General features: G+C 39.1%; 105 protein-coding genes, 5 long non-coding RNA genes and 6 other non-coding genes across 193 annotated transcripts; 63 read left to right on the top strand and 53 right to left on the bottom strand.

Moving 5' to 3' along the window:
* The first annotated feature begins 763 nt into the window (after window positions 1-763).
* rsh (radish) lies at window positions 764-122,321 on the top strand. Of its 4 annotated transcripts, XM_044394509.2 has the most exons (20): window positions 764-1,410; window positions 61,260-61,618; window positions 62,157-62,262; window positions 69,852-70,391; window positions 70,967-71,919; window positions 72,559-72,662; window positions 86,893-87,002; window positions 87,833-87,998; window positions 111,738-111,957; window positions 112,245-112,508; window positions 113,164-113,275; window positions 113,356-113,548; window positions 113,672-113,880; window positions 114,518-114,648; window positions 114,747-114,928; window positions 117,604-117,827; window positions 118,372-118,678; window positions 119,967-120,179; window positions 120,844-121,434; window positions 121,519-122,321. In XM_044394509.2, exons 2-20 carry the CDS (start codon window positions 61,548-61,550, stop codon window positions 121,824-121,826), a joined length of 5,004 nt encoding a protein of 1,667 aa, XP_044250444.1. In that variant the 5' UTR covers window positions 764-1,410; window positions 61,260-61,547; the 3' UTR covers window positions 121,827-122,321. The 4 variants fall into 4 exon arrangements, with proteins under 4 accessions (XP_044250444.1, XP_070074954.1, XP_070074955.1 ...); XM_070218853.1 differs by having other exon boundaries at window positions 120,844-121,558; XM_070218854.1 differs by lacking the exon at window positions 119,967-120,179 and having other exon boundaries at window positions 120,844-121,558.
* Window positions 28,205-29,025, bottom strand: LOC108056443 (V-type proton ATPase subunit F). Its single transcript, XM_017140235.3, has 3 exons — window positions 28,812-29,025; window positions 28,669-28,747; window positions 28,205-28,604 (listed from the first exon to the last, which is right to left on the bottom strand). The coding sequence occupies exons 1-3, from the start codon at window positions 28,977-28,979 to the stop codon at window positions 28,378-28,380; spliced, it is 474 nt and encodes a 157-aa protein (XP_016995724.2). The 5' UTR covers window positions 28,980-29,025; the 3' UTR covers window positions 28,205-28,377.
* LOC138913757 (uncharacterized) lies at window positions 47,129-47,807 on the top strand. The gene is made up of 3 exons (XR_011419586.1): window positions 47,129-47,185; window positions 47,398-47,495; window positions 47,567-47,807. It is a non-coding gene; the product is annotated as an uncharacterized lncRNA (long non-coding RNA).
* LOC108056444 (uncharacterized) lies at window positions 50,871-51,541 on the top strand. Its single transcript, XM_017140236.3, has one exon. It carries the CDS (start codon window positions 50,944-50,946, stop codon window positions 51,364-51,366), a length of 423 nt encoding a protein of 140 aa, XP_016995725.2. The 5' UTR covers window positions 50,871-50,943; the 3' UTR covers window positions 51,367-51,541.
* On the bottom strand, window positions 94,687-96,918 carry LOC108068308 (uncharacterized). Its single transcript, XM_017157780.3, has 2 exons — window positions 96,760-96,918; window positions 94,687-96,248 (listed from the first exon to the last, which is right to left on the bottom strand). The coding sequence occupies exons 1-2, from the start codon at window positions 96,911-96,913 to the stop codon at window positions 94,870-94,872; spliced, it is 1,533 nt and encodes a 510-aa protein (XP_017013269.2). The 5' UTR covers window positions 96,914-96,918; the 3' UTR covers window positions 94,687-94,869.
* Window positions 122,322-125,227: 2,906 nt separating the features above from the next.
* hep (hemipterous) lies at window positions 125,228-139,399 on the bottom strand. 5 transcript variants are annotated; one of them, XM_017157703.3, is made up of 10 exons: window positions 138,345-139,399; window positions 134,786-135,279; window positions 134,540-134,719; window positions 133,822-134,042; window positions 133,592-133,750; window positions 130,501-130,970; window positions 129,811-130,254; window positions 128,048-128,563; window positions 127,011-127,530; window positions 125,228-126,683 (listed from the first exon to the last, which is right to left on the bottom strand). In XM_017157703.3, the coding sequence occupies exons 1-10, from the start codon at window positions 138,757-138,759 to the stop codon at window positions 126,545-126,547; spliced, it is 3,558 nt and encodes a 1,185-aa protein (XP_017013192.2). In that variant the 5' UTR covers window positions 138,760-139,399; the 3' UTR covers window positions 125,228-126,544. The 5 variants fall into 5 exon arrangements, with proteins under 5 accessions (XP_017013192.2, XP_070075078.1, XP_070075080.1 ...); XM_070218977.1 differs by having other exon boundaries at window positions 127,011-127,455; XM_070218979.1 differs by lacking the exons at window positions 133,592-133,750; window positions 133,822-134,042; window positions 134,540-134,719; window positions 134,786-135,279; window positions 138,345-139,399 and adding an exon at window positions 132,204-132,543.
* A 578-nt stretch (window positions 139,400-139,977) lies between these two features.
* On the top strand, window positions 139,978-143,619 carry lic (dual specificity mitogen-activated protein kinase kinase lic). The gene is made up of 5 exons (XM_017157796.3): window positions 139,978-140,405; window positions 140,469-140,859; window positions 141,594-141,726; window positions 141,788-141,990; window positions 142,821-143,619. The coding sequence occupies exons 1-5, from the start codon at window positions 140,347-140,349 to the stop codon at window positions 143,037-143,039; spliced, it is 1,005 nt and encodes a 334-aa protein (XP_017013285.1). The 5' UTR covers window positions 139,978-140,346; the 3' UTR covers window positions 143,040-143,619.
* On the bottom strand, window positions 143,259-144,273 carry LOC138913874 (uncharacterized). Its single transcript, XR_011419749.1, has 2 exons — window positions 144,133-144,273; window positions 143,259-143,393 (listed from the first exon to the last, which is right to left on the bottom strand). It is a non-coding gene; the product is annotated as an uncharacterized lncRNA (long non-coding RNA).
* LOC108068288 (probable alpha-aspartyl dipeptidase) lies at window positions 144,255-146,570 on the top strand. Its single transcript, XM_017157756.3, has 3 exons — window positions 144,255-144,396; window positions 144,944-145,504; window positions 146,387-146,570. The coding sequence occupies exons 1-3, from the start codon at window positions 144,296-144,298 to the stop codon at window positions 146,445-146,447; spliced, it is 723 nt and encodes a 240-aa protein (XP_017013245.2). The 5' UTR covers window positions 144,255-144,295; the 3' UTR covers window positions 146,448-146,570.
* Window positions 146,475-167,510, bottom strand: Chpf (Chondroitin polymerizing factor). The gene is made up of 6 exons (XM_017157745.3): window positions 166,766-167,510; window positions 154,042-154,689; window positions 150,948-151,103; window positions 149,782-150,384; window positions 148,641-149,136; window positions 146,475-148,042 (listed from the first exon to the last, which is right to left on the bottom strand). The coding sequence occupies exons 1-6, from the start codon at window positions 166,985-166,987 to the stop codon at window positions 147,702-147,704; spliced, it is 2,466 nt and encodes an 821-aa protein (XP_017013234.2). The 5' UTR covers window positions 166,988-167,510; the 3' UTR covers window positions 146,475-147,701.
* Window positions 162,085-163,487, bottom strand: Fer3HCH (Ferritin 3 heavy chain homologue). Its single transcript, XM_017157767.3, has 2 exons — window positions 163,255-163,487; window positions 162,085-162,594 (listed from the first exon to the last, which is right to left on the bottom strand). The coding sequence occupies exons 1-2, from the start codon at window positions 163,387-163,389 to the stop codon at window positions 162,169-162,171; spliced, it is 561 nt and encodes a 186-aa protein (XP_017013256.2). The 5' UTR covers window positions 163,390-163,487; the 3' UTR covers window positions 162,085-162,168.
* Window positions 167,511-170,119: 2,609 nt separating the features above from the next.
* LOC108064251 (uncharacterized) lies at window positions 170,120-179,388 on the top strand. Of its 2 annotated transcripts, XM_017151686.3 has the most exons (6): window positions 170,120-170,280; window positions 176,272-176,583; window positions 177,214-177,330; window positions 177,807-178,093; window positions 178,152-178,311; window positions 178,977-179,388. In XM_017151686.3, the coding sequence occupies exons 2-6, from the start codon at window positions 176,375-176,377 to the stop codon at window positions 179,137-179,139; spliced, it is 936 nt and encodes a 311-aa protein (XP_017007175.1). In that variant the 5' UTR covers window positions 170,120-170,280; window positions 176,272-176,374; the 3' UTR covers window positions 179,140-179,388. The 2 variants fall into 2 exon arrangements, with proteins under 2 accessions (XP_017007175.1, XP_070074918.1); XM_070218817.1 differs by lacking the exons at window positions 170,120-170,280; window positions 176,272-176,583; window positions 177,214-177,330 and adding an exon at window positions 177,602-177,741.
* A 17-nt stretch (window positions 179,389-179,405) lies between these two features.
* LOC108064261 (type-1 angiotensin II receptor-associated protein) lies at window positions 179,406-184,801 on the bottom strand. The gene is made up of 4 exons (XM_017151694.3): window positions 184,219-184,801; window positions 183,041-183,187; window positions 180,074-180,143; window positions 179,406-179,983 (listed from the first exon to the last, which is right to left on the bottom strand). The coding sequence occupies exons 1-4, from the start codon at window positions 184,264-184,266 to the stop codon at window positions 179,769-179,771; spliced, it is 480 nt and encodes a 159-aa protein (XP_017007183.1). The 5' UTR covers window positions 184,267-184,801; the 3' UTR covers window positions 179,406-179,768.
* A 712-nt stretch (window positions 184,802-185,513) lies between these two features.
* LOC138913834 (uncharacterized) lies at window positions 185,514-186,163 on the bottom strand. The gene is made up of 3 exons (XR_011419701.1): window positions 186,047-186,163; window positions 185,889-185,978; window positions 185,514-185,829 (listed from the first exon to the last, which is right to left on the bottom strand). It is a non-coding gene; the product is annotated as an uncharacterized lncRNA (long non-coding RNA).
* Window positions 186,164-187,619: 1,456 nt separating this feature from the next.
* On the top strand, window positions 187,620-190,793 carry mRNA-cap (mRNA capping enzyme). Its single transcript, XM_017151723.3, has 5 exons — window positions 187,620-187,987; window positions 188,045-188,995; window positions 189,055-189,467; window positions 190,227-190,423; window positions 190,481-190,793. The coding sequence occupies exons 1-5, from the start codon at window positions 187,787-187,789 to the stop codon at window positions 190,663-190,665; spliced, it is 1,947 nt and encodes a 648-aa protein (XP_017007212.1). The 5' UTR covers window positions 187,620-187,786; the 3' UTR covers window positions 190,666-190,793.
* Window positions 190,794-191,425: 632 nt separating this feature from the next.
* Dus2 (Dihydrouridine synthase 2) lies at window positions 191,426-193,104 on the bottom strand. The gene is made up of 2 exons (XM_017151784.3): window positions 192,798-193,104; window positions 191,426-192,737 (listed from the first exon to the last, which is right to left on the bottom strand). Exons 1-2 carry the CDS (start codon window positions 193,018-193,020, stop codon window positions 191,530-191,532), a joined length of 1,431 nt encoding a protein of 476 aa, XP_017007273.2. The 5' UTR covers window positions 193,021-193,104; the 3' UTR covers window positions 191,426-191,529.
* A 323-nt stretch (window positions 193,105-193,427) lies between these two features.
* Window positions 193,428-210,013, top strand: Fim (plastin-2 Fim). Of its 2 annotated transcripts, none has more exons than XM_017151616.3 (5): window positions 193,428-193,990; window positions 206,607-207,720; window positions 208,107-208,385; window positions 208,454-208,707; window positions 208,765-210,013. In XM_017151616.3, the coding sequence occupies exons 1-5, from the start codon at window positions 193,916-193,918 to the stop codon at window positions 208,969-208,971; spliced, it is 1,929 nt and encodes a 642-aa protein (XP_017007105.1). In that variant the 5' UTR covers window positions 193,428-193,915; the 3' UTR covers window positions 208,972-210,013. The 2 variants fall into 2 exon arrangements, with proteins under 2 accessions (XP_017007105.1, XP_017007097.1); XM_017151608.3 differs by lacking the exon at window positions 193,428-193,990 and adding an exon at window positions 203,801-204,190.
* A 1,438-nt stretch (window positions 210,014-211,451) lies between these two features.
* LOC108064001 (uncharacterized) lies at window positions 211,452-212,192 on the top strand. Its single transcript, XM_017151317.3, has 2 exons — window positions 211,452-211,506; window positions 211,565-212,192. The coding sequence occupies exons 1-2, from the start codon at window positions 211,465-211,467 to the stop codon at window positions 212,132-212,134; spliced, it is 612 nt and encodes a 203-aa protein (XP_017006806.2). The 5' UTR covers window positions 211,452-211,464; the 3' UTR covers window positions 212,135-212,192.
* An 11,223-nt stretch (window positions 212,193-223,415) lies between these two features.
* Window positions 223,416-224,686, top strand: LOC108064015 (uncharacterized). The gene is made up of 2 exons (XM_017151341.3): window positions 223,416-223,523; window positions 224,088-224,686. Exons 1-2 carry the CDS (start codon window positions 223,458-223,460, stop codon window positions 224,649-224,651), a joined length of 630 nt encoding a protein of 209 aa, XP_017006830.2. The 5' UTR covers window positions 223,416-223,457; the 3' UTR covers window positions 224,652-224,686.
* A 245-nt stretch (window positions 224,687-224,931) lies between these two features.
* Window positions 224,932-288,167, bottom strand: f (espin protein forked). Of its 7 annotated transcripts, none has more exons than XM_070218627.1 (13): window positions 287,814-288,167; window positions 271,746-272,604; window positions 246,155-246,499; window positions 238,246-238,429; window positions 236,405-236,587; window positions 235,096-236,340; window positions 234,295-234,748; window positions 233,753-234,100; window positions 228,628-229,120; window positions 227,203-227,629; window positions 226,221-226,469; window positions 225,954-226,162; window positions 224,932-225,882 (listed from the first exon to the last, which is right to left on the bottom strand). In XM_070218627.1, exons 2-13 carry the CDS (start codon window positions 272,591-272,593, stop codon window positions 225,513-225,515), a joined length of 5,355 nt encoding a protein of 1,784 aa, XP_070074728.1. In that variant the 5' UTR covers window positions 272,594-272,604; window positions 287,814-288,167; the 3' UTR covers window positions 224,932-225,512. The 7 variants fall into 7 exon arrangements, with proteins under 7 accessions (XP_070074728.1, XP_017007063.2, XP_017007020.2 ...); XM_017151574.3 differs by lacking the exons at window positions 271,746-272,604; window positions 287,814-288,167 and adding exons at window positions 239,598-240,065; window positions 248,944-249,932 and having other exon boundaries at window positions 225,954-226,150; XM_017151531.3 differs by lacking the exons at window positions 271,746-272,604; window positions 287,814-288,167 and adding an exon at window positions 248,944-249,926 and having other exon boundaries at window positions 225,954-226,150.
* On the top strand, window positions 272,737-273,686 carry LOC108064188 (uncharacterized protein C9orf85 homolog). The gene is made up of 2 exons (XM_017151597.3): window positions 272,737-272,836; window positions 272,897-273,686. Exon 2 carries the CDS (start codon window positions 272,922-272,924, stop codon window positions 273,663-273,665), a length of 744 nt encoding a protein of 247 aa, XP_017007086.2. The 5' UTR covers window positions 272,737-272,836; window positions 272,897-272,921; the 3' UTR covers window positions 273,666-273,686.
* LOC108064176 (uncharacterized) lies at window positions 274,368-279,853 on the top strand. The gene is made up of 3 exons (XM_017151585.3): window positions 274,368-275,169; window positions 275,821-276,028; window positions 276,094-279,853. Exons 1-3 carry the CDS (start codon window positions 274,474-274,476, stop codon window positions 278,151-278,153), a joined length of 2,964 nt encoding a protein of 987 aa, XP_017007074.2. The 5' UTR covers window positions 274,368-274,473; the 3' UTR covers window positions 278,154-279,853.
* A 1,492-nt stretch (window positions 288,168-289,659) lies between the features above and the next one.
* LOC108063996 (uncharacterized) lies at window positions 289,660-290,403 on the top strand. The gene is made up of 2 exons (XM_044393513.2): window positions 289,660-289,705; window positions 289,758-290,403. Exons 1-2 carry the CDS (start codon window positions 289,700-289,702, stop codon window positions 290,361-290,363), a joined length of 612 nt encoding a protein of 203 aa, XP_044249448.2. The 5' UTR covers window positions 289,660-289,699; the 3' UTR covers window positions 290,364-290,403.
* Window positions 290,404-292,815: 2,412 nt separating this feature from the next.
* Window positions 292,816-293,645, top strand: LOC138913909 (uncharacterized). Of its 2 annotated transcripts, none has more exons than XM_070219122.1 (3): window positions 292,816-292,955; window positions 293,070-293,150; window positions 293,271-293,645. In XM_070219122.1, the coding sequence occupies exons 1-3, from the start codon at window positions 292,871-292,873 to the stop codon at window positions 293,447-293,449; spliced, it is 345 nt and encodes a 114-aa protein (XP_070075223.1). In that variant the 5' UTR covers window positions 292,816-292,870; the 3' UTR covers window positions 293,450-293,645. The 2 variants fall into 2 exon arrangements, with proteins under 2 accessions (XP_070075223.1, XP_070075224.1); XM_070219123.1 differs by having other exon boundaries at window positions 293,257-293,342.
* A 4,239-nt stretch (window positions 293,646-297,884) lies between these two features.
* Window positions 297,885-298,573, top strand: LOC108064025 (uncharacterized). Its single transcript, XM_017151353.3, has one exon. The coding sequence runs from the start codon at window positions 297,924-297,926 to the stop codon at window positions 298,437-298,439; it is 516 nt and encodes a 171-aa protein (XP_017006842.2). The 5' UTR covers window positions 297,885-297,923; the 3' UTR covers window positions 298,440-298,573.
* A 2,052-nt stretch (window positions 298,574-300,625) lies between these two features.
* On the top strand, window positions 300,626-301,453 carry LOC108064034 (uncharacterized). The gene is given in 2 exon segments (XM_017151365.3): window positions 300,626-301,023; window positions 301,026-301,453. Coding segments are annotated over 2 exon segments (690 nt in total). The 5' UTR covers window positions 300,626-300,633; the 3' UTR covers window positions 301,326-301,453.
* A 1,394-nt stretch (window positions 301,454-302,847) lies between these two features.
* LOC108064051 (uncharacterized) lies at window positions 302,848-304,122 on the bottom strand. Of its 2 annotated transcripts, none has more exons than XM_044396123.1 (3): window positions 303,903-304,122; window positions 303,224-303,280; window positions 302,848-302,897 (listed from the first exon to the last, which is right to left on the bottom strand). In XM_044396123.1, the coding sequence occupies exons 1-3, from the start codon at window positions 304,120-304,122 to the stop codon at window positions 302,848-302,850; spliced, it is 327 nt and encodes a 108-aa protein (XP_044252058.1). The 2 variants fall into 2 exon arrangements, with proteins under 2 accessions (XP_044252058.1, XP_044252057.1); XM_044396122.1 differs by lacking the exon at window positions 302,848-302,897 and adding an exon at window positions 302,912-303,102 and having other exon boundaries at window positions 303,164-303,280.
* Window positions 304,123-305,837: 1,715 nt separating this feature from the next.
* Window positions 305,838-306,479, bottom strand: LOC108064041 (keratin, type II cytoskeletal 68 kDa, component IB). The gene has a single exon (XM_017151378.3). The coding sequence runs from the start codon at window positions 306,387-306,389 to the stop codon at window positions 306,015-306,017; it is 375 nt and encodes a 124-aa protein (XP_017006867.2). The 5' UTR covers window positions 306,390-306,479; the 3' UTR covers window positions 305,838-306,014.
* Window positions 306,480-308,668: 2,189 nt separating this feature from the next.
* LOC108064280 (vitellogenin-1) lies at window positions 308,669-311,195 on the bottom strand. The gene is made up of 3 exons (XM_017151735.3): window positions 310,922-311,195; window positions 310,448-310,707; window positions 308,669-309,637 (listed from the first exon to the last, which is right to left on the bottom strand). Exons 1-3 carry the CDS (start codon window positions 311,157-311,159, stop codon window positions 308,912-308,914), a joined length of 1,224 nt encoding a protein of 407 aa, XP_017007224.1. The 5' UTR covers window positions 311,160-311,195; the 3' UTR covers window positions 308,669-308,911.
* A 1,844-nt stretch (window positions 311,196-313,039) lies between these two features.
* LOC108063981 (phospholipase A1) lies at window positions 313,040-317,397 on the bottom strand. The gene is made up of 2 exons (XM_017151275.2): window positions 316,663-317,397; window positions 313,040-313,726 (listed from the first exon to the last, which is right to left on the bottom strand). Exons 1-2 carry the CDS (start codon window positions 317,395-317,397, stop codon window positions 313,040-313,042), a joined length of 1,422 nt encoding a protein of 473 aa, XP_017006764.2.
* Window positions 317,398-319,701: 2,304 nt separating this feature from the next.
* Window positions 319,702-320,295, top strand: LOC108064076 (uncharacterized). The gene has a single exon (XM_017151420.3). It carries the CDS (start codon window positions 319,709-319,711, stop codon window positions 320,267-320,269), a length of 561 nt encoding a protein of 186 aa, XP_017006909.2. The 5' UTR covers window positions 319,702-319,708; the 3' UTR covers window positions 320,270-320,295.
* A 293-nt stretch (window positions 320,296-320,588) lies between these two features.
* LOC123003484 (uncharacterized) lies at window positions 320,589-327,253 on the bottom strand. Of its 2 annotated transcripts, none has more exons than XM_044396095.2 (2): window positions 324,406-327,253; window positions 320,589-324,222 (listed from the first exon to the last, which is right to left on the bottom strand). In XM_044396095.2, the coding sequence occupies exons 1-2, from the start codon at window positions 326,419-326,421 to the stop codon at window positions 321,028-321,030; spliced, it is 5,211 nt and encodes a 1,736-aa protein (XP_044252030.1). In that variant the 5' UTR covers window positions 326,422-327,253; the 3' UTR covers window positions 320,589-321,027. The 2 variants fall into 2 exon arrangements, with proteins under 2 accessions (XP_044252030.1, XP_044252029.1); XM_044396094.2 differs by having other exon boundaries at window positions 320,590-326,452; window positions 326,509-327,253.
* Window positions 327,254-327,457: 204 nt separating this feature from the next.
* On the bottom strand, window positions 327,458-327,917 carry LOC108064065 (uncharacterized). The gene is made up of 2 exons (XM_017151410.3): window positions 327,812-327,917; window positions 327,458-327,753 (listed from the first exon to the last, which is right to left on the bottom strand). Exons 1-2 carry the CDS (start codon window positions 327,915-327,917, stop codon window positions 327,458-327,460), a joined length of 402 nt encoding a protein of 133 aa, XP_017006899.1.
* Window positions 327,918-328,738: 821 nt separating this feature from the next.
* Window positions 328,739-330,135, bottom strand: LOC108064124 (glycine, alanine and asparagine-rich protein). Its single transcript, XM_017151496.3, has one exon. The coding sequence runs from the start codon at window positions 330,103-330,105 to the stop codon at window positions 328,888-328,890; it is 1,218 nt and encodes a 405-aa protein (XP_017006985.2). The 5' UTR covers window positions 330,106-330,135; the 3' UTR covers window positions 328,739-328,887.
* Window positions 330,136-332,889: 2,754 nt separating this feature from the next.
* On the bottom strand, window positions 332,890-333,706 carry LOC108064130 (keratin-associated protein 21-1). Its single transcript, XM_017151510.3, has one exon. The coding sequence runs from the start codon at window positions 333,633-333,635 to the stop codon at window positions 333,000-333,002; it is 636 nt and encodes a 211-aa protein (XP_017006999.2). The 5' UTR covers window positions 333,636-333,706; the 3' UTR covers window positions 332,890-332,999.
* An 881-nt stretch (window positions 333,707-334,587) lies between these two features.
* Window positions 334,588-337,033, top strand: TTLL1A (Tubulin tyrosine ligase-like 1A). Of its 2 annotated transcripts, none has more exons than XM_070219286.1 (4): window positions 334,588-335,030; window positions 335,071-335,665; window positions 335,916-336,256; window positions 336,647-337,033. In XM_070219286.1, the coding sequence occupies exons 1-4, from the start codon at window positions 334,699-334,701 to the stop codon at window positions 336,867-336,869; spliced, it is 1,491 nt and encodes a 496-aa protein (XP_070075387.1). In that variant the 5' UTR covers window positions 334,588-334,698; the 3' UTR covers window positions 336,870-337,033. The 2 variants fall into 2 exon arrangements, with proteins under 2 accessions (XP_070075387.1, XP_017006971.2); XM_017151482.3 differs by having other exon boundaries at window positions 334,589-335,030; window positions 335,086-335,665.
* On the bottom strand, window positions 336,930-374,788 carry baz (par-3 family cell polarity regulator). Of its 5 annotated transcripts, XM_017151460.3 has the most exons (9): window positions 354,911-354,987; window positions 346,723-347,052; window positions 343,026-344,654; window positions 342,319-342,956; window positions 341,564-341,860; window positions 340,825-341,501; window positions 339,880-340,396; window positions 339,495-339,599; window positions 336,930-338,727 (listed from the first exon to the last, which is right to left on the bottom strand). In XM_017151460.3, exons 2-9 carry the CDS (start codon window positions 346,903-346,905, stop codon window positions 338,232-338,234), a joined length of 4,542 nt encoding a protein of 1,513 aa, XP_017006949.2. In that variant the 5' UTR covers window positions 346,906-347,052; window positions 354,911-354,987; the 3' UTR covers window positions 336,930-338,231. The 5 variants fall into 5 exon arrangements, with proteins under 5 accessions (XP_017006949.2, XP_017006958.2, XP_070075386.1 ...); XM_017151469.3 differs by lacking the exons at window positions 346,723-347,052; window positions 354,911-354,987 and adding an exon at window positions 373,683-374,788; XM_070219285.1 differs by lacking the exon at window positions 339,495-339,599.
* Window positions 374,789-377,791: 3,003 nt separating this feature from the next.
* On the top strand, window positions 377,792-387,307 carry xmas (RRM_XMAS2 and SAC3_GANP domain-containing protein xmas). Its single transcript, XM_044393543.2, has 5 exons — window positions 377,792-377,944; window positions 378,008-379,490; window positions 380,252-382,668; window positions 383,933-384,809; window positions 385,795-387,307. The coding sequence occupies exons 1-5, from the start codon at window positions 377,901-377,903 to the stop codon at window positions 386,725-386,727; spliced, it is 5,754 nt and encodes a 1,917-aa protein (XP_044249478.1). The 5' UTR covers window positions 377,792-377,900; the 3' UTR covers window positions 386,728-387,307.
* A 1,232-nt stretch (window positions 387,308-388,539) lies between these two features.
* Window positions 388,540-390,437, bottom strand: Chchd2 (Coiled-coil-helix-coiled-coil-helix domain containing 2). The gene is made up of 2 exons (XM_017151798.3): window positions 390,270-390,437; window positions 388,540-389,237 (listed from the first exon to the last, which is right to left on the bottom strand). The coding sequence occupies exons 1-2, from the start codon at window positions 390,314-390,316 to the stop codon at window positions 388,772-388,774; spliced, it is 513 nt and encodes a 170-aa protein (XP_017007287.1). The 5' UTR covers window positions 390,317-390,437; the 3' UTR covers window positions 388,540-388,771.
* Window positions 390,438-391,089: 652 nt separating this feature from the next.
* On the top strand, window positions 391,090-395,333 carry RpS5a (ribosomal protein S5a). Its single transcript, XM_017151707.3, has 5 exons — window positions 391,090-391,180; window positions 392,403-392,805; window positions 394,063-394,179; window positions 394,446-394,544; window positions 395,146-395,333. The coding sequence occupies exons 2-5, from the start codon at window positions 392,404-392,406 to the stop codon at window positions 395,212-395,214; spliced, it is 687 nt and encodes a 228-aa protein (XP_017007196.1). The 5' UTR covers window positions 391,090-391,180; window position 392,403; the 3' UTR covers window positions 395,215-395,333.
* LOC123003522 (small nucleolar RNA psi18S-1854) lies at window positions 393,501-393,655 on the top strand. The gene has a single exon (XR_006412637.1). It is a non-coding gene; the product is annotated as a small nucleolar RNA psi18S-1854 (small nucleolar RNA).
* On the top strand, window positions 393,837-393,990 carry LOC123003521 (small nucleolar RNA psi18S-1854). The gene has a single exon (XR_006412636.1). It is a non-coding gene; the product is annotated as a small nucleolar RNA psi18S-1854 (small nucleolar RNA).
* LOC123003514 (small nucleolar RNA psi28S-2876) lies at window positions 394,209-394,353 on the top strand. Its single transcript, XR_006412629.1, has one exon. It is a non-coding gene; the product is annotated as a small nucleolar RNA psi28S-2876 (small nucleolar RNA).
* Window positions 394,593-394,733, top strand: LOC123003517 (small nucleolar RNA psi28S-1192). Its single transcript, XR_006412632.1, has one exon. It is a non-coding gene; the product is annotated as a small nucleolar RNA psi28S-1192 (small nucleolar RNA).
* On the top strand, window positions 394,771-394,910 carry LOC123003516 (small nucleolar RNA psi28S-1192). The gene has a single exon (XR_006412631.1). It is a non-coding gene; the product is annotated as a small nucleolar RNA psi28S-1192 (small nucleolar RNA).
* Window positions 394,937-395,075, top strand: LOC123003515 (small nucleolar RNA psi28S-1192). Its single transcript, XR_006412630.1, has one exon. It is a non-coding gene; the product is annotated as a small nucleolar RNA psi28S-1192 (small nucleolar RNA).
* A 689-nt stretch (window positions 395,334-396,022) lies between the features above and the next one.
* Window positions 396,023-402,716, top strand: mei-218 (meiotic 218). 2 transcript variants are annotated; one of them, XM_070218652.1, is made up of 7 exons: window positions 396,053-396,213; window positions 397,608-397,763; window positions 398,782-399,024; window positions 399,107-400,169; window positions 400,247-401,565; window positions 401,631-401,863; window positions 401,917-402,716. In XM_070218652.1, the coding sequence occupies exons 3-7, from the start codon at window positions 398,873-398,875 to the stop codon at window positions 402,234-402,236; spliced, it is 3,087 nt and encodes a 1,028-aa protein (XP_070074753.1). In that variant the 5' UTR covers window positions 396,053-396,213; window positions 397,608-397,763; window positions 398,782-398,872; the 3' UTR covers window positions 402,237-402,716. The 2 variants fall into 2 exon arrangements, 1 of the variants encoding a protein (XP_070074753.1); XR_011419652.1 differs by lacking the exons at window positions 400,247-401,565; window positions 401,631-401,863; window positions 401,917-402,716 and adding exons at window positions 396,306-396,746; window positions 397,336-397,403 and having other exon boundaries at window positions 396,023-396,213; window positions 399,107-399,247.
* A 957-nt stretch (window positions 402,717-403,673) lies between these two features.
* On the bottom strand, window positions 403,674-429,257 carry LOC108064232 (pleckstrin homology-like domain family B member 1). Of its 2 annotated transcripts, XM_044396301.2 has the most exons (11): window positions 428,779-429,257; window positions 416,387-416,501; window positions 415,290-415,374; window positions 413,049-414,624; window positions 412,062-412,237; window positions 411,317-412,005; window positions 410,881-411,019; window positions 408,902-409,091; window positions 405,161-405,609; window positions 404,966-405,098; window positions 403,674-404,762 (listed from the first exon to the last, which is right to left on the bottom strand). In XM_044396301.2, the coding sequence occupies exons 2-11, from the start codon at window positions 416,499-416,501 to the stop codon at window positions 404,586-404,588; spliced, it is 3,729 nt and encodes a 1,242-aa protein (XP_044252236.1). In that variant the 5' UTR covers window positions 428,779-429,257; the 3' UTR covers window positions 403,674-404,585. The 2 variants fall into 2 exon arrangements, with proteins under 2 accessions (XP_044252236.1, XP_017007145.2); XM_017151656.3 differs by lacking the exons at window positions 410,881-411,019; window positions 411,317-412,005; window positions 412,062-412,237; ... (2 more) ...; window positions 416,387-416,501; window positions 428,779-429,257 and adding an exon at window positions 409,473-409,660.
* A 2,122-nt stretch (window positions 429,258-431,379) lies between these two features.
* Window positions 431,380-432,498, top strand: Arpc3B (Actin-related protein 2/3 complex, subunit 3B). Its single transcript, XM_017149872.3, has 3 exons — window positions 431,380-431,484; window positions 431,579-431,752; window positions 432,118-432,498. Exons 1-3 carry the CDS (start codon window positions 431,479-431,481, stop codon window positions 432,460-432,462), a joined length of 525 nt encoding a protein of 174 aa, XP_017005361.2. The 5' UTR covers window positions 431,380-431,478; the 3' UTR covers window positions 432,463-432,498.
* Window positions 432,499-432,531: 33 nt separating this feature from the next.
* On the bottom strand, window positions 432,532-446,432 carry LOC108062955 (proton-coupled amino acid transporter-like protein CG1139). 2 transcript variants are annotated; one of them, XM_070218323.1, is made up of 5 exons: window positions 446,295-446,432; window positions 435,131-435,667; window positions 433,980-434,437; window positions 433,726-433,901; window positions 432,532-433,307 (listed from the first exon to the last, which is right to left on the bottom strand). In XM_070218323.1, the coding sequence occupies exons 1-5, from the start codon at window positions 446,304-446,306 to the stop codon at window positions 433,066-433,068; spliced, it is 1,425 nt and encodes a 474-aa protein (XP_070074424.1). In that variant the 5' UTR covers window positions 446,307-446,432; the 3' UTR covers window positions 432,532-433,065. The 2 variants fall into 2 exon arrangements, with proteins under 2 accessions (XP_070074424.1, XP_070074425.1); XM_070218324.1 differs by lacking the exon at window positions 446,295-446,432 and adding an exon at window positions 436,626-436,774.
* LOC108062964 (proton-coupled amino acid transporter 1) lies at window positions 439,331-446,431 on the bottom strand. The gene is made up of 6 exons (XM_017149859.3): window positions 446,295-446,431; window positions 442,971-443,092; window positions 441,446-441,806; window positions 440,933-441,384; window positions 440,702-440,874; window positions 439,331-440,634 (listed from the first exon to the last, which is right to left on the bottom strand). Exons 1-6 carry the CDS (start codon window positions 446,304-446,306, stop codon window positions 440,378-440,380), a joined length of 1,377 nt encoding a protein of 458 aa, XP_017005348.2. The 5' UTR covers window positions 446,307-446,431; the 3' UTR covers window positions 439,331-440,377.
* Window positions 446,433-450,830: 4,398 nt separating the features above from the next.
* Window positions 450,831-460,045, top strand: LOC108063004 (uncharacterized). Its single transcript, XM_017149920.3, has 6 exons — window positions 450,831-453,323; window positions 453,950-454,406; window positions 455,011-455,525; window positions 458,428-458,789; window positions 458,850-459,039; window positions 459,858-460,045. Exons 1-6 carry the CDS (start codon window positions 450,863-450,865, stop codon window positions 460,019-460,021), a joined length of 4,149 nt encoding a protein of 1,382 aa, XP_017005409.2. The 5' UTR covers window positions 450,831-450,862; the 3' UTR covers window positions 460,022-460,045.
* LOC108063012 (uncharacterized) lies at window positions 455,646-457,966 on the bottom strand. The gene is made up of 2 exons (XM_017149934.3): window positions 456,859-457,966; window positions 455,646-456,322 (listed from the first exon to the last, which is right to left on the bottom strand). Exons 1-2 carry the CDS (start codon window positions 457,896-457,898, stop codon window positions 455,815-455,817), a joined length of 1,548 nt encoding a protein of 515 aa, XP_017005423.2. The 5' UTR covers window positions 457,899-457,966; the 3' UTR covers window positions 455,646-455,814.
* A 96-nt stretch (window positions 460,046-460,141) lies between the features above and the next one.
* On the bottom strand, window positions 460,142-461,543 carry LOC108063020 (uncharacterized). The gene is made up of 2 exons (XM_017149945.3): window positions 461,364-461,543; window positions 460,142-461,293 (listed from the first exon to the last, which is right to left on the bottom strand). The coding sequence occupies exons 1-2, from the start codon at window positions 461,436-461,438 to the stop codon at window positions 460,793-460,795; spliced, it is 576 nt and encodes a 191-aa protein (XP_017005434.2). The 5' UTR covers window positions 461,439-461,543; the 3' UTR covers window positions 460,142-460,792.
* A 524-nt stretch (window positions 461,544-462,067) lies between these two features.
* wcy (WW domain-containing adapter protein with coiled-coil wacky) lies at window positions 462,068-471,153 on the top strand. 3 transcript variants are annotated; one of them, XM_017149901.3, is made up of 15 exons: window positions 462,068-462,283; window positions 462,481-462,879; window positions 463,832-463,868; window positions 466,524-466,890; window positions 466,957-467,235; window positions 467,299-467,373; window positions 467,441-467,516; window positions 467,576-467,661; window positions 467,725-467,820; window positions 467,882-468,246; window positions 468,306-468,550; window positions 468,612-469,102; window positions 469,167-469,336; window positions 469,441-469,562; window positions 469,634-471,153. In XM_017149901.3, exons 2-15 carry the CDS (start codon window positions 462,839-462,841, stop codon window positions 469,710-469,712), a joined length of 2,529 nt encoding a protein of 842 aa, XP_017005390.2. In that variant the 5' UTR covers window positions 462,068-462,283; window positions 462,481-462,838; the 3' UTR covers window positions 469,713-471,153. The 3 variants fall into 3 exon arrangements, with proteins under 3 accessions (XP_017005390.2, XP_017005382.2, XP_017005398.2); XM_017149893.3 differs by having other exon boundaries at window positions 462,070-462,283; window positions 469,435-469,562; XM_017149909.3 differs by lacking the exons at window positions 462,068-462,283; window positions 462,481-462,879; window positions 463,832-463,868 and adding an exon at window positions 464,378-465,212 and having other exon boundaries at window positions 469,435-469,562.
* Window positions 471,154-471,675: 522 nt separating this feature from the next.
* On the top strand, window positions 471,676-473,424 carry LOC108062946 (uncharacterized). Its single transcript, XM_017149826.3, has 3 exons — window positions 471,676-471,833; window positions 471,888-472,499; window positions 472,640-473,424. Exons 1-3 carry the CDS (start codon window positions 471,780-471,782, stop codon window positions 473,297-473,299), a joined length of 1,326 nt encoding a protein of 441 aa, XP_017005315.2. The 5' UTR covers window positions 471,676-471,779; the 3' UTR covers window positions 473,300-473,424.
* A 473-nt stretch (window positions 473,425-473,897) lies between these two features.
* On the top strand, window positions 473,898-583,733 carry LOC108062317 (inactive dipeptidyl peptidase 10). 6 transcript variants are annotated; one of them, XM_044392569.2, is made up of 11 exons: window positions 473,898-474,029; window positions 474,107-474,364; window positions 492,437-492,536; window positions 577,646-577,859; window positions 577,929-578,023; window positions 578,144-578,229; window positions 578,527-579,069; window positions 579,690-580,880; window positions 581,492-581,686; window positions 581,750-581,910; window positions 582,446-583,732. In XM_044392569.2, exons 3-11 carry the CDS (start codon window positions 492,450-492,452, stop codon window positions 582,790-582,792), a joined length of 2,919 nt encoding a protein of 972 aa, XP_044248504.1. In that variant the 5' UTR covers window positions 473,898-474,029; window positions 474,107-474,364; window positions 492,437-492,449; the 3' UTR covers window positions 582,793-583,732. The 6 variants fall into 6 exon arrangements, with proteins under 6 accessions (XP_044248504.1, XP_044248497.1, XP_017004415.2 ...); XM_044392562.2 differs by lacking the exons at window positions 473,898-474,029; window positions 474,107-474,364; window positions 492,437-492,536 and adding exons at window positions 494,271-494,523; window positions 509,999-510,303; XM_017148926.3 differs by lacking the exons at window positions 473,898-474,029; window positions 474,107-474,364; window positions 492,437-492,536 and adding exons at window positions 567,004-567,089; window positions 570,264-570,393.
* On the bottom strand, window positions 521,318-521,921 carry LOC108062318 (uncharacterized). Its single transcript, XM_017148927.3, has one exon. The coding sequence runs from the start codon at window positions 521,862-521,864 to the stop codon at window positions 521,466-521,468; it is 399 nt and encodes a 132-aa protein (XP_017004416.2). The 5' UTR covers window positions 521,865-521,921; the 3' UTR covers window positions 521,318-521,465.
* Window positions 527,663-528,861, bottom strand: LOC108062307 (uncharacterized). The gene has a single exon (XM_017148911.3). The coding sequence runs from the start codon at window positions 528,780-528,782 to the stop codon at window positions 527,721-527,723; it is 1,062 nt and encodes a 353-aa protein (XP_017004400.3). The 5' UTR covers window positions 528,783-528,861; the 3' UTR covers window positions 527,663-527,720.
* A 2,861-nt stretch (window positions 583,734-586,594) lies between the features above and the next one.
* On the top strand, window positions 586,595-601,133 carry Ubr1 (Ubr1 ubiquitin ligase). 3 transcript variants are annotated; one of them, XM_070219251.1, is made up of 12 exons: window positions 586,595-586,792; window positions 587,311-587,708; window positions 592,058-592,076; window positions 592,348-592,508; window positions 592,624-592,958; window positions 593,022-593,354; window positions 593,891-594,578; window positions 594,637-595,795; window positions 595,858-595,969; window positions 596,031-596,159; window positions 596,629-598,105; window positions 598,902-601,133. In XM_070219251.1, the coding sequence occupies exons 2-12, from the start codon at window positions 587,531-587,533 to the stop codon at window positions 600,017-600,019; spliced, it is 5,709 nt and encodes a 1,902-aa protein (XP_070075352.1). In that variant the 5' UTR covers window positions 586,595-586,792; window positions 587,311-587,530; the 3' UTR covers window positions 600,020-601,133. The 3 variants fall into 3 exon arrangements, with proteins under 3 accessions (XP_070075352.1, XP_017004407.2, XP_070075353.1); XM_070219252.1 differs by lacking the exon at window positions 586,595-586,792 and adding an exon at window positions 587,152-587,226; XM_017148918.3 differs by lacking the exon at window positions 592,348-592,508 and having other exon boundaries at window positions 586,596-586,792; window positions 592,058-592,075.
* Window positions 601,134-602,481: 1,348 nt separating this feature from the next.
* On the bottom strand, window positions 602,482-616,580 carry RhoGAP15B (RhoGAP_ARAP and RA_ARAPs domain-containing protein RhoGAP15B). 2 transcript variants are annotated; one of them, XM_017148921.3, is made up of 8 exons: window positions 616,033-616,580; window positions 610,029-610,739; window positions 605,843-608,076; window positions 604,632-605,272; window positions 604,191-604,286; window positions 603,785-603,919; window positions 603,208-603,731; window positions 602,482-603,141 (listed from the first exon to the last, which is right to left on the bottom strand). In XM_017148921.3, exons 2-8 carry the CDS (start codon window positions 610,724-610,726, stop codon window positions 603,006-603,008), a joined length of 4,464 nt encoding a protein of 1,487 aa, XP_017004410.2. In that variant the 5' UTR covers window positions 610,727-610,739; window positions 616,033-616,580; the 3' UTR covers window positions 602,482-603,005. The 2 variants fall into 2 exon arrangements, with proteins under 2 accessions (XP_017004410.2, XP_017004411.2); XM_017148922.3 differs by having other exon boundaries at window positions 610,143-610,739; window positions 616,033-616,579.
* On the top strand, window positions 611,396-612,053 carry LOC108062315 (uncharacterized). Its single transcript, XM_017148925.3, has one exon. It carries the CDS (start codon window positions 611,442-611,444, stop codon window positions 611,760-611,762), a length of 321 nt encoding a protein of 106 aa, XP_017004414.2. The 5' UTR covers window positions 611,396-611,441; the 3' UTR covers window positions 611,763-612,053.
* LOC108062314 (uncharacterized) lies at window positions 614,484-619,036 on the top strand. Of its 2 annotated transcripts, XM_017148924.3 has the most exons (5): window positions 614,484-614,612; window positions 616,763-616,858; window positions 616,922-616,984; window positions 617,052-617,436; window positions 617,491-619,036. In XM_017148924.3, exons 2-5 carry the CDS (start codon window positions 616,773-616,775, stop codon window positions 618,934-618,936), a joined length of 1,980 nt encoding a protein of 659 aa, XP_017004413.2. In that variant the 5' UTR covers window positions 614,484-614,612; window positions 616,763-616,772; the 3' UTR covers window positions 618,937-619,036. The 2 variants fall into 2 exon arrangements, with proteins under 2 accessions (XP_017004413.2, XP_017004412.2); XM_017148923.3 differs by lacking the exon at window positions 614,484-614,612 and having other exon boundaries at window positions 616,692-616,858.
* Window positions 619,037-619,489: 453 nt separating this feature from the next.
* On the top strand, window positions 619,490-620,534 carry Polr3I (RNA polymerase III subunit I). Its single transcript, XM_017148931.3, has 4 exons — window positions 619,490-619,545; window positions 619,608-619,722; window positions 619,787-619,939; window positions 620,003-620,534. The coding sequence occupies exons 1-4, from the start codon at window positions 619,538-619,540 to the stop codon at window positions 620,264-620,266; spliced, it is 540 nt and encodes a 179-aa protein (XP_017004420.1). The 5' UTR covers window positions 619,490-619,537; the 3' UTR covers window positions 620,267-620,534.
* On the bottom strand, window positions 620,245-621,838 carry DENR (density-regulated protein). The gene is made up of 3 exons (XM_017148930.3): window positions 621,619-621,838; window positions 621,296-621,557; window positions 620,245-620,497 (listed from the first exon to the last, which is right to left on the bottom strand). Exons 1-3 carry the CDS (start codon window positions 621,736-621,738, stop codon window positions 620,310-620,312), a joined length of 570 nt encoding a protein of 189 aa, XP_017004419.1. The 5' UTR covers window positions 621,739-621,838; the 3' UTR covers window positions 620,245-620,309.
* Window positions 621,839-622,456: 618 nt separating this feature from the next.
* On the top strand, window positions 622,457-624,646 carry LOC108062320 (uncharacterized). The gene is made up of 3 exons (XM_070218913.1): window positions 622,457-622,525; window positions 622,619-623,127; window positions 623,667-624,646. Exons 1-3 carry the CDS (start codon window positions 622,471-622,473, stop codon window positions 624,270-624,272), a joined length of 1,170 nt encoding a protein of 389 aa, XP_070075014.1. The 5' UTR covers window positions 622,457-622,470; the 3' UTR covers window positions 624,273-624,646.
* Window positions 624,647-625,655: 1,009 nt separating this feature from the next.
* On the top strand, window positions 625,656-629,511 carry LOC108062309 (uncharacterized). The gene is made up of 3 exons (XM_017148912.3): window positions 625,656-625,802; window positions 626,102-626,464; window positions 629,112-629,511. Exons 1-3 carry the CDS (start codon window positions 625,656-625,658, stop codon window positions 629,262-629,264), a joined length of 663 nt encoding a protein of 220 aa, XP_017004401.2. The 3' UTR covers window positions 629,265-629,511.
* Window positions 629,512-650,645: 21,134 nt separating this feature from the next.
* Window positions 650,646-674,741, top strand: LOC108062311 (UNC93-like protein). 2 transcript variants are annotated; one of them, XM_017148914.3, is made up of 6 exons: window positions 650,646-651,417; window positions 665,096-665,223; window positions 669,863-669,997; window positions 670,574-670,979; window positions 671,626-672,479; window positions 673,084-674,741. In XM_017148914.3, the coding sequence occupies exons 2-6, from the start codon at window positions 665,176-665,178 to the stop codon at window positions 673,258-673,260; spliced, it is 1,620 nt and encodes a 539-aa protein (XP_017004403.1). In that variant the 5' UTR covers window positions 650,646-651,417; window positions 665,096-665,175; the 3' UTR covers window positions 673,261-674,741. The 2 variants fall into 2 exon arrangements, with proteins under 2 accessions (XP_017004403.1, XP_017004406.1); XM_017148917.3 differs by lacking the exon at window positions 650,646-651,417 and adding an exon at window positions 661,803-661,969.
* A 299-nt stretch (window positions 674,742-675,040) lies between these two features.
* Window positions 675,041-678,150, bottom strand: wus (TM2 and DnaJ domain-containing protein wurst). Its single transcript, XM_017148937.3, has 2 exons — window positions 677,810-678,150; window positions 675,041-676,508 (listed from the first exon to the last, which is right to left on the bottom strand). Exon 2 carries the CDS (start codon window positions 676,488-676,490, stop codon window positions 675,249-675,251), a length of 1,242 nt encoding a protein of 413 aa, XP_017004426.2. The 5' UTR covers window positions 676,491-676,508; window positions 677,810-678,150; the 3' UTR covers window positions 675,041-675,248.
* Window positions 678,151-678,599: 449 nt separating this feature from the next.
* LOC108062310 (zinc finger C4H2 domain-containing protein) lies at window positions 678,600-680,205 on the bottom strand. Its single transcript, XM_017148913.3, has one exon. The coding sequence runs from the start codon at window positions 679,916-679,918 to the stop codon at window positions 678,896-678,898; it is 1,023 nt and encodes a 340-aa protein (XP_017004402.2). The 5' UTR covers window positions 679,919-680,205; the 3' UTR covers window positions 678,600-678,895.
* A 539-nt stretch (window positions 680,206-680,744) lies between these two features.
* Window positions 680,745-682,313, top strand: Nprl2 (Nitrogen permease regulator-like 2). Its single transcript, XM_017148932.3, has 2 exons — window positions 680,745-681,104; window positions 681,162-682,313. The coding sequence occupies exons 1-2, from the start codon at window positions 680,913-680,915 to the stop codon at window positions 682,221-682,223; spliced, it is 1,254 nt and encodes a 417-aa protein (XP_017004421.2). The 5' UTR covers window positions 680,745-680,912; the 3' UTR covers window positions 682,224-682,313.
* On the bottom strand, window positions 682,265-684,063 carry LOC108062325 (ketimine reductase mu-crystallin). Of its 4 annotated transcripts, none has more exons than XM_070218682.1 (4): window positions 683,977-684,063; window positions 683,123-683,914; window positions 682,872-683,069; window positions 682,265-682,809 (listed from the first exon to the last, which is right to left on the bottom strand). In XM_070218682.1, the coding sequence occupies exons 2-4, from the start codon at window positions 683,868-683,870 to the stop codon at window positions 682,745-682,747; spliced, it is 1,011 nt and encodes a 336-aa protein (XP_070074783.1). In that variant the 5' UTR covers window positions 683,871-683,914; window positions 683,977-684,063; the 3' UTR covers window positions 682,265-682,744. The 4 variants fall into 4 exon arrangements, with proteins under 4 accessions (XP_070074783.1, XP_070074784.1, XP_070074785.1 ...); XM_070218683.1 differs by having other exon boundaries at window positions 683,956-684,028; XM_070218684.1 differs by having other exon boundaries at window positions 683,123-683,905; window positions 683,956-684,027.
* A 19,348-nt stretch (window positions 684,064-703,411) lies between these two features.
* Window positions 703,412-739,805, top strand: LOC108068075 (uncharacterized). 6 transcript variants are annotated; one of them, XM_070218927.1, is made up of 6 exons: window positions 705,142-705,480; window positions 717,968-718,047; window positions 725,038-725,464; window positions 733,272-733,915; window positions 734,382-736,461; window positions 737,914-739,805. In XM_070218927.1, the coding sequence occupies exons 4-6, from the start codon at window positions 733,272-733,274 to the stop codon at window positions 738,799-738,801; spliced, it is 3,612 nt and encodes a 1,203-aa protein (XP_070075028.1). In that variant the 5' UTR covers window positions 705,142-705,480; window positions 717,968-718,047; window positions 725,038-725,464; the 3' UTR covers window positions 738,802-739,805. The 6 variants fall into 6 exon arrangements, with proteins under 6 accessions (XP_070075029.1, XP_070075031.1, XP_070075028.1 ...); XM_070218928.1 differs by lacking the exons at window positions 705,142-705,480; window positions 717,968-718,047 and adding an exon at window positions 703,412-703,886; XM_017157473.3 differs by lacking the exon at window positions 717,968-718,047 and having other exon boundaries at window positions 705,143-705,480.
* Window positions 739,806-739,995: 190 nt separating this feature from the next.
* On the top strand, window positions 739,996-745,209 carry RSG7 (Regulator of G-protein signaling 7). 2 transcript variants are annotated; one of them, XM_017157490.3, is made up of 7 exons: window positions 739,996-741,427; window positions 741,950-742,197; window positions 742,253-742,436; window positions 742,716-743,002; window positions 743,068-743,181; window positions 743,248-743,373; window positions 743,732-745,209. In XM_017157490.3, the coding sequence occupies exons 1-7, from the start codon at window positions 740,804-740,806 to the stop codon at window positions 744,057-744,059; spliced, it is 1,911 nt and encodes a 636-aa protein (XP_017012979.2). In that variant the 5' UTR covers window positions 739,996-740,803; the 3' UTR covers window positions 744,060-745,209. The 2 variants fall into 2 exon arrangements, with proteins under 2 accessions (XP_017012979.2, XP_070075261.1); XM_070219160.1 differs by having other exon boundaries at window positions 743,245-743,373.
* A 5,314-nt stretch (window positions 745,210-750,523) lies between these two features.
* LOC123003337 (uncharacterized) lies at window positions 750,524-751,307 on the top strand. Its single transcript, XM_044395617.2, has one exon. The coding sequence runs from the start codon at window positions 750,918-750,920 to the stop codon at window positions 751,008-751,010; it is 93 nt and encodes a 30-aa protein (XP_044251552.1). The 5' UTR covers window positions 750,524-750,917; the 3' UTR covers window positions 751,011-751,307.
* On the top strand, window positions 751,279-759,354 carry LOC108068049 (uncharacterized). 2 transcript variants are annotated; one of them, XM_044393840.2, is made up of 3 exons: window positions 751,279-751,403; window positions 757,496-757,895; window positions 758,375-759,354. In XM_044393840.2, the coding sequence occupies exons 2-3, from the start codon at window positions 757,497-757,499 to the stop codon at window positions 758,579-758,581; spliced, it is 606 nt and encodes a 201-aa protein (XP_044249775.1). In that variant the 5' UTR covers window positions 751,279-751,403; window position 757,496; the 3' UTR covers window positions 758,582-759,354. The 2 variants fall into 2 exon arrangements, with proteins under 2 accessions (XP_044249775.1, XP_070075043.1); XM_070218942.1 differs by lacking the exon at window positions 751,279-751,403 and adding an exon at window positions 756,233-756,629.
* Window positions 759,355-759,409: 55 nt separating this feature from the next.
* Window positions 759,410-775,646, bottom strand: LOC108068047 (scoloptoxin SSD14). Of its 6 annotated transcripts, XM_017157419.3 has the most exons (8): window positions 775,259-775,646; window positions 764,768-764,977; window positions 764,388-764,491; window positions 763,715-763,972; window positions 763,378-763,633; window positions 762,289-762,702; window positions 761,475-762,116; window positions 759,410-760,837 (listed from the first exon to the last, which is right to left on the bottom strand). In XM_017157419.3, the coding sequence occupies exons 1-8, from the start codon at window positions 775,315-775,317 to the stop codon at window positions 760,336-760,338; spliced, it is 2,445 nt and encodes an 814-aa protein (XP_017012908.2). In that variant the 5' UTR covers window positions 775,318-775,646; the 3' UTR covers window positions 759,410-760,335. The 6 variants fall into 6 exon arrangements, with proteins under 6 accessions (XP_017012908.2, XP_017012906.2, XP_017012911.2 ...); XM_017157417.3 differs by having other exon boundaries at window positions 763,378-763,972; XM_017157422.3 differs by lacking the exon at window positions 763,715-763,972.
* A 2,861-nt stretch (window positions 775,647-778,507) lies between these two features.
* ppk28 (pickpocket 28) lies at window positions 778,508-782,899 on the bottom strand. The gene is made up of 4 exons (XM_017157364.3): window positions 782,496-782,899; window positions 781,770-782,436; window positions 779,735-780,329; window positions 778,508-779,255 (listed from the first exon to the last, which is right to left on the bottom strand). The coding sequence occupies exons 1-4, from the start codon at window positions 782,777-782,779 to the stop codon at window positions 778,870-778,872; spliced, it is 1,932 nt and encodes a 643-aa protein (XP_017012853.2). The 5' UTR covers window positions 782,780-782,899; the 3' UTR covers window positions 778,508-778,869.
* Window positions 782,900-783,161: 262 nt separating this feature from the next.
* Window positions 783,162-785,273, bottom strand: LOC108068015 (uncharacterized). Its single transcript, XM_017157356.3, has 2 exons — window positions 784,945-785,273; window positions 783,162-784,885 (listed from the first exon to the last, which is right to left on the bottom strand). The coding sequence occupies exons 1-2, from the start codon at window positions 785,175-785,177 to the stop codon at window positions 783,751-783,753; spliced, it is 1,368 nt and encodes a 455-aa protein (XP_017012845.2). The 5' UTR covers window positions 785,178-785,273; the 3' UTR covers window positions 783,162-783,750.
* Window positions 785,274-785,339: 66 nt separating this feature from the next.
* Window positions 785,340-786,855, top strand: Rai1 (Rat1 Interacting Protein 1). The gene is made up of 2 exons (XM_017157508.3): window positions 785,340-786,091; window positions 786,149-786,855. The coding sequence occupies exons 1-2, from the start codon at window positions 785,394-785,396 to the stop codon at window positions 786,576-786,578; spliced, it is 1,128 nt and encodes a 375-aa protein (XP_017012997.2). The 5' UTR covers window positions 785,340-785,393; the 3' UTR covers window positions 786,579-786,855.
* A 134-nt stretch (window positions 786,856-786,989) lies between these two features.
* LOC108068106 (rab-like protein 3) lies at window positions 786,990-788,105 on the bottom strand. The gene is made up of 3 exons (XM_017157509.3): window positions 788,003-788,105; window positions 787,404-787,922; window positions 786,990-787,342 (listed from the first exon to the last, which is right to left on the bottom strand). Exons 1-3 carry the CDS (start codon window positions 788,073-788,075, stop codon window positions 787,074-787,076), a joined length of 861 nt encoding a protein of 286 aa, XP_017012998.2. The 5' UTR covers window positions 788,076-788,105; the 3' UTR covers window positions 786,990-787,073.
* A 176-nt stretch (window positions 788,106-788,281) lies between these two features.
* On the top strand, window positions 788,282-791,749 carry LOC108068063 (NECAP-like protein CG9132). The gene is made up of 4 exons (XM_017157456.3): window positions 788,282-788,456; window positions 789,629-790,025; window positions 790,404-790,609; window positions 790,698-791,749. Exons 1-4 carry the CDS (start codon window positions 788,374-788,376, stop codon window positions 790,747-790,749), a joined length of 738 nt encoding a protein of 245 aa, XP_017012945.1. The 5' UTR covers window positions 788,282-788,373; the 3' UTR covers window positions 790,750-791,749.
* Window positions 791,750-793,432: 1,683 nt separating this feature from the next.
* LOC108068062 (HUWE1-associated protein modifying stress responses) lies at window positions 793,433-797,320 on the bottom strand. Its single transcript, XM_017157455.3, has 5 exons — window positions 796,689-797,320; window positions 795,017-795,106; window positions 794,763-794,949; window positions 794,470-794,700; window positions 793,433-794,213 (listed from the first exon to the last, which is right to left on the bottom strand). The coding sequence occupies exons 1-5, from the start codon at window positions 796,867-796,869 to the stop codon at window positions 794,090-794,092; spliced, it is 813 nt and encodes a 270-aa protein (XP_017012944.2). The 5' UTR covers window positions 796,870-797,320; the 3' UTR covers window positions 793,433-794,089.
* A 671-nt stretch (window positions 797,321-797,991) lies between these two features.
* Rrp45 (exosome complex component Rrp45) lies at window positions 797,992-799,658 on the top strand. Its single transcript, XM_017157493.3, has 3 exons — window positions 797,992-798,542; window positions 798,601-799,338; window positions 799,403-799,658. Exons 1-3 carry the CDS (start codon window positions 798,086-798,088, stop codon window positions 799,441-799,443), a joined length of 1,236 nt encoding a protein of 411 aa, XP_017012982.2. The 5' UTR covers window positions 797,992-798,085; the 3' UTR covers window positions 799,444-799,658.
* On the bottom strand, window positions 799,473-801,484 carry Sap30 (SIN3-associated polypeptide 30). Its single transcript, XM_017157494.3, has 2 exons — window positions 800,947-801,484; window positions 799,473-800,430 (listed from the first exon to the last, which is right to left on the bottom strand). The coding sequence occupies exons 1-2, from the start codon at window positions 801,337-801,339 to the stop codon at window positions 800,302-800,304; spliced, it is 522 nt and encodes a 173-aa protein (XP_017012983.1). The 5' UTR covers window positions 801,340-801,484; the 3' UTR covers window positions 799,473-800,301.
* Window positions 801,485-801,773: 289 nt separating this feature from the next.
* On the top strand, window positions 801,774-803,962 carry LOC108068066 (lipid scramblase CLPTM1L). Its single transcript, XM_017157459.3, has 2 exons — window positions 801,774-802,786; window positions 802,839-803,962. The coding sequence occupies exons 1-2, from the start codon at window positions 801,893-801,895 to the stop codon at window positions 803,610-803,612; spliced, it is 1,668 nt and encodes a 555-aa protein (XP_017012948.2). The 5' UTR covers window positions 801,774-801,892; the 3' UTR covers window positions 803,613-803,962.
* Window positions 803,963-803,989: 27 nt separating this feature from the next.
* Window positions 803,990-805,985, bottom strand: Bap60 (Brahma-associated protein 60). Its single transcript, XM_017157460.3, has 3 exons — window positions 805,757-805,985; window positions 804,382-805,689; window positions 803,990-804,326 (listed from the first exon to the last, which is right to left on the bottom strand). The coding sequence occupies exons 1-3, from the start codon at window positions 805,862-805,864 to the stop codon at window positions 804,171-804,173; spliced, it is 1,572 nt and encodes a 523-aa protein (XP_017012949.2). The 5' UTR covers window positions 805,865-805,985; the 3' UTR covers window positions 803,990-804,170.
* A 5,761-nt stretch (window positions 805,986-811,746) lies between these two features.
* On the top strand, window positions 811,747-813,572 carry LOC108068073 (26S proteasome non-ATPase regulatory subunit 5). The gene is made up of 2 exons (XM_044393908.2): window positions 811,747-812,898; window positions 812,954-813,572. Exons 1-2 carry the CDS (start codon window positions 811,754-811,756, stop codon window positions 813,315-813,317), a joined length of 1,509 nt encoding a protein of 502 aa, XP_044249843.1. The 5' UTR covers window positions 811,747-811,753; the 3' UTR covers window positions 813,318-813,572.
* A 150-nt stretch (window positions 813,573-813,722) lies between these two features.
* On the bottom strand, window positions 813,723-838,557 carry Lgr4 (Leucine-rich repeat-containing G protein-coupled receptor 4). The gene is made up of 18 exons (XM_017157466.3): window positions 838,309-838,557; window positions 826,323-826,718; window positions 826,100-826,211; window positions 825,901-825,972; window positions 823,757-823,834; window positions 823,474-823,545; window positions 821,164-821,235; window positions 821,032-821,103; window positions 820,835-820,978; window positions 820,694-820,765; window positions 819,554-819,697; window positions 819,349-819,465; window positions 815,782-816,017; window positions 815,586-815,700; window positions 814,968-815,112; window positions 814,749-814,903; window positions 814,604-814,677; window positions 813,723-814,012 (listed from the first exon to the last, which is right to left on the bottom strand). Exons 1-18 carry the CDS (start codon window positions 838,325-838,327, stop codon window positions 813,723-813,725), a joined length of 2,385 nt encoding a protein of 794 aa, XP_017012955.2. The 5' UTR covers window positions 838,328-838,557.
* LOC108068074 (chaperone protein DnaJ) lies at window positions 833,094-833,772 on the top strand. Its single transcript, XM_017157468.3, has 2 exons — window positions 833,094-833,162; window positions 833,221-833,772. The coding sequence occupies exon 2, from the start codon at window positions 833,237-833,239 to the stop codon at window positions 833,633-833,635; it is 399 nt and encodes a 132-aa protein (XP_017012957.2). The 5' UTR covers window positions 833,094-833,162; window positions 833,221-833,236; the 3' UTR covers window positions 833,636-833,772.
* Window positions 838,558-839,630: 1,073 nt separating the features above from the next.
* On the bottom strand, window positions 839,631-846,795 carry Elys (AT hook containing transcription factor 1 homolog). The gene is made up of 4 exons (XM_017157453.3): window positions 846,579-846,795; window positions 845,884-846,516; window positions 844,180-845,828; window positions 839,631-843,479 (listed from the first exon to the last, which is right to left on the bottom strand). Exons 1-4 carry the CDS (start codon window positions 846,670-846,672, stop codon window positions 839,814-839,816), a joined length of 6,042 nt encoding a protein of 2,013 aa, XP_017012942.2. The 5' UTR covers window positions 846,673-846,795; the 3' UTR covers window positions 839,631-839,813.
* An 835-nt stretch (window positions 846,796-847,630) lies between these two features.
* Ranbp21 (exportin-5-like protein Ranbp21) lies at window positions 847,631-852,858 on the top strand. Of its 2 annotated transcripts, none has more exons than XM_017157454.3 (2): window positions 847,631-848,143; window positions 848,233-852,858. In XM_017157454.3, exon 2 carries the CDS (start codon window positions 848,262-848,264, stop codon window positions 851,970-851,972), a length of 3,711 nt encoding a protein of 1,236 aa, XP_017012943.2. In that variant the 5' UTR covers window positions 847,631-848,143; window positions 848,233-848,261; the 3' UTR covers window positions 851,973-852,858. The 2 variants fall into 2 exon arrangements, with proteins under 2 accessions (XP_017012943.2, XP_070074254.1); XM_070218153.1 differs by having other exon boundaries at window positions 847,631-848,153.
* Window positions 852,859-854,146: 1,288 nt separating this feature from the next.
* Arp10 (Actin-related protein 10) lies at window positions 854,147-855,748 on the top strand. The gene is made up of 3 exons (XM_017157498.3): window positions 854,147-854,341; window positions 854,407-854,559; window positions 854,617-855,748. Exons 1-3 carry the CDS (start codon window positions 854,271-854,273, stop codon window positions 855,530-855,532), a joined length of 1,140 nt encoding a protein of 379 aa, XP_017012987.2. The 5' UTR covers window positions 854,147-854,270; the 3' UTR covers window positions 855,533-855,748.
* On the bottom strand, window positions 855,666-856,690 carry Sec61gamma (Sec61 gamma subunit). Its single transcript, XM_044395590.2, has 2 exons — window positions 856,558-856,690; window positions 855,666-856,173 (listed from the first exon to the last, which is right to left on the bottom strand). Exon 2 carries the CDS (start codon window positions 856,161-856,163, stop codon window positions 855,957-855,959), a length of 207 nt encoding a protein of 68 aa, XP_044251525.1. The 5' UTR covers window positions 856,164-856,173; window positions 856,558-856,690; the 3' UTR covers window positions 855,666-855,956.
* A 307-nt stretch (window positions 856,691-856,997) lies between these two features.
* Window positions 856,998-898,117, top strand: RhoGAP19D (Rho GTPase activating protein at 19D). 6 transcript variants are annotated; one of them, XM_070219028.1, is made up of 16 exons: window positions 856,998-857,178; window positions 858,160-858,272; window positions 874,978-875,827; window positions 877,530-877,847; window positions 878,749-879,260; window positions 888,122-888,838; window positions 889,199-889,524; window positions 889,640-889,708; window positions 890,361-890,835; window positions 890,910-891,009; window positions 891,074-891,172; window positions 891,238-891,627; window positions 892,164-893,144; window positions 893,207-893,467; window positions 893,675-894,116; window positions 894,592-897,753. In XM_070219028.1, exons 3-16 carry the CDS (start codon window positions 875,576-875,578, stop codon window positions 896,058-896,060), a joined length of 6,411 nt encoding a protein of 2,136 aa, XP_070075129.1. In that variant the 5' UTR covers window positions 856,998-857,178; window positions 858,160-858,272; window positions 874,978-875,575; the 3' UTR covers window positions 896,061-897,753. The 6 variants fall into 6 exon arrangements, with proteins under 6 accessions (XP_070075129.1, XP_070075124.1, XP_070075127.1 ...); XM_070219023.1 differs by having other exon boundaries at window positions 893,207-894,116; XM_070219026.1 differs by lacking the exon at window positions 889,640-889,708 and having other exon boundaries at window positions 893,207-894,116.
* On the bottom strand, window positions 879,857-880,334 carry LOC108068008 (uncharacterized). Its single transcript, XM_017157348.3, has 2 exons — window positions 880,176-880,334; window positions 879,857-880,109 (listed from the first exon to the last, which is right to left on the bottom strand). The coding sequence occupies exon 2, from the start codon at window positions 880,095-880,097 to the stop codon at window positions 879,921-879,923; it is 177 nt and encodes a 58-aa protein (XP_017012837.2). The 5' UTR covers window positions 880,098-880,109; window positions 880,176-880,334; the 3' UTR covers window positions 879,857-879,920.
* Window positions 898,106-900,956, bottom strand: GstT3 (Glutathione S transferase T3). Of its 2 annotated transcripts, none has more exons than XM_017157391.3 (4): window positions 900,775-900,956; window positions 900,003-900,149; window positions 898,435-898,857; window positions 898,106-898,364 (listed from the first exon to the last, which is right to left on the bottom strand). In XM_017157391.3, exons 1-4 carry the CDS (start codon window positions 900,863-900,865, stop codon window positions 898,219-898,221), a joined length of 807 nt encoding a protein of 268 aa, XP_017012880.2. In that variant the 5' UTR covers window positions 900,866-900,956; the 3' UTR covers window positions 898,106-898,218. The 2 variants fall into 2 exon arrangements, with proteins under 2 accessions (XP_017012880.2, XP_017012881.2); XM_017157392.3 differs by lacking the exon at window positions 900,775-900,956 and adding an exon at window positions 900,272-900,382.
* Window positions 900,957-901,677: 721 nt separating this feature from the next.
* tbc (trabuco) lies at window positions 901,678-920,202 on the bottom strand. The gene is made up of 9 exons (XM_070219114.1): window positions 919,591-920,202; window positions 908,801-909,251; window positions 908,258-908,477; window positions 907,082-907,835; window positions 906,219-906,557; window positions 904,277-905,382; window positions 903,325-903,629; window positions 902,989-903,266; window positions 901,678-902,922 (listed from the first exon to the last, which is right to left on the bottom strand). The coding sequence occupies exons 1-9, from the start codon at window positions 919,607-919,609 to the stop codon at window positions 902,834-902,836; spliced, it is 3,561 nt and encodes a 1,186-aa protein (XP_070075215.1). The 5' UTR covers window positions 919,610-920,202; the 3' UTR covers window positions 901,678-902,833.
* Window positions 920,203-922,214: 2,012 nt separating this feature from the next.
* Window positions 922,215-935,216, bottom strand: LOC108068085 (small G protein signaling modulator 2). Of its 3 annotated transcripts, XM_070218971.1 has the most exons (8): window positions 935,178-935,213; window positions 934,599-934,783; window positions 928,963-929,630; window positions 927,508-928,243; window positions 927,144-927,440; window positions 924,999-926,448; window positions 924,659-924,936; window positions 922,215-924,574 (listed from the first exon to the last, which is right to left on the bottom strand). In XM_070218971.1, exons 2-8 carry the CDS (start codon window positions 934,660-934,662, stop codon window positions 924,486-924,488), a joined length of 3,582 nt encoding a protein of 1,193 aa, XP_070075072.1. In that variant the 5' UTR covers window positions 934,663-934,783; window positions 935,178-935,213; the 3' UTR covers window positions 922,215-924,485. The 3 variants fall into 3 exon arrangements, with proteins under 3 accessions (XP_070075072.1, XP_017012976.2, XP_070075073.1); XM_017157487.3 differs by having other exon boundaries at window positions 934,599-935,216; XM_070218972.1 differs by lacking the exons at window positions 927,144-927,440; window positions 927,508-928,243; window positions 928,963-929,630; window positions 934,599-934,783; window positions 935,178-935,213 and adding an exon at window positions 926,545-926,576 and having other exon boundaries at window positions 922,216-924,574.
* Window positions 935,217-935,597: 381 nt separating this feature from the next.
* Window positions 935,598-939,943, bottom strand: mal (molybdenum cofactor sulfurase). The gene is made up of 4 exons (XM_017157489.3): window positions 939,784-939,943; window positions 939,569-939,719; window positions 937,792-938,580; window positions 935,598-937,249 (listed from the first exon to the last, which is right to left on the bottom strand). Exons 1-4 carry the CDS (start codon window positions 939,854-939,856, stop codon window positions 935,893-935,895), a joined length of 2,370 nt encoding a protein of 789 aa, XP_017012978.2. The 5' UTR covers window positions 939,857-939,943; the 3' UTR covers window positions 935,598-935,892.
* Window positions 939,944-940,499: 556 nt separating this feature from the next.
* On the top strand, window positions 940,500-943,061 carry LOC108068012 (activating signal cointegrator 1). The gene is made up of 6 exons (XM_017157353.3): window positions 940,500-940,660; window positions 940,717-941,341; window positions 941,916-942,382; window positions 942,435-942,556; window positions 942,619-942,813; window positions 942,873-943,061. Exons 1-6 carry the CDS (start codon window positions 940,593-940,595, stop codon window positions 942,941-942,943), a joined length of 1,548 nt encoding a protein of 515 aa, XP_017012842.2. The 5' UTR covers window positions 940,500-940,592; the 3' UTR covers window positions 942,944-943,061.
* Window positions 943,062-943,377: 316 nt separating this feature from the next.
* Window positions 943,378-943,956, top strand: LOC108068080 (migration and invasion enhancer 1). The gene is made up of 2 exons (XM_017157479.3): window positions 943,378-943,532; window positions 943,596-943,956. The coding sequence occupies exons 1-2, from the start codon at window positions 943,507-943,509 to the stop codon at window positions 943,855-943,857; spliced, it is 288 nt and encodes a 95-aa protein (XP_017012968.2). The 5' UTR covers window positions 943,378-943,506; the 3' UTR covers window positions 943,858-943,956.
* A 603-nt stretch (window positions 943,957-944,559) lies between these two features.
* cactin (cactin, spliceosome C complex subunit) lies at window positions 944,560-946,868 on the bottom strand. Its single transcript, XM_017157478.3, has one exon. The coding sequence runs from the start codon at window positions 946,766-946,768 to the stop codon at window positions 944,663-944,665; it is 2,106 nt and encodes a 701-aa protein (XP_017012967.2). The 5' UTR covers window positions 946,769-946,868; the 3' UTR covers window positions 944,560-944,662.
* Window positions 946,869-947,246: 378 nt separating this feature from the next.
* Window positions 947,247-1,000,503, top strand: alpha-Man-Ia (alpha-Mannosidase class I a). Of its 5 annotated transcripts, none has more exons than XM_070218792.1 (7): window positions 947,247-947,349; window positions 948,912-949,698; window positions 996,785-997,397; window positions 997,844-998,068; window positions 998,130-998,268; window positions 998,328-998,589; window positions 998,649-1,000,503. In XM_070218792.1, exons 2-7 carry the CDS (start codon window positions 949,063-949,065, stop codon window positions 998,793-998,795), a joined length of 2,022 nt encoding a protein of 673 aa, XP_070074893.1. In that variant the 5' UTR covers window positions 947,247-947,349; window positions 948,912-949,062; the 3' UTR covers window positions 998,796-1,000,503. The 5 variants fall into 5 exon arrangements, with proteins under 5 accessions (XP_070074893.1, XP_070074892.1, XP_017012863.2 ...); XM_070218791.1 differs by having other exon boundaries at window positions 947,286-947,432; XM_017157374.3 differs by having other exon boundaries at window positions 947,287-947,447.
* LOC138913831 (uncharacterized) lies at window positions 976,106-1,038,933 on the bottom strand. The gene is made up of 3 exons (XR_011419698.1): window positions 1,038,667-1,038,933; window positions 976,275-976,916; window positions 976,106-976,208 (listed from the first exon to the last, which is right to left on the bottom strand). It is a non-coding gene; the product is annotated as an uncharacterized lncRNA (long non-coding RNA).
* On the top strand, window positions 1,002,318-1,003,483 carry LOC108068033 (uncharacterized). The gene has a single exon (XM_017157385.3). The coding sequence runs from the start codon at window positions 1,002,481-1,002,483 to the stop codon at window positions 1,002,712-1,002,714; it is 234 nt and encodes a 77-aa protein (XP_017012874.2). The 5' UTR covers window positions 1,002,318-1,002,480; the 3' UTR covers window positions 1,002,715-1,003,483.
* LOC108068031 (uncharacterized) lies at window positions 1,010,010-1,014,517 on the top strand. Its single transcript, XR_006412613.2, has 4 exons — window positions 1,010,010-1,010,019; window positions 1,010,538-1,010,624; window positions 1,011,481-1,011,923; window positions 1,014,229-1,014,517. It is a non-coding gene; the product is annotated as an uncharacterized lncRNA (long non-coding RNA).
* Hk (potassium voltage-gated channel subfamily A regulatory beta subunit hyperkinetic) lies at window positions 1,027,194-1,037,719 on the top strand. The gene is given in 7 exon segments (XM_017157371.3): window positions 1,027,194-1,028,094; window positions 1,029,181-1,029,227; window positions 1,030,559-1,030,877; window positions 1,031,222-1,031,349; window positions 1,031,556-1,031,893; window positions 1,032,189-1,032,407; window positions 1,032,822-1,037,719. Coding segments are annotated over 7 exon segments (2,640 nt in total). The 5' UTR covers window positions 1,027,194-1,027,609; the 3' UTR covers window positions 1,033,926-1,037,719.
* A 2,037-nt stretch (window positions 1,038,934-1,040,970) lies between the features above and the next one.
* LOC108068019 (loricrin) lies at window positions 1,040,971-1,042,212 on the top strand. The gene is made up of 2 exons (XM_017157359.2): window positions 1,040,971-1,040,976; window positions 1,041,047-1,042,212. Exons 1-2 carry the CDS (start codon window positions 1,040,971-1,040,973, stop codon window positions 1,042,004-1,042,006), a joined length of 966 nt encoding a protein of 321 aa, XP_017012848.2. The 3' UTR covers window positions 1,042,007-1,042,212.
* A 1,518-nt stretch (window positions 1,042,213-1,043,730) lies between these two features.
* LOC108068058 (ral GTPase-activating protein subunit beta) lies at window positions 1,043,731-1,057,700 on the bottom strand. 9 transcript variants are annotated; one of them, XM_017157441.3, is made up of 16 exons: window positions 1,057,089-1,057,700; window positions 1,055,748-1,055,967; window positions 1,055,646-1,055,675; window positions 1,055,157-1,055,555; window positions 1,054,185-1,054,445; window positions 1,053,434-1,053,970; window positions 1,051,763-1,052,089; window positions 1,050,877-1,051,017; window positions 1,049,609-1,050,152; window positions 1,049,328-1,049,548; window positions 1,048,981-1,049,172; window positions 1,048,074-1,048,214; window positions 1,046,782-1,047,336; window positions 1,045,571-1,046,157; window positions 1,044,097-1,044,932; window positions 1,043,731-1,044,033 (listed from the first exon to the last, which is right to left on the bottom strand). In XM_017157441.3, exons 1-16 carry the CDS (start codon window positions 1,057,278-1,057,280, stop codon window positions 1,043,919-1,043,921), a joined length of 5,298 nt encoding a protein of 1,765 aa, XP_017012930.2. In that variant the 5' UTR covers window positions 1,057,281-1,057,700; the 3' UTR covers window positions 1,043,731-1,043,918. The 9 variants fall into 9 exon arrangements, with proteins under 9 accessions (XP_017012930.2, XP_044252149.1, XP_044252150.1 ...); XM_044396214.2 differs by lacking the exon at window positions 1,053,434-1,053,970 and having other exon boundaries at window positions 1,046,782-1,047,390; XM_044396215.2 differs by lacking the exon at window positions 1,053,434-1,053,970.
* Window positions 1,057,701-1,058,912: 1,212 nt separating this feature from the next.
* Window positions 1,058,913-1,060,392, top strand: LOC108068028 (zinc finger protein 512B). Its single transcript, XM_017157370.3, has 2 exons — window positions 1,058,913-1,059,035; window positions 1,059,855-1,060,392. The coding sequence occupies exons 1-2, from the start codon at window positions 1,059,030-1,059,032 to the stop codon at window positions 1,060,167-1,060,169; spliced, it is 321 nt and encodes a 106-aa protein (XP_017012859.2). The 5' UTR covers window positions 1,058,913-1,059,029; the 3' UTR covers window positions 1,060,170-1,060,392.
* Window positions 1,060,393-1,062,129: 1,737 nt separating this feature from the next.
* Window positions 1,062,130-1,064,391, top strand: LOC108068014 (skin secretory protein xP2). The gene is made up of 2 exons (XM_017157355.3): window positions 1,062,130-1,062,236; window positions 1,063,132-1,064,391. The coding sequence occupies exons 1-2, from the start codon at window positions 1,062,231-1,062,233 to the stop codon at window positions 1,064,281-1,064,283; spliced, it is 1,158 nt and encodes a 385-aa protein (XP_017012844.2). The 5' UTR covers window positions 1,062,130-1,062,230; the 3' UTR covers window positions 1,064,284-1,064,391.
* A 970-nt stretch (window positions 1,064,392-1,065,361) lies between these two features.
* ATPsyndelta (ATP synthase, delta subunit) lies at window positions 1,065,362-1,067,297 on the bottom strand. 2 transcript variants are annotated; one of them, XM_017157517.2, is made up of 4 exons: window positions 1,067,182-1,067,297; window positions 1,066,776-1,066,980; window positions 1,066,491-1,066,702; window positions 1,065,362-1,065,568 (listed from the first exon to the last, which is right to left on the bottom strand). In XM_017157517.2, exons 2-4 carry the CDS (start codon window positions 1,066,972-1,066,974, stop codon window positions 1,065,506-1,065,508), a joined length of 474 nt encoding a protein of 157 aa, XP_017013006.1. In that variant the 5' UTR covers window positions 1,066,975-1,066,980; window positions 1,067,182-1,067,297; the 3' UTR covers window positions 1,065,362-1,065,505. The 2 variants fall into 2 exon arrangements, with proteins under 2 accessions (XP_017013006.1, XP_017013007.1); XM_017157518.2 differs by having other exon boundaries at window positions 1,066,776-1,066,975; window positions 1,067,182-1,067,283.
* A 471-nt stretch (window positions 1,067,298-1,067,768) lies between these two features.
* Window positions 1,067,769-1,074,756, top strand: Ypel (Yippee-like). 3 transcript variants are annotated; one of them, XM_044392781.2, is made up of 3 exons: window positions 1,067,769-1,067,966; window positions 1,073,393-1,073,695; window positions 1,074,062-1,074,756. In XM_044392781.2, the coding sequence occupies exon 3, from the start codon at window positions 1,074,164-1,074,166 to the stop codon at window positions 1,074,506-1,074,508; it is 345 nt and encodes a 114-aa protein (XP_044248716.1). In that variant the 5' UTR covers window positions 1,067,769-1,067,966; window positions 1,073,393-1,073,695; window positions 1,074,062-1,074,163; the 3' UTR covers window positions 1,074,509-1,074,756. The 3 variants fall into 3 exon arrangements, with proteins under 3 accessions (XP_044248716.1, XP_070074797.1, XP_070074798.1); XM_070218696.1 differs by lacking the exon at window positions 1,067,769-1,067,966 and adding an exon at window positions 1,071,006-1,071,157; XM_070218697.1 differs by lacking the exons at window positions 1,067,769-1,067,966; window positions 1,073,393-1,073,695 and adding an exon at window positions 1,073,865-1,074,008.
* Window positions 1,074,757-1,076,849: 2,093 nt separating this feature from the next.
* Window positions 1,076,850-1,078,010, bottom strand: COX4L (Cytochrome c oxidase subunit 4-like). The gene is made up of 2 exons (XM_017157360.3): window positions 1,077,876-1,078,010; window positions 1,076,850-1,077,797 (listed from the first exon to the last, which is right to left on the bottom strand). Exon 2 carries the CDS (start codon window positions 1,077,779-1,077,781, stop codon window positions 1,077,221-1,077,223), a length of 561 nt encoding a protein of 186 aa, XP_017012849.2. The 5' UTR covers window positions 1,077,782-1,077,797; window positions 1,077,876-1,078,010; the 3' UTR covers window positions 1,076,850-1,077,220.
* Window positions 1,078,011-1,093,535: 15,525 nt separating this feature from the next.
* Window positions 1,093,536-1,132,235, bottom strand: LOC108068100 (uncharacterized). The gene is made up of 4 exons (XM_017157504.3): window positions 1,131,735-1,132,235; window positions 1,100,252-1,100,481; window positions 1,097,456-1,098,665; window positions 1,093,536-1,095,448 (listed from the first exon to the last, which is right to left on the bottom strand). Exons 1-4 carry the CDS (start codon window positions 1,131,967-1,131,969, stop codon window positions 1,093,716-1,093,718), a joined length of 3,408 nt encoding a protein of 1,135 aa, XP_017012993.2. The 5' UTR covers window positions 1,131,970-1,132,235; the 3' UTR covers window positions 1,093,536-1,093,715.
* Window positions 1,132,236-1,132,538: the final 303 nt, after the last annotated feature.

Below are 1,132,538 nucleotides of genomic sequence, written 5' to 3'. Positions count from 1 at the left end.
ATGACAGACATAAGTACAAAATACATTTCTTACCATATCTTACCTTATCATACTAATCATATTTATTTGAGCGATAAATTCTGGGAGGACTAACAATTAAAATCTTATTAAACAGAAAAAGTAAACTTCGATTGCGAAATGACGAAATAATGAAACGACTTGCGTTCTAAGTTGCAGGTTTAGAGATCAATATTAAATCGTTTGCCTTGACATTTGCTTGCGTATTTCAAAGGGCTCAGGTAGAAAGGGTTATTCTTTTTGTCAGAAGTGAGAGCAACATCGGTTGCAACATCACAATCACAATGCGAATTCTCAGAATATTTCCCCTAATCAGCGATTCAGCGAGCTGAGCTGCCATTGAGTTTCCCCTTGTAAGGGCGGCAGCAACCCCCGAAAAGTAATGCGAGTATTGGGTAGTTTGGGTACTGGCAGTGGCACTGCCACTCCATCGTATCATCGTATCACCTGGGCGCCACGTAAGCCTGTTGCTGTCGCAGCTGCTGATGTTGCTGCTGTGCTGTTGCTGCTGCTGTTGCTGCTGCTGTTGCTGCTTCGACTGTTGCTGCTGCTGCTGCCGTCGTCGTCGTCGTCATGGTCGTCGTTACAGTTACACACTTTCCACTTGTTGTACCCGAGGGGTGGGTGGTCTGTCTGCAGGGGGTGGGTTTCATAGCCGAAGTAAGAGAACCGAGAAGCGACAACCCGCCACACGAGGTGGCTTCGTCAGTTGGCCAACGGCGGAGCAACAGATGCTGTTCAACATCCAAGCCAAAAGGTTGTGCGCCTCGCAACAGCAACAGCAGCAACAGGAGCAACATCAACAGGAGCAACAGCAACAGGAGCAACAGCAACATCAACAGCAGCAGCATCAACAGCTCAACAGTTCAACATTCACAGAAGCAATTAGCAAACGTGCAACAAGTCACAGACAATACGCTCTTATTTTTTTCAAAGTGCCAAATATTAAGTGTGTTTTTGTGTTAATATTTTACATGACATGTACAAGAGTATATAAATATATATATATTTTTGTTTGTCGCGAACCGAAAGCAATGCAATAGTTAGCCCGATAGTTAGCACCCCCATCGAATCACTCCCACTACCTGAAAGCAGAAGCAGCCACGGAAGTACAACAAATCAGAGACCATACTTATACCTGATCTACTCACCAAATACCAAATACCGAATATACACATTTAATCATTACTCCGAGGACCTGACAAGCAACAGATGCTTTAACCATTGATCAAAGAAACAATAGCAGGAAGAAAAGAGACGAGAAGCGAGGGAAACCGCAGATTTAAATGCCAAAACCGAGGGAAAAGAAACCATAAGCCGAAAAAGGTAACCAAAACCGAGGAAACCAAGCTCAAACGAGGCGGCAGCCAGTTAAGAAGACAAATTCAGCATGTAAGTGAAGAGAAAATAAATCAAATAAAAATAAAATATGCAAAACATATCTTAATGTAGCCCTAAAGTACGTATATATTTTCCTAATTTTATTTCCTTAATTTAGTTTTTTGTTTTATACTTATTTCAAAATTCATTTTTTTTGGTTTAATGCACTTTGCAATTAATTAATGATTTGCCAATTGATTGGGCAAATAAATCTAAATGCCGCAATTATCCCTAGCAATTAGCATTTGAAGTTCTAGCCGCAGACGAAGCTTCAATTACATGGCAATTGTTATGCAAATGCACTAAATAAATATTTAGTTTACATTCAACACTTTAGCATTATATTATTAAATAGCAGTGGAATTCCCAATAAATAAATTTCAAATAAAAACCGCATTATCAAAGAAATCAAAAGAAAATTAAGCAAAAATCAGCTCTTCTTTCATAATCCCAAATGACTTTTGCCCCAAAATTCAAATAGAATATTTCGTCTTAATTGACTTAAAGCAACCTTGAGGCAAAACATTTTCCACGAAACAAACATCCTTAAACTAAAATTCAACTCCCCAAGTGATTTGTACTTCAAAGCCAAAAACTGATGTTAACTTTCTAGTCTCAAGGGCATTTTTGCGGAACATTTCCTCGAAATCGTATAAATCTATACGGGAGAAAATTTAAAAAAAAATTCAAAAGTACAGTAAAGCTTCCTCTTAAATGTTGTGCCAATTTTCCGCTGGCTGTTTATTTGCCAGTTGTGGAAACTTTGTTTTCGGCTTGGAAACAACTTGGAAACTCATCGGAAACGGAAACACGTCTCCGACATTTCGCTTAGATAGTTTTGACTCGTTTGCGAAGTTCAGCTTCCAATTGCCATTTGTTGGCTTCTCCGTTCCAATTGCCGTCACCTTTGCCCAGGTAAGTACAAATTCCAAACTGTATTTAAATATCTGCGGCCAATTAGATTTATTCGAGCAAAGTAAATGACATGTTGAAGTTATTCAAAAATTGAGGAAAATTTTGTATTAATCGAAATATTTAACATAGACTTAAAGCATTAGTGATGAACTTCAGTTTATAATAAAACAAATTAATTTGATAGAGTTTCAAATTTAATACTAATAAATAAAAAAAAATTTGCCAAAACTTACATTTAATAACTCGTATATTATTTCATTGACCACCAAAAAAATTATTTTTAAAGAGTAATATTTTTGGTAAAGTACTATTAAATAAAATAAACAATTTGTTTGTATTATATATCTTAAATTATTAAATTACCTTCAAACATACGATTATTGAAAAATTTTAACAGAATTCCTTAGCTCAATAAATAGACTTAAAGCCTACAAGAACTTCTATGTATTATACATAAAAAACTGATTTCTAAATACTATTGAATACTCTTAAGTAAAGAAGAACATTTGCCAAACTTTTTACTTCTTTTTGAAAAGTTTAAATAAACGTTTCTAGGAAGTTTTATATTGTCTAAATTATTTAAAAATCCTTCAAATCACATTTATTAAATAATAGCGTACGAATGCCTTAGATCAATAAATGTGTCCCATCAATAGGCAACGCAATTAGCTGATTGGTCCCTAAAAATATACCAACTGATTATATGGTATATGTCTAGTTATTTTGAGTACATTTATCTGATTTGGCGTGGGCCTGTGACTATTGTGTTAACCTTCGGCTGCCTGCTTTTAGGCTGGACCAATTGTTGAAAATTTTGCGGGGGTCCTTTTTGTCACAGCAGCGCCATTAACCCAGTAAAACCACCTCAACGGGAGCATTGTTCCTGCCCCCAAAGAAAAAAGAAATGAGCATTTATTTATAGAACCTGTTTACACAGACACAGACACACGCCCCGCAATGATTGAATTGACTTTCCATGTGTGTGCGAGTGTGTGGGTGCCGAGTGCCAAGGTGGGCACACATGGGTTAATGGTTGGGGGGTGTATTTGTTCGACAATCATTTGTAAAATCAGGGACATTAGGCTCCATGATGCCTGACTGCCGACGCTTGGGGCACTGCAAAAAAAACATGATTACTTTCTGTGCAATAATAAAAAAATACTCAACTTTAACGGTTTAAAATATTTTACTTAAGTTCCATAATATAGGTATATTATTCTACCCTGTTCCACAAATAAATGAGATTTTTTAGAATTTATATAAATGATAATACTAAACCCATATATTAAATAGTAAATTATTAAAAAGATTTTCTTTTTTTTTTGAATGCTAATAATATTTGTAATTCAGTTGTTCTGCTCACAAAAGTACATTGAACTTTAAAAAGAGAAAACAGTAGATAATCTAGGAGCATCTGCTAAGTAAAATATATTTATCTCAGTGTAGCCACTGCTCGCTGTGCCTTCTCTCCGGCGCTCATTAGTAGCACATTTACCGAGTACGTGATTGAGCTGCAAATGTGCAAAGGACCGTCGGACCAACTGAGTGACTACCCCAAGCATAATGATAACTGTTGCTCGTGCTTGTTATAGTCAGTCCCCCGATCCCCGATCCCCTATATCCCAAAGCCCATAGCCCATGGCCCATATCCCATCCGGATTCTAGTTCCTAGCATCCGACATGTGTGCGTCGGGGAGCTCGGTCACATTTGCATTTCGCAGGCGATGCAGTTGGGGAAAACGGAAAAGGAAAATGGCAAAAACGGAAGTGGCTGCGATCCCACTCTCCAGGGGACTGACAATTTTCCAACCCACCCAAAAGCACATAGTGATGATACTTCATAAATTAGTAAATTTAGTAAAAGTATTTAAACTTTAATTAATCTTTTAGGTATAAAGTTATAAACAGAAATAAGTAAGGTAACGAAAAATGAATAGAAAAATTTAAGGTGGAAACTTTATATATTTTATAATTTAAATTTTAATTAATAGCCACTAGTACCTAATAAATTGGTATTTATTTTACCATTACCCATTGTTGTCTATTTTCCTATTAAATGCCATTAAATATTCAATAATATATCAAATATTATACCATTATTTTTCATACGTTTTTCCAACCAATTCCTTAACTTCTTTGGACCAGCATCACCTCCCAAGAACGGACCCTTTTGCATTGTATTTCGAGTGACAGTATCTTTTGGGTAATACATTCAGGCGAGCTCATTCCTTTGCCGCCGGTTAACTGCCATTGATAAGTGTCGAGGCACTTTCGCCAGAATGGCTTGGACACACACACACGCATGGCAAACTGATCAATGGCTGTCACATTTCCGGTACATGGCTGAGTTTCCGGTGCAGAAAGTAGATTTACACAGTCCCTTCCTTCCGCTGGCCACACACACACATATAAGGGGAATAAAAAACTCAGCCACCGAGCTACACTTATGGTTCAATGAAAATTTTCACTCAATTACGCTTTAAGACTTAATTCGCCAAATTGAAGCAAATGTCGTTAACGGAAGTGGGCCAGTCAGTCAGCTAGCTAACTCACACACACACAAGCTCCTCACTTTCTCCCCCTTTCTCCTCTGCGTGTGTGTGTGTGTGTTTTAGTTCCTCTGTGTATTTTGGAGTATTTTCTGCCATGCAATGTTGTGGTTTTCATTTGTCCACAGGAGCGTCAACAAACGCTTTCTGGTTAACAGTGCATAAATGCCGAAATGGAAGGGCAAAAAATAGCAGAAACTAATTATGGTTAATTGCCAAGCATTGGCAGTCAAATGGTATTCAAAACCACCAGTTTGCGGTCTCCCAAAAGATATATGTGTACTATGTGTGCGCACATATCACACAGTGCCATCGATTCTAATCGAGTTTCAGCGTCTCATAAATCACCTCTTGATTGCTTTTCCTGGGTTGTCAATAGATTGGATTAAATACATACAGGGCTCTTGGTTTCAATGGCATCTGAAATGCCTAAAGGATGGGATTATCGCTATCGGTCTTTAGTTTTTAACTGGGCTCTGAAATTTTGAATATTTTCGAATATAGAGAGATTTATTGGGGATATTAAAAGTGCTTACCAGTCAAAAATAAATATACTGCACAGTTTTAAAGCTATATAAAGTGTAAAAAAAATGTTCTCCCAATATAAAATAATTACTTTTTAAAAATATGAGTTTTTTTAATTCATTTTAAAATTAAATACCTTAAAATGCAGTAAAAGAACTCAAAAGTGATCTCGATCCGTGGGGATTTCTCTGTGTCTGCAGTTTATTTTCCTTTTGCTTTAAGCTCTCTGAGTTCGGAGCACTTTTGGCTTATTCAACAGCTGGGCGAGGACTATGAGTACTTCTGGCCATTTACCGCAACTGACAGACCTGGGGTTCAACAATTCCCATTAAAGCGGCGCACACACACACATGCACATGCATAATAGATTCGCTCACACAGACACATGCAGCACGCAGCACTTACAAGTTATTATTGCCATAGGGGAGCAGGACTTCCCACTCTCACTCACACAATCGCATTCGCAGGACAAGGCCAAAGTCCAGTGGCCACACAATGGTTTCCTTTTCGATTTGCAAATGGGCGAGGGGATCGGAGGAGGGGAGGGAAAGTCCATTGAGAGGTTTGTAAGGAAGTTATGATCGGGACTTAGATTAGTGCAAGGGGAAGCCCAAGACCACGGCAACGTAATCCCCGGCAACAGCCGGATGAGCCTCGCTGTAAGCCCCGAAACACATTAGCTGAAACACAACATGCCGGCAGGCTGGGAATCTTAAAAATCTTAAACTTAACTGAGTTTATAAAATTTAAATTACAAAGGTGGCTAAAAGTATGCAGTAAAAAAGAAAATAATGTTCTGATATGATTCAAAATATGCTTTTGCATAGTTTTAGGCCTCTTTTAAATTGATTTTAAAACTCTATTGATTTCTGTAAAATTCTGGTTTCTTTTTCTTTGATTTCTGGAAATTTAAAATGTAATTAAGCTGGATTATAAAGCTGCATTATTGCAAAAATAAACTAAATAAATCCCCCTATTTTTGATGGCCTAAAAAAACTCACGTGCTAGGGAGCGAAATATTTTCAAGCCACTTTGGTATTCAATTTTTGAAAACAATACTGTTCGTGCCTGACGGCAATGCAATAAATATTTCATTTCGATACCTCCGCCGGCAATGGCTTGTTCAAAATATCTCATTGGCCACTCGTAGACACCAAAAGTATTGTTACCAAGTCCCTGGAGATTTCATGCCATTTGAATCCAATGACTACCTGACTTTGATTCGAAATCTGATTGACATCTACCGTTTGCTGTCTTGGCAATTTCATTTGTATTCCCCATGGAGAACACGAATCCTTTTCGCGCGCTCCCCAAAAAACTGAAAAGCGGAGCAACCCAAAGTCCCTTCGTAATGTTCGCGGTCCTTGCTGGTATAAATAAATAAATGAGGCGGCATCCCATCAATCCACCCTATTGCCAGCATCCTGAACATCCTTAACATCCTCGGCATCATCGGAACATGCTAAAGGATGCACTCAAGCGTTACAATCCTATCGATTGGATGCTGAAAATAAACGACCAGGGAGTCGCATACGAACATATGCACGCGGGGCATGAGTGGGTTAAACTCTCAAATGGGAGCAGCCAATGTGTGTATGGAAATTCCACGGAGGATCGGTTAATGACTTCTAATGTTCCATAGTTATTAGTGCAATAAATCTCTAGTGCTTTGAAATCACTTAAAGGTGTCTAAAAGGTCGCAGTGAAACAACTTCAGAACACAAAGTATATTCTTGCATACTTTTAGACTCCTTTAAAAGTGATTCATTTGGTTTAAATGATTCATGTTTCTATAAAAATTTAAATTAAATAAATAATTAAAAAAATTGTTTAACAAGTATTTGTAGTAAAAGAAACAAGAAACTGCAAAAATAATAACACATATAATTGTTTGTCTCTAAACAATTTTCAAACTAAATATAAAATATTACCCAATGCTACCTACATTTAGGAGCATTTATTTATGGTTAGTAACTTCATTCCTATGGGGATACCAACAATAAATTTCTAGTTGCCGCAGAAATTTCCAAGTTCCTTTAATGGACATTAATTTTCGCCTGTGACTGCCAGCTCCTTTGGCAAAGGACAGACTCTCGGTGCCGAATCACTCGTCCATAAATTGCTGTCCACTTGGCGGAGCCGGTAGAATGCAAACCGCAGTGGAATTAACGAGGCTCGATGGCACAAAGGCCGCGGCCAAAGGCATTTCGCAGGTGGTGTCGCACCACTCGGAGAACCGCAGAGAAGGCCGCCCCAAATGCTACCCGAAAACCACCCAAAAGCCACCCGAAAACCAAACCCATCAGCTAACCAGTCACAAAAGGTGTATTCAAGTGTGTGGCATAGAATTGCCAGGCTGAATGCATGTCAAGAATTGTAAAGGCTTTTGCCAACGTCACACCTGCCACGCCCCCTCAGAAACGCCCACGGAACCACCTCCCAACCACCAACCCCCTTGGGCTGGCCAAGGACCAAGGTCATCGTCATCAATGGCGGCTTAATAATAGCAATGCCAGCGATGACAAGACCAACGCCAAGGCTAATTACATATGAAATCCCAGCTTGACAGCTGCAAAGTAAAATCGCGCAAAATATGTTGTTAACTTTCATTCGGCTCAAGGACTCAAGGACTTTGCCCCTGTCCACTGGATGTGAGAAATCCTTTTGAATCCTTTAACCCACAGCAGTCGCGCTTTTCTCCCTCTTGACAACGTAATCAATCACAAAATAAATTAAGCTTTTTTTGTTAAAAATTGTCTCAAAGAAAATTATAGTTTACAAATATAAAATAAGTTGAAAATAATATCAACTTGATATTAAACTTATTTTTTTGTGTATGTAAATTTTTAAATATTGTATTGACGTGGCAAATAAATCTATGAAAATGTGAGGTTTTTTGTAAATATTTATCAATTAGTTTGGGAAGTAATTTAATTATTTTTTAAATAGAAAGTTTGGTGCCAAATTGAATGTAAAATAAAACCAGCAAAATGTGGGAAAACAAAATATTATGCACACTTCTTTCTACAGAGTTTATCAAAATAAATAATAATGCCTTCTGAAAAGATTATCCCTTGATATTTTAGGAAAATGTAACAACTTGGTGAGTGGTAAAATAGGAATTGTATAAAAATTCCAAAGAAAGGAAATTGCTAGAAATGAACTGCAAAATGCAAGCCACAAATTGCTTTTCTGTTTTCCCCACCCCAACTCCAAACCATAAATATGTTCAGTCAATGCATTTTGCATAAAAGTGATGAAAAATATTTGTGGCAGGAGTACTTAATCCCCTGTCGTGTTGAGAACGCATTCCTCTCCTGCCCAGGAGCTAATTATGATATTTCCCTGTCGCAAATTCCCCGATAATCCTCGGATGGAACAACACAACCTTCCTTCCGGCTGGCGAAGGTGGGAATTTGCGCACCCGTCGATGGCGACGGTGTTGCAATGATGCTGCTTCCATGTTGCATTGGTTATTTTGCCACGGGGCTTGGGTTTACTCTCATCACAGAAGCCATTGGGTAAACAAAAATACTAATAGCCAGCTTGCATGGGAGCGTGTGTGTGGCCATGTTGCGGCTTCGATGTTAATTTAGATGCTGTGTCTGGCACTTGAGATAATTACAAAATGGAGACGAAACGAAACGAAACAGCTGCGACATCGGCAGAGGAGTGGAGGAGCGGAGGAGCTGAGGGCAGGGTCACATGTCAGGCAGTAAAACATCTCATTTTATGTGTGCGAATATGTGTGGTCGAGTCTGCACCTGTCCTTTTTTGAATGGGACAGCTGGGTTATGAGTTCTGGTTTCTGGGTTCCATTCTCCATTTTTTCTCTAAATAATAATAAGAAATAACCCGACTTGTCTGTGATTATTACATATTTTTTGACTATATTTGAAAATAACTTTTAAATATCAAAATAAGTTCCCAAAAGTATGCACTTAATTTGTTTTTTCCTTTTAATAACCGAATCAATATTGACAAAATATCGAAAATGTCGATAGTTTTCAAACCCAGCGATTTCTCTAATGTATTTTTGTTATTTATTTTCTTTTCTCTACTTCAAAATTAATAAACTGCCAAGAAATTCCAGAGTATTCCTTAGAACGTTGCCATAGTGACCCAAACAAAGGGTTGCATTCACCGTAAATTAAATTCATAACGATGGTCAAACGGGTGAATCGAAGGGGGAATGGGGGGAAGAAGTGTCGTGATTTCAATCAGCCCGACAAAGCGGCATCAATCAACAATTGAAATGGAACTCTGCGGGGTGTCAGTGAAGGACGAAATCTGGACTCCTCATGTGATCTAGCTCCTCCCCCCCACTATGAATTGTAGCGTGTAACGTTCGACTAAAGTGCAAAGTACTTTAAATGTTTTCAAGGATCTGTATTGGCGGGGCACGCTATATATTCCGGCACTAGCTCGTCGGCTTGGGGGGGTGGAGGTCTTGCTTGTACAGATCTTGACACTGTCTACGTATTACTATTAATAGGATCAGAAATTGAGCGTGCATGCGACAATATTGAAAGCTAGTTACTAAACCGGAAGAAAAGATGCATAATTTAGAAAAAATGAAGTATTAAGAAGCAGGAAGAAAGTTATTGAAACAGGAAGGTGTGAAAGAAAGAGAGAGATTTAGTGTTGGCGAAGCCTTGGATGTAATTGGGCTCGCATTCTGCCCACCCTACCTATGACCACCTGCCGCTAGAGCATAACTCTGGTGATCCCTTGTATACCCTAGGACCGCAGAGACATCAGCTGAGTTCAGTTAGTTAATTGTTCAAGCTTCCATTTTAATAAATTTCATTGGCAGATAACATATTTAATTTATAAAATAATTTGCAAAAGGGTAAAACAATTTCCCCGAGAAAATAAGATATAATAAGTATTGAACCGCATGGGTAAATACTGGGCTTCACAGGTGTATTCAATTATAAAAGTAAGGTATATGCGTACAATGGGTGTATAAACATGTGCAGAGAAATGGTTTAAGATAAGGATTATATAAAATATAAAAATATAAAAATATAAAAATATATATAAAATATAATGGTTCAAAAATAGTTTTAAGTTCAAAGAAATTCAATAATTTGTTCTTTTGTAAATATTAATATTCATTCTTATTTCAGTATTCATCAGTGACTCGCTAGTTATTTACTTTTATTTTTATTAAAATTTATTACTTTTACTATAGAAGAAATTTTCAGTAAAAATTGAAATAATTAATTTTTTTAGTTTTAATTCATTCTTTTGGCATTATTAAATTTCAAATAACGGCTTTCTTAAATGTTCGGCATTGATATTTTTTATCGTTAATGAAGGGTTAATTGGCACAGGTATTTTCATTGGTTTTCTGGTAAATTAAAATAAAGGAAAATAACTCACACAGCTGGTTCCTCGGCGGACGATCGATCTTCCGACGCAGGTAGGCTGGAAAAGAACTCAAGGCATTTTCTGCTTTGATATTGGTTATATGTACACTTTATAAACGCTTCATCATTTTTCGAATCAAAACGAATTTAAGAAAACTTTTGCCAGGGAGAGAGTAACCGTAAATTAACCGCGCACTAGATGAACGTAACTTATAACTTTTTTTATATTATTAATTATTTAATTGAATTTTTTTTCCATAATGTAGTTATGGTTATTGCTCCAGTATTAAATCACTTATTCTTTAAATAAATTTTTCTTTTAAATTAAGTTAGCACATGTCTAGGAATTTCTCCCAGTGTAGCCAGTTGCACTTTTATGCACGTGGGATTTTTTCTCGCCAGCTTGATATTTTTGAGGTTACAAATGTGTAAGGTTAAGATCGTTGCCCCACGGTAGATTTTACATGGTTTTGAATGTATGGTTTAGGGCCGATCTATTTGGGCATAATTGCGTAAATTTATGGGATTATTTGGCCGAGGTAAATTCCTCGTCCAGGTAGCCTGGGTGCTCCCTGCAGCCGCTGCTGATCGCTGTGAAGTAAGGGGTGCTCCCGAAGGCACTGCCGTTCACTGGCCAAATAGGGGTGCTCCCCAAGACAAATACGAAGACTTGACAAATAGGGGTGCTCCCCAGGGCAACTGCCGATCGCTGTTCGAAGGTGTTTTCGCTCTGCGCTACTTGGATTGGTGGGCGATGCGGGCGCTCCTCTGGCAACTCCGAATCGCCGGTCGATGGGGTGCTCCTCAGGTCGACTCCAAATCGCTGGCCGATGTGGGTGCTCCTCAGGGCAGATTGGGATTGCCGGTCGATGTGGGTGCTCCCCAGAACAACGGACGAAGATACTGGATACCTAGCGAATAAAACGACCTACATGTCAAAAAAAAAAAACCCTCAATCACTGAGAAAACTTTTCTACCAACCTTGCAAAAAAAAAATGCACTCGCGCTGATTTGTCGTGGCGGCCGTGGCGGCCGTGGCGGACTGGGCGACCGTATCGAAATCGTCGAATTTTAGCCTTAAAAAACCAAAATTTTAGCACACAAATTTGTTCGGCGCAAAAAAAATAACTCACTTCTTTGATTGTTAAGAAAAATAACACTTTTAGCTAAATTCGTTATGCCGCGTGGTTTTCTATTTTAAAACTTTACCGGATTGGTGCGAATAAAATTTTCCACGTCTGACTGCCACGCCGGTTCAATTAAGAAGAAAGTTCAAAAATCATGCGGCGTTGGTTTCGACCATTGCCGGAAATTTCAGACAGCTGAGAAATCCGCCATTTCGGCTTAGAACAAGCTTTCCAGTAACAGCTGACTCAAGCCCGACCTGGCATCACTCCCAAAGATACTAATTAGTATTTTTGTTAAACACTAATTAGCGACACTAATTTGGGGATGCATCTGACTAGGCTCCAAAGGTCACTTTCTACCAAATTAAAGCATACTTCTAGGCTGAACAAAACTAAGAAACGTTCTTCAGGCGCCGCTACAAAGCCCCCCCGGAAAATCTGGCTAGGGTTCACTGTACCCTAGACTGATACCGACTGAAGAAACGTTATTGTCGAATATCTTTTGCATGATAAGTACCTATAATTCGACCCTGTAAATCTTCTAATTCGTAATAGGAATTCCCTAACTTTCTACGAACTCTCGCTTTCACAAAGGAAGGACCGAATTTGGCGTTGTAACCAGATTGAAAGCAGCTTTGTTTAAAATTTCGACGGAAGATCTCTTGTCCTTCTTCAAAAGACACAATTCTTGACCGAAGATTGTATCGCTTCTCGTTTATATCGTGCTTCTCCTGCATTAACTTGCAAGCTTTATCTCGAACTATTTCAAATGAATCCTGACGATTGAATTTCAGAGAACGATCATCTAGTAAATTTAACTTCCTTAACAACGAATATGTACCGCCGGAGGTAATCATATGTTGTCCGAAGACCATGTAGTAAGGAGAGGTTCCCAAACTAGCATGCACTGAAGATCTCAACGCGCAACATATTCTGTTGAGATACTCGTCCCAGTCCTTTTGGTCGGGTCGGAGATATGCTCTAATTGCTGAAATCACAGAACGGTTAACGCGCTCGGACGCATTAGCCTGAGGCGAATGGACGGCCGTCAGCGTATGCGTAATGCCGTATTGCTGCATTAATTTCTGAAAAGCGTGAGAGCGAAATTGTGAACCGTTGTCGGACACCACTGTTTCAGGAGTTCCGTATGCCATAAACAACTCCCCTTCTAAATATTTTATAACTGCACTTGTATCTATCTTCCTTACGGGTTTGAGAAAGACGTATTTAGAAAAATGGTCGAGTACGATAAATATACCGATATTTCCACTCCTAGATCTGGGATAAGGTCCAAGGAAATCTATGAACAACCGTTGGAAAAATCGCTGACTTTCCGGTGCTTTTCCTAATGGCGGTCGCAGTACACAATTTGGAGCTTTAGTGGTTTTGCACACTTCACAAGCATTTATATAAGCCTTTACATCTGGAACCAGACCAGGCCAAAAATAGTACCGCCTTACTCTCTCAATCGTTTTGTGTATGCCGCCGTGAGATGTTAAAGGACTATCGTGAGCTCGCGAGAGAATTTCTGGAACCAATTCTTTAGGTATCCAGAGCTTCCAGGCATACTCATCGTGGACTTGCTCTCCCGTTAAATGTTCGGCTTTCCGATAAACATAACCACTGTCAGACCTAAGATCAGGAAAATTCTCTTGGTTTGCTTTCACCTTTTCTACCAGAGAAACATACTCAGCTGATTGGAAATACTCTGAATTCATGTCCACTAAAAATCCTTCGCGTAAGTCTATAGCGGCTACCACGTCTTCATTAACACGGGAAAGTGAGTCGGGAACAATATTTAAAGAACCCTTTCGATGTTCAATCGTAAAATCATATCTTTGTAAAGCTAAAGCCCATCGAGCTAGCCGTGAATTTAGGTCGTGGTTGGACATTAGCCACTTCAATGAGGCATGGTCAGTTACGATTTTAAATTTATGTCCCTCTACATACGCCCTAAAATTCTTGAGAGCTGCTACCGCCGCTAGACATTCTTGCTCGGTAACAGTATAATTACGCTGAGCTTTGTTCAGCTTCTTTGAAATGAAGGCAATGGGCCGTTCGTCTCCTTCTTCAGACACTTGTACTAGTACTGCGCCTATACCGGTTTTGCTAGCGTCACAATGAATCGCAAAAGGCTTTGCAAAGTCGGGGCTGCATAAGACTGGAGCCTTGCTGAGAGAAAGTTTTAAAACTTCGAAAGCTTTTATGGCTTCGTCGGTTAAACTAAACCTTCGCTTTGTGGTCATTAGGTCTGTTAAAGGAGCTGAGAGTGAAGCGAAATTGGGAACAAACTTACGATACCACCCACACAAACCCATAAAACTTCGTAGACTGCGTAACGTCTTTGGTAACGGAAAATTAGTAATTGCGGCCACTTTTTCTGGATCGGTGCGTATTCCACCATCGCCGATTATATGACCCAGATATCGCACCCGAAGCATGCAGAAGTGACTTTTGCCAATGTTGATCGTCAAACCTGCACGCTTTATATGCAGAGCGATCTCTCTCAAAACTTCAAGATGCCTCTCGAAGCTGGAAGAAACTACCAATAAATCGTCGAGGTAAATAAACACCTCGTTTCTGAGATGAGCTGGCACAACCTTGTCCATTAAACGGGACATTGTACTTGTGGCATTGCACAGCCCAAAAGGCATAACCTTAAACTGGTAGAGTGGTCTACCAGGGACAGTGAAAGCCGTTTTGTCTCGCGAGGAAGCCTCTAAAGGAACCTGCCAATAGGCATCCTTAAGGTCAAGGCTGGATATGAATTCTGCCTTAGGCAAACGACTTAAAATTCCCGCTATCTGGGGAAGGGGGTATGCATCCTTTTCCGTGAAGCTGTTTACTTTTCGGCAATCTAGACAGATCCTAACTTTTCCGGGTTTTGTCACCATTACTATAGGAGAAGACCACGAACTTTCTGACTCCTCTATCACACCCAATTGTATCATTCTATCAATCTCGGCATACATAGCCTTTTCTACTGCGGGTGAGACAGGAAAGTGTCGTTGTTTTATCGGTTTGGCCGTACCAACATCGATTGAGTGTGTTATCAAGTTGGTCTTGCCGAGACCTTCTTGAGTGAAAGACGGAAAACAATTAATGACGTTCGTTAATTTGGCTTTGTCCAACTCGGATAAGTTATGCTGATCAGCATTAACCTTACGGTCGGGATCGGATTCTAGTGAGGATACATTAAGGCATTTGGGAAGCAGATCGTAAAGTTTCCAGAAATCTATGCCTAAATACAAATTCTGCTTCAGTGAAGGTACTACATAAATTTTCAAAGGTTTTTTAACGTCGTTGTATTCTACCAGAACTTTCAAATGACCAACTATCTGCTGAGATGTTCCGTCAGCCGTTGTAGCGCTGCCTTTTATTGTCTTAAATTCTTTGCTGTCAATTATGTCACTGGCTAGGTTTCCACCGACACAACTTATCGATGCGCCCGAGTCTAACAGTCCGTAAACGGTACGATCGAACATGCGAATTGATAAAAAGGGTCGAGGATCTTTTGGTCCTGCAGGTAGAGAGTTAATATATTCCAGTCCGGCTTTACAAGCTTTGACTTCTTGCCAAAATGATTTTATTCGGACGGAACTTCGCGTTTTTCGCTTTTCTAGTTCTTGTCTATCATGTACCTCCTGGATTTTAATTTTTCCTAACATTGGAATTTTGCTATGAAGCAAAGGACAGTCTGGGGATATTTGTACGTCAGGGAAAACGGTTGGTGCAACTGTAGCTGCGAGCTCTATGGATCGGTCATCGTCGCTTGGCTCCGAACGCCACTGGAGGCCTTCTGTTTGTATGGCGGCATCAATCCGCCCGATCTGGAGTTTTTTGAACACTTATTACAACTGGTTTTATATGTGTTGGCAGCACCGCAACCATAGCAAAATACTCTTCTCTCAGCTACACAGTCCTGATACCTGTGACCTTCCTTGCGGCAGTTCCAGCACAACAAGGAAAAGGCTTCGATATCGCCTTCTTTATCAGATTCTGACTCAAGAGGCATCTCCTGTTCTGGACTAAATTCTGAGACATCGCGTTTGAAAGGGGAAAATCTGGAATAACCCTGACTACGCTTAACATCAGACAAAAACGCTTCACGCCTGCGACAAATCTCCCTTAGTTCTGAAACTGTTTGAATGTCGATATTCAAGATCTCATGTCTAATTTCGGGACGAAGATTGTTTCGGAGAACCCGAATGAGCTTGTGAGGCAACCATGGCTGTTCTAATTGATCGATTAGACTTGAAATGGAGTCATAGAAACAATCGAATGTTTCGTTTGGCTTTTGTTTGGTGTTCCTAATCAGCTCCTCAAGATCACCGTCATCCCTACTCTGTCGAAACTGTAGACGCAAGGCTGAACAGAAGCTCTCCCATCGGACTTCGCCATACGCTTTATGATATCGCCAATAGAATTCATTGGCTTTCCCTTCGAAAAGAACGCTAGCATTTCTACAAAGAACAGTAAAATTGTTGCCTAGCGTCTCCCTAGTTAGCGCTTCTACGCGGTAAATGAAATTATCTACTGACACTCCCACACCGGAAAATTTTATTTTCCAGCCGTTCAAAATATGAACTACTTTATCTGGACGATTTAATAAATCTGCATCGGCACTTCGTAGCGACGCAGGAGAACTCGGAGCTAACATTTCTTGTCTAGAATTCACCCCGGTTTCTTCTCTTGTATCAATTCTATTGTAACCACTTCCGAACTGTTGAGGATTGAATTGTTGACTCAGCTCGCTTGGGGTTCTATTAGCACCCTGATCGGACATAACCCTTGACACAGCTTCAGAAACGGACTTTTGAATGGAATCGGCCATACTTTCGGTAAGTGTAGCTAGCAATCTTCGCTCCATTGCTAGTAAAGTGATGGCATTTGCAGTAATAACACTTGGATTAGTATTACCGCTGTTAATGGTATTGGAATTGTATCCTGACGAAGAAGCTATATCATCTGATACTTGTTTGTCCGCATTGTCTGCGGGCTGACGATTCTTAGATTGGCTACGAGTTTGTCGGCTATCCCCACTCTTCGGGGGTGTTGGCCTACAGGAAGCTTTGCACACCGGACACAGTGCGCTTTTCTTCCAATGCGCTTCTAAGCATCGCTTGTGAAATTCATGTTGACATGATGTAATGCAAACCTCTACTATGTATACTTCGGCTTTACATATCGGACAGACGATGTTTGTGCCCCTTTCGGCTAGCCTTTCCGGAGATCGGTCTATCCCCATCATGAATACGGACGATAAAAAAAAATTTAGCAAATCAACTGTGTGTAAACGATAGGATAATATTTTCCTCAAAAATCTCAGCGGTACGATAAGTGATAAGATATAAAAGGTACGATAATAGCTTCAAAAAATATAAAAGCGGTACGATAATAGTTAAGCAAAAATCGAAATCTTTGAATCCAACGAAAAAAATAAAAATAACGAAATTAGGAAATATTAAACTGAACTCTTTGCTGGATGCTCTACGACGAAGGGTATTTTTTTTCAAAATCTCTCAAAAATAGAAAATAAAAAGTAAAGGATAGAAGTTACATACTTTATTTGGACTTGGACAGCGAATTGTTCGAAAACATACTCGTTTGTATTCCAAATCCGTACTAAAAGCATATAAATTTTCTAGTCACAAGAAGGGAAAACAAATTTGGTCATAACCTCCTTCTGGATATGGCACAACTCGTTAGTAATGCCAGTATTTTCCGTATAGAGAAGCATATGGCCTAATTTAATTTCTTAAGGGTGATTAGCTCAACGACTCGGCATCTGATTCCGGGACAGAAAATCTACCTAGATCTGGTTTATGCTTCTGTGATCCTCAGATCAATAAACCTTGTCCTCTCTGCTATTAATAGAAAAATTCTCTCATTAATTCTTAATTTTCGGACAGTCAGAAATACTAATATTCTCTGAATCTGTTTTCCAGGAATATTTAAAAAAATTTTTGAAAGAACTTTTTTTTTTTTTTTTAAAATAAAGAAAAATGTTAAAGATTGTTAAATTTATGCATCTGTGAGTCTCAATGAATTAAACTATATTCATTAAGGCCTTCACGTTTGGGCGCCACTTTTCTTATTAATAATAATAAATTATAACTGTAGCGTGTAACGTTCGACTAAAGTGCAAAGTACTTTAAATGTTTTCAAGGATCTGTATTGGCGGGGCACGCTATATATTCCGGCACTAGCTCGTCGGCTTGGGGGGGTGGAGGTCTTGCTTGTACAGATCTTGACACTGTCTACGTATTACTATTAATAGGATCAGAAATTGAGCGTGCATGCGACAATATTGAAAGCTAGTTACTAAACCGGAAGAAAAGATGCATAATTTAGAAAAAATGAAGTATTAAGAAGCAGGAAGAAAGTTATTGAAACAGGAAGGTGTGAAAGAAAGAGAGAGATTTAGTGTTGGCGAAGCCTTGGATGTAATTGGGCTCGCATTCTGCCCACCCTACCTATGACCACCTGCCGCTAGAGCATAACTCTGGTGATCCCTTGTATACCCTAGGACCGCAGAGACATCAGCTGAGTTCAGTTAGTTAATTGTTCAAGCTTCCATTTTAATAAATTTCATTGGCAGATAACATATTTAATTTATAAAATAATTTGCAAAAGGGTAAAACAATTTCCCCGAGAAAATAAGATATAATAAGTATTGAACCGCATGGGTAAATACTGGGCTTCACAGGTGTATTCAATTATAAAAGTAAGGTATATGCGTACAATGGGTGTATAAACATGTGCAGAGAAATGGTTTAAGATAAGGATTATATAAAATATAAAAATATAAAAATATAAAAATATATATAAAATATAATGGTTCAAAAATAGTTTTAAGTTCAAAGAAATTCAATAATTTGTTCTTTTGTAAATATTAATATTCATTCTTATTTCAGTATTCATCAGTGACTCGCTAGTTATTTACTTTTATTTTTATTAAAATTTATTACTTTTACTATAGAAGAAATTTTCAGTAAAAATTGAAATAATTAATTTTTTTAGTTTTAATTCATTCTTTTGGCATTATTAAATTTCAAATAACGGCTTTCTTAAATGTTCGGCATTGATATTTTTTATCGTTAATGAAGGGTTAATTGGCACAGGTATTTTCATTGGTTTTCTGGTAAATTAAAATAAAGGAAAATAACTCACACAGCTGGTTCCTCGGCGGACGATCGATCTTCCGACGCAGGTAGGCTGGAAAAGAACTCAAGGCATTTTCTGCTTTGATATTGGTTATATGTACACTTTATAAACGCTTCATCATTTTTCGAATCAAAACGAATTTAAGAAAACTTTTGCCAGGGAGAGAGTAACCGTAAATTAACCGCGCACTAGATGAACGTAACTTATAACTTTTTTTATATTATTAATTATTTAATTGAATTTTTTTTCCATAATGTAGTTATGGTTATTGCTCCAGTATTAAATCACTTATTCTTTAAATAAATTTTTCTTTTAAATTAAGTTAGCACATGTCTAGGAATTTCTCCCAGTGTAGCCAGTTGCACTTTTATGCACGTGGGATTTTTTCTCGCCAGCTTGATATTTTTGAGGTTACAAATGTGTAAGGTTAAGATCGTTGCCCCACGGTAGATTTTACATGGTTTTGAATGTATGGTTTAGGGCCGATCTATTTGGGCATAATTGCGTAAATTTATGGGATTATTTGGCCGAGGTAAATTCCTCGTCCAGGTAGCCTGGGTGCTCCCTGCAGCCGCTGCTGATCGCTGTGAAGTAAGGGGTGCTCCCGAAGGCACTGCCGTTCACTGGCCAAATAGGGGTGCTCCCCAAGACAAATACGAAGACTTGACAAATAGGGGTGCTCCCCAGGGCAACTGCCGATCGCTGTTCGAAGGTGTTTTCGCTCTGCGCTACTTGGATTGGTGGGCGATGCGGGCGCTCCTCTGGCAACTCCGAATCGCCGGTCGATGGGGTGCTCCTCAGGTCGACTCCAAATCGCTGGCCGATGTGGGTGCTCCTCAGGGCAGATTGGGATTGCCGGTCGATGTGGGTGCTCCCCAGAACAACGGACGAAGATACTGGATACCTAGCGAATAAAACGACCTACATGTCAAAAAAAAAAAACCCTCAATCACTGAGAAAACTTTTCTACCAACCTTGCAAAAAAAAAATGCACTCGCGCTGATTTGTCGTGGCGGCCGTGGCGGCCGTGGCGGACTGGGCGACCGTATCGAAATCGTCGAATTTTAGCCTTAAAAAACCAAAATTTTAGCACACAAATTTGTTCGGCGCAAAAAAAATAACTCACTTCTTTGATTGTTAAGAAAAATAACACTTTTAGCTAAATTCGTTATGCCGCGTGGTTTTCTATTTTAAAACTTTACCGGATTGGTGCGAATAAAATTTTCCACGTCTGACTGCCACGCCGGTTCAATTAAGAAGAAAGTTCAAAAATCATGCGGCGTTGGTTTCGACCATTGCCGGAAATTTCAGACAGCTGAGAAATCCGCCATTTCGGCTTAGAACAAGCTTTCCAGTAACAGCTGACTCAAGCCCGACCTGGCATCACTCCCAAAGATACTAATTAGTATTTTTGTTAAACACTAATTAGCGACACTAATTTGGGGATGCATCTGACTAGGCTCCAAAGGTCACTTTCTACCAAATTAAAGCATACTTCTAGGCTGAACAAAACTAAGAAACGTTCTTCAGGCGCCGCTACAGAATTTATACCGCCCGCAGCTCTCCACTGGCAGCGACTCAGCGAATTTACAATTCAAAATGCCTGCAGTTTAAATATATTTCGCTAATTTCGTTTTTTTCGAACTCGTGGTATTTAAAATATTCTACTAACGAGAATGCAATGGACCGAAAAATCGGCGATTCACATTTTTTTCCGCTCTTTATCATAAATCCCCGGCATGTTTGGTGGGTCAGAACGCGGCGGCGTTCTTCTCTCTTGGCCAAAATGCCGCAAAATGCAAAATGCCAATCCATCGCGGAAATATTTCCGACGCAGCGGCGTTCCTGACTTTGCGACAAAATATTTTGATTTAAATATTTTTGCAAGCATATTTTTTCAGTCGTTCGGTTTTCGCCTGCTACACAGAAAACAAATTTGACCGATACGTGAAGGTCAATTTGATGTTATTCAGGGAACAATATGATACGAATTTGACTACTAAAATATACTGAATACTTTGTTTGTTATTTAAAAATGGTATATTTATATTTTTAATCAAATAACTGATATGATAAAATATCAAATTGATATGTGTGTATTTTATTTTTATTGAAATAAAATAAGGTAGAATATACCCTGGCTTTTCTCTCTGCATCTCTGTTATTTTTCTCACTTTCTCGCTGTGTTTTCTGGTAAAGTAAAGTCATTTTAACGAAAGACCGCAAATTAAAGCAGTATTTTTTTATTGCAACACATTTAAGCTTGTTATTTGAACATTGCGAATCGTTCAGGGCTGACATACGCTTTCGCCTGATCGCATTTATGTCGAACTCATTCGAAATCACATTCAAATGCAAGCTGCCTTTCGCTTGATCGCACTTTTGGGAATATTTGTTTTGGCTTTGGCAACTCGAAATTTTTGTTGACCCTCCCTCGGCCAGCAGACATTTAATTAATATGTCGAAGGCACTTTCTGATTTTATATTTCGGCATACATATGTGCCAGAGGAAGGGCTGTTCAAAGAGTCGTTTAGTGAATTCCGGGCAACTAGCAGCTACCAAAAGGTACAAATATATAACGAAACATACGAGGAATGCGGACCACTTTGTGCCAAATTGTTTGCCATTCGTGTGGGGGAATATACCAAACATATATTCCTATTTCATTCATGTCATATCCTGGCGCCCGGGGCAAACATGCATGCGAAATTGATGGATCAGTTTCAGTTTCATTTTCAGTTTCAGGTCCGTGTGGTGTATATATGGTATATATGTTTCAGTTTCAGTTTCAGCTTTTGTTGTCGCTGGCTGCTTTTTTCCACTGGCCTCCGCTCCACTTCTGCTCTGATATTTGCATAACGTTGCCATGCCATGGCAGGAATTGTGACAGCAATATGAAACGATGTCGGGCTTCTGGGGCGAAGGTCGGGGCTGTGAGCTCTGGGTTACAGGACGACCCGGGGACAGCCGGGATCGAATGCCAGCGATAACGAGAAATAAAGTGGCTCCCCGCATTCGGCAACGGGACACCGAAAACAGGGGAAGCAATTGCAATGGGATATGCAATAAAGCGGTGGGAAATACGAAAGAAGATAAGTGTACTAAGCTTTGTACAAACTTATTATTATAAATATTTAATTGCCTACTTTTAGACGCGTTTAAAAATGTCAATTTAAAAATATAAATTTTGTAGAAAAATAATTGGCATTTTTTAAATTTACCCCTTATTTAAAATTAACTTGTGCCAAAAATACCCATCATGGCACTTTTTATTCTGTTTGTAAACTGAGATTTAAAATCTCTTCAAAATGTGCCCAAAGGTAGGCTATGAAAAAATGTAATGTCGTTTCTTTACCAAATTGTTGCCTACTTTTATACACCTTTAAAAGTGATTTCAGTTCAAAACAAGGCTGTTTAGAATTCAATGTCAAGTGAACTGCGAAATGTTTGAATAATTTGCTAGCACATCAAATGGCATACCTACATTTAAAATGCCCTCGATAACAAGTTGATGTTTGCAACTGTTTATTTGCGTAGATTTGCGATGTGTCAAGTGATTCTCACATTACCTAATGTTCCACTCCGAGGACCTTCTTCGTGTGTGTGGGTGACGGCAAATGTGCGATGATTTCTCTGTGCTTGTGTGTGTGTGTGACGCCTAAAGCGATTATTTGCTTTGACGAAAGTGTTGCATACTTTTCTGCGGAATGCCATTGGCCTTTGTGTGCCATGCACATTTTATTTTCTCATTTTTTCACCTTTGTATTTTTTTGCCTAACTTAATTATGAAACTTTCAGCTTGTTTTGGATTGTTGCCACCGCTTTGTTTGGCTTTGAACAATGTTTCTCCTTGCGGCCAGCGTGCTGAAAAAACAAGTTTTGTTCGCTAATTAAAAAGGTCAACACACAAATGACCTGAATGGCCTGGAGAACGGGGGCGAGCGGCAAATTAAGCTCACACAAATTGCGTCACTTTAACGGGTGCACAGTGGTTACCTGGCGGGTTGTTTTTCCCCAAAAACGGGGGCATGGGTGGCTCTCCGGTGATTGATGGGGGGGTCGAACCACCCGCTGATTCAATTCGCCTCAACTCATGTTGAAAATCGCGTCAACGTAAAAACAGTACCAACAGTACCGCTCCCCAGGACTCCAGGACTCCGGGACTCTGGGACTCCGGGAAGGAAGAAAAGAAGGAAAATCAGGAAAAACAGGAGGGGGGTCCAAAATGCGAGGCTGTCAGTAAGGTACCCAGAAATCCCGGCACCACCCACACCTCCACTCACCTGACCCTGGTTGTTAACATGTTTCACTCCGGGCCACTGAAACTGAAGGTGGGTCACCACACAGCAAGAAAAAAAAAGAATATCGATATTACAGATAGAAAGTATTTGTGAAAGGTGGTTTATTTCCATTTGGGACAATGCATGAATTTTACCAATGAAAAGATATAAATATAATTAGAACTTTTACATTAATTTTGAAAGTGTCTATAAGTATGCAGCGGGAAATGGAACTTCCGCCCCGGACTTCGGGTTTTCAAATATATTGTTGCATACTTTTAGACACCTCTGGAGTCAGGTAATGGATATGTTTGGGGATTAAGAGGGCTTATATGTAAAATATGAATTTCCTTTTTCATTTTTTCTCTCTGCAACCCCCCATCCCCTTGGCCACCGGATGTTCCGCGTGTGGGTTGTCATACGAAAGGCAAATTTTAATGCCAACATTGACAGGTAAGCGGCATATGTGTGAGTGTGTTGTGCTGGTGTGGGTGGGCAACCGAGCGTATAAGCCAGGCGAAGAGGAGACGATAAAAAAGGACTAAGAGGGGAGGTTTGGGGGATGGCAGGACCTCCCACGCATGACACTGTATCCAGGCACTCAGACGTCGCACAGCTTTAGAGCCAATTGTGCCAACTGTGTGTGTGTGGGTGACGTCCTGTTCATCCTGCCTCTGTGCATGTATATGTATTTGTCATTATTGGCAGCTTAGGCAGCACTCACACACGCACAGAGCAAAGCGAAAAACAAATCGAAAAAATATTAACAACTTATTCCTTTTGATTTTTTATTGGGCCATCGGCTGTTGCCACGCTTATTCAGCTGAAATGCGAGTGTGTGCTTGTGTGTGCGTCGGCTTATCTGTGTGGCATTTAAAGGCTCTCAATTTCAGTGTGTTTTTGGCTTGAAACGGCCACTGGACCAGCGCAAGCACGTTATCCACCGGTCAGCTCCATTAGAAACCGACTCGAATTGTCTTTTTTTTGCAGGGGGATTAGGGGCAAAGTATATTTGTCACTTAAGGGCAAGAATTTGTAATGCAATTGAGAAGGAAAACGATACAGAGTGCCATAGAAACGGGTGGCGAATACCTTTGGGAGGCTAAATTGATAAATTGGGAATAAAAACATATAACATTCACGGCAACTTGTTTAGATAATATTTTAAGATGTATTTTAAGTTGAAATCAATTAAATAAAATTAATAAAGGACAGATAAAAAAAATTAAATAAATAAAAAATGTAAAAAGTGTAGGTTATATATAATATTTATCATTGTATTCAGAGAAATGTTTTTCATTTAATTTAATTTAATTTTTGAATTCAGAGAAACTGTTTTAATTTAATGCCAGCAAAATAAATAAATTGAAAAATTGTAAATAAATTCTTTTCTTTCTTATTTATTTAGATACAATATTTAAATTCAATGATAATAGTCTATAAGAAACAAAATACCATTTTATTACCTTTGTAGTATGTGCTATAATATCCTTATCCTAGTGGCTAAATATTGAAAAACATTTCAAAATGGAACCCTCTCAAGCTGAGTTTCGTTTCTGTCACCATCCCACTTCGCAACGACGATCGTCCTTTCATGCATACATATGCGCTCATTTCACGCCTCGTGTTAATGGTTCTATACACACATCCACTTATGAGGCGGGGTGCCAAAATAACGAGGCGAAAAACCGAGGGGAAAACCGAGGGGAAACCAAGAGCGTGAACCGAGAAAGAAAATGGAGCCACGGCAAACAGGCAGGCATGAAAATTAATGATATTTTAATGTAAAAACAATACCAGCCACTTAAGCCGCATTCGTATCAATGGCCCAGTGAGTTTGAGTGTGGGTGTATTTCAATTTTCCCGGGAAAACTCGTGAGGCTGAAGCCCTAAGCCCAAAAAGCTGATGAGCAACCCCGAAAAATTGGTAGAACCACCGGGGAGCATAAACAACCCACCGATTTCCCCCTTTTTTCCTTGACTCGCTGGATTTGCGTTTTTATTCCTTAAATTTTTGTTTCACTGATATCGGCGCACACGGCGTATACGAAATTCTACTTTCATACGCCCGAGTATATTGAAATTCAACGTAGTTTCGCCGCCCGAGCAAAGAACAGTGAACTACCGACGGAATGTTCAAAAATCAAATTATTACTCTGCTGTTATTTTTCTCGTTGCAACGAAAAAAAAAGATGAAAATGTACAAAATAAATATGGAATATTGCTGGCTGGGCGCAGGGAAAAAGGTGGCTGGAATATACATTTCAAGGCTGTAATTGTTTGCTCTGGGACTTCCCTTTCCCCTTCGCCTTTCCTTTTTTTTTTTTGACGAAGCTTTGTTTGCTTCGCCCGAGTCCTTTGTTGGACGAAATTGAAGTTGAAGCTTTGTGCAGCATTATCTGAGCATTGCCTGCGGAAAAACCTTTCTACACAGGCAACGAAAAAAAAATGTATAAAAAAATTAATAAATACAAAAATAGCAAGAAAAGTACAGAAAGAGATAGTGCTGCAAAAGGTCTGCCAATTACGAATGGAAATGCAAATAACAAATAGCAAATAACAAGGCTGCCTCCTAAAGGAATCCAGAATGCAGGCGGAATGCAGAATCGATAAATACTATGTGTACATTATAAATTCGCGCAGCCTTATTATTATTATTATTATTATTATGAGTTTCCTTTTTCTTTCCTCAAATCAGTGTTATTTGAGGAGAAAGCTGAGACTGAGGCTGAAGTCCTCCTGCCGCCAATCGCCGGAATTCCCTTTTAATAAAGTCCCAACTCTGGCAGCTTCTGTCGCCCGGGGGCCGCTTTGAGGTGGAAACTTTGTGGAATCCAAATCGGGACATGAGTTGGCTGCCAAGCAAACTTCGCCCATGAGCATAAGTGTAATTAAATTTACGCATGCCCTGCCATCTCTCCATTTCTCCATCTTGAGCACCTGCCCTCGAGTGGCGGGTAACTCTGCACCGGTAAAAAAATATAATGTCATTCGATAAAAAATATATATTTTATAAATGAAAATATATTATTGATAATAATAAAGGTGTATTTTTTTTAGAATTTAGAAGAAACTCAACTGTTAAAATATTTAAATAAAATTAGCACTCTACAATATGAAAATTTGAAAAAAGCCAATTTTCTTTAAATTGTAAAATTACATTTAAATTTTAGTAACAAATAACTAATAAAAGAAAAAATCAACAAAATATATTATTCAAAAATTCAGATTTTTCTTATTTTTAAACTGTATGTTTTTCTAACTTTATTTCGCATGTGTGAACTGCCACAGCTCCTCGGAAATGTGAGTTAAATCTGAGTGAATCTAGCGTGTGCTTTTCCACGAAATCCCCCCACCAAGCGGCCCAATTTTTGAAGGGGCCTCAAAGAGCGCTTTGATTTTCTCACGCCGATAAAATCAAAGACTCCAAGGACAGACAGCAAGATTTAGGGATTAAGGAGGGTGCGATTTCGATTCCGATTTCGAATCCGATTCACGACGAGGGTCTGGCAGATGTCCCACTCCAGAGATTTGGCGCTAATTCACTTTGGCGCGACTAACCAAATTAATTGCTGACAGTTTTCGCCAATACGTGATTTCTGTTTCGATTTTGCTATTGCTTCGATTTGCCTCATATTTATTTAGCCAGCAGCGTGAGGGCAAACTCAAATATATGCGCATAAATTACGCAGACGGCGATTCGAGTTTCCGGCTGCTTGACTGCCCAACGATTCAATTAAATGGCCCCGAAAGCTAATCGGTTGGGAGAAGAGAGATGTCAAGACCTCCTGAACCCAGAACCCAGAACCCTGAATCCTGAACCTCTAACCCACTTTTCTGTCTGCTTGGGACAGGTGAAACTACTCCCAAAAATTGGAAGTCAGAAATCCAGATATCAAGAAAGCCCCTTTGAAGACGGCCACTAGTCTGTTTCAATTTGCCTCGCATTTATGGCCAACTAACTTTTCCCACTCTGCCATTGACAGGCTTTCCCAAAACACACACACCCACACACACAGAAAGTTTTCGGGGGAAATACGAAAAAGCATTCGGATTGAAAATGCTTTGCAGCCATGTCAAAAACATTCGCCAAGTGCAATCGAACGGAGCCAAAGGTAATTGTAATTAATTTGCTAGAGCGACTGAAACCGAAAATTAAACTGAAAATGAAACTGAACTGAAACGGCAACAAAAGCGCCAATGCGAAAGCCACATTGATGCCCCTGCATAAAATTCCGAGTGTCGGATTGTTGGTTTTATTTCAACAAAGTCTATTCGGTTTTTATGCTGGCCAAAAACCAATTGAAACTATTTCGGGAATTGTTTACCGAGAGTAAATTGAGTTGCGAGTGCGTTAGCTAAAATACAATAGAGGGAATATGATAAGTAATTGAAAAAAATCATGTAAATGGTTTAGGTTTTATTTCAAGGGAATATTTATATTAAAAAACTAAAATCTAGATCTAGTTTTTTGGGCCAGAGTTGTTTTTATTATAACCAATTTTTTAGGAATCCCTTTGAACAATCCTCGATGTAAATTTGCATAATTTCTTTACTGGATATTAACCATTTTTTTAAACGATTTTTTAATTTAGATAAATATTTTCGGATTATAAAGTGCTGATCCGATTTTTCAAATTTTTTTAATCTATGTTTTTTGGATAATCCGAAGTGTAAATTAAATAAATTTCTTTACCAAATATAAGTATTGCTAAATGACTTTTACAAAATATTCACAAAAAATACAAAATACAAAATATTCCTACACAATTATAAATTCAATTTATTAATTTCCTATTTACATTTTTTTATCAAAATTTTTAAAAGTATTTTTTGATTCAAAAAATTGGGATATAATATTTCAAATATCTTTAGTTTCTTCTTTAGATTCTAGTAGATTACTGACTAGAATTTGTTAACATAAAATAGAAGCAAAATAAACTATAATTTCTAGATTTTAAATATTTGAAGCAGATATTCTTAATTTTATTTTGTGGCAGAGCAAGGGGACAGGAGAAAAGTACGCTCTAACTTCAGATCCTAGTAGGCGTCCCTTTGGCGAAGTCGGCGATTGCGCTCCTTTTTGTCCAAATACGTGGTCAGCGAGGACTTGTTGGGCACTGTGACCAAAACAGGAAGCAGCTGATTGCATCGCTGCATCACGTTGCGAAGTCTCTTGGCCGTATCGTAATCGAGAATAATAATGCCGATGTTCGCGCGCCTGTAAACGGCGAGAAAGAAGCTCTCCAGATCCTCCTGCGGCGTTTCTGTGGAATCGAAAACGAGTTAGTGGCAGTCAATCGATGGGGTTTTCCTCTCCGCTTTCCTTACCGCTTTCCACCATCATATAGTTGCGAAACCTGTCCCTTTGGTAGCCAATGCCAGCCAGCAGAAAGCCCAGTGTTACCTCCTAAAGGAGACAAAGGAAAATATGCTTAAAACTTTAGATCAGTAATCGGAAATCCTCAACCCACGGGATCGGCCATGACCGCAATTCGCAGGACATTCGGATCTTCCACAGCTTTGATATAGATCTGCATCTCGCTGTCGCTCAAATCGCTTTCGCTACCCGATTTTGGCCCCGCCTCGGACATTCTGTCCGATTCGTGCTTTGGCGTCATAGCCTTCTTCCTGGATGCCATTTCTAACTGATTCCTGATCCCCTGTCTCTGCTCGAAAAAAAAATGGAACAGAAAACAAAGAGGTAGTGGGATTATCAAAAAATGTCTAGAACAAATCTTGAAAATAAAAATCAGAAAAATATTTTAAATTTCTTAAGAATTCGCGTAATCATGGATAGTCAGCCTAATCTTGAGAAATCGCCATCCAAACAGCACCCATTTTCCTTCTGGTTTTTTTTTTTTTGTTGATTTGTTACAGTGGCCAATTATAGAAATTAGTTCGCGAATTCTTAGGTTTTTAGATATTAGCTACAGCAAAATGTATGGTACAATTAGGGAAAAAATAGGTTTTCCCTTTGTTTTAAATTTTACAACATTTTTCTAAAAAGTAGGCACTGAGCTTAGCGTTCTGTCCATTTGCCCAGGCTGTGAACTTCTCCAGATCATTATTTCAAAATTCGTTGTACGGAACACACGTGTTTTTTCTGCCATATATATTTTTTGATATTTTTACGGTAAAAAAATTGTTTGTACTACAAATTAGATACATTTTTTCTACTCCAACATTTGTTTTTTAGGTCCTAACATTTTGTGTATAAAATATTCGAAATGCCCCCGGCGCATCATCCGTCCATCTTAGATGATGATGAGGAGTCAACCATCCAGCAAACCGAACCCATAAGCTTGCCGCTTCCGGAACCGACTTCTCCTGACGAAATCATCATGTACCTCATTTCCATTGAGATACCCATTTTTAGTACACTCACAATAAGTAGAGCTTTACGCATTTTCCAATTGTGCAACGAGGGTCTGAGTACCGACTTGTGGATTGCCATAGGGGTCGCGCCACTGCCACCCAAGCCCATTGAGGTCGATTCCATTGCGCACGAGTTTGATTATATGGAACTGTTCGTGCTAGTTGACCAGGGTAATCTGGAGGTCATCAGAGAGTGTGGATTTCTCCAGTTGCTTTGCATGAATTGTGCAGTCAACCTTAGCCCAGAATTTTCATTTGAATAAACAAACTTTTGCGTGGGGCAAAGTGTTTTATATCTACTTTTTAATGAGTTTTCGATAAGGAAATGTCCCTCCTCGATGAACTCACTATTGTTCAGTTCCTTTCATTTTTGGTGGTGTTATAAAATGGTTTTTGGGGCTTGGCTTAAAGCTATCCGCAGGACATTTGTATCTTCCGCAGATTTTATATAGATTTGCATCCAGCTCAGGCGTTCCACTCTTCATCATGTTGCCTAAAAAAATGAAATGAATTCTCTAATATATATTTTGAAAGAAAAATATAATTACATAATACGTAATACCATTAGTTTTATAAAACAGACAAATATTTTGAATTTCCCAAGAATTCGCGTGAGCATGAATGATCAGTTAAATCTTGAAAAATCGGCAACCAAACAGTATCTATTTTCCTTTTCTTTTTTAGGTCGTTACAGTACCCAATTATATAAATTCTTAAGATTTGAGAATCCTGGTATAAAAAAATGTATGACAAAATCATGGGAAAATGTTGCATACCCCTCGTCGTAAGTTTTTAATTTTTTTTGGAAAAGTAAGCTGTGAGTTTAACGTTCGGCCCATTTTCCCATTTGCCCAGGCTGTGAACTTTTCCAACTCAGTCTAACAAAATCCTCGGCAGTGAACACACGTGTGTTTTTGCTACATAAAATATTTTTCGTAATTTTACTTTGATAAAATTTTGTGTACCAAAAATTCGATACATTTTTGATAATCCAAATTAGATAGATTTTTTCATACCCCAACGTTTGTTTTTCTATCCCAAAATTTGTATATAAAATATTCGAAATGGATGCCCAGCTCAAGCAGAAGTCCAGTTCACAAGAGTCAAGTTTCTCGTTCAACCAAGGAGAGTCAAGAGTCGAGAGTCAGTCTTCGTTCAACCATGATATCACACAGGATCGAACCCACGATATCCCCCAAGGAGAGTCAAGGATCGGGAGTCAGTTCTCGTTCAACCATGATGTCGAGAGTCAGCTCTCGTTAAACCATGATATCGAGAGTCAGCTCTCGTTAAACCATGATATCGAGAGTCGGCTCTCGCTCAACCATGATATCGAGAGTCAGCTCTCGTTAAACCATGATATCGAGAGTCACCTCTCGCTCAACCATGATATCGAGAGTCAGCTCTCGTTAAACCATGATATCGAGAGTCAACTCTCGCTCAACCATGATAGCACCCAGGATATTAACCAGGAGGAGCCAAGGGCCGAGGGCCAGAACTCGTTCATTAAAAATAAGACCAAATCAAAGGATATCACCGAAGTTGTAGCCGGAGATCTCACCCCCATCACGTTTGAGCTACCCAAGGAGGTTCCGGATAATAAGAATGGTGTGTTATGCGTGATTAATCGCATGAACAAGGGTCTGAGCACCAAGAAGTGGATTGTGGTGAAGTGGCCGCACATAGCAGCCAATCCGGAGGAGCGGGAGAACCTGGATGTTTTGGTACTAGTTGATCAAGAGAGTCTGCAGTACATCGCGAAGAAGGGGTTCCTTCACTTTTTGTGGTTCCAAATGGCTGTCAATTTGAAGCCGGACTTGTAGACATACGAAGGGACTTGCTTTTGCATCAGAGTTAAAAATTGATCGATAATTTCGATGTGTTGACAGTATAATAATATAATTATCGATAATGAGTTTTCGATAAGAAAAATTTGAGAGTTTTACGGCCTTTCGTTTTTTGTGGTGTGACTAAATTGGTTTTTTAATTTGCATTTTATTTTAATTATTCCGTTTTTGGGGCGCTTGGCTTCAGGCTCTTTTTGGGGGCCAAATGAAGCCCGAAATGAAAATTCAATTATGACATGAGTTTACATATTTTGAAGTGAGCTTTGTGAGTGTGTGTGTCGAGGAAATTCTGTGGAAAATATGAAATGTGTCTTTAAGAGAGAAAAGCCTGCCATTGACTTCATTTCGGCTTATAAGCGCTCAATAAACTGTAGGCCCAGGTAATGCATTTATTTCACTTAATTAGTCCGTGTTGATTTGATTGGCAGGAGCTTAGGAACAATGGCGATGTGAAGTGAATAGACTTAATGGACTTAAGTCCCCTTCACTCGGAAATCCCTCTTGAAACACACACACTGCTATGCAGAAACTTAAACTTAAATGCCATGGGAAATATGTGGATTCATGCACTTGTATGCAAATCCCTGGCATGTCCGACAATCGGCGAATTATTGCGTTAGTAGTGAATAATGCGTTAACAACGACAAGGCCAAATCCGATGTGAATGTGGATGTGTGTATCTATGTTCGATTAAGCCCAAGAATGCCAAAGATATGTGCTGTTGGCTTGGCCGGCAAACGCAAAAATGCCACATTCTCCGGATATTTGCAGGCTGCCTGTCCGAATGACAGCAATCCCAGCCAGAAACTCGAGCAGAAATCACAACTCCATTGATTTCGCTTGAATCGCAGGTGCAAACTGAGGGAAATTCAATTTTGCTGGATTTTTGTGGCACAGCTTCGGAGAATTTTTAACCAAATTTTAATGTTAGTCGCACTTTTTAGGAATATTTCTTAAATAAGCAATATGAAATCATTTGTTAATGTATATCTATAATTAAATTTTATATTTATTTAAAATATTTTAATGTATAGGTTTTTTTCCATAAATAAATATAGCTTAAATTAATAACTATAATTTTTTTAATAAATATTATAATACCATTTTGAGTGGTTTAAATTACTCCTGCGACTTATTATTAGGTTTTTGCCAGCAAAGTTCTTGCAAGGGTATTGGAAACCAAAGTCATCGCAGTGACACGTATTTATTTACTGCACACTTTTATCGCGCCCACTTTGCACGAGGGGAATGGCTTTGTTTTCGAGTCCTCCGCCTGATTGGAGCCGAGAATTCTCATTAAGGACATGTCGGCGGCGAGTCCTTGGCCATGCGGTCCGTTTGCCATCGGAAGAGTTAAGCCTGCCTCGCAGACACACGCAGATGCTGCACATGTTCGCATAATGTAGCGAATGCTGCGAGTCCTGCGAATCCTTGCCGTGTCCTTGCCGCACCGCTCATCCGCCCACAAAGGCGGTGCAACTTTAATAACAGCACAAGCACAAATTGCGTAAGCCGCCAAAAACCATTAATAACTTTTCGTGCACCTGCAAACGGTGAATGGCGAATGGGGAGCGCATTTTCCACGGCCAACGGTTCGTATGCGCGATATTTGCTCTCGCTGCTCGTTTCCTTTGCTTTCCCACTGGTGAGCCTTTTAATTATTGATTCCGTTGCCATTGAAGTGATTAATATTTTGCGAGCAGCCAAAACGTGGCCGCAGGACATTCGGAGCGGGATCCGTGAACTCCGGTCCAAGGACTTTGGACTTTGGACTCCTGGAAAGCCACTCGAATTCACACTGGACCACTGCGGCCAGGGGCTTCCCAAAGCGATTGCCACTGATTGTTTTATTTCGCTCCATAATTGCATTTTCTTGTCACGGCCATATGTGTGTGTATGCTGTGTGTGTGTGTGCTGTGTGTGTGCAATACAAGCGCACAAATTTGCCCAGAGAGTTGGACCCACATTTACAGTCCTTCCATTTGAGTTGTTAAGCGTCTGTCAGTGGGGAAAACAGGTTAAATAATTAAAGGAAACATGTTCAGTGCATTCGAGAGAGCAGTGAAAAGCGGTCGGTTAAAAAATACCAGGCATTTTATGTGTTATTCTATTGTATGTCATGTTTAATTGAAACTGAGTTTGAAAACTAAAAGACTTACATATGCGCAGCTAATGGCAATCAAATAATTTAGCAGTTTTTGCACTTAAGAATAAATTGAATATTTAATAAATTACAAATTGTATAAAATATTAAGTAATTAGTTTAAGTGGAAAATCAGGATTTTGGCAAACACACAATAATTTTATGTGACTGAAAATGGGGAAAATTTTATTTTTTCAAAATCGCATTGAAAGTAACATGGATTTAACTATTATATTCAAATCTGTTCAAAACAGTATTAATTTTTGCTAAAAGACCATTTTTGGCCAAGTTACAGCAAAAAACAAAAAAGTCATCTTTTTGCCAAAAACTGAAATCCTGAAATTCTACGAAAAAAAACAAAACGGGTTTTTCGCTACAACAAAGCAAATACTCATTTAAAGTATGGATTGTCATACCTTTCTGAACTCGTTATTAAATTTCCTAACGATTGGCATTTAAACCTTGACATTTTACTTATTTTTAATTTTTCGCAAAAAATCATGGGGTACCCCCTTATAAAAAAATTAAAAATTGGCGAAAATTTTATTTTTCCAAAATCACACGGAAAGTGTTATGGATTTAAAGATAATTTTGTTATCTGTTCAAAACAGTATGTATTTTTGGTGTAGGACCATTTTTGGCCAAGTTACAGCAACAAAACCAAAAGAAAAAATTCGAATTTTTGCCAAAAACTAAAATCCCGAATTTCCAAAAAAAAACAAAACGGGTTTTTTCGCTAAAACAAAGCAAATACTGATTTAAAGTATGGATTGTCATACCTTTCTGAACTCGTTATTAAATTTCCTAACGAGTGGCATTTAAACCTTGACATTTTATTTATTTTAAATTTTTTGCAAAAAATCATGGGGTACCCCCTTATAAAAAAAATAAAAATTGGCAAAAATTTTATTTTTCCAAAATCATACGGAAAGTTTTATGGATTTATTGATAATTTTGTTACCTGTTCAAAACAGTATTTATTTTTGGTGTAGGACCATTTTTGGCCAAGTTACATTAAAAAAAACCAAAAGAAAAAATTCCAATTCCAATCCAAAACAAAAACTGGTTTTTTCGCTAAAACAAAGCAAATACTGATTCAAAGTATGGAACTTTCCGAACTCCTTATTAAATTTCCAATCGATTGGCATTGAAACCTGGACTTTCTTTTTTTGTACTTTTTTTCCAACAAATCATTTAAAAAAATTTTAAATTTGCGAAAATTTAATTTTTTTAAGATCATATGGAAAATAACATGGAATTAACTATTATTGTGTTCCAAAAAACAAAACAGAAAAAATTCATGTTTATGTCAATAATTTTTTTGCAGCCAAAATTGTCCCAAATCAAAACCACATAACAACCTTAACAACTTATTTTATATTTTCATTAGCAATATTGGCATCAAGTGAGTGTCAAGAAAAAGTGTCGAAAAAGGCTGTTAATTATATCCAACTATAGTTGTGCCCAACTGTTTCGAATTCCCAAAGATCCATCATGTGGTGGTGCTCAAAACAAAACAAAAAATAGAAGATTTTTCGGAATCGAAGCAGCGGACTATGCAACAATTTGTTCAACTCGAATGACACTGCGAAATTTGCAAAGAACTTTGGCAAATTTAATGCATACACAGAAAGAAAGAACGAAATAAAAATATACCCTAAAATATAATTTATTTTGCCGAAACAAAGGAAACAATAGCTAAAATATGGAAAACAAAATTATTATAATAATTAATTATATATATATTAATTAAATTCAGACAGTTTATGATAAAGCAAATAGATTTACAATAATTTTGCTTTATGTTTTTCCTCTATCTGTATTATTTGGAGCTCATCCAGAGACTCATGTGTGTGTAGTTGGTTTTTGCGAAAAGGCGGGGAAAAGGCATCAATCTTCCTCCATCATTGTCAGTGGCCGATGACGATGACGAAACAAGAGAGCCCCCCATTTTCCATCCCCCACCACCCGCTGTTTCCCTTTCACATTTCTCATTTCCGCAGCAGGCAGCACAAAGTAAATGAAATATCATCGCCCCGGCTGTCATTTCATAATTTTCAATGCGCAGGCAAATAATGCGAAAATATATATATTCGCATATATGTATTTAAGCCATTATATTTGCAATTCGCTCTTCCTGTTTTGTTTGTCAATAAAGCCGCCGCGCGTAATAAATTAATTATTTATTTGCCATCAACATCAATGTTATTTAATACATTTTTTTGGCGCCGGTGGAGAAAGGTGGAAAAAAGGGCATTCATCAAAATTGATGGCAGGAATGAATTAGGTTAATTTTCAAACGCAAAATGAAGATGGGAAAATGTTGCTGCAAAATGTCAAATTAGTTAGGAATTTTTATTTAATATATAATAAACAAGAGGGAACGTTATAGTCGGATGCCCCGACTATCAGATACCCGTTACTCAGGTAAAGGGAGTGCGAGGGAGATGGAGATAGAGATAGAAAACGTTGATCACGCATAACTTTTTAACGAATGGTCCGATTTGAAAAATTTCTTCTACATTTCGATAGGTATTGATAAACACAATAAAACTGCATTTTTACTTTTCCAAAATATTAAAATTTTTAAAATCGTATATAAGCGATGGTGGGCGTTAGAGGGGGCGTGGCACCATTTTGAAACAAACTTGCGCTGCGTAAGAATTCCTAGAATCTGCATGCAAAATGCCAATCTTCTAGCTTCTATAGTTTCCGAGATCTCAGCGTTCATACGGACAGACGGACAGACAGACAGACGGACAGACGGACAGACGGACATGGCTAGATCGACTCGGCTAGTGATCCTGATCAAGAATATATATACTTTATGGGGTCGGAAACGCTTCCTTCTACCTGTTACATACTTTTGCACGAATACAATATACCCTTTTACTCTACGAGTAACGGGTATAAAAATATATATTTCTTTTTGAATGGATTGTAGAAAGAAAATGTAATTTAATTTCTGCTGCTGCATAAATATATTTTCAAATGCTGTTTGGACAACTAAAACGGTTTTGTTTTGATGGATTGGACTCAGTCCGACTCATAATTCTAATGCAATAATTCACTCATCTGTGCGCTGGATGCATAAACAAATTGAAAAACTTTCGACCAACTTTCACTTTGCACTTTCCCTTCGTCCTTCGCCCTTTTCCGCCAAGAATCGCCCAAAGCGACCTGAGGCAGAGGAGCTATCTCCGTTTTCCTTTTTTCGTTTTCGTTTTCGTTTTCATTTTCCATTTTCCACACACACGTATGAGGGGGGGAAAAGGAAAAGCGGAGGACGGGGGAAAGTCCTCCGAAAACAACTTATATTTGAACAGTTTTACGGCAAAAGTTTTTCGCAGCCAGCTCGAAAGTGTGTTTGGACAGGAAAAACCGCAGCTAAAAAAAAAGGAAGAAGAAAAACCGAGGAGATGACGCAAAAATCCAAAGTCCACAAAATATGAGACGAGGGTCTAATCCTAGTAGTTGAGCGTTTCATTGGGCTTCCACTTTGTTTTCAATTTTTTCCCTTATGATTTTTTATGACGAATTGGATTTGAGTCTCCCAAATCTCATGCTCAACCTAAACCAAAACCTACATTTGCAGAGGCAAAACAAAAAAATCGCAGAAGCGACTCGGCAAACAAATTCCGAATGAAAGTTTTTGGCAGGAATCTTTGTTTACCTGAACAATGGAAGCCAAAGTAAATTCCGGCGCAAACATACAGGCAACTCAAATTTTAGACAGTTTATTAAGTTTTCAGGAAGTTTCATCCATCCAGCCATCTCCCTTCCTCATTATTCCCTCTCTCTCTCTCTCTAGCTTTCTTAATTTAGGTTAGCATTTGTGGACCAAAGTTTTGGGATCCTTCAATTTCGCTCAGAACTTTGGGAATCACTTTCGCTTCGTTTACTCAAGTTCGAGAGAGAAGATTATTTTTTTCAGCAAAACTCAGGTTAAATACGTTAAAGCCAATAAATTATTGTAATATTGGTACACAACTGTAAACCGAATGTAAGCCAAAGGTTAAAGTTTGGTTTTAATGGTTTTTAAATAGTTTACATTTTTTGATAGTTTTATAATCATAAAAAAGAAATTAAGGAAAATAAGGAATTTTAAAATATAATTTTTAAAGAAATTTTATGAAGTTATGAAGATGTTGTGAAAATATATTTTTCGAAAATTTAATAAACAAGACATTTGTTTTCGAGACCTTTAGGCATATGATCTTAAAATAAACTAGGCAAATCCCCGAGTGGACCCACTTTGCGTTGCCTAAAAATAAAAACAAATTAGCCCGGGCATTAAAATGCAACTCACACAAAGCCGGCTGGCTAATTGAATTGTTTGCTCCGCGCCTCGCCTCGCCACTCTACTCCACATCACTCCACTTTTTTTTGCGCCCCGTGGCCAGACTTTCGGCACTCACTGTGTGCCACTCACCTGACACGGCAACATTTTAACGTTTTTGTGTGTAATTTGAAATTTTGTTTACGCTCGAGCTTAGGCCATACACTGTGCAAACAGCTTTTCCGGGTGGTTGTTGGGCTCTAACCGAAACTCCCCCAGAAATATCGCCCCAATCCAAATCTGGGCTGCGCACGCAACCGAGAGCATGACTCCCCATACATACATAAATATTTCTATCAAATTTCAATTTGTTGAAATTTCCCCCCCAACGTCCCCCTATTTATTTTGCATTTTTTTCCGGCTGCCATGGGGAGACATAATTAAGCCGCGTCTCAAAGGAACTTCTGCCGAAAGCCCACAAAAGCCCCGGCCAAGAGGCTGTCGTAATTAGAAATCTACAAAACAAAGCCTCCTGCGAAAGGAAAAATCCAAAAATTGTTTAAGTAAAAACAAATACAAAATACGAAATACAAAGCTGGAAGCCCGGGACTCACGGCGAGATTTGCGTCGTTTTTAATTGCTGTGTGTGGGGCGAGGAATCCAAAAAAAAAGAAAGGCAGAAAGGAATATTTTTATACATAATTAATTACCCCAGGCGGGGGACAGCAGGTTACGGGTGGTTGCCAAAGTAATGGCCTAGTTCAGGGGCTTAAATGGCCGCCAACTTCCTCGACTTTCGGTCTGTATATATATTTATACTAATTAGGCTGTGTTGGCGGGGCTGCAAAATTATGCGGCGCACTTAAGCCGCATTAAAAGCGGATTTTGTTTACATTCTCGCCGGAATAAGAGGAATATCCAACTACCTAATTTGTTTGTGGTCCACTTTCCACTTTCACTTCCAATGACAGTTTGCCAGGCCAGCAGTTTCATATACTCAGCTGTCTTCCGGTAAGCGTAACCCCCATGGTCATGGCAACAATTGAAAATGCCCGAAAACGAAACGAAGTTCGCTCCACAATTTAATCCCTGGCAACGCAAAAACTGTCTAATGATGGCCAACAGTCGGCGAACCTATTGCTTTGGCCGGCACTGTAATGGACAGCACATGTGTGATAAGCACACTTTGAGAAAATGTTGAAAAACAGCCATTAAACTGAAAAAAATAAATCAACATACAATTTTTCTTTGAATTTTTAAAAAATATTTCCGAAATGTTGAAAGATTTCTGATAGTCCTTAAGATCCAAGCAATAATTTATTAATACAACAAACACAACTAAAGTGGATAAAATATGAATACTTTTTTAATTTTTTTGAGATTTAATCTGTGTATTTATTTGAAATAAATTCTCAAAAATATTAATCTCAAGATTGTGATTTCTGGATTCCCAGTGCAGCTGAAAGGAGGCTCTGCTCACCTGGCTGAGATGCTAATTGCTTCGTTAGCGGATTTCGGCAGTGGGCTTTCATCTGAGCGCAAAACCTGGCATCGTAGCATAGCATTCGGTGATCTGCGAAATCTCTGGATTCAGATCCAAAACCAGTCGGGCATTCACTTATTTATGGGCCGAGCTACTTGCTTATTGATTGCCCGCCGCCAGGATGTGTGAGCAGCGTATTTTTGAGTTAGCGAGTCCTTGACAATGACATGTTCATGGCATTTAAGAAGGCGGAAAAAGGGCGGGGAAATGGAAAATGGGTGGGAAAGTGTGTGGTAGAGTGGGAATGGGTCGGCGTTCTTCTTTCCGTTCCGTCTAACCGCATTTCTTTTGTGGCACACCGCCTGACAGGCTCTAACTTTATTACATCGTCCTTGTCTGCGTCGAGTGGTTTGCCATCTGTTCGAGCGCAGACCTATTTTCCCACCCATTTTCCCAGCCATTTTCCAGGCCCATGTTTCTGTTTCTCTGGCTGCCGAGCAACAGGCAAAATGTGTGCGGCATTGCGGCAAAATGTTCAATTTATGTATAGTAACGAAATGAAAGACCGCAAAAAAACTGCTTCAGGGGGGTGGAAAATGCTATGAATAGGGGGAGGGGAGGGGTAGGGAGGGGTTTTCCTGGCAAACATCGTTGGCAACTTGACGCCTGTTGGACATAGTTTCATGGCAGTACTTTCGCCCAGCAAAAATTAACATTAAAGAGCACGCGAGTGGGGAAATAAAATTTGATAGCAGGCGCAAAAATCTCAAATAAAATTTAGTTGGATTTGGAAAAGGAAAAGCTGGGAGCTGGGTAAACAAGCAACAGGCAACAGGGTCCCGCAAAAAAATAAAAATACAACAAAAAAGAAAGCCAAGTTAATAAGCTGGAAAATGTGCCCCAAAGACCGACATTACCATTAACGGCGTCAAGTTGAAAGAAAGGCCAAATGGGAATGGGATTGGGATTGGGATTGAATTGGATGGCCCGACCGGTCGGAAAAGCGCCCCCGGAAAGGCGGAGAGACGGAAAATCAAATGTGAAACGAGACTAGGCTTTAATTGAGACTAATTGTTGTTCGGCGTGCGGGGCGGGGCATAAATTGTAAACATCTTCCAAATTAATTAAACTGACAGTTGCAGGCACTCGAATTAATATGAAAATTCTTATCCATTCGCCTATCTTTCTTTTGTGCGCATTGCAATTGAAGGCGATACAAATCCATTATATTTGCTGTCTATCTTGGGACACTGGCAGAAAAATTGGCAGAAGTTTTAAAAAAATATTGAGAAATAAATTTTAAAACCAATTCACAGCTGAAACGCGTATTGGAATTATTTCCGATATTATCCGATATAATAAATATTAAAAAGTATATGAGGCACTTTTTTTCGTTCATTCACTCCTTAAGTATTGAGAAGTATTATTTAAATAATATCCCATACGACTTCTTATTTAACTTAGAGTTTCGGCATTTTCAGCGCCATTTTACTTTTTGCAGTGTGCGTTATGCCACGGCCACCCATTTTATGGGGCAACTATAAAAAAGGCGGAATTGTTCCGTCGGAAGGCGGAGGCATTCATTAATTGCCGTCCGGGCACGTGAGTGTTTGAGTGTTTGAGTGCGATCATAAAATTTGATGATGCGCCGCTGGATGCCGTGCTATATAATATATATATGTTCGGCCGATCCAGCTGACAGGCCACGCGCGTTATTAAAAGCTGCCCCGTGGAAAGCTGAAATACAAGCACAGCAAATACAAATACAAAGACAAGGGCGAGCGGAAACGGAAGCGGAAACAATGCGGCGAAACGAAAACAAAAACAACAGAAAAATAGAAATAAAAATGAAAATGAAAACGAGAATGTAGGAAAACAAGTGCTAAGCGCGTCGTCGGACACAGCCGGTGGCGAAATTGGCAATGGCATTAACCCATCGTTGCCGACAACGCCACCAGCTGCAATAATAAAAACGTCGCCGTCACATTTTAACGAGCAACGAACTGGAATTCCTAGAAACTCCTAGAAGCTCCCAGAAACCATTCAATCATTTCGCGAAGACACACTTTCGAAAGTGCATTTCATTTAATTACATTTCATTTAATTTCATTTATTGCCTACCAAGAACTAAAAGTGGTAAAGCCACTTGGACGACATAAACCTCGAGCTGTTAATAAAATTAAACCCAAGCCAGCTTTAAATATTTACAAATTACAATCTCCTTTACTTTCTGAAATTTCTAACAATATTACAATTTTTTAAATTCCAACTCAATTATAATTTATTTAAACTATTTACCTATCTAAATTACTTACAATCGACTTAAGTCAATTAGCTTCACTAATTTTAAATAATTCTTAAGCAGTTATTCTGATCCCTTTGATTGTGTAGCGAAAATGCTTTGAGTAGGAAAATGGAAATTCGTCGCTTAGTTTGTGTGCGTGAAAACAGGAAAAGTCGCAGCAGCGACAGCAGTAATAATGTTTAATATTTGCCAGCATCGGGATTTTCATATCGTTTAAGCATTTCCTTCCTGTTTCGACTGATTCCTTTTACCTTTGCTTCCCGTTGTTTTTCTCCCTCCCTCGATCAACTGCTTTTCCGCTTTTCCTAGGCACTTTCTCTGCTGCTGTTGTTGTTTTTGCCGCCTCTCGCCGGAAACTCATCCTCTGTCATGGCAACCGTTTAAATTGGAGTCGTCTGCAGGAAGGCCACTTCCATTGGCCGGCGGTACGCGCATCGAAGCTAATTGCCTTCCACCTGCAGTCTCGCATTTAAGCGACTTATTAGCCTCACCGGCCACTTAACACCTGCCCATTACGGTTATGCAACATTAAGGCCATCGATTAAGCTACTTAAGCCACCGCCACAAAAACCATAATCCCTTGATGCTGCGATGGCGGAAAGTAAACAATAAAAAAGTGCCAGACTTCACAAACAATTCGATGGCAGAGATAAATAAAATAAATTAAATGAAATTAAAAAAAATCACATATAATTTAAACAACAAAGTTCTAAAGAAGCAGTAGATTTCAAGGATAAAAAATAAATTTTATTAAACTCACGTATTTTAAACATAAATATTAATAATTGTTAGTACTTTTAATACTTATACTAATTATACAAAAGTAATGTTACTTGGCAACAAAACCCACCGTTTTAGGGCATCCTTTTTTTAATTGCTTAAAATTCGAATTTTAATTTGGAATTAACCTAGAATTCATACTTCATCGCCCACAAGGTAAAGCCATTTTTTGCGCTAGCTTCTGTAATTGAAAACTCACTTTTTGCCCAGTTTTTAGGCAGCTGAAATAGGGCTTGAGTTCACTTTTCCATTGGCACAAAGCAACAGCAGATATGGTGAAGAGTCCTTCAGTATTTTCGATTTTTTCCCCCCTTTCAATTTTTGGCTTTTCCAATAGTATAGTATACCCTTTGCAGCCATGAAAACGCGCTCAGAAAGTCCAGAAAGCCCGATGGCAATGGCGATTTTCCCCTGAAGTGGCATCCAGGCGATCCGTTGGCCGTTATCCATTTTCCGGCCTCTGGGAAAGCGCGGAAAAGCGACGGGGGATAGAAAATGGAGGCGGATTTGCCAGTTGACAGCTGTCAAACAATGCTCCTCGCAGTGCGAAACGCATGTGAATGCATTTTAATGGCCCGCCACAATGGGAGACTTTTAGTTTTCCCCTTCCCCTTTCCCCGCAGATGGCGTACAGATGCAGATAAGCCCGGGAAATGGGAAAGCCGAGGAAAAGGGAAAGCTGAGCGGCCATAAAGACGGGGAAAATGCTGTCCCTAGCGTGGCGACATTAAAAACCGTTGTCGTAGATGTTTATTTGTCGTAAAGCAGAGGCAAGCTCAAATTGCATGCATTGTACACAGATCCACGCACACTAAGGTAAAGCAAAATCCCCTCTTACACAGACACACACACGCAGATGGAGTTGGGAAAAGAAAAAGCAACGGATTCAGCGAAAGTGCCAACAAAGTTGTGAGCCAAGGAAAACGTATTGGAAATTCTATTGTCTGTGACATAAAACACAAATTTAATTTACTTAGAAATGAAATGAATACTAAAAAAATAATGCATGGAAATATATTTTTAGGAAATATTTTCTTAAACTTCTGAGACTTACAAAAATATCTAAAAAAAATTCTAGCATTTATTTTTTTTAATTTGCATATATTTACATTATTTATTCAAAGAAATTCAACTTACAAAAAGTTTTTCTGCATATTCAGTTTAATTTAAGTGAGTAAAGAAGACAAGACCAGAGTATTCTGTGTTTTTCCAGTGAATAGAAAACACTCTTTTACGCTTTGCGAAGCTGAAGCTGAATGGTTAATTTTCCAGGAAAGAAAGCAACACTCCTTTATTTATTAGCAAATCTTATTTTGATAAGAACTTAATTTTTTCTAAATGTATTTGCCTTAAGAATTTAACTCTCTAGTCTCGAAAGTATCTTAACAAATTGTTTGGCTTGGGAATTTAACTCGAAAGTATCTGAGGGCCCAGCTGAGTTTTCGTTGAAGTCTGTGTGACCACCGCCCCATGAATATTTATCACGGAATTATAAGGCATACTTTATGCCTGTGGTTTCGAAATAATTCCGGCATAGTTGGCCGGATAATCCGGGCATCCCCCGGTTCATCCCCGAATGCCATTAGCCAACCACCTCCTCATCATCGTCATCTCCTTGGCTCATCTGTGGAATGAAGGTAACGAAGGAGCAGATTTATTTGCATTTAGCCCGATGGACTGGAGACTGAAGACCGACTGACCGACTATCCCTCTTCGTCCCATCACAATTAGCCATAGATTTTAATTATCATAATGATAATTGCCTCATGGCGACTGCTGTCGCAGTTGGTTTAGTTTTTGCGCCTATTTAATATTTGATCGTCCTGCGAGCAGAGTCCTTTGGCTTTGATGTTGCCCGCTCCTAATTGGATTGCATCCTTATTAATTAGGCGGTGTCGGAGTGCCAGGATGGCTGGATAGCAGGATCTGACAGCATCTGCTCCTCTTCCTTCTCTATGCAAATCGAGTCGAAATAACGAAATAACAAAATAACAAAATAACGAAATAACTCGGGGCCACAGCGTCGAGGATGTAATTAAAATATGTTGCCAAAGACAAACAACAACGGACAACAACAACAATAAACAACAAGCAACAACCAACGAACAACGCCAAAAGAAGCGAAACTGAAACCGAAACCGAAACTGAAGCTCAAAAACACGCACAGCAAATTGATAAATATGCAAATTTAATAGACTCGCAATCCATTTGCATAAATCTTGGCGGCTAAAAATAAATAAATAAAATTGCAAATGCAAAATAAATTAAGGGGTAGAAAGGCGACGAAGAAATTAGAAAGTCGACCGGCAGAGTCGCTTGACAGGAAAATCAAATGCATTTACGTTTAGGAAAAAGATAGAATAAAATTCACATTCTATAAATATATTAATTATAAAATACCTAATATTTATATTTATGATGGGACTAGAATATTAAGTAAATCTAAACTAACATAAAATACATAAAATAACAATCAAATGTAAATGGTTAAAGAATATTGATATTTAAAAGAAAAACTAGTAATAGTTTCACTTTAAAAACAAAAATTTAAAAACAGGAGAAATTATTATTATTAAATAAAGAAATTATTTATATAACATAAGTTTTAAAATAAGAAACAAAATAAAAAAAGTATAAATTAAAAATAAATAATAATAATAACTATTAATATACAAAGCTTAATAATATGACTGCTAAAAGCACCGAACTTTCAAAAAAGCAATTGTATTCAGTGCCAATGCGATGCGATAAAAAACATAGCCCGTTTTCACGACCCCCAACTGAAATTTGCCGCGAAAATATGCTAAATGGAGTTTCAGCCAGAGAGCAAATAAAACAAAGCGGGAAAACGAAAACAAAAACAAAAACAAAAACAGTAGAAACGAGAATAAAATAAATAAATAAAGCTGGGAAAAGGGCGAAAACAGCTTGAACATCGCGCCGCCGTGTAACTGGCAATTGACTGCGAACAGTTCTGCATATAAATTGGGCAGATTGAGATGCAAGCCATCTACAGATGTAGATACACAGATACATATACAATATATATATATATAAATATATATATCTTTAGGGATGGGGCAAAAGCGACAGGCCCGAAAACGAGATCAAGATTTGTTTCGTTTCCATTTCCGTGACCATTTGCAAGCATTCTCCCTGGTGTTTATCCACCTGCCACTTTCTCCGCATTCCCCTCACCACTTTCCCCGATTTTTCCCGTTTCCGTTCCTGTGCGTGTTTATTTGCCTGTACATTATTTGTACACACGATTGCCTTTCGCATATTAAAGACGAATTCATAATAAATACAAATACAAAATACAAAGGCATTGCCATGGTCATATCTTTGGTAATAATCTGCCTGCTTGCTGAGACTTCCTGCCTATAGATAAGAACTCTTTATGCTGGGAATCGGAATTTAGCTTGCGATTTCCCAAGAATGTATATAAAAGATATATTGCATTTTTATACCCGTTACAGATTTTTTAAAACTGTAAATGACAAATAAATAAACAATTTAATCTAAACTGTAAGTTGACTTTCCGAATGTCCTTAAAAATAATATATATTTCATTTAGACCACCCCGAGAACTATGAAAATGCTGTAAAATTATCCAGTTAATTATAAAGCTAAAACTTAAAACCCTTTTAAAATGCACGAAATGCTGTCATCCCGGAAAATCCGAATGGAAAATGTCAGACAAAAAATACCTGCATACGCTTTTCTTTGTTTTTCGGTATGAAAACTGTCCGAATTTCCGGATAACCGACATGCAACGTGCCTTAATGAGGGGGAAAATGGGCAAATAGCTTCTCAAATTACTGGGAGCTGTCCGAAAAGCCAGTCTTTTTTGACTGAAGCCTAATTAGTAATTGGGTTCTTGGGACCAGCAACAAACCAAAAAAAAAAGCGAAGCCTTTAAATTAATGCCGAATGCTTTTTAAGTTTAATTAGCCCCAGTTTATCAGCCATTATCTTCCTTTGGGGCTCAATTCAGTTTCAGTTTTTTCTATAAATAAGCATAAATCTTTAAGGTCAATTCTCGGCGGACTTGTTGCCAACTAATTTCGAGGCGCCGAGCCGTTCAATTACAAAAGTTTCGCCAGCCAAGTTAATAACATTTATCGCTACCCATAAAACATATCCTGTTCGCTGTGTGTGTGTGGGTATTTTTGGATCTGGGAAATGGGAAATGCACTGAGAAAACTTGAGAACGAAAAAATCAAGAACGAATGTTCTTGATTTCAGTATTTTGTCTTCTCACTTTTTTTAGCACAAACGTTCTTGAAATCAAGAATAAAACCATTCTTGATCTGGCTTTTTGAGAATACATCGTTCTCGATTTCGTTTATCAAGCATGAACGTTATTGAAATCGTCCCCAAGCATTCTTAAAATCGTTCTCAACTTCGTCTCAGAGATGAAAAAAAATGAGAGAGATAAAAAATGAGAGAGATAAAAAATGAGAGAGACATTCTCTCTGGAATTTTTCGGCAAGCTACCGAAGTTCACTTCGGCTCTCGTCAAATGCTCGTTTTTTTCGGCCAGTGAAGCGGAGTACGCACGCGGACGACACACGTTTAAAGAACCTTCCAGAGGAACTAGATATTTGGAGTGCGCTCCCCTTCCTCAAACGTAAGTATTAATAAATACCTTAGTGTAATAATAAAAATAAGCTATATAATAAATAAATACTTCGAATTTGTATGTTTGTGAAAAAAAGTGACGCCACGCTAAATGCATCTATGTATGTATACATCATATGTGTGTTTATGCAGGAGCGTGCTTGCGCTTGTAAGGTTCTGTTCTAAAAAAGTAATATGAAATAATACTTTAACTATTTTTAGGCGCTGGAGTGTCTTCATGGACAAGGAGATCAATGAGGCGATTCCGCCAATTGGTTTACGTATTGTGTTCCGGGAGAAGCTGTTCGCAAAACTCGAAAGTATGTATATATATAAATAATATACAATTTGTATTATTTATTGTTATTTAAACTATATATAAATTTTGCAGTTTGTGGGACGTAATCAGGCAAAGAGCGAGAAACAAACATCGCTGATTGGTATCGATCCACCTAGAGGAGGTAGCACGCTTGGCAAGGTACATTTTAAAATTATAAAACTTTATATTTATTGTACGTTTTATGTATGTTACTTAAATTTATTCGTACTTACTTAATAATGATAAGATTGCTGTTAGACTTAAATATGTTTAGTTATAAGTAATTTGTAACTGTGTTATATCTATAATAATAAATAGAAAATTAATATAATAAAAAAAAGTGAATATATGAAATTTTTAATTTTTCTGAAAAATTCCTTTTTGGATCAAGAGTGGAACATTCTTGAAATCGAGAACGCCTATTCTTGAAATCAAGAACGCCTATGCTTGAATCCAAGAATTTGTCTTCTTGAAACCAAGAATACGTTCTTCTTGGTAAGAGAGAAATTATTAAACCCGAGAACGATTTACTCTTGGAACCAAGAACGCCTATTCTTGAAACCAAGAACTCCTATGCTTGAATCCAAGAATGTTTCTTCTTGAATCCAAGAAGACTCATACTGAAATCAAGAATACTTATTTTCAAAAAAGTAGTCTCAAATCAAGAACACTCGTTCTTGATTTTAGTAAAACCGTTCTTGGCTCACTTTTGAGCACGGAAATACTGAAATCAAGAACGTTGAGAACGGTTTTTTTTCTCGGTGTGGGGTTGTGTAAAAGTTACTGCAACAAGTTTAACCTTTTTTTCCGGTTCGGCAAGGCGACTTCCTTGGCCTTGCTTGGCGCTTCCGGTTTCCCGACCAGCGAGCCAACATTGACTTATTCGCCGCACAAATTGAACGCACACGACGGCGCACTGAGAGAAAAAATTTGACTTTTTCAAAATTGGCTCAGCTATTTAAGTGTATTTACTGTGTAAAAAAGAATACAAATGGCTGGCCATTACATCATCTAGAATTTCTTATTAGGAAATCATAAATAATATTATTACTTTTAATTTTTTTTAATACAATTTCCGAAAAAATATTTTCATGAAATCAAAATTAGATTTAAGCCTTACCTAATTTCGGTTATTTTTCGAAGAATACGATTTTACCCGAAATCCGACCTCTAATTATTACAATAAAAATATTATTAAAAAAAAAATGATTTTTTTTTCGAATATAATCATTTTTGTTTTTAAATATATTTTACATAAACTTTTTTTTTAATTCTTACCATTACAAGCTACTTTTTTTTCTGCATATCGACGCCAACAGCTCACTTTGCCTAATAGTTTAGCAATCGCTTTAAGTACTTGAGCGGTCTGTGCCACTGAGCACTTGAGTGGTTCCAGGAAGGTACCAGGACCTTCCTTCCAGGAGCTGTTGACACACTCAGCCCGGCCATGTCTCCCAGGAAACCGCGGCAATCTCACGAAATGCATTGCTCAAATTGCATTGCAATTTAACGCCGACCTCTGCTTCATTTCCCTTTTCCCCGGAAACCGTTTGACATTCGATAACTCAGAAATGGCATTAGTTTAATCTCTTCCGATCAAAATGTCCGCTTCTCATTTCCCCAAGGCGAAAAGTTGTCTTGGTCAAAGAGAAATCTTTACGTTTAACGACTAGAATCTGGATTCTGGGATTGTGTTCTTAAATTCTGGCAGAGAATAATACTAATATCGCTTATTAGAGCTATTTTGGGTGCGATTCTTAAAGAATATTCCATGTTTTATATATAGTTTCCCCTAAACACGTTTAATTTATTGGCTTCCCACCATCAATATAGCCCTTATCAATGCGATACTAAAGCATCCAGTTAGAGCCCATAAATAATGCCAGACATTCGCTAGTCAGTCGACCCATAAATAAAGTGCAAAGTCCCGAGTATTTCTGCGCTCGGAAAATCTTTGGCCCTCCGTCGAGTTTACAACTCAACTTGAGTTGAAAAATGGCTGAAATATTTGGCGTCTAACGGTGTTTTAAAGAGCCCGCAACGGTATGCAAATGGTTGGGGGATGGTGAAGAGCACCTCGAGCAGGTGGAAAAATAAGAAAAAAAATACGAAAAAATACAAAAATAAATGCGAAGGAGAAAAAATCGCATGCCTATGCATCGTTCCATTCTGTTTTATGGCTCATAAACTTTCGCTCCTTGGTGAGAGCTTTTTGCCCTTTTTTTTATGCCCGAACGTTGAATAAAAAACTGATTTGTTTTGCGCCCCTTCCATCCAGCCATTCAACGTTTGATGTTGCCGGCTGTTTTGCCTGATTTCAGCCATTTGTTGCCACCAAAATGCGGCTCAGTTTTCCTCGGCCTTTTCCCGTTCCCCCTTCCCTTTTCCGGGGCTAACATATGGCACTCACTTCGGCTCACAATCAACATCATCATCAGCGTCATCATTACGCTGACGAGTTGTTAATGATGAACATAATGACGACACGGAGCGCTTTGGGCCAACAAAGTTGTTAACATAAAATGGCTCGCTGCACACATGTACACCCGCAATTTGCTCAGATTTCCCAAGTATTTACAGTGCCGAGTGTGTGTGTGTGTTTAACCACTTTCACCTTTTATAGTCCGCATCTGTCACTGCAGTCGTTTTTCACCTGTGAAAAATGCGAAGGGCAGGCAAATAAGAGCGAAAACGAAACGGAACGAGAAACGCACGTGGAAAAACGAATGGAGATTTCCAGCGTAAACAGTTTAATCGGCTTTATGTGAATTTTATTTTAAAATGCATGAGTGTATTTTAAATGCAGAGCCACTTATCTTGTAGCTCTCACTGAAAATCTGAATGTTCTATTATCCTTTTAAAAAATTAAAGGTCAAAATGTGCTGGCTTGAACGAGATTTCCAATAAAATAATTCTATAAAACTCTTAGTTAATGAATATACTTAATTATCTTACCTTTGAAAATAAATATACCTTCTCATCTTACCTTCAAAACGGCCATCAATCAATCGATAAAAGTAAGCAAATCATTTTTCACTCTGCACCACATTTTCGGCGAAAACTTGCAGTCAAAAAAAAAGGAAAATAAAATGTGAAAATTTCATTAGATTTTGCATTTGAAGAAGGCTGAATAAAAAAACGAAATTGAGGGGTTGTTTGTGGGACTCAGCCTCAAACTTTGCGACTGCCGGGGAATTGGGTAAACTTTTCATGTTTTTCTCCCTGGATTTTTCCAGTTTTCGGGGGGCCGCGGGCGATGGATGATTCTGATTTTGATTTGGCCCATGTTGCTGTGGGTTACTTTTTGGTTTCTGGCAAACACCAACCGGTCGTATGCGCAATGTAAACAGCAAGGATTTCCCATGATGAAAAGCAGGCTTGCTAGCCGCCGTCCACATCAGATTCTCTGTACTTTTGAAATAGAAATAAAAATTTAAAAAAAAACAGAAATGCCCGTTTTAAAGCTAGCCACTTTCTATACCCAATTCTTTCCCTCGGAGCGAGTGCGTTGCAGGGAGCTGAAGCGCAGGAGGCAGCTGATGAGGTTACTGGAGGAGCGAAAGTTGGAAATAGAGAACCAAGCTCAGCCGAAGTGCCCCAAGGAACCCGCGAACTTTGAACTCCAGTCGAAGCATGTGATTGGCAGCTTTCAGCTGAGGTTCGAGCGAGATCCGCTGAGCGAGAGGCTGGAGATCACGGCCACGCTGCCCAGCCCGCGACTTCCGCCGGAAACGGAACCGGAGCCGCAGGACGAGCTGCTCTACGAGCTGTACGTGTGCAGCAGCCAGGGTCGCCTGCTGGCCAGGATTCCCTTCCTGGAGAGCGACTACCGACGTGCCGCCCACAGGGCCATCAATTGCATGTCCATCTAGTGCGGAAAAAGAACCCTCCACATTCATCCTCGCTTTGAGTATCGATTACCTGTTACAGCGCCATCCTCAGCTCCACCTCCTTAATTGGAAGCCGGATCGTAAATTAACCGAGAGCTGCAAACCTGTAAACTGATCTTTGGGCCTCAATAAATTTAATGTAACTGTATGCCCTTTAGTGGTTCTTGTGGACGGCAGTACACGTAGATTTTTGTTTTTTTTTTCATTTAACGTAATTACATTAGCTTTATACATAATAATAATAATATTAATTTTATTATGTCTTAAACTTGTCAAAGTAAATTAATAATTAAAAGAAGAATTATGGAAATAAATTAAATATTGGAATGGAAAATATGTTAGCCCATTTATTGCTCTTGAAAAAGTTCCGAATAATCTAATACACAAGTCAAAATAAATAATATTTACCGTGACACATATTTTCCTTAAAGAAAAATCCAAATATATTTAATACATATTCTTCTCCTAAAAAGCCAACTTCATTTGCCAAGCTCTTTAATGCAGTAAAATAAAATAAATAAACACAAACCCAAGTTATTGACATGAAATTAGCAATCAGAGCAATGCAAACTTTTGCTTTCAATCAATGTTGGTTTTACTTGGCTTTGCAATTTAAATTCACATTTTCAAACACGAATTTTTCGGATATCCTTAAAATCACTAAGATAAATTTTAGCTTTGAACTCTTTAAAGAGAGGGAATGACTGAAAGCCCGCAGTTCTTTTTTTAATATTTAAATGTTGCCGTTGCCCTGCTCTGAAATATTAATGGTGCTTTTTCCGCCTCATCTCATCCCCGGCAAAGGCTGTGAAAAATCAACAAATCCAAAATGTAAAGTCATAAGATAAACCACTTTAATAATCCCTCGTAAGCGATAATTGCAATTGGACAGGGTCTGCGGTTGCTGAGTCGAAAATAAAAAATAAAAGGGGGACCGGAGGACGCCAATAATTCCGGCCATATATCCACTTACCACGCACTCGCACAGACACATATGCAAATGCTTGTGTATCCTGCGTATAAGACGAGAGGACCCCAAAGAACATGCTATCAATTTTATTTTTATTTATTTTACTCCCCGTCCACGCGCCCATTTTGCCTCGCATTTGTTTGCTCTTGGCTCAGGCTGAGCATATTTTGTAGCTCGTAAAAGTTTTTGATATAAAATGTAAACAAAGGCGAAATGGGACACGGGGAACAGAGCACACAGCCGCCAAATACTGGGAAAAATTTGAGAAATAAAATTAAATTATTTATAACTAAACAGTTGGTGGTAAAACTGAAATATTAAAAAAATGTATAATATAAAATTACATTTTTAAAAATATTTACAAACACTTTGCGTAAATTTCTCTTAATATTTTGTTACATTCAATCATTCAACTTGAGCTACTTTTCTCGCAGTGCTGGCAACTCAAAATTATGGCGCGTTTTGTAACCAGCAAAAGGCCAAAACGAGTTTCGTCTTTCGGCTGCTTGTTTTTGTTGCGGCTTCTGCTTTTCCCCCTTTTCCGTTTCCCTTTTCCGCCATTTTGAACCGCCATTGTGGGAGGGTGTGTGTGTGTGTGAGAGTGTCGGTGTGTGTGTGTAAAAGAGCGTGCCCAACGAGCCCTTTCCTTTCAATGCTCGATGCTCACGCACTTGCACATATTAATTAAAAAGTTCAGGGTCAGGCCAAGAGACAGACATCAGCTGGCCGAACAACCGAACAAGGGCCAAAACGAACGAAAAAAAGTAAACGATGGTCAAAAGGGGGCGAATTTGGGGCCGAAAGGGGGAGCTATTTTTAGTCTGCCCCGGCAATGTTAGTCAAAAATTTCTGCGTTGCTCCTGCATAATTTGTTTACTCTTCTGGTTCGGTTCGTGGCCCTTCGCTTTTGCTACCCTGTAACCTTTTAACAGAATATTACAAGTCTTACCCAAATAGATCATTGTAAAAAAATTAAATACAAAATATATTAATGGAATTTCATGAAAAATTCAAAACTGCATAGAAAAAGGTTTTGTGATTTTAATTTCAAATATAAAAAATATAATATTAAAATGGGACTTAAAGGAATGTCATTTCTTGTATTAACAAAAACCCAAATTATTATATTTCGGGGATTTATTTAAATATTAGTGGGAAAATAATAATAGAAATTCCCCTAACATTTTCTTTGACATAATAATTTAAGACAGCTTAATAAACAATATTTGTGATTATTTTTTGTACCCAAAGGAAGTACAGACGGGGTATTAGCAGTCGAAATACAAGAGAAATTTTCAAAAAAGCCACTCTACACTAGTTGACTTGCCATTTATCAAGAACAGGTCTCCTGCAGGACTTTCCCCAGGCCACAAAAGGAAAAATATGAACAACCAGCGAAAGCTGAAAACAAAAGCGGGTGGCACACACACGCCCTCTATGGGGAAAAATGGGGGAGGTCCTTGCGGGTCACGGAAACTGTGCGTAACTATAATTAATTTCATTTTAGACTGGTTAGCAAATAAACGAGCAAACGATGCGGTTCGTTCGCTGGCTGCTTGCTTGGCTCTTCGCCTCACCTCTCACCTCTCCACCGAACGAAGAGCCACCAAAAAACCCACCCACTCACCCAGCCATCGGCTCGTTTTTGGCCAGTTGAGACACTATTTTTGACATCGTCCTTGTTGCCATGTTGTTGGTTCTGCACTTTGCCAGCACTTGACTGCCCAACTTTCGGCCCTGTGCCACCTAAACCACCCCCAAACCTCCCCAAAACCACCCAGACCACCGCCCACTTGTAGTATAACTGTTGCTCATGTTGCTGGATTTCATTTCGAGTCGCTTGTCGAGCGTTGAAGTCCTTTGAAGGACCCGAACCGAACCGAACCGGACCGAACCGACGCTCAACCCTTATCAAAAATTCAACGGCATGATTTTATATCCCCGAAATTATTGATTCAACTTGAATGCCGAATCATTCCGGATCCGCAAAAAAAATAAGAGTTATCCCCCAGCCTAATCGCCTGGAACTCATTAACTTTCGTTCGCTGCTAAAATTTTTGTTTATATTTGCTAGCAAATTTCCCCTTTTTGGGGAATTTAATTGTGTCCTTTCGCCCAAGGACACTCGAGAAATTGAAACTGTAAGTCATAAAATGTAGCAATGCAAATTGGAATCAAATAAAATCTTCTTTAAAATTATATTATTCCGTTTAAGTTCAAGAAAAAAATATTTAGATCTTCAGCTCTAAACAGCCATGATAATAAATATAAAAAACGCATTCTAGTAACAACGCAAAAAATAAATTTAACTAGCCAGAAAATTGGTTAAAAATGCATAAAATTATTATGCGAAATTTGTCCAAACTTCGTTTGCTAAGAACTTTCATCATAAAAAAGACTCTAAAAATGTTTTGCAACTTTCCCAGACTGACATTTAAGATGGAACGTTCTTTGCTTTGGCCCGAAACAAAGGAACAACGTTAAACTAAAACAAGAGACTCATAAAGTTTGTTTATTACAATTTAAAATTGTTTTTTTTTTTCAAACATTTTTTGGTAAATTTCTTTTTTTTTTGTAAATAAGGATAAATGTTTTATGATATTTTTGGGCTCTCTTGTTGAAAATGATTCGTAAAATTCGTACATTTTATTTCTTATTTATTATTATTTAAATCCAATAGAAAAAGAGGTTTAACTTAATTAAAATTGATAAATTGAAATTTAAATGCAATAATATTAATTTATTTGCTCCAACTTTAGTTTCCAATACATTGTTATTTCAAGTATTAAGAGAGAGCCAGTGACCTTGGTTAAATAAATAAAAATGCCGTAGCCCGTGATCCGAAGCTGCGCCACAGTTGGTTGGGCCGTAAGTCATGCCGAGATCCCGAGATGATTCCATCAAATATGCATGGCCCATCATCATCATCATCATTGGATATCCCGATATCCCGGCAGCCAGGGCCGAGCTGTCCATTTGAATTATGCATGCATAGACAGCAGTAGCGGGCGGAAAAGCTGGTGGGGAAAATGGTGAGGAAAATGGGGTGGAAAAGCTGGTGGAAAAGGGGTTGTCAGCGCCAGGAAAGCGCAGCATGGCGCCTGCCAAGGAAATTAGATTTTCCACCAACAATGCCCCCTTGGTGTGCCATTCTATCTGTGTGTGTGTGAGTGTTAGCCAGTTGGACAAAACGGCTTAAGTGTTTTTGCCAGCGCCTTTTCACCCGATTTGCATAATGGTCGCCGCGGTCGCCTGAAAAGTATGCTACAACTTTTTATCAACTTTGTCAGCGGAAATTATGCTCAGCACGAGTCGGTGTGTTAGTGTGTTAAAGTGTGTGTGTGCTGGTGCTGCTCACCCACACACACAAGCACCGGTCAGTTACGGTTCAATATCGCAAATGATATATGTATATGTGCGAGTGGCCCCTATAAAAATCGCTTTAATTATTTATTTATTCAAATGGTTGGCCAGGCTTCTAAGCCGAAAAGCCTTCTACAAAGAAAATGGTGAAAAGACAAGGGGGAAAAGGGGCAAGCCAGGGAAAACCAAGGAAAAGGCAATGGCAAGGACGGAGGAAAAGCATTTTTCCAACTTTCCCCAAACGTTTCCTGCAAGAAATTGAAAGTGGCACGCGCAAATTACTTAATCCTACTTTCCAAGTACTTACTGCATATATATTTGTACAGTGAGCTCTCGATAACGAAAGACAAACATACTAAGAATATATTTATTTATGAAATTAATTTACTCTAAGGCTCTATGTATTTTTATCTTAAATTAGACAATTTCTATCACTACAGAAAGTAATAAATATAATAAAATGTCACACAACAGAGCGTTCACTGTTTTGTGTACACACAAAATGTACAGGCTAGGGCGGTAAATGCCTACACGTACTTTCTGGGTCCTTTGATCTAATTTACCAAGCATTTTCAGGTATTTCAACTTTGAATGCCAAAAACGAAACCCAAGATGACAACAACAAGGGCCCACAAAAAATGCCAAAAAGAGAAAAATTCCAAAAAAAAATATATACAAAAATAAAGCCTTAAAGACGAGAATGAAAATGAAAATGTTAAATGAAAATGGCCCCAAGAGCCGTCAGGCTGGAGCGTCCCCACTTTTCACTTTTCACGTGTCTCCAGTGAGTCCTGGCAGTTAATCAATGAATAGCCGCACCCAAGTGTCCTGGTTCCAGGACCTCCACCTGAAGGTCCTGCCAGAGGATGCTGGATGCTGGACGAGGACTCCCTCGCAATTACATCAAAAGGAAACTGTTGGCAAAGAGCCCAAGTAATATTTCAAGGGGGCCGGCCAGCCGACAGACGCTCTAAAATTAACTAAATAGCAGAGTCACCCGGAAAACCCCCCAAAAACCACCCGAAAAGCATCCCGTTAAACATTCCGCACCAAGGGGACACGAAAAGTCACTTAGAAGACGGAGGGATTCAAAGGAAAGACGGCCAATGTCCACCAGGTGCCAACTTTTCCTTTTTTTTTATTTCTACTTTCCTAGAAATTGCATTCTATTGCCAGGACAACCAACAATTCACAAAAAATAGAAATAGAAAAATAAGAGTAAAAAGGAAGAACTGAATAGAACCGCAGACCATGGCAAAACGTAAAATGTTCACCATTTAACTAAATTGTTTCATTTAGCGGTGGAACAAAGTGGAACTGGGGGAAAAGGAATGGGGGCGGAGATAAATGGGTTCTCAAATATAATACAGATTAATGGAGTCAGGGGATTTGGTTCATCAAATCCCCCAGAAGTTGCCCAGCTCTTTTGGGCGGAATGTACAATATATCAGCGGGCGAGTATTTAGGACTACATAAAATAGCAAAATGCATTTTCTTTATTTCATTTTCATATTTATTGAAAAATATGTTTAAAAGGTAATTCCACTTTTGCCTTTAAATAAATTTAAAAAATTATGTTTAGTTATGTTCTTTATTAAAAGCAACACTGCGAATATTAAGATAGTGTAAAACATTTCGTGTTTTTAATAAAATAAAGCGTGTTACACTTTCAATAAACTTTTAATTAGCCCGCAGTGTTGAGTAGGCACTTCGCCGCCAGCGAAAGTTTATCAAGTTTGCAGAAAATTGCATTCGGTTTGGAGGCGAAATAGAAAAAGTGGCTGCCAGGTGCTGAGATGTGTTCCCAGTGCTGCTCAAACTGTGCTGATTGGAAAGGTAAACGCGGGTGAAACAAATGCAGCAGCCAGTTTTCCACTTTTCCGCTTTTCCGTGACCTCGACATCTCCATTTCCGCTCCGTGTCCACGCTGAGCGGCTCCGGCTTAGCCGCAAACTCAAATTGGACCGAAGGACACAGGAGGAAAAAGTAGGAAAAGTGGGAAAATTGAGTTGAAAATTGTTCGTGGCACACACTTCACAGGCGAACGCAAATTGACAGCTGTCAATCAACCGGTCGCCCACTCGAGCCTCCTGTCAGGTGCCCATCCTGCATCCTCCCATCCTGCATCCTCCATATCCTGCAGATCCTCTGGAGCCCCAAGATTGCCAGCTGCTATTGTGCACTTGAAATTGATTAGGTCCTGACCCGAACTTTCCTCAAGTTCAAAAATCCATAAGCAAAAAAATCTGGCAGGAAAATGCACTAGCAATAACATTTTAATAATAATAACAATTTAAAAATAATAGTAATTACAAAATAATAAAATGCATCTTAAGCATTATATCCTTAAATATGAATAAATATTTTAATAATAACAGTAATAGTAAATTCTTTCAAGATCACTATGGACGGCAGTCCATGTAGTGACGAAGCGCACCAGGAGAGTGTGCGAAGGCGACTACTATATATACACAAAGAAATGAAAATCTACTGTGATGGTCCGATTATAATGAATGATACATCTATCGAAAGGTATTGCGAAAACTAACAGGATTGCATACCAAGACTCTAAGAAAATTAATTGGCTTGGGTGAGAGAGCGGTGAAAGTGAAAAAGTGAAAATTTCGAAATTTGGAGCTGTTGGGGCCGGTGGGGATAAATGCCCCCTCGAAATGTTTTAATTGTATTCCTTTTGAAAATACCCGTCGAATGAGGGGTCAAAATCCGACGCTCCGTTCAAAAGTTATAGCCAAAATAAGATTTCCTTCGTCTTCCCAAAATGAAAATTTAATTCTGTTTGTCAGTTTGTCAGTTTGTCAGTTTGTCAGTATGTCAGTTTGTCAGTTTGTCAGTTTGTCAGTTTGTCAGTTTGTCCAAAACATGTTTTTTAAGTTTTGAAAATTTGATATGACGTTCATCACATCGATATGAAAAACTTTTGTTCTACCACTTTTGGAAAAACTCGCTAGTTTAGCGGGAAAACAGCTATAAATAGCTAAAATTCGGAAATCCGTAACTTATATACTACTAAAGCTACAGACTTGTGCTGCATTTCGTTTGAAAGGTATTTTTAAATGCTATAAACGCCTTCTATATGCAATTTGTGTAAATGTAATAATTAAAAAAATATGAACAAAAGACAATTTTTTAAAACTTTTTTTTTAGCTTTTTTTTATTTTTCTCAAAAACGGCTCTAACGATTTTCTTTAAAACCTTAAACTGTATAGCCCTTGAGATTCCTTAAATTTTGGTATATAACACATTACTGTAAAAAGTCACGTTTAAAAGTTATTTTTATACGAAAATAGCCACTTTTGCCAGCTCGAACAATTAACGCTCCCTGAGTATTGAATTTTGTGGGAGGGTATCCGAACTGTATTTTAGGGTCATGGAATCAGTAAATTTGCACTTAAGAGTTCTATATAGGAATCTTTTGTTCTACGACTTTTGGAAAAAGCCGCTACTTTAGCGGGAAAAAGCTAAAAATAGCTAAATTTCGTTAGTTTGTAAGTTCTACACTACTAAAGGTACAGACATGTGCTATACCTCGTTTAAAAGGTATTTTGAAACACTTCAACGCCTTTTTAACTTAATTTGTTAAAATACAATAGTTTAAAAATTATGATAGACCAATTTAAATTTAAATGTATATATTAGCTCCTATGAGAGCAAATGTAAACAAACAAAAACTTCTGATATCAAATAAAAACACCTCTTAACGAGGTAAAAAACTAGTGACGACCGCACCTTCAACATACAAAAGTTCTGATATCAACATTTGTGACGAAAAATTATTACACTCGTCATTAAATAGACTTTCTAATCTTTTCTCATTCGTCACGCTGCAATAGAAAATGCCTGTAAAGGGAAAAAGGCTGGAATAGTTTGCTAGGGCGGGCCGAATAAGAAGAAAAATTAATTAACTTTTTAATTCTTTTGAAAAAACCCACCAATTCTCTTTGAAATATTAAACGAAGTAAAAAGGCAAGTGAGTTATGTATTACTTTTTATTAAAAAACCTTTATCCAAGTCATTGTAGGGTCTCAATAACTCCCCATAAAATTTTAAATGACTTAAAGAAAATCTATTAATTTAAAAAACCACAAAAAAATCCAAAAAGGTACGAGAATTGCCTGCTTGGTAATTGTGGCAAATGAAAATGAAACATCATCGTGTCACTCAAAAACGTACAAATTGCAGGTCTTGAATCGAGATGTGTGTTCTTATTGGTCTCAAAATTGCTTTCCCCCGAGCATTTAACATTTGCCAGAGAGCAGAAAAAGAGGAGGAGTGGCGCAGGGAAACTTTGGTGCTTGGAACTACTTTGGCCAAGTGTTTCATTGACTGGCGGGAAAACTTGGACTTTTATGAACCCGCCACACACTCGACAACTTCCGGTGCGGTGTCCTTACCCATATCCTGGCTCATAGAAACAGGAGGGTGGTCCTGCCGCCTGGCAGTTATTAAGTTTATGGCCATAAACTTGCGGCCAAATAAGTTGATACTCCATTTTGATTGCCTCGGCAGAACAAGCGCCTTTGAGCGTTATAACTCATCTGGAATTCTGCGTCGACTGTTTCCATTTGCCAGCTGGCAACTGGCAACTGGCATCTGGCTCAAGTGCAGCCATCTGCTGGCCAGAAATTGTGCAGGCCAAACAAAAACCAAAGTCAAGAACAGAGAAGTACAGTTGGTCAACAAAAAGTTCAGGTGTTTTCGCTCAAACTAACTTCTCTATTAAAAACGTACATCTAAAAATGTAATTTACACATTTTGTGGTCTTTACTACATCTGAAATTTCTAATTTTCATATCAAAAGGGCTTAAAATAATATTTGTATCATAAAGATAAACTTAACGAAATATTCTTAAGCTTTCTAGGGCAATTTTTCAATAAACCATTATAAATAGAAAATTTTTCCTTCGTCTATCAATCATTAAATTCAATTATTTGTGCATTACTAACAAGCCAACAAGTAGTTTGTACTTATATTCTCGGTTATAAGAAGCAACTTAAATTGTGGCAACCTTCAAGAGAGTATTTCAACTTGAGTCCTGTTATATTTCGGATGAAATAAATACCTACACATATACAATGGTTGCTTTTGGGCAACTGTGCGTATGATGTATTTAACCAATTACAAGGAATACAAGGGATCAAAATGTCCAAGATATACTGAAAAATATTTGGGAATTGGGAAAGAGAAAATATATAAAATGGATTTAATTCCAATTAAATTTTAAAATTAAATTAAATTTACACAAACGAGTTGCTTTATATTTATTAAATTATTTTATGTTATATTATTATTTCTTGTTTTTCTATTCTTGTTTACATAAGTATAAATATTAAATATTCTATAAAATATTATTAATATATAGTATTATATTATGACCCCATAATTAACCTGTAGTTTTTAGACCCATTTAGTAAATCCCGAGAACTATTTGTAAATTGACATTTGCCAGCCATTCGATATATTCGAGCCCCATCCAATGCGTTTTAAACCACCAAATACCTTTTTTCTTCGATTTTTTTCCAGTGTATCTCTGTGTCTCTGTGTGTGTAGCAAACCAATCAGAACCCCAAAAACCCCACCCAAAAGCCCCAAATAAAACCAAACAATACAGATACCTAATCACCGCACTTTCGGCAAGCCGAAAAACCGCATTATTAGAACCGCATTGAATCGAACTCGAAAGACGGCGACGGCCAAGAAGGGAAGGATATAGGCGACTAAAGAGGAAGGCCGCCGGAGCGGCAGGAGCCGAAGGATAACGCTCACTTTCGAGGATCGGCGGGCGCTGCCACAGAAACCAGAACATGCGCCATGTCAAAACTGCGGCATTACCGGTCCATGGATCAGCCCTGCAGCAGCACCTGCGTGGTCATACGCAAAAAGTTAGCAAGCCAAAAACCAGCCAAGAAACCCAACTGACCTCAAAAATCAGCGGAAATCGGCGCTTTTAAATTTTCAAGCAAAAAAATCTAAACAGCCAACCAAAAAAACCAAAAGCTTTTCTCTACTCTACGCTTTCCTCTATGATAATGCACGCCAAACAGCCTGGACTCTCACCTTGGAGCTTTCACATCCTTGATAACTTTTCACCGCATGCCAAACACGAAACACCGAACACACAGCTTTTCTTTTGTAAACTTTGAGCCTTTGGGCTTTCGCATGTCCTCTGAAAGCTCTCTCGCCTCCTCCAAGAGCTTTGCCAACCAGCTAAACGCCGATCCAAAAATAACACCTGCCATTCAGCCATTCTTCTCCGCATGACTCTGTCGAATCTTCAATTTTCCCATTTTCCAGTTTTCCAAATTTTTCCTCACTTCCATTTTAACTGCATGCCAACTCTTAAAACTCCTAAATATTAAGCTGTTAATAGGAAAACTCTATTTACTGACTTTACTAACCACCATTTTGTATATTTTGCAGGACTATGACAGCCATTTGCTTCGTGTGCAACCTGCCCATCATGTCGCACCAAGTGGGTTTGGTGTGGCAGGGCGGCAACGGCTGGGACGATCTTGTGCGCGAACAGGTGGGTCCAAATAAAGGTTTAGAGTGATACAAAAGAAAAGTTATCATGTAAATACACCCAAGTGTCCAAGAAAAAATTGTGTGTGCCATACAGAAATGGTTCTGAATTATTGGACATTAACTGTGGACCTGAAAAAGCATATGACCTTTAAATACTCGAAACAAAAAAATGTACAAAATATTGTAGTCTTTCCATGGGCATCGAAGGTCATTAAAAAAGCTTTTTTTTATTTAAAAGTGAAACACACATCATACTAAAAAAAACACTTTATTCAAAATATAAGCAATTGCCAATTTTTATATGAATGTTTTAATGCTGTATATCTGTAATTCTAATATGTTAATACGAAAGACTTTAAGAAACTGTTGAGGGGCACTAAAATTTAAATTAAAAAATTAAACTAAGGAAAATGCCTATTTTTACCATAAACCCAGATTCCAATTTTCCCCGCCAAAATAATATATTTTTTCAAAACTCAAATATTCAAAATTTTATTTTCCCCAAATCACACGGAAAGTTTTATGGATTTATTGCAAATTTTGTTACCTGTTCAAAACAGTATGTATTTTTGGTGTAGGACCATTTTTGGCCAAGTTACAGCAAAAAAACCAAAAGAAAAAATTTCAATTTTTGTCAAAAACTGAAATCCCGAATTTTCAAAAAAAAACAAAACCGGTTTTTTCGCTAAAACAAAGCAAATACTGATTTAAAGTATGGATTGTCATACCTTTCTGAACTCGTTATTAAATTTCCTAACGATTGGCATTTAAGCCATGACATTTTATTTATTTTAAATTTTTTGCAAAAAATCATGGGGTACCCCTTATAAAAAAATTAAAAATTGGCGAAAATTTTATTTTCCCCAAATTCCACGGAAAGTGTTATGGATTTAAAGATAATTTTGTTATCTGTTCAAAACAGTATGTATTTTTGGTGTAGGACCATTTTTGGCCAAGTTACAGCAAAAAAACCAAAAGAAAAAATTTCAATTTTTGTCAAAAACTGAAATCCCGAATTTTCAAAAAAAAACAAAACCGGTTTTTTCGCTAAAACAAAGCAAATACTGATTTAAAGTATGGATTGTCATACCTTTCAGAACTCGTTATTAAATTTCCTAACGATTGGCATTTAAGCCATGACATTTTATTTATTTTTAATTTTTTGCAAAAAATCTTGGGGTACCCCCTTATAAAAAAATTAAAAATTGGCGAACATTTTATTTTCCCCAAATTCCACGGAAAGTGTTATGGATTTAAAGATAATTTTGTTATCTGTTCAAAACAGGATGTATTTTTGGTGTAGGACCATTTTTGGCCAAGTTACAGCAAAAAAACCAAAAGAAAAAATTGCAAATTTTGTCAAAAACTGAAATCCCGAATTTTCAAAAAAAAACAAAACCGGTTTTTTCGCTAAAACAAAGCAAATACTGATTTAAAGTATGGATTGTCATACCTTTCTGAACTCGTTATTAAATTTCCTAACGATTGGCATTTAAGCCATGACATTTTATTTATTTTAAATTTTTTGCAAAAAATCATGGGGTACCCCTTATAAAAAAATTAAAAATTGGCGAAAATTTTATTTTCCCCAAATTCCACGGAAAGTGTTATGGATTTAAAGATAATTTTGTTATCTGTTCAAAACAGTATGTATTTTTGGTGTAGGAACATTTTTGGCCAAGTTACAGCAAAAAAACCAAAAGAAAAAAATTCAAATTTTGTCAAAAACTGAAATCCCGAATTTTCAAAAAAAAACAAAACCGGTTTTTTCGCTAAAACAAAGCAAATACTGATTTAAAGTATGGATTGCCATACCTTTCTGAACTCGTTATTAAATTTCCTAACGATTGGCATTTAAGCCATGACATTTTATTTATTTTTAATTTTTTGCAAAAAATCATGGGGTACCCCCTTATAAAAAAATTAAAAATTGGCGAAAATTTTATTTTCCCCAAATTCCACGGAAAGTGTTATGGATTTAAAGATAATTTTGTTATCTGTTCAAAACAGTATGTATTTTTGGTGTAGGACCATTTTTGGCCAAGTTACAGCAAAAAAACCAAAAGAAAAAATTTCAATTTTTGTCAAAAACTGAATTCCCGAATTTTCAAAAAAAAACAAAACCGGTTTTTTCGCTAAAACAAAGCAAATACTGATTTAAAGTATGGATTGTCATACCTTTCTGAACTCGTTATTAAATTTCCTAACGATTGGCATTTAAGCCATGACATTTTATTTATTTTTAATTTTTTGCAAAAAATCATGGGGTACCCCCTTATAAAAAAATTAAAAATTGGCGAAAATTTTATTTTCCCCAAATTCCACAGAAAGTGTTATGGATTTAAAGATAATTTTGTTATCTGTTCAAAACAGTATGTATTTTTGGTGTAGGACCATTTTTGGCCAAGTTACAGCAAAAAAACCAAAAGAAAAAATTTCAATTTATGTCAAAAACTGAAATCCCGAATTTTCAAAAAAAAACAAAACCGGTTTTTTCGCTAAAACAAAGCAAATACTGATTTAAAGTATGGATTGTCATACCTTTCTGAACTCGTTATTAAATTTCCTAACGATTGGCATTTAAGCCATGACATTTTATTTATTTTTAATTTTTTGCAAAAAATCATGGGGTACCCCCTTATAAAAAAATTAAAAATTTGCGAAAATTTTATTTTCCCCAAATTCCACGGAAAGTGTTACAGCAAAAAAACCAAAAGAAAAAATTTCAATTTTTGTCAAAAACTGAAATCCCGAATTTTCAAAAAAAAACAAAACCGGTTTTTTCGCTAAAACAAAGCAAATACTGATTTAAAGTATGGATTGTCATACCTTTCTGAACTCGTTATTAAATTTCCTAACGATTGGCATTTAAGCCATGACATTTTATTTATTTTTAATTTTTTGCAAAAAATCATGGGGTACCCCCTTATAAAAAAATTAAAAATTGGCGAAAATTTTATTTTCCCCAAATTCCACGGAAAGTGTTATGGATTTAAAGATAATTTTGTTATCTGTTCAAAACAGTATGTATTTTTGGTGTAGGAACATTTTTGGCCAAGTTACAGCAAAAAAACCAAAAGAAAAAAATTCAAATTTTGTCAAAAACTGAAATCCCGAATTTTCAAAAAAAAACAAAACCGGTTTTTTCGCTAAAACAAAGCAAATACTGATTTAAAGTATGGATTGCCATACCTTTCTGAACTCGTTATTAAATTTCCTAACGATTGGCATTTAAGCCATGACATTTTATTTATTTTTAATTTTTTGCAAAAAATCATGGGGTACCCCCTTATAAAAAAATTAAAAATTGGCGAAAATTTTATTTTCCCCAAATTCCACGGAAAGTGTTATGGATTTAAAGATAATTTTGTTATCTGTTCAAAACAGTATGTATTTTTGGTGTAGGACCATTTTTGGCCAAGTTACAGCAAAAAAACCAAAAGAAAAAATTTCAATTTATGTCAAAAACTGAAATCCCGAATTTTCAAAAAAAAACAAAACCGGTTTTTTCGCTAAAACAAAGCAAATACTGATTTAAAGTATGGATTGTCATACCTTTCTGAACTCGTTATTAAATTTCCTAACGATTGGCATTTAAGCCATGACATTTTATTTATTTTTAATTTTTTGCAAAAAATCATGGGGTACCCCCTTATAAAAAAATTAAAAATTTGCGAAAATTTTATTTTCCCCAAATTCCACGGAAAGTGTTACAGCAAAAAAACCAAAAGAAAAAATTTCAATTTTTGTCAAAAACTGAAATCCCGAATTTTCAAAAAAAAACAAAACCGGTTTTTTCGCTAAAACAAAGCAAATACTGATTTAAAGTATGGATTGTCATACCTTTCTGAACTCGTTATTAAATTTCCTAACGATTGGCATTTAAGCCATGACATTTTATTTATTTTTAATTTTTTGCAAAAAATCATGGGGTACCCCCTTATAAAAAAATTAAAAATTGGCGAAAATTTTATTTTCCCCAAATTCCACGGAAAGTGTTATGGATTTAAAGATAATTTTGTTATCTGTTCAAAACAGTATGTATTTTTGGTGTAGGAACATTTTTGGCCAAGTTACAGCAAAAAAACCAAAAGAAAAAAATTCAAATTTTGTCAAAAACTGAAATCCCGAATTTTCAAAAAAAAACAAAACCGGTTTTTTCGCTAAAACAAAGCAAATACTGATTTAAAGTATGGATTGCCATACCTTTCTGAACTCGTTATTAAATTTCCTAACGATTGGCATTTAAGCCATGACATTTTATTTATTTTTAATTTTTTGCAAAAAATCATGGGGTACCCCCTTATAAAAAAATTAAAAATTGGCGAAAATTTTATTTTCCCCAAATTCCACGGAAAGTGTTATGGATTTAAAGATAATTTTGTTATCTGTTCAAAACAGTATGTATTTTTGGTGTAGGACCATTTTTGGCCAAGTTACAGCAAAAAAACCAAAAGAAAAAATTTCAATTTTTGTCAAAAACTGAATTCCCGAATTTTCAAAAAAAAACAAAACCGGTTTTTTCGCTAAAACAAAGCAAATACTGATTTAAAGTATGGATTGTCATACCTTTCTGAACTCGTTATTAAATTTCCTAACGATTGGCATTTAAGCCATGACATTTTATTTATTTTTAATTTTTTGCAAAAAATCATGGGGTACCCCCTTATAAAAAAATTAAAAATTGGCGAAAATTTTATTTTCCCCAAATTCCACAGAAAGTGTTATGGATTTAAAGATAATTTTGTTATCTGTTCAAAACAGTATGTATTTTTGGTGTAGGACCATTTTTGGCCAAGTTACAGCAAAAAAACCAAAAGAAAAAATTTCAATTTATGTCAAAAACTGAAATCCCGAATTTTCAAAAAAAAACAAAACCGGTTTTTTCGCTAAAACAAAGCAAATACTGATTTAAAGTATGGATTGTCATACCTTTCTGAACTCGTTATTAAATTTCCTAACGATTGGCATTTAAGCCATGACATTTTATTTATTTTTAATTTTTTGCAAAAAATCATGGGGTACCCCCTTATAAAAAAATTAAAAATTTGCGAAAATTTTATTTTCCCCAAATTCCACGGAAAGTGTTACAGCAAAAAAACCAAAAGAAAAAATTTCAATTTTTGTCAAAAACTGAAATCCCGAATTTTCAAAAAAAAACAAAACCGGTTTTTTCGCTAAAACAAAGCAAATACTGATTTAAAGTATGGATTGTCATACCTTTCTGAACTCGTTATTAAATTTCCTAACGATTGGCATTTAAGCCATGACATTTTATTTATTTTTAATTTTTTGCAAAAAATCATGGGGTACCCCCTTATAAAAAAATTAAAAATTGGCGAAAATTTTATTTTCCCCAAATTCCACGGAAAGTGTTATGGATTTAAAGATAATTTTGTTATCTGTTCAAAACAGTATGTATTTTTGGTGTAGGAACATTTTTGGCCAAGTTACAGCAAAAAAACCAAAAGAAAAAAATTCAAATTTTGTCAAAAACTGAAATCCCGAATTTTCAAAAAAAAACAAAACCGGTTTTTTCGCTAAAACAAAGCAAATACTGATTTAAAGTATGGATTGCCATACCTTTCTGAACTCGTTATTAAATTTCCTAACGATTGGCATTTAAGCCATGACATTTTATTTATTTTTAATTTTTTGCAAAAAATCATGGGGTACCCCCTTATAAAAAAATTAAAAATTGGCGAAAATTTTATTTTCCCCAAATTCCACGGAAAGTGTTATGGATTTAAAGATAATTTTGTTATCTGTTCAAAACAGTATGTATTTTTGGTGTAGGACCATTTTTGGCCAAGTTACAGCAAAAAAACCAAAAGAAAAAATTTCAATTTTTGTCAAAAACTGAATTCCCGAATTTTCAAAAAAAAACAAAACCGGTTTTTTCGCTAAAACAAAGCAAATACTGATTTAAAGTATGGATTGTCATACCTTTCTGAACTCGTTATTAAATTTCCTAACGATTGGCATTTAAGCCATGACATTTTATTTATTTTTAATTTTTTGCAAAAAATCATGGGGTACCCCCTTATAAAAAAATTAAAAATTGGCGAAAATTTTATTTTCCCCAAATTCCACAGAAAGTGTTATGGATTTAAAGATAATTTTGTTATCTGTTCAAAACAGTATGTATTTTTGGTGTAGGACCATTTTTGGCCAAGTTACAGCAAAAAAACCAAAAGAAAAAATTTCAATTTATGTCAAAAACTGAAATCCCGAATTTTCAAAAAAAAACAAAACCGGTTTTTTCGCTAAAACAAAGCAAATACTGATTTAAAGTATGGATTGTCATACCTTTCTGAACTCGTTATTAAATTTCCTAACGATTGGCATTTAAGCCATGACATTTTATTTATTTTTAATTTTTTGCAAAAAATCATGGGGTACCCCCTTATAAAAAAATTAAAAATTTGCGAAAATTTTATTTTCCCCAAATTCCACGGAAAGTGTTACAGCAAAAAAACCAAAAGAAAAAATTTCAATTTTTGTCAAAAACTGAAATCCCGAATTTTCAAAAAAAAACAAAACCGGTTTTTTCGCTAAAACAAAGCAAATACTGATTTAAAGTATGGATTGTCATACCTTTCTGAACTCGTTATTAAATTTCCTAACGATTGGCATTTAAGCCATGACATTTTATATATTTTTAATTTTTTGCAAAAAATCATGGGGTACCCCCTTATAAAAAAATTAAAAATTGGCGAAAATTTTATTTTCCCCAAATTCCACGGAAAGTGTTATGGATTTAAAGATAATTTTGTTATCTGTTCAAAACAGTATATATTTTTGGTGTAGGACCATTTTTGGCCAAGTTACAGCAAAAAAACCAAAAGAAAAAATTTCAATTTTTGTCAAAAACTGAAATCTCGAATTTTCAAAAAAAAACAAAACCGGTTTTTTCGCTAAAACAAAGCAAATACTGATTTAAAGTATGGATTGTCATACCTTTCTGAACTCGTTATTAAATTTCCTAACGATTGGCATTTAAGCCATGACATTTTATTTATTTTTAATTTTTTGCAAAAAATCATGGGGTACCCCCTTATAAAAAAATTAAAAATTTGCGAAAATTTTATTTTCCCCAAATTCCACGGAAAGTGTTATGGATTTAAAGATAATTTTGTTATCTGTTCAAAACAGTATGTATTTTTGGTGTATGACCATTTTTGGGCAAGTTACAGCAAAAAAACCAAAAGAAAAAATTTAAATTTTTGTCAAAAACTGAAATCCCGAATTTAAAAAAAAAAAACAAACCAGTTTTTTCGCTAAAACAAAGCAAATACTGATTTAAAGTATGGACTGTCATACCTTTCTGAGCTCGTTATTAAATTTCCTAACGATTGTCATTTAAACCATGACATTTTATTTATTTTTATTTTTTGCAAAAAATCATGGGGTACCCCCTTAAAAAAAAAGTAAAAATTGGCGAAAATTTTATTTTTCCAAAAACACACCGAAAGCATTATGGATTTATTGATAATTTTGTTACCTGTTCAGAACAGTATGTATTTTTGGTGTAGGACCATTTTTGGCCAAGTTACAGTTATTAAAAATATTTTTTATATAAAATTTCAGCTGGAGGAGTCGACCATCCGGCAGCGGCTGGGCGGGCGGCGGGACTCGGCGGCGCAGATCACCACCCCGCCGAGCACCTCGCCGCCGCCGGGACTGCAGCGCCGGCGGCGCAGCTCGCTGGCCCAGCTGACGGACATCCTGCGCGAGTGGAGCGGCGGCACCACCAAGCAGCAGCAGCACCACCAGCAGCAGCAGCAGCAGCAGCTGGCGCAGCAGGCGTCCCGCTCGAAGGCGCAGCTCAACCGCCGCGAGACGCTGGCGGACCTGGCCCGCAGTCTGCCGTGGCGCACCTCCACCACCACGGACGCCAGCACGGGGGCAGGGGGCGGGGGCTCGGGTGGTGGCGCCTGCACCACCTACATGGCGCCCCGCAAGCGGCGGGAGTCGTCCGCGGACTCTGGCATCCGGAGCATGAGGTCGCGCCGCGACTCGAACACCGCCGAGTTCGTGCGGCACTGGAATCGCCGCGAAAGCGGGGCAGTTGAGGAGCAGCCCAGCAGCTGCGTCGCCGTGCCCGTCGTCGTCGAGTGCTCTAAAAGCGTGAGTATCGGGGTAAACGGATCTCCGTGGGTCACTTCCCCCAAAGAAAACGAGCAATGCAAACCCTCTCGCAATGAAACCATCAACATATCAAATCCAGATTCAACAAATAACATTTTCTTTCAAGTAAAAAGCCAATAGTTCAGTAAAAGGAAAATTATTCAGTTTCTCTAAGCACAGATATTTAAATTTCAAGTTTTTACTTAGTTTAGACTTATAATATGAGGGTCAAAATAAAAAGGGACGTGACGTCCTGCAAAAAGAAAATCGAAATTCAGAAATATTTCAAAGACTTTTATTTTTCTTTTATGAATATTTAAATATTTTTTAATGGCGACTTTTTCTATAAGTTAAAAAAATAATTACTAAATGAAAGACATTTTTTCTCAAAAAAAAAGTGTAAATACTTTTTTGATTTAATAATAAATCTTCAAGCGAGTGCTTTTGCAAGAAGACCCATAGTAGGAGTAACCTGCACCTTTGACTTGACTCCAACCTGACCACCACCTCGACCTCCTCTCTCTCTCTCCACACTCCACACTCCAACCACCGCACATCCAAAAAACCACATCCAGGCTTCCCGTCGCGGATCCGGCGAGAGCTACCTGTCCGGCAGTCGGCGCGATAGCAACGTGGCCGGTCGGGTGACCACGCCCCCGCCCCCGGGCAAATACCAGATGGCCAAGAAGCGCGACTCGCTCGCCGCCCCGGAGTTCCCCAACTTCCGGCAGGAGCAGCGCCCCTCCACCAGTTCGGCGGGCTCCTGCTCCGACCACTCCATGCCCCTGATCTCGACGCACTCGAGCACGAGCACTCACCACCTGGCCACCCACTCCCAGCAGGTGGACTCCGCCTGCCAGGCCCTCCCGCCGCCGACGATCATCACCAGCTCCGTGACGCCGCCGGCGACGAGTCCCACGGCTCCCAAGGGACGCCGCGATTCGCAGACGCAGTGCGGCCGGGTGAATCGGCGCGACTCGAAGGCGGGCGTCAGTCCGGAGCGGGCGCCACGCCTCCAGCGGCTGCAGCGCCAGGCGACGGCCTTCGACGAGGGCTGCCTGCCGGGAGGCGGCGGCGGCGGCAGTAGGCGTGGCTCTCAGCCCGCCCTGAGTCCCGATCCGCCCGACGATTGCGGCGAGCGGCGGACTTCTCGCCGGGATTCCCTCTCGCCGGACAGCGCTTCGCGAGGCGGTCGAAGGGATTCGAGGACCCACCTGTCGCCAGATCGATCGCATGAGCGGGACGGAAGTCCGAGGAGGCACACGTTGCGCAGGCAGAGCAGCTCGGCCGCCAGGTCACCGAGGTCGCCGGACTCGAACAGCTGCTGCTCCTCGCGGGATCCCAGTCCCTGCTCCCGGCCGCAGACACAGACGACCGTCGAGCAGAACCAGCGGCCGGCCATCCGGAGGCAGTCGACCACCGAGGAGATCCTCATCGCCCGCGGATTCCGGCGACAGTCGACCACCGAGGAGATGATCCGCTGCCGCAACTTCCGGCGGCAGAGCTCCCAGAGCGACGACGTTTGTCGGTGAGTGATTACGAAATTAAAAATTTAACTGAAAATGTTGGATTTAATATTTGAAGAAAGCATGTGTTTGATACACAACATATTAAATTGCCTGATTTTTAAATGATATTTAAAACTATATAGAAGTGTTAGTCAGGCATTATTCAATTTAATAAAAAAAAATGCATATTAATGATAATGTTTAATATCCTTGAACGAACAATAATTGTTAAATGTATAATAAATTTCAATACTTAAATAAAAGTTTACTTATTTATTTTTATGAATTTTATCAATTTAATTTGATAAACTATTTTTTAAAACATTTTAATTTATTTAACAACTTTTCCCTAATTGTAATTCCTTTAATTTTGTAAATTTATTTTAGTTATGAGAGTTCTTCTTGCAATTTTTGGAAATTTTCCGTACTCATTCTCTTTGAAAATTCTGTGAAATCGAAAATGCTGTCATTTAAAAATGATATCATCGATCCACATATTGCAATGATACGTATTCCATATAGAGAAAAAAGTGTAAAATAATGTTGTTTTAAGCAGGGAGAGAGTAAACAAAATCAATGATTTTTAACTGACATAAATAAATATTTTTTGTAATAAATTACTTAGAAATATAGCACTAATCTTACCCTTCTATTCACAGTTATCGCGGCAGACGCGACTCCTCGGCGCAGATAATCGATGGAACCATCGGCACGATGACCGTGGAGACGACCAGTACGTTTTTCGACTCCAGCACCCAGACAGGTGAGTCCTTCCGCCTTTTGAATTTCCCGCACTCGTTGGCCCTGCCAATCAGATGCAGAGCTTTCGCTTCCGTCGCGAAGCTTCTGAGCTTTCGGTTTCTCAGGCATTTCGGGGGCAAAAGCTGCGAACAGCTGCTGGGCGCCAGGACAGCTGTTCCAGCTGGCAAGGACCTGTCCACTCGGCGCTCATTTCGCGTCCTTTCGCCTCGATTCGCCTTTCATTCAGTTGGTGTTGAAGTCGCAGACGTGCCACAAGCACCGCAGCAGCCAGTCGTGGAAAAACGGAAAACGCAGCCGGCGAAACAAATAGAGGAAAAATCGAAAGAAAAGAAATAAGAGAAAATACAAGGCGAACGTAGAAAGTAAATAGTAGAGGAGCCAGGGACCCAGAAGCGCGGAAAACTATGCAACGATTTTTGGCCAACTATCGCTGAAGTCCTGAAGTCCTCGCCATTGCGCCTGCGAGTGTGTGCGTGTGCGTGTGCCTCTGTGTATGTGTGCGTGTACTTTTCACATCCTGCCTTGTATTTTATATTCCACATTTTTTTTTGCTGTGCGTGCGTGCGGTGTGTGAACACTTTTCATTGTTGTCATTGCAACATCATCCCGAAAGTAAATCCAAAGAAATCCGAATAAACAGCTGAAGGCAAAAAACAAGAACAGCAGCGACGTGGCCGAGTACGTCGATGTCGTCGGCGGCAGCAGCGGCGCAGGCAGCGGCGGCGGCAGCGGCAGCGGCGGTACCGCCAGCGTCCCCGCCCCGCTGCGCAGTGGCCGTCGGCAGCCGTCGAGCAGCAGCGCCAGCAGCAGCAGCAATCGCAGTCGCAGCGGTCTGTATATCTCACTTATGTCTTGCCAAATATCCTATCTGAACTTAAGGGGGATCCCATATATTCGTGTAGATAAAGCAGGGCTTTTGGCTGGAAAGTTGCTTACTTGTTGCATGTGAAAGTGGGCGAGTTGCCAAATAAACGCGGCCCTAAATCACAATGAAAATAAAGTTTAAATCTCTGATGCTTAGTAAAAAAAATGAAAGAATAGTTTTAAATTAATAATTCGATTTTTTGGAAATTTTAGGCCAAGTTCAGGTCACAGAAAAAAGAAGAATTCGTTGTTGAATGTTATTGAAAATGTTATAAGGCCGATATCATAATATTTATAACATTTTAGTATCTTCAAGTGCCAAGTTTACCTACTTATTAAGCCAAAAAAAATAATATTCAATTTTAGTGGCTTCAAGTGTCAAACATACAATCCGTAATCCTTTCTCTGCTCATTTATAATAATAATTCCTAAATAATATTTAAACTCAAAAAATATTTATTTTTATTTTATTATTTCGCCTTAAAATATATTTATAATTTATTGGAGTAGTTTTTTATCTCCCTTTCGTGTTAAATAACTGAAATGCCAATTTTTGTATCTGTTTACATTGACCTCTCGTGCGGAGCTCAAGAAATATTCAGCTGCTAAATTTTCCGAGAATTTTCCGAGCTGTTTGCCTTTTTGGCAGCCGCACAAGGCGCCACGCCCCCTCCTCGTTCTTGCCGCCCCCCAAATGGCTTTTAATGAATGAAAGTGCAGTGTCTGCGAATGTGTATGTGTGTGTGGGCCAGCTAGTGTGCTGGTATGTATGAGTATCTGTGTGACAGTCGGGAAATGAATGAGTGCTGACTTTTGCCCACTCTCTCGCTCTCTCACTCTGTTATGAATGAAATGCGAATCGAGTTTGATACTGATGCAGCAGCAACAACATTGGCCATTTCCCATTTTCATCGCATTTTCACCCCCCCTTTTCGACTCTTGCCGCCACGCCCCTCGGCGCATTTCCCAGCTGCCGGTGCAACAAGTTTTCCTTCGCGATGGCCAGCGAAAAACTTTGGTCGCATTGAAATGCAAAATTTATTGACTCAACTTGTTGCCAGACGGGCGACATTCAAAGCCAATCGAATGGCTGCACTTGGGCACAGGAGCACTCGAGGTCAGGGCTTCAAAACATGAGTTGCGGTGAAATTATTGAAGGCTAGGAATTCTTTTTAAATTAGCCAAAGTGTGCTTAGTGCTAAAAAAGTTACAAAAGGTTGCTTAAAAATGTATTCGAATATTTATAATAGCCAGCATAATATTTTAAAGGCAAAAACTGTTATTTATTATTGCATTTTCTAATTCACAAATAATATAAATATTTAATGAGCCAAAATAGAGGCAACTTTACTTGGCATTAAAAAGGCTACAAAACGTTTGCTAAAAAATATTTATAAGGGCTAAAACAGTTCTTGTTTTTAATCTATTTTAATATTATTAAAAGGGTCTTAAAAACACTTAAATGTATCTGTTATAAATATCTTTTGACCTTATGGCTTCGAAAAACCTTCATCTAACTTTAAGCTTTTATAGCAGATCTTAAACTTAAATATAAGAGTTTCTTTATCAACTGCTTCATAATTTTTCAATGCATATTTTCATTAAAAATATCACAATTATTTACTTTTCAAGCACTTTATAAATTCCATGCCACACATGCTCGCCAATTAAGCGCAATTGGTGTCCTGCAAAGGATTTACGGCAAGTGGCTGCTGCATGTCCTGCTGTCCTTTGTTCGCTCACTAATTAATATTGAGTGTGAGCTCGGCAGGAGAAAAATGCTCAAGCACTTGATTTAATTTGAGCAATTAGTCCTTGGTTTGCTATTGCCAATCAGGCGGTAATTTTATTTCTATCTTTAAAAAAGAGTCGGAAAGGGAAACACTTAGTACATTTAATCGCATTTCGTATTTCATATAAACTCGATGCGCAATGACTAGCCAATCCATTAAGCCCGTGGCTCATCAATGTGAGCCCTCAAAGGATTACCCGCGACAACAATTGCCAATTGCCGGACTGTGTAGTCCAATTAGTATCTCAACTGCCCATCGATTACATTAATTTTTATAATTGCGTTTTTACGATACACACGAAAGCGCAAGGCAAACAACAGAGGGTCGGGGATTCAGGGCACGAAATTAATGTTAATTTATGGACAGAAAAAAAAGGGGGACAATTTTATTACCAAATTCGGATCGATGGAAGTGGCCAACACAACTGCAGGCCCCATCATAGTCCCCCAGAAATCGGAATCAAATGTTGATTATCTTTCTCTTTTTTTTGCTAGAAAACTAATGGTGCGGAAGAAGTCGCTTAATATTTTGTTTGTATTTAATAATAATTATACATTAATTATAATTATCACTTCATTTTTTCCGATTTATTAAATTAGTGAATATAAATGGAAAATTTATTATAAATATTTATTTATGTATCTTAATTGATTTATATCTGTTTTAATTTCCTTTAATATTAAATCTGATTTATTGGACATTATCCCTTGCACTCTGATCAGTTTTAATAGCAATGAAACGCACTGTACCAGATCCTCATCACCTTTGGCCAAGGTCAAGTTGTATTTCTATGAACGCATCAATAACAAACACAGAGAGTGGAAATTGTTTGGCGCCTAATTGATTGACCCAACCAAGATTGATTAAAGAATTTCGCGAAGAAGGCCGAAAACAGGATGTTTATGCGTTTGTTTTTCGCGAAAAAGTGTTGCGATGGCGGAGGCGACTGTCAAATTTGCGATCCCTTGATTGATGGCCGCCTGATTGATGGGCTGACCTAATGGCCGTGTGCTCCTCTCATAAAACAGTTCGTAATCGAAGGAATTAGCAGCTGACGCCAAATCGATCCTGGGAAGTGGAAACTCGAAACTCGAAAGTTTTCAAATCACCGGGGGAGCCATAAAATGCAAATTGTTATTGCTCGAGTCCAAAATAATATAAAATATAAAAGATAAAATACTGGGAGAGACCTGCCGTCGATGATGGACTCACTTGCTGGCCACCTTAATTGGGCCCAAAAGGAAAAGTGGGCGTGGCAAACACAACATCACCACCCACACGACCACCACCACAAATGTATAATGCCATTAACAGCTGTCACTTTCGGGCTGTTGAAATATTTGACAGTCAAACACGAGTGTCGCATAAAAAGTGGCGAAAAAGAAGGCAAGGAAAATAACAAGGAGCCCATAAACCCACAAAGACAGCGGGGCGGAGGCCATAGAAATGATAATAATAATAATAATAATAATATTGAGACAGCATTTTAGTTTCGTGGTAATGGCTCGCGTTTATTTGCCAAACAAGATGCTTGTCAATTGTTGTTCCTTCGCCTTGCCGTCTGTTCCTTGTTATTTCTCCGCTTTCTCCGTCACTTTCTCCTTGGAGGAGTAACCAAATTGCGTAGCCGACTGCGAGCCTTTTCGTCAATCATACGCACCGTTGTACGCATTACAACCCCCTGGACACCGCTGGCTATAAGTCAGCCTAATGCCGCAGGAAATCAATATCGCCTTCGCCTAAGAAAAGCTCCATGTTCTCTGGGAAAACTCAGGGAAAGCTCTTTGGCGGCTATTAAGGCTTAGGGCTTGAGGAGGGGGAGGGATAGGGGGAAAAACTGTCAGCCAGTCCACGAACTCGCTCAATCAGCAGCCAGGATAAGTTATTAACCCATCGAAGTGGGTCACAAAACGGGTAATAAATATTATATTTTCATCTATCAACAGCTTTATTGACAAATACTCACAATTATTGCCCCATTATTAAAACAATCCAAAGATGGACTGCTTGCACTGCTTGCATTTCATTACTTGCACATAACTTTTTAATGAATGGTGCTATTTTAAATTTTCCTTCTACATTTCGATAGGTATTAATAAACATAACCAAATGGCATTTACACTTTTACAAAATCTGTAAAAATGTAGGCGCCAGGCACGTTTACAGGTCGTTTAAATTCAAGCAGTGATTACTAATAATGCGCTTTGGGTGTAAATTAAAATAAGAATAACCCTAGCACCTATGAAATCGGCCATTTCCTTGGCCTTTTCTTGTGGCTATTTTCATGAAATCAAATTAACACACAAAACTCGAAGCACGCGAGCCGAAAAGGAGAAAAAGTACGACGATCACAGGGGAAGGGAAAGCCTCAATGCTGCTCGGCACTAATTGAAGTGTGGTGAGGTGGGCGAAAGGTGGTCGAAAGGTGGGCTAAAAGTAGGTGGTCGGTGGGTGATGGGTTAGCTGTTGGCCAGACAGAATGTTTGACTTTGGCTCAATTAACACCGCACACAGAATGGTCGACTCATAGATTCATTAAAACACAGCAAACAAGGCTGGACAAAATGGGGGAGTTGCTCCAACACTACTACTACTACCCTGCCACACCCACACTCTCACACACACACACACACATGGACAGGACACAGGACTCACAAAGGACGTCTCCCCCGTGTGTGTGTGTATTTTAGTAATTTGGATTAAACATGCAGTCCGGCGGGAAAGAGGACAATAGAAAATCACCTGACCCATTAACCAGCAATGCTTACAATGTCCCTCTCTCTGTCTGTCCCTTTCTCCCTCTCGCTCGCTCTTTTGCTAAAGTTTGAAGTTATTGCTTTCATTTCCCTGTAGTCGCTTTCCCAGACGCTAAGAATTTAATTAATTCCCGGCTTGGCACGATAAGCCAAGCAGCGCATTCGTTTAAATGCGACGAGTATTTAAGGTCGATTACTAATTCCATTTCATTAAACTCCGAACCTAAATGCTTAGGGATCGAAATATATTGGGGATTCGAACTATTTGAACTTACAAATTTTGTTAAAATCACTATAAATATAAAATATTATACATTCGATTGAAGCATTTTAGTGAACTAGAGGTAATAAATCGACAATTATATTTTATTACATTTCCCATGATTAATAACGATGATTCAGCAGCCTAAAAATCACATATACAAACTCTCCCATCAAAATAACATTTATTTTCTTTATTTATTTACGTGTGTTCTTTTATTTTCAATTCAAGTGGCTTAAATTTGTACTCTAGAATTAAAGAACTTTTCAGTTTGTTTTGACAATCAGGAATCCCAATGATTACCTTTCTACTCAAGCCAAATGAACAACTTTCTTTTATCCCAGCCCAATTTTCCAACTAAGCCAAAGGCCCAGCCGAAAAACCGAATCAAGCCAACCGCAAAAAGTCAAATCGATGAGGTTTCCCTGCCAGACGACTGTCAGCAAATCTGCCGGAGTTTATATACTATATAAACGGATATATACCGATAGAGATTCCTGGGGCCTGGGACCGCAACATGTTGTCGCTTTTTGCTAATTGGGGACGGGGATGAGGATGAGTTGGAGCCGCATGACGTGACATCAGATGAAAATAATTACAAAACAGTTTACTCAATAAAATTCCAAGTGATTTAACCAGAGAGCGAGGATGTCGGCGATGTGGAGCTGACATTGATTGAGCGAGGCAGGATTGGTGGAGGGGGGTTTTTTGGCAGGATTGTCCAGCCAACTAATGCCCAGGACCCACACAAAAAAGGACTCACCTCCGCTGCTGACAGCCACACGCAGGTCTCATGAATATTATTCGCCATAAAAAAAAATAGGAAAGTAATATTTATACCGTATAGGAAAAGATGATACAAGAAGCAGACAAATTCCTGAAAAAAAGGCAAACTTTTGATCAAGTTTTTCCTCGCTGCCACGCAAAAACAGGATTTTCACACGCACATCCTTTATCCTTTGTGTGCGGTTCTCATATCGGGCCAAAAACTTGCACGCTCACAACCATTTCAAAACTGAATTAACTTTTGTTGCACTTTTGGGTTACTTAGGGGAGAAAATCCGTACCGAAAAAAAATCTACATATATCCACATGTTTTCCCCCTGCGCACTTTCGACTTTTTAATATGTATTCTTCTTCTTTGGCCAGCAAAGTTTTTATGCAAATTGCCCGGCAGCCAGCGGAGTTTTTTGAGCAAAGGCAAAGGTTAGCGGATTGATTCACACACATCTCCTCTTGTTCGACACTTTGGGCCAAAGGCAACTGGGGATTCTTCCGCTAATTCGCGTCCGGGGATCGAAGTGAACTAGCAAGTTAGTTTGGGTCTGAAAGTAAAGCGAGAGAAATTTACATTCCAGCAGGGGAACTTTTAAAGGAAAAAAAACAAAAAAAGATAACTACTTTCCTAGTATTCTATTTCATTCATTTTTATATTTATTTAAAACCATTATTTCCATTGTTCTTTCAAAAATACTGTTTGTTTTTTGGCTAAAATATAAGAATCCCGTAGTTCCAGATGTCAATTTAAAGATTTCTAAATATTTCAATAAATAAATAGACTCGAGCTTGTTAAACCGCAGCTCAAAATACAGACTGTATTTAATACTCCAAACGATTATTTATGGGCAGTCGACTTACAAGCAGTCTTGCAACCCTTCCAACAACCATAAATCCATCGAGAACTTCGATTAACCAGTGCCACTTTTGAACTTTCGAACCAGTTGACATGTGTGTGGACGCGTTCCATTAACGATTATCATCGCTTGGCACGCAAGTTTCCTTCAGTTTTCCCCACCCGTTTTCTTTTCGGCAACGCTTTCCCGTTTTTCCGGCAACAGGACGCCATTCAACAAGTGCGAACAGTGCGGCTCATGTTTATAAATCAAATTGGCTGTCGGGCCCAAAAATTAATCACAACTCATTCGTACATGGTGCGCACTGAGCCCCAAATCCATTTTGGTGTCGTCTACGTTTCTCCCGGCCCCTTGGCACATGTGGTTCTGTGTGCTCTGTGTTTCCATGGGGGGCTAGGGGCGGTTTTGGGCTGAAAAGTGGGCGGGGCTGCTGCTGCGGAGCATTTAGTCGACGGCAGCGAAACATTTTTGCGCACGTTAATTCCATTAAAAGCCGCATTATGCGCGCCCGGCGATGCCGCAAAAAAGCATTTTACGTGCCGACTTTGGAATTTATGTTGCATACTTCGCCTCCCATTTTCATTCCTATTTTTTGGTGGCTTTTGGCGTCCAGATTTAAAGGGAAACGCTTATCAAAGCCACAAAAAACAAGTATCTTGCGATGAATCAAGCGACTTAAAACCAAAGATCATACAAAAAAAATTACTAATTTAAAGTATCTAACATTTAATATTGTATTTATTTCAATATGATAGTAAACATTTCCTTAATAATTCCGTCACCTACATATATGATTTTTGTCTTTTATTTTAATAATTTGAAGATACCAGAAATATTTAAAAATATGTTATTAATATTTCTTTCACCTTCAATTTTTTATTGAGCTTTTATATAAGCATACAATATTTCTGTACTTATATTTGTTCCAGTTTGTAAATATGATGCTATTTTTAAAAGAATAATTTAAAGGTACCTAAACTTTTTAAAAATATTTTATCATTTTATATTATTTTCAGCACATTTAATACTTTTTCTGAATAAAATAAAATGTTACGTATTCCGTTATATAACTTTCAACCCACGTATTTATTTGCGGATGATATTATTGATTTCCATGGAAAATATCAAAAATAAATGCTTACACACGATTCCATATAAGTGTGCATGCACTTTTCTGCTCAGCGCGCATATTTAATGTTATTGATTCCATAAGCTGGTGAGACATCTGCAGATGATTTATTATACCCGTTACTCGTAGAGTAAAAGGGTATACTAGATTCGTGCAAAAGTATGTAACAGCTAGAAGGAAGCGTTTCCGACCCCATAAAGTATATATATTCTTGATCAGGGTCACTAGCCGAGTCGATCTAGCCATGTCCGTCTGTCCGTCTGTCTGTCTGTCTGTCTGTCTGTCTGTCTGTCTGTCTGTCTGTCTGTCTGTCCGTCTGTCCGTCTGTATGAACGCTGAGATCTCAGAAACTACAAAAGCTAGAAGGTTGAGATTTCCCACACATATTCTTTGGCTTCCTACGCAGCGCAAGTTTATTTTAGCCGAGCGCCACGCCCCCTCTAACGCCCACAATCGCCCACTAACGATTTTAAAATGGGTCCTGCGCCCACATCTTTAAAGATTTCCGAGAAGTATAAATGCAATTTTGTTGTGTATATTTATACCTATCGAAATGTAGAAGACATTTTTCAAATCGGACCATTCATTAAAAAGTTATACGATTTATAAATTGTCAACATATATCTATCTCCCTCGCACTCCCTTTAGCTGAGTTACGATTATTAGTCGGGACACCAACCCGACACAGCGTTCGCACTCCCTTTAGCGGAGTGACGGGTATTAGATAGTCGGGACACCAACCCGACTATAGCGTTCTCTCTTGTTGTGTGATCTGTTTGACAGATTTCGCCCAGCATGCGTTGTAAAAAAGTCACGCTAATGCTGCAGTTTTTCTATATATTTTCTTTTCGTTTTACCATTTTCCGCTCTTTTTTTCCAAGGGTGAGTGTAATAGTCCTTGCACATCGCGTGTGTGTGGAAATAAAAATGGAAATGGTGGGTCCTTTGGTCCCAGTTGACCCATAAATACGCACGTACGACAGTCGTGACCCCCGTGACCCCCCGGTTGACCCCCCGTTGACCCCGCGTGACACACCGTGTGACAATGCGGGCTGCACACAGGGGAAAACCGGGCTGGCAAATGATATGCTTCAATTTAATTGCACTGCACTAATCAGCCAAATGCGACAAACCGTCGGCTGACATGCAAACTGCGTGCTGCGGTTCTCACACGACGATAATTGGCCAAAACCAGAAAGCGGTGTGGCCCACACAGTTGGCCAAGATCGATGGCCAAACGCTCTCCAAAATTGACCTAATCATCGCCTTAAAACGGCAAAGTTTTCTCTTGAATTCAGGAGGCCCTGCATTATAAATAATCGATGAGGTTTTCACAGACCAAGAATATGCATTTCTCTGTAATTGCATATGAACTTGCTGTTTTCTGGATTGCTTTTTAAAAAGTTTCAAATTGGTTTCATAAATTGCTGGGTAAATGGAAACTTTAGTCACTTTGCCACCACAATTGTCCCCAACTCGGCTAATTACTATAATTGTTGAAAAATCAGGACATTCAATAACAGCTGCAACTGATTATAAATAAGTGCTGGTCTTTATTAAATTAGAAAAAGATATTTAAAAATGTAGAGAGCAGTTTTTTATAGCCTTTTATTTAAATAATATTATTATTATTTATTACAAATATTATTTAAAATATCTAGTGAATTTTGTAATTTATTTTTAATGCCCTTATTTTAAAAAATTGTTTATAAAGTTTTTTAAAGCTTTTTTTGTGCAGGAGTATAATCTAAACACTTTTCTGCATTAATTAGACTTCAAACCGGCATGGAATTTCGTGGCGAATTAATTATGTGGCGGGCGGGAGGTCTGAAAAGTTGGAAAATTGATTAGTACAGTCGCATCGAAGGGTTTCCCGGGTTCCGTGAAAGCAGCCAGGGGCATTGCACTGGCAACAGGCAAATTTGCAGCCAGCTTCCCTCGTATCTTCCTGCCATTTTCCCCGGCACCCTGTGTAATTTTAATGAAAGTGCACTGAAGTTGACTGGCTTCTGTGCTGCATTCGTGGCTGCTCATGTGCTACTATCTCCCATCTACTATCTACTATCCCTGGTCCAATATTATTTACGCTCAATTAAGCTGCAGCACATCCCCCTTAGCCACTTTCCATCTGGCTTTTCCACAGTTTTTCCCCCTGTTTTCCCTCCAATTTTCCCCTTTTCCGCAGCGAGAGCTACTTATATGCAACTATTGCTCTAAACAAATTGCATTTGCAGTCAATTTCTGCTTCTCAGTCTGTTGGCTTTGTCAGACAACTGCCACGCCCACCGCCCTTTTCTTAAGAAAAGGGATTTAGAAACAGCTGTGGCTGAAAAATTAGTAAAAAAAAGTACTCCTTTAAAAATGTTGCAAAACAATATTAATTCCTTTTTACATATTTTCTTAGGAATTATGATTTAAACAAAGTCTTACAAATATATCAGAAATGTTGAATTCATTATTCTGCTGAGAAAATACTAGTTTACTCGTTTTTTAAGAAGAATAAATATTTTAAATAAATATCAAATTGAAGTAATTTTTTTTAATTTACATATTAAATTTATAAAATAATTATCAAGACCCGAATATATTATTTTGGCCGCCGCTGTAAAATATGGCTAAGCGCCTGTCACGACCCATTAGGCAGCCATTGTTTTGGCGACTGGCCCCGAAAAGCTGGGCATACAATAAAAGCCGAATTCCGAGTTCCTACCCCTAGCTTTTGCCCCTATTTTTGCACCCCCCTCGAAAAGTTAACGCTTGATTTCTGCACTAAAAACCAGAAGTTTGCCATTCTTTTGGGTCATTAGTTGGTAATTTATCAAAGTCATGAATTTATATTATACACCCTGCCCTTCTGTCTTCCTGCCACGCCCCCTGAACCGGCCAACCGCCCAACCACCCAACCGCCCCTTTCGGCAGCTGCAAAGTGCAGATGCAAAGTTTTCAATGCGGCAGCTGTCATAAAAGCAAATGGGAAAAGGAGGAAGCTGGCTCGCCAGAAAAGTAAAGTGAAGTCAAGTCAAGTTGACTAAAGTCAACTTAAGGCGGGGCAATAAAATATGAAGAGCCGGGATCTGGAATCAGAGCGCTATAGAGGTGGCTGCTGGTGGGGCTGCCCCCAGTAATAATGGCCCTCCGTTTTGTCGTCTTTCAATTAGTAAAATTTGTAGCGCGCTTGCGATTAAAATTCGCCAGCAGCGTAAATAGTTTTTACCCATTTTAATGGACCATTAAACTCAAACAATCGAGGGTCGAATCGTGCGGAGAGGACTCCTTTTGATGGTAGTGAAGTGCTTGGGCTATACACAAAGAGAATCGGCGGAGTAACTTGTATTAATTACAGTTTATTCCATAGAATTAAAATATGATTGCAATTTTAATTATATCTGAATTTAAAGATCAATGTTATGTTAAAAATGTAATATAAAAAAACTTTTTTTTTAATTAACAATAGTAAGGAAATTTAAGAAAGCAATATTTTCTTTTATTTTTATAAATTCGTTAAACTTATAAAATGATTTAAAAGTCATTGAGTGAATAAAATATATATTTAATTTTTAATTGAATAAAACTAAATAAATAAAAAAAAAAACGTTAAAAAAAGTTCCAAAAATTAAAAATAAATATATAAATGAAAATAGTTGGAAAATAAATGAAAGCAATAATACTTCTAAAAATATTTTTTGAAAAAAACTGTAAAGTGGAAAATGCCACAAAAATTCAAGTTTTTGTTATTTTTTGCACAGTGCGTGCCAGGTGAGTTATGTCCATGACCCGAACCCAGCCGAATGACAGCCCTTTTGAGTGTCCTGGCCATCCTGGCCATTTGTGTTGCTCATTTCGGTCGCTTGTCCTGCACTTGACAATGCAATTTGCGGCAGATGCCCGTCTGCAGATTGCTGCAATGAATCGCCGGCGCTTTTGCCGCAGGTCCTCAGATTTCACAGCCGCCCCTTGGATATCTCGACATTCATTGCATTAGTTTGCCAGTCTAGTTTTTCGGGTTGGGCCAGCAGACCAATTAGGTGGACTGGACTGGTCGGCCATCGAATGCAAATGCAAATGGAAATGGAAATGCCGCCGAGGCACTCGGTTCATTAATGCAAAAATATGCGTAAAGTTTTTGGCCCGCATTCCTGGCCAACTTTCCAGGGATATGGTTTCGAAATGCGAATGCGGGCTCTCGGCATCGAAAACTGGGGAAATTCAAAGAGCCAAAAGTAATTCAAGTTCGTGTTAACAATCCTGGCGAATTATGAATGCGATTGCCTCGCGGGCTCGGTTACTCGAAAATGGGAATTTAAATTCCCATGAATTGCTTGGACTTTCTTCATCTGAATAAATGATCTATAAGCGGTTTTTGAAAAATATTCATATATGCATAAAATATGCATCGTTTTTAGCTACTCTCTAAAATCAAAACAGAAAAAAAACAATAGTAAATAAACAAAACTTTTTAGATAGACCTAAAAAATAGGAAAAAAAAATTTTAATAATGGGAATAATTTTTAAACCCACAATTAATTCACTAAATAAAATAATAAAGACGATTATTTTCCAAGTCAGCCCAGTAAATTGATATTATGGAACAGAAGCCTTCGCAATGCACTCAAATAAAAACCAATAAATCAGGCACAATGGCTAACCTTTTTAGAGAGCCAACGAAATGTGAATCACATTTACTGATTGCCCTAGAACCAAGTGATTTGGGCTGCCCCGAATGTATGAGTTAATGACGATGAAAATGATGATGGTGGCGGCGATGATCAGGTCGTTTCCCCACTCGTCGACGGCTCATAATGTGTTTCCGCTTGCCTGATTCATTTAATTATGATTTCCGGTGTCGAGGAAAACTGAGTACCAAGCACCGAACACGAGTCCTGCCAAAAGGATGGGTGAGCCACGCACACGTGCTCATTATTACAGCTACTTGATTGCTATGTCCTGCCTGGCAGTAAAAAAAAGCATAAAACCCACTAGAAAAACGGCCGGAAAATGGGAACATTTTTTAGAAAATATTATAAATAGTAGTATTAATAAGCCAAAATAATATTATACTTTAAATGACTGGCCCCTAAAAAATATAAATAGTATTTTTCAACTATTTTATTTTATATCTATTTTCTGAGCAAATATATCATATCAAATATATTATTTTTTGTTGCTCACAATAAATAAATAAAATTAATTAAAAGTAAATATTTAATAATAAAAATGCCTCAAAAATTCCCCTCCTCTTCAATCTACTTTAAGTGAAATAAAAAATCTGCAAGGGAAGGCTTTACTTTAACTTTTCCTCAGCTGGGTCCACAGATGGATTATGATTGCCGTATTGGCCTCCAAAGTTGGCACAAATAGGGAATAGGGGATTAAGGATAAGGGATAAAGGATATGCAGGGTATGGCGAGGGCGAGGCGAACTCCAAACCATCAACGGCCATTCATCAACTCGACAAGCAACAATTTTCCCCTTCTGCTGGGATATCTATCCTTTTGCAATTTGCTTGTATTAGAAACTCATTTCCGTTTGTAATTGAGTCGCTGCTGCCAGCTGTGGCATCTGCATGTGGTATGTAGTGGAAGCTGAAACCCCCTGAAAACTGAAATCTGAAATCTGAGTTCTGAATTCTGAAATCTCCCCCCGGAAAGCCCCCACATTATGCCGAGATGGTTATGCAAATTAATGGCCATGCCAGCTGGTTGAAGCCCTGTTCGGTTTTTGGCTTTCTGGCCCCCCAACTGAATTGATTTTCCCAAAATTTAACCCCTGTCCATTTTCCGCTCTTCATTGCAGAACCATCGCCGCTCTATGACAACAATCACTATCATGAGGAGTGCCTGCGGTGCAATTCCTGCGGCCTGAACTTGACTGGGCCCAACCAAAAGAGGGCCAGGAGATTCAAGGTGAGTAGATCAAAAAAAAGGAGAAAAAAATTTTATAAAGTATGCAGTGAATAAATGATAGTCGTCTTCCTGAATAAATTCATCGCTCTTTTGAGGTTAAAATATACTTTTAGACACCTAAAGTCACATTCTGGATTTGGATTTGTTTAATCCACTTATCTTTAATTTTAATTTCTTTCTATTAGGTACTAAAATTATATCAGAATACAAGAAACTTTTTCGCACATTTGCAAACAGAAAGCCCTTGTTTTTTCCTTTTATTTTCTCATCCAAAATTAATTGAAATAAGAAAGAAGCTTTCAGAATTTATTGTGTCATTGTGAGACACATAAGTAAATAAGTAATGAGTTTGCTTCATGTTCCTTATGCTTGCGGCTCGAGTTATCAAAAATTCGAAACAAAAAAGACAGTGAAGGGAACTCTGGGATAGTATAAATAAAATCCACTATTTAAAAATATATCAGATAATTTTTTGGGATGACGAAAAAGTGCAGAGATAATTGCCAATCCGGAGGAGGTAATCTCGCATTTATGCTGTATTTTTTTTCGGCCCACCGTAAACTCATCTGAAATGCATTCGCCCATTTTGGCCCCATAAAGGCGGACTCATTACGGATGACGGATGCATGTGCTGCGGCAAGTGGCTTAATCAAAATTACATATGAGTACAGGGGGGCACACACGAAAAAAAAAAAAAATAAAATAAAAGAGGGGCTCCACCCCGAATAAATCATTTACGGCAGGAATGGAATCCAGTGAAAATACAGTGAAAATCCCAAGCAGCCAACTTACCGATTTACTTTTCGCTCCTCCTCCATTTCATCCCGCAGAACCAGATCCTGTGCGACCTGCATTTCGCGGACGTGGCCCTAATGGAGTGCTCCGATTTCATGCAGCAGCTGCGGAGCTTCAAGCCGCAATCCTTGGGCTGCGCGGTGGCCAGGCGCAAGAGCTCCACGACGCTGATATTCCCGCTGCCACCGCAAGCTTGCTCAGGTATGTACCCCCCATCATATATGCTCTATATGCGCTATATATGCTCGGCAGGCGGTGGGCCCATTTCACGGGTATTATGGCCAAATCGGGAGTGCGACTGCCGGACTGAGCAGGAGATGCCCCGCGAATTTAGACGCGAGGGCATATTCGGCGGGGTAGCTTCTAAAAATAATCACAATATCCAATGATTAATGCTTATAACCGAGAAATATTAACTAAGCGATTGAAATCGAATTTTTCTTCAGCCTTAAACATTGATTTTTATGCCATTTTTAGACAAGGATAAATAACGTTTTCCTTAAAAATATACTTTATGTTATGAAAATGTATTTATAATATTTTCTACGCCTAAAAATAAAATTCACAGTATTCGCGTCAAAATATTTGTTAGAAATAGTTAAAAAAGTCGTTTTTATATATCGCTATCACACGAAACCGTTAACTTCGTTGGCCTTTTACTTAATACTTTTATGTATATAAGACAATCTTGAAATATTCTTTCAAAAAAAGATTTAAAAAAAAATGTTTAATATTTTTCCATTTTTTTTTTAATTTTTAAAAAAGAAATCTTTCTAAAAATTTGATTTAATGAAAAATACTAGTATTTATCAATAACAAATTCTCTGAAAAAATTTAAAAAAATAATGTAAAAGCATATTATAAGGATGTAAGCCATTCGAATACGCAAAGAACCCTTCTATGGCGTATACTTCAATTTTTTTGTTTTTTTTTGTTCTGCCTTGTGTGTGTGTGCGAGTGTGTTTGTGTGTGCGTGGCGTCATCATTATAATTCAAATGAGATTTGCGCGCACAGCAATCTACTCACCCACACACGCACAACCACTCCCGCACACGGACAGCGGAGAAAGCAGAGAAAGCAGAGAGAGGGGCAAGAAAGAGAGAGAGGCGAGAGCGCCACGTCTACAAGTTGGAGAATGTTTGGCATTTTGCATAATAAAGTTGTTCAAACATATTTGACGTCGGGTTGCGCACTCACACACTCGCTCCAACACACGCACATAGCGCCACACACACACACACACAGACAGATAGAACCGCCATTTTTCGCTGACATAAACTTTCAATTCGGTTTTCATTTTACTTTATTTCCTTTCGTTTTTTTTTTCGTTTTTTTATTTGGTCGGCGCTCGCAAACGATTTAATTAAAATCCCCCCAAGAAAAAAAAGGCAGCGAAATATGGAACATTTCTTAACATTATTTATCAGTTCCCTTATATGAATTTCTGTATCTGGATGCGCGAGCAGGAATGCAAAGTTTATTAACTGGATTTTTATTGCGAAACTTTTGGCCCTTCCAACTCGGGCGTCCATTTTAATTACATACAATATGCCGAAATAAACGAAATGAACGAAATAAATGAAATCAACGAAACGCCGCCCCGAATCGGTTAAATATTTTTGCCGAATAGTCGGCGCGTCCAGCGATGATGATGGAATTAACTTGGCATCCGGCATTCTTGATTTTATTCAATGAATTCACGACCAATTAGGGCAGATTGCCAGCGAGGCTATGGTGATTTTTGGAGTCGGCGACCTTTAAATCAAATTGCCAATGTGTATTATAAATTGAACTGAAAATCTGGTTACTAGTTTTGCACTATAAAATATATCAAGGTCCTCATTTTCTACCCAAAAAAAATCAGTATTTTGGCCAGAACAATGGAAATAATGGTCCAAATATGGAATGTCATACCGCGTTGAGCTCGTAATAAAATTCCCAATCAACCTGCATTTAAATCTATAAATTTTTAATTTTTGTTATTTTTTGCAAAAAAGTATGATGGTACCCCTTAAAAAAAATGCAAAAATTGGGTCAAAACTTAATTTTCTCAAATCAGTCGGAAACTGCACTGATATTAATTATAAGGTTGTAAGCTGATCAAAACTGTGCGCCTTTTTGATTTGGGACCATTTTTGGCCAAGTTAGAGCAAAAAAATCGAATTTTTACCAAAAATCAAGATCCTGATTTTTCACCTCGAAAACAAACAGAATTATGTCCAGAACAATGGAAATAATGGTCCTAAAGTGGAATGTCATACATCGTTGGGTTCGTAATAAAACTTCCAACCGATTGGCATTTCGACCTGGAAAATTTTAATTTTTGCCATTTTTCACAAAAAAATATTGATGGTACCCCTTACAAATACATTTACTCAGCTATAACATTAACATTTTATTTTAAAGTAAATAGTTTTCTGCCTTTTAAACAGTAAAACAACTGTTGATTACTTGCAAATAGTTCAGTTGAGTGACTGTCATCAAACTTGACACGTTTCGCCTGCATTTAGCTTGGAATTTTTCTCTAAATTCCATTCACATCCGCACACACATCCGCATCCACATCCGCATCCGCCCACCCTTAGCATATGTATTAGTGCTCAGCTGCGCTCATTTGAAGCGACATTAAGTGTGCACTCGAGTAAAGTGATTTGATGCGTGTCACATTCGAGTGCAGCACTTGCTGCTTAGAAACGACATCCCATATTTTTCCAGGAAAGAAGGGAAAGGGCAAGGCCAGTGGCACATGCTGCTAGCAAAAAAAAAATATGGAAAAAGTGCTGCAGCAAACTAGAATACTTAAACTTCTTACCTTGCCCTTAAATGTTTATCTAAAATTTAAAATTAATTTCCCACTATTCTCTGAAATATTTATTACTTATGTTTTTATTTCTATAAACCAGATTAAATTCCCTGATTTCAAATACTGAGACAAATGAAAGGCAGCTTAAATAAATGACGCATGCAAATCTTTATTCGCCTTTAATGACAATAATTGTTGGTCAACAATATGCAATATAAAATTAAATCAATAATGCAATTATAAATGGTGGCAAAATATTGACAAAACGTATTTCAGTTGAAACAAATTGAAAATACACTTCGTTTCTCAGCATTGATTGCACTCAATTAATTCGCCAACTGAAAAACGGACTACAAACTGAATTTACAAAAAACGAGAACAAGTCCCTTAAAGTTTTTGGGTTCCCTTTTCGGGGGTCATCAAATAGATTAAATAAATACAGTAAATAAATCATTTAGCGCGTCAGAAGTAACGTATACGCCACGTAGGTCACGGAGCACACGTTTATGGCCTAAATCGCGCAACAGAGTTATAAACACGTATTATATGCCATCCCAAATAGCCGAAAGAGCCCACGCTTAGCTCCATGTGAGTACGTGACAATTAAATTTATGAAATACGCAAGAAGGCCAAGAGCCAAAAAAGAGCCCTGCAAATCCAAATCCGAGTTGAAAAGTTCAGTTCAAGGGCCAACCGACGCGTCTCGAATTATTGCTGCGAAATGGGCGCGTGACTGTTGCCAGGATGATGGCAAGTTGGCCCATTAGCGGCAGTCAGCCAATTCAATGATATCCTCGAGAGAAGCGGAGGAAGGTCCTTGGATTTGGCTTCCTTTAAATGTAATCATTTAATGCATACATTTCAGATAACTAATCTATAGACTTCCAAACAAACAAAAAACCGCAAGATTTCCGTATCTATATTTCCCAAAAATGAATTTAAACTATACAAATGTAATAAAAATTTAATTAAATTTAATAACTAAAATTCACTCTGAAATATCACTATTTTGGCCGTAACAGTGAAAATAATAATCCAAATATGGAATGTCATACCTTGTTGAACTCGTGATAAAATTTCCTAACGATTGACATTCTAACCTAGAAATTTTTAAATTTTGTCATTTTTCGGCAAAAAATGTGATGCAACCCCTTATCAAAAATGCGAAAATTGATCAAAAAATTAATTTCCCAGAAAGTGATGGGGATCGTTAGCTTAGGTTATTAGCTGCTCAAAACAGTCGGTCTTTTCACTGTGCGCCTTAATTTGTCGATATTACGACCGAAAAACCATGAAAAAATTATTATTTTTGTCGAAAATTCTGATCCTTATTTTTCACCCTAAAATACCAGTTTTTTTGCCGTTAAAGCAAACTCGGATATCCTTCGGATCTTCAGTTAAAAGCGTTTAAAGCGAAAGTCTTCGTGCTTTAATCCAGCAATATTCGCTATAAGGATCTGTTTAGCCATTCATTTTCAGCCCAAGTTATGGCCGGCAATAATCAGAGCCTTCAGCGCACAGGCAACCGTATATCTTCTATTATTCACTGCCTTGTCATCTGCTGTTGGCCATAAATTTCAAACCATGAATTTAGCCACGCCCCCAGCGCCCACCTGGCCGGGCATTTACATTTTAATATGCATTATTAGCGGGATAATTGTTTGGGAATATTGCCCAAGAATAGACAGCCATAAAAACACGTCGCCTTCGCGGCGGCGGAGGACTCGCATCAATTTGTCACTTTGCCATTCCATTTTCCTGGGTATTTGTGTTATAATAAATTCAAAAGGCCCAGCGACATGAAAAGGGAAAAAATTGTCGCGCACTTTTAGCGTTCATTTGTCAGCTCGGCTTCCATTTTTAATATTTTAATATATCCTGGCACGCATTTTTGTCTCACTTGTTTGGTGAAAAATGATTTTAATTTTAGCCTGCGACGTCGTTGTGTGGATTTTCATAAATAGATTTGTTATGGCCACTCCCGCCAAGTCCAAAAAAGAAATACAAGAAATTAATTTACGACCAACTTGGAGTTTGACAATCGATTTAAGGGAAAATGTTTCACTTTTATTCCGTTCGCTCTTTTGGCAATAATTTTAATTAAACTGCAACAACAATGGAACCACAAATCCCAAACAGTGTTTTCCATTTATGGAAGATATTCCTTTTGAATTTCATTTGAGCCATTTAATACGCCTCTGCATGATTTTCACTCAAGTAAAGTAGACAGGCAGAAATGCATTTTTCGCCATAAATCAATATCAGAATGTGTTGAAGGATTTTTCTGTTAAAATTGTCACTAATCGAAAAGTACTGTTAGCAATTTATGAGCTTATATGCCATTTAATCCAGCCTTTGATATTCGTTTTAGTTTTTCCTCCGCCCCGAAGATAAATCGAAATCAATCCATGCCATGTGAAAATCGGATAGTTGCCTAATTGGAAAGCCATGTTAGAAAGGCAAGAAAGTGTGTTGCACAACGCAGGCTTAAGTTCTGCTTTTCTTTTTTATTTTCCTATTTTCCCGAGGTTCTCACTTCGCACTAATTGAAAATATATACTGCAGGCTTGATTCAGAGCGCCACAGGGCGTATACGCAATATCGAGAAGAATATGTGAAAAATTCTGTAGCTCTTTTGAATGCTTTCCTGTTTGTTAAATCAGAACAGAAAATATGTGTATGCTTCATTAGCCGTGCGGGAAAAATACCCGAATGCCATGACAAAATGTCAAAGTGAAAGCACAAAAATATTGGCAAAGAGTCAAAGAGACTTTTATCAAAAATCAGAGAAATCTGAAAAATGCATAATAGTTCAATGCAAAAAGGTCTGTGGATGAAATCAATCAGAAAATATCCTGCAGCTGTCCCGTGACATTTTTTCCATTTTATTTTTAAATTTATAATTGCAGTCAAAGAGATTTTTTTGCATAAATACAAAAAAATGCATAAAAAAACGGAACTGCGGGAAAATAACATTTTTGCAGCTTCCTTTTCGGGCCCCCAAAGAAATGGATATATTCGAAAAATACAAATTTCTGACAAAATCACAAGGAAAATAAGCTGGCCTGCCGCCTTTTGGCAATCGGAAAAACTGATGATATTAAAATTACACCAAGGAAACACAAAAAAGATATCATGTTTTTGTCAAAAACCCAAACCCGGATTTTCCACAAAAACAAATCAGTATTTTATGCAAAAAAATTGTGGAAAAATTGGTCGACAAATTTATTATTCTAAATCAGTCAAACAGTAACGGAGATTTATTTGTTGAGTCGTTGGTTCGAGGTTTTTCCGAGGCTCATTCGTCACTAATTGAAAAGCGACCACTAGACGTATACGCAACGTGTAGCAAGCCTCTGTTGTCAGCAGAAAATCTCTTGGAAATTCGATGCATTTTCTTTTTGGTGAATGGAATGCACCGGATGACCGAATCCAAAGTCTCAAATACCAAAAGTTGCCTCTCCCTGCAACCAAAGTAGATTGGCATAAATTCCTTTGGTCCTCTTCAAAAATTGCAATGCAAAGCAAATTAATTTTTGCCCATTGCAAGGAGGAGGAAACTCGAGGGTTGGGAAACTGAAGTGGTTGCTGCTTTACTGCGGCTTCTTTTGTCATTGAATTGAGGCAAAACTGGGATTTCAGTTTAATTAAGCTGAAAAGAAAAGGGGCCGCAAGGAGTCTCTCAATTAAATAGCTTTATTAAGTATTTATTGTCTATTTGGCTGAGTGTTTAAAAGGCATTTTAAACGAGGAATACTGAATAAAATTAAATTATATAAACTTAATTATGGAAACACATGTTATTAACAAAAAAGGCCTCAAAATAAATTTACTGATTCAAAAGTTGTAGCTTTTCAAAAATTGGCAACCGTCGGCAATCCTACATGTAAAAAATTACGAAAATCATGGCAAAAATTTCGAATATAAATATAAATAAAATATAAATATTATTCAGGTATATATCCCATTCATTGGGCTTTACATACAACTTTACAACTCTAACTATATTGACCACGTGTGTGCCACGATCCTAAAAGCGAGAATGAAAGTGAAACTACGCCCCCTTGTGATGCGGCTAAGCTAAATGGAAAAGGCAAACTTTTGTGGGCCACACACCGCACAGTCTGCAATAAGCAATTATTATCCTGCTGACGTGGCCCCGGGGTCAAAAGGTGGCACACGTACACAAAGCTCGACGGCTGGACGGATGGACACGTGGCCGCCAATTTAAGCCTCTTAAATGTACCGAAAAAGCAATTAAAATATAATCAATATGCCGCCAGCCCCCAGCCCAGTTGTCGATGGACGGCCAGCGCATTGTGGATGAGTTGTTGCTGGAATCGCTGGATATTTCCATCCCGTTGGGGCGGCGGTTCCTCCAGAGTCTTCACATTGTCCACATGCCGATAGTGCTGCAGCTGGCCAAGATCGGGCAGCACATCGTGCGGGCCACACGCCTCCATCCACTCCAAGGCGAAGTGATTGTGGAGCAGGGTGACGTGACCAGTGTTATGGAGGCACTTCACCGCCAGGGCGGGATTCAAATGCTCGGCCACGCGTACCACATGGCGGAGCATGTAGAAGGGCTGTGGAACACTGGAGTCCTCAGGCGGTGGCAGCTCCTTGGGAAAGTACACGTTGCGAAAACAGAAGCTACTCCTCGCCGTGCAGTTGACATCCCGCGACTGCAGCTCCTCCAGCATCGCCGGCCAGGTGGGATGCTCCGAACCCACCGGCATGATCACCTCGTCCACATCCATGACGGCCAGGAAATCGAAATCATACAGATTGCGATAGAAACAGTCGTTGTAGAGCAGCACCTCGGTGATCACCCGCTGGAAGCGATCGTTCTCCTTGGTGTCCGCATGGAATTGGAATTTCCTCAGCTCCAACAGCCCATCCCCCTGACTTTTGGTGTAGTGCCGCAGGGTTCTCGAGGTGTTCGGCATCAGGGCGTCGATGTCATAGGCGAATACCCTCTCCACGCCCAATAACCTCAGCAGTTCCAGCCACTCGACAAATCGCTCGGACATATCGACATCGGGAAAGTGCAGATACTTGACACAAACTCCCGTTCTCAGGGGACGACCGGGATTGGGTGGCTCTGGGGCAGGGGGTTGGGCTATCCTCAAGGCATTTTGTGGCACTGCACATGGGTCACCGAAAACCAGGCTTACGAGTTGCGGAATTCTTTGGGACTTCACTTGAAAAGTTAGCAGCGTGGGATAGGCCATTCCGGGTCGAGAGCCCCAATCCTTGTACCACGCCAGCTTCGTCTTATGGAGCTCGACCAACTCGGGCACCGTCTCCCCATCGAACCACATCTGCAGGTGGGTCGACGGATAGGGACCCTCGCAGGTGGTCACCATGGCCAGGACCATCACCTCGGCTATCCTGGGCCGTCGATCGTAGTACGCACCGTACAGGTAGTAGCTGAGATTATCGTGCTGCGTCAGCTGGAAGTGCGGATTGTTGGGGAACCGGAGGTCCTCGAAGCGGGGATAGGGGGCGCACTCGGGTCCCTGGGCCCAGCCCTCGTCCTCGTTGCCGCGCAGCAGGGACTCCAGGTCCTGGGACTCGGATTCAGGGGTCAGGTCCTGTGCCGAGTCCAGTTTCAGCGGCTTTGCATGGTGGACTATAGCTGATTCTAAAAAATAATATAATAATTTATAAATATCAAACTTAAAACTAAACACATAAAATTGTTGGAATAGTTTTAGGGTTTAATTTAATCAATTAAAAAATAAATATTATTTTTGAATCACTAAATAATCACAAGGTTTTTAGCGCTATTTTTTTTTTTTAATTGTAAATTGAATAAAAAAGCCAAATTTAAACAAAATTTTTTTATAAAATATTTTAATTAAAATTCACCTATTTTTACATATTTATCACAAAATTGTAGGTGTAAAACTTGAAGCAATATCATAGATACGAATTATTTATTTCAAGCCATAATTGATAAATAATTAAAATATTAATACAAAATAATTTTACTTTGTCTAATAAACATTTTTAGTGTCTTATATTTTGAAAAACGTTGCGAAGTAATAATAAATAATTGTATTTTTAATTAGCTTTAAAACATCATTTTTGTTTTTTGGTTTTGTATTTTAACAAAATTTAATTGTTTCTGCGTTAAAATAAATACAACCTACCCTTTTGGTGCAGGGGCGTGGGCAGGGGTGAGGATTTCTGGCGGCCATTTAAAATCTGGTGCGATCCAAAGAACTGAAAGATCAGAAAAAGCAGAAAGAAGCCCGACACACAAATTATGTGCGTCCTATAGGTTCGCAGTTGATTGTAAACCATCGCGAAACGACCGAAATCGGCTACTAAAATGAATTGAATTTTGCACTAGCTACTTAAACAATTCCACTAAGTGCAACCAACTATCGATATGTCGGAACACAAAAAGCGAACAGTTTTCTTTTTTAGTGCACAGCAGTTGACAACTAATTAGCGTCAACACTTTGGCGCCAATGTCGAAATTACAGTAGCGTTATTACATCTGTAATATGATGATAACATTTGATAACAATTGTCATTAATGAGACATTTTTAAGCTTTATCTTTAAATAATTTTAGTGTAGACATACTGAGAGAACTTTCTTAACCAAAATTATTATAATATTTTTATTTATATTAAAAATACTTGAAATTCTTATAATAGTTTTAAATGAAAAAGAATAAGTTTTAGCAGAAGAAACATTTAAGAGTTTTAAACAATATAATTAAACGTTAAATAAATAATGTACCTTTAATGTATTAATAATTTTTAAATTCTCAAAAATACGCAGTGCGCTGTTAAAAATTACACAGCTGTTTTGAATAGAGTTCCATAGAAACGCAAACATTTTTTATTTACAACGCATCTTGGTCAGTTGTTGACCCGTTTAAATGACTAATACGCTTTTATAAATGTCTAGTGATAGACAGATAATACAAAAAATCTTTAAAAACCTGAATACATGCTGAGTATAAAATGCTGTCGACGGCTGTACATATTTAACAAGGCTAGACAGATAGTCATTTCTATTATCTTATCACAGAAAGTAATTTCACATCATTTCACACAGCTTGTATTTTTGCAAGCGAAAAGAGATCTTTGCCAAAATGTGAGTAAATTATCATACAGCATTTGGAAATTCAGAGCGCGAAACTACATTTATAAAAAGCACCACATATACAAGGTTTTGCCCAACTTTCTTCAGTGAACAAAAAGCAATTTTATTAATGCTGACGAGTTGCCTAAAAGAATTGGATTTTTTTTAGCTTTAAATGTTTTAGTTTTTGTAAAAAATAAAATATTTTTTAAATTTCAACACCTACTTTTTAAAATAATTTTGTAAAATTAATATTTATATAAAAAGTGATATTTTCTTCTTTGTCATGCTTACATAAATAATAGTAAAAACGTAAAAAAAGATGCTCACTTATTGCTTATATCTATTTTATTATTTATTATATAATTATATTATTTATTATATTTAAAAGCGTATTTTAACCTTAAGAAATAACCATACAAAGCAGGTGCAAGTTATTCCGTTCAGCCAAATCCCGACTGCGTCCATCAGCTCCTCAGCAATCTATTCATTCAGATTAAGTTGCTCATGTATCGGGAAAAGTGGCCAATATGATGGGGGGAGTGGCCCTTAACAAGCGGCAAACAAGCCGAGTTCGATATGGCTGGAGACATTATTATTATTATGTTGGTACGTCAACGTTAACTTGGCAATGGCCAAAATGACAAAAGCAGTGGCCGACGGCTGAAATGTGAGCGGAAATCGGGGGGTGTAGGATATATATGGGCTATACACACATATATCTGCGGGAAATGGCAGTAAAAGTAAACCTGGCGTGGGCAGCAGCACCTGCATTAAATTATTGATTCGATTTCGCGCGCGGTTCGCTTTTATTGTGGCCAACTTTTTGTCTGAATGAATTGTAGCAGCCCGGCATTGTCAAAGTTTGGGTCCACCCTTGTGGGCAGACACTCAAACACACTTCCACGCACACACAGACACACCTGCCTGTCTGTCAGTCTGTCACGTTGCCTTTCCACTTTCTGCAAGTGTGTGTGTGTGTGCGGGGGAGGCTGCCACGCCCAGAAGCAGCATAACAATAACAAAAAATAACAGCGGCAGACAGGCAAAAATTTATGTGTGCGACGCTGAGCGTTTCCTTGAATGCGTACACTGAGCAAAATATATTAAAATAATTAAATAAAAAATTATTTTAACGTGTAAATTTTTTTATTTGCCAATAAAGTCATTTTGTCATTGAAAAATAGGATTTCGCATTTCTTAGAATAGTTAAATTAATCGTTTTGCAAACAAATAAGATTTAAAAAATGTAAATAATACTTACTAACAATAATTAAAGATTAATAAATGTATAAATACATTAAATAATAAAAATGTTATCGATAATTATTATAGTTTAATTATTAAAAAACGTTTTCGCTCAGTGTATTTATGTGCACGTATACATGTGTATGGCAAACAAGACATAATCAATCACTTAACCCAAAAACGCACACCAAACGTTCGTTTCAATTAAAGTTTCGTTTTCATTCACTTAGCCCGGGGAAAAGGAGACGGGGAAATGTCCAGGAAAATGGGAAAGAAAAGGAAAGGAAAGGAGAGCTGGAAAAAAATAGCAAAATCATTTCGTACACTGGACGAAAGTGGCCGTGGGCAATTATTAAGATTGCAGGCAATGACTAATGGCAGCAGCATAATGATGAATCATTCCTGTTGATTCGAATAACTCGAGATCGATCAATTACATTGTTAGTATTTCTTCTTTTTGCTGCTTTAATTTTGCATAATTGCCAAACCTTCCTGAGATTTTCTTCAAGTTTTCACTGCAAAATATTGAAGAGCCTTTGGAATTTATTCTCATTTTAATATTCAGTTTGATTGAAACCATTTAAATAAGAACTTTTATGTGGTGGCATTTCACTCAACTGCTTCTCCAGAAAAATAAATAAATATAAGCCACTTCCACTTTGTGCTCTATTTATTTGCTTCACCTTTAAAGCGAAAGCATTGATGTTATTATTTGTTTTCCATTGAATAATATTATCAAAAGGTAATCAGGCCAATATTTCAGTTTCTTTTTGTGGCTATTTAGGTTGACAAATAATTATATAATTATGAGGAAAATAAATGCATTATTTATAATTCAGTTTTTGTTAAAGTTGTTAAATTTCTACCATTTTTTAAAATTCTAATTTTCTAATTTATGAAATGTAATTCATTTTATTTTTTATAAATTAAAAGACTCCTAAAAGTCAACATATTTACCTCTATATTATTTCTTTATTTAGCTTTCCTTGGTGTAAAGCTATCGCTTACCAGTTCGCTGCCATGAATTCTGGTCACAAATTGCAATTTCCTTATTTAATTTCCTAGTACGTAATTCTTTTATTTACCTTTGCCAATTGTAATTCAAATGCCAACTTATTTGGAAAGTTTTTTCTCTTTTTGCCAACATGCCAGGGAATAAAATGGAATAATTTTTGCCGCAACTTTGATTTCACTTTCGTCAAACACACTCACACACATTTAACGGCGAAGTGGGTTGGACTTTGGGGTGGTTTTTGGGAGGTTTCTGGGTGGTTTGTGGGTGGCTTTCGCCGACCGTTCGCGACGGAAGCTTTCAATTTCCGCTGGCAGCACCCGCCTTTCTATACGGATTACTCTCTGGTCCTTTCTGGTCTACGTCAGTTCTTCCTTTCGTTGCATACTTTTCGGAGCCCATAATTCGCATATCATCGGGGGCGAAAATCGTTGAGAAATCGAGGAAAAATCACTGAATCTGTTGCGTACTTTTGCCACTGTTGCTGTAATTGAAGCCATGACGCAAGCGAAACTCGCAACCAGCGCCATTTCAATGCCTTTCCTTGATTTCCCCGCGATTTCCCCACGATTTCCCCGAGATCAGAACCAGAACCCATGCAAGATTACTCGCTTGAAAGTAATTTGTTTTCATACGACTTGAAAGTCTGTTCGCGACAAGGATAAGAATAAGGAAAAGTTTAATTCAAAACGGCAAAACGGCAGCGAAGATGTCCTCTAAACGATGACGGCCATAGATTATCGACTGCCAAGCCTTTGAGTGCAGAATTTAGATATATACATAAATAAACTGGCAAGAGGCCAAGGGCCACCTGATCCTGCACTCGAATCACATTTTGTCACACATTTAGCATAATTTAGCACTTCATTTGCAAGCGCAAAAACCGCGACAGCTGCCTGCGAAAAAGTTTTCAACAAAAACACGCCTCCTTTTTTTCGGGGGGCTTGGGGGTGGCCAAAGATGTATGGATATGGGCTGGCATTGAGTTGCAAAGTGATTATGATGCCCCGGGCGAAATGTCAACAGACAGCAAATTCCACCCGTAGATATATAAACACTAAGCAAAAATAAAAGTAAACGGAAAAATTAAAATTTATAGATATTTTCTGAATTATTCATATCCATTTTAGGCTTTACATATATTGTTGCATACTTTTAGACACCTATTTTTAAGTTATTTAAAAAGTGATTTCGTTTTTTACAATAGAGATTGGAAAATAATTTTGTTTCGATTTTTTTATTTGGTAATTTTGAAATTAATCTTCAATGATACCCAAATTTTGTTTTTAATAAATATTTATCTATGTATTTGTTGTTTCTCGGTGTATGCCATGCTTTCAACGAAAAATCGTCAGTGGCAACAAATTCCACCTGCCATGACACGAATCTCAACATCAAAAGTACACATTTCGTGCGGTTGGTTTGCTTTACTTTCGCCCACTCTGTCGAAAAATTCCACAAACACAACAAAAAGTCGGGCGAAAGTTTTTGTTCTGCCGTAAGAGCCTGAAATTACAGCCCTTACACATACTCACATATATGATACAATAAATGATTAGATGTGTGATTTATGTTTCACTCATCGGTTTTCGTATTTTTTGCTCTCTTTGCAGGTAAATTGAATGGAAAGTTGAGTGGAAAGTGAAAAGTGAAAAGGGATGAGAGGATAAGTATTAATTATATTAATTTAAGAAGATAAGAATTTACAAGTCTGAAAATGAGTAAGTAAAATATATATAATTTGGGGCTTTTATCACACACAATATATAAAAATGATAAAAAATATTGTATTTAACATAGTTGTTGATACTTTTTTTTACAAACTCGATAAAACTGAAATATTATTCCCCAGCTAATGAAATTCTTGAGGATTTCAAAGAAGTCTGGGGCCATCTGGGTCGCCAGAAGTGCTCTCAGAAATTGCATATTAGTGCCTGAGAGTCGGCATATAATTACGATAATACTGCCTCAATTGGGGATCGTTATGCCACTCGACTACCACCACCACTACAAATGTGTGGGTGTGTGGGTGCTTTCGATGGGCATGTATGTGTATGGGTTTTCGTGTTTCCCTGTCCGTGTAAGTTTGGCCGACATTTGCATTTTGGACTCTGGCCAACCGCAAAATTGCTGGCCAATGGCTCTTTAGGACGTGTCCTGTCGACTCTCTGCGGCTTATTGGCCAATTTGCAACTTGATTAACGAAAGTGCATGAGGTCAGCGATGCCGCCGATGATCATTACGATCATTATGCAACTACAGTGGCACTTTGTGCGGCTCGAAATGGCAAATGGCAATGTCGAAATGGCGGAACAATGCGAGCGCGCAAAATGCCAGCACTTTAAAGGCCATAAACCTTAATTGCTGATTACGCAGACATACAAAAATGGAGGCGAAAATATTTCAATAATCTTGCCAGCTTTGTTGAAAGTCATTTCGCCGTATTCGAGAAGTATCTGCGACTCAAATAGGTGGCTAAAAAATATATATAGTTTTTTTAATACATGTTATTTACTTAAATAATTTTGCCAGCAGAATTCAAGCTTAGCTTTTGAGAATGATAAGCAAATTATTATTATTTTTATTAATATATATTTATAATTTGTTAATATACTTTAACTACTTAACTCTTTTAAATAATTTGGAAATAAATAAATTATTAAATATAGCATTCTATTTATTGGCTTATAAGATCCATCACAATCACAGGGTATCTGCCGTTCAAACGGCGATTATTATTTTCGTTCAGGGGATGGGCGTATAATTTGAAAATTGAAATTTTCCTCACGTACAGAACGCCGGCAGCGGCGCCAGCGACGCAGCATCCACTTGTCAACATGAATTTCCAATTTTCTCTTTTCCAACTCTCAAATACAAAATACCAAAAGCAGGCATTGTTCAACTTTTATATAGGTACATATATCTGTGTGTGGAGAAAGCCCTCTTCATCTCTTATAAGCGGGCCACAATTGGTTAAATCAAGTTGACATCAAAAGTGCATCATTTACTTTGTTTAATCAATGTTTTTTGGATTTTATTTGCCAATTATTCGGTGTACAATAATATAGCAATTAAATTCGAACATAATCTTATTAAATATTTTAGGTTATCAAAGAAATTGTTTGTAATAGTTCTCTACAAAATGAATTAATTTCAAATTTAAGCATTTTAAATTGGATTCTAAATTATTTGTTTTACCTATCGCATATCACTTTAAATACGTTTTGTGATTTTGTTTTGCTTCTCTGCTCAGTCAATGGACTGCTGTTTCCGGGAAAATGTGAACGAAATCGAATCATTCGAATTCGGTTTCAATGGCAATGAAATGCTAATTCAATCGATGGCTCTGCACGAAAACAAACAGCGAAAAAATATGTGGCAAAGCTGCTAAGCGATTTGTGGCTTTCGCATAATTTACATAATTAAGTGATTAGTATTTGCACGTAACTAAAATTATATCACTTGAAATCTAATTACGTGAATTGGGTAATATTTTTTTGGTTATTAGATAAAGCATTTATTTTGTAATAATTTTTTCTTTGATTTTAAGGATTAAGTTAGCTTTATTAAATGTATAAATTATTTTTTAAAAATATGGCCTCAAATTATTATCGTGTATTTTTTCTCTAGAAACCTAAAACTTATGGTAATGCAAACTTAAACTTTTCTTTGAGAGGCTTGAATATTTCACAAACAATATTTTTAATTTGTAAGCCTTTATTTATTATTAAATTTTAATATGCGTCAAAACCTCCATTTGGATGGTTTAAATAATTAAAGAAATTGACTTTTTCCCGCTGTCTTCAGCAGAGGTCAGCCCTGACCCCGTAAATGCGGTCCGAAATCCTTTTGCCAGCCGCTGGGTAAGCGTTCTGTGACCAATTATAATTTACAACCGCCCCCGTCCCCGCCTCTGAGTTTCAACGGGGGTCAGAGGTCGGGGGGTCGAATATTCCCTAGTTGCTGACACGTCAAACATGGACCTTAGTTTACGGCGTCCGAGGCAAATTTCTGGTCTTCATTTTGATTAAACGCAAACAGGGTGGCACGAAAAAATTAGTTGGCTTTTATGCAAATGCATGAAGGGGACTGGGCTTTTGGCCATTTGGCTGCCAAGGGCCGAGAGGCTGTCCTATCGCTTCCATCTGCAGGTAACCCCTTGTCAGGAGAAGCCGGAAAAGCGGTTGGGGAAATCGGCTGGAGATTGGGAAACGCGCCCCCCGTCTTCTTTATTATCTTATCCGCTTTCTGTTATTTGATATTTGCGCTTTAATGAATTTTAATGCTTTCATTTCTTTTAACGGACTATGCTTATTCTGGCTTCTTCCATTTTTTTCTCGTTTCTTGCGCTAAATTATTAATAAGAACATTTTGCCCTTACGCTTCAGTTTTTCATTTTCTTTTTTTGCTTGTATTTTTGGGGCAACAGATTTTAATCGTTTTAAAATTTGTTTTCCTCGACTTGAAGTCAAGGCCACAAAGGGGCAACCAAATCTACCCAACCACCCAACACCCACACACAGAAACAGCTACACGCACACCATCGCTCACAGGCACCGCGAAGAAAATATCACGCATACGCCGCGTTGTTTCGCTGCATGTGAGAGAATTCCGTGGCTGGCATCGCTCGCTGTAAATTGTAATCATCAAAGCGTTTTCTCAGAGCCGCTTGGTGTTACTTCTTACAGTGAGTGTGCCAGTCCGTACACAGAAAGAAAAAAATAACCCTTTTGCCGAAAAAGAAAAAATCCCCTGAAAACCAAACCATTCGAGAGTCCGAAAAGCAAAAATGAAAAATCTGATAAAGAAAGCCAACTTTGGCAAGCCAAAGTTTGTATACCCTTGCAGTGGGAACGCAGAATTAGTTAGTCAATAGATATACCAGATTTATGATATGTTCTTCGGAACTGGATACTGCTGTTGGTATCCTCATAGAACTGGTATAAAAACAACTCTATTTTATAGTATTACAAAAGAATTATGAAAAAATATATATAAAAAAAATATGCAGTTTTTATTTGTAATAATAATAATAAATAGAATAAAAACTTGATGGGGAGTAAAAAAATCAGTTCATTTTAACAGCTTAATAATTAAACTTCCTAGTCCGATTTAAAAATTACCCATTCCATCCCTTCGAAATTGTTTTAGCCAATCACATTTTAATTTTAAAATTCCAAGAAAATATTTAGTAAATATACTAATACTAATATTAAGAATTTATGTACTTGATCAAATAGAGATATTACCCGCTGCAAGGGTATAGCCAAAATGGCCGGGAGTGTATTTGCATTTGATTTTCAGTTCGATTTTAGAGCTAGGAATCTGATTTAAAGAGCGGAAGCGAATGAGGAAGCGTCAACGGAAGCGGAAACGGAAACGTCGCCGGCAGCGGAAGTGCAAGTGAAAGTGAAAGTGAAGTGCAATGCAATGGCGCCCTGATGCGATCATCTATACACGCACACACGCACACTCACACTAACTCACACACGCACACACGGGAGAAGAGCAAACACAAAAAAGAGAAAAACTCACCAAAAAAACTGGAAAATCTGGGGGCGTGGCAACGCCTGTCACGTTGCAGCCATTCGACGTGACTTGTGGAAATTTGCACACATTTCCAAAAGGGTTTTCACGGGGACTTGAAGAAAGCTGAGAAAGTCAAAAAGCGGTGATTTCATTTTGGATTCACAGGGAAATAGAATAAAAGTATTTCTTAAACACTGAAATGAGGACTACATTTTATATTTCAAAATGTTATTAATTAAAATAACGAAATTTTTACATCTTCCATTTAAGTACAAATTATTATACCTAAAACTATTAACTTAATCAGTCTTTCGGTACATTCATTTAAGATTTACAGGAAAAAAGAATAGAACTTTCAAAAAACTTATGTTATTCTCATAGTATCCCTAAAGTTATATTTTTTTATTTTCATTATGGTAGTTTAGTTTAATTTTCAGCTTATGGGTATTAAGTACCTCCGAAGTCGAATATTCCTGGTTAATAGAAACAGCCAAAAAAAAGAAAGAGAATTACCCCCCGACTTTTGCTTTTGTTTGCTTGATTTGTTTTTTTGTTTGCCGCTTGTCGTTTTTCGTTTGTCGTTTGATTCCTTTGCATCTTAGCGGAATTGGTTTCCTTTTACTTTCCCCGGACTTTTGTTCTTGTGCCTCGATTGTGTTGCCGTGTTTATTTTCGCTCTCTCCCCCCACACACATATATCTATTGTTATTCGTTCTATTTTTTTTTTTTTGTACCTAGGGCCAACTTTGATAACAGACTTTTCTGCAAATGGCAGCTGCGGAAAAGCCGAGGTGGCTGGGGGGAAAAGTCTGGGTTTCGGGGGAAATTCGGCCGCAACTGAAATCGAGATGAAATCGTAGCAGTGAAAAGTAAAAGCAATTTCAAAACCAATTTCCCAACTTCTTTTTCGCCTGGCAACAATTAACAAGCAATCGAATGCAAATAAACCAATGGAAAAAAGCGAACGGGTCGTGTAGAGTTTCCCTTTCTCCCTTTTTTTCCCACCCTCCCTGGACTCCGTCTCGACTTGACCCATAATGCCCCCATTGACATCATTAATGACACCCAAAGTGTCCTCCATTTAGCCGGAACAAGCCGAAACGACGAATTTTCGAGTCTTTCGGGGGTTGTCTTGGCTTAATACAAAGCAAATAGCCGTGGCTAAAAGGGAAATGCCTGAAAAGTCCAAGCGCAAAGAAAGGAAGCTGCCAGAAAAAAAAGTCGAGTACAACGAAAAACGATGCGCAACAAATTCAAATGGCAAGATAAAAAAAATGTCAAGTGCTCTTCTTGACATGGGAAAATGGAGGGAAAATGACACTTGGATGGCGGGGGGATGAGACTGGGATATAGAGTGACATCCCCTGGATTGGGATAAGACATACATAAACCGTAGAGAGTGAGGGTCGAGAATAGCCATGAATTAGTCACTTGCGAAATTATGTCTTCCAGTGCGACAATAAATCAGTGATGTCAAGCCAAATATCGCATGTTCTTAAAGTTAAAAAAAAAAATTATAAATATAATGGGAAATAATCATACAAGCTACTTGGAATTATTTCCGGATTACGGTTTTTATTTTAGATTTTTATGTTAAGCCGTTTTGGCCGCAGGATACCACGTCATGATTTTTACCCCTACTTTATCTAAAAATATTTTCATTATTTTTACTTATATTTTATTAGTATAGATAAACCACCCCAAAATATAAATATATTTATTTAATACACACAATTCAAGGAAAATATTTTATTACATAAATAAATTACACAAAAGAAGGCCCTAAATAACCACTGACTTTACATTAGAGAAAAATATTTGAAATATTTACAGAAATACTTCAAAATTAAGAAAAAATTGTTTTTTATTAAACTAACCTTTTTCTGCGAATATTATATATTTTTTTACACTTTAAAATTTGCATTGCAGAACTTGCAGGGAGTTTTGCCTGACATTTGGATATATGTTTCCCCTTTTCGCCCGACTGTCCATTATGCTGCGAGTCATTTGCTAAATGTCAGGCCATTGTGCCGGCACTTTATGCTAATGCAATGTTGCGTGATCCTTGAAGGAATTGTCATCGTCGCTGGGGATTGGGCTGGGGCCTCAGGGTTGGGTTAGGGTCCTCCTTTGGGTTGGAGGAAGGACGATGGCTAATGGCTAATGGATTTCCGCGGCGCATCAAAACATAAAAAGCGCGACGAGATGAGTGGGTTGGTTGGAAAGTGGAAAGTGGGCGACCGTGTCATTTAAATGGGCCAACAAATCCCGCCCAGTCATGTGGCCCAAACTGCATTGTTGGCCAAAACTACAGGGTCACAGCCATTTTTGTGTTGCGTTGTGTAAGCGGAAATCCTTGTGGCCAGAAATTGAAAGGATGGATGGCTGGTTGGATGGCTGATGAGTGGATGACGCAGCAGGTCCTGAAAACAGGATTATCCGCTCTCATAATTAACGCTGAATGGATTAAAAACCACAAAGAACGGCCTGATATTATTATATATTCTTATTTAACTTTAATACAACAAATAAAAGATAGTTAGCGAAATGGTGATTACATTAAAATATAATAAACTAAAACTAAAATAACATTTAGAATTATTTTTCCCCTATACCATTTTATTTGTTTTATTTTTTACAAAATTAATCTTGAAACTCCTTGTTTAGAAATAATTAAAACTTTCAATTTAATCAAGCCATTTTTATTTCTCGGCGGAAATTAAATGATCCCTTATTTACTAATCAAATTGAGCTCGAAGCAGATGGATTTTCATTTTATTGCATCCGGTGTATACGGGTATTTATTTATATTTGCACTATAAATCCACAATGCCTGAAATTGGTTCATTTAATGTTTACACCTGCAATTCCATCTGTTCCAATTGCGGTTCCTGGGCCGAAAATGGCATTTCAATTGCACCGCGCGTGCTGCCACACAAATCAACACAATCGCATCTCAATTTGGGGCATTGCAAAATGTTTGCACTAACCACACAACATATCATCCAGCCAGCCAGCTGCAATATTGTTTAAACACTCAAATGGACTGCGATGATGAGGGTTTAGAGCCTGTTTCAAAATATACGACATTGGCCTGATTTATTTAAAAGTTTTCAGTTATTTGAGAAAAAAACAAAGCATATTTTTGGTATTTAAAAATGAAATAAAAATAAAACAAATATTCCTTTGCAAATATAACTACCTATTAAAATTCATTAAGGGATTTTATTTTTTATGATTTCATTTACAAGCAAATTATTCTTATTTAAAATAATGTAAAGTATAAAGTTCACTTTTAAGTGAAATTAAATTACATTTAACTAGAAATACATTTTATTCCTCTTTTATAACTTCGTTTTAATTTTTGCCAAGTAAAAGCAATATCTTAAATAAATTTACAGCCATCTATATATACACGAATATACTTGTATTTAAGACGACTCCTCTCAGTTTCTAGTGGCGCAGGCCATTAAATATCTTCAGCCGTGAAGGACCTCTCCTCGCGTTCTATTTCCCAGCCTCGATTTGCCTGCCCGTGGATCTTCTGGCTGCTACTCAGGTTATGGGCCATCCACAATATTCCAATTCCCCGATATTGTGTGGCCGGGTGTCAGTTGCTCTGATTTGTTTGCCTTCGCCGGCTTGACAAGTGGCAAGATGAAATAGTTGCTGGCCGTCCAGCTTCCGGTTGCCTTCGTTTTCGCTTTCAGTCCTCCTGGGAGGCCAACAACAAACGATGCCCATCAATTTGGCCCTGTTTGTGTTTGTTTTCGTGCGTTTTGTGTTGCATGTTGCTGCAGCAACTGCAGCTGCAACACGAGAATGAAAAATGAACCGGACGGGATGTTATTTGTGTGGGAAAAAGGGAAAAGGAGAAGGGACCAGGAAAACAGAAGGAAAGCTCGAAAGAGACCCGAAATGGCCCAAGATACGGGGGCTGCGGTTTAACTGGCCTTAAAAAATAAAATATATTGCACATCCGCGGGCGCTGCGCACGCAATTTTCACGCACACACACACGCACGCACCGCCCCCGAAAAATCTGACCGAACCGAAATCCACAATCCTTACCATAACCGTATGTTTGGAGGTCTCAGGACCCTCGGATCCCCCCGAAAAGAAAGCATCCAACCTTATAGTACCCTGTATTTTTTAGCACTGAAATTTATTTACGATTTTTATGATTTATTCGTATTTAAACCTAAACGCAGAACATTCCAACATTTATGATTATTATTAAAAGACATTATACATACCAGTAACTTAAGCTGAAGTTTTAAAAAAAGGTTCTGGTCTTGATAGGATTTTTTGTTATAAAAATAAAACTTCATTACTGGACTTATTTTTTCTTGATTTGCTTTTATACATTTTATAAATAAACTTTTTTAAGATTTACTAATAAAATTTACTAAATAAAATTTGATCATATTATCGGCAAAGGTTGCTGATTCCATTGTTTTTAATTAACACATCTTACAAAGGTTATTTATCCCTCTAAAAATCCCCATGAATGTTCTTCCTTCCTTAAAATATTTTCAAATAAAAATTATTAATTTTTATAAAACCAAATATGTTATCCAGATAGCTTGCTAGCTGTCCAAACACTTTTATAGGGTATCAAAGTCTAGGCAGAACCGCAGGAAAACAGCGCGAGCAAGCGATTTCATAGCCTACTTAGCGGCGCACGCTGCGAGTTATTCAAATTTGAATTAGGCAGGGCCACCATTTTATGGCTTTCACTGTCTGTCTGTGCATGTATGTGTGTGTGTGTGTGGGTCGTTGTGTGGTTATATACTGTATGTGCTTTTTGGGAGGGAACAAAACCCAAAAAGTATGCAGCATCTGCGTGGTAGCCAAGCAAAACTTGCGGCATAAAATGTGTGGCACATGTGACGGCAACGGTGAGCGCTCCTTAATTAGATCATAGTTGCCATCTTGGCGCAGGGCAGCGTTTTACTGCCATATCGGCACAGAGCACAAAGAGCCCAAGGAGCAGTGGAAGGACCGGGACCGAAACACCATCAACGTCAGGCCCCGCATCATCGTCCTCATCTTTGTACAGTGGGGCCAATGGCGAAAATATGCTATTGAAAACATATGAGGCATATAATATAAACAAATTGTTTTTACTAATAGCCAAAATTTATTAACGGGTTTTTAAAATCACCAAAATATCTGAAAGATATTATGAAATCCCTTCTAACCCTCGGGGTTTTTGAAATTACTTATAAAGGTGTTTAAAAGTATGCTGTCTATATAATTCATCACATTTTGTAACATACTTTTAAGCACTTTTAATGTGTTTTCAAAAATTCAGTACTTTTCGAAGAATGTCTAGAATAATTATGAAAAATATTGTTCAACAAAATCTCATTCTTTGACCCACTGTCCCTCGAATGGAGAGTTGTGGCACATTATTGACTCACGCGCCGCATCGAATTTCCAACTCAATCATGGACAGAAAAGTTGATGGACAGGGAGGCGGGAAAAGGGAAAAAGGAAACGGAAAATGGGAAATGGGTAATGGCAAGTTTCGCCTGCTTTATGACTGGCAACTCACGCGACGCCGCTCGCCAGCGTTTACGGTATTTGCATTTTAATTGAATTGAACTAAATTATTTTGTTTAGAGTTGAAGGAATTGCCAGCCATTGAAAGCCCCAAAGTAGGCAACAGTTTTGCAAGAATGTAAAAGCCACAAGCCGCTAAAAAGTTGAGCAAAACTTTGACATAAGACTCTGGCCGCAGGAAGAGAGATTGAGATTGTCAGGAGGGGGAATTGGGATTGTCCCGCGGTTGCAAAGAAACTTTTCTAATGGAGGCGCTTATACGCCGTGGCTGATTGGGCGGCATTCTTACCCAAAACTCAAATCCAAAGTGCCACATCGAAATTAAGAGTTAAGTCGCCTCAAAAGTGAGACGAAGTCCAAGTTTGACGTAGAAGAATGCACTTTTTAGTAGGCAGCTGGTCGGTAAATCTTTAAATGACGGGAATTGCAATGGACTTACTAGAGGCTAGCTTAAATATTTCAAAAATAAGTTCTATTATTCCTGTTAAAACTAAAGATTATCAAAAAGATTATCACTAATAACGGGGTCTAAAAGTATGCAGTAAATTAAGGTCGTCTGCTTTACTCAAAATATATTGTTGTAAGCTTTTAGACACCTTTATAAAATGTATTTTATATAGAATTTATTTATTTTAGAAATATTTGTTACTAAACCAAATCGAATTTCCTACCAGATGAGTTCTGCGAGGAGTATCCGCACAACCTGATGCCCACACCTGGCTACTGGATCGAGTGCTCCCGCCAGAAGATCACCATGCCCACCCCGCACACCATTTGGGATGAGAGCGACTCGGAGCACGAGGACATCCGGGCGGGCAGTGCCAGCGATGCCTATCTGGAGCGCGAGTGCAGCGATCTCTACGAGGATGACGAGGACTCCGAGGCCACGCCCAGGTGAGTTTCATTTGGGAGAAAAAGATCAGAGTTTTTAAAGACTATTTACACTGAAAATGCAAAATATATTGCTAGAGTTTTGAAACCACTTTACAATGTGACATTTTAGGTGTCTAAAAGTAGGAAACAAAATATTTCGCACACTGAAGCACGATTTATTATTCACTGCATACTTTTAGACACTTAAATATTTTATACTTTAATGTACAATATTAATTTATTAATTATTCATTAGCTATTAATTATTGTAACACCTTCTGAAATAAATTTGAATATAATCCATGTAGTCCGCGCAAGAAGACCACCATCGAGGAGCAGTGGGACCAACAGGGCGCCTTCGAGCTGATCTCCGTGGAGCAGGAGACGTACGAAAAGTACTTCTACGGCACCGAGCACTGGAACTACTTTACCAGCGACGAGGACCTAGGTCCGGTCATCCTGTCCATCAAGCAGGAGACGCTCAACGGACGGGATCAGTTCCGCATCCTGGTGCGGGCTGGATCCTACACAGTGCATGGACTGATACCGGCGTCCTGTGTGTTTGCCGATAGGTAATATATAAATAATAAAATGCATTTTTGGTTTAAGATCATTTTTAGCCAAGTTACAGCAAAAAAACCAAAATAAAAATTCAAATTTTTACCAAAAACCCAGATTCCAATTTTCCACAAAAAAATAATTCGTTTTTTGTCCGTAACAATGGAAGTATTGGTCAAAATATGGATTGTTATACCTTTCTAAACTCGTTATTAAATTTAAAATCGATTGGCATTAAAACCTAGACATTTTATTTTTTGGCCATTTTTCGTAAAAAATTATGAGGTACCCCCTTATAAAAAAATTGAAAATTGGCGAATTTTTTATTTTTCCAATATCACCCGGAAAGTGGCATGGATTTCTTTCTTATTTTGTTATCTGTCCAAAACAGTTTGAATTTTTGGTGTAAGACCATTTTCAGTCAAGTTACAGCAAAAAAACCAAAAGAAAAAATTCAAATTTTTACCAAAACGCCAGATTTTAATTTTCCACAATCTCAATTTGGGGGTCTCTCAACTAAGCAGCCCGATTAGAAAAATTCAGTTGACCGTAATTTACGAGCTCTAAATAAAACAAATACAATAAGAAGAAATAATAAAAATACAAGATATTTATTCAAATCAATGTACAATTATAAGTATTTAACGTAATTTCAAAATTTTATTTCAGATATAATCGCGAGGAGGTAGTTAGATCTTTAGGTAAAGAAGTTAATTTAAATCCACCTTTAACGTTAGGACAATTACCCGATACGCCAGAGGAATTATTAAAGTTAGATCAGGTGTGTATTTCATCTCATTACTACAAAATATTTCAGCATTTCTCTAAATACCCGTTTTGCTTTTATTTTTCTTTAAATAGGTTTTTATAAAATCAGAGTTAAAAGTTGGCGTCATATTTGTCAAAGAGGATCAGTATACCGAAGAGCAAATTCTGGACAATAATGAAAATTCACCGCTCTTCGACGAATTCCTCACTCTGCTGGGCGATCGAGTCCGGCTGCGGGGATTTGATAAATACAAAGGTGGCCTTGATACGGTGCACGACCTGACAGGTGAGTGGTAAATCTCTTGAAATATCTATACTAGTTACCATAAAAACGGGAGGTTCAACAATAAATATAAAAATTTACAAAAATAAATGAAATTATTAAATTATACCAATATTATTATTAAAGGTCTCTTCTCCGTCTATACGAACTGGCGCAACATCGAGATCATGTTCCATGTGTCCACTCTGCTGCCGTACGAGAAGCACGATCCGCAGAAGCTCCAGAGGAAGCGCCACATCGGCAACGATATCGTCTGCGTGGTCTTCCTGGAGGCCGATAACACCCGCTTCAGTCCCGCCTGCATCAAGAGCCATTTCCTGCACACCTTCATCCTGGTAAGACTCGATATCATTTTATATTTTTAAATTAAAGCTTTTTTTTAACTTTAAGGTATGCCTAGATCCATCAAGAGCCTTTTCTTGTTTATCAAAAGTAGCCAACTAAATTTACTCATTTTAATTAATAGATTTAACACACTAGATTTGCAGTTAGGTTAGCAGATTTGGCAAAGACAATATGATTAAAAATATAAAAGTAATAAAAATATTTTCTGTTTCTGTTATTTTTAAAAATTATATAGGGATTTATAGAGAAGTTTTTATACTTCAAAAATATTTCAGTTATTTATTTATTTAACATTTAAAAAAATAGCTTTATAAGTATATTAAATTATTATACTCGTGGTCTAGATTTAATGATATAAGTTAATATAATTGGAACAGTAACAGAACACAAAATTCAATTATTTGTTATATTTTTTTATATTTTAAAAAAATAGCTTTATAAGTATGTCTATTAATTTATTATACTTATGCTGTAGATTTAGTGATATTAGTTATTATTTTTCGGATAGTTAATAGTTAAAATAATAATTTTCGTGCTTTATATTCTGTAAGATATGATATAAGTTAATATAATTGAAATAGTGAATTGAAATAAAATACAAAAATATACTTATACCACTCCCAATAGGTTCGTGTTTCGGCTAGGATCAAGCACAAGCCGACGAGATACGAGGTGTCCGTGGTGACGCGCGACGAGGTGGGCGCCTACAAGCCCTACCTGTGGGAGCAGTCCGTCTTCGAGAAGGGGCCGATGTTCCGGTGAGTTTGGAAACAGAAACCTCCTCTTGGGAACCGAAACCTCTCAAGTCTCCCCCCGTTCCAACCCCTAAAACTCTGAACTCTGAACTACCCTGCAGGGAATGGCTGCTGACGAAGATCGTCAACGGGGAGAGGGCCTCGTATTCGGCACCGAAATTCGCACGAATGCAGGAGCGGACGCGATCGCAGATGCTCGAGGATCTGGTGATGAATCTATCGAATCACGCGGAAACCGGACAGATACCCAAGCCATATCGACGGGGCAGCTGGCGGCCGATCGGTGAGGATGAATATATCAAAATGTTGCATGCCCGAGTCCTAGACAACAATACACATCACGAACAGCAGCAGCAACAGCAGCAGTTGCACTTGCAGCACATGCAACACTTGCAACATTTGCCAACGGCAATGCACAACATTTGCTGCTATTGCAATAACAATGGGAATGACAACACAAACAATAATATTAACAACAACAACAACAACACTACAACCACACACAGACACAACAACAACAACAAATACTCAGAGCAACAACCACAGCAACAACTTGAGAGCCAACAGCAACAACAACTACTGCAACAACTACACCATCTGCAATTGTCGACATCGTCACTCACACACACGTCGTGTTGTGCCATGTTGCACCTGTGTGCGAGGCATAGTATGTGTGCCACGCCCCACGCCCCCACGCCCAATAACACGCCCCTTTCTTTCCTTTCCACCCGCATGATTCTTTTTGCCTGCCTTCAACGAATGACTCCTCAATATTTACATTTTCCTTGAAAAAAAATCAAGGGGGCAAATCTTTGGGTATTGTTTTCTATTACAAGCGAAGAATATCATTATAAGAGCAGAAATGTCTTTGGGGTTTGATAAGCAAAAGAACAAGCATACAGTTATTTATATAATCAAAAAAATATATAAGTTTTCTGCAAAAAAAGCATTTTTAGGGTTTTAGGGTTCATAAGAAAATCTAAAAACTATTTTATTTGTTGTTTTATTTTCCAAAAATAATTTATTTTAGTTATTGTTGACCAAAAAATAAAAAAAGGTTTGCAAACAAATCTCCAATTTGATTTCGTTTTAACTTTAATTGATTTTATATAAATATCGATCGATTTATAAACTTGTTACGTGTCGAATGAGTTAGGAATTGTCACAATTAAAAGTGTAAATATAACACAATTGTAAATAACAGAGTTAGTTTGGTCATAAATTAAGAAAAAATTCTTAGTATATCCTTTAGTTTGCCACCTTCTTCCGTGCATTTCCTTTTCCATCCTTAAAGCGAGTCGCCAGGATTTTGTATATTTTTCCAGAGACTTTAAGGAGATTTATAAACAAATCGCGAGAACAAATTGCAGGCATTACTGGCAGCCGAAAAAAAAGGAAATAGAAAAAAGGACATTTGCATTTGGTCCTTTGTGACACGGTTTTCTGTGCGAGTATGTTTGATTAATCGTTTTGTCTTGCTTTCGGTTCAACTTTTACCCGCAGAGAGAGAGAGGGAGAAGGGAAAGAGAGAGGGAGGGAGAAACACACACTGACACTTCCGTTTCCGCCATTAACACATCCGGCTGTGTTTGTGCCCACCGGAAACGTGCAGTCGTCGCTCGAGGCAATCACAGTGCCGTCTCTCTCTCTCGCTGTCTCTCTCTCTCCCTCTCTCTTGTCAACTTTGGCCCCCCGACAAGGACAATCTGCTCATCCTTTATCTACACACACCGACACTTGTCCGGCCAAGAAATATTGTTCATGCCTGTGTTATTTTATCAGCGGGGGGATATCTATTGTTCCAGCCACCCTAGGCCACCTACCACCACCCAAAAAACCACCCATCCAAGGATGTTGTTCTTCTCATTGTCGTTGTTGTTGTTGCTGTTGTTGTTGTTGGTGCTGTGTCGTTGCTGTTGCTGCTTGCTGTTTCTTGTTTGTTGTGATTTTGTTTGGTTTTCTTGTTATTTATTTGTTGCTATTTGTTGCACTAGACAACACAAATCTAATTTGATTTATTCATGCACACTTACACACACTCCCCCCACTCACACTTACACAGACACGCACACACACACACTGAGACAACCCGGAAGTGATCCCCAATGGGAACTATCGGAATGGAAATTATGCAAATTACTGCTCCAATAGTTTGGCATTTTCATCTCAATGCGATTGGGGAACTGCATAAATTTCGGACTCCACATATCTGCAAATACAGCTGAGCTCAAGTTAATAGGATCAGACAAAAAAATCAATTTTTTAAAGCTAGCAATGAATTTAAAAAATAAAATAACTAAAGCTACTAAATAATCTAATGAAACTTTGTATTCAAAATATTTCTATAATTTCCAAGGAATTTAAAATTACTAATAAATGACTTTAAAAATGAAAAGATAAATAATTAGGCATAACAGATTTAAAATCTGCGTTTTTTGAACATTAATTGGTAGGTAATATTGTAGAAATTAGTCAAAAGAAATAAATAAATTAATAAAATTGTATGATTTTTTAACTGACCCCAGCTGTATGCACATATGTACATATACTCCCAGGAACCGTTCAATTATATTGGTCAGTGAAGACTTTATTGAACCCATGTCTCCCAATTGCAATTATTTGATTGTGTTTGCTTATTGCATTCACCTTCATGAATTCCACTCAGAATGCAATTAAATGTGTGTGATTGGAAGGCCTCGAAGTGTTTAAGGGTGGTGCCTTAACCCGTTTATAATATTTAAAAAATATGTAAAATAATTCTAGATTTGTACGCAATTTTTGTATGAAATATTATTAAAAAGATAAATTTTACATGTCATGTGCATGGTTTTTAACTTTTAAAACGAATTTCTTTCAGCGAATACATCCCAATATTTTTAAGCAATGACTTTTGAATAGAGAAACACTTGAAAAGATATCCGACTGATAGGGAAAAACCCCCCAATCTGTTTTCCGCAGGTCACATGCGACCCTCGTCGCCACTTCTGGACTCCGTTCGCGATCAATTCGAGGACTACGATCAGCTGGCCAAGGACTTTACCCGCGTATTCCTAAACGAAGAACCATCGTGCCTGACCAACGCCCATCTGTTCGATGTCGTCTTCCTGGTGGGTCAGTCCAAGCAGAAGGCTCGATTTATCGGAGTCCGAGCCATTCTTGGTGTGCGGAGTCGAGTATTTCAGGTTAGTATCAGCGATAAAAAAACCAAGGCAGACAACGGTGCGTATGAGTAATGAAATGGCTGTTTCAAGGTTACTCATACGCAATGTTTCCACCTTTGAAATCGAGGACACTCAAACGTATTGTGCTTACATTTTATAGCCTTTTTTAAACGATGGCCAGACAAAATATGACGCCAGCTAATTCTGCTTTACGTTCAACGACTATAACTTTTACTTTCGTTTAGCCTAGTAAACAAAAAAAACAGTTTCTAAGGCATTGCTTAGTATTTAAAATTTAAATAGTTCTACATTATTTATTCTTATCTTATTTATTTATCATATTTCATTTCAGGACCTTTAAATGTTTATTTTTGCTCTGGAATTTTAATTTAAATTTTTAGCAGAAATTAGAAATACACTTAGAATTAGAAATAACTAACATATTAAACCATTTTAAATATTTTTAAGTTCAAAAGTGTATTTTTCCTTTGATTTCTTGTTGTCTTGAATTTCAAAAACACAATTTTAGTAAAAATATTAAATAAAAATTTGATTTAATTTCCAGGAAATGCTATACGGCATCCAGACGGGCTTCGGATCGCCGCAGATTCCCGTGGCGGAGATCTTCGCCCGGCCGGCTCCCTCGCTGGTCTCCCCGCAGAACCAGAAGCCCAAGAGCAACAACTACCTGACCGTTCCCGACTCCGATTCCATTCGGCCGAAGAGCGTGCCCTCGTCGCCGATGGTGAAGAGGGCCTTCTCCCGGCTGGGGACCATTACGGCCGGATGGGGACGATCGATACGGAACAAGAACACCAACCAGCTGAATCCCGACGACAAGAAGAAGTGGATTTCGTCGACAGATTGTTCGAGTAAGGGTTTTCAGTCGGTGCAATGCAACCATATCGATGCGTGTTCTTTTCTCTCCGCTCTCTTTTGTTCTCTTCTCTCCTCTCTCTCCTGTGCGACTTGTGTTGACTTGATTTTCCGCATTTCCACATTACGTATACGTCCACCGTCTGCGTCCTTGCGTCCTTACAAAAAATAAACTAAAACTTGAACTTTGCATCCTAAAAAAAAAACAAATTCTTAAACCTGCAACTCAAAAATCGCACGCCGCACATCTTTGCCTAAAAAAAAAACAAAAACTCCCTCTCCGATCTCAACTGACTTTTAAATATATATATATAACACCCGATCGAATGTCTTGTGTCGAACGAACACCAAACCTCATTGTTGTGTTTCTTTCGTTACCCCTTGGTTTATCGCATAAAATATTCTGGACGTGGCTCCTTCGTTTGCCAAAATCTTTTACAATGCATCCCTTGTACAATTGGCCAAATAACTACCCACTCTCTGTTTTGTTTATACTGCACTTGGTGTGATTTTAAATATACCCAAAAACCCAAATATCATCATCCACAAATCATTTGTACGTGTATATTGCCGATGCTTTTTTTTTACCCGCCCAAATACCTTTTTAATTCTTTTCTATAATTTATTTAAATTAATTACTTATTTTTTAAATAATTAAAATGACTTTGTTTTGCGTATACTTAATATTCACCACAAAACATGCCCACATTCCACGCCATTTCGCATATACTCACCACAACTGCTTGCATTTTTACTGTTATGTAACATTTTTAAACAATTGGATTCGACACCAAACTGTTTTGAACTCTAACTTCCCCTAACACTTTCCACTACTTTCTATATCTACAATCTGTACTCTAAATCTCTCTATCTCTCTTCTGTTAATCTCAACAAAAAATCCATTCAACGTGAAACAACAAACAAAATGATTTAAATTAAACAACAAACAAAATTTTGTCATTTTCTCATCTCACGTGACTCGCCAAACGCCTCACCTCTCCCAAAAACAAACCAAAAAAAAATATATATAATAAAATAAAACCCGTCGCTCACGCCACTCAACACAAACTTATTAAATTAATGCCTTTGGTTTCACCAATTATTTTATTGCCGACTGACATTTGATTTGATTTGCCCTTATGATTTGCGGTTTTTGCTTTGCAATCGATTTATTTCGATTTCGTTAATTCCGACGATTACCGATCACCAATTGACTATCGACAACCGCTGACCAATGACCGACTGCCCCTCCCACTCGATAACACCACCCACTGGCGCCTGCAGACAGGGACAGCAAGGACAAGGACAAGGACAAGCCGGGCAACAACCAGCTGGCCGTGCCACGCCTCTCCGTCTGCGCCGACGCCCAGAAGGTCGATCGCGCCAAGCTGGCCCAAACGGAGTTCAACATCATCGAGTTCGATCCGGACACGTTCCGGGTTCTGCTCGACTACCTGCACACGGGCACCTGTCCGCTGACCTGCGTCTCCATACCAGGTAAATAAATATATCGAAGCATTTCGGGGGAACGCGAATTCTTTAGATCGGTTCTCTTGAATTTCACAAAACTGTAACCGCGAATTCTTGGTAAAACTAATATTTTTATAAATATATTTACACTAAAAATATATTGTTTATCGACCATTCTTTTAATAGAGCATTCATATATTTTTCATTTATCGTTTTTTTATGTTTAAATTTAAAAAAGTAAAAAAAATAAAATAAAAACACCCAAATTCGCTCTTGAATGAACAAAATTAAATTAAATTAAAATTGTCTTGAAAATAATAATATTGAGCAATCCAAATCCAATTTTGTTCATCAAAATGGTAACTAATTGCAAATCGCGCAGACTTTATTTTAAAAATAAGTTTTAAATTAAAAAAAATATGAAATGTATGTTCTTTAATGTATTGAAACCCAATACTAAACGCCACTCCACAAATCAGCACATAAAAATGTAAACAAAAAATGCAACAAATAAATTTTTCAAAAATCCACTAGAACCAGTTGGGAATTATAGAGTCGTTGAAGTAAAAACTGTTTTATTTCAGGCAAAAATCGCTTGAAACTAAAAAAAAATATCAAAAATTATAATCTTTTAATCTTCAATCTATTATTTATTAAGGTTATAACTTAAACGAAATATTAATTTTTGCAGGCCTGCTGTGCGCCGCCGAGCACTACGACCTGCCGGAGCTGCTGCAGGCGTGCTTCCACCACTGCAAGCAGTTCCTGCGCATCGAGGTGGTCTGCCCGATGCTCATCTCGCTGGAGAACTACTACTGGCGCTACACATCCGCCTCCGAGCTGGTCAACATGATCCTGTCGTTCGTGGAGAGCAAGGCGCACTCGCTGTTCAAGTGCCCGGAATTCCTGCATCTCTCCGAATCGATGGTCCAGATGATCATGTGCCGGGAGCTGCAGACGCCGGAGATCCGCAAATTCGAGGCGATGCTGGCGTGGGCGCAGCACAAGGTGGGCAAGCTGAAGAACCATCCGAACAAGGACACCCAGTTCGAGTTCGAGTGCATCATGGAGCGGCTGACGCGGGATCTGAACCTGTGCCGCATTTCGCCCAGCGAGCTGCTCACCGTCGTCCTGCCCTCCAAGTCGATGAAGAACGAACGCATCATGGAGACGCTCATGGTGCAGGTGAATCTGGGCACCTACCGGATGCCCGAGTTGGATGCGTACCGTCAGCAGTTGCGCCAGCAGGAGTCCGCCGAGGCCACCGTCCAGGTCCACCGGGGTGGATGAGACAGTAAGAATGTGAGTTTCGATTTGGAGCAGCAGCAGCAGCAGGAGCAGCAATCGGATTCGGATGCCACAGTAGCCAGTAGCCATCACCATCTAAATCAGAATCAGAACCAATCCTCCATCGATGCCCGTGCGTATGCCATGGCCTCCCTGGCCGCCGCCCTCGAGATGCAAAACCAATCCCATCCGCCCCGCGACGCCGCCGACGAGGAGGTGGAGCTGTATGCCAGCTTCGATAATGCGCCGAGCACCAGTCGGGTGGCCGCCCAAATGCAGGCCGCCAAGGAGGCGCGCCGCAAGAGATGGGCGGCCGACGGGGCCAGCGGGAGCAGCGGGGACGGCGGATGCGCCAGCGGCAGCAGCGGCAGCGGTCGGCGTTACTAAGTCAATGGGTGTGTGACCCCCTCCCCCTCGTGTGACTGAGTTCAAATCTAAACCGAATATACAGAAATTCGCCAAAACAAAAAAAACAACCCACTATTTCCATAATTCCGAATTTATTACCACTGTGCAGCTAGAACCAGTTGAGAATTATAGCCTGGTAACAAACTATCCTACAAAAATTGGCCTACATATGTGTAAAAAAAATGTACAAAAATTAAATGGCGAATTTCTGAGTGAGTTTAAATCTAAACCGATTATACAGAAATTCGCCAAAAAAAAACACCACCTTTTCCGTAATTCCGAATTTATCACCACGGTGCAGCTAGAACCAGTTGAGAATTATAGCCTCGTAACAAACTATCCTACAAAAATTGGCCTACATATGTGTAAAAAAAATGTACAAAAATTAAATGGCGAATTTTTGATCTATTTAACGAGTGAATCTGTTCAGTGATTGGAGGAATATTGATATTTTACATAACATTAAAATTAATTCTATTCCAGTTCTGAATCTTGTAAGTTTTCATTTGCCAAATATTTTCTTACATCGCTTCATTTTTCAACATCACTAACCACATGCCTTAGCTTAAATAAAACATATTTATATTTTTTAACTTCTAATTTTCATTCGAAATTTATTTTTTTCAGTTCCTCGAGTTACTTCTAAATCATTTGGCGCCCGCGGGTGGACATTTTTAAGCTTCGCTTGTGAAAGTTAAATATATTCTCATAAAGTTGTTTTCTTTTTTATAATTATAAAATATTGTAAAAGGAATTTTTCTAAAACTAAATTTTTATACCTAGGTAGGAAATGATTGATACTTGCAAAGATACTTCTGATCACTGTGTGTGACTGGTTGTGTGTGTGTTTTTTGGTGTGTGTTTGACCCATTGCTCGAAGAGACGCCCGAACCATCCAAATCGAAACTGACATTGTTAACTCTTACATTCACCCCGGAATGACAAGAGCCCCCGATTTTTAGGGGGATATATAGAGAGAGAGCGGAGGGAGACGGCGGCCCAACCCCACCCCCTCCCGCCCCCCTCTACAAAAGATAATGGTGGAGGATCCAGATCCAGATCCAGATCCTGGCAACGGCATAAGAATTTTCTACAAGTATTATCCAACATGATCGTACGATTGACTAGTCTGTTAAGCAACCTCTGTGGCATTCGATTTTTGATACCCACGCAATCGAAGATAACAAAAAAAAATTTAATAAAATGCAGCAAGGAAAAGCATTCGCAAAAAAAAAAGGAAAAAACAGAAAAGAAAACAAAAACAAACGCTTACTGATGTAAAACAAAGACTTAAAACTAAAAAAAAAAAAGGAAACCAAATTAATATGAATATAAAAGGTAAAAGAATTTTTTTAATCAATGTTATTGAACAATGTAAGCTGAACAAAAGAACACATTTCACATCTCCTATTCCAGTTCCCCATTCCAAATTCCTTCAGTAAACAAAGAAAAAACCCCAAAAGTTACCCAATTTATTACCTAAGAAAATACTATATGATGTACTTAAATGTTCATGAGAATTGCAAGCATAATCTGTGTAACTGTTTAAACGCTTTTTTTGTTCTGTTTTTTGTATTGTCTGTTCATTTGTTACTACCAAAAGCCAAGGAAGCATATTATAAATAAGTATCTACATTTCAAGGCCTGTACATTAAATACTGGTAACTATAGTTATGCTAAACTGTAAAATTACCATTACGAGAGTCCAGAGAACCAGAAAAACCGTTACATAAGTGCAATATCTAAGTGTATGTTTGTATAGCCAATAAAGTACTTGACCTAAGAAATAGTCCCCGCAAAAAAAACAAAAAATATATCTAAAAACAATCTCTACAAGAGCAAAGCAGCCAAATTGGAATTACTTCCGAAAGATTGGAACCGAAAAACCCCAGAAAACCTGAACAGAAATTCAACTTAGGGCCGTAGAAGGCCAAAGCAAACCATAGATTAAACTAAAAAACACAATATACAACCAAATAAGAGATCCTAACAATGTGTTAAGTAAAATATACAAGATCCATAGTCAAAATCGTTTTATAGATCCCCTGGGAAATCAGTCAATCCTGCACAACATTTTGTATTATTGAATTCCACTTCTCTGAAAGTAGGTTCATAATTTTAATTCCACTTACTTTTACCGCCTTTAACCGCATTTTATTTCTGTATACTTAATCTAGGGACAAACTCTTGCCCCACGCGAATTCTTCAGTTGCCAATCTCGTACTCAAGTGAGAAAAGCCCAATTTTTGATCAATAAAATAAACAAAGCTAAATCTGATGCAACAGGAAAACTAAATGTAAACGGCAGCATTTCCAAAAGGGTTTCACTTAAATGTTCAAAGACGCATATATCAAAATTCAATATCTAACTGTACAACCAAGTTTATCAAGTGTCTGGCAGGTCATACATATATAAGCATAAGTGTAAGCAATTAAAATATTAAATCCTCGAAGAAAACAGCCCCGGAAACCAATAAATAAACGCTTTCAATGTGCGAAAACCGAATAACTATTAATGTTTAAAACAAAACAAAAAAGAACAGCTAAACAAGAACTAAAAAGATAATAAACTGAAAAATAAAATTAGGGTCTTGGAAAATAGTGACAGGCAAAAGTTTTGATGAAAACACTCTTTGAAGTATTTTGAGACAGAAACAGAGAAGGCCGATTGCCGTTCAATTTAATGTTAGTTATACAAAAGTTGTAAGTTTTTTTTTTGTGTTGATTAATCTACAGAAAAACAAATAGCAACAGGTTTAAATGGGCATAAAGCATAGCTGTATTTTTACCGTCGCCCTATCGACTCAAATATACTGTTTGAACTGAATGTACTCATCTGATTAATATAAATGTATTTACCGCAGATATCCGATATACCGAAAATAAACAATAAGTGCTGTTTCCATACGTTTGTTCCGATCAGCAGATCAGCACCGCCCACCGCCCCTCTGCCGTAATTAACCCACCCAACCACCGGCAGGCAGAGTGGTGCAAGTGGGGCATACTTTTGATAGCAGATAACTTGAAGAGAAAACAAAACAGGCAGGAAATCGAAAAACAAAACACCCACTCAGTGTGAAGCCGCGACTCCTTTTGAGCTGACGATATCTACAATATAGCCAAAAAATAAGAACATAAAAAACAGATAAAACTAACAAAAAAATACATTTGTTTAATTGAAGAACAAAACTCAATTGAATGCGGAATAATGCTAAATAAATGTTGTAATTGCCAGAGCCAAGCATAACAGGAAAAAATAAAATAAAAGTAAAAAAATATTACAAGAATCAATTTTTAATTTTATGGTAAGAGGTAAGTAAGAATATATATTTTCCAAAGATATTTTTTAACTACCTGAAATCAAAGTAAAACAAAGTTCTCTGGTTTCGGTATAATGATTTATTGTTTTGTTTTTATTTTTATTTCTTTTAACTGGAAGGGTGGAAGCTAAGAACTAGAAGAAATGGTTTCGGGCCTTTGGGTTTCAGCACCTGAAGCTGTTCTAAAATATCTCGAAAAACTCGAATGGCTTTCTTTATTCCCCGTACATAAGCAATTCCAATTGTTCCGTTAATCTGAGCAGTTTTTATCTTCAGACTTGCTTATATTCTCGAAGAAATAACCAATCCTTTCCACCCCTTTTTAAATGAAAAACAAAACGAAAATTGAATTTGAATTGTTGCTTGTTGCCGCTTACATAATAAATTAAACAATTATAATAATCAGTACAATAATTCCATTGTTAATGTTGTTTGTTTGTTTTTGTTGTTGTTGTTGTTGGTTTCCCTTCCACTCAGCATACAAGTTGATGTTTAATGAAATGTATAAACTAAAACAAATTGCAAACAGCAAAAGCAAATGCAACGACTCTTTGCACTTCGCCTCCTCTCTTCTCTATATACAAAGCTACAAATCATTTGAATTTCTTTCCTTTATACTTTCTGTTGGATTATGGATTGGATTTTCGCCATATATCATCGATTTAGCTATTTTGTTGTTGTTCTTTAGAGCTACGGTTAAATAATTTACGTTGTGTAAAGTGTAAACTTTTGATTACAGAGTTACAGAGTTACCATTGAAGGAGATACAGACACAGATAAAGAGATATATGTATATAAGAGGGAATAGATTTGGATACAGGGGGCTTCGAACAGAATTGCTTTCAACTATTGCACTAGTATCGGATGTGTCTATATAGATCCTCCCAGATATATATATGTCTATGTACAATTTGGAGCTGCGCAACGAATCTGATTGCTTAGCAGATTGCCTGGCTCAAGCACTTAAACACGTATAAGACTTTTGAACACTTTCGTTTGTCATCAATCACATGTCCACGGGTATTCAGCTCTGATCGTCGTCGATGCTCCCGCCGCACCAGCTGCAGCTTCAGATCGAGATCCTGATCCTGGTCCTGATCCAGATCCTCCTGGCCATTCATTCCTATCCGAATACAAGCTGGCATACGATCCGCTGGCCGAGCACGTCCGACGACCGATACCGCAACCGATGCGCCGGTTCATCCCAGTCGGATCGGCATATGCCGGCATCGACAGCGAGTCGCCGGCCGCTGACGCCGCGACGGCGGGCAGGGAGATGGGCTCCAGCAGCTCTGCCCCCTCCGGATGATCAGCGGCACCGGCGGCATCGTCGTCGAAGCCGTACCAGCATCACATGACCATGATTTGCAGCGCCACTCATTGATCTATTGTGCGGTAGATGCGTCTCTGGGGCTCGGGTGTGTAGTGGATGCGGGTGCGGAAGTGCTGCGGCGATCCCGGCACGCTTTCGGATCCCCGACGCGGCGGCGGCAGCGGTGGCGAGGCCGAAACATATCTGAAATGGAGAGGGAGACATGATTCAGAGCGGGATGGCATGAGCCTAGTCTATTCTACAAATATTAGGATCTTATAAATTTTACAGAGGAAAAATCCGCGAATTCTTTAGAACAAAAATCTACATAACCTTGAATTAAGCAAACTTGGAAGACTGCAAACGTCTAATATTCGAATATTAAGATCTTATAAATTGTACAGAGGATAAATCCGCGAATTCTTCAGAACAAAAATCTATACAACTTGGAAAACTTCAAAGATAAGTCCAAATGAGTACTTTAACTAGTTTAATCCTGCTCTCTAATGGCTATCCAAACCCTAGACCCACCTTCTGTGCAGAAGCGGCGAGCCAGGAGGCTGGCCACTCAGCTCCAGCAGATTCTTGCGCAGCAGCAGCGGCGATTGTCCGCGATTGTAGCGCGGCGGTGGATCCGGACTGCGGTGCCTGCGATCCAATCCGGCCAAGATGTGCGGACTGGGCGGCGTGCTGATGCTGCCACCGCCGCCGCTGCTGGTCATTCCTGGTCCGCTGCTAGCGTAGCGTCGCAGGAAGCTGCTGGTGCCGCCACCAGGCAGAGGTTCCGTCGTCGGCGAAGTGCTTTGGCTGGTGTTGCTGCTGCTGCTGGCCGCCGACAGGGTGCGATAGTAGTAGGACTTGCCGCCGCTGCCGTTGTTGCTCACGATGCTCCTGTAGGCCGGCGGCTGCGGATGCACTGGCTCCTGATCCCGATCCATGCTGGCCGACGCCGCCGACGCCGCCACCGGTGACGTGGCTGTGGAATTCAATTGGGTTTTAACATAGGTGGCAAACTGCCGCTTCATGGCGCCGGCGAGGGTGTTGAACCAGCCTGATCGATTGGTTCGATTCGTTTGGATTCGTTGGATGAAGATGAATTGAGTGAAGTGATGATGGGTGGTGATTTCATGGTGATGCAGTGCAGTTTTTGGTGTGCGGTGTGCAGAAAACGAAGAGAGAATGAAACGAAACGGAAATGGAAAATGTATAAATACAAGCGCAAATTAATAGCGTTCAAAGCGAAATCAAATATACTATAATATATTAAATATTTATATAGTGTTGAAAGTAGTATAGATTTAAATCCATATTTAAATAGTATGTATTTAATAAGAATAGGCTTTTGTTATATTTATTTAAAATTGAATTGCAAAACAAAAAATGTATAAGAAAAATTCATATATTAAATAGATTGAAATACCATTTGTCAAAATAAGAAACCAGAAGTATTGCAGATTAATATTTAGAATATTTTTTAAAATTAAATAAGTATTTTATGTAGTAAAAAAACATATTTCGTGAACTATGATATGGCAATTTAATTGCTAAATTCATGAGAAGTGGCTCACCAGCATCGTGCTGCTCGCGGGAGCATCCATCCAGGCTGCTGCTGCTCGCCCCGCTGCTCGAACTCTGGCCCAAAAGCTGCCGGCGGGCGTACAGCTTGCTCAGCTTGCTGGCCACCATGGAACTGCCGCCAGCGCCGTAGTCCGACTGCTGAGGATCCGGGGATCTGGGCAGCAGCGTGGGACTCGTCGCCGTTGCCTCGGCGGCAATGGGCAGCGGTTGGTACTGCAACGGCTCACCATTGCCACCGGCTCCAAAGTGACCAGCTGCTGCATCTCCTCCTGATCCCGTCGATGGTGACAGGCTGGCGGGATTGACGGCGATCTGCGAACACGTCGACTGCGTGGAGGACTGACTAGAGGTCGAGTGCGTCGATGGCGGCGGCGGCACATAGTTGCTGTGAAACGGATTCGTGCTGGTCACTCCGATGGTCTGCGGCTGCTGGCGCTGCTGTTGATACCGCTCGGCCGCCTCCTTCTCGCGCAGCTGGTTCTGCTGGTGGTAGAAGCGCTGCAGCACTGCAATAAACGAGCAATCATATGTGAGTTACAAAGGTCTAAAATAATTTAACACTATTAATAATAAATAAAAAATTAAATACTAATTCACTTGTGTTCTTAAATTTTTCTAATTTTTTTTTTGATACATTTTATTAGCATTTTTATTAAATAAAGCAAATATTTTTCTATCCAAGAATACTCAAGGTTTTTAGACAGCACTCAATTACATAGAATTAGCTAATATTTAATTAGTTAACTATTAAAAATCATGTGTATAAATGTTACAAAGCTCTAAAATAAATGCTTAGGGCACAACAAAAGTAAGAATAATAAATTACACTGTGCAGCATTTTTAGTGCTTTTTAAATTTACCTCGATGGATGCTATATTTTTGGATTCGTTACGAATTCCCAAGTTAAACTGCGTTTTCCAAAAAGTTCCCCGACGCAAGGATTCTTAGCAAAAGGACCTCAAAGTTCGAAAAATGGTGAAATTGGCAAACTTTGCGGAGTTCTCAGAGGCAAATGGATGCATGATTTGATTCGATGTTAAAGTTTTTTAAAAGATACACTCTTTATCTTTCAAACCCCATACTTAGAATAATTTTAGGATTTTTTTTAAGGCATAAATAAATTCCAGAAAACATAGTCAGAAAACTTAAAAACATACAGCTGCGGTCAAAATAGTAGTAGTGTTGCCGCCTGTTTATTTAAAAGTTTGTTGTTGTAATTGGTCTTTTCCCGGTAATATTGTATTGATTATAATTTTACTATTAGACTAATTGGATAAAAAAAGTGACAACATCAAACCCTTAAAAACACAGGGCGGCAATACTACTACTATTTTGACCGCAGCTGTATGCATTTATGTTTTTTGACTATGTTTTCTAAAATTTGTTTCTCCTTTAAAAAAAAACCTAAAATTATTCTAAGTATGGGGTTTGAAAGATAAAGAGTGTATCTTTTAAAAAACTTTAACATCGAATCAAACCATGCATCCATTTGCCTCTCAGAGCTCCGCAAAGTTTGCCAATTTCACCATTTTTCGAACTTTGAGGTCCTTTTGCTAAGAATCCTTGCGTCGGGGAACTTTTTGGAAAACGCAGTTTATATTGGGAATTCGTAACGAATCCAAAAATATAGCATTCATCGAGGTAAATTTTTGATGCTGCATAGTGTTATTAATTTCATTTTTGAACTAACTTATAACAACTTATAACTTATTAGATAAACTTGGAATATATTCTAAGATTTTGAGGGATTTACCTATGGGGCTCTGATTGCCCGGCTGCAATCGCTGTGGTTGCTGTTGCTGCTGCTGACTGGCGAGCTGTAGGGTTGGCGATTCCGTGGCGAATTGCTTGCGCGGCAACGAGGGCGAGGGTGAGGATAGGGCCAAGTTGAGGGTCGTGGTCGCATTACTACTACTATCACAGCTGTCGTAGGCTTGGGAATTATCCGCTGGCAGGCGCCAAGTGGGCGTGGCTGTTGGCGTTGTCGTGGGCGCTGCTGCTGCTGCTGCAGCTGCAATATTTGGCGGTGTTGTTGCCGTCGCTGTTGCAATTGCGTTTGCTGTTGCTGTTGCGGCATCCGTGAATAATGTTGTTTGGTTGTTGTGCGGCAGTGGTATTGTTATTGCAGTCGCTGCTGCTGAATTGTGTTTCTTTTGGCTGAAGGGCGATGTGGTCAGATTGCGTAGAATCGATTGACCTGCAATTCAAGAGGACGATTAGTAAATTTAAAGTAAGTAAATAAAGTAAATTAGACTGGCAAGTAAATTATTCTAAAATTATACACATTTTTTGTAGGTAAGTAATGATCACATTAATAATAATTATTAAATAAAGTAAATCATTAGACTGGCAAGTAATTCAGGTTATTAAAACCAATTTTTTTGGATTATTCTAAAATTATATAATTTTTTTGTGAATAAATAATATAGATCCCGCAACCCACCGATGCTACTGAACATGGACTCCTTCTTGGGGCTCTCGTCGTTGTATTTGTAGTGCGGATGATGCGATCCGTTGCTCAGCTTTCGCTGCATGAACGGCGATTTGCGATACAGCCGGTTGAGATCGCCGACGCCGCCGCCTCCGCTGGGTGGCGATAGAGGACTGGCGCTGCTGCTGCTGCCGCTACCGCTGCCATTTCCGTTTCCTCTCCCGTTTCCGCTTCCGCCAAAACAGTTTGTCGTTGCCGTTGGTGTTGTTGTTTGAGGTAGTTGTGTGGCTGATTGCATGAAATACTGCGACTGCTGCTGCTGCTGGTAACTCGGTATCTGAGTGGGTTTTATTGTCTTCTGCGGATTCGTGGGACTCTGCGCCATTGTCCTACCATATTTGATGGCTCCTGATCCACCTGCGGATCCTGATCCTGCGAGAGATCCGCATCCAGAACCGCCTCCACTTCCAGTCGCCGTGGCCCTGGAAATTAACGATTGAGAAGTTTAATTAATTACTGATTTATAAATGACCAATAAATGACCAATAAATGAGAGCACACTCAAATGTACGCCAGTGGCAGAAGGAAGGGTTGTGTGGTGTGTTGGGACTTTAAAGGGGTTTTTAAGAGAGGGATATATTGAATGGGTAGATGGGAATATCCAGGAACTGGTGGGAGGTTTGTGGGCGGGTTTCATGTACATAGATTGACGGCGGCGCAAAGGCAACATTTATCTAACACATTTAGATGAGCTGTGGTCGCATTTGGAATGTGTAATGTGTACTGAGTTGTGTGTGTCTTGTATATACAATTTGATGAGTGTGTTTTGGGTGTTTGTTGTGTGTAAGCGACAGGTGGAAAACACGGTTAGAGGTCACAGAAGGAGCGAAAGCGAAAAATGGCTGCAGAGAATAAATCCATGTTCATTTATGTCCTCTTAAAAACATTTTCCTAAAATTAAAATGTTGTAAATTATAAAAAAAAACGGCACCCAATTTGTAAATATAAAACATTTATAAAAAATAAAAATTCTAACAAATATCTTTTACCTAGGCATATTTAAAAACCAGCTAAACATTGTAATTTCTTAGAAAAACTACATTTTTTTATTGAAAAAATTGTAATAGTTGAATTTCTTAGGAACTTGAACCCTAAACAATTTTTTTTAAATATCCAAAAAGCTGAAAAAAATATAAAATATGCAAATTTATCAAAATAGAGTGCTTAAAATAAAAATCCGGCCTTTAAAAATTGTATTACAGTAGCTAGCTTACTTTTTAAGATAAGGGGAACAAAATCAAGCAAGAAACCTAAATGTGCTGTACAAATGAAAAATGATAATGAAAATGTGTAGCGAGACAGCGACACACCAAATGAAGTGAACTTAAAAATAATAGTAAGCAATACAAAATAAATTATCAGTGTGAAATTACCTTTTCTGGTGTATGAGCATTTCTAGATGGGTAAACAAACAAAGCATAAATTAAATAAATACGATAACCAATGCCAAAGCCAAGCTCAAAGATAGAAACATGCGAAAATAAACCGAAACCAAAGAATCAACAAAGGCAAATTAATAAATTAATAAATAATAGGTAAAATATTAAAATAAAAGTTAGCAGAGCGTGTGGCGTGTTTACAACGTTTATAACGATTAACGTATAAAACAATAATTAGAAGGCTAATAATAAGAATAATAAACTCGTCGTACTTACTGAATTTTATTTTAATTGGGAGGAGTTTTTTTTATATATAGTATTTTGTAGTATTTTGAGTAGTTATGTTTGGTTGGCATTATCTTTATATATAGGTAATATATATATTTAGGTTTATATATCTGTATATAGAGTTGATGGTTGCAAGTTTTACTTGAATGCTCTTGTTTTTGTTTTGTTTCGTTTTAAGTTTATGTCGATAGGTTTTAATGTTTGGTTCTCGTTTATAGTTTGTCTTCTTCTTTTCTTTTTCGTTTGCATTTATTTTTGTTAGATTATGTTTTTTTATTGGTTGTTTTCTTTCATTGTTTGTCATTATTGTTTAAGAAATGGTATTAGGAATTAGGTAACCTACAAAAAATGGTAATAAAAAAGATGAAAAAGGAAAATAAAAACATCGCACACACACACTCAAATTAAAAAATGTCAATTAAACGCAAAAAAGGAGAAAAAATATATAAAAATGTTTTTTTAATTATTTCATAATACATTTTTGGTTTCTCATTATTTATGTATACTAAGAAATGGGATCTAAGTGGGGTAAAAGGCTGCTAGAGGATAGACAGATAGTTGCAAAGGGACCAAGATTACAAAAGAACTAACATGCACTTTCCAAAGAATTCCACCAAATTAGAGATAAAGATATCAAGAAATCTTTAGAATGTTTTACCGAGTTAGAATATTATTTTTTTGGGTTCCAGAAATTTTAAAGAATTTTTATAGATTTTCTCATAACGTAAATGCATTATATATGTATTATTATATTTTTATTGTTATGATATAGGATTTTCTTTGGAAAGAGCATGTATTGTAGTACAACAAATCAGCATCTAATTGCTATCTAATTTCTTTAAAAAATTACTTTTATTTTTTTACTGTGTCTAAAATGAAACAAAGAAGCTAGACATGCCGAAAAAGGAAAGGATAGCGAAAGAGGAACTAAGTGTAGATTTATGGGGTTAATTAGCCTTGCCGGAGTAAAGTAAAAATGGGCAAAAACAAGGGTTAAATATATTAGGAAAGTAAAAATAATGAAGGAGGAGCAAGCAGTTTAAATTAGTTTGGCTAGCGAAAACATGTTCTTAGAAAAAACCCATCCTACGGTTAGGTGTTCAGAAGTTGGAGCTCTCCAACGCGATTTATGGTTTTTCCTCTCCTACCTGTTGAACTCGAAAAGCGCTTTAAGCAGAGAACAGAGAACGGAAAATGGAAACAGAAACGGAAGCGGAAACGGAAGAGTGGGGAAAGTACAAAGCGCTCCGCACACTATCATCAGACACACCCACTATTCACACACATCCACATCTATCAGGCACAACACATCATCAGCCGGGAATAGTTGGTTCGTGGGAATAATGCTGAAGGATCTGGTCCTAGGATGAGCTCACCTCTGGAGCGGATTGGGATCGCCGTTGGCGCGCAGCCGGCTATCCTTGATGCTCTGAAACCAATTGGGCACATCTACTTTGGTTATTTCATAGGTCCGTATGAAGGGCTGGGCCAGCAGCTCCGGATACTTGGGTCTATCCTGATGGTTCTTTGTGAGGCTGCAAGCGAACAAGAGATTTCAGGTTAAATGGTTGATCAACAAGCGAATAAAAGCACTATCACCACCCACCACTTGATGACGAAATCTCGAAACTGCTGAGTGAAATTGAAACCCTCGCCGTAGGGCAAACACGGCGGCTCCGAGTCCAGCACCTTGGTCAGCACCTCGAAGTCCGTGTTGCATCCTTCGTACGGGGATCGCGCGGTGGCCAGCTCCACCAGCGTTATGCCCAGGGACCACACATCGGCGCGAATATCGTACTTTGGCTTTTTGGGATCGATGCGCTCCGGCTGTAATAAGAAATGGTATATAGTTTAATATTTTGCCACCTTTTTGAATGAATAAATATTATAAATATTACCCTGGAATTATCGCATATATTTGTATTTCTATTATTGTTATAAGAAATGGAATATTCTTTAATATTATACAACCTTTTCAATGAACAAATATTACCCGGGAATTATCAGAAATATTTGTGTTTCTATTATTGTAATAAGAAATGGTACCTATATTGTTTAATATTATACAAAATTCTTTAATATTATACAACCTTTTTGAATGAATAAATATTATAAATATTACCCTGGAATTATCGGAAATATTTTTATTTCTATTATTTTATATTATGCCTTTTAATCATTTAATCAACAAAAACCTACATTTTAAAAGTGAAATGTAAAGTAAAAAGGGAAAGTCTGTTCTAAAAACATATACATTTTTGCTAAACTCTAGGGTTTTCCCTACTAATTTCCTGAATATTGTTTCCTTAGAGAGGATAACCTACCGCCATATAAGCTGCACAGCCGGCGGATCGTGTGTTGGCCTTGGAGTCCACCAGGCGACCGCTGATCCCGAAATCACAGAGCTTTATGTTCCCACGCTCGTCGATCAGAATGTTCGATGGCTTCACATCGCGATGGATGACCCCGTGCTTGTCCTTCAGATAGGATAATGCGTTGACCGTCTGTGAAATGCAAAAAAAGGAAGCAATTAGTGGGGAGATCTCTAGCTGTGGCAATCCTCTTCTCACCGCCACTGTGACCTTGCCCAGAATCTGTTCGGGCACTGGCTTCTTGGAGAGCTTGAGCAGCTTGTCGAAGCACATCGACATCAGCTCCATGCAGATCCAAACATCCGGATCGCGAACGAAACAGCCCAGGCACTTGACAATGTACTTGCAGTCGTGCGACTTGAGCACCACGTCCAGATCCATCAGGATGCGCTTGTTCTCCTCCGCATTGCCAGTGCGCCGCATCTGCTTCACGGCGATGATCATGTTGCTGGACAGGTGCATCATCTTCACCACATTGCCGCTGGTCCCGTTGCCCAAGTCGCCCAGGTGCTTGAGGTCGTTGATGTCCGTCGGATACTGCCGCCCGTTGATGTTCAGCTTGCCGGTCTGCTCCATGATTATCTTCAGCTTCTTGTCCGTTTCCGAAACCGGCGGATGCGGCGGCGTGGGCAGCGGAAGTATCACCGGTCGCGTCCGGTTGAATCCGCCACCGCCACCGGGACCGCTTGAGACTGAAATGGGAGAATGGAAATAGCCGGGAGTTTAGTATAATTTATCAATTATAATACAATTATCATTTTTGTTCCTACCCAATAATGAAAATAACTTAAACTAATTTATATTTATAAGTTTCCATAGCATACATATTAATGTTAAATAGGACCCACATAATAAAAGAAATCATAATTTTTTGCGAAAAATGGCCAAAAAATAAAATTTCCAGATTTAAATACGAATCGTTTGGAAATTTAATAACGAGTTCAAAAAGGTATGACATTCCATATTTGGATCAATATTTCCATTGTTACGGTAAAAAAACGAATTATTTTTTGTGAAAAATTAGGATCAGGGTTTTTGGCCAAATTTTGAATTTTTCCTTTTTGTTTTTTTGCTGTAATTTGGCCAAAAATGATCCTACAGCAAAAATACAAACTGTTTTGAACAGATAACAAAATAAGAAATAAATCCATGACACTTTCCGGGTGATATTGGAAAAATAAAAATTTCGCCAATTTTCATTTTTTTTTAAGGGGGTACCTCATGATTTTTTACGAAAAATGGCCAAAAAATAAAATGTCCAGGTTTAAATGCCAATCGATTGAAAATTTGATAACGAGTTCAGAAAGGTATGACAATCCATATTTGGACCATTATTTATTTATTTATTTTTATGACCCAAATACCATTTTTGTTTAGGTGGAAAATCAGGATACTTGGGTGTTACTTGGGCAAAAATGGCCCCAAATCAAATAAGATTACTGTTTTGAGCAGCTAACAACCTTAATTTATTTTTTACCTAATTGTAATTGATTTCCAATCGACCTGTAATCAAATAACGGTTATGGCCCACTGTGCCATTCTGCGTGCGTATGTGTGTGTGTGCTCGCGAAGAGGAAGAGCGAATGAGAGCGATTTTGTTTTTGTTTGCGAAGTTATTTTCCCTGGCAGCAATTCAAATCAACAATTAGCAACTACAACAACTGCAACAACAGCAAGTCATAAAAAATAACGCTATTTGTAAACATGCGAAAGAGGAGACACGGCGGAATGGCCGATGAGTGTGGGCAGAAGGGGGGTGCGGAGGGGCGGGGGAGAGGAAATGTGAGACCCAAAAATACTAACAACAAAAATAACGGGCATATCAAGACATTACTCCGGAAATGCCAAAAAGTAACCAATGCGAGAGAGCGGGAGAGAAAGAGAGGCGCACACACGCAAAATAAGTAAATAAATAAATAACAAAAAAAACACTTGATGAAAATCCAATAAGAAAAATACGCAAAACGAGGCATAAAAGTATGACCAAAGAGAAGGGCAAAAGGGTGGTGGGTGGTAAGTGGCGGGTGGCGGGTGGCCCACATACAGCTGGGGTCAATATAATAGCATAATTTACATAAAAGCTAATTATTTTCAATGATTTAATCTGTTATTCAAGAGATAAACCTTTTGTAATAAATTTTTTTAAATATTTTAATCTAATCTATTTTAATTTTAGGCAATTTTTCATAGTTTCAGAACTACCAATTTAATCGAATGCAAAACATTTAAATCTGCTAAAAAAAAAAACTATTACCCTGATTTCATTTAATTATAATTTTTAACGCAACAATTAAAATCGTACTGGGTTATAATTTCGGTGTGCCATTTTTGGTACTCTCAAAATTCATGGAAACTAAAGCCACTAATCTAATCGACTGGAAATGTATTCGATTATTCAAAAACCCATTAACCATTTTCTAGAGTTCATGGAAAACATCGTTTGTACCAGGAATTGTTAATCTAATCGAGTCGAAATTAAATTGTCGCAGTGCACGGTTGTTAATTCCACTGTACGAGGTTTTTTTGGGCCCTGACAAAAGGCCGAAAACAAGTTGGGTAGTTCGCACTTGGCCTGTCTTATCTATGCAATCGGAAAAACAGAACAGAAATGGGGGGACTGGAAAAGTGGAAAAGTGGAAAGCCGGGGGAGTTAGGGGGTTGATGGGCTGTGGAAGGGGGGATTATGAGCAGCTGTTATGCAGTCGGGAATGGGAATCGATAGCGGTTGCCCTTTGTTGGCGGAATTCAAATGCTGAAAGGCAAAAGCCAAGAAATGAGCACTTCTCTTATCACAATTTAAACACTCACACACACGAAGCTTATTGGGCAATGATAATTTATTAACAAAATATTTACACAAAAGCGGACAAAAGATGGTTTTGTGGCTTGCGGTTGGTATATAATAAATATATATAGATTTTTTGGTGACCATTTTTGGGTATCACGATCTTTCGCAGCCCTCTTTTATTACCACTAAACGCAAAGCGCCGCACAGTTGCGGTCAAGATATTAGCACTAAAGCCGGCATGTGTCAAAAAAAGAGCTCAACAACGATTTCACCTGTCTAAAGTTCGAAAGGAAAGTTTTTGATCTTTCTAGGAATCATTATCGAAACAGGGAATTTGGAATTTGCAATTACTCGGAAAATGATTAGGGAGTACTTAAGTAAAAATCTAGTAACCATGAATTTGTTATTAAGAATTGAGCGATCGTTTTAGAACGATCGTTTTCATTATGCAGATAAATGTATTTAATAAGTGATACTTATGGAAATTTCGACAAATTTGAAATCTAGAAATCTTTTTAGACTAGATAAGAAGTACATAAATGTACCCCTGAATTTTAGAATGTATAAAAATCCATGATATGTTTCTGTAAAGTAACCATTACCTTTCAATAAGATTTAAATGAAGGAATTTTAAGGTATTATTAGCAATATATCTTAGATCTTATAGTTAACCATTTCTAAGTATTTTTTTTCGGGATTTAAAAGGACTTGTTAATAAGTATTGGCTATTAATTTTGTTCCCTTAAAGAAAACCCCTATATTTTCATTTCCTTTATTATTTATGTGTAAATATCAAGTAGGACTAATAGGACTAATAAAACCCTTGAAAGATATTTATCTTTGATTAGGGATATTTAAACATTAAGAAAAACGAATTCTTCAGATCCTAGAGTTATTGTTCTAAATTCTTATAGATAAGCAAAGATGAGTAGTATTATCTAGAGATCTAGTGAGGAGTGGAGGACTTACGCAGGGGCAGTGTGGGCGTGGCTCGCGGCACTCTGGTTGTGGGCGGGGTGTATGTTCCGCCGAAGGCGCCCGTCGACGGAGCTGCGGACGCGGATGAGGCAGATGCGGATGTTGAGGCGGATGCGAATGCGAATGCAGATGCGGATGCGGATGAGGACGAGGCGGTGGCATTGGCACTGGCGATGGGCGTCGCATGAGGAACTGGAGGTGCTGGCCGCTGGGCTATGCTGATTCCGGAGCCGATTCCCATTCCGTGCGAAGATGCGGATGTGGTGGCGGATGCGGACGCGGATGTGGCCAGGGGCGGAACGCGGGCAGAGGAGACGATCTGGTCGTGGGACTCGTTCTGCGCCTGGAGCTTCGCCTCCAAGGACTGCAGCCGACTGCCGATCGTCTCGAACTCAATGGTGGACATATTTCCGGATTTATCCTTATGATTTCGCGACTTTTGGTTCGTATTTATTTGTTTTTTATTGGGTTTTTTTTGGTATTTTTCTTTTTTCTATTTTTTTTTGGCCAGCACTTCTTCGATTTTTCTCTCTCTCACACACACACACACACACGCGAGCGCGCTGGCGGGGGAGGGTGCGTGTGTGTGAATTGTTTTGTTGTGCGCGGTTTTTTGTCGCTGTTGTTGTTGTTTGGCGGCACACACACACACACAGATAGCTGGACTTTTTGTTTTATTTTATTTTCTGATTTGGTTGGCGGCCACAAAAACAAAATCGAAAAAAAGGAAAACACAGTCACTGTGCGTTAGAGAGAGACACCCTCGCACACACACACACACACGCAGCGCCCTCTCTCTCTCTTTCTTTTTCACCAGCAAACGGCAACAACAACTTGCGATTTTTCCTCCGCTTTTTTTCGGGAGGTTTGCCACGGCTGTTTTCCTTTCGAGGGCGTTGTTTTTCGGTTCTGGGCGATCGTTTCGTTTTGCGGCCGCAGGCGGCGGTTCACTGGCACATTCGAACACTCGGTTTTGTAAAATTTTGCTGCCTAAATCGTGTACAAATCCAAAACAGTGTGTGAGCTGCTCGCAAATGCACTAAATTATGCCAGGGGATGTGGTGGAAATACCGAGAAAATACCGCAACTAGAGATGGGCGTAGCTTTAGCGGGGACTTGAACCAAGCAGAGATACCATTGCAGAATGTGTACAATGTACAAAGTGTAGTACCCAAAAATTGTATTAAAATGAATTATCTTTTTAGGGAGTCTAGTTTTGTATTGTAAAATGTATTATTATCTTGTATATGTAAAATATTTTTTCATTTGTTTTATTTTTAAGTAATATTAGTTCAACAATTTTCAAACTTATGTATTTAATAACTTATTGCTATGGTTTTACTATAAAATTAAAGAACTAGAAAAATTAGTCTGAAAAATACCTATTTAAGGTCAAAGTCATAATACTATATTAGGAATAATTCATATATTTTTACAGATTTAGAAAAATTAGACCTATTTTAGGTAAAAATCAGATTACTATATAAGGAATGTGTCTCCGCTTTTAGGTACAATCTATCGATAGTGTGACCCATAACTCCTAAACTATTTTTAAAAAGTAGCGATATTCGCTACGTCAGGTGACCAAACTATCGCGTGTAAAACTATCGATACATTGATATTTTGATTTACCTCTTACATCCCTGGCAAAAGCGAGAAAAACGAAAAAGCGGAAAAAGGCGATCGGCAAACAGTGCGAAAAAAAAAGTTGGGCGGCAAAAAGCGGGCCACCAGGCAGAGGCAAAGCGAAGAGGCGAAGAACCCAGTCGAAGGGGCCACAAAATAGGCGATTCCAAATCCCCAACTGGCCGGACCAAATGCGATAAAAATAGCCGCATCCAGAGCTTCTTGCAGAATCCGCAGAACGAAACGAAGAATTCTTCGCAGAGAACGGAACGCCGGGAGAAAGTGGCGTAGAGGAGAGGAGAGGAGAGGAGGAGGATCTATGATATATGATATATATAGGTTATAGGATATATAAGGATAGCTCAGAATGTCGCGACGTCCGCGCCTCTCGCCCTTTTCCATTTCCAAGGAACCGGAGCCAGCCATGTAAGTAATCCCCGCTAGAAATCTTCATAATATATCGTATATCATTTATCATATCATATTTAGAGTGCCGCCACGCAACCTGGACTCGCGGGCCACCATCCAGATCGGCGAGCAGACCTTCGACATCGACGCCGACAGCCTGGAGAAGATCTGCGATCTGGGACGCGGCGCCTATGGGATTGTGGAGAAGATGCGCCACCGGCAGACCGACACGGTGCTCGCCGTCAAGCGAATCCCAATGACGGTGAACATACGCGAACAGCATCGCCTCGTCATGGATCTGGACATCTCGATGAGGTCCAGCGACTGTCCTTATACGGTGCATTTCTATGGGGCCATGTACCGCGAGGGCGACGTCTGGATCTGCATGGAGGTGATGAGCACCAGCCTGGACAAGTTCTATCCGAAGGTCTTCCGCCACGATCTCCGCATGGAGGAGAGCGTCCTGGGCAAGGTCAGTAATAATCATTTATTTATATAGTAATTTATTTATTTTTCATAATTTATATATTAAAATTAATTTATAATAATAATGATAATTATAATAATTTATTTATATAATAATTAATTTATTTTTCATAATTTATATATATTACAATTTATTTATATGTGCAATTCTCTGGGGATGTTAACCAAGCCAAATTTCTATATGATTTTGCATTGATATTTGATTCTAGTTAGATGGATCCTTAACTAAGCTAAGTAATTTGAGTATCCTTGGATAATTCTTTTGATTATTTTTTCGTATTTTTTAAAGTGACTTAAACTGTTTTTTTTGACGTTAAGGTTACAGAAAAACCACCTAAGAAAATGACGGAAAAAACTGGCGAATGCCAATAATAAAATAACCCCTTAATATTTTAATAACCAAACCAAATACATTTTAAAGAAGAAAGAACAAGGAACACTATGAAATTAAGTGCATTAAAATAGTCCTTCACGTTTCGTTACAATCGAAAGTTAAGCAGGAAGTCAAAAAAGTCACTTCTTTTGCTTATATTTCTTAAAAAAGAAATATAAATATATAGTCAGTCCTAGCACATATTTTAGTGCTAATCAAGACCTTTAATTTGAGCCTAGTGCTAAAAGAAAAGAAGTACTGGAAGATGGTTTTTTTCACCTGCAGAGAATTGCCCATATTTTATAATTTATTACAATTTATTTATATATATTAAAACTACTCCCCAGATCGCCATGAGCGTGGTCAGTGCGCTGCACTATCTGCACGCCCAGCTGAAGGTCATCCATCGGGACGTGAAGCCCTCGAACATACTGATCAACCGGGCCGGCCAGGTCAAGATCTGTGACTTTGGCATCTCAGGTGAGGAAATTCCCTCTCCCTTTGATCTCGTTTCCCTTTAATCTTGCGTCTGCTTTTAAAGGCTACCTGGTGGACTCCATTGCCAAGACCATCGATGCCGGCTGCAAGCCTTACATGGCACCCGAACGCATCGATCCACAAGGAAATCCGGCGCAGTATGACATCCGGTCGGATGTTTGGTCGCTGGGCATCAGCATGATCGAAATGGCCACCGGCCGCTACCCGTACGACAATTGGCGGACGCCCTTCGAGCAGCTGCGCCAGGTGAGTGGCTTTAGGGATCTAGGGAACTAGTTTATAGGGATTTTCTCCCTTGAATCTCTACTCTTTCATGGGAAAACACAGCTGATTGGCTTGGGAATTGGTTTAGTCATTTTGTGGTTAAAAAAAAGCCTTGATTTTACGAATAATGAGTCCTATGCTATCACGTTCTTCACCACAGTTCGATTCGAAATCTCTTATCTGTCCCGGGAAATTCCAAACCAGATGGAATTTTAGAAAATACAAAAAAGGCTTTATTTATAAACCTAAAAAAGAATTTCCTCCATTAAAATCATTAAAAAATAATACATAACTTTATATAACTCTGAACGGCTTATTATATATCTAGGTAGCTATGAATAACCTATAGTTCCCCTAAGAATGATAGGAAAACTAATAGAAAACAAATAATAGCTTCGTTGTTTTTGATTATATTATTTTCTACTCTGGTTAGAAATTTAAGAATTTTGAATTATAAGTAAATCAGACAACTTAATCATATATTATATGATATATAAATAACAGGATAACCTAACCTAAGTTAGCTTTATTTTCTTGTTAATTAATAACGTTGGGAACCAACTTGCATTGCATAATTTATTTTGCTGGCCCACAAGTAACTTATTAGCAAGGCTAATTAAAAGTATAGACATTTGTTTTCAAATAATTTGCAATTTTCTTGATTTTAATATCAATAAGCTATTTTGTTAAGCTGTTGTTCCTATTTATAAGAAAATACAAATTCCAAAAATAATTAGTAATTAAAATTTTAATAATTTAATATTAATAAAATGTAATAATATAAATTTATTTCATCATTTTTCATTTTTCAGGTGGTTGAGGACGATCCGCCGCGTCTGCCGGCGGGCACGTTCTCGCCGGAGTTCGAGGACTTCATCGCCGTCAGCCTGCAGAAGGAGTACATGGAGCGGCCCAACTACGAGCAGCTGCTCAAGCACAGCTTCATTGTGGAGCACCTGCAGCGCAACACGGACATCTCGGAGTTCGTGGCCAGGATACTGGATTTGCCCGACAACCAGCCGGCGCAGTAGGCGAATGGTTAATGGTTAACCCATGGCGCCCCCTTAACCCCCTTGAGCCGTGCCCGTGTAAATTGCCGCCGTCTTCTTCTAGCATGCATTTCGTACATGTTGTGTGTGTCTGTGTCCCCGTCTGCGTGCCAGCAAAAAACAAAGGAAAACAAATCAAATATATATATGAAGGAAAAGCAACAGCAACAGCAATCTAAAGATTCAACAAATGGAAACAGCATAATTATTAATTTAAGTGAGAAGCAAACAAGATAACCGATACTAGCAAACCTGCAACATGCTAACTTCGCCTTGCAACGCTCAAAAATGGATAACCGAACCGTGCCTCCCCAGCTGGCGATGCGATGCTGCTGTCTTAAGAAAATAATAATACCATTTTAATATATATTTTTAAAAAATAATAGCTTAGTCAACGAGAAACAAGAACAGAACCGAACAGAACAGCAAGCAAACAATGAATGTAAAAACGTACTAAACTTAAATCATAAATTGTAAACTTTTTGAACACCAAAATAGCCGAACAGAAAGTGTAATGGTAATTATAATTGTTTAACAAATATATATTACGTGAAATAGCTAATTATTGTTGAAGTTTCCATGGCTATTTGTTTAAGAATGGGAATAATCTTTTTTTTTTAATAATTTATAGAACATGTAAAATTTCAAAAAAAATAGCAGTCTATTGTGAATGCAACGATGCATCGAATGCAATCCATCCCTTGGCCGTGAAATATCGTTATATCGATACATTTTCAGCTGTTGTGTGCAGTTTTTGCACTTGCAGTGACGTAGAGAAGGGGGATCAATTTTAATCTGATATAGCAAGTTTACAATATTCGGGAAAAAAAATTTAATTTAATTGTAAAAAAGTTTAAGAAAAGCTGTAGGGAATTTAACAAACAAATTATTTTTGCAGAAAAAATTCAAGGGGGAATTGAATTTATAGCGCTTTTAATGACAAATTTGATTAGAAATTCTGGAGTAGGCCTATAAAATTCTATAATGTTCCCAAATTAATGTGTTTCTATACCAAATAAGTTTTTGTATCGAAGTTTCTTTGTGTGAGGACCCCTCGCAAAGCATTTTTACATACTTCCCTGTTTTCGCCTTGCTGTTGCTTTGTGATAAGGTTTGTTTGGATTTGGAGGCATTTACTTCGATATTTCTGGGACCCATCCCTAGCGACCGGTCATAAAACTCTGCTAATCTGGCCGACTGGGTGAACCATTCAATCCGACGATTAGATTGCTTGTGAAATGGGCGGTGCACGGAACCTTTTGTTGCTCTCCTCGTCGCGTTTGTACGGCTATGGATATTTGGAGCACGCGCGTGGCCAGCTGGAGGATCTCTTCAAGAGGTAATTGTTTGGAGAATGGGTTGTAATTAGATAGGGTGACAATATATTGTAAATAATAATTTACATTTTTAAAGTCATTTTAACTAAAATTATCTTAAATGGAAGAAATACGTACATATGTAGGTAAATTTAACTAAATTGATATTCATATGTAGGTATTACTAAATACTATCCAATAATTAATGAAGTTATTAAGATGTAGCAATAAACAAAAACAATTGGAAACATAAATAAGTAAATAAAATCTTTAATTTTAATTTTCTTAAATAAAAAAACATTATTTTGTCCAAGGCAAAACTAATTGTTAAAATAAGCAACGTCATTCCAGAAAATCTTAAAGTAAACGCTTATAAAAAATGCTAGAATCGAACAATATATTTTTTTTAATTTTCAATTTCATATTTCAAACAGTTTATACCATAAAATCTTAAAGTAAACGCTTATAAAAAATGCTACAATTGCACAATATATTTTTTTAAATTTTCAATTTCATACTTCGACGATATATTTTTGTATATATATTTATTCTACTATTATTATTTTATAGTGCCAACGTGAAGACGGTGCTCTTTGTGCCCTACGCTCTGCGGGATCACGACAAGTACACGGCCACCGTGCGGGATGCCCTGGAGCCGTGGGGCTACCAAGTGGAGGGGCTGCACACGAAACAGGATCGAGAGGAGGCTCTGAAGGAGGCGCAGGCCATCTTCGTGGGCGGCGGCAACACCTTCGTCCTGCTGCGCACCCTCTACGAGCTGAAGCTGATCGATCCCATCCGGGAACTGGTCCTCCGGCGCGGACTGCCCTATGTGGGCAGCAGTGCGGGCACCAATGTGGCCACCCGGTCCATCCACACCACCAACGACATGCCGGTGGCCTATCCGCCGACCTTCGAGGCCCTGGCCCTCGTGCCCTTCAACATCAATCCGCACTATCTGGATCCGGAGGCGGGCAGCCATCACAAGGGCGAGACGCGGGACGAGCGGATCGAGGAGTTCGTGGCCTACCACCGTCTTCCCGTCCTGGGTCTTCGCGAGGGCACCAGTGTCCGGGTTGAGGGCCAGAAGGCCACGCTCCTCGGCGATCGCAATGCCAAGCTCTTCAAGGCGTAAGTTGATATATGGGTTCCATATTAGTTCGTAATATATTTTAAAGAAATTTCGCACCTTTCCTACTTAAAATTAAATTTCTAAATGCCAAGCTCTTCACGGCGTAAGTTGATATATGGGTTCTATAATAATTCGTAATATATTGTAAAGACATTTCGCATTTTTCCTACTTAAAATTAAATTTTTAAACATCTCAATTAAAATTTGATATTATATTATTTTTTATCAACATATTATTTAAAACATTGTTCGTTGGGTTAAGATCGCAATGCCAAGCTCTTTAAGGCTAAGTTCATATATATGGGTTTTTCTTATTTAAAATTAAATTTCTAAACATCTCATTCAAAATTTGATATTACCTATTAATTTCTTTGTATTAACATATTATTTAAAACATTGATCGTTGAGTGTAAATAAGTTTCTTATGGTTTTTATGGACTAAAGCTCTTAACATCAAAATTGTCATATTATTTCATATATACATTTCTATACATCTCATTAACAGTTTAAAACTAACTATTAATTTCTTTATATTAACATATTATTTAAAACATTGTTCGTTGAGTCAAGACAAAAAGATTTAAGCTTTTAACATTGAAATTGTCATATAATTTCTTATAAACATTTCTATACATCTCATTAAAGGTTTAATATTACCTATTCATTTCTTTATATTAACATATTATTTAAAACATTTTTCGTTGAGTTTAAATAAGATTCTTATGGTTTTTTAAAAACTATAGCTTTCAACTCTAAAATTCTTACAAAATTACAGAAATAAAATCTGAATTAAATTATTAAAATAATATATAATAGACAAAATCTATAAATGCAATATTATCACGTTCCAAATATTTATTAATAATATATTATTATTTCAGTGATGGCGGCGCCGAAGAACTAACTCCCCAAGCGGATCTCAGCTTCCTGCTGCACAAATAAGAATAAATCCAACCCAAAACAATCCAGTTGAAGAAAAAAGAAAACATTTAAATTTATTGTACATATGCACATACATAATTTGTATTATTCTGCAATAACAACAATTCCTACACGTAAACAGTACAGATACAGTAACTTTACTCTATGACTAAATGTAAAAAAAAGGTTTTTTTTGGGGACAAGGGAAGGGAGGAGGAGGACTTCTCCTGGCGAGTGTATTTCTATAATAATTTGTTTAATAAATTAATCGGATTTCCCCTCGTAATCGTAATGATAAGAATTTGACTGGCAGACTTCTTATTCGATGCTAAAACTGATGTGCTGGCAAATGGTCAAGTGTAGAAACCTACAGTAAATATCGGCTAAGGGAAACTGGCAAGCACTTAACAATATTCATTTTAAAATATCCATTCTTTTTTGTTTATTTACAAAGATTATTTACTAAATTGGAATAAACAAATCGTATCAATACTTTTTCGTTTTAAAAGCAAATTGCTGGCAAATTTAATATTTATTAATATTTATTAATATTTTCCCTTAGCTGATATAATTAGTTTTTTACATCTTAAGTTTAGTTTTTATGTAAGAGGAACAAGGTCCAAGTAAGCACTCCCTAATTTAGACCAGCTTTTGTATAATATTTCCGTTTATTTGGCACACCGTTTTTTGAGAGAGCCCATTTATAGGGATTGTAACACTTTGAGGCAAGGCGGCATCTGGTTATTTTGTCGTACAGCCACATCGTTCGTTTCACTTAGGCGCTATAACACTTAGCTTAACTAGTCATTTAAATAGGAGTCAATAGGAAACACTAATAGAGATATGTGTAGTATTTACATGCGAAAATTGACAAATTGAAAGCTGAAAATCGAATGTCTGTTGAATGGCCCCTACATTTTGTTCCTACATTTAACTACTGACTAATTGCTGTCTACCATTTTGAGCATTGAAAGTTTCACTTTAAAGCAAGCAACAACGGGAATTGCCTAGGCCTAAACACTAAGTGGTGATTGAGATAGGTCCGCTACAGGTTTACCTATATACGTGGGTCCCAAAGTTTCCCTTTTTTTGGGTGCGAGTATAAGAGTTGGCATTAGTCCTGTATAAGATCTATTCGACACATGCAGTCGCAGTCGCAGTCATTCACTTCGTTCACTTCAGTCACACATGGAAATATTTTAAAAAGGAACTGATGATATTACAGGCAGGAGCAGCAGCTGAATTCCAGCAGGGATCCCTGCTTTTAACTATTTACTATTTGTGCAGAATACTTTTGTCCTCGTAGCGAATGATGGCGTCGCCGATCTGCTTGCGGGACGCCAAATGGATGCACTGCTCCCGGCCGCACTGCTCCGGCTGGCTGTCCGGCAGGGATCCTCCGCGGGCCAGGTGGTTCCGCACATCCTGGCCGAAGCGCAGATTCGGCTCCACGCCGCGCAGTATGTGCACCGAGTGCTGCGCCGCCACGAACATGTCCAGGATGCTCTCCACGCCCGCCGGCCGCCTCTCCTCGCCGCCGGACTGCAGCAGCAGCTGGTCGATGTCCAGGTCGCTGCGGATGATCGGCAGTCCCTGCGGATGCAGCAGCTTGCGGGCTGCGAAGGGGAAAAGATCGGAGGAACGATGAGTAATCAGATAACCCTCTTTTGAGTTCATTTAAGGTTCACTAAGGTTTTTAAATTGATTTTTAACTTATTATACCTCAATTAGGCTTCAAAATAAATCAGTCAAAAATCTTTATCATTCTTTCTTACTTTAAATTTAAATAAATAATATTTAGGTATATATTTAAGTTAATTAATTGTAGCCAGAAAGCAATTATCCATTGCCAATAAATAAATAACAAAATTTTTTGAGATTTTGGTACATAGAAAAATAAATAAAATATTATTTCATATCAATTAAAAGCCGATGTGAAATTTATGATTCAAACATATCAATTTGATATGGTAACATATCAGTTATTTCATAAAAGTTATAGAATTGCTATTTTAAGATACCAAATATAGTACTTTTTGAACAAATATTGTTAAGTTAAAATATATAATATCAAAATGATGAAGTTGATCTTTAAAAAATATTAAATTGACCTGCACATATCAATCCTATATTTTTTTCAATAGTTTTTTGTGTACAGCATAGCATAGCTACTCCTTATATAAACCAATCCCAAATTCCTACCCTCGCACTCACCCTGGACATAATCCCGGCTGTAGAAGGCGATCACGTCGTGGTTGTGGCGATCGAAGTACCCGCTGCTCTGGCTGACGTCGCAGGTGTCGCACTCGCGGCAGAACTGCGCCCAGCGGCAGGGGTACATTTGGAAGCCGATCGGTGCGTACACCTGGAAGCCCTGGATCGTGTTCATGCGCACGCGATTGAGGAAGTCGGCCTTGAAGAGCATGCCGGGCGTGGCCAGCAGGACGAGGGATTCGAGGCCCAGCTTGGGCAGGGCCAAATCCGCCACCACCAGGCTGAGCAGCTGGCGTGGGCCGTACATGGAGGCGTGGAGCAGCCAGGCCTGCGAGTCCACCGGTTCGCTCAGCTGCTCCGGCAGACGGATGGACACCCAGGCGATCCTCGAGCCGTCCGTCTTGTACTTGGAGGACAAATCCAGGGCCAGCGTCTTCAGAGCCTTAAAGGGATCCTCGTCGCCCTTGCTGGGCGAATCTAGGCGGTACATGAAGATCTGCGGGGTAAAACAGGATTTGTTAGAGATATATAAATCTATATTATAATTATGCTACCAAATTTAGTAGTTTTTGAACAAATATTGTTAAATAAAAATATATAATATCAAAACGATCAAGTTGATCTTTAAAAAATATATATAAAAAATATATATAAAAAATATATATAAAAAATATATATAAAAAATATATATTAAAACCTGTACATTTTATTTTTTGGCCATTTTTCGTAAAATTTTATGAAATTTGCGAAATTTTTATTTTTCCAATAACACCCGGAAAGTGTCATGGATTTTATTCTTATTTTGTTATCTGTTCAAAACAGTTTGTATTTTTGGTGTAGGACCATTTTTAGCCAAGTTACAGCAAAAAAACAAAAAGAAAAAAATTCAAATTTTTACCAAAAACCCAGATTCTAATTTTGCAAATATATAATTTAAAAATGATCAAGTTGATCTTTAAAAAATATAAAATTGACCTGCACATATCACTATGATCTTGTTTTCTGTGTATAGCATAACAAGATAAACATAATCTATTTAAATATCAAAATGATATGAATAACTTGATCTTTAAAAAATATAAAATTGACCTGCTCATATCAATCTGATCTTTTTCTGTGTATATAATCCCCGTGATCTCACCAGCAGCAGGAAGGTGTTGTCCTGGTTCTGCATGCATATCCTTTCGTACTGCTCCACAAACTGCACAGCATCCGGCACTTGATGCTCAAAGGCGGGCACCAACATGGCAATCCGCGTGCTCTCCGTCACATATGGCGAGGGAACCACCTCCACGCGACCCAGGGGCTTCACCACCTCGAAGCTCTTGACCACCAGCCGGCGACTCCGGCCCGAACCCTCCTGCAGGCTGAGATGCAGCTGGTAGTCCATGCCCCGCGTGGCATCGAACTTTCTGTAGGCACTGTGCAGGCTGTGGTAGCTGAGCCGCGGATGCTTGAGCGACGCATACTGCAGGGCTATCTCCAGGACCTTGGCAAAGTCCAGTGCCTCGATCCGCGACAGCGGGGCCACCGCGTGCTCCGCATTGCCGTGCGGCAGGAAGCTGTGCGTCCCGTTCAGCAGCTGCCACGTGAGGATGTCGTGGCGCGTCTCCGGCGCACTCGGCGGCGGCACGCCCAGCGGCCAGCGGATCTCCAGGATCTTGTTCGAGATGCTCCCGTTGGCGATGCGGTACGACTTCTGCTCCAGCGCATAGCCACGCTCCTGCACCTTCTCCAGGTGGTGCTGGGAAAAATATAGGGGTATTTTTAGTAAAAATTTGATTGAATAGAGAAATTGTTTTAAATTTTTTACACATTTTTATCTGTCTCTTATTATATCTATTTTTATTTAACGATTACTGGAGGAATTTTATTAAAAAATAAAATATTCAAAATCTAACTTTAATATTTAACATTTTAAAATTGAATTTTTTTTAATAATTAACTTTTATAGGCTCAAATTATATAAAATATTGGTGATAATATAAAGTAAGTAATTTATTCTACCGATATGTTAATCGAGATTTAAGGCGATATTTTCGATACATTTTTGATCAAATCTGAAATATATACTTAATTAGAGCAGTAAAATATCTTATCGGTATCATACAGATAAGTAATAATATAAATGTAAGTAATTCATTCTACCGTTATGTTATAGAGATTTAAGTCGATATTTTCGATACACTTTCGATAAAATCTGGAAACCTACATATATATTAACAAATTCCTTATTGTTAAGAGTTATCATACTAAATTAGAGCAGTAAAAAATCATACAGATATTTAAAATTGATATATATCTCACCTTGGAGTAGTAGGCGTGCAGGCGGTAGAAGTCCTCTGGCATCTGGACGGGATACACGGTGCTGGCATTGCGGAAGGCCTCCTCCTTGGCCAATTCGCTGAAGTCGCGATGACGGCGGCCCGGCGCATCCAAGGCGTAGCTATATTGCCGCATGCCCTGCAAGGCAATAAAGATACAGATAAATATAGATGGAGTTGGCCATGGTCAAGGTCAAGTTCAGGGCCAACGATTCAACGGTTCCGTGGAATGGAAGTCGGACTGGGGATCCCACGGCTGCAGGCTGCCACATGCTCGCCTCAAGCGATCCCTTTTACGATCCATAAAAAAAAAGCCACAACCGAGCATAATTAAATTAACAATGTCGCGCTAATGGAACAAAGATCGCCCATTCGATGGCGGATTTGCTCATATCTTTGGCCCATTCCCATTCTGTGCATTATTTCGCATTCGCAGCATTTTTAATTGGACCGCGCACATTAATCAATTCCCCAGCAAAATGTGCAGCTTTTGATGATGCCGTTAAGCAAACTCCTTAGGCCAGTTAATTAAGCGAAAACACCCCGGCAAACACACTTGCATATCTCCGCTTTTGTTTAGACAGCTGCAGTCGAAATAAAAACATTAAGTACGTCGTCTACAATGAACGATAATTATACGATACAATTAAATAATCGACTAAAAATAAAAACATCGATATTATCGATAATAAATTGAAATTAAATAAGTAAATTGAAATTAATAATACAAAAGAAAAAACCAAAATCCCCAATTTCCAAAATAAAACAAAACAGTTTTTTCGCTAAAACAAAGCAGTTTTTTCGATATAACAAAGCAAATACTGATTCAAAGTATGGAATGTCATACCTTTCTGAACTCGTTATCAAATTTTCTAACGATTAGCATTTAAACCTTGACAATTTATTTATTTTTAATTTTTCGCAAAAAAATCATGGGGTACCCCCTTTTAAAAAAATTGAAAATTTGCGAAATTTTTATTTTTCCAAGATCACCCGGAAAGTGTCATGGATTTACTTCTTATTTTGTTATCTGTTCAAAACAGTTTGTATTTTTGGTGTAGGACCATTTTTAGCCAAGTTACAGCAAAAAAACAAAAAGAAAAAATTCAAATTTTTACCAAAAACCGAGATTCTAATTTTGCACAAAAAATAATTCGTTTTTTGACCGTAACAATGGAAGTATTGGTCCAATACAATATTTTTTAACTTTTTTCTTAATGTTGAAACCACATTCTATGGGTCTCTAAGGAAGTTGACATACAAAACTTTAATAAACAAATGATTTTAGCTAAAACATACAAGTTATAGCTCGAACTTTCGGTGGTACATTTACCTATAACTGTATGCTGATGTGCAGAGACCACACATAGGACATAAATCATTCCATGCTGCCCCACCGCATAAATAAACGCAAATCCAAACAAACCCATCGAAATCAAACGAACGCGAAACTAACATCTCAACGGAAAAAGTTCCATTTACTCGCGGCTCTTCGACTGTTTATGCCAAAACTAAACTGCGTGTTCATATAAATAGAGCAATAATCAGAAATGATAATGAGTAAGACACACCCACCTGAGATTTGGATTAAAGGAAGTACAGTGTTTATATGGAATTTTGAACCTATTTTTGTTTTAACTTCTAAATTTTACAATAATCACCAGGAATTATAATCTATCGACTTGGATACATAAATTTAAAATATAAAATACAACTAAAATACTTGTTTAAACCAAAAAAAAACTATATTTTATTTAAATATTCTTTTATATTTACAAGTGGAAGATAAAACAACTTAAGAATTGAAGAAGTTGCTCTCAAACTGTCACGACGCCCAGTGCCACGCCCCCTTACGCACACTTAATCGACGGCAAAGAGATTCTTTTGTTGCTACTTGGAAATTAAATAAACTGAACTGTGTTGTCCATCAACTGAGAAATTCTGGTCTTGCTCTGAATTTGGTTGCTCATCTGCTCTTTGCGATGCGAGTTTGTTTGCTTGGCCAGTGGCGTGCGAACAAAGAGGTTTAAGGGGGTTACAAAAATTAATTAAAGTTTAAAGATAAGTGAAAAAAATACATATACATATAAATATATTTTTATAAATATTTTTCGCTTTTAGTTTTTAAATATCGATTTCGATCTGGTAAAAACAAAAACCTCATTTCAAAACCCTAATACTGTAATATCACTATTTTTATACCCTACAAATTTTCTGAATTTAAGTATCCCCGTTTTAAAAACCCATGTACGCCACTGTCTTGCTTGTTGTTGGAGCTAAACTCTTTTTTCATTTTCTTTGGCTTTTCAGGGTCACTATTCATCAGTGTTGGTGTTGAGTTTTCAGAAAGAACCAAATCAGCTTCAGTCATTATTATACAATGGCATACTCTTTAGTATAATTGTTTAAGTTTTTCTATACATCAATCTGATTTACTGTAGGTACATATAGAAAAAGTCTATACTGTTCGAGAAAAAATCTCAATTGAACTATATTTTTCTTTGGCCAAAGATTGAGATATATTTCTCTATGTAAAAAATGCTTTAAATAAATAAAACGACATATGTATAGTGCATACAGATTTCGCGACAAAAAATAATTGAAAAGCACAAAATGCTGGCGGCAAATTAATTGAAGCCCATACAATTTATTCTCGAATCACTGGGCACATTTGGGAATAAATTGTGCTGGTTTTGTTTTAAATCTTTTCATTGCTGAGTTTTCCAGAATAATAATCAAAAGTTTTCTTTTTGATTTAATATTACAATTTTAAATAATTAATAAATAATAAATTAATTAGTGTATAAACTGAGTAGTCCTTTTAAAATGAAGGTTACTAATAACTATTATTTTCCGTGCCTGGCGAAAACATTTTAAATTATTCCAAAAATAGTTAAGTCTTTATTTGTTAAGTGTTTACTACCTAAAAAAATTCCTAAACATTTAAATATTCTAAATAATATTTAAAAATGTTTTAAATTTCGGTAAAGCTATTTTTTTGCCATTTTAAAGCCATTACTATATTTTTTCCTGCCTTTTGCGGCTGGGATTAGTCGGTATTGGTCGGGCGGACTCACCTGAAAGCTCTCCTGGCATCCGGCCACCCGACTGGCGTACTTGACGCACCGCCCGATGTTGACGCTGTGGTCGCTGGTGCTTCCGATGCGGACGCAGCGCTCCAGGTTGTTGCGCATCTTGCGGATGACGCTGCTGCTGAGCAGGATGCCCGCCTCCAGGGAGCAGTAGTTGCGATCGCTGGCCCCGGGAGCCTCATCCTCCGGCGGCTGGTCGTCCATCGAGGCACTGTTGCCACCGGGCGGAGGATCCAACCCAATGCGGGCACCACCCATGTAGAGGTCAAAGGTGATGCTCATGTGGTAGAGCAGCTTCACCAGCTTGCGGGCATCCACGTAGACGGTGTCTGGGACCAGCAGGAAGTAGTCGTACTCGTCCAGATAATTATCCGCTATGTACTTGACCACATGGAAGGGACGGCGGCTCTCCCGCGTGTCCGTGAAGCCCACGATGTTCTTCAGCTTGTAGTTGGTCTTCACGCTGTCCGCGTAGATGAAGAACTTGATCTTGTTCACCAGGTGGGCGGTGGTGCGGTTGAAGGCCGTCGCAAAGGTGTTGATGTGCTCCTGCGAGGTCATCACCCCGATGAAGAGCTTCTCGCGGATCCCCAGCTCCGAGGAGTAGTAGCGCGGGCGAATCACATTTTTCACCTGCAATTTAAAATAAAATATTGGGATTTTTTTTAAATAATTATCGTATAGAAAAGCCCAAATTATTTATAAAATAGAATTATTTAATTTAATTTAATTTTGCTTATAGTTTGTAATCATTAATAATATTAGGTTAGTTTACTGTAATATCAAATCTATAAATTTCATATAATATTACATTTTTAATTTATTTTCTTTTTATTTATTCATTTATTTTCTCAACAATTAGCATTAAATAAATATTTGCTTTTGTAATCGTAGGAATCAAATGCCTAGATCACTAACCTCACCATTTCCGGGAATCGTATTCATAACTCAACTATGCGATCTTGAAAATGATCTACAATGATTTAGGGTGAAAAATTCCTGATATCTAAGTAGATCGATCTTGGGATCTTTAATTACCAAACATGGTACGTGACTTTGTCTGGGAGGCTGGTTTATTTATAAACCCAACGGCATTCCCCGAATCAATATGGGATATGGTATAGTTATGCATAAAGGCAGGTATGTAGTTCCATCTAGAGATAAAGTCTCATTATTCACCCGACTATTTTTAACTTCTGACATGCACTCAAGCCAATAAAAGTGCGTTAAGGGTCTAGTATCTGTATCTGCCCAATTACATCTATTCCACCACGCTTAAGTACTCGAAAAGACAGGCCGGACTGCCTCGTAAACCCGAAACTCTTTCAAGTGGCTCGGTTCCATTTTTCTCTGCCCACTTGAGGCTAAGTTTTAATTCTTATTTTTACGATTAGATGACTGTTCAAAGTTTGGCACTGTGACGAGGAATGCCCCGTCGAAAGGCAATTTTATCCACTATCTTGTTATTTTTCTTGTGATCAGGTATGACTGAGCTAAAAAAAAATTATTATTACCGATTGCGTTTCTCGGAATGCCTGCGAAACGATGATAATAATGTCAGGTCATGGATTTAATACCATGTGATTTTAAAAGTTGACAACTAGATTCTCCGGGGACGTCGAATGGAATACTTATTATTATTTATTATGTCTTAGGAGAAGCATGTGACTTGTTTTATTCGGGTTAGTTAACTTATTAGCTATGTGAATAAAAAGGAAAAATTGATAAGAAATACTTGCTAATTAAATTAAACTAAAAATCATTTAATCATTTTTCTGTTGCAGTCGTTAAATGTTTAGTATTTTTACTACTGTTTGCATTGAAATAAAATGTATTTTTAAGTATTGACTTCCATTAGGCTGTAAACAAATGCTCATTAGATTTATAGCACCAAATATTTAATGGTTTTGCTGGGAAATTTTAATGGATTACTACCAAGTATTGGCGGAATTCCGAAGAATTGAAATGTTTTAAAGACCTACTGTACAGGGTAATTTGGGAAAGAAACAATAGAAATAGGTAAACACACTTCATTTAGCTTTAGTATTTAAGTGGTCGTTTTCAGCCGCCCTTCGAAATTTGCATACATGCAACTGACTGAGTAATTTATGGCACTGACCATCTTAACCCACTGTTGACCCAAAGAGATGCGTGCAAGGCGGTCCCTCCTCCATTGGATCCACCTCGATTTCCCCCTGAACTCGTTGAGTAAACAATTGCCGGTTGTGCAAGCACTTTGGACCAACTCGCCGGGTTATTTTTTTTGTGTCCAGGTAAATGTGCAGTTTACAGGAATTATGGCTAATTAAAAATCATTCTTAATAGATTTTTAATAACGGCAAACAAGCTGTTTGCTGCCGTATTTATATGGCATCGTAAAGCGAACAGAGTGGCCAGGGTCACTTTCGATGGGTATTACTTCATGATTTTATTTTTCAAGCACCCCAGGAATACGAGGGGTATTTCTTTACTTTCTAGAATCTTAAAAAATATACTAAAGTTTAAGTTTTTTAATGTTTTTAAATTTTATTATTTTTTTTTAAATTATTTTTTAGTAGTTATTATTTAAAAAGTGCAGGTGGTATGATATAATACTAGAAAATAATACAGAATATTTGACAATACAATGATACAAATATTTTATTTTACGGAGATACAAAGTGTTTGTTTATATAATTAAGTATTGGTTAATACTTTTTATTTGTTGATAAGTTGAGTTTGGCACAGTCCTTGGATCGAATGGATCTCAAGTGGCTAGCGAATCTGAAGGTGAAAACCAGAGAAGTGGGGATGCGGAATATAGTTGCTAGCTCGATGAGCAAATACACTCGTCTGCGGCAACAATTAGCAGTAAGCACCTTAATAAATACATATAATAATAGTAAGAAATAAGCACAGAAAAAAATAGTTTAAACTTGTCATTTGTTTAAACAATCTATAATATGATATTAAATATTACAGAAAATATTATTATTATTTATTAATATTAATACGCGAAAAGAGTGTTATGCATTATTTGCTCATAACTTTTTATTGAGTCATTCGATTTAAAAAATGTCTACAAATTTAGTTAGTTAGCTTGATGTGGACATATGCACCCAGTTTTAAAGCCCAGTTTTTCTTTCTGTGGGCGAGCGAGCAATCAAAGTCGCGTTAGAGGCGGCGATCGAGAGAAGCAATTTCAATTTCAGTTTCGATTTAATTGAATTGCGGGCAATGCAATGCAGTGGCGAGTATCTTTATGCAATCGCTGCCCACTTAATGGGTCCATGTGGCGCTTTAATTACCACGCTGGGGTCACAGCTTGATCCGTCGATCGGTGGATTGGTTCAAGATCTGACCTTGCGCCAATACCACAGATATAAACCCAACATATTGAGGTACCCACCTATTCGTACGTATATATATAATCTAAGAAGACGGAACGCACACGCACATTTGCCAATCATCAAATGTGTAAATATCGCCGAAAGATAAACCACGGGTAAAAATAACAGCGAAAAAAAAACACAACATCCAAATGGTCGAGATGAGATCGGCTGAGATCGCTCTCGAGTTTTGTGTTTGTTCGCTTGGATATTTTGTAGCGCTTTTGGGTAAATAAAAATGCTTTTCTAAATATGAATGATGCATGGGAAATTCAATGAATAAACTTTTTTCAAGAAATCACCATCAAAACAGTGGTCGCTGTGAGTTAACACATTCTGTTGTTTTAATAAAACAGAAAAGGAAAGATTTATAAAATGTTTTGCAGAAATCCAAAATAGGATTCAAATTTAATATAATTTGCTTATACAACTTTCAAGATATCATAATTATAAAACTGTAATCTGAGTTTAATTTTTAAGATCACAATAAATTTATTTTTATTTCAATGTTAATTTTAGAAAAATATTTATTCCAAGACACATTTTTAAAATATTTATTATTATTTATTATCATCAATATCATTATATATTTATTTAAATTAGTCAGTTTTTCCGCAAGCTGATTCCTTTTAGCGATCACTGTACAGGCTATGTATAGCAGTTCCTAAAAACTTGTCGGCTTTTAACAATTCGGTAACAAGGCCGTGCCAGGCGAATATGTGATTCACTAAAAGGTTTGTTCACCTGAACAATGAGTTCGCATCTTTGATCCAAATTCCACATAAACGAATCGCCAATATAGTGAAATATCCCCCCGGATAGATCGAGAAAATCTTTTTTTGGGGCACGTGGGCCACAGATAAGAAATGCGCTCCCAACAACCTTGTGACGTAATTATGACAACAACGGAAGTGAGCCAAAGAGTTAAGAGGAGAATTTATTGACGACCAGAACGAAAGGCAATGGAGCCAACTGGCTAACCTGCTTATCGATGGGGCCTTCTTATCAGTAGATATGGCTAAGACGACGTCACCACGCCAACGAATGGGAATTGGAATGGGAACAAAAGCCATTTTCAATTTCATTTTCCATTCCGAAAATTTAATTAAAGATAGGAACTTTTTCGTTTGTTTGTTTGTTTACTCGGTGGCATGCAGTAAAGGCAGCTCTTTCGTCAGAGAAATAAAAAATAGCGCCATGACAATTATTGTAAACCCCACCCCATCAAAGATATATAGATTGTGATATATAGGGATTTGGTTCAATATCAAGCTTACAAATAAATTAATTTGAAGGGAAAAACATATATAAATTTAATCACTAATAGAAAATATTAATATTATATTTCTGACAATATAGAATTTATTATAATCTTTTTCTGTAAAGTTTCATGTCTTAAAGAAAATAGTTTATGGCTTTAAACAAGCAATATTTTCCATCATAAATTCAGTGGCTTCGCTTGGAAGCATAAATATTAAATTATAATATTTACAAGCAGCCGAAATCAACTTTGAAATATATGGCCGCAACTCAAATTTTGTTTATCATTGCCAACGCACAACAGAGAAATCCATTGAGTCCCTGGCAAAACAATAAAGAACCCTTGTGAAAATATTCAAGAACTTAAGAGTATTAACCGAGAAAATATTACAGACATTGGAATCACTTTGCAATATCGACGAATATTGCTTTAAATTTCGGCTCGATGACTCAGGAAGTGGGTTAAACTTGAACTTAGGACGCGATAAAATGTTTACAGTGATTATATGGCGTCGGCATTTGAGTGTAATAAATCTCCAGATAGCCAGCGAGGTGTATTATTTTATATGGCCCACTACTTAGGGTGTGTTTGCCTTTTTAAGCAAAGTGTAATGAGCCGAATGGATGACATCTGGAGATTTAATACACCCAGAAAAAAAAGACCGAAAAAATCTAAGACCGAATTTCTTACATTACTACCGTTTTGTTCTTTTATTTTTTTAAGACCATATTCTTATATTGATACCAAAGGGTATTGATTTAAGACCAGTAAATTTAGATTTAAGTTGAACTTATGCACGCGCGCGAAGCACGGTGCGATGGCCCAGTTGGTAAGGCGTCTGCCTCTGATGCGAGAGGACCCCGGTTCAAAAACCGGATAAGTCAAAGTAAGTAAAAAGTTTTTCAAATGTATTTCAATTAATATTTCCTTAATAACTTTGAGAACAAAAATGTATTTAAAAAGTTAAGTTGTTAATTTACTAATTACAAAAAAAAAAAGTTGTGTTGTGAGCGGGAATTGAACCTTGTACCCCCAATTACAAAATAATACCAGAATCCAGCACCTTGGCCCCTGGGCCATGGCCTTATTATTTCCTTCTATGGCAGAATGCTTACAGGAGCATTCAAAGAAATTTATTTTTGTACTAAAAATAAATTTAAATTTAAGTACGTTTTGTTCTTAGAGTAAGAACAGCGGTCTTAAAAATCCGTTCTTAAAATAATACCATAAATTCTTATAATGATACCAAACGGTATAAAGCTATTTTTGAGACTCAAACAGACACGTTTTCAGACACAATCAGAACAATTTTTTCCCTGAGTGTACGGGGCTAAGCAAATATAGACCTAATAAATATAAATCAAATATTTTGAGAGCGATTACAAGTAGTAAGCTTTGTTTATAATCATGATTTCCTTCCTTTTTTACTTATTTACAACTATTTTTGAGCTTTTCATAGAAGCACAAGTGAATCATTAACTCAACGATCGATTAATTGATATGATATTGATGCCTATAAATGATTTAATTACCGTACTAGACTATTTAATTGCGAATTAATTGAACTGTATTATATTATATTTAAAGTTATAAATGACATACAAAATTAGGAAACATCTTTTTAATTGTTAGGAAAATACTTGAAATGTTGTTCAAAAATCCATTTCAAGTGAGCTGAAAATTGTGTTTAATTTACAAATTGTCATGGTTCTTTTTTTATACCCTCAAACCAATCGACTTCCTAAAGACGTCAATGAACCGCATTTAAAGTCAATTATTTAAATTAACAGATCAGCTCTATTGGTTGCCCCTTGGTAATTGATTCAATTATGAATGGAATCGCAAGTGGATTGTAATTATACGTTAGTAGTTTTAATAGCTCAAATGAACTGATTTTAGTATCGATAAATCAATTTAAATTTGTCTACATTAAATATATTTTTAACTAGAGATTTTCTTATAAATAAACTGATTAGTTTTAGATTTCAGATAGAGGTCTTAAAGATCCGATCTAAAATTGATTGGCTAATCCAAAGACGACACCTTTCGACATCAAAATGAAAAATATTCGCTGTGCCCGGAGACATTTGGCATACGGATCAGGTACATATATATATGCCATATATATAGACATTTGGAAATCTCGGCTGTAGCTTTTCCACATGTCCAGCAGAGCTGCTGTGCAGCTGCAAATTGTATTGGATTGGACAGAAATCTTAATTGGGACAAGTGCGCCGTCGACCAGACACACCGACTTTTTCTAACGCCCGCGGGGGAGGAATACTCATAGACTATATAGACTATATAGACTCTATATACCGTAGGCCTCATCGTCTAGTCTCCGGGGCTTATGGCAATTTATTGGGGCCGGCAAACTGTATCGCAACTGTACAGTCTGCCTCCGAATAAATGCCTCGAACCTCAGACTTCAGACCGGAAATGCGACGCGCTTTTCAATTAAGCCCCAGCCAAGATGTTACCATTCAGATCTGAACGATCTGTGCGATCTGAGCGATCTGGGTGAGTTGAAATGTGGCAAATGTGGGAATGCCCCATAAAAACTCCACCCATGGAGACCACATCCCGCTGCTTCTGTTCGTTATTATGACTGACTTTGGTGATTAGATCATGGAAAACTTAATTCGAGCCTCTGCTAATAGCATAAGTTAGATTTAAATTATATTAATTAAGCGAATGCCTGCTCAATTTGCGTAATTATAAGACAGCTTTAATACGTGGCTTGCGGGTTTGAACTTAAAAGTATACAAAATTAATAGAGTATGGTAGCTTCTAAATATATTCTAATAAATTTGTACTTCATTTTTTGTCAACTTCTTATTAAAGTCTTAACTTTATAGATTACAAAATAATTAATCGATATTTTGAATAGATTTAAATTTACATTTAGTAATTACATTAAAAGCACTTTCAATAAACTATTTTACAAACATTTTCTATCTGATCTCTCGAGGATCTTCCTCTACATAGATAACCTATTTACACGTCACAAATCCTTATCATATAGACAACACTTCTATATTATCAAGTTGCAATTGTTTGATTATATAATCGGGGGGAAACAATTGCTATTTTGTGTCATTCTTGTTTTAGCCTTTATCTTTATAGATTCAAGATTATCATATCTTGGGTCTCATAGAGCAATTGAGTCACAAGGATTACCAATTGAGTGGCAGAATTTGCCAACTGGGAGATACAGTCTTATAGTTATCGGATCAGTTTTAGCTTCTGATTTCGGGGGGCTTCGCTTTCGGATTCGGTTTCGTTTTCGTTTTCAATTAGAATCTTGCGCAACTTCTAGAGCCGATAAGGGGTTATATTTATAGACCTAGGTGCTTCGCTGATAAGTGGGGGGCCCATGAAAACCGAAACCCAAACCGATTATTCGAAGGGGCAACGAATCTTTATTCAGTACACATGGGGAAAATTAGAAAATGCGGATTTTAGTGGTCCATTTCGAGTGCTTCACTTGCCGGAATGCATGCCGGAGCCCATGTACTTGTCGAACAGATAGTCACCCACATCCGTCTGGGCCTTTTCCAATTGGCAGATGTAGTCGGCCAGGATTTTCTGGCCGTCGACCTGCTCCTGCAGGAAGTTCGCCTCGATGAAGTCGCACAGATTGGGATCCGATTCCTTTCCGGCCAGCGAGTGCAGATCCAGCAGATGCCGGTTGACCTCCAGTTCCATTTTCAGAGCCACCTTCAGGGCATCCAGGCTGCTGGCGAAACAGGGCTGCGGCTCTGGTACACTGCTCAAAACGATGAGACCGCCCCGCTTGTTCATGTACTTCATGATTTTCTCCGCGTGCTCCCGCTCCTCGGCGCTCGACTTGAGAAAAAATCCATGCAGTCCCGGGGAACTGATATCCGAACGATCGAAATGGTAGGCCTACGGGGATTAAATATAGTATTTATATAGCCTATTGTACGCCTGCAGTATTTTGTATCCACACAGCGAAGAAATATGTTAATTATTTATCAATTTAAAATAAAATTTTAAGATATACATTCGAATTTATAAGGCTTTAAAAGTAGGTATAATTATTTAATATAATTCTTTTATTTATTTCAATATAAATACAATACTTATTTATATTAAAATAAAAAAAAAGTTAAAAGTTTAATACAAATTCAAAATAAATGTCAAGAAATACATTCGAATTTATAGGACTTTATAAAGTAGGTACATTTATTTAATTTTTTTTTATTTATAAAAGTAATGTATTTATATTGAAATAAATTAAAAGATCATTCTTATAATCTTGAAATAAACATATCATTTAAGATCTCATTTTAAATTTTTTATTATTTTTTGTATATATGTTGTGTTATATATTTTTTTTAACCTTTAAAATATTTCTATATTTTTCTTCACAAAATGTCCAAAGATAAGATATAATATCAACATCATTTGAATAACCAAAAATGATTTGGGATCTAAGATCTTTAAAATCCTCTAAATAACACAGATTTTTTCGCCATAACTGGGTGTTTTTTTTGCAAGATCTCCTTGCTACACCCAAGGACCTCTCACTCCAGGATCACTCACCATGGCCAGGTACTGGTGGCAGGCCTTCAACTCCATGTTGATCTGGTCGTTCAGCTTCTTCTCGCAACTTTTGGCGAAGTTCTGACGCATCAGCATGCACATGTGGCGCCCAATGTTGCGGGAGCACAACGCCATGTCTTTTCAATATATTTACTTTTTTTGTTTTTCGGAAATTTAGAAACCCCAACGATTTGAATTGAAAGCCAAAACACAAACAGTATGTCCGAATGCCAACTGGGTCGGTTTGGACAGGTGTCGAGAGATCCCCAGATCCCCAGATCTTCGACATCGATCATCGGGATCTCGGATCTCCCCGATCCAACGATCAAAAAAAAGAAGAAAATAAAAAAAGCCGTGGGTTGGAGTTCAAAGTGCTGCCGGCTCTGATTTCACTTAACTTCCACTTAGCAATAGTGTGTACACAATAGCACTCAGTACGTATGTACCGTATATAGGTATGTATATAAATATATAGGTACCTATATCTGTGTCCAGATATGTTTGCCTTAACTTCAACAAGTACACACGAACACGGACACACTAAGTAAACGCAGTTATTGTCTTTTATTAAGTGAATGGAAGACGACTTGTGTCCGAGTTTAGTATAATCTCGTTATACCCTTTCACAGGGTACTGACCTGTTTAGAACTGAGAATAAAGGTGGATATAACCGAATATTTAGGTCAGGGCTTAATTATTTTGTTACTTTTAATATCTCAAAAATCCCAGTAGTCCCGATAATAATAATAAATATAATGCGGATCCCAATTCTTATCTATAAGTTATTAGAAAATATTTTTAATCAATCGTCTATGTTTCCTGGGCATTTTTAAGAGGTTAAGGGAACTGGCAATTTGAAGATCAGAGATATAGGGTACAACAACTGACCCAACCTACCCTTACCTCACTACAAACATCCACTCATTACGCACATTAAAAGACCAACAAAGAAATGGTGACTCTTGAGCCATGTGCGCCTCATAAAAAGGCAATAATAAAGATATAAGTGAACATTTTCACCGACACACAAAAAACCGAACCGAAAAATAAAACACATAAGAGTTATGCAAATCATCGTTAAACTGGACAAAGGCAATTTCTTGACGGAGGTTTTAAAATAATATAGATTTCCATTGGTGACCTAAAAAGATTATTAATTTATAAAAATTGTTTTTATATTGTTTTTTGATAAACAAAATTTAACAATTATAAAAAAATGAGTTCATAATACGGTTCAATATAGAATGATTAAAATTATATTACATTTTTTTATTTTAATTTAAATTATTTTTGGTAATGCTACAGAATTTCTACAGAAACAAAATCCCCCAATAAAAACTCAGCTAATTTCAAATTCCCCTCGGGCAGACCCTTAAAGTTCAAATTGGGACATGTACGACAACTTCGGCGACACTTTTACATCACCTCCAAAATAATGGCAAAAATCCAGTTTGCGATGTCATAAAAACGTGCAACAAATTATTAACATTTTATTAAGCTGCGGCGTCACAAAAAATTATATACGTAGGTATATCCGACGTGTTAAACAAAACGCAAACGTCAGCATATGGAGTACAAAAAAAAGCCAACATAATTTGCTGAACATGAGGTCGAAAAAAGCGTATGCCATAAGAAAATATTTAATCGATTTGAATTGTTGTCGGGAGAATGCCCTTCCAAAGAGACTCTGAAAATGGGCAGGCAGTTTATCTATTAAATTTTGAAATTTGAAGAAAACTCTTAGATCTTTTGAATAATTTTTCAAATGAAATACAGTAATTTTTAAAGATTTTCTGTTAAAGTAATAATATTGAAATGATTATTTTGTAACTTTGGAATAACTTTGATATTTCTCAGAAAATATTTGCAAAATTTTTAAGAGTATTCCAAGCTCGACCTATTGAGAATATCACGTGTTTTTTCGCTCACATAGTTTAATTCAATAAATTGTGCTTTCGATCGGTGGGGATAATTCCAAATACAAACGAACGGTGTATCGGTTAACATTTCTTTACTTTTGCTGCGCCGGGTCATAATTCCCAATGCGTTTATTTATTTCAATTTAATTTACGAGCGGGCAGCCGATCGTCTGGAATTCACAGTCACAGTGCATTGAAAACTTGGAAAAGCGAGGCAGTGTGGCTATTTGAGAACTTTCCTTTCCACAAGTCACGCTAGAAGTTGAGCTTTGCAAAATATAAATAAATAATATAAATTAAAGAGTGGCAATTTGAGTTGTTGGTGTGCGACGAGTTGAGTTCACCGATAAGCGGAATAATTCAAGCCGAATAATATATGGGTATATATAGGGCGGCGGTCGAAAATGGCAGCAATATATAGTAGGCAGTGTGGAATGGGTCATTGCACCCGGGAAATACTTTAAACAATATGTGAAACAAATGCTCGGTGTTAATTGCACTGCTCGCTCGGAAACTATAACTGGTTGATTAAGAGGTTTCTCGGGAAGTTAGAAGAGTCGTTATGAGGCACACGTGTTGGAGAGGAGATTTAGGGAGATTTCTGCGACATGTGTGGTATTGAATATTTACCCTTAACAGTTGGAAACTGTTCTATAACTATTCTAGAAAAAAATATGTGATCTTAAGTTGAAATAGTCCATTAAATCAATTTTTTTTTAAGTTTTTTTTTAAGGATCTCTATTATTCCTAATTATAAGGTAAAGATTTCCTAAATTAGGGGTTTTTATTTTTTAGTAAATTAATTACAGAGACTTTTGAGATGGCTTTCGCTTTAATCAATCCTGAGCGAAGAAATTCTGGGTAGTCGAGTGAGGCGCTCCGGCGATAAGCAGGAAGGTCAATAAGCCTTATCAGCACTGTCCGATGGCCGATGCCTGATATACGAGACATGTGCCCGATGCCGCCGGACGACTAAACATTTGCATTTTATTTTTTTGGCTACCATTTCACAGAAAGCCGAGGAGGCGCCGCAAGTCGAAACAAGACTTTGTGGATGCGGATTTTTATTTACGTTTTTAATTTTAAGCCCATGACAAAAACCCATGTTCCGCAAAATTAAATCACATAAGTTTTAAATTGTCAAAATTCATTAGAAATTGCAAAGATCGAAAGATTGACAAAAAAAATAAACTTGTCAAAAATGTTAGAAATAATATTAATTATATTATTACATATATGCTCATGCGGAAATGGTAATGGCTTTTTTAAAGCACTTCTTTTTACCGTATATGAAGCAGGATGTAGGATAAATTTCTGCATCTGCAATTCAATATTTAATAAATTAATTTCTATTGGGAATAAAATTAAAAAAATATTTTCTGTTCAATTAAAGCATCTTTTCAAAGTTTAAATTAAATTTAATTATAAATTGTGTAATATGTTAAAAAGAATTTGTAAAATTACCTAACATTTCTACGGATATATTTAACTCAAGATTTTTACCAATTTTCATACAGTGAACACTTCTATTTTTAGCACACCTTTTTTTAGTCTCTTCTCCTTTTTTTTAGGACTGGGAACAGTTGACTTACCGGCTTTTTGGCCGCCAGCGGCTTGTTGATGAGGTTCAAATGGGGCTCGAACTCCTGGCCGAATCGCTCGATCAGCAGATTCTCGGCGGCCTCCTGGGGACACTCCTCCTGCTGCACCAGCTCCCAAATGTCCTGCGGAATGTAGAAGCTGAGCAGGAGGCCCAGGACCAGGCCGATGACAAAGTAGTGATTCCGATTCAAATTCGTAACGGGCCTCCGCATGTTTCTCGTTCCTGTTCCCACTTCCTATTTCTGCCCCCACTTGAACTTGACCGCCGGCTGTTCCCGTTCCTGCTTCTGTTTCTGTTCCCACCGCGTGCGAGCGAGACGGCCAATGACGAGGATGTGCGTGCGAGAGTGCGAGGGAGAGGGTGCGACTGGGAGTGTGCGAGAGAGAGCGAGAGCGCGGGAAACAGGAGCTGTTTTTTTTGTTTGACCAATTTGTCATTTGCACATTTTCGACCACTTGTTGCTGTTGCTTTCGCCTCTCTCTTCGTCTTTCTGCTTTCGTTTTACTTCTTAATTTGGCACCTTTTGCCGCTCTCTTTCTTCGGCACGCACTTCTTCGGCAGCTCTTTCATTTTCGATACATTTCACACACTAAAATCGCTTTTCTTTATTTACACCAATTGGCGGCAACAGGCGGCGGCAGGGCGAAAAAAAATAATAAAAAAATTCGAGCGCGAATCCGGCCCGGTTTTCCGCTTTTCCGCTGCGCGCTAAGTAAAAAAGTAAACAATCTTGCTTTTTACTAGAGGTGGAGAAAGCATCGATGTTTTAAATTTTCTCGATCGATGTTTTTTTGCCACAATCGATGTTTTGCCCATCACCAAGAACGACGTAACACCGGCTCTCCGTCATTAGCTCAGAGAAGGAGAAAGTAACAGCGATCTATCGATAGGTCCATCAATGCATCGATGGTTCTTAAACAGGGCTACTGGTTTTTAGCCCATCACCAAGGAAAAGACAAACAGGTGTGTGTACTCGCTAAGCCAAGAGGCTTACGTGGAGTTTGTCTCCGCTAAATGTCGATAAGAAATATTAAAACAAATATTTCAGGCGTTAAACTTAAACTTAATACTTGAAATAACTTTTACTGCTTGAACTAAACGTTGAAAGCTTACAAATTAACTTCTAAAGGGGTTAAAACAAATAAATGTGGAAGGTATATAAGCCCATTAATGTTATTTTCACGGAAAATATGTATAGCTGGTCCCTCTGCGTGCTTAGGTATTTGATGGTCACACTGGAAAGTAGCGCAAACTTGCAAACGCATGTCTTGAGTGAAAATTTGTTTACGCGGTTTTGGTAAAAAATAATGCCTTTAGAAATATATAAGCGGCATAAACTAGCCTGCTGGAGGCAAATTTTGACAACAGTTGGCACCGATTCAATTCCGGACGAACAATGGGCCCAAATTTACCAGGGTTTCATGGCAAGCTGGGACAACCCGTATTACATCCAAAGCAGCACGGTAAGGGCTAATGGGTTTTCTCCTGGAAATCCTATTTTAATTGTTTCCTATTCAACACCAGGATCCAGAGGACCCCATAAGGCCAGAATATCTGGTCAGACCGACAGAAGACGGCGAGGATACCCTTTCGGAGACGGGAGAAGTTCTCCAACGAACTAGTTCCAAAGCTCCCAAGAAAGGAAAGAAAGGAAGCCCCAACTAAAGGCACAGACCCCATGAACAAGAAAGGTCATCCAATGGATCACTACGAGTCAGGTGATTTTAAATCAATAATTTTTGAATAAATGAACCGAGATTAAACATTTTGTTTTAAATACTTTTGATATAATAAAATGCTTTACTGTATATTTTTGGGTTTTGACCAAGGACCTGAATTAAGGAGTAGAGTATCGTATGCTTCGCTTGGCCAAGGCTCACTGTACTTTTCTTACAATTCTTTTGCATTCTTGAGATTTTAAATGAATAATTTTTGAATAAATGGTCCGAGATGAAACATTTTGTTTTAAATACTTGTTGATATAATAACAAGCTTTACTGTATATTTTTGGGTTTCGACTAAGCCAATGCTCACTGTACTGCCCCTGCGCATCGGCACCTTTAGCATGGGCAGTGTGCTTAGCTTTTTGTGTGTCGCTTTCGGCGCGTAAGACTTTTAAAATTTTTAATTGCCCGCTCCACTGTCACTTTTCTTCGACTCCGCAGCCGCTGACATTGTAAAAGTTGTTTGCCATTGTTTTCACTTCGTTTCCAGCGACCACAATTGATGGACCGTTTGGTTGGCGATGGGAAATCGCCATTTGGCAATTCGATTCCAATGCATCTGCCGCGAAGTCGCTCTAAAATGGGTCAACAGCAACATCGCAGCAGCAACTGCAACATCACAACAGCAGAGCTTGGCTCCTCGGAACGCCCACTCCACTCACCAAAAACCGAAGCTGCCAAAAGTTGCAGTAGGTTTTACCTGGTTTCTACTGCCTTGCTACCTATTCATTTTTTTATTTAGTAAAAATGTTTTAAATGTTATTTTCGTGAAATAATTCTTCAATTTGCTAACTTTAATATATTAGCTTGTCTATTATTGTAGCTCTACAAATAATCTTAATTAAATAATTACCTAATTAAAAATCGTATTAAATCGAAAGATTTCATATTCATATAAGCAATAAAAATTTATTTAAAATGTAATATACATATATTGTTATTATTTAAAATTAAAATTTTAATACCGTATCGTTAAATTACGGAGCGTATTTTGAAATATAGTATTTTATAATTATTTAAATAACAGTTAGACATAAAACCTGAAAAGAAAGGACTTGTATTTAAAATTAAATGTACATACATAGGTGTATTAAATTAACTTTTTTTAAAAAAGATAATAATTTTAATTGGTTGAGCTATTGCATTTTAAACCATTCTTCTTGTTTTTTTTTCTTGAAAATGTACCCATCGCTAATTTAGATTTATTTTGTTATTTATTTTATTATTTTTATTTTATTATTTTGTAAAATTGGTAGTTATGATTTTCGAGAGTATCATTAAGTGTTTATTTATTCATCCTCTTTCTACACTGATTTATTTTTTTTCTAATATTTTTTTTTTTTAATTTTTTTTAAATTTATAATATTTTGCCTTATGGTTACCTATTTCTATTCCAGGGTATCAACAGGTGCCTATTCACCCACCTGCGTTCTGTGCGTAGCTTTTGCTTTTGACACATTTTCGCGGCTGTCTCGTTGCCGCCGACGCTCAAAGTTGTCGTTTTTTTCATTTTATTTTTTCTTTTTTCATTTTCAGCTTTTTGTTGACTGTTGCCTGTAGTTTCTCGGCTCTCTTGGCTTTTGGCTTTGGTTTTGGGCCCGATCGATCAGTTAGTTGCTGACTTTGCGCGGCAGCGAGCGGTTTGCATTGCGATTGCGGTGTGCCGGTTGTTAAATCGTGAATCCACTTGAGTACATATATCATCGGTTGCGCATGCGCATGCGCCTCGTCGGAATCGGAATCGGTGGGAAAAATAGGCCTTCCTTTGCATTTTGTTTTTGTGAGTGTGGAAAAGTGAAACTGACCAGTACAAGAAACGAAAAAGGCAGACAGTTCTGAGTGCATCATTTTAATCGTGCTGCTGTGTCCAAAGTTGGGGGAATTATGTCCGCAATATCTCAATATGATTTTTAATTTATTTATTCAGATTTACATGCCCAAAAAACAAAACTTAAAAATTTTAAAACTTATTTTAAATGCTTTAAAATTATTTAATTACGTTTTATAAATTATTTATTTTTATACCATAGATTGGATTTGATTTTTATTATTTATGTGGTTAATTTGTTATTATTTCATACTTGATTTTTTTTGCTTTTTTATTTAAAAATATTTATTGATTTTTTGTGTATACATTTATATTTTTCTTTTTAAAATCAGACGATTCTTTATTATTGTTGATGTTGCATTCTTGGTTAATGTTGTCCATTAAAGTGGCGCGCAAGTTCAAAAGTGCGCACTCATTGGGGATCCGCGGATCTGTGGCAAATTCCCCGAGTTGTTGTAGTTTGCTGCCTTTTATGGCCGAACTTGATCGAGAAGTTGAAGAGTTTTGCACTGGAAAATATCGGAAAAATTAAGAAAAAGATAACCCTGAAACGGGTTAAATTAAAGATTAAATGCATTTACATTTGATTTTTTTTTAACTTTTTAGTCACAGAAAAAACAAAAAAATATCCATTTAATTATTTGTTATTTATTTAGTAGTATTTATATATTTTTTTATAAAATTTTCAATAGTAGTATTAAATTTAAGACCAAATGAAACATTCTATTTGAATATCATGGTGCTTAAAAATATTAATTAACTAACTCGGCTCGTTTTCAAAGGTCATAACTTCTGCAAGCCATGAAAGAGTGATATTAAAAAAGGCTTAGCTTATCACAAAAGTCAGCATAATTGAGCTCTTTTTCGGTTTTGACCATGATACGGATCATAAAGTTGGTTACGTCTAGGCCAGCTCTATAATGTACCTTTTATACGGCCTAAACAATATGACTGTTTTCAGTTTGGGAATGGGAATGGCTATAATGGCTTTACGAGAACGGCCATAATGACAATCGCCGGACGGATTAGCGGGCAGCTGTGAAGTGCGACTTGGATACTCTTCCCCCGCCCCCTTCCCAGTTGCATAATCCATGGAGCTTACGGGTCCAAAACCATGCCCATCCATGTGCACACTTCTCATTCGCATCTTCAGCTTTCCGTGTGCCACAAGCGCAGATCAAAACTGGAGCAAATTAACCGAGATTAAAGCCCACAATTAGGTGCCCAATGTGAAAGTTAAGGCAGATCCGTCGATCCGAAGACACCAGCTGGAAACCTGTTGCTTCTTTTTATTTTCTGTATTTAGCCGCTGGTGTTGTGGTCGCCGTTTATTTTCTTTCTGTTTTTTTCTGTTTTTGTGGCTCATCTGCAGCCATGGCCACTTTTACTGCACTCCCTCTGCCGCGGGTAAAATACAAGAAAATAAATAACAAAGGCATTGACAACTTGGCAAACCGACGCTTGAAATACCCTGAAAATTAGATTAATTTATAACATAAAATTTGGTGCCAAAAGAAAAGTCTTTTGAAATTGAATTTATTGTTAGTTTGAATTTTCTTGCTTTAATTTATTAATTAGTAATTATTAATTTAATTAGTAATTTGGTAATAAGTTTGTATACTGTTTTCATTTTTGTGATTTATTTTTCGTAGAGCATTTTTCCCTAAATGGTTTCTCGTATTTTTTACCATTTAAGAATTCCTATTTTTAGATCCGAAAACTAAGTCATATTAAATTGGCTTTATTTTGAATTTAATTAAAATTATTTAGCAAATTGGTAAGAAATTTATAAATTGTTTTAATAGAAAGGTGTTATTTTCTTGTAATTTGTGGAGTATTTTCAAGAAGAATTTCAAATTTTTGGAGTCAATAATTAAGTCGTTTTAAATTAAAATATAAACTCAATATTTTTTTCTTCTTTTGAATTTAACTAATTAAATAAAATTAATTGGTATCCATAGACTGCCTTTCATAGGGTATTTGAAAAACAAAAGAAAACTTTTTTCTTTTTTTTGAGTTTAGGTTTGGGCCATAATACGCTTCACTGACCTATGCCAAGGCCCCCGAGCAGCTGACGCCGCGTTTTTATTTTTATTTTTATTTGTATTTTCATTCCTATTTCTCTTTTGCACTTTTGAACTCGACCACAACTCTCGCCGGCATTTAAAGTGCTTGGCTTTGGCGAAAAATCGCATAAAGTCGTATACCGACCAAGTTCAAGTTGGCCAAGTTTCGTTTGGGGTTTTTTTTTTTGGACCTACGCCGCCGGAAGTCTCTGTCGTGAGGCACTTAAAAATGCAAGATTCAGCGCATTAGAGATGATCTCGAAGACCCACAGATCCATCACGAGAGACAGAAGAAATTAAACGAGAAACGAGAAACCCAGCGCTTTCATTATGATGATCATCTTTTTCTTTCGCCGGCATTGTCATTATCGTTGTCAGCATTCGGCATCTGGGGGCTCCCATTAGTCGCTATCAGCGATGAAAACTGTTAGAAATTTCGAGAGTAATTCCAACCCATTTATTATTTGACTTCGATTTGAGTTTTTTCCTTTGATTTCTTTTCATTTCCGATCCCAATGAGTTGACAATTTGTATGGGGCTTAATAGAAAAATGTGCTAAAAACTATTCTAACCCGTTTCCAAAGCAGTATGATTCATAAACTATTTTAGGGTGACTAAAAAAACGAGCTCAAAAAAATAATAAAAAAAATACTATAATTAACACTTTAGGAAATATATTTTTATACACCACCTGTTTTAAACAATTATACTTCCTGATTATAATAAAAGTTTTTAGTGACTTCTAGGGTTAGTACAATTTTCTAAAATAACCTTATTCTTCTTTTCTTTTTGGTTACTTATTTTTTAAACAGCTCTTAAAGTTCATAAATAATCTGTTCTACAATTCTTAATTGCTTAGAAGCCATTTAAATTCTGACCTAAGCAAAAGGTCTAAGTCGGCTCTTAATTGTTGTTGGAAGTAATTTAAACCAAAACCAGAACATTTATGCAGATTAATGACTATTCTGAGCTCAAGTGAAAAAAAATTACTAAAAAACACACTCAGAATTTATAAAAAAGAAAAAAAACGATTTGTAAAGTCATTCCGGAACTTGAGGTTTCACAATTACTTATTGGCCATTTTTGATTTTGACTGATTTTTTCCGCTGCAGATTCGTTTCGACCAAATTTTTTGGATCGGCTATTTGCATTTTCGTTTAGCATTGAACTAACCGGTGATCAGTCGTCAACTGCTCCACTTGACACACATATCTTGGTGATATTTCGTATCTGTGAATACACTATAAAAAAATAAATATAAAATATAACAAAATTCGAAAAAAAGTATTGAGTTGAATATTTTGTCATATAAAATATATAAATTACTCAATTTATAATTCTTGATTTTTTTTAAATTTGTTGATTTATATTTTTTTATTTATTATTATAAAGTACAGATTATAAAATATTAGATACTTAGATATTAGGTACAAATTATTGAAATTAAATTTCTTTTGTTTTTGCATTTTATTAAAAGAAGAAATTGTTTTTCTGTTACGAAATAATATTATTTTTTTTAGCGGTGGATTTAAGCCTTCTCTTTCTTGAAATTCAACAGGGGCGGGAGTAGGCGTGGCTGGGGGCAGGGAAGTGGAGTGGGTGGAGTCGTAGTTTCACGCAAGGTCCATTGCCACACACGCCACTTCTTTTTTTTATTTTTTGGCCGGCTTCGTCATCTCATTTATTGGCTGTATGCATAGTGGCCATTGAAATCGCACGAAATCCCCCATGGAATCACTTTCACTTTGCTCACCTACAGGGCCGCCTCTACAAACCCCCCCCCCCCCCCCTCCTTTCTTGACCAAAAAACTTGCGTAAACTTTCGTGGTTTCAAAACAAAAAATATGTTTATGCGATGACAGGTAAAAAAAAAGTATAAAAAAAAAACACAATAATAGTAATAACAATAAATGAATGAGGAGGCAGGGAAAAAAAGGTGTTATAGGGGACATTTTGGCAGCTTTATTAGCAGGTTCGCAGTGCGTGTGTTCAGGCCATTCGCCAAGTCATGGGGGTTTCAGTAGGGGGAATGAATTTCACAGGGATGTTTTTCTTTCTGCGGCTCCAAAGTCTCGTATTTAAGTGGCCAAGACGCCGAGCCACGCTAAGGTCAAGGGACAACTAGCCCGTGACCTTCCACCAAACAAGCCATGAGGTCAGTTGGCGGCGAGATTGCAAAAGGTTTCCAATAGATTGCCCATCAGAAAGGTTTAGGTGCCTTAAAGCCATTTAAAGGTTATTTAAAGAAAGTATATTAAATAAATGTGACTTTAATAATTTATTTATAATAAAAATAAATCTAAAAACTATTATAACCATTCTTTACTTAAAAACCAGTTTTAGACATTTTTAAAAATTTATTTTCATAAAAATAATTTTGTTTTATTTTTATTTATGATTTAATTATAATTATAAAAACTAGTATTTATTATTTTTAATGTTTGCAGATTGCCTTTTCTTAAAAAGAATATTCTAGACCCTTTATAAATATCAGTTTTTAGAAATTTTTTAAAATTTTTTTTACACAAGTTTAAGCTAAACCTAAAATAATTTAATTTATATTTTATACTTATTAGACCCTTTATAAATATCAGTTGTTATAAATTTTCGAAAATTTCTATTCATAAAAGTTTAAACTAAAAATCAAACTAATTTTACTTATTTTTACCAAGTCATAACGAATTATATAAAGTTATTAAACTATTCAACAATGTCAGGTTTAATACATCTGCTTTTTTTTGGAGTCACTATTTATATAGCCCCAATTTAATTGAATATCAAACAATAGACTTTGTGTATATGCAAGTCAGCCTCGCCTAGCAAACCGATTAGTTGCAATCTGTATTCCCATGCCCACCTGTCGACTAACGAGTAATTGGCAACATATTTGTCAATCCGCCCAGCCAACCAACCAACCAACCGACCAACCAACCGTATTTGCCACAATGATAGACCATTGTCTGGCCGTCAACGCTGCGTATACGTAATGTGTGTTGCACGTATCCGCCCTGTTGGTTGTCTGCTAATGACAGGGCGTGGCTGATTCTTGGCCAGGGCTCGGCCTGATGCAATATATGATATATAATATATATATATTACGGAGAGGAGTAGAGAAGCGCGTGTCGTCACTTGCCATTGTTTTGGGTCAGATAGCTCGATCCTCTTGCTTTTTTCCCCGCCGCTGGGAACGAGGTCACCTGAGTCGCGGTTTTTGGCACCTGCCACTGTAGTTCCGCCCGCAATGCTGGGAAGTTGGCCAACCGGCGAGCGGGCCTCCAGGTCTCATCAAATGTACACAAGAAAAAAATCTTACAAGGCAGATTAAACTGGAATTTCCATGCGAAGGAATCATATTTATTTAACACTTATTTTTTTAGCATTTAAAATAACTCTTGATATAAATTACTTTATGTTTATACATTTTCGTAAATTTTGGCATTTTTTGCCTTCGCTCTAGCTAAAAAGTATGAGAAGCGCATAGAAGGGGGTCATTATTCAAATACCAAACAATGTAATTCAACAACAACTTAACTTTCACTTTTAAATATAATAAAAATATCTATTTTTTTTGTTTAAAAGTTAATTTAAAAATGTAATAAGTCATTACATAGAATGGTAAATACTGTTTAGATAAATGAATGTTTTAGCTACTTCTCTGTATGGCGTATGAGCTATTGAATTATTTAAAAACGTTTGGCGACGCCTTCAACTTTTGACACGCAGCCCCAGACGGCCAGCCCTTGACCCCTAAACCCTATCCCTCGGTAAATAGCTGTGCTTCTAGACCAATAGACCACTAGACCAGCGCGAACTTCTCCACCTGATTAATTAAAGAATAACAACAGTCGACTCTCACTCTCTTTCGCACTGGGAACAGTTGGTTGGACACGTTGTCGGTGTTTTTTTTGGGAAGCGGCTCAGTCCAGCCGGCGATGCCTTAGTGGCAGCTCCTCCAGATCGTAGCAAAACACCACGCCAAGATGCCCTATAACCTCTGGCTGCGACGGCGCCTCCAGCTGCTGGCCTCGCTGCTCTTCTGCGGCCTCCTGGGCTATCTGACCTCGGAGGCGGTGGCCAAGCCCACGTTATCCTTCAGCTTGCCCCAAGGATTGCAGGGGTTCCCGTCGTTTCAATCCTTCACCCAGCAGATCATCGAGCAGCGCAGTGTGCGCCAGATGAAGACGTACAGGTGAGTGGGGAACCATTCAAGCTTAGCTAATAAACATGAGAAGCGCATAGAAAGGCCACTAGGCTGGGCAATTAAAAAATATGTCTAACTGTTTTTTAAGAAATATAACAAAAGCATAAAAAAATCAGCTTAATTTTAGAGAATTTAAAATTCCCACCCCGCTTAGCTAATAAATATGAGAAGCGCATAGAAGGGCTCACCAACTAGAGAGCAGCGCAGCGTGCGCCAGATGAAGACGTGCAAGTGAGTGGCGATCCATTCCATCCGGGCTGTGATTAGCAGTCAGCCAACGATCGACTAGACGGTTTCACTCGCCCGTCGAGTCCATTGCCATGGACGTCACGTATCCGCACGGTCGGACGCCTGGCCATGTGCCCATAACCGCCCCACGGAGCTCGAGCCAAAGCTCTCACTCACAGCCCTCACAACACTATGCACCGAAAAAAAAAGCAACAGCTTACTCATCTTTAAATATTTCTATCATTTTGTTTAATGATATATATCACAACTTAAATAATTTTTTTAATATCTAGTTGAAATACCATTTAAATGCTAGTATCACCTAAAAATTATTGGTTTAATACGCAAATTAAATACTTTTTTCTTTCTGTGCACTCTCTTTTTCGGCAGCGGAAAGCGAGTGAGCAACGACTCCCTCATTATGATATACTATCACGATCTGACCATAGCCGTAACGGAGCTGGGACCCCAGAAGCTGCTACTCGGATGCGAGCTGATCGAAATCTAGTAAGTAATAGTTGTATTCAAAAAATAAACAATAATAAATAAAATAAAACAATAGAAATAATATTTACTATTCAGGCTAAAAGTGTTTATATTGTTATACCAAATAATTAGATTGACATAAAATATTTTTTTTAATTATTTTTTTAATTTTTTATGCACGAAATCAAGGTTTTCCGGAAGTACTTTTTTGAGTGATTTGCGTGGACAGCTGATCAAACAGAAAATCAACAGGGTATGCCCTGAATATTTGATTAGGCACATGATTTATCACGTTTATAAAAATTGAGTATGTTATACTCGTATAAATATAAAAGTTTTGGAAAATTAAAAATTATTTTTATTTGTAAAATCATTTTAATTTAATACTTGTATTGCTAATAAAGAAGAATGAGGCGTGCCTTCAGCTACGAAGTATGAGAAGCGCATAGAAAGGCTTTTCAACTAATGATATTCCTCCGTAATTTTTTAATCTATAGCAACGATAAGGAGGGCAAGATGCTGCTGGAGGGCCTCTCGCACTATAATCGCCCCCTGGAAATTAAATTCGACGAGATGCTTAAGCTGATGGATCAGTGCGAGCATGTGGACAAGCTGAGCTACGCCTCGCGTCACAAATCCAAACTGGAGGGCAATGAGCGTAGCAGTGGCGGCGGAGCTGGCGATGCATCCTCAACGGGCGGAGCCAACGATGGAGTCGCCCTCAAGCTGGCCACCAATATCTTTCCGCGCAGTCCCTTCTCCCTGCTGAGTGGCATTATTCCAGGTAACTTATTAACCTATAAAATGGGACCCAATAATGTTTTGATAACTCCCCTTGACAGGCACAAAATGGTGTGGCACTGGCGATATCGCAGAGACATACAGCGATCTGGGTAGCGAAATGGCCATGGATCGATGCTGTCGCCAACACGATCTGTGTCCCATTAAGATCCGAGCCTATCAGCACAAATACGAACTGATGAACGATTCGCTGTACACAAAGTGAGTGGGGAAAATGGTTGGGGAATTACTTAAAATACTTAAACTTATGTTATATAGTCAACCATTAATAACTATGATTTAAAAACATTTTAAAGAAAATTATGATAGAAATAGATTAGTTGGATACATTTCTGTTCTTAATTTTACAAGTAAATTTTTTTTCTTTTAATTAAGGAAATACCTAAAATACCATACGATACTATAAACTTATGTTATATAGTCAAACATTAATAATTATGACTTATAAACATTTTAAAGAAAATTATGATAGAAATAGATTAGTTGGATACATTTCTGTTCTTAATTTTACAAGTAAATTTTTTTTCTTTTAATTAAGGAAATACCTAAAATACCATACGATACTATAAACTTATGTTATATAGTCAAACATTAATAATTATGACTTATAAACATTTTAAAGAAAATTATGATAGAAATAGATTAGTTGGATACATTTCTGTTCTTAATTTTACACTTAAATTTCTTTTTTTTTAAATTAGGGAAATACCTAAAATACCAAACTTATGTTATATAGTCAAACATTAATAATTATGATTTATAAACATTTTAAAGAAAATTATGATAGAAATAGATTAGTTGGATACAATTCTGTTCTTAATTGTACACTTAAAACTTCTTTTTTATTTTTAATCTATAATCCACAGGTCCCATTGCATCTGCGACGACATGCTGTTCTCCTGCCTGAAGATGACCAACACCTCGGCCTCGCAGCTGATGGGCTCCATCTACTTCAACCTGGTGCAGGTGCCCTGTCTGGACGGACGGAGCGATCAGTACAAATTCCGGGCGGCCAAGGAGGGATTCTAAGCGGGGGAGAGACCCGAAAATTCAGGGGGTTTCACTGTACAGGAGGTGGGGAGGCAAGATGAAGAGGAGGGGAAATCGCTCTATTTATTGTTTTACAAATGATGACGCCCGCTTTTTATTTATCGAATATTCTGTTGGGTTTACAGTTTACGGTTTACATTTAGCGTTAACGTTATCTAGGATAAGTATAATGTAGAATCTTGCAATCTTTGTTATACAAATACGAATATAAATATAAATATATATATATATGTATCATTTATTTGATTAGCCGTCTTTATTCGTTACCAACGTAAAAAAAATTTGTATGTATACATATGGGACAAGGAAAACACGCACACATTTTGATTTATAAAGTTCCGATTCCATATTTAACTACAATGCTTAACCTTAATCGTTGTCTCTCTCACAATATTGCACAAAAACAAAACAACGTTCGACGATCAAAAAAAAAAAGGGGGAGAAATATATGTATAATATATATAAAATTTTGATTCGCGATCACGGGGAATTTTGTAGTTTTTAGCAGGCAGCGACACTGACTAGTGGAGTCTTTCTACATTTCTGGGTTGTCTTTGCTGATGGTAATGGGTCTAGGTACTTGGAAGGGTCTTCGAGTCTTGGAGAGCCTAGAAGATGCTGGCCACATTGGGGCCGGGCTGCGAGTTGGTCGGAGTGGGCTGGGTGGGCCGGTCGATATCCTGGTAGCTCCGCTGCTGGCTGGTTGGGAAGACCGAGCCCGTCTGCAGGGTGCCGCCCCTGGTGTTGAACTCCCGATAGAGCAGGGCCACGCTCACCGGCCGCAGGATCAGGTTGATGATGCTGAACGCCACGGCCCATCCATCTGAAAATTAGGGAAATCGAGTGCGATATCAGTTTTGGATAGTAAGTATATCGAATTCAGCGAAACGATTGGGCGGGGTAGATGACTTACTCATGATACCGTAATGAATAGCAATGCTGACTATATCAAAGAAAATGCTAGAAGCGTTGATGACGAGCGCCTGCAAAGAGATACGAAATGCTACAACGTGAGTTTGGAGGAAATGGTGGAGTTAGGGATAAAGGGTTAAGGCTGTTTTATGTCCCTAACTAATGAGAATTTTTATTTTATTTGGCTAATAATTATTTTCAGTACACCCTTTTTATAGTAAACTTTTAGGCTGATTAGGAAAAAATACATAAAAAATTAAAGGCCATTTAATTGCTAAATATGTGGAAAAAAAAAAATATATTATTTAAATATACCGATTTTTAGAAAATCAAAACATTTGATTGGATATTAAAAAATCGTTGTTTCTTACGTTCATTAAAAATTACTAGACGCTGGATTTGATCTAAAATCTTATTCAAAAGCGATTTCCAGCCGATTTCCAGCTGGTTAAAAAATGTTTTCCTAAAATCAAAATTAGAAGCAAGCCCAATTTAATTTCGGTTTTCTTTAAACAATTTTTATACCCATTTGGAAAAATATGGTTTTAAAAAATTCAATTTTACATAAAATCCGATAACGTGTCCCTTTTCTGATAATAATACGCTTCGTAAAATTCAACAGCCAACATATGTTCGAATTCAAATTCCCAGACCGCCCGCAAAAATCCTTCACCCACTTTGCTCAGGAATCAAGCAGAACGACAACTCTTCAGGGAACTCCAAGTTGTGGCAAACAACAATTTACATATTTCAAAAATTAAATAAATTATGTTCATTGATTTTTCTTTTACAGTTTGGCCAGAGAGAAAACAATGGGAATGCCTTATGGCTGACGAAGGATTTGACATCGAGTTGAGTTCGCTTGATTAAGAGGCGTTGCTAATGGCTTTCCAAGGAAGCAAACAAAACAAGCACCGATGGCTGGGAATCCTGGCCAGGGCTTCGTTGGAAGCCTCGTTAAATGGGAATCGTAGTGCCCGATTTATATATAGGGGCCTGTGACCCGAAATGGCAATCGCGTGCATTGGGGGTCGGTCCTTCGAGGCGGGAAAAAAACCCAAAAAGCAGTTGGAGTGTCGGCTTTTCGGTGGAGGTGGTCACTTTACGGTCGGCTTAAGGTCAAAGTTGAGCCATTTACCGTCTTTACTTACGGCTAACTCATCTATTAATACACGCATACCCCAAAAAAACTTTACACGCAATCCTCAAGGAACCACGGAGCTGTATGTGAAAATATTTATATTCATTTATTCGCACAGGGAAAAATTAAATAAAAAATGGGAAGTTTAAAGTCACATAAACAAAAATTTAATTTATAATATTTTGATATTTTTTAGGCCATCTATTTTAAAAACGTATAAAATATTTAACACAAAACACCTAGATAAATCAATTTTATCTCTATAATATAAAAGGGTTTCATAATATTTATATACCTTTTGAAGATTTTATAAAAAATAGTTTTTATTAAGAGAATTTAATTTTTTTACTGTGCATACTCGACTAAAATCCACTTTCATTAGCATACCTCCACGCGTTCAGATTCGGATTTGGTTCCGTTCTGTTTTTATTATTTTGGCCATGCCACTCGATGGTGTTCGGGGGTGGAGCAGAACATTAGAGATTAAAGATCGCGGCCGCGGGGAAACCTGTTATGGCTCAGTTAACCCATAAGCGAGCAAATTGATTGGCCATAAATGTGCCGCAACTTTGGCAATAACCAAAACAGAACAAGAGTTTTCCCCTTTAAAATTATAATATAGGTAGTTTTTGTGCCAGTGAGTAAAACCGAAATCCCAGTTGTAAATCACATTGTGAATCAACAAAGACTTTGGCACTTGGATAACCCCAATGTGTTATCTTATCTATCACCCACCTATCTAAATTTATCTAATTCTATTTTCTTTTACTTTAATCTTAGGAACCTTTTTTTTCTTAGGAGAAATACTTTAATTGTATAATTTTGTTGTATAAATTATATTATTCTATAAGAACTCAAGGTAAAGGAAATACAAAATAATATTAAATAATTCGAGATTAGAATTGCAAGCCCAAGTAGAAAATTAATTTATTTTTGTAACCCCAATTAATCTGGTCGTAAAATAATTTGCTATGATTAATCGCAATAAATGCAGTGAGTCTATCGCAATCAATCACTGCAGTTCATTGTTTTAATCTTGATTTTCTCTCTGGCACCTGCGACTCGACTCGTCAAAACTATTTCGGTGAGAACATTTGTTATTTATATTTTGCATGTGTATGCTAATTGCCGATTGGCGCTTTTTCGCCTTTTCGAGCAACCGGTTTAGCCGATTTAGCAAATTTCGAGGTGATATCAGTGTGAGTTCGTCTAGCATTTGATTAAAACCTCAGCTCAATCGCCATGGGGAAGTGCTGGGAGAATATTTTGAATTAGTTGGATGAACACAAACACAGACCGTAATACTTATAGGCACCCTTATCATCAAAACAGACCGTTCCACAATACTTTCATGAGTCACAATGGAAAGCTATTTCGTATGCCGAAGTCTTAAAAAGCAATGCAATCGGACTGCACTCTTTATATGGAAATGTTATTTTTGGAGGTTTAATATCATAATTTGTAAAAAAAAAATGTTAATTCTGTAGGTTAACCTTTCTTATCAGTAGGTTTAATATAAAATGTTTAGGAGGTGAAATATTGATAAAAAAAATTACAAATAAATGTAGTAGGTAAATATATCAATTCATTATTTTTAAAAAATGTGATATAAAAAAAATTTGCTAATGATTTAAACCAGTAAATATCAAAACATAAATTGTTTTAATATTTCAATGACAATATAATGATTTTACCCCTATATTTAGGGTATAACAAGCCAATAAATCGAATTAATTGAAGAGCTGATTCAATGGCGGCAATCAAAACGTAAATCAATTGATCGAACTCAAACTCGAATTTAGAATAGGAATCGAACTCGGGACTCACCGTTTGGACCGCTTCGATGGAGTCCTTGCTGTGCATCGTCCAGAACATGGCGATCAGGAATAGGAAGTTGTAGAACTCATACGCCCCGTGGCCCCAGGTGCCCAGCATGGCATTCGAGATGAAGAAGAAGTGCACAAAGGCCACCAGCTGTAAAATAGTAAAAAAGTGGGGGAAATGGGAAATTAGCTGGGGAAATTCATATGGTTATATGGTTATATGGTTATCTGGTTAACACATAAGCATAATCATAAGCGGTTTAGTGCCAAGTGAAGCCCCACGATTCCGGCGGCGAAGTTGCCAATCGCAGTCCATATCGTATCGGTTGTCACTTGCGGTTAACTTGGGGCGCTAATCACCGCCGCCCAGCGGCGACTGGCCATTAACCCAAGGAGGCCCAACAAGTGAGAGTCGAGTACAGTTGCGGTGATCACAATAAAAGCGGGTATTTTCTTTTTAGCCCTATTAATATTTGAATTTTTTTGGAATCAGACAGAGAAAACATTTAATTGTTAAAAATGTAAATAAAATAATAATAACTTACTATCTTCTGTAATAGTAATTTTGTGTATTTCCCTCTTTTCAAACCTATCTTTTTTTTCTTTAAATAAATACTTTAGATTTAATTCGCTGACTGAATAACTATTCTTACGCCCACTGCTGTTGCCCTAACTAATATTTATTTAACTTGGCTTAACTTTGACTAGACGGTTTTAATATTATTTTGGGCACAGCTGTCCATGTTTACAAAATGTATAATTTTTATTGCATTTTTACACGTAAAATAAATATTTGTTTTTCAACCACCCACTGCTATTGTTTCGACCAGATCTGTACAATTTCTTATCTTGCCCCCCAAAATAAATATTTTTTTGTTTTTTTCAGCTGTCATTACTTATGACCGCTTCTTGACAATTATTTATCTATTTTTTACATCCGCCCACAGATATTTTTACGGCCGCAGCTGTACCATTTTATCTCTTTATATGCTTATATTTTCCTCAAAGAATAAATAAGTATTTTCTCGACCGGATCTTTTTAGTGCATATTTTTTTACCCACCCACTGCTATTTTTTCGGCCGCAGCTGTACATGCAGCTCTGCTTTGTGGGGGGTGGGACTGCCTGCTGGATGCTGGAGTGCAACAAGAACGGCATTTCGCCCCCCGCACTGCTCACTCACCTTCACTCGCACAAAAGGGGAGCCCATTAATTCGTTGAGGTCGGTCATGATGTCGCTCTCTCTCGCTCTCGCGCTCTCTCCCAAATGCAGTTGCAGCGGTTACCGCTATCTCCTTCGTCCCTCTCTCTCTCGCTCACTCCTTTTGCTCTCCCACGCAGCGGCGGCGACAGCAAGAACAAAAACAAATAACAAAAAAAACGGGAACAGCTGTTTTGTTATTTTCGTGTGCAACAATTTGCTGAATTGTTCCACTTTGAGTCTATTTTCACTTGCAATTCACTTTCAATTGGTGCAAAAAAGCATTCGCAATTGTTTCACTGTGTGCGGTGTGTGTGTGAGCGCACTTGTTGGTCTTCACTCTCCTTTATTGTTTTTTTTTTGCGATTATTTTGCAATTTCGGGTTTTTGCGGGGGGCGTTAACAATGGAGGGCACCAAATTAGTGATCGGTTGCACAGCAACAATTATCAGCTAGGCGCAAAAAAAATAGACCGTTCTTCCTTGTGGACAACAGCGCAACGCAACACGAACGAAAACCCACGAGCAACGTCCAATTTTGTTTGAATGTTTGAATGCAGTAAATGGTGTTAATTTTGGGGATGTGAAAAGTACGATGAAGTATCGATATATCGATATTTTTGAATAAAAATAAATATTTTTAGCGCGATACTTTGGTCACCTGATAAATTGAATATTTTTTTTGGCATTTAAGAATTGGTCATACTCATCTGAACTTTTTTTCTTATTTTCTTTTCTTGATTTAAATATATAATTTAAAGACCGCGACTTCTTTGGAATAAATCACTTGGTTCAATATTTAACATTTACTTATTCCAAGCTGTCTAGCTGATGGAAATATCGATAGTTATGGTGCAGCGTTTTTCTAGCAGAAATAGATTCTTTTTTGGGCCATCTCCATTTACCGCGGTAATTCAAATTTAAAAGTAATTTATTTTTTATAAGAATTAAATTGAACAAGTAGATTTTATTTATTTTAACCAAGGATAATGATAGTATAATTATATATATATATATATAGGTGTCTAAATGTATGTAACTTATATTGACATTGACATAACCAATTGTGACATCCAAAACTTTTGCAGCAATTTTAATGTTTAACATACATTTATTTATATTTTCCAAAAATGCGATGTTATGAAGGATCCATTGGCGAATGGGTAGTAGCCGCTATAGAGAGTATGTCTCCACCCCACGTGGGCCAGACATTTGATAACTCTCTTAACGTGGTTACCAGGCTAAGAGAGCTGTTAAAAGTCTGCACAAGTGGGGTGGACACAAACTCTCTACCGTTGATCCTTAAATTGAGTCACCAATAGATGTAGTGTTGTCCATCGCATCCTTATAGAGTTCGCATCGCATTCTGATATGGGAATTGAGGTGGCTCCGTTAATCTAGTTGAAGTCCAAGTTGATAGAGACCTGGCACTTTCGCTTTACCGTCGGATTAAAGACCATAATCCAAGTTCTATGCATTTCGGTGGGCGCCTACATGGTCTTCATGCCGGTTGAATGGTAAATCACTGCTCCTTTAGACTACCGGGCTGCATACAGAAAAGTCCTCAGATCTGGACAAATCCAGTAAAGAAGTCCTGGTGGAAAAAAAAAAACTAATTAGCTAATTTAAAATCAATAGATTTAAAACTCACACGGAAAACGGAAAAAATTAAGAGCGATTTTACTGGTTTTTAGATACGATTCCTCTAACTTTTTGAAGAGCAAATGGAATGTGATGGTAATCCTGATCAAGATTAATTGTGTACACTTTATGGGTTGGCAATACGGAATATAATATGGTTTCTTTCTCACCCGTTGGAAATTTTTGTAATATTTTTTCAATTTTAATTTTAAAATTTAGTTTTTTTTTTTTTGAAACGAAAATAACGATGTGCTTCGTAGGAGCTCTGGTGGCTAACTGAATTTTTACGGATTGGGCTCGGCCTTATATAGCCCAGTTCGATGACAACTAGTTTCAAGGCTAGTGTGATTGGTAATTTTAAAATTTTTATACCCTTGCAGAGGGTATTATGATTTCAGTCAGAAGTTTGCAACGCAGTGAAGGAGACGTTTCCGACCCCATAAAGTATATATATTCTTGATCAGCATCACAAGACGAGTCGATCTAGCCATGTCCGTCTGTCCGTCCGTCTGTCCGTCTGTCCGTCTGTCCGTCTGTCTGTTTCTACGCAAACTAGTCTCTCAGTTTTTGAGCTATCGGGACAAAACTTTCGCAAAAGTCTTCTTTCTATTGCAGGTAGTATATATGTCGGAGCCGACCGGATCGGACAACTATATCTTATAGCTCCCATAGGAACAATCGGAAAAAAAAAACTTTAAAAAATTCTAGCTTCGGTGTTTTTTGAAATATTACCTTCTACTTTTGGGGATGTTATTTTTTAAATATTTCTGAATTTCGAATTAATTTTTTAAAAAATCGGACTACTATATCATATAGCTGCCATAGGAACGATCGGAAAATTAATGGAAAAGTAATAGGAAATAAATTCAAGCTTCTTTGGTTTTTATTGTATTATCTTCTACTTTAGGATATGACTCTTTTTAAATATTTCCGAATTTCAATTTTAATTTAATCAAAATCGGACGACTATATCATATAGCTGCCATAGGAACGATCGGAAAATTAATGGAAAAGTAATAGGAAATAAATTCTAGCTTCTTTGGTTTTTATTGTATTATCTTCTACTCTAGGATATGACTCTTTTTAAATATTTCCGAATTTCAATTTTAATTTGATCAAAATCGGACGACTATATCATATAGCTGCCATAGGAACGATCGGAAAATTAATGAGAAATATTAGAAAATTGAACATTTTTGCGATTTGTTAATTAATAGGAATGATCTGCAAGGGTATATAAGCTTCAGCTGGCCGAAGCTAGCTTCCTTTCTTGTTTTAAATAACATTATTTTATTAAAGAAATATTTTTTAAAATATTTAAATTTGCCAGAAAAAAATGAGCAATTTTGAAAAGCTTACTATTAGCCTGGCAGAGTTTTATCAACTTATTAGGAAGCAATAACCATATAAGATCCAGCCCGATCGGACAACTAGAACCCGTAACTCCCATACTCTCAGGAATATAATTAGTTTTTTTTTGTGAGTTAATCAACATTTTTGTTTATTTTTGAGGTAAAATAAACATCTTTGATAATTCAAATGTGTTCTACATTATAATCTTTCTTTTAATTCAAATCAACTTCAACTTGCGCGCCAAAAAGCTAGAGCAGGGTAATACCACCTATCTGGTATTTCCAGTCACTTTTATTTTTGGTATTTAAATAAATACCGCAGGGAAAAGTGCCAGCCAGGGGCGGTATTAATTAGGGCATTTTGCGGTAGATTCAGTAGGCGACGAACGAAAACGAATCCGAATCCGAGCAGCTACTGCCGCGCACCCGTGACGACCCCGTTACCCAAGCATATCACCTGGAAACGGATCACCGTCGTCGTCGTCGTCATCACCTGGCAGAAGGAGCAGCAGCGGGAGCAGGAGCATCAGCAGCGGGAGCAGCAGGAGCGGCCGCAGAATGGCCCAATCTCATCGGGATCAGCGGGGATCCGGGCCACTGCCCAATAGATGGCTCTACTGTCCGCGGAAGAGCGACTCCATCATTGCGGAGCGCTTCCTGGCCTTCAAGACGCCGCTGAGCCAGGGCTTCCAGGACAAGATGCCCATCGAGTGCACCTTTCGCCCCGAAATGCTCTTCGATTACTGCAAGACTTTGAAGGTAAGAGCTATATATCCATATGTATATATATCCATCAATCACTTGAATCCTCTGCAGCTAAAACTGGGCCTCTGGGTGGACCTGACCAACACGAAGCGCTTCTACGATCGCTCCACCGTCGAGGAGCGCGGCGCCCAGTACATCAAGCTGCAGTGCCGCGGACATGGCGAAACACCTTCACCTGAGCAGACGCACAGCTTCATCGAGATCGTGGACAACTTCATCAACGAGCGGCCCTTCGACGTCATCGCCGTCCACTGCACGCATGGCTTCAATCGCACAGGGTTCCTGATCGTTTCCTACATGGTCGAGCGCCTCGATTGCTCCGTGGAGGCCGCTTTGGCGGTCTTTGCAACCGCCCGTCCGCCGGGCATCTACAAGCAGGACTACATCAACGAGCTGTACAAGCGCTACGAGGACGAGGAGGACGCACCGGCGGCGCCCGAGCAGCCCAATTGGTGTCTCGACTACGATGACAGTAATGGCGATGGCTCGCTGGCGGTCAAAAGGCACTTTGATGAGGCCAGCTCATCGGGACAGCAAACTGCAGGAGAGGATCAGCAGGAGGAGGAGCAGGAAGGCGAGGAGCTGGAGGATACAGAGGGCGACGCCTCCACCTCCGATGGGCAGCCGCGCAAGAAGCGTCGCCGCGAGATGGTCGTGAAGAATGCGGCATTTATGGCCGGCGTGCCGGGTGTGCGGCAGGTGAGCGACCAACCCAGGCTAGGAGACCTCCAGAGGAAGGTGCAGGACTGGTGCCAGTGGAACAAGAACGGCTTTCCCGGCTCACAGCCCGTCTCCATGGACAGGAACAACATCAAGCGGCTGAGTGAGATCCCATATCGCGTGTCCTGGAAGGCCGACGGCACGCGCTACATGATGCTCATCGATGGACGCGACGAGGTGTACTTCTTCGATCGCAATCATTCGTGCTTCCAGGTGGAGAACGTGGCCTTTGTGGACGGCAAGAACCTGAATGATCATCTCGAGGGAACGCTGCTCGATGGGGTAATTAATTAATAAAAAATCTCCCAATTAAAACTAATTTTAAATAAAAATCCCTTAAGGAAATGGTGCTGGACAAGATCGGCGAGACGGTGACGCCGCGCTACCTCGTCTACGACATTGTGCGCCTCTCGCATCGCGATGTCCGCGACGAGCCCTTCTATCCCAATCGACTGGACTACATCAAGAAGGAGGTGATTGGGCCGCGCATTCTGGGCATGAAGCATGGGATTATCAATCAGCGTCTGCAGGCCTTCAGTGTGCGCGGCAAGGATTTCTGGGACATCTGGATGTCGGCCCGCCTGCTGGGCGAGAAGTTCTCGCGCACGCTGGCCCACGAACCCGACGGCCTCATCTTCCAGCCCTCCCAGCAGCCCTACACCGCTGGCGTTTGCTCGGACGTGTTCAAATGGAAGCCCCACGAGCTCAACTCGGTGGACTTTCGGCTCAAGATCATCACGGAGCGGGGCGAGGGGTGAGTATTGTATTGAATATTGAGTATTTAACACACTGTTAAAAACCTGTGTTATTAACATGTTAAATGTCAAGGTATTAAGTTCAAAAAAAGTTATTAACTTGAATGTAAAAATTGTAATGTTAGAAACATAAATAACACACACATGTCAATTGTGTTATTTACACGACGTTTTATTAACACGACATATTTTTTACACAGCGTGTTTTTAACACAATGAGTTTTTGACATTAAAAAATGTAAAAATTCACGGTTTTCCAGAGTATAAGAATTCATATATGCTTGGAAATGGTTAAAAATAACATATAAGATATCATGCCACATATTGGTTTTTCATTTTCCCCTCGGCTCTTTAATGTCAGTAAAATGTAATTTTCATTTGTGTAAAAAACATCTCGTGTTAAAAGCATATTGAGTAAAAAACACAAGTGAGCTCTGGGTGTTATCAATTATTTTTCACATTTTAACACTTTTGTTTTTGATTTTTATTTGGTTGTTAATTTTCCCTTCGACTCTTTAATGTCAGTAAAATGTAATTTTCATTTCTGTTACAAACACAGTGAGTAAATAACAAGTCGTGTTAAAAACACAAGTGAGCTCTGTGTGTTGACAATTATTTTTCACATTTTAACACTTTTGTATTTGACACACATGTCAACAATTTTTCATCTTTTTAACAAGTGTGTCAAATTCAGAACGCTGGCTAGGATATTATTGATATATATTGATTCTAACCCTATTGTAACTAATCCCCGCCAGGCTGCTCACCAAGAAGGTGGGCTTTCTCTACGTGGGCGGCCACGATGCTCCCTACGGACGCATGCAGAAGTTGACTAAGGAGATTAGAGACTTGGACAACAGGATCGTCGAGTGCACCATGAACCAGTTCGGCACCTGGGAGTTTATGCGCGAGCGAACGGACAAGAAGCACCCGAATAGCTTCAACACAGCGCGCTGTGAGTGATGGGTTCTCCGTTTTATAAGCTATATCTTAATATATATATATCTTTCAGCCGTTGTGGAGAGCATAAAGCAGCCCATCACGAAGGAATATCTACTGAACTATATCGCGAGCTATGGCTTTCGCGACGATCATGCCATGATGCCGCCGCCGCAGAACGCCCATCCGCATCCCCATCCGCATGGCCATCATGGCCACCATGGCGGCGCACCGCCTGCCCAGCGGCGGAACCACTAAGGCGGCAGCTAGCTGGTTGCAGCACCACACACGCCTCATCTCTCCATCAACTCGCACCACTGAAAACCCGACACTAGGAAATTAAACAGACCCCAATAAATATAATTCAAACAGAGAATTACACTCAACACTGTGTTGGCCGACAAAACGATGCGAATTTATGTATTTCTGGTGGAATTTAGGTGGAATTCCTTATAGCTCCATGACTAACAAGTAGTTAATAGTATAGAAATCCTAAATATTTGACTTTTTTAATACCTTTAAATGAATATCTCAAATAATTTATGTCTGATTTTAGCTTAAATAACATTTAAATGCCTATTAAAAGCAGGGAAAGAAAATAATAATTATTTTTTTGTTATTATTTTTAAATTGAATTAAAAATATAAAAAAATTGTATTCAATCTTTCACAAAAAATAAGCATAATTTAAAAAGAAATTAACAAAATTAATTAGTTGCACTCTAAATAAATTTAATGACATTAAAATGCTTATTAAAAGCAAGGAAAGAAAATAAACATTATTATTTTTAAAAAGCACCCATTTTTCTAACTAGAATTGAAAATAGAAGAAAATTTTATTGAATCTTTCACTAAAAATCAGCATAATTTAAGGAAGAAATTAACAAAATTAATTAAGAACAACTAGCGTTTATTTTTGTTTATTTCCTGTTATTAAATAGCTTGGAAAAACATAGAAAATTGGCTATTTAATTGAAAATTTCTAAAAAAAAGACTACTTTTAGACTACACAACCTTCGTAACCCTTATGTGCTTCTTTTATTTAGAAAATATACATTTAGCACCCACATTAAAGGCAAACAATCAAGGGGAGTAGGTATCATTAGCATTAATAAACAATCCATCAGTTGAGCAGGCTGCCATTGTCGCGCAGAACCTGCGCCTCCAGCTGTCCGAGATGGAGGAGGGCCACCAACGCGGCGCCCTGCTCCGCCTGCTTCTTGTTCTTCTCCCAGAAGGAGCTGCTGAAGCGCTGCCCGTCGAACGAGCAGATCGAACGGAAGAGCTTGTCGCACTGCTGCGTCTCGTAGGCTGGCGGGGATTTGCCCTCCCGCGCGGCATGAACATAGAGCTGCGTTTTCGGTAAATGATTGTCGCTCGGGTAGGTGGAGCGCAGAAAGGGCATGTTGCGGCAAATGACGTTAGAGTACTCATCTCCTGAAGAAATCTCCTCCAGCTTCTGCCGCTTGGCCTGCGCCTCTGGCGGCTCCACTTCCGCCCTTCCCGAGTTGCCCAGCGTGCGGAGTTCGCGCTGCCTCCTTCGGCAGTAGTCGCCCAGCTGCCAAATCTCGCACATCTGCTGCAGCGTCTGGCACTGCAGAAAGCGCTTGCCGCGCGGCGTCTCCTGCAGCTCACGCAAAATGCTCTGCACACAGTACTTGGCGTTGTGCGGCGCATTGTCGTAGTCGACGCACAGGCGGAGGTATCTCTCGATCAACTCATCCATGGGCAGCAGGCCCTCCTTGCGAAAGATGCTCACATTTATCTGGGCAGCCCGCGCCACCATCACGCTGGCTGCTCCGCAATCCGCCTGAAATTTGCGCAAATCCTCGTGGCAATGCATGGACTTGGAGCCGCCATTCGCTATGATCGGTATGTCCACCGCCTGGGCAACGGCGCGCAGAACTTCGGGATGCGCCGGATGCTGCGGTCGCTCGTCGCGCGTCCTCGCATGAATCCCGATCGCTGCAATGCCCGTGGCGGCCAGTTGCTGGACCAAATCAATGGTTTGCGCGACATCCGGCAGGATGCGAATCTTGCAGGTGACCGGAATGTCCAGGCCGGAGCACAGGGTGCGCAGGATGAGGGCCGCCTTGGCGGGATCCGAAAGCAGAGCGGCGCCCATGCCGCCCTTGATGGAGAACTCCTTGGGGCAGCCCATGTTGATGTCCAGCCCGGCAATGTCGCGCTGCAGCAGCTGGCCCACGGCCAAAGCGCGGTTAGGATCACTGGTGCCCAGCTGGAGGACCAAACGGGAGGTCTCCTGGGCGCAGGTGCGAAAAACTATGGTGCCGTCGGAGGGATCCACAAAGTCCACGGTTCCCAGGGCGGCTTAAGGTGGGAGAAGGTATTTCTTAGCTAGGGAACATATAGATAAACCCATCTACTCACCATTTGGCCTGCGAATGCTCTTGATCAGCTTGAGATCGACCAACTCCTCCGTGTAAACGATATCCGCGCCCATTTCCAAGGCGAGCAGTCGCATCGGCAGCGTGCCCACGCGCACCATCGGCGCCAGGATGAGCTTGTCGCGGTAGTCCAGCCGCTGGCGCGTCTTCATGCTGATGCCGAGACTCCTCGCGAGGATCTGGATGGGCAGTCGCATGGATTGCATGGATTTATGGAGCGAATCGAATCGAATCTTTCAGCTGTTCGCACGCCGTTTTTTTGGGGGGTCTATGCACGCGATTGGGCCACCTCTGCACGATGCGACCATTCAGACATCATGCAGTTTACGATCTACGTTGTTTACATAGCAAGAGATCTTTGAAACTTAAAATAAAAAATTAATAATAAAATAAAACAACGTTTTTAGAATTCTTTTGAGTTTATTATATGGATTGCATGGATTTCTGGAGCGAATCTTTCAGCTGTTCGCACGCCGTTCACTTGGGCGGTCTCTGCACGTGATTGGGCCACCTCTGCACGGTGCGACCATCATGCAAAGCACGATATTCGTTGGTCGGTGCTAGGAAAAACTATCGGCATACTGATTCTGACAACTTTCACATCCCTAGTGCGCATTGTTGTTTTGTTCACCCACTTCGTCGCGTCGCTTAACCAAATTGCCAAATTGTTAACAAAATCGCCTCGCACGCACAGTAGCCGGTCGAATTCGAACTTGGACGCTCTGAACTGCGCTCGCCAATGAAACGCAAGTGAAACGCGGCTGGAGTTGTAAATAAACAAGGGATTTTTTTTTTGGTAAGAAAGCCAGTAACAAACGAAATCACGAAAGTGTGTGGGTGCAAAATTAAGAAATAATCAGCGGAAATTAGGAAAATTCGTACTCAAAAACGCACAAATACACAGATACATATAGGAAAAGGAGCGCGCGGTAAAACAAAAAAAAAAAAAAACGAAGAGGAGAATAAGAAAGGAGACGGAAAACGCCGACTGCGAAAACGGCGACAAAGTGAAATTGATAATAAACGCATAATTTATTTAAAATAATAACCAATCAGCGACGGCAGTTATAAATAATTAAGAAAGTCAAGAAGAAAAGCGAAATGGCGGCACTAAACAAATTCACAAAAACGCTGTCCATTGATGAAAAGGCCGAGATCAAGGAGAAATTCACAGAGGTAAGATGACAAAAAGTGGCGAGAAAAATAGCGATATTCAATCAATAGGAAAAAGGTGGCGAATTATAAAAATTCAAATTGAATGACTCACACACACACACACGCACGCACGGGGAGCAGGAAGAAAACCGTTAAGCGGTGCATGTGGGCGTCGGCGTTGACAATGGGGAGCAGCGACGCCGACTGCGACGCCGACTGCGACGCCGGCAGCGACTCTGGCCTTCAACAGTGCAAAGCAACCCCCCATGAAGTGGACTCAAGAGAAGAAAACACAGGGGCGGCTCCCAAGTTGAATTCTAGGAGGGGTCTAACTATGCAATTTTTTTTTCTAATTTGTAAATTTATTAAACTAAAAATTAAAGCGGGATAAATTATTCTAAAGGGAATAACATCTAGTATATAACCCCTTGACCCCCCGCCACTGGACAAAGCATCGCCAGCTAACGGTTAATGCGCTGCGCCCGCTGCTGCATGTGCGTGTGCGAGGGAGAGGGGGCGCGTGCGTGGTTGTGGGTGGGAGGGGGCCAGCAGATGAGCAAACAAGTTTCCCTTTCCCGCATCTCTTATCTCTCGCTCGCACAGTGAAAAGACGTTATCACGAAAGAGTAAAAAAATATTTTTACTTTAATTTTCATTTATTTTTTAAGTTTTTTGTTAGGAAAATGTTGAAAGAAAACCATTTCTTAAATGATCATTATATTTAATACATTCTGTATTTTAATAGATTTTCGTTAAACACATTATCTTTATTTACAAACAACAAAATTATCAAATGGTTTATAAACCTTACACCATAAAGCACAGATTCCACTGTAGACACTCTTCTCGGCTTATTACCCACTTGATAAAGTATGCAAATATTTCTTATCGCAGCTGGAGAATTTCCCTTAAGTATTTACAAAGAAAAAACTTTTTATTTTGGGTGGTGCCCTTTGCAACTGCAAAGCCAAGAACAAAATCGTTAAAAGCAGCAGCGCATGCGTCGAAAAGCGCAAGTTCAATGTCGCTGCCCATCCTCCCATAGTGACTAATACTAAACAAACTAAAAATCGCGAAAAAAAAGATGCAAACAGAAGAGATAGACCGAATATTTCTCGTGAATTTCGCGAGAATAATATTTGGGCAAGGCCAGCGTTATAACGTTAACGAATAACGTGCATTTATTTCCATACCATGACACCACGTAAAAGTCGCTCTGCTGCCACCCCTTTTTTTTTGAAGGGGGCGGCGGTGGGGGGAATACCGTGGAAAACCAGTTTCTGCTTAAACTAAAAATAAATATAAAAATCACAGGCCAAGGCACATATACAAGCCCCGTCACCGGGAGAGCGTGAAAAACTACGTCTCAGCTCGGCCGCAGCTTCAATTCAGATTCAGATATCTGCTCTCAAAGCCAAGACAAGTCGGCACAGTGGGCCTCAAGGGGTTACGAGTGGGCGTCCCCTTCAATTGTAAAAACAGACTAAAAAGAATGTTTGATTTTAAAATTTTTTATAATATTTTACATGGGTTTTTCTTATTATTATTTATAAATTTCTAGATTTTAGACCATTAAAAAAAATACGTATAAAAACAATTTTTTTCTATTTTTGCTAGCTAATTTAATGCTTCGACCCACCATGCAATTCGTCACCTTGGTTCAAGGGGCAACCAGAGTCGAGCAATTTTCGTTCAATTTTATGCACACACTTAATAGTTTACAATTGTTTCTTGCTGATTTCTGGCTCGCCTGACTTCTTGCAACCCGCTCTGTACTGTATTTGCCATTTGGCTTTTCGCTGAGCTCGTAATTCCCGGCAATTCCAGAACCGAAAAGAGAGAAATAATAAACGCCCACGCTGCAATTGCTTCGAGTGCAGGCCATAAAAATCCGTATATGCTGGAAGACATAAAAAAAGACTTTGCTTGATTGCAATTGCCAGCGGAGGGGAAAGAACGGAATTTTTCTTTGCAGGCATAAAAAAATCGGTTCCTAAAGATTCCGGGATGTATTTGATTTTTAGATATTAGATTATGAAAAATTATAGGTTTCGGAAATGGAATTCTCTTGATTTTAATAAATAATGCCAGATTTTTTTAGGTTTTCTTGTTATTTTAAATTTTAAAACGGTTTGTAGTATTTATATCCACTCAAGACTACCAGTCTTCTGCCGAGTGTACCACTTAAGGCAGCTCCTGTCGTAAATCGGTCGAACAATACGGGTCCATTGTGCTCGGGGAACTCCAATGAATCTGCATGGCCAACGGAACAATCTGCAAATCGCAGATTCCAAACGAGATCAGGATAAGTACTGGCAAACGGCATACATACATAATGGATGGGGGGCTGTGTGGGCGGGAAACAATCACTGTACTGATTGACACTTGAAAGCTAAAGTCTGAAATCTGTTTTTGTTATTCCACTATTGTTGTTGGCTGCTGCGATGACTAATACCGAATGCCACAGCTTGAGATGAACAACAAAAAAAAAATATATGAAAACGATAAACAATTCCGCACTCTTTTTATTTTCTCAATGAAGGTTGCATACTACGATATTGGAATTATAGTAAACAAACTTGTTTATCCCACGGGAACCTTGTTTGAAATTGCTAGCTGGTGATTAAGTGTTGAAGTAATACAGTGATTTCCCTCTGCTTAGAGATATTATTTTATTTTGATCTATAATGTTATTCGTTTTTTATACGTGAATTCTTAAAGTTAAAGTTTAAGCTATCCGATTCAGGGTTGCTTTCAGGATTAATGCTTATCGCATGCGAGTGGCACATTGTTGCCATTTGCTTATGTCAAGCAGACAGAGTTGCCACACCCACATACAAAGCGTTGCTTTTGTTTATCTTTCGTTTTCTTCTCGGGTTTCTGTGTGTTTCTTTCTCATTCTTCTGGTGTTTTTGTTTCTGTTTCTGCGTGGGAGTGTCAGTGTTAATTGCCGCAAAGTCCCGCATTTTGAGTGCCCCGATGTGAGGGAGATATGCAATGTGTTTTTATGGTTTATCGGGCTTGCATACTTGATAAACAATGACTGTAGAAATTTTAGCATTTCGATTAATATATGAATGAGTAATAAACCGGAAAATATGTATACTATAATGAAATTTCCTGGATTAAAATTTATTTTCCAAGGTACACATTTAAATTAGGAATCGTGGGACTCTGATTTGTAACCATTTATATTCCACGATATTTTAGATGCTAATATCTCAGCCGCAGCTGTGAGCTGTCTTTGTTGCATTGCATGTTGCCTGTGCTGTTTTCCAAAGTTGATGGGCAGGCACATAATTCATTTGGCTGCGTTTATTAGGTCTTTCGGCTGATGCTGCTGCTTTTTTCCTGCTTTTACTGTGTGTGCTCCCATTCACACAAAAAACAACACTTATTGTTGTCTTTTCCGAATATAATTCTTGGGGATGTTGCTGCAGCTTGGCCTTTATCAACATTGTTTTCAGGCCTTCGGGCCTTCAAGTGCATTTTGAGTGCAGGCTACTTGGGCACTTAGCGCTAAAAACGCTTTCTTTATTTATTTCCTTTTTGATTTCTTTGTCATTTTAATGCACATGCCAAAGATTTTTGAATGCCCAACAATCCAACAACCATCAAAAGTCGTGCCGCACAGTGGGTCGTGATCGAACGGCGATGATATCATATATACAAGGCCCAAGGAACACGTAAGTGTTACGTGATTGGGGAGTAAACAAATCGAGTGTTGGAAATTATTTGAGAGATATTTAAAATGTCGTTAAAAGAATATGGTTATTAAATAAACAAACTACATACTTCATCTTGTTTTAAGATGGTATTTTTGTTGGGAAATCCCCATAGCTACACTGTACAATGCCATCAAGAGTGAAAGTGTTCAGTGCAGTGCGTTGATTGCATTTTATGTGCGATAAGTTGCAGCTGCATTAATGCAACCTCTCCCTCACTTTACCACTTTTTCTCTCGCTTATTTGGTTGTCCTTTTGCTCAGGCTGACGCATTTTATTTCCTTTCGTTTTTATACCCTAGCTAAGGGTATTTCAATTTTCCAAGTTGTCTTAACATTTATTTAATTCCAAAATGATCCTGATAAATTGTATTCCGCTAAGTCATTATCTTTCTATGCATGTCACATTTTATTAGTGCATTTTATAACCTCTGTAAAATATACAAACACAGATAAGAAACCCCAAAATAACTTTTACAATCTTTAGCATTTATTTGTTTACTTTTGAAAATGCATACAGGAAAACGTAATAATAGATTACCGATTTTTGATTTATTTAAAGAACTTCTTATGTCCATGAATAATAATATCAGAGATCTACATACGATAGATGATACATTTGATTGGTATTTTCTCCTTTAGGGTATTCAAATCCCGGGTACCATTTTTGGGCGCCTTCCCTGGTTGTTTTCGGATTTTTTTGCGTGTCGGGTTTGTTGAACTCTGGCCAGTTACCTTTTGGGGGCAGCGTTGGATTGTTTGTCATTTCTTTTTATCAGTTTTTTTTTTTTTTTTTTTTTTTTTGGCTTTTTTTGTTTTGCCTTGGCACAACAAAAAAAAAAAAAAAAAAAAAAAGATGGGGGATATGGATATGGGTATGGTAAACACACAGAGACACGGATGATTTAGTGGCTCATTTCCAATATTTACCGGAGTGTAACGTCCCTCCCCTTTTTCTACATTTTCCCCCCCTTTCTGCGTTTTCCCCATACATATTTTCCACAATGCTTTTTGTGTCGTTGATTAACTGTAAATTTGTCATAATGAAGTGCAGCGTTGACTTTCACAGATCGCTTGTGGTCGCGTGCTCTATACACTTGGCGAAACATTGCTTTGTTATGGGAAATCATTGAGGCGCGGCCAATACAATTAACACCCACAGCCGAGCGGGGAACTAGTTCATTAGCCGAACTAAACGCTCCTTTAGCAGCACAATTAAATGGCCACAATATGTGGATGCAATTCAATTAGCAGAGCACTGAAGAAAAATCTATATAGTTTTATAGGTTAAATTCGAAATAAATATATTGAGTAGTTTTATTGGTAAAAATTAAATAATTGGAGAATAATTGTAGTCAAATTAAATAATAAAAAATTAGTTTTTTCATGTAGTAGGACCTCGAAATTATATGATATTTCGCTGACCTTTTAAATCCTTACGAATAAAAAACCCAAAGAAAACTTTTAAATGATAATAATACTGTAATACGAAACCCGCACAAAATTATCAATGACATTTTCATACGATATGTTGCGGCGTCTGTTTCAATCCATTAAGGGGGTGTTCGCTTGCCTAATTAGCAAGTGGCCTTTATGACTCAGCCTTGGTAATTTATCCTGGGCCCTGACTAATTCCCATATTATATATCACTCGCGAAAGTGTAATCAGTCGACAAGGAGGGGCTTTGGGGCAAGAAGAAGAAGAAACAGAACACCAAATACATTTTAGTTCAAACCAGGCGGGAATCGCCGCCCTGTCCTATCCGACATTTCTACTTATAGTTAAGTTCAAAAAAATAGTTACATTATAATACTGAATTTCAAAATATTTCGAAAATAATCTATGCTTTTTCCATTTTTAAAACTGGGAAATAATTAAAAAAAACTTGAAAACAGACAAAAGTTTATTTATATGGAACCAAATTATATAATAAAACGTTATCTGATTTCAAATTTAATTGGTATATTTATTATTCGTCAAAGGAGCCCTAAATTGATAGAAGCAATTGTTATTTATTATTCCAGATCACATTAGAAGCTTATAAACCATTTTAATTGCCAAACGAATTTACTGACTATTTGTTGTCATAGTTAAGCTGTTTATTCCCATTCCCAGTAGTCTAATAAAACCTCTAATAACTCAACCGGTATTACTATTATTTTACCAGCAATTGTCTTTGGATCCACGCCCACTACTTTGCGAGTCCCTCTGTCTAGTTTGGCGGATATGTGTCACTGCTGATTATACAATTTACTTAAGTTTTTTTCTTTTTTTTTTTTTGCGTGTGCTGGCTGGTCGCACTGCAAATTTCTACATAAATATTTATTACACTCAAAGTTGCGAGTAATCGCAGACAAGCGAAAACTCAAAATTTGCTTTACGTGTTACAAATTTCAATTGACTGCGACAACGTCGAAAACAAAAAGGAAAAATAAATAAATAAAGCGACAACGACAACGAAGCCCAAGTTGAATGCGAACAACGACCGGCAAACAACCAGAAAAACAGCAGCAACTACAGAAACAAAAAAAAACCACAACAACGTCAGGAGAAACGAAAAGTAACGCACTGACACCGATTGACACGACAGGCGACAAAAGTTGTAAAAGTCTTTTTTGTCTAGGGAAGAACATGAGATTTCTATGTTCTTTTGGAACGGAAGTTTCTGAAAAATCAGCTCCTATTATGCTTCTCTAAAGTTCATAGTTTAGAATAGAATAGTTTATTGGATTGTAGTCAGTTACTGATATTTTAAAATAATAAATTTTAATCCGAAATTTTTTTAAATTTTAAATAGCAATCGAATTTTATCTAAGTTTAGACGAATAACCTATTTTCTAAGTTTTTAGAAAGCTTTGATTTTATGGAAAAGTATTTATGTATCTTTTACTATAAAACATTTGTTAGTTTAGTCTATGTTAAAGCACAGATAAATGAGAAGTCTTAAAAAATAAGTATGGCAACAGTAAAATCACAAAATGACATTAATTCATGTCAAATTTACTATTTCTAATGTTAAAATGTTATGAAAGAAGATTTTCTCAATTTTCATGGAATTAAATAAAATGCGAAAAATTGAAATAAATGTTTTTCAGCGGCATTTTCATACATTTGTAAGGTGTACGCTCATATAGTATCCAATGGTTGTCTTTTTTTTTACGGCCGTGCAACGGTAAACAACTATCTAGCATATCATCATCGGCATGGGCGCATTATTAATTTTTGTTCAATTGATTTCCTTTGCCTGTATTTGAACAGCTATTTCTTATTTTGACCTCCGACGAGCACTTTGAGTACTTGTTGTGGGGTCTCTCATATGCATAAAGCGGTACGAGTACGAGTATCTATCAAACAATGCTGATTAACATGTTTCGAATGCTGTTGACTCACGTTCAATCAGCGGGCGTTGGTATTGTTGCCTTTTAACTATTTTTTTTTTTTTTTTTTTTTTTTTGGTTTACTATTGATGTTGATGTAATGCTGCCTTTGTTGTCGAGGTCGCGACACACTGAAAAAGTGGGTGGAATGGGTTGGGAAGGGGACATATAGTTGCACTATCGCACGGCATTACTTGATATGCAAAAGCTAGGGTAAATCCACTTGTCGTGACAAGCATACGAATTGACATAAGACAGTTTTTGGACTCGAAAACCGAAAACCGGTTCAACGAAAGCGAAAAAAAGTGACACAAATACTCTTAGTGTTTTTTTCTCCGCCAGGTGACACTTGCAATTACGTCACTCAAACATTTTCCCCCTAAAAGCCGGGGCAAACAAAACTTTAAAAACTATAAACGCCGCTTAGCATTTTTTCCCTCTCTTCCTCTTTCGAATTTTTTCGCTGCTGCTAATGAACTTCATTTGCTGTAAATTGCCTTTAAATGACAGTGACTAAGCCCCGAATAGCGGCGCAAACATTGACGATGGAAAAAAAATAACAGAACGAAAAAATAAACAAAAAAAAAAAAAAAGAATAAAAGGAAAAACGTTCATTAACAAAAATTTCGCGCGTTGTTTGTCATAATTATGATTGCCGCCTAAGTTCTCTTCTGGGTTCGAAAAAAAGAAAAAAAAAGAACCTACACACGGACAAAAAACTAACCGACGAATTGGAAAATGTTCAATATTTTCTGTTAGTTTTTTAGTGGTTTATATAATTTTTATTATTTACCTACAAAAGGTTAAAATAATTTCCTTAATAAATTCTAAAATTATAAATAAAATTGAATATTAAGATACTTTTCTTCGAGTGTACAGAAAAGAGGCAGGTGAAGGGTTGGCAAACATCGGTGACACCAAAAGTGAACCCGTAGAAGAAAGTTGCTTGGGGTCAGGCGTGTGCGGTTCTGGTCTTTAATTTTTTAGCAGCCAGCAAATAACATTCTTTCAACTTCCAAGTGTCTTTTAAATAATTTAAATATTCTAAGAAAATCTGTTGGTTATATAAACAGAAAATGTGCTAATTGTATTTGAGTAAAATAAACTCATCTCATGAATTGAGGTAAATATTTATTAAATCAAAACAACTGAACTGGCAATATGTGTTATTTATCGAGGGGAGAATATCATTGATTAACAAGGTTAATGACTGATAAATTTAATCACAACTAAAAAAATATTATTTAATTTATCTCTTGAATAAACAATATTGGAATATAGAACTAAAGAGAGATCTTATTAAGCATAAGATTTCCGAACAGAACAGATTGTATGCAATATGATCGGTGCTCAGATAATATTACTAAACCCAGCTGCACTTACTCAGGCTCATAGATGGATGGGTATTATGTAATGACAACTGTTTTATCATCGCGGGAAATACTAACAAAAGATGCGGTTTGTTCAGCTGGGCTTATTCTATTTAGTTCGATATATCGGTCGATCGAGGTGTGGCACCACTTACAAACAGACAACAAAAGTCTTTGTATGTCCAGTGATTAGTCATCGCAAGTAGTTACTTTGATCGATAATACCACTACCGACCCCATAGACAACTTGACTTTTCTAGAAATATCCCCAAAAAGTTGATCCAATAACCCTCTGATTCAATTTTATGTGTAAAGAGAAGTTCTAAACTTTTATTGTCGCACTTCCTCGTCTTATCGCGCTTCAAACTATCATTATCTTGGTGGAATTAGATTTATGTTCTACAAGTTATAACCTAACCGAAATGACAATTGCCACATAATTCACTCGCTGATATAATGGCTATTAAAAAACCAATTACGTTTAAATACCGTGTCCCTCTCCCAGGTGTTTTTTGTGCTCATTTTGCCATTACCTCTCTATAAGTTTACCCGTCAAGTGGTATTGCATTTAACCAAAAACTTTTCGATGCGTAAGCAATTTGTCGAAAGCGATTTTTGACTCTTTAGAATGTTGCGAAAAGGGTTGCCACGTCACTGGAGAAACCGGACATTCGAAGATGACTCAATTGAAATTTTTAACTATCGGTGATTACATTAATTTATTCCAGCGGAGCATACTATTTGTGTATTGCCTGTAAGAGATGACTCATAGTTGTCAGTCTTCATTTTGCGGACTTACATGTTTTTTTTTAGCAGTAAATAAGTATCGTTTAGGATATGTAGTATCTTTATAGAATCTACTAGAATATTATATTAGCGATTAATGATATGATTTTTTTAAAAAAATAAATCATTAGAATCCTTAGAAGGTCCTACCATAGCCCTGCATTTTTTGGCGACTTGGAAACCCTGTTTTAGAGAGAGCGGAAAATGAGAGTTATCCAATTGATTTATCAGTGGAAGCAATGAAGCAAAGAGTGGACCTTATCAATTGCAGGAGAGAATCAGCCAAAAATTGGTTTTTATTAATGGTTCGGTTGCTGTTTTCTGTAGATTTCCTATATTTTTATGCAGTTTTACTGAATGAGTAACTCCTTATGAACTCGGTTTTTTTTGTGATTCAGGATGACGCGTTTTTTAAAAGGTGTTTTTCTCCCTCTCTCGTTGTTTTCTCTCTCCCCTCTCTCTGACTGATAAGGAAAACCGTTCGATTGAAGTGCTTTTTTGCCTCTGTTTTTTTTTTTTTTTGTGATAAAAGAAAAGGCATAAATAGTCCGTTCCACTGAAATACTCAATTAGTACTCAACTTTAGCTCGTGGAAAGCGAATCAGCAAAAAGAAATAAAGAAAGGAGTTGTTTTAAAATAAATTTAAAAAAAAGTAAAAGCTCGCATCCTTGGCTCTCTCCTCCGCTCTCTCGCGCCGCTCTCTCTCGATCAATTTACTTTCTCCTCTCTTTCTTCCTCCCGTGCTGTTTGTGTGTGTGCGTGTGCGTGTACTATCTGTGTGCAAATCAATTAATTTTTTGTTGTTTGTTTATTTTCGCAACGAAAACAAGAAGGAATTCAGTAAATAATAAAATTAATTCCGCGTGCAAATATACATTGGAATAATGGCCGATATTATCAACGTGGAGCAGCACCAAACGACCGAGGAGTTCAAGCAGAATCTCGAGGAGCTGATTCCCAACGTAGGTGGCGCCACTGAGGCGGCTACAGTGGATAACCGATAAAACAAACAGTCAGATTTTGTAGATGAAGAAAAATTTAAGAAGATTTTATTTCAGACAGTTTTTAATTGGATTAACTACTACTCTACTTTATTCTTCTGTTAAATATTGAATAAATTAGAAAAAAAGCTTTTTATTATTACAAGAATAATTCCAAACGGAAAAACTTTTACATTTTGACACTCAAATTGAAATAAAGAGGCGAAAAATATAAATTTTTTTTTATTACTCACAACCCACGTAATCACTCCCTCTCAATTTGGTGTGTCTGTGTTCCTGCCCTATCATTTTTTTTCTCGGGGCACTTTATGGCTTTTTAATCGATAACACCGACAGGTGACACGCATACCAATACCCATAAGCGGGGCCTTTACAGTGAACACCTCCGATAAAGAGCACGCGCCCCAAACTGACCCATTGTAGCCCCTTCCCCCAACCAAAAAAAAAAAATAATAATATAGCAAAAATCAAAATCACTTCCGTTCGATGTCAGTCATATGAATGTTTGTTGGCCAAAGGTATTTCCCTCCCACCCCCTTATCAGCGCCCATTCGATAAATTCCCTCTTTTGGCCAAGGACAAACACCCTCGATGGCTTTACGGTTTTCCCACCCCCTCGAGAACTCGACGACCGCCCATCATATCATTACCATATACGTAATCGAGTGCTGTTTTCGATTTTATGTTCGCTTTTTGGCGCACAGAAATTTATCTTATCGGCAAACAGCAAAAGCGGAGCAATCAACGCACCACTACCAAAGCGAGTTACCAACCACAGAGCCATAAATTCCACAGTCCAGTATATCAGTCGATCCACCTGGCCCCTTTTCCTTTTTTGCCGTCCATTTTCCGTATTTCGCACACGGGAAATGGCACAAAAGTGCGTACTTCTAATAATACCGCCTGGCTAAATATTCGGTTTTTCCTTAATTTCGGATTTCGGATTGTTTCCAGGAAATTCGCAACAGTTAGGAGGTTTCACGATAGCTAACTTTGAATAGTATGGGTTGGGTCCTAGTTAATCTTAAAGTATAGATCAGGGTTTTATATATTCGTATATATAGGATACATTTCTTATGATCTTAAATAATTTAACCATAATATTATTGAGTAAGGTTAGTTGTTTATAAGTTTAATAAGATAGAAAGAAAGTGCTAAAAAAAAATGATCATATCATATGGAGCATAATAACCCCAACCAAAATCCTATGTTATTTTTATAAAATAATGAAATTAAAATCTTCAAAGCTTGCCAAAGCTCGTCCTTATCTAAGGTATTTCCAGCATATTGACCAATAATCGCGTTCAACCTTTAAATATGACTAATAAATTAAAAGCTTCTTGTGAAACCTAAATAATCATGACTATATGTATTGACTGGCCTCAGCGGTTTGATTATGTTGGTTTGATATATGATTCCTTAGATTTGTGAAGTACCAAAATAGATAAAATTTGGATTAAAAATTGTATTTAAAACGGTTAGTCATTAAATTTCGCTAAGAAATAATCGAATGAGGAATTTAATTAAGTCTTGAGTATATATTTTCAAACTGATTCATCGGGTGATTTACAAAAATTTGTTTAGGCTTTCACTTCTTTGGTCTTTTTTCAAAGACTCTTCAACTACGGGGCTTTTTTTTTTGTCTTATTTCTTGCGGCGCCCACTCACGCTTTTGAACTGTATAATTTGAAACGAGCAATTTTCGATAATCAGCGATATGTCAGTCAGGTGAAAGATAGTACCCCCCTCTCGAACTGGGAAACTTAAAACTGAAAGCTGAAAAGTGGAAAATAAATTCGATAAGACCGGCAAACAGACTGTAGATAAGGTTGGTGGTTCTGCGGGAGATGGGGAATACAATTTTGCATACCGAATTCCGCAGATAAAACAGGTGGGGCCCCGGGAATGTTTTGTGTTTGGCCATCGGATTTGATTGATGACTCACAGATCGATCGGACAACTCACTCATGACCGAGGATTACTCATAGATCTCTCCTCTTTCTCACTCGAGTTCCGAGAAGGCCAGGAAGCTACAAAATGAATAAGAGAAGCTATTTAAAGGTCAAAAGTTAACCGAAACTTAACCGAAACTTGAGTGAATAAGCACTACTTATCATTTGTTTTTATTTTTATTTTTTTTGGCAATTTGTAATGAAGGCCAGGAAGCTACAATATGAATAAGAGAAGCTATTTAAAGGTCAGAAGTTAACCAAAACTTAACCGAAACTTGAGTGAATAAGCAGTACTTATCATTTGTTTTTATTTTTATTTTTTGTTTGGCAATTTGTAATGCCTAAGATTATACTTATCGCCATAGTCATTATTTCTTAAATTTATTTAGCAAGCATACTAATCTAAATCCCTCTTCCCCTTCCAGTTGGACGCCAACAAGGATGGCTTCATCGACCTGCACGAGCTGAAGGATGCGCTCAACCAGGTGGGCTTCAAGCTGGCCGGCTACCAGGTGCGCGAGATGATTGATGAGTACAAGGGCAAGGGCAAACAGACCGCCTTCCAGGGCAAGCTCAATCTGGAGGAGTTCGAGGCTCTGTGCCTCGATCTCAAGAGCAAGGATGTGGCCAGCACCTTCAAGACGGTCGTCTCGAAGAAGGAGAACCTGGAGACCCTGGGCGGCATGTCGAGCATCTCGTCCGAGGGCACCACCCATTCGGTGCGGCTCGAGGAGCAGCTGGCCTTCTCCGACTGGATCAACTCGAATCTGGGCCACGACAAGGACCTGCAGCACCTGCTGCCCATCGACAGCGAGGGCAAGCGGCTGTATCTGAGCATCAAGGATGGCATTCTGCTGTGCAAGATCATCAATCACTCCTGCCCGGACACCATCGACGAGCGGGCGATCAACAAGAAGAACCTCACCGTCTACAGGGAGTTCGAGAATCTGACCTTGGCCCTCGTTTCCTCGCAGGCGATTGGCTGCAACATTGTGAACATCGATGCCCACGATCTGGCCAAGGGCAAGCCGCATCTGGTGCTGGGCCTCCTCTGGCAGATCATCCGCATCGGCCTGTTCAGCCACATCACCCTGGACAGCTGTCCCGGACTCGCGGGCCTGCTCTTCGACAACGAGCGGCTCGAGGATCTGATGAAAATGTCGCCGGAGGCCATCCTCCTGCGTTGGGTCAACCATCATCTGGAGCGGGCGGGCATCTCGAGGCGGTGCACCAACTTCCAGTCGGACATCGTCGACTCGGAGATCTATTCGCATCTGCTGAAGCAGATTGCCGGCAACGATGCGGACGTCAATCTGGATGCATTGCGGGAATCGGATTTGCAGTCGCGTGCGGAGATCATGTTGCAGCAGGCCGCCAAGCTGAACTGCCGCAGCTTCCTCACGCCGCAGGATGTCGTCAACGGGGTCTACAAACTCAATCTGGCCTTCGTGGCCAATCTGTTCAACAACCATCCGGGATTGGACAAGCCCGAGCAGATCGAGGGACTCGAGTCCATTGAGGAGACGCGCGAGGAGAAGAGTGAGTAGTTATTTTTATAATAAAAAGTATAGTTCAGGAAAAGCCAGGCAGTAGAGTTTATTTTTAAAAATAAATGCAGATATCAGCAAGCATTTGTAAGCCAAATGAAGCATTTCCTATAATTATAAAGATATTTTTTTATCAGTAAGCTCTGATTTGCAGGAAGTGCAGGCTGTAAAATCTGAGAAACTTTAAGAACTCTTTATAAAGATTTTGTTCATAATAATTCTATTAATATTTTCTAACAAAAACATAGATTATGATAACTTGTATATTAAGTAAATAAATATAATTAGGAAGTGCAGCCTTTTATAAAGATTTGGTTCATAATAATTCTGTTAATATTTTCTTATGAATATATAATATTAAATATGATTTATTTCCAGCCTACCGCAACTGGATGAACTCGATGGGCGTGGCGCCGCATGTCAACTGGCTGTACTCCGATCTGGCCGACGGACTGGTCATCTTCCAGCTCTTCGACGTCATCAAGCCGGGCATCGTCAACTGGAGCCGGGTGCACAAGCGCTTCAGTCCGCTGCGCAAGTTCATGGAGAAGCTGGAGAACTGCAACTACGCGGTTGATCTGGGCAAGCAGCTGAAGTTCTCGCTGGTCGGAATCGCTGGCCAGGATCTTAACGATGGCAATGCCACGCTGACGTTGGGTAGGAATTAATTAATAAATAATTGTAATAAATAAGCATATTAATAAGCATACTATTTACTTGAACAGCTCTCATCTGGCAGCTAATGCGCGCCTACACCCTGTCCATTCTCTCCCGCCTGGCCAACACCGGCAACCCGATCATCGAGAAGGAGATCGTCCAGTGGGTGAACAACCGGCTGACGGACGCTGGCAAAACGTCGCAGCTGCGCAACTTCAATGACCCGGCCATAGCCGATGGCAAGATCGTGATCGATCTGATCGATGCCATCAAGGAGGGCAGCATTAACTACGAGCTGGTGCGCACCAGCGGCACGCAGGAGGTGGGTTTTCAATTGTATTAGATTGAATGGTTAATAATAATATACGATATTCCGCAGGATAACCTGGCCAATGCCAAGTATGCCATCTCCATGGCCCGCAAGATCGGCGCCCGCGTCTACGCCCTGCCCGAGGACATCACCGAGGTGAAGCCCAAGATGGTGATGACCGTCTTCGCCTGCATGATGGCCCTCGACTACGTGCCCAATATGGACAGCGTGGACCAGAACAACCACAACAGCTCCGCCAGCAACAACAGCAATTAGGCGAAATGGCCACAACTCAATTATATATAAACAAAAGGATGGAATTTTGAAAAAGGGGGAAAACAGGAAATCCCTTTCGCTAAAAACTAACAACTATTCGATTGCGTTCCTTCCTGCGCCAATACCAATACATTTTCTGTGTGTGTGTTTTTTTTTATTTCGATTACTTTTTGTAATTTTTTTTTATTATATATTTATACAATTATATACTTGAGTACGAGTATATGAGTTCCCCCCCAATTGTAATTAAGCAAACGGATTTTAGAGTGTCGCGCATCTGTTTTCCGAGCCCGTCGAGGGGTTTCTTTATTAGTTTTGTTTAACAATTGTTTAATTATACAACTGTAACCTTATTTTATAAATAGAGGTTTGGCTTCTTCCGCTTTAAATCCTTAAAAATGAAATTAGGAAACAAGAGAAGGGAAAGAAATGAAAGAAACAAAAAACAAGCGGCCGTTTAGCGTGCAAGATTAAGAGAGAATTATTAAGAGAATATTAATATTGCGACGAAAACAATGAAAACAATTAACTTTGTAATATATATACATATATATTTATATACGATTACGATATGCGCCTATATACATAACATATATATTTACATAAATCGATATATTTTTGCATAAATACATTGCCTGGAGCTGAAAGGGGAGATAACGATAAAGAATGAAGATCGGGGAATCGGAGATCCAGAAACAAAATAGATCGTGAGAAAGCAGAGTAAATAATTTTGTATCTTGTATTTAATATATATTTTTTTGCAAATAATTGTAAGCCGCTTTTGTTTATGTTTTTTTCCAACGCGTGTGTTTGTTCTATTTCTTTTTACATATTTGTATAATTTTGCGTTTAAGTGCGTTAGAGCGAGGTGGCAATAGGCAGCGCCAACATGGCGTAGAAAGAGAGGGCAACAAACATTTTTTAGTGCAATGAGGCGACATACAAATCCAAGGAAAAAACGAAATAAGAAAAAGATGAAGTAATACTATATGCATAATACAAGTAAAACAATAAAGTAAATCTTAAAAAAAAAATACTAAAATGGATAGTCTTTTACTTGAGTTGTATATGGATATAAGGAAAAGGTTTGATATGCTATTATACCATTTTATCATTTGTCAGGATCCCTTGCTCACTTTTTTTTTAAACTAAACTTAGTCACTTGGCGTTTTTCCTGATTACCCACAAAAATATATATTTTTTGTTATAATATTGTTGACATTACTTAGCATAAAAGTCTTATCGTTCTCTAAGCTTGTTTTTAACCCTAATTCACACAATATTTAAAATGCATTCGTGTCACGGTTTTTCCCCGAAGCCTTGACCGGTCATATAGAGTTGAATCATTAGTGGGTTTCATCAAATCAGGGATCATAATAAACGCCTCCCATCGATGATTCAGCCCGTCGCACAAACTTTATATTTTATGTGTTTATGTGCTCTCATGTCATCCACTTTCCTTGGAAACAATCGAAAGCTGAAGTTCTTTACGGCTATGTGTATATAAAAACCATGTCGATAAGGTGCTCTATAATGGACGCTTTTCGTATTTCGGACCCTCCATCTAATCGGACGGTTAATCAGATAAGACCTTCTCACGTGGCAAAAAGAAATCGAGGGGAAGGGCACTCAAATCAAATCGCCTTACATTTGACCAGCGATGATAACGCTATAAACCTAGAAAGGAAGCCACTAAAGTCAATAATGGGGAATCCCAATCTCGGAGTCGAATGGTCAGTGATTGCAATAAGTTGGTAAAAATAAAAAAATTATTTTAAAACAGCTTAAAAATATTTGAATATTTTAACTGCTTATACAAAAAGGTGAAAACAATTTCAAACTTAAATTAGAAACGAATCAGTGGTCTGTCACTAAATCATTTGAAATAAACCAACTTAATACCTACTAATTTAAACATAATGAGGTGCTACAAAAATCTCTTTTTTTATTTCTTTTTTAAACTTTTTATTTTTTAAGCCAAAAAGTCGGCAATTTAAATTAAAATTTTATTTTCTAAGAGAAGGTAAAGCTTTTCTCATTTTTAAATCAGCCTAACAATATGATTTTAAAACTTTATTTAATGAACAAATCCTTATCTATTAATGAGTGCCGTCTTTGTTATTTTTGTGGGTTTTCAAATGTTATAATGTGAAAGATAAATTCGATGTCCAATTGATCAATAGGCTTAGTCCGTTATCAGGGCGCCAATGTGACTAGCTTAAGTTGTTATCGGTTTTAACCCTTTTCGTAACCCTATTTCTAACAAGAAAATTAAAGATAAAAATATCCTAAATAAGGATAAATTTTTAAAAATTATAATTACCGAAATCAGATTGTAAAGAAAGAAAAGGGACACAGTTATTTATATATATAATGATGTGCCATTTTTAAAAGTAAAAAGAAAGATAGCAAATAGAGGGTTAAGGTATCCAACGATATAAAAAGGCGCACATTGCAAAAGGTTGCCAATAGTTGGTTAAAAACAACGACAACATGAAGTTTACCATTTTTGCCTTGGCTCTCTGCCTGGTCTGCGTAAGTTTGTAAAATAATTATTAATATATTTTAATAATTAAAAATAATTAAATTCCAGGTTAATGCACTGGTGGTGCCCCAGCCTCCCAGCGAGGACTCTTCGCAGGACCTTGCCCTGAACGATTTGGACTTTTTGCTCGATGGCGAGCTGGATGTGGAAGACCTTAATGCGCTCACGTTTACCTACAGGGGTCTGAAGACCATCCTGCGCACCATAAAGGGATTCAATTGCGCCATCAAGTGGGTGGTGGGCATAAAGGCCAGTGCGTTGGGATTCAACAGGGACGTGATCACCTGCGGTGTCACTGCCACCAAGGATGTGACCAATCTGATCAACGCCAACCTCAAGATCATCAGCACCTGCAACGATGTGGTCAATATGGAGTCGAACATTTGCGAGGGGGTGAACGGCGAGGAGCCCACGATCACCAAGCGCTGTGTGGTGAGGACCGCCCTCAAAGTTTGGTCCCTGAAGAAGCAAGTGAAGAATGTCGTCAGCCTGGCCAAGAAGATTCCCCAAACCGGACCGAATGCCGTCGTCTGTGTGAATGATGCCGTCAGCACCCTGACCACCTACTACACCGCCTTCCCCCAGAACATGCTCACCTGCTCCCAGCTCACCTCCTAAAGGGTTTCCTATCCAAAACCAATTCAAGCATTCAATAAAAAATCCCTGGTGATTACAACTTTGGTGTTTTTATTATATTGTTGTAAAAAATTGATGATACTCTACACAAGTATCTATTATATCATTAAAGTGTTTATATGAAATAACATCATATATGCTCTATCTTCCATTATACTTAATTTATATAAATGAATTTCAAGAACCAATTCTTAAATTATATTTGCTAAATACTAAAAACTAAAGGAAAAGGCCAAATACAAATACGACTCTACTCCGATGCGTAGTTTCTTGTATTTTATTTATAAGAAAAAAATATTAAACATTATCACTTTTGATATCCATATCATAATATCGTGTTGGCTTGGTGCTCTATCTTCCAAATCAGTGTGTTGACCTTAAATATTTTTCGAATCGCCAATTTCCTATCTACAGCTTTTTTAATGCCTTTCAGCCCTGCTGATCAATTAAACAATAAGATACCGTTCTGATAGGCAAGTTCTTCTAACCTTGTAGGGGGTATTCCATAATTTCAGGAGCCTGTAAGTAGGTAAAACAAAACGGGTTTTTTCGGTAAAACAAAGTAGTTTTTTCGCTAAAACAAAAAAAAATACTGATTTAAAGTATGGATTGCCATACCTTTCTGAACTCGTTATTAAATTTCCTAACGATTGGCATTTAAACCTCGACATTTTATTTATTTTTAATTTTACGCAAAAAATCATGGGGTACCCCCTTATAAAAAAATTAAAAATTGGCGAAAATTTTATTTTTCCAAAATTACACGGAAAGTTTTAAAAATTTATAGCTAATTTTGTTATCTGTTCAAAACAGTATGAATTTTTGGTGTAGGACCATTTTTGGCCAAGTTAAAGCAAAAAAACCAAAAGAAAAAATTCCAATTTTTGTCAAAAACTGAAATCGCGAATTTCCAAAAAAAAACCAAACTCGTTTTTTCGCTAAAACGAAGCAGTTTTTTCGCTATAACAAAGCAAATACTGATTCAAAGTATGAACTCGTTATTAAATTTCCTAACGATTGGCATTTAAACCTTGACAATTTATTAATTTTTAATTTTTCGCAAAAAATCATGGGGTACCCCCTTATAAAAAATTAAAAATTGGCGAAAATTTTATTTTTCCAAAATTACACGGAAAGTTTTATAAATTTATAGCTATTTTTGTTATCTGTTCAAAACAGTATGAATTTTTGGTGTAGGACCATTTTTGGCCAAGTTAAAGCAAAAAAACCAAAAGAAAAAATTCCAATTTTTGTCAAAAACTGAAATCGCGAATTTCCAAAAAAAAACCAAACTCGTTTTTTCGCTAAAACGAAGCAGTTTTTTCGCTATAACAAAGCAAATACTGATTCAAAGTATGGATTGTCATACCTTTCTGAACTCGTTATTAAATTTCCTAACGATTGGCATTTAAACCTTGACAATTTATTCATTTTTAATTTTTCGCAAAAAATCATGGGGTACCCCCTTATAAAAAAATTAAAAATTGGCGAAAATTTTATTTTTCCAAAATTACACGGAAAGTTTTAAAAATTTATAGCTAATTTTGTTATCTGTTCAAAACAGTATGAATTTTTGGTGTAGGACCATTTTTGGCCAAGTTAAAGCAAAAAAACCAAAAGAAAAAATTCCAATTTTTGTCAAAAACTGAAATCGCGAATTTCCAAAAAAAAACCAAACTCGTTTTTTCGCTGAAACGAAGCAGTTTTTTCGCTATAACAAAGCAAATACTGATTCAAAGTATGGATTGTCATACCTTTCTGAACTCGTTATTAAATTTCCAAACGATTGGCATTTAAACCTTGACAATTTATTCATTTTTAATTTTTCGCAAAAAATCATGGGGTACCCCCTTATAAAAAAATTAAAAATTGGCGAAAATTTTATTTTTCCAAAATTACACGGTAAGTTTTATAAATTTATAGCTAATTTTGTTATCTGTTCAAAACAGTATGAATTTTTGGTGTAGGACCATTTTTGGCCAAGTTAAAGCAAAAAAACCAAAAGAAAAAATTCCAATTTTTGTCAAAAACTGAAATCGCGAATTTCCAAAAAAAAACCAAACTCGTTTTTTCGCTAAAACGAAGCAGTTTTTTCGCTATAACAAAGCAAATACTGATTCAAAGTATGGATTGTCATACCTTTCTGAACTCGTTATTAAATTTCCTAACGATTGGCATTTAAACCTTGACAATTTATTCATTTTTAATTTTTCGCAAAAAATCATGGGGTACCCCCTTATAAAAAAATTAAAAATTGGCGAAAATTTTATTTTTCCAAAATTACACGGAAAGTTTTATAAATTTATAGCTAATTTTGTTATCTGTTCAAAACAGTATGAATTTTTGGTGTAGGACCATTTTTGGCCAAGTTATAAGGGTACCCCCTTATAAAAAAATTAAAAACTGGCAAAAATTTTATTTTTCCAAAATTACACGGAAAGTTTTATAAATTTATAGCTAATTTTGTTATCTGTTCAAAACAGTATGAATTTTTGGTGTAGGACCATTTTTGGCCAAGTTAAAGCAAAAAAACCAAAAGAAAAAATTTCAATTTTTGTCAAAAACTGAAATCGCGAATTTCAAAAAAAAAACCAAACTCGTTTTTTCGCTAAAACGAAGCAGTTTTTTCGCTATAACAAAACAAATACTGATTCAAAGTATGGATTGTCATACCTTTCTGAACTCGTTATTAAATTTCCTAACGATTGGCATTTAAACCTTGACAATTTATTCATTTTTAATTTTTCGCAAAAAATCATGGGGTACCCCCTTATAAAAAAATTAAAAATTGGCGAAAATTTTATTTTTCCAAAATTACACGGTAAGTTTTATAAATTTATAGCTAATTTTGTTATCTGTTCAAAACAGTATGAATTTTTGGTGTAGGACCATTTTTGGCCAAGTTAAAGCAAAAAAACCAAAAGAAAAAATTCCAATTTTTGTCAAAAACTGAAATCGCGAATTTCCAAAAAAAAACCAAACTCGTTTTTTCGCTAAAACGAAGCAGTTTTTTCGCTATAACAAAGCAAATACTGATTCAAAGTATGGATTGTCATACCTTTCTGAACTCGTTATTAAATTTCCTAACGATTGGCATTTAAACCTTGACAATTTATTCATTTTTAATTTTTCGCAAAAAATCATGGGGTACCCCCTTAATAAAAAATTAAAAATTGGCGAAAATTTTATTTTTCCAAAATTACACGGAAAGTTTTATAAATTTATAGCTAATTTTGTTATTTGTTCAAAACAGTATGAATTTTTGGTGTAGGACCATTTTTGGCCAAGTTAAAGCAAAAAAACCAAAAGAAAAAATTCCAATTTTTGTCAAAAACTGAAATCGCGAATTTCCAAAAAAAAAACCAAACTCGTTTTTTCGCTAAAACGAAGCAGTTTTTTCGCTATAACAAAGCAAATACTGATTCAAAGTATGGATTGTCATACCTTTCTGAACTCGTTATTAAATTTCCAAACGATTGGCATTTAAACCTTGACAATTTATTCATTTTTAATTTTTCGCAAAAAATCATGGGGTACCCCCTTATAAAAAAATTAAAAATTGGCGAAAATTTTATTTTTCCAAAATTACACGGAAAGTTTTATAAATTTATAGCTAATTTTGTTATCTGTTCAAAACAGTATGAATTTTTGGTGTAGGACCATTTTTGGCCAAGTTAAAGCAAAAAAACCAAAAGAAAAATTCCAATTTTTGTCAAAAACTGAAATCGCGAATTTCCAAAAAAAAACCAAACTCGTTTTTTCGCTAAAACGAAGCAGTTTTTTCGCTATAACAAAACAAATACTGATTCAAAGTATGGATTGTCATACCTTTCTGAACTCGTTATTAAATTTCCTAACGATTGGCATTTAAACCTTGACAATTTATTCATTTTTAATTTTTCGCAAAAAATCATGGGGTACCCCCTTATAAAAAAATTAAAAATTGACGAAAATTTTATTTTTCCAAAATTACACGGAAAGTTTTATAAATTTATAGCTAATTTTGTTATCTGTTAAAAACAGTATGAATTTTTGGTGTAGGACCATTTTTGGCCAAGTTACAGCAAAAAAACCAAAAGAAAAAATTCCAATTTTTGTCAAAAACTGAAATCGCGAATTTCCAAAAAAAACCAAACTCGTTTTTTCGCTAAAACGAAGCAGTTTTTTCGCTATAACAAAGCAAATACTGATTCAAAGTATGGATTGTCATACCTTTCTGAACTCGTTATTAAATTTCCAAACGATTGGCATTTAAACCTTGACAATTTATTCATTTTTAATTTTTCGCAAAAAATCATGGGGTACCCCCTTATAAAAAAATTAAAAATTGGCGAAAATTTTATTTTTCCAAAATTACACGGTAAGTTTTATAAATTTATAGCTAATTTTGTTATCTGTTCAAAACAGTATGAATTTTTGGTGTAGGACCATTTTTGGCCAAGTTATAAGGGTACCCCCTTATAAAAAAATTAAAAACTGGCAAAAATTTTATTTTTCCAAAATTACACGGAAAGTTTTATAAATTTATAGCTAATTTTGTTATCTGTTCAAAACAGTATGAATTTTTGGTGTAGGACCATTTTTGGCCAAGTTAAAGCAAAAAAACCAAAAGAAAAAATTTCAATTTTTGTCAAAAACTGAAATCGCGAATTTCAAAAAAAAAACCAAACTCGTTTTTTCGCTAAAACGAAGCAGTTTTTTCGCTATAACAAAACAAATACTGATTCAAAGTATGGATTGTCATACCTTTCTGAACTCGTTATTAAATTTCCTAACGATTGGCATTTAAACCTTGACAATTTATTCATTTTTAATTTTTCGCAAAAAATCATGGGGTACCCCCTTATAAAAAAATTAAAAATTGGCGAAAATTTTATTTTTCCAAAATTACACGGTAAGTTTTATAAATTTATAGCTAATTTTGTTATCTGTTCAAAACAGTATGAATTTTTGGTGTAGGACCATTTTTGGCCAAGTTAAAGCAAAAAAACCAAAAGAAAAAATTCCAATTTTTGTCAAAAACTGAAATCGCGAATTTCCAAAAAAAAACCAAACTCGTTTTTTCGCTAAAACGAAGCAGTTTTTTCGCTATAACAAAGCAAATACTGATTCAAAGTATGGATTGTCATACCTTTCTGAACTCGTTATTAAATTTCCTAACGATTGGCATTTAAACCTTGACAATTTATTCATTTTTAATTTTTCGCAAAAAATCATGGGGTACCCCCTTATAAAAAAATTAAAAATTGGCGAAAATTTTATTTTTCCAAAATTACACGGAAAGTTTTATAAATTTATAGCTAATTTTGTTATTTGTTCAAAACAGTATGAATTTTTGGTGTAGGACCATTTTTGGCCAAGTTAAAGCAAAAAAACCAAAAGAAAAAATTCCAATTTTTGTCAAAAACTGAAATCGCGAATTTCCAAAAAAAAAACCAAACTCGTTTTTTCGCTAAAACGAAGCAGTTTTTTCGCTATAACAAAGCAAATACTGATTCAAAGTATGGATTGTCATACCTTTCTGAACTCGTTATTAAATTTCCAAACGATTGGCATTTAAACCTTGACAATTTATTCATTTTTAATTTTTCGCAAAAAATCATGGGGTACCCCCTTATAAAAAAATTAAAAATTGGCGAAAATTTTATTTTTCCAAAATTACACGGAAAGTTTTATAAATTTATAGCTAATTTTGTTATCTGTTCAAAACAGTATGAATTTTTGGTGTAGGACCATTTTTGGCCAAGTTAAAGCAAAAAAACCAAAAGAAAAATTCCAATTTTTGTCAAAAACTGAAATCGCGAATTTCCAAAAAAAAACCAAACTCGTTTTTTCGCTAAAACGAAGCAGTTTTTTCGCTATAACAAAACAAATACTGATTCAAAGTATGGATTGTCATACCTTTCTGAACTCGTTATTAAATTTCCTAACGATTGGCATTTAAACCTTGACAATTTATTCATTTTTAATTTTTCGCAAAAAATCATGGGGTACCCCCTTATAAAAAAATTAAAAATTGACGAAAATTTTATTTTTCCAAAATTACACGGAAAGTTTTATAAATTTATAGCTAATTTTGTTATCTGTTAAAAACAGTATGAATTTTTGGTGTAGGACCATTTTTGGCCAAGTTACAGCAAAAAAACCAAAAGAAAAAATTCCAATTTTTGTCAAAAACTGAAATCGCGAATTTCCAAAAAAAACCAAACTCGTTTTTTCGCTAAAACGAAGCAGTTTTTTCGCTATAACAAAGCAAATACTGATTCAAAGTATGGATTGTCATACCTTTCTGAACTCGTTATTAAATTTCCAAACGATTGGCATTTAAACCTTGACAATTTATTCATTTTTAATTTTTCGCAAAAAATCATGGGGTACCCCCTTATAAAAAAATTAAAAACTGGCGAAAATTTTATTTTTCCAAAATTACACGGAAAGTTATATAAATTTATAGCTAATTTTGTTATCTGTTCAAAACAGTATGAATTTTTGGTGTAGGACCATTTTTGGCCAAGTTAAAGCAAAAAAACCAAAAGAAAAAATTCCAATTTTTGTCAAAAACTGAAATCGCGAATTTCCAAAAAAAAACCAAACTCGTTTTTTCGCTAAAACGAAGCAGTTTTTTCGCTATAACAAAGCAAATACTGATTCAAAGTATGGATTGTCATACCTTTCTGAACTCGTTATTAAATTTCCTAACGATTGGCATTTAAACCTTGACAATTTATTCATTTTTAATTTTTCGCAAAAAATCATGAGGTACCCCCTTATAAAAAAATTAAAAATTGGCGAAAATTTTATTTTTCCAAAATTACACGGAAAGTTATATAAATTTATAGCTAATTTTGTTATCTGTTCAAAACATTATGAATTTTTGGTGTAGGACCATTTTTGGCCAAGTTAAAGCAAAAAAACCAAAAGAAAAAATTCCAATTTTTGTCAAAAACTGAAATCGCGAATTTCCAAAAAAAAAACCAAACTCGTTTTTTCGCTAAAACGAAGCAGTTTTTTCGCTATAACAAAGCAAATACTGATTCAAAGTATGGATTGTCATACCTTTCTGAACTCGTTATTAAATTTCCTAACGATTGGCATTTAAACCTTGACAATTTATTCATTTTTAATTTTTCGCAAAAAATCATGGGGTACCCCCTTATAAAAAAATTAAAAATTGGCGAAAATTTTATTTTTCCAAAATTACACGGAAAGTTTTATAAATTTATAGCTAATTTTGTTATCTGTTCAAAACAGTATGAATTTTTGGTGTAGGACCATTTTTGGCCAAGTTAAAGCAAAAAAACCAAAAGAAAAAATTCAAATTTTTGTCAAAAACTGAAATCGCGAATTTCCAAAAAAAAAACCAAACTCGTTTTTTCGCTAAAACGAAGCAGTTTTTTCGCTATAACAAAGCAAATACTGATTCAAAGTATGGATTGTCATACCTTTCTGAACTCGTTATTAAATTTCCAAACGATTGGCATTTAAACCTTGACAATTTATTCATTTTTAATTTTTCGCAAAAAATCATGGGGTACCCCCTTATAAAAAAATTAAAAATTGGCGAAAATTTTATTTTTCCAAAATTACACGGAAAGTTTTATAAATTTATAGCTAATTTTGTTATCTGTTCAAAACAGTATGAATTTTTGGTGTAGGACCATTTTTGGCCAAGTTAAAGCAAAAAAACCAAAAGAAAAATTCCAATTTTTGTCAAAAACTGAAATCGCGAATTTCCAAAAAAAAACCAAACTCGTTTTTTCGCTAAAACGAAGCAGTTTTTTCGCTATAACAAAACAAATACTGATTCAAAGTATGGATTGTCATACCTTTCTGAACTCGTTATTAAATTTCCTAACGATTGGCATTTAAACCTTGACAATTTATTCATTTTTAATTTTTCGCAAAAAATCATGGGGTACCCCCTTATAAAAAAATTAAAAATTGACGAAAATTTTATTTTTCCAAAATTACACGGAAAGTTTTATAAATTTATAGCTAATTTTGTTATCTGTTAAAAACAGTATGAATTTTTGGTGTAGGACCATTTTTGGCCAAGTTACAGCAAAAAAACCAAAAGAAAAAATTCCAATTTTTGTCAAAAACTGAAATCGCGAAATTCCAAAAAAAACCAAACTCGTTTTTTCGCTAAAACGAAGCAGTTTTTTCGCTATAACAAAGCAAATACTGATTCAAAGTATGGATTGTCATACCTTTCTGAACTCGTTATTAAATTTCCAAACGATTGGCATTTAAACCTTGACAATTTATTCATTTTTAATTTTTCGCAAAAAATCATGGGGTACCCCCTTATAAAAAAATTAAAAACTGGCGAAAATTTTATTTTTCCAAAATTACACGGAAAGTTATATAAATTTATAGCTAATTTTGTTATCTGTTCAAAACAGTATGAATTTTTGGTGTAGGACCATTTTTGGCCAAGTTAAAGCAAAAAAACCAAAAGAAAAAATTCCAATTTTTGTCAAAAACTGAAATCGCGAATTTCCAAAAAAAAACCAAACTCGTTTTTTCGCTAAAACGAAGCAGTTTTTTCGCTATAACAAAGCAAATACTGATTCAAAGTATGGATTGTCATACCTTTCTGAACTCGTTATTAAATTTCCTAACGATTGGCATTTAAACCTTGACAATTTATTCATTTTTAATTTTTCGCAAAAAATCATGGGGTACCCCCTTATAAAAAAATTAAAAATTGGCGAAAATTTTATTTTTCCAAAATTACACGGAAAGTTATATAAATTTATAGCTAATTTTGTTATCTGTTCAAAACATTATGAATTTTTGGTGTAGGACCATTTTTGGCCAAGTTAAAGCAAAAAAACCAAAAGAAAAAATTCCAATTTTTGTCAAAAACTGAAATCGCGAATTTCCAAAAAAAAACCAAACTCGTTTTTTCGCTAAAACGAAGCAGTTTTTTCGCTATAACAAAGCAAATACTGATTCAAAGTATGGATTGTCATACCTTTCTGAACTCGTTATTAAATTTCCTAACGATTGGCATTTAAACCTTGACAATTTATTCATTTTTAATTTTTCGCAAAAAATCATGGGGTACCCCCTTATAAAAAAATTAAAAATTGGCGAAAATTTTATTTTTCCAAAATTACACGGAAAGTTTTATAAATTTATAGCTAATTTTGTTATCTGTTCAAAACAGTATGAATTTTTGGTGTAGGACCATTTTTGGCCAAGTTAAAGCAAAAAAACCAAAAGAAAAAATTCCAATTTTTGTCAAAAACTGAAATCGCGAATTTCCAAAAAAAAAACCAAACTCGTTTTTTTGCTAAAACGAAGCAGTTTTTTCGCTATAACAAAGCAAATACTGATTCAAAGTATGGATTGTCATACCTTTCTGAACTCGTTATTAAATTTCCAAACGATTGGCATTTAAACCTTGACAATTTATTCATTTTTAATTTTTCGCAAAAAATCATGGGGTACCCCCTTATAAAAAAATTAAAAATTGGCGAAAATTTTATTTTTCCAAAATTACACGGAAAGTTTTATAAATTTATAGCTAATTTTGTTATCTGTTCAAAACAGTATGAATTTTTGGTGTAGGACCATTTTTGGCCAAGTTAAAGCAAAAAAACCAAAAGAAAAAATTCCAATTTTTGTCAAAAACTGAAATCGCGAATTTCCAAAAAAAAACCAAACTCGTTTTTTCGCTAAAACGAAGCAGTTTTTTCGCTATAACAAAGCAAATACTGATTCAAAGTATGGATTGTCATACCTTTCTGAACTCGTTATTAAATTTCCTAACGATTGGCATTTAAACCTTGACAATTTATTCATTTTTAATTTTTCGCAAAAAATCATGGGGTACCCCCTTATAAAAAAATTAAAAATTGGCGAAAATTTTATTTTTCCAAAATTACACGGAAAGTTTTATAAATTTATAGCTAATTTTGTTATCTGTTCAAAACAGTATGAATTTTTGGTGTAGGACCATTTTTGGCCAAGTTACAGAAAAAAAACCGAAAGATAAAATTCCAATTTTTGCCAAAAACTGAAATCCCGAATTTTCAAAAAAAAAAACAAAACTGGTTTTTTCGCTAAAATAATGCAAATACTGATTCAAAGTATGGGTTGTCATACCTTTCTGAATTCGTCATTAAATTTTCTAACGATTGGCTTTAAACCTCGACATTTTATTTATTTTTAATTTTTCGCAAAAAATTATATATTAAAAATTGGCGAAAATTTTATTTTTCTAATATAGATAATTTTGTTATCTGTTCAAAAGTAAAGTAAAGTATGGCATTCAATCAATTGACATTTAAACCTAAATTTTACTCTTTTGTCATTTTCCGCAAAAAGTTGTAAAAATGCGAAAATTGATCAGAAAATAAAATTTCCAGAAAGTCACAGAATTCGTTAGTATAGGTCGTTAGCTGTTCAAAACAGTCGGTCTTTTGTTGTCGGCCTTGATTTGTCTAAACTACTACTGAAAAACCGTCAAATATTTTAATCCTTATTTTCCACCCTAAATAGGTAGTCTGTATTAATATTTTTTTAATAAAAGTATTAAGTCTTTTAATGCCAAAGGCGTAAGAACTTTAGTAATTTATATATAATAGTAAAAATAGTAAATAACTATATATTAGTGCTTGTGCACTTACTATCACACTTGAAAATTGATAAAAATGGAAGTGTGACAAAAACAAAATTTTCAAACCGATATGATAACTTTAACCTAGGGCCACTTATTCTACACATTTGCTCGTATATGCAAAATGATCAAAAAGATGGTGTCTTTCATTTGTTTGACAGTCCATTATATAAAGCCAGAACTTTCTTTGTTCTTGGTAAAGGTTATTCCTAATTGAGCAGCTGTCTGATGGAGATGCAGATAGGTGACTTTTCCAAGGGTTTTGTTTTGCTGGCCGGCTCTAAAATTAAATGCTCCGTGTTTCCTGGGAGCAACAGTCCACCGGCGATTGTGCAGGTGCAGCATCGAGGTGCTCGGCTATCTGGGGGCGATCTGCCGGAGCTATCGGTGGGTATCGCCAATATGATATGGTGGAAGCCCCGCCAATCTGACTATCTGGCTATCTCCCCTTGTGAGTCCACGCTGCATAGATAATGCCAAATTAGTTTCGGACTTTGGGTGGTGGTGGCTTAATTAAACCCAAACCATACACACATATCAATGGCCGAAGGTGTATTTGCAAATCGGAGCAGCCGGATCGCCACTCAACTGATATGGCTCCGTCGGATCTTCTATATAAACAAAGACCGAGGTTCGGCCAGCAAACACTCGACAGTGAAACCATCTAGTAGCAACATGAAAGTGATCAACCTGTGCCTTCTGGTCGTGGCCGCGGCCAGCTTCCTTCTGACCACCGCCAACGTAAGTCGGGAAACCCAGAAAACACTAAAATAATACAAGACTCAAGTGCCAACAAATGCAAGCTTTAAAAAAAAAAAAATGTGACTAAAACAAAACTCTTTTTTTTTTTAAATAATATTACTGTGTGTTTAAAAAATATACCTTTAACTTGTTTAAAAGTTTTAAAGGATTTTTTGCTATTTTATAGTTGGTTTTAAATTAAACTTCTTTTGAAGAATTAAAGTGAGAAATTTCATTTACAGTAAAAATGATTTATGAGTAATCTAAGCGAAATTATTTTTAATTTACAAAAACTAGACTGAACGCTATTCGTGTACCTCGACTATCAAATACCCGTTACTCAGCTAAATGAGTGTGAGAGAGATCGAGGTATGCAAGCAGCAAAGAAAACAGTCGCCATCTAGCGGAAAATGTATTATTTCTCATAACTTTTTAGTGAATGGTGCGATTTGAAAATTTTCTTTTACAATTCGATTGGTATTAGGAAAGACAACAAAAGGCATACATAATTTATCCCGAATACAATATATCTCCTTAAAATAATTAAAAATTAAAAATTTCTAGGCCAATGCCGTGGGTGACTTCGAGGACTTTGAGGCCTACACCGATGCCGAGATCGAGCAGATGATCGCTGACGAGCTGGGCGAAGGCGAATTTATGGGCGTCGATCAGTTGGGACTATACAAAATTTTGTTGGCTGGCTACAAGGGCGTCAACGGCACCCTGTGCCTCATCGACGAGGTGGCCGACATCATGCTCTCCTGCACCGGTTACGTGACGGACCTGGCCACCTGCACCGGTAACATTCCCACGGACGTGAAGGCCGTGCTGAAGCACATCACCAATGCCATTGATATTGGCTCCGAAATCACCCACTTTAAGACCGAGCTTTGCGCCTCGAAGACCAGGGGCATCGTTTCCGGTGCCGAGAAAGCCGCTAAATGCGCGGTTAAACTTTCAGTGAAAACCTTGTCGATGATCCGCCAAGTGAGCGATGCGATCAAACTAACCGGACTTTTCCCTACGAAAACCGGCAACTGCTACGTCTCATCCACCAAATCGGTGGTCGGTGATTGCAAGGCCTTCGTGCCCAACCTCAAGTCCTGCGTCACCCACATGACCTCTTAAGCGGTCCAAAAAATTGGTAATAAAACCATGAGATTATGAGCAAAACAGACGAACTTCTTCTGATTCGGGGGTCATTTGGTTGGGGTTAGCTAAAGTAGCACTTTGATCACCAAGGAATATGATAAACAATGGTCCTTTATAGATAGAAAACTTCAAGAACTAGAAAGAAAATTCGGGGTAATTGGAAACAAAAACCCAATTAAATTCGTACGAAAATTCTAATTGATTTACCCTTTGGGCAAGAGCCCCCATTAATGCACCATTAAATTTTTTAAATTATATATATATTTATTGATTCATTCGTTCGCTTGTTTATTTATAGATGTAATATGTATTTAGGTAATTAATAATAATATTGTTTGAGCCGCGTATATAAAAACAAATAACAATAAAAAAATGCTTAACCGAGACAATTAAATTAATGCCATTACTTAGTAAATTCAAGCCGAGTCGCAAAAAAAAATAGTCAAATAATGGAGAGTAAAAATGATAAAAATAAAAATACAACACCGAAATAGAACTCAAGGACAGCAGCTAAGATTAGATATATACGCTTGTTTCGCCATGCGATACTGCCCCCTAGGAATAACAATAATAATAATATTCTTTTTGCCAAATTAAAAAAAAAAAACACATCGAGTACAATTAGGTGTAATAATAGTAATAATAGGGGTTATGATAATGCATATAGTACAATGTAAGTAGCTAGAACTTAGACTTAGTTTTTATGGGCTTCTATTTCTCCTGTTATAATTGCACATGCTTTAGGTTAATCGAAAAAAAAAACAAAAAAAAATCGAGTGATAGGATGGGTTTCTTCTGGGCTCTACATCGTATTTAAGATCGTAATTTAGATCGCATTTAGATCAGGCTGAGGCGACTGTTGGTCTTGCGCAGCTGGGCGCGCCACGGGATGATGTTGTCCTCCTGCTCCTCCTCGCCTCCTCTTCCCTGACTGCCCTCCGATGGTTCGAGTAGCTCCTGGACTCCACCGCCGCCCTGCTCCTGATCCTCCTGACTGGCCAGCTTCGGATCGCCATGGTTCTCCTTGTTGCCCAACTGCAGGAGCTGCTGCTGATGCTGCTGCTGCTGGAACTGGATCTGCTGGTAGTGCTGCTCCATGCCGGCCAGATTGATGTTGATGTTGTCGATGGACATGGCGCGGTTCTTCAGCCGCCAGGTGTCCGCCACCCGGTTGTTCTCCTCCACCTTGGGCGTGTAGATGGCCGCCCTAGAAGAAGGTTGACAGACAGTTGAGGCCAGGGGTCAGGAGACTCCCCACTAGCCACTACACCCACTTACTTCAGCTTGTTCTCCGTCTCCTCGCGCCGAGCCAGTAGGTCTCGCTTCCATTGGGGAATCTGGGAGAGGCGGCGCGACTCCGCCTCCTGGGCCATGCGCTCCTCGAAGTCCTTCTTGGCCCGCTCGGCCGCCTTCTTGGCCATCATCTGGCGCTTCCAGTCGGGTATGGCGTTGCCGGCCTGGTCCCGTTCCGGTATCTGCAAGTAGATCTTTGATCCGCCCCTTAGCCACCGATCGTTTGAGTGTTCCAGCTGGCCAAACACTCACCTGATCCACGTAGTTGTTGCCCGAGAACTGCTTGGTGATCTCCATGTAGTGCTCCGAGTCCATCCGACTGGCCATCTGCTGTTCCACCTTCATCTTCTTGATGCCGGGTATGTCCTTGGAGATCTTCAGCTCGGCAATCAGGTCGGACTTGAGATAGGTGTCCGTGCTGGAGGTCAGGCACTGCATGCTCAGGCTGCGCGCGGGCATCTGGTAGGGCTTCGGCACCTTCTGCGTGTCCGTGCGGCGCAGCTGGAGGGGATTGGGTGTGGGAATTGGAAAATACAAAGTTTTGGTTTCTAATTAAATTTTTTTTAATTTTTAGAGACTTTAAATTGACTGGAAAATGGCTACATTCATCGCTTAATTAATTTATTTTTTTTTTAATAATTTATAAGAAGTTTATATTAGTAATCAAAGGGATTAAAGAATAGTTTTCATATATGTAACCTTTACTTTTTAATTTTTAGATTGATTTGATTTGCCTGGAAAATGACTACTTTTATTGCCTATTTTATAATTTTCTTTTTATTACAATAATTTAAAATATAAAATAAAAAATTACTGTTATTATTAAAATTTTTAGAGACTTTAAACTTTGATTTGCCTTGAAAATTACTAATTTTATTGCTTACTTTTTAATTCCTTTTTAATGAAATAATTTCAAATGTAAAATAAAAAATCATTTTGGTATTCTTTTTAGCTAAAAGTCCCAAATTAATAATAATCCCTGTTTTTCAGTTTCCTTTTTTTTTGTTTTTAAAGATTAACTCTTTTAAGAACTGTAATAAGTTCCAATGATAAGTAACTAAATATAGGCACTTTATAAATGTTAGGAACTTGTAAGTTTGTATTCTCTATTATTTAATTATTCTTATATGTGAAATAATTCTATATAAGTTGATTAATATATGAGATATGAAGCACTTTAGATATGCATACACCATTATTTCCTATAGACTTTAGATCTGGAATGCTCGCTCACCTGGACGCTGTTCAGATCCTGAATGGAGATGGCCGACAGTGGCTGGTGCTGCTTCCTGGAGGCCGTGTCCTGGCTGTTGGGCGCCGAGCCATGCGGCTTCTTGGGCTTGTGCGACTTGCCGGAGATGGTGGCATCCTGGCCACCGGCCCCGCCCCCGCCTACGCCCCCGCCCATCGGCGGACCCATCGGCGGCTGCGGCGGCAGCATTCCGTGGGGCAGCGGCGGTGGCGGAGGAGGCAGAGGGGGCTGCTCGCCCATTCCATGCAGCTGGTGGGGGTGCTGATGGTGCGGATGGGGATGGGGATGGTGCGGATGTGTGGGATGTGGATGCGGATGCGACTGCGGATGCTGCGAGTGGAGCTGCGAGTGGTGCACCTGCTGCTGCTGGGCGATCTGTATCTGCATGTAGTCCTCCGTGTCCGTGGAGCTGTGGGTTGCAAAAGAGTTTGGGATTAGTGATCTAGAGATCTTCTCCACTTTCACTGGTGGGTGGTGGCTAGTTAGTGGGCAGTGGGCGGTGGGCGGACCTGCGCCAGGCGTGGCGTGTGCGCAGTATCATCTTCGGATTGCAACTGAGTTGCAGTGGCAGCTGCAACATCGCAGCTGCGGCAAGAAAAGTGGCAGGCCGCAAAGTGGCACGCATAAAATTTCATGCACTCTTGAGCGGCTGAGGAAGTGGCGAATCTCTCAGGCAGAAGAGCTGTTCACTTGGCTTTAAAATTAGATTTCTTGGAAAAGTGTTAAGATAATAATTTATAAAAAAAATCAAAATTAATAAAATCAATTTAAAGAAAGTAAGCATGTAAAACCTTTTTAAAATATTGTTTTCAAAATTTAAATTACATTTAGTATACATTTAAGAAATACTTCATTTTTTTTTGATTTTTTTTAAATCAGAAGCATTTTGTAAAATGCTTTAAATTAATTTTGAATTGAATTTTAAAGATATTACTAATTTTTGTACCAATAAAAACATAAATAAAATCATAAAAATGCATTTAGACTGAACTTAGCTATTTTCTCTCTAGGGAAACCTATTAAAAAACTTTTCTGTGAATCATGAAAACTGCGTTCGATTTTCCTTAGCTATTTTCCCGCTTTTCCCGCCTGTGGAAAAGCCGCAGCACTGAGATCTAGCCATCTGCTAGCTGCTAATTGCCCAGCGGCAGCCAACCGTCTTTGCAGCCATGTATATTTTTTTATATATGTTATTTTTTTGTATTTCGTATTTTTTCCTTTGGATTTTGGCTAATTGAGGCGAGGCAACTGTACCGCTGAGCCGAGATACTAATTATAAAGAGCCGCTGCACGAGATGTGCAGCCAAATTAAATCGGCTGTCGGCTGTCGGCTGCCATGTGCTAATTGAAAGTCGGAGGATGGAGTATGGACTAGGGAGTATGAAGTATGGATTATAGATCACTCACCGGGCGGAGGATGGACACGAACGCTTGTCGATGCTGATGCTCTTGAGATACTCGGACGGCTTGATGAGATGCGTGACGCCGTCTTGTGATTTATTGGGAAAACTGGGCGGCACAAACGGCAGCACGAGCTGCTTGTTGACCAGATTGGGTCCGCCGGTCCGCTGTCCTCCTCCTCCGTTGGCCAAGTGGCTCTCCCCGTAGATCTGCTGGTGCTGCTGCTGGCTGAGCTCGTAGTGGTCCTCGTACAAATTAGGGGTGTACTGATGGGGCTGACCAGTGGGCTGTTGGTAATGCTGCGGCTGCTGGTAGTTCCCATTGCCATTCACATGGCTCCTCTGATTTCCTCCCTTCGGACCCTCTGAGTACCCATAGAAATGGTTATTATCATTCCCATTTCCATTACCACTTCCAGGCGATGGGGAATCCTCCGGATTAACTGCAGCATTAACTCCATTTGGGCTGCTGGCATTGAGCAGCTTGGCTTTCTTGTTCGCTGGAATTGAACCAATTTATTTATGAGCTTGTGAGCAGTTTGTGGGTTAGCAGTTATCACAGTCTGACTCTGGTCATGCTAGCTTGAGCAGCCAGCAAATGAGAAATAAAATACAGAGGAGACAGTAGAAAATACGCTGCGTAGGCGCCTTTCACCAGACGGAAAACGGAGCCCCAGTTGCATATATAAAAAAAGAGCAAAACATAAAAAAAAACACGAACAATCGCACAGCTACATCAAATAAATTACATTTAGACAGACTCAAGAAGTGGCAAAAATAAGTGCTAGAAAATTAATTTCCTAGATATATCATTTTCCATATAGTATTTATTCTAATTCCAAAAGCCCAAAGATAATTGCGTTTTAAAGTTCATTAACTTCAGATATGATTACTAATTGCATACAGATATGGGTAATCGTGTATTCCAATTAGACAGGGTAAAAAGTTCCATTAGACTTGCGATAAGGGGACAACTTAAGGGTTCTTAAGATTACAAAAAGTCTGCAAGAGATAAGCATTCAAATGTGCCTTTGATTGCGGCTAAAAGTCCATAAAATATGTTGCTAGAACCTAAATTAGGCATTATTAATTATTTCATATATATATAGGTATTTATATATATTTTGTAATATATTTTTATACTATTTTATATATTTTTAAATTTTATATATTTCTATAAGTTTGTATTATTATTTATATAAGTTGGATTTATTTTGTATATAATTTTTAAATTTTTTGTTATATATTTATATAACTTTATACAATTTTTAATATTCAAGAGCCCAATTCCAGATTCTTATTATAATATCCAGTGTTTTTACTCATTGCTTCCCCTGATCTCGCTGAAATTTGATGGAAAGCTGCCAGCTTCCTGGGAAATCTCTTTGGCGGCTGAATGATTATCCGCACACGCGGAAATATGACTCCCTCGTAATTTCGTGGGAGTATCCCCATAAAAATTGAATTAGCCGCCGCTTCCATCGAAATCACCCCGTGTCTCCGTCTCCGCTCATATTCAGTATTCAATTTTCCTGGCAGCCGGTTAATTGGCCAGACCCCATCTAAACCCGATCGCATTGGGTCCCCAACTTTCACGGCCTCTGGTAACCCGTTTCCATGGCGATCGTTACGTGGTCTGCCACTGCGATTGAGATGCCGAGATGGCCGTGCAGATTCATGGCTGCACTCTTATGGCCAAAACCACTCGCTATCGAGTCCAGCCAGTTTGCAATGAATTTATCCACTCGATGCGGGGCGAAAAACAAAGACGAACGAACGAAATGCACACATTTTTCCACATGTCCCCACACATTTTACATTTTATCTGTCAATTTGTGCGGACCGAAAACCGAAAAAGCGGTTTAGTTTGTACTTGTCAAGTTCGCGGTGAAATTCGAAATTGGAGTTGATGTCCAGTTCGGTTTCGTTTGCGGTTTTACGAGTGCAATGCCTGGCCATCGTTAGTAAGATATATATATGCAGCTTTGTTCAAATTGATTTAAGTGATTCGCTTTAAAAATGCTAGACAAAATGCCTTGAAAGCTGCCTATTTAAAAATCGTACAGATGGATATTTTAATTTAGGCAAGACTTTTCTTCAATTAATGGATTAATAAGGAAGCCATAAACATGAAAGGAATATTTTAATTGATTATTTATATATAAATTTTAATTGTAATTTTAAAGTAAGAATATTATTGAGAAGCAGATGGAAAATTTGTTTATATTCAAAATAAGCAAACAACATTTTCTAATAAAATTTTCTTGTATTAGCTTCGGTATAAAAAATAGTTCCCTGAATTTTAATAGGTTGCAAAAATTCCCTATCATTTTCCATCATTTGTTCACATTTTTATTGCATTTTTTAATGCAAAAATATTATTAAAAAAAATAAGTAAGCACTTTTCACTAGCGAATATATCCTTTTAGTATATTTCTTTCTTCGTAATCACTTACACCGAAAAATGTCGAACCGATGGAAGCTGAGCGTGAAATAATTACGACGCGAATTCTTGTGGATCTTCACCGAGCCCAGCATGTTCATTGTGATTACTGCTTGGTACACTATCACTGTATTATCAGGCACATTATCAGGAGCTATTAGGCGGTTATCGCGGCACTTTTATTAGAGAAGACCCTGAAGACGCGGCTCCCACTTCGGGTGACGATGTTGCCTGGGCGAGCTCCGTTGGCAGCCTGAACTGGGTTCAAGCCATCGCCAAAGTTATTCACCCAAGACGACTCTGAAGTCAGCTCCGCCACGAGAGCGAGCGCTTCGCGAAACACGTTCACTTTCGTGGGTAAAAGTTTCCAGATCCACGAGCCGATTGCCAGGAGGCGGCGGTGGAGGCGTGGCACATATGTGGGCGGTGGTGCGGGTGGTGGGTTGCCGGTCGGCCAATTATTATGATGGGCAAAAGTGTGGGACATTCGCTGGCAAATTGCTTCCTCATCGCGAATCGGGGATGCCACATGTCCAGTGCTTGTACAATCATGCTACATGGTATATGAATTTTTTGCCTTGAAGGCTTTTTAACCCAACGACAATTGACAATTATTTTCGTTCCAGACACTTAGAAAAACTATCTTAAATTTAAAGTAAGCCTTAAACTTTAAGCTCTAAATTCCCATACGTTTTCAGGGTTTTACTTTAAATTTAATTTATTAAACTATGGCCTGTTTTCAAAACTAGACCTGCGGTCGAGAAAATTATAATTATTATATGTAATTATAATTTAATTATAACATTTTTATTAGCTTATTTCGCTTTTAGTTCGGACTACAAATTGAATATTTCCTTTTTTAATTGAAGTAAATAAAAAATGGTTAGAATGTTTTTGAAATATTTTAAGCAATAGAAGGTGAATAAAAACTTTGGGACTTTTTTGGGAATTTTTCCGAGTGCAGCTGATATCCCATGACTTATGCCTCATACGGCAGTCAAGTGGCTGGGATTGTTTTCATCGCTGGCACTTCCACTTTTTCACTTTTCCCGACTTCCACTTCTTTGTTTTGGCCACATTTTCCACGGATCTTTGCCGCCTTATCGTGTGAACGAAGCGTCGGCTCAATTAAAGCCTCTCTCCATTTCCATTTCCATTTCTCCTGCCTCATCGGACATAATGGGCAATTAACGAATGGAAAATCGGAGCCAACACATGTCAAACATGGCAGCTATCATTCGCATTTTTTTAGTTTTTTTCCTGCGTACTTACGACTTTTGTGGCAATTAAGTAAAGACCCGATATTTATTGTGTGATAATGAGGGTTATTGTCTTAACACTTCTGTAAGTCGACTAGGAAAACGACTATTTAGATTTCGAAGTAATGATTAACAGTGATAACTTTAAGTCAGGGATCTTGAAATATTTTGTAAATATTTTACAGCAATATAAAAAGAAATACAAAAATATTTTTTAGATGGGTTTTTAATTAATTTGTTTGAATTAGGAGAAACTTAAGCCCAATCAGTCATACTTTGCAAATAGCTTTGTTAACACGGCAATCAGCACACCATTTTCTCAAAAAGCCAACACTTCAATCAAGATGTAACCATTATCCCAGCCAATGGATGGATAACAGGTTCTCCTCGGGCAACTTGTTGCTGTCTTTTCGCACTGCAGGGCACCTGACTGCCGTTGTGTTGGCAAACTGCAAACATGACTGGCGAATTTCCCCTGATTGATCAATCAATGTGGACGGTGGACAGTCACAAGCCACTGACGATGCGGAACCCCCCCGATATTCCCGGGGAGTTCAAAGACCTGGCTGGTGGTTGTGGAACTTTTTAATTAATTAATGAATTAATGGGGAGGAGGACACATCGCCTCTTTCTTCGTTTTTGCCAGCTTCTTAATGCGATGACGACACATATTGGTCCTGGAGTAATAGTTTCCCACACTGCAATGATGGCACAGGAATTGGGTAACAGTGGTTTTTTTGTTACCCGCCTTTCCCTTGGCGGCCTTCTTCCTCTTTTGGCAACCCTCCATTCCCAACGTAATAACCGAGGGATTGGGCCAAATGGGAGCACCCGGCGGGGCCACCTTTACATGGGAGAGATGACAGTCCAAGAGATCGCGATCCCGTTCGCATGTCTTCTTGGGGTCCAGGGAGTCCAGAAATAGGGTGGCATTCCCGACGCTATAAACGATATAGGTGTTCTTCGTTTTGGGCTCACTTTCTGCCCGAAGCTTCTCGCTCCAGGTCACCGAATCGGGGTCACCAGTCTTGTTGACACTCATGGTGCTGTACTCCAAATCAAACGAATGTTGCTCTGAAGGAATTGAGCATTTGAAAATTTTGACAAATTTCTAGTAACCGAATGTAAGACTTCGGAGGAGATATTTTCTGGGTGATGAGCCTTTTAGATATATAACATTTTTTTCAGGGGCTACTGTATCCCATATTATTTCGTATCCAAAGAGAAGTCATTAGGAATAAGAGAAATTAGGAATAAAATCTAATTAAATTCCCATTAATTCTCCTATTAAGAACGCGAATTCTTCAGTTTATGCATAATTTTCATTAATACCCACCCCTATTTATAGAGAACGCGAATTCTTTAGTTTAGAATTCCCATTAAAAAGGTCACTTTTATATGGAAATATTTATGAAGTGCTTTAGACTCACCCGATATGGTGGACATGGTGCGATTATGATTGCCGCGCACCAGTTCCGATGGCCTCAGGCTCGGCTCCTCGACCACCTCGAGTCCGGAATCCGAGTCGGCGGCTTCTGTGGCCACGGGATTGGGATTGGGAACTGGGGGAGGAGCTGCTCCGCCACCTGCTCCATTGGCAGTGGTTGGAATCGGATTCGATCCAAAGACATTCTTCTTGTAGATGCCATTGTTGTTGTTGCTGCTGTTGTTGTTGTTGTTGTTCATATTGTTCGGCTGCTCTGAGTTCAAGTTGTTGCGTTGCTGCTGAACGGGTGCCCTTAATGGTGGCGGCAACGGAGGTGGAGGTGGTCCATTGACTGCAGGTTGAGTAAAAAACATTATAATTATTTAATAATTATTTTTAAAGATATTTTTAAAGATTTTAAAAAATTTTAAGAGCCTAAAAGAAGGAAAATGTTGTAATTATAATGTTGGGTGACTATTTACACAAGATATATTTCTTAATTTTCAATAATTTAAGGGTAAATTTTCCCTTATTTTTCCGACTTACCCACTGCCAAATTTTGCATGGGTGGCGCCGAGGAGACCCGCTTGAGATTCCTGCTGCTCTGATTGCCGCCGTTCATGTTGCTGATGTTGCTGATGCTGCCGCTGTTGTTGTTGCTCATGTTGCTGTTGCCGATCGAGGCATCTGCCAGGTTGTTGCGGATCATGGAGTTCTTGTGCGTCTGCTTGGTCCGCTCGGCCACGTCCTCCGGCGGACAGACGGACTCGTAGGTGTCGCTCTTGATGCCGCCGTTGAGCAGCTGATTCTTCAGATTCACGTTCTTCGCACTGTAGTTGTCCTTCAGCGAGGACTCGTACTTGCTGCTATGCAAGCCGATGATCGAATGCGATTTATTGCGATTCAGCAGACTGTTGTTGCTGTTGTTGTTGAGTGCGATATTGCTGCTGCTGTTGTTGATGTTGCTGCTGTTGTTCATGTTGCGCTTGTTGTTCAAGTGCTGCAGGTATACAAATAAAAGGTAAATATTAAAATAATGTTTAGAAGTAGAAATAAGTTAATCAATTGTAGCCAGGAAATATGTTATCCATTGGAAATAAATAAAAAAAAGTATTAAAAAATATAAATAAATAAAAAAGAATACAAAAAATAAAAAAAATATATAAATAAATAAATATGAAAATAGGTTGTTAATAATAATAAATAATAAACAAATTGAAATAAATAATAGAATAATAAAAAAAGCAAAAAAATAAGAAAAACTAAAAAAATAAATAAATAAAAAATATTTATAAGTAAGTAAAGAAAGAAAATATATAGAAATGGATAAATAAAGAAATAAATTACATGATTGCTGTACTGCAGCACAATGTCCGTGCTCCTGGTGGAACTGGCGCTGGCCGAACGCGAATGGGAGCCACTGTCCCTCGACCGCGAGCGTCCCACGTTGTATTTATGCTGCTGCTGCTGCTGCACGGCCTGCAGTTGCAACTGCTGCTGTTGCTGCTGCAACTGATGTTGCTGCTGCTGCTGCTGTTGGTGCTGCTTCCGCGACTCCTCGCGCACCAGGTAGATGTCCTCGTAGTCATGATCCCCGCCGCCATTCTGATTATTTTGGGAGTGATTATTGCTCGCCATCAGGCCCTTGCTTAGCTTGTAGTTGCTGCCGCTCTTGATGTTGCCGCCGCCTCCGCTGATGTTGCTGCTGCTGCCGTGGCGATTGAAGCTCTGGCTGCGCAGCTGCTGCTGCTGCTTCGGCGAGTTGAAGCTGGACGAGATGGACACCGACTCGTCGGAGCCACTGCCCGCGCCACTCGAACTGGAATGGACATCGGCCTGGATGGTCATCGCATTGCCCGCCTTCGCTTGGAGCAGCTGGCTGTGGGAGTGGGCGTGTGCGTGGCTCTTACCACCATGCTGCTTCACACTGCTGCTGCAATCGGAGTCCACGAAGAGATCCCTCACCCGGTTGTAGATGATGTCCTGCGGATCGTGCAGGAAGAACGACTCCCCGGAGATGCTGCCATTCGGCGAGGGCGTATTGTACATCCCTCCATTCCGCATGGGATTCACATACAGCCCATCGTTGGGCAGCATGGCCGTTCCTCCTCCTCCGCCGCCTCCTCCTCCTCCTCCGCCGGAAGAACTGTTGCCACCCGGATTGCCGCCCAGGGAGGACGAACCATTGTATAGCTTCTCGGAGGAACTCCGCGATTGCTGCGAGTACAGGGCATCGCTGTTTTTCCTCGATATCCCCATGCCCATGCCCATTCCCATGCCCATGCCCATGCTCATGGCCATGCCCATGCCCATTCCCGATCCTCCAGCTGCTATGGCCGGCGGATGCAGATAGAAGGGCTCCACATCGGAGCTCAGGGTGGAGGAGGACTTGGACTTGATCGTATTGCTGCGACTGGTCTGCTTCGAGGAGTTCGAGTTCGAGTTGCAGCTGCTGCTCAGGTGTTGCTGCTGCTGCTGCTGATGTTGCTGGTGGTGGTGCTGCAGTTGCTGCTGCGACTTGTGCCGCTGCGAGCTGCTGCTCTTGCCATTGTAGTCCACCGAAGTGCCATGCTGGACCAGGACATTCAGGCACTAGAAAAAGCAAATTAAATAATTCTTTATATTTAAAATTAATTTATTTAAATTTAAAACCCACCTCAACCTGCTGATTTTCGGCCGCATCGTTGATAGGCGACTTGCCATATTTGTCCAGGGACAGTTTCGCTCCATGGTTGAGCAGCCAGCGGACGACGGACAGGTGACCCCGGGAGGCGGCAAAGTGCAGGGGCGTGGCTCCATCCCCATCTCGCAAATTGGGATCCACTCCCTGATCCTGGACCTTTAAAGAGAAAGAGAAACCACATACATACATGTAATAAAATAACGTAGAATACTTAAAATTAAACGAAACCGCGTAAAAATACCAGAAATTTTCTATGACCATATCGATTTGATATGAAATCTCGAATTTTAAATTTCCTGCAACCACAAATAGAACGATAACGCGTATAAATATTAGAAATTAACCATGCGCATTTCGATTTGATATAAAATCTCGAATTTTCTGTACAACAAAAAATGCTACATCACCACAAATGATCTATTAATGTCTCTTTAGTCTTGTCTACTTGCAGCCAATCCATCTGAAAGCCTGAGTACTTCACTTATTTCCTGACGAGACGTTGAAGTATCCATTTCTCACTGTCCACTCAACTGGCGGCTCCTTGGACACCAACTCAACCCGATGTCTCGGCCTTTCAGCGTTTTAACTATCATCGCAGACAGTGTTTAAGTTTGTTTTTGTGTTTGTGGAAAGTGGTTTGTAGTGGCCATAATGCCAACTATTTAGTTCAATTTAGAAAGGTGGTTTTCCAACGCCTCTGGCGATGATCTTGAAAATGCATTCTGGCCAACGGGAGGCCTGAGCCATTGTGAGCTTTGCATAGGCCACTCTCTCCACTTCTTGGCCATCGCCTCCTCCGCTTCGATCGGACGCATTCCCCGAATGATAAATGGCACAGGTCTGGCGACAAACTGGCCGGGAATCCCATTGCCCGCTCGAGAACCCCGTTAAGGCCACCGAAACAGGACCCATGGACACCAGCGAAAAGAAACGGGTTCAAAGCCACACTGAGCGAAAGAACGTTCTATAACGTGTTGTTAAAGTGAAAAATTGCATTGTAACGTAATAGAAAGGTCAAGGGAATCATTTAAGAAATATATTATAATATAAAATAAAGATTCCTATAGAACTGCGATAAAATATAAATTGTTCTCCAAATTCGTAATTAGATTTTGGATTAAACAAATTTTGATTTTTTGAAAAATAGTTTTATCGTACTGTATAGTTTTTTTATAAATTAATTTAAATTTATTTCAATGAAAATTAAATCTGGATTGAATATAAAACGAAAATAATATTTTTTTTAAATGTCTTGCAGTGCTTTCTAGTATTATTTGTATCAAGTGGCGGGTGATTTCAGAGGAAATTCGTAGTTGCCTATTTTATGAATACCTATTTCTGTTTACTTTTGAGCCGATTGGATCCGGGCATGGTTTTCTCTAAATGTTTCTATAACTGAATTCTTTTTAATAAGTTTTTTTTAGCCAGTGCAGTTAGCAGCTTTGCAGTTTTGCAATCTGGATTGAATATAAAATGAAAATAATATTTTTTTCAAATGTCTTGCAGTGCTTTCTAGTATTATTTGTATCAAGTGGCGGTTGATTTCAGAGGAAATTCGTAGTTGCCTATTTTTTGAATACCTATTTCTGTTTACTTTTGAGCCGATTGGATCCGGGCATGGTTTTCTCTAAATGTTTCTAGAACTGAATTCTTTTTAATAAGCTTTTTTAGCCAGTGCAGTTAGCGGCTTTGCAGTTTTGCAGTTGGGAGCTTGGCATTCCGGCAATTGACCTGCATTGCCTGCCGCTGTTGGCCAAGTTGGCTGATCGTTAGTGGCTAAAGGCCGAAATTTCAGTTTAAAGCGGAGCACTCACCATCCATTTGAGGCAATCCAAGCAGCCCATTTGTGAAGCGGCATGGATCGGTGCCATGCCGTCGCGTGCGCGGACGTACAAAGAGCCGCCGGCCTCGAGCACCAGAAACTTAAGCACCTCCAAGTGGCCCTCCTGCGCCGCCAGGTAAACGGGCGTGACATCGTTGTCCATTTGCGTATTGGCGCTGCAAGAAAACCCTCATTAGTTGTCAGTCAATTTGGTCTTAAATACAAAGAGTCTAGTGAACGAAAAGTTGCATCGCAAAATCTTACTCAAAATGGCTAAAAGTGTTCTCATTTCGAGCCCCTATATCCATTGGCAATCAACTCAAGATATGTGGTATAAATAACTGCAGTTAATCACTAGAAACGCACTGGGTCACTGGAAAAATCTTCTCGGCTTTCCTCTTCTTTGACCGGTTTTTCACAGTTTTTTCTTTTTATTTTTTTTTGTTGTATTATTGCGGAATATGGGGAGTATATATCATTGATCGATCGATTACAAAGAGAGGTGGAGTGGCAGGCCGAGATTAATCAACTGCCCCATCAATGGAATGGTAATCTGTAAACTGTGCAGAGAATGTGTGGGAAAGGCTATTCAGCTATTTGTCAAGCTGTTCGGGGGATTAAACTCCCATCAAATGTTGACCACTCTATTGATCGAAATTGGGTAACAACTTTTAAGATCAACTCGTAATCGATGTGGATTTTCAAATTTACTATGCCTATAAGTTAATTCACTAAAAGTTTTATTGGCAATAATAAATATTGGAGAGAGTATTTAAGATAAAAAGAAAATGATGTAATTATTCATTAAAATAGAATATCATTAAAATTCAGGTCTTGGTCCATGAAATTGTATTTCAAAGAACAAGAAAACACCCTTGACATGTAATTTCCATTTGTTTGTGGGGGTTATTTTAAGCCTAACTTGTTGTTGCATACTTTTTGAATATCGCATAAAATGGAATATTATTAAAATTCAGGTACTTGGTCCATGAAATTGTATTTTAAAGTATTGTAAATTGCTTGAAATGGTACAATACGTCATTAAAATAACAAAAGAAAAAAACAAAACACAATTAATTTCTTGTTGCATACTTTTTGAGTACCGCATTTTCGCATAAAATAGAATATTATTAAAATTCCGCTTCTTGGTCTATGTAATTGTATTTTAAAGTATTGTAAACGGCATAAAATGGTATTATACGTCATTAAAATAACAGAAGAACAAGAAAACACCCTTGACATGTAATTTCCATTTGTTTGTGGTGGATATTTCACAAATAATTTCTGGTTGCATACTTTTTGAATACTACATTTCCCTTATTCCCCCACCACTAGATTCCCCACCTGACGACGCTGCGTCGGTTGTTCTGCTCCTTGCGCCCCACGCCGCTCATCATGGGCGTGGCCTCGTCATCCTCGTTGGAGTCGCGATCCTCCTCGTCGTCCTCGTTGGCCATCTGCTGGCGCACCGCCTCCGCCTTGCGCATATGGTGGTGGTGCGTCTGGTCCATTTGGCCGGGGGTTTGGCTATCCTGGTGGTGGGGATCCTCCTGGGCTGCTGCCTCCTCGATGAGCGGAGGAGTGGCCTTCGTGTTCGTGGTCTGAGCCTCCTCGATCTCCGAAACTGTGCTTGTGCTGCTGCTGCTGCCGTGGACACTGCTGCTCAGGATGGCGGAAGTCACCACCTCGGTGGCGATGATCGTGTGGATGTCATTGTTCGACTTGGACTTCTGCTTGCTGCGGCGGTAGGAGGTCAGACTGGTGGTCATGCGGCCGAGGAGGCCCTTCTTAACGTTGATCGTGGAGAAGTAGCTGGCGGTGGAGGAGAGGAGAGGAGTAGGTGGCTGTCAGGTGGTTGAGGGGCGGGCGGGGGAGTGTGTGTGTGTTTGAGTGGGTTTCTTTTGCTTTTATAGGTATATAATATTTTTTTTTTATTTTTTAAGGGTTCGAATGGCAGTGCGCTTGGTGCTTGTGAACCTTAATTTATTCGCCTGGTTTAAGCTTACCGTTCACGTTCGATTTTCACTTTCGTTTGTCACTTGATTTTATGATATTTTCCGGTTTTTGTGTTTGTGTATCTTTGATTTTCCTTGTACCGTTAGGCAAACACACACACATGCACATAAGAAAAGGGGTTCGATTTATGGAACTGGTTTAGGAAAAATCACTTAAATGCCGCCGATTTGCATAGCGAGTTTTTCGTTGCAGTCTTTTGTTTTGTATAATATTTTTAGTAGTTAGTTGCTGAAACCGAAAGTCTGCATTATTTTCGACAGCTCTCTGCGGTGTCTGCGATGTGATTAAAGCCCCGATGCTCGATCTGCTCGACAAACTTCTGCTTCTTAGGTATATCGTATATCTTATGCCCATATCTATATAATATGTATATATAAATCTTTTTTAGGTGAAATTAACGCTTAAAAGCGAAACAAAAACCAAGTCAAGGGGAGGAGGTTTCTCTCTTTCGAGTAGTTACGCCTGACTCCCAGTCTAAAATCTGCACTTGTGTTGCTGCTTTGCTGCTTTTGCTGCTGTTACCATTTAGTTGGCCTGGCTTTCCACACGCCACAGTGGGGCAAGAGTGGGTGTGGAGCGCCCCATCCAACGGGAGAATTATAATGACCACTGATCACCGTGATCACGGCAATTTAGCCATCGACACCGAAATTACAGGCCAGCAAAAGGCATACGTTTGGTCAAGCTTTTCAAACTTTAAACGATTGCCCAACATTCAGCCAGCTGAGCTGAGCTGAGTGCCACTAAAATTGTTACCCAACTGGGGAACACTTCATCTTAAATGGTATTTAGAGCAAAAATCAAACCTCTACCTCTTTTTAGATATATGTATTTTTCAGGAACTGTTTTTAAATACTTTAAGTCATTTTTAATCAATTATTTTGGTATACTGATTTATTTTTAACAAAATTCATCAATATATTATTTCTTCAGCGAATTACATATTTATTATTTATAAAAAAATTGTATCAGATTTCCTAAAATTCCAAAAAAAAGTGTAACCATAAAACCTAATTTCCCATTTTTTTATTTCCTAAATAAAGTTATAAAATTTACTAAAAAAAAAAATGTATCAGATTTCCTAAAATTCCAAAAAAAAATTGTAACCATAAAACCTAATTTCCCATTTTTTTATTTCCTAAATAAAGTTATAAAATTTACTAAATTTTAAAAGAAAACGTATAAATTTTTTTTTTTATCAATAGAAAATGTTTCTTTTTTTTCTCATAAATCTGTTATGGGATTTCCTTTATTCCTATTTATTCAGGAAGTTACCAATTTATTTTATAATTTTCCTAAAATGTTAACGAAAATTCCCAAAATGTTTTTTCAAAGAATAGAAAATGTATGTCTTTTTTTTGCCATAAATCAGATATTAAATTTCCGCTGTAGCCCAAAACCTTTAACCCATGGCCCACTGTGCTTTCGTCCGCGGTGCTCCAAAAGATTCGCTGGCCGAACGGAGGCGTCGGAGGAGGCGGCGATGATGATGGGTATAGTATGGTGTATGGGTACGGATACGAGTATCTGTTCACTTAGTCAACTGGCTTACGACTTCATGGATATTGCGCACGGCAGTTGCTTTGGCTTTCTTCGTCCGACTTCGGACTACTTGTTACATTTTCCAGCTTTTCTCGCTTAGAAATGAATTGTAAACCAATTAAAGTTGATTTTTCATCTTTATCCCCCCCTGTTTTATTTTTCCTCTGTTTATTTTTCATATCTTGTGGCTTCTTTAGTAGGTGAAAATACAGTAAGAAATATATATATTCCCAATTTTTTCCTCTTTGCCACTTTTTGTTGCTGTTTCTCTCTATTTGCAATTTAATAATTATTTTTTAATTTATTTAATGTGTCTGGGGGCCGAGCAGAAAAGCAGAAAATGGAATTAAAAAGCGAAATAATTGAGGCAAGGCAGGAGCCTCGTTAGAAATGCCAGTTGACAGTTATAGACTCGTTTATTTAATTGAACATTTGCGTGCTCGAATCGAATGATGGACGATCAGCAGACTCAGCAGTCGATTGTCCATCGCTGAGAGAATGCAGAATGAAAGCCACGCGAGTGACACAAATGGACCCCAGGGAGATGAGAAGATACAGGGGCAGAGAGATACAGAGATACAAAGATACAGATACAAAGCTGAAGATTGTCTTGCGCAGCGATTAGTGGAAATCTTCAAGTGATTTCCCCTGCCAATGTGGGCAGCAAGTGCCGCTTCTCGTTTTGGATTCCCTAAGAATTGTCACGCCTTTTTGGGGGTTATTTCGAGGGGTTCTATATAAAGGTTTGTATCTCCTAACATCTTTACAAGAACTGTTTCATGTTGCATATAATATCTGTTCAACAATAGTATATTTTATTACTACTGCAACCTCATTTATTTTTTACCTTTTACTTTATTAGAAATAAATATTCTTGAATTTACCAAAATTTGTAATATTTTTTTTGTATTATGTTTTATGAAATTGAGTCTTTAAAGTTTGTTTTAAAATATTTTTAAATGATATATTAAAAGTGTATTGGTGATTCTTAGAGATTTTCAAATTCTATCAGGTTTTTCATAGAATTTTCATGGGAAAATGTCACTGACTGTAATCAATAATTATATTCCAATTTCCGATGAGCGTCATTTGTCAAACCATTAAACGTTTCCACTTTTGTATTTAAATATTCATCACTTTGGACCAAGCACAGGCACCTTTTGTATACAACATTTATGGTTTTTAAGCATTCGATTCATTTGGTTCCGCACTCAAACACACACTGGCAAAAAAAACGTATGCTATATGCATTCAGCATTCGGCATCCTTGGCGTCCCGGTGGCCATTGATTCGATTTACTCGCTGCCCTGGCCAATCGATTAGCGGCAACTGAATACCGAATGTTGGCCAAAAGCAGCCGTGGCTACCTTTTCATGGTTGCGGTTGCTGCGGCTGCTGCTGCTGCGGATGTTGCTGTTGGCTTGGGCATTAAGCCAAATGTTGCGGCTACTGTTTGGGGGGATAAGAAGATGGAGGCGAAGATGATGTTGCTGCCTGCAGTTCTTTGGTACACTGAAACTGTTAATTAATTCGCGTTCCGATTCGTTAACTGCATTTGAGATACTTTGAAGCGCGAAATTTTGTTTGCCGTTGCTGGTGTTGCTCGTAGTGTTGCTGGTGTTGCTGATGTTGCTGCTGCTGCTGCTGTTGCTGCTGGCTGACCAACGGACAGTCGCGGGGGCGGGGGCGTGGCCGTGCTGCTGCATCGAGCTTTAAACCGAAACCGCACTGAATCCACCATTGAATTCAAAATTCAAATTCATTCTATGGCCGCATGTTGCTGCTGCTGCTGCTGCTGCGCATAACGGTTGCTGGTAAACGGTAACAACTTTAACACCAACTATCTATATACCATATAAGATATATATATAAAAGACAGAGGCCCGCGAACGAAAGCACCGTTCGCCTCGACTAGCCAAACGCGAATAGCCAAGCGCCATCGAGTGGCCACCGCGAACCACTGGCAGTGGTGCTGCTTCCTCTTCTGCTCTTTCTTCTTCTTCTTCCTCCTCTTCTTCTTCTCGTTTTTTTTGGGGCGGAGGAGGAGGCGTGGCGGGGGCAAACCAGATAGCTCGACACCGAGCTGTCGCCATACGCAATATTATCAAATAGCCAGCGGCGAGGGCGGATAATAGAGCTTTAAAATTATCGATATTTTCGATATTTTCAAAATATCAATTTGATAACATCGATGTTTTCAAGGGAGAATAGTAAATTGTCGATATATTTTCTTGTTCTACCGGATAGACAGGTGAAACAAATAATCATAATAAAATCCCCTTAAGTATATAAGGTTTATATATTATAAACCATTCAAAGCCAATGATATTTTCATTGAAATTTCCCCTTGCTTACTTTCTTAAGTATGGTAGTCAAAGGGAAAAAAAGGTTCCCATCAATTAACATTTTTAAACTCTTTAAAGGATTTATTGGATGCACTTGAAAATATTATTCATACGAACAAATTTTTAATATCCTGGATGTGGATATTTAAAAGTACAAGGAAATGTGATATTAAAGAAGTATGCAACAAAATTAAACATTCTTTTAATCGTTTTATTATTGTAAATTATTTCAAAAGAAATAAATCCGCCCTCGCTTTCTTTTTTGCAGTACCAACACAAGAAGCACCAGCTGTCTTCATCGAGGTGTCTTCGCACGCAAAACTATCAAACGGTTTCCGACGAGGGCGGCTTGTAATGTTGTCAAGAATTTTTAATGACAATGAAAAAATGAATAATTAAATAATATATATTATTTAGATTTCTGTAATGTATTTTTAAGTAATTACTAGCTTATTAAGTAAGAAAAATATTTAGTTAAGACAAATAGGTAATAATATCGATGTCCTATGTTACATAATATTTATAGGGCATAATTTGTTACCTCAAAGACCTATACAAATTCAGTATTATAATATTTTTACCCCACGATCTGCCCTCGGTCTCATCTCTCGTTGCTTTCTGTGTCGCTGTGTCAGTTGTCATGTCAATTGATCTGCCTTGGCGCTTTGTAAATATGAATTTAGCTGGCGATATCGAGAGGAGCGATGAGCGGGGATTCTGACTGAGATTCTGATTCTGTGATTCCTTGGCCACCAGTCACTAGTCACCAGGCATAAGTTGCTCCACTTCGAGTGGAGTGGCGAGTGGGGAAAACTCGTTGCAACGGTGCTTTGCGGGGCTGTGAGGCTGAGTTTTCCAGTTTGACTCCAATTGAAAATAGCACACGATAGAACCCAAACGAAAACCAAACCTGGCCTGGCCTGGACTCGATTGGATTGGATTGAATGGGATGCTTTGGGATGGTATGAGATGGTACTGGATGGGTTAAGATAGGAGGGGTAAAGTACCAAAGATGGAGTGCATCTCGCTTGGCTGGCTGGCCTTCCCATTCCCAATTCTCCATTCCCGATATCCAGTTCCCAGCTACCAATTAAATGAATCAGCTTTGGACGCGTGCTGCTGTTGGGGCACAGGAATTTAGGTGAATCAAACTCTGGCCACGGATCGCTAACCCACTTGGCGTTCAGCTTTTCCAAGTTTTTCCTAGTTTCGCCAAGTTTTCCCCCCCGTTTCCCCCCTACGTTCTTTCTACTTTGTTGGATGAGCTAATAAGTTTTAATTAGTGCATTTAATTGACTGCTCATTTCTCAAATCAACTTCTTCGCTGATTCAGTTTATGATAATCAGATCGTTGCGGAGGATTTGGACATTTGAGCGCCTGCATAGAAATTATCATAAAAAGTTTGAGGCGCAACTGGCAAATGGAGCAAATTAAATGGACTTAAGAGTAAATGTAAATTCTTAGTAGAGAAAAATAAGTGCTTATGAATTTTACAGAATTTATATTTAAAAGAGATATCCCAACTTAATACATTTTTTCTACATTTTTGAAAGAATTTTGTAAGTTTTTTCTTTTCTTAAGTTTTTAATACATTTTTAATGCTTGATTGATTGATTGGTAATAAAGTAATAAATGCATTAATTATTTCATGGGTCCGAAATGCCAATTTATAAAATGCAAATAAATTTAAATCTAAATGCGTTTGAAGCAAGGATTTTGCAACCAACTCTTTTTCTCAATCAAATCAGATAAAAAGCCCCCAATGAGAATAATTGTCGCAAGTAAATGGAAAGAAACCGCATCGAATGGAAATGCAGACAGATCGAGGAAATAATAAAGCACAAAGTGGAGCTTGGCCATCGATCGTCGCCCGATTTCCCCGGTATATGGCAAATAAACACAAAGAACGGAAAAATGGAAAATTGGAAAAAGAGCTTTCACCCCGCGATGCAACTTTTGGAAACTATAAAGTGGGAAAAAGGTGCTCATCCACTTACCAAATATCCACGGATGCGGCGACCAGCAGTTGGACGCAATCGAGGCAGCCACGTGCGGCGGCATAGTGAAGGGCCAGAGCTCCTCCGTTGGGTCTTTCGCTGCCGGAAACGCTCCCCGGATGGTGCATCTGGTCCATGGGGGCCATGCCTCCCATGCCACCCATGCCTCCGAGATTCATCACACCGCCCACTCCGCCCAGGTAGGAGTCCAGCTGGTGGGCGTGCATTCTGCTCGGATTAATCGGATTGTTGTTGTGGAGCAGCTTGCTGCTGTGCTGCAGGTTATTTAGTCGGCTGCTGTGGTTCAGGTGCAGATTCGAGTTGAGCGCATAATCGTTTATGGTTCTGCAAGGAGAGAAAGGGGAAACATGGGTTAAACAAAGGTTCAATTATATCTCAACTTTAAAGCTTAATGTTTGTTTTGAAACAAACATTGCAGAAAAAAAGTAAATAATTTACAAATTAATTTTAAATTAAAAACTTTTTTGGTAAAACATAATACAAAAATTTTTAAGATCTTTAAAATGTTTGTCTTAAAACATATTTAAAGTATTATTTATAACTTGCTTACAGGAAAAATTGAGTAATTTACAACAATAAAATAACTACCTATCGTATTAAATTAAATACTTATATTTTTTATGAATATAATAAAGTATAACTAAGATTTAAAGCTCTTTGAAATATTTGCCTTAAGAAAAATAAAAGTAAATAAGTTGCTGAAGAAAATATTGCATACTTTTGGGCCGCCTTATAGCAAAAATTACAATCTACTTTTCTGCAGGCCAAACGAAAGACTTAAGACACAAACTTAAAGAAGAAAACGAAAGAAAATACAACAAAAAGTATTTGTTGTTGATATTTACCAAAGATAATATTTAATAATAATATAATATAAAATTTAAAAAATAACTTGTTTAAAAAATATGTAAGCTTTAATTGGAAAATATTCATGGCTTGAATATTTGTTGCAGTGAATCAATTCAGCTGTTTAAGCTCTCGTATTTAAGGAACTTATTTTTTTCTTAGCTCAAACTTAGACAAATTATTTATTTCCCCCGCAATTAATGAATTAATTATCCAGGGGAAGTGCCGGCAATTAACTTTGATGGCATCTGTCTGCGAATCTTCGCTTCGGCTGCACTTGGATTCACTTGGATTCGGGTGCCCTTTTCCGAATCACTAAACCAGGTCAAGTCTGCGCTGCTGACTCACCTGATTGCCGTTTCCGCGGCAACAAACAATCACAAACCTAATGACAATCATAATCTAAAAGCCAAGAGAAACAATACACGCGGCGACAAATTAATTGAAAGCTGAGAAGCAAAAAATGCACAAATGCCGGGCATTTGTGGGCTGAATCTCGTTTGTCGCTGCTTTCCACCTGTGGCAACATAAAACAGAAACAGAAAGCCGCCAAGACGACACTTTCTTCCAGTTTATTGCATCAACGGTGGCATCGCCGAATGGCAAGTGGCAAATGGGAAATGTTAAATGGGAAATGGAAGCGGGCCGGTAGCAGGTGTCAACAAAACAGGGCAGGTGCCACGAATTACCCACGAAACGCCAGAAAACCCACAAAAGCCACAAAGCTAACAAATCTGACAAAAGAAAGAGAAGAAAAGTGAAATAAGCGATTTGGCAACCGCATTGCAGGCCAGTTGGTCAACCAAAGTGGCAAAGTGGCAAAGGGGGCTAGGAAAATGATGATCTTCAAGGGTTTCAAGAGGTGCGATCTCTAGTTGGTGATATAATTCCTTTTCTTGATGAATTTTCCTAACCCATTAAATGGGTAACCATAATTAATTGAATTTATTTTTTGCTTCATGCAGCTATTTCAAAAATGCATCTACTCCCTGCCTTTATATGCAGTCTATTTTTACTCAAAAAATATTTATAAATATATCGAAGGCAACCAAGCAAATAAAACAGCAATTTAAGTGGATAAATTAAGGCGCTTTCAAGGCGAGCAAAATTAACTTATATAATTAAACCGCACTAAATAAACTTTAACAAGAAAAGAAGCCAACTTGGTCCTATGACAGCTATATTATATAGTCGTCCGATTTTTATAATATTAAATTTGAAACTCAGAATTATAAAAAAAAAAATTCCCAAGACTTTAAGAGACTAGTTTGCGTAGAAACGGACGGACAAACGTACGGACAGACGGACATGGCTAGATCGACTTGCATAATGATGCTAATCAAGAATATATATACTTATTTTTAGGGTCGGAAACTTCTGACTGAAATACTTATCAAATAGTTTTCATTAATCTGAACCAATCTATTAGTTCTACAACATCAGCATGTAGTTTTGCAAAGATATGTTGGGAAGGAAGGGGAGTGCCAGCCGAGTCGAAAGCTCGGAAGAGATGGAAGAACAGAGAACGGAAGAAAATAATCACTTAAGAAATTATACTCGTAGAGATCTGTGGGTTTCTTTTTAGTGGAATGGGAAAGCCGGTAAGCTGGTGGGAAATTCGCATGTGGCTAGCCAAAACCAAGAGTTCGCACAAAATACAATACGCAGAAAGATGGATAAATCAATAATATCTCCAAAGAATCAACTTAAGACTCATTAAGTCTTTCTTACATATTTACACTATCAATTTGCACTTCAAAAAAAATGTTTAAACTTTTTTCACTCTTGTTATAGATTTTTAAATATTTTTTCCCGTTTTTTTGTGGTTCTATAAATTGACACTTCACTGTGACTAATTGATTTTGGCGCGCTTCTATAATTATGGTGATTTGTTGGTTATTTTTTGTGGCGATTTCTTTTACCTCAATTTGATGGCTATGTCGCGGCACTTGATGCATGGCACCTGTCGGGATTCCTTGGCCGTTGTGGCTGCTGCACTGCCTCCCTTTTCCTTCTCCTTCTCCTTCTCCTTCTCCTTTTCCTCCTGTGGAGGGGCTATCGTGGCATACAGCTCTTCCTCCGTCTTCTTCTCCTCTGTATCAGCCTCCGTTTCGCTGGCAAAATCCACCACTAGCTCCTCGTTGGAATTGGCATCCTGGCCAGTGGCCATTTGCCTCCGGCTGAAGTAGCCCACATGCTGATCCACACCGGCACTGGCGTCCATTAGGATGCGCTCGTAGGCGGCACTCTCGTTCTCGGACAAAGCAAACCGCTGCTCGAAGACCCGCAGGGGCAGAGAGCTCTTCCTTAGCACCTCCATCCTCTTGTGCCGCAGCTCGATGGAGAAGATCAGGCGCACGCGCACCAGTCGCCGGAGTCCCTGGTGCGTTGACCTCGCCGCGTGCTGTAGCCTCCGACGCTGCTGGCGCAGCTCCAGCTTCTCCAGGCCCTTTAGCGACTTGGGATCCACCTGACCGTGATAATTGTAGTCCGCCACCGAGGTGAGATCCAAGGCGGAACGCGTCCTCCGCCAGGGAACCAGATCGAAATGGGCTCCGCCCTTCGCCGGATGGAAGTTCACCTGGCTGACGTTCGTGCTGCGATCCTGCCGGAGTATCCAATCCGATTGCCTCGCCTCCTGCTCCTTGGTGACCCTCACGTGATCGTTCCTCGCCGCCGCCTGCGGCCTGTGGCGCTTGTATCGCGGCACCAATGTGGCCTCCAACATCCGGGCATCCAGACCGTAGTCCCGACGCAGCTGCTCCAGTTCCCTGCTGCTGGCCGTAAACTGAGCACCGTTCCACACGATCACCGGGGCACAACTGGTCATTGTTTCTGTGTGTGTTCTATATGTTCGCTGCTATTTTCCCTGTTTTCCCACCCCGAAAGTTCTTTCTTTTTCCGGTTTCCGCTCGGCAATGTCGCGTTTGTCGCGTCCGCGCTCCGTGACGCCGGCGACGCAAATGTTGGCTGGCCAAAAAAAATATACACTAACTCTAAAAACGAATACGAATGCGAACACGAATCCGAATCCGCAGTCGATTCCTATGCAAAAACGTTGCGCCAACTGCGCTGCCAACAAACGCCACTCATGATTAAGAGTTTTCTGTTTTCTGTTATTGTTATTGTTATTGTGATTATGGGCTGTTTTGTTGCTGTTGTTGCTGCTTTGTTTGCTGATATTGCTGCCTGTTGCCACTACTGTTGCTGCTGTTACACGCGCAAAAATAAATGCGAAACTCAAAGGCTACACTTTTAATATTATTAATATGTTATACAAATATTATATAATATTATTAACATTATTTTATTGATTATGATTTTTCTACATTTTAATTTTACATTAATTGGAATTTTAAGGTATTTTTGGCTCATTTTCAAAGTTTAAAGCCTACTCTAAATTTAAAATTTAATAATAATTTGCTATCTTTTTGAAATTTAATAAAATATAATTTATTTTAAGAAAAAATTTTAAAAAATCATGTTCTTAAATATTTATTTGTTGTTTTCAAATATTAAGTAAACTAAAGACAATTTTTTTTTTTTTTTCCGAACATTTAATTTATCTTGGTTTAGTAGACCTTAATTTTCTCTGCGTACCAATGATGTTTGCTCAACATTGAAGAGTCGCGGGCTTAGCTGCCCCCTTTGATTGTATTATTTATTTATTTTTCACGCTCACTGTCATGTCAACTCTGCTCTGGGGCAACCCTCTGCCGGCGTCGCAGTCGACGTCGCTTCACTTGGCTGCGCACGCGTCAACAACAACAAAAGCAACAGGCATAATAATATTAACTAAACTCCATCGTTGTTGAAATTATCACTGCTGTTGCTGGGCATTCAACAATTTGAGTTCACAATTCTATTCTCTATACTAATTGACATTGTAGCGGCTACATTAAACAATAATCAAAATAAGCCCTTTTATTGTACACATATGTGAACTATATTAAGTAACCCCTATATCATGCGTATATGGGACTCCTATAAATCAATAATAATTTTGTATACTATTGTAAAGTATGTAATGTAAAATGCTAAAATGAAAACTATAAATACAAAATGGTCTTAGCCTTTAAAAGTTTTCTCATAGCCTTAAAAACAATCCCTATCATTTTTTATAGTAAGACCTTACAAAATATATATGCAAATATTTAAAACTAATAATATTACTGTTATTAAATATTTAGATAAGGAAGTAATGTTGTAATATTTTTTTAGAATGTATTTAAAAAGATGGTTATTATTATTATAATTTTGCAAGCACCTTAAATGATATACCCAATTAAATCCAATTTCATCATCGTTTTATCGTTTCTAATTTGCCTCGATCGAAGTTTAACTAATTTCCATAGAAAATATGCAATTAAGTTGCAAAATATCCGACTATTACTCGAAGTTCTCATTGCCTCTAAAACATTTTCCACATGAAGTGCTCTTTGTACGCGAGGAAGCATGCCAAATATCAATTATGTTTTGCACTATAGCTATACTATATATGTAGATATATTATATACCTATTTTAGAGAGCCCCCTTAGAACGAAATCAACTCAAGCGTGGCGAAAGCGAATGAATTGGAGGCGGGTCTGCAGCTTCTTGAGTGGCAATTGGGCAACTCCACCTGCGTTTTCCCCCTGCTTTTCCCACTGCTTTTTCCACCTGTGTGAGTGTCATGAGTCATGAACGGTGTGTGCAGGTGGCGTGAAGGGTTTCCATGATTTCTGGTTCAATGGCGCTCCGACTGCGGGTGTCATATGAACATTACGTGGCTTTTGGGCTTTCGGGCCCCTCAAAACCTCAAAACCTCTCCGGAATATCGTAATATCTTACCCAGGGGGTATGCAATGCGACCCACAAAGGGCAATGAAAATGAAAATGAAAACGCCAGAGATGAGAGCCATTAGGCCAGTGGACTTAGAAAGGCAGTCGTAGTTATAATGCAAATATAACAGAGCACATTATAATGGCCGACCATCCGCATTTCACGTATTTCCCATTCAAATTCAAATTCACATTCGGACGAACCGAAGGTTGGCCAAATCGCATCCATTCCATTCAGTCCATCAAAGTGGTGTGACATACATCCCATATTCCATCTCAATAATCAATAATATATTTATTGTATTTACGCTTGGCTCACATTGCCCGTGGGCACTCGGCGAAAAATTGCGCAAGGAGATTCGTTTCGTATTTGTATTTGGAGTTTCGGTGCCTTTAGCCCCATAAATTAGCATAGTGATAATAAAGAACCGCTGCAATATCTATAAAGATTATTGTCAGCTAATCTCCTCAGGAAATTAAATAATATTGTTTTTGGCGGATTTCTCTCGGCGAAAATGTTGAAGAATTAGTACAATAGTGAAATTTTTATGTCATCTTTTTAATCCCAAACATTAAAAACTAACTTGAAATGCGAAAAAAGCTACTTATTAATATTTTACTTAAGTTTTCTACTGGCTCAATATTTTTATTTATTGAATCCTAAACAAATGCATAGAATTCCGTATATAAGTCCTTAATATACTTTAAAATTCCTTTCTCTGACCCACTCCAAACTATTAATTAGCAAAATATTCGAGATACGAATATAAACAAACCAAAAACACCCGAAATCACCAGTTAACAAATGCTTCAGTGATTTTGAAGGGTAAAGCCATAAAAAAAGAAAAATAATTTCTTTTGGGCTGGAAAACAGTTTGTTTGCTAGATGGGTAACTGTGTGCCCCACTCGGCGGATGGCGGATGGGAAATGGGCATAAAAAGCACCACTCGCAGCAACAACAAAGGCCTTAATAGCAGTGTGGTGGGGCAATAAAAACGAAAGAAGAAAATGTAATGTGGTTACTGCTACTGCCACTCGGATTTGATCCATTTAATTACGAATTTTTGGGTAATTGCGCAATATGGAAAATGTGGATGTGTGGAAAATAAGTATGACTATCAAAAATTGGGTTAATTTTTGGGGGATTTTAAATTAATTTTAGGTGAAAAAATAAAAAAACAGTCTAATTTAGCTGAAAACATTTCTCAATTTAAGTATTTAGTATATTCTATATACATTTTTATTAAAATGCTGAGTCAAGTGTATATAAAATATTTGTATATTTTACGGAATTTAAATTCTTTGACTTCCGATATTCGAACTTCTGCTACCTTAACTCGCATACTTTTACTTTTCGCTCTTTTGTTTTTAACTCTTTTGTTACTATTTTTGCCCATCAAAAGCAGAACAATCCGCTAGCCTTCGATCCAACGGTAAACGCTTCGCTTCCATCTATCCATCGGATCGGAGATCTCACATAAACATAAATATATCTCGCCTCATCCGTCAATTCAAATTCAAATTTTCGAACGACCGAGAATCGAAACGCGGGAAGTTTTCACTTTCGTGTGTTTTCGTGCTTTTGACAGAGGGGAAAAACGAAATGGAAGAGGAAGAGGAAAAGAAGAAAGCAAAAGTCAATGTGCTAAACTTTGGAACTTTTGATGAGCCCCAATCTATTGAGAATTTTTGGACATCATCAGCGGGCAATCAGTATTTTAAAAATCACACAGAAAAAAAAATGTATAAAAAAATAAAAATATTTTTAATTATTATAATTTATTTTTATTGTTTTATTATCAGAACAACTCAATACAAAATATTTGTATTAACCAATTTGTACATTTAAGTCAACGAAAATATTTATTTTCTCTATTTTTCTAGCTCTACCATTTATACCCATCTCCCTCGGTGAATCTCCCGTGTCATTCATATGCAAAACAGCGTTTATTCAATCACTCATTCATGCGATTCAAATGAAGTTCGTCTGTGAAAGTAAGCCATGGCAAAAGTCCGAGAAACAAACATATTTGTCCAACAATCAGCCGACAACAAATGGACAAACAAGACGAGACATCTGCGTCTGTCCGTTCACCTGAAGACTCACCTGAGTTGTGACAGGTCGTGGTCCCTCCCCCCGCCCCCCGACACCTACGGTCCCCCTTCCACCCCCGCCCCATTGAGGAAAAACGAAATCTCCAAGAGGAGGAGATCGGTGAATGCCCTGCCGTCGAGTGACGACTGCAAGTGAGTCAACATGAATGCAAATATGAATATGCAGAATACCCTTCACCAAACTTTGAACTCGAAGCTTTGAGTTTGAAAATCTGTGGAAATATTATAATGGAGACTGCTCTAGTTTTAAGGGTTATCAACCATTTTTGATCTATTTAAAGAAAAGTAAAGTATCTTTGATTACAGAAAATCAACGAAAACATGTAAGTAAATCTATAATATTTCAGTAACTTTAAATAATCTTAAATCCATTTAAGGTTATGGAAAGTAATGTCTCTTTGATTACAGAAAATCGATAAAAACATCTAATCAAATCTATATTATTTCCATAGCTTTAAATAATTAAAATACTTCTAAAAAAAATAATGAATAGAATTAAAGTTAATATGCTAAGTGATTTTTAGAATTATATTACTTATGGTAAAAATCATTTATTTAATAAAGAACTTGGAAAATTAGAAGTGATAATTTTGAAAGCTTTATAACTCAGTGAATCCATTTGATATAAGTTTATACTAAACGAATATTGCGCATAAATTAAGCAGCTCAAGTGGCCTTTAATGGATCTCGTGCACACAGAGCCGCCAAACATCAATGAACTTAGTGGATTTATGGCTCTCCCTCGGCGGCTTTCTGCGCTCTGCTAATGACCAAATGCGTGAGGCTCTTGGACAAATGGCCAATTACGATTGGCGACAACCACACAACACACAAAAGCCACGCCGATGGGTGGGAAACCCGTTCGAGGCGATGGAAAACATGGAAAGATGCAAGATGAAAATGCAGCGAGCAGCAAACAGCGAAAAATGTCGTATGTAAACGGTTGCCTTAATAATCGACATTGGTGGAAAGTTGCCACTGCCAGCCGGTTGTTGACCGCATCGATGGATATAATACTTACAAATCCTTGCAGTCTTTAGTCTGGAGTCTGGGCAAACGAAAGCAAAAGGGGACTCGCCCCTCTGGAGCAAACAGCAAACTGAAAACAGCAAACAGCAAACATGAAACGAGTTCCCCCAGAAATTTCACTTTTTCTTTAGCCGTTTCTGAGTTTTTGGCCTGTTGTTTTAGGTGGACTCTTTGGACTCCTTTTGGAAAATAAGCTAGGCAAAAGCGTAGCTAATTAAAGCAATCGCAAATTACACAAATAAATAATGCCACAAATAATGAGCGTCTGGCAATCATTGCGATCGGCTTGCGATATGCCTCTACTTACGGGTAAAACTCGCAAGAGTTGAACGAACGGAAATGAATCGAGGATCGCAGGGAAAATCAAATGAAACATCATCCCGTTCCGTCCAGAAGATAATCTCAATTTGATTGGCTCTGGCCCCGGAATTAGTCACAGAATTATTAGCCAAATTGAAATCGAATTAACCGAAAATGTGCCAGCAACAAACAATCAAAATAATAATCGTGAATAGAGTGTGGAAACGAAAAGTAATGAAAGTTATAGCGAGTTGAATATTACGGCACCCTATAATATATTTAGAAAAAAATATAAAATGAGATAAATAAAACTCTAGTATATGAAAAAAGCATATTAATTAGGCATAATTAATAATATTAAATAAGATATGAAGATCTGGAATATTAAAGTCACATTTTAAATAGGCATAATACATTTTTTTAATAATATTAAATCACCATAAAATATTTCGAAAAATTGTTTAAAATTAGATTTGAAACTCAAGAATATTAAAATATCATTTTAAATAGGCATAATAAACCCAAAGAATTATCCAAAAATTATTCGTGATGACAATTTAAAATACCCTTTCTACAGGGTATCATATATAATGCAAGAAATATTATTAAGCTCGGCGATTGCTATGCAATAATGAGCGAGTTTTCCGAAGGGGAAATCGGGGTGTCTGTATGTGTGTGCAACTCCGAAACAAAACCGAATTTTATTCGGTTTTATTATTACCCATTTTTTGTTTTCTTTTTTTTTTTAGATTCTACGCCGCTCACGTCAGTGGATATACAGATATATTAATATGGGGTATGGATAGAGGGGCACAGACATATATGTAGATATGGATATGGGCAGGCTGGTCCGTTCATTTATCACGGCACACGCTCTGGAACCGAGTGGCAGGTGGCATGTGGCATGCGGCATGCAGCGTACGTTGCACATAGACGTTACAACACCAACACCCCTCGTAATTATCGCAGCAAGTCGTATAATCGTATAATCAGAGCCAGCCCAAAGGGTTGTATAACTTAGGCAAATCGAGCCGAATGATATGATATGATACATGGCGTCGCGTTTGGCGGAGAAAGTCATCAACTATCCGTGGATTGACTATTTTAAGACCGTTCGTTTGTCATGGCCGGCGGCACGGAAGATTTTTATAGCTTGTTCTTAAGGTTTTCCTTATATAAGAAAGTTGCCCACCGAACTGAGAAAATGGTTGATCAGCAATCAATAAATATCAATATTTTTGTAACTTTAAAAGTAAAGATTATTAAATATATAATACGATTTTATGACAAAGATTTTTGTCCTTATCGTAATATTGATATTTTTCCTATAATCGATTACTCTTTTATAACTTTTTTATAGATTTGATTTATTCTATTATGTGAAACTAAAGAGGTTTCTTATCATAATATTGTTTAACTATAAATGAAGTCTCTTTCTTGACATATGTTCTCCGTGGCTTTAGAACTTACCGCAAGGAATTTCCTTTAGAGATCTGCAATAACCAGATTTTCCAGTGATTACTAACTGAATGATTGATTGATTGATTGCATTCACATATACACGGACACTCACAAAGAAAAGCACATGTTCTTCAGAAGATAATTATCCATGTTCTGATATTCACAAGTTAACGAACTGGACGAAAAAAAAACAATATTTGTTTAAACTTGCAACTGCATTTTGGGAAACTTAATCCCAGTTCGTTGCCCAAGTCTTTTGTTTTGCTAGCGGTAAACGGTGGAAAAAGAGTCGGGAAAAGGCTGTTTTTCTCGTGGAGCGCGGCACGTGCTGAGCGAACAATGGTCGCGGCTTGTTTGAGTCGCAGGTTTCAGCGCGGCGATCGGCGAAAGAGATGGCGTTGCAGTCGGCGAAAGAGACGGAGGCAAGCGCCGGAGAAAGAGACGGCAAGAGAGAGACGATGGAGATTTGGACCAGCTTGGCCAGCGGTCGGCGAAGAAATGTAAAAGCCGAAAGCAGCGGACCCCAAAGAAGAGCCGAGCGAGAAAGCTCTCGGCCAGGCCTTCTTCTTGTAGCCGCTGATGTTTATGTGTTTATAGACATGCTCTATCATCTATCATTGGGTATCTTAGTTATTAGTCGAAATATAGATATATATACCATTTTTTGGAGAAAAGTTAATATTAAATATTAATTTTATGTAATGGTCCATAAGAACTAATTATTTATTTTAATGATTTCATTATTCATTCTGTATTTTTGTAATAATTATCACAAGACATCGGATTATATTTTTTGTTAAACAACGTATTTGCATATAATCCGATGTCTAATTATAACATATCAATTATAAGATAACTATAAGATTAAAAACAGTTTGAATATCATATTTAAGAAAAAATTTGAATAATATTTATGAATTTTTTAAATGACTTTTTATGTAATTTTACCATGTATTTTTTGTATTTCTACCCTATAATAAATTGTGTAAAATTCCAAATGAAATTTTAACAGAGTATTCGAAACTTGTGTCCAAAGAAATGTATACATCGGCTCATTTGAGTGATGCGCTTGTGTTTAGTTGATTTTCGATGCGCTTTTTGCACATTGCTAGACTTTTTCTCGCTCGCCTTTTTGTAGCTTCAGTATGCTGGAATTTTTCCTCACTTGCTGCTGTGGTGGGTATAATTTTATTCAATAGAATTTATGCTTTTTTATGGTGCTGGTCAGTTTGGTGGCGCGTCATGCGCGGAAACCTCATCGCTAACGGTGGTTTATGGCCAGTTTAAGGTTTTGTGCATAATTGTTTGGCTTGAGTCGTTCGTTGCTCTTGGTCTGCGGATCTCGGATCTTTGGATCTTCGGATCTTTGGATCTCTGGGTCTTTGTCTTCAGCCCGCTGCAGAATGAGGCCCATTTAAATGCAATCAATCAATGACTTACGGCCAATTAGCCAGTGCAATTTAATGGAAATGCGAAAACACTTCATTAGCGGTGCCATTGCCACTAATGAGGCAACATCGCTTTACGACGTGTTTACTTTGTCGCCCGGCCACTTCGAGTTCGAACTTTGAACCCTGCAGTGCCACAAAGTGCATCGAATGGCAGTCGATCGACATTATCTTAGCTTTATTGTGTGCCTACATCAATGAAATCAAAGATAAAGCGTTGCAAATCGCCAGCAACTTAATTCAAAATTGGCACCACGATTGCTTAGTTTCTTAATTGATTTCGAGATGCCTGAGGCCATAAATCAAGATCAGAGAAATTAAAGTTAGGTGATCGAAAATTGGTCACAGTACCAAGTATTCAATACTTAAAATTAGAGGGGTGATAACTACATAAATCCATGTTCCTTTTCTATAATTTTAAAGAAATAAAATTTTCTTCATGATTTTTGCGAAAAATTTAAATAAAATAAAGTGTCCAGGTTTAAATGCCAATCGATTGGAATTTTAATAACGAGTTCAGAAAGGTATGACAATCCATACTTTGAATCAGTATTTGCTTTGTTATAGCGAAAAAACGGGTTTGGTTTTTTTTTGGAAATTTGCGATTTCAGTTTTTGACAAAAATTTGAATTTTTTCTTTTGGTTTTTTTGCTGTAACTTGGCCAAAAATGGTCCTACACCAAAAATTCATACTGTTTTGAACAGATAACAAAATTTGCTATAAGTCCATAAAACTTTCCGTGTAATTTTGAAAAAATAAAATTTTCGCCAATTTTTAATTTTTTTATAAGGGGGTACCCCATGATTTTTTGCGAAAAATTAAAAATGAATAAATTGTCAAGGTTTAAATGCCAATCGTTAGGAAATTTAATAACGAGTTCAGAAAGGTATGACAATCCATACTTTGAATTAGTATTTGCTTTGTTATAGCGAAAAAACTGCAACGTTTTAGCGAAAAAACGGGTTTGGTTTTTTTTTGGAAATTTGCGATTTCAGTTTTTGACAAAAATTGGAATTTTTTCTTTTGGTTTTTTTGCTGTAACTTGGCCAAAAATGGTCCTACACCAAAAATTCATACTGTTTTGAACAGATAACAAAATTTGCTATACGTCCATAAAACTTTCCGTGTAATTTTGAAAAAATAAAATTTTCGCCAATTTTTAATTTTTTTATAAGGGGGTACCCCATGATTTTTTGCGAAAAATTAAAAATGAATAAATTGTCAAGGTTTAAATGCCAATCGTTAGGAAATTTAATAACGAGTTCAGAAAGGTATGACAATCCATACTTTGAATTAGTATTTGCTTTGTTATAGCGAAAAAACTGCAACGTTTTAGCGAAAAAACGGGTTTGGTTTTTTTTTTGGAAATTTGCGATTTCAGTTTTTGAAAAAAATTGGAATTTTTTCTTTTGGTTTTTTGCTGTAACTTGGCCAAAAATGGTCCTACACCAAAAATTCATACTGTTTTGAACAGATAACAAAATTTGCTATAAATCCATAAAACTTTCCGTGTAATTTTGGAAAAATAAAATTTTCGCCAATTTTTAATTTTTTTATAAGGGGGTACCCCATGATTTTTTGCGAAAAATTAAAAATGAATAAATTGTCAAGGTTTAAATGCCAATCGTTAGGAAATTTAATAACGAGTTCAGAAAGGTATGACAATCCATACTTTGAATCAGTATTTGCTTTGTTATAGCGAAAAAACGGGTTTGGTTTTTTTTTGGAAATTTGCGATTTCAGTTTTTGACAAAAATTTGAATTTTTTCTTTTGGTTTTTTTGCTGTAACTTGGCCAAAAATGGTCCTACACCAAAAATTCATACTGTTTTGAACAGATAACAAAATTTGCTATAAATCCATAAAACTTTCCGTGTAATTTTGGAAAAATAAAATTTTCGCCAATTTTTAATTTTTTTATAAGGGGGTACCCCATGATTTTTTGCGAAAAATTAAAAATGAATAAATTGTCAAGGTTTAAATGCCAATCGTTAGGAAATTTAATAACGAGTTCAGAAAGGTATGACAATCCATACTTTGAATTAGTATTTGCTTTGTTATAGCGAAAAAACTGCAACGTTTTAGCGAAAAAACGGGTTTGGTTTTTTTTTGGAAATTTGCGATTTCAGTTTTTGACAAAAATTTGAATTTTTTCTTTTGGTTTTTTTGCTGTAACTTGGCCAAAAATGGTCCTACACCAAAAATTCATACTGTTTTGAACAGATAACAAAATTTGCTATAAGTCCATAAAACTTTCCGTGTAATTTTGGAAAAATAAAATTTTCGCCAATTTTTAATTTTTTTATAAGGGGGTACCCCATGATTTTTTGCGAAAAATTAAAAATGAATAAATTGTCAAGGTTAAAATGCCAATCGTTAGGAAATTTAATAACGAGTTCAGAAAGGTATGACAATCCATACTTTGAATTAGTATTTGCTTTGTTATAGCGAAAAAACTGCAACGTTTTAGCGAAAAAACGGGTTTGGTTTTTTTTTGGAAATTTGCGATTTCAGTTTTTGACAAAAATTGGAATTTTTTCTTTTGGTTTTTTTGCTGTAACTTGGCCAAAAATGGTCCTACACCAAAAATTCATACTGTTTTGAACAGATAACAAAATTTGCTATAAGTCCATAAAACTTTCCGTGTAATTTTGAAAAAATAAAATTTTCGCCAATTTTTAATTTTTTTATAAGGGGGTACCCCATGATTTTTTGCGAAAAATTAAAAATGAATAAATTGTCAAGGTTTAAATGCCAATCGTTAGGAAATTTAATAACGAGTTCAGAAAGGTATGACAATCCATACTTTGAATTAGTATTTGCTTTGTTATAGCGAAAAAACTGCAACGTTTTAGCGAAAAAACGGGTTTGGTTTTTTTTTGGAAATTTGCGATTTCAGTTTTTGACAAAAATTTGAATTTTTTCTTTTGGTTTTTTTGCTGTAACTTGGCCAAAAATGGTCCTACACCAAAAATTCATACTGTTTTGAACAGATAACAAAATTTGCTATAAATCCATAAAACTTTCCGTGTAATTTTGGAAAAATAAAATTTTCGCCAATTTTTAATTTTTTTATAAGGGGGTACCCCATGATTTTTTGCGAAAAATTAAAAATGAATAAATTGTCAAGGTTTAAATGCCAATCGTTAGGAAATTTAATAACGAGTTCAGAAAGGTATGACAATCCATACTTTGAATTAGTATTTGCTTTGTTATAGCGAAAAAACTGCAACGTTTTAGCGAAAAAACGGGTTTGGTTTTTTTTTGGAAATTTGCGATTTCAGTTTTTGACAAAAATTTGAATTTTTTCTTTTGGTTTTTTTGCTGTAACTTGGCCAAAAATGGTCCTACACCAAAAATTCATACTGTTTTGAACAGATAACAAAATTTGCTATAAGTCCATAAAACTTTCCGTGTAATTTTGGAAAAATAAAATTTTCGCCAATTTTTAATTTTTTTATAAGGGGGTACCCCATGATTTTTTGCGAAAAATTAAAAATGAATAAATTGTCAAGGTTTAAATGCCAATCGTTAGGAAATTTAATAACGAGTTCAGAAAGGTATGACAATCCATACTTTGAATTAGTATTTGCTTTGTTATAGCGAAAAAACTGCAACGTTTTAGCGAAAAAACGGGTTTGGTTTTTTTTTGGAAATTTGCGATTTCAGTTTTTGACAAAAATTTGAATTTTTTCTTTTGGTTTTTTTGCTGTAACTTGGCCAAAAATGGTCCTACACCAAAAATTCATACTGTTTTGAACAGATAACAAAATTTGCTATAAGTCCATAAAACTTTCCGTGTAATTTTGAAAAAATAAAATTTTCGCCAATTTTTAATTTTTTTATAAGGGGGTACCCCATGATTTTTTGCGAAAAATTAAAAATGAATAAATTGTCAAGGTTTAAATGCCAATCGTTAGGAAATTTAATAACGAGTTCAGAAAGGTATGACAATCCATACTTTGAATTAGTATTTGCTTTGTTATAGCGAAAAAACTGCAACGTTTTAGCGAAAAAACGGGTTTGGTTTTTTTTTGGAAATTTGCGATTTCAGTTTTTGACAAAAATTGGAATTTTTTCTTTTGGTTTTTTTGCTGTAACTTGGCCAAAAATGGTCCTACACCAAAAATTCATACTGTTTTGAACAGATAACAAAATTTGCTATACGTCCATAAAACTTTCCGTGTAATTTTGAAAAAATAAAATTTTCGCCAATTTTTAATTTTTTTATAAGGGGGTACCCCATGATTTTTTGCGAAAAATTAAAAATGAATAAATTGTCAAGGTTTAAATGCCAATCGTTAGGAAATTTAATAACGAGTTCAGAAAGGTATGACAATCCATACTTTGAATTAGTATTTGCTTTGTTATAGCGAAAAAACTGCAACGTTTTAGCGAAAAAACGGGTTTGGTTTTTTTTTTGGAAATTTGCGATTTCAGTTTTTGAAAAAAATTGGAATTTTTTCTTTTGGTTTTTTGCTGTAACTTGGCCAAAAATGGTCCTACACCAAAAATTCATACTGTTTTGAACAGATAACAAAATTTGCTATAAATCCATAAAACTTTCCGTGTAATTTTGGAAAAATAAAATTTTCGCCAATTTTTAATTTTTTTATAAGGGGGTACCCCATGATTTTTTGCGAAAAATTAAAAATGAATAAATTGTCAAGGTTTAAATGCCAATCGTTAGGAAATTTAATAACGAGTTCAGAAAGGTATGACAATCCATACTTTGAATCAGTATTTGCTTTGTTATAGCGAAAAAACGGGTTTGGTTTTTTTTTGGAAATTTGCGATTTCAGTTTTTGACAAAAATTTGAATTTTTTCTTTTGGTTTTTTTGCTGTAACTTGGCCAAAAATGGTCCTACACCAAAAATTCATACTGTTTTGAACAGATAACAAAATTTGCTATAAGTCCATAAAACTTTCCGTGTAATTTTGAAAAAATAAAATTTTCGCCAATTTTTAATTTTTTTATAAGGGGGTACCCCATGATTTTTTGCGAAAAATTAAAAATGAATAAATTGTCAAGGTTTAAATGCCAATCGTTAGGAAATTTAATAACGAGTTCAGAAAGGTATGACAATCCATACTTTGAATTAGTATTTGCTTTGTTATAGCGAAAAAACTGCAACGTTTTAGCGAAAAAACGGGTTTGGTTTTTTTTTGGAAATTTGCGATTTCAGTTTTTGACAAAAATTGGAATTTTTTCTTTTGGTTTTTTTGCTGTAACTTGGCCAAAAATGGTCCTACACCAAAAATTCATACTGTTTTGAACAGATAACAAAATTTGCTATACGTCCATAAAACTTTCCGTGTAATTTTGAAAAAATAAAATTTTCGCCAATTTTTAATTTTTTTATAAGGGGGTACCCCATGATTTTTTGCGAAAAATTAAAAATGAATAAATTGTCAAGGTTTAAATGCCAATCGTTAGGAAATTTAATAACGAGTTCAGAAAGGTATGACAATCCATACTTTGAATTAGTATTTGCTTTGTTATAGCGAAAAAACTGCAACGTTTTAGCGAAAAAACGGGTTTGGTTTTTTTTTTGGAAATTTGCGATTTCAGTTTTTGAAAAAAATTGGAATTTTTTCTTTTGGTTTTTTGCTGTAACTTGGCCAAAAATGGTCCTACACCAAAAATTCATACTGTTTTGAACAGATAACAAAATTTGCTATAAATCCATAAAACTTTCCGTGTAATTTTGGAAAAATAAAATTTTCGCCAATTTTTAATTTTTTTATAAGGGGGTACCCCATGATTTTTTGCGAAAAATTAAAAATGAATAAATTGTCAAGGTTTAAATGCCAATCGTTAGGAAATTTAATAACGAGTTCAGAAAGGTATGACAATCCATACTTTGAATCAGTATTTGCTTTGTTATAGCGAAAAAACGGGTTTGGTTTTTTTTTGGAAATTTGCGATTTCAGTTTTTGACAAAAATTTGAATTTTTTCTTTTGGTTTTTTTGCTGTAACTTGGCCAAAAATGGTCCTACACCAAAAATTCATACTGTTTTGAACAGATAACAAAATTTGCTATAAATCCATAAAACTTTCCGTGTAATTTTGGAAAAATAAAATTTTCGCCAATTTTTAATTTTTTTATAAGGGGGTACCCCATGATTTTTTGCGAAAAATTAAAAATGAATAAATTGTCAAGGTTTAAATGCCAATCGTTAGGAAATTTAATAACGAGTTCAGAAAGGTATGACAATCCATACTTTGAATCAGTATTTGCTTTGTTATAGCGAAAAAACTGCAACGTTTTAGCGAAAAAACGGGTTTGGTTTTTTTTTGGAAATTCGCGATTTCAGTTTTTGACAAAAATTGGAATTTTTCTTTTGGTTTTTTTGCTGTAACTTGGTATGGCAAGGTATGACAATCCATACTTTGAATCAGTATTTGCTTTGTTATAGCGAAAAAACTGCAACGTTTTAGCGAAAAAACGGGTTTGGTTTTTTTTTGGAAATTCGCGATTTCAGTTTTTGACAAAAATTGGAATTTTTCTTTTGGTTTTTTTGCTGTAACTTGGCCAAAAATGGTCCTACACCAAAAATTCATACTGTTTTGAACAGATAACAAAATTTGCTATAAATCCATAAAACTTTCCGTGTAATTTTGGAAAAATAAAATTTTCGCCAATTTTTAATTTTTTTATAAGGGGGTACCCCATGATTTTTTGCGAAAAATTAAAAATGAATAAATTGTCAAGGTTTAAATGCCAATCGTTAGGAAATTTAATAACGAGTTCAGAAAGGTATGACAATCCATACTTTGAATCAGTATTTGCTTTGTTATAGCGAAAAAACTGCAACGTTTTAGCGAAAAAACGGGTTTGGCTTTTTTTTGGAAATTCGCGATTTCAGTTTTTGACAAAAATTGGAATTTTTCTTTTGGTTTTTTTGCTGTAACTTGGCCAAAAATGGTCCTACACCAAAAATTCATACTGTTTTGAACAGATAACAAAATTTGCTATAAATCCATAAAACTTTCCGTGTAATTTTGGAAAAATAAAATTTTCGCCAATTTTTAATTTTTTTATAAGGGGGTACCCCATGATTTTTTGCGAAAAATTAAAAATGAATAAATTGTCAAGGTTTAAATGCCAATCGTTAGGAAATTTAATAACGAGTTCAGAAAGGTATGACAATCCATACTTTGAATCAGTATTTGCTTTGTTATAGCAAAAAAAACGGGTTTGGTTTTTTTTTGGAAATTTGCGATTTCAGTTTTTGACAAAAATTTGAATTTTTTCTTTTGGTTTTTTTTGCTGTAACTTGGCCAAAAATGGTCCTACACCAAAAATTCATACTGTTTTGAACAGATAACAAAATTTGCTATAAATCCATAAAACTTTCCGTGTAATTTTGGAAAAATAAAATGTTCGCCAATTTTTAATTTTTTTATAAGGGGGTACCCCATGATTTTTTGCGAAAAATTAAAAATGAATAAATTGTCAAGGTTTAAATGCCAATCGTTAGGAAATTTAATAACGAGTTCAGAAAGGTATGACAATCCATACTTTGAATCAGTATTTGCTTTGTTATAGCGAAAAAACTGCAACGTTTTAGCGAAAAAACGGGTTTGGCTTTTTTTTGGAAATTCGCGATTTCAGTTTTTGACAAAAATTGGAATTTTTCTTTTGGTTTTTTTGCTGTAACTTGGCCAAAAATGGTCCTACACCAAAAATTCATACTGTTTTGAACAGATAACAAAATTTGCTATAAATCCATAAAACTTTCCGTGTAATTTTGGAAAAATAAAATTTTCGCCAATTTTTAATTTTTTTATAAGGGGGTACCCCATGATTTTTTGCGAAAAATTAAAAATGAATAAATTGTCAAGGTTTAAATGCCAATCGTTAGGAAATTTAATAACGAGTTCAGAAAGGTATGACAATCCATACTTTGAATCAGTATTTGCTTTGTTATAGCGAAAAAACTGCAACGTTTTAGCGAAAAAACGGGTTTGGTTTTTTTTTGGAAATTCGCGATTTCAGTTTTTGACAAAAATTGGAATTTTTCTTTTGGTTTTTTTGCTGTAACTTGGTATGGCAAGGTATGACAATCCATACTTTGAATCAGTATTTGCTTTGTTATAGCGAAAAAACTGCAACGTTTTAGCGAAAAAACGGGTTTGGTTTTTTTTTGGAAATTCGCGATTTCAGTTTTTGACAAAAATTGGAATTTTTCTTTTGGTTTTTTTGCTGTAACTTGGCCAAAAATGGTCCTACACCAAAAATTCATACTGTTTTGAACAGATAACAAAATTTGCTATAAATCCATAAAACTTTCCGTGTAATTTTGGAAAAATAAAATTTTCGCCAATTTTTAATTTTTTTATAAGGGGGTACCCCATGATTTTTTGCGAAAAATTAAAAATGAATAAATTGTCAAGGTTTAAATGCCAATCGTTAGGAAATTTAATAACGAGTTCAGAAAGGTATGACAATCCATACTTTGAATCAGTATTTGCTTTGTTATAGCGAAAAAACGGGTTTGGTTTTTTTTTGGAAATTTGCGATTTCAGTTTTTGACAAAAATTTGAATTTTTTCTTTTGGTTTTTTTTGCTGTAACTTGGCCAAAAATGGTCCTACACCAAAAATTCATACTGTTTTGAACAGATAACAAAATTTGCTATAAATCCATAAAACTTTCCGTGTAATTTTGGAAAAATAAAATTTTCGCCAATTTTTAATTTTTTTATAAGGGGGTACCCCATGATTTTTTGCGAAAAATTAAAAATGAATAAATTGTCAAGGTTTAAATGCCAATCGTTAGGAAATTTAATAACGAGTTCAGAAAGGTATGACAATCCATACTTTGAATCAGTATTTGCTTTGTTATAGCGAAAAAACTGCAACGTTTTAGCGAAAAAACGGGTTTGGTTTTTTTTTGGAAATTCGCGATTTCAGTTTTTGACAAAAATTGGAATTTTTCTTTTGGTTTTTTTGCTGTAACTTGGCCAAAAATGGTCCTACACCAAAAATTCATACTGTTTTGAACAGATAACAAAATTTGCTATAAATCCATAAAACTTTCCGTGTAATTTTGGAAAAATAAAATGTTCGCCAATTTTTAATTTTTTTATAAGGGGGTACCCCATGATTTTTTGCGAAAAATTAAAAATGAATAAATTGTCAAGGTTTAAATGCCAATCGTTAGGAAATTTAATAACGAGTTCAGAAAGGTATGACAATCCATACTTTGAATCAGTATTTGCTTTGTTATAGCGAAAAAACTGCAACGTTTTAGCGAAAAAACGGGTTTGGTTTTTTTTTGGAAATTCGCAATTTCAGTTTTTGACAAAAATTTGAATTTTTCTTTTGGTTTTTTTGCTGTAACTTGGCCAAAAATGGTCCTACACCAAAAATTCATACTGTTTTGAACAGATAACAAAATTTGCTATAAATCCATAAAACTTTCCGTGTAATTTTGGAAAAATAAAATTTTCGCCAATTTTTAATTTTTTTATAAGGGGGTACCCCATGATTTTTTGCGAAAAATTAAAAATGAATAAATTGTCAAGGTTTAAATGCCAATCGTTAGGAAATTTAATAACGAGTTCAGAAAGGTATGACAATCCATACTTTGAATTAGTATTTGCTTTGTTATAGCGAAAAAACGGGTTTGGTTTTTTTTTGGAAATTTGCGATTTCAGTTTTTGACAAAAATTGGAATTTTTTCTTTTGGTTTTTTTGCTGTAACTTGGCCAAAAATGGTCCTACACCAAAAATTCATACTGTTTTGAACAGATAACAAAATTTGCTATAAGTCCATAAAACTTTCCGTGTAATTTTGAAAAAATAAAATTTTCGCCAATTTTTAATTTTTTTATAAGGGGGTACCCCATGATTTTTTGCGAAAAATTAAAAATGAATAAATTGTCAAGGTTTAAATGCCAATCGTTAGGAAATTTAATAACGAGTTCAGAAAGGTATGACAATCCATACTTTGAATCAGTATTTGCTTTGTTATAGCGAAAAAACGGGTTTGGTTTTTTTTTGGAAATTTGCGATTTCAGTTTTTGACAAAAATTTGAATTTTTTCTTTTGGTTTTTTTTGCTGTAACTTGGCCAAAAATGGTCCTACACCAAAAATTCATACTGTTTTGAACAGATAACAAAATTTGCTATAAATCCATAAAACTTTCCGTGTAATTTTGGAAAAATAAAATTTTCGCCAATTTTTAATTTTTTTATAAGGGGGTACCCCATGATTTTTTGCGAAAAATTAAAAATGAATAAATTGTCAAGGTTTAAATGCCAATCGTTAGGAAATTTAATAACGAGTTCAGAAAGGTATGACAATCCATACTTTGAATCAGTATTTGCTTTGTTATAGCGAAAAAACGGGTTTGGTTTTTTTTTGGAAATTTGCGATTTCAGTTTTTGACAAAAATTTGAATTTTTTCTTTTGGTTTTTTTTGCTGTAACTTGGCCAAAAATGGTCCTACACCAAAAATTCATACTGTTTTGAACAGATAACAAAATTTGCTATAAATCCATAAAACTTTCCGTGTAATTTTGGAAAAATAAAATTTTCGCCAATTTTTAATTTTTTTATAAGGGGGTACCCCATGATTTTTTGCGAAAAATTAAAAATGAATAAATTGTCAAGGTTTAAATGCCAATCGTTAGGAAATTTAATAACGAGTTCAGAAAGGTATGACAATCCATACTTTGAATCAGTATTTGCTTTGTTATAGCGAAAAAACTGCAACGTTTTAGCGAAAAAACGGGTTTGGTTTTTTTTTGGAAATTCGCGATTTCAGTTTTTGACAAAAATTGGAATTTTTCTTTTGGTTTTTTTGCTGTAACTTGGCCAAAAATGGTCCTACACCAAAAATTCATACTGTTTTGAACAGATAACAAAATTTGCTATAAATCCATAAAACTTTCCGTGTAATTTTGGAAAAATAAAATTTTCGCCAATTTTTAATTTTTTTATAAGGGGGTACCCCATGATTTTTTGCGAAAAATTAAAAATGAATAAATTGTCAAGGTTTAAATGCCAATCGTTAGGAAATTTAATAACGAGTTCAGAAAGGTATGACAATCCATACTTTGAATCAGTATTTGCTTTGTTATAGCGAAAAAACGGGTTTGGTTTTTTTTTGGAAATTCGCGATTTCAGTTTTTGACAAAAATTGGAATTTTTCTTTTGGTTTTTTTGCTGTAACTTGGCCAAAAATGGTCCTACACCAAAAATTCATACTGTTTTGAACAGATAACAAAATTTGCTATAAATCCATAAAACTTTCCGTGTAATTTTGGAAAAATAAAATTTTCGCCAATTTTTAATTTTTTTATAAGGGGGTACCCCATGATTTTTTGCGAAAAATTAAAAATGAATAAATTGTCAAGGTTTAAATGCCAATCGTTAGGAAATTTAATAACGAGTTCAGAAAGGTATGACAATCCATACTTTGAATTAGTATTTGCTTTGTTATAGCGAAAAAACTGCAACGTTTTAGCGAAAAAACGGGTTTGTTTTTTTTTTGGAAATTTGCGATTTCAGTTTTTGACAAAAATTTGAATTTTTCTTTTGGTTTTTTTGCTGTAACTTGGCCAAAAATGGTCCTACACCAAAAATTCATACTGTTTTGAACAGATAACAAAATTTGCTATAAATCCATAAAACTTTCCGTGTAATTTTGAAAAAATAAAATTTTCGCCAATTTTTAATTTTTTTATAAGGGGGTACCCCATGATTTTTTGCGAAAAATTAAAAATGAATAAATTGTCAAGGTTTAAATGCCAATCGTTAGGAAATTTAATAACGAGTTCAGAAAGGTATGACAATCCATACTTTGAATCAGTATTTGCTTTGTTATAGCGAAAAAACGGGTTTGGTTTTTTTTTGGAAATTTGCGATTTCAGTTTTTGACAAAAATTTGAATTTTTTCTTTTGGTTTTTTTTGCTGTAACTTGGCCAAAAATGGTCCTACACCAAAAATTCATACTGTTTTGAACAGATAACAAAATTTGCTATAAATCCATAAAACTTTCCGTGTAATTTTGGAAAAATAAAATTTTCGCCAATTTTTAATTTTTTTATAAGGGGGTACCCCATGATTTTTTGCGAAAGATTAAAAATGAATAAATTGTCAAGGTTTAAATGCCAATCGTTAGGAAATTTAATAACGAGTTCAGAAAGGTATGACAATCCATACTTTGAATCAGTATTTGCTTTGTTATAGCGAAAAAACTGCAACGTTTTAGCGAAAAAACGGGTTTGGTTTTTTTTTGGAAATTCGCGATTTCAGTTTTTGACAAAAATTGGAATTTTTCTTTTGGTTTTTTTGCTGTAACTTGGCCAAAAATGGTCCTACACCAAAAATTCATACTGTTTTGAACAGATAACAAAATTTGCTATAAATCCATAAAACTTTCCGTGTAATTTTGGAAAAATAAAATTTTCGCCAATTTTTAATTTTTTTATAAGGGGGTACCCCATGATTTTTTGCGAAAAATTAAAAATGAATAAATTGTCAAGGTTTAAATGCCAATCGTTAGGAAATTTAATAACGAGTTCAGAAAGGTATGACAATCCATACTTTGAATCAGTATTTGCTTTGTTATAGCGAAAAAACGGGTTTGGTTTTTTTTTGGAAATTTTCGATTTCAGTTTTTGACAAAAATTTGAATTTTTTCTTTTGGTTTTTTTGCTGTAACTTGGCCAAAAATGGTCCTACACCAAAAATTCATACTGTTTTGAACAGATAACAAAATTTGCTATAAATCCATAAAACTTTCCGTGTAATTTTGAAAAAATAAAATTTTTGCCAATTTTTAATTTTTTTATAAGGGGGTACCCCATGATTTTTTGCGAAAAATTAAAAATGAATAAATTGTCAAGGTTTAAATGCCAATCGTTAGGAAATTTAATAACGAGTTCAGAAAGGTATGACAATCCATACTTTGAATTAGTATTTGCTTTGTTATAGCGAAAAAACTGCAACGTTTTAGCGAAAAAACGGGTTTGGTTTTTTTTTGGAAATTTGCGATTTCAGTTTTTGACAATAATTTGAATTTTTTCTTTTGGTTTTTTTGCTGTAACTTGGCCAAAAATGGTCCTACACCAAAAATTCATACTGTTTTGAACAGATAACAAAATTTGCTATAAATCCATAAAACTTTCCGTGTAATTTTGGAAAAATAAAATTTTCGCCAATTTTTAATTTTTTTAAAAATTAAAAATGAATAAATTGTCAAGGTTTAAATGCCAATTGTTAGGAAATTTAATAACGAGTTCAGAAAGGTATGACAATCCATACTTTGAATCAATATTTTAATTGCTTCGACCAAAAAACGAATTTTTTTTTTGTGGTAAATTCGCAATTTTGGTTTGGGTCAAAAATGGGAATTTTTTCTTTTTGTATTTTTGCTATAACTTGGCCAAAAATGGCCCTACACCAAAAATACATACTGTTTTGAACAGATAATAAATTAATAATTAAATTAATAATTAAATTAATAATTATATTATTGATATTAATATAGACATAATGAAATCGGATATTTCTGGGGACTAACTCACCTGATGGCCGCTGACTGGTGGCTGGCCAGCATTCGCATGCTGCCGCCGAATCTGTGTGGCTGTTGAGTGTGACTTTGATTCTGGTGCGGATCGAGCTCCGGATCGTGAAGGTGCCTGCTCATCTGACTCATTTGGCTCATCCGGCTGGCGTGGGATCCCCGCTCCGAGTTGCACTTGGAGCCGCACAGTGAGTTCTCGCAGAAGCGACAGCACTTGTTGTAGCTGAAGGTGGAGGTGCACAGGGTGCAGAAGGAGTCCAGCTGGGATTCGGCCTCCTCGTTGGCGGAGGGAGGATCTGGATCCATTTCCAGGTGCCGTCGCATTTGAATGGTTTGTGTGCGATCCTCGTCGGAGCAAAAGTGATAGGGCTCCTCGCTCTCGGTGTCCTCTCCCTGCTCCTCCTCCTCCTCCTCCTCCTCGCCCAGGCTGCTGCCCGCACGTCCTTGGGGTGCCTCCAATCCCGGCGAGATCCCGAAGCTGCTCAGAGGGCAGGAGGGGTAGCGGGTGAGGGGAAAGGGGCGCACCTGCTGCCCGTACTTGCTGGCCATCGAGAGGTTCTCGTTGAAGTAGATCACATTGGGCGACGGCCTCTCCACTTCCCTATTCCGATCCCTATCCCGATCCCGATCCCTGCTAATGCTGAGATCATGGTATTTCCGCAGGAACGCCGCATTGCAGTCGGCGGCCGTGTATTCATGCAGTTTTTTGGGTTTTTGCGCGGGCAAGTGCTGGATATTCTGGATATTCCCCTTATTGTTGGGACTCGAATGGGTGTTGCTGTTGTTGCTGCTGCTGCTGCTGCCGTTGGAGCGCAGCAGGTCGAAGAGGCGCTGCTTGAGGTCGCGCATGGCCACATGGGCTGTAAAGGATGTAAATTAAATTCAAATTAATATTTAATGAAAACAAGTAAATTAAAGTTTGTTTATAGGTTGCAGTCCTGGCTAAACAGTTTGAGAGCCACTAGTGCCAACAGCTTTTTGGCATTTTGTAAGCTAAAGCAAACGGTCACACTAGACAAAATAAATAAATTTATTTTAACCAAAACAACGAGGAGCAACTGGTCTGTGATCGAATTAGCCTAATTAAAGCAGGTAAATCAACTCAAAGGGGTGGCTAATCAAAACTAGAACTAATAAGCTATGTAATGACAGGAAAACAAGCCCCACAAGCCAAAAGATGAGCAGCCAGCGGGGCAATGTGAGCCGCACACGTGCGCAGAAGCACAAGAATCGGCATGTCTTTAAGAACGATCTGCACGACAAGACGCCGCAGCAGCTGCGCCTGAATGCGATGCACGTGTCGACGGTGTGCCAGCGGTGCAAGGAGCAGATCGAGTGGAAGATCAAGTACAAGAAGTACAAGCCGCTGACGCAGGCCAAGACCTGTGCCCACTGCAAGGAGCGGACGGTGAAGAAGGCCTACCATGTCGTCTGTCGCGACTGCGCCATCAAGGCGCACGCCTGCGCCAAGTGCCTGCGCAGCGCCAGCGAGGTGGCCATCGAGGAGCCCCAGCCGACGCCGCGCGAGGAGCAGCAGCTGCAGTCGGAGATGGATCGCCTGGTCAAGTCCTTCTCGGAGCGCAAGCGGCGCGCCTTTCTGCGCTACATGAAGCGAGGCAAGAAGCAGCCGAAGGGCGAGGATGAGGAGCAGCAGGATGAGGAGCTGGACGAGCAGCAGCTGGCCAGCCGGGAGAAGGCCAAGCGGGTGGCCCACACGCGCGACGAGCTGCTGGACAAGATCAAGCAGCTGAATCTGGCCGCAGAGGAGGAGGATGAGGACGAAGATGACTCGGAATTCGATTCGGAGGAGGACGAGGATGACTCCGAGTTCGACTCCGAGGAGGAGGAGGATGAGGCGGAGGACGGCAGCGAGGAAGAGCCACAGAAAGCAGTACCCAAAACCCCCACCAAACCGAAATAAACCTATTTTCTTTGTAAACTACTCATTTTTGTTTGACTGATAAGAGGGATAAACCTTAAAAGGTTCCAAAAAGGCTAAATAAACTATATTGTATAGCCAAAGTGAGCGAGATAGTTTCAAAATCTTGGAAATATATCAAAAGCTTTTAACTAATTTTACCAGAAAAGCTTGGGTAGAGATATTTACTAAATTGTTTAATTTTAAAACTGTATTTTCCGTTGATTAAAAAATAATTTCACTCCTTTGTTTTCGTTAAAGATTTATGAATAACTAACAAGTTTATTCAAAGTTCTGGCTGAATAAAAACTATTTTACTTAAGGATTACTAAAAAATGACAAATGATAACACTATTGAAGTATTTTATTTAACGAATGGAATGTGAGTTTTCTGCAAAATAGGTTTTTAAAAAGCACCGCGATAAGTGCAATTGATATATCGATTACAAACTGTCACTGAACTTGCCAAAATCATATATTTTTTCGCCTGCCAATAAGATCTTACTACTTTTCGGAATTACAAAACAATTACAATTTATTTGTGTTGGTGGTAAATCTTGGTAAAAACAAGAGTTTAAATATAAAAGCCTTGGTTCTGCAAAATAGCGTTCAAAAAGCACCGCTCTATTCGATTACTTTCTGGCACCAACGATATATCGAATACGAACTGTCACCCGAACTGACCAGCTGATATCGATAAACTTGACAAGCTCAACCAGCTCAATAAAATTAAAACATTTCATTTTCATTTTCAGTGAAGACGGTTGTGTTTAATTCGAATAAATATTACTAGAAATATCTAAAATAGCCAATGGCAGATAGTAGGAAAGACGTAAACCGCGGGCGTCGCCACGGCGGGAGGAAGGGGCCGCCGGGCGGTGGGTTTGTGGCCAATGGCCAGGCGAGGAACTCCAATTCGAATTCCAATGCCGCAAAGGCCGCAGGTAAGACCTCCTCCAAGCCCTCCTCCAAACCCTCCAAACACAAGCCTTCCGGCGAGGAGGACAAGCTCAATGGGCAGGACGAGAAGGCGCTGCGCCAGCTGGTCAGCGACTTCCTGCAGAGCCGCGAGCCGGAGCAGCAGCTCCGCGGGCTGAGCAAGGCGCAGCGCAGCCACGTCCACCGGCTGGCCCAGAGCCGCGGCCTCAAGACAGCGAGCAAGGGGCCCGAGGAGGACCGCGTCCTGACCATCTCGCGCCCGCAGTCGGACGCCCTGCAGCACTACCTGCTGGACAACGCCCGGCTGCACACGAGTCCCGCGCTCTTGAGGATCTTCGACCAGATCTACGGGCCGGTGGAGAGCCGCCTGGACAGGATGCCGCCGGGCTTCTGGCGCCTCAATCGCCAGCCGGAGGAGGAGCGCCGCCCGTCGAACTTCGGCCTGGTCGGCCAGCGGTTGATCCCGCCGCCGCCAAGCAACCGCAACCGGAACATTGAGCAGGACCGACGCAGTCTGCCCATCTTTAAGCAGCGAGAGAACATCCTTGGGAATCTCCAGCGCGAGCAGGTGAACAGAAACTATCTATAAATGTCAATAGCCCATCCTATTCTAGATCTGTACTTGGTTTCATATGTACCATCTTCCTTTTTAAGACTTTTATATGAGTGATATTCTGTATTAGCTCAATTTATACATTGACAATTCTTCTTATATGTCAATATTTCCCAGAAATGTCAATATCAATAGTTGGTTTTATATGTACCATCTTCCTTTGACAACCCTTCACAAATGTCAATATTTCTATAGTAGGTTTTATACGATAAGAACAGACCATGTCCTTTCCAAGACTTTTATATGAGTTATATTTTGTATTAGTTCAATTTATACCTTTGACAATCCTTCACAAATGTCAATATTTCCTAGAAATGTCAATATCCCATCATATTCTAGATCTATAGTTGGTTTTATATGTACTATCTTGCTTTTTAAGACTTTTATATGAGTTATATTTTGTATTAGCTCAATTTACACCTTTGACAATCTTCCTTTTACCTACAAATAAGATATTCTTGTAATATTCGAGAATATTCTGGTTTTCCAGACCTTAAAAGTTGTTTTTATGCCCCGTAACTATGCCCCCTCCTATTCCTAAGACATTTTCCTACCCGTACATCTTGTCCATGTTATTCCCAGCTAATCCTTAATGCTTCCCCGCAGGTCTTGATCATCAAAGGAGCCACCGGGTCGGGCAAGTCCACCCAGCTGCCGCAGTACATCCTCGAATGGGCCGCCCAGGAACGGGCTGCGGTCAGGATCGTGGTGAGTCAGCCGCGACGCATAGCAGCGATCAGCGTGTCGGAGCGCATTTCCAAGGAGCGCGGCGAGGCGGCGGGCACCACGGTGGGCTATCAGATCCGCATGAACAGTGAGTAGCGGTGGGCCAGGAAATCCTTCGGATTTACCTATAAACAATACCCCATTCCTTGACAGGCAAATGCAGCAGCCAAACGGTCCTCACGCTGACCACCAGCGGCTGTCTTCTGCGTGCTCTAGCCATGGACGGCGAGTCGTTCTTCAGGAACACCACCCACCTGATCATAGACGAGGTGCACGAGCGGGACTTAGACACGGACTTCTTGCTGTTGGCCACCAAATTAGAGCTGCAGAAGAACCCCCATCTGCGCCTGGTGCTCATGTCGGCCACCATGGACCTGCAGGCCTTGTCCGACTACTTTGGCCAGGCCAGCGTGATGGACGTGGAGGGGCGCGGCTTCGGGGTGAGGATCTATCACCTAGAGGACATTCTAAGCGAGACCGGCTACATGACGCCGCGCATGGAGGAGTATTTGGGCGAGCTGACGGGCGACGAACAGCCGGGCGAACTGCTGGCAGCCTACTACAACGGACGCACCATTATAGACCCGGATATAGACAATGATCTAATCATTTCTTTGCTGGAGCTGCTGCTGCGCACAGGAGACAGTGGAGCGGTGATTGTCTACCTACCGGGCTATAACGACATGACCGAGCTAATGGACCGATTGTACACCGCTCTGTCGCGTTACCCGATCAAGATCCTGCTGCTGCACAGCCAGGTGGACAACAACGAGCAGCGGAAGGTCTTCCGCGTCTATCAGGGTGTTCGTCTAAAGATTATCTTGAGTACCAACATAGGGCAAACTTCAATAACCATTCCCGATTTGCTGTATGTGATCGACGCGGGTCGCGCCAAGATGATGACCTATGACCCCATTACGGATGCCTCGCAGCTGTGCAGCACCTGGATCTCGCAGGCGGATGCCCAGCAGCGGGCGGGACGAGCGGGACGCCTGCGTTACGGCATCTGCTATCGACTGTTCGACAGCGACCGGCTGGCCAGAATGCCGCTGTACACGATTCCCGAGATCATGCGTCGCACCCTCGACGAGATATGCCTGCTGACCAAGGTGGCCGCTCCGGAGGCGAGGATAGACAAGTTTCTGGCCCTCGCGCTGGATCCGCCGCAGCCGGAGGCCGTGCTGCAGGCCATTGCCAAGCTGCAGCTGCTGGGCGTGCTGCGGGAGGCCGACGAGACGATTACGCCGCTGGGACGGATCATTGCCGAGCTGCCGCTGAGCGTGCAGCTGGGCAAGTGCCTGGTCTACTCGGTTTACTACCGCTGCCTGGGCAGCATGACCATCATAGCGGCCTACCACTCGGTGCGCGATCCCTTCGTGCTGAACACGAAGTCGGGCGGCGGCGGCGGCGGCGGAGGTCAGCAGAATGCACGGCTGCAGTTTGCCGGCGACGGCATGAGCGATTCGCTGGCCGCCCTGCAGCTCTACGCGGAGTTTGTCAATCTGAAGCGCATCCATATCGCCGATTTCTGCGAGCGCAATCTGTTGTGCCGCCACGCCATGGAGATGTTCGTCGCGGCGGTGTCCACGCTGCGCGACACCGTGCACCGCATCTTCCGCTGCAACCAGGCCAGCGCTCGCCTGGCCTCGGCCTTCGACCAGGACACGAACATGATCCGTCTGGCCCTGACGGCCGGCCTGTATCCCAAGCTGGCGTACATGGATCGCGAGAATAAGCACCAGCTGGTGGCCGAGGGCGATCCCTTCGTCCAGGTATCGCGCACCTCCTGCCTGCTGGGCAGGAAAAAACAGAAGACGCTGGCCAGCGAGTGGATACTGTTCGTGGAGAAGACCCGCAATGCCGACCAGAGGTCCTCGCTGGAGCACACGAGCCTGGTGAGTGGCCTGCAGGTGGCCCTGGTCGGCGGCAAGCAGTTCCGCCTCGAACCGGTTGGTGCGGCGGAAGTGCTGATCTGCCTGGATTCGTGGGTGCGCCTCAAGTGTCCCAGTGATTTTGGGGGCAAACTCAAAACTCTGCGGCATCTAATGGATCGCGAGGTGGCCGAGATGGTGGAGACCCGGCGGCTCAGCTCCGCCGGCAAGTGGATTGGCCCGGAGACCGTGTGCCGACTGATGCAGGCGGACGTTCAGTCCGTGTGCCTGGCCGAGGGCAGGGGGCTGCCCGACGAGGGCCACTGTGATAACGATTGTTAGAACTTAAGCTAGGGAATCGGCCAAAAAAACACGAAATAACACAGTATTCGCGAGGTGATGGACCGGTAGAAAGGTAGACCGGTACCCCCGTAGAAATAAATCCACGATCTAACGATAAACCCATATTTGTACAGTGCGTTTCAAAAGCCTAAGACAGCCTGTCGTACCTGATTAGGGCAGCTAAATTCACAACTGAGAGGCTAACGAATTTTACTCTTTTTTTTTTTAATCAATTTTTGTTATAAAATTTTTATAAGCAAATTTTAGCCTGACTTTTAGAATGTACAGAGCATTTAGTAGGCAATCAAACTTGAATTGTACTTATTAATGGTTAAGTGACTTACAAAATACTTGAACTAGATTCCTTTATTGTTGTGATAAACCTAAGAATATTTTCGAGTATTTAACGAGATCTCCGTTTTTTATTCTAATCATTATTTTGAATGCTTTGCTCGATTTGGACAAAAGTTTAATCGGCTTCCTTAGGTAATATATGCATCGAATTTAATATAGAATATAAGACTATATCTCTGCACTTGTCTCATGCACATGCACATGTCTCTCGACGCGTATCTATTGATGCAACTATTTTAAGCTCTGAAACGCACTGTAGGCACATTTTAGCAATTGGAAACACACAGGGAATTACGAATGTAAACCAAAAGTATGATTTTCGAGAGTGCAACTGCGGGCACTCCCTAATTGCCGGGTGAAAATATGTGTGCCACGAGATGCCGCGAGATGCCAGGGAGATCGCGACTCAGTGTCAGCGAGCCCGGATGGTGGGCGTGGCAGTTCCCTGCGGTGCATTGGGCCATGGCAGTCATGGAGCTGCCTTCCACCTGCCTGCCACCTGCCTCCCACTGCCCATTGAGCCGCAAACAAGAGCGGGCAAATGGAAAATGGAGAAAAAAACAGAGTTAATTGCACAGACGACGCAGTCAATAAACCTGAAGTCGAGCTTGTCGCTGCTGCAGCAACAATGGCCACAAAGACACCGGAGCAGCAGCAGCAGCAACAGCAGAAAAGACAGCAGCAGCTTACTTACAAAGAAAGTGAAATTAATTTGTTATTTTTCGGTCGATTGTGGCTCTTTGAGCGATGCCTTTGATGCCTTTGAAAAGCGGCAGAGAGAGCATGGCCAATCTCCACGGTCGACCCTACGAATTCGAAGTCTTTTTCGCTCCCGTAGAATATTGTATGAATGTGTATTTTAAATTGAATGTTTAGTGTATGTAGAGAAGACCATTCGAAATGTATTCCATTAATTAATTATAATATTAATGTAGATATATATGTATTTTTGAATATCTCAAGCGTTGAAAATGTTCTAGCTAAATGCATATCTCTTTAGATCATTTCTTTTTAAAATATTTAAATTACATTTCCAATTACAACATTTTTTCACGTTTTTCTTTTGAAAAATCCGTCCTTGCCTCAAAAAGACTTTTATAATTTTAATACAAATGATATTATTCTTCCATTGGGCATTCGATGTGCTTTTAGTTTTGGAAAACCACTTTTTTTTACTCTGAAAAATACTAGTTAGAGATTTGTATTTTTATGCAGAATCTGTTTATACTACAAATTTTTCAAATGCATATTTAAGGCTAAGAAAAACAAGATAATTAATTGTAAAATATTTTGGATGTACCTACAACTACAGATTTTAAGAATAAAATTGAACTAGACGTTTGAAGATAGACGTTTTCAAGATAGAAATGGAAATTTGACCCAAATGAACTGCACCGCAATGCGGCGATCCAACAATATGCAACTCATCAATGGCAATTGCGGGAAATCACAGTGGCCCAACCTCGAATTTTGCGCAATTTGCACAGAGAATTCCGCAAGAAATAAGAAATTCGAAATGGGGGCCACCAAGAAAGCCGCAGATCAATTTTCCCAGATGACTCCACCATTGTCGGTGGCTGCCATTGAACTCTCGAGTGCCAAATGAATGGCAATCGCCAATTGGCATCTGCTCTCGAAATCAAATGAAGTCAAATGGCCCGGTGCGCAGGCAGCACTAATGGATCCGACCATAAACCTGGCCAACAAGTGGCCCGGCTTCCATGGGGAAGCGAGCGGAGCCAGTTGAACGGACTCGCCATCGCCATCGCCATTTGCCATCAACTCCGATTTAAATTGGCCACGGATCGGATCTCCGTTGCCAACCAGCTTTGTATTTGTCATTGTCGGCGGACAGGAAGGTTGGAGACTATCGGGCGGAATCGGTGATGCCAGTGATTCCATCAGAGATTTCGGAGTTACATAGCTTTTCTAAGATAATTACTACTAGGACATAACTATCAATATCATCTCGTAATCAAATTTCCAATTAATTCCTAATTAATTTCCAATCAGGTAGTGTTTATTTACCCATTTTAAAGGAACAAAAAATTTAAAAAATAGTTCATCATTTTCTTTTTGAAAACCTTTTAAGCCCAGCAAGATCAGATCTAAATAGTTCTTTATTATTTAGTTATTTTAAATGGGTATTATTTATACAATTTTATAAAAATTACCTTGTTAATGTAATATTAATATAAAAACTCTTTTGAATTAAGTTTCATAGTATTTGTAAGCTGGTTCTCTCAGAACCTTCTAAACGGGTATTCGAAGCATTCAACGGCGGATTAAGTAATAGCACCATTCCATCGAAAACTCCGCTAAGAGATGGAAACTCGATCCCACTGGATGGCATCCGCAGTTAGGCGATGAAATGTGAGCTAATGACGGGCCCTCGACTGATTGATGATCGGCTGTCTTTTTTGGGGCCGCCAGTTACAGTTACATAATTACAGCAAATTGATTTCGGCAGAAGTTGCCGCCAGATCTGCGCTGCTCCCAATGCTCCGTAGTCTATAGTCTATAGATCCGATGATCCCATGGCCCAGGGCTCCCAGTGATGACATCATCTCACATAATCGCACATCTGCAATAATCCCAGACATTTGTGCAGCACGGAATGCATTTCGGTAATTCCAAATTCCAAATTCCGAATTCCAAACGGGGTATTATCATGAATATGTACATATAGGCACCACGTACATACGCGAATCGGGGAATTCGGGGAGGGATTGGACCGAAGGTAAAGCTCAGAGATCACGCCAGTGAAAGTCTGCCCCTTTAGCGGGGTCAAATCAATCAGGCTGGGCGGTGACCCGCCGCTTGGGGAACTGTCTGTTCGTCTGGGTGGCACTCGAAAATCCCAAGAGCCCCCCTCCCGGTTTTTCGGGGATTTTCTCGAGAGCAACACCTTTCCAAAAACAACGCCTAATTATGTCATTAAACCGATTGGCTTTTGTGTGCGCCCTTTAACGACGATTTGCGAGAAGCTGGCCAGCCATTTCAATTTAAATGTTAAAGTATGCTGTTATTAGTTTAAAATACTAATTTCTACTTATAAGGCATACTTATAAGTTCTTTCTAACCTTAGAATATATAAAAAAAAAAAATACAAAAGTAAATGATCTATTAATTACAAATAAGATATTATAATCAAATTGAAGTTTAGCACCCATTTTATTTGCTCTAAAATATTGTTTCCAAAAAAATCCCGATATTTAAAGTAATTAAAGTATAAGTAGGTTCTATATATATATGGATTTATTATTATTTTGGTGTGTTCCTTCCTATTTTCTTATACAATTATTTAAAATAAATATAATATCTTAGCTAAAATTTGCTAGTAAATCTTTGAATATTTTTACAAAAATAATGCGTATGATTTTATAAAAGTTGAGGTATAAAGGAGAGGTTGTGGGGTATATCGTGTATCGGCGACCCATGACGAACCTTAACTGCGGTAAAAGTGAAGTCATGTGCGAGTCTTTGGGGCACCGAAAAGTAAAAGCCGAAACGAGAGTGAAGTGATGGCAAAACAAGCTGGGATCGTGATTCGCATTTGGCCATGGCCAACAGCAACTAGCAACATGAATGGCCAGCAACTCGAGCCAGCAGCAACATTAAACAGCGGGAGCCGGAAATCTGGTCAGGTTGTGACCCCCGGAAGTCGGCGCCACAATCAATCAATATCGGTGGCTTTATGCCGATCTATCATTATTTATGCACGAATATTCGAATATTCGAATATGGTGTAACGTCTGCCTTTTGTTTCGTTCGTTTCGTTTCGTTTGTTTCGTTTGTCACAACAACCTAATGACGGGCCGAATCATTTTTTGCCACTTGCCATTTCTTTTTGCGGTCATTAAAGTGCCACAAAGTGTTGCCAACTTCCCAGCTCCATGGCGAATATTCGGCAGTTCCCGACTGCCCGAAAACTGAAAACTGATAATCCATGTTTATATCTCTGTTTATGTAAGCCGAGGCGAGAAATTGCCCAAGCAGCAGCAGCAGTGCAGCAATGGATGACCGGAGGCGTGGCAACAACGGCGCCAATCAGTGGCAACAAAAGCGATAACATGGCCAGCGCAACAGCAACACCAGCAACATCTGCAATATCAGCCACTCTCCAACGGCAGCAGACACATCTGGACAACAGTAATAGCCAGACCATCTACACTGGGCTAAAAAAGCCCATTTTCTAAATAGTTGATAATATTTATGTCGATCCAGCCATGTCCGTCTGTCCGTTCGTCTGTCCGTTTATATGCAAACTGAAATCTAATAACGAGTTCAGAAATTTGACAATCCATATTATGATCAATATTTCCATTGATTCTAATACTTTTTTTTGTGGAAAATTGGTATCCGGCTTTTTGGTAAAAATTTGAATTTTTTCTTTTCCTTTTTTGCTATAACTTGGCCAAAAATGGTCCTACACCAAAAATACGCACTGTTTTGAACAGATAACAAAATAATATTTAAATCCATGACACTTTCCGGAAGATCTCGGAAAAATAAAATTTTCGCCAATTTTCAATTTTTTATAAGGGGGTACATCATAATTTTTTGCGAAAAATGTAAAAAATATAAAATGTCCAGGTTTAAATGCCAATCGATTGCAATTTTAATAACGAGTTCAGAAAGGTATGACAATCTATATTTCGATCAATATTTTTATTGTTATGGTCAAAAAACTAATTATTTTTTTGTGGAAAATTCGCAATTTCAGTTTCTGTCAAAAACGGGAATTTTTCCTTTTTCTATTTTTGCTATAACTTGGCCAAAAATAGTCCTACATAAAAAATATACTGTTTTAAACAGATAACAAAATAATAAATAAATCCACGACACTTTCCGGGTGATCTTCAAAAAACGATTCATGATTTTGAAAAAAAAATGCCAAAAATATAAAATTTCCTGGAGCTTAAGTTTATTTTTGTGAGTGTAGGATCAGCGACATGAGAAAAATGCACAACAGCAGCACTCTCGGGCGGCCACTTGTTGCATAGTCCGAAGTCAAGAGCCTCTGCTTTGGTCAAGCGCCAATTGAGATGTGACAGGTTGTCTGGTCAAGATCTCCTCTCGTGCTGAAGAGTACCCCTCCTCCAGCCGGGAAAAGGTCATCGGATTGCGGGGCACGAATTAAAAGCTGGCTTAGTCGCAGGCACGAATTGCCTGTCATGATTATGCGATGCTATCCATGATATATAGCCCCCTTAATCTCTTAAGTTTTAATTTTCCCTGTCTTTGCGCATTTCTTTCTCTTTTTTTTTGGGCTCAGAAAGGTGAGGAAACTATGGGATTAATAAGGAGTTATGATAGACAGTGACGAGTGTTCCCAAAATGAAAGAATTCTGGGTCAGGAGTTTCAAGATAAAATTAATTAATTAAAAAATGTTTATATAACTGTCGATATTTTTTCAAGCTCTGTTATTAAGTCCGAACTTTTACTTTTTATTTACTTATAGCTTCTTTGGGAAATATACAATATTTTCCTTATTTTTCCCACATGCTATAAAATATAAACCATAAATCGGTTTAAAAATTATTCAAATCTGTCGAGTTAATTTGACGACCGATCCGCTTAGCCGCCAATCAAACGGCCGACAAGTGTTATATAAATTGTATAATTTCCGATAACTGTTTTCCAGTCTGATCTTGAGCTAATCGCCTTATGTGCGCATCGAAATGCGTTCGAAAGTTACAGGTTTTCCAGTTCAAAAAACGCCATTGTGCTGAGTTATTGGGCCGCTGCTTATTTATTAACGATGGTTTCACTTTCCAGCCAGAGCCAACCGCACAATTATGATCGGATAGAGGCGAGAAAAAAGCAAACAAATTTGTTTATAAATGTCGAATGTCGCACAATGTTTATTTGTTGACGCCATGGTCGTCATCATCGATTTGTCATTGTTCGCTGAAAAGCTGAAAAGCCGAAGAGCTGAAAATTGATGGGGCCGGCGGGCCATTTGACTCCATTCCGCGGAAGGTGAAGGGTTGACAATGGGCCATAGAATCGAAATTGGCTGGAAGTGTAACAATGGAGACCAAGACTAAGCGATTCCAATTCGAAAGCGAGCAGGCGGCGCTGAAATTTATGAAATTTATGCATAATTTCTGTGACAAATGCCTAGAAAACGGCGGCCGCGAGCTGAGAGAGCATGGAAAGTGTGAAAAGTGCATTGATAATTATGATAATTGCCTGCCCAAGAGATAGAAATAAACTGGGAAATGTATACCAAAGATACAGATACATTTTCACGTTGACAAAAAGGAGGGACAATCGCATTGTTCAATTACACTGGCCAACTTTCATTCTTAGTCACTGATTTGTGGCGGTTGCCGTTTCTTATTTCTTATTTCTTACTTCTCATTTGCTGGCTTATTTCTCTGATTTCCAGCGTTTTTTGGGTTGCTGCCGCTGCTGCCTGATTATATGGTACGTGCTATTTCGCTCGCCGACAGATACAAGATACAAGCTACAAGATACAAAGATGCACAACCGCCAGCCGCAAGACAACCAGCGACATCCCAAGGGGAGGGCCATCAGATGAGGTGATTAGAGCCAAGGCAATGCGAATCGCAAAATGCTCTACTACTCTGTGTTTTTAAATCAGCCTTTTAAATATTTAAAAATGTATATTTAAACTTTAATTATACATTTGAAATTAGGAACTGCTATATTTTTAAAGTATTTATTATGTGTTTGCATTGATATTGTAAAATCCTATATTTCTAGCTTTTTAATTAGCCATTTAAATATTCTTACATGTATTTTCAAGCATGAACTAATAATTTGAAGATTATTTTTAACTTTTCAAGATTGGGAACTGCTATAATCCTTAAATATATCTAAATTCCTATATTTCTAGCTTTTTTATTTAACTTAAACTGGGTTCTATTGATTTTAACTGTTTCAAAATAGGAACTGCTGTAATTTTAAAACATTTCTTTTATGTTTATATTGATGTTGTAAAATCATATATTTGCACCTTTTCAATTAATTAGCTTAGTTCTTGAGCAAGTTATGGGACCCTCGACAAAGTCAGCAACACATCAACAGCTACAACTTGATCATGATCATGATCATGGCTGCATGTTTTACACGATGGCTGTTGCTTCTCGAGGAGGAACCCCATCCCATCCCATCCCATCCCCCTTCCCAATCTCCTCCAGCTTTTCCGCCTCCAGATGAGTTGGCCTACCTGCCCATCTACCTGCAATTATGATCCGCTAGCTGTGTGGATTGCCTACAAGGCATGTCAACGCCTAGGACGCCGTTGAGTCTTGAGTTTTTAGTTTTTAGTTTTCAGTTGGGTGCCAATCTGCGGGATTCACGGGATTCTGGGAAGCACTTCCCGGGGCGCTTCAGATTTCCCATTGACGATGGTGGGTAAAAATTAAAAGAGAGAAATATTTAAAAAGATCACCACTTATGCAAAGCGAACGGGCGAGATTTGCTTTAATCACACGGCCGACGGACCGATGTGTAAAAGTGAAAATGCAGCAGCAGTCGATGGAGTGAGATGGTGGTGGTGCGTTGGGTGGTGCAAATTATGAAATTAGTATTATGTGAAACGGAGTTAAAAGTGTGATTAAACTAGAGCTGCAGTCAAAGTCACACACATGTGTGTGGGGCATAAAGCAGAGGAAAACAACAAAAAAAAGCAAACCACCTGCCGCATAATAAGCCGCCGCCGCCGTCAAGACAATGAAAGTCACCTAAGTACCCACTCCACAATAAGTGCGCAGGGCAATTAATATCACTTCAACGTGGATGTGGATGTTGGATGTGGTTGTGGATGTGGATGTAGACGCGAGTCGCCCAAAGGTTAGACCCTTCGATGATCAGGGTTAAAGAGCGGGTTAACCTCAGTGAATTTGAAGGAAAAATTAGAGTTTTCCAAAAATTGGTATACAAAAAGTATGCAAACCAAAACTTGTTCTGAATCTCCTAGGGATATTTAAATGTAGTCTTATAATAAAATTTTTAATTCTTTGAAATCTCATTTACGGAAATTAAAGTTAAAATATTACAAAATGTTATTCTTTAGTTATTTAATCTGTAATATTAGTAATATAATTCAAAATAAATTACGAGTTAAATTTTGATTTAATTTACTTAAGATTCGTGAAATGCTGGGTCCTAGCATACCCCCTGCTACCCCGTTGGCGATGTGATAGGAACCCACGACAGGTGCAGCGACAAAAAAGCAAATAACAATTCCCCGTGGCTTATTAGCAATGCCACTTAGAAGTTGGAGCAGGGAGAAAGTCATCCAGCTGAATGCACATGGAGATGGAGATGGAGAGGTTGTGCTGTGCTGTCAACTTAGGCAACCCATCCAATCCGATCCCATATGATACCATATACCATCTACCATCTACCATATCCCGCCCGCAGAAACCGCAAGCGCACTCAAGTTTGTTGCCTCAGTCTTTTGTTCTGCCACTTGCGATGCTTCATGGTGAATTGCGTAGGGAATTGCCCTAATCGCGGTTTCGGTTTCAATCGTCAATCGCCAGCCGCCAATGGAGGAAAATTTCTAACCAACGGCGCGGGCCATTGGCACGAGATCTTCTCCGATTTTTAATATATATAATTTTCGAGGCCCGCGAGGCCATAAAAAATAAAAATCAAAATAAAAAGCCATAATATATGTGCGCATCTCGACGTGTAAAAGAAAATGAGGAGCTGCTTCGGCAATTAATAGACCATGAACGAAAAAAAGTTTGCTAGACGAAGGAAAACGGCGCAGCACTAAAACTAAATCCAGCCTCAACTTAACTTTGACTAATGCGCACTTATCATCAAGTGAGACCTAAAAAAAGCAAAAACTAGTTAAAGACCAAAGTCTTAACCATTAAAAAAGTAAATGTATTTAATTGAGATGGCGTTTGTCTATTTTTGGCGAGCTGCTTCATTCTATTTATTCATTCTGTGCAGCTTTTAATGGCGTGATTTTGCTGCCAACTGCTCGTGAAAATTATCTAAATAAGTCATTAGTATTTAAATAAGTATTGCATGTCTTTGGGGGAAAAAAAACAATAAATGCAAATGTATTATTTAACGATTTTAACGATCCGCATTTCTTTGTGTATGCAAAATTAAAGTTGAATGATTGTTTTATTTCAGTTTTCAGACCATTGTTTGCATTCCCAACCATTTGCATTTTTATGGGAATATCTTTCAGCTTCGATTTTATTTTTGAAATATTTTATGGAATTTTTAAAGTTATTCATTCACAATTTCAACTCATTTTTCTATATTTTATTTTTGATTTATTTTTTTCATTATTTTTAACTCACCGTTAGACTTATTTGATATTCAAGCTGTCTCCGCTATATTCCTTTTGGCAATATTCCCCAACTTTAACAAAACATATTAATCTTGCTTCGTACTTTTTAGTGAACTCTTTCGATTGGCTTGCCAATTGTGACAAATGAACAGGAAAAAACAAACAAAAGAACACTACACGCACATTGAGATGGATGTTCCGGGGGGTTGAGGATCAGTTTTCACGAATTTATTTGATGGAAGGGCTATCAATCACTGGGAAAATGAACGCGAAGAGTCAGGAGGAAAACTGCGAAGACGACGACGCGACGCCGACGATGCGGCAAACACGTTTTCCAGTTACAACGTTGGCAACGGAATGATTTGGCCAAATCTGCAGCGGCCCCAACGAAGCCCGAAATTATCCCAAAGAGCGAAAGCCGGCAAATCAAACAGAGAGCTGCCAGAGAGCTGAGAAAATGGCCCAAGGAGAGAGGCTTTCTCCGGCTGCGGAGAAATGGAAAAGAGCTAAAGAGAGTGGCTGAGTCTACTGCTTTGAATACCCTGCATGTCGCAGGTGATCTATGAACCAAACCAATGGCTTCTGTTTCCGTGCGGGTTTCCTCGCTTCAATTTCCATCGCTTGTGAGCATTTAGTGAGCAGCTCCAATTTTGCCAGCCAACTTGTCCCATTAGAGATTAGAGCTGGCCGACAGACGCACTTCATCATCGGCTACTTACAGTTCCACTGGCGTTTTTACGAAGCCAACTAAAGCAACTAAACCATTTGGCAAGCAGTTAACCGCTTACTTTATAAGCCCATCAGCCTAATTTGAATAATGGAGAAGTAATGTTAGCTTAAATTTATTTCTGATACTGTAGAAAGTGAAAATGACTTATTGTAGTTAACCTCTTAAATTTTAATTTACTTTAATTTATTTGTTGTTATTAAGATACTTAAGAATATTATAATAAGTGCAAATAAATAAATGAGTTGAAGTAATTGGAGTACAAATTCATTTTATTAAATTTCTTTGTGGGAAATATAAAAATAATATTTAAAGATTTACTTCACAATTCTAAAGGGCACTTTAACTGGTTTAATTGTTACAACATTAAAAAAAAAATGCACAAAAAGAGATTGTTTCAAAACTGTTCACAAATTTCTTGAAAAAAAATCCCATTTCACTGGGTCATTAAAGGTGACTCTGCACACTCTGGCTGGTGAAATACAATTTCGGTTTTCAGCGCCGTAGGATGCCAAAATATTTGACTTCCCCATTTCCATTTCAAATATTTCCCATTCACAGCATTTTTGCCGGCCAGAGTTCCACTTTATTTCTGTCAAGTTGATGAGTTGCATTGCTGCACTGCCGCTTGCATAACAAACAAATTGTTCACTTTCAAAAAAATAAAATAAAAATAAGGCAAACAAAAGAAGCAAGTGCCAGGAGTGCCAGGAGTGGAGGAGGCGAAGCGCCCACACAGCAACCTGGGCATAAACTGGACGCACTGCGTCCACTTTTCGGGCTTTTAAGGCACTTGCCTCTGCGGAGCTGTAGATTGGGCAATCGGAAGGCCGCAGGCTAATTGCCGACGTGCAATTAATTTGTGACTTTTAATTAAAGCCAAGGAAAACAAAGCGAAGAGCTGGAGCTAAAGATAAAGATGAGTTCAGAGGGCTGGAGAATCTAATGATTGAGCGCAGCAAATTGATGTTTTGCTATTTGAAAATTCAATTTGTTTTTTCGCGTTTTTTGTTTGTTGTTTCTTGTATTTCTTGGCTTGGGATCATTAGCCAAAGAAGATCCATAGGATTTGGACTATAAATTCAAGTGTTTCTTGGCCCAAAGACATCACAAACCATTGGATCTCAGCTTCGATCAGAATCTCAAATCCAATCAACTTCGATTCCAGAATGAAGGTAAGAACTCGACTTTAGTAAGCCTCAAGGATCTGACTCCAATCCTCCATAGGTCTTTGTCTGCTTGTTGGCTTCCCTGGCTCTGGCCAGTGCCGGTGGCTTCCGCGGTGGTGCCGGCGGTGGCTATCTGCCCGGCGGAGGACGCGGCGGCGGCGGCTTCGGTGGTCGTCCGGCCATTGGAGCGGGTCTGGTGTCCCACGTCTCCCAGTCGCAGGGCAACACTAAGGTCCACATCGGCGGTGGTGCCGCTAGCGGCGGTGGAGCCTACGGCGGTGGTGCTGCCGCCTATGGCGGTGGAGCAGGAGCTTCCTACGGCGGTGGTGCAGCCTCCTATGGCGGCGGAGCTGGAGGAGCTGCCTATGGCGGTGGACGCGGTGCTGGAGGCTGGCAAGGAGCTGGAGCCGGACGCGGTGGTGGTGCCGGAGGAGCTGGAGGCTGGCAGGGTGGTGCCGGAGGAGCTGGTGGAGCTGGAGGCAACGCCTGGGGCAATCCCGCCCAGTTCGATTACACCGTGAACCACGCTTCCGGCGGCGGTGGTGGAGCAGGAGGTGCCTATGGAGCTGGTGGTGCCGGTGGAGCTGCCTATGGTGCTGCTGGTGGAGCAGGAGCTGGCTACGGTGGTGGCTCCCGCGGCGGTGCTGGCTGGTGGAACGATTAAACAATGGCTTCTTCAATATAATTGTAACCCAATAAGTGCAACCCAGACCGACCAATAAAATATATACGTAAAAATAGTTATTTTTTATAAAAATTTCCTTTGGTACAAGTTCGCTTCTTAAGTCTTTCGTTTTCACCAAATCGATTGTTGACTTCGCTTTTAAACTAAGTTTTCGGGGTTGTGAACTGAGCTAAGCTTTAAAGCTCGAGGCTAAAAATACTTTAATATTTTTCACCCAAAAATTTTTCACCCAAGTATTTTGGCCAAAAAATAAAAAAATAATAGTAATTAGTTTTTTGACCGTAACAATGAAAATATTGATCCAAATATATTAAATATTGTAATACCTTTCTAAACTCGTTATTAAAACTCCAATCGATTGGTATTTAAGCCTGGACATTTTATATATTTTTTACATTTTTCGCAAAAAATCATGGAGTACCCCCTTATAAAAAAATTAAAAATTGGCGAAAATTGTTATGGGGTTATTTCTTACTTTGTTATACCCGTTACTCGTAGAGTAAAAGGGTATATTGTATTCGTGCAAAAGTATGTAACAGGTAGAAGGAAGCGTTTCCGACCCCATAAAGTATATATATTCTTGATCAGGATCACTAGCCGAGTCGATCTAGCCATGTCCGTCTGTCCGTCTGTCCGTCTGTCTGTCTGTCTGTCTGTCTGTCTGTCTGTCCGTCTGTCCGTATGAACGCTGAGATCTCGGAAACTATAGAAGCTAGAAGATTGGCATTTTGCATGCAGATTCTAGGAATTCCTACGCAGCGCAAGTTTGTTTCAAAATGGTGCCACGCCCCCTCTAACGCCCACCATCGCTTATATACGATTTTAAAAATTTTAATATTTTGGAAAAGTAAAAATGCAGTTTTATTGTGTTTATCAATACCTATCGAAATGTAGAAGAAATTTTTCAAATCGGACCATTCGTTAAAAAGTTATGCGTGATCAACGTTTTCTATCTCTATCTCCATCTCCCTCGCACTCCCTTTACCTGAGTAACGGGTATCTGATAGTCGGGGCATCCGACTATAACGTTCCCTCTTGTTTTCTGTTCAAAACAGTATGTATTTTTGATGTAGGACCATTTTTGGCCAAGTTACACAAAAAAAAATTCCCATTTTTGTCAAAAACTAAAATCCCGAATTTTCAAAAAAAAACAAAACTGGTTTTTTCGCTAAAACAAAAAAATACTGGTTTAAAGTATGGATTGTCATACCTTTCTGAACTCGTTATTAAATTTCCTAACGATTGGCATTTAAACCTTGACATTTTATTTATTTTTAATTTTTCGCAAAAAATCATGGGGTACCGCCTTATAAAAAAATTAAAAATTGGCGAAAATTTTATTTTTCCAAAATTACACGGAAAGTTTTATAAATTTATAGCTAATTTTGTTATCTGTTCAAAACAGTATGAATTTTTGGTGTAGGACCATTTTTGGCCAAGTTAAAGCAAAAAAACCAAAAGAAAAAATGCAAATTTTTGTCAAAAACTGAAATCGCGAATTTCCAAAAAAAAACCAAACTCGTTTTTTCGCTAAAACGAAGCAGTTTTTTCGCTATAACAAAGCAAATACTGATTCAAAGTATGGATTGTCATACCTTTCTGAACTCGTTATTAAATTTCCTAACGATTGGCATTTAAACCTTGACATTTTATTTATTTTTAATTTTTCGCAAAAAATCATGGGGTACCCCCTTATAAAAAAATTAAAAATTGTCGAAAATTTTATTTTTCCAAAATCATACGGAAAGTGTTATGACATTTTATTTGTTTATAAATTTCCGCAAAAAATCATGGGGTACCCCCTTGTAAAAAAATTAAAAATTGGCGAAAATTTTATTTTTCCAAAATCACACGGAAAGTTTTATGGATTTATAGCAAATTTTGTTATCTGTTCAAAAAACAGTATGTATTTTGTGGATGCGAGTGTGGATTGTGAGTCCATCGAGTGGTTCAATGATAAACGACTAAGGGTACTGCGAAAGGGAAATGGTTGTGCTCTATCGATCTATTCGACCATTTCAAGTGTTAAAAACTGCCGCGAGTAATAGAAACGTTAGAAATATGAGCCGGGCAAATTGGTCATAGGTTTGTGAAAGTGTTTTTGAATACCGTGTTTGAGCACTAGCTTCAAATAACTAACTTTAACAAAGAGTTGCGTTTTGCAGAACCGAATATACATATATTACACCTATATTCAAAAAATAATAATTACTTTAATATTGTTAATGATTGCTGTTTTAGAAAACTTTACTACTTTTAAACTGTTAGCTTAGTTCTTAAGTTTGTCTCTGTACCATCCTTAAATTGGAGTAAGCTCTTCCACTGTGAATAGTGCATTTATTTCGATATCGTGTAAGTCTGAATGAACTGAAATATCTCAAGCATCGATAATCTCATCGTTATTTTTTTAATAAGCAACGGTCTCACTAAAAAAGTGACATTCAAAAAAAATTCTATAGAAATGAAACGAGCTTGTGGCGAAAAAAATGCTTATTAAAGAAAATTTCAACGACGGTGAGGAAAAAGATGAGTCCAAGGACGAGACCGCAGTGGATCGCGCTCAGACTTCAGGTAAGATCGTAATAAACTATTCCTTTTATAAAGAGCTCGCGATTATTGACAAAACCGCATGGCATGACATTTATTTTTTCTGCTTCTCAAGTTGAAATTTTGATTCTATTCCAGCTCTTATTAATGAAAATGTCAGTGATGAGGAAAAATATGGGTCCAAGGACGAGACCGCAGTGGTTCGCGCTCAGACTCCAGGTGAGATTAGTGTAAACTATTCCTATTATAAAGAACTCGCGATTATCGACAAAACCGCGTGGCAGGACAAAAAATGTATTTTTTCTGCTTCTCAAGTTGAAAATAATGTTTTCGTTCCAGCTCTGGATTCTAAAGATAACCGCTCTGCTCCATTTCCTGATGATATAATGGATCAAGTTCCAAATGCGTTTGATGATAAAAATAATGTCCAGAACCCACTGGACTCACTCATTGGCGATTTGACAACCATCGAGGACGAACAAGATCAAAATGATGGGCCGACTGTCATATCCATTTAAAGTTTGATGCAAACCAGCGAGGATCCTGTCCTCAACTTCAATCAAGAAGAAAAATCATCAATCGCAAGACCATAAAAGTAGAGGGAAGTAGAGGGATTGTTCATCAATCGCAAGACCATAAAACGCAATCAGGAAGGCCAATTCTCCGCCGTGATGACCATCAACTCAAAGATGTGCGAATGACAGGGACTACATGTATAAGGACATGTACTCCCTGTCCTTCGTACATCTTTGATGGTCATCACTGCGGAGAATTGGCCTTCGTGATTGCGTTTGATGGTCTTGCGATTGAAGAACAATCCCTCTACTTCGTTGACCAAAGCAATGGTATTCTTGGGAACCAAAGAATTGATCAGAGGGTTCAGTTTCGTATGATCAGCTGATTTCATCCAGTCAATTTTTGGCCAAGTTACACCAAAAAAATGTTAAATTTTTCGAAAAAAATCATGCGGTACCCCCTTCTAAAAAAATTAAAAATTGTCAAAAATTAAAAACAAATTGTAAAATTCTATTTTATAACTCGCATTTATCTTAATCTTTAAGTGTACTGCGTACAGCTTTTTCACGCTGCAAGCTTCCATATCTCGAGCGCCAGATGGCGCTGTGTCCAAGTTCGTTGCCTAAGTCTTTCGTTTGCTGGCAGAAACCAGTTTAAAACTTTGCTTTTTGCTGTGCGCCCTGCCCTTGCGAGGTGACTGTATTATTGAAGTTCAAGGTCATTTCCAGCCGTTGCCACCGAAGGCGAAAGTTAATTCAGGGAAAAGAGTTACGAAAAAGGGAGAGAAACTTCAAAGGATTTCGCATAGATCATAATAGACCGCTTATTTGTAAGGTCAGGAAGAGAAACCTGAGGTGTGGTAATGCAAATCCTTGACACCGGCCCATTAAACATCAACTTAACATGAAGTTAAACAGTTTATTGGCTGTCATTGATTTATACGAATATCAGTTTCTTTGCTTTTCAGTTTTTGTGTATTTTCTATGTATTTTCTGTGTATTTTCTGTCTATTTCGTTTTGTTTTACTTCCGCTGGCAATCGTTGTTTGACTTTGAATCCGAATCCGCCGAATCCGATTTTCTTTGCCCACCATTGTCTTTGATTCGATAATGATGAAGTTGCGGCGTCGACGAGTCTCGACTGAGTTCGCCATGTGCCATGTGTTTTTGGCTTTGTGTTTTTCGGTTTATCGGTGGTTTTCGGTTGCCAGGGAGCCTTGAACAAACGCATTACGATTCGCCTATTTGTTTATAAACAAACGGGCATCGGTCATCTCACTTTTATTTACAACGATCTGGGCAAATTATGCGTGCGTGTGTGCCAACCTGTTTTGGTTTTTGCATTTTGCTCAACTGGTTTTCGTAGTTATTTGCCTAGCTCTTGATGCACATTTTAAAGATTAGCCGGCGTGTCTTTGATTTGGAAATTTATTTGCAACTAATTTGGTCAATGGAACTGAAAAAGAAAAAAATAATTAATGCTACATTTTATATTCTTAGTGCCTTGGGCATTTTAATCGGTGGACGAAGCATTCAACTGCTTTAATGGCACTTACACATCAAGTACTTCCTCAATTAAAGTAAACTTAATGCTCAAATAAATTAAATAATAATAATAATTTTCAGATAATATTATTTAGATTTAGATATACCAAATAGATAGATAAATAGTTCCAGCAAAGCCTTGATTTTTCCTGTTATAAAACTGTCATAGTGGGATGATTCCATCCTCGATTTTATGAGCCCTAAGCGGATTTAAGCGATTGATGGGAGAATGCAATCGGTTAGCCCGCCATTAACTATCGATGTTTTACGACGATGATCTGGCAAGGCAGTGTAATTAGCTTATATTTATGTGGACCTGCCTGCCATTAATTAGCCTTTTGCATATGTACGAGATCTCGACCCCAAGATGATCAGATGATCCAATCATGTATGTAGAATATATACTTATAAGTAGGAGCGATGTGCGATGGTTATTTATGTGTCTGCGGGATTTCCCATAAAAAGGCAAATGTGCAAGGTTGCAAATTCGTAGTTAGAATTGAATTAACGTCGGCACCATCACAATATTAGTTATTATCATTACATATTACCAACTTATTTACGAGTGTCATCAATCTCCCATCCACGAGAGGATGACTCTACCCAAAGTTCTCCTACAAACATTAATGCTATTCCATTCACTTTTTGGTCTCGGTCTCCGTTTACGATTTCGGTTTCGGTTTCTATTCATATTTGCCTTTGTGTTTGCTATTGCACTGGTAATTTCATTTGGGTACATAACTCGCAATTAAATATGTTAATTCTGTTGTTTTTTAATGGAAGCCTTCAGCTGCCCGAAGGCGAAGCGATGGGAAATAGTTTTGTGGGTTCGGCCATTACAGCCCGGTAATATAGCCGCTATTGTAAGTCGGATCTAAGCTGCGTATAGTGAGATATTCGTATTGGCCTCTTGACTCAACAATGGAAACTCTCTTAACTCCTTTATTTAAGATGATTAGAATATATTCATAGTTCTTGTCAAAACGATAAGTTACTTGTTGTTAATATAATTCTATGAATTAAAATATTTTTTAATAATCATATTGCTTATAAAGTCATGTACATAATTCTTTATGTATTACCCTTTTTTATAAAGTCAATAAATTGGTAATGAGGAAATCCAATCAATATTGATATTTCCCAAGATCAAAGATCCATTACTCATACTTTTTAAAGCCGAGAAGAGCACTTTAAGACCACTTCTTTGTGCTCTGACAACGTGTTTTCCACTTAATTGATAAGTCCATAGCCCATTGAATGCTGTCGATCTGTCGTCGCTTCGGTAGCTTACAGCTCGAAGTATCAAAGTATCGAAGTATCGAATAATGCGATTATGAATATGCATAGACCCCAGAACGAGTATGTAAATGCCAAAGCCTCAAACAAACTTGCAAAAAAAAGAAGCCGAAACTCTCCACTCTTTTCGTGTAGATCATATTTTATCCAATATCCGATGCGTGTGCTTGGTCCCCGAGTGCATTGAACCCCGGCAGAATTGTGGGAGAGTTCTCTGCAAAGTGTTTATCTTTCGGGTTAGTACCGACAACTAGACAACTAGACAACCAGAAAACTAGACAACTGGAGGGCTGGCGAAAATTCCCAGGCAATCTGCCATATCCGCCGAGCGACTATGCAAATATATGCCAAACTGAAGCATAGAAATAGAATCGCCGAACCGGTTAACCCCCCTCCTATCGAGTATTAATAAGCGATGATGTGGGCTATGGATATGGGTGTTCAGTATACAAATACCCACTTAAATAGGCCTCCCAGCGATTCCGAGTCAACAAAGGTTCTTGCCAAAGCAGGAAGATGCCTCAGTTTTCCCCACTTCAAACTTGGGACCTTGGAGCAGAACTCACGAGTTTGGCCATTCATCAGTTTGACACTTCAGCTTCTGCTTCTGCTGGCCAACTGACAAAACATTGATATAAATGTTGATTTTCGGCCCATTGTTGGCCGCCGCCAAACGCGGTGATTAAATGCTGATAATTTGTTTGGCTTTCGGCGATTGGCACAGTGGTTTGGATAGATTTTTGCCAAATAAACTAAACTAATTAATTCTTATGAATCTTTTTTTACTTGGCCAAAGTATGATAAACTGTAGCACTCATTATTTAAAAATGTAAGAAAATAAAACCCTCAAGTCAAAATCGGTTTTTGAAATAAATACATCTTCAGATGTAAAGGGCGCCAGGTGAAACTCTATTATTATGGCAAACATTTATGAATTTTACCCAATAAATTAAGTCAAATCATAATAAATTATGAAAATATAAATTAAAAATAATAACAAGTATACAAAGCTGTATAAATATTTAAAATGACTTTATATTGGTAAAATGAACACTAAAACTGGCAAGTTACTTATATTTAAATTTAACATGATTTATTTGTTAAATATATATTAATATATAAAATGATTTATAAATTTTAGCAATAATTAAAAGATAACTATTCATAAATATAAACCCAAAAAGGCAGAGCTATGTCCGTGAAACCTTTTTAATACAAACCAAAATATGTGCACTTCTCATCACCACTTGGATAATGTTTTCATTTTCCTCAGACCATCAGATCATCAGATTTCCCAACTCCCCCGACCAAAGACAGTTAACACCTCCCATCCCACTGTGCCAAGTGGCGGAGAAGCGGTTCCTCATCCGAAGTAAACCGAAGTAAGCCGCGCATGCGCACAGATTAGCATAGGCAAACAATAGAACCGAACTGAGCATAACCGAATGTGGGTTATTATGAAATCGCAGCCGAACCGATGGATGCTGCTTGCTGTTTGCTGCTCATCATCAATGGCTTCTAATTAAATCGATCCATCGATTTTCGGGGGTATAAAGGTGCGTGTGCCGGCGGTCGTTGAAATTAGTTTGGTCAGCTGTTCGAAACCGATTGTTACCCATCCCATTCGCTGCTCGAGATGAAACCCTTTGCCTGCATCCTGGTGATCCTAGCCGCCCTCCTGTCCGTTGGCCAGGCCTCTCTGGGCGGTCTTCTTGGCGGCGGCGGCGGTGGTGGCGGCGGAGGCGGTGGCTCCATTGGAGGCATTGGACAGCTGCTGCAGAGCAAGCTGGGCGGTCTCGGCGGAGGGCTGGGCGGCGGCCTGGGCGGTCTGAGCGGCGGTCTCGGCGGAAAGCTCGGCGGTGGCGGTGGAGGAGGCGGTGGTGGCTACTCCGGTGGCTACTCCAACGGCGGTGGATACTCCGGCGGCGGTGGATACTCCGGCGGCGGCGGTGGATACTCTGCTCCTGCTCCCAGGCCCGTCGAGAAGGTGGTCATTGTGAAGGTCATCAGCGAGGGCTACTCCGGCGGTCAATCCGGTGGCTACTCCGGTGGCTACTCCAGCGGTGGTGGCTACTCCAATGGTGGCGCCCAGTCTGGAGGCTGGTCCTCCGGCGGTGCTCAGTCCTCCGGCGGCTGGAACAAGGGCTGGTAGAGAGCTCCAAGTCCCAGGAACCAACCACAAATAGTTCAAACCTAAATATAGATATATTTTTTTTTTATACTTTTTAGCGGTATTTTGTTTGTTAGAATTTATGCAATATACAAAAAAAGAATTTCCATTTTTAATTAAGTGTTTTTGTTATCAAGAGGGGAACTGGTTTGCAAGTTTTTCGATTTTCGATTTTAGTTTCCTGCTCTGACTCTCTGACCCAATGGAACCCAGCCAAAACGGTTGAGGTCATCACCTGCCAGTCGAAATGGAAACGGTAATGGGACAGGTACTTAGTTGGCTTTTCGACATTTTCTTGGTTTTTCACTTGCGCAACGAAAAAGCATTTTATTGTTTTCCCCCGCTTGACGATCGATCATCCCGTCGAAAAAACGATCGATTGCCCCGTTGATCGCACAAAAGATCCAAATTTGATTTTTATGCCGCCCATGAATTAAAATGCGGCCAGCGGTGGAAACGTGCAAAAGCCAAAAGGTTTCTAGTGGTTCGGTTCTAGAATTGGCCGATCGAACGTGTATAATTAGCATTTTGGGACAAGATAGGCCGTTTTTAATTTTTACAAAAATATTCATTCTATTCTTCGTTCTTCGAGATTAATTTACGTGAATAAATTCGGTTCTAAAATGGGATTTTTCCTCTGGTATTTATCAATAGAAATGGGTTAAAGGTTATTATAGATTTTTGGATTTTTAAAATATATTCCAAAAATATATTCTGTCATAAAATAAGAAGGGTATTTAAACTTCAGTTTCGTTTCTTGCTTTAAATTATGTAAGTGATGAAATCGCAAAACTGTTGGCCCCAAGGCAATGAACTGTATCTTTAGAAGAGCAATTTAGAAAATACAAAACATCGGCTGAGACACCTTCAATCTCCTCTGATGGGTTCTGTGTCAACTCATAAGTTGCACCCGAAACGAACCGAACCGAACCGAACAGAACAATTGGACCCGGGCCACCGATTGATTCGATTGATTGATTGATCTGCCGGCGACCCGATTTGCCAGACAGCACGAATTATGTGCAACCGCAGCACGGTAGCCAAAAATACAAGTAGACAAACACGCAGCTCCATCTAAATAACCATGGATACCATTACCTTCGCACACCTCCACCTGCAATCTGCAATCTGCCATCTGCGATTCCATTACCAATTCCATCTGTATCGCCATCACCATCGCCATTCTGAATAATGGGCAGGCATAAAGAACCAATCGCCAGATTTCTGGATCCCTTGCTCCCCTATATCTTTCCATCCAACCGCCGGCAGGCGAACTCAATTAAGTACTTTGCGGTTGCCACATAAAAATGGAGAGCCAATAGATCGATGATCGGCTTTTCTGGGCTGCACTAGCCTACAAAAAAATAATATAAATTATAATAAATATTTATGATATTTTTTTCATTGCCAAATGTTGTAATATTTAAAGGCCTATTTTATGGGTACATTTTTAGATTATTATTATTTTTTTTAATCGTTGATTAAATTGTAGCAAAATATAAATTAATTAAAACTAAATATTTCCGAATTTCTGTTTTGTTTTTAGAATTTTAAGCCTAGCCGTTTAGGCTGCAGGAGCATTGTGCCGTTTTTTAAGACCATTTAATTGGTATAAATCAGGGCCTTAAATTTACACAAAATATTATTATTTATTTTTACTTACGATACAAAATGATTAAAGCAAATTATTTGTTTTTTAATTTATAATTTTTAGTAATTTTTTATTTTGTCCCATTTTCATTCCCAGCTCTTCCATAGATTATATCCATTATCCTTAATCCTGAAGCTCATTTGCAGACCAGTGTTTCCTGTAAAGTAAGTCAGGTGCTCCAGCTGGAGAACAGCCGACCTACGTGCGTCCACAAAGGCGTACGAAATCGAAAGTCGACTACGACAGTCTGGGGAGTTGGCATAATGAGGCATGAGGCCCAAGTGCTGAGGTTGAGCCACTCCGAACCACTCCGCACCACTCGGAGCCCCGAAGCACCCAGCCACTGGCCATTGTAAGCACTTTTGGCAATTACATCTGATTATACGAGGCAGCGGCTGTGGTTCGGTGGCTCAGTGGCTCAGTAACTCAGTAACTCGGCAACTCACTTGCTCAGAATCTTGGATGGGTATAAATACCCGAGAGTGGCTGCAGTGGGGCATTAGTTAGTGCACGGCAGTTGCGGAGATGCAAGCCACGATGACAACGCGACGACTCGGACTTCTTGGTCTGCTGGTGGTGCTGGGCAGCCTGGTGGCCCAAAGCAAGCCACATGGCTGGAGCAGCGGTGGTGGAGGAGGAGGTGGCTGGTCCTCCGGCGGAGGAGGCGGCAGCAAGGTCATCATCAGTGCCTGGCCCTCCAGCGGAGGCGGCGGCGGAGGTGGTTGGTCCTCTGGCGGCGGCGGAGGAGGCTGGAAAAGCGGCGGAGGCGGCGGCTGGTCATCCGGTGGCTCAGGAGGCGGCGGCTGGAAGAGCGGCGGTGGCTCAGGTGGTTGGTCCAGCGGCGGTTCCTCTGGCTGGCCAAGCAGCTCCTCCACCGGCTGGAAGTCCGGCGGCAGTTCAGGACTATCGAGTGCCCGAGTGCCCTGTCCAGTCTCTCCGGCTGGAAATCCCAGGCTCTGAGTAGCCTGAGCAGCGGTTGGAAGAGCGGCGGTGGTGGAGGCGGTGGCTGGTCATCTGGTGGCTCCGGAGGCGGTGGCTGGAAGAGCGGCGGTGGCTCGAGTGGTTGGTCCTCCGGCGGCGGAGGAGGCTCATCCGCCTGGCCCAGCAAGATCAGCAGCGGTTGGTCCTCTGGAGGCGGCGGAGGAGGCTGGTCCTCTGGAGGAGGCAGCGGAGGAGGCTGGAAGAGCAGCGGTGGCGGAGGCGGCTGGAGCTGGTAAACAGATCCTTAACACCAGGACACGCGACGAAATCCAACCGAGGCAATCCGGCGACGAGGCTATAACGAAATCCACTGCTCAACTTGTATATAACATTTCTCTGCCCTAAACTTAATCAAACTCTTTTTTTTTTGTGCACCTAAATATGTGAATAAATCTTACGAAAAAGAATTTTTAATCGTGTATTTTCTTAAATGTTAAAGGTAAGTGATTTTTTCTTATCTTAAACTTTATTTTAAATTATTCAAAATTATATTTTCAAAATTCTGGTCCAAAAATCAAAGAGGTATATGTTTTACATTTTATTTCTGAGAATATTCTTTTCGCAAAGCAGTAAAATGTTTCCAGTGTACTAACTTTAATAGTATTTATATCCTCTTCCCTACTACTTTTAGTGAAATAATTGTTAAAATCATCTAGTTAAACATACCTTCATCTTCAATCTAAAGTGGTTTATTTTTCAATTTAAGTATCTAATAAGAACATTTCAAAATTAACACTTTTATTATTATTAATTTATGTATTTATTATTAAATATTTTTATGAAACCACAGTTTCAGGTATTTACTTTAGTATTTAGTAATATTTAGTAAAATAATTCCGTAATCCCAGCGACATTAAACTTTGAATATTATTTAAGGGGTTATATACCTTTTTTGAGCGAAAAAATTGAGGGAACTTTGGATTTTTTTTTGGTGTGTAGCAATTATTTTATGACAGGGAAGTTATTATTTATTGATAGTACATGCTTTTATCGAAACAACAAGCCTTTGTTCTTGAAAGAATATGAATAATTTACGAAGTTATGGCAATTCTTTCGGAACAATTTTTTTTTTATAGCGGCTTGCGGTGACCACGATGGAAGTCTAGCAGGTCAACTGATATCAAAAAACCAAAAATTTTTAGTTAGAATAGTATTATTTCCAGTTCGTGAACGATTACTTTTAAGAATATTTCCTTTTTTCTGCATACAGTAACAATTATTCCAAAAAGTTGATTTTTCAAGTTCTAAAAATTTTATTAAAAAATTCTGATCTGCGAAATTAAAATTGGCGCATAAAAACTGAATCGTTCACGAACTCGGCACAATCATTACGAATAATTTAAAAAAAAATTGAAGAAGATCGATCAAATAGTTCTTGCGCAATCGTGGTCACAGCGAAGGCACTTTTGGAAAAACACGACTTTGAGATAATCGCATTCAAAGTTTTACGTTGACGTTGCAACTATTGAAGTCGAGCGCGTCAAAACGCTGTTTTCCTATCGAACTATTATTCGGATCTGTATGAAAATTTGGGAAGATGTTCTCTAGGGGATATACTTTAAGATTCAGCAAAAAAAAAAAATTTCGTTTTTTTGAAAAAAAAAAGGTATATAACCCCTTAATTCAAAAGAAGAAAAACCAAAAGATTTACAAAATGCATAAAATATTTTTATTAGTACAACAAATAGTAAAAGCGGAAAGGGCTTTGGATATAGAAAGAAAGCAGGAGGATCCAGGGGGTTGTCTCTATCTCTATCTCTATGCCATGGAACACAATATGAAGTCAGCACGAGCCGGGGGGTGATTAGCTGCATTTGGCGAATTACCAACCACCTCCGTGGTGCTTTCCACCTCCGCCGCCACCGCCACCGCCGCCGTAGAGGCCACCGCCTCCTCCGCCGCCTCCGTGCTTGTTGCCGCCTCCATTTCCGCCCTGCCAGGAAACGGAACTGCCGCGGTTGCCGGCCAAAGACTTGCTGCCGCCTCCGTGGCCACCTCCCTGTCCATAGCCACCTGGAAATAGCAAGAGTTTTATTTACTAAATCCAAGGTAATTCCTTTGAATATTCAAGTACCTTGGTTGCCGCCTCCATATCCTCCTTGTCCATGGCCACCACCCCCATGACCGCCGCCACCGCCGCCTCCTCCGTTCTTCTGCCAGCCTCCCTGGCCACCGCCTCCATGGCCACCGCCTCCATGGCCGCCGCCTCCATGGCCGCCGCCTCCATGTCCACCTAAAGGAGAAGGAAATATATATAAAATATAAGTACCAATGTAAGCAACCTGATGAATATATTATTCCAAATTGGAGGTATTTCCTCTCTTCTGCCTACCAACTTATAGATTTCCCTTCGTTGTACGTTAAAAAATATTTTTCAATGGCTAAATATTAGATATTCTAGATAATTTATATCTTTTTCAAAACTTATACATTTTATGCTTTATAAAGTGGTCTAGTAAGGATTACCAAAAAAAATATAATGTAAATTTCAAGTCATGTAAAACCCATATCGTTTTTACATGAAATACTCTTTTCGACCGGGTCAAACTAGCCTGGCCTCATATCAAATTAAAATTGACCTTAAATAATGTAAAATCGATCTCCGTTTCATATAGATTTTTTTTTGGGTGTAGGATATATAATAATAGGGTCGAATTTATTAAGATTAGTATTTTTTAAATAGATTTAATTAATAAAGAACTATGTATGATAAACCTACAATAGGCCCCAATTTAGGATACAAAAAATCTTGCACCTATTTATCATTTAGTACCTCATCAATAAGTTACATATCATGAGAAAAATCAACTTACCTTGGTTACCGCCGCCGTAGCCTCCCTGGCCGCCACCGCCGCCTCCTCCTCCGTTCTTCTGCCAGCCACCTTGACCGCCTCCACTACCGTAGCCACCACCTCCACCACTGCCACCACCGCCGTAGCCACCACCACCACCGCCTCCCCCGCCCAGCAAACCGGCTGAGGCGAAGGCGATCAAGAGACCGCACACAAAAACAAGGATAACCGCGTGACGCATCCTCAAGGATCACTCAAAAAAATATAGAACAAAAAAATAAGAACTTAGAACCGAAACTCTGAACAATCCAATCGCTGCTGGAGGCTCAACACCACTGATGAACTAACCCAGAACCGAGGCATGTTTTTATAGCCCCCAAAAGGCGGAAACTTCGGCTGAGTCAGCAGCTTGCCATTCCATCCCTCCGAACTCAAAACTCCAGCCAAGCCAGCCAAGCTCCCAAAGGAAGGTTGAGAACTCAGAACTGAGAACTGCACTTCATGTCGGCACAATGCGACTTGGCTAGCAGCTTGTCTGCCTCAAAAAAACAGTCTCAAGTACGCCGGGGCGCACTCGGCGGATACGCAATGTGCGCTGTGCTGGGAACATCGCGTATACGCCACTGCTACAGCGCACCACTTGCAAACTGCTGAGCCATGGCTGCATCATTAATTGCCAGCGAATAGCACATTTGGCCACGAAACGCCTTGCAATTTGTCTTACAAGTTTACTATTTCCATGCGAAATTCTAAGCATATTTTTTCTTTTTTCTGCCGGCCATGCAATTTGTTGTTGAATTTTTCTTAATTATTTTTTCCAAGAATTTTCAAGTCTTGCCGCTTGGCGAGGCAAAGTAAATTATGGAATTAATGGTACATATTTATCGGTTTTTTGTGAACTTATGGCATTTTGTTTTATTTTAAAAAATATTAAAAAGTTGGTATTTTTTGTATTAAATAATTTTTGCTTAATTTAAATCTTAAGACTTTCTCCAATTAATTTCCTAGCATAGCATGCGAATTTTCCTATGCCGCAGAGCATCTAAAGGGTGATCACTAAAGCAGCGATTCTCCCATTATTTTCATTTCGCATTTATGCTCAATTTCGGCTTCGTTTCGCGCTATTGCCATGCAATATTTGCGGCAATTAATCTTCATTTATACAGCAGCCGCAATTGAATCGCTAAATGTACGAGACACGACTCCGCAGACACTGGTTCAATGTCAATTGGCGTGCAAACATGGCTAGGTGCATGCTCAAGTGCATTACTTACCATAAATTTCATCGACTTGGCTGTGAATGTGCTGGCCACACAGCTTTAATGCTTCTCTTGGCTGCCAACGCGTGCTGCAGCCTCACATATGTTTACTAGGGGGTCTTACCCACAAGACGACCTCAATGGAGCCCAAGAAAATTGTCTGCACACAGTGGTAAATGGGTAGGTCCTCCATGGATTCTTCTTTCAATTGAATGATAGCTTTCAATTGAAAAAAAGTATTTAAAAGGATTTGTTTTTAAACACTGTATAAATGAAAATACTTTACAAAACACTATATAAAAATGTAACAATAAATCTACAATGTATAAATAAATTGATAATTGAATTACTAAAAAATAATAAAGGCTGGACAAACCAAAGTACAGTCATGGCATTTAAAAAAGCTTTAAAAAATAGATATAAAATTTAATTTAATTTTATGTGACTTTTAAATTAAAACCACAGTGCCTCCGCCTCGGGATGATGATGATCATAATCATCCGATGAACTCCAATCGCATCGGCACCTTGGCCACCACAACGCTGTTCCACAATCATTTGCAAAATGCATAAAATATAAATAATTGCCCAGCAAGATCGACTCGGTTTTGAAGCTTAGAATGTTAATTGCTAACGATCCATAATTCAAAGATGCATCATAAAAATGCTAAGTTAGTTGGCGATAACACGCAGCATCGTTGAATTAATGCATTCGATTTGCTCATTTATTTATTTGTTACACAAAAAAAAGGTACTTAAAGGCTATGTTACAAAATCGTGAATAGTGAACCAGGTGCAGGGAGAAAGGGAGGGGAGCTGGGAAGAGGGAACGGGAGGATTGGGGTTGGGTTGGAACTGCTAGAGAGGAAGATCCTTTACCACCAGCCACTATTGGAGCCGGAACTGGACCATCCAGAGTTGCCGTTGCTCCAGCCAGAGTTGCTACCTCCCCATCCGGAGTTGCCTCCCCAACCAGAGTTGCCGACTCTCCATCCAGAGTTTCCACCCCATCCAGAGTTGCCACCCCATCCAGAGTTTCCACCTCCCCATCCAGAGTTGCCACCTCCCCATCCAGAGTTGCCACCTCCCACTTTGATGACCTTGATGACCTGCGGCTGCTGGACGGTCCAGCCACTATTCCATCCCGAACTGCTGCTGCCGCCCCAAGGACTCGATCCCCAGCCCGAGGATCGCACAATTCCGGCCGAAACGCAGGCCACCAGGGCGCAGAGTGCGATGAACACCTTCATTTTGGATTCTTTAACTTGAAGTCCTGACTCGGTGAGTGGATCCTGGATTGGATTTTCTGGGATTTCTTTTCTTATCTCGCTGTGCGTCTCGAAGTGTGGCACTCGAATGCTGTAACCAGTGGATAGCCACTCGCTATTTATCGCAAACTGCGTGGCCCAGACTAATCTGGTCGAGAATCCACAAAATAAATCTCCGGCCAACGGCGGGTGGCTGGGCCAGGTCGGTCAGGTAATTGCAGTTTCATTTTCAGTTTATTAAACCACTTTGAGCGTCCGATTCTTGACCAGGGTCAACCGCTTTGCGGGCAGAAGCCATCGAGTCAGCCAACCATGTGGCCAGGTTGCAAAATTCGTACATAACTCACACGCTTGATGGATCATTTCCTCGCATCGCCTCGCTGCTGGCGGAAACTGCAGCGGAGCTACACTGCGAGAAAGGTTGCACTCTGACATTTGCACCGAATACAAAGTAATCTAAGTGGGCTGACATAAGTGCACTATCTGTTTAAGCTTTGATTTACGCTCTATTTGCCTGGCTTCTTGGTTTATAGGAAATGAGTCTTGACTTGATTCATTTTGATTCACTCCTCACAAATTTGCGCCGTCTAACTGGACTGCCTTTTTTATGGACATAAAACCTGATGTAACCCCTAACTAAAGATTCTAGATTTGGAAATATTAATTCCGGAATCTAAGGTCGAAAAGGTTATTTTTTAGCTTTAAGTTTCATAAAATAATTTGTAAGTGATTTTCATCCATTTTAATATAACATTAAACCATTAATTTCAAAAAAAAAACGCAATAAATACTTTTTCAGTTTAATTAAATAACTTAAATATTTTTTTGCCTATTTAATATATCTTTTTTAAATCAAGTTTGCAAAAAATCCGGTCCACTCTAAGGTCAACAATAAATTAAAATTCAAATATTTTAATTATACTTACAATTATTTTTTTCGTATTTTTAAGTGTAATATCTTATTTTATACAAAAGAAATATTTGAAAAAATAATTTTACACCGTTTTTAATCCATTTCCACCACTTTTTCTCAGTGCACTCGTAAGCTTTTGGCTTAAGCCGCAAGAAGTGCGGGAAAAGAGGTGGGATCGTGCCAAGAAGCTGGCGTCGGGTGAGTCATTTGTCAAACTGGCAGCTTAAGCCGCAAACGGAGACACTTGCAGCTAGCTACATAGTAATAAAGATGGAGATGCAGATGCAGATCCCAGGTGAAGGGGCCAAAAAACTCAAAACTCAAAACTGAAAACTGAAAACCGAGTGGCACAGTGGGGAGATGGGTTTGCAACGAAAGGTTTGTAACTGGATCTCGGCGATGGCATTTCCTGATCGTGACAGTCAGCCGAAGGACATGGGAAAGCCCCACTCAATGTCTAAGTGAAGGTTTAAATATTAACTAAAAATAAATGCAATAACTGGGCCTATAAACAACTAGTTTATAGAGCAAAGCGAATCGTTCTTAATAACCAATTAACCTCGTTCAAAAGTCAACTTTCCAGTCATAAAGATGCAAATCCATCTAGGACATCTAGGCCATTAAAGAGCCCCTCTAGAAAGGCATATATCATCATCGATCCCAGCGAGATGAAATCACCGCTTGAATCCCCAGCCTCCGAACAACATTCACCAACTGATTGACCTTAGTTGTCCATAAAACACGAAACTCATCTGGACCCAAACCAGGTGACATCCAATTCCACTGCCAATTTCCCACTGTGCCTGGGCGCCACTCGGGTAATAAGTAGTCAACATAAAAGCCAGAAAGCCAGAGAGCCAACTCCAGTCAACAGTCAACAATCATAAGCTTGTGGCATTGCACTGGCGACACAGCGGCCTCTTTTCCACAGGTTATTTATCTTTCGGACTTCTCTCAAGGGGTATTACGGTTTAGCCAGGAATTTGTGACCATACTTTATCGGAAATATATATAAAGTGATTATACAAATTTTTATTACAACTTAAGATTTAAAAGAGGAATTTTACTCTAATTACATAATGTTACATAAAAAATTTACCTTTTTATGCTGTAAATTTCTTACATTTTTGAAAGCATTCAAAGCATAAAAATAAGGATATGCAACTTGGGATTAATTTTATTATTAGTTTTGTAATAAATAATACTTCGAAATAATTTAGAAATGAGCAAGCAAATGTAAGGACTTTAAACAAATTTTAAATGTCTTGCCAAAAACATAAACAACTACATTTAAATAAAAAAAAAATACGAAATATTCTTAAAAATTAATAGAATAATATTCAATTGGTTTATTTGCATAAGTACATCATTTATTTATGTAATCATCGGTATCACATGCAAAGCGTATTGCAACTTCGTGAGCCGCCGCCTGTCGCATTTTGGGCTTAGCATAAGCATAATAAACACAAATTTAATTGAATTGTCAACGCTGAGAAGGCAAATTGTATATTGCCCAACCAGCAAACGAAAACAGAAACAGAAAATAATGAAAAAAATATATAAAACTAGCTTAGGATATGATGGTTGCTCCTCAGAACCAAGATCGCGATTTCTCTGTGCTGGCGGGCAACTCGGTGGTCGTCGGGGAGTCGGGGCACTTGCCGCACTGCTCCATGTGGGCCTCCCGCACAATGGAGGCGTGGGCGCCGTAGGGCGAACTGCCGCTGACCTCCAGGAAGTAGTTGCCCTTGACATGCGAGGGCACCTCGTAGCCCATGGGCACCTCGCCGCCGGGACAGCGGAGTTCCCTTAAACGGGACATTGAGCTGCAGCGAATGGCCAGGAAGTTGCGCTCGTTGCCGGGATAGATGGTCTCGGCGAAGTACTGCCAGGCGCGGGCATGGGCGCAGGTCACCGAGAAGCAGCCGGCGGGCAGGGGTCCCATTCCGCCCGGATAGAAGTCCACGTCGCCCACCGGCGACCGCTTGCCCAGCACGCCGGGATTCGAGTGGATCACGTCCACGAAGCGGCCATCGCCGCGCATCAGCCCCGATAGCACCTCGCCCTCGTTGAAGCAGGGCTTGGCGGGATCCAGTCCCGTGATCCTGGCCACCGTCTGGTTGGTCAGGCGGTGTAGGTGCCGTCCGGCGGAGCCCACGATGTGGGCGCCCAGACTGTGACCGATCAGGTGGATGTTCTCCGCCGGCACCAGATCCAGCAGCTTCACCAGTCCCAGGGCTATGTTCTCACCGATCTCCTCCGTGTTGAACGCCGACCACGTGTACAGGGTGTCCACGAAGCGGGCTGCGTCCACTGCCTGCAATTAGAGGGTATTTTTAATAAGATATATGATATATAATATTTAACCTTTTATAAAAATTTTACTGCTTATTTTATAGGAGAAACATAAAGTATAAATAAACTTTTTTATTCATCTTTGCCTTTTATATATTATGCAACAAAAATCCACCACCCTTAATTACAGGGTATTTTCAACTATTTCACAAATATTTCTTCTAAAAATAAGACATTTCAAGTTTAATAGAAATTTCAATTGCTGATTTTATAGGGGAAATATTAAATATTAAAAAACTTTTTATCAGAAGTAACACTTACATTAAATGGACTTCTTATATACAGTAAGTTTTCATTTAAATTTAAATTTTTGTTTTTTCCCTCTATGAATAAATAGCTATAATTCAAATATGATAAAAACATTTTTTTTTCAAGTGTAGGACTAGTTTATATTTGGTATTGGCACTTGTTATTTCTCTGTTTTGATTGAATCATTCATGACTCTCAAATGTATTGTTATCAAAGGAGTTGGCAAATAATTTTAAGCTGATTACTGAGAACAATAGATATTAATTGAAATATTTTTATTTCTAATTTAATGTAAACAAAATAAAGAGCCTAAAGTCAAATTGATTAAACCAATAGTACATTTACATTTAATAGAATACGGAAAACATTTAGATTAAATCCAGGGCTAATGGTTTGTACCGGTTTGTAAACGAAACTAATCTGATTAAAACCTTATCGGCTGGTTGACTTATTGGTAATAAATATTTATACGACAAACTTGTTTCGTGGCTTGCATTTTACTCGTATTCAAATCAGTACTCACCACAAAGTTGGCATCGCCGCGACAGTTGTAGGCCTTTGAGAACACCTCGATGGTATCCGATCCGTTGACGGTGGTGGTCCAGCCGGTGGCCAGGATGACGACCTTCTTCTTGGGATCGAACAGCGGACTCTTCCACATGGCCTCCGGATTGGTGAGCGGGAAGTTGGTCCTGGTGCAGGCCGAATGCAGCTGGAAGTTCATCTGGTTGATGTCCGGCATGTATTTCGATTTGATTTTGTTCGAGGCCAGCGCCTGGGAGCCTACAAAATATTTAGGGTTCTTTAATTCAGAGGGTTGCTTTTTATAATTGATCGATTTGTAATTTATCGATTTATTTTGTTAGCAGGAAAACCGGACATGTCAGGACTTGTGCTTATAAAGCTAATCTGCATTTAAAATATTATCTAATTAATTATTATAACTATTTAAAATATAACAAAAATTAAAAAAAGAAAATAAAAACAGTATACTCACAGATGACACTGATGGAATTCGAGACGAACTCGAAGGGATATCCGGCGATGAGCTGTTTGCTTCCATCGAGGAGACCTTGGGGCGTCGGCAGGAGGCTGGGATCCACGATGCTGGCGCCCACATTGCCGACGGACTCCAGAACATCGGGCAGTGACCATTCGATGGAGTGGATCGGGGCAACCAGAAGCTGGATGGAGAGAAGGAGGAGCGGAAGCATCTTCAGCGCTGTTCGTCCCATCCTGGACGAGAACTCGACGAGAACTGAGTGCCGGAAGCCAAGTGACAATTGCTTTTATAGCCTCCAGAGGGAGGGGCTCGAGCGACAAACACACATTGCCTTTTACGTATGTCTATATGTCTATAGATGATTCCGATTCCGATTCCACTCAACTGAGACCATATCGATGTGTGTTCCGATCAGATAAGGTGCACTTGTCACCTAATTAGTTTCCATTTCCATTCCCATTTCGATCCGTCGCCCTCGGAACATCTCGTCGAGAGATTGAGAAATTGAGAAATTCGAGATCGAAATCTCGGGCTCCTAGCAAACTGCAGTCGCATGTCCCGAGCTCATCTGCATATATTTTAATTTTAACTATAATTCTAATTCTAATCGAGAAACCAAAGCAAAGATTACGCCCCGTATTATGCAGCCCGGAGAACCAGTCGGTCGGCCAAACACCCTATTACATTTATTTACTATTTATTATCAGCCATGAAATACGACCTCTAATTCAATTGGTTCTTACAGGCCGAAAATAGAGATTGTGTTTTGGTTTTAATCTGCCCAAAATAGACGACGGAACCGAAACCAGGAGGTCTTGGAATTCCCCACTTTGCTGATCCCTCTAATCGCCGCGTGCCGTCTGTAACTGATAATGGTACACAAAAATCTGTGAATCTTATAACGAAAATTCTCAGCCAATTGGCAAGGCCCGTGCCATCGGTAGTGTATGAAAATGTACACAGCGAAAAAAGTTGTAGTCAAAAATAGGAAGAAAAAATAAATCAAACAAATACATTTTTTTAAAAATAATTATCATAAAAATGATAATAATTATAGATCGAATAGAAATGCTATTCCTAAAATTATTCAATTATTCTTTGTATTTTAATAACACATTTTATATTTAAATATTTATTTAATATTTATATTAAATAGAGGTATAAAGTTATTTTAATATCCTCTCATATTTAATATATAGATAATGTAATTAAAAATTAAGGAAATAATATTTTTAAAAACACTTTTACTTTTAATTAAATATCAAATAATTATTTCCCACCTATGATAATGCAAATCTCAAACCCCACAAATTATTCCCGCAGTGCAAGCTTAATTCTCACGTACTTAACATCAAATGCTGCTGCCGGTTACGACAACAGGGCCATAATAATGGCCATATTAATGCGGGCCCATTGCTCACCGCTTATTTCCCATTCCGTATTCCCCGATCTCGACTCCCGGTCTCCAAGCCATTGTATTGCCATTCCGTCAACGTGCCCTGGACAATTTTAGTGGGCCCCAAACGAAAAAAGACGTCACAAAAGAATTAACTCTGCGTTGACATCAGCGTTCGTCGATTTCTCACACAAATCACGGAGTAAATGTATGTATTCTCCGGAGAAGGGAAGGGGCGGGATTCGGCTGGGATTTGTCCTTGAATTTATCGGGAAAAAAACCCTTGAGGTATACGGACTGCCTATCAATTGAGAGATAAGCCACACAGTAGATCTCGAATAATTGTGAGTTATCTTTCATCGTCTTGGAATAAAATTAGCTTGTTTGGTATACATTGTTTATACAAGTGATTTACATTTTAAGATAAGACTGAAAATATTGTCTTTATATATCTATAAATTAGAAACCAAGGTTCTGAAAATATATATTATTTTCATATTATTTTAAATAAATTAAGGTATTATTTTTACGAGATATATATAAAACTTTTATTAATTAAATAAATAAATGAATAAAATTCAAGAACATTTTGTCTCAATTTAAGAACATTCTTTCTTAGCTCATTTTTATGAGCAAACGTTCTTAATTTTAGATTGCACTCCCAAAAACGAGTAAAGATTATAACTCTTTGAGTTTCGCGATTTGTTCTAATCAATTCATTCACATGATCCGCACTCGCTGGTTGAGAAGGTGTAGGTCTGCGGATTGGCATTCTGGCCGTAGGGCTCCGCTCGATTGGCGGCCACGTAGAAGAGTCCCAGTTCCGTGGGCTTGGCGGCATAGCCCATCACGGTCCTCGTGTCCCGACAATAGCTGCCCAGCAGGAGTTCCGCATAGCGATCACATCGCCTGCCCAGAAAGTCGTTCTCGTTCGAGGGATAGACCGTTTCCGTCCAATAGTCCACGGCCCTCTGGTGCGAGCAGCTGATGGTGGTGAGGCCCTCGCAGCCCTCCTTGAAGGGAATCCGCCCCTGGACAAAGAAGTCCGCATCGCCGGCCCGCTTCGAAGAGCCGAGCATGCCGGGATTCGAGTGGATAATGTCCACGAACCGGGCGTCGCCGCTGCGCAGTCCCTCCAAGTCGTTGCCGTCGTAGAAACAGGGGTTGGCCGGATCCAGTCCGGTTATCCTCTTCAGGGTCAGTCCCCCGGACATCTGTCGATAGTTCCTTCCCGCCGAGCCAGCTATCTGGGCGCCCAGGCTGTGGCCCACCAAATGGAACTGGTTCGTCACATAGGTGGCGTTCAGCCGCAGCAGGGCCTTAGCCAGATTGGCTCCAATCACCTCGGTGTTCAGTGCCGACCATGTATACAGGGTGTCCACAAAGTCGGCAGCATCCAGAACCTTGAGAAATAGAAGTTGGTTATGTCTATGATGAGGACAGTTCTTAAAATTGTATTTTACCAAGACCACCCTGAAAGTGTCATGGATTTTTTTATTATTTTGTTATCTGTTCAACAGTTTGTATCTTTGGTTTAGGACCATTTTTGGCCAAGTTATAGCAAATATACAAAAAGAAAAAATTACCATTTTTGACAAAAACCGAAATTGCGAATTTTCCCCAAAATACTAATTCGTTTTTTGGTCGAAACAATGGAAATATTGATACAAATATAGATTGTTATACCTTTTTGAACTCGTTATTAAATTTCCTAACGATTGGCATTTAAACCTTGACAATTTATTCATTTTTAATTTTTCGCAAAAAATCATGGGGTACCCCCTTATAAAAAAATTAAAAATTGGCGAAAATTTTATTTTTCCAAAATTACACGGAAAGTTTTATGGATTTATAGCAAATTTTGTTATCTGTTCAAAACAGTATGCATTTTTGGTGTAGGACCATTTTTGGCCAAGTTACAGCAAAAAAACCAAAAGAAAAAATTCAAATTTTTGTCAAAAACTGAAATCGGGAATTTCCAAAAAAAAAACCAAAAACGTTTTTTCGCCAAAACGAAGCAGTTTTTTCGCTATAACAAAGCAAATACTGATTCAAAGTATGGATTGTCATACCTTTCTGAACTCGTTATTAAATTTCCTAACGATTGGCATTTAAACCTTGACAATTTATTCATTTTTAATTTTTCGCAAAAAATCATGGGGTACCCCCTTATAAAAAAATTAAAAATTGGCGAAAATTTTATTTTTCCAAAATTACACGGAAAGTTTTATGGATTTATAGCAAATTTTGTTATCTGTTCAAAACAGTATGCATTTTTGGTGTAGGACCATTTTTGGCCAAGTTACAGCAAAAAAACCAAAAGAAAAAATTCAAATTTTTGTCAAAAACTGAAATCGGGAATTTCCAAAAAAAAAACCAAAAACGTTTTTTCGCCAAAACGAAGCAGTTTTTTCGCTATAACAAAGCAAATACTGATTCAAAGTATGGATTGTCATACCTTTCTGAACTCGTTATTAAATTTCCTAACGATTGGCATTTAAACCTTGACAATTTATTCATTTTTAATTTTTCGCAAAAAATCATGGGGTACCCCCTTATAAAAAAAATTAAAAATTGGCGAAAATTTTATTTTTCCAAAATTACACGGAAAGTTTTATGGATTTATAGCAAATTTTGTTATCTGTTCAAAACAGTATGCATTTTTGGTGTAGGACCATTTTTGGCCAAGTTACAGCAAAAAAACCAAAAGAAAAAATTCAAATTTTTGTCAAAAACTGAAATCGGGAATTTCCAAAAAAAAACCAAACCCGTTTTTTCGCCAAAACGAAGCAGTTTTTTCGCTATAACAAAGCAAATACTGATTCAAAGTATGGATTGTCATACCTTTCTGAACTCGTTATTAAATTTCCTAACGATTGGCATTTAAACCTTGACAATTTATTCATTTTTAATTTTTCGCAAAAAATCATGGGGTACCCCCTTATAAAAAAATTAAAAATTGGCGAAAATTTTATTTTTCCAAAATTACACGGAAAGTTTTATGGATTTATAGCAAATTTTGTTATCTGTTCAAAACAGTATGCATTTTTGGTGTAGGACCATTTTTGGCCAAGTTACAGCAAAAAAACCAAAAGAAAAAATTCTAATTTTTGTCAAAAACTGAAATCGGGAATTTCCAAAAAAAAACCAAACCCGTTTTTTCGCCAAAACGAAGCAGTTTTTTCGCTATAACAAAGCAAATACTGATTCAAAGTATGGATTGTCATACCTTTCTGAACTCGTTATTAAATTTCCTAACGATTGGCATTTAAACCTTGACAATTTATTCATTTTTAATTTTTCGCAAAAAATCATGGGGTACCCCCTTATAAAAAAATTAAAAATTGGCGAAAATTTTATTTTTCCAAAATTACACGGAAAGTTTTATGGATTTATAGCAAATTTTGTTATCTGTTCAAAACAGTATGCATTTTTGGTGTAGGACCATTTTTGGCCAAGTTACAGCAAAAAAACCAAAAGAAAAAATTCTAATTTTTGTCAAAAACTGAAATCGGGAATTTCCAAAAAAAAACCAAACCCGTTTTTTTCGCCAAAACGAAGCAGTTTTTTCGCTATAACAAAGCAAATACTGATTCAAAGTATGGATTGTCATACCTTTCTGAACTCGTTATTAAATTTCCTAACGATTGGCATTTAAACCTTGACAATTTATTCATTTTTAATTTTTCGCAAAAAATCATGGGGTACCCCCTTATAAAAAAATTAAAAATTGGCGAAAATTTTATTTTTCCAAAATTACACGGAAAGTTTTATGGATTTATAGCAAATTTTGTTATCTGTTCAAAACAGTATGAATTTTTGGTGTAGGACCATTTTTGGCCAAGTTGCAGCAAAAAAACCAAAAGAAAAAATTCCAATTTTTGTCAAAAACTGAAATCGCGAATTTCCAAAAAAAAACCAAACCCGTTTTTTCGCTACAACGAAGCAGTTTTTTCGCTATAACAAAGCAAATACTGATTCAAAGTATGGATTGTCATACCTTTCTGAACTCGTTATTAAATTTCCTAACGATTGGCATTTAAACCTTGACAATTTATTCATTTTTAATTTTTCGCAAAAAATCATGGGGTACCCCCTTATAAAAAAATTAAAAATTGGCGAAAATTTTATTTTTCCAAAATTACACGGAAAGTTTTATGGATTTATAGCAAATTTTGTTATCTGTTCAAAACAGTATGTATTTTTGGTGTAGGACCATTTTTGGCCAAGTGATAGCAAAAATACAAAAAGAAGAAACTTAAATTTTTACCAAAAACCCAGATCCCAATTTCTTATACCCCATATATTTGTATTACTTTTCCCCCCTATTTAGACTCACCAGAACATTGGTATCGTTGCGACATCCATAGGCCTTGGCCACGGGTCCGCTGTTGGAATCGTTGATGCTCGTCCGCCAGCCGGTGATGTACAGGACCGTCGGTCTGTCCTGGTAAAACCCGGGAGTGTCCCACAGCTCCTCGGCCTGCTTGAGGGGAATGCTGGTGTTCTGGCACTCGTGCTCGGTGCGCAGGAGGAACCTCAGCCGCGAGACATCGGGAATGAGCTTGGACCTCACCACGCCGAGATCGACAATCGTGCTGCATATGTAGTTGAGGGTGGAGAAGGCGATGTCCAGGGGCAGGCCGATGAACAGCTGGCGCAGCTGGTCCTGCAGGCGGTCCAGGAGCAGGTCCTGATACAAGGGCGGTAGCTGTCGCAAGTTCAGGGCGCCACTGGCCACAGAGTTTGTCTCTGGGCGCTCGTTAAAAAATCCATTCCTACAAGTCTGGGCCCTTAGAAAATCCAAGACTATTTGTTTTTCCGTAGTGGATTTATTGAAACTCTTATTTCGCAGAAAAATCAGGGCCACAGAGCTGTCGTTTCCCAAAATATCCATAAATTGAGAAATAATTATCTTTGGGTTCGTAGTATCGTCTGACTTTTCAGAAGTAAATTCTTTGACGCCCAAAGAAATTTTCTCTGTGGTTTCAGCACTCTGAATGGAGGATTCCTTTGTTAAATCTGCCCTAATAGGCAGCACCACCAGCAGCACCACTAGAATCGAAAAAGACATGATAATCCGAGAGACACTGGGAGAAAACCCAGTCATGTCTAGCCTTTTATATGTGGGCCAGAAGCAACTTGCGCTAAATTTCTTTCTAGCCATTTCGAATGAAATTTACGATCCCCCGAGATATAGATGTCTCTGGTTCTGAGACACGACTCCACGAATTCGCCCACGATTCACGTGTCCGAGCCTCACGAACTACTGGGCTTGCAAAATCCAGGTAGCAATCAAATAGTTTTCGAGCTAAAAGCAAATATTTGTTGCGTTGGGAAATGTGGCTTTGCCGAAAAAAGCGAAAAGCGAGCCATCTAATAACCACCTTGCTCCGCTCCCAATTAACCGATCCCAAGTCGATCCTCAACCATTCGCCGCCCCCACCATCGGCGGAAAAACAGAGAAACAAAAACCTAAACACAAAACAAGCGGTGCTATTACATTGGTAATTTGTGTGGTGTTGCTGCCGTCGTTGATGTTGCCGGCACGCAACCCATCAGCAACTAGCAACTAGCAACTAGCAACCAGCAACTAGCAACATCGGCAATCAGAAGCGCTAAGAGCGAGTCCAGTTGGCCAAATGAATATCCAATGAATGCCCAATTAATCACACTGGCCGACTATGAAAATATACTAGCTCCCAAAGAAACTTTATTTCAATTCAATTTACGATTCAAATTATGTGAGTTGTTATAATTGGTTGATAAAAACTAATTCTTCAAATATTTTGTATTTTCTTCTTTACTCTTAAAGACATTTTTTAGAAATAGTAAAATTTAATATGAACCTAAACCCTTAAAAATCTGAAGTAAAATATTTTTATTCAATTACTTTGAATATAGGTTTAAGTAGAATTTGTAAAACATTTTTATACAAACTCTTTATATCTTGAGCATTTTTGAGACATTGTTTTAAGGATTAGTAATGACTTTAAGATATTTTAACAAATTTGGGTAATAGTTTTTTTCATAATTAATTTAGGTTAGAGAACCTCAACTTCGTTATTGACTGATCTTCTTCGTTTTCATTTTTGGCAATTTATTCGCACATTTCGCGCTGTATTGACGGTGGGCACAATAGACAAATGTTTATATGTACATCGGTTGCTGTTTTGTTTCGATTTTCCACCTTTTGCAATCTTCCAGGCACTCGTGCTCCATATATATCCATATATATGGTATCTATATCTGGTTGGGTTGGGAATATGGGTGAGTGTGTCAGACGCACGGGGCTGTGGGTTTTTGGAAAATACTGGCTATTCGCTCTGTTGGCTCGTTGTGCTTTTAATTGCAGACAAGACTCTCGTAAAATCGAAATCAATTTAGATTGCTCTATATCTTAACAAATGGCCTGATGTAATATTAATATATTATAAAGATTTATATAATTATAAGTATATATAAACCTCATTTAGATAATATATAAAGGACTTTTTATTTAATAAAATGTTAAATTTTTTGTAAATTGTATGAATATTTTTAATTTTCTATTATAACATTAAGACATATAATTAAATGATCTTTTAACCATATTTGGCTATTCAGATAATATATAGAGGACTTTTAATATAATATTTTGTTTTATTTGTTTAACTATTACTTTTCTTTGATAATGAAAAATGTGAAATAAATATATTTCCTCCTCGAGAGTTCAAGCTTTTCAAGGAGTAAATTGCACTTTTTGTCCGCTTGGCACAATGAACACAACTCACCACATAACTCGAATATTCGAATATGTGAATGACTCTTTATATTTGCCATTCTACTTCCACTATTTGCTGTTGATAAACCCAATTAGTTGGGCTGTGCCAAAAAAAGTGGGCTTCCGCCTCGAGTGCAAACAGGCGGAGGGTTAAGGCCCACAGGGATGCCAGAAAGTGACGCAATGGGCCAGATAGCAAATAACTAAGAACGGCCAAAATCAAACCAAAATAAATAACAGAGAAGAAGAAAATTATTACGTATACGCACCGTTGCAACAGGCTTTTCAATGGCCCCGCCACTTAGACGTCGACGTAATGCGGAGTAAGTGCAGCAAATTATCAGCTCCAGCCGAACGGCGAGGCAGATGTCCGTTGCAACATTTTTTTTTTTTTGTATTTTCCATTTTTCACTTTTTGCCAAACAAAAGACTGTGTGTAAAAGTCGGTGGAAAATGCAGGAAAATGCGGCATGCACTTGCGGTCGAATGTGAGTGAGCCGGGAGCATATAAAACCAAATGGAGTTGCTAGCAGTAAATTAGTTGACTCGAAACATTTCGCGGCGTCGGTTAGAAGGCTTTGGAAAAGTCCAGAAATAAAATAAAAATATTAAAAACCCAACTATGTTCACCTACCGCCAGAAACTGATGATCCTGCTGGCCCAGCTGCTGCTGGGCATCCAGAGCTATCCGCTGGGCGACGACGATCTCTCCTCCAGCGTGGTCCACTCGGCGGGTCTCCTGGGTCACTATGCCGGCGGTTTGACGGGCGGCGAGGCGCTGTCCAAGCTGGACTTCAGCTCGGCCTCCCACGAATTCGGGGGCGATCACGATCATCATGAGCAGGACACACTGGGCTCCCTGGGCGATCATCTGGGCGAGGAGAGCTTCCCGGCGGACTACGGCAGCAGCGATGCCGGCGAGGAGTACGCCGAGGCCAGTGAGCTGCACTCGCACTACGAGGATCACCAGGATCACGGGGATCACGAGGACCACAAGGCGGTGCCCGGCATCGATCACGGCAAGGGAGCCTTCAGCTACAGCACCCTGTACGAGTTCAAGGACCGCGACGAGCACGAGCTGCACCACCTGCAGCACCAGGCCCTCGAGCAGCAGGTGGAGCTCGAGCACCAGGCGGAGCAACAGCACCACCTGGAGCACCACCAGCTGGAGCATCTCTACTAAGACTGTGATAGTCGTCGCACCCGATACCTAGCAAAATGCTCAAAGATTATCTTACTCTAAAGCTGTTTTTTTTTTTGTTTGTTACGATTATTGAAATAAAACTAATTTAAAAGGAATTTAAAAATGATTTTTATTTGGGTTGAAATATAATTATTACTTTATTATAATTTATTTATTTTTTAAAGATTAAAATGGGACCACTTATTGAAAGGCTATGAACAAATAATGAATTTTCCGCTAGATGGCGCCACTTCCAGCGATTGGTTGCATATTGTCATCTCTCTCGCACTCACTTTGTTGTGACAATTTATATTGTCAAAGATGAGCAAAGATGCTCTGGGGTTTTTCCACCAATTTGAAAATTATAACTCTAAAAGGTGCACTTCATGGATGGTCTATTTATTATCTACAATTACTTCGAATTCAGTTTTTTCACTTTACAATCTTCAATGCTGACAATGGTATCAATTTTAATTTATTATATTAGATTATTAAACGCGACCAGCGGCTGGGATGACTGCTTCTGTTCGATGCCCATAAAAGAATCGTCGATCGTTCTCTCTCTTGTGACTCCCTTTACATAAAACTCGGTTATAACAGAGTGGTGGGTTTATGTTCTCTCAACTACAGCAAACGTCCGAACATGCCGCCCCCAAATACTGAGTCCAGTATTTAAACCAAATTTCTGCACTTTGCTGTAAAGAAATAAGTGTCATTACGATATGTAGAGGTGGACAAAGTATGTACGTAATTAATGTTTATTCCGTAGCCTCTGAATAAGTAGCTAATGGCAATGGACAGATTTTCGACAAAGAGCGTTTATAAATTCCGGATGCCGTCTTAATAGATGCGACTCGAATGAGATTATCAGATCCTGGATGTAATTCGACTATGCGACCGAGCTTCCATTCATTTGGCGGAAGCCGATCATCTTTAATAATAACTATGTCGTGTAAACGCAAGTTTTCCTCAACCCGCTGCCATTTTGGACGAGATTGTAAGTGTGAAAGCCAATCCGAGCTCCAACGATGCCAAAAGGTTCGAAGCAGTCTTTGTCCTTCCAAGAATTGTGCGTTTAACGATTTATCCGAAGCTGATGGATTAGGTAGCGCCATCATGGAATCGCCAATTAAGAAATGGGCCGGTGTCAGTACTGCTAAATCCTCCATATCCGAGCTCAACGGGCAAAGTGGGCGAGAGTTCAAACAGGCTTCGATTTGAACCAAAATAGTTGAGAGTTGTTCGTAGGTCATGAGCGCCCCTTTACACGTGCGATGTAAGTGTGTCTTAACCGCTTTAACATTCGCCTCCCATAATCCACCGAAGTTTGGGCTGTGTGGCGGATTGAAATGCCATTGAATCTGCTGAGCGGTTAATTTTGGAATAACCGTTGCGATAACGCTTTGTCGAAACTCTTCATGCCAAAGGTTTAGGGATTTATCTGCTCCAATGAAATTGGTACCGCAATCGCTGTAGATGTGTTGGCAGTATCCACGTCTGCCAATAAAACGTTGTAGAGCCCACAAAAAATCCTGAGAAGACAATCCGGTAACAGCTTCCAAGTGGACTGCCTTTGTCGCCAAGCATATAAAAACTGCAATATATGCCTTGTATTTGTGGTGTCCACGAAACTTTGACGCTTTGATTTCTAGCGCACCGGTATAGTCCACGCCTGTGGCTTCAAAGGCTCGCTTTGGTGGGTTCACTCGATGTAAGGGAAGGTCTCCCATGAGCTGCGTGACTGCCTTCGGTCTGTGCTTGAAGCAGTCAACACATTTGTGCAGAATCTTTTTAACTGCCTGTTTCCCATTAAGAATCCAAAACGTTTGCCTTGTCACTGCCAGTGTAAGTGATATCCCGCCATGTAATGTGTTGAGATGAGCATTACGAATGACAAGTTCGGTAAAATGATGATCCTTTGGCAAAATGATCGGTGTGCGTTGATGCGGCGATAGGTGCAATGCATTTTTCAATCTCCCTCGGACACGCAGCACTCCTTCGTTATCTAGAAATGGGGAAAGTTGACTTAATTTGTTCGATCTAGATAAATGTGTTTTTGTCTTTATTTTTTGAATCTCCACCTTAAACGTTTCATGTTGCACTAGTCGGACAATGTGCCCTAGTGCCTGCTGAAACTCCTGGGCGGTAACTGGACCTCTCTGTCGAGAGTCCACGCGCGTTTGTGAATTGTGAATAAAGCGTCGTACGTAAGCCATTATAAACAGAAGTTTGTTGTAAGATGAAAACGACGTGAGTAAAGAGTTTGGATTTCTCTCAACGCAGCTGTGGGTTTGTAGAGAAAGCGATTTTTGCTCACACGAGAGATTGGTGCTATCAGGAATGTCAAAGATTTTGCTAGGCCATTGAGATTCTGGTAGTCGTAGCCAAGAAGGCCCCTGCCACCATAAATCATAGGCAGCTAATTGATCTGGATAGAGACCACGCGTCGCGCAGTCTGCAGGGTTATCTCCGGTGGGCACATGTCTCCATTGAGATGCAGAACTGGACTCCAAAATTCGTCCTACACGATTCGCTACGAATGTTTTCCAATGTAAGGGATCCCCCGCAATCCAATAAAGAACGATCGTTGCGTCGCTCCAGAAATAGGTCGAAATGGGATGCGTTGGTTGATCTATTTGCTTGCAGAGCCAGTCACCCAGTTGTGCGGCGAGTACAGCTCCACATAGTTCCACTCTAGGAATTGTCAACGGCTTTGTGGGTGTGACTCGACTCTTTGCAGCTATGAGATGCGTGTATACCGAGTTATTTGTATGTTGGACCCGCACATAGGCACACGCTGCGTATGCCATAGAAGAGCCATCACAAAAGATATGCAGCTGCAAGGATGCGATGGTGCTGGGTAAATACTGTAACCATCGGGGTATTCTCAGTGATTCAATTTTAAGTAAATTGGTGCAGTATTCTTTCCACTTGTGCTGAATTACTGGCGGTACCGTTGCGTCCCAAGCTAATCCTGCTGGAGTGCCATCAGCCTGTTGAATACGTATGCTCCAGACTTCTTTGAGAATAACCTTGGCGATGATTATGACTGGAGCAACGAAACCTAAAGGATCGTACAGACGTGCAACTGTAGCAAGAATTGATCGTTTAGTGAAAATTTCATCAATTGTAAATTTTAATTTGAAACCATAAAAGTCTTCCTTGGGGTGCCAATATAGCCCCAAAGTTTTAATGGACTCTTGGTTTTCGATTTCCAAAATTTTGGAATTGGACATGTGCTCAGGAGGAATAGAGTTCAAAAGACTGGGATGATTTGCTGCCCATTTTCGAAGCTCCATACCAGCTGATTGAAGTGCCCCGATGACATCATCTCGAACTTGAAGGGCTCCCTTAATTGTCTCATGTCCACTTTGCAAATCATCCACATATATTTCTTTTCGTAAAACATGTTCTGCTAATGGAAATTGATCTCGTTCATCCTGAGCGATCTGATGCATGATGCGAATGGCTGTGTACGGGGCTGATGCTGTTCCAAACGTCACAGTTGTTAAACAATAATCCTTTATAGCATTGTTTTCCCTTTGCCAAATAATCCGTTGGAAGTGTGTATCCTCCGGGTGTACATCGATGCAACGATACATTTTCTGAATATCGGCCGCAAAGACATATTGTAAAAATCGCCAATTGAGAATGACCCCACCAAGGTCGTTTTGTAAGGCTGGGCCTATACAGAGAATGTCGTTGAGCGATTTTCCATTTGATGTCTTGCATGAGGCGTCGTACACAACTCGAAGTTTTGTGGTGCTGCTGTCCGCCTTCAGAACTGCATGATGGGGTAATGTGCATGCAGTATAACTGATTGAGCCTCCTTTGTCCGCCAGGCGATGCTGTTCTTCTGAGGTGATGGCTTCAGTTATTTGGTGCAGCTCGAAGTATTCCTCCATGACCTTTGAGTATTGTTCATACAGATCTGGTTTCTTTTGGAATTTTCGCTGTAAAAAATGAAACCGATTTAGGGCAGTTTGTTTTGATTTTCCTATGGTTTGGTTAGGATCAAATAAGGTTTTAAATGGTAGGCGCACCATGTACTTTCCATTTGGTTGGCGTATATGAGTGCGTTTAAAGTGGTCTTCGCACCATTGTTCTTCCGCAGTGTAGAGACGGGTTGTACTTACTGCTTCCAATTCGAAGAATTTTTGAACTAGAGTTTCCAGATTAGAATGATGACATTGTATGGATATCGTGTGTGTCTGTTTTGGCGTAATTCTGCCAAAAATGATCCAACCAAGTTGCGTGCATTGGGCAATTGGTTGATCGTAAGATCCTCTCCTGATTCCACTCATCATAAATTGTGGAATGGTGTCCACGCCGAGGAGCACATCTATGCTATTAGTGTGCATAAAATTTGGGTCGGCGAGCTCCAACCCAGTTAAATGTGGACACGTTGGTAGAGTTAGATTCGTCCTTGGTAAAGGAGAAGTCAGGGTACGCAAAACGAAGGCATTTTCCACCCACATCTTGAATCCTGAATTAGTAGTTGAGCTTAAAGTACATTCGGTGCGATATTTGCACCTGTTGGTGGAATTCCCTCCTACCCCTGATATTTCTGCTGAGACTGGAAATCGGGGAAGCCCTAGCGCTTGGACTACAGTTTCCGTAACAAGGGTACCTTCTGATCCATGATCGATAAGGGCTCGGACCACCGCTGACTGACCTGTGGCATTACTATGAAGACGAACCAGAGCAGTTGCGAGAATCATCGTATGAGGTGTTGAATGTGAGGCTGACGCGCTGATGAGCTGTGTGGTGTTGCTAGATGCTGTCAGACCCTGTGAGTTGAGACTAGTTATGTTTCCTGCAGACTGCGCGACATCACTAGCCTTTACCTGGGTTGGGAAATGTAAGAGAGTGTGATGGCGTTGTCCACATTGTAAACAGTTTTTGCTGCTGTTACATTTTGACAGAGAATGGGTGGGGCTGAGGCAATTGAGACATACCTTACTGCGGTCAACAATAAGTTTGCGAGCGAAAGAATCCTTTGCTAAAAAGTCTGGACAACGACGTAAGATGTGTTGGTCATTGCAATGAGCGCAGCGAACAGAGTTGGTAGTAACCCCTGAAGTATGGCAGCTACTGATCCTGGTTTGTGCGTTGCCTGAATGTTTGATGACGTTTCGTTGGAAGCCGTTGACTCCTTGTGGTTGCCGTGGTGGAGGTGGAACCTTGCGACCTTCAATTATATCGATGCTAAAAAGTCGGTTGTTGAGAAATGATTCCAAAGTGAAAAAGGTTGGGATTTCCTTTGTACTCCCAAGACTGTGTTCCCAGGCTTGGATAGTTTGCGATGGCAGCTTAGTGGTGAGATGATGCACAATCCAATGATCGCAATTGGCAATTGCAATGTTGAGGCGTTTGAACTCATTGATGCAAACGTTGGCAACGTTTAACATATGTTTTAGTTCGGCTGAACTTTCTTTGGAAATTGATGGCAACTCATATAGGGTATTCATATGATGCATGAATAACAATCGGGGATTATTATAACGCGTAACAATGAGACTCCAGGCGACGAGATAATTCGCTTCAGTCAAGTCCATTTGATGCACGTCTTGATCTCGGTCCGCTGGGAGTGCTTGCTTCAGAAAGTGGAATTTTTGTATGCTGGAAAGTGCACCATTATCGTGAATAAGTTGTTGAAAGACATCATGAAAGGCTGGCCATTCAGTCAGCTTGCCAGAATAACTAGGTACTGGTAATTTTGGTAGTTGAACTGTAGAGCCAGGCGCTTGTAGCATGGTGGTGTTGTGCATCGTTGAATTAGAATGGCTAGGAGTAGCGTCGCTGGGAACTGTTGGAAACCGGGTCTCGAAGGCGTCTCCAATCTCGCAATAATATGTTAAGTAAGACTCTTCAAACCTTGCTGCTAGTTGAGAGGTAAAATATTCATGTTCAGGTGAGCAACCGTTCAATAAAAGAGTTTGATGATTGGTGTCGAATTCCTTTGAGAAATTTTCAAGTTTATTTATACGAGTTTGAAAATAGATTTTAGTTTTTCTTGACTGACTATCCTTTTTAAAATTTTGATAAAGTTGTTTAACACGTTCAAAAATATCAGCTTGAAGTATATGTAGGTTTGATAGGCTGGCATCGCTGGATGCCTGCCCCTGCTCCTGGTCTTTATCTGCTGCCATGTTTCAGCTTTGATTGTATTACTCTTATACACTGAAAAATGTACTCAATACTTTGTCAACTCACCAACACACCACAACGACACTTACCCCTTTCAAGTTGTGACGTAACGAAATTGAACGAAAAGTCTGGAAGTCCAAGTGAAGTCGCTCCAGGTTTGACGAAAAGGTGTGGGGGATGCGACGTGATAGATTTCGGCAGCGAAACAGCTTCTCTCCAGCATCTAAATTAACCCACGTTGACTTCGGCAAAGCGATGGATCGGCAGGGCAGCGCAGTTGGAGGGTAAAGCGTATGGGACGATAGTGTAACAGCACTTATACATGTGCTGCCGTTTGCTGGTTATATGTAGTTGCGAATGGAAAATTTATAACCATGTGCCAGATTTCACAAAGTTTAGATCCAAACTGATTAATTAATTCGAAAACAGATTAGTAGATAATTATTCCAGAAGGCGTGATTGGATGGGTCCCCTCATGGGCCACCAAAATGTTGTGACAATTTATATTGTCAAAGATGAGCAAAGATGCTCTGGGGTTTTTCCACCAATTTGAAAATTATAACTCTAAAAGGTGCACTTCATGGATGGTCTATTTATTATCTACAATTACTTCGAATTCAGTTTTTTCACTTTACAATCTTCAATGCTGACAATGGTATCAATTTTAATTTATTATATTAGATTATTAAACGCGACCAGCGGCTGGGATGACTGCTTCTGTTCGATGCCCATAAAAGAATCGTCGATCGTTCTCTCTCTTGTGACTCCCTTTACATAAAACTCGGTTATAACAGAGTGGTGGGTTTATGTTCTCTCAACTACAGCAAACGTCCGAACACACTTAGTATTTAATAGTCGATATAATCTTTTAAAAAATCACCAACATTATTTTAATAGCAATTTTATTCAATGTCTGCGTAAGATTAGAAAACAAATTAAATCCAAGGCAATATAAAAATATAAAAATACAAAAAAAAAACCCAAAATATTATAGTTTATGGTAGTTAGTAAATAGTTTCGCTGCCTCGATGAACCCATTTAGCGACCGTGGGAGTGGACAACTTTATGCTGGGGCAATTTGAGCTGCGAAAAGTCCACATTATCGCTGACCACGATGCGTGGTTCGTGGATCGAAGGGGTCATTGGGATGGCTGCGATCGATGGAATCGATGAGTGTGGCAGGTGCGAAGCGGTCAAGGTGTCTACATAGAAATGCGGCCAGGGATTTCCCAGTGACGAGGAGTGGGCATTGGGCACCAGTAGCAATTGGGGCTGCTCCGCATCGGGGGCCAATTGGAGAATCCCCGAACTAATGTGTATGGCTGGTCCATAGGCTGGGGATATGGAATAATAAATTAGTTATCCAAATCATTTAACATTACTCATACGCACCGTGGCCGGCCAGATGCTCCTGCTCCACCGCGTGACCACGAACTGAAGTCACCACAACTACCGCAGTCACTGCCAAAGTAAACAATTGAGCACCAAGCACTTGCATTTCGCTTTTGGCCAACTCTTCGGGGACTCACAGCTTTTATATTCGCCGGCGAACGGATGTTCTTGGTCTTGGCTGAACGCCCATCGGTGACACTTTTCGCATGTCACCCGCAAGTTAAAGATCGAATCTATACCTCCAATCAATAAAATTCACAATTAATTTTATTTATTAAGCAAAACACTGAAAAATTAAGTTTTTCTAATTTTATGGATAATATTTTGTCTTATTCAAGAATAAACATTTATACCCATCGAAAAGTAGAAGAAATTTTTCAAATCGGAATATTCATTAAACAGTTATAAGCACTTCCTTTAACTGAGTAACGGGTATCTGATAATCGAGGTTTTAATTATATTTATAATTATGAATTACGTTTAGATTAGCGTTTCGTGATCCTATAAACCCATTTAATTTAGAGCCTAAAAGATTCTATAAAAATAGTAAAAGTCATCAGAGATTTTAATATTAGGTACGTATTTATTCCTTACATCATATCTATTTAATAGGAAAAGAACCTAAGCGGTTATAATAATTAAATGCAAATTATAAACCCGAATATCTCTCGCTCTCTCTCTTTCCTTCAAGCTTAACCTCGTTCTCAGGGCCTTCTTCGCGATCTCTTGAGATCCGGAATCGGAATCGCCATCGATTCGTTGGGAGTTAGCAACTGGGTGCTAATTTCGTTTAGAATCAATAACACAATGAACCCTGGGCGTTCGGGAGCCATGAAAAAACCCCAAAAAATAAATATATATATCTAAAAATCAGCAGACAGACAAAGTCGTCTGAAATTCTGGCGATTACATAAGATTATGGAGATGTCGGGTATATTGATTTATTTTATGTACACATCGATCGAACAAAAAAAATACAGTTATTCGTTTTAGAACTAGAAAAAAAATAGTTGAGTACGGTTAGGTTAGGATTTGGGTTTCTCGGATCCTTAATTGGGATCCCAAAGGTTTATGGCCTAGCAGCCGACCAGCTTCTCGAAGATGCCGCCGCGCTTCCAGCCGCCACCGAAACCACCGGAGAAGCCAGCATTGGAACCTCCATTGTAGCCACCATTGTAACCACCGTTGTAACCAGTGTTGTAACCACCATTGTAACCAGTGTTGTAGCCACCTGCAGAGGCGGAGGCGGAGGAGGAGGCACTGGAGTAGCTGGACTCGACGGCCGGCGGTCCATAGACCTGAGCAGGAGCACGATCCTCATCCACGATAAGCTTGATGGTCTTCACCACCTGTTGGCTCTGCGGCTGCTGGACGTAGGAAACGGGAGCAGGAGCGGGTGCGGGTGCGTAGCTGATGGGCGCCGGAGCTGGGGCCGCGTAGCGCACCACTGGAGCGGGAGCGGGAGCAGGGGCGGAGTAGGTCACTGCGGGAGCGGGAGCAGCCTGGATGCGAACCACGGGAGCGGGAGCAGGGGCGGAATAGGTCACCGCGGGAGCAGGAGCGGAATAGGTCACTGCGGGAGCAGGAGCAGGGGCGGAGTAGGTCACCGCAGGAGCAGCCTGAACACGCACCACGGGAGCAGGAGCAGGGGCGGAGTAGGTAACAGCGGGAGCAGGAGCGGAGTAAGTCACAGCGGGAGCAGGAGCGGAGTAGGTGACAGCAGGAGCAGGAGCAGAGTAGCTCACAGCGGGAGCAGGAGCAGAGTAAGTCACAGCAGGAGCAGGAGCAGAGTAAGTCACAGCGGGAGCAGGAGCGGAGTAGGATGAAGCACTGGACGAAGCACTGGAAGAGGCGCTGGAAGAGTATCCTCCATAGTTGCCGCCATAGCCGGCCGAGCGTCCATAATCGTAGGAGGGCTGCTCCACCACCTTGATGACCTTGATGACCTGCTCCTGACCACCGCCGTAACCACCGCCGTAACCACCTCCGTAACCACCTCCATAGCCACCACCATAGCTGCTGGCGGAGGAAGATGCCGACGAGGAGGAGCTGCCATAACCGCTATTGTAGACTGGCCGGCTGGGCTGGCTGTAGTATCCCTGGTTGTAGCCACCGGAGTATCCACCGCTGCCGTAGCCGCCGCCATAGCTTCCGCCACTTCCGGTGGAGGCACCGCCACCGAGACCGCCGCCAATGGCCTTCAGCAGAGCCAATTTGGCGCCCAACAAACCGGCCGAGGGAACCGGGGCACAAAGGGCCAAGAGGGCCAGCGAAATGCAAACGTACAGCTTCATGGTTTTAAGAGGGATGTTAGTAATGCTAGTGATGCTGCCCGCAACCTGAACGAAACTCAACTGATGTCCCAAATCCAGGGGGGCACTAATTTATAGCGAAACGGCAGTTCGTACCTGTGTTTCGTGTCTTTGTGCTCCGCGCCTTTTGTGTTTGTGTAGTTCTAATCTATGCTGCGGTGCGAGATGAGCTGAAGCTGAGATTCGAGATTCGAGATTCCCCACCAGCAGAGCTGTTTGCTTAATTCATAAATGGTTACTTATGGGCCAAAGAGTCGAGGGATATACATATATTCCCAATCTGGGCGGGGCCGCCAGCCACCGGCTGTCTGTCAACTCAACTACTTAACCATCAAGTGAGATATTTTCTCGCATCCCCCGGCACGGCAAAAAAGTGGTTAAATAAAGCCACGGCCCAAAAGCGTTACGGATTCGCAAGAAGCTCAGGTAATTCCCCAATTAACACTGGGCGAAATGTTTGGGATACAGTTTGCTATATGATCTTAACTTTAACTTAACTTTTATAATAATCCCTGGAACCTTTGATAAAATTAATAAATTAAATATTTATAGCTACATTATTTACATTGCAAGTAAACAGACTTAAAATATTATATTTTCCTATATGATCTTAACTATAAATGTTTAGTAAAATTAGGAAATTATATATTTATAATTATATTATTTATACTGCAAGTAAGGAATATTATTTCTACCAGCCAACAGTCTTAAAATATTATTCATCAGTGACATGCCTTCTGGAGAATGTTAACAAACGATGGGGAAATTCACACAGACAATTCAATGTGCGTTGCATATTTATTGACTCATTTGTTTATGGTCCCAATTTAATGGAGGCTGATTTGAAAAAAAGAAATAAATATATTTTGCTTAAGTTTAATTTTGTATTTTTTTTTAATTTAAAAAAAATTAACCAATATTTTTAATGCAAAAATATGCTAAAAGAAATGAATAAAAAATATATCTTTAAAAATACTTTTTCCAGTCATTTCTCACAGTGCATGCCGGCACATGTGCGTGGCCAGTGTATTGGCATTGTCACTCATTCAGCCCCCGAAATCTTAGGCATGACTTCACGTAGTCAAGGGGCTCAGCGGGTTAAAGCCATGCCAATATCCAAATAGCCAAAAATCCGAAAATCCAAATAACCCAAGCACGCCCAGAAATCTTCGCTCATCTCGGATTTCGGATTTCGGTTTTGGATCCGCAAACCTGTCGGCCACGTCCACGTTTTCTGACGTATTTCCAACCATCCGAGATCAAATATTACATATATGTAAATGTCGGCTTTGGGCCTATTGTTTTTTTTCTCTATTGATCTAGACTGTTATGCAAATTGGGTCAAAAAAAAAGAAGCAGAACCCACCAAAAAAGGTGTTCCATCTGGCGAAATTTTATGTTGCCATAATTTTACAACTGGTTTTTATCTGTGCACGAGAGTATCGTAAAAGCCATTTTAGGGGAAAGATCCGTGGAATTTTAGGCATTCAAATTTGCAGCATAAATAATTCTTATGTCGTAAGAAGAAAAAAAAATGGTGGCCAGTCAAAAAAAAAAAGAAATACAGCACGTTTCAAAACTATACAAACCTCTTCAAAACCTTAAATCAAATGTATATTATATTAATTATATTTAGCTATAGTTTTTTTAAATTAACTTAACAGTTTATAAACATACTGTATTCAATACTTTTATTATATTTCTTTAGTATATTTTGTTATATTTATTTTTTATCTCTCTTTTTTAAATTATATTTATATTATTTTAATCATATTTAGATTTATTATTATATTAAAACAAATGAACAGTTTCGAAACCTACTGTATTTAGTATTTTCTTTATATTTTTTTTATTTATTTTATTGTCTGAGCATGGCAAATATTAAATCATAGCCAATTTACACATTTCCATTTACAGATTGTGTAGTCTTTTTTTCCCGGCGTTTGTTGTGTGGTGTATTTCTTTGGGCTTTTGTGGTTTCAGTGGTTCAAGTGGTTCAAGTGGTGGGAGGGGTTGGAGTGGCTGCGACATATGTACCTGGAAATGGAGGTGGATAGGTGGATGGAGCTGGTCCAGCTCAACCAATTTGCACCCATGGGGCGTACAGCATTCTCGGCCGAACATTATATTTTTTTTTTTGGGCTTGGCTCTTGTGACTTTGACTTTGGTTTTGCTTTTGGTTTTTGGCACTTGATTAACATTAACAGTTTTGTTGGGCTCACGAATTCGGAAACTGGTGGGTTAAGGGGGTGTTGAAGGGGTGTGAAAAGGGTTAAAGCCGGCTAACTGAGTGCGTAAACAGTACTCAACTCTCGGTTTCATTCAGAGGCCCAAAAACGAAGGTCGCCAGGGTTTTATTTTCGGCAGATCTGACTTCTTCAATTGGTGCGACACGTTATTTTGTAATTGTCAAGCGTTCAATTGCAAAAGGCCCAAATTATACGAACCATTCATAGGAATTAAATTTAAGAAAGAATCTATGCTCGTGAATATTTTTTACTTAGCAGACTTTTGGGCATATCAATTCAATTCTTTCTATTCTATTTGTATTTATTACACATTATTTTTGCAGCTTAAATTTTATACCTGTTTAAAAAGTCAATTTCATAATAACTAGAACATTTTATTAGAATTGAAAATTTTTAAATTGCTGATATAATAATAATATGTCTTTCTTTAAATAAAATGAAAACATTTATTAAATACAAATTAATGTACCTTTGCATTTATCCCTTGAATCCGTGGAAAAAACCAAAAGAACTCACATTTTAATCGTTATTTTTACACTTTATTACAAATCGTTAACTTTAAATTACAAATCGTTGTTTAGGATTATGAAAAAAAAACACCACTGGATGCTGTGGCCTCCTCGTTGTCTAGCAGAGTCCTCCGGCCAGACCGAGAGGTGGTGGTGGTGCTCCGAATCCCAGTCCGAAGCCACCGCCTGCTCCATAGCCGGCTCCAAATCCGTAGGAGGCGGGCAGGGCGGCACCACCGCCGAAGGATCCTCCATAGCCTCCATATCCTCCACCCAATCCTCCCAATCCTCCGCCCAGTCCGCCACCGAAACCACTCACATAGCCGGCACCACCGGCCAACACAGGAGTGGCCACCGGTGTGGACACCGCAGTGACCACCGGAGTGACCACAGCCGAGGTGGAGATGGCCGGAGCAGCGCCCACAAAGCCACCGGAGTAGCCACCGGAGTAGCCGCCTCCATAGCCACCGGAATAACCACCACCATAGCCTCCGCCGACTCCTCCTCCCGGCACCACGGAGACCTTGATCACCTTCACCACGTTCTCGGGAGCGTATCCATAGCCGGAACCATAGCCTGATCCATATCCTGATCCGTATCCATAGCCTGATCCATAGCCAGAACCATAGCCAGCGTATCCAGATCCATAGCCAGCGGTGGAGGCGCCGCCCAGGAGAAGATTAAGCTTGCCAAAGGTGGCCTCTGCCGAAGCCATCACGACCACGATTGCCGCCAGTGCCAGGTAGAATTTCATGATGATGTAATGTCCTATGTTCCAGCTAATCCAAAATCGAAAATCCAAAATCCACTCTTGACTTTGCCGCGTCGACTGATGAACTCCGGTGACCAGACCATCGACTTTATACCCAGCCAAGTTGAAAGGGGCGACAATAGTCGCCGATTGTTCTGTACCACAGCCAAACTAAAAGCAATGTGTGAAATTACTCAATGGATTTTGAGGGCCCCCTTGGGAGACAGGTGAACTAGTCTCACAAATATTTGTGTCAAAGTCAGCTCTTCAATCTTTGCGGTCTTGCGGTTCCGCAGAAGGTTTGCGCTTATCTAGAACCCAAGAAAATCCATTGTTATTTTCGGGCAAATATTGCACTTTCAGGGGAATTAACACTTTCGTTTTCTTCTCGGGGAATTATGCAAGCGGATCTGCTTTGGGGAAACAGTAGGATTTTGTCATTAGTCGTGGGAACAAGTCAATTATAATACTTTAAAGAAACGGAAGGGAAATTGAAATGTATTCAAAAATACCAAGGTCAAATATATTACTGTTTCTTTTGGCTTTAATTCTAAGATATTTCAAAGAATTCATTTAAATATTAGAGAAAGCTATTTTCGAAACTGATTTATTTAGTTAGTACTGATGTAAACGATAAGGAAATCGAAATGCATTCAAAAATACGAAGGTCAACTATTTTACTGAAGAATTCGCGTTTCCTTTGACTTTAATTTTAAGATGTTTCACAGAATTAATTTAAATATTAGGAAAAGCTATTTATCCAAACAGATTTCTTTAGTTAGTACTGATGTAAACAATAAGGAAATTGAAATTTATTCAATAATACAATGGTCTAATATTTTACTGAAGAATTCGTCTTAAAATATTAAAAACAATTTATCCCAACAGATTTATTTAGTTAGTACTTTTGAAAGTTCTTTTCCTAATCAATGAGAGCCCCGAGGTCATCAGCCAGGCCAAAACTAGATTGTCAGCAACTAAACAACGATCGTCTCGAAATCGGGGGAAAAATTCTCAGTATTATAGTGTAGAGTTGGAGACCGAGAGAGACCATAAACGGCCCAAAATGAAGGGCCAGACGAGTGCTTTGAGGAATCTTCGCCAGAAATGCGGCGGCAGTTGCACCAGTGACGATGACCTGCCGGAGGTGAAGATAACCAATCCATCGCCACTCATGGGAGTGCAGTTCATACGCAGTCGCTTGAGGCCAACGAAGTCCCAGAAGGGCATCTACTACAGCACGGACTGGGAGAAATCGGCGCTGGTCAGTAATTTCCAGAAAAGGGGCTGGCTGCAGGTGCCGTCCTTCAATGGCGAATGGAACTTCTACTGGGCCTGTACCCAGAATTGCCGCTACATTTTCGGCATCGATCATCCGTATCGCATGCGATCGGATCAGTAAGTAGTCCCAGGATCCTTTGATATGATATATAGATAGATCATCCATCCCCAGAGTCATTAACCACTTTCCAAACTCCGTGGAGCTGTCGCGCAAGGATCTGCTGATCAAGAACATCAAGCGGTACCGCAAGGATCTGGAACGACGTGGCGATCCGCTGGCCCAGAGCCATCCGCCAGACACGAAACTCGGAGTAGGTGGGACCCGGTACAAGCACCTGGACATCATACCCATGACCTTTGTCCTGCCCTCCGACTACCAGATGTTCGTCGAGGTCTTCCATCGCAATCCGGCGAGCACGTGGATCGTCAAGCCGTGCAGCAAATCACAGGGCGTGGGCATCTATCTGGTGAACAAGCTGTCCAAGCTGAAGAAGTACGCCTACGATGCGCGCACCTTCTATCCGCAGATCAATAGGGACACCTGCGTCATCTCCAAGTACATCGACAATCCGCTGCTCATCGGCGGCAAGAAATTCGATCTGCGACTCTTCGTCCTGGTGACCACCTTCAATCCGCTGAAGGCGTATCTCTACAAGGAGGGCTTCTGCCGCTTCTGCACCGAGAAGTACGACCACACCGAGATCGACAATGTCTTTATGCACCTCACCAATGTTAGCATACAAAAAACGAACGTAAGTTGGAACTAAAAAAAATGACAAAATATCAAATTGATATGTGCATTCATATCATTTTGACATTAAGATTAAGTTTATCTTATTTTACAATGTATGTTTAAAAAATACTAAATTCGATATTTAAAACAGTATTTTTACAGCATTTATGAAATGATAAAATATCAAGTTGATATGTTTGAATCATAAATTTGACATTACATAACAAATATCACTCATACGCCCTATGGGCTTTGTAAATAACCCACAGCAAGAGTACAACTCGATCCATGGTGGCAAGTGGCCCTTGCAGAATCTGTGGCTCTATTTGGACAGCCTGCGGGGCGAGGGCATTTCGGAGATGCTGTGGAGCCGCATCACCGACACCATCCGTCACTCCCTGGACGCAGTGGCTCCGGTGATGGCCAACGATCGGCACTGTTTCGAGGTCTACGGCTATGACATCATCATCGACAATAACCTGAAGCCCTGGCTGATCGAGATCAATACGTCGCCATCGATGCACTCGACCACCACGAACGATCGCATGCTCAAGTCGCGGCTAATAGACAACGTCCTGGACGTGGTGGTGCCGCCAAATAGTTTGCCAGAGTGAGTTCACTAGTTTACTCATTTTTTTTGTATAATTTATTAACAAACAATAGTGAATGTAGGATGCTGAAGAATTCGCGTTTTCAGTGTTATTTTGATTTGGTAATTAATTGACAAATAATAGTGGTATGGCGCACTCAAGAATTCGCGTTTTGAGTGCTTTTTTGATTTGATAATCTATTGCCAAATAATTGTGAATGTAAGATGCTGAAGAATTCGCGTTGTCACTGCTATTTTAATTTGATAATTTATTGACAAATAATAGTGAATATAGAATGCTTAAGAATTCGCGTACTTTTTTTTACAAGTAAATGTAATATGCTGAAGAATTCGCGTTCACTTTTTGATGCTCCTTCAAACTAATCCCCAAATTACCATCCAAACCTCTAGTGAGCACTGGGACAAGACGCCCAGTCCGGAGCTCCTGAAGAACTTCACCGTGCTGCAGCCCATTCCGGCGTCAAAGCCGCCAGCGGAGGAGCTCGTGCGACGCAAGGGCAGATCGCCCAGGAAAAGAAAGACCAAATCCCTCCCAGCCGCCGGCTCATCCACTCCACCGCCCGCCGAAGGAGAGTCCAAGATAAGAAAGAGCACCAAGGCAGTGAAGAGATGAAGCTGAAGTGTCGTCTGTCGTCAGTCGTTGGTTGTCATATAGAAAATCGAACAGCTCGAATGGTTTATGAAAATTTGTAACTTTTAATTCGCAACTCGGTATTCGGTATCGCACAAATTACTTAGGAAGTACACAAAATTAAAGTATCGTATATATTCGCTATACATGTAGGCTTACCCACTAAATTGGGCTTAATCGTATGGGTTCGTATAACTAAATTAAGCTGCTTGTCTTTTTTAGAGACCTGGGCCGCGGTCGGCTGCACAAAACTTTTACTCTTTTCTAAGCTCGATTATCGTTAGGGAAAAAAAAATTGCTTCACTTACGCATATAGCTATATAATGTATATGGGTTGGCTATAAGTTTTACTTTTCGCTTCTTGCAAATCCACACGTTTGCACACACAAAATGGCGTCCGCTTTAAAGCTTAACAAAACAAACAAACAAGTTCTATTTACAGATCAAAGAATATATATGTAAATGTTGGAAGAAAAAAAAAAATAAGTATAAATGACAATGGAAATTCTTAAGACCTTTCGTAGTTTTGGAATTTAAAGTTGTTCTCCTTTTCTTTGCTTTTCTTTTTGCTGGCTTCTGCGTAAACTAATTATGTACAAAGGCGTTTGACTTGGACTTACAGCTAAAGCTTAATACAATCGGAAATCGTTTTTGTTTACTTTAAAGTTTAAACATCTAAGCCTAAGCACTCGACAAATGGGCAGCGCTGTACGGGGAATACTTTCCTTACTCGTTACTCTCTTGGTTTCTGGTGTCTAATTTCTGGTTCGCCAAATATGCATATCTCTATATATGTCGTATATATATATTGTGAATCGTGAACTTAGCCTAGATGTGTGTGTGTCAGGGTGGGTCAATTGGTTTGAAATCTGTTGAATCAAAGTAATATTCGCAAAGTAATTTACAAAAAACATAAAATCGGTGTTATCCTCTCCTAGCGGACCGTTGAAAATATTTTATCCTGGTTCTTTCCGTTTGTTTGCTTAACCAAATATCACGGATAATTGTAGGTATATTAATTAATCAGGATTTTAAATAAGTTAAGTAGCAACCTCATCCGTTGGTTTTCAAAGCTCAAAACATAAAACATATTTCCTCTGGCCTTGCTTTCATTTTTAAGGCTTACAATTGATGTGGAATACAAAAGTTTCACTTGAAAGATTACAATAATCAACCCACCCCCCAATGTGTGTTCCATTTCTTCTCCACTCCAAACTAAACAAACTAAATTCAGCACTCGGTGGCAAAGTAGAAGACCTCCACCTCCTCGTTGGCCTCGCTGAGAATGACCCGGTTCTCGGCCAGCACATCGCGGGTGGCGCGCGCCTGCGCCAACACCTATAGTCACACCTTGGAGGCGTGCGGCTGGGAGCCGGCGGCAGTGCCATATTGCGATGCTCCGGACATCTTCTGAACGGTCTGGTAGGTGGGCTGCTGCTGAAGCTGCTGCTGCTGTTGCTGCTGCTGGTGATGCTGCTGCAGCAGGTGGCTCTGCTCACGTATGGTCACCTGGGTCACAAACGGACCGCGACTCCGAGCGCTGCTGTTCAGGCTGGCCGGCGAGTAGCCGTTCATGGCCGCCGCCTTCCAGTGCGGCACATTGATGGGCGACGAGGAGGACGAGGTGGCGCTGCTGCTGTGGCTGTGCTTGATGCTGCCCACCCTCTGCTGCTGCACCGTCTCGTACTCGTAGTAGCTGCTCATGGGACGGACTCCGCTGCCATTGGATTGCGACTGCGGCTGGGCCAAGGATCCCGGCTGGGAGCCGGAGCTCGTCGAGTGCATGCTCACATCCTGCGAGCGCGCACTGCGCTGCGAATGGTAATGCTGATGGCGGCGACTGCGAAAGCAAGCGGGTAATGGTTTTATGAGTAATTTACAAAATGTTTAGGGTTTGTTTGTGGGTTAGTGTTCGTCGGCGAAAACATAAAATTTAACAAGCATTACGAGTAAGCAGCCAAAATCCATTTATTTAGTGTTGGGGTGCAGTGCAATTCGGTTGGCTAACTATTACTACATTTAAATCCTCTGGTAAATCCATTGCTATTGCAAAAAGAAATGATATTTTAGGGTGGAAAATATAGATTCCAATTTTCGACGAAAATAATCCCTTTTTTTTATGTTTTTTTAGTCTTAGCTTGGACAATTCAAGGCCTACAGCTAAAAGACCGACTGTCCCGAACAGCTAACAACCTAAGCTAACGATCCCCATCACTTTCTGGGAAATTTATTTTTTGATCAATTTTCGCATTTTTTATAAGGGGTTACATCACATTTTTTTGCGAAAAATGACAAAATTTGAAAATTTCTAGGTTTGAATACCAAACGATTGGGAATTTAATTACGAGCTCATCGAGGTATGACACTCCATATTTGGATTATTATTTTCATTGTTACGACCAAAAAACTGATATTTTAGGGTGAAAAATATGGATTTGAATTTTCGACGAAAATACATAAATACTACGTTTTAGTTTTTATTCTTTTGATCCATTACCAAAAACAGTCTTTATATCTACAAATCGCATTGCACTGGGGTTTTTGTACGTATGAGTAGTGGGGTTGTGGGTGGTGGAGTGGGTGTGCTTGTGGGTGGGTTTCGGTTACCTTTCCGCCTCGACCTTGATGCGCTGCCGGATGACCTGCTGTCGCATGCACTCGAGCGTCGACTCCGAAAGCGTTTCCGAAATGGATGTGGGGGACTCGTCTCCACTGCTTCGTTATGTGTTATTTGTTTTTTTTTTACCAGTGTAATTGGTTTAGTGATGTGTGTAGTGGTGGGTGAGTGTGCGTGTGGGTGGTTAACACATGGACAACAAACATAGACAAACAGATACGCGAAACAGAGAGAGAAAAAAGGGGCGAAAAAGAGAGACAAACGACACATATGTACAAATGTGGTGTTAAATGGCTAATATATTATTTTAAAGTTATTATCCCGCCACCAACCGAATGAAAGGATGCAAGGGAAGCACAGGATGTGAGCTCTCACCTAATCTGGTGCTGCTGATGCTGCTGGTGCAGATCCTCGTAGTTGGCATAGTGCTGATAGCGATGGTTGAAGATGTCGTTCTGATGGATGCCATTGCTACCACCAACGCCATTCGGAGCAGGCAGCGGTGGCGGCGGTTGATACGCCGGCGGCTTGCCATTCCTCTCCAGCGCGGCCAATGCAGCGGTGGGTATCTGTTGCTGCTGCAGCTGCTGCTGCTGCTGTTGCAACTGCAACTGCTGCTGCTGCTGCAACTGCGGCGACGTGGCGGTGGAGACCACCGATGTGGGCGGCGATATGGTCACCGCATAATTGTCCACCGGCACCACGCCGTCCTTGCGGTTCTTGCCGAAGCGGAACATGTGCCCGATGCCGCGCAGAATGCTCGGCTTCTTGGCCCGCGACGACTTGCTGCCATGCTTGCCATCGTTCAGGGAGCTCTGAAAGGGTCCATTCCGCTGCGCAGCGAAGCCGCCCTCGTGATCGCCGTCCTCCAGAAGCCAGGTCTTGCGGGGCTCTAAAAGAAATCACATATATTTAGTATAATCATTATTATTTTCTAAATTAGCAAAAAAAATTATAAATCTTGGAGATGATGAAAAGGAACAAAAATGTTTCTTCGGGTAAATTAAGTAGGTTATGAGATGGACAATCTTGGATAGTTGAGTTTATTTTATAGGATGAAGAAGACTTTAAAACCGAGATAAAAAATTTCAAATAATTAAAGTTCATAATTTTTGGACAACAAAAAATTTAAGAAAATATTTTTGCACGTTGTTTTTTTAAGCCGTTCCCGTAATATACTAATTTTAAGTTTGAGAACATTTTTGAAGTTCCTAACTTCAAAAATTCATAGCGCCCCTAAATGGACACCAAAAAATTTAACAAAAAGTTGAGAAATTCTTACCCTAATATATAATAATATAATATAGAAAAAAAACTCACTGCTCGCATCTGGTTCGCTGACCACCGCCGCTCGCAGACTATCCTCCCTGCCACGCCCACGCGGCGCCCGCAGCGCCTGATGGCCACGCGGCTCATCGGACATCTGCAGCTCCTGCACCATCGTCTGCAGCGACTCCAGCGACGAGGACTTCTTCATGCCCAGCGACGGGCCGAGATCGCCCAGCTGATCCCTGGCCTCCGACTCGGCGGCCGCGGCCATTTGCTGCTGCGTCTCCCGCTGCTCGATGCTCGAAGCCGTCTTCGCGTGCTTGTAGCCCGAGAACTGGGCATTCGCACTGGCTATGCGGGCGGTGAGCGACTCAATGGATCCCCCGTAGACAGCCGACTTGGTCAGCTGGATGCGTCGCTCGCGCTCCCGCTCCTCGCGCAACTTCTTGTTCCGCTGATAGGTGCCCGTTTCGCGGGCATCCAGCGCCGCATGATGCTTCTCCGAGATGCTGCGCCTGCCGAGGGCATCGCGCGAGAAGTGCTCCACGCCGGAGTTGGTCTCCAGGCTCAGTTGCGACGAGTAGGTGGCATCAAAGTTGCTGGACGTCGACGGTGTGCCCGGTACCACGACCACCGGATGGCTTCCGCCGGCTGCGTTCAAATTCTGCGATGGATTGGCGCTGCTCGCGTTGCAGTGCTGCCCATCGTGAGGACGCGCCGGCAGGGTTCTGTTGGAAGAAGATTCGGGATTAATTCAGGTATTTAGTGGCTTTCCTAGAGGATGACTCACGGCGACATGGGCTCAGCGTCGTCCTCGATGAGCAGCGCCGTGTTGCCGTGGCCAGTGAGCAGGTGCAGCTGCGCCGGCGACCAGTTGTCGTTGGTGGCCATGTAGTAGCTCTCGTTCCTCAACGCTGCACTGCTGCAAACGGGCGGTGCGGGCAGGCGGCGCTGCTGTTGCTGCTGCTGCTGCGTCTGCTGTTGCTGCTGGGAGGGATGTGTCGGCTGCTGCTGCTGGGAGGATGGCTGCGCTGAGTTCGACGAGCAAATGCCACCGGTTAGGCGATCCAAAACGGGGTTGCTCCATCTGTAGAACAATTGTTTACATGTAGTTAATCTTTTCTACTAGTTTAACCCTGGGTTCAAAAATTGACACACGTGTTAAAAACATTATAAATTGTATTTTACAGGATGAGCAAAATTGTTGATACAAAAGTGTTAGAATGTGAAAAATAATTGTTAACGCACACAGCTCACTTGTTTTTTTTACACAATGTATTATTAACACGACGTGTTTTTTACGCAGCATGTTTTTAACACAAATGAAAATTACATTTTAGTGACATTAACGAATCGAAGGGAAATATCTTATATGTTAGTTTCATACTCTAGAAAACTGTGAATTTTTCTGACACTTTAATGTCAACAACTCATTGTGTTAAAAACACGCTGTGTAAAAAACACGCCGTGTATACAATTTTTTACATTTTAACAAGTTTTTACCGTGTGTTACTTTCCGAACCCTGGTTTAAGCACCCAACCCACCTGTTCATCTCATTGCCGGCACTGCCTCCAGTGGCGCCGCCATTGCAACGCTGCTCCCGCTTCTCGGGACTCAAGTAGATGACCGTGGCTCCGGAATTGTCGCTGGCATTCGAGCTGCTATTGTTGTTATGGCCGCTGCCATTCGAATTGCTCCCGCCGCTGCTGCTATTGCTGTGACTATGGCTGCTACTGTGGTCCAGGATGTCGCTGGAGCTGGCCGATCGCAGGATCTTGCGGCCCACGAGCAGGGTTATGGTGCCCGGATGCTTGCCGGGCGTATTGACCATCGCTCGACGCAGTGTCTCCATGGCCTCGGCGTTATTTTGACCCCTTAGCGATACTCCATTCACGCTCAGCAGCTGATCGTTCATCCGCAGGCGACCGTCGCGCGACGCCGCTCCACCATGGATGACGTTCTTCACGAATATCCCCAGGTCGCCGTCGAGCTTCATCAGTCCTCCTGCTCCTCCTCCTCCGTTGCTGCCGCTGGAGGCACTCGATCCGGAGGCATTCAGATTCGAGCACGTCTTGCCCTTCACACTGACCCCCAGTCCGGCCTTTTCGGTGTCGTGAACGGGAATGTGAAGGGTCAGCTCCTCGCGCGAATGCCAGTTGTTGCTGCTCGGGGGCAGGCTGTCCTGTGGGTTTAGGATAGAATTTGGGTTAGAAATCCTCTAGAGATTCTCTAATTCTGTTTACAAACTTACATTCGAGGCCGCCGACTCGCTGCCCGCATCGATAAAGTGCTGAGATTCGTTGAGCTGCGATTGCTGGGTAAACAGAGATCGTGCACTGCTGGATTTCTGGACGGGAATTGGAATGGCAGCCGGAGCGGGAGCAGCAACTGCAGTCACACTCTTCTCCGCCGCCGGCTGGCCAGCCTGCTCGGCCAACTCCTGCTGCCGCGAGACCACAATCCTCACAGTGGCCCCCGCTGGCATTCCCCTCAAAATGGCCACCACATCCGTTTGCGTCTTCCCCGTCATCGGAGTGCCGTCCACTTCCAGCAGGCGATCGCCAGGCTTCAGGCGACCATCCTCGATGGCTGCTCCGCGCGGCAGGATGTTCTTGATGTAGATGGGGCAATGTCCGCCGGCGGGATTGTCGCGCGTCGTCACCGAGAAGCCCAGTCCATTGGGTCCCTTCTTCAGCAGTATCTCAATCTTTCTGCCCAGCTTGCGTGTGTTGGCCACCTGGAGGGAGGTGCCGACTGGAGCGGCATGTGGCTTCCGGGTGGGCGACACCGTGGCCACCTCCACCATCTCGGCCACCTTGGAGTTTCTGCTCCGATTCCCGCGCAGCACTCGAACCCTCAGCTCCGAGCTCTCCAAGGCCCGACGCAGCTGCTCCTGAACCTGCGACTCAGTCAGTCCGATCAGCTTGATGCCGTTGATCTCGAGGATGCGATCATCGCGACGCAGCCGTCCCCTCTCCGCCCGACTGCCCGGCTCCACGTGCTGCACCAGCAGTCCGCCGCCGTGCTCCTTGTCGGGCAGAGCCGTCAGTCCCAGCGGACTGCCGTACTCGTTGATGATCAGCAGCATCTCGCCGTCCTTCTCGCGTATGGATTCGTATGCCTGGCCCAGCGGCTCCTTGCGCTTGCTCTCCCGGGGCAGCGATTTGCTGGAATAGGAGCTGCCAGAGGGATGATGATGATGCATCTGCTGGGCTGTTGTCGGCTGGCTCTGCAGCTTCTCGGCCGCCTCCATCCACTTGTAGCCATTGCCGTCGCCCAGAAACTGCATGGACAGGCGGCCGGATCGAGCGAATGGCTGGTGGTTGTTGGCTGATCCTGCTCCATGTGGCTGCTGCTGCTGCTGGAGCAGCTGCTCCTTTAGCTGCTGGCCGGGATCGTCGTCCTCCTCCCACTGGGGCGACAACTGGCCACCGGCCTTGTCCAGGAGCAGGCGCTCGGGGGAATCTCCGCCAGCGTAGTGGGGAGCCGCCGCCGACCAGCGCTTGTTGCTGCCCTCCGCCTTCAGGGAGGCCAGCAGATTGGGATCACTGCTGCGACGGACCATCAGGCCCACTCCTAGTCCGGCCATCGGACCCGACGTAGTGCTGGTCACCTCGATGTGCGGCGTGGACAGATCGCGCGGACAGGTGGGCGCCTCCGTGTTGGTCGGATCGCGGAAAATGTCCGGCGAGCCGGTGCCCACGGACGAACTGCCCGACGCACCGTCGCCGCCGCCCTGCGGGACGCCCGGATCCGGTCCCGGGTCCTCGAAGTGGGCCAGTATCTGCTCCCGGTCGTCGGCCACGTCGCGCACACAGTCATCCGGATCGAGGATGCCCGACTGTGTCTGCAGATGGGTCACGGTCACCCAGGAATCGGGCTGGAAATGAGAAAAAAAAAAAAAAAACGGACAAATTTACGATTAGTTTTGTTGTTCGAATTTGTTATTTTCTTTTTTTATTTTTTTATTTTTTTCTTTTTTTTTCTTTTTTTTTCTTTTTTTTTCTTTTTTTTTTCTTTTTTTTTCTTTTTTTTTTCTTAGTTTTTTTTCTTATTTTTTTACTAACATGAAAGAACACCATCTATTTTTGCAAGTTCACTGCTTAGAGCATTTACTGTACTCTCAAGAAAAAGAAGAAAAAGAGTAGCGAAAAAATCAGACGTGCATCTCTTGCATCTGCTATTCCCATTAGACTGGGGGCCATGGAAGTCGCGGAAGTCTTTCCCAACATCCATGCCCTCCCCCAAAATCTCGAAACTCGAGTCTGCAATCTGCAAACTGCAAACTGCAATCTAAAAGAGGCAATGGAGACGCATCGTCTCGGGAACTCGCTTCTCACATCCCATTTGCACCATCTGCACATCTGTGCTTCCGCATGGAGCAACCATAATACGTGTTGAGTCACTCCATCACTCCATCCAGATTTGATTCCATCCAAATCTCGGCTCACGTGGGCTCAACTTGAACTCCCTGAGCGACGCCTAATAAGCGAGACCACGACGACCTCCAGCGCCCCAAATTGCAATCATCTAGTCGAGCTGAGCTGAGCTGAACTGAACTGAGGAAAGGAGCTGGCGGTGTAGCTTTTGGCATTCCGATGGATTCGAATTCGGCTTCGGATTCCACAACAAATGCCAAATGCCGGCCAACAGCAACAACAACAGCACTCGCAGAAAATCCCATTAAAGATTGGGTGTTTAATTTAGACATCAGAGTGAAGAAATATCAAATAATTCAAAATATAATATGCTATCGATATTTTCGATATTTTGACAAAAACTATCGAGATATAGCAAACTGTCGATATTTTTTCAAGCTGTATTGCTTTATTATTTCTCGCTAAGATTCATACTAATTTTATGATTTTAATAAATTGTTACTGAGTCATTAATTTAATATAAATTAATTCATAATTTATGTAAATTATACATCATATCTTATAATTTATTAAATATTTTTCTCCATGTGTATAAGAAACAAAACAATTGCATCATGGCTGGAAAACCAGTCAAAAGCGTTGGAGGAGGCTCAGCGACTGAGACGAGGAGCTGCAGAACTGGAACGTCGAACCGAACGTCAACTTGGCGCAATAATTTCGGCTATTTTTCGCCTCTTTTTCTTTACTTCTCTTCTCGGTTCGCCTTTGCTTTTGTTTTTGTTTTTGGTTTGTTTCCCCACATGGTTTTTGTTCGATTTTTTTTTGTTTGTGGGTCAAAGAGCGCGCGCATTCAGGTATTCTAACTGGCGGATGCAGCACCGATTTTTGGGATTCCAAATCGCGATTTGCCGCGGTGAACGGAACGTTAAGAATGCAGTTGGGGCACAGTGGTTCGGAACTTTATCATATTATTTTATCATATTTTTTCCAGCAAGAAAAAAAAACTTTTTCAGGAATTAAAAAAAAAACTTTTTTCAGAAACAAAAAAAGTTAGTTTTTAGTATTTTTACTTTTCTGCTTATTTCAACCCACTGTGCCTCGTTGATTTTATGGTCATTTGTCAATGGAAATTATGCGCCAACCAGCAGACAACACGATCTCATCTCGTTCTCATATATCAATATATCATAAAAACATTGAAAATGCAATGTGGGCGTGGCCGCGGGGCTAACAAGTGACGTATCGAACTGTAGGAATGCCAAAAAGAGATTGTGATCGTATTTGTCGTGTGTATAGATAGGCACGTAGAAAAATATATTATCAAAATTGTTAATAAAATTATTGGAATACTTTTTACTTAATCAAAAATAATTGTTTAAACATTTTATGAATTATATCTATTATATCAAATTATATTATATTATATCATTTCGTGTAGAAACTGATTATCTTTGATGGTATTCCCATTGTTTTAAGGGTTTTTTGCAGTAAATTTCCTTTTTCCATCCTTAAACTTGTCCATTTTAGATTTCCTATATCTTTATATTTAGGATATCCTTATATCTTTACCTTCACACACGAGTAGGCCGAGGGCGATGGCGGTCGCTTGGGCAGCGTGAGGGAGTAGGACTTGTGGAGCTGCCCGTGGGGAATCCCCTCGTGCTTGGCGGCCACCTTGTAGGTGTGTCGCCATCCAAAGAGACCGCCCAACTTGTTGGCCAGCGCCGGACATTTTGGCGGTACGTCGAACATGTCGATCCAAATCCGATCTTTGGTATTTGCTTATTGGTTTTATATATTTATTTTTATATCTTCACTTTTTAATCGTTTTACTGTTCGCTTTTCGTTGGCTTTTCTTTGTCACTGCCGTTTAATTGTAATTTGAGGAACATTTCACCGCTATATGATATTTTATAGGTAAGTATTAATTGTGATTCAACGCTTAGTCATTGTTATTATTATTGCTATTGTTCTTGGTTTATTCTTTGTTCTTATCGGTGATGCAAGAGCTACTTCTATCAAAAACGCTATCAAAATGCATTGCGAATTGGCTGCCTTATCGAAGACACACGGAAATGCTATCTCTGGCACACTCAGAACTAAAAAAAAAAAAACACCAACTCAATGTCTACGACATTGGAAATCATGAGTATTTCTCGGAAGGCGCCATAAAAAAAAGTGAATGGTGCTTCTTCCTCTACAAAAGGGAATTTGTATCGTAAATTCTACAGCAAATCAGGGTTTATCAAAAAAATAAACAAATAATCAAAAAACAAAACCCAAATCAACAAAATAAGTTCACAATCAATCAATAATAAACAAAGACACTTATCAAATTAATAATAAACAAGTAGAAATCGAAGCCATGACATATAAATTTATGAAAAGTGCTAACTAAGGGTTGAGTTTATATTTTGACTATATAAACATTTTTCCACTTTGCACATTCACCAGAAATGTAAACCCATTTTTCATTTGGGCTTACAATTATTTCACAAACTCGTTTTTTTCGGTTCTGAGAGTCAGTCTTGGCTGGCAAAGGCCTTTCCCAGGCAATTTTCCGGTTTGCACGGCTACCATTTGATTTCCCCTTTACATACGCGCCACCTCTCTGTTCGTGCGCAGGCATTTTTCCTATTTTTATACCCGTTAGTCGTAGATTAAAAGGGTATATTGTGTTCGTGAGAGAGGATGTAAGTATGGAGCGTTTCCAACCTTCTAAAGTATATACATTCTGTCCGTATGTCCGTCCGTCTGTCCGTATGAACGCTAAGATCTCGGAAACTATAAAAGCTAGAATCCAATCTAAAAATCCCTTATGGTTCCGATTCCTTCCGCTAGATGGCTGGTGGTACTACTGACTGCCGCTAGGCGGCGCCATCGCGTTAATTCGTGTTTCAATATTGGTTTGCTGGGTAACGGGTATCTAATAGTCGACTACAGAGTTCTCTCTTGTTTTTCCGACAATATACATATATACTTATAATGCATTAATATGTAGATAAATCAACTGACAGCGGACAGTTGCAACAGCAGCAAAAAGACGGCAGCTTGAACTCATTTCGCACACAAATTCGCTTTGATTATGCACCTGAGCAGCCTGCGAGTGCCGTGGGAGTAAAAGAGATGGATGGTGAGACACACCTGTAATAAATGCGACAGCAACAACAACAATGGTTCGCAGGTTGTTTTTTTTTCTAGTTTGAAGCGCCAACAACGCGCTGAAGCATGACAAGATATATATCTCCCATATCCACCACCTTCCCCCTCTCGCAAATGCGATTTATTTGCCTACTAGAAATTTTAGACACAGCAAAAGCAAAAGTCTCCTTACAGAAAAAAAAGAAAAAGAAAGACATTCAGATACAGATATCTACTTTCAAAATATATATATCTGTATGTTTATATAGACCCCGGAGTTCGCATAAACATTTTTCCAGGCCGAGCCAATATTTGCTTAAGAGCCGAAAATAAAACCCAAGTCGAGTGCAGAAATTAAACAAACTTTTGGATCTACACAGAGAGAAAAGGCATTTCATTTCATGTGTTCTCTTAAAATTAAGATCAAATTATACATGACTAGCTTATTCGCACGCTGGCTTGAAGGTCAGAGGGTTGGAAATTCACCTGTCTGTCTCATTCATTAGCATTTCCGTTTATTGTGAACAACGAGTTCATTCATTCACTGAAGCATTCATTGATTGATTTATCCATTCATTCATTTGCCTAATTGAAAGTGACCCTAAGTCAACTATAGCGTATTTATTTATATCACATTTTAATTTATTAAAATATATTTAATTAAGTTAAGATGACTAGCGAAATATAAATTCCAAGTCCCAACATAATCATATTAATTAATTGATGTTTAAAAAAAATTGTCATTATTAACATTACTTGCATTTTACAACTGTAGGCAAGAAAAAATAAACCCTAGTCATTGAGAATCTTATAAAATAAATCATGGATTATTCAAAAATGATTTTTCCTATTTACTTGTAAATTCCTGCTTATTTACTTGGTATTTGTTTACATTTTGATTACAAATCACGCACTTATTTGAATTATCAATTAGCAAATCCCTTCATGGTTTGCAAATTGGAAAAATACAAATAAAAACGCTGCCTGCATAGAAATGGATCCCCCGACCAAATATATCATATGTTATATGCATATTATAATGGAATCAGCGGTGCGCCACTCCCTTGGGAAGAAATTAATTGAAAAGAGAAAAATACTCGTAAATTAGCATAAAATGCGATCATATAAAGTTTTGTGATGCGGCCACGCCCCCGAGACATGCAAACCATAGCCCCCCAGCCCCTTTCTTCGTTTCGATTCCTTTGTGCCTTTGGGAGCTTTCCGCCAGAGAGTTTTCAGACTTTTCAGTTTTTTCTGAAAAACTTGCCCATAATTCGCAATCAGGCCTTTAACAACCCACGAGATGCCGTGAGGTCCCGCTTCCAATTGGCTGGGGTAAGGGGTGGGGTTATGAAAATGGAATTGGTGATGTAGATGGTAATGCTGATGGAGGTGGTATAGGATAGACGGGGGATAAATGTGAGTGCCACACAAACGTGCAAGAAATATGCAGGAGGAGAAAAGAAAGGCCAAATTACACGTTGTCATTATGCATGCCATGCAGCAAAGGGCGGGAAAAAATCAGAGGAAAAAGACCATAATGAAGTGTAGCAAAAGGCAGTGGAAAAAGAGTGGAAGGTATGCATAGAGAAAAAATGGAAAAAAAAAAATCTGTAATAACTACAGCTAAGTGCAGCAACAAAGGGGCGGGCCCAAAGACCCGGGGGCGTGGCGGTCTATTGTTGATTTAAAAAACATTATTGTAAGCGTCGGGGACGAATAACGGACAAATTGTCCGTTAAAGAATTTTTTTGTCCGCTAAAGAAAAACATTTTAGAAACAAAAAACAAAAAAAATATTGTTTTTAAGGGGCTAATAAAATATATTTTCATGATTACAGTCCCTAAATAATTATTAAAAATTAATAAAAAAAAAATCATTTATTATAATTCCCAAAAAAGATATACAAGTTTCAATCTGTAAACTGATAAACAATTACACTTTTCTCTCGCCCATTTCGAGCTTTTAAGAGACTCCAGAAAACGAGTGAAAGGAGAGAGGCGGCACACCATCACCGTTTTAGCAGGCAGCTGATTTGCATATGATTAACACAAAGAAAGCTAAGTAATATAGCATCTCATGGAGGGCATGTACACAAATAATTAGCAAATAATTGAATCGAGAATGTGATGATCTCCAGCTGAAAAAATACGAGCGAGGTTGACAAGGGCAACTGAGGGTCAGTCGAGTTAAAGAGAAAGAAAGGAAAAGAAAAGAAAACCACAACAGATGCTCTTACTTAAACGGAGGAAAACAGCTGAAAAGCTGTTGTGAGGAAGGTGAAAATGCAGTCGAGGCCATTTAAGGCTATTAATGTCAATTGCAACGCTTTCTAATGGCCTAATGGCCAGCCATTCAATTTGGCTTTCCCAATCACATTAAGCACTCTAATTATTATCAATCGCTGCGAAGCGATATGATATTGTTTGATATGCCATCGAGTGGGCGGTCGTCATCTAGTGCCATCTATTTCCCATATGCCGAGGTCGCTGGCCGCGGGAAAATATATTTCACAATGTACGAACAAAAAGAAAAGCTCCGCCGTAAACCCCACTCTATTCCAGGTTGATGGCCAAAGAAAGCCTTCCATAATTACTCAAAAAAAAAAGACAAGAAAAAGAGCTTGAACCTTTAACACCCATCATGCGTGTTATGAAGTTCGGGGGGGAAACGAAACCTACCACTATATTGCGGCTCATCAACTTTTGCTTTTGATGCCTTGTTTTTTCTCAGCTTTTACCTTTTCCCTTTTTTGCTTAATTGCTCCCCAGGTAATTATGCGACACTTTAGGCAAGATCAATGGGTTGAGAACCGGGCATGTCTATAAATAAGGTTTTTCCTTATCAAACGCCTCATTATAATGCTTTTATAATATTATTATTTTAAATCATATTATCATAAATTAAAATATTTTTTATATAAATATTATTAAAAGTATTTTAATTTATGATAAATTTATATTATATTATCATAAATTAAAATATTTTTTATATAAATATTATTAAAAGTATTTTAATTTATGATAATATGATATAAAATAATATTATATATTAAACGTAAGCATTTATATTTTATTATATCCATTAATGATATATCCATATTCCTTAATACTCGTGTAAATACCTAAATCACATTTCACAAACACGCGCTTGGCTCACATTTCCGCTGATAGGTAAACAAATTATTACCCCACCCGTTTTGAAGCTAAACCATAAAAAATAAACAAAATCCCTGTGAGTCAGGGCCTTGGAATAGATAATAGATAATGCCCTCTTCTTCTACCGTAACCCTTTTATCCACATTACCCATTTGACATCTGGACAAATTGAGAAATGTACAAGGGAAAACTTTGAGTAACTGTCATATAATGTGACGCTTTATGTACTCTTCAAAATTGTTTACTTAATGCGCTGTTTTTCAACGTTTCTTCATTTTTTTCCTTTTTGTTGTTACGTATTAATATTAATTGCTGTTGAGCAGGGAAAAACTTTCATCTTTTCCTACCCATTTATAAAGTGGAGCGTCGACGACATGAACTGCAAGCGAACTGAATACAGTGAGCACAGACGAATGGTAAACAACAAAAGCCGCTTACAAACTTTAACTCGTAATTGCCATTGCCGAAAAAAATAAAAATATATTTAAAGAGGGGGCGGTGGGCGGTGGGGAAAGGTAAAAACAGAGAGAAAAAAGCCAACCGGTTCGCTTCTCGACTCCAAAAAGTTGACTGAACCTTTGGCGAGGGAAAAGGGAGGTTGGGTTTTTGGGCGAATGAGTTGTGATTGAGTAACACAGATTTTAATTGATTTAAACGGCTGCGACTTTTGCTTAATTGCACGTGAAAAGGCATAGGAAGTACGGAAGTTTGGGCGAAAAGTAAAAGCTGCTACCACACTGCGAGAAAATATTGCGTGAGATTAGGATCAATTTTTAAAAAATATTGAAAAAAATCTAGTACAATTATGGCTTTTCTTATCTACCAAAAATGTAATTATATTTTTTATTTATTTACTTTGTATTTAAATCACTTCCTCTTTCTCTCAGTGTTGTGGAGAGTAAATCGAGTGCTCTAATACCTGGAAAACCTTCGAATAAGCCTCACCAACTCTCATTATTCAGGCATTATTTAATATATATTTTATACGCACTTTATCTAACCAAAAATGGTTATGATAAGGCCGCGAAAGAGACGGGCAGATGGTGGAAGAAAGAGAGAGACGGTGACAACACGTGCTCGTATTTCGAATTCGTTTCAGGTCAATTGAGTTCACTGTCACTTTCACTCACTGTCGTCGTCTGCGGCCAACAAGTTTGTGTTTATTTATTTTGGTTTAAAGCCACTTTGGTGACACTTGGGAACCGAAAACAAAAACAAAAATAATATCGAAAAACCAGCCAAACAGTTAATCAAGCAGAGCCGGCTTTTAACTTTAACTGTGCATTTCGATTGTTTTGATTCGTTTTGTTTGATGGCCAACAACCAGCGATTTATTGGTATTTATGCTTTGTTTTGCTGTCGGCTCTTTTGCTGCCTTTAGCTGGTATCATTTTATTTTGTTGGGAAAAACTTAAAATATTTTTGGCCTTTCTTACACATTTTTCATTTGGTAAAAATGATATATTGGTACAAAATATAAATTTAATTTATTTAAGAACAACAAAACAATATCAAAATCCTTGGTAATCCATTGGAATACAAATACTATTGAGAGTAAGCACCGTACGCACGGGAAGTAAGCACTTCAAACGTTAAATCAACTAATTGAGTGATCATGGAAATAAGATTGCCATCTATAACCCCACTCCAAGAGCCCCGAAAATAGTTTTACGACCTTTAGATTGCCAAAATCGAAATCGATCGTTTGGAAAAACCCTCAGTTCCGAATCCAAAAAATCAAAAAGAACACAACAGCGAATGGCGAAAATATTTTATCAAATCGAAACAACAACCGTAACACAACCGTAACCCGAAAGTTATTTTATCTGTCCAGAACGATAAGATTAATGCCAAGAATCGAAAGCACACTGAAAATGCCATAGAATGTGCATACAATCACTATATAGTATATATGTGTATGTGGAACCATTCTAGTGGGTCAAACCCACCCAATCGATGCCAAAGTCAGTGAAGGCCAACCACAAGCTTAACTCATGCGGCAACTCCAACTGGTGGAACCACCCCCTTCAGTGGGCCCCCGGCCACGCCCCCGGTTTTCCTGGCTTCCACTTCCACCACTCCAACCAGATCCGAGCTGCCATACCAAGTTTTTAGCTTTTAGCTTCAGTTTTAGTTCTCGTTCCCATTTGGATGCGGATTCTTGTTCTTTGCGGCATTCCTGCCAAGTGAAAGTCGCTGCAATCAAGGCTATATTCAATTCTAAAGGCTTTAGTTGCATGTTGTGGTATGATAAAAATTATACATATTCCGAAGAACTTCCTGCAGTGAGTGGCTAAACTATATTTTAAATAAAACTGCCTAAATTAAAAAATAATTACGAAGAAACGGTGTTTTAGATATTAGATATTTTCACCTAGAAGTTCGAGATATAACAATATAGTAGTAAATTCTAGGGATTCGAGTGATTAAAGTTATAATGCTCAAGAATTTTTCAATAACAAAAAAGCAGGTATTCAATCAAGAAGGGTTTTGAACCAATCCAAGTAAATGGAAAAAGGATTAGTGGTCAAAAGTAAAGTCATACAATAATCCCTATACCACATAATCTGGCGATGTAACATCTTCGTGAAACCCTATCCCAAAGTAAATTCTATTGCCATCGAACCCGTAAAAATAAGGGGGATGTCTGCTTCTAATTACCCGCTGTAAAGACCACTGAAATTGGAAACCCAAATGGATTTATTACGAAAACGACGAAGGTAGGAGAAAGATAAATGAAAAGGTCAAAGGATCCGCATTCGATCCTCAAAGGAAGCCACTAAAAGTTACAAAAACAAATGCGGCAAGAAAGGGAACATAAGCCATATGGTGGGAAGATTCCCACCCTTGATCGTCTTCCAAGTACAGGTGCCTTTAGCATGCCCCTAATAACATTGGTGGAGGTTTTGTAAAATTTCAAGAAAAATATAGTTCCCCTAATAACAACTTAAAATCTTGAACTTTTCGACGGAGTAAACTCTTGAGAAATTCATAAAATATTATGTTTTATTTGGTGTTTTTTCCGAGTGTATTTGTGTGCATGTCAAGACATTTCCTGCATTTCCTACTCCTCGCTCGTCATGGGAAACTGAGCACAAGAAAACCTTTATAAGAAGAATCACCCCTAACAACAAGTGTTTGCACCTCGAGCGTAATTAAATAGGAAACTTTTGCGTTATCTGGAATTTAATCTCAACTGTTTTTTGTCGTGTTTAGATATATATCTTCGCGTTCGGTATCACAAGACAGTCGACTTAGATAAACCTTAAATTCTTGTTATTTTAACTATAAAGCACAAAGGTCTCGAAACTGTGGCAATGCCAAGTTTTTTTTCACTTTTTTGGCACTTGAACAAAACACAAAAAAATGCGAATTTTTCATTTGTTGTTTCCTAGTTTTTTGTACTTCTTTTTTGCTTTTTTTTTTATATATATTTTAATTTGCACTTTAATTCGAACCGTTAAAACAATTGCGTTAAACAATTGTGGTGGTACCGACGGCCCAGCGACGGCGACGTCCGACGACGACGCATTTCTGAAGCGAAGTGAAGTGCGAACGACGGTCCCGGTCGCAAAAACAAAAACACCAGTCGCAACCGCCGGAGAGAAAGAGAGGCAGAGCGAGCGATCGCAGGTGAGTGAGCGAGGCGGTGAGAGCAAGCTGCACTCGGAAAAATAGGGCATTGAATGTAAAGGAAATCATTGTTTTGAACAGAGATTTAAGACTCTATAAACGAAATAATTATATAATTTGTAATATAAAAATTAACAGAGCTAAAGAATTCGCGTTCAGTTTCAGTGATAACAAAATATTAACACACAGAATAGCGTAGTATAAACTTATAAATTGACCAGTTTTATTATATTTTTTAAATATTTTATTAGACTCATTTTAACTAATTACTTGATCGTTTTTTTAGTGTATTGAGAGAGCATGCTCCATCTCTTTTCCACCTGCGTTTGGCAAGTGCAGGCGGCGTCAGTGGCTCTCAAACTGTTGGCAAATGACCACCGGCCAAAGATAACAACAACAAACACTGCGCAGAAGAACTTTGTCAAGCGGAACGCAAACTCAAATGCGCAAAAACAAAAACAAAACAACAAAAAAAACAGCAGGAAAAGGGGATGCAACCAGTACAACAACAGGAAAATTAGAAGCAGCAACAAGTGGCTAGAATGCGGATATCTCGAATTCATAAAACCCTATATATTAAATATTTTTTAATGAAATTGGATGAATTTAGTAATATATATTGCGTATAACAAACAAATTTAAATAAAATTGCCAAGGAACCCAGCTATCAAGGAATGTACCGGGAAATTAAATAATCTAATTACTATAAAAAAAGCGCCTACATTTTTCGGAGGTTTAATGTATATCGAAATCGGTTTGACGAAAATATCCAAAATCAAAAACCGAAATTCGGAATATTTCAAACATTAAGATAGTTCACTCAACTGACCACATAATCCATATACCCCGACACCTTCCGGGGCGGAGGCATTGAATGCAAATTTATGTGGAATGGGCAGGAGTCTCAGGAGATGGAGATATGGGGTGAAACAAAAGGCAGGGAAACGCAACAAACAGAATGTGACGCCAGGACGTAGTTGGCATTGTTATGCGATGTTCTTGTTGTTGCTGCTGGCAGGAAGGTAGGTAAACTAGACACAAAATGCCAAGAACGATTGACGACGATGTCGGCGACGCCTGATAATGACGATGGTTGGCTTGGGATGGTAATCATCATCATTAGCAGTTTCCTTTTTCCACTTATTCTGGGACCAAAACACCACCACCACACCATCAGAATCAGAATCGAAAAAAAAAAGAAAACAAAAACAACAATGGGCCGGCCTTCGAGTGCATTTGCAATTGTTAGTTTGTTAGTTTGCTAGGCATTTTTTCCATTTTTTTCAGCTGAAATTCTCGCGCTATGAAACCAAACGAACTGGAAAGCTTCCTTTTTCCACGAACAACAACAACAACCGCAAAAACGGAGAAAAAACTCGGCAACATTCGCATAATTAATGAGAGAAACGAAATAGCTACAAAAACTATAAAAATAAAATACATAAATTCAATTTGTTGGCTAGACTTATTAGTACAGTATTGGTTCGGATATTAATTTTTTTATGTTTATAATATTTTAAAGAAATTTTGCAGTTATTTTGCAGTCAAGTCAAATTGATCGATTCAAATCAAGTTTTTTTTGGGTGCATGTAAAACTAAGTACTCTCTGTGCTCGCTCCTTAGAGATCACTGTACTCGATTTGTTGCTACCCATTTGCGCTATTATTATTATGCATCCGCATAAAAAAAAAAGAGAAAGAGTGAGTGGTCACCTTTCTGGGTTCGTGTGTGAGCTGAAGCTCATCAAGTTCTGATTGCATTTAATTAATTCATTTTGCACAGGTTTTTTCTATTCATTTTTGTGTTTCTTCACCGGTTAAGCACTCAATCACTCAATCGGTGAGTCATCAATCAAATCCCAAGATTCCTTTCTTCACCGTTCTTTGGCTCTTTTTCATTCATTCATTTACAAATTCCCAATGCTTGGCCAGTGATTGTAAAACTCTTGAGGCAACTAAAACTTCCGTTCGCTTAAAAAAAAAAAAATGAAAAATAAGCAAAAAAGCTTTGTCATCAGCCAAAATGCGAGCACACAATAACTAATGAGCAATAAGTCGTAGGGGAGGTAGGAAAATATATAACGAGGTACACAGAAAAAATACAAAATCAGCATTTCTTTCGGTATAATATTAAATTATACGAAGCTTATCAAGAAGAAAATATATTTCAAATTATGAACATACTTATGATTTTATTGGAAATTTAAATTGAAATTATATCATACAACACAGCTGAAAATTGTAATGCCTAACCAGATGTAGTTTCTCGTAAAAACACCCCAAACTTCTGGCTATAGTGCACAATATTTACTTGTAATCAATCTAATATTTATGTTTTTTTTCTCTGTAACTGAAAAGTTTGTGGTTTCGTTATTGAAAACCTTCTCAGCTGTTTTCAAGCAGCTGGTCTCGTTTTTTTCACATTTTTTTTCACAGGTTCGCGTGTTTAAAACAAAGTTGCTCGACTGGTCCATTGTCTCAGCATCTGGGTTTTAATGCTCGAGAGTGTGTGTTAAAACAATAGACATAGACGCACACAGATGCACCCCGCAAAAAAAATGCTAAGTTCGTTAACCATTTCACCCAATTTTCGATGGGTTTTTTGAGTGTTTTGATTTGTTTTCCGTTCCGTTTCGATTATTTCGGTTGTTTTGTTCTGCTGCCCGAATTGTCGGTCAAAAATATAAGTAGGAAAGTGGGTGGTAATAAGGTTGTAATGGTTGCGATTTGTTGACCTCAAGGTCGCACTCTCTTTTACTTTTTAATTGCTTTTATTCAAATTTAATTTTCAATTTAAGACCAATAATCATCTTAACTGGCGCCATCTAGTTTAAAAATTTCCATTAAGTGGCGACCTCTGTTGGAAATGATCACGCAGTTGCTCTAAAACTTTACTCTACAAATAATTAAATATCAATTCAATTAATTTATTATTAAAATTATTAATATTATTATTTTTTTGGTGAAATATATTTATGATTCTTAAATTTTTTAAATAGACATTTAAGAATCTTAAACAATTTTACTCAAAACTTAATGGCGCCACCTAGACGCACAACAGTGGAACTACTTTCAGCAAACGGCCGCTCAAATCATTTGGCGTATTGGTGGACCGTGTAAAATAGTATGTAGATAAATTATTATAAGGAATTTTGGAATATATGAAATAAATAAATCTATTTCAATTTTATTAACTATGCGAAACATTATTATTTTTTAAAAATGCATAAAAATGAACTATTGTACTAATATGTTTGAGCATATAAAATTCATATTGATCATAACTTGCAGTAATCTTTATACACATATCAGCGTGTACTGATTCTATTGTCTTGGTCGCTCGGTTGTTTTTGTTCTCTGTCTCTCGTCCCCAGACATAAATAATTTATTAGTTTTTGGCATTTGTTTGGTTTCCCCGCTGTCCCATTTACCCCAATTTCCCCCTTGTGTTTTTAGGTATTTTGTTGATTTTTGTTTTTTTTTTTGGGGTTGTTGAGCTTGCAACATGCATCGATTGGTTGGGGCTGATAAGATATGGGAAGCTAGCTATAACGTTGGAGGTAAGACCCCGCTCTGGCAAGGCCTCCCTATTTTAGTTTAGTTTCCACACATATGTGTATAGAATCTCTGCATTCTGGAACCGCAACTACAACTCACGACTCACTGCACCCATGGCATGTGTCAGTTCGGTGCTTGCATTTCATTTGTCAGTGGAAATAAATGCTCGTTCAAGTGGGTCATCCCATCCATTCGGTATACCTGTTCGTAGCACTAGCACCCCACCCGCTTTCGTTTCAATTAACTAGCTGTTATCTCACCTGCAAGTAGATAAAAACGGAAAACAAAATTAGTTTTAGATTACTGGATTTAGTTTTTTTGGGTTATTTTTGGGGTAGGCACTAAATGGGAACAGCGATAGGTAACTTTATTGATATGTGTTCCTAACTTGGTTACATGTTAGTCTGTCGATAACAAGTCTAATTAAATGTTTCGTAAGTAAAAATAATGAACTAAAATTAAGAAATTAAATTAATTTGGAAGCCATATTTTGTAGCCCACAATAATAATAATTTATATTTACTTCTCATTTGTACATAATTTAAAACTTCATCAAAGGCATTTGAGTTTATTAATGTGCCATTAAATTATATTGAAAAACCTATTTTCATACTTCTTTGTTTGTGTGACTTTAATGTCAAATGCAAATTAGTCATGGGCTCCCTCCCTAATTTTTTTACCTCCCACACATACAGTGGGCATTCTATAGAACCAACTATCTATTATATGGAATTTACAACACAGTTACATAAACTATGCTTAAAAATGTTGTTAAAATATATAAAATTTGGCTATAGATCCTGCTTAAATTTTATTTTATATATATATAATTATTAAGTTTACGGTATTGATAGTGCTCTGTTTATTTTCCTCTTCATTTTCCCCCTGTTTTTATTTTCTTAGCCTGTTGCTTCGGCCACGTCTCATTTCATTTGACACTCTCTGAATCTTTTGGACCATTTGTGCGGCTTCCTTTCTGTTTCTCCACCACTCCACCTCCCAAAAACCACCTCCCAAACCACCTCCTCCAACCACCACCCACCGCTAAGTGGATTTACTGTCGCTGCGTGCGCTTTATTAGCCACCGTGCACCAGTTGGTCGGCGGATGACGATGTCTCGTGCTTGCGTTACATTTTCATGCAACAAGCAACAACAACAACATGAAGACATAGGAAAAGCTCGGCGAAAAGGGGGCGGGGCTTTTGAAGAGAAAAATGTTTTTCTAATGTCAAAGACACGATCAATTACAAGCGGCTTAAAGTCGGCGGCTCGTGACTAGCTGCTGTTGTTGCTGCGGTTGTGTGGTTACTGTAGTACAGTGATAACAATGTAAACCAAATAAGTGTTTAATATTACAACATTTTAATTTGGAAAACAATAGTTTAATAATATTTATATTATGCCTAAAAATTTAGAATTATTTAATTTCTAAGTGTTGTAATTCGCCCAAAAAACTGTATGCTATGAATTTAATTTCATTTTTTTCCTAATTAATAGTTTCCTCATTTTTTCCTATAAAAGAAGTCTTCTTTATTTTTTAATTTTCTTTATATCTTTAGAACCAAATATTTTATTAATAAAATTAAGTTATTAAAACAGAATTACACAACATTTGTAGACCAATAAAACAGTACATTTTTCGAATTAATGGAGTTCCACTGTACGTGGCCGTTGTTGTCGTGTGTTGGGGGTGGGGCCTCCATATGGATGGGATTGCGGGGAAAGGGGAACGGGAACGGGTTGGAGGGAAATCTTTGGGGAGCCGCACTCAAGTCGCACTTTGATTTGACACGCAGTGAGCGAGGGAAACGTGAGAGGAATTGCAGTGTCAAAGGCAGCGAAGGAATGGGAACGAGAAAGGGGAACGGGGATCGGGAATCGGAGAATAAAGAATGGGTAGGACCAAAAGCAAAAGCAAACCAAACCCAAGAACCAAGCCAAACCCCTGACATTTTTGAGCGAGTGACTGTGACGTTTATTTATGCATCTGCTTGCTCTGAATTTTAAAACTGTGCGACAGGCAGAGGATCCTGGATTGTGGATATATATTCGGTGGGAGAAACTATTTGCCTAATGGGGATGTGTCCATGGGGAATGCGACGAGCTATTTCTGGGAAATGCGACTGAAACTAAGCAATAGACACAGAACACGTAGACTGAATACTAATACTTGTGGGTTATTCTTATTTTATATTTACAAAATAAATTAGGCTTTTCAATCTCATTTGTAGAAAAAATCTAGCTGATGAGTAATTATGATCTAGTGATTCATCATTATTTGTCCCATTTAGAGCACTTATCTTGTGTTTTCCTCTATATATCTTTTTTTAGCCAAGTCATTTAGCGCCAACGAAACCAATCGAAGTAAAAACAAAAACCTGACCCAGAGAGGCTAGGAAAAAAGCATCTAGAAAAAACACAAGGCGCTCCCAATTGTAATTGTCTAAGCGGCTTGGCTTGGGTCACTTCTTCCTCTTCGGTTAAACAAAAACAAAAAAACAAAAAAAGTTTAAACTAAAACAAGACAACAATAAACCAATCGGATATTGCGCAAGCTCAAATTGTTGTTTTCGTCTTTTTTTTTGTATCTTTTTTGGTTATATTTAATGTGTGTGAATTTCCGCAATGCCATCAACATGTTTAAAGGGGCGATGAAAGTGGGAGGGGATGGGAGGGGAGTTCGGGGGGTCAGAGTTCATTACAAAAGCTCGTTCAATCGCGGTTATGCAAAAGCCAGGACAGAGAGAGATAGTCAATTTGAGTGAAAGTGAGACAGCAACAGGTGACGAAGAAGAAAAAGCCAAGACAGCGACAGAAAAAATAATAAAAGAAACGACGGAAACGCATTTATTTCAAGGCAAACCAGCTGGAGATAAAACTCAGAGATGTAGCTGCAACTTCACTCAATCAGTCAATCAATCATCCAATCAATCAAGTGAATAAGGGGTAAAGTAATCCCATCAACTGGGTACCCTACCAAAACCACAAAGGAAAAACCGAACAACAAAGCGGTGAGAAAAGCGATCATCTTTGTACAGTGTGTATAAAAAGATCTCAATACTATATTATATTAATTACATAATATTAAATATTATATTATGTTTTAGCCTTCAATCTTAAATATTCTGACCAATAAGAATTTCACTTAAATATTTTTCAAATACAGACTATCATATTTACGAGTGCCCACTGTACTTGGTAACTGGATGCCGCATTGGGGATTGTCTTCTGACTGTTCTTATTATCTTCATTCTTCTGCTGGCCAAACAAAAGCGAAGATCGAGAGGAGAAATGCAAGATGAAGAAAGGCTTCTTCTTATTCTTATTCGTATTCTCCTCACCGCCGGGGAATGGGGTATATGGTATCCAAAAACAATATAATTTATTGTTTGCGGAATTGAAAAAAGAGACGACACACCACACACGCACAAAGAAAAGAGAAGAGTATGCCGAGATTTACATTTATGTGTGTCGCATGACACAGAACGAGGGGTACAGTGAAGAGCGGCGATAAGTTATTGTGAAATTAGCAAGATAAACAAATTTGTTTATTGGCAAGCGGAAATACCAATTTAGTTAATTTTATGTATTTCTTCCACATGCCTTAAAAAGCTTTTAAAAATTATAATTTCAATAAAGATGGTATCATTTTTATCTTAAAAATGCTAAAATATATATATCTCTTTTATTATTAATTTTAATATTTAAACATATAGTTCCTCCAATTATAGTAATTTAATTTTTTATCACATTTATAAACATTTAAAATCTATTTTCGTTTTATTTTCTGCCATTTTCGAGAGCTCACTGTACCACCGTAGAAAGCGTTAAATGAAAGCTTCCTTTTTTAGCCACAAAACAAACGCAAGACAAGCAAGCCAACAAACAAAAGGATCGCAATTTCATGCTAAATGCCACTTAAATACGTACTTCAAATAGAACTACAACAAAGCCCCTTTCTATTTTACCCAGATATATATAGAGATATTCACCACCACTCCCTCTTTTTTTTATCTCTGCCCTGAAGGGACCTGCATTGTAATGGATGAGGATGAGAGAACTCCGTCTCGGGTCAAACGATTCCCAATTCCAGGAATTTCCCCGAACGACAGTCCTCACAACATTAAAACAAAATTAGAAGTGAAATTTATGGGCTTGGTTCCTGTGCCGTGGAATCATAAACATAAAAATGTCACTTTATTTGCGAGCCCAGCATTTTTTGTCTAGAATTCCGGCTTCGTAAAACACGAAAAGGAATTTGATCAACAACAAAATAAAAACCCTGAACCAAGACAGCCCCGTGCAAAAGTTCATGCTATTTCATAAGCTGGCGACTTGTGCAGCCAACAGAAATAAACAAAAATTTCAACACAAATAACAATTATCATAAAGAAACAGAGTCGAAAAATAAAGTCCACAAAAACTATGAAAAAATAATATGCACAAAGGCAGCCACAAACTGATGACAAATCTTTTTTATGCTCTTTTTTTGGGTTAAATAAAAAAAGGTTTCTATATAGAAATTAATTTTACTTTTTTATTGTTCATGGAAGTGAAATTAAATGCCCGAAAATGCTTGAAATTATGAGGGGCGCGCATTCCCCGAAAATAAATGGAAAGTATTTGGGTGACTTTGGGCAATAAATAATGCCCAAAGGAAAGCAAGAAAATTGTTTAAAACTGCGATCTTTGTTAGATAATCAAAAGCTGAAAGCGAATCTTTGTTTTGGATTGGGGTAAATTGTCTTTTTTTTTTAATAATAAACATAAATATAAATTGTAACTAACGACGTATAATTTCTCGATATTCAATATGTGTTTTCCCTTCAAAACATCGATATTATCGAATCGATATTGTAAAAATATCGAACATATCGATAATACCCTCTAATTTTACCTACAAATATTTTTTTGTAATAGAAGAATTTTGTTTGTTCTCTTGGTTATTTGCTCTCCGATTTAAATTCAAGGCGTGCAAAATAGTTGTGTTGTTGCTGTTTCCCTTTATTGTTGTTGCTAAGCAATTTCAAGGCCAGGCCAAAGTTGTTGTTACTTTATTGTTGTGGCATGTGGGTGCATTATACACACACCTATATATGCCTACATGTACAACGAAATATATATATATGCGATAGCCTGCTCAATTGGAACGACTTTTTCTCTCCGTCCGCCATTTGCCGCCAGCGTCGAGTTTGTCGCCTCAGTCTTTCGTATTGTGCGAACGCAAAATGAGCGAACAAGAGAGCGCAACACGCAAAACGCAAAAAGCGCGGCAGGCATGCAAAAAAGAGCGGCGGAACCAAGAGCATCGCCCCCGCTCAAAGTACAGTGGAACGTCCATATTTTTAATAATTTATAATATTAAATTTATATAGTTTGTTTTTTAGTTTTTCACCGATTTTTCCTATAAACTTAAAATGTAACATTTTTTTAAATATTTTATTAATTAAAAAAAATTAAGTACTAAGCACTCATTAATCGTATTTATGAGTTTATTTATTTTTATTATTTTTCAACCTTTTTGTTCGGTTATACAATAATTATTTTAAATATTTAAAAGCCTGTACAGTGGATCTTCCATACCCATAAATATTTGTATTACTTATTTCTAGTTTTATGTTTAATAATTTATATTTGATTAGTTTATTTATTTTCTTTATTTATAATTTTTCTAGATATTCCAATCCCTACTTTAAAATTATAAGCCCAACCTGTTAGCACCGTAAAGATGCGTATTTTAATTCTATGAAAACCGCCATAGTCAGCACTGACTGTCTTCAATTAATCAAACAAACTGGGGAGGCAAGTGCGCAATTTGGCTTGGGCGTGGCCCAATTGCGGGGGCTTTTCAGAGGGGCTTTAACTATCGACGTTACCTTTTGCGCTCTGGCTCACCTTCCTGCCTATTTCTCACCTTTTCATTCAAGCGTTTGCACGTGCAGCGCCTACGAAAGGCGGTCACAAAATAAATTTACAAAAATACAAACGAAAATAGCCCAAGACTTAGACTATCTTTACAGCCTTTTGCGATGGCCTTCGTCGTCATCGGCATTCTTTGGCACTACTTCTTACTTATCTCTCCGTTTCGCTCGCCTTTCGATGAATCATTTGTAAAAATTTCACGTCGCTGTTTTTCTTTTTTTTTCTCTAGAGGAAACACCTGGATAAATATAAATAAAAAGTAGTTTTTTAGGGGGAAATATGTGACTCAGTCAAATGATCATTTCGGGCTGCCGGCTGACAAATGTTCAAAATACATTTATTAATTAGAGCCGAGCGAACAAAAGCTGTTGGAAATGAATGGCTCCGTTTATTTGATTTCTGGAAGTATCGGCTTTCATTGCCCGCCAAAGTTAAACGTTAAACGTTAAAAGTTAAACTGACCTAGCCCAAAAAAGAGCGCAATCGCTTTTTTTTGCCTTTTTTTGAAATCAGTAACCAATAACCGTTGGCTGCCAATTCATCCGACATTCCAGTCAGTCGACAGGGGTTTTTCATCTTCTTTCCTTATTTTTTGTGTTTATTTGTTGGTTTTTTTTTGTTTTTGTTGATTTTGCATCAGCGAGAAGAAAAATGCGGTTTTTTGTCGATTTCCAACTGCCAGGTTATTTTTGCCTTTATCACCGAAACGTGAGCGACGTTCTGCTTTGAGTCTTACGTTTTTGGTTATTACACAAATGGAAAATGAAATAAAAACGTTAAGAAAACAAAAACAGGAGCTGGCAATGCGAAGATGAGAATGCCCTTCATAAGGAGTGTTTTTAAGATTTAATATAATAAAATATATTAAATATATTCATTTCATTTTACTTAGTGTATTATTATTAATATATTATATATATCAAGAATTATTTTTATACCTATACCATTGAATATTCTTAGTTTTTTTCTCTCCAAAACCCAGTTGCCTTCTCATCATCCAAGAGTATTGAGGTATTGAGAATTGCAACAGAGTTTGTCTGGGTTTTCGGTTACCCAGCGATTGAGTTGGCTGGGAATTTAGCGGAATGGAAATGGAATCAAATGGAATGGAAGAACCCGGCGAATGAAGTGCCAAAGTTGACCAACCAAACAACCGTTTTCGAGCGAGTATGAGTGGGTACTTTATGGCTGATGAATGGTGACGCCGCGACTGCCGATGACTGGCGATGGGTACGAATATGAATACGAATACGAATACGGTTACTGGTGGATATGGGTAGTTGACCCAAGCCAACCCTTTTGGCAAACACTCGCAAAAAAAAATGTATATGTTTATATATACTTATTTATATGCTACATTCCGATTCCGATACGTGCCTATATCAGGCATGTGCGATCGCCATCGGTCGAATGCTTTTGGGGGTACGGTTTATGGTACACAACATGCTATATTTACACACTAAAAAATTTATTGCCAGAAATTTAAAATAACAAAAATTACGAATTGTGTACAAAGAGATAATCAAAATTTCTTGAAAATTGTTATCGACTTTTATGTTATAATTGAGTTTAATTGCCAAACAAACAGTGGTATTTTTTGGGGGGTATTTTATTGGTTCCAAGTTTGGCTCAGATTTTAACGATATGTTTCTTATCTTTTTTATATGTTTTTATTATTTTTTTTTACATTTTTATCAGTGTTTGAGAGACCGTGTTTATTTCGCGCTTACTCATTACCCGAAAACGTCACGTTGCTGCACAGAGAATGCTTTTGTGCAACGAAAAAAGTAGTATAATACAAAAAATATAGACCGGGAAGAGGGCGGCGGTGGGCGGTAGGTGCCACGCCCACTTGGGCTCCACTGACCAGCAGATCGGTGCATTGTTAAGCGCAGTCGGTTTATTTGTTTTCGTTTTGTTGACGCTTTTGTTAGACGACAAACGCAAAAACCAAACTAGTTTGAACAAAGCCCAATTAAAAAATGAAAAAAATATAAACAAAAAAATTAAATGTGTCGTGTTTTTTATCTGAGTTTATTGAAAAGCGCGGAACAGGAACCACTTAATAATAATATGGCAATGGAAGGAGATTTACCGTTGGGAGAAATGAGATACAATTAATTGAACCGTAAATGCATAATAAATTAAAGATAAATTTATAATAAAAGTGTAATATATTTGAATACAATTTCTCGAGAAAATTTTTATTTTTTTTCTTCCTAATTTATTTTTTTTAATAGACAAACTTCTCTGTGAACTTGAACTATTTGGCAACTGGTATGGTATGCACTTGACCCCGGGGTTCCCCTTCAATGGAGCCTGTCGACACACACGCACTGCCACCTCCCAATTGTTTTTCTTTTATGATTTTCTGAGCCACCTTGGCGACCTAACCAAGCATGAATGTGACGTAGAGTGGTGCTCCCCACCTTGAACTCTCTTTACTTCTCATTAATTCGAATGATATAATAATAATAGTAATGATCATAAATAAGGTAAAGTCAGAAGTGGGGTTGCTGGGTGGGTTAAAGGTTGGTTTTTTTTCTTTTTTGGGTAGGTGTGCTATAAGCTTGTCCAATAACAAATTAATTTTCCTGCTAAAGGCAAACAAGCAGCAGCTGCTACTCCCTTTTTCCTCCTTCCCCCTTTAATGAGTATTAACCCTCGGATCCTGAAATGCATCCCAAAATGTGTACAAAAACGGAAGCAACATTAAACCAAACCCATCTGGAGCACACGAACCACAGAAAAAAAAAACATAAGAATAGGGGGCGGCACGCTAGGGCCGTGGCCGGAGGTAGGGGGCGGGGCAGCACGGGGTGGTGGGTGCACACACACGTGCGTGACCAAAAATAGATACTCAATTAGTGTGGCAATAAAATGTTTTGTAATTCTATACGATAATGCACACGAAAATGCACTTTAGGCTGAACCCTAGAGAGTGGATGTTAAAAATTTTGGGTTGGTAAAAGATAATGTATACAAATAGAGTAATTATTAATTGTTTTTAATATATAATTTTAAAAATCATTTTTTAAATAAAAAAAAAAAAATTTTTAATTGGTTCACCCTAATGATTTATAGAACGTGTAGCAGATTGATATGACTTTATAAAGAGGGGAGACTTTCATAGAAAATGCAGCCCAAGGAAGCTATTTTCCAAAGACAACAACAACAATCGTGCAATCGTGCCAGGCATGCAAATGCTATTCAAAAATGTCCATTTATGCCCCCTCCTCCTACAAACCAAATTTGAGTTTTCCTATCCATAAAAGGGGTAAACAATTTAGCAAGTTGGCAAGAGTAAACAATAGGGGGAAATAAAGGGGCGAAAGAACAATACCTCAATAAATCGATGGCCAAAAGGTGCAATAAATTTCCAATCAATGACGAATTCTTGTGACTAATAAAAGTTATAAGGCAAGCAAAAAAAATATCTAATAGGTTAGTTTCTTTAAAACTTCCTAAGAAACCTAAGAACCTTTTTCAGCTAGCTCTTTTTTTCTGGGAAAACTTGGCAACTTGGCAATTGGAATCGTAATTCCATATCCAATCGATCGCTGCAGTTTGTAGAATAATATAATTAATCGAAGAACCCGAGTGGGCGGGCGAATGTCTGCGATATCGGCGAGTGGGTGTCAGTCACTTGAAACAATTTCCAATTTCAATTACACACAAATAGAGCTGGAAATAAAATACTGTACAATAATATTGTATTGGATGGTGGATAGAGTGGAGTGGAGAAACGATAATTCAATTGAATTTCTCGCTCCTAATTTGGTAGCGTGGCCAAGTGAATCAGCCCACAATGCAGTGCAATAATAATATCTATGGCCTGGCTATATGGAAAATGACGCAGTTAACAGTCGTTGTTTTTGCCATATATATTGTATACACTACCTATATATATATGTATACACAAAATGGAGAAATATACAGACGTGTAATCAGGTTGTTGTCATGCCAACCGACAAAACAGAAACTATTATAGCTGCAGTCACAACCCCCAAGAGTCGAGTTTTTCTGAGTTTGAGTCTGAGTTTGGGTTTGGGTACGGGCCTACATGCTATATATATATGATACGTGGTACAGTGCTACCTGACGCCCAACGAAGGGGGCGTGGCAGGGGCGGGGGCAGGGATTCGGGCTCTAGAACAGTCGTCAGGCATTTCATTAAATGGCTTTGACTTTTTACGATAAAGAATTTTGATTGGAGTTGTTTGTTTTACAGCGTTTCACTTGTGTAACTCCAAGTGAGTTATCAAGTTCTTAGTCGCCTGATTGAAATTCATAAAAACGATTGTTTAAGAACACTTTTCTATAGAAACTATTGCAAAAGAAGAACTAAAATCCAATTGATTTTTCTCTTTTCCTCTCACTTTGTATTTTAGCCATATTTTCCTTGGGTTTCCCAGAGGCAAGTGGGAAATGCAGATGCCAGGGGAGATTAACTACAAATGGGTGGGGTGGTTCGTAGTCTTCGTGTGCGTGTGGTAGGTCCACCTTAAATGGTTTTTCTTTTTTTGTTTGGCCTGATGCAAGGCCCTCACATTGGCTCATAATTGGCTTGCACTTTGTCGTTTTTCCCTTCAGCCAACAGCTGCAAATATGTTTTATCTATATTGTTCAGGGAAAGGAAATATTTAAAAATATATTATATATTTTATATAAATAAATATAATATATATTTTTCCTGGCATTTCCAATCTTTTCTCCATAATTACAAGCGACATTTTCAAGCGAAATTCTAACGAAATTCCATTGGCCATAAAAAGAAATCGCCCAAGGTGTTTGCCGCTTGGATTTATCGATTATTTGCCATTGTCAAAGCAAATAATTAACCCCTACCGGTAGAAAGAGCACTCTTGGTGTTGCTAACATATTTTCATTGCAATTATTGACTTAAACCAATTAGAGCACACTTAAAATACGCCAACAATTAGTAGCGTGAGTAGAAAAATCAAAAAATTTAAACGCAAAGAATTCGTGTGCAAGCGAGATGGCAGCACAAAGAGAGAAGAGTGCAGAGCGAAGAGAAGCGAAGAGAGCTGGATATATCTTTTTATGACTAAATAATTTACAAATTGTTCAAAACTGGTTTCGCAGTCTTGGTTTTGCTGCTGCCGCCGTTGTTGCCACTTAATGCCAAGAATTCAGCAACAGCGACAAGAAAAATGCTCAATGAATTTTTTTTTTCCCCTCAACTTGTGTTTTATGCGCTGTTTTTCTCTGTATTATTATTATTACTATTTTTTTTATATTTTTCTCCATATCTCTAGTTTCCCATACAGGCAAAATAAACAGATGAGTAAGGGGAGCTTCTACCCTCGCTTTGTTTGATAAGACATAACGCCCACTAAAGTCGAGAGCTCGAACAAAGGAATCGAAAGCGCATATCATGTGGCTCTCAACCCAAAGCCGAGCGTTAAACTATTTTTTATGCGAATATTGTAGGCTGCGGATCAATTTGCAATATGGATCGAGTTGGTAGAATTATGGCTGGGTCCTAAAAAGTCAGTTTCAAGTTCATTAGTATGAATAGCTTTAAAGGCACTCAAGTATCTATAGAAATATGATTTATGCACCGCAAATTAAAAAAGTTGACCTTGATTTGTAATGGAACTAAAATTCATTTCATAATAATCCGATATACTCAAATTTTTTTAATATATTTATCTATTTCTTCATTTTATTAATCCCTATATCAAATTTCAGCTCATTTTCTCTAAGAGAATCCAAGTTACAATGGGTCATTATGGTTTTTAAGCCCTGTTATCTCATAATTCAATGCTATATATCTTCAATTGCAATAGGTCAGTTGGTAACACTCTATCACTCCACTTCTTTGCCATATTCTCGTTCTCCTTATTCCACTTCACACCTCACACACAGTCGAGCTTGCACATGTTGGCAGCAAAAGATAATGAAACGAAAAGCGAAAAACAAAAAGCAAAACAAAGCACTAGAAACAAAAAACTCTGATCGCACAGCTGCAAAAAAAATACGGATTCGGAATAGCAGAAGGAAATAAAAAAAAAATACAATACAATAGTATCTCATGTGCCCGAAGAATTTGAAGTGCAGCTAGCTGCAAGTCATTCGATTTCGTTGATCTTGCAAAAAGCCAAGTGAGTATACAGCTGAGGGGAAAACCATAGTTCTTTACTGGGTTTAAAATTCTAATTTTATTTTCTGCATGTTCTATTGTAACTTGGGTTCTTTTAATGGTATCGAGCTGAAATTTGGTATAGGAGGTTTTTGGGATCATAATAATGTATTTATTATCATTTCAACTTTTATTTTCCCCACACTTGCATTTGCTTGGGGAAGCATTAAATTGCATAATTAGCATGTTGGATTTGCTTCGGCGTTTTTGGCGCACGTGATCGCGAAATGGAAAGCGTCTTATCTGTTGGCCCCTCTGATTTTTTACTCCCCTTTTTTTCTCTTTTTTTTGCACCTAATTGCAACTGACACAGTTTCGTCTTTTGGCCAGACAATGAAAGCAAACGAAAATTCACACACGTTGCAACAGATCGGGCACCATATTCCCATTTCCCGAACCCCGATCCCCGCGAGATCCCAAAGCCACACCGGAAATCCACAGGAGAAGCCTTCGGTTTCGGACTATTTATGGTTTGGGAAAACGTCTAATTAGTGCAGCATTTTCTCCAAGGTGCAATAAGCAAATTATGGCACTTATGCCCCCTAAAGAAATGATGGAGCTTTTACTTTAAACCCTAAAATATCCTCTCGAATTATAATAAACCCCGCAGTTCCTGTAAGAATCTTTCACACGCTTATGTAAGGGTCTACAAAAAATTCTTATAGGAAGTTCCCATCTTAATAATGACTTAATCGTTTCGACAAGCACAGAAAAACACAACTCATAATCATTATTAAAAAATAAGAAAAAAAAAGAGAAGAACCCCCGCGCAACGAAATTGAATTCGAATCAGAATTTTCCCTGGAAAATTCGGGCGAGTCTTGAACTTTTGATTAATTATAGAGGACCCCAGCGGATTTCAGATGTTATTTCTGATTAATTAAGGTCTCTCTCTCGCTCTTTTCGCCCTGTAAAGTGCATTTCTCGACCCTTTTTCCCTGCGTCTTTTGGGGTTACCTGTTGACTCGCCCCGAAGAAGATTGAAATCGGGTTCAAACGAGTTCAAAAAGAAATAAAAATGTTCTTTTGATTCCCGACTGACTTTTATTATAATTCGAGTCTTCTGTTCCTCCTCTTTCTTCTTCGATTTGTTGGTTGTTGTTATCATCTTGCGCTCTTTTCTTTCCTCTTTTTTTTTGTACACTGTCACTCACTTTTTCGGTTTGTTTTTATGGCTTCGTCGGGGGCTTATCATTATTCAAATATTTTACCTAGGCTCTGTTTCTCTTCGCCGTGATCTTCGTTATATGCGTGTGTATGTATACCTTTCCCCCCGATAAGCGCCATTGAAGAACCTTTTCTGGTTCGGTTCAATTCTAGTTTTTTGGGTTCTTTTCTCCTGTAATTACATCACTCTCAAGTGCAGCGTTTCCGCTCTTGAGAAAATTGTTTACGGAACTGCGGGAGAAATGACGGCGTGAGTTTTTTTGGGAATCACTCGAGAAATACAATCGAAAAATACAATTACCGGCTGGGGAATGACCAACAAATAGTTTATAGATTTGGGTAATCTTTCCAATTAGTTTAAACAAAAATATAACTCATATAAGGTGAGTATTGGGAAACACCTTTGCAAAATTACACACTTTCAAGTTAATGCTCAACAAAATAAATGTTTATAACACCTAATTAACGACACTTTCATTTTTAATTACACGTTTGTACTAGTAAATCAAATTATATAAACATTTCAACTCACTGTCAGGGTGGAATGAAATATTATCGTAAATAACAGCCAGAAGTAAAATATTTATACATGCTTGACAAAAAATAAATAGTTTTGGGTTTATTGGCCTAAATAATCGCATTTGTCAGCGGTTTTCCTGAGGTGGGTAAAAAACCTATAAAAAGATATAATGAAATATAGGAGCACCCATTTCTACGTAAAAAAAAGTTTCGCTACTAGTAATAAATACATAGTTACAAAATAAATAAATAAAAACCGCCCCTCCATTAATTTTCTAGAAATTCTATAAAAAAAATTCAGTATCGTTGCAATTAATGTTATGGTTTTATATGGTTTTATTCTCTAATAAAAAGATGATATTTATTATAGTAGCATATATAATCCATTTATAATAATACCTCATATGAAATATATAAAAAAAAATTTAGAATCCTACTATTATTGCAAGTAATGTTATGGTATTATATCTGATATTTATGTTGAATAATATTGATATTTAATTATCTTATTTTTGATCATATAAACATTTCGAACAGGTACCCTTTATCAAATATTTAGAACACTTCTATTGTTGCATGAAGTGTTATATGGTATTACAGGTTAAATATTCTGTTATATAATGAGGATATTTCCTATAGTTGTAGATACAATCCCTGTATAATAATACCTTATATAAAATATATATTTTTTTAGAACCCTGTCGTTATTGCGAGTAATATTATTTGACATTTCTGCTGTAGAAGGATGATATAGTGGCATATATAATCCCTTACAATCCCCATATATTAATACCTTATATCAAATATATATTTTTTTAGAACCCCACTATTATTGCACCTAATTTTATGGTATTACAGGTTAAATATTCTGTTATATAATGAGGATATTTCCTATAGTTGTAGATACAATCCCTGTATAATAATACCTTATATAAAATATATATTTTTTTAGAACCCTGTCGTTATTGCTAGTAATATTATTTGACATTTCTGTTGTAGAATGATGATATAGTGGCATATATAATCCATTACAATCCCCATATATTAATACCTTATGTCAAATATATATTTTTTTCGAACCCTACCATTATTGCACATAATATTATGGTTTTTTATATGATATTTCTGTTACATATTGGCGATATTTCCTATAGTAAAAGATACAATCCCTGTATAATAATACCTTATATCAAATATATATTTTTTTAGAACCCTATACATAATATTTATGTTTTATAATAATGATATAGTGGTAGATCCCTTACCTTGCCGGCTGCCTTGATGTAGCGTCGCGTGGCCTCCTTGACGAGATCGCTGACGAGGAGTTCGCCGGAACCGCAGGGAACCAGAATGCGAACGTCGCCGAAGCAGACGGTGACCTTCATTTCGTACTTTTCGTATTAACAATAACTACTATTATTATCTTTTGTCGGCTCTCGAAATGCAATGCACTTTCTATTTTGCACACACATATGCACTTGATTATTGAATTCGGCGATCGTTTCTTCGTATTTTTCGGAATTTTTCCTATTACTACTCTGTTTTTTTTTTAGGCTATGCTCGTCTGCCTGCAGCAGCTTGTTGTTGTTGTTTTTGTGGCGACCGCATCATCATCATGGTCGTTTTCCAGCTATTGCCATCCTTGTTGCTCCTGTGCACTTCCAGTGTGTGTTGTTGTTGGTTGTTAGGCAGCTGCAACAAAAGTTGGTCTAGGGCGGCATGGGTGCGAGCGAGACGGCCGCGTGCCTGGAAAAAGGATCGTTTTCCAGTATGTACTTGTGTAGTGGTCTTCTCCTCTTTCGCGCGCTCTTCGGTGTCTCTCTCTCTCTCGGACTCGAACTCTCTTTCGCTATTTACTTAGCATATTTTACCGTATCGCAGCGTTGTTATTGTTTGTTTTGTTGTTGTTGTTGTTGTTGTTGTCTTTGTGTGATTCATACACGCGCGCATTAAAGTAAAAAACGAGTTACAACAGCCATAACAACAACAATAACGAACGGGATTCGGCCAAGATCACTTATTTACTTATTTCCAGCGTTTTTCGCTCTCTCACTTGGCATTTGTTTTGGTCAAATTATTATATACTAAGCATTATGTATTTGAATTTACGGTTCGATCATTTTTTTACTCTCTTTCAACGTTGCTTGGTCGTGTTTTTCGTTTTCGGTTATCTCCTTTTTCGCCCGCTGGCGTCGCTCCTCTTTTCTTAGCACTTTAAACTACATACTATCTCGATCGCAACTGAATTCCGTCGTTTGCCGCCACTCTTATTAACGAACTATTTGAACTCAAAAAAAATGCAAAAAATCCACGGCGCTTCGATTATGCGCTCCGAAATTCGAAATTCGAACCCCCGAAACCCAGCAACAACAATAAAGTGTGGCCGCGTTGCTAAAGTGGTAAAATACCGAGGCTGGAAATGCACTATTTAATACTTACTTCGATAGTCGATAATCGATAGCGATAACAAATCGCAAATCGGAGTCGATTTTCTGCTCCCCGTTAACAGAAATGTTAAGATGCAACGTTTTCTTACATTGGCAGAGCAGCGGCAGAGGCGCAACAGTTCTGCCAATGTAAGAAAACGTTTCATCTTAACATTTCTGTTAACGCGAGAGTGAAAATGTACTTTTTAATGCCATATTTTGGAGATGCAGAATATTCGATTGATAACTTAGCCGGGACAATCACGAAAAAAACAAAAATATACACTTTTAAATACAATTTGTCCTTTTCCAAACATCCAATAATATTCCAAATGATTCGGGATTTCGGTTTTGACAAAAATATGAATTTTGCTCTCTGTTTTTTGCTATAACTTGGCCAAAAATGGTCCCACACCAAAAATAAATACTGTTTTGAACAGATAACTAAATAATAAAAAGGTCCATGACACTTTCCGGGTAATCTTGAAAAAATAAAATTTTTGTCAATTTTCCATTTTTTTTATAAGGGGGTACATCATGATTTTTTACGAAAAATGGCAAAAAAATAAAATGTTCTGGTTTAAATGTCAATCGATAGGAAATTTAACAACGAGTTCAGAAAGGTATGACAATCCATACTTTAAATCAATATTTTCATTGGTATGGTCAAAAAACCAATTATTTTTTTGTGAAAAATTGGAATCTAGGTTTTTGGTAAAAAAAATGAATTTTTTCTTTTCGTTTTTTTGCTGTAACTTGGCCAAAAATGGTCTTACAGAAAAAATACATACTGTTTTGAACAGATAACTAAATAATAAATAAGTCCATGACACTTTCCGGGCGATCTTGAAAAAATAAAATTTTGGTCAATTTTCAATTTTTTTATAAGGGGGTACATCATGATTTTGTTACGAAAAATGACAAAATAATAAAATGTCCTGGTTTAAATGCCAATCGATTGGAAATTTAATAACGAGTTCAGAAAGGTATGACAATCCATATTTGGATCATTATTTTCATTGTTACGGTCAAAAAACCAATTATTTTTTGTGAAAAATTGGAATCTGGCTTTTTGGCAAAAATATTAATATTTCCTTTTCGTTTTTTTGCTGTAACTTGGCCAAAAATGGTCCTACACCAAAAATACGCACTGTTTTGAACAGATAACAAAATAATAAATAAATCCATGACACTTTCCGGGCGATCTTGGAAAAATAAAATTTTGGTCAATTTTCAATTTTTTTATAAGGGGGTACATCATGATTTTGTTACGAAAAATGACAAAATAATAAAATGTCCTGGTTTAAATGCCAATCGATTGGAAATTTAATAACGAGTTCAGAAAGGTATGACAATCCATATTTGGATCATTATTTTCATTGTTACGGTCAAAAAACCAATTATTTTTTGTGAAAAATTGGAATCTGGCTTTTTGGCAGAAATATTAATATTTCCTTTTCGTTTTTTTGCTGTAACTTGGCCAAAAATGGTCCTACACCAAAAATACGCACTGTTTTGAACAGATAACAAAATAATAAATAAATCCATGACACTTTCCGGGCGATCTTGGAAAAATAAAATTTTGGTCAATTTTCAATTTTTTTATAAGGGGGTACATCATGATTTTGTTACGAAAAATGACAAAATAATAAAATGTCCTGGTTTAAATGCCAATCGATTGGAAATTTAATAACGAGTTCAGAAAGGTATGACAATCCATATTTGGATCATTATTTTCATTGTTACGGTCAAAAAACCAATTATTTTTTGTGAAAAATTGGAATCTGGCTTTTTGGCAAAAATATTAATATTTCCTTTTCGTTTTTTTGCTGTAACTTGGCCAAAAATGGTCCTACACCAAAAATACGCACTGTTTTGAACAGATAACAAAATAATAAATAAATCCATGACACTTTCCGGGCGATCTTGGAAAAATAAAATTTTCGTCAATTTTCAATTTTTTTATAAGGGAGTACATCATGATTTTTTTACGAAAAATGACAAAATAATAAAATGTCCTGGTTTAAATGCCAATCGATTGGAAATTTAATAACGAGTTCAGAAAGGTATGACAATCCATATTTGGATCATTATTTTCATTGTTACGGTCAAAAAACCAATTATTTTTTGTGAAAAATTGGAATCTGGCTTTTTGGCAGAAATATTAATATTTCCTTTTCGTTTTTTTGCTGTAACTTGGCCAAAAATACGCACTGTTTTGAACAGATAACAAAATAATAAATAAATCCATGACACTTTCCGGGCGATCTTGGAAAAATAAAATTTTCGTCAATTTTCAATTTTTTTATAAGGGGGTCCATCATAATTTTTTACGAAAAATGGCAAAAAAATAAAATGTTCTGTTTTAAATGTCAATCGATTGGAAATTTAATAACGAGTTCAGAGAGGTATGACAATCCATACTTTGAATTAATATTTTCATTGTTACGGTCAAAAAACCAATTTTTTTTTTCGCAATTTCGGTTTTTGACAAAAGTATAAATTTTTTCTTCTTGTTTTTTTTTGCTATAACTTCCCAAAAATGGTCGTACATTAAAAATACATACCGTTTTGAACAGATAACAAAATAATAAATAAATCCATAACACTTTCCGTGTGATCTTGGAAAAATACAATTTTCGCCAATTTTAATTTTTGTTTATGATTTTTTGCGAAAAATGGTGTCTCCGCTAAGGTAAATGCTTTTTAGACAGCTTATCGATATAATTTATCGGTACATCAGCGGTCAGTGCTGCGAAAGGTACTCAGGTAAAAGAAAAACGCAAAAATAAGTACCTTGGATGGGTAAAAGGTACACCTGTACTTATTAGATAAATACATAAAGTAAAATAAATATTAATTCCCACTATATGCCTCTTATCTTCTCTAAATATTGTACCTATAAACCGCTACTAGGTACACCGAGCTGCGATCGCCTTGCAACACTGATCCCGATAACCAATGGCGGCAATTCTAACAACAAAATAAAAACACATACGTACGCTCTATAATTGTAGTGAAAAGGGAAATAATAGTAGTTTTAACTATAAACGATAAATGGCAGAACCCCGCCCCGGCGCCTACAACTACAAGACCCTGCTGTGAGTATATAAGTCACCTTGGCTTCTTTACCTTAACCCACTGGGATCTCTAATCCCCGCCAGATGCACCAACATCCCGGAGCTCTTCCTGGACAAATATGTGGCCCGCTCGCACTTCGGCCGCTTCGGCACTCTGATGAACTTCGTCCTGCGACCGCGGCGAATGACCTGCACGGTGAGCTATGCCAGCGAGGAGGAGGCGGAGCTGGCCCTCCTCGAGGGCGCCACATTCCAGGGCCACCAGTTCGGGATTTCCTACGCGGAAAGCGATGCGGCGCCGGCCCAGAAAACGGAGGAGTGGGTGGATCCCGATGTCCAGGCGGAGCTGAGTGTTTTGCAGTCCGGTTGGCGGAGTGATTATGCTGCTTCCAAGCCAAGTGCTGCTGCTGCTCCTCCTCCAAATCCTCCCAAGAATCCCTCACCCGCCGCCAGGGAGCTGGAGAACGTGATGAGGCGACCGGCGCACACCAGCGAGGAGCGCTATCGCGTGCTGGAGGCCCGCGATAAGCTGATGCGACTGAATCAGGCGGCCAGAAAGAACCAGGAGGGCGGAGGAGCCACCCAGGGCCATTGCCCGGACATGTGTCCCGAAAAGGAGCGAGTTCTCCGCGAGTTCCAGCGACAGGTGGCCATCTACGAGCTGCAGCCGGGCTCCGATGAGCTGATCTGCCATGAGAGGGCATTGAAGCAATATTCCCGGAGCAGCGCCGACCAGGAGACGCCGCTTCCCCACGAGCTGCGCGATGAGAGGGCTTTGCACATGACCATGAGCTACCTGATGCACGAGATTATGGACATCTCCGAGCAACAGGAGTCTGGGCATCATATGGGCGACTGGTTCCACTTCGTTTGGGACCGCACGCGCTCCATCCGCAAGGAGATCACCCAGCAGGAGCTGTGCTCCCTGGGCGCCGTCAAGCTGGTGGAGCAGTGCGCCCGCTTTCACATCCACTGCGCCGCTCGCCTGGTGGCCGCCGATCCCAGTGTCTTCGATAGCAAGATTAATGCCGAGAATTTGACTAAATGCCTGCAGACCTTGAAGTATATGTACCATGATCTCCGGCTGAAGGGCGTTCAGTGTCCGCGGGAGGCGGAGTTTCGTGGCTATATCGTGCTGCTCAATCTGGCCGATGCCAACTTCCTGTGGGACATTGGCCAGCTGCCCGGGGAGCTGCAGAGCTGCCCGGAGGTGCGGCAGGCCATCCAGTTCCATTTGGCGCTGCAGGACACGAACTTTGTGCGCTTCTTCCAGCTGCTGGTGGACGAGGAGACGAGCTATCTGAGTGCCTGCATTTTGGTGGCCTACTTTACGCGTCTCCGGGTTCTCGCCTTGCATCGTTTGATTCAGGCTTATCGGGCGCCGCGCAAGGATGAGGTCTCCTCGCTGCCGCTTAGCTACATCACCGACATGCTGAGCTTCGTCAGCGAACAGGAGGCGGCCGACTTTGTCCAGCACTACGGATTGGAGGTCAATGAGCTCGGGAGAGTGGTGCTCAGCCGGATGCACACGGTGGAGACGGACTACAAGCTGCCGCGGCAAATAGAAGTGAGTGGTAACTAGAGCCCTGCGTGAATCATTATAGTATGCCATGAAATTTATGATTTGTTTAATTCAATTCTATGTGAAATCGTTTTTTTTTAATACCATTTAAAGCCACATTTGAATAGTTACAAATTTTATTTATTAAGGTATAATTAGATTTAGGCCAAACTTCATTGAGGTTTTTGTAAAAAAAATTGTAACCAATCAAATGTGGCTTTAAATTATATTAAAAAAAAACTATTTCACCTAAAATCCGATGTCTAGAAATGAATTTAATGTTTTTCTAATTCACTTTGAATAATAATTTTAATGAATTTGTTGAATTTGCCACATTTGTTTGTTTTTTGGCTTTCTTTTGAGAACAAAAAGTGGAAAATTGTTAACAACTCAATGTAAACTGCTTAAAATCTGCTTAAATAAAATTAATGCAGATTTAATAACGAAATTATGGCCCTTTCTTCTTCAAAAGAAATGGTCCTTTTAATTATTTCGGATTCCATGCTATTCATTCATTCAATTCTATTAAACTCAAAATTCAAATTCATTTAATTCTATTAAACTCAAAATTCTAATTAATTTAATTCTATTAAACTCGAAATTCAAATTCATTCAATTCTATTAAACTCAAAATTCGGATTAATTCATTCATATAAAACAAAAAATTCAAAATAATTCATTAAATCCATTCATGCAGGGCTCTATTGGTAGCCCCAAAAACCTCTTAAAATGTATATTAATTTTATTGTCACACTCTTATTTTCCAGCTGGTGGAAATGAAGAGACTGCAGAGCGTGGGCGAGGTGATTTGCGGGGAGCCGTTGCCGCCGCGGCACCTTTACCTCGACCACCGGCCGCACAACAGCTTCAATGAGCACGGAGTGCTCAAGAGCGTCGCCTGGGCGGCCAAGGATCAGTTGCCTGGCATGGAGAAGGAGCAGCAGCAGCAGCAGCAGCAGGAGGAGAAGCAGCAGCAGCAGGAGGAGATGCCTTCCCCGCAGAACGACAACTTCTTTAAAGTACCCTTACAACCCAGCGGCGGCGGCTTCAGCTTCGCTTTGGCCGAGCAGCAGCGCAGGGCGCAGGAGGAGGCCAAGCATCAGGCGCTCCAGCTGGCCATTGCGGCGGCCAAGGAGCGCGAGGCCGAACTGATGGCCATACACGAGGCCAAGGTAGCAGAGGCTGAGCGTAGAAAACTAAGGGAGCGGCAGGAGGAGCAGCAGCGCAGGCAAAGGGAGAAGGAGGAGCAGCAGAAACTAGAGAGACAGCGGGAGCAGGAGAAGATAGAACTCCAACTGGAGCTGCAGCGCCAGCAGAAACTAGAGCAGCTGCGTCAGCTGGAAAAGCAGGAAAGGGAAGCCCGCAAAAAAGCCAAAACTTTAGAGTCCTATCAGCAGATATTCCACTTAAGCCTCACTGAGATTTGCAGGCGGGAGTTTCAGCTGCACAGCCAAGCCTGCCGCTCCTACGAAACCCTGATCGACGAACTAACGCATCATTTGCTCGAGCAACAGATGCAGCAATCCCTCTACGAGCTGGGCATCATGCGGGTTTACATGCGGCGGTGGCGCAACTACCGTCGCGCGCAGCAGCAGAAGGATACACTCTTCAACCAGCTGCCCTTGAGTTTCGGCGCCGATGAATCGGATCGCCTGGTGGAGGAGCGCAGCGTGGAGGATTCACTGCGACTGATCAGACGGTATCGTTTGGGGGAACCCTGCGATTACAGCAAACTGCTGGCTGGAATGGAGGAGCAAAGCTGGCTGAAGCTCGATCTTTGGCGCGTTCTGGATGAGTGGCTGCCGCGTGGACAGCCAGGAGCAAGGCGCTTCTACAAGCTGCTGTTGAGTTTGCCCCAAGGAGAGGTGGGTTTCCAGTTGGATTACCTTATAAACAAAGGACTGCTGCAGCATCCGAAATCGCCAGATGCTCAGTTGGCATTGAATAACGATGGCTGCTACATCAGGGGCTTCTCCCAGGGCATCGCCTTGAGTGTGCTGAAGATCTGGGAGGGCAACCAGGAGAAGAACAAACTCTCCGCGGCCAATGGAATTATTTGCCTGGCGAGCGTGGAAAATCAGCGGCAACTTCCCCAGCGTTTAAAGCAACTTTTGCAGGCCAGCGGCTGCCAGGATGTGGCTGTAATCCTACTGCATCCTCCTCACATCTCCTATAAGGAGAACAAAGAGCTAAGGCACCTCGATTTGGGACTCCACTCCTTTCATATCTTCCCCCTGCGGCAATCGGCAAACCTCCGTCAGCGGTTGATGATCGAACTGGAGGCAGCTGTCAGATTTTTGGCCAGATCAAGGGAACGCCAGCCGGCGGAGGAGCTTCAGCAGGCGGAGCTGCGCGAGTTTGTGCTTGGCCATCTGGGAACGGAGCTCTTTCGCCGCCTGCAGCATGCCGCCGAGCAGGATGCGGCCATTCGGAAGGGCTGCCAGCGGTATCCGCAGTTCTGCGTGGATCTGTTCAACGAGGCAGTGCGTCGCCTGCAAACGGTGGCTGGCGAGGATGTGCGGGACTGTCCGCTTTTCGCCGAGGAGCTGCGCGCCTTTGTGGAGCCACTGCCTATAGAAGCAACCACCAATCGCCTGGAGCACTTTGAAACCGGCTGGCAGTTGCCGGAGCAACGGCAGCGGATTGTCCAGCTTCTGGAGCGCTGCAAGCTGCCGCAATTGCCGCAGTTGCAGCAGGGGAGATCCGAATCCCTGTGCCAGTGGGTCCTAGACTGCGCACAAGTGAGTCAGCCGGAGGATTGCGTGGAGCAGGTGGCCCTGCAGGCCATTAAAATCCTGCAAACCAACGAGGAGGAAGGCTACCTGCACTTTGTGGAGTTTCTGGCCAGCGAAAGACTGCAGTTCGGGCTGCGCGAGGCGGGGAATCTGCCGAGGGGAATTGTTTATCGCACGAAGACGATGCGGAGCTGCTTTCTGAGCGCCTGGTACTACGAGTTCCAGGAGCCGCAGATCTGTGAAGTAGCTTCAATCGAGGAAGAGCAGCCAAAGGAGAAGGAGAAGATGGAGCAGCACCTTGACTTTGATGAGATCATGAGCCGGGCGGAGGCTGTGCTTAGCAGGTGTCGCCGTCGCCAGGAAGAGGCACTGCGGGATTACAATGGATCGTCGCAGAAAACAGCCAAGAGCAAGAGCAAATCGAAGCTATCTCGCGATGCCGAAAATCAACCCAAACGCAAGCGGCCCAACTTGAAGTAGTCATATGTCCAATTTTTAATTTTTAATTAATTTAATTGTAACAAATCTATGTCAATTGTGTCTAAGCATTATATAGCCGATTGTGAAAGGAAAGCTAAGTTAAGTTTACTTTTAAGCTCAAAAAACCACTAGTCTTAAGCGTAAAATCCCCAAGATACTGACAGCATGAGCAGCCGCCAAATAGAGCGAGATAGTCCCATTATTTTAACAATCCCTAAGACCTACCGATAGCCATAGTTTTGTAAAGAATTCTAGTGGGCCTTGAACTCACAACTGACAGACGTCAGTCAACTAAACTGCTCCGAGGCGAAAGCATCCATTTATCCAAAATATTTGTGTTTCCGTTTTTTTTTTTATTTTGTTTTAAGGTTTTTTTACACTCAAAAGCCACACAAAAGGATTTGCCTGGAACATGAAGAGCATAGTGGCTCAGACGGAAGGCCAGCTGCGGCCGGTAAGGGGTGAGTGCATGAACCTGTAAGGGATCGCGGTAGAAGGACCATATATGAGAATTTACGATTCCTTCTGCACTTTTCGATCTAAGAAATATTCTAATCTTTTAAAACATTAAGAATACTCGATTTCTAATCATTTAAAATAATTATGTTTCATTTCTTTTAATAATATAAAAAAAATTAGTTATACAAGATAAAAATAATAATCGGCTTCATAATAATTTAAAAACTAAAAAATCATAGGTAGTTATATATTTAAGATTTATATTAAGAAATACTTGATTTCTAATCATTTACAACATTTTTGTTAATTTTTTTGCTTTTATATAATATAAAAATAATTAATTTTATGAGATAAAAATAATAATCGGCTTTATAATAATTTAAAAATTAAAAAACGTAGTTACTTATTTGTATAATTGTAATTCAATAAATACAACTTTTAAATAAAAGAAATAATTAATTTTTAAATAAGGGAGTGATGAATAAATAAGAAATATTTCTAAATCACTACCTTTTTTAAAATAATAATTCCTAATAAAATGTAAAAATATTTTTGTTATCTTTAAATTCAATAAACAAATTTGTAACTAAAAGAAATAGGTAAATATTAAATTTGGGAATGATAAATAAATAAGAAATATTTAAAAATCACTACTATTTTAAAAATAATATGTAAAAACATGTTTGTATCTTTAAATTCAATAAATAACTAAAAGAAATAGGTAATTATCTAATTAAAAACTATCAAATAATCAAATTTCTAATCGAAATCCCTCTCTTTTTCAGTGTCCCGCTTGGTTTCGGTGCTCAGGGGCTCCCTCGGCGAATCCCAGATGAATGCCACCGGTCAGGTGGAGTTCCGCTGGACGCCGCACCTCTCGTCGCTGGTTGGAGGAGGTTGTCCGGATGGAAGAGAGAGGCTGTGGCGGCCGTACGTGAACTTCAACACCCGGCTCACCCGCAAGCTGTCCGCTTGCTCGAGCTTGAAGGCGATGAGGCGGGGATCCTCGAGCTGCGTGCTGCCTGTGAATACCCGCCACGCCCCCAAAACGGTGCAGGGCGGCAAGTGGCCCATCTGGCGGCACTCCTCGATGCGACCGCTCCTGCTGCCCTCGTCCAATCTTTGGACCAGTGTGCTCAGCCAGCGTTTCTATGCCCCGCGGCTGCGTCCCGCCCACGAGGATGAGGAGGAGCTGGTGGAACGCCGGGCGGTGCCCCAGCTGCAGGTGACCCAGGAGGAGTGCGAGGAGGAGGAGCAGCAGCTCCAGCGGCGAAGAGATGGCAGTCGCCTGCGGCATCAACAATCGGCGAGGGAAAGGAAGCAGAAGGATCAGGAGGAGCAACTGCCCAGCGCACTGATGACCCCCGGATTGGCCAGCAAGTGGAGGACCACCAGCAGCTCCACCAGGAGGCACCGGGAGCAGCAGCAGAACGTCCGTATGACCACCCAGACCTGGCGAAGGCATCGCAGGTGCCAGCCGAGCGGCGGCCAGAGGATTCAGGTCGTCTCGGAACTCGAGGGCTGGCGGAGATCGGCCAACCATCAGCCGGTGCCCGTTTTTCAGGGACAACCAGCCGAGCAGGAGCACCTGCGGCATGCCAGCTGCAGGACGAGCGCCAGGAGCATGAAGGACGTCCAGCAGAGCAGCAAAGTGAGTTTAAAAATAAATCTAAAAATATTACAAGAGATTTGTACAAAAAAGTTTGTGAAATCAGCCGTTTGGGGTCACCTTTCTGCAGGGAACGGTTAAATTACTCAGTAACCAACATTTAAATAGAAAATTGTTGAGTGCAGATAATAAGGAAATTAAACCAGAAAAATAAATTTAAAAATATTACTAGAGATTTGTACAACAAAGTTTAAGAAATAAGCAGTTTTTGGGGTCACCACATTTAAATAGACAATTGTTGAGTTTAGATAACTAGGGAAGTAATCCAGAAACCCCTTTGAAATCGGTTTTGAATTGGTCAAGTAAGGGACTCTAGAATTTGCAGTTTTGGGTCACCTAAATGAAAAAACTACCCAAATAAGTAAACACCATACAAAGAATATGTGAATCCAAAATATAAGATAACTAAACCTAATAGTTTAATATTAAAAATAGAAAATTAGCAAAGTTCTGGGCTCTATAAACGTAGTTTTGGGTCACCTTTTTGCAAATACATGGGAAACATGACAGTGTTGAAAAAAAAACAAAGTATTCAAAAAGTAAACATCATAAACAATAATCAGAAAATTAGAAAATAAGCCTTAATAATGAACTATAGAACAAAATTGACAAAGTTTGGAGTCACCATAATTTTTTAAAAAACTAAAAAAAAAAGAGAACTAAAAAGGGATCTTAAATTTGGGATTTATTGCTATCGTGGCTCTAAAAGCGTAGTTTTGGGTCACCTTTTTGCAAATACATGGGAAACTTGAATGTGTCGAAAAAAACAGACTATTCAAAAAGTGAACATCTTAAACAAAATTCCGAATAAAAATAATAATAGTAAATAAAAGAAAATTGACAAAGGTTGGGGTCACCATTATCTATTAAAAAACTTAAAAAAAAAGCTTCGAATTAAAGGGGATTACAAATTTACTAGGTATTAACAACCTTTATTACTCAACTAAACTATCCCGTTTCCTTGCAGATGGTCTGGGAGCCCGAGGAGCGGTCACCATGGGCTCGCACCATGGAGATTGTGGGCCGAATGCCCAGCATCCGGGCGGCCCAGTCGTCCCAGTCGTCCCTGCTGATGGCCCAGGAGTCGCGGGGCAAGCACCACAGGCTGATCACCAAGGAGCTGGTCTACAGGCCCATAGGAGCGTCACAGGATCAACAGGCGGAGGAGGATCAACCGACCAGCGGAGGCGGAGGCATCAAGAGAAGGCTGGCCAAACGTGGCGCACCGGAGCGGGCATTGCTGCAGCAACATCTGGCCGATCTGCTGGCCTCCACTGAACCAAACGGCTCCTTTCGCATTGGCTACCAGCCGAATGCGCCCACCCGGCAGCTGCTCGAGCAGGGCAAGTGCCATGTGTCGCTGCGTCGCGAGCAGTTCATCCATCTGCCGGCCGTGCTGCCCAAATCGCTGATCCAGGCGGCCGATCTGGAGGTCAGGGAGTCGCCGCGCCGCGAGTCGCCGGCGACCAGGCTGCATCGCAAGGACGGCGCCAAGCGGCCGCGTCCCGTGGAGGTGGTGGTCAAGCCATCGCTGCTCACCGTCATCCGGCAGGAGGCCCTCAACTGGGAGCCGCGTCTCGTGAGGAATGCCGCCTCCCTGGAGGTCAAGAAACTGCCGCAGGTGAGCAAACTGGCGACGCATCCGTTCAAGGATCTCGAGGAGCCGCGCATCAGGAACTCCCAGCGCAGCCGAGGGCAACATCCCGGCAAGCGGAGCACCACCAGGGACATGACCGAGGGCTACTTCCTGGCCAAGCGCAGCTCGTCGACGGCAATCAAGCAGGGATCATCTAGCTCCTCCAAAAAGGTCAGGCCACCCAGGCAGCCGGTTCAAAGTCCAAAGGTTCAGGTGCCCAGCGTTCAGCGGAAGCAGAGAGCTCAGGAGAAGCTCTGGAGATAAAGCTCCCGATGATCTATATTATATATCATCTGTTTTTACCATGAAAACCCGGACGAAGAGAAGGCAAATCCACATTCGAAGCGGAATTCCAAATTGAGCAGTGAACACTACAAATATATATACATGCACACCTGGTGAATCGATGCTCCTCCCCGGAGACCTCTTTGAAATCGCAAGACCCAACCACTTCAAAACTCTAAAAATTATCTATCCAAAACTGTCAGAAATTCGAGAAATTCAAAATCACCGCAAGAGGGCGCTTTTTCTTCGAAAATTATCGCTTTCATCACATTTTTGGCACACATTCTTAGTAGTTCTTCTTTTCAAGTAGCTTGGCCTTGTTCCTTTTTTTATATAGATACTGTTTTTGGATAATCAGAGACAGCCGTGTTTCAATGCCGTTTAAATTGAGAAATTAGTGTTACTAGGTGTCAAAATCGTAGTTGTTACGTATTAGCCATTACCAAAAAAAAAAGGGAAGAATGTCAAACACATAACTCAATACGCTTTAAAATTATGGACAGTGGTGACACTATGTATAAATTCTGGAATAATAACGGAAATAACTGGATGTCTCGAATTCAGTAAGGTTTTTTTTTTTAATTTGGTTGGGTTTTTGCTTGAAATATATGAAATAAATGGGTCTATTATTTCAGGAATGGTTTTTTTTATAGGTTTGTAATTTTTTTAATCATAATCAAAGGAAATGATAAGTTCTAGAATGGCGTTTTCATAATAATATTATTTAAAATATTTCTCAAAATCCTCTATTTAAATTTTCTTCTTATTTTTAATTACCATATTGTAAGAAATATTTCGTAAGACTCGAAGTTCCCCAAAATTTTGACCATTAAGACAGATTTTACGCTGCACACGATGACTAATCACACGATCAACCTGAAATAAATATAGCCTAACAACTAACAAATAGGTAAACATGTTTATCATATTTTTCCCCTGTTTACCAATGAATTTCAACAAAACAGAAGCGAATTGCAATCAAAACAAAAGAAACCGAGACACGTGACAAAGAAATAGTGACAAAGAAAGGGAAGAAAATATATGGGGGAAATGAATCGATTTGCGTATTTATAGAAGTGCAATGTCACCTATCTTATTTTTGGCAACCCTTAAACAAGCCACATTTCACAATAGAATGCAAAATTTGCATTTTCCAGAGGAGGGCGGAAAAGGTAAGATGAATTTTTAATCTAGAAGGGACTAGAAAAATTCAATTCATATAGAGACATTCATATTTTACAATCATTTTTGTCTTGCAATAAAAATATGCTTATAAATAAATAAAGACTTTTAGATAATTTGTTTCAATAAAATGAAAATAAAAGTTGAAAATTTCCTAAATTTTTTCTATATATTTTTTAGAAGAAAAACTCTGAAATATATTAAGTTTTTGGCTTGCCCTCAAAGTATGGATATAAATAAAGATTTTTGTATAATTTGTTTTAATAAATTAGAAAATAGATTTGTAAATTTCCTAAATTTTTCCCTATTTTTTTTAGAGCAAAAGCTCTTGAAAATATTGCTTAGATTTTGGCTTGCAATAAAAGTATGTATATAAATAAATTAAGATTTTTGTATAATTTGTTTTAATAAAATGGAAAATAGATTTGGTAATTTCCTACATTTTTCCTAATATTTTTTAGAGCAAAAGCTCTTAGATTTTTGCTTGCAATAAAAGTATGGATATAAATAAATTACGATTTTTATATAGCTTGTTTTCATAAATTATAAATTAGAGTTGTTAATTTTCTTATAGTTTACCATATATAATAAATAAAAACTCTTGAAAACTTTGTTTTGTTTTGGCCCGCACTGACAGCCCAGGGTTTTTTTTTTTTTTAAGGGGAAAGGATGTACGTAGTTTGGGCTGCCAATGGGATTTTCTATTCAACATTTCATTTTGCACTACAATTAAACAATGCTCTCTTTCAGATGCTTGCAATTAAACAATTAAGAACTAAACGAAGGGGTCGGTGGATGGCTGGTGATCATCATCCATTAATCCGGGGGGAGGGGGTTTCATCTACTGTAGATGGTGGCTCTGCTTGCACTGCCGCAGCGCCTCGTTGAATCCCTCGCAGAGGGTCAGATCCGCCTGTCCCTGGGCGCACTGGATGAACTGCTTGAGCTCCCAGGCGCAGGCTCCCTGCGGCTCGTTGGGCTGCTGCTGCTGGGCGTAGTAGGGCTGCTGCTGCTGGGGAGCCGGAGCTGCGGCCGCCGGAGCAGCTGCCTCCTTGTCCCCGGATCCGCTGAACAGCGAGGTGAGCCCGTGACCCACCGTGTGTCCAATGGCCGAGCCAACGGCCACGCCTCCCGCGGTGGCGGCCATCTGCTGGAACATCGAGGGCTGCTGGGGGGCCGGCATGCCGACGGCGCTGGGCGGAGCGCTCACGGGCGCCGGCGGTGGGGGCGGTGCAGCAGCACGGGCCGGCACAGGGGCGGCGGCGGCGGGTGCCGGGGCGGGGGCTCGGGCCTGCACAGGTGCGGAGCTGTTGGCGACAAACAAAAACAATCGGTTGTTATTCTGGACTTTGACCATTGATCAGTGATGATGATGATTATTTTGTGACGAAATAAGGGGTCTTTGGGTGGAAATCCATGTTAATTTATTAAAGTAAATATAATATAAACGGATTTTTTAGTTTTTTTTAATTAATTTTTATGATTTTATAAGTGTTTAATTTTATGAATATGATTTTTATGAGTCTGGTTGAAAATCCACCTTAATTTAACTACGTAAATATAAAATGAAGGGATTTTTAAAGAATGTTTTAATATTTTTTTTATTAGTTTTATGATTTTATAAGTGATTAATTTTATGAATATTATTTTTACGGGATTTTTGAAGAATCTTTTAATTTTTTGATTTCTTCAAGTTTTTCTAAAACTAATTTATAAGAAAATATATTATTACAACTTTGTTTTTAAACTTATAATTTACATTTTAAGGAATTGGAAAAGGCAATATTTCAGACAAAGTATTTTTAATATTAAGATTACAGGAATTCTAGAAGTTTGACAAAATTTTAGAGTTCAAATTTAAAGAAATTTGAAACTTTGAGAATTTAGTATACTTTAAATTTAACATCAAGACAAGAAAACTTAAGGTTTCTTAAAACACAGAAATGAAGCTAAATAAAAAACAGTTAGTAAACCATTAAAACTTGCGCAATACGTGAGATGAAATGAAAGTTAATATTATCACATTAGTATTGATAAGCACAACCCGGTGTTTTTGAATACTTCCGGCACTCGAAAAAAAGCCAGATTTGACGGGAAACCCGTTAGACCGACAGCTCCTCCGAAAACATCCCATGTTATTGGGTCTCCTCTTATTTTTTAAGGTTACGTAACCTTAACCCATTTCAGGGCCCCGAAAAGGAAAGCGGCAGCGGCAGGCAAATTGCTGTCCAGCCATAAGATAAAGCCAGATCATCCGATTGATTTGCCAGTGATTACGAAATACGCTCTGCCTTTTCCATTTTCTCCTCGTATTTTCCTAGTTTTTTTGTTTTTCTTACCGACGAGTGGAGGGCGGGGGGCTGGCTGAACGTCCACGGCGAACCATTTTGTTTGTTTTAATTTGTTGTCTTCTAACTTGGTTGTTTCACGCAAAAATTTAACAGTTCTTGCTGTTTTGATGACGAGCTGGTAACTGAAATTCCGAAATAATCCCAATTGGAAAGTTCTCGGCCTGCTTGCAGTGTGACCGGAAAACTATCGGCTACTTGGGGTGTCAGCCCTGGTTGAGTCAGCTGATTTCGGCAGTGAATGGTTGAATTAAATAAAATACTAGTTAAAAGAGGAAAATAAATAGGTATTATGAGTAACAGTTGCAGTTATTAGATTCTAAATTATTATTATTCAATTATTTATAAATATCGAAATTTAAAAAAAGATTTTAGTACTTTAATATATTAGAAAAAGAATGAGAATTTTAAAACGTTTTTCTAGTAATCAAATATTATATTATACAATCTAAATTAAGAGGTAATTATAATTATTTTTTTCTTTTTTAACGTGACCGTTAATTATTTTTGAGTGAATGGCAACTATCGCTCAGCGTGGTGACTGGCAAAGCGCTCAAAAGCCGCATATCGATAGGAAGTCCAGCCATCGCGGTTGCTAAAACCAGTTAATTATTAGTTTGATATTTATTATAAGAGCATTATTATTTTCTATCAACATAAAAGTAAGCCACAAGAAGAACTTACACTCTAAACAGCGAATAAACCAAGAGATACTGGCCAACTATCGCATCAACCGGCTATCGATAGCTCGCCCGCCTCGCAGCCCTGGCCGCCGAAATGCAACCGTGCGCGTGTCGGCGGAAATGTGACTTTCTGGCGTTGCCGCACACTGCCCCAACATGTTCTTTTTCAGGCGTTTGCCTTTGCGCTGACATCGTATCTCGATTTCTTCTGTGACCAAAGTAAGGGCTTTCGACGTTTAACTGTGTGGATTGTGGCCAGAGTTTGGCCAAAAGACGGCTAAAGGCTGGGGCCAAGTGTGGATACTGAGGGTTTTGTGAATTTATTGCGGCAAATCGCTAGAAAATGCAATTTCCCACGAAATGAGGTTAAAGACGGGCGGCTTTTTGTTTGTGTGTGTGTGCGCGAGTGCGGCTGTGTGAGTGCGTCACACGTGTTGGTTTCACCTTTTTTTTTGTATTTTTTTTTCATTTGCTTGCTGCGCAAAGTAATAATATATATATAATGTGAATGCTGAACTAAATCAAAGGCCCGGTCTTGAAATTCCTCTTAATAATATCGCTCCAAAGATATAAAGTCGCAGGTCAACAACAACAGCGTGTGTGTATATGTGTACGGTGGCCGTGTCTGTGTGCATGTAGCGCGCATTTACTGTTAAAAAACGTGTTAACAACGCAGAAATATTCCTTAAATCTTAATTTAAATTGGTTAAATGACTGTTGAAACTCTTTTTTTTAATGTAAAAATGTGTTTGGTAGTGAAATCATCATTACTTAAAAACAGTTTTTTTTTAAGTTTTCAGTTCTTTAGATTAAACTTGTTATTTAGTTTTAGAATTTAAAAAGAAACCTTAAATTTAAATTGCCATAAACCTTTTTTTTCTGTTAAAAAAATTCTATGTGAAAAACGAGGTTTCCCATAATACTTTATCCTAAAGTTATAAACAAATGTATATAATAAATGGGCGGCTTTAAAAATAATTTACAAAATATAATTCAGTTTTTTAGTTGTTTGTAAAACTTTGATTTACCTATTAGTATACTGCTAAAAACATTACTTTATTTGGTCCATAAATCTTTATTTTTTTTAATAATAATAATAATATTTAATAGTTGACAACCTTTAATGATTTGTCTTCTACATTATTAATCATATTAAAATATTGATCTTATTCTCTTACCCATAAACAAATAAAAAAACACGTTTCTTGGTTTGACCAAGTCTTTGCCTATAATTCTTTAAAAAAAAAGCACCACAATAACCAAAAGATTAATAAATTAAGGATAAAACATTTAAATTTCACTAAACAAACATGGGGTTTTCAAAGAAGCATTATAAATACCCAATAGATAGCAAAACCCTCCAGTATCTCATAGTACAATATCCACTTGCAAACACGTGACTAACTGAAAAGTATTTCCCCTTTAAAAACCCTCTTTGCAGCATGGCCGAAGTAGCTGAAAACGTGGTGGAGACCTTCGAGGAGCCAGCGGCACCTATGGAAGCCGAGGTCGCCGAGACGATCCTGGAGACGAATGTGGTGGCCACCACCGAGCTGCCGGAGATCAAACTGTTCGGCCGCTGGTCCTGCGACGATGTGACCGTCAACGACATCTCGCTGCAGGATTACATCTCGGTGAAGGAGAAGTTCGCCCGCTACCTTCCCCACTCCGCCGGCCGCTATGCCGCCAAGCGCTTCCGCAAGGCCCAGTGCCCCATTGTGGAGCGCCTGACCTGCTCCCTGATGATGAAGGGCCGCAACAACGGCAAGAAGCTGATGGCCTGCCGCATCGTCAAGCACTCGTTCGAGATCATCCATCTGCTCACCGGGGAGAACCCTCTGCAGGTTCGCAAAACCCTCTATTTGTATCTAAATCGCTTTCTAACGAGCGTCCCATGCTAAACTGTGGCCAGAGATCAAAGCCACTCGGCCATGGGTAGAATGGGCACGCAGAGCAGCCGCCAGGCTTCAATATCCTAGTGCCTGAAGATAGCCAAAAGCCTCTTCTCGTTCTCCTGGAACTTGAAACCACATCATAGCATCATAGTAATAGTATTAGCGAAGTCCCCCTCAATGCTGGCTAGCTTGTAATCCATGCTCTCCCAAGCATCCACTCTAAAATGGACTGATAGCGAACCAGAGCTTTAATTATCCTTGGGCCTAAAGATACAAAAAGCCACTTTTGGTTCTCCTGGAACTTAGAGCTACACTCGAAACAATAGGCAGTCCTCCTCAATGCCAGTTGAAGGTGATTTCCAGCCAAACTGAGCATAAACTCATAAGGGACTCATAGGAAAAGGTGTTAACTATCCTTGTGCTTGAAGATTCAACCACTTCCCGCTCTCCTGGAAATTAATTCAACACTCTAAACTGTAGAATATATCGTAGTGAGTCGACCTCAATGCTAGTTGAAGGCAATTCCAGCCCAGCTAAAGCATATTACACAAGAGACTCAGAGGAAAAGGCGTTAATTATCCTAGTGCTCGAAGATTAAACCACTTCCCGCTCTCCTGGAATTTAAGGCAACACTAGAAATGATATAGTTATCCGTCCAAAACTAAAACTGCAGCGTTGATTCTCCACAACGTTGTGGTATTCAATTGGACCAAAGGAAAGCCCATGATTAGCTATTCCTCTTAAGGCCATTGGCTCGAAGATGCAACCTTAATAAAGCATAAATCAACAGAATCCCAGAACCAATTTGTAGTCCAACTCTATGCCAGACGAAAAACACCCTGTCGTACTGAGCATTTCCAAAAATGGACTAATACTAATTGTAATTGTTTTAACTATCCTTGTGCCTGAAGATTAAAACCACTTCCTGCTCTCCTGGAAATTAAAACAACAATTAAACTAAAAAAAATTTATTGATGATACCATTTTCCGTCCAAAACTAAAATTGCAGCGTTGATCACCACAACGTTGTGGTATTCAATTGGACCAAAGGAAACCCCATGATTAGCTATTCCTCTTAAGGGCATTGGCTCAAAGATGCGACCTTAATAAAGCATAAATCAACAGAACACCATCTAAAAAACCTGATATTTTTAATAGATTATGCAGCCAACTAATTATTAAATTTCCCCCTGCCATTTCTTACAGATCCTGGTCAGCGCGATCATCAACTCGGGACCCCGTGAGGACTCCACCCGTATTGGACGTGCCGGTACCGTCCGTCGCCAGGCTGTGGATGTGTCGCCCCTGCGTCGCGTCAACCAGGTGGGTTTCTTGAGAGGATTCAACTTGATTCAGTGGCCGGTAGCAATGGCTTGCGGTTCGATTGGAGACTGCTTGCTTATAACACTTGGCTAGATCGAAATTCTATCTAATATCCGTAGCGTCATAATGTGTAATTTAGCCGACATTGGGCGTATGAAACGAAGAGACATTTATTGCTATTATATAACATGTTTTGGGGTTTGAAAAGATATGTAAATTATGTAAATTAATTTACTAATTATATTTTTTTTATTAATTTCTTCTAGGCCATCTGGCTGCTGTGCACTGGAGCTCGTGAGGCTGCCTTCAGGAACATCAAGACCATCGCTGAGTGCCTGGCTGATGAGCTGATCAACGCTGCCAAGGTGAGGAAATGGGGATTTTCCATCGAGAAGCCAGGAAATTAGCTTCCTTATTAGTCCAACCTAATTCTGCATCATGGTTTATTTATGTAGTCTCGCTTTTGGACCAGATCAAACTCCAAATCTCTTATTATCCTTGTGCTAGTGGCCACTCTACTGTCCTATGCACACGAGAAACGTAAAAGAACATTGACTAAGTTAAGATTTTCAACTGAATCCGTTAGAGAACCTCGTGTCCAACCTAATTCTGCATCATGGTTTATTTATGTAGTCTCGCTTTTGGACCAGAAGAACCACCAATCCTTTATTATCCTTGTGCTTGCGATAATAGCCCAGTTCAATGCACACGAGAAACGTAAAAGAACAAAAGAAAACCGAGATTATATAGTAGTAGTTATGGGTCCAATCTAATTCTGCATGATGGTTTATTTATGTAGTCTCGCTTTTGGACCAGATAAATGCCCATCCTCTATTATCCTTGTGCTTGTGACAGCATTTCAGTTCAATGCACATGAGAAACGTAGAGGAACAGTAGCTTTAAATATTTTTAAAAACATTTTGTATTAAAATAAAAACAATTACTGACCATATATTTTATTTACAGGGTTCTTCCAACTCGTACGCCATCAAGAAGAAGGATGAGTTGGAGCGTGTGGCCAAGTCCAACCGTTAAGGAGACATCATCACCAGCAAAAACAAACTTCTGTGTCTGTTTTTTTTTATACAAATAACGTGTGTACACTGCGAAATGATACACTAAATTTAAAATAAACAACAAGATGAAAAATCCAATGTAGAGCAATCTTTTTTTTAATAGTTTTTAGTTTTCAATAAACTTGGTTGTCAGCGATAAAGCCGATATTTTAGTTTGTTTCTATTTACAGACGATTGTTTTCAGAAAGAAGTTAACCCTATTAGCTGTCATTTTCATTATATCATGGTTATAATAATGACAGTTTAATAGAGGGAAGTAGTTTCTTATCGATAGTGATTACTACTATTTTTTTTTAATTTACAAACATCGGTAAAACCCTTTTTTTATAAATAAATATTTACAGACGCTTGTTTCTAAAAAGAAGGTAACCCTACAAAAACGTTTTAGCTGTCATTTTCATTATATCATGGTTATAATAATGACAGTTTAATAGTTTTATCGATAGTGATTACTACTATTTTTTGTAAATTTACAAACATCGGTAAACCCCTTTTTTATAAATAATTATTTTAATAATATATTTTAAAATTCCCGCTTGCCCAACAACGTCGATTTTCGATACTTTCAAAAGTGTTTGTGATAAATAAGAGCAGTTTCGAAATTGTAATTTATTACTTATGATTTTTTTTAGGTTTGAGTATTTTTTAACTTTTCTTCATCAGCCGATAGGGATCGATTGGTTCAGACGCATATCGATTCCCAATATCGACGTGCTGCAGAGCCCGATAGTTCGACATTAGATATTGCCTCCTGATATCGATTTCAATTTATTTTAGAGTTACTGGCGGAGTGTCATTTTCATCTTTCATTCACCCTTAAACCTTAAATTCCTTTGGTAGTTGGTCGGATTGAGTTGAGTTGCGTTTTCGTTAGCATTTCCCGGTCTTGGAGTAAGATGTTCACAGTGGATGCCGCCGCTGAATCAGAAGTAACCAACGAGACTCCATCGAATAGCCAGTAAGTGGACGGCAATCCTGGCCAGAAAACGGGAATGAATTTGCAACTTTTAGCCTCTTTTGACATTTGAGACACGAAATACTATAATGCAGATTCCACGAGCAGAGGCTGGTGGAGCACTTCTGCCGGCAGACGCAGCTGCTCAAGCTGGTCGAGGGCTCCGCTGGCCGCTTTGTGGCGAACTATCGGAGCTCCCGGCGGCCGGAGGACCTGCTGGCCCCCATCCAGCTGCGCTTGGACTTTGACTACGCCCGCCTGCTCGACATCTCGCCTAGATTGCTCCAGCTGATCGTCGAGGAGCCGCTGCAGTTCCAGGAGGCCCTCCGGTACTCGATCTACGGCCTGGTCAGGTCACATCTCAGGGACGCCGGCCTGAAGCCCATCGACATCAACCAGCTGCACGCCCAGTGGCGCCTGGTGGGCCTGCCTCCCAGCCCGGGCCTCCAGTTCGAGCCGCGCGATCAGGCGCTCCGCCTGGGACTCTCCCAGGTGCAGGGCATCCTGGCCGCCTTCACGCCGCAGGAAACACTGGTGTCAGTGGCTCAGTTTGTCCATGTCCTGGCAGGGAATCGCTTGTAGTCGTTAGAAACCATTTAGTATCGCAAGTTTTTTAACTTTCTAAACCATGTATTATACCAAAAGGTTCCGAGATCTATTAGTATATCAGTTTATAACATATTTAATATTCAAGTTTTCAAGATCTCTCTATTTATTTCAATGCTTTTTTAACTTTGAGCCATATATTATTGCAAACAGTTCCAAGATATATTAGTATATTAGTTTATAACCTATTTAGTATTGTAGTTTTCAAGATCTGTCTATGCATTTCCATGCTTTTTTAATTTTCTAAGCCCTGTATTATACCAAACGGTTCCAAGATCTCTTGTTACATCAGTTTTTTCGACTGGTAATGCAGTTCATAGTATATTTTCTTAGCTTTTCCAGACTTCCCAAGTCAGTTTCCGTGTCTAGATCAACTTAAAACTATAGAGATCGAGTCAAATTTCCTTGTTTATATTATATTATTATAATTATATATCATATATGCTCTGCCGGGACATTCGAAGCTTCGGTCACCGAAGAGGTAAACTCACTTTCCCCATTTTATATCACAACATATAGCCTGCAATCGATTTGGTACTGCGGCAGCGGCTGTATGCGCAATGCCATACAGACCAGCTCAACGGATGGTATGTCCTATAGAGACTAGGCTCGCACCTAAGAACCCACCAAGCATGTTGTCCAAAACTAATACTCACCTGTCATCTGTGAAGGCTAACCATTATTGGCATGAATCCCCTAACATATTTTCTTTTGATTTTCCATTTAATATCTGCACTTTTCATAGATCTCTGTGGTTCTGTTTCTAATACCATTCGATGGCTATCTTTCAGCTCCTCTGTGTTCGGGCTGCTCGAGGCCCATGAGTGAATACCAAAAGTTGCGCGTCACAGAAACCTACCGAATCCTGGCCATCCTGCCCAGTTCTGCAATACAGACACCTCGCACCACCGGCTGCCTTCATCGCCCCAAATTGGTCCGCCTAAGAGGTGAGTTCTTTCGCTTTTTTAGAAGTAACTAAACGTTTAACTTAACAAACTATGTGTAATTATTACAACTAAAAAACACTACGAAAAATCGTATATTTAAGAAAATCCCAGATCCTGATTTTCAACCCTAAAATATCCGTTCTTTCCCATAAAAATGGAAGTAATTATCCAAATATAGAATGTCATACCTTGTTGTGCTCGTGATTTAATTCCCTAACGATTGGCATTACAACTTAGAAATTTTTAATTTTTGTCATATTTTGCAAAAAATTGTGATGTACCCCCTTATAAAAAAATGAAAAATTGGCGAAAATTTTATTTTTTTAAGATCACCCGGAAAGTTTATTGATCTGTTCAAAACAGTAAGTATTTTTGGTGTAAGACCATTTTTAGCCAAGTTACAGCAAAAAAAGAAAAGGAAAAATTGAAATTTTTACCAAAAACCCAGATGCCAATTTTCCGCAAAAAAAATGTCGTTTTTTGACCGAAACAATGAAAATAATGATCCAAATATGGAATGACATACCTTTCTGAACTCGTTATTAAATTTCCAATCGATTGGCATTTAAATCTGGATATATTATTTTTTGGCCATTTTTTGCAAAAATCGTGATGTAACCCCTTATAAAAAAAGCGAAAATTTATCAAAAAATAAATTTTTCAGAAAGTGATGGGGTTTGTTAGTTTAGGTCGTTAGCTGTTCAAAACAGTCGGTCTTTTATCTGTAGGCCTTAAATTGACCAAGATACGACTAAAAAACCAAAAAGAAAATGCATATTTTCGTCAAAAATTGAAATGCATATTCTTCATCCTGAAATATCAGATTTTTGGTCGTAACGTTGGAAATAATGATCCAAATATGGAGTGACTTTTTCGTATAAATAATTAAATTACTTAGTTATAAATAGTTAATAAAATAGTTACTAACATGATATTTGAACATTTGATTATTTGCTAAGAATAAAATTAAATATTTTCGCAATTGAATTTAAAATATATATTCCATTTCTCCTGATAGCCCACGCCCACGACTGTGAATTAAAGTTGGGATCTAGCTACCTCGTTACCTGTTACTTCGCTGTATCGGCCAGCACCTATCAACTGGAAGCATGCCATCTAGGAAGAGCAATCTAGAGAACAAGGCCCGTCGCCGTCGCAATCCCGTGCAGCTCAACGATTTCCTGCGCGGCGATGACGAGCAGTTCCAGGCAACAACATCCTCAACTAATGAATCTCAAAATGCCAACAAAAGCTCCCTGGGGTAGGAAAATACGCAATTTAATTTAAAATATTTATTTAATATATATATTTAATAATAATAATATATATATTTATATTCCCAGCACCATACCATCGCTCGAGCCGCTCGAGAGCGATGTGACTCCCGTTATCACGCCAACACCTCCTGGCGAGGATGCTTCGAAGCCACCTGTAAATGTCTGGCACTCAACCGGTGAGAATCGCCAGTCCGATGGCCACTATAATGTAAATACCGAGGAGTATCCGGATTTGGGAAAGCGTCTGAAGAGGGCCAAGCAAGCGACGCCGCCGCTGCCGAATTTAGAGGACTTGGGTTCACGCTTTCGCGGTCGTCGCGAACCGCCGGTGCTGGCCAACTTTCTGCCAGAGGCAGTGCGTCCGCCATCGCCAACGGCATCGGTGGACAAGCAGCAGTCGGTGGCCAAATGGCTGGGTTCAGTGCGCCCGGGCGACAATCAAAAGATCACTTTGCTGCGAAAAGATTCTGCCCAGCGGGATCAGCGAAATCAGGAGGAGAACAAGGTGCTGCCTGGTCAGCAGAATAAGCCAGGCCAGAGTGCAGACAAGGCTTCAGTTAGTCCCTCAAAGGAGCAGCAGAAAACTGCGGGTAATCCTTTCAGGCAGCAGCAAAAGACTCAGGGAAAATCAGCTGGTAATACTGGAAAACCTCCTGGCAAACGCCTTCAGGAACAGCAGATGACTCCAGTCAGTCCAGCGAAGCAATCGAGGAAGTCTCCAGGCGAAAAGAGTCCTGTAAAGTCTTCGCAACATCAGAGGAGTCCTGTCAAGCAGCAGGAGCAGCCGAAGCAACCAAAGAGTCCAGCAAAGACAGCTCAGAAGGAAAGCCAATCCTCGATGCCAGTTGAAAGGGTTCCTGTTCCTAAAGAGGATAATGATGAGGACGTGGTGCCGCCGTCGCCAAACTGCCAGAGCGACAGGCGATTTCCGCGACCCAACAACAGCAACCAGCGGCTGCAATCCTCGCCGGAGGAGCGTCAGCTGGCCAAGCGCAGCCTGCTGAACTCGAATGCCGAGGAGTTTCGTCCCCGGGAGCAGCGGGAGTCAGGCGGAGAATCGAATGAGCCACCAGAGCTTCTGGAGCAGCAGTCAGATGCCCAAGTCTTTCGCCGCAAACCCAGATTGAGCGTGAGTTATGCTTATAAATTATAAGTTATAATAATGTTTATAGTCTCGTTTTTACTGCTTCCATTTAACAACCACAGCGAAGACGGCGTCTCCAGCGATATCTGCGCTCCCTGAATGCGGACGGAGCTGCTCTGCCCAGCCGGACATCGAGTGTGGGACTGCTGCCGACGCCCGTGATGCCATCCAACTGCTACTACAGTGCCCCGCCTGTGGCTCCTCCACCGCCGCCGCCTCCACCGCCGCCTCCTCCGCCGCCTCCCGCAGTTCCAATTTGCTCCATCCAAGCGCATATGCCGCCTGAAACCATCAAGGTGAACCCCGGCTGCAATCCGCCGCCGCCGTTTATCTACTACAATCCGCAGTCGGGGAATATATACAACCACCCGGCGCCATCGCAAATTCCCATCGAGATCCAGAGCATCCAGGCCGCGCAGTCGGTTTTTCGGCTTGCCAGCCTCCCCTGCACTGGTGTGGGCACCCCCAGCACGGATTTGTCTACCGACTGGTCTCCCAGCCAGCTCCTCCTCCCGTCCAGTATTTCCGGCCCGAGCCAGTGCCAGTTGTCCCATACGCTCAGTTCGCCAGCGTTGTTAGAGCAGCACAGCCAGGAGCAGTCAAGTTTTCGCCAGGACGAGGACCTGTTGTACAGCAGGCCGCTGTTGGATTTGGACCGAGAGGATACCCTGTCGGAGGAGCAGGAATCGGAATCGCAGGATTCCCAGGAGTCGCAGGAGCATTCGCTCGTCGACGCGCCAGACGCCGCTATCGTCGTTGATGAGCCGACAGAGCGTCACAAGTTATTCCGGGCGCCCAATCAGGAGCATCCCAAGCCCGATTTGAACTGCGTGCCGCTGAGCATCAAGAAGCTGCATCATCTGATCTCGTCGCAGTACTCGGACTACTCCTTTGTCTACGCTTTGTGTGCCCAGCTCAGCCAGGAGTGCGTGCCCATGGATTGCTATGTGTACCTCAAGATGGTGCTGCTGGCCAGCATCGTTTCGATCGAAACGGAGGAGGTGCGTCCACCGATCTCGCTGTGCATCATCGCCACCGACGGCCTGATGGCCCAGCGCCTGATGAGCCACGTGGGCCAGCTGGCGCCGCGCTTCCTGGGCGCCCACGACTACGGACTGCAGCCGACTTTTAGTGCCCTGCCCACGCGCTTCAACTGGGTGGTGGCCAGTCCGCTGCTGTTGGCCCAGCAGGGTGTCTACTATGCCGGCGACTGGACGCGACTGGCCAGGGAGCAGGGCGCCCAGCTGGAGAAGTGCCTCGAGAACGGAGCGGTGCCCGTGCCGCAGCTGCAGATCGATCAGCCCCTCGAGGCGGCCGTCTGGACGCACTGGCAGCCCGACAACTCCAGCAATCAGACGCAGGTCCTGGCCAAATTGTGCCCGTAAGTTGGGGGATATATCTGCAGACCAGCTTGTAAATTAATAAAATGATATATATATTTTACAGGATCTTTGGCCTGCCCATTTATATGGGCGATCAGGTGAGCGACAGCCTCTGGAACTTTCTGATCAACCAGCATACCGCCGAGGGACAGAATATGCCAAACGATGGCCTCAACATTCCCGACGAGGACATGCGCATGCTCATCCATCTGCTGCACCAGCGCAAGATCATCTTCAGCGATAAAGCTCAGCACATGCTGCAAAAGTACTATGTGATCTCCAGAAAGGAGCGACCAAGTGAGTGGCTATGATTTATAGTGCTGTACTCTTCTAATTCACGAACTTCTCAGCCGTCTTCTCCAGCAAGACGTACATTGTGATGAAGCAGTTCGCCGAGTCCTTTGCCAAGCTGGCCTTGCGTTTGGAGGTCCTCGAGTCGGACGTCTGCGTGGCGATCTTCCACTGCGAGCACTTCGTGCAGCGCATCTTCGGCGCCAAGGATCAGCTGGCTCCGCCGGCGGTGGTCACCTTCAGCGTGATCTCGCGCATCGATCCGTATATGAATGAGTTCGCCCGCTGGCTGCTGCAGTATCTGGATCGCTACGAGGACGAGGAACTGGGCCTGCAGGCGGCCAAACGGCGACGCACGGACAGCTGGGGAATGCCCTAAATTAACTCGCCATTGATTTAGCACCACTCTTGGGTTTATAACCAGCCAAAACAACGCTCTCTGGAACACTTTGAATACGTTTTGTAGTTTTATATAGAAAGATAGATGAATTTACAACAATTGCGCTTGTAAACAAAATCGCCCCTGGGGCCGAGACAATACTACTACCTCCAATGGATTCACTATTTACGTATCACAAACAGCGCCTCAAAATGAAACGTTCTAAATTTGTAAACATCGAATTTTCCACACCTTCCACTTGATTCATTCGGTATATGTTTTGTGTATATCGCCTGGCGATCGCGGATAGCTCTTAAAGTTCCTATGCGCGATAATCAAGAGCCATCGTTTCAATAATCTTCTAACGGATTGTTAATCCCTGTTAATCATCAACCATATTTTGCTATCTTTCGGAGGCTTGAAAAATTTTCAAAATTGTTTTTGGTACAAATATTAAAATTAAATGTGTGGCCAGGAGTATACATTTGCTTTTTATTAATACATATAACTTATGTGATACCAGAGAATATTCTAGAAGGATATTTTCAAACCTGATACTATATTTAATAAAAACTTTGAAAATCTTACAAAAATCGGTATTTTACACGAAACACTGGAAATATTAATCCAAATATGGATTGTCATACCTTTCTGAACTCGTTATTAAATTTCCAATCGATTGGCATTTAAACCTGGACATTTTATTTTTTTGTCATTTTTCGTAAAAAATTATGATGTACCCCCTTATAAAAAAATTGAAAATTGACGAAAATTTTATTTTTCCAAGATCGCCCTTAAAGTGTCATGGATTTATTTATTATTTTGTTATCTGTTTAAAACAGTGCGTATTTTTGGTGTAGGACCATTTTTGGCCAAGTTACAGCAAAAAAACGAAAAGGAAATATTCATATTTTTGCCAAAAAGCCAGATCCCAATTTTTCACAAAAAATAATTGGTTTTTTGACCGTAGCAATGAAAATAATGTTCCAAATATGGATTGTCATACCTTTCTGAACTCGTTATTAAATTTCCAATCGATTGGCATTTAAACCTGGACATTTTATTTTTTTATCATTTTTCGTAAAAAATCATGATGTACCCCCTTATAAAAAAATTGAAAATTGACGAAAATTTTATTTTTCCAAGATCGCCCGTAAAGTATCATGGATTTATTTATTGTATTGTTATCTGTCCAAAACAGTATGTATTTTTCGTGTAAGACCATTTTTGGCCAAGTTACAGCAAAAATTTTCACCAAAAACCCAGATTTCAATTTTCCATTATTATTTTATCTGTTCAAAACAGTATGTATTTTTGGTGTAAGACCATAATATGGTAAAATGAAGCACAGCTCGAAATATTAATTTAAGCTCTTGATTAACCTGTGTTTAGTCCCCAGACTTTTTCTAATTCAAATAAAACACATTTGCGTATCTAAAAAAAAACAATTATTTTTATTAACTAGCTTGTATTGTTATACAGATTTATAGTTATTCTTTAGAATTAGTTTCATGCTTCTCAGTTTCTGTTTTGCTTTTGATTATCCTTTCCAGCTGCCTGAGCAAATCGTTCAAAGTTCAGTTTTAGTCTTAGGCGTAGTGATGGGCAAATAGTTTGTCCCCATTTCTCTCGATCTTATTCCTTCAATTATACATTTATCAAAATATATGGTATATTTTTTACAAAATATAATTCATAGGCATACAATATTATAAAGTTAATAGGTAAATTCACGATGAAACTTCAAGTGTTCAAGAGTCATTTTGGTTGTTACATTTAAATCGTTATACAATTCGTATATGTATAAAGTTTAGTCTAGGGTTTATGATATTTATGCGATTATATAGATGTTTGACCAATAATATCAGTTCGCCGAAAAAAAATGAAAACCATAGAGGTTAAAACTTCAGTAATATCGGGGCACTGCCACCATTGGTCAAAGCACTATAAGGGTATCCATATGATTAGGTTTTTAAATGGCGGTGTTAGTAGCATGGGGCTGTCCTTGATTTACATTCATTTCTAAATCTAAACCTACCGATAGAAAAATAGTTCTTAACCACAATATGACAAAGTAAAATGTACATTACATAATCTAGGTATAGGTCTATAAAAAATACGTTCTTGACTTTGGTCCAGTACTGAAATCTCGGATTTCGTTAGTTCGCCAAAAAGAAGAGAAAGTTACGGGTTCCTTTTGCCCTTCGCTCGCTGTGTTGAGCAATTGTTTTTTGGTCTTACATGGCTACTTTTGTTTCTTTGTTATAGTTATTTGAGCTTATAAATTAAAAAAATCTTTCCCATCTAATGCTGAGACTGTGCACTGGGCAGAAGAGAATCCGTAATCCTCTAGTAGTCCAGATTACCCTGGGCTCCGGTGATGATGGCATCGATCCAAATACGGGCCGCCGAATCGGAGGCGGCCTGCAGGTTGTAGCTTCGCTTCTTCGTCTTCACAATGAACGTGCAATGCGGTCGTCCGCTCTTCGAGGCGTTCAAATGATCCAGATAGACCTCGTCGATGGTCTGTATATATAGAAATTAAAATAGTTTAGCTAATTTATTTGAAAAAATATGGAAAGTTTGCTATTTATCGATATTTTATTTGTGCTTTGCCTTCAAAACATCGAAATTATCGGCTAGATATTGTCAAAATATCGAAAATATCGATAAATACACAATCCACTTGATTTTTCAATGATTTGACTTTATTTTCTGGTCATACTCACTGCAAAGTAAGCCCCGCCCCTCGGCTTCCTCTCCGACTTATCGGAGTAGTAGATTAGGGCGCTCCTCTGGCGATCCAGGACAAACCAGCGCCGCGACCAGGCGTGAAACGTGGCACCCAGCTTGTGGAGGTAACTGTAGGAAAATCAGTATATAAATTAGAATAAATTAGGATTTAAGAAAAGCTTCAAAATTACCCGCGACAACTGTGGGCGTCCACAAAGACATGCGGACACAGATCGATCTGGTGGCCGGCGGTCTCGATGTGGTGCCGCAGATTCAGATCCGGCGAGAAGATGGGCAGGTAGCGGGTGAGCGGGCGCTGGTGCTTCGGCAGGATGCGCTTCCGTTCGCTGGCCGTGCTGCCGCCACTGCCGCTGTTCCCGCTTCCGCTGCCCGCCGATGCGGTATCCTGTGAATTGCTGCTCGCCCGCTTGTTGTCCACTGCCGGCGACGAGGAGGAGTCCATTCCGTTGCCGAACTTGGGCGCCTCGATGGCCGCATCGCAGTTGTTGGCCTCGGACAGCGGGCGTGGACTGCGGACCACCATTTGGTTGCCACCGCCGACTCCTCCTCCTCCTCCGGCACCTCCTCCTATTCCCAGGGCAATGGCATGGTGCTCCAATTCCGGCTGCGAATGGCGTTGCTGGAATGGCGAAGAAATAAATCATCAATCAATTTTTAATAGGTTTTCTTCGCTTTGTATTCCTGTGCTCATAATAATAATATTTGGTCAATCAATTTTGAATAGCCTGCGCATGTCGTATATTTTTGCACATTTACGATTATGTTTAAAATTATCTTTAAATTTGTTTGTTTTCTTACACTTGTAAACATTTTTTAATGTGTAATATCCTTTTATTAAATTATGAATTCGTTTTAAATATTATCGAATTTTTCTAATTACGAAATACCTCTTTACCTAATCCACATTATACAGATATTCTACCAATTTAATTTAAAATATTTTTTATAACATTTATTTTAAAACATTGATTTAGTTCGTCTGTTGTAAATAAATAAATAAACTAAACTCATAACAAAAAGGAGTTTTTTGAACAAAAATGTTTTCCAAATTTTTAAATATTTTTTGGCACATCCGAAATCATCACTAACTAGTAAGGAAATATTTGTTTTTCAATTGATTTAATTTTGTATTAAGTCTCTGGATAATTGGCAGAGTACAAATTTTTTCTAAATTAAGGATTTACTTTTCCCCAACCCAACTTTTCACTCACTAGATAATAAAGCTCATTTTTCCTAAATTAAGGATTTACTTTTCCCCAATTCAACTTTTCACTCACTAGATAATACAGCTCATTGCGCTGGCGTGCATTTGCATCCGTGCGTCGATGCTGCACGTAAGTCATCCACACGGACATATCGAATGAAAATCGGAAAACCGGATGGGAAATAATATTCTTGAAAATCACTTGCGCTTCCACTGGAAATGGGCAGCTAACTAAGCGATTTTCCGACAAACAGAACAGCACAGAATAGAATAGAACAGAACAGAACAGAACAGAACAGAACAGATGATGATGATGGGGTGGCCGCGTCTTCTTTTCGGTCTTTCAGACTATCCGTCGGATCGCGAATGGGCCGCACATGAACATTGTCCAGTTTCGAGAACCAGAACCAGATCGAGGTAATTATACCCGTAATGGGCCGCGGATTTTTGTGGCCAATGAACGGGAGAAGATAACGATGGCCAGTCTATTGGCGAGATCGGTAAACGTGTAAACAAATGGGCTAAAAATCGAGGTAGAAGGTAAACACGGACCAAAAAAAAAAATCCAAACATCCAAAGTACGTAACGCGCAGCGAATGGACAACCAAAATAAAACAAAGACCACGGCAAATATTAAACTTATTAATAAGTGTAGTCCATATAGAATCCGCAATTGAGAGCACGCCGATGGGGCGATGAGGCGGTGGGTGGTGGGGTGGCTCTTTTAAAATAAACACTGGCTAAAATAAAACAGCAAACAAAATGCCGAGGCGGCCAACAACTCGTGACTAACGAGCTGGCGATAGATTTCATCGTCATCCAGGAGGATGAGAGAGGTGCACTCGAAAAAATGCAGAATTTCATTTCATTCATGAATAATTAATCTGATATTAAATAAAATAAATAATAAAATATTGGGATTTTGTTTCAGTGCATAGTACAAAAAACTACTTGGGAATTATAAGCAAGAAAATATTGTGTTATATATTACAAACATAAATACAATTGTGAAACTAATAAAATTCAATGTTGTTTTTTTATATTAAAAAAAATCGAAACAATACAGTTCCAGAAGTTTATTTCAGTGCATGGCAAAGAGAAACAAGTTTTCTAAAATTACCCACAGGATCTCACTCTTACTCCCACTTTTTCTCTTACTCTTAACCCAATTCTTTCAAGCTCTTGGCACTTATGTCTTCATGATCGTGTGATCTTGAAAACCAAATCATAAATAATAGGGTGTTTCGCTGTTAATAAATTTGCCAGTAAAAATAATATATCAAATGAATTAATATTGAATGAATAAATACAAACGAACCTATCGCGTAATTTCGTAAGCTTTGCATAAACAAAAACAAAACTATAATGAATCTCTGAATAATTTAAACGGGGGATTTACTGAGAACTCGCAACAAAACAAAAAGCATTACTCAGAGATTTTCCTGAAAGCTCTAAAAACAAGTAATTGCCAAAAGAGTGTATATTTTTCACATTCACAAACGGTAAAGTAAAGTTGATAAATATTATTGTGCGTAAAAGCACATGAACAATAACAAAACATAAAGAGTTCATTTTAACATTCAAAGGGTGATTCACTTTTAAATTCTTTCAGAAAACGATAGATAAGACGTAAAAATGTAACCTTTATATCAGCGGTCGGCAGCGCCCTAATAAGTGAGCATAGGGTTTTGTTCTGCCGCCGCGCTGCTCGCACATGTATAACGTAGAACAGCGGTCTGCACACACACATCGATGAGCTGCCCAGTGCAAATTACTCACACAAATATAAAACAAAGTGTCAACGTATGTGTGTGCCGACCGCTGCTTTATATCCAAAGTTCGTAGGGTGATTCACAATAAAAAGAGGGAATTTTTTATATAACTAAGTAAGTTATAATAAATATTATGCTATTTTATATTTTATACTCTAAATAACTCGTACTTGTATTCAACTTTTATTGCAATAATTTAGCAGCTCGTAAACTTATTAGCAGATAATTCTCAAGAACTCTAATCTATAAGATTTTCTTCGGGAATGTTTCACTTAGCAATTCTATAAATTCCGATCAAGGCGAAAAAAAACCACTTAAAGGTAAAACTCACACTAGTAGTCATCATTATAGGTTATCAGTACCACTTTTAGATCCATTTATTTACACTATTTCGTTATCTGAGCGGCGATGTCTAATAAATCCCCAAAACAATGCACACGTTGCCTTATCGCAATTGTTAAACCCCAAACACAGTGCACTTTACTATATAGAATGTTTATCTAGATAATAGTTATGTATATCGAAATACTCATTATGGCAAAAATGAGTACTTGGGAATTATAAGAAGCTTATAATAGCAATTAGAAATTTAACGAGGAAAAATCGAAATTTAATGATACAAAGGACATCAGAACACCCGTCATGGGAAATTAATAGAAGCATTAATCAATGGTTCTGTGGAATTACAAATTCATCTGGCTCTTCACAAAACACCATTTGTTTATGGTCAGAAAGGAAATGGCTCGTAAACTGGTGGGTGGATGGAGTCACCGGTAATTGCGTTCGAAAACCACGAAAATTTCCCGGAAATTTCCCGGGGGAAGAAATATTACAAAAACAAACAGCCCCGAAAAATAAAGCTCTCGTTTTGTTTGGCCTAGGTCATCAATTTCTTGGCGGGGTCAAGTTCTAATTATTTGGCTGTTTCTGCTCACCTGTTGAGGTGTCGTTCCAGTTGTTGTTGTTGCTGTTGTTGTGGGACTGCTGCCGGTTGATTTTCTGTTCTGCACATTATTCTCCTTATCGCCACCGTTCTTTTGCACCTGCTCATCCACTGTGTCACCTGGTTTCTGATTGAGCTTTTGCATCTCGGTCCTCTCGAATAATTTCGCATCTTTGCCGCCGCTGCAAAAAATGAGAGAAATGGCGAGAATAAATAATGGGTTATAAGGAAAAAACATATTGCTACATTTTAGATAATAATGGAGAACAAAAAAATAAGAAATCACATTTAATATATAAAAAGAACAACATTGAGTTTTAGTCAAACAAACATCACCAATAAATTAATATTTTCATTGTTTTGACTTTGATTTTGTATCACACACATAACTAATCAGAACCCGGTATTTATTATATATTATTTTAATATTGTTATTTCGATAAGTTCTTAAACATATGTTGAGCACAATAAAGTTTTGGTCCCAAGAGTTTCATGGGTGTCTTTATAAATATTTCCCATCACAACCACTGTCATTGCTTTTCCTTATAATTGGATCATCATACCAGCAGGGAATCATCGCGTTGATTCGATACATTATTTATCTAGAATGACTCATTCCCGGGCGGACTACGATTCCCGATTCCTCGAATCCGATTTCGTTAACGCTCGAGTTCCAACTGCAAAACCGAAAGCCGAAAACTGAAAACTGAAAAAAACTGACTAAGCGGGCGGACGGAATGGATGTGAATGCACAATCCGAAAGCAACAGTTGGCACACAATTCAGCGATTCAGACACACAGATACTCCGGCGAACACACACTGTGATACACAATCAGCTGATAAGCTTATCAGCAACGGTACACAGAGAGAAATGGGATATTTTTTAAATGGTTAAAGAAAAATAAAATTATTTTTTGAATAATAAATAATTTAAAAAATGTATTTTATAATTTTAAACAAACAAAATAAATATCTGCGATTTTTTATTTATTATATTTAACCATAAACTCCACAATAAACTGAATTCAAATCGATTTCGAAAATAGTCCCTGGTTTATTTCTGTGTATAGAAACAATTGCAAGCATTTTACACTGCAAAGGCAGGGAAAAAAAAATAAAAGGAAAAGCTACTCAGGTGACGTCGTCGTCGTTCGATCGGCAAATGAGCGCACTAAAATAAAACTCCGATCGGTGGAAGTTTATTATTTGGCCAGACGACGAATGTCGCCGCTGCCTCTATTGATTTTGGTGTGTAGTTTGTTTGGTTTTTCAATTCAAATTTCAAAGTGATTCGATAACCGGTTTCCAAGGGGGTGGAGTGGTGGGCACACATTGTTTAGCTATTAGCCGCAAAGTTTGATTAATTATATAGAGGCGTGAGTTCAATGAGCAAGCCAAAAGGCATTTTAGCCTTACACTGGACAACAAAGTTGCGACGTGTGCTTCTCTCCTAATCAGTGATGTCATTCTAATAATTAATAAATCAGAATCAATCAAAAGCTAATTCATAAAAAGGCACTTGTGCTATAAATATATATTGACTATTAATTAATCAACAATCAATTTCCTTCAACTTGGGACAATGCGAGAGATAAGATATTAAATAATTTATACTAAACAAAACAAACTGAATGCTAATAGATAGGAATATTGGCATGTATTAATTAGGTTGAGCTCTATATAATACAACTATCCAAAGAAATGGGTTTTTAAATACTCTAATTGTTTGTTGATTTAGAAAAAAAAACCAAATTAATTATAAATATTCCACCTTTTTAAACCTTTTTAATTTCTATTGAAATGTGAATTTTTTTTCTAACTTTGTAGGTTGCCATCGATTTCAAGTCTCAACCCTCCGTTCAAGTGTAAACTGCACTCGAAGTGCACTTTTGTCGTCACAGTTCGGGTAATTAACTCAACGGGGAGCACACTTTCAATTAGGGATGGGTTCCGAATGGGGGTCAACTCACTTGGCATCCGATTCCAGTTGCTGCTGTTGCTGCTCCATCGATTGCTGGGTGGAGAGTAGATACTGGGTGCGGGCCTCGTCGTGGCTCTTCTTCTTCAGATCGTACATCTTCTGCCGCTCGTGCTCGATTACCTGATGACCTGTGGGGGCGTAAATAGGAATATAAGTAATTGTTTCAAGACATCAAATGTATAATGTATAATTTTCATTAACAAAAATATGAGAAACAGGAAGTACTGGGAATCACTGAACCGAATTTGAGTACCAGCTTGATTCTTAAGCAAAACCAAATCGATTCTGAGATCCATTGAAGCGAAGCAATACTAGTTTTCTATTTTTCTACTTTTCAAGACACTTTCAAATATTTTTAAACTTTAAAAGCAGATTCCCGAATACAATTTTTAATCTATAACCTAAGCTCTAGACTTTTTTCGTACCCTGCTGGGCCAGCAGAAGCTTGCGATTCCTTTCGATCTCCTTGATGCTGTCGAAGATCTTGGTGCTCGCCCCCTGACTGGTGGAGATGGGCGCATCGTTGGCCACCTTGCAGCTGCGATCGATGTCGTCCTGCGAGGGCACGCGTCGCTCCAAAGGATTCACCTCGAAGCGATCGCCCTGCAGCGAGAGATTGAAGCTGATCTGCTCGCAGCTGCCGCCGCCCAAATCCTCGAACAGCTGGAGCGGCAGACGCTTGGGCGTGCTGGTGTTGGCCTCGATCTTGTGATGGTAGAACATATTCTCGTTGATGCTCTTCGACATCAGATCCTCTTGGTTCCGTCGCTTCGGGCAGAGCAGTTCAGCGGAGCCGAACAGGGACTGCGACATCACGCCGTTGACCAGATTGCTGCCGGTGGATCCTGGCGAGCTGGGCTGCGAGCCGGGCGGCTCCTCCTCCTCATCCGGTCCGATTTGAATGCGCAGAGCGGCCAGTTCGGCTTCCAGGGCCAGACGCTGCTCCTGTCGCTTGAACTCCTCGTGGCTGGCATGGTGCTCGGACTCCTCCTCGAAATACTGAAACTCCAGGTCCTCAAAAGTCTTTCTATCGCTCTCCAGGGACTCGCACACCAGCTGCAGCTCCTCCTTCAGGCAGGCGTTGTTCGGTTTCTGCTTCAACATGGCTCGCAGTCTGTAAGGTTAATGATTATTTAAATAATTTCCCATTTTGGCTGATAGGTCACTCACTTCTTCAACTGATCCTGCTTCATTTCGATGGACTGCTTCAACTTGGCCTGCTGATTCTCCTCCATGACGCGAGTGGCGTTCCTTTGGGCCTCCAGGCGGCGTACGCGATTCTGCAGGGCCTGCAGTTGCAGTCGCGGCGAGGCACTGGCGGCCAGGGGCTGCTCACCCAGTTCCAACTGAAAGAAAGAAGGGGATTACTTTAAGGACTTTTTAAAAAGGCAGATTTTCTGATTGATTTTGACAATAGCTATAGCTTTTAGTTAAAAAGGGATCTACTATTATGGCTTTTAAAATAAAAATTACAAAATAATAAATAATATTTAATTTTTATAAAAAAAATATTGGAAAATAAGTTTAATTTTCATAAGCCAATCAAAAAGTAAAGGCCGCGTATTCACCATTTATTATACGTATCTTTAGTTAAATTAGGTATGAACCATACAAATAAATCCTCTTGACTTAAGAATTCGCGGTTTTTAAAGACTCTATATAAATTATATCTTCCGTTTAGCTGTATACTTCACTCAGGCTAATACTCTTGTTCTAAAGAATTCGCGGTTTATAAAGAATTCATTTTAATTAAATCAATTTAAAAATATATTTTATGATGACCGCGAATTCTTAAGAACAGGAGCATCTTAACTTTGTTTGGACATTTCTCTTCTTGGCTCTTAAGTTAAGTTAGGTTAAGTTATGTATGAACCACACAAATAAATCCTCTTCTCTTGAGAATTCTCGGTTTTTAAAGACTATATATTTTTAATTAAGCTGTATAATTAACTCAGGCTGATACTCTTGTTCTAAAGAATTCGCGGTTTATAAAGAATTAATTTTAATTAAATCAATTATAGCAAACATATATTTTATGATGACCACGAATTCTTAAGAACAGGAGAATCTTACTTTGTTTGGACCGTTTTCTTCTTGGCTTTATAATTATGGATTCTAGTCTAGAACTATGGGTTTTCGAGGCTATTTGCTACCCACCTCGAGTCCCTCGATTCCCGCCGAGGGCGGCAGTTCGGCCAGCTCCTGCTTGAGCTGCTTGCGCCGCTGGATGAGCTCCCGCCGCTGGCGTTGCTCCAGGTGAATGCTGCGCGGTGCCGGCGCTGGCTTCCTGCTCGGCTTGGGCGACTGCGTCTGGGACTCCAGGGACTGGAGATTCAGGGTGAGATTGTTGATGTTCTTGTTGCTCCGCTTGGCGGGCACCATTCGATCCAGTTGCTGCTGCTTGCGCTCGAAGGACTTGAAGAGCTGATCGTAGTCGCGCTGCTGATTGGGAGCCGGTGGCTTGGGTGCCAGCGGTGGCTTCACCATGGGAATGGGAATGGGTATGGCTATGGGTTTGGAGGCGGAGACCACTGCCATGGAAGCCTGAGGCGGTGGACTGATGGCCAGGGCGAAGGCGTTGCCGAAGGACACATCCTTCTTGGGCGACATGCAGTTGGTGCGGATCTTGGTCCTCGGACTCTGGGGCACATACTTTGTGGCCGAGTTCGGGTTCTGGTTAAGATTCTCATGACTGGACCTTACGGCCGCCGTGGGAGGCGCTCCACTGGATCCGCCCCCTCCGCCTGCTGAGGCTGGCACATGGATTTGCCCATTGATCTCCACACGATTCGGTCCCAACAGCCGGACATTCTCGTAGCCCGACGAGCTGCTCAACAGAGAAACATTCGCCGTGCTGCCTCCTGATCCTCCTGCCTGCTGTGGAAACGGTGACTTGTTCTTGTCGCGCGGCAACGAACCGTTGGTTTTAATGCGATTCTGGACAATCGGTGACGACGTAATGCTGGATGTACTCGAAGTATTGTGTTGGCTGCTGGGTGCTATGGTGCTATTATTCCGATCGGCATATTCCGTGCAGATCTTGAGCATATCCTCCAGTTCGGCTCCTCCATTGTTGATATCGCTATTCACGCCGTTCATCGAGTAGATCTGCAGGCCACCCGCCTTGGGATAACGATCGTAGCGATCGTTGTTCACCTTCGTGAGGAGATCCTGTTGCTGCTGCTGCTGCTCCTTGTAGATCGCCGCATTGCTGGGCACATTCCAGTAGCCACCGTGACTGCCACCCACTCCCTTGGCGAACTGGTTGTTCAGCTGCTTCTCGTTGCGATGATTCTCGGCGAGATTGCGGGCAAAGCTGGCGTATTTCTGGCCCAGCACATCCTTGGCCGGCATGTTGACGGTGACCAGGTCGGAGGTGAAGACCTTGGGGCACTCCAGTTCGTAGGTGGTGGCGGCGGAGGAGGATGTCTGATGGTTGATTGGATTTATGATGCTCTCGTAGAAGGATTCCAGCTCCAGCGATTGACTCAGCTCGTGCGCCTGCCGCGCCGATTGCGTGAAATCGATCTGGGGCATCGAGATCCGCTCGTTGGAGCCCATCGCCGAGCGCATCATCTGCGCCTCGTCCGGATTGTTGAACCTCAGGTAGTTGGAGTTGCCGATCGTGATCATCGCCCCCTGGCTGAGCTTCGTCTCCTCCAGAATCGGAGACCCGTCGATCAGCAGGCGGGAATCCTTCTCCGGCACCAGGGTCACTTCGTTGGCGTCGCTCCTGCAAAATAATTATGATGATTTTAGTTCGATTGTAGCCTTTTTTAGAATATAGATAATATTTCTCTAGTATAAAAAATTATGCATCTTTACTTTTAAATTTAATTTATTAGGTATATAATTATTTTATCATGAAACAAATTTATTTATTTATATAGTTGTCTGATAGATCTCATTTTGGACTCTATTAAAAATATAGATAATATTTCTCTGGAATAAAAAATGATGCATCTTTACTTTTAAATTTAATTTATTATATCATTATTTTATCATGAAACAAATTTATTTATTTATATATTTGTCTGATAGGTCTCATTTTGGACTCTATCAAAAATATAGATAATATTTCTCTAGAATAAAAAACTGTGCATCTTTACTTTTAAATTAAATTTATCATATAATTATTTTATCACAAAAACAAATTTATTTGTTTATATTTTTTTTATAGCTTTTTTTGTTTATATGGGTCTAAAAAATGTACATTATCCCTTTATAATTAATCACATGGTTTTTCTAATGCATACATATGAGGTTTTTGGGAAACTTTCAATTTAACAATTATTCAATTTACAAAAATTGACCTAAAAATGTTGTATACCATATTAAACTTAAAAATCGAGTCTTTTTAAGTGGATCTAGGATGTACATAGGTAAAGGACTTATTACCTGTAGATGGTGCAGTGCAGCGGACGAACGCCACTTCCATTCAACGAGATGCTGCAACTGGCTGCCGATCCAATCGTCGTATCACCTAAATGGAAATTCGAATAGTCAATTATATTAGTTCTTTAAGACTCGGATTCGAAACCGAAAGTTTCGCGTTTGAAGTGGTTTTCGGTAATGTGAGGTTGGAATATTTCAACAGTCAGTTCAACAGTATTTCTTATCTCTTTTCACATCTCTCTCTGATTTTTTTGGGAACAAACAGCATATTCTTAACTTCTCTCTGTTTTTTGGTACAGTGGTAGATAACTTTTTTTTTAATTATTGAAAAAACTTAAAATGACATGAATTAAGATTTTGAAAACTGAGCGAACAATTTTTAAAACAAATATTTTTAATTTAGAAAAACTGGCATTTAATTAACTTTCCGTTTAAATAATTTTAATATAAAAAAGATTTTTGAAAATAATTTAAATTAATTTTTTAATTTAAATTAAAAATAAATCTTGACTATAATTTTATTACTCATTTTATTTAAATCTTTTCAATACTTTTCACCCCATTGTAAACTTAAAAAATGAGCTTATCACAGTTTGCTCACCAATTTTGTTGTCTTTTGTGCGTTGCTTTCGCAAGACTTTTCTGTGTGCGCTACTTGTTATTGCTTTTTTTTCGGTACTTTGCTTATCGCTTTACAAGTGACCTTGCCAGGGCAAAAAAAAAATATAATAAAAGAGAAAGAGCAAGAGCGAGAGAGAGATGAAAAACGCGCACGCGTGGCCGCAGCAACAAACCGAACGCAAATGACACGCGAGAGAGGGAGAGGGACGCAGTCGCGTAACGGTGCGTGTCCAGTGGACTTTGTTAGAGATGGCCTCGTGTCACGAAACACGAACAATGTAAAATAATTAAAATTAAAGTGAGTTCAATACCTTACAGTTCCTAAAAAATATATCCACAAAAAAAAACTGGCTTTTAAATTTGTTGTAATTTACTGACAGACAGACACATGTACTTTTACCATTTAATAAATAAATAAAATAAATTGATAAATAAATAAATTCTGTGTCACGAGCAGTAAGTCCATCCCCCAGACTCACCTATGTGTATGTAGTGGATGGTGACGGCGGTGCTCAGCCGTCCGCCGCCCAGAGAAACGAGATGCGGATCCGAGGCGGCGACTCTCAGCGACGGATCCTTTTTCGTCAAGGACATCTGCAAAGAGAGAAAGAGAGCGGGAATTAAAGGGGCGCTCGAATGAATAATACCAGGAATGCCCAGTGTCATATGGGAGTTGCCTGGGCAGCTGGCCGGTAATTGTTATTGGGTTTTCTCTGTATTATTTTTTTTTTGTTTTTGGTTTTGGCACACTGTTAAGGGATTTCCAGGGGTTCCCTCATTACAAATGGATGTGTGTGTGCCAGCACGTGCTCTTGAAAGGGAGGAAATTCCACAGCTGTGCTGAATTTTTAATATTTTACACGTAAATACACGGTGAAAAAAAGTAAAAAATTTAATTACTACAATATTATTATTATTTTTTTTAATAATAATCGCACTTTTGTTTAAAGACCCTTTGCAATCTATTCAAAATAATTTGTAATCTTTTTTTTAACACCGTCTTTTCCAACTATCCCCATGTTTATTGCCGCTTGAGTGCTGTTAAAACTGTTTTCCCAACTTCCGAATGATGTCATATGCAGTGACTGACCCCCCTTTTCAATCCGATTGCTGACTCAAACTCACGCACTTGTAACTGATAAAGTTGCACTCGCAACAGTAAAAAAAAAAAAGTATAAAAAATGGGAAAAGCAGCAAAAACAAAAACATCAATCAAACGGCGACAAGAAATGGTGGAAAATGATTTATGCGCAGTAATACATATGAATGAATATATGGTTATGTGAGTTTGTTTTTTATATTGAAAACTTTATCAGGCAAACAACGTGCGCTCCCATTTTCCAGCTATCCAATGTGGACACATAATGTGAAACGGTCAACTGAGTATATGGCAGCCACACACGATGGTCCAACGACTAACAAAGTTATGGAATTATCAATGACATGATCGCAGTGACCATAAAATCATATTTCAACAGGGGCGCAAGCTGGATTTTTTCCAAAGGGGTGAACCAAAATTGCACCTTTATTTTTCCGATTAACCGCACATAAAACCAGATTTATCCCGAAAAAATAAATCAATATTAAGTGCAACCTAATAACTAAATTTTCTAGTGATCCTAGGCTAGCCCCCAAAAATCCCCCTGGCTATGACACTGGATTATAATGATGATCATGATGCCGACACTTAATCGCAGTCGCCTTTTTGACGTCGACCACTTTTGGTTTTTATGACCCAATTCGGACTGTTTCAGCTTCGTTTGCTTCACTCCAGATTTTCGGGGAGGGGGAAATGCTGGCCGGGGGATAGAAAGATGGGGCCAAAAGGGGGGCCCACATTTCGTAAAAAGTGAGGAGGGGGAATACCCGCAAACGCAACCATTTCCGCGCCCCAAAAATAAAAGTGAAAAGTTTTTTTTGTTTGTATGCCCAGTGATACGACTTCCATATATGTATGTTTTACCTGTTGTATCTCTTCTTTTCGGCGAGTGTATGTGTGTTGTGCCCCTTATCAAAAGTCCGCATTTCTCATTTATTTGTTTATTGTTGATTGATTAGGCTCATAACGTATTCGCCTCCAATGATTCAAGCCAACATATTCCATAATAAATCCCATATCAGTGGTTTATAAATATGGGTAAGGGAGTTCAATTTCCTTCCTCGATTATCAATAGAAACGTAAGAGCTTTTGATGGTAATGGAATTATATTTAATGGAATATATATTTTTTTATTATTTATTCTTCGATTACGAAAATGTTAGATAATAGATCAAAGGACTATTGGCATTTCTTGCACAATTATTTTAAATGCATTTTCCAGTTGCATGTCATCCTCCGAATCCCATTTCTTAACCCATTGAGCGCTACTTTCGCTTTCCGTCTAGACGCTTCTTCAGTTTTTCTTTGTTTTTTTTTTTTTGTTGGTACCCCATCATCATCAGCATCATTATAATCACGATGATGAGCGACTCTGGGGGCTGCATCATCAACATCAACCGATCATTACAACAAAACATTACGAAATGCATTTTAGCTTTTGCTTTTATTTTATTTTCTTTGCCTCGCTTTTCTTCTCGCTTCCCTCAAATTCTGTGGCACGTCATCTTGTGTTTGACTGGGCAAAAGAAAACTAAAGGAAAATCCACAAGATGTGTAATAAATTACACCGAAGAAAGGCGAGACAACAAAGGCGTTTTTAAAGTGAATCAAATGGTCTGGAATAGTCGGTTCGGTTTGGTTCGGCTCGCAGCAAACAGAAACCAATTCAAATTCAAATCCCAAAATGAGTCAGAGGAAGCGAAGACCAAGATGCGTTCCACACATCCACAATTGCCTCCTTTTTTATTTCTCTACGATTTTTTCTGTGCTATTGTAAGCTCTTTATTGCGGCCAACAACAAAGGTATTTCAATTTTATTGAGATAAGATAAGGGCAAACGGAAAATCATCGAAAGAGTCGGCAGAGATATGCCGCGAAACGAGCATTATGTAAAAGCCCTGGGCGATAACAAACATACTTTTTTGAACACCGGCCGGTTAGTAAATATATAAATAATAAAATAAAATTTAAAAAGAAAATATACAAGTTTTGGTTCTTAATTTTTTATGGTAATGCCGAAAAATTAAGAAGTAAAACTGTATATTTATTTTAATTTTGATTTTATAGTTTTCTATTCCTATTAATTTATTATTTAATATTTAAATTTCTAAAGAAATAAAAACCTTTTTAAAGGTACAGAGTTAAAAATGTTATATTTCTGAATCTCCATTATTTTAACCCCTGCTGTGCCCTTAAACGGGAACCATTATGTGACACGTGTGTGGAGTGGAGGGTTAGGGAACTCGAAAAATATGGCATGGGTCTATAAAGATGTGGCATCTTTAGTCACAAGGCAAATAATCAAACAAAAGAGTGTCAACGCAATTAACAGTTTCCTTTTTTTCCCTTATTTTTGCCATCTCGTTTCCCCCTCGTTAACCCCTCGATCGCCCACAAATTCCACGTCCCTCCCCGTTTTAATATAACCCCCTTTTACCTTTCTCGAAATCCCCCACAAATGGTTCGACTTCAGCCTGATGAGCTCCCTCTGATGATGAATACATTTTTGCCATTTTTAGTTGACTTTATTTATAGAGAGCAAACACAGCTGGTAAATATGCCTCCCTTGCTCCCCCATCGGTTGCACGGGAAAAAACGAAGGTCATTTTGGACCCTGTGTTTTTATAAGGGATAGTTTTTGATGGAAATGCATAGTTAGATATTTTTTATTTAGATAATAAACACTGAATTTACTAATTGTCAGCATAATCTCTATGAAAACTATAAGAAACTTTCGATTAATTAAAAAAAAATCGTATTCGCTTGTCCAGCTTTTTTTTAAGTGTAAAAGCTATATGCAAGGTGCATTACCAGGCCAACTGTCAATATTTTCAATTGGCGCAAAAAACTCGGTTTGTTTGTTTGCTTTTTTTTGGGTTGCTGTCAGTTTTGGCTCCATTTCAGTGCCAAAAAATCCAACGCATTCCACAGACAAGTTTTCTATTTTTTTTTTTAAGTTCGCGGGGGCTGGTGGGCGTGGTCCGAGGGCGTTTGCTAATGGCATTTCGCTGTTTCAAAGCCAAACAAATGCCAAATGTAAGCCAGTGTATGGAATTCAGCTTGAGACGTGACCCGAACAAGGGAATTAAAACCCTTGGATAGACCATACATATAAGAACTTCCGGTAATTGGAACTCCACTCAAAAGTACAAGTTGTGGTTCCAATGCACGTTCAAGGAAAAATTCGAATACGTGTCATAAAATAGACAAAAAAAATTCGTTATAAAAACATTTAAAATGAATAACCTTTGATTTTAATTATTATATCATTCGGTATATCTAACTAAATTTAAAACAATTTTTAAATCGAGGAAAAATAGTTTAATTTTAAATTACTTAAAAAATCCTTATTTTAAAAGATAACTAAGCTTATCATTTTCATTCATTTACATTAGTAACTGAAAAATATTTATTTTTAGCAAAAATAAGAGTGTGATTTGTGGTGTATAATTTGTAAAATCTTATGATTAACATGAATCATAATAATAATCATGTGTAATCCGCTAAAAATGCGACCACATTTGGAGGGTACAACGCACACCTTATCTTAAGTTAAGCATATTGAGAGCACGAACCATAAATAAATGCTCATGTTTACCCATTTGAGTACCTTAAATATCTCAAGACCTTCGGGGACATCATATAGTATGAAAAGTCAAATGTGGAACACGATTTTGGTACCAACTAACAACTGAACAAGAGACATATGCATATGGCTGACACAATTGCGAGCTTATTTCGTGGCTATAAAAATATGCAAACATAATTATCTATGCAAACCGAAATAAACGTTTGAATTAAAATCATCTGCAAAGCGTAAGCAAAGCAAACAGAAAACAGAACCCAATAAAAGCCACAATTAATACATTTTGAAAAGTACGGTGAAACTTTTATAATTTAAATGACAGCAATAAGTACTTTTTTAATAATAATATATTCATTTATTTAGATTTATGATTTAACTAATTACATTTTTTTATTACTTTACGATTTTATTTGCGAATTACAGTAATACTCGATTAAAATATTTTAATATATTATAATGAATTTATTAATTTTTTTAGGCTTTTACTATGATTTAATTTTATTTTTTGAAAATACTTTTTCTTGTCGAATTAATAAAGTTCACCTGTATTTTCCGTTTTTTTTTTGCGAAGGTCAGTCGGCACAGTTACGTGCGTGAAATTAAACATAAATAAATAACAGAGACAGCTGGGAGTGGTGAAATGGGGGACGTACGCCCATGCCTCGTGCATAACAAAGTGCAACCCACTTTTGCCACCACGCCCACGCCCCCTTTTTCCGCTTAATAATAAATAATGTGTGAAAATTATCGTCGCGTTTATTTCTTACCTGTCGCAAAGTTGATGATTGTCTAAGGGTTTTGTTGTTCTATTGCTGTGACACAGTTTTAAGTCCATTAACATGCTCAAAACTCCACCCACGTAAAGAGAAGGGTAACTGTGAATTGTGGGCGCCACTTGGGGCTGTCAAAAGGCCAGCAAACAAAAGAAAAGCCAACCCACAGAGATGACAACAAACAAAGAAATCTTGTATCTTTAAGAAAGTGACAAAAAAAAATTAATCATCGTTTAACTTGACTTGAAAAGGTAAAAATAAATAATAAATAATTTTAGACAACAAAAATAAATATTACAAAAATAATATTTCTAATTTAAACCTTTTTTTTCCAAAAAGTAAAATATTCAAAACGTATTTTTTTTTTTAGTTTTTAATTTGTATAAAAGAGTTGAAAATCAAATTTTCCAAATCTAGAATATTTTAATACGTTCCCCAATAATTTGAGAATCTCAAATTAAACAATTAAGTCTTCGAAATTAATTAATAGACTTGATTTTCAGGCCATCTCTAGATCTCCGATCCTCTATCTCCGATGGGGTTATGTGGGGGCCTTTCTGTGTGTCAAGTGGCTTGTTAATTATGCTTATGACTTCAAGAGAATTACCCAAAAATGGGGAGAAAAGGAAACTACACATAGAGCATCTCGAGAGCGTCTTTGGGGAAATACAAAAAAAATAAGAAATCTAATTAACACACAATTTCAGGCAATTCTCAGCCGCTCATCTCCATCTCCAACCAATTGAGTTCAATTGAAGTAACTAACAACAATGGGACACCATTTATGAATCATTTGTGGAAAATATAACAGAAATCAAGGGGGAAATTGCAGAAAGAGTGCAAAGCAAATGCAAATGCAAACAAATGCCTGATGTCATCACAAAGGCAGCAGGAAAGGCAGCAACATCAAAGCAATTGCATTTAACACAACTACGACAACAACGAAGACAAAGCGTATACCACAGTCAGCGGGCCAAGTTGTTGTTGTGCACTCAGAAAAATAATTAATTAATTATTTATTTAAATATAAATAATAATACTATCTGTCTAGCATGGTATACAAATATTCATCACATTTTATACGAAATTACAATGCGTGTTATATTTTAGAACTTCTAAAACATTCTGAAATTAATATAAATGCATAAAATATTTATTACCTACATATTTTATATTTAATTCCAAATTTTTGAAATATTATTTATATGTCTTATAAGTCAGTCCAATAGTACCATTTTTATTATATTTAAAACGTTATTCTCATTCATAGATTTTCTAAAAAAAAATATAATTTACATACAAAATTCCATTGAAAATACATTTCTGAACCTCCTATCAGAATAAAAATATGGAATATAAATAAAAATTATATATGCACTTAAATTTTATTTCTGTGTACGGTTTTTTATGGTTTTTGTTTTTGTGAGTATGTGGCCGTGTGGGGGGGGTAAAGTAATTCAAAGTAAAGTGAGGCAAAGTGAAACAACAAAACTTGATTTGACTGGATGACTTCATTAACGGAACACGCAGAAAACAAAGCGAATTTACATGCACACAAAACACTAAAAAATAAATGAAAAAAACCCCGTCTATTGCGCAAACCCATAATTATTATTAATGTATTTCCAATGCATTTTTAAGCGGCAAAACTAAAAACAGTTTTTAATTTTATATAATAAGAATGCTTTTACGAAAAGCATAAGGAAGTGTAAGGGAAATTTTTAAATAAAAATAAGTATTTTTTGTTCAAATTAAGAATCGATAGTTTAATTTTATTAAAATAATTGTATTTATTTTCAATGCTTCTTTCTTCTTGTTTTATTTTTAGGTGGGCGTCATTGCTTAAATTTATTTAGTTTATTGATTCAATTAAATTCAACTTTGAGCAATGCGTTTAATTAAAGTCAAGCCCCAAGATGAAAATGAAGGCCATCTTTGTCCCACGCAAAGTGCGTGGATTCGGATTCCAGGGGCGCGGGCACAAAAGGGTTAATATGGTGGGGGTTTGTTGAACTCTCCGCTGCCACAACAACAACAACAAAAACTACGCTTTTTTGTTCCTGTCTTTTTGTTTTTGCACTGTTTACGGCCGGAAAACGGAAGCGACTGTTTTGGTATTGTTTATTATTGTCTGCATTTATGCTGCGCTGCCCATTGTGAGAATTATGAATGTGCGTTTATGGTTATGGGCTAGGGACTATAGGGAATGTGCTACCTACATCTAAATGTATATATACTTAAATAGGGAGTGAATGGCGTGGGGAATATCGTACCATGGAGAATGGAACTTGTGACTAGAAAACTAGAAAGCGGCGAAATGGAACGACATGGTGACATTGCAATGGGAGCACCGATGTCGTTGCCAAAGGTGTCGCCTCCAACTATCGCCACATGTCGCACATGACACGTACACTGGGCGAAACGCAAGAACCAAACGGATATCCTGATAGCATTGATATTTTTGTTTGACCTCAATCTGTAGAGATTTTGCCATCATTTGGTTTCAAAACCTCAGTTTAAGGATTTATTATTGAAAGAAACTAAATACTCTGAAATATTTAACATACTAATGTAAAATTAAATAAGTTGAAATTATAATAAAAATGTTTTCCATATAACATTGATATAATTCATATTATAATGTGGATTATGAACACTATCTAGTTTAAGAGATATTTTAAATGAAATTTGTAGAGATTTTTTCATCGTTTGGTTTTGAATTTTTAGTTTAAGGATCTATCATTGGAAAAAAGGCAGCATAATATATTAATATTACAAAAAAATATTGTAATTAAAAAATTCATCGATATAATATTAATAATTTATTTGATAAGGTGGTAATTATGGTACAAATGTGATATAATATTGATATATAAAAAAGATCAATACTTGTCGTTTGAAAGTTGTTAATAAACTACGAGTTCCAGTTTTATTAAAGTTACCTACTGGCAATTTCTTGCAGTGCACCGCCGCATATTCATCACTCACACACACACCGATATGGACGCACCATTAAAGATCAGCGACGGTGACAAAGTGCGTCCGGTTTTCAAAAAGTGTCGGATGCAAATGTGCAAAGCAACGAAGAGTGGGTGGAGGAGGTGAAGACGAACGGGAGGAGAAGCCAAAGAGAGATAGAGAGAAAAGTCATCGAAACGGGGGAGACAACAATATTGGCAATGCACTTTTGGCAGGGAGGGAAATTCAAATCGAAACATGTGCAACGGTGGAAAATGCTTCTACTTCTGCTTCCACTTCTCATTTTTCCACTCTTTTTCCAACCAGCTGCAACACCATAAAGTGTGAAATGGAAAAACACATTAAAAAAAACGGCAGGGAAAAGGGAAAGGGGAGGGGTAAAAAGAACAAAACATATGCTGGCGGCCCGTGGAAATGCGGCACAGTGGGTCACAAAGTGTTAAATCATTAAAGTACGAAAAATATTAAAACGGGACGGAAGCTCGTTAAATTTCCCATTTGAAAATTTCCAAAATTAAATTTAATTGAATGGGAACGAGAAAGCAATTAAAATAGTGAACAAAAATCTAGGTTTTCTCCGCTGAAACTGGAAAAATAAAAAATTAAAGAGACTGCAAGAAGCTATAAACTTTTTGAATGTAAAAAAAAATATTTTAAGTTTAAAAAGGGTTCAAGAAAAATAAAAACATAAATAAACATTAATTTAATATTAATATCATGGTAATAAATAAAAAGAAAAATCTATTAAAATTAAAACAGAAAAAATGCATTCCATGGTTTGTGGAAACTTGAAGAATCCGCTTTAATTCGAGACTTTTGGACTTTCGGGAACCAGATCTTCAAAGGCGATTCTACAGAACTCTCGAATAGGGATTTTTTGCATAAAAAGCGCTATTGTTTATTTGTTGTTTTATTTGCCGACCAGTGAAATTCGAGGAGTGAGGAGCAGTGGAAGATGGGAACCCAAATGCGATTCCCCAGAACGCCGTCGTCATCCATCTTGCACTTGATGCGACTGCGAGGCCATTTAATGCCCGACGAGAAAATAAACTTCTCGGGAATGAAATGCCACCCACCGGGGATGCAAAACGCTAAATTTGAAACCAACTTGGCAATAAAAAAATTGCCGGCCAAAATCAAATTTCATCTCATTCATTTAGCTTGGTCGGCAAATTGCTGGAAGGCAGTGTGTTCAGTAAGTGTCCACATCTGTTTGCCCATTTGCTGACACACAAACTGCAGGCCAAAGCAAACCGAAAGCAGAGTTTTATGCTTCAATTTTATTCTTTGCCAATGTTGTGTTGATGTTTAAACGAGCTGTCCGCAGACGAGCCAAATGACATGCAGAACATTTGTTTTTTATGTTCGAGTGGGATTAATTCGAGATTTTTCACGTTAAACAGAAGTTTATTGTACCAAAAATGTGACTTTTATTTTCCTTTGAAGATATAGTACTAGATTTATTTGTCAGTTTAATTTTTTTTAACTAAAGTTATTTTTGATTAAAATATAGTTAATGTAAGTTGAAGTTATGAAGTTATTAAAGCAGTAAACTGCTTACACTGCTTCAGCTTAGATTCATTATTTTCTCATAACTTTTGAATGAGTTGTCCGATTAAAAAAATTTCTTTTACATATTGGTAGGTATTACTATTACTATAAAAATACATGGAATTTTAAAATAATTTTTCTTCTATTAATTTCAGCTCGTTAAAACTTGAAATCTTTATTTTCTCTGCAGTGGCGCCCAAGTCACAATGGAATAATTAATTAGATACGTGGGCCGAGAGTCTGCAACTTAAACTGAGCTCATTTCTTGAGGCAAACAGCCAGAGCAAACAAAAAGCCCGGCAAGAGAAAAAACAATTGTTAGGCGAGCCGGCTAAGGCAACAAATTAATATAAGGCCATGACAACAATCGAGCGACGGAAAGTCAACAAATTCGAGCCAGTAATATCCAGCCCACCTAACGCAATAATTTAGCAAACACAAGAAATAAAGCGAAATGGTTAAAAAAACATGGCAAAATCGACGGAGGAAGTGAAATGTGGCGTCTTAAAATCGAATTGAAAATGCTCTAAAATCGAAAATCGATACCTTTTAAAGTTTGTTTAATTGCTGGCCATTATTTAAAGGCGATAAAAAGCCAATAAATTACAGTTTGAGGGTGAAAGTTGCTGCATTTATTGCCCGTTTACTAATTTGAATTTGAATGCAAATTAAATACAACATCGTTTTGATTTAAATAAATTGAATTTACATTTAAACAAGCTTTTAACAAATGGTAACATAAATAAGTGTATTTATTTACATGACTTTTAATTTAGTTTAACAAATAATTAATTCAATTGGAGCTAAGAAAAATTGTACATTATTTTAAACAAAAGCCTATTGCTATTATTTTATTTATATATTTTTTTTAAATATTTTTTCCTTATTTAGTTAGTGTATAAATGGCAATATGTATTCATAATCCGAGTCAAACGTTGATTTTCGTCTTGAACTTCGTTTTGCCTGACTTTTTTCCGCCTTCCTTTGTTGTTTGCCCTTTTTTCTGATCTCAGACACGTTCCACTCGCGTTTGAAATTTCGCAGCCCAAAAAATGTATAAAAAAGAACAGCGAACTGCGAACTGCGGGTAATATAAGCCCCGAACAAGTTCTCGGGTAAATAATTAAATATGTATCTCGGCTTTTTATATTCGCTGGTTATTTGTGTGTTTTGTGTATTTAGCCGGGCTATTCATTCGCTGGCCTTGCCATTCCCAGTGATGCCAATTTGAGCAATTTACATAATTCCAGTCGCTGGGAATGGGCTATCCAATAGTAATAGTAACTACTTTTGGACGTCATACCAGATGGCGGAAACTCACTGGCATTATGCAGTAATTACCATCTACTTTCTACTTCTGAGCCGCAGATTTTCTTTCATTTTTTTCTTAAATTTTCAATTTAACTTGGCTGGATATTAGCTTAAGTTGGCGAAATGACAGATGCAAACTGGCTTCTATTTTATATTTTATTTAGTAAACACATCACAAAGATGAAATAGCTAATATAAGCTAAAAATTATGAAAATGTCATTTCTTAAATATAAGGTAACATGAATTCTTGCAAAAATACTGCTACTTTTAATCTTGAAATGCTAAAAACCCACAATTATTTAAAATATATATTAAGTGCTTTGTTGAATAATTTAAAATTTGTTACAATTCTTTCATGCAACATATGAAAATTGTCTTAAAAATCATTTTAGATATTTTTAAACATTTAAATTAATAAATACAAAATGTGTAAGCAAATGCAAATATTTATTTCAACTTATAAAAATTTGAATGCAATTAAATAATGTAAAAATTTAAGATTTAAAAAAAAAGCAAGGAACATTTATGAAATGCAGAACCCATGCTTATAGAGTGCATCCATATCTATATCCATTCCGAGGTTAAAGCCAGTTCGGAGTTCATTGTTGTTGCATCGCAGTGGCACTGGTGGCCACGCCCCAAAGGAAAAGGCAAAAGAAACGCGCAACTTTCGCAACTCCCCGTGCCGCCTTAACCCCCCGATGGCCCCCGGAAAGGCCGCCGCTTAACCCTCGCCAGCCGCAGCCACTACAACTGACCCACTCACTCACTCACTCACTCACTCACTCGAGAATCCCATCCCTCCTCTCTTTCCCGCCTGTCTGAGCTGCTTTTTATGGAAACCGGCTAAATTCCATTTGATTTGGAAGTCGGGCCAAGAGCCTCGTCTTCTGCTTCTTCTTCTTGTCATCATTTCTTGGCTCGCCTTTTCTTTCTTTCTTTCTCTGCACGGAGAAAAAGAAGTTTTTCCCACATCCTAACAGTTAACAGATCAGAAATGCATTTACCAAAACCATTAAAAAAAATCCATAGTTAAGATTTGGAAAAAAATAAATACTTATAGAGTATAGAGTTTAGTAGAAAGCGACTGAGCTGGGCAACCAAATAATCTTATCTATTTGCTCTCCCTCCCTAAAATATGTTTATCTTAATCTCTTGATTTAAAAACAAAAATTTAGGACTCTGAAATTAAGCAATTAACTGAAGTTGGGGACGATTTCTCGTCAGCATGTTAATTTAGAAATAAAAAATGGAAATATGTATTAAAATGTAGAACTTTTTTGTCGTAAAACAACAATTTAGAGATGACAAATTTTGTTATTTAAAATAAAATGTTGGAAATTTTACCATAAAATGCGCAATATTATTTAAAGAAATTTTTAATGATAATATGTTTTTTTAAGGTATATTGATTTTTTTGAGTGTATTGCATTTCACCCGACTGCCAAGGGCGTTGCAGTTACTTCTTTTTATTTACTTGAAATTTATTTACATTTTAATTGAAATGAGAAAACATTCTGGATAACAGTAGTTACTTTTTGTTACTGGTTTTAATGAAATTAAGAACTTACCTTACGTTCTCCGGCGTCAACTGTTGCTGTTTCTTGTTGAATTCCTCGAAATTGTCACTGTTTTTGTCAAATTTGCATCCAATAATAACAAAAACAGTAATCACAAAAAAAAAGCCGCGCAAACAAACAAACAACACACCAACACACGCACACTCCGCGCTCACACACACATACACACTGGCGCGTGAAACGAGTTTTATTTGCTGCACACAACAACAAAAACAACAACGGCGAAAAGGAAACCGCAATCAGCCAAGGATAAAATGCGATTTGCAATTAAATTCCACCGCTTCGCCCGCATTATCGTGTATATTCAGATTTCTCTCAGTGTAGGAAGGCAACAGGCACTCGATTGGCAAAAAAAAGGAATCAAAACAGAACGCGGTGAGTTGGGCGCAAAAAGGTAAATAAATACGCCGACGATAATTGAACTTTACAAGCGTTTTCCTCAACCGAATTCAGCAAAGCAACAAACACAATTGGAATAATAACGGTGTGACCGCTGTGGCTGTAGATAAATTATACCAAATATATCGTATGCTCATCTCTAGCTGTTCCCCTAGCAGGGACTCGAACCATAGAGGGCATTCCTTTTTTATAATTTAATATTTTCTTTTCATTTAAAAGGGGTTTCAATTCGTATTTATAAAGTAGAGCATATAAACAATTTTTGTTAATGTACATAAATTTATTAATTGTTTACATTTACATCTAGTACTGCGCTTTCAAAGAGCATAGCAAAATGCCCAGCAAAAAGGCTGTTAAAAAGCAAACTAAAAAGCTTGGCAAAGAGCGAAGTAAAAATTCTGGAAAAAAGCCTGAAAAAAGGTCTAGCCAGAAGCCGAGGAAACAGCCTAGCTAAACGACTGGCCAGAAGCCTAGCATAGTGCCTGGCGAAAAGCTTAGCAAAAAGCCTGGCAATAAGCCTGCCAATAAGCCAACCCAAGAGCCAAGCGAAAAGACTGGCAAGTGGTCGGAAAAAGTGCCTAACAAAAATTCCAACTACAAGCCAAACCAAAAGGCTGGCAAAATTGTCAAGGGTCCTAGTCATGGAGTTTAGAGTTTACAACTTGAGTTTGGATCTCAGATCTTCCAATTGCCTGCGTCTCGTTGGCCCAGTGATCTGTAAACGAAACACAAACAAGCATTGGTGAGCTTAATGCAATTCCAAATATTTTAGCAGATAATGAATTCAAGATCCATTTCACTGATATGGGTTATCGCCAACTCAGCTTTTAAGTCTGGATCGGAAAACTCATTAGTAGGAGGAACTATTTAGTTATGGTTTTTTTTTATGGTTTTTATCTTACGGTTATTATGTTACATTACACTAACTTCACTTGCCTGGAACGTCCGAAGAGCGAGGGATCCGTCTAGATGGGTTTCAAATTGTGGCTAGTGCCGGTCCACGAGTCGAATTTTAGAGATGGATTTCTAAGCTTTTTGCGTGATTTTTTTGTTTAAAATTTTACTTGTTTTTTTATTTTAGTGTTAAGAAAACTACTAAAGCTTTGCACATCTCAAAACATCGCAGAACAATTAAGCGAGGACTCAAACCACGAAGGCAAACAAAATTTGGTTGAAAACAAGAAAAAAGCTTGAAATTGGGCGCGCTTTTAAAATATGCATTCCTATTAAAATTCAAGATTATTTTGTATAAAGAGGGCTTTAATTTCTATTTATGTGCTGAGCGAAAAGAAAAGTATAGTATTTTTTTTATTGTATATTAATTATTTATTGTTTGTACATTTGTACATTACAAATTTATTTGAAGTATTTATATTCGATGGTAAAAGCAAAATAAACTAAAGCCAAAATATGAAAGAGCCAAGAAATAATTATACGAAAAAGGTTACCAAAACGTTGTGGAAAAAATTTAGCAGACCACGGTATCACAGTAAGAAGTCCATATATTAAATCAAAAAAAAAACTAAAGATATAGGAAAATCCTATAGCTAAATACCAAGCCCATATACTGACAAATGGGCTAAAAAAAAACACCCAAACGAAACCCTTGCAAGTCATTACAAAAGGCCATTCGTACTCAGACATTTGAATATGTAGATATTTGATCTGTGGATATTTAAAGCCGTTTGCTTTTTTACAACTAATCACTCGAGTTCTTGAGCTTTGGATCTTAGACCTCCAAATTGTCCTCGTCTCGTTGGAGCAGTGATCTAAAAACAAAACACAAGCATTTACTAGTAATGCAATTCAATTCAATATATTTTATAAGATAACGGTGATACGGTAAAAAAAACGACAGCGTGATAACATTCTCACATTACCAAGAAGTACTGATATAGAATTTATATGTTATATATATCGATGAGTCACTGGACTAAAACTTTGCTCACGTCCACATCTCTAAACATCGCCAAACAATTAAGCACGGACTTAAACCATGGTAGAAAACTCAACTAAAAAATAGATCGCTCTCAAAATAAATATTTTATTAACTCAAACTAAAAATATAACAATTGTCAAAAACGTAGCTTAAAAATATTAAAGAGCTTGTTTAAAAATTAGTATTCACATAAATATACCAAATACTGCCAGCACTAAGAACAGTGTAAAACAAAACGACGTTGGTCCGTTTATTCAAAAAGATAACATTTTCACATCACTAGAAGTACTGATAAAAACTATTTTTATTTTTCATTTCTTTAAACGGTTGAAGCACAAAAAAATATACAAAAAATGCCGGTGAGTAACATGGAAATGTAAAAATAAAAATAACATGAATAAGTAATTCTTGTTCTACAACCCACCTTGTTTTTTTTCCTGGAATGGATCCCAGGCCTTCCACTCGGAGATTGAGGATTTCCAAGGATCGGTGGGCAACATGGCCATCCTACCGTTACGTACACAAATCCGAGGACCAGCGCCCAATGTTGATATTCCCAACGATATCATCGATGAGTCACTGTACTTCTGGAAGTCAAACATTTTCTTTCGCACATACGAAGTTAAGGTTAGTAACTGAACAAAGAAATGGGCACAGAGATAAAATAAAAAAATAAAATAAAATATTTCGAAGAATTTCCCACAATATTTTGATTACTAATCCAAATAGCTTAGGAATGTTTGTTGGAATGTTATCACAATTACTATATAAAGAATTCCTTTACAAAAACGTTTAAAATAAAAAAATTAAATAATTCAATTTAAAAAATCTTTACTGTAATCTAACAAATATTTAAAAAAAAAACCACTATACATTTTAGCACTTATTTTAAAAATATTTCCATACTATTATTTTTTGTATACACCTCTCAATCCCAACTGTTGTATTGATTCCGACGCTCAAAATAACCCCTATACCATATCTAATCGCAGTCGGAAGTGGACCGTGTGCTTATCTACATAACGCTGTACATAACCGAATGTTTGAAGCGTTTGGCCCGCTGCACTAGCAAATCGCAGGGCCAGCAGGAGCTCCATAGCCTGGCCATTTCCCGGTTCGATCTGCCCGGCGATGCGGGATTCCCCCTGAACGCGATATACACGAAGCCGGAGGATCCGGAAGTGATGCGTCAGTATTTCCTGCAACTGCGCCAGGAAACCGGAACGCGGCTGCTCGAGAAGGTCTTCGATACTCCAGATGACAAGCCCAGCAAGTGGTGGATATGCTTCGCCAAGAAGAAGTTCATGGAGAAGAGTCTATCGGGACCTGGGATGTAGACTGTTAAAATAAATACACCGAAAAAATACTGCCGACTTGAGAGAGTTAATTAATAAATGCCAACGAGATTTTATAAATTAAATTACAATTTATTGTGGTATTTTTTTTATTGATTTGTACGCTTTGAAAAGCGCATATTCACATTTTAGGCAAACTTAATGGCTAGTAGCGTTGTTAAACATTGTTTGCTGAATGCTAATTAATACTTTACATAAATCTCACTATATTTATAAAATCGATGATAGACAATTTTTTTGTACACATTATTTTAACGATAATTAATTTCAATTTAAGGCTCCGAAATAATCAAAGCCATTTGGGTAATCATTTATTAAAATCGGGTTTTTGCTGCAGATCACTCTCTTTTATGCTTCTTTTCTTTATGCGATTAGAATGCCAATAAACATGTTTATACATACATACAAATGCACAGCTTATAACTATCAACAATAATAAAAAAAAAATGGAAAAAAATACACGGTATAGGAATTAAGCTTACAATAGAGCAGGGCGAAGCATTCACATACAGAAATTAACAGGAATGACACAGGCATTAATTATGTAAAAAAAAAAAAAACAACATACTTGCTAGCGATTAAGGTCTACTTAAACTCCTTGACGATCTCCACGATGCTCTGGTAGGTGCCGGTGACAATTCCCAGCACGGCCACCGTCAGGATGAGGATGTTCTTGATATAGGACCACACCCCCAGGCCCTTGGGCACCGGCGCCCGCGTGACAAAGTCGATCAGCACCGGGATCACGAAGGCCAGACAGGTGGAGCACAGAGCCCCGATCAGCGAGATGAACAGATTTAGCTTGGGAACGACCAGCGCAACGCCAACTGAAATTAAAAAAAAAAAAACTAGATAAATATACTAGAAACTAGAAAAATATACTAGAAAGTATATAAATATACTGGAAACTAGATAAATATACCAGAAAGTATATAAATATACTAGAAACTAGATACGAATACTAGAAAGTATATAAATATACTAGAAGCTAGAAAAATATACTAGAAAGTATATAAATATACTAGAAACTAGATAGTTATACCAGAAAGTATATAAATATACTAGAAACTAGATAAATATACCAGAAATGAGTTAAATATACTATCTACTAGATAAATACAACTTGTTTAGTATTATTAAATTCACATATTGATTTTGTTCCTATTATTATCATAAAAATATTTGTAAAATTTAATTGTTTATATATTTTTTATGAATTTATTTTTAGTCTAATTTTCGACTTACATGTCATCATCACCATGAAAAAACGCAGACACACCTGCATGGTAATGGGATACTTTTGAGAGCAATTATTTGTCCGCTTGATTGGCGGCCAGAGGATTTTTATCATCACAAAGAACTGGATGGGATAGCCCAGGAAAACGCCCAGAGCGGCGACTACTTTCACCACCTGCGAAAATCTGCAATGAAAATTAAAATTATTATTATAATTAAATTATAAAATTTTTAAAATATAATATTATTAGATTTATACTCACACCTCCTCCACCACGAGATTCAGCGTTATGCTGCCGGCTACCTCCTCGCCCCATCGCACGTAGCTCACGAATCCGGTGAAAATAAAGAGGCCCGTGGTGAAGAACATGGTCGAGTTGAGGACCCCGAACCGGGTGCTGAAGTTCTCCGGGCGGCGCATCGAGTTCCGGAGCGGCAGGATGAGGGCGATGCCCTCGTAGGAGAAGAGGGCGGTGCCAAAGAACAGGGACAACTGGGCGCCGCCCGTGAAGAGGTGCCGGTCCCCAATCGACGGCATCGGCCCGTCCGAGAAGGCGATGGTCAGGGTGGCAATCAATCCAAACAGCAGCGCCACATTGGCGAACAGCGAGACGGGCGAGATGTACTTGAGGTTGGTCATCAGCGAGGGAATCATCGCCGGCAGCAAAGTGATCAGCATCACCATGCTCATGCTGATGTCGACGCCGTTCTGCTGCAGGACCTGCAAAACATAATAAATATATAATGCTTTTTATAATACTAAATGCTTTCCACAAAAAAAATAATTGTTTTTTTGACCGTAACAATGGAAGTATTGGTTCAAATATGGATTGTCATACCTTTCTGAACTCGTTATTAAATTTCCTATCGATTAGCATTAAAACCTGGACATTTTATTTTATATATCCTTATAAAAAAATGGAGAATTGACCAAAATTTTATTTTTACAAAATCACTTGGAAAGTGTCATGGATTTATTTATTATCTTGTTATCTGTTCAAAACAGTGCGTATTTTTGGTGTAGGACCATTTTTGGCCAAGTTACAGCAAAAAAACGACAAGGAAAAATTCATATTTTTACCAAAAAGCCAAATCCCAATTTAAAAAAAAAAAAAATAATAATAACAATGAAAATATTGATCCAAATATGGATTGTCATACCTTTCTTAACTCGTTATTAAATTTCCAATCGATTGGCGTTTAAACCTGGACATTTTATTTTTTGGGCATTATTCGCAAAAAATCATGACCCTTTTATATTTTTAATTGTTTACAACACTTTTCAAAAATATTTTTGATACCTTTCCAGAAACTAATATCTTTAAAACTAAATTTATCTTAATGGGTGATATTTGTAATAATTTTGATAGTTTTCTTTCTGCTTTTACTTATGAAATCTTTAAACGGAACGCACCTGGTGAAGGTTTTCGGTGATGAAGACAAAGTAGATGGCGCAGAATCCGAATTGCGTGACGCAGAGGAACATTTCGACGACTAGCTTCATGACCCGCGACATCTTCCTCAGTGGGCGTGGCCCGTGCTCGAAGCACTTCTCCACCGTTTCCGGATAGTCGAGGAAGTCGACTCCGGGCGTCCGTTCCACGGCGAGAACGGATCCGCGGATCAGCATGCGCTCGCAGTGGACGCACATCACCGCTATGATGGGCAGTAGGATGGTGGCCCCGGCCAGTCCGCCGTTCTTGAAGCAATCGCCCATCGCGAAGAGTCCGGCGCCCACGCTGCCCTTGAAGAGATGGGTGGCCGCCTCCAGTTCGCTGGTCTCGTGGCCGCGCCTGCGCACCGGATCGCCGTTCTCCGGATCCCCCTTCTCCTGATCGGAATTCGGATTCTTCTCCAGATTGGGATTCTTCTCCTTCTCCTGCTGCTTTCCGGTTATCTCCAGTGTCCTGCCCATTTCGCCGGCTGCTTCGATTGCTTTCTTTTCGCTGCGCTGAGGGGTTTAAATGGAAAATTTTACTAATTACTTTGGGTGCTCTCTTTCTTGGTTCTCTTTTTGGGTCTGTGGGGAAGCTTTAACGGTAGTCGCGTGGAGAGAAAAGGGCGACTAAGCACAGTTAGCCCCATAAATGATCATAATACATACATATATAAAATAAGACAGCACAATTTTTGATTTAGTTATCTCAACGTTTCACTGCATCTTCTTTATCATTGGTTCTCTTGCTCCCAACTCAAGCTTTAACCCTAAAGAGCCCACCTTTATAAAAACGGTTTTACTAAAAATTATATACATATGTGTTTACTCATTTCAAGGTTTTTGTCTTATTATTCCAATAAAAAAGTAACACAAATCCATAGCAATAAAAAACGCTGCCATGATAATGGATTGACCATTGGCAACATGTTTATTAAGTCAAATAAAGCATTGAAGGACAATTAAAAACGTTAAGTTCATTATAATTCAAATCACTTTTAGACTAGCTTAAATCAATGTCACAGCCAATCAAAAATATAATCAAAACTTTATCGTTTCCTTAAGTGAGTTTTTTTGTAGTACAAAACTACATTATAACCAAACATTACTACACAAAATCATGTAAGAAAATATTTTTCAAATTTGCCCTTTTTTTTTATAAAATTTTAATTTAATTTGAATATCCGTACATTGCTGCTGCACTCGAGATAAGCAACTAATTATTGGCGCATTCTCGCGGGTACTTTAATAAAAGCAAAACATTTTTAACAACCGGGAAGTTGGAAATTAAAACGTCAAGGCCACAACACTTAATTATTCACAATTCGTGCGGAGTGCGGGAGTTATGTATGCATTTTTCATTTTAATATTTTTATTCAGACACATTTGGTCTTAGCACAGATTCCGCAGCATTAATTCAATTAAGTCACTATTAAATAACTATTTATTCAGTCGGTCGCCGAGCGAAGTTCACCTGTTGATGATGATGGCTGCGAATAAATATTTCACCGAGGTATCGCAAAATGGCAAAAAAATGAGGACCGCTCACGGCAAGAACTCAAACCAGACTCAATGCTCGAGTTGGCCAACAGAAGCGAATAGCAAAATTGTAAAAGGCAAAAGTCGGAAAGCGAAAATATAGAAAAATAGAAAAATAAAGAGCGGGCGTCTGTCTGTGTGAGCAATGCAAAAATGCGCATAACGTTTAACCCCCGGCACCCGCTTAAAAAAACTATTCACCCCTGATATCAAAAACCAAAGAGGGTTTATAATTTTTCAGTAAAATTCACTTGTCATGGTTTTAAAAATTCTAAAAAATAAATTTTAGACACATTTTAATTAAAAAAATATTTTTTTTTTAAATTTATATCAACAGAAATTTATAAACCTAGCAACCCCTGTTAAATAAAAATCTTATGGAACAGCAAAACATTTCTTTTTTTATAACAGCTCTTGACAACTTTTTAAAAAATATTAAAGTCACCGAAATTCTCAACAAACAAGGGGTTAAGATGCGTGGGAGACTGAGGCTGAGGCCGTGTGAGATCTATTTCGATCTTATTATCGGTAATTGTTTCGAAAGCTCCATTTGCAAGTGGTCTGTATGACTCAGCGCCATATGAAATTCACTTTCCCTCGAGGACCTGTCACTTCGGAAAGTGGAAAATCACCGGGGAAATGCATTGAAGCGTTGGGAGGCGGAAAATAGCAGGCGGCCACTCATCGATAAACGATAAGATGAGAAGCGTTGCGTCATGGATCATTGAATAATTCTGATTTCTAGACTAAAGTACTAGTGTTTACTATCTATAAAGTAAAGCTCAACAAAGGAATCGAAAGTTTAATGATCCTAAAACAATTAGTATTCCGAGCTCAACAAAAGTCAAGAAAAATCCCCCTTGAAAATAAATTGTAGAAATCAAGATCAGATTAACAGAATAAACAAAACAAACAAACGATTTTGGATTAACCTAATAGTTAATTGATGCAAATTAATTGAATTATATTGTTTCTAATTAATGCAAATGAATTTTATTTTTTTAATTGTTTTACTAGGAAAAATATGAAATTTCCTTCTACGTACTTTTAAAGTTGTGAATTTGATCAAATCAATTATTTGAGTCTTTTATAGAAATATTCTAATTGTTGAAGTAATTAATGCGGCATTTTACACAGAGTTCACCGGATAAATCCGCTTTCAACTTACCTTTCAGTGTGATTTTAAAATGCCAGTACTTTGGCTAAGAAGAATTCTAGTCACTGGTTTTAATGATGGTTTTATTATATTGTTTTTAAACTGATGTAATTAAAAACGCTTAACTGATTTTGTAAGGAAATACATTGTGCAAAATGAATTTCTTTTATCATTTTTAGAATATCTAAAAAGTAGTCATAAACATACTGATCCAAATCCAATATCTACGGTTGTTCGTCATGCAATGTTAGTTTATTTATTTTCTATTTACATTCGGAAATTACAGAAAAAGTCATTGGAATTTGTTCATGAAAATGAAATGTATTATTTAATTAGTTTATATTGGTTACAAATGACTAGCAAACAAACTCAAGTAGAAATAATATTTTTTTTAGATTTCTTCAGTAGCCGAGTTTATATTTTATTTCCACACACTTTTTTCTATAAATTCTTAGAAAACTCAAGCGATCCCTATTTATTTATAGGCACTACGCCGACATATGTACATTTATGGGCAGTAAAAATGTTGTCATTCATCATTCAAAGTTAGTAATTTATTTATTTGCTCGCTGTCGGCTATTCAAGTGTATTTTAAGAGTACAATGTTGGATTCGTAACGCTGATTGCGTCACGACATTGGGTACCGATACATATACCTATATATGTATTATTAAGGGTGGGGGTTTTCACCGGCAGGAAGTGGTTCAATCAGGTTCAAGGATCCGGCCGCGTTCCGGAATTCGAAATTCGGCTTTCGACTTGATTTAAAAACCGGCACGTGCCCATCGCATCGAATTCTTAAGCGTAGCATGAGTATTCCATATAATACCATGCATTCGTGATCGTTACACCTTTACCTTAACCCCCGCCAGCCCCCGGGGGCCATCCAATCGAAGACGCACGGAAATTTACCGCCTTGATTGAAGAAGCGCCAGTTAAATGAATTGCACGGAATCAAAGTTCTCCGGTCGGTTGCTGCATCTCACTTCTTCCAATCAACGGATCGATCGGTCGATCGATCGATGTTTACGGAATTCAGCAATTGGATTATATAAGGGGTACTAAAAACAAATGCATAACAAACAGCAGGGGCACCGCCAAGGGTTAGGATATCTATTGATTTAGTTTTGAAAATAATTTAGATATAATATTATAAATATGAAAAATATTACTTATAATATTTCCACATGATCTTAATATTATTTAATATTACCCCCCCCCTTTTGTGCGCTCCTGACTTCCGCTATGCATATCCAACAGCACTGCAGTTCCATTCATCGTTCGAGTTGAAGGTCGTTTGCAAAACGGTTTCGATTAGATTGATTTGGTTCGGATCGGATTAGATTAGTGTAATTCCCATACAGGGAGATAGAGCTCGAGATATGATTCCCGGTATGGCTCTTAACCAGTTTCCTCCAGATGAAAGCGAAAGTCGACAAACGATATCTATCAGAAAGCAATTTATGGATTCTTTTGAAACGAGGTCAATGTCAAAGCTGATTTGGAGTAATAACACTTTTGAAGAACCCGTTTCGCCACATTATTAGTATTCAGCTCATTTGCTTTTTAACTATTATTCGCACGTTTTTCGTAGCGAGACACGCGTGGTGGTGGGAAAAGACCTAAGTGGACTCCTTGAGAAGCGCAGAGAAGGGCGAACTATATTTATTTGATTATTTTATTAATATTCAACATAACTTTTTCTATAATATATGTTCTTGCTATATTTTTTTGTTCCCCCAAAAATTCATTCTAATCGAAATTCTCATTTCAAGTACTTAAACCCCCGAAAAAAATCACATCTGTCAGGTTCTTGTCATTTTGCGATGACGTCAAAACGAACGTCGCATCGTTTATTCTCACTTAATGTCTATAAAAAAAATAATCAATTACCATAAGTAAAATGCGCTGCACGCTCACTAAGACACAAAAAAAAACACTTAGATATATATTTACGTATATATATGGTGTCTCTTTTGTTGATAATAAATTCGCAAACGTATGTAAATAATTAAGGATTAAGAGTAGGTACATAATCTATTGCTCTACAATGTTTTCGATTGTGATATGTTTATAATACTTCTAAGATAGTGAAGTTTGGTGATTCTGTTTACATTATTTGTTATGGCTTGCGCTTGGATTTCCCAATATCTTTAACTAAAGCTTTGAAATTGAGGTTGATCGACTAACGAGTTTGGATACTGATGATCTTCTGCTTCTGGTGTTCCTGTATTGTTTGTTTCGGGGATCGTAATTCTTAGGTTTGTAATAAAAAAAGATTAATAATAATTTTGAAGAGTTCCTATGATCCTGTTTTCTATAATATTTTAAGTCGCGGTTGCTTTAGTCATAATTTAATGATGCATGGCTAAGTCCGGTGTTTATCTCTTCTGAGTATGGTATCGTAATAATGCTTTTATAATCCGTAAATTCATAAATAATAGTTGTCGATCCTTTGTTCTGTATAATATTAGTTGTTCGTCTGCTCTCTTAGGAAGATCCGGGATCTGGGATCTGGGATCCCTAGCTTCTCAGTGCACCTCCTCCTCCCCGAAGTGCTTGACAATTTGCTTGAGACTTTCGTAGGAGCCGGTGAAAAAGCCGAGCAGTGCCATCACCAGGATGACGAGGTTCTTCACGCAAATCCAGACGCCCGGACCCTTGTTCAGGTCACTCCTGGCGATGAGCTCGATGACGGGCGGAAAGACGAGAGCCAAGGCCGTGGAGCAAAGAGCTCCGATTAGCGAGATGAAAAGTCCCAGGGCCGGAACCATTTCCGCAATGGCAACTAAGAGGAGAATCCAGTGAGTTTTCCTCTGTTTTTTTTTTTTTGGTCCCCCCAGCCGGATACTTACGAGTCACCAGAACCATAAAGGTGCGAAAGCCCAGCTCGCCCCACAACGAACGTCCCTGAATGCCGCACATCTGCTTGGCACTGGGCCACATGATCTGGATGGCGACGAAGAACTGCAGCGGATAGCCGAGTAGAACGCCAGCGGAGACCATCAGCTTGACGGCCTGGGCCAGACTGTGGATAACAAGGGAAATAGAATCCAAAGAACCGATCCAAGAGATCCCAAACTCACATGGTATCGCCCAGATTGAGGGTCAGACTGCCGCCCACCTGTTCACCCCACTTCATGTAGCCCACCGAACCGGCGAACATGAACATGACGGAGACAAGGAACATGCCCACATTCAGAACGCCCAAGGGTCGCTCGAACTGGTGCGGCTTTCGCATGGCGTTCTTCAGCGGCATCACCAGGGCGATGCCCTCGAAGGCAAAGATGGCGGTGCCGAAGAAGAGGGCCAGCTGGGAGCCGTTCGTCCAGAGGGCGCGTTCCCCCACCTCCGGCAGTCCGTCCTTCAAGGCATAGTACAAGGTGATTGCCAGTCCGACAATCATGCAAATATTCGCAAACATCGAAACGGGGGTGAGCCACTTGAGGTTGGTGATCAGCGAGCTGAGAAGCACCGGTACAAAGGCCAGCAGCATCACCAGATGGACGTTCATATCAATGGAGTAGGCTTGCAGGATCTTTTGATGGATTCCAGATTTAGTTTGCTCTTCCTGTGCTCCTATTCCCAATCCAACTCACCTGCTTCAGGTTCGTGCTGATGAACACAAAGTAGATGCAACAAAAGCCCAGCTGGGTCACACAAATGAATATGTCCACCAGACGTCCCATAGTTCGGGACCAGCCCCTCAACTTGGGTGGCCCATTCTCGAAGCACTGCTCCACCGTCTGGGCGTAGTCCGCACACACGGTCTCTCCTCTGAGATCCCGCATCTTCTTCGAACAGGTGACCAGGACGTGCTGGCAGTGGATGGAGACCACCGCTATCACCACTGTGAGGAGCGGAGCCACCAGCAGACCGCCGTTCTTGAAGGCATCCCCCATGGCGAACAGACCGGGTCCAATGTTGCCCTTGAACAGGTGCACGATCGTCTCCAGATAGCTTTAAGTACACAGATCATCTTGGGGTTAAGGGGTCTTTGGTTGGGTCTTTCCATTCGGTTATTGTTGGGAGCAAAGTTAGTGGGTTTTCTTTGGGGTTTTCTGAGTATTATTCCATCAGAAGGGATTTCTTGGGGATCGAGGTTAGTAGGTTTCCAAATAGCTTGAGATCATCTTTGGGGATTTTCGGGGATCTTTGATGGAGGAACTGGGTATCTTCACTTATGGGTAGATGTCATAACTCCATTCGTTTATCGTTGGGACCAAAGTTAGTAGGTTTCTTTGGGGTTTTCGGAGTATTATTCCATCAGAAGGGATTTCTTTGGGATCGATGTTAGTAGGTTTCTAAATTACACTGGAACACAGAGATCATCTTTGGGGAGTTTTGGATCTTGGATGGAGGAACTGGATAGATGTGATAACTCCTTTCGTTTATCGTTGGGACCAAAGTTAGTAGGTTTCTTTATAGCGGTAGTATCCAATGATGGGATCAGTTAGGTTATAGGAAGACGGTTATTGATCATCTTTAGGTTGGGGTTTTTGGGATTTAGTATTTATTCCATGAGAAGGGATTTCTTTGGGATCGAGGTTAGTAGGTTTCCAAATAGCTTGAATTACTTTGGAGCACAGATATCATCTTTTGGGATTTTCGGGGATCTTAGATGGAGGAATTGGGTATTTTCACTTATAAGTAGATGTGATAACTCCTTTCGTTTATCGTTAGGACCAAAGTTAGTAGGTTTCTTTATAGCGCTGGCATCCAATGATAGGATCAGTTAGGTTATAGACGGTTATTGATCATCTTTGGGTTGGGGTTTTTGGGATTTAGTACTTATTCCATGAGAAGGAATCTCGTTGGGATCGAGGTTAGTAGTTACGCATTACAGGAGCGTTGTCAGTATTCAAATTAGTTGGTTTGAAGCTGGGAGTCAGGATTGATTCAAGCATGATTCGTAAGCAGGGTTAGTTGGTTAAGGCAGGAGTTCGGGATTTAGGTTTATGCGTAGGATTGCTTTCACTTGAAACTTAAACTAGCTACTCTTATCCTAAGCTTAGTCGAAGGTTAGTGCGAGCGGGGTTTCGGTTAGTTGTTGGTTTTGGGGTGGGTTTATTGGGTGGGTTTAAGAGGAGCAAGCAGTGGGGGTTTCGCCACAAGCAGCCATACCTTGTAGGCGGATGATAGTCCGCATCGTGCTCCTCCTTCTTGGCCAGATTGGCTGCTCCACCTGTCGCTCCTCCCTCCACAGTTTCCTGTTTCGGAACTGTTGCATTCGGATTTTTCGGCGCCTTTTGGTTAAAAGGTATAAAACAAAAAACAAAAGCTTAAAATATAAATTAAAGTATACATATATATAGGGGAAAATTTAGCTCGATTCGCTTGTCGGTGGCTTTTAATTGACCGATAAAATCGCCAGTCCCTCAAGTGTTTCCGCCTGTCAGTCTCCATGATCAAGTTCATAGACGTAGCTCTCTTATCCGGGGAATCACAGATCAACTCGTGCACATATTTAATTCCACATGACTGGACAATTTGGTATCGTGCAATAAATTAAATCGGGGATTTCCAAAGCATTGCGACAGATGGAAAAGTTCTCCCTATATTTCGGTGATAAGAGGCCCATAAACAAGGCCACAAACTAAATCAAAGCCAATTAAACGGATTCATAAAAGCCAAACTACATACAGAGTAAGCTAAATGCTATCTATCTATGTCTCTATCTATCTATATTTAGTGTCGGCTAGATAGTTGGCCTTTCGATGACACCCGAACGTTTGCCAACAGACCAACCAACCGATATCTTTGTCTATATCTATATCTATGTCTATAGCACGTGCCTATAGCCTGTCTCTAATTGAAATTTGTAGATAGTCTTGAACACCTGCTAACTGCGTTGTTAAAACTTCAATAATAAATAAAAAAAAAAAAGAAATAAATAAAAAAAAATATTATTTTTTTTACCTTAATTCGTACATAAAGAAAGAAACCTGCTTGTAAAATTGCCTCATTTAAACCATTTCCCATCAATTCGTGCCTTGTAATAGAATCCCATCACGTTCTTTAGCTATTCATTTGATAAATAGGAAAAACCCACGTTCATTCACAATATTTAAATCGCCATCGATAAGTTGCTATCAAGGAACTATGACTGCAATATTAAACATATCGATGCCTTAATTGAGATAGATGGCCGATGATTTATGGGCCACTTTGTTGTCAGTTGGACAACAAACGAAGTTGTCGAAAGTGTCACAGTTTCGTTTTCTCGATTCCTTGTTACCATCCAGCTACCTAATATGTACGATGTTTATATACCATATAGGACGTAGATCTATCGAGGGCTCTAAGTGAATCTTAAGTGTCGTAAATAACGAGCGACTTATCGCCAAACTGATTTTGCTTTCGCTGCCTATCATTCGTTTTGTCTCGAAAGCTCGTTTAGATTATTATGGTCCCACATGTGGTATACGCAATCAGCTGGAGGACATGGCGCCCCTGACGTATACGTGATATTTAAAAGGGCACTCCACATAGTTGGCCCGAAGCCTTGTGTAAATCTAGACAATTATTTCCGTTGCTTATCGGCAGTTAAAGTAGTTAAGACAAAGTGTTAATTGCTATGATCCTACACTGCCCACTGGGCATTATGAATATGGAAGGAGTTTTGACTGATCTTAAATAACTGTTTATTATATTCAAATAATTTTATTAAATTTTCCAACTAAATGCAAAATTTATTAGAGAAATTTGGTATTACAAATTATGTTTTCAAATCAAATATATTTATATTAGGGTATTAAAAGAGGCAGCATTCAAGAGACTGTTTTTTTCGTTCTGTCACTAATTAAATAAGAAAAAACTATAGAGGTAGGCCATGGGCGTGGTGAGCGGGGAAGGGGAAAGGGGTGGTCACTACCATACCCTTGAACAGCTTCAACTTGATTTAATCTAGACCAGACTTTTACCATGGAAAAGCAGAGTGGCATGCCGTCAATTGATGACAGATAACCAGATAGCCAGATAGAACAACCGTCTTCGAGTGCGTGGTGTGGTCCAACCCCCCAACCCCCCAACAGTCCCCCCCCCCTCTTAACCCATGGCAGCCCCCATTGGCAAACTGTCAACAGGGCCGCACTGATATTATTTATGTGCGGTCTCATTTCCCTTCTTTTTTTTTCGTATTTTTTTTTTGCTTCTTGAATTGAGCAATATCTTCGAGTGGAAAATTTTCCACGCCTCACGGTGCCTGGTCGCTCTTTCGAGGGTTCACTGCACTTGGGAGCCACACAAAAAATGTTTAATTTCTCTTTTATTAATGTTGCCGGAAATCTGGCAAGCTCAAAGGGAACCTTGATTGGCCTTTATTGGCAAAGCTTTTGTACGCCACACAAATGCATTCGGAAAAAAAATTCCATGAAATTTGATATTTGCTTTTATGGCAATGGTTTTCCTTATATTTATAAAATTGAATTATTTCTAAAAATAATATAAATTCTTTTAAATATTGTCTATTATAATAATTGGTTAAAAGAATGTTTAGCAGTGTACGGATCGAGATAAATATAAAATAGTGTTTGGTGTCTGGTCCAGAACAAGTTCTGACCTTGATCACGTGTAAATGCATAAAAGTGTGTGAATTTCCATTTTCCATCATTTGCATTTTCAGGCGGCAAAAAAGACCAAATACCTCAGGCGTAACTAAGCAAAATTCAGGGGCGTCAGCTGAAAGGGGTTTTTATTTTGTCGTCGCCATAAATTATCAGTAATCTTTCATTGACGATAAGTGACAGCAGATCCATAAATCCAAGCCACCAGATAAGCAGGAATTTCGCACTAATCAATGATTTCGTTTAACGGAAGTTGATGCCAATATTAAAGGCTTATAGCGATAAAAAATTAATTCCTGTAAGGTGCTTTAATTTATAGAGGTAAATTGTAATTGGAAATAATAATAAGATCTAAATGCATTTAATAATGAATATTATTATTATTTCATTATAAATATTCAGAGCTATTTATAGTAACCCCCCTTTAAAAACGAAACTTCCCAGTCATTCACATTATTCCGATGTTTATACAATTGTTTGCATACTTAATGGGTTTGCATTTATATTATTTTACCACATTTCATTGCTAAATTGCTGTAATTAAACTGGCTTATCGGCTGTAAAAAATACCCCCTTGAAAAAAATGCACCCCCAACTCTGTTTTTGACCAAGAAAAATGCAACAGCTGTCTTAAAACATTTGTTGATTTTTTTTTTCTTTTTACCAAAATAAATTGTCTGTGTTTTTGATTTTTGCCTTTGAATTTGAGTTTTTGTTGTTGTTTGACAACCGGCAAAATTAACTCGTTTTGTTGTGCGTCGTAATTTTTCTGTTTTTTTTCTTGGCTCTTTTTCGGCGTTTATTTGGGTTTCACTTTTGCGTTTTGGGTTTTCTTTTTTTAGGCATGTGTCTTAAATTTAACGATTGCATTTTAATTACACACCTCGGCATCCATGTTGTTGCTGTTGTTGTGGCTCTTCGTGTTGTTCTTGTCCCAGAAGTCGGTCAAAAAATTAAGCAAAACAAACGGAAAAAAAACCAGACGTCAAGAAAAAACGCACGTAATTTGCCTGTTCTTGATCTTAATGATTTATTTTCGTAGGCTGCATTTGGCCGCCGATCTAAGCTGTTTGTCTTTTATTTTTTATTTTTCGCTGAGGATGCGGATGCGGTTAGATTCTGGGCTTCTTCAGCCTTTGACGATCTGTGTTCACTGTGTGTTAATCGCTCCACGAAAAATTCAAGACTGACGACCGGCGAAGCGGCGACAATCGTTTGGTTAGGCGGACTGGCAGCGAGTGGGAGTGAGATAGGTGGCGGTACACTCGGCGAATAAATGACCAACTATATAGGGACTTTCCAAAAAATATATACATATCTATTTAGGAAATATCCTCCTTATTAAGTGTCTCAGAATTTAACGAAAAAAACACTTTTGAAAAAGTGTTTTAATTTTTAATACATTTTTATTTTTAAATTTTTCTCCTATACTTAATCGTACATTCAACTTTAGTATTAACAAAAAGACAACCAATGTAAATATTTCTACGCTTTTCCATCATTTATGTACTAGCCCTTTATTAAATTAAGTTCATTAACAAGTGATTCCGGAATCATTTGTTTAAATTATTTATTAACTTTATTGACAAATATTATTAACTTAAAATTTGCGCCCTTCTTTTAAATTTCTTCTTAAAAATGCGGATCTTGCAACACATGATGACTTTCCTCATTTTTGCGAGTGTAGAAATTGGAAGAGAGCATCTCCCTCACCTCACCTCTCTTTCACGATCTCTCTCTCGCTCACTCCTTTGCTGGCTCATTACAAAGAAATTCGCCAGATGGGAGTGCGAAAGAGATGGCTGACCAACAGGTTGTCGATCAGCTGTTATAATTAAATAATATAGTTCGCATAGCTAGCCACAGGTGGCGCTGGCCACAAGTGAATGAAGTCAATTAATGAATGGAATAAATTGGCAAGAAGATAACAGACTTGTTATTTATTTAAGAAGCCAATGGCAAAATGAAACCATTACATTTATTAAACAATTATTTGCACAGTTATTAAACAATTTTGAATGCACTATTTAAAATGTCATTTATTATTATTGATTTGTATAAGAGTAAATTAAAGCGGTGAGAGAACAAAGAGTTTCATTAATAAATGTGCACAATGAAAAATTATTACCAAATATAAAATAAAACAAATTTCTATTTATTCTCTATTTAAAACTACAAGCATGAAAATATTAAAAGACTTAATTTGACTTTACTAAAATATATAATTAGCCTAAATAAGCTGTTCGTTGACGTTTCTTCCAGTGTATATCCCCTTCCATGGGGTTCTATTGCGGTACACACGCCAACTATGTGAGCAGATCGCTCAATTGGAGACGGGCGGCGACCTCAGAACACAAAGAAGCGCCAGTTCGACCCTGGGACCCCTGTCCCTGGCCTTGAGAATATATGGTTAGACCATAAACCCATAGATATACGCCTGGCCACCTCAGAAGATCGACCGTTGTCCTCTGATTTGGCATGATTCGCTTCTACCATGGATAGAAAGATATAGATATAGAAAGAATCACATTTTGGGTCAGCCGACCCAATGACGAATACAATCTAGCCAGAACGTGATGGGATCGAAAGTGTATATACATAATACTCTTACGAAAGATAAATTTATTTGGCAAAATGCAAAGATTATATTTTAAAATTCAAGCTTTATAAATTTGTTTATTTTTTTTTTTTGTACCCTTTTTAAATGATATAAGTAATATTATAATTTCCTTAAATAATTTTATAGTGTATTTAATATTCTGTCTTGTCAATGCCTCATAATTCTTTTGAAACAAAACAAGAATAAATTAATAAAAATAAATAAAATGTTCTAGCCGGTTAATTTATATATGGATTGTTTTCATTTAAATGTCGTCGAACTTCAGCTAATGGTTTTCAATTATATTCTGAATAAGCTGAACAGAAATTTCTATCATTATAAGCTGGATCATCTTTTTGAGGGTTGAGCATTCCATTGGGTGTGTATAAATAAATATATAGTTTGTTTTTGTTGCTCTAAAAGCAGCTTAATTTATGAGAAAACGTGAAAATTTTCCACTATCGCGTGCCAAGATTTTAAAGGCATTAAAATATTATTTTTTTATGTTGTGTGGGATTTATTTTGGTTTATTTTAAAACACCTTCTTAAGATTAAAAATATTTGCAATAATACATTAAGTAATTTAAAATGGTTTTCACGTTTTTATTTATTTTATAATTATTTTTATTTTTCAAAAAGCACCAAGCTATGTAAATGCCCGTTGACTTTCCCTTTCAACGTCGCAAAAAAGTCTTTCAACTTCTTAACTCATCCAAAACAGGTAGTTCTGCTTCTGGTATAGCTATACCTATATAATATAATCTCTATATCTAGACATCTATGTGGAACCCCTGACATGCTTGGCTTCTGTTTAGATCGCCGGCCAAAAAGAAAACTTGCAATTAAAAGTGCCTGGCGGTTTATTTCGCTGTCTTTCCCCAGTGCGAGTGCGGCTTTTGTTTATATTATTCGGTGGATTATTGTTATTAAAAGTCATACGGGCAGTCCCCCCTTTATTCGCATGAGGCGTTTTCGTTTTCGAAGCGTTTTCGTCAATTGCCGTTGGCTCGAAACGCTAAACGTTTTTTTAGTGACGCTCCAGTAAGTACGAATAAGCAGGGAATATTATTGTCTTAGTGCTGGTAATTACCCAGTGACAGATAGACATACCTGATTTTAAGGGCGGGGTCACCGCCCCTCGGGGGAAAGTCACCAACAACTAAAGAAAGAAGTACATAATCAGATTTAATTACAGAATGCGTAGAAAGTGAAAGATCTGAAGAGTCGCCTGTGCGGATTGAGACATTGTCACCGTATCACCGAAACGGAAATCTCGATCTCGATCTCGATCTCTTAACTCTCAACATTCTGCGACTGTTCCAAGTCACTTCACGCCATTGTCACCGTTTGCGAAAGCGAAATAATGATCTAAAACTGCCGAAATGGATCAAAATTTATATGGTAACTCGAATATATTTTTTATAAAAATATTTTTTACAATTATTTATATTATTTATTTCCACCTCATACCTACATTTTTTTTTTCATTTTATAGCTGATCGATTTTTTCCCACATACTAATGACAATTTCCTTTTAATTTATTGCGATTCCTTGTCCATTCCATTCCATTCCATGAGCCATCGGATTGAATTGTCGTCATAGTCATTGCCAGCAATTTAATGTTGGCTTTTAGAGCCTGTGCCACGCCCCCCGCCCCTCCTCCACTGGACAAGTCCGACCTGTTGGCCCACCTCCTCCGGCGCCTGATCCTCCAGAAAGGCAAGAGCGGTGCTTCGTCCAAGTGGGTCATCAGTTGCACATACCATATACCACGGACCATCGTATATATATAGTGTGTACCTCGAACAAATGACCTGGCCGAGATTGAGATTGCCACCACATGCTGGCTCATCCGATCTGCTGGGATGCCTCCCGTGCCTCCACAAAGCCGAATCACTTGGGGAGCACTCAAGCTCACACAGACGAACACTGAGCGAAAATCTCTCAATTAACTTTGAAAATATTTAAATTAAAATATTAAATAATTCGAAATTTAATCATGATTTTACAAATATTATATTCAATTGGTACCTAATTCGTATTTATTTTTAATTTATATATATATATGTTAATATATAATATTTTTTTATTTATTTTTTTTTTTTACTAAATATAATTTTTTTTAAATTAAATTATTCTTGGTTTCAGTTGGTCAGATAAAATATTTTTTAGGCTCATTGTCTTAACAATTTTATTTGTTAAATTTGTTTGCTTAAAAAGTATTGGCTACTATTTGATTTTTTGATCAAAATTCAGAGAAAAAAAAACTAAAAGGAAAAAGTTAAAATATAAATATTATTGATCAAAAAAACGCTTTATAATATTCCAATTTAATATATTTTTTTATTTTTTTTTCAGGATTTTTGTTTTTTCAAGTGTTTTTATGATAAAATATGTGAAACATTAGACCAGAGTTAACCAAATAAATGGTCACCTGTGTGCACAATGTACATACAAGACTTGGCCATATTTTGTGGTATTCTTTCCTTCTGTACTTTCGATTCCATAATTTTTCCAGCACTTAACGATTAGATCGGCAATTTGGCATGGCTCGATAACTGTCGCAAGGCCAGTTAAGAAGATGGCTGGTTGTTTGGGTTACCAGAACGTTCAACAGGTCGGCTGGGGGGTTAGCTTTATAGAGGAGGCGCAGCGCAGCGTTACGGGCCAAAAGCCAAGGGGCCTGAAGACGGGGCTTGGCTTTCTCCTCTCCGACCGACCGATCGACCAACCGACCAACCGACCGGCTGAGTTTTGCCCGCGACTTTTGGCTCGTTTCATTTGCCAACCAGCCGCGCAGCCGCACAGTCATCGTCGTGGAGAATCTCTTCGAGAATCGAGAAAAAGAGTCATGGTAGCCGGGCTGCCCGTTTTGCTTTCGATCGCGATCGTCATTGTGATTGTGATCCCACCGAGCATTGCCATCGACTTTGGCTATCATCCGAGTGCCGAGGAGTTCGACAGCCTGGTGCGGCAATCCCAAAGCTGGGGTCGCGATCTCCTCCAGCATCGTCGCGTCGTCCAGGATCGCCGCTTTGTGCCGCGCTACCAGCACCAGACCTCCATTCGCTTCGAGCCGCCCGAGCTGGAGTTCCAGTTGTTCCCAGATCAGGATCAAAATCCCAACCAGCCGTATGTCTTTGAGTCCGTGGAGGATGGCCAACCGGCAGCGGATCAATTCCATGTGCAGAGCGAACTGCTGGAGATCAAGGAGCCGAGTCCCAAACCGAAACCAAAACCAAAACCGAAACCCAGCAACAGCACCACATTTCCCATTTACTTTACCCATCCAACCACCGGTATTGTCTACGCCATCAGCCAAGTGGGCGGTGGTAATGCCAATGCCAATCTTATATCCACCCAAGGTCGCAACGATAGCAACTCCATTGCCATCTATGTGACCAAGGCGCAATACGATGCCGATCTGGAGAGTCTGCGGAGGCAATATGAGCGGCATTGCCAAGCGATACCGCCGGGCACGGTGATATCCACCCTGAATCCGGTGCACCAGGGAGGAACCACCGCCAGGCCTCAGATCATACGATTAAAGAAGCCGAAGAATCCGAAGAATCCCAAGAATTCGCTGAGCCAGCCGAGTAACAAGCTACCCAAGCCAAGTCATCGACCGCCGCCTGTGATGGTCACCAGTGGACCCGTCGATCATGTCAGCGATCAGCTGCTCAAGTTGCCCCACCGCAGTGGCAGCAGCACCACCACCAGCACCACCACTAGCACCACTTCAAGGCCAAATACGCGACGGAAGAGGCGGAAGAAGAAGCCAAAGAACAAGACCAAGGTGATCAAAAAGAGGCCGGGCTATAATAGTAGCAGGAATCACTCCCAGGGTCCATTGCCCATCATCTTGGGCAAGAGACCCACCAGTAGTAGCACCACCAGCAGCACCACCACGCGACCACCGCCGGCCTACAGTCAATTGGAGAAACCCACTGCCAATGTCTTCAGTCAGCATTTATTTCGAACCGGCGAAGAGTCAGCGGAAGAAAGTGAAACGGTGGAAGAACAGAAACCACTGAGTCTTAGAAGACGCCGTTCGCTGGAAGATTCGGCGGGTGGAAGAAGAAGAGCTTCTTCTCTGAAGACACTGACTAAACAAAAAGTGGGTAAAACAGATTCTTTGAAGAATCTGAAAAGCAGGGAAACCCCAGAAGAATCGAGAGCTTCAGAAACCATTCACACTAGACATCGTCGCTCTTTGGATAAACCCAACAATTCTACAAAACAAGAAAGAAAGACCCTATCGAAAGGATCCCAAAGAGTGGTGGCCGCTCGACGGGTGAGCACCCCCCCAAAAAGACGCTCACCCAAGGGAAGCTCCCGAAGGCGAAGGACCAAACAGCAGCCAACGCAAACTCAAACCCAAACCCCAAGCCAAAAGACAGAGAAGAATTCGGGTGGTCCGTTGCACTTACCCACCGCCTTGCATCTGCTCCACCGAAATCACAGAAATCACAGCCAGGATGAAGGGCCCCAGGTAAATCCAAGTACCAATCGGAAAAAGAAAAATAAAACTAAAACCAAGACTAAGGAACGCAAACGTGGAAGACCCGAACTGCCCAGCTTTAATATATTCGAGCTCATGTCGGATGGGGATTACGAGGATGAGAACGAGGAGGATGAGGACTATTATTTCGAGGATGGGGAGAGGGATAGAGACCAACCCAGCAGCACAGAGGCTCAGAGTGATCTCAAGGAAGACAGCAGTTCCGCCGAGGAGGGCGCCGATTTTGGAGCCATGGTCGAGGAGGAGACAACGACAGCCACATCGATGTCGTCGTCGGAGGAGGAGGAGGTGGATGCCACCTCGAGCACCAAGAACTCGATGGCCAAGAAGAAAATTCGCATCAAGAGGCGACCGGTGGACTCCGATGAGGATTACGACGATGACGAGGACTCGGGCATCGGTGGCTTCTTTCGCATGATCTTCTACCCCGTCCAGGTGGCCATGTCGCGACTCATGGATGGCTTCGGCTCCCCCGACGACGAGGACGACAAGGAGCCAGCTAGTCCGCCAGTATCGAAGTATCCCAGCTACACCCTCTATCACAGTGCCCACAGCAACGAGGCCTATGCCGAGCCGGAGGATGAGGAGGGCGACGAGGATGGGGATGCCTCCCTGGGCAGCTGGTTCAGCTCCTGGTTTGGCCTCCAGCGACGCACCAAGAAAATCGGCAGCACCACCACGGCGCCGCTGCCATTGCCACCACCAACCAAGGAGCCACCCGGCTGGCTGGAGTCCTGGTTCGGATTCGGCAAGACCACCGCAGAACCGGAAGCGGAGGATGACTACGACAGTGAGTACCTCAAAAAAAGAGTTCGAAGCACAGATTTTTTTTTTAGTATTGAACATTAAATGTTTAACCAGTTCCTAAGAAATAAAAACAAAGAAGTAACTAAATATTATTCAACTGAAGATCCTATGACAGTGAGTACCTCGAAAAAAGAGTTCAAAGCTAAAAAATTTTTTTTAAAATATTGTTCAGGAATGTTGAACATTAAATGTTTAACCAATTCCTAAGAAATAAAAACAAAGAAATAACTATAGCCTATGAGGATATTATTCAATTGAAGATCTTACCACGTTTAAATGTTATGAAATCACTTGCAATATTAGTTTTGAAATCGAGAAACATACTAATGATGATTTGGCATTTTACCCATATTAACTTCTATATTTAACCTATAATTACCGGGCAATTAAAAGCCAACTCTGTAGTGTTCTTGTTATTTGAGCGGTTCAGTTAATGGGAAGATTGGCTGACTGAGCAGGGAGATGGAAGGGGAAAAGCCAGAACCCCATTGAATGGCTAACGGTGTGGGTGTGGGTTCTCGTTTTTCCCTTCACGCTTTCTGCACCGCTCAAGAAAAGACAGCCGAAAGCCAATATATGACTCTTTTTTTTTAACCACCCCACGTACAGAATGGTTTTCCAGCTGGTTCGATTCGAGGCCAAAGCGAAAGGTCAGGCGTCGTTCCACCACCTCCACATCGACCACCTCGACCACGACCACTACCCATACACCATCCGCGGCGGCGGCGGCCCAGGTGCCCATTCTGACCATCGTGGACCCGCTGAGAAATCCGCAAAACTGGATCGGCATACTGGCCCACCACATTGTCAACTCCACGGGCAGTGCCATCTCCACGACCACCAGCAATCCGCTGCTCCAGGCGCTGGCCACTCGGATGACCACCAGGGGCACCAGCAGCACCACAACGACCACATCGCGACCGGAGGTTCCCAGGCGAATCAGCTACGATAAGTACCAGATTTGGCGCCTGAAGCCGCAGGACGAAGCGCAGGTTCGCGCCCTCGAGGAGTTCAAAAAGGGCGAGGACGGGTTTAAGATGCACTGGCTCAAGGGACCCAGTCTCAGGTGAGATCACTTAATGCTAAAGAATTCGCAACTGAAAAAAAAATAATTCATCTTACACCAAAATCCACTTAATGCTAAAGAATTCGCGACTGAGAAAAAAAAATTCATCTTGCACTAAAATCCACTTAATGCTAAAGAATTCGCGACTGAGAAAAATTATTCATCCTACACCAAAATCCACTTAATGCTAAAGAATTCGCGACTGAGAAAAATTTATTCATCCTACACCAAAATCCACTTAATGCTAAGGAATTCGCGACTGAGAACAAAATAATTCATCCTACACCAAAATCCACTTAATGCTAAGGAATTCGCGACTGAGAACAAAATAATTCATCCTACACCAAAATCCACTTAATGCTAAAGAATTCGCGACTGAGAACAAAATAATTCATCCTACACCAAAATCCACTTAATGCTAAAGAATTCGCGACTGACCAAAAATTATTCATCCTACACCAAAATCCACTTAATGCTAAAGAATTCGCGACTGAGAAAAAATTATTCATCCTACACCAAAATCCACTTAATGCTAAAGAATTCGCGACTGAAAAAAAATCGTCATCTTACACCAAAATCCTTTCATCTCATCCCATCCGTTTAGAGGACTCACAGATGTCCTGGTGCCACCCAAGATGCTCGTCGACTTCCAGGGCACCCTGAACTACGAGGGCATTGCCCACGAAGTGCTCATCTTCGATGTGGGCAAGGCCATTGCCTACGAGCTGACCAAGGAGGATTATCTCCACACCACTCGACCCTCGAAGCCGCGACCCACAGTACCGCCGGCCATGACTTGGAATCGCTACCACAACCACGATGAGATCGTCAAGTATCTGGAGACGGTGCGCATGCGTCATCCGCAGCTGGTTGAGCTCATCCACATCGGTCGCTCCTACGAAGGTCGTCCCCTGATTGTGGTGAAGATCGAGTCGAAACAATCGGCGGCGGCGACAAATAGCGAGGGTCCTCACAACGTCAAGCGACCCAAGCGCAAGCGAAAGTCGGGCCAGGCCAATGCCGTGTTCGTCGAGGCCGGAGCTCAGGGATTGGCCTGGATTGGACCCGCGACGGCCACCTGGATGATAGCCGAGCTGCTGCGACTGATGAAGTCAAACAGTGAGTAGAAGCCATCGCTTTAGCCAAACTTGAGCTAAGATAGTGAAAATAGTTGTGTAAATAATGGATACTTTAACCAAACAACGCTTAGGAATTGAAAGCATGTTTCATACTTCAAAATTTCCAATATTGAGCTTACAGAAAAGTTTATTCAACCTGAAATTTTGAGCCAAATTATCAAATTTCTTCATTGAATTGGTGTCCGATAGTTCTCCCCTGTCAGTCTGTCAGACATTCGAGGTCGTATCATGTTTTTGGCGCCCAACGTGGGGCGTTGAATACTTGGTGGTTATGCCATCATGCGAGCCAGCGCATCGCGCAGCCAGAGGACAATGGTGGGCGGCTGCTTCATCTCCGTGGGTATGGCATATCGTCTGGAGCTCAGGAAAATGGCCCGTCCCTCGCAGTCGGTGTATCGTGGCTTTCGGTGCGAGTGGAAATCCAGTTTGGCTGCGCAAGTACTCGCCGCCGCCTTCTGGCTCTTTGGCTTGTAAGCACAGCTCTTCGCTTTGGGCGCATAACTCTTGGGCTTGGTCTTCGCCTTGGCGGACTTGGTGGACCTGTGGAATGGGCAAATGCCGCCGCCTTTGGACCTGGAGCGGGCTCGGTCCCGCGAATGACAGCAGGACCCATTGCGGTTGGTCACCTGCGAAATGGCGAACGCCATGAGCAGCAGCCCGAATACAATGACCACCGCCACCTGAACGTTGCGATCGGCGTTCTTCAGGTCCACCAGCAACTGGACGACATGGTAGCCCAGAGTGATCCAGAATGTAATGGTGCAGATGGCAAAGAACCTGTTGGTGGGAGGTTTTCGTGGGTAATCGTGGGTTATGAAAGGGGTAGAGTCTTTTTCGGACAGCACAAGGTGGATTCTTATATCTAAATAGTTATTAAGATGGGGAGGAGAGGTTCCTTTCCTGTTGGTCTAAAGTTTTCGTGGGTTATCAATGGGGTAGAGTCTTTTTTGGACAGCACAAGGTGGGTTCTTATATCTACATAATTATTAAGATGGGGAGGGGAAGAAATTTTTCGTGGGTTATCAAAGGGGTAGAGTCTTTTTTGGACAGCACAAGGTGGGTTCTTATATCTACATAGTTATTAAGATGGGGAGGGGAAGAAATTTTTTCGTGGGTTATCAAAGGGGTAAAGTCTTTTTTGGACAGCACGAGGTGGGTTCTTATATCTGCATAGTTATTAAGATGGGGAGGGAAAGAAAGTTTTCGTGGGTTATCAAAGGGGTAGAGTCTTTTTTGGACGGCACAAGGTGGGATCTTCTAATAACAACATAGTAAGGTAGATAGGAGGTTATTTTCTCCGAAAAGATACTCACACTAGCACCCCGAGGACCTCTAGCAGGAAGGTGATGAAGAAGTTCAACTGATCACTGCCAAAATCTGAGCCCATGGAACCGCGCTGCACAGAAGGTACGGGCTTATAGCCTCCTCCAGGAACATAGCCTCCACCGACTGGAGGTGCACCTCCCGATCCCGCTGCGAATCCCGGTTGTGAAATCACCAAAGGCGGTCCGTGATCCAAAGCTCCCGGATAGGCGAAGCTCCCGGGATCGATGCCATGGGCCGCTCCGCATCCGGCATCGCAGCCGGTTCCATAGCCGCAATCCTCATCGCAATTAACGCCCAGGCTGCAGCGGTTGTGGCCCATGGTGGCGGTGCCCAGTTGGATGGCGAATCCCAGGGTATCCCTTCCAGTGTGTCCCGAGGCGGGTTGATGCTGCTGCTGCTGCGCCCAGCCATGGCTGCAGGCTCCCAAACTGGGGCTGCTCTCCATCCGACTGTCATCATTGTCATCATCATCCTCATTGGACTCCAGGCTGCTCTGCCGGTTCTCCTCGTAATACGAATTGGCGGCGAAGTTGATGTTTCCTGCGCCAGTGGAGTCATCGAATCGCAGATTGCCTCCCGATGCCGGTGCCACAGTGGATCCGGCATTCCGCATCGACGAGGTCCTGAAGACCTCCCTCACCTCCTCCGATATCCGGGGACTGTCCGAGCTTCTGGCCAGGCTGCCGCCGAACGCCACGCCCGCCAGGTGTGCACCGTGCACCGCCGATCCGCGGGGACTGGCCGACGCCGGCAGGACCATCACGCCGGCGCCCACATCGGAGCCCTCCGACTGCTCCGACTCCCTGACGGGTGTGAAGCCCACATCGGGATTTTCGGTCACCTGCAGGCCACGCGAAGCGACCCTCTTCAGACGTCCCCCCAGAAGGGATGTGATGGTGGGGGTGGCTCCATTGGAAGTCCCTTTGGAGGTAGCTGCTCCTCCTCCGCCTCCGCCGGCGGCAACAGAGGGATTCGATTTGGAACGCAAGAAATGGCGCGAGGATCGCCGGGGCCTTCGCCTCTCCATCTTCTCTCGGTTTTTTCGGGGCTCCAGATAACTTGACTGCCGGACTGACAAGGGCTCAACTAATACAAATTCGAGTTGAGGCAAAAGGGTTACGTGGATCGACTACTTTAATTTTATTTTATTTATTTATTTTTCATTTACTGGTGCTACAAGGACTTCCTTATAAATTAAAGCACTAGTCACAAAAACCATATTAAATATAATAAAGATATTTAAATTCCTATATAAATTAACTTTTCAGCTTATATCTAACATTTAATACAATTAACATTTAGAGTTGGAAATTTAATTTTACTTCATTTCATTATTTTATTTTAATTCATACTTTGAGATTTTAAAAATGTAAAGAAATTGTCTCGTTGTGCTCCTAATTTTTTGAAGTCGTTGTGGCAGTTAAAAATATGCAATATGAAAAATTATATGTTTATGCTGAAAACTTTTCATTTCTTAATTCTCAAAAAATATTTCAATACATTATATGGTATGTTATTATAACAAATGAATCAAAATTTCCTTTGAAACCCCTTAGAAAGCAACGAGGACGTCGAGTTCATTCGGAACACCACGTGGTACGTAATGCCCGTTCTGAATCCTGATGGATATGCCTATAGCCACGAGTACGATCGGTTCTGGAAGAAGTCGCGATCCCAGCACCAGGCTCCGCCGCCCAGCGGTCTCCTCGACTCGGCGATGACGTGGCTGCAGCAGAAACGCGATCCCGAGAAGGTCTGCCATGGCGTGGATCTGGACAGGAACTGGCTGTACCATTGGGGCAAACGGGGCAGCTCCAAGGCGCCCTGCAACGAGTTCTACGCCGGTCCAGCGCCATTTTCCGAGCCCGAAACGAAGGCCGTCTCCGAATTCCTCATGGACTACAGGACGCAGATCAAGGTGGGCGTCTTAAATATATAATATAAATATAAATAAACTAGATAAATATTATTCTTTCAGCTTTATATTTCCCTGCAGGCCTATGGCCAGGTGATCTCCTATCCGGTCAAGGCGAATTCCACATTCAATTCAGAGAGACTGGACGATTTCCTCGACGTCGCCATGGTGGGCACCGATGGACTGCGCAAAAAGGGCAGCAAGTCCCGCTATAAGGTCGATGCATCCAACGATCTGATCGAGCAGCGTTCCGGTGGGTATTAATTTAAGTTAATTTTTCATTTTAATGATATAATATACTATTATTATATATATTATTTTAAGTATTTTCTAGAGTGTTATAATATTATATGATGTTTATATTGTATTTTCAAATATTTGTTCCGGTGCGTATAATATCTATTATTAAAGGTATTTTCTTAATAGAGTATTATAATGTTATATCATATTAACATTATATTTTCAAATATTTTTATACCACGAAATATTTCTTAAGTCTTTTCTGTGATCTTCTTTTTTTTCATTTTTATATGTATTAATAAAATATTTTGAAATATTTTTATACCTCGAAATATTTACAGTCATTTCTCAGATCTTCTCCCGGTATCCCACTTTTTTTTACTTTTTAATATATTAATATTATATATCAAAATATTTGTAAGCCTTGAAATATTTACAAAGCCCTTTCTAAATTCTTCTCCCGCTAAACCATTCTTTTTTTAATTTGAAATATATTAATATTATATTTTCAAATATTTGTACACTTGAAATATTTCCTAAGTCTTTTCTCCCGCTAACCCCCTTTTTTTATATTTTTAAAAATATTTGTAATCCTTGAAATATTTACGAAGCCCTTTCTAACTTCTTCTCCCGCTAAGCCTTTCTTTTTTCAATTTTTAATATATTAATATTATATTTCAAAATATTTGTAGGCCTTGAAATATTTAAGAAGCCCTTTCTGAGTTCTTCTCCCGCTAAACCTTTTTTTTAATTGTTAATTTATTAATATTATATTTTAAAATATTTGTATACCTTCTCCCGCTAACTCTGGATCATCCTTGATCTTTGCAGGCTGTGCGGATGCCTTCGCCGCCTACGAGATCGGAATACCCTTCAGCTACACGCTCCAGCTGGCGGACAACGGAGTGCATGGCTACCTGCTGCCCAGCAGCGCCATTGAGCCGACGGCTCGGGATGCCTTCGAGATCATCAGCGGCATGCTGGACTACATTTGAGACTCGGCGGATGGATGGTGGGGTTTTAGTTCCTTTGTCAATCGTGTGGCTTTGGTGGCTTGTGTTCCGGAGATCCCTCGACACATTTCCGGAGCACATTCTCCAATAATATTAGCTGCATTTGTGTATTCTATGCATTTCTGTATTCCAAATTCTTTTTTTTTTTTTTTACACAATTTACTTAAATTGAGATTCACGATTTAGCATAATATAATTGTTGTATGTATATTATTATTAAATATTATCTCCATATCTCTGTATTTTTTTTTGTTAGTTGTAAACCTGTTAAGAATAAATAGTAGAATAAAGTCTATATTCGATCGAGCACTCGATTTCTTTGTTTTCGTATAACATTTTGCATGGATGCCATGTATTCGCACTAACTTGGTATTATATTTTCATATAATATAGGGTACAACTGGCTAACTTGGGTATTCTAACAACAAATTATGGTAGTTTTTCGTTCATTTTTTTTTTACACAATTTACTTAAATTGAGATTCAGCATTTAGCATAGTAAATATAATTGTTATATGTATATTATTATTAAATATTATCTCCATATCTTTTTTTTTGTTAGTTGTAAACCTGTTTAGAATATATTTTCATATAGGGTACAACTGCTTACTTTTCGACTATCGCTTTGGGCTAACAACAAATTATGTTAGTTTTTCGTTCACTGTTTGTACATAAATAACTAAATAACGTAGATTTAGCTGGCTTAGTGACTAGGGAAGGCTGTAAGGCACTGAATCCTGGCTGAATCCTCCTCCTATTTAAATACCTGGGCGTCCAGCAGACGCGACGAGAGCTTCGCGAAGTTCGTGTGGCACTCGTGGCCATGGAAATAGAGCCCGATGAGCAGCTTGAACTGGGCGGGCGACAGGGGATACGGTTCCTGCGACATGACCACAATCGTATCGATGGGCGGCGCAAGGATCTCCCGATAATTCACAAACGAGGCGGAGCACTTGGCGATGTGCCGGACCATCTTGTCCCGGGAGCACTGCTGCATCACGGGACGCAGCAGGGCGTCCAGGACGAGCGACTGCAGGTCGAAGACGATGAGATGTGGTCGCCGCATCGAGGATTCCGCCGGACTGTCCTGCAGTTCCAGCAGGCGGAGGGGGGTGCTCTCGAAGTCCTGCGGCTGCAGGATGCTCAGATATTTGCTGCAGTTGAGAGGATTCAGCGAGAAGCGCTTCGCCATCTCCTGCTGCCGGCTGGTGATCAGGAAAACGCGCTTCTCCTTCAGCGCAAAGCGCTCGCATAGCTTAATAATAATAATAAATTAAATACCTAATTTTAAAGAAATTCCCAGGATTTCGCCGACTCCCACTCACCTTGGCCAAATTTAGCGCGTAATCCTCGCTGCCCGTCAGGTATATAAAGTTGCTGGTGCAGTCGCCGAAACTCATTCCTTGCCGCAATGCTCAAAAAATTAATTAATTTATATTTAAGGAATTCACAGGAGCCAGCCTGCCGCTCGTAGTGCTGTCAGCTTGGTTGCTTTGTAGCCAGATCTGGCTGGGGAACTGCGCCAGTTACTTTGGCTTGTTTCTAACTGATTTTTAGCTATTTTCTTGGAAGAAAGAAATTCTAACGAAATGAATGGTATTTTTTATTCGATACTATCGGTATTTTTCAGGCAAATGTTACGTACTTTTACTGTTTTAAATGCTTTAAAACGCCAATAAAATAATAAAAATTAAATAAAAATGCACTTATCCTTTTAAAAATCCAAGTAATTGCTAGTTTAAGTAGGATACAATGCATGCGTATTAAAACTATTCTTTTTTCAAAACAATATCCAAATAAGAATGAAAATTCCGGACGGGTTGGCAGCCCCTATCTCCAGTGTGACCGTTTGCCAGTTCGTCCAACGCCTAGCGCCAAAAGGCACTAAATAATGCCAGAAAACGCCGCGCCACCTGGAGTCCACCACACCGACTAACCGCACAGCACATATACCCGCACTCTTCGCACGCCCGCCAAGCGGCCGGCGGAAAAGGGACAAACGCATGCAGGGCACAAGGAAAATGTGCGAGCGGGACGCCAACAGCTACCGATGGCTGTCAAACTCAACACAGCCGTGCCGACGAACAGACCGCACAAAGCGTAATGCAAAAGAATTGAAAAAAATCATCAAGTATAGAGGCCAAAAAGCAGTCGGCGTATAATTAAACAAATTGCCGTTCGATGCGGAGCAACTAAATGCGGCGACCACAGCGCGAAGAAGAAGGCGAGCGGCAAACGAATTGCGGTAAGAAAAAGCCACAAAAAAGTCAAACGAAATACGATGGAAGCGACACCACACTCACACACTGACACACACACTTGCGTACGCACACTCATGCGTGTGTCCGCTGGCTTTAAGTGAAAAATTAAAGGCGTTTCGCATGCTAATTGCATTAAGGAGATCGAAGAGAGGAAGCTGTCTAAAAATGCTTGCAATTTCAGGTGGCACCAAAATAAGCCGATAAAACGGCGACCGCAATTTAGGCAAAACACACACACACACACACACGTTGAGTTTGGGGCCACACACACACACGGACACACATGCCACTGAGAGCCTCCCATACAAGCAGACCACAACACACACACACACATACAAGCGCGCGTGCCTTGGCAGGTGAGAAGAAGAAGTGGTGGCGGAGGAGGAAGGAGGAGGAGCAAAAAGGAGGCGCCAAAGGCCCCACAAAATTGGATAGAATCACCGGAACAGGCTGCATTATCTCCACGAGAAGAGGAAGCAGCAGAAGCGAGGAAAACCAACAGAAGCAGCAGCAGCGTATTTGGCGAAAAACTTGCATTGATGGTAATGCATGCTAGAAAACCGCAGCGTATGAACGATGGGTAATATATATATATATGCAATACATAATGTAGAATAATGTACCGTAATATCGGCAATAACAGTGATCCCCCCTCGCCCCTCCCCCCTAACGCACACACCCACACCCATAATTGTATATTTTTTTGTTTACGTTCTGTCCTATCGCCATCTCGCTCGAACTCGCAGTTTCGGTCACTGCCCGCTTTTCGTTTTTCGAGCTCAATTCGATTGATTTCGCTTAATTAAATGTTTTTCCCAAATATTTTGGGTTTCCCCCAAGTTTGTGCCTTTGATTTTTCCCCTTTGCCCTTGGCATTCTCGCGATATTTTATATTTTTTGACTTTTCCACCACACACTCTTCTGGCCTCTCGCTCGCACGCGCTCAGCTGGCAAAAGCCAAAAAAAGTGAAAAAAATTGTCACATTTACCGTTTGCTTTTTGCACTGCAAAATAATAAGTCAATATTAATATCCATTGTTTATCGAATTGCCCTTAATTTGTTTATTTACCATCGCTTTTTAGCCGGCTTTTGATTGTCCATTGAACCCAAAAACAACCAAAGTTAATCACTGTCAACAAATCAATGCCGGCATTGATAAGCGCCCGTATTGATAAAAGAAAACTCAATGGGAAAGGGAAATCGATTTAAGTTTGGGTATTTTATTTTATTTTATTTTGAAAATAAGTTTAAAATTATATAACTGACTACTTATAAACAGAAATCTCATTTAACAATCCATTTCAATTTTATGTGCACTATTTTTAAGACTGTCAAAAGTGAATACTTATAAAATATTCTATAGCTTAAGACTTGTAATCAGAAATATTATTTGAGAATATTTTCAAATTTAATGTGCACTATCATTAATTAGTTTCTACTATTTTAATACATTTTCCTAATTAATATAATTTCTAAAACCTATTGACAAACGAAACTAATTTATTTATTTATCTCTTCCCTCACCATTCAGGTACTTTGAGAAGCATACCAGCCACACATCATACCAGGTGAGCAGACCGATCCGAGATCCCTCCCTTAACCGCAATTAATCACATTTTGTATGCCAGCTTTTAGTGGATATATATTTTGTTCCGTAGCTTAGCTCCTTTCGTAATGCACCCAAAAAAGCCAAGAAAAAAAAAAAGCAAAAAAGAATTCATAAAGCCAATGTAAATCGTAGATTCTTGAACCATCGATTTCCCCGTTTGTCATTTGCTGATATTTTAGTACGTAGCTGTATCACTGAAAAATCAACAAAATTGCAAATTGTATAGCCCGGAATTTTTGGATTTCTTCTGTTCATATATTTCTCTCTTCCTTTCTTCAATCGCTGTGTTTGTTGTGCATCCCAGATCTTACTTTTCCCGTAACCTCATCCATTTTTGAACTGACCAAATCGTGTTTCATTTTAACCCATTCAAAAACGCGGCATTGCAGCCTGAACTGATCTTAAATTGAGAAACGAATCTTTACGCATCAACGCCAAAAAGACAAACACAAAAAACCAAATACCGAAATACCGAAATAACCGAAATAAATTCGATAAATAGTTAAATAGGTCGATATACAAGAAAACGAGAGATAGTTATCAACAAAATATCCTATTTAGAAAGAAATTATTCAATTACAATCCCTAACCGAACAGCACAAACATATGCTTTAAATCGAAATATATATTATTATTAATAGAACTAATAGAATAACGAAAGCGAAAGTATATAAACATTTATCAAACTATTTTAAATAGAAATCAAATTCATAACCAATTTCTAAGCGCTGCCTAAAGATAAAAACTTAATCAAAGTAAAATAGCCTTAAAAACGACGTAGTAAACAATTATACACCGATACAAAAAACTAAACTAAAAAATGAATGTGCAACTGAGAGACATACAAAGATCTCAAAAATATTTAACGAAAATATCAACGACAACAACAAAAACACAAATGTGCCTCAACCAAAAAGCAACAACAATCAATTAAGCCAAAAAAATGAATGAAATGGGAAATTAATAAAAGTAAAAATCAATAAAGTTGTGTCCTCGTAAAAAAGCGACCAATTGGATTATCAATACAATTTAATAATTAATTAATTAATTATCTATGAGGAGCAACAACAATTCCTCCAGCAGCAGCAGCAACAAATCCAGCAAAAGACACAACAACAAGAACAACATGGCTGTTGATCTCTCCCTTTCAACAACAACAATTGCCAATTGCAATAGCAACATTAGCAATCATAATAATAATAATAATAACAACAACAACAATGCGAACAGCAAAAGCAGCGCAGCAGCAGCGACGCTGGCAGCGACGTCAACGCCATCAGCGGTGGGTCTCTGTCGCCTAGAAGTAAGTAAATTTAAACGAAAAAACCATACCAAAAATGGTTAAAAAAATAAATAATACAAAATAAAAAAGGAAATTAAACTAAAAATCATAAAAATCGATCGCAAAACGATTTAAACAACAGCTAATCAGCCTGGAAAAGCATAAATCAATCAAGTAAACAATACAACCCCAAATAACTAATAATGTATTTTAAAAAATCCAAGAAAACATGGCATAACCGTAAGAAAAAATGCGGCAGCAATAAATCCTTCATTCAAATTTGTATATTTTCAATTTAAATTTGGCTAAATCAACACACAAATCGCCGCTGAAACAAAACATTTATCAACAAATTATGATTTACATATTTTTAATTAAATCTTTTGAACACTTTTGAACACAAATGAATAAGTCATCTATTAAATCACTAAATTATAGAGTTTATGATTTGTTAGAGACAATTTATGGACTGATTATAAAGATCAACCAAGGATTCAAAATTAATTTATGGACTTCAATACCAACCAAGGATTATAATTTCAAAAAACACACATTAAAAACTGGAAAACTAAAGAGAATTATAATTTATGACCGACAACTATTTTGATTTTAACATATTTTGTCAAACAAAACAAAAAACAAGGTTATTATTAATTAATTTCAAAACTCACACTCGAATTTCGGATATTATAATTTGGAGTCTTGAAAAGACAAAAAAAAGACCAAACCAAATACTTGACATATTTCAAAATTCTTGTCGATAACACGTTTGATTTCTCAAACCATCGGAGTTTCATTTCACTTAACTCTCATTTTGTTCATTTTCTTTTGCATTGGCAATAATCACAAGCGAGAACATTGGCAATAGTAGCTGGCATTTATGCATTTACTTATGATTTCCCTATTGAGTAGATTTAGTTCAACTAATCACCCTGCCCCCAGAAAATTGAAATAACTTGAAAAGTTATAACTAAAACGAGACTCAAATCAACCGCTACCAAGAATGTAACACACTGAGTATTACAGTGGATCTGTATCTTTTTTTTGGGATCCCGTGGGGATTTTAGGTATAGTCTTTTACCTTTTATCCTTTAAAATTGTTTTCTTTTTTCTTTGATAAATGGAGAACTGAAGTTTTTAAACCGTATTTTGTTGCCTTTAAAGCTAAATGCAATTTATTATATTTTTTCTATACCATATCTTCAATCCCCACGGGAATTTCTTGAAAAGAAAAAGACACGACAACAAATTGTATCTTGTAGCACTGTGCAATTAATTTTGGGAATTTAAATCGACTAAAAACTGTGTGTGCGCTTCTATTTACCCGTGCAGAGCTCAAAGTACAGCAGTTCAAAGCGCGACTACGAACGCGATCGTTCCTCCAATTATCGCGATCGCGACCTGTCGCCAGGCGCTGGCGGTGGAGGAGGCGGGGGATCCGCTGGAGGAGGAGGAGGCGGCGGCGGGGGCGGCAGCGGCAATGGCGGCGGACCATTAAACAATGGCAACAGCTATCGCTCCCAATCCCCGGACATTGATTCGCCATCGTCCCGTTCGCACGATCTTCGCGATCGCAGCGATCATCGGGGCGGCGGCGGCGGTGGCGGTAATGGGCGTGGCGGCAGCGGCGAGCGGTACAGCTTCATACAGAAGATGCGGGATCGAGATCGAGATGTCTACAAGAAGGATAAATATTCAGGTGAGTTTAAGCTACTAGTTCTTCTATCTGTTTGAAACTATATATTAATTTTTCGTTTTATTCCAGACAAACGTGATCGGCGTGGCAACGATCGCGACTCGGAGTCGTCGTACCGGACCAACCATGACAGGGATCGGCGTGGCGGCGGCGGAGGAGGAGGCGGCGGCGGCGGTGGAGGAGGAGGCAACGCCAGCGGCAAGCTGTGCTCCTCGCGGGAGAACGACAAGCGCTCGGGTTCCGATGATCGCGACCGGGAGCGAGATCGAGATCTGCGGGATCTGCGCGATAAGCGGGATCGCGGCTCCGATCGCGACAGGGATATGTACAAGAAGGACAAGTATACAGGTGAGCGTCAAGGCAGCCGTCGCATTATTCCTTTTATTCATTTATTTATTTATTTTCCCTCAGACAAACGCGAACGCACCGATCGCGGCGAGCGAACGGCTCGTTATGGCGACTGGAGCGAGCATGTCAGCTCATCGGGTGAGTCCATCTAATCTTCTCTTCTAATTTTCGCCTTTGACCATCTAAAACGTTTGCCTAATTTCAGGCAAAATGTATTACTACAACTGCAAAACGGAAATCTCCCAATGGGAGAAACCAAAGGAATGGGTGGACAGAGAAAGGTAAATGAAAATCTTGAATAATCAAAAAGCATTATTAAATATGTTGAATATGCTTTCAGAAATTTGCCGCGCGATCAACATCGTGAGAAGGATTATCGCGACAAGGATCGCGATCGTGACCGCGATGATCGTTTCTCCAGATCGAGTAAGCTAAAATCCTGCTTTTGAAATAACATAAATGTATTAACAAATGATTTATGCATTCCAGCATACAAACATTCCAATTCTTCGCGCGACAATTCACGACTGAGATGGAATTACGACAACGATGGCGGTCCGCCCAGCCATCGAAGGCGTTTGGATGGTGAGAGAGAAATTAGGGCAACTAAAGCAGGAAAGTTACTAATTAAATACTCGCCCGACAGGTCGACACAACGACAATGCTGACATGGACATAAGCGGCGACTCGACGCCCACCTCGGAGGCCAGTTACTCGCTGAGCGGCACGCCCACCACCCATGGTGGAGGTCCCAGTGGCGGCGGCAACAGCGATCAGCCCATGGGCAACGCCCTGCCCCGTTTGGCCTCACACCCGAATGCCAATTCCTCGGCCTCTGTGGCGACGGGACTGCACGGAGCGGGCGGTGGCCCGGTGACGGGAGCCACAATGTTGCCCACCAGCGGACTCTCGTCGTCGGGCAGCAGCGGCGGCAGCAGCAACAATGCAAACAGCAGCAGCAGCAGCAGCCTAAGGAATTCTGTCGGCGGCCACATTGGCTCTACTTCCGGCGTAAGTTTTTGAACTGCACCTCCATCTCTCAAACTTCATTTAATTGAAATGCCTTGCAGACAACTGTGCCCACACTGGGCAGTCAGGATCCGCACCAGCACCATCTGAACTCGAATGCTCCACTGCCGCCGGGTGCCAAGGGCAAGGATCAGGCCAATCTGCTGATGCGCCAGAAGATGCATCTCGGCCTGGGCGTGCTCGATGTGCAGTCGCATCAGGGCGTCAACTCGGTTGGATCGGCGGCAGATGGGGTGGCCAACCATGCCTACAATTCGGTCAATAACTCGGTCTCCGGCAGCTTACGGTAGGTGTATTTAAGCTGTTAAATGTATACGATTTCCAATTAATCTATAAACAAATTGCAGGGACAACAGTGTAAACTCGCCGCTGTACATGCCGCATCCGCACCACAGCCTCTCGCCGTCGTTGAGCTACACGAAGAGTCCCATCCCGACGATTGTGGGCCACACGAATAATGTGAGCAGCGCCTACACCTGCAATCCACCCTTCGGCCTCAAGACGGCCCTCGACGGCGGAGTGCTGGTGGCGAACGCCTCGCCGGCCACGCCCGGCGGCAATGCCTCATCCTCCGGCTCCAGCGGAGCGAATAGCAGCCAAAGCATCGTGCCCGGCTTGGGCGCCGTCAGCGGCATCAGTGTGATCACCTCGATGGGCAGCAACAGCGGGGCGGCGGCGGGTGGCGAGGGCCCGCCCACGCCGACACAGGAACTCGACTTGAGCGGCTCGGCGCTGGAGCAGCAACAGTTGGCCGTCGCAGCGGCAGCAGCAGCAGCAGCAGCGGCAGCGGCCAGTCTTCAGCTGCAGGCGGCGCAGCAGGCCCAGCAGCAGCGTAAATGTAAGTCTCTAAATTTGCCAGCTTCATTGTATTATTTATATAATATTTATATATATTATTCCAGTGGATGGCACCTCGTCGGCCACGCTAAGCTCGCTGCAGAGCTGTGTGGGCTCCTCGGGTCAGGCGGCCAATCTACGCGGTCCCGAGATTTCGCCCAAGCTGGCCAAATATTTCCGCGCCGATCTGATTGCGCATGTGACCAACTGGCAGGCGGAGGTGCTGGAGCGTCAGGTAAGCTGTGAGGTAGGATTTGCGGCCTCTGAATATATCAATGAATGCGCATATGAACTCGAACTGATTGTAAATGTTTTGCATTGTTTTTCTCGAAGGCGCAGAAGTGCTGTGAGGATACGCACCTGTTTGGCGACATCACCTGCACGAGGATATGCGCGGAGTTGAAGTGCGCCCGCAGCCTGGTGCGCAGCACCGAGATCAATGCCACCCTGCAGGAACAAAAGTGAGTGGATCTCTGTGTGATTTAACATTGTTTATTTATTGTATTTATATTTATTGTATTCCCCCCCGCAGAATCATGTATTTGCGCCAACAGATCCGCCGCATTGAGGAGTCGAAGACTCAGAACGCGTTCATGTCGGACGATACTTAGGATCAGGAGCAGGTTAGGCTGCGCGTGCATCGCAAGCTGTCTGTCAGGCTCAAAAAGAGCTTCTTCTGGCGCAGCTGATGATGATTGCGATGATGATCGGTCCATGGTGGCCGCCGCCGCCGCCAGCAGCTAGCCTTTGTCCTCGTTTCGCTAGGCCCGGATCAAAGCCCTTTGTGTTATGTGGGCATCAGCTGGGCACGGATTAAACGAATGGACGACGAATACTGGCGGGGCGGGCCCACGACAATGACTGATAAACCGCGTGCATCCTGCTCCATCCTCCTACTTCTCTCCACTGGGCGACGCATCTCTCCCCACCACCACCACCACCACCAGCCCGCGATTCACTTGTGTTCGGATTAGGATCCAGTTACAGTTCCAATCCCCAGCCCAACCGACCATGTGGTGGCAGCATATGGATCTGGTTTATGTGGACTTGGCACAAGACAAATCAGGATAAATCAACCAACTGCAACAGCTGCGACAACAAGAACTCCAACAAGAAACACAACAAAACTAAAACATAATTTATAATTAGCAAAGCGTAAATTAAAAACAAAATTAAACTTAAATAAGCATGAAGCAAGGCGGAGGAAAAGCCAGAAAGCCAGAAAGCAGAGAAATAGCCACAAACACACCACGCAAGATAACTACAAAAATGGAGAATAGTGCCGACAAAAACCTATCAAGATCAAGAAGCAATATGGATAAAGCCTCGATACGAATCGAAACAAACAAAAGATAAACAAACGAAATAGGATCAACAACACCAGCAACAAAAACAACACCAACTAAAAAACAAGTCAACATAGTATACTCAACTGCAATAAAAAGCTAATTAAACTATATACAAATTATATATAAATAAATATATATAAATAGAGTATATGAAAGATGAAAGATTGTATATTTACAACAGCCCAACATAAATATGTATGAAAATCATGATGATAAAATGATTACGATGACAACCAAAATGCGAGTCAAGGCGAGCCGAATGCGAGTGCGAATGCACGCTTCTCGGGACGAGGAAATCGACAATTTTCTATATATATATATATCTATATATATATTGGTTGGGGATCCTGCGACCCAGCGCCGTTAAATATTAATTTTCATTTTGCGATCGAAAATGTTTGTTTATTCTTTTGATTATCGGCTCACTGTCCTGCTAATTGGAACTTGTAGATTCTTATTTTGTAGTTACTTACATTTACCGATAAAACGCCACGCCGCCGCACACCCAAAATTTCAATTTAAGTATTTGTATCAGAAAATGTTAATGAAACAAAACAAAAGAAACTTATATTTATCATACATCTTTTTTTTTTAAACCTCCGATTGAAATTGCAGCAAGATTTGTTTTCAGTTTTAGTTTAATTTTTTTGTATGCTCTACATTTACGTCTTACCAAGTATATGACCATATATTTTTTATTATATATGCATATATAATTTATTTGGCAGAAGCGACAATTTTTTTGTTATTTAAGCGAAGAGAAGGCAGAAACGAAAACGAGAGAGAAGCGCGGGGAAAGAAGAACTAACAGCACGTATATAAGTGTAATTTTGAGTTTTTTTTAAATCTTAACTTGTCTAAAAACAAACAAACCAACAAACAAATGAAATGGATCTGCGAATTACGCAGATTCGAAACAAAAAGAAAGTAAACAACAGTTTAATAATGATAATGCTAATAACTATTGTAGATATACATATAAATAATATATAATAAATATATTAGCTAAGCGTCGAAAACAAAAAAAACCAACCGAAAAATAGAAACTTTTATTATGAATTAATTAAAAAATACAACAACAACAAATCACAAATGGCTATTTTAATATAACAAGGGCGGGAAATATTATTGGAAACTCCATTTCATCAGTTGTTATCTTAATTCTTTATTATTTGTTTTCAGAACTAGTAGCCTTAGATTTTTAAGTCAAGTACCCATGGATACTAGTGCCAGGCTAAGGCTTCACTTTCATAAGTGCTCTCGTAAACAGAAGTCACAAGTCATAAGAAAAATATTCAAATAAACTCGATTCCAATTATTGCTCGTACGATGGAAAATAACGATAAATATCTGCGACCCGGCACTTGCAGGCGGTGTTTAAAAGTGAGTTTCTGCAATGCAGTTTCCGGTCTATAATATTTAACTAATAACGTGCAGCACAACAAGAAGCGTTCTGTCCAAAAAGCGGATAGCTTGCGTCGCGAGATGAGTTATCCAGAAAACATTCCCCGGGTTTCGTCGCGTACTCATCACCCAACCGGGAAACCGCAGGATACGCGTTATGACGAGTTAAGTCCTTGCCAAGATCGTTATACAACCGGGAAACCGCAGGATAAGTATTACGAGGAAGTTTTAGGCCCTTGCCAAGATAGTTATGTGTACCGGAAATCGCAGGATGAGTATTACGAGGAGGTTTTGGGCCCTTGCCAAGATCGTTATGCAACCCGGAAATCGCAGGATAAGTATACTGAAGAAGGGTTTAGCCCTTACCAAGATCGTTATACAACCCGGAAAGCGCAGGATAAGCCTTATGAGGATTTGTTTGGCCCGTTTCAGGAGCCGCAGGATGAGCAATACGAGGAAGTGTTTGGCCCGCATCAGGATCGTTATCCAACCCAGGAACCGCAGGATAAGATTTATGATGAAGTCCTATGCCCATGTCAAGATCGTACATGTCCGTTTAATGTTGGACAGTATATCCTTCTTGGGCTGGATTCACCCTTATTTAAAACACACCGCGCCTATGATACCCTGGGAGAACCTGGACTGGTAAATAGGCCAAGTTTAGAAATTGTTAAATGAAACGCGAATTCTTAAGTATTTTTCCGTTTCTTTTTCCAATTCATGCATCTCAAATCCGCAAATTCTTTAGCAAAGGAGTTAAAGTTATTAATATAATTACCCCATAGACTTATCGCAAGCTTTCGAAGCAAAAGGATGTGAATCCTAGGAGTTCCAGACAGTCACAGTATTTCGATTATCCATCGATTCCCGATCTTCAACTGCCGCAGTCGGAAACTGAAGAAGAGGATGAAATGGAGTGTCGTATCTGCAAGAGTTTGCCTCGTAAACAATCCTCAAAGAGTCCAAATAAGACATCTCCAAATGACCATGGGTATTATGAAAGCGCTAAGCTTTCTGCGCATTCCAAATCTCAAAGCGTTCGTGTTACAAGGACTGGCGATGATCTCAGGGCAGCAGTTCGTCGCCAGATTGAAGAGCAAGAGGCTCTCGAGGAAATGAAGCGTAAGGCTAGAAAGGCGGACTCATCGGGATCATCATCTGGCGAAGAAACCGTTCGAATAGCTAGAGATCCCGAGCCACAGTCAAGGGAACGCCAATCTTCCGAAAAATCGCTGCCAAAAGAACCAAGTTCCGATAACATGGACTTCCGTCTCAGTGCCGAAGATATAATCCAGACCCAAATTTTGGATCCGCTGACATTGCAAATTCAGCATATGTATCTAAATATCAGGAGAAACGGATGGGAAGTCATGGAGGAGCTGCGAAGGATTCCAGCACAGGTTCGCGAAATCCATAGGCAGGCAGGCACTAACGGACGCTATTGAAAATGGCTTTGAGTTTCACACTTCTTTATTTATGATTCGTATATATATTTTGTAAAATAAAAATTGGGGTAACAGGGAGCAAAAAAATTATTTTTCTCATTTTGAATATATTTTTTTGTGAAAAATTGGTACCTGGGTTTTTGGTACAAATTTGATTTTTTTCTGTTTGTTTTTTTGCTGTAACTTGGCCAAAAATGGTCCTGCACAAAAAATACGTACTGTTTTGAACAGATAACAAAATAAAAAAAAAATCCATGACACTTTCCGTGTGATTTTGAAAAAATAAAATTTTACCCAATTTTTATTTTTTTTATAAGGGGTACATCATGATTTTTTACAAAAAATTACAAAAAAATAAAATGTGTAGGTTTAAACGCCAATCGATTGGAAATTTAATAACGAGTTCAGAAAGGTATGTCAATCCATATTTGGATCAATATTTTCGTTGTTACGGTCAAAAAATTTTCAATTTCTATGTCAAATCAAAGCTGGCGCCAAAAGTTCCAGTTAAGCTCTCTCCTTGTCGGGACACCGCTCTCATATGGGAGCATTTAAGCCGGCTTTTCCTTTGCAGCGAGCGCCAAGCTCTGCCGGAAAAGCCTTTAAAAAAGCTCGAAGCTTGCGAATACCCAACAGACGATTTGGAAGTGCAGCGAATTCGCCAAAATGAATCGGAAAATGAACTTTCCGAGGGGGCGGGTGTGGCGGAAAAGTGCTCGTGCCAGTGTGCGTACGTATCTGTGTTGTTTTCCTTTTTTCCTTTGCTTTTTTTTGAGCATTGCCCTAGCATCTCCGCTTCGTTTTCAGAGGCCGACGGAACGCCAACAAGTAGCAGTTCAGCATTCGACGCGTTCGCTTGCCAGCGGACAGAGGCCGAAGTTAGCGGGTCAACAGCGAAACGGTTAAACTTTCGAAATCGTCGAGTGACGGATCGGGAAATTTAAAAATTATTTTATTTTGGTTTGAGAGTGTTTTGAATGTGAGAAGCGTTAGAAAAACCAAGCAAAAAATAAATACTTACAGACTAAAATTCTTGTGAAAATTCACAAAACACAACTGCCAAAGGTGAGAAAAAATTCATATTTTGCGTCCTTTATCCTTTAAAAAGTGCAGTCATCAAAACAATAACATAAAATTATTGTTGTTGAACAAACTTTTTATGGCTTTTCATAGAAAATGTATGGAAATTTGAAAACCGAATAATTTGTTTCTGTGTAAGCTCGTGGAATCGTAAGATAATGTTGTTAAAATATTTGATTTTTTGAAAATAGTTCAATCTGTGTCAAATTTTAGAAAATATTATTATTTTTTTGAAAGCTTGTCATAAAATTACTCATACGACCTGTAAACAAGAGTAAATTGCTTACAATTTATTTTTAAGTGTTTAGCCATTGATATAAAGGATATATAGTTAAAAAGGAGAATAGTTAAGATAGATTATTTTTTTTGGAACATACCTTTACCAAATGGCAAAAATGTTATCTACAGATATTTACTTTTTGTTGTTACATTAATTTAAAATATTCTGAAATTCCCGCCTTTTTGTCACTAACTTGTATTCCCTTTATGATTTCCCATTTGCAAAACAGTCAAACTCGGGGAAAACATAAGCAAAAACCAGCTGAAAACCGGGGGCCACAAAAAGGTTGCCTTGCACACTTTATTTTGAATGCACTTTGAGTCTGTGACATAAACCGAACAAACGGGGGAATACACAAATACATATTTATGGGTGGAGGCTTGGTAACCCCTTTATTGCACTCGAAAAACAAAGGATTCTTTGATGCTGTAGATCTAAAATATTGTCATTATCAAATAAATAATATTAAGTTGCTTAAAAGAAAAACAAATTATTGATTTATTTATAATCCAAAATTATCAGAAACTTTTTTTAAAATTTATTTATGTATATAAAGCTTATTTGTAAAATTAAAAATTTAATTTTATTTTTAAAAGATTGAAACAGTAATAAACTATTAATTATAATTATATGGCTTAAAATTGGCAAACGAAAACACATTTTTTCGAGTGTACCACCCTTGAATGCTTGTCGCGACCACTCATCATCTGTCATTGATTTGTTTTCCGTTCCACTTGCCCGCCCGTCTTCCTCGTCCTTTTCTTGTAAACTAATTAGAGAAGGGTCCAAGGATACTGGGATATCCTTCAAAATGATTTGCGGTCCCTTCGCTTATTGTGTTTGATTTTATGCACTTCTGGCTGACTTCAAAATTTATTTCGCCCGCCCGCCAAAAACTGCGGAGCGTTCTTAAAGCGAATGGGGTAAAGTGCTGGGCGGATGGACTTTATTGACAATGGTGCATACTGCATTCAGCATTCGGCGCGCACTGGAATGCCAAGAGTCGAGAGTCAAGAGCCATAAATTTGACGCCGCCAAGTCCTTTTGGCATCCACAGCAAACAAAATGCGTCGATGGTCGCTCAAAAGGGCGGGGGTCGTGGAAAATTGTCCCAGCGGCGGGGGGCTGGGGGGGAGGAAATTATATAGGAAAATTGCCGGGGCGAGGGTGCATCTGCCGAGCTGATGCGGTCATTTGAGTGCCAGCAAGAGAAATGTGCAGCAAACAAAAATAATAATATTATTTTCATTATTAATCTACAGCTATTATTTGTCTCCCCTTTTTGGCCCGAGGGTCTTCAATGGTCTAAGTTCTTCGCAAGAAGTTGAATTTTCCGCTTAAAGCCAATCAGAAAATAGGGGAACATAATATATACTCAAGGAATAAAAATATAGAAAGAAAGATGTAATTTTTGAGAACATAAAATTCAGCAAAATAATATTTTGAAAATAGGTAACGTACGATACAGAAATTTAAATATAAAGACTTTTTGGTAACATAACATACATTAAAATAATATTTTAAAAATATCTAAAAGCCAATCAAAAAATAGGCAACGAAATATATTCTTCAGAAATAGGTAAAGGTATAGGTATTTATACAGTAGCTTAACTCTAAGTTAGCTTTACATAAATAAATAAATATACAGACTTCTTGGGAGCATAACATTCATTAAAATAATATTTTAAAAATATCTATATGCCTTTGTAAAAATGTTTTCATTTATTTTCCATCAACAGTATTTTTCTTTTGCCAATTTAATTGTTTGTAAACTTGCTACCCATTTATTTAGTTGATTAAGCCCCGAATCAATTCGATTCCCAATCCCAAAGCCCAGCACATGACCACAACCTCAGTCGACCGCAGTTTCTAATTGGTTAAACCAAAGCCAAATTTTCTTTTGACCTTCGTCGTGAAATCGGAAAATCAAGAGGAGGGTTCCATTCAAATTATGTGCATGTATTTCACTTTTACTTTTCGTTTTCATTTGCGACTCTTTGTCGTTGGTTTTCTTGATTTTCTTGATTTAGATTCCCGTTCAGCCGGATTGCTCTTTATGGCCCAAACATTTGCCAGCATTGCGGTCGAAAATGTTCTATGTGGATGGTTGGATGGGGCTGTTGTTTCGTGCTTGGCAAACATTTTCATTTTCATTTTCATTTTCGTTGGCGATTTCTTATTGCTCTTGTTTCGGCAACTGCACTCAATTTTATAGCCCCTCGCATTTTATTTAGTTGGCTATATTTTCTTTTTCTGTTTCTGGATGGGGAAACTTTCAATGGGCCTCTCTGGGAATTTCCCAGCCTCGAAAAAAAAACCAAAAAAAAAAAACAGGAACCCCACTGCGGCCTGTTATAATTTCATTTGCTGCCCTTCGGTTACATTTACATTTTTATTTCCTACCGGACGCCTACGTTTTCCCCATGTTTTATGACTTTGGTCTAATGTTTTTCTCCGATTTAAATGAAGTAATAGAGAAGTGGCCCCCAGGTTCCCTGCCAGCTGCTTGACACTTATACAAATTGCATTTATCATCTGGAGTTCGCCTGAACCATTTTTGACTTACGAACTTTCGCAACTCCAAAAGAAAGGTAAGCGAAAATCTGCAAGGAAAGTGAAAAGCAGTAAACACATCGTCAGCAAACTAAAGTCGAGAGGATTTGCCCACAGCCCCCCGCACTTTTTTGCCGTGTGTTTTATGAGGGTTTATCCAGACTTTTCCTCACCCTAACACCACCGAAAAAATAAGAGAGAGCCTACTTAACATACAGCTATGGTTGAAATAATAGTTATAATTTAAAAAAAAAGCCAGGAAAATATTCTAGAAAATATTTACAAGGTTATAATCCATCGAAATTATATATCACAATTATATAATTATCATAAAATTTTTTTTAACATTCAAAAACACCACTATAATTTTGATCACAACTGTAACGAGATCAAGAAACATGGTCATGAAATCGTAAACATTTTGCTCTGATTTCCCACTTTTTGGTCCTCCATTTTTATGTGTGACTCTACTTTATAGGCGGGTGCTACAGATGTTGCTTAGGGGCTAGAAAAAATATATATGGAGCGCTGGGTATAGTCCGTATCAAGTGTGGGCTAAGTGGAAATGAACTGTTTACGATTCGACGAGGCGAGGCGGGGATTGTAAAAGAATATGTTATCGTTTTCGCACTGACCTAAGAAAATAGTAAAGTCTAACGAGCAAAAAAAATGGTTTTAATATTGTGGAAATTATGATAATGTTATTGTTTTTCTGGGGTTTCATACCAGCTCATTCGGTGTTTGTGAAGTACATATTTATTCAAGAGGCTCAGTTTATTAAGGGATTAATAACGATTTGGATTCGGAATTCTTTCAGATTTGGGTCACCTTCATGCTAGACTTTCGGAAACTCACAAAATTGGTCTGCATTAATATGCAGATTTTTTGAGAATATAACTTGGAATTTGTAGAGTTTTTTCACTTTCAGATTAGAGTTGGTATAGTAAATTTATGGGTTAAAAAAGTGCATTTTGTGGTAACCATTGCCTAGAAGTTGCTTTTAAACTGAAACCAACTTTACCAGTTTAAAGTATATTTATTTATTAGCTTTCAGAAGTGATCCCATCAATTTCCCATATCGATTACTACTCCATCGATAATGGTTTTTCCTAAAACACTTTTCCACAACCAGGTCTTTCCTTATCTAAGATTGGTAAATTGTTTTCTTTTTTTTTTGTGCTGATTATATCTGATTGTTGTTCTTCTGCTACTGCTTCTTCAACATTTCCCACAGCCCCTCGTGTCATGGAAAAGGGGGCGTGGCGGGAAAGGGGAGGTTGTGGGCTGCTGATGTTTCGCATGTCATTGTCGTAAGTTGGCATATGTCACCAAGGTGTTATGCGCATATATATACTCGTATACATCTTTTTTTTCTAAAACAACACAAAAAATTGCGAAAAGAAAAAGAAACCATGGCGCACATACATTTAAAGTGTGCAAGGCATTAAGGTTTATGTGTGCAAAAAGCCAACTCGGAACATTTGTGCTTGTGTATTTACAGGTCTGGATTTCAGGAGGCATATTCATTTCGTGGGTGTTCTTGGTACAAAAATATTATTTTAAAATATTATTATGTTAATTGAATAGATAATTTTATTTTTTATAAATACTTTTTGGAAATATGCAATAATATAAAATCATTTCAAATTAGAGCCTGAAAAGTATATCAATGTTTTCAAGAAAAAAAAATTTTAATAAATATATTGATAAGTAAAATATTAAAAAAATCGATATTTCCGATAAGCATCGATGACTATACTTTTTCAGACCTTTTTCTTATACATTTTTCAAGGGCACTGGAACTTCGTTGTGGGTGCGATTAAATTTGTTACTTTTCAGTGAGATTTGCAAGAGATTTGGGGGCGTTGGAAAAACACTTTATACGCTAGGCCATTACCCGCTTTAACCTCTCGTCCATCCCGCCTCCCCGTTACTTTGAGAGTAAATTTATGTTAATAACAAAATCAGAAAATCCTTAAATTGTCATTAGCTAAGCCTTTTTGGTAAGTCCGCCGAGATTTTGTCGTAGCTTTTTGCTTATATATATTTTGTTTTGGTTGTTTTTTTTCGGGGCTGACTTGTTTTTTGGCGGCAAATTGCGCCCGCTTAAACCTCCGTCCGTCCCCTGGCTTTTAATGGCTTCGGTTGGGGTTGAAGGATTTTCGACCTGGGCCAAAGTGGCAAACGAACACAGCGAATGCTTTTAGCCTGGTCAGGACTAATTCCCTTTTTGTGCTGGAAATGTTGCAATTTTTGTGTTGAATTTGCATTCACATTTTTCGGGCGGCTTTAAGGGATTTTCGGTTTTCGGTTTTGTTCCTACGGAAAGAAAGAAATGTGTGTGTGTTGTGCTGCCTACTTAAGTGGGCCGGAAACAGATTTTCTCTGCCCTTATCTCCATTTCCTTTGATGCATTTGTTTACGCCTCTTATCGGCCATTGTTGTGCTGTGCATTTCCGTTTCCGTTTGAGCTGGGCCCTTCCTTTGGTCCAGGAATAAGGACTCGGGACTCAGGACTCTGTGCTCTGTGCTCTGTGCTCTGTCCTCTCCCCAGATGCCTTTCCATCTATGGACGAACAAATTATGTGCCAATAAAGATACGTCTGAGAGTCTGGCCCGCTCAATTCTTGCCAATAAAATCCATCTTAACTTTTATGGCCCAAAGGGGCCACTCCTCCCGCCTCTATTTCAGCGACCAAACAAGCTAAACAGCGAGAAAATATCGGTTATTATTTATTTTTTAGCTGCAAATTATTCAATCAATCTCTGTTACCTAACTATATTTTTATACCTATAGAAATGGTAAAGAAATGTTTTAAATTTGACTTTTCATTAAAAATTTATAAACAAATAATGGAATTCAAGCAGTGCAATCAGTCGCTTTGCTGCTTGTATATCTCGATATCCCTCGTACTTTTTTTTGGCATAATCTCTATATTACGTAGACCTTTCAAACCAAAATATTATTTTAAATAATATGTTTTTGGTTCAAATTACAGTGTGTGTTAGTTTTTTATTATTTTAATATTTTTTGTAACTTAAAAAACAATTTTTCTCACCGTGTATCAGCTTAGGGGCAGCAGCAGAATTGAGCCAGGCTTTTAAAGCTTTGTGCCCTTAAGCCCTTGTCAAATGTCATGTGTCCTCTATCCTCCATCGTGTATCCTGTGTCCCGTGTCCTGTGTGTGAGCTTATCGCCTTTTGGTGTCTTCAAATTGCAGCTGAACTTGTTCGCACTGAGAGCCACAAGATAAACCGAAATTAAAATAACAATTGAACTTTCGATGGACATCCGGTTGGGAATGCTTAGAGAAATGTTTAGCCAGTTAGCCAGTTCAATTATCTCATCAAATGCAGCTCTACTTTAAAGGCAGTGCAGGAAATGCTTGTAAATACATTTATTTAACATTTAAATATGTTCAACTATTGTTTTTTAGGGCCATAAAATAGTTATCTAATTTGGATGTAAAATTTGTTTGTAATTTGTAATATAAAAATATATCTATGTTTTCTTTAATATTGAATTATAAAGTCAAATTAAGCATTTAAGCACCAAATGAAATTGAAATAATTGTGCAAAAAGCCTCAAGAATGCTTGTTAAAAATTTGCCGAGAAATATGAAATATGACAAATTAGTTTCGTGTTGACCGCTCGTCTAGTGTGCATCCCGATTGTTCCTTCTCGTTGAGATTCCGGTTCCCATTCCGGTCACGTATGTCCATCATTTCCAGGGGCTCCCGCACAAAGGGCAAAATGGGGAGGGGGGCTAACGGATTTGTCAACAGGGGTATTTTTGTTGTATTTGAAAGGGGGTGAAAAGTTAAACTCGGGCATTAAATTCAATGGACAGGCCACAGGCACCGACAACACAGACAACAAACTTGTTTTCATCCTCCGCCCTTTTGTAGTCACGCCCCTCCGTGACGGCATGTGTGTGCGGAAAGTGATGCCCCTGGAAAATCAACAAAAAGCGGGAAAAAATAACAATTAGAAAATGGAGCAGAAAATAATATGACTGGTGTGGAATTTCTTTTCAATTTAAATTTAAATGATTTTACTTTATTTCCATGGTAAAACTTTAAGTAATAAAATAAATACATAAATATTGTTTCTTTATAAACATCATAAATATGAAAGCCGCGAAAGAATTACTCATACGACACGTACGCCAATTTATGCAACTGATATTTGACAAGACTGCGCATAAGCGATAAGCTGTGAATTAATATTATTTAATTATTTCTTATTTATTTACCTAAATAATAATAATATTATTATAGCTAAAATCTGAGAAAAATGACAAATCCTCATTTCTAATTTCGGGAAGAGAACGCAACAGGAAACCGAAGCCATTGTAAAAAAAGAGGACAACGGGAAAACAAAAGTATCCTTCAACTGGTCATCATCAGAACTGTTTTCATTTTTTTGCACTCCCTTTTGCTGGTTGTTGTTCTATTTGCACTGAATTAATTGACCAAGTTTTGCTTTGAAACTTCGCCTCGCTTTGGCCACAAATTGCAGTCATCAAAACTGGAAAAGGGCCTCCCACCCCCTGGAAATAGGGGGCGGTTTGGAAAAGGGGATGGGGATAATGGCCGAGAGGAGACAATTCAATTTATCAGCTTTAGGGTGATTCTGTAATGGCATTTCCTAAGTGAGATTGGTGGAGTGTTTGAGATGCCTTCAGTGCAGCGTCTCTTACTTTAAAACCTTGTTTATTTAGAAAAATTATACTTAATAATTAAAAAGTACTAATATTTAATCAGAATATATTTTTAAGAGTTTTCTATCGACTTTCCCCATATTTCTTTCACCATTCGCTTGCCATTAAAGTTTTGGCCGCCATTCTGGAGACGATAAACGATTGCATCTCGTGGCTTTCAGCCTGGCGGCACTAAACAACAATATCATGAATATTTATCCTTGGGCATAATTATCTACTACGCACCTCTCACACACACACACATAGAGAGCGGCCTAAAGAATAACAATTCCCAGGACATCATGGGTGGCTAAAAAGGGGGGGTGGAGGGGGTCGAGCACTTAGTTAGGGCTAAAAGTGCCCCATTGTTTTTCCCACAACATGTGGGTGGTTGGGAGCCGGTGTGTCTCATCTTAAATTGCTTGGAATTTATGCATCCTGTCGGAGGGGTGGAAAAACGAGGGGGAAGAGACCCCCCTCCCCCCCACAAGTGGGCGACAGATTCTCCTGGGTTTATCCTCGGGCGGCGTCATAAGTCGAGCTCATTAGAAAACCGTTAGGCAACCAGGCCTCCCTTTAAAGTGCGAAAACTCTAAAAAAAAAGAAAAATAAATTCTGCCAAGTAAGCAAAAAGCTTGCAAAAAACCAGCAAAAAGAGCAAAAGAAGCCTTTAGAATTTCTCATCTCCTGTTTTTTGTTTATTTATGTCCTTACTAATTGCACAGAGCGGTAAATAGAGAGAGAAAAGCCAGCAGTCGAAGTGAAGAAAAGTGAAGTAAGAAAAACCCGACGACAAAAAAGGTGAAAGGCACAAAGAAAACAAAAATTGGGTTCTTCAGATATTTTTAAAATATTTTTCCAAAATACTAACTTAAGTTGATATATTACTCTTGTTATTATTATTTTTGAAAAACAGAATGAGCTCTATCTCCTTGAATTTTAGTTACAGGATGTCAGGATGTGTTATGTGTTTCCCCCTTTTGGACTTTGTTTATATCTTTTTTTAGGACCCCAAACTGTTACATTCTAGGGACTGGAGAGCACTCAACTTTCATGGCCTCGGGAATTGCAAGGCGTCCAAATGAGCGCCATTTTTATGGCCTAATGAACTTAAGCAGCTTAACCCCTAAAATGTGCGATGGGGTTCCGCGTTAATGCATATGGCACATGGCTACGCTAATTGAGTGGCAGGACTTGTCGTTGCCTCCTTAAAACCAGAATGTCCACTTTAGTCATAAATAAACGTTATTTAATTAATTGTGACCCGCAATCACAATATGCCATTTCCATTTCTGTTTTACAACAATATGTAAATTTCATGCAAATTAATAAGTAAATAATTAAATGCGTTTAAGCATCTTTACTGTCCTTTTAGTACCTTTTTGTAACTAATTTTCAAAAAACCCAAACACTTCGAAAAAAAAATGTTAAAAATCATTTTATTTTATGGGTGAAAGTATTTTTGTTTTTCCATTTAATTCTAATAATTTTTAATTATTTAGTATTTGTTACACAATTGTTAATCAATCAACTTACAACTTTTTAAATCGAAAATATGGGATTTTCTCTTACTGTACACTTTGACTTTTTCCGTAAACTTTTCTCAGTCGTTAAGGTATTCATCATACCCAATTAATACCCTAGACTCGGTCGTCCTTTTGTCTTTGGCCGTGACAACTGTCAAACGTTTGATTTGTTATGCAGCGAGCGGCGAGTGAGAATGTTTTGACATTTATCAACGGTAAGCAGCATTCGCCTGCAGGTGCAAAATGCTTAACAAATGAGTTTCAGGTGAGCTCCCAGCGATGCCAATGATTGATTATCCCATATGTGCGATGTATGGCTTTAGCCTGCCTTTGACTCGAAACGCCTTCAATTTATTGGCATTTCATTTCATTTCATTTATTTTTTTTAGCCCTCGAAACGTTGAAATTTTAATGAGCTTTTGATGCAAAATACGAGTTAAGCTGCTTGTCGCATTATTTATGTTAAATATGCTGAATATTTAATGGACGGCACATGCCAATAAGAACCGAGACGATGGCCAAAATAAAAAAAAAATAAAAGAAATCACTTTCCGATGCTATATGGTAAAATACCTGGGTTCACAATACACGGGGAAATATCCTAGAATGTTTACCAAAGCTATTGGCTTAACCGGCTGAGCTTAATTGGTTTGCGCTGCCAACGAGCCGGGTGGAATTTTCCGATTAATTGATGGGTGGAAAATGTGTGACCGTACGAAAGTCAAGCTGCCATTTAAATTGCGATTAAATGCAATTGAATAATACAAAGTGATTGTGACATACATATTCGTAGATATCCAAACTAAGTGCCTTTTGCGATTGAGAGATTGCCATTCTTAAAAGCAAACAACATTAAAAAATAAATGCATACAAATTATTATTTAATTTATTAAGATTGGCATATTTTTGAATTGGGTATTTTTGTTGATTTACCATAAATAATATAATATATAAAATTATTTCGTTGGAAAAGTGTAACCAAAATCCGAAAAAAATATAAACTGAAATGCACTAAAATTAAATCTCCTATTTCCTTTAAGATAACTTATTTAAACAACACCCAGATCATCATTCTTGATTTCCGCTGATTCCAAATTTATAACGATGCCATTTGAATGTAAATTATTCAACAAGTGCTTGGGAAGTTGGCCCTCGCGGGATATAATATGAAATTCGCCGCACAAAGAATTGGAATAATCTCAGTTTCCATTTGTTTAAAGCCTTTCTCCGCTTTTTTGCCCCTCTCCTTGCCGAAATGCATTCGAAAGTTTTGTGTTCATTGTTCATTGGCTTGTTTTTGTGTCAGTTTTATTAAATGGTGTGGCGGTTCTGGTTCTGGTGGTGGTGTTCAGATGGTTTCTGGTTCTGTTTGTGCTCCATTGTGTTGTGGTGCACAGAAATTGATGTTTTCGCTGGGCATTTGCATAATTGAGTAGCCGAAAACTATAAATTCCGCCGCCAGTCAAATCGATTAAATGGTTTGCTCTCTGTTTCTTTTCATATTCATTTCTATAAATGCTTTCCATACATATTTTTGCCATAACAGCCGGGTAAAAGTTTGAATTGCAGCAGACGGCAAATGCAAATCGTGAAAGCGAATTCCAAATTCCGAATTCAAATCTAAAATTCAACGCCCCCAAAGAAAAGTTCTAAACGAAAATGGCATTTATCTAAATTGTTTTTTCCCCTTTAGATTAAATATTTAAAATTCTAATGATATTTTATGTTGAGAAAAGTGGGATTATCTTGTATAACAGTATTATTATACATTTAAATTTCATATTTTAAAATCCATTTTTGGCGAAATATTTTTTTTATTTTATTTTTAGATTAAATATTTAAAATTCTAAACTATCCCCTATATTACATTTAAATTTCATATTTTAAAATCCAGTTTTTCAGAGTTAATAGTTGGGTTTCGCCAACCACAGAAGGACTCATTTCCATCGGAGTTCGAAGCGAAGATTGGATTAAATTGGGCGGTGGGGAAGGTCAAAATGGGGGGATGGTTTTTAGTGAGTGAAAGGGGAAGAGTGCAGAAAATTGGGCGCCATTGTTGACATTGTTTCGATTGCCTCAGCACACTGGATGAAGCACTTTTATTTTCCCACATTTCCTCCGGTTTTTGTTTTCCTTTTGTTTTGTTTTCGAGATTTGCGATTCGAATTTGTTGCCATTTTTGATTTTCGGCCAACAGCCGCACAGAATCCAAATTGTGAGCTGTTTTTGCATATTTTCCCCATCTAGGAATTCTCCCAAAAATTGCATTGCAAAAGGGATCTGTAACGCAGGGGGTGAGGTGGTTTTAAAAGGGGTTTGGGGGGGGCTAGAAAGGGCGCAAAGTGCAACAGTTGCAGAGTTTCTGGGAAATGCCAGGCAAATGGAATCGAGTTGAGTGCCTGACGTCGCCTGAAATGGGATGCTTACGAAGGCACTGGAAGAAATTGGCATACCATTTTTGTAATTCAAGGTAATTGCAAATTAGGTAGCGAAATTAGTTTTTCATACTTTATTATACATAGATAAATATAAATAAACTCAGCTAAATGAGTGTAATAGAGATATAAATAGGAGGGCAGTAAACAATCGCTTACTGTCGGAAAAGCATAACTTTTTAATGAATAGTCCGATTTAAAAATTTTTTATTAATAAGCACCACAAAATGGCATTTACACTTTTGGAAAATTATAATTGTTATGGGTATAAAAAGTATAGTTCCCCATACTTTTTCAGTGTCTTTTTGTGTATTTAAGTGGGTAAGATGAAGCACAGCCATAGATGAAGTTTGCATATCGCGAAGGCGACAACTTGTGACCCCCGAAAAAAGAGCAAACTGCCGGCAGAGACAGGCGATGGAAATTAACTTACATATGTGGGCGGGGGTTATGGTATGTACGACATATGGAGCATAGCATATATTACTTACTACCTGCATTACATGTATATGTTGGTACTACCGTGACCCTGACTTCTGCCGGATGCTTGGCAATTCCATTAAGGGGGAAAACTTTTTATTCGACCTCACTTCCTCCTGTTTGCCTTTTTTCGCCATTTTTCCGTATCTTTTGGTATCTCCACCCACCGTATTTTCCCCGAATGTCAAGCAATTTCATGAGCCACGAGTTTTGGTATCCTTTTGAACTATAAACGAGCAGCGGCCAAAAAGTTTGTTTTACCAAAAAAAAAAAGAAAAAAAGGTTTGAATAACGAAATTATTGGCTGCACCTGATGATGGAAAAGTTTCGGCCATAAACTCCCCCGCCGAGATATATATAATATACACCATATACGAGTTGCTGATTAACACTTTTCAAATTACCGCCGGTCAGCCAAGCAAAAGATCTGAAGAGGGTTAAAAAAGAATGGGCCACAAAAAATGTAAACAAATCTCACACAAAAGCGAGCCGAGACCGAAAAATTCTTGAAGCGAAGTTCATTAAGACAACAATAATGAAACATTCTCATGGGTCGGCAGGTCGAGAAGTGGCCTTTATATCACTCGAAATGTAAAGATAGCCACGAGCTTTAAAGTACACTAAAAATTTTGCTTAATGCCAATTATTGGTTATTTTAATGGCCATAAAAAATTGCTAGCAATTACTATATTTTATTTCAGTTGGTTGGAAAATTCTCGTTGAAAATGTGATTAATTCATACGATTTAAATTACAAAAAATATATATTTATAAAAAATAACAACCTAGCCAATTATTTTAAATTTAAAGTGTTTTTAATATTTTATCAGTTTCAATATATATTAATAAGAAAGAACGCTGCTTTTCTCTACCTTCTGGACTTAAAAAAGGGAATCTCAGGAATTTGGTGAGCTTGAAAATGGGCCATTTGGGAAAATTTCAGCTCTAATTTATTTCCCACTCGGTCACCCCGAAAAGTATGCTCCATTTTGCCCATACTCACGGCCATAAATCGAGTTTATATACGATAGTGCCGCGTTTTAAGTGTTTCAGTGTTCTCCATTATTTCTTGTGTTCACGTTATTTTTTTTATATTATTTACGATAATTATTATGTACTTGTTACCTCCCGGCTTTTCGCTTTTCGCTCTGAGGAAAAGTGTTGTGTGTGTGGGAAATGGGAAAGGGAAAAGGGAAAACAGGAAGGACTTTTTGCCTGTTGTCTCTTGGCTGTGAGGCTGCCGCTATTTCAATTAATTTTTGTTTCGCACATTGTTGATGATGTTTGCCGACTTCGTTCGCCACCAGCGCCAGGAAAATTGAAAAGAAAACTCCCCCAACGAAGGAAAATTGCGGGCATGGTCAGGGCTGAAAAATGGTTGAAAAATAAGTATCAATGGGGGAACATAAAGCACCTGAAAATGAGGCTGGGGCTGAAATGCATCCCAGGAAGGCTAAAAAATGCAAATCGAAAACGATAACCATATAGATAAGATTGCCAAAAATAATAAAGATCTCTATCAATTTTAATAATCAAAATACTTAAAAGCCTTGGAATATTTATTATTTTAACCCCTTTTTTTTCAAATATTTATCTATATTACTAGCATCACTCCTATCTTTCATTGGGCACACTATATTTTTCTATCTATCCATCCACTAGACATTCCCACAACTCAATCAATAACAATTATCAGCGACTGCCTTCCCCGACTGCCTTGATCCAATTTATAAAATCTGATTAACTTGTTTATTCAACACTTTAGAGAGTCCTTCTTCCTTTTTTTTCTGTCCTTCGCCAAGTTTCGCTGATTCTCCGCTCTTTGCTGGCTCATTGTTTAATAGTTCCACGCCACCTCACGGTATTTGCTTCATTTGTCAATCATTTGGTGGCAATCATCCTCGAGAACACGGAGTTGAATGCACTACACTGAGCGCAACATTCCGCTCGCCCCCCTTTTTGTTCTCCTTGAAAAATGCAAGTTGTGTTTGGAAATGAATTTTTCACACCACCCCTTATCTTTTTGCTCTACTGTTTCTGGCTCACTCCTAACTCGTATTTATTTCATTTCATTTACTTCGTTTTTTGCGAGGGTCTGAGTTTGGTTTGAGAATGGGAATTTGGTAATTGCACTGGTGAAAAATGAAAAACTAGGGAAACCAAACTTTAGTTGAATTTGATTTGTTTTTTGTTTTTATATCAAAAAAAATAAATAAAATAGTTTATAAACATATTTTAATTGTATAAATACTATATAATATTGTAACACTTTTAAAATCCCTAAAAAATATTTAGTTTTTTACTTCAACAATTTTTTGTAATTAAATAAATATTTTCAAAAAATAATAAGCTTAATCTTTATATGATAGGTACCCCCAATATTTTTCCTGAGTGCCGCTGAGCTGTTGTGGTGGCCAGAACACAACAGAATCGGATTGTCTTCGCAGCTAGAGAAAAGGGTCCTTAATTCAGCCCCATCCCTTTTTGCTCGCTGAGCAGCTTGGCAGACTTGCTGCTTGCTACTTGCTACTTGCTACTTGCCTGCAGTACTTGCTGCACTGCCCACGCCCACAAAAGTACTGAGTCCGCTTTACGCCCCCTTTGGCCACTTAAGCATGCTAAGATTTCCGTTGCGCTGGCGCTTGTTTTATTGCACGAAGCAAACAGAAAGCACCAAGGCAGAAAAGCAGAACAGCAGAAAGCAAAAGCAAGGAGAAAGCAACAAATAAATATAAATAATGAAATACAAAGTCATTTTGCGCCACAATGACAATGGCAACTTCTAGAGACTATATTCCACACTCCAATCTAGGATGCCACGCCCCCTTAACCCCCTTAGCCCCCCTTAACCCCCAGGTGGGCCTGACAGCAGTCATATGCTTATGAGGCGAAGGGACCCCCCATTTACTATACCATCCACCATCTATATGGGTTTCTGTGTATCTCAGTATTTCAGCGTGTGCGAGTGAAATATCTGAGGCTGTTTATTATCTCCAGACAATGATTACATAGACACACATGGCTACAAAGCATATTCTGTGGCAAATACCGAGAAACCAAATCAAATTTAAGCTACAACATTTATTTATCATTTTGTGATCTTAAAACATCCGTCGAAAAAGTTTATTTTATAATATTTTATTTTATTCAAACAGAATTAAAACATACTTACATATGTAATAAAATAACCTGATCTCTATTTTAAAAAGAGATCATTATATTTAAAGTATGCTTTAAACAATTTTGAGGTTTTAACTCTACGTTAAATTTAACATGCGGAAGAGAAAACGATTTTCAAAATCGAAAAAACGCCAATGAAGGGTATATTTTACGTGCAAACTTTTAAAGCCAACTTTAACTTCAAGTTAAAGCCAAACCAAAAAGAATGAATGTTTGAGATGTCGATCGAATTAGGCGCGAATGGGTAGATTGCGTGAGTGAATGCTGATTGTCGGCCCGAAATTCCCGATTCTACTCACAGATATTCGCCATTCGGCAGGGGACATGGGGAAATGGGGAAATGGGGACATACAGACACTAACCAGATGGAAATGCCGATGGAAGTGGAGATAGAGCCATACGCATTCCGGACACGCACAGACATGCCGATGCAAATGCTGCGAATAATAGACAGTGGGTGGTAACTATTTATGGTTTTCGGCCTACGATTGTCAGTGGCGAAACCATTTGACAGCCGTGGATGGAAAACGAAGGCGATGGCGAAACTGAAACTGAAACCAAAACTGAAACCGAAATCAAAGCCGCCACAAAAACCGTAACAATCCCAATCCCGATCCCCGGTGGCAATGTGATGGGGGAAACCCCTTAAAGAGGATCTTCTCTCTCTCGAATTCACTTCATGATTCTCTCACCCAGTGAAAAGTGAAAAGTGAGGAAAATCCATCCGCAATCACTTATGCAAACGCATTCGCTGAGGCTCGAAAAAAGCGGCATTCGAAAAAAAACCCAGGCAGCGGCCATCTCAAATATGCAACGAATTTCCCTGCTGTTTGACAGTGGCAACAATTGCAACTTGATTGGCCCAAAGGGCCGTGAAAATGCGGCCAAAAGAAAAACACTGTAAAACAGTGAAAACAATGTTGGCAAATGGAAAGCGGGAAACGGGAAACGTTGCATGCATATGCAAGTGCCTTTGTTGATTGTGTTCGTCGGGTTTTTTTTATTAATGCGAGAGTGTGGTCACACTTAATTTGTGTGGTGTCCTTCGCCTGCGGAGAAGTGCAGCCACATTAATTGGAATGAATAAAAAAGGATCGTGTTCAAATTGGCAGCCATTGTGCTTTTTGACTTACCCATAAATTAAATTACAATTTATGTAAGTCAGTTGATTTTGTGTTCGTCGTGTGGTCACACTTTAATTTAATTTTGTATTCTATGTGATTTTTTATTTTCTTATACAATGATTTTAAATGAATAGATTTTTATTTTAATATTAATTTATTTATATAAACTTTATGTATTTTTTTAATATTAATTATTTTTCAAACATCTAATGCTCCTTTGGCTTCAATTGACCGGGATAAGTTGAAAAGCTGTGAGAATTGGGAACCCTATTTTCGTTGACTGAATAAATGAATGAATGAATTTCCCGGCTACTTGCCAGGGGAAAGTGCAGCGTGCCAGCCAACGGTATTTTGCCTTGAATACTTCTGAATTTTCCCCCATTGTAAATGGCATAGTCGGAGTTTTCCGCGGGCTTTTCCCGCCCTTCCATTTCGCCATGGTGCGTTGCCCCGAGCGGTTGGGCAACTAAATTGAGCTGGATGCACAACTGCCGGCTTGTCACTTGGGTGGCAGTGGAAGGGAAAGGAATCCAAGGCGCCCAGGAATCCGGGAATTCGCGTTCAAGCTAAAGTTTCTCCGCCATCGGAGCTGCTGCATAAATAAAGAGGCGCAAATTAAATTTGAAATTTTGTTGCCACAAAAACGCTGCAAAGGTGGAGTGAAATGGATTTGCCATGTCTGCACTTGTTGGCTGCTGTGTTAATCGGCAATGCGGTTTCTCAATTTAGTAAAAAACACAAAAAAAAAAAACAACAAGAATGGCAAAAACAGGAACCCAAAAAGTAAAAAAGGAGCACAAAATAAACCCCAAAGTGGATAAAACACGTTGTCAATGACAGCAGCGAAAAAATCCACGCCAGGTTGATGGGTTTTCGCCCCCTTCTCACCGCAACTTGCGGCATTCCGGAGGACATTCATTAGATGGCAAATGCAGAACAGACTTCCGCCTTATAAACTGGAGCTGATGAAAATGGCTCACATAATTCTCAGCCATATTCCACATGAATTTTTATGGAATTTCCCTTTTGTGGCGCGAAGGTTTCTCGATTCGCTGAGATGATTGGTTACATACCAAAGCGATCTCAATTTAATTTAAATAATAATATATATTATATTTATTTATATTCTATATATATATAAAAATAATATTAATATTAATAGATATTAAATTTATTTATTTTCTAGATTACTAAAATTTAAATTTATAGTCCTTAAAAAATATAATTATTTAAAAAATTGTATATTTAGGAACTTGTAACATAAAACAATATCACCATCTATTGATCGACATTTTTAAATGAAAAGTAACATTAAATAATTTAAATTGTAATCACAAAATAATTTGAAATCTCAGTTGAAATAATTTTTGGAAACATGTTTTTTGATTCCATTAAACAACCATTTAATATCCGCATATTTTGTAGAATTTCTTTCCGAATTTCTTGTTCATTCCATGCTTAAGTTAAGTTAAGATCTTCGCGACTTGTTCGCATAAAGTAAATTCCTTGAGCGGTTCCATTTGGATTTTATGGCCGACATTTTCATAGGGCCATTTGATGGCCATTTCATTTTTTTGGCCCGTTGCCACTTTGTTTTTTCGGCATCTTTATCGGGACCACGCATCATTGGCTTGGAGGCCTCTCCACACACACACACACGCACCCAATCACTTAAAAAGTTTATGATGGGTGCTTTTTTGGATTGGGTTCTTGAGAATATTTCACTTATGACCGAGCGTCATCATACCATAAATTCTCATCTATCGTCTCGTTTCAGTTACGCTTCCAAGATGCAGACGAATGTGCAAATCGACTCGAAGAATCTGCGCAGCACCGATGACAATTTCCGTTCCCGTGGCCATCACATCACCATCGAGGTGAGTGCCCACTTAACACATGTCCTTTGATATGGCATGGCCATGTCCTCCAGATATCCAGGCATCAGGCATCAGGCATCAGGCATCCGACATCCTGGCCAGGATAGCCGCAGCAGCCAAAACACTCTCGCATTTCAAGCATATTAATTACAGTTCAAAGTTTGGGCCTCCATGAAACCATCAAATTGAATTGCCCCGGTTGCTTTGGCTGCTTTGGGTGACTCCTGTGACTCCTCGATGGCCGGCCAGACAAGGTCGGAACTTAATTAATTATGGCAGGATCATGTGTGCGGGCGGGTGGCTCATGATTTGATTTGTTTGTCCATACGTTGATGGCCATTAATTCAATTTACCATATTTCGCAAACGCTTCTCGGCCGAAATTTTCACATTTATTTAGATTAGATTTCGCCATAAATGCTCTCACGAAATGTGCCTTCAAACAAATTTAATAATAAAGGTAAACAAGTTGTTAGACATTTGATTATACCATTTATTTATGGTCTAGTTTTTGCCTGATTTTTCACTCGAAACAAATTTTGGTTGAAAAAACGAAAATATGGAATCACACCTCGTTGAACTCCTTGTAAAATTGTAAGCCGATTGGCTTTTGAACCTGAATCATTTAATTGTTGGCAAAAAAAACATGATGTAAATTAGCCAAAAAGTGACTTAAATCCATTTATAAGATTGTAAGATCTTCAAAAACTTACTTATATTTGGTTACGGACAATTTTTGGTCAAAGTAATTTATATCTTAACCAAAAATTTAAATCCTTTCTTCTATCCAAAAACTTAGATTTTTGATCAAAACAATAACAATATTTATCACAATAATTAATGTCATACCTGGTTTGAAATTCTTACAAAATTGTCAACAGATGGGTATTAAAAATAGAAAATGGAAAAGGTTTTGAGAATTTTTCAAAAAAGTAGTTTCTGACTGAACAAAATTTTTCAAAATATTTTTCAATATATTTTTGTAATATTTTCTTTCCTAGCATATGTTGACTGGGTAAACGGGTGAAAGCTTTTTGCAAGCACAATCTGCCGTCTACCAAAAAAGCTTGGCTGCAAACCGTCACTTCTAAGCCGAAATAATAGAAGTATTTATATTTTTTGTGCCTACAGTTTTTTAACTTTAGTTCAGATATAAGAAAACTATTTAGATTCTAAGAAATCCTTGATGAAATCCTTTCTGCACAAGTTCTTGTAGTATTGAATGCAATTTGGGGACAAGCAACAAGTGTTTCTGGCAGAGAGCGAGTCCTGAGCTTTTGCAGGCTGCGCGCATGCGCACTGGCGCGAGCTTAAAGCTGCGCGAAATGCAGGAAAAGCCGAAAGCTCGCCCGCAGCATCAGCTGTGCTTCTGCTCGTGCAGATTTCTCGGCGAAAATGGCCATCTGATTTTTGTTTTGTCCGCCGGCGCCACCCCCCCGCCGCCCCCCAGCCGACTGGCTTTTCTCAATGAACCTTTTTGCCGAGAGGAGCGCCCCAGGGGGATGATGGGAGGGCTGAGAGGGTGGAAATGCGAGCGTGGGCGCTGCTTTCTGCTTTTTTGCTCAGTCGCTTGCAACATTTTGGCGCGTGTTGACATGCGAAAAGTTCGGTCCGCGACGGGCGACCCCAGCGCTTCTTAGCCGTTATCGTTATCGCTACCGTTACCGTTACCGTTATCCATCTTATCCGTTCGAGAGCTGCAGCAAATCCAGTTCCAAATTCCAAATTCCATATTCCGAATCCTAATTTCAGCGCTTGCTTTTTCTTCGAGTGTACTGCTTGGTGTTTTCAGTGGCAACAAAGTAATTAAAAGCCCTAACTCTGCCCATAAAGCTGAGAAGTTTTCCGCTTTTCATGTGTGTGCGGGCCGGCATTTCGAGTTTGGCGCGTAAATAACTTCGCATCGTTTATCAGCTGGCCGAAAAAAAAGGAGAAAAGGAAAATAAAAAAAGGATATACCATTGTTTACCTTCGAACCTCTGAACATTGTAAGCGAAAAGCGAGGAGAAATCTTTTTTATTTGGCTTCGAAATTGGATTATTAATTTAGCCATTAGCTTTGGGCGTCCTCCGAGTAATTCCCTCCCAATTGTCAGTCTCCGAGAAAAGGACAATGAAATGCGAGAGGAGGTCCTTGTGTGTGCGTGTGTGTTTGTGCGCCCTTCGAAATTAATATATAATATTTTGCCCGATAACAGCTGTCGAGCTGTTGAGCATTGTACACCCCGTTTAACTGCCGGGCAATTGAGATTATTAATCAAGTCGGCACACTCGAGGCCATTGCATTGGGGCAAACCCATTGTTCTTGGGGGAGAAAACAGCGGTGAAAGTGAACAGCAGTTTTGAATGCCCCTTCAAGGCTGCCAACTTCTTCGGCGAAGTTCTCAAAAGTTCTCAATGAAGCCAATACGACCTTAATATATAATTCGTAATAATAAAGGAATATATTTATTAAGGAAATATTTAAAATATTTATAAAAACTACAAATATGTTTATATTCACTTATTATTATTTTTATTCTTCATAAATTTACCAAGATAAATACCATAGATTTAAATTGACATTCGCCTGGCTAAACGGCAATAAGAAATAACCTTCTGATTTATCTTTGAAGATTGATTGGCTACATGTCCCGCAGGCATTTTAATTTATTTAGCATACTTCGAGGGACTTTCTTAATATTACTGCAGATCTTGACAGAAAACAGAGGGAAAACGAAAGCGAAATCAAGCGAAGCGTGGGGTGTGAGGCAATCAGCCCCAAAAAACCGACAGATGACATTGGCCCTGACCCTTGACCCGTGGAGGTCGACTCTTGCAGCTTGTTGAATGCAGCTGCGTGAAAAGTGTGGAGAGTGGAGTCGCCGGCTTAGTCAGAGATTTTTTGGGGGCTGCAAGACTTGGTCTACGTCTTTTTAAATTTCCTGACGAAATATTTCTGGAAACGACCCACGAAAATGTTAAAAACAAGTTAAGTTGGGACCTAAATTTCCCCAAGAATATTTAAGAATATGCTGGGTTTTTTTAGTATTCATGGGAAATGAATATTTTTATAAAATAATCTCATATGGAAAAAGGGGAATTCTGAAATATTTAAATTAATAGGATTTGAAACAAGGACATGGTGGCAGCTTGAATTTTTTTTCCGACTTTGTTGAGAACCAAAAACAAATTCCAATTACCCTTTACTTTCATTTGATTTTTTTAAAATTAAATATAATAATAAAATTAAGATAATTTGCAAATTTTATTTGAATAATAATGAAAACATTTTAGCCATTTAATTTTTTGCGAGTGTATGGGTATGTAAGGGTATGCCCAAGTCGAAACAATGTTAATAGTTATTTAATAAAGTCATTTCTGGCAGCACTTTTATTTAACTGCTTACGCTTTTCCGCTTTGCCAAATCAAATGAAATTGTTTTAAATGGCCAAAAGCTCATTGAGAAGGTTGCCAAGGGTTCGATTTGGACCCCCCTCCCCCCTTTTTTCGCACGCCTCTGGGCAGCGGGGGTCACTCAACTTGTTCGTGGTTGGCACTCAGTTTGATTATCATATTACGTTGGCCCTTTTATGGGGCCGAAAAGGAAAGAAAAGGAAGCCGTTTATGCCCGACTTTATTATTGAAGGCCAAAGAGCATTTTGGACAGTCTGATACCCCCCCCCCCCTCCCCTCATCCCCTTTTTCCTGTCCAAGATTTTGGGACTAGTGGCCCCATTGAATTTTGTGTTGATTTGTTTGCATTCGGAGGCCATCAAAGTTGTTGTGAAATGGGAAATTGTGGCCCAAAACGCTGCCAACCGCAAATCGCGTTGAGCGTGTGTGTGTGTCTAGGTTTTGGGAACCTGAATCCTGAATCCTGTATAAACATTTTGCCACACACACACTCAGGCAGATCCTTGTTGGGACATAGTTTTTAATGCTGTTGAAACTTGTCACTCTACTTATAATCAACTCGATTAAAACGAAGCCTATCCTTCGGTGGCAGCATCACCATCCTCATCCCAGGACCTGCTCCTTCTTTGCTCCCAGTGTTTTTGGCAGGCAATAAAACATTTGCAGCTCCCTTTCGAGCTGACTGGTACAGTGAGGACTGCGCAAAGAGAACAGGAACAAGGAAAAATATATTCTTATTGATTACTTGAAAATTATATATTGCACAAGATTAGAATTACAATTACAATTATATAGTTCTGTAAGTTCTTAAAAACTGCATAAATTATTTAAAATTAACGAAAAAAGGTAGTAATATACCTGCAAATATTTAGAAGAAATATTTATTAAAAAAATAATTGAAAATAAATAAATTAAGTATTCATAAAACCAAAAAAAAAAATCCCAAAAAATTAGCAAGAGATTTTTTTCAATTGACCGTATTTATAGCATATATCATAACTTTTCAACAACTTTTTGGATTAAATGTGTAATATGCGATGTGGATATCATAGAGTTGAAAACTTTGTTAATTTCCAACTTTCTGGTGCTGGCCGACTTAGCCAGTTATCACTGTGCATAATTCCGACCTGCTGAGTGGCCACCAGGAGAATTCCTTTCTTCGTTCGTCCTTCGGCCCCCTGGCTCCAGTACTACAAAAAGTGTTTGGAAAAGTGTGTGCATCTATTTTGTCTTCTTTGGAAGAAGAAAAGGGTGGTAAAAGGGGGTGAAACTGCACACACAAAAAGTGGGGTAAGTGGGAAACTGGGGAAATGGGAAAATGGGGGCCAGGACTACTGAATGCTGCCCATTGTTGTCTGGCTACCTTGGCTTGCCATTGTGTGTGTGTTACTTGTTGTTCTGTTCTGTTCTGTTCTCCTCTCTTTGGCAAGCTGTGCGTCATGTGCCACGCCCACTTCGAACAACCACCGCCCCCGTCCACCGCCACCCACGCCATTTGTCCTGCTGGTCCTCTCCTTTTGGCCTTTGTCAATGTAAACAATTTAATTTGCTTAGTTGGCGTAATATTCGCCATCAATAAAGAACTTTGGGTCTCGAGTGAGGGAGTGAGTGGGGGTATGTGGCACACAATGACTATCGATAACAGGCAAGAAGAAAGGCGGCAGAAAGTGGAAGTGGAAATGGTAATGGTGGCTCGTCTCGCGTCTCCTCCTTGTGGCTTTCACTTGGCCAGCGTCTGCAATCGAGTGTTGAACGCACTTGAAATAAATCGTAGCCAGAAAAAAGAATAAAACACACACACCCACTCGTCAAAGTACACAAGTTACAAGCAAAGAAACACTGAGAGAAATTCGGATTTTTTGGTCAAGTTACAGCAAAAAAACAAACAGAAAAAATCAAATTTGTACAATATACTCGGATCCCAATTTTCCACAAAAAATAATTTGTTTTTTGACTTTAACAATGGAAATATTGATCCAAATATGGATTGTCATACCTTTCTGAACTCGTTATTAAACTGCCAATCGATTGGCATTTAAATCTGGACATTTAATTTTTTTTACATTTTTTGCAAAAAATCATGGGGTACCCCCTTATAAAAAAATTAAAAATTGGCGAAAATTTTATTTTTCCAAAATCACACAGAAAGTGTTATGGATTTATAGATAGTTTTGTTATCTGTTCAAAACAGTATGTATTTTTGGTGTAGGTCCATTTTTGGCCAAGTTACAGCAAAAAAACCAAAAGAAAAAATTCGAATTTTTGCCAAAAACTGAAATCCCGAATTTCCAAAAAAAAAACAAAACGGTTTTTTTCGCTAAAACAAAGCAAATACTGATTTAAAGTATGGATTGTCATACCTTTCTGAACTCGTTATTAAATTTCCTAACGATTGGCATTTAAACCTTGACATTTTACTGATTTTTAATTTTTCGCAAAAAATCATGGGGTACCCCCTTATAAAAAAATTAAAAATTGGCGAAAATTTTATTTTCCCAAAATCACACGGAAAGTGTTATGAATTTATTTATTATTTTGTTCTCTGTTCAAAACAGTGCGTATTTTTGATGTAGGACCACTTTTGGCCAAGTTACAGCAAAAAAACGAAAAGGAAAAATTCATATTTTTACCAAAAAGCCAGATCCCAATTTGTCACAAAAAAATAATTGGTTTTTTTTACCGTAACAATGAAAATATTGATCCAAATACGGATTGTCATACCTTTCTGAACTCGTTATTAAATTTCCAATCGATTGGCATTTAAACCTGGACATTTTATTTTTTTGACATTTTTCGCAAAAAATCATGATGAAAAAATGGAAAATTTGCGAAAATGTTTCTAAAGATTTTTTATTAAAGAATTGATAGGGGTTTTTCTCAGTGCTTTTGCAAATATTGTTGAGACCATTGTATAGACCAACATTAAATCGTTATGGCCAACGTCTTTTGTGTCTGAAAGTCATTCAGTCAGGCAGCCAGTTAGTCAGTCCTTTGTGCCTTTTCTTGTTCCACCTCTCAGTGCATTTTCATTTTCATTTTCATTTCCATTTTCCCTCCCATTTCCATTTCGATTCACTTGTGACCGCAATTGCGTGTAATTGTTAATCTCTTGCATTGATTTTCCACTCGGCACCCGAACTTTTCACCATCCCCAATTCCCACTTCATCGTAATGATCCGATAATCAAATTAGCTTACAGCAATTGACCAATTGAAGTTTCTCCGCCTTGGCGGGCTTCCTTCCTTCCTCCTTTTCTGTCCTCTTTTAATTGCACTCGTCCAACGGTGCGTATGATTAACATTGCACTCGCCGAGGAAAGGGCGATAATTTCCGGGAAAATTCAAATTAAATGGGAGTAATGCGTTGCAGGAAAAGCGTATTATCAATAAATAAAATAAATATTTATGGTTTCCCTTTAAATGGTGCAAGGCTATGAATACTTATTTCACCTTCGATTAACTTTGATTATAGTTGAATTAAATCTATTTTCATACCCATTTCGATCATCATTCCAAAGCACACAGACAAAAGTTTATTTATTAAATTAGTTTCCAAAGACATAAAAGGCTTTAAACTAGATAAGAAGATAAGTTGCCATGGAAGCGAGAGTAAATGGTTACACAGAAAGTTTGTGGAAAACTTTGTGCCACCCCCTTGCTTTTCACTTGATTTTGCCCACAACAAATTTCCATCGATGGCAGCCTTCATCGCCAGACGTCCTCTTGTTAATTCGTTTCAAATGAACTGCCACATATGAATGCCAGCAAGAGGTCCTGGCATCAGGATTTCGGATTCAGGATTCACAATTCAGACCAGCCTGCGTCAGACATCAAAGACAGAGCTTTGGCATCTATAAAGCATATAAAACATATACAACATATCATAAATAACAAACAATTATGCGGGCACTGGCCAAAGGGGATTCCACGAGTTCGGATGGAAAGGATGAGGATCCCGAGGATGTGGGAAGGTTGAATATGCGCAGGTGGAGCTGATATATGTAAAGGATTTGTGGCCCCGAGCAACTAGGCAATTCTAGAATGGATAAGTGGGGAATCCAGAATCCAGCATTCAGCATTCAGACAGCCTGTCAGCCAGCCAACTGATTTATGCATTTTACCCAGGACCTCCGATTGCGATTCGGATTCTCCTTCTACTTTCTTCTTTCTCCTTGCCCCTTTCTCTTTCTCCTTTCCTGCGACTGCACACGAAAATTGCTTAATTATGTGTGCCAAGCTTCGTTTAGATAAAGTCAAACATTAATTCAGACTCTTTAAGCAATTCCATTTAATTTTCATTAGCACAAGCCGCAAATTAGAAGAAACTTTTCTCGCCGCCATCCCCCCATAAAATGCCAAAAATTTTCATGAATATTAAAATATTCAAATTCAAATTGTCGGGGGCCGAAAACAACAAAAATAAAAAAGAAAAAAAAAGAAAAGAAAAGGAAGCAAACCAAAATCTTCAGACGGCCCGAAAAATACTCTCCGACCTGCGAAGCAAACGTGAAATTTGAAATTCATAGACTGTTGCTGTTACATTTTTGCGGCTGCAATTATTAACATTATTTACTCGCCGAGAATTTCAATCAGTTCTTAGAGACGCCTAGATATACACTGGGGAAAAACCTTATCGTTCAATTGAATATAAAAAAAATATTATATTTAAAGTTTTAGCATTTATTTAATTTAATTGTTTAATTTTAGGGATTAGTTTTAAACTTAATTTTTTTTTACTCAAGACAAAGCTTTTAGATATTGACTAAAAATATCCCAAATATTATTTCCTAAATTGTTGGGCTATGCTTTTCGCAAAGTGTAGGTATACCCGTTCGGTTAAAATGCTTCTGGGCTGCCACCTCATTTTTCATTGTCAGCAAATTGGCCCGGCTTAAACGGCCGGCTTTAGTGTCGATTTTAATTAGGGCCCCCGGACTTGGAACCCTGGACTCGGACTCGGACTCGAACCCGGGATTCATCCATGAAAACGGAAACCAAAACCGAAACCGAGACCAAACTGGAACCGCAAGCAAAGCCAAAACCAACCCAAAGCCAAACCAAAACCGAAACCCAAACCCAAACCCAAACCCAAACCGAAACCAAAACCGAAACCCTCGGGGCCAGTCGACATCACATCACTGGTCAGCAGGATACAGGATAGAAGGACAGCTGGACAGCAAGACAGGACATCATTACGGCTGCTTTGACCCCCCGAAAAATCTTAGCGGCCCTGGCCATAAATCAAATAAACGCCGACTAAGCTGAAAAACACAACAGGAAGGCAGAAAAAAAGCTGCTGCGAAAATATCCGCAAAGAAAATACAGGGAAAACAGGAAAGCGGCCAATTAACACTGGCAAGACGAATTTTATATATCCTGGAAGTTCGAAAAGGAAGGCGGTCTAATTTGTGAGACTAAACTAATTAAAAAGTGTAGGGATACAAAGAAGGGCTTAAAAATATCGATAAAATCGATAGCAATATCGATTCGATAATATCAATGTTTTCCAGGAAAAACACATGTTAAATATCGAAAAATGGCAAACTCTCGATAATTTTTCAAGCTTTTATAAACAAACATATTTTAAGGACCAAGATTTTGGGCGATATATAACACTTCTGGATTTAAAAGGTAATGATAAATTCATACTTGTATCGATAACATTTCATAGTTGATAGCTAATAATTCTTAAAGTATTTTGCATACTTTATATACCTTAGTTCTCATGCTACTCAATGAATTGTATACTAAGGATGCTCTGTAATGCGAAAGACTTTAATTTCTTGAGAAATTGGGCGAGAGTGCGAGTGGCTAAGTCGCAATGACCTTTCCCGGGAAAGGGCAATCAACAAAAACAAGGCCAAATCCGAATTTAGGGCCGCAGGACAGGGTGGGAATGAAAAGGGATACGATTCGTGTGGGATGGGGATGGTGATGGGAATTGGGAACTGGGAACTGGGAACTGAGGGGTAGCGGTAGGGTTTCCTGCTCTAGGTTCAGGGCCAGAGCACATGATAAAAATTGACACCATCGCCGGACGTAAAAGGCCGCTGGACTCTGGACTTTGGACTCCGGAGTTCAGGCTGCTTTCGCTTTTTGGGCCGTAATAAAAATGTCGTTGCATTAGTGACCGAGAGTGCGTTGTGTGTGTGTGACTAGGAGGGGGAGGCATACAGAGGGGGTCGTAATAAAAATTTACTATGTGTCACATTGTTGCCCCAGTCGCTCGGCGGGCCTCCATTTGGCCACCCTTTTATTTCCTGCATTATCCCCGGCCGGAAGTCGGCACTTTAGAGCCTTGCTTTTATTATGCTTTCTTGGTTTCGGTTTCGGTTTCGCTGTTTTTTTTTTCTCTTTTTTCTTAGGAGGTTTAGATATAGAGGCTGTATATTTCGTCATTAGGCCATGCAGATTAAGTGTTTTTATACGTATTTGCTTGGCCATTTTTCTTCTTGCTCTTCCTTCGCTCTTCTCACTTTTTTTTGGTCTTGATTGATTCGATTCGATTTGACTTAATTCACGCATATTAATCATACGCCCCGCGGCACAAAACAGAAAAACAGAGCAGAAAATCAAAGCGTACAAGTACAAGGGCGAGAGAAAACAAATCAAGCCAGAAATCTTGTTCAAAATTTCAAGGCATTTAGCAAAGTAAACAGCCCTCGAGACATTCTCGAAAAAGTAATTATGCATGGGATAGTGGAGCGAGTGGGTGGATGGCTGGATTGGGTTCACCCCGGGTTTCTGGGGCGTGTTGACCATGGCTCATTGAGTTGGCGAACTTGTTTTCATTAATGGCGATTGCATGTCAAGTGTACAAACTCTATTAAGCATTTGAGCGGGTGAAATGGTCACACTTTTGAGATGCTAATTTAATACATTTTTTTTAGAAAAAATAAATCGTATTAAATACTTTATTTTTGCTGTAGGTGCTAAGAGATTGTCCAACTCAAGTGCAATTAATTGTATTCCCCAATCAAGTACTTGAACACTTTTTTGATTGAATCATAACTTATTAATTCGCTCACAGAGTTTTCTCATTTTTTTCCCCCCAGTCCGTCATTCAATTAAGGCAAGTTTCCCAGTGGAACTAGTTCCACGAGTTATCGATGTGCCACACCCCCCCACCCCCAAAGGGGAGGGGGCTTAAGGGCGTTTGCCGTTATTTATTGATTACGTGTCATATCACTCATACGCGCCGTTGTGCGCCCCCCATTCCGTTCGATTCGATGCGATGCGATTCGAGTCGAGTCGATTGAAATGTAACGCAAGTGGAACGTGCCCAGAAGGATGCGAGGGTGCAGAAGGACCAGGATGGCAGAAACTTGGGCCAAAAGAGGGGGGCTGAAAGGGGGGAGGGGCCTGAAAGGGGGCCAAAAGGACATGGAGGCATCAGCAGCCAAACGAAACTTGTGCAAATAATTAAGTGCGCTTAAGTGATTTGCTCGACATCGACATCGACATCGAGCGATGACTACATGAAGATGACGATGACGATGATGGTGCACTGCAAATAAAAAATTGGCAAAGACAATACAAAATTAAATAACTGAATTTCATACTAATCAAAGAAAAGGAACTTGAACCAATTAAGTGGATATTAAATAAGATATTTATACATTTTTTTTGTTATCTGTTTTTTTTAAATATCTTTAGTTATTATTAAATTTAAAGCCAAACTAAATTTATTTAATTTTATTTCCTGTAAAATAAGCATTTAAATATATGGTTTATTTAATAGATTCATCAATAAAGTACTCGAAAATTTCTTTCGGTAATATTAATGAGGATGACGTTGCCAGCGGCATAAATGGGTCAACAATTCGGCTTAAGAACTTTTGGCCGTAGCCTTCGGAGTCAGTAATATTTGCTGATGAGGCTAAAAAATTCGTGGTGTGAAAAATAAAACAAACAAAAAATTGTTGAATCGCTTAAAGAGCGCAGAAAAGTTAAAGAGATTTAACTGAAAATACGAAACACACATTAATCCAATTGTATAAGATTTTTTCAAAATTTTACAAATTGTATTATGGTTTTTGGGAGGCTCAAATCTGCCGGACGAATTCTCATTCAAATAGCCTGAAATCTACACAATCTCTTGATTCCTTCTCCGTTTCTTTTTTGGCCTACTCGAAACAACAAACCCAGTGGAATATCCTGCGGCTCTGCTGTCCTCTTAACTTGAGTTGGCCATGGAAAGCAATCAGCGAGTGCTACTTCTATTGCCACTGCTGTTTTCTACTAGGGCTACACAGTTAAAAATAATGGGTATTTTTAAAAAAAATTTTAAAATACCAAAAATATTTGTAAAACATTAACTCGAAAGTTGGACATTAATTTTAGTTGATTATTTTCTAAACAAGTAGAACATTTATATATTTTAAATATATCTATTTGTTTGTTTTCTTTTAAGATTCTCGATTTACAAGATGGGTTGTAAAAATATCCAAAATATAATAAATAATAATATAGTTTAATTTAATTTATTTCTCGCAGTGTCTGTCTACAAGACGTTTGGGTGTTGTCTAAATTTGATCAAAATACCAGAGAAAAAGAAGAAAAAAACCAACTTTCGCTTTCTGTTTGACTGGGCAAATTTGCTCAAATTGTTGAAACAATCCGTCAATGCCGACGGGTTGTCCTTGGGTTGGGAATCCTGGGCAATCCTTGCCCTGCCATCCTTGCACAAACCGAAGCCGAAGCCGAAACAGCAACTGAAGCTCTTTTTTATGGCTCTCCATGTTATTTTTTGTTGCTTCTTAGTTGTTTGCTGCTGCAGCAGCTCTCGTAGAAAATCCCAAATGGCCCGCAGCTGCTGCAGGTGGTCAGGGAATCGAGCCAAGGACATAAAGGGGGCGGTACGAAGGGCAAGGACGACAAGGGATAGGTCTCGTTTCCAGCAGGAGAAGGGGGCGGAGAAGGAGGAGCTGCCAAGGAAGGCAGACGAAGGTCGCTTGTAGGTTGTGGCCGAAGGTCACCCCACAGAGCAATTAATGCTGCAGACTGCAGTTGACCCAAACCCAAACCCAAACCCAAAGCCAAACACACACGCTCCTTTCCCTTCCTTTCCTGTGGTGTCACATTAAAAATGCATTTCTCATATGGCGTCAGTCGAGTGCAAATAAATATCTGAATAACTCAAAAGCGCATTTTAATTAACTTTCCCACCGATGGCGATGGCGACCTTCCGCTCAATTAAGCGCCCAATTGCGGCATTCGCATTCGCAGTCGTGACATCCGAGCTGCAAATCTGTGGCTAAACATGTCAAACGATCCAACCGAAGCGAAACTCAATTTGCATGTGGCATACGGCATAAAAAGCACAGCCCGAGGAATGTTTAAAAACACGCCGGCAATCAGTTTGTAAAATTGGTGGCAAGTTCTAACAAAAAATTCGTGTAGAGGGCTGTCACAAAAGTTCTGTTAGCGATTTCAGCTAAGTAGATTAAATATATTATTGCGTAAATATTATTTAAATATTTTATGGAAATTTTTAGGGCTATTAATAGTTTATTTGATTTTAAAAATTCATTTGGTGTCATTAGGTCATTGTAAAAAGTTATAGTTCTATGAAACAGATATAACATTTTGATTTTCATCAAACAAATATATCCAAAAAAGTTTTTAGAAAGCTGCCAAAAAAGTTCTGTTGGTTTTTTGAAATTAACATATTATATTACATATTATAAATAAAATATATTATAAATATTTTATAGACATTTTGAAGGCTGTAAATAATTTATTAAATCTATTAAAAATTATTTATTATTACCTACAAAAAGGAAGATGATGTTAAAGAAAGTTTTGGAACGAAGCAGTGCAAGCAGTCGGTTTTCTGCTATGGTTGCGATGATAATTTGTGATATTTTCTTCTACTTCTCAGAGAATTTCAATTAAATGTTGTATCTTAGACATGTGGCTCCCTCACTTTTCACCCTGCATTGTTCCAGCTGAATTTCAATCGATGTGATGTGCTGAATTCAGAGGACTTGGGGGAACTTTGGGGAACGGAACACTTGTAATTATGAGCGATTGGCGGAGCGAAGCCGCAGCAATTGAAAAGGAGGAGCAGTGTCGCCAGCTTTGGCACTTTAAGTGCTTCCTTCTAAGACTCCCGAGTCCCCGAATCCCCTCGAATCCTCGGCAGCTTCTCAATGCAATTTAATTAAGACCAACAAAGTGGAAATTTCGCGCCCTGCGAGAAGGGAAAGGCGCTGGGTGGCGGCAACTAACGAAGCGTGCCAAACATTTTTCCTCTGGCCTCCGCCGTCGAAAAGTTCAAATGAAAATTAGAAGAAAAGCGCGTAGGAAAATTAAGCCAAAAAAAAGAAGAGAAAATAAGTTGGTCAAAGCAGCCAAAGCGGAAATTATGTTGCGGCCATTTCTTTATTTTTTTTCCTTTTTCCTTTTTTTTTTGTATTTCAGGCGAGACAAAGCCGTAGGGCAAGGCAAAAAAAAATACAGCCAAATTAAGAACTGGCCAGGAGCTGCTTGCCACTGCTAATGGCGCTTGAACGAGGCAAGAAAATAAGTAAATAAACACAAGAAAGCCACCGAATACGAATACGAATCGGGATCTGTATCTGAATCTGAATCTGTATCTGAATCTGAGTCCGTATCCGGATGCCGGATCTTGGATACTTGGATACTCAGGGGGGGAGTCCCTGTCAATTATTTGCATTTCGCCATGGCAAACTTGACAGTTGAAAGCGTTCTCTCAATTGCACATGGCCGGCGTTTAGAGGGGTTCTTGCATTTTGTATTTCGCATTTTGCATTTCGCATTTTTGCACTTGCGAACCACTGGGGCGCTCATGCATAATTTCCCACTCCACTTTCTCCACTTTCTCCGGGACTGGCCGAAACCATTTGGTTGTTGCCTGTCGCCCCACCACCACATTTCTATTTATCCTCAGCTGGTTATGGTTTTTTAAGGGCAATACGACTCCGGGAATACCCTGCAAAGTATGATCGTTAAATATATATATAAATCCTAAATCTAATTGTTATCCCAATTTATATTTAATCAATGTTTGCTTAGAATACAATCCGATGTCTAATGATCGTGTTTATACATTTAATTAATTAATAATTATTATTTGGACATAATAACCCTGACCATAGAAAAGAATAGATAGTATAACAGAATTTCAACATTTTCGAATTAACTTTATTTCCCATAAAAATTGTCTAATATAATTTCTAGTTTCCCTCGCTTAGTTAATTCAAATAAAATCCAGTTTGCACATTTGGTTCAGGGATCTGTGGGTGAATACTTGTTCTGATTTAATTACCATCTCCTGCCAATTAGCCCAGTATCCCCGCTCGTTCTTCGCTTCTTTGGAAGAGCGCTCGACATGCATGAGGAACCTTAAGGGGCGGGGGGGTCCCCAGGTGAGGGGCGTGGCAGTGGCCGTCGAAATGGGCGTGGCAGTGGAAAGACGTTCTACCGCTGTAGCGGGTGATTTACTAATTTTATTTTATTTAAATTATGAATTTTATTTACTCATTGAAATTGGTAGAAGGGAAAAAAGTTCGTAAGGAAAGAAAATAATAAATAATTAAATAATAATTAGTCCATTACAATTCAAGTCAAATTAAATTGAGTGGAAAAAAAGCTTTATAAAATTTTATAAAATATTTATAATAATTTAATTTAGTAATTATTATTTTTTAAGCAAACAAAAGGCATAGAAAAGAGGTTTCATATTTGTATTTATTGGGGTAAAATATAAAATGAAATGAATAAAAATATAAAGACCACTGTGAGCGGCGGACATGAATGTGCGAAATCCGTTGACTGCATCTGGTTTTAACTGGGCTGAAACTGAATCTGAGTCTGAATACCCGCCTGAATCTGAATCTGAATCCTTGTTTCCGTTTTTCCGCGTTCCGGTTGCATAATTACGTATGCAGTGCGTTGCTGGGCCCATTTTTTGATTTGCATATTAATGCTGATGATACGAGTGCGTCCCCCCTTTATTCTCCTCCTTTTTTTCCGCTTTCCCTTGGTTTTTTCGCTCGCACATCACGCATGCGCCTCGTTGTTTGACTTGGGACCATTATGAATATTGCGTATTAAAATGCAAATTAAAGCCAAATTAGCAAGTGCGTGGGCGCTGGATTTCACATTTTCACATCTACCCATTTTCCCACACGTATGTGGATATATTTATGTGTTTTTTGGGGACTCCTCCACTTGACCGCCATCAGTCGATTCAATTTGATTGTCAACAGGAATTGCTTTTCGATGGAGTTCATAACTTACCGCCGGGAAAGTTTACACCTTTCCGGCATTTATCTTTTTATGTACTCAATCATTTTTCCATCGAGAAAGTTTCTGTGGCAATACACAATTCTGGCGAAAAGTTTCACTTCCTTCACTTCGCTTTATTTTCTCACTTTCGCGCTGTTTTTGTGTTTTTGATGGCCTGTTCAACTTGAGGTGACACATTTTTTGCCCGGCGCCAAGTAAATGTAAAAAAACAAATACAATTTCACAGCCGTTTAGTTGTCACCTTAGGTGCACTGAGCGAAAAGTATTGGTGGTCTTAAGCTTACTTAAAAATATTTCAAAAACTATTTAACTACTTTGAGCTACTTAAATATTTAGTAGCTCCTATAAACTAAAACCAAAATGATTTTTGAAAAATATTATTATTAGCTATTCTTTGGGTTTTTCGCTAAATCTGATTATTTTTAGTGCAAAGCACTTAATTTTTGTTGCCGTGTGGGTTACCTGCTTGCTGTTGGCTCGTTCTGGCTTTTATTCCATCTCCCTGGCTGCTCGTAAAGCGTGTGTAATGCCGTTAATACAAATTTTCAGCGTTTACAAATTGCGCATACGACGCGTGGTGCAGGTGGAAAATGGGAAATGCGAAAAGGGAAATGGAAATGGGGGGCATAATCATTGGGGACAAACAGACGTTTTAGCTTTGAAAATGGAATTTTCAACGTGTCAGCACCAGCCGCCATGTAAAGTATATAAATATGTGTAGGGTATATGTCTATACAGATGTATTCAAAATAATAATATATTTAATAGCGATAAATGAGATTTAAATAAAATATTGCTAAAAATGTAATTTAAATATATTTGAAATAAAGTATTTAACTAAGAACTTAACGTTAAAAAATTAAAAATATTTTAAAATATTTTTTTAATTTGTTTTAGAGAAATGTAGTAGTTTATCTCGGAATGAAAACATTTTTGTCTCTTTCACACGGGAATTTTTGTTAAACTAACTAACAAACTAAATAAATAAGTTATGCCCTATAAAAAAACTTTAGAACTTAATCTATTAGAATTTAATCTAATCCACTAATGTCTTGAACACTGCTGTCCTCAGGGACTGTCAGTTGTCATATGTCTTGAATGTCTTCCCGGGTTTATTGACAGACGTGCCGGGTCGCTGCTCTTCGCTGCTTTCTCCACAGCTTTCTCCGCTGCTTTCCCCCTCCCTCGAGAATCGCTCGTCATGTTTAATTAGAATCGCGGCTTATTGGAATTGTTATTTGTCAGCATCCTGTGCTACCCTGTAAAGCTCAATATCTCGGGGAATTTTAATGCGATTTCAAGCGGATAATTCGAAAAGAAAGCCTTTGAGCATTGGTTTTTGCAAATGCAGATCAAAGGAGCGCTTTCCAGGAAATCTGATTAGCAAGCGTTGAAAAAAAATATTTATAATGGCTTAAGGTTAATCCGATTTAAAACCAAATGTAAGGGTAAATAAATGTATGGATAAAATAATAACAAAAGAAATGGTTGTAAGCTTAGCTCTATCCATTAGATATCTATTTTTTGTTCATCCGGAATTTTCTCTCTTTGTTACCACAAAAGCTGACCATAAAATCATATTTTTTTGCGGTCGCTTCCATTTTTTCCTAATTGTTATTGGCAACTTTTGCGGTTCTATGTTGGCCAACTTGTGCTGGCCATCGGCACGCGCCACTGCCAATTAATAGTTGAATATTCCACTTGGGCCCTGATTCGGTTTTTCTCCGCTGACCTGTCACTGGCAATTAGTAATTCAATTAAAAGTACCCTCGATTCATGGAATTTTGCTGCAGCTTCTGTTCTCCGCTTTGCCAAAAACGACGACGACTACGACTGAGCACCCAGTGAATAATAACAATAATAATAGTAGCCGTAAAATAATAATAACCATAACCGTCGCCCAAATTAATACTTCGGCAAAAGTACAACGATCGGAAAACAAACATATATTCACAAAAGAAATATATAGTTGAGTAAAAGCAGCGGCATGTCGGTCGATTTGAGTGGACAGCAGGAGCCGACCATATCGGTGATAACCACAGTGCCAGTGGCCCAAAACGGTGGCGAAATGGACGCCCTGCTGCTCGGGAGGATTGGGGTGAGTACCACGAATTACCAGCGAATCACCCACCCATCATCCACTGCCCCTCATCCGAACAAACAGAGAAACCACATACAAAAACATTGACTATTTCCCCTCACTAAGTAGCAAAGTGCGTGATGTTCACTACCAAAAAATAGATAAGCCAACTACCAAAACTGATGGAGTTCAGAGCTTCGAAATACCCTTGCAGAGAAAATGGAACCAACATTCAAGTTAAAAGAATATTTTTTAAAAGTAAAACTTTTTTAGAAATAAGTAATAGGTTTATTACTACGCATGGTGAAATTATTAGAAAAACTTACAAATACGCTTGAAAAATATTTTCGAATTTGGTTGAATTATAAATTTAAAAAAACATTAAAATTATTTAATGACTTCATATAAAATACAGGATATACAGAAAGTAAACATATGAAAAATCGAGTTACTTAATAACTTTACCTAAAGTTTAGGCTGTATTGAAAGTAAACATATGAAATATATTAAAATATTTTTTAAAAGTATACTGCAAGGGTATTTAGCAAAATAAAAAGCAAGAAGGCAAACTAAACTGAAGCGCATAACTTTCGTTGCCTTTTGCATTTTAGCTAGACAAATATTTAGCTTGGCTTTCGTTTTGCTCTATTTTTTTCCTGTTCACACTTTACCTCTCGAATACTTTAACTAGTTGAAACGGCTTTAGTGGGCGTCAACAAACAACAAAACAGAAAACCAAACAAAAAAAATATATAATAATAAAAAACTCTCCTCTGCTACTTTACTCTGCTCACACAATTTTTGTCATTAGCTGAAAAGTAGTTGCAAGCTCTCTCACTTTCTCCTACAACTAAAATACGTCGGCTGCGTTTAGCCATTTTAGCCTAGGTTTAAGCCCCCCTCCCAAAGGAGCGTAAGTATCACCCCCCATCTAACTCTTTTTTCCTTTCCGTATATATGTAAATTTCGGAGGTGCCTCGATATATATATTGCTAGTATTTATTTGAATGAAGTTAGTTGCCTTTCGACCAGCTTGGCCGCAGCTTTTCCTTCTCATCCACTTTCACTTCCACTTTCACCCCGCGAAACCCCCAAATACCAAAGACAAATACTAAATGTCGGATGAAACTAGTGCTAGTGAAATAAAATGGTTCTGAATATCCACAACATTGTCGACGAAAGTGATGTTACCGCAAATGAGACAAAGGTAAAATCGTTTTGCTAATTAAACTTGGACATTGTGAATGCTAATGAATAAATCTGATTTTAATTTGATTTTTGTGTGCACTTGTAAACCAAAAATATTTATCGATGATGTTTAATTAGAAATTTTGAATGTGGGATGTTGAATTAAAAACCAACAAATTATGGGAACCTTTAGTCACAAATTGTAATTAAAATTCAAAGTGGGCAACCTTTGTCTTTCGTATAATGGGTAATATTTCTGGAAACCATAAAATATTTTGAATCGTTTTCGATTCGACCAAGACCTCAGCTGATAATGAGAGCTCTTGATAGCCACTTTGATGTGGCCAACTCGATTCCAACTTGGCCAACCCAACGTTAATTAAGCGGCTGGCTCTTGTTCCCTGTTTTCTGAGTCCACAGCTTCTTCCAACTGCCGCCCTCAACACAATGCACACAATTTCCATTTTAGTTTGCCCGCAACTGCAGAAAGTTAGTGGGCGAGCAAATAAATTGCCGAGGGAAAGCCACAAAACAACTGAAAGTAAGTGCAAGTCGGGCCTTATTGGGTTTGCCTTTTTAATTAAAAACGGCAACGAATCCAAAAATTCAATCAAATTAAAAGTTCACTAAAAATAATATGTTGAAAGCCTAGAAAATACGGTGAGTTAAAGCGAAAACCGTAAAAAATGGAATTTACCACAACTTCAATTTATTTACATTACTTTCATTCTGCATGGAAATACAATTATGAATGAATACTTTGTATCTCATATCTAAACTAAAAGGCAATAAAATATTAAATTTTTTAATGTAAAACTGCCAACTTAATTTTATTTCTGCCAGAAAATACAAATGTGAATAAATACTTTAAAATAATATTTAAAAAGCACTAACTAACTTAAAATGAAAAACGGTTAACTTAATTTTCTTTCGGTTAAAAAAATATACAAATTAATGAATACCTTGTAAAATATTTTAGAAGCACATTGAAATAAAATCATTATCAAATAAAGCCATGACTTGCAGGCAAAATATGTTGAATAATTCCTAAGGAGGCTAATTTAAAATATTTTAAAACTGTTTGGTGGCCTTCTTCTTTCCCCCGAAGCAACTGTACGTAAGTCGGGTTTTATTGTTTCCCTTTTTAATTAAAACCCCAACAAAACTGAATTCAATCAAATTAAAAATAAAGCTCTGGCCCGGACTCCCCTGCCCATATCTCGTTGCCCATCTCCCATTTGATGTGCATGTTTTGCTTTTCCACATTTTCCTACATTTTCCCACATTTTCTTTAATTTTCGTTCTTTTTTAGAACCAATAAAATGCGCACATAAATTTTACTGCATAGCGAAAGGGGATTAGCACCCCAGCTCAAAAACCCCACTCTTTAGTTTGCCATTCGGTGGTAATATGATATTTTTTTATGTCTTCCATATCGTAGTGCCATATATAGTGTGGCTCTGTGTGTGCGGGCCAGTTGATGTGGAACAAGCTCATTAAACAGCCAAATCCAACCATTTGATTATGTGCCATAAAAGCGTAAAAAGAACATGTGTCGAGGCAAGTGGGGGGTTTTAGGGGGCGGTTATTCCGACGAAGGATGATAAAAAAGGCGATGCAGTTGCAGTTTCCCTCTTTCAGCTAAGCGGCTTCCACTGATCGGGAGACTCGCTTTGTCAAGCTGCTCTGGAATTTCCAGGAATGGCCAGCCATTTATGAATAAAAATTCCCAGAATTATCGGTATTTTGCCTTAGCCAAAGAAAATATGCTTTCTATTTTTAAATAATAAAAAAAATCATTGGCGCTCTAATCTCACAAATAAATTAGTTGTTTCACAAAGAATTTAATATTAAGTCTGTTCTGCGGTACAAAAATATTAAAACATTAAAAAAGTTACTTTCAAATTTCGGTTTTATATTTTTAGATTTTTATGGAAAACTTGTTTTCTTTGTTAAAAATCTTATAATTAGATTAGATATTAAATATATTCTGTTGCACAGGAATATTAGTGATTACTTTTGAATATAAATATATTTTACTTTTTTTTTAAACTATATGAGAAAATTAAATATCTGCCAAAATCCATTAGAAACCCAAATGGGAATTTTTATAACAGCTTTGTGTTTAAAGAGTATTTTAGAGTCCCATTATGACATTTTGTGTGATTGAGGAAAATGGAAAAATATTAAAAGGAAAACGATTCCGCCAGTGCGCTCATGTGTTTTCTTCTGCTTCTGTGTTGGTGAAGGAAATCGAAAATCTGTAATCTTGTGCATCGACAGGCAGCCACATTTTCCACTCCGGCATGTTCCATAGCATTTTCCATCGCATTTCCCATTTATCCGCAAAAAGCGTGTTATAGAAATGTTTACAAGATGGCCAAACAGTTTTAATCGAAGCGCAATGATTTTCTGATTCGCAATAACCCGGCCCTGGAATGTATATTATGTATTATATGTGCAGTGCCATTTGGCAAATTGATTTGCAATGTGGGTGGCAAGGTCGCCCACTAAATGTGATCCGATTCGGCCAGGAGAGCTTCGCATCTAACAGATGCAACGAGATGCACACGGCTGGCGAAACAACGAAATAGGCAACATTTCGGTATTGCATGAATGATTGAGTTTGCTGTCCACTGAATCTCGGGATGATGGATGCATTTGATGGTCTGATGGTCTGACGGTCCACCCATGGGAATGGCCATGGCAATGCCAACTGGGCGGCGTTAATCGAATCAAATTCACTGCACGTTGTGTCCACAGGCAGTGGCCAAAGTCCAGGCCAAAGCCATTGTCAGGGACATGAACAACACATGCGGATGCATTAAATCACAGTGGTCAGTGGCCACTGTGGGGCGAGTCTAAAAAATACAGCAGCTTCAATTTTATTTAATTTAACATTTTAATAAGGAAAGAAAATCTTTAGGAAACATTACAAAATTAGGTGTCTAAAAGTATGCAACAATTTATTTTTAGCCCAAAAGTTATATGAATTTGACCGAGACTACTATTCATGGTTTCAAATTTAATTATTTATAGATTTAAATTACTTTAGGAGTTGTTTTTGTTGATTTTCCTACAGCTCACTTTTCTATATATCCAACAACCCTAATTTTATTTTATCTGTGAAGAGAAGACACAGAAATCTCTTAGATTGAAATTCACTTAGACTTTTTATGTCTGTCAATATACAGTTGCGAAAAAAATAATAGCACCACTTCGTCACAGGTTCTTAATATTAAAGAAATATGTGGAAAACGGGGATTTTTTTATAAGAAGTGTTTTTTATTATCTTGATTAGTATTCCACCAATTTGAAAAAATTGATACGGATATCAAAAATATGGTCTACATATAATTTTTTTAGATTTTAAGAAAAAAAGTCAAAAAAAGGCCGAAAAAAATAATAGCACCACTTCCGTTTTCTTTAAAAAAAACGTTACGATGCGCTAATATTCTTGTGTATAAAGGATATATTTTATGAGATTTGACTAAAACTAACTTCTCCTGATATCCAGACATCAAATTGATTACCATTTGGCAATACAACGACATGTGGAAAATTTTCCAAGTTGGAAAAGAAAAATATTCAAAAAAGAAACATATTGGATGGAAAACGGTCATGAAAACCGGTTTGATTGGTTAGGTTTTGGATCATCTTCATTAAGAATGGCAAAAACTTTGAGGGATAACACAGAAAAACCGAGTCCGGGCCCATTTTTCCTTCCAAAATGTTATATCACAAAGCACAAAGAATCTTATCAGGGCCAAAACTAAACTAAAACACGTGCTTAAAATAAAATCGAATATTTTAATAGTTAGATAATGTTTCAATAAACAAATTTATAAAACATGCACTTAAAAAAAAAATCCTAGCCGAAATGCGAAACACATTTACAAGGGCATAGGGCTCGTCAAAAAAACTTACAAATGAATGCCCGCAAACTTATGAGAATGTGTGAAGGCAAAGTTAAATTGGGTAAGAAGAAATCCTTTTTATAAGTCATGTGTCTTCTAAACACCTAAATTGACCAAGAACATGGTACCAAAACATCCATTTACTGAGCATGGACCTAGTATTAACATAGGCTTGTTTTTCCTTCTTAAAGTAAGATCTATACGGATGAATACATCGTTCATGAATCATCATATGATGTAAATAGTAATACGGTAGTAATTGGTAGCTTAAACTGAATACAAAATACTTCTTAAATGAATCTTTGAGCAATAAAATCCGGCCAGGATCGAGGTCAGGATAGCAAAGAAAGAGTTCGAAAGTACTCAGTAAGCAATATACATTGACTTGTGTACTCGCTTGACCATAACACAACAAAAAATCTTCGAGTTTTTTTTTAAAGACAGTTTATACAGTTAATCTAAAACGTCTTAAATCATTTCCGAATAACTTTCAAAATATATCATGAGTTTTGGGCCCCAATTCCTTTAAAGGTAGGGTCCTGGCTTGTTTAATCGATAGTAAGTCATTATATCCAAAAATCGCAAAAGATATTTACACTTTAAACTTAGATTTACTTGTTAGCTACCGCCAACTAAAGATTAAGTTACCCATTTGTCATTTTTCTAACTTTTATTCTATTTTTAGAGAAGTGGTGCTATTATTTTTTTCGTACGTTTTTCCAGTTTTGCATAGATTTTCTTAAATAAGTCCAGAAACATTTTATAAAGCTAACATTTTTTTTCATATTCAAATTATGTTTAGTCTTACTATTTAAAACCCGTTTTGGAAAGTTAAAAAAGTTAAAAAATGTGAGTAGGGTGACTAGTTAAAATTTTTTTGGGTTAGTGGTGCTATTATTTTTTTCACAGCTGTATATTCCTGCCAAAGAGATTTATTTATTTACTTCTGCATAATTTCCGCATTTTTGTGAATTTTTAAAGACCGTTGCTAAATTGTTTCGCCATTTACCTGCACTCCACTGTGGTTTTCCGGTGGTCTTAACGTGGCGAAGTGGGCGTGAGTGGGCTTGAATGGGCGTGAGTGGGGGCGTGGCATGGCCGTAACTGTTAGTCGTTGGGCCCTGACACGCTTGATTGAGTTCAAAATCAGATTTGTGGGGCCCTCGCAGCTCGCATTGCAAATTGAAATAAAAACGAAACGTGACATTTGGTTTGGTTGGCAACAGGCGGACTGAGACATAAACTGAAACAGAAAATGAAACTGAAACTGAAACAGAGGGCCAAACAATCGAATAATGTTTTGGGTTCTTCACCCCTTTTGATATCCTAACAGGAGGTATTATTAACCTGATCACTTTTTGTGACACAGGGATTTTTCATTTATTAGAAAATATTAATTTTCATAATGTTTATAATAAAAGTGCATTACATATATATTATTTGTAGCAAGAACTTACAAACAAAATAAACTTATTATGTGGTATTCGGCATCTCAATTGTATATGCTCGCCGTGTTTTTTTTTTGTGTAGTAACTCTAAGAGTATAGAGACTTCAGCTTGTGGAGCATATCATTCATTGTTTTGTTTTGGGGTGCCAAAAAGGGGTAAAGGGGTTGAAGGGGTGCAAATCTCGCTCTCGAAACGCATATTTTATTGTCAAAATCAATAGATGTCAGCGTTTAACAGCTGCCAGCGGCAACCCCTGATTGCCTGTCAAAAGCTTTTTCGTTTTATTAGATTTTCCCTGCCGGTGACTTTTGACCCAGGTAAGTCCTAGAATTCTCCCATTTTCCAATGCCGTTTGTTTGTTGTTTTAGTGTATTTTTCAGACCTTTGTCTATCTCTTTCTAGCTTCCTGCATGCCATCTACACACGCACACACACACACCCACAAAGCCCTTCTCATGTTTCTTAAATTTCCCACAAAAGAAAAAAACAAAGCAAAACAAAAAAAAATACCAAATAAATCTCATCATGTTAAATGTGCAATCATTTGATAAATATTTACATATATATATATAAATTTATATTTATATATTTTTTTTCTTTTTCTCTTCTACTCCCACCCCCCAACCCCCCTGAAAACACGCACACACCCACAACACTCACACACTCTCCCCAAAACATATATATATGTATATGTATATATGTATGTACCTTTGTGTATATGTAAAACCCAAAATACTCACACGAAATGTTTGAAAAATTCCGAAAAAAATTCAAGCAGCATTCGGTAAGTATAAGAAATACTTAACTTTATTAATGTTTTAAGAGCCCGGGAAGTAAAAATAGTAAAATCTTAAAATGTGGGTGAAAAAAGTGGTCAGATATATAATATAATATAAAATTATATTAAGAAATAAATAACGAAGGCTTTTTATTTTATTTAAATGGTCTTATTGCGGCTTACAATAATCAAGAAGAAGCCATTTATTTATTAGCATTATATTAAATTATCAAGTACTTTTCCGACCTCTTGTTTTTTTTTTGATTTGACTCATAATACGGGCCATTCTTTCCACCTGCCATTATTGTTTACAATTATTAAGTGCGCCAACGTGGTGGTAATAAAATTATTTAGAGACCTCGGCGGAAGCACCGGAAAACTTTACAGTCTCGACGTGTCCTGAAATCCGAACCACCCCCCTCGCCGTCCTAGGAAAACCTGGAGAATCCTCCCCTTATAGACATACTTTCGGCGGACCCGCTGACTTGGCTAATGGACAGCCGTTGGCGAAAAGTGGAAGGGAATGAAATGAAAGCGACTTCTGCTTCTGCTTCTGCGGTTGCCTAGGACTTCCAGGCGACCGACTTTTGTGTGCCCATCTAACGATGCCATTATATTGTCATGAATATGATTATGTGGGGTCCATATATATATATATCTATATATAGAGCTAAAGGTAAGGCGCGAAGGCAGGCATCATATTTCACTTGTTGTTCACAAGATGGGGGGAAAAGTTTTGGCCTTAAATAAATAGCGGAAAATATGACAGAATGCAGGGGGAATTCTTGTCGCCATCTCAGCTCTCTCTTTGTCTCTTTCACTTCTTGTTTTCTATCTCTTTCGCCGACTCCAGCTGCCCCATTGTTGTTGTCCCTTTCCCTTGGCCAGCGAATTTATGTGCGGCGCGTGTGAAGAATTTGTAGCCTCGCCCCTAATTGCTCGGTGGTAACTGAAGACCTGTATATTTTTTTAGACCCCCTTCCTACTCCTCTTTTTTTCCAGTGCCCTGTTTTCCCTGCGAGGAGCGTGCAAAGTGTTGTCTGCCATAATTAAAGCCGACTTAGCAGACAGCGAGCATCTGTTTTCGGTCTGACAAAGTTCAAGTTCAGAGCGGCAGCAAACGAGAGGCACCGCAGCATCCCCCTACCCTCTATTTAACCCACTCAACCCACCACCCTCCACGCTGACCTTGCCGAGACAAGTGCAAAGTGCAAGGCAGGCAAGGATTCGTTTGCTGCACTGCTCAAAAATTAAGAAAAAATATTTAAATATTCAAGAATATATAGTTTATTAGCAAGCCAAAACTGGGCTTTTATAAGAAAAATCAATTATCATTTCAAAATCATTTCTTACTTAAATAGTAAAAGGAAAAATGTGTTATGGTGTTAAAACCTTAAATTTAATTTAGTATATTATGCCAAAACTGGGCCTTTTTAAGAAAAATGGTTAGGAAATAGTTTTTTAAATATATTTATTTGAAGTATTTGATTTCACATTTCTTATATTTTACTATTACGTTTCATATTTTGTAAATTTTTTTTGTATATTTTTCTGTAATTTTTAACAAGACTTAAATCGAGTTTTTAATAAACATAAAATAAAAGTCAGGTTTATTTTGAAAGACTTTTGAGCCTTTTAGGCTCTTAAACATATTAATTAAAGAGACGTTTTTAGCTAATATTAATTATATATTAAACTTGTTTTTTTTAATTTTTTCTCTCAGTTTCACTGTCGCAGCTGCCGCATTTTTCCACCTTTCGTTCATTCATAATTCAGTTTTGGTCGACATGGCCCACATAGCGTTTTTAAACTGGCATTTAAGCTGCGGTTCGGCTCGGTTCCCTTCTCTTCTCGCTTTTCACTCATTTCCCTCATTCCCCTCATTTGCCGCATTTTCCCCCGTCCGCGCGCCTGACACATCAAGTATACGCCATGTGGCGCGCGGCTATGCCAGCTATTTCTCGTTTATTAAACGTCGCGGGCGCAAAAATTTAATAAAAACCGACAGGCAAGTTGTAGATGGTAGATGTTTAGCCAGCCAAGTGCGTTGAGCCCTCGATAAGTTATTATACCCATGCCATCAAAGAAACCCACGCCAAAAAAGTAAAGAAAGAGACCCTCATAAAAATAACGCAAAGAAAAGGCGACAAAACAATTGACATGGCCATAAAACCAATCGGTTGCCGAGAAAAGCGGACAAAGGAGAGATTTGTTGTTTGTGCAAATCGCCTTTCAAATCGCACTTTATCAGCGGAAATAAATCGCCGGAAATCCGAGGAGCAAATCCTGCGTATCCTTGACGCAAAGGCAAAGGCAAAGGCCATAAGCCCATCAACATTTTAACTACACGACGGACAATAATTGTGGCTAGAAATGGTTGGGCAGCAAGTACAAGAGGAGCCACATCAAATGAGCGTGGCACTTGTTGTTGTTGTCGTCGATTTCCGAAAGGGGGGTCGGTTGTGTATATTTGCAAATCGATTTCGTTGTGATTGTGAAAACAATTTGAAAATTGCTTTGAGCCATTTTTGGGGCCAGTCGAGCGACAAGCGCTTGGCAAATAAGAAAACCCACAAGCTCACACACACGCCAGCCCACGCACACACATTCGCAGGGCACACACATTCACCTACACAATTTGGTGAAAGTTTAGAAAATTCTTTTGAAAAAGGTCCATCAGCAAAAAGGGTTTCGCAACGAAAGAATGGAATGCAATTAAAGTTTAAGCTCGAAAATATAAAATATTTATTTCACAAATTTAAACTTTTTTACCTACAAAATATTTATAATTAAACTATATTCTTTAAAAATGTATTAGGGTATTTATTATTCGTAAACATTTTTTTAATAAATTATAATTAAACTTAATAAATATTAAGTTTTTTTTAAAATAAAATGTATTAGATATTCTTAATAAATTCATTAGGGTATTTATTAAAAGTTCAATGTACTTACTTCGTTTTCCTACCTCCCTAAAATTCACACACAAACTGAAGTGCCAAAAGTTCCAGCTTTTCCGGCACCCTTAGTGGGCGGTGGCTGAGGGGGCGTGGCCGGAAGCTATGACAACTGAAATAGGCTGCACTAATTTGACAGAGCTCAGCTCCTGGCTGAGTGGGTGTGGACTGCACTGCAGCCGGGTGCACCGAATGATCTGAATGATTGACTGGCTTTGACACCTCCGCCAAAGTTTCCCAGCTCCGATTTGGCGCCATTCGACACATTCAGTCGACACAAAAGGACGAGGGGCTGAAACGGGGGTGAAACTTCCAGCTGACTCAACAGGAAAATCAGTCAAAGTTGATTCGATTCGATTCGATGATGTGGCAGAAAGTTGAGCAACAAATTGAATGTTGCCCATATGCGAATATGGACTCACATTTTGGCTTTAAATTTAAACGGGCTTCTAATGTGAAATTTACAAAAATTCAATGGTGGCATAAGAAGTTTAATATATTTTTATTTTTCAACAGAAAACATAGAATTTATATATTTATTAATATAGTTGGAAGATATTTGTTTGCTAATTATTACGTTTGTATATTTTTTGCCTTTTATCTACTTTAATTTAAGTTCATTTTATTATATGTAAAAAGTTCTCAATGAAGAAAATCATTCCCTGTAAAAATCAAGAAATATTTTCCTAAATTAAATTCCGTTTAGTTCCTTGATTTATCCCAGTAGATATTTAAACAAAATATTTGGTGTATTAGTGTATTTATGTGAACGATGATTAAAACATGATTATCCAAAAGCAGGAAAAAACGCTCAATAAGAAATAAATCAATTAGGTCAGTGTGTGTGAGAATCGTATGAATTGGAATTTATGTGGTCTCTTTGTGTGCATTTTAATGTTGTTCCTCCTCCTCGTCGATCATCTTGAAGTCCGAATCGAAGTGCCTCTCCCCCTCGTGAGCCTCGTTGACCAGCATGGACCAGGATGAGGGGAACTTCCTGGCGGCTGCTGGCTTGCGCTGCGAACGGTGCTTCTTCCGGCCAAAGCGACTCTGCAGCCCCATTTCCAGGTCCGAGGTGTCCAGGGCCTCGTCCATGGGGTCCTCCTCATCGCCGGAGTGCGACTTCGGCTGCAGCTGATAGTCCGTATCCAACTGCCGCTCGAAGACATCCGACTCTTCGTCGTAGTTGTAGTAGTTCAGCTTCTTCGATGGGCGTCTGGCCTCGGCCCTCCAGTAGCCAAAGATCACCATGGTCACGTAGATAATCACAAGCAGGTTAATGGAAGTCATATTGGACAAGTTTTCGGATCGACGTCTATAGTTGGAATGATTAGAAGGAGGCAAACCAGTTGGCAGAAAAGCTATAGGCCTACTGATATTATTTATTTGGATAGTTAAATCCATACTTTGAATCAGTATTTGCTTTGTTTTAGCGAAAAAACCGGTTTTGTTTTTTTTTTTTTAAATTCGGGATTTCAGTTTTTGACAAAAATTTGAATTTTTCTTTTGTTTTTTTTTGCTGTAACTTGGCCAAAAATGGTCCTACACCAAAAATTCATACTGCTTTGACCAGATAACAAAATTTGCTATAAATCCATAAAACTTTCCGTGTAATTTTGGAAAAATAAAATTTTCGCCAATTTTTAATTTTTTTATAAGGGGGTACCCCATGATTTTTTGCGAAAAATTAAAAATGAATAAATTGTCAAGGTTTAAATGCCAATCGTTAGGAAATTTAATAACGAGTTCAGAAAGGTATGACAATCCATACTTTGAATCAGTATTTGCTTTGTTATAGCGAAAAAACGGGTTTTGTTTTTTTTTTGGAAATTCGGGATTTCAAATTCGGGATTTCAGTTTTTGACAAAAATTGGAATTTTTCTTTTGGTTTTTTTGCTGTAACTTGGCCAAAAATGGTCCTACACCAAAAATTCATACTGTTTTGAACAGATAACAAAATTTGCTATAAATTCATAAAACTTTCCGTGTAATTTTGGAAAAATAAAATTTTCGCCAATTTTTAATTTTTTTATAAGGGGGTACCCCATGATTTTTTGCGAAAAATTAAAAATGAATAAATTGTCAAGGTTTAAATGCCAATCGTTAGGAAATTTAATAACGAGTTCAGAAAGGTATGACAATCCATACTTTGAATCAGTATTTGCTTTGTTATAGCGAAAAAACTGCAACGTTTTAGCGAAAAAACGGGTTTGGTTTTTTTTTGGAAATTTGCGATTTCAGTTTTGACAAAAATTGGAATTTTTTCTTTTGGTTTTTTTGCTGTAACTTGGCCAAAAATGGTCCTACACCAAAAATTCATACTGTTTTGAACAGATAACAAAATTTGCTATAAATCCATAAAACTTTCCGTGTAATTTTGAAAAAATAAAATTTTCGCCAATTTTTAATTTTTTTATAAGGGGGTACCCCATGATTTTTTGCGAAAAATTAAAAATGAATAAATTGTCAAGGTTTAAATGCCAATCGTTAGGAAATTTAATAACGAGTTCAGAAAGGTATGACAATCCATACTTTGAATCAGTATTTGCTTTGTTATAGCGAAAAAACGGGTTTTGTTTTTTTTTTGGAAATTCGGGATTTCAGTTTTCTTTTGGTTTTTTTGCTGTAACTTGGCCAAAAATGGTCCTACACCAAAAATTCATACTGTTTTGAAAAGATAACAAAATTTGCTATAAATCCATAAAACTTTCCGTGTAATTTTGAAAAAATAAAATTTTCGCCAATTTTTAATTTTTTTATAAGGGGGTACCCCATGATTTTTTGCGAAAAATTAAAAATGAATAAATTGTCAAGGTTTAAATGCCAATCGTTAGGAAATTTAATAACGAGTTCAGAAAGGTATGACAATCCATACTTTGAATCAGTATTTGCTTTGTTATAGCGAAAAAACGGGTTTTGTTTTTTTTTTGGAAATTCGGGATTTCAGTTTTTGACAAAAATTGAAATTTTTTCTTTTGGTTTTTTTGCTGTAACTTGGCCAAAAATGGTCCTACACCAAAAATTCATACTGTTTTGAACAGATAACAAAATTTGCTATAAATTCATAAAACTTTCCGTGTAATTTTGAAAAAATTAAATTTTCGCCAATTTTTAATTTTTTTATAAGGGGGTACCCCATGATTTTTTGCGAAAAATTAAAAATGAATAAATTGTCAAGGTTTAAATGCCAATCGTTAGGAAATTTAATAACGAGTTCAGAAAGGTATGACAATCCATACTTTGAATCAGTATTTGCTTTGTTATAGCGAAAAAACGGGTTTTTTTTTTTTTTGGAAATTCGGGATTTCAGTTTTTGACAAAAATTGGAATTTTTTCTTTTGGTTTTTTTGCTGTAACTTGGCCAAAAATGGTCCTACACCAAAAATTCATACTGTTTTGAACAGATAACAAAATTTGCTATAAATTCATAAAACTTTCCGTGTAATTTTGAAATAATAAAATTTTCGCCAATTTTTAATTTTTTTTATAAGGGGGTACCCCATGATTTTTTGCAAAAAATTAAAAATGAATAAATTGTCAAGGTTTAAATGGCAATCGTTAGGAAATTTAATAACGAGTTCAGAAAGGTATGACAATCCATACTTTGAATCAGTATTTGCTTTGTTATAGCGAAAAAACTGCAACGTTTTAGCGAAAAAACGGGTTTGGTTTTTTTTTGGAAATTTGCGATTTCAGTTTTTGACAAAAATTGGAATTTTTTCTTTTGGTTTTTTTGCTGTAACTTGGCCAAAAATGGTCCTACACTAAAAATTCATACTGTTTTGAACAGATAACAAAATTTGCTATAAATTCATAAAACTTTCCGTGTAATTTTGGAAAAATAAAATTTTCGCCAATATTTAATTTTTTTATAAGGGGGTACCCCATGATTTTTTGCGAAAAATTAAAAATGAATAAATTGTCAAGGTTTAAATGCCAATCGTTAGGAAATTTAATAACGAGTTCAGAAAGGTATGACAATCCATACTTTGAATCAGTATTTGCTTTGTTATAGCGAAAAAACGGGTTTTGTTTTTTTTTTTGGAAATTCGGGATTTCAGTTTTTGACAAAAATTGGAATTTTTTCTTTTGGTTTTTTTGCTGTAACTTGGCCAAAAATGGTCCTACACCAAAAATTCATACTGTTTTGAACAGATAACAAAATTTGCTATAAATTCATAAAACTTTCCGTGTAATTTTGGAAAAATTAAATTTTCGCCCATTTTTAATTTTTTTATAAGGGGGTACCCCATGATTTTTTGCGAAAAATTAAAAATGAATAAATTGTCAAGGTTTAAATGCCAATCGTTAGGAAATTTAATAACGAGTTCAGAAAGGTATGACAATCCATACTTTGAATCAGTATTTGCTTTGTTATAGCGAAAAAACGGGTTTGGTTTTTTTTTTGGAAATTCGGGATTTCAGTTTTTGACAAAAATTGGAATTTTTTCTTTTGGTTTTTTTGCTGTAACTTGGCCAAAAATGGTCCTACACCAAAAATTCATACTGTTTTGAACAGATAACAAAATTTGCTATAAATTCATAAAACTTTCCGTGTAATTTTGAAATAATAAAATTTTCGCCAATTTTTAATTTTTTTTATAAGGGGGTACCCCATGATTTTTTGCAAAAAATTAAAAATGAATAAATTGTCAAGGTTTAAATGGCAATCGTTAGGAAATTTAATAACGAGTTCAGAAAGGTATGACAATCCATACTTTGAATCAGTATTTGCTTTGTTATAGCGAAAAAACTGCAACGTTTTAGCGAAAAAACGGGTTTGGTTTTTTTTTGGAAATTTGCGATTTCAGTTTTTGACAAAAATTGGAATTTTTTCTTTTGGTTTTTTTGCCAAAAATGGTCCTACACTAAAAATTCATACTGTTTTGAACAGATAACAAAATTTGCTATAAATTCATAAAACTTTCCGTGTAATTTTGGAAAAATAAAATTTTCGCCAATATTTAATTTTTTTATAAGGGGGTACCCCATGATTTTTTGCGAAAAATTAAAAATGAATAAATTGTCAAGGTTTAAATGCCAATCGTTAGGAAATTTAATAACGAGTTCAGAAAGGTATGACAATCCATACTTTGAATCAGTATTTGCTTTGTTATAGCGAAAAAACGGGTTTTGTTTTTTTTTTGGAAATTCGGGATTTCAGTTTTTGACAAAAATTGGAATTTTTTCTTTTGGTTTTTTTGCTGTAACTTGGCCAAAAATGGTCCTACACCAAAAATTCATACTGTTTTGAACAGATAACAAAATTTGCTATAAATTCATAAAACTTTCCGTGTAATTTTGGAAAAATTAAATTTTCGCCAATATTTAATTTTTTTATAAGGGGGTACCCCATGATTTTTTGCGAAAAATTAAAAATGAATAAATTGTCAAGGTTTAAATGCCAATCGTTAGGAAATTTAATAACGAGTTCAGAAAGGTATGACAATCCATACTTTGAATCAGTATTTGCTTTGTTATAGCGAAAAAACGGGTTTGGTTTTTTTTTTGGAAATTCGGGATTTCAGTTTTTGACAAAAATTGGAATTTTTTCTTTTGGTTTTTTTGCTGTAACTTGGCCAAAAATGGTCCTACACCAAAAATTCATACTGTTTTGAACAGATAACAAAATTTGATATAAATTCATAAAACTTTCCGTGTAATTTTGGAAAAATAAAATTTTCGCCAATATTTAATTTTTTTATAAGGGGGTACCCCATGATTTTTTGCGAAAAATTAAAAATGAATAAATTGTCAACGTTTAAATGCCAATCGTTAGGAAATTTAATAACGAGTTCAGAAAGGTATGACAATCCATACTTTGAATCAGTATTTGCTTTGTTATAGCGAAAAAACTGCAACGTTTTAGCGAAAAAACGGGTTTGGGTTTTTTTTGGAAATTTGCGATTTCAGTTTTTGACAAAAATTGGAATTTTTTCTTTTGGTTTTTTTGTTGTAACTTGGCCAAAAATGGTCCTACACCAAAAATTCATACTGTTTTGAACAGATAACAAAATTTGCTATAAATCCATAAAACTTTCCGTGTAATTTTAAAAAAATAAAATTTTCGCCAATTTTTATTTTTTTTATAAGGGGGTACCCCATGATTTTTTGCGAAAAATTAAAAATGAATAAATTGTCAAGGTTTAAATGCCAATCGTTAGGAAATTTAATAACGAGTTCAGAAAGGTATGACAATCCATACTTTGAATCAGTATTTGCTTTGTTATAGCGAAAAAACTGCAACGTTTTAGCGAAAAAACGGGTTTGGTTTTTTTTTGGAAATTTGCGATTTCAATTTTTGACAAAAATTGGAATTTTTTCTTTTGGTTTTTTTGCTGTAACCTGGCCAAAAATGGTCCTACACCAAAAATTCATACTGTTTTGAACAGATAACAAAATTTGCTATAAATCCATAAAACTTTCCGTGTAATTATGAAAAAATAAAATTTTCGCCAATTTTTAATTTTTTTATAAGGGGGTACCCCATGATTTTTTGCGAAAAATTAAAAATGAATAAATTGTCAAGGTTTAAATGCCAATCGTTAGGAAATTTAATAACGAGTTCAGAAAGGTATGACAATCCATACTTTGAATCAGTATTTGCTTTGTTATAGCGAAAAAACCGCAACGTTTTAGCGAAAAAACGGGTTTGGTTTTTTTTTGGAAATTTGCGATTTCAGTTTTTGACAAAAATTGGAATTTTTTCTTTTGGTTTTTTTGCTGTAACTTGGCCAAAAATGGTCCTACACCAAAAAATCATACTGTTTTGAACAGATAACAAAATTTGCTATAAATCCATAAAACTTTCCGTGTAATTTTGAAAAAATAAAATTTTCGCCAATTTTTAATTTTTTTATAAGGGGGTACCCCATGATTTTTTGCGAAAAATTTAAAACAAATATAATGTCAAGGTTTAAATGCCAATCGTTAGGAAATTTAATAACGAGTTCAGAAAGGTATGACAATCCAAAATTGGATAGATATTTCCTTTGTTTCAGCGAAAAAACAAAATATTTGTATGTGGAAAATTCGCAATTTGAAAATAAATATTTAAAGCCCCAACTGCCGCCAAAAAAATATTTTATTTCATTAGGAAATCATTGGCTACAAGCTTCATAACATTTATGTGCACTATGAAGTTTCCTAGTGCAGCGGACTTATCATCCTCATCACATTCCGCTCGATTTCATCGCGATTGTCCATGAGACGCCTCAGCCGCGCCTCGTAGTCCTCGCAGCGCAGCTGAGTTTTATCTGCGGCCGGCGACTTCGATGCGGCCTGCAGTTCCTCGGGAGCCCAGGCTTCCCGCGAGGGCATCCAATATCTGGGCTTCGATCCTGCGGCGGCCTCCTGGCGGTCCTTCAAGTGCGATTGCAAGGTGGCCGAGCCTTGGATCAGCTGCAAAAGCGGCGGAACGAGGAGCCGGTGCTCCTCACCCAAAGCCTGTGGCCGGCGGCCCTCCTCGAACTCCTCCGAGCTCTCCGGGGCATCACATTTGTCCGGACCACACGGCTCCTCCTCGCCGTAGAAATCCGGTTTCTTGAGCCACTTGGCATGAGTGGGGTGAGCCGCGAGCAGGGTGCCAAAGTTATTCTTCCTGCAAGTGCTGCCCCCCGATTGGGATTGGGATGGGGAATTCTTTCGGGTTCCCAAACGCGATTGCAGGATCTTGAGATTATCGCTCATGGCCTTGGTGTGCTTGTGCAGGGATCCCAGTAGACAGGTGATCCTCTCCACAAACGCCTCGTCCTCCAGCTGCATTTCATTGCCGCCGTCGCCCTCCTCATCATCGTCCTCATCGTCGCCGTCGTCTTCGTCGTCATCATCCTCGTCGTTGTCGCTGTCATTGTCATCTTCATCGCCATTGGCCGCAGGATCGGCCTCCTCATCATCATCGTCCTCGTCCTTGACGATCTTCTTGGAACCGGTGGTCTTGCACCGGTCGTTCTTCTCGTACCGCACATCGTGGGGCGACTCGGCGGAACAGATCCCCGACTGCGACTCGATGTAGGCATGGATCTGCCACTGGTCCTGGTCCCGCTCCTGGTCCTGCTCCTCCTCCTCGAAGTCCCAGCTGCGCTGCTTCTTCTGCGGATCCAGTCCGTTGCTCAGGTACTCGGGAATGTCGCCTTCGTCAATGTGCATTCCCAGCTGGGCCAATTGGAGGCGTAGCAAAAGAAAGAATATAATTAGTTTTATTTTCATATTTTTTTTTTATTCCAAAGTCTCAGGCTTTTGAAGTAAAGGTGAAAATATTTGACTTATATTTAGGGAGGCCTACTATGATTTTTTAAAATGTGCCTAGGGTTGGTTGTGTTTCAACAATACCTATCGAAATTTGTTATTTTTGTCTTAGGAAACCCACTTTAAAAATAAAACTCCAAAATTTGTATGCAAATTTCCTGAATGGAAACCTAATTGTTTGTTTGCGATTTTCATAACGGTATTTCCTTCGAAAGGAATGGAAATCTTTGTAAAACCAATGGATTCCTGTGGCTTTCCTTCCGGCATGTCATCTGTTTGCATTCCTGCGGCTTCTGATGCTTTCCCTGATTTTCCCGCATTTTCCTGCTGCCGCTGACGTCAAGGAGGCGACACTGAAATGTTCACTTATTGCGGTTTTTGTTTCCATTCTTTTCCCACCGCCTGTTGTTTACAACCTGCGCACGATTGCCCCAAAGGTGCGACCATGGGCGTGGGGTATGGGGGCTGGGATGAGGGGCAGTTGAAAGGGGGTGGCGTCTAACGAATTCATCAGCGCTCACAAAAGATGAAGAAAAATGGCAAACTGAGGCCAAAAGATGGCCACGAGCGAAACACCTACGCAAGCGGAAAGGAAGTCGCTAACCATCCCCCTGAAAAACATCTTATATCTTCGCCAGCACTGAGAAAATGAAGGCATAGAAAGTCCTTCTTGTTTTAAAAATGCATAACAAATAAAAAAAATATATAACAATTTAAATTTCAAAATAAATTGAAAGATTTGCGGTGCATTGGATTTATCTAAATAGTGCAGAGTCTTTTTTTTCCTTGCATTTTTTTTGCCAGTGCATAATCACACCCACTGTGCGTCAGCGTTGCGGAAGTTGGCAAAGGATGGAAAGGATGCCGGCAAGGATGGAAATAGAAATAGAAACGCGCCACAAGAGCGGCAGACAAGTGCCCGATGATGAAGACGATGATGGTGCAGCTGCAGCTGGGGATAGTTATGGGTTTTTCCGGAGGAGGAGGAAAAGGACGATGAGTCCCGCTCATGGAAAATGCATTTGCAAAGTCGCATCCCCCTGAAATGTCCTTATGCCCGAGCCAAATGGAACAACATCCGTGCACTAAAGGAAAAATGTTAATACAAATTGGCGTTTTAAAGTCCTTGCATTATTTATTATTTATTTATTTAAATTATAAACAAACTCAATTTTAAGTATGGGTATATTCTATTTTTTTTTGTGTTAATGTTTATTTCCGAATTTCGGTTTCGTTTTTAATTTTAATTATATTTCGTAATTCAGCCAACTTAGTTCTTTAAGTGTATAGGTAAGCGCAACCCCTTCGTCCCACAGCTATGGGCCGCTACCCCAACCCATCATTTCGTAATTGCCCGACCAGGCGAGTTCCCAGCAATTTGCAATTAAACTGCTGCAGTTGATGGCAGTCGTCGTTGGGGAGTTAATACTTTTTCCGGCGGAGACAACGCGAGCTGGAAAACTGCCAGAGGGAACTGAAGTTAAGTGACATTTCCACTAAAAAGGGGAAATGACAAACCCTCACATTTGCAATGACAATTAGCAGTGAAAAGTGGGGGGAATGAAATATGCTTTTTCTAATTATGAGTTTCATGTTTCAAGGGTTTGTTCCTTACAATCCGATTTTATTGTCAACCATTTTACTTTGTTTTGTTTAGCATAAGAAAAGGGTTTTTACTTTTATTTATATTTTTATACGATACAGTTTCATTTTCATAAAAGTTTCTTGGCGCGACTAAATGTGGCATTACAATTTTGTTGGAAAAAAATAGGTAGTTGCTTTTATTTATGAAAGACAAATTTAAAAGGAAAATTGAAATTGAAATTTAAAAAATAGTTCCAAACTTAACTACCATTTTCGTAGCAAAAGCTTCAGTAAAAGCTCTTAAGTTATTATCCTAGAAAACAATCTTTGGGCTTACAATAGCTTTTTAAGCTTAGCTTACAACTTGCAAGCTTAAAAGCCAGTTGAAAATTCTTTCCCTTGGGCTTTTAGGAAAGTCTCTTAAGAGCTTGGGTTCCTCCTGGAAAAGCTGAAAACATATTCAAAACATAAAGTTTCCCGCTACCACCATTTTCCACATTTTCTTTTACGCTCCCTCCTTTTCCTACCTTTTCCTTCTTTCTACTTTCTCCTTTCTTTTCCCTTGACTTCGTGCAGCGCATAAATCATTTCGCTGCGGAGTGTTAAGCATACGCAGCGTTGCACAGCGCTGTGTGTGGTTTTTCCACTGCATTCGGAAAATGGCATTGAAAAGCTGTTGGCAAAACAAAATTTATGACCCCCTGACTTTTTTTTTTTTGACTTTTTCGACTGTTGGCCGCGGGCCTGTTGCTGAGTTTTCACTTTTCACTTGGGGGTTTTTCGTGCTTTTCGGGTTTTTCGCCCAGTAACTTGGCATCATTTGTAAAAAGAATCCCTCAATTGACGGGGAAAAAACAAAGGGGGCAAATTGCTTATTAGACATTAGCTGAAAGGAAAAACTTGGCGTGGCTAAGCAAGCGGAAAGCATTTTTATGTAGGCAATGACTTTCATTCAGCTGCCGTCGGCGGCTGCTTGGTTATTCCATTCACTTGCCATAAAGGATTTTTCATGGCACAGGACGCAGGACGCTGGTCGGAGGACGCAGGACGAGGGAGCATGAAATATGCTAAATGGACGCGAAGTCAAGACAAACAAACGGCAAGCAAACAGCGGCGGTTGATCAACGGCTTTGGTTAACCCCTGGTCCTCCCGGGGGTTTGGGTTCGTTGCAGATCCCATCTTCCATCTGCCATCCATCCCCCTTTTTTTTGCGCCCAGGTGCACATTATTCATTCCTCTGACATGGTCCCAAAAAATACACAAATAGGGGCACGTATGGACTGGGAAAATGGGCGGCAATCGTCTTCATAACAGCCTGAGGGTATAGAAAAACCTAAAAGGTGTAACCAATTGCATTTATGCTTAAAAATTAGATTCACCCATAAATAACATTACATTGTGTAGATTAATGTTTTAAATAATTTTCCAAATATTAAGATGTAAATAAAAAGAATATAAATACCCTAAATTTATATGACAAACATACAGGGTGGTTAACTATTTGTTTGAAAAAAAACTATTCAATTAAAATGGCAATATATTTTTTTTTAGTGACTTTTAGCACTCTGCTAAGATTTTTTCTACTTAATGTCCATCGTGTGCTTCACTAATTCAGCGCCTTTGCTGACTCGGTTGAAACTTAAAAAAGAAAACTGTGCAGGATGGCAGAAACTTTAAAAGTAACGACATGAGAAAAAGAGCAACCTCATTAGGCACGTTCTGTCATTATGCTCCTAAAGGAAAGTTTTTGGTTTGTTTAAAGCTTTAGGAAATGGCAAAATAACAAAAAAGAAACGAGATGAATGCATAATAATATGTTAAGAGTTTAAAGAGAATTTCTAAGAAATTAAATTAAAATTAAAATATATATAATTAAATATAACATTCACTTTTTGAGACATTTTACACGAATTTTGTTTAATATTCTGCTGTTTATCCTGTCGTTTGGCTTTAATTTCGCTTCTATTTTGCTTTCGGCGATTTTGTTTTGCTCGCCGCTTTCCGCGCTTTTCCTGGCGAATTTCCATCCCAGTTTCCACGTGACGGGCCAAAAGCTTGCGTGCCACAAAACAGGCGGCAGGGCAGCTTTCATGCGGATGTTTTGAAAGCTCCACAAGCGCGCGGCTGCTGTGATAATTCGGAAAATGTCGAATGGAAACTGGCTGGCCAGGCGACATGTGCGTGTGCGATTTTCCGATTTTCCGCAGCGTCTTCGCTCAGTTCTGCCCAAAACGCCAGCTGCTGAAGTCGCACCGCTGAAGTCGCACGGAAAACGCGCGAGCGGAAATCGCGACGCTCGTCCTCGTTGCTCCTTTGAATCCTGGCGCATCTCGTCGTCGGCGATCGTCGTTGCCCGTTTGAAATTATCCTCTCTACGCGCCCATTTTTCCACTAAAAAAGAAAATAATCTAAAAAAATTAAAAAAAAAACACTGGAAAATTCCACGTTAATTAATTATTAACCACGCCCCATTGAATATTTTTATATATAAATATCGTTGGCTTTTTTTTCGGTGCTATAAACCAGTACAAGCGGAAATTCTGTGAGTGTGAAATAAAAATGCGCAAATTGCTTAATTGACAATTGGCCAACCAAAGCCGTAAAGTAATCCAATAAAAAACGTATAAAAAAGCCATAACCAGGAATTAAGGCAGGGGAATTGGAAAAAAGAGATTTAAGTGGAGGTCCGCGAATTAAAATGTTTGAAACACATTTGTTTAATAAACTGTTTAACGAGACTCTAGTATAAAATAGCTAAAGAAAATTTTTAAAAGAGAGGAAATATTTTTAAATAAATTTAAATTGTATGTAATAAGATTATTAAAATATTTAGCAGTTATCGAATTAGTCAAAGTGGGTTACGTAAAATGTCTACAGACATATATTATTCGAAACTTATCTTAAATGTAAAATTCTCTCGTTGTAAGAATATACAATTAAAATATTATTCGAAACTTATCTTAAATGTAAAATTCTCTCGTTGTAAGAATATACAATTAAATTTGGAATTTGGTAAAGAGATTTTTGTAGTTTTCAAAGATTTTTTTGTAATTTAATAAAACTGTAATGAAATAAATACAAAAATAATACATGAACAATAACTAATAATACGAAAAGGTAGTCAACTTATAATAACCTCTTAGCCAGAGTATAAGTAAATAAATAAATAATATTAAAGGCACCGCAAACAAAGGATTGCAGGGCTAGAAATCAAGTATACGCCTCGTGGTTGCTTTTGCCGCTTTTGTGGGTAACTGAAGCAGTGGGCTTCAGCCTGTTGCCATCATCCCTGTGCACAGATTGCTAAAATAAAATAAAATAAAATAAAAAGTCGACACAAATTGCTGAGGAATTCCGATTGGCAAATCTTTGATTTCTCTCTCGTTTGGCTGCGTGCTGATTGCCCCGAAGAGCCCGTAAAATGCCGTCGTCCTTGGTCCCTTTGTGTGCCTCCCTTGGTCCTTTGTCCTTTGCACTTTGTACTTGGTGAACGCTGAATGCTAAATGCTGATTCCTGATGCCTTACCTTATTTATTTGGGAATTGGCATTGTCTGGCTTTGGCATCGGTTACTTTGCCGTTGTCTTTGGCCAATATTTGCATGGCAAATAGAAGCCGGATAGAGACACAATGCTCGCTGCTTATCGGTGATGTTTATCGCTTTCCTTGGTCCTTTGAGTCCTTTCAGTCCTTTCCCTTTTCCCCTTTTTGGGCAACGGCAATATGTTAATAATGCCCTGGTAATTAGCCAAAAGTCGGGCTTCGGGTAATTTGCCAAACAGCGTCAACTAATTAAATCACGTAGCAAATGCATAAAAACAAAGCGATTCGTTCTATCTCTAATTTCATCCCTGTGGGCCAAACTGTGGCTCAACTTTTAGGCAAATTAATAGGCCAAGAAAAAAGGAAGGCCGGGCCCTCAGACAAACAACAGCAATTAGGCCTTCGGCTGGTTCACATATGTGAGCCTAAGAGCATTGTCTGGGGTCCCCACACCCCCTTAGATTCCCTTTTCCCATTCCCATCAAAGGCTTAAGGGTTCGAATAAATTGCCTTCATCATCTTTCACTTTTCGCCCGGTCTCTGGTGTGGTCTCCCCCTTTTCTCTCCTTTTTTTGGATTTTATTCCTCCTTTTATCCGAAAGTTTCTTTTGAACACGCATTTCTATGCCCGACGACACACACGACGAAGTTTATTAAAATTTCCTGTCATCTTGTGGCATTAACACACAAATGGAAAACTTTAAAAAATAAAGAGAAGAGAAAAAAATATATGCGTGGCCCTGGAAAGTTTTGAAACGAAATGAAATTAAAGCAAATGCATGCGGATCTCTTATTGAATTATCTCCGAAAACTTTCCACGTCTAACCAAGCCAAACTCACACTAACTTTCCAAAATCAAGACAATGACACTAAGTTTTTAGAAATCTTTTGGTTAACCCCTGGAAATATTTTTCTGGTTTTTAGTTGTGATCTTTAAACCTCGAAAATATTTAAATAATAAATATAAAAAATACTAGAAATTAAATATATAATTATTTAAAGTGAACGAAAGATCTTCCAAAACTAATTTTAATTTGTTTCATTTTTTTATAATCTAGGATAAAGTATTGCTTTCACTTTCTGTCATTCGATTGATACAATTCGGATGCTGGGCAGCTTTTGTGACATTTTAAAGGACTTTGTTCGTTTAGACCAAAACCGCCCATTCCCATCCACTGGGTGACAAGTCATGCGATATGTTGGCAAGGACGTCAAGTGCCCGTATATAGTTACATTAACCGCACACAACTGTCCTCGTTGTTGTTTTCGTTTCTGCTGTTGGCTTATTTAAGTTTCAACTTCAGCTTGAGTTTCTGTTGCTATTCACTGTTGTCCGCCCAGCAAAGACATTGTATTAAAGGCGGACGACGTGCTCAAGTATCTCATTCGCAGCACCCAGCATCCCAAACCCCGCAAATCCCCCGATCCCCAGTTGGTTGTGTATCATTAGCATGAAGGAGCTGTCAGCGAAACTTTCCCAAATTGCAGCTGCACAGAGAAAAAAATGATTAAATTAAAATAAGAGGTGTCTAAAAGTAGGCAACAATATATTTTAGCCCAAAAGTTATATGAAATTTTATTGGCAGACGATTATCCATTTTTCTCTGCATACTTTTAGGTGCATATTTTGAGACTTAAAAGTTATTTCAAAAACTTTCCTTTCTCTGTGGCATTGTAGGCCATTTATAATTAATTCCATTCCCCATTAAATATTTCGAAAAACCTTGAAATAATCTCAAATTAAATGCAAACAGCTTCCAGACAAAAAATGCCATAAATCACCCAATATTCCTCTCAGTGTACCATAAGTAAGGGGGAGATAAAAAAAAGCATAATTCGGTGCGTGCCAAAGTGCAGGGCGGAAAGATAGGCGACAGCGGCGGCAAAAGCAACCAAATCAAATAAACCATACTCAACTCAAATAATGCAATAAATCTTTCAACGAACTTTAATGCAGAGTGCAAAACGAACTCAAATTACACATAAATTTCAATTGGAGCAGGCAGGCCGAAGGATTTATCGCCCGACGATAATAATTAAGGCGGCCGAAGGCAGCCAAACGTAGATACCGAGTGCCAGGACACACCGACCGCAGCTACCGACCGTTGGAGATCCAAATCCAGATACAGAAACAGATACAAAAACCACCATGAATGCCGCACAGAGCGGCGGCCACACGGGCGGTGGTGGTGGCTCCATGGGCAAGAAGGGCTCCCAAATGGAGGTAATTATATTAAATTTTATTTCATTTACCGCCCACGTCGACGGAAAGTGCGCCGGAGGTCCACTTGCCAGCGTCCAAAGACGCCCTTTCATTGCCTTCGATTTGGTCCTTATGCGAAAGATATAGCCATTTATTTTCGCATTTGCAATACCCTTTGAAATATTTCAGGGGAGTTAACTTGAAAGTCGATCAAGTCTTTGACTTTCTGGAATTCCTTGGGTTAGCCTAAGAAATAATGATTTTCTATAATATATATTCCTTTCGTTAATCAGTAATATATTTTTAGTTAATAATGGTGACTGAAAAATATCCTTATTACAAAAATATCTTAAAATATTTTCAACATCATTTGTAATTTATTTTTGAACTTTCTTAGATTTTTTGTCATATTATTTTAAAAAGCGTACAAACTAATTCGGTACTTACCCTTTCTTAAGGTTTCCCTTCTTTATTTTTTACCATTTTTAGGGTCCAATTTCAAGCGCTTTTGCTTTGTGTTTTTTATAGGCATTCCTTTGGCCAGTACAAAAAAAAAAGAAAAGGTGGGCGCGAACACAGTGAGGGGGCGTGGCCGCTTTGACCTGTGTGTCGCCATTTGTAATGAGCGTAAATTGAATTTGCCATGGCGAATGGAAACGTGACGCTGTTCCAAAAAGAAGGGAAAGCACAAAAAAGGAAATAAAGGGAAAATAAAAAAGCACAAATTAAAATAAACCAATTCGATTAGCTTTTAGGGCTGGGACTCAACTCTCAATTAGGTTAAAGCCAATCATAAATTTCTGAATACATTTTCCAAAGCTTTTTTAAGCCTGGGTAAATTTTTGTAATTATTCGCAGAGTGTAAAATCAAAACAAGCTGCATAATAAAAAAAAGCGATGGGCTCACTAATTAAATTTCGTCACAAACAACAACACATCGCCGCAGGCCATAAAAACTAAACTATAAGTAAATGAATAAATTAAACAAAGGCCAACAAACAGGCGGACATTAAAAATTAAATTGTGAGAGTTCCATTTGTAAAGTGGCAATCAGGATCGCAATGTCCTTGTTGTTTCTCTGCTCCTGTAAACACACAATTAAAAATGGTGGGTGGTTTTTTTTTTTTGGGATGGAAGGGGGGTCACATAATGGGCAAGGTTGCCCGCTGCCATCGCACCTGTCATTCAAGCGCTCTTGGCCATAAATGTTTTAAATGGCCATAAAGCAACAACAGCTTAATGAGCAACCTCCCCTACATAAACTTCTCCACATTTACCATGTTTTTTGTTGTTGTTTTGTTCATTCCTAATTAAGCCGAAAATTCCTCCTTTCACTTGGTCCCTCGCCCCAGCTTTTGATTGCAATTTGTTGAATATGTTTACTTTGGGCCATCGCACAGGGTATATTCATTTTGGTCAAGAGTTTGCCGGGCAGAAGCAACCCTCTAGCATAAATAAAGTGTCTTAAAAAAGGACAGTGAAATCCCCAGGGTTTTAAAATCACTTGTCAAGGTGTCCAAAAGTATGCCACGAAAAAGAGCCTCATCTTAAAATATATTGTTGCATACTTTTGGACGCTTTTCTAAGTGATTTCTGGGGAAAATGACAATTAATTTAATAGATAAATAATTATAAATATTAGGTATATTTTTAGTATTAGGCGAAACCTGCCAAAGCAGATTTTTTTTTCTACTTTCCGCAATTGTGCAGAAACCCCGTTTTTGAGAGGGGGTTTTGAGTGGTTCAGCTTTTGTGGTCATAGCGAAAGCACGTTCGCGGCCTCCATTTCTCGGGGGAGTAAGTTGTGGCCCCAAGGCCCTCCCACAAAGAATGGCCCTCCCCCTCCTCCTCGCCCTTCTCCACCCCCTCCGTGCACCTCCCTTCGCGCGGTGCGATTGCGATTCAGTCATGGCTGGCGACTTCATCATCCATTAATGTCACTCAATCTGTGCGCATAAATTTGCATAAAGCGAAATCCAATTTACTTTAACCATTATATGTGTGTATATATACACCTAGCAGCAGCACTACCCCCGAAATCCCCGAAAAAACTTACATGATATATATGAACTTCCTTGGAATGCGACACAAATTTCCATTTTGCGCTATGATGATGCCTGCGAAAATCGGAAAACGCCCTTTCGTTGGGTGAAAATTGCGCTGGGCATTCCATTTGCGTGCCACATTTTAATTTGTTATGTGGACAAAGCCGCTTAGGTCAGTTCGCAGGGCAAAAGCTCAGAAAGAAGCCGGAAGGAAATGTGGCGCAAGAAATTAACCAAAGCCAGTAATCTATGGGTATAAATATAGCACTGAAAGTTGGGGTCAGTTTAATATTTAAAGTTTAATATATTTAATATATATTTAATTTGGTTTCCATTTTTAATTTAATCTTTGATATATTTTTATACGTTTTAAAAGACCTTGCTTAATTGCTAAATAATCGTAAGCCCATGAAATTAGACACACTGAAAGTTAGAGGTCAGAAAAATATATATTATAATATATTTAATATATATTTTATTTTGTTGCCCTTTTAATGGCTTAAAAATTCTTTGATATATTTTTATACGCGTTAAACGAGGTTGTTTAATGGCCAAATAATCATCAGCCCTGATAAATGACAGGAAATTAATGAAACCCCGAGCTTTTCAATTAAACTATGCAGTAACTCGGTCTCACCTTTCACTTTCCCCCAACGAAGTGCGTTTGACGGTTCGCTTCGAGTGGAGCTGACAGGTCACAGTTCACGGTGTACACCCACCCATCTCGTCCACCTAAACCATCCACCCGTCATCCCGAAAAACTTAAGTCCCGATGGTGCACACGCCATGCTAATCGGTCATTAACATGACACCGATTTCTCTGCTCGCTTTCGCCTTCACTTTCCCATCTTTGTTTTCCTTTTTGGCGCATTGCGTATACGCCACGTGGCCGGGCTGCCTTTGCCACTCTGCTTCGCTCGTCTAATTAAACGCTGGCGAAAAATGCTGAAAATTCGTTATTTTTTGTCCGGATTTAATTAAATCTAGTCAAAGGGATTTCTTTTTCATTTTCACATTTCCACATTTCTACATTTCAACGGGGGTTGACACACAATTGCATCGCGTGCGAGATTGGAAAGGGGAATGGGATCTCGAACTCCTTTCTGCCTTTTTGCCAAGCAATCAAAATGAAAGTGTTGACTGAATCCGGGTCGAAGGCTCTCCAGTGAGCTAATTTCCGCTCCGTGAAAGCCCGAAAAGCGTTAGAAATGGGGGAAATGCCTCAACCTTAATTTCCATTGCAAATGTAGCGGGGCTAATTAACACTTGAGCTATATATTTTCAAGACGAACTTGCAGCAGTGCAAAAATTAAATTGAAAACGGGAGACTCCTTTTAAATTTATAATTTTAATTTTGGTTTTGGCATTAATTACAAAAATGTATGAGTAATAACAAAGATTCTACTTATTTTCTCTTTTTCCTACTTGTAATAAATCAAAGCTTGTGCTTGTCTACAAGGCTCCCCCCAATATTTTATTGTCACATTTATGGCTGCCAAATAAATCCCGATGCCGTGGCATATTTTTGAGAACATTTTCTGCCTGCTTGGGTCCTCTAATCCTTTTGGGAATTGTGCAAACATCTTTGAGCGCCGCACTACAAGCAAATCAAATCTATGAATTTTTAAGCGAGAGGCCCCTGATTCTAGTATTTTCTTCCCATTTTTCTATGGCCTTTTTGCTCGACTTCCTCTTCCATTTCGCATTGTCACGCCCTTGGGTTTGGAGCGGGTTTTCACTGGTCCACTGGTCCATTGGCAAGTCATGTCAAGAGCAAGCCATCAATTTTCTTAAATCACCAAAAAAGCAAGAGGGAAAAAAAGACGACGAGGCCGGAAAAAGGGGGCGGCACATGCCGTTAGAGCACTTAAAAACCACAAGATGAGCTCGTCAGATACCGCCTACAAGTCGCTCCCCCTTCGCCCATGCCGAAAATCCGCCCTGAACACATGTTAAATTTCCCTTCATGCAGGCATTTCTTTCGATTTGTATGCCCTACAAGGGGGCACATGGGTTTAGACAGGGTAATGAATTCAGAAGAAAGATAGTTTCATTAAAATATTCGTACAAATATTAAAGCTTTTATTTTAAAAGTCGAAATAGGTGTCTAAAAGTATGCAACAATATGTGATTGGCCCAAAAGTGATATGAATTTATACAGCAATTTATTCACGGCATACTTTTAGGCACATTTTTAATTGTTTAATTTAATTATAATAATAAAATATAATAAAAAACCTCTTCTAGCGCACTTTCAGTATCGGCTATTAGAACCATATTTTTTCCTGGCCCATTTTTTTCTTCTTTTTTTTGGCCAACTCTGCTTTGCTTCCTTTCGGCCAGCCACAAAATAGGCCCCGGGTCCTGGGCCAAGATATTTTCTCTAAATATTTGCAGGCAAATGCGGGGGGCACTGAGGTTACGTCGGTACGACATTACTTGAATTGCTCATAAAAACGAGCTCCGCAAAAAGGGAAGAAGGAAAAACTAATTGAATTAAATTCGAAAATTTTCTACGGGTCATAGTTTGACATGTCGAAGGAAAAGAGGGAAAGTCGGGGACAGTTTCCATATGTTATATGCGCTTGCGGTTAGCCGACGATGACACACAGATAAAAATATAGATAGGGCCAACAAGATGAAAAGATACAAATTTCATGGCAATGGGAAAAGTCAATGGAGTTGCTGAATGTTGGCATTAGAGAGGCGAATGCGAAGGGGAAAATGAATATCCAGCAATTTGTGGGCCCAAAACGAAGTTCTTTCATCTTTCTTGGGGGATTTTCTTGTCGAACAGGCACATGCATAGTTTAATAGGAGAGAAAGGAAAGGCCTTGAATTTAATAAACAGAATTAATTAGGTAAATTCAGTCTAGCATTTTGTTAAAAATTTAGCATTTAACTTTATTTAATTCAGGCGATTCTCTCCTCGAAATTTACATTTTCTATTACATACATTTTTTTCCTTTTCCTGGTATATTTCTGAAACAACTTGGTTTCCCCTGGGATATTTGTCTTGTTCTGTTTTGTTTCTGCTCTGCGAGTACATAGACGAAAAATTGCTTATCAAATTTCGCAGAATATTCGAGAATTTCCCAGCGTTTGCCATCGCATTTTCAGGTAATCAAGTATTAAATTTACATTTGCCAAAGACGAAGAGGGAGAAACGAAGCATTTGGCCTTTGGATTTTGATTGTTGGCAATTTATCACACAGCGAAACAACGGCGAGAACTGGGAGAAAACTTGGGGGTATTCAAAGTGGGGAAAAGTAGAAAGAAAAAAGAAAATGTCAACGCTTATCATTTGTCTTGGGCTGGAAAACCTTGGGTCTTCCCTTCGCTGCGTCCCCCGATCTGTCAGTTGGTCAGACGCTCTATCTGTCAGCAGTCACAGCCCAAACACCACCCCCTCTTCCTCCTCCTCCTCCTCCTCCTCCCACCCACCGAAAAAGCGTAAAGCCAAAAATGCAAAATGAATGTGAAGTGCTTTTTGGGGGGCAAAGCTGGGAGGCTGTGCTGAAATTTATTGCAAACTACGCAACAAAGCAAAAAACATTATTGTAGCTGTCCACCCCAAAAACAAGCAACCACCCCGCACCGCAACCCACAACCCACAGCACCCAAACACCCCAATGGCCTACAATTTATGATTAAAAAAAAAGATCTAAAAATTCCTTTGGCCGTCACTTGTACGTGACCAACGAGAGATTCTGCGACAAAGGCGGCGAAAAACTGCGCGAAAATCCACTGTTTTATTTTCTAATTTATTTCGTTTTAATTTTAATTTATTTTCATTTTCATTCTCATTTTTGCCCCGCTGTTTGTTTGTTTGTTTTTCGCGCACACAAAGCAGCGCCGCCAAATGACCTTCATGTCTGGGAGAAAAAAGCAGAGAAAGCGGAGAAAGCATTAAAATTTTGTGCTGCATACGCGTAGGCGCCGACACGTGACGGGCACATCAATTGCTGGAAAACGGGGGAAGGGGTCGTGGAAAATCCTGCCCAAAGTCAGGTGTAGCCAAAAAATGCCAAGGAAATCATCTAACGTGTGTAGAAAAAAAAGGGAACAGCAAATCGAATTTTGGCTAAAGTTAGAAAATAAATCCCTATAAAAATGTTTAAAATTTCAACACTACATTGTGAAACAATTAATCTTCACAGCTCTTCTAAGCTGTATTTAGTCTACAAACTATTTTATTTAGTCTGCAAATACCGTGAAAGTAATTCTGTTTCGGACATTCCTTGTGAAATTCACTCCCAGAAATCTTGGCTAAAATCCCGGCTGCAAGTGCAGTCAGGAGATCGCCCGTAGCCAAGCAAACTTGCTAAGTAAGCCAATGAATTGTTGGCCAACTCCAGAGAAATGCCGAAAATACTGGAAGCAAGTTTAGCAGGAGGAGCAGAAGCATAGCATGCTGCTGACAATAAAAACAATTTACAACTTTCGCAAGGACCTCCCCAGCTGATTGATCCCCGAACCCTTTTGGCCCCTCAAACTTTTCGAGTGTGTGTGTCTGCTTTTCTTTTTTTTTTTTTGGCCAAGAAGTCGGATCGGAAAAGTTGCTGCTTTGCTGTTAGCAAGTTTTTAGCGCGACTGCAACTCAATCAGTTGCAAAAGTGCCCGAAAGAGACGGATATGTGTATGTGTACAGTTGGGTACAAAATAATAGGTTTTAAGATTTAAACAAATTCTTAAAAAAATACATTTCAAATATTTACCTAAATCAGAAAAACATTTAAACAAAATAAAAATTTCAAATAAATATTTTTAGCATTTTACTAATAAGTTGATCATAATATATATTCTTTTAAGCTACTATATCCACATTTCACTGCTATTATTTCACACAATATTGTGTACAGGAAGAGCACATTTAATTGCCAGGCGAAAAAGTCCATAAACTTGGCCAGGACCCGAAGACAATGGCTTAGACGGCAATGGGCCCTCATGAGCCATAAAAGCTTCAAGCGCGTAAATTTTCACGCAGCAACAATAACAACAATAACAAGAGAAACAGAAACGATAAAGCCCTAGATGAGGAAGAAGAACATTTAGTATTTTATACACTCCAGCAGAGGGTACAATAAAATTGGCAAAATGTTTGAGCCAGTAAAAACATATTGGACATAAAAGAAGCATTCCTTCGATCAGCGAATTCGAGTCCCTGGATTTTTGTGCCATAAATGTGGGATGAGTTTTTTGAAAATATAAAAAAAAACACCAAAAACATCTCAGTAAGAAAGAGAATATTTTTTTTAAACATATTATAGAAAATCATTATTGAAATGCTAATCTTTTCTAGGGTGGCACCGAAATCTCTTCTTACAAATATTAAAATTAAAAAAAAAAACAAAAAACCTTTACGGAAATCTAAAAAATTACCTAACTCTGTGACATAATAATATAATTAAATATTACTATCTTATAAAAGTCTGCTAATTTAGCAACAAGAGTATTCAAATTTTCCTCTTGCTCTTTTATGCATACTCTATTGTTTTTTTTTTCTTTTTTTATTATTTTTATTTTGGTTATAGAAGGCGAAATTTATTTTAACGAGCAAAAGTTTTTGGAGCTGCCCCAAGCGTCAGAAAGAGAAAGAGAGACAGGGATAGCGTAAGGGGGAGTAGATGGGAAGTTAAGCCAAGTTAAGGGCGGTGGGTGGAGGGTGGTTTCTAGACCCAGGGATCTTCCAGGGGGGGGGCGGATGGCAATCCCTAAATGGCAATTTGGCTGCCGCAGTCGCTGGCGTTTTATTAACGCGGCTAATTCCATGCATGGCCACTACGCAGGCAGCTACCCTGCACCACCAAGGACACACTGCCCCCCTGAAACTCTGAACTCTGGAAACCCCCTGTCAATCCAGTAAACCCCCTGCACTGGTCGTCATTTCTGCTTAGCTAATCTCTGACTGCGTGCACGTAACCAAAATCCAGATACAGCCAAAGCCCCTGCCACGCCCCCTTTTACATAAAAACAAAAAGCAAAGCAAAGGAAAAAAAAAAAAAAAAAGGGAAAACCGAAAGGAAAAAAAAACGAAGCGGAATTTATAAATAAAAACGCTACAAATCCGCTTGGCTTGCTTTTGGCCCCGGCGAGCGTATAAAGAAAAATGCTGCGGAAAAGTTTGCGTTTTCCGTTTCGTGTTCTTCGCATGCATTTCATGCTACCCCCGCGGATACCCTATAAACAGCGCGGATTAGGGGCGGTATGACATAAACAAACTTTGGCCAAAAAGTTATTTAAAGCCAAGCGAGAAGAAAACATGAGGAAATACTTCGAAAAGTCAAGTTACCAAGGAGTATTACTTTTTAGGTACCTTTTGATTGTTATACTTAAAAAAATTAAGCTTGAAAAATTGAAAAATATTTGAGAAAAAAGGTCGAAATAATGTTGTAATTATGTATAATAAATGTTAAAGAAATCATATCTATTATTATTAAGGCTATCAAAATGGTCGATAGGCACTCGATAAGACCGACGGCATAAAGTTCCTGAAGTTTTTGCAATAGAATTTTTGACAGCAGCCGAGGAAGTGGTAAAGGAAGCTGCTGGTGGTCTAAAAAAAGGAAGGGGGGGGGTTATATCCTGGCGTATGTTGTCCTGGTCACCACCACACGCCTCCCCCTTCCTCATGTCCTCTGCATATTTGCTGTAATTTATGAGCGCTGCCTTGAGGTGGAAAAACCGCGAGGCATGCATATTAATTAAAATGTATTCACGTGGCGTATACGCAATATGTCGGTACAATCGATCAAGGTGTAATCAAACGGATTAAAGTGGGAGGATTGGGGGTAGAGTGTAGAGAGAGAATGGAAGTGAAAAATCGGAAAAATCAGAACAGGAAAATCCTATGTGAAGCATGGAAAGCGCAAACTAATCTGCATTGAATGCAATCACATGCCACTCGGCAATTATCTCCATCTGGCCATCTCTGCCCCACTTTCTCTCTACCAACTACCATCTCCTCCTCCGCCATTTTCCATATTTCCTGTGATTTTCCCCGTCAGCCTGAAGCAATCCGACGGAAATCTCGCTAAAACTCTGCACTCGACAGCAGCATGTGAACTGTAATGGAAATGGACCGGTGACTCTCGAATGGAGTTCAACGGAGCAGCCAATGAAGCGAGCTTATAGTAATAACTTAGGATCTGGTGAATCTGAAATAGGGATGTGCAATCAAGCTAAGTGGTGGTATAAAATCAAGAATTTGAATATAATAAATTTAAAAAAAAATCGCTAATCAGCTGAATGAGCGAGAGAGATGGAGAGCAGTAGGTTAAAAGTGGCGCCATCTAGCGGAAAATGTTCATATCTTTTTAATGAATGGTTCGATTTTGAAATTTTCTTTTACATTTTGATATGTATTGATAAACACAAATTAATAAATTTAAGAAAAGAGGAATATTTTATTTTTAGGCATTTAAGCCACCTTTTTTTTCGCAGTGCATGGCTAGCTGCCGAGTTGATTTGGGTTTAAGTGAGACTCTGAGGGGATAAGACGTGTTTAATTGGGGGGCAGGCAACTCGGGGAGCAGGAAAGCCGGAAATTCACTTAGAACGCCTTCAGAATGCCACTGCCACCGCCTCTCCATCCCGATTTTGTGCAGTGTCCTTGGCAGCTGCTGCTGCTGCTGTTGTCCTGCTGCAAGTGCAAGTGCCATGCATTCCACACAAGCACAACAATGTGATTAAAATGCAATTTGCAGCCATTTACTTTGAGCATAAGGCGGGCAAAATGCTGCTGAAAAGCTGCTGTTGCTGTGAGCTCGAATTTGCTGCTCTTGATGGCGATGGTGATGGTGATGTGGATGTGGAATAAGGATGCGTATGCGGATGTCGAGTTGGAATCCCGACCAGCAGCTAACTTGTATGACCTCTTATGCGTGTGTGCGAGGGCTGCATTCATTTCCGCTTTAAGCATAGAAAATAATAAAATTTTATTATGCACTTGCCGCCTGCCTCGAATGATGATGGTGATGATGATAGATCCCGAACAACAGCAGGATGTCAGCAGTGTGTGTGTAATTTATGGCAAAGGACCCACTCATACTCACACTCACAGTCACACGACCAAGTGCCTCGTTGGGCATTCAAATTACAAACAACTCAAAGTCCTTACACATTTTAGCTGAGGAATTCAAAGCCATAAAAATCGAGGAAAATTTACAGCACTTGGCAAAAAGATAATGTCGACTATGTTTAAAAGCCAGGGATATTTTCTGCAATTTTCCACAACAAATTGTTAAAATTTAAAGTTTAATTAGGGCATTACACAAGTTTTTAGTATAAAATCTAGCATTTTTCTGTACTTAAAAATTGTAGCAATGTTCCGATCGTTTCATACTTGATTTTTTGCCAGTGTACTCCGCCCTTCGTCTCCGCTCTGCACTTCTGTAAATGATTGATGATGAATGATTGATGCTTGATTTATGTATTCCGCACTTTATTTTCGTCTGGGGCTGCACTTAAAAGCCGCACCGAAAATCGCTGGCAAGTGCAACACAATTTGCCAAGTACATTCGCCGAGTTGCCAACGGATTCGAGGGGGTGGCACCCCCAAGACCGAGTTTTCCCAAGGAACTACCCCTAATGTGGGGGGCATGGATGTGTGATGTGCCGCTTCGTTAGTCTGACAGCTTTTCGTTTCGATTCGCTTGGCTGGCGCAGAGATGTGCATATCGAATGGGCCCAGAAGATGCCTCGAAATGCGTTTATCCCAGCTCTTTGGGCCTTAATTAATCCAGTCAAATATCTGCACAAGCTATGAAATTGAGCGAGCAAATAAATCGAATCGAATGAAGAGCGTTTTGATTAAGCGGGCAATTTAAAATTATTTCTACACTGCAACTAATAAATATAAATATTTTTACCCCACTAAAAATTAATCAATAAATTCCCTTAATTAAACATAATTTTTCCAAGTGCCTGCCGCATTTGTGGTATCAAAATTTGCATTCCCATTTCATTCAAGTCTCGTGTCTGCAGAACATATTTTGCCATGAGGCTGTTTCGATACCATCAAATGCTGGCACAAACTTTCATCATCAAGCTGCAAACTTTCGGGCTTGTGGCTGCTATTACCTATCAAGAGGAGAACTTTCACTGGCTGATGAGTGAGTGGCGAACGTAAACAGACTGCTGACGTATGCGCAACATTATCACGCATACGCCATGTGGCACGGGAACGTTGCGACACATGTCAGCGATGAGCTGTCAATGCAAGGCTGCAATTGAATTAATTGGACGCTAATTGAAAGGGACCCAAGCCGAAACTAAGCCCCACCACTTGACACTTGCCAAGGCCAACAGCCTTGCCCTGCATATATACCATGCATATTTAATATATGGATTTCCTTTAAAGCATTCCGATTCCCCGATTCGGGGGCATCCTCGTATTGTCAGCTTGCCGAGGGCAAACACTCGAACCGCCTCGCTGGAGCTCTTATCAAAAAAGCAAACGCCAGGCCACAGAGCTCCCCTTTCAACGTGGCCCCCTTTTCAACGAGCTGCAATGCAAACAGAACCCAAAGTCAAGTCGAGTCGAGTCGAGTTGAGTTCGAAGCCACAGCAAGCCCAAAAATAAATATCATCGGCAGGCGAAAGTATTGGGCTTGGAAAATGAGAATGGGAACATTTAAATACCCTAAAATTATAAGAATAAAAGGATTAATCATAAGTATTTCAATAATCATAAAAATCAGCAATAATAAAATAATAGATGTAACCTAAGTCATTTTAAATATTTTTAGCCTTCCACGTAGTAAATAAATGTAATATATAAATTGGTCAAAATAATGATATAAATAAAAAACCAGCAATAATAAAATCTAAACTACTTTTTTTACCTTTTCTTAACTTACCAAGTAATAAATATATTTAATATATAAATTTGTCAAAATAAAATATATAAATAAATAAATTCATTAAAAATAAGCACTAATAAAATAATAAATGTAATCTTAGTAATCTTACGAGTAAATATGAAATTTAATTTTCTAATGCTTTTCCCACAAACCAAAGTCCCCATTTAAGAAGGGCATAGACAAATGTGTATATATAGCCAGTGGATATAATACCGCCGCTCTGCTGCTTTCTTGAGCAAGAAGTATGCATCGGATTTCAGTGATATCTATATCTACATATATTCCCCGGGAAAGCAAAAGAAGAGGAAACGAACCGAGGTCAACGGAGTGAAATTGCAGCAACTGTTGAGTTGCTGAGCCAGAAGATTGCCGTCGAGGGTTTCGGATGGGCGACAGGACAGATTCAATTCCCTGATTTACAGCTGGGAGGGATTGGGATTGAGATTGGAATGGGGGATTGGAATGGGGGCTTTCCTGGAGGAAACCATAAATCAGGGACGCTTTCATCTTTCCGTTAAGCCATTACAAATGCACTTTGACACTTTCGCTCTTATTTTCTTATCTTTTCTTTTCTTTTATTTTATTTCTTGATTTCGAATCCCCGATTCCTCACCTTTTGGGCCCCTGGCGAAAATCAAGCAACAAATCAAAGAAGGCTCAAATAAAAAATGGTATATATATTTTTTAAATGGGGGGAGGGGGATGTATGCCACAATCCATCTACACATCTCCACAAGGAGATGCCATTTGATAAACATTATTGAACATGTCCGACAATTTTTCAACAACAATCGGAGGAGCGTGCCCAACCATTTGATGGATACAAAAACGATTTAAGGGATATAAATGACAAGGCATTTCGCTTTTGGCAGCTGCAGAAGTGATTGATTCTCAACCGGGCCGGAAAACGACAACTCAGGGAAAATAAGAAAGTGCTTGGGAATGGGGCGGTGGGCGTGGCGGACAGTTCGTGCACATTTAATTGCAGCCGGCGGAAATCGCACAAGCGTAAACTCATTTCACATCTGTGGCCGCCAATCAATTGATTTCCGCTCATGTTCAAAACCATGCTCATTGCCACACTTTTATACTTTTCTACTTTTCCCTGGGATGATTCAACAAAAGAATGGGTCTTTAAGTTATATGGACGTTAACATTTTCGTGTGGTTATTTTTTTCACGTTCCGTTAACCTATAGGTTGTATACAAATGAAATGAATATATTATTGTAAAATATTCTATTCACTTTAAATACCTCTTTTTATTTGATTTAATGAATGTTGATTCAAAATGCATATTATAAACAAAGACTCAGATAAAAAAAATGAAAATCGGCAAAAATTTTAATTGTTCAGAACCACACGGAAATTTTCATGGATTCAATTATTATAATGTAATCTGTTCAAAACAGTATGTATTTTTGGTGTAGGACCATTATTGGCCAAAAAACAAAAAGAAAAAAGTTCAAATTTTTACCAAAAACCCAGATTCCCATTTTACACAAAAAAAATGATTCGTTTTTTGACCATAAAAATGGAAGTATTGGTCCAAATATGGATTGTCATACCTTTCTGAACTCGTTATTAAATTTCCAATCGATTGGCATTTAAAGCTGGACATTTTATTTTTTTGCCATTTTTCGAAAAAAAACCATGATGTACCCCTTACAAAATAATTGAAAATTGGCGAAAATTTTATTTTTTCAAGATCATCCGGAAAGTACGATGGATTTATTTATTATTTTGTTATCTGTTCAAAACAGTTTGAATTTTTGGTGTAGGACTATTATTGGCCAAGTTATTGCAAAAATTAAAAAAGAAAAAATTCCCGTTTTTGTCAAAAACCGAAATTGCGAATTTTTTCACAAAAAAATATTTGGTTTTTTCGCTGAAACAAAGGAAATATTGATTCAAATATGGATTGTCATACCTTTCTGAACTCGTTATTAAATTTCCTAACGATTGGCATTTAAATCTGGACATTTTATTTGTATGTCATTTTTGCTATCTAAATCCTTGCTTGGCATTTAAAACGAGAATTTTTTTTTACATTTTTTGCCAATATTTTGCAAAAGTCCTGATGTTTTCCTTTAACCACTTGGCCTCTTAATTTGCAGTAGGAAAATAACTCTTGGCAAAGGCGTCAATTCATCAAATGTATATATTGGGCCATATTACCATACAAATTTGACAGATGCTCCGGACACGAGAGACAAATGTCCCAATCACAATCATCATTGTGTTATGGCATCGTCCTCATGCACATCATCCACACCGTCGACATCATCCCCATCCTCATCATCATCATTCGAGTCCAGTTTGACTGTGCAACTTCCGGCTGGCGTCTTCCGTTTGTTTGATTGCTTTTTGCCCAGTGTGCGTGACCGGCGGATGAAAAGCGGTATCTGGGATCTCGATGTTGGAAGTTGAAAGCCGAAGGCTGGAGACTGGGATCTAGCATCTGGCATCTGGGCCACCATCACTCTGCTGGAATTGATTGAGCTGTCCAGTGTCCCAGTGCTCACTCTCCTCTGCCTCCTGTCCATCGACTGTTTGTCCTTCAGCTCGTCTGTTTTTTTTTTTTGTTCAGATCCTCGCATCCTTGCGGCGAGTCCTCGCTTCCTTCCTTCCGCCTGTGAAACGCGTCGCATAATTAATTTCGCCATCGGTTGCAAACTGTGTTGCCAAATTGACCAACAATGCCGAATAAGTTGGCCATTAAGGCATCGATATGGCATTTGAATAAATCGAATGATTTATTCATACAAATCGCTCAACCGCCGACGGCCATCGAATATCAAATATTTTGGGTTGGGTCAAATGCTAAGCAGGGCTGCCACCCCAATCGAAATTTAATGTCCACTTTAAAAGAACACTTTATTTCTTGCCTGCACTTAATAAATTTTTTTTTTTTTCCAATAAGGTAGGAATAGAAAATCTAGAAAATTATTTTCTTAACTACTAGTTTCTTAACTAGTTTCTTATTAAATATTAATCTTAACATATGGATCATATTTCAGTAAATTATATTTTAAATAAATATATTTATTATATCCTTTATCCTTTTAAAAAATTGTTTTATTTCGATAAAGTTTGCTTAATTAAAAGATGCGACATTAACTGAAGTTTGTTCAGACTTATATCTCCTTGCCCCATGACCCCTTTTCGGGTCGTAATCCCATCCTCCTCTTGGCCCCAACTAAGTTGCCATTTCTGCGGCCTTATGCCTTCGATTTTGATTTTATGTGCGGCACATGGATGCTTCCATTATGCTTTTTATGATCGACTGTCAACTTGGGCTCGTGTGTGGGCGTGGCACTCATTAATAGACGCCCCCTTATGTATAAAACATGGCTTACGGGGGTCATCAGTGGCGGGGAAAGAGGGGGCTGAGAGAGAAACAGTGCTGCCATTTTGTCCTTTTTCCGGACAGATCTGTCCTTTTTTTAACGGCTTTATCCGGAAAAAATTTCAAACATCCCCTATCCGGAAATCTGTCCTTTTTTCAAAAATAAGGTTTTGAGTGTTATTTTTGCTAGTCGAAAGTGTATAAACCTGTTTTTATATGCTAAAATGCCTTTCTAACCATCATTTTTATAGTTCGGCTCTTAAAAAATAATTTTTTTTACAAATTATTAAAGAGACGTAAAGCAGTCGATGGATTTTCTTTATGGTACGATTTTTTCTGTAGCAAAAAAAAGAGGAAAACACTTTACAAATTTCTCAATTTTTACTCTCTGCTTTTTTGTCAGAAAAAAATTTCAACGACTCTTATTCGGGTTTGACGCAGATTAAATTTTTTTGTATTACCAATATAGTTACTTGAAATGCTTTTATTATTTTAATAATTTTAGATTATTACGTATACGCACAAAAATTTACCATGGTAAAATGATCAAACAAAGAAGGTTGTGAGTCGGGAGCAGTAGATCATTACATAATTGAATTTTATTTAAAATCCATTTATACTAAGTAAATATATAACCCATTGGTAAAAACAGAAAAATGGAGGCGCATTTACTTTTGTCCTTTTTTTTGTCCTTTTTTTTAATTTTTTGTCCTTTTTTTCCCTGTTTTTTGTGGCTTATCTGTCCTGTTTTTCAAGCTAAGCGATGGCAGCACTGGAGAGAAAGTCAAAGAAAGCGATGAATTAAGTGGCCCCGAATCGGTTTCCAGTCCCCCGGTCACTTTTTGTATCTTGTATCCTTTCAAGGTCACCATACCCCTCTCTTACCCCCTTTGATACTTTTGCGACTACTTCCATGCGCGCATTCGTGCCGCCATTGAGACATTTTGGCATCAAGTTTATTTTGTATGAATTTATGGGCCAAAAGCTTTCTCTCGTCTCATGCAAATTTCTATGGCCACTCGAGGTGGGTGAGAGCGCAAAAAGAAAGTGGATGGAAGTGGGAGAAAGTGGGAGACAGGGGCGTGACTGGGACCTAAATCAAGTTGAGTGCCTGCGAATGGCAATCAGCTGAGAATAATGGCGATTATATATGGATATGGATATGGATTCGTATAATGTAAATATAAGCAGGCCAAGAAATGGCAATGTGATTCTGGAGTATGACAACGATGCCACTAAATCATACTAAAAAAAAAACAAATGCCAATATTAAGGATTCAACTCGGTGAAATTTAAGGATTTTACATTTACATTTAGTTTATATATTAATAATTACTACTATTGGAAAAAAAATAAATGGTGGAGGTGCTAAATGTCAAAATATGTGTCTAAAATTATGCAACAATATATTTTTAGCCCAAAACTTATAGAAATTCATACAGAAAGGCGATTGTCTTTTATTCATTGCATACTTTTAGACACAAAGTTTAAAAATTTTAGCTAAGGCTATTATTTTATTACAATTAAACTCCACAATATGGGATATGAAAACCACAAAATGTTGTATATTCAGATCCCCATAAATTCCAGTTCGACAGGTTCAACTTTCAACTTTATTATGTTCCATTTGGCACAAAGTGGCAGATTTTTATTACCTGCTTTGGGGAGTCTCCTCCTCCTCCTCCTCCTCCACATCCTAGTCCTCCTCCGATTTCTCCGGCTCATTTGCCATGCCATTTGATGCCGGCCACGAGGGAGGAGTCAAAGTGCATAGAAGGATGCAATATGGGGCAGTTGTTGGATGCAATTTCCAGATTTATGCGTGTTTGCCCCCGCCCACTAAAACCCCTCCCTTCGTTGGCCGTGTGTGCATAATTGAGGGCCTGCACAATCAGAAAGCAACTACCCCCCTTTGAAAACCCGTACCCATTTGTGAACTCGTTTATAATTCAAAAACGTGCCAGGGAAAAGCCAATTTGCTTTTAGGCCAAATCAAGCGCTACTCAAAAGTATGCAAGAAACAAACAAAAACAAGCTGGAAAGCACTAACTGAAAATGAAACTCAGTCGGGGGGACAATGGCAAAATAGCGAACGAAAATGGTAACTGGAAACTGTGGAGAATTGCTGAATATTTCGAGGAACGTGACAACGCCTCGAACAATTCTCCGTTCGGCCCTCGTTCGCTGGCCAATTTGCGACAGGTGCTGCAGATGTCCAGATAGCAGCAATAAAACATACGAAAAATAAAGTTAGCACAGCACAAATCTCATTTCGAGGCACTTGGAGAAAATCCAGTTTAGAGAACACGAAAATTTCTTATAATATTCTAGAAATAAAATATTCAATTAAGTAAGTATTAGATTAAATATGCGAAAACCACTTAATTAAGAAGTCTAATACAACACAAAAAGCTATCTGCTTTAGAAAAACAAAATTGTTGCATACTTTTAGACACCTTTGCAAGTGATTCCAAAACCATAGCATTCCAAAGTTAGATTGGAATAGAGATGAATAAAAATCCCATGATATTTAAAATACATTTTATTTTTTTTAAATTTTTTTATTTAGAATTTTATTTTTTTTAAATATATTTTAAATATCTCATGATATTTTTCCTATTTTTTTCCATGGATATCTTCCTTTATTTTCCTTACTTGCCTGCCCTCCAAAACCGATAACGAAAATCCTTTGGCAAATTGTTGTGTTAACCGCTCGACTACGTGAGTTCTTGTGGAGAGAACACTATGTAACCGCTGTGGAAATTCGCTGTGGTGTTCGGTGGGTGGTCGAAAGTGAAAAGTGGGCGTAACCGGCTAAATGGCCAGCGCATGCAACACGCAATCGCTGGTGGACACTTCCGCAGATAATAAATGGCGCTCGGAGGAGACATCGTATTTAACTCAAAAATTTACTCGCCAACCTTTGAACCCCCAAAATGCCAAAAAAAAAAAACGGTAAAAAAAAACCCCTGGGTCACGCGATTTACGAGACTGAAGTTTATTTTTAGACATCCTTTTTTTTTTGCTGCGAAGGTGGAGAAGGGATAATTATTACGTGGCAAAGTAACAACATTGTTTGTTAAAAGGAATTACGGCAGACGAACTTTTTATGAGTTTTTATACAAGTTGAATATTTGCAAAAAGTATTTGGATAGCAATTGGGAAATTTAAAATAAAAAGGATATTTTTAGGAATCTTTTATTTAATTTATTATATTTAAACTTATTTTATAGCAAAAATAGACCCCACTGGCTTTAGATAATTCCCTGTGATTTATGTACTTAAACATTTGTACTTAAGGGATTTTCAAAATAATTTACAGGATATCGTTGGGCCGCCTGTGGATTTCAGTTGACCCTCCATTGACTTCGTTTTTAGAGCGCAGTCCATTTGAAATACCCACACGTGCCCATGTCCACCTGGAGCCCCTTCAAGGACTCTCTTTGTGCGTTTGCGTGTGCGAGAATGTCCTGCGTTGGTTTGTGAGCAAAATAAATGGTGCTTTGTGCGATGGTCACGTGCCGCCGTTTAGTTTGCATATCGCACATAGCACATCGCACATCGCACACGCACCCCGGGGTTCTTTGGTCAACTTTTGTGACTTGTGTCGGCTGATGTCATAAAGAAGTTGCCTTTTCCTTGCTCCCGACCTTTCAGCTTCCTTTGCTTTCCCATTTCCCATTTTCCTTTCACTTTCAATGCCCTTTGGCCTGTGCTCTCTGCTTTTTTAGACGGCTATTTTTGGCGGCTAATGACTGGGGCAAACGCGGCCCCAGTGCTTTGATTGAATTCCAGCCGAAAACCTGCAGCAGTCCACGTGGCGTATGCGCAATGTTGACGCTTCGCCTTCCACTTTCCAACTGCAATTAGCAGGGGCGTGCGGTGCAGAGGGGTTACAAAAAAGGAGGGGAAAGGGAGGGGCAGCTGGACAGCTGGACGGAGAGCATTTGTTATGCTCAGACCGATGGCGCCGCACTGTGGAATAAAAAGGTTAAAAATAGTTGACAAAGATTCAGTTCTTGAACATATTGACTTGAAATTTTTCTTTATAATGAATTGTCTTAAATTTTACTAATTTTTCCTTAAATTATTTAATCTTACCTAATCAAAATTGTCACAGAAATCACGAGAGTTTCGAAATCACTTGAAAGAGTGCCTAAAAGTAGGCCACAATATTTATTCCTTGCCGATTTCTTAATTTTTTCTTAAATTATTTAATCTTATCTAATCAAAATTGTCACAGAAATCACAAGAGTTTCGAATTCACTTACGCAGGTGTCTAAAAGTAGGCAACAATATATATTGCGATCGGATTCGTTATTATTTTCCACTGCAAACTTTTAAACACCATTGATGGTAGTTTGGATTTTTCTTTTTTGCCTACTTTACCGTCACTCTCGTTCCCACCGTGGGTAATTTCTCCTTCCGCCGCTGCGAACCGCACACGTGTGTCCATTCATTTATTTGGCCAGCGATGGCATGTCCTGAGTGTCCTGGCCCAACATGTCCTTCGGCTGATGTCAGAGAAGCTTTTAGTGGCCACAAATCAGAGCGGGCGAAATTCTTTTGGCAAACAAACCGAGATTATTCCGGCGCCCCAGCTGCGCGAACAATGACGTTGTTTGCCTAGTTTTTACTGGCGGGGGCGTGGTCCTGGTCCCGCCCCCAAAAATATACCAACGCACGGGCATACAAACATACATACGCTACGCTCATTATGCTTTTCCCCAGGGGCATTATTCATTTATGCATTGCCAAAGGCGCGTCAATAAAAATTTTCCCGCTCATTAATTTTTATTGCATACTTTTTGGGGCTAGAACAAGGTCCTTTCGCTATTCCGAATATATATGTATATATTTATTATACGTAGTGTGTTTGTGTGTGCGTGCTAGCAATTAAGCCGCACAAGGCCACAATTTGGAGCCTCAAGGGTTGGAAAGTTTAATTAAACGGGGCGGGCATAACGATTATGATCCCGAATTTCGCCTGTCCGTCGTTGTTGCACTCTGCCGAAATGCCGAAATTCGCCCTCCATTAATATCCCATTGAAGTTGCAACTAATTAAGCGCGGCACAAGCGGCACAAACGGACGCCGCATAAATGGTTGCTCATTAAAAATTAATCGAAACACACGAAAGCGAAACACAGTGGGGACATTAAGGATCCGTATCCGTGCGATTTCTCGTGCATGTTAAGCTCGCTTTTGGCCAAATTGATGGCCAAAACGAAATGACAGCACATCAAAAGAGCACTTGTCGTAAATCATTCGAAATCAAGATAAACTGGTTTCTCGCGCGCCTCATTTCGCACTAGTTTTTACGATCCCACCATAAATTCTGACATATTGTCTTTCGTAAGTTTTAAATATTTGTTGTATATTTTTCACCCTAAAATATCAGTTTTTTGGTCGTAACAATGGAAATAATGATCCAAATATGGAATGTCGTACCTCGTTGAACTCGTTATTTAATTCCTAATCGATTGGCATTCAAACCTAGAAATTTTTAATTTTTGTAATTTTTTGCAAAAAATTATGATGTTACCCCTTACAAAAAATGCGAAAATTGATCAAAAAATAAACTTCCCAGAAAGTGATGGGGATCGTTAGCTTAGGTTGTTAGCTGTTCGGGACAGTCGGTCTTTTAGCTGTGGGCCTTGAATTGTCCAAGCTACGAATAAAAAACCATAAAATTAAGAACTACTTTAGTCGAAAATTCAAATCCATCGAAATGCCATCGTTAAACTATTTTATTCAACATAAAACGGTTAAAGATTAAAAAAAAACAAATTGCATTCCTTTATTCAAAATTCATTAAATAAATATGAACGAAAAACATGAGGAATACGCCCTTTACGAAGCTAACTAAAGGATGTACAACAAGTGCAAGCTGGATATGATTTATGTGGCTCACACTCGATTGCCATAATTTAGATGCAAACGACAGAGGGCGAGAGGGAAACAGAAAGGCAGAAAAATAAAGGACTATTGTGTGTGAGGTCACGTTTCCCGCATAACAAAAAAAAAGGCCAGGAAAAGTGCATTCGGAATGAGAATGAAATATAGGGCAAGAGAGAAAAGGGGCGGGAAGTCAGAAAAATTCATGTTCATCCAGCTTGAGCTTAATTGAAAACCAAAGGGGAAATGGCGAAAAAAGTATACTGACTTTAGGTAAATATCTGATGATCTTTCTCCTACTTCAAATACTGTTTTCAAATCTGCTTAAAAAAGCTGCCCAAAAGTATGCATCAATATATCTCAAATCTTCTAAAACTCACAGCATATTTTTAGACACCTTTATGGGTGTTTTCCAAAATGTATATTATTGGTCACTACGACTTTAAAACACTTTTGCCCTCAGGATGCTAATGAAATGCAGCCACAGCACAAACTTCGATTCTTTGACAATTAATCATGGTGTCAATTAGTGAAATGGAGGCCTTCATTTTCAATTAGAGTGTGTCGCAGGAAAATATTTACCCAGGCCCCAAAAGGCAGAAAGCGAAAGCGAAAGCGAAGGAGTTTGAGTTCGAGTGAGAGGCAGGGGGCAGGACACAGCAGGACATCTGCAGCTGCAGCGGGAAAGTCCTGCTTCGCCTGCCTGCTTAACGAAATATGCAAATTGCCTAAAAGTATGCGACAGACAATGGCAGGCGAACAAACAACAGCATTTTGCAATTAGTGCAACTGTCAACAGGACATGGAGACGGAGGACGAGCAGGACGAGCAGGAGGCAAGGCGAAGGATGAATGTGGGTGGATGGTTCTGCTACTGGGTGATCCTTAGTGGGTGGTGGCCTGACAGACGAGAGCGCCATGACCAATGCAAGGTCGTCGTGTCCCATCAACGCCATTCACTCGAGCCCCGGCGCTCCGTTTCTCCGCTTCTCCGTTTCTCTGGTTCTCTGACCTGTCAGCCAGCTCATCATGTGGCCTAAGTGCCTTTTGGGATTCAGTCGGCAGGGCAGCCGTATCATCCCCACAACCTCACTTGGCCACAAGTCGGAACAGCAGCAGCAGCAGCAGCAACCACTTGATATTTAGGCTCCGGCTCAGATAATTTAAGTTGAAAACCAAAACAGAAAAGTTTGCTAAAGTTCTTTTTATAGGCATATCCTGGAAACTGGTTGGCAAAGGGTTGGCTTGAAATAGGGGAAAAAATAATTGAAAATGTGAAAATTTTCAATGAATATAAAATTGAAAGAACCAAAGTATGGATTAACAATTTATTTAAATAAGCTATATGATATTATCTGCAAATTCAATTCGTTCTGGATAATTTTAGCTACTTTCCGTTTTTTGGTCCAGACTTTAATATATTAGTTTAGATAGATTATACGTTAAATAACATCAACATTTTAAGAATTCGAATTGTTAAATAAACCTCACTTCTTTATGATAATTCAAAATGAACTTGCAAAGAGCCAACGGAATTCTTGCTAATACAAAACAATGTTGACTTGTATTATCTGGGTGCTTTCACCTTCTCCTTTTTTGTTGTGTTGTGTGTGTTTTATGGCCGTCCGAGTCATGATTAATTTGGCTTTTTGTGTTTATGGCCAAACTTTAACTGGACTTTGGTTTGCTTGGGCTTAGAGCGACTTTCTCCAGCACTTCTCCACTTTCCCCATTCTAACCACCCATCTATGAATGTATGTTTAATGTTCTCCCTTTTGCGTTGTTTCTTTGCAGGTAAGGAAATGAAAGGACATCCCTTAGTTTAGTTGGCCCAAAAGCTGCCTTGGCACAATTTCACGCCCCAGCTGGCCCAAAAGCCACCCCCAACCTCCCCCTCCACCTCCCCCTCATCAGCCTGCTCAGCAAATGAAGGCAAATAGCAAATGGCTATGGCAAATGGGATGAGCTGGGGCCGTGGAAAACAGCTGATGAAAGTACTGAAAACTGAAAACTCTAATTGAATTTCATGTGTGCATGTGTGTCTGTGTGTGGGTAACTGTCGCCGGGAAAAGCGGAAAAACTTTCAATAGCATTTCAATTTGAGTTCCTCCGCAGGACGAAACTTTAAGAACTTGCCAAAGGGGCTAAAAGGGGTTTTACTATGTGTACACTTTAAATACAATATTTACAGGTTACTTGTAAAGTGAGTACTACATTCAAAGGAAGCTTTACGGAATGTTTTATCATGGGTTAAACCAGTCTTCTTTAAATAGCATCAGTAATTACACATGCAAACATTACAAATATAAAAACTCTGGGGGAAAAGAAACACACATTCCTTTTATGAACCCGAAAAAGAAACCTCTTCAATCCCTTCTAGTTTTTGAGCATTTCTACGGGGAAGGCAATTTATCAAAGCCGCTTTCTTCGATTCCGAACACCGAATCGATGCCCGACAATGATGGATGGCAGCTTTTCTCTGGGGAAAACCATATTGGGGCAGCAATATGCCAATCGTAAAGACTTAAAATCAAAGCCAAACAAAAAAAAAAAAGCTGTGAAAACTCAATTAAATTGTGCAGCGCATTTGGATCGGCTGCATAATGGCCGCACAAGCAAACACTAATGCCCACGTTCCACACCACTCCTCGTTTTTATGGCCACGAAGTCGGCAAACATTTAAAACCTCATTCAAATGGCGCCATGTGGCATTCAAGTCCCCAGAGAACCAGGGAACCCACGTACATGTGGGTGAATATGGTCCTGGATATATATGTATATCGCATATAATACGCCCTCGCTTATAGACAATTAGTGGCACTCGACAATCTGCGAAAACTTTCCACAATTCCCTTCGCGATTTTTCGTTTTTCTTGTTGTTTTTTGTATGAGAAAAAAGAGGAGAGATTTTTCGGGTGGAAAACAAATAAGCGTCGCGCTAACGAGGCCATCGGAAAATTTGTTGTTGGATGGCAAATTAAATTCCCGTTAAACTGCCAAGGATACAAGAACAACAAGAACAATAATAGTAATAAAAATTATAATAAATTATAGATTAAAGTCCCTTCAATGGCAGACGAACGGGAAGGAGGAAATAAACATCAAGGCACTTCGAACCGTTGATACTTATTAAAGTTTATGACAGATTAACAGATTAACGCTGATTTATGCCCCTTTAATACTCATAAACGGAAGTTATTGAATCTCTTTTCATAGCTACTTAGTTGACCTTAATATTAATTTAAATGAAAGCATTAAAAAACTTTTAAAAAAGTTACATAAATTGTTTACGCCCAGCAAGCCGCAAAGTTGCAAAGTTCATTACGCATACGCAATGTTGACACATTTTATACCACACGCTGTTGACTGCATTGAACGAAATGCTTGCGGCGGGCTGGTTAAAAACTTTAATGCCTCTAAATACTTTTGACACATTTTATTTACAAAGTGTTTAAGCATAATTTCATTTGGCCAACATGTCGTATGCGCAATTTTACGTAAACAACTAGAGTATAAAATTAAAAAATGTCCAAAAGGACAGAACCATTCGGGGTTCTAGCCCAATATACCATGGCTATGCAGAGGGATATGAGTATCTTAGGAGAGATCTGGGAACTGTCTAGGCCGATAAATAGATGCTTATTATTCAAGTGCACAGCCAGCTGCGACTGGCAAGATGTTACAGGTGCCACAAGCAGAAAGCCCCCCAAAATCCCCATCCACATCCACATTCCCATCCCCATTTCCATTTCCATTCCCAAGCCCCTGTCATCCTGTTACCAGCATTTGTGTTGTTAGTTAATAAGGCGTTGGCCGGAGGCAGAAATCGTGGGCAGGCTGGTGTGTTGGTAGGTTCTTCACCTGGAATTCTGCCGCAGGCACCTCACGCATGCTGAGCTCAGCAACCCAGCCAGGTGGGGAATCCCCATCCACCCTCTCTGCCTCTCCGCCCTTGGAGCTGCCTAATCAACTGCCGCTTATTTATTTAACTTTGGTTTCACATTCGCCAAACGAGCAGAAGAAATGTGCTTAACTTTCTGGTTACTGGTGGCTGCACTTGAAAATAAATAAACGTTTTGAAGATTATATTGTCAATTAATAAAATTAAAAAATACTGAAATATATTAAGAAGCTAAAAACTTGTTAAGAAATAATACAATTTAAAAATATTAAAATATATTAAAAATTAATAATGAGAAATACCAATATTTAACAAGAGAGAACGCTATAGTCGGGTTGTTGTCCCGACTATCTAATACCCGTCACTCAGCTAAAGGGAGTGCGAACGCTGTGTCGGGTTGGTGTCCCGACTAATAATCGTAACTCAGCTAAATGGAGTGCGAGGGAGATAGATATATAATTTTTGATTGCGTATAACTTTTTAATGAATGGTCCGATTTGAAAAATGTCTTCTACATTTCGATAGGTATAAATATACACAACAAAATTGCATTTATACTTCTCGGAAATCTTTAAAGATGTGGGCGCAGGACCCATTTTAAAATCGTTAGTGGGCGATTGTGGGCGTTAGAGGGGGCGTGGCGCTCGGTTAAAATAAACTTGCGCTGCGTAGGAAGCCAAAGAATATGTGTGGGAAATCTCAACCTTCTAGCTTTTGTAGTTTCTGAGATCTCAGCGTTCATACAGACGGACAGACAGACAGACGGACAGACGGACAGACGGACAGACGGACAGACGGACAGACGGACATGGCTAGATCGACTCGGCTAGTGACCCTGATCAAGAATATATATACTTTATGGGGTCGGAAACGCTTCCTTCTAGCTGTTACATACTTTTGCACGAATCTAGTATACCCTTTTACTCTACGAGTAACGGGTATAAAAATATTAAAATACATTCAGTTAAAATCTTGAAAATTAATATTCTTCTGAAATAATACCATTTTAAAAATCTTAAAATATTGATAAATCATATTCTTAAAAAATGGTAGAGTTTTTAAACTTATATAACTTTTTTTTAAATGTTTTTTTAACATTCTTATAAATACCCATAACCTTTGCTAAATAGGCCAGAGATAATCCAGAGAATTCCCCTTTCTTTTTTTCCCTCTCCGGCTGACTGAGTTTAGTCATCAAGAAGAAATTCCATTTGATTTCACTCGACTTGTGATTGGCCAAAAAGAATGCAGATATTCTATTTAATATTTCATATATAATATTTAATGCAAATACAATTATGAATTCAATTTAAGTCCGGCTTTCGTTTAATTATGCAGAGGTGTGTCTGTGTGCTCAGCATTTCATTTAATTATTGTCAAATATTCGATTATAAATTTAACGCGCAATTAACGCTGATTAAACAAAAACGAAATGGATTTGCGCAGACAGGCGTTTTAAATTTCCATTTTTTCATCGGCAGTACAAAAAATGTTTGTTGAGTTGAGTTTAACTTTAAGTTGGCGAGAAAAATGGCGAAAAGGGGAGGGGAGGGGGAGGCCTGGTTTTTCTTTTCATTTTCATTTTCCCTGTGCTTAATGTGCAAACTTACTCATGTAAATGAAAAAACGCAGGTGGCAAAACTTTTTTGCTCACCCACACAAAGACAAAGAGGGATGCGTGTGTGTGTGAGGGTGCTTTTTTTTCCTTCCCCTGTATGTGTGCGTGAGGGTGTGCTTGTATTGGCACTTGTATTTACATGATATTTAGAAAACACTCTTCTCCAAAGTTGGGGCTCAACATAACGCACAAGACGACGAGGACTCGAACATAAATTAACTTGGCTGTCTCCCCGTCTCTTTCTCTTTTCGTACACCCCTCTCTTTCTCTCTGCCTCTTTAAGCCGGGTTTTTGTTGTCTCCATTTTAATGCCTCTTTTGACCGCATTTTCTATGCGCATAGCAATGTGGCATTAATTTAATTTTAGTTGCAACCAACTTTTGCCACTTTCCGACGCGCCACAAAAATTCCGCTTCTCATCCAAATTGAGTTCCCCTTTGATGGCCAACTGCATTCGATTATGGCGAATAAGGAACAACGATTAAGGCTAAAATGGCTGCCATTTTGTGCACACATTTTTACAATGCCCATAAAATTGCCCAATAAATATCTTCTCTTTTTTGTATGCATATATTTTGTTCATAAAAAATGCGAAAATAAATATTTAATACCATAAATGCGCAAACAACCATTTGTTTTTATAAAAACAGAAATATGTATGTTATAATAAAATAGGAAAAAATCTAAAAAAAGCTGCGCCAAAAGTTTTTTTATATTTATATATTTTGCAAAAAAGATAAGAGGATAACAGCAGTGAAACATAATTTTGCTTTTACACAAAAACCCTTTTTATGATAAAGAAAAATGGAAAAAAAAGTCTATTAGAATTAGGTTCATATTTCGTTTTAATATAATTTACTTATATTTATTTTGACTTCCACTTGAGTTCATATGGTTTCTTGGCCATCAACTGGTTGTTTACTGTTAGTCCATAAACATGCGCATATATTTATGCACAACATACACGATCGCAGTCAATCCCCATGTGCATAACAATATTTGCATGGCCATCGAGCCGTTGGAAAATGGAAAACCATGCCCCACAAAATTCCAACCTTCTAGCCGACTAGTTATATGCATGTGTTGATTTGCCCAGCTTTGCCATTTACGGCCATTTTCGGCCATTTTGGGTTTGGGGCCAAAAACGCGGCCCTGTGGTCGTGCGGTTATTAAACATGTTTACCACAAGCAACCGCAGCAATGTGAGTGCCTCGGAAAAACAATAATCCAACTGCTGATGTTGATTTTCCCCCTTTCTCTTGTTTTCGCTCTTGTTTTTGTTGTTGCTGCTGCTGCTGCGTGCGCCTGCATGCTGATTTCCGTTTCCTGTTTACGAGCACTCACCAATACACCAGCACACACATACACACACAACCGAGGCGGCGTGTAAATATTCAGGGGCATTTCCCACAATATGAAAACGCAATTTTTACGGCATACATTTTTAATAAACCCCTATCCCAGCTGCAGGCCTCCACCAAGGCGTCTTTTATTCCACATCCCACATTTCCGATTCCGAAACACAGCCGACTTCAAAATAGTATTACTAGGTATTAGAATGAAAAGATCGATTTTATTTCTATTTTACCTAATTTTATATTGATAAATAAAATAAGGGTTTTTTAATTATTAATACAAGGTGTCTAAAAGTATGCAGTAAAAATAGACAATTTAATTTAACCTTTTTTTTTTATTCGTTTAGGAAAACTCTTCGCTAATTTTGTTTAAATAATATAAAAACCAATTTCTAGGTATTAGTTTCAAATAAATCGATTTTACTTCTTTGTTACTTAATTTGTATGTATGAAATATGAATTTTTGAACTATAATTAAAATTATTTGTTTAAATATTTTATATTCATCAGTATCCTGGATACCAATCCAGTTTCACTGCTAATACTCTGACCTCAGCTGTACATATTCCCAATCAAATATGCATAGGTGGCTGCGGCTGCGGCTGTGTGCGTGTTGCCATCGATAAATATAAATATGCTCTTGAGAGTTGGTCAACGGAATCTTTATATCTCTCACTTCAGCGCCCACCATCTTTGTGTCTGGTTTCCGTTTTCCCCCCTCGATTTTCGTGTTTTACATGTAGATCAAGAACAAGGAACACCTGCCACCAAGAGATAAAATGGGTGCTCTCTTCACTTTTTTACTTGCATTTATACGATGAAATAACTAAAATAGCTTAAAAATAAAAATAATCACAATAAACATTTATTTGAATATTTTTTTATGGGAAAATAAATGAAATTATTTTCATAGACTGAAGGTTTCATTTCGGACCACCCTGTTTGGCAGCTGGTGTTTATGGCCAACAGCTTTGGCAGCTACATCTGTTATTTGCTGCCATTTCGCTTGTCGATGGCGATTATTGTAAATCAACTTTGAGCCAAACCAACTTCAAGTGGTGGTAACACTTGTTGTAGCCTCCTATTTCTTGTTGTACACCCGGTGTTGTTCTTGCCTTCACCATGTTGTTGTCACATCTGTAATCGCATTGGATATCGCATTAATTTTGCAACATTTCCACGCCAATGCGACAGGGAAAAGGAAAATAAATATATATACGTGCAAAAAGAAGAAAATAAATGTTAATCGAGTTCTTGGGACTGACAGTCGATTGAGGTGAGCCCGAATTGGATTGGTTTATGTGTTCTGGATGGCTTTACATCATGGCTGACTACCCCACCTTCTAGCTCCTAAATTCAAAGTTCCGCCACTGTCATATATCCCCCTGTCAGCAGCGGATTGTCCTTGCGGTTTTGGTTTTCGTTTTCGAGTCCTGCATTTGACATATGCGGCGAATTGAAAAGGACTCAAGCCAGCAGGCGCTGCGTAAGCAGTTTCAGTATCCTACCACCCACCACTCATCCGCCTCCCATTTTCCACTCCAGCGGTAAGGACATCCGAAACCACTTGCACATTCCTTTGCCTCTGTACAGCATTAATTTCTCTGCGGTCAAAACTTCTTTGGGGTAATATTCAAAAAACGAGGCTAACGATAACCCCAAAAACTGTTAAAAGCTCGCGAGTGGATTTTGTGGCTTAAAGTCCACGCATTATGAAAAGTTTTTGGGGAGCCAGTCCAGAAAAAAGCGGGATTACAACAGCTTTGTTTTGGGCCCATAAACTTTATCGGAAAAGGGCTTAAAGAGCTTTGGAAGGAATCGACAGTATTTGCAGGACTTTTGTGACTTTTCCAAGCTTCCGCAAACATGGTTTTTTAGGAACTCAACTTTTGCTTTCGTGAGCTTTCGAAGTACTTCGGGCTTACAAAAATCTCTGAATAAAAGAATAAAAGCTAGAAACATTTTTGGTAAAATAAAGAAAGCTTAATTCCTTTGTTAAATCGAAATAAATAACAGAAAATAAAAAAATAACACTACCTCTAAAAAAGCTTTAAAAAAAACATACTTTTACTTAAATGAAATACCAAAGCGGCATCTATTTTGATTTTAAAAATTGTTCTTAGCTTCGACTGATTTCTAATAAACTCTGTTTCTACAATAAAAAAAAAGTCAAAAATAAATTAAAACTAAAATTATACAAGACAAAATTTACATAACAAGAATGGAAGAACCAAATAAATATATTGATTCTCATCAAAATAACAAAGAAAATTGGTAAAATAAAACAAAAATTCGCCATTTCCCAAACTATATTTAGAAAAGCTTTGCACATTTCCCGGAAAAGTTTAGCCAGGACAATGAAAGCTCTTCCAATTCGATCAGCTGATTTTGGGGGCAATATCTTTTGGCGCCCAAAATACGCAGGAGTTTGTGTGTTCGTGTGTTTGTGTGCGTGGGTAAAACGTAAACAATAACAACAAAGACGGATGCCCGGCCCCATTTACGCATACTAGTAGAAAAACTCCATCGGACACACACACACACATAGGACACAGTACACACACACGCAGACGCAGCAGAGAAATGGCGGACGGAATTTACCGTTTGTTTCGCTCCGCCATTGAGTTTTTGGCATTCAGTTTCATTTTCACTTTCAGTCGTCGTTTGACTTCCGCACGGAAGCGTTCGCTCTCTCGCGTTCGCCTCTCTCTGTCTCTCCCGCACCTCGACTCTCTCTCTCTGTCTCGTATTATCGCCATTATTGTTATTATTTTTGGTACTTTGGGTGGCCATTGTTTCGCTCAGTGTGACCCAGGAAAATGTAATCAACTCGAAGAACACGACCGCAAAACCAAAAAAAAAAAATATCGGAGAAACGGAGAATAAATTGTGACAAGAAATCATTCATTAAAGGTGGGAAATGTGGGGAAAGTTGCTAAAACATAAAAAAAAAAACAATAACAAGAAAATATAGATAGACCAGCTGTTGTTGTTGTTGCTGCTGCTGGTTATCCTGAATGTGTATGTTTTTGCATGTGTGTGTGTTACGCCATTTAACCCCCTCCTCTGAATTATCCTCCTCTGTTTTACTTACTCAATGAAAGCAAAACAATCGACACAGAAAAAGAGAGAAGAATGAACAAAAACAACAAATGAATAAGCATTAAAAAGGGCACTGCAAAAAAAAGCATGGTTTATTCAAATATCTTTCATCTGAGCATTAAAACGTAATCTTGGTAAACATTAATTTCACTTATTACTAAATCTCATTAACACCGTTATTTTATTTACTTAAAATAATTCTAAAGACTTTTTTTAAGCTCTCAGATTTTACTTATCATGGTTCAAAAAATAAATAGCACTTTTTTATAACCATTTCAAATCATACAATTATAACAATTATAAAAAATGAGCTTTCAGTTAGAGTTTAAGTTTAATTTAAGTTTTTCTTTTCTATCCCATGCATTTGAAACAAGTAAAAACATATTTTGATTTCCCCAATATAATTGAAGATCCTATTTATTAGATTTTCGACATCCTTAAAAAATACGAAGCCTGTAAAAAGAAATAGGTAATTAATTTTTCGCGGTGCACCTAAGCATGTGAGCGTGCCAGCCGCATAAATCCATGAGGACATTTTTAATTTCCTGCTGAATGGCGAGCGGAATGCAAACACACAGCTGACAAACTGGGCAAAGTGTGTCAATGTCCGTGCTCATATCGTCGTGTTGCAGCAGCAGCAGCAGCTGTTTATAATGCATACCCCGTATGCCACATACATATATGCATGTATAGTTAGTGTTTGCTATATACTTGCAGCCCACAATACACCCTATGCGTCCCATCTTGGCCCGCTGAAGACAAAAAGTTTGCCCAACCTAAAGCCGAGAGCTGTATATTTTGCTGCCTTTGCCGTTACAGTCTTTTTTCCTCCGTCCTTCCATCTTGGCCATCCCTTTGGCCAAGTTCTCTGTTTGCACACAGCTTCAGAACCTGTCTGTGTGTCGTTGGCATTGATATATGCCAGAGCACCGGAGCACCGGAGCACCAGAGATTGGCCACCGATAGGATAGACAGACAGACGGATGAGCTTAGGGATAATACGAGGTTCAGGCTATTATCTCAATTTCACAAGGCGCTTTTGCTTCCTAACGAAGAGAACATCTTTGGGAAAATTATCTGCAATGATATTGGGTCTAGAACACCCAAAAAAAAACCAACCAAATAAAATAATTTAAAAATACCCGTCGTGTTATTCTTCTTGTAAATGATTTGCAAAGCTAGTGGAAATAATTGAGACATATTTGAGTGGTCTTTGGCAAGTATTTAACCTTTAGCAACTTGCCGACCTGCCGACCAAATTTCCGCTGACGAATACTTGGCAAAATAATATTTCCTTACTTTAGTCTACAAGCGGAAACTTTCTCATGGCTTACTAAGAATACCGAGAATACAGCCCCACCCTGCAGTTGGCCAAATAGTTTCCTGTTTCTGGCCAAAAAGTAAGCTGGCGAAAATTCAACAAGATTGTTGAAGGTCGAAGGCAGGCAAGGGTTTAAATTGAGAGCCACACAAAACGAATTGATTGCGCCCGAAAAACGAAAAACGAAAAACGAAGAAATCGAAGGAGAAAGACCTATGTAAGCAAGTGACCAGCCACATCAATCATACGCAGCGTTGTGCGCCAGCCCCAAACATTTGCATAGGCTCTCCACTTGACCGCCTTTCCCTTGCCGAACAATATGCAAATTGCAAATGTGGGCCAAGTTTTCCCCAGCTTTTCTTTCAACCAGCTGGCGCTGTTCAAGTTTAGCCAGTTTTCCCAGTTTTATGCTAATACTTTGTGCAAAGATATCCCCTTTCCTCTCCACATGTGCTCACCCATTTTCCCCCCAATCGAGTAATTCAATTCCTTTTCGGCATTCGGCGACTAAGTCGTTTATCTGGCACCAAACACTGCCGGCAAATTGAATCAACAGCTTAAAGTTACGGGATAGCACATCATTATAATCATGACGTCGGTCGCATAATGCGGACCCGTTCAGGTTAAGTCGCTTGACATCGCCGCGATTATGCAAATTTTCTTTTGGGGGTGAGGGAAGGGAAAAGCGGGAAAGGGGCGCCACAATTTATTGCCCAAAAATGCCGCCAAGGTTTTCGGCTTTCGGCTTTCGGGCCCGATGATTGCATAAACAGCTCATTAAAAGACACACAAAGAGCCGCATTAGGCGGGAAAAGTCTTGGGTTTTCACCCAAGCAGAGTGGGAAAATCTTTACGACGCACATCTCTAATTTAGATAATGCCCGGCGCACAACATGGCGTATGTGTGTTTAAAAGTCAGGGCAGGAAAATCAACGGACAAGCAGGCACTAGAAAAAATTATATTCACCGCAAGAGTTGTAAAAAATTTGAAAATAATTCTATTTATTTTTGAAGTACTTCGTTTATATATTTATTTCTGGATATATTTTTTATCGCTATATTTAGTAATTAAATATTATTTATAATAGTTATTTAATTTTTATTTACTTTAATGTTTAGTTCCTCGTTTTAAATATCAAATTTTTAATTATATTTTTACAGAATTTTGGTTTTCTTTTGTAGATTTTTTTTTTAAGACTATTTTATGAGTTCAGCTAAGAGAGATCGTAAATACAATAAAATAATAATTACTATACTACTTTGCATTGCAATTATATTAAGTCTATCTCACACTTTTCCTATAAATGGAAAGTGAATCGTCAAAATCTAATATCCTGATATGAAACTATGATTATTGATATTATATTCTATTATAAGATAACCTATTCTATAATTTTTGCCTGTGTACACCTAATGCATGCTCTAATGGCCATTTTTATTTGATTAATGAGCCATTTGGCCTGGGAACAGCGAAAGCAAAAGCAACAGCAGCAGCCGTAGAATTCATGGCCAAAAGTAGAGGGTTTTGCGCCAGAGAGCTGGCAACAGTTTGGCCAGTTCTCAGGGGCCAAGCAACTTTCCCTTTCAAGCCATCAAACTAATAAGCCATCTCATCGCCATCGCCATCTTCATATCATTTCCCGTGTGATTATCATCGGCTGCAGCTTCATCATTATGGTGGAGATACAAAAGCCGCACTCGGCCCTAAAAAGGCCATCGCTGAAACGGGAAACGGTCGTTGTTAACAACAGTGCGCCGACCATCAAAAAGGTGACTCTGGTGCCCAAGGATGAGGTGAGAAGAAATTGGGATGAGGAAACCCCTTGAAATTCCAGCTAATTTGCATACATCTGGCCAAATTATTAGATTAATTGCGGCCTATTCCTTGCTTAATTACTAAAAAGAGCAGTTTTGATCACTTTTAACGTTTTAAATGGTTGTAAATTTTAATTAATCCTTAAATAATTAAATACTCGATTTATCTTTAATAATTTTATTCGGAAAACCCACAACCAAATGCAATTTATATTTAACTCTTTTTGAGATCTGAACTTGTAAATCACAAAAACCAATTTGTTGCCGACATTTGTGCATATATAATGGTATATCTTGTTTTGGCTACAAGTCTTTCGGGGTCCTGGGAAATATTTTAGCCAAGCTAATTAAGTATGCAAATGCTTTTGTCTTTGTCTTTTAGAGATGAAGAGAAAAGTGTGAGGACCTAGGCACGAATGGAAGGGATTAAGTGGCTTCCTTTTTCTAGGCTCATTTAATTGCTTTCCGACGCGCCGCAGATCTAGAGTCCTTCGTCCTTCGTCCTTGATCCCTTTTTGTGTCTCGCAAAATCTTAAAATTCATAAATAAAACAAAAAGATTTCACAGTTTATAAATTCCCAAATTATACACTCGAGCTTTTAAGAGCGGGTAATTGAGTGGGGAGCTGGCATTCGATTGGCATTTCATTATTTCGGGCCTGGCCATAAATAAAAAGCACAAACTCGATTTGCCATATCGATTGCCATATCGAGAGGCCTGCGGCAGTGCCATCAAAAGCAGCCGCCTCCTGGATTTTAGTCCTCAGATTTTTCCCTTCCCTCTTCGCATTTTCCGGCAAATCTTCGGCCATAAATAAGTGGTCCGCAACGTCGCTTTCCTGCCCTTTATTACCTATTTTTTTTCTTCTTTCCCTTTCTTTGAGTCGGAAGTAGCGGACATAAATTAATAAAATAAAATACAAATACGAATAAAATTTATAGCACTGAGCAAATAATTGAGCCTCCCCGCTTTGGGGCCTCAAAAATTTAATTTGTTCCACTGATTCACTTTTCCCCCAGATTCCATCCCCCGGCTGTCAGAAGTCCGTTTTAAGCTGACAAACTTTTTTGGCCTGGCGACAAATGGGGGAAAAAGTTTTCCCGAAGCTGATTACGGCTGGAAGGGGTTAAGGGGCTCAGCGGGTTAAGGAGTTAGCGAGTACTTCCCTCCCGATTCGCTTTTAATTATCCTCATTTGCGAAATGTGACGGAGACTGGGAAAATTTGTATATAACTCTTTGGGCCTCGGGCTTTATGGGTATTGAGAAAATGGGGCATTTCAAGCTTGATTTAAACGGGAAATTAGTGGCCCAAACTTCGATACCCATTCGGACATATGTTTTTCATCGACAGCCCGAAGAATCTGCAAACTTTTTGCGGCGTCCCTGAAGTTTAGCTGCAATTTGTGGCCACGATAAGGCGATGGCAGCGCACAAACTTCGATCAATAAATAAAAGTAGACAATAAATTTTGCATGCCGGGCAAAAGCAGGCGATAAGGATAAAGTCGGGATGGGTAGAGTTTTTACCCTTTCATTAATAATTGTCAGCCAGGCGACGCATGAGGGAAATGTGGCAAATGTGTGGCAATGGTCACCGTATAAATGGGCCAAAGGACCCAAAGTCCATCATAATGACATAAGTTTTCGCTCCATGTGTGCGCGTGAGTTTGAGAGTGTGTATGTGGGCAGTAAAAACTTTGTGTACCTTTCTCTATCACTCCTTATTTACCCCCTCTTTCTATATTCTTTCTAGTGCACTGTAAGAAATTAAATAATTCATACTAATTTAATACTGCATTAATACTTTTTAAATAATTCTCTAAAATCGTCTACATAAATATTTAAAAACACTGCTTACTAATTAAAAATGTTGACTAGGGATGGTGGTTTTAAAATATTACTTATATTATTTGAATAATTCAGGCATTTTAAGTTGGTTACCTCGACTATCAGATACCCGTTACCAAGCTAATGAAATTGCACTGCTTGCACTGCTTGCATTGCATTCTTTGCTTATAACTTTTCAATGAATGGACCGATTTTAGAATTTTCCTCTACATTTCTATATTTTCGTCAAGTGTAACATTCCGACATTCTCCGCTGGTGCCTTCAATGTTGCAAATGATTTTTTTCCGCCACTCCTCAAGGGACCCATTTTGGAATGCCGCCCCTCCTCAGTTTTCCCCACCGCCTTTCTATATCCACTTTCGTTTGCGTAATATTTGCGCCTATTCTTCCTCTTCCTTAGCCCGGGGGCTATAACTTTTTTCCGTGTGCAATTTCTAATTAAAAGCCGACAGTTAGTTGAGCGCTGACAGCCGAAAAGTATGGATCAACATGCCTGCCCCGAGGCCTCGTGCTCGAATTCGTTGTCCGCCTTAAAAGTCGATTAATATTAATATTAAGATTGAGTGCGAAAATTGAAGCCTCCCTGTGAAGTGGGGACAATGCATTTTGAAGTAAACATAAACAAGTAGATAAGTATTTCGCAAAGTACTACATTTAAGATACATTAATCACAAATGAAGGCTCAAAATCCAGTTGGAAAATATCTGAAATAAAGCCTACTTTCCGGGGACCACTACTCATTATCCAAGGGGTTTATAATTTCGCCCTTTCGACAAGTGGCCACCAATCTTATCGCCGTGCAGCAGCCTCATATTCGTCACTCGTCATTGTTTTTCGGCCAGCCTCCGGAAATCCAATTAAGCACTTGACGACCGGAGTATTAAAGGCCCCGCCCCCCAGAAATGCAGCACCCACGAAATCCTGCTCTTTCGCAGCGTTTTTGTGGGTTTAGTGGGAAAATGGGAAATGGAAAATGGAAAATGTTTATGGTGGGCCATAAAATGCAGCTGGGAAAACCGCTACAATGTCCCGCACACATGAATTTTTAAGCAAGGACACAAACGCTTTTTATGCAACACTAAAAAATCCCCATAATAGTTGCACTAAAATATTTATCTTTCCATAAGAATAACTTGAAAGTGAATAAATATCATAAAAAAAATAAAAGCGCATTTTTTATAATTTTGTATATATTTAAAGTAATTAAAATAAATCTTTTTAGGTTTATATTAAACACTTTTATCAACAGCTTAAATAATTTATTTATTATTTTTTTAAGTTATCCACTTCTTTGTTATTTTTCCGACATTTTCGCATAATTAGTTTACCTTGCTTTCCATTTTTCCAGGCACTCGTAGCTTTTGTACTTTACTCGTTTGATTGGCATTTATTTCTTTTTCCACATCATCGTATTTTTTCATCACCGTTTCTGTTGTTGATCGAACATCCATTGTGCTGGGTAATTATTTGCCATAGCAAAATGAAAAGGTTTTTTTTTGGTTAGATAATCCTGCAAGTGAGTTATCAACTGCAGAGCCAGGTCGGAAAAGGAAAATGCAATCATGGCCAGCCAGGAAACGGGATACGGACACGGATAGGTGGAAAACAAACCTTTGTGGTCCGACCGCAAAGGCAAACACACAGATACACAGATAGACAGACACAGGGGTAGAATCAACAATAACAAAGTATCCTCGTCCTCATCCTGCTCAAGCATATGCACTTGTCAGTGGCATCTTCTCCGGCTGTGGAGTGGCAGCCCATAAAAGATGCATCCTAACCCAACCCAGCCGATCCGAATATGGCTTTGTCAGCTGTCGGCTTTGGTTGCAGTTTAATGGAGCAAAAAAAAAAAAAACAAATATAAAAATAAACAAACAAACGCTATTGAAAACGGCAAAAAAAGGTTTTCCTTCCTCTTTTTTCCCCTTGCACAAAGGCAAACATTCTTTTCTGCTGTTGGAAACCCGATAGTTAAAGTTCCATTTAAATAGTTTTCCCTTAAAACCTAAAATCATTCAGTTATTCATTCAAGTTTTGGCTGGAAAATTTAGAGGCTTTTCTTAGCCATAAAAAATTTTTAAATCATATAAAAGTCATTTCCAGTGGGGAGAAGACTTTCATTAGCTTTTTTCTTACCTCTTTTGCCAACCTTTTACATAATTTCTGAACATTGTTTTCTTTTGTTTTGAAACAAAACAACTATTTTTTCACCTGAAGTTGGGTTATAAAATATAAACAAAATTTCTTTAATACCTTTTTTTTTGGAATCTAGTTGTTATCTAGTTGTTTTTTCCCTGTGCATTGGCTGCGCGGGCATTGAACAATCGAAAGACATCCAGAGATGTAATCACAGAAAATTACGGGAAAGTACGCGAAGCCGCAGCCTGAATCCGGAAACTGAAATCCGGAATGCGAATGCAAATGCAGCTGCAGCTCCTGAATCGATAATACGGCGGATGAGGATGAAGCGGTCCCGCCCCCTTTCCCCCTCCCGCACTTCCCCCAATGGGCATTTAATGAGCTGTGAACGCATTCACAAAGCGCCTGCATTTGGCGTCCTGCCCAAGGCCCAACAACAAAGAGCCGATGTGACGACAACCGAGACCAACAACTCCAGTCATTTGCACATAAATTATGCGCACTCTTAGTCACGTATACGCACCGTGCGCCAGGTCTTTCGGGCATATTGGTATGTTCCAATTGTTTGTAACCACTTTAGTTTGGTCCAAGTCTTATTTTCTTTTAATAAGAATTTATAACCTCAATGTACCTCTTATTTATATAAGTTTTAAAATTTGAGTTATCCGGCTCGAAGGACCAGGCGAAAACAACTGCTTAAAGAAATTTAACTTTTTTGGATATTTAATAATTTATGACACACTAGTTTTGTTTTAAACAGTGAAAAGGTAGGGTATACTTCTCGAATAATTTAAATTTCCTCAACATAGTGTGCCCTTAAGAGGTCCACTTAACTTTCGGTCCGCTCCCATTGTTCGCACCCGCAATTGTCACACCTTTCTATGGCCCAGCTGGCATTAATAGCTAATGAAGGAACATCAACGGCCCAACTGCCACATGGCAGTGGTAATAAAAAAGGCCGCAGGACGGAGGACAATTGGTCGCCATCAAATGCCAGACAATTTGCCATTGTCTCTCCCTTTTTTCTTTTTTTTTTGTCCGGCCTTAAATTGGTGTTTTTCCGCTTGGTGAAGAGACCGCTTTTCTCTGCGGTTTTCCTGTTCGGCATCGGCATCGTGTTACCCATAATTAATTTGCCAGTTTTTGCCATGTTTAAACTCCTAGTGTTTCCGCACAAACTTGTTCGTATGCAAATTAAACTTTGGCCCTTCGGCAGCTTTTATAGATTTCGAATGCATAAAAGCTTGATTAATTGTTTTATGGCAAATAAATGAAATATGTATAATATTTGCTTATATTGCGGATATGCAATCAAATTAATTATGATGCGGTTCGGTTCTTAACAGTTGATTAATGTTTTATTAAATGTAGCATGTGAAAAGACAATTTTTAATTTAATTATTAATATCTGTTAGTAAACCGATATTAATAAACGGTATACAAATAGACTCAAATATTTCTTATTAAATGTTAAAAAATAAATAAAATAAAATACAATGTTATAAAATATAAAATAAAATAATAAATGTTAGCAAATCGCAGTAACCTAATTTCCATTTCACATAAATAATAACCCCTATGATTTATTCACTCAAAGCTCAATGCCATTAAATCAGTAAGTAAGTTCGAAAATCAAGTTAAAGTTGAATGATTCAATGGGGCCACATGAAAACTATAACGGGAGAACTACAGGGAAATCAGAGATGAGCAGAGCTTAAAACTTTTTGATGGCTCGTCAACAGAAAACAGAAAACCAGTCAGACACTTTCGGCACTTTCCAAGACATAAAGTGGATTTAAAAGGCCACAAAAATGAAATATATTGGTTTTGGTTTTGTCCCAAGTTTCCAAATTTGAATTTGTTGTTCTGCAGGCGGGGCAACTAATTTCAATTAGCACTTTCGCCCTCACACGTCGGCAAATCGCATTTTCTGCTTTCATTTACCATTGCCATTTTCTGCTTTCATTTTCCATTTCCACATCTCCACAGCCAAGTGCATATCAATTTTTAATTCAATTTCAGCACAAGCAATGCCATTGATTGCGAGTGTAAAGCACTTCGGGGACTACGGCCGGAATCGAATTGGCAAAATGCGAAGGGGAAACAAAGGGGCCAAAACCAGAAACAGAACAAGAACCATGGCCAAAAGTCCTTCGATAAGAAATCCGAGAGCCGACTAAGTGGAAGTTGAGTGGAGGCAGGGGATTATGTGTGCCTCACATGCAAAATGCATTTAAATTTAAATAGTTCAGCACTTTCGCACTGTCATTCATTCGCCTTGAAAAAGTGAAATCAATGAAAGCTATTTAATTCATTTGCAAAATAAATAAAAATAGATAAAGAGATACATATACTTTCGAGGAAATAATAACTAATCAATTAATCAATAATATAGGGTACATGATGAATGATATAATCAAATTCCAACTTAGATCCCCTGACAAATCCCCAAACTATTTCCCTTCTTCGGCAATACTTAGTGTTAGACCATTAGTTTAATTAAAACGCGGGGTGCCCGAAAAAAGGCGCAGTCTAATGCAATTAACCAATCAAATGGGAAATGGGCTAGTAAAATATGAAGTCAAAGAAAATAAAATAAATTTCCAATCAATTGGCAATTAAACCTGAACATTTTATTTTTTGACCATTTTTTGCAAAAACAAAATTATTTTGCAAAAAAAAATTGCAAAATTTGCGAAAATTTTATTTTTTCAAGATCACCCGAAAACTGTCATGGATTTATTTATTATTTAGTTATCTGTTCAAAACAGTTTTTATTTTTGGTGTGAGACCATTTTTGGCAAAGTTACAGCAAAAAAACGAAAAGAAAAAATTCCTATTTTTACAAAAAGCCCAGATTCCAATTTTTCCCAAAAAATAATTCGTTTTTTAACCGTAACAATTGAAGTATTGATCCAAATATGGAATGTCATACCTTTCTGAACTCGTTATTAAATTTCCAATCGATTGGCATTTTTTTGTCATTTTTCGTAAAAAATCATGATCTACCCCCTTATAAAAAAATTGAAAATTGGCGAAAATTTTATTTTTTCAAGATCACCCGGAAAGTGTCATGGAGATATTTATTATTTAGTTATCTGTTCAAAACAGTATTTATTTTTTTTTTTACCAAAAACCCAGATTCCAATTTTTCACAAAAAAATAATTCGATTTTTAACCGTAACAATGGTAACAAATCAAATCAATTAAATTGGGAATGCATTTTTATTGAATTCCACAGGAACTGGTGGCCATTTCTCCGGAGCGCCGCAACTGGCGCGGCATCTTCATCGCCCTGCTGGTCATTGCAGCCGTCTTCAGCCTGATCATCTTCTCGATCTTCCTGCTGTCGCCGGAGGACGAGGGCCTGCGGATCCGGGGTCGCCGGATGCTGCCCAGCGACATCCTGGGCAGGAGCCTCCAGTGGAAGCCCTTCAACGGCACCTGGAGCAATGGTGAGGCTCTATAAAGGGTGATACCTTAAATATATATCCCTTTGCTAAGGTTCCTCTGTTTTTTGGCAGGTCGCGAGCTCATCTATCGCGATCCCACCGGCGGCCTTTCCATTCTCAATATGGCCGATCTCACCACACGCATTCTTATGACCAATTCAACATTTGTGAGTTTACTCTTTACTCTTATATAATATAACAATAAATAATATAATATAATAATACATATAATAAATAATATATATTTTAATTTTAATTTATTTGATAATTATAATTTTGTAATTTAGCGCCAATTGAATGCGGAATCATTTCTCGTGGCCCCTGACCAGAAATACGTGCTCCTCCAGTCGGACTCCAATGCCGAGGGCTCCAGGTGGGTAAACTTGTGCAACAAATATTTAAATAATAATTAAAATTTATTAAATTGTAAGGGCAAGAAAGCAAGCCTGCGGTCACACGCCTATCTTGCTTTGTATCGTTACTCGTTACTTTCTTTTAATGCCCTGTCATAATAATAATTGATTTCAATTTGGGCTCTTCTTTTTCCAATTTATTTTCAAAATAATTGGTATTATTTTGTATTTTTAATGAAAGCGTATTTATCCCAAGTTTAGTATTATATATTTGCACTCACTTAAATTGAATTACGTTTCGCCTCTTTTTTGGACAGACATCACGTGTACGAGGTGCAGACGGCCAACACATTTCCGCTGGGACCAACGGAGAATATAGCGGAGGCGCCTCGCCTCCAGCATGTGGTGTGGGCACCAGCGAATCCGCCACCACCACTGGGAGCACCACCACCACCGGCCAGTGGTCCAAGCACCACCACAATGGCCCCGCTGCCCAGTGGCAGCATAATCCTAAACAGCCTGGCCGGGGCAGCCAATGGACCAATGGCATCCTCCGGCTCCTCCGGCGGCCCAAATCCAAATGGCAAGTCGGGTGGCTTTCACATGAACCAGGCCATCGCCTTTGTGCACCACAACGACATCTACTACAAGCCCAAGGTGCAGGGCGAACTCGTCTGCCGGATAACGCAGTCGGGATCCGCTGCGGGAGATTCCTCGGGGGTGGTCTTCAATGGGGTGCCCGATTGGACGTACGAAAATGTGCCGGAACTGGACAGCCGGCGCAGCAGCATGGAGTTCTCGCCCGACGGACTCTATTTGGCCTTTCTCAGCTACAACGACAGCGAGGTCAACGAGTACAAGTGAGTGCAGCGGGAGCCTTATAATAATCGAACAAAAAGCGCGAATTCTTGAGCATTCTTAGCCATTATGAATGCATTTGATAAGTTCTTTACATACATAGGCGAAAACTTTTTGCTACATAATAAAGCGCGAATTCTTGAGCATTCTTTGCCATACACATTCTTTGTCATTTAAAAGAAAACACAGTGAATTCTTCAGACATCTTAAAAAAATACAGGCCCCGTTTTTAAAACATAACTTTTGCATACACAGCGAATTCTTCAGCTGAAGAAATCTTTACAGAAAAGGCATCATCAGCATCATTGCCTTTTATGTTGAAAAATAAAATTCAGCTAAACAAACCTTTGCCAAGGCATACAAATTGAAAATAATCGATTATAATAAAAGCGCGAATTCTTTAGCATCCTTTGCATAGTTGAAGAGACCAGAAAAATGTTTATTGCAAGTACAAGAAAATAGGTGTCTCAAAAAACGTATAAAGCTCGAATTCTTCAGCATCAATGTCATATATTTTGAAAAATAAAATTGAGCTGAACAAATTGATAGCAATTTGATAATAATCGATAATAATAAAAGCGCGAATTCTTTAGCATTAAGAGATTATCACACTCTTCCACAGATACACCTGGATGGGCGATGATATCAAGTATCCGGCGGTGATGAGCCAGCGCTATCCGAAGACCGGCGCCCGCAATCCGAATGTGACGGTGAACGTGGTGAATCTGTCGGTGACCAAGTACATATTTCCCACGCAGATCCGCCTGCCCGCCGACCTGGCCAATGGCAGCTATGTGGGCGGCCTCACCTGGGCCTCGCCGAGCGACCTTTCGGTGACCGTGACCAACCGGGAGCAGACCAAGGCCACCACGGTGCTCTGCCGGGCGCCGCACTTCCACTGCCATTCGGTGCACACGGAGGTGACGATCAACGATGGCTGGGTGCTGCCGGCGGAGCGCCCGATCTTCTCGGCCCGCAGCCAGGCGGCATCCTCCTCCAGGGAGGAGGTGCATCATCGGCCGGAGGAGGGTCACCAGAGCCCGAATGCCACCGGAGGAGTGACGCAGGCGGAGGCGGAGGAGGAGGAGGAGGAGGGGCAGACGCACGAGATCAGCAACGGGGGCTACCTGCTGAAGCGTCTGCCGGTGCGGGACGGCGAGCATGGGCACTACCGTCACGTCGTCTTCATATCCTCGCTGGACCGACGACCCGTCCCACTGACCATGGGCCGATTCGAGGTCACCGAAATCGTCGGCTGGGACGAGCCGCACGAGATTGTCTACTTCATGGCCGCGCCGGAGAAGCGACCGGGCGAACGGCATCTGTACAAGATCGGCCTGAAGCTGAACGTGACCGAATCGAATCGCACATACATCACCTCCACGCCGCCCACCTGTCTCACGTGCGACAACACGGAGTCCACCTACCGGCTGCACAGGGCGAGGATCTCGCAGCGGGGCGATCGATGGGAGGATATTGTGGCCCGTTTGGAGCCAGACGATTGCCTCTATGATATACCAAAGAATTGCCTATACAATCGGGTGCAGTTCAGCCAGGACTACAGCTACTATGTGCAGGAGTGCCTGGGGCCGGAGGCACCGTCCGTTTATCTCGTGGAGACGGCCAGCAATGACAAGATCTATGTGCTGAATGCCGGCGATGTGCTGCGCCATCGACTCTCCCAACTGGCCATTCCGCAGTCGCGCACCTTCAGTGTGGAGATCCGACATGGATTCCATGCCCAGGTGCGACTCTTCCTGCCGCCCGGAATGCGCGAGGAGGAGGACGTGGCCTTTCCGCTGGTGCTCCACGTGTAGGTTGATCAGAAAGATCGATATTTTCGATAAATCCACAGTATTTTATCAATAATATCGATGTTTTTAAAGAAAAAAAGGAAAATCGAAAATAAAAGAGGAAAATCTATCGATATTTTCACAGTATTGTATCGATAATATCGATGGTTTTGAAGGAAAAAGAGTAGAATCGAAAAGGAAAAAGAAAAATAGATCAATATTGTCGATATACAATATTGTATCAATATTATCGATGCTTTTGAAGGAAAAAGAGAAGAATCGAAAAAGAAAAATCTATCGATATTTTTACAATATTGTATCGATACTATCGATGCTTTTGAAGGAAAAAAAGAATAATAGAAAAAGAAAAATCTATCGATATTTTTTATATCTTCACAGTATTGTATCGATACTATCGATGTTTTGGAAGGAAAAAGAGTATAACTGAAATAGAAAAGGAAAAACCGATCGATATTTTCGATATTTCCACCTTATTGTAACGATAATATCGATGTTTTTAAATGAAAAAGAGTAGAATCGAACGAAAACATCGATGATTCCGATAATCATCTTTGTTTCAAATATATCGAAAATATCGATAATAATTTTTTTTACTTTTTGCATTCCACAGCGACGCCTCGCCGGGATCGCAGTTGGTAACGGAGCGCTTTCACGTGGACTGGAACTGGTACTTGGCCAGCCAGCGCAGCTTCATTGTGGCCCAGATCGATGGGCGTGGCAGCGGCTTCCAGGGGGAGCTGCTCCGCACCCAGGTGCATGGAAAGCTGGGCACCGTCGAGGTGGAGGATCAACTGGGCGTCCTCACGTAAGAGTCCAAGTCATATACTCGTAAACATAGCATGCCATATCTACAAATCGAAATCTATAGATACCTGCGCGACAACCTGAAGTTTATCGATCCCCTGAGGATCTGCGCCTTTGGCTGGGGCTACGGGGGCTACGCCTCCTCCATGATGCTCATCGACGATTCCCAACAGGTCCTCCAGTGCGCGGTGGCCATCAATCCCATTGTCAACTTTGGATTCCACTGTGAGTGTTTTTTTAACGGAACATTTGAGTTTCTTTTCTTTAAATTTGTATCTTCATTTTCTTATATATATATTATATATTTATTGCCAGTAGTTCTTCTGAGAGAGTTGATTTAAAAATTCGACAAAATATATTATTAAATAGGTGGATTAAAAGCTATATTCAATGTAAATATATATTTTTTATATATTTCTTGATTACCTTAAAAAAAATCTCTAATATTTGAATTTATTTTGATATTATGTCTTTAGACAAAAAAAGTAGACAAAAAATCAGTTTGATCAGTTTTATATTGGTTAAAAATCAAGTTATTTATTGTATTTGATCTTATTTTACATTATTTGTTAAAAAAAAACAAATTTTGCATTTGAAAATAGTATTTTTATAGTTTTTAAATAACTGATATTATAAAATATCAAGTTGAAATGTTTAGGTGGTCTTATTGATATGAAATAAGATCGAATTGACGTTATTTCACATCGAATTATTTGATCTATTGAGGAAACCTTACTTACCCACCTTACCAACCCTCCAGATTCCTTCTTCACGGAGCGCTACATTCCGCTGAAGGGCGACTATCTGCGTGCCCTCCAGGAGGCAGATCTCACGATGAAGGCGGGCAACATCAAGGGGCGCAACCTGATGCTGATGCACGGCACCGCCGACACTTTGGTCCACCAGGAGCACACTTTAATGCTGGTGCGGGCGCTGGTGGAGCAGCAGGTGAAGTTCCGGCACCAGGTCTATCCCGACGAGGACCATGGGATCGCCAGGTCGCTGAGCCATGTCTACAAGACGATGGAGTGGTACTTCGATGAGTGCTTCGGCCCCGTCGACGACAACGAGTGGGACCCCACGGGTCTGTTCGTGTTCAAGCAATAATTAAGACCCCCCTACGATCCTTACGACGAGGATCCGCTGGCCAATCAGCTCAGCGACATTGACGTCATCGTGGATGCGGATGCGGCCGCGGATGGATCTGCGGATGTGGAGGGCGGAGGCAGAGGCAGCGGCAGAGGCAGAGATCCTGCCGGCAGCAATCTGTCCACCCTGTTGACCGCCACCACGACGACCGCCTCGCTGTCGGCGCTCGACGAGCTGGACAACCGGCTGCAGTCGCTGGACCTGATCACCTCCTCGACGGCCACCACCCTCAGCAAGGTCGCCGGCAAGCTGTGCAACTACAGCAGCAAGCGGCGGCTCCACCAGTCGGAGGCCGTGCTCGCCCAGAAGTCGCGCATCCTTCAGCACTAGGGGATTTCGGATTTCGGATTTAGGACTCTGGATTTCGGACTCCGAACTCCGAACTTCAAACTCCGAATTGAATCCTCCTCCTTAGGGTTCTCTCGATTTTCCACTAGAGAATTTCGGATTTAGGACTCCTGATTTCGGAGTCCGAACTCCGAATCGAATCCTCCTCCTTAGGGTTTTCTCGATTTTCCACTAGGGAACTTCGGATTTAGGACTCCTGATTTCGGAGTCCGAACTCCGAACTCCGAATCGAATCCTCCTCCTTAGGGTTCTCTCGATCCTACATGTGTGTCCAAATAGAGTGTGTGTGCTTGCCGATTGATTTTTTACATCTTATTGCATTTTAAAAAAATCCAACTCAAAAGATCTATATTTCATTTGATTTCTTTGATTTTTGATCTGATTCACTATTATTTTGCAACGTATTGCTACATTTGAAAGGGGAATCACATTTTGTTATGGATTTGAATTTAAATTATTATTAGGTTAAATATTTTTATATTCATGGTAATTTCCGCAATATATTTATAATATTCCTAAATGTTGAAAATATGGATTCATGGACTTTAAAATTTTTTTTTATAACCAAAGCTTTTAAAATGTTTTTTTAATTTATAGGTTCCGCAAAATTTCAACAAAATTAAACCTACGATCAATTCTGTTAGTGTGAAAGTGTTGATTCTCCAAAGGCATTTAAATTTATCATTAATGGGCTCATCCTTTTAAGACCTGTACTGAAAAAATTGAAAATTTTTAAAAAATGAAAACAGTCCGAATTTCTTATTTCGAAAATAATGGATGATATTTTGTATTAAATGAGTTTATATTGTTTTGCTTTAAATGGATAATAATAAGAGCTAGGATCAAAATGATTCATATGGGTTGGAAATCGTTTGAAAAATTTATTTAAAATATCAAAGTCCATATTTATACAGATTTATTTTCTAGACAGATTTCGTATAGCCAATATTCGAGGATCACACTAGTCACTTTGAGTGACTTTGGGTTTTTCATTTTATAGTTTATTTTATAGATTCATATCATGATTTGCCAATTTGGCGAGAATCGCGTGTGAATGTTAATCGAGAAAGTAATCGAGAGGAATAAGGAAACAAATCCAAAGCAAGGTGATTCATTTATGCGACTGATTATTAACGTATGTGTATTAAATAATTAACCAAACTCATGGTGCGAGGGGGGTGACGAGGCGGTAGATTGTCGAAAAGTCGAAAAATCGAAATGTCGATGTCCTTGACGTAAGGATACAAATGTAGGGGATAAACCAAATTGCTAATTGCTAATTGCTAAGGGCAATTACGAACGAAAAATACAGCGCGATATGTGTGTGTGTCATGTATGTAATTTGTTTAGGCCTCATTGTTGTTTCTTTACGTGTTCGTTTCGATGTGTATAAACATATAGTTATAATTGACTGAACGTTTTTTTTTTGTATATATTAATGATTAAATTTTAAACGAAAATGAAAGCGAAAGCGAAAGTTATTAAAACAATTAACTCCTGTCCAAAAGAAATGGAGGAGGGAATATCATGTTTGCGAGTAGTTCGAGAAATCGATAAAGAATCGATCAAGATATCGATCCAGAAACCGAATCCCACAGCTTATTGCCCCTTGAATGTTTGTGATAGTCGAGAGTAGGCGACTATAAAATACCCTGTAGTCCAATCGAATCGCTTAGATAGATTTTGATCCCAATCCCGATCCTGAACCCCAAACCCAAAACCCAAACCAAAACCAACTTTCGGTGTGCAAAAGCTTTAAATTTCATATCCATTCCACGTTTAATGCTGTGGATACAGGGTATTTCCAGCTGTCTAGCATCCAAAACAAACCTAATTTTTAATCTTAATATATGGAATATGGAGAAGAGATTGTGCCACACACTTAAGACAAGTCCCAGGCTTGCAAGGCCCCCTATATCGATCGCCTTGGATCCGAAATATATACGCATTATAGTATATATATAGGGGGTGTAAATGGGTGTGCTTTAGCGAGAACCAAAAAACGATGAACCAAATGAAATGGCGAAACATTTTTTTTTAGATTTTTTTACCATTAACATTAACGGAACGATGAAGAACGCGAATTCCATATATGAAATGGGATTTACTTGTCAAATGCCTAGATGTTAAATGTTGCGTCAATAAGCGAAATTTTATTGTAGCGGGGCCTTGACCCCCCGACTTCCGGAACCCAAACCAACTAAACCTAAGAAAAGGAAATCCAGATAAAACAATATAGTCAAGCTTTAAATGTTGTACACAAGAAAAAAACGAAAAAAGAAAAAGTAAAATGGAGGGGTCGCAGCCACTTGAAACCCAAGTTAACTAAACTAAAACCAAACAGACCCGAGAATAAATAAATGTTAAACTTAACTAAACGATAAATGCATATTTATAAATGTTTAAAACAAGAATTCTATAATAAACTAAAGGAAATCTATATATGTAATTGTGCTAAGGCAGAATTTAATGTATTCCAAGCTACCGAAGCGAAAAACAAAAACGAAAACAAAAACAAAAAACCATTAACTTCGTGGAACCAAACAATGTAAACGCAAAGCTAACAACAAAACACAAAATACAAAATAAAAAGTACGAAATACAACTCATTTCCCCAAAGTACAAAGGAAACGAAGGAAAACCTATTTTTCAGTTTTCAGTTAAGCCCAAAAGCCACATCATCTAAAAAAAAGACCAAAACTGGACAGTATTTAGCGAAGTGATTTGGTTTCAAGACAACATCTCAGCATAAAGTATTCAAGCCGAAACCGAAATCGAAACCGAACCGAATCCAAATAGATTTAGCGACAAAAGTATGCAGAACTATGTATTGTGTGTATTTCCAACAACCGGACACAAGTATACCAACAAAGAGATCCAAAGCAACTAAGAACTAAAAACTAAAAAACAACAAAAAACGAAACAATAAAGACATTTTTGTGTGTATGCAAAATAAAATAGAAACAAGTGTTTTTCAATTGAAAGGTTTTCTGGGGCATTTTATTTTGGCATTTTCTAGATACATATTTCTAGCCAAACTAGAAACTTGAACAACACATAGTACAGACCCGTAAGTTTTGTTAAGCTTTTAAGCTATTCTATTCTATTTCTAATTCATTCTTTCAAAAATTAAAGATAGTTATTAAACTTAAATGGTTTTCGAAAAAACGAAAAGGAAACATTTTTAAAAAGCCATAAAAATGGCGTTATTAATCGATTAAAGTAGTGTTGGTGAAGCTTCAATGTTTGGATGTCTGCAGCGAAGACAAAAACCAAACACCGATGATTCCAACATTTAATTGGACCGTTTGAGATTTTTTAGGGAACACTGGTTTCACCTTTCCAAGCTTCGAAACATCGATATTCCGGGAACTTCGTGCATCGATATTTGCATCGGTTATCGTTATCGTTATTCAGTTCCACCATCGCAACGCCGTTCACATGCGCGCGCATGGCTTCGGAGTGCTTCTTCTTCCTATTGTTCATTACGAAATTGTAAAGTTAAATAGCAGACAAATTTGCGTTCTGCCAGTATAAATAGCTAGATATAAACAAAGAAATTTTGTAAATTACTAGTGAATTCCCCAAGAGCCATACGGAAGAGCGAAAAGTACGTGCGTGTTGCGGGGAGGGGAGAAAACGAAAGCGAAACGCAGTTTGTGTGCGTGTGCGTGTGTGGGTGTTTGAGTGTGTGTGGATTTTCGGAAAGGAAAAATAAAGAAAAAGAAGAGCGATTTTTTTGAAGTGCCATGCACACAAAAACTCAAAAACAAAAAGGCGTAGATAATAAACGATAATTATAAAAATAAAACCGAAAATAGTATAGCACTAGTGGCCGTGTGTGTGTGTGTGTGTGTGTGTGTTTATTGTTTTTTTTAATCTTTTTTTTCTTCTGTCATGCGCTCTCTCTCTTTTTTGTTTTTGTTTTGCTGCCAAAAAACCAAATGCAAAAACAATCACACATGGCGACAAACTGCGACTTGCTTTTGATTCAACTGTCAGGTTTTGTGAATTTTACACAGTAGTAAATAGAAATTATTGGGAGTAAGTGTGTGCGGCAGTGAGCTCGAAATCAAAATTTTTATTTTCCTAACTAAATCATTTGCCTTTTGCTTCTTTACCCCTCAGTTTTTCATAGCAACATTTAGGCAAATAAGTAACACAACAAATGCAACAACAACAACAAGCACAACAGCAAGACCAGCAACAGCAACAACAACAAGTACCAGAACCACAGGAATAACAAGGACAAGGACACAACAAAACAAGACACCCACGCGCGGAGGCCAGAAAGAGACGGCAGCACAGGAGCCACAGCGAGTGCGAGAGAGCGAGAGCGAGAGCAACGATGGATCGCTACGACATGGAGGACGTTGTGGTGGCGCCACCTGCAGAGTGCAGTTCGCCGCTCAAGGAGTGGCGCCTCAAGCGCCAGGCGGGCACACTAGCCCGGTCCGATTTTATCGAATTCTTTAAGCGCGAGTCGCCCAAGTACTTTGATTACCAGACGGGCGGTACGGAGACAGGTGAGTGGGGAAGTCGGGAAGTCGGGAAGTCATAGCACCTCTAAGAGTGGGGTTACCCAAAACTACATATGTGGCTGCCTTATGGCGCTCAGCTGATTCAAACAGCTGTTTGTTGTTATTATCCCGGAGTGATAAAAAATAATCATATTTCTAGGCTTTTTTTTTTTTTAATCTCTACTTAACTCTTCATTTATTTTATTTCGATTAAAAGAACAAAGATATAGGCTCTTTGTGACGTCAGTATAACAAAGAAATGCTATCCTTGCTTTTTAATAGCTTAATGCATGGAACTTGTTCCAATATTTCGTATTATCAAAACTTGAAACAATGAAAGGGGATGATATTTCCAATTGGATTTCAAATTCATTTTAAATCTCTAGTGTATTATAAATCTAGAAGAGGTAGGAGGGGTTCAACATTAATTTTTTATTCTTAACAACATCATTTTTATCAACGATTGCAAAATCGATAGGGCGTCAAAAGTTGGCCAAAAAAAAAAACTCTCGCTCTTGAATTATCATTATTCGTCGCTTGTTTTAGTGTTATTTTCGTTCTGCTTTCGTCTTTTGTTTATTGCCATTGAACAATTGCACGCTTTTGTTGATTTGTTGTTCTCACGTTTTGTCTATTTCGCATTTCCGCGAATCTGTTTTTCCACTGCGCGTTGCTCTGCTGCTGCTGCGCCAAGTTTTCCTTTCAATTTGTCTCTCCAAGTTTGCAAGCTCTAAACACCACCCCCCACCCACCGCCCACCTGTCCACCTTCTCGATTTTCTACCTGTCTCGCCTTCTATGCACACGATATACTCGGAAAAATTGCTGTATTAATATCATCGTTTCAATTTCGTTTTCGATTTATCTTTTTTAATTTTTTAATTAGGCTAAAAATGAATGTTTATACAAGAATATTAATAAAACAGGGCTTAAATATTGGTTTTATATTCAAATGAAGCTGTAAATTCATAATCGTTTTCCTGAGTGCATGCAAGTTGATTCAACAAAAGCCAAAAGCCTGGCCTGCTGGCCTGGCAACAAATAAATTAAGTAAACAAACTCGTTTGCACCACATTCCGCCAGAAGTTCACATTATCCGAAGCTAAAAAGGCAAGGCGCGACTGGTGAAACAAACAAATTGGGAGAATCTAGGAAAACTTTTGTGGCATAACTAATTTGGAGTCGAGTTTCGGTTTCGGTTTCGGTTTCTGTTTATGACATATTGATTTAATAGGAAAACTAGGAAATACAAATCAATATTGGGAGTGGGAGAGGGGTAAATATGGACTACCCGAGTAAATGTGGGTAAAACATTACTAAATTGTATTTATAACGAATTAAAGATTTAAGGTAGAGCTTGAAAACTATCGATATTTTCGCAATCTATATTTTTGATATTCTCATAATCGATCTTTTCGATAGATCGAATGTCAAGAAAACGACATATTTGTTTGCTGTGGAAAAACATTACTAAATTGTATTTATAACGAATTAAAGATTTAAGGTAGAGCTTGAAAACTATCGATATTTTCGCAATCTATATTTTTCTATATTTTCACAATCGATCTTTTCGATAGATCTCTAATCCAAAGACCATCCAATCTTTTTTTGAATACCCAAAGGAGTGTTTTGATACCACTCACATTTCCGCTAATTTCCCCACATTTCCCATGTTTGCTTTCCGCTTTTGCTAATCGTGCTCTTACCCCTTTTACGGCTACCGCTTCTTATCAGCTGCCAAACATATGGAAGTCATGGCTAAAACCGATGTTGTTGCGGTTGCCATAGCTTTATAGCCCCCCATCCCCATATATATATATAGCTTCTGCTGATATTTTGCCGCTGTCTAATTGGTCGTAGACTACAACAAACACTACGTTGAAATGAAATGACGAAACACGAAGATGAGGAGGTGGATTCAGACAGATTCAGATTCAGATTCAGACTTCGGCTGACAACTGATAAGAAGGCGAGTGAGGAGAGTTAAATATAACAAAAAAAAAATATGTATTTGGCGGCAGTTTATTCAACTTGCGTTTATCTGGTCCAGTCACATATTTGAAGAGGCCTTCAGAACCGCCTGACGTGTCCAGTTTTTGCAGTTTCTCCGTTTCTCAGTGCTTATAAATGTTGGATACATTTTCAAGGAATATAACTCGAACGTTGGAAACTGATGTATTTTGCATTTATTTTTGATCATACCAAATTTTGGTTAAATCGGCTGCAGTTTTGTCATTTCGAAAGATATTGGTTCATATCATATCTTTCTTGTATTTCTTTCTCATACCTGCCATACGGTTTTCGGTTTTCGCTTTCGTTTCTTTGTGCGAAATACAACACAGCTGACACAATTTTAGGCATATATTATGTTTTACAGGGGTGTGGGTGTCTGTATTTATCGTGATTTATATAAGGTCGATCGCCCACCTACCCTTGCAGAAAACCGAAACGGAAACCCAAATGCTCTTTATAACGATCGTTGGCGCTCTCGTGGCTCTTTTCATATATATATATGTATATGACATCTTAGTCTTCGCCTCCCAATTTCCGACAGTTTGTGTACTGTTTCCTTTTGTTTTTGGTATCGAAAAATGTGCAATACAGTGGGTGCCGTTAATTAAATTCCTTGTCAAATATGGTCAAAAAATCACATTTCTCTGGAACCTGTAAGTACGTGTAATGTGTGCAATTAATTTCAATTCCGTTTAAATTGTGCATATATTTTGAATTCAATCACCTTTCGATGACGTCTTGTCTTGAGAGTTTTATGGATTATAAATTATAATTGAGTCTTAAATGGTTTTACTACCCGTTTATATTTGTTACGGGTATATTTGAGTTCCCAGTTTGGTAATTATTAATCTTTATAATTGTGATAACCTTTTTCTTGTAATCTAAGAAATTTGTAAATATTTGTAAAATATTATTATTATTACTTTTGGCTGTAAAACTGCATGTGGGTTGCCCCCGAAAACAGAAAATCGCTGTGATTCAGGGGCCGATGAGTTGGCCTCTTTTCGATGTTCTTTCTCTTGACAGCTCCGTTCAGTTTTTATTTAGTGCATTTCAGTTCAGTTCGATTCTGTTTTTGTTTCTGTTTCTTTCTTTAATTTTCCCCTTCCAGACGCCTTCTTTGTTCCAGTCTATTACGCCTCAGTAAACTGACGCACACGCAGTTTTATATGCACTATATGCACAGCCATATACCTCTAGATTTATTGCTAAGGTCAAGATATTAGTTTTGAAATTCTTAAAGAAATTACAGAGATGTATCTATTACTTAAATCAAGTTATCAAAGTTTAAGGACCGGTATTCATAATATTATATACTCCTAGAACTTTCCATAGTATCTTTATTTTTACATATATGCATTTACATGGGCATTTTAAAAATATTTAAGGAAATTACAGCGATATAACTGTAACTAATATAAAGTAAACCAAGGTTTAAAGACCGCTTTTCATAATATAATACGACTACGCTCCTAGAACTTTCCTAACTATCGTTTTTATATATATAAGGTAAATACATTAGTTTTTAAATTTTAAAGAAATTACAGGGATATAAGTGTAGATAACATCAAGTTATCAAGATTTAAAGAGACTGCTATTCCTAGAATTTTCCATACTATCGTTATTATTTACTCCAGTCGATATGTGCCGTTTTATTTTCTACTGATGCGTTGATAATAGATTATAATGGAAACTTATCGCTTTTGATTTTGATTTTTCGATTCTGCGCTGCAGAGTTTTTACAGCGATTGTGGCGACCTTGAACTGCATTTGTTGTAATTGTAATTTTAATTGTTTTGTATTTGTATTTTCATTGTATTTGCATTTGAATCGGAATTCGAATTCGGTTTGTGTGCCTTGATTTTATTTGGTTTTTCTGGTTGCGTTGCAAAAACTCGTTTGGCCCGAAGGTTTCTCTTGTCTTCGTATTTTGCGGTCGATAATGTTAATATATGTAGTGGGGATCATGATCATGATCACGATCACGATCATTATCATTATCTCCATGCGGTGCGGTTCGACCTGTTCTAAACATTTAAATGATATTTTAGCCTGGCTATGATCGCGATTGCATTACTCACTACTCACGGCCCCAAAAAGATGACGATTCGCTTATGTGTGAATCAGAATGTTTATTTATAATCTTCATTTATTCTTTGGAGCCATCTAGAATTTCACCTGACCAAAAAAAAACACCCTTAATAAAATTGTTAGCTGTGATAAATATATTATAGTATTTATAAATGCTATAGAAAAGGGGTTACAAAAGGGATTTTGATATGATATTATGATATTATTATGCATTTTTCACTGATTCATGTATATTTTGTTGTATTCTTGCAGATACCAATGCGCTTACTCGTGAGTATAAAAGATATATAGAGTTCCGGAAGGAACTTTGCTGGAGACTTTCTTGAAGCCCCAAAGACCTGAATACCTAAATATCATAACAAAACAAATTTGAAAACGCACAAAAATACACACTTAATCAGATTAGATCTAGACAGACTCGCACTAATCGTTGCCCTTCCACCTCCTCACCTCCTTAACTCATCAATCAATCAATCCATCAATCAATCCAACCATCAAATCCCCTCCATTAAATCCAATCCAATCCATTCCCAACGAGCGGGCTGTCGCGGGGTGAACTATATGATGGGCGGGCGCCATCGGGTTTCGCAATCGGATAACCTGCGCATCGGCGTGCTCTTCCAGTTGACCCATCATCACGCGAACCTGGTGCCGGAGATCAAGCGGCTGCAGCAGAGCAAGCAAGGTCCGATCCGTGGCTCCCGTAAGTCCGGAGTTACCAGCTAGGATTGATTACCAGGGATTATTATCGAGAGGACACTTCAATTGATCAATTAATCTTAATCATTTAATTACTTATAATAATCCTCTGCTTCCAGTCAAGTGCATGTTCAAGGAGGCGCTGGCCAAGGAGGAGATCATCGATGTCCTGGTCGAGTTCATGCTGGGCGACAATCCCGCCTCCGCACTGGAGAAGCTCCGGCTGGAGGGCAACACGGCCACCGTTTGCGGCAAGGTCTTCAAGAACGGTGAGCCCACCTACAGTTGCCGCGAGTGCGGCGTCGATCCCACCTGCGTGCTCTGCGTCAATTGCTTCAAGCGCTCGGCGCATCGCTTCCACAAGTACAAGATGTCCACCTCCGGCGGCGGCGGTTGCTGCGACTGCGGCGACGACGAGGCCTGGAAGAAGGATCACTACTGTCAGCTGCATCTGGTTAGTAGTTGTGCAAGAAACCTATAAAAAATAATCCTGATAAACCCACGCTTATTCCCTCAGGCAAATCGCAAGAATCCGCTGGAGAGCAAGATCCTAACCGACGCCGTGCTCGAGCGCGCCGAGATCTGCTTTGGTGCGATCCTGGCCTTCTGCGTCAACTACCTGGAGATCGAGCCGAACGCCAGTCTGCAGTGCCTCGACGGGAATGTCGAAGGCGGCCAGGTGGATGGGGCGCAGTACTGCACGGTGCTCTACAACGACGAGTCGCACACGTTCGATCAGGTCATCCAGACGCTGACCAAGATCGCCAAGTGCAAGCACAAGGACGCCATGGAGATTGTGGCGGCGATCGATCGCGAGGGACGGGCGGTGGTCAAGTGCGATACCTTTAAGGTGCGGCTTAGTATTTATATCTGGGTTCGGAGTTTATCACACATGTTAAAAACATGTTAAATTGTATTTTACAGTGTGAGCAAAGTTTTTGACATGTGTGTCGAAAGCAAAAGTGTTAGAATATGAAAAAAAATTGTGTTTTTTACACAATGTGTTATTAACACGACGTGTTTTTTACACACTGTGTTTTTAACACAAATGAAAATTACATTTTATGGACATTAACGAATCGAAGGGAAAATTAAGAAACAATAGATATCTTAATTGTTATTTTTAGCCGTTTCAAAGCATATATATCTGACTTTTTAACGTCAAAAACTCATTGTGTTAAAAACACGTTGTGTAAAAAACGCGTTGTGTAAAAAATACGTCATGTGTTTTTTATGTTTCTAACATATGTAAGCAGAAATTTTTTACACACATGTCAATAACTTTTTTTGAACATGTTAATAACACAAGTTTTCTACACAGTGGGTGTTATTCTCCGAACCCTGATTTATATATTATATATTAATATTTAATTTGAATTTTTGTAGGAGTGCAACGACCTGAAAACAGCCATCGAGAATCAAATGATCCCGGCGACCGCGCTGCTGACGAATCCGCGCAACAACCAGTCGCTAAGGACATCGGTGCTGCACATTGGGGCCGTGGCCTGCCAGCAGTTTGCCCTGCAGCTGCTCGGCTGGTTCCAGGAGTTCCTGGTGCGCCACTACCTCTTCCGCAAGACCTTCGCCGAGCTGGTGCAGCGCAAGCAGGAGGCCTTCTGCATCCGCCACATACTCGAGTACGACGTGAAGCTGTGGAAGACGGCGCGCACCTGCTGGCACCGCCTCCTCATCTCCGGCATGCTGATGGAGTACGACAACAAGATGGTGCTGGCCCAGGAGTTCTCGCGTCGCTACGCCACCATTGTCGAGGACTTTATCAGCGACGATCACGACCATGCCTTCTCGATTGTCTCGCTCAGCGTTCAGCTGTTCACGGTGCCCAGCATTGCCCATCATCTGATCGCCCACGAGGGCATCTTCGACAAGCTGCTGCACACCTTCTACCACGTGGCCATCGAGAAGTTCATACAGAACAAGACGCTGCACTTTAGCAAGAACATCGCCAGTTTGACCTTCTTCAAGCGGGCCAACTACATCCTGTACGATCTGCGCTATCTGCTCAGTTTGAAGCCGGAGCTGCTGAACAACGATCTGCGCAGCGGATTCCTAGAAGGTGAGAAGGCAGTTAGTTGTGTGATCGATCTATTTAACAAGTATAATTTATATTACAGGCTGCCGTGCGCTGATGCGCGTGCTAAACGTTATGCAGGGCATGGAGTCGATCACGCGGCAGACGGGCCAGCACATGGACTACGAGCCGGAGTGGGAGTGCGCCTTCAATCTGCACATCAAGCTGGCCACCACCATTTCGCAGGTGATCGAGTGGGCGGCCGGGGATGTGAAGCTGCTGCGCAAGCTGTACAAGATGACGGTGCGAGCGCTGGTGAGCAACAGCTTCATTGTGGGTGGCGAGAAGACCGAAACGCGCAGTGTCGCTGGCCATGTGGCCAACTGTTTGATGTACGATGTGTCGGTTAAGCCGGTATCGATTCATTTGCCGCTGTCGCGCTTCTATGCCGGCATCTATCTGCATCTGGGCGCCCACGAGATGACCTACGACAGCCTGCAGACCGAAACGGAGGCGCTGAGCATCAAGCTGACGCCCAGGGAGATTATCGAGCCGGTGCTGTGCACGCATGCGATGATCGCCCAGGTGGCCGCCGGAATGTGGCGTCGCAATGGCTACTCGCTGCTGCACCAGCTCTACTTCTATCGCAACGTTCGCTGCCGCGTCGAGATGCTGGACAGGGATATTGTTTGCCTGCAAATTGGCGCCTCGCTGATGGAGAGCAACGAGTTTCTGATTCATGTGCTCAACAAATTCAATCTGATTGCCTGGGCGCAGGCCACGTACGAAACGATGCTGGCCGAGAGTCCGGTGGACGATGAGTTCATGCGACAGCTGTCGATGATTGACGAGTTCCTCGAGCTGCTGATCGTCATCATCGGCGAGCGTTGGATGCCGGGCGTATCGATGGTGACGGAGGAGGACCGGCTGCGCAAGGAGATCATCCAGCTGCTGTGCACCAAATCCTATTCGCATTCGGAGCTGAGTCGCGCGCTGCCGGACGGCAATAGCGGGAATAGCGACAACATATTCGAGGACGTCATCAACACGGTGGCCGTCTTCAAGAAGCCCGTGGGCGTCGAGTCCAAGGGCGTCTACGAGCTGAAGGAGCATCTGTTCGAGGAGTTCAACGTGTACTTCTATCACTACACCAAGGAGGACAAGTCCAAGGCCGAGGAGCTGCAGCGGGAGCGGCGCAAGGCCAAGAAGCAGCTCGTCTGCTGCCCGCCGCCGATGCTGCCGCAATTGACGCCGGCCTTTACGTGAGTCGTGGTCGTCGTATATAGTATAGACCCCTAATTTATCCATGTATATATTGCTACAGATCCATGGCGAACATACTGCAGTGCAACGTGTTCCTCAGCATCTGCACTTTGGTCATGGAACGGGCCTTGGACGCACGCAGTCGCTCCTTCACCGAATCGCATCTCCAGAAGGTAAGCCACCACATCGCATGACTTACGTCTCATTTTATTTTATATTTATCACCCGCAATAGATCCTCCACCTGCTGGGCTTCGCCATCCAGGAGGAGCTGAGCGAGCACTATCCCTTCTTGAGCTTCTACGAGCGCTCCCAGCACTACGGAATCCTCGAGAAGCTGGACGATCTCGCCCGCTGTCCCAGGGTGAGTCGAAAGTATTTTGAAACAACAGCTTCGGCCAGCCGATGCTTATATACCCTTGCAGATCATTCCTATAAATTAATCAATCGCAAAAACGTTAAATTTTCAATTATTTCTCATGAATTTTTCGATCCTTCTTTATCCAGCTTTATAATATAGTAATTCGATTTTGAAATATTTAATAGAAATATTTAATAGAGTAGAAGAGAATACAACAAAAGCCAAAGAAGCTACAATTTATTTCCTATTATATTCCCATTAATTTTCCGATCGTTCCCATGGCAGCTATATGATATAGTCGTCCGATTTATCTTTTTCCTGTAAAAATATGCAAAAATGCTAAATCTGAGGTCTTTATGGGGTCGGAAACATCTTCTTCACTGCATTGCAAACTTTCGACTGAAATCATAGCCTAAATAGCCTCTGCAAGTGTATAAAAAATAGAGAATAATTCATACTTATTATCGCTTAGTTGGAGGCTCATCGCGACTTTGTCGTGTGGACCATCAAGCGGTACAAGGAGCTGCAGGCCAAGCAGGCGCCCAGCGACTCCCAGCCCAGTGGCTCCCAGCAATGCAGCGGCGGCGGCGGAGCCTCGGAGGAGCAGCCGCTCAGCTCCGAGGAGCAGGCGCGCCAGGAGAAGGAGATACGCGCCCGTTTGGCGGCCGAGCGGCGGGCCAAGATCATGGCTCAGATGCAGAGTGCCCAGAAGTCGTTCATGAAGAGCAATGCCGAGATGTTTGCGGCCAGTGAGAAGGAGACAAGTGGTAGTACGGGTGCCATGGAGTGGGAGGATATACCCGCCGAGGGTGAGGAGGCGGCGCAGGATGATGGACAGGAGCAGGAACAGGGAGCGGTGGCCCTCAGGCCCACGGTGGTGGCCTGTCTGGGGCCGGAGCGCAAAATCTACCAGGGCAGCGAGGCGAACTTCAAGTGCATTTTGTGCTTCGAGAACTGCGCCATCAGCCGCAGCGGTCCGCCGTTGGTCAGCTCCGCCTTTGTCCAGACCTCGCGGGTGATCTTCACCACGCCAAATATGCGCGCAGGGCCGAGCGCCCTGCACATGAGCTGCTGCGGCCATGTGATGCACCACAGCTGCTGGCAGGAGTACTACAGCAACGAGGAGTCCAAGGAGCAGCGGCGTCCGCACCGCAATCGCGTGGCCCTCAGCCAGGCGCACAACGTCGAGTTCCACTGTCCGTATTGCCGGACGCTGAGCAACACCGTGCTCCCGGTGACCGAGGCGCTGCCCGCCTTCTCGCCAGCTCCCTCGGCCAGCGATAGCTATCTGCCGCTGGACAGCTTCGTCGAGATCATGCGCACTTTGGCCGCCGATTTGGGCGCCATGAGGGACGAGGAGATGTGCCAGTTTCCCAGCGTCGCCGGCATTTTGCGTAAATCCGGCGTGGTTGGCGACATGGCGCAGTTCGAGCGGAGCGTTCAGCTCATCCGGGATCCGCCCAAGCTGCACGCCAACTACAGCGATGTGATGGCCTTCCTCAGCAAGGCGCTGCTAAATGCCCGGCAGAGCCAGCAGTCGCATCTGAAGGAGCAGCAAGGAACCAGCACTGGAACAGCCACCCTAGATCCCGATAGCATCGAGCTGGTGCCGCTGCTCTGGGACACATGCAGCTACACGCTGCAGGCGCTCGAGATCTATCTGTTCGAGGTGCAGAAGCCGCTGAAGGCCGAACTCCCTATGCGCCACCAGAGCTGCGCCATCAATCTGGTGCGCGCCTGCTCCCGCTTCGCCGCCTCGCGCTGCAACTTTGAACTGGAGCTGGGCGAGATTCCGTTGTCGCCGTCGCTGCGCCTGCAGGCGGAGTACTCCGCCCGGCTGCTGAACGAGATCTTCAACCAGAAGGGCAGCAGTGTGCTCGAGTGGGACTGCTTCCGCAAGCTGGTGCCGCTGCAGTTTGGCGTCCTCAATCTGATGACCGCCGAGAGTGGTGAGTGAATGCTTTAGCATCAAAAGGCTTCGGAAAGTAACACGCACTGTTTAAAAAACTTGTTAAAATGTAAAAAATTGTATCCCACATATGTTAGAAACATAAATAACACACACTTGTCATTTGTGTTATTTACACGACGTGTTTTTTACTCAGCGTGTTTTTAACACAATGAGTTTTTCACATTAAAGTGTTTGAATTGTATGTTGAACTGAAAATTACACGGTTTTCTAGTAACACATCGTGTAAAAAACACAAGAGAACAATTATTTTTCACATTTTTACACTTGTATTTGACACACGTGTCAACAACTTGTGTGTACAAAATTGTGTCCTACATATGTTAGAAATTTGTGTTATTTTTACACGACGTGTTTTTTACTCAGCGTGTCTTTACACTTTTGTATTTGACACACATGTCAACACCTTGTGTGTAAAAAATTGTATCCTACATACGTTAGAAACATAAATAACACACACATGTCATTTGTGTTTTTTACTCAGCGTGTTTTTAACACAATGAGTTTTTCACATTAAAGTGTTTGAATTGTATGTTGAAATTAAAATTACACGGTTTTCTAGAGTATGGGGAATGTAATTTTCATCTGTGTTAAAAACACTTCGTGTTAATAACACATTGTGTAAAAAACACAAGTGAGCTGTGTGTGCTAACAATTATTTTTCACATTTTTACACTGTAAAATACAATTTATAATGTTTTTAACACGTGTGTTAATTTCCGAACCCTCTGATCCTCATCCGCCCACCGTTTTTACCACCGCTTTTCCTTTTGTAGCCAACCAAACCGTCATACCCAGCGGCAGCATGTTCGACTTCTACATCCTGCAGACCATGTTCCTGGCCCAGCTGACCAAGGCGGTCCTCTGCTTCGATGTGGACCGGGAGCAGGCCAAGCGGCCAGGCCATGCCGAGCTCACGCAACTGGCCTACGTGGAGCAGCTGCCGGCCAGGATCCGTGACAATATGGTGGCCTTCTATCGCCGCTACAACATTGCGGCCAGAGTGCTGCAGGCGAGCAAGCAGAAGCAGCTGGCCGAGGAGCAGCAGAAGGAAGGAGATCAACAGCAGCAGCAGACGACTGTTGTCATACCCTGCGAACCGCATCACTTGGCCCTGCTGCTCGAGTACGTGCAGCGTCAGATGAGCTCCTTCCTGCGCTGCGCCTGCCTCTTCTACCGCTGCCTCACCGACATCGACTTCCCGGACACGTTTCCCACTGACCAGCCGGATCGCTTCGAGCTAATGTGCCAGTATTTGGGCCTCGAGCCCCAGCTGGGCGTGTACTTTGACATGGAGACGGTGTACGCCACGATGATGCACTCGTTCGCCTCGCATCCGCACATTGGACGCGAAATAGAGCAGCGCGGCCAGCCGGAGGAGGTGCGTCGCTGCCTCCAACTGGAGCCCTGCCTGCGACCGCTGCCGCGTTTGAAGCCGCTGTACGACGACTACAGCGATCTGATCAACAGCGTGTCGGACATCTTCTGCCCGAACAACGAGCGCGAGGAGATGAAGACGCCGACAATGTGTCTGATCTGCGGCTCGATCCTCTGCGGCCAGTCGTACTGCTGCCAGCCGGAGCTGGGCAAGATGTCGGTGGGCGCGTGCACACATCATGCGCACGCCTGCGGCGCGGAGGTGGGTATCTTCCTGCGCATCCGCGACTGCCAGGTGGTCTATCTGGGCAGGGGCAAGGGCTGCTTCGTCCAGCCGCCGTATCTCGATGAGTACGGCGAAACGGATCAGGGGCTGAGGCGCGGCAATCCGCTGAGACTCTGCCAGGCGGCCTACAGCAGGATCTTCCTGCAGTGGCTCGGCCATGGGCTGCACGAGGAGATCGCCCGGCTGAACGACAACACCAATGTGGCGGTGACGCAGTGGCATCACATGTAGTCCTGCGCAGACGATGATCATGATGACGATTACAGTTACGATAAAGGAGCAGGCGGCGGCGGCGGCGGCAGTCAATGTGATTATTACATACTAACATTAGGAGAGCCTATTTATACGTCTAAGCATTTTACTACTTGTCCGTTTTGGAAGAAGCGCCCACTCATCCAACATCAAACATCCAACACCATCCACAAACCACGAACACGCCACCATCACCACCACCAAATCCTGTCCAGCAGCGGCCCCCAATCGACAATTGCAACGATTGTCCAACTTTCTTCTTATTAATTAATATTAATTCATTAAAATATTATTATGATTTTTTTTTTGAACTAACCTTAGAATACTTGTTGATAGTTTGAGCGGCTCAGCGCCCTCCTCTAGTTATATATATATATATAATATCATATGCTAAATATATAACGACTAGGTTAGACTTTTGCCCAGCACTTCAAATGTCGCAGCAGCTGAAGGAAGCAAAGCTACGTTGAAATAAAAGCAACAAAATATGCAAGTCCTGCTCTCTCTCTATCTTTTGTCTCGCTCGCGCGGCCCCACTCGATGTATATATAGTCCCGATCTTTGAGTGCCGATGATCCTAACCATGTTGAGGTCCTATTTTTGGCGTTTGTTGATTTGTACATTTAGTTAGTGTAAAAATATTGATACCGCTTAAGAGTATACCCGAAATTTGTTGTCCCCCCTTCAAGCAGAAGTTTAGATTCGTAGTCGCCCGACCAATCCACTTATCCATAGCCCACACAATCGCCCTCTCTTCCAGAGCCCCCCGCTTTTCTACCCCATCTCAATCCAACCCAAGGAACGCAGTTAAAATAGTCATCATGTTTACTTGATCAATATACTTAACACCCTATACGACTATATATTTACATATTAACAAGCGTATATATATATATATTATAGATACATAACACGCATATTTCTTTTTATGTATTGTACAACAAACAACAAAATCGACTATGTATGTGAAGTTCTAGCAAAAAGCAAAAAATAAATGTTCTTGAAAAAGTAAATCTTCAAAATGAAACAGCAAAAAAAAAGAAACAACAGAAATAAAATGCAAAGTTTGCAAAATTTTAGTGATATTCAAGAAGAGTGTTGTGCGTTTTTAATTGGTCAGGTGACTATGTTACAGTTGGAAAAACCATCATTTTTGTTGATTAAGAAATTCATAATTTTGGAAAATACAGATCTACATCCAGAAAGTGATAGTTAGTTTAGGTTGTTAGCTGTTCGGAACAGTTGTTCTTTTAGCTGTGGGCCTTGATTTGTCCAAGCTACGACTAAAATACCATAAAGAAAGGATTATTTTCGTCGAAAATTCGAATCCACATTTTCCATCCTCAAATATCACTGTTTTTGCCGTAACAATGGAAATAATGATCCAAATATGGAGGTTCATACCTCGATGAACTCGTAATTAAATTCCCAATCGTTTGGCATTCAAACCTAGAAATTTTTAATTTTTGCTTTTTTTTGCAAAAAATTTTGATGTTACCCCTTATCAAAAAAGCGAAAATTTATCATAAAATGAATTTCCCTGAAAGTAATGGGGATCGTTAGTTTAGATCAATAGCTGCTCAAAACAGTCGGTATTTTAACTAACGGCCTTGATTTGTCCAAATTACGACCAAAAAACCACAAAAAAGGTTATTTTCGTCGAAAATTAGAATCCATATTTTCCACCCTAAAATTTCAGTATTTTGGCCATAAAAAGGGAAATAATGGTCCAAATGTGGAATGTCATACCTCGTTGAACTCGTTATTAAATTCCCAATCGATTGGCATTCAAACCTAGAAATTTTTAAATTTTGTCATTTTTTTCAAAAAATTGTGATGTTACCCCTTATCAAAAATGCGAAAATTGATCAAAAAATAAATTTCCCAGAAAGTGATGAGGATCGTTAGTTTAGGTTGTTAGCTGTTCGAAACAGTCGGTCTTTTTTCTGTGGGCCTTGATTTGTCCAAATTACGTCTGAAAAACTACAAAAAAAAATTATTTTAGTCGAATCCATATTTCCATCCTAAAATATCAGTATTTTGGCCATAAAAATGTAAATAATGGTCCAAATGTGGAATGTCATACCTCGTTGAACTCGTTATTAAATTCCCAATCGATTGGCATTCAAACCTAGAAATTTTTAAATTTTGTCATTTTTTTTAAAAAAATCGTGACGTAACCCCTTATCAAAAATGCGAAAATCGATCAAAAAATAAATTTCCCAGAAAGCGATGGGGATCGTTAGTTTGGGTTGTTAGCTGTTCGGGACAGTCGGTCTTTTATCTGTAGGCCTTAATTTGTCCAAGCTACGACTAAAAAACCATAAAAAAAAGTTTATTTTCGTCGAAAATTCGAATCCACATTTTCCATCCTCAAATATCACTGTTTTTGCCGTAACAATAGAAATGGGAAAAAAAGTGATAAAGAAACACAAGGGGTATTCTCACGAAATATTTGTAAATAGTTATATTTTTTACTATTAAACTCTGGGTTGTCTAGACAATCAATTGAATGGCTTCGTATGTAAATAAACACAATACATAAATGCAAAACCAATTGGGTCGATTACGAGTACGTATAAAAATTACATTACAGATATTACGAAAACATTAACTAGGCTAAAATTTGATGCTCTGCGTGGCCGTGTCTAACTGTTAGTTAGTTTCTCGTTTTATCTACTAAAACGCTAGATAGTCCAGAAAACGAGCTATGTTGAAGACAAATGGCATATACTTAATGATACAAATTTAAATTCCTTAAGGTTATGTACAATTTGGGTTTTGAGAGAACATGGTTATATACACAAAAATGTTGTAAAAAAAAAAATAGTAGTACTTTCGTTGGCTAAACCTATTCGATATATCGGAAAACTCTCGTAAAAATATTGGATATATTGCCCTAATTATTGCAAATAAATTCAGAATATCTACAGAAAAATGCACAAGAAGTGGAAAACTACTAGATCTACTTAATGATGATCTCCGCCGGCGGCAGGATGTTGTCCCCGTGCAGGCAGTACCAGATGCTGGAGTACCAGATGGTTCGATCCACCCACTCGCTGCCCGCCAAAACGTGGCCAATGAACGGAGCATCGCGTGACCTTTGGATGCGGGAATATTATTATTGAATTGAACCAGGAATTGAACTCTGATGACCAATCACCCACCTCATGATCTGCGCCTGCGTGCGCTCCACAAAGGTGATGGCCCAGCTCCAGGGGAAGTCGCGCTTGCGCTCGCAGCCCAAATAGGCCGTGCTGCTCTGGAGGAAGACCTCCCGCACAATGGTCGTCTTGTCGCTCTTGTCCTTCTTGGACACCACTATCTTCCCGTCCCGCAGCTCGCACTGCAGCGTCTTGAAGGTCTTCGTTCGCGAGTCGGCGAAGCGCAGCTCCTTGCCGGGCGTCACGGTGGCCAGATTCTTCACCGCCCGCTGGATTTCGCGCAGCATCTCGACCGGTCGCACCACCAAATAGTTGTGCTTGCGATCCTCCTCCGGCCAATAGGACCAGTTGAGGATCACATCGAACACCCTGGTGTCGTGGTGCAGCGGTCGCTCCAGGCTGTCGTTGAGAATCACCTCGTACAGGGTCAACTGGTGGGTGGGCAGCTGCATCTTGGCCGAGTACTCGCGGCACAGCTCGTAGGCGGTCTTCGTCGGCGAAATGGTGGCGTTCACTTGCGTCTTCTCCTGCTCAGATAAATATGTAATTAAATGTTATATATATAATTATAAAATCCCACCTCTGTTTTGTTGTCAGGATTGGGATTCAGGCTGATCCAGATCTTGATGTCCCCGGACTGTTTCACTGCATCTTTTAGCGTCTCGGCAGCCGCATAATACTTCTGCAGACATGCCAGCATGGCCTGCTCCCGTTTCTAAATGAAATTTAAATCTTTTGTAGGTACACACAAAATAATACGCCAGTACATATAGTTTTTACCATGCAATACTAGTAAAATTGATATTAAGTAATAACATTTTGCTAGGATTTATTTTGACCTTGAAATAGAGAGTAAGACCCTCTAAATTTGTAATAGAGCGAGATAGCGCTTAAGTTATCAAGTCAAAATTGATACCACATCATATCAAATTGATCATCGATTCATATACATTTTTTTTTTGGGTAAAGTCGAGTAATTAGCTCACCATTTCATCGGCACTGCAGGGGAATAGATTCTTGTAGAGCACTATCAGATCGCTTAGAACATCGGCCTCCTTCTGCGAGTAGATAAGCTCGTCGCTCTATGGATTCAGTTAGGATATTGGGAAACGTATTAGTAAAATTGAAATACTCATTAAACTTGGTTTTGATTTATTTCACTAACAGTTATTCGGGAGATTTATTAAAAAGTCACAACTGTAAGTTTTCGTTTTAAACATAAAAAATACAAAACTAAAACATAAATGTCAAAAAATGATTGAAAAAATTAAAAGCAAATATAATATAATTTGTATGACTTTTGTTGTAAATTATTTAAGTGCAATGCATAAAAAACTGTTTATATTTTTATAGCACTCTGAGGAAAGTTTCATTAAATGAGATCCCCATATACTTGACAATAATTATATTATTATTATTACACTTACCTTCTTGGCCAGCAGCGTGGGACCCCAGATCATGGTCAGATTCTGGACGCTCATCTTGTTCTTGGCCTGCTGCGAACTGATGAACACCAGGTGGCCCACAATCTTGCGCAGCGTTTCGCGCTCGATGGCCGAGAGTCGGCCGAGGAGCTCCCGGTAGATCGGTATCTTCTCGGTGGCCACCGCCAGCTCCGTGACGAAGACAAAGCTATCCGTCAGCTTGCCCAGCAGCCGTTCGGGCAGGTCGCGCATGAAGCGCTTCAAGACATTGGCCACGTCGTGCTCGTTGTACTCGTTCCGGGTGATCTCCACATTGAAGGCGTCCGCCCGGAAGGCGCTCATCAGCTTGTGCATGGAGTTCTCCGAGCCGGACTTGCGGTAAATGCCCTCCGACATGGAGCCGTGGATGTACACAAAGTTGATGCACTTGTCCACTATCACGGGCACATCGTAGCGCGTCAGCTGCTGGTCGCCCAGCGAGAAGCCATTGTTGTGGGCCACCTCGCGGATGATGTGCCGCCAGATCTTCGTCTCCCGAGCGGAGCTCATGATCATATAGACCGCGTACGGCGGGCAGTCGATCATCAGCATGGGACCGCTCTCCACGTGCAGATTGTCAATCGAGTCGTCGCTCTCCTTCAGCACTGTTTGGGCGAAGGGATTAAAAGGTAGGATCAAGATCAATTTGATATGTAATCTTATAATATATACCTACGACTATTTTTCGATTTACTGACAAAAAAGAGAAGAATTCAGCCGCAAATTCTTCAGAACAACGATTAAATATAAGATCAATATTAATTTTATACCTCTTATAATGTAATCTTATAATATACCTACATTTTTGATACTACAGAATGTAAATGTGACATTAAATAATATTAACTTATATAAATTTCAAACTACTGTTAAAAAAACAACCGCAAATTATTCAGAAGAAGGAAATCAATATGGATTCAAAAACAAAATATTTATTCGTGAATAAAATAAGACCGCAAGTTCTTTAGAAAAAAGGTAAATTGCAAAAATATCAAATTAATTCACCGCAAATTCTTCAGAACTAGGAAATCAAAATGGATTTCTATGAAACCATCAATTCACACTTTCAACTATTAAGTAATATTTAATTTATTTATGCGTGAATAAAATAAGACCGCGAATTCTTTAGGAAAAATTTTGTTTAAATTATGTAGGTATATTCAAGGATTCCTTACCTATGCAGCGGGCCTTGCGCAGATCCATCTTCTCCACATTGCCATTGGCCTCGGTGACGAAGATCAGGCGTCGCTGGCTCTTGCGAAGCACCAGCCAGGTGCCGCTCCACTCCGAGGTGATGGAGTTCTTGAGGTAACACCAGCCGGCGCGATAGTAGTGGCACGTGTACTTCACCGGCAGGCTGTTCGTGAGGCTCTCGAGGATCTTCTGCATCCAGACGCCGCGCTCCGACTCCTTGCCGACGCCATACAAATGCGATACCCTCTGCTGCTTTACATTGCCCGACGAGCTGCTGGTCATGAGTAGATTGGGATTGGAGGACATGCTGTCCATGCCCCCTCCTGCTCCTCCATTCGCTCCTCCTCCGTTCTTCGGCTGCGACGTGGTGATCTCGAAGCAGTAGAAATGTGTGGCCGTATCCGTGACCCGGCTATTGCTCACGCACTGCAGCGTGGTGATGGCATCCAAAGGTATCATCTCGCGCGGCGTCTTCATCTCCTGGTCGAGGAAGGTCTGGAATTGTCGCTCCCTCAGTATGGCCTTGCGGTTCTGCATCTCCTTCAGAATGTCCTCGACGACGCCCGAGGGAAAGCGCACCAGCGGACCCTCGTAGCGGACGAGCAGGGGCGACAGACTGGGACGCGGGACCATCTGGAGGGCCACCCGAACCTCCGATTGCCGCTGATTTCCCGATTGAGCGCGGAAGCTGGCCTTCCGCTTCATCGCATCCATGCGCAGCTTCACATTGGAGATGGCGTTCATGGTCTGGCGGAAGAGCGAGCGATTCTCTTGACTGCCAGGAGATGATGATTCCTTGCCACTTCCAATGGCCTCCAGGTAAGTGGGTGGACTGTCGCCCTCGATGGTTGTTGGTTTGTCCTTCTCGGGCACAAACCAATTGGTGCGATTCCGCGAGGCAATGGACCCTTCCTTGGGTCTCTCCTCCGCCTCCGCCTCCGCTGGCATTCGACTGAGATAGGGACGCGCCCGCTGCTCGTCCAGCATGTTCTCCATGCTCTCGCTCAGCAGCCGGGCATTCTGGTGGACGATCTGCGGCGACTTCGAGCTGGCTGGCTCCTCCTCGGAGGTGCACATGCTCACGTCATCCTGCTCCGCCTTCACCGTGCCGTAGGTGTCCTCCTCGAGCAGATGCTCCAGCAGCAGCAGCTCGTTGCTCTTGTTCGACCTGGCCAGCGTGGAGGAGCCGGAGGAGCTCTTCCCGCACAGCGGATCGAATTCCTCAATGAGCGATTGCGGGAGGGGCATCGCCACACCGCCAACGGCTCCATCTAGCTCTGAATCCTCGCTGATGCAGGACAGCTGCTCCACCACCTGGTTGGGTGTGAGCACATTGCTGCGACTGCTGCTCTCGAAGAGCCTGCCGTAGGTGGCCTCCTGGTTGGCGTACAACGGCTCGTCCTCCTCTTCATCCTCATCCTCCTCCTCCTCGTTATCTTCATTGTAGAACTCCCAGGAGTCGCTGCGTTCCGGCTTGGGTGCCTTGGCCTCCTCCTCGGCATTCTTGGCCGAGATCAGCAGGGATTCCTCGCGCTCCGCAAGCTCCGCCGCCCGATTGAGCTCCTCCAGCTGGGCGGAATCGACGGGCTGGCGGCGCAGCTCGATGTGCTCGTAGTTCTTGCGACGCTTCTGCCGCACCGGCGGCTGCAGTGCGTCCAAACGGAACTGTTCCGGCTGCTGGGAGAGGCGGGGCGGCGGAAAGGCGGGCATGGGCGGGCTGCTCCTGGAGCGCAGAGCCTCGTCGTAGCTGGGCGGCTTGCCCTGCGCCTTGGGCACCTCATAGCAGCCGTCGTCGTCCTGCTGATCCTCCTGCTCCTTCTTCTTCTGCTCCTCCTTGGGCAGCTTGCCTTCCCGCAGATCGGAGAGACCTCCGTTGCGGTTCAGGGGGCTCGAGAACTGAATAGCACTGAAGACCTCCGTATTGGGCATCGTCCGCCGCCTGTCCAGATCCATTTCGTCGGCTGCCTGATCCTGCTGCTGCTGCTGCTCTGCCTTGTCCGCCCTGCTCCTGCCCAGACTGAAATTGGAGCCGAATCTCTTGCCCGCGTGCTTCAAACTCCGACCGGCGTCCGCGCTGATCGTGCTGATCGCCTCCGTGGAGCTCTTGAGGTTCCTGTCCAGCCGCTTCTTGGCTCCCTTGGCCTTGAACGTGATCCGCTCGCCGATGGCTTCGCCTAGGAGCTTGGAGGTGGTGCCCAGCGATCGCAGCAGGTTGCTAGAGGGGATTGCCAAAAGAGATGATCGATTGGTTAATTGGTTGGTTGGCTAGGGTATCCAAAAAGTATCCCAATCCCCTGGGGGTTAGTAGAAAAATATTTAAAAAACACAGCAGAGATTGTTAGACCACAAATTGTTTCGGGTTTATAGATCAGTGAATCTAGAAAACCAGTTGAGTTTATATATAATTATATAGATTTTTTTGAAATTATTTTAAGTTTCGAGAATGCCAAAAATTAAAATCAAAATAAAATAAATCAAAAATAAAATCCTAAACAAAATAATTATCCCAAAGACCAAAAATAGTCTCGATTTCCATAGATCAGTGAATCCAGAAAACCAGTAAAGTATACAAATCATCTAGATATTTTGATATAATTATTATTTTAAATATTTTTTGATACTATTTCAAGAATGCCAAAAATAAAAACCTAAAAATAATAATTATCCCAAAGACCACAAATTGTTTCGGTTTCCATAGATCAGTGAATCTAGAAACCCAGTAAAGTCAAAATTTTCTATAAATCATCTAGATATTTTGGTATAATAATTATTTTAATATTTTTGATACTATTTTAAGATTTAAGAATGCCAAAACCATGAAAACCAAAACCAAATAAAATCCTAAAAATAAGAACTATCCCAAATACTAATATTATTTCCCTTTTATCCTATATTTATACCGAAAGGTTCAAGAATTAGCAAAAATTAAAAACCCAAAAGCAATGAAATTCCTAAAAAAGAAAATCCTACAAATTATTGTTATACCTTTAGATGCCTCGTTTATTTCTAAACAGTTCCCAGTTTGTTCCTTCCCTCTGCGCGAATTCCCTACGATTGATCTTGAAAACCATTTCCGACCACACAAAACTCCGATTGGAGTGTGAAAAACGATCTTGAGGATTTTCCGCTGCACTATTTTTAGACTTTTGAGACAACGCCGCTTGTCATTGATCTTGAACAGACGCCAGGCTATTTATAGTCATAGTACTTCTATAAGGATGGTTCCAACTTAATTTACCGATGGAGCGGAAGTAGTGATCTCGGAAAGAAATGCCCACAAAGGGGAGGGAAGTGCATAAATCAAAAGGAATTTTAGTATAAACTGGTCCCGAAAATAGTCCCCAGACAATGTAAGTGATATGCTAATGATTTGGGGAGCAGCTGGAAGGAAATTTAACATTAAGTCGCTCTCGATTTTCAAATATATGTATATCTAACATTCTAACGCCAACAAAAGAGGCGCAAATCCGAATAAATTCTCGATAAGACAGTTATCGTCGACAAGGAGGCCCAATAAAGCAGATAAAAATTTCAGCAAATTTCTACAGCAATGTGATTATTTTATTGTGTTTGCTTTGGCTGCAAATATTTACCGAAACGACTTTTTAATGGTGCAGATTAAATAATTAAAGCCATAACCAAAATTTGAAAAGAAAACATTGAAAGCCATTGAGCCGTTAAAAAATTGTTTTTAAATTATCAAAAATACATTTTTAAAAACTTTTTCGTGTGCGTCAGAACCACCGATTATAATATTACATTTTATGTGCAAAAAAGGTGAGATTTTTCTGTGCAAAATACATACAAATATTTAATACTTTTACTTTAATGTTTAAATTAATTAATTTAAGTAAAGTAATTTGTATAGAAATACCAAAACCAAAAAAAAAATCGATATTAAATGTAGATCGATTTTACATTATGTAATATCAGTTTTAACTTGATAAGCGCCCCCGTAAATTCGATATGCTCGAAAGGAGTATTTCATGCTAAAGCGATATGCGTATTGCATAACCAGAAATTGACATGCGCATATCGATTTTACGGTAAATATTGAGCGGCTGGTTAGTTTCCATTTTCAGAACTTTTCGAAATAAACCAAAAAGAAACCCATCAAACAACTAAGGAGAGTGCAAAGCTAAGTTTGGATTTATGGTCAATCTTTACTTGTCATCGTCGCCATCTTGGCTGCCGGAGGACTGTTCTGCGGAGGAAGAGGACTCCCGATCCCGATTCTGATCCCCGTTCGGATCCGTTGAGTCGTTGATGGCGTCTACGTACCCGGGTGACTGCGACTTGAACTTGCCGCTCTGGGAGCTCTCGCTGCAGTCGAGCGAAACGTTGGACGCGTACCGCGATTCCTCCCGATCCAGCCGATCCTCGCCAGCTCTGCTGGAGGACACCTCGCTGCAGATCGAGGATCGTGGGTCATTGTTGAGTGGCTTGGGCGGAACTTGTGGCGCCGCCCGCAGAATCCTCAGCGGCACTTCATCTGGATTTTGATCTGGATCCTGATCCTGATCCTCGATTGGCATCGCTCGCTGGCGCGGCGCTGGCTTTGGGATGGCATACAAGGGCTCCTGGACATTCTCATTCGCATCCGGACCATAGATCGGCTGACTATCTCCTATATTGTTTTCCTGCAGAATCAACTTGCTTTGGCCACTCGACGGCAGCTTCTTTTCGCCACAATTGCCGTGCAGATTCTCCGCATTTATGTTGAGCTTCTTGATATTATTATTATTATTACTGTTATTATTATTATTGTTGGCTTGGGGTGTGCGGATCTCGATATTCTCATAGTTGGCGGGACGCAGCTCCGGATAAAGACGGCGGGGGGCGGGCACAGGACGCGCCTGCTCCATGGTTATATAGAACCTAGAAAGATATAGATACAAATCGGGATTAGTTATAATAGTTATACAGAACCTAGAAAAGCAGATAAAAATAAAAATATAGAAAGTTATAATAGTTATATAGAACCGAGAAAGATATAGATACAAATCGGGCTTAGTTATAATAGTTATATAGTTATATAGAACTTAGAAAAAACAGATATAAATAATATATAAAGTTATAATAGTTATAAAGTTATATAGAACCTTATAATAGTTATAAAGAAACTTAAAAAAAAAACAAATAAAAATAAAAATATAGAAAGTTATAATAGTTATATATAACCTAGAACGTTTTAGATAACAATGGTGCTTAGTTGTAGTTGTTTTTATGGAAATATACCTCTAAATTCAATGCCAGGTAGAACCTAGGATAAACCAGGCTCTTTATCCAGGTAATATCTTCAATATCTCTTAAAACCCCAAACGCAAACCCCATAAACGATAAGAAACTGGGGTTTAACCCGATCCCGGTCCCTAATAGGGCTTGACTTTCAGAGTTACCTGAGGTTTTTGGTCCTATTTATAGATAAACTCAATCCTATCCCTATAGATAGCCCCTTGGAATTTTGGTACACTAATCCCTTGACCTGAGGTAACTTACGTAACCCCTTTTTGGGATATATAAAGCCCAGATTGTGCGGGAAACCTCACACTACTCAGCAGTTAACCGAACCGAAACGACATGTCCTCCAGCCTGTCCGCATTCTATCAATCCTCACTGACCTTCTGGAGCCACCTGTTCCATCTGCTGCTGCAGTTCGTCCACTTGCAGTTCAACTGCTGGAATCGCCACACTTCAAAGGAACAACGGCCGGAGGAACCCACCTGCCAAATGGAGGCCTTTGTGGAGGAGCAGCGGAGGCGGGTGCAGCGGAAGGCCGAGGAGTACGCCAAGGTGGAGCTACTGCATCGCCTGCTCGTCCGGCAGCAACTGCAGGAACTGGAGCAGCGGCGACTCATCCGATTGGCCCTCGCCCGCCGGCGTCTCGACTACTCGAGTTAGGAGGAGAAGTCTAATTAAACCCAACAATTACGCGATCATAATTTATTTAGATTTATAATTTACGCTAAGTATTCGCAATTCTTAAGTGGCCACATAATTGGGCAAATCAAAATTAAGAAATAAGTAATAGGAAAAACAAAATAAAAATCAAAACGCAGACAGTGCGGAAATTAAAGACACGTGTTTGCATTTCTTCGATCGGTCATCATTAATTTTCATCCGCTTTCACTTTCCGCTTTCAAAGTCAGCGCTTTTCAGACGATTATTTATTCAGCTTGGAATGAAACCGAAACAGAGATCTGAATAAACATTATCCCAGCTTGAGAGCGCAGTTATCAGCTAATTTTCAACTGCCAGCCCAGAAAGTAAGATCTTTTTTAGGAAAAATAAATCAGGGAATTCCTTGAAGATCATAAAAAATTTTTTTGATTTTCCTTATGAAACTAAAATAACTGAAATAACTATGTTAAATCGTAATAAGTACTAACTACTATTCAATTTTCAATTTATGTTCTATATTATTTTGTTTTATATTATATTGTTTTAATATTTCACAAGAGAAATTATATTTTTTATTTTTATGCAATTTATGTTTTATTTATGGTATGATAAATTTTTCTTCTATTTGCTTTTCAATATTTTCTTTAGTTTTTACGACTAAAGTATCTGGCATTTAAGACTTGTTTACATCACCACTTAATCGACGATCTTAATTCCTAGGGGCCCTCCCATTGTTTCGCTGTACTTCCATTTGCAGTTCCCTGAACTTTTCAACTTTTCCCGACAGAGTCCAAAGTGGGGCCTCCGAACCAGACCATATCAGATCGCATCGGATCGGATGAAATTGGATGGGATGGGATCGCAAAGAGTGGACCATCTGGGGAGTCCGGGAATTGCTGTCGTTGTCGCTTAAGTGGTCGCTCGCCCTACTTCAAATGGGAGTTCTCTCTCCCCCACAAGTGCGTCTTCCTGGATGACGATGATTTTGTTTATAAACGTTTAAACGTTTAAACGAACCCATTGTGGCGGCTATTGAATGAATGAACTTGATGGATGATGACTCACATTAGATGGGACCCCATCCATACCACCCCACATTTTGTGTTCCAGGAAAATGAACTAGAACTACTACTACTACTACTACTACCTTCGATGATTAATCGAATTTCAAATTTCACTCTCTCACACGACGATAAATATATGCACTCATATAAATATATGCTGACCAAGTGAATCAATTGTTGTGCCACTCACAATTATCAATCCGCATTCGATTACCCAATTCTAAACTGTCTACAGTGCGTTTCATAGCTTTAAATTTTTTTGTAGTTTCTTTGTTTTATATTAATTATGGAAAATGTCTTAGAAAATGTTTCCACTATTTGTTTTCCATTTATCGTCCCCCTAGATATAACCAAAATGTGTCACACTTTCGTGTGGTTAGATGGTTACGAATTGTACCTTGTATAAAACTCTCTCTCTATATATATGTATATATACATTTGTTCAGATATCGTTCGTACTTATAGTGGTCGGGCTGAAAGAGCGATAACAATGGCGAGCCACCCAACAATGATAATTATATAGCGCTGAGTGCCCGTATAGATCATGAATGACCGGCGATAGATGGTCTGATGGTCTGGAGGCCCTTTTGGAATTATGGTAGAATGACAACAGAACCCCTTGCTTTATCAACCACATGGAGAAACTGCAATTATTTTGATTGATTTCCCCAAGGGAAATATGAATGAGCCTTATTGAAAACGAAACTGAAAGTCCCGATAAAGTATTCTGATTTTCATTATTAATTATATGGTTTCTTTTAAAACTCTGTTTCCATAAACACGAGATTACTCTTGGGAAATGTTAAAAAAAATCTCAAATAAACCTCACAAAATATCATCGATAAGGTTTTTTTTATAAATTTTGGTAAATTAAAATAAAACAGTTTGCGAAATTATTTGCTCTGGATATACGACTGACGTGAACTATAAATCCATTTGAACTGCCTTAAGCCTACGTTGATATATATATATTGATATATCATATTTCGCTGCCGCACATTGCTCTAATATTTTGCGCAATTATACGATCTAATAAGGCATACTTCCGTTGCGAAAATATATTGCCTGGCCAAAACATATATGTATTATTATTTATATTCGTATATGCAATATGTAAACCGATGTGTTTAATTCATATTTATATGTTTGCATGCAAATAAAACGATGCATTCATGCGCATTTGCAATTGGATCGTCATTTACTCGCATGAATCACTTGCGTTCTCCCCTTACTTGTTTATGCTTTTCTTCTTTTGTTGCATTGTTATTTTGCTAATTACAGCAGTTTCCATGGACCAAGAGCAATGGCTATACGATAGTGCACTGGAAAAAATCATAGTCATTGTTTTTTACAATTTTTTAACAGATTTAATCTGTTCCTATATCGTGATTTATAAGATTTAATATTATATTATATATTATTAGATATAGAACAGATATGGTTAGGTTTTTTTTTCTGTGCATTTATCGTATATGTACGTTTATGTGATTCACGGACTGAGTTCAAGCTTTGTTTTTGTTTATGTTTATAAGCGCGATAAGAGCTGCGACAGTAAAAATAAGCTGAGTTAACTGTTCGTCTCTTATTCCCGGATCGTATTCATGGTGCAAAAAATATAAAAACAAAAAAGAACTGAAGGAAATGGGCACAGATAGATCCACACTCGACTTAACGCTTCCATGGCCCCAATTATATAAGACCGGAGCCCGAAGAATCGAGGAGGGCTAAGCGATCTCGCGACTTGCGACTCGATTTCCAAGTTGTTTGACAGCATTTTTTGTCGTATGTAAGTTGCCATCGATTTGTGATTTGATTTACACACGGAAAAAAGCGAAGACAGGTAGACAGAAAAAGAAGAAGAATCGTTCGAGGGGTAGAATTTGAAGAAATGCCAGACACTTGATTACCTGGATTACACTTAAAAAATTATTCCCTGAATTATAGAAATTTCCTTCATTGGCGATTTTTTTCTTAAAATAAAAAAAATGTTCTACTGGTAAAGAAAAAATTATAAAATATAAGAAATTCTCCTGAAATATAGAAAAAAACGCCAGTGAAACAAATTTCTATAATTTAGGGCGAATAATACTTTTTAAGTGTACCATTATGGGATTATAAGGGGAATACGTGATGCTATTCAACTGTAACTCCTTTTAATAGAGAAACTCTAGCTGCGGTGAATATTTCTAATAACCAAAACAAACACATTGTTTTGAGGAAATGTTAACATTGAACAGGGAAAAGCAATTATTAACAAAGATAGTAGTTTTGTTTTAAGAGATTGAGTCGGGTTTTGTCATAATAATGATGGATTTATTTTTAGAACTGTCGCTTTTATCATCTTTTAGTTTCTAAATATTAAAAACAATTACTTAAATATACATTAATCCCTAAAGAATTTTAAAAAGTGCCAAGTCAAGGGTTTTTTTTTGTTATTCACATGCACATAGCATAAGTAATAGATTGTTTATTTTATTTATTCCTATAGCTAATAGATCTGAAGAGCCTTTTTATTTGCTTGGCCCAATTTTTGGGGGCTTTTCACTCGAATTGATCGGTTATTGGTTTGTCTGCGAAAGGCAAAGGGAAAACTAAACTAAATCGGGGAATGTGTGTCGGTTGTCTTAATATGTTTATAATTGACTTAATTGCCAAACAATTAAGAACCAGCAACAAAATGTGTCGAAAGAGACGGTGGACGGCGGGGGGAAAGAGACGGGGGGAGGCGGCGAGGAGAAGCAACAGGTGGCACCTGTCTCCCTCGCACACACACTATCGCCAAATGGGAGCGATAAGCAGTTAGAAGCGAAATATATGTGTGTCAAAATACACAAGTGCTCAAAATACTAGTAGTAAATTTCAATATGAAAAGTTTTAAGATACAAAAAAAGCTTTAAAAATATCTTTAGTTTATTGGAAAAAGTTATACAAAATATGTTAGGTAACAACAGAATTTTTAAACCATTTACAAGGAAGGTTAACTATTAAGAGTAAAAATATTTTTAGTTTTCTTTTTTTTTTTATTTTCTTTTTTTTGGATTATAATTTTGCTCACAGCTGTGCCAAAAGAGATAAACCACCAACACAAACACACTACCCGCATATTTAGGCGGATTGATTAGAACGCATTTGAGAGAGACAAAATCACCGAAAATCGAAGCCCACTTTCAAAAAATAAGTAAAAAATCAAAATCGCTGGCTTTTACCTTTCGCTTTTTCCTTGTCGAAATTTCGTATGCAATTTATGCGTGGTTAACTTTAAATTGTGTTTTATATTCACAACACACACGCACACTCACACGGCACAACAATAAAAAACGAAAACAAAGAGTGAGAGAGAGAGAGGGCGAAAAGTAAAGTGTCTCTTAAAAATCAAACCGATTTCGATTAGCCACACATATTGATACAACAACTTGTTGACACATTTCCACAAACATTTCGCCCCAGTTTATTTATTTATTGTTTATTATTATTATTTTTGCGGAATGAATCACTTGTGGAATGTCTCACTCACACACGCGCACACGTACGCATTGTTTGCATCCGTCTCTCTCTCTCTCGCGATCGCCGTTGCTGTTGTTGTTGTTGTCGCTCAACAAAAGTTGACAATTCGCGAATGGCAAAATCATGACCAGAACAAGATTCTTTGTCCCCTAGCCAAAACGATCCGCCAGTTGAAGCCGCGATTTTCCGATTTTCTGATTTTCCCACCCGATCCGAGCGATCGAATAAAATTAACGGTGGGCAGTATGCCCGCGCAGTCAGCCCAGGAAAAATACCTAGTATCGATAGCAAGGTAGATTACAAGTATTTTTTCGGTATTTTCTCTTAAATGGTATTTGGTATTTTTTATACCCATCACTGAAGCCGACGCGCCATTTTTCCAAAGGAAGTTTTTAAGCAAATCAGTTTATTTAATTTTGATTGAATTTTTAGCTAAACCAAGATGTCGCACCACATGCCCCGTCGCACCAGCGAGTTCCGCGGCACTGTGCTGGAGGATCGCGGCACCGCCGACAAGCGGCAGACCAGGTGAGTGGGTTGGGGATGCAGTGCATCCGATTTCGAATGCCAGTTGAAAAATCCCTTTTTCAGGGCCACCAAGCGCAGCACAGCGGCGCTCATCACTCCCTCCTCCGGCCAGGTGAATCCCCGCAGGTGGGTGCTCCCCTTAAGGGTAATCCCCTCAAGAATAATCCAATAAATCACTTCCCATCCCCGCCAGACGCTCGGCCATCCCGCAGCCGCAGCCGATGAACCTGGAGCGGGATCGCTTCACCCAGATGGGCGTGACGCCCAAGCGCGGCCTCCACCACCACCGCACGGCGCCCTCGACGGCGGAACGCCCGGTTGCCCCGCATTCGGACAAAAAGTGGGTGGCGGAGCGGGCCCAGCAGATCCTGGAGTATCTGCAGGACGCCAATCCGGCCGCGCTGAGCATCTCGGAGCTGTACAATCGGCCCGGCGGTCTGCGGCACATGACCATCAAGCAGTTTGTGTCGATCCTGAACTTTCTGTTCCAGCACATCTGGCGGAATCGGGTGACCGTGGGCCAGAATCACGTCGAGGACATCACGAGCGCCATGCAGAAGCTGCAGTATCCCTACCAGGTGATGATCCAACTCTCACATGTCCTAAATAACTGGATTTTTAACCCCGTTTAGGTCAACAAATCCTGGCTGGTGTCGCCCACCACTTCGCATTCCTTTGGCCACGTCATCCTGCTGCTGGACTTTCTCCTCGACTTTGCCTCCTCGGAGGAGCCCGGGTTCCCCTTCATGGAGACCAGCGATCAGCCCAGCGTGCACGGCGAATCCTCGCAGCTGCAGGCCATCCAGCTGGAGGAGGAGGTCAATGCGCTGCTCTTCGCCGAGGCCAGCAAATGCTTCCTCTTCTGGGACCAGGAGCTGCTCGAGGAGCAGCTCAGGCTGCAGGCGGAGACGGGGGATCAGGTGGTGAGCAAGAAGTGCGATTTGCCGGATCGCCAGGCGCTGGATCGGGTGATTGAGGAGCTGCAAAAGAAGCTACAAGTCCTGGAGGGTAGTAACGATGGAAATAAGCTGGAGCAGCTGATCGAGGAGCAGGAGCAGCTCGTCCGGCAGCTCAGCGAATGCCAGGCGGAGGTGGAGCAGCAGCGAAACCTCGACAAACGGCTGGCCGAACAGGCGGAGGAGCAGCAGGCGCATCTCCGCCAGCAGGCCAAGTACGAGCTGCGATTGGAGCAGGCGGTCTCCAGCCAAAAGTACTCCGCCCAGCAGCTAAAAGCGCTGCAGATAAAAGCCGCCGACTTGGAGAACTATTCGCAGGCCTACGAGCGGCAGGTGAAGGAGGTTTCCGAGCTGGAGCTCCACCAGCAGGTGATGCTATCCCGCGCCAAGCAAAGGCAGCTCGACTGCGTGGAGGGTTTTAACTCGCATGTGCGGCATCTGAGCATGGATCCCTTGATCGGCAACCTGATGAAGGCCAAGCAGTTGGACCTCTCGCTGCCGCTCAATCCGCAGCCGGAGGACATCGACGAGCGGATGCAGTGCCTCCAGCTGCTGGGCCATCTGCTGCAGCAGCAGCGACAGCAGAATCTGGAGCGGCGGCAGTTGTTCAGTCAGCAGGTGGATCAGTTGAAGAGCCCGCGCATCGAATTGGAGGCGGAAATCGGCAGCTTGGAGTCACAAATGCTGGCGCACAAGCAGCGGCTGGCCAAATTGGAGGCGGGCCAGCGCAGCAGGCGCGACATGGCCATGCAGCACCAGCGGCAGCTGCTCGAGGATCAGACCGATCAGCTCGGCCGAGTGGAGCAGTTGGAGCAGCGGAAACAGCAGGCGGCGGAGCAGCTGCAAGCGAGTGTGCAGCGGAACGAGGATCTCCTAACCGCCGGCGAGCTTCACCAGGAGGAGGATCACCAGGCACGCAACGCTAGCCTCGATAATTGCGAACTGAAGCTGGCCGGAGCGGAGGAGGAGCTGCAGGCGCTCCAAACCAAGCTCACCGTCAGCCAGGCCAAGCTGGAGGTGGCCGAGCAGCGGGAGAAATCCCTCCAGCTGGCCTCCTTTGAGCCCGTTCTGCAGGCCATCAAGCAGTTTCAGTCCTCTCGAGGGCCAAAGGAGGATCGTTAGTCCATTTTTTTGGTTTTAAACTGTAATTGAAATGTTTTTATTGAATAGGTGAATTAATAAAAGAGCCTGAAAAAATATCAGGCGAGTTTTCCCTTCAAAACATCTATGTTATCGATTCAATATTGTAAAAATATCGAAAACATCGATTACTTTCAAGCTCTGATTAATGAAGCTACCTTTTTTTGGTATTGGATAATAAAAGGTTTTATCCTCTTTAGGGCCAAAAGAGGATCGGTAATCCATTATTGAGTAAGTGAATTAATGAAAGAGCTTGAAAAAATATCAAGTGATTTTTCCCTTCAAAACATCGAGAATATCAAATCAGTATTGTCGAAAATATCGATAGCTTTAAAGCTCTAATTTTATTACCTTTTTTGGTATTGGATAATTTATAGAACTTTGTAGAACCCCGGCAAAGGGTTTTCTTTTTCAGGATTTAATGCAAATTGATTCGTAATTTTTAAGAGCTCAAATTAAGGATTAAAATATTTGAACCGTTAAAAGCCAGGGTTGCCAGGGTTATTCTTTGCCACCTGGCTTGCCATGGTATTTTTTAATTCCCGCCGTGCGGTCCTACCAAAACTCGGCGACTCAACAGAAAATGGAAACGTGAGAATTGTTTTGCTTAATTTCCCCTATAAAATAATTGATAATATCTCAATACCATGCAGGATCAACCCCACATTCTCGTACCTCACCAATCTGGAGGTGATGCAGATTCTGCAGAAGATCAAGAGCACCAAAAAGAAGTTCGGCATGCGGAACTTGGCCACAGTTACCTACGAGGTGGGTTTAATATTTCAAAATGCGATCCATAAATGGGAAACTAACCAGGATTCCGGCTCCGCAGGCACTGCAATATCTGGAGGAGTCGCCCTGCAAGACGCAGACGCGCGAGAGCATCGTGGGCTACGTGAAGGACCTCTCCTCCTATCGCCTGAAGTCCCATGAGATTCTGCAGATGATCAACGATCCGCCGACAAGTGCTCTTCACACGCAGCTGGTGAGGATTGGCCAGCCAGGCTAGTGGGGGATCCAAAAAGCACTAATCTAATACCATTTCCAGCTCATCGACGACAACAAGGCCCCGCTGACCGACGAGGAGAACGAGAAGATCATCCAGCTGAGCTACAAGCACTTCCACGGCGGAGAAACCAAGGAGACGCCCGCCGAAAAGCCAGCGGAGGCATCTGCCAAGTCGACTGGCAAGCAGTCCGGGAAGCGGGCTGCCCAGGCCAAGAGTAATCCAGCTCCTCCAACGGAATCCCCAAAGGAATCAGCCGAATCCAGTCAAGCAATCCAAATAAATAACCCAGAAGATCACGTTTAATGATGTAGCGTATAAAATAAGCTAAGGAAACTGATTAAATTATTCATGTTCGCTTCTGATCGCCCAAATCCTCGATGACATCCTCGTCGATCTCGGCCCACTTCTCGGGTATCACGTCGAACAAGTCGTCCTTGACGTCGCCCTGGATGACGATCTCGTCGTCGCCGGTCACCGAGGAGCCGCAGGCGAACTTGGTGCCAAAGAACTTGGCGGCCACCTTGAGATCGATGTCTGGAAAGGAATTATAAATAAATAAGAATTATATTTATAGCGAGATGAGTAGATATGTGCTTTTTCTGGTCTGATAAATGCCTATTGTATCATGGGGAGGATTATAAATGCATAAATTTAAAGTTCGAACAAGTTATCATACTTGATACAACCATTATATCGCCTATTTCATCATAGAGAAGATTAAATCTTGATGGATCTAGAGTTTAAATGGGTTATCATACTTATTACAACCATTATATCTCCTATTCTATCATAGAGAAGATTATATATGGACAAATTTAAAGTTCGAATAAGTTATCATACCTAATACAACCGTTATATCGCCTATTGTATTATAGAGAAGATTATACATGGATGGATCTTGACTTTAAATAAGTTATCATACTTAATAAATGCCTATTGCCTCTTAGAGAAGATTATATATGGATGGATCTGGAGTTTAAATAAGTTGTCATACCTAATACAACCATTATATTGCCTATTGTATCATGGAGAAGATTATATATGAATAGATCTACAGTCTGAATTAGTTATCATACTTGATACAACCATTATATCGCTTAGAAAGGATCTAATAAGACTTTTTCTGGATCAATAAATGCCTATTGTATCATAGAGAAGATTATATATGAATAGATCTAGAGTTTGAATAGGTTATCATACTTAATACACCTATTATATCGCCTAGAAAGATCTGATAAGCTTGTAACCCAACAAAAGGGTGTAGTTTACAAGTGGAATTAAGGGATATGTAAAGGTAGGAGCTCCTTAAGCATAAGAAGGACAAAGACCCACCGAAAGTGCTCAGTCCTGTGACCACGGTGACCGACTTCTTCTTGCCGCGCGCCGCCCGCGAGACGCAGATGCGCTTGGGCACGTCCTCCTTCTTCTTCACGCGGAGGAGTCCCTTGCCGCCGCGCTTCTGGCGCTTCTTGTCGTCATCCGTCCCGTCGGCGGCGGCCGCCTCCTCCTCGATCTTCAGCCGCTCGAAGTCGTCGGGCATGTGCCGCTCCAGCCAGTCCTTGCACTTCTCGTACTCCGGATAGTACTCGCAGTACTGGGGATCGAAATAGAGCATTATATGGATGGAACATATAGATTTTCCCATAGATTCTCACCTCAATGGGCATCGTGCAGTGGCCGCAGTACTTCATCTGGATCGGATAGGTGACCCCCTCGCGCGGACCCACCTGCAGGCGGTCGGCGACGCTGTTGGTGCCCGCGTCCTCGTTCGTCATCGCGGATCGGATTTGGGGGGTTATATTTTAAATATATATCTCAATATCTGGCCAACGACAGATGATTTTCAACGCAAGCTGCGGCGAAAATATACCAAAATGAACCCACTGAAAATATACCCAAAAATATACCGCGCTGGAAAGTAGGGTTGTGTTGGGTATATATTTAGACTAAAAGTGATTATTTAAATGCAATGTATTTAATTTGAACTAATTAAACTAACAACTAAATTACAAATAATCTAATCTAATAAACAATAAAATAATCTTACAAACTGTAAGTAAAAAAAAATAATATACCAAAAAATGAACCCTTTAAAAATATGCCCTAAAAATACCGCTGATAACTAGGGTTGTGCTGGGTTTATACTTAAACTGACTAAAAGTGATCAGCCAAATGTAATGTATTTAAATTAATTTGAACTAATTAAACTAACAACTAAATAAATTACAAATAATCTACAAGCTGTAAGTAAAATACTAATCAGGCCAGGAGAAGTACCGTTTGGAAAAATGCATCACACTGTGAGGTGGCATTTTAATTTTTTTAACTGAGAAAAAATGTTTATCCAAATATAATGTAATTATTTCTTTTTTTAAATTTTACTGTGGGACAAAACTAAATAAATTAAAAAAACAATTTACAAACTTTAAGTAAAATACTAAAAATAAAATACTAACCCGGCCATACCAAAGTACCGTTTGAAAAAATACCCCACAAACGGTCACACTATGAGGCGGCATTTAAATTTTTTTGCCGGTTGCAAAACGCTGCTTTCCCAAAAAAGTGAGTAAATTAGGCTAATATTTGGCTACATTTCTGAAAGAATGTGCTGGCGGTAGCTCCCTAGTTATATTTATTTCCCATCCTTCACACAAGTTCGTAGCAACCGCGAGCAATTCGATTATATGGCCACGGACAAAACGCCAACGCCGGGTGCCCAGGTGCTCCACCGGACGAGGACGCGATCCGCCAGGCGGCGGGACTCCAGCGGCGCCACCCCCTCGCCGAGAAGCCGGCGCACGGGCAGTGGTCAGCTGCAGCGGCGCCTCCGCCGCCTGATTGTCGCCGAGCGGAGCGGCCGGAAGCGCTCCAGTCGCGACCAGGAGACGGACATGTCCGCCTCCGGCCGGAGGACGCCCCTGTGGCTCTGGGCAGCCCTGGTCGTCCTGGTTATCGGCGCCGGCGTGGGCCTGTGCCTGCAGCTCGATGACAACTTCCTGGAGAGCTACAAGAACCAGTACCATTCGATCGTCCACAACCGGGACAACTACTGCGATCGCGGCCAGCGGCTGGGCCACATGGTCCAGCAGGCCCGGCGCCACGTCCTCCACCAGGATGGGGCCCTGGAGCAGCTGGAACAAGCGCTGGACAGCCCCAGTCGCCAGGTTAGTGTTGCCCCCGATCTTACCGGATCTTGGGTGAGAAATATTCGAAGGTCTTTGCGTAGAACGCACCTGTGAATTATGCTTGAATTTCGGTTTTTCATAGAAGATTTTTATGCTAAACCGTTTTCCCGGAATTCTTATTAATATTATAAGCTATATATAAAGTAGGGATGTCAAAAATATATCAAAATATCAATATATCGATTTTATTTGCCTAAAAAAAACTTTTTTATCGTGATATTTTTTTGAATAATTATCAGTTTTTTTTGCACATTTTTTTGATCATTTTAATTGGTTTTACTTTTTATAGCATAGCATTCAGAATCCAAGAAAACGCATTAAAAACAAGATAGAACACTATATTTGGGTGCCCTCGCCTTATGCAGCTTAAAATTAATACAAAATAATTATAAAACAAAAATATCAAAAATATCTGATATATAAATATTTCTTTTCTGATATATCAAATATCATTTTAATTTTTTGAATATTTTTAAATATTTCGACATCCCTATTATAAAGACTTTCCCATCCACCAGATCATCGCCTTGGTGGGCTCCTCTGGCGTGGGCAAGAGCCTCACGGCGGGCATCCTGCGCAATCACTTTCCCTGGCCCGAAAATGTGAGGACGCTCTCGTGGAGCGGCGCTCGATCCGTGCGCCGTTTGGAGGGCCTGCTGACGCAGCTGGCTTATTGCGGCCAGAATCTAATAGTGGTGGACAACATGGAGCCAGCGGATGCCGAGCATGTGCCGGCCATCAGTGAACTGATCAAGGCGCACGACGAGATCGCCAACCGAACCGAGCAGCCGCACCTGAAGCAGCTAACCGTGCTGCTCGTCTTCAGCGTGAATCGCCTGCAGGGCGACGAGGAGTTTGAGGCGGAAATGGAGACCCTGCGCCGACTGCCACGCAGCCATGTCATCACCTATGCCGCGCTGGAAGCCATTCATCTGGTCGACTGCATCCGGAGGGAAGCGCAGAACGCGCGGCTGCAACTGGAGGACGATCAGGTGGAGGAGATAATCAGGGGAAGCGATGCTCGCGCCTCTGGCTGCAAGTCCATTCCGGCCAAAGTTCTGCTCTACGGCAGGCCAATCGCAGAGGAAACTCAGGAGACTGACGTGGACCATCCAACAGACTGAATCAAGAGGTTATTTAAATTATAGTTAGCTCATATCAAAGACAATCCTGACAACCACACGTGATAAACTACAAAGGAACCTACAGAGCTTAAGTTAGGTTTCGTAAACAAACATTCTACGGGGAAAATTCTGTATTGAAATTTAGTTTAGAGTCGGAAGCCAATTATATTTAATGTAATTTAATGTAAATGTCCAACGATGACTTTGCTTGATAGAAAATGCTCTCGAAAGTCTGAAATAAAATAAAGGACTGTAAAAACTATTCCAATTTAGACTATAAATGTTCGCAAATAATGTTAATTCAACTATGTACATTAAAAAGCAAAACAAATATGTTAGAAAATAAAAATATAATTTATTGTAACGTGATTTAAGTACTATATGTTTTAATTTATTTTAAAATTTATATTTTTTTATATTTAATTTGCGTTAAGTATGGATTTCTGTCTACAAAAACTTGAAATTCAATTTGGAATCGGAAGCCAAGCCAATTAAATGTCCAACGATGACTTTGCTTGATCAAAAATGTTCTCGAAAGTCTGAAATAAAATAAAGGACGGTAAAAACTATTCCAATTTAGACTTAATGTTCGTAAATAATGTTAATTCAACTATAACCATTAAAAAGCAAAACAAATATGTAAGAAAATAAAAATATTATTTATTGTAACGTGAAATAACCAAGTCTTAGGCATATATTCGTGATTTAAGTACTATATATTTTAATTTATTTTAAAATTTATATTTTTTATATTTAATTTGCGTTAAGTATGGATTTCTGTTTATAAAAACTTATTCCTAAAGTAGAAACCCTACTTTTGTGACTTGTGTTAGCTTTAAGCGCATCCCATAAAGTATGCTACTGCTACCAGAGCATCACCCTTCACTCCAAAACCATAAAGACGAGCAGTGGCCACGCGCTTTTGCTGCTGTTCTGGCTTTTGCCTTGTTTGCGAAGAGAAGGCTCCCCGTTATCGGATAACTTGGATAAGGGGCGTCGTGTGGCGGCCCGATTTTGATATTTTACGGCAGCCATGGCCTACAAACAGAAGACAGAATCGGCGAACCAAGCCCAGCCAGTCGGTTGTCCAGGGTCAAGTGCGTTTGCTTTTTTTTTTATTATCCCGCGGGCGCACACGACGTATGCGTGATGTGGGTGTTCCATTGAGACGGCGACCCACTTCCGGACGAATCCGGGCTCCGACCTTCCGGAATACGCCTGCCGCATGCTGATTTGTTTTCAGTGTGCTCTGTTTTTTTTTTTTTGAGGTTTTGGAATTTTTTTTGAGGGTGCTACGATCGGTGAATCTGAATCGCCATATTGGGTATCTGCATCGGCAATTAAGTGGAATATGTACAACTTAATTTGGCAATTAGTTAAACAATGCGAATGGCGTTGGCTAATTGGCGGGCAATTAGTCGAGGGCCCTATAAAATGTTGCAGCTGGCGGAGGAGGTCTTTGAAAGTCACGAAATGAAGCTCTGGATTATTTTGCTGCTTTGCATCCTGCAACTCCTGCAGGGAAGTCGGGTAAGTATGGGTCCTAAAAATGCTCCCATTTTTTAAATTAAGTCACGAAAAAGATTTATTTCCTTTATCTATTAACATGGTAATTTTTTTTAAATATTCCTAAAATTAATATATGAAAAAATCGTAATTCCCTTACTTATTAAGATAGTAATTTTTATAAAATATTCTTCAAATTGGTTCATTAAAAAAATGAAATTCCCATAATTATTAACATAGTAATTTTTATAACATATTTTTATTTAATAAACAAATTGTATTTTCTTTATAAAATGTAAAATCTTTCATCTGTAATTTTATAGAGCACCAACTACGAGGTTATCGGCGATGAGAAAACCATGGACATCGTTTGCGATGCCCAAGAGGACAAGGGCAATGTACCGCTTCGTCAGATCTTGGACATCAGCGGCCTGACCTTCGAGGTTGCCGAAGATCTGGAGACTTTGTACTACAACGGCGACATCAAGGTGCTCATGGATGTGCCGAGCGGTCCGATTGGCATGCAGGTCGACGTCTTTCGCTGGGAACGAAACGAATGGATCCCGACACCGCTCTGCCTGAAACGCGACAGCTTGTGCAATTCCTTGACCAATCCTCGGGAGATCTGGTATCCGCTGTTCAGAAAAATCCCCAAGAACGAGATGATATGTCCGCCCAAAAAAGGTGTAAGTTGAAAAAACATTAAGTACCTAGTTTGATGTGGAAAATTGTTTAAAAAACGTATTATATATTACAAAAAACGCCCTTTTTTCGCTATAACAAAGCAAATACTGATTTAAAGTATGGATTGTCATACCTTTCTGAACTCGTTATTAAATTTCCTAACGATTGGCATTTAAACCTTGACAATTTATTCATTTTTAATTTTTCGAAAAAAATCATGGGGTACCCCCTTATAAAAAAATTAAAAATTGGCGAAAATTTTATTTTTCCAAAATTACACGGAAAGTTTTATGGATTTATAGAAAATTTTGTTATCTGTCCAAAACAGTATGAATTTTTGGTGTAGGTCCATTTTTGGCCAAGTTACAGCAAAAAAACCAAAAGAAAAAATTCCAATTTTTGTCAAAAACTGAAATCGCGAATTTCCAAAAAAAAACCAACCCCGTTTTTTCGCTAAAACGTTGTAGTTTTTTCGCTATAACAAAGCAAATACTGATTCAAAGTATGGATTGTCATACCTTTCTGAACTCGTTATTAAATTTCCTAACGATTGGCATTTAAACCTTGACAATTTATTCATTTTTAATTTTTCGCAAAAAATCATGGGGTACTCCCTTATAAAAAAATTAAAAATTGGCGAAAATTTTATTTTTCCAAAATTACACGGAAAGTTTTATGGATTTATAGCAAATTTTGTTATCTGTTCAAAACAGTATGAATTTTTGGTGTAGGTCCATTTTTGGCCAAGTTACAGCAAAAAAACCAAAAGGAAAAATTCCAATTTTTGTCAAAAACTGAAATCGCGAATTTCCAAAAAAAACCAACCCCGTTTTTTCGCTAAAACGTTGTAGTTTTTTCGCTATAACAAAGCAAATACTGATTCAAAGTATGGATTGTCATACCTTTCTGAACTCGTTATTAAATTTCCTAACGATTGGCATTTAAACCTTGACAATTTATTCATTTTTAATTTTTCGCAAAAAATCATGGGGTACCCCCTTATAAAAAAATTAAAAATTGGCGAAAATTTTATTTTTCCAAAATTACACGGAAAGTTTTATGGATTTATAGCAAATTTTGTTATCTGTTCAAAACAGTATGAATTTTTGGTGTAGGTCCATTTTTGGCCAAGTTACAGCAAAAAAACCAAAAGAAAAAATTCAAATTTTTGTCAAAAACTGAAATCGCGAATTTCCAAAAAAAAACCAACCCCGTTTTTTCGCTAAAACGTTGTAGTTTTTTCGCTATAACAAAGCAAATACTGATTCAAAGTATGGATTGTCATACCTTTCTGAACTCGTTATTAAATTTCCTAACGATTGGCATTTAAACCTTGACAATTTATTCATTTTTAATTTTTCGCAAAAAATCATGGGGTACCCCCTTATAAAAAAATTAAAAATTGGCGAAAATTTTATTTTTCCAAAATTACACGGAAAGTTTTATGGATTTATAGCAAATTTTGTTATCTGTTCAAAACAGTATGAATTTTTGGTGTAGGTCCATTTTTGGCCAAGTTACAGCAAAAAAACCAAAAGGAAAAATTCCAATTTTTGTCAGAAACTGAAATCGCGAATTTCCAAAAAAAAACCAACCCCGTTTTTTCGCTAAAACGTTGTAGTTTTTTCGCTATAACAAAGCAAATACTAATTCAAAGTATGCATTGTCATACCTTTCTGAACTCGTTATTAAATTTCCTAACGATTGGCATTTAAACCTTGACAATTTATTCATTTTTAATTTTTCGAAAAAAATCATGGGGTACCCCCTTATAAAAAAATTAAAAATTGGCGAAAATTTTATTTTTCCAAAATTACACGGAAAGTTTTATGAATTTATAGCAAATTTTGTTATCTGTTCAAAACAGTATGAATTTTTGGTGTATGACCATTTTTGGCCAAGTTACAGCAAAAAAACCAAAAGAAAAAAATTCCAATTTTTGTCAAAAACTGAAATCGCGAATTTCCAAAAAAAAACAAAACCCGTTTTTTTGCTAAAACGTTGCAGTTTTTTCGCTATAACAAAGCAAATACTGATTCAAAGTATGGATTGTCATACCTTTCTGAACTCGTTATTAAATTTCCTAACAATTGGCATTTAAACCTTGACAATTTATTCATTTTTAATTTTTCGCAAAAAATCATGGGGTACCCCCTTGTAAAAAAATTGAAAATTGGCGAAAATTTTATTTTTCCAAAATTACACGGAAAGTTTTATGGATTTATAGCAAATTTTGTTATCTGTTCAAAACAGTATGTCTTTTTGGTGTAGGACCATTTTTGGCCAAGTTATAGCAAAAAAACAAAAAGAAAAAATTCAAATTTTTACCAAAAACCCAGATTTCAATTTTGCACAAAAAATAATTCGTTTTTTTACCGTAACAATGGCAGTATTGGTCCAAATATGGATTGTCATATCTTTCTGAACTCGTTATTTCCAATAGATTGGCCTGGACATTTTATTTTTTGTACATTTTTGGCATAAAAATCATGATGGTGTTACCCTATACAAAATGTAAAGATTGGCAAATCCATTGGCACATTTTATACATTTCTTAATTTTGTAATCGCAATCATAGTAGTCAATAGGCTATCATAGTGCTAACATTACTATGTAAGTCTTTTAAGGAATTGAGTGTCCCTTTTCCAGCACATCTACACCCTGAACAACGTGAGCAACCATGAGTTTGTGCGGAACATGCCCCATGCGGACATTGCTGGGGACCTGAAGGCCGTGGTCCACCTGAGCTCCGGGGACCTGAAGACCTGTGCTGTGGTCTTCTTCAAGGTCTACGTAAATTGAGGGGGGATGGTGACATCCAGTGGACCCTGACAGTGGACGAGGGGATCGCGTTGGGATCCGGCTGTTTGCCTAGTTTATAGTACGCGGCTGCTCTGCTTTTATGGCCTGATTCGGCGGTGTTTGCTCGGCTTCAATGGCGCGTCCCACCGTTTATGGCTCTAACTAAATGATTTGCAAATAAAGGGAAATATTTCATATTCATGCACTCGAAACAGAATGCCAGAAATGTCGGTTTTTTGGTTATTTCTGGTGGCGCTGGCGATAAGCCGAGCACTCGAAATGGGAACTTAGCCCAGTAATCCCCTTCTGGTATTTGCCGAAAGATCAGATGCGGCGCCATCCCCAGATCGCCATCAGCGTCCAAATTCGCTGAACTCATTCGCAATTGCGCGTGACGATTCCTCCGTATAAGGTGATTTCCCCCCGCCAAACTGACTTTGCAGATCTCGGGAAATTTACAATGTTTGCGCACTTGGGTTCAGCGGGTTTTCTCGTTAAACGAATGGTTGAATGCACGTGGTTTGCATTTGTCATGTGAATCATATGTGGGGGGGGTTCAAATTTAAGCACCTTGAGACTAATATTTGTATAATTTCATTTGGTTTACTAATTTTACAGTAATATAAGAGTAAAATATGATTTATTCTATCAAGTACCAGTCATTTCTAAAATACAGCCTTTAAATCTAGAAATTTAGATAAAATAATTATAATAAATGGGATATTTGGAATCCTTCAATGTCCTTGAGAGCAGATTAGCTCACGTCTAGTTATCGAATCGCACAACTATAGTCTATAGATGATGAAATATATCAACCTGTTGGGAGTTGTGTTGAACGTGCAGTTTCCGCTTTCCATGAGATGTTATAGAATACGTATGACTCTATTTGTTTTCTGGGCCGCTATCTGTTTGCCTCGCGCAGTGTCGTAATAACAATAAACAAGCGATTAGCTGACGAAAGTCAAGTCACAACAAACGATAAATTCGAAATATAAATAGTAATAAATCTGCACTCGACCCGGCACATTCTGCCTATTTCTATATTTGTATATTTCATTTTGAATGCCATCTAAGATGAAGTCTAGGTGTCCACAGGGTACTCGGGAGTTCGATAAAATCCGATCTGCCGGCCCAGCTGGCGGTATCGATGTGCGATTGAGATCGATGCGATGCGATTACAATGCCCTGGACTAGACTATACAAAGTACAGTGCGATTCGGTGCTATAAGGATTCATTAGATTGTATGTAGATTGAATAGTAAGGTTTCCAAATAAGAACTTACAAATTATCGATATTTTCGATATTTTGAAAATATAGATTCGATAAAATCGATTTTATTTTGAAAAATAGCAAACTGTCGATATTATTTCAAGCTCTATTCCAAATGATCAAAGTAGTTTAAAGTACTATCCACTATTTTATTTTATTTTTTATAATTATTTATTTTTATTCCACTTTATCATCCTGGAGCGCACTGTTTGAATGCAAATCACAAGCCGAATGCTCATGCAAATGCAATATAATCGCAATTCATATGCATCAATTACAATATGTATAATAATGGTCACAGCTGATGTGAGCCGATCGATCGAATGTGTTTGCATCATAAACACCCGTATTAACTAACCAGCCGCAAAGACCGCTTTGAACTGGTGCTGACCCGATCTGACCGGATCCCGAGCCTAGAACTTTATATGGGTTAAAGGGGGTGAATGTGAACCCATTTCCAGGAATCTGAAATCCCAGATCTTAAAGATATTTAACACAGTTTTTCCAGAACTCTATTACAGTTATGGAAACAAATCAAGTTCTTTAGGAATTGCATTTTTAGTGGACGATTTCCGTTTTTAATGTTCTAAATTTATGATATAATGTAATCACATTTCCAGACAATCACTTTTGTATTTAATCAAAAGCATTTATTTCCACAGTCTGTCATTATCAGTGCACGATAAAGCCTAATAGATATAACTCCCACCAATTATTGAAATACCCGAACGAGAGAACATGCAACGCGCTTCCAGATTGATGTGCCAGTATTTAAATCTATATATTTATTTGTTACTATATCTGTACCCTTATCCGTATATAGGGCTAAAACTTAAGCTGTATCATTCTATTCTATTTACTTGCATTTCGTAACATTTTTTCTTATTTAATTTCTTTCTGTATTTTTGTACTTTCTGTTCCCATATTTACTTAACTTTTACCGGTGGTTATATAAATGCGATAAATAAAGGCTTAAGCCTAATTCATGCAATTTAGCAGGTAGCTATACCTATAGAAGTGCATATGCACTTGACTACCGTTTCGTATATAACTCTATAAACTTTGTTTGCTCGCTCGTTCTGTTGTTCTGTTTATTTGCCTGTTTGCACTACAAACTATTCTCCGCCAGGTGGCAGTGCAAATAATTAGGACCCCTCTGGATGTGTTTTCATTACGAAATTAAACGATGCAAGCCCTACGATTAAGTCTTGTACACTAAAATTATTTTTAGTTTTAATGGCTGTCATAAAAAAGGGCTTATTTTCCCTGATTTTTGCGAAAACAAGTAGCCCGATTGACTAAAACCTGTAAATATTTACTTAGGCCTAGGCTTTTTCTCATATAACGCATACGACCTGTTGGCAGTGGTAAATTTTCAAACCATTTTTGTTGATAAATTCTATATAGTTAATTAGCTGAAAAATATACATTTCTCCAATTTCAGTTGTTGGGCAACGGAATTGCTGGGAAATTCCCTATCGAGGGCATTCAGCCCCTTGGGTTCGCTACTCCACGATCATTTCCATTTCCTGCTCTCTGACGTTGCACTTTTAATTTGTCGCATGTCGTTGCCATTTCATCTGCTCTCCAAAAAAAAACACCCATGCACCCAACCATCCACTCTCATTTGATTAAATAAAGAAACAGAAACAGCATTTAATCAAAATGAGAAGAGCAAACACGCAGAGCACACACTGTGGGCCATTCGTCGTTCGCATTTCGTTTATTAAGCAAGTAAATAAATGCGAAGAGTATTAAATTAATTAAATAAATAGCATTCTCAGGAACAAATAAATAAATAACACATTTTATTGCGCAAAAGGGCAAACAAATGAATGTGGAGACGACACGCAAATGGAAGATTCAGTTGTTCGATGGTCAAAACATGGCTGAGATCTGGGTTTAAGTTTGCTATCATGTTATAGAAAAATACAAAATATTCACTACAAATAAATAGGAATCATAATTTCTGGTGTGATCTTGGTTGTTGCATTTATTTTGTAGAGCCAAAACTTTATTTTTAATTTTATAATAACGTAAATTCCCAGACAAATTCCGAATTCCGGATCACGGAGCTACGGATCACGTGACCCTGACTTTGGACATGCTTCGCTGACTTGTCTTTATTATTTGCCTAAACCATTTTCAATTAGTTGTATGCAATAATTGATAGATTAGCTAAATATGGCAATCATGCAAGCGCTGATGAAGGTTGTCAGAATTGCCGGTTTGCCGGGATTGGCAGACGCGGACTCCCTTTCGGCTCCCGGGTAATTTGTCCGTAATTACGGCCATCACCTAATTGCCCAGCTATCATTGTGTAAACGGTGCAGTGGATATGGGGATTTGTATATCCGATCATATATCGGAGATTCGAGATCTGAGATCATGGATCGGTGATCAGGCAGTTGATTGAGTAATTAGGAAGTGCAGGGATCCCTCATCCAAATCCAAATCAGGGGATGGATCAAGTATCTGGCTCAATTTATATTCTAAAATCAATCATGCAGCAAATTATATTCAATGGTTAGCTTTCAATTATGTTTTTATATGTAAATATACTATTTTATTACAATTTATATTATTTGTATACTTGATCTTGATCTTTGCATTGAAATCTGCATAAAACTTAAAATGCATATTCGAAACTCTTTCCACTCAAAGCGATCACTAAATATATTTAATGATGACTCACCGAAGCATATTTTTTACTAATTAAGACTTAATGAATTCTATCTCTCTGAATTCTATCTTTCTTTTTTCTGAACCTAATTGATTGGAAACTTGTTTAAAATTATGCCAATCGAAACTTCTTGATTTATGGCCAATAAATAAAATTGATGCTTTGGGGTTTTTTTGTTGGATATTATTAAATTAAATATGGATAGAATATCTCTGGGCGATAAACTCATTTAGAATGTGTGTTATAGCTATATCCGGTAATAATATAGGAAAATTGAGACTATACTAATTTGGAGCTAACTGAGGGATAAATCAGTTCTTAGCAAAAATAGCTTTATAGATACATGATTTTAAGAGCTTGAACCCAGGATCAAATCGATATGCGCATGGTAAATTTGTGGTATTGCATACGCTTATCGTTTTTATCATGCAATGGTGGTAAAACTAAGCAAAATCGAGCATATTAAATTGAGATGCAGCATATCAAGTCAAAATTGATACCACAAAATATCAAATTGATCATCGTTTGATATAATGTTTTTTTTGAGAGTGCTTTTTGTGTGGCAGTGTAGGCGGAAGGTAAGATCTCCCGAGTATCGAAAGCGTTAAGCCCCCTTTTTGTGAGCTTTGTCTCAAAGTGTTAAAGCAAATTGACTGCAGCCGCCCGGGCGTCATTCCTTAACCCCCTTAACCCCTGATGGCCGGTGATTATACACAATATACACACACACCCACCGGCAGTCGCCAAAAGCCAGCCGACCATGGCAAATAATAAAATGTAAGACGCTCGGCAAACAAAAAAATGGCCCCTCAAAAATGTCACATTTGCACAATCGATTAGCGGCGGGGCGTTTACAGTGGCCCATAAAAGTTTTTGGATGCCGGGCGTTAAATTGCCATTTATGGCGGGGGAAGTTCCGATTCTGGCTGGCCAATTCGCTTAACTGGTTCGGTCCGGTGGCCAAGTTCCCTGGGAATTGCTTTCCACACGTTTTATTGAACCTTTTGGATTTGGATTTCGGTTTCGGATTTTGATTTTGGATTTTCTAGCATTTACCTGCGAACTGCAAACACTTTCGGCGGCCTTTTTATTTCGCGGTGGTGGAAAATTTTCGCCAAGTTCGCGGTTAATTAATATGCAATTAGAGGTTGATATCAATTTGCGCAATGTACAGCCAATAAACGGATTTTATTGTTTGTTTGACAAGTTTTTTTCTTCTCTTTTTTTCTAATTTGTCTGTAAATCAGAGCAGAAAGAAATTTCGTTTAGCAGGTTGTACGAATTATAATGCTTTCCATTGAATGGCAACTAATTGTATAATTTCCTCTGAAATCACCTTGATATTGATAAGTCTATTGATCCATAATACCTTTTTTTTTAGTTAAGGGTTTTATTATGATTGTTTTTAGTGAAGTTCTGGATTTCCCGATTAATTAGTTCTAAATAAATAATCATATTATGTGGTGGCAGCTGGGCTTTCCCGCCTTTCCCTTTGCCACAAAGATCAGAGATCGCGCATGCGACATGGTGGCCAGAATACTGGATCCAACTGGATTGTGTTGTGCTAGCTTTTCCTATCGAAGACCTCCCCAAACCCCCCACATAAAGTGCTACTGCCACCTGGCACCGCTGAGGTAAGAGTCGGATATAGACATTTCAATTGAATTGAGTCAGTCATTGGCAATTAACACTATGGACATACATTAAAGCCCGGCAAGAATTTAATTGCCGGCCAGGCAATCACCTGTCTTAATTGATCTCTCTTCCCCGGATCGAGAATGGATAATGGATAGGTGTTGGTAGGGGAATACAGAATCGGATCGGATCGTATCGAGATGGAAAGCGCTTGGGGGTGCGGCTTTGGCTTTGGGGTCTCAGGAATGCCACCGCTTTGGTCTCCATTTCAAAACCAACTCTGTAACAGGTTCACAGCAAAAAAGCGCAAGCAAAGTGACCAAGAAAAGTATGAGGCACTTGGCTGGGGAGTTAAAACGACTTGCAGATGCATTACGGCAACGATTAGAATATAATAAAATATTTTAACTATTTTTCTTTATAACAAAAAAAGAGTTTCAGATTTTTTAAAATGAAACTTATATATTTAATATATAAAGTAAGGTTACCTTGGTAGAGCATAACATTTCGTTAGCCACTAAAAGCCTCTTGTTTGGTGTTTTTCTAAAAGATTTTCAAATATAATCAATCTAGCAGAAATCGAGAGTTGGCAGATGTGCTTAAAAGTCGGAATGTGATTGAGAGGGTTAAGAATTGAAATGACAGATGAAAGTGGCAGATGCCGAGAATGTGAAAGGATGGGTGAGATGGAGAAAGTCGCTTGATTCAAGTGTCAGTTGGATAATCGATAAAGAATGTTTCGCACGACGGAAAGAAAACCCAAGTGTCACATAGTTATTTCTTTTATTATTTTCCTAACTTAGTATCGCTGATTTATCGCTTCGATCGGCTGACCCTGCTAATCATGAGTTGCACTGTCGTATTGTAAACTTAAGTCGCAAGGTTATTCTTTAACAGAATGCATTCCACTTGGATCGGCTGACGGAGTCTTAGAACCTGTATCGATCAGTTCTGGCTGGCTTCCTTCTCTCCGTTACAAGATAGTTAGGGTGGACCGCTAATGACCTGTTGTTAAAGACCAACACCATATATTTTCCTGGAATATTTCCAGATATAATCTATATTTTTAATAAAAAATTTTAATCGACATTTTTGCCAAAAATCAGAATCATGTTTTTTTGCAAAAAAATATCTGTATTTTTGGCGTAACTTGAGAACATGAGGTCAGAATATGAAATGTCATACCTTTTTGAGCTCGTAATAAAATTCCCTATCGATTGGCATTTAAATATAGCATAATTGGCATAAAATATAAATTTTTAAAATTTTTTGTAAAAAATTTTGACCTTACCCCTTAAAAAAAACGCAAAAATTAGCCAAACATTTTAATTTTAAAAATCAGTCAGAAACTGATGAGGAACGTTAGCTAAGGACCTCAGTTATCCAAATCAGTTATTCTTTCTACTTTGAGACCTTTTTTGGCCAAGCTATGAAGAAAACCACGCAGATATAATCTATATTTTTGATCTATATTTTTATACAAAAAATCATCCCTAAAACCAATTAAAAACTGACTGATTAAGTACCTACCTATTTATATTTTCCTTTTTTGGTTCACCCCAAGTCGCCGGCTCTCTTGCTCTCTCTTTCTAGGCCCCCACTTCTTTCTCCCTCACTGGCCGCTGCAGAAACGTGCGGCTAGGCCCAAGGCCAATTGGCAAATTGAAAGCGGAGTCGGCGTTCTAATTGGAATCCACTTACAAGCGGAGCGCCGCCTGCTAAGAATCACTCAGATATATGGCAAAAAAGTGGCTATATAATAGAAGAAAAAACAGAGAACAATAAAAGCAGGAACTGCGAACAGGGGCTGTGCGGATCAAGAAACTGCCAACCCTGAGAATCCGAATCCGAATCTTGTCAGCCGGTTCCACAAATAATAATAATTCCATGTGCACGCACACTACATCTATCTAGGTTCATATAGATATATTATATATGTATATTTCTAATGCTGGTCCAAAAAACCCATGCTTGTGTTTTTATTTCTTGCGACATGGACACTTTGGATTTCAAGACACATCTTATTAAATATTCTTTGTGCCGCTGCTGCTGCTTCTCGGGTTCTTTTTTCTGAAGCAAACAAATCGGTCAACGGGCAACGGACTCGGGCACGTTTTTGCCAAAAAACCAGAAGAGATCTTCATTTCGATTGGCCAATGTGGATATACCCTTTCAGCATATTTTAAATTTTATAAAAACTATATAGAAAAAATTCATTTTAGAAAAACGAAAAGTTATTCCTTTAAAAAAACACCACGTTGCATACTTTTTGAATACCCAATTTCCTTTTATTTTTCACCCAAGTGGGGGGATTCTTTTCCGCTTCATAGCCCTTCAAAAAATAAAAATTCAAATACCTTTTAAAAGAGTATACAAGAAAGACATAAAACACTCGAATAAACAAAGCTTCCGCAATGGCGAAAAAAGTCTCGGCTCCTCTTATCGTTCACCAGATGGCCTTTTTGCCTTCGCGTTTTTTTTACCTTTTTTGTACCATTTTTCTCGCAGTGATGGCGCTTCTTCTGTTGTCAGCGGGTTGGGCAATTTTTCATGAAATCTCAAAAACCCCGACGAGTTCGAAGAACTCCGAAATCGAAAACATAAACAAAATTCGAGACATATAAAAATTTGCAAGCAAAATGGCCGACAGGTTTGGCTCACATTATAAACTATTAGAAGCGGTTCAGCTCAACGTGTTGTTGGCCAACTTCAGGTCGGCCGACTGCAGAAACAATAATAAAAACAATAACAGATTTGGAGCCAAAAACCGAATACCGAATACCGAAAACCAAACAGCAATAGCAACAACAATAATAACAGCACAGCTGAGGAGCAACAACAAAAGAGCTCGGATCACTGGTATTTTTAGTATGTGGCGCTGATTTACAAGGTGAACGGGTAAGGTAGCCAAGCCAGTTCAAAACCCCGGCCCGGGTCGCTTTGCCGCCCCCTCTTTGCCCGCCCCTAAAAAGACCCCCCTAGCACCGCCTCTTGCCACTTCAAACCCACCTGCTCAACAGCAAACATTGTGGCTGTCAGCGTATAATTTTGGATTCCAAAAATTCCTAAACCATAAAAAAACCGATACGAACCGTTTGGGCAAATAAAACCGTTTCGCAGGCAAACGTCTTTCTTTTGGAACTTTTTATTTTAAAAAAAACCACTATATCAATATATAATATATAAAATAAAAATTAAAATCTTATCTAGTTTCCAGCTTTCTAATAGTTTTTCAATCAAAGTTAAGCGGAATTGAAAAGAAATATTATATTTACTTGTATTATTTTTTTCAAATAAACTTTAAGATATTAGGTTTCTTTGGAAACCTATACCATCAATAATTGCTCGAAATTATTAGCCAACTCATTACGGCCTTATCGACACGAGGGCAATTATCATCCCTCGATTCTTATCGTTCAGCGACGTTATCATTTCGGCAGAGTGAGCTGAATGAGGTTTTCCCAAAATATTTAATTGCCACCAATCGAACGAACTATAGACAAACTATAAAGATAAACTTGATTTGGGAAAAATTTGTTTAATTGCTTGAATAAGGGGAATGCTATCTGTTTACGATTTCGGAAGTGGCAAAAAGTATTTAAAGGGGCTTTAAGATAATTGGTAACATTTAATTGCCACGATTTAAATACTCCTTCTTAGAAACCCCAAAATATATCTAAACTAGTATTTGCTTCAAAACAAGAAGAGCATTTTATCGTTGCCGACGATTGCGAAATCGATTTTTTGTTTTCTAACTAATGACGTCTGCATTTCTTGATGTTTTCGTTTAGAGGAATCACACAAACAAAACCAGACGAACAAAAGCGCAGAGGCTAATTAATTAAGAAACAAAAATGCAACCTGAAAGGCTTATCAAAGTTCGATTGAAAATTATTATTCGTATTATCTGGGGACATTTGCGATTCAGAAGTGATTCATGCGGATAGATAGGATAAAAATCACAGGGGAAGCACCCGCAATGATCCAAGGTTGCTATACATTTCGAATTCAAATTCGAATTCGGAACTCTTCGCCACGATAATCCTCAGATGAGATTTCTCCAAAGTTCTCCTTTATTTGTGCACATCATCTTTGGGACGGCAGCTCGTGCCAAGTGCTCAATTGAGTGTCTAAATATAAAGAATTATAAATAAGCGGCTTAGTCAACAATTATTTGTTTATTGTTCTGGCGTAATTGTCTTGATACTTTTTGATTTCGCCTTTGATAAGAGCCCCCCACTCCATATATAATATATTTCGGTGATTATCGATTGCATCGCTGGGTGGAGGGAAGGGGGTAAAGAAGTGCTTATAAATAGGAGTGGGAAATCCCTTGACCCGATCATGAGTCCAGGGAATGGCTGGTCGTCCTTGGCCTTCACACATATTTTCGCCTCTTCCTCTCCGCAACTCGTCTGCCTTGTATTATTTTTGGTCTTCCCTGCATTTCGGGCTCAGTTGATTTTTTCAGTTCCTCGAATGACAGCAATTGTTTTAATAACTACTACAAAAAATGCATATCAATGTGCTTACAAATCAATAATTTAATTTATTTTCATTGTTGAATCCATTTTTTTTCTGTATATATAGTTCTTATTATAATCTTGCTTATTGAATGTTTATTATTATTTTTGAAAAACTTGTAAAATAATTGACCCCCTATTTAATTTTTTCATTTAACATTTATGTACCGTACCTTTTAGTAATATTTATTATTATACATATTTATTTTGGCGTTTAGAAGATCTTTTGATACATAAAATAATATTTCGAAATATTTTTTCATATTATTAATCATTATACATGTTTATTTTGAAGTTAAGAAGATCTTTTAATTCATAACATCTATTAAGAAAATATTTGCATATTTTTCCGAGTGCTTGGAATATTTTCAAAAATATTTTAGAGTGCATCCACGCTTCGTGGGGTCACCCTCGGTGGTAACCTTCCTTTTTGCTGTTGCTGTTGCTCCCGTTGTTGTCGCTTCTGCGGTTGCCACTGGATTGCCGATCGTTGAATGTTGTTTTTGGACGTGCTGCCACCGACGAAATTTCAATTGTGGATCTTTCGCCGCTTTTATTGTAATTTATCGACTCGGATGCTACGTGAGTGTTATTGAAAATGGTCATTTTGCTGGCGCTGCTCGTACTGTCAGCACCTCTCGATAAGTCTGGCTTACCTCCACCTCCACCTCCACCCATGTTATTGTGCCAGGCTGGGTTTTTAAGTTTAATGTATTCAAACATTGAACTTTTATTTGCTGAGCAAGTGACCATAATGATGATGAGGAAGGGCGTGGGGGAGGGCGTGGTCGCAACGGTTGTTGATTACGCCTCCCGTACGGATTTTTGCATTATTGATTTGTAAACACCGCCTTTTTCTTTATACTTTTATACTTTTATGCAAAACCCCAAGGAAAATGTTCGAGTACAAAGATAAAATTAAATAATAATTCACATGCAAACGGCGAAGCATAAATATGTTAACAAGTTGTATATGGTATATAGTATATAGATGAACGGAATTATAACTATTCGGGGGCCAAGATCGTGGCTGTTACACACATTTTGTATACCCATTTTTTACAGCCCCCATAAATTGTGGCGTTTTATGGTTTTTTTGGTTAACCTCACAATAAATATTCGGTCGCGTTCTTATTTTTTTTTTAGATATTTTTCTTAGACAAGAATTTTGCACATGGGAGTGGTCATATTGACAGAGTCAACAAAGAAGAGGTTAATTAATTTTTTAAAAAAGATTAATGGGGGTTTCGACAGTTGACAACATGTATAAGTAATATTAATTAATATTATAAGGCAAATTAAAACAAATTTAGGGTTTGCGATAAATTTAGAACCGAGAAATATAAGTTGTTAAGTTAAATATAATTGGTAGTAAAAATGGTTAGTATATATAACTATATTAACTGAGTGCGCAATAAATGGCTAACTGTTTTAGTTAATGTGTTAAAATGGCAAACCCTCTTGTCTGAATTCGGATATTACTTTCCAAGTAAAATTCCATTTCTCGCCCCGCCCCAAAAGTCGTATAACTCGGGATATAGACAGACAATAAAGTGAACCAAATTACGGGGAACGTTGGACATTTGCTACGCCACATTCATAAATAACCAAGTGTTTGGCACATTTTGATGGATCGCCAGTCATTTGTCATAATGCTTGGAATAAAAGCCACAACAGAGGAGCCGAAAATAAAAACCGGATCTCCGATTCTCCCGCCAGAAGAACGAAGAGCCGAATATTGAAGACAGGCCTCCCCCAGACAGGCAAAAACAATTCCCCCATCATTCCAATTCCCATTTCTAATTCCTAGATTAAAATGATACATTTATATGGCACAAAAACAAGAAAAACAAAATGCCAAAAAAATGGGGTTTCGCAAGACGCGACTTTTCATTGATTGGCGATAATTAAGCAAGGGTTGAAGGGGTTTTGACCGCCCGGAGGATGAGCACTTAGCGGAGCCGTGTTAATGGTCCACTCTAATGTCGTACATTAATTGCCGCGATGACTGATCACTCTCGAAATCGGAAGGCTATGCAAAGTCTGGTCTGGATCGCATATTATAGATTATGGATTATGGATTTAGGGTTACAAATTACGGACTACGAATTTCACCTGGCGCAGCTCAAACAAAATGTGGAGCTTATCAATTAGATAGTTCGCAAATTGCCGCTAATTGCAATTTACTTTTCGGCGGGCAAATAAATATTGTGGAATTATTGTGGAGTATTGGAAACAAACTAAATAGTTTTCTCGGCTATTTGCTGAATGGTTTTTTTTTCGCAATAATATTTATATTTGCGCTTTTCACGTACTTAGCTCAATTTTTTTCTCCCCTTGCTTCTAAATTTTTGTTTCTGCTTCTTTTTTTTTTCGTAGCAGCTGTGCTAATTTTTTCCCGCTATTGTTTGGAAAAACTTACCCTGAGAGAGTCGAACAACGGCGAAAAAAAACAGCGAGCAAAATAAATAAATATTAAGTACATAAATGGTATTTACCGCCAGTTGGAAAGAGTTTACTACGTCAATTTGTGTGGCGTGTGGCACAGACAACGCAGGCGGGGAAGGTCGTGAGCAGGGCTTTGGATCGTATCTAGAATACAGCCACATATCTCTAAGTAATACCCCCAGATGTATCTGGAAGTTAGATTGTGGATGGTGGGGGGCGACATTGAAATGTAGTTCGCATTTGGTAGTCAAGGTCCCCGGTTTTCTTGGGTTCGACAAGTGCTTTTTTTTAGGGGCGGTGCTCTATTGATCTATTGTGGGAGAAAATCGGGAGTTGTCGGGTGTTGTAGCTGTAACACCTGAAATAATTATATCATGATGGCGACACGTTTAAATTTTCACTTGTATTTCACCTTTTTTTTATATTTATAACGTTTTGAATCGGAATCTGCTGAATGTGAGTGCGTTGTTTCAAGTACGAAATAAATCACCCCTTGCATTTTTCAACGTAAATGCTAAGGATGCTCCGAAAAGTGGTAAACTTAATGGGCCATAATTGCAAAATAATCAAATCAATAAAATGCAATCAACTGGGACGGGTAAGATCATGTATATATATGTTTTTATAAACGGCCTTGCGATAAGAGAGAGAGAGAGAATTGGGCAAAATAAACCGAAATTCAGCTCCCATTGTTGGCCAATAAAATGTGGCATAAAAACGCTGGGCAGCGAAATAAAAATTGCAATTGAAATGGATCCGAGCAAAAAGCGACATTCTTGTTTTTGGGGTGTGGCTACTGCTGCTGTTAATTCAAGACTTCAGACCACCGACCACAGAATATTGCGCATACGCCACGTGCAGCCAAGTGAGCAATGTCAGCACAAAATTCAAGAGGGAAAAACAAACGCAAGAAACGGTTTAGAAAGGTTTTACCAACCTGTCAAACCAATTAATTATTTTTCTGCTCCAAATTATGAGTGCTGTGTGCTGAGTGGAGCTGCATTTTCAAAAGACTTGTCTACTTACTTGTCAGCTTTCAAAATTGCCGTCGTGGTACAATTAATAAGTTCTCCAATTAATATTGCTGAGTTATATATGTAGATGTACATATATTGTTATTATAGTTTTCATATTTTATTTAATTTTTAAATGAGTTTTTACTATTATATTTTTCATGTTATATTTTTGATTTAATATTGAGATTTCTCATGATATTATATTATTATTATATTTTTTTATATTTTACATTTTACTAAATTTTTAAATTATATTTTTAATAAATATTCCTGAGTTTTATATAGGGGGATATATTAATTTTATACATTTCATATTTCATTTTTTATTTTAATTGAAAAAGAGATTTCCAACGAATATTCCTGAGTTAGCCGATATATTATATTTATATTTTTCATATTTTACAATTTATTTTATTTGAAAAAGAGATTTCCAAAGATAAGATTTCCTGAGTTAGACGATGTGTTATTATTATATTCTCTTCGAGTTGAACATTTTAATTAATTTAATTATGCCTTTCCTCATGCCTTCTTGTTTACTCTGCTCACTGAGCGATTGAGCGAACTACCTGTCGCGCTTATGTAATTGTTTGCCTGGCCTTTGTCTTCACTGTACCCCTGCCGACGGACGGACGGACGGACGGACCTGGTTAATGGACGTCCTTGACCATCATGGCTGCCAAAAACAGCCAAGAAATGACTGCAGCCGAAACATGCTGCCTGATGCTGACGCGTTTTGGCCGTTCTTCGGCATGCAACTGCAGGCCATTTCGTTTCGATTCGTTTCGTATCTGAATGCTATAGGATCGTATGGGATCGGATCGGATCGGTGTTTAATATATTTGCTGGTTTCGTTTCTGTTTCTGTTTCGGTTTTCGTTTTGTTTTTGGATACGGTACGAGTCCGCCGAGTGGACAGACCAGTTTGCGATTGCATCGAGAGATTTATTTATAGACACTCGAACTGGCACTGCACCGACTGCACTGGCTCTTAACCTCCATTTGGGACACGCGGCGTATGAGTTATGCCGATTGCGGTTCACTGCAAAAATTATGCGACACGATTCGCAAACACCGGCGAAACAAGAGGGGCACCTTGTGCGATTGCCAAACCGGCGGTTATTGCCTGACGAAAATATTCTGTATTCTGTGTTTCTGTATTTCTTTATTTCTGGGAAATCGTAAGGGAGAGCAAATACCTTGAAGATCGCGCAAAATAGTATTTTCTTTGCCTTGACAATGGCTTTCATTTTTCTTATATTTCTACCCACTACAAACCTGCTGAGAGAAAAACAAAATTATATACTTTTGTTTTGGAATATTTAATTTAGTGGTAAATTATTGGGATGTATTTTAAGGAAGCGTTTGAAGATATTCAAGTTCATTGATCTTTGCTTCAAGAATATATGGGTCAATTCCAAATTTAGACTCCCTTTATCTTATATGAAAAACCTAAACCCTGACGGGTATTTCTTAGTCGTTATCCTGGCGAATGTGAAAACTTAAGAACCCCATATCGTAATCGTATTTAAGTCAGCTTAATGCATTTCTTCGGCGGCCATGTCAATAATTTGTGGCCTTTTGGGGGATCTTCTGTTTCTGTTTCTGCTTCGATTTCTTTGTCAGGTGCCTGCAAAAGGCGGTAAATCTTGCGAATCTTGTCGCATTTTGGCCAGCTGGTCAGTTTTCAATGTCCGTTGTCCGTTGTCCGTTTGCCGATGCCCGCAAATCGTCTTAATGGGCTGATAACCAAGTCGAGCCCGCCTTAACTTAGCCCGACTTAACTCGCAAGTCAACCCAACCCAACCCAATCCAATCCAACCCAACCGATCCGAACAGATCCGAACGGTCCACCGATCCGAACCACCGATTCTAGTTTCAACCGGCATTAAGCGGTTTCGGGCTGTTTTCCGTTTTCATCGAAGCCGCTGCCGCCTTGCCGGTTTTCAACAATATTTATTTACATACCCTCAATGGGGGTACTCTGCTCACAGCTCCGTACTTGTCACCATTTGCTCAGCATTCGGTTCTATTTTATTACAATCCATTAAATGCATGCCTTGTTTTCAGAGAACCCAAGAAACTGGGTAAAAAAACTCGTTGAAACTCTCTTTAAAGTTTAGTTTCTGGTTTCTTGAGTTCTATTATAATAGTTGCAAATCGAAATAGATGACTCCACTAAAGTGCCCAATCATATATCATATGTTTAATCTTTATACAGCATTATATTGAATATTTCTAGCTATTAACCTACAGACCTGAGCATGCTGCAAGCATATCGAATTGAGATGCCTCATATCAAGTCAGTTTTTTGGGTGTAACTCCAAATCCTTTAATAATTTCCTATTTTTACAGATGCAATACAGATATTTCTACGCTAGAGTATCTAGTATTTTTCAAATATCCCCCCGGCTCTTTGGCACTTGTTCGTGTGGCCCTCTTTTGCGATGGCGATTGGGATCAGATCGGATCAGATCGGATCGGATCGAAGGGGCTAAGCCGAGCTGCGGACACAGACAATTGGAAGATTGATGGCTGCGGCTAATGACTCAAAGCGGCCGATACTCCGTACTCCGTACTCGATACCATTCGATACCATCGACCATCCTAACTGTCGGCCGTCGATCTAGACTGAATTACCGTTGCGGCCCGTGGACTTCTTGGCTCGCGTGCGTGGGCTTAAATGGGTTTGGGGTTGGGCAATTGGCAAGACGAAAATCCAGTTGCGGCGCACGAAAAAATTCTAGCTCAAACCTCGCACAACACATTGAAAATAATTAGTATTTAAATGGCAGGAACGATCAGAATTTCCCATACTCAATCATCATTTGGCCGAAGATCCCTTTTGTTATTAAATATTCATTAGGTGTTCACCTATGATTTATGTCGTTTAGTTGAGTTCATTACTTGGCTATCTTGATTCACAAAATGGTTATTTAATTAACTGTGACTTGGTAAACAAAGGCTCTCGGGATCTATATTTATAATTTCCAGCACTTGGCACCAGAACATCATTCGCGGCAAATAACAACAGCTGTTCAAGCGGTTTAATGATTATTTGCGATATTAACGAACTGTTTACGCTTGAAAATGTCTACTGTAATTCTTACAATTCTTTGTGCGAAAATCGACCATCCATATTGACGAAATTGATAGAATTGCTCTATAAAGTGAGTGACTCACACCGTCCATAGCTTTTCAAGGCTCGATTTAATCTATGTACTTACCCCGACCGACCGAAAAATATCATAAATCAATTTCCATATATATTTAAAGTACTCCACTTTTGAGTAGTGATTCACCCGGTGTCTTTTCTAAATTAAGTACTTCAACGCCCCGAAAATCGTACTATTTTAATTAAAATCTAGCACTTAAAGCGCAATCAGGAAAATTGAATAGAGTTTTGCCTTACACAAAAGCTGTCTAAGGATGAGTAAGAAAAAGTATTGCTTAAATTTGCCTGATTGCCTTTACAGGGGAAATTCAGCGAAGGTCAATTTATTTTGCGTACTATATTAAATTATTTATTTAATTCTAATGAGATGAAATAAAAAATACAGAATATAATTGTATCATAATTATATTTAACTTTTTCTTTATTATATTTATCAAAAATTTATTTATTATATATAATATCACTTAATTTTGATTTAAATTACATAACCCCTTTATAATTATTACCATTAGTAATTATTCAAAAACCAATTTATTAAGTGTCGAAATATTGTTATTAAATCTATGGCTTTCCCGTTTTTCCAGTGAATTTCTTTGAATTACCGCGCAGTTCAATGTAAACTCTCCCACTTTTACAAGGGTCCATCGACGTCATAAAAACTTCCACCGATCCCTGCAGCCAGAGCCCCTAATTCACACAAGTAACCAGTAGGAAAAAAGAATGAAAATAATATACGAATGCGACGGAGGAGTTGGATGGATCGATGGATCGGCGGATTGAGGCGGATGGAAACCAATTGGGTCCGGCGCAGAGCGGTCTGCCGAGTGTAAATGTATCTGTATCTGTATCTCGAGCTATATCTGTATCGGCTTGGCCAAGTGTTAATTGTTCTTAGCCATTATTAATTGATTGAATTAATGAATGAATGGCGGCTGACGATAACGAAGACGAAGACCGAATCCGAGATCGAATGTTACTGCAGATGATGAAATGCTGGATATAGGAAAGTAAACAATGATTATGATACGATTATACGATGATATGGCGCTCTATGAGGCAGTGAACTTGAAAAGGTTATTAAAGATTCAAGTGCGGTAGCCGGGGCGCTAAGGCAATATATATTCGTCGCTGTCTGACCCACATGGGTGTCACCCGGATTGTCCAGATAAATGGTTCTATATGTGCACAGATATGGCGGCACTGGATTTACAGTTCGCAGAGCTCGTAAAGTGATTTGCAATTTGCCAAAGGCAAACACAAACAGCGGTGCCTGGTCCACGAATTCTAACGCACTCTTATCTCCTAAAAAAGATCCCAAAGATTTCACAGATCTGCGTTAGTCAGAGGTCTTTTAGTTTTGATAATAAAGAATGAGTGTTTCTGCTGGAAAAATGAATAATTCAATCCCTATAGAGAGAGTCCCCATGGAATTTTCCCCAAAAATGAATATGTAAAGCCAAAACGAATTACCATATTCAAATCCATCTGAAAATACCGTTTGGGAAAACTAGTTTGCCAGCCAGACGAATTCTTTGTGACTAAATTTGAATATGCCCAAAATATTTTCCATAGCCCCACTTTGGGTTCGAGATCTATCGTTCGTCTATCTTATCTCGACCAGCCGCTTATCTTTCGCGTTAGTCAGCCTCCAGAAGAGTAAGTATCTAAGTATCTTGTGAGATGACTGGTGAGGATTTTTCGTCTTTGTTTTGGGGCTTTTTCTTGTCATTGCCATCAAGGGGGGAAGCTGTGGTTATGCAATTTCACACAGATTTGATTAATAGGTGGTTCAGAATACAGCTTACAGTTTATAGCTTATAGCCTTTAGAAGAAATTCGCACGTGTCGCGCCTCCAATTAGCGCCCCATCTCGCGGTTACATGGGGCTATCATCATATCATCGTATCATCATGTGGTGTCTACGATAATTGCATAAGCCATTATGGCTGGAAGTCGCATCGGATCTTGGCATCCGGGTGACGCATTCAGGAGGCCAAATGAATCAGTCTGTATACTATATACTATTCTATACGCACTCGATCTTAACCGAGTCAGCTTGGGGCAGATCAGTGCAGATTGTATTGTGTCTTGGGTGTTTAATTGAAATGTGCGGGCGGTTGGGCAAAAGGGGAATTGAATCGCGATGTCTAATAAATAAATTGACAATCAAACGAGGGACACCATACCCCGATTCCCGATTCCCGATCCCCGACTATCTATGGACATGGTTAACATATATACACGAGATACACGAGACTGATAAACAGCGATGCGATGCTCTTTGTCCGCCTGATGACGTCGACAAGTTTAAAGCAGGCCTGCACTTTAGTATTATTCCATTAGGATCAATTGCGCAGTGCTAAAGGCGTTCAAAGAGTGGATATATATAGAGTTCCTTATAAAGTAATATTGTAATTATTTTTTTAATATTCTATTAATCCTGGTATTATCAAAATATAAATTTATTTCTATTTAGTTATCAAGCTATATTTCAAAACAAGCCACAGAAATGGGTTATATGTTGGCCTTGAAACCGGGTTTAACGAACCCCCATCATTCGGTCTTATTTACACAAAAACGTTGGTATATTCTGTTCAAACATAAACATAAAGTTGACAAAGAACGAGAAACAATCGCTCGAACAAATGTTTTTTAGACCGATTCTCGCGAGGCAAGAAGGCCAAAAACATTGCGGATATGGTGGTCGATTGTTCGATTCGAGTATATAATCGGATGCCCGCATCTGTTTATCAACATCAATATCCATATCATATCATATCCATATCGTGACGTCGGAATACCGAAATTGAGACACAAAAACCGAGATGCGATGGGAAGACGACAATAAACGACAGCGTCGTTCGTTTAAGCAAACAAATAAATAATTAATAAATTAAAAATGAAACGATAAAAATTGCTTGACGGCTTGTCTGGGGCTCTTTTGTTTTTGCCCACACACATATAAGGTCTCATTGGAAGTGGAAGTTCGAGGGGCTTTTTGTTTTGTTTTGTTTTGTTTGTTTTGCTGGGCTCAAACAATTGCAGCCAACGAAAAATAAAAAAAAACATATTTTTGAGTTACCCCCTATATGTTATATCCCTCGATTTATCAATGGCGTTGCGCTCCTCTTCTCTTCCATTAACGGCAATTATTGGCAATTATCGAATTAAGATGTGCTAAAATCGAGGGGCGATGGGGTTGTTCTCGGGGGAAATGGAGATATCGCGGCCGTTAAATCCAATTTCCAGTATATCCCCACACACACACACAGACACACTTTGGGATACTCCACGAAAGTGGGCGTGGCGTCGATGGCATCCGATAATTTCTAATGAAAGTTGAAAAGCGCCGCTCGAAGCGATTGGCTGGCGTGTGAATCCCAGAGTGAATCGAACAGCAACACCGATTCGCACAAGTTCGATGCTGCGCAGTCGACTTCCGCACAGTGGGCCGGAATTCAATAACTCCGAATTCTATCGCCAATCATTTACTTTTTAATAAAATTTAATTTAATTTGATTCAATGTGAATTATGCAAATAGCAGTTTAAAAGGTTTTCATTTTTGATTCAAGGAATTGTAGGTTGAAAAAATATGAAATTTCCATAACTGTTTTAAAGCGATTCTTGTTAGCATACTGTATTTAATGGCATTTCGCATTTTATTTATATTTGATTTGAAAAACGTAATAGGCAATTTGCCAAGTGGCTACTGTTGACCAAATCAATTTGATTAAGTTTAATTTGTTCGGCAAACAACTAATTTGCATGCAAATGTAAGAAAAACAGATCGCCTTGCCTTCTAATTCAAATTAATCATTTTTTATATTACTTACATTTGTTTTGTAAAACGTAATAGGCAATTTGCCAACAAGGAAATATTTGCAAAATCAATTTGATTAGATTAATTTGTTGGTCAAACAACTGACGATCCGAACTGACGATCTCTTTTACGAAATTCAAATAAGACAGTAAAATTCGAAATTCGTTTTCGAAAGAGAAAGATCTTAGCGATCTTCAAATTCTTACGATTCTTTAAATAGGTTCTTGTAATATTTGTGAACATGTTATATGTTATTTTGCACTTTATTTATATTTGATTCGTTAAAACGTAATAGGCACATTGCCAAGTGGCTAATGTTTACCAAAACAATTTGATTCAATTTCTTTCTTGTTGTTGGCCCAACGGGCAAACGGGCAGACGGCCAACTGGCATTTTCCGCTTTTGGCCCCACTGTGCGAGGTGGGCTGAGATACAACAAAAATAACACCCAACAAAAAAAGCTTGTGATCTCTCTTCTCTTCTCGCAGATCTCTTCGCACCGCCGCTCTCTTCTGCCGCCGACAGCGACGCCGGCAGCGACGCCGGCCGAGACGTCGACGGCATATGCAAACAGGATCTGAGCGTATATTACGTAGCGCCGGGCTTTAAGCCAACATCATTCCCAAGCGAACGGCCAGCGATCAACGTTTGGCCCACCAGCACACTCGAGAGCAGAGCGATAACGAGCAGCTGATTTTGCCTGATTTTAGCTGATTTTCTGCCATTATCCATTATCTGGCATCGCAGCAACAACAAGGGCATCGCATCGCATCTCTCCTTCGCCTCTCCTGCGCCTCGCGTCTCTCTCCCCCGCAACAACAATTATAATAACGATCTGTGACAAGACAAGGCAACAACAACAACAACAACAGCAACAACAGCAACAGCAGCAGCAGCAGCAACAACAGCAGCAGCAGCTACAGCAGCAATACAAAAAAGTGAAGTGAACTCTCGGGCGCTCTCGCCTCTCTCTCCGCTTCGGCTAACTTCGGCTCGGGCTTGTAAATTACTTGCAAAGTTAATTTTAGTCTCGGCTTTTAATACCGTTTTAGTGCGTTTTCAAGTTGGTCGTGTGCTTTTCTCTCGCTCTGAAAAATAAAAAAAATTTTAATTTCCAAAAATAAATCGAACTTAATCCAATCCAACGCCGTAAATAAATAAAATACCCAACTGAATGTGACTTTCTGGTGATCGAATATCCTCGTGACTTTTTTTTTCGGATCCATTTTTTTTTCCAACGGAAATGTAAACCATTCGCCCCCCAAAGCCCCCCTTAAGCTTCCTGCTTCGAAGTCCAGAACAAAAGAGCAACAAAATCCAATTACATAACATTTAATTGCCAAAAAAAAAACAATAAACAAAATAAAAACAATAATATCATAATTCAGGAATTCAAAAACGCGCTCACCAATACAACGTTGAACGCATTAAAAGACGGAAGTGCATTTTTTTTCGTTAAGCGGCAAAGCGGCGCATCCTGTTTTTTGGGCCTTCCACACGCGCTCACGCACACACGAACACACACGCACACACAGTGAGGACTGGGAGTCGCTCTCTCGCCAAAGACTTGCAGATCCGCAAATAACGGTAAGTGGAGGGGCCTACGAAACGGTGATATGAGGATCTTTTCTTTTCTTATATCTTTCCAACGAAGGATGTAGAATTTCTGGGACCTTTAAAATGTGAAGATAAATTGAAGGACTGCAGATTTGGGTTAGAAAAGTACTTTTGTAAACCTGGCTTAGTATTTTTGTTTTAATAAATAAAATTAGCGTATTTTAAACATTTTATGTGCTAAATTTGGTATATTTTACAAACGCTATATAACTTTCTTTGATATACAAGAACGGTATATACCAAAATTATCCGCAAGAAACTGAATTATATAAGTGTAATACTCATTGAAATCGGATGTATTTATATAACCCATCTCAATATTGCATTTCTTTGAAAGTAATCGAGGCACTTGGACATTATTTGCAACAATTAATCATTTTGTAAAAATACAACGAACTGTCTTAAGCATGAGAATTCGTTTGCACGGGCGAAAACCCAAGACCCGAATATAAATAAACAAATTGCATAAACTTTGCGGCTTAGTGGGACCCAAAACAAAAAGTAAAACAAAACGGAATGGGAATAGAAAAATAAATATAAATAAAATAAAACCGAACAAAGTGGAAACAAAAGTGGAAGTTGTTAGGCAATTCTAATGAAAGCCAAGAGGGCGTGGCAAATGGGGTTGTTCCCCTTTTTCAGATGAGCGTAGAAGTTGGCTTAGTTCGAAACGATATTCTCTTGAATATCATATAAAATATTTAATGTTCCCGCAAAACATTCGAGCTATGTGTGGACCTTAAGTAATGCCCTAAAAATGTTGAAATACGGCAACCAATTTTTTGCACCTAATTTATTTGTGGCCAAGCTTACGATAATCACTTTTCACTTGCCTACCCTAAAACGTTTGCCCACAGAGACTTTCAACTAAAGAAAGTGAATGACTTTCAAATGAAGGGCGGTGTGAGTTAATGAAACTGAAAATTCCAGACTTTATGGAGTCGGCTGAGTAAGCTAAAATAATATAATATAATCTGATGGAAAATTAAATAAGAAAATATATAGAAAAATTATTATAAATCACATTTCGAAACTGGATCAAATCAAGATCTTAGGGGAAGTATTTGGGTCGTGTTTAATTTTCGAATTATTCATTATTCAGTTGAATTCCCCTACGTACACGCCGCATCGTTATGTCGGATAATTTGGCACAAATGGCATTTTGTGGGTGGTCCACACCCACACGCCCATCTATGGCCATGTGACGCGTTGTATCTGATGGATACTTTTTTGGGATCTGGGACTGGGACTTGGAGGCCCGGGGACTTGGGATTTTTAATTTTGGCATGCGTGATGCAGAGACACGGGGCGTTATTTAAGCGATGGCCGCGCATGCGCAGCTTGTCAATCGGCGTCGGTGGCTTACGGGGCTTAAATGTACATACATATATACATATATCTCACATATATCGTATATAGATATATCGTATATGGCTTATATGGCAGGCAGCTCACATCTGGCGCCCCGGATCAGCATAGAAAACTTTCACTGAGATCCACAAGCGCGCCTTTTCGCTTTTTTCAAGTTTTCGAGTTTTTTCGATAACCAAGTCGCATGAAGATGCGTTGCAGGCGGATTTCCGCACACAAATTGCCCACTTGCAATGGCAATTTGCATAAATGTTGCGATAACAAATCACCTAGAAACAACTGCAACTGCCGCTGCTGACAAACAGAAATACTAATACTAAGTTCTAATTAAAAGTGCTGGCCGCCGGGGCAAAAAAAACTAATTAACATTTTTCGAGCTCCGCGCGCAGCGAGAGGAGAAGCTGAAAAAGTTAAGTAAATAAAGGTGAGAAAATCAATTCATGACGACAGCGGCGAGTCAAGTGCCCACTTGAGTGGAAAATCAATGCACTTCCGCAAAAAAAAAAAAAACAAAAAACTAAAAACATCAGACAACCGACTACAAACTACAAACAGAGGCAAACAAACACACAGATACAAATCAAACTCTATTTTTAATTATGAAATATTTATGGCACAATAAGTCGCGCAATAATCGTACAAATTCATAACGGTATGGGCAATAGAACACGATTATACCTACCAGATTTATTGAGTCTTATTTAATTCTAATTATCGACTTAACTATTATCCAACTATCCAACCGAAAATATATATCCGAGCAATTATTTCAACGCTTTGCGGGCAATTAAAATTGGTTGCTTAATTAAACTATAAACTAAACAATTACATAACTGAATATTCAACGATGGGAATTATATTCACATTTTTTTTTTTTTTCAGGCAATCAGTGAATATTTTTACTATCAATTGTGTTGAAATATTTAAGAATTTTTTAAATGGCTGAAAATTAATTAAAATTAAATTACTTTATTACGTTGAAAACCTTTTGATATGCAAATTATGCAAGCCTTGATCGGTGCAAACAATTTCAATTGTCATTGCAAACTATATTTAATTAAACAAAATAATTTATTGTTATGAAAAAATCTCTGAAATGACAATACATAAATTCGTGTCAGTCGAATTATCAATTTGTAGATCAGGAACTTGGCCATAAATACACTCTCCTGGCCGCGGGCATGGCCATAAATCGAACTCACCTGGAGTAATCATCATTTAAAATAGATGAAAACAAATACCCGAATTATGGTTCTTAATGACGAACAAGTTTCTCAGATAGTCGCTCATTAATCAATCAAAAATATAGCCAAGCGAGCGATAATAATGACGGCGACTTAAATTATGGACTCGACTTATATATTTAGTTTGCCATACAAAGCGATCGGCTATCCTTTGTTGCTGGCTAAATTTTCTTTATAATTTTCCCATAGCTAAACATATTTTATTTACTCACTTTTTTTCGGGGCTGTTGACGTTGCAGATATAAAACAAAACAAAACGTAACTAAACGAAACGAAACACAATGCTGATAATGATAACAATAATGTCTGACTTCTGCGGCTGCTATATGGCAGCTATATCTGTTGTTATGATATCGTGTTGCGATCGTTTACACAGCCACAACGACTTCGTCTTGAATGACAGCCTGAAATCTGAAAGATTGACTTTATTACTCATCCGCCCCGTGGTCTCCACTACGACGCATCCTCGTTGGCACGATCAGTGCCAAATGGCCGGGCAAATATTGACTCTCGTCTCGTTAATACGCTGGGCAAATCAAGTTTATGTAAACTGCAAATTAGCATCGCCGCAGAAGAGCCAAATTGGAGCGTCTTCGCGGCCCGGACGATGTGTTATCACTTCATTAAAGTTGGCAACACGGCAAACAGGCGCGCCTTTTACGCTCCATCATCATCATCATTTGTGAATTTGAATCTAGACATCAAGGTGTAATTAGTGATTCCCTTGATTTGCATTTTTCGGGTAAGAGTCTGCTCCTCTTTTGCCGATAAAGAAGTTAGCGAAACTGGTTAACACAATGTGGTAGAAAATACAAAAATCGTGCTCTGACTATAGAATTCACTGAAATTCATGCTTGCACGTAATCGCTTACTTTCCCGGAATTCGTTATAGCATGATTAAATAAGGCGAATAATATCTGATAAAATGCGCCACTTATTCACCTCTTTTATAACTCTTTTAGCACACCCGCTGCTAATCCCCGCTTTTATTTATTGCACAATTTATGGCGGCTCTATATATTTACTTTAATTGTAATGTTCATAGCTATCTACTTTGGGAAGGCTGCTAGATAAATTCTAGAATTTAAAACTCTGGACAAACAATGGCTGGGATTATAATTTAAGTGGAGAGTAAATTGCAGTGTTTCTGGGGGTTAACAAAGAGTTAAGCAAAGGTTAAATTTATATTTTAATATTTAATTTTGCTACTTTTCAAGAACCTCCTCCTCTGGTTAACACTTTAAAGTCGCAGCAAGTGATAAAATCCATAGCCAACATTACATAAGCCGCGAACAGCAGCCAAAAACAAAACTGAAACTTGTTTACATCCAATGCGTAGATATATTGTAGATATATATGGATCACCTATATTATATGCTTGCAGGTTTCTTTTTGTTGTCGCTGACGAGTTTCTTTTGTGAATGAAAAACGGAAAAAACAACGCATGAGCTCGGCTGTAACCTCTAGAATCGGAGTTTCAAGGCGCTGGGAAAACTTCCAAGCCGGAGTCAAAACTTTCCATTAGCATGGATCTCCGATGATCTGATGATGATTTCCGTTGAGTTGAGCTTTTCTCATTGGAAGTACAGAAGAAGGGGCAGGGGGCTTTCGTTCAGAAATGAAATAGAGAAACACTGTAGCCAGGCCAACCGGCCAACGATCATTATCGTGATAAGGTGCGCTGTGAGTTTTATGATCAGGTTTTTATTGTTATTTATAGCCAAATAATTACCAGCTCCCTGCGATAAGAGCCACCGTATGACCAGCCACGTAGCTGATGAGCCCGAATCCGATTCGGAATCCGAATACGAAAAGGCGGACGGGCATATGGGTATATAGCATCCAGACTCGTGGCCGCTGCTAGATAAGATTTCGTTTTCGTATTCCCACTCGCATTTCATAATATCACAGAGTGATATGATAGTGCTAGAAGCGTCTCAATGGCAAGCATTGAACTTTGATGTGCTCTGCGATTATATAACACGTTCATTATGTCCCATTATGCCCCCTTTTTTTCCATTTTTCTCACTTCTCTTATTATTTTGTTGTATTTTTTGATCAAGGGGCTTGGGAAAGACCCGTGTTTTGCGACGCAGAAAAATACGGACAAAGGCGTAGAAATACCAAATACCGAAGAGCCAAACAATTGAGTTTAAGCCGCAGGCTGAGCAAACACTTAATGGCCAAAAGCAGAGGCGGATTTCTGATTTTTGATTTATTTGTCGAAAAAGAAAAAATACAGCCCAACGGACAGGTGACAGGGCATTATTTTTGTAAAGATTCTAGCATTAAGTTAATTTGGGAGGCATGATATATTGTAGGTGTACATTGATTTATAGATAATTTAATTGAATTACTTCAAAGACTTTCAAGATCGCATGAAAATCGCATTGAATAAATTCTAGAAAGACCCTTTACGATCTTCGATCTATTTGGCTACGAAAATAAAGGCAGACAGGTGACAAGGCATTATTCTCCTCCCATAATCTCTTCACGCCAAAATTCTAGCCGAAAATAAATTTCATGAGCAAAACAATGTGGGTTAAGTAAAGAACTCGACTCGGTTCTGTGCTGTGTCGCCTCTAATTATTCTTACGATCGTAAAGAGCCTGAAGCGGAAGTTATTATGACAGATAAAAAACTCTAAAAAAAAATGCCAGAGCAAATAGAAAAATAGAAATAAAAACGACAACTAGCTGAAAACGAAACTGTAGCGGGCAGAGTAAAAAATTGAATTGAATTTGAGCAGAATGAAAATGAAGCTCAATGCAATGTTTTGTTAGAACACTTTTTTTTTTAATGTTTTTATTTTTTCGTTTTTTTTTTATTATTTTTGTGTTTGCCGTTTGCTTGCTGCCACTAATTGCATTCTAATCGCGGACGAAGGTCTCGGTCTTGGCCATTTTTAGTTCAGTTCGCTGTATTACGCGGTGATTTGTTGGGTTTTTTTCCTTTTCCTTTTGTTTTTGCTTTTTTTTTTGTTTCTGTTGATTTTTCTCTGCTGTGGGAAGCAGTTGGCCAAGATGTGCAAAAAACTCACGCGGCGTATGAGCAATGTTTGCCCGGGCAGAGCAACGCTGCGTATACTTGATGTCTTGATGTGAAGAAAGAGCGAGAGCTCTCTCTTAAGGCGATCATGCAGAATGCAATTGTTTGTTTCAAACCAAAGAGTAGGTTTCTTAAGAGTTTTTTATTTATTTATTATTACTATTTTCTTGGTTTGGCTAGAACCCTTTCTAGAACCTTTCACTTTCCATCCGCACCTGGCGAACCTTTTCGAGTGGAGGAATTTCCCTAGACCCTGGGTCTGGGTTCGCTTTGGAGTCACTTCCTCTTTGGAAGCCTAATCCCGGCCATATTTTTAATGGCGAATTTTATTGTATAACGCTCCCTCTATAAAGGAGCTGCTGATAGCGAATCGATACGAATCAATCGATTTATAGCCGCGTGCAGTAATCTTTACGGCCGCCGCCAAATCAATCAATTTAAATTTGATTAAGCCGTGATTTCTGATTTCTTTTTTCCGATTTCTGATTTCTGACTTCTGATTTCTGATTCCTGCGATCCCCCACACAGGTGCAGGGGTACCATATATAAATGGTATATGGCATATTATATATGATATACGACTGGCATGCCGATTACAGCCTGGTTATACCAATATAATATTTTATGGCCAGACAAATCACGCGAACTCACTCGACGAGGTTCAAATTGGCGGGCGGAAATTGGCTAACCCGAGCCTTAGTTCATATAATAATAAACAGAAAGCTAAATAATGCCCATATATAACATATATAAATATATATGTATATGTATTTACGATGTATGGCCCGAGGGACTCTGGAAATCATTGTTATTAATACGATTATTGTGTGCACAGTTGCGTGTTAATTTCACTGTGATTTAACCTGGGAGAATCTTTTTTTTTCTCTATGTTTTTATTATTTTGCTGTTTTCTGTTTTGTTTGTTTTCACATCCCTCTGATTTGTGGCCATATACTCGGTCGCTTTTTTCCCATTTTCAATTTTCGTGGCCCCGAAAACAATGCAAATCGTTTTGGCCCCCTCCAGGCCACGCCCCCCGGGGATTAACTGTTATTAGGGCCTCGTTATCAAATCTCAAAATCAATACGCCTTTGTGCCGATCTCGTTGACATTCGACAACAATTAAAGCCAAGACTTTAATTATATCACATAGAGATTTGGAGATATATGGCCCGATATATGGACGTGTATTGTTATTAAGTAATTGTCGTACAATTGCGTTTGCCCGGTTCAATCAACTCGGCCGACAGCCAACAAAGCGAAACCATTTTGGTTTTGGTTTTTGGCATTTTTAGCCAAGTTTAGCCACCTTTTTTTTAGCATACCTACATATATTTTACAATTTTAATGGTATCACCTTTTTAATTACCACTCTTCAGTTATCAATTTCGTTGGCTTGCCAACTCTAATTTCCTGTAGAAACATCTCGTAGAATTCAGTCCATCAAGTGTCTAATCAGCACCCAAAAATCCACTGGCTTATACTTAAGCATGTGGTCTATCCGGCAAAAGATCTCCACAAATCGCGCATACGACGTGTGTGCCGCAATCGACAAATCCCCTTAGACAATTTGTCGCTGCTCGCTGGTCACTTAAGCGATTTGTGTTGTTACTTTAATTAAAATATATGTATATACGCCACTCTCTCGAGTATCGGACACTCCAGTAATGAAATGAAATCAGCAGCTAAAAATATTGGCTATAAATAGGCAAATGGCCACAAAAAAAAAGGAAAAAAACGAATATGGCAAAAAGTGTATGCCCACCAAACCAGTTGGGTTCCCAGCGCTTTTTTTTTGTTTTTTTTTCATTTTTAGCCCACTCGAGATCCATGCACGTGACCAGCAAAAAATTGTCATATATGTGTGGGGATATTTTGTGAAATTTTCTGGCACTAAACCTGATTATTTTACTTCACAAAAAAAAAGAAGGGAGGGAAAAAATTTTAATTAATCAAATATCAATATCGATAGAAGTCGCACCGCAGGAGCCAAGAATAGCCGGTGATTTGGGCACACATTTCATCAGTTGTTATTCATTTTGACCCATTTGGTGGGTTGGTAACTCAAGATCCCATGAGTCAATTGCATTACTATTTATTATTTCGCTTTTCCTGTTTATGCCCTCTATCAATGGTTTAGCCTTCGATTTTCAATGGTTGTTGTAAGCGTTATGCGACTCCCATTGTTGTACTTCGGGTGATAAGCTGTCTCTATCAATCAGCCATTGACTTATGTCGATGGCCTCTCGTGGCTTTAGGGCTTAGGTATATGCCGAATAGAAGATTAATTGATTTTAAACGATCTATTAGACTGATTAGAATGTGGTAGTGTGGTGTGGAAATACATTGTATGGCTAATCGAAGGGTTAACTTGGCTGCACAGATTCCAACAATTAAATAATAATTGTGTAAGGTAGGCACTAAAAATGCATTTTAATGGGTGGTTAATTCAAGAGTACTTTACACACTTTACACCATTTAAAAGCGGCTTAAAAACAAGGTTAATAAAAACTTAATACGGAATTTATTAGATCATTGCACTTGAAGTCATTTATTATAATTTGTTACATATTTCTTGAAGAAGTTAAATGCCAAGCTCTACAAATAATTTTCTTTGGCATCGCGGGGTTTATTCAAATGCCCACCAATGCCAATCGAAGTGTCTTGTGTCTTGGCATTTTTTTATTTTGTTTTTTTTCTTTGTATTTTTGGGGCGAAAACTGGGTCAGCCAAATATGAGCCAAATAGCAAATATTTTGTGGAGCTTCGAGTCGCGATCGCAGCTCTCTTGATCTGGCTCTTCCCTTCGGGCCAGATCCGCTTTATGGCTTTATAGTCGACCGATCCGATCCGATCCGATCGGTGTGTGAATAAACCCAGGCATGTGTCAAGTGCGATACCCTTCGACGCGGGCATCATACTTTTATTGACACAACTGCTGAGCACCGACAGTTGGCGGTGACTGTAGTGCGGTCGCTTTATGGTCTTTTTATTTGTTTCTTTTTGGCAACTAATCGTTATGCGATATTCCACTGCACAGCGCCAAAAAATTCTTAGAAAACTGAAAGATTTTCTTACATTTTTTCTAACTAACTCAAATAAACGTATAAATATTTTGAGGGGCTGCACTTAAGAACTAAACTACTCAAATCGATATGCGCCTGGTAAATTTATGGTATTTAAATCGATATTAAAAAACGTAATTTTTCGACGATTTCTCTCTCCCTTTTGGAGATTCTCTTATCATTCATTTCTCACAGTGCACATTTATTGGTCTACTGATCCCTATCCTAGGGGCAATTTCAATCCGTCATTCTTCATTAGCGCCTGTCACTCGATTCTCGACTCTCGAGTGGGCGAAAATTATTATTGATATCCCGACTGCCGACTACCGGCCTGCGGCCCTTAGTCATAGACACTTGAGCCACTTCCACGTAGAGCCCAAAATGAATGGCCATAAACCGAATGAAATTAAACGAAAACGAAACGAAACGAAACAAAGAAAAAAATCCCTAAAACTCGTGGTTAGTTGGCTTTTATTACCTGCTTTTCCGCGTAACTCTTTTCCAATCATTTTGGAATCGCTGAATATTTACGATCGCCGGCATCGCGGCATCGAAATCACAGTCCACATAATCACGCGCTAATAACCGCGATAAGTTGGCCACCGGCTACCGAATTCTCCGATAGGATGAGCCATTAGCCGAACTGAAAAAACAACCGACCGACAGAAATAACCACCCACCACCCACCGCCCTCCGAACGCCCTTCGATCAACCCGTGCGCGTTTATTAATTAGAATTTATGGTCCGGCTATTGTCGCGTCCATATAGAGACAATAAATAGCCGTTGTATATGTTGTTGGAAGTGGGAATGGGAATGAGAATGGGAGTAGGAATGGTAATGGAAATGGAACTGGAACCCCCTAATCTTATCGTTCCGGCTCAGCTCTTCAGTTCTTCAAACGTTCTTTCGGTCTTTCGACAGCTGAAGAGCTCTCCCTATCGCCCAGGAGCGGTTGTCCCGCCAGATCCGTCGAGATCTAAGCGATATGGAATTGATTTAGGGAATTTTTGATCTTAAAGGGTATTTGGGATAAGGAATATAAATGAGCTTTATCCTGAAATTGAAATTTATATTTAATTATAAATTCTTTAGAATCTTAATTTGTATTTTAATATATTTCATATTTTTAATAAATTTCCTATAAACTCCCTAAAGCGATATATTGATCCTTTAGTGGTATGATCCGCCCCTGAAATCTGCCACACGCCCCATGGGCAATCGGGGATTTAACTGCCACGCCCACCTGCCAACTGCCTTTTGCCCACCAGCTGCTTCTTCTCTCTCTGCTTGGTTATCTTGTGGCCCCTCGCGTCAAATTGGCAAGAAATCTGGCCAAAATGAGTTAACAGAAAAAATAAAATAAAAAAATATATAATAATGCGGCTGGGGCGCAATGGTCGTCGCCCTATCTCTATCTCTGTCCGATTATTTACAGTTAGCTCCGGCCAGGCGATAACCTTGCCCACATATATCTTGGCCAGCTCTTGGACCGCCATTTGCGATTACCTGGTGGCGGTGGCGACGGCGACGTCGACAGCGACAGCGACAGCGACGCCTGCCACTAATCACTCCAATTAGCTAGAAAGTGCTTTTCGTTTAAAATTCGCACGTTGTCGCAGTTTCTTGGCATTGTACTGCGAGGCTCTGAGACAGCCGCACTTGGCCATTTGGAGTTCCCTTTTAGCTTGCTTCAGGCCAAAATTCAAAAGTAATTCCAAATTCGAGCCTCCGAGTTCCGTGTTCCCCGTCGACCAACCGAAGGATCCGCATTTTTTTTCGCCCGAAACCAAATTGTGAGTGTGTCCCTTCAAGAATAAAAAAACAAAAAAATAAAGTGAAGATCCTGAAGATCTTAAAATCCCATAGACATCATAGACCCGAAAAAAAACCGAAACAAACAAAAAACCCATAAATACACTAAAACCTAGTTCAACGAATCGAAGCGAAAGAGAGAAACATAAAGCATTGCAAATAGCCAAATTTGAATGCACAAAAAATAACAAATTGAACAAAATTGTAGTATGTAGTAATAAAAATCAAAACAAGACATTTGCAAGCCGACAAACTTGAGTTACTCTATAAAAACAAATAATTAAATATACGTACAACTCGTTGAACAAGTGCTATAAAGTATACAGTTTAAGGTTTTCCACTGACTATAGATTTTTTTGTTTTTCAATTCCGGAAACTGAAGCAGTTCCGCGTGTCACAGGAAAAGTCTTAAATTCAATGCATAAAAACAATTCGTTTTAGAGGCTTTTTTGAAAAATGTTTAAAGTACTGATATTAATTGGAAAGATTTTATAAATATTTTCAAAGATTTTAAATAATTTAGAATGCTCTTAAACAGCTTAACAATATAATATTTACTAATTAAATTGATTTTATAATATTTAATAATATTAATAATAATATTAAGAGTTCAGATATAAATTTGAAAGATTTTACAAATATTTCCACAGATTTAGAATGTTTTAAAATATTTGCTTAAGCAGCTCAACAATTTAATATTTAATAATTAAATTCATTTTTCATATTTCATTTTTTTTTACCAAAGTAAAATATAGTGATGGTTTAAGGGCATTCCAAAAATGTGAAAAAAATGCAAAAAGAGGCAGCTTAGGTGAAGGGCCCCGTAGCAAAATGGAAATAATAAATAAAAGCCAGCGAATGAATAACATATAACAAAAAAAATCAACTTTTGGCACCAGCCAATTTGTAGGCCACTTAAGTCCCGATCTACGCGCAGCGAAGATAATGCAGATTGTCTATAGCCCATTTCGATTTCGAAACGCGATGGAAAGGGAAATACGAAATACGAAATACGATTCGTCGTCGTATTCGCATTCGCATTCGTGTGTTATGGAGTTCCCGACTTTGATGAGTGCGTTATTTCGCTAGAATAATAATTGAAATTGAAATGCTTTTTTTAATGACGTTTGGCGCGTGTCGCGCTTTTATATGTATATGTTTAATATATATAGAGATAGATATCAACAAATTAACCCACACGCAGCAGCCATAAAAATCTTTGGCTCAAATGTAGAGAACTGCCAATTGCCGGCCAAATTCGGATAATAGATATAGCTGCATATATATATTATTTATATAACCGCTGGCGGCGTTTTCGGTTTCATTCCTCAACGGATCATCAGATATCTGATATGTGCAATCGGGGAAATCCGCAATCGGCTAATTGAAAAGCTCGAGTGAAAACAACACGTGCTGGCCGAATATTCTGGCATGCCAGCCCAAATTCTATATATTTCGACTTTAGCCAGCTGTTTGGCTTTGAGATAATTAGCATTAGACGGCGGCGAGTTTGTTGTGATGACGTCAGTCGTCGCCAGTAGCAAGTTCTTTATGAGCTCTATTAATTATGGCCAGGTTTCTGGATTTTTTCGTAAATAAAAGAGTATCGACTAAGAAACGAACTGCGTCGTATTACCTGCGATAATAACCGAAACCGAATCGTAACACATACTTAAGCCCAATAATCGATTATTGTGTGGGATATATGTAAACCTACATGCCATGTAAATATTAGATCACAGTGACTCCGTTCTCGTGCACTTTTCACGCTACAAAGTCAGCTGTCAGCGCCATAACACCAAGTCCCCAAGTCCCCATATATAATGGCCATATAGTCACATGCCGGACGACAGTGACGATTCCACGGATTGCATCATGGTGACTTTTGAAATGTTTAGGACACTTGGCAGTGCAGTTTCCACATCATTAGGGTCGTCATAAGTCGCGGTCGAACTAATCACTCAAGTTCTTCATAATAAAGTCACAACTTACTTACTGAGACTTGAACATAAATGGGAAAATAAATTTATAGCAAGTACAAAAAAGTAGTGAAAATATTAAAAAATATTTCTAGGGAATCGGAAAGTAAATTTAAATTATTTTATAGATAATCATAAAATATCAATTAAAAATATTCAAAAAATCCCAAAAAAATTCCCGCCTATAAAAATATAAAAATACACCTGGTTCCAGGAAAACAGATAAAAAACCTGCATTTAGTTACAGTTCACCGATCCACACGTGACTGCAAATAGCAATCATTAGGCTAGGCCATCGATATTTTTGGTCTATATCCTCATTTCTCAGCAGTCGTTTCGTTTTTTTTTATTTTTCCCACTTAGCATACATGAATATTAATTTATGCAGAATTGTAAAAAGAAACCGCACCCGGCGATTATCAGCGGCATGATTATAAGTCATAAAGTTTTTTAAGTTTTTTAGTATTTGGCATTTTTATGCTGGAGTTTTGTTTATTTCTGTTAGCATTGTTATTATCGTTTATTTCTGCCGTCTATTTCCTTTGAGAATTTCTATGCCAATGTCTGGCCATAAAAAGTTTACCCAATTTTATTTTTATTATCATTACTGGTTTTTTGTGAGTTTTTATTTTTTGTATTTGTGTCGTCGGGGGCTTCATTGTGTTTTGTCGCTTCAGTTGAGGGGCCTGAATAATAGTTTTGGATACCGCCTAATATGCAATTAATTGGACATGAACTTGAACTGCGGTCGAAGCGAAACAAAAAGGGGGGGCGGGGGATGTCAATTATAAACAATTAGACAATGGCAAAATTGGTAACCAACCGATGGGAACGCGGGCCAAATGAATGGGGAAGACTTTGCCAGAATGCTTCTGAATCTCAAACAGATTCGCAATTGTTCCTGGGCTATAATGTATATAGAATATTTACCGACTGTACTGTCAGTCAGTCAGTCTACGAAATTTCCAACAATTATGGCTCGCTCCAGGCAATTTTCAATAACGAAAATCTTTTTATATTGAAGTTATTATTATTATTTATTATTATTATTATTTATTGTTCAAAACAAATGGCTTTGTAATCGTCTAATGGTGTTACATATCTTTCCTTCTCTCTCTGTCTTTGCAGCCAACTTTTCCCTTGGGTTAATTGATTAACCAGGCCCAAATAAATACGAAAGGGAGCGGAGAACACAAAGAGCCAGCAAGATGACTGGTTTCACGAACGCCGGTTTCGAGAACGATGAGCCCGTCAAGGTGAGTGTTTTTTTGGGTCTGAAATTGGGAATCTGGAATCCGGAGTCCCAAGTCCCAAGTAGTTCTTACCTGATGATTTTCACCTCCTCATTCATCTTGAACAAGTGCTGGACACGTCAACGTACCCATAATGAAATCACCGGCCCACAAATCTTGTAAACAAAGGCAGGCCAAAAAGAAATCACGAAATGAGGCTTATTATTTCGAGTTCTGCATAATTAAATGACAACTCTTCCGCAATTATTTAACATTTGAAGGCTTCAGGAAGTCCTATACCAAAGATAAGGCGGGAACCTCAATTCGTTACTTAGTTCTGTTGGTTCTCCTTGTTTTTTTTCCTCATTGCTTATCCCAAGGAACTCGAGTACCAAGTTTCATAAAGTTATCTCGCAAGGTTTCTTAGTTCCAATAGAGCACCTGTATTCATTTATTTATATTTGTATCTAGATAAAGAGAACCATTAGCTGATTAATTAGGTTTATTGGGGTAATTACAAAGAAATCAATTAGTACAGACTTTTAAGCACAAAGAACTTGGAGCTCACACACACCTAGATCGAGTTTCAATCGGACTGCTCGGGTTTTTCCCGGGTTCGCATAGAACTTTTCGAATTGACCATAAACCCGGCCACTTGAGAATTGTTGTCACATTCTCGCATAGCCGGCCGTCTCGTTTTCGATTTTGGCATTCATTCATGCGCGGACCGAACTGATATAGCATTTGATATAGCATATAGCCATATAGCCTATAAGCTGGATTACACTTATCGAGTGTCTGGGCCGCTTGTTTTGTTTTTACCTTTTTTTCTTTTCTTGTGTCGTTTGGTATTTGGTATTGTATTGTTTTGATGTTGAAGTTGAGTTAATGACTGTGTTTGCCTTCGCCAAAGAAATCATGTTTTATAATGACACGCGTCACAGTTTTTACGATGGCCCTGCTTATAATGGGAGGAAGTGTCCAATAAACCGAAAAATCGACCAATCGAAAAATCGAAAACCCGGGCGAACTGAGCTAAAACTCGGATGGCGATAATTCCGATGGTCATTAGCATTTCGTTTGGCCACTCCTTTCTTGGCATTTAATGAGGCGAAATAAATTTCACCTCAAGAAACCAAAAACCAAAAGCCAAAAACTTAAAACCAAGAGACAGAAAAAATCCAAAGACCCACGCGAGAAGGCTGGAAAGCAGAAAAAGAAATGTGACAGCAGAAAGCGCTCCCCACACACATATTTATGGATATGTCTTAGCCACAAACTTGACCAGCCCGCTGATGGCCAAGCGATTTGGCAATAAATAAGGTAACAGAAACAGAAACAGAAGAAAAACAAAATACAAAACCAACAACCAACAAGCAACTAACGACAGACAAAAACGTATTGCACAATTAAAGCACCGACAAGGTTTCATAATAAAATATTGCCAATTTACAATGGCCCACCCCCTCGCAAGAGACACCCATGCCCCCGCCCCACCCTGTGTAATCGGTTCTTGAGAGACATCGAAACCAAACTCGTTTTCCTCGCTTTGCTTTGGTCAACACAGAACCGCAGCCGCCAAAAAAAAAAGAAAAATAATACCAAATTATAAAAGAAACCAGAGAACGTCCAGCTAACAGCAAACTTACAACGGCGGCCAGCAGACTAATAATTTCCATCAAAAAGGAACTCATTTTGGGCTTAAATATTTGTAAATTCTGAATAGCGTTTCCTTATAAACTAAACTATCATAATTATTTATACTATCTCAAAATAAACCAATCATATTTAAGAAACAACCCTTTTATGAACTAAAGAACTAAAGCTAAAGATTTACTATATCATTTCAAATCCTTTATAAGGCCTATATGATTTTCTAAGGCCATTTTGCTTGACCGCTGCTGTATGTAAAACACCAAAGCCAAATGGCATGTAAAATGTGTAGTGTAGTGAAGGGGATTTCCAGGGGGGAATTGTGGGCTTTGCTGAGCTGAGCAAACACGAAACGTGCCGCGTTTAAAAATAAAACGCAAATCTCGTGCGGCGCAGCGCGTGCGCAACATGTTGCAGTAGGTCGCCGGCAACATGTTGCCGAAATAGTCCAAGTTACACGGAAAAAAATGAGGTATATTTGTTCTTTTTTTGTTATATTATTATTGAAAATTTATTCATTCACATCTTGGTGATTTTTTAGTTATTACAATCCATACATAGTATTTAATATCAACATCTTTGTGGGGTTTTTTGTAATAAAGAAATTATAATAATATATTTATGGTCCTTTTTACACTTTTGATTCTCTTTCAATATTTCAATATTTTTTATTAATGATGAATTTATTATTTTTGAATTATTTACTAGAAGATAGTAATTTATTTTCAAAATTATTCTTTAAAATTTTGTGAAATCTTTTAAAATCAACTAAAAAATTCTAGAAAGCGGCAACTTTTTCTCTGCGTGCATTCACGCAAACACACTTGAAAAAAATGTACACAAAATCAACACACACCTGCGGCCACACTCGAAGCGACGGTCCGCTCACCTGGCCGCTTTTAACTGGTTTGCGGCGGTTTTTGTTTGTCTCGGTCTCTGTCTCTGTCTCCGTCTCTATCTCCCTCTCTGTCTGCCCCTCTGTCTCCGGCTCCGTCTCTTTCCCTGTCTCAACTAGCGGCGTCGCTGCCAACACTCTCGCATATCATTATGGCCCCTGTGCACTGGCATTATTATTACGCGCACTTGTTTCAAAGCTCCGCTTGCCGTTTCTTTGAAAACCCAGAGAAAAATTAGAAAAAAAAGAAGAGACTGGAGAAAAAATGGGTGAACAAAATTAAATATCAGCTGTTAGCGGGAAAAGCATGCCACACACACACACACACACACTATGGGAAAAAAGGAAAAACAAACACAGACAGTTGAGAGTGGTTTTCCAGTTGGCTTTTTGTGCATTGTCATGATTTTTTTCCAGTTTTTTTTTGTATTTTTCTTTACCTACTTGCCATATGCTAGCCATATGCTAGCAATCGATAGCAGAAAATCCCTTAAAGTCTATCAAAACAAAACATTTTGCTGGAATTCTCAATTACAGTTCGCAGAAATTAATCAATTACTTTGTTTTCCTTTTGAGTTTGAATTTCAAGTGCTGACACAAAAATGCATTAAAATTCCCTTTAAATTACAATTATTTATGAATTAAATATTTATGCCATTTTGGTTATATTTCCGTTAAGTAACCACATTTTCGCACACATGGCGTATGAGCAATATTTCTGTTTTTCAAGAGTTTACTTGCACTTTATTGGCTCTTTTTACTTTTTACTTTTAATTTAACATTTCGGCGTTGTTACTTGCTAATTAAAGGCGACATTTAAGAGTTTCGTGTATTATTTCTTTTTTTTTCCCGTGTGTGTTTGCTGACGTTTTTAATGGTTTGCCATTTTTATTTTTTCTGCTTTTGTTTTTAATAAAAATTTAAATGCAATTTTATTATGCTGATAAGCAGCGAGGGGATTTTTGTATCTGAAATCTGTCTGCAATTTGCATACAAACAAAACGGGGTTTCTACAGCCCCCCAACTCGTCCCATCTACCGATCCATCGATTTCCTTTCCTTAACTTTAAAATCGTGTGAACAGCGGCAACTATTATGTGCTGTAATTAAGTTCATATTGTTGGCAGCAAGTGAACGAAACAGAAACAGAAAAATACAGAAAAATACAGAAAAATTGTAATCGATTGGTAGGGAGACTTGCATAACAACGCGTGTGGGTTAAACCGATGATCAGCAATCAGCAATCAGCAGCCCCCCTTTAGCGGCGCCCCTGACTGGCGATGTAACCTTCTTGCCCTGTGCGGTGCATGCGAAATAGCCATTTTCGGAGTGGCTTTGGGCCCGGGTCTTGCTCTCGGTCGGTTCTCGGGCACTACGTCCATTTTGATGGCCATTTTAGAGGTGATAGTGGCGATGGAGGCGATAGAGGCGAAAAACGGGACGCGCCACGCATGCGCAATGCGAAAAACGCGCGCGAAACGCGAGCAAAACGCGTGCGGACGTTTTAAATGGATATGGATTTCGGATCAGTCCAAATTTTTGTTTGGTTTTTAGAAACTAAAAGCGTAAAATGCGCCAACACATAAATAATTAATTAATGTGTAGTGTGTCGGGGCAGCGAACAAGACCAGAAAATGAAAGCTGCCCAGGGGCAAGTCGAAATGGAAATGCTCTATAAAATCGGTATAAATAAATATTAGATGTGCTAGAGAAAATAAGAAATTCACTGTTATTTTACCCTGCCAAAATGTTTCTGTAAATATTTAATCCTTCTTTTTTTTATAAATTTTGTAATAAACATGCAATTTTTTGCCGTGCATTTTATTTTACAACCCAAAGAAAATTAGTTTTGATTGCCGACAATTTAAAAAAATTTTGTTTTTATATCTAAAGGCATTATAAGAAAGTTAAAGCTGCTCCGAAAATGCGGAGATGAAAAAGAAAGTAGGATCATGATCATCCCATCCACTGAATCTTGCTGCACTCCTCGAAGATCGAAGATCTGAGATCCAAAATCCGAAATCCAAGATCTGCGGCAGCCAAAAACGAATGCCGATCTGTTGTTGCCACTTTGCTTACGATATCTTTTCTTTGCTTGTTTTTCGTTTATTTTTAGCCAAAAGCTGGTTTCGAGCCCGACACCGCCTCGCTGCGAGAGAAAGTTGTGCTGAATCCGGCCGAGAAATGGCGCATCTTAAAGAATATCTCGATCATCTCGATCGCCTTCATGGTGCAATTTACAGCGTTTCAGGTGAGCCAACATTGCCATTGCCAGGCGACAAAACTATTTTTAAATTTTTGGTAATGGGTATTAAAAAAAGAGTGGTAAATAACGTAACAAAGTTAAATCAAGAAATTATAATTATGTACATATGTTATATAACAAATATTTTAAATACATTTTATACTATAGTAAATATTATTAAATCAAAAAATTATAAAATCAATTTGGATATTTATTTTGGAATTTGTATTATAAATATTACACAAAAAGTATAGTTTACATACTCATTTCTTGTTATTAATTTTTAAAATCCATTATGACAGACAAAAATATTTATTTATTTAAAATATTATTAAATGTTACTAATATTTTAAATGTTTTATAAATATTCTCTACAAAGTACATATGTATTATATATTTTTCTAAACCAAATATATACAATTAATTAACAACAATTTTGTCAGAATTCACTTAAAATATTCTACAAATACTAAGTAAAATTTTGAATTTGCATTCTTTGATTTAACAATATTACCTCTTAAATTCCCAAATATTTTCAAAATGCGGTCATTAATATTCCAACTGGTTTTCCAACTCCATTAGGGCACGGCAAATCTGCAGTCGTCGATAAACGCCAAGGATGGCCTGGGCACCGTTTCGCTGAGTGCGATCTACGCCGCCCTGGTGGTCTCCTGCATCTTCCTGCCCACGCTGATCATCCGGAAGCTGACGGTCAAGTGGACCCTCGTCTGCAGCATGCTCTGCTACGCCCCCTACATCGCCTTCCAGCTCTTCCCGCGCTTCTACACCCTGGTGCCCGCCGGCATCCTGGTCGGTATGGGCGCCGCCCCCATGTGGGCGTCCAAGGCCACCTACCTGACGCAGGTGGGGCAGGTGTACGCGAAGATTACCGAACAGGCGGTCGACGCCATTATCGTGCGATTCTTCGGCTTCTTCTTCCTGGCCTGGCAATCCGCTGAGCTCTGGGGCAATCTCATCTCCAGCTTGGGTGAGTTGGTATTGCTTAAGTTGCCTAAGTAGAAAGTAAAACCCCTAATCATCTCCCTAAGAAGCGAAATTCCCTTTTCAAGTGGGCCCATAAAAATTACGAAAAGTCACTGGGACAATCTTATCAACTCGTAAACAGTAAAACCGAAAAGATTGTGCCCGAAACTCTTAAATTAACAAAGTATTAGCTTTTGATTTTGCCAGCTACCGAAAATCATAAAACTCGCTACAATTACTGGGCGATTTTTGGTAATCTCTGATTCCAGGAAATCTAGAAAATGGCTTTTGATTAATTTCGAAAGTGCCAGAATTGAAAAGTATAATAATAATATTGTGAAATCCTAAATAGTCGGTATCCGTAAATATAGAAAATTAGAAACCATCAATTTTATTAGCTTATAAAATACAAATAGAGTAGAGCTAGAAAATTATCGATATTTTCGATATTTTTACAATATTGAATTGAAAAAATAAATAAAGAAAACACAAACAGAGTACAATTCGAAAATTATCGATATTTTCGATATCTTGACAATATCTAATCGATAAAATCAATGTTCGATATCGATAATTTTCCAGTTTTAAAAGAGAGCCTATTTTTTGATCGTTTGGGAATATTTTTTAAAGCGTTTTTTACCCCCCTTCAGTTCTCTCCAGCGGCGCCCATGGCGGCTCCAGCAGCTCGAACACGACGATCAGCGACGAGGATCTGCAGTACTGCGGCGCCAACTTCTGCACCACCGGCAACGGCGGACACGGCAACCTGGAGCGTCCGCCAGAGGACGAGATCTTCGAGATCTCGATGATCTACCTGTCCTGCATCGTGGCCGCCGTCTGCATCATTGCCTTCTTCCTCGATCCCCTCAAGCGTTACGGTGAGAAGCGCAAGGGTTCCAACTCGGCTGCCGAGCTCTCGGGCCTGCAACTGCTGTCGGCCACCTTCCGCCAGATGAAGAAGCCCAATCTGCAGCTCCTGATCCCCATCACCGTCTTCATCGGCATGGAGCAGGCCTTCATCGGCGCCGACTTCACCCAGGCCTATGTGGCCTGTGCTCTGGGAGTGAACAAGATCGGCTTCGTGATGATCTGCTTCGGCGTGGTCAATGCCCTCTGCTCGATCCTATTCGGTTCCGTGATGAAGTACATCGGCCGCACGCCCATCATTGTGCTGGGCGCAGTCGTGCACTTCACACTGATCACCGTGGAGCTGTTCTGGCGCCCCAATCCCGACAATCCCATTATCTTCTATGCGATGTCCGGGTTGTGGGGCGTCGGCGACGCAGTGTGGCAGACGCAGATCAACGGGCTGTACGGCCTGCTCTTCCGCCGCAACAAGGAGGCCGCCTTCTCCAACTACCGCCTGTGGGAGTCCGCCGGCTTCGTGATCGCCTACGCCTACGCCACCACGCTCTGCACGCAGATGAAGCTCTACATCCTGCTGGCGGTGCTCACGCTCGGCTGCATCGGCTACGTGATCGTCGAGATCCTCTACAGGAAGAAGGTGAGTGGAATGAGCATTTTATGGGGATTCTATCTATCCGGTATCCGGTATTAAAGGGATTTTTTTATTATAAAGAAATCATAGAAAGCATAGAAACTTATGCAAAAACTCCGAATTTCTTTTCAATATTTATAATATCACTTTTTTATAAATATTTATTAAATTATTTATTTTATGGATTTTTTTATTATAATGAAATCATAGACTTCATAATGCCTACCCTCGAAAATTCACTAGTAAAAACCTTGATTTTGTTTTAAATATTTAACATATCAAATTTGTATAATTATGTATTATTTGACATTTTTCATTTACCTTTCATTTTCTCCCAAAAGTCGACCAGCTTTTAATTCATAAATTGTTTATGTTCTTATGTTCTTCTTATGTACATAAGTTTATTTATTTGATCGAAAATGTTTGGGTAAATTAAAGTTATATAAAATATTTTATATATTTTCCATCTATCTACTATATATTATATTTATTTTCTAATGATCCTTGTGATTTAATAGAGATCCATCCCCTTTTGGCATATATCCCAAAAAGTAGGCCATCAATTTTGTACGCACACTAACACTCACCCATTTCCCGTTATCCTTCGCAGCAACGCAAGGTCAAGAAGCAGGAGAGGCTGGAGGCCGCCGAGAAGGAGAAGGAGGCTGCCGCCGCCGCCGCTGCCGCTGCCGCCTTGGCCGCCGCCGAGGCAGGACCCGATGGCGTCGAGGAGACCGACGACGAGCTGGACGATCTCGAGGAGGACATTGTGGTCACGCGCCTGTAAATGTTTTATTCTCCACCCCAAGGACACCCAAAAAAAACAAAATACCCCACAAGTCCCTCACACACCCCACATTCCATCAAGTTATCGATAGATAGATAGAAGGAGAGAGAGTAAATATCAGGAGCGTTATCGATTCAAATGCAAGTAAAAGACAACAAGATCTGAAAAGGAATATGGAAAAGACCTATCGATACGAGATCGATAGACAAAACGCTCCGTGATCGATAAACAATACCAACTAGCGCCGATTGAAGGCCGAAACGCGTTGCATACTTTTGTGGTTGTAGTTTTGTAGTAGAACATTTGTACCCCTCACCCCCGAAGAAACCCGCTCCTGCAAGAGAGAAACCATTTAGCTCAAAGTCCAACCGAGTTTGGCTTAACTTTAGTTTGTACATACAGAGAAGAGATCGAAAAGGGCGAAATGCTAATAAATGCAAAGGCAGTGAGAAACCCCGGAACCGGAAATGCAAAACTTTTGTGTGTTAGTCTAGGTGTAAGCACACTCGTACTTGGTTAATACGCACGCCTAATTGTCAAATATTAATTTATCGATATATTAATATCAATATATTGATACCTTATCGATAACTTAATATTTGCGATTGACGCGTTCGCATAAACTTGGTATCGCACAACCATACAAACACACGCACACACCTACACACGAGGCACACACACTGCAGCAGTGTGTGTGCTTGCGATGCCTAACAAATTGTTATTTTATTTTAAAACGTATTTTAACTATAGTCTATCCCTAAACGAAAATTGTAATTCCCTTCACTTTTTATAAATTGAGTTTCTTGTTTTTTGAAAAAAAAGAACGTGATAATTTACACACGCCCACACGAAACACAAAAACAGTCACAATTATATGAAAATAGTCAAATTTGAAAATATAAAAAAACAAAAACAAAACTGGCCTTAATGAAATATATATTTAAAAAATATATATACGATAGATCAGTGCAAAAATGAAAAACACACAAAACGAAAAGCAATTAATTAATATATAAAAATATCTTTAAATAAAAAAAAGCAAAAAATCTAGTAGGCAAAATGTTATATACACATTTTTTGCTCAGTATTATGTTTTAAACTAAATTTAAGCGAGTTATTGTTTCCTGTTTATATTTTTTTTCGTAAACCCTATTGTTACGATTTTTTGTTTTTCGATTTCGAGTTTGATTTTTTCTTCTTCTTCAACAAACTCCCTGCGATGGCAATTAAGATTAAAGAGAAATCTAATGATATACCATAAACACACATCTACAAAACGATATATATATATTTTTTTCGTTTTATTTAAACGTTTTACTTAAATATTAATGGAAAAAAAAAACACACACACACAACACATTTGTGAGAAAAAAAAAATACAATAAATATTTTTCTTTTTTTTTTTTGCTTAGCCTGTTAAGTAGTTCATTATATTATGTAAAATATATAAAATAAATAAATGAATATAAATCTAATTGAAATGAATTCTTTAACTGGGGAGAGTAAACGTGATTTGGTATTGTTCCGCACGTCACGCGGTAATTAGTTAATAGCGGGCGACACGTAAGCGCAGCTAATTTCTTATTTTTTTAAAATTTTTCTATTTAACCGACTGCTTGATACCCAGTTTGCTATTTCTCGATATTTCATTTGTGTTTTCCATTCAAAACATCGGTATTATAGAATCGGTATTGTCAAAATATCGAAAATATCGATAATTTTCAAGCTCTTTTAATTCTACATGATTTTTGGAATTTATCAAATGATTTCGTGAGTCTGGAATATTTTTAAACAATGTTGATCTACGTTTAATGATACATTTACATAAAAAGAAATAAATATGAACATAATTGGTTATTTGGGATTCAAGATTATAGCTTATTGGGTAGTGTTATCAAAGATGATTCCATTTACTAGAAGAACTGTGATCTTTTTGATTTATGCTACGAGTCGTGGGCTTCTTAGACTAGAGAGAGAGGCGGCTGCCCTCAAAGGACGATGGCCTCGTCCTCCTGGTACTGCTTGTTCTTGCGCCGCCGGTTGGACTTGATCTTGCTGAGCACACTGTACGCCTGCTGGATCTCGATGAAGCGCTGGTGGGCCTGCGGCCGCAAGCCCTCGTCCTTGACCTTGTCGGGATGGTGTTCCTTCGAGAGCCTCCTGTACGCCGCCGTGATTTCCGCCTGCGATGCGGTGGCACTGACGCCCAGAACCTTGTAAGAGTTCCGCTCGCCATCGACGTCCATGCTCTCGAAGACCTCCTTCCAGGTTTCGTACCATCCATGGTGCTGGGCATAGTTGTAGGTGTCCTGCAGCGCCTGCTTGAGGTCCGTCCACCAGGCGGAGGCCAGGAAGTTGTGGATGGCCTCGTGGATGGGCACCTCGCCGCCGTCCTCATCCGAAATGGTGCCGTTAAAGTACAGGAAGCTGGCCCAGAAGGCGCAGTAAATGATGACGGCGGTGGTGAGCTTGAAGCATCGTTCGCCTGAGGATCCGCGACGAGGAGGTGTCCTGCGCCACTGCTTGGAGACGCCGTCGAAGGTGAGGGCCGCCACCAGGCCGGTGAGGAGCAGGGAGTAGGTCTCATCGTATATAAGATACCTCGCCGGATACACCAGATAGGCGGCCAGCAGGCAGTGCCACCAGACGCCCTGCTCCCGCCCAATATTGCCCACCAGCCAGACGCCCAAGGAGACAAAGAGCGGAATGGCCCAGTGCAGGAAGCTCAGATCCCAGCCGGCGACCAGCGTCTCCGGAATGGCCATCGAGCACACCTGGCCGAACAGGTGGCCGATCATCACCTGGCCCACAAATCGCTTGGAGGAGTACGTGGGCTTCGGATGAGCCTGCAGCCTGGCCACGAATTCCCGGACGAAGCGCGGATCCTCGTTGGCATCCCGCACATACTCGGGGATCAGGAAGAGCTCGCCCATCCAGCCGATGCCCATGTAGCCGCCCAGGGTGCACCACCAGACGAAGGCATGGCGATCCCGGTGCAGGTACAGGTGGTGCAGCCCGAAGATCCCGCCGAAGAGCCAGCACAGATAGGCGATTACAACCGATTTCTGGGGCGGCAGAGCATTGGCCTCCTTGTCCTTGCCCCTGGTAACCTGGGTTTGGGTGGGATCACCATTGGACTTGGGTTTCTGCGACTTCGAGGGTGATCCGCTGGGCGAGTCGTGGCTCTTGGACTTTCCGGCGACCGGCGATACCGTTTGCTTGATGCCCATGGTGTTCTAAAAGGATTACTGTAATGAGAGAGAGTCGAAATTGGATTATAAGTGGGGTTTTAAGGGGTTTCAATGAATTTGGTTGATATAAGACCAAAACCATAGTGGTTTTTTAGTTAAAAATTCGTATTTCAAATCGTTGGGAACCATTTTCATAAAGCTGGTGTGTAATATTATGTTAAAACTATATCCTTATTTTCAAAAAACATTACTTTCCAACTAATATTATTATTCTAAATTATTATTATATTCAATAATAACTATACCCACATGAAATATAACAAATATAGTAGTTTTTTTAGGTCAGACTAAACCTTAGATCGAAATTTACCTCCTATCCAGACTCTATATTACTATAATAAATTACCCATAAGCACCATAAGCTTAAAATATCACTTTTTGGGAATTTTTAACAAAGTAGGTATAAGATATTACATTAAAACCAGGGATCGCAAGTAAGAATTACTTTTTTAAAAAAATTGACAAATAAGTCTTATTTTTCAATTTTTATTATAAAAGTTGACAAATAACTCTTATGCTTCAATTTTTATTATAAAAATCAACAAATATTTGTCAACTTTTATAATAAAAATTGAATTGAAATAACTCTTGAACTGTGGGGTACATTGGTTTAAAATTTATATATGTATAATCTACGCTTTAATACCTTTCTGTTGATATGCCATATGTCCCCAAAATATTTTTGATGATGTAAAAAATATTATTATTATAAAAAATATGTTGGGGACATATGGCATATCAACAGAAAGGTATTAAAGCGTAGATTATACATATATAAGTTTTAAACCAATGTACCCCACAGTTCAAGAGTTATTTCAATTCAATCTTTATTTTATTATAAAAGTTGACAAATAACTCTTATGCTTCAATTTTTATTATAAAACTCAACAAAATTGAAGCATAAGAGTTATTTGTCAACTTTTATAATAAAAATTGAAAAATAAGACTTATTTGTCAATTTTTTTAAAAAAGTAATTCTTACGTGCGATCCCTGATTAAAACTATATCTTTATCTAAAAAAAAACATCAATTTCAAAGAAATATTACAAATTTAAAAAAAAAAAAATTTAAAATAAAAACTTTACACACATAAAATATAACAAATATATTAGATATGGGCTGTTTACCGCATTTAAGATCACCTTGACTTGCTTTTTAGGTCAGCCAAGTGCTTAGATCGAAATTTACCGCCTATCAAGACTCTATATTACTTTAGTATATTAACCATAAGCTACTATAATATTACAGTTACAGCTAAAATATCACTTTTTGGGTCACTTTCGGCAGGAGGCACTTACCCACACTCGATCGACCTCAATTTCTTGTGAAATTGTCGCTGCGCAGGCGCAACTTCTTGGCCACGACTGTAAGTGCGGCGGAAAGAGAGGCGGAGAAAGAAGAACTTTCTCTTTTCACAAATTCTACGCACGCAGCAGCAACAACAAAAAGAACTAGTTGAACAGGAAAAAAAAACAAAAAATAATAAAACACGTTAACCGATGCGTTGAAATAGGATTCTTGGTAAAATAATAACCGAAACGAGCGAAATGAACAAACAGCAGCAAAACAAACTTGTTGTTTTGCGGGCCGAATTAAAAAATTGAATAAAAAAAAACCGAACTTGACTTTCGGCTTTGGAGGTGGAGAAACATCGGTGTCATCGATATTTTCCAAGCACCGATATTTAACAGGCAGTCATCGATGAGTCTCCCCGGATGATCTAAAATGTTATGTTTTAATTCGTTTTTAGATCACATATATTTTTTATATATATTTTTAATGAATTGCCTTTTTTATTTATTTTCAATCTAATCTAATATAGTCAATTTTTATAATTCCTATTTTTTCACTTAATTAAATCATAAAATCCACAATATTATAGAAAAGGGCCTTTAAAAATAAAATACTTTTATTGATTTTTAGATCACAAATATTTTATATATATTTTTAATTAATTGCCTTTTTCATTTATTTTCAATCTAATCTAATATAGTCAATTAGTACATTCCCTATTTTTATTTTTTTTTTTTGTATTTTATTAAATCATGAAATCCTCAATACTAAAGAAAAACGCCTTTTAAAAATGAAATACTTTTATTGATTCTCTTGTTTTGTTTTTTGTTTCGCTTAATATGGCATACTCGCATATTTAGCATGGCTTACATGTATAAAAAGAATTTAATTTGACACATTATTTTGAGCTTTTACAATAAGCTTAGCCTTAGCCTACGATTAAAGTAAAAAATAAAAATCCCTTTTGGATTACCAACTAAAATGGTTATGAGAAATTCTTGAAGGCAGGTGCCCCCTTGCGTTGTAATACTTTTCTTGAGGATTAATAAATAGACGAGGCAAAAAAAAAAGGGTTAACTTTCGTCATCCTCTTAGTTGTTCTTCTTCTTGGGCTTCTTGGGGTTGCGGGAGCGCGACTTGGCCTTGCAGAGCGGACAGATGGGCGCGTTGCGGTGGATCTGCTGGTGGCAGGACAGACAGGACTTCATGGGCGGCGGCTGCTGGCGGAGATTCACGTTGAAGTCGGAGCGGAACGAGGGATGATGGCCGATGCCGATGGCGGGCGACTGCTGCAGCCGATTGCTGGGCGGCGGCGGTGGCGGCGGAGCCGAGAAGTCGCCCTTGCCCAGACGCACTGCAGCAGCGGCCGCAGCGGCGGCGGCGGCGGCAGCACTGCCTGCGGATCCTGGTGGAGCGGGCGGCATGAAGGCATGACCGGGATTGCCACCGCCAGCTGAGCCGCCAACGGAACCACCGCCGCCTGGTCCTCCGCCGCCTCCGCCACCGCCTCCCTGGCCGCCGCCCGAGGGCAGAGCGGTCACGGTGGCCTCCGGCGGCATCAGCGGATGCCGGGCATGCGGACGGGCCAGCGAGGAGTTCTGGTTGACCGAGGCGGCCGCCGCTGCGGCAGCTGCTGCTGCTGCCGCCGCCGACTGGGCGGCCACCTTGAGGAAGTTGGTCTGGAAGCGATCCTTGGAGATCGGACTGCCCTCCTCCTCGTGCAGATCCCTCAGCGGACTCAGGCCGAGGTAGTCGCGGCGCATGTGGTCAATCTGGTACTTGAGGGCCAGGTACTCCTCGTAGACCCGATTGGCCATGTCGAAGGAGCGCGTCTGATTCTCCTTCGTCTGCTTGATGATGTTCTCCATGTCGTTGATGTCGGCGTGAATCTGACGCAGCTCCTCCACATGCGACATCTTCTCCTCGAGCAGGTGCTCCATCTCCTTGCGGTACTCCTCCAGGCACTTCTCCTCGTCGTCGCTCAGCTTCACCTCCTTGATGATCCGCACCTTGAGCTTCTCCAGCGAGAGCGTCTTGTCGCGGATGTCCTTGATGGCCTCCAGTTTGGCGTAGTAGTGGCGCTCGTTGGAGCTCGAGATCTCGCTGGTGGCCATTGTGGGCGCTCTATTTTTAATCTTGTATTATATTTATAGCTTCGACTGATTTTTCACCCCCCACTTCCCGATGGGCGAAGGGCTATTCTGCAGTGTTTCACTGGGATAATGCTTCCGGATCGGGCTGATCGGCTGCACGGCTGATCCTGGGGCCTCTAATTAAGTTAGCTTCAATTCGGGGGCAGTTATCCTGGACTTTTAATTGATTTCTTCGCTGTTTATTTGACTTTTTTCGCTGCTCTTTTGTGTATAGTAGTAGTGATGCGAGAAGGACGGCGATGTTTTCAGGGCGATGTTTGCGTTGATATCGATAGATCGATATTTTGGATTTTCAGAAATTATTTTCGAAAATCATTTCGTTAAAAAGTATTTATTATATCCCTAATATATTAATATATTAAAGAGTTGGCATGTATTTGTAATGAAAAGAGGCGACTATTTTGTTTACAACTATTTATAAATTGTAATCCTTATTTTCGTTCCTAAAAATCATTTTTAATTTAATTCCCAATCGATTAACATTAAACCGTGGAAAATAAAACCCTTTAAAAGGGTATGGTCGCACCCTAATTCCACATGGTACCAGAGATTTATAAATAAAACCTTTTCCTTTCTAATACCAAAAAAGCCCGCTTCATAAATTCACTCAATGAATACATAGGCTTATTAATTAATTAGACAAATAAAATTACAATTAAAATTAAAAAATTTTGAAAAATGGCACGTCTCCTTCAGCGATGGCAATGAAAAATACCAAGCGAACTAAAATACCGCCGTGTCTCCATGGTATATTCCAGTATACCTCCCCAGACGGTCACACTGGGGTGTCGTGTTGTTCAACAGTTAACAGTACAGTAGAGTGCATAACAAACAACAGCATAACAGCGCACTCCGCCACTGTTAAGCGCACAGGGGCGAATCTCGGTGCCTTTGGAGTCGCCACTTGGATGCGGTTGCGGATGCGGGCAGAGGATGCGGAAGCGGTGATACTAGCATGCATTCCCACACGAACGAGACGCCGGCGGCGGTGGCTGGAGCTCCGGGCGTGGTCACGAACGGAGCAGGAGGATCGGCTGCTGCCGCTGGAGGAGGAGGAGGAGGAGCACATGGCAGCACGGAGGGCAAGATCCGGTGCATCTTCCTCAGCGAGTTCGATGCGACGGCGGGCTGCAAGATAAGCTGCCAGGTGAGCCGGTTCCCAGATAATCCCGATAAGATAAACCAATTCCAATCCCACTAATAGGTTCCCGATAACTACATATCCAAGGATGTGTTCGACGCCATCAACGTGTACATCATACCCAAGCAGCACCTGCAGCGCTGCATCCTCACCGTGAACGCGATGAACGTGAAGATCGTGGGCTATCCGGTGGGCATCCAGGACCAGCAGAAATACGCCCGCAACGCCTTTCTCTTCAACTTGTGCTTCGTCTGCGACTCGCGGGCACGGAGCGTCCAGTACGAGCCGGTGGTGAAGAAGCTGTCCGAGTACCTGATCATGATGGAGGAGGAGTCATGCTTCCTGTCGCGCGAGGACGACAAGCGGCGGCTGCAGAAGATCTTCGAGACGGTGCTGCGCGATCTCAACGAGCGCAAGGTGGCCACCATTGTGGAGGGCGACAATACGATCTACCTAAAGATAGTGATGCACAAACCGGATCCACCGCCTGTCAAGGATCACATGGTGCCGCTGCTGCTGGCCAATCTGCGCGACGCTCCGCTGGACAACTGGGACCTGACCACACAGCAGATCCTGCCCTACATCAATGGGATCAATCATGTGGCCCGCATTGCCGCCGAGGCGGATGTGGAGACGGATCTGGTGAAGTCGTGCATCCAGAATTTGGTCTACTACGGCGTCGTCCAGCTGCTGCCCATCCTGAAGTACAGCAACGTCTACATGACCCAGAACCTCAAGCATCTCATCCAGAGTGCCGCGCTGAGCGGCGCCTGCCGGAAATACGTGGCCCTGCGTGCGGAGAAGACGCTGCCCAGTGTGCAGCGCATCTTCCAGTTCTACGCCTCGATGACGCACGGCGTCACCCTGCGCGCCATCTGCCAGCGCCTCTGTCCGCAGCACCACAACATCGACGAGCGGCGCATGGTGATCTTCGGGCTGCAGCATCGCTTCATCCGCTGCATCCACAAGTACCCTGTGTTCACGGGCTCCGTGCCCTCGGGACGCCAGAAGATGTACACCGGGCTGATCAGCTTCGACGAGATCTGCTGCAAGACGGGCCTCTCGCCCGGCACCATCGAGCGGGACATCGAGAAGGACACGAATGTGACTGTGATCTGGAAGTGATTGGGTCTGGGAGGTGGGACGGGTATTTGTAGGCCAACCGATTGTTATGTTTCCAATAGCTTTTTTATATACACACATGTACAAAGGGAAGATTGGTTTTAAGTGGGTTTAAGTTAAGTTGTGTTGGGTAAAAGCTGCTCATTTGGGTGAACAAGTGAACATTGTTTTTTTTTTCTCTCACTCAGTTTGCTCACTTGTTCATTTGTTTATTTGTTCATTTGTTCATTTGTTCATTTGTTCATTTGTTCACTTGTTCACTTGTTCTGTTCTGTAAAACAGAATGCAAAATGCATCCTAAAAGTAAAAAGAAATACTTTTTGTGCCAAAAACAGCAAGAGAGCCACTGAGCAAGTGAACAAAAAAGAGCAAGTAAGAGAGCAAAACTGAGCAAGTGAGCAAAAATGAACAATTCACTTAAGTGAACCATAAAGAACAAGTTCGAAGGACCATGTTCACTCACTCAGTTTGGTGAGCAACTCTTTCTCGTTCACCCACTCATGAGCAACCCAAGAACACTAAAGTCAAGCGCTGGCGAGGATGGCCTCCTGCAGCGCCTGGGCCACACAGGCGTCCTCCGAAGCCATGCCTGCAAATGGGGATTGGGATATAATATCTAAAAAAGTCAGAAATACCCAGAGATCGCGTTACCCATGGACTGGAAGATGGAGATGTCCGCTGATCCCGGATAATTTCCCTCCAGGATAACAGAACCCAGTTCGGCGGTGATCTCGGCTGGCAGACCCACCAATTCCGACTCGGCATTGGCATAGCAATCCACATAGACCTTCGAATGCTGGTAAATATCCGGAGACAGCTCCGAAAAGTGCACTTCGCCGGCACCCACAGCTAAAAAACTAGAAGGTAAGTATCTTATTTGGAAACCCTAAATCGAAACCCACCATTAATGTGAACTCCTCGATGGCTCTGTTTTAGATCTTTGCGATAGATGAGCGGCTCCTTGGCGTAGGTGGCTATGCAGATGACATCCGCTTCCTGGCAAGCTTCCCTGGCACTTGGGCTAACTATTATCTGGGTGTTACTAAACCTGGCAACCAATTCCCTTGCCAATTCCTGGGCTCTCGCCTCCGTGCGATTGTACAGACGCAGCTGCTGCACCCGAAAGTTGGCACAAAAGGCCGCCGCATGGAGTTGCCCCTGGACGCCGCAGCCCACGATGGCCACGTTGATAGGCATTTCCCGCTCGGAATGCAAACCGAAGCGCCGGAAGTACAGATATTTGGTGGCCACCAGCGAGGCGGCGACTGTGCGCCAGGTGGTCAGGTCGGTGCCCTCCATGATGGCCGAGAGTCGACCGGTTTGATGGTCGAAGAGCAGGACATGGGCATGAATGCTGGGTAAAGGGGGATTCCTCTGGTTATTCCCGCTGAACGAGGTCACCAGCTTGCAGGCCAGCGTGGAACCCAGGCTGTAATCTCCCACGAAGGCGGGCATGGTGAGCAGAATCCCTGCTCCTTCCTTGCCGCAGGCGGTGAAGCTCCTCTTCGGCTGGATGGCATAGGATGAGGATGAGGAGGTAGTCTTAACTATGGCCTTGAGGGCCGATTCCACTGCCTCGGTGACCAGCGGCCAGGTGAGAAATCGACGCACTGCCTCCGCATCGTAATAAACTGGTGGATTTCCGCTCATTTTGGTAAGTAATTAAATTTGTAAGTCAGGTAACTCTGCAGAATCTAAATTTGTACTTCTTTTTTACAATTCCTAGTTAACTAACCATAACCTATGAAATATTTACTTAGTTAAGATTAGAAGAATCTCAAAGATAACTTTACAAAATCGAGATTGTAGCTTTAAGATTAAAGATCAGCTGACCAGTGTTGCCAGTATTGGCGAAAAAGTTCAACTTTAAATTAGTTTCTTAAACAAGAAAATAATTAATTTTTAATATATTTAAGAATTTTCTTTTTATAATATTATGTTATGTTATGTTAATAATGTTTTATAATATTATATTTTTATAATATTTAATTGTTTGCTTTTGTAAAAATCTAAAAAGAAAAATGAACTAAAAAATACCGTTATTCAGTTCATCAATGGAATTGCGGCAAAATTCAAATTTGTAATTAACAGGTAAAGTAACTAGATGAAACACTGTTGTAAAAATTGGAAATACAACTAAAGGTTGGCGGTCAGTTTTAATCAGGAAAGAAAGACCTTTATAAGTGAAAAACCAACCAAAAACCAATTTTCACGGCCGACTGTTTTTTCCTCATTTCTAATGCAGTTTTCCCCATTCTTCGGCGTCGCTGGGAAAATGCATTTTCACCGCACGCCAAGGGCGAAACCGCGAAATCGGCTCAAAAAAGGGAAACCGCTTCTGTCAACGGCTTTATCGCGCTGAAATGATTCTCGCAAACAGCTGGAAACTGAACCACATCCACATTCACATTCGCAGCCACCTCGTCCAATCCAAACCAATTCAAAAGGCCCAACAACCGACACGAAAGTGAAAAGCGAATGCACTTTTCCGCGGCTGCAGCTGATAGGAAAAATTAATTTATGTATGCCCCGCCATTGTTTCGCCCGGGCCATCTCATTTTCCCAGCCGCTAATTCAAATTTTGACATAATTTCTTCACTGTTCGCCTCCGTCGCCTGCTTTCTCGCCTTTGTCCCAACTCCCAGCCAATTTCACTTGACTTGACCTTTGCGAGGGGGTTTTCTATAGGTTTTCATGCACTAACCAAAAAGAAAAAAATAACGAAAAAATCATTGCAAATGTCCCGAACGCATTTTGAATGAAGATTAGAACGAAGATTGTAAAGTGCATCGAAACCATTTTATAATGACTTCATATAAAAATCTTATTAATATTCAAATATTTAAAAATATTGCAATTATTTTTACAAAACTTGACCATTAAAGATATTCCAAAAAATGACTTTAAAATATAATTTTGATCTAGTTTTTAGTCAATTATACTTGCTGAATATCAGTTATCACTATATCGGTTTTTATTATATAATATTTATAATAATGTTATATTTTACAAAACTTGCTTACAAAAAATTTAACCAGTTCCTGAGTTTTAGTCGGTTTTTAAAATTATAATTTTAATGGGCTCCAATAATGAAATATTTAATGCAAAGCTTTCTTTGCATTGTTAAATAACAAACAATTCTTATTATTATTATTGAGATTATTAGTTAGTTACTTATATGATATTAATTAATTATTTATTTATTTCTTAGTGCATGGGCTTGGATTTCGGGTGGGTCCGGACTCCGGGGCCTTTTGTTGCGGTTATGTGGTGGCGGCCTTGGGAATGTGCAGTTGCTGGCTGATTTATATTCGCCCCGGAGTGCCACAAATCAAAGTCGAGCTGCTGCCGCTGCTGACTCATTGGAGTGGCTCCTGGTTTGCCGAGCTGCGACCTGTTGCATGCCCCACTCCTGGAATCACCGCCAGAACTAACAGAACTGCCAGAACCACCAATCGCACCACCGGCAGCACCACTTCTAAGTGTTCTGACCTTGCTGGCGGGTAAGTGGCTGGCCATAAATTTTGGCATTGCGCAAAAGCCACCGCCAGCAGGCTGCTGCTGCAAAAACGCCCCGATTCCGATTTCGATTCCAATCCCAAGAATCCATATCCGAAAAGTGAATTGTCGCCGACGCTTTGAATAAATTGCTAAACGATTTGGCAAGCGCCAAAATGTAATGGCCAAAAAGGATTTCGGCTCGGTGAGCATAAATTTGCGGGCCAAAATCAATGACGAGGCGTACTCTGATTGCATTTATTGGCCAACTGCATATAAGGTGCTGCTTGGATGGGGAGGATATCTACACTAATTAGAACTGTGGTGTACATAAAATAAATCAAAGGTTCTAGTTTTTGGATATTTTAAATATTTATTTCCCTGTTTTTAAAGGAATGTTATTTAAGTACTTTGTATTATGTATTTATTTATTATACCTTATTGATTGATATGATGATAATATAAATCAAATGCACTAATTCAAGGAATATTATTCACTATTATTATATTATAAATAAAATCAGTGTCTTAATGATTTGAAATGATGATATAAATTATCTTTACTGTTATAAATATTTATATTAATAAATATTTAAATTATATATTTTAAGAGTTAATCGCATAAATTTAAAAATAATTTAAAAGGATTTTAAAAAAACTTTAAGATACATTTTCTAAAACTTCGCCTTCAAGTTGGCTGAAAAGCCAACACACAAATGTTTCATTTTCATGTCATTTTCGCTGGCGGCTTTTGAAATTGTAACGGTAAGTGTAATAGTTATAGTAACAGTAACTGTAATAGTAATGGCAATAGTCTACTAAAACTAAACCACACACAGAAACAGAACGTTGCCACACCTTTTCTTCGTAGAGCTGGATTATAATTTTTTACTGCCTTATTTTTGCCTAGTCTTTAGTTTTGTATTTTTGTTATTGTTTTAGTGCGCGCCCGCACACTTGGCCAACACAGATACACACTCACACCAGCGCAGGCCGTAGGTTAGAAAAAGGAAAGTCGGCTAGCGCGAAAAACTGAGAGCCAAAGTTTCGTATTTTGTATTTTGTAGATCAATCTTGGAATGGGTTTGTGCCGTTAGCCGCCGGCGACGTCGTCGCTCACTAAAATGTTGTTTGTCCTTGGAGAATGTGGCAAAAAAGATAGAAAAATGCTATGGAAAAAAATTGTAAAATTATAATATACATATGCGCACTGTTACCGTTGGAAGTGCACGTGGAAAAAATCGTTGTTTTATTCTTCTAATAATAACCCTTAAAAAAGGAGTGCTAACAACTGTTCTAGTTCAAAATATATTAGAATAAGATTTGTTGAACCTGTTCATTTGATTTATAATTTTTAAAGGCTTTTGTGGTTTTACATTGGTATCATTAGAATAGATAAAAATATTATTTAATTTTATACAAAAATAAAATGTAAAACATAAAACATAGTGAATCCACATTTTAGTTAAAGTAAAGATAAAATTTAGAGTATATCAACTGAATATTTTGTTACCTTGCTAGAAAAGTTTTTTTATTACACAAATTTCTTAAAACTAGCTAGAAAAATTCAAAATATTGATCAACAAATTCGAATTAATTTTTGAATACTTTTTTATACAAAAAAATAAATACGGAGTCTTCTTCGTGATATTTTCTTTCAGTGCTGCGATATATGTGTGCACATATCTGACGACGACTATAATTGTGCCGTTATGTTTAGCGTTGGCGCCGCACCCAATGGACTCCACTGAGCTGCCCGCTCCCGTTCCCCCACCCCCCACCATACAATCCCTCCTCCCATTACCGCCCCCGCCCACCCGATTCCCCACCCCCCGCCAACCACCACCCGCTCCACCAATTAGATTCGATCGGCAGTATTATTTCTTGTTATTGTTGTCCGACTCATTGCAGCCATTGCCTTAGTTTGCCTTTGTCTAATGATTTCGATTATTGGTTTGTTTTATTTTCCTCCTTTTTCTCTGGTTTTCAATATATTTCTGTTTTTTTTTTTTTGCATTTTACAACTTCCGTCTGTGCACTTTGCATTGAGCTAAAACGGCTAGAATGACAACAAATGCAAATTGGGAACGAAATGAAGTAAAAACTGTAGCAAGTGGTACTTGGTTGAAATGTAACTAAATTTTTAAGACATTTTTAGAAAGTACTAATTATAACCTTGCAGGGGTAATATAATTTCAGTCAGATGTTTGCAACGTAGTGAAGAAGACGTTTCCAACCACATAAAGAATATATATTATTCTTGATTAGCACCGTTAGCCGAGTGCAGTTTTTAGGCCAAAACAATCTATATATTGACTCAAATATGGATTGTCATACCTTTCTGAACTTGTTATTAAATTTCCTAACGATTGGCATTTAAACCTTGACATTTTATGTATTTTTAATTTTTCGCAAAAAATCATGGGGTACCCCCTTATACAAAAATTAAAAATTGGCGAAAATTTTATTTTTCCAAAATTACACAGAAAGTTTTATGGATTTATAGCAAATTTTGTTATCTGTTCAAAACAGTATGAATTTTTGGTGTAGGACCATTTTTGGCCAAGTTACAGCAAAAAAACCAAAAGAAAAAATTCCTATTTTTGTCAAAAACTGAAATCGCGAATTTCCAAAAAAAAACAAAGCCCGTTTTTTCGCTAAAACGTTGCAGTTTTTTCGCTATAACAAAGCAAATACTGATTCAAAGTATGGATTTTCATACCTTTCTGAACTCGTCATTAAATTTCCTAACGATTGGCATTTAAACCTTGACAATTTATTCATTTTTAATTTTTCGCAAAAAATCATGGGGTACCCCCTTATAAAAAAATTAAAAATTGGCGAAAATTTTGTTTTTCCAAAATTACACGGAAAGTTTTACGGATTTATAGCAAATTTTGTTATCTGTTCAAAACAGTATGATTTTTTGGTGTAGGACCATTTTTGGCCAAGTTACAGCAAAAAAACCAAAAGAAAAAATTCCAATTTTTGTCAAAAACTGAAATCGCGAATTTCCAAAAAAAAACAAAACCCGTTTTTTCGCTAAAACGTTGCACTTTTTTCGCTATAACAAAGCAAATACTGATTCAAAGTATGGATTGTCATACCTTTCTGAACTCGTTATTAAATTTCCTAACGATTGGCATTTAAACCTTGACAATTTATTCATTTTTAATTTTTCGCAAAAAATCATGGGGTACCCCCTTATAAAAAAATTAAAAATTGGCGAAAATTTTATTTTTCCAAAATTACACGGAAAGTTTTATGGATTTATAGCTAATTTTGTTATCTGTTCAAAACAGTATGAATTTTTGGTGTAGGACCATTTTTGGCCAAGTTACAGCAAAAAAACCAAAAGAAAAAATTCCAATTTTTGTCAAAAACTGAAATCCCGAATTTCCAAAAAAAAACAAAACCCGTTTTTCGCTAAAACGTTGCAGTTTTTTCGCTATAACAAAGCAAATACTGATTCAAAGTATGGATTGTCATACCTTTCTGAACTCGTTATTAAATTTCCTAACGATTGGCATTTAAACCTTGACAATTTATTCATTTTTAATTTTTCGCAAAAAATCATGGGGTACCCCCTTATAAAAAAATTAAAAATTGGCGAAAATTTTATTTTTCCAAAATTACACGGAAAGTTTTATGAATTTATAGCAAATTTTGTTATCTGTTCAAAACAGTATGAATTTTTGGTGTAGGACCATTTTTGGCCAAGTTACAGCAAAAAAACCATAAGAAAAAATTCCAATTTTTGTCAAAAACTGAAATCCCGAATTTCCAAAAAAAAACCAACCCCGTTTTTTCGTTAAAACGTTGTAGTTTTTTCGCTATAACAAAGCAAATACTGATTCAAAGTATGGATTGTCATACCTTTCTGAACTCGTTATTAAATTTCCTAACGATTGGCATTTAAACCTTGACAATTTATTCATTTTTAATTTTTCGCAACAAAAATCATGGGGTACCCCCTTATAAAAAAATTAAAAATTGGCGAAAATTTTTATTTTTCCAAAATTACACGGAAAGTTTTACGGATTTATAGCAAATTTTGTTATCTGTTCAAAACAGTATGAATTTTTGGTGTAGGACCATTTTTGGCCAAGTTACAGCAAAAAAACCAAAAGAAAAAATTCCAATTTTTGTCAAAAACTGAAATCGCGAATTTCCAAAAAAAAACAAAACCCGTTTTTTCGCTAAAACGTTGCACTTTTTTCGCTATAACAAAGCAAATACTGATTCAAAGTATGGATTGTCATACCTTTCTGAACTCGTTATTAAATTTCCTAACGATTGGCATTTAAACCTTGACAATTTATTCATTTTTAATTTTTCGCAAAAAATCATGGGGTACCCCCTTATAAAAAAATTAAAAATTGGCGAAAATTTTATTTTTCCAAAATTACACGGAAAGTTTTATGGATTTATAGCTAATTTTGTTATCTGTTCAAAACAGTATGAATTTTTGGTGTAGGACCATTTTTGGCCAAGTTACAGCAAAAAAACCAAAAGAAAAAATTCCAATTTTTGTCAAAAACTGAAATCCCGAATTTCCAAAAAAAAACAAAACCCGTTTCTCGCTAAAACGTTGCAGTTTTTTCGCTATAACAAAGCAAATACTGATTCAAAGTATGGATTGTCATACCTTTCTGAACTCGTTATTAAATTTCCTAACGATTGGCATTTAAACCTTGACAATTTATTCATTTTTAATTTTTCGCAAAAAATCATGGGGTACCCCCTTATAAAAAAATTAAAAATTGGCGAAAATTTTATTTTTCCAAAATTACACGGAAAGTTTTATGAATTTATAGCAAATTTTGTTATCTGTTCAAAACAGTATGAATTTTTGGTGTAGGACCATTTTTGGCCAAGTTACAGCAAAAAAACCAAAAGAAAAAATTCCAATTTTTGTCAAAAACTGAAATCCCGAATTTCCAAAAAAAAACCAACCCCGTTTTTTCGCTAAAACGTTGCAGTTTTTTCGCTATAACAAAGCAAATACTGATTCAAAGTATGGATTGTCATACCTTTCTGAACTCGTTATTAAATTTCCTAACGATTGGCATTTAAACCTTGACAATTTATTCATTTTTAATTTTTCGCAAAAAATCATGGGGTACCCCCTTATAAAAAAATTAAAAATTGGCGAAAATTTTATTTTTCCAAAATTACACGGAAAGTTTTATGAATTTATAGCAAATTTTGTTATCTGTTCAAAACAGTATGAATTTTTGGTGTAGGACCATTTTTTGCCAAGTTACAGCAAAAAAACCAAAAGAAAAAATTCCAATTTTTGTCAAAAACTGAAATCCCGAATTTCCAAAAAAAAACCAACCCCGTTTTTTCGTTAAAACGTTGTAGTTTTTTCGCTATAACAAAGCAAATACTGATTCAAAGTATGGATTGTCATACCTTTCTGAACTCGTTATTAAATTTCCTAACGATTGGCATTTAAACCTTGACAATTTATTCATTTTTAATTTTTCGCAAAAAATCATGGGGTACCCCCTTATAAAAAAATTAAAAATTGGCGAAAATTTTATTTTTCCAAAATTACACGGAAAGTTTTATGAATTTATAGCAAATTTTGTTATCTGTTCAAAACAGTATGAATTTTTGGTGTAGGACCATTTTTGGCCAAGTTACAGCAAAAAAACCAAAAGAAAAAATTCCATTTTTTGTCAAAAACTGAAATCCCGAATTTCCAAAAAAAAACCAACCCCGTTTTTTCGTTAAAACGTTGTAGTTTTTTCGCTATAACAAAGCAAATACTGATTCAAAGTATGGATTGTCATACCTTTCTGAACTCGTTATTAAATTTCCTAACGATTGGCATTTAAACCTTGACAATTTATTCATTTTTAATTTTTCGCAAAAAATCATGGGGTACCCCCTTATAAAAAAATTAAAAATTGGCGAAAATTTTTATTTTTCCAAAATTACACGGAAAGTTTTACGGATTTATAGCAAATTTTGTTATCTGTTCAAAACAGTATGAATTTTTGGTGTAGGACCATTTTTGGCCAAGTTACAGCAAAAAAACCAAAAGAAAAAATTCCAATTTTTGTCAAAAACTGAAATCGCGAATTTCCAAAAAAAAACAAAACCCGTTTTTTCGCTAAAACGTTGCACTTTTTTCGCTATAACAAAGCAAATACTGATTCAAAGTATGGATTGTCATACCTTTCTGAACTCGTTATTAAATTTCCTAACGATTGGCATTTAAACCTTGACAATTTATTCATTTTTAATTTTTCGCAAAAAATCATGGGGTACCCCCTTATAAAAAAATTAAAAATTGGCGAAAATTTTATTTTTCCAAAATTACACGGAAAGTTTTATGGATTTATAGCTAATTTTGTTATCTGTTCAAAACAGTATGAATTTTTGGTGTAGGACCATTTTTGGCCAAGTTACAGCAAAAAAACCAAAAGAAAAAATTCCAATTTTTGTCAAAAACTGAAATCCCGAATTTCCAAAAAAAAACAAAACCCGTTTTTCGCTAAAACGTTGCAGTTTTTTCGCTATAACAAAGCAAATACTGATTCAAAGTATGGATTGTCATACCTTTCTGAACTCGTTATTAAATTTCCTAACGATTGGCATTTAAACCTTGACAATTTATTCATTTTTAATTTTTCGCAAAAAATCATGGGGTACCCCCTTATAAAAAAATTAAAAATTGGCGAAAATTTTATTTTTCCAAAATTACACGGAAAGTTTTATGAATTTATAGCAAATTTTGTTATCTGTTCAAAACAGTATGAATTTTTGGTGTAGGACCATTTTTGGCCAAGTTACAGCAAAAAAACCAAAAGAAAAAATTCCAATTTTTGTCAAAAACTGAAATCCCGAATTTCCAAAAAAAAACAAAACCCGTTTTTCGCTAAAACGTTGCAGTTTTTTCGCTATAACAAAGCAAATACTGATTCAAAGTATGGATTGTCATACCTTTCTGAACTCGTTATTAAATTTCCTAACGATTGGCATTTAAACCTTGACAATTTATTCATTTTTAATTTTTCGCAAAAAATCATGGGGTACCCCCTTATAAAAAAATTAAAAATTGGCGAAAATTTTATTTTTCCAAAATTACACGGAAAGTTTTATGAATTTATAGCAAATTTTGTTATCTGTTCAAAACAGTATGAATTTTTGGTGTAGGACCATTTTTGGCCAAGTTACAGCAAAAAAACCAAAAGAAAAAATTCCAATTTTTGTCAAAAACTGAAATCCCGAATTTCCAAAAAAAAACCAACCCCGTTTTTTCGCTAAAACGTTGCAGTTTTTTCGCTATAACAAAGCAAATACTGATTCAAAGTATGGATTGTCATACCTTTCTGAACTCGTTATTAAATTTCCTAACGATTGGCATTTAAACCTTGACAATTTATTCATTTTTAATTTTTCGCAAAAAATCATGGGGTACCCCCTTATAAAAAAATTAAAAATTGGCGAAAATTTTATTTTTCCAAAATTACACGGAAAGTTTTATGAATTTATAGCAAATTTTGTTATCTGTTCAAAACAGTATGAATTTTTGGTGTAGGACCATTTTTGGCCAAGTTACAGCAAAAAAACCAAAAGAAAAAATTCCAATTTTTGTCAAAAACTGAAATCCCGAATTTCCAAAAAAAAAACCAACCCCGTTTTTTCGCTAAAACGTTGTAGTTTTTTCGCTATAACAAAGCAAATACTGATTCAAAGTATGGATTGTCATACCTTTCTGAACTCGTTATTAAATTTCCTAACGATTGGCATTTAAACCTTGACAATTTATTCATTTTTAATTTTTCGCAAAAAATCATGGGGTACCCCCTTATAAAAAAATTAAAAATTGGCGAAAATTTTATTTTTCCAAAATTACACGGAAAGTTTTATGAATTTATAGCAAATTTTGTTATCTGTTCAAAACAGTATGAATTTTTGGTGTAGGACCATTTTTGGCCAAGTTACAGCAAAAAAACCAAAAGAAAAAATTCCAATTTTTGTCAAAAACTGAAATCCCGAATTTCCAAAAAAAAACCAACCCCGTTTTTTCGTTAAAACGTTGTAGTTTTTTCGCTATAACAAAGCAAATACTGATTCAAAGTATGGATTGTCATACCTTTCTGAACTCGTTATTAAATTTCCTAACGATTGGCATTTAAACCTTGACAATTTATTCATTTTTAATTTTTCGCAAAAAATCATGGGGTACCCCCTTATAAAAAAATTAAAAATTGGCGAAAATTTTTATTTTTCCAAAATTACACGGAAAGTTTTACGGATTTATAGCAAATTTTGTTATCTGTTCAAAACAGTATGAATTTTTGGCCAAGTTACAGCAAAAAAACCAAAAGAAAAAATTCCAATTTTTGTCAAAAACTGAAATCGCGAATTTCCAAAAAAAAACAAAACCCGTTTTTTCGCTAAAACGTTGCACTTTTTTCGCTATAACAAAGCAAATACTGATTCAAAGTATGGATTGTCATACCTTTCTGAACTCGTTATTAAATGTCCTAACGATTGGCATTTAAACCTTGACAATTTATTCATTTTTAATTTTTCGCAAAAAATCATGGGGTACCCCCTTATAAAAAAATTAAAAATTGGCGAAAATTTTATTTTTCCAAAATTACACGGAAAGTTTTATGAATTTATAGCAAATTTTGTTATCTGTTCAAAACAGTATGAATTTTTGGTGTAGGACCATTTTTGGCCAAGTTACAGCAAAAAAACCAAAAGAAAAAATTCCCATTTTTGTCAAAAACTGAAATCCCGAATTTCCAAAAAAAAACCAACCCCGTTTTTTCGCTAAAACGTTGCAGTTTTTTCGCTATAACAAAGCAAATACTGATTCAAAGTATGGATTGTCATACCTTTCTGAACTCGTTATTAAATTTCCTAACGATTGGCATTTAAACCTTGACAATTTATTCATTTTTAATTTTTCGCAAAAAATCATGGGGTACCCCCTTATAAAAAAATTAAAAATTGGCGAAAATTTTATTTTTCCAAAATTACACGGAAAGTTTTATGAATTTATAGCAAATTTTGTTATCTGTTCAAAACAGTATGAATTTTTGGTGTAGGACCATTTTTGGCCAAGTTACAGCAAAAAAACCAAAAGAAAAAATTCCAATTTTTGTCAAAAACTGAAATCCCGAATTTCCAAAAAAAAACCAACCCCGTTTTTTCGCTAAAACGTTGCAGTTTTTTCGCTATAACAAAGCAAATACTGATTCAAAGTATGGATTGTCATACCTTTCTGAACTCGTTATTAAATTTCCTAACGATTGGCATTTAAACCTTGACAATTTATTCATTTTTAATTTTTCGCAAAAAATCATGGGGTACCCCCTTATAAAAAAATTAAAAATTGGCGAAAATTTTATTTTTCCAAAATTACACGGAAAGTTTTACGGATTTATAGCAAATTTTGTTATCTGTTCAAAACAGTACGAATTTTTGGTGTAGGACCATTTTTGGCCAAGTTACAGCAAAAAAACCAAAAGAAAAAATTCCAATTTTTGTCAAAAACTGAAATCGCGAATTTCCAAAAAAAAAACAAAACCCGTTTTTTCGCTAAAACGTTGCACTTTTTTCGCTATAATAAAGCAAATACTGATTCAAAGTATGGATTGTCATACCTTTCTGAACTCGTTATTAAATTTCCTAACGATTGACATTTAAACCTTGACAATTTATTCATTTTTAATTTTTCGCAAAAAATCATGGGGTACCCCCTTATAAAAAAATTAAAAATTGGCGAAAATTTTATTTTTCCAAAATTACACGGAAAGTTTTATGAATATATAGCAAATTTTGTTATCTGTTCAAAACAGTATGAATTTTTGGTGTAGGACCATTTTTGGCCAAGTTACAGCAAAAAAACCAAAAGAAAAAATTCCAATTTTTGTCAAAAACTGAAATCCCGAATTTCCAAAAAAAAACCAACCCCGTTTTTTCGCTAAAACGTTGTAGTTTTTTCGCTATAACAAAGCAAATACTGATTCAAAGTATGGATTGTCGTACCTTTCTGAACTCGTTATTAAATTTCCTAACGATTGGCATTTAAGCCTTGACAATTTATTCATTTTTAATTTTTCGCAAAAAATCATGGGGTACCCCCTTATAAAAAAATTAAAAATTGGCGAAAATTTTATTTTTCCAAAATTACACGGAAAGTTTTATGAATTTATAGCAAATTTTGTTATCTGTTCAAAACAGTATGAATTTTTGGTGTAGGACCATTTTTGGCCAAGTTACAGCAAAAAAACCAAAAGAAAAAATTCCAATTTTTGTCAAAAACTGAAATCGCGAATTTCCAAAAAAAAACAAAACCCGTTTTTTCGCTAAAACGTTGCAGTTTTTTCGCTATAACAAAGCAAATACTGATTCAAAGTATGGATTGTCATACCTTTCTGAACTCGTTATTAAATTTCCTAACGATTGGCATTTAAACCTTGACAATTTATTCATTTTTAATTTTTCGCAAAAAATCATGGGGTACCCCCTTATAAAAAAATTAAAAATTGGCGAAAATTTTATTTTTCCAAAATTACACGGAAAGTTTTATGAATTTATAGCAAATTTTGTTATCTGTTCAAAACAGTACGAATTTTTGGTGTAGGACCATTTTTGGCCAAGTTACAGCAAAAAAACCAAAAGAAAAAATTCCAATTTTTGTCAAAAACTGAAATCGCGAATTTCCAAAAAAAAACAAAACCCGTTTTTTCGCTAAAACGTTGCACTTTTTTCGCTATAACAAAGCAAATACTGATTCAAAGTATGGATTGTCATACCTTTCTGAACTCGTTATTAAATTTCCTAACGATTGACATTTAAACCTTGACAATTTATTCATTTTTAATTTTTCGCAAAAAATCATGGGGTACCCCCTTATAAAAAAATTTAAAATTGGCGAAAATTTTATTTTTCCAAAATTACACGGAAAGTTTTATGAATTTATAGCAAATTTTGTTATCTGTTCAAAACAGTATGAATTTTTGGTGTAGGACCATTTTTGGCCAAGTTACAGCAAAAAAACCAAAAGAAAAAATTCCAATTTTTGTCAAAAACTGAAATCCCGAATTTCCAAAAAAAAACCAACCCCGTTTTTTCGCTAAAACGTTGTAGTTTTTTCGCTATAACAAAGCAAATACTGATTCAAAGTATGGATTGTCATACCTTTCTGAACTCGTTATTAAATTTCCTAACGATTGGCATTTAAGCCTTGACAATTTATTCATTTTTAATTTTTCGCAAAAAATCATGGGGTACCCCCTTATAAAAAAATTAAAAATTGGCGAAAATTTTATTTTTCCAAAATTACACGGAAAGTTTTACGGATTTATAGCAAATTTTGTTATCTGTTCAAAACAGTATGAATTTTTGGTGTAGGACCATTTTTGGCCAAGTTACAGCAAAAAAACCAAAGGAAAAAATTCCAATTTTTGTCAAAAACTGAAATCCCGAATTTCCAAAAAAAAACCAACCCCGTTTTTTCGTTAAAACGTTGTAGTTTTTTCGCTATAACAAAGCAAATACTGATTCAAAGTATGGATTGTCATACCTTTCTGAACTCGTTATTAAATTTCCTAACGATTGGCATTTAAACCTTGACAATTTATTCATTTTTAATTTTTCGCAAAAAATCATGGGGTACCCCCTTATAAAAAAATTAAAAATTGGCGAAAATTTTATTTTTCCAAAATTACACGGAAAGTTTTACGGATTTATAGCAAATTTTGTTATCTGTTCAAAACAGTACGAATTTTTGGTGTAGGACCATTTTTGGCCAAGTTACAGCAAAAAAACCAAAAGAAAAAATTCCAATTTTTGTCAAAAACTGAAATCGCGAATTTCCAAAAAAAAACAAAACCCGTTTTTTCGCTAAAACGTTGCACTTTTTTCGCTATAACAAAGCAAATACTGATTCAAAGTATGGATTGTCATACCTTTCTGAACTCGTTATTAAATTTCCTAACGATTGACATTTAAACCTTGACAATTTATTCATTTTTAATTTTTCGCAAAAAATCATGGGGTACCCCCTTATAAAAAAATTAAAAATTGGCGAAAATTTTATTTTTCCAAAATTACACGGAAAGTTTTATGAATTTATAGCAAATTTTGTTATCTGTTCAAAACAGTATGAATTTTTGGTGTAGGACCATTTTTGGCCAAGTTACAGCAAAAAAACCAAAAGAAAAAATTCCAATTTTTGTCAAAAACTGAAATCCCGAATTTCCAAAAAAAAACCAACCCCGTTTTTTCGCTAAAACGTTGTAGTTTTTTCGCTATAACAAAGCAAATACTGATTCAAAGTATGGATTGTCATACCTTTCTGAACTCGTTATTAAATTTCCTAACGATTGGCATTTAAGCCTTGACAATTTATTCATTTTTAATTTTTCGCAAAAAATCATGGGGTACCCCCTTATAAAAAAATTAAAAATTGGCGAAAATTTTATTTTTCCAAAATTACACGGAAAGTTTTATGAATTTATAGCAAATTTTGTTATCTGTTCAAAACAGTATGAATTTTTGGTGTAGGACCATTTTTGGCCAAGTTACAGCAAAAAAACCAAAAGAAAAAATTCCAATTTTTGTCAAAAACTGAAATCCCGAATTTCCAAAAAAAAACCAACCCCGTTTTTTCGCTAAAACGTTGTAGTTTTTTCGCTATAACAAAGCAAATACTGATTCAAAGTATGGATTGTCATACCTTTCTGAACTCGTTATTAAATTTCCTAACGATTGGCATTTAAGCCTTGACAATTTATTCATTTTTAATTTTTCGCAAAAAATCATGGGGTACCCCCTTATAAAAAAATTAAAAATTGGCGAAAATTTTATTTTTCCAAAATTACACGGAAAGTTTTACGGATTTATAGCAAATTTTGTTATCTGTTCAAAACAGTATGAATTTTTGGTGTAGGACCATTTTTGGCCAAGTTACAGCAAAAAAACCAAAAGAAAAAATTCCAATTTTTGTCAAAAACTGAAATCGCGAATTTCCAAAAAAAAACAAAACCCGTTTTTTCGCTAAAACGTTGTAGTTTTTTCGCTATAACAAAGCAAATACTGATTCAAAGTATGGATTGTCATACCTTTCTGAACTCGTTATTAAATTTCCTAACGATTGGCATTTAAGCCTTGACAATTTATTCATTTTTAATTTTTCGCAAAAAATCATGGGGTACCCCCTTATAAAAAAATTAAAAATTGGCGAAAATTTTATTTTTCCAAAATTACACGGAAAGTTTTACGGATTTATAGCAAATTTTGTTATCTGTTCAAAACAGTATGAATTTTTGGTGTAGGACCATTTTTGGCCAAGTTACAGCAAAAAAACCAAAAGAAAAAATTCCAATTTTTGTCAAAAACTGAAATCGCGAATTTCCAAAAAAAAACAAAACCCGTTTTTTCGCTAAAACGTTGCAGTTTTTTCGCTATAACAAAGCAAATACTGATTCAAAGTATGGATTGTCATACCTTTCTGAACTCGTTATTAAATTTCCTAACGATTGGCATTTAAACCTTGACAATTTATTCATTTTTAATTTTTCGCAAAAAATCATGGGGTACCCCCTTATAAAAAAATTAAAAATTGGCGAAAATTTTATTTTTCCAAAATTACACGGAAAGTTTTATGAATTTATAGCAAATTTTGTTATCTGTTCAAAACAGTACGAATTTTTGGTGTAGGACCATTTTTGGCCAAGTTACAGCAAAAAAACCAAAAGAAAAAATTCCAATTTTTGTCAAAAACTGAAATCGCGAATTTCCAAAAAAAAACAAAACCCGTTTTTTCGCTAAAACGTTGCAGTTTTTTCGCTATAACAAAGCAAATACTGATTCAAAGTATGGATTGTCATACCTTTCTGAACTCGTTATTAAATTTCCTAACGATTGGCATTTAAACCTTGACAATTTATTCATTTTTAATTTTTCGCAAAAAATCATGGGGTACCCCCTTATAAAAAAATTAAAAATTGGCGAAAATTTTATTTTTCCAAAATTACACGGAAAGTTTTATGAATTTATAGCAAATTTTGTTATCTGTTCAAAACAGTACGAATTTTTGGTGTAGGACCATTTTTGGCCAAGTTACAGCAAAAAAACCAAAAGAAAAAATTCCAATTTTTGTCAAAAACTGAAATCGCGAATTTCCAAAAAAAAACAAAACCCGTTTTTTCGCTAAAACGTTGCACTTTTTTCGCTATAACAAAGCAAATACTGATTCAAAGTATGGATTGTCATACCTTTCTGAACTCGTTATTAAATTTCCTAACGATTGACATTTAAACCTTGACAATTTATTCATTTTTAATTTTTCGCAAAAAATCATGGGGTACCCCCTTATAAAAAAATTTAAAATTGGCGAAAATTTTATTTTTCCAAAATTACACGGAAAGTTTTATGAATTTATAGCAAATTTTGTTATCTGTTCAAAACAGTATGAATTTTTGGTGTAGGACCATTTTTGGCCAAGTTACAGCAAAAAAACCAAAAGAAAAAATTCCAATTTTTGTCAAAAACTGAAATCCCGAATTTCCAAAAAAAAACCAACCCCGTTTTTTCGCTAAAACGTTGTAGTTTTTTCGCTATAACAAAGCAAATACTGATTCAAAGTATGGATTGTCATACCTTTCTGAACTCGTTATTAAATTTCCTAACGATTGGCATTTAAGCCTTGACAATTTATTCATTTTTAATTTTTCGCAAAAAATCATGGGGTACCCCCTTATAAAAAAATTAAAAATTGGCGAAAATTTTATTTTTCCAAAATTACACGGAAAGTTTTACGGATTTATAGCAAATTTTGTTATCTGTTCAAAACAGTATGAATTTTTGGTGTAGGACCATTTTTGGCCAAGTTACAGCAAAAAAACCAAAAGAAAAAATTCCAATTTTTGTCAAAAACTGAAATCGCGAATTTCCAAAAAAAAACAAAACCCGTTTTTTCGCTAAAACGTTGCAGTTTTTTCGCTATAACAAAGCAAATACTGATTCAAAGTATGGATTGTCATACCTTTCTGAACTCGTTATTAAATTTCCTAACGATTGGCATTTAAACCTTGACAATTTATTCATTTTTAATTTTTCGCAAAAAATCATGGGGTACCCCCTTATAAAAAAATTAAAAATTGGTGAAAATTTTATTTTTCCAAAATTACACGGAAAGTTTTATGAATTTATAGCAAATTTTGTTATCTGTTCAAAACAGTATGAATTTTTGGTGTAGGACCATTTTTGGCCAAGTTACAGCAAAAAAACCAAAGGAAAAAATTCCAATTTTTGTCAAAAACTGAAATCCCGAATTTCCAAAAAAAAACCAACCCCGTTTTTTCGTTAAAACGTTGTAGTTTTTTCGCTATAACAAAGCAAATACTGATTCAAAGTATGGATTGTCATACCTTTCTGAACTCGTTATTAAATTTCCTAACGATTGGCATTTAAACCTTGACAATTTATTCATTTTTAATTTTTCGCAAAAAATCATGGGGTACCCCCTTATAAAAAAATTAAAAATTGGCGAAAATTTTATTTTTCCAAAATTACACGGAAAGTTTTACGGATTTATAGCAAATTTTGTTATCTGTTCAAAACAGTACGAATTTTTGGTGTAGGACCATTTTTGGCCAAGTTACAGCAAAAAAACCAAAAGAAAAAATTCCAATTTTTGTCAAAAACTGAAATCGCGAATTTCCAAAAAAAAACAAAACCCGTTTTTTCGCTAAAACGTTGCACTTTTTTCGCTATAACAAAGCAAATACTGATTCAAAGTATGGATTGTCATACCTTTCTGAACTCGTTATTAAATTTCCTAACGATTGACATTTAAACCTTGACAATTTATTCATTTTTAATTTTTCGCAAAAAATCATGGGGTACCCCCTTATAAAAAAATTAAAAATTGGCGAAAATTTTATTTTTCCAAAATTACACGGAAAGTTTTATGAATTTATAGCAAATTTTGTTATCTGTTCAAAACAGTATGAATTTTTGGTGTAGGACCATTTTTGGCCAAGTTACAGCAAAAAAACCAAAAGAAAAAATTCCAATTTTTGTCAAAAACTGAAATCCCGAATTTCCAAAAAAAAACCAACCCCGTTTTTTCGCTAAAACGTTGTAGTTTTTTCGCTATAACAAAGCAAATACTGATTCAAAGTATGGATTGTCATACCTTTCTGAACTCGTTATTAAATTTCCTAACGATTGGCATTTAAGCCTTGACAATTTATTCATTTTTAATTTTTCGCAAAAAATCATGGGGTACCCCCTTATAAAAAAATTAAAAATTGGCGAAAATTTTATTTTTCCAAAATTACACGGAAAGTTTTACGGATTTATAGCAAATTTTGTTATCTGTTCAAAACAGTATGAATTTTTGGTGTAGGACCATTTTTGGCCAAGTTACAGCAAAAAAACCAAAAGAAAAAATTCCAATTTTTGTCAAAAACTGAAATCGCGAATTTCCAAAAAAAAACAAAACCCGTTTTTTCGCTAAAACGTTGTAGTTTTTTCGCTATAACAAAGCAAATACTGATTCAAAGTATGGATTGTCATACCTTTCTGAACTCGTTATTAAATTTCCTAACGATTGGCATTTAAGCCTTGACAATTTATTCATTTTTAATTTTTCGCAAAAAATCATGGGGTACCCCCTTATAAAAAAATTAAAAATTGGCGAAAATTTTATTTTTCCAAAATTACACGGAAAGTTTTACGGATTTATAGCAAATTTTGTTATCTGTTCAAAACAGTATGAATTTTTGGTGTAGGACCATTTTTGGCCAAGTTACAGCAAAAAAACCAAAAGAAAAAATTCCAATTTTTGTCAAAAACTGAAATCGCGAATTTCCAAAAAAAAACAAAACCCGTTTTTTCGCTAAAACGTTGCAGTTTTTTCGCTATAACAAAGCAAATACTGATTCAAAGTATGGATTGTCATACCTTTCTGAACTCGTTATTAAATTTCCTAACGATTGGCATTTAAACCTTGACAATTTATTCATTTTTAATTTTTCGCAAAAAATCATGAGGTACCCCCTTATAAAAAAAATGGAAAATTGGGGAAAATTTTATTTTTCCAAATTCACACGGAAAGTTTTATGGATTTATTTACTATTTCGTTGTCTGTTCAAAACAGTATGTATTTTTGGTGTAGGACCATTTTTGGTCAAGTTACAGCAAAAAAACTAAAAGAAAAAATCCATATTTTTGTCAAAAACTGAAATCCAGAATTGAAAAAAAAACATGTTTATTTGGAGTACCTGAGGACTTAAATCTTCGAATATCCTGTGTTGGTAACTTACATTCATGGCTGGCCCTTAATGAGTCTTTATGGCTGCAATTGCTGCACTTCAACTGCCCGACTTATTTCTGCTGGATTTTGCGAACGCCCACCGACTAATCCAGGGCCTAATATTTCAGAGGCCTATGATTAGCATATTTTGCCCCCCTATCCGCCCCCAGAGTTTTCCCCCTCAAAGTCTGAGTCGTGTTTCTTTTCCATTTCCACCCAAGCCAAGTTGGCTTTCGGTCGTTCCACTGGCTTTCAGTCGTTTCGGCCACGATCGGTTTTCTTCGTCTGGGTCTTTTAGATTTTCGGCTCAGCTCGGTTCGCCTCCAGACAGCTCTGTCTTTATCAGCCAGTCAGTCAGTGTTTCGCTTTCGGCCAAAGCTGACGAACTTCCTCTTCTCGCTTTTAGCCTGGCCAAAACGGGCAGGAGAATCGTTCAAAAACCTGGCGGGTGTGAAGTGAAGTGACTTATGAATTGATCAAATTTATCACGGGTAAATCACATATTTTTGCCAACAGATTTTTCGCTAATGAACGGAGAATTACTCACCTAATTCGCCCAATTTTTTTTTTGCTCCTTTTTGTTTTTGTGAATTTGGTAAAACAAAAATATATGTATAGTATATTAGCAGTGAATTATTAAATATACACAATACAACAGCAGCGGCAACAAATAATCATAATAAAACAAAGCAAAGCGAAAGAAACAAAAATTTCTAATATGCAAATTAAATAATTTTGTTTATGGTGCAGTCGAAAGAATCCCAGCAACAACAGCAGCAAAAAGTGCAAAAAAATATATACGAAAATAATATTATTTGAAAATCGAACCTGTTCTCTGATGGAGGCTGGATCCGGCGATTGAGGTAAGCTTATTTATTTTGGTCTAATCATATGCATATTCTGCTCGAATGCGTCGCCATACATCTCCGATTGAGAATAGTCAGTGGATTCGAATGGTCTTCAAAGTAATAACTATATAGCAGTGGTTCCTGGGCGATTTCTGCTCTGATTTGTATCAGACTTGCAGTTCTGCAACGTTGACTTGGTCTTGGCTTTGGATTAACATTAGCCATTGGCCAAGCGGCAGTAAAACACTTCCGATCCCACTGAACCGCAACCATCTCGATGGAAGAAAGACGACCTTGCCCATGAAAGAACCAGAACCTCCATATGAGTGTCTTTTAGGGAGAGGAAGTCCGGTCGCACTGAAGGATGATCGAGTGGTGGAATTAAAGCAAGGTCTTCTCTATAAATATTATATATCTTAAACTTGAGGAGATATATTTCCTGAAAAAACTAACCAAAACTTGGATTTTAATTTTTAATATTAACTATTATTATAAAAAAATAATATAATATATATATATGGTTATAAAATATAATATAAATATAATTTCTCTAAAGTCAATAAAGTGGAATTAAAGTATACTTATAAAGATATTTATTTACATGTTAAAAATATATTTTCAAAAATGTTAAAAGTATAATATTATAGCCTATTATTTTGCTAAATATTAAAATAAGATCAAATCTCTTAAATTAAGATATAATAATATGGAGACAATCTTTTGTGAACTCTTTACATATTCTTACACAAAAAAAAAAGAACCAAGAAGAAATTCAATAAATCATGGGATCTCCTTTCTTGGTGGATTAAACTCCCCTAAGACTTTGTTGCGTCCTAAATGTTCCTTGCACACCTTCTTTATTTATGCTTTTCGAATCGGGGTTACCCCATCCATCGCTTACCCAACTTTCGGCTCCATCATCCATCCAGTGGAGCGCAAAAAAGGGACCCGCAATGACCACAAGTTGGCAGCTTTAGCTTGTGCGGCATTAAAGAGCATTTTAAGCACTTACCTTTTGACCCGACCCAGATCCATATGTCACAAAAGAACAGCGTCAGTTGTTGTGCCTCCACTCCTCCATTTGAAACACCCTACCAAAAAAAAAAAAAAACAAAATTCAAGAGCTCCGATCGCGTTGTTCCATATGCGCATAAAGCAAATTGCATTAACATTTAGGCCTACGCGCTGTGCCGCCCACTTTGCGACTGTGCCGCCGCCTCAGTCTGTGTGCCATTCCACTCGTTCCCCGTTCCATTCCACTCGTTCCGCCTTGGCTCCCCGACTTCCAGCGATCAGTCGCAATTCAAAGTGCGCGCTGTGCGGAGCCATTTAAATCGCTCAACCGTTTTCCCCCACGGTTCCAGGCGGTTCTTTTCGAAACCAACTGAAACCGAAAACATAACAAATGGCCCATTCGGAAGTTATCATTAAATATATCGAGTAACACACGACTAACGATACTGGGCATGCGCACTGCCTTTAAATGTGATTTTTATCAGCGATAAAGCTGTGATTTTTTTTGGGTTTACTTCGCCGATCGATCGATAATGATAAAAGGGAAAAAACAAGGTGCATCCAGTTAGTGAAACAAGCCATAAATTAGCAAAAGGTATGCGTAATACACATAAGAGTGATGATCATACAGGCCCGAAAATTAGCCACTTTATATGGACAGAGTGTGGTGTGCATGTGAAAGTGATGGCAACCTTTTCAGAATTTAAAAAGCAACAAAAAATATAACAAGTGTTTAATTGGCTACAAAAAAATGTGAAAAAAATAAAACAAAACGAGACGTTTATAATATATTTTTACTTTGAAATATGGTTTTACATTTGTTACTCTCATTAATATTGGAACAATAGAAAACCAGTTTTCAATTATTCTAAGTTATAATTCAGATTTGGGATTTTTATTTGGTAATTTCGGCTGTCTGGCATATATTTTAACGGTTTTGTCTGAACCTTATAATTTGCATATGATTCTAATTGAGAGGAATGGGTAAGCTAATTAAAAAATACTTGAAGAAAATCTTAAAAATATAAGTAAGTTTCAATTGAAAATACTTTTATATTTTTAAATATTTAAATCTGTTTTTGATATTTTTCCTTTCTTATTTTTTATACAATTATTTGCGATTTAAGGCTTTAAAAGAAGGAACCATTTGCGATCTACAAAAACGATCATGGCGATAACATTTCGACACAACCCGGTTATGTCCCCATAACTTCCCATTTCTCTTGTCGCTGGTCAAGAGGCTTCAGCACTTTGTTCGATTGAAATTTTTGTAAATTTACTTTCTGCGATTGTTGCCGTTTGGCTCCGGCACTCGTATATCGGTGTGTCGCTCGGCTTTGGCTCACTTTGGCAGCTTTCTTGCATAATAAACAAGATCAGGCTCAGCACACAATGTGCAACATTAGGCCAATGTTGGTACGTGGACACACTCCTCCAAAGGGGGAGGGGCGGGGGGAGTGGCAGGGGCAGGGAAGGGGGCTACCTGAGTGGGGCATGGGGACAATCATGGACAGCGGGCGCTAAACTGCTAAGAAAACAAAAAGCGAAAAGCAGCAAGCAAAGCTCACTGAGCAAAATGAACAAGACAAAAAAATAGTATAAATATAAGAGAATAAGAAGGAAAATATAAATATAAACAAAAACAAAAAGAAAATAGTATTCTTCACCAGTTTCCTATAGACTTACCAATTTTTAGATGTGATACAAAGATTAAAAACTTTGCAGAATCTAAAAAAGATACGGAAAAAACGCCTCGAAAATTAATATAATTTATTATCCTTATTTGTTTTCCTCTCTTTATACTTATTTTATTACTTATTAAACTTGGCCAAACCATAATAAGTTTGTAGAATTTTGTTTTAAATATAGAAAAACTTTAATAGTTTTCAAAGTATTTTCTCCCAGTGTGTCGGCAACATGCACCGAAACAAGCGATGTCGGTGGCTACTTTTGCTCTCGTTTCGACTGCTGCGTGAGGCACATGGATAACTGGATAACTTGGACAGTTTCCCGTTACCACTGTCCCGTCCCGCTCCATTCCCCCCCGATTCCCTCCCCCCATCATCCCTCTCTTTCACTCTGGTCGTGTTCGTTGTGAACCTGCCACAGCAACAACAACAAAAACCACCGAAAATAAATCGCCAACCGCAAAAGTTTGCAAAGTTTTTTTTAACTTCACAATAAATACAACAACCGAAAAAACAGAAAAAATGTTGCTCCATTTCGGAGATCAGCGAACCCTTTTTGTCTTTGTTTTCGATTTGAATATACATATACTAAAGTCAGCCGATAGCAACAGCAGAACGTAGTTACCAGCTAATATCACTAAGCAAAAATGGCTAAAAAAATAATCTTTTTTAAAAAAAAAGTGAAGTTCTTATTATAAAAGTAAGGGGTTTTTTTTAGTTTGATAATATGATATGATAATATACTTATGAAAATTGGGACATAACTATTTGGTATTGTAATTTATATACATTTTTCTTTTAAAAGCAGGACTAAAATTTTGAATAATCTGGAATTATTATAAAAGTCCTTAACCTCTAGATTTTATTTATCCTATTTAAAAAGCTTATAAAACTACCTAACCTATAAAAAGTATTTTTTTCCGGATATAATATTTGATTTTGGAAGTGACCTAAAAACGATTGATACAACTTTTAGTTATTGAAACAACTTACCGTATTTCGTTGAGGTACTTAATGAGCTCAAGTTAAGTAAGGAGTCCAGCTAGGTATGACCTCCTTCTGGAGCCGGAGCCTTCCATCCGGCAGTCGATCTGTTGAGATGCGAAGAGATTGGAGCCGAGGGCTGGCGATCAGGGGTTCGGGATGCCCATAATTTGTTGGTCTTGTAAATGCGGACGCGTGGCACGAGTCGAGTGCGATCGAATCCCCAAGTCGCTTCAACCATAATTGCCGGCACTCACACACGAGGGAAAGAGTTCCATCAGCCACTCGAGAAGTCGCAAGTCCCCGATCGCAAATCGCAAGTCGAGAGTTGAGCGTCGAGAGTCTCTAGTCCAGAAAAAGCCACAGACAAAGCCAAAGCGACCCAGCTCAACGTCGTGCCCAGCGATCTGCATTGTTTGGCAAATTTGTAAGCCAAAACTTATTGCAAACTTTATTTTTGCTGCTTTACATACCCTTGCATCAGGCATTACTAGTTTTTGAAGAAGTTTTAAGGCAATATCTATGCGATATAGATTGTTCTTTACAAATTTTACTTATTCGACATTCTGGTTACTTTACTTTCGTTGTGTGTTGTCTTAAACTTATCATTAAATAGAACGCTAGCTTCGTTTTCTAGGGTATTTCCCTCTTCTGCCTTAGTGGTAAATTTTCTTTCTTTATTTTTTTGTTGTCCAACTTCATTTTTGGTTGCTCGCTGCTTTGCTGGCCAAAAGACGACGACGACAACAGCTTCTTGTAATTATGGCGAGAGCCTCAAGTTGCGGACACCTTGGCCATGTTTATCTTGTGGCAACTCCGACTCGGGGCCCTCGGCCAAAAGATAAGCTTCGCCCACATGCCACAATGTGTCGGTGTTGAGTGCTCGCATCTCCGAAATGCCACTGCAAGATGACAAAGTGCCACATCCAGGCAGCAGCAGCAGCCATAATGGTAACAAAACAAAAGATTGGGTAACTCCAGGGGTTTAACGAAACTCTTTGGGCCGTAGGATATGCAGTGAGGATTACTTGAAGCAACAGTATTTAAAAAACGGTACAATTTGTGTAGGCCAACACTAATTGGCGCCCAACGTGGGACAATTAAAGTAATTAAAGGAAAGGACATACAAATTTAAAGAAAATAATAACATTAAGAGGAAAGAAATACTGATTTGGTAACTAAAAGAAATAATTTAAAAAAATTCTACCTCTTGAGAGGGTTAACTATAATTGGCGCCCAACGTGGGGCAAGAGCAATTTTGCTAAATGGAATTTCACAACAGAATGCTGTCATTAAATGGCATATAAGAAGATGTCATAGGCGAGAACACTGAGATTTCCACTCACATTTTCCGAACCACCCAACTCAATGGGTAGCTTACATTTTAATTAGCAGATTGTGCAATATGCGATTCAAATCGCTCAGCCACCCACATATGTTTGGCGGTGGGATGCCTCATTTATGGCTCGCACCCCGTTTTGGGCAACTTCAAAGGGTAACCGCAGGCGAAACCACCACACCACAGCACCACCAAACCACCGCACCACCAAGCCATCGAACAACGATTCGAAAAGTAAAACATTTAGTGGGCAAAAGTTTAATTAAAGCAAGGCGCAAGGCATGTTCGGCTAAATGAACCTTGGCAAGAATTTCCATGGCGCAACCATGGGCAACAACAACCACTCAAGCGCGTCATTCGGTTTATCAATTTTGGTTGTTGTGCAATTGCATTTTCATAGCCCCTCAGGCTTTGTTTTTCCTTTTCATTTTTATTTTTATTTTCAAAACATTAACACTCGCCTCGGCCCAGTCAATTCTCCCATCAGTTCTCCAGCCCACAAATGACTCACGAGTGAGAAATATCTAGCAAAAAGTAGAGCAACAACCACCGTGCACCACATGTGTAACGCCCACTGGGTGTGGAGACGTCCGATTCCGATGCTGGATGGCCATGCCTATGCCTTCAAGTAAGCAAAACAATTTGCTATTAGTTTTTAGCCGTTTGCTGTTTGCTATTTGCTGTTTGCCATTTGATTTGCTTTGGCAGCTTTTCATTTGCAAGCCGCTGATGACAACAAATCATGACAATGCTCAAGGTACAATGTCAAGACCTCGCGCCACATGCTTCGAAAACTATAGCATTTAAGTCTATACCAACTGGCGTGGGTCAAGCTGAGAAGTTGAGAAGTCTCCACCCCCACCGCAGCATATAAGTTGCCGGCTAGAAGGACGCACCACATTTGCATAAGTCGAGGTGGTGCCTCACATCATTGACCATCCCGCGTGATAATTACTCAGAAATAAATTTCCAATCGCTACTTTTTGAAACAAGAACTTAAGGTAAATAATAAGGTTTTTTGAAAATTTTAAGATCACAAAAAATTATAATATCTTATAATTTCTTCTTTACAATCTTTAAACAATACAACATTTTAAAATGTATTTTTAAAGATTGTTCAGTATGCATAAGAAGCTCGGATGTAGAATTCTTAACGCACTTTGATCTTTCAATATCAACTTGGAATACGAATATATATTTTTAAGTTTTTTCGAGCACCAAAGTATCATTTTCAAATTTTTGTGCAGACACAGTTGGCCAAACATTCGGCATGGCTATGCTCTATTTGCCCGCGGTGGCTTGGTTCGTTTTGGTTTTGGTTCGGTTCGGTGGTTCAGTGGTGCAAGTCAGAGTCAGGGCGGTTCAATCGATCGATCGATCGGTGGTGTCACCGATAGAAGATTCGATGATAGTGGAGATCCGAATGCGAGCTGCCAGGCATTCACTCGGCTGACTGACGGTGCAAGGTTGGGTCAGGGTCAGAAGTTGGGTGGAGCAGGGTGGTGCAGCGGGTGGTTCTGATACCTCAGGGTATTAAGTGCCGAGGTTAAAGGAGATTAAGCGCGCCAGCTTGATGTAAAATTGTTATTTAGCTGGAAATTAATCAGGGTGGCTGTCACAATTGGAAACGGCAGAGCTGTAATTATTTAATCAGCATCTAAACCATTTTATTATTTTCCTACTTAATCAGGGAAATATACAAGGATTGTTAAAAAATTGAACACATGTTGGTGATATTATTTTTATTACTTAATTTATATTATATTATATTATTTTTTTTTTATTTAAAAATTGCTTTCATTATATTCTAGTACTACATTTTTGTTTTAATCCATTGCACTATGGTCCGAGCGGCCGATTTTTTGGCATAAAGTCGAAATTTTTATGGTAATGTTTTGTATTTTTTATTTTAAATTCTTAAAGTTAATAGATCATACATATACAAACTTAAAAAAAAAAGCTTTAAAAGCTACACTAACGCTTTTTATGAGCTTTCAAAAGTACACAATCGATCAGCTGCTTAGGACTAAGAAATTTGCGCCATAATAATTTATTTACGTTTGTGTAAAAAAATAAAACTTCTTTGTCCCGACTAAATTAAGTAAATTATGGAAATGAAAGATCAAGGTATGTAATATTTAGTGTGTATAGTACATTTATGTGTAATCTTAGTGTTCGACCTGTGTTTAATTTCCAATTTATGTGTGTTTTTTAAGAAAATTAATATTTGTTCCCTGTATTTAGTGGGATAAAACTAACGACCCGACGTCTGCCCACAAAAACTAAGTACGCCAGTTTGTACATATACATGTCGTTTTTCAGCGCTAATTAACACCTTTTCCCCGTTCGTCCCCCTTTTCACGCAATTCCACACTATTCAGGGACCTTAAAGTTTCTTCGTAGCGATCTCTAGGATATTTGGCGCAGCAACAATCGAAAATTTAATTTTTTTCGGATTGCATTTCTGTAAAAATTATCAATTACCACTTAAAAGATGATGAAACATCAAAAATAAATTAAAAAAAGTAGTTATTTTGAATCCTTCCTTGTTAAGCATTCGTAAGAGAAAGAAAAGGAAATGTCTTCCTTTGCTTATAATTCCGTTAAAAAAATTACAAAAATTATTGTGAGTGTGGGGTTTGAAAGATACAGAGTTGCACTTTTTAAATTTGTTGAGTTACATTACATACGAAAAATCCGTTCGTCTGCAAAATAGGTTCAATGTTTGCCAAAAACAGAATTTTTCCAACTTTAGTGTCCTTTTTTTTAGAATCCTTGGGTGTGAAAATTTTTTCGAGAGCACATTTAGAGCGCTGATTATTTAAAGCAAATAGGACTTTTAAGATTTCATCGAGGTATTTAAAAAAAGGTTAAATTTTATAACACAGTGTAGTATTATGAATTTGCTTGTATGGGAGGCAAAAGAGGGCGTGGTCGCACAGACTCAAAAATTTGTTTGCATACTATTCTTTGTAAAAAAACAGAATGTGTAAAGTTTGAAGTCTGTGACTCAATTTTTAGAGTTTATGCCAAAAAAATCGACTTTTGGACCATAGTGCATTGTATTTCTTATATAATTTCTGTGCTTTATTTTCCACTTGTTGCATCTTTGCTTCACCTTTCGACCCACAACCCAGCCCAGAACCACCGAACCACTGAACCCTCGCTCTGTGTGGCTTTCACTTTCGAATCGCGGCTCGCCGGTGGTTGGGTTTTGTTTATTTTATCTGGCCGAATCGATCGGGATCCAATCACTTTGTGAGTGGCTAGTTGACGCCTCCATGGACCACCGCTGACCTCTCAACCCACCGCCCAGCACCACCCACCTCCTCGACCGATGCTGTTCCGCTGTTGTAGATAATCCATTGATAAGATTTGTGCTTTTCGGTTTTCAATTTCGAATTAAGAGCTGGAAACAGGCGAAAGGGTTGGGGGTGGGGATCAAAATGGCGCAATGACATTTAAATTGGCTACGAATTTTTCCTTTTTTTTTTTTTTGGTTTTTTGTGTTTTTTTTTGCTGACCGCCCTACAAAACGTGCTCTATTGTTGGTGTGCTGTTTATTTTTTTTCTTCTTTCTATAAAAGCCAGACCAGCGACTTGACAAAATGAAATGCGCTCAAATTAAAGTGATTTTTTTTGGTCGCGGCTTTGGCTTTGCTTCTTTATTGCCTGGCGTATTTTTTCTGTGCACCTTTTGTGGTTGGTTGGCTGGTTGTTTGTTTGTTGTTACAGCAACGAAAAGGTAACTAAAAAAAATACAGAAAAATTATGACTTTTGATCTAATTATGGCTTTGGACCCTATTTGTTTGTCCCGCGGCAACCTTGGCACCAATTTGTTTGCCTTACTTTGCCCAACTTGATAATTTGTTTACTTTTTTTTAGCTGCTGCCGCTTGTTGTTGCTTATTGTTGCTTTCTCTACCGCATTCTAAGGCTGATTTAGCCACGCCCACACGTCGATATTGCCTGGAAACAATAATTACTGCTGCAACATTTGGCAACTTTTTGATTTGATTCGATTCGATTCGATTTTGGGATTGGTTTCGGCTTCTTTGCGATATTTTAAATTGGAGCAGTAATCGAGACAAAGCCAAAGAAAAACCCAAAAAACTTATTTCAGATAACCAAACAATTATCCTCCAGCCGCTGGTCATATTATTTACTGGCTTTATTTTTTGTAAACTGCTTAAGTTGTTGCACGAAGTTGGATTTCTGGGATTTCGGGAGTTGTTTCACTTTTTGTTTTTTGCGCAATCTTTAGCGCCGTCAAACGAAAGACTTAAGAAACGAACTTTAGCATTTTTTCTGCCTCCGCTTCTTTTAGTTTTCTTGCCCCCCGTGAAAAAATGCCAGGGGCGTGGCTCAATCAAGGGGCAGCGAAGGGGGCTTTCAATTCTGTTTTTTTTTCGTCTTTTTTTCAGCTGCACTAAACAATTTTGTCGCTCAAACGACTCCATTAAGTCAGTCGATGGTTTTATGGCTTTATGCTTATTGCCAGCTGATGAATTGCATTTTGCTTACCCTAACCAAGTTTGGGTGTCCATTGATTATGGTGAGCAATTTGGATATTTTTTTTTAAATTTTCCAATATTTCTTCAGTTAATAATTCTATACATCTTTTTTTTTCATTTTTATGGTAAGCAGATGGGTAATTTTTCAAAACCAGTTTAAATTTCTCTTTACTTTTTTATTTTAATTTTTTTAAAATATTTTTTTTATATATTTCTATTTCATAAATATTTTGTTCTTAATTGTTAAATGATTTCTACTGGCGTTTTTCCTTTGAAAATTAATTGGAATTGTTTTCATAAATGCCTTTTCTTAGTCGCAGAGCATTTAGCATGCATTGCTGGGCGAGATTCCTTTGCCGGGCTCAAACGTTTTTCTTTCTTTTATTTTGAATGCTCATATTTATGTAAATTTCATAGGCGTGACTCAATGATTTGTAGTCCGTGGCTATAAAAGCGTCGATCTGCATATCGGCGTGGCTATATTTGTGTATTCGAATCGCAATTCGTTGACAACGCGGCGACGGCCCTTTCACATATTTCTATTTTTCGGAATGAACAATCAGCGGCCGCGGATTAGCTGCATCGACAGATCCGAATGGGCCACCACATATGACCATATATCCATAGATATCCATGCTGTCAGATTCGTTGCACTCATTAGGCCAATTCAATTGGCCGAGGGAAAAATGGAAATAAAAACCAAACCAAAAATGTAAACGGGTCTTAATTGTGTTGTTAAGGCCGCTCGGTAATTCGATATGATATGTGATGTGATATTTGGCTGGAACAGAAAAAATCGAAGCTAAAAACTAAGCCAAGCCTCCGCAACGTCAAAATTAATCACTTCCCTTTGCTAGAATTTGCATGCAGACTTCGAGACTTTCGATATTTTTGTGCGGCTCTGATTTGAGTTCGGCCGCCTTTTGTGGGGTTTTTCATTTTCGTTTTGGTATCAATTAAAACCCAATTATGCCCCGCAGGCAAGTCTCGGAAAATGCGCACCCAAAGCGAGATAATGCCCGTCCGGTCGTAACGGGTTTGGGCCACGCACCCAAGGTTACCATAAGCAAATATTTATGTGCGACCGGCCACATATATATGATATATATATGCCAGTGCAGATCGGCGAACGCTCCCCGTTGTCAGACGATCTGTAAAATGCAAATATCTGGAGGGGGCACCAAGACCAGAATGATTCACGGATTGGAGGAGCCTACAGACCAAGGCAATCCATGAAAATATATTGTATGTTAATCGATTGGGAATTAAATTACGAGCTTAACAAGGCATTTCATCTTTATTTTGATAGAAGAAAAAATATCCTTTTATTGCGATTTTCCTGTCGTAACTTGAACAACTCGAGGCCCACAGCTAAAAGTCCGACTGTTTTCAGTAGTTAGCAACCTAAACTAACAATCCCCACGACTTTCCAGAAAATTTATTTTTTGATCAATTGAATTTTATCATAAATTTTTGCAAAGTGACAATTTAAAAATTTTTAGACTTAAATGCCAATTGATTGGAAATTTAAAAACGAGTTCAGAAAGGTATGACAATATAAATTTGGATAAATATTTCTATTATATATTATATTATTTCAGCAAAAAAATTGCTTTGTTTTTTTTTTTAAATTCGCAATTTTGGTTCTTGTACAAAAATATAATATATTTTTTCTTTTTGTATTTTTGCTGTAACTTGGCCAAAAATGGTCCTACACCAAAAATACATACTGTTTTGAGCAGGTAACAAAATAATAAATAAATCCATGACACTTTCCGAATGATCTTGTTAAAATAAAATTTTTGCAAATTTTAAATTTTTTTATAAGGGGGTACCTCATGATTTTTTGCGAAAAATGTCAAAAAAATAAAATGTCCAGGTTTAAATGCCAATCGATTTTAAATTTAATAACGATTTAAGAAAGGTATGACAATCCAAATTTGGATCAATATTTCCTTTTTGTCAGCAAAAAAACGAAATATTTTTTGTGGAAAATTTGCAATTTTGGTTTTTGACAAAAATATGGATTTCTCCTTTTTGTATTTTTGCTGTAACTTGGCCAAAAATGGTCTTACACCAAAAATAAAAAAAAATTAAAGAAAAGTAAAAGCAAACTAAAAGAAAGTCGTGTCTTAAATTGGTTTATAATCTCCTTGGGCATTTCAAAAATAATAATAAAGACTGGAAAAACCGCGTATTATCGTTAGGCACACACCAGTTAAAACCACTTTGTCTAGGCGTTTAAGCACTCTATCATTTCATCCACTATTAAGCTTTATTTGCGGGCACATTTTGGCTTTAATAAAATTTCTTTCACTTAATAATTCGCTGAATTTATCTAGGCACATTCATCATTCGGTGTTTGCCCGCTTTTCATTACTTTCTTCCATTCGGTTTTTCCCCCCTCCAACTTGAGATCATAATTATGTTAGCAATATCTTAATTTATCTGGCGCAGCAAATAAGGAAACCGTTTGGACTAACAAAAAAATGTATGAAAAATTATGGAGGCTGAAAATGAAAAGATAATTTATACCCAACTACCGCCCAAGTGTTGTGTCTGTCAATGTTCGATTTATTGGGCACATGTCGACTGTCCGAATCGTGGCGATTGCCAATCGATAACGATAGGTTCGACAAGCCGTCGCCGATGTGTGGTCCCATCGATCGATCAACTTGTCGCATGTCCAGCGATAAGATCGGATCGCCATCTGTATATGTATTTCCAATGTTTTTTCCATTTTCCTGAAATGAAGCTGTCATAAGTTCTATGCCCTCGTTTTTTCCTTCGATTGACAATTGTCCGATTCTTCGATTGGCTGCGTTTCAATTTATGCGCTTCCTGTCCAATCAATTGGCATCAATTATTCGGCATTCTCGTCTTAATTATATCGCCGGCTGTTCATGTCGGATGACATTGATTGCATCCTGTTGAACAGACACATTTTTTCGGTTTTCGGGTTTTCGACCACTTTTGGGGGTCTGACCAAATGTGGGGCATTCTCTGCGATCTCAGCGATCTCTGTAACACCAATAAAAGCCCCCCACCAACTCCGTTTGGCATGCTGCTCATAAGTCTCTTTTATGGCATTTTAAAGTGTTTCACATCGCAATTATTGTTAATCAACTGGCGGCTAATTGCAGCTCTGGTCCCCGCCATAAACAGACGAATTATAATCACAATTAAATGCGATAAGTAGCCGCTTAGCGGGGTTGACAATGAAAATGGAAAAGCCCTTGGGAAATTTGTGGGTTTGTCAAATGTCTATATGATATGTTATTATAAATTCAAGCTAAATTTGGCATATACATAATAATTAAGTTATTTTTATATATTTTATTTAAGGTTTAAATTACTTTAAATATAGAGGTTTTTTAAAATAATTATTTAATTATTAAATATCAAAACATAATATTTTTTAACTACCCAAGAATAGTTAATAAATTTTATTTTAATCTGATTATTTCTGCTGGTGTGAAAATACTACAAATTAAAAAATTAACCCCAGAGACGCCAAAAATATGACCTGAAAATACCATTATAAATCCAAGGAGGCTTTAAATTGGTTTGCCGTCCAGAAAATGATATAAATCAACAATATTCTGGGCAGAAAACCATTGTGGAGAGCCCCCCGTTTCCGATCTGCAATCCACTTCAAGGGCCATTGGAATATGGCAATATTCATTGCTGTCATAAGCAATGAATGCATATCGTTTGTCTTGTGCGCCGGCAAAGGCAAATAACTCAGCCCGAACAATATCAGGTTGGACAAATGGTTGGCAATATGTTTTGCAATCGTTGAGATATTCCGTATTCCATATTCCGTATTGTCGATGCCGATGCCATATGTCAATGGCTTCTGTGGGTTCTCACAATTGCCACACATTGTTTTTATTACGGCCGAGGGCAATTAAATGCGATTTAATTATCCATCAGTCGGTTGGAGGGGGCGGGGTGTCCCAAGTGGAAATGGAAATATATGTTTTATTTCTTTCGCTGGAATTAAATGCAAATGAAGAGTGCCAGCCCAGAGCGCGCAGAAATATTTGAAATTGCTGACTTCGTTGCGCATGCGTGTGACTTGATTACAGCAACAAAACCGTTGACAAAGACTTTTATTGGCAGGCAACAAACTGCAGTGGCAGCGGTGCAAAAAATGAAAATTATCGTGCCGCCGAGCAGAGAAATAAAGGAAAAATGCATTGAACGCGCACGCATACCAGGTAAATTATAGAGGGACCAAAAAAACCAGACCGAGTGGTTAAAACTCTGGCCAAGAAGGGGGTCTGACTGTCTGTTTTGCCACTTGCGTCATCTTGGTATAAATGCATTGTGGCATTTGTCATTTCAATTGCGCGTAAGCCTAAATAACTCGCAAGTTTGTGTCCTAAGTCTTTTGTTTTCCTCCATTCGAATTTCTCAGTTGGAAAATTCTGAGTGGGAAATGGCAAACAATTTTATATCTCTGTTGTAATTTTTACTACTTAAATTGTTTGTAAACGAGTGTTCTTAAATAATTGTTATTTAAATTTGTTCTGTATTTTACTATCTTTTTAGAAACATCCATCAACTTTCCGGACTTCGTTATATATATATTTTATCGGCATGAGTGTTAACCAATTATGAAGAGCATTTAAGTAAGTTTTTAAATTACTATGTGTTTAAACAAACTTATTTTTTTTTATATTTATTTTATTACTTTTTTTATTTTAACATTTTTTAAAAAATACCAATTTTTAAAATTTATTTATTGAGGCCACAAAATGATTGCCGCAATGTTTACCTCTTCAACGCTCGTCTATCTTACCATAGGGGTACACAAATATAACTTTTTTTGGGCACTTTAATACTCGTTTATTATCTGCCCATTAATTCGGTTTATCTATCAATTTGGTACTTTTTTTTTAAATTTTCCAACGAGCGCCTTTTAATTTGGGCAACGATGAAAGAAAAAAACCCTCAAGCCAGTTGGAAAAAAAATTAAATCACGAAACGCGAGGAATCGCAAAAAAAAAAATAATAAAACCATTAGTATAATCTGTTGAATGGCCAAAAGACGATGATTATGTTGATGATGATGATGCGCGTGCCGTGGCGCCATTTAGTGCAAATTTGTCGATGCTTCCGGCCAAAAGATTTCGCTTGTTGCAGGTGGGCAACAGTAGCAACTAGCAACTGGCAACCAGCAACACCAACGGTGGCAAGTGGCAACATCAACATCGAAATCAGACATTCACTTTGGCTACCTTCGCATTTTCATTCAATGCCAAAAAGAAAAGCGCCTCATAATTTCCGTGCCGCTTTTCCACGTCTGGGAAATGGATTTGTGGTGAAAGATGAGTCGGCGATTTTTTGTTGTATTTTTGCTGTGCAGCCACAATAGTGGCCTGTCCTCACCTCGGCCCATCTATCAATTTGAATTGAGTTTTGCCAGCCCACTCGATCCAGAGAGCCAAGTCAAGTAATTTGCATGATGTTGCTGCTGCTGCTGCTGTTGTTACTACTACTGCTGCCTTTTGTTGGCAATTAAGGCAAGCTGGTCTCTAGTCTGTTGGCCCGGAAGCCGTGCCCAAAAGATCGTGTACAGTTAGAATGGCCGGCGGCAACCGATAATTATGGTTAATAAATATTAGCTGCCAAAAGTGCAATAAACCAGACGAGCGACAAGCGACAAATGCAAAGCACAAAGCCAACGGGTCAAAGGGGAGAGGCAGGGGGGGGGGGAGATGGAAAGGGGAGGGGGTTGGTCTGGTTCTTGGCCCGGTCATATTTCCAGCTAGTTAATTGCAATCGACACACATGCCATCTAGCATGCTGAGAAAAATACTTGAAGAAATAATAGCCATTCAATAGTAGAGCTTACAAATTATCGAATTTTCAATATTTTCTCTATAACGAAAAAAGATCGTATCAAAAAGCTAAACTTTGGATTTTCACAATATCAATTCCGTAATATCGATGTTTCGAAGGGAAGTAGTAAATATAAATATCGAAAAATGCAAAACATTCGATATTTAAAATATAGATCTTAAAACATTTTCAGACTTTATTTCTGTGTAGCAAATATAATGATATAGGGGCAGGGAGGTAGTGAGAGATTTACTATCTCACGCACGCAATAAAACAGTGACCAAGAGACATGTCATAAATGTAAACTTTAGTAAGTTTTATATTTATATTTTATATATTCCTGAAAGAAATTAAAAATATTAAAATAGTATTTGTAGCATATAAAATAAAATTATAAAATCTCAGCAATAAATTTTTTTATTCTTAAAAAATTCAAATAATTTATTTATGAAAATCTAAAATGGTTTTGCAGTTTTTTAATGATAATTCTTATATTTTTTAAATGCCTGGCCCCACGGTAACCTTTGGTGTTTCCATTTCGTTGGCTGCCAAAGTGCAGTTTAAACAAACATTTTGCCAACCGACAGATTGTAACGCCCCTGGTGCCACGCCCCCCGTCGATAAGGCTGCGATGCCTTGGCTACAAACCGAAAATACAAAGTTGCATGCAACAATTTTTCAGAGTTTTCGTTTTCGTTGTCGTTGTCGCTTTCAGTGGGTTCCTTGTTAACGTTTGGCAATTAAACAGTTATCGGGGACATTATAAGGCAGTAAAAGAGTAAAGTAAAACCAATTAGAGCGCTTGGCCCCAGACGAGATTTCGCAATAGTTTAATAACCATTTTTCAACCTGACGACGGGCCAAGTGATCGATTCTTGAAATTGAAATTGAATTTAATTAGAGCTGAGTACTATGACAAAATGATTAATTAAAGGCAATTCGATACGCCCACTTGGGGCCCAAATAGATATGGGCCCAGCATCAGCATATGCTACGATCCAAAGATCGTATATATGCGCGTATATAACCCGGTACTTATCGGAGCCGATCCAAACCGAACCGATCCGATCTGGGCAAGTGTCGTTGCTAATGGCTGTGGAAGCTGGCGACAAGTCTGAGCCGCTAAATTGTTGTTAATTTCCAGCCATAATTCAAGCCAAGCGCCTCATAAACAAACAACTTTGTTAACAACGAAATGGTCAGGGGCGTAGGTGAAGGGGCTGCAGGGGGGGGGGGGTGGCAGAAGGGGGCTGGCCGCACTATCAGTTGCAAGTGTTGAAGTCATAAATCTGCATAATGATCATGTCGCAGCCCGTTAGTGCGTTAGCTTATTTAATGTTTAATCGTGTGGGTTGATTTCGCTTGAAGACAAAACAGCCGGGGAGCGAAAAAAATAACATTCGGTGCGAGTGTTATGATCTGTCATTGGTTCCTTTCACAATTTTAGAAGGGTGTCTTAAGCTCAAGCCGCTGAATCAGCACAAAATTCTAGACCGTAGAACGGACCGAACTTTTGCAAGAATATATGTAAAATCAAAAGACTTAGGCAACGAACTTGAAACAAAAAAATCTAAAAAATAAACTTAAGGTTACAACATTTTATTTTATTTATAATCCAACGAATTAAGCGATAAACTTTTAGTAAAATTAAATGAACAGATTTATTATTTAGTTTAATTTTTAGTTTTTATTTATTATTTTCCTTAACTTTCCTACACACCCAAAACAATAGCTATGAACTTTCATAAAATTCATGCCAAAGTGTGAAAACTTTCCGTCACTTTCTAGATCGTTTGCGGTCCCCTCTTCCCTGTGCATGCAACAATAATAACAACTTTATTCTAGGGCCAAAGTCACTCGCTTTTCGCAGCTTTCACAGCTCTGCGCGAATCCGAATTGGAGGATTTCTCTGGCCGCTCGCCACTTTTACCCACTGGGGAGGGGAGTCATTGTCATTAGCGGCGGCAGACAGTAGACAGTAGGCACTCGAAAACAGACACATGTGAACAGCTCGAGGGCCACGCCCACCTGACAGCCGGCTGCCCATTGTTGACAGCGGGAAAGTTGGCCGTTTGTTTTTAGCGTCTTGACTCTTGCCCTTCTTTCACTCGCTGGAAAAAAAAAGAAAAATAAGCTATTAGGCCCACTGTGCTGGCTCTTTTGGCCCGGTCTTTGTTTTACGGTTCATTAACGCCGCAACGCCTTAATTAAACCGAATTAGTAAGAGCGAACCGACAATTGTCGACCCACAAAAGCCGCGAGATGGGATGCCGCTCATTACCCGTTTGCCCATTTGCATAATCACTGGGGGTATATTCTAGTTTGGGCTCTTACCTCTGCTGGGAATCTGAAAGGAGGTGCTTATTAATTTAAAGGGGGCTACGCCATAATATCAGTGCTGCTAAACGGACTACTTATTCTAATTGTCATTAATCATAGATCCCTTCTGTTTGTAAGCTGTGGGAAATTTTTAGGTTTTTAGAGGAAAAGCAAGAGTATGTATAAAGTTTAGTGAAATGTTAATTTTGAAGTTTTAAGTTTTAAGCATTTTCATGAACAAAATGACATTTTTATACCCTTGCAGAGGGTATTATAATTTTGGTCAGAAGTTTGTAACGCAGTGAAGGAGACGTTTCCGACCCCATAAAGTATATATATTCTTGATCAGGATCAATAGGGGAGTCGATATAGCCATGTCCGTCTGTCCGTCTGTCCGTCTGTCCGTCTGTCCGTCTGACCGTCTGTCCGTCTGTCCGTCTGTCCGTCTGTCCGTCTGTCCGTCTGTCCGTCTGTATGTCTGTTTCAATACCGTTTGCGAGCTCAGTTTAAAAGCTAGCGCCTTGAAACTTTCACAGTCGTCCTAAAACATGTGTACGCAGATCAAGTTTGAAAGCCGACCCGATCGGACGTCTATATCCTATAGCTCCCATAGGAACAATCGGATATAGCTTTCACAAAAATGAAGATATTTCGCTCAGTGTAAGAGCTATTGGAATGAATCTTTCCAAATCGTATTTTTTTGTGCGTACCTTGATCAGGGTAAAAGCGCGTGCCGATCGGACGTCTATATCTTATAGCTCCCATAGGAACAATAGGGTGAAATCGGTCAAAATTTTACGTTTTTCAGGATATTTCGCGCAAAATATTAGCTATTCCCATGAAACTTTCCAAATCGTATTTTTTTGTGCGTACCTTCATTAGGGTAAACGCGCGTGCCGATCGGGCGTCTATATCCTATAGCTCCCATAGGAACAATAGGGTGAAAAATTTTAAAATTTTATTTTTTCAATTATAAAATATTTTGTTGTTTATTAATGCATGTTGCTAGTCTAGTCAAGTTTTAATTCGTAAAATCTGCAAGGGTATTAAAACTTCGGCTTGCCGAAGTTAGCTTCCGTCCTCGTTTTAAATCTGAAAAACCCATTTAAGTGTCATAGTAATGGTAAATATGAATTCCGAAAATGCCAGATACTTTTCCGATCCAATTAACTCGACCTTGATGGGGAGTAGGTGGCAAGCGGAAACCTTGTAACAATCAAACGCCATAAAAACGAGATCGAAATCCATGGCTATTGGGGAACGAGAAGAGATAAAGGGGATAGTACTTGGTCGGACAAACGAATCATGATCGAATCGAATCCCCATCGTTATGCCTTCCGTTCGCGGCTCGAAAAAACAACTCTATTATTCAGGGGGCAAATCGACGGCGACGGCGAAAATCAAAGCGACCGTCGACGTTGTCGGCGATTAAACAATAAAATAACAATTATTGGCGGCAGAGCGGCTGTCCCGTAATGAATGAATTCGATGAGTGGATGAGTGCGGCAAATGAGTCAAGTGGCATCCACATCCACATCCACATCCATATTCACGACTGCAAGTTGCAGCTTCTGCGGACGGAACTCGTAAATCAAGTGCTTTTTGTCCGCCGGTGTTCGGTGTTTCGTGCACGAAAAACAATTTTGAGGTATTTATTTAGGAAAGATATTGCAGATAAAACTTCAAATAAAGCTATTAAAAATATATTATTATTTGCTAATATAGAATAAATAGATATATTGAAAAAATACAGAATATTTCACATATATTTTATGATTTATTAAAGACGTATTTTAATTTATATAATTAGGGATTAAATATTATCTATCATATATTTTTTTCGGTGTGCCTTGTTTGGTGTCCACTTGCTGCTCTCATGATGATCAACACTTCGAGTGGGGGCATTAAAACGCTTAACCATTAATCGGCTCTGGCTGGACTTAATTTTCGGGAGCTTAACGATCGATGGTAAAAACAAATAAAATTGTGTATGCAAGTGCTGTTTAATTGAGGAACCGCCGATCGTGTGGCACACGCACATGTTCATGCTTGCAACATGCCACACAGTTGCGAATATTTATTTGTATCTGCGAATAACCACAGATACAGATACAGATACGGATACCAGCCGACTCATGGAAATCTTAGGGAAATTGCAAAACATTTACTCAGTTCCAACTTCAACTTCGACTCCGATATCCGGTTGCCAGTGGTTTTTTTTTTTGCCTGTCCGGCGACTTATTAAATCATTTTTACCGATTTTGCTTCGATTTTTGGTTTTGGTTTTCCTTTTCGTTTTTTGCCTGGCATTTTTGTGCCTGGCATACAAAAGCACTGCACGCAGGAAAAGGCCGGCAGATGCCAGAAATAATATTGCAAAATCCCAATAAACTGAGAAATAATGCAAAGGAAATGAGGCGAAGCTGAAGGGAGGAATATTACGTGAGATTGATTGCCCATTTGCGAGGAGTTGATAGGAAAGCTAAAGTATAGTATCTTGAATGTATTTGAATACCCTTCGTTTATTTAAATAAAATAATAAATGGGAGGAAAATATTACTTATATTTTATCTATGCTTATAGTTACCAGAAATGTGCCATGCGCTCATGTACTTTGTAGAGATACCAAAATTGTTTAAAAAATTGAACAAACAAGTGTGTTAACAATTTGTCATTGATAAATCCCAAGAGTAATCCGTTTAAGCAGGTCGCAAATGTTTTTCAAAGTACCTCCGCCCCTTTTCAGATGCAAAGTCCACTTGAAACGCAAGTCAAACAGCGCCAAGTGTTGACCAACATTTGACTAATTAACACATCACAGTCAACTGGCGACGGTCAGCACTCGATAAATGGTAAATGGGTCAGCAGTCGGTGCTCGGCAACTCACACGGTTGGCCTAATGTAATTTTGATGTACTGTGGAATATATTGTGGCTTATTTGTCATTTCTTCTCTCAATGCGGCAATTAGTGGAACGGAAGGCAGCGGATGGACACTCATCCAAATGGATGGTGACAGTCGCCAGGTGTTTGTTGCATCCAAAGCCAAAAAAAGCGAAAATAAAACTATCCATTTCCGCCTTTCGCCTGTGGAAATGTTGTGGAAATCGTAGAACCCGCTGAACCTCCGCTTATAAATCCCCTAATTAAAAACGCAATTACGCTTGGGATTGGTTTTTTGTGCCAGCAGCGTGATTTCATTACCATTCTTGTTGCTCTTAAATTACGTATACGTATGCCAGAGATTTGTGAATGAGTTTAAAATCAGTGGATTGAATTGATTGCATTTTGTGGTCAATTTTTGAATCAACAAATATTTAGATATTATTTCATAATTATAACTACTTGAAACTCTGGGACTTTTTTGGTTACATCAAGCTTTATCTATCGACAAAGTTTCATATCTATTGCTTGTTTTTATTCGATAATAATTACCTTCTATTTCTCTAACCTCTTGCAGTTCGTTGATTGACGGTCAGAACGCCGCGTCATGTTGTTGCTGCCAACGGAAATATGTCCAGCAGCAACAGCAACAATAACAACAGCAACAGCAGCAGCAACAACAACCATAAACAACACCAAAAGTTGCCCAACGAAAAGTAATTTGCGAAAATCATAAAAAAGTAGCGTAAATAACTCCCGGCTCTACGAGATCCAAGTGGAGCAAAACTCAAAACTCAAAACGCAAAGAGCGAAAAGCACAAAGGCCAAGCGCAAAAATAGCCAGAAAATTGCTGGAAATCTTTTGGTTCACACCAAAACAAGAAACCCCAGAAATAAGAACAATATTCAAGAACAACCAGAGCAACAACAGCAAAACAGCAAACAGCAAGTGTCGCCGTTTTCTTAGGCACAAAAACCATTCTGTGATATCTCAAGACCCAAAGGTGAGTTGCACAAAACAATTTAAAGACCAAGTTTCCAAAAGGAAATTAGAGGTGGAAATAAAAACACTTGGCCTGCGGAAACGGAAATGCATTAACCTTTGGCCATCAAGAATTAAATGCCAGAATTGGCGGACTAGGAGATATTTTCGAGTGCAGGATATAAGTTAAGATTAATGTTACTTTAACACCAGCTAATTAATAATATCAGTGAATGAATTGTCATGTTCTACGACTTCATTATTGGCTGTTAACTGTAACTAATGATACATTCTTGCCACAAACATTCATAATTCCAACTTTCATAGATCCAATAGAGCCAATCCCATTTTTCAATCCCCATTTCGTTCTCCCATAAGTTTCCTGCTTAGATTTTATCGCACTGGTTGTCCCTCATACGACATGATCGCCTTTTGATAGGTTCCACTGGCGATATATTCATATATAGTAATTAGTCGATCATGTTGCGTCCCAACCTGACGACGGTGGGTGTAGCTGGCTTTTGTAATTGGAAATGGGAACCGAACCGCATTGCAGAAAAAGTGTGTTGACAATGACAGCCAAGGGGATGCACTGAGAGAAACGCAAGTTAATTGTTATTAAATTATTTTTATTTAGTTATACAAATTAAGATATTTTTTAAGAATACAAATTCTAAAATAATTTATGGAAATATATTGGAAATTATTTTGAGAGAAACGCATTGTTTTTTTAAATAAAAATCCCATAAATAAATAACAAATATATATTTTAATAAGAAGGAAATTCTAAAAAATGTATAGACATATATTTGAAATAATTTTCGAATTTATGCTATTTTTTTTAGATTTTTATGTAAATCCGTTCTGGGTGATTTTTGCTACTGACTGTTTTTTTGTCTTCAGTTTTATATTGGTTAAGATTTTTTTTCTGAGTAAACAAACATAGACTTTTTGTTTTTTACCATTTTTTGCTGTGTGGAAACCGCATTCTTCGCCCGTCGTTGACAATTAGAGAGCGAATTATGCTAACTAAAAACTAAATCGCGCAACACACTGCTCGGCGGGAGGCCCTCGAGATCGAGGTGGAGATCGGGGCGTGGCCATATAGTCGATTGATCCAATCCGATCCATTCCAGATCGACGTTGCATAAGTGCGGTTGGGCAATTTTCATTGGCTTTTGCTTTTGCTGAACTGAACTGAGCCGCCGGTGAGTGGCAATTATAATTATAGATTATCGGGTGAAAATTCGGTACGAAATTCGCGTACGAGTTTCCCCATGGGAAAAGGAAAAGCCAGTGGGTGGGTGGTCGGTGGGGCGGCTGAAAAACCTGTGGAAATGTGTCACTCGGCTGCCAAAGCCCGTCTGTTGTCGCCCCATTGCGTCACGGTAGTTAAAAGGTGTCAATCACCGGCCAAGCCGACCGACCAGCAACCAGCAACATGCAACGTGCAACATGCAATATGTGTTGCATGTCGTCTCGGCCCCGCGGGCAATTCGATTTTTAGGGGGAGCTCGCTCAAAACTACGTGATTCATTTCGCGGTTTCAGGTGGGAACATTTGTGGTCACCGGTGTCACATCAATAAGACAGGCCGAAAAGAGGAAAAGACTGGGATAATGACATTATTGAATATCAATTTTATCAGTATTTCATGATAAAAACAATTAATTTACGGTACGTACATCGATTTGGACCCGGCTTTTTCTTTTGTGTACCCAATACCACCATTTACGACCAAAATGAAACCATTTATCGAGATTCTGTTCCCATAACATAGAAATCGAAACAAATGCTGCCGCCCTTTTCGCTTGAACTGCTGGCACACGAATCGAACGGCTTTATAAGTGGGAACTAGAGTTCGTAAACTACATGCAAATACATAAGTTTATAGGCGAGCTAAGTAGGCAGCTTGTCATTAGGACAAAGTCATGATGGGAATGGGAAGTGGGGGGAGGGGTGAATCGGGGGAATGGCCAGCCACGACGACTACGACGAGGGGCATTCTGGGCACTTTGCATAATAAAGTTGTTGGCTTTGCCGTTTGCTGCACGCTTCCCACGCCCAGTTCCCAGTTCCCCTAGTTATATCCCCCAATTTCGATTTGCCCCTCTAATCAAGTGATTTTTTATTGCCTGTTTCGCGCTGCGACTGCAATTTTCGACTGCTATCCGAATGACACAAGATTCCGCCTAACTGAGGCTCCCATATTTCGGGCTGCGGTCCAAAGCGGCGTATGCGCAATCCGTGGAATGTCTGGCCAAGATTACGCATACGCAGCGTTTCCACTTAAAATTGTAACAGACACAAAAAACTGACTCCCTCATAATTGCATCACTCTGCAGCCTGATCAATCAACCCGCAAACATAATAATAAAAAAAAATACCCCCTCTCCGCGAAGAAACTCAGAAATACCACATTTTAAATCAATGAATATTTTGTAAACATTTCTCGTTGTTGTTGCTGGCCCAGTTACGCGCCGAGCATAACTTTACCCATAATAACAGCGACGACGGACTCTCGCTTTCACACCAGACCCGACGGAATACAGAATGAAATGCATATACACACAGCCGGGTTCAGAATAATAGTTGTGGGCAGTGGGAAAAGCCGAAAAGCGTCCATATGATATAATAAATAAAAATAATAAATAATTTAATTATAATAAATAGTGTTCTCTGTGGTTTAAGTATACAGTTCTTAAATATTAAAGTGCCTAGATTTGTATAATTTATTTAGATGTTTGAACTTATTTTTAAATAATTAAAATATTTCACAGATCAAAAAATGTTTGCTATATAATTTTCTTTTATTTCTCTATCAATTTTTTTTTTGACTATTATTTTGGACACAGCTGTGAACATACTTAAAGCTAGCTGATGTCTTGGGTTGGTTAATGCGCCGACTGCCGCTTGATATTCGTTGCCAATAAACAGAAACCAACGAAAGACCAAAGATAATACTTCATAAAAAATGGTTAAGAGCTTACGCAAAGTCAGGAAATAGCAGGCACTCGACATACCCAGCATAAATGAGGGGTATCATCAGCTGTTACATAAGTATTTAATATGGAATATCATTTTAAATTAAAAAAAATCTAGACAAAATCAGATGTATTTTAAACAAATAATTGCAAAGCGACCGTTAAGGTTAAATTTATTAATTAATGCAAAATACCGCAGATAAGCTAATGCCATAATTATTAAGCTAAAGCAATAAGTAACGAAATGTTGTACCTAAATGCCACAGATAGCATTAAATTGATAAGAGCAATTAATCACAATGGGCTAGATATTCTATTAAAATGTTTTCAACCATTGTGCTATCGAACATTCAAAAATCCCAATATTTATGGGGTATTTCGGAGTTGCATTGCCCCTGATTTTGTTGCCTTTTTGTTATTCTCTTGTCTACAAGCCACTTTTTTTGTTACTTTAATTATTTACCATAAATTCACAGAGCAAGTGGCGTCCAAGAAAAAGTTAAAAGTAAAGCAAGGCAAATTGTTGCACAACTAAATCGCATTTATTTAAAATTCCAGACCATTGCGAGCGGCGCTCAACGAAAGGTATCAACGTGAAACAACAGCACAAATATTTTGCTTTGGCGGCAAAATAAATATATGTATGCAAACCGAACGATCGGCTGGGGGAACCTGTAGTGCATGTCCCAACTTCGGAGATGGGGAGGACGGGGGGTCTGGAGGGGTCTCGAGGGGTCCACGATATCCAGGGTAGTTCGCCCCCACAGTGACGCCTCGTGGCGGTTTTCATTTTTATGCTTTTCTGCTGCCTTGCATTTTCCTGTCTCTGATTTTGGCCTGCGATAACCGAGTGACTTACTTTTCGCCATGTTAGGACCTCGATTCGGATTTTAATTTTGGCTCAGAGCCTCAGGTGCAGTTTTCAAAAAAAACCTAAAAAATAAAAAATTACAAATAATATTTTACCATCTATTTTTTAAGCTAGAAACTTTACTGCTTTATTTAAGCACAGCTAATTCGATATAACTCAAACCTATATAATGCTACAATACACAGACCATTGCACCTTTCCATTCCTATCCATCATCGACCAGCGGCGATTAACCTTCACTCCAATTCGGTGTGGCAGTTACGCCCAAACCAGAGTTACAAAACTATAATTCGAATCATTTTACCGGCTTACACAATTCCACGGAAAATTTCTTTCTCCGCTCCAAAAATCCCCACATGAGTTTCACATATTTTTGATTAGCATTTAAATTTAATTTCGGGACTTATTGTCATTCGACCTGCTCCGCTACTTCTATTGTTCTTTGGCCAGCTATTAATTAGAGCACAGCGTTCGTTGACTTATTCTAAAAACCCCTTCTCATATCATATCATATCAGCCACCCGCAAAACAACCGAAATCAGTTACCATTTGAATTGTGTCGCGTTACGAAGTGTTGCGGAAATAAAGTTGGTAAAATATCTGTATATTTCCTTTTTTAAATTGAGAACAAGCAAAGGAATGTCTGAGATATAATTCAAAAATAACAAGAACAATTAGATAATGTTGGGCAAAAAAAAACACGAACAGCGGGCTAAAAAAATGAATTGAGTCCAATTTAATCTATGACACCATCGCCCCAAACTGCTTTCAAATAAACTAATTAAATTTAAGTAAAGCAACAGGCGCAGCAACAACAAAGAATTATTTATTGCCAATAGCCAAAGACAACAACGTTGCCTTTCATTCAAAAGCACAAAGCCTACGAGTAAAAAATTTATAAGAAAGGCAGGCTGTTTTTGTATAGCCGAAGTGGGATACCCTTGAAGTGAGTATCAAATTAAAGTTTCTTAAATGGCTGTTGAGAAAATAAAAATTTAATAAAAATATTACGAAGCCTGTGAATATTTTTTTAGTTTCAACATGACTTGATGAATTCAGAGCTTTGTGGACTTCAAGAGTATTTAATTAGTTTTCATTGCTTAAGATATATATTTATTTACATATTTACAACAAATCTATATACCTATCATAATATTATATTTTCCTTTAAATGATTCTTTACACATTTTCTAAAATTGACTATCAGTTTTAGTGATTTTTGTTTTTTATTACATATATTATTTATATTTGCATTCTAATATTTAAGCAATAAAAAAAGAGTGATGAGGGTTTCCTTTCTTTATAATTTTTTTTTACCCTTCCTAAGTAAAATAATATGATTTTTATTAAATGAAACCCCATAATCATATGCCGAATAAGGCCGAATTTGAAAATGAAGCCACTTTGTAGTACCCTCGTTGCGGTTATGAAAAATGCCTCCGAGTGGAGTCGGCTGGCGGCGACTCCAAGGCTTGGCCTGGAACGTGGTCGCCTCTATGACGAATCTCCTCTGGCGGTGGCGCAGATCGGAGATCGGGGTTCGGCTATCTGAGGGATTGAGGGGCTTTGGGGGTTTCGGGGGGATCAGTGGATCGGGCACTACAGGCACCGTTAGGCACCGACCACTGCGCACGCGAGCAGTTTTCATTATTTACTGTTTATGATACTCTACGCCCAAAGCGAACTATATAACTGGAGTATATTGACTGAGTTATGAGCTAGGTGGGTTACAAAAAATATAATAATTATTTAGACATTTTTTAAAATTTAATAGAATATTTATAAGCAGGCTAATTGAATACAATTTATAGTTTATTTATATTATTAAATGAATATAAACTTATAATAATACAACATGTATATTTTACATGTTAAAATCGTTTTAAAACTATTTTGATTATTAAAACCATTTGTTTAGATAAACAAATTAAAGTTTACTCCTTCAGAAGGGTACGATCTGTAGTAAAGAATATTTAAGTGATGGAAATTTGTATAAAATATTAATTTTAAGTTGAGGATATTTCACAGCGGCTGTTTTTCCAGCCGCATTCATTTCGCTGGCTTTTTGTTTTAACTTCGTTTTTGATTGCCAAACAACAATTTGGCAGCCGTTGCTGGTTCTACGAATAAAATAGAAATAAAAGCAAATGCAAAAGCTAAAGTAAAGCCGAAATAAAGGCTGAAACTGGAGCGCAGTGGACAGTGGACAGGCGCAAGGCACACGATACAACGCATTCCTAGCGAAGTCCAGTCCAAGTCCAGTTTTTGGGGTTTAGTTTTAGTTTCAAACTCGGCTTCGGTTTCGGTTACAGTGTCTGTTTTGTTTTTTTTGTTGAATCGAATCACGTTCCATTTGATTGTTTCAATTTTTTGTTGTTTTTTTTTGGTTTTATTGCACTTTGCATTGTTTTTTTTTCGGGGTTTGGCAACTGCGCCCAACAACAAAAATGCTTTAAGCTTGGCGCCTGCACTTGTGGGCGCCAATAAAAAAAATATATATATCTATACATATAGAAACGGGGGAAAAAAGTCTTCAACCTGTCGCGTTTTTGGTCAATTAGCCACGGCGCGTATGAGTAATGTCGAGAAAAATACAAAATATAAAAAAAAACAAAACACAAAGAGCAAAAGTAAAATGTTATTTATGATTCGATTTCTTCAAAGCTCCGTCCTTGATTTCGCTTTTGGCATTTTCGGGGCGTCGAAAGTGACGGGCCGCCGCTTTGGCATCGAATTGGATTGAATTGTATTAAATTGATGGGCGGACAAGCCTAGGTTCTCTCGGCCATTCAAGTGGCGTAAAAAATAGACATAAAGCCTAAAGTCTTAAAGGTTTAATTGGAGGTACACTTTAATAGAATGGTTCGCTTTTGGTTTTCTTACATTTATATATTAATAAAGGAATTACAGGGGCTTCATCATGACGATTCAATTAAAATATTACAAATATATTCAAAGGATTTCTAATATTTCTAAAATAATAAAATAGTTAAAGGGATTTCATCATAATAATTTAATAAAAATATTACAAATATATTAAAAGGATTACAAACGATTTCTTCTACCTTGAAGCTTCATTTAATTTTCCTATGTTGTGAACATGGTTTTCTCGCCTTTTCCTATTTTTAATTATGCAATCGAACGGTTGAAAATTCACGTATTTACAACTGAAAATCGCACCCTCTCTCTTTTCCCAACGATGCGCTCAAGTGCATCGGGAAAAACGATTTTGACTTCAGTGTTTTTCGTTTGTCTTCTTTTTTTTTTTTTGATTTTTGTTTTGTTTTGTTTGTTGCAAACGACGCGTGCTCAAAACTTTACGGCATGTTGTTGCTATTGTTATCTGCTCATTCATGCTAATTAACCGCTCGCAACAACTAAAAAAACGATTGTGAGCGGTTTGGCCATTTCTCGCTTATTTTTTGCTACTTCCAATTGATTAACGGCTGAATGAGCCAGCTTTGAACTATTGTTTGCAGGGATTTGAAGAGAATGAATGGGATTTGGTAAATAAAGTAATTAATTCAAATTTTGATGTTCTATTTTTATTTACTTTTTGTATTATATTTTATGCTACAGGCTTGGGTAAATATTTTATTATTTATCCAGCGTTATTTTCTTATTATTATTGATCATCTTTGAGAAACTTAAGTTTTAGCACCGATTGTATAAAGCCAAAATACAATTCTATCTTTCTAGAGATAAAAAAGAAAAGAAAACATTTTATAGATCTTATGTATCTTACAAAGATAATATTATCACCATTTAATATTAAATATTTTGCATTGCAAATAATTTTTCAAAAAATTACTCATACGACCCGTTTTTATTTGGAATTTAGTGGAAACAATTATTCTAACCATTTCAGCTTAGTAAATTTCGTTGAAATGGCTGACTAAATTCTCTCAATATCGTTTACTTTCCTCCCACTTAATAACACTTATTTAACTTTTTTGTTTTGATTATTTTTTTCAGATGGCATCGTTAACCTTGCACTTGATAGTGATAGCTCTGCTGGCGTCGACTGCGCTGTCAAAGGCGGCGACACCAACACCAACAACAACCACACCAACAACATCTACAACAACAACAACAGTGACGCGACAGCGCGGCAGAGGCGTCGCCTTCCAGGGGGAGGGGCTGCGGCTGGGGGGCGTGGCATCTGTATCTGCATCCACAACCAGCACAGAGGCGCCAACGTTGCGGGCACCGCGTCAGCGTCGTCCGCCCACGACGAAATCGATCGATATAACGGTGACGGTGACCCCGATTCGCAGTCGCGGTCGCAGTGGCAGCGCAGCGACGCCTCTGCCGCCGGTCAGCACAACAACAACTGCTGCTGCTAGGCTGCTGCAGCGACGTCGCAGCAGCACTTCCAGTACAACAACAACAACAGGAGCAACTCCAGCAGCTGGAAGATCTTCCAGGGATCGTGGAAGTGTGAGGGGGCCACGACAACCGCGCGATACGCCCGATTCGAGCATTCGACGGAGTTGGCAGTCCGCCCAAGCGCCCACCGCCACCCCCTACCACGCCCAAACACCCACTTTCAGTTCCAGTGGCAGTTCCAGTTCCACTTCCAGTGGCGGTACCACTTCCAGTCGAGGCGCACTGAAAACGTAAGTGATATAAGCGTTTTATAAGGCAATTAAGATAGTTAGGATAGATAGATTTTGATTTTTGCCACATGATTTACCTTGATATCATTGCAATCTTTGTGATTTTTAGTCATGACACCTAGTAAGTAAAAGTGTAATATTTAATGCCTTTTAAATATGAGTTAGGATCAGTATAAGAGGAACCCAGAATTTGTAAAGCCTGAGAACTGTCTACCCCACGTCAAATAATTTTATTAACCAGCTCAAGAAAATCAATAATATATGCTTGTGCGTTTTTCTTTTAATATAATTTAGTAATTAGTAATAATCATAAATAGTTAGGAAAAATAAATTAGAAAAAATATAACTTTCTGGGTAATAGAAAATTCCCAATTAATCTATAATATCTATAGGGCAGTTCGGTCTTCGGTTCACCGAAGTCTTCTGTGATCTCTTGATTTACTTGCCAATCCAATGTCTTTACAAGGCCGCGAATGATCCAGCGCCTGGTGGCCGGTCACATCCACAATGCCCAGGGACACTCCACCTACGAGGTGTCGGCGGTCAGTGCCAACAGCTCCTCGTCTAGTTATAATCCTTCGACGAGTGCCAGTTGGAGTTCCACTTCCACTTCCAGTTCCACTTCCTCCACTTCCTCCACGACGACGACGACGAGGCAGCCGCCTTTGAAGAGCAAGGCGAGCAGCAGCTACCGACTGGCCAAACCCTCGATCAGGCCGAGATTGAGCAGCACAGTGGCCCCCAGTCGCTTCAGTAATCCGCCCAGTACCTCGAGATCCACCACTCCCCTGCCGCCGACGAGTTCCAATACCCCGAATCCTTTTAAGGACGACGACAACGATGATGAGGCGCTGCTGAACGAACCGGATGACTTCGACGACAACTGGGACAATGGGATCCTGCGGCTGAGCGCCGGTTCGGGCAAGGAGGCGGAGGCGCCGGCCAAGAAGGCCCCAGGAGGAGCCAAGGAGGACCAGAAGAAGACGCTGGCCGACCAGGTGAGGGACGGCAAGTATGGACTGATCGAAAGGGAGCTCTTCCGTCGCGTTCCCAAGCGTCCGGGAGTGCTGAGCTATGCCCGCAACTCGGAGGTTCCGCTGGACAATGAGCGCAACTATGGAGGCCTCAACGAGGAGGACATCTGGCTGGCCGAGGATCACCTGCTGGTGATCAAGGGTGGCTCCCTCAACGAGGAGACCGATGACAATCAGCCGGGGGGTGGTGGCCTGCCCTGGCCGGCCATCGATGACTACGATGCGCCGGGAAGGCAGATCAAGTTGCCAGCCAATCCAGCTGTGCCGCCTCCATTTCCCGTGCAGCTCGAGCCGCATGGGCCGCTGCAGCTTATCCGAGATAATCAACTCGAGATCCTCCGTCCGGCGGCTGGCAATGCAACGCTATCCGGGATGGTCAACCACCAGAGCGACCAGGGCGCCGGCGCCGGCGAAGATCTCGCATCGCATCCTGTTGCCCGGACGGGAGCGACTGCAGCAGCTACGTCGGCTAAGTCCAAGGAGGCCAAGGAATCCCCCTCCTATGTTTATCCCGCGCCCTATGCCCCCTGGCTGCTCTACCCCGCCAACGAGACGACGTCCAAAGGCGGGTTGCTGAGATCGCCGCCGCTTTTGGGACCCTGGCTGATCAACGGGCTGAATGGCTTGAATGCCTCTCTAGTTTCTGGCGGGGATTCCCAAACGAATCTGAGCGATTTCGACGAGGACGATCCCTCACTCTACTATCCACCAGCCTACACGTTTGTCTACAAGTCCAACTACTCGAATCCGGTGCCACCGGGTCCCTTGGTGCCCGGCATAGTCCTGCCACCGCCGCCGGATCACTTCAGTCGACTGGAGGGCAGCAGCACCAGGAAACCACCCACAAGCACTACTTCTACAAGTAGTACTACTTCTAGCACTACTACTACTACTACTACTACCAGTACCACACGACCACCGCTGCCCATTCGCACCTCGTACAAGCCCAAGTACAATGGGATCACCTATCTGCCGCCGCATCCGAGGCAGAAACAGTATGTGGAGCGAGTGCCCGTTCCGGTGGCAGTGCCCATACCCATTTACCCCGTCAACTATACGCCGCGTCCCCAGCTGGTCTTTGTGCCCAGCTCCACGGAGGAACCGGGATCGGGTTCGGGATCTCGAGATCCCCCGCTCTCCAAGTCGAACCCCATCTACTACGAGTACTTCGAGGCCAAGCGGCAGCCGGGCTCCATCAAGTCCAACGTCATCGACGACTTCCTGGCCACCAAGCCGCCCAAGCGGCATCATCATGGCCAGAGTAACCAGATATATGGCCACCATCACCATCAGCGGGAGCATCTGCAGCACTACAAGGCGTCGCCGAGTCCGGCAAACGATGTGGCCACCGCCGCCGAGGTGGTCAACATCACGCCCAAGCCCAGGACCGCCCAGCTGCAGCTGCACGCGGAGTACGAGGCGTCCCTGGGCCAGCTGCTCAGGAGCAACCTCATCTCGCCCCAGGAAGCAGGAGGAGGAGTGGCAGTCGGAGCCCATCCGGGGCGATTCCAGGTGAGTCATAAATCCATATTTTGATCAATATTTCCATTGTTTTTTTATAAGGATTTTTTGCGAAAAATGTCCAAAAAATAAAATGTCCAGGTTTAAATGCCGATCGATTGGAAATTTAAAAACGAGTTCAGAAAGGTATGACAGTCCATACTTTAAATCAATATTTGCTTTGTTTTAGCGAAAAAACCCGTTTTGTTTTTTTTTTGTTGAAAATTCGGGATTTCAGTTTTTGACAAAAATTGGAATTTTTATTTTGGTTTTTTTGCTGTAACTTGGCCAAAAATGGACCTACACCAAAAATTCATACTGTTTTGAACAGATAACAAAGTAATAAATAAATCCATAAAACTTTCCGTGTGATTTCCGAAAAATAAAATTTTCGCCAATTTTTAATTTTTTTATAAGGGGGTACCCCATGATTTTTTGCAAAAAATTAAAAATAAATAAAATGTCAAGGTTTAAATGCCAATCGTTGGGAAATTTAATAACGAGTTCAGAAAGGTATGACAGTCCATACTTTAAATCAATATTTGCTTTGTTTTAGCGAAAAAACCCGTTTTGTTTTTCTTTTGTTGGAAATTCGGGATTTCAGTTTTTGACAAAAATTGGAATTTTTATTTTGGTTTTTTTGCTGTAACTTGGCCAAAAATGGACCTACACCAAAAATTCATGCTGTTTTGAACAGACAACAAAGTAATAAATAAATCCATAAAACTTTCCGTGTGATTTCGGAAAAATAAAATTTTCGCCAATTTTTAATTTTTTTATAAGGGGGTACCCCATGATTTTTTGCAAAAAATTAAAAATAAATAAAATGTCAAGGTTTAAATGCCAATCGTTGGGAAATTTAATAACGAGTTCAGAAAGGTATGACAGTCCATACTTTAAATCAATATTTGCTTTGTTTTAGCGAAAAAACCCGTTTTGTTTTTTTTTTTTGGAAATTCGGGACTTCAGTTTTTGACAAAAATTGTTTTTTTTTTCTTTTGGTCCTACACCCAAAATTCAAACTGCTTTAAACAGATAACCTTTTCCTTGATGTAGTAAAAAGTGTGGTATTGATTTGATACCAAATAATATGAAGTCTGTACTTTAATAAATTTAAAATATTTGTTGTATACTATTATAATAATAATTCATATAATAGACTCTTCCAAAAATTTTCAAAGTGAGTGATTCCTTAGAGAAAGAGAAATATAATTTTAATTTTATTAAAGTTATAAGAATTTTGTTGAACCCGACTGATGTGCTCAGCGCTGAAATGTAGGCAATAGAAAATCGATCTGCCAATTGTGTAAAGCGCCATCTGTGGGCAGCGACTATATTTTTTTTACAGTAAAACTAAAAAGCTTAAAACTTAGAAAATGTTACATACTCTTAGGCTGCTTTCGAATATTACTGCTCAATCTCAGGAATAAATATTTTTTGGTAAATCCCATATTATGTTTGCAGGCCCCCGACTTTGACAAGCAGCCCTTCCTGCCCATGGTGAACTACAGTGCGGACGAGCAGGACCAGAACGCCTTCAAGGCCATCGTTTACCAGCCCAATCCCAATCCCAGTCTGAATCCCAATCCCGTCCAGCGGCAGCGTCACCTGCGTGTTGGCAAGCAGCAGCTGCAGCTGGAGCCCAGCAACTTGGAGGCCTCTCCGCCGCAGGACTCCTATCTGCCGGGTCGCCACTTCCGGGTGGGCAAGCAGCAGCACCAGCAGCAGCAGCAGCAGATCTACGAGCCGCAGGTCTACAGCACCCCAATTCCCCAGTTTGTGGACGATCCGCAGCAACTAAGGCCCCCATCTCCGGTCCAATCGAATCCTTTGCAGTTCTGGCAGCGACCTCCGCCGCAGTTTAAAAGGGTGCGACCCAGCAGCAAGCAGGGTCACCCTCATGTCCATCCCCATTATCCGCCGTACTATGTGCCCGGCTATCCCAGTGCTCCGGCGGGGGAACCCCTGTACCGCCTGGTGCCCGTGGCCCAGCACAAGCACTGGAGGAACAAGCAGACGCAGCAGCAGCAGGTGCAATCGCAGCCCATCCAGGTGCAGGCCCAGCATCACAATCAGAATCACAACCAGGGTTATCCCGATCGGAGCGTTAATATTGGACACAGTCTCGCCGGCGACATCCTCGTCAACTACAACACCAACAATCAGTTCAATCCGCAGGCGGAACTGGTGCCCCAGGCCCAGTTGGCCGCCCCCCCTCCGCCGCCGCCGCCGCTGTCCTATCAGGCCCAAAGTGGCCAGCCCCTGTGGTCCGAAAGGGAGAGGAGGGAGGGAGATCGGGAGCGGGATCGGGATCGGGAGCGATCGGTGAGACAGTCCAGGGAACAGCAGTAGTACTTATATATCTTAAAAATCCGAGTAATCATGTCGATAATGATGGTTTCTATGTCATTGATAAACGTAGTGTCAAAATGTGATCTATAGGGAGGCCAATCCGCAATTCTTTTTCATTCAATACCATTTCATATCATTCACAACCAATCCCGATTATGGTCTCATTTTCGTATTTGAACATTTTTATTTTTATAACCCGAAATATTCCTCTCGAAATCGCTGAAAAATTGAATTCTTCAAAATGATTTCTTTTATTCGATAAAATCATCATTTTAATGGGTGTTTTGTGGGCGTTTCTTCTTTGCCGCTTCCATTTCGACTTTTATTTAAGCTCCCAGTTTATTTCGCGTTCTTTGCTACCACTAACAAATAGTTACGTTACGTAGAGCTGGTCATTTAAGAGATAAACCCCGATTTGGTCCTGCTGTGCTGCCAACGTCTCGATGGCGATCGACAATCGATACATATCGCCAATCGCTGACAGAGTTGCAACAAGCAAATACACATACATATATATTTATACCATATATAAGTGTAGCTATATCCCTATGCGGTAATAATATATATTCACAAACCTATGTAAATAAAAAACGAGTGTAGGCGCTACCGACACCACTTAGTCCTAGGGGCAGTAAAATATGTGCATCAATGTATGTATACTTTATCGATACCGTTACCGATGTCGATATCGAACGAAGGATCCTTCGCTTAGCCGTAGCTATCTGTTTTATCCTGCACACACACTATATGTATTATTTTTTTCTATTTATTGTAATCTGTTTTTGAATGTTTTCCAAAATCATTGCAAAACTTTGTATAAAAGCCATAACAACTAAGGTCACTATAAGTTAAAATCACGCTATTCAGCTAATGAAAACTACGCGTTAATTATACCTTTAGTTTGTATACCGTGCATAAAAATATACCTATATTTTTTTTTGTTAATTGTAAACGAATAAAATAATTTGTAGACGCAAATTCTTATTATCGAAATAAAGCAAATTGAAAATAATGTGTGTTTTGTGGTGGGAAAATATCGTATCGATATGAATGTCGATATGGCGATTTAATTTTCCTAAAATATCGATATTTACATTGTTGTATTGAATTCCTCCCCTTCAGGATGCCATAATTTCGATGTGATATTTATCGGGTGTTTGGTATCGATACACAACAGCTGGCTGGATGTAAACAACGGTATTTGCGCAGGCGCAGGACGAAAAGAGAGCGGGAGAGCGGGCCGAGAGAGCGTTTATGGGGTAGGAAGGACGAAAAATCGATAAAGGACTATCAGCAGGAAGCTCTAAGGAGCCGATTGACTTTGGGCCGTAAAATGATTACGGGCTAAAAGCTAAAAAACACGTCGCGCGAGAGCGAGAGAGGGAGAGAGTGAGTGAGAGAGAGAGGAAGTAGGGAGCAAGGAGCAACAGCAACAGCAAGCGAAAACTTAAGAAAAAATCCCTGCTAAAAATATAGCAAATATTAAATTAGAAAAATCCCAAAAAACACCATATAATAATAATAATCGCACAAGGAAAACTGCTGCGGAATTCGAATAAACAATTCATCGCCCCGTGTGCGTGTGTGTGTGTGTGTGTGCCATAACTCCTATACATTTCGAGCATACAGGAAAAAAGAAAACGGAAAGGAAAAACAGGAACGGGAAAAGCCAAGTGAAAATTAAGGAGGAGCGGGTGGAAAAGGCTGGGAAAAATGGCATTAAAAAAGGCAAAATGACCCCTAGAAGCTGAATAAAAATTCTTTTAGCCATCGAATTGATTCCACACACACACACACACGCGCGCACACACACACAGGAGAGCTGGGAGAAGACCACCACCCACTAGGAATTTTTTTTTAAAGCAGCAGCCAAGCCACAACCACCCCCAAGCCCCACCAATCCACCCCTCATCGAGCAGCCGGCACCCACGCCCCTGCACACGGCGTTTAAAAATAGAAAGAGCTCTGGAAATCAAATATCCCTGGAGCGCCGTTCGAGAAAATGGTAACGATGAATTCGGAGGCGGACAAAACACAAGCCACCAATGCCAGCAGCACCGCGGCGCCGGCGAAGACGGACTGCAGCAGCAGCAACAGCGGCGATCCGCTGGCGGTGGCCATTCCCGCCAAGGAGGAGGAGGAGCCACAGTCTGTTGGAGGAGGAGCCACGCCCTCGCCAATTCCCAGTCCACTGCCCAATGGCAGTAATAGTGCTGAAGGATCATCAGGATCACCAGCAGCAGCAGCAGCAAGTGTTGCAGCTACAGCAGCAACATCGGCTGCCCCGCCAGCAACCACTGCAGCTACGAGCACCACATCCGCAGCCAAGACCGCCGCCGCCACCACCACCACGTCCTCCTCCTCGGCCACCTCCTCCTCGACGGCGGCGGCGGCGGGCAGCAAGCAGAGCGGCAGCAGCGGCGGCCTGCTGACCGTCAGCGGCAACCACCACCACCATCACCACGGCCACTCGCAGCAGCAGCAGCAGCAGTCGGCGGCGGCGGGCCAGTCGTCCGCCCAGCCGCCCCCGCCGCCCAGCGCCTCCGCCCTCGCCGTTCCATCGGCGTCGCATCATCAACGCGGCGGCAAGAACGAGGATGCACCGAATATACTGGTGTACAAAAAGGTGAGATATGGGATATGGTGAATAAAATGAAAGAAAATTGGGTATTCAATAAGTATGCAACAAAAATATTGTTCTGAAATCCCCCCAAAACCATTATTATATTATTTGTTAAATTTATTATATATTTTTTCCCTTTGCTTGCTTTGGTATTAATTTTTACAAATGAATAAAAGTTTTCATTAGAGTTTTTAAGGCTATATTATAATTTATTTTTTTTAATTTACACATTTAAAAGATTTTTCCATAAAAATTCAGCAATTTGTTGAAAAGGCTAAAACTTTTATACAATAGGTAAAAAAAATGAATGATTTATTTTTAGACCGTTAGTTGTAAATTTTCAAAATAACTCAAATGAAAATGATATACTAAAAAACAATTTTAAAAAGAAATCTAAATAGCTAAAATAATTTAAATTTTAAATAATTTAAATGCCTTTGAAACTGGCTCTTCAACTGTAATAAGCGAGTATTGATTGCTCGTCCGCCGACTAATTGGCATTAATTGAATCGATTCCATTCGCAGATGGAGGCAATTATCGAGAAGATGCAGGCGGAGTCGACGGGCGTGGCCGTGCGCACGGTGAAGGCGTTCATGAGCAAGGTGCCCTCGGTGTTCACCGGCGCAGACCTGGTGGCCTGGATCCTGAAGAACTTCGACGTGGAGGACGTGACGGAGGCCCTGCACTTTGCCCACCTGCTCAGCTCGCATGGCTACATTTTCCCCATCGACGATCATGCGCTGACCGTGAAGAACGACGGCACCTTCTACAGGTAAGCTAGGATCCTAAGATCTATGGATGATCTATATAATTGATTTTCTGTACAGATTCCAGACGCCCTACTTTTGGCCCTCGAACTGCTGGGAGCCCGAGAATACGGACTATGCCGTCTATCTTTGCAAGCGCACCATGCAGAATAAGACGCGACTCGAGTTGGCCGACTACGAGGCCGAGAATCTGGCCAAGCTGCAGAAGATGTTCTCCAGAAAGTGGGAGTTTATATTTATGCAGGTAAGACTATGATAAGATTATTAAAATCTCTTTTAAATGTGCCTAAAAGTATGCAGTGAATAACGGATAGACGTCTTCCTGTATGAATTCATATCACTTTTGGACTAAAAATATATTGTTGCATACTTTTAGGCACCTGATACCATGGTTATTTTAGTTTATGTGATTTACTATAAAAATAATTAAATAAGTTTAACAGATAACATTATAATGATAAATACATAGTTTTTAATTTTAGTATTCATCATTAAATATTTTTTTATTATCTTAATTTCCCAGGCCGAATCGCAGAGCAAGGTGGCCAAGAAGCGGGACAAGCTGGAGCGGAAGGTGCTGGACTCGCAAGAGCGGGCCTTTTGGGACGTCCACCGGCCGATGCCCGGCTGCGTCAACACCACCGAGATTGACATTAAGAAGGCCTACAGGAGGGGCGGCTCCAGCCACGGCACCGGATCCGCCGGCGCCTCCTTGGCCAAGAATCCCGTCGAGCAGCTGACGCGGATCATCGCCCTGCGCAAACAGAAGCTCGAGCGGCGCACAATCAAGGTGTCAAAGGCGGCCGAGGCGTAAGTTAATAATAAATTAATAAGTTAATAAATAATAAACTAAATTATGATATGATATTCGCCAGTCTGGTTGCCTACTACGATCAGTACAATGAGTTCGATTACTTTATAACCTCGCCGGAGCTGCCGAATCCGTGGCAAACGGACAGCACCGAGATGTGGGATACGGAGAAGAATAGGTGAAATACTCCCCCTGTTATTAATTATTTTAATTATATTTTAATTACTTACCTTTCGCCCAGCAGCAAAGAAGTTCCTGTGCGGCGCGTGAAGCGCTGGGCATTCAGTTTGCGCGAATTGCTCAACGATGCCATCGGACGCGAGCAGTTCACCAAGTTTTTGGAGAAGGAGTACAGCGGCGAGAATCTCAAGTGAGTGATAAAAAAATGTGATTCATAAGCTGTAAGAAGATATTTTCTTAACAACTTATAACAATTGTTCCTAAAAATATATTAAAAATCTTTAAAAATTTCAATTAAAATAAATATAAAGTAAAAAGTTCAAAATTCCACAACTTAAGTTTACAAATTTGTATTAACGGCTACCAAAATAAGTAAAATTTTTAGATCAATTACTAAGGTGCTTAAAAGTATGCTATAATAATATGTGAACATGTATGGCGTTTTTCGCAGCATACTTTTAGACAGCCTTACAAGAGATTTCAACTCTCCAACTATTTTTCTAAATTACAAATAAATAACTTAAACCTAACTCAAATATCCTTTTCAGATTCTGGGAATCGGTGCAGGAGATGAAGGCGCTGCCGCAGTCGGAGATCAAGGAGGCCATCCAGAAGATCTGGCAGGAGTTCCTCGCCCCCGACGCCCCCTGTCCGGTGAACGTGGACTCGAAGTCGGTGGAGCTGGCCCGCGAGGCGGTCAACTCGCCGAGTGGCCCGAATCGGTGGTGCTTCGATGTGGCCGCCTCCCACGTTTACCACCTGATGAAGAGCGACTCGTACTCGCGGTATCTGCGGTCCGACATGTACAAGGACTACCTGAACTGCTCGCGCAAGAAGATCAAGTCCATACCGAATCTGTTCGGGGTGAAACGTTGAGATACGCTGCGGGGATTCCCCGTCATCGCAGTCGGCTAGGATCGGGCTATATATCGGGCTTGGATTCTTTGCCAGGGGAATTACCAGATGCACCTGGCACTCGGTACTCACTCGGTACTCATATGTACGCCTATATTGTATGTACTTTAAATGATGTTACTCACTTAATTGTCTGCCACTGTGTCGCGTGTTCTCTCGATTTTGAAGTTTTCTATTGCCATTTTGTATTTGATAATCCGTTGATCGATTATGCGTTACCTCAAAGTGCCCATTCCCAAAAATCCCCCATAATCTTCTAGCTGTCTCCCTCTTAATCAGACAAAAGCAAAATCACCACTTAAGATGAAAATAAGAAACTGCCAAAGGCTTGAATAGGAACATAAAAATCGAATACTGCAGGTTTTGCCCAGAGTCTAGGGATATTTTAAAACAATTACTTGTTGTCGCCTAAAAGTTGATCAAATGTTTCTTTAATCTTCGAGCTAGAGAAATAATGTTATACTCTAGATTACTTTGACTCAGAAATCACTGGGAATTTAAAAACTCTTAGGAAGGTGTCTAAAAGTATGCAACACCTTTATGAGTGATTTCAAAAGCTCAGTCTTTCTGTGGAGCCCCCAGTTATTATTTAAAATTTGTTATTCCTTAAATGTTAAACCGCCTTCGAACTTCAAGAATTGTTTTAAAATCTCCAGCGATTTTTCGCTCAGCCATATCTATTTTAATAACCGTAAACGAAATGTTGAAGACGAAAGACAACACCAACAACCGCCGAGACCTTATTCTCATACTCATAATATACAAGCAAATACGAATTATTAATTATTAACCGAAAAGCAAAACGATCGTAATCGAAGACACCAAGAAAATATGAAATATGAAGAAAAACCAAAGAGAAAACTACTAGTAAATGTCAAACTGTAACCGAAAAACACCAAAAATACGCAAATGCCGAGAATCACCGAACTTAAGAGGTACATACATATATGCAAAATAAGAGAATAAGCTTAATAAATAGGAACTCGTGGCGGAATCGTATATAAATTAAAAAAATCGAAGAAGAAAAACAAACATGGCAGGCAGTTTTTGTTAGCATTCAGCTTTTCAGCCTGTAAAATTTTAAACAGCCTTCGACACGATCCCCCACCCCCACAAAAATAAGAAGAACCCATCTGAAAAGTGTGAAAAACTCAAATCGTTGAATTAAGTTCCTTTATCACCGTTATTAGGTGTCTCGTATCGTCTCTTTTCCTCACTCCTTCTCTCTCCCTCTCTCCCTCTCGCTCGCACACACACGCACGCACGGTCACCTGCATACCCCGCACACACACACTCACATATCGTTAAGGCGCCAGAAAAATGAGAAAAACTATATTGGAAAACTAGGATTTTAATCATAATATTTTTTTGCCGCTCACTGTGCGCGTTTCTGTGTGTGTGTGTGAGCAAGAGGAAGAGGCTATAATGTTAAAATGTTTTTGTTTCTAGTGAATGTTTAGAATAAATTATGTTAATAATAGACATTTAATCGATATAGCAGGGTTGGCAAAGAGAGTGCGAGAGCCAAGTTCGATTGGGCGAGCGGGCAGTGAAGTAGTAGGATAGGTAGGGTCAAAGGTGTGATAGCTTATAGGAAGTTAGAACAAACAAAAAAAAAAACAAGTGAGCTTTACAAACAAATAATGGGGCTAGAAAACTAGGGATGTCCCCAGCGAACTTGGTTCTCTCAATGAAGTCTCTCCCTAAAACACTTTCGGATTGGACAAAACGGGGTAAACCTCGAGAATATTACTAATATAGTTGTGGTCAAAACAATAGCAAGTGGGGACTCGGGAAAAAACCTCTAATTCGTGCCACAAAAACAACTTTAAGACACAGAAATATAGTATTAAAACTCTTAAAAGCAATCATCTGTAGGTTCGTGGTCTTAGAAGTGGTCCCAAAGGCACTTTAGCATTTCAGTCTCAGTTTAAAACAACCAAGCTAGTTCCAAAAACACCTTTAAAAGCCTTCTAATCCCCTTGTTAAGCTGATATGTATCTTATTTTTACTGTAAATAGATATCTCTGCAAGACGATGTTTAAATTTTACCCATTTATGTCCATTCTACCATCATTTTGACCACAACTGTATCTTATATTTATGTGAAACATCAAACTGATCCTGGGATCTTTCGGAATAGCAATTAGACTTAGGTAAACTAAGGAACTCGGAACTTGGAACTATATATATATATACATATATACACACACACACATGTAATTTGCACACACACACACTCACGCACTCATGGAAAAACGAAGAATACTAAAAATGTGAGGCGTATTAAATGTATTTAATTAGGATCGCATTGTGTGTGTCTATCTAATTGTAACTGTAATTGTAATTGTAAATGGTGTCTACAAAATAACAAGCAAATAATAACTATAACTATACAATATGAAGTATACAGAATTCAGTAAAAGTAAAAGTAAAAATTATAAAGTACGAAATATACCATACATATATCTCGATGTGCGTCTGTGTGTTGGTAGTGACAAGTTTAAATCGATTTCAAAATAGCCAAAGTCAGAGCTAAAAACTAGAAGAAAATGGGAAGTCCCGCGTCTCACACACATTTCCCTTTGGCTTTCCACTGTTATCGTTTGCCAGATTATATATATAATTACATATACGCATATAGGAACTGTTGGCCAACTGTTTTCCCCCCTTTACTGTTCCAACGCCCCCACCTAAAGAAAAAATAACCATTAAATGTAGCGGAAACTATAAAAACTCTAAACAAAATCGATGCGAAGGAAAACTAAGGGTTAGAACGGGAATATTCCCACTTGATTTGAAGATTTCGAAATTTCGAGAAAACTAATTAAATCAAATAATCAAAAACTATTCGATATATGTACGTGTACACGACAAGCAACAGCAAACAACTTTTTAGGTTTAGCCAGCAGCAAAAGTCAAAAAGGTAAAATGACAAAAAAAACAAAAACAACATCAGCAAAAAACAATAATTATAAAATAAACAACAACAACTGCAAACAAAACTACAACAACAAAAAACACAAAAAGTGGCCGCGTTTATTGTAAATTGTTCAGCAAGAAAAACTAAAACCAAAAACCGAAGTAAATAAATAAAAGCGCAATTTAAGCAACAAAAACAAAAGTATCAAATAAATGAAATTTAATTGTGACACAAAACTAACTAAAACACAAACTTCAAAAAACAACGACTGTGTTTGATTTGTTACTTGACTGTACCATCATAATTTTTTGCAAAAAATGGCAAAAATTAAAAATTTTCAGGTTGAAATGCAAATCGATTGGGAATTTAATAACGAGTTCAGTAAGGTATGACACACCAAATTTGGATCATTATTTCCATTTTTATGACCAAAATACTAATCGTAAAAACTAATTTTTTTGGGTGAAAAATCAGGATCATGATTTTTGGTAAAAATTTGATTTTTTATTGTAGATTTTTTGCTGTAACTTGTCAAAAATGGTCCCATATCAAAAAGGCGCACTGTTTTGTGCAGCTTACAACCTTATAATTAATATCAGTGCACTTTGCGACTGATTGGGAAAATTAATTTTTGACCAAATTTTTGCTTTTATTTAAGGGGTACCATCATAATTTTTTGCGAAAAATGGCAAAAATTAAACATTTCCAGGTTGAAATGCCAATCGATAGGGAATTTAATAACGAGTTCAATAAGATAGGACACACCATATTTGGATTATTATTTTCATTTTTATGACCAAAATATTAAGAGTAAATACTACTTTTTTTTGGTGAAAAATCAAAATCTTGATTTTTGGTAAAAATTTTAAATTTTTCTTAGTCTGGTTTTCTAAAAAAGTAGTTTCCTGTTTATTGTTTAGAAAAGCTTATTTTATCTAATTTATACATTTTTAATTTCAGGGTTCAAATCTTTATTTAGGGTTTTTTGGGTGAAAGAGCTAGGTTAGAGGTTTTGGTAAAAATGTGAATTTTTTTTAGTGTCTTTTATCTGTAACATGACCAAAAATGGCTTTAAATTTGATTTGCTTGAGATATAAGAACTTTTGTAGGCGGTGTTCAGTTGAAAATGCGGGAAAAACCCCAGACAGAAATCGGAGTTTCCATTGGGCTTGGTTTCTGGGCTCGTGTTTCGGGTTCTGGTTGTGGCAAACCCAAGTCGGTTGGCGATAGAACCACCGCCCACACCCTGCCCCGAACGACTGCCGAAATGTTTACCTTGTGCTTTTTCGTTGTATTTTTTATTCACTTATTTTTACCATTGCCAGCGAGGTCTCGAGATAAGCCTAAGCAGCAACGACTTCCCGTCCCGCAGAGCCGCAATAAAGCTTTGCTGCCCCCTTATCAATTTGTCTCCCGGAATATGATTGTGAGTGTGAATATGAATATGGCCAAGTTTTATCCGGGGGACGCGACTTATCTAATTTGCTTTGGCAGGGCTTTTGGGTCTTGGCTTTCGGCTTGCGGCCAAGTCAAGCCAAGATACAGATACGATGCAGGCACAGATACAGATACGAGCACAAACTCAAACATAGGCACAGATAGAGATACAGACGTGACCAGCATTTTGCACAAGTTTTTCCAAAGGGGATGGGAATGGTGATGGGGATGCTACGGTGGTCGGGGGATTGCGGGGCTTCCGTGGAGCCCGATCACGTTTTCGCTATAAAACCTTAAATGGGACTATGCCTCTCTGTGGCCCCCGTTCTCTCAAGATCTGCGTACCTGGAAAAAGAGTGCCTGATCTCGAGTCATTGCACTGTCCATGTGTTCATCGAACTATCTATGTGCTGCCTATGACTATGCCTGTACGGTAACGGTACCATCTCATCCCCGGGCCTTCGTATCCAGGGTAATTGTGTCTATTTGACGCCTCATTCGGGGCATTGATAATCCATTGACCCACATATATTTTAAATTAATTCCACCGATCACGAGTACGCGTACAATACAATACAACACAAAACAATATTTGGATGACGCAATCGGATTTTATTGTTCAAGTTTGACGGATCAAACAAAAAATTAGTCTGATAAGGGAAAAGGTAAGGTACAGGCCATCTTATGACAATGATCGTTTTTCTTAAGAAATCATTTGTAATCGTTTTACCTAATTTTAAAAATATACTCATAAAGTCTTAATTACCATTTATAAATTTTATACATAAGCACTCGAACTATTTTTAACCAGAACTAGTTTAGTACATCTGTGTCAGAAGGAGTAAAGATACGCAGAATGAATTATCTATCTTAATAGCACCCACTTTTTATGACATTTTTTTGCGTCTTTCTTTTTTAATCCGAAATATTTTCATATTACATTTTATGACCTCTAATGCAGTAGCTCCCTTTTAAAAATACATATGTTTGTAATCTTCTTTTCCATCTCAGTCAGTTCCTGAAACTGAAGCTCCCCGCTGAGATTGTAAATCCAAGACGCACGATTAAGGTAAGCCACATAAACACTTCTGGGAGCCAACTATCCAAAAAAAGACACAAATAAATTCCAGCAAGTGCAAAATTTCACCACTTGCCAGGCGAAGAATGCGCGGATGAAGATAAAGGAGCGTGCAGATAAGAGTGCAGAAGACCAAAGACCGAAGACAGCGCAGAAGACTGAAACAGAAGAGGTGTCTTCTCTTATCTCTTATCATTGCCTTTGTGTGTGCGTGTGCAGATCGTAAAGCTGGGACAACAACAACAAGCGTTGGCCCATCGTCGCCTCAATGTGTCACATTGGCAATCAGATAACGGCATCTCTTATCAGCAGGCTCCCGCGGAGGAGAAGGAGTGAGCGGGCGAGCACTAGAAGAATTGCGAAGGCAGTCTTCGGCTCGCGTCACGATTCACACATCAAAGCTGACCTAGAGTGAGTGAGAGGCGGAGAGAGCACAACTAGTTCTACAGAAATCGCCAGGGAGATGCTGCTGAGAGATCACAGTGATCAGTGATCAGGTACTGAACTTGTTGTTTTCTTTTTCTAAAGAAAACGTTAAAAACAATCTTGCTTTACAACAAATTCTAATTTCTTGGTATAAATTTCAATCGTTTAGGATTTATATATATACAACAACTAAACAAATGATTTTGTTTGGTCAAAATCTGTTAAAGAAATTTTTAGGAACTTTGGAAACAATTTTGTATATATATATATTTTTTTTTTTTTTTTAATTTGTATATTTTTTAAGTACTATCTTCGTAAATATAGATCTTTGTAAAAAGGATCTTTTCAAAACCTGTTCTTTTCTAGAAAAGTTTTTTACTTGCCCCTGGATATTTCTTAAAAGATCGCAGTTCCCAGCATCTCTGGTGCGAAGATTGGAGACCGGAGAGCGGAGAGCATCTTCCCGAGCCCCAACAGCAACAACAACGACGACAGCGTAGACGCCTCCGTCGCAGTCGACGTCGACAGAGGAAACCGAGGCGCTGGCGGCGACGACAGCGATCTGGCAGTCGCTTCTCAGCATTCTTCGCCTCTGGTTCGAAATTTTCAGACCGATCAGAACAGAAATATAAAGACAAGACCGAGTAAAGACCGAGGAACAGTACAGGGGAAGCGGTAGACTGAGGACAGAAGACAGAAGAACAGACAAACAGAAAATAACAAAAATCCATTTCTATATACCCGACATTCGACATCGACATCGACATCGAGATCGAGATGTGTATATGAACGCAGTTCCTGCTCGTAGACCGGTCGACCATAGTAGCATCGTTGTGTTCCACAGTTCCAAAGTTCAGTGAGGGGACAAAAGAAGAATCGAGGGTGGAGAATCCAAATCCGAATCCGAATTCGAGTCCTGCGCGTGGAGGAAAGAATCAAGCCAAGATTTGTTGTAATGGTGCACAGGCGCTGGATTTTCTGTGAGAGCGGCGAGGATCCCAACTTCAGGAAGGAGCACTACGAGTATACCCAAAGCCAGCACCGATAAGTCCCAATCCGAAACGCAAAACTACATCCAAATCCAAATCTAAATCCCCTCGAAAGAAGTCCATTCAACTTGCTGCAAATATTTGTGCCAACGATCTCATTTGCAACCGCAAAATAATCAAAACATAACAAAACAAAAATAAATTAAAACCAAAAAAAAAAAACAGCTACGAAAAACAATTGAAGCGCGTGCATAATTGTTAATATACACAAAAAAAAAACAAATTTCGGTGCTTTTTGTTTGTATTTTTTATTGTTTGGTTTTTTCTGTGCTACTCAAAATCAAATGTGAAGAAGAGAATTGGAGAATTGAAAACTCGAAGCGAGGAGAAGAGTGCGTGAGACAGAGAGCAAAAAGAGAGGAAGATCAGCAGCGGCCAAAAATCATTTTCGAGTGAGTACACAGAAAAAAAATATTTTTTATAATAACCATAGCGATTAGAGATTTTAAACAAGATTTAGTTCAAACCCTATATTTAAGCCATGAATCCTTAGAACAGTCCATCAAAAACATACAGTGCGTATTGATAATATCATATAATATCTTAATTACATTAAGATATCCCATCAGCTGGTTTTAAATAGGGTTCCTTTTCGCAAGTGTACGAAAGGCCGACAAACATGTTTACCCCCAATAAACCCCCCAAAACCCCTCTATTTCTAAGGCTATAAATAAAATGCACAAAATGGGAAAAGCCAAAGGAGCGAAAGGGACGGCGAAAAGCTGATGTGCATATTTGTATTTTCTTATTTTTTTTTCTTTATGTGGGCCATGCAATTTGGCAAAAATTAGAACTATCTCTTGGAAAACAGGTGTTTTCATTTCCATCTCTTATCAGCAATCGAACAAAACAATATTTCGAAATCCCCTCGAAGGAAAAGTAAACAAAAAATGTTGCCACACTTTAAAATGTATTTGTTTCATAAAGACGAGAAGAATCGTCGAGAGGAGAGCAACAACAGATAAATAAAATTTATTGATAGCAGGCAAAAAAATTAAATTTTTTCATCATTAGTTTCTATATATAGTATCGTTGTATACACACACTTCTTGCGCAGTCCAGCAACCAAAAACATATATGAAAAATAAAAACAAGAAGAATAAAAGAAGAACTAGCAGAGGCACTTTTATTCCTATATATGAGATGGCCACCAATTATTGTCAAAAACTTGACTACGTGACCAAACAGGAAATAGAGACGTGAAGAAGTGAACAAGTGAGGAATCTTTTTGTTTTTTCTGGGGAAGCTTTCACTCCACAGGGGGTCAGTAGCTCCTCTCTCTCCCCCCCCCCCTTTAGTCAATCAAAAAGCATCCACAAACTAATTCTCCCCCCATTTACAATTAAGCGACACTCGGAGATCCGATCAATTAATACATTAATAATGCCTCTCCATTTGTTTCTGGTTCATGTAAAGCACTCAAACATATGGATGCACACATGCCTACAGTGAGGATTAAGATGATAGTACATCATGTAATTAAAAAATATTTGTTAGGTTTTTTAAGAATTATTTTCCGGTATAATTACTAATTACAGAATCAGTAGCACTATAATGATAAAAGAAATATATTGAGGGCTTAAGATGGTAATCAGTTTTCCCTAGTTAGGATCATCTATATATATGCAATATGGTATATTATAGAATATATATGTATAATATTATAATTCTTTCATCAATTCCTATTCGATTGCCCTCTGCTGTGCTGAGTCTGATATTTCCGATTCAGACTCCCTTGCAAAGTGGGCCAGACAATTCCCAAGAATTTGTTGCCCCTCTTTTTGTGGGCGTCAGTTTCGTCAAGTTTTTCTTTTTCTTGTTCATTCTCTGCTTTAGTTTTTATGATTTTCTTGTCGCGGCAATTAAGGAAACTGTTGTGCTAGTGCTATGTTGTGTGTGCTTGTGTTTGTGCCATTTAGATTGCCACACATCGCATAATGGTGAGGGAGGTCGGGAATATCGCCCGAGGAATTTTAATTAAATTGTGCATTGTTCTGGGCTGCCAGGGGAAACTTCGATAATAAATATAAATTCTTTCTTCCACGAGTTTCCAAAACAAATAGTTTTAGGAATTCCAAAGACCAATTTCAAGGTTCTCCCATTTGAATTTACCTTAGAAGTAAAAGGCAGTTCCTCGGAATAAGCTTAAAAATCAGATTACCATTGGATCTAGGCACTTACGATAAACATGATATCCGATATAATCCCCTGAAAATCTACCCCAATTAAGTGCATTCATTTGTTTGTTTGCCACCAACCGTATATCATTTTTCCCTGGCAACTAATGGGAAATGTGGGCAAAAAACAGAAAAATCCCCCACCGATTACTACATCTACATATATGTATCTTTTAAGCTGCATTGTCCCGCCTTATCGGGAGTTGATAAGTCCCAGAAGATTCCGCCCAATCTGGATACAAACGACTGAATCATATGGTATATATGACGCATTTGCTCCAGAAAACAAATAGGGAAATTCGCCCCGTCTACTGGGAATCATATACTTTTACGGCCTTGTTATTGTTTTTGGGACTTGGCTAATTCTGTGTAAATCTGGCATACCTGAGAGCAAAAAATCGAAATAAATAAATGCAAAGGTCTTGAGAACAAGAAAGAACCGTAACACTAAATGCGAATTTAGCGGGAAACAAAAGTGCAGTTCTCTCGAAAATAACTCAGGTCGAGTCATCAGAAATTCGATATATACCACAGTATGCTATATGTGGAACCGATAAATGTTCTGGTGATCTCTGCACTTGGCTGATTTGCACTCCAATTGGGTTTCTGGGCCACTGCTGACGCTCGATTCGCGATCAAAGTCTCTCTTTTCAAAGTCAAGCTCAGCCGATAATAATAATTGCTGGGCTTTTACTTATGCCATATAAAGTCTATAGTCGGATCGTAGGTAGATATTTCTATTTCTTTTCTGGCTCTCTGACTTTCCTTTTGATTTTCCCAGTATTTGTGGGCGTCGCCGACAGCTAATTTGTGCTTTTAGGCAATCGTTTTTTCATACCGCCAGTCAGCTGACAATGCTCACATCCAACCGGTAAAGATATATGCCCAGATCATACAGTTGTACGATCGTATAATGTGCCTTTCAGCATCTGGTCAATGACTCTATTCTCGCCCTGATGCTGTTGTGCAATTTGTGAATGGAAGTGCGCGAGTAATATTCAAAATTGTGATCAGAATTCACGTCACGTAGTTGCTACGCATATCATCCCTGGACCGGAAGTGCATAGATATAGAATACGGAAGTTCAGAGCCAAAGATTTGAGTATATCTTGCAGTTTTAGAGATTAAAGGTATAGAAATAAATATCAAAGAAATTATTTTATTGATTTAATATACTATTTATAAGAGAGAAATTCCCAAAGTTTAATCTTGGTTTATTGGATGATTTTTGGGGGCGCAAATTTACGCCATCCGAAATTCGAGAGGAATAATAACGAAAAACGTGGGAAAAGGTTAATGCGCCCCGATTCCTTACGCAAATCGGTGTCGGAGACGTTCCAAATTGGGTGCTCACCCAGAAAGCAAACTTTATAAATTAACAACAGCACTAAATCATTGAAATGAGGCGGCGAAAAACAAGAAACAAAAAAAAAGGCAAAAACGAGGACAATCAATGACAAACTTTTTACAACCGGTTTATATTTGAGTAAAGTCGGGGCGCTGTCTTATCAGTGGGGACTGATAATGGCGCTTCGTATATGCAAACATATATGTATGTGATATTTGCATTTGTCATATGATGCATCTGAATCTATAGGGCCTGCAATTAAGTGTATCTATTGTAAACGACGACGATTCATTCATCAGACACACTCAGCTGGAATTATAATTGCAGATTTCCATTGTCTGATCTCTGGAAATTCGCCGCATTCTCTTGTGCAGAGATCTTAAGTATTTCAGCGTTAATCAAGAGTTGTCGCCACGCTATCTGGTATATGGTATCTCTTCCAGAGTTCAGACAACTTTCAGATAAAGTTCAGAATTCGAAAAAAAAGGAGCAATGCTTTGCAACCGGTTTCTAGATAAAGTCGGTTGACAGAACTTTATTAACTGGCCCGCTATCATTATTTTCTTGGACAATTTCCACCTCTCCACTCCCCTTGTTTTTTCTGCTTAGCTTTTCGTTCTCGAAATGCATTCTTATGTTCGCGTGTTGCTACCCCTTGATGATGAAATGATCTATTAACTATCCAGCATTTAATCTTAGATCAAAAATACCTACAATATTAGCAATAAATAGAACTTGAAGTTAAATTAGGTTTAAACCGGAACTTAACCGACAGTTAAATACAATTAAGTGCAGGTTTAGTAAAATTTCTTATAATTTCTTTAGTTTTAATATATCCCCATTATTTTGGACATACCACTAGGGTATGTCCCAGGTCCATAGATCGCGTTGTAAAGACTCTCAGCTGACAGCATACTTCGATTATGCTAGATGGCCACTTTTGCGGGACGCTTTTCCAGTCCGATTCCTACATTTGACCGGCCCAGATCGCCACGAATCGGTTTCAGCCCGTCCAAGCTGGCTTTAATTCCCATTGTGTATGGTGGTGTATTGTGTATTCTGTTTTCCTCCTCTTCGAGCTTTTTATTTTATTTATTTTGTGCAAGTCAAGTCCAATGCTGAAGTGTTAATTGACAGACGCCTTGGTAACCAATGTGCAAATAATGTGTTATTATTGAAACAAATAAATGTGAAAGAACGTCGAGTAATCACGTGCCGCCCTTATCGTTCAAGTGAACTGGAAATCCCCCTTGCAGTTGGCCGCCCAGTTGATAAGCCACAGATCTTCGACGCATTATCGCCCCTAGTTTGGCAAATCAAGTATACGCCTGGTGCGGCGACAATCCCATTCGCATTTCATCTTGATTTTCGGTCTTATCTCCCTTGGTGCGGTGTAAGAAAACACAACCATAAAGCTCTGCTCCTCTCACAACAACCGCATAAATAAGATGCACATAAATTACCAACTATATAAAGAAGCAAAAAAAACAAGGCATATATAAATAGATATAAATTAATTGTAAACAGCCGGTTTTTGTTTACCCAAAGATTAAATAGAAAAACGAAACAAACGAATTAAATAGTATTAATTTCCAGTTGAGAAAAATTCAAAATATTCACCTGTTATTTCAGGGTAGTTCGAAGTTCTCATAGGAAATATTTTTGTCTAATTGGCTTTAAACACGTTTAATCTGTAAAACAAATTGAGAAAAAAATGTGTTAAAAGTAATTAATGAAACTAATCAATGAATGAGTAAAAAACATAAATTTCTTTCCTATTACCATCGAATTTACATTTATTTATTATGACCTTTAAATTGAATTTTCCTCTTCATTATCATAACCATCCTCAACAAAAGAAACCCTCGGTGGCTGGCAAATCAAAGATTACAACAGAAACTCAACTCGTGTGTGACACTCAAATCATTGAATGAATATGCCAGCAACAAGAATATTGAGACGGTAATAAATTAACCAATTGATATCAATAAAAAACAAATAGAGAGCGATCGAATTGGAGAAAGAGCGGTATAGACATTTATCGAAATGCGCGCCGTATACGACTTGTTGCTGAGCAACGCCTTTGATCCCAGGTACGAGTAATGTGTTCGCCCTATACAGATATTATACCTACCCACATATATAGACCACAATCACAGTCACATTCACATGTAGACATTGGAATATGATACATCTTGAGCGGTAATTGAATGCTAACCAATGTTAATTGGACTCCAAACGAGAAATACTTAGCAAATATTTGGTTTCCACCGTCTGCGCCTCAGTGACGCAGTTGATTTTATTGGCCGGGGAGGGGCGTTTATCAAATGTTTATCATACTATTAACCCAATGCGATCTAAGCAAAATATTTGCCAAACAAATCGAAAACAGCAATTAAGCAAGAAAGTGTTCTTCCATTGAAAAAAAAAGAAAAAAAGTTACGTTACCTAAAGTATTATAGTAAATATTATACAAATAAAAGGGGCCATTATTAATCGCGATTTCTGGTAATCCACTTAGATGGATTCTTATAAAAATTATGAAATTAGCCCAGAGCTAATCGTATGCTGGAGATAATGAGCCATTGTCTGGTTAGCTCGGCGATTACAGTTAGCGATCGGAACCGCTTCTCATGCCTGTTCATTGGGGATTAACAATTGAGAGCCACCAATTACCCGCTATTCCCATCGAATAAACATGAACCTCTGCGGTTCACACTAAGAAAAACAATTTAAAATTATTAAAATATTATTAAAATCCTTTAGGCCTTGTTATGATATCGTTTTTAAGATCTGAAAGGCAAATAGTAACAATAATAATATTATTATTTTATTTAAATAATTGTTTTATAATATTATTATTTATAAAAACTAACAGAATATTTTTTAATATTTTTATAATATTTTATCCTATGATTTTCTCCCCGTGTAACCCTCGACTTTTCTCTTGTATTTGCAGAATGGTGCTGCAGAATCACAACACAGTGGTGGCCCGCTCCACGCTGACGCCGAACAGTAGCAGCCAGAACTTTGGCTCCCATCCGCTGGGCGGCTCGGCCAATGGCTCCGGAGCGGGACGGAGCCCCTTGAACGCCGGTCCCAGCACCCAGCGTCCCATTGTCGACCTCCTGGTGGCCATGGTGGCCGTGCCCGTGCTGATTCTCTGCGCCCTGCAGCTGGAGAAGAATCTGCGGGACAACAGCGACGAGTCGCGCTGGCTGGTCTTCGCCCTGGGAATCGGGATGCTGGTGATCAGCGTGATCATCTGCGGCTATGTCACGCACCGCATGGGCGTCTGCATCTGGGCGGGGCCCATCGACGAGGCGGGAAACCGGGCCACCAATGGAGCCATGCCACACGTAAGTCGAATAAAATTTGCTTTAAAATTGCATAATTTATTTGACCATTAAAATAAAAACAAAAAATCAAATTTGGAAATTTTTTAAATTTATTATTAATCCAAAAACAACAAAAATATTGCCTTTAAGCAAGTGGTAGTCAAATCTTTTATATTTTTGTAGAGAACATAGAATAATAATAATTATTGTTAAGTTTGAAATATTTTATGCAAAAGTTTTACTCTTTTGCTATTTGTGCTATTTTTTCTACAAGATATAAGATAATATTTTTTTATAAATTAAATTTACTTTTTCTTTAATAACTTTTATAAATGATATATAAATGATGATATTTCCATTTTGGTATTTATTTGAAGCCCACTCTTTGGCTAGTTTTGTGGATTTAATTTTGGTATTAATCAGGGGAATTTTTAATATATTTAGGCTTTACGATTATTTCCTTAACGAACGCCTTAACTAATTATAATTTAATTTTCCAGATCAACTCCCAGAACGATGTGCTGCGCATAGTGGACTCACTGCCGCCGAGTTACGATAGTGTGGTGAAGTTCGAGCTGCCGCCGCCGGCCTACGATTGCCTGGTTATAGACATGGATCAGTCGAAGGAGCTGGAACCGCCGCAGACCTCCGCCAAGCCGGGAGCCGGAGGATCCACCTCCGCGCCGGGAGCCACCCTTCACATCTAGGGAGAGGCCAAAGGAGCAAAGGAGATAAGGAGCTAAGGGAGCAGTAGAAGGAGGAGAGAGAATTAAGAGATTTTTTCCCAACTGGCAGCGCAACGGATTTCTGTACTTGATGGATTGACCCATGTAAAAACCAACCGCAAACAATCTATACCTACGATTTCGATACGCGGTATTCTGTGGCAACCTTAGGGTTTTTCTTTTTCACATACATACACAGGGAAAAAATGTTGAAATAACTATGGGACCTACAGCCGAATACCGCCATATATCCGTATATCTATTGTAAAGTTTGACTAAATGGTAGCTTGGCAAAGCATTATGGCATTGTATTTACTTTGATTTTAAGCAGCTAGTATTTTAACTCGTAGAGCCCATCAGAATCAGAATCAAAATTAAAATTAAAATCGAAATGAAAATCAATTCTCTCGCATTGTACATAGAGTTCTTTGAAACACAGCATCTAGTCCAAAGTTGTATATAGCCGAAAAAGAGATAACTAAACTACATGATGCGCGCATACAAACATTTAAGGTAATTTTATGATATATACTTACTTACTAAATGCCAACGCAGGGCGGGAATCAAACTACAAAACTACAGGGTAGCACTTAGTCTTAGTTTTAGCGTAACGCCTGTATATAGTTATGTATATTACGATTACAAATACTTTTATAGCCATCTCGATAGCGATGTCGATTGCCAACAAATGTCGGAAAACGTTCAGTGTTGCTTTCCAGAAATAAAGAATTCCTATTAAGTTTATTGAAGCGAAATTGTTTTGCATCTTTTGGGGGGAACTGAAACTTAATTCCCAGAAAAAGAATCCGCTGCATACTTTATGGTTTATTCGGTTATTCTGTATTTGTCGATATTTCAGCCATTTTAAAGGAATTTACGGATATACCATTAGTCTAAGCTTTAGCTATTCAAGATAAATAGTAGTTATGGAAAATACCTTTAGTTTTGTTAATTTCGGATCATTTAAAAATAAATGCCAGATAATATCGAACAAATTCCATTTATCATCCAGTATATTCTGTTGTTTACTTCCTGCAAACAAATGGATTTAGTTTTTTTTTTTATAATTTTCCTGTTTAATCTACTGGACATGTATATATTTAATTGTATATTGTATCTTGCGTACAAATAGTACAGTTACAAAAGTCCAAATATGTTGCATCCTTTTTAGTCATTAAATACGTTTCATACTCTTTTTTTTATCAAATCACCTATTTTCAAAATATTTTAACATTAAAATATACATAGCAACATATATATTTTTCTTAAATAAATATTAAATATTATTTTGAACGCAGTATTTTATATTTTACCATCTGATTCTGTGTATAATCCTTGTCGGCTTCATATTTGATAAGAAATAGGATCATCTTGGTGCAATCTATGGCAAAAAGTGTCGACAAAAATGCTTGGTTTTCTGTTTGTTTTTATTGTATAAGGTAGTAGTTAGGTAGTAGCATATAAATTTATATAACGTACGATATACATAGTATGTAAAAAAGACATAGCTAGCTTAAATACTTTCACTTGATGCGAATCGATCTGCTTGACCACCTTCTAAACCAGACCTTCCCGATCGCTTTTGTTCTTGTTCAATTTTAATAGATCTCTCTTTTTTGGACTCAGGGGAAGGTCTGCTCTAATCTCAATGCAGTGTGGTGTGTGCGAGTGTGTGTGTGTGACGTATGGGTGTGTGAGTGAGTGGGTGGATGAGTGAGGGGTTTTCAAAAATCACCCTAGAAACCTGCAACTCCACCGCGTTTGCGATAATCGGAATTGGCATAGATGGCCGTGGCATTCCGCGAAATGGCCGTGACAATCGATCCCTTGAGCCGGGAAATGGACTTCAATTTGTGGCCCCTCTTGGCCAGCAGCTCCAGCAGCGCCTCCGGAAAGCCACCCTCCTCGTACTCAAGGACATCGGGCAGCAGTTGGTGGTAGAACCGCGGCGCATCGATGGCCTTGCGCAGATCCTCGCCGAACCACAGCACATTGGCGGCCACCTCGACGATGGCCGGAATGATCTTGCTGCCTCCGGCCGCTCCGATGACCAGTCGCATATTCCCCGCACTGTCCGCCAGCAAAATCGGCGACTGCGAGGACATCGCCCGCTTGTGCACCTCGATCTTATTGGCCGTCGACTGCGGCAGTCCGAAGAAGTTGTTCTCCACCGCAAAGTCGTTCATTCCGTTGTTCAGCACAATGCCCGTGCGTTCGCCAATGAGTCCGGAGCCAAAACTGAAAGGGTATAGAAGAAATATAAATATAAGGTATAGAAAAAATGTAACATTAAATGGAGGTAGGATTTTCCTCATATAAAAAATATAATTTATTTTAACGAAATTATCAAAAAAGTCTTTTTCTTTTCATCCTTTTTTTTTTCTAATCATTTTATAAAAATTCTACCCTCAAATATAAATACTTATAAGGGTTAGAAAAAACGTAACATTAAAGGGAACTAGGATTTTCCTCGTTTAAAAAATAAAATTTAGACATTCAATTTATTCTAACAAAATTATCCCAAAGTCTATGCCTTTTCATCGATTTTTTTCTATTCATTTCATTTAAATCCTACCCTCACTCACTTATTTTTCAAAGTTTCAAAATCACTCATACGCACTGTTGGCTTTTAATCAAAAATTTGTTTTAATCTAGGTGGCGTAGATTTCAACAAAACATTCCTTGTTTTTTTAACAATTATTCCAATAAACTTAATAGGCTGACAAGAATATATATGGGTGAAACGATTTTTAAAATTCTAACTGGAATACGTGTCGTATGAGTAATTTGTACAAGACAATTTTTTAGTTTCCGAATACATTCCACCCTTATGTCCATAAATTTAAATATTTTGATCTTCTATAGTTCGACTCACTATGAATTAATGGAGCTCGTCACGGCGACGGCATCTCCGTTGGGGGCCAAAACAACCAGGTTCGAGGTGCCATCGGGATCGTCGTTGGAGGCAACGCTGGCGCCGTACGCCTCGGCATCTTTGAGGACGTGGGAGTCGTTGATCTTGGCCCTGTTCTGGTCACCGAAGTCGGGGCTATTCAGCCGGCTGACCAGCTCCCGGGTGTCGATGAAGTGTATGTCGCCCAGTTCCGGACGCTGGGCAAAGGCGAACTTGAGGGCCTCCGCAAAGCGATGGATGGTCCGGGCCCTCAGCTCCTCGGTGGAAAGATCCTGTTGCGTGAAATTGAAGCCCTGCAGGATGCTCAGGGCGTGAGCCACCACCGAACCGGAACTGACCGGTGGCATCACATACAGGGTGTCGCCGGCGAGGTCCATGGTGATCGAGTTGACCACATCGGCCTGGTAGGACTCCAGGTCGTCGGGCACAATAATACTGCCCATGTCCTTCAGATCGTCCGCCAGCAACTTGGCCAGCGTTCCATTGTACAGGTCCATGGGTCCGTTCTCGGCCAGCAGCTTGTATGTCTTGCACAGATTCTTCGGCGGCTTGACCACCGTTCCGGCGGCATGTGGCTTACCCGTCTGGGCATTCCTATAAATCCTGTAGAGCGAGATCACAGATTTAAATAGAACCTTTATTGGTCAAAAGTTAAGCTTTGAAGTCACTCTAAAGCACGTTGAAAGTGATTTCAAATCTCTAGATCAAAGTTCGTTGTGAACTCTGCCGCTGCGCTGTCAACGCTCACACACGCTGTAGACTAGTGTTTACTCACTGATACTGCTCGTGCTCCTTGATCTCCTTCCAGGCGGCATGCAGGGCCCGCTCCATATGCTGCGACACATGGTAACCCTTCTCGCAGAGCTCCAGCGACGGAGCCACCAGTTCCGCCCACGGAAGTTTGCCGAACTTCTCGTGGGCCACATGATAGCCCATCGCCTCGCCGGGCACTGCGATGCTCAGGGGTCCCTTGTAGGACTTCTCCGGCTGCTGGGCGAACATGTCCTCGGTGGCCTCGTACGGCGCCACCTCGCGGGCATCGATGGCGGTGGCATGCCGCTCGGCCCGGTTGTAGACGTTCATCAGGTGGCCGCCGCCGAGGCCCATGCTCTGCAGGGTCAGCAGTCCGTTGCAGAGGAGAGCGGCGATCGCTGCGTCCACCGCGCTGCCGTTCTTCTGCAGGATTCCGCTGTGGGGAGGAGTTCAAGGTTGAGTGTAAGTGCTTGAAAACTGAGGATGATAGTCGGAATTCCTTACAGAAATTCCACTTTAAGAACGGGGTAATTTTAGTTCTCTAATTTTCTGACTGTAGTTTTTATGATAGGTACTTAAATTCCATTGGCTTCCTAACTGGTGACCCAAAACTGTACTTCTAAACCCTGTTACTAAATCTATTCTTATTTTAGGTAGGTTAAAAAAGTTTAAATGGAAAATGTATTACTTATTTTTTGTTAAAGTCAAATCCTCACAGACATTCCACTTTCATTCTCTTATTTTTTATGTTAGCACTTTATTTATGGTTACCCCAAAATTTTACTCGTTTTATGTTTAAGGTTCTTGTTTAATTCCTTAATATTCTGACTGAAATTATTTAAGTTGAAATCGGATTTTTGTGGCCATTTTTAAGATAGGTACTTAAATTCCATTGTCTTCCTAATTGGTGACCCAAAACTGTACTTTTAAAAGCTATTACTTCAGCAATCCCTATTTTTGATAGGTTAAAAAGTTTTTATAACAAAATTGTAAACAAAGTTTGTTTAAAGCCCAATAAGATTAGGTGGGATAACCTTTATAAAGTGTGTTTGGTGACCCCGATTTCAAAAAAATTTTAAAAATATGCATAAATATAATACAGGAGACCTACCTTCCGATCTTGCTGCACTCGAGGTTGTCGGAACTCACGGCTCCGTTCTGGTAGACACCCAGTATCGACTCGTACTGCTCGCTGGTATCGATCCTGATCTGATCCTCCAGCCAGGCGGGTGGTTCCGCTGTGGTCGCCGCCGTGGAGGCGGCCACATTGGGCGCTCCTCCGTCCTCCGCTGGAGTGCTTGCCGTGCTGGAGACGCCCAGATTCAGGTTGCCAATGCTCTCCGTTTCCTCGTCCTGTTGCTGCTCATCTGTTAAATGAAATGTTTTAAGTGTGGGGCTGGGATTGCTATCTGTTGTTGTTGTTGCTGTTGGTGGTTGTTGTGTTGTACTTGTTGTTGCTGTTGTTGTTGTGCTGGTGGTGCTAATTGTTGTTGAAGTTGCAGATGGTGCTATTGTTGTTGCTGTTGCCGGTGGTAAAGGTGGTGCTGAGCTACTTGCAATTTCTGTTGCTGTTGCAACGGCGAGTGCAATTTCAGTTGCTGTTGCTGCTGTTGTTTTAATGGTTGCCTCTGTGGTTGTTGTTGTTGTTGTTGTTGTCGTCGTTGTTGTTGTTGTGCTGTTTCTATTCGGTGTCGATTTTGGCCAGTCTTCGTTGTTGTTGTTGTTGTTGTTGTTGTTGTTGTTTAGTGAGTTAGGGTGTAAAGTTTTTGGTTGGGGTTTTGTTCATGTGAATACTTTTTGGTGCCACAATAGAAGAAATTATTTTGAACTAGATTAAATGCCAGGTGCTTGGTTAAGATGGATCGAAGTAAGCATGCAGAGAATAAGCAATTTTTCTATATATTTCTAGGGTTCTAGTATGTAACTAAATTCGGTTCGAAGGTCCCAAAGTCTGTCTGTTGTTTGGTATACATTCATACGATACATCTACACATATACAATCAATATCTTTTTACTCAACGAGTTTTACTTATTTTCATTTTTGTATTAGTTTGCAGTGGGTGAGTGAATTGTTATCTGGATGTGGTTGGCCATTTTCCTCGCCCGATTTCCCAAACTTACCACTGAAACACAGGCTAATGATCACGTAGCTGATCAGGGCAATGCCAATGAAGCAGATCAGCACGATGGTTAGCTTCTTCATCCAGGCCAAAACCTTGACACGCCTGCGAAATAAATTATGAAGAAATTAATAATTGCTTTAAGATCTCTTATAAAGGTGCTAAAAAGTATGCTACAAAATATTTTTAGATGAAAAATACAACGTTTACGTTTTTATTGCATACTTTTAGACACCCTTTTTAAATGATTACAAAGAAGGTCCTTGTAAATTTACTAGGAGGATGGTCTTTTGAATGCGATTTCCATGTAAACAAACAACAAAGTCCCCAAGGACACTTGTAACGTTAATGTTATTGCTAATGCCCCCTTTTTATGCTCACATCTGTTCGCGTCGCGCCTCCTCGGCGGCGGCAGTGTCCTGCATGAGCTCGCCCCCGTTCTTCTCCTCATCGGAGTCCAATCCGCCGGCGGACTTCAGTGGTATCTTGTTCATGGCATCCTCGTTGCTGTGGTGCACCATTTTGTGGGCATCCGCTGCGGCTCCCGCTCCCGTTCCCGCTGATCCCGGTGTGATTGTGATGGAGGAGCTGCTGTTTTTTGGGCGACAAAAGGCAAGAGACAACAGAAGCAACAGTTAATATCCTGGGCGCTCGGAAATGTGCAACAGTTTTCGCCAGCAGGCTTCAGCACCAACTGAAACTGAAAATGAAAGCGCTCGAAGCACCGACAATCTCAAGCGATTCTCAGTCATCGACAAACAGCAACGACAACTACAGTGGAGCCTACATAAGCTCATACACAAATAAACAAATTTTTTCAAAGCCTAGTTTTAATAAAAATGTTTTGTTTTAAATGTTAAATTTCTATATCAAAAATCTCTAAAGAACCTCCAAAATATTAAAAGAAACATAATTAAAAGAATATGATTTCTTGTTTTTTCTTATACTTTAAATAAGAAATCAAAAAAAAAATCCCAGAAATTGTAAGCTTTTAAAACATTAGAATCTTAGAAGTTTATAATTCCTACTTAATTGATGGCTTAGAAATGTTTACTTAAATCTTTATAAATTTTAAAAATTATGGTTTTATATAAAACTCCGATTTATGTATAAGATCACCAAATAACTACTACAAATTCTTTACATTTATAATATTTATAATATCCCCAGTTTCTATTAGGCAGGTTCCACTGTTTCAACTCAAACAACAACTATATCGCTGTCGTCATCGCCAACTTTGATGGCAGGATGTGGTTTGTGTGCTCGGCTACCCGACACCACCCACCGCCCCCTTGTTCCTTGGGTGGGCGTGTCCCGTGCAAAAATGGGTCAGACAAGCGCCGACAGCGACGCCGGCAGAGGCAGCGGCAGAGGCAGAGGCAGAGGAGGTGGGAAATGCATTTTCCTCAATCGAGCGAGTGGATTTCCTTTTGTTGTTTCGACCATAACCATAATTGAATGTTGTGATTGTGATTGTAAGCTCGCGTGGTTCTCGGGATTTAGTGGGCGGAAATGGGTGGTGATGGTGGTGTTGGCCAGACGGGGGTTAAAGTCATTGCTCGCGGGAATTGGGTTAATTGCTGGCAGCGCAAAAAAAAAAGGGCAGAATAAAAAAGTATACAAAAAAACATCGGACAGAGCAGCACCTTTTGCACTCCGGTCCTGACCTGGGTTACATTTCTAATTGTTGACGTCGCCACTCGCACTTGCACATTACACACACCCAGCCCCCTTAACCCCCGAAAGCCCCCTCGCTCACTGATGACGACACTTGCTTCAGAGGGAAAGCCCCTCGTAAAACAGGGTGCTCAAATGCAGGCACTATGTTAATCAATCTTGTTTACAACTCGAACCTTTTAAGTGCTACAATTTAACTACTGGGTAATATAACCAGCAGTTAACCTGAGCTTATCTTAAGGTTTTGTATAAATTAATATAAAAATTGGTTATTGCAATATGAAGAAAAAATATTTAAAACAAATTTATATATTTTTTTATTTAACTGAAATTTTGACCCTTTATTTGGTGGGCATTTTTTTAATGTTTCCCATTTTTTCCCCCTGGTTAATAATACTTTGCTGTTGCCCATTTTGCGCGGACTGGCCAGCCAGGCATTCGCGCTATTTTTGGGTCAACTGCATTTAATTTCGGTTCGTTCTCGTTAAATGGTCGGTGGGCCGAAAGAACAAACCACAATTATGAGGCATTCGGATTGCAATTGGGGTTTACGATCCACTTGTTCCTCGCTGCGCCCACGAAAAATGGCACATGGAACCTAAAATAGAGTTGCGATGCCATGACGATAGCAAATTAAGTACCCGCAAATATTTCCTGCTTTCTGCCTCACTTTTATTGATTGCCATTTCGCGGGAACCGAACCGAACGACAGGTGGCGTGTTGGTAGTGGCCATTGGCCCAGGATAATTACTCAATTGGCAACCAAGTTGAGTAAACAGTTCGTGGAAAATGTTGGAAAAACTCTGACATTTCTGTTTAGGAATTTTTTTACCCTATATATATTACATTCTATTCTATTAAGATCCCAATATTTATTTATTCAATAAAATCTATTAATTTCCCCCTTTCTTTAATTAAATTTCCAGCAACTTCTTTTGGTTTTGGCGCATGCGCAGCGCCTTCGAGCCAAATTAGCCGGCATCCAACTAATTTTGAAATCGCAATTGGAATTGGCTGTCGTTATTCGCACGTGTAAAGACTGATAGATGAGCCATAATTTCGAAAAGCCGAAATGAAATTGGAAAATTTATGGCCATTGGATAGTTTTGTGGGGTGGGCCGATCCCCAAATATGGGAAGTGACCGACAAGCTATATCGATAATAAGTACACCCATGCCCAAATACCGCAGTACATATGTTTTAAATATGTGAGTACACACTATATTAATTACCCATTATATTTACAAACCAGAGGAATGCTAAGATTATTGCCTGGCTTTCATCTTTAGCCGACTTCTTATCGAGGGAGGGAAATTCCAAGGCATCGGAACAGGAAAAAATAAGAGATATGTATTTTTATAAAACAGATTTATAAGAAAAATAGAGTTTCGTATTTCCCAATTAATCTCTTGATATTTCCAGTACGATTCCACAAAAAACACTTGATTATTGTTTGCATTTCGAGGGGGCAAGGGCATTTAGCCCATAGATCATGGTTGATCGGGCATATCCAAGCCCAATCGAGTGGCGACACCAATCCAATTTGCATTTCGGATGCCAAACGAATCGTTTCGGTGGTCAATTAAATCAACAATTTGACCAAACAAATACAATTAAAATGCACGAAGACCGGCGCAAATAAATCAAAACTCGCCGAGGGCCAATATATATGTACGTGCGTATATATTTAGTGGGCATAATTTAACGCCGTTTGACGAACGCCTTAGCGACACACTAAAGTTTTTTATTCAAACTACAGTGCATTAAAAATCTTAATGTCCGCCGGCTGCCCGAAAAGGCGAAACATTTATGTTTTTTGCACCCGTCGACCCCAAACTGACCCCATTCCCGGCTTTACGAGGAGTATTTTTACTCTGCTTTGTTCAGATCTTCTCAAAAAACGTCTTTCGAAATCGAATGCGTGGTGAAATTATGAAAATATTTTAATGATTGTTTGCTTTAATGCTTGGATGCTCGAAGTAAGTTTCCTAAATCTGGAACAACAATAAACTTCTAAAAAATAGTAGAAAAAATAATTTTTATCAACTCTTTTCATTTCTAAGAAATTATATAAAAATATGTTGGATGACTAAATTTGATCAAGTCTTCAAGATAATAGTTTTTAAATATTATTTAATTTGTGGCCCTTTCTAAAGTTTACTTTCAAGTACTATATCACTAAATGACAGGTTAAAATAGTACAGAGGCTCGCCAGTAGTTTTCGTTATGTCATGGTAGGTACATTATTTTATTTTTCGCTTTCCTAACCCTTTCGGCACAAAGATGATCAATTCAGTCGGTTGAATGGCAATTTTCACAGTCCTCCGCCGCAAAACCGCGACGAGATAATGGCAAGGAGGCAGGGAAAGGAAACTGAACTTCCCATAGAACAAGTGTCTAGAACAAAGATCCGTCATTGTGGGACTACCCAGTCCTCACTCCTCCGATTTTGACACATTTCGCATTTTTCCAATCCCAATTGGTGACAGTGCAAATTGATCTCGCCCAAAGTTCAGGGACGCTGGGGCTGCCAGCAGATAGCAGATAGCAGATAAGTAGCGCAGTCTAAATGCGGGTGCACATATACCATATATCGCATAGTGTATAAATACATATAATGTGTATATATGTTCATATGGGTGTTATAGATAGACACCCAGATCCAGATATTAGCTGGCATGGCCTTTTCTTCTGTCGCTTCTCTCTTTTTCGTTGATTAAGTTGTCAGCAATCAGCGAGAGGCTCCGAAACGAAACGAGACGACGGCGTTTAGCGTCGATTACTGTTAGACTAAGTGGCCCGATCCCAGATCTGTTGAGCTAACAATTGAGCGGTCTCTTGGGAATTAGCTTGATAAAAAACAAACCAAAAACAAACCAAATCAAATCAAAAAGCCAGCCAAACAAACACCGCACTTGGGGGGTGAGGGAAGTTCATGTGGGTTCGGGATCATAAAAAGATAACCCCCAGCACAAAGGGAATCTGAACTCTACCCCTTTACACTTGTGTTTTTTTTTTGAGCCCATTATCTTTATTATATTCGCTGATCCCCAAAGTTAAGGTCAGGTCTTTGAAACCCAATAAACAGATTAGGGCTCTTTAGATTGCCAAAAATAGACTCGACTCTTACGAAATGTCAAACTAATCCCTATAAAATAAAATATAGAATTACGCGTACGATTCGTCAGAAATATAATATTTTTACAGCTGCTCCTTAGAAACTAACAATTTGAGAATACAAAGTTCAATCCAACTGAAAGCGATAAAAATCCAGCAGAAATACCACTTCCAATTCTTTTCCATTGGGATTCCCATATCTTGCTATTTCCTCCGCCATTCCGTATGTAACTTCCGGTTTGTCAGAAGTATGCAAAATATAACCTTTTTTTTAGTTCTTTATTGATAAACATAAGGGGTTTTTTTTTACATATCCGACAATTGATTGACAGCATGAAGCATTTGTAGTAGCATAGGAAATTATATGTCATTGTGAAATAAATCAAAACTATTTTTCCTAACTCATAAATAATTTTCAAAATTTTCCCATTAACGATAAGTAATATATGGGGAATTTAAGCAACTTCTTCTTCCATAAAATACTTAATTTTTCATGCCATCCCACAATTGAGTTATGGATTCCAAAACTTTTGGCCATTCGGGAATTTCACAAAGTATCACCCCTTCCCAAAAGTCTAGATATAAACTCCAATGACCTTCGGCAAAACAACAACTAGAGTGCATCGCTATCTCAACAAGTGTTTGCTTTCCTTTTTGTTTGAATTTGAAATAATATTATTATAATTTTTTTGGCGCATTTGGCGGCTTTTTCGGCGTCTGGCATTTATTTGGTTTTCATTCTTTGGCCGACGCCTTTGTTTCGCTGCCTCTCGGTTATTTATAAATATAATAATTGCAAAATGAAACGGAAAGGCAAAGACATGCTGTGTTTTTGGCCCTAGACTTGGACTTGGACTTGTTGCTGCCAACGTATTTTTTATATATACATGTATATATTTTTTTAGATTTTTTTCTGTTCTCTGTGGTGGACAGTTTTTTCAGGTGGGCGAACCTGGTGAATGCCGGCCCAGCATTAAACAAAAAAAAATCAAAAAAAGAGAGAAACATGCAACAGAAATAAAACACATTTTGATTTTACGATCCTGATACGCACACGCACCACAACAACAAAATGGAATAAAAAATTATGTTTTTGTCACCTTTTTTTTTTTTTTGATTTAAATCGTGTGAGTTTTTTGAAAACGCGCGCGTTTTTTTGCAGTTCACTAAAAAATCGCGGAGCTCAATACGGATTCTTCGCGTGGGATCTACGCAAAAGATATATCGCTGCTATATATAAATGTGTAGGAATTCTATAATTTTCAATTATATTTTTAACTTCTTTTTTTAAGCAATTTTTTAGTCGCGTGTCGCGTCTGCGACGTCGTCTGCGTCTGTTGGTCAACTGAATTAAGAACGGCCGCTAACGATGACGATGACGCCGGCGCTGCGGCAGCGCTTTGCGGCGACGTCGGCAGAGCGGGTGCTGACGGTCTAGCTAGTTGAATTTTAAAAATATTTCACTTTCAACACTGTACTAGAACTAATTGAAAACTAATATAAAACAAGCCAACAAAATTCGTTCAAAAAGGGAATACTCACTCTTATTTTTAAAGATAAAGTCAAAAAGCTGTCACGTCCGACACCCTGGAAAAATAGTAATCTTATCTTATATAATCCCTTCCCATAATAAATTAAAGTGTACAAAAAAATATTAAAAAAAATATTTATATTTAATAAAAACAAAAATGGAGACCTTGCGAAATGATTTTAAAGTTTCTTTAAAAATTACTCATACGACACGTGGTCGAACAAAATTGTTCTCCCATTTCTAACTTGTAATTGTTTTGAAACAGGGAGTGTAAGCAAATATGTGGTTGATGTCTAGGCCACCAAAATTAAAATAACTTTTTAACTTTAAAAATTTATTTTTTAGGGTAGAGCCTTAACAATATTATTATTATTATTATTATTATTATTTTTACACTGACGAAAACATTTTCACCTAGCTTCTTTTTCGGACACTTGTGGCATCTCTGACTGCGACTGCTTTTCGTCTAGCCGAGTGGGCAGCGGAATTGCGTCGCTGCCGCAGCGCAGCTGCTGTTGCTCTTATTGTTTTTTTGTTGTTACTATATTTCACATTTTTTTTGTTGCTCCGCGGTGCAGTGCAAATTGTTGCTGGCGGTGCGGAAATCACAAAAAATTAGACGACCCCGATGGACACACAGCTCCCGTGATTGCCATCATTCTGGATGCTAGTTTTGCGAGTTCTGGTTGGTCTTGTAGTTTTGTTTTATTTTCTATTTTTTTTCAGTGGTGCCCGGGGGGCGTGGCCAGCTCCCACCCGCCGGCGGGCCATTAAGAGCAATTTGTTGACAGTGACACACAAAAATGGACACACAAAGCGACGCGAGGCGACAAAACAGGCTCAACCAAACAAACAAACCGAAACCAAGCCAAACGAACAGAAAAAAATCACACAGAAAAACTAAAACAGCAATGATAACAAGGAGGGAAAATCGGAAAATGTGAGACAATTCAGTGACATCATCAAATCACTTTAATTGCAATCGCCCCGAAGGTTGGGGAAATGAGTGGGGACAAAGGATATTGGTATTGGATGGGAATATTATATTTATGTTCTTGGCAACTTTGATTTATTTCTTATCATCGAGAATGAAAAAGTGCCTCCAACTGTTGCTCCTTAATTCTTCTACAGAAAGTATCTTCGGATGTCTGCATCTGAAACTGATGGAATTTTAAACGTTCTACGTTTAAACAGGTGAAGTAAACTAATACAGGTACAGCTGCGGTGGAAAATTTAGATCTGGACTGGAATATTTTTAATATTTAGTAGGTTAGATTTAGTAATTTTACAGAATTTACAAGAAAACCCTTAAACAAAATCCATTAAAAAGATTTTTAGTTCCAAATATTTCTACAACAATAAGTAAAAGTTTGCGATAAAAAATATAAATATAAATAAATATATATTTATCTATTTCTTTTTTTATAGTTTACCAAAGCTATTGACTTGACCGCGTCTGTTGCTCGCTGGAGTGGTCATCGTTTGGCCATCGTCTCGACACATCCGCTGGGCATTGGGCATTGGTCATGTGTGCTTCATGAGGCTTTTCATTTTTTATTTCCATTTTCCATGCACTTTTCTGATGCGTGTGTCTTTGTGGGGGCACGCAGATTTCCGCTGCAGCTTGACATTTGCAGTTGTCTGTCGGTGATAAGAGCTCCGCAGCGGACAAAAGGCAACGCCAAGCGCCAAACGGCAAACGGCAAAGGAGGATGAGGATGATGATCATGGAAGCATGTCAATTGCACAAAGATACAGATACAGAGATACATGTCTCTATGCCAGCTTACTATATTTATTTTTACATGCGCGATGTCGTGCTGCTAAAGCGTGCAATTTGCCACAGCAGCTATACTATACGCCATATATTCTATACTATATGGACACTATATAGTGGCTGGATCCAGAGACAAATCAAAGGCACCAGACGACCAGCGACAAACGAAAAAGAGCGCACGGAAAAAATGAAAATGTGTGTCAACAAATTGCACAAATTATCAGCAGTTGAGCGCAGTTTGGGTATACTTGAAAGAACATTAATCTATTCGTAAGGCTAAAAGTTCGAATTGAGGGATATAAAGAAGGGTTTTTACAAGACAATAGTCTATCTATATTAAATCAAGGAATTCCATTTATTTATTTTAATAATATTTTAAATAATAACAACTATTAAGTGGGGCTCCACTGTACTTGAACAGCACGCTTGTGGGCGGAGTGGGCGGCATCGGCATCGCATCGATCCACATGACAATGGGCTAATTACAGGGAATCCATCACGAGGAATCATCCCACTAGTTAAAAAAAAAATCAAACTCAACACTTGACCCTGCTTCGTCTGCCCTTTTTGGTTTGTTTTGTTTTTATTTTTCCCATTCCACTCAATGTCGATTTGTATACTAAATCTCAGCTACTGTAAACACAAGCCACAAACATGCGTAGGATTTGAATATTTAAAATTGAACATTAGCTGGAAATTTAAATATGCAGACAGGGAGCGAACATTTAAAGAACAAAGTATATAAAAAACTATAATTTGATAATATTAAAATGTCTACACAAGAAAAATAAAATAAAAAGAATTTTAAATAAAAGTGCTTTAATGTTTAATTTAAAGAACTAAATAAAAAATGACTTAAAACAATTGTATGACTTCCAAAAAAATTTAGCCTGCATTGAACACTTGTCTCTTGTAGACTATAGTGTTTAAAATCAAATAGACAATCCCCAGTTAATGAAAAATAGCCCCGTTTGGAATGCAGGAGTTTCCTCATATATGACATACATACTTATATGCAACTACGATCCCCGGCAAAGCTGCCCATCAATGGTCACAGAGCCCAACCCAAATTAAATAAATGGTTTTTTCTCGATGCTTTTTTTTAGGTGCGAATGCAGAGGAAAAATATACAGATACATCCATCACTTGCAATTTGAATTTTTTATTTTTGGTGCGTTGGCTGTTGGCGACGCCGACGCGATGACGTCACAGATTTGTTTAACCAGCTAACCTTGGCCCGATCTACCCTCTCACTCGCACTAATCGAGATTTATATTCTGTGCATTTTCACTGTTTACACTCGAAAAAATATTTAAAATATTTGTGATTAAAAGTTGTGATTAAAATCCTTCATAATATTAATGATGTCTTTATTTATTAATATTAATACGAACTAAAAAGGTCATTGAAGATTAATAAAATTAGGGAAGTTTCTATTTAAACTCGAAATTAACTTTTTTACCAATCCAATAAATTGTATTTATAACGAAAAATACTTAAGAATATGAAAAAAAAATCCAAAGCAAGATAATATTAAGATAATGCATTTAAGAAACTTATTAATAGCAAACAATATTTTTGAGTGCAGATTTGAACTTGTCACTTGTCAGTTCTTCGATTTGTGAATTGAGCAACAACTTGATCGGCACTTCCCATTAATCCCCCGCCATCTCGAAAAAGGAAAATTGGAGATGGAGATGGAGGCACTTGGCAGGCTCATTAAATAGTCGTGGAAATCTTCGCCTCGGCTACCCTTTGTTTTTGTTTTCTTTCTTGGGGTTTTTGGTTTGTTTTTGAAGTGCTCCACATTCTGTTGCGCTTTCATGTGGCATGCCACGCCCCCCGCCCCCGCATCATCCTGAAGAACTATTTTCGGTTCGTCTGACACACACCGATGGGCAGGAAAAGCGGAAAAAAATGGGAAATGAGCGGGGTGAGTAATTGTTTACATTGCGCTTCTTGTGAGCTACTTTACGGCCCAGCATGTGACCCCGCCCCCTAGGTTTTCCTCCCATTTTCCGCCTTCCCCTCTTCAGGCAACAAAAAAATTTTATTTGTTGGTTTTTTCGCGCCCTGCATTTCCCCTTTTTTTTTGATGGATTGTTTTGCGGTCCACTGAGATACACGAAACTTTAAGTTTAAACTAACAGCAACAAAAATATCCAAAGGAAACCGAAACACAATATTCCATATACACAGGGGAAAAAAAGGATGGCCAGAAGCCACACATATTTGGATGGCATGTAAAAGTAAACAATATCAAAAAGATTTGTTCTTTGATTACCTTGAATTCTCTTAAACGTTTTGGAGATATCTGTATGTAAACATTTCCTCTGGGCAACCTTTGAAAATGTACCAAAATATCTAAATCTTTGTTTACACTACTCGTACTTAGTTTGTGGAAAATGTATTTCAGTGAAAACAAAAATGGGAATCTTAAAGTCATTAAAAAAAAAAAAAGTTTAAGATAAAATTATTCAATATCATTATTAAGTATATTTCTTTTAGTTATGCAAAATATACAATCTATAGTAACACAAATATTTCATTTAATTCTTCTGAAAATTGTTTAAGTATAAATAAAGTATAATTTCTCATTTAAAAAAGTATAAATAAAAGTATAATAAAATATAAAAATATTGCCAAATTTAAATCACATTGATCTTTTTTGATATTTCCAATTTTTTTTTATAAATTTATTTTACGAATTTTCAAAAACAAAATTTTTGAAACCCTTTCCCCTACTTAAGTTGAACCCAGGTGAACTTACGATTGCAGTGTCGAGAGATTTGTGGCCGAGGCTCCTACGCCGCATGCCGTGGAATGCATTTTGCAACTTTCGCCGATTTTATTGTGCTCTTTATGGGATTAGCACCTCCTCTCTAGATTTTCGATGCCGCCAGCTGGCGATTTGAATCGTTTATGCCAATGCACGCACAGTAAAAAATTCACAAAAAAAAGAGGAATTTTGAATAATAAAAACGACACGGTTTGATTTCCTTAGATGTATTTAATAGGTGTTTAGGTTGGATTTTTAATTTTGATGTTGCTGGTTTGTTCTTGGTGTTGCTGGTTGCAAGTTGCTAGTTGCAGGTTGCAAGTTGCTAGTTGTCGCGTCTTTGGCAGCGACAATTTTGGATGGCGGCGGCGTTCGCGACGTTCAGTTTCCGACTGAATACCTACTTTCCGCCGGAGATGCCGTCCGGAGATTCTGCGGCGGCGACGCCGGCAGAGGCAGCGGCAGCGGCAGAGCCCGGCCCCATTTCCCATTAACATTACCATTACCATTACCATTCCATGCCACCTCATAGCTATAGCCTATAGCCCCATCTATATATACAGATCCGAATCCAAATCCACCCACGTGGGCCGGCCAATTGTTGTTGCCGCTAGCATAAACATTCGAGCATCCACATACAGTGCGCGACGGGCAAATAAGGAATTCGAAAAAATCAAGGGGATATGATTTAATATGGGTCCACAAAGAATACAGTTGAAACTTAATCATAATATATATTTATACCCTTGCAGAGGGTACTATAATTTCAGTCAAAAGTTTGCGACGCAGTGAAGAAGACGTTTCCGACCGCCAAGTTACAGCAAAAAAACAAAAAGGAAAAATTGATATTTTTGTCAAAAACCAAAATTGCGAATTTTCCACAAACAAATATTTCGTTTTTTCGCCGAAACAACGGAAATATTGATCCAAATTTGGATTGTTATACCTTTCTGAACTCGTTATTAAATTTAAAATCGATTGGCATTTAAACCTGGATATTTTATTTTTTTGACATTTTTCGCAAAAAATCATGATGTACCCCCTTACAAAAAAAAATGAAAATTTGCAAAAATTTTATTTTAACAAGATTACCCGGAAAGTGTCATGGATTTATTTATTATTTTGTTATCTGTTCAAAACAGTTTGTATTTTTGGTGTAGGGCCATTTTTGGCTAAGTTATAGCAAAAATTCAAAAAGGAAAATTTGCTATTTTTGACAAAAACCGAAATGCGAATTTCCAAAAAAAAACCAAACAGATTACTTACAATGCGCTTTACCATCAGTACGCATTTATTTCCTACGAAAAGTAATTTATAGTTCTAAACAAATTCTTTCGCATTTGCTTTACGTTTCCGAGCTGCACTGTCCAAACAAGATAAATAACCGAAAAGGAAATGACTGCCGTTGTAGGTGAGCAATGCATGTCATTGTTTTATTTTACCATAATTAAACGACTCGAAAGATCAAAAACAAAAAAGCAACAGAAGACCCACGCGACGTATACGCAATGTGTCTATAGCCATTGATAAAGTTTTTTCAAAGAAAGCCAAGGAAGGCAGAGCTAAGGATTGCAAACGATATAAACCGAATAACTAATCCACGATTTTTAATTAATTTCAGGCGGATAGTTCTAAGGATTGCAAACGTTATAAACTCGATAAAAAGAATCCATAACTAATCTATAATAATATTTAATCCATTTCAAGCGGATAGTTCTCTTGATTCCACGAACAACATGTGTTGTTAGTTTGCGGGAATCTCTGTGGTGGCAGGAATCCCATGAATCACGGCCGTATAAAATATATCCCCATTAATGTTCCAGTCTTCCGAGATGGATATATAGTCCGAGTCATAGATTATGCGGACCGACAAGATACAATGGCGAAAAGTAGAGTTTATGGGCTGTGGCAACAAGTAGCGTAGATGGAATTCCCATTATTAAAGGGTGGATAATATTATTATAATATTTTATTGTTATATTGTAAGTATAAGCAACTCATTCCAATCTAAAATCATAAAATCATTACATTGATCCTTGGAAACACATCCCCATGTCTTATTTTTTCATCTACTCCTCTGACTAAACCTATAAACAATCCGCCACTTGTTTGTTTACAATCCCCATTCGAGAAGAGGAAAATCCCAAAATCGAAGAACGAAAGCTGAAAATGGAAAATTGAAAAGAGAATTGGAAGCGCTATGTGAGATATTCCATCTGGCCGTGTAATAAAGATCGGCGGGTGGCGGGGTTTACCACAAGAAAAGGAAAAAAAGGAAAATAAACTGTGGATGAAAAGGGGGAGTATCTTAAATACAAAAATAATATTACAAGGGAGGGGGAATAGCTGGCAAAATGAGGCACTTATGTACTTAGAGCGATGTGAGATGTGAAGTCGAGAACTCGGGAACTTGGGAACTCGCAGAAACAGAAACAGACCCACTCGACCACTTGACATTGATGGGTGAGGATTTTCAGGAGATCCCACAGAGCATTCGGCCCGACTCGAGTGGTGTCACTTGGCCACACAGTCGCAATCACTCCCGCCCCCCGGAAAACAGCTCGTAAAAATCCGGAATAAACCAAGAAGTGACATCAGCCCTGTGAAATTCTTGCTCGTTTCATGTTCGAATTTCGTTGGCCAACAAAAAAATTCCCGAACGAAATTTGGCCAATACCAAAATTGTCTCTCAATTAAGCTTCAATTGGCACAACCAAGCCAAAAGCAAAAGAAGGGCAAGTCAATTAATGAGGTGAATTCTGAATGGTCTTCAACAATATATATAAATATATAAATAAGTAAAAATATTTCAAATACAAATTTTAGAAACTAAAAAATTAGATGATTTATACTACAAAAAAATATATTAAAATTATTTAATATTAGGTACAATATAGCAGGTAAATATTTTAAATTTTCCTTTTAACGTTTTCAAGTCAACTCCATAATCAAGCGACCTTTTGAGCTCGGCAAGGGCAGCCGGTGAAACTGAGTGAGGTATCAATTAAAATTGGAGTCGCGTGGCGATTAGCGCCATTATCCGATATCCGCAATCGCAGTGGGCGCGGTACAAGTTTCCGGTATTGTCCCACATTCCCGCCCCTTTTTTCTCCTATTTAACACGCAGCGAAAAACAGGGGTACGTAATAAGGGTAAATAATATTTTAGCTCCTTGATTCGTATCTTGCTTATGAGGTTTGATTCTTAAACATTTGGTTTTTATCGGATCTATATTTATATTTCTTGAATAACAAATGTTATAATATTTTTTTTCAGTGCCCGCTGAGGTCACGCCACCCATGGATTCGGCGTTCGTTGGCCTGCTTTGTTGTCTTTGCCGCTGGTCTATTTATTGTTGTACAGTTTTCTGGGCCATAAACATTGGACTCTGCAAGCAGAACAATAAATAAGAACATAGAAAATAGGAAACTACAGAGGGAGAACAGCGATTTCTTATAATATTTTTAAATATTATAATGGCTGTGAAATCCTTGATTTTTTCTTTAACTTTCAATAAAGGCAAGGAAAAAAGGAATTCTATATCAAACTAGGGAAATGTTTTAGTACTTTAGCTATTTTTCTCTGTGTATTCCGATATAAACTCAATTCAGGTACGGATATACGGGTGGTTCCACATCCGGGCGATCCACTGGCCTCACTTGCAACGTCTGCCAGAGACTCCTCTTGTTTGCCACCCCTTTTCCCAGCTTCCCGCGGCTCTTCTGCAGATCACTGTAGGCGGGCGGCGGGGGATTTGGATTTGAATTGGGATTGGGATTCCGGGCGAAAACGCCTCGAGTTCGGCGTAGAATCCGACGGCCGGGCATCCGGACCGGAGTCAGCCAGCGCAGCTGCTCCAGACGACGCTTGTGACGCTGCCGGAGCGTCCGGGAGGCGCAGTACGGACGCACGGTGATGTAGAAGAATATCTCGATCACCGAGAAAATGCTAAAGCCCATGAAGAGACCCAGAAGGCCGCCAGTGTTCGCTGAAAGATAGGGGAATATAAGTAAATTAAATAAATATATTCATAAAATAAATAAATATATAGTAATTAAAAAGAAGAAAATTAAAAATAAGAACTATTGTATAAACTCATTTGTATTATAAATTATTCATTTATAAGTAGGATATTATGATTTTTTAAACTCTAAGAATTTCCATTTTTTAAATATTAAAACTCGTATTGTAGAAAAAACTTACCCAAAAATTGGATAAGAAGTGTTTAAGTAAATATATTCATAAAATAAATGTATAATGGTAATTAAAAGGAAGAAAATCAAACAAGTTTAGTAAAAATTCATTTGTATGATAAATGATTCATTTATAACAAGAACATTGTTAGGTATTTATGAAAATAGCTGCAGAAAATTTTTTTCGAAACTCAAACAATCTTTGGTATTTCTTCCTTTATTCCCATTTTCTTATCATTAAATATTAAAAACTCTTATTATAGCAAAAACTCACACAAAAACTCGGTAAAGCCAAACATTTCGGACTTGGTGGTGCTGCGGAATATGTTGGTCATGTAGTAGAAGTGCAGGATGGAGATCTCGCTGGCGTTGCTATATGGTCCGTGGAAGATATAGTCGGGCAAGTTCTCGCCGGCCTGAAAGCGCGGATCCGAGACGATCGAGGCCGTCGAGAGGGTTGCCTTGTAGGTGAGCTCGAAGCAGCCCGGCCAGCAGCTTTCGCAGGACAGGTTCGTCATCGAGGACTCGATCTCCGTCTGCACCCGATCGGTGCACTGGTTGTCGTTGGGTCCGCACACCCTGGCCAGCGGATCGATCCGCGGCAGGTAGTACAGCACACAGCTGCACTCGCGGAGCAGCAGCTTGGCCTCGCACTCCAGCTCACAGTTCTTGCGCGAGTACGTCCGGTAGTAGGCCAAATCGTTCTCGTCCGAGAACAGACAGCGACGCACCGACTTCTTGATGGTCCGTATCGTGGGCAGGGCATCCTCGTAGACCGGCTCGATGGGAATCCGAGCCTCTCGTCCGGCTGTCACCACGAATCCGTAGTTGCTCACCTTCGGCAGCTCGGCCGGATTGTGGACGAGGACCTTTTTAATGGTTAGAAACGCACATAAACATTATTTTTTTTATTTTTTTATATTTGATAAACGTTTCTAAAATAACAAAAATATTTTCGAAATTTTAGAAAATGACTTATATTTCCAAAAAAAATATTAGTAATTTGGCCGAAACAATATTGATTCAAATATGGATTGTCATACCTTTCTGAACTCGTTATTAAATTTCGAATAGATTGGCATTTAAGCCTGGACATTTTATTTTTTTGCCATTTTTCATGATGTACCCCCTTATTTTAACAATATCATCCGGAAAGTGTCTTGGATTTATTTATTATTTTGTTACCTGTTCAAAACAGTATGTATTTTTGGTGTAGGACCATTTTTGGCCAAGTTACAGCAAAAATACATAAAGGAAAAATTGCTATTTTTGTCAAAAACCGAAATTGCGAATTTTCCAAAAAAAAATATTTGGTTTTTTCGCTGAAACAAAGGAAATATTGATCCAAATTTGGATTGTCATACCTTTCTGAACTCGTTATTAAATTTAAAATCGATTGGCACTTAAATCTAGACATTTTATTTTTTTGACATTTTTCGCAAAAAATCATGATGTACCCCCTTACAAAAAAAAATGAAAATTTGCAAAAATTTTATTTTAACAAGACCACCCGGAAAGTGTCATGGATTTATTTGCTATTTTGTTATCTGTTCAAAACAGTATGTATTTTTGGTGTAGGACCATTTTTGGCCAAGTTACAGCAAAAATACATAAAGGAAAAATTGCTATTTTTGTCAAAAACCGAAATTGCGAATTTTCCAAAAAAAAATGTTTCGTTTTTTCGCTGAAACAAAGGAAATACTGATCCAAATTTGGATTGTCATACCTTTCCGAACTCGTTATTAAATTTAAAATTTGGCATTTAAATCTAGACATTTTATTTTTTTGACATTTTTCGCAAAAAATCATGATGTATCCCCTTACAAAAAAAATGAAAATTTGCAAAAATTTTATTTTAACAAGACCACCCGGAAAGTGTCATGGATTTATTTGCTATTTTGTTATCTGTTCAAAACAGTATGTATTGTTGGTGTAGGACCATTTTTGGCCAAGTTACAGCAAAAAAACAAACAGAAAAAATTAAAATTTTTACCAAAAACCAAGATTCCAATTATTAACAAAAAAATAATTCGCTTTTTTATCATAACAATGGAAATATTGATCCAAATTTGGATTGTCATACATTTCTGAACTCGTTATTAAATTTAAAATCGATTGGCATTAAAACCTGGACATTTATAAAAATATTGAAAATTTGCACAAATTTTATTTTAACAAGAAAAATCAGAAAAATAAATATGTTTAAACATTTAAAACATAAACATTTAAAAATATGAAACAATTAACCCAATTTAAATACTGACGGCTTATAATACCTATAATATAAAAGTAATAACTAACAGTCTCACCTTGAAGCCCACACTCATGGACTTGGTGCAGTAGTACTCCGCAATGGAGGCGTTCAGCACGACGGTCAGGCCCATCCGGATGCCAGTGCCGCCCGAGGTGCGCGGGTAGTAGAACTCGGGCAGCTTGCGGGCATAGCCCTTCTCCGGCGTCCAGTCGATGGGCTCGTAGCGGGAATTCGGCTGTGCCGGCTCCCACCTCACGTCGTCGCTATAGTTCCGAATGAGATACGATGGGTCAAGGGCATTGAAGTTGCAGCACAGCCCGTCGTCCGTGAGGATGGAGTTGAAGAGCAGCGAGCACTCCTCCTCGCGCGAACCAAAGCTGCAGTAGAGCAGCATCTTCTCGCACGGCTGGGCCACCTCGACGAGGATCGCCTTGAAGTACTTCCAGGTGCCGATGTACGAGATAGTGGTGTCCCCGCCCTGGTCGCACAGGCCCATCAGCAGGGAGAAGTTCGTGCTGGTGCGGGAAATGCGATCCACCTGGCTGAGCAGCGCCTGGTTGAGATTGCAGATGGTGATGGCCGGAAAGGGCATGTTGCTGGTCAGCTTTTGCTTGGCGCTGGTCGAAATGATGATCGGCGAGGCGCTCCACTTGACGTAGACGTTGGAGATGAAGAACCCGGAGAGGATCACCACCAGGACAAAGGCAATGCCGAAGAAGACCCTGAAAATAGGTATATTTTATTTAAATAATTTTAAATAATTTTTAAACAATTAACCAACCTTTCCGGAATGGTGATGCTCTCCTCGGCTATGTACTTTAACCCATGCAGCGTGCTGTTCTTGAGGTAGTAAACCACACTCCTCTTGATCGCCGCACAGCTGCAGATGGTTTGCTCATCGTCCTCCGAATCCTGGGAATCCCTCCGCCACATCGAGGAGCCACTGTGACGCCGCCTGCTGTCCGTCAACCGCCTCATGATGCACTGTATCCCGAAGTTTGCGGATCGCCAGTATTTATAGAGGTCACAACTCCATTTGCACTTGCACATTTCCATTGCGGTCATCAGGCGTAATCATATTGACCCAAGGCAAACAAGGTCGTCCATTTGCTGTGATAACTGCCAAATTGATTTTGGCCCCCTTTTTGCAATCCGCAAATGTCGAAAATCAGGCATAGATAAAGTTTACACTTGAAAGTAAACAAGGATGCACGCACGCTATTCACTAACAGAAATTGCATTTTTAAATTTAAATTCTGGAAATAAATATGAAATATAAATTAAAAAAATAACTTAATATTTTAGTTAGAGTTATCAAAAATATAATAAAAAATTAAAAATATAAGTGCGCTTAAAATAGCTCATAAATTTGGAAACAAATCTAAAATCTAAATTGGTCAAGAATTTGTATGGGCGCCAAATGTTGCCGCAAATAATAACACATTCATTTCAAAACTCAGTGTGGCAAAATTCATTTAATGGGCATCTTTCGTGAGCCAGTTAAGTACTTCATAAATAATATCAATCAGGCAGGGGCATTCTTGCCCCTCTCAGCCATTAACACTAACATACTAATGGTGGATATTTTGATTTTCCTTCATAGTACATATATATACAAAATAATTCTATGGCGAGGCACCTTATTATAGAACGATAGTGAATTAGGTATCATAAAATACAAAATATAAAACTATATTGTTTATGTATTTACATAAAACATCTTCAACTTGATTCATGCATTCAAAACAAATGAATTACCATTTCACAATCATTTTCTTTTGAATATTAATCTTTAAAAAACTTAAAAATAAAATAATTCCTTTCTTACGTATATATTTACATTTGCATTTTCTTTAATTCAGTTAATTCAGGAAAACAAATAGAATGCAGATTTCAAATATAATGATTCATTTTCAAGTTTTTCTAATTTAGAAAAAAATCTTAAATTTCATAATGATTATTTTTCCAGGAACTAATAATACAGATTTAAAAAAAAGTGGTTTAAAAGTTCTTAATTCAGAAACTACGTGTCGCATCTAATTAGGATTGAACTGGAAGAAGTCCACGTTGAGATCGAGAATGGCCTCCGCATTGGGCGTCTCCTTCATGGTCAGGGCCTCCACGGCATTGTCGCTGGCATGATCGTAGCCATGATTTACGGTCGTTGGAGCAGCTGCCACCGGCGGCTGCATGAGATCGCTGACATTCCTTAGCAGGCTCTCCTCCGACGGCGGATGCAGTTGCCCGCCCGCGGACAGATTGAGACGCTGGGCAGCCTCGTCCGTGAGCGGATCGTCCAGCGACATGCTCAGCTCGGCGTAGACCACCAGATTGCGGGCTCCTCCGCCGGCGCCATCCATCTCGGGCATGGGAGCCTGCGGCGATTCCATCGCAGACATGTCCAGCGCGTACTGACCCTCGGGAATGCCCAGAACGCGTGCAATCCGGGCATTTACGAAATGCAATCCCGAGGTATTCCGGATGAGCCGCTGGCTGCGCAGCTGCAGCTGCTCCACAAAGTCGTTGAGTTCGTTGAGGAAGAGATCGGAGCGCTGCTCCTCGCTGAGATGCGAGTGCCGCTGCAGTTGGGCCGTCAGGAGGCCAAATAGCGAGGGCGTGGCGGAAGGAGGCGGCGGTGCTGTAGCACCAGGACGTGGCATGTGCTCCGGGAACTTGACAAAGTGACGCTGCAGTCGGCGGCCCAGGAAGATCTTTCCACAGCCGGGGCAAACGGCATTCTTGGGCACGGCCCGAGGTGCAGGGTTCGTTGTGCAGGGTTCACTCTTGGTCTCCGGCTCCGGCTTGGGTGCCCGGTAGTCCTTGTCCCGCAAATCGGCCACCAGCATCTCCAGCATCTGAGCGGAAGTGGGCTCCGCGGCGGGTGCATTGACTACGGGAGCGGGCCGCGGCATGGAGCTGCGCACCTGGCGACCGGAGCGCGTGCGGTGCGTGTCGGGAGCGGGCTCTTCCTCCGCCGGCGGCTGCTTCTTGGCCGCCGGAGCAGCGGACACCATGGCGCTGACCCTTTTCAGGGGTCTGCCCACTTTGGGCGGCGGATTTTGGGCATTTCTCGCCACCGGCGGACGAATGCCCATGCCACCGGGATCCGGGCAGCGATAAATGGTCATCTGCTGGGTCCTGGCATCCGTGCGAATCACCTGATTGCGCTTTCTGTAAAGGATTACAGGGTTATTGAGGATTAATAGGCGAACTAAGTGAGTACTACCCACCGATCGATGACTATGTGATCCTCCTTGGACAGCTTGTGCAGGCTGCAGGCCAAGCGGCAGAGAGTGTCCTGCTCTCGCTGCACATCCTCCCCAGAATCGGTCACTTCATCGGGGGGCGCGCAGTTCTCGGCCGGATTCTTGGCAGCCTGCCGTCGTTCCTCCACAATGCCGGACTTTTCCGGCAGCGCCTGCAGGTCGGCCAGGACCAGGGGATCCTCCAGGAGGTGCTTCATTGGCCAATCACGTTGCTGGTCACCAAATAAATGCAGTAAACAAATTAAATCCAGCCCTCTCGCAGGGATTCTCAGTATTTATATACTAGTTTATATACCGAAATTAATACCAAAGGCCTGGATAGGCGTTAGGGAGTTTTAGGCAATTTTTCGTCTTTTAGTATTTTTATACTAATTTCCGGGTAATTTGATTTGGACTCCTGATCCTCTGGAGAAATGTACGGCAACAGGGGAGTCATCAACGTGCCGTGGCACCAGCACCGGCACGGCGCCCGCTTCGATCGCCCCTTTCCCTCGATGAGCCGGCCGGAATGCATCGGCGTCTGCAGCATCGACGCTCGCCGGGATTATGTGGACGACGCCAGCGGGGCCAGCTACCTGGTTGGGCCACCCTGGCCCCCGCTGCCCATCGATTTGAATGCGGGTATAGAGGACGTGATCCGTAAGTCCACGGACTTCGCCACCAAGGACCTGGAATTCGTTCTCCTTTACATCCGGCACCACAAGGAGCAGCTGCTCCGGCGGCGCCACTCCGATCCCCACGCCTTCACCCTGGACACCGACTTTGTGACGCTGCGCGGCATCCTGCGCCAGATCATGTGCATGCAGTACGAGTGGAACCGCGAGTTCCGCATCAAGGCCACCCGGCTGAACGGCACCATTTACATGGCCAAGGAGGAGACGCCGGAGCAGCGGCTGGAGAGCGAGAGCATGACCCGGGGCCAGCTGGACATGTGCTCGTGGGGCTTCAAGTTCGAGCAGTATGTGACCAGCAAGGAGGCGCAGGGCAAACCGGTTACGGATGTGCCCGTCAACGAGGCGGAGGAGTTTATGGCCATGTTCCGGGGACAGCTGGCCGGTTTGAGGCTGCTCTTCGGCGCCGAAATGGACTGTGTGGTCAGCAAGGAACCAGTGTGAGTTTATCTCTCGGATGGAGTCTTTTGATTGCTTGAAAATCCCCTTCATTTTAGTGACTTCAAGGATCCCAAGGTGCTGGACTCGCTGAAATTCGTGGAGCTGAAGACCTCGGCCCACAACATGAACCACAAGCAGCTGCGCAGCTTCGACAACTACAAGTCGGCCAACTGGTGGAGCCAGTCGTTCCTGGTGGGCATCCAGACGATCTACGCGGGACTGCGCGACTCCCGGGGGCTGGTGCAGGAGATCAAGGAGTACGACGTCCGCAGTTTGGCCCGCAACAAGCCGTGGAGTCCATCGGCCATGGCCTGGTTCCTTGAGCAGTTCCTGCGCAAGCTCAAGGAGCTGCTGGTGGCCCTCGACGATCCCTTGGCCGTCGTCCAGGTGACTTTCCGGGACCGAATGGCCAACTACGAGGTGCTGCGCGGCCCGGAACACCAGATCCTGCCGGACTGGTATCGCGAAATGCTCAAGACGGAATAAATAATTAAGGCTCTTAACTTAAGTCACTCCAGTCAACCATTAAACTAAAACAATTCCTTAATAATAAACTAGTATAGAATCTTAGGAAAAGATTTACTAATTTAAAAGACTAATTCATCATTCTAGAACTAAGATCTTGCTTAAAAACAATGCATAAATATTGCATTTACCATATAAAAGATGTACTGGTATCGCGAAATGCTCAAGGCGGGATAAATAATTAAGGCTCTTAACTTAAATCAGTCAAGTCTACCATAAAACCAATAAATTTGGGAAGTATTTTCCACAATTCCTTAATAAGAAACTAAAATAGAATATAACGATAAGATTTACTAATAAATATAAGTTTGTCTGCTTAGTAAAAGACTAATTAATCTTTCTAGAACTAAGAACTTGCTTAAAAACAATGTATAAATATTGCCTTTCGATTTTAATGATTATCGCACGATATAAAAGATGTACAACCTGACTTAAAGCTAACATTGAATGCATTAATCACTTGAGGTCGTCGGTCTCCAGCAGGGGAACGGCACTGGGCTCCAGTTTGCCGACGGTCGGACCATAGCGACGCCTGTCCGGCGGACCGCCAGCGGTGAAGCCGCCGCCCATTCCGAATACATGACCTCCGCTGCCGCCCAGGGACTCCCGCTTCTCGATCACACAGTCGAAGAAGCGGGACAGCTTCACGGCATCGGTGGTGCCGGCGGCCAGACTGCGGTTGTCCCGGCAATTCAGCCAGATCTCCTCGGCGCCACACTTGTCGGCTGAAGGAAATAAGCCAAATATAAAGCGGATATATTGGTTTAAATGGATAGATAGACGCACCAATGCCGCCCGCCTTCTTCACCGCCGTCTTCGGCTGGCGCTTCTCGTCGATGAGGTCCAGCTTGGTGCCCATCACCAGGATGGGCGTCTGCGTGGCGCCCAGGAACTCCTCCATGTCGAAACGGATGTGTCCATCGGTGCCAGAGGTATTTGAGGAGAAACTGCTCAGCGGGGTGGTCGGCGAGGGGGGCAGGGAGCTGCCGCGCGACTTGTACGTGTCCTTGCCCTCCTTGTTGACGATCTCGTACAGCCAGTCGAGCAGCTGCTCCTGCGACTTGCCGTTGGTCAGGTCGTGGACCAATATGATCCCATGGACGCCCGTGTAGAAGACGCTGCGGGTGTTCTTGTGGCTCAGCGAGCCGCCGACATCGAAGAGCTCCACGAAGTAGGGGCACTGGCGGGCGGTGCCCTCCTTGAACTCGTGGATCTTCACCTGGATGTTGCAGCCGACCGTCCAGCCAGGTCGGATCAGCGACTCGTTGTGGGCGATCAGGTGCGTCAGGCAGGTCTTGCCCACGCCTGCGGAGGGGGCGAAACGATTCTCGAGAGGATTAGTGACCGGTGGCCAGTGGTCGGAGGCGTCTGTGGCCAATATTTACCCGAATCTCCGACAACAACAATCCGCACCCGGTTGTTCATGGCCATTCTGCAGTGTGACCATGGCAGGCGCATTCAAATAAGGGTCTGTAAAATATACCAAAATACATCAGAACTAATTGATAAAATATTACAAATATATGGAAAGTCTTTGAATTTGTTAGATCGTAAATATTTACTATTAATTTATTCTTATTATTAAATTATTTTATTATTATTTAACTATTTCTCATCGTTTCGTTTTTAGTATATCCCTCCCCGCTAAGCGGTATTGAGTACCAGACACGGTCACACTAGCCCCAAAGCTTAAAAAAAAACACTTGGCAAAATTGAGATAATAAACAAAATCAAAAATAGTTGAATTTCGAAAAAGATGGAATACGAAAGTGTGCTGATCGTTAAGCCGGAGGTGTTTATCTACAAAATACCGCCCCGTGCGAGCAATCGAGGCTATAGGTGAGTCGACAAATCGGAACGGAAAAAAAGGTGACTACTCTTTTCGTTTTCGCCCCCTTTCTCAAAGGTCCAAAAACTGAAAGTTTTTCGTGCATTTCAACGCCCCCACACTGCACATATATGTGCGTACATATAAGTACGTATGTATGTGCGTATATCATGGGTGTTTTTGGGGGTGTAAGAATGCATTAATTATGTTTTTTTTTAGCCAAGGTTAAAGGCACCCCGACTTCTTCCCGTTGTTGTTGTTGTTGTTGTTGTTGTTGTTCCTTTGCCTCTGAAGTTCAATTCCAATTGATTTTTTTTTCCGTGCAATTATTGTTGTTGAACATTTTCACTTACACGTATCCAAAAAAAAAAGAAAATATAAAAGCTCTGCTGGCGTGTGTGTAATTGTTGCTATTGCAGCTCTCTTTGTTTTCCTTTTGTTGCTGTTTATTTCACAGTTAACTGCGCTCAGGTGAGCAAATAACACAAATTAACCGAATACCTCGAATATTGGGGGTATTACGGGAATTATCCCTCAGAAACCCCATTAATCAGTCGACTGGTGCAACAATCTACAAGAACCACATTCTCTATAGTAATTTATGGCATATATATCATGTAATAAGTGACCATTTATCAAGAATCTATATTTTATACCGATTAATTCTTTAGTGGCCATACTTTTATATAGAAAATATGAAAGATTTGCCATCTTAGGATCGTAATATATGGAAAATTATCTGATTTTTATTGGTAAAAGAGGTTTATCTTATAATACTGTATCCGTTTCTTATAAATGAGATATGTATTCCCAGATATTTTGTATTTTATACAGATTAATTCTTTAGCGGCTATACTTTTATATAGAAAATATGTATAATTTATTATCTTAGGATCATAATATATGCGAAATGATCTCATTTCCAGTGGTAAAAGAGGTTTAACTATAATACTGAATGTAATTAGTATCTGTTTCTAATAAATGAGATATGAACTCCCAGATAATTTTACTTTAGCTAGGAACTTGATAAATAAAAAAATATTTCTTGCATAGAAACCAACAGATAAGCAAATGTCGTTCGCAACTAATACCATTTCCCCAGAATATGATAATGCTCTGCTTGGTTTCAAAACTATAATTTGAATATTAATTCTAATTTATGTTATTAATTTTCAATTCTCAGGGCGGCAGACTGGAACCTGAAGGAGCCCACCTGGACGGGCAGGATGCGACTGGTGGCCAAGGGCACCGCCGTCGTCCTCAAGCTGGAGGACAAGACCAGTGGCGCCCTGTTCGCCAACTGCCCCATCGACACATATCCCGGCGTGGCCATCGAGGCGGTTTCCGACAGCTCCCGGTACTTTGTCATCCGGGTGCAGGACGACAACGGGCGGTCGGCGTTCCTCGGCCTCGGATTCGGGGATCGGTCCGACTCCTTCGATCTGAATGTGGCGCTGCAGGATCACTTCAAGTGGGTGAAGAACCAGGAGCAGATCGAAAAGGAGAAGACGGAGCCCAAGCAGGAGCTGGATTTGGGATTCAAGGAGGGCGAGACCATCAAGATCAACATGAGGATAACGGTGGGTTCAGCTAACAGATCTCTAAAAATACAAAATATAAGATAAGATGTATCATATATCATATGCAATCTTTCGTTTTTAAAAGCCATCTGGCTGAAGATGTGCGCATTCCATTTTATTTTCTGTTGAATCAGCTTATCTCAACGGCTGCAATTGGATCATTGTTATGATAGGAATGTGATTCTGGTCTTTAAATATATATTTTTCAAACCTAAAAAAAATTTAAAAATAATATAATAGTAATTAGAAATCTATAAAATATTTGATGTTAGTAATTAAGGAAGTAAGCGAGGAAAAATGTGAAAATATCTTAAAAATGATAATTAGTTAAAAGTATCAACTATATTAAATATATTAAATTAATCTTTTTTATTCCAGAAAAAGGATGGCTCCGAGGGATCCTCGCGCACTGGCAAGAACAAGGGCTCCTCGGGCGTCCTGCCACCGCCGCCTGGGGGCCTCGGCAAGATCGCTCCACCACCGGCCGCCGCCGCAGCCACGACGGTGCGGCAAAGTCCCGGCGTCTCGCCCGCCCACAGACCCGCCGCTGGAGGATCCGAGTGGACCGACTATGCATCCGCCGGGTGAGTTCAGCCTACGCAATTAACGCCTCTTCTGTACCGCGAATTCTTCAGATCATTAGAACAAAGTTTTAAATACTCCTCTTTTCAGTGGAAACCAAGGACAACAGAACTCGGCCAATGCCAACTGGGTGCAGTTCTAAGTAAACATCCTCCTGTTCCTGCTGCTGCTGCGCTTCTACGCCCCCCCCAGAACCCTATGTTTTAAGACTCTTCAGATGTTTTTTTATATCCACAATTTGCCAGCATATTATTTTCGTTTTGAATACGACCAAAAGATTGAACAGAACATTCAGCAAAGGCGTCACGCGTTAAAGTTAAAGTTTTTTAATTAAATTGAAATTGTGTATTAGTTTCCCCGTCCATACTTGCCTCTCGCTCTAATTGGTAAAGAGAAAGAGATAGAATGAGAGAGGGAGAGTTCTCAGTGGGCGGGGATTTGTAGCGAACTATTTAGCCTGGTTGTTAATTGTATAAATGAAGATAACGATAATTTGTATGGGAATTATTCTAAAATGTAATTTGTTAAAGTCGAGATAATGCGAGTAAAGAAGCGAATTAAGTTTAAATCAAGTTATACACGAACACGAACACTGCAAAAACTAAACTAAAGTGAAATATTCAAGTCTTGAGTACTTACACACGAACATACACACGCACGTGAAAGGACATTCCGCAGATGAGAGATAGGACGCATTACATACCAATCTAATTTATTGTTAACTCTCCTCCAAATTCCCCCCTGATCAACTTGTTTCGCACCTACCTAATATGGAATACGAGAAATTACACAGATCTATCATCCTGTTCCCCTTTTCGCCTTCGATCGAATGACGTGAGATCGAAATTGATTCAACCAAGAATAGAGAACATAAATCGATATGCCATAGATCGAGATTTCTTTGCACGCCTCTTTTGCCAATTCAAATGTATCGAAGGATAAACCTAAATCTTGGTCATTTCGATTCCACAAAACTCGAGAGAATAGCAATTCGGGAACATGGAGCATATATTTTTTTTCTGTTTTAAAGTGGCACACACATGCATAGCAATTAAGTAAATCAAATGAATTATATATATAATATACAATATGAAGAAATATCCATATGTATTTAATAAACCACATAATTGTAGAGAAGGAAATCTTGCTAACTCTGAATTGTTGTTTGAGCCCCGAGAAATCGATTCCCCACCACCCCAAATCAATATCCCACAACTATGCTAGACGAAACCCTGTGTTCCGGTCTCTTGTTTCTGTTGCTGTTGAAAGATTATCTAATATCAAAAAAAAAACTGAAAAAAAAATAAGCGAGTTCTATTTGTTCCATAAATGTTTACAATAAGAGCTGCATCTGGCACACATTTACATCGCTTTACCCGCTATAAACCTATGTGAAACCCTGTTCTTTGGAGACAGCGGGTTTCGCAATATTTCATTGGGTTTTTACTATTTTTTCGGGGTTATTTTTACCTTTATTTAATGGACAAAATACTTTAAACTTTTGTTTTTGCATTAGGGAAACATCCTAAAACCCATTATAAATATATCTCGTTGCAAGCTTTTGAGATCTGAACTCTTCAGAATTTATACGAATACTTTCGGTTTTAACCATTCGATATCATCAATACCATTCTATCATATTTTGGACCCTCGTTTGTGAAACACGCTGTTTTCATTGATTTGCGTTTTCGGTGGAGTTTGAGAATCCCAGAGCTGCTAAACAGGACTTCTTTCGATGCGGCTCCCGTTTTACTTTCGTAGCTCACTTGAGATAACCTTCGAAACAAACATATTCGCCAGCTTTGAGCAGTCAACAAAATCAACAAACGAAACATAAATTACATGGAAATAAAATTATATATACATATATATATACACACAAGATATATACAAAATGTAATTAATATTAATGAAATACGAAATAAAAATAGCAATGAATTTCAATGTGAAATTGCAGAGGCTATTTATTTCATTGGAAAAATAGGATTGGACGTTGAAAAACTATAAAGGATTAGAAATTCTTACAGGGACCCAAAATAAATAAAAACCACATTTAATTTGATTTTTCTGTTTTTTCATACGTTTTTATTTAACTTACAATTTTGTTTTCGGGTTTCTTGTAGGTTGTTTTTTAATGATGTTCTTTTTTTTTAGCTTTTATGGATTTTTTTTAAATAATTCTTTAGGTTTTAGTACATATAATTACAACGCATTATTTTCATAGGACTTCGATTTCCGACTCTCCTCGACTGCCGCTTGACTTCGCGCCGATGCACAATTAATTTAGCCAGCTTCCTCTTTTCTTCTACACTTTGCTTTAGATTGTTCATTATTCCATATGCCAAACTACGTGGATCAATATTACATCATCGTGCGCTATTCATATACATAGCTATATATAAATAGATGTTGTATATATATAGTATAACCTGGCTAGCTTGAAGTTACAATCACCACAGATTGTTTATCATAGTTTTCGTTCGGGTTTTACGGACCTCTAAAACTCGATGAAACTATTGGCATTGCTCGACTTTTTCCCGAATATTTCGATCTTTTGGGGAACAACTATTTTTCAGATCAATACCAGTAGTTTGATCTAAGTTTTATATTTCCGCTTCATCCTCCCGTTTTCAGTTATGGGTATAATTTCATTGTTTTTAGTTTAGATTTTGTAAGGTGGAATTTAGTTTTCTGTTTCGGGGGGGGAAGACACCACATACACATAGCATCTTGAGCTGCATTGGGATTCGAAAATTGGGTTTGGATTGGGGTTAGGGTTCGGGTGAAATGAGGCGGGATAGGCGGCTTTAAGTAGCATATACAAATAGTATATATATGTAACATTATATTTCTGTCTCGGTTTCCTTGTGGTGTCTCTTAGTTTTGTTATTTACACAGCTTCATTTGTGGTTTGCTTGACGCAAAAAAAAGGGGTTATACATTTTACAATACCATTCACTATTACTGCTTCGCTTAATCATAGTTCAGACGCACAGCTGGCATATAACAGATATCGTACTCCTACTTCTCCTAAACTCTTCTCTTCACTCCGTTTGCTGTAATGCATGATGACAATGATCAACAGTTTGTGTAGTAATGCCCAATATGCGGCACTATCTTCATCAACATAAACATCTTCTGCTGTCATTACTATCAGCATGACTTTTTTCTTAAGTGCTATTAACTAAAACATAACTTAATCTTAATTATGTGTGATTTTTGTGTGTTTTACGTACATTTGCTGTATGTATGTTCAGGGAGTGGGGGGAAAAAGGGTCTCTTTTATAAAAAAAAAAAATATATGGTTGGTAGAGGCAACTATCAAACCGCTAAACTAAACATAAATTTACATTTTATGTTTTTCATCGGCCGTTCTCATGCAATTTCCGCGCAGTGTTTTTATTTTTCGATTCCAGAAGGTGAAGTGGGTTGGTGTCTCGATGACCGGGAGCTTGGCTTTGGGTTTTAGTTGTGGTGCTGGATTACATGAAGCGCTGGCGTTTACTGCTGTAGTGGCAAATGTCCATTTTGTCGTCGATCGGACTGCCGGGACGCTTGCAATGGCGCGCTATTTCGTTGGCAACAAATGCAAATAGTTCGGGGCCACTGGAAAATATTAAAAAGATTTATTAGTTTAGTCAGTTTTGGATTGTAAACTTTGCTATATTGCTATTCAGTTTCCTATTCTACTTTGTTTTATCCATATATGTAAACTTTTGGAAAGATCACTGAAACCCGTTCTCAATGCAATTGCCAAAAAAGGCAATCTCATGTTTCCTGATTCATTCAAGTCGGTTACACAAATCTAGTTCTCCCTGGAATCATCTTGCAAGTAGGATTTTCGGCAGTGCCTTCAACTAACCGTGGACGCAGAACCAAGGCCTCCTTAAAGGTGTGCAAATCATCGCCGATTCCGCCGCCCGGGGCACCGACCGTTCCCTCCTGACGGCCACCGCCTGCTCCGGCGGACAGCAGATGCCCGCCGCCGCCGGCTGCTGTGGGCGGACCATGGGACAGGCCCAGTCCGGAGCTGTGGAATCCCAGGCCAGAGCCACCGCTGCCGCTCTGGTGATGATGCTCCGGCTTCGGCGAGCTGCAAGAAACATAGAGGGTTAATCGGTTTTGTTTTGAGGACAATTTTCAACGGCGACTCACCGACGATTGGCATGTGGATTGGAGTTGGATGGCGGTAGGGGCTTTCCGGCCAAGTAGGCCAACAGATCCTCGCGCCTTATCATCCGGCGTTTTTTGCTGCGCGCCCAATCGGCCAATTCGCGAGTGCGTCTTTGGTAGCCGCACTGAATGGCAGCGTCGCTGGTGCGTTTGAGACCATCACATGATTCTGGACGGGGATCGGAGGAGAAGAATTAGTTGGGCATTCGATGGTTAAGTGTACGATTCAAACCCACCTTTGTAGAGTGTTGTCACAGTGCCAGCTGCGGTCTGGAAGGGCAGCCAAAGGGCGCCTGTGTCTGAGGAAAATGTGTTCGATGAGCGCTCTGAAAGAAATAAGGAGATGTTAAAATCCAGATGGAGATACATTTTTAAATAAAGGGATTTCTAGAAAATCTCGCATATAATGGTATCTTTAGATGATATTATACATATTACAGGCCTAAGGATATTGTAAAAAAAAATCTAACCGGTCCTTAAACTATCTTCTGATCTTTAACGGAACTGCTAGATCATTTATTGAACATGGTTTTTAATATAAAATTGTAGAATTTGTTTTTTAATATAATTATTGTCCTAGAATTTATAATATCCGAATTTATGGATTAGATTAAGAAGGAAATTGTGGAAATATATGTATATGTATATGAAATGTATATAATAAACTACTTCAGATCCCTTACAAAACAAATAATCAAATATACTATACATATAAGATACTATATAAAATGAAATGAATATTACAATATTTTGTGAAATATTTATTTCCATATTTACAATGGAATTTCTTTGAAATGAACAAGGTCAGTATTGAAAGATATGTAGAATAGGTGGAATGAAAGAATGGCCGACTTGAGATCCTTGCAAAAACAATTTCTAGGTGGAAGGCGAACAATGAAAACAAACATGTCCGACTTGTCGATCGGTCTTCCCCCTGCCGCTCTCTCTCTCTCTCTCGCTCACCTTTGACCCCTGCTCCTAGCACACCTGCTGCACGAAAGGATGTAAAAGGACGAGAGAGAGAGACAGGGACAGGGTGGAAGAGAGAGGACGAGAGGAGCCGTTATCGACCGGAGGAAGAGGAAGAAGGCGGTGCAAGAGGGATGGCACTAGGTTCTCGAAATATGTAATTTGCAATGAAATAAAAAAAAACGCAGTGGGAAAGCTGAGAGCGAGAGAGATTAATCTTTCACTTCCGAGTAATTCCCCTTCCGTTTTCTCATTTCGCAAGCCGAAAACAATGACGAAAGCAAAACAGCTGTTCGACCCTCACACACACACACGCACAGCCAGTCAGATGAGCCTGCACTCACATGTTGATTAATGATATCAACAACAACAACAACAAAAGGGGCCCCAGCAGCAACAACAAATAGGAGGAACGAAAAATTCTATTCTTCGAGGCGACGCCTCTGCCCTTTTCATCCTCCGCCTCTCCCTATTCCTATTCCACTGCCAGTGCACTTGCCTCTCGCCATCTCACTTTTCTAGTCCTCTCTCTCGTTTTCTTTTGCTCCCTGTTCTATTGCAGCTCCCCCTCCGCCGCCAACAACAATAATAACAACAACAACACTGTAGCCCTTTCTGCATTTTGATAATGCGTAGTATGAGGAGCGAACGAGAGGGGGGAGTTGCATTTTCATGAAAGCCGGGCTGCTGCCTCCGCCTCTTCTTCTTGCTGTTCTATTAATACCTCGCCCAAAACTATTTTTGAAGAGAGACTGCACACACACACACACGCACACACAAACAAACAACACACACAGATAGACAGACAGAATGGAAACACAAAGAACAGTAACAAAAGGGGGAAAAAAATGTTGAAGCTTGGAAGCCGAAGCCGAAGCCAAAGCCTACGCCCTTGGAAGGGATAACGGGACAACGGGATCTCTAGCCCCACCCCCTCACCTCTGTACAGCTGGGCAACGGCGGTGGCCGAATCCTGGAATGCTCCCCACACGGTGCTCAGATTGTTGTCCCGCTGACGCACGTACTCCCGTTCGAATTCGTCGTGCTGACCGTGGATTTCGCGGTGACACTGCTCCTCCAGCCAGCTCTCCTCGCCGCCCGACTCCGGTTGTTGTTGCATTTCTCTCTGCGTCTCGCTCTCTCTCTCTCGCTTGCGGGTCGGGTGCTCCAAGTTACGGTTCCTTTCCCGTTCCGGCGAATGCCTGGACTACTTCTCTTCTTCTTCCGCTGCTCCTTTTCTGCTGCCCGTTCTTCTTCTTCTGGTGCTGCTGCTGCTGCTGCTACGACGACACACGCACACACACACTGGCACACACGCGAAACGAAACGCACCAACACACTCGCACGCACTTTGGACCAACTCTGGGTTTTGATTTTGGATTTGACCAGGAAATCGGCTGGCTATCCACCGTTTTGACCGTCCTCGCAAGCCGAATGCTCCTCTGGCCGCCCGGTTGTAGGTGATTTAAATTTATTTGTTGTACGAACGACGAGCGAGCAGCACTTTTATGTTGTAAACCAGCACAAAAAAGAACTCACACTCAGCGACGGCGTTGCCAGACGGGCAAGAACTGTCAAACGAACGCTGCTGGCACTGCATTCTAGTTCGATTTTCGGAAACGAGTTCTGAGCCGGCGAACCAGTGGGAAATCGGGGTTCTTAAAAATAAAGATGGAGGCCCAGTAGCATTAGTAGGTAGAGCAAAAAAAGAGAAATTAATTTATACTAGTATCAAAATGGGAAACTATTTAATTTCCAAACTTTCCACGTTCCAAAGAGACCACAATTAAAATAGCATTGTAACTTTGAAAGTCTTCTAAATTTGAATGTTAATTTTTAACACTTTTTATTTAATTTGAGTCCTTTTTTATTTTAACAGTACTGTAAAATATTTGTTATATATTCCAAGATAATCTGGCCAGCTGGTTCGTTTTTAATTTGAGAACCAGTGAAAATTATTCTTTTATAGGTAGCCATTTGATGAACCTAGTATACATATGAACTCCCATATAGATTAATAATACTGTTTATAAACTATATTCGATAAAATTACTTTTATTTATCTGGCTTGGAAGGCTATTAAATATAAAAGTTAAACCTGAAATATTGGCGTATAAAAATCGAAAACTCAAGTTCCGTTTGCTCAAGCTAATAATAATTAAAAAATAATAAAATTGCCTAATTTATTACGCACTTGAGTAGTTCCAGTTCCGCGGTGACTGGTTCCGGAGCAGCTAACTTTTCGAACGAGGTGGCAAGGCCGCAGCAGTTGTCTGCACGTTTTTAAAAGCCGGCCAAAAATCGCCAACGACTCGAAACCGAAATCCAAAACAAAGATGTTTATGAACTCCAATCTCTTCGAGCCGGGCAAATCGAAGCCGGAGCGTAACTTCGTCCAGCTGGCGGCGAAGCAGAGCCAGCGCTTCGACGGCCGGCGGCCCAACGAGTGCCGCGACGTGGAGCTGACCTTCGGCGCGGATTGGGGCACCGTGGCCGTTTCCCTGGGCGCCACAAAGGTGCTGACCCACGTGACCTGCGACCTGGGCGCACCGACCACCTCGCGTCCCAACGAGGGCAAGCTCCAGCTGAACGTGAACCTCGGAGGGGTGGCCTTTCTGGACGAGCTACAGACGACACATGACCAGCGATCCCTGACCCTCAATTCGCTGCTGGAGCGCACATTCCGCAGCTCCAGGTGCGTCGACCTGGAGTCCCTGTGCGTGGCCGCCGAGCAGCATGTGTGGTGCATCCGCGTGGACATCAGTGTGCTCAATCACGACGGCAATCTGTATGGTAAGGCAACTAACTCAAAGTTACTCTTAAATCCCAATAAATCTTGTATTTCCCTTAGATGCCAGCACCATAGCCACTTTGGCCGCCCTGATGCACTTCCGCCGGCCGGATGTCACCTTTGCCGACGACGAGCTGCGGATTTACACGGAAAAGGAGCGCGAGTTTATCCCTTTGTTGTTTCTCCACTATCCCGTGAGCGTCGCCTATTGCATCTACAAGAGCAGCGGCCAGCCCATTGTGGATCCCACGCTGCTGGAGGAGAACGCCGCCGATTCGGTGATTGTCCTGAGCTTTAACTCCTACCAGGAGCTCTGCACCTTGAATGCTGGAGGCACTGCACCCACAAACGTGCGAACCATCATGCAATGTGCCCGCAATGCTGCGACTAGGGCCAAATCCCTGGTGGATTACATACGCAAGGCCCTGTCGCTGGACGAAGAGCGGCGGCAGCAGGGCGGAAGGCGGTTCCAGGGACTGGTGGCTCTCATAGGCGAGAATCAGCACAAGCTGAGCTTCAACCAGCTGATGGGGCAGCAAAGGCAGGAAGTGCCAGCTACTGCAAGTGAGAAAATGGAGGTGGATGTAAGCATAACTAAGCCGGAGATCGAGGAGATTCAGCCGGAGGCCAAACAGGAGACAGGAGACGCACCCATGGACTCGAGCAGCTGGCTGCCCCAGGATGAGGACTCCCAGGAGCTGCCCACGCCCTCGGAGGCATCGGCATCGAAGGGCGCCAAGGGCAAACAGAATCGCAGCAAGAGCAAGGCCAACAAAAAGCAATTGGCCAAGAAACCAAGTAGGCTAAAAGCAAATAAACCGCATAAACCATTTGATTTCACCACCAAAAATCTCTTTTTCAGATCACAGCGACTCCGAGGAGGAGGCCAAGCCAGTCATCTAGCCGATATGTATACAAAAGTAGTCATGTAGTTAAGTGAAAATGCTTTCTATTAAGTTTTATTTAGGCTTAAATGTATGGCTAAAATCAGTCTAGGCTTTAACAGAAATCGTTTAATGCGCAACCGATGCGATGTTCGTCTTAGTTAGGCTTAAACTAGAGCTCTAAATATATGTTACCAGCCCGTCGGGGCAAACGAGACGATGTTTAAGTTTAAATATTGCATTTCTTGTAGTCTAATTGTGCTTCAATTCGATTCGATTCGTTCAAGGTTTATTGGTGTTCTGTTCTCTGTTGTTTCTCTGTTTTCTAGCCATCCCCGCTTAACTTGATTTATAATACAAACGATTAAAGCCTAAGGATACGAATTGCTACTTGATTGAGTGTTCTCTGCGTGTGTTCTCTGTTAATTCTCTTGTAAATTTACATAGTTTATTTAATGTAATGTGTGTAATGTGTGTGTGTATAAAGAGCTATTAACAACGGACCAAGGCTACAATTAGTTTTGTAAATTTCTTTCATGCTTATGTTAGATTAAGTTTACGTTTCATCGCGCTATACTATTTTTTGGGAGCACCAGTTGCCTTTTTCCCCACGTTCTTCATTGTTTGTGTTCCGGGCGGTCGTTCCGGGAGGAAAGGAGTTCGGGCAGTGGTGTAGGTATGGAAACTTGGGTTTTGGGGGTGCACAGATGAGAGGGACATTTCGCTATCAGTATTTCCGTATTTTCGTAAACAATGCCGACGTCCAGCAAATGCAGCAACAATGTGAAAAGGGTTTATCGGCGGTTTGGTTTGGCCAGCGTTAGAAGGAGTAGACGTCGTCGGCGTCCTCCTCCTCCCTCCGCCCGCCGACGCGCCTTCAGGTGGTGTCGTTGCCAAGGCCGTTCTTCTGGTCCAGCTTGTTCGAGCCCATCTTCACCATGTAGACGAAGAACGTGATGATCTCCTTCTCCTTGATGGGTATTGTCTTGAAGTGCTTCATGATGGTCTAAAGGGAAGAAGGGGTTGCGAGGTTAATAAAAGGGAAGTAATGATCTTCAAAACTACTTCTTAGGATACTAAACACACTTGTTCAATAAAAGGAGCTTCAAAACAACCTACTAAAGTGATTATAAGATCGAATCAACAGCTCTAATCTAGGGTTCCCAGTAATTAGACATGGTTTCTTTGGACTGAAGTCACTAAATGGAAGAATAATCCTAGGTTTATAATAACTTTCCTTTGTTCCTAGTGATTCCACCTGGTTTCTGCCCACTTAAGTCACTAAATGGAAGGGGGAATCACTTGGTAAACAAAAGGAGGCCAAGGATAACCTACTAAAGTGATTATTAGATCGAATCCCAGTGATTCCACATGGTTTTTTCGGACTTAAGTTACTAAACCAGAGGGAAATCTTATCTGCTCCACTGACCCCCGTGACTCCTAGTGATTCCACATGGTTTCTGCCCACTCAAGTCACCAAATCAAAGGGTAATCCTTGGCTTCCAAGCTATAAAATACTCACATCCGCCAGCTGCGCCCGCTTCATGCCCTGCCGCGTCTGCACCTTGAAGTGACGCTTGTAGCGGCGCAGCGTGCTCACGCCCAGCTGGTAGAGATCGGGGAACTCGTGCAGGTCCGTGTCCGTCTCGTTGCTGTCGTCCTCGCTGTCCTTGCGACGCCGCTTGGTGCGCACCGACTGGATGCGCTCCTTGTGGTGGTCGCAGATGTAGATGTGCTGCGCCGCCGGGTCGCTGCTCAGCTTGAGGCGCTTCTGGGCCACCGTCTTCTGGATGCGCTTCGAGTAGCTGGCGTAGCCGGCTTGGTTGCGACACCGCTCCATGTCGTCGATCAGGCAGCAGGTTTGGTCCGTGTGCCCGCGGCTGTCCTCCTCGCCGGTGCTAAATCCGTTGTTCATCCTGTCGGGGGGATCGCTCTGTCCAATCCAAAACGAGATTTGATTCAATCCAATCCTTTCCTGCTTTTTGCTGCCTCCTCTGTTTCTGTTTTTCTCCGTTTCTCTTATGTTTTTTTTCTTTTGCCTGGCAGTGTGACCAGAGCAGTAGCTAACAATTATACCAACAATTTAGCCGAGACAACCACCAAGGGCAGTGGCCGTTCTAAATCTGACCATCTGGCAACGCTGCTCGGAAATTATTTAACTCTTCCGATTTAGTGTGACCAGAGTAGTAGCTAACAATTATACCAACAATTTAGCCAAGACAACCACCTGGGGATTAGCCAATTTAAATCTGACCATCTGGCAACGCTTACTTCCCCGATTTAGTGTGACCAGAGATACCAACAATTTAGCCGGGACAACCACCAGGGGCAGTGGCCATTTAAAAAATCGTATTCCACCATCTGGCAACGCTGCTGGGAAATTCTTTAGTTTAGTTTCCCCCGATTTCGGCCGCCCACCGCCCACTGCCACCCCCCTAATTCGCCGGAAAAGCGGAAAACCGGAGGAGATGGCCCTGCCCTCGATCTCGACGCTGCTGGGCGTGGCCTTCCTGGCCTACATCAGCCACTCGATCTACCAGATGTCGCAGCTCTTCACCACGCTGCAGTGCAGCGGTACTCCCTGCTACCAATCCTTCCTGGCCGACCGGCCGCGCCTCCAGCTGGCGCTCTTCTCCTCCCTCAGCCGCAGCCCGATTGCCTCCGAGGTGCGGGATCTCTACAAGGCCAAGAGCTTCGACTACCACCAGGGCTTCGAGCACGACTTCCAGTTGGATGTGCCGCTCAAGACGCGGCGCAATGGCTCGCTGTACTTCCATGTGGTGGTGGCCCTGGAGGGCGAGCCTTTGGAGTGGCGCAGCCTGCGCCGCGATGGACCCACCGTTGTGCACACAATGAGTCTCACGGACTACATGGTTCCGCGGGCGGAGGCGTTTAATCTCCTCGGGGATTCGGATAAAGGAGCTGCTGCAGCTGCTCCTGCTGTCCAGAAGAAGGGAGGAGCCCCCTCGGGACGTCCCAGCACCCACATCCGCTCGAATATCTACGTAACCCTGCTCACCGATCTCTTTTCCGTCTCGCAAGCGGATGTTCCGCCGGAAATGGCGCCACTGATCCGGGTCAACCGCATGCAGCAGATCCTGCCCATCCTGCAGACGGACACCTTCAACACGCGGCTCAAGGACCTCGTCCAGGTGACCCGCAACACCACCGAGTTCACCTTCAGCTTCCACTACAAACCGGTCGGCGTGGGCAAGCTGCGGCTGATGCTGCTCATGGAGCACGCCACCCAGGCGCTGCTCACCATTGGCTTCGCCACCAAGGACATTGACGAGGTGAAGGGCATCTTCTCGGACACCAATGTCTACCTGCTGTGCGGCACCATCTTCGTCTCGAGTATCCATGTGAGTGGGTTAATAATATATCAGGGATTAGCAACTAATGAGTAACTTACAGATGCTCTTCGACTTCCTGAGCTTCAAGAATGACGTGGCCTTCTGGCGGCGCAAGCAGTCGTACGAGGGCCTCTCCAGCCGCACCACCATGTGGCGGGCCTTCTCGCAGATCGTCATCTTCCTGTACCTCCTCGACGAGAACACCTCGTATCTGGTGCTAGTGCCCGTGGGCCTGGGCGCGCTGATTGAGCTGTGGAAGTGCAAGAAGATCCTGCGCCTGGAGCTCAGCTTCAGTGGGATGATTCGTCGCAAGTTGGAGCAGGCGGATCGCCGGCAGACGGCGGCGGAGGAGGAGGAGCAGAAGACGGATCAGTTCGATCGGCAGGGCATGCGGTATCTTAGCTATCTCCTGTATCCACTTTGCCTGGGCGGAGCGGTCTACTCGCTGCTGTATCAACCGCATCGATCCTGGTACTCGTGGACCCTCAACTCGCTGGTCAATGGCGTCTACGCCTTTGGGTTCCTCTTCATGCTGCCGCAGCTGTTTGTTAACTACAAACTCAAATCGGTGGCCGCGCTGCCTTGGCGCGCCTTCATGTACAAGGCATTTAATACGTTCATCGACGACTTCTTCGCCTTCATCATCACCATGCCGACGGCCCATCGGGTGGCCTGTCTGCGCGACGACATTGTGTTTATTATTTACCTGTACCAGCGGTGGCTTTACCCAGTGGATAAGAGTCGTCTGGATACGGGGATGGCCATTGGCGAGGCCCCGGAGAGCTCTTCCAGCTCCTCCAACTCCACGGCGGCCACGCGCAAGAAGCGCAATTGATTTTGAGCAATGCAATATTGCACATTCCATTCAATCCGACTCCGTCTTTAGTTCAGTAGTGATATTAACCCCATGTCGTAGACTTAAATGGTTACCCAATAGCCGAAATATAGTGGAACCCAGCCGACAAATGCATTTTATAGGATTTTAAAACTATAGTCTCCTATTTAAACAGTGTAAATTAGAAAACTACTTGTAAAGACTGGTTAATTGGTCAATTTAAAGTACTAACCCTGTATCCCAACGTAGATGAAAGCGAGTTCTAGCAACCGAATCAGTTAACAGCAAGAAAAGAAGCAGAAAATCACATTTTATATGACTGCCTACAAATAGAACTGAATAAAATCACATATTTTAGAAAATGCAAACAAATCTAGTTTGTAATTTTGCTTTTTATATGCGTATGCCACTTTATTAGCCTACTGTTAAGTCCAATATTTGTGCTGGATGCGTGTGTATTTCTTGGGGACGACGAAAAAAGGGATGTATTTTAAGCTTAAACTAAACTGGCGAAGGAAAAAGAGTTTGCCGCTTCCACGAGTTGACTGCTGGCTCCTTCTAGCCGTTGCGGATGCCCAGCGCCTGCTCCAGCTCGGCCCGCTTCTGGTTGACCTTGGTGAAGAAGTAGCGCGAAACGGCCTCGTGCGTCCACGGCTGGTAGTAGAACTCGGCGCGGCGCTCCTCCTCCGGATTGCCCACCACATCGGTCATGAGCTAAAAGGATAGTTATCGTTAGTAGATAGTTAAGATCAAAGATCACTCGACCCACCTTCAAATCCCTCGTCTGACTGATGATCCAGCGGTGGATAAACATCTGCGGATCCTTGGCGAAGCTCAGGAAGAACTCCCTGTTCGTCTTCATCTGGTTAATGGTGTCCACCGTCTCGTGGATCTTCGTGTCCAGCCCCTGGATCTCCTGCTGGCTGGCGGTGCTCATCAGGAAGCTGTTCATCTGGTTCTTGAGCGTGTCATCGACCTCCACATCGATGTCATAGCAGGCGGTCTGCTTGTTCTCCGCACCGCTCTCGATAAAGTGATTGATTACAATCGGATCTGGCGGATGGAGCAGCGGATTGAGGCGTTGCGGTATCTCGGCGAACTTCATGCGCTGGCAGCTGAATATCTGCTCCAGATACTTGTCGCAATTGATGTACTCCCGCTCGTGGGCATCCTGCAGCTTGTGCGTCTTGATGTACTGCCACAGGGCGGAGATAATCACCGGCCGCGTCTGCGTGTGCACGCCCAGCAGGCGCGCTAGGCGCGGATCCAGCTTGAACTGCAGCGGCTGGTAGTCGAGCAGCAGGAGGATGGTGCAGCGCACATTGCGGTCGCCCGGCCGCTTCACCTGGAACCCGTCCGTCTCCTGGGTGGTGTGGGTGCGATGCCACTCGACCAGATGGTTGTCCGGCCCGTACAGCTCCTTGTCCAGCTCGATGACCAGCGACTTGAAGAACGACGAGAACTTGCGCTTGATCTTTGTATTGGGATCGCCCTTCCCATCCTCCAGGAGCCGTCCCTCCACGCGCAGCTCCCACGAGGCGACGGCGCCCTCCTCGCCATCGTTGGTCGGCTCCTTGCTGGGATAGAATGTGTTCGAGATGAAGATGCGCAGCTTGCGCTTCTGCTTCATCGGTCGCTTGAGCGCCTCCTGGATGTCCAGGCGCTTGCGCATGATGGTGGCGTCCAGCTTCCGCTCGAACGTCAGCAGATCCATGTACGCCTGCGACTCGGGCACCAGATCGCGCACCTTCTGCGGCAGTATCTTGTCCGCCAGCTTCTTTTTCTTCTTGGCGCTCACGAAGTCGCCCTTCCCGCCGCCGCCGCCGCCTCCACCGCCGCCGCCGCCCAGGCTGCGCGACTCGTTGGACCGCTTGCTGCCTCCGCCGGAGCCCACGCCACCGCCGGCGGCGCCCGTGCCGCGCAGGCCGCTCTGGAAGGCCGGCTGCTGGGCGGCGCGCTGCAGAAGCGAAGGCCCCGGAACGCCGGGCACACCGGGAACTCCGCCCGGCACTCCGGCCACGTTCGCTGTGCCCGGCACCGGTTGCGTGGTGTTCGGGTGCAGGGGAAAACCACGGGGCTATATGGGGAGGAAAATCCAGGATCATTTAGAGATCAGGAAAAGCGAAATTACGGGAAAAACTCACCGGAAAAGTGGCGCCTGGCGGCGGATAGGGACGCATGCCGGGCGCCGGCGGCGGTGGCTGGTAGCGCGATTGCACCGGCGCTTGGCCAGGTGCGAAGCGTTGCGACATCTTCTCTAGTCGCTCCTTTCGCTTTTCCGCCCTTTAACACTCGCGGAAAATGGATTTTCAGCGCTTTTTGTTTCAATACAACAACGCGTCACACACACAATTTCGCCTGTAAAATGGCGTCAAAACAGGGCTGCACTAGCGCTAGAGGTGGGCGGGTAAGCGATAGTTCGAGCAACGTCTGGCAGGGCTGCATTAACTTTTTTTATTTTGTTTATTGTGTAGTAACAAGCTAACTAATTAACTATTGTAAAAAATAAAATATTAAGTTGCCAAGCTATTAAAGCAACGCAAAATTTCTATTAAATCATACAACATATTTGAACTGTTTTAAAAGTAGTTCCAAAAACACAATTTCCTGAAGAAATAAACATGAACTCGTTCCTGGTAAAAGGTAAAAGTAAGCAAGTGGATTGTTCTATACACTAAAAATAAATTAAAGTAATTAAATATTTTTAAAGTAGTACTATCGATAAGACCGAACGATTTGAAAACATCGATAGCACCGACATCAAAGTTCTCCCACCTCTAACACAGCCCAAAACACAATTGTCATTTTCAAACCGAGTTTGCTGAAAAGAGTTTTTGCACAATTTAAAACAAATATTTAAAAAACAAGGTATCAAAGGGATTCCACGTTCAGCCGCCAGACGAGAAGGTTGTACGGTACTACTGTCATTGGAAGCCATTTTTGCCGCCAAAACCCCGATCGTGTAAAATTTCTCAGAACTTCTGGGATTCCCGGAAACAACAGTTTTCGTGGAAAGTCCAAAAATGAGTTCAAACGGAAAGGGAAAGCTGCCACCGAGTGGTACGATCCCGAAACCAAAAACTTACGCAGCATCAACTATCTCGACAAGAAGCAAAGGAATAAAAGAACAGAAAATAAAGGAGGAGAAGAAGAAGGAAACACCCAAACAACCAACCAACGGTAAAATGCAAGTGAAACCGAATCAAAAGACTGTGAGTGAAAAGAATTTTAATAATAATACGCAAAATAAATATGATTGTGAAGATAAGGGACCTTTCATTGTCTGCATAGACAAATTAAGCGATTCAGCCGAAAGAAAGGCTATAAACCAATTCCAGCTATCTGCTTGCCTAAGCAAGCTGAATTTTGGCGGGATAGAGGAGGTCGCCAAGGTTGGCTATGGACGATGCAAAGTCAAGTGCAGCTCGGCTGATAGGGCAAATGAGTTGGCCAACAACGCCAATTTAGCTAAGGAAGGATATATCGCCTTAATTTTTAAACACTTCATTAGTAAAGCAGGCATCATATTTAACGTCCCTATGCACCTTTCGATAGAAGAAATAACACATAACATAAAATCAGACATTCCCATTGTGGATATAAACAGAGTAATGAGAAAAGATAAAAATAACAAGAAGGAACTTGTTCCAACAGGAAGAGTAATAATTAATTTTAAAGGACAACTACTCCCAAAAGAGATTAAGTTTTTATATGCTAAGGTGGAAGTTCAGCCGTACATTTACTTTACACAATGTTACCGATGTTTTAGGTTTGGTCACACTGCCAAGCACTGCAAAGGTAAAAACAAGTGCTTTAATTGCGGGCTAGAACACGGAGTAGAAGTTATATGTTCCAAAATAGAATGCGCCAATTGCAAACAGGGACACGTAGCTACCTCCCACACATGTCCGGCCAGAAAAAAAGCGTATGCTATTCAAAAAACAAAGGTCTTGGAAAACTTAACCATCCAGGAGGTGCGCAAAAAGTATCCATCTCTATTCTCTAGGGAGGCTCCGGTGTTAGAGGACCATAGGTCCTTTCCCTCACCGTGTTGGGAAAGCCAACAAGCAAATAGTACACTTAACAGCTCAGCGGAATCAGCAAAATCGATTCATTCCATTAATTCATATGCCAACATAGCGAAGGGAAACAAAAGGCAGGGTAATAGCTCATATAATATCTCACAAACGCACCAGAATCTAGCCATAGACAAATTAAATACACTGGGGAAAAAAATCTCAGAATTCATTACCATTAACAACAATAATTCCACAACAAACGAGTCAATATTACACTTTCTAGGGGAGATTAGGGACTTTATAAACCAAAGTAACGCAGATATAGATGCACAACAGATTTCGAACACCATTGAATCTCTCTCTCAGCCGATACCATCACAATGAAAATTCTACAACTAAACATACAAAGCTTGAATAACTTAAACAACAAACATCTCTTAAGCATGCATCTCATAAACAACAATATCGACATAGCGGTTCTTTCTGAAATCTGGGTTAAGGATAACAGCGACTGCAGCATTCCAGAGTACCATTTTTTTGGAAAACCCAGGGAGGATGGCTATGGTGGAGTTGGTGTTTATATACGATGCAACATAAAGTTTAGAATTCTAAAATCTGTAGATAATATAGAAAATTTAGGAATACAGACACTAAATCTTAAGAAAAATATTAACATCTTTGGTTTATATATTCCCCCCTCAACCACAGTTCAAAATCTGAAACAGGGCATTAGAAATCTATTTAACTACGCTGCATCTCTAAATAACCCGACCATAATCGGTGGAGACTTTAACTCGAAATCAATAACATGGGGTAGCACAAGTAGCGATCAAAAGGGCCACACAGTCGAACGAGCTGCTCTAGACGCAGGCTTTGTATGCCTTAACGACGGCTCCCCAACTTTCTCAGTCAGCCCTGCACAATTCTCAGTCCTCGACCTCACGTTCTCTAACACGAGAGATCTTGACATTTCATGGAGTTCCTCCAGATGCAAAATTACCAACAGCAACCATTTTCCGATAGAAATTATTATTAACAACATAAGTACAAACACAAACTCATACAAAATACTAGACAATAAAGTGGCTATTGCCTTTGAAGGAGTTAACTTTACCAGCCTAGAAACTATTAACAATTCATTAGAAGCCATTACCAAGGCAAATACAATCAAAATCACTGAAAGAAACAAATACGAACCGAAAAAATGGTGGTGTCAAGAAGGGGAAAAGTTATATCGGCTTAGAAATGCTGCTAGGCAGAAGTTTTACCTTACCAAAAAATTCGAAGACGCCCGTAAAACACTAACTGCAGAAAAGACCCTCCAAGACTATATCCGAAACAAGAGAAGGTCTAACTTCCAAGCCTTTGTAGAGGAAATTTCAGAAAGTCCATCCATCTGGAAAAGTATCAAAAACTTGAAAAAATACAAGCAGATAAAACGAACGGGCAACTCATGGTCAGAAGAAGAAGATGAGCAATTCCTGCAAATTATCCAAGATACCCCGTCCACCAGAGAAGTTACAAGCGGTCCTATCAGGGATCCAGATACTTTGCAGCTCTATACTCGAAATTCCTTTGAAATCGCCGACTTTTCAGAATTTTTGGCCTCCAGAAAACCAGACTCTGCAAAAGGACTGGATAAAATTTCATATCGAATGATACAAGCACTATCTCAGGCAAAGAAAACGGAATTGTTCAATCTCTTAAATTCTATATGGCTTTCCGGCCAAATCCCAGAATGCTGGAGAGAAATAAAAGTAGTGCCAATCCCAAAGAGAAACTCAGACGCAACCAAATTAGCCAATTACAGACCTATATGTTTATTAAGCGTCCTATTCAAGGTATTAGAGGGGCTCATAAAACTTCAATTTGACCAACACATTTCGGCAAACAGGCTGCTACCTGATAGATCTTATGCTTTTCGAAAATACAGGTCCACAACACTATGCATAAATGACCTTATAAACAAAATACAATCTCTAAAGGCTGAGGGCTTTCAGGTGGTAGCAGCGTGCCTTGACCTCCAAAAGGCTTTTGACTGCGTGGATATAGGCATCCTGGAAAACAGACTCACAAGTCTCGGCTTCAACCTCCATCAAATCACTTGGGTAACTGACTTTCTTCGAAAGCGAATTTTGGTGAAGGGCGGATGTCGTCTGGAGCTCAACAGGGGGGTCTCTCAGGGTAGTTGCCTTAGCCCAACTCTTTTCAACCTGTACACGGCTGAACTGCACTCCCTGAACGACCAAAACTGTGAGCTGTTCCAGTATGCGGATGATTTCTTTCTGGTATGCTTTGATCCCACCTTCGCAGGAGCCAGAGATAAGCTGTTAGAAAAGATCTCAGAATTTGAAATTGAATGCAGTGACTTAAATCTATCCTTCAACCCTACCAAATCCAAGGTAATTCACTTTAATTTGCGTAGGCAACCGCTTGAAGTTCTGCACAATGGCACACCAATTAGGGACGTAGAACAGATTAAATATTTAGGAAGAATCGTAGCCGCAAATAACTCACCTTGCGCCCATATCGAGCGCGCGGTCTCTTCAGCAAACAAAACTTGTGCCTTCTTAAAGTTGCTCAGTGGTTGCACCTTTGGAATTAACCCTAGTAAAGGTCTTCTCTTACATAAAGCGTTTGTGAGAAGTAAGCTGGAGTATGCATGCTCGTCATTTAGCAAATTGTCCAAAACAGCCACAGACAAAATTAAAACGCATACCAACCTTAACCTTAGGCGTGTACTAGGTCTCATTAAATGCACTCCAGTCCCCATCATATACCACATGGCGGCTGAGCTTCCACCGGAGTATAGGATTCGATTTCAAACAGCTAAAGAGCTGATCAAGGTATTTGCACACGAGTTACCTGCCAAAGAAATCCTACTCTCCAATAGCGATCTGAACACCAGCTACGCAAAGTCGTACAAGGACTATAAACACATAATAGACCAGGTCAAAATCTGTGATCCGGAGCCAATCCGCACTAGCAAAATAAGGGTAGATTTAGACTTCTTTAAGGGAACAGCCAAAACTAAAAGTGATATAGACCTAACAAGCATTATGCAAATATTTAAGGAAAAAATGGTAGACCTTAGGAGCAGGGGCTTTGAGATTGTCTTCACAGACGGATCCGTTACTCAAAATCATTCAAGCGCAGCCTTTTTAATAGACAGTTCCAAACATTTAGAAAGTTGTTACACAAACAAGATTCTGTCCTCTCTGTCAGCCGAACTGCTAGCGATAGACAAAGCGGTCAACCATGTCATCTCGGTGGGCATACCTCGAGTAGCCATCCTAACCGACAGCAGGAATAGCGCGATAGCATTACAAAAAGCCAGTCATAACAACTTTTTAACCTACAATATTAAAAAGAAAATTGCCAATAATGAGAAACTGAGTCTAGTAGAAATTCACCACATACCCAGTCACACCGGAATTCCGCAAAATGAAATCGTGGACCAGGCCGCCAAGAATGCCCCCTCCCAAGGAACTTTCACAGCACTAGGATGGAGTATAAAAGATGCCACTGCCGAAATTCACCGGCTAATACAGGACGACTGGGAGAAGGACTACGCCAACTTTGCTGCGGAAAAACAGCGGGGTTACTGCGAACTCTTCCCTACAACACTAAACAAACCATGGTTCACCAACCAAGGCTCCAAGCTAAAACCAAACAGTATTAAAATAATTAATAGATTACTTAGCGGCAACGCATTTGACAATTATACGCTTCACAAAATGCACGTAGTAAATAACAACAGATGTGACAGTTGCGATGTTTTCGACAACGCTTCACACATCATTTTCAGCTGTTCCAAATACAACACTGCCAGACATCGCTTTCCATCCCTGGAAAAATACCAAGACGTATACCAGTTCCTAAAACACGAAAATATAGACGCTTACCAACACATAATTAATTTTCTGGAAGAAATTAAAGTAAACTTATAATTAACAGGCCTTAAACCAAATTTCCTAAACCATACAACTTGGCAATTTCCACGTTTACGAGGGTGGCCAAATAATCCCACGGCATTCAAGGGTGTCGTGGAAACTTAAACCACAAAAAAAAAAAAAAAAAAAACCGAGTTTGCCGAGTTAATTCCGAAAAGAAGCCCAAGAAATGGAGGAGAGTTGGTGGGTGGCCAATCTGAAGGCTCTGGAATCGCAGCCGCAACGCCTGGAGGCCCTGACCAGGATGAACACGGCGATCGGCAAGGAGGCGGCCCTGCCGCGCCAACTCATCGGTCGCCTTTTGTCGGCGGCGGAATTGTACGACTGCGCCAATCCCGCCGTGGATGCGTCTACTGGCAAGGATCCCTCTGTGGACGTGGCCCTGGAGCTGCTGGGCCACTGCCTCGACCAGCTGCCGCTGGACACCTCCGACGAGCAGCTGCCCAGGCTGCTGGGTCGCGGCTTAGGCCACCCGAATCCCGCCCTGCGCTCCCTAATCCTGGCCAGCGTGCTCAGGGAGCTGCGCCGCCAGCTGAACGCCGGCCAGGTGCGCCCGCTGCCCAACAACGAGCTGATCCTCCACATCCTGGACGAGCTGAGGCAGCCGCAGACGGAGGCCAGCTCGCTGGCCATCAATATCCTCTCCATTCTGCTCGTCCAGCGACTCGGCGACGCCGACGTGCAGGCCAAGCTGGTGCAGCTGCTGCAGCAGGACGAGATCGTGCGCTGTCGCGCCTACGAACTGGCCGTGGCCCTGGCCAAAAGCAGTGCCGCTTCCCTGAGCGCCGTCGAGTTCATTTTGGACGCGGCACTCAGCGAGCTGGACAACGACGATGTGCTGCTGCAAGCCAGCGTAATGGAGCTCCTGGTGCCGCTGGCCGAGCAGAACCACGGCCTCTCCTACATGGAGCGACGTCGCGTCTTCGATGTGATCAGCGGCCGGGTGCAGCGCATCGAGGAGAATCCCCTGGACGCCCTGCTCATACCCAGCATCATGAAGTTCTTCGGCAAGATTGCCGCCGTCCAGCCGCAGAAGATCATCGCGGGCTATCCGCACATGCTGGCCTGCCTGTTCCAGCAGCTGCAGTCGGAGGACGAGACCATTCTGCCCACAGCCATGGACACGCTGGCCAATTTGGCCAGCACGCCGCAGGGAAAGGTGCTGCTGCACTTGAACTTTAACACGGCCATGGAGGAGTCGTTCAAGAAGTACGGCTCGTACACAAAGAAGCTATCGGCGCCGCTTAAAGAGCGCCTGCTCAACTCGCTGGATGTTGTTTATGCGGTGGAAACACCGCCCACCAAGGAGATTAAGTAAGTTCGCCCTCTTTAGTGTATACATCTTGCTGATGATTCCCTTTCCTTCCAGTTCCATCCTAAAAACCTGGTACGAAAGCTTCGCCGGCGGAGCACAGGCCAATGCCATCATGGAGCTGATCAACACGCCGTTCCCCGACCTCCAGTTGGCCGCTTTGGGTCTCCTGAAGTCCATCTGCAAGTACAACTGGGGCATTGTGGCCCTGAAGAACACCGGCGGCGCTGTGGAGTTCCTGCTGTCGCGCCAGAAGGATCTGCACAAGGACGTCAAGTACCTCAAGTGGGAGATCATGGAGATGCTGGCCGCCAGCGCCGAGTTCTCGCCCACCGAAACCGTGCGCTTCGCGGCCTACGTGAACGAGGGTCCCTACCACATCCAGGCGGACGTTAACATAGCCACCGAGGGGCAAAGCTAAGTGCCAAGCATTTACCGCCTTTTACCGCCGATTATAAATCAAGTGTACAGCGAAAGGGTTCAACTAACATCTGAATATGTATTTATAGAATTACAATAAGATTTAACTATTAGATCACATGTAACAAAGCCCCGCGGGGCAGGTCGAATTGATGGGGATATACATGTACTTTGGACAATTGTAAGAGGTTTGCCTTAAAAACGATTGGTAAAATATCTTTGGGGGGTGAGAAATAAAAGATATTAAATGAAGAAACTTGTGATAAATGATGCGAAGTACCAACAAGTACGAATTGAACCAATAGCTTAAGGCTCCGATTACTTGGAAGAGTCCAATGCCCAAGCCACCCACCCCATTGCCCCGTTTTGTATGTAAGTCTGTTGATCTCGTGCTGCTCCCTTTCCCCTACAGATAGCTCATCTGTCGGTGGGACATCCGCTTGCGTCCCGATCCGCCGCCCACTCCGCCACCCAAATGGGCCAGGCTTACGCTCAATCCAGACTCGTAGGCGGTCTGCGTTTGGGATCGGGTCTCGTTGTTCACCAGCGAGCAGCTGGGCAGCGTGTGGCAGTAGCGGCGCAGCTGCTGCTTGAAGGCCGCCGTGGTGAGAGTGTAGAGCACCGGATTGAGGGCCGAGTTCACGGGCAGCACCAGCACGGCCAGCCAGGCATACAGATCGGGGGAGATGTCGCAGCCTAAAGGGGGATATATATATATAATTTACTACACAAACAATTTCTATCATTATTTCATATCAACAAGAAGCCGATATGATTAATGTCAAATGTATGATTCCAACTTATCAACTTGATATTTTATCATTTCATAAAAGTTATAAAAATACTGTTTTAAAATATCAAATGAAGTATTTTTAAACAAATATTGTAAAATAAAATAATCATTAACTTTATTCATATCAAAATGATATAAAATTAACCTGCACATATCAATATGATCTTTCGGTCAAGTTTTTTCTATGTAAGAGAATACATAGACTAATTTACTACACAAATAAAATAGTGTAATTTCTATCATTATTTCGTATCAACAAGAAGCCGATATGATTAATGTCAAATGTATGATTCCAACATGTCAACTTGATATCTTATCATTTCATAAAACTTATAAAAATACTGTTTTAAAATATCAAATGTAGTATTTCTGAACAAATATTGTAAAGCAAGATAAACATGATCTTAATTCACATCAAAGTGATAAGAAATTAACTTGCACACATCAATCTGATCTTTTGTCAATTTTTTTCTTTGTAAGAGAGATTTACTCACCCGAAAGGGCAGCCACTTTGACCACAATTATGGGCAGCCAGCAGGCGCAATCGGTGGTCACAATGATGGCAAAGCTATTGGAAATAATTTCGAAATTACATTATATAATAAATAAAATAAAATTCCAAAGTAAGGAAAACCTTACCGAGTGGCCACCACATTCTCGCGGCCGCTGTGAGTGCTCCGCATTCCGCCGCCCGAATCCCTGATCGCCTGCAACATCCGTATGTAGGAAAACAGGATGAAGACCAGTGACAACGTGTTGACCAGGATGAACAGTAGCGCCGAGTACTCCCATCCCTTGTAATAATAATTTGTTGGGAATATTAATATTTAAATAAGTTAACAGAAGAAAGGCTAATACCTTGGCATAGGGATCGTGGATGTGGAGGGACAAGCAGACACCGTTGTTGCCATAGAAATGGCTGCCAAAGTAGGGATTGGGCAGGAGTGGAGCAGCAGCCAGTCCAAAACTAATGCCCCACAGGAGCAACAGACGGAGGACAATTCTACAAAGAAAAAGCTTTTTATTAATTTATTTTTCTTAAATTTTATATAACAAAATTTTTAACTAAGGGCAATTAATATTATTAAAATGAAATCACTTTGGTCAAAACAAATATTTAAGAATGCATGTAAGGCAAACACAAATCTGAGTGTTTACCATATCAATAGGGCCACAAAAGTGTAATTAAACTAATGGAATAACCAACCAGAATTTTGTTTTAATGGCATATGGAAAATAATTGTAATTACTATTACTATTTATCTAAAATATCTCATGCCAAATACATTCTAAAAGCAATTTATATTATTAAAATGGAATAACTTGGGACTAAACAAATATTAAAGGCAAAACATAAATCTGAATATGGTAAACACCATATCAACAGGACCACAAAAATGTAATTAAACTAATAGGATAGACAAACACTTTGCTTTTAAAGCAAAACTAATTTCACTACAAGTTCATACACCTTACCGAACTTTCTCCGTATCTCGGGGCTTCAGGGGCCTCGTCACAGACATCAGACGATCCCAGGTGACCAGTGTGAGCAGCAGCGTCGACGACTGGCAACTGAAGGTGCTGAGGAAGCCTACACGGCGGATACATAATTCACATTAGCATCCCATTAGGTTTTTCTTTAGGGGTAATTGCGGTAACCGGGGATGCGTACCTGCGAAGGCGCAAATGCCGCTGTGCCGCCAGGCCTCCTCGTATTTGATGTACTCGCCGCGGAAACTAATGTCCGCACAGGCAATCAGCGTCAGGTAAATGCCCATGAGGAAGTCGCTGGCGGCCAAATGGCGGAGGTAGAGCGAGTGCTCCACGTTGCTCCGCGACTTGTAGAAGTAGCGCCCCAGCAGGACCAGCAGGTTGCCCACCACGGCAATTGAGGCCATCACCCAAACGCTGTTAAGGATGGAAGAAGTACACGGATAGAAACAAAATACATATCTATTCATATTTAATATTTATATAATTTAATTTGAATTTCGATTTTGTAAAGTATCCCCTTGATACACAAAGTAATTAGTGAATTTTTAATTATTTATTGGTAAAATAAAATTTTCGTCAATTTTCAATTTTTTTATAAGGAGGTACCTCATGATTTTTTACGAAAAATGGGGAAAAAAATAAAATGTCCAAGTTTAAGTGCCAATCGATTGGAAATTTAATAACGATTTCAGAAAGGTATGACAATCAAAAATTGGATCAGTATTTCCATTGTTATGGCCAAAACAGGAATTATTTTTTTGTAAAAAATTGGGATCTTGATTTTTGGTAAAAAAATGAATTTTTTCTTTTCGTTTTTTTGCTGTAACTTGGCCAAAAATGGTCCTACACAAAAAATAAATACTGTTTTGAACAGATAACTAAAAAATAAATAAATCCATGACACTTTCCGGATGATCTTGATAAAATAAAATTTTCGTCAATTTTTTATTTTTTTATAAGGGGGTACATCATGATTTTTTGCGAAAAATTGACAAAAATTAAAATTCTCAGGTTTGAATGCCAATCGACTGGAAATTTAATAACGAGTTCAGAGAGGTATGACAATCCATATTTGGATCAGTATTTCCATTGTTATGGCTAAAAAACGAATTATTTTTTTGTGAAAAATTGGGATCCGGATTTTTGGAAACTTGATTTTTTTAGCGTGTTACGCAAAAAGACAACAGAGAGGAAAATCACTTGTGACCTTGCCTTAGACAATTGTCGTTATGCCGCTACCCATAAATTCGGGCAATTAAAGGAAATTTAAGTCTTGCTGTGTTTGACCTCTGCGTTTGTGGCTCGCACAATTGCCAATTGCCCTGCCCGGGTGTCTCATTATTGCAGTTCTGCTGACCGGGGAGGTGTGGCCATGGATGCTTGAGTGGAGCGACGAGACTTGGGCACAAAGCAGAAGGCACACAGCACAAAGCACGCAGCACAAAGCACAAAGCACGCAGCAAAGCAGCAGCAATATCAGCATTCACAGGAGCAGAAATGGCAAAAGTGAGTGTCGACTGTGATTCAATGACAATTATAGACACTAGGAATCGTGGCCTCATATCCTTGGAGGTAGAGAGACCTGTAATTTATGCGAGTGTTCCGCTTCCCATTCATTGCCAACACTCGGCACTTGATGATGATTGACCATCATCAGGCTTGACCTAATGCTGATCCCAGAAACAGCCAGCGTAGCTTCCAATTTCACTAAATGCTTATTAAATTAATAGGAGTTGCAGCTTCCTCTGGACGATGGTAAAGGTCATCCTTTATAGTACTTTAACCGTAAATATAAAATCAAAAAAAGTGATGGTATAAAAGCTAATAGAGATAGATTTAAAATTCAGGGTCACCAAAAGTTACACAAATATACTATTTTAGATGAACTAAAACTAAAAGCTAGAGGTCATCCAATATAATACTCTGATAGATTATAAAAATCAAAGAAAATTATGGTCTAAAAATTAATAGATGTAGATTTAAAGTTTGGGGTCACCAAATGTTTCAAAAATTTAATAATGTAGTCTATATAAAACTGAAAGCTAGGGGTCATCACTAAAAATACGCTGATAGGTAAATAAAAATAAAGAAAATGACGGTATAGAAAAATCTGCGATTCTGATTTAAAGTTCGGGGTCACCAGTAGTTACAAAAATGTAATATTGCATAAAGCAATCAGCTAGACTCCGGAAATTCGAATTTTATTTTTTTCTTGGCTCTAAATAAATTGAGGTCACCGATTCAAACGAACTGAAGGGTATAACAGGCATCTTCCCGCCTGCAGCAACAACGCATTAACGTTGTAAATTTAAGCAAAACATCCCTGGTGCACAGCAGCCACTTTCTACCTTTCCCCCAAGAAAGGATGGGAGTGCAGCCGTAAATAGAGGCTGGGAATCCAGGTGGCTAATAAAAGTAGGGACCACCGGCCTGAGAGCAACGGAATGAATGTAGCCAGCCGGAAAAACGGAAAAACAGAAGAACGGGAGCCGCGCCAACGACTTGAAAACCTAAAGTATTTAATTTTTATGAAAACGTCAACTTAGAATAATGAAATAATGTACTAAGCACAAAAGTAAATTCTCGCTGGCACCGGCATCCTTGCAGCCTCGTATCCTTGGATCCCATCCTAAGCATCCTTGTGTTTGTCTGGCTGTGTGTGTGCACATGTCGGTGTTTGCTCTCGCTGGGAAAACCCCGAGATGAAGATGTGGATGTGGATGGAGGTGGAGATGCGGATGAAGATGAAGACGGCGGCATGCAGAGTGTGTGTAAAATGTGTAAAAGGCAAACAAACAAACAACCGACGAGGAAGGAACGTAATTTTCATTTTCAACAGGAACACATCCTAGACGGCGATGGCAGCCAGCCAGATAATCACTCAGGAGTCTTGATGACAAGTGACTGCCGGTTGCCAGTTGCCAGTTCCGAATTCCCTGTATTCTGTATTCTGTTTTCTGTTTTCAGTTTTCAGTTACCAGTTCCCAGTTGTTGATGGGTCTACTTATTTGTCTTGCCAAGTAGCTACTTGGCTAAAATACCAAATACCGAGGAAGGCACAATGTTTAGACAGCGGGTCTAGGCACTTCAAAAGGTTCCATTTTGGGGTGTTGAGCGATTAGCGCAGGAAACAGAAACTGCGGGAGATTTGGCGCCCAACGTGAGGCCAAGGAGCTATGGAGTTCAGCGTAAATTAAGTAATTGATTATGCGCCAGAAATCGTGACCCGAAATGATTCCCATTTCGACATATACTAATCTTTAAAGAAAACAATTGTAAGTGGAGCATTTATGAGGGAATTAGTCTTAAATTTGACTAATTTATATATTAAATAAAACAAAATAAAAGATCTTTAACCCGCTAAATGAGCACACAAAAATTATTGGCGCTCAACGTGGGGCCACCAAATGTTATATCACGTCGTTATTACCTCGTTAAGAGGTGTTTTCGCTTGATTCTAATTCAAGTTCGCTCCTGTACTTGGTAATTCTCCTCTTAGGCAGAACAATGCAAGTCTTGCACTCTAATTGCAGGCAAGCTCGGTTGAACTTGCAATTGCACAGACTTCGAGGGCCATAATGAGAATGATTTAATTGCAGACTAATGAATGCGATTTACACACAGGCAGCAGAGACCGCAATGCAAAGTCCCTCCCTCAAGCTTACCAGTTGGTTTCCCGGGCTTTTCGCAAGGGCTCTTAGCTTGATTAAATCGAAATCATCTTATGTTCGGGGGTACTACTCACCTGCCTCTCAATATCTGGTTGTCCAGTAGGTGCAACTTGCTGCTGATGCCGTCGCCATGTGGGGAACAGACTCGCACACTCATGGCGGCGCTACACAAATGGAACCACGAGAAGTAACTGCCGGGGACAGACAAGCAGGGGTATTTCCGGTTTAAAGAGGTGTATGGCCCATAACCATTACAATTTGGCTGGGGCATTTACTCACATATAATCCAGGCTGCTCAGGTTTTTTAGGACCCGCGGATCGAGGGTCTGAAAGCGATTGCCCGTTAGCAGCAGCGAGCTGAGGTTCTTCAGGCAGGCGAAGGCCTCCAGGTCGAATCCCTCGATGCGGTTCTCGTTCAAGTGTCTATGGGGGAAATCGGAAATCGGCGAAAAAGCCAGGACATTTGGTTGGTGAAAGTGGTTAACACATCAGAGCGGCGCGGGTTTATGGGGCAGCGCATAAAAGCCAAGCATTGCTTCGTTTTCTTCCTATTTGCATTCGAGATTGGTTCTCAGTATCGGACGAGGAGGGGTAAAAAAAGAAAGGAGCTTAGGTGGAGGCAAAGTTTCATCATTAAAGTTGGGCCACCGATGCCGTGGCACGTATCCGGTATTTGTCCGTCCGTCGTTCTTTCTCTCTCTGATGTTTTTCTTGGATATCCTGGATATCTCTTTTTGATTTTTGCCCTGCATGCAAATCATTCCACAGGACAGAAGGCTGAGAGGCCTCATCTTTGAAGCCCGAACCCCGAAAGCCTCCTCAATATGCATTAGATAAAGGCAGCGGAATGCCGACTGGGTTTGGGTGGCTAGTATAATATAGTATATATTAGTTTTCGCAAATGAAAAACTGTCAGCTTTCGGCTTTGCATTCCTTCAGACTTCAGACTTGAGCCCACATAGCATTATTGATAAATTAAATTCCTCTCGGCCAAAGCGAAACTTAAACGGCAATAAATCCAAATGACACTTTCTGCCACAGCCCCTTTCCCATTCCCTTTGCTCCTGAAATCGGAAATCGGAAATCAGGGTGCGAGGTCCGAGGTCCCGAAGTCCTCTGGTCACACGGGTTTTATGGAAGATGGAAGATGGAAGCAGAAGCCGAGCAGAAGGAAAAATCCATCAGAGGTCAGAGGAGTGACACTTGTTTGTTCGATGCCCTGTACTTATGAATCCCGGTGGGGTATAGTCGAACTAGGATAGTTTAGTAATTACATACAAAAAATTTAAATTTTTTAAATAATAATTAATTGACATATAAATAGATTCCTTTGAACTTGACCTAAGATATTCATATCTAAACCTTTTTATTTTACAGGGTATTGGTTACTTTCTTTCTTTTCAACCACAAACAACTTACAATCCTTGTAGATTGCTGAGATTGCAAAAGGTTTCATCTCGTATGTGGGATAATCGATTGCCAGCCAAATATCTGCAATCGACAAAGGATTGATATATTTATAGGTAGTTCCTCATGTGAGAGAGAACTTTTTCAACTTACAAATGTCTAAGTCGCGGAAAGGGAAATGTGTTGGCGGCTATATCTTCGATCTGATTGTGATCCAGGGACAGAGTCTGCAGATTGAGCAGGGTTCTGGGAAATCTTTCGGGATCCAGTCGCTTCAAGTGGTTTTCGTTGAGATAGCTTAAAACATATATAATTACATGCATTTCTAAGGGATTTCCTAAGATACTTACAGCTTTTCCAAACTCGGCAGTTGGGCAAACACCTCGGCCTCAAAGTTTCCAATGCGATTACCGCGCAGGTCCCTTAAACCAATGTATTTCTCAGTATTTTATTTTTTTTTAAACATTTTTTGAAACACTCACAGCTCCTCCAGTTGCTGTAGATTTCGAAAATCACTGCGTTTCAGGTGGTGCAGGCGGTTGCGTGCCAAAATTCTGAACATTCCCCCCCGGGGGAAATCATATGAAATAGATAAAAAATCTCATTTTAATGCTGAAAAGTTGGCAACAAAAGCCGCTGCAATTGCATCCAGTCAGTGAAAAGTCGGCACATATATCTCGATTTTAATTAGCCATTAAGCGCAAGTAACAAACGCCCCACGAGTAAATGCACTTTTGCCCCTGAGAAACCGTTGCCTGTACCAAAATTTCAGTAGTACACAAGGAAAATTTATATACGTTATGAATTTATTTTTGAATTTTTTTTCTTATATTGAATTATTTGGTGATTTAGTTAAGAGTACGATTAATATCAAGTTTATTATTGTTATTATTAAAAAAGATTATTATTATAAAACTTAAAGGTCTTAAAATTTTTTTGAACAGTGCACTAGAATTGTCAACCGGACAGAGCCAAGTTTCAGGGCAATGCCAAGTGCAGCTGGTCCTCCGGATTCGGTGGCGCCGGAGACGAAGTACTACGGATATATCTCTGGACCTTCCCCCCCAACACACACACACACACAGATTTGAAATCCGCCTTCCGCCGCAAAAGTGTAACTGAGTTGTTTATGTGTTTTTGTGTGCCGGCAGTTTTGTCTACTTTTAAGGGTATTTAGACGGGTATAATGATGAGCTAATGAATTGGTTATAATGAGAATTTGTAGAAAAGAATGTGTACTAAATTCATAATAAAATATATTGGATATTTTTACCCTAAACTATAAACAGCCATCTAATATAAAAAAATAAAAATATGTTTTTTAAAAGATAACCTTTAAAAAATATACCTATATAATTAATTAGATTTTACTATCATCTTTTATAAACGGGTGTAGATTTCTATTAGGGGGCAACAATGTATTTAGTTGTGGGGGGATTTCACAACAAATTTTTTGTTGCATACTTTTTGAATACCCTATTTTTTTTATTTTATTACACGAGCGGGGGGAATATTCCCCCTCTTTTATTTCTATAGAAATGTATTTATATTTTGTTAATTTTAGATTTAGTAAATTTTTTTTATCTAAATTAAATAGAGTATCTCTTCGATCATAGCCGGTGGATTAACCTTGTGTTGGTGCCCTTTCGCCAGCTGGCGTTGTTATTGTTTTTGGACTTTTAAGGCGGCGTCGGTGGGAAAAGGAAAAAGGGGGCGTGGGGCCGCTCGAGTCAGTGCACAAAACAAGCTGAAAACTGAAAACTTTTTACCGTCTGTGCTAATATTTTTATGCTCCGAGGCCGCGAGGCGAAAAATAAAGGGGAGCAACAGAAGGGGCAAATGGGAAATGGGGAAAGCGCCACAACAATGAGGCAAGAATGCGATGCCACATTGTCAGTCGATTGGGCAAGAGGTTGCCTTTAATCCGGCAACAATGGGCCAACTTTATGGGCCAACAAAGGTTGACAGCAATTGTGATTGTGATTAGCATCGGCTGTAGTGGGCCGACTGGGCCACCCAAATCTCACATGAGTCCCGATATAATCGACCCACTACGGTTATTGGCAATTACTGGATTTTTGTCATTTAGCACCTCCGGCTGGCCAAAAAATAATGGCTTTTTATCGCCGCATATCTCTTGCTCTGCCCTTCGAAATTTGAAATTCGAAATTGTGCAATGCATTTGCAGCTATGTGAGGACCATTTTGTGCATTGGCAAAATGCGAGAATTTAAGCCAAGTTTCCTGCTATTTTTCCTGCCTAATTTGATTTATGCTTAATTAGCATTTATTGGCACACACATAAATCGGCAATCGTTTTGCAATTGTATTTTTTATTGAATTTATTATTTATTTTTATGAATATGCATGGCCCCGGCAAAAAGCCTCTGGATAAAATAAATAACCAAGTCACTAATGCAGGGCTAAAACAAAGATTTCATTTAAAGTGAGCTTTAAACTGTGAATTAATATTAACTTTTTAAGGTTTAACGTAAAAATAAAGCTCTAAAAACAGTTAAAAAAACAGTTAAATTTCCATTGATTTTTCAAAGTTTAACTCCCAGTTTAAATTTAACATACGGTTGAGAAAACGGACCAAAAGATGTTAAATTTTAATTAAATAAATAAGGAACGTCCTATTCTCTATTTTCTGTAATGGGTAACTGATAGTCGAGCGGTTACAACTAGGTAATATTCAAGAGCCAACCGGAAGTTGGTCATTAAGAAGACGCGTTAAAAACGGCATAGCCCCCATTAATGAATATCGACTGAAGCGATACCGATGATACTTACAGAATCCTCAATTGATTGCCCTCGGGAAAGAAGTGTTCCGGCAGATGCGGCAATTTATTATCGTCCATATAACTGAAAGGACATTACGAGCACATAAGTTGGGAGTGGGGAAATTATTAAAGAATCGACTTTGACTGCCGTGAAAGATGCGAAAGATGGGGTGAAAAAAAAAAATGGAAAACTGTTAAGTGCACATAAATAATGAGACTTAATTATGAGTTATTGTGGGGAGTGGGTCACGTTGCTGCGAAAGGATACGAAGGATACGAAGGCGGATACTCACAGGGTCTTCAGTGGGCTGTCCGCCAGGCGATCGAAGGCATGCGAGGCAATCTCACGGATTGAGCAGAACTTCAGCACTCTGGAGAAGGAGAAGGACAGAAAAAAAACAAATATAAAAGCCATACAAAAACAGGCGACAAGTCGAGTGAATAAAACGTAATAAATATGAGATTCAATTGTAAACTTGGCACAATGGGCGTCGGCTCGAAAGTTCCACAGCTATAGCTACCATAACTTTTTGGCCGCCCATCCCCGAGGATGAGATATGGATAATAATGCGCTTTGTTTTCGTCGCCTCATTGTTTTGGCCCCAAACTTGGGGCTCATTTGTATGAGTAAATACAAATACGGGACTAACAACTTGCATTCCGTCTTCATTAGGAGCCTGGGGATACTTTTAAACTTTTTTTTAAATTTAATTTTTAAAATATTTAAATTTTCCACACCTCAAAAGTTAAAATAGGTGTCTAAAAGTATGCAACATTATATTATTAATCCGAAAGACCACTATCTATTATTCACTGCATACTTTTAGACATAAATATTAACATTCTTAAAGGGATTTCATGTCAAATTTTAAACAATTGTTTTAATTATTTCTCCTGTTTAATAAATCATTTGCAAGCTGCATTGGTAGGCCATCGCCATTCATTTAAACTCGAATTCGGTTTCCATTTGGCGCACTTAATGGCCCAATAAATCTGTATTTCTGTTCTGTTCTTGTTTTGCATCTAGTTTTTACGGCCAAATGCGGGATAAACCTGCGGACAGAAATGCCAACCTATTTATAGAAGTAATTGTCTCCTTGATTTTGATCCCTGGAATTTCCTAGGACGGCGATGACAACAAGGATTCACCCCCACTGCGACGCAAAGTTGAACGTGGAAAAAAATCCGTGCCCCTGGGCTGATATGAGGATTGTTTTCGGGTTCGGGAGGTCGTTAAAAATTCATCGTCACGAAATCTGCCCACGAAATCGAGGGAAGATAAATGCGTGCAATCGAATGACTTGTTGAAAATAACCCAGGGATATAAATAAAGTGGTAGGCAATTGGAGCAGGCGGAATGTCCTTGTTGAGGCGAGAAGCGAAGGTTCCTCCCAAAGGAGTGTGCATATTGGCGATGGTAACTCGAGGAATCGCAAGCAACTAAACCCTGCTTTCGCGAAACTTTGGGATTTAAATTCGAGCTGAAATTGGCGAAACTTTAACGTCAACGAAAAACTTGCAAGGCAACTTGGACACTGAAAGAAAAAGTCAATAAAAAGCAAAATAAAATTCCTAGAGCTTTGAAATCACTAATAAAAGTGTCTAAAAGTATGCAAAAAAAAAATAAATATATATTGTAGCCTACTTATCCGACACCTTAATAAATATTATTTCCTTAAAAATCTTAATTATTTGTACTATAATTTTAATGAATTACGAACACAACTTTAGAGTTTAAAACTGCTCAAATTTGGTCCTTCGAGTGCAGTGTGTGTACTCCCCCGTTGTTAAAATTTATACCTAGATCGTGAGCGTGAGCTTACAACAAACAGGGAACAGGGAATCTCTTTCGGAGGACTGTGGGTGTCCATCTTCAGTGAGTGGCGATACGACATGCACCACGAATGTCTGCTTTAAGCCCGGCCAGAATGTCCTTTGGCACAGTGACACATAAACTGCAACACGATGCCGTCTGGGCCGGCATATGTGCCATGTTCGAGAGTCTGAGAGGCTGAGACCGCTGGCTTATCCTTCCGGCTGTCTAGTTTGTACGTAATTTGTATGTACGCCAGCGTGTGATGGCCACCAGTGATACCGACACAACGACAACGACACGACGACGAGAACGAGGACTACTTAAAGGCACCATTAAGAACACAGCATGTCGCTAATATTCAATGCGGTCTGGTCTGGTCCAGTCGGCACTGGTCTGTTATGTCCTGCTCCCTCCAGTCTCCCTAAATATTTGAGCATCCACCATCGCTTGCAGCCGCTGCAGTCAGAGTCATCTGCTTGCATTTCCGTTTTAATTAAGAACCCGACTTACAACACCCCTTCGGTAAAGGGGAAACTCCATCAAAACACCCAAGAAACCATTACTTTCCCATATATATATTATTTTAATGGATTCCGCTTAAAGTGCAGGCTAGCTACTTACAGGATCTCCATGTCTGGCAGTTCACTGAAGAAGGTCTCGTGAATGGTTTCGAAATTGTTTCCGGTTAGATCGCTGTAAGTTATACAAAATTAAATATTTAAATTAATATATTAAATAATCTTTATAAACATAGAAAAAGTTTCTTTTAATCTTTCAAAATGTATAAATAACTAGAATAAAGCAGCGCAACTGTACTTACAGCGTTACCAGATCGTTCTGCGGCAAAAGTGCTGGAATAACGGTAAGCTGTTGAAAGCGGCACAACATTTCGTGACCTCGGCAAGGACAGCTAAAGTTCTCGTTGCGCCACTCTGAAAGAAAAGCAGAGTTCTAGTTTATTAGAATTTTTTAATATTTTCTTTTAATAGTTTTGAATAAATTTCGATTATTTCGATATTTTAATCGGATATATCGGCACTTACGGCACTCGCCAATCCGCAGGTCGTCGTTCGTGCCGAACGTCTGTTTCCTGTACAGGTGGTCCCAGTACTTGGCATCCACCTCATTCACGCAGTTCAACTCATCCGATCTGTCATCGCAGTCGACGGTTCCGTCGCAGTTGGCCCGCTGGGGAACACATTGTGCCGTCGTGTTGCAGTGGAAGTAGCCGCCGGGACACTTGTCGCCGGAGTCGGGAACCAGGACAACGGACTCGATGCCATCGATTGCGCCCAGGAGCGATATCACCTCCTTAGCTTCCACCTCCATTTCCGTTTCCGGTTTCGTTCCGATTCCCGTTCGTGTGCTTTCTGTTGCCGTCCCTGTCGCTGCCGCATTAGAAGTTAGTGCGAGCAGGATGGAGAGAACAATGGGGAGTCCTAAAAAGGATCAAGGCGATAACGATTACTGGGGGTTGTTATCGACTGTTTCGTTTTATTCAATAAATGCTTCGAGAAATCCAGTAAAATAGAAATAAATAAAGATAATTTACAAAGCTTATTACCAAGATACAAAAATAGCGTCCAGGAAGTAATTGGAATTTAAACATTCAAATTGAAAATGCAGAAAGCCCCGAGCAATTCGTTTAACTTATGGCCAAGAGCAGGAGAAAAAGATAAAGAAACTCAATGCGTCGGAACCAACAGATGTTCTTGCCTATATGGCTCCATAAATTTCTTTAGCAAATGGGGCCGAAATATTTGTTTAACCAATTAAATGGGTTAATTAGCATCCGATTAGCCGAACAGCGAGATGAGAGTTTTGGGGGGAGGAACATTGTGTTTTTTGGCCTCTTCATTGATGTTTCACTTGATGATGAACTCAACACGCGCTTCTGTGATAGGATATATGGGATAGAATTTATATATATTAAGCAACCCCTAAGAACCGAACCACTCATCTCTGCCCCTGAGGCTGTGTTGTCAGTGCATTTATCATTTTTAACGATTGCACTTAATGCGTCGCAATTTCCAGCGCCCACACACTCAAAAAATTATTTTTTCTTAAATATAGAAAAAAAAATTTTTTTCTGTGCTTCAAAAAAATATTCTATAAAGAGGAAAAATTTTCTAATCTTCAGAAAAATTTTCTAATCTTCAAAAAAATTCTGAATTGAACGAGTTTTTTTAGAAAATATTTTCTGAAATACAGAAAAATCAATTTTTTTCTAAATTATAAGGTTTATTTTTCTAATCATCCTTTCTTTTTTTGAGGGTTAAAATCGCCATTGATTTTAGAAAAAAAAAGACTGAACTTTTCTAAAACTAAAAAAAAATTGCCATTAAAATTATAAATATTTCTACATAATAGAAATATTGTTTTTCTAATAACAGAAAATTTTTTTGAAGATTTTTCTAACATTTTGAAAAAAATGTGTGATGTTAAGAAATATTTTTCTAGAAAATAAAAAATTTAACCGTATTTGATCGATTTCCTTTCTTATAGACTTTTTAGAAAAGTTTTTTTTAGCCTAAGAAAAAATCGCTATTAATCGAAGAAAATTTCCGGGATTGGTAGCCTAGGGGTCTAACGCGTGCGTGCATGCATATGTTATTCAAGCTTGCGGCTGCAAGAGTGAGTTCAAACCCACGTCGAGACGAAAAACTCGTGGTGTCTTTTTGTTTTTTTTTTAACACTAATAGTTACATATTAATAAAAAAATGTATTGCATTTTGTTTAAGTTTTTCAAATTTGAAACATTCAATTACTGTTACTATTGAACCATAATAAATAATAAATATATAAATATTAATATTAATCAATAAATATTTAAAAGTAAAATTAAATGATAAACTAAAAGGAATAACCAGAAGAAAGCCAGATCAATTTGAGTAAAAATAGGAGAACAAAATGTGAATAGACTTTGTACAGCGCCTCACGTGATGCTTCCGTGGCGTAGCTAGTAGAGTGCTTGACTGCAAACTGTGAGGCGCGAGCGGTTAGCGGTTCGAATCCCGCGTGCGGCGACCAAGATGTTTTTCTCAAAATAGTAAGTTATTGGGTTTTTATATTTATAATTTGTAATTTGTACACTCATTTCAGTTCCAATTTGAAACCACCCATGTGCTCAATTAAAGGAAATTAAAATAAGGTGACAAACAAGAACGAAAGAAAAAACAACACAAAGGCCGTGGCGTCACAGAAACAACCGGGTATAATTCCGAAGCCCGAAAATAGATTTTTGTATTTTCTGAATTTGAGAAATTTTTTTTTTTTTATTTAAAAAATATTTGTCTATATTTAAAAAAAAACCGTATTTCTATTTTTTAGAAAACCTTTATTTCTAAATTCTAAGAAATAATTTTTTACTTTCTAGCAAAATATTTCTAAATTGCAGTCTATTTTTTTTTGATTTTTAGAAAAAACGTCTTTGATTTTAAAAACCTACTTTCTTTAATATAGACAAAATCGCCAGTAAAGCAAATTCATAGGCGATTTTCTAAAACCAAGGGCGATTTCAGTCGATTTTTTTTTTGGGTGCACGGAATCGCAATCGATTGGGTCTGTGGGGGAAATACCCATCGATATCTGAAGTTGGGAATTGTGAATTGTAAATTGCAAATATGTAAAATGTGTAATAAAATTGTTTGTAATAAAAATTACGCACAGTACATTTGTGGCCCAATGGCGATGAAATGTTCCGTGAAATGCCCGTCTGTCAGGACACTTTTTTTCACGGCCCCCTATAATATGTATAATCCATACCCCCAACCCGGAATCCTTTCGATTTTCGTTGGAGCTTCGATAAGGCATCATGCTCATCATCAGCATGACTGGCTGACTTTCTGACGCGACGGTAAATGGAAAAGGCATAACGAAAAAATAAAACTACCTGCACAAAAAGTATAATTATAATGCGAAAACGGGAAAGGTAAACAAATGCAAATCAAATTAAATCGAGACGTGGAAATATCGGACTTAAGAGCTGATGATACGATGCGAAGTTTTTGTGCTCTATGTTGCAAGTCATAAAATACATAATATAGGGAGGGAAATAAAATGTTAAGCAAAGATAAATCAAAATCACAAATAGATATTGGATTATCTGCGATAACACTTTTTTTTTTAACCCACTTTTAAAATGAATTATGATTTATTTATATAGATTGGGGTAAAAATTATTGTGAATGCGCTGAAACCAAATTATTTTTCTTTATTTATTTATCATTTATTTTTGAAAATCAGTCAGAAAGTAATGATGAACGTTAGCTAAGGACCTCAGTTGTTCAAATCAGTTAATCTTTTTACTTTGCGACCTTTTTTGGCCAAGCTACAACAAAATTAAACATAATAAATATACTTCAAAAATTACATTTTTCGATTTCAATTTCAATTATGTACTTCATTCCAAATTCGAAGAGGCTCACAAAAGTATAGCTGCTCCTTGCGCAAGGGCTTTTCATAATTTGCTTAAAAAACATATTTGCAGATCAACAAATGGAAAATTCCAGGCAGTGGAAAACATATGGCCAGTCCTGTCCCCCCGCTTTATAAGCAAGGATAAACAAGGACCCCGGGATGGCATTGCAGGTCATAACTCAGGCGGCGGAGAGGACAACGGATTGCAATTACGGATGGAGATGGAGATGGTGAGGAGCCAGGAGAATCAGGAGAACCAGGAGAGCCGGGAGAAGGACTGCCACAATGGAAAATGAAATGGAAATGATGAGCAGGGGCTGCGACTCTATAAAAGTGTAATTAAGCGCGGCGTCCAAGGGCGGGAATGGAAAATGGGAAAGGGGGATCCGGGATCCGAATGCCAGGACAAGGACAAGGACATTGCGCATTTGACACGTGTTGCTAATGTGCTTGGGGATGGGTTAAGGGTTAAGGTATAGGGGTAGCTTGGAACCCCCCAGCCCCCAAACCCCCAACCTCCCGCGCAATCCAATCCCGTAAGCCCAACGAATGCCGATGGCGTATCAACGTTTTGTCAACACATTTGCGGCAAATTGAAATGTTTGATGTGTGCGGCTTGGACTCGTCGGGCTACTGCCATGATTGATGATCCAGATCCCAGCAGGGGATTTTCCCATACTCTATTTCCCATTTCCCATCTAGAGTGCATCCAGAAGGTGCTGCAAAAGCAAGAACGCTCTGCTCAGAAAAGATACTTTTACAACTTTGTAGCTCATAAATTCCCATTGAGCCAATCAAAGGGGTGCACCATCGCTTCAGAAATTTACACTGTAGCGGAGAAGAAGAAATAATCACACAGAAAAGGCTTCAAGCTAAAATTATTAAAAGGTTAAATGGTTAACTTTTGCATTCTTCAGGCAAATAATGGGATTTTACAGTGACAGAAAAAAGGGAGATCTTTTTTCAAATATTTAATTTCTAATAAAAGCTCGTGTTTTACATAAATTAAAAGGGAGAAAGCAATATAACCGTTACTTAGCTAAAGGGAGTGCGAGGGAGATGAAGTTATGCAAGTAGTAAATCGACTGCTTGCACTGCTTTTTCGATTATTTGCTCATAACTTTTAAATGAATTTGGCGATTAAAAAATGTTCTTCTACATTTGGATAGGTATTCATAAGCCCAATAAAATGACATCTACATTTTTCAGACTTTGCTTTCCATCTAACAGAATTTATAATAGAAAAATGGTATAATATTCCTATCTAAAATAAAAAATCTATACAATTCAGAAATAAACGTCGAAAGTTTAGATTTAAAATTTTTTCTCAGTGCACTAGCACACCCAAACACTTGATCAGACCACCCTCGAAATTGACTCGGATTTGTTTATCCAGTCTGACCCTTGCCTTGCCCCAATTTTCCTCACCTGAAAGTAGCCTCAAGAGGTAAAAGTTTCGGCTTTTTCTGCGGGCCAGGGGCGGGGCAGCAATTAAAACAGAGGAAAATCCAATAGGAACTCACGAAAATAGAAGTCAGTTGTGCTCGGCGGCTAAGTAAACAAATTGTCTGCAGTTCGATGTCCGATGTCTATTATCCGAGAAGCTCCCTGTCCGCCGATCAATATCCATTAGATCATCTGATGAATCAGAGTTCCTAACTTGATAATAATACTTGACCTAAGAACTTGGCAGTCAAGTGAATTAATATTTATAATTATTTGCCAAAAAACTATGTTTAAAAAAAGGAAAATTATAAAATAAGCACAGGGCTCTCAAGCGATTGGCATCTGATTTATATGGCAAACAAATTTGGGATGGGAATGGGAATAAGCGCGTTTTTGTGCCCATTACGACATGTACTAAAAACAGCTGAGAAATTCCAAAAGTTTTATTCACTCCGCGCCGTTTCTTTTCGTTTCGTTTCGACTGTTTAGATTCCCAGTTCGATTTTCGGCATTCGAATGGAATTTTTATACTCACCCAAAAATGGAAAACAAAAACTGAGCGAAAACCGAGAAAAGTTTTGGGCTAACAACAAAGTTGTAAACAAGAATCCGACTGGGCGGGCATAGAAATGGAAAAAAATTAAATAGAAGAATTAAAAAAAAACAGAAACAGAAGCAGAAATGGTAAACAAAAGGCGCTGCTCAAGTGCCCATTTGCAATGGGTTAATTATATATATATCGGCCGATCTGTATATAGCCTCTTTAGCGAATCGCTAATCAGCAGATCTCTGACGAAGTTTTATTTTTAAAGAGCCAAGAGCCAAATGCTAAGCCATCCCATTCAAGAGATTCATTTGGGTTTACCACACTTAATTACTCGATGCGAATTAATCATTTCATCGCTTTTTCGGATATAGCAATAGCATTTGCCCTCCTAATGATTAGGGATGGTGGGTGGTAGGTTTTTGGGTGGTATTTGTCAATAGTTCGGCTTTGGCTGTTTGAACTGCCGCTGACAAGAGGTCCGAATACAAATGAAAATAAATGCGATGCGAAATGGTTAATGCCCATGCGTTCGCCTTCGATGGGTCAGGGGTCATGTGACACACAGGGTCGGGGGAAGTCCTGGCGAAATTAAGCGGTTTCTGGGCTGCTTTTGGTGCACAGGGAGAAAATATCGCAGGAGTTTGAGATTAAACAAGAAAAAACTTAACAAAAGGTCTAAAAGTAGAGGATTTCAACGAATTACATTTTTACTGCATACTTTTGGACACCTTTTTGAATGTTTTGAAAACCACTGTGATTTCTGATAAAATTATCATGTAAACAGAAAAAAATATATTTTGAGTAGAGAATTTAAATAAATTAACTTTTTCACTGCATACTTTTGGACACCTTTTTGAGTGTTTTGAAAACCACTGTGATTTCTGATAGAATTATCATGCAAAAAGGAATCTTTAGAGAATTTCTCTCTCTGCACCACTCTGCCGATTTGCCTTATTGCTTCTATTTGCCTTTCCTTTTTTTATCTGTCCCTCTCAGTTAGGCTTCAATCAGGGAATTACGCTAGCCATTTTTCATTTTTCCACTCGGCAGGGTCAGAGGTCACATCACTCGCACACAGACAGACAGACAGTCAACACATATGTAAATGCCGTTGTTTTATCTGGTATTCCTATTTGTTTTACCAACCAAAAGCCAAGAAACCCAGTCCGATTTGTGTCCCTTTTTTTTTGACCTAGATTAAAGCTACGCATAATATTAATTAGATGACCTTTTTTTTTTGCATTAAATGTATTCCCAAGGCCAGTGAGGTTTTCTATAATATAATGGGAAATCTTTTAAGAAATGAAAAATAATATAAAATGCAAATGACATGGGAATACCCCACATATTTCCAAGCGATGTTTGGCTCACGAACCGGTTGACTAGATCATCGAAATGCATCGATAAATGCAAAGCACAACCACAGATACAGATACAAAATACTTGTTGCTTTGCGGATGTCAAAACAAAAGTCGCAAAATTATAGACAAACTTTATTTCGTCACAACTAAAGATAAAGATATCCACAGATAAGGATCGTTGAGCATGGAGGAAGACTACTATATGATCCTGGGCGTATCCCAGGACGCCACCGAGGGGGAGATCAGGCAGGCCTACAAGCGAATGGCGCTCATCTACCATCCGGATAAGAATCAGCATCCCCAGACGGTGGCGCACTTCCGGAAGATAAAAGAGGCATTCGACGTCCTGTCGGTTGAGTCACTTAGGAACGCATACGATCGCGCCTTGCATCGTAGATCATCGAATACGAATAGTATTCCAAGGCCTGCAGGCACCCATCCCAATTACCAAAGTCAGCAGACCAACCAGGTGGAATCTCCCGATTTGCTGCCCATTATATGTGCCGTTGGCGGTGCACTGGTGGGTCTCTTCATGGGATTCAGTGCTTTCAAGGCGTTCAACTCGTCGACTGGAAATAACTAAGTGAAACCCCAGTTCTACACCCGAATTATATCGGCATATTGGCAATATAGACTTATAAAAATTAATCAAAAAAATTAATCATTACTAAATAACAAATATATCATGTAATGTTAATGAAATTCGGTTTTATAAAAGCATTATAGAAGTAATTCGCAACCAAATATGTGTTATTTTGTGCCTTACGAAATTGTGGGATTCCCCCTTTTCATTTTCTTATCAGAACCAGTTCGTAATGGGTTCTTCACATTGCTTTCACTGAAGCTTTTTTTTCAACGATTTTACAACTTTTTAATGACAAATTTAATCAGTAATAATGTAATAAAAATATTTGCAGAAACTAATTGACAAAATATTAATAATATCACTAAATAAAATTTAAAATTAATTAAAATATTGTTCATTGATTTTTATATGTTTAAACATAGTTGAACTTTATACATATAATGTTTAAGGCTAACGTCCCATTGACCCGTCAATAAATAAAACAGTTAATGCAATGTCATGGAACTATAGATTTCTAAAGAACACTCCCTGGTGTCAATAAGTATTGCCTCCTTTACGTTGAATCGTAGACAAGCTCGGAATATATGATTCAAGTTGGCCCGAAAGTTTCAAAAGTTATTGGGTGCGAAAAGTTTTCGAATAGCAAGGAAAACTTTCCTGAATTGCGACTTGACTTAATTCTCTTATCTGGTTCATTGATGATTGTTTTATTTTGGAAATTTAAGTATTTGCCAACTAGTAATCGAAAGAAAAATTAGTTAGATGAATGTAATAATGTATTGTAAACTTTTGAATGGATTTTTTAAATATAAACCTTCTAAAGGGCGATGCTATTATCTCCCCTAATAAATCCCAAATAAAACCGTTGAAACAAAACGTTTCGTTTTCTTTGAAGGCTTAATGTGTTCGCACTTCATTAGCGAACTGCGTATTTCTGCAGGACCCCTGATCCCTGGGGATTTCGTTTGGGCACCCAAATAAGGAATCGAATCATTCGCACTTCAATCATACATATAAGTAACCGCCCCTTGGCAATCACTTTTCGTTTCGGGGATTCCCAGACCTCCTGTTTTATTTTTTCGGTTTTTTCGTTTTTGGCAATCACTCAGACCGTTTCACATGTCCATGTGTTCATTTCGGATCCGGAGTAAGATGCCTTAACGGCTGAACCACCACTGAACCACTTGCGAGCGAACCCTAATGAGGCATAACCTTTATGGCGGGCACTGTCATTGCCGCTGCCCTGGACAATTCAATTATGCGACGCCTCAAAAATAACACCACAAAATTATATGGATTACTTGATCAACTTAAAAGCTCCGCAGTAGCTGGACCAGGACCGAAACTTGATAGCGGGGGCCTTCAATTCATTGGCCCCCTGAACATTGGACATCGGGCATCGGGGGCATCGATTAGCGTCGGCCGGATAATGATACGGATATGGATACGGATGCGAAGCCTATAGATGCTTAGCAATATTAAGGCACTCGAAAAAAAAAATAAAATAGGAATGGACTTTAAAAAAATGTATAATAATAACTAGTTATAAATTTCAAAATAGTAATAGTAATTGCATTCAGAGACAAAACATTTTTATTTAAATATTTTACATTTAATTCTACAAAATATTCAAACGTTTTCATAATATTTTAAAAACAGAAACAACTGAAATCACTTTTAAATATAAAAATAGGTGTCTAAAAGTATGCAACAATATATTTTTATTTTTAAAGTATTATGAATTCATACAGGAAAACTTCTATCCTCTATTCACTGCATACTTTTAGACACACATTTTGACATTTAAAAGTGAGTTCATAATTCGGTTCAAAAAACATGTTTTTCTGAGTGCTTTGACTAGATGTTAATGGATCCGCTGCAGTGCAGCCACCCACACGCGGACCAAGTGAAACTGTAGAACCCCGGCCCATAAATAACGATTGCCGGCCGTATTCAAATTACCTAAAAGCGGAATATCGGAGAGTTGGGTGCGAACGGGAATAGATGTGGGGATTATTACTCCAGACCCCTGAGCCCAACATCCCAATATCCAAACATCCCCCCATATTTTCGGGTTGAACTTGGCCGCCAGCGACAAGTTCCTAAGTGGAAAATCGGTGGAGCGGTCTCCACTTACGTTTCACATATTCCCCGTTCTGTTTGTGTTTGTGTGTGCCAAGGGTCATGAAAAATCGTGGAAAACTGGCGAAGGCGGGAAGAAAAGGAGTTAGTGGGCGGCAGCATCGCACATTTCCCATTTTTGCACTTTTTCGGCTGCCTGAGTTACAATTTGTTTTTTCCGCTTCTCCGGCAATTGTCAGTATTTCTTTTTGTTTTTATTAAGCTTAAGCTTTGTAACTAGGATTAAGTCTTACGAAAGGTACAAGAGCCTTTTTTTGAAATATTCATAATTAACATTGGGCCATTTGTTAACTAGAATTTCACATCTCTCTCCTTTTTCTTCGGAAAATTCATGACGTAATCCCTTTTGTGCGAGGGAAATGTTTAAATTTCGTTAATGAGTGGGCATTTAAATTATAATTCCAAAAGGCAAGGCGCCAGAATGTAGCGGCTTCTTCAGAACCCAATAAAATATTTGTAATAACTTGATTTTTGAAGACTTTTATGAACATCATTTAAACATTAAAATTTAAATAATAAATGAATATAGTTACCTGAATTAAATACTAAAAAAGGCAATTTTTAATTCGAATTATTAAAATGTATTGAATCCAAACTAAATACCCTCATTAAGTATTTGGGGCATTTAAATTATAATTCCAAAAGGCAAGGCGAGAGAATGTTTGCGGCTTCTTCAAAAGCTAATATAATATTTGTAATAACTCGATTTTTAAATAAATCGAAATAATAAATGAATACCTTAGTTACCTGATATAAATACGAAAAAAGAGAATTTTTAATGCTAATTTTTAAAATGTATTGAATCCAAACTAAATACCCTGATTAAGTAATCCGCCAGCTAAGCTCATTGCGAGTACCGAAAATCTAATAATTACCCAGAGCAGCTCACGCAAATAGTTTTGCCACAATTCCCGCGGGGGGTGGGTAAAAGTGGAGACAATCTGCGCCACATAATTGACACATTCCACTTGTTTTTCGTGGGCCATTAAAAGATGTGGCTTGGTACGAATAATCCCCGTAGCCATGGCGCTCTATATGCTATATGCTATATAGTGCGGTGGACGGATTTGTCTAAGCTGCCAAAGCAGTTACAACTAATAACACAACTTTCGGGCATTCGAGCGTTGTCAGGTCAGCGCCCATTTTTCTGGCCACAGGAACCACAAGGGCCACCCTGAACCACCCTAGATCAACCACTAGCACACCACCTTTCCCATCCCAGAGCTTACCCTTCGCCTAGGCATTTGCAATTCATTCGGGCTCATAAATCTAAACGGCACCACGCACTTACACTTAATGACATTTTATTACAAAAATTTAACGCAGACCCATCGACAGAGATGGAAATAGATATTTCCAGCTTCATCGGCAGAGGAGCGAAGGAGAAGGGGACGCGAAAATCCAGTGTAGTCATTGGGGCGCTGGCTCCATTTTAATAACATAAATTAATATGCAAATTGGAACAGAATTTTAATTGAAAATCGTTTCGGGTTCGGTAAAAATACATTTTGGCCACGGGCTTTTCGGTTCATTTTCGAACTGACAAACCGTATTCATGTCAATCATCGAAATTTTGATTGGAGTGGCATTTCAATTTTGCTAAATATTTGTTGTTTTTAAAAATCTTGCCTTAAATTTGTTTGCATAAAATTGGTATCAAAACATAATTTATTTTTATAAAATTCTAAACAATTAAGTATTATAGGTACTCAATGTATATATTCTTATATCAATAAATGCCCCCTTTTGTTGAAAAATCTGGCCACGCCCCTGCAACACACGTAAAACCAAAACTTTCGTCCTGTAAATGCATTTATTTTATTCCCCGAGAAATTTCTGTTTCACGAAGCGCAAACTTTGTTGTAGAACTTCTTCCTGCCCTTTGAACTTTGTCAAACATTCAGCTCTTTCATCATTTCTGCATCTTTTCATCTGGATATAACTGGCATAACTTGGCTTTAAAATTCTTAATTTTGTCGAAAACTAAGGTTTTTTTTTTTTTTAATGACGCTACGCTCGGATTTGAATAGTTATTACAATAAAAAAATGTAAAGCCTCTATCGATTTAATATTGAAGCTTTTTCAATGCGGTACTCTTAATTTTCGAGCAGTAATGTTATTATTTTAACTTTATAAGCACGAAATTACAATAAAAGAATACTCGTTATCTATGTGGTTTTTTGGCCTGTTTTTGCCAACAAAAATTCCCTAAAATCACATATTTTATTTACAAATCTCGGAATTTCCCATTATTATTATCCATGGATAATATCCACCTAACGATCCGAAATCCCCGACACTCGCTTGTCCACAGATGGTCAATATCTCTTGGCCGGGTTTATTATTTCGATTCGCGTTAAAATGCCACACAAACAATGCGGATAAAGTAGATAAAAACATATACACATGGTAATGGGGATCCGAGGGATATCTGTATCTGGCATCTATAACTGCATCGATAAATATACAAGACGGGGCACAAAAAATAGAAAAACAAAAAGGGAACTGTTTATTTTTCCGGGACGTACGCATGATCGCTATTGACATCCAGGGAGTTCTCCGCTCTTCCGCCGATTTAACGGGTAATAAACAATATTTAATTATAGACTTCGATGGGCACGGCAAAAAAAAGGCAAAAAAAAAATACAACTTCGCCGCACTTCAATGTGAGATCGTTCGGGGATCCAAAAATATACAAGTAGATCACTCGACTTTCAGTCGACCCGATTTTCAGTCCGCGGTGCCGCGCGTTCGGTGCCAACGATAACAAACAACTGAGCTGAAAAAAGCCGAGCGCCTGCAACATGTGGCATGCGGCTTTTCCAGGTGCCCCGCCCACTGGCGCCGCCCGCCTTCTCGCCCACTTTCCACCCACCGCACTCATTCACCGAACCGGCTGGCAATTTATGAATGAAAAGCCCAAAGCTCCGGCGAAGAGCTCCCCAAGTTCAAGGTGAAAAGCCCTTGGGGTAAAAGCGCGTTGGAAAAGCTCAGGAATAGGAACTAAACTAAAAGTGTAAAAGTTAAAAATCAACACCACAAATTAACCTGGATAAACTAAATCAATTGCCATTATAAATTATTGTAAAGTTCTTAAAACAAATTGCTGTAACTTGGCCAAAAATGATCCTACACCAAAAATAAACACTGTTTTGAACAGATAACTAAATAATAAATAAATCCATGACACTTTCAGAGTGATCTTAAAAAAATAAATTTTTTTTAAATTTTCAATTTTTTTATAAGGGGGTACCTCATAATTTTTTACGAAAAATGGCAAAAAAATAAAATGTCCAGGTTTAAATGCCAATCGACAGTAAATTCAATAACGAGTTCGGAAAGGTATGACAATCCATATTTGGAACAATATTTTCTTTGTTACGGTCAAAAAACGAATTATTTTTTTGTGAAAAATTGGAATCTTGGTTTTTGGTAAAAATTTGAATTTTTTTCTGTTTGTTTTTTTGCTGTAACTTGGCCAAAAATGGTCCTACACCAAAAATAAATACTGTTTTGAACAGATAACTAAATAATAAATAAATCCATGACACTTTCCGGGGGATCTTGTTAAAATAAAATTTTTGCAAATTTTCAATTTTTTTATAAGGGGGTACCTCATGATTTTTTGCGAAAAATGTCAAAAAAAATAAAATGTCCAGGTTTAAATGCCAATCAATTGGAAATTTAACAACGAGTTCATTAAGGTATGACAATCCATATTTGGATCAATATTTCCATTGTTGTGGTAAAAAAACGAATTATTTTTTTGTCAAAAATTGGAATCTTGGTTTTTCACATTTTAAAATAAGTTTTGGGCATTATTAAGCCATATAATATTCCTTGGTACTGTTATAATTTTTTTTTTTAACTTTTTATTTTAACTCAAACGGATATATGCAAAATTTTAAACTTATGCCAACTAAAATTGGTATTAAACATGAACAAAATATGAAGTGAATTCGGTGTTTACAGGGATTGGTTGACGGTGTTCGCTGCTTCTTGGTTCCATTTCGCACAATGAGGGAAACAAGGACTAAACCTCCGACTTGGAGGAGCGACGAGTGCGCGGACGCAGTTCCCGATTCCTGGTGCTGCTGGCGGCAGGGGCCTCTGTTGCAGCGCCTTTAGAGGACTGATCGCTCAGATCGGAGATGCGTCGTCTGGCGGTGCGACGCAGCCGGGGCCGCTCCTCCTCCTCGTGCTGCTGCTCCGCCTCCTCCTCCTCTTTAACCACTAAAGGAACCTCCTCCTTCGAAACACTTGGCGATTGCTCCGAAGTCGCACTCGTTCTGCGCGTCTTCCTTTGTTTGCGCAGGGGCTGTACTGCAGCAGCGGGCGGTTCACTGTTGCCTCGCACGGATCGCCGGACACTCGGACTCTCGGTGGCGGGTGCCAGCGAGGTGGCCCGCTTGTCGCGCGCCCTTTGTGTGGGCGTGGCCTCCGAGTCCACGCTGAGCCGCGAACGCGAACGGGTGCGCGGCAGCGAAGCGTCCAAGGAGCCCTGCTCGTCGATCACCTCCAGCAGATGCTTGTGCTGCATCGTGCGGCGCTTGGGCGTGGCGACGGCGGGCGAGGAGACAGCGGGCGAAGATACGGCATCATTGCTACGCAGCCGCATCCTTCGGCCGGCGGCCAAGGGAGCCGGGCTGTCCTGGTGCTCCATGGAGGAGCGACGCGATCGCAGGGGCCGCGGACTGTCGCGATGCTCCGAGGAGCCGCGTCGCGGGCGCAGGGAACGTAGTGGTGCCGGTTCCTCCTCCCCAGAAGCAGCTACTTCTACTTGATCCTCCTCCTTAGCTGGAGTGGCTGCTACTTGATCTTCATCCTTAGAGGCAGCTGCTTCTGTTTGCTCTTCATCCTTAGAGGCAGCTGCTTCTACTTGATCCTCCTCCTTAGAAGCAGCTACTTCCATTTGCTCCTCCTTCTTAGAAGCAGCTACTTCTACTTGATCCTCCTCCTCAGCCGGAGTAACTTCCACGGGCTGCTCCTCCTCATCATCGGATAATATCAGCGTTAGACTCTGCCTGGAATCCTCTTCCTGGATTGCCAGTCTCTCTGGTTCCTCCTCCTCTTCGGGAATCTCCTCCAGCTGCTTTTCCTCCACCGCCACATCTATCTCCATATCCTGCTTGGTCTCGCTGAAAGCCACCGTGGCCACCGAATCATTGCTGCCTGCCTCCTCTTCCATCAGCAACACTTCCTGTTGCTTCTGCTGCTCCTCCTTCTTCTCCTCCTCCTCATCGCTGTCCAGCACAATAGTATCGGCCACCTCGGAATCGCTGTTCACAGTGGCGCCCATGGAAAGCGAGGGACATGGCACACCACTAGCCACTCCCTCTTCCTGCTCCTTGAAGGCAAACAACTCGGCACTGCTACAGGCCACTGTTTGCTGGGGACGCGCCACATAGCCGCGCACCTCGGTGCCATCGAGTGCGATGACGCAGTCGTCGTCCTCGTCGTACTCCTCCTCCTCCTCCAGCGAGCCCTTCGTCGTGTCCAGATCGTCGACCGTCTCCAAACTATTGGCGCGATATAATGAGATGGGTGAGCCGCCGTCTTTGCCATCATCTCCTTCATTTCCCGCCTCCCTGGGACTCGAGGTCTGCGAAACATTCGTGTCGCTGGGCAGGAAGGAGGTGGGCGTATGCGTAACCGAACGCGAGGTGGTAATGGAGCCCGTCGACTCCACGACAATGGAGTACATGGGATCATCGGTGTGGAGAGGCGGCGGCACCAGGGGATTCCTTAGGCCAGCCGAGGAGGAGAGGTCGGACTCCTCGCTACTTAAACTATAAGTGGGCGAGGAGAGGGGCTCCTGGTATTGCTGCTCCTCCTGCTGCAGATTCTCTTGTTGCGTTGCATCCTCCAGCTTAAGTTCCTCCTCCTCCTCCTGATTCTCCGGCTGCTGCTGCTCCAGCGAAGCCACCTCGTAGGTGGACATGCCCAGCGTGGTGTCCATCATCCGGTGGCCACTTTGGATAGCAGGAATCTCTGCTGCTGACCACTGCGAACTGCGTGCGCCTGTTACCTCCGCTGAACCCAAATCCGTTGACTCCATTTCACCGCAGATGGTGGTGCGTTCGGATATCCTAACCACGCGGCTGCCGCTGGAGAAGATTTGCGTTGACTCGCCCATTTTGGAGGAGCAGACGGTGGGCACGAAATGCGAGTGGGATGTGGTCTGACTTGGAGCCACTGCGGTGGCAAAGCTGCCGAATCCGCTGCTGCTTTCGCTGCCATTTCTACTTTCGCCCGTTCTTCCCTGGAGCAGCGAGCCACGTGGCTGGGGGCCAGTTGGAGGACGCTGCTCCACCAGCGAGACATTGGCAGAGGCCAAGGGGGAAAGGAACTCCTCTTCCTCCTCCGACGAATCAACGTTTCCCGGCTCCTCGCTTCTTGATTCGATCTCCACGATAATCTCGTCGGTTTCCTCCTCCTCCTCCTCCTGGATCTCCTCCTCCTCGCTGCTCCTGCTCCTGTCCACCTCCATGGAGCCATCTAAACGCAGCGGAATCGGCGGCATAAAGCGGAATCTCTTAGTTCCGCCCAGAGTAGTGGATGTGGCCACCGGCGGAGCTCCCTCCAAAGTCGATTTACGCTTGAGTATGGTGAGTATTGCCTGTGGCGAGCTGCTCCTCTCTCTTGTTCGCTGCGTCTGCAGGAAAGTCGGCGGCTGCAGCAGATCGCTGGCTTGGTTATCCAACTCCTCCAGCTCCTTAACCTCCTCCCGCAGCGACTGCACATGGCCCTTGACCTCCTCCACCAGCTGCTCAGCCAGCAAACGCCGCCTCTTGCGTGGTTGCAACGTATATTGCTGCCTGCGTTCCCGCTCCTCGCGTCGCTGCTCCTCCTCCTCGCGCTGCCGCTTCTCCACCGCCTGATGGGGCACAGGACGCACCTTCCTTCGCCGATGAGGCAGCTCAGCGAGTCCATATTGCGCATGCCGCAGGAAGGGAATGTTGCTGTAGCAGCCCAGTTTCGGTGGCAACGCAGGAAGCGACGCCTCCTCGAAATGCGTGGCCCAATGGGCGCTGACCGCCGAGCTCTGGAAGATGCCGCCCACCTGGCCGCTGGCATTCTGCTTGACCAACTGGCAGCTGAAGGGCTGCAGCGGATTACGGCCCTCCTCCATTTCGAGGGTGTCGCGTATGCGCAGATAGGTTCCCGCAATATTCTGGGCCACTGGCGCCATGGTCGATCGATAGGCGGAGATAATCGTGCTGCTGGAGGAGTCATCCTCGCGTTCCCTCTCCTCAGCCACCTCATCCATAAAGGACACAGCCTCGATGAACTTGCTCTTCTGCAGCAGCAGGATCAACTGCACGCAGTCCGTTTGCCGCGAGCGACTCTGTCGCAGCATCCTGTAGAGCATCCTCTCCTCCTCTTCGCTCAGGCAAAGCTCGGCGAGCACCTTGAAGCGTCCGCGGGCAATGCAGTGGCGGAAGAAGCGCTCCAGCAGCGGCTGACCCTGGTCGTCGTCGTATAAACGGGCCATTAGAAAGGCCTCCGGCATGCTGCCATTAGCCAGGAGCACGTTCATGTGCAGCTCGGAGGATAAAGGACCAGGTGGCTGGCTAACCACACGCATGGCCGCCTTGATGGCGCCTCCATTTAGCAGTGTTTCCAGCAGCAGACGCATCTGCCAGGGCTCAAATTTGCTGGCGGGAAAGGGATCCTTGTACAGCTCAACAACGCATTGCTGTAAAAATATATATAATTAAAGGGGAATTTACATATAGGAAAAATAAAAATTCAATTTTTTTTATTACTTAAATTGGTAGAATAACTCTTTAAAAATGTGTCATGAAAGTTTCACGAAGAAATTCGAACTATTTTGGAACTTATAACAGGATTACGGCACCCATCATTCATATGCAGTAGATATTTCATTTCATTTTCCTCAACTGCGGATCGTGTATCTCAAAAAGTAATGCCTCGATCATTATGCTGCTTTTATAGAAATGTTTCTAATGAAACTGCCCACTGTCTGAACCTGCTAAATGTATAAATTTGCAAGTTTAAGTATTTTTTGTTAGCCAAAAACCACAAAAAAAATATGGAAAAAATAGATTTTTGACTTTGAAATAGTGCCACACAAGAGTTTTAGACATATTCTATGTAAGTTAGGTTCAGACAGTTTCTACATTATTTCTTAACAAAATAAACTTGGTTTCATAAAAATCGGATCTACACTGGCCTACTTTTTGTTTAATATAGCCTGACAAAAAAATTCTTACAGCCGTCATTTTAAAAGATAAAAAAAGAATTAAAATTGGTTTAAATTATATAAGAACAATGTAATCAACATGCCAAGTTGCGAAAATCCAGCACAATTCCTTATTGGTTAAAAAAAAATTAAAGAATAGCATAAAGAATAGCTACTTAAAACCATTAATTACCTCGTAATCCCCGCTGTCCAGGCACCAAAACGAACGCACCGCCTTGGCCAGCTCCTCTTTCACTTGGAAAGCCGTCTGAAATCGCCGGAATAGCCTTGCATCCAGATCCATCAGCAGGTACAGGATGAGCGCCTGTTTGTTTCCCACTTCCGTCTGCGGATCGAGCATCACGTGCAGCAGAGAATGCAGCGATTCCGGCGGATAAGAGGCCTCTCCGGAAAGCGAGGCCATTTCAGCCAGCCGATCGATGTAGAGCTTCCTGCCCAGCGCCCTTCGCTCGGCGTAAATGTGACGGAGGAGCACTAAAGGCTTCTCCTGGTGATGCTCCTGCTGACCCTCCGGCAAAAGACCATGCTCTATAAACCAATAGAGCACCCTTTGGTACTGATGCACCGTCTGCAGCGCTCGTTCGTTCGCCTGGCACTCAGTTAGCATGGAAGGAGCAAGCCTTCTTCGTCCCAGCTCCACTATGTAGGATTGCAGGCGCACCAGCTCGCGCAGCTGGCCGGAGAGCACCTGGAACTCGCGACGCTCCCGCTCGTCCAGCGAATAGCCGCCGTAGTCGAAGATCCCTTGGCAGAGTTCCGAGCAGCGCCGCTTAATCTGCCCCGCGCGCCTCACAATCCAGTTGGTCAACGTCGAAAGCGAGAGCTCCGTGGGATCGATCATGTTGCACATAAAGCTGCCATCCAGCCAGCTCCTCGCACAATCGTTCAGCAAGGCAATGCACTGGTGTTCCAGGGCCACCGAGAGTATCACCTCGTACATGGCCGTCTTGGAGAAGGTGGCATCGGGATGCAGCTCACAGAATTGCGGCAGCAATCGCAGGCGAACAATGTCCTCGTGATAGGATTGCGGTCGCAAAAAGAGCGTGGCGCGCTCCCAGCGCAGGGCGTTCAAAAAGCGATGCTGCACGCCATCCTGCGCGTAATATCTGCTGCCATTTGGAGTGAGCAGCGTGCAATCGAAGGTCAGCGAATCGGGATAGAAGTGCTCATCGTAGCGCTGCAGGGAGACAAAGTGCATGATGCTATTGGCGCGCAGCTGTAGACTTAATCCTTTAGGTATTCCACTTAAAACATAGCCGGCCAGATAATGCGGCGTCTCGTGGCTGCGCACGCAGGGCGGCATCTCCTCCTTGTACCACTGATTAATGTCGAATAGGACCAGCTTGTTTTTCCCCTCGCTGGCCGAATGCCAGGAGATGATGACCAGCAGAGTGCCGCTGTCACCGGCAAAGCTGAAAGTGGAGGCTGTGAAGCAGGCGTTCACCGAGCAACCGCCGCTTCCCCGCTCGAAAATCTGATGGTTGCGCACCGAACTGGAGTGAAAGTGCTCGAAGCGGAGCATGTCGTTCGGTTCCACGTAGGAGCGGCGGTAGCTCACCGAATGCAGCAGCATATTAAGGCCTTCGGTGGATTGGTACAAGGCGCATATGTAGAAGCAGGGCTTTGGGTCGTCGGGCGGCATGATGAGGCACATACTCTGGACGGCGCCACGCCAGCGATCCTTTTTGCCCGGCGGCTGCAGGGCGGTGGTCACATGGAACTGCACCAGGTCGTAGATCAAAACGCGACCATCCTCGAGACCGGCGGCAAATCCGGGAGCCAAACTGATGCCCATCAGGCACTGGATGCCGCTGGTGGCCACTGAAAGGGAGTTTAGAGAATTAGCAGGGTTTTCCCTTTAAAGTAATCCACTCACCATCCAATCGCACAGCCAAATGTTCGCCCTTTTCCCGACAATCGCTTAGGATAGAGTCTATTTGCGTTCCCAACTCCTCGCTGGGGAAGCTGTACAGCTGCCCGTGGGAGGGATCCAGCTCAGAACCACCTCTGTGCCTCTCCAGCAGGCTGTCCGCATTGAGATCGACCAGCAGAACGATGCCCTCTTGGGTGGAAATGGCCAAACAGCCGTCGAACTTAGAGAGTCGCGTGCCCCCGCAGATGCGCTGGTCCAGAAAGGTCAGCGCGGTGCAGTAGAGGTTATCGGGGAGGTCAAACCGTCGCAGCACCTTGCTGCCCGGAATGGAATAGATGAGCACCTGCGTCCTGGCCAGCGAGCAGTTTTCAGGGCGTCTTTCCCGGCTGTCCCACGATTCCAGGCAGATGGCCAGCAGGGCAGTGCGTTCCGGTTCGCCCGGGTGGAGCTCCTCCACGCAGCGGATGCTGGTGCGAAGTTGATCTCCCGATTCATCCGCAGAATCGCTGCTCCAGAAGCGATGATACGACACATAGTCGCCGGTGGTCATGCTGCAAACGAGGATGGTGGCGTCGCTGCCATAGCGCCAGGTCACCCAGCCCAGCTGACCGTTGCGTATGATGCCGCCGAGGTATTCTGGAGGGGATTACCTTGGTTAATATATGGAAATCCCACGCCGGCGGAGGAGAAAAACTCACCGGAATCCTGCAGATCCTGGCCAAAACCAGGTACCGCGCGCTCCGGGAAGGCCGCCGAGCGGCTGCCGTCCAGCTCCACTTCGTGCCACTCCATGGGATGGCTAGTTCATCCGTTGACCAGGAGGATTCCTTTGAAAGATTCGCGCAAAAAATAAAACACCGATTATTCCGAGTGACTGAGTGTGTGTGAGAGAGGGGAGACTGTGTGTGAGCTAGCCGGCGTTGCCGCTTCGATTTGATTTGACATTTCAAACGGTTGTTTTGTTTGCACGCTTTTTGGGCAGTGTTGGGAAACGTCTGCAGGGGGATTCGCAAGTTCATTAGATACAATTAAATATTTGGTTTTTTCTATAAATTATCAGTAATTTTAATTAAATTATTAAATATTTTATTTATCTATTTTATTTAGAGTGACTCCAGCAAAAATTGTTGTTAAACGTCTGCGGGAGATTCGCAAGTTGATTATTTATAATTAATTATTTGGTTTTTCCCTCAAATTATTTGTAATTTTCATTAAAATAATAAATATTTAAATTTATCAAGTTTATTTAACAAGTGACCTCAGAAAAAGTTGTTTTGTTTGCACGCTTTTTGGGCAGTGTTGGGAAACGTCTGCAGGGGGATTCGCAAGTTCATTAGATATAATTAAATATTTGGTTTTTTCTATAAATTATCAGTAATTTTAATTAAATTATTAAATATTTAATTTATCTATTTTATTTAGAGTGACTCCAGCAAAAATTGTTGTTAAACGTCTGCGGGAGATTCGCAAGTTCATTATTTATAATTAATTATTTGGTTTTTCCCTCAAATTATTTGTAATTTTCATTAAAAAAATAAATATTTAAATTTATCAAGTTTATTTAACAAGTGACCTCAGAAAAAGTTGTTTTGTTTGCACGCTTTTTAGGCAGTGTTGTGAAACGTCTACGGGGATTAGCAAGTCTATTAATTATAATTAGTTATTTAATTTTTCCCATAAATTATCAGTAATTTAAATTAATTTATTAGTTTTATAAATTTATCAAGTTTATTTAGAGTGCCTCCAGTGCCGGCAATACTCCAACAGTCTGGCAACCCCACAGGATTGCGAAAATATCGCGCGAGTTTCGTAAGAAATTTCGCCGGTTCGCCAGGGTAAACAGTTTAACCCAAAGACAGCCTTAAGTGCAAATAGAAGGCGTTGCATTTAACTCATTTACATAGTTATAAAGCCCAGTAAAAGTCGCCCAGTTAGTGCCCTGCAGATCTGGCAACTTCCGCGCGCCGCCTGTCAACCCTGTCAACCCGTGCGATTTGTGCCTGCACATTGTTCTAAAACAACCCAGCCGGAAAAGCCGTTTTAGCAGCGGGCCCTTAATCTATATGCTCCTCAGATGTGAGACACCCCCTCGCGCGGCTGTGTTCTCCAGGCAATAGGCGCTACCGAGGGTGAAGGATTACTATTTCCAGCAGCATTAATCCCGACCAGAACTCTCGAGCATTTCGCATTTCGCACACACACACACACGCACGCACACTTGGATAGCGCTCCTAATCTTTGGCAACGGGGATCGAGAGGCTAGGCGAGAAGAGGTGAGTGGGGGGGGGGGGGTGGGCCAAACATGTGCTCTCTTTTGCCTGCCGAATACATCAGGATATCCTCCTTCCACAGGCAGCAGGAGGAGTAGCAGCAGCCAGGAGATGGCCCAGCTTGGAGGCACCGAGGCTCTGGCCGCCGAACTGGCCACCGCCGTGGATCTAATCATGCATCCGCACACCCAGCAGCAGGCGCGTCTGGAGGCCTACATGGCCTGCGAGCGCTTCAAGGAGGAGTCGCCGCTGTGCGCCCAGGTGGGCCTATTCCTGGCCAGCTCGCCGCAGTCCAATCAGCAGGTGCGTCACTTTGGCCTCCAGCTGATCGAGTACACAATCAAGTTTCGCTGGAACTGCATTACGCACGAGGAGAAGGTGTATATCAAGGACAATGCCATCAAGATGCTGAATGTGGGCGTGGGTCCCGCGGAGGATCGCACCCTGCTGCCCACCAAGGATGCCCTGTCCCGGATCATTGTGGAGATGATCAAGCGCGAGTGGCCGCAGCAGTGGTCCGATTTGCTGCCCGAATTGAGTCAAGCTTGTACTAAAGGAGAAGCCCAAACGGAACTCGTTCTCCTGGTCTTCCTGCGCCTCGTGGAGGATGTGGCTCTCCTCCAGACCATCGAATCCAATCAGCGACGCAAGGACATGTACCAGGCACTCAATAACAACATGAACGACATCTTTGAGTTCTTCCTGCGGCTCGTGGAGCAGCATGTGACCGCCTTTCGGGAGACGAAGGCAAGTGCCCATTCGCGGGTCGTCGAAATGGTGCTGCTCACGCTGAGCGGCTTCGTCGAGTGGGTGAGCATTCAGCACATCATGTCCAGCAACGGCAAGCTGATGCACTTCCTGTGCATTCTGCTCAACGACAAGGCATTCCAGTGCAATGCGGCCGAGTGTCTGGCGCAGATCACGAATCGCAAGGGTCAGGCGAAGGAGAGGAAGCCGCTGCTGCAGCTGTTCAACGAGGAGCCGCTGCGCTACATCTACCAGGCGAGTCAGATTCCACCGGATTCTAGTTCATCCCTGGCCATTGAACAGCATCACAACTTTCTGAAGAAGCTGCTGCAGGTTCTGAACGGCATGGCTCAGCAGTTGGTGGCGCTGTGGGGCAAGGATGATGCCACCCAGCGGCCAGTTCATCTGGAGGTGCTGCTCGAATGCCTCCTGCTGCTCACCCAGCATCCTTCGCTGAGTGTTGCGCACGGAGCGGCGCTCATCTGGCAGCTGCTGCTGAAGCACGAGCCCTGCTCGAAGGATTTCGCGATGGTCAACTACATTCCCAAGCTCATACACACGATTGCGCCGCGTATCGTGAAGCTGCCATATCCTAGCGCCTCCGGGAGCTCCAACAGCCTCTCCACGGAGGCCTACATTCGCCTGGAGTACGACAGCGAGGAGGAGTTCGCTTTGTACTTCTTTCGCTGCCGCACCGACTTCCTGGAGATCTTCCGTTTGGCCACGCTCGTTCAGCCGCTCGTGACCTACGGCTACTGCGAGCAGTGGCTGCAGCAGCGCCTGCGCAACGCCGTCGCCGAGGCGGATGCGGAGGTCAAGAGCGGCAGTGTTTCGTGCAGTGTCCTGGATCCTGTCTACCTCGAATGGGATGCCTTGGTGAGCGTTCTGGATGGCGTTCTCAGTCGCATACTCCTCGTGGCCGAGCGGCCCTCGGTGCCCGCTGGTCTGCGACTGCTGGAGGATTGCCTCAAGCTGGAGACCATCAATCCGCTCATCTACTCCATACTCCTCTCCTGCATTTCGGCGCTCTTTGTCTTTCTCAGCATGTCCGCCTGCCAAATTACGGCCACCAATTGTGTGGCCATGAGTGGCGTAAGTCTACTGCCTCGCGTGCTGGACAAGATATTCAGAGCGTTGGTTTTGAAGCCACCCAATGAACTGGAGAAGGTGCAGGCCAAGTCGGCCAAGAATCTAAGGCGTCATGCTGCCTCGCTGTTGGTCAAACTGGCCCACAAATATCCGCTGCTCCTGCTGCCTGTTTTCGAGCAGATCAACGGGCATGTGGAGCTGCTGCTCAAGGAACCGGGACAGCATCAATTGTGCCGCCTGATGCGCACCACGCTGCAGGAGGCGTTGATACTGATCTCGAATCATTTCTGTGACTTTGAGCGCCAGACGCTCTTCATCGAGCACATTTTGCGGGACAAGCGCACTGAGTGGCTGGCCTTTGGCGAGGCTTTGAAGTCGCCGCTGGACTTTATGAGCTTCGTGGGACTGGACAAGCCGCCCATCTTTGCGGTGGAAGGAGCTCCCTCGCTGCAGAATCGTTCGCGGCTGCTGGATGCTTTGCATGTGGTTTTGGGCGTCGTCAAACGATGCACCTGGCCGGATGATCCGGATCGCGCCCAGCGTGGAGGCTTCGTCATTGGCTGCACGGAACTGGGCAATCCCATTTGCCGCAATCCGGCCACCAAGCATGTGGTGCCGTTGCTCTCACATGTCCTTAGTCTCATGCGAGTGCTAAACGAGCTCTTTGCTCCGGAGGCTTTGCTCGCCCTGTCCGAAGGCTATCGCGGCATCCACGGGATGCTGGAGCACGAGAAGAAGCTGCTGATGGGCATCTGTGCTCTGCCCACCGATCCGCTGGACGCCACAATTCGCAGCGAACCGACGGCGTTCGAAAAGATGCAGACATTCATGATGATGATCACCGAGGGCTGTTACCATCTGATGGGCTCCGCGGGTCCTTCGCTGGGCAGGGATCTCTACCAGCTGCTGGGTCTCTCGGATGCCATTATAACGAATGTTTTTAGCCGCATGGATGTGGTGCCCGACTACCGATTGCGTCCCATCATCCGGGTCTTCTTCAAGCCCTTTGTCTACTCGTGCCCGCCCAGCTTTTATGACAGTGTTTTGGTGCCGCTCTTTGCTCATTTAGCCCCCCTGATGTGCGAAAGGCTGACGCGTCGCTGGATCTACATAGCCTCGCTGTACGAGAGTGGTCAGCTGAATGGCGAGGTCAACGACACGCAGGAGGTGCTGGAGGATCAGCTGAATCGCACGTTGACTCGCGAATACCTGGATGTTTTAAAGATTGCCCTGGTGGGCGGCCAAATTGGAGCGGATCATGTGGCGTCCGGCGCGAATGCCAACAGCCATTCGGTGGCCATGGAGAACGAGGAGCATTCCATGGACAGCGCACCTCAGTCAAGGGCCAGTCAATCTGCCCTGCTTTCCGATATTATAAGCGATCTGGGAGGCAAACTGCTGCGCAACGGACTGATCGGCAACTATGTGCTGATGACCCTGCTAAAGGCGATCGCCTGGAACGATGGAATGTGCAGCATGAAGGCGGTGAATATAGCAGCGCCCGTGATGCGTTTCCTCGCGGCCGAAAAGCTGATGGATGAGAACAAGGCGGTGACCGCTTTTACGGCCGTTCTGCAGGGCATGCAAGTGCATGGACAGCACGAGGCCAATCAGTCGGGACTCGTCACCCTGGGCGTGCAGTTCTACGAGCTGCTGCGTCCCCAGTTCCCGATCCTCAGCGAGGTGTTGCAGCATATTCCCAGTGTAAATGCGGCGGATATACAAAAGTTCGATGAGAAGATCGCCGTGGCGCCGGTGAAGGGAAATAAAGTGGATCGTGCGAAGAAGGATATCTTCAAGAAGCTCACCGTTCAGCTGGTGGGACGCAGCGTGAATCAATTGTTCCGGCACGAAGTGCAGATAGCCAATCTGCCGCCAATGCAGTCGATGCACAAGGGCGCGAAGGGCAGCTCGACGACGAGCGGCGACATCATGGATAGCAATCAGAACGCCAGTCTGGCCAGGCTCTTTGGGGCGGAAAAGTGACAACAGGGAGCGCAGCAGGAGAAGCACAGGAAACCGAGGAGGAGGAGGAGGAGCAACTCGCTCCAGGATCCAGGCGGAGTCGAGACCACGGCCACCTCAGCTGCCAAACTAGCGACGACTGAACTTAAAGTAATTGTAAACTAGCTTAGACGAGTCCTCCTGTCCCCGAAAATCCCAGTCGAAAGTTCCAGTTTGAATCAGATCCTAAAATCTAAACTAATTTATTTATTTTACGAAACTAAATTTAACACACAACCCCGCGCGCATGTAACGATTCTTTATTTTCCGGTCGCTCTCCCTTGTTACTGCTTTGTTATTTATTATTCGGAATTTGTTAAGCTTGTTTTTTTGCACAAAGGAAAAGTAGAACCATCGATAATTGACAATACTCCGACCTTTGATCCTTGATCCTTCCTACGCCACCAGAAGTCCCTTTTTATACATAGTTAATTAATTAATTAATCAATTGTGCTTTTCCCCCCCCGTTTTGTATAGTTACCTATGCGCTGGCATACTGTAATTTATATACATATATATATACGATATGTACACATTTATCCTTTGAAGAAACATTTCTGAAATTACGCTTAGGCTTAGTTGATAGGCAACGAGTTATTATTATATAATACATCAATCTGTATATGAACACACATCCCGCACCGCATATGCATATGCCAATGCCTATGCAATATATACCCAAAACTCCCCAAAAAAAAAAGAAACATCGGGATTCTAAGAATTAAAGTTGCGCGAGTATGTAATATTCAAAGTGAAAATTATGTACTACTATTTATAACTAAATGAAATCGAAGCGGGACGACCCCGCAAAAACACAAAATCGAAATAAGCTAATAAATTTGAAATAAATTTACAAATTCGAAATGAATTCAAAAGAGTGCGTTCTTTAATGGGGCAAATTGATCTAAAACAAATATAGTTTTAGGTAATTATTTTATATTTCATAGTGTTCTAAATTTAAAATAAAATTCTTAGACAAACATATTTTGTTTGAATTTTTTAAAGAATATTTTTAAATTTAAATTCAAATAATATTTTTTTATCAGTGTAAAAAACTTTGCATACGATGGTTATTCAGTGAAAACAGGCTGCAAGCTGGAAATTTACAAATTCGAAATGAATTCAAAATAGAAAATTAACCTGAAATAAAAATACAATTATGGATCTTAAATTAAGTTATATTTAAGTTATTCCAATTTTTGTCAAAAACTGAAATCCTGAATTTCCAAAACAAAAAAAAAACCGGTTTTTTGCTAAAACAAAGCAGTTTTTTTCGCTAAAACAAAGCAAATACTGATTCAAAGTATGGATTGTCATACCTTTCTGAACTCGTTATTAAATTTCCTAACGATTGGCATTTAAACCTTGACCATTAATTTATTTTTAATTTTTCGCAAAAAATCATGATGTACCCCCTTATAAAAAAATTGAAAATTGACGAAAATTTTATTTTTTCAAGATCACCTAGAAAGTGTCATGGATTTATTTATTATTTAGTTATTTGTTCAAAACAGTATTTATTTTTTGTGTAGGACCATTTTTGGCCAAGTTACAGCAAAAAAACCAACAAAAAAAATCCAATTTTTGTCAAAAACTAAAATTCCGATTTTCGAAAAAAAAAACAAAACCGGTTTTTTCGCTAAAACAAAAAAAATACTGATATAAAGTATGGATTGTCATACCTTTCTGAACTCGTTATTAAATTTCCTAACGATTGGCATTTAAACCTTGAGATTTTACTTAATCTTAATTTTTCGCAAAAAATCATGGGGTACCCCCTTATAAAAAAATTAAAAATTGGCGAAAATTTTATTTTTCCAAAATCACACGGGTTATATGGATTTATAGCAAATTTTGTTATCTGTTCAAAACAGTATGTATTTTTGGTGTAGGACCATTTTTGGCCAAGTTACAGCGAAAAAACCAAAAGAAAAAATTCCATTTTGTCAAAAACTGAAATCCCGAATTTCCAAAAAAAAAAGCAAATATATTTTTTTATATTTCTTAAAATGTTCTAAATCCAAAATGAAATTCTTGGAAATACATATTTAGTTTGAAATTTTATAAGAATATTTTTTAAATTAAAGAAATATTTTTTTATCAGTGTAAAAACCTTTGGATGCGATGGCTTTTCAGTGGAAACAGGCTGTAAGCTTAGTTCGCGGTTATCGATAGACGGCAGCTGCTTACCATTTTGGTTTGGCTTGGCCAAAATTAACCGAATAAAATAGAATAATAAATAGTTTAGCCCATCGGTTCCTGGAACAACTAGTAGCCAACATGCCCATCTACGAGAGCGTCATGCAGGAGAAGCCTCCCATTGTCCTGGACATCGGCACCGCCTACACAAAGTGAGCTAGTACAAAAAAACAACTGATTTGCCAGGTGAAGTCATCATTTGACCCCTTTTTTGCAGGCTGGGATTCGCGGCGGAGGCGTATCCGCGGAAGATAATGCCCACGGAGGTGGTGATGACGGCGACGGGGATCAGGAAGCGGCTCCTCGACTACGAGACAACGGAGGAGCTGTACGACCAGCTGGTGGACTTCCTGCAGACGATCTTTTTCAAGTAGAAAAATAGGTTTTCTCTCCTAAAACTGCTGACCTTTTCCCCCTGCTTTTTCAGGCACCTGCTGGTCAGTCCCAAGGAGCGCAAGTTCGTGCTGGTGGAGAATGTATTCGGACCCACAGTTCTACGCGAAACCCTCGCCCGCGTGCTCTTCGTCCACTTCGACGTCTCCTCGGTGCTCTTCGTGCCCGTCCATCTCATCGCCCTGTCCACGCTGGCCGTGCCCACCGCTTTGGTGGTGGACATTGGCTACAGCGAGACCAGCATAATGCCCGTCTTCAGTGGCGTCCAGATCATGGCCGCCTTCAAGGATCAGAGCTACGGGGGACGGGCCATTCATGCGGAGATCAGGCGTCAGTTGGTGGCGACGGGCGTCAAGGAGAGCCTGCTGACGGAGAGCGTGCTGGAGGACATCAAGGTGCGAACGTGCTTCGTGACCACCATGGAAAGAGCCCAAGCCAGAGGAGGAGATACTAAACAGGATAAGCCGACTCCCGCGCCAGCCGTTGATTACATAGTCAGCGACAACGATGCCATCATCCAGGTGCCCGGCGATTTGCGCGAGACGGTCTACGAGATCATGTTTGAGCCGAGCAACGAGCGGGACAGCCTGCCGCACCTCATCCTGCGCTCCATACTCGATTGTACACTCGATGTAAGACGTTCGTTGGTGGAGAGTGTGTTCCTGGTGGGCGGCGGGGCGATGGTTCAGGGTTTGCTGGCCCGACTGCGCCAGGAACTGCAGCATCTGCTGGCCAACGATCCGTTCTACGCCGAACGCTTCCATGGCGAGCTGCAGTTCAAGTTCTTCAATGCCATCGGCAAGCAGAACTTCACCGCCTGGCTGGGCGGCGCCCTCTGCGGAGCCACGGATCTCATCCAGACGAGGTCGCTGGCCAAGGAGACGTATCTGAAGAGCGAGCATGTGCCCGACTGGAGCAACCTGTGCGACAATCGGCCGACGGGATCGTAGACATACTAATTTACTCATGATTGTAATGTATTATATAGGCTTAAAGTATAGAATTTCTAGGCAAACATGTTTTGGAATTAAATTCTCTACATATTTAAATAACTATAGCCACGCCCCCAGTTAAAGGAATGTATTTTTTTGTATGGAAAATCGGTTCAACATTTATTAACAAATGCTTTTTTTTTACAATCTCTTATTAAATAACTTGTTCATGCACTTCAACATCGAGTAATGAATGGAATTGGGAAATTTACAATACGTTTGAAAAAAAATTCTGTAAGAAAGACATTCGCTGAATGCACACATAGTTTCTCTAATCTCTAATATGTCTAATGCATGTTCACTAAACGAAAAAAAACGATTATCAGACGAAGTATGCTATAATGGATGATTTGAATCTGTTTTATAGGGATTGTTCCTCCATTTAAGAGCCCACGATGATGTTGTTGATGGGGATGTGTATCAGCTTGACGAAGAAGCCAATGAAGCCCATGATGCAGAAGCCCACGGCGGTGGCGATGGCGATCTTCTGGAACTCCTTGCGGTCGGGCTTGGTGCATCGCTTGACCAGGCGGATCGAGTCCTTGGCGAAGGCGCGTCCAGGCTCGGCGAACTTAACAACCTTGTCCATGTCGATGGTGCTGAAAGTGGGAGGAGGGGGAGTGGAGAAAGTGGGGGATGAGTATTGTAAGCACTTTCACAGCAACGTCAGCTGTGACGTGGCAATCGCAGGTCGACGTCACAGGTGAAATATCTTCCACTGGTTCAGGGAACTTCTATCTCCTCTTAGATACTTAGTTTTCAAGCCTTAAAATCAGGTCAAAGGTGAGTGATCTTTGTGTATATATTTAATCTTTAATAAACCCGAAATGGGATTAGGTGAAGAATTAAGCAGAAGGCCAAAAACAGATAGGGCAAATCAACCAGGAATATGAAACCTCTGCGGGCCCTTTGTTTATTCACTGGCTATTTTAATTGAGGAATCGCCGCCGAGCAGCTGGAAAACTAGCACACACACTACACACCTCCGGTTCAATTGAAAATTTCCAATCAAGTGAATAATATAATGCCGCGTCGACCGAATTCCAGTGACAGTTCCACGTCAAAGTGTCAAACGCCAGGGTTGCATTGCAGCGAGCTGTCACTTCGAGTGACAGATAGTAGCCAGATTTGGCTATTTGTAGCTATTAGTGCTGCCAGTCCCACCGATGTTTTTTACGCTATTCGATATTTTTGCGATAGTACGCGAAAGGGGCTAGGAAAGTTTTAGAAAGCTGCTTAAAATGTTACTTATATATGGAGAAATTTAAACAAAATAAAATTAACAACCATTTCAAAGCATTTTCATACCAAAACATCGAAAGAAACGGCGGTGCTCTATCGATAGTCGCCAAACATTGATGTTTGGCCATATCCTATCGATAGCCGCCAAACATTATCGATGTTTCCCAAATCGATGTTTCTCCACCTCTACTATCCACTCGAAAATCACATCGGAACGAAATCGAGTGGAAAGCGGAGCGAAAAAACAAGAAAGTAGATTAAAAACACACAATTACAATTAATTAATTGTAATTTGCCCGAAAATGCAAAACAGTGTGTGCGCGCGCGAACGCAGGGTTATCAATTGAATTAAAATCAACAACGTAAGTGCAGGCGACAACAACAACAAACGTGTGGCGTGAATTTTTTTCTTGTGAAAATGAAAAGGCGAAAAGTGTAATAAAAAAAGTGAAAAGCAGGAACAGGAAAACAAAAAAAAGAGAATTCAAGAAACGAAAAAAGGCGACTTAAAGTCGGCAAACTCCACAATTTTTGCTAATTAAAGTATTAAATAATTTAGTTTATTTGTTTGCTGCCGCTTATGACGCCAAAAACAACAACAACAATAAAGAGAGCAACAGTCGAAAGAGGAAGAAGAAGCAGCGGCGGCAGCAACAACAAAAAGAAATGCAACGTGCAACGTGCAAGAAAATAAGGTTTTTTGTTGTATTAAACATTTAAAATTGGTCGCGTTGTTGTTTTTTCGCTGCCTCTCTTTCGCGCACGTTGCAAACCTTAAAGAAGAAGCAGAAATGCAGAAAGGAACAAAAAAGAAATGAAAAATTGAATTGTTTAGGTGTATGTGTTTGTGTGTGAGCGCGCCACATGAGGATGAGGAAATTGTCGGCAGCGACGCCGACTGCGACGTCGGCAGCACGCAGAACCAAAAAAAAACAAAACAAAACACATAAACCCAAAAAAATAATCCACAAGAAAAACATAAAAAACAGTGGAGGTCACAGAAGTAGCATACAAGTTTAAAAGTTTTTATTTAAAGTTAAAGTTATAGCATTATGTTTGTTAAAATAAAAGTGCCTGGGAACAATGTAATTTATTTTCGCAAATCTAATATTTTCATCTTCCAATTGTGAGAATATCATCCAAGTGCTAATATTTTGACCGCAACTGTTATTTTTTTGCCTGCCACTGACTCACGTTTCATTGATAAGACGAAGAAATACGGGGAGAGAGGGGAAAAGAAGCTAGAAGAAGAATATAGGAAAAGGATTGCGGAATGTCCCAAAATAAACAAACAATAAATCGCCTTATCAGCTCTATAAAATCTTATTTGTGTTTTTCTCTAGTTTGCAAAAATTTAAACGATAACAAAAATATACAAAAGGAGGAAATCAACAATAATTTGTAAAAAAAAAATCCAGGAAAACATCAAGAAAATTATAATCATCCTGTGTTTTTGGTAAGTATCATACTATTTTTGTTTATATCCCAAAAAAAAAATGTTTAAATTTAGACTGTAAAACCGTTGAAGAATCCCTACTTTTTGGGCACTCTCTTTATCACTTTCTTCCTGTGCTCGCTACTTCCACTTCTTCCATTTCCCGTTGTACGCAAGCAGCGAAAGTTGCCTTCCTGGTTTTTCTTCTCTGTGTACAGAGAATTCTTCCGAACCTGCGAGAATTCGCAGAGAGAAGATATCAAATGTACCTAAAAAACAAAGTTGTCAACCCAAAATCTTCAGAACTTCTTGTGAATTTTTTAAATATAATATAAAAATGTAATAAAACTTAAAAGCTGATAAGCACTTTCATTCACAAATTCATAAATATAAGACTTCTGAAAAATTTTTATTTAGTAGTAAATAAGTTAATATTGCTGTAATACCGAAAAAAGTTAATAGCTCTTATTTATAATTGTCTAAAATTACGGCAATAATCTTGATGGGAAATAAAGTGATTGGAAACAAATTATAGGAAACTCTCCGTGTAATTTTCATTCAATACCCAAGAGGTTGCAATTTTCCCAGCTCAAATACGCGGCAATTTTCCAATTTTCGCAGTGAAATTATCGGGCACTTTTAACCGAGTTTTTACCTTTTAATTTCGTTGACATTGCCCTGAACTTGAGGACAATAGGCAAATAAACAGATAGACAAAAGAAAAAACACACGCACAACTCTGCTGCAAATGGTAAAAGTCAATAGATAATTACGTATAATGAGCAAAGAATAACGTTGCCCAATTGGCAATTATTGCAACAATAGTTAAATCCATTACGTGTTTTTTCCCCCCGCTTTACACTGGCTAATAATAACGGGCATTTCGAACTCGAACCGAATCACGAATTGTAAGAAAATTCAACTTTATTCGCCGGACTTTGGTTACTGTTACTGTTATTACCACTCCATGGGTTAATGTTTTTTTGTATTTTGTTTTTCTTTATTTTTTTTTTTGTGTCTTGGTCAACACGCAAGAAGCAAAAGTAACACAAGAAAACCAGAGGGGAAAAGAAATAAAAACACCAACAAACTGAAATTACATAAAACCTTGAAGTTGCACTCGAAGAAATTACAAATCTGTTTTTAAAAATGTGTGATGAGAATTCCAAAAAATTATGGGGGAAGTTGTATAAATGTTACAATACCCACTTAAAATCTGGAAAATATCTATTCCTCATATTTATAAGACTTTCGAATCCTAAGTCGACATAAAAGTATGCAACAAAATATTTTACGTTTAGAATTCATAAAGGATATATCCCGAAATGAACTTTAAAAGGCCATTTAAAAATTGCTAGAGTACAATGTGATATCATCTATAAACATATAGTTTTCGCTCAGTGTAGGGACGGGGTTGCGGGCCTGGGAACCGCTGTCTTCACCTTCTGCCTCAACTATAAGCCTGATGGAAGCGGTCCGAGCACGAGCCGCCTTAACCCAACGCGGGGCAAACGAACTCAGACTCTCAAGTCCGAACCAAGCCGCTTGATTAACCTTCTTTTTTATTACAATCATTTTTGGTTGACTCTTTTGCCCGTGTGCTTATTGTTTTTGTTTTGGTCATGGTTTCAAGGCGGCCACGTTCGGGATGGGAAATTAAATGCACTGCAATTACTGCACCCAAAAAAAGTCAAATAAAAAAATAAAAAAAGAAAAAAAAAATAAAGAGAATGGATGTCGGGGGCCTAGATAGGATCTCGGGGGCCAAAGCGAAGAGAACCAGAGTTCAAGGGAAGAGATGTGGTTACAGCTGAATAGGCTTCACTTTTCCAGTACAGTGGGCATAAGGAAAATCAGGTTTTAATTGTGGAATATTCAACGAGCAACTGGTATTAAAAATTAAAACGTAGATTATATGGAATTTTCTTTGAGAGGTTGCATATCATTAAAACTCTTCATATCATTTCATTTTCATTCAAATGTTATTCAACGTATTCTTTATTTTGCAACACCCCATGAGTTATATTTACTTACTTACTTTTTTTTTTGCAATCTATTACTCATTTGTTGTTGTTGGTTCGTCGGTTAATTAAGCTCAAACATTTGTCAACAGCTTGTCGTTGTTCTTTTTGTTGCTTTGTTTGGCTTTGTTGCAAGTCGCGTGAAAATTACAACGTTATACAATTTAAATACTAGAATTAAGCACTTGTTATTGTTGTCGTCGTGCTTGTTGTTGCATGACGAGAAAGCGGGAAAGGCGGCAAAACAGTCGAGATGACATAACCCCAAGCATAATACTAATATCATACAGATGAGATCAGAATAATAGAGTTTACAGAAGGGTTTACATTATTTTTAGTACCCTCAGATCAGTTTTACTCGGGATCCGATTCCCTTATATCTTTAAAATTCATATAATACATTTTTATTCGCCCTACTCCAGATTTGTTATTATTCAAAAAAGAAAAAAAAAGAATGCCAAGGTCGTCGCTTATTTATTATTCACTGTTTTCGGGCTGCGAGCTCTTGTTCTTCTCGTTTCGCGATAACAGAAGAGCAAGTAAGTTTCTAATGAAATGACAAAAACTTTGGAACGTGGAAGTGCGGCGGAAAAAAAAAGTACATAGAAGGTACACAAGAAAAATAACAAGTGCGACGGAAAGCAATCGAATTCGCTAGAGTAAACGAGTTACCGCCCAGCACCACCCTCAGCTTTTTTTTTTATTTCTGTTCTTTAAGAACCGGAAATGGGGCCAACAAGAACAACTCGCTAAGCGTTACACAGAAATATTTAACATATTTCGCTCTTGTTGATTTTTGCGCTATATCTGAAGGCATTTTATCGTATGGCATTCTATAACTAAATAAATATATGCTTAAGATATTACTTGTGGATTTTCAATGAATTAATGTTATAAATATTTACCAAGGTACCTGTAATATTTATGACTTTCTTTCATTATTATTAATTGAATTTCTTTGCTGATATTTCAAACTAACCTAAACATACACAAAATCCCTGCAAGTACTATATATTTCCGAGTAATTATCAAGTTCCAAAGAAGTATAGTGTTTGCTTTCCTATCCCTAGTAGGATTACCTTCGGGGGCTTGAGAACAAGGTTCCCGAGAAGTGGCCAAACAAAAGGCAATTGGAGTATTGCGTTGATCTGTTGTCATTTGTCGCCCCTCGAATCGCTTAATATTTATATTAATATTAATCTTAATATTGACCGACAAATGGGAAGTGCAAACAAATTGAAATCGTCGTCGTTGGCGCAATTGTCTTGCCTTATCATTGCCGCCTGGCCGAAAGCAAACAAAAGCCAATTGCAAAAACAGACGGACGGGACGACACTTGAAAAATGAATTGAGCAAGCAAATTGCAGGGGAAACGAGAATTCGAAATACGAATTCAAATGGGAATGGGTATGGGTATGAGTATGGAAATGGAAATGAAAGGGGTGCCACTCTGATTGGGATTCGGTATTTGGTATTTGGGGATTGGGTATTGGGTTGGTTGTTTACCACCAGTTCGCAGTGCCGAGTGAATCGGACACCTTTCGTGTGTCCTCGCTTATTTCAGGTGCTCCGGGCAGAAGGGTGTCTAGTGATTGGGCTTTGTCCACCTTGTGATTACATTTCACGCCCCAATCGAAAAGCCAAAGGCCGGAAGAGTCGGAAAGGAAATGCAGCAGGAAGCAGTCAGTCCGTCAGCCAACTGCTGGCATTGAATCACTGAAAGAAATAATGGCAGAGTTAGGACGAGCTGATGTTCCTAGTTAAATACTATAAAATATAATTGTGGATTGAGTGGATTAGTTAATTTTAATTAATTTAGAAATGAAATAACAGAAATATTTAGAAAATAAATAACAGATAAATTTAGAAATTAAAAAACAGATAAATTTAGAAATGAATTTATAAATACATTCAGAAATGAATTCAGAAATCAATATATTTTAATATAAATAATAAAATAATTCTTTAATAAAATAACTTTAAATATTCAATTAGATATACAAATTAATTTACAAATATTTATAAAAATGCACAATTTAAAATCTATAAAAATATTTTCTTCTAAAGATCAGTGTTTGCAGTCACCTAGACTGTGCTTTTTTTTTAAGATGCTCCCACAGATTGTAGACTTATTAACATTTGTCTCTTGCTATTTATTATTTATTAACGTGCAGACGGAATCCAGATTCAACTCAGGTTTAGACTCATCAACGTCGCCATTATCAACTCGAGCGTTGTGATTATCCTGATGATTGTGGCCCTGCTGCTGCTGCTGTCATTTTATCTCTGGCCTCTGTTTTAGCTGCTTCGGGTTGCCGGGTGGTGGGTGGATTGGGTGGTTTGGCTGCCTGGCTTCTGTGCGGTGTGGCTAGTGGGTGGTGGGTGCTTTCGACACGTGCGACGGGCGCTAAGTGGGCGGCTATGTGCTATCTTTCGGCCTGCCAGCCGTTTCCTCTTATCATAAAACAAAGGCGGGAGCATAGGGAAAAACAACAGCAGTGTCTAAGTTTCCACGAGAAGAACTTGGTGAATACACTACCATTTTGTATACCAATGACTATGCATTCAAAAGTTATTCATTTCGTTTCATTTTGTTTTTGGAACTATGATTTCAATATTAAAAAATAAAGAAATAATGAAAAAACAATTTTTAAAAGTGACTACAAACCTTATAATAAGACCATGATAAAAACAGATTATTTAGGGTATATAAAAAAAAATCTAAAAAAGTACAACACTCAGACAAACTGAACAAACAGAATATCGTGGAAACAGCTAGGTGAACCGGGGAGGAGAAGGGGAACGGAGTGTGAAGTAGCATTGGGCGATGATAGCGGAGAACAAGCAAACGTAAATGCGTTGGAGGACAGCACTTGACTACAACAACTAAAGTCACACAAACAACCCAGTTGTGCAGTGTAAAAAATATTATATAAATACTATATTATGATCCTAAAATTACAGAAATCATATGGAACGAAAAGAGTCACATCCATTAAATTAATTTAACAAAAAAAAAACAGAAATGTTAAAAGTTTTCGAACCTCTAGAAAAAGGTGTTAAAAAATATGCTACAAAATGTTAATTTACTATCATATATGATAATAGAAATCCGATGCAGTTATAAAATGCAGTAATTAAATTATATGTTTCTGATAAAATCCTGAATTTATATCAAGAAATCCTTCAATATTCCTGTAATCCAATTAAATTTTTCTCTCGTATTTTCGCTCAGTGTATGCTTAGCGGCGACAGTAGCCGTCTCTGTTAACTGTTAATGCTCACCGGTGACAACGAGCGACAGTAGCAACAACAAAAGGCGGTAAGCACAGCTGCAGGGCAGTAAAATATCGATCGGCATTGTCAAGAGCAGCAGGCTGGGCGTCGGAAAATCGGGGGAAAAGCGGGGAAAATTCGAGGGAAAGGAGGGTGCGGTGCGCTACTTCGTACGGCTGACATTCAAATTAGAGGGCGGCGAAGGGGGGGAAACGCCCAAGGAAACGAGCCAAGCGATTCCAGCGACTGAATGAAAATTAAAAAGCGAAAGGAATTATGAATGAGTTTTCGCGAGCAAAGCTACATTTATTTCTGAATGTTACTAAAATATTACATACAGCTTAAATGACTAAAATTAAGTAAGTGAAGATAGCAGAAAATCAAAAATAAAAATGAATTATTCCAATAATTGCATCATTCTTAAGGAAATTAAGATAAAAGCCCTAAAGTTAAGACTCGGGAAATTTCGATTGAGTCATTTTAATCCCCCTCCGATATTTCCACCTCATTCAATAGTCTCAATTCGATTGCAGCCAAGTAGATTGCATTCATTCTGCAAGGATTGCATCTAGCAGATAACTTGATTTCCTTCCTTTTTCCCTCCTCCTCCTCCTCCTCAGATGCCCCCCCTTGAAGTGCACAGGAAATTGCGTTTAAATGAATCAATAGATAAAAGCTTTTGCCAATTGCATTCGCATCTATTTTAGCGATGAGGGGGAATCCCTTTGTGCACAGTGCAAGAAAAAAATGGGGCTAAACACATAGCACTTGTACTTTGTTGCAATCTAATCAAAGGAAAATCTTATCAATTGTCAGTAGAATGTAAATATCTCACAACCTTACGGCTAATGGCATTGTAGTTTAACTACTTAACAAAATTCTGAAAACTACAAATATATGATAAAGACCATAAAGAATTCGCGGTTCTAGTAGCCTTAGAAATAGCCTCAAAACGCGAATTCTTTATGACACTCACACTTCTTTTCTCCTAGCGTAGACTTGAACTTGGCTTGGTGGGAGCGAGATGGCTAGAGGGTGGAAAAGAGACGGGAACATCTCTTTATGTGTGCAATTTCCGTTCCTTCTGCAGGGCTTTCTCTTCCTATCCCTCTTTCTTCCCTATTTTCGCAATGTAACGACTTTTGCGGAGGATGCGACAGATAACAATAACAACAACAACAACAATGACAAGTCAAGGAGCCTTGAAGTTGCAGCTCCTGCTTCTTCTTCGTCGCCTTCGCCTTTATGTATCTTTATGTATGCACTGAAAGAAAAATGTGAAATTAAAAATATTAAATTAAAAAAAAAAGTTTAAGTCAGAAAATTATTATTATTTATTATTATTACAGCATCTGATATTATTTTAATAAATTATTTTACTTTGTATTAAAAATACTTAAGTGTTCCCTCAAAGAACATGCCAATTGTTTTCGGTGTAGCTGTGACTTGGCAGTGACTTGATTTCAAAGCTGAAACTGAAGCCGGTTTGCGATGCTTTTTGCGGCCTGTTTTGTGGCCTGGTCCTTGAACTGTCTCCCTCTCTCTCTGTCCCTCATTTTCTCCTTGATTCTCTTTCTCTCTCTCGCTCTCTGTTTTTTTTTTAGGGTCTTCCCCTTGTGTAATAACAAATAAAAAAAAAATCAACAAAAAAGAGAGGAAGCCAGGGCTAAAAAGCCAAGAAGACAGTGAAAGCCCGCTTTAAAGCATTATCACAAATAATTCAGGGGAAATGAAAACCGAAAACTTAAAAGTTTATCTATTGCATTCGCTCAAAAAGTTTCGATAAACCACTTTTTCAACGAATGCATAGTAATTACACCTGTTTATTTTGATATCGCAATGGACACTTATCTGGAAATTTACACGATATCGTTGTTTATAAGATGTAAAAGCTAGAGAAGTAAATATTTAAACAGTGCATACACCTGGTTCAAAGAAGCTAAATCTTTTGTAAAATTCTGCGAGACTGCAGTTTCATTTCTCCCTCTCTCTCTCTCTCATCCTGCATTTGCAAATTGCATTGAACTGCAGCCAAGCGGTTGCAAGTGAAAGAGACAACGGCCGAAGGAAAGAAAGAGAGAGTGAGAGTGGGCAAGAGACGGCGAGTTGCATCCAATTTATTAAATGCCCCGCAGCTTTTTACTTCACATCTGAAACTGTACCAAATTAGACATTAAAAAATAAAATAAATACAATAAAGAGGGGCTTTCGGTTAACCTGTATTTGCACTGAGAAAAAATTGCAAAAAAATTAAAATAATATTTACAAAAAATAAGTAATATCTACAACATTACTTTTCCCTTAAAAACCAAAACACATAAATCTTAGATCCATTTAATTTGATATAAATATCTTTGGTATTGTACTTTTGTCGCTCTGCATAAATCCTTCGGATTATGCATATGGTTGCAACCCTCGAGCGACACATATGCAACCCTCTTCCTGTTTATGCCCCCCCAACCGCCCATATATCCTCCGCATTTTACCCCCCTTGAGCCGTGCTTTTACCCCCCACATCTGTGAATTGCATTTTGAATACTCATTATGAAGGCTTTCAGCTCCGGGGGATTCCCACTCCCAATTCCCTTTTGCATGCGTGAAATGAGCAGGGCCGGGAAATCCCACCCCCTTCTTCGGCTGGGTGGTGGTGGTGGAACCAACAGCAACCCTCGATCCCAAAAAAAAAAAAAAGAAAAAGCAGGAAAAACCCCCAGAACTCAAAGCTAAAAGTCCAATCCGAACTTTGTGCGCCACCCTTTGTTGCTTTTCATTCATAAATGGATTTTAAAGTGGATGCAATCTGGGCCCGAAAGTGGGTGGTGGTTGGGCGCTTGCAGGGGGTGGTTCCGGGGCATGGGGCGCGAGTTCGGGGACCGACCGTTGCTATTATTAACATGAGTATGCACTTGGAGCCTTCATTATGAAATTAAATATATATACACCACCGCCACCCCCGCACTCACTTGTATGTTTTCCTGCCAAGAAATACGTGTACGTTTTCGTAAAGATTTTCATTGCTTTTCTTTTGCTTTCCCGTACAGTAACACGGGAAAATGAATAGATCAATTCAAAAAAATTAAAAGGAAGTTATTCCCTTAATTTCCTAACATTTTTTATTTAAAGTCTACCCCCAATAAAAGCAACCAATTCTTAAGCTAATAGGCTAAGAACCAAATTCAATCAGGCTGATTAGCCAAATCAACCCCGAAACACCCCTGCGACGATCCCATTGGAATCGAACACTTTTCGGATTACCACATCGGTCAGCAATAATCCTTGGAGAGTCACTGAAAACCATCCATCAAGTTGTCAAACCGGGCAGAAGATGAATGGAAGCCAGTTAAGGGATTACTTTCGGGATTCGTAATTGATATGATAAGTGTGTCGGATAAGTTAAGGGTTTAGCCGAGCGATTCGCAAGTGATCCGATAATAATACCAATAAGACACCAGCTGAGCTTTGGATAGGGAAATATTTACTAGAGAGATTGGATTTTAAAATAATTAATTTGGAATTTCAAGAATTACTCACTTAAAGATCCAATTAAACGAAATATGTTTTCTATTATTTATGTTCTATATTTTAAGTGTTTTTTCCCTTCAAACTTTTAGGACCGGCAAAACTTCAAGTCATGCTGTAAGCCATTAAGTGGAAATCTTTAATCTCAAGTTTAGCCAGTCCCTCAAGCAAACTTTTAACCCCCTCCAAAAGTTTCGGTTCAGGGCCTAAAACTTCTCACAAATAAAATTGAAAAAAAAAAAATAGAAAACGATACAATGGAAAATAATGAAACTCCTCCCCTTTAATTGAGTTTTGTGATGCACCGAAAAATGACTATGCAATTTACTAACTAACTTTCGGTAATTTAGTTTTGTATGGTTGTTCCATAATTTGAATTTGAAACTTTATAGAAGAAAAAACCGGAGAAATAGAGGTTCATAAAGTGGGGGGCCTTGCGATTGCAGCATGCAAATGGTCACGTAACAGGAAAAAAAAAACCAGACTATTTCCAATTAAAAGCCCAAATCAAAACCAATGAACTTTGGGAGACAACAAAAAATAAAAGAGAAAACAGAAAACCGAGATTGTAATAATATCACAATCAACGGGGGAATATTCTCCAATAAACGAAGTCAGTGCAAAGATCTTGTTTCTGCGATAATTCGACATTTAAGTTCACTTCCAATTGAACCCAAGGAATCCATGTCAATGAGCAGCAGAAACAAAAACCCATCCAAGAAAAAGAAAGAAAAAAACATTATCAAGTATCGAGTTAAGTATTTTCTCCACTCACGTTTTGGTTCGTTTTTTTTTTATACTCTAAAAGAAAGTATTGTTATAAGTATGGGTAGTTTTATTTTACAGGAAAGAAATATTGTTTAGAAAATTTACATACTTTACAATCCTTTGATTCTTCTTGAAATCAACTTTTCCATTATAAATCTATCTCTTCTGATCTTTCAGCAAGTGTGCTAAAAGTTTCGTTTGAATTTTGTTCTCTTTCCCTCTTGTTTTCCTCTGTTTTGCTTGGCGAGTTCTCTATTAAATTGGTCAAAGGCCTGAATAATTGCAAATTAAATGCTGCCCAAGCGAGAGGAGGGGAATTGCAATTGTGGGGCAGGTCATTTTGCATAGTGCTCTCCTTTAATTTAAAAATGTTCCCCGTTTCTGTTTCTCTCTTTTTTTTCTGTCGTTGCCAAGGGTCGAGCCCCAATACCATGGGATCCCAACTTTAGTTCTTATATCAGCTACGCGCGCGTACAATATCATTTTCTGCTATTGCCGTTTTATATTCTTTTGTTTACTCTAAAACTGTTGGGTTTGTTTATTCTTTCTGGGCCGCTTTTGTGTGTGCGTTTCTGTTGTTTTTATATTTATATATAATTTCACTCTTTGGCTTTGGATTCTTATTCTGGTTTCTATATGGTTTCCCTTCGAAAACGAATTGGAATTGAGAATAGTTCTTTTTCGGCGGCTGCAATGGGAATTGAATATTTAGTTTTATAGTTTTATAATTTAATCATAGTCACACGATCATCTAATACTTCCCTTGGGGCCCTAGAAGATCTATAGTATTCTTCAATGACACAATCTCGTGACAAAATCTGTGGGTTTATTCAAATGTTTACGTCATTGAATACTCATGGGAAGACGACAATGTTTACACGAATTTATTCGCTTAAATTACATTTGTCAAAGAGCCAGAAAAGAAAGATCTACACGAACGATCATTAATCATACTCGAAGAATTCGGATAATGATTGAAAAAAAGCTGAATATATATATACGTGTGGCTTAAATAAATAAACACATATGTAGATGCATCTGTGTGGGATCTCTGAGTTTAATTAATCATTAAAATGTGTATTAACTTATTTTCGACTGCCTTTAATTCATGATATTGCAATGATAATTGCGGAATGCTTTGGGAAGCCATATTTAGTGAGTTCTAATTATCATAATCTAACACAAGGTCAGTGCTTTAACCCTCTGTTGCCTTAATCTAAGCCCACGTGATTCTAGCACTTCGACCACATTTTCGAAAAAATTCAGTTCAAGTTCATTATTTGTCTTTCGGGTGTTTTTTGCTCTCTAACATTCCGCGAAATTTGGTTATTTTACTTATGCTGCTGCCCAAATTGCTTGGCACATTCTGTAATGAACATTCCGGGGCTCCTACTTGCTACACTGCAAAAAAAACACATAAAAATAAATGTACAAAAATTCAATGGGAAAAATAACATTAATAATTTTACAATAAGTCCCTGAATTAGTTAGAAGCTAGCTAGAATTTTAATTTATTCCGTTTCATGTTGTGAATTGCCTTGAACTAATTCTTTTGTTTAGCTTTTCCTCACTCTTTTGCTTGATTATTTTGTGGGCTATTTTTCAGGCACGTCTATTTGTCTTTCACCAATTGACAAGTGGAAGTGTTCTTGAACTCTTTGTATTTCGTGAATCTCTTTTTTCTTCTACCCAGTCAGCAGGATTGTTGTGGTGCTGTGTTTGCTTCCAGCCTGATGTTCTCATTCAACTTGTGTTTTTCTTCTTGGCCCGTTTTTGGCGGTAAACCATTTAATGATGATATAATACAAGCCAACTAAAGCACCCAAAAAAAAAAAAAAATACACATACACAGGCACGCTGCTGGGAAATTGCAAAGAAGAAGCTTAGCACGCAAGCAGTGTTTTCCCCATTTTCCCCCCAGAAATTCTTCTTTTTTTTCCATCTCACCAACAAAAAAAAAATGAAGAAAAAGGTCGTTGAATGAGGTCAAGGTAGCACTTGCTCCCTCTCTCTCCGTCCCAACCTGTAGTTTTGCCTCTCTTTTCTTCATGGGTTTTCCATCTCTTTCGGAGGAGCAGGAAGAAGAAGATGAAGAAAATGTTTCCATTTTCCACTTCATTTATTGATTTGCCCGTCAGTTGTCAGAAATTAGATTATTAAGGCGTTCGCTCCGCTCAGCTGGACCAACAATTTTCCCGCCACTCCCCCCGTTTTTCACCTCCCATCGCCTACCGCCCATCGTCGAATACCTCCCAGCCCGCCCCCCGCTGGCGGAAGGAAAGGCAGGGAAAAAGAAAGACATAAAACACATAACACAAACAAACAAACGACGCTGCAAGAACATTAAATAAACAATTCGAAAATAAACGTAACAACAAAATGCAACAAAATTAAGTATCGAGAATAGTCGAGATTTTCGACGAGAATGATACCCTGTAGAAATATGAATATCTAATAGAGCTTAAAAACTATCGATATTTTCGATATTTTTATTCGAAACGAAGCAAAAGAAAAATATCGAGAAATAGCAAACTGTTTATATTGTGTAAATATAATATCCAAGTATTATAACTGATATTGTGGGATAACAATATAATTATTACAGTTAATATGGTTATTCTTATGAAATGGTATCAACATCATGTATGTTTATTGATCCAGAAATCCCCCAAAAGTGAGTGGTACCAATATGGCCAGGATCTTGATATTTCCCAGGGTAAATAAAATGGAAATTGAAATTGTGAGTGACGCCAGGCCAAGACACATGAATGCCTGGGTACATTGCCTTTTCGGTGTGTATTTGTGGGTTGTTTCGCCTTCTTTCTGGTTTCTTTTTTTTTTTTTTGTATTTTTCTTATAAGTGTATGGCTATTCCGATTCCGAATCGGAATCGGCGGCAGCGACACTTGGCAACAAGTTGAATGGCTCTCGCTCATCAGCACCTCAAAGGGGCTGTAACCCCCTGATAACGAGGGGACAGATCAATATATATATATATATATGGCATGGTATGTATTTGGACAGGTAGGGTAGGTTGGTATGTGTACCCTATATCGCCATATATAATAGCTATATGGTTGTGCATAAAACACGGGCGTGATGTTTGTCGAATCCGATCGCATCGGCAATCGGTCTTTGATGTGCGTCGTCTGCCACAATATTTTTCATATTCTCCGACTCGACTTTCTCATGTTACCCCGTCTTGTTGTTTTTTTTTTTTTTTTTTTTGATGGATTCCGATTGGATTTGTGGGGCGAGAGGTGTGAACACGCCGCAGAGATAACCTTTGATACGGTTTACTACAGAGTGTGTGTGTGTGATTCAATTGGGTTAGGTCGGCTCTTCAATGGGTTGTAGATCGTGCAATATATGTCTTTGGTACAGCATCAGACATAACAAGACACCTTATCGATAACTAAAGTTCCCCAATCTAGACCTTCTTTTTAAAATATTTGATGTAATAGATCTTACAATTATAATAATGACATTATATTAGCAACTTAAAGGGTTGATATCTTCCCCGATCGCCGCCAGCAATCTGATCGACCAGCTATATATATAGAAATGTACACAACATATACAACGCAAGTGGCCTTTATATAGATCTAGCATATGAATGATTTATCGCTGATATCGCTGTTTGTTTGCATTGTACTTTTGTTTCGCTCTCGTGTCAGCTTTATGTACAGACACATATATCGCCTTTTTTTTATCGACTTCCATTCCGCGAAATTGATAGACAAAGAAATAAAAATGGAGTCAATACGTATAGTCGTATTTATCTATAATTTCTTTTTGTTTTTTGTTTAATGTGGAGAAAGAGAGAAGGGGGACAGAGACAGAGACAGCGAGAAAAAAAGCGAAGAAATTTTATAAATGTAATTGCACGTAATTGGATGCCCCCGCGTGTGTATTTCTCGGTTTCTGCTTCGTTTTTTGTTTATCGATTCCAAGTTGGGCATACGACCGGGCCATTTATCGGTTATCATACATATATATATGTAGGCACAAACATCATATCATATGTCTCTCTATATATTTTTCTTTGCCTCTATCTGTCGACAGATATGGAACGGGAATGGCTATCGCCCAAAAATATTGTAATGGCAGGTGAACACTGTAAACAAAAATAGAGATAAAGCGTCAAGAACCGAAAGAACCTCAAGTGTAGGTGAGGAAATCAATTTCGATTTTATAATTTCCAAAAAAAAATATTAAGAATAAAATAAATTAAAAAAATGTATTTAAAATAAATTAAATAAATGTCTATTACATAGCTTATTTTCTAATTCATGATAAATTTGCGGAAATTCATTCATATTTATTGCTTATTGATTAGTAAACAAAAAATGTCTTAGCGATGCGACGATCATACTTTAAACATGTCCCATATCAAATGTTGTGGCAAAAAAGGTTTATAAATCAAACGCTAGAACCCAAGTTGTTTGGATTTCTGGGAATTCATTGAAGTTTGTTTTAATGAATGAACAACTTAAGCCAGTGCAGCGTGCTTTATTGCCTCAGTTGATTCAAGGAAGCCAAGAGAAAGAGTTTATTAGAAAAACAGTAAAATAATATTAAAAATCAATTAAGATTTCCAGTGAGTAAAAAATAATGAAAATAATGAGTGTAATCTTCAACGAAAATATCTAGTAATAAATGCAATGAGTGGGAATTCTTTTAAGCAAATGAGGAACCTTTTTCGCCCACCTTTTGTGCTTCCCGATAACAATAAAAGAATAAAATATCAAGCAGAATAAAAAAGATGATATCACGACGAAAACAAAAAAAAAAACAACGATTCGGTTGCCAGCTTTTTATTGACTATGTATACTTAACAATTTTGTTGTTGCCTTTTACTTGGGCTTCGTGTGATAACAATTAACTTGATTGTTTTGCACTACAAGCGGCCGAGAATTGAAATCGAATATAACTGAAAAAAACGGGTAAAATACAGTGAAACGAAGAAGATATAAAAAGAAACAAATTCGTATCGAGGCAAGTAAGATAATAAAAAAAATCAAGATTAAAGACAGAACATGCGTGTAATGAGCCAAGCAGCGGTAAAAGTATTAAAACGCTGTTCGAACAACGCCAAGAAAAAAAGAACAAGCCACGGAATTACATCAATCAAAGTTAATTTTTTTTTGGGGGCGTTTCGACAAAGAAAATATAAAAAAAAACATTCCGAAAAAACAAGAACAAGTTGATGGGAAATTGAGAAAAATATAGGTAATGAATTGTTATTAACGAAACAAACAATATCCAAAAAAAATATATAATAATAACACATAATATTAAAATATATTAAAAACATATAATAGTAAAATCCTCCCGAACGTCAGACAAATTTTCCATTCAGCAATCTTCAGTTTTATTTATACTAAGAAAATATCTTCGTGTTTTTACCTATCGCCCAACCTTCAGTTGGACTATCGGGGTACCACTGCTGATAAGTTGATATAGGTCGTTATATGATGTTTTTCAATATAATTGACGGACTGGCCAAGGTCTAACAGTAGCTAAACAGAGTGTTTTACAATCATCATTCATTTCGGTTTGTTATTTTTTACGATTTACCATCAAAAGTTTAACACATTTTCAGTAATCAGTAATCTGCAGCCCCGAATCGGTTTATCTATCTCCATGTCAATCGCCTTGAGTGACTTGACACACTCGAGTTGCCCCCACTTTTCTGTTTGCGAAAAGAAACTACTTTTGACAATGCAATTACAATGGGGCAATTATAGCGACCAGTATATCTGAACAATCTGTTTTTGTCCGTCTATCTGTTTGCGGGTAATTACATGTGTTTTGGCTCAAATTATTATGGCGGCTGTCGTTTTTGCCTTCTTTATGTTGTTTAATTGCCTTCAATGTGATAAAGTTGGCAATCACCACACCAAAAAAATTAAGAAAAAGTAATCACAATAAAAATATATACCATATAAAGTCTATTAAATCCTTTGATTATTCAGGGACATTTCCCTTAGGGTCTTTGATCTCTGACCTTATCGCTTTGGCAATTAAACGCAACTCTACGGGTTTCCAATTGTATTTTTTGTTTTTTTTTTGTTCGCAAAACAATAAGCAAAAAATCACAGGGGGCATCCACATTCGAACTCTCTGAATCCGCAGCTAATTAAGAAGTTAAACTCGGTAGATGAAGATATAATAGATTTTTACAATATAATTTTTACCCAAAACTTAGAAAACTGCAATGGGATTTCCTTTTTGTCAGTTAAAAACCCATTTAATCACCTATTTAGTGACTTTTAGCTAGTCTATACTTAAACATATCAGTTTCAGTTAATGTTTTAAACGAACAATAACTTTTATTGATTGTCCCCGCCCTCAAAGCGATAACTTTTTGAGCAAACAGAAATGTCAAAGTAAAGAAAGGCGAAATAAAAAGGGGGCGTTAACCCAACCCGCTTTAAAAGGGGTTTTCATTTTTAATACCTTTCTTAGTTTCAGTCTGCCCGGAGTGGTGGACTGTTTTAGTTTAGTTTTATTTTTATTTTTCACAAAAAAGAGTGGTAATAAACGGCATTATATCATCATCATCATCATCGTAGTGCTGTTGATTATTATGATCGACCCAAAGTCATCGCATATGGCCAAGTACAGTTAGTTAAGTGCTTTTTACTGCCCAGTCCAACACACAAATAAAACAAAGGCTTCAAGACACAAAAAGCCACGGAAAAACAAAACAAAAACCTTTTTCAGCTTTAATTACAATGCATAAAAAAATACAGTAAAGACCCGAAAACAGATTCAACCATAGCGTTTTGTGTGTGTGTGTGTGTTGGACATTGACCGTCAAATGAGAAGTCTGAAAAGTGTAACACGCTTGGTCGCAATTTAACCCTACTCAGTTGCTCTCGAAAAGCTGATACCATGGGGCTAAGAGTGACTCCATGACAAGAACATTTGATGGTTTTGGGGTTCTGGGGAACAAGATCGCGTTTTTATGTGACCAAAACATTTTACTAGTTCTAAGGTAATTTAATACAATTTTTTTCTAGTCTAGATTTGTATTTGTAAAATTCTGAATAGTAACAAATTTTTTTTTTCGATTTTTAAATATTTATTCAAATAAATCTAATAAAAAATTAATTCTCTTTTTATCTTATTTACAGATGACCTCCGTTTACCCTTCGATCGATCGGCAAGGAGATTCCGTAGCATCGGTACTATGGTAATATCGATCGGTACGATGGGCCTCGTTGGGCCGCAGCCACATCGAAAATTTGCAACGTATCGCAGGCTGTAAAGGAAAATTCCCTCCCCTCCACACACACACACAGAGACAGAGGAAAAAACAAAACTGCAAATCGAAATTGCAGATAGAGGATAAGAGATATTTAGCCGATAGAAGAGGAAAACCAGGGGTGAAGCACCACCCCCACCCACCGTCACACAAATGAGGGTGCCACCAACAACAGGTTGACCACCAAAAAAAAAAACAGAAAAAAAAGAGTAGAGAGTAAATAAAAAATAACAAACAAAATAACATAGTAATAAAAAAAGCCAACCGCACGACAAATAGAAAAGGCAACAACAACAGAAACCACCAAGCCACAAAGCCAGCCACCGAAGGAGATAGAGCGCCTAAAACAAAGCGAGAGAGTGTGTAAACAGAAGAGGCGAAATACGAAATACGAAATACAAAATACAAAATACGAAAAGCAGTAGGAAAACCCCCCCTGGAAAACCACTAGAGGCCCCCGCTACAAAATGTTACAAAACTCGAACGCCGCTGCCGCTGCGCAGGCGGCCTCAGCGGCTTCAGCGGTGGCAGCAGCAGCGGCCAACAATGCGGCACTGGCGGCCTCCTCCATCCAGCCCAAGCTCATCGTCATCCGCCGGCGACCGAACCAGGGATTCGGCTTCACGCTGCGCCACTTCATCGCCTATCCGCCGGAAGATGACCAGTCATCGGCAACGGCGGCATCGGCATCGGTATCGGTATCGGGCAACTGGCCACAGGTGAGTTGGGATGATGATAGATTCAGGAATAGGGGGTACAGAGGATGCAAAGGATTTGGGGGATAAAAAAAACATGATATATTATATAGCTTATAGGATAAGGAAAACTATATTAGATAGATAGTTGAATAAACAGGATAGGATATTGTATATAGGATATAATAAAATAAATAGAAAGCATATAAAGTATAGGTTAGGATATATAGTATGGGATAGCATATAGATATACGATAAGATAGGATATATAGAATAGGATAGGATAGATACATGATAGAGAATTCTTATAAAAAAAATACAAGATTTTATAGATTAAGTATAAATAGATAGATACAGGCATTGAAAAAATGCATATTTAAAAAATTTAATTATTATCTGATTATATATTATTATATATTTTTTAAACTTGAGAATAAGAAAACTACTTTTTCTATAGATTTAATGTTGTCTTCATTTTCAATGGATTCTCATTACTTAAATTGTATAGTCTTTTCTAACAGAAATTTATTTTTATAATTATTTAGTTTAATATTGTCAATACATTTGTTTTTCTCAATTTACATTTGTAAAACTATTAAAGGTAAATTATTTAAAAATTTGCAAATGGAAGTAAATTGCTCGCAAAGGAAGTGCAAATGAGAGAGCGAGAGTGACTTTTTCTCTTTCCCTCTCTTGCTCTCTGCTCAGTTGCTGCCTCTGCCGCTGCCTCAGTCGACTTCGGCGTCGGCGTTTGGCGTTACGTGAGCGCTGCGCACGCGCGACTTATTCAAATTGCCGCTTTTGCTTTTTCTGCTTTCTTTTTGCTTTTCATTTGTGATACCCAGCACAGAAAGTTCATCAAGGGTATTTTAAATGTATTCATAACTTGTTCGAGGTCAATTAAAACCCAGAAACTACAAAGACAAAAAAATTTAAAATATAAATACATTTATGGTAAGAAATTCTTACCATACTAAAAATATTAGTACTCTAGAAATAGTAACACTTAAAAGGTGGTTATTAAATCATTTAAAAATTAACAATTTTTAACTTTTAAGTGTTTTATTTAATGAATTTTTATGAATACGAAAAAGATTAAATATTGTAATATAAAGATATAATGCAGAAAAGTTTTTTTTTTTAGGGTATTCAAATGTCTGTAGAACCTCCCTTCTCTTTCTCTTTTATTTTTATTTTTGCACTAATTTGCGTTTTGCTCACTTCACTTTTTTGTGCCCGTTTTATTTTTATTTTTGTTGATATTACAACCTCCGCTCGCCGCTCTCATTCACTCTCACACTCTCTCTTCGTCCTCTCCTTGTCGCTCGCACTTCGCCTTAATCCAATCTACACTCTCCTCGCCAAATGTTGTTTCACGACCCACAGTCACGTTCAGGCAAATAGGTCTTGCTTTTGATATTTTTATTTTAATATATTATACAATCTACTAATATTTATGAAATTAACTTGTATCTGATAAATAAATCAGAAAGTATGGTAAAAATATATTTAATTGGTAGCAAAATTGGTTTCACAAAAATAGTCTTCTTGAATTAAATAGAAATACTTATTAGTGGGGCACGGCTTATCCATCAGAGGATTGTAATCTAAATTGGCAGCATATCTTTATATATATTCCTCTTAGCACCCACTACTTAGCTGCCTCACCACAATCGTACATCTGACTAACGATTTTTTTTTGTTTCGGTTTCGTTTTGGTGTGTAGGAAGCCTCCAGTATGGCCGGCAGCAGCAGCGGCAGCAGCAGCAGCGTCGCCGTCGCCGGGATCACCGGTTTGGAGCCAACGTCACCGACGTCGCTGCCGCCGTACCAAGTGAAAGCGATGGAGACCATTTTCATCAAAGAGGTGCAGGCGAACGGACCGGCCCACTACGCCAACCTGCAGACGGGCGACCGCGTGCTGATGGTCAACAACCAGCCGATCGCTGGCATCGCCTACAGCACCATCGTCTCGATGATCAAGCAGACGCCGTCGGTCCTCACGCTGCACGTGGTGCCCAAGGAGTGCGATGTCCTGCAGATGGTAAGGATCTCGAGCCGCACCCAAAACAAGATCACAGATCTCTTAAAAATAAAGTTTCAGTGTTTTGTTTTTGTGACTATGACTATGATCATTGTGATTTGTGATTCATATATATTTTAATTGTTAGTGTAAAGATATTTCCAAGAAGGCTTTATGATATCACCGTGTGCTGTAAATATTTCCATCAACTAAACAGAGTTTAATATCAAAATGATCTTACAATTGAACTTTTATTTATCCCACACCGAATGGATAATAGATCACAGATCTCTTAAAAATATAGTTTCGGTTATTTTTGTTTTGTTTTAGTGACTATGACTATGATCATTGTGATTTGTGATTCATATATATTTTAATTTTTAGTGTAAAGATATTTCTGAGAAGGCTTTATGATATCACCGTGCTCTGTAAATATTTCCATCGAGTAAACAGAGTCTAATATCAAATTGATCTTAAATATACATGCTTGATATCATAGTAAATTGAGTTGAAATCGATCTTTTATTTATCCCACACCGAATGGAGACCAATGTTATTTCGCTCAAGATAAACAAAAAACACCGAGCTCTTTGTTAAGCAGTTAAATTTTTAAACAAATTCGGCGAAAATCGATAAACAAACGTTGGCTTTCTGTGAATTCAACACATTTTGCCTTAACCAGTGATTAATAAAGCTGATTGATGATCTATTTTAAGGCAATAGTAATGCTTTCGAAAGGCATGACAAGTTAATTAATGCAAATTTAAATTACAAATAGTGATATTAGGATCACCTGGCTTTGTGATTCAGGCATATAATATAATATAAAGAATGTGACTATTGAAATACACCCACTGTTTTGTATTTATTGTATTACATTATCATCTCTAACTTGTTTTACCTCATCTTTTTTTTTTTGCAGCACTATACGAGCATTGCCCACACGCCGGAGTCGAATCGCCTGACCATGTCGACGCACTCGCCCTCGCTGCTGGCCAACGGCTCCCACAAGACCACATTTCCAGCAGCAACAGCAGCAGCAGTTCCAGCGCCACCGCAGCAGCAGCAGCAGCAACAGTTGATCTCATATCCCGCTGTTGCAGCCGTGACCACATCATCGCCGGCAGGATCGCCGCACTCGCAATCGCATCCCAACTCCCATCATGCGCCCTCCCTGCACGGAGGCAGTCGATCGGGCAGCATCACCAGCACGGCCAGCGGAGGCATCACCATCCTGAGTCACCAGTTCTACCCACAGCAGCAGCAGCAACAGCAGCAGCAGCAACAACATCGTCATCCAGCGCTGACTGGCGGCAGCAGCAGCATCGATTTCGGGGACATGGCACATGGACTGCGGCAACATCAGCAGCAGCAGCAGCAACAGCAGCAGCAACATCTCTACCAGCAGCAGCAACATCATCATCAGTTCATGCGGTAAGTCAACAAAATAAATGAGCTCACCTTGGCGAACGGCAATTGACGTCACACACGATAGCAATTACAGCGGATTTTCGGATTTCGATTTTCGGTTTTCGGAAAAGTAGAAAATAGCTCAGACAAATTTACAACGTTTCAAGATCTACAAATAAGATCTAGTGTCTTCTTTTATGCCAATTGGTTGTCTTTAAACTAATCATCTATATTTTGTACGAAATATTAAGTTTTGGTAACTGATTAGTCCCTCCGAAAATTCTTTTAAAAGTTTTCTTTAAACTTCCATATAACTTTAACTTTATAAAGTTATTAAGTTTCTGTTCTCCCTTTTTAAAGCATTTGTTTTTTAAATATATTTTTTTAATTTTGCCCTTGAATTACTGATCACATTGTGTTGATATGATTGTCAAACTCTAAACAGCAAATATTTCGACCGATAAAATGTTTTTGAAGAACTAATAAAACATTCAAACGATTTGGCAAAATATTAGCGATAAGAAATCCAGACTTAAGAAAAAAAATAGCCAAAACGATTAGCTGATTTCCGTTTCGAATCTAATCGTGATCAAAAACAAACCATAAATGAGTAGACTTGGTTTTACAGTTCGACTGGTTGCCTTGTTCAATCAACATGTAATTTACGTATATTAGAACAAAGAATTAGATGCCCCCGTTGGGCAATATTTGGAAGCCATCAAGGTACTTGGCCAGCGGGATGGCCAAGGAGAAGAGCCCATAGCTCTTGATGAAGGTCCAACAGAAGTGATCGTTGTAGATGATTTTCAGGGAAGAGCGCACCATTCGCAGCAGCTGAAGCGATTTCTTTTTCTCCACCATAGCGCCAGAAAACTACCAAAGAATTGTGCATTTAGATTAGGGGATTACTATTACGATGGGTGGATTGCAAAAACTCACGAGATTCCTCGAATCGATGGGAATAAAAACTATATAGATTTTTTTTCCAACAAAAATTCAGATGTGTGTGCTCTCCAAAAACGAAATGAAACAGAACTGGTCGAATGGCACGAGACGGAAACACTGATTTCGCCAGGGTAACTAGGTTTAAAGGAAAATTCTACGCTTGACTTAAAAAACATAGAGTTCTTTGTAGAGGAATTTAAAAGAAATGCGAAAAAATATTTAAAAAATTCCCATTTTAAAGGCTTTTTGCCCCACTGTTCAGTGGCGATCTCTTGTGATTTATGGTGGCAAAAGTTGAGAGGCGGTCAGTCTTCTCTCCTCCTGTCTTTAATAGCATATAGATGCACATGTAGATTTATGTATGGCTGTGTATGCATATTGCACATTATTTCACTTTCATTGCCAGCACAAAAAAAAAACAAACGAAACAAATAAGTGAAAACCCAATATTCGAAATTGAAAACGAGAAATGGAGGAAAAGCTAGCTGCCAATAAAAAAAAAAAGAGGGGCAGAGATGAAAATTAAGCTGATGAACTAAATGACATTAACTAACCGCATAATGAACAACAACTGGCGACGAACAATGCGCATAATTAAAAACAATTGTAAACGAACTCTGTGCGAAAGGTTTTTCAGCCCCTCGAGGCTAACCCTCTATAAACATTTTCCCCTTTGGAATTTTCATCTGATCTCTGGCATTATAATCAGCATTTTTTGGGAACGTTTTTGATAGAGTGTCTTTAGTTTATAGTAAAAAATTTGAATATTTAAATAGAAACCACTGATAAAGATTATCGATAAAATAGGCCAGAATCGGCAGACGAATATTGGTCGCCATTGCGGCTGCTGCTTTGGGGCCTTTTCGGTGATTTCATCCTCATTTCATCCCATTCCATATGATTTCCCCTCGAAACCCACTTCCCACTCCAATTCTCCTTCATCCGCTGGCGTTCCCATTTCGTACATTCCTCATTTCAGACTCATTTCATTCATCGCCCGTCTCTCTCGCTTATATTTCCATGCATATTTGTCATTGTTTTGCGTCTGTCTGTTCTGAATGAAAATTATTTTCCATATATTTCCCGCTGTCTGTATGGGGGATGTGCAAAAATTATTTATTATTTCGTATTCTATAAAAAGTTCATGTGACGTCAGCGGAGATATTACATGCATAATATACAAGTGAGTGTTTCCCATTCTGCGGGGAATCTTAAAGGTCGCTATAAGGGATGTTTAAAACTTGGTTGCCAGGTGAATGGATGGAAAAACTATAAATGAATGAAAGAAAACCCATTAGCTTAAATAGATTTTGTGGTTAAAACTAATTCAACCACCTTCATCAGACTCTCATTTTATCATCGTTCTTTGTTTAAAATTTCTCGTATTCTATTTGGAAAGTTTGTCACGTTTCCAGTTGCAAGTTGCATGTGCAATTTTCAAATTACGTGAGTCGGATTGGGCAAACTTTTGTGAACACAGTTCTAGAGGAACTGTCCGTTGAAAATACATAGATACACGACGTCTATTGACCAACTGACAATTTCCCCACAGACGAATCTCTTGATTGTGGGATAAATTCGGGAAACGGACGGTGGCCCCATGGAGTGATTGATTATTGATTGCTTTTCATGTGTTACTTAATTAACAATAGCACAATAATTTGTACCCCTGAAAAGTGCAATTAATTGTTTAATTAAGGTACTTTTTTCCCTCGTACACATTTCACGCTGTTTTCGATTGTTGGAAAATTGAGTAAACCTGATTTTACGAGAGGTTAAACCTTGCTAAAACCTGCAAGCGTGCATAAATTACTGAGAATTATTTTAGTATTCAAAACGCAATATCGGACATTTTTCAACACCCCCGCCAGTCAGCAGTGGCATTGCGTATACGCAGCTTGGCTGCACATAAATATGAATAAATAAATCAATTATTATGCAGTAACAAAAACCCATTGACCAATCGGGAGGAGAAAAAAAATACGGGGGGTGTAGTAATAATAAATAAATAACCGCATAACTTTAATACATACGAGTGTAAATGGACACCTCGCAACAATAACAATAAATTTGTTGAGCTGCAAAAGGCGAATATTTGCTCCATTGTTAAATGATTACGATAAATTTAATTGAATTTTGTATGCCAGCAAAGAGCAAAGAATGGGGAGGAAATAATGCCTTCAATTCCCGCAGACATCAAGTCGTCGTCGTCGTCGTCGTCTTTCCGTTTCTCTCTCTTTAAGCGAACGAGAGATTTATCTTTTCGAGATTGCGATGGAAATTGAGACGACTCAGATTCAGATTCAGATTGAGTTTGAGTTGATCTGGCGACTCGGCAGGAGGCTTTATGTAAATTATTGACTACTCCAGGCATTCCGAACGTGCCACCAATGTAATGTACACTGGCAGAAAATAGGTGGTGCCTTTTAAAGGGTTTTAAAAATATTAATAACAATTTATATATTACGCATTATCCCTCCCTTTTGCATACTTGATTGATGGATTGATTGATTGATGGCTGGCGAAAATATGCCATCGGAAATGCAAAGCTCAATTTTAGGTGCGTAGCATTGCTTGCACAGTGGTTAAAATTGAACAAAAATCACACAAAAAAATATTTTTTCACTTTTATTTTTATTTATTTTATTTTCGTATTTCCTTTAATGTTATTAAATTATTTGTATATTTTTTTTAAGAAATATCAAGCAATTTATATTGCTACCACTGTGCATTACACAAACTTAACTACTTTGCTTTGACAATTACGTATACGCCCTGCGGTCGGGTGGAATACCCCCCAACCCCCTAACCCCTCCGCCCACTCGGTAAATAAATAAACAAGGCAAGGTTAGACGCAGGGCGCAAGGGGGGAAAGGGTGGAGTGCGGGGTATATATTTGGTCAGTCGGTGACTGATAGTGATATAGTTATTCCCACTCTCTCTCCCTTTCGACTATCCTGTGCAAACTGTGGGCAGCTCCCTTCGCCCACTGACCGCCCCTCACTTCTTTTTTATTTGTTTATCTATTTATTGGTTATAAAATACAGTGCGCACTAGAATTGCAATATTATGGGTAGTTACGAACTCAAAAAGGTATTATCAAAAAATGTATAACATCCTATCATTTGTATATATTTTTGTTTTTGGATAGAAATATTTAATATTGGATAGAAATATTTAATGTTGACTATAGACAAATTATAAAAAAAATACTTTTTATGTTAGAAATTTTTTTTTTATTTGTTTTAATTTTTTTTGTTATTAAAAAACTTTTTTGTTTCCATTTTAATTCATTGATTTTAAAGAGAAAAAACATACTGCAAATCAAGTTTAAAGAGGACTTTTAAAGTGCCTGAAAAATTCCAGTTCACTTTCGGTGTGATCACCGTATTGAAATAATAATAATAAAAAAAGGGAATCAAGTGAGAGGAGAGCATCGGTCGGTGGGTCGTTCGCCATTCGGTCGCTGCCCACTCAATGGGTCTCTTTCAATTGCTGAGCCTCTGCCGCTCTTTAATACGAATTTCATACATGCATACAAAGCCAATTTTTGCTGTGTTTTGTTGTGCCTTCTTTTTTTTTTTTATTTGTATTTTCTTTTTTTTTGTATTTATTTTAGTTTAGTCGCATGGACTTTGCGTAGTACTTTAGTTTAGTTGACGATGGCGAGCGGTTCGCGCAGATTTCAGATTTTGTGATACGCGGGCCAACGAAGTTTTTTGTAATTTTAATTTATTTATTAGCATATTTCGATTTTTGTTTTTGTAGAGAATAGTGAGTGTTGTTTTGTGATGGAGTGACTATCATACACTGCCAGAAAAATGTATGCGCTACCATTGAATGGCGACAAAAGGCCCATGCTTATACAAATGAAAATGATACGTTTCGAGATCGATTCCAATAATGAAAACAGGTTAATTTTCTAAACCATTTCCCTAATATTAAGTTGTGCCGTCTCTCCTTGTCTTGTTTTTCTTCTTCTTTGCTCCCCCATAGTGATAAAGTGTGAAATAAAAGCCAAACAATTTGAGAACCTAACAAGAAACCATAATTTGCCGAGACCTTGTCCGAAAAACATGTAGAATGTACATTAGATCAAGAGTTCAAGTGTTTTCAATGAGGCGAAAAGATCAAAGCGTCGAAAAAAGAGCGACTCCCTCGCCAGAAACTTTTAAAAACAAAGACCACAATGAACGTGACTTGTGTAAAGGTTTGCCCTCGCCCTTGAAAAGATTGCAATCAATGGGTTCCATCAGTTCGGAGTGGAAGAAAAGAAACGCAATCATCAGAAAAAGAGAAATCAAAAAGACAGCCAATCTTTTGGAAACACTTTTAAGATATTTTTATCAATTATGTAAAGAAAATATTTAGAATTCCTTGACAAAATTACTCCTAAAAATACTTAAAAATCTATATTTGTTATAAATAAAAAAAAGGGCCAGAATACTCTTCATAAAAATGATAAAAACCTCCTGAAAAATGTTTAAATCTGGCAAGGAAATTCGATATTTGAAAGGGCTTGCATTTCTAAACAAACAAAATCACACTGCGAGAAAATGAGAGTGCGTGAATGGGTGTGTTTATGGGTCCTCTGCTGCCAGTGGCAGCTTTTGCCGCTTATCAAATGTGTCAACATTTTTTTATTTACGACTTGTTAATTGCAAAGAGTCGCAAGAGTTGGCAAAACGCAAATCATACAAAATATGCCCACTGTGCATACAACGAGCAGACAATAAAAGCGCGAAATTCCGCACAGAGAAAGGGAGAGAGCTTATAGATATATACATATATATATATATACTATATGTTTGCACCCCCTATAGATATAGATACGGCTAATTCGCTGGCCGCCTTTTATCGATATGCACCAACAATATGGGATATATGTACACATCGGGGGTGATAAGGGCTTTTCGGGGACTTTGAGAGGAGGAAGGGGGTCGGGGGTCGATGAATCAAATCGAATTGAATTGAATTGTATGCGAGTCACTTGTGTCAAAGCTTTTCTGCATCATACACACAATGCACCGAAAGAAATTAAAGTAATTAATAATAATTCCCAATATTATTATGAACAACCTGAAGCTTTGAAGGCATCCGGTTTTTGGCCCAGTGTAGAACCCACATATCGAAAATTATATATAGAGCTTATGCATAGATAATAATGCCACCGAATAATCACACATTCATTTGCTGGGGACACGCGCTCCTGATCCGAAGTTGTTTTTTTTTCTGCTACCTGCTCTGCCGCCGCACAGTGGGGCAAAGTGTGTTATAATCGAATAAAAAATATAATTTCGAAATATGTAAAATTCATAATATTTATAATCAATATAATCAAGTTACATAGATTTTTTTCTGGACTAAAAAACGATTTTATAAAAAAATGGTTTTTAATAAAGATTATTATAGAAAAAATACTATATTATTATATTTTTAAATTATAACTAAATGTATTTCAAACTCATTATAAGAACTGTAAATCAGAAATATAAAATTTGCATGTTATACAACTTTTACCCACTGTGCGCTCAAAGCTAGGAAATGGAAATATGTGTGTGCGTTTCCTTTATTCTGCGACCTGTGAAATATGATCCAGGGATATAGAGAAGGGAGCGGAGGCGGCGGGGCAGGTGGGAGGGCCATCTATTCATTACCTTTTGACCTTGACAGTCTGCCGGGGTTTTGAGCCTTTTGAGTGTGGGAAAGGCTTTTAAAAGCGAATTGAATTAACCATCCTGGCGAACACACACACACTGTCACTTACCATACATACTATTTTTAGCTTTGAACTTTCGTTTGACAATCTCAGTGGCAGTAGGAGATGGTAAGGGGGATGCGGGGGAGGATTTGGGGGGCCAGGAAAAGGAAATGTAGGTATAGTTAAACTAATTTGCCATTTCTAGTGCCCCACCGCAGCCGAGAGGCTAAAACTCTATAGGCAAATGCTTCTTCTTCTTTGTGCTGCGCCACATGGAACTTAATTATTCGAGCTGCTCTCAGCCACTTAAACTATGGCCCAAATCTAATTTGTTTTGTTTGCCTTTCAGTTTGCCTGCTGCCGTTGGTTTATTGAGTGGCCACTGTAGAACAACAAAAAATGGCCGAAAAAAAAAACCGGTCCGCAATTTGACATTTTCACATATCACAAAAGGCTTTTAGCCATGAACTTCTATCTACTTGACATTCATGTCAATTAGGGATGTCAGCGGAAAATGCAGAGAATTTTGACAAACGCGTGGGTTTGATTGCAGTTTCAAGTTCATTACTAAATATTTTATAGATTTTTCATCAAGCTCGTTAAGCTCCAAATTTTGCGGTCATTAGTTTGTTGTTGAGCTGGGAAAACTGGTAAAAGTTCAACATTTCAAATTTCCCTATGAATATGTAAAACGCATTGTTTAGCTGCTTCCTGTAAGTCATGGTTGGTTGATAATATAGCAGAAATTCATGTTTTTCACACCGAACTTTGCTTCCAGCAATGACAGTTATAAATTGGATGGGTTAAGAAAAGGGAAGTGCCTTTATTTTCACACAGAAAACAAAAGTTGACATGAAATAGGGTCAATTCTACCTTATTTCATATCAATAAAAACTTTTTATGAAAAAGTCGATATGATTAATGTCAAATTTAAGGTTAAAGCATATTAACTTGATATTAGATCATATAAAATTGACCTGCACATATCAATCAAATCTTTTGTTACACCTTTTTCGACGTTAATATAATAACGTTTATAAAAATAAATATTTATCATGCTCACGAGTAATTAAACAAATTAAATAAGAACCATTTTTCTTTCACCTGCTGTTTTCATTCTTTGTCTGACTTCAAATTAATCATTCCAATGAATCACGGACTTCTTTGTGGAGCTGTTGAAAATCTAAAAATCCACTTGCATTAATTAGTTGCACTTGAGACACTCAAACGGAAGCACAATTAAATTGAATTGAGTGTTATTTTTTTATTTGTTTGTTTAAAAGCAATAAGAATAGTGAGCTATAGATTTGTTTTCCGCAAAATAGGGAATGGAATTTGGCTATAGGTCGGCGATCGTGATCGGCGTACGCGATTGCGAACATTGCGCATGCGCCGCGTGTGACGACAGCGACGAAGGCGACCCAAACTTAAATTCATTGAGTGACTGACAAAATGACAAACTGGCAAACTGACGACGGCACGTGCCATCAAAAAGTGGGAGGCATACTACTACTTTTGGCCGATTGCCAATTTGGAGCTACTGCGTCTGCCTGCTGATTCAATTGACAAATATTTTTGTTTTGCAAAAAAATTAACAGGCGGCCGCCGCCATACGAAAAATGTCTAGATCCGCCAACAGAAGCACTTTTGCTTGATTATTGCTGGGCAAATAGAAAGGCAGACTGTTGATTTGAGTGCTTAAAGTTTCGTATGTGTCAGTGTAAATGGTGAAAATTACATTATTTAAATGAGTCGATTTTATTTCGAATTTTACTTCATGAAAGTGGCGTGTAAATCGATTAAAGTTGTAGTTAAACACTTAGCTTTTGCTATTAAAAATAAAATTAATGTGTTTTTTTAATGGTTTAAGTGCAAATCTAAATTTACATTTATTTAGTGGCCTTGATAATTTTTAAAGCTATGCTGCATTGTTTCGAGCAAAACGGCTGTTATGCATTGCCTGAATTGAAAATAAGGTATATAAAATGGGAAATAAAATAATACTAATAAATTTAAAGAATAATAAAGAAAAATAAAATTAATAATAATAAATACAATATTTAAAACATAAAATTAATAAATTAAAATAAATTACAATGAAAATCTTTAAAAGTAAATTAAAATATTAAACAAAATATTAATAAAACTAATTTAATTTACTTTTAAGTTTTCTATGTTTTTTCACATATTTCTCAACACTTTTTAATGTTTTGAATTGTTTTCTTTTACCTTTTTTCAGTGCCAATCAGCCGCCAAATTTAACAGTATTATCGGCCAGCTCGGCAACGAACACGCCCACACCCACGCCCACTGCCCGCCAGCCGAAATCGGCGACGGTTCTCAGCCAGGCGTTGTATGCGGGGGTGGGAGTTGGCGCGGGTCCCAGTTCAGCCGGCGGATCTGGATCGGGATCGGGATCCCTTTCGGGGGGCAGCGAGAACAGCGACCTGATGATCCGACTGCGCGAATCGATCAAGCAGAAGGAGGAGTTCCTCAAGTCGCCGGTGCCAGCCTCCCTTTCATCCTCCAACTCCGCTTCCTCCTCGACCAATGGCAACCAGGCGCCGCAATCCTCCTCGTCGCCGGCACAGCAGCAGCAGCAGCAGCAGCACTTCTTTCCCTCGCACACGCCGCCAAGTGGAGTTGGTGTCCAAGTAATGGTGCCACCGCCACGCAGTCGCCACCAAGTGATGTTAAAGCAGCAACAGCAGCAGCAACAACATCATGTCCTTGGCTATGATATGTACTATTCCGGTGGCAAGCTAGTGCAGCGATCTTCCACGGCTCCCGGAAGTGTGAGCCACCACCAGCAGCAGCAAATTCATCATCACCAGCAGATCCAACAGCAGCAGCAGCAGCAACATCGCAACCAGGTGATGATCAACAACAATGCCAAGTATGCCAAGGATCTGGACTATTTTGAGACGCTGCAGGAGACGGGAGTCACCAATAAGGTGTAAGTAAAGTAGAGTACTGCATGAGTACACTTGAATTGACAAACAAGTCAATTTTTTGAAAATAGAGTTAACTGGCATCACTTTTTTCACTTGATCACTCGTATGGAAAAACAAGTGATTTAAGCACAGAATAAAAGTGAGTGGGAGTAATAAAATTACTAAGCAAACTATTCAGGTGATTTGAAATTATTTTAAATCTATTTATTTTATATTAAATCCCTTGTTTTTCCTTATGAAAAAATCCAATGAAAAAAAAGTGATCCAAGTTAACTGATTTTAAAAATTGACTTTCAAGTACACTCATGCAGGACTCTAATGTAAAGCGGTATATTATATAGTTTCCCTATTTTATTCCCCAGTTTCGAGCGCAAACTGGTGTCGCACATGTCCAAGGGCTTTGATCCCTTCAAGCCGCTGTCGATCAACACCAGCGCCATGGAGTCCTCGGCCAGCACATCGAGCAGCTCCACGGTCACCTCGACGGTGAAGAAGCAGAGCGTGCTGTACGAGTCCCTGCAGCAGCATCCGCTGGCCAAGTACCATCAGACGCAGCATCAGCATCAGACGGCAACGACGACGGTGGACGGGCAGACGAGCAGTCGGATGGAGCTGCACAAGGCGACGCTGGCGAATGCCACCATCGATCCAATGCCACCATCGTTGCCGCCGGTGGCACCCAGCAGCAGTGAGTTCTTGGTTCTTGGTTCCTGGCTCAACCACCATCTTTACCTTTTCCCAGCTATTAAGTTACTTAACATGAATCCTTTTTGTGCTTCGTTTTTTTTTTGTATTTGGCGCAGAGTTTGTGGATAAGCCGCCCGCGGGCTCCTCCTCCGTTGCCACCTTGGCGGACATTGCCGAGAGCAGTGGTAGGTCCTTGGTAGCCCCTATATTATATAATTTAAACCCTATGAAACTGGGAATATTTAAATGAATTTCTTTTAATTTAATTTCGATTTTATACATTTATTTTTTATAAATTTCTTCGATTTTGAGTTCTTTAAAAGTACATATTTTTCAAGTACAACCTTAAAAGTAATTAGATTTACCATTTGATCTATATAATACAATCTAACCCCTGTGAAACTGGGAATTTTTGTATTTAATATTTTCATACAATTATTTTTTATAAATTTCTTGAATTTCCCGATTTCTAAAACTGCATATTTTCCAATTCAGCTTCAAAAATCAATTAGATTTCCACTTAGATGCATAGAATATTTAATAGCTCCTGCATTTAGCTTGGGAAATTGAAGTAATCACGTTTAAAACTAAATTAAAAGCTATTACTGAAGAAAGAATCAAGAAATATTCAGCGCAATGGACACGCACACTAATTTTTAGAACGTAATTAGAAATGATGGCCAAGGTCCTGCAAAACGTAACAGCTTAAATTGGGAATATTTTTCACACATACATATGGTTTAACGCACTTGGGGCGGTATTGAATATTTTATTAAGCCCTCATTGAACGGATATGATATAAGTTGGTAATCCATTTGATTTTCGCCACATTTGCAGCGGCGGCCATTGTGGACTGTGCGGTTGTGGGAAGCGGCAACGTTGTGCGGCGCTACAAACCTCTGTCATCCAGCTCCTTTGACGAAGGCAAACCGATGCGCAGGATCTCCTATCTGCGGGCCACCAACAATGAGGCCGATTTCAATGCGGCGGAGGCAGCAGCAGTTGCAGCAGCAGGAGGCGGCGGAGGAGATGCAGCAGCTCCTCCAGCGGCTTCTTCATCTGCTCCAGCACCCACTCCCGCACCCTCCGCACCCGCACCCCTGCCCATTTCGATCCCCATTCCGGTGGCTGCTGTCGTGGAGCCGCAGAAGACGAAATCCCTGGTGGAGGAGCATCCGGATCCCACCTACGATGTGATCGGCGGCACTGGCGGCGGTCACGAGTTCATCGAGACGCCCAACGGCCTGGAGGATGTGCGTCTGTCGGCCCACGGGAGTCGCAGGGCCTCCATGAGCAGCGACATGCGCAGCAGGTTCGTTGGATTATTATATTTAAAATAATAAATACATTTTAATTTTAATTGAATTTATTTATCTTATTTAATAGCATCCACATTGATGCCGAGTTGAATGGCAAGTATGTGCCCAACGAACTGGAGGCCTTCGAAACGGAGATCGAGATCAAGTCCTCCTGCATCAACGGAAAGGTATAGTAAATATAAAATATATTATAATTTATTTTTTTAAAAAAATTTATACCGTATTTTATAGCGCATGTCCGAGTACCGATCGTGGCGTCAGGTGAAGCTGGAGATCAAGGGCGATTTGCTGCGCATCTACTCAGGCCGCCATGCCAAATCGGAGCACAATGCAAGTGTATTATAAAAGAATATAGGAAATCCCTTTAACTAATAGCAAACTAATTCCATCTTCAGGTGATAGAACTCGATATTAGAAACTTTAAGTTCTTCGACGAGTCGCTGGATAAGAAGAAGTACTTGATTCGCATGCAGTCGAAGCCATCGCCCAGTGGCGCCCACTTGGCCACGCTGGGCAACGAGTTGAATTTGGATGAGGCATCTGCTGCTGGTAATCACGACAAGCTGCTGACCTCCTCGGGCAGCAGCGGTGTAAACGAAGCCACTCAGCAGCAGCAACAGGCGGCGACGAACTCATCATCAGCCCTCACCGCATCCACCTCCTCGTCCACCTGCAGCAGCGGCGGTCCCTACACGGAGATCCTCTTCAAGACCAAGAGCAGCAACGAGATGAAACGTCTGTTTGGCCTGCTGCAGTGGAAGGACAGCCTCAACTACGATGATAATGTATGTGTTGTTAGGGGAATTTAAAGTTTAAACCAGGGACCGAAAATAACTGTTATTGTACATTTTTCTTACCAAAAAAATTATTCACTTTAAAGAGTCCTAAACATTTTTTAAATACACCATTGTTTTTGTTAGCCATTGTTGTTTATAAATCCGTAATGATTTTTATTTATTTGATTTTTATAATAGAAATCAAAAAATAACTGTTATTTGTTGATTTTTATGTATAACAGTTATTCCTTTGACATTTAAAAAAAAATTAAAAAATTAAAAAAAAAAAAAAAAAAAAAAAAACCAACCGTGCATATTGTATAACTATATTTTTTTTAAAATTAGTTTAACCCACAAAATTGTCATAAATCAAGATTGAGTTTTATTTTTGATCACGACGAATAACTGTTATTTGTCAACATTTATTATAAAACTCAAAAAAAATAGTTATTCCTTGAGTTTTACTTTACAAATCAGAAAATAACTGTTAAAGTGTGATTTTTCTAAATCTAAACAGCTATTAATTTCTATTTTTTTCCTTACAGGAGCATCAGCAACAGGGAAAACAACTGGCGGAGCCACAGAAGACAGCGGCCAGTGCCAGCTATCTGGACGATGTCCAGGGTGGCGGAGGAACAGCAGCTGCCGGAGCAGCGGACAGCTCTCCGCTGAGCTCCCATTCGGGTGGGATTACAGATCATCATCATGTCTCGGCTCTGCCAGCGGCTGCGGCCATTGTGGCCGCCACCAGCGACTCCATATCGCCGGTGATGAAGGCCAGGAAGTCGTCGTCGCACAAGCATATACCCGACAAGGATTTGGGCTCGCCAAAGTCGAAGAACTGGAAGGATTTGCTCTTCCGCCGCGGCGGCAGTGGCAGTGGCACTAGCGGAGGAGTCTCTCATCACGACCTCGCCTCGCCATCCTCGTGTGCGGCCAAGCAGATCGGCTCCATTGGCGTTCCCCTGCGCAGCTGCCCCATGTCGAAGGTGAATGCCTGCGTGCCGCATCTCGTGGAGGTGTGCACGAACATTGTGGAGACCAAGGGCCTGGGCGTGGTGGGCATCTATCGCATACCCGGCAACAAGGCGGCCATTTCGGAGCTCTCCGAGCTGGTCAACACCAAGGATTTCCAGTTCGAGAGCTGCGCGAGTGACGATCGCTGGGAGGATGTGAATGTGGTGAGCAGTCTGCTCAAGCTGTTCATTCGCAGCCTGCCGGATGCTTTGATGCCGGCTAGCTACTACATTAATTTCATCGAGGCGGACAAGAAGTTCGGCCTGGAGAGGATTGTGCTGCTGCGCGAGATTGTGGAGTCGCTGCCGCGTCATCCGTACGAGACCATGAAGCATTTGATACGGCATCTGTGCCGCGTTAGCGGAAATTGTGAGGTCAATCGCATGGAGCCCAAGAACCTGGCCATCATCTTTGGGCCCTCGATCATCCGGACGCCGAACGACACGCTGGAGACGGCGGTCAAGGATATGAAGCATCAGTGCCGCATCGTTGAGCTGCTGGTCACGCAGGTATTGCTATTGTAGTTTATATATTTATTAGAATTTATTTAACATTTTATTTGGCCTTCCAGTACGACTACTTCTTTGAGGGTGGCAGTCTGCCGGATTTGGCGGAGGTGAGCGGCGGTACGGCCGCCGTGAATGCCGCCCAGCCGCAGCAGCAGACGCAGGAGGATCAGACGAGCATGCTGCTGCATAATCTCTCGAAGATCGAGCGGATCACCGAGCGGGAGACGACGCGCACGTCGCGCTTCATGCCGCAGCTGAGGCGCAAGACGCATGGCAAGCGGAGCGCCGTAAACTCGGACACGTACTCCGGCGAGAGTGTTCTGGTAAGCGGGAGCTCCTCCTCCAACAACACAAGCACCACCACCCACACCAGTAGTAGCACAAGTAGTAGCAACACCATCACCACAACCATCAGCACCACCACCATCCAGCAGCGACGGGCGCAGCGCAAGGCTGTGCAGAGCATTTGCGACCAGGCTCTAATCCTGCTCCTGCCCACACCCCCCTCCTCCGTCTCTCTTCCCTTTCAGTCGCTGGACTACGCCAAGGTATCGACCTCCGCCTCGGCATCCGCCAGCAGTACCGCCAGTACCTCGAGCAGCTGCAAGGTGGCCTCCGCATCCGCCTCCGCTTCGTCCTCGTCGAGTTCCACCACCAAGTTCAGCTCCTCGTCGTCGTCGGCCTCCTCGACCACGGCGGTGGCCGTTTCCTCATCCATCTCGTCCACATCCTCCAAGTTGTTGAGTGCCAACTTCAAGAAGCGCAGCACTGGAGGATTTCTGGGTTCGAGATCATCGCACCAGACGACGCGCAAGGCGAGCCTGGATGAGAAGGACTCGGGTCAGTCGTCGGGCAGTCTGGGCCACAGCCTGGGCGTGGGCCTGAATCTGGCCAAGGAGCAGCAGCGCAGCAGCGTGGACATATCCATACTGCTGACGGACGACGACTCCAGCAGCAGGCTCAGCGATACGGGTAAGTATTGAATGAGAATTAGAGCCCTGCGTGAATCATTCAATTGTTGTTTTATCATAGTATGCCATAAAATTTCTGATTTCTTTAATTCAATTCTATGTGAAAAAAATTGAATGTTTATCTAATTCATTTCGAATTAATTGAATGAATAATTTTTATAAATTTTTTGAATTTGCCAGATTTTTGTTTGTTTTTTTTGGAAAATTTTTAACAAATCAAAGTTAACTGTATAGTAAATAAAATGCAGGCAGATTTAATCACCATATATGGCCCATTCTTCTTCAAAAGAAATTGTCGTTTGAATTATTTCGGAATTCATGCCATTCATTCATTCAATTCTATTAAACTCAAAATTCGAATTAATGAATTCATAAAAAACAAAAAATTCAAAATAATTCATTGAATCCATTCATGCAGGGCTCTAATGAGAATGAATGAAAGATTGAAAGTAATTATTAAATATATCCCTAACCAGGTTCCATGTCGCTGACCACCATCACAGACACGCTGGACAGCAAGCTGCGCAATTTGAGGAGCGGCTCTGAATCGAACGACGAGAACGGATCGCCCGAGTTCCCCAAGAACCGGCGGCACACCCTCGGCCAGCCGCTGCACCTGCACTCCGAGAACATTCCGTATGCGGACGAGTCGCCCGAGCGGCTCTTCCATCAGTTTTGCAATCCCCTCGACGCACCACCGCTGTCGCTCCATCTGAGTCGCTCCTGCACGGCCACCAATACAATTGGCGATGAGAAGCCATCGAAGCAGTCGGGCAGCGTTGCTCCTTTGCCGCCCAGTCTGCTGAAGGCGGCCCACAAGCTGCAGCACTCGGCCACGGTGCCCATACATCAGGGTAGCTCCACGGCACCCACGAGTGGAGCGGCCACGCCCGTTGGCACGCCCACTGGGAGCAGTGGCGTCGTCGTCGTCGGCGCCATTCCCTCGCGCAGCTCCTCGAGCAGCGTGACCACGCTAACCAAGAGCATACATCCCAGATTCAGTAACTATTTGAGCTACGAGAGGAGCAGCGCAGCGGCAGCTGGTGGAGGAACCTCTACTGGATCCGCAGGAGGAGCTGCCTCCGAGGACGATTCCGAGGGCTCGACCACCAGTGATCCCAAGGAGAAGCTGCTGCTCGGCGAACGACCCTCGCCGTCGTTTTTTCTCGAGCGCTACAACAAGAAGAGACGCGATCATCGGTTATTTCGGAGTGCCAGCTTCAATTGCCGCAACTACTCCACCAGGCACATGACGAGCACACAACCAGCGGGAGTAGCCAGTGGAGTAGCTGTAGTAGTGGGCGCGGCCTGCTGCCAGGCACTGAGTGCCGCCACCGGGCTGACCAAGGACGAGAAGACTGACATGAACCTGACCAAGAAGCGCCAGATCCAGAACAAGCAGAATCGTTCGATTAAGCGACGCCACACGGTCGGTGGTCCGCACGACTATTCGGCCAGCAATGGCAGCTGCTCGAATCATGCGCACGGTCATGATTTGGCGGCCATAAACTACAATCACCACAATCGCCATCATCAGCAGCAGCTGCTGAAGCTGGGCAGCGCCTCGTCCGCCGGCGGAGGCAGTGTGGCGGCGGCGGCCGAGACGACGACGACCACAACGACCACCACCACGGTGCTGCGGCGATTGGGAGGAACAGCGGCGACTGGGCAGGCTGGCGGCGAGGCGAGTGTGGCCCTGCCAGGATCTAGTTCGGGATCGAGCAGCAATAATAATAACTCGCCGCAAAGCGATGGAAGTAATGGAAATGGCGGAGCAGCTGGAGTTCCCTCGAGTGTCCAACCAACTGGGGTCACCAACAGCAGCGGCAGCAACAGCGGCAGCAGCAGCAACAGCAGCAGCAACAGCACCACGCCCGCCGGCAACGGAGATCAGGTGTTGGAGGTGGGCATACGCATCAAGAACATCAACCGAGGACGCTTCTAAAGAAAAGGATCTCTGTAAATCTGTAAAATCACATATATCAAAAGTGCAGATTGCTGCAGTGAAACCTCAACCTAAACCTAAAATAGCAGTTGCTTAACAAGCACAGTTTACACGAGTATTAACAGGGTTTAATATGAGAAACAAAGGCATAGGATGAAGTTATTTAACAATAGTCTGTTAAACACACAAATGCTAAACACACATTTTAAAAACAAAAGTTTAAATGAATGTTAACCTGAGTAAAGTTGCTAAACAAAAAAAAACAGGAGTCGTTGTAGTAAGAAGAATTTGAAGATTTCCATGTAGCAATGTCAAAGAATTTGATTTAAGCTACTAGAAAATGCGCAAAAAATACTCTAACCTACTTCGATTCTGTAAAAAATAGTCACCATAATCTATATTACTATATATCTATTTCAACGTACAGTTGCAAAGTTGAGTCCGAATTGGGTTTTAAAAGTTAACCAAAAGGAATGTAGGAAGCGATTTGATTGCAAAACAAATCAGCAGAGCAGTTAAAATACGTATTATCACATATTCTATCACGATATATTATATATTCATGTGCAGCAGATCCCAGGGAGTTGTGTTGTAAGCCTAAAAACTGTCAAACGACATTGAATATTCATAAAAAAAAAACCCAAGCAGACAAACAGTAATAAAGATACATCCGAGATTGAAACGCTAAATGCACTCTACTCCTAAATACACAACTCCCGGGGCAAAAGGAAATCTTAACAATGCAACGCAGAAAAAACAATCTTAGATGAAAACTCTACGAGGGCAGGAAGTAATTTATTCGCACACACAAAATACACAAAACACACAAATTAAATGGGAACCAAGCTAAGATCTGGATTTAGACAGAGAGAGATATATAGCGAGAGACAGAGAGAGATATATGCGGGGAGACGAAGGGTTAGAGATAGAGAGAGAGAGAGAGAACTATTTTGTAAAACGTATACAACACAATACAGAAAAATCGCATAAATATCCACCTATGTATAGGAACAATCGAAAGTGTCGCCTGTCCGGGAAATCGGACGAGTCCCCCTGACAACCAAGTTGTGCTAGGGATCCCTTGATAGGGATCGCTTTTTGTTTAGTTTAAATGTGCATTTGTTTATTTTTTATTTGTGTACCTGTGTACCTGCTGTAAGAAAAAAGTGGAGGAAAAGGGGATCCCATTTTTGGTGCCTTAAATTATTTGCTTTAAATTCTGGAAAACCTATTTTTCTACCCACAACATTTTTTTTTTATATTTTTTGGATAAACAAAATTTTTTTTACCTCGGGCGGTGCTGTAGGAAATGCATGATATAGGTGCAGCTATATAACTCTATAGCAGGGACATATACACATATATTCCGCACAAAAAGCTAATGTCTAGACAGGCGACCGGAAGAGGGATACCATGTTCGAAATGGGGTTTGATTGATAAAGTGACCATATGCTTACGCATATAACGCATGAGAAACGGCATAAATTTACATTTACATATATAATATTATATATTTTTGTGTAGTTTGTATATGATTTAAGTTTGGCAACAACAAGAACGCATAAAAGTACATGCAAATATATATGATTAAGCAATTAGATTATAGTTGTATAGTATTCCTCCCATTTTTTTTGCTGTATATACGATTTAATTTTTTTTCATTTCATTCACAATTATGATTTACATCCCCCCCCCCACAAAAAAATGGATATATAACGGATTATATATTTTGTACGCATTTTGTTTTGTTACCCGAAGGCAGAAACAAAAACTAGAAGGCAGGATATGAGTATATAGAAAGAACCCCAAGCGCGTAACGTTGCTATATAAATATTATGATTAACTAAAAACAATTTTTTGTTAGACTTTAGGTAGTTATTTTTTAAAAATTGTATTTTCTATTATACATGTATACATCTATATATATTTTATTTGTATTATGATTTTTTTTCAAACAAAAATAAATGTGGATTTTCTATAATGCTATAAACGACGACACAATAAAAAAGAAACAACCAATATTAAGAATAAATTGTACAAGTATAAACCGGAAACAAGTAGTTTTATTTACACATTAACTATATATTATATTATTCCGTATAAATGATAATGATCCTATGTACAAAAATGGCTCGGTGAAGATCTGTGGCTGGGGATCTCAGAGCTTGGCCTGCGGACCCGTTCCCGAGATCTTGTAGACGAACTCGTGGGCCACATCGTAGTGCGGATTGCAGCTTTGGCGCACTCTCTTCAGCCACGCCCGAATTTTGGGGTACTTGATCCTAACATCATAGTCGGCCATGCCTAATACAAAAAGGATAAAGAATAAAGGTAAATATTACTTTATTTATATCAATAATAATCCCCTACTCACGAGTCTGTTCGATTTCGCAGGCTGCAAAGATGTCCGCTACGGAAAGAGTGGATCCGGTGAGGAAGTCCTTGCCCTCCAGCCACACCTCCTCGACCACATCGAGATTGCGCTCCATGTGCATGCGGAAGGTCTCGATCTTGGCCTCCGAGGGAGTGCGTCCGGTCAGCAGCGGCTCCAGCCACACGGTGCGGAAGTACATGGCGCATGTGAGCCGCAGCGACATGTGCTGCCACTCGAGGAACTCATCCACGCGACTCTGGTCCACAAAGTACTTGGGGTACAGGTGCTCCGGGATTTTGCCCTTGGCGCTCAAATAGCGCAGAATGGCCACGCTCTCCGCCAGCTTGTAGCCGTTGTCATGGATGCAGGGCACGCGCTGGAAGCGGTTAATCTGCTGCTTGAAGTCGTCGGTCAAGTGCTCGCCTTGGGGGCAAAGACCGTGGTTAAGATAAGATTGTAACTACAAACGACGGCGCTGGGTCCATGCCTTTTAAAAATTCTTATTGATGTGATGAAAAAACTAGGAGCTTTAAGGCAATTTTTAAAATTAAATTAATTAAAACGCCATTTTGTAAATAAAAAATACAATTGGCAATAAAATATAGATTTTCAATAAAAAAGTGCATTTTTCTTAGTCATTTTTTAGCTGTAACTTGGCCAAAAATTGTCCAAAATCAAAAGGACGTACTGTTTTGAACAGCTAACAACCTAATAAATAATAACATCGTACTTTCCATCTTATTTAAAAAAATTAAATTTCGAACCAATTTTTACGTTTTTGATAAGGGGTTACATCATGATTTTTTCCGAAAAATGGCAAAAAAACAAAATGTCCAGGTTTAAATGCCAATCGTTTGGAAATTTAATAACGAGTTCAGAAAGGTATGACAATCCATATTTGGATCAGTATTTCCATTGTTATGGCCGAAATACGAATTATTTTGTTGTAAAAAACTGGGATATTGGTTTTTGGTAAAAAATGAATTTTTTCTTTTCGTTTTTTTACTGTAACTTGGCTAAAAATGGTCCTACACGAAAAATGAATACTGTTTTGAACAGATAACTAAATAATAAATAAATCCATGAGACTTTCAGGGTGATCTTGAAAAAATAAAATTTTCGTTAATTTTCCATTTTTTTATAAGGGGGTACATCATGATTTTTTACGAAAAATGGCAAAAAAATAAAATGTCCAGGTTTAAATGCCAATCGTTTGGAAATTTAATAACGAGTTCAGAAAGGTATGACAATCCATATTTGGATCAGTATTTCCATTGTTACGGTCAAAAAAAGAATTATTTTTACAGTTTTTTCATTGTTAAGATAACATTAGTTTCTCAATAGGAAATATTATGAAAATTATAAAAAAACTATATTTTGATAACACATAAATAATGTAAAAATTAAAATAAAATAATAATAAATAATAACTAATTTCTATAAATAATATTTTACAATTGTAGCATAGCATAAGTCTTTTAAACATGATATAAAACTGTCACATCATCATGATAATCAAATTCATCATAATACTGCCCTCAACATGGACCCACCCTGAATACCCTTACCATTCCGCAGAGCCACCACGCAGTCTTCGAAGGGCATGTTGCTCAGCCGGAAGATAATGAACAACGCCCTCGAGGGCTGCGACATCAGGTCATAGTAATAGCGGATCGGGGACGACATTTTCAGGTTCGTTGGCTGTCTGAAGGGAACTGCAATGGAGATTGGGAACGTCCAATTGCATTAGTAAACAAAAAGGCACCGGTCCAAAGATCACCGACGGAAAAACGCGTAGAGCTCCTGAACTGTGTGTATAATATCCCACCGAACTCACCACAAAAACAGTCACTGGGCGACTGGGGCCAAAACATTGAGCTCCGTTTCGATTCAGATCGGAATCGGAATCAGCTGGCTGAGCAAGAAATATATACCAAGAGCAAAATGTTGAGAGCGCGAGCTTTATGTATGTTTATCAACCAAAAGCTTTGCGACCCGTAGAGATGGGCATTTTATTTTTGCAAAAATCACGAAGAGGAAGATATTTTTAATTAAGAAGTCAAAAAGATCTTGATTTTAATTTCGGTAAATATTTTTTTCAGAAGTGTACAAATATTTTAAATTTAATAAAGTTGAATTTGAAAAAATGTACCTACCATTTATATTTAATATTGTTTATGGAATTTGTAGTATTCCGTATATAACCATATATCATAAATTTAAGTTTAGGTGAAAACAATATTTTCTTTCAGCTTACAACAGATTTTATATCCATTCACTTAGGTAAAAAGCTGATATGTATCCCTTTTAAAAATAAGGGTTTGTTACTTTTCCACTAACCTCTGGGATTTTCCACCTCCTCAAGGGCCAATCTCAGCTGATCCTCGTCATTGCTGAGACCAAGTAAAGTTGCCAAAAACGACACCGACATGGCGAGAACCGAGTTCCTCTGAATTAAGCCAGCGAATGAGTTGAATGCAGCCGGTTCGGCTTATATATCCCCAAGTTGTGGATGCTCGCCGATCTGACAGAAAATTCGAATGCGACTGCGAGTCAAACAAACAGAAATGAAAGAAAATAAAATAAACGCAAGGCAAAATTAACTCTCAAGATAAGGCGGATTTCCCTTTTTTATATGGTCTACACTTGAAGAAATAAATATAAGTTATACAGAAAATTATAAAGAATCAAAATCTTATTATTAGATAATTTTGTAAATAGTTTGTTTAGTATTTTGGCGTTTTACTGAAGTTTTTCCTTTAAAAATGGAAGAAAAATAACCCTTCTTAAAATGTTGCAACTAGTTTTTAATGATGAGGTATTATATGCAACTTAGTTCAGCCAAGTTACAACGTGCTAATTAGTTAATGATCTATTATAACCAAGTTCCCCAAATGTCGGCGGAGTGTAACTGCGTTTCATTCATCCTCTTGCCAATCTGCCCAATAATCAATTTATTTCTGGGCCATTGGCAACTACGAGTGGCCGGGAATAGAAACTTAAAGGAAGGTCCGTCTTATCGCCGTGATAAGCAAAGATTGTTTACCTCAAAATTCAGTGGCAACAGGTTTACGCAGCGATCAGCTGATGGATCGGAATATATCGTACGTTCGATGATATATTGATGTTAATATATCTACCCATCCGCCACGAAAACTTCGGTTTTGATTAGCTATATATCGTATATGTGTTATTTTATTAATTCCGTTTCAAACATACCGACGTCATTTGCTTTGTACTTGTATACATTTATACTATATATATATATAATCATATTCATATTTTGGGGGTGTATATATATATATATTGTTGGTTTTTGTAATTGAGATAAAGTGGAGCCGAGGTATCGTATCGTCTACCTCCTGTTTGTCCCGGGAAAGGTACGTTTACAAAGAGTACAAGTATAATTAGGGTATAAAGATAATCCACAACATTTATACTCGGTGTAGAGAGAGAGATCACACAGTGGGGAAAATAGATATATAAATATGTATATTATATAAAAATAAGATACGATTAAATGAAGATGAAACTCGGTTTGGCCTGGCAGCTTAAAAGTACACATATATGTAGATAATAGACACACAAGATCCGACTATATGCCGTGTATATATGGATATTATAGGGTACTTGACTTATTGTTGCCTTGATTGTTACACACAATTGGATACTTTTCGCTGGTACAGAGTTTAGTTGCCTTTGCTTGGGTTTGCTTGAAAGTCGGGTTCGCTTTCGGAATTCTATATGTGTGTATTTTATTTATATTCTAACGTGCGATTTGCTAATACAGCCCCTTCAGATCAAAATCTTTAAGAACATCGATGATGGAAAAAATCTATAAACAATAAAGAGAGAAAATATCGATATTTATTTGAATTAGCTAAAATAAATAACACTGGTTGATCTGAAGTCACTGCTAAAACGCACTTTTCTTGTGTACATATATATTGATAATTTTTATTTGCCTTTGATATAATATGATATTTGATTTCTGTACAAAAAACCAGCACAGCACTGAAAACAAAAAGGTTCGAGTGCAGTGTGTGAGTAACAGTTGTCTATACAGTCGTATAAGGATTCATCTCGTATCGTATATATAAGTATAAGATTTCATTCTTTTGCTCAGAGTCTTTTGCATTTGCATTTGCTGCCCCTGTTTTCTGGTTTCCTCTATTTCTGGGGATATGCGTAGAGAGTTTAGGAAGAACTTACGTAGACATAAGAGTACAATTAACCATTAGGACTACAGTTACAGCTTCAGTTAGTGGGATTTCTTTGGTTTTCTTGGGTACGAATACTTTATAGCGAAGACATCGACATTGGCAAACGAAATTTGACTGAACTACGATCTAGATTCTAGCATAACGCCCCTATATAGTTGGGTTCTCCATGGGTTCCCCTACTTATTCTCGATGATCATCTGCAGCTGCAGGACCAGACTTCGGGCCAACTCGATCAACGCCTTGGTATTGTGGCGCTCGGCCATTTCTGAAATATTAATTACAATTTTATTAATATGATATAAATATATAATAGAATGTGTAGTGTTCCCACCATTGAAGAACTTGATGACATCGGTAAAGTCCATGCTGTTCGAGAGGATGATGTCGCGATAGGTCTCCAGTAGGGCCAGGGCCAAAAACAGGACAAAATGACTCGAGGCCACGTGCTTGGCCGCCCAAATGACCTCCCAAACTGCGAATACATCATCGTAGATTAACTCCCGCTTGAAGTCGAGCAGGAACCACCGGTAGCAGAAGTAGAAGTGCGTGTAGTCGCCGTTCGAGTCCATCAGTTCGTACATCTCCGAGTCGAGAATCTGGATGAGGGATCTATCGAGCACAGAAATTAATGAAATAATAATATAATAAAAATATTTTAAAGATTTACCTCATGTTGGCAAAGTGCATGTCCATGGCCCCGCCGCTGGGGAAGTTCTCGATCATGCGCTCCATGAGCTTGCAGAAGCAGCTGTAGCTGAGCGACTCGTCGTCGAAGATGACCAGGAGGGGCGCCACCAGGTCGCACATGCCCTGCATGTAGCCCACGTCCAGGTGCTCCCACACGTACGTGGAGATCACGTTGCGCAGCTTGTCCAGGTTCTCGTTGGCGAAGTACCAGTAGTTCCTGTCGCACCGCTGCACATCCTTCTCGATCCGATGCAGATTCAGGCCGAACTGCTCGAGAAGTTCGCTCTGAAAAGTTTGGAAATAATCATAAAACAAGTGTTCTAAAAAATCTATTAAAAAATAATACAAAAAAAATGTTAAAAAAAAAATTGTATTTAAATATTACGTATACGCCTAGTTGAATCTCTTCTTATTTGACGATTTGAAGTATTTTAGTATTATTAAAAATAAATTTAAGAAGGGTTTATGTAAGTTAAATTATTTAAAGGATTACCATTTAACTCTAACTTCTAAATATAAGCTTTACAAAAATCATATTACGTATACGCCTCATTAAACCATTTTTCAGAAGAGAACGTCGATTATTTAAAGATTTATAAAGATAATGATCTAGAGAAAAATCTATAAAAATAAGATAGAACTACTTTACACTCTAAAAAATCTATTAAACAAATAATAAAAAAAAGAGTTTTATAGATATTACGTATACGCCTAGTTGAATCGCTTCTTATTTGACTATTTGAAGTATTTTAGTATTATTTAATCTTAACATTACCACTTAACTCTAAATTCTAAAATAAAAATAAAAAAATAAACATATTACGTATACGCCCCATGAAACTATTTCTCAAGCGAAAATATAAATTTTTATAATTAATTTTAATGAAAACAGACCACAGAAAAATCTAAAAAAATAAGCTAGAGCTACTCACACTGTAGACACCTCCATTGGAGCTGGCTGGCGAGGGGCAGGCGGAGTTGGGCTGCGGCAGTGCATCCAGATTGACGCCTCCTCCTCCTCCTCCGCCGGCTACTTCTGCGGCCTGCTCCTCCACGGTCGGCATGCGGTCCGCCTCCTCCGCCCGGGGACTCCGCTGCTCCCAGTTGGCTATGTCCACGGAGGCCTTGGTAATGATGACGGCCGCCTTGGCCTGTTGCGATGTCGTCGGCCGCACTGCATCCTCGTCCTCCGGCAGCTGCAGATCGTCGGCACTCAGGTACTCGGGGCTGAGGACGCTGCGCGTGTCGCTGGTCTGCGGCTGGTGCCCGCCAGTGCCGCCAGGACCCACAGTCTCGTAGGAGGAGGCCGTGGAGTTGGAGGAGCAGCTGGGCTCCAGATTGAGTGGTTCCTCCGGCCTTGGCTCCTTGTTGCCCTCATCCTGCTTCTGCTCCTCCTCCTCATCCTCGTCCAGCTCATTAAAGTTATCACCCTCGTCCACGTGACCCGAATCCGTGCTGGTCTTCATGGCCCTGGGAATGGGCTTCACACTCAGGTGATGGCCACCAGTCGCCTCCTGCTGATGCAGCTGCTGCTGCTGCTCATCGAACTCCAGATCCCCAGGATCGGAAATATCGGAGATGTCCTCGAACACCTCGTTCTCCAGCTCGCCACCGGCCTCCAGATCCGCCGCCCTGACCGTCTTCTCATTGCCGGAATTACTGCCCGAACTCAGCTTGGCCACCGCCCGCGCCGTCTTCTCCTTCTCCCGCTGCTGCACAATGGCGTCCACCGCCAGCCACTCGCTCATCGTCGTCTCGTAGTAGTGCTTGCACGTCTCGTCCTGCTTCCTCCGCTCCTCCGCGGTGGAGCCGAAGGCATAGTGTCCCAGCAGATACGGCCACGCCTCCTGCCGCATCTCCGGCCGGACGCCCCCGTAGTAGATGATGCGGTAGAACTCCATCTCGTCCTCCATCACCCCGTCCTCGTGCAGCCCCTCCCAGCGCTCCCGGGTCAAACCGCGCTTCTCTGGAACCGATGTGCAGAGGGATTCGGTTGATTCCGTGGTTTCAGTACCTTCAGTTGCCTCAGTTGTTGTTCCTTCGAAAGATAAGATATGGTTCAATAATGTAGAGGACTTGGCCAATAAATAAAAAAATATTATATGGTCAGTTCCTGATTTTTCACCCGAAAAGAACAGTATTTTAATCAAAACAATGGAAATATTTATCCAAATATGGATTGTCATACCTTTCTAAACTCGTTGTTAAATTGGCAATCGATTAAAACCTGGACATTTTTATTTTTTTGGCCAAGTTACAGCAAATAGACAAACAGAAAGAAATTCAAAATTTTACCAAAAACCCAGGTTTTAATTTTTCACAAAAAAATAATTCGTTTTTTTACAGTAACAATTGAAGTATTGATCCAAATATGGATTGTCATACCTTTCTGAGCTCGTTATTAAATTTCCTATCGACTGGCATTTAAACCTGGACATTTTATTTTTTTGCCATTTTTCGTAAAAAATCATGAGGTACCCCCTTACAAAAAAAATGAAAATTTACGAAAATTTTATTTTTTCAAGATCACCCGGAAAGTGTCATGGATTTATTTATTATTTAGTTATCTGTTCAAAACGGTCTTTATTTTTCGTGTAGGACCATTTTTGGCAAAGTTACAGCAAAAAAACGAAAAGAAAAAATTCATTTTTTTACCTAAAACCAAGATCCCAATTTTTCACAAAAAAATAATTCGTTTTTTTACCGTAACAATGGAAGTATTGATCCAAATATGGATTGTCATACCTTTCTGAGCTCGTTTTTAAATTTCCTATCGATTGGAATTTAAACCTGGACATTTTATTTTTTTGCCATTTTTCGCAAAAAATTATGATGTAACCCCTTATAAAAAATGCAAAAATAGCCAATACCAACCTTCTGCCTCTCCGTCCGGCATAATCCTGGCGTGAACCAGCCCGGACAGGTGGGTGCGCACCGTGGTGAGGTGTCGACAGTAGGCCTTCCAGCCGTAGAAGGCCCGCGAGATGATCTGGCGGCGCATCGTGGAGCAGACCGCCTCGATGCTGGTGTTCTGCGACTGGACCAGCTGCTGTTGCTGCTGCTGCTGCTGGAGGGTCAGCGGCGACTCCAGCGGACACTGGTCGATGGAGAGGCTCTTGTTCGAGCAGTCGCTGCTGCCGGTGGTGGAGCAGCTGCTCAGCTGCGCCCGCCGCGGAGCACTGCGCACAAAGTCCAGGATCGAGTGGGCGGCAGCTTCAGCAACAATATGCAAAAATGTCATCATTATCATATGATACAAAACTTGGAAAAGAATCATTTTTAATCTCAACAAATATTTAAAAATATTTCTTTTTAAAAAACTAATAAAAAAAATCCAATATAAGGTAGTATAATTTAATTATTATTTAAAAAAAAATAATTCAATGTCCGGCGAAAGAAAATTTAATGGGTATTTAATTTCAGTTTTGTTTACTTCAAATATCTATACAACAAAATATTTAGTAATTGAATGAAAATATATTTTTATACATTTATTTTCTGATGAAGTAAATGGGTATTTAATTTCAGTTTTGTTTATTTCAAATATCTTTAAAAAAATTTAGTAATTGAAAAAAATACATTTTGTTTTTGTGTGTATTTGTTTTCTGAAGGAAATTTATTTTCCGATGAAGAAAATAATTTTCTTTTTTTATATTGCTACATCTGAATTTAATTCCTCAAATTTTTTCTTTGCAAAAAAAATGGTTAAGTTAATGTTAACTACTTAAATCACTCACCGAACTCCTCGTGGCGGCTTTTGCTGACGATGCGGAAGACGAAGTCGATGCCCGGATCCTCCGAAGGCGGCCCCGCCCCCGCCCCCGCCCCCGTCGCCTCTCGGACGGCGGGCAGGATGCGCCGGCGCATGTTCCTCTGCCAGAGGAGCATCTTGCCGATGCCGCGATGCGACCACAGCGGCGGATCCAGCTGGCCGTGGGGCAGGAGGCCCGTTTCCAGGCAGGTGAGGAACTGCTGCAGGTGTCCGCCCTCCGGGAAATGGATGGGCGGCCGCTGGACGCCGTCGTGGCCGACGAGGATGACGATGCCGCCGCTGTCCTCGCGGCGACTCTGGTGACAGTGCACGTAGACGATCTCGTCCACGTTGATGTTCAGGGCGTAGGCCCAGAAGAGGTCCTTGTCGATGTCCTCCTCCTCCTCCTCGGCGTAGCCGCCGTTCATCAGCTGGTTGGGCGTCCACTTGATCGTCAGCGTCTGGATGTGCTGGTGCAGACTCAGGTAGCCGGGCATCGGATTGGCCACCCCGTTGGGCAGCACGTGCACATTGTTCTTGCCGTAGAGCAGCGTGGCCTTGGCATTCTGGTGCAGCGACTCCACGTAGTCCTTGGCCACACTGGCCGAGGCGATCGACTTGAAGGAGCCGCTGCTCGCGTCGTCGGAGCTCGTGTTCAGGCTCCGCTTGAAGTTGATGATCGCCGGCCGGGAGCAGGTCGACGAGGATCGGCGGCACGAGCTGATCCGGTGGCGTTGCACCTGCGATTTTTGGGGATTAAAAATATATTATTTATTTACTAATCTGATATTCGTAGTAAGACATCATATTAACATCAACTGTAAGTTAGATTTTTAATTTGTATTTAAATTAAAGTATTTAATATTTATATGTATTTAATTAAATAAAAAATAAGCTAAAAAAATTTTAAATCAAAGCACAAACTATTTTTTTAATATATTAATAAAACGTAAAATAATTTGGACATGAAATTAAATTTTTCAAAATATAGGTATATTATTATACCTATTATATTAATAATATATATTTAGAAATTGAAATCTAAATTATGGGTATACTATATAATTATAATCTAATATATATAATAATATTTATTTAAAAATATTTAAATTAAAGTCTTAACGATATATTTAATTTTCATTAATTGTACGACTTTTCTCACCAGTTCATCTGCATGCGGATCGGTCCAATAGTGATCCGCCGTCTTGGCCCGCGTAAATTCCAGGGCACAAGGACCCACCAACAAGGAGCTGAGAATGGATCCATAATCCGGATCGGCGACCAGGGAGTCGCGATCGTAGAAGCTGCTGGCATTGCAAACCAGATACTCGATGATTTTGGTGAGTCGCTTCTCGTAGAGCGCCAACCGAATCCACAAATATCTGGGGGTGAAAATACGAAAATATATATAAATATTAACAAATTTATAAAGTAATAAAACTAAAATACTATTACAATGATTATGAAATTTTGGCTATTTAATGGTTTGTCAAAACATCATTTAATACAATGAAATGTGGTATTTATATTTTTCTTTTGTTAAAAATTAAACTCCAGAAATACGTAACTGCTTTTAAGTTGTATAATAAAATCAGCAAGTTAAAAATTAGTTTCTCTTGGATTTCAAGTTGTTTCAAAATGTACAAAATTTAGGAAATTCCATTATTTTATTACGAAATTAAATTAAGAAATTTCTGAAACTCACTTCATGCTGGCCAAGGACATGCTGGAGGTGCTGGCACTGACGCTGATGGAGGCGGAGGCGGAGGAGGTGCTGGCCACCGCATTGTTGCCGGTGGACATCGAGTTGCTGCTGCTCTTCTTGAGCATCGGCGGTCGCTGGAAGCTGTCGCTGCTGCTGGAGGACCTCTTGCTCGGGTCGTTGGCCTCGATCTCCTGCACCATTTTGCTGATGTGCTCCGCCTCCGGACAGCTCTTGGCGATCTTGTGCAGCAGCGCCGTCGTCGAGGAGGTCTTGAATAGCCCAAGAGCCCGGCGACGGAGTCCCTGGCTCAAACAGGCCTCCACAGCGCCGCACAGCGACGTCACCGAGCTGCTCTCCTCGTGGACGTACTTCTTGGTCACCGCCTCCTCCATCAGCTGCTTCACCTCCTTCTTCACGGTGGCTATCAGCCGCTCCTTGAAGTCGGAGCCATCTGGAAAGGGAAAGTAATGTAAAGAGAAGGGCATCCCTTAGTTTTTGTCTAATATAATAAATAAAAAATATAAAAAATCCCCTAAAGATTTTTATTTTATTTATTACTAAGTCTAATAGATTTTCTTTTTCTATAAACTAATATATATCGTTTCCATAATATTGTAAAATAATTATTTAGTACATGAAAAACACAAGAGCTGTTATGTCGATAATAACAAAATATGTATTTCTTTATATAATTTATTTTTAGATTTAATAGATTTTCCTTGTCAGTGAACTAAAAGATAAAAAACATAAAAATCCCAAGAACTATCCTTAAATTGGATATAAAATCTTATTTTATTTACTTTTTTTTCAGATTTAAAAGATTTGCCTATGTTGTGAACTAAACCAATATTTTCATTGTAATTATTGCTTCAAACTTTCAAAATCAAATTTTGTGCAATAAAAATGTCAAAAATGAGTCGCACAAAAAAATAATCATTTCCATCATAAAAACGTAAGTCCATACAGACAATCGCCGTGATAAAATGATCTTATCTATATTCATAAAGGTCACCGGTGACTGATAGTCAATCAAGGCAATCGATTAAACGCCAAATGGTACGTGATTATTATTGTTTCCCTCATTTTGTAACCGATAAATTACAATTACTCGTTTTCCACCCCCCTAAAAGCAAACTATTTTATATTTAGAATCCTCAAAGGGATATTCGTGTCGCGGAAATTCGATCGTTGCGCAACACGAATAGGTAATTTTAATGAATACAAAATAATAGTAATGTTTGACAAACCCCTGCTATTACATTATTACATTACACATTACACATTACACATTACACGTCGGATGAAAAGTAAACCCCGCCGGGTCCTAAAACGAAATCACAGCGCCAACGCCCAGTAAACATTGACCCCCCTGCGCTATATCCTGTATATATATATATAAGGTCCGTATGTCCTGAATGTTCGTCCTGCAGTCTGCGAAACTCAATATGTCCACCATGTGTTGACTGCCGCCCCTCAAACGCCATCGCCATCGTCATCCATTCCCCCGGCTAAAATGCTAATGGCATTTGCACTCAAAACTCATGATGGCCTCCGGCCACGTATAATTTCATTTTCATTTTCATTAATTGTTTTCCATTTGGAGCGACGGACAGGACAGCGCAGGAAAGGAAACGAAAGGACATCTAGGGGTATCTGGTGGATATACAGATACAAGTACAAATGCAGATACACTCACAAATCCACCCAGATGATGGATGATGAATAATGCGAATCGGTCGAGGGATTCGACTTCTAAATGGAAATAGATGCAGAATGGGATGTGTGCAAATCTAATGGACAGGTCATAAAATACGCCAATGCAAGGCCATAAATAAACGGAAATTATGATCCTCAGATGGAATCTCTTTAATTTGAAATTCTAATGGTTGAACGGTGATCTTTTGGCAAAGGATTTCTTATTTACCTAATCGTTGCTTAGTATATCATAATTTACTATTTTGGTATACCTTTTATTTAATGTATTGTATATTAATATATAATTTTAAAAATATTTTTTATTATGAATATTTTAATATTTACATTTTATAACATGAGTTCAAAATATCGTTATTTATTTTGTATTATTTTGGTATATCATTTAACCTTACATGAATTTATCATCATTTTATCACAAATTCATTTAAAAGAACTATAGCTTGAAAACATTTTTTAATTTTTTGTTTTTTAAGTATTAAATAAAAAGGTCATTATAATTTTGGAAAGTATTTCAAGTTCAAATTGCACTAAAAAAAATCTATTTCATATAAAAGGGAAAGAAATAATGAGTAAAACAATGAGCAACAAAAAAAGCCATTTGATTGCGATACAAAAAGTAGGTCAATATTCTATCGAAATCCTAATTAGGGATCGTAAAAAAGCTTCATCTATTTTCTACCAAATCGATGGCGGAATGGATATTGGTTTTGGGGTTTCCCGGATGCACTTCCCACTGGCAACTTGATGGTCCTCGCCCACTGAGCTGGGTTCATTATGCTGGATGTGGATGGGTGATGGGGGATGTGGATGTGGATGGTGGGGCAGTGGTTCTGTGGCTCTGTGGCGACAACAAAGTGCTCGCTGTCTGGAACGCCGACCGCGTTGTCGCCATTCCGTGTCCTTGGCGGTGGGAGGAGATGGGTGTAGATGGGTGGTTGTGGGTGGCAAAACCAATGGGTGGCTGGCCCCCGCATTTTAATTGCTGCTCTTTTGTTGCACCATTTTAATTTTGCATTTGACACTTGTTGTTAGTTTCCCTTTCTCCCACTTCTCCATGTAATTAGCATTTAAATGCACACAGCACGGGCAGCCTTGGCAACAAGTTTTAATAACTCCATTTTCCCCATCGTGCCGGGGAAATGCAAATATGTTGGCGCGAAAGCGGAGAAAGTGGAGAGAAAGTTTTATACGAGTGTACACCTCCCTTGCCATTTGCCATCTGCCATTTGCTATTTGCTTTTTGCTGATTTGTTTATTTATTTGTTTGCCTGGCCTCTGTTGACGCGGCCAAATGAAAGTAAATACTAAGAGATACTCGGATAATTGCACAGTACTTGTAGAACGTAGCTTTGAATAAATTAAGTTAGCTAAAACATTGTAAATGGTATTTGTAAAGTGTACACTGTTAACTGTTTTTTTTTTTCAGTGTGCCATCGACATTTGCGCTGGCCACGAAAGTAAGTTGGAAACCCTTTGGGACTCAACAGCCGGAGCAGCATCATCAATGGGAAGGGAGATGGGATGAGCGGGGGGGTCACCTCCACGGTGACCTTGATGGTCTTGGTCTTGGCCAGCGATTATCCCGCCGGGAGAGGCGGAGGCTGTAGGTCAGCACACACAATAATAGGTGGCAGAGCAAGCCATAAAAGCCGTCCTTAAAGTTCCCGGCGTTGGTTACACATTTTACACATTGCCCCTTAAATTTATTTAAATATTATATAAATAATATATTTGTACATTTAAATATTTATATATATTTAAAATAAAACAAAGAAGTGGATTAGATTAAAATGAATTTATTAAGAGTCGTAAATAATTTTTAAACTCATTATTAAAATGTAAAAAAAGAATAAACCTCATTTTTAAAATGTAAAAAATAGAATTAAAACATTTTAAAACATTTTTAAAATTAAAATGGCCATAGAAATATCCTGGTTTTTAAAATCACTTTTATCAAAATAGGTGTATAAAAGTATGCAACAATATATGATATGATATGATTTCATACAAAAAGACGAAGTACTTTTAGTTCGGGTATCTGAAAATTTCTCAGCCAATTTAAATGCCAATTAAAAGCTCCTTTTAAAAGTCCACATGCCAGCTTTAAATTTCCTTTGCCCACCTGGCGTATGGGCAATCAATCAGGAGGGCAAGTGAAAATCAAAATCAAAATGAAAATGAAAATCCGAGAGGAAGCCAATCCCACAAAATTCGTTTTAGAATCCCCGTGGCAAGTGGAAAAGGAAACTCTCGAGCAACAGAATCCAGAAGCCCTGCAAGAAACTTTATCAATTATCCCCAGGAACAATCAAGAGCGAAATTTGCCGCAGTGAAAATCAATTTCAGTTTGTGCCAAGTTCTGGGAAACAGGGTAACAGGGCAGCATAGAGGGTGTCTTCGTCCTTCGTCCTAGAAGAGTGGAGTCCTCTTCCTGTAATCGTAAATTCATTTGCCCCACCAAATAGCAATTGATGGCTTAAACAGGCTTAATAACCATTTTGGGCCACACACACGCACCCAAGGTCGAACCTTAATTAAGGGGAGGTGGAAAATGGGGGAAAATCGGTGGGAAAATCGGGGGTCCTTCCCCTTCGTGTGGTTGGCTATTCCTGGCCAGCAGCAGCATTTTAAATAAAATGTTTCTATTTTCATCGCCCCGAAAATCCGTTTTGCTGTTCGCTGGTCCGCATTTTGCTCGTCCTGCCACCCGATATTTTTGTATTTTTCGACCTGGACGCGGTTATAGATGTTTCTGAGGTTTCGTTTAATTTCGGTTTTATGACCCTGAACCGCTTTTGTGGCTGTAACAAGGAGTGATGGCGAATTAAATGGATTCTTCTTACATTTTCTTTAAGAGGCTTTTGGTTTTCTTAAAAATCCTTTAAAGAAATCAAATATATAACATAAACTTTTATAAAACCCCAAAAACATTCTTATTTGATTCATTCTTAATGACTTTCCCGTCTGGCAACTTTCACAACTATTAATTTCCGTTTGAATAGCCATACATTGTTCAAACGCTTTTATCTAAAATCAAAATCTAAGCACATGGCTGCAAATATGTAGGTTTATACATATGTGTGTACAGCCTGTGAGTTTATTAAACTGACAACTATTTTTATGGAATTAAGCTAAAGACTTAAGTGGACAAAAGGCAGTGGCAATTTCAGGCAGAGAAAGTTTTGAATCTGCAATTAAAATAGTTAAATAGTTACTAACTATTTGTGAGCTTTCTACACACTTTCGCTATGTTCATTCAATTTTCTTTATAATTTTATTTGAGTATCTATCTCATTAAACGACATTGTATCGGATAGACATCTGTTGTTTCTGTTTTTTCGGGGCTTGCTATCTCGCAGAAAATGTAGAAACACCCGCATAAGCTGATAACTAAATAAATATATACATGGCCAGAAACTGCGACATTAATTACGCTCTAATGTATTTGTACATATTGTGTGTGTTTTGGGCCCCAACACGCAAACTGCATTAAGTGCGGCTTGTTCGCATTCGAGTAGACCGCAGCCAGACCGGAGGAAAACGTTGACTCGATTTTCCCGGGAAAATCCCAGGAGAGGGCAATCGAAGTTTAGGGGGAGACTGAGGACCGAGAGACCCTTAATTGAACGGAATCGGCGGGCAAAATTAATGTCTGAGTGCGCTTAAATAACCTCGAATCCACAATCACAAGGAATGTTATTAGCTTCATTATTAAGGTCTTGTGCCTTGCCATGTTTCTGTTCAAATCAGCTAGTTCGTATTAAAAACAATTTTTGGTAAAAAATCATGATGTACCGCATAATAAAAAAGAAAACAAAAACCTAATTTCCAAATTTTCACAAAAAAATAATTCGGTTTTTGGTCATAACAATGGTCCAAATATGGATTGTCATACCTTTCTGAACTCGTTATTAAATTTAGAATCGATTGGCATTTAAACCTGGACATTTTATTTTTTGGCCATTTTTTGCAAAAAAATCATGAGGTACCCCCTTATAAAAAAATGGAAGATTGACAAAAATTTTATTTTTTCAAGATCACCCGGAAAGTGTCATGGTTTTTTTTTCTTGTTTAGTTATCTGTTCAAAACAGTATTTATTTTTCGTGTAGGACCATTTTTGGCCAAGTTACAGCCAAAAAACGAAAAGAAAAATTCCATTTTTGTACCAAAAATCCAGATTTTAATTTTTCACAAAAAAATAATTCGTTTTTTTACCGTAACAATGGAAGTATTGATCCAAATATGGATTGTCATACCTTTCTGAACTCGTTGTTAAATTTCCAATCGATTGTCATTTAAACCTGGACATTTTATTTTTTTGCCATTTTTCGTAAAAAATCATGATGTACCCCCTTATAAAAAAATTGAAAATAGTCGAAAATTTTATTTTTTCAAGATCACCCGGAAAGTGTCATGGATTTATTTATTATTTAGTTATCTGTTCAAAACAGTATTTATTTTGCGTGTAGGACCATTTTTGGCAAAGTTACAGCAAAAAAACGAAAAGAAAAAATTCTAGCTTCTACCAAAAATCCAATAAAATTCATCAAATTCAATTCCACGCACTGTGAAAATACTATGCACACCAACTGAAAAAGAAATTGCCAACATCTTTTCAGTTCTGGGAAAAATGTAAATATACATTAAAGATAATCCCTTTAAGAGTTAAACGTGCCGTTTCCCACCTACAAAAGTGATTTTCAATGCTGTGAAAATTGCAAAAAAACAGGGATAAGCTGGGGAATCTGTGCAGTTTTCCCGTAAATGAAATACCAGAGACGGAATCTTTTCGCAGTTAAGTTGGCGGGGCTTCTCGAGGATCGAGGCGATGGAGCCTGCAGTTTTTACACCCACGCTTCGGGCAAATGCAATTTGTTGGTCTTTGCAATTAAAATTATATGCGCTGGGCTCTCAACAGTTTTCTACGCGCCCCGGCTCGATTGACCTCTGAACTTTGCGCTAATTCTCCTTCTGTTCGCCGGAGAAAAGCGGGCAAAAACTTGCAGTTCTTCCTTCGCCGTGGGCGTTTTGCAGTCAAGTCTATGCAAAGCAAACATTGCACGGGGCATTTAAGCAGCTTACGATGGAGGAAGGAGCAGCAATCTGAATCTGAATCTGAGCAATTTGCGCTCGAACAAGCTGGCAAGCTGGAAAGCAACCGCCCACCGGAATGCCTAATTAGGCCGAGGAGAAACGGCAACAGAAACAGAAACAGAAACAGTTGCATTTCCTATTTTCCATTTGCCATTTCGAATGCATCAAGTGCAGGGCCAGCAAAGGTCAGAGGGCGTGGGTGAGGCACATACATACATATATGATTGGGTGACGCATGATGGATGCACTGACCTTAAACACGACCCACGACTTTTGGCGCTCGATTAAACTCGGATTAAATCGCAAGAAATGCGTCAAAAAGCATTTTATTTCATTTTAAACTTTATTTATTTTTATAAAAATATTTACTAAAAATATATTTATTCCCTTAATGTTTTTTAAAGGGTTTCTGCAGGTTTTCGACTGCTAAATCGAATAATCTCTGATTAAATCGCAGAAAATGCGCCAAAAAGCAGGCAACAGTTTTGTGATATCTATATTTATTTTATATTTACTAAATAAATTCCTATAATATTTTTTTAAAGAGTTTCTTCAGATTTTCGACTGCCTTACAAGCTTTGGCATTTTTTTCCAACGAATTTCTATCTGATGACATTCATCTGTCCATCCAACTATCAGTTCCAAAAAAGAATGGCCAAACAATGCGATTTCTTTTCCAGGCATTTGATTGACATTTAGGAATGTTCCCCTTTGAAGAACTTGTGCTATTTGATTGCCCTCCCACCCCCACCCCCTTGAGTCTTTGATGTCCTTGGCAAAGGACCAACTTTCGGGACACAACTGGTGTATCGAGAGGGTCTGCTGTAAAAAGAGCTAAAAGGGGAGCAGAGCAAACGGGCTGACATGAAATTAATGATGACCAGACAGTGGATTTTTAATTTTGAAGGAGCCTAGCCTGGGCTTTAATATTAATGGCTCTGACAGGACGCAGGACACACGCACGTCAGGATAACGACTCTGTCGCTGACAGTAAGCCCACACTTTGATGGCTTTGTCATGAAAGACAGAAGGACGTGCCCGGAACATATGGTCTTTAAATTGTGGCACCAAATGTACCCTCTACTTTTAACAAAGAATTTATAATTTTATGTGTCATAAAAATAAAAAAAAAAGAATGAAATTCGAAATAATTTTTAAAGGTGTCTAAAAGTAGGCAACAATATATTTTCTCTCCCTAAATCCAAAGGAAAACCACTTATAAATTCTATTGTAAGCCCCAACCACTAAATAGCATTTAATATTTAAAAATAAGATACTCTTTAGTGCCAGCATACTCTGAAAATCGACGAGAAGTATGCAATACTTTGTGACCAGTGCTTTTACACACACGTGCCCCTCACACACAGACACTCACACACTCGCACAAGCAGGGCTTTCCATTTGACCTCTGTTACTTTTACTGTCAACGGGGCGTTAAGTGCACGGTCGTATGTACTTTGGGGTGGACCAGCCGTTTTTAATAACCCATATGTCACTTATTACTCTATATTGGCACTTGTTGAACGAGGAACGTGTAGCTTAAAAACCCAATTAATACTCACAAATTTGCATATTTATGCTCTTAAATTTGATATTTCTGTATACACCGAAATCTCTGCAGTTTTAAATCTCTTTATTGGGTGTCAAAAAGTATGCTATGATATATTTTTAATTGAAAAAAGTGCCAAAATACATTGCCCTATTTTTTATAGCATACTTTTAGACACTTTTTTAATTTACATTAATATCAGACTTCAAGAAATTATTTTTCTTCGCCAAATTTCAATTTGTTTATTAAAATAAAATTCAAAATTTTGTAATTTCCTTCTCAACCCATTTCAGATGACTTCTTTTCTTTTTGCGACCCACTCTGATCTCAGAATATGCGGCAATGGGCGACATTGAGCCAGAACTCAGCCAAGTCAATCCCATCGAGGCCGACTTGAGTCCACCGCTCACCATTCACCATTCACAGCTCACAGCTCTTGGCTTTTAGCTAATGTCATAATTGAGCAATTGATGATGGCCACATCATCATCATCAACATTGCCAGGCGATGGCCACGTCATCGGGAATATCGCGAAGTGGGCGGCTGTGGGTTGGGCGAATGGCAAGGCCGAGCAGCTAAAACATAAACAAACGCCCCCGCCTTGACTACGGCATACGGCACATTGGAATTGCCGCCTTTCGATGCCACCAATGCCAATCGAGGTTCATTCATAAAAGTTTTACGCCCGTGCTCATCAGCCAGCTTCCCAGTTGGACGAACGGAACCCCCGCTGACCTAAGGTCCCAGAACGCCGGACATTGGACTACAGTCCGGCGAATCCCGGGAGTAGAATGACCACGGGATGTCCGTCCTGTCTGGCACAGGAGATACCGATGGGGATCGAGCGGGGACCTAAGCAGACATGGCTTAAAACAGCCGACATAAATAGTATAGAAACTGTCAGTAAATTCGTTATTGTCTAAATATTAAAAAAAAATTGTATTTATAATTTTAAAACCCTAATTATTATGTCGATTAATAAATAAATATTTTGTCAATTATTTAATTTAATCGCTTAAGTAATTAAGGTTGTAAATAACTATATTCTTTATATTTGCAACTTTTCCATATTTTTGAAATATTTACAAACAATGAATAAAATACCAGTGATCCTGAAAAAATTAACTTTGAAATAAAAATGTCTTTTACTTTAAATGAAAATATTATTTTAAGTCAGCAGTTAAATATTTACTTTTAAAGAAATAAAAATAAAATCCAAAAATTACTTTTGATTTATTTTAAGCAATTGCTTTCATAAAAAACGGAAGCCTGGGCCAAAGGCTAAAAGTCAGGGTCAGAGAGCAGGTGAATAAATCGAATTAAAATATTAAATTAAATTATAGAAGCAATTAAGCCAGTTTACCTGTTGCTTTAATCAAATTAAAAGCACTTTCAGTGGCTGGAATACGAGTGGCCGCCACTCCACTTGCACTCCATCCACGGAAAATGAGGGGGATAGAGAGGGGGCTTATCCTTATCCCAACGGCACATAGATAAATTGTGCAAAGAAAGGCGGGCCAGAGTAAATTGCCTGGCCGAGGAGCCGAGCATACATATTTGTGTCCTTGACTGTGTGTGACTGGGAAGTTAAAGCAGTTGCATTGATTGCCAGGGATTAGGATTACCGGGAAATGCAGCCATAAACCCGCCATCCACCATCCACCACCCACAATCCGCCACCCAGCTGACAAAAGCCTGCACAAGTCCTGCACACCTGAATGAATAATATCATATATATATGAAATATGATATGGTATATGGTTTATGGGTATATATATTTGCATATGAAGCTTTCATCGCTTTAGCCGCTGCGAGCGGGCGGAGTCACGAAATTCTTGCGAAATTATAAAATATGAATAGCGATGCCCGAGTGCAGAAATGCAGGAATAATCTGGCCACCACACGTGTTCACGTATCATATATATAAATATATATATATATAAAATAATATTATAATGTATCCAAATCATCAGCCCAACATTATTTTAGTATGTACATTTACTTATTAATATTAATATTTAATATAATTCAGCTGTACTTTTTGTACCTCGCAGACATTGTTTACCATTCGCCATAAATTAAAACTGCGTCTTTGTGTTACAAGGCAAAAACAAAAGGCAGTCATGGGGTTTTAATGCGTATCACTCATACGCCCCGTTTGCCGTTTGTTAAACTTTTGTTTAGCGAAGTACAAGAAACACAAAAAAGCGAGTTGGAAAATATAATAAAATTATTAAGAAAGGTTATTTTACATATTCTTTGACTATAGCAATTGTTTTTAAAATTTCATAATATTTAAGGGCACTTTATTATGTGAAAATCAGACAGACAGGATTTTATAACTTTTTAAATTGAGATTTTTGTTAGGATGTGTACAAAATCAAGTAAGGGTTTCGGTCGGTTTTCAGGTGCCGATCACTTTTTTATTACCTGCACTGGTTTGCACCATTTCGTGGCGTTCGTAGCGTTTTCCTGGCTGCGCGTGGGCGTGTGTTTGGGGCTTGCGGAGATTGCCCAAAGCTTTTCGCCGTAATTCCGTTCCTCTTCACGCGCGCGTAAAATGTATTTCGAAAATTTGTATTTGTTTTGCGTATGCCGACGAGAGCAAAGTGTCGCCTGTGGCAGCGTGCGTTTTCCTCTTCGCTTTTCCTCCGCGATTTTCCTTTACTTTTCCTTTCTTTCCTTTACTTTCCTTTCCTCTCCTTCTTTTTTTTTTTGTTGTTTTCCAACTAGTTGCTGTTGTGTTGTCCCTTATAAATAATTTGGCTGCCGCCGCAGGAAGGGGGGTGGTGGGGCAAAGACTTTCGCCTCCCGCTCGCCCATTTGGAGGACGAACTTGGACTTAACTAGCGCACACAGTGACTCACTTACTCACTGCTGCCTCACTGCCTTGCTGACCAACTGAACTAGCTGGGCTGCCAAGCCAGCAGCAAACTCAGAGGCTAGAAAGCCAGCGACAACGGAACAGAAAAAAAAAACAGGCAAATCGGATGCTTTTCCAGGCTTCTTTTTCCCCACGAAGAGCGCCGAGTGTGCACGCGACCAACTCCGCAGCGAAACTGAAGCGGAAACTGAAACTGAAATCGAAATGAAAGCCGAAATGTAAGACGGCAGGCCAGCAACATCGGCGGCAGCAACATGAGCCTGGGAAACGCGAGCAACATCAGTGCAGACAGCAGGAGCAACAATTACAACAGGACGGCTTAAAGGAAGCTAGAAAAAAAATAATAAAAATATTTATTTCAAAAATATATGCTGTAAATAAATTCTGTATAAAATCACATCACTTTTGCCTTAAAAATAACTCCATTATTTTTATTTTAGTAAAAACTGTTTTATCATTTGCCTTAGTAAATGAATCTTAAAATGCAAATATAAAACTAAATTTTAAAACACTCTAAACCAAATTACCTTTTCGTTTGATTATAATATTTAGTAAATAATAAAAAAAAGGTGTGGAATATTAATACTTGCATTTTCTGAAGGATTTCCGATTTTTTACATTTCCCGCTGAAAAAAAATAGTTGATTTTGCGCCAAAATCCTGGCAACACTGATGTAACAGTGGCCTCAACAGCAGCAACAACAGCAGCAACGCATACAGCAGCAACATGTACAACAGCAACATCAACAGTAACACAACGAAGCTTATATCCCCGCACCCTTTGCACAACTCTCCCTCTCTCCGTCGCACCTTTTCCCGTTACATTTCGGTTTTGGGAGCTTTTCGCACTCCACCCGTCTCGCTCACACTTGGAGGCGTCACACACATACTCACACAGGAGAACAGTAGAGGTCAAAATTGAGATAATTTTTTGAATTTTAAATAGTTATTATACAAAACTTTAAATGGGTATTGTTAGTTCTACAAAAATTATAAAACATATTTACATCTCATTTGTTTTTTTTTGTTAATTTTTTTAAATTTTTCCTATTTTTAATACACATTAACTACTTAAAATTTCCGAAAGTGTAACAGAAATCAAATTGAAGTAATCAATCTTAGTTTACCCCCATTTATTAAAATCTCTAGGAAAAGACTTAAAGGTTAACGAAATACTGGAATTAATCTTTTTTGAAAGATTATTTTGGAACGATGGAATTTTCTTGTCTCGCTATTGTTATGACCTCTGCTGTATGCCTTTGTGAGTATGAGAGCTGGCGGTTTGCTGACGTCGAAGTCGCAATATCCAGCCAGCATGCCAAAATGCCCTGCTGAGCGCCGCACATCCCGCCCCCCTTCCTTCCAACAAATTTTCGGGCACCCCCCTCCATAAAGGAAAGCCCCCATCTATGCACACAAGTCTGCCCCAAATTTGGATGAAAACATTTCGGTGTAATTCGTGGCCCGCTGTTGCTTCGCATTGAGTTTGCGCCCTGGCCATGTAACCCGCAACCTTCCACCCAGCACCACCCTAGACCACCCTAAGCCACCCTGAACCATCCCCTGCCATCCCCCGCTACCCTCTGGAGCCATTAGAGTGCTTAACATAACCTGCTCACTGCGGATTCGTGTGTACCGAAATATTCCTCAATTATGGTCTCAGGTGCAGGCAAAGCGAATTTCAGTGTTGGCTAAGCTGGAATCCTGGCGCAGCATATTTTCTCTTTTTTGCGGGGGCACTAGCTTCATGCTGTGCAGCAGAAATATTTTCGTAATAAAAGCAACAGGACGCCGGATAAGGGAGCTGCATTCCAGGGGGGATTTGCCAGGCAAATGGAATGCTGCATTTTCGCCCACTTCCAAATAACCTCAGAATAATATTTAACATCAAAAGGCAGGGAATCTAGAGAATTAGTAAATCAAGGTTGCCACAGAAATGATTGCGGTTTGGAAATTTTTTGCAGAGTCTGCTACACAAAATGACATTCTTTTTTTATCTTGCATACTGTTGGACACCTTTATATTATTTTATATTTACGTTATGATGATTAAGTTTTTTATATCTACTTATAAGTATGCCACGCTGTTGTTTAAAATTAAAAAGTCCTATGAAATTCACTTTTAAATGCGTCGTTATTTTTTTACTGCATACTTTTAGACACCTTTATAATGGCTTGTACTTGCAGTAAATATCCCAAGACTTTTCTCCACATTTCAATCATACTGTTAAAATAAATTTAATCAAAATATAAACCTTAAAACCTAAAAAAATATGCCAATTGCTTTCTTGTAAACATTTTACATAATTCCTTTTATTTTGTTTTCATCGACATTGTTTCGGTAAATTATACATTGATCGGTTCTTTGTTTTTTGGGCTTTCATGTGGTTTCCTTCGCTTGAAACATAGGATATTCGTAATATTCATGCGTATGCTATATGTTGTGGTTACAATCGTGGGTAACGTAATATTCTATATGCTCGGGGGCTCTATAGGTGGCGTCTCTACACAGACGGGTATAAATACATATATATATAGGTATATATATATATATATATGGTAGCTTAGCTTGATTACGATACAATATAATATAGCGAGAGTTCCTGCCTTGCTCTTCGGGTTTTTAATTCGTTTTTCTTATTTTTTCTCGTGGTGGATCAGTTGATCTTCTGTCGAATATGTGTATCAAAAGTGTGGCCAAAATTTTGGTTGGACTCGACTGACTTTCGCTATCCCCCGCCTATTTTGTTTTCCCCAGCCAAGTGTAAAATATATCTCCCCTCTCTTTCTCCTCCGCGCTAGGCGTCTCTTTCTGTTGCCATCTGCCATCTCCTTCTCTTTCGTTATGTGTATATATATATATATGTATACGTTTTTAGCGCTTACAAAAATATCAATATTCAAAGAAGCAACAAGAAATCACATTAAGTATTTTTTTGGTTTTTCCTTTTCGACGTTTTTTTTTCCATACACAAAAAGCGTGCTGCTCGCATTAACTTAGATTCCACACAAAGTGTTTGCTCTATATAGTTCTATATAATATAAGTTGTATATAAGCCCAGTGGAGGGATTTTTGGTGCGCCTGCACTTACCAAAAAACAACGAAAAACCGGATAGAAACTATGTATGTAGTTTGCCTGAGAATAGCAACGAATCGGGTTCGATTATAACAATACACGGCTAACACATTCCGTTTTTTCTCTATATCTATGCTTTGGGTTAATATTTGTATAAATATTAGTTTGTAATATATATATCCATATATATATATTGGGTTGCATATTAATTCTGCTAATACAAACAAACTCAACGTTTCGCAGCCGTCAACAATAATTTCGTAACATATGTATTTTTGTGGGTTTATTGGGATTCGATTCGATTCGATTCGTGTGTGTGTGTCTCGGCAATTGTTCGATTTACCTACAGAGATATAACCCCAGGATCCACCTGTCGGGCAACTCGAGTACAAAATGTTTTCTCAACGCTTGCAGCTACAAAGGAAAAATGGGAGAAAACACAAGCAGACCAAGCGAACAATTGCAATTCGATTCAGGGTTGGGCCTTGAAAAACTTCTCATATTTTAAAAATGTACTTTCCTATCGGAAATCGGAGATATTATATCACTATGGATTTGAAATTCCCTGAAAACTGATTTTAAATCTCCTAAAGTTGTAATCTTTTGAAATCTTTAAACAGTTCTTAAGTTCTTATAATTGAACCACAATTTTACTGAATTTTAGAGCTTTCCACGCCTCTTCCCCCCGAAATTCTTTCAATATGTATATAATATATATGTGATAACTGGCCAAATCGATAACATAACATTAACAACAGTTGGCCGCAGTCGCAGCCGCACAGCATTGCCATATATAGACGATATCTAATACAATATCCATATATGTACGTGATCCACCCCCCGGGTCTCTCGAATATACAAAACGTATAAATATGCAACTGCCTGTATATATAGTATAATCGGTATATGCATGTATATTGTATAAGTATAAATAGTTAATCTTTTACGTTGTTCGATTTCCACTTGATTTTCTCTCTTCGTTTTCTTTTTTTTTTCTTTGTTTTTCAGGTCACTACAATTTTCTTAATTTTGTTAAATTTCTTTAAGCGATTCCCAGCCGTTTCCAAAAAAAAAAACCATTGCGGATTACGGGAAGCCTCCTCCCAAAAAACCTCAGCTAATTGCAATCTCTAGGGTGCAGGTATGTTATATGTTATACGGGATATATATGGTATATGGTATAGGGTATATGCTATATGCTATCTGCCTTTCGGTTATATATCCCCAAGCGCTTTCTAACTCCGATTCTACGGTTCTATGCTCTAGGTGCTAGCTACTTAGTACATCGTATGCTCAATACTGATCGGGAACTGAGGTCTCCAGGAACTGACGATGGATGACTGATGGATGGCTCTTCTCTTGATGTCTACTTGTTCTCGATGATGGTCTGCAGCTGGAGGACCAGATTCCTGGACAGCTGTAGAATCGAAGGGGCATTGTGGCGTTCGGCCATTTCTGGAAAAATAATTAACAAAGATTTTAGTACAATTATCTTACATTGGGCACACGTCGATTCTTCTTTGTGTTATAAAAACTGACCATTGAAGAACTTGATGACATCGGTAAAGTCCATGCTGTTTGAGAGGATGATGTCGCGATAGGTTTCCAGCAGGGCCAGGGCCAAAAACAGGACAAAGTGACTCGAGGCCACGTGCTTCGCCGCCCAGATGACCTCCCAAACTGCGAATACATCATCGTAGATTAACTCCCTCTTGAAGTCGAGCAGGAACCACCGGTAGCAGAAGTAGAAGTGCGTGTAGTCGCCATTCGAGTCCATCAGTTCGTACATCTCCGAGTCGAGGATTTGGATGAGGGATCTATCGAGCACACAAATTAATAAAAATAATAATATAATAAATATTTATAGATATTTTGTCACCTCATGTTGGCAAAGTGCATGTCCATGGCCCCGCCGCTGGGGAAGTTCTCGATCATGCGCTCCATAAGCTTGCAGAAGCAGCTGTAGCTGAGCGACTCGTCGTCGAAGATGACCAGGAGGGGCGCCACCAGGTCGCACATGCCCTGCATGTAGCCCACGTCCAGGTGCTCCCACACGTACGTGGAGATCACGTTGCGCAGCTTGTCCAGGTTCTCGTTGGCGAAGTACCAGTAGTTCCTGTCGCACCGCTGCACATCCTTCTCGATCCGATGCAGATTCAGGCCAAACTGCTCGAGGAGTTCCACGCTGTAGACGCCGCCATTGGAGCTGGCCGGCGAGACGCAGGCGGACTTGGGCTCCTGCAGGGCGTCCAGGGAGGCCACCACCGTGATGTCCTCGTTGAGGGGCGACATCAGGCTGGTCTTGCGCGAGGTGAACTCCTCGGTGGGATCGTCGTCGAGGGCGTCCAGCGAGGCTGCCTCTGTGATGATTACCGCTGTGGCCGGCTGCTCCTGCTCCTGGTTATCCAGCCGCACGTCGTCGGCACTGTGGAACTTGCTCAGCTCTCCTGGAGGTGCCTCCTCCTCCTCCTCGTCCAGCTTGGCCTCCACCATGTCCACGAACTCATTGCCCACCGTCTCGTAGCTGCTCGTCGAGGGGGAACTCTTGATGCTCAGCATCAGGATGTTCCCGCTGCCGTCCAGACCCAAACCCAGATCGTTTTCGTTCTCGGAGTCGGCGAAACAGTTCTCCTGCAGACGCAGTGGCTCCAGGTTGTCTTCCATGTTCTGAAACTCCAGCACCAGTTGCTCGCTGAGACGGGGAATCTCGCGATCCTCTTGCTTTGCCTCCTCCTCTTCCTCCTCGGGATTATTTTGCTCCTGCTCCTGCTCCTGCTCCTCCTCAGCTTCCTGACCCAATTCGGGCTCATCGAACAGATCTCCCGGATCGGATATATCCGAAAAGTCATTGTCATCGAACACATCGTTCTCGCCCTCGTCCAGGATTAGCTGTTCCTCCTCGCCGCCATTCTGCTGCTCCAATTCCAATTGCCGACTGCCGTTGGTGAGGATTTGATTCTGGTGGGAATTCGAGCAGGAGGAGCTGCCGGTGGCATTGGCCGCCAAGCGGGCCTGTTCGGCACTCAACTTGGCCACGGCCAGCGCCGTCTTCTCCTTCTCCCGCTGACGCACAATGGCCTCCACCGCCAGCCACTCGCTCATCGTCGTCTCGTAGTAGTGCTTGCAGGTCTCGTCCTGCTTCCTCCGCTCCTCCGGCGTGGAGCCGAAGGCGTAGTGGCCCAGCAGGTAGGGCCACACCTCCTTGCGCAGCTCGGGCTCCACGCCACGGAAGTAGACCAGCCGGTGGAGCTCCATTTCGCCGGTGACCACGCCGTCCTCCTGCATCTCCAGCCACTTCTCGCGGCTCAGAGGCCCCTCCTCCTCGGGCACTGGGGGGGAAAAATAGTATTAGTTTGAATTTTAAAATATAAAATATATGAAATGGATAAGAAATATAAAAGAGGTAATCTAAATCCCTTATTTACTATTAATTTGTTTAATTCCTATGCATTATAAGTGAACTAACCAATATTGAAATATTTTTAATTAAATCATTTAGGAAGTTCACAAAAAAAAAGTTTACTGAATTGCCATTATTAAATGTTCACTTTTTTTACATTTTAGTATTAGAAAATCCTTTAAAAAATCATAAAAATATTTTAAAAAATAAAATAAAAGATGTAATCTAACTTTTATAATTTTATATGGATTTTAAATTATTTAACAAATATTAAAAAACAAATTGTAATGTCTGGAATCCTTGAGATATTACATATAAGAAGATCCCAAGGAATTTTCATTACCTCTTCTTTAAGAAGATCTCATAATGAAACGTATTTTCCTAAGAACATACTATATGGGTTCTATTAAAATATAAATATATAATTAAAATGTAACTAATTCGACACTGCTAGATCTATTAATTTAGTTAGCTTATAGTTGTAACTTTAAGTTAGTTTTGTTATAAATAATTAAATAAATAAATATATAATGAGACCCACAATTAAGCTATTTCGTATTTATGGTATTTTTCTTCCTATACATTATAGATATTCTCAGGACTAAAGACGGCACTTGAACTCACGATCGGGCATGATGCGAGCGTTGACCAGTCCGGACAGGTGGGTGCGCACCGTGGAGAGGTGGCGGCAGTAGGCCAGCCAGCCGTAGAAGGCCCGCGAGATGATCTGGCGGCGCATCGTGGAGCAGACCAGCTCGATGCTGGTGCTCTGGCTGGCCTGGATGAGCGGCGTCTCGCAGCTGCTCTGGTCGATGGAGAGGCTCTTGCTGGAGCAGTCGCTGCTGCCGGTGGTGGAGCAGCTGCCCAAATGCTTTCTCCGCGGACTCGAGCGTCCCAGCTCCAGAATGGGATGGCTGGCCACTGAAATATAGAGTAAATCGTGTAATTAATTCCCTAGAATCACCATCATCCTGGCTTCTGAACTCACAGAACTCCTCGTGCTGGCACTTGCTGACCACCCGGAACACATAGTCGATGGGCGTCTCGTCGACGGAGGCTGACATTGCCGGAGCTCCTGCCTCGCTGACCGACGGCAGCAGGTGTCGCCTCACGCTCTTCGGCCAGGGGAACAGCTTCCCAATGCCGCGCTGCGACCACAGCGGTGGATCCAGCATGCCGTGCGGCAGGAGACCCGTTTCCAGGCAGCTCAGGAACGCCTGCAGGTGTCCGCCCTCGGGGAAATGAATGGGAGGCCGCTGGACGCCATCCTGGCCCACTAGGATAATGGTGCCGCCAGTGTCGCCGCCGCGATTCTGATGGCAGTGCACATAGACGATTTCGTCCACGTTGATATTCAAAGCGTAGCTCCAGTAGAAGCTCTTGTCGCCGCCATCGCCGTCGTTGTAGCCGTTCATCAGCTGATTGGGCGTCCACTTGATCGTCAGCGACTGGATGCTCTGGTGGAGGCTCAAATAGCCGGGCATCGGCTCCGAGACGTCCTTGGGCAGCACCAGCACGTTGTTCTTGCCGTAGAGCAGCGTGGTGCGGGAGTTCTGGTGCAGCGACTCCACGTAGTCCTTGGCCACGCTCGCCGGCGAGCAGGCCTTGAAGGAGCCGCTGCTCGTGTCCTCCGAGCTCGTGTGCAGGCTGCGCTTGAAGTTGATGATGGGCCGGTGGGTGGTGGGCGGCGTCCGGTTGCCCGAGCTGATTCTGTGCCGCTGCACCTGGTGGATAAACGGGAAGGTATATAAAATGGGGGATTTCTAGGAAGTACTAGAAGACGGGGTGCTAGAAGAAGGGGTGGCAAAAGCAGGGGTTCTAGAAGAAGGGCTTCCAATAGAAGGGGTTTTTTATAATTGTTTATCTATTGCTATGAAAATCTACACGAAAGTCCAAAGATTTTAAGAGGATTTTTTTATACATACCTAAAATTAAAAATTACTTATTTTAAACAGATTTTATACATTAGTCTATAAATAAAGAAAAGTTGTAAAATATTAAAAAACCAAAAAATGTATTGCAAATTTGTAGTTGAATTATTTATAAGGGATATTAGTTTGGTTTATACTTATAAACAAATAAATATAAAAATTAAAAATTTATTTATTGTATTTTATTAAAATAAGTAATTATAAATATTTGGTTTAAAAATTGCGTGTTTTTTGTTTGGGGGAAAATTTAAATAGAATTAATTACTTTTTATAGATTTAACAGACTAAATGAATAAAAAACAATTGTGAAATATTAAAAAAACCAAAATATATTGCAAATTTGTAGTTGAATTCTGCATAAGTGAATTTAGTTTGCTTTATATAAACAATAAATAAAAAAATAAAAATTTGAAAAATTAAAATGTATTTAAATAAATAATTAAAAATATTCGGTTTGAAAACTGCCTGTTTTGTCGGTTAAGAGCAGATGCCATCTTCTTCTCGGTACTTACCAGCTCATCGGCACAGGGATCGGACCAGTAGTGGTCGGCAGTCTTGGCCCGGGTGAACTCGAGGGCACAGGGACCCACCAGCAGGGAGCTGAGGATGGAGCCGTAGTCCGGATCGGCGACCAGCGCCTCGCGATCATAGTAGCTGCTGGCATTGCTGACCAAATGCTCGATGATCTTGGCCAGCCGCTTCTCGTGCAGGGCCAGTCGTATCCACAGGTACTTGCCCAGCGGGGCTATCGAAGTGCCACTTCCAGAGGAGGCGCCATTGGAGACCACCGTGTTGATGGTGGTCACCGAGTTGCTGCTCCCGCTGCCCTTGCTGAGGAGCTTCGGCTTGATGATGCTGTCGCTGCTGGAGGAGGAGCGCTTGCCGCTCACCGCATGCGATTCCTGGGCCAGTTCCAGTTCCAGGAGCCGCCGACTGACGTAGTCCGCCTCCGGGCAGATCTTGGCTATCTTCTGGATGAGCGCCGTCGTCGAGGAGGTCTTGAACAGCCCGAGAGCCCTACGGCGCAGCCCGTGACTTAGACAGGCCTCCACTGCGCCGCACAGCGAGGTCACCGAGCTGCTCTCCTCGTGGACGTACTTCTTGGTCACCGCCTCCTCCATCAGCTGCTTCACCTCCTTCTTCACGCTGGCTATCAGCCGCTCCTTCAGTTCGGTCTCCGCTGAAAGTGGGAAAATGAGAAAAACCATATATCATTTCAGGAATCAAAAATATCTATATAAACATATAAAATTCTCTTTTTCAATATTTAAAATCTATTCATAACAAGTATTCTTCGTATAAAGTTTATTGGTGTTTTGTAGAAACTTCTGGGACAACAGAATAAAACTTGGGAGAACCATATATCATTTCAGGAAGATTTAAGAATAGTATTTAGAATAATAAATGACAAGAAACCATTATTTTTATATCTATCTATCTATTTATTTATTTTTTATATTTCTCTAATTATTATAACATACGATAATGTTTAGATACCTCAAGATCATATCTGGTTTTACTCCCTATAAATCCAAATTTAATATGAAATTAATGGATTTATTTTGAGATAATGAAATAGTATATTATAAGCATATAAAACTATCTTTTTCAATGTTTACAATTAATTCCTAACAAATATAGTCTTCCTATAAATTATTAAGAACGGAATTCCACTAGCAACAATTTGTAGAAACTTCTGGGACAACAGGATAAAACTTTCTTTTTTTCCGCCAGTATAAAACAAAGTCAAGTCAAGAAAGTCCATCTTGTCCACGTAATTGGAAGTGGCTTGGAAGTTATTTGCCTTCGTGCGGTTATTGATAATCCCTGGACCTCTCCTAACGACCGACATGACACTTCCACGCCCATTTTGTATTTCCCCACAGAGAGCACTCGTAACGGAGCCCCGATAAATATGCTTTGATTGATTGCACATGCCATGGAGGGCCACCCCTTGGAACCGAACCGAACCGAACAGAACAGAACCTTTCCAATCCCGAGTCCTTAGCATTAGTACCCAATGTCCTGTCCCCAACTCGTCTGGGATTGCGTTTGCTTTCGGAGTCCACCGACCGACGTCAATCATTTTGTCATCGCTGTCAATTTTTGTTTCGTTTGCTTCTGTGCACAAAATCGTCCCTATGCTTCACTGCCCCCATATACCAACATTTATTAGTACATAAATGTATGGACGAGCACAGTGCGTATGCGTAATAAATGGGGTTTTTTCATCAAGATATCGTTTGATATTTACCAAATTTAAATATAATATATTTGCAATATTTTTTGGAAAAGAAAATGGTATTTTATTAATAAATAAAATTATTTTTATTGAAATAATCCAAATTAAAATACTTTTTAGGTTAAATAATGAAAATCCTACTCAATGAAAATCCCCTTAAAAATTTAAAAAATCTTAAATCTAAAACTTTGTTGGACTTTCTTTTTTAAGATCCAGAACTCTAGCACTTACTGTGCACGTATGTAAATGTCCCGGCATTGTTCCATATACAAATATGCTAATAGGATAAAACGACCACGAAGTGGGGAAGCCCAAGAAGGAAAAGCAGAGGGAAAGAGAGAGGGAGGGAGGGAGTGGAAGACGAAGGGCTGGGTGCGCTTCTAATTAGAATGGAAATAAAGGATTTACGCCGCTACGTGACATGGCCCGGCAATGTCCAGGACCCAGGACTCAGGACTCAGGACCCAGGACTTGAGAGCCGGAACTTGGGGGGGCGAGCAGGACCAAAATCGATAAGGGAAACTTTTCAAGAAATTGCAACAGTTTTGTAAACAGTGAAATGCGGCAACTGTGCAGCCTCAGTAAACAATAAAACGAGTCCCGCACAGAAATTATACTTTACCAAAGTAAATAAAAATGTTCCTCCAATTTAAAAAAAAAAATCTTGAAATTTTATGAATTTAAAAAAAATATTTTTTAGTATGAGATATAACAGTAGATACATTAAATATGTCGCACATCTTAAATAGGATTTAGATTATTTTAAAAACATTTTGTTTTGTTTAACGAGCCGTCAAAATATTTGGTTAAAATAAGTATCACTTTTTGATTACTCATAAAAGTGTTTTAACTAAAAAATATATTATAAATATTTTAGATACAAAATTGAATGCACACCTAAAAAAAATAGTTCTAATATTTTATAAAAATTGTAGTTATAATTTAAAAAAAAATCTTGAAACAATTCAACATACCGCACTTTGCCTGTAGAAACCACATTGGGAAAACGCGAGAAGGCGGCAGGAAAATGCGAAGTGCATTCGGGCACATCGACACATGCACTAAGTTGTTTATTTTCAATTCCCGCTGCAATTTGAGTGAAACATTGCGATAAACAGGGCTCTGTGCGCGTGTGTGTGTGCGTCTGTGTTCGTCTGTGTGCGTAGGTGCAGAGTGCACGGCGCAGCTGTGTGTGTGTGTAGTAACCTTGACTTGATGCTAAAAAACTTCCTTGAATTCTAACCTACAACAACAGAGCGAGACGCAAGAGAGGGAGAGAGAGAGGGAGAGGCCAACACCTGCGACGCTACGAATACAAATACACGCTTAAGCACATGGACAGGCACACGCACACACTTGACCCTGAACAACATAAAACAGCTGATGACAGGACGAAGGGCAGAGAGAGATGGCAAATGAGACGCTGAAAGGCGATACCTCGCTTTCGCTCTCACTCCCTCTCACTGTCGCTCTCTCTCTCTGTTCTCCATTTTTCGAGAGGGATGGCAATTGAGCGTGTGTGAGTATACGTGTGCTTCCTCTTTAATTTGCCAGTAACACAATAACAAAAACGACGACATGGGAGGGTCCCTCACACACACACACACGCACACATCATTAAATCCCATGCCAGGGCAGCCATATTGCTCAAACATATGTTTGTTACCGTTACCCAACAAAAGACGCAACACACACGTTTGCCAGCATGTGTGTGTGTGCACAGGGGGAAAAAACAAACAACTAAAACGGGGATTTAATAAGGGGATTGCAAGGGGATTTCTTAGGGACTTTGACAATTCAAATAGTAAAACTAATCAATTGTACAAAAAAAATTACTTTAAAATGATAAACATTCATTTATAACTAAATATTTAATATTAATGATACATTTTAGACCAATACAACCAATAAATATTATTTTTTAGAGATCTGTTCATATTTACAAGCTGAAAGTACTTTTAACCTATGCAACAGTGCGTATACGTGATAAATTATTACTCATACGCATGGTTGTCTTACGTAGCCCATAAAAGTATGCTTTGATTTTTCACTTTTTAATAATGTTATAAATATTATAACAAAGGCTTTTCAAAAAAATTGTTTAAATATAGAAATATAGAATATAGAAAATATTTTCTAAAAGTAATTTTCTAAAATACATTATTAATGCACTCAGCTCTTTATCGATTTTTAAAGACCTATTTAGATAATTAGAAAATGATGTGAAGCTCTTAATAATTCGTTTGGGAATGCCTGCAGCTTTATCTTAATATCCCATCGAATGTGCAATATTTCTCAAACAATTATAATCGACTTAGGTAATGCATTTTTGAACAGTGTGTGTGCAAGAGGAGGGGATTTTCTGAGCAGCACTGAATGGTAAACGTGAGAAAAGAAACCCGGACATTGTGCGCGCTTCTCTGATTACATTAATTGCCGGGCAATTTGATGACTTTCAAATGAGAGGGCAGCCTGTAAGAGGGGGCGTGGCTGCTAGAACTAACCGAGCGTAATCGCATCGAACGACGTAATGCAATTACCGGTTCCGTCCGGCCCTATATACGATATATATACGATATATATACGACATGTACACGCTATATGTGGCCAATTAGCTGGGCAAGAAGGTAAGGATAATGGCAAGGGCAAAGGCAAAGGAAGGCGAAGACAAACAGCAGATTAATGCCAATTTGACCTATTGGCCGTGAACTTTGCATTTCGCATGGTCAGGGTAATACCACTTAATTGGCAGTGGTTGATGGTCGCTGATGATGGCAGTGCGGCTTGGTAGAAATGTCACTCAATCGATTCCAATTAGGGAAGCTTTACCTGAGATCCTGAACCTGAGTGCAATCTGCTGTTGCTTTTTGCCCGTTTAATTAATAAACCGCCGGAGATTTTCTCAATATCCGCAATTTATAATGGCATATAAAAAATGCAGAAAGTAATTACCGGGGGAAAATGACAAACGCAGGCTTTCCTTTGATGGCAATGCAAAGGGGGACATTAATTGGACATAAGTCAATTAAAAACAGCTGCACAGCGTTCGACTTTATGGCCAACATTTTGATTTAACGGAGAGCGCTATTAATAAATAAAGAAAATAATTCCGATTGGAACTCACGACAAACTTCAATGGCATATCGAAGTTAACTCAATCGCAAAGTATTATTCAAAAAGTTCGACATGTGTATGTCTTTTCGAAAGTTTACCCATATTCTGGATACTCCCTATATCACCACCCCATCGAGTTCATTGAAGCAATTACAAAAAGTTTCGCTTGCCTAAAGTTTCAATATACAGTGAAGTTAATCTTGGAAGATTAAATAATTGGATCATATGAAATATGTTTAATTTTAGCTTATTTTGGAAAATATATTCAAATAAAATATGAACTTTCTTTATTATTAATTTTTAAAATTGATTTTAATATTATTAATTTTATAAATTCATTTGAATGTGTGCCCACTGTACTCGTATATTTTTCTTTTCTTTTTCCTTTCTTTTTTCCTTTCTTTTCTTGCAGAAACGACGCCAAATCATTTCACTTTCGCACCTTCTACGCATCAACGCTGAGAACAACAACAAAGCACACAGACACACTGACAAAAGTCCTGGCATTTCGGCATTTGTATGTATTTGTGTGTATGCATGATATGTAATTGGAATTTGCCACTGTGTTGTTGCCAAAATGTGCACAGAAAAAAACAGAATCTCAGCATTTAATTGATATTCAAGTATTTTGTATCTAGTAATTTTTAAATTTATATTTTTGAATCCCTGAAAAAACCATAAATAAATACCGTAAACGGATGCGAATAAGACATTTTTCACTGCGTATTAAGCTTATCCCTAAATCAAACTCATTTTCTCTCCGTGTAAAGACAATAACTGTTTCTCACTCACCGCTGCTGGCGTCGCCTGCGGCGCTGGCAGCGCTGCCGCCGCTGAAACTGTGTAGCATGTTCATTTGTATTGGTGGATGATGGCCGCCCTCTCTTTCGCTCGCTCGCTCTTGTTTCTTTTTGTGGTATATTTCTTTGGGCAAATTGCTTCTCTCTCTGCCTTTGCCAGCTGCTTTGTTTCGTCTCCTTTTTTTTTTGTTAACAAAAATCGTGGTATCAAAAATTTTCTTAGATTCGTTGTCTCATATTTTCGGTTGGTTTTCTTCGAGTCGTAGTTGTTGTTTTGCTACATTTTTACTACTACGCACGCACACACACCCGCACGCGCACACACACACTTATATAACAACAACAGAGTGTGTGTGTGTGATGATGCTGCTGCTTTGTTGTTGCTGTCGTTTCCTTTTGGTAGTAGTTATTCACATTTTTGCTGCATACTTATGTTTTTTCGCCGCGAATTTGCCGCAAAGCTAAAAAAATTCTTAAATTTGCTGTGTATGTATGCGTGCTGCTCCTTTTAGTTACTACTATGTTGTATATCTTATTGTTCCTTCCCCTCTTTGTTTATTTTTGATTATACTTCTTATTGTTTTTCCGCCACAAAGCAGCTTTTCCGCTCTGCTCGCGATTGGACTCTGCTATGGCCGTCAATCGACGCAACAGCGCGATTGTCAATCTATCGATAGCCGGACATTCCCAGGGTAGGGTTGCCAGGACTTTTTAAAAGGACTTTTTTTGAGAATACACATTTCAATATTTTATTTAGCTTATAAAAATACTTAAAAATTTTGAAACGACCAGGAGTAGGTCACTGAATATTTTAATTTTTTAAAATTTGTTTAACTTTTTATGTCTTTAAAAATTGTAAATTGAATTATAATAAGTTTTTAGCAGCTGTAGTTTACATGCGCTTCTCATGTTTCGTTGGCAACCCTGTGATGAACATTAGGCGCTCGATTCAAAGTGAAATCCCATTTCCCTCCCCAAAAACTCTAGTATATACAAAGTTATTTAATTGTGTTTATTTAGCAATTAACGCCTTTCAAAGGCTTAAGACACTGGCAAGAGGTATCTAGTTACTTTGAGCTTAGACTAAGCGTGAATGTTTGCGTATTCTTGAGAAAATAACGAAGCCATGGAATATTATTAAATGGGAGGTTTATGATATTACAGATATATCGTAAGGATAATAGGAAATTCAGAAATTTTAAAAAATCTAGTTATTTAAAAAAACATAAATGGTAGACTAACCAAATTTTTGGCAAGAAAAATTACGAAAAGCAAGGGGAAACGGCTTATTCCACCAGTACAGTATCACCGCAGGTCATGTGCTGCTCCTTGGCCTCCGAATCCTCCAGGTCGTCGGGGATCCTGGTGATATAGATGCCGAAACGCATGCGACCCTGTTGCAGGCGCGATATGGTGGTCAGCGTTTCCGGCGATCGTTCGCCGGTCCTCTGATTAATGCATATCATATCGCAGCGCTGGCAGGGACCCTCCACCTGGAAACGGATGCCGCCGATGGTGAGGCCCTTGTAGGCGAGCTCCTCGAAGGCACAGCCCGTATCGATGATGATATTGGCCCGAAAACGATCCACAGTCTCGTCCAAGGGCTCCTCGAACTGGAGGGATCGCACCGATGACTTGTTCAGCAGCAGGAACTGCGCCTGATTGACCAGACTCAGCTTCTGCTTCGTCTGCTGATCCTTGGAGGCGTTACGCTGGCCCGACTGCCGCAGCAAACGAAGGCCTTCGAGGCCGAGATTTTGGCACAGCCACTGGGCCACCTGGTCGCCGCAATCCAAACCCTCCACCGGCTGACGGCAAACCTTGCTGACGCATTTCGCCGAGTCTGCCGCCTGATCCTCCAGCGAAAGGGGCACTGATATGGTGGCCCCATCCTCTCCAAACTGCAGCTCCAACTGGCCAATGTCCAAACGAATCGATGGCCTAATCAGGCACAGTTCCGTACATCGCTTCTGGGTCAAAGCCATGCCATTCATGTCCACTATCATCCACTCCCGATCGTATTTAAGACCCTGATCCGTCAGCGGCCACGAGCCCAGAGATTCCACTTTAAAAGCAGCACAGGACTTCACTGGAAATACGGCCAACTGCAGGAGTTTCGGCCTCAGCTGCTCGGCGCGCTTCTTCAGCACCGGCGGCAGTTGCTCCGCCTGCTCCTCGATGAACCGAATGCGTTGCTGCGGCTTGGTGGCCAAATAACTGGAGCGCAGCATCTTGAGCAGCTCATCCACATCCTGCCGGGTGGTCATGTAGCCGAAGGACACGCGCACCGCTCCCGTCGGCTGTCCGTCGATGAGGTCAAAGTAATCGCCGCAGATGCGACCGGCTCGCTTGTAAATCGCATCCATGGCCTGCTCATCGAGACCGAGGTAATATTGGCAGGCTCCAATGTTGCAAAAGCAGCCGGTTCGCAGGAGGATTCCATGCAAAGCGGCCACGCAGGCGATCTCGCCAAAGCCCACAAAGGATCCCGTTTCGGTGCGCACATTGAAGGCCACGATGCCGCCCTGGCGGCTCTTGTCCCGGTAGCCCACCTTGTTGTACAGCTGGATAAGTTTCTCGCCATTGGGATGCTCGAGCTCAGTCAGCTGCTCCTCCAAATACTGGGCCAGGCCAAAAACGTGCCTAAAAAGAGGGATTTTCTGTATAAATGATATAATATAATGTATATAGGGTAAGAATTTCTCAACTGCGCATATGAAATATTAGATTTTCTTCAAGCTCGGGTACCTCGAAGAGTTTGCCTTGGTTATCATCTGTGATTTTTTTGAAATTTTGTGGTGTCAATTTAGTGTTTTCAAACTTTAAATTAGTATATCTCGGGAAAGGTAGAGGAACAGGCAGATTTAATCACAAAATGATGGCCATTTCTTTTTCTAAAGAAATTTTCGTTTGAATTATTTCGGAATTCATGCCATTCATTCATTTAATTCTATTAAACTCAAAATTTAAATTCATTCAATTCTATTAAACTCAAAATTCTAATTAATTCATTCATACAAAACAAAAAATTTAAAATAATTCATTCATTCATTCAATTCTATTAAACTTAAAACTCAAAATTCATTCAATTAATATCATAATTCTAATTAATTCATTCAAGCAAAACAAAAAATTCAAAATAATTCATTGAACCCATTCTATACTCTGTACTCCTAGTTACCCACCTGGAGATCCTCTCCATGGTGCCCAGTCCCTCCGCCTTGGGCACCAGTCTCTCCAGCGTGCGGAATCCCTCGAGCAGGGCGACAATGGACAGAAAGGGCAGGGTGCCGTCCTCGTAGCGCTGCTGAAAGGACTCCCGCAGCTGGTGGTCCATGGCATGCGGATAGGCATAGTTGATGGTGCCGCCGCCAAAGAAGCGACGCTTTCCGAAGGCCTCCGCTCCGCGACGACTCACGAGGAGGGCTCCCACACCCGTGGGATAGCCAAAGATCTTGTAGAAACTCAGACAAACATAGTCCGGTTGGTATTTGTGCAGATCCAAGGGACTGGTGGCCACAAAGCAGGCGGCATCCAGACACACATAGTAGTCGTTGTGCGTAGTATCCTTCTTCTCATCCCCAGAACCCCAAATTCGTTTGCCCGCCTGCGGCAGACCATCCGTTTGGATCCTTCCTATGGCTTCCAGTGGGATTTTGTAGCCACTGAAGTTGCATTGGGCGGAAAAGGTCACCAGCGAGTTGCCCGTTCTTCTCGAGGATTCCTCCTGAAGCACTTTCCCCTTTCCGTTGGCCAATCCCGCAGAGATTTCCGCCTCCTTCAGCATGTATATACCATTGGCCCGGACCCTTTCGCGCATCCCCAGCACTGAGGTGTGATTCTCCTGGCAGAAGTGAAAGTCTCCCGAGGATCCAAAGTCAAAGTTATCCGCCACCAAGGACAGAGCAGCTGTCGCATTCGCCGTGAAGATCACATGGTAATCCTCGGCGGTGGTGTTGAAGAATTCCAGAACCCTGAAAAGATTAGTATTTATTAAATCTCATAAGTTAAGAAAATCATATATTTATAAATGAGATAAAAGACAACGGTCCTGGAATATCATGGTATAAAGAAATAACTAAATTGTTTGGGATCTTTTAATATCATCATAATTACAAAGTTTCAAATAATTCCTTGTAGACTAGACTGAATATATACATAAGCTTATTAAGCATTGCTTTGACATGAAAAAATTAATTAATTTTATAAATAGAACAGAAAACTGGTTTTCGCTATATGTTTTTTTTCGGTGATCTTTAAACCAGATTGTTTATTATATTCTGTAGAAGTTAAGGGAAAAAAAAGTATGAATTTTTTTAATATTTAAGTTAAGAGAGTTTTAAAGGTAATAAAGAATATATTTTTATGGAATGTTTTTATGATACTGAATACTAAATATTAGATCAGCATTCATGTTTGTTTTAAAAAGTGCGGATAGTTTTACAGAAAAACAGTTCTAATTATACGAAATTTGAGTTATAACACTTCTAAAGTCTATAAACAACATATTTCTATAGAATGTTTTTATGATAATGATTCGTTTGTTTCTTATTTTTTTTTGCTAGATGTTTTTTTTTCTGCGATCTTTAAACCAGATTGTTTATTATTTTTTTGATATTTAAGTTAAGATTTTTAAAGGTAATAAATAATATATTTTTATAGAAGGTTTTTATGATACTGAATACTACATTTTAGATCAGTTTAAGGGACAAAACGTATGAATAATTATACAGAAAATAACTTCTAATTACAAGAAATTTAAGTTATAAAAGTTTTAAATTCTATAAACAACATATTTATTTAGAATGTTGTTATGATAATGGTTCTTTTGTTTATAATATAAGGATTTCCCTTGAACCACATGCCATATCTCCTATAAGACCCCCGCAAGGGAAACCCAATGACGGAATATCACTAAATATATGGTATTGTTCCATGATTTCTGGACACGGTTGAACTCACTTGAAGCGCACCTGGTCCACGAAGTCGCCGGTGAGGCGGCAGGTGTGCGGATTGCAGATGACATTCCGCTGCAGTTGCTCCGCGGCGGCTTTCACCTGGTTCTCGGCATATAGAGTGGTGCCCGCATGATCCAGGTAAACACTCTTGTTCTCTGTGCGATAGTTGGTTAGTTTCGTTATCTGCCTATGGGTATTTCACCATGATATTCCACTTACTGGCCAATCTAGAGAATTCCGCGTCGATTCTCAACTGCTCCGATGTGGAGAATTCCGGGCGATATAGCGACATGTTGGGAACTGTTGGAGTTGCTGGGGAATCGGGCTTTATTTATTTGCCACCGGCCAGCCATTAATCGCCGCATTTGTTGCGCCATACTCTTTCCAAGGAAAAAACAAATGACTGTAGACATTAGCTATCAGTTTCGGTTGGTTGACTACAGATGTTCCATTGAGTATTATTTCACATGTGTTTTGGTTTAATTTTTTCTGTGTGTTTTTGTTGTTTTCTTTTTTTTTTCATTAAATAGTATTTGTAAAAAAGTTAAAAATGTTATTATTTTATGGAATCAACTATTTTGTATCTAAAATTTATTTGAGTAATTCTGGATTTCCATTTGACTTGGATGTCTTTATACAGAAGAGGTTTTTTAAATTTTCAATATTATTAAGCATATTTTATGTATATATTTGTAGGTTTTTTTTACTTAATTTTAAACAACTTGTGCTAAATGTAAGTACTACAAATGTCTTAAATTGAAATTTGAAATATATTTTTAAATACAATACGGTATTTAAAATTCACCATACAAATTTATTGATTTTTTTCAAAGATTTTAAATATATTTGTAAATATCATAGGGTATTTACTAGTCACCTTGCTAGCAACCTGTTTTTTTCAATCATATGTTCACAGCTGTTTCTTTTATCGATATCGATTGTGGCCGATAACAGTTTGCGTTGGATTTTAAAGTTATTCCCTTGTAATTTCACAATTCCAAAAAGTTAACCCACTAATTGAGTGCAAAATGGAGAAATTCGTGCGGGACACGTTGTCCAAGTGTCTGGACTGCGTGGTCACGGATCAGATGATGTCGTAGGTACCGGATATTCCCAGATAAATGCCTTTCTAACCGGGTCAATCTCCTCCAGCGCCATCCTGAGCATCAAGGATGACTACGAATTTGATAGTTACTTTGGGAATCTGCTGAGCGAGGACAACGAGGAGCATCGCCTGTTCCTGCTGAACTGCCGCCGGATGCTGCTGAGTGGCAAGCAGCCGCGGAACAACGCGAAGAGTCGCACGCCCACCAAGCAACTGGCGGCCACTGGTCAGATCCATCAGAATCCCGGCCAGGGAGCCAAGGGAAAGGCCGGAAAGTATGTGAATCTGTATGCCAGCGATGGCCGCGTCCAGGGCGACACCATCTTGCTGAAGGGCCGGCGGCACTGCGACTGCCAGGCGGCCCAGCACAAGCTGATCAACAACTGCCTCGGCTGCGGGCGCATCGTCTGCGAACAGGAGGGCAGTGGTCCCTGCCTCTGCTGCGGCGATCCCGTCCACACGGCCGAGGAGGAGCAGCAGCTGGCCAAGGCGGCCAGGGAGAAGGGAGGCGGTAGCTCAAAGGCGGCCACTAAACAGGGCAAAAAGGCCAGCAAGGAGTCCGCCAAGGAGGCGCTGGACAAGGCGTTGGCCCAAAGGGATCGCCTGCTGGAGTACGACAAGAACAGCGAGAAGCGGACCACGGTGATCGATGATGAACTGGACTACTTCCAGGTGGGTACAGGCTTCATAGCAGGGTTCATGTTAGAAACATGAAAAATTGTATTTTACAGTGTGAGCAAAATTGTTGACATCTGTGTCAAATACAAAGGGGTTAAAATGTGAAAAATAATTGTTAGCACACACAACTCACTTGTGTTTTTAACATGACGTGTTTTTTACACACTGTGTTTTTAACACAAATGAAAATTACATTTTACTGACATTAACGAGTCGAAGTAAAAATGAAAAACTAATATGGGGCACGATATCTGTTTTAACCATTTCAAAGCATTTATAAATTCTTATACTCTGGATAACCGTGAATATTTTCAATTTTTTAATGTCAAAAACTGATCGTGTTAAAAACACGCTGTGTAAAAAAACATGTCGTGTAAATAACACAAATGACATGTGTGTGTTAATTATGTTTCTAGCATTCATATGTAGGATACAATTTTTTACACACAAGTTAATAACTTTTTTAACATGTAAATAACACAAGTTTTTTACAGTGTGTGTTATTTTCCGAACCATGCATCTTAGCTTTGTAAGATCATCTATTAATTGTATTATTTGCCTTTTCCAGGAGAACTCCGTTTGGCTGAGCGACGCGGAGCGCGAGAAGTTCGAGAAGCTGAAGAGCGAGATGCAGGACATGAAGCACGGCAGTCGGTTGAAGCGCAAGATTCGCGTGGACTTTGCTGGCCGCGAGCTGCCCGAGGAGCCGACCATTTCCAAGGAGTACGAGCAGCAGGTGATCAGCGAACTGGCGGCGGTCACCAAAGCCTCGGGCGGCGCCTCCAACTGGAGTGCCAACTCAATCACCGGCCACTCGGCGCTCTCGCTGGCGCCCAATTTGGACATGGCCAAGCCGCCGGTCTACAGGCAGAGCAAGGAGTCCAAGAGTTGGCCCGCCCCGGCGGCGGCCAGCGATGGTCTGGAGCGGATCTACAATCGGGTGCAGGACAAGGAGCTGCTGGAGATGCAGGACATGCGCCAGTGCCTGTCGATGCACCAGCCATGGGCTTCGCTTCTAGTGGCGGGCATTAAAAAGTGGGTTGCTATTTTCCTGAATTTCCTATACCCTATAATACTTTTCTCATAGGCACGAGGGACGAGTGTGGTACAGTGAACACCGTGGCCGACTTTGGATAGCCTCCACCTCCAAGGAACCGCACAGCGAGGACATTGCCCAAATGGAGGGCTTCTACAAGGTGCTTTACGGCGGTAAGTTTGGCATAATAAAAACGAAAAAATCTCAAAAATAACTTGTAATTTGTGCTCCCTAGATCCCGATATCAAGTTCCCCAGCCATTATCCCACCAGCAGTCTGCTGGGCTGCGTTCACGTGGACAGTTGCCTGCCGCAGGAGGAGTACCGCGAGGCCTTTCCCAACGGCGAGTCGGAGAGTCCTTATGTGTTTGTCTGCACCAAGCCGGAGCAGTTGAATATTCTACTGCCCGTTCAAGGCGATCACAAGATATGTATGTTGTAAATAATTTATAGTTTTAATTTCCTTTCGTTAATACTTCATCATTTCCAGATGAACTCCCTCTGAAAACCCACACAGCCGCCTGCAAAACGTTGCTCAGAGCCAAAGCTAACAAGGGTTAATGTTAAGGATCAAAATCATTCGTGTACGTTTAATGCCAGAATAGCATCAGAAAACCTAGATAAGTTGTCGTTTTTTTCCTGTAACTTGCCCAAAAATGGTCTTACACTAAAAATAAACACTGTTTTGAACAGATAACAAAATAATAAATAAATCCTTGATACTGTCCGGGTGATCTTAAAAAAATAAAATTTTCGCCAATTTTCAATTTTTTTTTAAGGGGGTACATCATGATTTTTTACGAAAAATGGCAAAAAAATAAAATGTCCAGGTTTAAATGTCAATCGATTGGAAATTTAACAACGAGTTCAAAAAGGTATGACAATCCATATTTGGATCAGTACTTCCATTGTTACGGTCAAAAAACTTGCCCATAAGGAAGCATAAGGAACAAAAATTAACTAAATAAATCCACATAAACTAATTAGTTTAAAAATAAAATTTTTTTTAATTTAAATATATTTTTTTAAGTGCAACGATAGACGATAGCGATTATTTAGCGACAGCTGTTGCTGAAGCGCTACTTTTATTTCTGTTTTGATTACTTTTATGTAATGGTGAAAGTATGGTGAAAGTGGAGGTGGAATACTGGTAAGGAATCTCCCTTCCAACTGCCAAAATCCAGTTAAATAACAGTAGTAAATCATCCTGCAGCGGCATCTGCAACTTCAGCGGACAGTGCCACCTGCTGCGCGACTTCCTGCTGGCCTCGTCGCCCGACTTGGACGTATCCTGCCGCCAAGGACGCCGCGGATCCTTCGAGGTGGCCATCGACGGCCAGCTGGTGCACTCGAAGCTCTCCTGCCTGGCCTTTCCCCAGCACGCCAGTGTCCTGGCCCAGGTCCACAGGGCGGAGCGCGGAGAGCCCGTCGAGAAGGTCCTGGAGCAGCCCATCAAGGACTGCAGTGTGATGTGATGGTTAATTAGCCCGTTTACAAACTTAGTCTATTGGAATGTGTTAAATTTAAGGGGAAAATCCGTGTGATAAGAGGTTTTTCGAATGTAAATAAAGGATATTTTAGAAACTATTCCTAAACAAATTGTTCAGTTCTTCTTTGCTCTCTTGGTAATACTATATAAGGTTTTTCGATACAAATAACACTTGATATGGGCTATTTTAAGAACTTTTCCTAAAATAATATTTAAAAAGTACATTAATTCGTAGCTTTTTACTTTCTTGAAAATATTTGATCAGGTTTATGAGGTTTTTTGTTATAACTCACACTTAATAAAGGATATTTAAAGAACTATTCCTAAACAAGTATTTCAAAGTACATAAATTCATAGCTCTTTACTTTCTTGATAATATATTTAATGGAACTTCTAAACAAAGAGCTTTTAAAAATCCTATTAAATGAGCAATACCTCTTTCTACAATTTCTGTTCTTACATTTTATTTGGGACATTAAAATAAGGGCTAAAAAAAAATGAAGGTTGTTTCTAGATAATATATTTAATGGAAATTCTAGACAAAGAGCCTTTAAAAATCCTATTAAATATTCCAACGATTTCTGTTTTTACATTTTATTTCGGGGTACAAAAAAAAGAGGAGGTTCTTTCTTGATAATAATTAATATAACTTCTAAACAGAGAGCCTTAAAAAACCATATTAAATGAGCAATACCTCTTCCAAAGAATTATGTTCTTACATTTTATTTGGGACATTAAAATAAGGGCTACAAAAAAATGATGAGGTTCCATTGCGATAATATACAATCGCCTCAACGCCTGTAGCGATATCGCTTGAAGTGGAACCAGAGCTGAAAGATGTTGTTGTGGAACTGGCAGCGGAAGCCGCGCTTGTAGCTGAACTCCCACTCGCGGTTGACGATCTTGAAGGCGATGTCCTCGTACGGCGGCCCGGTGTGGAAGCGCAGCACGGCAAAGTCACCATTATCCGCGCAGGGCGTGAGGAAGTACTGCGGCGTCTGCGACTTGTCCATCAAATCCGGATAGAAGATGTTGAACTTGTAGCCCTGCACGATTTTCGGTGGCGGATTGTCCATGTCGTAGTGCGTCTGATTGTACTTGTTCCACTCGAATCCGGTGTGCACGCGATTGAAGTAGCGCGGCTTCCTCGGTCGGTACTTATCCGTGGCCAGCTGAGGCACTGCATCCAGCGTGGTCTCCACACTGAACTCGGCCTCGTCGCCCTGCATTCCCTGCCGCGCCTCGTTGCGCATGCGCAGCTCCTGCGGCGTCAAATGGTTGGTGTCCACGCGTTCGGGGTGCAAGATTAGCAGGCGCTGTCTTTGGGTTCGCCTCTCGTCGTCCTCCTCCTCGTAGAGAGCGCCCTCCGCCTCCGGCTCGTCGTCCTCCTCGTTCTGCACGCGCCGCCCGGTGAACTCCTCCTCGCGTATGTAGCGCGGACTGTAGTTGCCCGCCTGGTAGAGGCGCACTGCGTCGCGTAGCTCCTTCAGCGGGTCGTCCTCTTCGGAGGGAGCTTCCTCTACCTCCGATTGGGTGTCCATCTGCTGCTCCTCCTCCTTAACCGGCGGCGGCACCTCCTCCTGCGTCGTCTCATCCTCGTTCTCGCGCTTCAGCAGCAGCAGCTTCTCGCGCAACAGCGACTGATGGCGATCGCGCAGTCGAGCGCGGGCCATGTGCGCCTTCAGCTGCGAGAGAAGGCTCTCCCAGTAGCTGATGTCCACGCCATCGGCTCTTCCGCTGATTTTGGCCTCGATGCGCTGGCGCATCTCCTCCAGCTGCTGGGCATTCTTGCCCCTGAAGATGTCGGCCACATCCTTGACCACCGCCTGGTGGATGCCATCGCGTCGCTGGTTGAGCGACTGCGTTTCCGCCTGCAGCTTCTGCTGGCGCTGCAGTTCGTCCTGCACAATGGTGATCATGTCGTTCCAGAAATCAATGTGCTTGCCCTGCTCCAGCTCCTCGTAGACCTTGATGTCCACCAGCAGATCCTCCAGCTCCTCCATGGGCAGGCCATTGAGCAGGACATAGGGTTCATGCATCTGCATCTCGAGGGATTCCTCGAGCGGCGCATTCCCGGCGGCTACATATTGAGCCAACAGATCGATGGGTTTGGCGCGGCCATCGCGAATGCGAATCTCGCTGCGCAGACGAGCCTGTTCCAGGTGGAACTGATCCTCCTGGCGCTGCCATTCGCGGAACTGCACGGCCTCCTTGGCGCGCTGCTGCATCATCAGGTCATCCTCGCGCACCTGCCGTTCCAGTTCGCGTTCCTGGCGACGCTTCTTCACCTTCTCCAGCTCGCGGCGATTCTCCAGCTGCTTCTGCAGCGACAGCACCTCCACCGTTTTGCTGGACAGATTGGAGAGGCCCTCCACCTCGAGCTTCTTGCCCCAGTGGAAGGTGGAGGTCAAATTGGAGTCGCCAAAGGGGTTGTCCTCATTGGAGTACGTCTGGTACTCGTTGTCCCAGCCCATCCGCTCGCGACGCCGCTGCTCCTTGGCCTGCTTCTCGCGCAAACGGCGGGCGCGCTTCTCCTCGGGCGTCTCCTGGGCCTTCAGCTCGTCCTTTCGCCGCTGCCGGTCCTTCTGCTCGACGAGGCGGCGGGCTTCTAGAGTTTGGAGCAGCTTCATCGAGCTCTTGGCCAGTGGGGAGCGGTGGGCTGCGTTCGAGGAGGAGTTAGAGGAGGAGGATGAGCTGGAGGACCTGCGCCGCCTGCTCTTGTGCTCCCGCTTGCTGTCCTGCTTGTCCTTTTCCCTGCGGCGATCCTTGTCCTTGTGGTCCCTGCGATCGCGATCCCTGTTCCCGCTGCTCCTGCTGCTCCTCGCCTCCGGACTGCGGTGATCCCGCCTTTCCCGGCTGCGGCTGCGATGGCGGGACTTGCTCTTCTCCTTGGGCATCCTTTCTGCGGGGGATTTCTGGCGGAAATCCGGGGGAATTGTGAAATATAACAAAAAACAATGCAGTCGAACGGCGGTTATCGATAGGCAGCTGGGAACAGTCAGGGGTATTCCTCTAAATAATAATACCAAAGTATTTTTATAAAGTGCTTTAGTTAATTTTGTTTGATTTTTTTTCGATTTAATAATAATTTACTTAAGGATATCAAATAATAACCCTAATATTTAAATTAGTGGTATAATAATCAAAGTATTTTTAAAAGGTGCTTTAATTAATTTTGTTTGTTTTTTTATCGTTTAATTTGTTTCACCATTTAATTTAATTTATCTACTTAAGAATATCAATTAATAACCCTAATATTTAAATTTGACATGCAGAAACATCGATAGTCACCATTGAACTTCGAAGTTCAATAAAACATTCGATACATTTTTAGTTGTATCCAAACTATCGATAACTCATTACAAATCAGGATGGCAACGCTGCCGTAGTGCTGGCCAGAAATATCGATAGCGCGTCATCGGGAAGCCGTTCCGTTTCACCATCACTGGAGTGGCGAGTAACTTGTTATTAAAAAAACGTAAGCCCGTCAGATTTAAACGCGAATCTCGAAAAGGCCTCGATGGTTTGACGGCTCGGCTGCCAATTGAATCGAATCGTTCGGTTTGTGTGTGAAAAGTAAAAAGTGGCAGGTGAATCGCGGCGGGACCCCCTCGTCGCAGCCCCCCTCTCGCTCGCACACGCAGCTCCTGCTGCGGGGGAAACAACAAAAACACCAGGAAGAAGCGGCTGGGGTGCGAGCGAGATGGATAGCGGCGCGGGGGCGGAGAAAGGAGAAGAATGCCAAGGCGGAGAAAAATCCAAAATCAAAATCAAAAGATTCATCCCTTTTATGCTATGCTTTCCCCATCTCCTTTCTCCCATCAGCTGTGCTTCTCTTTTCTCCACCGTTCTTTTTTTTTTGTTGTTGCTTGCGTCTGTGTGTTTTTCAATCGTACGGTTGTTTGGCCAGCTAACGGTATTCCGTAATAAATGTTATTGTTGTCAGCCCGTTTTTTGTTGTTGCAAAATATTGCGTGTTCCTCTGCCTGTCCGCCCCCCTCTCTCACCAACTCTCTCTCTCGTCCCGTCCCTTTCTCGCCTGCAGTTTATGCATGGCCACGAAATCGTGATTTATTCTAGATCTCAAACGAGATAAAAAACGCAAATACACCGCAAAAAGTGCGAATTTAAGTGTCAAAATGTGCTTATGAATAAATTTCAGTGCTGGCTTGCAAGAGAGTGCTAAACATCATAATTTGAATGCCTAGTGATTCACTAAACAGTACAGTGCTTAAAAAAAGAATAAAATGAATCTGAATCAGTGATTCACAAAACATAAAATTAAACTTTAAGTTCGGATTAAAAATGTGCTACAGCATTAGTAGCCTTCCAAAGAAATAACATCGTTATCAAAATATTAAATTTTTGCTTCTACTGCCAAACACACTAAAAAATAAATCTGCACTTATTTAAGTAAAATGTGCGATATACAAAATCAGTAACAACTTGAGATTTTTATTTCAGTGCATTTTGTGCAAATTAGAGTAGTTAATTAAAATGACAAATGAGAAATCGCAATGCGAAATCATGATTTTTGCAATGCTACGCATAAACGCGTGTCTGTGTGTTTGCCACGTTGTTTGAGTGTGTGTGTGTGCTGCCGCTCTTCTTCTTTTGCCACGCAGCGACATCGCCTCGAATTACAATTACCTTTGTTTTTTGTTGGCATTTTTTACCTGTGCTTTTTTTGTTGCATTTCGTTTTCATTTCGTGTTCCTTTTTTTAGCCGTGTGTGTGTGTATGTGTATGTGAAAACAACCGAAAATAGCCAATAATAACAATAACAATTGCACTGTCATCGAGTGAGAGCGAGTCTCAAAGGAGAGAGCGAGGGAGAGAGTAGAGAGAGAAAACCGGCAAAAAATAAAACAGCTGAGTGTATCCTGTTAAATAAATTATTAAAAAAAAACTACCCTGAAAATACTCAAACCCAAATCAAACTTAAATAATAAAAAATAATTTAAATAATTAACATTTAAATCCTTAAAAAGACTATAAAAATCCTTCTAACTAATGTTAATTTCCCTATTAAATAAACAGCATAAAGCATAAGAAATCAAGACTCCTGGAAAACAGAAAAACAAACCTTAAATGCCCGAGAAGACTGCAGTGAAACAATAAAAAAAAAACCCCAAAACAAGCTGCCAAACAGGATAACACGCCTAACTAAATAAGAAAACCAAAATCCACCATGTATCGCATCAGTCCAATTGGACGCAAATCGAACTTCCACTCGCGCGAGAAATGTCTGATTGGACTCGTCCTGGTAACGCTGTGCTTCCTCTGCTTCGGCGGCATCTTCCTGCTGCCGGACAACTTCGGCAGCGACCGCGTCCTGCGCGTCTACAAGCACTTCCAGAAGGCCGGTCCCGAGATCTTCATCCCGGCCCCGCCCCTCGCCGCCCACGCCCCCCATCGCAGCGAGGATCCGCACTTTATCGGCGATCGCCAGCGTTTGGAGCAAAAGATCCGTGCGGAATTGGGCGATATGCTGGATGAACCACCTGCGGCTGCCGGCGGAGGAGGAGGCGGGGAACAGCCAGGACAATTCCAGGCACTCGCCCAACAGGCACAAGCTCCCGCTCCCGTCGCCGCTCTAGCGGATCAGCAGGAGGCCGACGAGGAGGGTCAACAGCACGCCGCCATTCCCGTTCTGGCCGCTCCAGTTCAGGGCGACACTGCCGCCAGCCAGGTATCCGCCTCCCATCCACAAAGTCCCGCCCAGCAGAGCAACCAACAGCAACTGCCTTTGGGAGGCGGGGGAAATGATCAGGCGGCGGACACACTGGACGCCACGCTGGAGGAGCGACGTCAGAAGGTCAAAGAGGTAAGTGGTTCGCACTCAACTACTCCAAGTACATGTAATGGGAGGTTTTCATATCAATCTGACATGTTTTGGTAGAAAAAATAATAATGGAGGATGATCATTTTAGAGATCTATACAAAAATCGTTATCATCATTTATGATAATATATCTTATTTTAATTTCAAAGTTAAGATCAGATAGTAAACAAAATATTGGGGGATAATCATTTTTGAGATATGTAAAAAAATCATATATCCTATTTTAATTTCAAAGTTAAGATTAGATAGAAAGCAAAATATTGGGGGATAATCATTTTAGAGATCTGTAAAAATCTTTATATGATTATATGATCATATATCTTATTTTAATTTCAAAGTTAAGACTTGATATAAATCATACATTATGGATATAAAAATCAAATAATTTAGGATCTTTTAGGCTATAATTTCCATATATAATACTTCTTTTTTTTTTTTTAATTTTTAAACGATTATCAGGTGCAATTTTATTAAATACAGTATTATATTATATTGACATAATCCCAAACTGATTATGAGTGGCAATCTTGGGAAGACAATACTTTTTATTCAACTCACTCTCGGGGGTTATCGCTCTGTCTTCCTCAACTCAGCTCGATTCGTACTCGTTTTGTTTTTTTTTTTCCGCGTCGCCTCTTTTTATTGCTCTAATTTGGCATTTATTTATTTTATTTCTTGGGTTGTGTATATTTTTCTTGTATTTTTTTTGCTACTTGGCAACGTGGGCAATTATCAACATTCCGCTATTTGTGTTTCCTCTGCTGTCAGTAGTCCCATTCCCCGACTATATATGTTGGTCCCCTTGCTCAACTTCCGCGGCAATCAGTGACGACTAATTGCTCATGGAGACGTCGGTCCAATGCAAAGAATGTCGCCCCGAAAGTTTTTCACGTTCGCCAACTCGAAGATGGGATTTTAAGAACAGGGTTTATACGTTCGGGAGGTATTACATAGATGATAACTTAAAAGAGGTTTATTTTAAAGAAATTTTAAGAAAACGATCATAGTTTTTTTTGTCATATTTATAAAGTTTTCTAGTTTAAAATCTGTTTTTTTTTAATTTAGAAAGTTTCCAGTCTTGACGATCATAGTTTTATATACATATTTATAAAGTTTTCTATTTTAAAATCTGTTTGTTTTTTAAATTATTTTTTTGCAATTTAGAAACCTTCTAGTCCTAACGATTATAATTTTATATGCATAGATATTATAGTACTTTTTAAATGTTTTTTTTTTAAGGTTTAATATACCCCCTTTTAGCCAATTTCTCCACAAAGAACCCATTTTTCCCGTCGACTTAACGCTAACGCATTCATAAATTCCATAACCAATTTGCAAGTCTCAGTTGTGTATATTTTTTATGCTTTCCTACGTGTCTAATTTTTTGCTCTGCCTCGCTTTTGTTTCTGTTTGATTCCACTGACCCAGAATCTCTGTTTCTGGCCTCAGGCGGTAAATAGAAAACAAAATCACCGGACTAATCATTAAAATCAGCGGGCAGCGAAACTGGCATCTCAAGAGCTGAAAAAAAACATGCTGAATTAAAAATTAAAAAGAACGAAGAATCAAGCGCTGATCGTCGTCATCATCAACGCCGCTGACGCCTTCGCTTTTGTTTTCGCTTCGGACTTCGGGTTCCACATTATTTCTCGTTCTAATTTATGGCTCTCGGAATTTGCGGAAAAAAGAATATGCGCCCAGTAACAAGAGGCAAATCAATTGAATTGAATATTCTTGAGAATATCGCTGAATCGTGACAACTTAGCTTGTCCTATTTTCCCAGTGTGGGTTTTACTTTTAGTCAACTTCAATTCCAATTAAAGTGAATTGCATCGGATATTCTGAGATTCGATCGGTGAACGAACCTCTGCCATTAATTTCCAGTTTCGCTTTCAACTCGTTAGAGAGAACAAATAAAAAGGTATCTCCGAATGAAATATTTCGGCTGCTGGCCTTGCCTCAGGGTAAATTTAATCCCTCAGCTCTGACCGATTTTTGCTTTTATTTCACCTTCGATTCGGGTTTTTCTGTATCTCTCTTCTGTATCGCAACGCGAGAATTGAAGTGTAACTTGCTGTTTGCTAAGGAAATCACCAAGATACGATCTGAGATATTTGTGTAACAGTTGAATAAATGACTTTAAAGTCTTTAAAACCATTTAAGAGCCCTTTAAATAGAGTCATTGTAATTAAATGACAATTAAACAACAGCTGTTTTTAGGGCACAAAAACATTTATTCAGATAATACGCACGTTTTCAGCAGAAGTCACTCTGGTTAACGTTTATTATCAGAGTATTACTGTTTTATAACCTTTATGAAAGATTTGATTAAGGATTTACATTTTATTGGAATTTATTTGTTGTATTTCACTGTAAAACTGTTGTAAAGATGCAATTTTTTTTATAACAGTATAACAGTTAATTATAAAGCCTTAAAAACTGTTATACCCGAAATAAAGTCGATTAATAATCCTCGAATTAGATTACGATTGAGGCATATAAGTTCCACAGCCGCGGCCTTGAGTACAAACCAATAATTTTGTATTAGTTCAACCCCTAACCTGCTAAAATTGAATCAATAAACTTGACGTCGGCCGACAGAACCTCACGCCAAAAAGACAGATGGTTCCTGTAATGGCATTATGAACAGATGACATGCGACATGCAAGTGTGCAATGGACAAAAGCTGATGGAAATTTGAATGGCTACTCAGTTTTGAGTACCGCTCGGTGTCCATCCTCGTCTCACTCGCACCTGCACGCTTGGTTGACAGTTCTCGACGGGCACTCAACGAACCATTAAAACACGCATTAAAAACCCATCATCGGCTGGGCGGACGGGACAATCTGTTCACTGACCATATAGTCGTGCAGTCGTACAAAGTACGTATTAAACATTTATAATTTCAATATAATTTTCAGGGCTAGTTGAGCATTAAATTCGCGCTGCAATTGCAATTGCGGTGGCTTTGGCCTGGTTAAACGATTCCACTTTTGATTGCGAACAGAGATTTATTGATAGCCCTGCTATTGTAACTGAAACTGAAATTAAAATGTTATTGTAGAGAAATTCTGTTTACTCTGATTTATAATATTTATTTAAGCATTTAAATATGACTTTATCTGGGTGTTGGCCTTTAGGTGTGTCCAGCATTTCCATAAGAGAGACCCAAGTACTATACAAACTGTCCTTGACCAAAAATGTGTATGGAGACTACGAAACGAAGCATAGAAATTGCCAACATTTCTATTCATGCCACCAGTTGCTGTTCTTTCGGTTCGAAAAAAAAGGGGGCAGGGGCCTTAGAACAATGTTGACCCATTTGGGTGAGGTCTCTTTGTTAATTTAGTCATTGCGTACATGTTTACATTGAGTGCAGCAGTCGAGTACAGTGGAGCTGGACCCGGAAAAGTGGCTAATCAATTTTATCTTGTGAATTTTCTGTGAGTTTGAAGGTAACCTGTTATCGATTAATTAAAATTAATTAAAATAAATACGGGGAATTGCGGAAATTGTCTTATCAACTGACTTGCATTATATTGATTTCCATTTCCTAAGAAAATTGATTAATAAATTAATAGATAAAACTCCATGGAAAATTTTATTTATTTAAAGAAAAAAATTTGTTTTTTGTTTTGTTTAATTAATTTAATGAAAAGTAATCATTTAATAGATACTGATAAAAAATATATATGTTTTGATAAAGAATTCTTTTTTTTCACTTGCCAAACTTTGAACCTGGCCCACTGTGCCGTAGGTCTGAACTTTCTGTCTGGCTCGTACTCCTCCTCCATTTTCGGGCTCGGCTTTCACCAAACATCGTGCTGTGCATACAAAAAAAAAACAGAAAAACTAGCGAAATGGAGAGGAGAATAAAGAATATATTTGAAATAGAAGCAAATGTGTCAATAACCAGGCAAACTTCCAACGGTCATTTCGGGGCTTGCCACAATTGGTGGCATTATTCCGTTGACAGGGTTTTTCCGGACCAAAAAAAAAATAGTTATTTAGCGAGTCGGGTGTTCGTGTGTTAGCATACTGCCATTATCATGTTTATCCAGCGCAACAGTTGTTTTCGTTTTTGATTTTTTTCGTCCAACATTTCATACTGTGTACCACAAATTATTGAGGCAGCCGCCCATGATTTTATCTGATCCCCTAGGGCATTGCAAAAAAAAAAACCCCAAATAGAGCAATTAGGGAAAGTTTTAACTATTCTGTGTTTTATATATCAAAGTTCAGTGCTTTTGCCTGCTAAATAGAACAAAATTATAATTTTTTTGGAATATACATATGTACAAAATAATCTGCTGGTAATTTCAAAACATGTGTACATTGTATCCACCGCCTACGTTTAAAAATAGCTTTTAAAATGATTTTCTAGACATTGCTGACAGCCGAAATGAAAGCAATGTCAAAATACGCAATATGGTAGATATTTGTAGTTGATATGTAGTAGGAATCTATAATTTCCTCAGAATTTTTATTTATTTAGTGTTATTTAAAATTATAAAATAAATAAAACCTAATCCCAAAATTGTCTAAATAATTTAATTTGTATAAAAACTTTCTAAAAAGTTTATTGTTGCATAAACTTGCAATCTCTACATTAAATTAATATGCCAGTTGATTTCATTTAATTCCACGTGTGCTGTAATAATTGCACCCCATTTATAAGGTAGTTCAACTGTGAAAATTAAACAAATAATCCCACGTATCGCAAGTTTATGCAAGGCAACAAAGCGACAGGTTTTTCAACTCTTGCAGTGACGAACAAAATAAATAATATAATACAACTTTAGAAAGCTTTCGTAACCGCAGATCTTCTGAGAGCAAATAAAAAACATTCTGAACATACGAATTAAGAACGAACCCATGCTGACCTTTTCGATTCCCTAGCATTTAGCAGTTGTTGCGGGTAATAATACGAGTATTACACCCCTCTAGAAAAAGTCGGAGAACCTTTCCCAATCATCCATTGAAATCGACTGAAAACGAAGTTGAAAGACCGAGAGAAATATTTATGTCTTCGGTTTTTCGGTGTTTCATTTGCCAAATCGTTCCGCTGCAGTTGTTGCTAAGCTCGGAAAAAGCTCTGCCGATTTTGAAAAGCTTTCCGAGCTTACACGCGATTTTTTTTGGCGCCAAAATATATTGATGAACGGGATTGGTCGCTTCCTTGAGTGTAGTGTGTTTTGCAGGAGTCCTTGGGAAATTTAAGTGATTTTGGATGAACAGTGTAATATTATTATTTTAAATTAGTTAGTGTTAGCTTTCTTATTTTTCCTTGAGTATAATACAATTATTAGAATTTTTAATGGAAGAAATTTCATACCCTTTTTTGACTATTAAAAATTTTTTTATTTTTATTTTTATTTTTTTTTGATATTTTGATATTTCTACAACAATATGTAAATCAAAATATCAAAATTTCCTTGCTGAAGAGCATTTCAAGTGCCTCGAATGCACAATTTGGCCGCCTTCCTTCGACAGCCCTCGACTTTTCGATTTCTGCTCGTTTCTTCACTCGAACTAAGCCGAATTAAACCGATTCGCCGTCGGCTCGTCGTTCGGGCTTCGGTTTCTGTGGGAATTACGGGATGAAGGAGTGCGTCTGGGGGACCGGGGAACTAAGCCATGCTGTCTGGCTGCTCTGCAGCTGATATTTTAGCCACCGCTGCTGCTGCTGCTGCTGCTTTTGCTGCTTTGGCTGCCTTTGCTGCTTTTACGCTGCCCTGTGGACTTGGGCTTCTTGTGGTGCCGTTCGGTTGCGGTGCGTTTAATGTCTCGCTTGCGCTGGAAGCGTCAACTCCTTTTTTGGACGCGCCACGCGTCGTATGCGCAACGTATATCACGTATACGCCACCGTACCGTAAACGCCACGGACTATTTACGTTCTTTCGCCATTTGTTTGTCGGCATCGGCATTTCGCATCGGCATCGACGGGCCTACGACAACTCGCGTTTGTTTGCCAGTGTGTGTGTTCGCCTGCCCGTCTGTTTGCCCGTTTGTTTGCCCGCTCGTGTGTTTGTGTTCAAGGCTACACCTGCTGCAGGTGACTGCAGATGCAGCTGCAGCTGCAGCATCCGCTGGCTACTTTACTGCCGATACGTGGACAGTGGTCGCTCGCTAATTACAAAGGGAGATCCCTGAAAAGCAATAAACAAAATAAGAACGTAGCAAGTCATTCGGTCTGTTCTGTTCGGCCGTTTTTAAATCATTTTTAAAGGTATCCCAAAAGTATGCAGTGAATCCGGTTTCTTATAGTTCGGATATAAAATATACTTGTTTCAAACTGGAAAGAAAGAATGCTTTATTGTTTCATTAAAATGTTATATTAAAACATGTAAAATAACGATAAGATTAAATACCAAGTTATTGAAAAGATTTTTAAAAAATCTAAACCTATATTTTTACTTTATTATTTTTTAATTCAACAATTTAAACCAGTCTATTATAGTAAAATGGTTTAATTTTAATAATTAGGACGTAATTTAGTTAGCCAGTTAGTTATTGAAGCAAATAAAATTGCAAAGCTGTTATAAATTATTTTGCATAAAAATTTGCCGAGTTAAAATAAAGTGCCTTTGACATTTCAAGAATAATTTTAAAAAATAGCTATGAAAAATTCCAAATTCCGCTTACAGCCATGGGAAATATTAATTAATTAGCGAGCGGCTACTGTACGGTGCACACTCATAAATTAAGCTGTTGTTGCTGCGGTTTTTGTTGTTGTTGTTGTTGTTGCAGTGGCCAAAAGAGGAAGAAGGCGAACTTATTGTTTGCTTGGCCATTAATTGTGGCCAACGCTAGCGAAGCGGAAACGGAAGTGCAATGTGTTGATGACACCATCGCTTCTTTTTATTTTTTTTTTGGTTACTCGTTTTTTTTTTATTGGTGTGTGCTTACATTGGAAAAAGTGGAAAATGCATAAGGGCAAAAGGCGGAAAATTGCAGACGAATCAATGAGATACAATTGCTTTTTTCTCTTTGCCCCTAGCGATTTTTTGTTAATTAATAAATGTGTCGAATTCCACAGTCAAAGTTTAATTAATTTGTAACTGGAAAAGAAATAAAATACAATTACAGAAGAATAAAAAACAAAATAATTGCAATTATTGATTTATTTCCCTCCTGGTGAAAATACTCAATGATTTAAATGTATTTAATTAATTGTTATACAAGTAGTCTTTGAGCTTTTGCGTTCAACGAATATAACGAGTTTTCAGGAATTCCTTAAACTCCTTAAAACTTAATTAACACAATTTTGCATAGAAAAACACTCTAAACATTATGAATTTTAATCAAGCGAAATTCCACTTAAAATTCTGTGACACAGTGAAAAAGTGTAGAACAACTTTGGGTCCTTTGGGTAATAATAAGGAAAAACAGCGGGAAGAAATAAGTATGTGTATCGAGGGAAATGGGGACTCGCTCAGCAGGGTCTGAAACGAAAAAATATACATATAAATAAGAGCTAAAACTAAATCCAAAAATTCGCGCAGCAGGCAAGAAAAATTCTTCACACGCGCGAAAATTTCGCAGCAGCAGTAAATAAAAAAAAATACAAAAAAGGAGAAAAGACAAAAAAAAAAAAGAGAAGGGGTTTTTCGGGCAGAGACAGAGATAGCTGTATAAAATGTACAAAAATAAAAACACGTTGGAAAAATTCACATAAAAATCTCGGTCCTAGACAAAAACTCGGCATGTGTGTGGGTGTGTGGCCACAAGGGGTTACATTTGACTACACACACATACATAGAACGTGGTACAACATGCTGCTCACACAAATACACTCACTCACACACACGCACAAGCGGCTTTCACGCATTGAAAGTAACGCATAATGCGTCATTTTTCACTTGAGCAACATAATAACTAGGCGAAAGACAGCGAAAAAGATGGTGGAATATGACGGCGAAAATTGCACAGTAAAGGCCCTTTAATGTGGTTTTAGCTGCCTTTTATTTTTAGCTCGAGAAATGAAAGAAGTCCAATTAAAAGTATGGCCCTTTTAACCCAAGATAACCTAAGGTAACCCGTAATATCCATCACTAAAAAGGGGTTCATTTAAATATTTCGCACTACTTTTCCAAATGCCGTTTACCAATTTCGTACAATCCTGCACGGCAAAGTAATAAACAAATTTTCCGGTCGAGGACCCTCACAGAAAAAGCAAGGATAATTTGTTTTCCAAGCTAAGGAAGGAGAGATGTGTCCTGGCTTTCTTGGAAAGTGCATCTTTAGCCATTGCATTTGGGGCTAGACAAAGGCATATCATGTTCTTAGCCCAGCCGCCGCCCCCCTTTGGGCCAAGTAGTGTGTTTGTTTACAGGCAACTCGAGTGCACTTAAGCGGTGATACGAGCGGCAAGAGCGTAGGAAATGGAGAAAAATGGGCAAAAAAAAAATAGCAGAAAAACAGAGAAAAACACAGAACGAGTCGAGGGGATAGCTAAGACCCAGACAATCCACTTGATGCTGGCATATGTGGGATAAAACGGGACTGGGGAAAACATGGGATGCACAGGGAGCCACAAACTTCGAGGAAGAGATAACGAGGCATTTGAAGAATTCCCTCTCCCGTCCCTTTCCGGCGAATCATAAGCTGTCTCCTTTCATTGCGACGACTGACTGCCGTTGACCTGCCCTAACATTTTCCCACATTTTCCCACATTTTCCAACATTTTCCACCTTCCCCCATTCTCGCCCATTTATCCATTCAGTCACTTTGACACGACTGATTTGATGTCAAGGCGAATTTACATTTATTACTTGTCGTTGTTTTTAGGTTTTTCCTTTTTTTTTTAGAAATAACAGGAAAATATAAATGTAAATATATTATTGCCTGCTTGAAGGCTTTAGAAATTTTAGCTTAAAAGGTGAAACTGTATAAGATTCCGCCAATAATTTATTTAAATGCTTATAAAGAGGGTTCAATGTCAATTTATAAAATCTGTAAATCAAATTGTTTACAAAATAGCAAAGGGAATGTTTAATTTTATTTATTTTTCCTAGTTTATTTTGGTGTTTTATAAATCAAATGAGAGAAAGATTTCTAATGAAAATTTGTCCAAAATTACTTTGCTCTTTTAAAGGAGAATATATATTTTTTTATACCTTTCCTTTGGTTTTTTTTTATGGCTGCGCCGCCTTTAATTTTCGTGTTGTCCTCTTTTTCCGCTTCCTGAATTTTTTTTCGTTCCTCCCTTTTGCATTCTCCTAGTTGATTAATAATTCATTGGGCTTTCCACGCCTTTTCTTGTGTCCAGCCATAATTCTTGTGGCGCCGCCTGTTGGATAAAAAGGAGGCAAAAAGGAGAAAACAAAACAACAAACAGAAAACCAACAGACGAACAAAAAAAACACAATTTATTGGTCATGCAAAAAGGGGGAAGTACCTTTATACCCTTTTTTCCACCTGGACTTTTGCGGTGGGTTTTATGTATTTTTGTATATATCTTTTTTATTTTTTCCCTGACAAACTTTTTCTGCTTTGCCATGCATTTTATTTGTGCCTGTTGGTTGTTTCAGCTGCAACTGCATTCGAAGGCAAATTGTAAAAATCATTTGCTGACTTTTTGCCGCCAAAGTTTTGCAAACCATTTCCCCCCGCTCCCCTTTCCCTCACTCGTGTTGAATTTTAATTGCAAAATCTAGTTTCATTTCGTTTCGTTTTCGGGGAAAACTGTCTTTTTGTCGCCAGTCAACGGAATTGATGCCTCTTTTCTGTGGAAAAACTCTGTCCTATCCCTCGCTAGTTTAACAAAACAGATGTGTTCAAAATGCCAGTTTGGTCTGTTGTTTTGTTTGTTTTTTGTTAACTACATTTTATAATATAGTGATATAGAACTAGAAAAATTTGTTGCTAAATCTAGGAATTTATTTGTAGCTTAGCTAAGAGAAAAGTGCTATTATTTTGAACTCAACTGTCTCACCATCGCTTTATAGCTTTATCTTCGCTGCTAGATGGCTTCTGCCAAAGTCAGATGCGGCCAGCACAGACAATCCATTTTGTCAGCCAACAATTGAAGCCGAATGCGGTTTTTCTTTCCCAGTGGTTGGGATTCCTTTTTTCGGTTTTTCTAGGGGGTCGAGTTTAAAGGTTGTGTGGGTCGCAAAATTGGAATGGAAAGCCGAAAAAGCAATTAAGCGAAAGGGTTGCGAGGGAAGCATCTCAATTCACACAAATTACCATATATAGAAAGTGAAAGCGAGATCGGAAGAAATGGGTGATCGCTTTAAAAAGTTTCAAAAATAAGAGCAAAGTGTAGAAAGGGATTTTAAGATTTTATAATAGTTGTTCTTTTTTTAGAATATATTTAAATTTTTCAATTTACACTTTTGTTAAACTTTTAGTTAAACCATGGCTATGAACATTTCCCTAATAGCCAAACAAACGAAAGGGTGTCATAACCCATCGATATCACCACTTTTCTTTATGCAACTCTATGCAAACACAACGCAATCACACACACATGGCCGAGAAATAGGGACACGAGGAGGCGCATAAAAGTATGCTAAATTATTTCTTTGCCAGGACAACATACATGTCAAACCTCCTGACGCAGCACAGCACCTGAATGAAAGGGAAGGCAGAAGAGAGGGAGAGGAAGGGGATCCTGCTGAAGGCCCCCTCCTTTATGGAGGGTAAAAACGGGCACTAAACATGTCCTGGCAAGCTGCCATCTCCCTTTATTGTGTCCCCTCACCCCTGCCCCCCTCGTTTTTCTCGAAGGACTTGGGCATCGCATTCTGCATCTGCCGATCCTTCGACTGTCTCCTCCTTCTTCGGCTGTCAACAGTTGGCACTGACTAATTAAATCTGGCATCGATTTCTCACAAAAGTTTTCCCAGCTCTCCACTTTTCACTGGCTGTGTGGATTTTTGTGCCTGCAAAGAAAACTACACTTTAAATTCTTACGTTGGAATTTGTATATTTTTAAAATCAGATCAGTTGAGGAGCTTGTTTTTATTAAAATTTTCTAAATATTATGCAGATTATACAGGCAAGATGAACATAAATATTATTAGTATTTTCCAAATCCCAAAAAATGTGTTTAAAATTTTTAATGTGTTTTCTTTTTTAAAAATAAATCCACAAATATTTCTTCTAATCTTATCATAAAATATATTTTATGTAAAGAAATTCGATTTGAATTGCTTAACCGACATGGATTTTTACCCTCACTCGAAAATTAAAAATCCAAGCTAAAATTAAAATGGTGTATATGCCTTTTCCATCTGGGTGTCTTTCGTTTAGCGTTGTCAAATGCACAAAACACGACACAAAGGACACTGGGATAGTGGGCCTGGTTGGGTTTCGTTCGGATTTGGATTTGGATTCTGGTCCGTCCTCTCCACTCTCCAGTCTTGTTATTGTTATCCTTGTGGTGCAGTTTTAATAATTCAAAGTGCCTGCAATAGACGGGCTGCTTACTGCTCATTGCCCGTCCGTCCTTGTCCTTTTGTTTGGCTTCGAAAGTCGTCGCACTGCACACGCAGTGTAAAATGAGGATGGACATTTTGTGGCCCAGCAGGACACATTACGTATACGCACCCCGAGCCCACCTCCTAACTCCACCCACCATACGTGGTTGGAAAATATAAGAACAGCAAGGTACGCCAGCCGATGACCAACGACGAGTCCTTTCGTCCTCTCTCCTGCCAACGTCAAGATCTGCATTTCAAGTGAATGTTCAACATTCGAAACGTTTGAAAGCCAATTTCTCAGAGGGAAATTTAAAAATATCTCTGGCTATTAATGTACTTACTTAATTGAATTGAATGCTAAGAAATGCCAGCAAAAACATTATTCTGAAATTATTAATTATTTAATATTTATATATTGGCCAAAAACCCAGATCCCAAAGAAAAATAATTGGTTTTTTGACCGTAACAATAGATATATTGATCCAAATATGGATTGTCATACCTTTCTGAACTCGTTATTAAATTTACTATCGATTGGCATTTAAACCTGGACATTTTATTTTTTTTGCCATTTTTCGTAAAAAATCATGATGTACCCCCTTATAAAAAAATTGAAAAAAGGCGAAAATTTTATTTTTTCAAGATCACCCGGAAAGTGTCATGGATTTATTTCTTATTTAGTTATCTGTTCAAAACTGTATTTATTTTTCGTGTAGGACCATTTTTGGCCAAGTTACAGCAAAAAAACGAAAAGAAAAAATTAAATTTTTTTACCAAAAACCCAGAACCCAACCTATGGTAAGATTATAATAAGGAAACTGTGATATTTGATATCTGTTATTAGTTGTAGTGTTTATACCGAAAGCATATTACAAATTTAATATTTAAAATTATTAGACTGTCTCTAAATATTTTTCAAAATAATGAAGAAAATCCATTTCACTTGCATCTGGATCATTAATGCAATAGTGCTTATGTTATGCTTTCAATCTGAGGGTCCTTAGCAAGTAAATAAAAATATCGCAATCTTCAAGGGGGTTCTCCCTTCAATCTCAGGCGCATAATTATCGCCAAAGTAAAGCGACCAAAAGGGCTAAAAGGGTTAAAAGGGGGCAACTGTGCTGGGCAAATAGTTCCACTAATTAGAGACAGGTTGCAAGGACACGCGGATGCAGATGCAGATGATGTCGCAGTTTGTTTGTTGATTTAGCCGAAGGCGGCCCAAATGAGTGGGGGTCACGGGTCACGGGGCTGCAGAATGCAGAATGAGAATTTGTATTTCGCTTTCGTGTTTCTGTTTCTTTTTTTTGCATTTTTCGGTTGCCTAGAAGTTAACTCGATTTGTGCGGAATTTGACAGAGCGAAAAAGGAATCTAGAGTGAGCCAGAGCCTCCGCAACTTCGACTTGGCCCAAGGACACTTTGGCAGCGGGGCGGAGCCTTGGGATTGGATTTGGGATTGGGATTTGAATGCAGCCAAAGGAAAACATCCTCTGAACCGGCGGCGGCCTGCGGGGCAGAAACAAAAAATGCAAGGAACAAAGAGAAACAGCAGTAGGAAAAACGAAAAAAAAAGCGAATCCCCCCTTCGAAAATGAACGAAACGAAAAATAGACGAAAAAAGAGCCAAAGGCAAATGCAAATGACAAAATAATGCGTTGTTCTCGGGCAGGCAAAAATGTTTTGCCACCAAAATGGCGAAATAGCAAGGCGAAACACGAACTGCAGTGTGCTGACCAGGCTATAATTTTCAATTTCGGTGGCTCTAACTTTAAAACGGAATGCGGCTTAAATAATAAATGCTGGATATTGATCACAATCCAGTGGCAACTTAAGTGGCAATTGAAATAGAGGCTTAATAGGAAGGAAGAAAATACTGCCGTTTTAAAATCACTTTAAAAGGTGTCTAAAAGTATGCAGTGAAAAATATTTAAAAATGCTCTCATTCCTGCAATGTTAATACTAACAGTAACTTATCCCAAGTGATAATTATTAAAAAGGAAAATCATTTCAACCCTATGCCATTGCCAATCAAGTATCAAGTATACGCACCGTAGTCACAACTATTTTATTCGGCCCTTCGGTCATTACGCATACGCACCGTTGCCTGCCTTATCCAATTTAAAGTGACTCCTTGCCCGGCGAGAGAAGATCGTGGTGAAACTGGGCACACAAAATGGAGCCGAAGCTGGGGATAAATTGCAATTTACTTGCGTAAATTTAATAAAGTTTCCCCTTGCCCCCCCTCCCCCTCGATTTTCCAACGTGCTGCTGCTGCTACTGCTTCTTCTTCGCTCCCATGCAACTTGTTGTAATGCAATCTGTTTGCCGTTCGCCTTGAGCCGCAATTTTATGAAAAGCTGTTGAAAATAATTAAGATGAAACGCCAAAGATTGCCGCACATCGTACAGTTCGTATATCTTCAGCTGCAGCTGCCTGCATCTTGGTTTTTTCTTATTCTTGTTCTCTTTTTCTTATTCTTGATGGATGTTGTTATTATGCAATTTACCACGCAGGAATTGTCGGCATATATTTTACATTTTTGTGCTTGGGTAATTTTCCCAAAATTTCCTGACTTGGGTTCTTATACCATTTTTAATATGAGGATTATATGATTGGGCACTCCTTAATTTTTAGGATGTTGCCAAGGGGATAGGTTCCCTATCCTAGGGTTTTTAATTTCCAAACGATCTTAGCATCATTGCTAGTGATTACAAATAAATAAATAGTAAATAAATATTTAACAATTTTTTTTAAAATAATTTTTAAAATATTCAATCGTTGAATTATTTATTTCACTTCTCCTCAAATCCATAGGTGTCTCTATTCCCCATTGAATATTCCCCCTTTCGCCTTTCTTAATCGCACGCAGGGCAATTTGTCACAAATTACGACAAATTGAAATGCCTCAACATGTTAATTGAAAATGTAATCCGTTAATGCCCGAAATGCGCACAGTTTCCCACTCTTTTCTTGTTTGGCTGCCCCCAAAAAAATGTGTTGAGAGCCCTTTTGTTTGGAATTAATTAAGCGACAAAAGACGCAGCTTCATTAATTGAAATAAATAGCGAAAAAAGCACTGAGGAGCTGCTATTTTCTTGTTTTTTTGTTTTCGGGCGAAACAAAAGGAAAAAAGTAAAGCAGCTCAAGACGAGGAGAAACGAAATGAATTCGTCTAGGCAACAGGCGTTAATATGCAATTAAATGAAATTTCTGCCAAGTTTCTATGTGCGCGTGTGTATGTGGGTGTGTGTGTGCGTGCGTGTCGGCTCAATTAAATCCGCAAAGTGTCCCCTTTTCCCCACTGAACTCAAGACGCGTGTGCAGATCCCATGAAATGAATGCTTAAATCCTCTTCCAAAAAAAAAGCAATACCACACAAAGGCAGAAAGCCGAAGAAACCAGCTGAAAAGGATGGAAACGAATGCAAAACACCCTTGAATTAGGAAATAAAAGTTATTAAATTTCTATAAAAATTCCAAAATTAACACGAATATTTATAAATTTTCATTTAAAAATAAATATTCCAAAAATAACTTGAATTTCCGCATTCTCTTGAACCAGAATACAGGGTATTCAAGTTGCCACAAAAGCCGAAAGTCACTGTCACACATCCCTTTGTCTTTAAAGCCTTTTGGGAATAGCAGGGTATTACCTTGGCATTACGACCCACCGGGCTGCCTAGAAAGTGAGAGCGTAGATATAGTCAAGGTTGAACAGCTCAGGAAATAGGAATGGAATGGTGGTGAAAGGAAAAAAGAAGAAAAAAGTGAAAGGAGTGGCGAACATTTCATTAACATTTTGCGGGCGACAAGTTATGAGTTAATATAATCGATAGATCAATGAAGATGTAGAAGAGAATCCATTCACTGGAAACTCATCGGAAGAAAATCCCCATTTTAATTGCTTTTATTATCAATAAATTCAAAACGTTTAAAGTGTGCGACACACACTCAAAATCGCCTTTGGTAAATTCAATTTGCCAGCGATCACTGTACGAAAATAAATGACTTTATTGCCTTTTGGCCACACCTCGAAAGCAACCGAAACCGCAACTGCATGGGAGCATTAAAATGTTAACGAGCTACATTTTTTTTGTGTGTGTGCCAGTGTATTTTTGGAAAAACAAACAGCAAGCAAGCCAGGGCAAAAATAAACAAGATGCAAACGAAAACCGACTGCAATAAAATAAATCACAAACCCAATTTTAAAGGTTCCAACGAAAAAAACAACATTGATATTGCTAAAAGCAAAACAACAAATAACAAAAACGGAATGCAATAAAAAGCATAAAAAAAAGAATAACTTAAAAACTAACTTTAATTTCAAATAAATGATGATTCTTAAAACAATAGTTCTTCACTAATAACATTTAACAAAATTTGTGCAAAAATACAACCAACTTTAATAATTTCAAATCAATAAAACTGAACAAGAAGCCTGAAAATACACACAAATAATAATTGAACCAAAGAAATACCAAAAATCCACAACAAATTATAAAATTATATCAACAAATCAATCCGCATAAGTTTAAGAATAACTTGACGCAAATTCAACAATAAATAAATCAACAACGAAAGCACAATAAAATTGCAAATCGACTAGATATTCACACAAAATTTACCATAAATTAAATAAACATTTCTTTACGGTATTAACAACAACAAAATAACGACACATGTTCAACAATTAAATCACCACAAATTAGTTAGCAAAGACAACAACCTAAAATCGAACGAACTCAACAACACAACATTAAACCAACAAAAACAATATCAAAACACAAATCACAATAATAAACAAAATAAAACAACAACGAAAAATAAAGATAAAAAAGAACAATAAATAAGAGAACAACAACAACCAAAATACAACTACAACAACCACACATGGAGAAGCGAAGCTGCTTGCAACTGCGCAGCTGCGACGGCGTTAGCTGAAATTGCTCTCCAGGTGAGCGAGGAAGCAGTTAGAAAAGCTATAGAGAGAAAGAGAGAGAGAGTGAAAAGCTAAAGAGAGAAAGAAAGAGTGCAGCGAAGCAGTGCCGCACGATTATCGCAATGCATTCGCATTTCAGCTGCAGAAGCGAGCAGTTCGAAATGCGCACAAAAGGCTCCACGATCGCCAAAATAAACACAGATAAATGAAAATAAAGTAAAGAAAAACCGAAATACGTAACAAACATTTGTGTGGCAACCTCGCGAGTTGGCAACAACCAGAAACCAGAAAATTACAAACAAATATTTGTTGAAAATCTCGCGAGTTGGACACAAACAAAGATTAGAAGATATTTGCTGAAGTCACGCAATTGCTAAACGAAAATAATGCCGATAAAATAAAATATTTACCAAATATTTGTGCTAAAATCTTATCAGTTGTAAGACAAATAAAAAGAAAAACTGAATAACAGTTGGCAGTAAATTATAAAAAAACAGTCTGAATTGGAAAAACGCAACATAAAAAAAAATTATAATATATTTTTTATAATAAACAATAAAAATTGAGTGGAAAACTTAAAAACATGTTCATAAAATAAATAGAAAATAACCTTAAGAACCCAAAAAACTTACCAATATTTCTGGACGAGCTGGAGCAGCTGATTTCAACCGCCTGTATGTAATCTCCTCCCTCGAAGGTGACCATGTGCAGCCGGAAATGCTTCCGCATGCCCACCCTGGTCATCTGCGGCGTCGTGCTGACCATTATCCTGGTCTGCATCACGGGCATCACGCTGACGAACAGCATTAACATATCGAATATCGTCAAGCTGCGCGAGAAGGTGGCCAGCGATTCGGCGGCGGCCAATGGGGGTCATCAGGCGGCCCAGACGCGAGCGGCCCTCGTCGAGCAGCAGTACTCGACGCTGCAGCAGCATCATCTATCGCGCAGCGATCTCAACTACATCCAGGCGGCCACGCATCCCAAGAATCTGCAGCGCCAACTGCAGTTGCAGCAGCAGCAACAGCAGCAGCAGCCCAACAAAATTGTCATCGAAATCGGTCTGAACAATGACAATGGCGGCGGTCCAAGCAGTGTGCCAGCAAGCAGTACAAGCAGTTCAAGGAGTACAGGACCGCGAATTCTTCAGGCGGCCGAAGCCTTGATGGAGGGAAATGTGGATTCCATTTCATTGCCAGCCGCTGCTCCTCTAACAGCGGACAGTAAAAAACCAGCCGCAAGCTTGGAAGAAAGCTTGGCAAGCAGTACGCCTACAGCACTTGGGAGCACCTCCAGAAATACTACCCAGCCAGAAGATATTACAATGGGCATTGCAGATCACAACCCTGGCGGCATTCAATTCGAGCGACGCGCCCACGTCAAACAGGTATACACTGAGCGAAAATACGTTCGCCTCAAAGACAAAGCCGTTGAATTAGAAATGTAAATGTTTTACTAAGTATTTTTCAATTTATATTGAGTGTAGTTTGTAGATGATTTAGGAATTTATCAAATTTATCAAATGAATTCAGTAAGTCAGGGATTTTCTTTGAATTTAATGAAACTTGTTTTAAAAGCATTCTAGTTTAATATTTTTTTTTGGTTCTCAATGTTCTTAATAGTTCATTAATTTGAGTTTATAAGTTTAAATCGAAAAATTGTCATTGATATCTTATCGTTGAGGTGTTCTTGGCAAACAACTTGATATCATTTTAATTTTTCATTCACCTTGTGCATTTTATCTAGTACTAACACAGTGTCTTCAATTTCTTTTAAGTTCTGTAATAAATAATTTCGACAAATGACTTTTGTTTCTCTTTATTTTGAAAACTAAATGCCATAAATCATGGGAGTTGGGGGCTCATTTTGCATTTACCTTTGCCGAGTAATTTTCGCAATTATAGAAGAATAAACGAAACCCGTACAATTGCGAAAATTCAATTTACGTGTGAATTTCTGCGGTGTTCGGCTCACGTTTTTCCGCTTTTCTCGCTTTTATTAGAGCTATCTGGCTAATCATTTTCCTGCATTGTCACGCTGGACGGCGAACACGAATTCGCGCTTTGTGAAAACCTTTTTCCCCCCTTTTGTCCGCCCACCGAAAAATGCATTTGTTTTCCGTTCGATTTCGCAGTCGGAAAATTTTCATTTGGAAAAGCTCGTGTGTTGTTGGCGTGCGAGAGTTTATGTATTGCTTTTATTTTTTTCTATTTCGCCTTTTTCGGGTGGGTGTTTCCCAATTAAATTTGTCACGTTTTGTTTGCTCGCCATTTGCATATATAACCGAGAGAGTATATATAACAGTTGACGTTTCCCTATATTTCCCATAACCCGGTGAGTTTGATAGCCTTTGTTTCGTGGCTCGAAACTAGTTGGCACTAGTTCTAACCGATTCTGGCCGTTATTCTTGAGCCGGTTCTCGCTTTTCTCCTATAGTGGAAATGCTTGGAGATTTATGCTAATGGGAAAACATAAAAAAAGTTCAAATAACGCGGACATTCAGTCATTCACTCATTACTCAGCAGAAATGATCAATGACTTTCGTTGGCAGTGTCACTTGTTTGCCCATCGTTTGTAATTAATTATTTGTTTAGTTTTTATGAAAAAAGCTACAAATAAATAATGATATTTTAATAATTTAAAAATTATTATCTTGCGGTCTTTAATTTTAAAATCAATTATTCGCAGCTTTTTTAAACCCTTAGCTCATTTAATTAAACACGGGTCACTGGGCCGCAATTCGCCGCCAGTCATTTGCAGAGACAACAATATCAGCTAACAATTTTGAGCCCTTTGGGCATTACGACAAAACAGATTACAGATTACAATAATTAACATAGTTTTAATGGCGGCTGGGCTTTGCTGGGCTGGGAAATCAAATGAAATAAACTGCACATGCACAACGACGGGCAGACGTTTGCGAAAATAAACTTCATTTTGTGGCATAACAATAATACAATTGACGCCCCCCTAATACCCGACCACACGACGACCTAACCCTTCGCAAATTAAATCCCATGTAAATCGCGCGATTTCTCTAATGCGATTAAAACAGAGCGAGGGGGATGCAAAAAAAAAATAAAAAAAAACCCACACATGCCAAAGTTCATAGAAAAAGTTGCCGAGCGAAAGGTGAATGTTTAATGCCTTTTAAATAAGCCAGGCTCCTCTTTTTAAACTACCCATTAGGAAAAAAATCATATATGTTAATTGGTTTCCCCCAAAAAAATTAAATATATATATTTTTAATTTTATAGCAATAATAATAAATATTAAGTCATATAGATAGATCGAATAGTAAAAAATATAGGTTAATTGGTTCACCCTGAAAAAAAAACATATTTAATAAAAACGTTATAACAAACATAATTAAATATTTTATATGTACCCTCTAAAATCCAATTTAGATATCCAACTGGAGCACTGAGTATCTGACAGTCGGAAAGCTTAATTTATTATTATTTTTTCGCGACCAACCAGTTAGTTTCAGTCAAAAGCCAGCTCTAAGCCAATTAACTTGCAAACTTATTCCGTGTGAAATTAATTACTTGATTTTCAATGTGCGCCCCTCGACTTGTACTTATTTTTGTTTAGCTTTTTTCGCTGGCTTGAATGATTAGAAAGAGATGGGGAAACGGGGAGACTGACTGAAAAGAGAGACAGAGCGATAAATTAAGCCGATGAATTTCATATGAGACTTTTGCTTATTTATTTACAAACGCTAATTTTGCCCACTTCCGTTTGTTGATTTTCATGGCTGCTGCTGCTGATTTACTTGTTTGAAATATATAAATAGACATGGCAATGCAACTGTTCATAGACTAAGAAGGGAAAAGCTGGATCTGTAACAAAGAAATTTAATAAGTTTATAAGAAAAGGAAACAAAGTCCTAAAAAGTCAATTACTTGCTTTGAACATTTATTTTTCATTTTATTAAACTGGTATTATGAAAATTGATTTTTATGCATTGGAAATTTACAATATAAAAATAAATCAAATTAAAAAGAAATAAACTTTATCTATCTTATTTAGCAATATGGTTTTTTATTAATGAAAATGATATGCTAAATTTACCAGTCCCAATAAACATTCAATAAAAATTCTCTCATTATAAAAATGGATTTATTATTTTCTCCTGATTATAATCGTTAAATATATTGTTATATAATCTTTTTGTATTCTTTATTGGTGCATAAAAAACCTTATAGAGGACTTTCAATTGCCTGTGTCCTTGGCTTGTTATGCATTTCATTTAATATCCCCCCCATTTATCATACGCAATTCTCTTTTGGCCAGAAACATGAGGGCCATCACCTCTGCTTTATCCCCCCTTCCGATTTCAGCCTTCCTCTTTCCACTTTCCACTTTCGGGTGTAAAAGTTTTTCTTAATAATAAATTGCTTAACTTTTTAGGTAAACAAAAGCACATTTTGCGGGCGAAGTGGGTCGCAGTTTTTGGCTTTCAACTTGCCGCAGGCCCATCACGTGCGGGTTCCCCAAAAAGTGAATGGGAAATGGGGAATGGCTGCAAGTTGGCCTGTTGTGGAAATTAAAATAATTGTGAGGGAGTTGCGGTGCTTCTGCTGTGAAGTCCCTCGGGCGTTTGTAATTATCGCCAAGTTGAGCTAGTTCTCCTAAGTGAACTACATTGTTTTGAAGCAAATGCACAGGCTCCGGTATTTACTGAGATAAATTATAATTTATTGTGCAAGTTGGCTGGCCGAAACGTAATCCACAAGATAAGTCATTCAAAATTAAAGAAGAGAAGAAAGGCTCTTCGAAAGAAATTAATGGGTTGATAAATTACTTAAATGCACTTTGCCCAACCCCTTTAATTGATGCTAAATATAAAAGCGGAAACTAAAGTTTTGAATTATTCGCCATTGTCGCAACAATTATCGCTTATTTCCGCTGCCCATCAAGCGAGCACTTTCCACATAGTGAATTTTCTTTTCATGCTGATAAACGCTTTTCCTCCCTCGTTTATTTTTTTTTTCTTTTACTTTTCTGCCGTAATACATCTGTTATGTCTCTCCGGGAGGCCGGTCATAATTTATAACCACCAATTGCAATGCAAAGCAGCCTCTTTATATGGAAAACACGCGCCTTCTGCTCACACATACACCGATAAATTCGCATCCTTAAGGGAGGAATTACAATGGGAAAAATGCTTAATTTCTAAGTCGCTAATTTGTAATTTTAAAAATGTATATTTATGGCTAATTTTAGGAAGTAATTAAGGTAATATTAATTTTTACATAAAATTTGTAAGCTTAAAAAATATAATTATTATATCTACATTATATCTATACACTATATCTACACTATATATACATTATATCTACATGCATTATTTCTACATAATAATATCTTTCTCCCAGTGTACTCATGTATTTTTTTTCGATTCTTTTACTTTCAGGTGAGTTGCAAATGAATGATTTGAGAATACCGCTTCGTGTTTCGTCCTGCTGCTTAGTGCAATATCATGGATAAAAAAGTTTTGTCCAGCCAGAAAAGAAATACTGGGCAAGTGGCAAGTGGAGTGAGAAAGTGCCGCTGACAGTTGCCAACAATCCAACAATAAGCTTCAATTTGGCGCTAGAAGCGGGAAAAAGCAAAAGAAAAACAGGACAAGGTGATAAAGGGCAGTGGGGGCGGGGCGGGGGAAATATACATAGAATAAAAGGTAAGGTATCTGGCATGTCTTGGCAAAAGTTTTCTGCGCTCTCGGACAAATGCGCAAATGACAACGCCCCAATGCTTTCAATTATCATGTCCTGTCCTAGTAAAGTCCACCTCCCACCCATCACCACCTTCTTTCTAGGAGAAAAGTGTCCTTGGCAGAAAGTTTTTCCGCATATACACCAGGCAATCGCGTGGAAAAACCTTAAATATTTCAATTGTCAGCGAGAGAAAACGAAGTTTCAATATGCCAAAACAATCAATTATGTCAATGAGAATATATAGGCGCTTAAAAAAAAACAGAAAATAATAATAAGATATTAGGAAAATGTTTTTTGAATATTTTGAAATCCATCCCATTTCAATTTCATTCAGTCAAGTCAATCCTGTAAATCCAAAATTAAGGGGTATTGATTGCGAATTGAATTTCTGCTGTTGTTCTCGGGGTCAAAGTTTTTGGGGCTTGGAGCGAAGCATAAGTAATCATTGTTCAATACCGGAAACTATTCAATTTCCGCATGACATGGAGCGTGCACAAAACAGACGAAAACGAGGACGAGGAAAAGTGGGCGGTGCAAAATGGAATCAACGCCAGGGAACTGGCGATGAAAACTCGCACAGAGACTGGCCAAAAAAAAAAAACAAATAGAAACAGCTTTAGAGATCCGAGATTCTAACCCTGAAATTATATCCTGGCTCATGTCTCGTTTTTTCGCATTTTTTACAAAAGAAAAGGATGTGATTTTAAAGTCACATTTCAAAACAATTTTAAATCAAAAATAGTAAAAATAATTGAGTTATTCTAACATTTCTATGATTTGTTCTCTAAATTTAACCGAAACCTAACCGAACCTAGTCGACTTTAAAAGAATCGCATTGTTGGATAATCCAAATTGGTTTTGACTTTGATTACATGTGATGCGGTTGACCTTTAGGCCACTAATTGAAGTGCTTCTCTCAGCTTTCTACCCACAAATCCCAAACAAAAATCTAATATGATATTCACCTTTAAAATATTTAGCTCCCTTCGTTGTTCTGGGGAAAAATATACCAAAAATTGACAGCCAAACTTTGTCTGGCTTGAACTTGATTTCTGTGCTCTGTGCTGTGTGCTGCATTCGATGGCTTTTCCGCCTGCGGGAATCTTTCCCGCCCACCATTTTCCTCGGCAGAGAGGGGGAAAAACCCAGAGTTGACTTACTTTGTTGATGTTTGGTTTCCGCCTCCCTTCTTCTCCAGCATCCTCGCTGATTTTGCCCGGCTTCCCATTTCCGCTTTTCATCTCTTGGCAGTGCTAAGCTGATTTTGTCTTGCATTGCATTGCTCGAGGACATGTGCGCAGGAGGTCCTTGCTTCACTCAAAGGAGTCAATTCGGTTGTCTGCACTTTCTTGGCCTCCGCTCCTGCTTCGTTTCGTCTCACCTGCGTTTATTTTCCTCGCATTTCCTTCGATTTTCCCCCCAGTTTTACCTGTTACGCTTCGTTAACTATGCGCCGGTATAAAAAGCTTTTGGCTATCAATCAATTGTCCTTATTCAATTATTTAGCACACTTTGCTATTTATCCTGCCACAGGTAGAAGAGTATATTTAGTGCACTTTCGGAAAAGTCGTTTTAAGAATTAGAAACAGGTCTCTTCTTACATTTTAAATAACTTTGTTCAGAAGCTAGCAGTTTATACTAAATTATATTAAATTATTTGGTATGCTTTTCGATGGCTATTTACTTATTTTCCCAGTGTTTCGTATGTTGCCATTTTATTTTTAGATGTGTGGTGTGTGGGGCCAACCAATTTGAAGCGATAAACGATTAAACATTCCTGCAGCAATCCCTTCAAACATTTTTGCCACAGATCATGGGGATTTGCTCAATTGCTATGGCTTTTTGGGAATAAGAAGGCGAATTGCGAAGGATAACTGGCAGCCAAGGGTTAAGGAGGGGAAGTGGCCATCCCAAACATTTTGGCCATCGTTTGTTTTACGACTTTTTCTAATTGCCTGCTTTTGGTCCCGAGGCAACCGACTCCGTAACTTACCTCTAGTCCTCCCGTTTTTGGCCGGAAGGAAGCAGGCAGCTCGTCCTTTATTTATTGGGCCTCTCAAGTTCTCTTCCTGCGCTGCTGCCTTTCCACTTTGCTCTAGTTCAATGCCAAAAAGAATGGATGAAAAGCGAAAACAAGGCAAGGGAAATTGCCATCGATAAGAAGTAAAGTCCAGTAAAACGGAGAAAGGGAAAAAGCCCCCAGAAAGACACGGAAACAGAACCGATCTGTGAAGTGCCAGTGGTGATAAAAAAATGCATATTCCAAATCAAACCAAACTCAAAAGAAAAAAAAACTAAATACTTACATTCAATATTTAGATTTTTAATTCAAACTAAATCGATAATTATTGAACAAACTTTGAGCATATATCGCATGCAAAACAACTTTTGTGAACGGGAAAGGGAAAATAAAAATAAATACATTGGATTTTACATTTACTCTTACATATGAACCCAAAAGTTATGCTATAAAAATTTCCTGTGATAGAGAAGACTATTTGCAAACTTTTAACATGAACGTTCTATTTCTTTTATTGACCCGTCTCAGCGAACAACAGTGCATACATATGTTAGATGACTACCAGAATTTACACTGAGCTAAATTTTGTCAAATTTTTTGTATGTCAAAGGAATTATTGGGTAACGATTTTTTTAATAATATTTAGATGATTTATTCACAATATTTTTCAACTTAAAATATATCCACTTATTAGTATTTATTCTGTTTAAATCCCATTCATATGAGTAGAGTAATTTTTGTCGGTGTAAAACCATCTTGTGCCAGACATCCACCATCCATTTCCTCTTTTCTAAACTTCTCAAGTGAAGTTCTTAAAATCTTGGAGGACCGCAGCTGAGTTTCGTCCACTGAATGGCGTAGGAAATGGTCCTCAAGTGGTTGCGAAGGATGAGGTTTTTGGGTCGTAGAATCTGGGCTTAGGATCCCGAAGGGGGAGCGGAGGGCCAGATAAAGCGGTGTGACCGAGGAAAAAGGCAATCAGCAGCTGTGACTGCCAAAAGAGCGAAATAAAAATGCACAAACTCATTGCTATAAAAAAACACGAAACGTACGAAGCGAAATGAAATGAATCATAAATATGTGATGAGCGAGAGGGGAGAGGCGAGTGTGCAAGTGAGAGGGATAGACTTGGCTGAAGTCAATTTCTTCGTAACTATTTAGGATTCGTACTTATCTGCGGCTAAATATTAAAGAACACCAAGGAAGCTTCAGGAAAAGGGAACAAAATAATTAAATGGTATTTTTAAATAAATGGCTATTTGAAATAACTTATAAATGTGCCTAAAAGTATGCAATAAAAATATTCGTTTTTTTAGAAGTCATATCTGTGGCATTAATTTTCTGGTTAATATTTTGACCGCTGCCAAAGTTGAGTGCCTTTCATCTCTCTATCTCTTCAGCCGGCCAGCTGCTCTTCTTTCGAAAAACTTACCGATAATCATCAACAACAAAAGGTCAAAGTTGGGTAGGAGTCACAGGCGATGACATTGCTATTTCTTGCAAAAGTGTTTACGTCTGGTTTTGTGGTTGCGGGCATTTTCTGCCTCCCCCCGAAAAATCAAGCCCCATTCCGAAACCGAAACTGTTTAATTTTTAGTTTATGTTGCATAATTTTAGGCACCAGGCACCAGGGGCACCCAACTGGATAAAGAGCTGGGAATTTTTGGGTTAGAGTACATTTTTGTATTTTGTGCTGACTCGAGATGGAATCGAGCCCAAAAGTGCTTACAAGACAAGTTGCCCGATAAAGATGATGGGAATGATGACACAATGATAACGGAGGGCTAAAGGGGTGGAGAGGTGGAGGTGGAGGCGAGGGAATGATGTGCAGATATGGTGAACAGGCCAAAGTTGAGGTTTCACAGCTCAATCACTAGATTGACATTACAGAAAATGTGGGTTGGGTAGGTTAAACTAGGGTCTGTTGATACCCTAACCAAAGTTCGTTGAACTCTTTTTTATATAAAATGTAAAATACAAAAAATAATACTATTTTGACTGCATACTTTTAAGCACATTTATAAGTTATTTCAAAGCTCTACATAAATATTTTCTAGTAAAGATATTTATTTACTTTTTTATAATTCGAATTACAACTATATTTTAGTTTTATTAATACACAATTATTATTTACTGTGGTAAAATATAATTTAATTAAATATTTGGAAAAGATAATACATTTGAGCTTAATATACACAATTTACAAGAAATTATTTAAGCAGAATATAAAACAGAAATTTCATAATAAGTATATCGGTTCATTAAAATGTCATTATATTTTATTCTATGTTAGTGCAACTGTGTAACTTAATTTTCACCTTGTTAACGCTCCATTTGAGGGTATTTCGGTCTTGCTGATGGGTTTTTGCGGTCAAACCCTGGTCGTGTTATTAATACACTTTATGCTTGTTGATATTATGGTTATGTGCATATAGAATACATACATGTGTGTCCTATCAAAATATTTGCTCTTGTGAAATTGCCAGCCCCCCGAAATGGGAACTCAATCAAATTTGCGAGGCGAAGCCAAAAGGTGGTGGTAATGCTGGAAATGGAAATGCCTCGGCTTTGTTTGTGGCCCCATCAAACCATCAAATATGTCAAACTCCGTGGATGAGATGACCCGGCTGAATTACGTCAATCTTGCGGCATTATCTCTATGGCCAGAAGCTTTCTGGCCTGGTTTTGTCGGCCTGCCAAAAGGCGGACAAGTGATGATCCAACCCTTCAAAGGGCTCCAAAGGATATCAAGTCGTCAGTTCAGTTCAGTTCAATTCAATTAGTTATGCCATAGAGGTCCCTTCGTCTGGCCATTCGGTCATTTGGCCATTTGGCAGGCAGCAAATGCAATTACATCGCATATTTATTCATTAATGTTGGCAAAACTATTTGTTATGCAAATGTGCTGGAAGTGAAACAGGAAGCTCCGGCCATCGTAAATCAAATTCATAGCTCAGAGAGGTGGATTTGCATAAACTGCAGGACCTGCAGAAGGTCCTTTCGATTGGACCAAGGATGCCAGTTGCGCGTTGATGAAATGTTTTCCGAAGCCAGTTTTCAGTGTGAAATTTAAGTTGGGGGTTTTTCTGGAAATAAAATGTGCATTTTAATTAATTGCTTTCATCATAGATCAATAATGAAATATTTTTGTTGACCAAAATATTTATTTCTATACGCATTTTAATAGCCCGAAATAAATAGTAAATCATTCTATTCAATGTAGGTAATAGATTTAATTTTGCTGCAATTAAAGCTCGCGGTTTCTAATCCTAAATAATTAATATGCATAAATTAAATATAGAGGAAAATTAATAAAAATGTTTAAAATGTATTTTAAATGTTCTTATAGCATTAAAAAATGTAAAAATCAAGTGACTATGAAGTCAATGGTTAAATGCATATTTTTGTGGAATTTTTTCCGCCATAAATCTCTTTTTTTTTTGCAACTATTTGCTAGCCATAAAAAATGATATATTAACAATTAAATATAAAGGTGAGAAACACACAGCAGGAGAAAAAAATGCGAAGGACAAAGTTGAAGCTCAGCGAAGCGAAAACTTTGATAAAATTGTCCACATATCAAATGCAAATAAACGAAAGCCAAACAAACTGGAAAAAAAGCGTCCACACACAAAGCCAAACACGCGAAAAAATGGAAATAAAGTTAAACGATACGAATTCCCTCGGTGAATGGCAGCAGTATATAAAACAGGGATTTAATACACATATCAAAATAATCCCAGAAAAAACTGCCAGAAAAATAAACTAAAAAAGATCTTTACAACCCTGCCAGAATGTATTTAAGCTTTGGTTGTTTGAGGTGAAAGTTCCTTAATGATAAATGATTTATGAGAAGAAGAAAGGTTTTTGGCACTTGCAAAAATGTAAAATTATATCGGGGATCCTTCGAAAAATCTACATGTTCTCCAGACATCGATTTAATGAAATAAAAATGTCAGAGGCAACAGGTTGGCAGCTCTTTTCTTATTGGCTTACGGGTCGTATGAGTCATCTTGGCCAGGCACCCTCTTATAATGCCTTTGGCTGGTCGCATTTAATACGCGTTAACTTCATAAGGTTATTGAATTTAACCCACCTCCCCGACAGCAGAAGCAGCGGCAGCAGCAGCCACCCGCATCCCATTTACTCGAAGGCGTCTCATAAATTAACTTTGACTTTGACAGCATAAAAGACATTACGCATACGACCCATCAGCCGGCAGGCAATGGCAGTGGTGGCACTGGGTTGAAATAAAGCAGGTCGGCTGAGCAGCAGAAGCAGTTGAAATTCTATTTTTAAGTAAAGGAAAGAATTTCAGTGCTTCAGTAGGGCGTGAAATATTTCTGGGAAACATCCTAAATGTTTACCAGGGGAAGGAAAAAGTATGGAAATCTTAAGATTGTGCTTTTTTTTATTCTAAATAAATTTTTAAAATATATTATTTTTTCCTTATAAATTAAATTCTAAATCAATATTAAAAATAAAAATATTTCTTAAAAGTTTTTAAAGGGTAAAGGATTAGGCTCATTTCAATGGCCCATTTTAACCCAAAATGTTTGTCTAGTCCTCGACATGAATACTGAATTAAATATATATTTTTATTTATGACAGGGCATAAAAAAATAATAATAAAATAGCAGCAAGCTGAGCAGCATGGGCAAAAAAAAAAAGAAAAATAATCATAATAATAATACGTAAAAAGTTTTATGGCTCGACGGGCGCACAAATGAAAAATTGGTTTTACACGCCATTCTCAGTCTCGCTGCCAAAGATGATGATGACCATGATTATGGGGATAATGATAATAGGGATGATAAGGGCGATGATGTTGAAGGGAATTTCTGGGGGACAGGCAGCTGTTCGTGAAATTTTCGCCAAACAATGTCCATGAATTATGATTATTGGCGGCCATTTTGCGATAATGTCATATCCACAAACACACACAAACATACACACACACACGCATGCAAATGGCGATTCAATCGATGACCCCCCTTCACAGTTGGGAGCCGCCCCCTGCCAGTTCGCAGCCCCTGGACCGCAGATTAGCCAATTGAATGACGAGATTTAATGCCCAAATTGGTTAACTGCCGTTTTTGGGCCCAGGAATTTGAGAGGAAAATGGCCAAACGGAAGATTTAGGTGGTCCGTGCGTTGGGAAATTATAGCGCAAGAAAAAAAGGAAATTAAATTGAATTTAGTTACTTTAAAAGAATATCTTTTTCGAAATTCATCTGCTGTTTTCCTCAATTAGCTACTCGCATAATTTTCTTTAATTTTCCCTTATAAATAAGCCAAATGATTTAACCCCAATCTGCCGGACGGAGGAAAATCATTATCTTTCAAATCAACTCAGATTTGTCTGGGCATAATTTAAACTCAATTCAACGCTCGCATAATTGAAGAGGATAATCAGCTTTGTGGCTCTGTTGTAGATTCAAAGTTTTCTCTGCTGACTTTAAGCTGATCTCTCCGTGCTCTACTTTTTTCGCCCCCTACTTCCATTTTCAACCTACATTGCGTATATTTTCTGTTTTTGTTGCTCCAAAGATTTCAATTAGCAGATAAATCGCAAATAAACAAACATTTGCGGGCGAAAATAGTGGGATTGAAACAATTAGCACGTCGATGGCGTTGCGGCGACCTTGATAAGCGAATCATTTCGTTTTGGGGCTCCTAATTGCTTGCCCGGCACTGTGATGCAGTGCAACACGAGATTTGAATAATTTTATTTTATTTCACTGAGATATATTGATTAATATTAGCAGTCGGTTTAATATAAAATGATTAAATCTCAAACAACAAAAATCTTTACTAAAATACTACAAAAATATAGGTCTCCACTTGTCTCGAAAGCTGAGCAGTTTCTTCCAGTGTATTGTTGATTTTTCGATGCTGTTGCTTCTGGTACATTGGCTGCATTTGCTGCTGTAATTAGATCTGGGTGGTGGTGCAACTGCGTTTAACGAACCTTGTGGCAAAAGTTTCCCACCCGCCGGCAGTCATAACCGTAATCGCAATCATGAGCACAATTTCATTTCATTTCCAGAATTTTTCCTCGGCCTCGGTGGCAGAAGTGCAGAAGAAAATGGCAAATGGGAAATGGGAAACCAAGGGAAGGTGAGAGTTTTGCGCTTTTCGAGTGCGTTTAATGAGGCTAATAAAGTGGAGGCCAATCCCCCCGATTCCTGCTCCTCCTTCTAATGAGCTTATTGCATAATAATTGATTTTTATTGGTTGATCCAAAACGAGAGGCAAATTAGGGCTAAAAAAATATCCAATACAAATATTGCGGCAATGAGATAGAGGTTTAGAAATTGCATTTATTTAAAATATTTTATTTATTTATCTAAAATATTTTATTTATTTCATATATATTTTTTTAACATAAGTTATTTTTTATATTTTATTAATATCCTTTATTTTATTTGGTTTTACTTTTGGCTTTGGTTTTTATCGCTTACTTTTGGCCGCAGTTCGGGCCATTTTTTCATGTTGATGGCAGCCAAAGCAGCCCCTTTCGCCCTTCGCCGCCCCCCAGGGAGGCGTGGCCCGCAAAGTGGGCATAATGTTTAGTGCCTTTTGTTGTAAAGAGTCTTATTTTATTTTCATTTTCTTTTCATTTCGTGCTCTTTACTCTCTTTTTTCCCGACATTTTTTATATTATTTTTTCCAACTCGAGCCCATAAATTTAATGTACGACCGTGTGTGTGTGTGTGTAATGTTCTGCAGCAGACACACACATACGCAATTACATACAGCGGGAAAAATGTGGAAAAAAAATGAATGGGAAATGGTAAAGGAAAATGCACTGCAGTGACTTCCTAAAAATGGGAAATATCTTTTTTACCAGCCACCATTTATTTACTACGTATGTAATGGCACTATAAATTAAGTTCTTTTAAAGTTTAGTTGTTTCAAAATGAAGTTCTTTGGGCGGACTCTAAAAATCTTTATTTTATACATTTATATGCTGTCAAGTTTTCAACTAATTTCAAATAAAGTCGAGGTCTATTTTGGCCCTAAAATGCTGTCCACATTGGAATTCATTAGCTGTGACAGATAGTGTGGCCTGCGAACCTACTTGGTTCCTTTCCTTTCGTATTTATTTATTTTCGTCCAGCTGACCTTTTTCCATTTGTGTGTGTGTGTGTTGATGTCAATAAAGGTCACTTTTTTGCCTCCAGCCTCTTTTACTTGAATATTCATAAATATTTTTAACACATAGCTATGTGTCGCCCAATAAATATTCTATAAAAGAGTATCAGTCGTTGAGAAAGTGACGACAGGCCTTAAAGATAAACACACTCTATGTGGCACTTATTTTATTTATGGAAGGGAAGGGAGGGGGGAATACCAGCGATGAGGTTAATTTAACTACACTGCACCCGGACTCGGGCCACGCCCACTTGGGGGAGTCCTCTGCGGGTTATTGTCATTGTCCACTTTCGTTATTACTCGTAAATGGATTAATGCGCTTGGGTCAGAGAGGACCAGCGAGTCTCTGCTGCCGTCTCTTTCCCCCATCACTCGTGCCCCCTCTTTCTATGCATTAGGGTCCACCCCCCTCCACCCTCGCCCTCGTATCCGTTGAGGGTATTCCATTAAAGTTGCACTAGTAAGCTTAACCGACTTTAGGGCTCGGGCTTAAATTTAATACCTACAAGTCTAATATGGTTTTTATTCGGAGTGAATTTGAATGTAGTATCTTAAAGTCTAGTTAAATATTCACAAGAAATAAATAAAGGTAACCCAAGGTGTAAGAATTGATTTTATCGTATTTATATCCTTCTCAACTAATGAAAATGATTATTATTTATTTATTCAACCTATAGATTCTTTTTTATTTTGAAAAATAAAATACTGATAGAAAGGTATACCTACTAAAATCTTTTAAAAAATATAGGTTTATTCATTTACCAAATACTTTTAATTTTAAAAAACTTGTATTTTTATTTTGATTGTATTTACATTATAATTACATTGTGATTTCACTTTATTTATTGTAAATATTTTATTTGTTTTGTAAATTACATTCCAATTCCACTTTATTTAGAATTGATAAAGCCAAAATGATTCAAATTCTTTTGCCTGTATCTTCACACTTAATTTTTTCCTGTAAACAAATTCCCCTTAGCCGCTTTTGTTGTTCTTCCCTTTGTTTTTGTCACTCTTGAGCTTGTTTCTTTGGCATTTTTCTGCTGTTATTGTTGTCATCGTTACCTTCCTTAGGCTGATGCTGCTGCTTCTATCTTTCCCTTCCTTTCTTCGTGTTTATTATTATTTTTTGCTTTTTTTTTTGATTAGAAAGCCTGGACTTGGAGAGAGGGGAAAGAAGCGGTGCGGTGAAAGCGTAAAGGCATAGAAAGTGTTGAAAGATATTTTTTTGAAGGCGTGAAACGCTCACAACAAAACACAATGTAAATCCGAATCCTTCGCCTCTTCGTCCTTTTTCTTTGTACGTGATTTCTTTGGGCAGACAAAAGGATGCCAAAGCAACCGACAGGAAGAACAGCAAAAATAATAAAGAAGAGTTAATTAGAAAAATGCTTTGGTCGTGTGCTTGGTTTTTATTACAAAGGAAGAAAAGGCAAGGTAAAATTATGGTAATCATAATGATAGTGTGGGCCAAATAGTTGGTCGAGTGCTAAATTAGTTCTCAGAGTAATAAGGAAAATCTTTATCTATATGTAAAGATATTTGTGTTATTTTCAAGAATAGGGAGTGTTTAAAATTTTTACCAATATTCGAACTATAATAACAGATTTATTTAGAAAAGATTGCGTTATTAGTAAGAAATAAAATAACATTAAATATTATTATTTTAAAATACTCGAGTAAATCGTATTAAGTTTTAAAGAAATATGGATTTAGGTTTTTAATTTCATTGTTTTTTTTTAATATTATACAAACTCAATTTGTATTCAACCAAAATGGGCTTCTTTTCCACCTGGCTGCTTTTCGTTTTTAGAAATGTTTTTGCAGCAGCCACAGAGATACGTTGGTTCTTTGTTTTACTTTGCTTGTTCTGACACTCTGTAACGATTTCTATTGTTGTTTTGCCAGCGATAAGTGCTAAAATGCTACCGCGCACTCACTCACTTACTTTACTTACTTTACTCACTCACTTACCCAGTTAGTAACTTACTTAGTGAGGCTTATGGCCAAATAAGTTATTGTTATGAGAATGCCAAGACAAAGGACGACAGGCGATAGAGGAGGGCAGAAAGAAAAGGAATGCAGGCGAATTAATTTATGTTGGCAGAAGGCGAAAAGGGAACACAATACGAAGGGGGCGTGGCAGGGACATTAACCAAGTTGACAGGGAATTAGTGGAGCACATTTTTCAGCCATGCAAGAAGATGACAGCCGTGAAAGGTGAGAGAGAACCACCTCGTTCTGCAGGAAGTGAAGGTCTCTATTAAAGAGTTTTACCAATTATATTAGAAAATATTTAAAAAGAAAATATAAATAATAATTAATAATTAAAGGGTTTAAATATATTTTTAAAAATGTAATTAATTTTCTTATATTTCTTAAAGCTCAAGCTTAAAAGCAACTATACCCTTAATCTCTCCCCGCAAATTATTTCAAAGAAACTTATTCATTTCCATAGCTTTCTCTCATTCAAAAGAGGAAAAAATCGCTTAAAAGCGACCCGCAAAGAAAAAGAAATAAACGTTAGGATCCGGAGCGGGTTAAAATAAAAGCCAGGAAGATTTTAACCCAGTTACTTTTCCTAATTAGTCGCAGCTTTGCCAATTTCTTTACAAATTTTTGCCATTTAGCTCCCCTCCTTCGGTGCTTTTTCTTAATCTCATGCGTACAGGGCGTATACTTAACACGTTTTTATGATTCACATTTTCCTGCCGAGTTTTACCCGCTTTTTCCTTGGTTTGTACGTATGTATATGAATATTTACAGCCCATTTTGTTGAAGAACTCAACTAGAGACGTCTACGAAAAACTTTTCATAATTATTGTGCGTAATTTTTTTTGCGGCCCTGACTTTTGTGTAGGGTGTTCTTGGTCGTTTCCATTTGCAGTCATAAATTAAACATAATTTAAATGCATGTGGAGCCCCGGCGCACACATGCTTCCTTTTTTCCATCAATTTGCAATTAGCATTCGAAATTATTCTACATTTTTTGTGGGCAATTAATCGCCGTTCATTAATTGTCGTAAAATGGCCACATTAAGTCATTATATTGTTTTTTGTTTTTCATTTGTTTTTTAATTAAGTTGTTTTTGTTTCATGGAATTTGGTTTGTTTTACTTTCAATTTATAAATTATTTATTATTAATTGAAATTTTAATATTTCAATATATTTATTAGGGGAAGGGTGGTTCTTAAAAATGTTACATATCTTTTTATATATTTTTTTTTTAGCAATTGAATTTGATAATAGTAAAATAAATCTAATTATTCTATTTGTAATATTATGCATTTTAATATATTTTACGATATGTTTAGGGATCATTTGCCTTCGCTTTTCATCTTCGAATTTGGCCCCATTTCATTTTGCCGCCCCCTAATTTAGCTTTTTGGTGGGAGCTTTTTGAAATTTCTCCATTGCCAAATTGTTGCGCATTGCAATGCGTGTGACTTTGTGTTCTTGTGTGTGTGTGTGTGCCTGTTCCGTTTCTTTCCATTTCGTTCCGTTCCGCCTGTTGCCGTTCCGTTTCCCGCTCTCATTCAGCATCTCTTCGTTTTCGGATGCACTTCGTCGATTTCGTCGTTTGTCGTACGTTTTCGTCGCTCTGCTTTTCGTTTCCGTCAGTGTTGTCATTTTGAAAAATAGCTTTTAAAAATATTTAGATTTTTTTTTCGTAATATTGTCAAAGCTCTAAAATATTTCCTCTTTTCAATTAAACCGATTTAATTCAACAGTTAAATAATAGGCATTTACAATAATATACGGTCATATGAAAATTTAACAAAATATTTCTTTAGAACGGACTTTGTTCGCTCAAGATAATAAAGTTAAAGTTAATAGCTGAACTTTGATTCCAACATCGAGATACTGATGTTATCAAATGAATATACAGGAATATTATGTAGTCTAGATATTTTTGAAATATTTTCGAAAATATTGAAACGAGAAATTTATCTAACAGGTTTATCAATTATAATTTTTTTTAAAGAAATTCTTTAAAGCTTGGTCTTGACATGTTGATGTTTGGATATCGAATAAATTAGGAATAAAATTAAATTATGCTTTTTTTCTATCTGTATATCTATTTCTATGTTTTTGAAGCAGATTTTTGCGATTTTCGCTGTCGTTATCTGAGATATTACAATAAAATATATAATAAGAACATTTTAAAGAACCCTCTGACGGTTTCTGACCTATACAAAAAGCCAGGAGGAAATGCCAAAGTGCCATCTCTGGCTCAAGCGACTCGCTCGGCTCTTGGCTTTCGGCTTTCGGCTCCTGTGTTTTTTCTGTTTTTGTTTCTGTTTTTTTTTTTTGGTTTGCTGGCCATTTTTGTTGGACTGGCTCTGGCCCATTGGTGTTGCCTCAGTCACCGCATTCGGTTCGTTCTGCTTTCGCCTTCTGCCGCCTCGTGCACGCGCGAAAAATTCCGAAAAAAAACAACAACAGAAAAAAAGAAAAGGAAGAAATTTGAAGACATCCATACACACACTCGCCGCAAGACAACATAGAATATAAATACAAATAAAAACAAACAGAGGACAAACTATTAGCCATAACGGAGCAGAAACAAATTCATTTAGTTATAAATACAATGTGTCACGAAAACGCCAACCCTGAAATAGTGGACTTTCGAGCGAGCCAATTGAGGTTTCAATTAAATTTTGGTTATAACCGAAAATAAATAGAATATTAGAAGCTCGGAGCACGAGAGCAACAGTTCCAAGTGGGTAAAATAAAAGCGGTTGGTGGGGCTGTGATGTTTGTCGGCTTTGTTAGGGGGTGTTTAGGGTTGCGGATTGAAGTAATCCAGAGATACTGGGGCCAAAAAGGTGCCAGAAGGTGATTAAATATCTCCAAAGTGCGAGTATCTAAAGTGAGATTGGGGGAAGTGCGAAATTAAGATGGTTTTGGGGTCTTAAAATGTATGAATATGTGAGAGCCTCATAAAAGGTGTGACTAATATACATAGCATGTATTAACATATTCATATGTCTGGTATTAATCACTTGGTTATTAGTCACTTGCGTTATAAAAGAAATTATCATCAAAATTATCATTGTCAATAAATACAAATACAACTGGAAAAATACAATTGTTTGGGGGAAGCAAATAAAGTTGCTAGGCCAGGTGAAAATATATATAAATGTAATTATCAGAAGCTTGAGAAAAAATTACGTATTTTCATAAAAAAAAAACAAAGTTATTTATTTGTATCTTAAATATAAATACTGCTGCTTTCAGATTTAAAATTAGAAAATATGAATATCTAGGCCACTTTGTTGGCTTTTTAAATCTACCAAAAAAAAAAACAATCTTTTTGATTGTGGAATTTTTATTTTTTTGGTCCACCAAGAAATTAGATTGATTGAGAAAGCCAAATGGAGGACAGCTTCTTGTCACAACTTTCCATGAAAATGCTGGCCCTCCTCCTCCCGCTGCTGCTGCTTTCTCTTTCCCTCTGACAGGTGCAGTGCGTGAAAATTGTGGGTGGTGAAGGGGGGGAAGGGGTGTTGGGTGCAAATAGAAGTGGGTGGGTGGGTGAAAAGAGGTTTAGAGAGGCCCGAGGCTTCGGCTTCGTTCTTCGTTCGCCAAGTGCCGCCGTTGCGCTTGACACGTTTTTTTTCTCTCTTGTTTTTCTTGTGCAGCCTCAGGTTTTCCACACACACACACACACACACACACATAGCGCCCAGGAAAAACCACTCCATGTGTGTGCGTGTTTGTGTGTCACTTTGTTGTGTTTATGTTTTATTTTCATTTCGTGTTTCTTTTAATTGCCAACTGCCTAGTGAGCGCGTCCTTGAGGCGACTCCCCCGCCCTGTTTTCCACCCCTTTTCACTCTATATTTAAACGCATCTCTCAATGAGTTTTCCCCTCTTATAACTAGCTGCAGTTGCCAAAAGCAAGAAGAAGCTAAATAAACACTCAAAATTAAAGAGAATATATGACCTCCATCTCCATGTGGGAGAAGATTCTTTGAGAGAATCGTCTAAAGATTCTCCCATCGTTAATCAACACATTTCATTATGCCACTGAGACCCATTATTCCCATGATATATGAACGTTCGGACAGTGGAAGCTAAGCAAAAACTTGTGTTTTAGCTGGGAAAAATATAGGAAAATTTTAAAAATCAGCCAAGAATATGATAAAACTATTAGTAACTTAATTCTTAAATTATAAAGTGTTCAATAAATATATACTATTTTATTTATTAATAATTTCACAACCAATCTTAATAAATTGCGTCTCTATTTTAGTGTTTAGAAGTCATATCGGTTCGGTTGGCTTTTCTTATCAGCATTGTCTGTCTTTTGGGCAATTTACTGTATAGACTATAGTATATACCTCGGCATTTGTTGAATGGCGTGCGCTGAATTGATGTGAATTCAATTAAAACAGTCGCCGTCTGAATTCCTAGAGGCGGGGAAGTACATATATAAAATGAAAATAAAATCGAATGAATGGAAACAACTGAATAGACTGCTATCGGATTGATCTGATATGATCTAGTTTTGTTTTTATACATTTTTTCTTCATGGACAGTGACTTTTAATTGTATTTAATTTGATATCTATTCAAAGGCATCTTCATTTGTTGGTCTTACAGTGCGTATACTTAATTTTTTTGTAACTGGGCGGCAAACCTGGCGTATACGTAACTTTTACATTTTAAATGCTTATCTTGTTTTTCTTCTTTTTGTTTAACTCTATTAGAGAGCACTGTTTGCAAATTTCTGGCACTGCTATCTTGACCTTCCCCTTTCTCAATGTTTTGCCCCCCACCCACGTCCTTTTTGCCCATTTTCTTCATTGATTATTCGAATTTGAAGTGCAGTCGTGCGGCTCAAACAAAACTCAAGCAAATTCATAATATGCATGGCGAATAGAAAAGAGGGGCAAACGCCAGAACACTTGGACATAAAACACGGGTCCAGTTCTCACCTAAAAAAAAGTTTCATCTTCCCTTTGGCTGAAGCGTTTTATTTGTTGTGCTCTTTCTTCGCGGAAATTCTTGTACTTTGTATTTGTTAGCCAGGATGTCCTTTTGGTTTTTGCTGCTGCTGCGAAAAAAAAACAAGAAAAAAGGCAAAGGAATGCAATAAAACCTTGTCAACTTTTATATTGCTCTGCTGGCGAAGTACTTAGGGAAAGGCAGAGCAGCAAAAAAGATTACTTCAAGTGATGTAAATACGAGGGGGAATTAAAGGTATCTTTAACAAAACAGAAATCTAGAAAGAATTGCTGGGAAAAAAGGGCTAAATTTAAAGGGAAAGAAAGAAAATATTTTAAATATTATATTATTCAAAGAAAGTTTATAATAATTCCTAATTAATGTTAATTAACCCCATAAAACCCTTGGAACTGTTGCATTTACGTTATGGAATAGAACTTGAGCTCTCTGAATATGCAGATAGATGAATAGAAATAGAAATAGAAATCAAAATCAAGCAAGGAAATCAAATAAGTGAAAATGTGCCCGAAAACGTCGAAAACCACGCCGCTGCTGCTGATCGCGGGAATTTGTTTTGTGATCGTGCTAGTGGGCATCACGGGCATAACCCTGATCAACAACATTAACCTATCGAATATCATTCGATTGAACGAGAAGGTGGCCAGCGATAGTGTCAGTAACAACGAGAATCAGATCAAGGAGCTCAACTATGTGAACAATCATCCGCGGAATGTGTATCTCAAGCTGAATGCCAGCAAGGAGGACGAAAAGGAGGAGGAGAAGATGCAGAAGGAGCAGGAGCCACTGGAATCGCCCCAGATATCCGCCGTTATTGGTGGCAGTAAGCTGAAAGTCCGGGATAATCAATTGAAGGAGTCGTCGGAAGCCATTTCTTTGCTTCCATATCCTTCTCCTCCTTCGACTTTTCCGACTTTTCCCTCGCCCATGGACGACTCCTCGCCACCTTTGCCCTTCGGCGGGGTCAAGTACAACGCCTCCAGCGGTTTGATTGATTACGAAAAGCGAAACCAAGTCGTCAAGGTGAGTCAAGGGTTAAAGGCTGTCTGCTGTCTGCCGCTGTCCACCTGTCGGGTTAAACGACGGTGTTAAAGGTGCGAAGCTCAAATTGGAGTATCCATTTCAAATGACTGACCTTTTTAGCTTGAGATTTCATTAAATACCCCACTTAATATTCACCAGGGGAACTTAAGGGTCCTTATAGGTTACTTGAATATTTTAAATAGGAAAAAGTACATTTTTCTGGTTGTAAAAATAGGAGAAATTATTATAAAAAAATGTCAATTTTCTACCTGGCTAAAAAATAGAAAATAGTTTTAGTACATTTCAAAAAAATTGTGAAAACAACGGAAAAATAGAGAGGATAAAAAAAGACTAGAAGAGGAGGTGTAAGTCGCACCTCCAAAGCCCCCTAACACCCCTTTAAAGCCGCCCAAACCGACCAACTTATCCTATTCGCCAGTGAATGTGATCTAAATCTTAGCGTTTATTACGCTCACTTGGCTCCTTCTCTTGTACAATTGCCATTACGTGGTTGGCCATAGTTGCCCCCTTTTTTGGCGCAGTCCGTGGGGCGTGGCAGGGGCGTCACAAGGGGTTGAGAGGGGGGTCCTGTGCCAATTGCTTTACGCTTTAACGGCTCAAAAGCCCGTGTCAACTGGAAGTAGATACGTATAGAACGTGGAAACCCAACGACCTTGACTATGGCGATGCGCCTAAACGAAATGCAGTTGCAAGTACACTGCAAAAAAAAGTTATATACATATTAGAAAAATATAATAAATACTACTTTAGTATTGAAACACCTTATAATTAGCTTAATTTAAAAGCCAACACTAAAAACCGAATTTAGAATATTTAAAATGTTTGATAACAACTTTAATTGCAGTGTCTCCTTTTAAAACTCAAGAAAAATACAATTTCCCTCAATGTCCATTTAAAGAGCCGAAAGACAGTTAAAAAGCAGTATAAAAATAACTTTGCGAAAAAAAGAGAAATTTAAGAAGCTTTTCAGCTTTTTAGTGTTTTCTCAACCGCAGTGAAAATGTAGTGAAAATACACTTTTGACCAAATTTAAACTCACTTTCGAAATGCCAATCAACGTGAATAGGATTTAGTTAGTTGTGGGATAACAAAGCCCGAGGACAGCTTGATTAATTTGAATGAGAACTTGAACCCAGATTGCATTTTATTGACTTAAATTTCCATTTACCTGCTGGAGATTGATATGCATACCTCAATCACTGGGACAATGGTTTCCATTTGCAAGAGGGGATTGCAAAATTGTGTGCAAATGCTGTGTAGGTGAATGTGTGATTACGATTTACCTGGAAAAGCTGGCTGAGTGTCGAGTGACGAGAGGTGGGTGAAATACAAATGAAGACATTTATATATGAAAAGAGTAGCTTAAGAATTGCCATTTTCCTTTGCTAATACAAACGGGGCATCGGAGTGGAAAATGTGAGGAAAAACAATCTGTTGCAATTTAAGTTTCTTGTTTCTTGCTGGCTGTTTCTGTTTCTGTTGCCGTTTCCCTCTAATGTTTTATTCATTGTTCTTTTCCGATTATTTCCCATTGCAGGTGAGTTAACTTGGAATTGATGATACGCCTTTGTGATGTGGGGGAGAATGGCAAACTATATAAGATATGTATAACCGAAGCTAAACAGGCTAAAACAATCATGGTTGAGTATGATTTACTAGCTGGATTGTTTTTTTTAGCATTAATTATAAACTTAATAAGCTACTGGAATTTTTAGGCGACTATTGCTACCACAATTTAATCTTATTACCCTACTTCGAATTATTTACAAATATCGGTTTTTATTTAAGATGTATATATCAAACCGTTTTGGCTATAGCTTCAACTTCCCGTTTTTTGTACCTCCTTTTATATAGTAGTTTAGATAGATTACTTTTTACACAGCTGACTTGATAATGTGATAATGAAAAAAGAAGCCCTTTGGCAGCCCTAATAATATTTCAAGTTCATTATTCCCAGTCTCGTGAAAAGCCTTAGCCTTCGCTGGGAATTTCCATTGCTGGCGATTTTCCCGCCATTTGTTTTCCTTTCCCTTCATTATTTCTTCTGTTTTCCCCTTTTGTGCTGCCTTGTTTTGCTTTTCATGTCCTACACATGTCGGCAGCTAATAATCGAATTGTGTTCGGCCATTTGTCCGCCCCTCTTTGTTAATCTCCGCCCCCTCCCAAAAAAACACCCCACCAATTTTTCCACCATTTTGTCCATGCAAATTACAACGGGAATGGAAATGAAAAATGGGGGTGGTCAATGGGGACGGGGATGGGAAAAGCGCGGCTAGCAAATCGAACGAAGCATTGAAAAGCCAAACGCAGACAACTGAGCCACTTGTCCAAGGTGAAAGTAAGCGAGGAGGAAGGGCAAAAGGCGGGAAAATGGAAAAGGCGGCGGGAAAATGTGCGAGGCATTTTGGGGGACACATCATTGCGTAGCATTGACCAATTCAGCTGGCCGCCAAAAATCGCCGGGCCAAGTGGAAAACCAATAGAGAAGGAAAATCGAAACAGTGGTTAAAAATAAAAATAAGAAAATTTTGGATAAAATGCAAAATTAATTGTAAAAAATAAACAAAATAGGAACATTTTGGATAAAATGCATAATTAATTGTAAACAATTTTAATATTTATTTTGATATTGGAAAAGCAAAAATGCAACAAAAATCTTATCTGTAAATACTAATTTATACATTACATTTGAGTAGATGAAATAATACTGTAGTTAATAGTAAATATGTATTTATAAATTAATATTCTTTTTTTCCGGGAAATAACTTATTTTAGGAATATTTTTCAATGGTATTTAGACCACTGTGCGGTCATCAGTTGGACGAAAAGACCAAATGACAACAACAAACAGCAGTGCAACACTGACACTAACCCAGTTTTTTTTTCTTGCTTTTTTTCTGTTTTGTCCTCCAATCGGATCAGTGGCATTGGTATTGGTATTTGTGTCTGTGTTTGACCAGTGGCCATGTGTTGGAGCATTTTGTCCGTTTCGTTTTGACCAGTATCATTGTCAATAGCACAGGGTCAACATGGCAAGGGGTTAAAGCGGCTAGTTAAGAGAGAAGATGGAGCGGAGGACACTGTGGAATTTCGCAACATAAGCGGGGGAATTAAAGCAAAAGGAGGAAATAGGAGAAGAATAGAAAATATCTTAGTTCTTGAAAACTTTCTTTCTTATCACATTTTACTGCACAATAAAAAATATTCTTTCATGTCTTCATCTGCCGTTGCATTCAATTTTGCAGCTTTCTTTTCATTTTCATATTTCGTTTTTTATTTAATCTTTGTTTTGGTAATTTTGTTGGCCAAAACTTGAGTTCATATTTTGTTCTAGGGCCACGCCCACTCACCGAAAACGCCCCCACAGTTACAGCAGCCGCCGGCACCTTAATGCAAATAGTTAGATTGTTTTTCCCAAAAAATACCCCGTGGCAATTAAAGGACAAAGGGTATGCTGAGCTTCGAGTTTCTTCTGAGGGAACTAAAACTGTTAAAAAGGTTTAAAGGAACTCATAAGGCAATAAATAGTATCTTATATTATAATATTTAGTTTCAAATATGTTCAAACTATTTTTAAAAAATGTTTTGTCTATCGAAAAATCCTTAAATCTTTTTCAAGACTTCAGGGTACCTATAGAATCGGCCTTTATAGAATTGGCCTTTAAAGCTGTGATTTGGCTAAATATATACTCCCTAAGATTAAGCGACACTGGCGAAGTGAAAAGAAAACTAGATTGCAGAAGGGAAGTTGGAAGAAAAGCGCTCGTCGCGTCTTTTGCATTATTTTATGGCCTCAAGCAAATGATTTTTCTTTGCCAGAGTTTCTGGTTAAACTTTTTCGCTGCCAAGGAAGTTGGTTCTTTTTTCCCTCTTTTTTTTTTTGGGTGTGTGAGGGTGCATATTTTTGCAAACAATTTTCAACTTTTACTCCTTTATGGTATTTTTTCGGTATTTTTGTTGTACTCTTTATCTGGCGCTTTGTTTCCCCTTTTGTTTGGCCAGAAAACTTTGTACTCTGCAAAGTTGCATTGAAAATATTTTGGATTATTCAATTATGGCCAGCTAAAGATGATGCACCCCCTTTTCTGTTCTTTCTTTCTCTTATTTTTGCAATTTCAACTTTTCATTTTTTGGCTGTAAAGATTGCGCTCGTAAATCGCCCAGTTCTCCGGGGACTGTCATTAAAGTTAGATGGAAAAGGACCAAGAACAAGACGAAAATGAAGACTAAGAAGAAGTGAGGGAAAAATCGGAACAGAGAAAGCGATACTGGTGGGGAACGAGAAGGATATAGCTTGTTTTCTGTGCGGGGCTTTTAAAATGAGAACACGACTGAAATGAAATGCCATCAAGTGAATGACGAAAGTCACGTGCCAGCGGCTGACGGAAAACAATTCCAGCGAGTGCCAACATTCAGCTGTGGCATGCCTCAAACTCAAACGCAAAACTAGAAGTGTGCGACAGTCTACACTTCTCAAAATTTAGGGCACATCAATCAAAGAACAGCAGGGGAAAATATTTAATTTTAATGGGTTTTAAACAGAGAAAGGGTATTGCAATACTCAAGATATGCTTTTAAATCTTTTATTATAATTATTATGTTAGTATTTCCTTCAGATCACTTAAATATTTCACATTTTTAAGCCACAATTAATGGTATATATTTTCGGTGCAGGCTTTTGTCACCTGCCCCGTCTGGGATGTGGACAGATTGTGACATATGACGAGTGTCTACCACTCGCTATCTGCCTCGCTTCCTTTGGTTCCTCCTGCTCGCTCCTTTGGCTGGCATGTTGGGACATTCCATTGCGGAAATTATGTTCCAGCATACCAATATACAAAAACACATACGTTCAAGTACAGAGAGTATTTATTTTGAAGCTATGATTTATGGTTTATTAATTTATCAAGGGGTTTTGAAATCACTTGTAAAGGTGTCTAAAAGTAGGCAACGGTATTTCAATCTTTTCTATTATTCATTGCATACTTTTAGACACCTTTTTTTAAGGTGAATTAAAACTTCTAATTTCTCCATTTCTATTTAACAATATAGATAAGGCAGTTAATTTTTTTTAACATTTAATTTAAGTGTTGTTTCATTCGAGTGCCCACTGTAGCTTCACGGCGATGTCGCACTCACGCACATCCATTTGAGGCTGACATTCCTGCGCCGGTGGCACGTTTTGTGCGACGTTTGCACATTGCCAGGATATAACTTGATGCTTAATGAAGACATCCAAACACACACTCACACTAAAACAGCAGCAATAAAGCCAGATGGATGAGTGTGCGTGTGAGCGTGGGCCAAAAGAATACCAAAATTATTCAATCAATCAGTCAAATCCATCAAGCAATTTCCGTAAATTAGTCGACTTGATGATTGAGATACTTTGCTCTTTTTGCCAGTGCTTAGCCAACCACTTGAATTTAAAATCAGCTATGGTTTGGGGTTATATACTTGATATTATATAATAACTAAGGATAGCAAAGTTATAAAAATTTTAAAATAATAACTAATTAATTTGGAATATTTCTTAAACAATTATACGGTTACCACTTTCATTTTAATATAATTCCTCTTGCGTTTCCGCACGCACTTGACATTTCTGCATGCCATCCATCAATCTGAGCTGCGGCTCATTAAATCACGCAAAATCTGAGAGGAAGAAGAAGAAACAGCCCGAGGCGAAAGCACAAAAGTTGCTTCCATTCCAATGCCTGTTGACCTCTGTCCTTCTGCCTTCGTCCTGCTGCCGCCATCCTTTATCCTTGCCCCTTTTCTCACGCTTTCCGGCAGCTGTTGTAATCCGTTTAAAGTGTTTTTGCGGGTTGTAAACATTTCGACTTTTAATTCACTGACAGCGGTTCTTCATCCTCTCCCTCTCTCTCTGTCTCTTGGCTTACTGTATATACCTTTCTCTTGCTGACCACCGGCTTTGGGGTTTTCCGGAGCTTGTGGGCGGCATGGGGGCGTGTTCCCGGATAAATGGTATTTTTTATTTTTATTCGCAAGCTGTCTGTTAAGAGTGTAATTCGCAAATAAAACATTGCTAATTAGGTTGGCTCGAAAAAAAATAAAGAAGCAGGATAATGCAAAAAAAAATGTAAAGAAAGAAAAATCTTTAAAATAATATTTTTTTTTTAAATATATTACGAATTTAAAAGAAATGACAGAATAAAATATTTAATTACTATATTTAACACTTAGAAGAAAACATTAAGATACCAATTTTCCACTAATAAATTATCCCAATTTGGAAAAAAAAATGAACTGCCAAATTAATTCAATCACTTCCTACATGCTTAACCCCTAGTCGACCCCGACCTTCACCTCAGTGCCGACCTTAACCCTTAATAGGGCCAGATTTAAGCGTTGCGTGATTTGAGCCCAAACATTTAGGGGGTTAAAAGGGGTGGCGACTTGGGGAGGATTGGTGGAAATGTTTTCAGTAGGTTATGTCAACGCGTTGGACTTTAATTAATTACCGGGAAAATTGTTAATATTTGTTCAGCCCTCGCTTGCTCTTTCCCTCTCCCTCCCTCCCTCTCCCACTTCTCGCTGGGAAAGTAAACACGGGGAGTAGGGGAAGAGTAAGGAGAAGGTGGGGTCCTTGGTCCTTGCTGAGTGCTTTGTCCTGTGGTCGTAATTTAATTTTTGCAAAAAATACCCAAATGAAAGCCACACTATAAGAGAGAGGGAGATGGCGACAGAATGGCGCTCCAAAGTATGCAATGCCGAATTATGCTGTGTGTGAGCGAGTGTGTGTGCGTGTGTGTGAGAGCGGAAGTACATGGCAAAATGCAAAATAGCAGAGGCCACACCAATGCAAACACACACGCACACAGCCGCGCACCAACACAGGTGCATAGCCAAATACTTGCACTAAACCAAAAATTTAAAATAAAAATAAAGAATGGAGCTAGTGCCTTATTGAAAACATTCAAATCGAATATATAAATTACCTAAAATTATAGAAAAATTCTATAAATAAAATATTTATTATGAAGAAATAAAATATTATAGGATTATTGCTTACACTTGAGAGCCTACACTCTTATATTATTTCCGATGAATTTATTTTATTTGTATTTTAAATATGATTTAACTGAGCTCGTCTTTTAAAATAAAGATAATATTTTAATACTCTTCCCTTGTTAAACAGTTTCGAAAAAATAATATTTTTAAGTATAGAATACTCTCCAGAATACTTTTAAAACCCCTTTATCCGTTTACACAGAGTAATGCGAATGAAAAAGATTTTCCGCTGTCCATTTCATTAACATTTCTGCGGCCACCGCCAAGTACGTGACTTTCTAGGTGTGTATGCGAGTGGAACTGGGCGATATTCAATTGGAAAAAAGGGAAAATCAACGCAAACACACAGTCGCACTGACGTATGCAAACATTTCAAGCCGAGTTGAAAGCGAGAAACTAAATATGAAACGAATTTCCACGAAGGCCAAATATTAAGCAAAGCAGAGAGTAAATATAGAAAATATACGTGAATTTTGCGCAAATCTGCATATTGTATCCATGCAAAATGATTGCGATTTGTTTGAGGGTTCTTTAGCTGTTGGCTGTGTTGCATACGCAAACGATTTCTATTTTCCATTGCACTTTTCAAATTGAAAAGCAAAATAAATCCTTGATTTATTGGGTATTTAATCTTAATTTTTTTTGTTTTTAGCCCACAGGGAAAATCTATATAAAATCTATAAATTTATAGATTAAAATATATATTATAATATAAAATTAATTTTTAATTTTTCCCCCTTTTCAGATGATGGAGCATGCGTGGCACAACTACAAGTTGTATGCCTGGGGCAAGAACGAGCTGCGTCCGCTATCGCAGCGCCCGCATTCGGCCAGTATCTTTGGATCCTACGACCTGGGCGCCACGATCGTCGACGGCCTGGACACGCTGTATATCATGGGACTGGAGAAGGAGTATCGCGAGGGTCGCGACTGGATCGAACGCAAGTTCTCGCTGGACAATATTAGCGCCGAGCTGAGTGTCTTCGAGACGAACATTCGATTTGTGGGCGGCATGCTGACGCTGTACGCCTTCACGGGCGATCCGCTGTACAAGGAGAAGGCCCAGCATATCGCCGACAAGCTGCTGCCCGCCTTCCAGACGCCCACGGGCATTCCCTATGCGCTGGTCAACACCAAGACCGGTGTGGCCAAGAACTACGGCTGGGCGTCCGGCGGCAGCTCCATCCTGTCCGAATTCGGCACCCTGCACTTGGAGTTCGCCTACCTGAGCGACATTACCGGGAATCCACTGTACCGGGAGCGAGTCCAGACCATTCGCCAGGTGCTCAAGGAGATCGAGAAGCCGAAGGGCCTGTACCCCAACTTCCTCAATCCAAAGACGGGCAAATGGGGACAGCGTAAGTTTGTTAATCTTAAATATTTAAATTTTACGAACGGCGAAACTTGAAAGTAAAATGTAATATAAATTAGATCATAAATAATTGGAAAATAATTACAATTTGTAGCAATTTAAATTCTTCAATACAATTTTTCTAATAATAATCATTTTTACAGAATCTTAACAGATTTTTTAAAGCTGTTAATTCCATTTTGTTGTGTTTTTTAATACCTTTCAAAATGTAGAAGAAAATTTAATAATCGGATCATTTATTAAAAAGTTATGAGTAAAATAAATGCAAGCTTAAGGTTAATGAAATGCAAGCAGTGCAAGCAGTTGATTTAATTCTTGCATAACGGCTATCTGATAGTCGAAGAACTTTTTCTCTTGTTAGATATCTAGATTGGTCTTACTTATTACTTTAATTTAAGAGACGATAATACTAAATTTCCCTTTTCCCCACAGTCCACATGTCCTTGGGCGCCCTGGGCGATAGCTACTACGAGTACTTGCTGAAGGCCTGGCTGCAATCCGGGCAAACGGACGAGGAGGCCCGCGAGATGTTCGACGAGGCGATGCTGGCCATTCTGGACAAGATGGTGCGCACCAGTCCCGGCGGCCTGACCTATGTCTCCGACCTCAAGTTCGATCGGCTGGAGCACAAGATGGACCATTTGGCCTGCTTCTCGGGTATGTATGCTTGCCTACTGGAAACTATAACTATATATTAACGAATCTTCTCTACTTTTAGGTGGCCTCTTTGCTTTGGGAGCTGCCACGCGTCAGAATGATTATACAGACAAGTACATGGAGGTGGGCAAGGGCATTACGAACACCTGCCACGAGAGCTACATTCGAGCACCCACTCAGCTGGGCCCCGAGGCCTTTAGGTAAATTAACTGCTACCCAAAAATGCAGAATGGTATACTAATATCCCTCATCTATGCAGATTCAGTGAAGCCGTGGAGGCGCGAGCTCTGAGATCGCAGGAGAAGTACTATATCCTCCGGCCGGAGACTTTCGAGAGCTACTTTGTGCTGTGGCGCCTCACGCACGACCAGAAGTACCGCGACTGGGGCTGGGAGGCGGTCCTCGCCCTGGAAAAGCACTGCCGCACGGCGCACGGTTATTGCGGCCTGCGCAATGTCTACCAGCAGGAGCCGCAGAAGGACGATGTCCAGCAGAGCTTCTTTCTGGCCGAAACACTCAAGGTGAACTGGTCACTTAAAAACTGAGATTAATCCTGAGACTAACCCTATTTCAATTGCAGTACCTGTACTTGCTGTTCTCAGACGACTCGGTGCTGCCGCTGGACGAGTGGGTGTTCAACACGGAGGCCCATCCGCTGCCGATCAAGGGGGCGAATGCGTACTACAGACAGGCGCCCGTCACGCTGCCGGCCTCGAATGCCTCGTAAACGGGCGCCCTGCTGCGCCGCTGGCTGTTCGGCCTGTCCCTAGCACTGCACCTTAATTAGTTCTCGAAAATTGCATAGATATATGTGTACGCGATCGCAACTCTATTTTTTTTTTCTTTGTCCTAAGTTTTTAGTTAGTTTACGTGATGATATGATGATACGATGACAACTGCGTACGAAAGATATTGTATGTTTACAAAAAAAACCAAGTACATACGAGATACTTTCAATGTAACATATTTATAAAGCTTGCACATATATAGGAACTTAAACTTAAACGGATATATCGTAGTTTAGTCCTTAACTGTTTGCACAAGTTTCTCCGAGTCTCTCTCTCTCTTTTTTATTTACCTTATGAGGTATAAGGTATATTATAATCCAAATAGTTGACTGAGGTGGAAGGCTGGTAAAAAGGAGACCTCAATTTCCATTTAAAAGCGAATGACGTAGGCGTAGGCAAACACTCTTGATATTAATTATGATATGATATACGGATATATGTATGTGTAAATGTAAAACTCAGGTGTTCTTATTATGATTTACCTTGCGCTCACACAAGGCTCTTTCTCACTAACTCTCTCAGCTACGTAACTATCTCTACAGAAGCATTCTATACGCAATTCTCGATCTGCATCTGCCACTATATCTCGGTGTGGATTCATGGATCGATAGGTCTACTGATAGATCTGCTGATTTCTGATTTCCAATTCGAATCTTTGACCACTTTGTTTTGTATATAATTTCTATTGACTTTCCTCGCAAAATGAAGGCAGAAGAAAATCGAATTGATATTTATACAAGTATATTCTTACACATTATTGTTTACCTTGTAGCCTAAATATTTAAATATAAATCTAATATAGAGTCTAGCTTACTTTATGTGACGAAACAAATGTAACGCGAATTACCTTAAATCCAGAACATCAAGCGAAACGAAAGCAAATGAAATATATATAAAAATATACCTAAATAAATATATATTTGTATTTAATTAAATCAAATAAAACGTAGGCAATTGTTAAAATAAATTAATTTTACGATGGCACGAGCCGAGCGAATGGTAATTTAATTTTTAACAACTGTAAAGGTTTTTTATAATATTAATAATAATTATAATAATAACAATACCCATAATAATCATATTTATAATTCTATTTATAACTGTAATCCATAGACTAAGCCACAAGCATCGCATGATAAATGAAATATAGAAGTTATTTAATTGTTTTTTTTTTGTAACCTACGCAGCTTGGGCTGTGTAAAGTGATTTAACAAAAGTAAAAATAACATAAAACCTAAGCTAAGACCCTAATGTAAAACCGAAAAATTTTAATGAAAAATTTTAAGAAATTAAAATAATATCAAACTTAATTAAATCGATAAATGAGAAACCCTAAAAATCACCAGCTAATGAATGTAAAACAAGCCGAGGGCTAAAGTAAATTAAAATCGAATCTAACTAAGCGTAAATTTAGTCCTTAGAGCCAACTTTTTTTGTTTAGATCAAATTAGAATTGAGGCCAATAGCGAGATATATATGTAAATGATATATCATCCGATGGCAATGCCCCATGCATAGATTTGAATGGCAGTTTGTAAATGCATCAGACATAATACGTTCGTCGACTGCAGTCCCTGAGCTGCGGAAGATGAAAATTGTATTTTGCCTAATCATAAGTTTAATAAAGATCTAATAATTAACTTAAAACAGTGTGTTTTGTTTAGAATCAATATACAATCTTGGAAATTCCCTGTTTACTCAGCCTTTTCCTTTCTCTCTGTAAATATTTTTATCTCGCAGCGCATTGATGGCTCATTGATAGTTTGTCTGGCTGTAAACAAGTACCCCCATCCGCCGTTGATCCCACTTTCAGATATATATTTATGTATCTGCCACACAAGCCACTTCACAAGCAGTTGTCGAGCTCAATTAATGAGCAACCCACTTAAACCGAATGTGCGTATACTTAATGAAGAAACTTGCACAAAAGGCGAGCACAAAGCACAATGTGAGGTTAACAACATTCGCCGGCGATTCGAGAACCCGGAAAGGGAGTGCGTCGCGACAGATACACCCTTCTAGCCCGATTGATTAACCCCTTGAAGACTGATGGTTAAAAGAAAAAACTATTTACAATTTAAAAATTTAAAATTCCGATTGAAATAAAATTATTTTTTCAAGATACTCTCTTTATAGAAAATACCACATCATACTTCTCTTTAAAGTAATTAAATTATTGATTATTTTATATTGCAAGATACAATTATTTTATATATCTTTTTATTTATTTTTAGGGACTTGATTTCTTAATGTTAAAGAATATTTATTCCTGCTCAATGGGTTAACAACGATTGGCGTACAAAGTCCGACTTTTGCCAGCATAAAATCTCTTGGAAGGGGAATGAAACTGGGAAGCGATGGTAAGGAGAATGCGAACAAAGCATAACCATAAAGTGGAGGAGTGCCAACCGACGACTGCATTCGCCACCCACCAATCACCCACCCACCGCCCACCACCCAAAATATTACAGAGAGCAGCCAAACGGGGAGTGCACTTAACGAAAATGGATAATGTTTTGGAAATATTTAGATCGGATAATAAACAATATTATTTAAAAGCAGATTGTTTAACAATTAAATCAAAAACTTTTAAAAAAATTCCGCATTGAAATCGGAATATGATTGGTCAAGTTATGAACTTAAGAAGTGTAACTTTGGAAAGCCTGAATACTTTTAAAACAGACTAATGGAGAACAGTGCAATCTTTTAATTAAATCGTTTATAAGGCATGTAAGAAAAACTGAACTCATACCGATTTCTCTAGGTGTGCCATACCGGTCGTTTTCCCTCTCATTCGCGCCCTATCTCTGTGCTCTCTACTCTTTGTTGACTAGACGAGCCCGCCAGACCAGCTTTCAGTGTGTGCGTGTGCTGCATGGCAATGCCGTGGATGTGGACGCCACTGTTGTTGTACCTCCGAGTTGTTGTCATACCCTAGGTTTTAAAAAAGTCACACAAGTGGTCGGAAAAAGGTTTGTCAACCAATATTTACCCACCCAAAAAGTACAAACAATTTAAAATGTACTATTCTAAAAATAAAATGCGTTGGCATAATATTTATTTGGACTTGTGCTTAAGGTTGCCCTTTCGTTTAATATTTGTAGCGTGACATATTAAATTATTATAATATAAACTCTTTAAAAAAATATAAATGAGTTAAAATGGTTAAAATTTGAATTACAAAAAATTTGAGGAATTCCTAAAACTGTATTTATTTAGTTTTGTTTATTATAAAAAATAAAATAATGAATACCCACTATTTATAAATTTACAGGTATTTAAAAAAGTTTAAAAAAATATGTGCATATGAAATTGATATACTTTCTACAGTGCAGGGTATCTGATGGTCGCCTCAGTTCTCTGAGAAGGTTCTACTCTTTGTGCTTGGCTTGTTTTTGTTTTTTGTTTTGGTCGTTGACGTTGCCGCGTCGCTTCTAGCAATCCGCACAGTTCGCATCGAGACTCCGAGCAGAGCGGCAGGCACTCCAAAATAAGTTGCAGTTGCAGTTGCAGATACAGATTCGGGTTCGGATTGAGATACAGATACACAGAGACAGAGATACAGCGGATCGAGACTAGATATACAGGCTATAACCAAGCAGTGAAGGAAAAAGGAGCCTGAAAATGCCATTCCCCATCCATCCGCCCAAGCAGATGCCCTGCCCCCACTGGCAGCACTTCCCCATCAGCCCGGTGGACAGCAAGCCCAATCCTTTCGATTCCGTGGGCGGAGCGGCGGCAGCGGCCACCCAGGTCAACATAGGGGTTAACAAACCCCCGGAGCCGGTATCCTATCGCTATTGTTTGCAGTGTAAGGCCTCCGGCAGGGAGTCACCGAACACCGCCGACAGGGAGTAACGTAGTCCCCCGAAACTTTGGAGGTGACCCATTCAACCCAAAACCAATCAGCCATCACCTGTAATCAACCACTTCACTAGAGGACGCACTTGGAAAGCCAATTTAAAAAAAAGGAAAAACAATCACAAGAAGCGCAGAACAAAGTTTTGATTTTAAGAGATAAATGATATTTTCCATTTCAAATTCAGATCCCAACAATCCATCCTTTTTTTTCTGTGCTGCTATTATATTATATCGAAATGGATCTGGTTTTTCAAGATATGCATAAAATACTATAACCTAGCTTAAAATATCAGATTTCTTAACTAAATTATCTGAATTTTAAGTATGTGAAAACCCAGTCAAACACACCTTAATTTTTTCTGTGCTTTTGCTATTTCGTTTTAAAATGGATTTGATATTTTAATACCAATCAATACTTTTCATGTCGAAATTAATATGATATAAGAAATTATCGTCAAGATCCGAAGGTCTTAAGTTATTGATAATATCAGGTCCAAATGCAGCCTAATTTTTTTCTGTGTTGTTATTATTTAACCTAACCTAAGCACATGTTCCACTAATATTTTGCTGTTTTTTGCGCTATAATTATTCTAAGCATTTTGTACGTATTTAATTTGTATTTAGAGCTAAAGACTACAGTTTATACCGTTTATGAATTTATGAATTTTTTGATATATTTGTATAAGAGAAGCGCCAATAAACGCACGACGCATTTAAAAAACGAGTTCTACACAAATACAGAAGCACTCCCCATATACACATACCATATGCTGTCTGTTTTTTGATTCCAAACTCAGACTTTGTTTGGTTCTGTTTTTGTTTTCAGTTTCGTTTCGCTGAGTCTTTATGTTTATCAAAATTTCCAAGGTCACCTACGAGAGGCGTCGAACGAAAAAAAAGGTGCGATAAGAGCGGCTTCAGATCTCAGTTTTTGATTTGGAAAATTCGGGAATTGTCGGGTGATTTTTCTATTGCCTGTCTTACAAGCAAAGTTCAACAAACCGTTGGAATTAATCCAATGAGAGTGAAAAACGAAAGCTGATGAACAAAAGGGTGTAGGAGGGGGAGGCATTAATTGCATTCGCTCGCCTTTTCAGAGAGTTCGTTTATATGCATGCTAAGAGTTGCATACACTGAAAAAAATTCTTAAAAATGTATGGCAGCTTTAAAACAAAAAAAAATAATAATATATTTTTCACATATCCGTGAATCCTTCCTTCAGTAAATTAATTAAATATAGGTTCAGTGATAGCCAAGATCCCCATAAAATAACCATACATTTTCTCTGCCTGTCTCAATTTATTTATATAAGTACGTGCACACATGTTTGTACTATATTTAACCTTATCGCATGATTCGACGAGTGCGTGTGCGAAAAAAAAAAACGTTTGCAAATACTGACTATCGAATAGCTCGTGTTGTTCGTCCGAAAGGTGAAATTAGAGTTTTTGAATGACACAGTTCAGCATTCCATTTTCGGACTTTATAATTCGGCATTTTGCTCAAATTAGAAATTTATGGCCAACGTTTTCGGGGCTTATCTCCGCTGATAAGGCCATTATCTGACTTTTAGTCTAGCCAACGTGCCCCCTAAAATAACACACACTTATAAGGAGATATGAAGGTCCAGATAAAAGTGAAATCAAACATAAACAAATAAACATAAAAATGCAGAAGGTAATATACCCTTGTATTTAAGAACTATTTTTTGCTTGGATTGTTGTATCTATTTTTTAATTAATATAGTTTTTTTTAAAGACGTTATTTTGATAATTTGTTTATGTTTCCGAACACAATAAAAAATATATATTTCGTAGGTACCTGCAATCGAGAAAAGAATAGGGAGTATTTCGAAAATGTATATTTTATAGTTTTTTGCATTACTGATCATGTAATTTTTGTTCTAGCATCCCAAAAGCTTTCTTATGTTAGAGCTTCCACAAGCTTTTTGTTCAAAAATGTATTTAAACGGAAATCAGTGTTGTCAAAAAACTTTTTTTTGCGAAAATGTAAAACAAATTTAATTCTTGGTATAAATGTCTATCGAAAAATTGAAATTTGGGTTTTTGGTAAAAATGGAATTTTTTCTTTTCGTTTTTTTTTCTGTAACTTGGCCAAAAATGGTCCTACACGAAAAATAAAAACTGTTTTGAACAGATAACTAAATAATAAATAAATCCATGACACTTTCCGGGTGATCTTGAAAAAAAAAAATTTTCGTCAATTTTAAATTTTTTTATAAGGGGGTACATCATGATTTTTTACGAAAAATGGCAAAAAAATAAAATGTCCAGGTTTAAATGCCAATCGATTGGAAATTTAACAACGAGCTCAGAAAGGTATGACAATCCATATTTGGATCAATACTTCCATTGTTATGGTAAAAAAACGAATTATTTTTTTGTGAAAAATTGTAATCTAGGTTTTTGGTAAAAAAAAATGGAATTTTTTCTTTTCGTTTTTTTGCTGTAACTTGGCCAAAAATGGTCCTACACGAAAAATAAATACTGTTTTGAACAGATAACTAAATAAGAAATAAATCCATGACACTTTCCGGGTGATCTTGAAAAAATAAAATTTTCGTCAAGTTTCAATTTTTTTATAAGGGGGTACCTCATGATTTTTTTCGAAAAATGGGAAAAAAATAAATTGTCCAGGTTTAAATGCCAATCGATTGGAAATTTAACGACGAGTTCAGAAAGGTATGACAATCTATATTTGGATCAATACTTCCATTGTTATGGTAAAAAAACGAATTAAAATCTGGGTTTTTAGTAAAAAAAATGGAATTTTTTCTTTTCGTTTTTTTGCTGTAACTTGGCCAAACATGGTCCTACACGAAAAATAAATGCTGTTTTGAACAGATAACTAAATAAGAAATAAATCTATGACACTTTCCGGGTGATCTTGAAAAAATAAAATTTTCGTCAATTTTCAATTTTTTTATAAGGGGGTACCTCATGATTTTTTTCGAAAAATGGCAAAAAAAATAAATTGTCCAGGTTTAAATGCCAATCGATTGGAAATTTAACGACGAGTTCAGAAAGGTATGACAATCTATATTTGGATCAATACTTCCATTGTTATGGTAAAAAAAACGAATTATTTTTTGTGAAAAATTGAAATCTGGGTTTTTAGTAAAAAAAATGGAATTTTTTCTTTTCGTTTTTTTGCTGTAACTTGGCCAAAAATGGTCCTTCACGAAAAATAAATGCTGTTTTGAACAGATAACTAAATAAGAAATAAATCTATGACACTTTCCGGGTGATCTTGAAAAAATAAAATTTTCGTCAATTTTCAATTTTTTTATAAGGGGGTACCTCATGATTTTTTTCGAAAAATGGCAAAAAAAATAAATTGTCCAGGTTTAAATGCCAATCGATTGGAAATTTAACGACGAGTTCAGAAAGGTATGACAATCTATATTTGGATCAATACTTCCATTGTTATGGTAAAAAAACGGATTATTTTTTGTGAAAAATTAAAATCTGGGTTTTTATTAAAAAAAATGGAATTTTTTCTTTTCGTTTTTTTGCTGTAACTTGGCCAAAAATGATCCTACACGAAAAATAAATGCTGTTTTGAACAGATAACTAAATAAGAAATAAATCTATGACACTTTCCGGGTGATCTTGAAAAAATAAAATTTTCGTCAATTTTAAATTTTTTTATAAGGGGGTGCCTCATGATTTTTTTCGAAAAATGGCAAAAAAATAAATTGTCCAGGTTTAAATGCCAATCGATTGGAAATTTAACGACGAGTTCAGAAAGGTATGACAATCTATATTTGGTTCAATACTTCCATTGTTATGGTAAAAAAACGAATTATTTTTTGTGAAAAATTGAAATCTGTGTTTTTGGTAAAAAAAATGGAATTTTTTCTTTTCGTTTTTTTGCTGTAACTTGGCCAAAAATGGTCCTACACGAAAAATAAATGCTGTTTTGAACAGATAACTAAATAAGAAATAAATCTATGACACTTTCCGGGTGATCTTGAAAAAATAAAATTTTCGTCAATTTTCAATTTTTTTATAAGGGGGTACCTCATGATTTTTTTCGAAAAATGGCAAAAAAATAAATTGTCCAGGTTTAAATGCCAATCGATTGGAAATTTAACGACGAGTTTAGAAAGGTATGACAATCTATATTTGGTTCAATACTTCCATTGTTATGGTAAAAAAACGAATTATTTTTTGTGAAAAATTGAAATCTGTGTTTTTGGTAAAAAAAATGGAATTTTTTCTTTTCGTTTTTTTGCTGTAACTTGGCCAAAAATGGTCCTACACGAAAAATAAATGCTGTTTTGAACAGATAACTAAATAAGAAATAAATCTATGACACTTTCCGGGTGATCTTGAATAAATAAAATTTTCGTCAGTTTTAAATTTTTTTATAAGGGGGTACCTCATGATTTTTTTCGAAAAATGGCAAAAAAATAAATTGTCCAGGTTTAAATGCCAATTGGTTAAATATTTAATAAATCGACTGTATATTTTAGATTTTATAAGAATTTTTTTTAATTTGTAAGCTATAAAAACAGCTGTATCCTTTCCTTTTAATGGCCAGCACTGCTTGCTGAAGCTCTCTCCCTCTCCCCAGCGATGGAAACTTTCGCTCTCGCTCTCTCTGGCGGCGGCATGCGCTCTCTCCGCAGAGGTCCTGCGACGGCTTCCGTTAGCTTTTTAATCATGTGGCCCGCTCTGCTCCGCCTGCACCTCCGCCACAGCTTCCTCCTCGTCCTTGCGCCTCTTTCGTCGGCATCTTCGCACGCACTCGCGTTTGGTGAGAGGCGAACGGAGGACCCGACGCAACAGCAGCAGCAGCGGCAGCAAAGGAGTCGCAGCAGCAGCAGCAGCAGCAAGCAGTCGCATACTCGCAAGCAGCAGCCACAGTCGCAGTCGTCGCCTCCGTCGAGTTGAGTCCTAGTTCGTTTTTTACGCTTTTCCTGCATTTTCCCTCTTTGGCTCTTGTTGTTTTTCTACGTTTTTTTACTACTTACTCTTGTCTTTTGTTGATTTTTTTTTAGCGTTTTACGCATTAGTAACGTGTCCTGATTTTGGCACAGGACAGGAAGTAAAGAGCAAGCAGTGAGTGGTACAACGGTAAATCGCAGTGTGCCAAATTGCGAATTTCTCACTCTATTTCTCGCTCTCTCTCACTGCGCCCCTTCGCTTTTTTTTGCCAGTGTGTTTGTGCTCCTAGTTGTTTTTTTTTGTGCGGGAAAAAAAAGAAGAGTAATAAAGTGCTTGAAAATTCACAATAGCATTAATTAACGGTTGTTTTCCCTTATGGGTCGCAACAGGCCCCCAAAATATCCCATCTCTCTCTGTCTCCCTATCTCTGTCTCCCGCTCTCACTCGCTCTTTTTATGGGTGTGTTTTTGGTTTTGCCCTAGGCCCAGTTGTTGTTGTTGTTCCTGTTTTTTTTCTGAGTGTAAGTGAGTGTGTGTGTGTCTAGGTGTAGGTGGCAAGCAATAAAATTTCATAATGGTTGTTGTACTAGCTAACACAAAAGCACTCTTACCAAATTAATTCAATTAAAAACAAAACAAGGCGTAATTAAAATTATAATATACAAAATAAACGCATTAAAAACTCTCTGCTCGAAAAGGATGCTCAAAATGGCAAAGTTGAGAAGTTGATGGCAAAGGAAAAACTTTTGCTGATAAAGTGACCCAAATATGTAGAGTGAAACCACACATGTTTAAGAAAATCCATTAAATCAAAGAAAACCTTGTATAAACCAAGTACTTTTAAAATAATATAATTAAAACTCATTGAAGAACCTTAATAAACCACAGCTGAAAAGAATACCTAAAAGCAAATAAAAAACATTTTTGTTGTTTACTTAAATTAATTATAATAACAAAATATTTTTTTTCAAAATTATTTTAAATTTCTATGCAAAGATAAATTCAGATTTAATTTCAGGAGAGAATGATTTTTGTTTTGTGNAGGTGNCANTNTAAAATTAAAATAGAAATAAAAAAAAAACCTTAATGTTATTTGATGTATTAATATAAATTATTAAGCTAAATAATTACTTTGAATTCAACTGTAAAGCCATTATATTTGATTTAAACAAATTAAGTGACAGCAACAAAAGAGGGCCAATTGAAAACCGTGTCATTTGGTTGTATTTATTTATGCTGGGAAGGTTAGGCCCCGCCCCCTTTCAGCGTATTTGTACGCCCCTTTTTTAAGCCGCCTTTTCCGTTTGCCGTTTTTTGTTTCCCACTTTTCCCACGCCCTGCGAACCTCCAGCCACCACCCATCACCCACCGCTTTCTTATCGCTGAAGAGTCACGTTTTTGACCCATTTTCACATACTGGTGCCTAAGCCTATACAGATGGCATAAAAGCTGCTGCGAGCCCTCTTCTACCCCCATTAACCCATGCAGCCACTTAACCCTCGAGTGGCTCTCGCTGATGTAATGCCATTCGATTTGATTTGCCATGGTTAACCAGATATGCTTGCCACAGCCATTCGGCATTTTGCGGTTGCTAATGCCTAGTCCTTACACTTGAAGAAAAGCCTACCAAAAGCTTCTGACTTCATGGAAAAATCTGAGATAATTAAACTTTAATATTTATTTTTAAAATGTATCTTTTGAAAATGTATTTTGAAATAAATGTAGCTTTTATATTATTTGTTATGCAATTTTATTTTCTTTGTTTTTTACGAAATGCAAACTTAGTTATATTTTTTTATAATAAAAGAAATAACTATTTTTTAATTTATTTCCTTAAATATTCTTGATGTATAAGTATTATTTATTCAAGTATTTTATACATAGATGCCTACATTTTTTTCCACTGTATGCTTTTGTGTGTGTGCAGGACGGGTTGATTACTTGCCACATGGTTGACGATAAGTCAGTAAGTTGATGGCCCCAATTTGCGTACGAGTCTAATTTGTTTGTGTTCTCGTTTTATTATTTTTCGGCTCCCATTAGTTAACCATTGGCCCAGAGGGTGACCAGCAGCAGCGCCGTGTTGCTTAGCAAATTCCCCAGTCGCCGAAATGAACCACTGACACGCCCTCGGCGCCTCTCTTTCCGGCTCATCTGGTTATCCGGCTATCTGGCTACTTAGCTAACTGGCTATTCCATATATATATATATTATATATATATGTATAACATAGGAACCATCCCCAGTCGGACCTAGCCCCACTTTACCTATCGCACGTGCCTGGTCGAAGACTGGAAGACAGTGAAACTGGTCTGAAAAAAACTGAAAAGCCACTGAGGTCCTTCCACAGGCGCACGCACACAGGCGCAAGCAACAGGACTTGTTTATCGGTGAGTAGTCCACGGAGGATTCGGATACGAATTCCCAGTGGTTCGGCAGCGGAGGATCATGGGGTTTAAAGAAGTGATGCCATTAAATATCACATCCTATAAAAGTTAAAAGTTTAGCAATTTTATATTTTACCAAAAAGAATTCAAATTATTTGGCTTTCCTAATCTTTCCTAAAATCTTTAATTATGAAAAGTGTGTGTAAAAAATATTAATATAATTTGTATGATAAATAAATAAATATAAAAATAAAAAGGATTCTGATGATAGTTTTTGAGAAGATTTCCAGCAGGCTAATTTCATTGAGACTTCGTTTAAATATGATTTAAAAGTAAAATAAATATTTTCTTTCGTTTGAAATACAATATCTTAGGATATAAAAATGAATACCTGGCAGTAGGACATTTTAAACCATCTTTAAATACATTTTCTTCATACAACTTCCCACTCCTTGCGATCCTCCGCTCACTAGGCCCTCGAAAATGGAACCCAAACTAACCCATATGATATCTTCTTTCAGGCAGCCCCTTGGTCGGGCCGCACTCCAAACTGGCCCATCAATTTTGGTTCTCCTACCCGCCACCGGGCGCTGGCGGCGGTTCCTCAAGTGAGTCTTTCGGTTTGCGCATGCGTGGCAGCACCTTGGACCCACCCACTGTTACTATTACCAATCGTAATGATCCCAGACCCAAAAAAAAACAAAAACGAAAAGAAAAAAAACCGATACTGATCCCACTTCGTTTGTGTTGTTCGTCCCTCGATGTCTATGTAATCTGATTGATCGATATAACCGAAAGTGATCAATAATATAGCCCGTGTATAGTCAATAGGGAGTGCGATTATCGTTTGTTCTTTGGTTCCACTTCTTTTTTTGTATGACTAGGCCATCCTGTGAGTCCTCTCTCTCTGTATATCTATCTGTATTTAACATTTAACATTTAACATATATATGTAACTTGTCTGTACGTATGTATATGTCTGTATGTGGTACGTTTGTTAAGTGACTCCTCTTAGTTGTGAAAGCCACATAGAGTATATCTCTCAATATATATCTATATATAGTCGATGATTTCCATACCCTTTCGTTGTTACTTAGGTATATAAATAGTTATATATTTTGCCACATACCATATATATTTGAATAATATATAGCGTAACTGTAGTCAAGGCCCAGAAAACCAGAGCCAAAGAGAGAGGTAATCCGGCTTAAAGGATAGATTAGAGGATTACGATCCCTGAGTTGCCTTGGTTTTCGCTGATAGTCCATTTAAATAGATATTTGCTTGGGTCCGGCCAATAGAATTTAACCAGGAGATTGGCCCTCCCCAGGCAATAGGAATAAACTTAAGATTTAGTTCCGAATTAAGTACAAAATAATTGAAGATTTGTTTTTTGTCCTTCTTTTCTTTGCTCTTCTTTGATTGTATTGTCTTCTATGTTCAACACACAACCAAAAAAAAAAGGAATAATAAAACTAAGGAATCAAGCCTAACAAATACGAAATAAAAACTAAAAAGAGAAAACAAAATCAAGAATATATAGAATTAAATCGTAAACTGAAACTAAATCGGAGATTGAGAGATTCTTCGTGTGCGATCGCTACCTATCTCTCTCCCTCTCAGTCTCTTCTCTCTCTCTCTCTCACGCTCTCTCTCTCTCTCTATCTGCCTATATGTCTATCTCTTTCTCAAAAGACACACTCAGACACACCGCACCCACGTAACGGTACTAATTCCATTCCAATCGTTCCGGTTCGCGTCGCGATCGCGATCGCGTGTTAACAATTGCAAAAATTCGACAAAAATCGTTACTAAAATATAATCAAAATCAAAATCGACACAACAACAACAAAAACATCATCACCACAAGTACAACAACATCAGAAAAATAAAAACAACACATTGAGGTAAGGAAGAATTTCTTTCTCACTGTCTCACACACTCCGTCTGTCTCTCTCTCTCTCTCTCTGTCTTTGTCTCTCTCTGGTCTCGTAGTGTTGGCCAAATGGAATATCAACCGTATTCCTTTGAACCACAAACCACATCCCCATTAGAAACCCCCCTTAGACCGAAGAAAAAACCAGAAATGAAACCCCCCCCTACATAGCGAGTTCCGTTATTCCGCCGTTCCGTTTCGTTAGTTGTTCCGTTACGTTACGTGTAGTTCGTTACGTTTCGTTCCACGTTCCTTGTTTCCCCTTAGTTGTCTTCATTTTTTAGGTTTGGATTTTGTTTTCGCATTTTTCGTAGCGCTTTGTTGATGATGATAAAATGGCGATGATGATGATGATGATAACATAATGATGACCCTGATATGATTGTGTGCGTGTGTACAAAAGTTGTTTATGAATGGAACGGGGTCAAAGGATGCGGCAGGTGTAAACTTGTGACTTGTGTGCAGCACTCGGGACCACTTTGTAGTCACCCAAAGGGTTGGAACGAGATAATTGCAGCCGGTTGGCAAGACGCATGCTTGAAGCTTTGGAAAAGGTTAAACACATAATGAGAATATAAAGTAACTAGAATAAGTAGCGACGGTTTGAGTATTTGCACACGCTTTTAGGGTAGCCAAAAAGGAAACTAGAAATGTAGTGAAATAGTTAAACAATTTTATAAGTGGTAAAAGCATAAGAAAACAAATTAGTGTAACCAACGCCCCGTTAAAAGCATTTGTCGCCTCTGGCCACACTACAAAAGTGCATGTTTTCATCATTTCCTCAAAAACCCTTTAAATATAATAACCCATCAACACTGAATGCTTCCAAAAAGGAACCCTCAAACTCCCTTTGCCACCGAAATTATAATATTCCTATGATCAATCCCAATCCACCACACCACACACAGTGGCCAAGTGAAATGTTTACCCACCGCCTGTGACGCACACACTGAACTTGGTGAACTCTTGTGCTCTTGTGGTGGGTTGCCAGGCGGTTCCGAAGCGAAACGCAACGGTGAGGCCCTCAATCGGTTGAAGCCAAGGCCAAAGCTCAAAGCTCAAATATTCATGGGAAACATAAATGCGCGAGAATGGCACAAACGACTGGCAGCGAACCAAATGTTGACTGTTAGTCGAGTAGAGACCGCTCTTCAAAGTGGGAATGTTCACAAAACAAATATACCCCCACACTCACACAACCAGCTAAATAAATAAGTAAAATAATTAAGAGACCTGAAACCTGAGCTCAATTTAAATTAACGTCTTGCATTTAAGATGAACACGCGAATTAACACGGATAGTTGAGTAGAGTAGCTTTAAAAGCAAGGAGTGTGCCCAGTGTTTGTGAAAGAACCGCCCGCGACCTGGTCACACTGCCGCAGAATGCATATCTGCCTAAATGCCGCGAATGCAATGCTGCTCAGAGCTCGCAGCTGAGCTTTAATCCGCCTGAGAAGATGACACTAATTGGGCCGCGGTCAACTTTGAGTGTGTTTAGTGTTTTGGGTTCAGTGTTTAGTTTTATGTTTTTAGCGGGCCGCATTTTGGTGTTCAGTGTCAGTGTCGCCTGGTTCTTCGCCCGCAACTGACGACTGTTGATTCCGTGTCCGTGTGTGTGGGCTTTTTCACCTGTCACCTGTCGAAAGGTGCGAATTAGTATGACGCCGCCCCGGCTGAGTCGCTATTTGATGGCAGTGCGTGGTGGGCGTGATGGGGAGCAGCGTAAGTAGGGGGGCGTGGCCTTGAATTCTGAATTGTATATATACGAAACATGCATTCATATGTGGGTGTGGGTGTGCGTATTCGAGTGAGAGCCGTAGATTGTATGCATGCTGCAAGTTGTTTTTTTTTTTTCTAATCAAACCATTTAGCATTTTTCACCCTGCATGTTTAGAGCCTGAGTAGCGGATGACAGTAAAATTATTGCAAATTGAAATACCATAATGAGAATCGATTGAAACGGTTTCAACATGACCTCTCTCTCTCCCCCCTTTCTCTCTCTCTCTTTCTACTTTTTTCAATATTTTTTTCTTGTCTTATGTTTGTTGTACTTTCTATTTTCTTTGGTTTTCCAATAACCCATCTTTTAAATTTTAAATAATTAATTATTATTATTTATAATTTTATTCTTAATAATTTTTTAAATGGTTCTTTTCTGCTGGTTTCTTTTTTATTTTTCGATGGTTTTTCTTTGCCCTTTTTAATTGTATTTTATTATTTTTTAATTGCCATTTTGTGTAATTTATTTTCATTAATTTTTACTTGCAATTATATAGACAGCAAGAACTCGCAGACCGACGAAGAGAAGCAGCGCGATCGACAGCGAAACGAGCGAGAGGCCAAAAAGGAAGAGCAGGACGCCATCAACTACAAGGTGAGTGTGTGGGTGTGTGTGCCTCTCTCTCTCTGTCTGCCTTCTCCCTATCTCTTTCTGTCGCGGCCAATTCGGTGTGTGCGTGTGTTGTGTATGTGTGTCTACCGCGCGTGCAATTCAAATTGACTACAAAAAAAATTCCAAAAATAAAAATAATTCCTACAAAAAAAATATATAAGAAAAAATTATGAAAAAAATTATACAAAAATAGAGAAAGCATAAGTAAACAAATTAAAATGCAGCAGTAATTGAAAATGCAACAGCGAACAAATAATAACGATGGCCATGCGATAACCCATTAAACCTGATAGTAAGAATGCACTTTGCGACAATTGCATGCAAACAGCGCGACAAGGAGCAACGCGAGGCCCGTCTGCTGGACTTTGAGATACGCCGCCAGCAGAAGCGGGACGAGCAGCAGCAGCAGCGCCAGCAGCAGCAGCAACTGCAGCAGCACCGCGAGCAGCAGCACCACCAGCAGCAGCAGCAGCGCGAGCAACAGCAGCAGCACCGCGAGCAGCAGCAACAGCAACACCAGCAGCAGTCCAGCGAGAAGAGTCCGCCCACCTCGTCCGCCGCAGCCGCCGCCGCCGCCGCCTCCTCCTCTTCTCATCATCTGCAGCAGCAGCAGCAGCGACAGCACTTGCATCTGCAGCAGCAGCACCTGCAACACCAACAGCAGCAGCAGCAACAACAGTCAACGGGCAGCGGCAGCAGCAACACCCCAGTGACTCCAAAGTTACAGACACCGCCCCCCGATCGATCGCTGCCCCCCGCCTTCCGCAGTCGCTCCATCGAGCGGGAGATCCTCTACGAGCGGAAGCGATTCTCTCAGCCGGAAGCCGGCGAGATCAAGGTTTTTTGTATCACTAACCACCTACCCACCAATAACCCAATAACCCCAGCAATCCAACCCATTTGCACCTTTCTTTTTTAGAAGGTGGACAAAAGAGTTGGTTTAGTCTCCAATCGGAATACTAACTTGATTTTTTCTTCCACTAATTTCCTTAAAATATTTAAAATTATTTAAGCTATTCAAATTGCTTAAACTGAAACATTTAAAACCTGTGTACACTTAATAGAATTATTTAGTATTATTATTGCTTGTTAAGAATATTGTTAGAAACAATTTAATAAATGGATTTGGTAGACAATATTATTTGTTTCTTAATAATGATCTATTTTGTATTTCTATAATTTTTAATGCTAAATACAAATTAAATCATAGTTATGTTCCTTATATTATTTGTATTATGATATCTAAGATAATTATTTCTTGTTTAGATTATTTTATAAAATGTTTAAAACAATTATTTTTAGTAGACAATATTGTTATGTTTGTTTTTAATGAGTTTTTATATTTTTTGCAAGTAAAATGTAACTTTAATAAAGTAATTTCAAAGTATATTTCCAAATATTTAAAAAATAAATGTTATTATTTTGTATATTTCACTGATCGAAAAGCTAAAGATAAACCGCTTTTGTCCACCTCTTTTGTGATGAACTATAAACTAAATTTACTCTCTTTCGGGAACTCATCTTGCACAGGAGCTCGATAGTACGACATCATCATCGTCCACGCAGCAGACCTTCCCTGGCAGCGCAGTCGGGGCGGGCAGAGCGTCGACAGCGGCAGCGGCGGTATCCGGGAGCGGAAGCGGGACAGCGGTTGGGGGAACAGGAGCGGGAGCGGGACAAACGACGACATTGGCGGGGCCGCCGGCAACGGCCGCAGCTGCCACAGCTGCGATCATCCCGATTCTGCCGCTCGGCGTTGCCACGCTGCGCGATGATTCTACCGAGTCCGAGCAGTCCGTGACCTGTGCGCACAACCAGCTCGATGCCTACCACCGCATCATGTGAGTACTAATCATCCTATCTATATAAACTAATAGGTCACTTAAACAAAGCATTAATACATAAATCCCCCAATCACTGGGGTTAAAAATGAAAGAAAAGTGGGTATTCAAAAAGTATGCAACTAAAATTGCGCCACCGATACAAAGAACCAAATGGAATATATATATAGTAGTATTCTATCATTTATAAACCATTTAAGAATCGTATATAAAAAGGTATACAAAAGCTTAATAATTGTATTTGTACATGTTTTTAAATAATTCACCAAGCAAGAATCGGTTTTTCTTTAATTTTTGTTTAAATATGTTTGAAAACATAATTTTTCAAATTTAATGACCTTTTTTCTCAGAATCCTTGTATAAATTCTGATATCAATTGTGGAAGAAAACCAAAATCAGTAGAAACATGAATACCTGTTTGAAATTTTAACTGTAAACCCATTTTATCTTCTTAAACATCCTGAAATATATTCTCCCTTTTACACACAACAATTTATCAGAAACTCAGTAGCGTGGAAAGGCAGTAAAAAGTGGGATAAGAGTGTCACTCTATTAAAATAAACCATGTTTGTGTGTTGATTTTATGAGCTCTTAAATGTAAAATCATGGCCCCAGACTCGAATTTTACATCCTTCGTTCATCGATAAAGGGCAAATTTATTTATTATTTCTGCGATCTGGTGCACTTATTTCTTTAATGTCTTTGACAATTGAAATTCGTTGTAGCTGAGGATATTTTCATCTTTAAAACTTCGAAGTAAAAAGAGTACATTTAATGAATTCCAATTATTTTCCATGTGGGTAAATATTTGAATGCCTTCTGCGGCGCTTGTTATTTAAGGGTGTCGGCAAAAGTCTGTAATTATACGGAACCCGGTTTATTTGCATTTTCCTTGGGCTTGCATCATTTAAACTGCGTTCCGCGGCATTAAATCAGACAGCCTTTCTCTTTGCGAACTCTCCGCCTCTCCCTCTCGCGAAAAGCTTGCAAAGCCGCTTTTCCCAAGCTTATATATGACAAAAAACAGAGATTTTCTTGGCACAATAGTTTGGATGACTCATACAATTAAATAAAACAAGAATGCATTCAAGAAAGTTTTTGCAAAAGTTCGAAACAATTCGGGGAAGTGCACTTAACCCTGAAAAGTATGCTTCGAAAGTTGCATGTAGAGAACGTGTAGGAGGCGTGTAAAAAATCTCAGGGAAATCAAGTATACGCCATGCTAGCCCAGTGGTCAGCTGAAAGTGCATGCCCACAGATGGCGCCCACGTGCAGTGTGAAAAGATGCATTTTGTATTCATTTCAATACATATTCATTTAAATAACAATTTTATAGATTTCACTACAGACATTTAAAATATAACAAAATTAAATAAATTATATTTATTTGTTTTAAGAATTTACCAATTTATACTAATTGTTTCTAAGTTTGCTAGTTTTATTTTTGTATATTTTATATTCGCTTATCTGTCAGACATATTAAACTAAATCTATTATTTGTCAATAGATCTCCTAGATATCTTTTTTTTCTAATGACTCTAGATTTTAGGATGAATTCAGAATGTCAAGCCCACGTACGTAATCATTATGCAAGCACTTTGATAGCCTCGAACTTGATGGGAAAATTAGCAAATAACATGCTTTTGCGTTGGCCTCAAATTAAAATGGTTAATTTTTCATGAAGGCCAAGTCATTAATCGACCAGCCACGTATGAACCACCTCCCTTCCCCCTTTCCGCCCTCCTGCCGGCACACAGGTGCATTTCCGAATGTTTGTACCCCCGGCACTGGGGCCCCATTGTGTTTGATTTGGCACAGCCTGCAGTCTGCAGTCCACAGTTCCGGCAATCGGATCGAAATTGAGGCATTTCCCTCGGCCCCATCTTATATTTATGTGCAGAGCGAAATCCAAAAGGCAATCAATTACCGTAAGTAAGTGACTTTTAATTGCCACGGGCCCAGCGAATTAAGTTTTAGCCCACACATCGAGCGCCAAGTAATATTCTTTAATATTCCAACGCAGTTGTCTCTAAATATAAATATAAATATATATGTGGAAGAGCTGGGGTGTTTTCTATGGCCTTTGGCAAATGACTTCTTTGCACTTATCCATTATTCATTATTATCCGGGCGCCATTTGTGCAATATTTGGATTCGTTCCAGCCCGCTTCCCAGGCCAATGCATTAGTACATGGTCGTTGATTCCGATCAAGATATTAAAAGGGTGCTTTAAAGAGAGTGCTTAACTTAAAGTCGTATGGGATTTTCTTTTATAATTATTTAAAGTAAGTACAACATTGTAGGAACCAAACAGAAATATGTTGGAATATTTACATTTAAAGGGGGGAATCATTTTTTTTAATTCAGAAACTTTAATATAAATAACTTTAAAAAACTTATAACAAAGCATAAAATGTTAACATTTATTTAGGCTGTTCGACATTCTACAATTTCTATGTATAATTCAGGCCACGATTTTGGTTGCACTCAAAGTGAATTTATATTGCCTACTTAAGAGGGCAGCTAGGGAGTTCCTGGAGTCTGGAGTCTGTGTGGTGCAGAGTAACTTTAAAGATGAGTACTTATAGGGTATTTATGTGCCAGTCACAACCACATACACGTACACACACATGCACGTGTGTGCAGCATATAAACGAGAGTACATACATGCATTTTTACCCATTTTAGCCATTTTACCAGAAGGAAAGAGGGAAAGGCCATGTAGGCCCCAGAGCATAAGCCGAAAAGGCAATCTCGTAAAAAACACGCACTTCCATCCATCTGTAGTACTACTACACACACACACATACAGCCAACACACACTTAAAAACAGACACTCACACACACACACACACTGGCTCTTTTACACTCCCACATGGAGAATAAAGAAACATGCCGGGCCAATTTGCAACCGCAAAAGAAGAATACTTCGGGGAGGGGGGTACCGAAGAGATAGGGAGAATACAGAGAAAGCGAGACAAGGATACAATGAAAGAAAGAGAGGGGCAGACGGGCGGAGATGGCGGCTTTTTGAACTGGGACACGTGCGTTTAGGCCAAAATTCACCACAAAAACAGAGAGCAGCCGAAAAAAGCTCAGATGCTCAAAAATTGCGCGCGCTGGCTCTCTCACTCTCTCTCTCTCTGTCCCTCTCTCTTTCTCTGCCGCTTTCTTCTGCCCTTTCTCTTTCCCAAAAAGTCTTTAAAAATTTAAACACAGCGCGGAATCGCTCTAATAATTAATAGAAACATGGCCTTTCAGTAAAAAGATACTTATAGAAATGCTCTTGCTTTAATCTCAGCTACAAACCGAATTAAAAAAATGTTATTATATTTTTAAATACAAATCTATTCTTATATAAACCATATAAATTATATATCTCTTGTAGGGTATTCATAATTCGACCATTCAGTCCGCTCATATTTTATTTTCGTTTTGTTGTTTCTCTGCTGTTTCCTTCGGTTTGCAAATAACACGTGCATTTGTCGTAACTGTCGCCCGCCCTCCGCCCATCGTCCTTCGCCACCCACCTAGCCGCCCACCACCCCGAAATTGTCGTCTCCCTCTTTCGCCTACGAATCAGCTTGCTCTCCGTCTCTTTCGCCGATTTTCCTCTGCCATCTGAGCTGCCAGCTTTTGCTGTCCAAAACTCGCTAGCCAATTGATAAAAAATATTTATTTATTTTATTACGTTTCTATTTTAAAATAATTGTTAACTTTTATATAAAATTTCTGTAAATATTTTAAATTAAAACCCAATTAACAAAATATCATTATTTTATTCAAAAAATTTCCCTTCATTTTCTTATATGATCCTAGACTTTTTTTGAGTAGAGGACTACCTAAGATTTATATTACTTTTGTCTATAAACATAATAGCTTTTAAGTTATATTTTAAAATTTTCCAATATTTTTTATTTATATAAGATCTTCAGATGTTTTGACTACAATAGGAATATTTTTTTAAAATTCCATTTTAAATACTTTTGAGATCGAATCCTTTTATGATCACATGTCCTAGAAAATAGCCAAGCTATTCAGATCTGGCACAAAAGTTTTGCTTTGGGTTTTCGCACTGTTTTGCCATTTCTGGTTGTCGGCTGGTTGTTTCGCCTGTTTTGCCAGTTTGCATTTTCCGATTTCGGCAGCGAGGCCGAAAAAAGTCGTGTATGCTGCTCGGCGATTGAGATAGTGAGCAAGTGAGCAAGTGAGCGAGTGAGCGAGTGAACGAATGAACAACTGAGCGAATGAGCGGTGGAAGTTCTGGTCTTCATTGCGGTGTTACGTGTTTCGCGTGTCAGACGCTTCGGTTCGCGTCGCGCGCGTTCCGTTGGCGGCGACTTTTTGGGCGAGATTATTTAATAACAATTTATAAATAATTGTAAAGCTCAAGAGGAAACAAAACAAAAAGCAAAAAAAAAAGAAAACAACTGTGCGAAAATTTCTGTTGTTTTGCTTACATCTGTATTTTTTTTTTAGTTTGTTTGTCTAGTGCCAAAAAATACAAAAATATGTGCTGTGCACATAAATATGCTTATAAATCTTGGCTGTCAAAGGAAAAGGAGGCGGAGGGAGCGGTGGGAGGGGACGGGGGCGGAGTGGGCGGGGAGAAGGTCGAATCAACTATTTTGTTGCGCTCGCCGTTAGCAGTACCGTTACATGTGCTGGCGTGTGTAAACATTGCCGTTACATACGGCAGCCATATTGTTGATGCACACATAACGCATACGCAACGTGGAACGTGGAGCCAACTTCCGGCCAAATCAGCACTTCTATTTTTTATTTGGAAATTTTAAAGTGCATTTCCGGAGTCTTAACTTACTAAAAACCAAGTGATTGTGCGTGTAAGATGAATATGAAATAATTTCTAGTCAATAGCTTATCTTGGCTTTTGTATAAACAAATTTACAAAATTATTTACTATATACGTACCTACATTTATTTTGAGATAGAAAGAAGCAAAATTTAGTGCATTTCTAAATTTTTAAGTGCTTTTCGAGACCCTCGTTCGTCAATCAATTTCGAATTTATTGTTGATACTCAAGTGAATTTGCCTTTTTATATTTTTTTTAAGTGACTATAAGTGTGTGGTTAAAAAATATGTATTTTCATTAAATTGATACATTAAATAATAATTTATTTAATCATCTTTTTAAGCCAGTGAATGTGCTTTTAATATATTTAGATATATCTACATATGTATTGGATACTTCTAAGGCATATCTGCATTGTAGGCAGATTTGGGTTAGTTTTCTCCATTCCACTTGGCCAACACACACAGACACACCGACACAGAGGCCCTGCAGAGGAGGATACCGTTATAAACAAAAGGCAGGCCAACATCTGTGCCAAAGCATTTCCCATTTCCCATGTGTGTTTTTGGGCGATTGCGATGGTGCGACTGTTTGTTCGGCTCCTACATACTATACTATATATATAATATATATATATGTGTGTGTGTCAACGCTCTAATTTTCTGGCTGCCTTTTCAATGGGGAAAACTCACTCACACTCTCGCAGGCGGAACAGAGCACAAATAGCGGGAAAAGCCCACAGAAATTCCGGCTGGCAGAATCATAAACCGAATTAAATACACAAAAATCCAAAAAAAAATTGGTTCAATAACTCCGCGTGCCGGACTTTAATGTCGTGTGAATTGCATTCGATTCGGTGGCACAAACGGCAACAGCAACAGGAAAAAATTGTGTTTAGTAAGTAATTATCCAGTCACGCCACTGGTCCTGTTTTTTTTTTTAGCGGCAGTGTGAGTGCGGTAGGTTGAGCTTGTATCGATAAGACCGCTTTACCACAACAAAACCTGAAAGGAGCTACAGTGGAACTTCTATAAACCTTCAATCAAAATTTAAGAAAACATTTGCATTATTTCTATAAAATATTTTAAAGATTATTTAAAATGTTGAACTAAGGTATGGTGCTTCAGTATATTAAAACAAAAATTATATATATATTTTATAGTTAAAAAAAAACAAAATTTAATTTTTCTGATAGGCTAAAACGAACTCTGCATTTTTTATTATTAATGACTCCTAAATAATTTTAACCTTTAGCAAATTTGTGCAGTTATTATAAACTTTACCTTTTAGGTCTCAATTTAAATTCTTAGATCATATTTACAGTAAACTGAATCCCGCTGCTAAGAGCTAAAGTTAATTTTTTTAAATAGATGATGGGAAGATATAGTAAATGCATTTTTAAAAATATTTTGCCAAGAATTCTCGTGATTCTGATAATGAGAAGAAGCTAATCTAGAAATTTATAATCAGCTTAAGCATTATTTGTTCTTTTTAATGCTAGCGTTTTTAAATGTAACAGTATAATTTTAAAATATTTTAAATTTTTTCGGTGGTTTGAACGACACACACTGTGGATGTATAAAAATCGCTGATGGGGCAGTGGGTAGTGGTTATGGGTTGAATCCTTGCCTTGCCCCTGGGTTTGGGTCTAACCTTGTTGAATCGACTCAACTCAACTCCGCCCCCCTGGCCCTGATGGGAATATAATGCAGCCAAGATTTGGGAATGGGATGGGGATATGGGGATGGGGGAATCCCCAGGAGGGACTTTGACTTTGGATTCGTGTGAGAAATGTAATTCCAATATGACATGCCACGTGTCACCCGATCTGTTCGCTGATATGGGGACATGGAAAATAGAAAATAGGCAATTGCATAAGCTTGTGTGGGCTGGGATTTACGGAATCGGAATGGGAATCGGAATCCCATGAGATGGGGGTAAAGCTTAAAATTGATTGTCACATTTATTAATTGAATTGAATCCGTTTAAGTCGCAGCTTAAATCGTCAGTCAGCTTGGTCAGTGTGTGTTCATTTATTTTGGATTAAAGATCTTGGGGTTAAGATTAAAATAAAATTTTATTTGCATTTAAAAGCTGGCTGTTGAAGCAATTTGGTTAGACTTTAACCCATTGTCGGCATGAAACATGAAATGTGGCAGGCCTATATCCGTTCTTCGGTATCCCGTATCCTGTTTCCGGGCTTCCTGTTGCCTGCTTCCTGTTTTCAAAGAGCCAACCATCCATCCTTCACCTAATCGATTAGCGAAGGCCCCATGCACTTTGCCCAAAAATTGCGAGACTCGAAAGGCCCCCGGAATCCATAACCATAACCATATATATCCATATAATCGTATCCGTAGGCCGGTCAACGCGTCAGTGGGTCACGGTTCTCCCTCTCCCTCTCTCCCTCTTTCCCGCTCTGGGGTCACCGGGGAAAAAGAGCCGAAAAAGAGAGAGAGGGAGAGAAAATGGAGAGCGAGTCGTTCCGCCGGAGAGGAATGCGGCATATCGACCGGTGTTGGTGTCACGCCATGCTGCGGTTGTTCGGAAAAAAAAACAAGAAAACACTACAGAGAAAAATACAAAAAAAAATAGGGAAAAAAGGAAAACACACACACACATGCATAACTCATATGCACATGTGTGTGTATTATATATTTATTTTATTATTTGCACTTTTCGGATACGTGCTGTGTGCCAAAAAGGCAGAAAGGAATACCAAATACCAAAGCAATTTGTTGTTGCTGCTGCTGCTGCCATAGGCATGGCAGGTCCTTTGAGATACACTTACAGCGCACGCACACAGCTAAGCCGGGAAAAGCGAGGAAAAGCCCGCACACACACACACACACACACACATGCATGTTGTAGTTGCAGTTGCAGTTGCATTCAAGGTTGCTCCGTGGATGATGTTGCAGCGTAGGACTAGAAAGTAGCAGGCAAGTGGCTCAAATTGGATTTTTCCCTATGCCTCCTCTTCCTCCGCCTTTTCCTCACTTCTTGGCCACTCAGTTTTCCCAGATCCAACCCTCCCCCCTCCTTTTTCTTGTGGCCCACATAATTAGGAACCAGAGGCTGACACTGTAAACCAGTTGTCTTTTGTGGCTGCCATAAGCTTGTAAACAGCTTACAGACGCCTGGCCTTCGCCTGAAACTATACAGGAAAAAAAGACAGAAAAAAAAAGAAAACAAAAAAACACTGAAAATGGGAAAAACACATTTTCCAATTCGTGCACGAGTCAAGGTCGCCGCAACAGCAACAGCAAAATGCCAGTGAAAAAGCGGCAAAAGATAATCGGCAATGATGCGATTTTAAGTGCAGACAGCCAAGTGTCAGCAGAAATCAAACCAAAGGGGTTAAGGGAAAATATCGGGAAAAACAACGAGAACACTAAAAAACAAAGCCATGAGAACTGATTTGACACACGTGTGATGGCCAAATGGCAAGCTGATGAAATGGCAATAAATGCATTTTCCTTGTTTCCATTCGATTCGGATTCGCACGGCAAAAGCAAACCAAACGAAACCAAAATCCAAACCATTCAAATTGACTGCACGCCACGCCGATTTTCAGGCATTAAATATGCATTTCAATGTCAAAGTTAGGTATTCATTTATTCCGAGATCAAAAGACACTGAACAGGGGTAATAATGTCAAAGTTTACGATTTTTCACAATTTATTATTGATACTCAGGTCGTGTAATTTGGGCAGCTAATTATTATAGTTTTTGGTTTTGTAAATCAAAAGAAGAAGGTTTTTTTATTTCTGTTTATGAATCATGGGTTTTATGGGGTTTAAATTAGATTTACTTGATTTTTTTTTTTATAAAAATGAAGGGACTTTTTTATTAAAATCGAACCACTTTTTAAATTCGAAAAATTTTTTAAATACAATTTAGAATAAAATTTAAAAAACCAAATATACATTTTTTTATTTTCTTTTTCTTTTTTTTTTTTATGTTGAACTTTTATGGTTTGGCTTATAAACTATGCACAAACAATTCATCCATAGTAAATCGTTTAATCAACCTAATCAATTGATCTGTGATATGTGTTTTCTTGATGGCGTAACCCCCATTTAGCTCATCGGGTCAGAGTGCTTGTGACCTGCTCCGATTATCTTTGCCTCTTGCCACGCCCACTTGGGGCGTAATCGGGTTTAGCAAGGATAACAAGGATAACGAACGAATGTTTGTGTGTGTGTGTGTGCGACACCTGACTAAAAGTTTAATTTGCAGATTAGCCTCCTCTTCAGTCCCTCGAGAACTGACACCTTTTCCTTCACATATACATATATAGCTATTTGTATATAGATATTTGTATTTATTTTCGTATGCCCAGTCAACTGTCATTGTGGCCTAGAAATGGAAAAGTTTGCGGCTGCCTCTCGAAACTTTTCACCGAGATGCAGCTTAAAAATGGTCATTGATCCCTGGGAAGTAGGCTGTACTGCAAAAGGAGTAGGATATAAATGTACAGACACTTTTTATGCAAGTACACTAGAAATTATAAATTAAAAAATAGGAAAAGATGTGATTTAAATTTTAAAATGTTTTAAAAAATATATATTTATCTTTTTTATAATTAAATTAAATTATCTCAAACAAATAAAAACATTTTATCGGTGTTAAAATAATCTATAAATCTAATAATTGTTCAAATGCAACCGTTTAAAGAAAAACAAAAATCTTGAGATACACTTTTAATTCTATTACTTTAGGCAGAAAACCCTGTTGGCCAGTGTAATCAAGGCCCCTGTCCCTGGTGCCCTGAATTTAGCTACCTGTGGAGGTGTCAGTTTTATTGTGTAAACCGTTGCATAAACGTCAAAAGTTAGTTTGCGAAAAGGAAAGGGAAATGCAGGGGAAAGGCGGGCGCAAATTGTGCCTTGTTCTTGGTTTTGTACTTGTTCTTGTTGTGGTGTCAAATACACCGGTCGTGGTGAAAAGCTGTCTCTCTATCTTTCTCACTTTCTCTCTATTCGACTAGCCCCCAACCTCCCCTCCTTCCTTGATTTTCCCCGAGGAAAATAATGCATTTTCCAAATTGATCACGCTAATGAAGACAGAAAAGCTGTCTGACCGATTCTGAATCATTGTCAAGGTTAATCTATAATTAACCTTCGATAGTGGGAAATCAAAAAGAGCCGCCCTCGCTACATTTACGGATATAGATACATTCGTATCTGTCTTTTGGCACGAGGCGGATTAAATGAACCGGCGGCGAGCTAAAATTAAAAGCCATCAAATTTTCTATTTATGTGAGCTGCGTTATTTTTGCGTTAACGCAAAGTAGTCGCTCAAAATAAGATAAATAGGATGTATATAATTTCATTTTTAATTAAAAAAAATATTTTACTTTGCAACTGCAATTAATATTATAATTGAATCATGAAAGTAGTATTCAAAAAAATATTAATATTATTTTATTAAGATGCGAATTTTTGGTTAGGGCGGTTTTGCTATATGAAAATGTTCCATATTTCAAAAAACCATTTTCGAGACACCACAATGGATGTCCGAAAGTAGATGTATAACAAGATCAGATCGTGCTAATAAATTGGCAGGTGGTTCCATTTATCAGCCAAGTGGACGTGAAATTTACGGTCGGAATATTCCCATTCTCAATTCTCTCACCCGCTTTTTCGCTGAGTGTGGTGAAAAGCTTATTCTCTTTCTTCCCCCACTCTCTCTGTGAAAAAAAACGTTGTTTATTTTTTTGCCTTGTTTCGGCTTCTTAATTATTGTGACAAAACTTTCGGCAAAAGTTTCGATCAAGTTTTTTGTATTTTTTGGCAAACAAATTCAAGCGATAAGAATAAGTTTTTGAATTAACATCTTCCACAGTGACAAGAATATATAAACATTTATCGGACTGGACTTTGCCTTAAAACTATGCTATTTAGAAAACAAAGTCCCTTGTGATTTGTAGTCCAGTCTTAGTAGTATAATCGAAATAAAATTAACAAATGCAGAAAGTGACATGAAAACAAAAGAACTTGAAAATAAAAATATATGTGGGTTTATTAAAGGAAATACTTTGAAATAAAGACAATATTTCAAAGTAAATAAATCAATAAACGGTGAAACATTGAATGGAATTTTTATGAAAAATAAAGAAAACATTTATTTAAAAACTAACAAAGTTAAAGGAAAATTTAAAGAAATTAAAGAAATACAACATTTTAAAATTAAATCATTAAAACGTTTTAGAACTGGAAACTAACAAAAAGAGAAAAACTTTAAAAACACTAGAAACTTTTAAAGTTATTTATAAATTTAAATAGCTGAACAAATAGTTAAATCAATAGAAGACATTTTAATAGAGAACAAATATAAAAAAGAAAATTAAATTTCAATTATAAAAGACATAAATAAACAAATAGAAGAAACCTACAAACAATTTAAATAGAAATCCAATGCCTAAAAAAATGAATTACAATATAAATGAATGTAAACCTACAAACACACCAACTAAATAGATATAAAGTAAGTGCAAATCTAGAATGAACAAAATGGCGTCCAATAGTGTCTAAAATACAAATAAAAACCATAGACGAAAAAAAACAATAAATAATAAATAAGAAAAAGTGCAAATAAAAAATAAACAATGTCCATGGCATTATGCAATTTAAATGGCGACGGCAGCGCGGCGCAGTCGGCGTCCCAGTCGCAGTCGCCGGCGGCCGCGGCAGCGCCGTCGCTCGCCCACTCGCACTCGCACACGCTGCAGCAGGAGAGCACGCCGCTGCTTTTGGGCCACGACCAGGGCAGCGCTGCGGCCGAGGGCAGCGGCAGCGGAGGCGGCGGCGCTGACGTCATCGACGGAACGGTAACTTCTATAGAAATCGCCGGCGATCCTGCTGCCGTACCGTCGCTGCCTCTGCCGGCGTCGCTGCCAACGCAGCAGCCGACGCCGCCGCCGCTGCTAATGGCGCTGCCCGCCAACCTAAACTTCGTAACGGGACCCACGACACAGCAACTAATGATTGGCAATGGCGCCGTCGGCGTTATTCCCTCGACCAATGACAACAATAACAACAACAACAATGTGGACAATACTAGCGACGAATCGAACCCGGTCACCATTTACAGGTATAAAAGTCGAAAGGTTTCGAAAGTTTCCTACTTATAATTGGAATAGGGAAGGCCCTGCTCGACCTCTGCCGCCACACATACAATATACACCTGCAAATTACTCACACAAATAGGCGACAAAATGCGGAAAAAATAATACACAAAAAAAGTTAATCAAGAGTGGTTTGAAATCATCTATAAAGGTGCTCAAAAATAGACAACATTTTTCTACAAATAATCAATATTTTAGCCTAAACAATGGGTACAATGCTCCAAATATGGATTGTCATACCATTCTGAACTCGTGGTTAAATTTCCAATCGATTGGCATTTAAACCTGGACATTTTATTTTTTTGTCATTTTACGTAAAAAATCATGATGTACCCCCTTAAAAAAAATTGAAAATTCGCGAAAATTTTATTTTTTCAAGATCACTCGGAAAGTGTAATGGAATTATATATAAGGTCGTTAGTTGTCCAAAACAGTGCGTACTTATGATTTGCCACAATTTTTGGTCAAGTTACTGCAAAAATAGTTTAAACAAAGTTTGATTTTTACCCCAAAGACACAACATGATTTTCTAAGTATTGTTCGAAATCAGCAAGAATGTAAAGGGGATTGGTTGGCCATTCAAATGGATATTTAAAAAAATCCAAACACGAATCCATAATAATCTGACAATGCCATAACATGGCCAACTGGTTGTATACGTGATATTTTTAAAAAGGCAGAAATATTTAGTTGGACAAAAAAGGGTTGTTTATTATTTTCCATTACATTATTAAAATCTTAGGAATAAAATACAAATTCGGTTAGCTTACTAAATACAAAATTCAAACAGTACAACGCGGCGTATGCGTAATTTAACAAGGCATATTACGTATACGTGCCCAAATAGTTTTGTTAGAAAAATATTTTTTTTTGTAAAAACTAAATTATTTATTAAATATTTAACTTATTGCCAATTATAAAAATATAATTCCAATATAATTTTTTTAAACAAATTGATATAAGTAATATGCAATATTCTATATTTTTTCAAGGGACTTTCCACGATCTATTGACGATATCCTAATCCCGTTTGCATTTATCTTTCCTTGCAGGTGCCGGGCTCCCATTGCGTCACTCGACTGTATGGAGGAGTTCAGTGGTACGGGCGGTCATCTTGATTTCGGTATCAAATTTCTCACTATCATATAGGCTTATCATTTATGTTTACCGTTTATTGTCGATTGTTTCGACTTTGAATTTTTCGATTGTTTTCGATTGCCTGCCTCTGCATGCTACCACATACAAGCAAGTATCGCTTGCTTCAAAATAGCCCAAGTAAATGAAATATATACCTCTACTCTATATGTATTGTATATTGTACAAAGAACAGAACCCTAAACTAAACTAAAGCGCACTCCGCAATCAATGTACTTGTGTAGTAGTTCGGCTGTCGGTAATTGTTGGTTTTGTTTAGCGAATTAAGGCGAGGACCTCTCGACTGAGGGCCAAAACATGCAATTCGAGCTGTAATTTATTTTATTCATTTTGTAAGGAAAAACAACTCTACCCCCGCGAACCACCTGCCACAATCACGCAACCAAAAAGAACAAAAAAAAACAAAAGTACGAGAGTACAAAAAAGAAAAACACGCACCGGACACACGCACTTTTCATGAGGAGGAAAGAGAAAAAGCTGGGGGACAGGAAAAACCAACGGAAAAATGTCACTTTTGTTTATTCATGTTCATTGCATGCCGCGCTCTTTGTATTTTTCATACACTCTCCTCCGAGGCTGTTTCAATTAGTTAATTGAAAAAAACATTAAACCTTAAACACGGTTTTTGTTTTTGAGGGCCAAATAAACAGATTTTTAAAGTCTTTTTTTGAGTTAGGTTTTTTTACTTTTTACTGAAAATTAAAACATTAAATAACATTTACTTAGGAAAACTATATATTAGTCGTATTACTTGCAGTGAGGTTCTTTTATTTGTATTACAATAATTTATATTTATTTTAAATTAAATTACATTTACTAAGAAACATTTTCTATAATTTTATATAATAAAGAAATAATTACTTTTAATCATTTTGATTGCTTAAAAAAGTTAAACCTTTTACAGAGGGCAAAGTTCTCCTTGCGGTGCTTCAAACATTTTTTCCACCCTTAATTTTAGTCTATGGTTCTTAGAGTAGAGTATTGGCACTTCGTCACCCTGATTTAGCCAGGCTTTTATTGTGGCATTGCGTTTGTGTTGTTACTGTTGCGTTGCTGTTGGTTTTTGCACGTTTTTCCCGGCACTTTGAAAGCCCCTTTAACCACCAAATAAATGACGACAAAAAAAAAGGTTTCTCACTAAACGGAACGCACATTTTTCGCCCCGAAAAAAAAACCCGAAACCGAAATGTTTCATTTCCATGCCGCCAACTGAACACTCGACCACTTGAAATCCGACCGCGATGACCGTCTACCTGGGCATTCCGCTGGGAGCAGGCCGTTCGATCAGCCTGGGCTCCAATCCGGCGCTCCCCCTGCGCCATGGCTCCACGCCGACGCCGGGGCTGCGGTACAAGAATCTCGGCAAGAGCGGCCTCCGGATCTCCAACGTGGGCCTCGGCACCTGGCCGGTCTTCTCGCCCGGCGTCAGCGATGACCAGGCGGAGGCCATCCTCAAGCTGGCCATCGAGAGCGGCATCAACCTGTTCGACATCTCGGAGGCGCACTCGGAGACGGAGATCGGCAAGATCCTGCAGCGGGCGGGCTGGAAGCGGACCGCCTACGTCATCACCACAAAGGTCTACTGGAGCACCAAGTGAGTGGGGGGTTCTAAAATATCCTTATTCAATGTCAGGGAATTTTTGGGGATTTTTAAAAATTATTCTTCAGCTTGCTAACAGCCAAGTTCTTATGTCCCTTAAATCCCTAATTATTTTCCTGTGCCTCTGCATCATAAGATTTATGCTTACTAATATTTATTTAAAATTTATAGACTTATTTTAATTCCTACAAAAGTTAAAATTTTTAATTTGTAAAGTTTTGTTTTAAAAGAAATTATGGAACCCCGTTAGCTAACCTCAGTTTTATCAACTCTATTGTTTATGATTTTTTTCTCATTTTATTTTCAAACAAATAATGTTATTAAACAAATATTCTCAGGTCCGAGGAACGGGGTCTTTCCCGAAAACACATAATCGAGTGCGTTAGAGCCAGTTTGCAGCGATTGCAGCTGCAGTACATAGATATCGTCATCATCCACAAGGCAGACCCCATGTGTCCCATGGAGGGTAAGCTATCTGAACTTATCAGTAGATTATTACAAAATATAAATATTTAACCCGCAAGAAAGAAAAATATTTTTAACCACAATTAATACTTAAAATTATTTGAAATCTATTGAATATATAATATATAATATAAATTAAAAGGGGATTTATAAATCCCAAGAAGCTTTGCATATTTTGTAAACTCTGTTTCATTTCCTTGCCAGAAGTGGTGCGCGCCATGAGCTACGTGATACAGCAGGGCTGGGCAATGTACTGGGGCACCGCCAGGTGGAGCCAGGTGGAGATCATGGAGGCGTACACCAACTGCCGCCAGTTCAACTGCATCACGCCGATCGTCGAGCAGTCCGAGTACCATATGTTCTGTCGCGAAAAGTGCGAGCTCTACCTGCCGGAGATGTACAACAAGATCGGCGTGGGCCTCATGGCCTGGGGCCCACTTTCGATGGCACTGAGCGACACCCAGAACGGCGACAAGCTTTTCCTGCCCAAGGGATCCTTCAAGACGAAGAGCTTCTCATGGACCGAGGACGAGATCAACCGCAATGTGAGTAGTAAATAAAAGTGAAAGATTTATGGAATAATTTAAAAACTATGAATTAATATAAAAAAGAGAGAAAACGCTACTAAGCTAGAGAGTGCGAGGGAGATAAAGTTATGCAAATAATAAATTAACTGCTTGCACTGCTTGCATTTATTTAATAGCTCATAACTTTTTAGTGAATGGTCCGATTTTAAAATGCTCTTTTAAATTTCGATAGATATGAATAAGCACAACAAATGGCATTTACACTTTTTTCCCCTTTAGTTTTTAACCACTATTTTATTGCAATTATTTTCAGGCCGCTCTGTCGCCGCAGGGCAGTTGGGGCAAGGATCGCATTGAGGAGGGGCGCCGCCACTGCGACCGCCTCCGCGACCTTGCCGCCCTCGCCGAGAAGCTGGGCTGCAGCCCCACCCAACTGTCGATCGCCTGGTCGCTGAAACACGAGCCTGTCCAGTGTCTGCTGCTGGGCGCCACCTCGGCCGAGCAGCTCCACCAGAGTCTGCAGTCGTTGCAGGTGAATATATGCCATTAAATTGAGTTATTTTGGGTTAAACAATACAAAAATTTAAAAAATTTTAAAAGCTTAAGAAAAGTAAATAAATTTATAACTTCAAATTGAATAAGCTAAAAAAAAAATCCCTTTATAAAATTATTTTTTTGAAATATTGAAAAAAGTGGTAGCTACCCATAATGTCTTCAATTATTGACTAATTATCATGGACTATTTTGTGCAGTAATAATCAGCAATTAAAAACTTAACAAATATTTAAAAAGGTTAAGAAAAATATAAATTCCGTGCCTCAACTAAAAAAGCTAACAAAATCCATTTTTAAAAATATTTGAAAATAGTGTAAAGTTTAAGTTGTTCAGTAATTATTATGAATTATTTTATTCGACATTTTCTTTTCCCATTTTTCCCCAAAAATAGTTGCTGCCGCGTCTCTCCTCGAGCGTCATGCTGGAGCTGGAGAGGATCCTGGAGAACAAGCCGGTGCGGCCGCCGATGATCTCGACGCTGGCGCTCCGGTGACAATCAGCGTGCCCGCAGGGGCCGCTCAGCCTGAGCGGCGGCGGACCCTGCGGCGCCGATTCGCCCAAGCACGAGGATGAGGCCTTCATCGAGGAGGTGGACGCTGCCAAGGATGCTGCCAAGCAGGGCTTCTGCCTCATCCAGTGACGAAAGGAGTCCTTAGATAACGATAATAAATTTTTGAAAGTGATTAGCAGTAAAACTAGCCTAAGTAGCAATACCATGACGACAACAATAAGCAAGCAGGAGCAGCAGCAGCAGCAGCAGCAACATGTGCAACAGCAACAGCAACAACAGCAACCTTTGCTCACCAGCGATTCGGTAGCTCTACCCATCGCAGCTGACCTCCAGTTCGACACCCTGAATAATAACAACAATAACAATAACAACGGCAGTCCGGTGGATCAGTCAGTGGCTCCCTCTAGCGATGAGCCCCAGAAGCGTCGCTCCCTGCTCAACTTCAAGTCCCTGGACTTTCACATAAAGTCCCTTTACAGCGGACTGAGGAGTCACTCGGGCTCAGGATCGGGAACTACTCCTCCCAGCCTCCAGGCGAACAGCTCGATTCCAGCGGTGGATGCTCAGACACAGCGAAGGATGCCTTATTTGCGGGTGGAGAGTGTAGATCCCGAGGAGCAGCGAGGACCGGTGATCCATTCGGGACACTCTCCCAGCTTTCTCTCACCCTACAGCGGAGGAGGAGGAGGCGGAGGAGCAGGAGGAGCTGTTAGCCTCCAGTTGCCCTCGGCTGATGGAGGAACCATTAGGAGATCCTCCACTTCGGATATAGTTAATTGCAAGAGGGGAGGGGGATCAGGGGGTGCCGCCTCTGCCCAGGACAGCCGAAGGCCCAGCACATCGGATTTGCTCAGGAAGGCAAGGGAGCGAAAGGGCAGTGAGGCCCGAATGGGCAGGAGTGTCTCCCACAGTGGGCTAACTAGAGGAGGACCCGGCGGCGGAGGCGGTGGCCTGGGGGGCAGAAGAACCAGCATGGCCTTCTAGGAAGAAAGGGTGGATATTTAAGCAAGGCGAAGAAAGAAAAAAACTGTTGATCAAATCTGAATCAGAAATAGGCTGACTAAATGGCGCTTATGAATTTTTATCTAGTAAAAAGAAAAAAAAGAAAACCCAAAAAAAAATAGAGCAGCTATTAAGGAACGACTTTTTTGTGGATCTATTATCATTATGATTATAATATGGTTACTATAATTGCGCCTCGAAAAGAACTAAAGTTAGTAGACAAAAAACTAAAAACAACAAGTAATGAACAGAAACAGAAACGTAACATTTCATCTCTCTATTAAACTCTGTATCTCTCTCTCCCCCCAGCAATTTAACATATATATATACCCACTATATATATTTAAAGAACCCCCAAACTTTTATGACAATATTAGAACCTAACTATCGTGTACTATCGTTAACTATCGCCTGGCAAAAGCTCTAAAACTAACCTGCGTTCTGGCCCCAAAACAAAGAAAACAAAAAACGAAGCAAGATCAAGATCCATTTATATCATCTTACTGTGAGAGTTCATATCAAGCGAAAAACAAAGGATGCCCTCGAAATATGGGTATAGCAATGAAGACGTCTTTTTGATTAATCGATTAGTAGATGACTTAACGAGTGTTAAACGATTGTTAACGATAAAGGCGAGCGATTAGCGATTAAAGATTACGATAAACGATAACGCAAAGGAAAATTCAAGTCGGATAATGAAATTTTAGCTAAATGAAAAGCAAAAAAAAATAAAACAAAATATGAAGAAAAACTCAAGTGAAAAACAAGAAACAATTCAAATCAAATCTTATTATATAGACATTACTAGCATTATGTAGTTAAATGATAACAATTCAAGCGAAATTTTTTTAAATCAACAAACGAAAAACAAAGCAAATGCCTTTCATAACAGCAACAACAACAAGAAAACAACAAAAAAGTTTATATTTTAAATATATGCAGTATATATATAGATATACACAAACACACACACACATATGTGAAGATAAAAACGAAAGCGATGAAATAAAACAAAGCAGCAACAAATTGTTATTAATTAATTGTAGTCCATTGTCCCAATGGCCCATATATCCCATATTTCATATAAGCGAAAACAAAAACAAAAACACCAATATAGCAATATGTAGGTTATACATACATACATATAGAGGAGTTCCCGAAACACCCTCCCGAATACCATGTATTTTACCATCATTATCGAGTACACAACATATATAAAGTCTTTCTCACATACGGACTGTGATTTCATATAAAAAGTAAAAGTAATAGTAAACGTAAAAGTAAACAATTAATTATTATATCTAACCTAATGTAATTAGAGGCTAAGTTCATTCGAGAGATCTCGCAGATAGTAACACACACACATAGACATACAGATAAACACACACACACCGCCCCCAAATTAATAGGTAATTTTTGAAAAACTGTTGGAAAACAGATCCATAAATAGCAATTTTCAAATCGAATGGCATTATATACTCTACTCTACAATTAAATAACCAAATGCGATTGCCTTAATAACGAATAATACAACACAGGATCAGGATCAGATCAGATCAGATCAGATCAGATCGGATATAACCCAGTCGGGGGCCGGTTTCCTCAAACTTCAGTTACAGATCGGAATACATTATATTCACACGCATCCATTCGCATATTTATTCCCCGCACTGTTGCTTGAGAAATCGTCCCGCGCCGAGAAATAAGATATATATATTTATTGGTTTAGCTCCTTCAGATCACTCACAGAATATATATATACATATATATATGTATTTAGGGAGTACTTATATATATGAGAGTAATTGCATTTTTTAGTAAGTAGTTAATCCGTCCTCAACAAACGGCTAACCAAATGATGCAAAAAAAAAAATGAAGGCGCTGCTTAAACTGAAAACCAAAAGCCCAATTTCGAAAGTATTTTTAAAATCTTCTGCCTAAAGGATATCATTCTTATATCATTTAGAATTCACTTATATAGATTGAGACCTTTTAGATTCCAAAGCATTGTTATTTAAAGGTTGTGATATTAATATTCTAGAACCTTTTTTAATTGAAAAATTGCTGAAAAAATCAAATACATATCTACAAATGAGCAAATTATGTTTATTTGAAACATTATCATGAGTTGAGCTCACTAAATTGAATATTGTAAAATTAGAGATCTGCTTTAAATCTGGTTTAGAAATATTATTGAGTATTATAAAATAAATATTCTTTAAATATCACTAAATTATTTGCTTAAAATTTAAGCTTCCAAAATTATTAATAGTTAAATGTCAATTTTGCATAAACCTTAATGCGAAGTACAAAACGCTTGTCAAAAAGATATTTACAATGGTATTCCAGAGGATTTTAAAATGTTCTTTTTTTTTTGTACCCAAATTAGGTGTTCAATACCAACCGGCTAAATGGTTAATCAATGAACAAGCAGCGCCTATCGATAGATCCAATCATCAATTGTGGCCACGCCCCCTACTAAGAAAGAAAGAAACAGCCACAACGTGTGAACCGGAAAGCAATAATTCAAAATAATGCTGAAAAAAGTTCAACTAACAAATTGATGTACATAAACAACAACTAAACAAAAACACCAACAACAAAATGAGAATGAAAATGAAAAGCACATACACACAGTTGCATTATGATTAATTAATTTTAGTCTGTTGTTATCGCAATTATTATCACGATTATTATGATTACGATTATTATTAACACGTAGCTAGTAAAATCGAATGAGAATCAGCAATTTATATGCCTAAGCCTGAAAGTAACCAAAAATACACTCACACACACTCATGCCGTTAAAGTTAAACACACACACACAGGAAAATACACTGAAAAAATACAAAGGATAATGGAAGCAAATGCAGCAAACAAAAGCAAAAGCAAAAACGTAACGGAAAGTATTAGGAAGCAGAGAAGAAGAAGCGTAGCGATTAAATCTAGTCAACAAATTTTACTTTACACCAAACCAGAAATATTTATAACAATTGCAATAACTAAACGAGGAGCGATATTATGGAGGAGGCGTATATAAAATAATATATCTTAAAATTATTTTCTTATCGAAACTGGCAATAATAAATATTAATATTAACTTAAACAACTAAATAATTATATTATACACGCGCGAGAACTTCGTAAGTTAACTTCGCATAGATGAAACATTTTGGACGGGTCATTAAAAGCCAAAAACACTCGAAACACACACGCACTCAGTACCAGTACACTGAGAGAAAAGCTCGCTTACACACACACACTTGATTTCAAATTAAGTCCACGCCAAGCGTTAACACACAAACACACACACATAATAGCACACACCTACACACACATGAAATCAGCTTTACTTTAGATTTTCGAATAATTAATTGCAGGGTTGTCGCCTAGGGTTGCTTAGAAATGGGTGGGAAAATCCAATTCGAATTCAGATTCAGACGCTTGCATATAGCCCTAGATAAGAAAATATATACAGAGTACATTAACAAGCAATACTGCAATAAAGAGCTCGTATTATTTCGCTAAGTTACTAGAAAACCAAATAATAAATAACAGACGAACCTCTCGATTAAACGTACGTATGAAATTCAATGCGAATTATCGCTTGATGATGAGGGCAAATTGTTTACATTTCACTTTAAAAAACCACATTCAATACTAATATTTCGAAAAGCTAATTAAAATAAGTTATAACAATAACGAAGAACAACAATGAACAGCAAAGAGCAAACACAGCTAAAATACTGAAAAATTATATAAAAATACAAACTCTTATCTTTCAAACCAAACGATTTGTGTGTTTTTCACTACAAGATGGTATGATATTGGGGAAAAACAATTACCAATCTTCAGTTTGGCCCTCTTGAGATAACGTAAGTACTTTGGTGACCCCAAAATCACTTTCGAATATACATTAATATGTTAAGTTTCATTAAGTTTCTCTTTTAATTACCAATATAAAAATGTTATTGGTTTTAGAACTTGGATCCATTTTTATATAACAATATTTTAAGGGATTGCCAAAAGGTGACCCAAAAATGCACTTCTAGAAAGCATAACTGACCAAAACCTGAAAATGTTTAGTGAAATTCTCTACTTATAGAAACCCATAATGATTACCATATATGATTTGAGTTTATGTAAGATATTTTTCACCAAACCAATAAATTTTAGTTACTCTAAATTACAAATTCTTCGCTCTGTCATCACAGCGCGTTGGCATGTGAAAAGCTATAGCTTAAAGGGAATTTTTGGTCAAAAAACATTTCAATCGACACATTTAAATAGATATGACATATCGTAAACCACATTTTTGAGTTGCATAAGCCAATTCCGGTCCACGCGGGCCCCGTCCATTGATCAGTTGGCCACTATTTGCACACACCACGTCAAATCAGTCGCATTATGGTGATTCCATTCCGATTACCATTCAGATTCAGAGAGCTCCGTATTCGGACTCTGGGAACCTCGGGAAGCGACGGCCTGCCCCAACACAAGATGCTTTGACACCCAGCGGACGGACAACAAACAACACTTGAGGCCCCACTGTAAAAACAACAACAGCGAGGTGATAAAATTCCAATCGCCTCGAAATGCACAGTGTAGCCTCAATAAAATATATTATATTGTAACTAAAATACTTAGATATATTTGCAATAATATATCATATCAATGTAGCAGCTTTAAATAAAAATTTATTAAATTATCAAATGTTACTAACCTTATCTTTATCGCACAAATATAAAGTGATGTATTCAGGTTATTGCCAATAAACGTTGGGGCCATTATAAAATGTTTAAGCAAATGGTTTGCAAGCACTTAATTATTTTTTATTTTGTACGATCACAATCTTCCGGTTTTAATGCCTCCAAAAATGTTTGTAACCATCCATTAGGCCATGGTCTATGGTCAATTAATAATTTCGTTTGATCTACAGAAGTTCAACTGTAATTTAGATATTTTTTCTTCTTTAGCCATTTAAGCGAAACTGAAACTAAAAACCGAAAAACGTGCTGGTAACGGGTCATCGGCAAAACGAGAGATCGAGCGCGAAAGAGATGGCACTAGTATATGTAGAGGCTGCGCATGCGCAACAGCGCGCATTAAATAATTTATACAAAAATGCACAGAAAATTAACAAATTTGAAAACGATGTTGCATGATATAATAATCCGGCTGCCTGGGATTCCGAGATGCCAATCCACCACGATCACTTCCACTGGCCCTTCCCAGCCCAAAATTTCTGTTGCAATATAAGCATATACACTGGGAGAAAAAGTGTGAATATTCCATCTAATGGTTTGCTTAGTTTTTGAAGGTCATAAACTTTGTTTTCTACAAATATTATTTTAAATAAACAAATTATTCGAAATAGTATATTGAAATTATAAAAAAAGCTCTATAAATGATAATATTCTGTTTTAATAATTATATACTTTTCACGATTATCATAACGATTTAAATGCAACAAATAAACTAAGATGAGGAAGGTATAACACTTCATAAAGCTAATATTTAATGCAAATATTCAAAAAATATTATTTTGATTTTAATTTTTTTTAAATAATTTGAAAAATTTTGAATTATAATTTCCTAATTTCTAATTACGTGTATTTATTTATTTTTTATTTTCAGTGTAAGCACCGAACCGTTCAAATCGATAATCATATGCAAAAAGCCGGTCAGTTGGTTGCGGTGACTTGACCTACGACGCACCTCCTCCGTTCCGTCGTCTCGGGAGCGGAGCGCATCTGCTTAAGCTTTAACTGGTTAAATAGTGTTATCCGCTTGAGTTTGTTATTGTTATTATGTTACTATTACTATTGCTGTTTTTGTTTTTGTTTTTCGCTGCTTGTCCGCCGGCGATTTGTTTTTGTTTGTGTTGCCTACGATTTGGGCAGTTGAAGAAATAGATTGAATACAGGGTGCTTCTTTTACTATTTAGTTCGGAACTTTAAAATACTTTCTTAGGTGTACATATAGAAAGCACACATTTAAAGCTTATTACTTGAACTACCGTTATTTTGTATGTATATCAAATGCTTGAACTTGTAATCCATTAATCATGTTTTAAGATTTTTCTACTTTGTTTTGGGGCTGGGGGTGGCTTATTAGTGGAAGTGATTCTTAAGATCTAAAAATACACAAGAAACACCGATAACTTTTGGCTTATTACGCGACGCGATGTTCATTAGATCACTTGTAAACTGGAACTACATACATAACTACGGTAAGCTTATCTTAGAAGCTCCAGAGCGGAGTGGAGACTTGTGGGGGAGAGTTGGAAGGGGAAAGTCGAAAGAAGAGAGTCGTAGAGGCGAGCGAAGGGAGAGGAAGAGCGAGAGAGATCTAGGAATCTTTGGAATCACTTCCAATTTGGAAGTCAAATTGTTCTACTCAACAAGTTGATATGATTTATGTATGTATAAGATGATATATTATATGATATGATATATTATATGAAATGATATATTATGTAAAATGATATTATATGATCAGCTAGTACTTTAAGTCCCATTAATAGTTCTTAGTTTTGTAAACATCCCTAACATCTTATAAATAAATTAGTAAATATATTATAGGTAGGTATTATACGACATGATATTATATTAAAATAGGATCTAATATTATTCAGTGCAAGGTCACAACATAATCTTTTGAAAGCCGTTTTCTAATGATATAGTAAGTGGGTTCCCTTAACAAACACCCTGTACCTTCCCATTCATCTCGGATCTCAGGTGAGTTACAAGAGCAGCATTTCGGTTTTTGGTTTTGGGTTTTCGGCAGGTGAGATGAGATTCCGCCGCATCGATGGCTCTCCGCCGCCGCTGACGTCACGGGCTGGCTCATCTAACGGCGTTTCTTCTTCTTCCAGCGGATCTCCGGCGGAACTCTTGTATAAAAACGTTGGATCCGCTGGAGAGCGGCATCATTCGCTGACAGGGAACAGTTCGACGCACAGGTGTCGTCTTCGATTCCATTTTTTTTTTCGAAATTCAAAAACCGAGTTTTTTAAACGACGAAAATGAAGGTGAGTTTTGGATGGTCGCCGTGGATTGTGGATTACCAGTTGGATTACATTGGATTACTTTTGCAATTAGGTCTTTATCTGCCTGTTGGCCACCATCTGCGCCTGCAATGCCACCTTCCTGTCCTTTTTGGGTGGCGGAGGAGGAGGAGGATTGGGAGGCGGATTGGGAGGAGGCAGCAAGACCACCTATAATGTGATAGCCACGCCCAGTTCGGGAGGCGGTGGAGGTTATGGCTACGCCCAGGGACATGGCGGCCATGGACACGGAGCAGGAGGAGGCTCCTCGCAGATCATCAAGGTGATTCTGCAGGAGGGTCAGGGCTATAGCAACGCCGGAGGATCAGGAGGAGGTTACAGTCATGGTTATGCCCAGCAGGAGCATCATCATCAGCAGGCCCAGATCTACAAGATCATCGAGCAACAGGCTCCGGCTCCAGTTGCTCCCGCTCCCGCTCCCATTCCCATTCCCATCTCGATTCCCGCCCCTGCTCCCGTGGCTCCCATTGCCTATCATGCGTCTAGTGGAGCATCCTCTGGCTACTCCTACGGCCAGGGTCACTCTTACGGGCAGAGCTATGCCGCCGGTCATGGTTATGGAGGAGCGTCCGCCTCCTTCGATGCCCAGCAGTTCAACGCCATCCTGCCGCAGATCCTCCAGCTGGTGCTGCAGGAGGACTCCTTTGGCGGTGGAATCGGTGGCTCCTCCGCCGCCAATGTGGCCGACATCAATGGCCAGCTGATCAATGCCTACGGCTCCAAGGGCAAGGCCATCATCCTGAAGGCCGACCAGGCGCAGGGCGACTTCTTCAAGAGCGGTCATGTCGTGCAGCGCGGCACTTTGAAGGTGATGCGTGTCCAGGAGCAGCAGCAGCAGCAGTCGCAAGGTGGCTCCAAGGGCGGCTGGGGTGCAGGTGGATCCTCTTCCGGTGGCTGGAGCTCCGGAGGAGGCTCCTCTTCCGGCGGCTGGAGCTCCGGAGGAGGCTCATCTTCCGGCGGCTGGAGCTCAGGCGGCTCCTCTTCCGCCTGGTAAATGCACTGCATCCCCAGTTATCCCTAGTTAGTTAGACCAAATGAATTGCCTTTTTTTTTCGCTATCCTCTATTCTATCGTTATGTATTTTTTTTCCTAGGCTAATCCTTCACAGTCATTATCGAAATTATCAACCACGAAAAAAAGATCAACAAAACATCCATCATTATTAACCTAAATTATTTGTTAATAAACAATTTGAAACAATTTAAAGTGTTTTATTTATTTATAATAATAATAATAATAATAATAATATTTATTTATGAAATCTAAAAGAAACATTATAATCCTTTGTTTCAGGGCTGAAGAACTTCCAAGTCCACTTATATAAATTTAAAAAAATAATATTGAGTTAAGTAATAATTAAAAAGTAATAAAGTTCGAGTCACAAAATTTTCCCATAATTATTTCCAAATAAACGATTATTTATTTTTCTTTGGAAACCATTATAATTAATTATTTCCAGACAGTTGCCGCAACTGTAATTATTTGTAAACAAATGCCAGCTAAAATAAATACATTAATTAGCATTTGTTAATAAATAAATACCTTGCAACAGACTAAAAAGAAATTAATTAATTAAAAGAGCACGAAAGAAATCCATCGTTATTACCCAATTTCATTTTCAAGGCTGAGAAAATCACCAGAAAAGAAAAGCCAAGAGCCACTTCATCATTAACTTGTATTATTTGTTAATAAATAAATGGCCCAAACATATGCAAAACGAGCCACAAATTTGTAACGTGTTATGCGATTACATCACGACTTTCATTGTTGATGACGAGATGAAATGAAATGAAATGGGATGAGTTGAGTTGAGATGCGATGGCCCTCGGCCAGCAACAGTTTAGTTTCGAATCGATTGCCCATTTGCCCATTGACCGTCGGAGGCGTTGCGAAATGGAAATGCTGGGCCCATGTGTGTCCAATAGCCGATCTCCGATCTCCCAATTCCAGTTCCGACCCCCAGACTCCCGAGTCAAAGGTGAAATTACCAAAAAGAGATGGAAACGTGAGACAGCGATCCAAAATTCACTCACATTTTAAAGAAGAAGTATCAAATATTATAAAGTACAATCCCTAAAAACTTTTATATTTTTAAAGCTTTTTAATTAGTTTTATTTGTCGTTGTTCTAAAAACATTTATTCTATTTTGTCACAAAAATTTTATTACAAAAAAAATAAAATCATGTAAAAATAAAAGAAATAATTTTGGATTTAGTTTTGTAAAAAATATTTAGTCCCCAGAATTTAGTAACTTTTCTTAGTAATTTTTAACAAGTATATTTACCAAAATATTAAAACAAATGAAAGATTTTAAGATTGAAATTCTGAACACAAAGATCGAAGCCAAATCCCATTTTTTCGTTATTCTAAAAAGATTTTTTAAAAAAATTGATTTACTAAAAAATAAAATCATGTAAAAATAAATGAAATATTTTTGGATTTATTTTTGTAAAAAATATTTTGTCCCTAGAATTTAATAGCTTTTCTTAGTAATTTTAACAAATATATTTACCAAAATATTAAAACAAAGAATAGTTTTTCAGATTTATGTAACACAAAAATCAAACCTTGCTTTCACTTACTCATCACGCGATCATCTCCAATATTTTGGCCACTTGCTGTGGGCCAAATTGATTTCGGATGTGGCTGCCAATTATGTGAATACCCATTGTTTCCACTTCACAGCCCAAAAACCAAGTTAAAAACTTAGGGCACATGTATAATATTACAAATACTTTTACAAAGTATAATTAGATTTATTAGCAAAAATAATAATTAGCATACGATGATCTCTGTTCATCTCCGTTCGGTTAACGAATCAGTAGTTCTTGTGGGGTTTTAGTTAAGCACACGTTAATGCAGTACGACTGCTCCTCCTGGGGGTTAATAATACTATCGATTGCCGGCTAAATTGCACGCTGGAAGAGATGGGCCAGCAGCTCGGCCTCGCTCAGATCCATTTTGTACTTCTGGACAATGTCCTGCACCTTGAGGCGTCGTCTAACATGCGGCGGTTGGTAGCTAGACAAAAAGATTATAAAGATTAGTTGGGTTTCTGGATAAGCAAATGGGTATCCGCCTTACTTGTCATTGTCCAGACGCCGGCGACGTGATATGTTGAGCGCCGTCTGGCGCACCAGATTGCCGACTACCCGCCGGCTGAGCACCATGCCATCGACCAGCGGCGTGGCGAAGCTCATCCTGCCCGGCGGCCCCTGCAGCTTCACTCGGAGCAGCCCGGAGAGCAGCGAGTGCACGAAGATCACGTGGCAGTCGTTTGCGCGCGGCAGCTGCAGCGTGTGCAGCTCCTCGCCGGTGCGCGTGTAGGCCAGCACATCCTCCAGCGGGAAGTTCAGGTAATCCTCGTAGCTCTCCAGCCAAACCAGAAAGATCTTTGCGGGCGCCTGGGCGAGCAGCGTGGGCTTCGTTACGTTGCCCTTTCGCCGCGTCGGCGGCACCGGTTCCTTGGTCATCCGATTCGTGTCCAGTTCGAGGCTGAGATTCCTTGACTTGGATTTGGTTGGGCCACTTTCTCCGGCATCGCTGCGTGCCCACACATTACCAGCGGTGATTTGATCCGTGCTCGAGATGCTGCCACCATCGCTGGTGTCGCTGTTGTAGCGCAGATTCCACGTCGTGGGCACCACGAAGGCGATCTCCGAGGAGACATCCGCCCAGTAGAGCACCCGCTGCGAGCCATTGTAGTTGGTAGCTGGCTGCTGCTGCTGCTGCTGCTGCTCCTGCTCGGGCGTTCCCTTGAGCGACCACGAGTTGTGCGCGAATCCCGTCCAGCCGGAGTGATCCGCCACCTGAACCGGCCAGCCCAGCGTCTGCAGCATGCTGGCAAAGTGCGGATCATGGCTGGCGGCCTGCTCCTCGGCCATGTTGGCGATGATCTGCTGGGCACTCGTTTGGCCGCTCTAAAAAGAAATCTTTAATAAGTAAAGGAATTTTTCTAGGACCTCAAACTAGAGCCCTGCGTGAATCATTCAGTTTTTGTTTTATCATAGTAGGCCATGACATTTCTGATTTCTTTAATTCAATTCTATGTGAAATAAATTGAATGTTTTTCTAATTCATTTCGAATTTAATGAATGAATGAATTTTTATAAATTATGAATTTTTATGAATTTGCAAAAAATTTAGAAAAACTGGAAAATTTTTAACAAATCAATGTTAACTGCTTAGTAAATAAAATTCAGGCAGATTCAATCATAAAATGATGGGGTTATTCTTCAAAAGAAATTGTCGTTTAAATTATTTCGGAATTCATGCCATTCATTCATTCAATTCTATTAAACTCAAAATTCAAATTCATTCAATTCTATTAAACTCAAAATTTAAATTCATTCAATTCTATTTAACTCAAAATTCTAATTAATTCATTCATGTAAAACAAAAAATTCAAAATAATTCATTCAATTCTATTAAACGTAAAATTCAAATTATTTCAATTCTCTTAAACTCAAAATTCTAATTAATTCATTCATATAAAACGTAAAATTCAAAATAATTCATTGAATCCATTCATGCAGGGCTCTACCTCAAGCTAACTTACCTTCACGTAGAACACATAGACGGTGTCGTGGGTCCGCGCACTCAGCTTGTCCAGCCGATCCAGATCGGCGGCGAAGGCCGTGGACTTGGTGTCCAGCACGATGAGCGGTCGCTGCGGCGGCTGGCCCAGTGCCTCGTTTGGATTGTGTGGATTCCGCGTCTCAAAGCCGAGGAATCCGAAATGCGAGAGAAAGAGGCGAGCGGCATGGAACTCGTGGCAAACGGAAGGCGGCACGCATTCCTGGGCATGCGACAGGCTGTCGGCACTGGTGTCCGCCTCCGCCCAGGCCAGCTTCTCGTGGATGCTCTGGTTCTCCAGCATCGCCTCCAGCTCCCGGATACTCGCCGTGCCGTATTGCTCGCGCATCTGCTCGATTGTGGGTATGGAGTAGTCGGCCACGCAGGGCTGCACCTTGTCCACGCCGTCGGGAAAGTTCTTTTGCTCGCAATCCGGCCGTTGGGTCACATCGTTCATGGGTATGGGTCGTCCCGGATTGATGGCATGGTACTTGATGCCCGATTTGCTGCGTGGCAGGTGGCGCAGCTGCATGGTCCAGGCATGTCGGCCAAAGGGACCGCGGATGAGCACTGAAAAAGATGGCTTAGATTAGTAAAAGCAGGGATTTTCTTTTAACTTTGCGATTTTTTCTATAAAAACTGGTTAGATGGATTTAATTCAAACCTTTTGTATATTATCAAGTGTCATTTAAGTAACATCCACTAATTTTTATAGCCAATACTATCCGCTAATATATCGGTGGCAAAGCCATTGCTGGAACGCTATTAAAAACAGGTGTTTTGCGGTGTTCACTGTACCTCCGCTAAAAATGATCGGATTTCCATTTTGTTTTTACATTTCGCTTAGGAATTTAAAAAACCCGCCCCCTGGGAAGCCCTTCTCTTATTTTTTATATTTTTGAGAATTTTCGATATTCCAAAGTCAAAAATGCATTTTTAAAGCAAAAAAAAATTGACTTTCGTCTTTTTTATGCAGAAAAATATGCGACAAATTTAAAAACGATCGGTTGAGCCGTTAAGAATTTCCGATTAACACGAACTGTCACTTAAAGATGCACTTATAGACCTAAAGTTTTAGAGGTTGGGGTACTAATCTTGGCATAACTTCTAAAGTTTGTGTCCCATTGACTTAAAACTTTTTTTGCCTAATCTTAAGAAGTTAATGTACAAGAAAAAAAATTAAGAAATCCTCACATGTCACCGTTGGTTGGGGATCCTGGTCATTGCCCAGCGGCTCCTCGAGCAGCGCCAGTATGGTGGAGTTCTCGGTGACGAAGTACTTGAACTTGGCGATGGCCTGCTCACTGCTGGCCGCCGCCGCCGGCACCATCGAGTTGCAGTGCTTCATCAGGGCCAGTTCGTCCAGCAGCGAGGATATCGACTCGGGTCCGCACTCGCTGGGGAAGTAGCCCACCTGCTCGAGGATGATGGTCAGCAGATTCTCGGCCGCATCGCGAACCCGCATCGAGGCGGGCTTCAGTTCTTTCTCGTCCTTGAACTTGGGTATATCGGTGCCCTTGCTCTGGCTCTTGGTGCCCGAAATGCCCAGCTCCACCACCTCGAGTACCGTCTGCAGGCAGTCCTTGTCCTGCAGGAGATAGGGATGCTGCATCAGCCAGGCGGCGGTGCACTGGAATGCCGCGACAATGGTGCTGTGCAGATCCTTGCTGTGCGCCGGCGGCGGTCGGGAGCACTGGTAGCAGATGTAGTCGCAGATCCACTTCACGGCCCGCTTGCACTCTAGAGCGTCTGAGGAGATTATCGTTAGATTCTGACTAGCTTCGTATATTTTCACTAAGGTGTCTATTTGGGTTATGTACATTCGTAGTTCGGTTCGGAGATGCAAATTAAATATACGTATTTAATACATATTTAAAAACAAATTGCAATCATCGTGAGTTAATGGTTGTGGATGGATCATATTAGATGGGGGGGGTTATCAGTTTTATTTTTTTTATTGTTTTCAGGATGTGGTGTGCAGTGGTGGTGGTGCGGGTTCGATGGCGGTTAGAAAAAGAAACGCATCAAAAAAAAGAAAGAAAGAAAGACAGAAGAAAGTGGCGTTAGTTAGGTTAGTTGGCTTCGTCAATCAATTACCATTTGTAAATTTCCTGGCTGCACAGCAGAGTTTAAGGGTTTGTGAGTGGGTTTTTTGGGAATTAGAGGTTTTAGAGGATCAACATTTAAAGAACACACGCACATGGAGACAGTAACAGTTCGAAAATAAACAAACAGAGGTGGACAGAAAACAAACGACATTAAAATCGAGGAAAGGAAGTGCAGCCTCGATAAGACCGAAGCCCGGAATGCCCTTGCAAAGGATTTGGAAACTTGAAATGATGGATCCTAATCGTTTATAGATTTTTGTACAGGATCGAGTGTGTGTTTTAATGGCAGTTATGTAATGACTCAATTTAAATCCCTAAAAATGCCTTTGCAGGAGCATAAGTACACCAAAATCCCATGGAAATTCCAGCAAACTCTACCTGTTTCCCGGATATGCAGCCTGGCCAGGCCAGAGAGCAACTCCAAGGCGGCCAGCGAGACATTCAGATCCGTCTTCCACGACGAGATCAGCCGATGACACACCAAGTACGTGGCGCGCACAAATAAGGCATGGGCATTATCTGCAAAATAATTTGACAAAATTAATCCTCAAATGACTAAATGATCGAAGTTGGTTACTTATAACTGAAGAAATTGTCGGAGTTATTGTTAATAATTCTGTTAATTTAGCTCTGTCAATTCTTAGATAAGATCTCATAGATCATTCAAAGAAATAATATAACATTCTAAGATATAAAATTTATATAAAAAACAAAAAACAAACAAAAATTTTGAAATAATATTTTTGGTATTATAAAATATAGAATATTATAGAAATATTATACGATTTTTCAAAATAGCTAAACAAAAATGATTAATTCAACTAAACTTAAAACCAAGTAAATGATTAATCAAATAATAAAGAAATTAGAGTTTCAAGATTGCTTAAAATAGCAGAATAAAATATATAACAAAAATATAACACAAATTTAAAGGCTTTAAAAAAGATTCACTTATCTAAACTTAAAACCAAGTAAATAATTAATCAAATAATAAGGAAATTAGAGTTTTAAGATAGCTTAGAATAGCAGAATAAAATGTATAACCAAAATACACAAATTTATACAGCTTAAAGAAAAGATGTACTTAATAATTAAATAAATAAATAAACTAAAATTAAACAAAAATCAAGTTTATAACTAATAAAGAAATTAGAGTTTCAAGATTGCTTAAAATAACAGAATAAAATATATAACAAAAATACACAAATTTATACAGCTCAAAGATAAGATTTACTTAATAATTAAATAAGTAAATAAACTAAAATTAAACAAAAATCAAGTTTACCATAGCTGGTCACCCCCTCCAGCTCCTGGCCGAACTCGAATGACATGTCATCGGAAATGGTCAGGCTGGGATAGTCGTGGGCGGAGGCGGTGTCGCGAATGGAGCCCGAGCCCGCTCCCATGGTGGCCGTCGTCTGGCCGCCCAAGCTGGCCGTGCCGGCGCTGACCAGCGAAGCGGAACGCTCCGAGCAGGCTGATCATCACATCGCCGGGCAAAACACAAAAAGGCCACATGGGAAATGCGAATAAAAACAAGGGCAATTAAAAAATACAAATACAAAAATTCAAACAAATCAAAATGGAATGAGATCGAGAGCGAGAGATTTGATGGAGCTGCAAAAAACTAACCGGAACTCAGCAGATTGGCCTCGTGGTGCTGCACGCCACTGGAGTTGTGCGAAAGACTGGCGTTGCCGCCCAGTTCCGTCTCCTCGAAGGTGACGGCGTCCTGGACGCAGAGCAGCAGGCCGCCCAGGAGCATGTGCGTGTTCTGGGCATCCGTCTCCACCTGCAGGGCATTCATCAGAATGTTCATCAGCCGCGACTTCAACTGAATGAAGGTGAACATTCTGCGGGAAGGGAAATTAGGTTACTATCTGATTTACAAATTAAATAATAAATAATAATACTTCTCGCTCGTCTCGCTGGTGAGATCCCTTATAGGCAGCGTTTGGTAGTGCAGCGGCAGCACCATGATGGACAGCAGGATGTTGATGGCCGAGCGGCGCAGCTCGGTGCGATTGAAGACCATCGACTGGGTCTTCAGCTTGAGGTCCTTGTCGGGCAGCACGATCTCCAAAGCGGCAATGAAGCCCGGCAGCAGCACATTGATCCCATCGAGGTCCAGGCGAAAGAGGTCGCTCGAGTGGAGCAGAATGCTGGCCAGCGTCTCGTCGCACTCCCGCGACTCCGTGATCTTTAGGCACTGCTGCAGGGCCATGTAGAAGCGAGCCAGGTAGACGGGCAGGATCTCCTCGCCCGTCTTCTTCGCGCAGAAGATCTTGCACAGCGTCCCAATGGCCTCCGCCCGGCCGGACTCGTACTTGTCGATGGTCAGCGTGGGCGGCAGCGACTGCGGATCGTTCAGCGAGTTCGGCTGCGACAGCGAAATCGATCCCTTGCGGTGCTCCATTATCATCGACGACGGTCGCTTACTGGCCTCGCATGCTTGCTCTGGTTTTTGGTGGGCGAAGAAAGAAAATAAATGTAAAATAATTGTTATTAAATGTTTTTAGGGGGGAAGAAATTATAGTAACCTAAAATATTATAAAATGTTTAAAAATATAAATAAAATATTTATCCACCATTGTATATTTATTACACGTAAATATCAAAGCTTTAAGGTTGTTATATTTATATCTAAAATATTATATTTTTTATAAGCTAGAGTTGTATTTTAATATTTTACTATTTTATATTTTCAAATGTGAAACAGTTAAATAATTGTTTTTAAAAGCTGAAGAATATTATCAATATTTTAATGAGCCACAAAAAAGTCTTTAGAAACTGGTTTTAAAAAACTAGCTTCTTGTAAAAATAACACTCTTTAATTATTTAACAATTAATTTATTGACTGCTAATACATTTTTTTGTAATACAATATTATTTTTAAGGAAAGAATACTATTTTGCATTAGTAAACAAGATTACTTTTTAAAACCATGTACCAAAATAGAGTTTAAATTGGTTAAGAACTGTTTTACCTCTAAAATTTCTGGGCATATAATTTTAAAAATTTAAATAAAAATATAAATACCGGAACTTACTCTTAATTAAGCTAGGTAAGAAATGTTTTAGCTTTCTTGGTAAATAATTTCTAAAATTTTAAATTAGTTAAGAACTGTTTTACCTCTACCATATCTTGATAAGTAATTTTTTACATTCAAATTCAAACTCACTCTTGCGGTTCTGGCGCCAAGTGTCGCCGCCGATGTGCGCCGCCTCGAAGAGCCACTCGTGGAATACGTGGAGAATGCTGTTGCACTTGGGCCTGGCCACGGCCAGCTCAACGCCCGCTCCCATCGAAGTCAGCGGCAGAGCTGCGCGATCGCGATCGCCGGCGGGGGAGAGAGAGAGAGAGCAGATGACGTTAGACAGAGAGGCAATCACGGCAATGGGGGGCGGTTTAAACATCTGTTAGATTGTTAGGCGGCGCGGGAGAAGCTCACAAACGGTTCACACAGCACACACAAAACAATAGATCCAATTAGTTAAAATATAACCATCCGAAGATGGTTTTTATCATCTAGTTTTTACGCTAAAATCAACAGTTTGATCTTGGCTCTCGAGTATTTTTAACTAACTGAAAAGTGTAGATAAAATAAATGCTAAAAAAATGGTTTTATAATTTTTAATAAATATGTTTTGGAAAAAAGTTATAAAAAATAAAAATCCAGCAAATGTGTTAAACTAAATAATAATCCTTAACAAATTTATGAAACGCTTAAAATCAAATTCTCAGAACAGACTCAAAATAAACAATTATAAATAAAATCTAATATATTACATAAATCAAAATAAATTCCTCAAATTATCTTTTTCGTAGATATATTTTTAAAGAAAGTTATAAAAAATGAAAACCCAACAAATGTTTTAAGTTTAATAATAATAGGGCCCTTTAACATTTTTTTATAAATCCCTTAACAAATTTATGGAACAATTAAAATCAAAATCTCGGATTAAAAATTTGAAATAAAATCTTATAAATTTAATAAACCAAAATAAATTACTCAGAGTATCTTTTTCGAGCCAAGATCAGTGTCCATTTAGCCCCAGTGCACTTACAGTTGATGCTGCTGCTCGCCGACGGCGGACCCGACGTGGACGTGGGCGTTGTGGGCGCCGGAGCTGGAGCGGATCCGCCCCCCGCGCCCGTTGCCGTGCTGCCGGGGATTCCCGGGCCGCCGGCGGAGATTCCCGCTCCGCCAGAGCCACCGATGGTGACCGTGGACAGGGAGGAGGCGGAGGCGGTGGCGGAGGAGGAGGCACCGCTGGTGCCGCTGGCGGCGGTGGTGGTGCTGGAGGCGTTGGTGCTGCTGCTGCCGCTGATCGCGTTGCGTGCACCGCCGCCGCTGCCGCCGGTGAGGCCAATAAGCGAGGTCTTGCTCAAGCCTGCGATGCGGAGTAGGTGGTGGGTGAGTGAAGCACAGCGGAGCAGGGCAAGTGTGAGAAATTGTTAGAGAAATTAGATACACAGATATGCGGAGCGCGAGATACAAAGATACAAAGGGAGCATGCTATTCAGATATGCGAGTAATTGTGGGCGTTCGTAGATAAATTACAATGCATAATCCGGCGGTGGAAAGTGGCAACAGTTACTCGGCCCGACGACGACTCATCCGCGCCGGGCAATTACACCGAGATTATTCCACTCATGCTACGGAACAAATTATACAAAAAAAAATACAGCAACAAAAAATGCCAGTAAATGCCAGTAAAAAAGAAAATAAAACAAAAGAAAATAAGAGAAAAAGGCTAAAATGCAAAACTCGTGAGTGCGAACTTGGCTGGGAGAAATGTGGCGACGGATCAAGGCAAACAACATCTAGGCAAGCAAAAGCAAACCAAGTCAAGTCAATTCAGAAGCACGCAAAGGCACAAAAAAATATGAACTTAAGGTTGTCTTCGATTCACCGAAGTTCAGATGCCCTGGCAGATGGGACGATCTACTAGTTATCCTAAGCACAACTTTACCACTTATATGGGTAAGTCCTCCTAAGACCGTTTACACAAACCAAAGAAAATATATATTAAAACTTTCACAAAATATATATAAATTGCTCTAAAAGTCTCAAAGTTCTTGATATTCAACGAATTCCTAAATTATTTCTCTTTAATTTATTTCAATTAAATTAAAACTTAAATATATATATATATTTAAAACTTTATTTAAAAAAAAGATAATTTGCCTAGAAGTCTTAAAGTGCTTGATTTTTAAAGAATTCATATGTTATATCTCTTTAATTTTTATCAATTCAATTTTCTGTACTAAAGCAGTAAGAACACAAATCAAAAAAAAATTTATACATTAAATCTTTAATTTAAAAAAAATCACTACCTCTAGAAGTCTCAAAGTTTTTGATATTGAAAGAATTCCTACATTATATCTCTTCGATTTATTTTAGTTCCTAATTTTTTATACAAATTTAAAGATCTTATGATAAATAATAAGATCTTTAAATTTTTATAAAAAATCTTACACACTTCTATGATTTTCCAAATATATTCTCAATAACTTAAAATGAATCCAGACTATATATTTTAATAAATAAAATAATTTCCCTAAGTTATGCATAAATCCAGCATTTGATAAATACAACAGACCATAGATCTATAGAGTTCCTAACCCAAAACCCTCTGCCAGGCCAGGTTTACCAAGTAATTAAAGGGTGACAACAAAGAGTACAACATTCGGTGGTTTCCAAATACAGATTGAATCTCCGCGGAGAGTCGCACCCTTCTGCTGTGTGATGGTCGGCGCCACGCTGAAGCTCTTGGCCAGGCGTCGCTGCAGGGGCGGTGTGGGCGTGGCCGAGGTGGATGATTCCCCGGCGGCGGTGGTGGTGCCAAAGGAGATGCTGCCCACGACTCCGGCGGAGTGACTGCCTCCGGCACTCGTGCTGCCCACGGCCGCCAAACTGCTGGTGGGCGAGGCGCTGATCTGGAGCTGCTGCTGCTGCTGCTGGTGATGATTCTGCTGATGATGATGACCGCCATGGTGACCCATGATGGCATTGAGCGCCGAACTGGCCGAGTTGCTCATGAAATTGTCGCGCAGAAAGCTGCCGGCACCGTGTAAATGCAGATGAGGATAGTGGAGATGGTGGTGGTGATGGTGGCTATGGTTCGCCTGCTGAGTCGCTATATTCGTGGCGCTGCTCGAGTGGATGAACTGCTGCAGGGTCGAGGAGGTGGCCTCATTCAGCGAGTGCCGTATTTCCAGCAGATTCGTCACCACACCATCCGTTTGCTGCGGCGGCGGCTGATAGACGCCTGCGTTTAGCATTTTAGCATTTTTCGGTTTAGATACAAAAGCCAGAGAAATGGACAGACGAGCAAAGAGAAGAAGAAGGAAGGAAGTACTGAGCTCTAGCCTACAGCTGAAAACTAAAAGTCGAATCCACCGACTACACGAAAACCCGGTACTCTCTCTATAAACCAGTTGAGAACTTTCAAGTACCAGGCTTTCACAGGGGGTGCAACCTACCCAGAAACGCGTCCACCTGACTGGAGATGCCTTTCATGGCATTGAGGAAGATCTGCGGCAGCTGCTGCAGGCAGGGATGCTGATGCGTCTCGGCGCCCTTCTCGTGGGTCAAGGCCCACTGCACAAAGTGCGATGACTTGCTGATGATGTGCGGCGAGCAGAGGGCCGTGGGATTGCCGATCATCCGCAGGAAGCGGTACCAGGTCTGGGCCACGCAATCGTTGGACATGCCCACGGGTATCAGCTGGCCATCCTCGTCGGCTATTCGAAGATTAAATGGTGTTAATAAGGGAATATTAAAACACAAAAAACAAATATGTAAAATCAACATGGAAAAATAATATTTCACAATTTTCTGAATTTTTCATGTATTTTGTTGTTTTATTGAATAGTATTTAATAGTATGAATAGTATTTAACAATTAAAATAGTAGAAAACCTATTTACGAAATTTGCCAAATTAATAGCAACGTCTCAATTAATATCGTAGCAAAACTACCTTATTTGTTTGCTTGTATTTTATTGTTTTATTTTTGTGGCATTAAATAGTAACACCACAATTAATATCGTAACTCAACTATTTATTTCCTTTATATATTTTGTTGTTTTAAAAATACAATTGTAAATTGTATGTCAACTGTTTTTCTGGACTTGGGGTGGTTAGAGTATCCGACTCATAATCTCTGGGTCGTGAGTTCAAATCCCGCTTTTGCAGATGATGTTTTTTTTTGTGTTAAATGTTAATTTCAAGTCTATAGAAATCCATATAAATTAATATAAAAAATTAAATAAAAATAGTAAATTAAATAGTAAATTAAAAAAAAACAACAATTTTTTTCGGGTAAAATACTATTTTGTTGGTCATCTTCTATTTTATAGGTAATCTACTATTTTTTTTGGCCATTTTCTAGTTTTTACTATTAATTAGTTGATTTTACATAGTTTTTTCTGTGTGTGCAGCTAGCAAACTCACCATTCTTGAGCTGGGGAAAGGCGGGACCGTAGCTGAACTCCAGCAGGCGAGCGGTCAAAGCGAGATTCACCCGATTCCACTGGTCGACGAGGGCCACGCGGTGTCGCCACATGGCGCACGACTCCTGCAGCGTCTTCCACATCGAGGGCGAGGGAAAGCTGCGCACGCAGGCCAGCAGCCAGACCTCGAAGAGCACCGAGAGCACCCGCTCGCACAGCTGGTCGCCCACATCGTCCTTGACGGTGGGCGGGGCCAGCAGGATCTCGTTGATGGCCAGCAGGAAGAGGAGCAGCGTGTCCCACGTCTGCCGGTCCATCAGCTGCGATATCTGGGCGGTTTGCTGGAGGGTTCGCAGCACCCGATGGCAGAGCACCGCCTGCCTTTTAATGGTGTCGGCACCTGAAAGGCATCAAGGATATCAGTTATCTTAAGGTTTTCATAATATAAGGATATCTAATTCTATGTAAGTTAACAATGCGAGCAACCTACCAAGCGTGGTTTGGTATAGAAATGGCAAGACTTGAAATTTAGAGCGGGATTAGGGGACAGCATATATGGAGGTCCAAAGACAGAGTGCCTTTATTAACTTACTTTCGCCCTGACGCGGCACAAACAGGTTGTGGAAGTGATTGATGATCTGGCGGGCATACAGATTGGCATCCTCGCAGATCGGCTTCGGCACACTGATCCTCGGCTGCGGATGCAGCGCCGTCAGCCACTCGCAGTAGACGTTCACGCAGTCCTTGATCGTCTCGTGCTCCTGCAGCGGCAGCGAAAGGCCAAAGCAGATCACGTCCATGCACCATTTCACCTGGAATTAAGTGGAGAATTTAATAGGCATGTCCTTAAGGTTAATACTATAATCTTAGATACAAATATCTAAAGGCATAGCATTATAATAATAGGTATTTAGCAAGGGCATATATAAACATTTATCCTGATTTCATTTAAATAGTTCCATATCGTATCTCTCATTAAGTTTATCTAGAATACCGCCTACATAGACAATAATGAATAGCTTTTCCTATATTAAACAAACAAACAATAATCTTATTTCGGTTCCAGATTGAGGTAATATTAATGGGCCTTGAAGTAATAATTATATGAACAATTAAATGCATTTAATGGATTCATGAATTTTCAATTGCTCCATGAATTACAAAATAATTGTTATTAGTTTTTTACAATTACTTTCTTTAGACCTTTTTTATATTAACGAAAGTGTCAACTCATATATGAGGAAAATCTAGTCAAATACAATAGTTTAGACCTTTTTTGTGAATAATTATATTTCAAGTGATTATTTTTAATTGATGTACTTATAATATGATCTGTCCCTTAAATGACATTTTAATTATGAGATTTCTAGCTTTAATTTAAAAAAAGAAAACAAAAATTTGGATATTTATACTTTCTATGAGGTATGATATCTGCTCAATAGAGACCTATTCTGATCCTCCTTTCGAAATGATATTTTAAATATGATATATCTAATTTTTAATAAAAAAAAGAATTTAACACATGTATTAAAATACTTTCTATAAGGAATATCTGCTCAATTCTGATCCTCTTTAGTGGAAACCACTTCTTATTAATATCCTGGTATAATAACGATGTTTTAGGATGGTATTCCTAGTTTCCCCGTAACGAAAGATCCAAGATATGGAATACAGATAGAGTGCTTTCTACAAGGTCTGTAGTATATTAAGATCTGTCCCTTAAACGATGTTTTTCAGATGGTATTTCTAGTTTCACGGTAACGAAGGAACCAAGATATGGAGTACAGATAGTATGTAGTATAATAAGATCTGTCCCTTAAACGATGTTTTTATGATGGTATTTCTAGTTTTCCGTTAACGAAGGATCCAAGATATTCAGATAGAGTGCTTATAGAAATAAGGTCTCTAGAGACCTGATCCCATGACCACCCACCTCCTCGTCCTTGACCAGGTGGCTGGGCTCCGCGTTCTGGGTGATGCCGAGATTGGTGCCCAGCTGCTTGACCACCGAGACGACCACTTCGCGTCCCGCGGAGGCGGGAAACTTGTTGAGGACACTGAAGCACTGGGCGCCGCAGCTGTTGGCCGAGATTTGGGCGGACAGCGAGGCCCACTCGGAGTACATCCTGGTGGGGATCGGGTTGCTCCTCCTCCTTGGCGTTTCCTCTTCACCCAGCTATCCGTAGTTTATGCTATCTCCCTCTCTCTCTCTCTCTTCTTTCGCCGCTTTATCGGTGCGTTTCTTTCGATCGGATTTCACTTTGTTGACGTCAACATGAAGATTTTTTTTGTTGCAGGTGCGCCATGTTGTTGTTGCTGTTGCTGCTGCTGCTTCTCACTCGCTGATTGGTCGCTCTCATGTTGCAAATATGGAATCGCCAATGTTTATGCCGCACTTTGTTTACTTCAGCTATTCGATTACACCGCCATTAAAGCCCTTTTTTCAGCAATTTGTTTAAACTAAATTGTTTAGCACAAAAAAAAGAAGAGGAAATTCACAGCACAGCGAAAAGCGTGCGAGCGAGACGGAGCGATGTGAACAGCTGTTTGTGGGCTTGGTTTGCGGATAAATATTAAGGGTATTCCTTTATCGCTATTTAATATTTTTTAATTTATTTTTAAATGTAGTCTTAAATCTGTGCATACTTTACATATATATATTGGCGCTCTAGTTTACTTATTTAAGAAACTATGTCAAATGTATTACAGTTTTCAGTCTTGATTACTTCTAAAACAGCATCGCGAATAATAAGAAAAAAGTAAGTTTAAATAATTTAATTAAAACGCTTACAAATATGCAAGTTTTTATTTAATAATCATAAAAACCCATTTTTTATTAGCGGTATTCTCAGAAAACTTATCGATATGTCGATTTTAACACGACTATCGTTGTGACTGTCAAATGTAAAACCCCATAAAAAATGTAAATTCCCCAATAACTCAAAAAAAAAAAAACAGAAAAATTAAATATAACAACTAAAAACAATGCGTAATTCGCAAAGTAAAAATAAATAGATTATTAGTACAAATCATTCAATTTAAAAATTTTAAATGTTCAGAAATAGAAATCTGTTATTAGTCGAATACATAAAATTAACAAAATAAAAAAGGGGCAAAATATTTTTACAATAATATCAAATATTAAGCACAGTCATTTTTTTAACATAACAAAAAACTTCCATAAAAATTTGGGTAATCCATTATTAAAAACTGGGAAAAAATAAATTTCAAACAGAAGCTTACAAGAAATTAGGGAATTTTAATATAGTTTTGAGGCCAATCCACACTTTACAGTCATAAACACTAGTATAAGACAATTCCAAATCAAAAATCCAAAAGCAAACAATATTTTTTTGTTTGTTGAGGAAGCATCGCTGGGGATTTTGCATAAATTTGCATGGACCAGAAAGCATAATAGGGCGTGGACAATGGGCTCATAAATAAAGTTTAGCCAAAATGGATATGGAAAACGTAAGCCCACTACGTTTATGAAGCAATCAATTTGCACAAGAATTAATCAAAGGTGCGGAAATTCGCCAGGTGAGATGATCACCTGTCGCCGAAGGAACAAGTTCTCATTGTTCTGGCGATTTGAAAGGCGTCTCAAATAAGTTATGACTCCGACTCGCATTGTTCGATCATCAGTGGTAAAAATCTGTTAAATATCAATGATAATGGCACCCCAAAATACCCATATCTAGACAATTAAACGGATTTGCATCCGTATACGTTCTTTTTGGCCGGTTTTATTGCTCCACTTTCAAGATTCTGGGCAGTACGGGTATATAAGATCTCCGTAACGGCCAACAGATCAACACAAATCATCCGGCCTTCAAGCAAGACTAACTACAAAATCAGAACCAACCCTAGAAAAATGAAGGTGAGTGCAGCTGAAAAGGATACAACCATAAAGGATACTCAATATAATACCCAAATGTGCGGAATAAAATTGTGAACTTGTAATGACAGCTCATCGAAAAACCCAATTATTTTTTTCTGTTTTTTTATGTGACTACAAATTGTATTAAAATGTGACTGATATAAAAAGTATGATGCAATATTTAACAAACAAGTAATATAAATTGTGTTCCAGTTGGAAGTTTATCGCTTGCATTAAAATATCAAGGGTTTTTCCACAAATTTAAATGTCTGGCCATTAAAAAATATTTAAAAAATAAAAACCAGCTAAATTACGAATCAATATATAATGCAATAAATTTAAGTAAATCAATAAATAAGTAATTTAAAAAAGCTTAAAGCTGAGACAACAATATAAAATGTATTGCAGTGTCAAACAAGTAATTAATAAATTTTTTTATGTTAAAGGCAAAAACAAAATGAGATTTAGATAATAAAAGCACTCAAAATATACAGATTATATAATCGTAGATTATAGATTATAATAAGAAAGATAATATCACTTATTTCTGACATTGTAGTTATGTAAACATCCTACTTTTCCAGTTACTTATCCTTCGATCTCTAATTTTGGTTATTAGAATGAAAGATAATTTAATATAATATTTATTCTTAAAGATCCCTTTAATTAGATCTCCAAATTTGGTTATTACAATAAGGGATAATATAATATAGTAATTATCCTTATAATTAGATCTCTAAATTACGATCTAATTATCTTTCTATTCTAAATTCTTTATCGCTAGATCCCGATTATTAAATAATATATTTCCGCTTGCAGTTCTTCATCGCCACCGTCCTGATCGCCGCCTTTGTGGCCCTCGCCCAGAGCAGTGTGATCTACTCCCAGGTGTCCCCGGTCCAGGTGGCCTCCGTGCCGGTGGTGCGATCCGTGCCCGTGGTCCGCAGTGTGCCGGTGGTCCGTCATGTGCCGGTGGTGCGCACCGTGCCCGTCGTCCGCAGCGTTCCCGTGGTCCGTCATGTGCCCGTGGTCGACTCCGTGCCAGTGGTGCCCTCGGTGGTTCGCGTCGGTCACGCCGCCGTCTACGATGCTCCCCTCGTCCAATCCTACGGCGGCTGGTTGAAGCAGAAGTAGATGGATCACATGGATAACAAACTCTTTTCCTCTTTGCTAAATAAACTCTGAATAAAACGAACAAATAAGCAAAAATATTGAGTTACTAAATGGATCGATTTTACATTATTTAAGATAAATTTTAATTTGATATGGCGGCAGGAAAATTTGACCTAGTCGAAAAAAGAGTATTTCATGTAAAAACGATAGGGGTTTTGCATGACCTGACCTGAAATTTACATGGCCATATCGATTTGACGGGAACATGCTTTTTTTGTGTGTACTTTTATTCCCCAAAATATTTTTCATTATCTATTTAAGTAACTTACACTCGTTATAAATCGAATAAATAATTAATTAGCTATGCCAAAAATCCGATTGATGGTGTTGGGTTAACCAGATTAAAGGTTCAAGTGTGAAAGATTTATGAAAAAATTAAAGGCTATTAAAATATTTAGTTTTAAAGCTACAGTACTATACCCACAAATATGAAACTCTCTAAATTGAAAATGAAAATTGCACTCGAACCTTAAGATAAACTTGTTTCGAGACTAAAGACCACTAATTTATGTATGAATGTTTGCCCAAACTGCTGCATTCCATGCATGGATCAATTAACAAGCCATAATAAACCAAGACAAGATCATAATCACGATTAGTGGTGGAGTGGAGAGTGCAGGTGTGGTTTGGCAACCGTTTTGGATGTTTCCGTTTCAAGCCCTTGATTTCCCACACCTGCTTTGGGTAAACCGCTCTGCCCACTGAAAACTGAGGTACAGTTTTAATGGACCTAATAAGGGGTACATTTAGGGAAAAGATTATGAAGTTAGGTACTTTAAAATAATCTTAAATATAAAAGTAACTTTTCTTAAATTAAATATACTGTGGTACTTGTCTAGATTATAACTATCTTATATATCTCTAATATATATCTTTAACTACTCTTAAATATTTTACAAGTATATTTGATAATACAAATTAAATCTTTAAATAGTATAGGATAATAGTATCTATTATTACAGAACTATAACTAAAATAATGAGTCTAATACATGGAAAATGAACCTGATATGTATATATGTTTAAAGAGAAAATTCTACACTAATCTATGATTATTTTATATTATTTATGTTTGTACTTAGGTTTTTGAACCTGATATATACCATATATAGGTATGTTTAAAACAGAAAATTCTACACTAATCTAGGAATATTTTATGTTATTCATGTTTGTACTTAGGTAACACTTAGTGGGTATTTAAAATGCGCCTAGTTCATCACTGAACCGCCCTGTTGGCCAATTTACAACGTCTTATGCTTATTGGGCCAACATAATGCGTTTTACATGGCCCAAAGATGCGACCGAAGGGCTTGCATAATCGTCTGGTTTTATATTTCTATACGTATATATGGAATATAGCCCTCATCAATGATGGGTAGTCGGTTGACAACAGATCCCAACAGATTCACCTTGAAATCGCCGGATGGGTTGGGTTCGGTTCGGTTTGGTTTTCGCTTTGGTTTATGACAGACTGCCGGCCGCCTTATGAAGCAACCTCTCTGCAGAGCGCCCGTGTATGCAAATGACATTAAAATACGAAAAATAAAAATAAAAATGGAAACCTAAACCTAAACCTGAGGCAAACAAAATATGAAAGCCGCATTTCGGGCTTATCACTAACGTAGCGTCTCATTTTCATGCTAATTGTGGGAGCCCCATTCGGAATTCGGAATTTAGGAAATGCAGCGTAAGACTTGACGAAACTGAAAACTGGATAGAAACCTCATCGAAATGGCAATAGAAGAACCAAGAGTGGAAGTTGGGTGCGCCCAGCATCAGGTGAAAATTCAAATGAAAACGAAAGCCCATCGCAATGATGATGTTGATATGATGATGTTATGATCATTATGATGATGATGGGTGGTTTGGAAATGTTAATGAAACGCCTTTTGTTCGCCCCTGATGGCTTACATCGTATAAAAGACTTGGTCGCCGATCGATCGGACATCAGTCGCTGCTCATCGGCACTCAAGGCGTTTTTTTTGGAATTGGTATCATCGCATCAAGTGGATTAGTAGTCAGCATGAAGGTGAGCTGATCCCAAGATATCCTGTGCCTACAAAGAAAAAGTTTTTTTTTTTGGTTAAAACAAAGTGTTTTGAACAAGTGCTTAAAATATATAAAAATAACAGAACAAAGATTGTGATAAAGTTGAAAAAGAAGTCATATAAACTTCCTGAAAAAGTGATAATAAGAAAGGATTTTTTTTACAAAATTTAAACTGCTTTAAAAATCATCAAGTTTTAAATCTAAAACTCAACGATTTCAAGAACTGTCAGAACAGAGGATTTAATGATCTAACAAAAATTAATATTTCAAGATAATATTGGAAAATATATGTTTAATGGGAACCTCAAAGGATCCTTAAGTTTATATGGATTTTTCTTTAAGCAAGATTTTAAAAAAGAGAAAATTTTAAATTTAAAACTTAACGATTTTAAAAACAACCAGAACAAATGATTTAATGATTTAATAAAAATAAATCTTTCAAGATGATATTGGAAAATATATGTTTAATGGGAACCTCAAAGGATCCTTAAGTTTAGATAGATTTTTCTTTAAACAAGATTTAAAAAAAAAAGCAAAAAATAATATTTTAAGTATCTCAATTGGTTCTTATTATAAAATTTAAAATATTTCAAGTATCTTAAATGTAAAACTTAACCTCAAAAGGATTCTGAAGTTTGTATAGATTTTTTTTAAACAATATTTTAAAAGAGGTGCAAAAAATAATATTTAAAGTATCTCATTTGGTTTATAGTTTAAAATTTAAAATATATCAAGTACTTTAAATGTAAATTAATCTTGGTTATTATACCATTAGTTTGATTTCCAGACATTATATATTAAAAATATTTTATATTTATATTTTCTAATTGTTTAATATTTTTTATAATATTTTATTTAACCAATCCTTCTTCCAGGTCTTCGTTTGCATGTGTGCTCTGTTCGCTGTGGCCAACGCCGGCTTCCTGGGTCTCCTTGGAGGCGGTGGTGGTGGTGGTGGCGGCGGCGGCGGCGGTGGAGCCAGCCTGAAGGCCGGAATCAGCCTGGGCGGCAATGGAGGAGGAGGAGGAGGTGGTGGCAACGGAGGTGGCTACGGAGGCGGCCATGGTCCCAGTGGCCCCGTCCAGGTGGTCAAGGTGATCCACCAGCAGGGCGGCGGCGGTGGCTACTCCTCCGGTGGCTACTCCTCCGGCGGTGGCTCCTATGGCGGTGGCTACTCCTACGAGGCTGCTCCCCAGGTCTTCAAGGTGAAGGTCATCTCTGGCGGCAGCAGCGGCGGCGGTGGCTATGGACCCGCCCCCGGCCCCGTCTACCTCCCCCCCTCCGGCCCAGCCCCCTCCTCCGTGAAGGTCATCAAGATCCTGCAGGAATCCGCTGGACCCTCCTTCATCGGTGGAGGCCATTCCTCGGGAGGCCCCGGTGGTGCCGTCTCGCAGGTCATCAAGGTCGTTCACGAGAGCCACGACAGCGGTGTCTCCTCGGGAGGCTACTCCTCGGGTGGTTACTCTTCGGGCGGTGGAGCCACCAAGGTGGTGCGTGTGATCCATGAGCACTCCGCTGCTCCAGCGGTTGGACCCGCCTATGCTCCCATCGATCTGCCCGCTCCGGTGGCTGCTCCGGTGGCTTCTTACCTGCCGCCCCAGGAGATCGCTGCTCCCGCTCCGGTCTATGCTGCTCCTGCTCCCGCTCCGGTTTACTCTGCTCCAGCACCTGCTCCAGTCTATGCTGCTCCTGCTCCAGCTCCGGTTTATGCCGCTCCAGCTCCGGCTCCCGTTTATGCCGCTCCTGCCCCGGTTTACTCCGCTCCTGCTCCCGCTCCAGTTTATGCCGCTCCAGCTCCCGCTCCCGCTCCAGTTTATGCCGCTCCTGCACCTGCTCCCGTTTACTCTGCTCCTGCACCTGCTCCAGTTTACTCCGCACCTGCTCCCGCTCCCGCTCCAGTTTATGCCGCTCCCGCTCCCGTCCTGAGCGTGCCCCATCCCGCTCCAGCTCCTTTGTTCGCTCCCGAGGAGCAGCAGCTGCCCATCGGCCACGCCCCCGCCCAGACCTACGGCCCACCCGCCTACTAATCGGAGGACCTTCCTGCCAGCACTACTTCGAGAGCATTTTATACCATTCCTACACACAAACGCCATGAGTTAATTTAAGACATTTTTTTTACCACACATTTTTTTGTTAGAAAATATATAGACAATTCCAAAAAAAAAACAAAGCATTTTTTATCTTAATTTTTACAAAAGATTGAAGGTTGGGTGGTAAGAAAAGATTTTATTTTCCTGTATTTGGTAAAAATATTTTAAAGAAGAAAAGACTTTTCTAAAAAATGTAGACAATGAAAAAAAAAAAAACATAAAATTGATTATCTTAATTTTTACAAAAGATTGAAGGTTGGGTGGTAAGAAAAGTTTTTATTTTCTTATGTTTGGTGAAAATATTTAAAGAAGAATAGACTTTTCTATAAAATATAGACAATTCATCATAAAATTTTGTATCTTAATTTTTTTTAATATTGAAGGTTGGGTGGTAAGAAAAGATATTATTTTCTTATATTTGGTAAAAATATTTTGAGAAGAAAAGACTTTATTTTTAACATTTTTATAAAAACTTCAGAGTTTTATAATCAATTTATTACGATTTTTTTATGAAAAAAAACAGAAACATTTTTGATTTATAGGAGCCACAAAAATTCCCAATCGGTTTATAATAAACTTGTTAATATAGTGAAAGTTTGGTTTTCGATTATTCTTCTACAACAAATCAACAAATGTGTAAAAATAAATGTTAATCATTGTTTTAAATTGTTGTATAATATTTAATGGTACACCAGTTAAAAAACACAATATTAGGATAAAGAAAAAGAATATTCTTTATCAACAAGTGCGATTTGCATAGATTGGCAAGAGAAAAAGCAACTATTTGCGTCTCTTTCCCTTCCCACATTCCACCAAAATGCAAAATACTCAATAAACTGGAGTTAAAGATTGCCAAAACATTATCATATCGACGACAGTCCCACGGCGAGAAATATTACACATTTCTCTATCAAACGGCTCACAAATATTATAAACGATTGATAAACACACAACTTAACAGCAAAACTGCGAAACTGAAACAGAAAAAAAAAGAAAAAAACTTTTGCGTGGTGGATCACGGGTCATTAATACGATATTATGATTCGCTTTTTATTGTTTCATAACGCTCTTTCTCTTCAAGCCGATCGCTATGTTTTATTAATTTCAGACACAAAGCATCGATTGTGGTTTATTGGTGGCGGTAGTGTGGTGATTACGTCTATTCGGCAGCCTTGACTAACGCCTCGGCGACCTCCACGGCGATGGCAGCCTTTGCCTTGGCCTGTAAGACAAGGATCGAGGTTTAATTGTAGTTATAATTTGTTTTAGGGTGTTAAAAATGTAAGCATTACAATTTAGTGGAATAATATCCATCGGTAGGCTCATTACCAACTGACAAACTATGTGCAAACATGTCTAAAACTATTTTCAACACGAAATCAAAATTATTTTCATGCTTTTCTTATAATCTTGTAACCTATTCTTAGTAAAGTATTTTAAATATTTTACTATAGACATTCAAATAATAAATTAATAATTTAATAAAAGTAATAATCAGAATAGCTAATAGCTTATATAAAGAAAGATCACTAGAAAAACCAAACATTATTTTAAAAAAATACCTGACAATTGGGTTTTGGGATAAACAAAAGTTTGCATGATAAAAGATTAAATTTTAAAATTATTTTTCGTTAGATTACAGGAGAAATTTCATTTCAGAGCCCTAAAAAATTTACAAATTAAACAAATAGTTATCTAATGGCAATAAATTATCTATAAATTCAAAAGAAATAGGTTTCGAAGAAGATTAAAGGTAAATAAATGTTTAAAGAATACTTGAAATGCCAAATACTAATCCCAAATTGATGGAAAGTGATTCTAAATGAACAATCTAATATTATTGCTTAGTTTCTGAACTAAGAGATCTTCGGATTATTTCTATAGGGATTAAGACAACATTAAAGCTAAACCAGATGGTTTAGAGCAGAAAATGGGCTCCAAAGTGGCCGGAAAATGAATAACCTAAGGTTATTGGTTAGATATATCTTCAGGGGATTACTTTTATAGAGATTATGACTACATAAAAGCTATTTTAGAGCAGAAATAAGGGCCCAAATTGGCCGATAGATACAGTTCCTTATTTTCTAAGATCTTCCAGCTAAATTAACCCTTGGTTTATATAACCTATCGACCCGATTTCGCACCTTATCGTCGCCGGCGGAGCTGAGCTCGGACTGGTACTTGGCGAGCAGCTGGCGCGCCTCGTTGGCATCGATGTCCTCGACGTTGTGGGCCTCCTCGGCGAGCACCTGGACGGAGGAGTCATCGTTGACGGTGACGGAGCCGCTGGAGACGAAGAACTTGAGCAGCTTGCCATCGTTCTCCACCACCTGGACGACGCCGGGCTTCAGAACGGCTAGAAAAAGGGAAGATACATAGATGATATAACCATATATGATATGATCCCGAATCCCTCATCCCCATCTCACCCAGAGTGGGCACGTGCTTGGCCAGGATGCCGAAGGATCCCGAGAAGGAGGGCACATCGATTTGGCGCACGACGGCAGCATCGTAAAAGGTTTTGTTGGCGGCGGCGAAGGTGAGCTTCATCTCGTCCGAATAGCTCCTGTTTTGGGCCAAACGGGCGCCGCGGGCGGCCAGCAGACGTGCGTTCTTCACGAAGGACATTCTGTACTGAAAATATATATTAAATTTATTAGATTAATCTATGAGTTTGCTGGTGGAACAACAAAAATAAGCAAATTATGTAACTTTGTAGGTTAGGCCGGTGGCTGGTTTTCTTCGCTTTCCCAGCTCGAAATTCAATGATCTGCCACCGCCAAACCCTGTTACTCTAAATGCACGTTTAAACCTGGATTTCCAAGTTATTTTCACCTTTTGCTAGTTCGGTTTTGATGGCGAAAAACACGAGAAAACTTGCTGAAGTTCTGTTTGCTTCGTAACTTAGACCAGGGCTGGGCAACTGACAGAACAGTGTTGCAAGGTGCGCAAGGATATCGATATTTGTTGCGATAGATACCAAAATATACCACACATATTTTCAGTATTTATTAGCTGATATTCAAGTTTTCGATCATTTATCGGTATTTGAAATGTTAAACAAAACAACTATTTTTATTTTATTTTTATTTATTTACATTATTTTTCTGGTTTGTGTTGAAAGACGTCGATTTTTACAACCAGATGGCATAATTTTCATAATGCTTTTAGTATTTATTAGCTGATATTCAATTTTTCGATCTTTTATTGGTATTTTAAGTTTTAAACTAAGCAACTGTTCTTTTTCTGTTCTAGCTTAAAAACTGCAATTCCTAAGGACCCACCGCCATAATTTTTACCAGTTTCTTAAAATTAAAAGCGATTTAAAAAAAAAACATCGATAACTCCCTGCCAAACATCCGCGTCATCGATACCTCCCAAACATCGATGTCTCTCCACCTCCATTGCCCACAACAACAACAAATTGCAATTGGAAATAGAAACGAAACAATGCAGATTGCGATTGCTGCATTATTATACAAGTGAAAGAGAGCTGCTATTTTTTGCCCGTCTCTGTGACTCTGTGTGTGTGTGTGTGGTGTGGTGTGTGCGAATGTTTGCCCTGTTGGCGAACAGGCGACAAGCAGCAAGCAAACAAACAAACAAACAACACACAGGACGTAAGTGCTTGCAACATTTACCCCCCAAGTTTGTCACCCCTCTCTGTCGCACCTGCAGAGGCCAATGCAGTTGCAAAAACAACCGTTTTCCCCTTTTTGTTTGTGTGCGTGTCTTGTGTTTTTTTTTTCAGCTTGTTTTGCTATTTTGTTTTGTTATATTCTTCTATTTTGCTCGGCTGTGTGAGTGTGTGGGTGTAAATTGCGCCTTTCGGTTAGAAAAACTCGCAAAAAAAACAACAGAAAGCTTGTTTTAAAGTTCATTCCGCACACACACAGCTGACTTTGTTGTGGAAAAGAGAAGGATTTTCAGCTTTTTGTTTGTTGCACACTCACACACGCGAACGAGCAGCTGTAGCGCGCATGTGTGTGTGTATATTTTTGTTTACCTCTCTCCCTCTCTCTCTCACACTCCTATCTTTGGTCGCAACGCAAAACGCAATAAATTTCATGTTATTTTCTGATAAGAAAATCAACCGCAATCGGTCTATATGTCTATATATTTATACATATTGTGTGTACATACGTGCATATATACAACTGATCCGTAGCTATTGACCCCAAGCAGCGGTGCGAGCGAGATAGCCAAACGAAGCAGCCCCAAAAAACAACAACAACAACAAATTTTATTGTTAGGTCGTTGCTCCTCTTCTTCTTCTTCGCCTTCATCTTCTGCTCCTTCTTTTGTTTTTGTTGCGTGGTATTTTTTTGGAAAGGGAGTATCGACAAGTTGATACCGCCTTTTTTTAGATTTCAAAAAATTTACTAATAAAAGAAAAGATTTTGAGATGTAAAAGACTCGGAAATGTGTCAGAAATATTAAAAAAAAATATTTATAAATCAAAAAATGTTGATAACATGTCCATCGGTCAAACCGAATAACCCAACGAATACCCTGCTTTCTGATCAAATAAAAACAAAAAGCGAAACGACGCGAAGTTGACTTTTCGGTTAAGAAGAAGAAGAAGCCGCAGACGAAGAACAAACAGTAAACAATAAACAATAATCGGTCGCAAATGAAGTTCAGAGATTGCGGGAAATTATAATTGCGGCTATAAATGCGTATTTGTCAAACTAGAAAGAAAAAACAGCTGATTTGCAGATTTTTGTAGCTGTTTTTTTTGTTTATATCTGTTTTTATACCCTTGCAGAGGGTATTATGATTTCAGTCAGAAGTTTGCAACGCAGTGAAGGAGACGTTTCCGACCCCATAAAGTATATATATTCTTGATCAGCATCACAAGACGAGTCGATCTAGCCATGTCCGTCTGTCCGTCTGTCCGTCTGTCCGTCTGACCGTCTGTCCGTCTGTCCGTCTGTCTGTTTCTACGCAAACTAGTCTCTCAGTTTTTGAGCTATCGGGATGAAACTTTCCCAAAAGTCTTCTTTCTATTGCAGGTAGTATATATGTCGGAGCCGACCGGATCGGACAACTATATCTTATAGCTCCCATAGGAACAATCGGAAAAAAAAACTTTAAAAAATTCTAGCTTCGGTGTTTTTTGAAATATTACCTTCTACTTTTGGGGATGTTATTTTTTAAATATTTCTGAATTTCGAATTAATTATTTAAAAAATCGGACTACTATATCATATAGCTGCCATAGGAACGATCGGAAAATTAATGGAAAAGTAATAGGAAATAAATTCTAGCTTCTTTGGTTTTTATTGTATTATATTCTACTCTAGGATATGACTCTTTTTAAATATTTCCGAATTTCAATTTTAATATAATCAAAATCGGACGACTATATCATATAGCTGCCATAGGAACGATCGGAAAATTAATGGAAAAGTAATAGGAAATAAATTCTAGCTTCTTTGGTTTTTATTGTATTATCTTCTACTCTAGGATATGACTCTTTTTAAATATTTCCAAATTTCAATTTTAATTTGATCAAAATCGGACGACTATATCATATAGCTGCCATAGGAACGATCGGAAAATTAATAAGAAATATTAGAAAATTGAACATTTTTGCGATTTGTTAATTAATAGGAATGATCTGCAAGGGTATATAAGCTTCGGCTGGCCGAAGCTAGCTTCCTTTCTTGTTTTCATCTGTTGCAAGCGCAGTGCCGTTACCGTTAGCTTTGTTGCTGCTTTCAACATGCGACGTCGCTGCCGCAGTAAGCGTCGCTGCCGCCGTTGACACACAATCTTTGTTGTTGTCTTTGCCACCACTTTTGCCACGCACAGTGGCGGTCACAAAAGTGTGGCCACTTTTAAAAACACAAATTTGAAATTATCACATTGTTTTATATTTTATATTTTTTTACACTATTTTTTTCCGCTTGCGTATCGCTCTTAAAATTATTTTATTTATTTTTTTTCTTATTTATGGGGTTTATCAAATAAAATGGAAAAATGGCGCAATAATTTATTGTTATTTATGGTATCTCATCGCATTTAAAAAAAAATCAATACATTTCCCTCTTAATTTTAAAACAGTTTGGTTTTTCTTTATTATTTAAAAAATAGCCTTAAAAGTATTTTAATTTGATTTTATTCGATTTCTAGTAAACTACAAATGACAACTTTTTATATTTTTTGTACTAATAGTGCTACCACTTTTTTGGCCTCCACTGTGCCACGCACATAAAGTCGTAAGAAGTAAGAAAATGGCAAAAGCAACTTTTTAAAGCCAGCAGGAATGAGATGGCGAGATGGTAGACAGTGAGTGGGAGGGGGAGGGCAATAACAAGAATACGGTTATTAACATTTCTAACGGCAATTGCATTTTGCACTCACCTTGCCCACTTCTCCTCCTCCGCCCCTCCTCCTCTCCTCCTTGTTCTTGATTGCAACTGTAAATTGCACGTAATTTGTTTGTTCATTGAGCACGCATTATGCGTCGCCTCAATCTCAATTGTTGTTTTCTCGAGCTTTTTTACTCTGCATTTCATATTTGTACTTGTTGTTTTCCCTTATTTGTGTCCTTTATCGCCGACGCGTCGCTGCCACCTGCTGCGCTGCAGTCGGCGTCGCCGCCGGCAGCGCTGCCCTGCCTCCGATTTTTTGTTTTGTACCAAAAGCAGCGTCATTTGCCATCCACATTTCGCGCTGCGCGCTTTGCTTTTCGCCCGTTCGCCGTTCGCCTTTCGCGCTGTTTTCGCCAAGAAGTAAACAAAATAGCGAAGTAGAAGGTGCAAAAATTAATAGAAATCCGTTTGGCAAGAATAATTGCGAAAAAGTGAGTTTTTTGTGGTATTTTTTATCTTTTTTTTCCTCTGTGGTTCAGTGAACTTGTTACTTTGCGCCGATGTCTTTCCCTTAATTTAGTGCTAATTAATTAACTAATTGAACAGAAGGGCGCGAATTTCGATTTGGATTTCTTTGTTGTCTGCGTTTCGAGTGCATTTCTCTCGCTCTCTTTGTTCTGCTCGCTCCTTCTGCATTTTCTTTGTTCGAGTCACTGGCGCAGGCAGCGACGCCGCGTCGCAGTCGGCGGCGGCAGCCAATTTGCATTTGGAGATTGAGCAGAAGGCGGCGCTGCGATAAAGGAGTGTGCGCAGCAGGGGGCGGATAGGCGGGGGGCGTGCAGCGAGGGGGCGGGGCGGGGACTAATTATACATTACCTTTTTGCTCGCAGACTAATTTGCCTCTAATTTTGTAAACAACTGCAAAACAGGACAATCGAACAGCGCAGGGCAGAAAAATATGTTAAAAATATGTTTAAAATATTTATTTTGTATTTTTAAATTTCTTTTCAGAAAAAAAATAGGTCTCGTTTTTTTTTTTAATTTTTTACGCTTTTTTTTCACTTAAATAAATATTTCATTAATTTCACTTAGGATTTCCCAGTAAATATTTGACAAAAATATGAAGTGTTTGTAACAATAATATTTTTACAGAATTACAACATAAAAATAAAAACGGTTTCATTTTAGTGTTTCTGAAATACATTGTTTTATTACTCCTCATAAAATTATTTAATGTAATATAATAATAATTCCTTAAATATAAGAGACATCGTAAAAATAAGAATAGCAAAAGTACCTTTGATGTTTTTTACCCAGCCATTCCGGTAATAATACTTATCGGTTTCGAAAACCACACATATTTACAGTACTCCACTGTATCGCCCACTTATATGTACCTCCCACTAGTATCTATATGTTTAATCGGTCATTGTCTGCGTCCGACTTCCTCATACCAAAACCCCTATCCCTATATTGCCGTATTCCGCTTATCAATCGGTAAACATCGGCGCGGTCAGTGAATAACAATTAACGACTTTGGCAGGAGTTGGGAGGAACAAAGAGCCGCACATCTGGAATGAATAATAGATGCGAATTGGCATTATTCATGCGCATCCATTCATGGTTTGCCCCGAGATCTGTCCCATTTAAATGGGGGCCCTACCTGGTCTCCGAAAACCCAGGGGGTTACTCACCCATTTCTGGGTTCGTCGTTGTTTACTGCGGAGCGTTGCTACGCCCATTTATCATTTAGCACCCGAAGGCGCTAATGGGAAGAGTGTTTCTTCTCGGAAGAGGGTTCTCCACCATCTCGAAGATGCAGATCTATGTGCAACTTGAAATTAGAGGGTATGTTCTCTTTGGGAGATTATTTTTAAAAAGTATACGTATAAGTATGTGGTAAATACAAACTTCTATATCTTGAGAACCATATGTAATATATGTTTATTTTTAAATAATTTATATTTTTTAGATAAGGAGCTATTTTATATAGCCTATATCTTTATTATCTTTTTTAATATTGATTTTTACTTTCATATGCCCATGTATTTTGGGAATTTCTATCACGTAGTTGCAGATCTATGTGCAACTTGAAATCAGAAGGAGATTATGTCTTTGGGAGATTATTTTTAAAAAGTATACCCTTTTTATTTGGTAAACACAAAGTTCTATATCTTGAGTACCTTATAATATATGTTTATTTTTAAATAATATATATTTTTTAGATAAGGAGCTATTTAAAGGTTTATCTTTTATAAAGCCTATATCTTTATTATCTTTTATAATATTGATTTTTACTTTGGTATGCCCATATATTTTAGTTATTTCTCCTGGGATTCCAAGTATTTCTAACAGAAAACGTCTTGGGATGAAAACTTTGTATACAGGGTACCTTTTGATTTCGATAGCTTATTTTTTCTGCGCTTTGTTTGGTTTCGGGGGCGGCAATTATCCATGGGTTGTGTTTCTGCCGCGTGTGTGTGGGTCGCCCACTGGAATTACCAACGCCGGAGGCAAGGAGATTGCAAATGGAAATCAATAATGGAAAGGCCCCGACCATATCAACTGGCTATAGTCCATGTATATTGTAGCCCTCTCTCTTTCGCCGTTTCGCTCTGTTTTTGCTCTGTTGCTCTGCTTTTCCTTGGCTCGAATTCAGCTTTTTGCATAACCAGATATAACAAACACATGCATTATTAATTTCGCCTTTTGTTTTCCACTTGCAGTTTTCTTTGCCGGGAAATCTGATATAGCCGGGCGATCGGAATTGGGACTGGAATCGGAATCGGAATCGAAATCAGAATTAAAATCAGATTGAGAACGAGAATCAGAGGCCAGTGACTGTAATTGCAGCAATAATCGTTCAATGACAGCAGCCGCGGCAAGTTTTCCCGCTGCTGTCGCTGCCGCTGCCGCTGGTCACGCCCCCTTCGCCGACGCCCCCTTTGCGGTGAAGAAAGCCAAGGTGCACAGTTAACAACGCCTCAGATCGACGGAGACGGGAAGATATCGTTGTGGTCCTGGTCAAGGTAAAACTAAACCCGAAAACTGCATGTAGTAATTTAATATCATCTCATTCTGTTTATAAAATTTTTTTATTTATTTTATGCTCTTAAAAAGCAGCTCATGATTTTATAATCATTTTCTTTTTTAATTTTAATTGTGATACAAAAATTGAGTTCCAAAATTCAGGCTTATCATATAATAATATAATATCATACCATTCTGGCTATAAGAATTATTATTTTATTTATTTTTTGTTCTTAAAAAGCAGCTCATGATTTTATAATCATTTCCTTTTTTAAAATTGTGATACAAAAATTGAGTTCTATTCAAGTCAAAGTACCCTTTTTATTCCGCTTTTAAGAATGATAAAAAAATATTAAAAATTACAGAAAGAGGACCACTTGAAGGACAGACAACCGCAGGACCCAAAGGACCTAGTCTATAACTTTCGTAGAAATATATAGAGGCCCGGAACTCAATAACGTGTCACGATGGTGAAGACGTTTCAGGCCTACCTACCGTCCACGAATCGGACCTACTCATGTGTTCACTGCCGCGCCCACCTCGCCTCCCACGACGAGCTCATCTCGAAGTCGTTCCAGGGCAGCCAGGGGCCGGCCTATCTGTTCAACTCGGTGGTGAACGTGGCCTGCGGCCAGACGGAGGAGCGGGTGCTCCTCACCGGCCTCCATGCGGTGGCGGACATCTACTGCGAGTGCTGCAAGACGCCGCTGGGCTGGAAGTACGAGCACGCCTACGAGTCCAGCCAGAAGTACAAGGAGGGCAAGTTCATCATCGAGCTGGCCCACATGATCAAGGAGAACGGCTGGGACTGAAGGGCTGTGTGGGCGAATAGAATCCGGAGCACAGCCGTTACGGGATCAGGAAAAACAGGAACAGCAGCATCAGCAGCAGCAGCGACGATGATGATGGCAGCGGGAAAAGCAGCGAGTTCTCTCACCACACAAATCAAAATACACACGCGGCAAATGGCAGACATAGAGTGTTTACAAAATGGCTAAAGTCTGGAGAATGGAAACAAAATGTGAAGCAAAAACATAGAGGAGCGGAATCGAGTTTTAGGGTACCACACAATATATATATATGCTATTATATAGTGCATAACTCGTCGTATCTTATAGAACAAATCAAACAAACCAAGAAACCAATCAATCAGATACACACAGGATACAACACCACACATACGATCGATCGACACGTCATCCATTATATAGAAAGCTTGATTGGGCTTGGGAAGGATCTCTGCGCTGGCCGCCATCTAGGATTTCCACACTTTCAGTTCCATTACCATTTTACCATATATACCACTTTGTTTTCCTTTTACCACTTTGCGTTGCAAGTTGATTCAATTATGCGTACTTTCTGTGCAGAGTTTGCCCTAATTCGATGATTTCAAATGTATAAAACTGGCTAAAAAGCCGCACGCAAAACAAAACTTGCACTGCCAATAAACAAGAGAAATGTTTAGCAACCAATAATAATACGGAAACGAAAAAACAGCAGCAGGAACCATTTGAAACACATGCGAAATCAAAAATCAGGAAAACCAATTGATAGCACTCACCGACATACGCAAGAACACACAAACAAACAGACACACACACACTTTCAACGTAGTAGTTATATTTAATAAAATAATTACAATTAATTATTTAATGCAATTCAGCTTGAAACAAACAAAAACACACAGACACACACGAAAAAAGCGAGATAAACTTAAATAACATTTTTGTCGAATGTGTAAAGCGAAAAGAACAAGAAGAAAACAGAGTCGGCATGGTGCGCATACCCGCCGCTAGGTGGCGTTCAGGTGATGTACCGATGCACTGGGGGAAAAGAGGGGGTGGGAAGAGAAAGAAATTATATAAAATACAAGCATATGAAATGCCTAACTTTAGAAAGAATATGAATATATATATATATGTAAATGTATATTTATGTATGTGAGAGAAATGCGTATTTATGTCGCAAAATATCGTACATTAATCAAATCGAACGGAGAGCTGAAGAAAAGCTAGGAAATGCATATATTAAACGGTGGAAAAAGAAAAGAGAGCGGGCATATTTTTAAAGCAAAACGGATTATGAAATATGTATATGCAAAAAAATAACTGCCAAGAACTATTCAAGTTAAATGATGTTCTCTAAGTAGTTATATAAATGTATCTGAGGAATATATTTTGTGGTAGCATTAAAGTAAACTAAAAATAAAAGGATAAAGAGAAATGATAAAGGATAAAGAATACAACAGAGTTCAATAAACAAAAACACAAACAAAGAAATCAAATCCCTTTTGAAAAACGAGTAACATTGAAATTGCTGAATACTTATTTCGTCTTTAGTTTCATCCTCTTAAGCAATTGGCCGTACTTAAACTCGATCTACATATATATATATATATACACACACATATATCGTATCTTTCCAACTTAAAACCTAGTTTTGTCGAAGCTTTGAGCTTTGTTCGACCATTTAGGCATTGACTACTGTACTCCATGCATGTGATGCACCATGAACGAAACACAAATTTTGAAAAGCGGGAAATTCAAACGAAAAGAAGAAATCAACTGATGTTAGTATTTACATACATACATGCCACTCTATACATACTTGCATACATACATACTAAAACGAGACCACCTTTACATTACAAAAATGAAAAACAAACATTAAAACACATCAAAGTACAGTCAGCGACATGACGCCGCATGCAGAAGATTAAGATGTATTAAAATCTCAATTCAAGATTGCAATAAAGCGCATTTTTAGCTCAACTAAACGGTGTTTTTGAATGGTGGGGATAAGAGTTTGAAAATTATCGATATTTTCGATATTTTCACAATATCGATTCGATAATCTTTTCTAGCTCTAGTTGGGATATATTTATAAATATATCTATTATACATAAGACAAAGTCGAAAGTTTTTTTACATTTTTTTTAATGTTCCCAACACAGTTCTTTCTCAAGTGTGTTACAATAAGTTTCGTGTGCTTATCGGTGGAATGTTTTACATATATATTTGTTATTGGATTGTAAGTGTAGTGTAACGTCTTAGCTTCAATGCCGTTGTTGTCCACGCTGTCCATCATTCTTAGTGTTTTTTAAATAGTTCAATTTCAATTTCTGCATTATCCTATTTAAATGGTTTACGATAATAATAACTAAGGAAATGTGTTAGTTGGCAGTCGAGTGTGGAGTGTCGCCTCTCGTTCTTTTTTTTTTGTTATTCGTTTTTTTTGTTAACCTAGTTGTAGGTTTAGTAAGTGTTAAAATACGACTAGCTGGCAGTCGAGTAACGTGTAACGAGCATATATGTGTAGCCATAGTGTGAGAGCATTGTATGTCTAGCTATAGTGTGAGAGCATTGTATGTGTAGCTATAGTGTGAGAGAAATGATTTCGTTTGGCAATATCTGATCGATCGATTGGCAACCGATGTCGCTGTTGATAGTGTAGTTAGTGTGAAATTCATGTGTTGCTTGCTACGTTTCTGTACATAGCATACGGCAAATCAATTGTGTAGAGGGCTACTTCCACTTGTTCTCGTGGTAGCACCACTTGGATGAAATCCCCGTGACGGGATTCATCTGCAGCTGGATCATGCGGCGCAGCTGGGCCGACTGGTGTTCATCGTCGAACGTGTCGGGCAGCTCGGCATACATCTTGGTCTTCATGGCGATCGTCACGCCGAATCCAATGGCCACCAGCCACAGGGCGACGCCCAGGCAGATCTTCCATTCGGGCGAAAAGTGCTGGAATTCCGCGTAGGTTTGGCAAAAGCTGTGGCGATACAGCTGCTTCTTGTCCTCCAGCGACAGCTTCTTCCAGTCGCCCAGCTCCTTTTCGCGTATGGCGCACAGCTCCGGGGTGACTTCGCGATATCGGATGGCCGGAAACGGGCAGTCCTGGCTATCGAAGTACAGGGGTCGTCCGTTGATCCCATAGCCAACCACCTCACGATCGCCGATGAGCAGGCGAATGCCATCGCCGCCGCCGCTGGCAAATCGACGACCCATCGACATCAGCGAAGTCGACATCTGGCCCAGATTCCTCGCCTTGCAGCGAGGAATCAAGCGCAGTGCCGACATTTTGACGGCACTGTACCTGCAACGACACGCACGCACACGCACGACTTTTGTGGTGACTGTACTTTTGTGTTTGTTATATTTTCAGTTTACTCACTTTTTTCACACTTTTTAATTTGGATTTTTTTTTGTACAACTTGCTCTCGAAATACGACCAGTTCGTTGCCTGTGTCGCAGGCAAATGAAAAGTGCTCGCCCTGTAGGTATAATGAAAACTTTTGAGGCCATAAAAAATTGACAGATCAAAGGAACAGCCCACTAGATGTGTAAGTTTGCCTGTTAAGGTTTGAATTTGAATTTTATTTTTTAAATATTTGTTAAATATCATTTGACGAAAGAATCGGAACTCTGACTGCAATCAATGTGAGCCATTGAGGGTATAAAAATGCCCCACTAATCCCTTATCCGTTTCCTTTACTTCCAGTCGAATGGGGAAGAAAAATACAGACATGTGAGGGACAGCAGGACACCCTTTTCCTCGAGACCTCCTTTTCTTTTCCCGCCTTCCCCCTCAACCAATTCTGACGTGGGTCAATTTAATTTGAAGAGATTGTAAAGTTGAAATGGCTGTATCTGTCACACGCCCAAGCGAACTCGAAAGGGGGAATAATCGGAAGGAGGCGGAGGACGACCCCGACCCATTGTCTTGTCCTTTTTTTTTATTCTTTTGGGATCCGAATTCACCCACACAAACACCACTCAGTGGAGGTGTTGAAGGGAAAGCCCTTTTTTTTCGTTCCTTCTTTGAGGTTGGGCAGAGGGTCCTGTGTCTTGTGTTTGAGATATTTTCCGTGAACCATTTGTGCTCCTGTCAGCAGTTTCATTATTTTCCATTTTTTCGTTTGAGTGGGTGAAAGTATGAAATTCTGATGTCTTGATTGTGGGTCCCAAAATGAAATTGAAATTGAATATTAAACCAGAATGGGTTCATCAGTGGAGGCCCTTAAGTAATTACATAGAGTTGGGTCACAGGAAGTCCTGCAAATCTGCATTTTAAACTATTTTACATAAGATAATATAAATAGTAGGCTTTGAAAATAAAATCCACTAAAAAATATTTCTGTGTATCAATATTTAAATTTTTTATAAAATCCAAAGAACTTTTTTATACTTGTAATAGCTTTAATTTACTTAACAGCTCCATCTGAATTTGGTCTATAAAAATTTACGTATAACCCTAGGATAAGTTAGTACTTTGTTTACTCTTTTAAAGCCGCCTCATAATTTCAAGAGAGCAACAATGGCCCACAGTCATTACTACTGATTTACATGACCCCTTGGGAAATGGGCGAGGGGGTTCCAAAAAAAAAGAGAAAGAAAACAAAACTACAGACCGGAGTTGGCTTCCAAGAACTTTTTCGGCCAGACAACAACTAATGAATGATGCAACAACAAGGAATCGCACTGGCCAAGTCCGAAAAAGTAGACTCCCAGGGGGAAAGGAGAGGGGGGGGGGGCTTGGGAAAACTGCAGGAAAATGCACAAGGGGAGGGGGTTTTGAAAACTCAGAGAGAGAAAAACATTTCCTGGTCTCGTTTGCTTCGTTTGGCGTGTCCCCTTTTTGGGTTTGTAAGCATTTAATTAATATTGAAAGCGACACATAAAAGGCTTAAATGCCCAGATCCCTCACGGATGCACATGGAGGCCCAGACCCAGATTCAGATCCAGATACACACTCGATCCGTGGAGTGGAGCCCACTGCAGTGCAGTTCAGCTCAGTTCAGCACAGCACAGCAGGCCAATCATTTTTTCCAGCACCATGTCAACGCAACACACATAAACCGGCTGACTGACTAGCAGAGTGAATGGTTAGCTAGAAGGAATAGTAGAGCGGGCAATGCACGGAGAGAAACAGGGTGCTAGAAAGGGAATTTACATTTAAATATAACTTTAAGAGTTCTTTACATTTTAAACTTCTTCCTTTTTTTTTGTAAATCTCTTTTGAAGATGTCTAAAAGGATGCTATGATTTTTTTTGGTGATTTCTAGTTTCTGGATAATTAAAATAATATTGTTATAAAACTATCTATTTATTATAAAAAAAGTTTCTTTTATATTTAACAATTTTTAAAAATGTTTTAAAAAATTTAACATTATCAAAGTTTTTTGAAATGTTTAAAAATATTTTAGAACATTTTTCGAACAAATTTTGGAAAGATTGTTTTGTAATTTCTTTTTATAATCTTAAAAAATGTTTAAAATTAAAGAGAATTATTTTAAAGACTTCCGAAAGTAGGAATATACCTATAATACTTTTTTCCACATATCTTATTCCAATTTCTCGCAGTGTTCATTGGGAAAGTAAGTCGAAGAGTGGGGCAGGTTGGGCTGCAAGTCAGAAGTTAGCTGGGACCTTGTCCTGTCATCACTTCAGAAGTCTAATGGGCGCGTCAGTGTTCGCCGAGCGTTCAGTTTTGGTGCAGTTAGTTGACAGCGAGTGTCTCCCGGGAGGGGGGACTCCACGTTTTCGGGTTGCCATGGGTGGCAGTCAGTCGCCTCTGTCATATGCACTGTCCCCATCATTCAACGGGCTCTTCAGCTCTTCAGCCCACAACACACACACAGCCCACAGTGGCTCAATCATCGTTGATATGCCCGAAAAACCCCCTCTGCCACTTGTGATGCGCTTTTTGGGCCCCCCGGCTTTGTGAACTGACTCTGGCCCATTTGTTTCCGCTGGCACTTCTCGCATTCCTCAGCGATTCGTGGCTTGGCGGTCGAAAATCGACGGGGCGAGAGCTCTGAATTGAGTTTTAAGGGCCCCTTGGATCCCTCCAACAGCTTACTGAACTGGAGCATATTTCACTGCAAACGACTGGAATGGATCGGGGGCCGGGCCAAACTGTCGCAAATGGAAATACACAATTGTTTAATTGTTTAAAAGGCTTTGGCGGAGTGGCGGCACTCTAATTTCGATACTTTACTTGAGAAGGGCTTCTGTTATACGATTCCCTTACATAAGACCATTTTTGGCCAAGTTACAGCAAAAAAACGAAAAGAAAAAAATCCATTTTTTTTTACCAAAAACACAGATTTCAATTTTTCACAAAAAATAATTCGTTTTTTTACCGTAACAATAGAAGTATTGATCCAAATTTGGATTGTCATACCTTTCTGAATTCGTTATAAAATTTCCTATCGATTTGCATTTAAACCTGGACATTTTATTTTTTGGCCATTTTTCGTAAAAAATCATGAGGTACCCCCTTTCAAAAAAATTAAAAATTGGCGAAAATTTAATTTTTTCAAGATCACCCTGAAAGTGTCGTGGATTTATTTCTCATTTTGTTATCTGTTCAAAACAGTATGTATTTTTGGTGTACGACCGTTTTTGGACAAGTTATAGCAAAAAAACGAAAAGAAAAAATTCAATTTTTTACCAAAAACCCAGATTTAAATTTTTCACAAAAAAATAGTTCGTTTTTTGACCGTAACAATGGAAATATTAATCCAAATATGGAATGTCATACCTTTCTGAACTCGTTATTAAATTTACAATCGATTGGCATTTAACCCTGAACATTTTATTTTTTTGCCATTTTTCGTAAAAAATCATGATGTACCCCCTTATAAAAAAATTGAAAATTGGCCAAAATTTTATTTTTTCAAGATCACTCGGAAAGTGTCATGGGTTTTTTTATTATTTTGTTATCTGTTCAAAACACTATTCATTTTTGGTGTATGACCATTTTTGGCCAAGTTATAGCAAAAAAACAAACAGAAAAAAATTCAAATTTTTACCAAAAACTTTGCTTCTCATTAAGCTGTCAGATCGAAGAGTGCATTTTTTGCCTAAGGATGTTCTCAGAAATTGTTGTCACCCTTGGCGAGCATTTACGCAAGTACAAATGTATGTGATTGAGTGTGTGGAAAAAGCGCATTGCGACGCTGGCTGGCAATATGCCCGAAAAAGGCAGCCCCCCTCGCAAACCTCGAAACCCCCTACCCCTCAAATCGGAATACGCCATTCCAAGTGTCATAAAAGTGACAAATCCATCAACGGCTCGGAAGTGAAATGATGCGGGGCGTGAGCAATTTGTCTCGTATGAAACGAAACGAAATGAAACGAAACGGAACGGGAATGGAAAAGGAGTTGGGGGAATCCGGGTAATTCAATTTCAAACTTTGGACATGGGATTTCCCTGAGGATGATGACATTAACATGCATCGTTAAAGTTCTTTATATGCCTGGGTGCTAAAAACTAAATTAAATACCATTTGACGTCTGTGGCAGATATAAAAAAGATCGCATGTTACGCTATTCAAATTAAATAAGGAAAGGATTTTGGAAAAATAAATAATTTGTATTTCCCTTAAAATAATAATATTTCTAATTAGGGTTGTTCATTATAATATGCTTTTAAATCACTAGAGACTTTTAGATATACCTCTTAAATTCTTAATGCATTTTTAAAAATATATTTACTTTTGATGTCGGGGGCTTTATAGACTTTTTCCCGCATCACAATAATTCCCCTTTGCGATATGCATCTTTTGCCAATATTGTTTTTTTTATTTCGGGCATTTTGAATTCGAAATGTTCAACGCAAATATTGGACGAGTGATGGATATGCACACCTCGGTGCCCCTTCGCACCCAGTTCGAAACTAAATAAATATTGTTGTTATGTGAGTCAAAATCTGCCAAGTGGGCCACCCCTGTTCCGAAGGTCCGATTTTCATCGATCTTTTTTACTTTTCCGGTTCACAACGAAAATATAAGAACTTCATTTGAACGGTTTTGCGAAATTTTGAGTTTTACCGGAGTTATAGGGGTCAAAACATGGCATTTTTGACACTTTTTCGAAAAAGTTGCACTCAGTCAAAAATTCATAACTTCGGAACGGTAAGAGATATCTTTATGATGTTTTCACTAATCGCTCAAGAATTAATATGACTTTCCATTAAAAAATTTAAAAAAAAATTAATTTTTATTTTTCTTAAAAATAAATTAAAATTTTTTTTTATTTTTTATTTTTTTCAGTGTTCTTCACCAGCTATAGAGTTTAAAACCATTTGAAAATGAAGTTTGATTCATTACGAAAAAGATCAAAAAAAAAAAAAGAGGGGCCCGGACAAAGGTTTTTCGCAATATCGATTTGAAGAAGGGCGCACAGCGGTTTCCCATACAAAAACGGCTTGCTCGTGAAAACTGGCTGGTCAACACATGCCGTAGCGAGCGTAGCGTCAGCCGACTACAGCTGTCAATGGGGGACTTTTTGTCGTTTTGTATGGGAAACCGCTGTGCGCCCTTCTTCAAATCGATATTGCGAAAAACCTTTGTCCGGGCCCCTCTTTTTTTTTTTTTGATCTTTTTCGTAATGAATAAAACTTCATTTTCAAATGGTTTTAAACTCTATAGCTGGTGAAGAACACTGAAAAAAATAAAAAATAAAAAAAAATTTTAATTTATTTTTAAGAAAAATAAAAATTAATTTTTTTTTAAATTTTTTAATGGAAAGTCATATTAATTCTTGAGCGATTAGTGAAAACATCATAAAGATATCTCTTACCGTTCCGAAGTTATGAATTTTTGACTGAGTGCAACTTTTTCGAAAAAGTGTCAAAAATGCCATGTTTTGACCCCTATAACTCCGGTAAAACTCAAAATTTCGCAAAACCGTTCAAATGAAGTTCTTATATTTTCGTTGTGAACCGGAAAAGTAAAAAAGATCGATGAAAATCGGACCTTCGGAACAGGGGTGGCCCACTTGGCAGATTTTGACTCATGTTTGAATTTTATTTGCCTGACTGCTGCAACTGAAAGCCAATATAAATGTGCATATAGCCCATACATATATGTATGGATATATTCCGATAGATATGTAGTTTTTTTGCCAACTAAATTGAGCGTAAACTTCCGTGCCTTACGGCGCATTATTGGCCATGCCGGGCACACACAATCCCCTATATATACAAATATATGGGAGACTATATATATATAGATTTATAATGGGAGTGACGGGCAAAACAATCACATAAATTGTTCATAGTTCATTTTCAACGCTTCAATCTGGTCGCCGATTTAAGAGCATTTCTTTTTTTGTATTTTGTGTGATACACTTGGCGAAAAGATTTTCTATTTTTATGTCAATAAATAAATCTGTTGTTTATTTCTATTATTTCCGAATTTACGTTTTTTTTTTAGATTTTTATGTCAATCCGTTCTGGGTGACTTTCGCTACTGACCATTTTTATAGGGAACCTTTTATATTTGTTATAGATAATTTAACTTTTCGTCTTGGTATGTATAATATTTCTTCTTGGTATGTATTTCCCCCAGTGCACCCATGAGATTTGTTGTAGTCATGTTCGGCCATAAGCCGTTTATGGCCCTGATTTATTATGGGCCAACAAATCACCAGCATGTTGGCCCAAAGCCCACTTCCTGCTCCCTTTAACGAATCTCGGCTGGGTGCATTTTTAATGCTTTTCGTGGAAAGGTGGCACTGATATTTGCATTGTGCTGAATTTCCTCAAGAAAGACATCGAATTCAAGTTCAATTCGGCGGCAAACACTTGAAGTTCAGTAAGCACGCACGGCCAAAAAGGAAAAAAGGGGGTCAAAGTTCAGGGGTGGGGGTTTTATGGGGGGAAGGGGGCCCACCAGGTGCCACTGAGACTGCCGCAAAAGTGATGATGACAGGGGCAAATGGAACTTTCGTGTATTATTATTACTTGCCTTGTTCTCCTCTTTTTTTCGGTGCCTTTGCTTTAATGGAAAGCATGGAGGTGTTCGCATTTTCCCAGGGGATTTTTCCCCGAGCCCCCACCTTATTTAAGGAGGGAAAGCATTTTCGAGAAATCAATTGCTTGAAATAAAAATCAACATTAAATTGGTTTTACACAATAAAAAGGAAAGTAAATGAAATATTTATTAAATATTACAGTGATATACAGTGCTTAGGTAATTATTAAATTATTTTTATATTTTATGTTCATTTTTAAAAACTCATCCGAAGATTTTCCCGTGTGACTGTAATCAATATGATCGATATATAATTTCTGTTTACATTCTCTCGGTGATTTCGTCCTGGTCTTATCCTTGGGTTTCTCCCGGGAACTACTTGACACCCAGAGGAGGAAAATGTGGTGAAAAAAAAAAAAACAGAGAGAAAAGCAGTGATGCGAAAAGTGTTGAAAATGAAATCGTGTACGCATCGAGAGCATAAAACGTGCATAAAAATCTGTCATTTACATTGGTAAAGGCGTGAAAAATTGGCAAAGTTACCCCACTCTTTTCTACCCCCCTGATTTTCCTTACTTTTCTCAGCCTTTCTCTTTCGCTCTTTGTGTTTGCTCCCCTGGCGAAAAGTTGGAAAAGCGCTGACGAGAACTCGGTTTGCCTTTGGCTGTCGCAGCATCGCTTTTCTCTACTTACACCCCTCCTGATTTTCCACCCCCTCACTTTCCACCTCTACTGCCCTCGTTTCGGCTTCAACTCTTTTTCGCTTTGAATTTGCTTTATGAGAAATTTATAATATCCCCCAACTCGAAGTCGAACGGAACTTGTTTGTTAACCGGAGTAAAATCAGGAAAAAATCTGCGAAAAAAGCGGATGGGTCAGGGGGAATCTGAAAAATATATAATAATATTTATTTATATTTTAAAAATCATTTAATTGTTAGGCTTTCCTTTTTTAATATTTTCTGACTATTAAATTATTATTTTTGGGTTTGTTAAGCCTGTATTAAAATTATTGTGTACAGTTAAAGTGTACAGTTTAAATTAAATTAAATCCCTATAATTTCTCTACAGATTTCTGCTAGCAATTTCATTACTATCCACTTCACTCAATAGCTAGTAGATTTTCAGCTGAAGAGCTTAACTTCCCTCCTTTTTTTATTATCCTGATACATTAATAAATTAGCCAACCCTTTGGGGCAAAAAAATAGACGATAAAGTCAATCCCCCCGTTCTAGTTGAGCCATAGATTTAAGTTGATTAATTAGCAAGCGGATTGCGGATATCAAAATGGATTAACTGCTAACCCCGCGCAGAGCAACTTTTTAATTGAAATGCCATTGCGTATACGCAGCATGGGCAGCGTAATTAAAAATGTAAGTTTAGAGTTGCTCTTCATTCACCCCATTTATAAAGTGAGCATTGCGAATAATAATGTGTCATAAAAACAGGTCTAATTTTGAGGGAGATGACAGCGATAGAATCTTTTGTCCCCCTTCCCACGAAAAAAGATAAGAACTTTGACAAATCAACATGGAATCGCTTAAAGTACCCGACATTAATTCCCAAAAAAAGCAAAAATAAACCGAAAGTGAATCAGATACTTGGATCTCGGAGTGCCGGCTGTGAAGCAATTACATTTAATTATCAAAGCGTTATGCAAATGTTGTCTGGCTCTTAAATAACAAAAATATAAAGCTCGAGGGGGCGGTTATCGCCAGAAAGACGCCCCAAAATTAAAAAGAAATCAAATGCGGTTGAGACGGAGTCGTAGTCTTGCCGGTTTTACATTTGCCCCGAATTCCCCCCGAAAAACGCCACAAAAGTCTTGTTTGAGGTCGTTCATACAGCGTGACAGTCTGTTGCCTTTTTCGGTTTTTTCCTTTTTGTGTTTCTTGGGGCGAATCTGCCGAGAGGACCACATGGACACCACTGGTGGAGAATTGAAACCGCAGCTGGGAAAAAGGGGAGTGGGCTCGGAGTAACAGATGGGCGGTTATCCTGGCCGAGAAATCCTGTCCTCTGAAACGAACACTCTCTGACAATGACGGGAATTTCATTTTGAATATGAAAAACGGAAGTGTTGCGGTTCATTAACTTGGGCTTACATAAATGATATAAATTCCTTAAACCGTCTAAAATTAATCCGAATTATTTGGATTTTTATAGGGAAAAATAAAGAGTACGAAAAAATGGTCAAAGCAAAGTGGATTTTAATTAATATAAATTCTTTAAATATTTAACTTTATTATGATTTTTTTATTGGAATTAATTAGAAACTGGAAAGAAACAAAAGCGATAATAGTCTAGTCTAAAAGTCTACTGCTTTTATTTTTAATTCCCTAAAGTCGAGATTAATTTTATTTTAGCATACTTTTCGACACCTTTTTGAAAAGATTAAAAATCGATCTACATTTTTTTTTTTAACAAATATTTTGTGTAATGTAATTTCCTCAGTTAATTTGTTTTTAAAATAAAGTACAAGATAAATTACCAAAACATACCTCTAGTTTTTTGTTAACCCTCTGCTTCAGAGCGAGCATTTTCATCTCAAAACCATTTTTCTCTGGTTGAATTCCCACTTCTAGTTATGTTTGTATATTTACCACACAGCCGGTTTGCTCATTTTCCTTTTGCCTCCACTATATCTCCTGCTTCGGGCTTCAGGCGGGTCCACATGGCGTATGCTTAATTTTGTTGCCACTTTGACAACTTGACTGTCTGCCTCCGGGCTATGTATGTGTGTGTACTGGTGTGTGTGGTGTGCTTGTGTGGGTGCCTGTGAGCTGACCAAAGGACAGTCGTCGAGTCCTGAAAGAGATGAGTTGAGGTAAGCCGGGCTGAGCTGAAATAAGGTGTTGTCTGGCAGCAATTAAAAGGACTTTATCACAAGTACATTAAAATATACCTCGAAAATAGAGAGAAATCCGGAGGAAACGGCGGCCAAAAGGGACGAGAGAACCAACAAACAACCTAATTAACTTGTCAAAAATTCAGACTCTGCTCACCGGCCCAAAAGAAAAGGCAAAGGACCAGAAAAAAAGGAGGAGGGAAAACAAACAAAAGGCATTTTGCCTACGTGCCCGGCTTAAGGTTCTATTAAAATTTCAATTAAATATTTCCCGTTTTCTCTCTCGCCCCCTGGACACCCGAAAATACACCGACATCCCAGTACTTATGTGCTTTAATTATTGTTATACCCGTTACTCGTAGAGTAAAAGGGTATATTAGATTCGTGCAAAAGTATGTAACAGGTAGAAGGAAGCGTTTCCGACCCTATAAACTATATATATTCTTGATCAGGATCACTAGCCGAGTCGATCTAGCCATGTCCGTCTGTCCGTCTGTCCGTCTGTCCGTCTGTCCGTCTGTCCGTCTGTCTGTCCGTCTGTCTGTCTGTATGAACGCTGAGATCTCGGAAACTATAAAAGCTAGAAGATTGACATTTTGCATGCAGATTCTAGGAGTTCCTACGCAGCGCAAGTTTGTTTCAAAAGGGTGCCACGCCCCCTCTAACGCCCACAATCGCTTATATACGATTTTAAAATTTTCAATATTTCGGAAAACTAAAAATGCAGTTTTATTGTGTTTATGAATACCTATCGAAATGTAGAAGAAATTTTTTAAATCGGACCATTCGTTAAAAAGTTACGGCGGATCAAAGTCCCTTTAGCTGAGTAACGGGTATCTGATAGTCGGGGCACCCGACTATAGCGTTCTCTCTTGTTTTTATAATTATTATAATTATGATTGCAAGTCAGCGCGAACCTCCCGGGGATTTTAGGCGACAGCAACCAAAGCAAAAGGAAAACTTTGGAGGGAAAAGTGCGCGGCCATTTCGCACGCAAATGTTTAATTATTGAAAATGCCTGGCTGCCTGAGAGGGAAAACAAAATGTGGAAACGGGCGGCGAAGTCGAGGAATGCGAATATGGTTGCTGAGACAACAGAAATCTGTTTACGTGATTTTCTTCATCTTCGTTTCTGTGTGTGACTTTGTCGCACATGGGAAATGCAAGCAACAAAAAGGAGTAGAAGCGAAGTTAGGGAAAGCTGTGCGCAACTATGGCTGAGCCAAAACTACAAGAATACGCTGAAAAAAAGTATTATAAAAATATTACAAATTGGCGAAAATTGTATTTTCCAAGATCTCCCGGAAAGTGTCATGGATTTATTTATTTTAGTTATCTGTTCAAAACAGTATTTATTTTTCATGTAGGACCATTTTTGGCCAAGTTACAGCAAAAAAACCAAAAGAAAAAAATTCAAATTTTTACCAAAAACCCAGATTCCAATTTTTTACAAAAAAATAATTCGTTTTTTGACCGTAACATTGCAAATATTGATCCACATATGGAGTGTCATACCTTTCTGAACTCGATATTAAATTTACTATCGATTGGCATTTAAACCTGGACATTTTATTTTTTTGCCATTTTTCGTAAAAAATTACGAGGTACCCCCTTACAAAAAAATTGAAAATTTTCGAAAATTTTATTTTTGCAGGATCACCCTGGAAGTGTTACGTATTTATTTATTGTTTAGTTATCTGTTCAAAACAGTATTTATTTTTCATGTAGGACCATTTTTGGCCAAGTTACAGCAAAAAAACCAAAAGAAAAAAATTCAAATTTTTACCAAAAACCCAGATTCCAATTTTTTACAAAAAAATAATCCGTTTTTTGACCGTAACAATGGAAATATTATTCCAAATATGGAATGTCATACCTTTCTGAACTCGTTATTAAATTTACAATCGATTGGCATTTAACCCTGAACCTTTTTTTTTTTTGCCATTTTTCGTACAAAATTATGATGTACCCCCTTAAAAAAAAATTGAAAATTGGCGAAAATTTTATTTTTTCAAGATCACCCTGAAAGTGTCATGGATTTATTTCTTATTTTGTTATCTGTTCAAAACAGTATGGATTTTTGTTGTAGGACAATTTTTGGCCAAGTTACAGAAAAAAACCAACTGAAAAAAATTCAATTTTTTACCAAAAACCCAGATTCCAATTTTTCACAAAAAAAATAACACAAAGTTACGAAATTTCTTGCAGTGAACCGCAAATATACGCAGACAGACACAGAGTCGAACTAAGGAAGCGGCACAGACAAGCGGACAGACGGGGCAACACACGTAGGTACAAGAAATCCTGCTTGCTGCACTTGGCACGACTAGGAAAATGTCCCTACTTCTAGCCCCTCCTCCTCGTTGTCATCCTGCTCCTTGTCGCTTCTTCAACGCTTTGAAAAGAGCGCCGCAAGCAGTTTGCCTTCAACTTGAGCCACCACCTTTGCGACATTGATGCACTAAAAACATAGTTCAGAAAATAAACATTGAAACAATAAGTTATTTTAAAAATTGTGCTGACCTAATGGAGTATTTTATTATATTTTAATTATATTTTGCATAAAATTTAATGCAGTTTTTCGGTATTTATATTAAATATATTAAAATAGTTCCTATTTATTTGGTTTTTGCAAGTCATATCTTTTATTTCCTATTTTTTTTCTTTCAAATTCTATCGTTTATTTTTTTTAAGTCTTTTTCAGTGTGATGCTGTTGCTGTGCGACTTTCTTTCAGCCGGCGGTTTTGGCAGCTCCGCTCCTTCTGTTTTCTGTTGCAATGTCTCCATTTGGCTGTCTGGTCTTTGGGCTACGTGTCTATTCGAATTTTCACCAAAAAGATACCCTGTAAGCAGCCGCGGGAAGTGGAAGTGCCTGCTCGATACGATCGCTACCGTAGACACAACATTTTTGTTTAACTTTATTTCGGGCGGGAAAACTTGTGGAAACTGAAACTGTCTCGAAAGTCGAAAGCGAGCTTCGCAAATTGAATTGGAATTATTTGGCAAATGTGCACCGACGTAGAGGGAAATACACGGAAAAAGGAGCAAAAGAAAACCAATGGAGTGCGGCAACATTTTATGCAAATCAACTGACAGATTTTCACCCCTGGCACGTGAGCGATAAAAAAAAGAACAGGTGAAAAACAGGCGAAATAAAACGTGGGGGTAATTGAAAAGCTGCAGCGACAAATGCATCACTGCACAGCAGCCGTCTCTCCCTTATCGCGTATGTCCCGTCTCTTTCGCGTCGCGAGGCTTTATGCCTCAGTTTTCCCGGTGATTTGTGCGTGGCCGTTATTCGATAAGCGTTTAAGTAATTAAATGCACGCCCGTTGCGATTGATAAACGAGCTCTGCCGTCTCTTTCTCGTTCACTTCGGCAGTTCAGGGCCTTAATTGGGATATATATGATGTATCATTGCGGGGGCAAGTGTTTTCTCATCGATACAAATCGAGTCTGACACTGTCGAAGTGATCATTTTCATTTAAAACGGGAAACTTAACTTGGAGATTTAAAATCACCTTTTTAAGGTGCCTAAAAGTATGCTTTCATATATTTAAAAGCAGAAAATCGCATGCATAAATACCAAAAGCAAACTTAAATTTTTTTTTTAAACATACTTTTAGGCTTTATCTCAATAGTTTTTAAATCTTTAATGGTTTCTTTTTGGAAATAAAGCAGTGCATACTTTTAGGCACATTTATAGGTGATTTGAAAACACCAATAATAATATAGTACTCAACCACTTGACAGTTCTCATTACACCCAATCCTTTTCGATCCATTTAGCGTTCTAGAAATGTTTCCAAGTTCAAATGGAATCGGGGGGCTTTTCACACACACATGACCCCATTTTCCGGGGGAAAAGCGCGTTAATTGCTGAATATTTTATTTGCATTTAAATGGCTGCCAATGGCGGCCGGCGAGTTTCCCATGCCAAGGACAAGAAAATGAGTCCATGATTATGCGTAAATAATAAATTGTTGCTTTATTGAATTTCATTCCATTAAAATGTTACCACATAATGAGATGTGTATACATGTATATGTTGGTGTGTTTTCCGTGTTGTGTCTTTAATTTTTTTCTTTTTTTTTTTATTGATACGCTGATACCTTTGAAGGTTGTTTTCCATTCCGACTGCCCTCCTCCTGTGTTTTTTTTTATTTCAACTCAAATTCCAATTAAATCGTACAACAAACAATCAGGAAAATCGAATTCAGGTTTCGTTTTCACTTAAACTCAAAGTATTTAAATTTTTAACTTTAAAGTTGAGCCACAAAGAAGCTTTTTATGAACAAGAAAAAAAAGGAAAAATAAAACTCCCTTTTTATGAATCCAGTTTGAGAAATATTTTTGCCATTGCGCTTAGTTTTAATTGCCTTTCGCTCTTTTTTCTCCTCTTCACGTTTCGCTTTTGATATGTTAATTACACCGCATTGCATCCGCCACCTCCCCCTCGACTTCTCCTTCTCTCTCTGCCCTCCACTTTATCCGCGTCTTGCTTATGAAATTTTTATTTCCGCTCACATACTTTGTTGTGTGTCAGTGTGCGTGTGTTTAAACTAGTAATTCGGCTAAAGCTGTGGAATTGCTTTTTTTTCTTCCTGTTTTCTTTCATTTTTCTACACAAAGTATTTTTAATTTCTTAAGTTTTCGACTTATTTTTGGGGGAATTTCTCAGAGTTTTTCATCCATCCTTTTGCACTTTTATTTCCTTTTTTATGTTGCATGTTTGTTCATTTTTGCTGAATCAACTGTGTGTGGGTGTAATGTTCGCTTCAGACTGTCCACAAAAATCTTACAAATGTGGGAAAAGGTTGGAAATATTTGAAAATTTTATAATAAAAGTTTGTTGACTTTTTTTTAAATATTTAATATATTTTTTTATATTTTTAAAACACATTATTTTTGAAAACGAAATATTTTCTTGAAAGATTTAATGTTTAAACAAAAGCAAAATAAATTCCAAATTTAAATGACCTTTATTTCCAGTCCGAAGCAACCATTTAAAAATCTATAATTGTTTTTTCATCGCTTTGATATGTTGTTTTTTGCCTTTTTAATAACCACTAAAACTTGTTATTTGTTTTCTTCTGGCTAATTGAATGTTTTTTTTGTTAGCTCAATATCGTTTTTCCTTAAGTGTGTTTTCATTGTTTTTCGTTTAATTTTGAAACCTATTTCGATGGATTTTGCGTGCAAGGGCGACCGGAAAAGCATTCAGTGTGTGTTTGTGCGTGGCGAATAGTGCTGCCATTTGTCTTTAATCCAATAGAATTATAATTTTTCGCCAAATAAAAATAAGAATAAATTATTTTGGCTGATTTGTCGAGTTTTTGAACATTCTCAAATGACAGCACCATTTTTTCGAGGCTCTTTTTCTAACAATTTCTTCTAATTTTTCAGCTACTTAACATCCAGAAGCAATGCTTTCTAAGACTAAATGAAATCCAATCGAAACCAAGGCGCAAAATTATTTTGTTTTCGGTTATCACTTTTTGATTTCTAACAGCTCTTTGAGTATCCGTGTGTGTGTTCGCGTATATATGTATGTGTTCGTGTGTGTGTCTACAGGTTTTTTCGCTATTTATACACAAAAAAAAATGTTTTTCGCTTAACTTTAGTTTTACATTTTTTTTCCATTACTTTATTTTATCGTTTACTTTTTCTAACGTTTATCGTTTAATGTTTTCCATATATATTCACCACACAAAAAAATCGTTTTCGACAATTATCTCTATATCCTTTTATTCGCTTCCCTCGTCCTTCGTGTAAAACATAAAACACCAAAAATAATACATCCGAAAGCGGCGACTATAATATAGTACTAGAATTATGTTTAGATTTTTTAAGTTGGTAACATTTCGGGGGAAAGGGGAATGGGAGTTTTTCAATAATTGTTCTCAAATAAGGCGAAGAACCCTTTGAATCTGGCTGGCATCGTTTTATTGCGGCTCGAAAATGGTTCAAACGGTTTAATTAAAATAATATAAATCTAAATTCAGCAAAGGCTATATTTTATTTTTTATAATATCAGTCTAGAAATAACAAAAAAATAAAATAGAAAAAAAGTTAGTTTGAAAATAAAAGTTGGAATAAATATTCTTCAAGTGTAAAATGTTTGAAACACTTTATTAAAAACAGATTATTATTCATGATTCATTCTTAATTTTTTGAAAAATATACTTTTTGCAAACTGAAGTTATTAAAATTAGTATTATGAATATATTGAAATACATGTTTTATTTTCTGTCATTTATATTTAAGAAGCTCTTTGACTTGGGTTTTCAGGGTGATTTCCACTTTCCTTCCATTGCTACCAACTCATCGTTAATTTTTCCTTTCCATCCACTCCTCTCTCTATCTCTCTCTCTGTGTTTTTCCAGCTTTTCCCGCTTTTCCACTTAAGGCATCGGAAAGTGATTCTGCTCAAAGTCTTTGTGTCGCTCCGCCAGCGATTTCTCCAGCCGTCGATCCGTGATGGCCACGAATGGCAGTCGCGACTGTTTGCCTCTACTGCTGCCGGGAATGCCACTGGATGCACTTGCTCCTCCTCCTGCTCCGTTGATGCCATCGATGACGCGATGGTAGACAAAGGAGTTGAGGGGCGAGGGATCTCCCCGACCTCCTCCGGGGGATCCTCCTGCTCCTCCTGCTGCTCCTCCTCCCTCTGGCTTTTCCGTGGAATTCCCCGCCTCCAAACGGGGCCAACTACTTTGACCTCGACCAGCCACATTGGCCACAAACTGGGCGCTCCGGCTGCGACTGCGCGGTGTGCCCAGGAAGCTCCCGGCGATGGCCGGATAGGATGGTAGCTTAAATAGCGCCGGCTTGGGCGTGGTGGTCGAGGAGGAGGAGGAAGGATTTCCCGCCTTACTGGCCACTTCGCGCTGCCAAAAGTCCAGGGTCTCGGGTGCCGGATCACCGGATTCCTCGCCAGAAACCGCAGCAGCCGGGGCATCCTCCTCGGGCAATTGATTGCTGGCCACAGTAGTTGGTTCCTCCAACTGGGTAACTTCTTTTGGCTTAACCGTGGTCGTCGTCGTCGAACTCTTTTGCTGGGCAAACAAATCCTCGAAGCGCTGATGCTGATGGTAGCGACGCCTCTTCTCCTTCAGATACTCATCATCCAGGCGAATGGATTCAGTGCTGCCAAGGGGATTCCCTGGATTTAAAGTGGGTGTGGGCAGGGTGCCCTCGAGCAGATTGAGCAGCTGCTTGTTGCGGCGATTATACTTTTTGATATAGGGCGGCAGGTTGGCCTCCTCGCCGCGCTCCTGCTCCGCCTCCTCCAGTTCCGCGGCACTCTCGTAGTCGTCCTCGTAGTCGCCATACAGTTCGGGATGCGATTCGCGGTAGTGCTCGTCGTAGACCTGGAACTGCACCCTGGCTAGATGCGGCCACTTGGCGTAGTAGCGCTCCAGATGCTCCAGCTCGGTGATCTGATGGCCCAGCTGGGGTTTCGGTGGTGGCAGAGGCGGTGTGGGTGGTGGTGGCGGTGGTGGTGGTGCCACCGGTGGGTTAGGAATACCCTTCCTCTGATACGGATTACTGGGTCGCATTGACTTGGCATGCCCATGATGGTGATGATTGTGATGATGATGATGGTGGTGATGATGGTTGCCCAGGTGGCCATGATGATGACCATGATTATGGTGATGCTGATGATGATCCTTCATCGCCGTCTGATCACTCTTAATGCCATTCCTTAGAACCGGACTGATGCGGCGATACCAATTGCCATTGTCGTGGGCTATCAGGCGCTCCATTTCCGTGTGGTGCTTCGGATCGACGTCCAGCTGCTGCGGCTGATTATCGTAGTAGTTGACCTGACCCTCGTAGAAGGGCTTCCCAGTGGGGGTCAGGGGTCGCTGGGGTCGCAGGCCCAAGGCGAAGATCGGTGCCGAGTGCGTGGATCGTTCGCGTTCCTTCTGCAGCTTCTGCAGATGCCTCGTTGAGATCGGGGGCGTCGGGGTCACCACCACCACCATCCGCTCCGGATGCCGCTTCAGATAGTCCTTGTACCGCTTCTTGTGGCTCTTGTGACCCGTCCGCTGGCGACTCCTTCGCAGCGCCTTGAAGCGTTCGAATGCCGACGCGGGGGCGGCTGCTGCGGCGGTGGGCGTGGCCCCGGTGGCTGCGAGAATAAAAATCTTTGTTAGTCTCGGCACGCTTTCTAGGGCTCGGAAGTAATAGATTTCTATTAGGCCAACGGACAACAAGATATTCTTCTGTCCAATGCCCTAGAAAAAGGCAAAAGAGGGTCGTATGATGCGCTTAAACAGTTTGACACGCATTAAAATTTCAAAAAAGGTGACCGAAAATGTATTAATTCTGAGATTCCGAGAACAAAGTTCTATTTCTCTAAAATATTGTGTTTGGTTTTTTGGTTATTTAATTTTTAAGACTTTTTTGATTGTTTTTTTAAAAAAGGTGACCCAAAACTGCAATTCTGTGATTTAAACTAATTAATTGCATGCCGATTTCGCAGTTTCAAGCCTCCATATAATTCTGGCCTTACTATCTATTGGTTTTATTTTTAATCAAATTTTTTAGCTCACTTTCTTTATGTTTTTCAAAAAGTTAACCCCAAACTGCACTTCTATGGTCCATAACTTGATCAAATAAACTCCGATTTCGAAAAGAAAAATCCCTAAAAACGTCAGATTTAAAGCTCTAATATTCAATAATATTTAAATAATACTTTAAGCTGATTTTGTATATGCTTTCGTTATAAATCTAGTTTTCTAGGGTATGCAAGGCCTTCGCTGCTAATCCTGCCCTTCCTTCTCGTTTGACCCAGCTCAATGTTGGTCCTGAAATCCTTACAAACCACACAAAATCCCCAGAACTGCCGCTCCTCCGCATCCCCGATGGGGAACCACACACAAATTCATTCAACTTGATTTGTGCCAGCGAGGGAGGCGTCAGCAGGACTCCCAAGAAATAAAATAATCAACGAATTTATGGTGGAACTCTCGAATCAACCCGGGCGTTTGCTTCTCCCAGTCAGGGCACGTCTGCCATCGCCGCCCCCGCAGAACTTCATTTCTTGGCCAATCCTCTGGACAGATTTTGTTGCTTCCGTTGGCTCAGCTATATACGTTGTATATATATATATTTGCTATTTTGTGAGCTTTATTGTTTAATGCCAGGAAATGGCTGAAGGGGGAGGTGTGAGCACATTCCCCCAGGGAAGCTGAACTTTTTTCGTTTGATTTCTTGGCTTGGAAAAAATTTTAACAAAATTTGCATACATTTTATCAACTTCGCTTCTCGCTAAACTAATTAGGGGAATATAGAATTTGGAGATTTATTCGCTCTTTAGGCAAAGTCTTCGAGCACTTCACACATTTGCATTGAAATTAAAGCGCTTTTCCTGGCCACAGTTTGGCTTTTCATTACCCCCGGCCAAACGTACACATATCTCTCTGTCTGAGGGTCTTCGTCTGTAGAATGTAGAATGCTTTGGGGATTTCCTTTACATATTTTCAATTTACGGCAGGCACACACATAGTACACACACAGCCGCATTGCTGACTTTGATGGGATCTCTAACTGGGGTCCGAAAACCGAAAACTGCCAAGCGAAACCGAACGAGCGAGTGGAATGTGCGGTACAGTGGGCCAAAAGCACAAATTCCCACTGTGAGAGGCCATCAAAGGGGAAATGGAATGCGGTACAGTGCTTAGTTTCTACTGTTCAACAAAGCCAAAGCTGGTTTTATACATTTTCGGATTTAATCCACTAAACTTTCGGAGTTAAAATATTTTATTGCATACTTTTAGACACCTTTTAAAGTACTTTTTAAAACCTTTGAGATTTCTGTGGCAGTTTCTTCTTTTCTAATATTGGTAATGTGTCTAAAAGTATGAAGTAAAAAAAGAATTTTCTTTTTCGGAATAATTCTATAAATCTTTCGGACTAAAAATATTTTATTGCATACTTTTGGACACCTTTTAAAGTAGTTTTTAAAACCCTTGGGATTTCTGTGGTCTTTTCCCTTGTTTATTAAATATTTCCTCTATAATTCTTTAAACCCTTTACACTGTGCCTTTCAATCGAGCATCCACTTTTGTATTTCAATTTTTTCGCTTTAATTTTTTTTTTATTTATTTCACAGTTTCATGTGCAAACGACTTACCCTCGTGATATCGCTGCAATGCAGATTCCAAATCAGATTCCAATTTGCCATCCTCCGGTTGCTCCTGCTCCTCCTCTGGCTTTTCAGCGGATTTCTCCCAGGGATTTTCCAGCTTGGACTTCTCCGCCGGCGGCTGCTCCTCGGCATAGTCGTCGTCCACAAAACGCGTTGAATGCCGCTGCTGCTGCTGCTGTTGTTTCTTCTCGGCTGTCAAGTAATTTTCCTCGGATTTTTCCGGATCGAAAGCGACCAACTTTGTGTCATAGTAGTGCAGCTGGCCCACATCCTGTTCATCCTGGCCATCCTCATCGTTGGTATCCTCTTCCTGGACCGCCGATGCCCGAACCCGACCGATATCATAGCTGCCATAGTATCTGGTTTCTGTGTTCTGCGGCAGACCAAAGAAATTCCTCTTCAGTTTGCGGCCAATTGTTGGCCAAGTTCTTGGAGTTGTTGTCGTTGTCGTTGTCGAAGTTGTGCTAGTTGTTGTTGAGCTGCTGCTGGTGGTGCCTTTTGATGTGGCCAAAGTGGCTGGGACCTTGGTGGTTGTTGATGTGGCTACTGGGTATTTTTTGGCCAATTCATCATTGTCAATGGGCGACTTAATGTCCTCGTCGTCGTCGTCTTCTTGGTTGGGCAATACTTCATCATTATCCAAATTGTCCTCGATATCACCAATGGCCTCATCCACCTGTCTGGACTTCTGCTCCACCTCCTGCTCCTCTTTCTTGGCCGTTGGTTTATTAAATTTTCGTTCGTTTAATATTTCAATAGCATCGAACAGCTGTGACGTCGGGTATTCCCCCAGTAAATCACCATCATCGCCCCGCTTCCTGTCTGTTCTTTGCTCCTCCTGTTGACTTTTCTGTTCGTGCATATTCTTTAATTTTTTATACTCAAACCCAAAACTTTGCCTGCCAAAGTTCGCGTCGTCTTCCTCGTCGTCGCCGGAAGTGAATTTGGATTTTCCGCCACCGGGAACAAGCGTTTCCATACCCGATTTTCCAGCTGCGGCAGCTGCAGATGCTGCAGGAGGTGGAGATTCCTTTGGCGGCCTTCGGTTCTCTATATTGTTTTTCAATTTGTAGTTGTAGTGGCTTATATTGTTCTTCTTCTCCTTGGAGCGCTTCTGGTTTTTGTTATTTTGGTATTTCTTAGCGTCCAGGTAAACACTGAAATTCCTTGAAGTGGGCCTTTGAGATTCAAGTACCTGCAAGTAGTCGCAATGCACAGAGCGAAAAAGGTTAAAGTATATTTTACAACATTTTCTTCGTAACAATCGTTATAAATTCTATAAAGGTGCTTAAAAGTATGCAATAATATTGTTAATTTTCAAAAGATCTATTTTTTACTGCATACTTTTCGTCACCTTTATAAATGGTTGTCATTTTTTTGGAACTCCTTTAAAGTTCTGAATTGTGTTTATAAATTTGGAGGAAAAAACAATTTGTAGTGCACAAATGAAAAAAAAGAAGAAAAACAAAATATACTCAAAGAAAACTCTTTCCTAGAACCTCTCTTAAGAATTTTACTTTGGCATTCCAAAGGTGTGGGCGCACATGTGCAGCTAGACAATAAAATGAAAGTTTCATTTCGAGCCCTTGGCTGTGCTTTCCACACTCAACTCAAGTGTCTGCAAATCGTTGATTACAGGAGTGGAGTACGGGGAATTTTGGGGGAATCGCAATTCCAAGGAATTGTCAATGCAATGGTGGTACGATCTACTGAGTGCATTCTAAAGTGCTAAACGATGTTTTGGCCTTCTTATTTCGCCTTCCTGGTATTTCGAAGGTCAAATCGTCAGTCCTCGTTATATAAAATGTTATTTTTAGGCTCTTATTAACCATTCACTATTTGCAATGAATTAGTTATAGCTTTTAGGTCTTCTATCTTGTAAAGCTATTCCTGCAAATTTAGGACGTGATTCTAAGCTTTTAAGGTCTTCTTTTGTTCTCGGGCAGCCTTCCCCCTTTTGATGGCAATTATTTTTCTGCCTAAATTTTGGTTTCAAAAATGCTTTCAAGTGCCTTTGGCTCTTGCTCTTCTCGACTTTGGTCCCATTTTTTGCTCAAGTGAATTTCAATGTAGGAATCGAGTATTGGGCTAAGCTGCGGCCCATCATCCCTTCCACCTTCTTCTTCGGCTGGAAAAGTAATTTGACTTGGCCGCTCGCATTGTGCGACATTTCAATGGACACCTCCTATAACCCCCATCCACTTGTCGCATATGACCCCACTTGGTTCAATAGAACTGACCTCATTCGGAATGGACTTGACTGTAGGCTCGGGCACTTTATGAAGCATCTGAGCACTTATGTTTGTCTGTGTACACTAAAAAATGTCAAAAAAAGAGAGAAAAATCTCTGATTTGTATGCCCTGAAAATATGAAATCAGTGTAATGGCAAAATTAAAAACTTGTTTTCCAAAAATAAAAAAACATTCCGTTTTTAATAGCGCCCGAGCAGGGATCCAAAGTTGATAATAATTTAATGTAATTTGTATTTTCGGGCCTACTCGGCCACCTTCAAAAATACAATACTTATAGTAAGTAATAAAAAAGTTCACCCATAGGTACATGGCGCCCGAGCAGGGACCGAAAGCTCCTGATAAATAAATCTCTTATTAAGCCATCCAAAAGATATTAAATGATTTATTTACAGCCTTATTAAATGATTTATTTTAAGGAATTAGTTCCTTTAAAGGCATTTTAAAAATTTAAGGCCAAATAATTCAAGTCCCTGCTCGGGCGCCATCTGTAAATATTTTTTCAAGTGTAAGTCATGTGTGTGTACTTACGATATCAGCCTCGGATGCATCCTCGTCGTCGTCCTCCTCCATCAGCCCCACATCATCGTCATCATCCTCATCGTTGGCGGAGGCGGCGGCGTTGGCGGTGGCATCTTCCTCCTCGGCGGCGGCGGCAGCTGCAGCAGATGGAGCATATTGAGCGTCCTCATCCCCAATGTCGCCGTCGTGCTGGTCAAATATGTCCTCCGGAATGGAGGCCTCTTCTTGCAAATTGAAATCTGCAAGGCGAAAGGAGAAGGCGAGAGGCGAGATGAGTAAGTGAGAGGAGGCTACCTGCCCGGGGGCGTCGTTCAGGTGGGTCAGAAAAAGCCAGAAAAAAGACGCCGCAATCCCCACAATAAAATAACATAGAAAAGGTCAGCAGCCATGGCATCTCAAGTACATTCCTAACACAAAAAGAAAGAAGAAAAAATGTATATATATCTACCAAGTCCTCTATGTTCTTTTGCCGTTTACTTAAATAAAAGTAAGCTGCTTGAATTGACTTCCACTTTGGGTCGCCCTGCGAGCGGCCATATATGCAGATGTATGTAGATATATCTCTGTGTGTGTGTATCCGCATGCATGACCTGGGCAAAATAGGTTTTTACTCATAGTTGAATAGACAAGAATTCTTTTTTTTTCCCCCCACATGCGGTGGATCTTTTATGCTCTGTCATTGACTGAATTGCCATTTGGGGAAACTCAAGAAAGGACGTGTGGAGAAATGGGAAAGCTTCGCATGCAGGATTAAAATAAAAATGGCATTCGGGAGCCAAACGAGCGATAAAAGACGGCGCAAATTGCCAGTGAAATTTGCCAGTTTTTTGTGGGGTTTTTCACACGAAAATATTATCAGAAATCATATCGTTCATAACGTGTAAGATACTTGTTTACAGATTTCTTTTAAAGATTCCATCGAAATTTTTAAGAAAGGAAATGTTATAAATAATTTTAAGAAAAGGAAATGTTATAAATAATTTTAGGAAATTGTCACAAAAACTCCGAGTGTCAGCCAAGTTAATAATTTGACCAGGCCAGATGTTGCCATTTCTAGGCCTCTCGAATTATGGAAATTTTATTCAGCACGCCTTTTATTATTGCCATTATTGTCCACTGCTGTTTGTGTTTGTGCGACTAATTAAATTCTTTTTACTGTGATTAAATTAACACAAGCTCGGTAAACACTCACACACACACAGCCAATCTCCGGAGACGAGCCTACACTTTTGGCCATGGGAAACATGGAAAACTGGGAAAGCAGAAGAAGCGCCGGCGGTAAAAGCAAAGTTGAGCCCAAAGTGAGTGAAGAGCAAAAAAATGCGAAATAAAATCACGCAAATGCTTTTTATGTCCCTCGACGCTATGCGGTGACACATTTGTGGAGAGCGGGAGCAAGGAAGACAGCGATACGGCAGAGACGGAAGAGAGAGAGCGAGACGGGGCAATGGGAGCTACGGAACGGGGGACTTTGGACTGCGGAGTTGGTAGGCAGAGGCGCTCAAGTGGGCGTCGCATTGAGGTTATCGTGATTGCACAGTGGTCGTCTCAGAAGGATAAGTCAATAAAAAAGTATTACAAAATTAAATTCAATTTAGAAATTAAAAAAAAAAAATTGTAAAGATTTTAAAACTGAATTTTAGAAATTACTACGGTTTCGAAGTAATCATCAAAGCTGTCTAAAAGTATGCTGTGAAAAGAAATTTTGGAATTCAATTATATTGTTGCCTACTTCTAGTTGCCTTTATACGAGATTTTATTTGTAAAGATATTTATACAAAATATCGTAATTTTTTTGTTTTAAATTTGTAATAATGTTACTGAGTAAATCCATTATATTTTAATTATTTAATTAAAATGATGTTAAATTCTTTATGCTGATTAAATTTAATAGACAGCTTAAGCTATTTAATGGGCTCATTATTTGGTTTCCACTTGACCCCACAGTGTTTTGGTGTGTCATCGCCTTTGTTGCCCGGTTGTCGAGTGGTTGGCTGCTTCATCTGTCCTTTCCCCCCTAGCAAAGGGGGTTGCCCTGCCCCTGGTTATCCTTGCATCCCAACCCCCCTGTCCAACCTTCCTTCTCTCTCCTTCCATGACTGTTTCATGGCATAATGAATAAATGTCGCATTAATTTGCACGCAGACCCAAAGGGGGCAAAAATGTGGGAGATACCAGTGGCATGGCACAGGGGGGGGGGGGGGGGGCTGGAGTGCTGATGGAACGAATGCGGCACGTTCTGCACTGACTTTGCTTGCGGAACGCCTGTTTTTCTTCATAGCTTTCGAGGCAAACAACGCAAATCCATGCCAAACACTCACGCACATACAGATATTGCACGAACGTGTGTGAATGTCATATGAAATCGCGTAAACAAACTGACCCCCAAAGCACCCCCTTTTTGTAGCCCCCCCTCCCGAGATACACGAGATACCCACCCCTGGCAGCAGTGCATATTTGAATTTTGTGGCACTCCGGAGTTTAATTATTATGCTTGTAATGAGCATGTTGCATATTTTAGCAGACCCACAGAGTCCGCTTTGCTTAGCCGTTTTCCATTTTCCGTTTTCTATTTTCCCACCACCCCATTCCAGCCCTCTGGCCATTTCCTCTATCCACTTTAGGCTAATTAATAGACAGATGATTCAGCTTCATGCAGTGCAGCACAGCGGGCCTTAACCCCTCATTTTAGCATTTTAACATTTTACCATCGCCCTGCGCCATGCCTTAATTAACCCATTATGGCCTGTTGATTTTTCAACCCCAGCCATCTCCATTTTGCACCTCTGCCCTTTGCTAACAACTTTTTGCATAATTATCCAACGATCTATTTGTCCATTCAACTGAGCAATTTGTTGGCCATTCCCATTTTCTTTAAATCCCCTTGGAAAAAAAACCACAAAACATTGCCTACTTTTAGGCGCTTGAAGGGGCATTATTTTGCAAACCACAAAAATGAGTTTATTAGAAACCTGTAAACAGAACTAAACGGAAGAAAAAACGAAAAAATAAACAGGGAAAATCTACTTTTGAATGGCAAACAAAATAAACGAACGCTGTGTTAGATAACGTTTCGCATGGAATTTTTGCTGGTGCCCTCAGATTAGAAATGGTTGAATAATCCCCAGCCATAATGGGTTTTTACGTATCTGGGGGCATTTATCGTTTTGTGCACTTTTGCCACGAATAAATGATGGCAATGCAAGTTATGGTCAAAAGAAAATATAATTTGGTTTATTTTTTGCAATGCTAATTAACTGACAAAAGTTTTTGGTATGAAAGTAAATATTATTAAGTATTTTGTTTAAATTTCTGCAGGTTCCTAGAAATATTTTAGCTTTAAAAGAGATATAATTTTGGATACTTTTAAGCATGTTTACGAGTGATTTAAAAAGTCTAGTGATCCTTGTTTTAGTCTAGCTCTTTTTATATAGCACTAGATGGAACATTTAAAGAAAACCTTGTTTCTGGGAAAACTATTTATTAAGTCTAGAAAAGCTTTGCATTTTGTATGAGACTTGCAATATTATTATCTTGCCATTACCTTTAATACAATCTGTTTGCTACAGAGTGAATTTATTGTGTTGGCGCGCGAAGCTTGGATCCTTTGAATCCTTTTTGTATCCTACATGTGTGTGTGGGAACTTAAGCATCAATGTATGTGTGTGTGCGCCTCTTGCCTGGGTGTGTGTGGGTCTGAGTGTGTTTGGCATTTAAATTTATTTAGTGCATAGTTGGCAGCAAGACAACAATGGCGGCCACAAAAGCCACTAAAGTCTAATTAAAATGTCCGCAACCGTAACAATGTGCGGGACAAACGGAACGCATTGTTGTTCTTGTTGATTTTTTGTTGTTGTTGCTGTTGATGCGACAACAAGTTTTTGGCCGCCTACCGAACATAAAGCACAAAACACAAAACACGCCACCCTCTCGATTTAAATGGAATACCGAAAATTGTTGAAATTGTTTTGGGCGAAATGCGAAAGTTAGCCGCCAACATTCTGGTTCACTTGACATCTGCCCTAGTTGACTTTTCCAGAACCCCACCCCCACCCGGTGACCTTGAAAAACTACCATGGTTGTGGGTGGTTAGTTTCCTTGGTCCTTTTGCCTTCTCTCCACGCTCCACGCGGCGTATGCGTAATATATGTCATCGACATTCGTCCTGTTCGTGATGTTTTGTCAATAAAATAACAAACAAAGCGTAATCTGCGATGAGCGCTCGTGGTGCAACGTGACGTATGCGTAATGTGCTTTGCAATTTGCCCAAAAAGCGGAGGAAGCCAGTAAGTCAGAAGACTAATTTTGACAACTTGCATTCACGTCCACGGAAGATGTTATGACACACTGCGTTTGACTTGCAGTTGACTAGTGCTCACAATGCGCAATGAAAGGCAAGTCTTTTGGCTTGTGCAACCTGGCGTATGCGTAATATTTTAATGACAATGCTCTAAAAATAAATTAAAGCTGAAAATTGTATCATTAGATGGAATATACGTTTATGAAATCACTTATAAATGTGCTCTGTATGATGTGAAAAAAGAATAGTAAATTTATATCACTTTGGCATTAAAATATATTGTTGCATACTTTTAGACACCTATTTTATTTGAATTTATTAATATAGCTTTTCAAAGATACGACGAACATCAGTAGAACAATGCAAATTTGAGGCATGGCAAGCTTACAAATTGCCACAACTATCGATAATATGAATATGCAATTCAATTTCCAAATAGGATTTGTGTGGCTTACAAGGCATTGCATGGACTGGCAAACATTTGCACCAGTCTGTGCATCGTCAGTGTTTTGTAATCCCCATCTCTAAGTGGAGACAGGAAAACAACCCGATACCCTATAGCCCTTAACCCTAACCCCCAACCATCCACCCTTTTCAAATCCCTTAACTATTCATCGATGTCATGGCATATTTAAACATAAGCCAAGCTAATGTTCCAGACACACACACACGCTACAGAAAGTGCAAAATGTTCAAAGCCTCCCATTTAAATCGGCTTAATATCTCCCTGCCTTTCAGTCCTTCAGATACAAAACCGAAACTCTGGCATCCGACCCATTTGCATTTTTATGATGCTAAAATTGCAACATATTCTCAAAAGGACCAGCAACAAAAAATTGTTTCAAAATACGATAAATATATAGGTAAAAGGGAAAAAAAGATAAACCAACAAACAAACAAAATAAAAAAAAGGAAAAATGCAAATAGATGTGTGTGTGGATGGAAAAAGCACCGAAAATGTCAACTATTCCTTATTTTTTGTCGAAAACCTCGAGGCCAAAAAGGGCGAAAAATGCGGGGAGCCAAAGAGGAAAAGTCGGATTTTGGCATTAAAAATTCCTACGAAATATGCTTAATAAACCGACAAAGCCATTTTCATTCTACTTATTGTCTCGCTCTCTACGCTCTCTTTTTATACATTTCGGCACATCCTTCCTGGCATATCCTACTCTTCCCACATTTTCCCCATAATTTTCCTGCCTTTCTGTCACCTGTATAAGCAAAATGTTTGGAAATACAAGCCAGCGGCTAAAATACTGTGGACTACATATATTTCCAGCCAAGTGGTAAGTGAGATGCTCTACAATATTTAAAAAATATATGTTTACAAGTTTAAGAAAAAATATTGAAAATTTTAAACATCTTATTAAAAATTAATTAAATAATATTAAAATTATTTTATGCTGATAAACAACTTATATGGCTTTTTTGTAAGGGCATCAAAATTGAACTTTGAAATGAGCAACCGGAGTGAAAATAAACAACATGTTGCTAAAGGTAAACCGAATTAAGTAAGCTTTTTAAAAATAACAAGTTAAAGAGAGCTTGCCTTCTGGCTTTCTACCACTAAAATAAACAATTTTAGATTGGCCAAAAATACAAAATATCACACTGACTGACTGATTTAAAAATTTAATTTTTTTGTCTACCATGAATTTCTTATTCAACCAATAATAGATAAATAAAAGAACAACAGAATATATGTGGGCAAATTTATGATATGCGTACGTGGGATATGTTTTATGTCCTTTGGCTAGAAATCCATAAAACCGCCTCGTTATGTTAAAATATAAGCAAGGAAAAAAGGCGAAGGAAAACCCAGGACAAGTCGAACGAAGCAACAGAACGAGGGTGGATCGAGGGGTTCCAAATAAAACAAATCAATTCCGATTAAAGATGAAATATTTGTGGTATTTTCAATGTTTTTAAATAATTTAATAATTTAAAATTGAATATTTATCTTAAAATATAGAAAGGTAAAATATTTGTTAAGCTAATTCTGTATGATACAATCCCACCTCGTTTTGGCCCCAAGAATGCCTTAAAATATGTATGTATTTACGAGTATCTATACATATAAAATTGCCAGCTTTCTTTTTTGTTTTGTGTATGCAAGCCAACCTGTTGTTTCATCGTGTTTTTTATGCCTTTGATTTGCCTTGTCTCTTTCGTTGTTGCTTTTTTTTTTAGGGGGAAGGTGAGTGAGTGGGTGCTAAAATACGAGGAAAGCCCTCCCAGTTTTCCCGGGGATTGTGAAAGCGTTTAATGCCATCGAAAGTAATTTGCCACACAGATGGACAGTGGCAAAAAAAAGAACGAAAGAGGCGGAAGAGCAATGTGTGGTGACTTAGGCTAAGCCGATTTCTCTCATTTCACTTCATTTGAGCTCACAGCTTTTCACCCCTCCCCTCTCCGCCCATTTTCCTTACGGCCAATAAGCAAATTCACAAAATCTTCCTCTTGCCAGACTTTTTCGGGGCCAACAGGTGACAAAATTCCCTATGCTTTTGGCTTATAATTAAATAAATTAGGGACTAAATTAATCAAAAGCCACATGCACAAGTGGGCGTAGCAGGAATAAGAAACCACTGAAGTGTATTAGATACACTTATCTATTTTTTTGGGGAGCATGTGTGATAAAAATATTTTAGATTTATCTTCAAAAATTTCTTAAATAATTTTTTGTGCTTCAAAAAATAACTAAAAAATTCTCAACAAATTTTAATTTAATCTAGAAACACTTTTTAAAAAATCTATATATTTAAATTTATCATTAAAAATTATTTAATTAATGTTTGTGCTTAAAAAAATATTTGGTAAAATGCTAAATAATTTTTTTATTTAAATAAAAACAAACTTTTTAAGGAATCCTTAATAAAGAAGAACTTTATCCCTAACTTGGCCAACTTCATGAGCTCATGGCTGCACTTGCATGGCAAGTGGCCATGTGAGATGTCCATTAAACCGATTACGGTTTTATGGCGCTTCACTGAGCAGTTCAAGCTGGCCACGCCCCCCAGATACCGCCCCCATTTTCCCTTTTCCCGGACCGTCCGTCAACTTTTAGCAGCCTCGTGCTCAGTGGAGTGTTAAGCGTTTTGGCACACAAAACCACGCACATTCCAGGACGGCAAAATGAGGGAGAGGAGGAGGAGGTGGAGGCGCTGGTCCTTTGACCAAGACGCGGGGCAAACAACATGGCCAACAGACAGGGAAACAAACGCAGACATGGGCAAACACAAACACACTGGCCCAAGCGGCCTGTTTACAAGGCCTTTACATGGCAGCTGCGTGGCCGAGACGAGCAATTAATTGAACTCCGGCCGAGGCTCCAACTACTCCTCCTTAGCCTTTTCCCCCATCCTGAACTCTCCAGCTCATAAAATCCAGGGGAACAAATGCAAACAACGGCCGAGGAACATTGGAGCTTTGGGTAAAGAGACAATTGCACAGGGAGAAAATTATCCTAGCTTTAAAATTAGTCTACGGCTCATTAAATATTTATCTCTGATAAGAGAAAAAATTAAAAAGTGAGAATGACTGCCATTAGAGGTTTCACTTAATTTTTAATTAATTAAAAATACTTACAACTTGATTTTAGTAAATTCAAATTATACTATGGTTCATTAAAGATTTATCGCTGATTAAAGAAAAAATAAAGTGTGCCACAAATGGTTTTAATCAATTTTTAGTTAATTAAAGTCATGGCAAAATTAACCATTTATTTTTTTGTTATTTAGATATATTACTAATAATATTTTAAATTTGTTGATGTGCAAAGAATTTTGTCTGAGGACCAAAACCCATGAATTTGGTTAAGCAAAAACGTTGGCCAGGCCAATACACACACAAATTCCATTGTCATGCTGTCATCGATTTAATTGGCATTGACTCAAGAATACTCTGGGTTTTTGGTAGATAACTGAAGTCAAACAACAATGATTGTTGGCCAAATTCTGCTGAAATGCGTAACTTGTGTTTTTCCGGAAATTTGAAGTCAATTAAAAAGCCAAAAGGTATTTTTGTGATTAAAAATTACCACACTACAAGCTGTAGTTTTCTGCATTTAATATTTTAGAGTTCAGGTTTTTGCCTCTAGTATCTAACAAGCTAAGAAAAAAAACATGTGTTATCCGGGCTTGAAAGTTTAATACCAAGATTAGCACGTTTTTTGTCCTGTCCTGATGTCTTGGCCATGTGACTTCTACTTGCTCGGCGGCAATAACAGTAACACTTTGGCCAACAATTGTAGGCTGGTCGGAACACATGTCCTGCGACAAGTCCTTCTCTTCTGCTCCTTTCCCTGGGGGCGTAATCGACATGTTGTTGGCTCCTCAGGGATTTTGCTTCAGCACCCCCTCTATTATCTAGCCCGCCGTCCATGTCACTTAGCAGAAAATGGCAGGGGGGGCTTGGGGGTTGAGATTAAAATTTCATTGCGGCGGAGTGCTGATGATTTTCGCCCGCCAAAGTGAAACTTAGTGCTTTGTCAAGGCGAAAGAGCTGAGAAGTTTGTGGTTTCATAGAAAATTAATTACGATAGGATTTTAGTTACAGTAAGCAAATTATGTTTTTGGGTTTCGTGTTCACAAAATGTGGTATCAATTTAAATTAAAATGCAGCTTCAAGTCTTGAAATATTTTCAAAATTGATAATAAATTAGTGTTCTAAGATTTTAAAAATGTTTTATGCTTTTAGGCTTATGTTGAAGATATTTTAAAAAATAAAATATTTTCAAAAATCCTCTGAAAATGTTATTCAAAAATATCTTGCATACTTTTAGTAAGTATTATTTTGAAGAGATTTTAAAACAGAAATCCGTTGCGCTGCATTAGCCAGTATAATTAATTAGCTTAGTTGGTGTGACGGCGGTGTAAATCCGCACTTATCACTCTTAAGCGTTCACCGTGACCCGTGATCAGTCACTGCTTGTGACCGAGACTCAACCGCAAAACTGTCCAACTGTTGATGGATTATGCTCCATCAAAATCAAAGTCTGTGGATCCAAACTGATAAATCCCTCACAACACACAGCAGTTCCTCACCTCGCTGCTGCAGGAAAACATCATTTACAAGCCGATGAAACTTTCTTGTCTGGCGAAACAGTTTCGTCTCTAAACTTTTCACTCAAAAAACCCCCTTCAAAAACCCCCTCTCAGCTTATTGTGGAATTATGCAAATTTACGCAGCTGTAGCTGTGTAGCCGTTGATGTTCCTGTTTTGTTCTTGTGCCGAAAAAAGAGAAAAGGCGGATTGGACTCGGGTACATCATGTGGGCTTTCGAGAGCTGTGGATGCTGTGGCATCAGCTTCAGCTGCTTTTTCGCCATAATGCAATCATAATCGAGACACAGATACACGGACTGTTGGTACATTTGTTCTGCGAGTTCTGTCGTCCTGTCTTTCTGTCGCCATGCGAATGACAAACTCCGCAAACTCCGCCAGAAACACAAAACATACGGACTGGCACACTGAAAGTGGGTGGGGGGAAATCCGGCAAAAACTGGGGAAACTGGAGAGTGGAGTTGACAACACCAGCGCTTACAAAACGTTTCCAAGTTTCGGCGGAGGTCCTAACTAACCAGTGCTATACATCACCCTCCAAAATAGGGTGCTTCTGCCTGCTTACATCAACTTTTGAAAACGGAAAAATAATAAGAAATTGTATGCAAATATTTTTGTTTTTTTTCTGTAACTTGGCCAAAAATGGTCGTACACCAAAAATACATACTGTTTTGAATAGATAACAAAATAAGAAATAAATCCATGACACTCTCCGGGTGGTCTTTAAAAAATAAAATTTTGACAATTTTTCAATTTTTTTATAAGGGGATACATCATAATTTTTTACGAAAAATGGCAAAAATATAAAATGTCCAGCTTTGAATGCCAATCGATTGGAAATTTAACAACGAGTTCAGAAAGGTATGACAATCCATAGTTGGACCAATATTTCCGTTGTTAAGGCCAAAAAACGAACTATTTTTTTGTGAAAAATTGGGTTTTGATTTTTTGGCTTAAATTTGAATTTTTTCTTTTTGTTTTTTGCTGTAACTTGGCCAAAAATGGTCGTACACCAAAAATACATACTGTTTTGAATAGATAACAAAATAAGAAATAAATCTATGACACTTTCCGGGTGATCTTACAAAAATAAAATTTTGACAAATTTTCAATTTTTTTATAAGGGGGTACCTCATAATTTTTTACGAAAAATGGCAAAAAAATAAAATATCCAGCTTTGAATGCCAATCGATTGGAAATTTAACAACGAGTTCAGAAAGGTATGACAATCCATATTGTGATCAATATTTCCATTATTACGGTCATAAAACGAATTATTTTTTGTGAAAAATTAGAATCTGATTTTTTGGCAAAAATTAAAATTTTTTCTTTTTGTTTTATTTGCTGTAACTTGGCCAAAAATGGTCGTACACAAAAAATACATACTGTTTTGAACAGATAACAAAGTAATAAATAAATCCGTATTATCATTTAATTTTTTTCTAAGCGTTCCACCCTAATGCTGCCATTCTGAAACGAAGTTTGGTTTTTCATTTCTCAGTTTCAGTTTCGGTTTCGGCTTGGCTCGTCTGGGAGACTTATGGCCAAAAGCAGGCCTGCCAAAAAGGGAAGGGTGAGTATGAGGAGTTAGCGGTGGTAGCCCTCGTGAAGAAAAGCGTGACCCCGAACGAAACGGTAAAAGAGATTTGGGCAATCCTTGTCGGAGGCATGCCACGTATTTGTGGCGCAATTAGGGGAACACACACTATCGCTACGGTGGCGCAGGAAAAGCGGTGGAAAATCACCAAACAACCTTCAATAGGCAACACTTTATGGCCAAAAGTTAAATGGTTGGAAAAAATTGGTTAATTACCTACCAATATGTTTAAATATCCTGCCAGGGCTGTCAAGTTTTTAAAATGTTGCCCTAACATTCAGAAAGTTTTGAATTGTTTTTACACCTCCCAAAAATCCTTTCTTTAATGGCTCAACTTTTCTGACAGCTCGAAAACACCTTGCAGCTGGCTGAAGAGCTCAATTTCCTCTGGGTAAAGCGTTCTTTTTGTTGTTGTCCCAACTGTTTCAGTGGAAATATAATTAATATTTGCAGACAGACAGCAGGCAGACAGATAGACAGACGGGCACCTAAAGATCCGACCGCAAAACATAAATAAATCACTGGGCTGTCAGCGGTTTTTCTCATTTTACAAGCTGCTGTCAACAGATCCCAGCAGCATATCGATTTAATTAAATATTAATCCCGGCTATGAGCCCCTAAGCCGCCATCAATTTTTCGGCCAAAATAGACAGACGCGCGCCACCTGTCGGCAAGGAAATCAACCTACAAATTGCCAGCTTTATATTCAATCCAATTCGTTCCGTTTTCCATCATTTTTGGGAGTCTGGCATATTGATTATTAATTTCTACTTCGACTTATATTTCTATTTCTATTACAGTTTCGCCTTGATTCCAATTTGCTGGGATAAAAAGCAGGACCAAATAATATTAGGCAAAATTCAAGGACACGTAAATGGAATTTGCTACGTGCGGCCGCTGAAAGCCCCAAAAAGAGCCAAACAAACACGAAAGCACATGGAAAAGGGAAATAACAGAAATTGAGAAAGATGAGGAGGATTAGGGAGGGCAAAAACAGGGACAGACAATGTCAATGCTAAGGTTCTATACTCAAACAGGTCCTTGAAAGGGTATGTTCCTTACAAGCATTCATTTTGGGCTAGTGATTTAAGAAAGTTATAAATTTAATATCTCGAAAGAAAAAAAAAGTTATTAAAAATTTAAACAAGTAGAAAAGAAAAATCATAGTTATGGCCATAATAATCATCCGTAATTATCGGCTTAATTATTAAATTCCAATTGAAAAACCCCATATATTATTTAAGCCGGCAAATTGCCCCAATATATAGGGTATATAGAACATCGATCCCCTGTTAGGCCACCTTTTTCCCGGGTTTGGCCATACAATTTGCGTTTTATTTGTTGTGCGTGTGAGTCGGGCAACAGCTGCGGTCCGTCCAAGGTCGAACTTAAAGAGATACCGAGATAATGGTTAACGGTTAAAGGTCAGATAATGCCACCCACCGATATATATACTTTAGAACCTAGATCAGACAAGCGAATATGAAAATTAAAGTGAACTCCACTATCTGCCGGCCGAGTTTCCATTAATTCATTGCTCGTAAATCAAGTCCAATTAGCTTTCTTGGTTTTCCATTTTCTCCATTTATTTTTCCTACTTTTTTTTAGCTCAATGTCACGAACTCTTTGGCTGTGCGTGCAAGGTCAAAAAAAAAAAAAGAGAAACGGTCGAGGGCTTAATTGGGTTACCTATATAGCAATGTAGTTGCCTGGACGGTACGTTTAAGTAATGTAATTAAACATGTAATTGCTGGCAATTATTCGCTGGGAATGAATATATCTAATCCAACCTTTTGGCCTGGCACTCGATTTATTGATCTATCACAGTTTATTAAAAATATTTATTATTCGAAATTAACAGATGATTTAAATGCAGATATATTATTTTCAAAATTTGTAAATATTTCTTATGTAAAAAATTGTTGTTCTACATTTGCTATTTTATAAATTTAATTTAAATTTTTAGAAATGCTGAATGCTTTATAAATCCGAAACGGACTGTAACCTGTCGCCATATCAAAGCCCAGCTTTTCACCTTTGCCCATTGCTACCCCCGCTCCCCTCCCCCGACTCTTCCGTTTTCCCATCGTTTTTCCGCCTCCATCTCCTGTTTTTCCTGTGTGACAATTTCTCTGGCTGATTTGCGTGTTGAGGCCTAACAAAGTATTATGCGACACGCCAACAGCCAATACACACACACATATCTGCACGCACACTTACTCTTTGGGACATATCCATACCCCCTCTCAATTTTCCACCACCACACCCCTTGAACTTGTCAACATTTTTGGTTGTTTTTCATGATTAATGAGCATAATTTTGAAAATGAAGTTTCAAAAATTGTTGTCTACCATTTTACCTACTGTTGCTGCTTCTTCTTTTCATCGTTCGCTGCTTCTTCTTCAGATTCTTCTTCTTCTACATCTTGTTTAACATGTTCTTTCTCTTCTTCTTGGCGTCTTCGTTAAGTGTGCAAACAGTAATTATAAATATGGGTGGCTCTACATCGTTTTAGCCAAGGCCCCGCCCCAATTTCCGGCCCACTTCTTACACCCCCCTCCCCCCATACATCTAAGGAGTGACAGAGGGGGGGGGGATGTACAGCAGTAGAAGAACAAAAATTTTGCTATAACGATAATTAGTTTTGTTTCCTGTTCCCCAGCCAAGTTTCTACGAATTGCGTTCTTGCATTGCACACCTTCGAACTACATAGTTCACCCCCTTTTTTGACACGCCTCTTTGTCACCCCCTCTAATCAACATACACATACATTTAGGGCCAGCATTTACACTTGACTGCAGGGCAAGAAAGTTTACGGGATTTGAAAGCGTCTTAAAAAGGGTCCTAAAAGTATGCCGTTATTTATTTTTTTTCATTTTAATTACTTTTAAGAATAAAAATAATTTTATAAATATTTCTATTAATTATTTAATATTAATATAAGTTTCTTGTTTATATTAACATAATTAATATGCGCTTCTTTTGAAATCCAAAGTGTTTTTCAATTATTTCAAGTGTAGCAGGCAAAAGGACACAGAAATTGGGTTTCATCTGTGGGGGAGAAAGACTCGCGGCCAGCATTTTGATTAATTGCATTGAGCTGCCTTCGCTCCTTTTTTCTTCTTCTTCAACTAGAACTGGTGCTTCTTCTTCTTCTTGTCCTGCCCGTCCTTCTTTTGACTTCGTCGTCCTGCGCTTTTTCAAATATTAAATTGTTGCCAGCGAAACGGAAGTGAAACATGAAAATGAAAAGCAGCAAGAAAAGAAGAGCGGAAGTGGTTCGAAAAATAATAGTGAAAGCGAAATGCCCTGCCAAGAAGTTAAAAAATAATATCAAAATAAATATTTTAATATTTAATATTAAGTTTAAAAAACCTGTTTTAATAAATATTTCAAATATTAAATACTAGTACGCGTCCTCGAATTATTTCCGAATTTATATTTTTTATTTTAGATTTTTATTTCAATCCGTTTTGGGTGATTTTTGTTACTTCGCGTTTTTTTATATATTAGTTTAGATAATACAAAATTATTTCTAATAATCATAAAACGAGTGCCATAATCATTTTACTCCCTGGCAAGCCAACTTTTTACTGCATGAAATGACTTTAAATTATGGAGTGTACTTTCTTTTGCGAGACTCCTCGGCGATTTTCCTGCGACCCGCCCACGGACTTGAGAGTCAATTAAAGTCAGCATAATAGTCGAGAGCTGTGGCAGTAAATCATATTGGATTGCAGGGGGCGAAAGGGTTCTCTGTGCTGCAGCAAGGTGGGGAATCGATAAGTAAATCATTCAGGGGGTGTCTTAATTGCCCCCGCATTGCGTGTTGAAAATTTCGATTTTAATTGCCATCGAAGTTCCAATCGAAGTTCACACCCATCCAATTATGGCGAGTCGCCCCGACTTAAAGCCAAAGGACCTCGTTTGTCCTTCCAGCTCATAACAATAAATTTCAAACGAAACATAAACAAAACTGGGCAAACTGCGCAAACTGGGAGACTGCGAGTCGTTCTAGTCAGGACTTTTAACTTAATGTCTCCGCCAGACGCCAGAGAGCCGGAGAACCGGAGGACAGATGACAGTGTGGAGGGTTTAGGGATCTGGGGGCGGGGATTACAAATTGACCCGAATTTCGGGGCCATGAGAAATGACCGGAAACGATCAAAGAACATTTCCGTGTGCCATGTGCAGTGTGTCAAATAAATCACAGCCGGGGGCCCTCGAAGGAAACTGCTGGAAATTCGGCAATTTTTAAGCAATTTTCGAAAAGCAATTACAAAGTGGACATCAAAAATGAAGGGGTTACAAAAATGCAATTAAATATGGGAAGGCAAACAGATAATACAAGTTTAACTTGTAATAATTTTTAAGTAACATTTTATTTTTGGGAGGCAGATTTATTTTGTTGCTAAAAGAATAAAATTGTTAATATTTTAATATATTTTTAAAAATGAGCTTTAAAGTTTTAATGCATTTTCCCCAAATTGAACAGCACAAATAACAAAAAGATATGTATAATTGTAGTTTATAAAATGTAATAAAAATCCCATATTTTGTGATACTTAAGAACCATTGTTCAACTCGTGGCGAAAAAAAACAGTTCGGCTTGATGTGTCCTTGCCTTGACATTTTTTTGTTCTCCTTTTTTTTCGGCCACAGAGCAACGTATATTTCCGTGCTCTTTTTGTTGGCCATAAATGACTCATTTGTATTCATTGTTACGCCCCGACGCTTTCGTGGGCGGCTTGGGAAAGGGGGGCGTGGCAATCTATCCTGTTGCGGTATGTAGTGCAAATGAGGAGCTAAGTTTTTTGTGTTTCTCGGTTTTTGGCTCAGTTATTTGGCTGGCTTGAAGCTTATCGGGGATTATTGCGTATACGCACTGTTGGCTTGGCGAGTGAATGGCTTGGTTGAAATATAAAGATAATCATAATGTGTCCTCTAAATCTAATTGACTTGATAAAACATAATCAGCCAAGTGCAAGTCATAATATTTAAAAAAATCATTTAATTTTATTTATTTATCAATTGCCTTTTTGCAGTTTTTGCTTTGTTTTATCATTATTTGGTTAATATTTTTTTAAAGTGAAACAGATTTTATGTTTTATTTGTAAAGAACCTTTTTTATTTTTTAGGCACTCTGCTTTTATTTTATAGACCACCTGTTTTCGCCCGTGAATCTTGGCAGTCACTGCTTGAGATATATTGCTTAAAAAAGAGACTGCCAGAGATCTCGAGTGGGTATATATATATATAGTATATATTATGTGCCCTTATATATGTATTGCCAGGACATGACCAAGTTGCCGGGAATTTTTAATGCTCCCTGTGCTGCCGTCGACGGTTTATTTTGTTCATCGCATTTCCGCGTGTTTGTTGCTTTGTTTTGAAGGCGGCACTAATGACATGCTGCTTAGGGTGCCAGTCGGCTGAGAGTGTGTGTGTGAGTGTGGGGGAGGGGGACGGGGGAGGATTGTGGGTGGTTGAGACTCCCCCATGGGTGGTGCAGTCCCACATGCTGGGGCACAGTGTGCAGCTAATTGGGGCAACGTGGCGCCATTGCCTTTGCCTTTTGCCTCATGGACGGTGTGTGCTGCCAGCTTCCACTTCACTTCGCCTCAGCCTTGCCACGCCCCCTTGTCCAACCGCCCCCCTGCCCCTCCACCCTCCGGATGTCTCTCTCCTTTTGGCTGGGGGCCCAGACATGCCATGCATTATTTTTATGGCATCATAAAAATTTAAATTAATTTTTTTTCTTTGCTGTTGCCACTCGGCACTCATACTCGCACACACATGGGGCATTTGTATGCAGCTGTTGTAGTCTGGCCACGCCCCCTACTTCCCCCCCCGCCGCCTCTTTCCGTTTTTTTTTTTTTTTATATAGCATATTTTTATTTATAGCGTTGATCAACCAACTTAATGGTTATAAAACGCATAAGTTAGAACATAGAAACAAATAACTGGAAACATAACATGAGTGTGGAAAGAACAATTTTATAACATTGCCTCTTTCCGTGGCAGTTAAAGTTTCCTTTCGTTTGGCGCAATTTTCCAGAATAATTTTCATTGCCTGCCACACCGACCATTCCATTCGATTTTTTAATTCATTTGGCCCCCACAAGTGCATTGGCAAACACCTCAAGTTGGCGCCCTTTGGGGGCCCCCTTTCGACGCCGCCCCTGGCAAAAAGGGAATAAAAAAGCAACCAACTCCTGACTTTATGGCTTCTGCCCGCCTAAAAGTATGCAGCGCATTTTTTATTTCCTTCTGCGGGCGGAAGTTCTTTTTTAGGAGCTTTTTTTGTGTGCAACATTATTGATTGCGGTTTTAGGTTTTGCCCATGTCCACTGATCATGTCGCCGAAAAATCGGAATGTGGTTTGCGGATTTATGTGTACTAAAAAAATATTTATACTACTCACTATAATGAAAATAAATATTATTTTATGGAAAAAAAAGTTTCTAACAAATTTAATATTCAATAAAAACAATTATTTAATAAACAAATAAATATGAAATTATTTTAAAACAAATGCTTAGCAAATAAAAACATTTATAACATATTCAAGTAGAATTTATAACCAGAAAGTAGTAAAACAAATTAGTTTAGCCAACTTAAAGCACACCAAACTACAAACGTTAACTTTTTGTGGGCTCAATCAACTCTGTGTTCCTCTCTCTTTCCCTCTAAATCGTCCCACCTCGCTTCCTCCAAGGCTGTAAGTGTGTGTTTGTGTGAAATGCAATAAAAACGAATTGTCTGTAAAATTTTTATTGCTGGCCACAGTTGGCGGTTGACTTGGCTGAGAGGTGTGAGAGCGAGGGAGATAGAACTAGATAGATAGATAGAAAGAGAGGCAAGAACCGGAAGTAACTTTGGCAGCTGCTCCTCTCATTGCGGTTTCATTTGAAATCAAACAAACTCTATTGAAATGTTTTCTAAATAATTAATCACTTTCGTCGCGATGGGAGATCTTTTCACTGGGGGATTTTTCCGGTTTCTATTTTTGCTTTTTTTGCGGCCAACTAAAAGTGCCCTTAACTCGTTTATTTTGCCCACATTCGGTTTGGGGCCAATAGAGCGTGACTTTCCGCGCCTTGGAAAATGTTTTACTGAGACTTGGGGGGTTTGAGTTTTTTTTTTTTTAAGGCATAAATATGCATGCCGGCGCGCCTGTCATTATGCAGCAAACTATTCGTACATGCGGCAACTTTTGCCTTTCTGCAAACTTGCCTCAATTACACCGCCCCGAAAGTGCTGGCTAAGGGGGCGTGGCAGGCTGTAGGTCCGCTGCCTTAAGTATGCACAAAAGCTACTTGCCGGATGCACAGAAAATATCTTATATAAATCTCATTTTAAATTTGGAAAATACTAAAAAAATATATATAGAAAATATATAGAAAATATTAATTTAAAATAATTTAAAAGATAACATTTTTCTAAGATAAATGCAATTAAATGTATAAACATAAATAATAAATAAAAAAATATAATAAAAAAGTATAATAATAAATAAATTTAATAAATACACATAATAAAAAAATATAACAAAAAAGTATAATATAAAAAAAACCGTCCTTCTAAGCTATTTTTCTGAAATTGTATTAATTTATTGTTTACAGTTGATGAAAACGTAAGATTATAAATGAATACAGTTGTGAACACCGATTTCTTGGCGTGTATTTAAAGATGCCTATGTGTGTGCGTGGTAGTAAGTAACCTACTTTAAGTTCTTTTGGCTGCCATCATCAGCAGCAAGAGCAACAACAACAAGGGTAATCACAGCAACAGCGTTGCCAGTCGCGATTTGTATGCAGCAAATTGGCAACGTCCAAGCGTTTGAGTTTGAGTAGGGTTTTTGAGGGGTATAACAGGGTTTACGGGACTGCGACTGGAACTGGGCCTTCATTTTGCAGTCGGTACACAGAAATTAAACAACAAAATGTTGCCACACAATTCGCGTGCCAAGCGATGCTCTCATTTCTCATACAAACACATCCAACCAACCATCCATCCATCCATCCAGCCATCCAACCATCAGACTTGTACCCTGGCGACTATGTACTCTATATGTTTCGGTAAAACTTTATGTACTAAACTGCAGCATTTGCATGTCAAACAAGAGCCGAAGAGCAAATTGTACAATGGGGAACGAGCAAAGTTTCCAGCCCACGGAATGGGGATCGCAGGGGCGTCTTGCCGGAGGGGGTCTTAATGCCCCCTAAGATTTTCTGGTAAATGGGGGAAATACTTCAGAGTTTTGGCAACAGATTAAGGAATTAGAAACTTTGGCAAATAAATGTTATGTATTTCAAGGCTTTAACAACTAGTTTTTAAATTAATAAAATATTTAAAAGCAATTTAAAGTTATAAAAGGTGAGAAAATCGGAAATATTTCTTAAGCTAAAAACCAAATCTGACGCCAAGATCAACCCACTTTCTTTTGTATCTTTTCGGCTTTTGTTAGCCCCTAGATTTATGACTGACAAGGAGCTTTTCTTTCGGCGTTATCTTAACCCAAGGATTTATGCAGCTCCTTAGCTCCTTGGCTCCTCTAAGGAAACAGAAACACCTCAAATGCATATATAGTATGTATGATCCCATTTTGCGGGCTTTGAAAGATAGTCACTTGACTTATGCTCGTGCCGTGTCTTAGTTAGTTACCTTTAAGTAGGCTATAAATACACCCCGTTTCTGGGTTTTGGATGGGTGGTTGGTAGGTGGGCTAATGTATGTCAGTCGTGCGCATAATTACAGTTGCATTGCATGTACAAACACGTGCAACACGAACCGGTTGGCAAACACTCACACTAATAACCAGGGCCCAAAAGAAAGCCGAAAGGAAAGTGCACACATGCAAGGCACACACAGATATAAATCCAAATCCGGAGCCAACTTTAATTGCATGTCGAGTGCTGGCAAATTGAACGCTTAATCATTTGATCCGCATGCATGGCCAGCGATTAGTTTTTAATGCGACTCGATTGACTAACTTGGCTAACTGACATGGCCTTTTTTTCTTTTGCAGGGAGCAGGGAGTCCTCTTTATAAGCACTAGGGTGGCCCCTTACTCACAAGCATTTCAATTAGATATTCGACTTTTAAATATCCAGCTAAATACTCGAATAAATTTCAATATTACTTATTAAAACTAAAAGAAATATTTCATAAAATATTTATAATTAAATTACTTTTTATTGGGTTCAGATTCTAAATATTGCACAATTATAATTAATTAATAATTACAGAACGTTTATTACTTAAGGGATTTAATCCTTCAACAAATAATTATTATTATTTGTTTTTAAATTCTTTTCCTTTAATATTCCACAATTGTATTTATAAAATAATTTCAGAAGAACTCTAATCATGTTTTTCAATAACCCATCATATGCCCAAGGCAGGGTACTACAAACTTTTGATTGACACTAATTGGTTCGACGGCGACAGTTAAGTTGGCTCAGGTGTAGATGCCCTACATAAGCAATTTGCCCACTTAAAACCAAATAGAACCCATTCCATTGCCCTCGATCCCTCAGCTCCCTCACCTTTTGCCATAGTGCCTAAACAAATAGAAGGAATTAAACGAGAAACGTAGATGGAAGTACAGAACTTTGAGCCAAACGTTGACACACATCCACATCCAAAATCCACATTCAAAATCCGAAGCCTGCTAAGCTACGCCCAAAAGTTCAACGAAAACTTTGCTCAAGATTGAGTTTTTGAGATTTGACTGCAATTATGACAAAAATCACAGACAAAGTGATTACAATTTGCAAAGGATTTTATATATATTTAATTTGGGACATTTCGTCAAGGCTTTTGTCTGCATGTCACCGGAAAATAGGCAATTTGTGAGCAAGCACAGGAAAAGTTATATTGTTCGCCATTTGGGTAATTAGTAAAGTTGAAAATGTTTTAACCGTTTACATGAGTCATTAGTAAATGAATATTTTGGCTCCTAATTAATTTATGTTAATAGGTATTAGCTTGATAATCATACAAATTTTTTTTTAAATTCCTATTATAAACTATACTTATGTCTAGCAGCTTATTACATTTCGCTCTGTGTGCCGGCATCGAGTTAAAGGCTTAACTTAAAATGCTCTCAGTGGCCGTAACAGTCGAACAGAAGCTTATTGGACTTGAGGGCCAGGGAAATACGGACTGACCATTGAGTAAATGTTAAATGCTGCCGAACAGGGGCGTAGGCAAGGGAAAGGGGGTTACTATAACATCATTGGAATGCCGGTCCCAGCCCACAGTCATAAATTTGTCTGCGCCATTTGCCTTCGGTGCCTGAAAATTAATTCATTATCGATTTTCGTTTCGTTTCATTTGCTCTGGCTTGGTTTTTTTTCCCTTTTCGTATTCCCTGTAATTTTGAAGAAAGGGGTGTGTAAGGATAACAAGCCCTTGGAAACATATTATTAAGGATGCACTTTTGCCTGGGAAAATTTTACTAAATTAAATAACACTTGACAAATATTCAAAAGAAAATAAAAGAAAGTCCAAGTTTATTATTTTGTGTAATTTAAGGCCATCGAAGTTAAATCACCATTTTTAAAGGCAGAGAACAAAGGGTAATAAATGGCTGTAAATCTCTCGATTAATTTTTTTTTTGTTGCCGTTCGGACCCGGCTTAAATGCGGCCATTAAAAACAGGCTGAACGTCCATGGAAATGATGATGACGACGATGACGATGGCAATGCCTTCGAGTAGCATTATGAATGGATCATTTACAAAGTCAACACAATTAAAATACACGCCCATCGACCGACCGCAACTGAAAATCGAGGCGGGCGGAAAAGCGGTGGGCAAACGGGAAAACAGGAAATCGGCGGAAGATGCCAATGGGAAATGCGAGCACGAAAAAAACCCTTTTCAACTCCGCTGACACCGCCAGACATCCGGAACCGGTGTAACCAGTAACCAGTTACCAGTAACCAGTATTCAGTCAGGTAAATGAGCCCCCAGAGCTCGGTAGTTGGGAAATGCGGGTCGCCGTACAACGAATGCGAATATGAAACGTAAAATATTAATAGGGCAAAATGGTGTGGAGAAAAACAAATGCGCCAACATCGATTGATGTCCTTGGCTATGGTCATTACCATATTTCAAAGGACACTCGGCAGTGCGTTTGTGGGGGCACTCTTAAGTACAGTGAGTTCAAGGAGCTTAGCCCTTTACATTGACATCAGCTATGCTTAAAAGGGGTGTCTTTAATAAGAAGTAATAAAATTTAAGTTCATGCTTTTTAAATAAAATATAAATTTTTTCTTTAGTTATATAATTATCAAATTTCAATACTATATAATTAACCATACAAATTTATTAAAATACTTTCTTTTTTCTGAGTAAATTCGGTGACAACATTCTTTGTTATCGGAACATCCATCACACTGTGTAGTAAACTTTACCCAACCTCATCACCGAGCAAGCTGCTAGCCTTTTATTTAATTTGATGTGGCCAAAGTTCAAAGGTGAGCTTTGAGTGTGTGTGCGGTAGCCGGCCGGCAATCGGGGATAACCATTTATGTAAATGGACTTTGTGCGTTTCGAAATCGGTCCCGCGGTTAGAGAACTCCATCCCCTGACCCTCTGACCCTCTGAACCCTTGAACCCACCACCCACCCATCAGCCAGAAAAAGAGGATCCAGGTGAAACAATGCAGTGGCAGGGGTGGTTAGGTTTAAGTTTTAGTTTGCTTTGTGGTCGGGCTTTGTCTTCGTCTTCGGCGTATCGGACCTTCAATAATGCATGCGGTCGATGCGATTCGTTGGCTCCATTATGAGGGGTAATTATCGAACTGAGACTTTGACCTTTGCCCCGGCACTCTATTCATTTTTGCCTAGCAGCCTGGAAATTAAGCTTTCACCGCCATTCCTCTGCCTGCGATTCTCATTTTAGAAAAGTTTTTGAGCCCTTCTCTGCGCTTCTCATTTATGCAGCTAAATAATCCTTTTTTTTTTAAATTAAATGTAAATGGTATATAAACCCAAAGCTTGGCCAGAAAATAATCCCATTTCCAAACAGATCATGAAAAGCCATTTGAAAACAAGACTTGTGGCTGAGGATTAAAGGGTTGACTGGCACTTTATGAACTCCCTGCATTCCCCTTTGGCCAGCAATAAGCAACAATTTTCGAGGGCGACTCCTTGGCCCGAAGGCAGCAAATTGAGTTGCGCATTGAACTTCAAGGTTAATTTATTTTATGACTGCACCCCTTCCCTCTTTTTTTTCTGTTTATTGTCATTTGATTTTTGAGCCGGAGTTTTGCCCCTCGTTGCGCTCGAAAGTTTTTTGCCCCGTTCTTGCGCTCTGTTTGTTTTGCCTTCGCTGCTTCGGTCATAAAACACAACAGGCGAAAAGAAAGCAGCGGAAAAGTGGGGAAAAGACAAAAGGACTAAATGTTGCCAGTTTATCACTTCATTGGGCGCCTTGTGGGTAGCGAAACGGTTGGGTAGATAAGTATATGAGTCGAGTGAGTTTGAGTTTGGCTTAAAGTTCACTTGGGTATCTTTAAGTTTGAAGGAGTTCGAAGAGCACAAGGAACACACGAGTAGAATAGGAAATGTTTGATAAACTTAAAAGCAGTGTGTGTGTGAATTTCTTTTTCTTTTGCGCCTCTCTCCGCGCTTCTCATTATTTGAGGTGACTGCATTGGCGGAGCTCTTCTCGGCGCTTCTCAATATTTTGACTTATGCTTTTAACAAGTTTCCTCTGGCACTCTGTCATGAGTTTCGCGAGTGCAATTTCCCCCGAAAGTCATCGGCGAGGTGGCAAAAATTACACTTGAATCTGTGCGTTGGAGCGAACAATTTTCGGATGCTGTTTTTTTATGGCCCCACCTGTGTCCCCACCCGAGTGTGTGTGCCAGCGGCCACATCTCTCGCCTGTCGTCGTGCATCAGGTAAAAAAACAAGAAAAAAAAAGCAGAAAGGTAAAGGTAAAGAGCACCTGGCACGCCCCTTCGTTGAGCGGTGGGTGGTGGGTGGTCCGCGGGCGGCTTAACAAGTATGAAAAGCCAGGACATAAAATTTAAACAAGCTGGTGCAACAATCGTCTGCGTCCAGACCACTGGCCCCCGAATCCTTCCTTCGTCCTTCGTCCTCGCCAGTGGCTTTCGTCCTCTTGCAGTTTCGTTTTTCATAGGCAGGCCGGCCGTTGAATTTTTGAAGCGTATACGCGATTTTTATGCAACTTTTTAGTTTCTTTTTTCGCTTTTCTTTTCTCAGGCGGCTTTCGTATTTTTTTTTGGCGTAAGAAAGGTTCCGGAGCGGAAGAACAGGGGCGTGGCAATATTATAGCCAGCACTTGGGGATGCTGCATGGGGCACATGCAAAACCACAAATGATAGCAAAGTTGAGCTGGGTGCGTGTGGCTGATGTTGCCGTTGTGATGTTGCTGCTGCCGTGATGTTGCTGCCGTGGTGTTGTTGCTGCTGCTGCTGCTGCAGTACCCCAATCAGCAGGAGGAGATTCGAAGGAGAAGAGTGCTCTGGCATTCGCCGTAGCTGTCGCACTTTCAGTAATGTGACACTTTGGGCCATGGCATGTGGCAGCTGCAACATGCAACAGCAACGGCAACAATGGAGCAGCAACAACAACCGGAACAGGAACCGGAACAACAACAGTGCCACCTCTTTAGCCGAAAAAGCTAAATACACGCTTTAAGCATATGGATAGACAGCGAACTGGCTGGGAAAATGCATGTCTGAGCAGGCGGATCGATCGATAAATCAAATGGTTGGCAAAAGAAAAATACTGAAGCACTGGAAAATACATAAAACTATCTAAAAAAAGTTATATATTTTTAATTTAATTTTTTAATAATTGATACATTTACATAAAACCTTTCTTAAAAAACAATACTGATTTAAAACAGTAATAAATCATCTAAATAAAAAATACTTCGATTTAAGACAGTTAAAATAAAATAATTATTCAACCATTTCTGAATGGTTTATAGCAAACAGTTCTAAAACAATAAACTACTCGCTTTACTGTAAGAAAAACGGTCGGCAATTCCTTTAAGTGCTGGAAAATTCAGGACATCTTCTTCCTTTTTCCTCCTCATGGGGTGTCAATGGGAGCGAAAGTGAGGGGAAGGCGAGAATGAAGTCCAAACAATTTATATTAATCATACGCAATGTGGTGCCAAATTGTTCCGGGCATATCCAGCACTTAAGGAGGTCCCCATCTCCATCTCCTGCTCTCTGCGGCATTATCTCGGTGGGTGCAGAGTGCAGCAGCAGCTAGAACTACGAACTGCGAGCTGCGACAACGGCAAAGACGTTGACGATGTCTACGACATTGGGAGCAATTTTCCCGGACAAAGTCAAGCTCTTAACGCATGCAGCCGGCGGAGGACGAAGGATGCAAAGGATGCGGGGGATGCCAGCGATAAAAGCGCCGGCTAAAACGGATGGTGTATTATCCCTAACGACCAGCATATAAAAATAAATCCCCAGCCGAATGCAGAGCGACATCGGACCCGAAGTGGGCGTGTGCCCAATTGGCCTATAATTTGTTAGGCATGCGTGCACTGGGCGAAATAACTTGGCTAATGGGTATTAATAAATCATAAATTATAGGTATTTAATGATAGATTTTGGAAAATACGATTATTCTTTGTATTTGCAAGCGCGCCCTTCTCCGCGCTTCTCAAAATGTTTAGCTGTACTATTAAGATTTTTTTTATTTTGTTAAAGAAATGTGTTTGAAGCTTTAAAGTTCCAACGAATTTTTTGCCAAGTGCACAACTGACATATGGCCTTAAATGCATTTCGGGCTAATTAGCCTGAGTGAGTGAGTAAGGACAATTGTTGGACGACAAGTGCATTGGGTTAGGACGATTATTAATTGGTGGCCACACAAGGGAGCACTTTGCACTCGATTAGCGTACGGCAGATTGCGCCTGAGTGGAGTACGACTTGGGTTCACCTGCCAGGTCTCCAAATCTTCATCCTGAGATGTGAGGACATAAAGGATCCTTCGCATAATCAAGTCGTTCTGTGTGTGTTTGGCCATTATAGCATTAAGTTTCAGGTTTCCTGCGTCTCATGGCCAATTAAGCAGGCCGCAAAAAGCCCTGGGCTCGGGATACAGAATCACGAAACATGGCTAATTTACCAAAATGTTACTAATATTAATGCGCATTTAAATTTAAATATGGTTGCCCACAGAAACACACACACACGCACGAAAAAACTAATTAATTTAATTTGATATTTTCCCTGTGCTGAAAGCAAACAAATTGTGAATCAACAATTTATGGCTAACGGAATTCCCACGGAGAGGCGACTATCCCGTAAATAAATAATAATAATAATTAGAATTTAAAATTAGTTGGCCGGGTAAACAAATCATAACTTTATTTAGTTGAGCTATTAACCGCTAAGCCATCGATAAAAGCGGCAGATAAATTACCCAATAAAGTGCACGAGTTTTAAGGGAAGGAGTTGTAAAAAATGCAGTTAAAACAAGAGTGCCCCGATTATCAAATACCCGTTACTTAGCTAAAGGGAGAGCGAGGGAGATAGTGATACGCAAGCTGCAAGGCAAAGCGACACCTAGCGGCAAAAGTAACGGAGTAACGGGTATAAAAATTACACTGTGCAGCATTTTTAGTGCTTTTTGAATTTACCTCGATGGATGCTATATTTTTGGATTCGTTACGAATTCCCAAGTTAAACTGCGTTTTCCAAAAAGTTCCCCGACGCAAGGATTCTTAGCAAAAGGACCTCAAAGTTCGAAAAATGCTGAAATTGGCCAACTTTGCGGAGCTCTCAGAGGCAAATGGATGCATGGTTTGATTCGATGTTAAAGTTTTTTAAAAGATACACCCCTTATCTTTTAAACCCCATACTTAAAAATTTTTTTAGATTTTTTTTAAGGCAAAAACAAATTCTAGAAAACATAGTCAAAAAACATAAAAGTATACAGCTGCGGTCAAAATGGTAGTAGTGTTGCCGCCCTGTGTATTTAAAAGTTTGTTGTTGTGATTGATCTTTTCCTGGTAATATTGTATTGATCATAATTTTACTATTAGACTAATTGGATAAGAAAAAATTACAACATCAAACTTTTAAAAACACAAGGCGGCAACACTGCTACTATTTTGACCGCAGCTGTATGTTTTTCAGTTTTTTGACTATGTTTTTTGGAATTAATTTCTGCCTTAAAAAAAATCCTAAAATTATTTTATGTATGGGGTTTGAAAGATAATGGGTGTATCTTTTAAAAAACTTTAACTTCGAACCAAGCCATGCATCCATTTGCCTCTGAGAGCTCCGCAAAGTTGGTCAATTTCAGCATTTTTCGAACTTTGAGGTCCTTTTGCTAAGAATCCTTGCGTCGGGGAACTCTTTGGAAAACGCAGTTTAACTTGGGAATTCGTAACGAATCCAAAAATATAGCATTCATCGAGGTTAATTTTTGATGCTGCATAGTGTTATCTGTCCACTTAAAAGCACAGATACAATTCCAGAGAACCTTAAAAAGGTCCTTAATAAATATGGGAAAAGCAGTAATAATAAAAACCATTTTATAGGCCTCATAAAACTGAAAATAAGCTTTGATAAATGAATAAAAAAATGGGTATTAATAATTCCCAATAGCTTCAAAGGATCTGTTTTGAAACATTTTGCCATTGTCTTCGACTTAATTAATCTTAAGCTGATTAACCAACAAATGGCGATGTTTCGAAGGAGACTCTGGGGTGTTTTAAGCCGATTGCGTTCTCCTGTTTAATGTGATTAGGCCCCTAATTGGTTCAATCAAAGTGTCTTCAGAGTTAATTAAATGCTCTCTTCTCCGAGCGAGCCTCTCGAAACAAATCCCAATAATCGTTGAAATAATTACCTATCCCAGCGAAAACGCACAAACACACATGAGAATGAGTAGGGGAATGAGAATGAGATGGTGGGATTGACTGACTGACAAAAGTTTGGCTGGCGGGAAAAAAACAAAAAGGCGTTGATTATTTAAGTACTTAAACGTGTTTTCCTTAATGAGCTACGAAATAATTCATAAAATACCAAAAAGGCTGAGCGCGGGGCTCCTTTTAATTTTATCCTCTGACCCCACAGGCACTTTCACTCGAGAATATAATCCTGTGCGCAAAAGTGTACGAGTATTTACTTAATCCGTCTCCTCCTCCGGCGGGGAATTCCCCTTGCCGTCTGCGAATCACACAATGAAAAATGCTTTTATTTACTTTTGATTATCTGCTTATGGACAGCACAACAACAATGGCTGGGAACGGGAAAAAGCGTTGGAAAAACGCTTGGAAAAACAGCAGACAGACAGACAGGCTAACAAAAAAAGGCTCCCCAAAAAAAGCATTTAGATTAGCAAAATGCAGTTGCCATGAATTCTGTGGTAGTGAATTGTGCTAACAATAAAAGTTACTGCGGAGGAAAACTTTCATGAGGATCTTCTGGTTTTCAGACTAATAAATATAAATTCTACCAAAATTAAGGCACTAGCCATTTATGGATTTTCCTACTTCACAAAAGTTTGTGTTTATGGCACAATTATAACTTTTTATTACCTTTTAGTTGGCTTTAGTTAGTGCTTTAAATAATCTTTGAGTTATACGTTTATTTAATATTTCAAAAATATAAAACTATATATTTTTAATGCAGCTAAATAAATACCAAAAACATTTTCCTTAAAGCTCAAATGCTACAAGAAAATTAAGAAGGAGGCGACAAAATGCCACCGGGAAGGCGACAACAAACAAACGAACAGTCTAACAAACAAACAGACAAACAACGGGTAACAAACGGCTTATGGCCAGGTTTAAATATGGACCATATGGACGGTGATGCTGGCCAACAAACGAGGGTGGTTTCCACAATTCAGCTCTTCGAACTTTGCACACCAACCGCTTTATGGGTTTTGGCCCTTCTCTTTTTTTTGCGACTGTCAACGCTGCCTGTCGCGGTTGTAAAATCAGCGAAATGTTAGCACTCAGCCAAAAATAAACGAAAAAGTATCTAGATGGAAAGCGCAGGGGTCGAGAGAGAAGATACTGAGTATTTGTATGAGAACTTTGTACAAAAAGGTCGCAAAGGGGTTACAAAAAAATATTTAATATATTTAAATTGAACATATTTTTTTTATTGAAATGGAAACATTTTTTGGAAGTTTATTTTCCTATCTATGGGCATTTATTAATATTTAATAGTCCTTTAAATGTTTTTCTATTATGGTTTTTTATTTCTAAAAAATTTAACCTATTTTCTTTTTAAAAAAAATGAATTTATTTTTTTTTTTAATATTTTATAGTTTTTTTTTTTAACAAGAGTTTTAAGGAAGTTTTTTTAACTATTTATGGGCATGATTATTATTTATATTTTACAGTCCTTTGGAGACACAAATATATATTTTTTCTGAAATCTTTAACCAAACTGAAAACCCTTTGCATTTCGACCATCCAGGGTACTAAAAACAAAGCCGCACCTGCAACGCACACACCTGCAGAAGCCACACACCCGCACACCTGCCATAAGCCACGTGGCACACACACACACACTCCTATCGGGCTATAATTTATGGCTAAACGGATGCAGCAAAGTAGCAAAAGCAAAGGGTGCAAAGTGTTACCTTTGGCCGCCGGCTATTTAAAGTGTAAACGCATGGCTTCGAGTGGCTTCGATCTCATCGGGATGATGAAGTGTTTGAGTCCGACTGACGATGGTGCAACAAGTCATGGAAATGGGATACACTCATCCTTATTGCAATAAAAACAGACACATTCGAATTATTGTATTACTATCATGTGCTCGTGCGAATTTAATTGCTTTTCAATGGATGAGGAATCGTTGGCTAAGCATATTGACAGTCCAAAATGTATAGCATACATTTTGGGGCGACCCACACTGCGTATGAGTAATGCTGTAATGCCCTCGCTTGCCATGCGGATTACTCATACGCAGTGTGGGCACTCAGTATTTGTTTGTTTGCGGCATACACACACGCACACGCACACAAAATTACATTTTGCAGTTACAAGTGATATAAATAAATTTTACGTTTCGAAATGTTTGTCAGTGCGGTCAGTCCGCCTTTTTTGCCATTTCCCCGAAAATGTTTGTGTGACTTTTGTGTAGCTGTTAAGTGGCAAAGCACACTCGCACGCACACCCACAAACATTTAACTACATTTAAATTGCAATTTTCGCAAAGCAAAGCAAACATTTTGGACGACATATCATTGCATTTATCTGAGCTATATGTTCGTGTGCCAATTGTAATGTATATGCCTCCATTCACAATTGACAACTTGATGTTGCCATCGCACATACATATATATATAATATATAATATGTGAAATTCTCTAAATTGCTACTGTGTTATCACACAGACGATTTAGCAATTGTTCGCTTTGCCAATTTTCGACATGGAATTTATTTCGAAAATCTCCGATTTAAATCCAGAGACAGTTTCAAGTGAAATTCATTGGTTATTAAGTTATGATTAACCTGAAACAGTTCTGGAATTTGTCCCAGCCCAAAAATGATTTAATATTGAAGTATGTAGCACGAGAGGGGGAGGATTTCATTTCGTTTGCATACGGTAATGGGGTTATTCTACGACCGTAATTATTATTTATTATTCGGCAAAGCAATAAGCAAATACACAAATCGTTCGAGGGAACCTGACAATTCGTAATTATTTTGATATCGAATTTGAAGTCTCTTAAAATGTTGGAATTCATTTAATTTAACGTAAATTGAATTACGTTATATTTCAGAATTTTAACTGCAGGACTTAAATGTCGATTAATGGGTTTTTTAAGTTAAAAATTAAATATAAATGAATATATATTTTTAAGGCTCAACTAAAAAATATATCTATAGGTTTAAAAATTCCTTGAAATTCCAATAGATGTCAAATGTTTCGTATATTTAATAAATTTAATTGTAAGAATAAAAATATAAACTTATATATTTTTAAAGGCATTATGAAAATAATATATAAAAGTTCAAAAATTCATTGAAATCCCCAAAGTTTTTTCTTTATTATTTTTACTTTTTTAATAATTTATTTATTCTTAAATTTTGGTGATTTCTTCTTTATTACTTTGATATTTTAAATCATTTATTAACTTTCAAATGTAGGTGATTATAATAAATAATGTATGCCATGCCCAGGGCTGCCCCAAACACTCAAAAATAATAACTATATTTTTGCAGCTACTTAAAAATACAAAGTGCTTGATTCAATTACCCATTCTTCGCTGTCATTCTAGCTGATTTCCCCACACACTTATCGAGAAGTTTTCGAAGCCAAGCAAGCCAAAACCAATGCAATCCAATCAAATTAAATATACTTGCGGCTAAAGGCTTGAAATTGGCACAGCCCAATTGTTTTGTGACCACTTAGAGGCAGTCAAATTCTCTGCGGAGCAGAAGAGTGGCAGGCTAATTTCCATTTTGTGAGTGCGACAGGAGGCGAAAGTGATTGAGTCGTGGTCAAGCTATCTATCTGAAAAACCACCCAAACCCCATTCACTCACCATTCACATAGGCGGCAAAGTCAAAGTCCTTGTCTCTTCGCGCTCCGCCATCATCTTCGATGTCCGGCTGTTGATGGCGCTGCTTTGGCTGCTGCTGCAGTTGCTTTCCCGCTTTCGGTGCGGAAATGGCGTCATTTCCGGCTGCCAGGGTTACCGTCAGACCCAAAAGCAGGGCCGCCACCAGCGACATTGTCTTGGAGCGGCATTTGCGGTATCGGCGGCTCGGGGCCGCCATGCCGCCCACTAATTGCACGCACACGGAAGCGGAAATAACACGCCGTTCGCCCGGGGGGAGTAGTTACTGTACTTGTACCGGGATTGGGCTCAGAGTCTCCGCCCTCCCAAAAAAATAAAGCCACTGCCAAAAAAAAAGTGGGAACCACACACAATCAATCGAACCGGCGAAGCTTCAGTTACGCGTAATTCGCAAGCCGGGAGTTTCGGTCTTCGGAACTGCCACGCGAATTCTTCAGGAGCCCGAAGCTAGAAGGACCTGCTGCCTGGCCAACGTGCGAGGCGCAATTGAGCCAGCAAGCGCGCTGCCACACACTCATATAGCCGTTGTCAGTCGACAGTTGCCAACTTGCAACATGCCGCACACGCCAAACGACGGAGCCGAACTTCTGTTTTGGTGAATGGACTCGGAATCGGCGAATCCGAGGACGAGGCCGAGTCCGAGTCCTCCGACGCCTGCGCCCTGTTCTCGAAAATCTCGAAAAACAAAATCTGAAGGGAAGTAAGGGGAAGGCCAGAAGTCAGTTGCAGTTCATTTGCTTGGCTACGTGACGCGAGTTTTTTCGGCTT

The sequence above is a fragment of the Drosophila takahashii genome, chromosome X (genome assembly GCF_030179915.1).
Source record: "Drosophila takahashii strain IR98-3 E-12201 chromosome X, DtakHiC1v2, whole genome shotgun sequence".
In the NCBI taxonomy this organism is placed as follows: domain Eukaryota; kingdom Metazoa; phylum Arthropoda; class Insecta; order Diptera; family Drosophilidae; genus Drosophila; species Drosophila takahashii.
The sequence above is the reverse complement of the archived record's forward strand: the minus strand, read 5'-3'. Positions and strand labels throughout refer to the sequence as shown.

Excerpts from the sequence above, each read along its gene's own strand:
- LOC108056443 (XM_017140235.3), bottom strand. The coding sequence starts at position 28,979 with ATGGCATCCAGGAAGAAGGCTATGACGCCAAAGCACGAATCGGACAGA. Across the intron at positions 28,748-28,811 it reads TTGCGGTCATGGCCGATCCC|GAGGTAACACTGGGCTTTCT; the intron begins GTGGGTTGAGGA and ends TGTCTCCTTTAG. Across the intron at positions 28,605-28,668 it reads CTATATGATGGTGGAAAGCG|AAACGCCGCAGGAGGATCTG; the intron begins GTAAGGAAAGCG and ends TCGATTCCACAG.
- LOC108056444 (XM_017140236.3), top strand. The coding sequence starts at position 50,944 with ATGCCCGTTTTAAAGCTAGCCACTTTCTATACCCAATTCTTTCCCTCG.
- rsh (XM_044394509.2), top strand. The coding sequence starts at position 61,548 with ATGTCAAAACTGCGGCATTACCGGTCCATGGATCAGCCCTGCAGCAGC. Across the intron at positions 113,881-114,517 it reads TCCTGCACACCTTCATCCTG|GTTCGTGTTTCGGCTAGGAT; the intron begins GTAAGACTCGAT and ends CACTCCCAATAG. Across the intron at positions 118,679-119,966 it reads TTCGTCGACAGATTGTTCGA|ACAGGGACAGCAAGGACAAG; the intron begins GTAAGGGTTTTC and ends TGGCGCCTGCAG.
- LOC108068308 (XM_017157780.3), bottom strand. The coding sequence starts at position 96,913 with ATGGTTTACAATCAACTGCGAACCTATAGGACGCACATAATTTGTGTG. Across the intron at positions 96,249-96,759 it reads CACGCCCCTGCACCAAAAGG|AATCAGCTATAGTCCACCAT; the intron begins GTAGGTTGTATT and ends ATTATTTTTTAG.
- hep (XM_017157703.3), bottom strand. The coding sequence starts at position 138,759 with ATGTCCACCATTGAGTTCGAGACGATCGGCAGTCGGCTGCAGTCCTTG. Across the intron at positions 134,043-134,539 it reads GCTGTGCAGCTTATATGGCG|CCGGAGCGCATCGATCCCAA; the intron begins GTAGGTTATCCT and ends TTCTTATTACAG. Across the intron at positions 130,255-130,500 it reads GTCCATGTTCAGTAGCATCG|GTCAATCGATTCTACGCAAT; the intron begins GTGGGTTGCGGG and ends CTTGAATTGCAG.
- lic (XM_017157796.3), top strand. The coding sequence starts at position 140,347 with ATGTCGCGACGTCCGCGCCTCTCGCCCTTTTCCATTTCCAAGGAACCG. Across the intron at positions 141,727-141,787 it reads CTGTGACTTTGGCATCTCAG|GCTACCTGGTGGACTCCATT; the intron begins GTGAGGAAATTC and ends CTGCTTTTAAAG. Across the intron at positions 141,991-142,820 it reads CCTTCGAGCAGCTGCGCCAG|GTGGTTGAGGACGATCCGCC; the intron begins GTGAGTGGCTTT and ends TTCATTTTTCAG.
- LOC108068288 (XM_017157756.3), top strand. The coding sequence starts at position 144,296 with ATGGGCGGTGCACGGAACCTTTTGTTGCTCTCCTCGTCGCGTTTGTAC. Across the intron at positions 144,397-144,943 it reads CTGGAGGATCTCTTCAAGAG|TGCCAACGTGAAGACGGTGC; the intron begins GTAATTGTTTGG and ends ATTATTTTATAG. Across the intron at positions 145,505-146,386 it reads AATGCCAAGCTCTTCAAGGC|TGATGGCGGCGCCGAAGAAC; the intron begins GTAAGTTGATAT and ends TTATTATTTCAG.
- Fer3HCH (XM_017157767.3), bottom strand. The coding sequence starts at position 163,389 with ATGGCGTTGTGCTCCCGCAACATTGGGCGCCACATGTGCATGCTGATG. Across the intron at positions 162,595-163,254 it reads GCCACCAGTACCTGGCCATG|GCCTACCATTTCGATCGTTC; the intron begins GTGAGTGATCCT and ends TAATCCCCGTAG.
- Chpf (XM_017157745.3), bottom strand. The coding sequence starts at position 166,987 with ATGCGGAGGCCCGTTACGAATTTGAATCGGAATCACTACTTTGTCATC. Across the intron at positions 150,385-150,947 it reads TGCACGCCTACTACTCCAAG|CACCACCTGGAGAAGGTGCA; the intron begins GTGAGATATATA and ends TATTTTTCCCAG. Across the intron at positions 148,043-148,640 it reads CAGCCGGGATTATGTCCAGG|CCCGCAAGCTGCTGCATCCG; the intron begins GTGAGTGCGAGG and ends TCCCCTTCGCAG.
- LOC108064251 (XM_017151686.3), top strand. The coding sequence starts at position 176,375 with ATGCCCTATAACCTCTGGCTGCGACGGCGCCTCCAGCTGCTGGCCTCG. Across the intron at positions 177,331-177,806 it reads TGCGAGCTGATCGAAATCTA|CAACGATAAGGAGGGCAAGA; the intron begins GTAAGTAATAGT and ends TTTAATCTATAG. Across the intron at positions 178,312-178,976 it reads AACGATTCGCTGTACACAAA|GTCCCATTGCATCTGCGACG; the intron begins GTGAGTGGGGAA and ends TATAATCCACAG.
- LOC108064261 (XM_017151694.3), bottom strand. The coding sequence starts at position 184,266 with ATGACCGACCTCAACGAATTAATGGGCTCCCCTTTTGTGCGAGTGAAG. Across the intron at positions 180,144-183,040 it reads CCATCGAAGCGGTCCAAACG|GCGCTCGTCATCAACGCTTC; the intron begins GTGAGTCCCGAG and ends ATCTCTTTGCAG. Across the intron at positions 179,984-180,073 it reads TATTCATTACGGTATCATGA|ATGGATGGGCCGTGGCGTTC; the intron begins GTAAGTCATCTA and ends CCTAATTTTCAG.
- mRNA-cap (XM_017151723.3), top strand. The coding sequence starts at position 187,787 with ATGGCCCAATCTCATCGGGATCAGCGGGGATCCGGGCCACTGCCCAAT. Across the intron at positions 189,468-190,226 it reads ATCACGGAGCGGGGCGAGGG|GCTGCTCACCAAGAAGGTGG; the intron begins GTGAGTATTGTA and ends AATCCCCGCCAG. Across the intron at positions 190,424-190,480 it reads TAGCTTCAACACAGCGCGCT|CCGTTGTGGAGAGCATAAAG; the intron begins GTGAGTGATGGG and ends TATATCTTTCAG.
- Dus2 (XM_017151784.3), bottom strand. The coding sequence starts at position 193,020 with ATGCAATCCATGCGACTGCCCATCCAGATCCTCGCGAGGAGTCTCGGC. Across the intron at positions 192,738-192,797 it reads GAGCATTCGCAGGCCAAATG|CCGCCCTGGGAACCGTGGAC; the intron begins GTGAGTAGATGG and ends TCCCACCTTAAG.
- Fim (XM_017151608.3), top strand. The coding sequence starts at position 204,113 with ATGGCCGATATTATCAACGTGGAGCAGCACCAAACGACCGAGGAGTTC. Across the intron at positions 207,721-208,106 it reads GGAGACGCGCGAGGAGAAGA|CCTACCGCAACTGGATGAAC; the intron begins GTGAGTAGTTAT and ends ATTTATTTCCAG. Across the intron at positions 208,708-208,764 it reads GCACCAGCGGCACGCAGGAG|GATAACCTGGCCAATGCCAA; the intron begins GTGGGTTTTCAA and ends GATATTCCGCAG.
- LOC108064001 (XM_017151317.3), top strand. The coding sequence starts at position 211,465 with ATGAAGTTTACCATTTTTGCCTTGGCTCTCTGCCTGGTCTGC. Across the intron at positions 211,507-211,564 it reads TGGCTCTCTGCCTGGTCTGC|GTTAATGCACTGGTGGTGCC; the intron begins GTAAGTTTGTAA and ends ATTAAATTCCAG.
- LOC108064015 (XM_017151341.3), top strand. The coding sequence starts at position 223,458 with ATGAAAGTGATCAACCTGTGCCTTCTGGTCGTGGCCGCGGCCAGCTTC. Across the intron at positions 223,524-224,087 it reads TCCTTCTGACCACCGCCAAC|GCCAATGCCGTGGGTGACTT; the intron begins GTAAGTCGGGAA and ends AAAAATTTCTAG.
- f (XM_017151574.3), bottom strand. The coding sequence starts at position 249,851 with ATGACCAGTTGTGCCCCGGTGATCGTGTGGAACGGTGCTCAGTTTACG. Across the intron at positions 246,500-248,943 it reads GACATAGCCATCAAATTGAG|AACCATAAACGATTATGCGC; the intron begins GTAAAAGAAATC and ends CTCTCCTTGCAG. Across the intron at positions 240,066-246,154 it reads GCCGCATCCGTGGATATTTG|CTACTTCTCCACGATCAACG; the intron begins GTAAGTGGATGA and ends CTCCACCGCCAG.
- LOC108064188 (XM_017151597.3), top strand. The coding sequence starts at position 272,922 with ATGAGCAGCCAGCGGGGCAATGTGAGCCGCACACGTGCGCAGAAGCAC.
- LOC108064176 (XM_017151585.3), top strand. The coding sequence starts at position 274,474 with ATGGCAGATAGTAGGAAAGACGTAAACCGCGGGCGTCGCCACGGCGGG. Across the intron at positions 275,170-275,820 it reads GGAATCTCCAGCGCGAGCAG|GTCTTGATCATCAAAGGAGC; the intron begins GTGAACAGAAAC and ends GCTTCCCCGCAG. Across the intron at positions 276,029-276,093 it reads CTATCAGATCCGCATGAACA|GCAAATGCAGCAGCCAAACG; the intron begins GTGAGTAGCGGT and ends ATTCCTTGACAG.
- LOC138913909 (XM_070219122.1), top strand. The coding sequence starts at position 292,871 with ATGCTTATTAAAGAAAATTTCAACGACGGTGAGGAAAAAGATGAGTCC. Across the intron at positions 292,956-293,069 it reads GGATCGCGCTCAGACTTCAG|CTCTTATTAATGAAAATGTC; the intron begins GTAAGATCGTAA and ends ATTCTATTCCAG. Across the intron at positions 293,151-293,270 it reads GGTTCGCGCTCAGACTCCAG|CTCTGGATTCTAAAGATAAC; the intron begins GTGAGATTAGTG and ends TTTTCGTTCCAG.
- LOC108064025 (XM_017151353.3), top strand. The coding sequence starts at position 297,924 with ATGAAACCCTTTGCCTGCATCCTGGTGATCCTAGCCGCCCTCCTGTCC.
- LOC108064051 (XM_044396122.1), bottom strand. The coding sequence starts at position 304,122 with ATGCGTCACGCGGTTATCCTTGTTTTTGTGTGCGGTCTCTTGATCGCC. Across the intron at positions 303,281-303,902 it reads CTACGGCGGCGGTAACCAAG|GCGGTGGCCATGGAGGCGGT; the intron begins GTAAGTTGATTT and ends GCGGCCATGGAG. Across the intron at positions 303,103-303,163 it reads ATATGGAGGCGGCAACCAAG|GTGGCTATGGACAGGGAGGT; the intron begins GTACTTGAATAT and ends TGCTATTTCCAG.
- LOC108064041 (XM_017151378.3), bottom strand. The coding sequence starts at position 306,389 with ATGAAGGTGTTCATCGCACTCTGCGCCCTGGTGGCCTGCGTTTCGGCC.
- LOC108064280 (XM_017151735.3), bottom strand. The coding sequence starts at position 311,159 with ATGGGACGAACAGCGCTGAAGATGCTTCCGCTCCTCCTTCTCTCCATC. Across the intron at positions 310,708-310,921 it reads GAATTCCATCAGTGTCATCT|GCTCCCAGGCGCTGGCCTCG; the intron begins GTGAGTATACTG and ends AATATTTTGTAG. Across the intron at positions 309,638-310,447 it reads GCGGCGATGCCAACTTTGTG|GCAGTGGACGCAGCCCGCTT; the intron begins GTGAGTACTGAT and ends CTCTAATTGCAG.
- LOC108063981 (XM_017151275.2), bottom strand. The coding sequence starts at position 317,397 with ATGTCTTTTTCGATTCTAGTGGTGCTGCTGGTGGTGCTGCCTATTAGG. Across the intron at positions 313,727-316,662 it reads GCAACGATACCAATGTTCTG|GTTCTGGATGCTGCCGACTT; the intron begins GTGAGTCTAAAT and ends CTATTTCTCAAG.
- LOC108064076 (XM_017151420.3), top strand. The coding sequence starts at position 319,709 with ATGTTCACCTACCGCCAGAAACTGATGATCCTGCTGGCCCAGCTGCTG.
- LOC123003484 (XM_044396094.2), bottom strand. The coding sequence starts at position 326,421 with ATGGCAGCAGATAAAGACCAGGAGCAGGGGCAGGCATCCAGCGATGCC.
- LOC108064065 (XM_017151410.3), bottom strand. The coding sequence starts at position 327,917 with ATGCAAGTGCTTGGTGCTCAATTGTTTACTTTGGCAGTGACTGCGGTA. Across the intron at positions 327,754-327,811 it reads GGAGCATCTGGCCGGCCACG|CCTATGGACCAGCCATACAC; the intron begins GTGCGTATGAGT and ends CCATATCCCCAG.
- LOC108064124 (XM_017151496.3), bottom strand. The coding sequence starts at position 330,105 with ATGAAGCTGTACGTTTGCATTTCGCTGGCCCTCTTGGCCCTTTGTGCC.
- LOC108064130 (XM_017151510.3), bottom strand. The coding sequence starts at position 333,635 with ATGAAATTCTACCTGGCACTGGCGGCAATCGTGGTCGTGATGGCTTCG.
- TTLL1A (XM_070219286.1), top strand. The coding sequence starts at position 334,699 with ATGAAGGGCCAGACGAGTGCTTTGAGGAATCTTCGCCAGAAATGCGGC. Across the intron at positions 335,031-335,070 it reads TATCGCATGCGATCGGATCA|ATCATCCATCCCCAGAGTCA; the intron begins GTAAGTAGTCCC and ends ATATATAGATAG. Across the intron at positions 336,257-336,646 it reads CCGCCAAATAGTTTGCCAGA|TGAGCACTGGGACAAGACGC; the intron begins GTGAGTTCACTA and ends CCAAACCTCTAG.
- baz (XM_017151460.3), bottom strand. The coding sequence starts at position 346,905 with ATGTTCGACGTACCGCCAAAATGTCCGGCGCTGGCCAACAAGTTGGGC. Across the intron at positions 339,600-339,879 it reads CATCAGCAGCACCAGATTAG|TGGAGACGAGTCCCCCACAT; the intron begins GTGAGAGCTCAC and ends ATAACGAAGCAG. Across the intron at positions 338,728-339,494 it reads ATCAAGGTCGAGGCGGAAAG|TCGCCGCCATCAGCATTACC; the intron begins GTAACCGAAACC and ends TTGCTTTCGCAG.
- xmas (XM_044393543.2), top strand. The coding sequence starts at position 377,901 with ATGGCAGAACCCCGCCCCGGCGCCTACAACTACAAGACCCTGCT. Across the intron at positions 377,945-378,007 it reads TACAACTACAAGACCCTGCT|ATGCACCAACATCCCGGAGC; the intron begins GTGAGTATATAA and ends AATCCCCGCCAG. Across the intron at positions 382,669-383,932 it reads TCTCGCGATGCCGAAAATCA|CTCTTTTTCAGTGTCCCGCT; the intron begins ACCCAAACGCAA and ends ATCGAAATCCCT.
- Chchd2 (XM_017151798.3), bottom strand. The coding sequence starts at position 390,316 with ATGGTTCGCCGTGGACGTTCAGCCAGCCCCCCGCCCTCCACTCGTCG. Across the intron at positions 389,238-390,269 it reads CCCCCGCCCTCCACTCGTCG|CTCCGCACCTGTGCAGGCCC; the intron begins GTAAGAAAAACA and ends TGTCGCCAACAG.
- RpS5a (XM_017151707.3), top strand. The coding sequence starts at position 392,404 with ATGGCCGAAGTAGCTGAAAACGTGGTGGAGACCTTCGAGGAGCCAGCG. Across the intron at positions 392,806-394,062 it reads CCGGGGAGAACCCTCTGCAG|ATCCTGGTCAGCGCGATCAT; the intron begins GTTCGCAAAACC and ends CATTTCTTACAG. Across the intron at positions 394,180-394,445 it reads CCCTGCGTCGCGTCAACCAG|GCCATCTGGCTGCTGTGCAC; the intron begins GTGGGTTTCTTG and ends AATTTCTTCTAG.
- mei-218 (XM_070218652.1), top strand. The coding sequence starts at position 398,873 with ATGCCATCTAGGAAGAGCAATCTAGAGAACAAGGCCCGTCGCCGTCGC. Across the intron at positions 399,025-399,106 it reads GCCAACAAAAGCTCCCTGGG|CACCATACCATCGCTCGAGC; the intron begins GTAGGAAAATAC and ends TTATATTCCCAG. Across the intron at positions 401,566-401,630 it reads GTCCTGGCCAAATTGTGCCC|GATCTTTGGCCTGCCCATTT; the intron begins GTAAGTTGGGGG and ends TATATTTTACAG.
- LOC108064232 (XM_044396301.2), bottom strand. The coding sequence starts at position 416,501 with ATGTCCTTGACGAAAAAGGATCCGTCGCTGAGAGTCGCCGCCTCGGAT. Across the intron at positions 414,625-415,289 it reads CTGCACTGCACCATCTACAG|GAGCGACGCCAACGAAGTGA; the intron begins GTAATAAGTCCT and ends ATTATTTTGCAG. Across the intron at positions 411,020-411,316 it reads GCTTCTGCTGGCCCAGCAGG|GTCATCAGGTAATCGAGCAC; the intron begins GTACGAAAAAAG and ends ACGCCCCCACAG.
- Arpc3B (XM_017149872.3), top strand. Across the intron at positions 431,753-432,117 it reads TTCGCACATACGAAGTTAAG|TCGGAAGTGGACCGTGTGCT; the intron begins GTTAGTAACTGA and ends ATCTAATCGCAG.
- LOC108062955 (XM_070218323.1), bottom strand. Across the intron at positions 434,438-435,130 it reads TCACCGAAAACCTTCACCAG|GTCCTGCAGCAGAACGGCGT; the intron begins GTGCGTTCCGTT and ends TATGTTTTGCAG. Across the intron at positions 433,308-433,725 it reads TTTCATGGTGATGATGACAT|TTGGCGTTGCGCTGGTCGTT; the intron begins GTAAGTCGAAAA and ends TTTTAATTTCAG.
- LOC108062964 (XM_017149859.3), bottom strand. Across the intron at positions 441,807-442,970 it reads GACTATCATCCGCCTACAAG|CTATCTGGAGACGATCGTGC; the intron begins GTATGGCTGCTT and ends GTGTACTTAAAG. Across the intron at positions 441,385-441,445 it reads TCAGCACGAACCTGAAGCAG|ATCCTGCAAGCCTACTCCAT; the intron begins GTGAGTTGGATT and ends ATCCATCAAAAG.
- LOC108063004 (XM_017149920.3), top strand. The coding sequence starts at position 450,863 with ATGGTAGCCGGGCTGCCCGTTTTGCTTTCGATCGCGATCGTCATTGTG. Across the intron at positions 453,324-453,949 it reads AGCGGAGGATGACTACGACA|AATGGTTTTCCAGCTGGTTC; the intron begins GTGAGTACCTCA and ends CCCCACGTACAG. Across the intron at positions 454,407-455,010 it reads CTCAAGGGACCCAGTCTCAG|AGGACTCACAGATGTCCTGG; the intron begins GTGAGATCACTT and ends CCATCCGTTTAG.
- LOC108063012 (XM_017149934.3), bottom strand. The coding sequence starts at position 457,898 with ATGGAGAGGCGAAGGCCCCGGCGATCCTCGCGCCATTTCTTGCGTTCC. Across the intron at positions 456,323-456,858 it reads GAGGTCCTCGGGGTGCTAGT|GTTCTTTGCCATCTGCACCA; the intron begins GTGAGTATCTTT and ends TCCCACCAACAG.
- LOC108063020 (XM_017149945.3), bottom strand. The coding sequence starts at position 461,438 with ATGAGTTTCGGCGACTGCACCAGCAACTTTATATACCTGACGGGCAGC. Across the intron at positions 461,294-461,363 it reads ACGCGCTAAATTTGGCCAAG|CTATGCGAGCGCTTTGCGCT; the intron begins GTGAGTGGGAGT and ends ATTATTATTAAG.
- wcy (XM_017149909.3), top strand. The coding sequence starts at position 464,964 with ATGAGGAGCAACAACAATTCCTCCAGCAGCAGCAGCAACAAATCCAGC. Across the intron at positions 467,236-467,298 it reads CAAGAAGGACAAGTATACAG|ACAAACGCGAACGCACCGAT; the intron begins GTGAGCGTCAAG and ends ATTTTCCCTCAG. Across the intron at positions 469,337-469,434 it reads CGGAGGTGCTGGAGCGTCAG|GCGCAGAAGTGCTGTGAGGA; the intron begins GTAAGCTGTGAG and ends TTTTTCTCGAAG.
- LOC108062946 (XM_017149826.3), top strand. The coding sequence starts at position 471,780 with ATGGAAAATAACGATAAATATCTGCGACCCGGCACTTGCAGGCGGTGT. Across the intron at positions 471,834-471,887 it reads CTTGCAGGCGGTGTTTAAAA|CACAACAAGAAGCGTTCTGT; the intron begins GTGAGTTTCTGC and ends AATAACGTGCAG. Across the intron at positions 472,500-472,639 it reads CCCTGGGAGAACCTGGACTG|ACTTATCGCAAGCTTTCGAA; the intron begins GTAAATAGGCCA and ends ATTACCCCATAG.
- LOC108062318 (XM_017148927.3), bottom strand. The coding sequence starts at position 521,864 with ATGACTTCCATTAACCTGCTTGTGATTATCTACGTGACCATGGTGATC.
- LOC108062307 (XM_017148911.3), bottom strand. The coding sequence starts at position 528,782 with ATGAAAATAAAACTAATTATATTCTTTCTTTTGCTACGCCTCCAATTG.
- LOC108062317 (XM_017148926.3), top strand. The coding sequence starts at position 570,274 with ATGGTGGAGATACAAAAGCCGCACTCGGCCCTAAAAAGGCCATCGCTG. Across the intron at positions 570,394-577,645 it reads CTCTGGTGCCCAAGGATGAG|GAACTGGTGGCCATTTCTCC; the intron begins GTGAGAAGAAAT and ends TGAATTCCACAG. Across the intron at positions 581,687-581,749 it reads GATCAACTGGGCGTCCTCAC|ATACCTGCGCGACAACCTGA; the intron begins GTAAGAGTCCAA and ends CGAAATCTATAG.
- Ubr1 (XM_070219251.1), top strand. The coding sequence starts at position 587,531 with ATGGATCGCTACGACATGGAGGACGTTGTGGTGGCGCCACCTGCAGAG. Across the intron at positions 592,959-593,021 it reads ACTACTGTCAGCTGCATCTG|GCAAATCGCAAGAATCCGCT; the intron begins GTTAGTAGTTGT and ends TTATTCCCTCAG. Across the intron at positions 594,579-594,636 it reads GCGCAGCGGATTCCTAGAAG|GCTGCCGTGCGCTGATGCGC; the intron begins GTGAGAAGGCAG and ends TTTATATTACAG.
- RhoGAP15B (XM_017148921.3), bottom strand. The coding sequence starts at position 610,726 with ATGGAGCAGGCGCGTCCTGTGCCCGCCCCCCGCCGTCTTTATCCGGAG. Across the intron at positions 604,287-604,631 it reads CCACGCTGCTGGCCAAGAAG|AGCGACGAGCTTATCTACTC; the intron begins GTAAGTGTAATA and ends CTGAATCCATAG. Across the intron at positions 603,920-604,190 it reads CCTGCAGTGCCGATGAAATG|AAACGGGAGCAGGCCATGCT; the intron begins GTGAGCTAATTA and ends AATTTCATTTAG.
- LOC108062315 (XM_017148925.3), top strand. The coding sequence starts at position 611,442 with ATGTCCTCCAGCCTGTCCGCATTCTATCAATCCTCACTGACCTTCTGG.
- LOC108062314 (XM_017148924.3), top strand. The coding sequence starts at position 616,773 with ATGTCGCACCACATGCCCCGTCGCACCAGCGAGTTCCGCGGCACTGTG. Across the intron at positions 616,985-617,051 it reads GGCCAGGTGAATCCCCGCAG|ACGCTCGGCCATCCCGCAGC; the intron begins GTGGGTGCTCCC and ends CATCCCCGCCAG. Across the intron at positions 617,437-617,490 it reads AGCTGCAGTATCCCTACCAG|GTCAACAAATCCTGGCTGGT; the intron begins GTGATGATCCAA and ends AACCCCGTTTAG.
- Polr3I (XM_017148931.3), top strand. Across the intron at positions 619,723-619,786 it reads TGGCCACAGTTACCTACGAG|GCACTGCAATATCTGGAGGA; the intron begins GTGGGTTTAATA and ends CCGGCTCCGCAG. Across the intron at positions 619,940-620,002 it reads GTGCTCTTCACACGCAGCTG|CTCATCGACGACAACAAGGC; the intron begins GTGAGGATTGGC and ends TACCATTTCCAG.
- DENR (XM_017148930.3), bottom strand. The coding sequence starts at position 621,738 with ATGACGAACGAGGACGCGGGCACCAACAGCGTCGCCGACCGCCTGCAG. Across the intron at positions 621,558-621,618 it reads ACTGCACGATGCCCATTGAG|TACTGCGAGTACTATCCGGA; the intron begins GTGAGAATCTAT and ends TTCGATCCCCAG. Across the intron at positions 620,498-621,295 it reads CACAGGACTGAGCACTTTCG|ACATCGATCTCAAGGTGGCC; the intron begins GTGGGTCTTTGT and ends ATTCCTTTCCAG.
- LOC108062320 (XM_070218913.1), top strand. The coding sequence starts at position 622,471 with ATGAGGCGGCATTTAAATTTTTTTGCCGGTTGCAAAACGCTGCTTTCC. Across the intron at positions 622,526-622,618 it reads AACGCTGCTTTCCCAAAAAA|TTCGTAGCAACCGCGAGCAA; the intron begins GTGAGTAAATTA and ends CCTTCACACAAG. Across the intron at positions 623,128-623,666 it reads TGGACAGCCCCAGTCGCCAG|ATCATCGCCTTGGTGGGCTC; the intron begins GTTAGTGTTGCC and ends CCCATCCACCAG.
- LOC108062309 (XM_017148912.3), top strand. The coding sequence starts at position 625,656 with ATGCGAATGGCGTTGGCTAATTGGCGGGCAATTAGTCGAGGGCCCTAT. Across the intron at positions 625,803-626,101 it reads AACTCCTGCAGGGAAGTCGG|AGCACCAACTACGAGGTTAT; the intron begins GTAAGTATGGGT and ends GTAATTTTATAG. Across the intron at positions 626,465-629,111 it reads TATGTCCGCCCAAAAAAGGT|CACATCTACACCCTGAACAA; the intron begins GTAAGTTGAAAA and ends TCCCTTTTCCAG.
- LOC108062311 (XM_017148914.3), top strand. The coding sequence starts at position 665,176 with ATGACTGGTTTCACGAACGCCGGTTTCGAGAACGATGAGCCCGTCAAG. Across the intron at positions 665,224-669,862 it reads AGAACGATGAGCCCGTCAAG|CCAAAAGCTGGTTTCGAGCC; the intron begins GTGAGTGTTTTT and ends GTTTATTTTTAG. Across the intron at positions 670,980-671,625 it reads CAATCTCATCTCCAGCTTGG|TTCTCTCCAGCGGCGCCCAT; the intron begins GTGAGTTGGTAT and ends ACCCCCCTTCAG.
- wus (XM_017148937.3), bottom strand. The coding sequence starts at position 676,490 with ATGGGCATCAAGCAAACGGTATCGCCGGTCGCCGGAAAGTCCAAGAGC.
- LOC108062310 (XM_017148913.3), bottom strand. The coding sequence starts at position 679,918 with ATGGCCACCAGCGAGATCTCGAGCTCCAACGAGCGCCACTACTACGCC.
- Nprl2 (XM_017148932.3), top strand. The coding sequence starts at position 680,913 with ATGCATTCCCACACGAACGAGACGCCGGCGGCGGTGGCTGGAGCTCCG. Across the intron at positions 681,105-681,161 it reads GCTGCAAGATAAGCTGCCAG|GTTCCCGATAACTACATATC; the intron begins GTGAGCCGGTTC and ends TCCCACTAATAG.
- LOC108062325 (XM_070218682.1), bottom strand. The coding sequence starts at position 683,870 with ATGAGCGGAAATCCACCAGTTTATTACGATGCGGAGGCAGTGCGTCGA. Across the intron at positions 683,070-683,122 it reads TCGAGGAGTTCACATTAATG|CTGTGGGTGCCGGCGAAGTG; the intron begins GTGGGTTTCGAT and ends CTAGTTTTTTAG. Across the intron at positions 682,810-682,871 it reads CTCCATCTTCCAGTCCATGG|GCATGGCTTCGGAGGACGCC; the intron begins GTAACGCGATCT and ends CCCCATTTGCAG.
- LOC108068075 (XM_070218928.1), top strand. The coding sequence starts at position 733,272 with ATGGCATCGTTAACCTTGCACTTGATAGTGATAGCTCTGCTGGCGTCG. Across the intron at positions 733,916-734,381 it reads AGTCGAGGCGCACTGAAAAC|GCCGCGAATGATCCAGCGCC; the intron begins GTAAGTGATATA and ends TGTCTTTACAAG. Across the intron at positions 736,462-737,913 it reads CCCATCCGGGGCGATTCCAG|GCCCCCGACTTTGACAAGCA; the intron begins GTGAGTCATAAA and ends TTATGTTTGCAG.
- RSG7 (XM_070219160.1), top strand. The coding sequence starts at position 740,804 with ATGGTAACGATGAATTCGGAGGCGGACAAAACACAAGCCACCAATGCC. Across the intron at positions 742,198-742,252 it reads AACGACGGCACCTTCTACAG|ATTCCAGACGCCCTACTTTT; the intron begins GTAAGCTAGGAT and ends TTTTCTGTACAG. Across the intron at positions 743,182-743,244 it reads TGGGATACGGAGAAGAATAG|CAGCAAAGAAGTTCCTGTGC; the intron begins GTGAAATACTCC and ends CCTTTCGCCCAG.
- LOC123003337 (XM_044395617.2), top strand. The coding sequence starts at position 750,918 with ATGGTGCACAGGCGCTGGATTTTCTGTGAGAGCGGCGAGGATCCCAAC.
- LOC108068049 (XM_070218942.1), top strand. The coding sequence starts at position 756,583 with ATGCGCGCCGTATACGACTTGTTGCTGAGCAACGCCTTTGATCCCAG. Across the intron at positions 756,630-757,495 it reads AGCAACGCCTTTGATCCCAG|AATGGTGCTGCAGAATCACA; the intron begins GTACGAGTAATG and ends TTGTATTTGCAG. Across the intron at positions 757,896-758,374 it reads CCAATGGAGCCATGCCACAC|ATCAACTCCCAGAACGATGT; the intron begins GTAAGTCGAATA and ends TTAATTTTCCAG.
- LOC108068047 (XM_017157417.3), bottom strand. The coding sequence starts at position 775,317 with ATGCATTCCACGGCATGCGGCGTAGGAGCCTCGGCCACAAATCTCTCG. Across the intron at positions 764,978-775,258 it reads AATCTCTCGACACTGCAATC|CAGCTCCTCCATCACAATCA; the intron begins GTAAGTTCACCT and ends CCCAAAAAACAG. Across the intron at positions 763,973-764,387 it reads CATTAGCCTGTGTTTCAGTG|ACTGGCCAAAATCGACACCG; the intron begins GTAAGTTTGGGA and ends ACAACAACGAAG.
- ppk28 (XM_017157364.3), bottom strand. The coding sequence starts at position 782,779 with ATGACCGCAATGGAAATGTGCAAGTGCAAATGGAGTTGTGACCTCTAT. Across the intron at positions 782,437-782,495 it reads AGCATCACCATTCCGGAAAG|GGTCTTCTTCGGCATTGCCT; the intron begins GTTGGTTAATTG and ends ACCTATTTTCAG. Across the intron at positions 779,256-779,734 it reads TGGCTTTACCGAGTTTTTGT|CGAACACTGGCGGCCTTCTG; the intron begins GTGAGTTTTTGC and ends CCTATCTTTCAG.
- LOC108068015 (XM_017157356.3), bottom strand. The coding sequence starts at position 785,177 with ATGAAGCACCTCCTGGAGGATCCCCTGGTCCTGGCCGACCTGCAGGCG. Across the intron at positions 784,886-784,944 it reads GATCACATAGTCATCGATCG|AAAGCGCAATCAGGTGATTC; the intron begins GTGGGTAGTACT and ends AATCCTTTACAG.
- Rai1 (XM_017157508.3), top strand. The coding sequence starts at position 785,394 with ATGTACGGCAACAGGGGAGTCATCAACGTGCCGTGGCACCAGCACCGG. Across the intron at positions 786,092-786,148 it reads GTGGTCAGCAAGGAACCAGT|TGACTTCAAGGATCCCAAGG; the intron begins GTGAGTTTATCT and ends CCTTCATTTTAG.
- LOC108068106 (XM_017157509.3), bottom strand. The coding sequence starts at position 788,075 with ATGCGCCTGCCATGGTCACACTGCAGAATGGCCATGAACAACCGGGTG. Across the intron at positions 787,923-788,002 it reads TGTTGTTGTCGGAGATTCGG|GCGTGGGCAAGACCTGCCTG; the intron begins GTAAATATTGGC and ends CCCCCTCCGCAG. Across the intron at positions 787,343-787,403 it reads GAAGAAGGCGGGCGGCATTG|CCGACAAGTGTGGCGCCGAG; the intron begins GTGCGTCTATCT and ends TATTTCCTTCAG.
- LOC108068063 (XM_017157456.3), top strand. The coding sequence starts at position 788,374 with ATGGAATACGAAAGTGTGCTGATCGTTAAGCCGGAGGTGTTTATCTAC. Across the intron at positions 788,457-789,628 it reads GCGAGCAATCGAGGCTATAG|GGCGGCAGACTGGAACCTGA; the intron begins GTGAGTCGACAA and ends TTCAATTCTCAG. Across the intron at positions 790,610-790,697 it reads ACCGACTATGCATCCGCCGG|TGGAAACCAAGGACAACAGA; the intron begins GTGAGTTCAGCC and ends TCCTCTTTTCAG.
- LOC108068062 (XM_017157455.3), bottom strand. The coding sequence starts at position 796,869 with ATGCAACAACAACCGGAGTCGGGCGGCGAGGAGAGCTGGCTGGAGGAG. Across the intron at positions 794,701-794,762 it reads AATCCACATGCCAATCGTCG|CTCGCCGAAGCCGGAGCATC; the intron begins GTGAGTCGCCGT and ends TGTTTCTTGCAG. Across the intron at positions 794,214-794,469 it reads GCCTTGGTTCTGCGTCCACG|TGGCCCCGAACTATTTGCAT; the intron begins GTTAGTTGAAGG and ends AATATTTTCCAG.
- Rrp45 (XM_017157493.3), top strand. The coding sequence starts at position 798,086 with ATGTTTATGAACTCCAATCTCTTCGAGCCGGGCAAATCGAAGCCGGAG. Across the intron at positions 798,543-798,600 it reads TCACGACGGCAATCTGTATG|ATGCCAGCACCATAGCCACT; the intron begins GTAAGGCAACTA and ends TATTTCCCTTAG. Across the intron at positions 799,339-799,402 it reads GCAATTGGCCAAGAAACCAA|ATCACAGCGACTCCGAGGAG; the intron begins GTAGGCTAAAAG and ends TCTCTTTTTCAG.
- Sap30 (XM_017157494.3), bottom strand. The coding sequence starts at position 801,339 with ATGAACAACGGATTTAGCACCGGCGAGGAGGACAGCCGCGGGCACACG. Across the intron at positions 800,431-800,946 it reads AGCGGGCGCAGCTGGCGGAT|ACCATCATGAAGCACTTCAA; the intron begins GTGAGTATTTTA and ends TCTTCCCTTTAG.
- LOC108068066 (XM_017157459.3), top strand. The coding sequence starts at position 801,893 with ATGGCCCTGCCCTCGATCTCGACGCTGCTGGGCGTGGCCTTCCTGGCC. Across the intron at positions 802,787-802,838 it reads TCTTCGTCTCGAGTATCCAT|ATGCTCTTCGACTTCCTGAG; the intron begins GTGAGTGGGTTA and ends AGTAACTTACAG.
- Bap60 (XM_017157460.3), bottom strand. The coding sequence starts at position 805,864 with ATGTCGCAACGCTTCGCACCTGGCCAAGCGCCGGTGCAATCGCGCTAC. Across the intron at positions 805,690-805,756 it reads CGCCAGGCGCCACTTTTCCG|CCCCGTGGTTTTCCCCTGCA; the intron begins GTGAGTTTTTCC and ends CTCCCCATATAG. Across the intron at positions 804,327-804,381 it reads GTCAGACGAGGGATTTGAAG|CTCATGACCGATGTGGTGGG; the intron begins GTGGGTCGAGTG and ends CTATCCTTTTAG.
- LOC108068073 (XM_044393908.2), top strand. The coding sequence starts at position 811,754 with ATGGAGGAGAGTTGGTGGGTGGCCAATCTGAAGGCTCTGGAATCGCAG. Across the intron at positions 812,899-812,953 it reads CCGCCCACCAAGGAGATTAA|TTCCATCCTAAAAACCTGGT; the intron begins GTAAGTTCGCCC and ends CTTTCCTTCCAG.
- LOC108068074 (XM_017157468.3), top strand. The coding sequence starts at position 833,237 with ATGGAGGAAGACTACTATATGATCCTGGGCGTATCCCAGGACGCCACC.
- Lgr4 (XM_017157466.3), bottom strand. Across the intron at positions 826,212-826,322 it reads CCTGCGGATTGGCGAGTGCC|AGTGGCGCAACGAGAACTTT; the intron begins GTAAGTGCCGAT and ends CTTTTCTTTCAG. Across the intron at positions 815,113-815,585 it reads CGAGATACGGAGAAAGTTCG|AATTGTCCTCCGTCTGTTGC; the intron begins GTAAGGTGTATG and ends TTTTCTTTGTAG.
- Elys (XM_017157453.3), bottom strand. The coding sequence starts at position 846,672 with ATGGAGTGGCACGAAGTGGAGCTGGACGGCAGCCGCTCGGCGGCCTTC. Across the intron at positions 846,517-846,578 it reads CCAGGATCTGCAGGATTCCG|AATACCTCGGCGGCATCATA; the intron begins GTGAGTTTTTCT and ends AATCCCCTCCAG. Across the intron at positions 845,829-845,883 it reads TTTGGCTGTGCGATTGGATG|TGGCCACCAGCGGCATCCAG; the intron begins GTGAGTGGATTA and ends ACTCCCTTTCAG.
- Ranbp21 (XM_017157454.3), top strand. The coding sequence starts at position 848,262 with ATGGCCCAGCTTGGAGGCACCGAGGCTCTGGCCGCCGAACTGGCCACC.
- Arp10 (XM_017157498.3), top strand. The coding sequence starts at position 854,271 with ATGCCCATCTACGAGAGCGTCATGCAGGAGAAGCCTCCCATTGTCCTG. Across the intron at positions 854,342-854,406 it reads ATCGGCACCGCCTACACAAA|GCTGGGATTCGCGGCGGAGG; the intron begins GTGAGCTAGTAC and ends CCTTTTTTGCAG. Across the intron at positions 854,560-854,616 it reads CTGCAGACGATCTTTTTCAA|GCACCTGCTGGTCAGTCCCA; the intron begins GTAGAAAAATAG and ends CTGCTTTTTCAG.
- Sec61gamma (XM_044395590.2), bottom strand. The coding sequence starts at position 856,163 with ATGGACAAGGTTGTTAAGTTCGCCGAGCCTGGACGCGCCTTCGCCAAG.
- RhoGAP19D (XM_070219023.1), top strand. The coding sequence starts at position 875,576 with ATGTTACAAAACTCGAACGCCGCTGCCGCTGCGCAGGCGGCCTCAGCG. Across the intron at positions 877,848-878,748 it reads AGTGCGATGTCCTGCAGATG|CACTATACGAGCATTGCCCA; the intron begins GTAAGGATCTCG and ends TTTTTTTTGCAG. Across the intron at positions 891,173-891,237 it reads ATGCCAAATCGGAGCACAAT|GTGATAGAACTCGATATTAG; the intron begins GCAAGTGTATTA and ends TTCCATCTTCAG.
- LOC108068008 (XM_017157348.3), bottom strand. The coding sequence starts at position 880,097 with ATGGTGGAGAAAAAGAAATCGCTTCAGCTGCTGCGAATGGTGCGCTCT.
- GstT3 (XM_017157391.3), bottom strand. The coding sequence starts at position 900,865 with ATGTCGGTGTCGTTTTTGGCAACTTTACTTGGTCTCAGCAATGACGAG. Across the intron at positions 900,150-900,774 it reads GGAGGTGGAAAATCCCAGAG|TTCCCTTCAGACAGCCAACG; the intron begins GTTAGTGGAAAA and ends TCTCCATTGCAG. Across the intron at positions 898,365-898,434 it reads CTGCGAAATCGAACAGACTC|GCATGGCCGACTATGATGTT; the intron begins GTGAGTAGGGGA and ends TTTTTGTATTAG.
- tbc (XM_070219114.1), bottom strand. Across the intron at positions 907,836-908,257 it reads ATCCGCATGCAGATGAACTG|GTGCAACGCCACCGGATCAG; the intron begins GTGAGAAAAGTC and ends CAAAAATCGCAG. Across the intron at positions 903,630-904,276 it reads CCAATGGAGGTGTCTACAGT|AGCGAACTTCTCGAGCAGTT; the intron begins GTGAGTAGCTCT and ends CAAACTTTTCAG.
- LOC108068085 (XM_017157487.3), bottom strand. The coding sequence starts at position 934,662 with ATGAACATGCTACACAGTTTCAGCGGCGGCAGCGCTGCCAGCGCCGCA. Across the intron at positions 927,441-927,507 it reads GTGCCAGCACGAGGAGTTCT|TGGCCAGCCATCCCATTCTG; the intron begins GTGAGTTCAGAA and ends TCTATATTTCAG. Across the intron at positions 924,575-924,658 it reads TGTCATCAAGTTCTTCAATG|AAATGGCCGAACGCCACAAT; the intron begins GTCAGTTTTTAT and ends TTATTTTTCCAG.
- mal (XM_017157489.3), bottom strand. The coding sequence starts at position 939,856 with ATGTCGCTATATCGCCCGGAATTCTCCACATCGGAGCAGTTGAGAATC. Across the intron at positions 939,720-939,783 it reads GGAATTCTCTAGATTGGCCA|AGAACAAGAGTGTTTACCTG; the intron begins GTAAGTGGAATA and ends ACTATCGCACAG. Across the intron at positions 937,250-937,791 it reads ACCATGGAGAGGATCTCCAG|GCACGTTTTTGGCCTGGCCC; the intron begins GTGGGTAACTAG and ends CCCTCTTTTTAG.
- LOC108068012 (XM_017157353.3), top strand. The coding sequence starts at position 940,593 with ATGGAGAAATTCGTGCGGGACACGTTGTCCAAGTGTCTGGACTGCGTG. Across the intron at positions 941,342-941,915 it reads ATGAACTGGACTACTTCCAG|GAGAACTCCGTTTGGCTGAG; the intron begins GTGGGTACAGGC and ends TGCCTTTTCCAG. Across the intron at positions 942,814-942,872 it reads TCAAGGCGATCACAAGATAT|ATGAACTCCCTCTGAAAACC; the intron begins GTATGTTGTAAA and ends CATCATTTCCAG.
- LOC108068080 (XM_017157479.3), top strand. The coding sequence starts at position 943,507 with ATGGTGAAAGTGGAGGTGGAATACTG. Across the intron at positions 943,533-943,595 it reads AAAGTGGAGGTGGAATACTG|CGGCATCTGCAACTTCAGCG; the intron begins GTAAGGAATCTC and ends ATCATCCTGCAG.
- cactin (XM_017157478.3), bottom strand. The coding sequence starts at position 946,768 with ATGCCCAAGGAGAAGAGCAAGTCCCGCCATCGCAGCCGCAGCCGGGAA.
- alpha-Man-Ia (XM_070218792.1), top strand. The coding sequence starts at position 949,063 with ATGTATCGCATCAGTCCAATTGGACGCAAATCGAACTTCCACTCGCGC. Across the intron at positions 949,699-996,784 it reads GACGTCAGAAGGTCAAAGAG|ATGATGGAGCATGCGTGGCA; the intron begins GTAAGTGGTTCG and ends CCCCCTTTTCAG. Across the intron at positions 998,069-998,129 it reads CCATTTGGCCTGCTTCTCGG|GTGGCCTCTTTGCTTTGGGA; the intron begins GTATGTATGCTT and ends CTCTACTTTTAG.
- LOC108068033 (XM_017157385.3), top strand. The coding sequence starts at position 1,002,481 with ATGCCATTCCCCATCCATCCGCCCAAGCAGATGCCCTGCCCCCACTGG.
- LOC108068058 (XM_017157441.3), bottom strand. The coding sequence starts at position 1,057,280 with ATGTACTCCGAGTGGGCCTCGCTGTCCGCCCAAATCTCGGCCAACAGC. Across the intron at positions 1,054,446-1,055,156 it reads CTTTCCCCAGCTCAAGAATG|CCGACGAGGATGGCCAGCTG; the intron begins GTGAGTTTGCTA and ends ATCTTCGAATAG. Across the intron at positions 1,051,018-1,051,762 it reads GGCGAGCAGCAGCATCAACT|CTCTGCCGCTGACTTCGATG; the intron begins GTAAGTGCACTG and ends GCGATCGCGCAG.
- ATPsyndelta (XM_017157517.2), bottom strand. The coding sequence starts at position 1,066,974 with ATGTCCTTCGTGAAGAACGCACGTCTGCTGGCCGCCCGCGGCGCCCGT. Across the intron at positions 1,066,703-1,066,775 it reads CAAGCACGTGCCCACTCTGG|CCGTTCTGAAGCCCGGCGTC; the intron begins GTGAGATGGGGA and ends CCCTTTTTCTAG. Across the intron at positions 1,065,569-1,066,490 it reads GCTCCGCCGGCGACGATAAG|GCCAAGGCAAAGGCTGCCAT; the intron begins GTGCGAAATCGG and ends CTTGTCTTACAG.
- Ypel (XM_044392781.2), top strand. The coding sequence starts at position 1,074,164 with ATGGTGAAGACGTTTCAGGCCTACCTACCGTCCACGAATCGGACCTAC.
- COX4L (XM_017157360.3), bottom strand. The coding sequence starts at position 1,077,781 with ATGTCGGCACTGCGCTTGATTCCTCGCTGCAAGGCGAGGAATCTGGGC.
- LOC108068100 (XM_017157504.3), bottom strand. The coding sequence starts at position 1,131,969 with ATGGCGGCCCCGAGCCGCCGATACCGCAAATGCCGCTCCAAGACAATG. Across the intron at positions 1,100,482-1,131,734 it reads CTTTGCCGCCTATGTGAATG|ATTTCAATTTGCAAGAAGAG; the intron begins GTGAGTGAATGG and ends TTCGCCTTGCAG. Across the intron at positions 1,098,666-1,100,251 it reads ATGCATCCGAGGCTGATATC|GTACTTGAATCTCAAAGGCC; the intron begins GTAAGTACACAC and ends GACTACTTGCAG.